The sequence below is a fragment of the Calypte anna genome, chromosome 7 (genome assembly GCF_003957555.1).
Source record: "Calypte anna isolate BGI_N300 chromosome 7, bCalAnn1_v1.p, whole genome shotgun sequence".
Lineage (NCBI taxonomy): Eukaryota > Metazoa > Chordata > Aves > Apodiformes > Trochilidae > Calypte > Calypte anna.
Genome location: NC_044253.1, coordinates 9,864,110 through 10,826,445, shown reverse-complemented (window position 1 = coordinate 10,826,445; position 962,336 = coordinate 9,864,110). Strand labels below are relative to the sequence as shown.

Sequence of the window (962,336 nt, the reverse complement as noted above, 5' to 3'; positions counted from 1 at the left end):
TTGTACTCCCCATTCAACCAGGCGCCGGCCGCGCCGGCCCCCAGCACCGCCCCCCACCAGCCCCCATTGGCGCGGCTCCCGACAGCGCCCCCCGTCATTGGCTGCCGCCGGCAGCCAGGCCGCCAATAGGCGCGGCCAAGGGGCGGGCAGCCGCGCGGCGGCCGTTGACTCCTTCGTCGCGCCGTGCGCCCCCCCGGCCGTTGGCGCCTCCCGTGGGCGCTCCCTGAGGTGGCGGCACCGCTGAGGGGGACCCCAGGGGATCGCCCCTACCCCCGGTACCACCCGGCACAGCGGAGCTGGGGTTCTCCGTCCCCGCCCCGTAACGGGAGGCAAGGGAGGAGTTGTCTCCCTCTTCTGTGCGCTCTTCTGTAGTGGCTTTCCCCAGAGGATTCGGGGAAACGGGAGCTGCCTCCTGCTGTAGACGACGGAAACGTCGGCACCGAGCACCGGTGGCCAGAACAGAGCCCAGAAAGACACTTCCCCCAGCCTCGGTACCTATTCCTGGACCTACTACTAACACAATAGTTAAGGCTAAAATACTAATATAGGCTTTTGGGGGTTGGTTTTTAGGTTTGGCTTTGTTTTTGTGGTGTTTTGTTGGGTTTTTTTCAACCCCCAAATCTACAACCAACCTCTTCATCCCAGGGTGCTGTGACAGCCACGCTGCAGGGTATATTCCCTAACCTGGTTAGCCAGACTGCTCAGAGGGCTATGGAAGGAGCCCACCGCAGTTTCCAACACATTTTGAACACCAAACTCTGCTACTACAATGCTCTTTCCGCTGATCCACTCTTTCGGCAGGTACGAGTTAGCTATTTAGTGATTTACAGTGTTTTGAAGGTAAGCATAATATGTACCAATATTATCACTTGATGTTCTGTATCATGTTTTATTGAAAACCGTCAAATCAGATAATTGATTAGCTTAAAGAGCTGAAACTGACAGTTGTCTAGATATTTGTCCAAATATCCAAAATCCCAGCTCACAAGTTGTCCTTAGTAGTAGTAGTGGTACTGAGGCTGTATCAAGGGATAGGGACAAGACAAGGCTTGTACAGAGGTGGCATTGGTGGATATAGCTGGAAAATCAGTTTCAGTTGGAATAGAACAAAACTTGAGAATTCTGTTGGTGGTTACTCTAGCTGCACAGTGCCTGACTCTAGGGATAAAGACAGTGAAAGCATTCATGAGTTGTAAATTGGGACAGGTCTTTGTTTTGTACACAAAGTCCCATTTTGGAGATCTTCTGTCTAAATCAGGAGAAAAATATCTCACTTTTTCACAAAAATGTGCAACTGTAAAACCAAGTAAATGAAGAAAGATGACCCACAACTTAATGTTTAAACATTACTTCTGCTTGACAGAAAATTACAAAGTATAAGGCATGTATAAGAACCAGGCACATTCCAGATCCAATATCAACATCTAACTACACTTATTTCTGGGTATCAACACAGTATTCCTCAAATAAAAAAGCAAAGAATTTTAAGGTTCTTATGTTTCCCCCCCGGGGATGTGAGGTCTTATTTAGCTACTGCATAATGATAGCCTCTGGAAGCCTGAACAGGAGGCAGGATTCTACTGTACAGTGAGCTGTAGCCCCTTCTCCAGAAAGTTGATGTATACAGGTACCAGAAATCAGTAGTTTCAATTCTAGAATATCATATATGCTTCTTTTTGCTGTAATTTTGTTTGACACATCAAAAATTTTGCTTTTTTTCTAATGTTACAATAATTGATGCTAAAGCTGAAGACAAAGATGTTGGGTTTTTAAATAAAAATTCCTTAGCCAGACGGGGGAAAAAAGGCTTTGTCCTTGCAAGAGGAGAAAACAAGAGTTTCTAACTTCAAAAACAGGTAGGTAAATATGAGGTGATGAGTTTAAGGAAAAGTAAATGAGCAGGTAGAAAAGACTCTTCAAGAAATCTGTACCTTGTGAAAACTTTCTGTATTAGAAGTAGAGAGTAGTGCCACATAATTGGGCACTTCATGCAATGAGGTCATATAGGGCTATGTCTGTATAGGACAAAAGAGATGTGAGATTGTACACAGATACTAAAAATCTTGAATGCCTACTTTTAGGTGATCATATTATTGACTGTTGTATCTCAGAACTGTAGTTAAAGAAAGGTAACTAGTAGAATATTGTAATGTTAAGGACACAGAGTAAAGAATCATAATATTGTTCTGGTTGCAAAAAATCATCAAGTCCAACCATTAACCCAGCACTTCCAAGTCCATCACTAAGCCATGTCCCTCAGCACCACACTACACATCTTTGAAATTCCTCCAGGGATGGTGACTCAACCACTTCCATGGGCTATCTGTTAAAGAGTGTCTGACAACCCTTTCAGGGAATAAATTTTTCTAAATATGCAATCTAAACCTCCTCTGTCACAACTTGAGGCCATTTCTTCTATTCCTGTAGTTATTTACATAGAAGAGACCAACCCCCACCTCACTACACAATCCTTCCAGGTAATTGCAGAGAACATAAAGGTCTCCACTCAGCCTCCTTTTTTTTCAAACTAATCAATCCCCAGATCACTGACAAAGAGAACTGGTCTCAATACTGTGCTCTGGGGAACACCACTATATAACACAGATAGCTTTCCTACAGCTTGTGTTCTAAAATGCATTTTCTTCAATCCCAGACTTCTTGTTTATAATTCAGGAATCCGCTTATAAACAGCAAATGCAGAACTATGTTTGTCTCACCTGAGTTACCCAACAAAGCAAAATAATATATCCCCTGTGGCTGTAAAATTTTCTAAAAATGTCCAACATTTATTACAGGAACATTCAGGCAAATATTCTGTTACTAAATTATACATAAAGAAAAATTAATTTTTCCTTTGGTGACTTTGTCAAGTCAATTTATAAAGAATGTCTCTAAGCTAGAGCTGGGATGCAGTTTTGCCACACATGCACCTGCACATACACAACACAGGACTGAGTCATGAAATTCACCGTAACACAAAGAATTCATGTAGTCATTCACAGAGACTTCATGTAATACTGCCATCAAGAAAAAAAAGGAGCTGAAGATTCCCATTCTTTACAAAGAATGTCAACACAGCAGCTCATTTGTTACCTGTAGTACATATATACCTACTCAGTCTTCAGCCTTACTAACTCACCTAAGGACAACATCAAAGCAGTGTTGGCATGAGTGAAATATTTGTCCTGAGCGGACTCCTGTAGCCTGTATGAAGCTCAGAACAGAACAATTATGCTTTTGCCACGTAAGGTATACAGTTTTAAACTACTTTGGCAACTACCTTTACATAAGCTGCAGTGAGGCTCAGTCTTAAGTTATACTTACAAAATTACAATACTTAGTTAAGGGGGACCAATAGTTAAGACCACATATGCCTAAAATGGAGGTGTGTGATAGTCCTTGTCATGATAGCACTAAACACACCAGAAATTCATCAACTTCCACTACAAGGAAGCCTAACTTCAATACACCCGAAACCAAGGTCCAGAGTCAGACAGTTCTGCCCATCAAATATACATTAAAAAATTGACTGGAACAGCCCTAATTATGTAAGGAACCCCAAGAGGGTGCACAGAAAAGTTTTATTCCATGCACAAGACTTGCAAAACCTAGACTCAAACACTGTCATTTTCTGTGCCCAGCCCCTTCGTTATTCTCTCTGACATGAGATTAGTACATATTGTAGATGGCCTGGAGCTAAGCACAGACACAAGCTGCTGGCATTTCTCTGAGACTTCTTTTCTTCTTTCATGTCTGGCTCGTGCTTTTCAGTGACTGCATCCCAGTCAGGAACAGGTAAATAGGACAGGAAAAAAAATGCAAAAAAAAAATTGCCTACCCTCATGAGAAAACAAGTCTTGGATAAAAATATACAAAATCAGACTTTTTTTTATTGAAGTTATTCTGAATGACAACTTCAATGGGCAGGTAACAATAGATTGTACAGTACGTTAATTCTTAAGCATTCACATGCTAGGACTGAAATGATAGTTTATATTTCAAACAACTATCAGTTTAAAACATGTAAACAAGAATAAGTAAACAGTTATTTTTAACACTAGTGGGTACATCATTGTTTTACACGTTTCCACCAGCAATTGGTTTCTTCAAAATCTCACAGGAACCTGGAGCATGCTGGCCCATAAATGCTTACTGCTGCACAGTTTACTTCTGGTAGGGCTTTGACAATAACTGTTAGCATCCAGTCTCATTAAGTAAACAATGTCTACTTTCAATTTCACATCCATTTTCTTGCTGATACAAGAAAACTTTCCACTGTTCCAGTCTGCTAACTTCAGAACAGTTAAAGTGCTTTGTTTACTTAATTTAAATTACACCAAAAAGCTGAGTAAGGAAGGACATTTAATACTCAAAGCAGTAACTTTCCCAGAAATAGTTTGTTTATACTCAGGAACAGAGGACTGAAACAGAGCACTTAAGCCAGTGCATCCATTTCCTTTGGCCATGTAATAAACACCTAGTGGAGAATGAAAGGGACTTCATGTCATCAGCACTCCAGAGAAAATACTGCAGCATATCCATTAAGGGCTTTTTCTGCCTTAAAAAATCCCAAAACATCAAACCCCCCTCAACAATTAAAAAAAAAAAAAAAAAAAAAAAAAAAAGCAAGCAAAGGTCTACAAAAAGACAAAACAAACAAAACCCCAAACCCACAACTACTGTATATCAAAGGAAAAAAGGAAGAAAGTTTTATGTGTCATCAACTCCCAAATATTCCTTGTGAAGCACAACAGTAGCTTTGTATCCTCCCATAACTGCTCCTCTTCTTCCGTCTCATCTTTTCATTGACTGTAATTTAATAGAGAAATTCAACACACAGTATCTTTTTTCATATCTGGTAAGTGAAGAAGTTGTGTTTTACCTGAAGAAACCTTTAACTAGAAGGTGAACTGATTTCGTAAGAGCAATGTAGTGTTAAGACTGACTGGAAGGCCTTCCACTTCCTGTTATCCTCTCCACAACTTTTTTTGTAGGCATGTTAGTTGCAGAAGAAACAAAGGGCTGAATTTTAAATGGATATCAACATAACTGATTTGAAAGAAGACACCTGAAACACCTATATTTATATATACATACATATTCTTCAGATTATCACTCGGCTTTTAGAGTGAGATGAACCCACGTGTAGCACCCAAGAGGCTCAAATCTAGATCACACAGCAAATATGATTCTTTGAGTTCAAGCATTTGAACTTGAAAATGAAAGTTACTAATTTACACTTGTAAGCAATATTTATCTTTGGTGACTATAATATTTAACAGTGCATTTAAATGACAGATGGTTCACAGAAGATTGTCTGAAAGCAGGAGTCAAAACAACAGGACAAAACGCAATTTGATGCTCCCAATTCAGTTCAGTAAGCCTTTGCAAAAACTCCCACTAATGAATTTCCCAATAGGAACATCATCATGTAGTGCCAGGTAATGTAACTGCACGGAATTACTTTAATCTACAAAGAGGCAGTTAGTTGTGACACAAGAATTTGTGTAAGTATAAGTAGATATGTGTTTCTAAATATTGTGAATTATTCCTTTATTGTGGAAGACTGAAATAATATGCATCTACTTAAAACACTAAAAAAATTAAGATACAATATTGACAGTAGCATCTCTTGAAGTGAGCATATTAAGGAGGAAAACTCAAGTCTGGCAATACTAATGCCCAGCTTCTTTGCGAAGACATAGAAAAGGCTTTAGGATCTTTCACATCTGTAAAGTATTATTCTGGAAACCAGGAATCAATAGTTTAAAAAAACTTACATTTTTTCATCCACATTTTTAATTCTAACTGAATCAATGTAACCTTCAGAAACCATCACAGAAGCTTGATGAATTCTCCCACTAGAACATTATAACTCTTCTGACAATTGGGGAAGACCATTTTTTAGGAGATGGGAAGCAGAATTTAAAAGCCACTCAGTACTGAATGGAAGTTCCAGGCAGTCAGGTGGCTTTAATCAATAATTCCACCTCTAGAAATGTTCACTCAATACCAAATGAAACTGAACAACACAGATATTCAGACCTTCTGTTATACTCAGCACACCAACATAGATCCTTCCTCAAGTCACGTCAATAACTGCCCAATGCTTTAAGATGAACCTTAAATTCTATTGTGAAATTAATTTGCATACAAACAAAAAATCCTTATGCTTTCCAGACTTTTTAAAGTTACCCCAGGCAACTAAAACTGCTTCCACACATACTGTTTTCAAAATGCAAAGAGGAAATGCAAATAACAAGTAATAGTTACTCTAAGGAACAAATGGAGCTCAGCAGCACTCTCCACAGCATAACATTTCAAAGAGAAGTTTTTAATTACACAGTAGAGCTAAATCCCAGCTACCATGCGTAGGACATGTGCCAATGCTGGGCATGACAACATTATTTCATCCTGTCTGCAATCAAACAAACAAACAAAGAAAAAACCCCAAACCATAACACTGTAGTTGTGCAATCTTGTGACAAGCATAAGCTTAGAATAATAGCACTCACTCTGCAACTACTACTCAGTTCCTATTAGAGGACTGCAACCTCCTATTTATGAGCATTAATGGCATCTAGACACAGTATTTAAATCTCTCTCAGGAAGTGTTAAAACAAGCTAAGAACGTTCCTGCAGTAGCAGACACTCTATACAGTATATGAACTCTGAAGTATTCTGTTGCTTTAGCTAAGCATTCCACTATATTAATAATAATTTTGTTTTTATAGAAAAACATCACCATGTAGAGATAACAGGAGAACAGAGCCCCCATTCTATTAAGGATGCTTCAGGAAGTATCTGAATGTTGATGTAGTGGGTTAATACATTGTTATAAATACCTCTTAAAAATGAAAAGCAGAGCATTCTTTACAGTTTCAAGTTGCTTAATTATTTTGCTTGAACTCAAAAGTTACATATGCGAAAGGAATCTTTTAAATAGCAAGGTACATTCATAAATGAGTAAAAATACTGCCCTATAATTCACATTTATAAATATCTGCTTTTGTTCCTTACACAGTAACAATACAACGTATTTTGTTCAGAATAATTTTATTTGGATTATAGCAATTAGTATCACTGACCAGAAGGCCAAATCCAGGCAGAGAGCACAAAATCAATTTCACAAGGCAACAACACCAACTAGTATTTTAGCATACAAACCATTTCACTGCATTGTCAAGTACCTTTCAAACATGCATAAAAAGTCTATGCTTAATCTTTCAGAGCTCCAGGTAATACCGGATTCCTAAATATACAAAAAAATACATTAAACTTATAATAATCTTAGTGAATCAGACTTATAAAATTACAGTTTTATTCTTCACAACATAGAAAAAAATACAAAAATGACTGTATTTAGTTTTCACCCAAGTTTCACTAACAAGAATATACATCAAAATGTATGGTTTGATGTATACTCATGAAACTTTAATCTGAAAGGTAGGTTTTAATATGACATTGCAGATTGGTCCACACAAATGCCAACCTTTCTACCGATAAAAAAAAAAAAAAAAAAAAAAAAGAGCCACCTTTGATAGAAACGTCACATTGTGAAAAACTACAATTTACCTGCACTGAAACCTGAATCTTACTGTAATTTACAATATGAACATTTCTACAATTCCAGTTGTAAACTGTACACTGGTAAGAGCCTTGGTCTTTTAGAGGGTAATGACAAACATGGACAAAGCTGGCATGGTAGAACATAAAGCACTGTTGACTGAACCAGTGCACACAAAGCAAAGACTACCAAGCAGAAAAAATGCCTGCTGCATCAGTTTGGTGATGCTGATCAAAAACATGCAAGGCAAGTAAATAGTCTTGTAGTAGAAGAGCAACCCTCTCAATTATGACATTTACATAAACCACATTACAGTTTCAGCGATATATGAGGGGAAATTTGTTGTCATTTTATAAGAAAAAATTCCTTATGTGGAGCCAAATTCAGTATTAGGGATAAACCCAAACAGTATTAGGGCATTACACACTGTTCTTACTCAAGATCGCTTCCCAGTGATTTCCATAGAAGCTAAACTTGCAAAAGCACTGCAAGCTGGAGTACTGGAATTCTTGTACACACTAACTCCATGTTCATACTTCAGAATATAAATTTTAAACCAACTTTGCTGATAAGATTTCTTACCATGAGACAAACTGTTTTTTCTTTTAAAAGTAACTTCTCTTTAAAAGGCTGTAGTTTATTTGCATTTGTGTGGTTAGTATTTTCAATTATATTAAATATTCCATATTAAAGCTTATTCAGTAAGGACACTGGTCAAACAAGCCTTTTCCCTACTGACAGCCATCTATGCTTTTCTGTAGTGCCCATAGTATCTAATACAGATCCATACTGTATCTTTCCCATCAACACAGCTATAAGCCTGTCTCATATAGAACTACTACACAGCCATATTTTTATCTGAATTGGACCAACAAATTTCAAAGCAAAGATTTTATTTGGGCACAGAATTCAAATTAAGAAAAGTTCAGGAGCTGAGTGTCAGCAATATCCAGTAATATAAGAACATCAGGAAATCAGGTATTTTAGATTCTATCTTTCAGAAATAGTGAAACCAACACCTTTGACAGCAAGTAAAAGCAAAAGGAGATGTTTTGCTCAGAGGTGGAAGCTTATGTGTTTGAACAGTGACTTTAGTTTAACACATTATTAACATCAAATCACTACAACAAAAGCACTACATAACCTAATGGAGGATTGAAATTGTTGCATCTATGAATGCAAATCCACTTTGAAGTTGTATGTGGCCACAGTGTTTTCAGTTACAGCCAATAACTGTCCCCAGAAGGTTTAAAATGGAAACAAAGATAATTATTGCCTCTTACCCTCTCCCTGCTTACAATAGTCCTGTTTGTACTGAACAGGAAAGGTGTTACAGTGGTACTGAGCACTAGGAAAATTGTCAGACATTCTGATGGAGGTCAAAGGAAATTACTGAACAATGCAAAGCTTTCTTTAAAATATAGCTCTGACCAACATAAACCAAAATAAACTGTAAATCCATCTCTCTTCAAGTGCTAGAACAGAGCACCTGTGCCCTTACTACCCTCTGGCTATGTTCAAGGAGAGCTATGATGTGTCAAGCACAAGTAACTGGGAGACAGATAAAGGCCACGTCCAGGAGGAGGTGCTGGCAGGCACAGCCTAAGATTCATAGTGCAGAAGCCATGATAATGGACACACCTCATGTATGCACTAAATCATGCTGTTACAAGCAGGAAGCCAGAGAAGCCCTTGTGTTGTCTAGTGGCTCTGACTGTGTGAAGACTGGACTACACAGCTATCAATTCCTAACAGAGCAACAATCATAACCTACATTTCCTTTTGCCTTTGCTTGAGTATCTGTTCATTTCCCTGCTTTCTTTGTCCCTTCCGTTGCCCCCCGATACCCCCAGTCAATAGTTTGTTCACACCTTGGGGCACTGTTCACACAGCATTACTGTATTCCACCCTGCCACAAGGTTTTCTCATTCTTTCATTCTCTGTTTCACATTCCCAAGGAAAAGCTTAGCTTGAGAACCCAGAGAAAGCACCTTGAACTTTCTGTGGTCAAAAAAGCAGAAGACAGAAGGCTTGCCCCATCTGCAAAAGCAGCATTTAACACGTGAGAATCTGAAATTAGAATCTGAAATTAGAAGGTTATGACTTAGCAGCAGTTCAGAAACTGAGTGCCTGGAACTGCCTGCTTGGATGTGCCATAGTGATATGCATTAGTTACTTCAAAAGAGTCAGGTTGAGAAATGAGGCCCTCAAATTATTCCACAGTAGACCAAATAGTCCTCAACACTGAAAGATGAGCACCACTGAGATAGCGGACAATGATTAGAGATGATAAAGTCAAAAACACAGAACTGCACTTGTTTCTGGGTGACCTGCCTCATTATATTGTTTAGAATCATTACTGATATCACTAGAAATATTACAGTTAATTTTTATTTTAAATAGTTAAAGTATCCTGGGACACAATACTTAAAGGAGTTTTAATGTTTGAGATAAGCATTAAAGCATCTGAATTAACATTTGAGTAATCAGCTTAAACATCTTCAGAGAACCCAGTCTGGTCAGACACTCTAGTGCTTAAAATCCTAAAGCACCAAGTTCCCCTCATTTCCAATAACTGGTTTCCTATTCTTGTTCCCTTCACCTTTTAAATACATAACCTACTTTTCTAAATTCAAACACTTTGCCTGGATTACATTGTCCACTGGAGTCTCTGACAAAATCTTAAAGTATTCCAGAGCATATTGTTTGCTTTCATAGCAATACATACAGTTTCTGGCATGCAGTCAAGCACTTGAAAAAATAAGGTATCAGTAATATAATCCCAATTCAAGCATTTAGTGGGTGCAACTTTATCACTCATACCGCAACCTTCAGGCATTTATTACTAAATGTAAACCATTTAGCACATCATTTAAGGAAAAGGAAAGGGCTAACTGCCAAGCCAAATAAAGTCTAAAGGTTTTCTGAAGCACTGCAAGCTGAAAATTATTTCGGTAAAATCAGATTTATTGGTTATTCTTGTTATATTATTCGTCTTTTACCTCTGACTTATTTTTTTTTCCTGGTATATTCTTTATAAATGTGCTGGGTATTGAAAATCTGCAGCATTTTGATTTTTGAAAAGTTCTGAAAAAAAGCTGGAATTACTCCGACTTCTTGAGTTCTTCGGTGCGGGAAAGTACCTTTCGCCTCTGATGTAGCATATGAAAATACAGCTGAGGAAAGACTGAAGAAAAAACAGATTTAAGCAAATAAAATATGAAGTCAGGCTTGCATGTCAATGTAATAAGCACAGTCACATGCTCAAGGTCACCAATTCTCTATTAAAAGAAAACATGCTTATCTGCTTTCCGGTCAAGTAATCTATTGCCTTCTATTCTTTAAAAAGAATAACTGATATTGTCCCTAGGCTTCAGGTACTATTTTTTTTTTTTGCAAGAGTAATCACATTTTTAATTAAATGCAAAGTGCCTTATTTAACTCTGCACAAACAAGCAGGATGACAAGCTTCCTGAACTGCACACACCCAATAGGAAGAAAATATTGCAGTGAGGAAAAAGACCTTCCAAAAGAACAGTTTCCAGATTTGTTTCGTACCTTCTAATTCTAGTATTTCTTTTTCATGATCTAGAGAACTTGATATAAACTGGTGCCTCTCACTTAATCCTCCATGTAAAGCTTTTTTCTCCTACCTTTTTCCTCTTGTTTCTAAGACTACCTTACACAAAATGTTTGCAGAATAACAAAGCAGGGGATGAAAAGAAATTAATAAACAGCAAAAGATAAAATTAAACCTTTGTGAACTATTTAAAAAAGGTCAGCATCAGTCTAAATCACTTACAAATGTGAAGTGTTCATGACAAACATAGGCCAAAGACTATTTAATTTGTGTACTAATTTTTCTTTGAGCTTTCTTTATCCTGTATTTCACTTCCTGATTGTTTCCCCCCTATCCTGATTCACTCCATGAGGCTTAAGGAGTTTTGTCCAGAGACAAAAAAATACAGAGCCATGTGGTTTGTCCATTAGAAGTCTAAGCAATGGGGATCCATTTTATGCAAATGATTTCATGTCACCTCTTGTAGCAAGTTTTACCAGACAAGTACTAGAGAGACTTAAAGTGAGGTTAATGGTAAGGTGAAACTATCAAGAATGTAAAAACTCAAATTTTAACTACAGCTTTCAAAGGTTGCTTTGCTTAAGACACTAAGCTTTCCAAAATTTCCCAGATCTTCAGTGTGCTCAGAAGGCAGAACTCCTGCACAGGTAATTTTTACAAATGAACAGCAAAGCTATGGTACAATCAGTGACTGCAATGAACATTACTTTTCTTGTACCTCAGTAATACCTTCATGTGAAAAGGTATTTCAGACTGCTCGAGTCCAAGTAATTGCTTCCTAATTGTTCCAAGACCCAATAATAATTTTTAAAAATAAAACACCAAAAAACCCACTACATTCACATTACACATCCAGCAAACTGTAAGAATGAGATCACAGAAAATACCTCATCTAAGAGACAGCAATTTTAATGGTGGAAGCAGGCCAAAACTGTTACTTGGCTTATAAACTTTGACCTAGCTACTGCCCAAGAAGCAATCAATACTTGTGGATATTTTGACTAAAACAAAAGGTATTAGTCTGGCTGCTGGGAGTTAGTGATATCCCTGTTTTTGCAGGAGAACAGAGAGAAACAAGTACATGAAAAGTGGGTTTTTAGGAACAGCTGGAAAAACTTAACAGATCTTGATGTAAGAATTACAAGATAGTTCACTGAAAGGCAGGCACTTTTTACAGAGGCAGCCACACTACTGAAATTTAAATATTTGAATATGATTTATGATTCTGCACGAAGAACAAGGTTGAAATAATGACAGCTGCAGAGATAGCAAACAGCAGCATCATCACTACATTATTCTGCACATTAGACTTTATTTGCACGTTTAAATTCACTAAAGGTTTCAGTGTTTCTATTTCCCATTTCAAAGCAGCAAAGGTAAATCTTCATTCCATCTGTAGAAACATCAACCAGGGGTTAAGTCAAGTTAATGCACTAGGATTGCTTCTCTACCCACTAACACAAAAGCAACACAAAAGTTCTTGTTGCTGATAAAAAACTATATTTTAAAAAGTCATTTTAAACTTTGTTCCCCTAAAAGTCTGTAAGTAGGGAAAAAAAACGTGAAGATGTCAACAACTGCCAAGGCATAAACTTATTTAATGCTCCCAGTATAAGAAAAAATGTGTTACTCTTTTGCATATGTTGGTAGAAAGCAATACCTGCAATTTTAACTCTGGGGTTTTTTTTTTAGATAATTTTCAAAATTAATTTTGCAAAATTAGTTATATGTATGTTAACCTCACAGTTATTAGTTTTCCTGTTACCGCTTTTAGTATTCAAAAAAGAAGCAACTAACAAACTCATACTTACTTGGAATGTAAGAGATCATAACCAGGATCAGGAATGTATAGTAGTCAAAAGAAAAATTGTACTTGTTAGGTAAACTAATGGAATACAAGCCCGACTGCCTGACAAAGGGCAATGCAGCATATATTGTCAGTAGTTCGCCTGAGACTCCCATTGGATACAATACTATAAACAAAGTGTACCTAAAAAAAAAAAAAATTCATGGAAAGGATTCAAAGTTATGACAAACTCTGACAAAGTATTTGTTAAAGGCTCTTATGGATATTCAAATTTAAAATTACCAATTTTATCAATTCATAATTATCAATTTAGTATTTATTTCCCTTAGCTGTCATTTGATCAGAGTATGGCAAGGTGTGAAGATTATTGCAACATATGTATTCAAATCAGCAATCAGTTTGAAGTATCATAATAGGAATTATTATTTCAAAATTACCTTTGAGAATCTGAAAACTATTTTCACCACCCACTATACACTTTGTTACTTTGATTTCTGAATTCTTTGGTAAAGGCCTTTATGTTACTTAATATATGGTCAAACACAGTTGATAGTAATCAGTGAACTTATAGACTGTTTCAAGGGTTACTGTCAGTTTAATGTCAGTTCCCTTACTGTTAAGTGTCAGTTTCTCATAAACACAAATAATTTGTAAATGGGACTGAGTTCTGACAAATTACTTCTTCAGCTTACAATGTAACAGGTTTTTTTTAACCTAGAAATTGGCTAGAAAGAAGCTGGAAGTTAAATTCACAAACAAGGCAATTACCTCAAGGCAGAATCTAACTTTTTGTTCTATAACCATTTTACAAGATAAATAATCCTCAAGAAATCTGTGCTTTAAGGCTATGATTTCGACTCTGCCACCCACCTGGCCCACTTGATGAGATAGGGGAGATGGTTTAACAAGCTAAATGTATAAAAAGAATAACGGATTATCTCCGTGATTGTCCAGGCCACCACAAACAATAGGACACTGTCTTCAGTTTGTACCTGTAAAAAAGGAAAACATGCTCAGTATGAATTCAAGCATTACTAATTACTCTCCAGACCCAAGAAAACCTCAAAGAAATCAATTCCCACAGGTTGCTTTACTATATCATTTTAGACAACAGACTTGAAGAAGGAGCTTAAAAGCAATATTAGTAACAGTAAAAAAATCTTCTAATCATGCTCTGTATTTTTCTAGTTCCTTAACAACAGCTCTGTTTGGTGATCACATAACTTAAGATCTCTCATTATGTGTAAGGTAAATTAGTTCAAGAAATCCTTGAAATGAGGAGAACAACTCACAACTCTTTCCGTACCTATACAGTACCAGCTTCTGTTTCAGTCCTATGATTGCTTCCTAGTGCAGCAAGCAGGAAGGATGCTAACATATTAATCTAACTCTTGTTATCTGGTTTAGAGTTTATAGTCTAATCCTAGGCCATGTTATTTCTGAGTAACAGTTCTGTTATCTTCTCTTTACAGGTGAGAAACTGTTCTAATTTTGAGCAGAAGCAAAAGAGCTAGCACCAGGACACAGGCCAGGAAAAGAGAAGAAACAGAAGTTCAGATTCTCTTACCTCAGGTAAGCTTTACAACTACCTGCTTCACTGTTTCTTGCTCCTTTTTCTGCTTTTTGTATCCAGCATAGACCCTCTAATATCACACTCAAGGCATCTTTATTTCTACATTACTTTACACCTCCTAGAGCTTTTATTTCAGACATCCATCACTGAACCACCTTTTACTCCTTTCATATTTTGCCGTTTAATCTTCAAAAGCATGTATTTTTAAATAAATTACTAGATTAGTTTTGGGTGCATAATTATGAGGTGTAAGTTTTACACGGATGAAGTATATGGGATCACATACCCCCACTACAAACTCTTGAGAGCAAATGTGATTTTTATGCAGCCCTCCCCTTCCTTCTCTCCCTTTCAACAAAATTCTCACTTGCATAGGTACCTTGAGCCCAAATTTAGTGGACTGTGGGAACAAAAAGAGCTCAACCAGAGGGGCCTGTATTTTCTTATTTTCCTCTAAGTCTCGAAAAAAAGGGTAAAGAATTATCAATGGGTGTGCGTAATACACTCTTCTCATCTTGGGCAAAGTACAAATTAAAAAAGGAACAAGAAAAGTAGATGGGCAGAGACCTTTTAATAGGAGGAGACTGGTCATGTATTTGCATGTAGAAAGGTTTATGAAGCTTACCTATAAAAAGCTTTCTGTTACTGAATACAAAACCCAGAAAGATATAGTTGTCTCCTTTACATCATCATTAAATGACAAAATCCAAAATTTATTTTAAGAGGCCAAAATTTTATGCTGCTACAATAGTTCAGGGTCTGCTTTGTACGCCAGACCTGGTTATCAGCCTGGAAAAGTTAACAGCACTTCACATATGAAACTCCAAGCAGCAACATACTTCACAAGCACTCCAGAGCTGCATCTTCTGGTCAAAGAAGGAGTAGCAGCTTAGTGAGTTCAGCTTACCCAGGAGTAGCAGCTGACCTATGTGTCACAGACTTCAACCTGTACTTTGAAACCTCACTTCTTTCCCTACCTAGGGATTCAGTAAAACTAGCAAACAAAAATGGGTAGCTTGAAGTAGCACCCAAACACAAGAGCAAAGAAGAGAATGTGAAGCTAACAGTGAATGATAAACATAATAGAAAATCTGGCAGTTACAATCCAGTTCTATCACAAGGCTTCTATAACACTGCCTTCTCAGGTCCAGTTTCCTGCCTACTTTAGTATTTGACCTGTGTTTAGAAATTACTAACAGTTCACACCCTTATAAAACACATACACAACCCTGTTAAGGTCACTTCAGAAAGAATCACCAGTTGTGCCTTTGCAGGTTTTATGCCTAGTTAAGGAAGAAAGAATAATAGAAATTAGTGCTAGTTCTCATTCAAAAGTGACCTATAGAGTTTTCAAATAGCTCCATTCTCTGCAGTAAGGAACAGAAGACTATTATGTAGTTTATCATATTTTTACTACATGCCACAATCCATCATTAAAAAGTATGGTTCTTATACACTAACAGATTTGTCAGAAGTCTGTCACTAAAAGAACATCTCCTCAAGGACAGAAAGTTCTTCAGTACTTCAAATAAAGATGTATAACATGCACATTTTCAGCCCCCTGGGAACTGATTTACAAAACACTGCTTTAAGAGCCTTTTCATTTCAGCACTGCTTATGCTGCATTTGTATCATTGCTCTTCAAAATTGAGGATAAGGAGGCTAGTAAAACAAAACCAGTAGAGACTTAAATCACTAAGCCCAATGCTGCCCTCAGAATTCAATTTCTCTTCCTCTACTTTTCATGCCAGCCTTTGAAGGAGGTGCTAGACAAAGTCTAAGCACATTCCAGGCTGTATTTACAACTTTTTTATCCAGCTGCCTTGGTAAGGGTCAATCATATCATATGGCACGTGCTTCAAACCAATTTATCACTAAGAAGGATCCTGAATGTATTTTAGCTTATGTTCAATACTCTAAATAGTAAACAATGTTAAAATTTAAGAAAATCCACAATATTTTAAGATGAGAACATGGAATTGACAAAAACAAACCTGAGATGTTTGTACTATTCTTATCAATAAAAGGGAAATTCTATAGGTATTTTCCATGCTAAAGAGTAACATTTAAACAAGCTATTGGCAGCTGTAGCAATGAAGCAGCACATCTCCCCCCAGAGCAGTTCTCCGGTACATCAATTTAAAAAACAAAAAACCTCAAAACACCCAATATTTAAAAACCCCTCAAAACAAAGCAACCGAGTATTACTCAAATTTTATATAAATGTAAAGCAGTGATCAATCAGGGGTTTCAACTGCACTTGCTCATTTAAAGTTCTGAACTTTCCAGCATGGATTTATTTTACTGATAATATCAAAAATAAAGATGCTCTTCCCTTTTTTTTAGTTTGTCAACTCACAACTGTAGATACTGGAGTCTGAATTACTAGTTTACATGCTGTCCACGTCATCTTCACACCAACCCTTTGAACTGTCCGTTCTAGAAAGGTTCCTCTAAATATACACTGTACTTATCTGTAACTGTACCAACTGGATACGCATTAAATCACTGCTGACAATTTTTTAAATACCCATCAGAACTGGGTGTGGGATTACCAGAACAGGACTCTACAAAGGCCTGCCATGATGTCACCATTCACACAAATTAAAACAAATAACTGAAGGGCACTTTCTGTTCTCTTATGTCTATTTTTTCAAAGCCCTTCATGCCAGTCTGCACACTGTCCTTCCTCCTTTGCACAAGTTAAATTCACCAAATCAACTCCATTCTGATGTCACGACAAAATGATTTCCAGTACCATATTACATTCCAGGCCTTCCTCCACTAAACTCACAGCTACTCATATGTAGTAGCTGTGGCTACTACATATGTAGTGGAAGTAAAGGGTGGAAGTAAAGGGAATCTCATTGCTACCCAAAGAAGAGTGCAGTACTTTAACATTTGCCATGCTTTAATATTTATTATAAATACTTTCATATTGAATTTAACAACACATCAGCACTGAATTCAACAAAAAGCACAATCATGTTAGTGGCAAGAAGCATGCTTCAAATCACATCACGTATCTAGAAGTTTATCCTGACAGGAAGGAAGGATGCAATTACAAATGTTTCTTCTTTTAACTACTATTATATATGAACACAGTCTGGAAAAGCAAGATTCTGAACACATTTCACTCAAAAAGTTAGAGGAAAACTGCGTTTTATTTAACAAGAACCTCATCATGCTACTCCAGAGCTTACAAGTTCCATAAAGCTGTGCGAGAATTTAATCCTGGACTTCACCATGGAGCTCACTTGTGCAGACAGCCCTTTAGAGAAAGTAGAACACTCGTGACACTTTCATTACATCTCCCCAGGTGAGACTGCATGCTCCCTGGCCAGGGGGAAGGGGAGCAGTCAGAGTACAGTCTCTTAATTGGATTTATTTGCTCTAATTCACAGGTGAAAAACTCATCACAGGATTCCTCATCCTTACTATTCTTATGCCCACTTCCTAAGACATAAAGAAGTAAGACATAATAGTTTCCCACAGAACTTTAACCAAAAGACCATACAAACATGAGGAAAGAAAAAGGATAGTATTTTTCAAAGAACCCTTGTTTAAAAGCCCTTGATAAAAACTGAATGCTAGGCTGAAGCTGTTACTCACTTTTCCTCCCTTTTTGCTGGTTTTGTGTGGTAAGATTGTGGGCATAAACTTTCAAAACCTAACCCACAATAATTTTACAGAATACTTTTTGATGCCTAACACATGGAATAGTTCTATTCCATGCAATCCAACCTTTCACACCTGGATTACTTCAAAACCAGGAGACAATTCACAAAACCAGATAGATTCTTGCTGTCCTTTGTGAATCACCAGGTACCCCAACATCATACAAGTAACAAGAAAAACTACAAGATATTTCTTTAAAAATATTTTACAAACGTATTCAAAATATCCAGTGAATTAACAGAGGCTTGAGTACATTTGTGTACTAAAAGTAAAATTCATACAGAAGACAAGTATTTACAAGGTTTTGAGTTTACTGAGAAAAAATATCATTCCTCCACTTTAAAGACCATGGAACTGAGGCTTCATGTAAACAAGAACCATGATATCAGAAAGGTCTGTTAATTATTGGGAAATACAATGTTACTATAGTAACTCATGTTATTCTACATGTGGATTGATGCTCTGATAATAAGAGGAAGGAAAAAAGAGCAGCTTCCTTGAAGACTTTGTCATGAGACAAACTCCTTAAGACATTCTCCATGACAAGCCACAAAAGATCTTATGCATATAAGGACACCAGATGACCATCTCTTATTTCAGAAAGCCATGCTGACCCTGGTATCAAGACCAATTTCCTTCTTTAATGAGAAGAAAATCAGTAAGATTGGCTGAGTAAGTTAAGAGGACAGATGCACCACATCTGGACTACTGCAAGGTATTCAGACGATGTGAAAAAGCATGATGGGTATCAATTAAAGCATGTTTAGATTTTAAAATAACTGTCAAAAATAATTTTCAAATAAGACTGCTCCCAAAAGATTCTACAGAGGTTTGTATGAAGTACAGCATAAATCAGTGGGTAAGCAATTAGAAAAAACATGCAGGACCCAAAACCCACCTATGACTGAATTGTAAGAGAACTGAATAAAAGACAGAGGAAAGATTATTTTGGAAAGTGATAATGGAGACCATCCAGGCATTGCTGCACACAGTTGAGAGGGAGCTTCCAAATGCCATGGAGAAGAAAGCAAATTGTGTATGAGAGAGGGAGCACTAAGGAGATTTTGTTTCTAATTATGGCACCAGTGAGTCCCAAATTCCGTGTTCAATATTAAACACTGGAACCTCTAGTTTTCAGTAGGGGCTGCAAAATCTATTCAGGAGCTAGTGAGAGAATCAGACCTCAGTGTATTTTACTGTCAAGAAAAGGTGATGTCAGGTTTATTTTTATTTCTTCTGATCCACAGAAATTCACATAAGTCATTTCACATTGGGTCACTAACAGAAGTAATTTTAAAGAATAAAAGACAGCAATAAACACTTGCTTTTCACCATGGGTCACTTGTTTTTCTACCTATTTTGTAGCTTAACTTACCTCTTTGACACTATGTGTTACTGCCCACGTCAGGAAAACCCTTGACATCACTTGGAAAGCAGTCAGAACAACAGAAGAGGGAACAATGCCTGGAAGATATTTTGCAATTAGTAAATATTCTGCCTGTTAGGTTGGGAGGTGGGTAAATAAAACACAGGTAAGCCAAAGTCCAGTCATTTGAAACTTTTGGAAGGAAAGCATTTAAATTTTTTTAATTTGACAGTATGAAGTCTGTTCTGTGGTGTGTAAAGCCTAAAAAAAATTGGTCTTGCTGCAATTCCTAAATACAAAAATTCCTAAATACAAAAGCCATCTGAGTTAGATGTGATAACTTCAATCAAACAGCTCCAGAGATACAGTCTTTCAAATAAAGCCTGTTTTATTAAAACAAAGATGCTCATCATTACTGTGACTTAGAAACTAAAAATGATAAAGATGTTTTGCACAGTATACCCCTACAGCCAGCAAGTAAAAAGTGTAACTACTTTGAAGATACACAGAGATAGTCCAGGTTCTGATAAAAAAACCTTATAATTCCTTCCCTGAAATACAACTTTAAAAAAAAGAAAAACAAACCTCAAAGCATTAAAAAAAAACAGAAAAAACAAACAAAACAAACAAACCAACAAACCCCAAGCAAACAGAACTAAAACAACCAATCAAACAAAAACTAACAAAACCACACAAACAAACAAAAACCCAAGGAATAGCTGATGCACTGGCAGGTACAGGGAAAAGTTTTACATTTTCTCAAGGCAGCACATTTCACTGATTTTTCTAAGCCAGCTCTGAGATGCTGATTCAGCTGCCACAAAAAGGATCCTACATACTCAGGTCTGACAGAGCAGGAATAGTTTTGGACTGCATGATTACACAAAATTTCTAAACTTCACAGCACAAAGATTAACTTTCTTCCAATTACATGATGAAGACAAATGGAAAAGCAGCAGCAGCTCCTAATTCACAATAAAAAATGCTTCTAAAACTAATGCAAACCACAGCAAGGTAACACAACAGCCTCAGAAAGACTTAAAGACCTAATTGGAAAGTGGAAGAGGAAGAAGGCAAAAGAAAAACAAAATCAAGTTTCATTAGAATTATCTTCAGTCACAGAGTCATTGCATTAGTCTTCTTTAAGAGTAAAACATGGGGAAAATCCTAAAAACACAGTTCTCTTGTTTTATCACGTATTTTTTATAATACAATTTCTGTTGAAAAACCTCAGGACAGAATTCCTGCTACTCAGACAACATAAAACAGGGTGCTACAAAATCCCATGATCAGTATACCTACTAAAGGCTCACTCCTATGACATAAAGGACCTTTGTTTTTTTTTTTTTAATACAACTTAAATCATCCTTTCCTAAGCAAGATAAACTAATGTACTTGCAAAGGAATCTATAAATAAGCCAAAGACTTATGGTGTAGGAACCATCCAAGATTATCTCCCAAGTCAGACAAACAAGGTTTTTCCTTACAGCCAAGACAATACCAAACTATGCCAAGAGCAGATGAGCAAAGTAAGTGACTTACCAGCTGCAATTTCTATAAGCTTTACCTGCCTGTAATTATTTTCTCATTGCACTGAAAAAGTACCCAATAATTTTTAACCTTGGTAGTTTTAAAAATATCTGCCACCATTTATATATATATATATGCCAGAACAGTGCTTGACAGAGGCCTCAGGTCCAGTCAAGCAGCAAGTAAGCCATGGCCAGACCTCTTCCAGATCTTGGACTAAGCCTCCCACCTCCAGGGGGAAATCTCCCAGCTCCCAACAAGTGCTTCCCCTCTCCAATGGAGTTCCCAGCTGACAACAGGCTGCATGCACAGCTTACAGGTGGAATCCTCTTATCTCTCCTAACTGATCAGGCTAAATGTATCCAGCTGTGAAAAAAAACCTTTAGTTTATTTAGCTACCAGGAAAAAATTCCATGGGCAGTTAAAATAAGTGAAGGGGGATTGTAAAAAACTGCTAGGGAAAGAAAAAATACAGTTATAATGGTATAAAATATTGCAGCATTCCACTAATGGCTCTCTTCACTAATATTACATTGCGTGACTGAGGATAACACGGGCTAAATGGATCCACATCTCAAATCAACTGAACCAGGATTATCTTTGCACTAAGACAGGCCAGTCCTGGCATCTAGCTTGCTGTTCTGCACCATCCCAAAAGGTGAAACACAGGTCTCCCTCCTGCTGTTCAGTGATTTGTGTGGAAAAGAGAATTCAAATAATTTTTTACACTCTTTATTATATTTAGTACCAGTAAACATTGACAAGAAGCACACAAGTTTAGCTTAAGAAAACAGTTGAGCATTATATGTTTAGGATGCTAAAAGAGCATTTCATTTGCAATGTTTTTTTACCTAGTGTTCTAAGATTTAACTTGTACTTCTTGCAAATAGTTCAAAATTTTTACGTTTTCTTTTTGACAAATGTTTAAATAGCAAATATGGTATATTCTGCTAAAAAAACAGTAATTGAGATTTACTAAAATAAAACAGTACTAGAAGGACTATCTTGGCAGCACAGGCAACTTTATGATACATACAAATTACTCTGAGTAGCCTTAACATTTGAGTATATAATAATTTCTTGGGATGATCTGTGCAGTCTACAAATTGCCCTCTGCAAAATCCCACTGACAGAGTAACAACTATTCCGGAAGGTCACAACCATTTATCAACTACGAAACTAGACTGCCCTCTGCTGACAAATATAGGTTATGATTTTAAGTTTTCAGACTATCACACTTCTTACTAAAAGAATAAAACTTTTGCACAGGAATTCAATAGGAAACTACTTGTACCATAAAGACATCTCCAGGTTGCTGGCAGATTGTACATATGTGAACGATAGCAGGTTTGTAGCTGCAGTTTCAGGAACCTTAATGCTATCTTACTCTACAAATAAGAGCTAAAATCACAAGACCACCTACATGAACGTAAGACTGGTTCTTCGTGAAGGCTGAATTGTTTAGAAAAATCAGACTTAAAAAAGTTATGCAGACAGGCTCCCTTTTATAGCACACTGGCTTTGATGTTGCAGAGATTGCAACATGTCATCTATTCTATTAACAAATCATCCAGAATGCTGAGGCCAAGCTGTTCACTCCTCACAGCAACAAAGAAACCAGACAGGACACGATCCTGTCACTCAGACATCACACTCTTCAAGCTGACTGAACCATGACACTGTGTAAGTGCTCTGGGATCAGCAACAACCACCGAATTCCTGCTACCAAAATAAAAAACCTGCCTCACAGTAGACAAGAATTGTCAAGTAATTCTTAATCTCCCGAACAGTTCCATCACCAAACAGTTCATCAAACCACAGCTGAATGTGGGATCAAGCTATGCTCTATGGAATTGGGCAAAACTCTATTGCTTGAAATGTTATTTTTATTGGAATTGAAATTACTTCTAGAATTTATTTTTTTTTTATGAAAACCAGCATGGTAGAGAAGATTATGGGATGCAAAGATAGAGAATAATAATCTACTATAAAACACTTATAAACTGCTCTTATAAAACACTTATAAACTGCTCTAAGACTTGTAGCACTGGAAGGATCAAGAAAAAGGTAGAATATAAAGTAATTGCAAACCTGGGTTTTGTGATATAAATTGTCAAATTATTTAGTAAAAGCTTGGAATGTACTTCAAGTAAAAACTAGCAAGTTATGCAAGTATTAAATCTGGAAATTCACAGACCATAAAATTTTTAATGCCAATAAATTGCTAAAATTGGAGGCTTTTATAGAAATATTAAAACCGAAAATTTGCAAGCTTACCAAATGCACAGTGCAGAATCTAGAACAAAAAGAAAAAAAATCAAATCACTACCATTTCAAATGGAACAATTCAGAAACACATATAGTTCTATTATAAGAGCTTAACACTCAGTATTTGTATTTGAAAGACTAAGTTTAATATTTAGCTCTGTTGCCCAAGTTAAACAGCAGACAATAAGCTTGCTCACCATTTGCTAAAAGGAAAAATTGAACATTTGTGTGAGGAGCATTTCTTGTTTGCCTTCAAATCACTCTATAACTGCTAATGAAAAAGAGGTACCTAGAAAGCACTGTTCAACAAAGGCTGCCTTATTTCCCCTTAAGAATACATTCATGCAAATATTAATAACTCTATAGAAAAAGATTACACTTACCTCAAGCAAAGCTCCAGTTTGGAAGAATTTCAGGGGCTTTTCTATTGAGTAGTAAAGGCTGTGGTAGCTACCTTTAGCCAGGTATGCTCGAACTAGGCCAACTGCAATTACAAGCCATCTGAAAGACAGAAAAAAAGTCCAAGTTAAAAAGACATTAAGCAGAGTGTAAGTACAATGAAATCCTTAACCTCTCGTTCAATATCTGAGAAAGCAACAGATAATAACCATCCAAAAGTTACTTTTTGCATACCTTCTGCAACACTGAAAGAATTTAAATATTTGGATTCTCTACAAATGTATTGAATAAGTATTAATTTTAAAACACCTCTCAGCACCAACATAATACTAATATCTTCAATGTCTAAGTCACATTTTCAGCAAGCCACATTTAATTTAGTTATATACTTTCCAAGTATTAGTGACATTTTAAAATAAGATTTGCATGACATTTTGTTTAGTTTAAGCTGAAAACCATTTACTGCTAGTCAAAAATCTTTTACCATACCATAACTTTTAGAACTAAGACATAAATAATTAAGATTCAGAAGGCATTCGTTTGAATGTTTCAGTTCACAGTAAGCCTTTAAACCTTACAACAGACCATCCTGCATAATTGATAACACAATTTTATGAGAAACAGTTATGGATAAATAACCGCAAGAAAACTGTGCCTGCTAAATCCTTGAAGGCAGCAAGAGCCACCTGTGTCCCAGCTATCCTTTAAAGATAAAAGTATATCTAGGCCTATCTAAGCAGTGCCTATATAACTGCAACTATCCACAATGCAATGGGACCTCTTATTAATCTTGCCAATTTTCCCTTCAGGTAATTTAGGAAGCAACCCTAAAAACTTTTCCTCCAGTCCTTGCTGATGCAGTAACATCTTTTGCTACCACAGCTCTCAGGAGTTAGTGTTAGCCCACAACCTCAGAAATTTTTCAGTGAAGTCTAGGACAATCCACAAAACTTAGGTGGGCATGCTCTGGTCAAACACTTTTTCACTTGAAATTAGCATCTACAGTTAACTTGAGTTTCCCATCACTTGTGGCAACCATGGGAAGAAGGGGCTGGTCAATGAGAAGTAGGAATCCTTGACTTTGGTTTAAGTTAAGCTCACAAACTTTTTATTGACAGGCTCATCCTGACTGTTCTACTACTCTTAATGCCATCTGTCTAAGCTGCTCCTAATGCCACCCTACTTCAGCTCCACCTTCTGAACCCAGAAGTGCTGTTAGAAAGCTTGTGCTGACAATCACCAAGTTACACTGCTAATAACAGAGCACTTCAGAGGAAGTGTGTGTAGACACATAAAAAGTCACCTAACTATGCTATAGCTATACATCCTTCGGAGAAAAATCTGCAGCTTTGGTTTTGCAACAGGAAAGATGAGGACATTCTCTTAATTTGCAGCATATTGGATGCCCCCAAATACTGCATCATCTTGGGTACTATAAAGCATTTGCAAACATTGTTCCAAACATAAGAGTTGGTTTAAATACAAGGTGAAGTTCAGATTTTTCAATAAGTAACTCTGGCATCCAAGTTTGTGTTCATAACCACATTCATTAATACAACTTAGAAAAATCTATTTAAGTTCTGCCTGGACTTTCCAGAAGATGAGCACCAAAGAAAAGCAATTGGAGTGGGGAAGAGAAATGGTGAAGGGGAAACATGCTCCCTGTTTTTTCAGTAGTGACAAGTTACTTCAGTTAAAGCTGTCTTGTGAAACCAAAAGACAAATATGTGCCACGTAATTGCAGTTTACAAAGACAGAATCAAATTAGTTTGGTAGTTGGACTTTGGCACAGAATAACCCAGTGAAGTGCTATAGTGCTCACTTGCAACACTGACAAAATCTCTTTAAGAATAGTATATCAGAGAAGACTGACACTGTCCTGTTGGTATTTGTTGAGTTTCTCTATTTTTCATAATTTTCCATGTTTCCTGGGAAACTTTGCTGCATTGAGCAATTTCTCAGCTTGCATAAGACACCAGCTCTTGGCTGCGCCGAACTGCTCTCACCTGAAAACTGCTTCACCTTAACCAAGCTACAGGTGAATTGCATGGCTCCCAGAGAAGCTCCAGCCCCTCACTCATCTCCACCCTCCCTGCCAAATCACTGACTCCAGAAAGACTGTACTTTTGATTCCCAGAAACCACATCTCTCTTCTAATAACACATTTGCTTCCTTCATTAAATTACCACTGCCTTGCATGTAAACTTTAAATTAGACCCCTACACTCTGATTAATCCAAACTAAGACAAGAAATACTGCATACACACTATTATATTCTTTTACTTTCGGTTGCTCAAACTAGATAAGCTTCACGCTCAGGTAGTCAGTTTGCTTTATTTCTCTAACAAATTATAAAAAGATGCTTTCTTATGCAAAGTTTAATGACTTTCTGCATCATCTATACAAGAGAATAGAGAAAAGCTGTGCCCTGAATGCACCTGTAAAGGGAGTAAGTGTTCTTTGACTCTCAACAACCAGCCCCTGAAGACATGGACAACGAAACTTACAGCTAGGACACTCTTTGCTCAACACTGGTAACATGAACACTTGCCAATTCCATAGCTATTACACTAGGATCTTGTTGAGTGGAGCCCTTTTATAATTCCTTGTTTTTAACGCCATCAGCTACTTCTAACCACAAGTACTAGTCAGTTACAGCACTTGACTAAAATAAGAAACATAATCATATTTTAAAGCAGCTTATCAAACATTTACAATCAACTCTCACAGCATGCCCTCCTTCGCCAGCCCCCAGTAGTCATTGATTTCAGTCAACCATGGGTTTTATGAAATTATTTCTATGCTGCATCTATGCCTCCACAACGAGCTTCCTGTGCCAGGTCAGACACAACGACATTACTTCATGCTGTGATGGGAAACCAAGTGCTTGAATGAATGAAAGAGAAGATGGGATGTTTTCTACAGCTTAATGCTTTGAACCATGGTCAAAGAAAAAGTGATCACGTACAGCTGAGAACCAGATTCAGGACTGGTTATTCCCTGTTATGTCATGCTGGTCCCTTTACTGGAAGAAAGCATCCAAATATGAACCCAATGGTAAGTCTATGCAGCTTTATTTAGGGATCTACAAGTATATATACTTTTACTCCTCTTTTGCTCTTGCAAAAGCCATCATATTACTATAAATCCATATACCACCTGCACTAAGTATAATATTAAACCCAAGATCTATTACTTTTACAACCAATGTTTTCTTTAGCTGAATCAAGATAAATGCAAAGTAAATACAGATGTGCCGAGATTTTTCAGTTTTTACTTGATCAATTTTAAATAAATCTATTAGCTAAGGCAACTATGATTCTAAAACACTTACTACGTGTTTATTACATGACAAAGGTGTTGTGTGCTTCAGCTGAAAAGCCACCCTGTTCATAAACCAAAACAAAAAAACCCACATTAAAGAAAAAACAATTTAAATCCCAGGTGCTCTTACAGCATAACTTCATCAGCTGGGCACATTTTTGATGGTTTCCTCTCACAATTCTTTTTCCAAGGCAGTGCTGAGAAAGTAAGTCTGAGCTCTCTCATTGACACAGGGAAAGTAACTATTGCCACCAGCTGTGTATAGATATTTCCTTATGAACCACTGAGCTGACAACCAGCTCCTGTAAAACTACCTTATTTTGAAGTCTTTTAAAAAGAAACAAGTAACTAGTTGAGGGTTTTTTCCTAAGCTCAACATTTTATCTTGCTGAATTTCAGAAGTGTCCAGGGGAAGTGCAAAAATCCATTTAAAGTTGTGTTAACAGTCAGAGCCAACCCCAAAGGAACGGTAGCGAGTGACAGCAGAGAGATCTGAACCCTGATCACAGGAGTCCCCTGGTAGTGTCTCAAATTGCAGAAATCATCTTATCACAAACAGGGCCAGAAAAAAGCATCTCATGTTAAAGCACCATAGTCCACATCCTGCCCAATCCTGGAATTTTCTAGGAGGTCTGGTGTAAGTCAGGAGAATGATCAAGATTTAACTGACAACGGAAGGCCAAATACAGATTTCTACTATTTATTTATGAATTGCTTAGATTTGGCTTGATTTTTTCTTCTAAGGAAATAGAAATGTCATATGCTCAGGAACTTGCCTGACATGATAAAACATCAAGGACCTTTAAGGAAACTTTTCATTTATACTACAATTTCTCAGGCTTTTAAGATATTTTATAAATGTAGGTGAATTAATGCTCAACAAGCACGCAAACGTTTTTACTTCTATGAAGAGCTCGGAGAGGTTAACTTCTTAACCTTGTTCAGGGACATAAGCTGAACAGACCTCCTGATGGCTTGCTCTATGTTGTATTGCTCATTTCTGAAACAAGAGCTTCATTTTTATCAAGCTGGTGGGTAACTGTCATTCCCCTGAGTGAAATACCCCCACAGATCTCACATGGAGCCATAAATCTGCTTACAGTTCCAGATCTCAGTAACACACCCATTAGGTAACAGGGGCAATGAGCACCTTACAAGAACTGAACTCTCCCCTCTCAGCTACCTTTGTTCCACATAAGTGTAACTATCTCATAAGCTGAAAAAGCACCAGCTGGCACCAGCTAAGCCAGAAATCATGTCCAATTGCCTTATTGAAATAAATTGTACCTATACTAATTCTACAATCATCTTCCCCAAAAATAGTGAGACTGTTCTATTCACCTAACTCCTCACCTGCCAGGATTTACCTAGTGGATAAATAGGATAAAAGGTTCATTCAGGATCCATTTTAAAGGCTCTTTTCTCCTCCCACTCAAATATCCTCACAGTCTTTCAAAAGACCTTATTTTTATCTGGATTCCAGTAAGACTTTACAGCCTCTTCAAAAACCAACCAACCAACCAAACCAAAAACCCCAAAAAAGTCTCCTGTATTTGAATTTGAGCATCCCCGAGTGTTGCCATTTTTATTTTTGTGCCAAACAACACACCCAAGCATACACCAACCATCCCATCTCCTTTTCACTACACAGAGCAAGAGCAGAGCATCCAGCAGGCCTAGGAGCACAAGCAGCAGCTTTCAGTGTCCCCCAAAGCTCACAGCAGCTGAAGGGTTCATGCAGAGATCCCATTCCCTGCGTTTAGGTCCAGCTCTCTACTGAAAAGCACTGGAGCCCACACCATAGCCATGGTGAGGTGAGAACAGCCATCTCCACAATCACCTGCATCAAAAAATAAGTTGCAGAGCCAATTAACACGTCAATTATAAAAAACAGCAGTTCCCAGAGAACGTGCACTTGTGCCGTCCTGCTAAATCCATTTTGGAAGGGGTGCATGGAAGAGGAGAAGGCACAGAGGGGCTCAGCTGGTACTGTGCGGGCTCACACTCGGGAGCTGCTGCCAGGGACGCGCTCGGCAAACACCGGCCATGGACGGAATCTTCAGCAGCCCTGGGTCACCCTCACAGCGTGTGATGGAGAGAGCCGGGAGCGCAATCAAAGCTACTTTCTGTATAAGCACAAGAAACCCCTCTCCAGCACGAGAAGCAGCAAGAGAGGGGTTTGGTTGTGTTTTTTTAGCATTACGGAAAGTGAGAGGCACGACTTCTGTGACAGCACGTGGGACAGCGGGACCGGCAACGCGGCTCCACCCGATACCGGGCAGGCACGGATCCAGCTGCGTGCACCTGAGGGGAGGATGGGGATAGAGAAGAGAAAGGGCACAGCGACCCAAAACACCTGACGGGTCTTGCCAGCCCAGCTCCTCGCGATGCAGAGGAACTCCCCCCCTCCCCGCCCCAGCCCGGACCCGCTCCCCCGGGCGGGAGAGGCGCCGGGACCCGCAGGCACACACGCGTGCGGGAAGGGACACGCACACGGACACGCGTGCCCGCACACACACACACGGCCCACCCGCTCCGAACGGCCGCCCCCAGCTCGCAGGCTCCCACTGCTCCCACCCGGGCGGTGCCGCCTCCCACGGGACGGGCTTCAGCGAGACCGGGGATGCCGGGGGGAGCCTGACCGGCAGCTGCCTTCCACAGAGAGGCCGTGAGAGGAGGCAGCCGCAGCCCCACGGCGCCCGGCCACGCCGCTCCGCTCCGCCGGGTGGAACTCAGCCCTCGTGGGGAAAGTTTCCCCAGTGGGAGAGAAGGTGGCGGCGGGCGGAGGGACGGCGGCAGCCCCCGCCCCAGGGAGGCGAGCGGGGCATGAGGGGCCGGGAACACCGAGGGGAGCCTGAGCACAGCCGGGCGACGCGCCCCTGCCAGGGAGACCCCCGTGAGTGGCTGCCCTCGGCAGCCGCCGCCCGACCCCTTACCCCGCCGTCATCACCACGTTGTAGATAACGAGGTAGGCTGTGGCCAGGGCCCCGGGGCCCTTCCTCCGCCGCGGCTGCTGGCTGCCGTAGCCGTTATCCGCCCGGCTGCCGCCGCTGCCTGACGCCGCCATGTTGCGGCGCTCCCGCCGACTCCGCCCGTTCTCAGCGTACGGCAGGCGGAGGGGCGGGGCCTCCCGCCGCCATCTTGGGGGCGGGTGAGGGCTCCGCCAACCCTTTTGTCTTCCCGCCTCCCGGCGCCGGACCGGGCAGAGACCTGAGATTGGGTCCGCGTACGTTCTGCGATCCGGGGCATCGACAGATCCGCTGGTCCCCCCCGAGGGGAGTCTGAGATGTGAACTGAGGCCAATGGGCAGTTACTGGGGAACTCCTCTCATTGCGCAGCGCTGTTCTGGGCGACTCGGCAGGGCCTGGCGCTCCCCGGCCTGCTGGTAAAGCAGCTTTCCAGCACTTGTTAAACAGGTTAGAGAGCTCCTCTGCAGTCTCACTCCTGCTGGAAGAAATAGGTCTGTCATGTCCCTAGAGAAATTAATGCTGTTAGTTGTCAAGGTACGGTTATTTTAGGAATACTTAGTAGGTTCTCGTCACTTCTGTAGTTTAATAAGGTTCTGAAGCCGAGCACAGCCAGAGCTGTAACTCATTTTCCGCCATAGTTTTATGCAGTAACAAGGACTTGGGTAGTTGTTTCTTTCACAGCAACACAAAGCATCTTGCTTGGCAGAGATATAACTAGAACTGCCTTCCCAAAGAGTTATAATAAAAGGATGAGAATATATTTATTTATTTATTTTACCACTACAGAAATTGTGTGGAGTTACTTTTCAGCTTCCTGAACCAAAGGTCAATTTATTTTTCGTGCTGGTTATGCTGCAGTTCCTTTACCAACGGTGCAGAATAACAGCATCAGCCTCCCTCCCCAGCAAATACTGCTGTCACATAAGGCACCTCATAAATTAATGGCATTATGTACTGTCGCAGTCCAGGGCTCAATTCAAAGGTGATTTATGAAAATTTCAAACAGCAATGTATAAACCAAAAAATTTTCTACTTTTTGTGAGCCTGACACTCAGAGGAGAGGACTGTGAAGTAATGCAGTGTCTTCCCTGTGAGTGAAGAGAAACAGCTATAAAAGTCTTAGCATGTCACACACAGAATTAGCAAAGGTCTCCATCTACCAAAACAGACACAGGAGGCTTATGTGGTTGCACAGGCCTGTAATTTCTGCAAATCCAGAAAACTGAGTTGTGAAAAACAGCTGCTGGGCCCAAATTTTCTGTGTATCTTGAGATGGCTGAGTTTCATACAAAAAAACCCAACCAAACAAACAAGAAACAAACAAACCCAAGAAAAATTAAGTGGTCCATTTTGGGCAGTACTAATGTCTTGCATAATCACTGTTCTGGGGAATTCACACCTCAGATGTCTCCCTAAAAGCATCATACAAGCAAGACAAGGCTTACAGGAAGAGGTAGTACCCTTTGTTAGACTAATTAGGATGGCTGGCAAAATGGGACAGGACTTCAAGTACATAAAATAGTCTTCAGTGGAAACTGAGTTCTACAAAACAAAAAAAATCAAGGGCAGATACAGGTTGGAGTAAACTGCTCAGAGTTGAATTAGATACATATGACATAATTTTTAAAGTGGAGGTCACAGATTCCTGCAGACTAGAAAGGACATTAATAGGAGGCAGCAGGGAGATTCTAAATTGTTTCATCCTTGGGGAAAAAAGTAGGGAGTTTATAGTCTGTGGGACAGACATTGAAGGACTGGTAGAGGAGGAGAGGGAAGGGAAGATCTATGCAGGAGCCCCAGTGTTGAGTCTGTGGGTGCTGGTACCCATCAGGTGTCCCCACAGACAGACAGATCCATCAGATCCAGACCTGTCAGTGCTTTGTGCTTGTGCCTACCTGAATGGAAACCAAAGTCACTGAGTAAAGGTAGGTACAGTCACAGGGCAGGAAAGCACATGCTGATGCAGGGCCTGAAGATTCGCTCAGGAAACATGTTGCTACAAGCAGGATGTTTCTCTCTTTGCTTTAGGGAGTTTCTGCCACATTCTGTATGGCCCACGGTCTCCTGGACTGCACGTTAGGAGTCTGCATTAGGGCAGCTCAAGCATGTTTGCTAAATATATCTTATGTAAATACCTTCATCTTAACAGTTCATAGGATCTACATTTAGAGGTCGATGGCTTTTTCCTCCTGCTCTTCCAGTCTTTCTGAACTATGTTTCCCCATCACAGGGGAACTCTCAGCTGCAAAAGAAAACCCCAGGTGGTGCCCCGTCCACATTTAGATTCCTGCTGCTTGTGGAGGGTGTGATGAGGCTGGAGGCAGCAGGGGAGCACAGGCCTGTACCTAGTGACAGACCCAGCTGTCCCTGAGGGTGTTTGGGCACAGCGTGAGCATGTGCTGAGCAGGCAGGAGAAGGGCAGCAGCAGCACAGAAATGAGGGAGCGTTCCCACCTTGTCCTCTCGTGTGCTGAGCAGCTCTCAGGACAGAAGAGGGAAGAGCACTGCCTGACACGCCTCGGCAGCGTGGCCCCAGGGACGCCTGCAACAGAGTATACACAGAGCATGCTTTGTGGTAGTATTTATTTAGGAACCGTGAGCAACTACAGCCGTAGCATTCTCATCTTTGCAATTCTGATGGTTTAACAAACTGGGAGAACATAAGCATATTTTTATCAAGGTACAAAATACACCCCGTTGTTGCCTAAAACATTTTAAAAACGTGAGAAAAGCTCTGTATGCTCTAAATCAGATTCAAAACCTTTCTGTATAAGGAATTGTGGCAATATTGTGTTTAGTATAACAAGAGGCTTTTTATCAATTGAAAAGGAAAAGACATGCTGGCAATCTGAACTTAGCAATAAAGAATAAAGGAGTTAGAACCCACTGTGTCATCCACACTGGTTGGGCTTTAAATGTATAAGAGCAAATCATATGAAACACATACACAAATAGGTAATATCAAACAACCTAAGTTTGATATTGTACACACCTGTATTAAAGTACGCTGACTACTTAGTGGTGAGGATTTAAGGTAATGTTTTGTTTTTTTTTAAAGAGGTAACCTTTGAAATGCAAATGGTTGCACTTTACACACAAAAAGTGGAAAAGAAAAAGAATTACTTTTGGAATGACACATAGATATAAGACACACTGGTTCTGGATTATGCATATCACCTTGCAGCCTCTGATATTACCTCTGAACAACAACAACAAAAAATTTAAAAGTGCCAATACTGTGATAGGAAAGCAAAGTTACTAAGTCTGAGTGCATTAACCATTTCTGAGAAAAAAAAAAAACAGGGTTCATATTTTTTTTGTTTTGCTTTGTTTTTCTGCATTTTTAAAAAACATAACAGCCTTTCTGGTGCAGGTTTAAGACACAAACAAGACAGTCAAGCTCATAAGGTAGAAATAGGTCCTATATAGCTTAAGATTCTTTGGAAGCTGTTAAATATAAAGGAGCTTGTAATCCAGACTACTATTTTTATGGCTACTCCAAAAATCTGTGGGAGTTTCCAGCCTATCATCAGTTGAAATCTGTTTTGCAATCACTAAATAAATGCAAAATAAACTTTAACTAACCCAGGATTCTGTTCACACGCATGCACATAGAAATCACTGATTGTGCAATACCACAATCAGAAAGCACTGATTGTGTGTTGTTTTTTTTTCACAGCAGCATATATGTATGAATCATAGGTCATTATTAGACTGACCAGGACAACAGAAAATATTCTCAGTCTTTGTGTTTTCAGTCTGTTTCTTAAGAAATCACAGCTGTGACTGTGCTTAAGTGACAGGTTCTATAAGGGAAAGGGGACAAGGTGTGACCAGCTGGTTAAAAGTAAGATCAGAAGTATCTCAGGAAGCCACCTGGATGTTAACTTCAGCCAGTATTACAACAGCACTGACAGTGCACTGAGAAAGGGCAGTACATGTGTTTGAAGTTAGAACCATGGCATTCTATTTAAAACAAATGTAAAAATATTCATACCAACATACACATTGTAACGCTGGCTGTGTCAGACCTTCCCTTCTAGAAGGTACTGCTCAGCTCTTATAGAAGGTACTGCAGCCTGTTTCTTAGGACTGGAGAGATTCACTGCATGTCTGGCAAATGATTCCTTGTAAAGCAGATCTCTGGAAGCTGATTTAGCTCCAGTTTCAGCTGAAGAAAGTGATGGTATAGAGGAATGAGCTCAGTAAATAGACTGCTTTTCTTAAAGACATTCAGAATATAACTGTAGATTTGTTTTCCATACATTTGGTTTTCGAAATAGACTGGGCAACTTAGTTGATGACTTGTTTTAAGTAAATACAATCATAGTAGCAACTTAAAGTCACCTGCTGATTTGAATTAATGCCCATAGATAAAGCAAACAGGTATCAACTGATCATGCTGAAGAAACAACCCCCTCAAAGACCTACATATCACACAAGGTGCTTTTGATAACTTGGATTTCTGAACCTTATAAGGAGAGTCTTTAAATATATTTCTTTTTTTTCTTTGAGATTTGTTTCATTCTTCCTCCTCCTCATCTTCATCTTCTCCTTCTTTTTCTTCCATTGTTTCCACGAGGAGTTCTGCAGTGCACGTGGCTTCCCCAAGGCTGTTCACAGCTTTGCAGGTGTATTTGGCATCATCGTCCCCACACACTTCAGAAATAGTCAAAGAACAGTTCCCTTCCTCATCATAATCTATCTGGAAGTGCCGGGACTCCTTGACAGGCTGATCATCTTTGTACCACATCACCTCAGGGTCAGGGTAGCCTGCAATAGCAGAGAGAGAACAGCAATTACAATGAACAGCTATTAACTATGCTGTTATTACTTTAAGGTCTAATTCCCCCTCTGTGTATGGACGTGCCAATATGCTGATACACAAGTATTTCACTGAATTCTATTTTCAAATAAATGTAGATGATGTGAGGCTTTTTTGCTTCACCTTTACCTGAAACAACTTTATTATGAGTAGCAAAAAATTGAAAGCTGGCACTGAGGAAACTCACTAGATTCCATTTTCTACTACTGAATGCAGCTTTCTTTGCATCTGGGACACCTGAAAATTCTATGATTCTATGATCATAGGATGAGCCAGAGAGATACTCTTAGTAGTTTATCTGAGGCTTACCTGATGCTGCAGTTTCTGTGGAACCCACAGTTCTCAACAGTGAGGTTTAGAATTTCAAGGTGTTTTGAGCTACAATTTAATGACCTTCTCAGGCTGCTTTGTCATGGCTGTTCTGAATCTTCCTCCTCCTATTTTGCTCCTTACACACTAGCTTGTCCTGTACAGAGACTCCAGCACTCTTAATTTCCTATTTGTGTTTGTTACAATGAGAGAGCCTAAGAAAAGCATTTTGATTATACATCTCAGCTGGAGAGTTTTTGAGCCTTTTGTGTAGCAAATAGCTCTGCTGTACTCCCAGCACCCAGAGCAGGGCTGTACAACACATGCAGAACAATCCCTTATACAGTACTCTCACTGCTATAACAAACTGAAGGCTTCTGTCGCAGCCAAGTTCTGGACTGTGACAAAAGGATGACTTCCCACTGGGCAGAAACAGAGTGCAGTAACCCCAAATACACAGTGAACATTACAGGGATACACTGGAAAGGTTGGGACATCAGCCGTGGTACGTCCGTCTGTTTTATTCCATGCAGTACTTGGGCACATACCCCTCAAGCTGAGCATCCGTCAGGAACAATAATCCATCCTCACATCCCCACTGTGAGGTAGGAAACACAGGCAGTGAAAGAGATTAGGAGCACAGACACAAACAAGGAGAAGGTCAGTGAGGCAGTTTCTGCACCTCATTTTAAGATTAGAAATTGTCTAACTTGGACACATGCAGTATGGTACCGACTCGACCCACTTTCTTCTAACAGCTCTTCCTAATTTCCAGCTTGCAGCAGCAGCTGTGATACAGAAGCATCACTCTCACTGCAACAGCACTGCTGGCTCTCCTGGCCTTCCCACCCTTAGCCTGACCAAGCTCCTGAAGTGCTTGCTCATGAACTCATTCTTTCTGTCTGCATATTCCAGTCTGACTTTTCTTTCTTGAACTTGTAAGTTTAAAACAACTCAACAATACAATTTTTTCTAGATGTGGTTTTTGTAACCCAGTGCAATGATGTTATTGTTACTTCTCATGCAAATAGACTTTTAGGGACTTTTTTCCCTTTAATATGATGAGTGTACTCTTTCAGTATATGGTACTAAATTGCATATTGTTTTTACTGTTTCTACCCTCAAAAATCATCTTACTTTTCTCATTGCTGTTCTGAATTAGTAATTCACACATGGACTCTTGGAGAATTCTGTTCTATGGCAAGCACAGAACAAGCCCATGCAGGTCCAAGTAATTTCTGTTACTGCATCATATTCATGCTGTGACATGCAGATATTGGTAAAGCAAAAATGACACCAGCTCAAGAGAACAGAGAAAAATCAAGAAGTTAAACAACAGCAGAAGGCACAAAAGTGTCAAGGAAGGATGAAAAGAGAGACATATGATAAATCAGAGTACCTTCAATTTTGCAGTCAAATCTAGCAGCACTGCCTTCCACAACCTCCATGTCAAGCATTTTTTTAGTAAAATATGGCTTTACGTGAGGCTTTTCTTCAGCCACTTCTTCAAGGAAAGCATCTGGAGGAGAGTAAAGAGAGAGTTAATTATTTTACAGGGAAGGTTCTCTAAAGGTGTACTTTAATTTTTAATTACCATATAATAATGAAAGCATCTGTTATTTCACTTAATTCTGTAAGGCTAATGACACAGTGAGGAAGTTAGCTTCTTAGTTCTGTGCCAATCTTTTGCAGCTGGACAAAGATTCACACCATAAATAGAATGACATTAACATGCAGGCCACCAAGCTACGAATAATCTTTTTTTTTTTTTTCCCTAGGATTTGTTATGAACCAAACCTTGACTTTTCCCAGTCAGAGGGGTAATCCAGTTCAGTCTGTATTTGGCCTGCACTCTGCATGCATATGTCAAAATTACTTGATTTTCAGAAGTGTCAATCATCTGCACCTTTTACAAACCCCAAATTCACACTTCAAATGGGGATGGCAGGGGGGTAACGTAGACCCCTTATTTTAGTTCTTAAATGCCCTTGCGTGAGGAGCATGGTTAATGCAGAGTATGTGTCTTGGTTGCAGCAAGTGTTAGTACTTTATTGTTTGTTCTCTTGCAGGAGAAAGCAATACATCACTGTAATCTTTGTATAAACATGCATTCCCAAAGTGCAGCTGATAGATCTGCCTGAATTCTTTGGCTTTGAAAAGAAAAGCATTTGCAGACCATACTTATGCTGGTAAATTCTGAGTAACAGAAAAATACGAAAACACTGAATTTTTGGTAGATATTAAAAAAAAATAAAGGAAGATAAAAACAGAGAGAGCATGCACAGGAATAATCAACTTGATGATTAGTCTCTAGCAATTTGTTAAAAGTTTTAGTAAGTGATTCACAGAGAGGTAGAAATATGGTGCAGGAAAATTCCTTACCTTCGTTCTCTGCTTTGTCTGCATTTATAGGGCTGGTAGGCGAGCTCCCAGAGGCCTTCCTCCCACTCATACCAGAAATCATTGCCATGGATGACAGTCTTCCTATTGCTCGGACAGCATGGCCTGTTTTCTAAGACATAACATAAAAGATTTCTGATCAATCCAATCCAACAGGCATGTGATTTTCTGAAACAGTTGTGCTTCGGACAAATTATCTGGGATCTCTGCAAACCTCGCTGGAATTGTTGGACAAACTGCTTATATATAGCTCTGTTGTTTTAGGAGAGACAGAGCAGGCTGGTCTGAATGACCAAATTTAGTTGCAGATATAAACTTCCCCTGATGAACTCATACCTAAATGAATGTCTCCGTTAGCTGCGGATAAAAAGCGCTGTGCGAGAGGAGGGCCGGAGAAAAAGCCACGTCCTGTTCAACTGGAACTGCACTCTGGTGGCAGAGAGCTCCCACAATAGCCACATGGGCTGGACTGAGCCTCATCAAGAACAAGTAACCAGCTACTATGAAATGAATGAGAAAGTCCCATCTTCATGATGGGCCTCTGACAGGCTTGGGAATCAACCACACGGATATTAAAATATGGTTAAACTACATTTCCTCTAGTATGGAATTTTGTATTTTTGTACAGCTTGCATGAGCTTGTAAGAAACACGTACAGTAGAATGTCAGAGGAAATATAAGGTGTATCTACAAACATGAATATTTTGTAGGCTACTCAAAAGGCCGGATCCAGGTTTTTTAACATCAACTCCCCTAACAATCTGAACCACACAACCGACCTCCTGCAACCCTTCCAGCATTAAAAAAAAAAAGAAGATATGGAGAGCAAATATGTCAAAGAAAATTATTAAACCAATATAACTGTATCCATGAGAAGCTTTGTGCTCCAAGAAGGCAGAGCAACTGGCTTCGGTGAATGAAACTACCACAAAATGAGGTAACTTTAGAGAGGGCCAGGCAGATGAGCTGTTCCCTGGCTGTTCAGGTTTGTAAAGGGTAACAATCCCCCAGCCCTTGATGGCATGGAGTGGGCAGGGAGGAGATGGTTATATCCCCAAAAGAGTAGGAAAAACTATTTGAACTCATACACCTTTTTGTAGCCTGAAATGGAATCATCACCTGTTATACATATACAGACGTGCACCCTCCTACTGCTTGCCCATAAAAACTAAACCTGCTTTCCTGCATTCATACTCTGGCCATGCTGGAGTTCTCACCAGCAGCAGAAACTGCCTGATGTGACATGGTTTTCAGAATCATAAACATTAGGAAAAGGGATAAGTAGCCCGATTCTATGTCCTCTTCATTACCTGCCATTTTCTTCTGGCCATATATTTCTTCATCCTATCTTTGGAAAGTTTTTTGGCTTCCATGGTTTTGGTGTCTTTTTGCAGCCAAGGATGCTGAAGACATTGAGTACAATTTAAGCGACTCCTGTTTTTATATAAAAAGACTTGTCAGTGTTGCTATTAATGATGGTTGAACTTACAGTTTTAACAGTATTTTACACTTTCTTTTCTGAGAGCTGATCTCTCTGTTGCTTAAATCTAGCAACATAGATCACATGGCACTATTTCCCAGCAGTGCTTACTTCTTAAACTCACTTTCACAATTCTTTTTTTTTTTTTTTGAGAGAGAAAACTGTGCATTTAAAAGTGTTAACAAAACATTATAAAACAGCACCAGAAGCCATATGTTTCACGCATGGAACACATACAGCAGAGTCACAATGGCAATGATTCAGCTACCTTATGCTGGCAGAACCTGGCCCCAGATCTCCTTTCCTGTGCTTAAAAGAAGTTACCCATTTCCCACCACTTAATACCTTCCTTCCCTGCAGCACTGAACACTTCACAGAAATGTCCAAATCTATAGTGCAGCCACATCCATTCTTTGTCCATGGTATACAAATAAATAACCCTCTGTCTGCTATCTCATTAGAAGTTAATTTTCTTTAGTTGGTTTGTTCAGTCTGCTGTACAAAGGGCTTCCAATTTAATTTTTTTTCCTATACTCAATTACTAGATTTATAGCAAAGCTGACTACTCACAGGTACAGCACTTAAAAGCAACACAGGGAAATAAATTTGGCAAAATTGCAACCCATATGATCAAGACAGAACATGTCATGCAGGAATCTGTGTCACACAGCAGTGAAGAGCAGCCACACTAAACCCCAGGCTGCATCTTGCCCAAGGGAGAAGAAAAGCAGAACAAGCAGGCCATTAAAAGAAAATGGTCCATTCAGACCCCGCGCCATAAAATAAAGGAGAAACCTGTACACAGAGACAGAGGAGCACACAGAGCTCCTTATAAAGTATCACCAGAGGTGCCTGCGGCGCCACCCAGATTCACAGTGAGGAAACACGAATGGCAAATTCAGCTAAATGCAAACATAGAAAGTGTATCAAGTCCAGCAGCTTTACTTCATATCTTTCTTTAGTAGGTTGCTGATAAAGTCCTTGGCGTCATCAGAGATTTCATCAAAAGCCTCATCATCGAAGTCCCACGTTGCTGAGGTGACGTTGGCGAGGGTTTCGTTGTCATTGTCTCCCATGAAAGGAGAAAGTCCACTGACCCTGGGCATGGGATAGACAGACACAAACAGTGTCAGTTTGACAATCTGCAAATTACCAGAGCAGAATGTTAAAATAATGTGTGACCCCCGCCCATGCTTTGCAGAGCTTTATCGGGAAAAGCTCCTTTTTGTTTGTTTGTTTGTTTTTAAGAAAAAAAAGACCCTAACTTCCTTCTCTTTTGCCAAGACATTTTAGAATCAGGGGAAAGTGTAGCATTCTAGGTTGTTAAATGAGTTGTCTAGTTCTGCATAAATAGTACTGCAATTTTCTCACCAAATTCAGTTGAATAACGCTTTTTCTTTTTTTTTTCCCCCTGACTTTGCTGCCTTTACTGTCGACACAAGTTATTTTGTACACTTCATTTCATTTACTCCTGCAGAGAGAGCTCAAGATGCCACTTGAAATCCACAGAGCTACTTTGTAAACAAAACTATCTTGAACTATATCACCAGATAAAACAGCACCACACCAATGCAGGCTGCAGAACAACACAGATACATCCAGAAATAATTTGGCATTATGTTCTCAATCAGTCATGATGATGCATGAGATGGAAATAATACTCTTTTATAATGTCCACTGAGCTTCTAAGACTTTTACTCAATATGATTGATAAATTCCCAGTGAAAGGCAATCAGGCAGAGTATCTTTCTCTACTTGAGTGTTGTCCCTTATTGCACTGTACCTTTGTGCATCCACATATTTTTGATTCCTGCATATGTAACCTTGTAAATAAAAAATTCAGGTGAAAGTTACTTATTCCTGAGAACTGCAAGTTAATCAGATTTTTTCCAGGTCTTCTTCCTTGCATGCAATGTACATATTAACCTATTCTTCATTAAAATTTTACAGATTGTATTTGCTTTCTCTGTGCAATTGTCTTAAACACTTGCAACAACCAGTTGTATTTCGAAAATAGTTCTTTTAAACATTTTTTAAATATGGAAAAATAACTGGAACTTGTTAGGGTCCTGAAAGTACTATATGGAAAAATGTGGAGATGCTACTGAATATCACAGAACAGACTGGTAGAAAAAGAGACTGGGGTCAAATAATGTGAGCTACTACTAGTACAGTCTTCTTAAAATTTATTTTACCACTTTTTGTTACTAATTACATTCAAAAAATAAGATTTGGAATTTCTTCCTAAGGATTTTATTTCTATAAGCAAAGCAGATACTCTTTGAAGCCTCACACAAAGCAGATACTAAATCTTTTACCGTTTCTGGAGGTTGTGTGCAGTACAACAGAGTCTACAATCTTAACGTGTATACTTCAGAAATTTTCTAGTAATAATACATGAGAAGAAGATAAAAGCTTTGTTTCTTCTCAGACAGAAGGAGGTAGAGCAGAAGGTATAAATGGGGCACATTCAAATAAAACAGCAAAGCATGACTTTATAAATGTATAATATACTATAAACCCATTTATGAACATATGACAAGCATGTGTTACAGAAAACTGGAAGATTAACGTACTGAAATGCTCACATAAAGCAACTTTCCCCGACTGTTCTCTGTCTTTGGCACTTGAATTACTCCAGGAGACAAGGCTGGAGAGTCTCCCTCCGTTCTGCCCCCAGGCACATCAGCAATCATGGCCAGGTAAATCACTGAAGCAAAATCTCTGTCCTAGAATCTGCAAAGCACTCCTGCAGAGCCTTAAACCTACCCCCACTCCAACATTTTAGCATTTCTATTTATGACAATGCCATCATTCTCTAGAATGTTTTAGAAAGGGGAAAAAAAGTCTCATTCAGGATGCATTTGCAAAATTGTCTCATTTTTGACTATGTAGCAAGTTCAGTAATCTCCCAGCCAATTCAGCAGCTGCTAAAAAGGCTCACAGATTATACAAATAGAGGATCTGTGAAGTATTTTTTAGTTCACTGTCAGTACAAGAGATGCACATCTTCTCCTCATCCAGGTAAACTTCCAGAGGACATGCTTGGGCAGTCAGAGCAATAACAACCCCATTTCTTTTCAATACATGATCAAAGCATGGCCGAGGTGAACTCTGCATAGCATTACCACAAATAGTTTTGTGCACCTCTTATCTTACATTAGATAATATTTTTGCCTATTTCCAGAGGTAAGAGCTGCAGTATTGAGAGATTTGTTCCACGCTAAAAAAATTGTTACAGAGACATTGCTCCATGTGGAAACACCAATGCCCTACAACTTTGTTTTGGTTAGCTTCTGGATTTTTTTTTTTTTTTTTTTTTTTTAGGATGGCAAGACAGAATTCTCCAAATCTTAAATGCTGTGGTAGGATTGACCCATCCCATGCATTTGTTGTAGTTTCCAAATAGCAGTGTAACTGTACCCATTCAGACATTTCAATGAACCTATTCTTGTCTTTCTGAATGTGCTGCTGCAGGTTTGTAAGACTAAAATAATTTTCTCTTTCTACCACAGTTTTACACTGTGAATGAGTTGCCTTGTCATGGAAATACTTGAAAGAGCTGGATCCCTTTTTATAGTTAGAAAACAAAACCAGCAATTAGTGTAGATTATAATGAGAATTTTTTGTCTTTAGCACAGTTATAAGTGACCTAAGGCTGGGTTGTTCATCTCTTAATAGCCATTTAAAGTAATAATGGCTCAGCAACTCCTTTGACTGATTATGGAAACAGTTTCTTTTTGGAATGCTGAAGCTGAGTGATAAAGATGAGCTACCAGCTCCATAAAATTAATACTGAGCTTACCCTGCAAAGTTACTATTAGACAAGCAGCAAGTTGTTTACTGAAAACGTTTTTCCAGCTACTTAACCAGGCAGCTTCCTGGCATGTTAAGAACCATTTGTTTAGAAAATCTTTCACAGTTTCCACTTCTAAATAAAGAAGATATTTTATTCCCAGGCAGTTCCCTAACATTTACTGGTCTGTTCTAACAAAACTCTGAGTGTAGATTTAGAAATGTTAAGATCAAAAGGGTCCAAAGTGGTCGCTGGCCTCACCTCCTGTGTAAGCCCATCTTTTTCACTTGGAAGTCTGCATAAGGCTGCCACTAATCCAGGGAGATGAGTTTGCTGCATGTCTCAAAATGCCAGACTCTGAGCATTCCTCTGCAAGCAGTGCTTGCAGCAGCAACTGCTCTGGGCTGATGGTTAAATAAAACAGTCCCAGGCTGCTCTGTGGAGGATAAGCATCCACTGGACAAAATCACCTTTTCCTTAGCTGAGGGCTGACTGACTCCTGCACTGGTTGGCACAAGACAGTCCACTGAGCCCATGTAAAGGCAGGCAGCCCAGTGCTGAAGCACGGGTGTTACTCTGTGTTCCCATCCTTGTTTTACATGCTCCGTGGATTAATGAGGAATCACAGTTTGGCAGTACCACTGAACAAATAATTCTTTTTCTTTTCAGCAGCACAGTCATGACATTAAAGCCCCCCAACTGGCTTTACTGAAAGAACAAGAAGTGCTCTCTCCTATTTTTATATTAAAAAGGCTCAAATTTTTAATATGACATGGAGCCAAGTGCAAGTCATCAGCATGCCTTGCCTTATCAAAGTCCCAAGTCTGCACACCCAAAAGATACAGTATGTCAAAAGATCTTTCAACCAATCTAAAGTGCTAAACAAGAGAGGAATAACAGCAGTGATGAATAACACAATAGATCAAAGGGAAAGGGAAGGTTTGAAGAATCAGGATGTGTGTTATTAGATAGGTGCTGGAGGAAAAAAGCATACAACAAGATCAACTGTGATATTAATAACTCTAAGATATAGCATATGAAAAACTAGTAATTGACAGAGACCAACTGAGATATTCACTGCCTGGCAGTTCTTGACAAAGCATGAAGAACTAATGGGAAGGGAGTGGAAGCTTGAATCAGCCACAGCCAGTTCCTCCCAGAAACAAGTCAGATTGTCTGGTGACAGAAGGAAAAGGGCAATTCACTTTCAATGTACATAAATGTGGTACTGAAATCTAAGGGTGAAAATTGGTTTAGAAGAAAAATAAAATTTAGAAAAATTTTCAGATTGCTAAGTACTGGAAATATGGACTATCCAAATGGATCATCAGAAAAGAACGAGAAATAGAAAAAAATAGCAAATTCTGCAATGCCCAGAGGAATAAAATGAATAAAAGACCTGGAAAGAATTCATGTTCCTTAGATAAAAGAAAGAATTCTTCATTAGATAAAGCATACTGTAAATGCAAAAAGAAACACTGAAATAGACATAAATGGAGATGATATACACAAGCTATAATATTTGTGGCCTGTTACTTCAAAGGCAGTAGATCAACTTAAGTATGTAGGACAGTAGTGTGATGCAGAACAGGACAGAGAGCAAGATAAAAGTGGGAGATAAAAAACATGAGGCAGAAGATCCAGACAGAGAAATTTAAGGAAGAACGAAGTCTGATGAAGAGACAGGACTGTGTAAGTTATCCAGAAGGATAAAAGGATTTAATGCATAGCTTAGAAATGTGGAAAGGGAACCCATGAGCTGTAGGATGGAATTAAGTCAGTTGAGCCATAAGGAAGACAGATGCAGCATCCCAGCAGGGAGTGTGATGTCTGTACTTAACGCCTGCATAGCAGAAGGCTGGAAGAGATTTGCTGCAGGGTTTTGGAGGAATGCTGTCACCCTGTTTCCTACTTGAGATTACACGTTATCCATTTATTCTTCTGCAGAGAAGACCCTTCACTCACTAAGATCTCTTTAACAACTCTTGGTGAAACCTGGTTTGCATTTGCTGTTGCACAGAGTATAGTGGAAACACAGTCCCTTTCTAGGCAGGTTACAGGTTTCTTAACACTCTAGAATCCTACCTTAAAAGAGGTGTTTTGTCAAGCCAAGCTGTAGAATGCTCCCTGATGCTTCACTTAAGACATATGACAGACTGGAAGCTTTAGGCCATCAGCTGCATGTAGCAAACCTTCCCTTAAGTTCATTTTCTGCTCAGTGCTCACCTCTTCCTTCATGGCCCTGCTCAGTGTCAGTGGGAGAGGGGATGGAAATACTGAGTTACAAGCAGAGGGATGGTATGTGAGACAGCCACCAAGTAAGTCTTACACTTCGTGCATGAGATTTGGCAGTTCTGTGCTTATAATCAAAACAAGAAAGCAGAGCTACTACTACAGAGGGATGCAGTTCTCAATGAGTTTTATTTGCATTCTGTAACGATGATGCGATGGCCCACTGTGGAGAGCAGCTCCGAGTTGAGTCTGCACACAGCTGGGCTTTCAGAAAGTGAGGGCAGATGGGGAGCTTGTCACTCTGGGGTGGAGCAGGGAAGTCCAAGTGATGACTCACAGGTCTGCCCTGACTTCTAGTACTTTATTCTTGTCACAAGGAAGGCAAAAGCTGATTGTTACTGTTAATCATTATTGTGGCCATAGCAATGCGTCAAAAAGATTTTTGTTGCATTTGGGAAATGTAATTTTCCTCTCATGAAGAGTTAAATGAGCTTTAACGACACCTTAGCAAACAAGTAATTTCATAATATATTTCACAAGGCATATTGGGCCACCTGAATCAAGTGTAACACCACTCCAATCCCATCAGCTGAACATTACAGCATCCAATCATCTTGCTTCTGATGGACAGAGAAACTGGGCAGCAGCAGCTCTGCCACTGCCAGCAGACTGGTCTTTGGTGAGACATTTCACCTTTTTTCCATCGATTTCACCTGCTCCCTTCGCCTTGTCTGCTTGGGCAGTGACAGTGCAGTCCAGCACACGCCGTACAGGGCAGCACCCAGCCCCGTGCCTCGGGGGCACACACCGCTGCTGCCAACGAGTTTTGCCTCAGTTGCCCGGCCTGGCACTGCCAGTGCTGCAAACACAGGAACCCTCACGGCTGCTTTGATAACAAACCACAGCAACAGACGCCATCCTGCACCCCAAAATTGCTGTCACTGGAGCTCTCGCCCTGCTCCCGAGGGCGGCAGAGGCCTCTAGAGGGCAATGCAGCACTAAGGGAACGGGGGGTCTCCATCCCTACTCTCTCCATGCTGCCCTTCCAGGGCTTGGTAACTCAGGAGGCCCCAAAAGCCAGAGAAATAAATGAGTTTGTCATCTGAGTGCTGCGTGTGTGGTCTGCACCATTTGAACTACAGAGTGATCCAAAGGAGCTTTCAAGATCTAGAAAGAAATGCTGAAAGGGAATGGAAAATGAAGGTCCTGTAAATAAACTGGTAGAGCAAAGTGACCTTGAAGAGTGTAGTATGCTTCACAGAAGCAACAGAAGATAACAGAAATATTCAGAGCCTTGGCTGGGAGTAAGAGAGTTGATGTAGTAGCTTCTGCACAGGATGAGAAAGAAAATAATGTTGCTTAGTTTGGAAAGGAGAAGACAACGAGAACAAGCATGGGCTGACAAAGCAAAGAGAGTGACAGAGTGAGCAAAAAGCTGTGCACTGCCAGGTGACAAGGAAGAGGGTTGCCAGGGTGGAGGAGGCTCTTTAAAGAAGAAAGATATTGAGACAAGATGTTTCTCTCAGTATCTTTCAAAGCAGATCAGCCATTTACCTACTATTGAAACTGGAGCAAGGGAGAAAGAACCACGCTCCAAATGGAGTTTCTCTGTTCATGTGTTTATAAGGCATCAGATGCATAAAGTCACATTTGGAAGAAGATCATTTGATGTTCTAGGCATAGAGATCCTATTCCCATATACATTTCTCCAGACCCACTGAAGGTCCTAATCACATTCTATCAATTCACACATAAAGATTAAATCAAACACTGAAATATGTAACCAAGAGCTGCAGCCAACCGCCCTTTAAAATATTTCCATGAGCTTGAGGCCTGCTGCTTACAAAATGTATTTATCCAGTGGTTTGTGCTTAGTAATAAAATAAAATAAAATGCCCTATGAACAGATATGGTAATGCTGGAATATTTTCTTCTGTCCCACGAGGGAAACAATCTGAATAAGAAGACCCTAGAACTTCACAAAGATTTTCTCTCTTGGGAATAATAACAAAATGGAAATTATCAGTAATTAGTGTTTGTCCAAACATTACTCTTTACCATCTGGGAGGGAAAAATAGTTTAAGTTAATAATAAAATACAGTCACATTGTATTCTTAAATGAGATGAAATGTTGCTGGTTTATGATGTAAGATGTACAGCACTAATTGATTGAATTTCCAGAACTGCTGGTCCTGCAGTTTACTATTTACACCCTTCAGAGAACTTTTATTAAGCACACTGGAGCTGCTAATTAGAATACAAAAGGCCTCCAAAAAATGGAGGAGAATTCATAGGCTGAGGGAAATTTTATATGTTCAGCAACAGTCAGCATTTGTGTTAAGAAGGGCAAAGGTACTCACAAGATGTAGCAGATAACTCCTATACTCCACATATCTGTTTCATATCCAATAGGTTCATAGTTTATAACTTCTGGAGCCACAAACTCAGGTGTCCCAAAGAGAACTTTCAGAGAACCTGCATTTTCTGTGAAGAATGAAAGAAGAAACCATAAACTGCTGCATGCAGGCTTTTAAAAACAATTATTCCCCAGTAATGGAAAAACCAATTTTGCCCTCATATCTGAGATTTTGTTAAAGATCCTTATAACAAAAAATAAATGATGCCCAAACAGCTATTTTCTTAACTGACACATATAAAGCAATAAACAATTATTTATTAACCATCTGCAAGCACACAGCATTGTACAAGAAGTAAGTAGTAAGAAGGTCTCTCTTGCAAGGAGTTTCCAGAAGACCGAGTCTAAGAAAGAAGAGAACTTGCAGTCTGTAATTCAGATTTGGGTGTCCTGAAATACAAAAATGTTTCAGTTCCCTTCACTTTAGCAGCTGCACAAGAGGATTCAGGATTCCAGTGTCAGAAATTGAAGCTCTTATGAATTACCTAAGGATTATCAAAGCTCAGGGGTCTGTATTTTATGGTAAAAGGAAACAGTAGTGATGAAATTAGAATAAGAACAAATAAATGTTTTACTCCAACATATTTTTTATAGTTTTAATGGAAAATAAAATCAATACAGGTTTGCACTCCTTCCAGATTTGAAGTGGCACAGGTCAGTGGCAAAACCAGAAAAAAAGCAGATGATGTGGATCTGTCAGCTCACTACCTTGCCAATAAAACTGGGGCTGAGCCTGCTCTCAGAGCCAGACTTGCTCACCAGCATACCTGTGGAGCTCCAAAGAGGTGAAGGGGAACCACAAATTCTTACTCAGCAGCTGCCACTCCAAACTTTTTCTCATCTGGCCTGTAGCACTATAGCACTGTAGTGTCCTATTTTGGCTCTGCTTGAACACGGTGTGGATGCTTTTAAAATTATCTACAACAAAGGTTCTGCAATGTGAGCTGAAAGAATGAGGTCAAGGGACACATTAACCTCCTCTTCATTTTTCTCATGCTGACCCATTGGTATTGCTCTAATGGAAGATACAGTGAGGAAGGCAGAATCACAACCCCTTCAGAACCCAGTATTGCCAGCTTATGCTGCCATTGTGCAACTATGAGTGATGTGTCTTAACTTTCAGCCATAGGGTGAAACACAACACAAGTCATTTAAATGGAAATTATTAAGCAAATCTCAGTGGGTTCTTTTTCATCAATGCTCATTCTAAATAGGATGGGCAGAAGAAGCGAAGAATAAGCAAGGTCAGCAAGGAAGGGAACTAAAGAATACATTAGGGACTAGGGAAAATAAAACAATTCCAATGAAAACTTTTTAGTATATAAATATAAAAATGTAAGGAATCAAATTGCTTTTGGTTTGAAACAGGCTTTGGTTGACAAACTTGTCCTATTTGCACATGTGCCTGAGCAATCAGTATTTGTCTGAAGTGAGATTCATTGCACTATGTTTATCTTATATGCAAGTGAAACATCCAGATTAGGCACAGTAAAATGACATAGTGAGTAACCTCTGGGAGCAGCTTCAGGAAATCACCTAAATCCTCCCATGCAAGTTCACCAGCTTCAAAACCTTGCTGCCAGATGTCTAACCTTTAAAAAGCACATTCACAAGCTGTTCCACAACATCCCCATACTCACATAAACAGAGTTTTCTTACTCCAAAAGGTAGATTCCTTTTCCTAATATCCAGTCTAAACTGACTTAGCCTAAAACAAGGGCAACATGCTCTCTGCAGTGGCAATGAGGAGTGAGAAATTACTCACTGTGCTTTTCAAAGCACAAATAGGATCCCATCTTCCCATTTGCCTTGTTCATTAGGTCAACACCTACATTTTTTTCCAACTGTCCTTTTGAAAACTTACTGAAAATTGCCACAAGGAATCCATTTTTCTAAAAGCTTCACCATGATCCTCCAAGTCTCCAGCTTAGAATTTCATATCCAAGTTTGGAGGCTTTTCTGTGCACTGTGTAAACTACCACGAGCTGCTGTGTATGCAAAAGGCTGGTGTATGAAATGTGCTGCCCATAGGTCAGAGAAACTGATTTTTTTTAAACATGGTACTTGAGTGCAAGCATACAGTGTGAAACATCTGATACAGCATTTTCTGTGTATAAAAGAAAAAATAAAATTAAAGTAATAAGACCTTTTCTATGCAATAATATGTCAAGTCTTTACCCAGATGTTTACAAGGTTATTACACAAGTAGGATCTGTGTTTGAATACCCCTTAGTTCAGATAGAAAGATGGCAAGTTAGCTGCAAACTGTTGCAGACACTGTGTATAGTCAACTGATTTAAAAAAAAATAATCTTTACACTACTCAAAAAATCATTCTCTTTTCTCCTCAAGAAGTTTATCTTAAGTGATTTTCTACATGTGTTCCTCAGCACACCAAAAAAGGTCAGGAAAATATCCCACTGCAGCTCTGGCATTTCTTGACAGTGCAAGAGAACTAATTAGCTGCAGAAGATGACTGCAGAATGAGCTGGTCCTAATTTCTTTAAAACTGATCAGAACATTGGCTATTTAGTGGCATTAGTTTGCACCAGCTACAAAAAGAGTAAATCTCAGAAGCTGAAGTGCAAAATCAGGCACCTGTCCCTTCAGCAATCCCTTGACTGAATGGTTTCTGCTCAGTCAGGGTCAGGTCCACAGGATGAGGGCTCCAATCCCACACCCATAGAGGCCAAAGTCCATGTGTCAGCCAGTTGCAAAATCTCAGTGCTTGAGGGAACTCAAGTGGAGGAGCGTGCCCTCGGTATGTACCACAGAAGACAATGACCAAAGAGAGGGTACTTAGTGAAAAGTGGGTTTAGTAATTTTTGTAAGTAAATGAAGCATCAAAAATTGTTTCCTACTTTTGGAAGACTCTCAGACAAAATGTTATGAATGCCTTCATGATTAACACAGTGCTTGTGCTATATGGGCATGGAACAGGGGGGCTCTTTCTCTTCCTAGGGAAATGCCACACATACTGAGTTATGCAGAACGAGAAGCTGATGAAAGAAACAGCAAACACCTATGATGTAACTTTGCAAGAATCAGCAGCTTATTAAGCCAAAAGAATGTACAGCAGTGTAAAATCAAAATCAGTGTCAGTCCTCATTGCTCTCATCCTTCCACATCAAGAAAAGTTATTCACAGGTTAGAGATGTCCTACATACAGCATGACTGCAGCAGCTCACTGTCAGCTGTGCAGTAGACATTGGTGCCACAAGATCAACAAAAAAACAGAAAAGCTTTTGGATATGAGCAGGCTACTAAAGCAGGATCTTCCTTTTCTAATGTGAGTTTAATTGTGCTTTAAAGTTAAAAAGGTATTTAAAGAAATTCCTATATAAAGGTCATTTTGTGGGTATATTATATAGCTCGATGAAATCCACTCCAGCAGCACATTAACAGTTTTCAGGCTGGCAGCTGGAATGTTATGGAATGAAGTCTTTCTCACACTCCTGATAACAAAACCTTCAGCACTGGAACTTAACAGTTCATCTGCTTCCTCAACAATGACAATAACAATAGGTTCATGCTCCCAGAAAACCATTGGCTCCATGTTGGGGAGGGAACATAAATGGCATCAACCTTTTTTTTTTCAATGAATGAAACAATTGCCACATTTCTGAGTTCACAGTGTCTATGTGACCAAGATTCATATAATACCCTTTTGGAGCTGAACATCATCTAAAAATCTGAAAACCAGATCTCCTAGTCATTCAACATGCCATTTTTTGGCTTGTTTCAGTAAAATTCGTTTCAGTAAAATTTTATTCTTGGGCATGTGGTAGTTTGTTACTTGAGTGTCAAAAGAAGTAGGATGAGCAGCATGCAGGCAGATAAAATCTGGAAAGTTGTATTTCCAAACTGAACTCTTACAAAAATCATTGCTCTAGTTTTTAATCAGTATAAAATATAATTTTGTTTAAAAAAGGAAGGCAAAAGATTACAAATAACAATCTAGTTGTGGGCCTCTCTAGAGAGCAGCAATTCATATGAGTTGTCCTGATCAATCTATTGGCAGAAAGAGACACAAATTTAATTTCAAACAGTATAACAGGTTCATAGAGTATTTTAGCTCCTTTTAATCCCTAGTATGATTTTTTTTTCTCTTGTGAAAATACAAGATAAAAAAAAGATCAGTGTGTGATGCTGGTTTTGCCTAAAACTAACACAATTGGAAGGCTGCTTTTTAGAGTTGATTTAACACAGAGCAATATGAAGACAAGAACTCTTCAAGGTCTTTAGATTTCAAATTGCAGAGAATGTTGGAAAACTTAGTAAAAAATGAATGATAGGAAGCAGCTGAGAAAAACTTAGGAAGAGGAGGAGCTTGTCAATTTGAACTTCTCCTTCCCTCCCACCCCAAGCCCATTGGTTTATTTTTAATAAATAATTTTGAACATGAACAAAACACAGCTCTTTACAGAATTCCTCCCATGATTAACATGTTCAGCAGCATGCTGCTGTTTAGGATAAGAAATTATAAAACTAGTGGGGAAGTTTGAACTGAATGTAATTATCCATATTTAAAAGCTTTAGAACACTGCTTTCAATACTGCTGTTACAAAAGTTTCAAGGTTTTGGAGTAGTCATGAAGACAAACATTTTGTTCTATTTTTTACAATTAAAGAATTAGTGTGTTAAGGTTTCCTGTAGTTTGTTAACATTACTACTGGGTATTTTATCTTGTAGTTTGCAGGGATACTCAGCCCTAGACACATATAGGTAAATTGTATACATTTGACTGAAAACTCCTCTTGAAGGTGAGGTGCCCTACTCTCCCCCCCCTTGAATGTCTTATTTTCCCCTTTTCTGTTTTTTCCTAAAACCAGAACGGTTTATATGAAACAAGTCTATTTACTCTTCATACATGAAAGAATGTAACAGGAAGTATGAATTTCTGCCTGTCCAACCCCTTTCCCCATGGCATACTGAAAAAGGCAGAAAAGTCATTACCTAATCTTCTTGCAAGTCCAAAGTCAATGAGTTTGATACTGGTACCAGTCTTGTTGACACACATGATGTTTTCTGGTTTCAAATCCAAGTGTACAATGCCCTGCTTATGGATGTACTCAACTCCTTCTGAAATCTGCTTCATGTATTTAATGCACTCTCTCTCTGTCAGTTCAAAGTCTTCATCAATGATTCGTTCAAAGAGTTCTCCTCCAGAAACCCTACAGAAGACAGAATAAAAAAAGGACTTTGTAGCTTTTTAATTTTGGGTATGATCAAGCTATTTACACAAATACAGAGAGTTTAAGCTTGCAATAGTCACTTCAGGATGCAATCTACATTTTGTAATGGCATTTTCCATACAAGGATCACATAGGAAGAATCACCTCATGTATGTGGTATAAAACAATAAAGTTTTCCATTCTGAATCTCTTTCCCAAGTTAGGACTGTGGAACACTCATAATGTTCTTCCATGCAGTAAGAGTGTAACTGGATTCCCATCCTGCCTTCAGGATTCAGCCACCTGCACCTGACAGTGAAGTGCCACGTATTCTTCACCCCTCTGATGTGGGTTTATACAGCTGCTCCAGACTGAGCTCATGTTTCTCACCACATCCTCCCCCCCTGTGCTCCTTCACAGGTAAGTGCAGATAACAGAATTCAGAAATAAACTAAAATACATGGGATGGGTCCCAGGAAAAAAGACAAAAATTCTAGCAGATTAGCAAAAATTTGACAAGAGAGTGTGACAAAGAAAGGCTGAAGAAGGAAGAATTCAAATGATCTGCTTAATTGGAATGCAAAGCTCAAAGGGTAAATTACTGACCCAAGTGAGCTCAGAGGGAATTTCCTCATTAGCTGTGAAAGGACAAGGATATAGCCCACAATGCATTCAGTGATGGTTATTTTTAGCTTTAGCCTACACTCCTTGTAGGTCAGTTTCATTTGTATCCTTATTTCAGATGTGAAATAATTGGTCTTTGCAGGATAGAAGCTCCTGGATTGAACTGATTTTGGAACTAAAGTGGTACATTTTTAACCTAAATTTAATAATGTGGTGAGTGAATGACCCATGAAAAAGGAGCAAATGGCAAAGAGCAGCTTTGCTTTTAAAAATCTGGTCTAAATTAAACCCTCCATGGTCTTTATATGGCTTAATATTTTGCAGCATTCATGCTTATTGCCAAGTGTAATTACATGTTTCAGTTACAGAAAAAAAATACACAAATGAAAACTGGCCTTGCACGTTGTCAAGATATAGGAATATATTCCTCATGTACTAAACTGAAATTGAAACATCTGGAGTTCTGGGCACATTTATTGCTTTGACTATAAGATTTCATAAAAATTTATAATCAGAAATGCTACTGCAGTTTCCTATTAACATGAGTATAGTAAGACTAGAATATGCTTGATGAACTGGGAGGTTACTTTAGGCTATAGCACATTTATATCAAAAATCAAGTAATATGGCTAAAGCTGCTGCATAAACAACTCTGATAAGTTAGGGATCTAGCATCTTGTCACTTCAGTAAGACTCTAACCTGTACAGAGGTGTTTATGGAAACATCTGCATGCAAAATTCTTATAACTGGAGGAATGTGCCATTCCTAACGATAACCATTCTAGTACTACAAATTACCAGTTGTTTTTTGACTATTTAACATAGATAAAAGCAGCTTATTTTTACTGGGCCATTTTTTTTTTTTAATTAATACTAAAAATTAACAAATTGATTATAAACCTGAAATCAAACAATGTAGAATAGTGGCATGACAAATAATAATAGGAGAGACAATGTAGCTCAAAAAATATAAGAAAGATATGGGAATGAAATTAAAACAAAAAACATAGGATGACTATCAGGAAGAAAATATCCAAAGTGCTCCTCATCTATGGCTCTAATTGGAGTGGTGTGGAAGAGCTGCTGAATTCCTGTCACTGCTAAAATCTGGTTTATAAGAAAACTGATGGCAGATGAGTTTGATTTATTCGAAATCCATGCACTTAGACTCTAAAGGGAATAATAAGAAGAGCTTGGATACTAAGAATTTTTGAAGGCTGTCCCACAACTTATTGCAAAGAAATATTGGCTTACCAGCTCAATCAGTCAGTGACTGCCTATCAAGAGAGGGGCAGTTGCCATGCTGGGGCTGTGTCACCTGGGTAACATGGCAGTACAGAGGATAGCAGCACACCTGGCAGGAAGGTGTCTCACAAGGATCTCAGTACAGGGAGAGGCTGCTAATGCTTGCCAAGAACCCTCCTCCTGTGCCTCTTGACACTATGGAATTTTCAGTGTGGAGGTTCAAAAGCCAGAAAAGGTGGCCACCCCAAACCAAAATCACATCCTAACTAGACTGGTCAACAAAAATCCTTCCTAATTGGATTGCACTTTTCCATATTTTGAATAAAAATAAAACCTCTTTGCTGGCAGGGGGGAACTAATGGAGTGTAGAGCCACATACTATTCAAAACTCTTTATACATTTCCTTGTTTTCCATTCGGTCTGCCAGCTCCTCATTCCAAGCTAAGTAGGGCTCCCTTCCTTTACTGTCATCCACTTGCTCAACTGCTGAATCTAAAAATAAAAACACCTTCTTGCATAAAAGTTCCATGGTTGTATAATAGAGATCCAGTTTCTGAAATATACAAGTGCAATAGTAGTTTACACACAACCCAGGCAAGTGCCAAGCAAGCAGAAGAGACAAACAGTCTCATTGCTTCTAACAATTTTTATCTTATTCAGCAATTCCAGCCAGCAAAAAATCCTCCTTCTCCTTGTGGCAGACAGCACATGAAGTAGATGTGGCAGTAAAACAGTGACTGTTGTGACTTTTTGAGAAAAACATCAACACAGATCAAAATTTAATTTTCTTTCCAGCTACTACTGTCACAAGTATGGGATTCACACCAAGCAGGCATTTACCACTGAAGAAAAAGTTGATTATTATATCTTTTTAAGTCTGACAATTACTTTCCATCCCATGTTGTGAAGATTATTTGCTTATAAGAAATTCTGGTGCCGGAACTTATTTGGAGCCTTCTTTTCTTTCTGGAAATAATTATTTGCTATCTTTAAATACAAAGGTACTCAAGGCACAGCTCTGGGAGATGCTTCACACCACTTCTGGTGTGATGCTCTTCTCCTGCTTTCCACAGTGGTGGGGCATAAGTTGCCCAGGCTGAACAATTTCTGGGAGGCCAAAAAAGCAACACAGACTCTCTTCAAATTCAGCTTTACTTAACTATACAACTTTGCATGAAGAATGCAATGACTTTCAAGTAAGGGAGAAATTCCTTTCTACAAGTGTTACACATGGAGAATCAGTGTATTGACAGTAGGGGTGGATCGATTTGTGTTTAATTAGGGTTTTTTTTTGGGAAACAGGGTAACCAATATTTTTGCATCTATTGATCTGGATTTAGAACATCCATTAGATTTTTCAGACAGCACTCTCATTATAATTAATGTTTTGCAATCAGACTATTTATATTGTTACAGGAAAAAAAATCCATTAAAGTCTCTTAGAATATGAAAACTGGATATAGCACATAATGGAAACTGAAGTGATCCAAATACCTCTTGGGTACTATAAATTTGCCTGGATGATGTTTTTCATGGAAATTGAAATATTGTTTCAGAATGTAGCTTAGAAGTTTGTATTCTCAAACATGTCTTTCTCTTCTACTGTCTGCTGTGCACCAACATTCAGTTCTCTGCAGGAGACAACTTTAACAGTGTTGAAATGAAATTTGACACAAGCTTCTTCATTAGATCTTTAGAAGTGCCTAAAGATAAAATTTTTTTTTTCTCCCCCATAAATAAGTTTTTAATGCAAGCAGAAATTGCAGCTAACTTTTTTTCTCTCCCTTCCCAAGTTGGCAACAAAAGAATGAGCTGCAGAGAAACACCACATGTACTTGATTAAAAAGCAAACAAACTAGACAATAAAAACTGTAACACATCTTCGCTGATTTTTTAGATATACAACACAAATTCACTTACACAGTTTAAACAAATTGGATAAATAACTGGAAAAACTTGCAAGATGTGAAAAACATCCAGGCTCTGCAGATACTGAAGCTTTTGACAGTCCGATGTCTAAGTTGCTACTTTGGTATGCACAATTATTCTAAACATTATGAGCTTTGTTAATGTGATCTGCTTCATACTTACATTTCTAAGACCATAACAATGTTGGCTTTTTCTTCAAAGGCATCTACACATTGGACAAGTTTTGGATGATGTAGACAATTCATGATGCTGATTTCATCTCTTATGTTTTCTTTTTCCTTAGCAGAATAGGCTTTGAAAAATTTTCCTGCCCAAACTTTCCCATTCTTCTTTTCAACAAGCCTAAAGACTTGTCCAAATTTCCCCCTGAAAATATATAATTATTTTCATAAAAAGGTTTTGCAATATATGAATAACAACATATAACTAAACAGTGCAGTGCAACCACTCTGTTCTGAAATTAAAATGTTCTCATACCGAGTACTGCTCTGTAGTGATTTTGTGCAGAGTAATCTGCAAGAACTTTTATGTGAATACCATGTTTAGAGATACTCTGCTATTCCAATTAGCGTGTTTTATATAACAGGGTTGAAAAAAATGGCCTCCTACCAGGGTTTAATTCATGCAACTCAAGCTTTTCTGCACACAGCTTTCTATAGTTCAGAAGGTGCAGCAGATAGGTGACATCTCAGGTACAGAATACAGGATACAGGTGAAATCAGAACCTGAATGCTAGAAGCTTCAGTACTATTACTTCACATTGCTGTAGATGTCCAGTTCTACCTCTACAATACTCTTATCAAGATCTGCTTATGGCAACACCCAGGATCCCCCAGCCTTCTGCACCTCCAGCAGCACAAATTGCTGGAAGATGATCATAGCATGCAATTCACATAACCATAGGTTTGAGCAGTGAGAACCACAGCCAGGCCAATCACTGACCTTCACTAAGCACTACTGTGAAAGCTTTTGGGATTATGACTGCTGTCAACACAGAGTTTAGCCCGTGGGCAGGATAATCTTGTTATAGCTAATGGATATAATGGAAATGCAAGTACATAAGCTGTACTTTTTTTTTCAGCTAGCTTTCAGAACAATGAACAACAAAAGAATCTTCTAGCTTTATTAATTTGTGGGATCCATGTTTCTTGCCAGAGATGTATGTAGGACCTATTTCAAATTATTAATAGAAATAAGGGATCTTTCTGCAGTGGAGGCCAACGTACATTAAAATCTATTTTTACTGCAACAGAGGAGCCCAGCTGGAGTGTTGAAAGTGCAAGACACTGTCAAAGAGTGAATCCACATGATCTTTATAGCTGACTGTAGCCATGAAAACTCTGTCTTTGAAAGCACAATATATTACTTACGATCCCAGTCTTTCTTCAATACTATAGACATCTGAAACTTTTTGTTCAGTGTTGATAGTAACCGTTCGATATTCGACCTCTGTTTCTTTCCCTTCTACAAATAAGTATTAAGAACCATGATTAAAACCTCTATCAAACATCAGTTAAAAACACATATTTGTATTTTTCCTCATTAAAGTATGAACCTCTTACCATCATCAGAGAGCTCCACTTCATCCTCTTTAAGTTCTGTGGTGAAAATATAAAGACATGAATAACATTTTATATAGGGTATATAACAGGATTTACATAAGATAGCCAAAATATTCACAGTAACATGGACAACTGGTAGGCCCTATGGCTAAGCAGCAAAAAGGTGTCAGGGATTTTGTGCATTTCCTTCCTAATTAAAATATCTTCACCACTTCTACATGACTATTGACTACACAATCACTATCTGGTCATCATTTCTTTATGAAACAAGTTCATAACTTTTTCAGTACTTGTCTACTGTAGCTGCCTGTTAGAAAAGTCAGCATACTGAATCAGTTCAAATGATTTATCCCCACTGTGTCAACAGACTTATTCTATGAAACATTGGTGCAGAACTCTGGGCACTGGTGGGTGTTTTAAAGTATAGAGCTATATGCAATGGATGAGAAAAAAAAAAACAAAAACCCTAGAAAAAAGGGTGCAGTCTGAGCAGATAGCTGGGCATCACCTCTTCACATCCAACATATAATGCTGCGTCTGTATGCTGGCAGCAAAGCCAATCAAGTAGGCATAATCTGTTACTTATCTCTCTCTCTCATTTTTTTTTTCCTGGATTTGCAGCCCTTGCATGTCCTAGCACAGACTGCCAGGTTTGTAGCACTTCCAGAGGAGCAGGGAGGGAAGTGAGCCCTCCCCACTCCGGGGTAGCTGTCCTTAGACCTTCCTTAGCTAGAAATCACTCTTGCACGGAGAACATCACATTTTCCTCCCCTTTTAAGGGCTTCATAAAGGAGCTGATCCCAACCATGCTGCCAGTACTTAATATCTGCCAAGTACTCAATAGACAAAGAAGTCAGTTCCTGGTTCTGCTGCAACACTATATTGAAGCCATGAACCAGAAACATTTTGGTCCACCAGTGGAAGCCTAAATTAGATTAAATGGAACATATCTGAGCTTGGTAAACGCTGAGTAGCTGTGCTGAGGACTTTCTCAGAAGTGAGTCAATGGTACCAAATTTTCCTCAAACATGGCAATGCCTACTTTAATCTGTTGCGACTTACAACCTTATTTTAGTAGCTGTTTTCTTTAAATACAAAGTGAAAGGTTAGCCATGCCTTTCTTCACTAAATTTATAATGAGATTGCTAATAAGCACTGGACACCTCTGGATGCAAATCAGGAATTGGTCTTTCTGGAAGCAGCACAAAATCCCCAGTTCCTCAGCTAAGTGTTTACATAGATGGTAGCTTAAAGTCCTGACTTTCAGAGGTACTGAACAGATGCATTTTTCAGTGCCTCTCATTAAAGCACCAGTTGTATTCACACACTTGAAAAGTCATGACAACCCACCCTCCTGCAAACAGACTACATTTTCTTTTCACTTAAAACAATTTTGTTTTGTTTTTCACTTGTATCACAATTATTCGTATGCTTTGTAGCCTTTTTGCATTAAATCTATGTGAGAAAACTCTCAGTCTTAAAAAGAGAAGTAGCTTGTCTGCTTTGATCCATTGCAAGCAGTGCTTGCTCTAGGAAAAAAAAATGTAGGGAGGAGTCAAGTCTCCAACTTTAGAAGGTGTTCATCCTGCAACTAAAGAAAGAGGGCATTCAAACACAGGGAATTTTGTTATGGAAAGCCAATACTGTCTAGATTCCTTTAAATTTTACTGCCACTCTCAGTGTTATTTTCCCCCCTTTAACGAGAAGCTGCATCTTGAGTTAGATTAGCTTGTAAATCTTTAAAACAGAGCAAAGTAATTTCTCAGAATGCATCTAATTTAGTTAGCACTTGAAGAGAAATATGATTTACTTTTGTTTGGAAATGTTTGTTGAGAGGCTTACACAGTTTTTTGATGCTGCACTACTTTGCTAGCATTTTGCCTTGTGGTGGCAATAAAAGAAAACATCACAAAGACTGTGTGAGACACTTCACACCCTAAAGGCCTGGATACATAAGTAAGGAGGGTCAGATGCAACACACACTCTACTCTCCAAAACCAGGAAAAATGGCAAAAAAAATTATTCCTGGTCTGGGCTTTCTGGTGTGGTATGGCTGCCAAAGTTATCCTGCACAGGAGATAGATGCAGGTGTGCATAAAAATATGCATTCAATATCCATTAAAAACAAAAACATAAATGTATGTTTTGTGTGTGTTTAAAATTTTGGTGCTAGTTCCCAAATAATTTCTAAAATGTTCCACCTCTTCCCCTAGGTTCTTTGAGAAGATCTTAAGCAAAAAAATAAGAAGCAAAAGATACTGAAAAATACTTTTGCAACTACATGCAACTGTAATCAAAAACCCTAAAAAATATTTTCAACACTGAAATGCTGCAAAATCAACAAAGTAAGTAGGATTTTCTTGAATTCACAAGATCAGTGTACTAGGGACAACAGTACTAAAGTGCTCTATTGAGCACAGGAATTCTTGCTTAGGTTTGAGAGGCTAATTCAGTTTCTGCTGCATATTCAGTGCTTGGCGGGCAGCAAACACATTTACTTTTTCCAAAAGCAAATTTGGGATAGTGCTTATGGCTTGTTTTTTCATGGTGTGTCCAGTATAAACTACCATTAACCTCAGGTAAGCCACCAAACATTTTTTTCCAACTGGGCACGGTCTGAATGTGTAATTTATGCACAAAAAGTTTCATCTCCCATTCCCTGTGGGCTTGCACCAAACTAGCAGTCTGTCAGACAGCACTCACAGCAAGCCAGAAGTCAAATCCTTGATTGCTTTCACAAGGCAGGGTTTTGGCATCCCTGAAGCCAAGTTTCCTTGCTGGATTCATGCAAAACTTATATGCTCAAAGACCCACACGAAGTCTGTGGAGGGACTTCAGCACACTTAGAGCCAGCATAAGCATTCATCGCACAGAAGCACATGTGGAGGAGTGTGTTGAACTGGCTGACCTCACTGGGGAACTGTTAAGATATAACTGAATTGAATTTAGATTTTATTTGTTTGCTTGTTTTACATTTAAAAACCAACCTTCTTGTTTCTCTCCAACTTTTACCAGCTCAGATTCATGACTGGGCTCACTGATGCCATACACGTTAGCAGCTCGCACACGGAATTTGTACTCCCGGTCAGGCTGCAGGTCCTGCACGTTGAAGGAGGTGCTGCGGCAGGTGGTGAGATCTCTCCATTTGTTATCCACTGAGTCCCAGATCTCCACAGTGTAGGACTGCACTGCACTCCCACCATCGTAAGAGGAGCCATACCACGAGAGAGTGAGGGAGGAACTCCGTATGTCTGATGCGCAGGGTGTTCCAGCAGGGGGGTCTGGTTTGTCTGCAAAAAAACATAGAGCCAGCAATACTCTGAGTGAAGCTCCTAGCTATGCCCCTCATGACTGCATCTAGCATGCTTTGCCTAACTAATAGCCTTTTTCTTTCTGAGTGGCTGCTGTGCTTCAGAGGGGTAAGGAACAACAGGAGCAGACACACCTGAATTAGCTAACATAAGATGTTCCACATGAGCCTTGGCATGGGGTGTTCAGTTCCCTGGCATCTTGCTAAGCCATGCTGGAGCCCTTTACAGCTGTCACTGCAGAAACTGCAGAGTCTGAACCAGTCACAACTATGCCTGCAAGTACTGAAGTCAAATCTCCCATGGTAGTGCAAACCACTCCTTGGTGAACTCCTCCTTAGGAATTTACTCCTGTTAGAGCATCACAGCTCTGGTGACTCTTTTCTCCAGCTCCCTACTTCAGGGCCACGATTAATCTTTAACAGTCTCAGAATGTGTCACTCATCCAACTACACCTGGGTAGCAGAGACACTAAAACCAGATGGTTGGCACAGAAACACAGGCCTTTAAGGGTGGCAAATTTGTCAGCTAACAACTTAGTAAACAACTTCACCTATGTGAAATTTTTGGAAGCTTAGTGCACTTTTTGATAAAAAGGAATCCACCTTAGAATGCATAATTTAAATATTGAGGGTTTTTTTTAATCTTGTACATTGTGGACATTTCTGGGAGGTGCAACAGAAGAACTTTTAACTTTTTCCTCAGTTAGAGGCTTGTTCCTGCAGTCCTTTTTGGCATGAATAGAGCAAATATGGCCAGAATCAGGTGTGCAGGTGAGCAGCCAACTATGTAAACATCTGACACAATGCAAAAGCCTTGCAGCAATAGGAATTTTTCAAAATTAAATTTAATGATTACATAGCTATTGAAATGAATGTTTCACTTTGACAGAAAAATACTGACTTTAAAAAAAGTACTGATTAAGAAAATAATTATGAAAGTTAAGCACTTCAAAAGACTTCAAAGGGAACAGATATCTTCCTCTCAGAAGTAAGCTAGCAAAACCTACAAAATAATGATGATGTTGATCTGGATGAATTAGTAGCCAAAGGCTGAATGAGAAACCAAATGATGGAATAAAATGACAGAAGAGAGGAGAAAGACAGAAATATGTGAGAGGATACAAACAGGAGTTACACTGGATATTGACTGCTAAAATCCTGTCTGATTTTTCTGGTTAAAACTTCTAATGGATATTATCACTTTCTTCTTAAAGGCAGAACTGGCAAACCAGCCAAAAATACAGCCAGTTTCTCAGCAATAAAACCTGCAGAAAACTGCAGTGGACTTTGACCAAAGCCTTCCTGTATTAGACTGTATCTGTTATCCCTCCATTCCGAAATTATCGTTCCTAGGAAAATTACTGGGAAGACAGAAATAGCCCCAGTTTGCCTTAAACATGCCTTTTGTTCTTGGGCAGTAGGACCTCTTTGACTGCCAGGGTTTTACTTACAGAGAGTGAAAGGGGGGTACTCTAAGCTGATCAAGACACTGAAATATCAGTTCATTATTTGGAAGCATGCAAGTTCTGTGAACCAATGATTTTCCTGAAAAAAAATTCTGTAATTCCTTTTAGTTCAGTTGTGATGGAAAATCCATGTCCCTCCATAACTTGAGTATATTAGAAGATAACTAAACAGGATTTGTTAAGTATGAGGGGAAAGAATGGGAGGGAGGAAGGGAGATGGGCACCAAGGATTTGCCTCTGCATTCAGGATGAGAATGCCCAGGCAGAAGAAAAAGAAACTGCCAGAGTGTAGGCTATCTTTATTCATTTTGGCAACACTTAATAAAGCATTTTACTAGAAGTCATCATTATACAGTACATCTCTTGTTCAACACAAATATCAGAGATCAGATGTCTTTACCCTGTGAAATGGCTTATTGCCCTGATTAGATGTCACATTTTACCTCATTTTCTAGCAGAATAAAAGTGACTGTTAGCAAGCATGAATGTATAGGGGAGATAGCATCAGCTGAATTGCAGAGAAGTTAAATGATCTGCCTGAGATTAGAGAGACTGTAGCAAAAATGAGAACTGAATCTTCATCTCCTGGTGCCCAAACAGTAGCATCCCTCTGGCCACCTGCCACCCATTTGTCCTGCTCCAGCCTCCTTGGAGCTGCAAGTGTGAAGTCAAAGCTCACACCACTCACAGTCACAGAACTCTTGTACAATACTACAGCAGCCACCAGAGAGCTGGTTGTGGTACACATGGACTGCATGATTTCACTACAATTTATTATCCATGCAGACTGTATAAGGACTGGTGCCTCCCCTCTGTCCTCTTCACAATCTGTTCAGAAGAATAATATTCGTCTGTGTGGTTTGTTTTCCTTCAATATAATCATCAGTGCATCCTCTCAAGATGCAGGTAGGAGAACTCAGATAAGCAGCAGTTGACTTATCCCAAACCCAAAAAGAACAGAGCAATTGCTGATGGCAAGAGGAAAATACTTTGAAGAAAAATCAAGCCAGCAGTCTGTCACCTTACAGAGGCATCTGTTTGGGTTCGTCAAAGTAGTGCAGATTCTCTGACATCTGCTATGCACACAGCTAAATAGGGACGTTATGTGTTTGTTTTTTTAAAAAAGTGTTGGCTTGCTCAAATGCTCTACACTGAATTTTACATTGAAGAAGGATGCTTGTGCTTCATCCTTGGAAGACCTCAGTATCTTGTTTCTCATATAGGACATGAAGATAAAGTCTCTTTGTCAGTCAGACTCTCTTTGCTGACCTTCAAACCACTGCTGTTTCCAAATGAAACTCTGGGGATGATTTATCAGTTACCTAAGCCACAGTTACCTTAGTGACCTCTCTCTCCATGACACCCAGATAACTGCAATCCTTTGGGCCTGCATGGTTTACAAAAGCAAGGCTTAGGTTTGTGAGCACTGAAGAGAAAACATTTATGACCAAAGGACATCAGCAGTAAACAAAATGCTACAGGCCTTTAGTCTAGTATCTGCCAGCTCTGGGCATATTTCTGCTTTCCTAACAAATTTTGCCAGTAGGCAAAGAAAAAAATCTGCAACCCTGGCTGGACTCTATTGAGCTAGTAAGACTTTTTTGTTTGAAGTCTACTGTGTGCTTGCAGATCTGCTCAGGGTATAAATACAGGGGTAGTAGCTGCTATGGGAGATAATAAACAACAGCCTAATTTTTGCTCTTTCTTAACATGACAGATGTAAATGTACAATTTTACCATGCTTAAAAATGATTTGATATCAGACTGGATGGTATTCTACAGTTCTGCAAATTCACAGAATTTACAGATGGTTTCTCCATCTGAGTCTGCTTTGTTTCTTAAAAGTTTATTCTGTGGGGATTTGAAAGACTACCCTTTATTCATCTGTCTGTATTGAAAGCTTGGATGTTTTGCCAAACTACATTCCCTTCTGAAATATGAAATCTCTATCAGCACAATTAACTGCTTCCAACAAAAACATCCAGTGGGTTGAGGAGAGGTGTGGAAGTCAAGCAAAATTCTCTGTTTTGTCTTTCTTTTTTAGTGTTTAGTATAGCATTCATGGCCCTGAGCTGCCCATCTTCAATATTCATTGGTGTGTCACATGCAGTCTTTTACACACACATGGGCTTTGTTGGACCACAACTTTGTTCTTCCTGTTCTGGACCAAACAAGAGCCATAAGCCAATATGGGAACTAGGTGGAAAGAAGAGCATCCAAAAATACACTGCTCCTTGTGAACATTTCTGTAGGCAAAGCAATTGCTTTTAAATATTGAGCTCTACCTTAAGAACTTTAGTTTCATTATTACACACAACAAAAGAAAACATATGTATTCTCCACCATGTGCAACTATATGAAAACCAGGGGCACACCACTCCTGGATAACTTACGGCATGCATACTACTCCAAAATCAGGACTTAGCTACACTTTATAATATTATAGATTGTTACAGTCAAATTTGTCCTTTTCACCTTGTTCAGAATCCTACAAACTCACCTCCTTTGTAGCAGATAGTACACAGACTTTTCTAACTAGGATGCATGATCACCTCACATGCTCAATACTATGGCTGGAGAGGCTAACAAGAGTTTGGACAGTTAAATGTTAAGGGGACTCAAGCACAAACCTCCCAATGTAATCTCTTTAGGAACAGAGGAAATAAGGATGCCCTGAACTGGCTCCCAAAGCCTAGTGGCAGGCAAAGGAGATGGAAGAGCAGATTATTTGTCCTCAAGCTTGCCTCAGGGACTGTTCTATACAGCTCTACAGCTTTCCTCCCTTTGTGCTCCAGTAAATTAGCAATAGATTTAAAAAAAAATTACTTCCCACGAAAAGGGGTCATTAACTAACACTTCCTCAGAGCAAGGAGGTCAGATACCAGTTTTATCTTTGTGGCATATTTTCCTCAGAGCAGATAGTAAGGTCACGAGCTGGCCTCACATGAAGTGTATAAAACCACATTTCAAACCATACCAGGATTTAAAGCCACATTTCAAACCATACCAGGATTAAAACACACACTTCTTATTTAGTCCTAAATTGAAATCAGCTGCGCTCCTTTCTCAGACAAATTCTCAGAAATATTTTGGTAAACAGGTTTTGATATACAGCCTGGAGTAACCTTTAGTTAAGTTGTATTTGTACACTCTGAGAAACATAAAGCATCATAAATCATTACTATTTATGATACAAATTCGACTTGAGGTCCTTGCCTTTTTTTTTTTTTTTTTTTTTCCAGTGGTGCATAACCCAAAATTCCTCCTGATAAGGAAAGGGACTTTCTCTTTTTCTGCATAGGTGGTGAACCCATAGCTCATAGTGGACATCCATAGAACATGAAATCGTGCAACCCAGATCTCATGGCTCAGTTTACAGAGTACATGGAACACAAGCACCATTCCAGGAGACCAAAAAAGGCAGCAATCTCCTTATCTAACTCTGAGCACAGGGAAATGGAAATTGCTCTGCTACTTGATGTGAGGGTCAGGCTGTGCCAAGGCCAAGTGATAGTGCTTGCTGCACACTAACAGTTTGCAGGGTTCTGGTGGGCTTTGAAGGAGCAATGCTGCTCCAGTAGAAAGCCTCTGAAAACTGAGAAATAAACACAGCCTCTGAAAAAAAATTTTTTCTTTTACAAAGACACCACTGAAGCAATGTTTCTGAAGTAGTTTTCTTTATCTGTTCTCAAAATTGGTTTGGTTTCTGCCAGATATTTGTCTGCCAGATAAAGAGCAGACAGAAAGAAACAACTTAAGTCCATTCCACAGGCTGTTTAGCCAGAGAAGGTATTTAATATGCTGCAAAGTTGAACACTGTCCATGCTGAGAGCACTGGCAGAGCCTTCGTTTGAAATTCATCAGCAGGAGAAAAGCAAAACCATAAAAGGTCATAACTGAACTCAGCATTATTGCTGACAGGGCTCAGGGTCATGGCAAACCTCTCTGCTTTGCTTGGAAAACTATGCCCTGCAGCTTTTTTTCCAAGGGAGAAGAGTGCTGTAAGAAGAGGTATTGTTACCCCTTGACACCCTGTAACAGCCATTAGCACCCTTCTGGATGTGACTGTACCATACATTTAGCATCAAACTAAACTAGATGAGAATGCCTGAGTTCTTCAGCAAAACAACACAAGAGAATTTTAAATAAAGTTTTCTCCTAATGGAACAACCTCCCCAGCAAAGCTGAGGACCACACGGACAAGGTTAATTAGCTCAGGGCACTGGAGGCTGATATTTCCCTCTCCCCTGCAGTAAACACTGCAGACTGCTGCTCAGCTGCCCTGCGCAGGATCCCTCACTCTGCTGACATCAGAACAAGTCATTTAAAAACTGCCACTGCCTCTTTGACACCTGGGGTGAAGTAGCTTACAAATGCTAGAGGACTAGATCAGTGCTTTGTGCTGTTGTTCCCAATTTGCCAGCTGGGGTAACTGAGGCATAAAAGAGTAAGATGACCTTGGCCAAGGACGTGCAGGAGAAGGGAGCTGGGAAGGAAAGCAGAGCTCACCACTCCCACGCAAATGCCCTCGGCACAAGAAAATCTCCTTCTGCTGCAGGCCTAATGGTACAAGCAAATAAATAAAGCATTTTCAGGAGCCCTTTTTCTAAACCATCTGCTCCTGTGCCTGAGTTAATGAGCTATCCTTATTGCTCATGTGCTACATGGTAAGCATTTGATAGCTGGTTTGATAGCTGATCAAATTAGAGATCTGATTCCTGTCCCCTGAAAGAAGAATCCATGAGTTTTGGTCCTAGGAACTCTATGTTTGTGTGCAGGGATCATATGAATAATTTCTTAGTAACTAAATCATTCCTAACATTTAACAGCAAGTAAAATACAGGAATTTTATTGTAAGAAATATTGCAATTATATTTCCTTCTCTTCATAAGAAGTGAAGCTGAGTTTCTGGAATGATAACTGAGCAGGAAGTTCTACTGGAATTTTTTTTAACATAAATTGAAACTACATGGCCACTCAAGCGATAAATCTGGGTTGCAATGGTACTGATACATAGGGCTACATAAGCTGTTTATCCCCAATACATTGAAAATTTAGTTTTGATACAGCTGCAGAGTTTTGTCACCAAACATTAGTGGGGGGGTTGGTTAGAATGCTCCTGAGCCACAACAGCAACCTAAGACGTCTCTTCCTTAGGAACCACCAGTCTAGTTGCCTTTTGACAATAATACTGGTAATAAAAATCCTCCAGCAATCCAGAGGAATTTGAAAGGCTAAAGGTTAGAGACCAAGTCCACCCACAAATTCTTAAGAAATTCACTGCATTCTCAACACTATCTGTAAACAAAGAGTCACATGGACACTGCAAGATATAATCTGATGCTTCTCAAGAGAAGATAAGTTTCAGAAGCATGAATATTACCAGTCCTGAGCTGCAGTACTGTCTGTATAAGCATCTGTGTTTGTTCTGCTTCATTCTCTGTTACAGATGTCTGAATGTGCTTTTCCAGAGAGCTCACAGTGTCTGACCACCGCTGGATCCACTGAATCTGAGCACCAAGCTCTGAGCCAGGCTTCTCAGACACTCACAAAAACTGCAGATATTGTCCCTGTGAACTGGTGGTTATGCTGCCACATTTCCTTTTAATTGAGTTTTAGGGAAAAGAACTAATGCTAATATAGCACATGTATATGTAACTTCTTGAACAACAATCAAAGCATTCATATAAGCAATTAATAATCCTACCATCATATTTAATGACTATTGGAGGCAGTGGTGATCAGATCTTGTTCTCAAGGTGAACTTGAATGTTCTCATTTTTCTTTGGAAAAACTGTTCATACGGATTCTGCTAAAGACATACATACAACTAACATTGTTAGTTTCCTCACAGAAAGTAACTGCTCCATCCCAAGTCAAGGATGGAATTGTAACCTCATGCAGGGGAGCAGGTATTACTTAGTGAATTCATGAATTACGTGTGAATTCATGCACAAGTCATGTGTGTAACATGCTGATATGTCCAAAAGTGCATGAGGACACAGTATATGCAAAAACACTTGTGCAATAAAATAATAATTTAAATAAATATAATACTAATTTAAATAATTAAAAGTAATAAAAACAACATAACAAGACTACAAGCTTGTAGTCTTCTGCATGTATCCATCAAGTAGCCCACTAATCACCATGACATATATAGTTTTTTCATAACCGACCACACGAGGAATATTCCAAGTGCAAAGGATTTATACCAGACAAACAAAATCGATCAAAATCAATACCCATGTGTTTCTACCTCTGTATCAACAAAAATAAAAGTTGTCACTAGTATCCAAAGTATTCACCAAACACTGATCATAAGAAAACTACCATATACTAGGCATAGAAACATGAAGCACTTTGCCCAAAACCATGAAGGAAGCTTGTGGCATAACTCTACTTCTCTACCCCCACATTCTCCTTGTGGAGTACTCTGTTATTCTTGATTGTTATAGTATCCAGCTTTAGCCAGTATGAACCCAAGTTCTTTTATCAAAAACATTTACAGATTGAGGTATTGTTGTTACATAGCTAAAATTTTCAGAACCAGAAATTGGATAAATTTGCCCATCTAATAACTGGACTTTGCCAAAATCAGTCCCATCTCATACTAAGCTACCATGGGCTCACTTAGTATCACTTTGGCACCAGGGGTCCACTTTAATCTGGCACAGTGTCTGCTGTAAATCACCAGCTCAGTCCCACATCATGCCATTTGGGTTTTGCAAAAGAGACATGTTGCAAAACCTCCCTAGAGAGATGGCTGGGCTACTGAAATTGTTTATTTAAGAGAGCTAATAATAACAACAGAGAAGAGCTCACAGGGATGTTTTGGGACCAGTCAACTCTTTTAAAGTAGGCATTGCTTAACTTGGATGTCTCAGTTTTACTGCAGGTTCCCCAGTGTTCTTAGTGCTTCTGCAGACAAAGTTACACAATTTATGGATGTGAAAATCAAGTCTCTGTTCTTGTGGCTCAGAGCTGTGTGCTCATCACCACCCTGCACTGCATCACCACACTGCCTCTCAGTGAACCAGTGTCCTCTGACTTGATGTCTGCAGACTCTGTGCAGCTGCTGTGTGAACTGCACACAGCTCACCCTGGTGCCTGAGCATAATGGGCATATTCACTGAGCATATTCACTCATATGCATATTCATTGATATGCATTACAGTGACAAAGGAAAAAAAAATCCTCCTAAGTGGGGTTTCTTTCAACATCATCTTTTCCTATGGCCCAACCTGCATTGAATTGCATTCTGTTCAAACTCTAAATGTCAGAATCCCTGCTCAGTTCACTGAAGCTTGCAGCTGAAGTCTGAGCCTGCCTGTCAGCAGTTAAATGTAAGACTTCAGGAACCAAATTTAAAGGAATGCAGAGTAATTTTTTCCCCCTAAAAATCAGTTTATAATAATCATACCCAATGATAGCTTACAGTCTAGGGCTTAGGGTTTATATCAGAGCAGGATCATTTCTGATCTGAATCTTGGAGGATAAGCTCAGTCCTTTGTCCTCTGTCTGGAGGTAAATCAATAATCTTATTTTTTATGAAGAAAGGTCTTTGGCAATTAAAAGCATAAAATCAAGGTACTAAATATCCTTCAGGAGAACTTTAAATCCTCTGCTCGAAACTGGATCAGATATAAGGTCAGATTAGATTGTTCAGATGCTTTTCCAGTTTGAATGTGAATAATTTCAAGGATGGAGACTACAGCTTTTCTGTGTAGCCTGCTCCCTGGCATGTATGACAGTCCAAAGTTAATTTGGGAAGTTCTTTTTGGAGTCTTTCACATGAGAAGCTTGCCCATCAGCACAGAGATATTGCAACCTCGTGGTTGCAAGGAGTATTAATAAAATAAATACTTCTTAATTTCCTTACTTATTCCATTTTATGTTATAGCATGCCTTTTATTTGCTAAAATTCAGAGCAGACAAGCTTGCTAGCTACCTTTTTGACAAACATAGTTCTAGGTTTCCATCTCAAACACACTCCTCCAAAGAGCAGATGTTCTCAATTTGTATTTTTCCTCAATATAGTGAAGACTCAGTTGTGAGCTGTGGTCAGTCAGCACTGTTTTAAGCACTCAGCATATGGATGGATGTGCTTTCTATTGGTAAGCTCATAGGGAGGCACCTCACACAGAGTTTAGAACCTCTTTTTAAATGACTGAGGCAAACAGAGCTGATCTTTGACACCAGGGCTCCACAAGCACTTGTTATGAATGTGGGGTCAGGGCAGGGAGGGCCCTGTACTGAGATTCTTCTCAGTGCTTTGGATGGAACAGAGAAAATAGACAAGTGGGAATTAATGACTAAAATGGATTTCTGTAGTTTAAGGAGTCTCACATTTTGCATATTTAGAGAAGTACAGTTTCCCTGTTTTGGCTGAAACGGGCTTTGGAGAAAAACACCTTCCAACATGCATGAACATTTAACACCTTTTAAGGTGCAAACTGAGTGAAGGATTTTACCTCAGCAGTGAGATTCTAACCCACTTCCTTGAAGGAAGACATATTTTCTCCCTTTTCCCAATTTTTTGAATACCTAGATGGAAAAATCTGGCCTTGCAACACATGTGGAGGAAACTAGGAATCTTGAAGCTTTGTCATGCCTCTGGCAGTGCTGATATCAGCGAGATGTCTGACTGAAGACTTTGGCAATTTTACAAGATGGAATTTATTCCTTTCAGTTGCAAACAGAAAGCTTGTCAGCAGCCAAAATGCGTGGCAAACTCCAGCACATTGTAAGGATTCTGCACCCAAGTGTCCCAAAAGCATCTCTGGGAATCCCACTGCTCTCTGGCACATTTCTCATGGAAGAGCAAAGCAGGAGGCCGAGATGTAGCTTTATAAGGTTATAGAATTCAAAGACTTTCAAACCAATTAACTCCAAAGGATATAAACCAGTGACTTACATAATAATGAGTCAAAGCTCACAGAGTGACAAGAGAATAGGAATTGTTGGCCTAGTTCAGCTGAAAAATTTCATCTTGCCCAGCAACCTGCTACAGTTAGCTGCCTGCAGCAGCTGCCTAGGAAAGGGGGAAAAAAAGGGAACTGGAAAGAGTGATGAATCTTCTGCCATTTCTCTAGCTCTTAATCAGCTGTGCTGGGGCTTTGAAGCCCAAAGCTGTACCTAAAACAATGTGCGTGAAGCTTATTCAAAGAGCAGCTTTTCATGGTGTTTATTTTTCACCTAGCTATATTTTCAACCTGCACAACCCACTGTTGGAAAGGGTAGTACAATTTATCTTTCCACTGTGTGAAAAATACTTCTTCTGTTTTCTTCTATTCTTCAGTTCCCTGGCATGTTTCTGGAATTTGTTTGATATTTAAATTTATTCATTCAGTCACCTTTAACTGCTACAAAAGCCACAGATTAAACGAAATAAATTAAATGAACAGGAGGCCTCCACTGACAATACATCCAGCAGTAGGCAACTGAGGGGCATTTCCTCTTTAGCAGTGGATATTGTCAATGAAAGTGTGACCCTACTCACTAAATTTTGTATGTTATTCAGTGAATTGCTATAATGAATTCCCAGTCCAACTTGGGTTAATGATATTTTGCCACTGATTTCAATGGAGCCAGATTTCCATCTCTGGCCTTATCCCAGCATTTCTTTACATGCTCTCTCACCCACACAGCTGTTAGGGCAGCAGAGTATGTGCTCACAGTATCTGAGTAGGATGCAGTCTTGCTGGTTATACTGGAATTCATTCAAATAACTTGGCAAGCTCTGCCCTCCTCTTCCATGTGTCAAAACTGCTCTGTGGGCCAGATAAGAGAGCCTAGAAACACACCCATCCCACAGGAGACCGTTTTAATAAAATCACCCTTTTTGCTTGTAAGACATCTCTAGAAATCCCTTTGTTTCCCCAGTGAGGTGGGTTCATTAGCACTTTCAGAGACAGTTGTTCCAGCTCTAGATTTACTCTGGTACCCAAGGTAGCTGGTCCAGCTTTTATCAGCAAAGATACTTCAACTGGTAGTCAACAAGTATCTGCAACTGACGACAGCTTTCACCAACAAACCTGATGTCCTGAATTTGTCATCTGACAAAGCTATTTGAAGCTTTAAAATACACGTGTGTACAAGCCCATATCTGAAGGGCTCCATATGAAAAACTGAGTGCCTTGAGTCACTGCTGTCACTACAACATGATAGATAATGGTAGGAATTTCAATTAAAAGCATAAAATCTTCCTCTCCCAAGAAATAGGATGTTTCAATTTACAGCCTAATAGCAGTGAACTCAATCCTCCCTGAAATAACAGTTTTAAACTTTTTAGTCCAGCAAACATCTGGATGCCGCAAAATTTAAATGGGAAGGAGCAGTATCTAGCCAAAGCATGGATACATGAACTGGTTTTTTCTTGTAGGTTTTTTCTGTTTGGTTGGTTTTGTTTGTTTTGTTTCTTTTTAAGGCTGAGCTACTTTCTGCCTTCATTGTTTATTAGTAATTGTTCAAAATAAAACACAGCAAAGGTCTAATGAACTTGCTTATAGTCCTTTTTACAATGTGATTGTCCAGTCCAGTCCTGTCCAGATGTCCAGTAAAAAAAATACTTGTTTTTAATTTCAGTCTTCTTATCTTAGGTTAACTTATTTAATTTAATTTTTGTTTGTATAATTATCGTATTAAAGCAAATGTAGAGTGATGTATGAGAATAAGTATATATATAAAGCATTATTGTGGACTTACCAACAACTGTTAGGTTGACTTGAGCTTGCCTGCTGCCAAGTTTGTTCTCTACAACTAGTGTGTAACATCCACAGTGTTCCTGCTTTGTTGATGATATTGTTAGCTTGCTGCTGTTTTCAGCATTCTCAATTTTAATATATTCACTTTCTTCAATCTGTCAAATTCAAAAGGAAAAATATGAAGATTTTTTTGACAAAATGTCTTCATCTCTGAAAAAGCTCAATTTACAGGACAAGCTTATCACACTGAGTGTTATCTGCAGATAAGTCTGTTCCAGCAATGAATAAATGCATCTGGTAAAGAGTGTAAACAACATAAAACATCTAGAAATGCAGAGGAACATTATAAAGGCTCCTGACTTGCAAAGCCAACAGGGAGCATTCATGTTGCTGGGACTCCACTAAGGAACAGGAGTTTCACTTTCTAACTCCTCTTAAACAGGCTGAAAGTACAAACTTGGTAATCAGCTAAAGAAGTAAGTGTGATCTCACATATCCTACAGACCACACTTTAACAAGGGTTTAGCTCTCAATGCCCTAATTCCTTTGCCATTCCCCTTTAGAGGCCCAGTGTGCAAATCATCCATAGCTGTGATTTTTACCCTCTGGTCTTGACCAGCCTTAGTCTGTACTTCCACAGACTTCAGGGTAACTGTTTCTTGGGTTTGACCAACTGAAGATGAAGTTACCTGAAATGGAGATGTAATGCTAGAGCTGTGCAGAGAGACATAGTAAGACCAGATTTAGCATTCCTATAGCAGTTTTTATTTTCTGGAGAGGCAAAAAGCAAAATCTCAGATGAACTCCATACCCATTTTATGAACTAGTTTTTAATTGAAAAAAAAGCTATCATAGCATAAATGGCCAAGGAGACTTAGATTTTAATCAGTATTAGCTTGAGACATGACAGATTATTAAAAAACCTCATAATGCTACACTGCAATTATAGAAGCTGTACACTGTGTTCTTATGAAATAGACAACATAATGTCAATGCCCTTCTTCCTCCCACCACTTCCTTCTTAGATTAGTGACTCTTCCAAATAATTCTCAGAATTTCATAAAAAATGAAGGGTATTTAGTTTGCCTTATCTTGTCTCATATATTCAGAGAATAAGAAATTGCAAGGCTAAGAGCAGGAATTTGCCTGCTTTCTCCTGAACTGAGATAGAACACATGGATTGAGATGTGCCCAAAAGTAACCTGAGATACAAGCTCCAAAAGTAATTCAAGTAGAAAGTTAGCAAATAGTATTATGTAGGATTATAGCTTACACTATATTCAAAGTTGTTTCACCCTTCCCTCCATAATCTTTCTTCTGACATTCTACACTGGCTTTTATATTTTGCTTCCTTACAATTAGAAGAGTAATGGTAATTAACATCTCTCCAGTGGAACTGGGTCTGTGTTATGCAGAGAAAGCCCTGAAAGGATGCTCAGTGGCTTGCAATTGTGGGGAACAGAAAGCTGGATCCTTGTCTTCCCAAAAGAAAGTCACTGGTTGTAGTTTGGAAGCTCCAACAATTGGCAATGATAAATGATGGACTTTGGAGGAGCTAATGGAGGGGTTTTCAAAAGCTTTCCCCATTTTCACTGAGCACAGTTTCAGCATCCTCCCAGCTAGGCTGCCATCAAGTACAACACTCACAACTCTGTAACATTGTCTTCCTTCAGGCAAAAGGAATTCGTCCAGAATAAGCCTGTGAGAGGCCACTGTGGCAATCTTGAACCTGAGGGAATGTGAGGAAAGAACATAGAGAGGACAAGTCCCTCCTGCACACTGCATCATACCCTGGCAGGGCTGGGATCACCACTCAGCACTTACTGGATCTGCTCAAATAACCACTACAAAGAGCCCCAGGAAAACTGTAAGAACACCTGTGTGATTTTTCACTTTAAGGACTGGGAATAGAACAGACTTGTAATCAACCACATTTACAGAAGAAGAAGAAACCCAAGAATAAAACAATGTGTGGTGAAGTTTGAGGGAAAACAAGCAAATAAACAAACAAACCCTGACTTTCCATTTAGTTTAATGAATGATTGATGCCCTCACTTGTCCTCCAGGAGTTTTTATTAACCTTCTCCAAGTTCTCTTCTTTTCTATCTCAGTCCCCTGCCATAAAAAACAACTTAAACATTTATATATCATTTTAATGTATGATTTTGCAAACCTTTAGCCTGTCTCATAGTGAATAGTTAAAGAAGAAATTATAAAGATGGTAAAAATAACATTTTACAAAGGAAAAAACGTGTAGAATCATAGATTATGAATCTGGTATGGGTACTATGAGCTGTGGCTCTCTATTATTATAAGTTTTTCTACATAAAAGTCGCTTTAAAATTTATGTAGATAGGATTTATGCATTCAACAGTGAACATAGAATTCTGCCTAAAGCAGAAACTGTCTTTTTAGGGTACATTTTACCCATGTTTTAAGACAGAATTCAACAAAACAGGACTGAATGTCACTGGATCTTCTGAGACCTATTTTTGTAGAAATGAGTAGGCTGCTTTTTAACTTCAGCCTTGAAACGGAAGAATTTTAAGAAAACATGGAAGTTTAAGAAAAAAACATCCTTTCCCCCAAAGAAAGAAGTTATTTGGGGTTAGCAAAGAAAGGCTCTGCACTAGCAAACTGTTTTGAATTCTTTCAATTAAATGCTGACACATCTGGATTTAGAGTCTAAACTTTCTTTAGGAAATGAGATGGAGGAGGAGATGTTTTTATTTACGTTCTATAGAGTTCATAAGGAGTTCGGAATGAAATAAACAAAAAAAGCAGCTACAGGAAATATTTAGATTTTCTCTGTCCTAACATGGCATGTCATCTTCCAGTTTGTACTTGTGTATATGGCTATTTGATTTAAAGAGGTTTTATTATTAGCTACAGCAACTACAGTAGTTATTGCTCTTTTAAACACATGGGAAGGAAGGAAATGGAAGGAAGGAAATGGAAGGAAGGAAATGGAAGGAAGGAAGGAAGGAAGGAAGGAAGGAAGGAAGGAAGGAAGGAAGGAAGGAAGGAAGGAAGGAAGGAAGGAAGGAAGGAAGGAAGGAAGGAAGGAAGGAAGGAAGGAATTCTTGATGTTAAAACAGAGCAGAAATAAAAAATGTACCTGCTTACGGAATTTCATCCAGGTGCAAGTTATGGGGGCTGTTCCTACCACCTTGGCAAACAGTTCCACTGCTTCACCTGCACGGACTTTTCTGTCTTCTGGGAACTGAGTAATCTGAGGAGGAGCCGCTGATGGAAAAAAAAAAAAATTCTCTTTAGGTGACTATATATTACATATTTAGGTGACTATATATATTTCTTAATATTCAGAACACATATACCTCTCAGCTCAACAGTTTCAGAGCAGCATTTGAAACCCAGATTAACAGTTATCTGCTGCTTGCAATGAAACAATTATCTAAACACTCTTAACTCTACTATAGTGAAGCAATAGCAATCTACCCATCAGAATTTTGTGCATTGAAGACCAAGGTACAGAAACCCAAAGGCCAAAAGTGTTAAGAGCTACCACCAGTTCCAAGTAAGAAAGCTTATGATCTTTTGTGTTGTGTTTTTCAGAAAAACTTCTTTCTTTCTTTAATACTTCGTATTTCTGACAAATGGCTCCAGCTAACTTCATACCAGTTTTCCAGTGCTGAGGGGCTCTGCAAACCTGCTCCCTAATGTCATTAACGGTGTTCAGAAAATTTAAGACTCAGCACCTGCCTATGAAGATTCTGGCTTTAGTAGCTGTGTAAACATCATGTAGGACATCTATATGGTAAGGATTGAAATCAACATCTTTCTCCGTCACACTCAATCATCCCATGAGCAATGATGGGTCCTTTTTTTTTTTTAAAATCTTTAAAATCTTGCAGTCCTGTTCCTACTCCTCCATGTCTGGATCAGGTATTTCTCCTCCTCTTCCCTCCCACTGCCTGAGCATCAATGGATGGCAGCACATGTCTTTTGATAACAGTGCTTCTTCCTTACACTGGTTGTGATGCTGAGTGTGCCAGACCACTGGCAGCTTCTAGGAACAGATGCCAGAAATATCATAGCCCACACAACTCCAGGGTAGAGTCCATTCTGTTGATTTACAGGAGCAGCAGAGTAAAAAATATTTGGAGGAGGTGGAATGTGCAGATTTGAAGACACTTTGACAGAACCAGTAAAAGGCATTATCTAACATTAGAATGACCTCACTGACAAATGCAACAGTCCTGAGCACAGGGCTACTGGGCATAAAAAAAAACACATTTAGTTTTTCTTTTCAATGCAATTAAAACAAAGTAGGGGTTCCCCCCCCCCCAGACTTATTCCTTGCAAACTTTTTATTTTGAAATATCTGAAGGAAAGGAGGCTGAGGCACACAAGATTTTAAAAGTCTGGCAAAGTTTTCAGACACTGAAAGTAGGTTCCTATAAAGGAACATTCTGGGTGACTTTAAATAAAGCTAGCTTCACCTAGGAGAGTTCAAGAAGATGAATAAGTTACTAGAAAGTCAGTTGTAAAGAAATGTAAAAGCTCTCAGCTTCCTGTGGTAGCTACTCATGCTGAGGTGGCATTCTGAGACACACAGAAAAATCTCTGTCACTGAAGTTAATGTGTGTTGTTGCAGTACTACTTCTACTATGTATGGCATGACATGATATGACATGTTGGTATGATGTTGGTGTAGTTTATTTGAAAGTAATGTTTTTTCACTATCATAATTTAAATTCTAGTATAATGTAACCTTATGAACAAGTGTGAAAAATCAACTTTGCTTTCCAGAAGCACAGAACTTCATACTCACCTTTTAATTACATACAAACAAATTCAGTAGGTGAACAGCAGTACTTGAAAATGTGGTGTCTGTTTTTTAAACTTGTATTGGTTTATTATTTATTTCTAGAGGATGACACTTGTAAGAAATTACCTGCTTTCGGAGGAGTCTTTGGAGCTGGTTTCTTCTTAACTGTTGCTTCACCTAGTTAAAAAGAAACAAACAAAACCAAAATAAATAAAAAACAAAGCAAAAAACCCACCAACACAAAAACCCCAAACAAACAAGCAAAAAACCCAAACCAGAACAGAAATTAATTCAAAGGTGACCTTTGGAAGATCCCAGCTTAACTGCAAAGTCTACATCCATAGTGATGATTTGTTAGCACCTGAAAATCTAGTGTGTTCTTACAGCATATTAAACTCAAGAAGTTAGGTTCTCTATCTAGTGGGGATGTTCCTGCCCATGGCAGGGGGGTTGAAACTAGATGATCCTTAAGGTCCCTTCCACTACTGGCCATTCTATGATTCTATGATAAGAATTTAAAATACATTTTAAAAACACTTATTGATCTGAATGGTCCTCATAACAGGCTGAGCTGAAGCTGGAACTTTTAAAAGAATCAAAGCAGTCTGCTTCACATCTCCCATACCCAGTCATACTCCATTCCTTATAGAAGTTTAACTGGGGTGAAAACATCAGAGCAAGATCCATGTTATAATGAATTTCTGCTCAAATTTTAGCATAATCAATACTGAACGAGGTCAGTTAAAACCAGAGCAGTTTACACCACAAACTACTTCTTACACCACTTGTGAGCTAGCAAAGAAATAGTGATATGCAGAGAGGTAACATCAGTATCACTCTTCAGCCCCATCCTCTTCCCTAGGCAGTGACAACTTTGTGCTACATTCACAAAAAAACCACTTAAAATAGATTTTGAAACCTGGGCACATAAATAGTGGGAAGACAATGTTCTGACACATTGTGGACATCAGGTAGAAAGAAAGCAGAGAAGACAGGTAGGTAGAAAACAACTTTTAAATATTTTTCAGAAAAGAAAAACTGGAGGACACCCACATAAATTATCAGGCAGGAGACATAAAAGAAACAAGAAGTATTTTTACATATAACATCCATAAGCTAGGTTCACAGACAACTGATGTTTTACAAGACAAAAACATAAGCAGGTTCAAAAGGACAAATTAATAGATGTTAGGCCTAGTGGTGGCCATTAAACGTAACAGTCTAGATGCCTTCAAACCACTAAATTCCACAAATGGAGAGGTTCATTCCTTTTAGAGCACTCTCTTTTTATCTGGCAACCTAAGCATCCTTGTTAGAGGATGACCTCTGCTGTGAAAGGATATTTCTTATTTTCTTTTGCTCAAGGAGGCAGCTGGATTGAAGTAGTCTGATTTATCAGATGTTATTACCTCCAGCAGAGGCAATATCTGCTAAGTGGTTTTGATATTGGCTGCATATACATAGGTGCCAAGTGACAGCCATAACTTTTCAAAGATTTCAGTTCTTTGATTCATTGTTTACTTTAGCTCTTTCAAAGTAGCAAGACACTGAGCAGCTAAAAATATCCTCAGAAATCCACTAAACCAATAAAGAGAGTCTTTTATGTTAGACCACTTTGCTACAGCAAACAGCCACCTTTGTATGATGCCCAGGGAACACATCAGCTGATGCCCCATGAATAGGGAGCCATGAGTTGTGTACCCACCATGGAATTCTAACATCAGATCTCAACAATAGACTGATTTTTAAGTTTTAGAGTAACTGGAGAAATAACTGATGTGCCATTGGTTGTTAGAACACCAAATGCTTTAATAAATATATAATGATTTAGCTGTCAACACCAGCATTTATTCAATTAATTCTGAGGAATATTTCACTGTGCATTGAACACAGAAGTTGTTGCCACCTTCTTTTTGAAAACTTTCACAGTAATTTTCTCTGAAAGTATGCTTAGCTTTTATGTAGATAGAGGTAGGATATTCTTGCAGTACTTATGACTGAGTCAAAAAAGGAATAGCTGGATAACTCCCAAGGAACACTCCCATCTATGGCTGTCAACTCAACAGAAGTAGCTAAAGGTTTAGATCCTATGAGGTATTTATCTTAATATAATTGGACCCCCAGGCCATGAGCTAGATCTCTTTTTCTACCATGTCTTCCATGTGACCTTAACCTTGTTTAAATGGAGATCTTCAGAGTGCAGTACTGCTCACTTAAACGACCCATTTCAGACCAAAAGGACTTTATGGGCCACAGAGAGACTGACTTGGAGGCCTGACTGCTGTAGGAAGTGATAGCAAATATATTTCCTGCCTCTCTTTCCTGCCCAAGCTGTATGAGCAACAAGTTGTGTCTTCAAAGCAGCTTTTGTCTTTGTCATTGTATGGTCACACACTGAGCTGAAACTCAATTATTTCAGGCTGTAGTCATTGTTGTATGGATCAATCTACTTATCTGATCAGGTGCCAACTGATTAAGAGAGGACTTTGGCCTTTTATCTGCTGTTAAACATCCCTGTTAATAATTCATTAGTTATTCATTAGATGTATAATCCTGTGCAAACTAACTCAGTTATGTGATTTTAAATAACTGTGTGTGTAAATCCTGTATCTGATCTTAGATTTTCTGCTTTTTTCTAAGCTCATAATGAAATAGCAGTTGGGTATTTCCTCAAAACTAAAATGGCTTTTAATACTAAACTAAAGCTATGACACCCATTTGATCACTTCCACACTCCATGAAGCCTGATAAGAGCAAAGAGCAACAGTGATGAGGAAGAAGCACTGTTTGTCAAGTGGCATCTTGGGTTACAGATACTATTGGTATTTTGCTATTTTCAGGAATGTCACTGCAGAGAAACAAGAAGGAAAAGCAAACTCCTTAATCCAGCATAATTTTCACTCAGCTATCACCTCTTGGCCTACGTTGTGTATTTGCTGTAGTACCTTAGTTACCCAGCAAGGTGCTGGTCAAGCCATCATTCTCTCCAAATGTACACATTTCACTCTGTCTCTTAATATCTCAAGACTTTTTTCCTCATGGCTGACAGTGCCATTCTCTGCATTTGTGCAATACATACACAGAATGTCTGTCTACATACTCAGATACCCTTTCACTTTTCTCTGCCTATTGTCAGGCACCCTGAGTTCACCATAGAAAGGACCACAATAACATGATTTCTTCATTCACCAAAGTCAGTGACATTCAGTTCATCACTATTAAAGAACAATGTGTCTATGTAGGATAGGATGTATGGTGAACCACCAGGGATTACATTTGCCCTGTAAGTGGCATAAATGTATAGTTTACCTCCTAACCTTTGAGTAACTAAGGGCTATGTTTAAGGCAGTTTAAAAGGCTCTCACCTTAATGAGGATTTCCTTAGCAATAAAGCAAAGAACATGAACCCATCACTGCTTTCTATATGTAAATACAATATTTTTGTTTAATTTTTAGTTTTTACCCACCAGGACATTACATTCACTTAACTGAGGATATACAGACTGTCACTGGACTTCATCAAACCATGTAGATTGCAATGGGGTCACTGGAAGTTCTGGCTGAATATCCTGTTTTGCAGACACAAATAACCCTGACCAGAAATGAAAAGCAGGGGCAGAGTGGAAGGGATAAGTACAAGGATGTGGCCTTGGGTTTGTGCAGCTGACTTCTTTGGCAAATGGAGTACACTCTGCTGCTCTTAGATCTTCCTTAAGAATACTGGCTCATCTCAGGCATCTTTTGAAACAGAACTTTTGTTTCAAAAGCTGCAGGAGACGGTGGGAAAAAAAAAAGCCAATAAAATTACCCAAAGTTGACAAGGTCAAATGATTGTTTTCATTAAAATATTTCAGCCTCTTGGAAATGTTAGTTCAAGTCTGTCTCTGCTGTTGTGATTGTTTTGGGTTTTGTTTTTTTTTTTTTTTGTTTGGTTTGGTTTGTTTGTTTGCTTGTTTGTTTTTTTAAAGGCAGTTTGTATCTCTTTTCATATTTACATTGAAACAAGCTGAAGCTAAAAAACAGCCTGGAAGAAAAAGGACATAATATTCCTTCTTTAAATGTATCTGCCTTCTAGAAACAACTTAATGTAAACATTGCAAGGCTGGTATTTACATAACTTTCCAGACAGGTTTGCCTCTAAGAGAGCTTGTGTCTGGGGGGAAAATAAGATAAACTAAAAAAAGGAAAGTTCCCATATAGGCTGGTAGCTGTGGGACATTTGGTTGGGCCATTCTTCACCCTGATGTTGAATTCGTGAGAGCAGATCTGTTCAGAAGCCTCCGTCTGTCTTTTCTGTTTCCCTTTTTTGGAATTTTACTAAAAATAGGCATAGCCCTCCTCTGAAATGGCTCTCTGCACAACTTGCAGTTACAGCCTGAAAAAAACATCAGTACTCAAGATAGAATTTCCAACCAGTGCATAATTCCTACTGCCTTCCTTGAGGGACATACCTAAACTGATGTGCACGTCTTCCATAGTGATGGATTTCAGCACCTGGTAAACAAGTCCAATAAATGCCTGAATCCATTGGCATCACAAGGCAGATATTTCTCTGCTCTTGTCTGCTTTTGGAACAGTCTTATTTGAGCACAGGGTGAGAGAAGGGCTAGTAACATTCTCTAATACTATAGTCACACGGGAAACCATATTCTCCTCATGCAAAATTTTCAAGATTTCATCTTCTAAAAGGAAGTAAACTTTTTGTTTTATTTTTTTTTATTTTTATTTTTATTTTATTTTTTTCCAGTTTGCCACTGAAAAAAGAATTCACTTCTGTAACATGTCAGATCTCACAGTAACAAGAATATTTACAAAGCACGTGGAAAATCCCTATTCAAGTCTCTGCTCCTTCTTCCCCATCTCATTTGAATGCTTCAGACATGTACGATGTGACATTGTGAAGTCTCTCTCTCCCCTATGTGAATGAACTGCAGTGTAAGCTCCTTCAGACACTGCTGGGGATACATCAAGGTCCAAATCAAAGGCAACTGTTGTCTGTAAAGCTTCACTACTGACTGCTGTGCTGGAAAGCATGAAGTGACTGACACCTACACACACTCAAAAAGTAAAACACTTGGCCTTGTGGTCAAGGCAATGAATTATTCAGTACTATCCCTGCTTCTGTGACAGACTTCCTTAACAGCACATTTAATATAGGTATTACTTAGCAAAGACAAGATGAAACAGAAGAAGAATAATGGCTACAACTGTAGTAGAAAAAGGCAGCACATCATTACTTCCCAATTTATTCATGCATTCATGAACTTATGCTTATTGCTATAGAGAAAAATTACAGGAACAGTGCACTAGCACCAGTGACCTGAACACTTCATCAAGGTTTGAAAGATTAAACAGTTCTGCTTCATTGCTTTGCCAAGGGTAAATTCCTCATACTGTTTCCAAATAACTGTTTATTATCTAAGTGCTATAATATAGAAAGCACATTTGCTTAAATTTGATGACAAACAGAAATTAGAAAACTGAATGCCATACAAGTCGTTTATTTGAGTTTGTGTTTTTCAGAATGCGTTTTCATAGCTTTTTTCATTAAAAACATCTGTCATTCTGTTGCAACCTCCCATTTTTAGTTTCTAAATCATGCAGATTGTCCTCTAATTGAAAAAAAGTCCATCCTCCTCCTTCTTAAAATAAAAATAAAAAACCAGGAAATACTCACTCTTGCATTTCAGTCAAGAGAGAGCTAGAATATACTAGCACACTCAGAGCTTCACATAGAGCACTGAAAGTAACTCAGTATTTTAAAGCAGCTCAGCTGGAGGAAGAAACAATTCCATTGCAGTTTTACAGCACAGTGTTTGAGCAAGTTCCATAACTAAAAGAAATCTGAGAAGTGCAGAAGAGAACCAGCATCAAATAAGGTTTACAAACAAACCAGGTCACGTGAATGCCACTAAAGGCTCTGGTGGAAGGCAGGCAACAATGTTAAATATTAAAATATAGATTTAATTTTCTTATTTCTCATATCCTACAAAAACAGTTACAATCATATGCTAACATGCTGTGACTAAGTGTGTAGGAACAGCAATCAAAGTAAGGTACTAGTGTGCTACCCAGTCTGTTAAGCAGAAAAATACTGTCAGGTCACTTGGACATCCAGGAGCTCCATAGATTTCAGTGGGGAAGTTAGGTGTTATGTGCTTTTGCACATTAATTAAACCAATGGTTTTAGGTTTTCATAGAGAGCAAACTTGGGTCAATGCTTCTATTACATCTGATCTGCAATTTCTAGTCAATGACTTAACTGGGAATGGATGGTGCATGGCATCTCTTCAGCTCAAGGCCATGTTGCAAAGACTGTACTAATTTTTCTCTGCATGAGACAGTCAATAAACATTTCTGTCATTTTCTGTTAACATAGAGCTATGTAGGATGCACTGCATGAAAAACACATGGAAAATACTGTTCTGTGCCAACAGTAGCTCAGAAAATGCCAGTATGGTGTGAGCTGCAAAGTAACCTGGCAGATATTCAAAATGCCTACCTGGCATTAGCTGAACAGTGCTGAACTGGGCATCAAGAAGAGATTTACACAATAAGCTAGAGTTTCTCCATTACTATCTTTATATGTACAGTAACTGGATTTTCTTCTCATTTGTGGAAGCAACAAACCTTTAGAGTCGTCAGGTTAAATCCTTCAGCTAGTTTGGTTGGCCTTGTGCCACAGCTACTTACCCTTGGACCCCAGTCCTGAGGGATGGAGTCAGCACCATTAAGAGTTTAAGAGAAATTAATATAGCTCATGGCAATTTTATTTACATATCCAAAAAGGCGAAGTTTCAACTTCTCATAAAAAAAAAGATTACTTTTTTTTTTCCTTGAAAAAGTTTGGTCAGAGCCTTCCCTGGCAATCCAACTCATGTTGTTCCAACACACCAGGTACTTGCACTCACTGTGCAGAAGGTATCTTGGTTCTGCTTGCACTAGCCAGAAGTGGAGCAGCAGGGACCTTCTGGGAAATTAACGGGACTGAAAGAACTGGCTTGAATAGACTCTGACCCTTAAAAGCATCTCAGACTATCTGAAGGACCAAAGAGAACAGAAGCACCAGTCACCAGAGCACAGTTGCTAGGCAGTGCTCTTATTTCTGCAATTAAAAGAACATCTCTGACCTGATTACTTATTTCCTTAGTAACTGAGTTCTTCCCTTAGAAGTAGCAGGGCTTTACTGAGGAAAAAACAATCTGACATGAAAGGAAGATTTTGAAAAAATTTATAGTCATCAATGCTGTATTTCATATTATGTTGGTAGAATAGAAATCAAACAAAGAACTTGAAGTTTCCTGGTTTAGTTACATATTATCTAAACTAGACATACCAAATTTAATATTTTAATGACATTTTCTTAAAATGGTGCCTGTAGACTCAGATTCTCTGACAAGATTTCTTATTGAAGATTAAATAGCAAAACTGAATGCAAATCACTTGGCCAGAAACTCGTAATTTTTTCCATGATAATTAAAATGCCTGGAATCCCACCCATTATGGAAAACAATTCATAAAATGACAAGGAGTCCTGTCTGACAGATTTACATTTGTGCCATACTCCTACAGAGATACCACTGCTCAGCCTTGCATTCAAGTATCAACAATGTTGAGAAATCAGACCTGGGAAGATAGCAGTGCAGCCTTTCAGAGGATTTGATCTGGACAGTGTCACTGATGACATTTTATTAACAACTGTCAGCAAGAGGATGCATAATTATTTAAACAAAATATGTTTGACAAGAAATCAAACAGATTTTATACAATATCAGGTATAAAAGATTTATATTAGCAAGACACCAAATACTACTCCTGAAGGTGTGTGGAGGAAGTTCTTTTCTTTAAAGTAACTTAATTTTTAACTGAGCAGAAGAATTTACATTTGTGCCATCAAACTCTGCTGGTTCATCTCCCCAGTGTATGTGTTTTAGACATGAGAACAGCAGGTTTAACAAGTGTATTACACAGATGAGGGAATCTAGGATATCCTGCTAGGTTTTATAGCACTGATTATGACAGGGGATAGTTGCCTTTTCTTAATATTTACTGGAAGTACTGCTGTGAACTAGCCCTACAAAAAACAGTGGGCATTTTTTTCCCAAATAGTTTAATCCAGTGCTTAGATTTAGGAGGGCTTTTTTCTCAAGCATTAGAATTAATTGGGATAAAGTTTCTTCCTACTATAGTAAAGTTATGTTGCTCTGCTCAGCCCTAAAGAAGTTGAAGAAACAGCAGCTAAGTGTTTTAATAGGATTTTCCCTACAGTACATCTTGAAAAGAAAAAAAAAGTCTTCTTTTTGGAAAAGTCCTATTTTATGTAAATTTTTGGGATCTCATCTTAAAAAATCTGTAGTATTTTGGATGTGACACGCAAACTACTCACAAGACTGAGGATCAAGGAAGTTCAGTTCTAGGTCTGCAAATAAATGTGTGATCTTGGGTTAATTGTTTAAGCTATGATTTATTCCTGCTTTGGTCCTCAGTGCTACCACATCACAGAATCACAGAATGTCAGGGGTTGGAAGGGACCTCAAGAGATCATTGAGTCCAACCCCTGCCAGGGCAAGATCCCCTGGTGCAGGTCACACAGGAAGGTGTCCAGGTGGGTTTGAATGTCTCCAGAGAAGGAGATCCCACAGCCTCTCTGGGCAGCCTGTGCCAGTGCTCTATTACCCTCAGGGTGAAAAAACTTTTTTTTATGTTTACATGGAACCTCCTTTGCTGCAACTTGCACTCATTATCCTCTGTCCTATCATTATTGGTCATCACTGATAAGAGCCTGGCTCCATCCTCCTGACACTTGCCCTTTACATATTTATAAACATTACTGAGGTTGCCCCTCTGTCTCCTCCAAGCTGAAGAGACCCAGCTTCCTCTGCCTTTCCTCATAAGGCAGATATTACACTCCCTCAGTCATCTTTGTGGCTCTGCATTGGACTCTCTCAAGCAGTTCCCTGTCCTTCTTGAACTGAGGAGTCCAAAACTGGACACAATATTCCAGATGTGGCCTCACCAGGGCAGAGTAGAGGAGGAGGAGAACCTCTCTCAACCTACTACCCACACAACTTCTAATACACCCAGGAGGCCACTGTCCTTCTTGGTCTCAAGGACACATTGATGGATTGTGGTCATCCTTCTGTCCACTAGGATCTCCAGATCCTTTTCCTCTACACAGCTCCTCTAATAGGTCAGTCTCCAACCTATACTTGGAAGTGTGGAATAGTAATGGATTTTCTTTAAAAAGAGTCTGATTTCAATGGGAATAGGGTGCCCAAAACCCTTCAGAGCAGATGCTTTCAAAGCTCCGTAGAGAAATGCTTAAGTGATGAGAATTCTTAGCTTAGCACTGCTGCAGGGTTATGTCAAACTAGAAGACCCTTATTTTATCTACTGGTTGTTCTGCCATAGCATAGAGCATGCAGTATGATAAATAATGAAAGGTTCCAATTTTCCACTGCTTCTTTTAGTCTTTTATATCTACACAGAAGAAACATAACACTTTATTATTCTAATTTTCATTTCACATCCACGTAGGAAAGATGCAAGTGCCTCAGCCAAAGTCAGCACAGTTTGTGAAGAATGAACCAATTCCAACATTAAAAAACAAGGTGTCCTTCTTCCATTCTTCCTTAGGGTTTATTTCACTCAGATGCAAAGCTGCAACTCTTTATTGTTCTCAGAAACATTATTTTTTCTAATTATAATTACTGAGTTGCATTCTGTAGACTCATAATTACTACTATATTCTGGTGACAGAATATTAATAGTAAGCAAAGAGAAATACATCATAATTCTCCTCATTTGCTAGCATGTGAGCAATCGTTCTGCACATAAGGACTACAAGTATCCATTCAGAGATTAGTGTTAAACACTGAACTTGAGAAAGCTGCCTTCATGGTATTTTTCTGAGTAAATGTTTTTCCTAAACCAGGGTCTAGTTTGTATTGCATTCCAAAGGAGGTAATGCCCAAACTTTTACTTACTATTGTATTTCTGCAGCTTACAAAACCCAAGCTTCCAGTAACAAAATAACATTGTCACAATGAGAAGTCAAATGATCTGGGTCAGCAACTAGTCTAACAGTGAGATGAATTCTACAAATTGACATATTGGCAACGTTCATTCTCTTTCACAAAAGGAAATGTATTGATTTTCAGAAGCTAAAAGTTCAACTAGGGCAAAAACCAAGGTTCATTTACAATTTATCTGAAGAGAGAATCAAATTTCCATGAAAATCTACAGCAAGACAAGCAGTGCTTTAAGCAGGATGTGTATCAGGTCATATCTCTGCATATTTAGACTTAGTTTCCAACTCACAGTTCCTCCTGGGAAAGCTGCAATTAATAACACTGCTGGGAGGATGAGAGGAAATGTATGCATTTGTGTGCACAGAAAACACTATTCAGAGTACTATCCCATGGAGCTTCAAATGGCTTTTAAACTTTCTCTTCTACTGTTCAAGAAAAAATTATTATTATTAATTGCTAAGATTGCTTATAGCATTTGAAGTTCAGGTGCTGGGGTGGAGCATGTCAGTGTGACTGTTCCCACACCCCAAAGGACTGGCTGGAGGAAAGTTAAGATGTTCAGCCAGCAACTAAGAAATAGCTGTAGCTCAGGGCACAGCTCTCTGCAAGTCAACAGTTCCACAAGCACAGATTTTACCCATGATCATCAATCAGGACAAAACTGCACTGAGTCTTGCTGAAAATGTTCCAAGAATCATGTCTTTACATCTTCTTTATGAACTCATATGGTGGATCCTAGATAGACAACTTCTGAAGTCCTGTGTTTGATTTAAAAAGATATTTGTGTCCCATGGACACTTAAATTTCAGAAGTGGTAGTCATACTGGGAATTTCTCAAATGACATTATTGTCCTCTCTTTACCACTTAAAGTTTCCTCTTAATCAAACGCAAGTATGCAGAGGAGAACACATGGGAATTTATAGCTGACCTGTTATTTCAGAAAACAATAAAATCAAGTAAATCATTTTGGCTTAAAACAAGGAATCTAAAATTCACCAAATCAAAAAAAAAAAAAAAAAAAAAAAAAAAGACAGATAATGCTACAGGACATTTCAGTCAAGATCTGTTTCCTACCACTGGTAAGACAGTATATAGTTTACACAGGACACAATATACCTTGAAGTAAACTACTTGAAGTAAACTATTTCTGTGCTCTTTGGGAGGCAGACAGAAATAAATCCGTGTCATCAACTTATTTCACTAGTATGGAAAACTGAAAATAGAGTGGGCTGGGTCTGAATGCAGAGTTTCAGCACTGACTTTGAATCCCCAGAAGGCAAAACCTCATTTCACATGACTTATGTGCAAGGGTTAAAGAAACAGCACAAGGTTCTGATACTGTGCCTGCAAGCAGAAGGGAATGACCACAGAATCCCAAGCCACTCTTTTGTTGCCAGTGAAGAGGAAATAATTAAAAATCACTGTCACTTACTTTCTGTTGGCAGCACAGGGGGAAGTGTGGTTTTAGGCTTCTTGGTCTTCTTCTCAGTAGGCTTTGAGGCCTTTGCAGATGAGGCATCTGCAATCAAAACAAGTAATAAAATACAAATCCTATTTTAAAATCATCAGTGAAAAAGCTGCCTATTAACTACAGTTTAGTTTGGATCTTGTGGGAATGTTAGAGGAAATTGTTGTCATTTTGGTGTTTAAGATTTTCTGCTCAGACTTGCTGGAGAATGTCACATTCTAAAAGGGAGAGCAGAAGGAGAAGCCCTCTGTGAAACACCTGCACTGTACCTGAGAAAGCAAACAGATAAGAGGCATCTTCTGAGATGAAAGATCTATTTTTTAAGGAGAATACATTACAATTTTGAAAAGGAGCATTTCTTCAGTATGTTTAAATCTTTCCCAGACAATACTATTAGACACTAGATCATTCCTAAAGAAAAATACCAAAAGGCCACCACAGGACTCCAGTTTGATGGATTTTGTTTTTCTCAAGACTGTGCAGCCCATATCCAGCAGCTACTCAGGACTGTAGGTCCCCTGACAGCTGAGAGTCAATACAAGCTCTCTCCTTGTGCATCCCATATGACACAGACACACAAAACAAGAAGGAGCAACTTCTTTTCCAAAATGTTATCTCAGACAGGGCTTGTCATATAATATAAATTCTAATGAGGTCTATGTGTTAGTTTGTTTGATCCTGACTTTTCTCTCTGGAAGAAAGATCCCAAATCTGGATTATGATCCCAGCAATAAGTGTATCCATTTATAGCTTTCAAATATTCAGCTTTCAGAGAATATGTGCATGAGATTGCTGTTTGAAATTTGGTTACCAGAGAAAAGAAAATGTAAGTGTTATGGAACCACCTTTTTCAGCCAGCTATTTATAGGTGTCACAGCATGGAATCTGGATTCTCTAAGTTTTTAGAAAACTTAACAGGGGAAGACAGAATGTGTTCAAATAATTCAGAGTGGAAGGTTGTGCTACATCTGAATTCAGACACTCAGCTCTTACAAATTTATCCCTGAGCTAATTTGACAACAGATGTCAAATATTTCTCCAATATCATTGGAGTCCATGGGGTCAAAACGAATATAATGATATTTATGGTTGCTTTTTAAGTCTAAATATCAGTATCTGGGAAGCTGACAGCAGACTGAGTAGAAGGGAGAAATTTTAACAGTTGTTTTAGATGACAATTCTAATTTTAAAAAAAAAGTTATCCTCTCTGCCTGTCACAAACATGGGATATCAAATGGACATTCTCCTAAATGGCTGGATTTTCTGTGGTTCCAGTCTTTGAAAAACTCTTCTCAGCCATACAAAGCAGCATGCCAGTGAAGAACGGGAAAGAGCAGGTGAGGCAGCCAGTGTCAAGGTAACAATGTCAATTCTGATGCCAAATATTGAGCAGTTAGGGTTCAAATTATTCCTTTTAAATCCTTCTAGAAGTAGAGTGGGCAGCAGCAGAATATTGATTATTCCACAAAGCAGCCGGAGCCCTTGACTCTGTATTGTCTGTCTGATCATGTTCCCTTATAGCAGACATTGAATTGACCAAGATTGAACAAAAAGTGCAGGAGAGAAGAGGGTTCTTTTTTTTGTGTAGGTGGTTCACAAAGGTTGTTATGGGCATATAAGTGGGGAGGAAGGAAGTTCTATGGAAGGGATTTTGCATTTCCAACAAAGTACTTACCTTCTACCAGCACTTTGCAAGCACATTCAGCTTTTCCTGCTGCATTCTCAGCTATGCATTTGTATTCGCCCCCGTCTTCAGGTGTGGCCTTCTCAATGGTAAGTGAACACTGAGTCCCTAATACAAAGGAAGGAAAGAGCAAATGGATGCTCTGTTGCAGTTCACAAAAACTTTAGTCATTTTAAGGAACAGAACACATCAAATGATCGAATCATTTATTATAGGTGATCACTGCTAGAAAAAGATGCTCTGTCCTCATGAATTCACTATTAGAATTGGAACCTTATTGCTGATAAATAAAATCAAACCACATTGCTAGATAATTGAATCTTACTGCTGTTTCCTAGGATATGCAAAGCTGCCCCTACAGCCCTAAAGTGGATACTGGGTGAGGGTAGAATCTTACAGCAGGGATAAGAAGTCTTCATTCTGATGACCTTTTTCCCAAAAGTGCATCAGTGTAGATCTGTAAATAAAAGGACTTCTGTCAAGTGACCACCTGCAGTATTTGATTCAGCCTTATGTCTAGCAGTCCCATGAGCATCCATGTGTGAAAGCAGAACTTCAACTTAGTGTCCAAGTTTAAAAATGACAGTGAGAGCCATTTTGTTTTTGCTTTAATTGCTCAGAGAACAATCGTATGATACTGTGGAACTTCTGTTAGAAAGTCCAATGTATCAGTGGTAATGAAATTTGTCACTGCAAAAAATCCATCTCTTTTTAACCAAAAAATTTTACTTCGTTGGGTTGCATATACAGGATGCGACATAAGCTCTGTAGTAACCAAGGGAAGCTTGGTATGACCCAAGGGAAATACATTTCCTCTTAAAAAATAAAACTCTGTGAACCAAAACAGAAGCTGTTCCCAGTAGTTGGGGGATGAGGGAGGAGAACTGTGGTTTATCTCATTCCTTATGTTTGCTTGCATTGCTTGGAACAATGAAGTACTTTGCTCTCTGGGGAGAATCCGAAGTAAAACCCTGCAGACTTTCACCTTCCAAATATCCCTCATTAAGTGATGGTAAAGTGTGGACTTAATTTCTCCTTCTACTGGACAGCCTGGCCTGTCTCTTAAACAGCTTGAGACACTGTTCACTCCTACCCCTTGCTGTTAGTTTGTCCAGGGTGCCTTCACAACTCCCTTACTTCAGTGGCAGTAATACCTTCTCCTCTTCCTCCACTTACCTTTCTCACAGTCTCTCCTAATTAATGGCAAAATGGGATAGATTATCTAATTTAGACATTTCTCCCATGTCCTGAGATGTAAGGATAAACTCCAGCATCTCTTGTTATCTGCCACCTTTTTGCTATGTGAACTGGAGGTTGCCTTCTGCCTGATCCCAGGCCCCCCATCAAGTCCATTCCTGGTAATGTGGGAGATGGCACAGACACAGGTGACACTGGTCCTTCAAAAAGACTTTGAAAGGTCCTGTAACCCCTTTAACAGAAGAACTTTGGGACTTTACCTCAGTTTTGACAAGGCAATTATGCTTTTGGCATTCAGATTTTCCCTCATTGTAAAATTGGATCCCATTAAAAATTTCAAATGGTTCCAAACAAATTTGGGTTGCCCAACACAAACAAAGGTTAGAAAAATAAGAATTTTTCTCACCTCCTCACCTCCAAAAAATCAAGAAGCTCTTAATAACAGTTTTCTTCTCACAAACAGTGCAAAGGCTATTTCAGAAGAGAAATGACCCCTCACTCACATGTACTTAGTTCAGCCAGCCACAGGGTAAAAAGAAAAGCCACGTGCCTGCCCTGAGGCAACTCATCTCCATGTGTCTGAGCCAAAAATGTCATGTGCTGCATTTCCATTCCAAATGGAGGAGGGACACTAGAAAAATATTCTTGCAGGCATCTAGCAAAAAAATTCATGTCTCTTCTGTTTAAGGAGACAACTGGAAAGCAACCCAAAGATAACTTCCAGTCCAAGAATTTGTACGAATCTATACAAGATGACTAGAAAAGATCACACTTTAGAATCTAAAAATGCTATTATGAAAGCACATGAACTATAGAACAAAGACATACATATGAAGGAGATCTCTGGCCACCATACTGCAGGGAAGGAGTTAGGCTTGTAATGATAACTGGGTTATCAAGGGACTGGAACAAGGCAACATTTACTTTAGTTTTTGCTGGAGTTTTCTACCTGCTTAAAAGCCCTTCCACACCTGCATGTAAACCAGCTCATTGAAAACTGGAGTGATATGGGGTCAGTCCTCACCACTCACACTGCTGCAGGGCTGTCCATACAGCGTGCTCCAGGAACAGAAGTTATCACCTCATGAGAAACACTTCCTTTTGCAGCATATACAAACAGAAACATCTCACCATAACAATAAGTCATTCCCCACACTTCCACCAAAATCTAGAACCAAATCCTAGGGTTTTCTCATGATGATCCTCAACTTATTATGTATATTCAGTGCTGTTCTAGTTTTGCTTTTAGAATCTATCCCTGGCCAAGTTGCATTGCAGGGGTCTGATTGAAGCTGCATTAGGCTGATTCCACTGGAAGCAGAGTCCTCATGAAGCTATTTTCTGAGGAGCAGGGTGAAGGAAATCTGTTTTTTCAAGGTCTGCATCCTTTTTCTCCTGACTTCCACTTAGTGTGAAATTTGTGAAATTAGACAATGATTAAAAAAAATTATTAGCCAGGCTAAGTCAGGGAGGTAGGGGGTGGCTGGGAGAACACGTGGCTGTAGAAACCTCATTTTCTTAGAAGACCAAATCCCTGTCCCCTCAACCTCACAAACATGCAAAACTTTATGAGATTTCCTAAGGACAGGAAACTCCCCTATAGGGCTGTGTTCTGTGATCTAGAGCTACAGTCATTTCCTGGGGCTGGAAGGCCAAATGGCTTTCAATGAAGTATGTGGTATTTCCTCTACAAAAACCCATCATGACCTGAAACAGGCTGATTTTCTTGTAACTGCCAGAAATCTCAGCCTGGTTGCTCCAGTTGGGTATTCTGAATCCTGGCACTGGAGGTTCTGGTTTATAAACATGAAGCCTTTCCCTTGCATTTTGAGCTATTAAAGGACCTTTGGACTTACTCAAAAATAGTGCAAGCCAGTTTAAAATATCTCTAGGCTTCTGCATTCTTTCCATGAAACTCCACAAAAAGTCAACTTCAGATATAAAACAAATACACAAACCAACAAAAAGCAGCTCCTGTGTCTAATTCCCTGCCCTGGCATTCAGCTGGCCAATCTCCTGACTCCTGTCTGTGATGTAAACTGAAGTCTGTGTATTTATAATTTGTATCTGCTTGGATGAAGAAGTACTATGGAGGATTTAGGCAATACTAATAAATAGCAGGCCATGAGAAATTATGCCCAGGAGCCATAGCAAGTTTGTTAAGGAAATCATTGGCCCACTGGTGTTAACTTTCTAATAAATCACACACTATCTAGGAAAGTGGAAATATGGGCTAGTGTCACAGCTATTTAAAAATGGCAAGTAGTTTGTCCTGGAAAATGTTGACTACAGGTACAATGACAACAGGCAAAGTAATGAGAAAACTCACATGAGTTTCAGAGAAGAAAACTGTCAAATTTAATTATTGCTAAAGGAGAGAATTTTAAGGAAAGCCACATGAGGAACATACTTTCATGATTCAAGAGATTACACATTTAACTGGGAAATATATCTGTGTAAATATAATTTTTTTAGTCTTTACTGGAATATTTATGTTATCTCAGATTATTCCAGTTCTAAGTAATGCTGTACTAATATATGAGTGACACTCATGTTAGGAAGAGTAAGAGCTGCCAAAATTTATTTTATTTATCTTTAGATCTCATGAAGAAGCTGACCATAGGAAATCATTCCTTGGTATGTTTCTGATATATTTCCCAGAAATCATACTAGGATCAAAGCTATTAAATATTTTAATCTGTGATATAGAAGTAACCACAACTTAATATTGATAAATTTACAGATGATAGAAAGAAAGTTGGAAAATGAAAGGACAGGAAGAGAGAAAAAGCAGGGCAGCCTCATAAACCATTTCATTTACTTGTTAAACTGAATCCTATTCTCTTAAGGAAAATGGGGTTTAATCTAGTGAAATGTAAAGCACCTGTGGGCAGAGGGGATGCCCTGTCTTCCAAAGGTTTAAAGATTTAATACAGAATTAGCAAACATGAGCTCCACTGTTGTGAGGTAGGAAGAGGACCCATGACCTCCAGTAAGCAGAGCAATAGGAAGGTGACCTCCATCTCACTGATGCTGAGACAGACACATGGTTGTGCCTCTTTTCTGAACGGGATAATAAACCAACAAACAGCAGCAGGAAGGGGAGTATTAAAAAGAGAAACAAAACAATCCTAAGCCCTCAAAAGGGCTGCATAAAGGGGACTATGGAGAGCAAGTTAGTAAGAGCTCAGACCGTCTTCCTAGCCTTAAACTTTCTGAAGAAGCATCTTTAACCTGCAGAATCCATCTACTTTCAGCAATATGTAGATTTGTGATATTTACACACCAAATTTTTGCTCAAATTTAATCAAAAAGAAATCAAAAGAGTTGTGGCAGATCCTGGTTAGACTGATAGATACAGACTTGCAGAACCAATAGGAAGATTTAGGAGTTATGTTAAGTCACAAGAAAGTTGTTAAGGCATTACTGCTAACAAGATTGCCAAGTCTTTATGCTGCCAAGACACTTAGGGGAAAAAAAAAGAAGAAAAAAGCAATCTTACACAAAGCTATACAAACTCTGGGCCTTTCCTAAGCTACACTGTCACTGCTACCTGAGCCTGTATTCAGTAGCTCTTCTTCAATCTATATAGTCACATGATACTAAATACAGCTAAGAAAAGCAGAGGAGGATGGTTTAAAAATAACAAGGTCGGCAGTTTTGATGCATATTCACTGTGCACCTCAATTCTCCAAGTTAGTAAGGATGAGTTTCCAAATCCCTTTCACTGTCATCTTCTAAAACATGTCTTGTAACCATGCAAAACTTTTAATCTGGATTTTCTATTCAAGAGTCACATAGCAGGACACTAGCACAGGGCACTGCTGTGCCAAATACTATGAAAATATCAAACAAAATGGTTCCTGCTCTAAAAAGTTCACTAAGTTTGATCTCAGTCCTTAAACGTCTAACTCCACTGTAATGGCTGCTACAGCTTCCCTAAAATATTTTTTCTTAAAAACTGCAACCTGTAATTTCAAACAAAGAACTCTCATATTAAAATCAATGCCTTCTAACCATACACCATCTAACCTACCCCTAAAAAATGCATAACATTTTCACTTATGAATATCATCTTTTGTTTATTTCTTACAGTTACCATTTATTTTGAGATTTCACAGGTAAAAAAACCTGTAACATTCATCCCAGGAACGTATCCCACACTCTGACAAGTGTTTAAAATAAGAAAAATATAAAATCAAACTATTAATAAAACTCTTAATAAACTCCTACCAGGTCAGTCATGTTTGTAAAAGAAAAATAGTCAAAGAGCTAATTTTGTCATAAAAATGATATGAAGAAACTAGTATTGATGTTCCTGGTTTCAAAGAGCAGCATATTGATGTTGATAGCTAAAATGCAAAATGAAAGGAATGAGACTAATCTTAGAAATGTTGTGATTGTGACATTCCTCATAATGCTGCTCAGATTCTGACTTCTAAGTGCTAATGTCAAATTAACCCTGGAATAACTGAATACATTTCATCCCTAGATGAAACACTAGAATAGAGCACAAACGCTGCATAGGTATGCCTGAAGATGAAGGTCTTCTTTTGAGAAGGATTTAATTTTTCCTTTGCCAAGACCTTACTAATCTCTGATTATTCTGATCCTGGTGTTCGAATTTGACTTTCTCTGATGGTGGAGAAGTGGACCTAACACCCCACTCCCCACTTCCCTTCTCTTGTACACTGATGGCTGAACTGCCTTGGACAAGCAATGCTGTGTTAACCTCCCCAAACACAGAGGACCCAGGTAAAAAGAGATATTTCTAACAGGTAAAGGACCTTACTATCAGCTGGGTCTAATGTGGCAAGCTACTTTCAGTGAGTGTCAGTTTGTCTATCCTGTGAACCAGTTACACACAAATGTGTACTTTTAAATCTGCCCTTCCTGGCCAAATCTGCTACTTGTTTTATCAGGCAGGCGTGTTCCTGAAACCAGACTTTACTTATTTATTAATTATTTGTTATATATTATATATATTATATACTAATTATTTACTTAAAACTTATTTGACACCAGGAGATCAGCAAACTACCATCTCTTTTTGTCCTTTGGCAATAAGAGTTAATTTAATTAATGAGAGTTAATTTCATTTCCAAAAAGACAAATACATGGCATTCTACAGGTTTATGTCTTACTTACATTGAACAGTTTGTGGGCCAGTGGCCCAAACTAAGATGGGCTTATAGTGTGACATGTCTCACTCTAGACAGAGAATTTTTTACTAACCAACTCCCTAGAAACAAATGATATTGTGAGATACCTCTGGAAAATTTTCCATACATGAGAAACAGTGTTCACCACCAAAACTCACAGCAGCCCACAACCAGTTGGTGAAATGGCTAAGAACAGACCCAGTATACACACTTCCATAGTGGATTTAGTTACTGAACAGAAGAGGAGCAAAGTCATGCTAAAGCAATAAAAAATGGCTTTGCAAGATCTAAGCCCATTAATGTGAGCTAGGTCCATTTGCTTTGACTTGCTCTCCTTCCTGACAGATCCAACCTTCTTTCAGCTGAGGATGACTCCAGAGGATTATCTCCAGAGCCCATTAAATGCAGCTCCAAGGTTGGTCAAAGGCACTGCTGCTGGAGGACATGACACCTGCAGGCATGACAAAGCTGCCTTTGCAATGTCTGAGGAAAAAGATGGATTTTGGCATTGAGCTGCTGAGTACTGCAACCACTTTTATTGTTGCTCTCTGTTTAAATCTGCCTCAAACTCTTTCTGTGATAATAATCCACAGTTTCTCTGTTGAACAGAACTTCCTGATATTCATCATTAATTTGTAATTTCTCAGTTCTAGTCTGTACCTCTAATGATGCCATCTCCTCCCTTTGTTTTGTTTTTTGTTTTTTTCTGTCTGTGTTCCTAATTAGTGAAATAGAGAAAAATTAATCTAAGAAAACTGAAATTTACATGAAGTAAATATTGTGCACACCAAGTTAGTTACTTAACAGCTTGCATGAAAGCATCTCCCTGTGGGAGAGCAGCCACACATTGTTCTCCAAGTGCCAAAGTCAGCAGGTACTGCCAAGGAAAAGCCTAAACTGACTATCGTGCAATGCAACCTTCCATGTACCATAGGGTATATAATAAGGATAACAAAAAAAAAAGTTCTAATCCTCATTCAGTTCTTTCCATTAAAGGAGAAAACTGCAGTAATTACTTCCCTGAGTAATATTTCTTTCTAAAATCCTCTGCAAATATGTGCAAATGAAAACATTACTTTGAAGTACCAGTAATTCTGACTACCTAAGCAGGAGAGTTATCTAACAATGCAGGGACAACCAAAACATAAGGACAGTTTCCTCACTCCCTGCAAGAAGCTGTTCTGAAGCACTGGATTCCTTATCCAGTGGTGATCATTCCTTACTTCAACAGAAAGTACAGCTGAAATGTGACATCCTGACAAAATGCCAGCCCCAGGATGTTGATCAAGAGTGTCACCTAGCCCAGACAAACTGTAGGGGACAAGTCACATGTTCATTTCAAGGACGAAGAGCATTTCTGTAGATGCATTTCACCTCACTGTAGACACAAATGCACTGGATTTTCAGCTGCACAGCACCATTTCATAAAGAGAGCATGAGTTCAGAGACTGTAGCAGTCAATTATTCAGATTATTTCAGTCAAGAAAACAGCATTCTGCAGCACCACAACACGAAACCTCAGAGACTTTGAGGCTCCATCATAGCTCAGAAGCTTTGATATAGAGATACTGTCTCTCTGATGTACTTTGATAGGAGACATGAAACTTTGAAATGCATTTTTTTTCAAACTGAGCACCTCCAATAAAACCTTTGAAGTCTGACTTCCAGTGTATGGCTGGTAAAACTGCAGTCACCCACCTTCCTGATCCTCTGCTCCCTTTTACATTGAGGGTATTTCCATCAGTCAACTTTTTCTCCTAAAGCAGCAGTACTGTGTATGATAATTACCCCTGTTCTATACAGTCCCCTCTGGTGAAAATCCTCATGTACTCATAAATAAAGTTTTTATGCTATTTCAAGACATGCCAGACACAGCACACCTGTTTCCATTTTGCTCTCTCCATTTACTTGCTTTGGTATGCCCTTAAGGTACTACACAGGTTCCTTTTTCCTCCCATCCTATCTAAAGGTAAAGTTTCTGACTGCATCCACTTGAAAAGTTTCATCATGTTTCAGTGCTTGGAACACCACACATCCATTTGGCTCTGATTTAATAAGACTGAAAATGGTTTGAATTAAATGGAGAAAGATTCACAACTAAAAGAGCAGACCCCTCTATCAAGCTGTAATTCTTATTGTAAACATGACATTTTTTACTACAACTTTCAGGACAGTGTCATTCTCCTTGTAATTTCCTCAGAGTTTTACAAAACAAAGATCAAGTAAAGAAGTTGGGGGGTCTTGTTTTGGTTTAAGTTTCTTTTTTTTTTTTAGTACTCTCAGTTATCCTCCCTATTTTGTCACAAGGAAAATATATTTTGTCTGAATAAAATATTAACTTTCATACAAAACCCATCTAGTAGGGTTTGATTTTCCAGAATGTGGAATATTAAGAAATCACTCAATTTGACAAAGTAAGTGTTCTCTCTGACAACTTTACCAAACCCTGTACTGTTTTCAAATTAGTTTGAAGTTGTCAGGCCATAGAGGTTTAAGTATTTCACTGTCTGTAAAGACAATAGAAGCATCTGTGGTGGGTCATTAAATACACTGCAAAGCAATTCTCACCTCTGATCTTAACTATATAACTAGAAGTTGTACTAATTTCTTTCTATAACACAACCCCTCTTTCCCTCTGTGTTTCTTATTGCAATAAAAAGCCTGAAATATTAAACATACAGAAGAATAAAATTAGAAATTGTAAACCAGCAATAATATTATACTGGTTTCAATGATCTAAATCCTTAAAGTTCAGCTTAAATAAATATCATGTACCAGCTCCTTAAACAGCATTAGCAATGTAAACAGCATTTAAAAATGCAAGAAGTTCAACTTTATAAAAATTACATCTGCAGGCTGTTAAAGGAGAATCTGCAAGAAATGTCAAACAATACTATTCCTTGTGTACTTCACTGAAATAACAAGAGAGCTACATCTGGAAACAATTACTGGCGCAGGACTTAAATAAAGTATTGTGTTGCTTTTAATGAAGTAAATATTATTAATTAAGTGTTCCATCCAGCTGCTTTGTAAGTCAATTAATTTACCTTCTTGGGAGATGACAATGGACTTTGATGATTTGATGGCTTTGCTGTCTAGAGTCCAGGTGACAGCTGCAGGGGGATCAGAGGAAATCCGACACTGTAAGACCAATTTTTCACCCTCTAGTACTTGAGCATCCTGAAGCTTCTCTGTAAAAGAGGGTGCTGTTTCTTTGCTTGCTGGTGGTTTGCTTGGTGGTGCTTTGATTTCAGCTTTTTTCCCAATTACTCCACCATCCACCACTGCACATCCATGTTCACAGTTTCTGTCGTTCTTCTCTTCTTTTTTCACTGCTGGTTTGGCAACAGGGGCTTGAGAATTGGGGGTGGCATTCTGGGCTTCAGAATTAGTGCGGGCATTTGGTGCTGGGGTGCTGGCACTGCCATTCTCTGCAGGTGGCTTTTTCTTTGAGCCCAGCACAGACCTGAAATCTGTAACAGCTGGTTTAGGTGGTGGTGCCTTTTCTGGCAAGGGGGTTTTTGGGGTGCCTTTCTTGGCCAGCACAGAACGGAAATCCACCTGCTGAGGACCATGAACTTTCCTTTCCTCCTCTGACAAGGTCTTGGGTTTGACCTGCCGCTGCAGGTTTGCTCGGAAGTCCATTTGCTCGGCTGGGATTTCTTTCAGTTCCTCCTCAGAAAAACTTTTGGTACTGACTTTCTTGCCTAAAATGTCACGAAAATCAAGTTGCTCAGCTTCCTGCTGCCTCAGACTCTCCTCTGTGTGTTCCCGAGTTTCCACTCGCCTCTTAAGCACACCTCGGACGTCTTCCTGCTCTTCCTCAACTGCTCTGGTTTCACTGCAGTTCTTTTTGAAGCCACTTGTTCTACCAAATGTTAGTTTACCATGATCTCCACCATCTCTTCGCTCTCCAGAGCTGGCTGATTCCCTCCCACTACGATCCAAAAAAGAAAAGAAAGAGAGAGCCAGGAAAGGGGCTGGTTTAAAAATGTCAGGGAACAATCTCAGAGCAGGAACAAAATGTGTTTATAGAAGGGGAGGTTGATTAGAGGAGCACACTCCATTAGTTTATTGCATCAATGATGACTTCAGGAGCCATATAAGGGCACAAACAAAAAAGATCTCTACTCTGGCTTGGTATGATGTGCTTAGCCTGTATGATGAAAACAATTTGTTGGGTCACATTTGGGGATTAGGTTGAACAGCAGCCAGCCTGGGTCTGCAAGGGCAGGGAATTAACAGAGCAAAAAATAGAACCCACCCATGCAAGTCCCTGGGAAACATACTCACTCTCTGAGCATTTCTGCTCTGGAAGCTGAACTCTCCCGCAGCATCAGAGACACCTGGCAGCTGCATTCTCCAACTTGGTTCCTGAAATATTTAAGTCAAGTCAGAAAAGCAGAGATTTCCTCCTCTAAAACTGTAACTTGCCTGAGCTAAGTGATTGTGTGTTGCACTAAAGCATCTCAAACCCCAAGTAGAATACTCTTCTACACCCAGTATTGTGGTGGCTGATTGAGTGGATTTGCTCCCCTTACGTTTGGATGCAAGCTATCTTAAATAGTTTTTACTGATCTGTTGCTGTCTACACTGGGAAAAAACACACTTCTTGAACGAAAATCAAAGCAATTTCAAGAAAGAAACAGCTGAAAATAAACAAACGAAAGGAAAACAAACACAAAAGCTGGAAAACCAAGGCAGAGGAAGGGGCTATTTTGCAAAGTTTACAATCTTTCCAATTCTGCCTACTGTTTATTTATTCAAACCTAGGCTCTTAACTTTTCTAAAGTTAAGATATTAAAACCAGGGTCTCATTTCCTTCCCTCCTCCCTGGCCCAACCAATCAGCAGAACCCATCTACATGGATTGCTCCAGTCTGTACATGTTTATATTAAAAAACATAAAAGTGTCACCATATATGGTGCTGAGTACTTATTTTTCCTTTTGCAGAGGAATACCACAGATGCCTTCTGAAAAGGGCTCCCATTAAAGAATTCATTTAAAGTAGCTGCCCCCCTCCCCCCTGCCTCCTTCTCTCCTGCAGATATACATCATTCTTCTAGCCCCAAATTGCTTTTCTCCACTTAATAAAGAAGATGCCAAAATCAAAATTTAACTCCTCCAGGGCAGCAGTTGTGTAACTGTTGCCACCACCCCCCAGAACCACTACTAAAATAACCAGACTTTAACTGATTAAAGGCTAGAGGTATTTTTTATTAGTGAAAACCCTTTCATCCTTCCCAGTTTATGTACAAGCTTGTAAATGTACAAGCTCCTAGGTGATTTTTCTTTTTTGAACAAAATGAATTTCTGCTCCTGAAAACTTTTCCTGGACATGGACAAAACACACATGTGTTGGGAGAGGAAGGAAAGAGAGGTGAATTTTCCTAGCTGCATTCTCCTTCAAAAGACTTGCTAGATAAGAACACCTTCCAATCCATTTAGCCCTGCAGTTTAACAGTCAGGCTCAGAATGCCTTTGTTAGTTTACCATAAAGATATGGTATGGCCTGTTTTTAAATAGTGCATGGAAATACATTCCTAAATATGGTTCTGCTTGAGTGAATAAACCATAATTTCACCCATTTGCAACTTGCAATGAAGTCACAATTGGCACAATAACATTAGGTCATTAACACAGATGCAGCACTGAATTATATCTTCATAGCAATGATTAGTGCCATCCCCTTTTCACATGGATTCCCATTTCTTTCTGTTGAATTTTCTAAAAGAAACAGTGGAGCAGCCTAAAATGAAAATCTAGTCTTCAACACAAAGAGGAAATTGGTGGGGTTGATTAATGTAATTGGATTGCAAAGTAAAAGCCCTGCTGGTACGAACAAATTTTAATTTCACCTGAAGACCATCAACTACAAGAATCAATGGAAATGTTTTCAGTGCTTACTGTCCAGCCAGTTAGAATAGATACAGTAGAAGCTGTGACTGAAGGCAATCAGTAAGGTCAGCACTGAAAGTCACAACCAAAACTTCCTTCAATAGGAAGGAGTAGAGAACATCTGAGTACCAAGCAGAAGCTGTCCAAATGGCAGGAAAGGATCCAGGTCAATGCAGAGAGTATTTAACTCTTCACTGGAGACCTGCCACCTCATTTGGAAACAAGAGAAATAGAAAGAAGGAAAGACAAATGGAATTATTAATAGAAAGAATTGAACACCACCCCATTTTGACACTATTGAAACTCATGATTGTTTCCCGTTTCTCAGAAGCTTGTAAGAAAAGTAGACACTGATACTGCTCCAGAACTTTCTCATTCACCACTGCTACAGGGCTATTAGCAGGCTGTTGGTTTATCAGGAAATCCCTCCTCTAAATTTTCTAGAGCACAATTACTCTTCCTTTAGGGCTTAAAACCCAGTCCAAAGCTGACAAAATAGAAGAAGCCATGGAAGGTGAAGTACAGACAATTTACAGCACACAGCAAGTAGAGAGGCACTGAGGCACCACTGCTCAGCCTCTGTCATGACTGGATGGCAAAAATATTTGCCCACAAGAATTGTGTCACCAGTGGGAGAGGTTAAAGTAACAGAGACAGCACCATCCCAGGAGAGGGATCCAGGGATACTGAATGTGACCCTGAATAATATAACAGCATTTCTCCAGGCCCCGTTTTGCAATGCATCTTTCTTTCTGCAGATTTTTCATATATGTAAAGAGGCAAATAAGAAAGGAAAAGTAAACTTCTCTAAACTAAGCTTGCTTTCTTTTTTTTTTTTTTTTTTTTTTTTTTTTTTTTCGCTGGGCTTGGAAAATAGAGGAGGGAGTAAGTTTTGTTCTTTCTATTTTTAAAACCTTGGGAAACACTTACAGATTATGGCAACAGTGGGACACAGAAGTACCTAGATGGAAAAATTATCCACAAAGTAGTTTTTTATTCTTAATTATGATTTCTGATTCAAGTGAATAGCTGAAAACTGCACCAGCCTTCAGTCTGTGTGTGGTTCATCATATCTTTGTACAAAACTCCAGCTTTCTCAGAGCAAGTTCTGCTTCCAGTGAAGTCAAACTGAGCTTTGTTACTGATTTTAGGAGCACAGAGAACATAACTTTGTCTTCTGAATAAAGCTGGAGAGTCTAAAACAGTGAACTTAATAACATTGACCCACCTTGGAGATCACAACATGGAAAAACAGAAACAAGCCAAGAAAAATTAAAGGCTGGATGGTTTAGATGCTAAATTCAATCACGAATAATTCTGGAAACTTTGTAAATATTTTTACATTTACACAATTTCAGAATCTAGGCAAGGCAAGATACACAGGGGCAGTTAGAAAAGATAGAGCTTTGCAGTACACAAGCACTTGAAGTCTTTCATGTCCCTCCTGTTTTGAATCTTGGCAATAACAATATTATTTCTGCAACTTGAAGCTCTCTGTATTGGCATTTTATCAGCAAAATCCTAGACAAAGACCAACCTTAATGGCTCTGTAATTGTGGAATTGTAATGGGCATGGATAAAACCTATGCTTTGTAGCTATCCTGTACGGAAGAGTCTGGAAGTTTTGACTTTTGCAGGATTGCTCTGCAGAATACCCACACACAGGATTTATCTTTAAAATGTCAAGGAATAATAATAATAAAAAAACCCCCACCAAAACCAAATAAACGCCCAGCTGCAAAGCCTGAGGCTATTTTAAAAATAGCTCTCTGTCCTATTGTAGGATCAGTTTTCCCTGGAATGGCTTTTATGTTCAAAATATCTTGAAATACTAGTTTCTTGGAAGAATCTACTCAAATATTTTCACTGAACCTTAGATGAGACTTATTGTCTGTGTGTCCCTAGGAAGCACTCTCTGGAGGAAGAGCAAAAAAGAACTGTTAATTACACTGAAAATTCCTACTCATCTACCAAGTGTGAAACAAGGACTGCAGAGAAAATTACATTTTTGAAAAATGAACTGAAAGGGCCAAAGAAGTTGATCCATAGCTGTAGCTGGTGCTTCTGTATAGGTAACTGCAAAGCCTCAAGTGAGGTTCTGCAATTTGAGTTAGTTAAATACGGAGAAAGTCCAGACTCCATGAAGCTTTAACCCCAAAGAAAGCAACTAATCTACTGGATCACAACTTTAGCTGACATAAAGCAGAGCAGCTCTGCTGGCTTCAAAGAGGATGGACTGATTTACCTCACTTGAGGGCTTGGCCAAAAGCTTTTTATACCTCAAACACCAATCATCTTATTTGCATTTTACAGCATTGAGTGAGAGAATGGAACAGGAAGGGGTCATGGGTTTTTTCCCTAAAAACAATGTATTGATAACCAAAAAGAAGGTTTGCAAACGGTGTTTTCAGAACTGTATTTACTGTTTGGTATAATGGAAAGTAATTTTGCAAGTGCTTTTTATATGAACTGAGTTGCAAAGTATTCAAGTTACCACTCATTTATAAGATGAACGTTTACCTCTGATTTTAAGCAGATTATCAAAATCTCTAAATAAGATTAATCAGTAGTAACCAAACTTCTATGGCAGATGGAGAGGGGGAGAAGAGATATACTCGGAGATATACAAGGGTGAACAAAGCAGATCATTTGTTTAAGGAATTGAAGGAGAATTTCTGAAGTCTCTCATGTTGACTTTGCTGTTATAAAGACAAAGGTTTTGCTCAACACAGTATCCACCCAGTGTTTCCAATTTTTTTGGTTACCTCTTCATTTATAGTGTACACGCTGACTGAAAAAAACATGCAAAAGTAATAATGGGATAAAAGAATACCAGTGCTTGCATTACTGGAAGAATGCAAAGGACAAGAGAAGAAAATTATGCCTGTGATTTTCTCAGCAATTCTCAGTGTTTCTCAGACTGTAAAATGTTCAAATTTAAATAGATGCACTGCAGTAGTGAATCTGTTGTTCTTTTTACATTTATGCAATGCCATTCCTTGAGGCCTAAGCAGTAACAGGCTCAATGGAACATTATTAGGAAAATTAAAATGAAGAATGCAAGTGTAGAGGAATTAGAGTATGTATAGGTTTAAAATAAGGACCAAGAGAGGCTACAATGACTACACTTATAAAAAGTCAGACTTTGTAGTCTGCTGTATAGTGAAAGGTGAAGCAAACATGTTCCAAGTAATGCTGAAGGAAGGAAAGACAGAAAGCCAGCCAGCAGTCACTGATGCATCACACTGGGCTACACACTTAAAAGGAGAAAGAAGTGGGAAGAGAGAAATAGATCTTTTTTTCAAACCCAAATTCTTATGACCAGTTTTAATTTGTGAGTAGCCAACACAAAATTAGAATTGTGGTGGTATTAGAACAGAATTTAGAGCTTAAGAATAATGGAAAATAAAATTGGAAAATAATTAACAGTGGTAGAAAATCATGCCCAGACAAAATTAAGGGAGCTGGAGAAGGAACAATTCCCTAAATGCAGCAATGCAACATGCTTCTAAAATTAATACAGGAAAACAAGCTGCACATTTTATTTGAAAAGAAAATGATCACGTTTTAAAATAGCCCTCTGTCAACTTCTCTATAAACTCTTCAGTGAACTGACTTGTCGTTTCTCAGTTATTCCACATTTTTAATGCACTTTGTAGGAGTTTTTGAGAGAAAGATACTGAATGCAATTCTCAGTCTCTCAGGTACTGTTATGACTCTTTTTGAATGTATAAACAATTCTCAATCAAGTATTCAAGACAAATGTAGGCAGTTCAAAAGCTACTTAGACAAGATTATTTGCTGCTGAAAATTATGTTAGCTCTATTGTAAACTTGAAGTTATACAGCTCACATTCTGCTCCTTGGATATTACTGAGGCAGTTACTTTTCATTTATTCACAGCATATAAGTAATTGCTTAAAAGCTTTCTGTTCCAAACAGTAACCCAAATTTTACAAATAAAAGCAGAGCAAAAAGAAGTACCAGCATTCCCCTTCCTCTAAGTTCAGCATTGGTTTTTGTTTTGTTTTATGGACTAAAAATCCAACACGAATTCACTGATTTTTGTGGGATCCCTAGCTATTTCTCCAGTAAAAGGATTAGGCAGTAACTGAAAACACCATGTAATCAGCTGTGTTGTTTTCTAGCTACAGCTTTACTTCTCCATCCCTCCCAATTCTTCTCCTCCTCTGATTTTCTGAAATACTTTATTATTTAAGTGTACAGTCTATGTTCTACAGTCATGATACTCTTAGACTTCCACTTGGACAAATATCTTCAGTGATGAATTTGGCCTGGGTAATCACCAATCACACCTGACCTCTATGGTCAGCTTGATCAAGTCAGCCACAAGAAAGTCTTCCACAAAACTTGCTTGACTCTCCTTTGTTCTTCATGCTTGTTTTCCTTCCATCCCTGAAGTTTTGCTGAAGTATATCATTCTCCTTCAGTGAAACCAACCAGCATATCATAAGAGAAGATGCCCATGTCCAGGGCACACAAACCACAGTGTGGAAATGTACCAGTAGAAGGCAGCAATTCTCACAGTTTCTCATGCAGAGGGTAGTGAGCTCGATGCAACTGAACTGGCATTTTAAATCCTGTCAGAGGCACTGAGTGTTGTAAACACCAGTGATCCACACAGAGAATGAAGTTAGGTACAAGGATGTATGTAGACATGACCTACAAAAATCAGTGTGATGGATGCTCTGGATGACCTGGGCTGATTGCAAACAAACCAATTGTTCTAAAGGGAGTCAGTTCACAATTAATTGCAAAGTAAAAAGAGTGTAAATTTACTGAAGAGCTTATTTGCAAAAACTTCATGGTGTATGTAGCTCCATCTACATAAATCACAGAATCAAAGACTCATAGGATGCCAGGTTGGAAGGGACCTGAAGGATCATCTGGTCCAGTATTTCTAGGTAGCACCATGGTTTTGATGAGATGGCCCAGTACCTTGTCAAATCGAGTCTTACAAGTGTCCAGTGCTGGGCAATCCAGCATTTCCCTTGGGAAATTATTCCTGTGACTGACTTCAAAGTGAAAATTTATCTTCTGATGTCTCATCAGGATTTCCCCAGGAATAACTTGTCTCCATTACCCCTTGTCTTTTCCATATGACTTCTTGTAAAACAAGGAGTCTCCATCTTCTTGGTAGACACCCTTTAAGTACTGGAACATGCCAATAAGGTCTCCCTAAACCTTCTTTTCTGTAGACTGAACACATCCAGTTCTCTCAGCCTATCTTCTTGAAGCAGGCTTCCCAGACCTTTAATCATCTTTGTGGCTCTTCCCTGGAAGCCTGTATGCATCATTTCTGATGCAAGGACTAGAACTGAACACAGTATTCCAGATGTGGCCTGGAATGCATTAGTAATAGGACTTGAAATTAAGAGTAGAAAAACTCCATTATAGGAAATATTGATATACAGCAGCTATGATTTTCTAAACCACTCTTTTCTGGTGAAAAAATGAATGTCTTGTTCACTTGAAATACTAAAATATGATAAAGTTAGTTTTTGGCTGCCTGTGATATTCTATATGGCAACATACCTTAGAGCTAGATATCTACAGAGTCACATGGCCATAATTTGGGCAACACTGCTTGGAAAATAAACTATGATTATAAAAAAGTTAAACTCATTGTTTAGAGGCCCAAAGGGTTAAGTTTATTATCCCTCAGAAATATTTTCTTCTTTCAGACCATACTGGTTTGTATAAATAGGAGGGAAATCTTCTCTTCTTCAGGCAGGCATTTCAACTTGAGAGTAAACATTACTTATTGTTCCAAGGGAACAAACTTTTCATTTGGCAAACATACCTGAGCTGAATTTCGTATTGACCTGCGTGACGAGACTGCACATTCCTCAAGATCAGTGTGAAGATGTCTTCATTTTGCAGGATTTCACATGCTGTTCCTGGCATTATTTCTTGCCCATCTTTAAACCAGTGAACAGTGGGGAAAGGATCTCCAGCAATGGCACAGGATATAAGGACATTTTGCCCAGGAGCTGCTGTCACTGATCTGGGTTTGCTAATGAACCAGGGCTGGATGCCATCCTGAGGTTCTGCAATTTACACACACAGTTCACAAATCAGGAGAAAATGCCAAACTTGAATGTAACTAATAAGTTAATTAATTTCAGGGAAAGGAATCACAGACAAGCAAAGTTTTTTTGAAGATGCATGGTGTAAATTCTTAATCAGAGAGTAAGTCAGGCTTTAATTTTAGAAGTAACTTGTGTGAGTACTAAAATTAATAATTTGCTTGACATTTTAGTGGCTCAATCCAGGCTTATATTAGAACAAAACAAAGGAGCTTTAAAGATGCCCTAAAAGGAATCTTGAAGATCTGTCCTAAGAGAATAAGGCTAGGAATAACTTTAAGGACAAGCAACAGTACTACGACTGCTGTGCAGTTGAGAGCTTGTGTAATAAATCATCATTAACAATAATATTAAATTGCATTTAATGTAGAAGACTGACCCTGAGACTAGATCTCAGGGGAGCTTAGAGAACAGAGGAAGGCCTGAATTCAGACCAGACAGTGACAACAGACAACAGACCCACCCCTGGAAGCACAGCACTCTGAAATCCTGGGCTAACAATCTTCTTACATTAAAAATAGTAAAGGTTTTCCACTGATTTCCAATAATTCTCAGTAATGACTACTGGTAAATGTTGGCATAAAGTAAGATCAGATGAAGTCCCTGTCATGAAGGTAGTAAATACCCAAACACAGGAAGTTTGTAGGTCCTTCAATGTTTACGCTGTGATTTACATCGTATGTGGAGATTGAGTCATTTTTTTTTTGCTGCTAGTTCTCAAATTACAGAAATCATGTGTTCTTCACCTGCTGCCATTATAATGCTAATATTAAAGCCAAGATACTTGGCTCCTAGACAGCCTTTCCAAATAGTCAAAGCTTTAATTAGAAAGAAAAACATCATTAAATGGTTTACATTAAGTCCATAGCTAAGTAAGCCTTATAGTTATAACTTGAAGCTGCATTTAACAGAGTTTTCAACTGTCCCTAGGAACAGGACTCGGGAATGCATATTTGAAATAGTAACATAATGTTCCAGAGTGCAAAAGATTTTTTTAAAGTTGCTTCTGCTCAATATCCTTTTTAATCCAGATGCAGAGACTGAGAACTCCTAGCATCCGTCACAACAGACTGTATAAACACTGATGTGCTTTAAATAGACACCCCCCTGCACATTAGAATTATTTTCTTTGAGCATTTCCTAAGGGGGAGAAGAACTTTATACCTTGTACTGTCAACGTAGCCTGGGTTTGAGTTTCTCCGAATTCATTCCAGGCTTCACAGGTGTATTTTCCTGTGTCTTCAGGAAATACTTCCTGAATGTACAGGCTGTACTCATTGCCTTTCTTCTCAAAGTGGAAATCTTCTGTCTCCTGGATTTCTTTCCCATTGTGAAGCCAGATAATTTCAGGAGGTGGGTTAGCTGAGAAATAGGAATCAAGAAAAATCAGAGACACACATAAAACCCCTCTGTATCTTGCTTAAAAAAAAAATGAACAAGGTTGTTTGTTTTCTGCCATGTGATTCTGCAGTTGCATCTACAAAACATTCATGAATTTCATTAACTCTGTGGATGCTTTGTAATATGGAAAGTTCTAAGCCTGCCTTATTAGGGCTAAAATACAAATGTATAAAGGAAGCTTATACAAAATACAGAGGGAGAATGAGTTTTAGATCCCAAAAAGATGGTTACCAAGGGTTTGATAAGCCTGGTTATCAAAGTCTGTACCAGGACTACTCTTTTCTGCAGAACTAATCTTATCATAATTAACAGGAATTCAGTCTTGTTTGGATCACAACAAAACCTATTCCCAGTCCTCTGACACTTAGTTTATTTAAAAATTAAGACACAATAATAACAGTATTATTGTTATTATCGTCATCATTATTATTCTAATAAAGAAATCTGATCTTCCACTCAGATCTTCAGATTAGAAAAACTTAGCTTTTACTTTAAAAAAAAATTATTCTTTTAAATATTATTTGCAAACGCAAAGACACCTGTTAAAACAAAAGGACAGTGGAAAAAAGCACATACTTAGGAGCAGAACTTAGATTTTTTAAATAATTATGTCCTATAGCTACACACCTGATACCTCCACAGTCATTATCACTTGACTTCCATCCATTACTCTGAGGTCAGTCAGGCCTTTAAGGAAGATGGGTGCAAAAGTCTTGTTTAACTTGGCAGCTTGTGCACTTTCTGCCTTCTTGCTGCTCTTCTTTTCTGTGAAGTTAAGAAGAGACAAATGGGGTCTCCTACTGGAATTTTCATGACAAAATTTAACTGACCTAAGTGGTCTTGTTTCAGTTCTCTGAAGGCAAACATCACTGAAACAACCCATATAGCTGTTTTGCCTTGCCAGAAACAGAAAGGCAAGAAATGGGAACTGTCCTTCCTCCAGAGATCCTCTTCATTTACCATTAACAGATATCACAGAGTGTTACACAGAAATTTACACTCATTAAAAACTTGAGGTTCAAAAAAAAAAACAAAAAAACTCAACCCAATAACTTGTAATCAACAATTCACTGCCTTTAATCACTGCTGAATTCATATATAAATATTACATCATGACTGGTGAGTTTAAAATGGAAACTCACAAGAATACAGGATATGCAGCTTGGTATGAAACTACCAGCTATTTAGATTGTTAGATGGTCAATATCAAATGGGTGCAAGTTCAACAAATTCCTCTCATGCATTACATTTAACCAACTGATAGATGGTTAGGAAAAAAAAACCCAAACCACAAACAAACAGCTTGAAGTTAAACAAAACAAAACCAGACAAAAAATCCCCTGAGGTTAACAACATATATCAAAAAACCAAACTGTTGGATTAGGACTTTTTCTTTTTTTGTTTGAGGCTGTTCAATCAAATGATGGCTGCTAGTGATGGCTGCTGGAGTTACATTAATCACTCTTAAAAATAAAATCCACAGTGGTCTCCTCTGTCTTTTACTCAGAGGCTATTAAGTAAGGTCATTTAACTTCAACCTATACACTACAGTAGATATACTAGACCAGGAAAGATATTTGTGCCCTAAAACCTGAGCAAAGACAGGTCTGAAGCCAAAGTAGTGATCATGACCAAATAAAAGAAGTCATAAATATTTATTGGTCACTTGGATACACACTTTGTTTAGCCCTGAGTTCAGACCACTTACGTCTTGCCTTTAAAATGCCAACCCCACTTTTTGTCTATACAGGAAAATAACTTTATTCTGCTTATTCCCACCTTCAGAATTTTCAAAGGTATATCAAGATCATCGAAAACAATCTTACAGCAACACAAAGTGGTAGGCTGGAAAAAAAAATCACCACTCAGAAAAGGATGGTGATCAGAAAAACTGAAAGCACCCCACTGAGCAAGTACATTGAACCTCCTGAAGGTAAAAAGTTCAGCTTGTCCCAGGGTTATTTGAGCTCAATGCAAATTTGGAAGCTGCTTGGAGAGGAAGATTTTCCTCTTTTCCTACTAAACTTTTTCTAGCCAAAATCTTGTCTCACTGGCTTATGTTGTCAGTCTTTTCTTGGCACTGAGCAGTGAGACATTGATGCATGTGAGAATGGAAATACAGAACCTGAGACCCACTCAGCTCTGTGTTACAGAATTAGGACTCTGAAATGCCTGGTGCAGCATCAGGCCACATGGATCAGTCTTTGGGAATCCTATAGTACCTGCTTGTAAGTGGCTAATGCTGTAGAGTAAGTGGCCATGGAGAATATATTCTACAGTAATATTGTAAATCCTTTTTGGTTTTTATTTATTACCTAGCGCCATGTAGTGACTCATTTAACATTTCACAATTTTACCATGAGATAACAGCACTGTACATTTTCAAAGCTCATTTTAATATAAGGGCTCCTTCAATTTTATCCTTTACAGCTTATTTGGAAAAATGACCATCATTTTGATTTTGGTGCTTGAGAAAAGAAGGGACACTGTTTATTCAAGATTAAGCAAGTAAACCCAGTTCCCGTTTATCGTGAAAAGACACTGTGTGATTCTATTTCCTTTTGAAAATGCTTGTCTAATTATTTTGCCAAGAAAGCAGTGCAAGGAAGACCATACACAAAAGAGAACAGGCACTGTTTGCAAAAAGGTACCTTAAGAAAGTGTTTGTATTCCCTGGCTGCAGCTAGGTACTAGCTAGTCTCATACATCAGGAGCAAAATTCATGACTTGGACCAGGAAATAAGAGAAAGAGGAAACAAATATGCAAGCTGCTCACAGAACAGGCCAGTGTCAGGACTTGTTTTCCCTCCTCCAAAACCCCTTTCATCACACAAAGTCTGCTGGAGTTCAAAATTCATTGGCACTTTAGCAACAGTCTGCTTCAGGACCCAAAGCAGGGAGAAAGGAGAAAAAGAAGAAAGCACAGGGACAGCTCTCAGCTCAGATTCTGCAAGCTGCTGTGCTTCTGGGTGAAACAACCTCTTTTGTAACACTGCAGGGTAATTTTGCTGCTGAAATTAAAGATAATAAAAATATGGCACATCTGGCACCAGAAAGGAAATCTGGAAAATAAGGAAGATTTTCTCTGACATTAGCATAGGGGCACGACTTTCTTACATATCTATGCATCCTCAAGCTTAATGAACTGGATGTGTAAAAGAGCTGATGTGGTATCTTCCTGTTATGTTAATGAACTCTCATCTCCAGGAGTCTTTAATATCTTCCTCAAAACTCTTATTATTTCAAAGTAGGGATAAGTGAACCTCTAAGAATTAAAAGATGACATAGAAGAGTTAACATATGACACAGGTTAACAACACAGCCACAATGACTCCGAAGTTCTAACTCTGGCAGTTAATTTTCTCCTTCGCTTTCCTTTCCCCAGTGAGTTTCTGCAGCTGCAGTCAGTTCTCCACCAGGTAGATCATGTCTTAGCAATTCATGAGGAAAATTAGAAAGCATAGTGAGGGCCTGATAATCACAGGTACATTTCAATAATTTGTTTTCAGGCCATATAACTAGGTTATTTTACAGCAGTTCACAGAAACCGCCAATTTTTTAACCATGGGTGTTGGTTTTATGCAGATGAAGTAATGTAATACCATATAGAAGATGCTATAATTTTCTCAAAGACTGCTTATAGAGCACTGAATTCTCAAAGGTCCTTATAAAATTATGAGGTTAAGAAGTTTAACAACTTGTGTCAGAGCTCTGGTCTGGCATAATGCATAAGCCCAGCTGAGGCATTCTCTGTCTTCCCTTCATTCCCTTCATTCCTTCATTCCCTTCATTCCAGGTTTCTGATAAGGCTTTACCCAGATTGATACCTCTAGAAGGCCACACAATGCTACCGTTTACATAGTTCTTGTGATTTTTGCCTTTCACAGACTTTAATATGCATGAATGTTCCTGTGTTTGTGTAATCAGTAGTAAGTCAATCAGTCTACACCTGTTCATCCTGTTTATAAACATATTTATCTATTAACCTCTATTAATAGAAATTTAAGGTTATCTATTATTTGACTTTTCTCAATGCTGGATTTATAGAATCCCTACATAAATTTAATCTCCATATATCCACACACTGGAAATTAATGAAGCAGGAGTCTTAATGTTAGCTGTTGGACTAAGCCAAAATACACTTGAATTTTTTAAAACCTAGAGCTCGATAAGAACTTGATTCTTGAACACAACTTTTAAACACTATATTGAGAAGGAAGGGGGAGTTATTGTGTAGAATGTGTACATGTAAAGGTGGAAAATTCTTGATGCATTATACAGTTATTGTACTACAAATCAGTTGTACAGTACATGTAACTTCAAGTATGTAACCACAGAAAAAAAGAGAAAAATCCATGCACTTGTGGAGAAGGTAAAAGCAAATTAGTAACTGCACCATGGCATTTCCAGACTTAGATTTGATGTTGAAACTGGAGTGAAGAAGAAAATCCAGATCAGGAGGCAAACTTAAAGATTTCCAAACACTAGACCTGGGTTTTACCTGGCCTGCAGTCAAAACAATTAACATTTTATGGACATCATTCTAGTAAATTTTCTTCGTTCTTTGTCTACACAGATGTAGTGAAGATTTTTAATTTGAGCTGCAGAATGCTGACATCTCCTGTTGAAATGTCAGGGCTTCAGCATGCTTAACACTGCACAGAATCACAAAATAATTGAGTTTAGAAGGGACCTCTGAGGATCATCTAGCCCAGCCCCTGGCTGAAGCTGGGTCAGCTACAGCAGGCAGACACTTTCAGTGCAACTCAGCCACACCAGCTTAGAGTTACAACTGGTTGCAAGTTCACACCTTGTGAAGAATAGAGAGTTTGCTGCCTTACATTCAGAAGTCTGCAAACAACTTGGAGTGTTTAGTCTTAAAAGAGATTTAGTTATACTGGAGGAATCTGTTTGCCAGAATCATGTGGTTAACTGCCAAATAATGCCTCGTCTGAGCCCCAGGAAAGCACAGCCTCAGCAACATTTACCTTTTATGGTGTTTAAATATCAGTTTGGCCCAGAGGCCAATAAGTCAACTGAGCTGAGCAGAATGCTTAACTCAGAAAGTTCTCTGTGTGAGCAAGCTCAGAAAGAGAAGCAGTAGATTCCATTAAAAGCTCTCAAAGCAAGGCTCAGATACACAAAGAAATCTTGACCTTGAAAAGAGTTTCACCTTTCTAAATATTTTCAGTGTAAATAAATCCAGCTGTTACCAGGTCTCTTGTTAACAATGCTACCAGTTTTAAAAAATAACAGATTCTCTACAGCAGAAAATCAATATGAGGACACTCATCTGCCTTTCTTCCTGTGGAGCATTTTTGTGTCTCAGGCCTGAAGTGTTACGGTCAAAATATTTTCTGCAAGTTTTCCAAGAATTCCAAGCTTGATTTATAACGGCACAAAAAAATGAGACCTCTATATTTTTGAGACATGTAGGGACATTTCTGCTTTATTAAAGATCTCAGTTGGTATGCCACTTTGCAAACAGGTCATGAGAACTAGATATTTAACAAGCTAGCAGTGTTCTTTACACATCTACCTCATTTATTTCTGCACTTATACTCTGTTTTTGTAAATGGAAGGCAAGTTTTAAATATTCCCTGGAGATGCCTTCACTGAAGAGCTGGGCAAGCTATAGTCTGGATGTTGTTCCTTGCATTACACAGGAAACTATTAACCCAAAACTGACAATGCCCTAAGCCTATATGAGCCAGGGTGGTTAGGGAGATACAAAAGAGGCCAAGTTCCGCTTTATCCAGTCAGGCAATCTATTTATTTTACTGCAGACTTGTTGTCCAGCCCTATCCTGCAGCTCCATGACTACTCCTTTTTACAAAGTCATTTCTATATGTGGGATGTCACCAGCTCATCAGCATTTTAACCTCTGTTTTATTCTGCAACCCAAAGCATTTGAAAGAGATGGCCTCCCCAGAAATCCCACTGTCAAAAGGTTGGACTACACAACATGACCTGGGAGAAACAGTCAAAATAAAAGACACTGGACCTTTTCAAGAGGAAGGGACCATGCAGTCTCTCTGCCAGACCAATTCAGAGCTGACCAGTTGTTAAAACGTTAAGGGCATTGTCCAAATGCCTCTTAGACACTGATCACCTCTCTAGGAAGCCTGTTCCAGTGTTCTACCATCCTCTAGGCAAACCAACACTTCCAAGTGTCCAGTTCAAACCTCCCTGGGCAGAGCTTTACACCCTTCCCATGTATCCTGTCACTAGATAGCAGGGGTCAGCACCTCCCACTCCACCTCCTCAGAGAAACTCTCCATTAAGAGTTGGGGAGACAGAGATACAGAGAAGCCAGATGAGTTCACAGCTGATCTGCAGTCAGCAGATCCAATTCCTCAGCTACAGTCCCAGTAGAAGTTGTTGAAGCAGAAGTGGTTATTTTTGCCTTCAGAACTGTCTGGTTTATTAATGACTAACTTTGTTTGCAGGTTGTTTATATCAAGTAATTGCTCTTTTGTCATTGCCATGAACAGCAATTCCATGGAAGGCCTGAGAGCCATACCACTGCAGAATGTATATGCTTGTTTGTGTGTTGTTTTACATCAGCTGATAGGTACCCAACAGGTTTCTAATACTGCCTAAATACATGTCTGCTGCCAAATCCAAAAGAAATCAATAGAAAGGGACAAAACTCACACTAACAGAAGTGCTAATTAACAACAAAAAAGAAGCTAAAAAGGAGGCACAGGTATATCTTTAGTCTGTCTTACTGTCTCAATTTTAATTCTAACACTGGGAAACACCTTGTTTCAAGATGTATTTCACCTTCGTTTTTGTAGCTTAAAGGCAAACGTCAGTCTTACAGGTACTCTTTCATTTGTGACTAAGTATGAAGCACTAGAGATGAAAAGCTTTCAATGGTAAAAGAGGTTAGAAATTTTACCTGTGATGTTGTACTTTTAATTATCACACAACCATTCTATTGACATTCTACATTCTCTCTGTTGGCTACTGATATCATGACTGATAGTACACAAGTGACTAAAATATGCATTTGCTTATTTAGCAAACATCATATGTTTAGCAATATTTGCACAACAGGACTCTGTTTTGATGAATTCAACTTAATTTGGTAATCATGGAAAGGAAGGTCAGTGAAGCTAGGTTGGAAGCTAAGTCATAGATGTAAGATAAGATGGGTGAATTTATAATACATGAGAAAAGCAGGGAAAAGGCCAGAAAAGGAATGGAAGGCACAGAAAAGGAAACCAAGTCAATTTTTCTCCAGAGAAAACACATGCTACATCTCACTTTCTGATACTTTGGGCCCAATTGTCAATTATTAATTCTGATTAGGGCTTTTTCCCATATTGTAACTTGTCTGACTCAAATCTACCTGCACAACAGTCATTTCTGGGGAGTTTTATAAATTGAGCTAATCCTGTGAGATAATTTGATTGCTGACTGTGTTCCCATTAGCTAATCCACATCAGCTGCTCTTGGAAACATTCTTTGGGGTAACATCATGCCCATGCTTTCAAAATTACTCAGGCATATATTGACTTAACAGGTTTTACATGTCTTTTGATGACTTCCACTTTTCATCTGAAACTTAGAGAAATACAGAATCCAAACTGTGACAGTTTTCCCCTTTGCCAATGCAGGGCCATTCCCAAGACATTATAATAACCATCTGTTTTCATTCTGTCATTCTAGAACACAATGACTTAATGTTCACAGCATTGGATCACTTTGTGGTTGAGAAGAACATCAGATGTAGGGCTATGGCTTTTTTTCTCTTTCTTTTCTTTTTAAATGAAACATTTTTTTGTCAGCATCTCATCCTTGTTTTTAATTTATATGAAATATTAACGCAATTCCTACCATTCAACTTTTGCTCATTCTGCAAGCGCTCATCCCTGATTTGCATCCAAATTTGGTTCCCCTTTTACTGGACATGATTTATACCAAGAAGCTGCCTTTAGAGAACATTGTATTGATGGCACAAATCCTGTATCATTAAAACTTTCACACATAGTGCTTTTGTCCATTTTCTTGTCTTTAGCTGGTATTGTGCTTCATTTTTGCTCTGAGGGTGATGAAAGAATGCAATTTTTAAAAAGGAAGCTTAGGCTTAGAAGTATTACAGCTGTTAGTGACCTAGAGTGCCAGATTGAGAAAACTGGGACACTCTTGAAAGCACTGGAGTAGAGGTCCTTGGATGCTCATGACAGCTTACCTCTGAGACACTTCAATACAGCAACAAACCCTTTCTCCTTAACTTAATGCTCTGAAACCAGTACTTACATAGCCAAGAGGTTCCATCAGGCTACTGGTCTGGAATGCCTGTTGGAAATTTAACAAGACTAGACTTGCATATTTTGGAAAGTCTTCTACAGTCCCTTGTATTTACGCTATACTTGAAATACAGAAAAATGATTTCACATCAGCACTGACTGAAAACCCAGCACAAATATTTCATCCCTGTATGCAAGACATCATACTTCATTTACATTTAGCAGAAATATAAATCAGAGAAATGCAGCTGAAGCCTCTCAAATAAGTTTTCAAAGAGAGGCTGCTCATTGTAATGATAAACTTCTTTAAGAGATTAATGTCTAAGAGAGGTCATCCTGAGATAGAAAAAACAACCCACAAACTAAAGACAGCCTCTTGTGACAGGAAGGAGACTCCTACCTGAAAGCCTTTCTTCCCCCTGGTTATATTTTATGGTCCCACTCACGCCAGATGGAAGAGTGACTGGAATGAAATGAACTGGTTTTCCAGAAAGCATGTCCCTTCACTGCTCTGATGAACTGGTTACAGCAGGGACTCTGCCAGGCTTTCAGGTGGCTCTAATCTGCTCCTCTAGTGATCAATGAATGGCTCCAGTAATCGGATTGGAAGGGCTACAGGCTTCCCAACATAGACACTACGCTGGGGAGGCTGCACTGAAAAAACCCCAACCTGTGAGCAGAAAGTGGTGGGGGAGAGAGGGAAACAGATGTGAAGCCAGGAAAGTGCACAGCTGGCAGGGAGGGAGAAATTAGGTCAATAGCCAACGGGCAGGAATAGCAGTGTTTAGTGAGTAGTGTTTGATCACTAAGGGAGGCAATATTAGGCCTCCATTTAAAAAAGCAATATGCAAAAGACAAGCATCAGCAAAATGGGTGCCTGCAGAGAATTAAAGCCCAGAAAAGTACCCTGGCTGCAAGGCTTTGCTGCTGGTATCACTACCCATGCTTCATGCCCTCTCTCTTTAAAACAACCAGTGGTGATGATGATTGGTGGGAGGAGGGTGGAGAACTCTTGAGAGCCTGCAGTGGGTCAGATATTTTGTTGGTCATGTACTTCACCACTGCAAGAGAGAAGGACATTCTCCTAGGAGTCAGGCCTTATACATTTACAATAGCAGGAGCAATCCTGTCATGCACCTGTTGTTTAACAACTTTTTAAAAAATTGTACATCAGTCCCAAAGCCTCTCAAATTGACATTTTCCTATGTCTGGCAAGTCATGCACAAGTTTAAAGGAAAAAATTCTGACATTTGCAGAGCTGCCATTTCAGGAAAGTCTATTGTTTGATATTTGAATAACCTGGCTCATGTTTCTAACCTCAGAGATTTTCTTCCATTAGATTAATTAATCTAGCATTTTGTCCAGTGAACTTCACTCACTGGACAGTTCAGTTAGAAAAAGTTCTCATGGTGATGATATTTGTTAGGCTGTTTTTTCAAAGCAGTGCTGCTCATTCTCTGGAGTTTATGTCTACCTGTATTTCTGGAGTTTATGTCTACCTGTATTTCAGCTGCAAGTAACTGCTGTCACAGGGAAGACAGCTGTCAGGATTCAATTTAGTCTACTTAGTCTTTTACAAGGCCAAAATTAGCTTAACCTTGATTAACTTAGTTTCTTCACAGACTACCTGATGGATCTATCCCACTTTACTCAGCCTTCAGATCACTTACTTGAGTGATGTTATTCTCTTGATTAAATAAGCAGAAGATTTTTTAATTTGAATTTTTAAAGATCATTGCATATCTCATGCCCCATCCATATGAAATGTGGGACTTTTTCAACAGAGTGCCAAAAGCCTCCCACAAGCAGCTAAGTACCTTCAGTGTTTTTCATGCAAACCAAAGGAAGGACTGAGGTTGCTCAGCACTACACAGGATTTATCCTGCTTACGAGTAAGGAAGCAAAAGAGAATGAGAAATTAATCTGAAACTGATGATTTAAAAGCAATGTTGTGTCACAATAAGCCTAGCTAGTAATTCAGGGCCCAGTTCAAGATATAATGAAAGTACTGGAAAAAAACCCTGCCTTGTGTCTAACAGGACTTGGAGCAACAGCCCATCCTGGGGCAAAGGCCCTTTAAAATGTTGTTTTCCACAATGATCCCACAAAATCCACAATTTTGTTTGACAGAAAAACAAGGAAACAATCTTCTAGAGGGCAAAGAATTCACAAAAAATATCAGAAAACAAAATGTAGCCAAGTTACACATGTAAACTCCCAGCAGGCTTAATACAAGCATGAGACATAGGTTGTGGTAGTTTGTGGGTTTTCTTTTTTTTTTTCCTTTGAACTGTTTGCCACTATCTTTGCTGCAGTATTGGACTTCTCTGAGTTATTTGTGAGCTTAATTTAATTTAGAAGGATGAGCTTTTTGCCTTTGAAAAATAAAATTGAGTTTCACTGTTAAGACTGACAATCCATTTCAGGTAAAGCTGGCATGAGAACCTTGATACATTAGAATAACAATGCCAGAAATGGCAATATTAAGAGAAACATGAACCCAAACAGACTCATATATGTGTCCAAGGACCACAGTGGGAAGCTAAAGAAAAGCTGAATTCTGACACTGGTCTGATACCAATGATATGCTCAGAACATCCATTCCTTCTTAGATTAAAAACAAATTACTTTCACATACAAAAGGAAAATATTTCTGTAGCAATGAATGAATAAGCTGAACACTGCATGAAACCTGAAAGCTTTGAACCATCTTGGAGAGGAGTCAAAAAGGAACTGAAGAGAGACGGGTAACAATTCAGAAACATTTTTCTACAGACTTCAAATTAAAAAAAAAATTAATGTCTGGTCTGGAGGAGATTTTTGAAGTTTTCTTTCTGATTTCCTGCTGTGATCTGTCTGCAAAAGCTGAGCATTCAGAGAAGACTTAGCAGCAGCATCCATAATCTCAGAGAACTCTAACGCCAATAAGAATTTGCTAGAGGTCTGAGGGGAAAAAATATTTGATGAGATAAGAGATTTGGAAATCACAATTTTAAATTTGATACTATTTTTGTCAGACAAATCCACATTGATCTGAGCCTTGGGCAAAGTTACTATAATCCTCATAGCAACAGGGACATAATGAGTTTTAGGGAGGAGGTGGAGGGGACAGCTAAAGCTGTAAAAATGTTGAACACATTAATTTCCAGCCTGTCACGCATGTCCTTAATTCTGTTCTTGTTCTTCCCCCCACACTCCATGACTGCCAGAAAGTAGAATGCAATGCAAAACAGAGGAATAGTGGCAATGGAGCTTTCTGGCCCCAGAAAAGCTCAAGTACAGGAAGAATCCAACTCAGTGCAACAGCAACACCGTAGCCTGAAATAGCTCAGCAGAGTACACAAGCCTAGGGAAAGGGCAGGTCACTATTGCTCCCACGTTAGCATTGTATGTCAACCCTAAAATAACTCAGAAATGGTTAGAAAGTGAGAGTCTGTCTTTTTGGTTTCTGTGTCCCAGTGAAGAGTTAGCAGGTCCCATGTCAAAGACAGCTCCCTTGAAGTGAGCCCTCTTGATTGGCCCTTAGCTAATGCAGATGAAATGCTTCAGAGAAATTATAAATGACAGCTTTTAGAACAGATTAGTTTCAGGCTTATTTTAAATAAATGTTTTTCTATTTTTTGCCTTTTTTTGGCAGGGGGAGGGCCGGGAGGGAAGTACTGCATTTCCAATTCAGTAATCAAGAAATTAACTTACAGGTTTACCAGAATGATTCTGTTTTCATTTTAAGCTTGTCTCGGGTTTTAAGTGGATTTATACAGACAGAATAGGGGCAGACATCACAGAAGTGCTATGGACACCACAGAACACTGGCAACTGAAGTAAAATCTTGGGATCCCAGGGATCAGAGTACATTTCCTACCAAGCTGAGTGTAGAAATTTGCAGCAGGTATTATTTGGTCATAGAAAAATGGAATAGTCTCCTTGGCAGCTGTCACTAAGCAGTCTGTTGGACAGGCAGTGCCAAACCACTACAACTTTTGGAAAAAATAATTTGCAGCTGACAAATACCAAATACAGGCTTGATCCTAGAGGGAGGTGGAGCCTGAGGAAGGGGTAGGGTATAGTGTGGAGGCTGATCATCTCCAGATCATAAAACAAACCACCTCACTGTTCAATTTATTAATGGGGTTCTGTCATCTTTTGTCTCCATTCCAATCTCTGGTCCTTAAGATAATGTTTTTTCAGATCCTAGTAAAGAATTGTGGCTTTCATGGACAAATTAGGTATGTCAAAACAGCACCATGGGTATCAAATTATTGATATTTGAGAGGATGCTCTCAGATTGCAGAGGCAACAGATCACCTTGACTGCTTTCTGCAACCTTCTTCTGGTATTTTCACTACCAGAATTCTTCTTGTTTAGAGACAATACTTCTCCCAACTAGCTGATATACACATCTTCAGAATTATCTCTAACAAATCCTGGTAGCAGAAAAAGAATATTGGTATTTGCTACCATAACTGCACATCCTGGTCCTGGTCTCTGTGCCCTGCTTGTCGAGAGAAAGCAGCAGCATCTGCCTGGTCACCATAAGCCTCTGTCTGATGGGTAATGCTAGAGATATTGCACTCATTTGTTTTTCTGCAGTGACTGTTCTTTCCTATACTGGTACATCTCTTCCAAAACTTAGGCTCACTGCTCTGTGTCACACCAAGCCCTGCTTGGTAAGATTTGAGTATTGATATGTTCTTCTGAAATGTGCATATTACTTTACATTTCACAGTCCCTAAGAACTTAAGTTGTAAAGATCTCCAAGGGGAAGAAAAGGTACCCAGCTTAGAAAAAGCATGGAATCCACTTACAGCAACTTCTGCTAAGGATCCAAGATTATTTTTTTAAAGTATTATAGCTGATACCATTGCAATAATTACAGCATGCTGAGATAGTCACCTTTGACTGTCACCTGAGCACTGCAAGATGCCTGCCCTGTGTTGTTTTCAGCCAGACAGGTGTAAATGCCATCATCTTCTGGTAGGGCATCTTGGACAGTCAATTTCGCAACTCCATCTTCAAAAGTGGAATGGGCATACTGGATAGGTTGGTCTGCCAAGAGAAAGGAAGAGAATCAACCTGATACATCAGCCACAAGTTTCAAAAGCACTACTTGTATTCAGAGAAGACTGGATGCCTAAGGACAGCCAGCATACAAGAGTGCAGCACAATGTTCCCACCACTCTCATCCACACCCCCTGCTCTCTAGTGACTTGAAACAGCAGCATCTCAAGCACAAAGCAGAATGTTGTTGTCAGACAAATCTCACCATTAGGGTCACTGGTTCCCTTGATTAACAGTAAGAGAAGAAAGCTTTATTTTTATGTTTTGAGAAGATTCACACAAGAAGTGTCTTGTGTGGTTGCTGCACAATGAAACACACTTTGCCTCCTCTTTGTCTGAAACCAGAGAGTAGTGTTACTGTCTAGGTGTGCAAAACCTGCTGGGCACGGAGGAACACTTGAAGTCCTCCATCAAATACTTTGTAGAGGCAGAACTTCCAAGAGAGACAACAAAATTTATGCTGGAGCCAAGAGGCTGTTCTGTATAGGCAGTCAATCTACACTACATTATGTATAGTTTGGTAACAGACCATCTGACCTGTGGTGAGGTGTCTATTCAAGAAGTTTTAGGAAACTGGTTCCTTTAATTGATTGGTAACACGCTTAGATGTTAATGTAGGCTGGTTAAAGTTGCCTTGCTGTCGTTCCAGGAACTGTCATCAATCTCAGCCCTCCTTTCTGAAATGCTCCTGCAATCTGTTTTCCCCATATTAAATAGTTTCCACTACTGACTCATCATTGGTTGCTTTCCCATTGTATGCACTGCTAAAGAGGGTCTGATATCTGCTCATAAACATCATGCTGGAAAAAGAAACTAGGGACATCTAAGAGAAGAGGGTGAAACTGCAGAGAAATTGTGCAGGACTGAATCAATTACACTGGTCAGTTAGGAAATCGTGATTGCAAGGAAAGATCAGAATTTATTTCATTACTCAAATAATTCTAAAAGATTAGGAAAAAACCCAGGAGTTTCTATAAGCCTGCACTATGAGCAGGACAAATTAAATGATGAGACAGATTTTCCTCTCATCTCCCATTTTCAACACTATCAAATTCAGAAGGTAGTAATCTATCAACATAAAAAAATTCATTCTAAAACACATACATGTGCCAAAATCAGCTTGATCCAATACTAAAATATATAATTTAAAATGTTGTAGATGATCTTGTTCCTTTAACTTCTAAGACATGTTCATCAAGTTAGGGAATTTTCTGTGTCCACCTTCTTCACAGGTCACATGCACTTATGACTGGTTCCTTTGAGCTCCCTTTCACTCAGTTACACACAGACTTGCAACTTTTAGGCCTAATCACATATTTTTTGTGAGAAGGAATAACATTACATTCAAATATGTATGGACAGAGCCAAAGCCAAGCAAACAAAGCTTTCTGTAAGAGGACCTGGGGCACTGGACTGCTTTTCTGGTCTGATTTCAGAATACCTAACCTGACAGGGATCCTGTCTGGAGCTCAGATATCTACACTATTAGTGGTGCCTGATAATGCTATGATGACACCCGTAACAGAAATATAATGGGGATAAAAGTTGCATTATCAAAAACAGAATAATGCCTTCTGTATTTCTTTTGTAAATAAGTAAATTAATAAGGTAAGTGCTCTATGTGGAAAAATGACATTTCATCTCCACACTATGTTCTCATATTTTAATAGAGCATCCTCTCTTTCACTCCAGCTCCCAAAAAAACTGAGTATTTTTTAGCACGATTCACAGGCTATTGAATTCACTTGTAGAACAGCCTTTTAATGGGAATCCAGAATACAAACAGAAGTATATCAGCCCTGAGGAATAAACTGCAGCAAGATTCTAGGTTATGTCCATTGTACTTATATTTTGATCTAATAAAAATAACTCTCCCAATAGTGAAATGTTCCCTTCTCAAGAGGCAGAACAGTCAAATCCCCATGACAGCTTGGCAGCAGGAACAATAACAAAAAATACCTTTCTGCTGGCATGTCATGCCAGAAGAAAGGAAATTTTCCCCTAGTCCATTTATTAAAAGCTTTCTGGACAGATCATAAAGCTATCCAAAACCAAACACTAGTCAGAGAATTGTTATGCTAAAGTCATAGTCACACTGTTTTTAAATTCAGCACAAAGAGATTTAATTCATCTTAGGGAAAAAAAAACCCCAAAACAATCAAATTGCACAGAAAGTAACATGAAAAGGAAGATATTTAAAATACAGTCACGTGGGCCTTATTCCTGCAGTTTAAAAAGAAGTTGCCAATAAAGTATTTAAAGAAGGTAAATTGGAGTTAAATACTGAAGCACTGTCACACAGAGTGTGTGTGTGTAAAAAGTTGTCTGGTGAAGCCTGAACTAAACCACAAGAAACTCACTCTCATGGAATTTGTCAGTAAATCAGTGAAAACTCATATGCAAATTTAAAATAAAGGCCAGAGTTAGAGCAATGGGACAGAGAAGTATCTTGAAAAAGCTGGAAGAAAAGCTTTAAATTATTAAAACAGGGAAAAAGTATAAGAGAAACCCTGAAGAGGGTAGAGTTGTAGAGAAGAATAAGAGCTCAAGTAAAATCCATAGCTCAGTCAGGTGGCTCTCGTGCAATCTCTACGAATATGGAAAAACTACTCATCCTCACTGATGCTAAGAAATTATGACAGACAGTTTATATCATACATCATCTAATTTTTGTCTTGGATAACCTGAAAAGAGGTCAGTCTATACAATAGCTTAGAAGATGTTTTAAATTTGTATTCAGCCACAGTGGGTAAAACTGCTTAATATGTAAAGTAATACTTGTGTGTACAAGAAGTTATTGCAAATAGCTTATTTCTTAAGTGGTATGGATTGGAGACAGTAGGAAGGCAGACAGGACAGCCAAGAGACTGTTCACTATCAAGGGCTGGCCAGCCTAAGAGTGACTTTTCTGTTTTTTCCCATTTTTTCATTAGTTTCTCAAAGCAGACTTGTATTCATATTTCTTATGATTTGGTAACTACATCTTTACATTCATTATTTCATCAAGATATGCATACTTCTCTCACTATTTCTTTCAAAAATTAATTCTATTTTATTATCAGTCATCCTTAGAAGACAATTTGCATTTGGTATTTTCTTGTGAACTTTACACATCCTATCCATGTGATTTTTATTTCTTTAGGGTTCTGCAAAAGTTCTCTGTTCTGAACAGTAGCGTGATCACTCTCAGCAGGCTGCTTTTTTTCTCTGCTGAAGCCTTTCTGTTGTGAACTTCAAAAGCTTTCTGTTCCAAGCATGGATAGCACATTGTAACACACTTTATAATAAAACTGATTTGTCTGCCTGCAGCAAATCATATACTTTTATTATACTGTTTTCTTCATCTGAACAGCTGATGAAATACACCATCATGTCATTTTGCCAAAAGCATTGTTATGTCTGCTTAGACTAATATTTCAGGACCAGAAACACAATTTGCTCCTTTATTTGGTAATGAATATAAATATGAGAAGTTTGTAGCATTTAGATAGATAGTAGACAGGAAGGAAATGTTTGTATTGAAATGGATATAACAGTAGCCAATTTGATCCTTAGGTAAAAGAACGACCCCAGGAGTTTACACTGAATTCCCAGCATGAAATTACTGTTTATAATCCATTTGAGTTAGTATCAATATGGTATATAAGCAGTTATGTATATGATCAGATGCAAGACAGAAAAGCATTAAACTACAATATTATGTTTTCAGAGTCTGGAATGAAAGTAGTGTGCTTATGTCTTTAGAATAATACACGATGTCCCAAATTTTTATTATAATAGTTTCCTGTGCTTCTGCTACTCAGACTCATCACTGCCTTTTGATTTAAGAGCAGATTAATGCACTTGGACTTACTTACAGAATGCTAATGGTTTGAAATCCAGCTATCTTAAAAAAACCAACAACAAAACCACTTGATTTTGCCTCCTTGTGATATTAATCCAATTGTTTGAATGTATATAAACAGACCTGAACAGTGGCAGGCTCATCTGAGATTAGTGAGAAGAAAAGTCACTGCAAAATAAACATCTTGAAACACAGCACTGGGTGCCTACAGAAAAATCTTGCTTATTGATCTCTAGGGTGTATTTTTCAGTAGACAACAGTTTCCTGTTTAGCAAAGCAGAACATGGTTACACAGAGGGAGATACTGTATCTATGCCTGATGAACTGCAACAGCATTTGAGGCAGGAAGATGCTCTGTATGAGGAAGACAAGGGGCTGTAACTACATTGTTCAATGGCTAAGGGAACCCTTTATGAGCAGGGGTTAGCCTTGGAGAACATGGAGATGACATGACCGATCCTATGGGTTGGAGTTACTCCTCCTGTGCTGCAAGACAATTTTTGCATTGCAAAGTGGTGATTATTATTTATGTCTGCAAAGGAGAAACTGCAGAGTTGCCTTCAGACAGAGAAACAAGTTATTTCCAATGGGAGAGTGTCAGAGCCTTTACTCCCATGTTTCTTGTTGTAAATAAAGCAGAGGCCTTTCTATTCTAGACAGGGAGCTATTGGGAAGGGGAACAGATCAGGCTGTGGGAACATACCAGTCTCAAGCTCATGCTTCATTTGCCCTGCCACCTTTTTGAATTATCCCATTTACTCTGAATAACTAAAGAAAAACAGACATGTTGTGCAAATAATTAATTTTAAAACAATCCTGGAAAAAAACATCTTGATGCCAAAGTATGCTATACTTTGTCTTTAAATCACACATGCACTCATACACACAAAGATGGAGAGTCTGAGAGAGTCTGCAAAAATCAACTGCATTTGAGGTGGAACAGAGATGACCAAGGGTTAAGATGAATAAATCTATCCAGTGCTTACTAGATACAGCTCTAAGTGGAAAGAACCCTTAGCCAAAGAGTGTAGTCCCTGGATCTCTGAAAACATTTGGAAACTAAGCAAAACAGTGATGTTTGGGCCCAATTCTAATATAAAGAGGGGACTGCTAAGGAAAATGTCATGTTTAGGTGTGTATTCAGGGCAGGGTAGGAGATTACTGCCTGATAATAGTAAAAAATATTTTCCTTTTTTGTTGTTGTTGTTTGTTTTGTTTGTTTTTTGTTTTGTTTGCTTGTGTTTGGTTTTGTTTGTTTTTTGTAGTGTATTTCTATTACAAAACCAACCAGAAGAAGAAGAGATTTTAAGATCTTGGGGACGTAATTGCTGATACCATTTATGACCTGCCCAGCTGACTGAAGAGTGGAATGCAGCATGAGTTTCCTTCCTACAGTAAATAGTGATATACTGCACTTATTTTACTTACAGTTTGTTATCTCTGCAAGATTACGGTGCCAATGTGTTACTCTCCGACGACAGGCTGGTGCCAAAGGCGTGGGGGTGGCACAGGATTCAGCACAGAGTGGCAACACAGCCTTCGTTGCAGGGCGGTGAAAAGCTTTGCTGAACAAAACCCAGGGAACCCATCTGCTTACAATCCCGTCACCAGAGACCCCTCCTGGACATAGTGGAAAACTGCACTAAGGCAGAAGCCTACTCAAAAAACCCACTCTTCGTGCCTACTGTGCCCAGATAAAGGGATTTTTGACAATTATTCTGGTGGATGGTATTACAGTGATTTAGAGTGCCTGGTGAAGTATTCACATCCTTGCTATATAGTGATCAGAGTGGCGTTTGAGACTGTGGATGTGTGTGCATGCCTGCATTGTATCCCAGGGAATTCCTTACCATTGAGAAGCCATGTGATCTGAGGCACAGGAACTCCTCCTACACAGCACTGCAGCACGAAGTCTTGCCCTTCACTCACAGTGCATCCTTTCAAGACACTGGAAAAGCATGGAGCAACCTCTTGAACTTTAGGCCCTTTAAAACCAAAATGAAAACAGTTCCTTTAATTCAGTTTGACAAAATCATCTTTAGCACTTGTTGACTTTTCCTAAGTGTGCTGAGGTGACATGGCTAGGGATAACAGATTCATCCCATCTAAAAAAGGAAAAAAAAAAAAGAATCAAAACCATAGACAATGCTTTAATAAGAAAGAGAAATATTTCTGAGCAATGGATTGGTATAAAGAAGGGTTCTTCTATAATCTACAAGGCAGGTACTGCCAGCTCTCAAGCTGTGTCTTAGGTGGTGATTTTCTGTGCCAAAGGCCACCATTTGCAGGTAACCACCAGAAGTTTATCCAAAATATTACTAGATAGCTCAGCACATAGAACTGGAAGGATAATTCTTCTCTCCTCTCATCTGTCTTCTCCCAGTCCCCCTCCCAAATTTACCCAGGTTGGCTGTGAAACAAGGTAACTTAAGGATGCAGTTTACAGGTCTCTTGTGAGACAGAGAGAGAGTATCTTGGGATTTCTGGTTTAACCTCAGGCACAGCAAATCGAGAAATGTTGCATAAATATGACAATAGATCCAGGAAAAAGCCTAAAACCAGGTGAAAAAATTGAGATTAAGCAGAGGATTTGCTATGAGGGCAATAAACATTTCAACCAGCCCAGTAAGACAGTGCTTAAAATAATTTGTGATTGGGAGGTGTACTTTAAATTACCAGCATGCAATTGTCATTCCTTCACTTTTCTTCTTATTCCTTTTCCTTCACAGGACTGTTTTGTGTGTGCAAAACATTCCAGATATGTAGTGCTCTATAAAAGTGCTAAGCAACTCCAAAAGAACTACCTCAGAACAAAACCAATAAAATATTTGGCAATCTGTATTAAATGCAAGACTTAGCAAAAAAACTCACTGGAAAACAGTCCTCCACACAAAAACCAAAAAGTCCTAGGAATCAGAATTAACTTTCATGGAGAAGACATAATAGAAATTTTGTAGTCACTGCCCTCTGACAGCTTAGAAATGTGCAGCCACAGTTTTCAAAGAGCAGCTGAGCTCCCAAGAGATTACTTACTTCTGACAGTTAACAACCAGCTGGTAGAACTTTGGCCTTTGGGATTGAAAGCTGCACAGCTATAAGATCCACTGTCCCCTAGGCTGGCTTTCTTTAGCCATAGCCAATGTATTCCATCTTCTTCATAGATCTGGACATCTTCTCCAGCTTTAATAAGTTCTCCCTCTTTGAACCACTCAACATCTGGTTTTGGTTTTCCTGAAACTAGACGATCAGGTATGTGAATTTTTATGAACAGGTATTCCCTTTGGTCTAATTCCATTATTTTCTTTAGTGTAAATTAGGTATAATTTATATATACATAATTATATCAACCTTAATGGTGTTTGAAAACCTCTTGGGCAGTCCATCTTTTAAAATAACAAATATTTATTAACTTGAAAAATCCCAAGAACTTCTATCTGAAAACTGTTCCTCTTAAAGTCATAAGCAGGAAGGAAGGAAGGAAGACAGGAAGACAGGCAGGCTCTTTCTTGTGGGAACACTTTAAAGTGTAAATGTTTGGGTTTGTTTGTTTGTTTAAAAAAAAACCAGAAAAATGCATCAAAATTATTTTCTACTAAAATTGTAATATTATAAAAAGAAGTGTTCTGAATCTACTCCCTGGATTCAGCATAATAAAGCTCTCGTTACTTTTTGGAGAGGTTAAAATCCAGTCAAACTCTGCAGACCAAGCTCTAAACCTCCCATTTAATTCTGACTTTATCATTTCAGCTATTAGGAAACACTCAGATCATCACTGGGTTGACCAGGTACTGTTCTGGAAAGTAAAGGCCCTAAAGCTACCTCCTAGAAAGAGAGGCATTGGTTACATCTGGGGAAACCCCAGATAAGAGAAGGGATGGACAGTACAAAATTTCAGTGCAAAGATTAATATGGAAAGAGCATGAGACTTTGGATTTATTTCCAGAACACTTTAGGAGAAGGACAGCTTGCAGTGAAGAAGGAAATAGTTCTCTGCTTCCACACACAGTAGGGGAACCCGAACTCCAGGGCTCTAATGACTTTCATCCCTTTACCTTTGCTCTTGAATTTAATCTCCTGGCCTTCGGATGCTTCCAGGCTCTGAGGACGGCTCTCAAACTGAGGGGGAATTCCAAGAAACTCCCTCTTCTCTTCCATTGCAGCCTTCCAGGCTCCTAATCTGTTTTCTGTTTCTCTGCTCCTTGGGCTGCTCTGCCCTGCCAGAGATGAAGTTTGTTGAGCTGACATCAGGGGCTGCACAGTCCTTTTCCTGTCTTCAGCCTGTCTGATGAAAGTGGTCTGGGGTTCTGTTCTTGGTTCTGGTTGCAGTTTGACAGCTTTTAGTGTGATGGTACTTGAAGTTTTCTGTAAGACCTGACATTCCTTTGTTCCTTCTCCAGGTTCTTGAGTAGACATTGCATTTGCCTCTAGGTGCTGTCCCTGCTTACTGTCTTTTACTTCTCTGGTGATGTTAAAGGTCTCTTTCTTTGCTGACACTCTGTCTTTGGTTTCAACCACGAGCTCAGTGCTGCTGCATTTCATGTTTTTAGCAATTCCATTGCTAGTTACCTGTTTGAATTCTGAATTTTCAATGGGTTTAACAGCAAGTGTTGTTGATTTTGAAGGCATGCTGAAGGAAACAAAAAGTTTAAAGATATATAACACTGTATAAAGATTAATTACCAGCAGTAATTATAAAAATGTAGCAAGAATGTTAAGTAATTAGCCTTTAGTTTCCCACACACAGGTTAAGAAAAAATATGAATGAGATGAAATTAATAGCTTTATAAAATATGATCAATGCTCAACTCAGGAGTTGATACAAAGCAACTGCTCAAGTTCTAACATGTTTTGCTAGTCAGACACTAACCTTTCATGCACATGTTTAGGTAAAGAGTAACTCCATGAGAACCTGGAATGACCACTATACAACACTTCTTCATACTTTAATGAATTCTGACCACATATAGTTATAGCTCAAAACATCATATAAAATAGTCCCCCAAAGAGAAATTAAAATGTAAATTGTGCAGTGAATGTACTATTTCTAATCTTGGTGTCTTTCAATTTAGGTAATTTCAGAAGAGGAATGATGTAAAACCCTGAAGACTGAAAAGCACTTGACCTTCATGAAGATGTCTTACATTGTCACCCTAGATCATTGCATTCCTGAATTTTCTATTAATGAAGGAAAGCTATGAAAAATTATTTCTAAAAAAAATCCTAATAATTTAACTTTTAAAATACTGATAAAGCCCTAAAATTTGATTTTTTTTGTTTCTTGTTATTTTACTCATGCTTTTGTGTATATTTTCAGACAACAGTAAGGGTCACAGACATACTATGTTTTGCTTTTGACAACCAGCTCAGTACTCACATGTTGCCTGCAGGTTTTTGACTCTAAAAAGGAAGTCTGACTAATTGGTAAACAGTGTAATTTCTCTTCCAATGGTTTTTCATTATGAAAGTATTTGGCTTCATGGGAACAGTGAGCATAAAGCCATCTAAATTTTGGTTTCCTGAACCAGACCAGAACTCTGTTCTTCATCATGTTGCTACTAGTTCCAGAAGAGCAGAATTTGGCAGCAAGAAAGAATCTCTTTCTAAGTAAACATTTTCAGACTTCCAGATAGAGACAGAACCAGAGATTTATCACTTTGTAAGGAAGGCTCATGCACTAAATGTCAAAATTAATGCACTGCAATTAAACATACTAAGAAAGTATTCCAGTAAAAACATACCATGGTGGCTGAGTGTTTGTGTCAGTCTTCTCTGGACCTGCTATTAAAAGAAACAAAACAAAACCACAAAAACAGGAAAAAAACACAAAACAGGTAACTTATACATACAATGCTATAAAAAATTCCATAAATTTGAAATATTTTAAGCAAAGAAAATACTTAAGAACCTGCACTCTTCATGTTTTCAAGTCACTGAAGTCAAGACTGACTATCACCACACCTGATATTTGATATGGACGTGGGCAAGCTGCTCAGCTGAAAGAAAAAGAGGTCTTGGTCCATTTTGAGACACTGCTGGATCAACTAAGTTCTCAAGTCCCTTGAGAGCTAAAGGTTCTGTGCACCTCAAAGGCTCCTTGTTGTGGGAGAGAAGTAAGGAAGAGATTCCAGCTGGTAGGCAGCTCATCAAATCTTATGGGAACTCCACAGAGCTTGAAAAACTGGAGAAAGACAAACCATCAGTACTGCACCTGAGCATGCCCACAGTGAAGCTGCAGATGACCTCTGGCTAAAACACAAAACTGAACTTCCAAAACCTGTGCCCACCTGTAAGGTTTTACCAACTAATTTGCTGTAGTAGCAAAGATTAGAATGTTTAACATGAATAACACAAAAGCTAGTATATGTTTTCTTCATTTTGCAACATTAATAGGAAATTTGGGAACATGGCTGAGCTAGATTGATTTGATAAATAATTAGGAGGAGAGAGAAACCAACCACACCTGTCTCTTTTCCCCTAGTTAACACTACAGGATGCAGCTTGTTTTCTACTGGACAGGTCAATAATTGCATCTATGTTGTTGTCAGCTATAAGACTAGAAACTGCAGTAGAAAAACATCTAATAATGAATTTTCTAGAGAATAAGTGTTGCAAGTCATCAACAAAGACTCCACCAAACTGCTTTCAGAGTCTTTGCCCCAGGGAAAAAACAAAAAGATGATGGATGATACAATGATTTCCATGGAATTTTGCAAGCAAAAATCCACATCTAAATGCTTGGACTTGCTGCACCATTCAGACTGACCAAAAGAATCTATTTACACACACAGAAGTTGCAGTGAGAGAGGGAAATAACCTATTGACCTCACTTCAATAAACCTGTCAATAAACAGTAAGAGAAATTCATCACTTAAAAATTGAAGCTGAAAAGTAAGTGGACAAATGCAGAAGAGGAGCTGAATAACTATTGCTTGCCAACAAGACAATACCATGTAGCTCTGCTAATTAAAAGGACATTTTCCCCTTTCCTCACCACTTTCCACTATGGGAAGTTGGGGTAAAAATGAAGCTCTTGGAACAAAATTGTCTAAATAAGAGATTGCATGGGTTTAAGAGCAAATGCAGTAATTCTGAGCCACTTGTCTGCTCGCATTTTGCAGCAATTACTATGACCTGATTTAATAGATAATGAAAGAATTAGAAAGAATATTGTATATTGTGGTTAGGTAAGTTGAATCATCTGATTAGTCAAGTACATTGCAAGAGAGTGCCCTTTTTACTGACCTGTACTAATCTGAAAAAGAATGCTTGCATTATTCAGAGATGTGGTCAGCATCTGAAGCAAACATATACCACAGCTGACTTTGTGACCCCTGCTCTGCATCATCTCCCAAGACAAATGTACCATTACACAATGGACAGCTCACCACTTCAGGGAGAGCAAGTAAGATCAAGTTGCACAATAAGAAGAAATGAAAAGCTGGGTTTAAGAAAATTATTACAAAGCACTTGGACAGCCTTTTGCCCACTGAACCAACATAATCTTTTCAGCTGTAGTATGCTCCAAGATATCACAGTATCATTTAATGAGAAGAGGTGAATATGATAGGGGAAAAGGAATGCTCTTACTGAGTACACAACCAAAAATATTTTCAAGGAATATCTGTGGCTTGCTTGTGCTCTCCTTTTTTTTTTTTTCTGTACCTTGAACAGTGAGCTCTGCAGACACAGATGCCTTCCCAGCGCTGTTGACCACCGTGCATGTGTAAATTCCTGCATCATCAAGCTGAGCATTTTGGATTTCCAAGAACTGAATGCCTGTTTTCTCAAACATGTTGAAACGCTCATTTTGCTGCAACTGAATATCACCCTGCAAATACCACGAGACACCATGAGACAGACAGCTATTGGTAAGAGAAAGGAAGCAAGAAATTTTTTGGTAAACCATCAGGCCAAAATGCCTTTCTCTGTCTTCTAAAGATAGCCAAGATCTTCAATCAAAAATTAACCAAGTTCCTTCTATCAATAATACTCAGATGATATAAACAAAAAACCTATATCCAAAAATTCTATAATTCCTGTCTGCAGGAGGCTTCCTTCCTTGCATTTTCCACCCACTCATCTCAGTTTGGTTTTAGCTTTTCGTTATTTGCTATATCTATATTCCTACAAAAACTCCTTATCATTTATGTAGGCTCAAACAAGTTTTCTGTTCCTGTTTGTTGCAGGAAGTCAAACGTCACACTTTCAAGCAAAAATTTCCAAAACAGGGAGCAGTTCTCTATCCCTCAGTAGCTCCTTTAATCAGTGTTACTTCAAGGAGTGGAAAAAATTCTTTTTAAGAGGACATCATCAGTGGCCATGTGGGGGATGGCAGAAGTCACTGGGCATAAATGTTGAGAGGGATTGGTGCAACACAACTTCTGTGCTACACTGAAGCTCAACCAAAAGGTACAGCTTTGAGACAGGTAGGAACGTGTGTTCTCTCCTCTTCTACATAGATTACATTATCAGAATTACAATTTTTTCCATTAAATTCTACTAAATACTTGACTAACACCTCATTTGTGAGGAAACCAATGCTTCTGCATCAACATTAGCCATTGAAGAGGAGTACCTTGCTACCAGACCCCACAGCTTTTCCTAATGTAATTTTAGGAAAGGAAAGTGTAATATATATGATTTGTAGGGCTTTGGTCAGTAAGACCAAAATACTTGGGAAACACAACAGTGTTTTCAGACATTCTTGTTCCTGAAGTCCCTCTCAACTTACTGCTATCTGGGTGATGTAAGTCCTTAATTGAATAAAAAAGCTAAGTTCACGACAGGGATTTGGTGGTGACCAGCAGAAACTTTTGTTCTTTGCAACTAAACAGTTAAGAAAAGGGGAAAGAAAACAATAAAAGGCATAAGGCATTTACACAACAAGCTTAATCTTTAGTTCTGAAAATGGCAATTTTAATTGTTTATAAAGCTTCCATGCTATGTGGGAAGGCTGGATCTGCACTATGCAGTCCAGCAGCCATGAGAGTTCATTTCCATGATGCTGAGGCAGAGCTGACACACCTGGGCTGATCTATACTTGTTGTGTACCACAGAGCCCTGAACAAAGAGAATGGAATGAGAAATCCTGTTATGCACTGAGTTACACAGCTGGAAAAAGGGAGGGAGTCTGGTGGGACTGGCAGCAGGCTGGAGCAGCTGCATTGGAGAGCCAGCAGCCCCAAAAGAACTGACAGCACCTGGAGGGAGAAGCTGAATCTAGACAGAGCCACTTAGGGCATGTTTCCACAGCACGAAGCTGCCTGCTTTCTAAAAGGTACCCCAGAATTCTTATATTACAGACAACAAGGATAAGTCTAGAATAACTCAGACAATGAATTGGAAGCATTTTCCTACAAGCAGTTTTCTGGGGTTTTTTTGGTGGTTCCCCCCCCCCCCTCTCCCTGCAAAACAAAAAAACAAACCAGAAAAAAACCACAGAAGAAAGTGAAAGCTCTGAAAAAAGCTGGAGGGGAGCAAGATGCCAAAAGACCAGTTAAATATTTCCTCTTCCAAATTAGAGAAAGCAATTTTAATTCTCTAAGAAACTACGTTTCAGTAAATATAGCCTAATCAGTTTGATATTTAATTATTGACTGAAAGCATTATCCTTATTAACTAAAAAAAAAATGAGAATATCTCGCGGATGCCCAAAGAGGGCACTAAGACTTAAATCTTCAATGACTACTTAATAGTCTAATGAATTTTAAATACTGTTAATTTAGAAAACTTTTTTTTTTTTTTTTTAAATTACAGATGCTCACAATTCCCAGATTTAATGAAGACTTGAAGTTGACAGCTCAGGTCTGTTCTATTTTATGTTAAATACTTTTCTGGTACCATTGTTTTAGCAGAGCTCAGATTGAAATAGATGAACAAAAGCCTTGGATTTATTTTAATTTAATTACTTAAATATTATTTTAATTTAATTTACAAAAACCAATCATACATGCCAATGCCCAACCATATTTCTAGTTCCTAAACACTTACTTTTCTTTTCAATTAAATTTATTTTTTCATTCCATTGTACAGGTAAACTCAATGTAAGTGACACAGAAAAGGCAGTTTATGACTGAGACACTGACACAGACTTGACACTGACACAGCTGTAATTTTCATAGCTATGAGAGACCCCTCTGTAACCACAGTCAACTCATTAAATCCCTTCAGATCTTCTCTATAAAACAGAGATTATCATAATATTCACATTTCCCACCCTTTGCCTATGTATCTTATCTAGTTAGTGAGGTAAGATCCTTGAAGCAAAGATGTCCTTACTCACTATTTTTACAATGGAACCTGGATCTTGTTTGATGCTTTCAGATGACTTTTTAAACTAATATTTTGAACAGCAACACAGATAAGGGAGAATTTTATACTGAGAGGGGATGCTATTTTCTTCTGTGCGTATATTCAGCACGAAAATGAGGAAGAACGTGTCTGTCCTTATATGTAAATTCTTACCATGAGAATTTGCAGTGGCTAATGCATTTTATAATTTCAAGTCACCAAATTTCAGAAGAGAAAGAAAACATTAATTTCTTGGGAATGCATACCTTAAACCAAGTCACTTGAGGTTGAGGTCGTCCCGTTATTTTACACGAGAATTTCCCTGTTTGTCCTTCACGCACGACAACTCTATTTGGTTTTGTAGCAAACTTGGGTGGACTTTCTCCCCAGATACTTGGTCTGTGCTCCACAGATGGAACACTAAGTCTTCCCCTGGAAAGGCAATTGGCAGGTTTTACAGAAGGTTTTACCAAGGAACTGCAAGCTGTTATGGTTAGAGCATACTTCAGGAAGTGTTTTAGACCAGTGATCTGCCAACAAGGATGAACAGTTGTGGTAAGCAAGACTGTAGCTACACAACATATTTTTCAGCCAATAGAAGAAATGGAGAAGCTGGTCATGACTGTTCTTGACTTCTCATGCAACTGCATAGCATGATGCTACTACCAACACCATCATCCAGCATACACATAACTCATGTAACAGATCTTGGGGACAATTTCCTTCACTTATAAGCAGAGCTGGGCAAATCAAATGGCAGGAAACACTGCATGCATTTAGTTTTTCTCATTTTCTGTTTCTTAGTTGCCCCCTAATAGATTATTTGTGCATATTTGTTCCCTCCTCACAGTTCTTCATCATGTCATTTGTTTTGAGACTGAGTGCAATGACACAGTAATCTCTAATCTATGAGCCAGCAGTTTGCTTTCTGTAATATTTCTGACACTTCCTGGTAAAGATTTTCTGTTTGGGAAGATTTTGTGCCTTGAAATCTCATTCACATGTTTAAAAAGCAAAGATGAAAAAGGCACAAAACCAAAGTATACCCATCCTGGGTAAATGTTTGTTTAGTGTAAATGCCCAGCTCTTCTTACATGGGTGGCACAGCTGGAAAACAACATGTGAAATGAAACTAGAATGACATCAAGAACTGCAGTTCAAACCCCACAGTTTCAAAGCCATAAAACATCAAGCAGTATTATAAAAAAAAACAAACCACAAAAACCAACCAAACCACAACACCCAAAACCCCCACAAAACAGGTGCAACTTCAGATCTGTTAATATCAAAAGCAACACTCACACTCTTTGCTCTTAAGCCCTGGTACAACAAAGAAACACACTAGCAGATGGCAGATGGTGATTTTTTTATTTTTTTAACCTTTAAATTGCAGTAAACTGCACTATTTTCAAGGCCTTCTTTTCCATATGGCCTTTTACCACATGCAAGTAAGATGTGTCAGTCTCTCACCATTTCTACCAGGTGGCAGATACTAACAGAGACTGCATCTCCTTAGCCCATGGTGCCGCCAAGACATGGTGGTTGCCATACAGGCAGCTCGAGGTTTCTAAGTAAGAGATGATACCATAATGAAGGATTTACATGGACAAGAGGGAGCAGCAAAAAGTCTTGGGAGAGAAGGGTAACTGTAATATGTTAAAACAGAAAACAATATCATATAATATCTAATAGCTTTTAATGTCATTTTCACTATGCTACTAAAAAAGAACACAAATGTGTACTAAAGAAGTCTTCTAGTGACTCAGGTGGTGTTTCTATATTTATGTGTCTATACACATATATTAAGGCACTAAAAGAAAATTAACTACTAGCAAGCCTTTAGCTTTATGGCTGTTTCCTAGATATACACAAACTGAAATGTGTATTTCTAAATATACTAAATTTATGTATACTAAAAGAGTAGGGTTTTTTGTCTTCCCTCCTCCATGTTTATGTAAGGCATAAGCATACTATAAAATCACTAACACTGCACAGGAGTAAAAAGGGAAAATGAAAGATGAGGACTCACTCTACCTCTGTGCAGTGCAATGGATTAGGATAGTATTTTGGAAAGTCCAAATGGATAAAAAACCCATGCTTACTGACGTGCAGGAAATAAATTACAGTAAGAAGACTCTTCTGTGTGCCAGCATAGCTCATCCCATCAACCCATTTTTGCTAACAGCTACTCCAGACAGGAACAATTCTTTCTTCAAGACTGCAGTTCACCAACTGTGTTGCTTGAAAATGCTTATATATGAGAGAATGCTGACTCCAGTTGCTTTTATTTCTTACTAATGACTCCTAAATTGATATTTGCTCTGGCTTTGTAAGGAGGCTGTCATGTCATGGAAGATATGGGGACAGATTTCTGATTCCCAGAGAGCAGAGACCATAAGGTGCAATATGGCAGCAGAGGGGGGTACAGTAGTTCAGATACCAGCAGAATGTTCTGGTTTCAGCCAGATTAATCCCTGTCACTATAAGGAAGCAGTAGCTGTATCAAGGCTACGGACAGCCTCAACCATTTTACTAACATAGCTGCTCTCATTGTAAATATTCTGCTTGGGATGAATGGAGATTTGGAGTTAAAGCATTGGAGTTCACAAATGTCAGTGTTTCTTCTCAGATGTTGCTGTAGCTGGCACTGCACTGGCTCTAAGAGCCCAGCCATTCTTGTTATCCTCATCTCAAAAGTGTGAGAAATCATGCCAAGCAGTTACTTTATTCCAGTGCAATGATGTTCGGAACCGAGTCATTAGCCACCAGATTTGCTCTCCTCCATTACCTCTTGATTTTTCCACAGGTGAGAAGCCCTGGGAATGTGTTTCTAATGAGGAATTACTATGATCTGGATAAGAATGCAACACTTTTTGACAGATCCTTAAAGTGGATCAAAGCTAAAGACAAAATGGAAGAGGCACTTAAAATGATGAGTCATGGTTATTCTTTAGAAAGAGTATTTTTAATTGTTTGTTTTCCTACAAAAAAGAATTTAAGTGATGATAAGCAACATCAAAGCCAATGGACTTCTTACCCAGGGGTTTTGGCACTGGCTGGAAGGCTGTATTTCTTCAAGGAGTTCCCTGCAAATACAAGACAGAAAGACAACAATTAAGAAGTTTTTTGAGACCATTGGGAATCACAGGTACTAAAGATCATGTAAGTTATGCATTTCTCCACTTCTCAAACATAAAGCAATACCTGCAGTGTCAGGTTACATCATTTGTAGTCCAAAGTCAGGATCTTCAATTTCAAAAACAAGTTTTAGTGGAGTTACCATATAACCCCAGGCCTCAATAGTAACACATTATTAATGCAAAAACATTTTTAATCAAGTGAATGAAGCACTGTTTAATTTCCACAGTGGAGCATTAATTCCAGCTAAGGCCAAAAAAAACCCACAACAAACCAAACCAAAAAACCAGCAACAATACAAACAAACAAACAAAAACCACCAATAAAACAACCCAAAAAAGCCCCACAATTTTGGACTCTGCGAGAGGTCTTACTTTACTAATTGTCTTTTTTATTTGTAGTTTTTGGTTTTGAGTCCTGTCCTAGCCCAGACTTTTTCTGTAAAATGATTCTTGTAGCTCATCAGGCTTGGTGTGAGCAACAGGAAAGGCAGACCAAGCTGTGTAAGCTCAGCGCCATCTGCTGCACACAGCACTGCTGGGAGCCTTGGCACATGGAAAAAGGGTAAGGGACCTGGGGTAGATCCAGAGTGGAAAAATGGAACAGACAGCTCTGATGGTCATGGTAAAAAAAAAATAATTGTTTTAGAGCCTTGTAAAAATCTGCTTTACTGTCAGTACAGCCATGCAGGGCAGAAAGACTAGACTGTGTTTCAGTCACTCATTTTTCCCAGTAGCAGTCAGCCCTACACACATATCTTAGCTGAGAAGAAAAAAATGTGCACTTTACTATTTTGATGCATAGAGGGATTTTTAGAACAAAGACCATGTCATTCATAAACTCTGAGAAATTCAGTCTGGGTGCTGCCATGAAGTTGCTTTTAAACTGCAGCAAACACCAGGTTAGAAAAACTGACATAGAAACAGCTTTAAAAGATCCTCTGTCCCCTGCAAGTTATCACTCATAGAAGTCCCACCGTTAAAAACTAGGGGAAAACCAAGATTTTTCATGTTTTTCTCACAACAGAAGGCAGTAACAACCATGGCAGGTGTGCACACATTTCAGTATGTACACTGAGGATATACAATAGCAATTTTGATTCTGAATAAAACCAAATGCTGATAGTTCTAAGACTGCTGTGGATTTTTGATTTGCTTCAAGAATTCAACACAAAATTGTGACCTGAGGATCTTTGATATTTAGCAGATGTCTGGCATGACAAAATTGTAAAGAGTATGATTGATTTCCATCCTTCCCTGAATTTGTGTCACTCTTCACATTTTAAAATTGGCATTTTGCAACTATCTAATATGCAGATGTTGTCTTAAAAATTCCTGGGTTTGATCTTGGCTGTTTCCCATGTAACATTAAGCATGCAGTAACAACCAGGCGCTCAGCTTAGCAAATGGAAGCATGCATGGAGAACTCCAGAAACCCACTGTCTCACTTGCCTATCTGACAGGATGTGAAACAAACAAAGTTGCCACGGTTTTTACTGTCTGAGAGAAAATGTTAACCTTCCAGTCTTTTTTTTCTGTCCTGAGTTATGGTTTCCAGGAAAATTACAGAGATTTGGCAAAGTCTTTAAAGCTTGGTCTTTTACTACCTGGGCATCATCAAACACATCTGAAAATGAACACACTTTATCCAGCTATAGCCTTGTAGTTCCCTACAAAATGTCTTAAACTGTGAAATGCAATTAATGAATCTTAGTCTTGCACTGGCAAGAAAACATGTGCATACACTTGTGATTTTAACCAGACAGTTTAACAAAGCTTGTTCATTTAATTAAACTCTATATTCATTGCAACAACAGCATCCTCTTACCTAGCAGTGTCCTCTTACCTTCCACTGTCAGTTCCACAGTCACCTGACGAACCCCACCATCATTTGTGGCCTCACAGGTGTATTTTCCACCATCACCTTCCTGTACACTTTTGATTACCAAGCTGAACATCCCCCGAATGCTGCAGTCCACAACATAATGGTCTCCCTCTGGGACAGGGTGCCCATTTCTGTACCAAGTGATCTGAGGCTCCGGGTAGCCTCTGACCTGCAGAGATGTGAGAGTGGAGAGAGAAAGCAAACATAAGAGATGATGCTATTAGAAAGAAATGTTGAACATTTAGCAACGCAGTGGAAAGTTCTTGAGACAGGACCTGTTAAACATATACTCTTTGCAAGCCAAATGGCAGAACGTAATGAAATGAAAAAATTCTTGGATAAGTCAAACTTAACATCATAAGACTAGTCAGGCAGATAGATACCCACACACAGAAAAGGTACAGGCTTACCTGCACAAGTACACTGATGGCGCCAACAAAATGCATGGGTCCCCATTGCTCAGGGACTTCAGGGCAGTAGTGCTGCAAAACTAAGTATGCAAGACTGCAAGGTATCTAGACCAAAAATTTCTAGCATGGTTGCCAAGGACTAGGTATATATTCCATGGATCCATCTAGTGTTCAAATGTGTTGAGAAACAGTAGCTTCTTACAATGAAGAGGCAAGAAATGTAGATTCATAACAACTTTTGCCTTTAATATAAAGAGTTGTAATTTGAGGATGTGTCTTTAAGGGTTATTGTCTTTGAAGGCTGCTTTAAGTAAGTGTTAAATGCTAGCACACTTCTCCAGTCAGCCTAACAACTCCTGATTACAGTATCTCCCCCTTCTTTCCTGTTTCCCCACTCTCTTCTGACTCTGATTCTTTGCCTACATGCCATGAAATAACTAGGTGGATCAACTGGGATGAGTGATAGTTGTGGCTGTGTTGGCTCACTAGGAAAGGAGTAATGTTGCATTTTGAACTATATAAAATCTTGGCAACAGAACAGGAAGTCCTTTCAACCTCCAGGTGGGCAAAATATTGATGATCTGTCGTGATTTGAAGAAGTCTGGGCTGTGGCTTGCACAAATTCCTCCCATCATTTTTCACTCAGTTTCCAATCCACGTTTCAGGTCTGCTTTCTTCTGATTGCACAGCACTTACTTGGCAAATTACAATCTTTAGCCAACCAACCTGATCTATTCCTACGTTCTCTTCTTTCAAAACCTTTCATTATTAATCCAGCCCCACCTCATTCCAGCTGGGTTTCTCATCTGTTGGAGCTTAACATACAGCTGTCAGAAGTTTTTCCCTTAATTTCTTGGGTATAAGTTCAGACAAATTAATGTTGCTGGTGATGTGGTGGTGACCCCTTCTTCTTGGCACTATATTATATATATACAGAGAGAGAGAGGACATGAATGTTTGCCAAAAGCATGAATATGCTGAATAAGCTGGAGAAACTTTCCACTCCTGGTACAAAATTCTCAAATTCTTTTTGAGTCTATCTTTACCTAAGTAAGAGCCATGTTCTGTGAAGAATACCTTGTGGGATCCTCCACAATGGGGAGTCACTTGCTGTTGAAACATACCACAGCATCTTTCTAAAGCTCCTTGCAGCAATGTCTTTTCTTTCTTGTGCTGCCTCAAAAACAGAGCTCCCACTACACTGCTCCAGCACTACTCTAGTGCTTTTTCAGAAGACAAGCTCCTAGGAGTATCTTTCTAAGAATATCTCATGTTAAGAAAAAGGGAATTGTAAAGCATCAATATGAGTTTTTTACAGCAGTGTAACTCATTAGTTGATAATGTGCTTACTGCTACAGAAACTTTGAACCACAGAACTGTTTCTTACTATGAACTTGTCAATGCCATCCCACCTATTTTTAATTTTAGATTAAGAAACCTACAGAGAGATTAACTGATTTGCCCAAACCCAGAGGGTATACTAGAATAGCATTTCTATCTCTTATTTTTGCTTTACTGGATATTAAGAATTCACTGAAGTTGAAATATTTGAGGCAAAATGGCTTTGAAACTGCAACTTCAAGTAATACAGTACAGTAAAATGAGAGCAGCACTTCCATAGGTGTGAAGCAGAACCACCTTTTCAGTGCATTACATCACAGCCTCTTTTCTAATATTAGTTTAGCCACATGTTTACAACTGCTGAGATTCTGACCTAAGTCATCAAATACATTGCACCTGATATGTTTACTATTTTTTCCAGTTTCAATAATTCTTTCTGGTGTTTTCTTCAATGTATTGGTTCAACCAAGCTTCAAAGCTCCTAAGCTTCCATCACATATCCCAGGGAGCAACTGGGGTTGAAGCAATAGGAAACACCTTCCTTCCATTTTTCTTTCTGTTTTACTATATTCTTAAGTCCCTCTTGGATCACACACGGCTGTATTTATCTGACCCCTCAAGCTCTGGTAGACCATTATGCCCTTCTGGTATCACATGGATGAGCCTCTATTAAGTTTTTTTCATTTCTTCCATGTATGTTTATTTTATGCTTGATACGTCTGGAATATTTTTTTTTATCCACACTTCTACACTAAGGAAACACCACACAGAAAATTACAAACACAGGTGACCAGCATGCCATTTCCTTTCAAAAATCTGAGCTATTCCTTTCTTAAACTCTACATTCTTTAATTTCATTTTTTGTCAAAAATGTCAAAATTTTTTGTCAAAAATGAAATGATCAGAAAGCAGAAATTTACAGAATTTCTCTGTTGTAAGGATTTATTTCAGGTTAGAGTTTGGAATGTGTTTCAAACTGAGCCAGGCCTCTCTGAAATAGCTGGTCTTGCCATAAAAGTGTCAGGAACCCTTAAGCAAATCACTGGTTACTATGTTTTGATCCTAATGGATCAGTTCCAGAACTGCAGCAGGTTTTATATTCCTCCCTAACCTTTCCAGAGCTCACTAAAAACATCTGCCTTGAATAAATCCACACCAATGAGAAATTTATCTGCTTATTTAATGCCCAGCAGCAGAAGCCTATAACCTTTATTTACAGCTTGGCCTGTGTAAGTATTGCCAGTTCCAGTGAGGCTACAGCTTTTCTTTACCTGCTCTACAACTCTACAACACTAACAAGTTGAAAATCAAAGCATCAAATAATAATTGTATTATCACAAACACAAGTTTTGAGGTTTTTTCTGGACCCATCAACTGCTTAGAGTCTTACTGGAGAAGTCTGCTGGGGTAATACAGTCCTTCTGCTTCATGCAGCAACACAGAAAGTGGAAAGAACTGAGAGAGAACTTGTTGCCTGTGAAATTTCCAGAGGTAAGATTCAGTTCTGCATCTAGGTCTGGGGGAAGGCTATTGAAAAAGGATGGTATTAGATTAACAAATAAGAGAAATAAGGATAAGAAAATAAAACAAATCTAATGAAGCTGTAAACTAAAGAACAGTGCTATTAAAAAATGTGCAAACCAGTAACAAGTGTCACAAACCTGAAGATACTCAGTGACTACCCATGCCAAATATATTCAGTGACCCTTTTTCTTGCTCAAAAGTGCATCAAAATTTCACTAAGACTTGACCCATAACTATGCCAATTTAAAAAAAACTACAGGTTTGCCTACTTAAGTGTGTCACAGTTGTCATAATGGTTTAGTGCAAGGAGATACATTCTTTTAGCTCATGTTTTTAACTTCAAAGTCATGCCCTGCTTTGTAATAACTCTTGCTGGCTCCAGCGAGGTGATGAACACAAACATACTGCACCCAAAGAGTCACCCAGAAGTGTCAATAAACCAGGATTTAAGTACATTTGAAACACTGATGGGGTGTGCACTGTGTGAGTCTTGCTCATTTGGACAAAAACACATTAAACTATTGGAAATGATGGCAAATATTATGAGATATTCTAGTATTATGTTCACTGCACTGGCTGAGAAATTCAATGCTGGATGTTAAGGACTAGATAAATGTCCCCTATTGCTGCTCAGTGTCACATTAACACAGAAGCAATGAGATTAGGAGAAAAACAGCTATCAAAAGGATGTTTTGGTTTGCAAAATCTCACCAGACAGAATCATACATAGACAGACACACCGAAAGTTGTACTAAGACTTGCAATAACACAGCTGTTAAAAAGTCACTCTTCAAAATAGCTCCCCTTGTAGAGATGATTTTGTGTTCTGCTATATGAATTGCATTGACTGAAACTCAACTCAAGAGACAGTCCTTCCCCCATGAAGTCAGATATTTAAAACATCCAGATTCTGTTGGCACATGACATTCAGTTGTGCTGCTATTTCTGCAGACTACCTTTGCCTATATTCCACAAAATCCAGAATTAAGACCCATGTATGTTAAGTATTCAATAACTGAATAAAAGAATCAGTTGCATTTGGGTTGTTAATCTATTTAAGGGAAATTGACATTGAATTTACATTTTATAGACATAAAAATTCTCTATTCAACATATTTATAATTCACATGCAATTTAAAATGCATCCTTCAGCCAAGTTTGCACACCTTGCTGCTTTTTGAGGAAGTTTATCGCCTTTGTAGACTATTAAAAATAGCAGAACATGGTGGGTACCATTTAACACCTTAAAATAAGCAGGTTTTGCTGCTCCTGCATGCGACATTGCTTTTTGATACCTTGTTCTCAGTGAGAAGAATCTGGTATCATAACTGCCTGTTTATATTTAAGACAGAAAAAATACAGAATATAGTACTTAGAGAAAACGTATGGAAATATTTGTTGTTTTAACTAACACATGCACTGATAAAGCATTATGCAAAAACAGACTTTTCCACTTGTCTTGAGACTTTCAGGGATATCCAGCCCTTGAAGCTACTAAAAGTGATGTTCTTAGTCTGCATGTCATTCCATGCAACAAAGAAACATGACTTATTAAAACTGCTGAGGGTTACTAGTGTAGCTAAAACGTTTACAGTTCCATTATAGAGTCTGAAAATATAAAAAACCAAGAACATTTTAATGAGGTTTGTGTGACCTGGGTAACAAGTCTTACAAGAAGAATGGCAGTAATGAAAAATTATATCTAATGCATAAAGGTACCTGCAAAGTAGAAGAGAAAAAACTGCTTCCCACAAGCAATAGTCTTTTGAGATAAGTGAGCCAGTGGGTTGGCAGGTGATGTCTGACAGCAGTGGCCTCCTTTAGAAGACCAGCAGGTGTTTTGATTATTTGCCTGCCTATCTTAACATAAGGATACCAGAGAGTACAGTAAGTTTTTGAGAAGGGTTTGTAGCCTATCTTCATTTCCATGCCTGCCCACCTTCAGCCAGAAACATGTCAGTTCTGGAACTTACATCACAGAAAAGGCCACAGAGATCAGAAGTTACAAAAAGATAAAAAGAAGACAGTCTCAATTATATTTCCCAGATGTTTTCACTGAAGTCCAAAGTGTGCTCTTTGGGTGGATCATTAGAAGTCACACCAGGAGTAGACATCAAGGGAGATGTGGAAAAGCATTCAGAATATCTGACAAACTTTGATCTTTGTTCTGCTGCCTGTAAACAGAAGTCCAACACAAAAAATATGTAGGGACTGGTCTTAGCAAATAGTCACTACTAGCAGGGCACAAACTGCTTGCACCTTTTGCAAAACTTAGAGTATTAATCCATCAGATTGTATCAAGAAAGCAGCAGAAGAAATGCTATTAAGTAGCACAAGAAATTTGTAAGTGTAATTATACTCTAAGACTTGAAGATATAGGAAAAAACAACATATAGCACTTACACTTGAAATCTGGTAGAAACAGTGTACCTCTTCTTCCAATGTCTAGGTATCAGCAAAAATGGAATACTATTCACTTTATTGCAAGTTATCTATTAGATGGGCTCATCTGAAGGTCATACGGTTGAAAGCTCTCATGCAGCCCCAAGAGATTCAGTCCAGAGAGTGACAGCTGATTTGAGGATGTGGCTCATCCTAGGTCCTACAAAAAAAGAGGTGTTTTGCATAGTCATCAGACTCTAGCCAGTGTCCTAGTATTTTCCTTGAATGAAGAGACAAGAGATCTGGACCTTCAACAAAAGGCTTGTGAGGGGAATGAAGTACTTGGGAGGAAACTTAGCAGAAGAAGCTAAGAATTGGGTTCACTGCTAACATATGTTCTGTCCATGTGGACAGAGCTGTGTTCTCTAACAAGAAAAAAGTCACTTCTTGTAAGAGTTCATGCTGATGTGAATTCTTAATGTCAGCCTTGGGCAAAAAGTACTACAAAACTGTGGAGACTACAACATGAACATCACCAATATAACCACCACCACCCCCAGTCGGTGGTATAATTTTATATTTAGTTTTGGGGTTTTTTGTTATTGCAGGTGAGAAACATGGTTCTGAACAGAGCAGCTCTTCTGTAAGCCTTGTAACAAAGCTTCTGCCAGGCTCAAGCTGCCATTTGCTTTAAGGAGAGAACAGCAGATGTTCTTGATAAAGAAAAGCGGACATGATACATTGCTAAGCTCCTTCTGAGGCTTTAAACACACACAAACCATATTTCAAGAATAGTTTATCCATTTTAAAAGCTTGCTTCTAAAACAGAGAACTTGCCTGGAAAGGTTAAGCAAGAAAATATTAAATATTTTGGAGACTTAGCTATGACCTTGCAAACAAAGCAAATAACCTACTCCTTCTACAGAGCAGTCTAGAGTCTAAAATTGCCTCATTTAAAGCAAAACCAGAAAACAGACTAGTACTAAACAGAGCTCACTTCAAAGCATTACCTGTTGCACATACAAGAAACAATAATGGTATTTCTGTAAACCTTGGGTATGTTTTTATTTAAGTGCTGGACTCTGGTACACTACATCTGGTATTAAGGTTTCTTGTTCCACATGCACATACCCTTATACATTAGTTATCTGGCTGTAACCTTAACTGGAACACAACCTGAAGACCTAAGTCTTCACAACTGGTGTGTGCCATTACCTGTTTTTTCTCTCAAATGATGTGGAAGAGAAAAATGACAACACAGACCTTCAATCAGACTGCTGACTTGCAAAACAAAACATCCAACTCATTTTGACTGCTGAATCCAGCTATGTGGATATGAATGAAAGCCAGTTATTTAGTTCATTTTTCATAGGCGACTAAAACCCCCCAATACCATAAACCTGCTTGGACCAAGTTCAGATTATAGATTCTGGATCAAATAACAGAACTCGGGTGTGACAAAAGCTAGGGAATAAATAAAGAGTGAAAGGATTCTCTCAATTTTCACATAAGAGACCATTTCACATCCAGTTTCAGTTTGCTGTCTGGCAATGTACAAAGGTTTCTGCAGGAGCCTGTCAAAAAGTCCATTCATCCTAGAAGGTCTGTAATGATCTAATCATGTGGAAGAACAACTTTCTGCCATGCTTCTGTGCATGTTTCCCCCCCTTTCACCAGTATCAACACTCCAGAATTTCGTAGCAAAAAGTCCAAGTTTACCTTACAAAAAATTCTTTAGCTCTGATGAAAACTCAATTAGATTTTGCTTCATTAGCTCTCAATGCTCCATTTGACTGGAGGCTTGCTTTCCACTCAGATCATGAACCAGTGCTGGCATTACCTGCACACTGCTTAGTGTAGTGTGTAGTTTAGCTCTTTCTAGAAGAAATATACATAACTAGGTCTAGTGAACTACTAGCACACTTCCCAATTCCTAATTACCCAAGTAGGAATTCAGGTACCTAAGAAGAAATCATCCACCTGAAAACCATAAAGCAACATGCACACAGAAAATGTGCAAACACAGCCATTATGGCAGTCATGGGCAAAAGATGTTTCAAGGAAGTAAAGGTGCCCAAAACAGTTATGCACTGGAGAATTAATGAAAAGCAGCAAGCTGCTTTGTAAAGGTAACACTATGGACCATACATTTCCATGAAGTATTACAGAAATGATGCAAATAAATCTGGTTTGGATTTTTCATCTGAAAATATCAAGTTAGAAGATGGTCATGAAACCAGATGTACTTCATGCATATGGTGGGGATTTAGAGAACATCCAGAAGTAACACTCTAGAGCCCAAACAAGTACAGTAACTACAGTACCTTAGTACTTTAGGTAGGGTAGGCTTAGGAGGCCTCCCAGACTACATGCAAGGCACTGTGTTTTAACCTTGTTTTTTGACATTTTACATTTTACTATGGCTTTCTTTTTTTTTTTTTTTTTCTGTTTCGCAGAATAGCAAATAAACATTCTTTATTCACTTCTACATCAATTATAATTCTATAAACTTGTTTAAAAACTTGTCTTCTGTATTGTTCAAACTGAAGAACACTTGGTTTTCAATCTGTGCTTGTACTAGAAGCCATAAAATACCCACAGTAATCCTTGTCAATTTTTCTGACTTTTTCAGTCTGAGATAAGGACAGATCAGAGCAGCATGTACCATTCAAAATGTGGGAACACACAGATTTCTAGATTGATGCAGCAGACTGTTGGAGGGTTTTTCCTTCTCAGATTTTTTTAATATTGTTTGCTATTTTTTCTACCATGAGTCAGAGAGTTGTTCAGGCCCAGATCTCTTTAGAATACTAATAGATAATAAAAATTGAAACGGGTATATTTTATTTTTTACTTTATACTTATCAAATGTCATTTGAGGTTTTATAGTCCAGGTACTGGAAAGAATGAGATCCTTTTATAGACAGCACCCCAACAATTCTATTTTGACTGTTTAAAGTATTTCTGCAGTATCTGCAAATTTTGTTATCCCAGTATTTTACCCCTGTTTGCAGATTGCAAAGACACTGAACACTACACATACTACCACACTTGTTTAGGGGAAATGGCATTTATGGTGCTCCCAGCAGGGAGGAATTTATGACCTATCCATGGAAGACATAGTCTACTATCTGAAAGGCAGACAACAGCTGCAGATCAATCTGCTGCCTTTAATCACATTTCTTTCTGAAATTCAATGTGGAGAATTCCTAGATGTGTATGGAGTACTGGCTTCATGCTCAGTAACCAGAATATAGCTGTTCGACTTAAGCATTGCTTTCTCAGGTACCATAACATCTGTAAGTCCATTTGCCCAAAATTGTTTCTAAGGTCTCAAGTAGCATTTGAGAATAGTACTGAGTGTCACGCTCCTTTGAGTTTATTTAATGACTGCTTTCACCAACTCCAATTAATTCAGCTCTTAAGAAAATGCTTAAGTCCTATTTACATGCTTTGGAATTATTCACATGCATAGATGCTTTTCCTGAATTAGATTTTATTTCATTTAAGGATTAAGTTCAAATTTATTGCATTTAAAAAGAAACACATTTTTATCAGAGAAACCCAGAATAACCAGGAGAAATACAGAAAATTTAAGGTGAGTTCCACACCTTCCAGTATAGTGGACCTGGAGGGAACATGCTGTACAGAGGAACATTTCGGTCCAGCTGCAATGTCAATCAACAAGTGAATCAGAGCTTGTAAATCTCTGTTACACTAATGGGGGCATTTCCACACAGGTGTTGCAGTGTTTTTTTGATGGAGCTTTAATAAATCACTCTAGCAACAGCAACATCTGCCTTTTTACTTTCTCCAAACTGTAGCCAGCTGACCTGTAGCCATGACATACATAAGAAGAGTTTTATGCAAACCACCCATGTAGCTCACCTGGACCTTATTTTCCTGTAAATGCAAGTTGTCCAAACTCAAAACGGGCTTATAAGTAGAAAGGACCTCTATCCATCTTTAGTATTAGGTTTATATTTAATCACTGTCGATTTATTCTCTTTTTTGAAAAAAGTTTCTCAAGGTTGGCAATTCAAAAGCAGTCAGATGCCATAAGCCCTGGATAAAGTCCAGAAGGGAGCTTTTACCCCATTGCTACTCAGATGCTATCCTGGCTTCCTTCTACTTCCTTGTAGTTACACATTTTAAGTGTTAACCTGGCACACAAAGAGGACTGGGCAAAGTGGTGAAATTCTCACACTCTGTCGAAGGACAAGTGTGCAGAATAATGGGTTATTTTGTGCAAGATAATGAGTTATTTATGAACTGAAGACAGTTTCAGTTCCAAAAAAGACAGTTGTCATGTGGGAAAGCATCACTGTCTTCAGAGCTGAGGATCTGAGACATGGAGACACTTAGAGACCTGAAAAACTGACACTACAAGGAAATCAGTCTTCCATATTTACTATTAGAACAAATAGTCTGACTGTGTTTCCTCCTTGCCAACAAATTTGCTATTGCATCAATCAATTTAAGGACTGAAGTTGCCAGACAGAGGGGCAGCTGCTTTTCTCACCTTGAATAATCCCTGAAGCCATTAACATCACATTGGCCTTTGGGCAGGTATCAACATGAGCAGTATTGAGTAACAGGAAAATCAGTCCAGACAGAACAGGTCCAGAGTCTTGGCAGCAAAATGAGAAGCATGCAAAACAGTTTTACAGATGAGAGACTGTTGACTCCCCACCATAAGAGATGTGAGATATTTATTAAAATACAACTCTGCTAACTCTCAGTAACTTCAATGTCATCATACAGCTCTGCAGAACGGAAGGGTCCATAGAATGGGCCAAAAAGAGTTCAAAGGCAAGGGCAAGGCACAGGAGCTCTCAACAAACAAGGAAGATAAACTTTACAGCCCTCTCTTGGCTGAAACTCTCACCAATTTTAATGAATTTTTTCTCTGCTTCGGAGTCTCTCCTTAAAAAAGAAAAAATTTGCAAAGAGGAAGATTTCTTTCCATTGACTTAACTGGTGTTAAGGCCTTTAAAAGTGCTACATTTTATGAGAAGCTGGGTAGTTTCAAAAGTCTGAAATGCAAAAAAATGCAAAAACATAGCTGATCTGGGTGTGAGGCTATGGGTCATGTAGGATGATTCAGTAAGAATGTAAATGTGTTCAAAAAAAAGTTTAACATAATAAAAATAAATTGTTGAGCAATGTCTTCCCTCTTCCCACCACAAAAAGCTTAGCTTTTAATGCCTGACAAAGATTTTTACTCAGTTGTTATTCTTTCATGCATTAAAAATTGAGAAAGGTAGATAAAGATTGTTCAGAGCAAGCACAAACACTAGGAAGCCTGCTGACAAGTACAGGGTGAAATTCACTGTGTTTCACCCAGTCATTAACAAAATGTGCATATGTCTCCACTTAGAAGGAAATCTGTAAATCCTTCACTGTTTTATCTCACAGACTTGATCATAGGATCCAGACACTCTTAACCCCAGCTTGAGACTGGGACATCATCAGGACAAAAATTTCTGTTGATAGCACACACACAAAATAACCAAAACTAAACAGCATCAATAATTTTCAGAGAGAGGATCCCTTCAGAACAATAGCATTTGGTGTTTGAACTGTCAGTCACTTCTTAAAGTTTACAATGCACTGTTTCACTGTAAATATGATCATAAATAACTACTTACACTTGCAAAAAATAATTTTTCAGTTCCATATTATTTCTAGAAGATTTTTTTTATTATTATTTACCAATGCAAAATTTTTTACTTACTAAGATGCAAATTTATTTATACATCACAGGATACCAGTGGCCCTATCTTATTGTAGGAGCTACGCTGCTGACCAAAAGAGCTTCCTACTTTCATAGCTTGGGGATACTGTTCCTAGGAATTCAGTGTCAGTACACATGATCAACAGGCAAGAAGTCTCTATAAATTTACATGATCATGTTTTCCACATGTTCTACTCTGGAAATTATTAATGAAAAAACACAATACGTGCTTGCTTTTTGTGCTCAAAATACACAGATACTGGAAAAAAATGTTTGGAGAGACAACATTCATAAGTAAGGACAACAATCCACATCTGGAATGTAAGGTGGTAACAAAAGCTCTGACTGTACATGCCCACACTTTATTGATGTGAGTGCATAGCTGTGTGTGCATCTAAAGTCTGTTTGCTGGTAGTGACAAATGCTGCTGGCACAGGCAGTGCTCTGGGTAGGCTCTAAAAACCCTCGGTCCTGTGCAGTGCTTCGTTATTTGTGCTACTTGGAAGGGCAGCCAAGCACACTGGGCATGAAATGCCATGTGTTCCAAATTTTAATAAAAAGGAGAACTGATGTGATTATAAAGAGGTTTAAAAATGCCATGTTAGGAGTGTGAAGCTATGGCTATATTAGATAGGCTGAACATCTAGTATTTCTTACAGCTTTGTTTATTCTCTTATGTGCACCTTACTGCTATGCACTAAGTAATTAAATTCTCCATAGATAAGACATCTTCTCCTCACTAATGACAGTTACTGTTGTTTTTATCCTATAATCTATAGGATTAATCTGCAAAATCTATAAGGTTTCCAGGCTTCAAACATATACTATTTATAACAGTTTAGCTTAGTTATCTTAGTTTAGCTTAGCTTAGTTTAGCTGGGCTTAGCTGTTCTGAGAGAATTCAGAGTAGCATATACAAACTGCTGTGTTTAAAATAAAAATAATAATAAAGGGTTGAGCAGCAAATGTTTAAAAGAAAAAACTCTCAAAGCACTAAGTGAAATACTAAGTATAAATTGACCAGGCTATAAATTTCTAGTCCAACAGATCAGAATAAATATTTATACACACACCGAGTTCAAGAGAAATTTTGTGGGCTCACCTCTTCTTTCTAGTGCTTTCTCTCAAAACTAATATTCCTGTGATCTTGATAAGAGCAATGCACACACACAGTTAAAAATAGGTACATTTGTTTAGCTTGAGGAAAAAGTGCTTACTGTGCATATGCTTTCAATAGAGCTCCACTTAACTGCAGTTGCTGGCATTCTCATTGAGAGATCTGAGCAAATCCAAAATTTTCCATTGAACCTCTGAGTGTGTAGTAGTCTCCCGAGCAGATAAATCATTGTCTACACTTCTGTCCATTAGCATATCCCAAGAGCTAAACAAGTTTTTTTTGTCAAGGCACAGAGGATCTAACTCTGCCATTGTGTTTTCATGAACTGATGCTTGTAACCTAATAGCAGTCACCTAGACATTGGTGATGTTTGCACCTAGAGCAAATCTTAATTTGTTCTTCCAAAATCAGAAGCTGCTTCCCTCCAATAAGGACAGGTTCATTCCTAAGGTACTGAATGGGAATTAAACTTTGGTAAGACAGCAGTTCAGTTCTGAATCCAGGGATGTATTTCCATGGGATCTTGCACAAAACCAATAAATCACATTGTGACTCAGTACTGCACATGGATGTCAAGGGGGGGTAACAATTTCCTCTGTTGTTGTAGCTAGGAAGGTCACCAGAGAAGGGTTCAACTCTTAGTCTGAGCTGTGTGTGTGTTAAATGCTACCAGCATGCAGAACAGTAGGACTCCAGTTAAATCAGGTGGTTTAAGTAGTACCATGAAATCAGCAAAAATCAATACCATTTACCATTTCTTAATACATACTTCTAATATGTTATCTTAGTTCTTCCTTAAGTGCCCTGGATTTTAACGTAACTTTCTTTGGTTTGAAATACATGTACAGATTGTTGTAATCTTTAAATTAAATAAATAAAATATAAAAATAAAAGGTTCTTTTATATATCACACATTGACATACAGTGTGACTTTTAATTAGTTTTTTAGTAAGCTCAACTATTGCTTTAATAATAAAAAGCATATTCCATAGTGTACCATTTACAATTGTATTTTGAAAAGGTTCAGAAAAGCAAGGAAAATTTTCAAAGAAAACTTCAGAAAGAAAGATAAAACTATTTTTTCCATGTCACCTCATTCTGCGAATGTGAATGACCTTCTACAAAGGTCTCTAGATAAGCAATAAAAATATGCAAAGCTGACTTGGAATTTCTACCAGTTGTAGCCACAACATTTTCAGAAGACAAGGATTGCTTTGTTCTGTCTGACTGGAAGTTTACAACAATGCAGTGTTTTAGAGAGAATAAAGCCATCTTCAACACCAGAAAGCCTAAAAAAAGATTTTTTTTAAATGGAACATTTCCAGGTTTTCACTCTGACATGCAGAGTGCTGTATGTTTCTACATCTCCTCTAAAGAAACAAGGTGTAAGAGCTTAGACCATCTCTAGAGTCTCACTACAGCATATCCTTAATGTGAGAAGTCTAAACCAGAAGTAAAAGTTACTAATGTGAGAGTTAATAAACATGATTTAACTCCCAAAGAATACCCTGACTGTCAAATTTCCCAGAAGAATAAATTCAGCCTATTCAGGAAGGTAATTCAAGGCCCTTATACTGGACCAGTCATTTCAGAGATGATCAGTCACTGGAATGCCTTAGTTTTCTGGCTCCTCCTTGTGCAGAGCATTGACACAAAACCTCTGCCAGCAGCAGGAATGGTAGTGTCTGCCTTGTCAAGCCCTCCACCAACATCTCAACATCTCTCCTTTTCCAAAGATTATTTCCTCCACATAAGAGAAGAACAGAGATGTGAACTCACGTGTTATGCTGAACTATGAACTCAGATGGCTTTTGGCTTAAAGATCATGAGGAAGGCAGTTTTGTCCCCAGACATTAAACCATGGACTCTGGCAGCTTAGACACAGAATTAAGTCCTTTTGCAGGCACCTGCTTGAGATTCAGTAACTCAGTGATAAAGTCTTATCACTGTAACACTGTAAACACTGTAAACTGAACTGGCCAGCTACAGAAGGACAACCTGGCCTTGCCTACTTTTCCTGCTGACTGTACCCTGTGGCTGGATCCTGAGCCTGCTTCATTGCTTGCCATGTCTGGGCCCAACAAGAGGTTCTGTCAGAGCACACGGGCTGCCTGCTGTGTTAGGAGCCTGTGGGACTGTGGCCCACTGGTGATGGCACAGCCCAGGCATGGATCACCCTTGGTTTCTGGCTTGTTTTCCTTTGGGAAGCAGCCAGCCCTTGCTGCTCCCTGTCAGACAGAGTATTGTTGGGTTTTTTTTTTTCCTTCATGAGTGGGTTGAATTGTACAAGATTCACAGCAATGTTATTTTCTGTTCAGCATGCACTTAGATGCTAGGAGGTCCAGATGTTACACGTAAAAATAGTATGTTTTCTGGTTTTGCCCAGTAGGTCTCCAAACATCATACTGCATCCAGGAGTGAACAGAGCCAAATAACATGTCAAATGCAGAAATTTTTAGCTTTGGAGTCTAGGTGCTACAGTGAGTGTAGACTGAGCAAAACCTCAATGAGTAATGATGTGTTTTGATTAGAAACCTTCTCCACATGTGGCCTTCTGTAAAGATTTTAAATGCACCAGGCTTGCTGTTGATTAACAACTTCTTTCTTTTTCACCAGGATAAAAGCAGAATTATACCAAAAAGTGAGATTTGGTGTCCTTTGGTGTAATTTAAGTCAAACCCTCAGGGATGCATTTCTAGACAGTCCACTGCATACTCTGCTATTTCACATGCTCTTATAGTTACATATGGGACTGAAGCCCTCCCTGACCTTTGTGGTTCCATCAGCCAGACAAAGACAAGGTGCTGGAGAGAAGTTTCAGGCTTGCTTATGTATGGGAGAAGGCAAACACATTACCAGTTAGCCAAATGCATGTCTGATGAGAAGTATGCCAGCCTACCTCTCAGGTGAACTAATACAAGGAAATTTCAAGTTTTTTCAGCTAGAGGCAGACTTCTGGAAGGCAGGAAAACAAAAACTGACAAAAACCCAAAACCAAACAATACCATCACCAACAAAGAAAACAAACAAAATCCCAAACAAATAAAAACATAAAACAAACAAACAAAACCCAAAAAACCCCAAACCAAATAAAAACTTTTCCCCATTTCATAGTTCTCACAACACTGTAGGGTACTGCAACACAAGGAAAAGAAGAACAACTGCTCACATTTTTCCCTGTTACTAGGTCTTCTTACCCTTTAAGCCTGTTATGACTATGAAAGAACTCAAATGAAAAATTCTCCCCAAAAAACAAATTTAAAACACCATAACAATAAGTTGCACTCATGTTTCACATACTACTAAGAACATTTATTTAAGTAAGAAATCATAATGCTACATGATGAGTTTTATTGCCAGTGGAATTGACCACAACAAAGACTTAGACCCTGGCTCAGAGGAGTAATGGAGTCTAGCCTGGAAAAAATTATGGTATTTTTCAAATTAAAAGCAGAATTCAAGATTATAATAAGATCTGTTGAAATGTGGGAGATTCATGATTAACCATCATGGGAGAAGAAAAATAAGAATTATACTGAGTGCTTCTATCCTGACTTACACAGATTTAATCTCAGAAAATATCTCTTCAGCTATTTCAGATGTTTCCCTTGGGAAACTGCTAGATTTTTCCTCTGCTGCTTTTTCAGTTATTTTTATCTTATCCCTAAATAATGGACTTTATTATTATTCATGGTATTTATTCCATCATTATTTTTGTGAAAGTCTGAAACTCCTTTCCACCAAAATATGACTATTTTTTATCTCCTTTTCCTCTGCAAATTTGTCAAGGAAGTTTTTGTCTGACTTCTATGAAAGGACTATAGAAAAAACAGTAAATCTGAAAATCCCTCTAATGAAGAAAATTTTCTTTAAAATCAACCCTAGCATAAATTAACCCATCCCTATGGATAAATCCTTAAACAAACACACTTATCTTCTTCAGCTGACACAAAGCCATGCTTTTTGATAATACATCACATTAGTGACTGATCACAAAGTAGTTGATCTACAATAAACTTTTCAGGGACAACAGTTTGTTCGTTCTCCTAACTTGAACTTGATGCAGGTATATGCAATTCAATCACACAGAATTTCATTGTCAGGTTCCTCATCTGATTTTTATTGCTTCCACCTCAAAACAATAATTATTAGAAGCATATTAATGAAAAAATAGGGAAAAAAGAGCAGTACAAATGCACAACCTGGCTTCAGCTAAAAAAATGGTGATGTGGGTAGATGCTACACAAAATAAATGAAGATCCTCTTTAGAGCCATATTTACATTAATTGAAGTGTTCTAAAAATCTCTTATTACTGTTACCATCCTTGAAAAAAAAGGTTTTGCTGATTCTTTAAATTAATTTGTTATTATCAAAACAAAAAAGGGCAGGTGTAGTGAAATGAGGCAACCAGGTGCCACTAATTGCCAGGTAGTGGGTGTGAGCTTGTGTTAAGCCCACCTGTGCCTAACTAGGGTGGGCCCCCACTGCGCATGAGCAGGACCAGGGGGCCAATAAAAGGTATCACCGACAGGGTGAGGCTTGAGTGGTGCAGCCGGCTAAGCACGTAATGACCCAACCCGAGCAATGCTGGAAGGCCGCGGGTTCGAGACTCCTCAAAGCCTCACCCTGTCGGTGATACCTTTTATTGGCCCCCTGGTCCTGCTCATGCGCAGTGGGGGCCCACCCTAGTTAGGCACAGGTGGGCTTAACACAAGCTCATGCTCACTCCCTGGCAATTAGTGGCACCTGGTTGCCTCAGGCAGGGAGTCAGTCTTTCTGCCACTGTGCAGAGCAGCAGAGAACTGTCACCAACTGGTTACAGTTAAACAATTAAGGTGAGAAACAAGATAGAAAGCAAGCAGAATAATAAACGTGATAGTGGCAAATGACACATTTTTTCCACAGGTTGGGGGTGGGTGGGTCACTAAAACAAGGTTCAGTTATAAAAAAAATTAAAAATCAACCCTGAGAAATGGCAACTGAGAACAGGGTTATCATATGATACCCTATCTTCCCCAGTCATGGCCTTTTTCCAACTTAGAAATTTAGTTTAGGTGGAATTTGAGAATGTTCAGTGTTGCCTAGGGTTTCTGAATGTCTGGCAGCTTGAAGTAGCTCTGCAAAAGTTCTGACCAAACATTGCTGCCAAATATCCAGAAATCCTGGCTGTTGTCTCAGTGAATGCACAGCTCAGTTGCATTGGACTGTGTACTTAGTCCAGCACTTATGAGAATCATCACCCAACACTGCACAGAGGCTACTCAAGGAATGATTAAATACTTTTATCTGGAAAGTCCTGAGTATAACTATGATTGCCATAGGTGACAAGCAGAGAGGTATGAAGTGATTTTACAAGACAAAGAGAGTGAAAGAATTGGAGCTTACAGACCACCACTCCTGTCTAAAAGCTATACATTTTTTGAGCAGCAATTTGCATACCTGCAGTTTTTTCCAAAGGACATATAAGAAAGGCAGGGAAAATGGGAGCCAACACTTGGCTGATTGTGAAGCTTATGAAGGGAAGTGTCTTTGAGTAATTCTGGGTGTAGCTGACACTGTGTCAGTAAGTAATTTTGACTTAATCCCACTTTAACTACTTTAGCAGCAGAGCATCCACTCCCACTTTGCCCTTGTCTAAACCTGAAACCCTTTTCAGCCACTGTTTCTATACACCAATAGAGATTTATACAATGAAATAAAACCAAGTAAAATGATGCATGCATTACATATAAGACCATGTAAATGGAGTAAAAAAACAACACTGTGGTAAATTACTGTAAAGGGAGATTGATTAAACCAAGTAAGTAAAAAAAGCAATAGATGATCCAAACATAAGAAGAGATGTGCCACAAGATGTATACAGCCACCTAACAGGTTTATTTTCCTTTTTTATTTCACTTGTCTATATGCCAATGTGTGCTTTATACAAAATCTTCAACTCCTAAACACACCACATTTTTCCAAGAATACTCACTGGTACATGGAAAGATCAGATAAAATCTCCAGTCAAATCAATAACTTTTTCTATGCTTTGTTCCCCAAAATGTGCCTTAGTATTTCATATGAGGTTTCTGGGAGTATCTCAGCAGCTTTACAGATCAACACAAGTCCTCCTACAGCCTTCACTTTCATTAGACATCTGTCTCCTATGAAAACATGGATCTTTCCTGAGTTTCTTCCTCTTATGGCTCAGAACAGGCACCCCCCTGAAAGAGCAGACCGAAAACCACTGGCAGCTTCATGCAGTTAGCTGCCTGGTACATTTTGTAACAGCAAACATCTCATGCTGACAGCAGAGGATGTTGTGCCATGTCATCACCTCTCATATGGACTTCTCTTGTTTCAGATCCTGCCATCTCGAATCTAGATGTACAATATCATTAAGATATGTTCTGCAGTGCCTGCTGACTGAGGTTTGGAACTGGAGTACAGATTGCTTCTTCAAGTTCAAAGAAAAGATAACAAAGGTTTTACCATGTAAAACTGGTGTGGGAGTCACAGTAAAAAAATGCTGTTAGATCTCAGTCTTGCTGTTAGCTGGTAGTTGAAAGGATTTACAAATGCTGTAGGAGTGTTTCCCATCAACACTTAATGTTCCCCTACTCTTTATCTCATAACACACCACATAAATGGGTCTCCTCTCTATCTCAGAAGAGATGTCAGGATCACTGTCAATCTTTCCACTGCCTCTTGTTTCTCATTGCTTGATCACAGTTTATTGCCTTGGGCACAACATTTCAGAGTACCTGTGCAACCACCAGCAGCAAAAGTAGATCAGAAGTTGGCAGACTGATGCACATCACTTGACTTAACTGATTTTGACGATACAGATAGGGAGTTGCAACAGCAGAGTGGTAGAAGAACAAGCAGAAAGCACATTAAAAAGAAGCAGGACATGACACTCTTCTAGCTTGCCTTAAAATTTACCAGTTGCCTTACTTGGAGGGGGATGAAAGGGGAAGAGTAGAATACTAACTACTCAGTGAGCATCAAACTGAACTAAGTACCCCAACATCTACTCAAAGATATGAACTACAGTCAGTACATGAAATCTAGTTCCTTGGGATTAGAATACCAGACTAGGTTTAGTAGGCTGATATCTCAGTTCTGAAAATGGACCATATAAGATGGTTCACATGAAGCAGAAAACCAACACCTATTGTACTGCTGACAACTGTTCAATGCTTTATCCAAGGAGAAAAATTCTTTCCTGACCCCTAGGCAATCAGTTTGTGGTCTGTAGCATGACATTTGGCTGTTTCTCTCAAGCAGAGCTGTAGCATGAGTATTCTTTAGGCTCATAAAATTAATGACCATTAATATTACTCTCAAAAATTATACATGTGTGCAGCCAAACCAGTCTGAGTTAACCGTTTTCAGCAATCAAATGCAGAGGTTAATATCACCCTGGGCAGGGTTTGTTAGAAACTGATGGTTCTTTGACCTGTCATTTATTTTATGGCTTGACATTTCAGTGACATTACCATAAAGAACCAGGAGAGTTCAGACTATAGTTTTGATGTAGCAACAACCCTGCTGCAGACTATTTTATTGGTCTTGGAACACAATGCTTAAAATAGGGTGGGGATGTGGGTCCCCTCCCTATAAATAAGGACCCACTGATGTGGGTCAGTGATTATAGAGCAGTAAAGGGTCTCATTGTTTGTTCTCAGTTTATTCATCAGTTTGCTGCAGAAACCTAAATAATTTCCTATATGCCTTAAAGGATCTTTCTGTACAGAGTTTAACATGGAATAGAGAAACCTGGATGAGAGCACAGACATTCACTGACTCCTCTTTTTTGGAAGTCACAGCACAGAGTCCTGCTGAGGTCTTTGCATTCCTGCTGCTCTCTTCACCTACACACATCACCAGGACTCCAGGGTCCCATTGGGGTTTTTGTGGCTGCAGAGAACCAATCTGCTTTCTAAGACTTTCCTAGGCAGTCATGGCAGAACTTTTGAGTGCTTCTAAATGTAGAAGGGGGAGGATTACCTTGCCATCGTAATAAGCACATGAAAAGGCTCACAAACCCAAGCAAAAGTGTAAACTGAGCCTTAACACAAGGATGGGCCAATTCAGGCTGAGAGCAACCCTTACACTGGGGGTAGGTGGAAGAGGAGTGGAGTTAGGGCAACATATGAATTACTGCCAGGTTGTACTGTACGGTTTGTTGTACTGTACAGGTTGACTGTACAGTCATGGACACATGACTTCCTCCCTATACAGATACAGTGGGAACTTAGAGCTGGATAAAAAGCCCAATATTTAAAAGTCAAATTTCTTAAAATGAAGCAGGAGATCTTCTCAAAAAAGATGTAGTTTGAGACTTAAGACTAGATACATTTTTAAGGCACAGAGCTTGTAGTTTCTGAAAAACCAATAAACAGGATACTAAGAAATCAGGAATGCACAAAACTATGCACAGTTGTGGAAATCTCCTGTAGCTACCCTCTGTCCATCACGAGAAAAGGAAATCTACAAATCTGAAAATTCCAGCAAAAAGTCTTTCTAGGGGCATTTGCCAAGCACAGATGTCAATATATTGACATCCTAGTGAGAATTTTTGAAAAATGACCTCAGCAACTAATTAATGAACAACTGAGATGTCCATGCAGCAGGTGTTTGGAGAGCATCTAGGAAAGGTAACCTTGCCTTTGCCTTACCAAGTGGTTCCAATGCTTAGTCAGTGCTGCAGGCCAAAATCATGCTCATACACTTGAAAGATGATGAGTTAATTTATTACACTGAGGTCACATTGAAAAACTGATCTGCAGTTAGATACAGATAAACTTGCTGAGATTTTAATATGAAAACCAAGGTGGTAGTGGAAGGAACAGAAAAAAAAAGATTCCTGTTAATGGGCAACTCCAGTTCCTTTCTAACTCAAGTCTCTTACATTTATGGGCTATTCCTCAGTTTTTCTGCACTCTCCTTGGTCTTGATTTGCTGTTTCACACAACTTATTCTACATGCTGCTGGAAAGAAAGGCAAAAAGTTTGACTTTGGGGCCCTCTCTTCCTTGTTCATTTAATGAGAGTACAGGATCATCACTATCAGATTTATATCCTGTCTTGGATTCTCAAAATGTTTGTTCTTTCTGATAAGATAAATTCCTCTGCAGATGAACTCTTTGAAGAAAATCTCCTGTCTAGCCATCTTTGAAACTTTTTATTTTTCTTTAGCCTGAGTCTAGTTCAATATTTATACTGTGTGATGAAGCAGAGTATCAGCACCACAACCCATCATAACCAATCATAGCATATCATAACAGCCTATTTTCAAGGACAGAAAAATCTAAGCTTGTTCAGCAGCTACTTCTATCACTAAGTCATAATAAATTGTTTTTATTAAGATTGTCCTTCTGATCCTGTTCTTCTGAACATCTGGCACATTAAAGCCACAGAAGAAGTAACATTGTACTAACCAGCTGAAGATGGACCAGATGATACAAGCTTTCTAGGCTGCAATCTAGTAGGACTGCAGCTACCAAGCTATGGTTTCAAACTGTACTTTTACATGCCCGCTAACCTTGCCTGTGCTACTAGACTAAGAACACAAAAAAGCTATATCTTAACAAAAAACAAAGCAGTAATGGCACTTTAACTTGTAGGTTATTATATTTTACAATTGCTTCCATTTGACTAGTAAAAAAAAGTCCGTGGAGTGCACTAATAATTGGAAATATCCCACCTGATCTTTTAACCAGGAAATATGAGAAATGAAATACCACACCTTAGCAACATCATATGTTTCAGAACTCATTTCATTGTACTGTTATTTACCAGTTGCTTTGCTTTCTGTAAGAACCAGAGTAAGAAGACATACAGAAGAGTATGAAATAGCAACATGCCATTTTTCCACTGTCTGCAACAATGGAAGGTGAAATAATGAGGCAAAAAATTAAAAATAATAATTAAAAAAAATTAAAAGGTAAAACCAGTAAGAAAGGGAATGCTCACTGGGACTGACCAATCTCACACACAGAGAGTTTCTGACTGGTGCCTTAAAATGACAATAAAAGTAAACTAATTTTAAAAAAAATTTGTAAATGCTTGATAAAAACCTGATCATTGGTTTGAGTATTGTCACTGACATTATCTGCTTTCTATGAAAAATGCCAACTTTTCTTCAAAACCTGAAATCTAAGAACTACTTTTGAGTTTTGCTTTTGTGCTTTAACAATTATATACTCCAAAAATTGTTTTCCTGACCCACTCCTGCTGAAAAATCCAAGTTCCCGATCTGCTCTTGCATAAAAAAATAAAATAAATATCAGATGCCCTCTACTGGCCCTCTGTTTAAGTTAGAATTTCAGAAGTAATGAATTTCCCAAATTCCTTCTAGCCCTCACTTTTGTTACAGTAAAGCTGCAGTTTCCTGCCTCTCCCAGACAAATCTTACCACTTCAAAGTTTAAAAATGTGGTTGGTTTGATGATATAGCTGTCAGCATGCAACCGGAGCTTGATATAGACAGAAGGAAACAGAGAGAGCTGAGAGGGGAAATCAACAGCCCATGGAAAAAAAAAATGGGTTTAGGGAGAAGAATGGGGGAGACCTAGAACAAAGAACATGATCATACCAGGGTTGAAGTATCACAGAAATATGGATGGCAGTAACCAGAATTCAATGTACCAAGCATGAAGGTGAGAGAAGAATCTGGGATCCACACAGCTTTTTAAACCCTTTGGGTTAACAAGTTTCCTTAAACAACCCAGTCCTTCCTCTGAAAATACTATTTTTGCTTTCAGGTTAACAAGGTGTCTGGCAAGAGGTGCAGACAACAAAATGCTAGTACAGATTCCTAGCTTGACTACTAGGAAGAAAATGTTGTACCAGGGTTAGACTTGTCATGAACCTTCACAAACAGGCAGATTTGGGATGCAGGGAGATGAAGATGCAATTGAACAACATGTACTCTCCAACTGAGAGACTGCTCTGTAAGCACTGATAGTTATCCCAGTGCCTAGCATGCTCATCAGTGTTATATTTGGCACACATTCAGGTTTTGCAACTCTCCTGTCTCTTCAGAAACAGACCTGCACAGCTCCCACCTCCTCAGGAGAGTAAACACTGGTGCATTCTCTGAGTAAATTCCTAAGTTGCAGATGCAACTTCACTATCTTTGCAGCTTCAGGAAAGGGCAAAACCAAACAGAGAAGCCCTCTATAATCTCTGTTCCTTACCTTCCCCTCAAATCTTGCAGTGGCTCCCTGCTGCACACGGATGTTCCGAGGAGGAAGAGTAAATGCTGGTGCTTCAGGAGGGACAGAAGGGCTGACTGTCAGGGAGGTTTTGGAGACTCGAGTAGATGTCACCAATTTCACATCCCCCATGGTGTGGACTGATAAAGAGAAACAAGTGTTAATATAGAAGCTATGATGATTAATTACTTACTTTACTGTAACAGCTATGAGTCAGATCAAAGCAGATTGCTCCATCTGCATGCTAGGTTTGTATACATAGTAGTAGTCTTCAGCCTAAGGTGACAAGTGGGGTTTTCTGGTGGGGAACTGACCCCCAGGAAGACTGCCTGGTGGTGGTCAAGGTCACACTCTTAAGATGAACTCAGTTTGAACTACAGTCCCAGACTAGAGCCTTAAACAAGAAGTCATCCTTTACAACTGCATTAAAAGGTAATAACTTTTTTCAGGAGGATATTTTCACAACGTGACTTTGATTTTCCTGGCCTGGAATACACCAAAATCAATAAGTCTCAAAAGCAGAGCCAGTGTTTAACAAGTACTTATGAAATAAAGAGACGTCTGTTTGCACTGGATTTAAGTTGCAAGTGGGAATGTGGAAAATCTGATTTTTCATAACACGCTTTCAAGATCTTAAGAAATATCTGGATATCTCCCACCAAAGTACTGCTAGTACATAACAAATACTTTTGCAGAAATTCCAAGTCTCCACTGCAAATCCTTCTATAGCACATAAACTGGTATAATAGAACTGAGACCAAATTTAATAACTCTATGAAAATGGCATTTCAGTGGCCTCATTACAGATTCCTGTTTCAGAGGGGATTGTTCTGCTAGACAAAATACTCAACAGAAATAAAAAATTATTACATTTTTTAAAAGTAAAATTTCAGATTTTCTAGGGGAAAAAAAAAAGTGGTAGCTGAACCTAGTACTGAACTCACTGCCTACCAGTCCTTGAATCTACATACATTAGAAGCCCAGGTATATAATGCTTATTTCATAAGCAACTTGAAAAAAGAATAAAGACTAAGAAATGGACCCACCAATAGGTCATGTTAAACCAAGGAAGAACACTGGGCTAGGTCTGTCATACACACCAACCCATAATATACTATGTATTCATTAATCTGATTCTAAAGGAAGTTACGATTGTACTTGAGTAAACATTGAAACTTTAATTATTTTTTCTGGTGTTAAATTGAACTAGGGCTGCATTATTTCTGAAAATCTGAAGCATACTTTTCCTAGAACAGGCTGCAGTTATCTAGGGAGCAGAGAAACATCAAACTCATTCATTTCCAAATAGGACTTAGTCTCTAATGTAACATGTGTGCATTTGAAAACTCAAGTCTGAAAACAGTGCTTTCCATATACCCTGCCTGACATGCTCCATAAACATATTGAAACACCTTCTCTACATTGAGCAAAAACACCTTCAGAGGGAAGCTCCTCTCATGGAAGTTATCAGCCTAATAATTAGATGTTTAATCTGAACTGGAAGTTTTGGCTTCCTCAGTCAATAGAGAGAAAAAAACAGCTTCAGAGAGAGTTTTGCTCTCAGGTGTGGGAGGCACAGTGCCTTTGGCTTCACAGCTGCACTTGTCAGGAACTATAGTTTAGAAGGCAAGGCCTTCCAGCTAAATTATGTATGTACACAGATTTTCTAAAAATTCTTGAAATCTCCTTCCTCATTCATAAGACTCAAGATGACGTGGACTTTGGATTTCTTCTGGAATGGTGTTCTGTTAGCATTTCTGTTTATGGATCTGGAAAAACCCAAGAAAATCTTATTTCTAACAAATGAATTACTGAGGCTGACGCATAAATGGAAAAAAGATGATTTCCTTAACTACAAGAAACTCTTTAAAACACAAGCAGATAAAAACCCCAAGCCAACCAACCAAAAAAAATCCAAGCAAAAATTATCTTCACATCTTAATGTATCACAGAACCGTATGAAATCATTATTTAATTTAAATAAGGAAGAAACTGATTGTTTTCCAGAGATGAGATAAAATCCAAGACTTGTTTCCTTTCTAACAAATGTACTTAGCACCCTGACAAAGCATGGCAATCTCTCACAGCTATGGTCATTACAATGAAGTACCATTTGCCATTTTTCTCATTAAGGAGAAGACTCCAAACTCAATTTTCCATTTAGTGAAAACTGGAGTTTATCCCAGCAGACTTTCAGTCAATTACACAATTAAACTGCTCCATACCCCTCTGCTAAACTGCACCTTTTCATAGCCTATTGATGCTAAAATCCACAAGGTATCTCTAGCTGTGAAACTCTGGGAAAAAATTTGATAGTTTCTATAGTCTTATAGTGACTGCGATAAAATTTCCAGACCACCAGCAGAGATAATAATGTGCCAGGTATGATACAGAGCATCTGAAAATCTTCAGTCTGAAGACAATGTAATACATGGATTCTGTAAGATTCCAGTAGCAAAACCTATGCTTCTGCACACATCTGTATCAGCTTTACAACACCAAACCAACAGTAAAAAGCAGCTAACCCCTAAATGTTGTTTAAAAGATAATATTATAAGAGTAACAAAATGGAAAGCAAAACAAAAAATGACCACCACCCCACCCCAACAGCCAACATCCAGAATCCAATCCAAACTTGATATACCAGTGGAACTCTGTTTTTGTCAATGCCATTAAAATAGCTGAAGGAAGAGAAAACTAAATGCACATGTTAACTAAATGAAGATGTTAGCAGGACTAATCTATAGGGACAAAATGCTTAAGTATCTGTCCTTAGGTACAGTGCACTGCTAATGCAGGCAGACTTTAAGGAACTTGTTAGGCATGACATCTGCTTACACACAGAAGCCTCCACACTGAGGCTACAAATTCACCAACACCTAAACAGAGCAGATGCCTGGAAAACAAAGTGTTCAATATACTCTCATCCTCCAATCATCACTGGGCTCAGGTATGCCTGAACTGCATTAGCTGAAAAGTCCTGTGAAAGACCCTCTGGTGAAAAAAATGAGCTAAAGCCCCACACCATCTTTCCACTGGAAAAAAAAAGAAACACAAGGGGGACAGGTAGAAAGAAAAAGACCTGAACAACTAAGCCACTCCTGCTGGTCAAGTCACGTTTCCATACCATTTTGGTAAGATGTCAGAAACTGTCAAAAGATCAATGCCTAACATAGTGAGATTGTAATAAAGCAATAGTTAGTATTTTCCATAAGCACATCTTGCACATATTTGTTTTTCTAAATCAAGTGTCTAAACAGAATTGAATTTACAAATTAATATTAGCTCAAATCAGCACAAGAGGTTTTCTAGCAACACAATCATCCACATTCAATCATGCTCTAATCATCCACATTCTGCAGTCTGACTTCAATTAGTTCTGTATGCTGAAGAGGCTTCTAGTAAGTAATTAGGAAGTAATTTTTTTCAGGTTATAGAATGTTTAACAACTATTTTCCTAGCCAAATAAATATTCCACGTTGTGCAGTTTGGTTTTATCATGGAACTACTACGTCCAAATATTTTAAAGAAACAAGGTTTCAGAAGACAAATCTTTTTCAAACTTAGATTTGAGAGAATGGAATAAAGCAGACACTTAAAACCTATGGAAAGTACCTGCTTATTTTTGTTCTTTTATGTAAGCAACTGCTAAATGAGGTTTGAAGGATGCTGCATGAACTGGTAACATTTAGTTTCACACGCTGTGTGCACCTAGACTGCTCTTTAACCAAACCCAACTGTAACTGAAGTTGCAATACAAACACTGTGATATTAAGCATAAAGGAAAACCAACACACAACTGTTGGCTTGAAGGGTAGTGATGTGGTTAGACAGCATTTCTAATCTGGATTTTTTTTATTCTTAATCCTTTCTAAAAAGCACATAAATCCTTACAAATTCTCACAGTGTGCCCTCTAATCTTTCTAATACCAAAGCAGACTAATGTGTTTCTAGCATTTTTTACTGGGAATAAATCTGTGTCACCCAATACTCTGCTCACAAAAATAAACCCAAAAAAGCAAACACTCCGAAATCCACCTCTTAGTTTTGCTTCCTCTGCTTATTTTATATTAGTAAATACTTACCATCAGCTTCCTACACAGCCATTTAACTAGACTAATCTCTTTTTATCAAGTCCTTCCTCCAAGGCAGAAGAATTATTAGTTTCAGAGGGGGCATGTGTGTGCACATGAGAGAACAAGCTCTTACAACTGAGAAAAAAAGAACTGCTTGCTGAAAAACCTCTGCTTGGTTTACTGAGACAACAACTCTGCTCCCAAGCAGCACATTTCTACTTGGTCCAGCTATTCTATTATTTTAGCCAGACTGCCCTCAAAAACCTCTGAACCATCTCTGAAATCTGGATAGAACCTTCTGAAGCCTTTAAAAATAGGAGCAGAAAGATAGACAGCCCAGGGGCTGGAGCATTTGTCTGCTGTTTGGGACTCCTGGTTGAATTCCCTGCTCCATAATGGGCTGCCTGCATGACCTCAGGCAAGTCACTAAGCCTCTCTTTTGCCACAGCTCCCCATTTATAAAGTTGGGATTATCGTACTTCCTTACTAAAAAAAAGTGCTGTGAGGATGACTGTATCAGAAAGTGGGAATCAGGCTACAGTGAGAGGACCTCATATACAGCTAGCAAAAAGGAACAAAACTACCACAAATTTACAGGATGCTGGATCTCTTTACAGCTTTCTTATTTTTATAAACAATTCATGTGGGTGTGTGTATGTGTTTCAAAAGGCCACTTTACTAGGCAAAATTTCTTTCTTGCTTTCTTTAATTTCTTAATTTTCTTTCTTTCTTTTTCTTTCTCTTGATTTCTTTATTTCTTTCCTTACACAGACCTCTGAATTCAACAGTTTTGCTAGGGAGAAAATTTTATCCACTATGCTTCAAAACCATCAGTATTTAAAAGGGATACCTTAATTTCTAAACCTGCTTGACAGCTTTCTTGTTTTCACACATCTTATTTCCTTCACTACAGGCTCTTTCTTTGTCACAAATACAAATGCCTAGTTACCCTACTTCTATACAAATCTGTAACTGAACACATTCTCCACAAAACTACAGAAACTGATTTTTGCAGCCAGATGACTTGTGACTGTCTTTTCAGCCTTACACTCCAAGACTGTATCCTGCCTCCTGACAGCTACCAGCACCCAAGAAGCAGCGTGTAAAAAGAAGAATCAGCTATGGAAGATCAGCAAAGGTGATGAAGGCTTGTGTAAAATTAAGAGATGGTAAGCAGCTGGAAGTCAGAACGGGAGGAGAGGGACTCATAACCCCACCATTCCAGGCAGCTTCTCCTTTAGACCCAGTAATTTTAATTTGAATTGCCTCTGGTAAGGGAATAACAAGAAGACTGTGCTGTTGCAAGTAGGACTAATTTGAACTGGCCATGCTATAAACATAAATGAAATAGAACTTTTATTTTTCTAAGGGAACAATAGGCTAATGTCCTCAAGTCATGCTTTTGTGATGTTCAGATCTTGCTGTGCCTGTGCTCTACTATTTGTAGGTCTTGCCAAGTGTTATGGTCAAGCAGAGGCTCAGAGTGGGTCCTGACACTATAGGAGCAAAAGAGATTTTGTATCAGTGCTGACTTGACGGGGGGTTCTCCTTATGTTGTTTCATCCAGAAATGATCATTATTATCTCACTTGCTCTCTACATAACTGGCTTCTAGAAAAGCCCTTTTGTCATACAGATTTTCTACCCAGATCCCTGGATGTCCTGTCTTTTTCTCAGCTAAATTTGCTAGCGACCATTAGAAACAGCAGAAAGAACAGGATCAGATGACAAATCTTTATGCACAATTCCACAATCCAAAAATTTTGCAGGCTTAAGTGAAGCAATACCATGTGTGTGAAATCCCTGGGTTGATTCCCACAGTATGCATTTGCATAATTGTCCCACAAAAATGGGAATTACAGATCAACTTGCAATTTGTGCTAAAACTTCAGCTCACTAAAATAACAGCTAAAAAATTCTGCATTAATTTACTATTTCTTTTGGGACCATCATCTCAAAGATTTTCCTAGAGGTAAGCAGGTTCTTCAAATCCCATCATTTCAGTTCCTTGGAATTCACGCTCCGTAAGTCACCCATGAGGCTTCACCGTAGCAAGAATCTTGTATACAGACAAAGAACAGGCTCAAACTCTTCCAGGAGCTCTTTTTAACAAAACACTATTGCAGCCCCTATGTTTTATTCTTATAAAATAATGTTCTGTAGACTGCTTTGAAGACTAAAATCCTGCCAAGCTCCAAAGGCAATGTACGCATGTGAGACAATGAGATTTTGAGCTATGAAGTACAGAGTTTTCTGAAATGAGGCTTGGTCATGGTCTTATATAGCATCCTGCAACACCTTCCAGGAGTTCAGGCTACACACCTTGAGAATAGATGAGAACAAAAACATTTTGTGGCAGATTTCCTCTAGTCTACTGTACATCTTGGGTATCCTTGCAAGGAAAAGGAAAACTGTTCCTATTTACTCTTTCAGGCCTTCTGCAATACTCAGTTCATTAGGTTTTATTGAAAATGCAGATCACAACAGTGGCTTCTGTAGAAGTGTTCATATGTAACAGTAGCTAAACCAGTGTGACTGAGAATAAATATCATCATTAATACCCACCTGACAAGCCTCTGAAAGAAATAAAAAGATATTAATGTACAGCTTGTGTGACACAGTACTGAACTATGTCTAGCACATTGGGCAGAGAGTAAGAAGAGAATCTATTTGTCTCAACAATAAATTTGGAGCTTTTATTATATTTACATAAATAATACAGCATGGGTTTTAATCTGAAATGGTTTCCATGGTACAATTACACAGGTGGGTGAGGAATTCCATCCTCATCTTTTATAAAAGAATAACTCAATATCATACTAAATGACCTACATTTATTTAAAGGTAAGTTTATTAGAACACAAAGATGATGACAGTCTAAACCTCTATTTATATAAATTGTATAAGAAAATAAATATTCCATGTGTTCTTACCAAGGAAAAAGAAAATCATGCCCTCCTAAGCCCTTTGAGTTGTCTGGTGAATAAATCACTAGCTAGGACGTGCACTATAGACAGTTGTAACCATTCTCTAATTTTCTCTACTTAACAGTGCTGTTTAGGGTATTAAAGATACCAAGCCCACAGGATTTGAACAGATATCTAGATTTCCCTACTGTCAGTAGTCATGTTGCTGCAACAAAACACATCCAACATGAGCCCCAATACATGCCTTTGCACAATTGTACCCTAATGGTCTACGGATATATTACATCAGCTGCAAAGGGTATTTCAGGCACACACAAGGAGATTGAAAAAAAATATGACCCCAATATGGATGTATATCTTTGATAACATAAACTCTTCTTGATTACAAACAGACATGTTCCATTATTCAATTATTCCATAACCATTGAGCATTAAGCTTTAAGAAAAAACATGCCTATTACAAAGCAGATAAACATGTGTCTTAAAAGAATGCAATGACATTTTAAGACTCAAAACCTTGCATGTTTAATTTGAAACATCAGACTGAGATGCAGTAAATTAGAAAAGACCACAAGAAACACAGCTTCTTAGCAGCTGTTATCTTAGAAGAAATGGGAGTAACTAAATGTGACATGCATCAGGAAGGTTCAGTCCAGCATCCGTACATAAGAATTATTTTAAAGCAACAAATTGGAGCCAGAGGGAAACCCAGATGGCAAATGGGATGCAAGTTAAGCTTGATCTTGGTGATTCCAAAGAGGCTTCCAGTAGAAGTATGGTGGGAAGAGTAATTCAATCTGACTTCAAAACCTGCCACAATTCTAGTTTACAAACTACATTAAAAAAAAAAAAAAAGCAAGACAGAGGGGTTTTTTGTACTAAGCAGCAGGTCAGTGGTAAAATTCTACCAATTTTCCTTTAAAGGATTATTTCTAGTACTCAATATATATCAAAATCCAAACACCTCAGTGTGTAGGAAATGCTTGGACTAAAATAAAAAAAAACTGTCTGAATTTTATCACTGACAGCTGGCCTTATAAAGAAACAAACTTCTAATCTTTCCTTTTATAGTCCTTAAAGAAGGATTTTCAGGATATGCAGAGCATGCATTTACAATATCTGAAGAAAGAAAAACCGCACCAGTCCTCCTCATCTTAGCAATAAACCTTTGCACTTTATTTTTATATAATATAAAATTTGTGCTTTACAAGTAAAGGAAATAAGTGGATGAAGCTGCTGTTTATCGTAGAAACATTCACACAAAGATCACTCAAAAATTCAGGAGACTTCTGGATGTGGGTATAACCTTGATCAATGAACAGGATCTAGACTAACCTATTTTTGCAGGAAGGAGAACAATTTTCCCAATGCAGTGCTGCCTTTCAGTGCTGCCACACTGATGCAAGTAGTGGAGAAACATGTAGGGAGACATTTTTTTAGGGTCATCTTCACACTGCAGATAAGAATTTGCAAGCTGTTTCCTATCACCAACTCACATGTATGTGGCATCAGAACAAGACAGAGCATCCTAGTATCACCTAGGAACCTCAGCTGCCCATGGACTTAGGAAGGCTTGGGTGAAATATTTGAAGTAGAGACTCCTGAAACCCTGAAATTTAACCTGTCACTGGCAACCATGTGGTGGTAAAGCGTGTCATAAGTTGACAATAGCACAAAGTTTCAAGCACATAAGCACAAACTTGCATCTCCAGCTCTGGCTTCAGACCTTAACACTAAAAATACCCAAGCCCAATAATGCTGCTTTGCTAATAGCAGCACTTAGCACTTAATACCTTCCATCCAAGGCCCTTAAAAATAATTTATATGCATTAACTCTCCCAGCATCGTGAAAGAAGAATGATTCAGATGATTCCATGTATCAGTAATTATAGTATAAGACTATAAAGATGGGAGACAAAAAGTAAAATCAGGAAAGAACCAAGGACTGAATTTTAAAATTAATTTTCTGAAAGGAAAGACAAATATTTCCTATTTATCTTTTTCCAGTAATTCTTTATATTTGAGAGCAGGTTTCAGTAGGTCTTCTATCAGTGCTAAGTTTAATTCTGGAACAAGTTAACACGGAGAAAGTTTTGAAACGTTTGCCTACCATTTGATTTAAATGAAAGGGCTTATAGAAAATTAATATTATGTGATGTCTTAGCAATGGTAGAACGTTGTGCTAAATAAGCAGTTTACAGTGAAGTTGTCTGTTGGGATTTTTGTATTTATTTCTTTTTTTAGGTTCTACACTTCACAGAGTAACCACAACATTAACTTTACTTGATTCTGATGCTGCAGTTGGCCAATTGCTGTTGCTCATTTCCAAGCCAGTAGGATCATAAAATTGCATGAAAGGTGAGTCACGGAAAATCTGTGGTTCGTAAAACACGGAATTTTTAGCCTCTAAATTTTGCTTTGTACTTTAGTTTCAAATACAGCCAGAACTCAAAAAAATAAAGACAGAAAAAAGTCTGCCAAGTTCTGTGCCATTTGGGAAAATGAACACATGCACTCTATTGGCTGAGGTGTGTGAACCCTGGGGTAACATTGGAAAGAAACCTATTGACTTCAGCCAGAGATAGACTGGGCCATGGTTAGACATCACTAAATTTCAAGTTATACTGCAAATACCTAATACTAAAGGAATGAGGTTCATTCGTTTGAAATAGCCACTGGTTCTTCATGCTGAGGTACTCTGCACAAGGCCAAATTCTGTGCTGCCTTCCATTCTATGAAGTCCCATCAACTTTCAGCAGAAAACCTGGCCCATAAATTCTCCTGCAAGTTTATTTTTTTCTTGAAATAGCAGTTTTGTTCATGTATACAAGCCAGTGTGCTCCAATAATCATTGGTTATACATCTACCCTTAACAATGGATTTGGCACTGTAGGAACAAGAGAAACACCACCTTTCTGAAAAAGTTTTAACCTAGCTGTGAGATGAGGCTATACATTGACAACACTTTTTTTCTTTTTTTCCACTCCCTAATTAATTAAGAGTTGGGTTTGTTTCATAAATCCATGAGATAGCATGCTAAACTTATTGCTGCAGGATGCTCCAGACAGAGAGTTCACAGGATTGAAAAGAACATCTCCAATTAGAGTGCGGAAGAAATTTTCCCACAGTGCTAACAGCTCTCAAAACTTCAGGTTAAAGCAATGTCTACTACAGAGAATGAGTTTATGGTTGGGTCCACAACACCCTCAGCCCTACACAACCTGTCTGACATAGGACGGGCTCCTCTGACCTTTTTTCTGTCTATTCATGGAAAGAAAGAAGTGCAAGCTTTAAGAGTGCCATCCAGGAGAGCTGTACCACAGATCATCAGGAAGGTAAGGTAGTCTTTATATGGCAAAATGTGAACCTCCATGTGCAGGTCCTTTGATCTAGAAACTTCTTTTCTACTTTACCTCTTCTGCCCAGGTTTTAGCAGTGATGTGACCAAATTAGAACAGCTCCTAACACTGAGGCCATCTGTGTGCTCTTGTCACAGCTAGTAAAGGTTCCACATCCAGTGCTGCATGATGTACTCCAAGCCTGAACTAGGTGGAGACTTTGGAAACAATTAAGGAAAAAGTGGTAGTATTTTTATAAATTCTTATATGGAATAATTGCCCAAATGGGCTCCACTAGGTGAAGAAGTTAAGGTGGTAATTATATTCAAACACTCATCAGCTTGCTGCAAAGAGAATGTAAACAAATTTATTCTCAATGTACATGGGAAATAAACTGTGAAGTCATGAGCTTTTAATTGTACCAGGGACAGTTTAGACATTATAGAAAAAGTTTAATAAATAAGCATTGAAGCACTCCTGGAAGAAATTGCTTAAGGGGTCCATGGAGTCCATGGTGTTGGAAGCCATACAAATGTGTGTCAGGAGTGACATGTACAATTGATTTAGTCTTGGACATGGGAAAGAGTGGATGGCCCTCTGAAGTCCCTTCCAATCCCATGACTCTATGATTCATCTGACAACTGATGTTACATTTGGACTACGATACAGGACTTTCATATGCTGGATGTGAGCCAGCAAGACAACTAGTATTCTGTAGAGAACACTGTAAATCTGAAATGAAACAACTGTTGCAAGGTAAAAAAAAAAAATGTCAGCCTATGAAATTCACAACAAAACCAATATATAAATCATTAACATTGCAGAGCTTTGTGAGGAAGGAGACAGAAGGAATCTGGTTTAATCTTACTTAAGCGCCAGTTTGCAAATCTCAGCCAAATGTCCATTTCTGATAGGAACTGAACACAGCTTTCATTTGAGACTGCAGAGAGTGGGACAGGCAGGCAAAGACATCAATAGCTTGAAATACATGTCCATTTTCACACATGAAGAAGCCAGGCTGTTACGTTCAAACACCTCCCTGCATGAAAGAGCTCTTCTCCATAATTTTTACTGCATTTGTAAGTTAGAGTTACAGTAATTTACTTAGATCACATCACATTTTTTTTGTCTGTGTCCTAGAAAAGCATACGATGCATGGTCTCAAAGCTATCAGCTTAAAAGCACAGATAAAAGAAGATCCAAATGTGAAACAGTGTTTTGGAGTCTCTTCACATTTCAGTGGACCTGGTATGAACAGAAGAATAGTTCAATTCACTCTGAAATCCAAGTCTGTCCTGACTGCTCTGCTTCCAGCTGGGAGACAAGCCCAAAAAGGGCCAATTTTCCTTCTTCTGCATGGAATTTCAAGAGAATGGTGCTTCTCATGAAATCTGGACCTCATCCAATCCTCAGTCCCTCTTTACACACTGTATCTGCTTGATAAATGTATCAACATTTACTTTATCAGCAGGGGAAAAAAAAAAAAAAGTGGTAAGAATAGTAAAAGCTTTGCATCATGTGCACAAACCAAACATTTTCTTATTCCCTTTTAAAAGGTGAAAATTGAGCAAGGGGCAGCACTGTGATGTTCTGGTGGAACTGTTCTGTAGGGGCTTAATCCTGTCAGTCAAGTAATGTGTTAAGTGGCTTAACTCTCCTCCTGGGCAGTCAAAGATGGGAAGTGAATAAAATTTGATGTCATTGCCAGGCAGAGATGAGCCCCAGCCTGGACAGAAAAGAGGAAAAAAATCAAGGATTGAGATTATGAACAAAGAAGAGAATAAAAAGGAAAAAGCAATCAGCTGGAGATTAAAAAGACAACTCTGACAATGCAGAAAGGTACTGAGAAGGGGGTAAGAGTTTGGTCATCACACAGGCAGAGAGAATAAAATTAAGAGTGTATGATGAAGCCTGCCAAAGGCCAACTACTTTTCAGCTATTCTGGCACTATAGGTGAGAACCATGACAGCTCCATTGTTGAATTCTACAGCTTTAACTGAATGAACTCCAGGATGTTTTGATTTTTGCCCCTCAAAGAAGAGCAGACTTATAATCCAAGAATGACTGACATTCATACAAACCTCTTTTGACTGACTCCCAAAAAGTCAGATAGTCGAACAATCATTCACCCCCATGCCTTCCTCCCAATTTTTTAAGATGTGTTGTTTGTATAGCCAGTCAGCTTTACATTTCTCCCCACCCAAGTGCCTCACTCAGTCTGTCTAGTTGCCAGTCTAGGGCAATTCTTCTTTGTATGAAATCCCATCAACCATTCTGGATGCCAATACTGGAAATGAGGAGGTCAGAAAGATGCCAATTACCCAAATGTTTACACAGATGTGCATAAAAATGTGAGACGTTGATATTAAAAACAGACAAAAGCATTCTTCACTTTCTTAAAGATCAAGAATGAAGGAAGATTTTTTAAAAATACGTATGAAAAGAGATTGCAATATTCTTCAAATATTGCTGACATTTCGCATTCCATTACCTCTTTTTGTATACTTCTTGTAGATAGAGAAATTGTTCATGTTGTCTCCAATCTCAGTTCCTACCAGAGATTTATTCTTTAATGATATATTAAAGAAACACCCCTTTCTTTCCCTTAAATTAGCTCACCACCACCACACTGAGATACTTATACTTCTTAACAGATCAGCATATTGATACCTTGACTTTAAAATTTGATCTCTGTCTATCAAACTTAAGCTGACAATACATATCAGCCAGAGAGGACAGAGGGCAGAACCCAGCTACTTTCAGTGTTCTGTTCCTGGTCCCACCTGTTATCCCACTAGCAGTGTATCTGAGGTGAGCAGCAGACAAAATAAAATTGTCCCACCTCAACTCCCCCAAAGTCTGCAGGAAAGATTGCCAGTGCCTCTAGCCAGCCCTGAGGAGGGAACCAGATCCAAGCAACCAGGCAAGCTCTTCATCCACAAGCACTTGTCAGGAAACTACTTCTCAATACAGAGCTCTGCAAGCTCTGAAAACCAGCTTAGAAGTGGGTGCACTTTAAACTCTGCTGAGCAGCTCTAAATCAGATGTGCCTTGGGGTATTCATTTATCAATTAAACTTGGTATGCCTTGGTTCTAGAATGTGTCCATGAACAAAAGATTCTTAATTAACTTGGAAATAATAAAAGCAATGGGAGGTCTGACCTTTGATTGAGTATCAATTGGATTTAAAAGTTCAAAGAATTTTATAAACCTTGGGGAAAGGTTTCAGAAAATACCAATGAAGACAATTTCAAGGATAATCTCTATCCAGAACCAGTAAATAGGGAGTGGAAGACATTGCAGAGGTACACAAACAGAAAGTTCATCAGTCTTGCTAAGGAAATTCCTGGAATATTTGTACCTCGTGATACATACCCAAGTCTGCTGATCATGGAATGCTTAGACTTCAGTTTTAAAAAAAGCTTCCAATATCACATGCAGAATAATTTACTGTTGAAAAAATGTTGTGAGCACAAACACTCATGGAAAGAAACAAAGCACCTAAGTACCCAATTATCTCAAGAAAGAAGAAAAGAGAAGAGAAAAAGGAAGAGATGTAAATTACATTTAGAGGCATCAGAATGAGGATTTTTTAAAATATTAAGTATTGTTGCTGAGAAATGTAGCTGTGAAGACCAGGGGATAAATATAAGGTAACTAATAAAAATAAAAACTAATACATAGACTAGATATGTGTATCACTCAACAACTCCAAATAAACGCAGCAATATTTTGACAAGTTCAAGCAAATCCTAAATCCTCGGTAACCACCTCTAGGATCCACAGCACAGTAAGCTGACAGTAAAAGCACCTTTTTGTATAGCAAGTTACAGGTCTGTAATGGAACTCCTACTATGCTACTGCATCAGAATTTTGGTCACCCAACCCCAGCAGTGCATTGGCACACAAGCTCAGACAAGCAGCATAAGGATGTCACACATTGTAGTTTACAACACAGGAGGACTCCTGTGTTTCAAATATTGTTTCACTTTTTCCTGTAACTGCAATCATTTCACTACTGTTTCCAATGCCCACAGATCCCTTCCGTGCTGACATATCTCCACATTTCCCTGCTAAAAGGAGTGCTGCAAAATATTTACTTGTTAATCAAATCCCACATTGTCCTGTTCTCCTGTTTAGCCAGTTTCTCACAGCATCACACTATTGACTACTACACTGAAACCTCAGCTGTGTTAGCTTTCAGATGTTGTGTTGGGGCTGGTGGTGTGGGGTGGTTTTGGTTTGGTTTGTTGTGGAGTTTTCTTCAACATCTAGATCTCTCCTGTGCTTCTGTGCCACATTAGTGTCAAACCTGAACTCTGAATAACTCTAATGAAGATATACAGCAACTTCATATATAAAGCAGGTCCCAGTTTTATTGCTGCCTGTACCCATAAGTCTTTCCTCTGTCCTCCAACAGTAAAATGCAAACTGATTTGAGAAGTTCCAAGTTCCTATGTTAACCATCATCTTCTTCCCCTGCATTTCTTCATGGCAGTATTCAATTTATTGGGCTCTGTTAAAAGGCTCATCTGCTGTTCCTTGAGGTTCTGTTTGGTTTGTTTGTGGGGTTTTTTTGTTGGTGTTTTTTGGGGTTTTTTTGAGGGTGGGAGTGCTTATTTTCAGCTTGGGAGGTTTTTTCTACTCAATACCTTATTTCCTCACATGGCTGCTGAGTTGATCAGCTGCTTTCTTCCTGTCTCCTCTGTCCTCCCACAGCAATAACAATGTTCCGACAACTTCATTGTCAGATGCATTCTAGATGTAGGGGAGTACAGTGATGTATTCCATGGACATCATTAGTGATGACTAGAACAATAAATGCACAGTTTATGATGCAACAGAATCCTTAAAAGTAAAGCACAGAGGCCAGACAAGAACAGGTATATAATGAATTCATGATTACTATTATGTTTCCATCAGGGAATGGAATGTCTGAAGGTGAGGAGCTAAATTTTAAGCTGATATAAATCAGTCAGTTTTCCCAGGATCACAAAAGCAAACCAGTTTACACTGGTTAGGGATCTGGTAGCACATCTTCCTGTAAAAATCTTGGCAGCTCAGTGTAAGCCCATTAATCATGAACTACAGTACAACAGACTTCTGTGAGATCTGCAGTCACAATGAACCCACATTATTTATTCTATATCTTATCTAGCAGGAAAAGCCAGCCTCCAGGAATCTGCCTGGTGAGGTACAGGACAATGGATGATTTCTGCCTCTGAGGCAACAGACTCATATTTGGAATTACCAGTTTATCTGAAACCAAAGGTAGAGTAGCTAGCAAGAGCTGCTTCTTCAGGTTAAGTAGCAAGGTCTTGTTTTCCAATAGCCAAGTATTTTGAAGCATTTTTCATTGATAATGATAACATTGATAACAGATTACCTTTAAACAGAGTAATCCAAGCAAATTCCACACAAGATCTATCTGAAGAGAGGATAGGGAGCTCAGACTTCCCAGTTTCTGTTTCTAACCTTGAATTTATCTCTGTGATCTCTTGCTGACTGAATTCTCTCAGGGCACCTCCTGCTTGGTACAGGAACACTGGTAATCTCAGAGGTGCTTATGAGAGTTGGAGAGCTGGTTATTTTAAAACTACAGTTGACAGCTCTGGGTCAAAACCCTGATGCAAGAAATCAGTAGGGCTCAAATCTTCATGTTTTATTCTCCTTTACTATCAGACTAGTGACATACATGTTAACTTTGTATGAGCAGGAATAACAGCTAAACAGTTTCTGCATAAGAAACCACCAGCTAGCAGTTGTTTTAGAACAAACAGGGTAACAGAAAGTAGATTGCTGGGATTATGCAAGTTGTCATGAGGTGCAAATTGCAGCTTCATGCTTTGTCATTAAAGCAAACACCAGAATCCACTCTGAAGCTTTTAAATGTGGGGCAAAATGAAGTTTTGAAGACATTGTAGGCCAAGTGGTCTGACACAGAGTCATGAACACAAAAAGAATAAATTATTCCTTCTTGAGCAGTCAGAAGAAAAAAATAAAATAAAAGCAAGGGCAATTCTTATCGCCAGGAAAGATACCAAAGAACTCACTGCAGCCCTGCTTTCTCTTTTTAAGTTTCTGTTGGAGAATAATAGCAAGAACAAATAACAGGATGTAGCAGAATCCAAAATAAGAATCAGTTTGTTGGCTTAACAGACAAGAGGAGCTTTTCCCAGCACTAATATCTAAGACCTTGGGATATCTGAAACAATTCTTAACCACTTAGTGCAGAGAGGCAGTTGCTCCTCTGCTGGAAAAAACAGAGACTACCTGGATTTATTGGTGCTATACACAAGGAAAGATCTGGAGGAAAATGTGAAGTAATTTTAACAGGTTTTTGAGATCACAACTGGAAATCCTCAGAATGAAAATTGAACAAAGAAGAAAATCACCCAATTAGAAATGGTTTCTTGCAAGTCTAAAACTTAGGCCAATTTCCTGAAGTTGGCAAACATTGCAGTTACCATTGCCATTCCTAATCACTCCAAGTTTTTTCTTCCAGTATTGGCTTTTTTTCTGAATTTGAAACCCAAGCCTAATGCAAACCCACATCAAGCACAAATGGGATAAAACAGATGCATGCTGAGCCTGTATGGGTAAAGCTGCAGAGATCCTTGCTGCTCTAGTCATAATAATAATTTTTCAACTGAAAAACTACTGGTCCAATTCAGCAAGTGACTGCTTTGCTCCTGTGCCACACAAAGCCACAGAAAAATGAAGCTAGCCTTCTGCTAGCTTTTTTAAACATGTTTGCTGGATACAGCAGCATAGAATCTTAGAAGCTTGTAAAATGAATTGAGCAGACAAATGTACTGTATTTGTTTTGAGTTCAACAGGAGGCTCTAATATTGAATACATATGAAGGAAGAGACATGCTAAATTGAATGAGCCTGGAGGCTTAAAGTGATATTAATTCCACTTGCATTCAGCCATGTGCACCCAATGATCAAAGGGATTTAGAAGCAAGAAGGGAATAATGGAAATATCAACACTCAGGAATACTATGTTGCCTCAGGGCAGCACAGGACAGTAACAGATGTCAGGAAAGAAGCAGGGCTATCTCTTCTCACATCCAGAGGAGACAGGAACTACAGTCACACTGGATTTTCATGCATCAACCTCAAATCAAGATGCTGCTATGAAAAGGGGCCAATTGCATTTCTACACTTCTGCTTTATAAACTTAGGAAATTTTTATATTAAATATTTCCAGTTATGGCTAGTTCCTGATAGCGTGACTTGGAAAAGATGGGAGGAGATCACCAAAACATCCCTGTAGAGACTGAAAATTAGCAGGTATCTCTGAAGAGGCAGAGTCACCTGTTGAGTGAGCAAGCGTTTGAGCAAGAGCACTTGCTACAGGAAAACAAATCTTTGTTTTAAGCTGGTTAAAAATGGCTTCCCAGATCCAGCATATGTATTTTGCGTTATTCAGAAATTATCATGAACTAATCTAGAAATATTAGCTGATTTTAAAAAAAATTAAAAAAATAAAATAAAATAAAATAAAAAAATATCAAGATTCAGATCAATGTTTCACCCGAAAGTTCTTCCACAAGCATGTCAGATATTTTCAAATATAGTTATGGCATATTAGCTATGCTAGCAGTCAGTTTTCTGTCCTGGGGGGAGTTATCCTTGTTAAATGGTGGAGCAGAAAAATAGGAAGCGGCTTCCCAAGTTATTCCAAGTAGTGCTGCTCCAAACTAGAATACAAACAGAAAATAAAGGAAGTAATTGTTGTGGTTTGTTTTTTGTTTGTTTGAGCCTTTTTTTCCTGGCTCACACTAAGATAACAATATACAGGTAACTGCTGTGAAAACTCTGATCAAACAAACAAAAAAATCAACATGATTTTTCTTTAAATATCAAGTCTTTGAAATACTATATTTGCAGAGTTCTCTGACACACACCGTTTTCCTGAGAGAAAGTGAAGTAACTCCACTGGCATTGATAGAGTTAACCTAGATTTAGGCCACCATAAGCAGATGATAAGCAACCAGGTATGTACATGTGTTCTTGTTTTCTTCCTGACCTATATTTCTCCTACATATATGCTGGGGAAGGTGGGGAGGAGAAAAATCACAGGAAAATACACTAGGTGAGAATAGAACTTCCTTGTGGACAGAAGGTCAGCAGGTGCTACCTACAATATTAATTAAGAGAAATTAGGAGACTATCCAGTTGGAAGACTAGGGGGATTTAGGGCACCTCTAACTACCCACTTTATTTTTATACAAAGTAGAAGCTCAGACTGCTAGTCTTGAAGTGATGAATTATTGAGGATAACAAGTGGTTATGTCACAGATTTCATTTTTTGCTTGCTACTGACATAATATAAGATCTCACACATGGAATCACTCACAGATGATCTTATGATGTTTGCTGCTCAGGAAGACAGATAGAGAAGACAGCTTATCTATATAGTTGTATAAAATACGGGGTTTTGATAGTAGCTTGTCTTGCAGGAGGTACCCTCCAGTGTTTCTACTTGTTGCAGTGACCAAAGTGCTGACTGTTTCATGCCCAATTACATTGTACTGCTACAAGACAGACAAGAATAACAAAGCTGAAGACTCTGGACCTCTAACCATCTCTTCCAAAGGGCTGCCCATCTCTCTAACAGAGCAGAGCTAGATTATTCCAATTCCTTAAAGATAAAGAAGCAAACAAGTATTCTAATGTTTGAGAAGGAAACAAAATACTCAGTAACTAGAAATAATCCAAGTCAGATCTCACCCACAGGCCATTTCTCTGGCAGTTCTGTTCATTAAGTGCTCATCTGGCTAAGGTTTGTCAGAGATATTACTGTAAACCTTTCTGCATGACAGTAAACACTGAAGCTTGCACAGAAAGCCTTTTAGCTGAACTCAATATGATTGCACTTCCTAACCCAAGTAATTACAAAACTAAGTTTTCACAGTATTAGGGCCTCAACTGTTCATTACGTTCTTGTGGGAAGACAGATAAACTAAACTCCGGTATGATATTTGTTTTTTAATTATACACCAGACCTTAATTATGTCAAGGAACAGGCCTGATACTGAGTAAGGATTTGTGTTTAAATAAGTAGTTATAACTCATCATGTAATGAATGACTTCATACTCAGCTTTAGCATTTAACCCAACTCAACTTAGCCCTGGGTTAATACCCCACATTCAAGTTCTCTTGAACTGACTTGGAAGGTTCCCCTGATTTAGCAGCCTTTTGATCATGCTTTTTGGCAAACTTCAGTTACTCTCTTCCAGACCCCAGAGTGCAAGACATCTATCCAGAAAAGTGGAAAGTATTCTTGCAGTAACTGGAGGCTGTTGGAAGAGAATTTGATTAAACACTCTCTCAAAGTGTGTTTGCTTTGTTTTTGAAGCAGCAATTGTTTGTTCTTGAATGTTCCTTGTCTTTCTGCCCTGGTTTTTAAAAAAGTGCTAGGAATAGCTTCTCTGATGACTGATTACATTTTTTAAATATTTTAAATTTACTTTGGGAAGATCCTGTGATACCTTATAAATCTCCCAGAGAGTAGAAAATTATTTTTCTGGGTTTTCTTTCCGCCAGATTTCCCCATGCTATGTGTATTTTAACTACTACTTTCTTTAGACTGAAGTGCTGTCAGTGTTTTAACCCCTCTTTTGCAGAGTTGCTATACCTTATGCATGGAAGATTCAGATCACCTACACCCAAAATAGTCTGTTAAATGCAGATTCCTTCCAACAAGATAAAGATTGTCAGTGTGCAAAATAAGCTAACAACAAGCTCCTCAAAAAGAGATGTAGCTTCAGGAATAAAGGTGAATGATTGAAAATACTTAGGGGTTTCTAGCCTCTTCAAGCTTTCTGTGCTGTTACAAAGTTGCTTCTTTTCCCATTGTTTGGAGACCAGGAAGTTGATTTTGAAGTCTAAACTACTATTTATTTAATTTTTAAAATATTTTTAAACCATGGAATTAAAAAAAATGAATAGGAGATGTGTGTTGTTGATTTTAAATAAATGGAACAGTTAAACACAAACCATGTAAAACAAACCAGTGCTTCCTCTGGATCCAGCCATTTTTCCCCTAAGTGCTAATCCTAGTTATCCCTAAGAACCTTGTTGCAAGCTTTGTTGCTGCACCACTTTGCACTCGCATAAAGCTCTTCAGTAATTTGGTGAACCTCTTTAGATAAGCAATATTAAGTATCCAAACATAGATGGAAACAAAAATGAAGCAACAACCATGGAACAAGGATATAAAATTTTAATACAACTTTCAGTCAGAAAAATCATGGTGAAGTCTTCAGATGTAATATTATTGGCATCTGACAAAAATGGAATCCTTTGCAATATTTTTGCATTTGAGTTAAGGAAAGAGTGAGGAAAGCAAATGCCTTAATGGCAATGAAGGATTCTGAACTTAAGAGCATGGAAAGCATCACTGTAATGCAGAGTGGGGGCACTGCCTACAGGTTTAAGGCCCAGGAACCGAAATCCAATAAAACCTAAGCAAATAAACAGAGCTAAGTGAGTTATTGGCTCATTCACTCAGCTCATTCACAGTGTGAAACTGGTTTGCATTGTTTACAAATACATACAATAAGCAATCAGGCAAATCTGTTGTTAATTAAAGAATTAGGAAAAAAACTTTACTATGCTTCTTACAGAAAGACATCTGTTAACTTGAACTCTAGAGCCCAAAGAGCTTACAGAAACCTTTGCTTGCACATTATTTGGGTTTACCTTTTCTCTCCCTATTTCCATTTCTGCTCTTACAGGTCACTTTATTAGTTATGTTGTACAAATAAACTTATTTCCCAGCATCAAAGAACATAAAAAATTTGTCCCTATGCTTTATCATTACACCAGAGGCTCAACAAACAAAAATTATTTAACCAGAAAAAGATTCTTAAGTTTTCAAAATACTTTGTAGATAAAGCAATTCACCTATAAAGAAAATATACCATTTGTTTGTTCTACTACTTATCTAGTATTTGAAACTAACATGATGAAAAGACCAATATTTTCTTGAAGGGAATTTGAGCAACAAAGATATAGTCTGATCTAGATTTACAGTTGTAAACTCTTCCCAGGACAAGCAGTTTTGTTATTAATGCATCATCTACAATTATCTGCTTTCTGTGGCATGGTCTTTCATTTTGATCCCACTGAGGAGATAATTACCATGGCATTGTGGCTTCTTTTTAGCTGAGCCAATTGCAGTGCATCCAACTCTTGAGTATTATAAGCTAGGTTTTTATTTGTTTTAATTTCTTTCACAAGTGTTACTAGCACAAGCTAGCAAGGAAATGCAGAGCCTATGAATGGCTTCCACTGCTTTAAATGTGAAGAGTCAAGATTAACTTCAGTGCCTTCATTTTCCATCCTAACAAATGGTTTCACTTCCAGGCTCAACCCAACTTTCCAAACTGGACTGAGTCCACTTGGTACCCTGGTTATGCCTGGATCAGCTACTTCAGAGCAAGTACATCTCATAAATCTCAATCACTGAGACTATCAGAAGGAAAAATAATATATCCAGTAACAGCCCAAAACCACAGCAGTGAGTTTTATGCTAATAGAAGTACTGCATTAGCATGCTGGCAAACGGTATATTTTCAGTGTAGAAGACTCATACACTCTTTTGGTAAGCACCAGGTGCAGTGCCAGCACCTCACTGTGGTTAAGTTGGAAGTGCTTCCTCTCTTAGTGAGGGACCATGCATTCAGGGCAATTTGCAACTGATGAAGATATGTAAATCCCTTTAAAAACCCACACTGTAAACATAAGAGGAAAAAAAAACCCAAACTCCAACCAAGCCACTGTTGACAGCCCTGCACCAAAGCATCTCCTTTCTTAGAAAAAAATACTGACTTAATGTGTTACACATTCCTACTGGGAAGGGCAGAAAAGGAGATATGTAACTTGAACTACTGAGTTTCTTCACAATATTAGGAGCTATCTTGACTTCCTTTTGCTCATTTTATTTACTCTGAGAAAGCATATTTAGCACTAAAGCAAACTGAGACCACAAAAAAAAAAAATCAGGATTTTACAGCTGTTGGAATATCAAAATATCTGCATTTTATCCTATAGGAACCATCAGGAGATTGGTTCTGTAGTGGAAGTACTGCAGCATCAACAAGCAGACAAAAATAGATGAAGAAATACCTGCTTGTGATTGGGTTTTTTGCCAGCTGTTGAACTCTCATTTGTGCCAAAACTTGAAAAACACAAACACTAAAATAAAAAACCCCACCATTTTAAAATGCTGGAGAAGTATACTTAATTTTCTGGAATAAAACTCTAACCCAAACAAAAAAAACCATCTTCTGCTCTTTTGAATCTTGGCTGCCCCATCTATATTAATATTGTTTCTTTTTGCCTGCAATGACATCACCCAGTAATAGGGAAAATGGAAAACCAATGCAAGCTTAATAAAACAACCCTTTAAAGGGCTAAAGAACCAAACTGCACTGAACTAATGAATTTACAGGAACTACTGCCTTCAGGGCAGGGCTACTGCCTTCAAGAGTTTTATACAGGTATTATTGGAAGGGCCAGACAAATAGGAACAGTAGAAAATAAGATAACTGATTAACCAGAATAAGGCTATACCAGACTGATTGAACTTTTAATCTTAAAAGGGGCAAAGAACCTTTTTCATCAGTAGTAGAACTTTCAGTAGTTTAAAAATTGGCTAAAAACATTGGTTAAAAAAAATTTAGTCTGAAATTTTTTTAGTTTAATATTTGTAGTTAGTTCCTTCTTTTATATAATAATGTTTATCTAAAATTCTTCAGAGATTTCTGATTCCACTTGAGAAGTAAACATTCATGGGAGGGGACTGGAAGGATTACTATAGCTTGCATCAGTTTTTTGAGGATGTTTTGAAAGCTCTGTAATTAAGCTTGTTAAAGAGATCCTGAATTGTTTCTCTTGCATTGTAGGATCTTTGATGGGGAAGGAGGCTGGGAAGGAATCACATCAAATATACCATACTTTCCTTTAATTGGGATTTAATCAGAGCTGAGCCATGTCTGGCAAAAATATATGACACTCTGTAAAAAAAACAAACCCAAACCTCTCCTGGTCCCCATGAGATTTTCAATATCTAGAAAAATATTCTCCTCTACACTGAGTTCCTCTAATAGATATTTTATTTCTTCCCTGAGAAACTGTACAAGAGAAAGTGTTTCCCTTGTACCTGCAAGCCTACCCACGGGAGAACCTCTCTCCCTCCTCATTGTCTCTAAATTCCAAGACCTTCAAAGTGGATAGAGCACTGCCAGATCCACAGCTGCCCTGTGCCATTGCTCAGTCTCAGTGCCTTGGTGCCTTGTTAACTGACAGCATACAGCAAACATAGAAAAAAATGTGCTACCTCCCTAGGACACATTCCCTAGAATGCCCCAAACCCATGCATCCTTCTACATATACTGGTAACTGGGATCAATAAGCCTAAATCCTTCTTCACTGTGCCCATCACCAGACTATTCAATTTCTTTGGATCTGAGAGACCACAGCCATTTCCAAAAAAAACAAACAAGATGAGGTTTATAGCTTTTACTCAGAACAATCTGTGCATTTTGGAATAAACACAGTCTCATGAAATAAGGTTACTTGCAATTAAAACAAACAAACAAAACCACAAAAAAATTGTTTATATGAAAAGCACTATCACAAAGCCATTTTTTCATTCAGAGGTAGAAATACTATGCTGCTATTCTTGAAATTTTCACTTAAAAACCTGATTGCTTTGCAGCTTTTGCTCTCAGACTCAATGAATACACTCTCAATCAGATGTTTTATAGGCTTACCTGCAACTGATGCACTGCCAGGTCTCCTTAAAACATTACTCCTAAAAGAAGTGATTCACTTTCTGCAATGCCACACGTTTTCATTATCAGTAGCTGACTCCTCAGACAGACTGGGGATAGGGCTTATTTTCCTTTTGTGTTTCCATTTGAGTATGAGCAGAGAAGTGAGGTATTTTAAAAGATTGCCAGCTTTCCCATAGCCCTGACAGAAAGAGGCAGCAGGCCTTCATGTGGCTGACACATCTAACAGTAATGCTACCCAGCTGCTCTTCATGGCTCACTTCAGTCAAATTACTATTACTGTTTTAAAGGTCATGGCTACAGTAGACAAAATAACCCATATCACCCACATTAAGCTTGAGTTTTCATTGAATTTCTCAGTTCAAACAAAAAAATACCCCAGGTTTCCCTTGCTTCTACACAAATCTCACACTTGAGTGTGTTCTGGGCAGACACACACACTTGTGCTCACTGACTTTGGTCAAAAATCTTACAAGAGAGTTCTCAAAACTGCATAAATGAAATTAAAGCTCAAAAGTCTGTCCCTATCCCGTGCTCTAGGACTCCAGTTTTGCCCCACCTTACTGTGCTACAGCACAAACAGAGAGAGATTCTCTCCTCCATTTGGCTTATGGGTCTTTCAACACAATTTGCAGGCAGACAGCCTGGTGTAACTCAGGAGTTAAAGCGATAACAATAGAGATATCAGCTATCAACAGCTTGTAGGCTCTAAGGCTCTTGGCATCAGTCATCAGGATGCGTTATAACAAACACCTGTCCTCCAAGAATAAGACAACATAAGTGGCATCTTAATAGTTCTTGAGGTTGGCCATAAATTGGGCCACCAACTGGAAGTTTGAACTTGCAACTGAGAACTTGAACTGGATTCAAAATTAGAAGAGATTATTCCTATCATTTTGTCTGAGTTTGGTGGGTCACAGACCAAAGACATCATGCAAGAATTCCTTCACTTATTTAAGGTTCTTTTTAGAGTAATCATCAAGTAATCATTCTAAGATGTCTCTAAAGCCTTATTACAATTTTTTAAGATTAACATTTTGTCATCTTAATTCCATTGACAGTTAAACCCTTTCAAATTTAAACCTCTGGGTCTAATTCTACCTAATTCTATCATTAGTAACCTCTTGTGCAGGTAGGAACAATTATAATGAGTTAAAGTCATGTTTGTATCCTTTTGCAAAGTTAAACGACTTCTTTAGTCTCTGTCTTCAAGGCATTTTTCCAGACAAGGAGTCATTCTTTTATCTCTTTCCTGAATCTTTTCCAGTTCCAGGCTCCTTGAAGTGTGGCTGCTGGAACTGGATACGGGAAGTGTGCAATAGTCTTCCTAGTGTTACAAACAGTAATTCTCTCCTTGATGTTTCTTTCCTTTCTCTACATCTCAGTGAGGGCTTAATGAGATCCCTTGCCTGCAGCATCACAATGACAGCCTTTATTTCCTTGTTTATCCTCTGCTATCTCCAAAACATTTCCAAAGCTGCTTTCTCAGATGAAACATGCCATTTTCTCTGACCCCCAGTCTGCTGCTGTATACATGATCTAACAAGTGTCTGTCAACAAACATGAATCTGCCTTTACAGTGAAATCCACACATTATTATACATGATCTCTACAAAAACCCAAATATTAAACCAAGCAAAAAAATTTTTTAAAAAATGAAACAAAATGCTGTGCCCCACTGAGGCTTGCATGGTGTCAGTAAGCCCATAGAATTAAACACTCACCTAGAATCAGAACATGGTGTATACTACAGTCAGGGTTCTTCTAATAAGAGAGAAATTTTCATAAGATTTCCATAGAAGCAAAGGTCAGGAGACATTAATGGTTTCGTAGGTGTTGTACAGAAACATTAGTATGAATGTGTGGATAAAAGTAACTACTGAGTTTGATCCATTTCCACTGGGTCTTGGAAACGAATACTGTTTTTTTAACTGATGTATTAATAAAGGAACAAGATTCACCTCTGATGCAACTGATGCCAGTGATGGATTTATTTGGAGCATTTAGCCTGTTAATTACATTAGTAAAGGCCTAGCTGATAGAAAAACCATCCCTAGAGAGGTTGCTGCTTCCCCATGCAGAAATACTAAGAAAAAGCTATTGAATGATTTAGGGTTTTTTCCATACACGATTTACAGAAATCTTCCATTGCTTCATGCTAATGACAGTCAGACAGGTAGTAAATATCACAAACCGGAAAAGAAAGCTCCATCAGAAAAAAGAGCAAAGATTTTGATAAAGCTGTTTTCTACTAAAAAGCCCATACATGGAAACCTATTTGGCATCTTCATTGGAGTTGAATTGGCGGAGTAAGATGGAAACCAGTTCTGTATCTCATTACTGCCTCTACTATCACTAACTGGAAACTTTGTGAAAACAGGCTCCTTTCACAGTTTAGATACAACTGTCCTGGTGCTGTACAGTGACTGGCTTTCTCTCTCCTTCTCCTCAGAGCAGATATATCTGCATAGAAAGGCTCTTAGTCTTTTCAAGGTTTCACCTACTGCTGCTTATTTTCTACCTGATATCTCTATGTACCTGATATCTATATGTAATATTGGAGACATTTCCTAAGTAACATTTAAAATGTCAGCAAAAGACAGATGAAATGCCACCACACAAACACATCAAATTAAATGCTCCTGACTTAATTTCAGTTTAACATTCATTTTTGATAGCTAAATGCAGATAGATTTAGTTTTCTGAAAGAGCACTGCAAATCAGCACACAGAAAGAGCAGTATCAACAGATACCCAATCTTCAGTCAAGCCGAAAGATCAGTGAGTGCAGAGAAGGAGCAAGATGTATAAGAAAAACTCTACTTTCATGTCAGGATTACCCTGAAATAAAGGATGACTGGAAAAGAGATCAAAAGCCATGATACATGCTTGACTGCAGTAGAACTATTTCTAAATAGCTGCATTGATAAGGGAGACATAACAGTTACTTTAATGGAACAGGAAAAGTTTCCTTACATCTCATTTAAGCCTAATCAGTATAGTATTCTATAGACATATCCAGGCCAGTTCCAAAGCTAAAATACCAACACGAGTTGAGTGTGTTAATCCACTGGACTAATGATCATTCTTAAGAGCTAAGGTAGTTTTTCCAAGAGTTTTTTTGTGTTAACTGTATCAGCACTGAAACCAAACTGTGGTCTCAATATTTTGCTTTGCTTTTCTAGTTTAGGCAATACAGTTTCCATCCAGGAGCAGAAGAAATCTGACTTCCATCATTATGTTGTTAAGAAAGCAGGAAAAGCAACTAGGAAAAGCAACATGGTCCATTGGGCAGAACAATAGAGTGTAGGAATTCAAATCTCTGACAACATTTCTCAATAAAACTGTTCCATTTTTCTCATTTTTCTCTTTTTCTTCTTTTTCTTTGGCTTTAGGTGCAGAGCATCTGTGTGGCTGTACAGAGACTAGCACAATGGCATCATAAGAAATCTGTTGTTTTTCAGTACAACAAAAAGTACTTTATCTTCTGTTTTCAGGTTCTCACAGTAAGGAAGGACTCTGTCTCACACTTAAAACTGTCTGGAAAATGGAATCCTATATTCAGTTTAACCCAGAAAACCCCAAAAGCTTAAGTCAGCCATATAGCAGAAAGAACCACAGTCGCTTTTCATATCCATTCTTTAGCTACTCATTTCACAGCTAATGCTGGAAATCAGTCTCCCTCCATCCTCTTCTCTCACTAATAAATTAATTTCTCTTATATTCACATACATTCAAAGGGCACATTTGTTACAATTGTGCCATATGTGTTCAGACAAAACTGTCTCCAGTCAGATTGGGCTCTTTAGACACAGTGAGATCACACAGCTCACAAAATCCTTTGATGGAAATTTAATTCTTTAAAAATATGCACAAGGTAATTGAAAACACATTTTATGATATTTTAGATCATAAACAGTAGATATCTGGCTGGGTTGAACAAATAGCATTAAGCCTTTTGCTTCCTTCTGAAAAAACCACAGTGTTTGGCAGCATAAGGCACTGTTGCATCTTCTGTACCAGCACAGGGAAACCAGTGTTTATAATGAAGAGTTTGTGTTAGGATGCAAATTACACCCCAGCAGAAGAAAGCATCTGTAAATATCAGTTATTGTTCATTCAAAGGCATTTTTTCATATTAGTATGTTTTTCCAACATCTAAACACAAGGTCTGGGTTTACTACATTTTTTATACCTCCTTTCCCTTGCACAAGTATTCAGGAAAAAGCAAAAGTAAGTATCTTTTGCTCATGAATCCAGCTGTATCATCAGTCCTATGCACAGAGGCATCAAAAACTGTAAGATAGATATTCAGAATATAGTATTCCGATTATTAAATGAAATTAATCTTTGCTCAACTGAAAAATTGATATTTAAACCTCTTTGTCTTTGCTAGTACTGTGAAACATTGATAAAACAAATCTTTATAGTATACGTGCTTTATAGAACCAGCAGCTAGAGACAGGCACACTGCTTTATTGATTTACTGTCACACACCTGCCAAGATCTTGTTGGTTCCATCACCAGTACTTCGTGCATTTGCCATATGAATAAGGAAGCTCTGAGCAGCAAATGCCATGGCAGTCCAAAACTTTAGAATTTTATCCTGCCAGACTACTCTAACTTTGCTTCTATTTGTGCAACAAGGCAAAGTCTTTTGTTAGATGTCAGAGATACCACATGTAAGAACAGAACAACTGAGAACTCCTCATGTTCCTCTGAAAAAGATAGGATGTTAATGGGATGGACATTGAATGAGTCCTCCCTGAATGAGGACTTTTCTGGCAAAACCTTTTAAGAAGACAATACCTTTGTCAGACCTAAATCGCTGCATGGAAAGATGAAGGCCAGTCTAAAGGAGGCTAATTGGTAGCCAAAGACAAGAAGTGCAAAACCAGCCTGAACTTACCTCACAGTTACTTAGTCCTCAAAGGAGTCAGGACCCAGCAGTCCACAGGTATTCAGAGGCTGTGGGAGAGTCTGCTTCAGACTCTGCCTCAATCACACACCAGCTCTAAGCTTCAGCCTCTCACGTGACTTATTGCATGTGAAGTGCAAGGCAAATGTCTCAATGAACCTAAAAGGTGTTTTAATAGTAAGAGAATAATGAGTCTGTACCTCCCCATTCTTGTGTCCCTGAAGGAAAAGAGGTGGGGGAAACTGAGAACTGTCTGGGGTTTCCTTCTGTGGCAGAGCCACAGAAAAATCTGCGTGCTCAACACACCAAGAGTCAGGCTTGATTTGAGTGCATACTGCTCTTCATTATCTGCCGTATCTCTGACAGACTCTGAGTAACCCTGTCCCTACTTTTTCTTTTCAAACTAGAGACTGAACTAACTTAGTCTTATAAAGGAAACAGCTATGATTTTTATTTCCCAGAGCTGATATTTCACTTCCTCTCCTTCCAAGTCAGTGGCCCTTGAAAAACTACAGAAGTTGTACTCCTGAGCTGGAACAACACAGACCAAGGTATGTTTGAAAAGCAGACCAGGACTGATGTCTAAGGTAAAATGCACCATACTGCTTGCTTCAGTTTCCTCACTCTTTGAGGCACAAATGAGAGAGTAAAGGAATACATTTGGTGAAACAATAGTGCTCACCCACATGCTCTGCCCTCCCCTCTGACTACTCATGTAGGCAGGAGTCTTTTGATTGTGTGAGGTACAGAGAAACCCTTATTTTATAGAAAATGCTTCCCTCAGAAGCAGCAGTTTATGTGTAAACTAAGGCCTCCTGGCTTGTTTTACTGGAACACATACAGTGACAGAGAAATCTATGCATTTAAATGGTGGGGTATCATCCACATTTTAAGGCAATGCTCTCAGTTTCCCAACATGAATAAGAATATAATGCAAGTCTAAAAGGCTCCGCTCTTCCATAAACTCATTTTAAGGTATTCTTCATCATAACCAAGGTTCTGAAAAGTGAAACAATCCAAAAGGACAGTGTAATCTAACAATAACCCAAGCTTTAAAGTGAAAGCAGTGTGAAACTGGAGGAATTGCAATTCATTGAGCAGGGAAGCATCTGTATGTAGGTAAAACCTAGCAAACCAGTGGTAAGGCAAAACTGAATAGGCTGCTTTTTGTTCTGCACCACCCTCCCCGTGTGAAGTGAAAGTACAGGAAAATGAAGTCTTTCCCTCTCACAAGTAAAGACAGAACAATGCAAATCACAGGGCAGCATTGACTTGTTAAACAGTTTCTGCTGGCTCTATTTTAAAGCTCTAAAGACTTTGAAGTGGAGCTGTAAACTCAATTGATTTCAAACAAAAGGCTAATGTAATCCACTTTCAGCACCAGTACCATGCTGGCAGTGAATACAGCCTTCTCAGTAATAGAAATTACTTACTGGGGTTTAAAGCAATTCATTTCAGTGTTTTCAAGTCACTTAAGAAGTTGGATAGGAATGATCTTGGCTGAATTCAGCCCCAGGGAAACAAAGCCAATCTCTGGACCTGTTTTACTGAGGAGACAGTAAGGCCTTAAAGAACACTGGCACTCATATCTGACACGTTCATGTGCCCTTTTTGTCCCAAACTGCTTCCAGGTATTGCAGTTTTAAATGTGAATCTTTACACTCATCCCTGGAGTGCAGCCATCTCTGTGGTGGGATGGACACCTTCATCTCTGCAAGGTCAGCAGGAGCAGTTTGGGCACTACCAGACCCTGCATCAGCTGAAAGGCCTGGGCAGCTGTCAGATTCAAATATTGCAAAAAGGGGAATTTGAAAAAAAAAAAAAGAAAACAAAACTGGCCAATCTTAAAAAATTATAACACAAGTTGTGAAAATGCACCAATTTAGGACTTTGTGGCAACCAGATCAGAACTCTCTGCCAATTTGAAAAAGTTCTTGGATGGAACTGATGAGAAGAATGTCTGACAGACTGAATAGAATTACCAGTTGTAGAGAGTAGGAAAAACAGGAGCAAATGGAATATAGGTCAAAGATTTTAAACCTTTCCAATAAGTTTCACAGCATTTGGCCCCTTCCTTTGGAAAGTACATGTGACACATCAGGCAAAGTAATGACTCAGACAGAGTGTGAGACTAGGCTGATTTTAAGGTGGCTTTGATAAAATTTACTTATGCACATGGAAGTTGCACTGCCTGTTTCACTGTTTTTTGAGTTTCTAAACAAAAGGCAGGACACATTTAACAAACCCAGTGAGCTGGGATGGAAAAGCCTGCAATAAATATTTTTTAAGGCCAGTGCTCAGCAATGGACACCTAGACAAATTCAAACCCAGAAGTGATTCAGTCTTCTTGGGATAACTGCAGGGATAACTGTTCAAGGCCAGAGGGATAGAAGACCATTTTGTCTTGCAATTGTATTCGGGACTGGATCAGCTCTTTGACAGTCCTGGACTCCTGGCAAAAATCTAGTGTGTTATTAATGTCCAAATGGATTTGGACAAGAAGAATCTGCTTCCAAGAAGCTTTTGAAGAGGAAGGACACAGCCTAAAAGGATTTTTCTATTACAAATTTTTTGTATACAATATTTGTATACAAATACAAATATTTGTATTAATACTGTCATATTATTGACAGTTTTCAATGTCATTCTGCTCCTGGATTCTCCAGAACTGATTTCCACATGACTACAAGAGCTCTTCTTCATGGACAATGTATCTAGACTGATGTCTTGGAAAGCTTGACTACTTTCCTCCTCTACTGTCATGCCACTTGACTTCACTCCAGACTGAAGCACTTTGAGGCCAGCAGTCTTTTCCTATAACTGTTGACACTAAAACTCTTTTTACATAATAGCCAATTTGAAAAATATCAATAACAAATCTGTAATTAGAGTAAATTAAGTCATGTCTGATACAGAGGAAGGAGATTTTTATATGCATCTCAAGCCTCTCAGAATGGTTATTTACCAGCTGGATCTGACTTAAAGTAAAAGCACATACAGTAATATTTCTTTCATGTTGTCTAATGCAGATGAGAACAAAACAGTATTTAAAGGACATGCCAATTCCTCATGAGACCAGACCACATAACAATAGCACTCTCCCTCTCCTAATTAATAATTTTGTGCAAAATGAAAAAATAGAAATTATTCTTTATTTCTGTCAGCAGCAATACAATATGCATATCCCTATCTCAAACTTCTCCTTATGAGGTAGGAAGCACACTTGGTCTCTTCTCCTTCAAAATAGGTAGGCAGCAATCCCAAATCTGGCAAGGAGGCAAACCTTTTTGCTTACCCATGGTGTCAAAGAATTCAGTAAGCATGAGACTACCAGCAGGCAAATTAGTAACCAAATCCAGTTGATAATTATGCCAAAGGTCTATTCTCCCTTGCTTTATATTAATTTCATACTTTCTGTTGTTTACTGCTGCTTATCTATAGGTGATGTTTCTTTAATTGAGCAGGTCTGGGCTGCACAGACACACAGAAGCCAGATGTTGTTAACAGACTGTCCAACAAATTCTTCTCACCTTCATTACCTGCCTCCTCATTTTTCCAGCTGCTTTGATGCACACTGAAACAGTTAAGGTTCAGCTTTAAAGTTGTGTCAGTGCCATTTGAATTAGTGAATTAGCCATCCATTGAATGACTGAGAGGAATTCACACCTCAAGGCTTATTGTCTCAGGCTGCCTGCCAGCTCAGGTGGTTATGGCTGCAGCAGTTTCTAAACTCTTTGGACAGTTTCTTCACCACTACAGAAGTTGGAAAGGTAGCTTGAAAACCTCTGGTCACACAAAATAGAGCACAAGTGTGGAATCTGTCTAGCCCAGGAACCTTAGCTGGTCCTTTTCAAGAAAGCCTGCCTCACTTGTTTAGAAGTCCTATGTTTAAACCACAGTTCTTCAGTTTTCCTCAGGACAGCTTTTTTTGACAGGACATCCTTTGTAGGAAGGCACAAAGATTTCCTCAGCTTCCTGAATATGGGCTGTCTGGAGCTGCCTACATTCACACTGTATGCAAACTATTTTATATGCATGGCCAGAGAAGAAAGTAGTCATCTTTGCACCCCCAGAGAAGTGTGAGAGTTGGAATATCACATAAACCACAAAAATAGGCAGTGGGCCAGATACCAGAAAGAAAAGCAATTCTTATTCCTAAGTACTCAGTGGTTTCCTATTCATTGTAGTGGGAAACATCCAAGTTCCCATTCCCAGTCTCTGGGAGAGCAGCAAAAAAATACTGACTTTCTGAGCACACCACTGTAGAGGTTAAGAAACCAGCATGCTTCTGCAGCTTCAACTGCTTCTGGTTCACACACCACTAATGTGACACTGGCATTGACCTGGAATTCACTAGTGGCAGATGCAGAATTAAACAAGCAAAATCCAGAACAAACAAAATTTAATGTACATTTTGCCCATGAGAAACACAATTGTCTGTCCCTTGTCAAAAGAGCTTTACAGAAGTAGCAGCTTACAGTATCACTTCCTTCAAATTCAAACACAAAAACAGAGCACCACACTGCCATCCCCTTCCATGAACAAAAGCAGGAAATTCCTCCCATCCATAATTTCAAGGAATACTTAAACCAAAAGTGGACAAACAGAGAGGTTAAGGGGCAGAAAAAGAGGTATACATCCCAAGTAGGAAAGCAAAAACTAAATTAGGTAGATAACAGCAGTAAATAGCTGCAATAAATAAAAGTGGAAGAGGCTTCCAAGTCGATTAAAGCAACAGCAAGTAAGCTGAAGTGAGTGTATAAATGCCTGCAACAGAGACAAAACAATTGAAATCAGGACCTCAGAAAAGCAATTACTGTCCTGAAATTCATGGAAGTCACACTGGAAAAGGTAACTCAGAGAAGTTCCTGGATGATGCTCTGGCAGACAGGCCTCCTACATGCCTTGATGTAGCACAGAATACGGAATAAGGAGTAGTTTGATGCTAAGTGGAACGTTACCAAAATACCAGGTCTGTAAATGAATGTCAACAGTTAGAGGTGTTGGAAAGCAAGCCATAAAGAAATGCCAGTGTCTGATTCGCATATCCTATCCCAGTGACCATCAGTAACACTCGCCTCAGGAAAGAACACAAAAAAAATCAGTAAGCTTGCAGCAATTCTTTCCCAAATACACTTCCTGGCTTCTGGCATTCAGCAGTTCATGGACTTAAGAAGCCAGACCACCACGTTTCATAGTTCCTGAGTTTAACCTCTATGAATTTAACCTCTTTCAGAACCCATTTTGACCTTCTTGACATTTTACCACAGCAAGTTCCACAATCAATTGCACATGCCTAGTAGTGGAACAAAAAACAAACAAACAAAAAATTTTGCTGAGTTTTTACTTAGTCCTCCCAATAGTGCAATGAAGCTATCTGTGATTATTCCTTGTTTACCTTCTACACACCATTTCTAGTTCAGCTTCCAACCAAGCTTCTTCCAACCTAAAGAGTCCTAGTTTACTGTCTGGTCATTCTATACCTATATTTTTTCTGTACCTCTCTAAATCCTTCACAGTTCTAGCAAGCCTTCTGAATTATAGTCAATATAAGATTTGAAAATATCAATGTTTGGCTTATTCTGTATTAGAAGGCCTAACTTTGTTATTTGGCCACCCCTGGAACTGACAATTTGAAAGAACTATCCACAGTAATGCCAAAACCACTTACTCTATGTAAGAAGTGAAATTTCTCCATTAACATGTTGCATGGGGATTCTCAAGTCCTCAGTTGTATTTATGACTACAATACTTTTCTGATGGTCAATCTATAATTAACTCAGACACCTTGCTCAGCACCACACCTCCCCAGTGCTCATTCCACTTTAATAAAAAGTTTTTAAAGTAAAAAAGTTGTTTTGGTAATAAAGCATACCATGAATTCCCAGCACCTCTGACATTTGACATAGAACAGAGACAAAAAGCTGCAAAGACCATTCCCTCCATTTCTTAAAAGTCAACCTATAATGAATAGAAACCTGAAGAAATGATATGTGCTAAACTCTCACTCTCAGCACTCTTGCTTTTCCCCCTCTCCAAGAGGATGATATGGAAACATAAATTTGTAGCCTCAATACTCCACACCACCACCCTCTCCCACCTCCCAAGTTAACAGAAAAAGATGAAAACCAGCTGCCTTCTAATTTGTCTCTGTTCTAAGTAAGTGATTCCCACATTTATCAATATTTCCTGTAGCCATTTTTGGCACCAACATTTTCCACATCACTTAGAAGTAGACGGGTGATTAAAGATCGAAGGGGAAAACATAAATATAGCCCCCACACAAAAGAAAAAACATCACAACCCACTGGTGTCAGGTTTCACAGTAGGAAAATTCCTGTAGAAGATTATTCATTGTCTTTAATGGGTTTTATTCCCCTTGCAACATGACTTCAACTCCTTTTGAACAGCCAGTGCAAGCAAAACTAATAGACTTCTTTGGAAGGAGAAGAAAGCTCCTAATTCATTAGTTCTTCAGTGGTAACTGAGGAAAACATTGACAAAGATTGACCAATATTAATCCACTCTTAAAAACCACATAATCATTCAGTATTTCCCTTAAAGGGTACTTAGAAGAGCTTGCTTTATTCTTACCCACCGAGTTTCCTGGTTCTGTGCTTGCAACACTGGGTTCTGAAACAACAAAAGGCTCAGGACACTTCTAAAATAGCAGATCCACAGTTTGAATGTTGCTTGCCTGGATAACAAGTGAGAGAAAATTATTTCCAAAGGCTCTTGAAAGGCAGAACTCTAGCTTTATCCTAGGAATAGAGTATGCACACACGCTCCCTCCATAACACAGGGAAGGTCTCTTCCAGCTCCTTGGCAACCAGCTTTGTTTTGTTGACTAGACTGATAGAAAACATTAGAGAAAGAAAAGCACAGCTTGGCAGTCATGCCCTGGACTTGGAAGACATGATTTGAGCCTCTATCAGTTTGTGCAACAAAGGAAAACTACAGTGACCTCTGTCAAGATACTTCACCTTTCCAGGACAGAGTTCCTCATCTCTTTGCATGTGAAAGGATGGGACCTTTATGATTTTAAGTGGAAACTCCTTAGCCCAGGAACTGTTGATGCTTGTACAGCAACATGAAAAGTTCAATATTCAATCTAGAGGGGTCTTGGATCTATCAGCTACCACCAATACCACTTTCTCCTTCCATGCACCCATCTCCATGTTCTCTTACCCTTCCCTTTTACCTAATTCTAGCATCCACCCAAGTAAAGGGGGAGCTGGATCAAGTGAAAGCTGGTAGCATGATTCACTAACTAATCCCAGCCTACCTTTATGTATAGTTCAGTAATCAGTTGATGTGTTAATATGGAATGTGTTTTCTGTAATACTCAGGATAGCTAAATCATCCTAGCAGACACGAGTGAGTTAATAATTTGGTAATAGGATAGTAACATTTAGATGACTGCACTTGGCCTACTCAAGTTACAACAGCACATCTAAAAGGCAGAAACTGTCCATGTATGAGGAACAAGAGGCAAAATTAGACATTCTTCTGACATTCTTCTACTAGAGTGTCAGATGAACTGCCACCCTCAAAGGAACCCCAAACAAGGCAGATTAAACTCACAAATTCTCATGCATGGTTATACATTGGATAACTGCGTTGTCAGAATCATACTGTAACCTTCTTTTCCTGTTTGTTAGCAAACATTTGATCTTGCAGGTAAGATTTTCTCAGTTTTGTCACATGTGTATTTATAAAAATCTCATTCAGAGTACTTTGGGTTTAAAAAAAATACTTGTTATTCAGTTGTAGCTTAATTCAAAGTATTACGGATATTTAAAGGATTCCATTCTTATGGAAGGATGATCAGCCTTAAAACAAGCATACCAAAATGTGCTTGTCATGCTCAGCTTTCTAGTACAGTTCTCACATATCCGTCTACAGTGAATTACTCTGACAGTGGAGATGTTTGCATATGCATCAGTAAACTATCAAAACAAGGGTGAAGTCAAGGAGCCTTCCTGGCATGGAGTGCAACAGAGGGTGTATTCAAACCCCAGCTATAGAGCTTGTGACAATAAATCTCCTCAGATAGACTATGAAATTCTGTGATGCTAGCTGTGCAGGAAGCTGACCTAAACTATCATGAGTAATTTCTGGCATTACCCATATAGTAACAGACTTTCATAATAGATTACAGGTGTAATCATATGATTCAACATGTATTTTCTTCACAGACAAGTGTTTGCCTGCAGCAATCCAAGCTGACATTAACAAAGCACTAATGCAAGCTCTAGAGAAAGAACATGAATTATGTTACACTTGAATCCATTCAAAAATGAAAGCTCTACAGGGCAGGCAGAAAGTTCAAGTGCAATTCAATTCCTTCTAGAAAAAAGGACTTCCAAGAAAAAGATGTGTTGTGGTGAAGAACACAACATGAAATCAGATTACCACTTTTAAAAATATCTGTGATTTCAGGATCTTTCAAGTCAGAAGCACTTGTCTTTTCTGCTTCAGCTGGGCAGATAGTCTACAGCTACCATGGGGAGTTTCAAGAAGCACTTGTAGGATCACAGAATATAGCAGTAGATTAAGACAGGTAGGACATTATGATTTCCATGAAAGATCAACAGGCCAAGACTGTTTGTCACATCAGAAGAAAAAAACAAAACCAAACCCAGAAAATGATCAAAATTTACCATAGCTTGCTGAGATTCAGGAAAGTTCGGAATAGGAATGAAAGAGTTTTGTAAACTTAAAGTTGAGTGAGCTGTCCAAACTTATGAAATATGAACCAGGACCCCAGACAAGAGGGAGAGTTCTCCAGTTTTTGGGTCTTTATTTTACCCAAGGATGAGGATGAAAGGAGAAAAGCAAGCAAACTAATAACATAATGTAGAGTCCCAGAACTCCTAGGTGGAAAGGATCTACATATCTCTACCAAAATCCTGCTCAAAGCAGGAATGCCATCAACACCCAATCAGGTCAGCTGGGATTTTTTCTAGACATGCTTTGAATACCTCTGCAGAGGAGCCACAGCATTTCCAGGTAATCACTTCCAGTGCTGCTCTACCCTCCTAAATTTCATTGTGAGCCACCCAAGCTGCAACCTGTGGACACAGCCCCTCATTTTTCCATCTGCCACTATTGACAAAAGCTTGGCTGTTCCATTTCTGTAACCCCCCTTCAAGTAATTGTAAGCTGCTATTTGGCTGACAGCTCAGTAGCAAGACTATATATGAAATCTTTTAAAATCTCCCATGAGTAGGAGGCACTTAACACTGGGACCTTTTTGAAAAGGAAAGAGTGAGGCTGAAGAGTCCAGTTTCCCACAATATGCAGAACATTTTATTAAAAACAATAGCACAGTATAAAAAAGCATCTTTCATTAAAACCAGAGTTTAGTTAAAAGTGACATATTTCTTCCACACTATTTAGAATGAAATAACTTCTGCCCTTTTGTCTGTGATTCTCAGTTCTCCATTCCTCCCCAGAAGTGAAATAATAAATTTCAGTGCAAGCTTTTTCACCCTTAAGTAGGGGTGGAAAAGGGATAGAATTTAATGACTAATATCTGCTTTGTTGGCACTCAGAAATGCTATAATTAAGAGGGGGGAAAAAACCCGACGAAATATGTAAAAAACTGACTTAATTAAAAAATGTAAACTGCTTCTGCAAAAACATCCATTTTAAAATTAATTCTCTTTCAAGTTTATTGTCACCACAGTCTAAGATAAATACTCCCATTTATGCTATTAGAGGACATTGCAATGTCCTAGCTTGTTTCTTTAGCCAAAACAAACAGAGTCTAACTAGAAGAGTATGTTTTCAAGTTAGAATGCTCATGCCAAGACACTGCACTTCCACAGATAATTTGCTTTTCTTCCCTCTGCTTCTGAGCACCTTTGGGATATGTCTTCATAAAGAAGCTATTGAATAGCAATATGCATTCAAGTTGCTTTAAAGGTAGAATTCTGGGCCAACTAAGCCATTTTGGGAAAAATTTGATCCATTTAACTAACTGAAGCCAAAAATCATCCCCAGGTATTTCTCCCTAATTGTAAAGGTCAATGAATGCAATGAGTACATACTGCCTTGCATTCAGACTACTTGTGCTCTTAGATGAAAAGAGGCTAATGATCAGATCCAGACTGGGGACAACTCTTACAGCTCCATATTGCCTCTAACACTGAGAAGAGCAGTTATGGAAATGATCAGCTGAGGTGCCCAAAATATGAAGCTGCTCACATCTGAATGAGAGTTGCCTAACCTTGGCTATTACCATAATAATCAATATTTCTATAACTGCCCCAATCTTTTATGCACTGAAGTCAAGCTGCTAAGGAAGCATCATGTTTTTCTACCCTCTTTCTACATAATTTTATCATCTTACTATGTTGCTTATTCAGCCTGCACTAAGAAGTTCAAGTCCAAGAACTGCTGCAGCTTTATTTAAATAAATAATTTGGTTATAAATAAAAGTATCATCATTTAGACTGAGACCTGACTGGTATGCTTTTAATTTTAAAATACCTTCTAAACAGCAATAACTTAAGGTCTTTGTGCTTAGAGTACTCTTAGCTAAGAAAAATCTGCAGAATGGCAATTTTGAAAAGAAAAATGGAAGGAAGAACCACAGCACCACAATATTTGCAACATGAAACAGCTTTTATCTAACCAGAGCTTGACCTTTCTTTTCAAAGGGAAAAGCATCAGTTATGAAAAGAAGGTGGTGGTTGGTGAATTTCAGTGGATATAGGATGATTAAATCAATGGACAACAAGAAATACTCAATGTGCTGCACTCACACTGACCCCACTTTTAAGTAAATGGTTCAGTTGCACCTTTTTGATCAAAGAAGAATACACACAGACATGAAGAAACATACATATTTGAACCACACACTGCTACAGAGTTGTGATTGCTTCAGGTGAGTATGCAGTGGGGGTGCCTATTTCTTTCACTAAAAACCACTTCAATGCTGGTTTTAACAAACTAAAATGAGCAGAGGAGTCAAGGAAAATGTAGGATGTAGGATACGGAGGGAGGCAGTATCCTGTCAAGGCAACTATTTGTCTGAGCCCTTACTCTCTCCTCACCACCTTTTTCCCAAATCCAACTAATAGGGAAAAAACATCAAACCACCAACAGCCAGTATCCCCACTGGAAGATTGGTGTCTTCCACAGCGTTCAGCTGCAATGTTATTCATCTGCCTCTAAGCCTCTGTTTGAAGAATGTCACTATGGAAACAGATCTCTGATGCCCTGCACCTTATCAGGCTTTCTCTATTTAAATTCTTTTCCTGCTTTTTCAACAAAGGCATTCACTGAACCTCAACTAATCCAAGATTCTGTTAAGGCTGAGGTTTTTGTTTGGGGGTTGTTTTTTTTTTTTTCGTTTTCTTTTTTTCCCCTTCACTACCCTGTCTATTCCAAAAGGTTCTCTCCCTCACTAATGCCATTGGACAAGTTTTGTTTGAATCACACATCTTCAGTTCCTAGCTCAAAAAGTATCATGGTTGTATTTATTGTCAAATATTTTAATTTTTCATTCTTCCCCCCAAGTGACAGTTTTCATTGAAAATTCCATTCATTCATTCCATTCATTCAACAGCAGCTTTTTCATTTTGGTTTTAGCTGGTAGGAATCTGCCTGCATCTACATCAGATGTGCCTGTAAGATCCCTCTAGAGAATTCCTAGACTAGAGGTATAAAGGGATACATTTTGGTAATAGCAACAGTTTATCAGTTCCAGATGCATTTGGAATCCCAAATCCTGTGTTTACAAATTCCAAATATTAGAATACTTTGAGGGAACAGAGAACAGAAAGAGACTGTTAAGAAGTTAAAGTAACTTCAAGGTTACTTTATGCAAATATGAGGGCTAATCTAGGTTTGCCCTCACTGCATCCCATAGTAGTGGTTTCTCAAACTAAGCAAATACTACAACCTCCACAGCACTAAGAGAAGTGCATGCTATAAGCCTCCACCTAAGTGGATACAAGCCAAACACTACATAACCATTAAGGTTTTGTTATACTGACCATAACTCTAATTTAAAGCAAGGCTACAAAACACATCTTTAAAGGAAGTTTCTGGGACTTTCCAGTGTGAGGGCAGGCAAAGCCTTACCAGCATGCATGGAAGTTCTGTAAAGAGTTAGATGTGAGTTACAAAACAATTTTGCTTAATTCACTTACAACCTTTGAAATTCTGGGCTGGCTGAGGAAGCAGAAGGTAAGGCAACACAGTAGCCTAAGGCATGCTGTGGCTCTCAGAGTTGCCAAGGTGGATTGGTATAAATAAAAAGGCAATTGTAATTAATAAGCTTCACAATGAAGATCTAATCAAAACCTCCTTATGCCTTCCTTTGGGAGAGAGAAACTATATGTATATAGAATCTTTAACAAAAAAGAAAAACACAAGAAAGATGCAACTCAGGCATGTCCTATTTACATTTAACTGCAACTATTTCTAGGCTTTCATTAAGCAATCTGATGGAGGCAGGAGCAGCACTATTCACAAGCAATAATCACTGGGGTTCAACTACTATTGCAAATTGAAATAAGATGAACTCTTAGGAAAGTCATTGCAAAGCAGTTTATTTCATGCCATTACTATTGCAAAATTGTATTTTTTTAGTCCTATCATAATATACCACCTAACAGCTTTTATGAGGTATAAAACATGACACATTGTAGTACTGGATTTAAGTGTTATTTTCCCTGATACTTAGACAGATTATTTTGATTTACTGAGTAACTAGTTTGGGATACAGCCAAAGAGAGGACCTGCATACCTAAACAAATCTTATAAATTCAAGTCCTTCAATATAAAAAGGTAATCAAATTCCCAGTATTTCTATGTATCTAACTGTGAAACATCAGCTTTGCTTCCTACTTCCACACAAATCAGGAACTTGCTGTTCTATTTCAGCCCATACTCAGGAGAACCAAGGCAAAACTGATAAGCTTCTGGATCCCAAATGTAGCATTGCCTCCTTGGGGAGGCAATGACAAACACATGACAAGAGCAACATAACTGATGAAAAACATGTTTTTCAGATCACTTCTCAGGTACTTTATGCTAAAATCCACTAGCATTTAACATGACACAGATACTTCTGAAAATTCTAACTACAAAAAGCAAAAAAAAAAAAAAAGGTAAAAAGCAAATAATACACATTCCAGGTTCATCCCTATTTTTAGTCTTTATTTACGTTTTTTTTTTTTACAGGACCTCGGCACTAAATAAAGTGTTACTTTGTGTTACTCCTCACATTCTTCATAAGTCATCTTTGGCAGCTAATACTATGCACCATCATCAGTTGCCATGGAAGGAATAAACACACGGATGATTTTCAGGGATCTAAAAGTCAGGATATAAAATAGAGAACTAGGAAGTACCATGCTAATTTAATTTTTTGTGCAACAGCTCCCCTTTAGTGAGGTAAGATCAGGGCATTTCAGGGACCTTATGCACAAGAGCATTACTGCCTCCAACCTTCTCATGCACGGATGACAAAGGAGCACAGAGATTTCTCAGCTGTGCCTTTGGAGATGAACAGCTCTATGCCCAAAGCTGCAGTTTTGCAGTCTGATGGGGTTAACTTCCATGGATGTGCCCTGTTGGTTAACTTTTATTTCTCACTGTAGATACCCTTCTGCTCCCACTTCTGATAGCACACCATAGTATGCTGTACTACAAAAAAGTATCATACAAACAAAAAAACCAGTAAAATCCTTAAATTAAACAATTCTGAGTAACAAGGGGCTCAAATAACCAGAGACTCTGAAGTCATAGGTGTAATATCAACAATGACCCTATTTAAGATAGAAATTGTAAGCATGTTTTCAAGATGGCAGAGGAACAGCTTCCCACTAAGCAAAAGAAGAAAGCCTATTTCCATTTAAAGATCAGAGTATGAAAGTAGTATTTGCTATTGTAAATATGGCTGGACAGGCTCCACTAGACCACTTGGTCTCATTCCTGGTTAAGTAGTAGAGCTGGATAATTCTATGTACCATGCTAACCTTTCATTATGGCATGCAGTTCCCTCTGAAATTACAGAAAACTGCTTTCATTTCAGAGGGCAGATCCAGACAATTTGCCTGTAGCCTCATACCACTGAGTACACTTCCTTTTTCCCTCCCTGCCCACAACTTTAAGAATTAAGCTGGGAATATAAATCTCTATTTCAGATTTCCTTGGTTTGGGCAGACTAAGCCAAGACACTCCCTGTCCCTCCCAAGTATCTATAGCAATGAAATAATTTGGAGTGCCTTCTCATATGGAAGACACTAGCCAATAACATCAATATGTATTTTCACTTCATATCAATTTGATTTTAAAATCCAAACTAGAGCAAGACTCTGGTTACTTCTCTATTCTTTAAGCTGCTGTGGGTCCTCAGAAGATAACCAAAGTAGTGAAATAAAATTGGAACACTGGTATTCCTCAAAAGCTCTCTCATGAAAAGTTTTAGTGGTGCTTCTACTAGAGACTGTTCACCAGAAAGTTGCTCTTGATTACTGCACAGGAACATTTGGCCAGATAGAGGAGACAAATCACACATTAGGGATTTAGAACTATGGCTGAATGAGTTGGCTTTCTCCTGTTATGTCTTGTGTGCATCATTTCAAATTCCTGTGGCATTTTTACTGGTCTGTCTCTAGATAGAAGTAGGTAGGACTCAGTAGTGAAGATAATGGTCAGGTTGCAAACTGAACTAAAGTGAAAACACAGACCTTTACCAGAACTATGAGTTCCTCTGCTATACTTAAATAACAGTGTCTGTAGCAAGCTTGAACCCACCATTAAACCTTTGTCTAAATGGAAGCTTCTGCTTCTCTTAATCATCATATTAATTTTATTCTAGACCATGAAAAACAGAATTACAACCTTGTTGCAAAAAGTAGTAGATCCAGCTGCCAGTCTTCTTGGAATGAGGATGCATATTGCAAGAACCACATTTTCTGTAGGAAATCTCAAAGAACATTACTAGCAAGTTGTCTCTAACATTTCAGATTTATAGCATGGCCTAGCTCAGAAACACTGCAATTTCAGAGCTTCCTTGCAGCAAAACTGTTATTAAAGGGTTGAAACTCTGGCCAATGCTTTTACTTCTATAGCAGTTTATTATCTCTCTCTCTCTCTCTCTCTCTCTCTCTCTCTCTTTTAATGTTAGAAGTCCAACAATACAATGCTCTCCCTAGGTTCTATGTTAAAATGTGCAATAACAGTTCAGAGCATCCCCATTCCAATAAAGCACTTTCTGTTCAAGCCACTGGGGGCACGTGAAGTGCCGAGGTCAGCAGTACACAGCATTTGGCTCCACCTTGATCCCTTCTGACACTGAGAGACTAACAGATAAGAAAGGAAGAATATCATGTCCATGGGCAGAATCATGCATTTACATGGGTGTGATGTGTAACATTAATGCAATGAAGGTGAAAGAAAAAAATCAAGGGAATTTTCCACCCGATTCCTTATAAGTTATGATGTGCAAAACAGTACAGTTTGCACAGAGAACAGCTCATCTAGACACAGTTGAACTGGTTTTAAAAGTAACTGTAAAACAGCACAGCTTGTAAATTGTGTAACATAAGGTAATTTTCAGTTTATTAGGATAGGGACTTCCTACTGAATACAGTTCCTTCCCCTTCAGAGAAATTAAATATTTTTCTAGGTGTGAAAGAACTCTGATCCAAAGGAGAAGCTGATTCTACTGCCTACCAAGTCTGCACTTTATATATTGATATATGGAAGAAATCCCCTTCTGAGGAAAAGATCAGAGGTTAATCTTTACTTTAACAATAAAAATAAGAAGCCACTTCACAAACCATTTCAGTTTCACGGGTTAAATGGAACCAGCTGTACATGTGGCCATTGTGAAAAAAAAACAAAAAAACAAACCCCACCATTTCTTGATGAGCAGCACAGAAAGAAGTGATTTCTTGGCAGCACAGACAAGAGAGGATACTATATGGTTGTCACAAAGGGACAGGAGAGGAAGGTTAGAAGAAACAGCTCAGTCATTTATTCTGACCCACTGGATACTGTCAGCAATTCAGTTTAACCCTTTCATACCTGCACGGAGGCTGCCAGTTCCTATGTGAAGCACAAAATACAGGAAGAGAATTCCTAAACAGTGCTGTCTCAAGAATTTCTAACAGCTGCTGCCTGCTGCATTGACTGAACTTGGGTCTCTGACTTAGGTCCTGCGAAATCCAGTATTTGCCACAAGAAACACATCTGGGATTATCCCATAGGTTCCACATGCACAGGATTGAAATGACAGCTCCCTGCTGACAGAAGGAGGAGCAGGTATTACAGAACTTCTAAGTCTCTGCAAGCAATACAGATATCATAACCTTTTACTGTATTACTCTGTAGACTCCAATAAATCTACAGAATTCAGCTTACCACAAGGCTACTGTTTCTCAGAGTGACTGATCCAACGATTAGTATTTATTTGCTGAGACAAGCTCCATTAAAAAAAAAAAAATCCACATTGTTCCCCCTCATCACCATGAAGATGACATCTTGTTGCCAATCTGCCAGGCAGGAAGCCATCTGGGAACAATATCAATACCACAATCTATAGGCATCCCTCCAATACATTAATCAGTTCATTGGAGTTCAATAACTGACAGCATCTTTAAGAACAGGAAAGGATAAAGCTGTGGTAATAAGGCACAGTCAAGATCAGTCCCCAGGGCCTAGTTAGTTCATCCTCTCCTTTGTTTTGTTTTTCCTGTTTTTTTTTTTTTTAAAACACACAACATTAGCATTTTTTCCTTCAGTGTTTGGGTTTAAATTTACCATTCCAGAGAACCTCAAAGTGCAACCAGGGCCTCGCAGTGTGACGCACACACACGTAATGGAAAATGTCTCCTGTCTCACTCAAGCTAATGCAAGTCCTCTCCTACAAGCCAGGAAGAGTCACAAACTTCTGCCTTGACAGTACAGTTATCCATATAAACCCTTAAAAGGGCATTGAAAAAGTCTGGAGATAATTACATGGGGCATAAAAATGTTTTGGAAATTGGGAGAAATAAATTAAAAAATATAAATATATGTTTATTTTACCCAGAAAGCTACAACGTTTAGTTTAAATTGGTTACAAGGTTTCTTTTAACACAGCAGAAGTACTTCCAGAGGGAGACCAACAGTTCTAGATGTTATAGTTACTTCAGAGAAAGACACACCAAAATCCAGAGGCTGGAATCTGAACCTGCAGAAATCTACCTTTGAGAGTACCTGTCTTTTAAAGCATGAGAAAAGGTGACTAATCAAAAGAAAAAAATATTGATTTGATTTTGTTCTCCTTTCTCAAATGAAATGCAGTTGGTTTTCTAGGAGATACATTTCAACACAAGCTAGCAAGTGTAACACCAACAAAAAGACACATACCTCTGAAAAGTAGGGAGTAAAAGCAAAAGGACAGCACAACCCCTAGATTAATAGACAACCAAATCACAACTATTCAGTTTATGAGTTCAGTTCAGCTCTCATCAAAAACCCAACATACAGATACATATATTAATCACTGCACAGTATGCAGCCGTTCATTATCTTGGACAAAACCCACGGGAGGCTGTGACAAGATCTTCCTCAGCACAGCAGCTGGCATAACACAAAGTTAATTGTTGTACTACATAATTCCATAATACAAAAGGAGCAGTCAGCCCTTGTTCTGAACTTAAGTTAACCAGAACTGTTCACAATAACAGCATCAAGGCCTAGCACACAACATAAGCACATGAACTCAGGGTTTGTTTTCACATTTTCACAAGTTGAGATTCAATATTAGTTAAGCAGCTTCAAGCAGTTCAAAGATTTTAATTTTGCTGGTAAGACTGGGTTTGGTTGGTTGGTTTGGGATGTGGGGTTTTTGTTTGCTAGGATTTTTGTTTTTGCTTTTATTTTTTGCTTGTTTGGTTGGTTGGTTTTTAAGTTTCCAGAAGTCTGTCTCATGTAACCCTGGAAAATTTGCAGAATAGTTTTCCTATAAAGCATGCTCAGGTTCTCTAATTTGAAAATTATTCACCACTTTTGCATCTTGCCATCTGTAAGGGACAAGGTTCAGATAGTCCATGTTGTAAGTTAATGGTGATTTTTAATCTTGTTTAAATATTTCAGGCTACAAATTTCCAAAAGGTAGGTAGTAATGACTTAAAAAAAATTCTTGGGCTGCAGATGAGGTAGAATAGTGGTGGATAAAAAGAATTAACCTCTGAAAACTGTTGTTATATTGAATCTCCCATTGTGGAATAAATTAATATTTTAGCTTTCCACTAAATTATTTACATAATTGAGTTAACTAATCCAGATGAGTCAACAGAACTAATACTAATGCAAGCAGAGTGCAAAAATCTTACATTATAGACTCATGGAGAAATGGGCTAAAAAATTCACCCAAAATTAATCTCAAAGGACCTTCATAAATTCTGCATATTATTCACTTTAAGGGTAAGATCTTAAATATTTGATAATACTTAAACAGTCCCATGGGTAATCTTTATACACACACTGTATCTATAGGCAATTTTCCCAAATGTATTTTTTTTCCAGTGCATTAAGCTAAATCTAGACTAAGCCTACATTATAGGTAATGCAAGTGCATTTGATCACAAGTTTCATTCAGTGACCTCCTAAACTGGTTTCAGTTAGAATAAGACAATTTTTCATTCAGACTTGGAATCAGAAGATTCCTCTTGCTTACCTTTTTCAGGGCTTAGGGGAGTCTTTTCAAGATCCTTTCCCTCTGATACTTCTTTGTAAAGTGGTTTTAAACCTAGTGATGAAAATAGTAAGAAATATGTAATTGATCATACCATTTGAAAAAAAGAAATCAAATAGAAATCCTACAAATAATTCACAGTAATGAATGTATTTTATAGTTAGATGATGGAAATGAACATGTTGTTGAAATCAATGTCTAAATATCAGACGAGTGAAGTCTGCCTGTAGTAGCTACATAACCTGAGTAGTCCAAAGATAAAGTAGAAAATTATATCTAGATAAGAAGCAAAATCCTTCTGAAGCTTGGCACTGAAAAGAGCTCCACAGCTAAATAGCTCCCCAGAGGCTGATGATCACAAAAGATTCTGACAGCCATTGAAGTTTCACTTGATAATATACCTCAGAATGGATTAGTCAGATACAAGACTGTCAGAAGTCTTCTGTATTGTCAAGTCCAGTTCCTCTTTAGGACACAAAATCTTCACTTAAGATAATTTCCCTTGCATGCATTACAATGAAGTGAAGAGGTACAGCTTTTTACCACAAATGTTAGGTCAGCTTTGATGAAGAAATTGCTCTGGACAATCTCACTTTCATTTTTTTTACAGTAACTTTTTAGGTACACAACTCTACTTCATTATTTAGCTCCTCATGATGGGGAACTCCTGCAATTGATCAGAAAAGTCATCACGGAGACATCATGTACATTTCTAACAGCTTTCTGGTCCAAGCAGACAAGTGGTAGGCTTGAATCCAAGACCTTCAACAACTAAAGCACAGACAGAGCTGGATTTGAGATAAGACTGGTCCAGCACTCACATCTTAAGTAAAGGCTCAAACAGACCAGCTCTGCAAATGTAGATGTTTCTGTATGCAGCATGCAAGATGACTCCTATAACGGCAGATTAGATGTGGCACAGGAAAAAAACACCCAAACTCTTCACTCTTGTGCTCCTAGTAAAACAAACAAACAAACCCCACAGAATTCCTGTGACTGATTCAGTACAAAGTGAGCACAGCAGGTTTAATGGTAAATATTAGCTTTGACCAGCTAAACAGTATTAATCAACAAAAACTTGTTTGCATATCTTGTTTCAATGCTGGATTGCATCTGCAAAACAGCCCTTCTTAGTGCATCTGTAGAGAATAAACTACTGTACTGCACATGCATGCACATGCTTTATGGACAAACAACAATCTTTGGTAACTGCACAAAAATTAACCCAAATACACTTCAGTTCCTATAAACATGTTCATAGAGAGCTCTCATATAACCTAAATTTTATATACAACTCTCAATTTTAATACATAGCTTCCACAGAATATTACAATACTAATAGTTGCTAGCTATCAACAACATATGAGGACATGCTGAAATGCCCAGTATTTGCCCACATGGAAATGAAGAGGACAATATAGTATGATGTTATTCTAGATCCATATACAGTTGCCCAGTGGAAAAAGAGACTTCAAAGCATAGAGTACAATCCAAAACAGAAGGCTATAAAGGCTACCTGTTAGCTAACACAGAATTGCAGTGATACTCAGGGTGACCAAACCAAGCCAGGGCACCAATATTCAGTTTTAAGAAAGGAAACCATAATTATGTGGCAAGATAAAAAGAAGACGCTAAAAAGGAGCAGTAAAATAGGCAGGCAGCCTCAGGCAGAGATAGAGGAGTGTTGAAGGGCATAGGTCAGCTCTTAGAAAATGTATTGTCTAAGTAAAGACAGGGAAGCTCATAAAACATGGCAAGACAAATATAAGCAGGAAATTAAGCAAGCTAAAAGACAAACCAAGCAGTGTTGCTAAACAAAGATCGCTGTGTTAGTAAACAGTTCTTTAAATACATCAACAACAGGAAGGTAGCTAGGACAGTGTTGAAACTGCAGGGTGACAAAGGTGTAAAGGGGGGCAGATGGAAATGATAAAGCTGTAGCAGAATAAAATCAGTGATTTATTTACATTTTGGCAGTCTTTACTGCCAAAATCTTTGGGGAGATTTCTACACCCACAGCACTCTTGGTTGCAAAATTGGCAGAGGAGTCAGATCAATATGAAGTAAATTCAGGAAATACTAGACCAAATGTTAACAAATCATGGGGACAGAACAACGTTCCCAGAAGTTCTGAAGAAACACAGACATGAATTTGAAGAACCACCAGCCAAGGTGTGTGAGCCAGCATCACCAAGAGCCCCTGTACTGGGCAGCTCAGAGATCCTGACTGCCTAACTCCCAGTTACAGAAAGGGGAACCAGGGAAACAAATTCTTCCAAGTCTGGCTTCATTCACAGCAGAGTGAGCACATCAGAAAGAATAAGAAAGTAAAGGACAGAGCTTGACTTAAGATGGAGAGGATTCAGCAGTGCAGTCCCTAGGATCAGTGTTGAGACTGGTGTTACTCAGCTTTTTAATCAGAGATAAAACTAACTGATTGAGATAACAGTTTGCAGGTAAGTTTTCATGTAGATATAATTCAAGAAGTTAATCTAGGCAATAGCAGCTCTCCCTGTGCCTGCAAAGAAGCTGGAGACATCACTGACAGTTCTCTTAAGTCAGGCTCAATGTTCAGCAGCAGTCAAGTAAGCCAGCAAAATACAGGGTATCATCAGAAAGAGAGGAAAGGCACCTCTGTCACTTCACTCACCCTGAGAGCTCCAACAACCTGAGCACTGCCATCTGCTCTTCACTGGCTAAGACAGACATATAATGTAAAAAGGATTCAGAAAAGGGCAACTAAATGGAAATGAAGCAGATGCTTTACTTGGAGAGACTAAAAAAAGCTGATACTCCTCAGCTTGGAGAGGAGGTGGCTGAGGGAAGCTATGACCAGGTATAACATACAACATGAGTTGCTGAATGCAGAAATATTATTTGCCAGATCCTACAAAACTAGAGCAAAGTAGTACTCATTGAAACTAGCAAGAAAGAGATTTAAATAGGAAATATATTTTTACCCTTCTGGAACTTGCTGTCACACAAGGCTGCGAAGGCAAAGGACGTCCGCAAGTTCAAAAAGGGATTAAATGAACTCCTGGACAACAGGTCCAGAAATAGACTCTTAAAGGACTAAACGGGTTCATATCCTCTAATATTCTTAGCACAAGTGCTACGGAAACTGGAGAGGTACAGAGAGAAGCAGATCTCAAAAAACAGCTGTTGAAGAATCTTCTGTTAACTTGCTGGACATAATGCTTGGCTAACTGGAATGTTGAGGCAGTTTTACTGTTACCCATTTTTTTTGGTGGACTTGGCATTCCCACACATCACACAATTTCCTGAGGATAAGCAATGATCAAGATTCACCAGGGCTTCAGAAAAGGTCTTCCTGTCCCTGTGACAACCAGACTAGAATTAATTGCATGATTTAATACAGAAATATTGTTTTAGAGATCTGCTTTCTGCCAGCAGGATGACCACTGTGTCTTAATATCTAATGATAATTATCCATAAAGAATGCAATAAAATACACCTGTGGCTGGTATTTTTCCTCCTGTGCAGCTTCTAGACTGATTTTGTTATTTTATCTGCACTCTAACCCCAGCAAATCAAAAGGAACATATTCATTACTTCTTATGGCAGGGGTAGAAGTCAGGAAGGGATGGATACAAAGAGCAAAGAATAGGAAATAAAACATTTTAGACCAGATACAGGTGCCAGAGCTTCACTTTTAACACCCTTCCCCCTGAAAGCAGCTTTTACATCTGTACACACAGTACACACATCCATAAATAATGTTACCAACATGGATAAACCAAGATTTTATTTTAATTTATAGTTCGATGCAAAGTTTCATTTGGGAAGCATTTTTTAAATGAGCTCTGTCTTTGAAGACTGTAAGTTATTTATATATCAAAAAAAAAAAAAAAATGTAATCAGCAAAGCTGTATTTCCTGTCTTGTAAATGAAATATAAGCTTAGACAGAAAAAGATACTTCACAAGAAGTGCAATTACAACGAGTTTGTCTTCAAGACAATAAATCTTTTGTTTTGACATTCAATTTAGTTCATCATCTTGTAACTGTCAGTTTTAAATTAAAACCAAAAAATTCGTTTCTTGGAGAAAAATTTTTATGCTACAGAGATCAAAAATTTAAAAGGTTTGACAAAGCTGAGTCTTCTGTCTGCTTTTGACATAGTCTGTCTCGAAGCCTTATGCTTGTAATAAAACTGGCTGGAACAGAACTAGCACTGGAAAGATATATAGTGAATTCCCCTCACCACAGAATAAATAACAAGCATGAATAGACATGAGGCACCGTGTAGTTTTCTCCTGCTTAATTTGGTGAGAAGTAGGGTATATTGCTGCACTTCTCTACACCACTATCAACCACCATACACTGCTGGTGTGATATACAGGTATCCGTCACATGTGCAGGGTTCTGCACAGTGCCCATGCACTGATGCACAATAACTGCAAGTTCAAAGCAGGCTACCTTCCTTTTCAAACAAAGTACATTACAAAGAAAAACACAAAATAAAATGTCAAATACTAAAATGTTTTTACATGTTTTTTTTTTTTACTTTCACCATCTCAGACAAAGCACAAAAGGTAAATGAGTAAAGAGATTGCAGCTAGAGGATACCACACTAAGTCAAAGGTCAGGATCACACATATGGAGAAAGGAGTAAGGTCCACAATATTTTACCTGGAAAGCAATTTGAACATCTTTGACTTTGTTGCTGCCATGCAAATCATTATTTTTTGTAACCCATTTTTCTGGATGTCACCCTGGTCCAGCCTCCACCTCTGCTCAGACTAACCAGAGCACCAGTTCAGTCTCTATACCTCAAAGTCCACAGCTACAGCTTGGAAACACCTTGGAGAAGAAATATAACCTTGAGTTTCATACCAGATAAGAATTAAACAAACTGAATGATAACTGAACACATTTTTGGTCATTTGAGATGAACTAGATAACGGCACCACTTGAGGTAAAACAAAGGAACTTCTGCTAAGTTTAAAAGCTTTTGAATAAAAATAAAAAATAGCTTTTTAAACAAGCTTTTATGCTGCATGAGATAAGCTTAATTGTCCATTAAGTTGCCCAGTACCTGTATTCAGGTTGACTTAAGCATGTAACTTGACTAAAATTCCCCAACAGTTGCAATAAATGTTTGGTCCCTCAGGTGAGTCCTGCCTGGTGGACTTCCAGGCCAGTCATGTCGCCAGGCCACAGCACAGCTCCTGCCTCCTCACCTGCCCCTCAGTCCCCTCAGTGTGAGGGGATTCCCTCATGGACATTGACCACCGTTCCACAGCTACACCTTTATTGAGGTTTCTCTAAAAAATGGAGGTGTAACTGGCACAAGTGACAGAGCGGGGTGGCCTGGCAGGACAACATGAGCCACCTCAAGCTGATTCCAGCCGGTTCCAGCTGGTTTCCACTGGCTCCGGCACTGAGGTGGGGCCCACAGAGGAGAACCTCCCACATCAGAGCCCAACCCCTGTCACCAGAACATCCCTCAGCCAAAGAAGCGGCTGGATACAAAGTGTGAGAGAAATAAAATGGCAGCTGTGGAAATAAAATGGCCCTGTGGTGAAGGGGGAGCCCCAAGGGAGGGTGGGTGTCCCATGTCAGGGCAGGGATGGTCCCCAGGGACAGCTGCCCACAACACTGCTGCAGTTCTGGAACCTGCAGGGAGTGTGCAGCAGGTAGAGACTGCAAGGGAAAGGGCTGAACTGGTATTTATATAAAACAGCTTCATAATGGTGGTAGTCTTGTTCTTTGGCATCTGAATCAGTCATCAGAAGTTTGTATGGATTTGAAAAAAAAAAAAAATTAAAAGTCTCCAAGTCAAGCTTGCCTTGCTAGTGGCACAGAGGTAGCTGGCTCCTGCCAGCTGCTGGGGCACATCCCTGAGCAGGGCTGAAGGAAGCAGGGTATGCAAACTCTCTGGCTCCCTGGGTGTGAAGTTCAGACTTCAAAAACCAGCAACCCCCTTCCATTCAAATGTGTTCACTCTACTGAGGAGCACAGAAATTTTCACAGCAAGACAAAATACCGCTGTACTGTGGAGAAACAGGAAAATCAGTAGGAAGAAGAAAGAAATGAAAATGAAAAAAAACTTCTTTCACCACTCCCCTGCCCATGAGAAAGATGCACCCAGGCATGCATAGACACACAAGCCAGGATCTCTTCCTGAAAAACACACACAATACATCTTCAGATACTCGCTTTCCTCTAACTGATATGAGTTCAGCCAGAAGTAAATGTTTCCAGCTGGTCTCGAGTTACATGCAATGGGAAGTAGTACCATAAAATTCCTCACAACCACCCAAACCATTACTCTTCTATTTTCTTCCATATGGGGTCATCACACCCCCTCTGGAAAGCTTAGAGGCATGATACCACTGCAGGCATCTTCAGGGAAAGCCTGACAATGGAGTATTATGAGGCTTGTTGTAACATCCTTTCAATATTCTTAAGGTCCAGTGATTTAGAGAAGGGGGCCTTTTGTGTCTCCTGTCAGTTCCAGGAAGCTCCTGTCACTGGCATGGAGACTGCATATGGAAAAGAGCTGCTAAATAGACCAGTTAAAAGAATATAAGGCCCAGTTTCTCTCCCACATTACTGAAAACCATGAATGCTGCAACTGTGTTGAGGTCAGAGGAACCGCACTGCTCTGATGTTGGGGGTGAGATACCCGTACACCAGCTGTTACAATTCAAAGCCAGAGCTCCCTCTGCAATGGTCTCAACAGCTCTGCCTGAGATACAACCCCTGAAGTCAGCCAGAACCTCAGCACTTAAGCAGCAGAAGGATGTGTATAGGTAAATACCACCAATCTAACTCAATTTATGCTGCTCAAAAAAGAAGAGGTTTTTTGCCTCCAAAACTAGGCTGGACTTGAACTAGTGGTGCAGAGACCTTGTGACACTTTCAGACATGAAGCACTGAGGTAACACCTTCCTCTTCTTCCACCACAGGAAAAGGCAGTTTATGATCATGAAAGATCTAAGGTAAATAACCAGAGTAAAGCAGGCCATTTTTGACAAATTTCTCTTTCCTGTGTATTGTAACCATGCTCTGCTTATGGCTTTGGTTTTGCAACTTTCCTTTGATAAAAACCAAGTGTAAGGCTATACAGACAGTGGTTCCTTGACCTGGGCTTTGTGAGTGCTTCTTACAGAACGTGCCCTCATACTTTTTCTTTGCCCAGTCAGACTGTTAATCCTTGGTTAGGAGAGATGGTCAGCAATTTATTTTATTTTTATCTTTTTAAAATTACACTGATTCCAAATACATGAGATACAATAATATACTTCAGTATTTGCAAACTAGTTGCATCACTGCAAGGAATTAATGGAATGATATATTTATTGTATTAAGATATGAGCAACTTCATAAGAGTTAATATTACAGAAAAAACGATTACACAGGTAGGAAATTTTAAAATTAAAGTCAGGCATCGTTAATTATACCGCATGTTTACGCAGTAAATTGACTTGTGATTGCCAATTAGTAGAAATGGAAAACTTCACATCCTGTCTCACCTTGTTTTTCTATCTGGTACTGTTTGGCACCAGAAGTATTCAAAAGTCTATAGCACTTAAGAAAACATCACCTTGAAGTCAAATGCAACAATGTCCTGATGAGACTTAGAGAGCTGATAGCTGTAGTTCCTTTGATTCCTGCTGCCTGAAAACAGAACTCATAGAGGCCTTAGAAGCAAATGGGAAACCTGACATAATTCCAGGTAAATAAGAACAGCTAACAGTAGGGATCCTTCCATTATTTGAAACATCCCAGGGTACCTATGCCAGACCAAGTACCACCATGTCTCCCCAGCCACTCAAATACCAATCCTCTTTATAAGGGTATTTGCAACTTGGTGAGCCCTTGGTCTCTCCATTATCCACTCACCCTTTAATATTTTGCTGAGGTTAACAATCAGAATAGTGATTTTTGCTATTTAGCTTCATATCCCACTGAAAGCTGGATTACACTGGTTTAGATGGTATATAAGAAATCTCAGGATGAAACTACAGGCTTGGCTGTGAGATTATCTTCCACCACACTTCTGGTATAATTTTAGGCACATCTTTCTGTTAAGATATCATCCTGATGCTTTGCAAATACCCCAGATCACAAAACATCTGGAAAAAAGTAACAAATGCAGCAAAAAAACCCACCAAAAACCAAAAAACCAAACAAAAAAACAACAAACCAAACAAACCAACTCAGGGCAGCAGTTTTAACCTGCTGTGCAACAATTAGAAATAAACTGCAGTGGGTGTGTAAAACAGCACACACCAGCACTCACTTTCCTCAGCCAGGAGGCTTGTAGGTTCAGACCACCTGTGGACTCTCAGTAATTTACCACATCCCACAAGAAGAAACAGCAAGTAATGCCCATTACTGGCAACTAGAGCATATCCTCTTTCTCCCACAGGTTATAGCTTCCACTTTTAAACTGAATGTATTGTCTGTTTTAATCCTTTTTCAGTGAAGAAAATGACTGAAAATATCTGCCAGTGACAATTCAGTATCCTATGGCACACCAGCTGCATCACAAACCCTAAGAATGCCTTTGGCACCTAGAATCCTGTGCATACAAAACCACGCTTCGGTCTGAATAATTCATATGCCATCATCTGGCTGTGTTTTTGGCAAGTGAGTAAATTTAATCCGATTAAAGCAGAGGGGATGAGGTCAAACTGATTCCTGCTGAAGAATTACCAGCAAGTCTATCTTCAAAACCTAAGACACTGCAACTTGCTGGTCTTATTTAGAGAGCTGACACACTGTAGTAGTGCAGTTTAGCCATGCTCAGACTTGTTACAACATAAGCAAGTATAAAGCAGCTGCTTTGTGCCAGCAGCAGAAGAGGAAAGGGATTCAGCAAGAAAGCACTTTGTAAAGAACACTGTAATCCTAAACACTTAATTGCCTTTGGCAAGAAACTGCTTCCCTCTTGCTCTCTCAGAAGTCGTTTTATCTGGAAACTGATGCTCACTGCTACAGCAATGAATGGACTGGGGGAGGAGAACAAACTGGGGGAACGACTTAGAGAACTACAACTACCAGTCTGTCTTTGCAGAATTACCAAAGCAAAATACATGAAATACTGGCATGTGCAAGGCCTGATCTACAAGTCAGAGATTCTGGAGAGCTCCCATAAAGGCAAAAACTGACTTGCATCCAGGCTCTTTAACCACCTAAAAAGGCAGGGAAATTAGCTGTAGAGTTGTACACCTGTATTTATACTTTACTATTTGTGACATAGTAGCCTCACTTTCAAACACTGAGTGAACCCATATAGGTCAGAATACGTTTGAAGGTATAGCGAGAGTTTCTTTTCCCTGCCTCTGCTCATCATGCAGCATTCACAAATAATTTACAATATTATAACCCCAGCTCATTCTTTTCACATAAATAGAAGACTTAAAGGTAAATAATGCACCAAGACTCTTTAATTAAATAAGGAGTTTTGGGGAGGAGTTTCTGCAGATCCTTTTAAATCTTAAAGCCTGCCAACTGGATGAACAAAAAGGTAGATTAGGCTCACATGATAAATCCCAGTAAACCTGAAAAGCCTTTGTTAATAAGTCACTAAGGGAATTTTTTTCCCCCTAGAATATCTGCACACCAGAAACAAGAGTTAAGATTATTTGAGCTGGTTTGGTTTCCAGCAGCATTAAATGGGTATATGCTTCATGGAGCTCTAATCTCCTCATTTCTATAGAGCTCAATTCTCTTTTCATTCCTACCAAACTAGCACCAGTTATTTCTAGCTTTTATATAGGTAGCAGCTGCTAAAACCTCAGAGGTAAAAAAAAAAAGTTTATTAAATTAGCCAAGATTCCCAGAAAATTAAACTGGAATTCTAGAGCAGCTTTAATAGCAACAGAAAGAAGAGGTACAAATGTTTTTTTTATTTTGTTTTGGTATTTATTTCATATAGCTGGTTGCAAATGATCCTTTCAGGTTTCCATTCATAGCCAGTGTTCAGTAGCTTGTTACAGAACCAAGTGACACATTAGTCTGGCAATTAGTATACTCTTCTGTTTGAAGAGAAGCTTAATGAAGATATTATTAGAGGCAGACCTTGCTGTAACACAGTCAACAGACCCTTTACAAGTGCTCAGGAAAGACCAAGATTTTAGTGAGACCCATACTGTAATCATAGACAGAGATGACATTTAAAGCTGTGATAAATTTTTTTAAAGTCTGGAGTCCATCCTGCCTGGCTCCATCTGGCTTCACTAACAAATCCTTTTCAGCACTACAGATTAATCATATCTTCTTCACATGAAACACTGAAATCCAGACAGCATATGCAATCCTAATTTACATCATGGAAGCCTTTCCGTCAGTGAAGATGACACCATCTATACAAGACTTGAGAAGATCCTGTCTAGAACAAGGGATGCCAGTATTGTCATTTAGGCTCAGAAAAAGGTTTTAAAAAGTCTGCTGCAACAGGTGTAGCAACATTTTTCTAGAGCAATGAAAGGACATCTTACCATCCAATGGTAAAACACAAATAATTTAGCATCAAAGAGTGTATTAGCCAGACAAGGCCAGGGAAGGGGGGGAAGGGAGGGAAATAATCACTTTTGTTACCCCCTAACACACATCTGTGGAGTAAAGTTTGAAAAACCTATTGAGTAGAGCTCTAAACACAGGAGAAGCCAACAACTGCAGCATGTTTTGGTATGAACTTGAGAAGTTTATGAAGGAGAAGAGTCTTTCTGCAAAACCAGGATGAAACACTCCAGGACCCCTTGCACCCCATGCTCAGGCCTGAACCCAAACTACCTGTACGAGTCCAACAAACAGCCTGTGGCTCACAGGTTTTCAGAGTTTAACCAAAATCTTCAGCTATCTCCCTACATGGCTCTTAAACCGAACTTCTGAGCACATTTTCCAGATTTAGACATGCACAAAAGCATTTGGAACAGTTCTGAACTCTATTTACATCTGCATTTTGTTTTAGGAGAGCTCTGAAAGTAATTTGTAGCAGCCGGGTTATGGGCTTTCTAATACAGAGTGTTTGGCCTGCATAAGGATATTGGTATGGATTTTGATTGACTGTAAAAATAGGATCATCACCCAGAGGAAGTCCTAATTATCTTAAAAGAGCCAGGGAGAACACAGCAAAAACTGGTGAAAATCATTAACTTAAGCCAATGACAATATGTAATGACTTATTTCAGACTTTATAAATTCTCTTTTAGCAGTGTACAATCAAACCAACAGAACTTTACATACTATTTCTTTTATCCTCCTTTGTACCACCTACCAAGGTAACTAAAGTAATGGATAGGTGCTTGCAACAGCAAAGTATGAAATTTCTATCTTTCTTTGCAGCAGAACTTTTAAGGTTTCCCCACAAGACCAATAAAATTTGGGTCAGTGATATTAACTGGCATGAGCCTCCCACAGTTATGTAAATCCCATCTGTGATGTGTATTAAACCAGGCATTTTCTTTCTGCTCATGTCTCTCTACAGAGGTTAAATACCATTAATATATCACACACCAGCACAGGATGTGCTGCCCAGCCTTCCAGTGGCTGGTCCTCTGGTGGCAAATATTCTCTTACTACAACCAACAAAGTCAATCCACTTATTGCTGAAGTTAAAACACTTGTCCTGTAGGGCTGTGATGCAAAGGACAAGTGCAACACAGGTGTATTACAGAAACATATTAGAGTGAGTTCTGTGTTACAAAACTGCAGTGCACCTAGTGACTAGCTATAGAGGAATCTTATCATTCAAGAAATCAGAAAATACTGTACATATGTGGCAGATGAAAATTAACTATTCATGCCATCTGACAGTTATTAGTAAATATACTTCAAGTTTAAAAAGAGGGGGCTCCTAAAAGGCAGTATTAGAGCCTAGTTCCAGGAACATCTCAGCAAATATAAAGTTGCACAGGAAGACAAATTCTGTATTTAGCAAATAATAATGCAAGTCATTAGAGGAAAAAAAAGAGAGAGAGATGTGCAGGAAGCAAAGGAAGGGAGATAGTTACTCAGCTTGGGATTTAAAATGTGAGAAGAATTATTCCTTCCCTTACAGCCTGACTGACAGAAGTGGTGTTTCCAGCTCTCCATGAAGTGGTGGCATCTTTTTGAAGGATCTTAGTGGATAACACACTTCCTGCACGTCATGCAACTCCATGCTCATTCTCCATAGGATCCAGTACTTGGAAACCCTCAGAAGCACAGTATGTGGAATCAGATATTTTTATTTATCCTCTTAACCATTCCCTTTGTAGACAAAATAACACAGACTTCAAAACACTTTGGATTCCACTTCCTGACTCTGGGCCAAGTATTCCTATGAACTTAGTCTGCAGAGGGTGGAACTGTGGCTAGAAAGTACCTTTAGACTGCAAAAGAAAGGAAGGATTATCTGTCTTTTGTGTCCCTGGTCTCCAGCCCCCACTAGTCTGCCATGTCACTCCCTTCCAGCCTCAGTGCAGGGAGTGGTGACAGGCCAGAGTCCAGATGTGCAAGTGCAGGAAAGAGGATTAAATGGCAAAGAATCCCAAAAAGCATATTGCTCCATGCATGAAGACATCATGCAGAAAAGGGATTTTACCTCCTCCTCCCCACCACCCAGTTAATGATTTTAAGAATTCATCTTCTTCCCACATCCTTATGTATTATGTCTAAATGGTGCCACCAGGATTTATCCTTCAGAGACACTTGGTGTGTTTTACAACGTGGTACAAATTACTTTGAGAACAGTAGAAGTTAAAAAATAAATAAATAAACTTTTTGCTTGAAACGTGAAAGATAAAGATGCACAGTGAAGAAACACTTCAGTCATGTGCCTCCACATATGCACACATATTTGAAAGACTCAAAGACCCAAGGGATGATCATTACAGCCTAACTTACAAACGCTTTTTCTTAGCGACCCCTTGCTAACCTGCTAACACAGAACAATAAAACCATAAAAATTATACATAAAATATGACAAGTACTTACAACCCCGTTTGCTTGCTCTCGGATTAATGCAGTCTGGGGGGGGAGCCTTAGGTGAGCCCCTCTCTTCACAGGAGCTCAGCAGATTCCCTTGCAGGGGACGGGATGGGAGTGGGGTTGAGACAACCGCAGGAACGCCGCGGTCCCGATGCTCTAAGCCGGGCATGTGCCGGCAGCCCGCGCCGCTGGGCTCCCCACCGCAGCGCGGCTCCCCCGGCCCTCCGGAGCAGCAGGTTTCCCTCCTCCTCCTTTTCCTTCTGCTCCACCCACCCGCCTCCGGAGGATGCCCCGGTACCCCCAACCCGTGCCCGCCCCCGGGCTTCCCTCTGCGTCCCGGGACGCAGCCGACAAGGAGAGCCCCGCGGCTGCGGGGAGCGCTGCGGAGCCACCCCGCCCCCTCCGGCAGCAGCCCACCTGCTTCTCGGTTCGGTTCGGTTCGGCCCGGCCAGCAGTTGCTGCCCTGCGCTCTCCGGGAGCAGGGGAAGAGATGAGCCCGCGGGGGAAGCGGTGCCCGGCAGCGATACTGACTGCGGTCGGAGCAGCCGCCTTTAACTCCTTCCCTGCCCCACCAGCGCGGGCTGGCCGCCGCCTCGGAGCCTTATTAGGCACAGGCTAAAGGGCCGGGGGGAGCCCTGGGCCCGGCCCAGAGAGCGGCGGTGGCGGGGAGGGGCCGGCGAGCCTACCCCACACTGCTCCGATCCGGCCCGGCACCTGTGGAGTGCGGCTGGCACAGGTGGGGTGGTTAGTGATGGGGGAGTGCATAGAGCTGTGTATGAGGGGGATGTGTGAGGACAATGCGCGGGTGCGTATGGGTGTGTGAGAGACGTGTAGGGCAGAGTGTGAGGTGGTGGGGTGGCTGTATGAAGTACATTTGGGGATTGTATACTCTGTGTGTGGGGGGGGATTCTATGGGGTGCACGTATGGAGAAGCCTAGAGTGGTGTGTTTAAGGGCTTGTATGAGATGTGCATGACGTATGGGATATATGTATATAAATGTGGGGTTTGGGGTTGAGTGTATGACTTGTAGAGGAAGAGCACAGAGGATGCATGTGAAGGTTTGTCTGGGACTTGGATGGGATGCCAAAGGGGTGTGTTTGCAGAGGTGTGCATATGAGTGTAGGGTTTTGTATGTGGCTGCAGCCCTGACACCCATTACCCTGATCCCAGCAAAGGGGCACCCTCTCAGGTACACAGCGGATCCAGGGCTGCCCCCTCCCTCACCTACCTCACCCCCAGAATCTGGCTAGGGCTGGTGTATCCACATATCTGTCTAGGGATGTCCAAATCTGGGACAGGGGATTTAGTTTAATTAACTGTTAGCAGTTAATATTCAGAAGTGCTATAGTGCAGAAGGAAGAGCAAATGAGAGATGGAGACAAACTGAATCCTCTTAAATACTAGAACCTTAGGAACTGCTTTTATCATGTGGAACTAGAGACTCCGAAAGGGAGAAGCAGGGAAATCCGGGTACATCAAAAATAGTAGTGTAAAAATATTTTCACTCTGCAAAATCTTTATTTATACCTTTAAAAAACCAAACAAATTACTTTTTATCTCAAATGGATTTATAACCAGATCATAAATAGGCAATTTAATAGGCATAAATAAACACACCAAAATCCCAGGTTCTATGGATAAAGCCTTTCCTTTCTTCCTTTCTGTCATCTTGCATTCTTCTGTGCTGTGACCAATTTACTGCTGGATATCTTTAACCAGGGTTCTGAACTGCTACAAAAAAGTGGAAGCATGAACTGCTACAGAAAATGAAAGCACAAATGGCAGAAAACTTCCCTCCTCACCAGGCTCTGAAGTACCTCTAGGGATGATGGAGCAAACCACAGTCCAGGCTCTAATTCTTCCTCTCCCCTCACTGTTTCCACTCAACAGCAATCAACCCAGAAAAAGTGTGTCTGAGATAAGAAAGGGACAGCAAACCTGTACTTAGCAACATCAGGAGTGTGACATTTGCAATACCTCAATGTTTTTCATTTTGATCCTGAGGTGTATGGTTCAGCCATTGATAGAGGATGTGTTCTGCAGCCTGTACAGGGAGGCAGTGGAAGATGCTGCCTTTTCCTGGTACATAATTTGTCTCACTGAGCACAGGCATCTGCAAAGGAGGAGAGCAGTTAACAGTCTGAGTCCATGAAAAGTTGTAGCAGTCCCTTTTGACCCTTTTTTTCCCAGATCCAGTAAAACCGAAGTGAACTAGGAGGAACTGCTGCTGTTGTCTTCTGGCAGTGATACTTTTCTTACTCATAGTTCCCTTAGGTTGACTATCTGTTAGGAGAAAGAAACTTTCACTCTTTTAAAGGCTCTGGAACTTTGAAAAAAGATAAGTTAGATACTTATGTTTTTTTAAAGCCTGAGTCACTGGAATGGAAATCCTAAAGAAAAATTACTTTTTCAGAGGTTCTGCATACCTCAGTTCTCACTGGTTCTGTTGAACCCCCCTCTTCAGGTTTTCCTTTCTAGGAAGTCACAAAGTTTCAAAGAAATTCTAAGAGTTTTCATGCAACCAGGCTGTTTCCTCTTCAGTGTATGGCAGTGGCACATCCTGGGTTGTACAGATGTGTTTCCCTTTAGTCCAAAACAAATGCACACACAGCCCTGATCTCTGCTGAAATGCATCATTCTCTGTCTATAGTTGATTTTTAAGGGTGGTGCCTGTGCACAGAATCCAACAGCTATGTACCCATTGGCACATGAGCTGTTGAAAGAAAGGTCCTTATTGCATGAACATTTTCTTTCAGCGGGCAAATAGTTATCTGGCATTAGAATCCAGAAAGAAGGGGAAACCTTATTATACCTCACAGAGCCTGGCACAAGCTTGTTTTGACCTTGTCCGTGTCACAGCTGACCAAAGTCTGTACTGGCAGTACCTTTTGGGAAAGAGTTTGCTTCTGAACATTTTTAAGCATTCACTCCAAGAAGATGCTGCTCTTGTACCATGCTCATGTTTTTCTTTGCTGATTTCTAGCCTAGACTTCATGAAACTCCTCTGTTGTAAGCATTCTCATGTCTTACCAGCTGGGAATTGCTGCTCTAGACAATCTTGTAATAGCATCATCGTCTCTGCTTTCAATTTAAAATTATTGCTCAGGCCTTAAACACTCACAGAGAACAAGGCTCAGTGTTGCCAGTGAACCCACATCTGCCCTCAGCTGAGAGGGAGGAGTAGGAGACACTTGAGTCAGGATGAAAGCCACTGAGCTCCATAAGGAGAGCAGACAGTGCCCCTGCTGGGTTTCAAGAGATTGACTCATTCACATCTGAGTTCACATACTTGCCTCTTTTTTCTTCCTATTTGTTTGTTTCGTTTTGTTGTTTGGGTTTTGTTTTTTGGTTTTTTTTTTTTGATTGCATAAGCCAGGTCAGGAACGGAAAAAAAAATAATTAAAAAAGTGAGGGATCTTGCATCGTATAGAAGCCAGGATGATGTAACATTTCATGTCCTGCCACAGTTTCTTCCAGGTGTCTTTGCTGGAACTGTTTGTCTTCTAGTTGGGCCTTTGTCCTAAAAGGCCTCTAGGTCACTGGAAGTCAATAGTGCCACTTCTTTCGTTGCTGGTCCTAAATCAGATCAAGCTCAAGATAATGAATGCTCAGATATGACATTTAATGAATGCTGTTGGCTAGAATAATCCTGTGCATTCTTAACTGGCTGCTTGAGGGTTTGGAAGTTGGGGGTTTTTTTGTTTCTTTTTAATTGTAAACATCCCTCATGCAGCTGCCTCAGGGACTTGTTTAGGAAACAGCGGATGGCTGTGTTTAAAGGATTTCAACTCATCTTGACCTACATTTAGATTTTTGTAGCTTACAAGCTATGGACTGTAACCAGCAAAACCCTCAGAGAGCTTATATAGCTTCTGTAGAGCAAGGCACGGGAAATCTATGGAGGATGAAGTTACCCAGCTGAAATGTTTAGAAAAATGAGTTACTGATGCTGAATTATAAGGTTCAGATCATTATCAGGTGTTTAGGAATACAAGGAGCAGAGCTGCAAAAAGATAACCTCTCCTCTTACCTTGTGCTTTCTTCCTGATTCATTCTCTCACTTGTCATCTCTCTGTGAAATCTTTTGGGGTCCTTTCAGGCTAAAGTTCAGAAGGTGCAATTTTCTATCTGCTTTTTTCTCATTTAAACTTCTACTCCAGAAATTGCTTAGGCATAGGCCTGGTTTTAGGTATGACCCCTTATTAAGTAGGCAACTTCATAGAATCAGATGCTTAGGAATTAACTTGGTTGGGAAGGAACACATTCATGTGTTTCCCAGAGGCAATTCTTTATTTTCTCTTTCTTGTATGTGCGTGCCTGTTTATGAAGAATATAAGCACTCACTTTAAAAAGCAATCTCAACTGTTTGAGATTAGAAAATAATCTTCTAAAAGTGAGGGACAATAATATCTTCCCAAATCTGCATTAAATTTTAATGCAGATTAAATTAAATTAAATTCATCCCCTGTCCTGTATCTCTCTTTGCTGACTATGAGGCCTGTAAATTTCATGCTGCAAATATAGAGATTGAGGAGCTAAGAAGGGAGGAAGCCAAGAGGTCAGACACAATGAAGTCCTAGCACTGATATATAATACTTAGGCCAGCATTAGTTCACTCATGTCAGGAGCAAGAAAAATACATTAGACCAGTCAGCAAAAGACCACGTAGGCAATTTATGCATCTCTGGTAACATTTGCAGATATCTGGGTCTTTACACATTTAGGTTTGGTTGAAAAAGGCAGCAGGGCTGTAGGCATTTGGCTGCTGGCAAAATTACAGATTTGGAAACTCAGCACTTGTTTTATCCTCCTGCACTTAGAGGCTGGAATAATATATATGGTAGTGGCATAAACCAGGAAAATCTAGAAACTCACTGATTTTAATAGACACTAGAATGGACAACTTGTGTTTGAAAGTAAGGAACTATTCAGACCAGCAGACCAAATATTTCGTTGGACTGCAAAAACTCTGTGCCATAGTTTTTCTAAAGCCACTGGTGGTGGCTGAGAACTTCCACTTTCATACATTAAAGCATTAAAATAATAAATACTTCCAACTGTTGCTGAATTAAAGCCATCAGCAGAATTCTATTGTTTTTTGTGCAAGTTGAGTGATGGATAAAGAGAGTGGTTCCTGTGTGTTATGCAAAAAGGCATTGAGAAACAGGTACTGACTGAGGCTAGGTTGGCCCTACAAATTAATGGCTCAACATAAGAGCAACCAATAGGAAAACAGCTTTTCCCTTCCACATCATGCACTTAGCTTTACTTCACATATGAGGAAGAAACAACTTTTTTCCCCTGAAGTTCTCACTTCAGCAGAACTAAGTTGAAATTGAAAGTTTCTGAGGTGAATCAGTCTGGAAAAATTCAGAAAATTTGCTTATTAACTATTTATATTAGAGCATTCTTATGTTCTGCTCAAGTTCAGAACTAGAGAAATCTATTACATGTACAGTTAAAGCCATTCCTACTCCAGACCAGCCAGAGACCAGCCAAGATAGCTACAGAGTGTAATTTACTTTTATTACAGCCTTCAGTCTCTAATCTCAATTTCTAACCTAAAGAAAGAAGCACTGGTAATGGCTACATGGCTACAGCTTGATTACAGGGATGCACAGTATTTTTTTTTCTCCTTTTCTTTCCTCCCCCCCCCTTTTTTGTTCATTTTAAGTACCAAGCTGAAGAGTGCTATGTAAATAGTCTTGCCCTTGGGAGTGAAACAGTGTAATAGAAATACTGCTCATATAACAAAAAGCTTTTACACTGAAGAAGGAAACATAAGTTGAGAAGGTATATTTGAAGGCTGCCTAGTTCATGACAATGAAGTTTTTATTTGACAAAGTTCAGAGTAAGTGTCTTCCACAGCTATAGGAGAGCAACATAAAATTTGTCATTAAGAATTTTTGCCAGGAAATTTTGTTGTCAATTGTCAACAACACAAACAGTGGAAATGGAAGAGAATGTTATCTGGAAATGCAACACAAACCTGACATTGTTGGAGTTCACTTTTGGGATAGCCAACCACCCACAGCAGGAGTTCCACATAAATAGTTCACCCTCTATATTTCAGAAGCCTGCTCCAAGCACAGTGTAGATTTACCTAGGCTTCTGGATTTATAGCTAGAGTTCTGTTGTAAAGCAGGTGAAAACTTGCAGCTTGTGGAGCGGAATGCTTCACACAGGATTTCCCAGGCACTTTCAAAACAATTGTATTTGCACATCATTCATATATGCCACGTGCATCCTGAGCTAACATACAGATGTAGATAGTACATTTTACAGATGTAGGGAGAGAGAAAATGAATGTTTTCTTTACTTGTCCACCTTCCTTCTTTTTTCCCTGAGAGAGAAAAACATTTATTCTTTCCAAACATGAGAGAAATTAATCCCACTCTATCATTGCCCTAGCTGAAAGTATTGTCAGCAAATTCTATCTAGGCTGAAAACTTTTAAGTCCCTGTGGCGTGTCAGATTTCTGGGATTTCAAACTAAAAAGGATTTTGAACAGATTAACTAGTTGGGACTTGAAGATAAAGCTGGCTTCTCTGAAAGAAATGTGTTTTACACAGTGCTAAGTGTGCTTGGTTCCTCTTTTATTCAAAGGAAGTAAACTGGTTTTGTGAAAAGAGCCTTCAATTGTGACTTTTCCTTTTAAAACTGTGGAAGAGTTCCAGCCAGTCTGTAGCATTGGCTTGAACTTTGTTTTTCTCCAAAGAAAGAACCCATTAGTTTTCAGTGGCTTCCACATTTTTTCCTTCTCCTTTTGTAAAATGTGCCAGTGAAGTCAAGTGGGTTGTATTAACATTTTTCCAAACATTCACACTTAGGACCAAAAAAGGGAATATTTAATAAACATAACCAGGAATATATTGGAATGTTGATCTTCTGATGATCAGAAGAATTTTCAGTCATAAGATCTAATTAAATATCCCAAGTTGGAAAGGCTTCCAGTGACTGTTCAGTCTCCTTGTTATCTGGTCAAATATTTTTATGTCAGCCTGAATGGCTTCTGTGCCAAAGTGATATATTTAATGTGAATAACACACATGCACGAGAGACTGCATTAAAATTCACCTAGACTAAAAACATTTTGACGTCTCAAACTTTATCTGAAATTATTAACCTATCTTTATGGACAAGGAGTTGACTGGCAATGAAATAGCTCTGCAGTGGTAATCGTATGAGTGTTTGTAAACAGAATTTTTAGTATAAGGAAAAAATTGTCTGCATGGTCTAGTGTGAGAGTTGCTGCTATTCGTGAATTTTGATGGAAGGGGATTAAAGAGAAAGAAAGACGTCAGGTAAAACAGCTTTTCAATAGTACCATGCAATGTTGTTATCCAAGAATAAAAGCCTTTTTGCCAAGATTAGATAAAGAAAACAAAAAATGAAGGCCAGAGATAACAAAAGACTAATTAACCATGTCTTCTGATCAAGAGAAACAGAATTCCAGTAGCACTCTGACAATCAGAGCTGCTTTGTGTTGGCTGATAAAGCAAAAAAAAATATTTTAAGAGACAATCAGTGCCCTAAGGAGCATCTCATCTAAGAAGACAAGACAGACACAGAAATATCATTGTTTTAGCATTAGGGAACTGAGGCACAGAATAATTGTCTTGTCTGCAGCCAGTCTGTGGTAGGACAGTAATTGAATGCAGATCTCCTTACCACATGCACATTCTCTATCTATATTCCAACTGGTCAGCTGAAACAGCCTTTCATCACTGCTCTGTCAACATACCAAGAATTACACAAGACCATGAGCATTTCATATGTTTGCTTCAAATCTACTTCTCCTCCCCCCATAGCATTTAAAAGCATGTAGCCAGTGAGCAAATACTTACCATAGACACAATAAGTTCTCAATCCCAGAGTGGAGGTTGGAAGTTCACAGTCCATCTGGAGGCTGCCCCCCCTGCAAAATTCCCACTGACTGTATTCTGGACTCCAGCTTCCTTTTGCAGGATCAAGCTTTTCAATAAAAGGTCTTTAAAAACATTTCCTGCTTTTCTTCCTATAGGGGGGAGATGAAACTTTGCTTACTTTAGCCCAAGATCTGCCTTCTGATAGCACCTTTCCTCGTGCAGTGAACAGCACTCACCCATCCAAACACAGTGAACAGGACCCTGCAGAGGAAGAAGACCATCATAGCACCCCTAAAGGCAGTATATTCAGCTCTCAGCCCTACTAGCAATGAGCAGAAGCCAGGAACTGATCCTGTTTCTGAGTGTCAGTACAACCGTTGGAGAAATTAAGCAAGGGAATAACAACAGGAACATTTTGGGAGAAAGGAAAGTTACAGCCTGGCCACTTATCTAAGCACACTGACTTCAGATAAAAGAGGCAATTCACAGTTAAACTCTACTTCTAGGCTGTAATACAAGGAGGACATAAGGTGTTCCCTAGCTCCATCTAAAGCAAAGTCTTTCTTTTATAGACCTGTGAAAATAGCTTTCCCAGTGGGGATTCACAGGCCTCCTGCAGTACAAATAATGGATGGCCCCAAGGCAGGCCATTTGCTTTACTAAATACAACCTTCTCCAAAGCATTTGAAGCGTTTTTATGTTAGGCATTTGTGTGTTTTATTCATATAGATCTTAACCTACTGGGAAAGAGGGAGGAGAAAACACTTACAGAACTACATGTGAAGGCTTCCATTTGCTCACAGGAAAAAACAAGAAGCAAATTAGAATCTTTGGCACAAGGGCAATGATATAAATGACATTTCAGGTGCCTAAAATTAGGAATAATAATGTTAAGAAGTAAAAGCAATAAAAAACATTTTCATTCTTCCCTCTCTTTGCTCAAAATATAGAACTTGCTTGTTCTGGGTGCAAGGCTGAGAACCATAAGAGTCAAGCTAATCCTTTTTTGCCAGAACCAAGGAATGAGTAAATTACAATGGGCATGTTCCATATTAGTAGCTATGCAATATGCTTCTGCCATCAGCCTCTTACACCAGCAGAGGAGGCAGCTCTAAACCATAACGTAAAAAAGTAGAATCGTTTACCAAGGCATGAAGACATTGCAAACCCTGTGACACTGCTGGAGGCAGCACCCCATGGAGAGGAGGGAGATCGTGTTTAACACTGCCCTCTCGTGACTGATAGAATAAAAAACCCAGGTTATGAACCAGGAGGTCCCCCAGGTGTGATGTGTTACATCCCAGAGTGCTTTGAAAATGATGGTGTAGGGTGTAGGTAGATGTAGGTGAGCCTCCTTTTCAGGATGGATAGAAAAGTAACTAACTACACCCTGAGTAATATCATTCTCCATCTAGAAAACTTCCAAAGCAGCAGCTTTCTCACAGAAAGGATCAATGAGCTTCATCTACCACAAAATAACTTCCTCCATGACAATTGTACTGCTAACAGTTGCAAAGGACATGATTGCATTTTTAAAGTGATGCCCAGGAAACATCTTTTTGGGGAACAATGAGCTACTTTGCATGCCTGCAAGCCTGGCATATCACAATCAGCATACGTACAGATGAATTCTTGCTCCTGCCAATGACCATCCTCAGAGGAAGGGTTTCTTTCTCTGCTAGAAGCAGAACTGGGCTCCCCAAAGATGAGAGTGAATGGGAAGCAGCTCACCCTTAAGCCAAGTAAAGTGTGACTTCAGAGTGTCCCTGAACTTTTGGGCTGAAAATGGGGAGTGTCTGAGCACAAAAATGAGTAACAGCCTAGAGCTGCATATAGTACCAAGAAAGAAATGCAACTACTTTTTTTCAGATCCTTGTTTGTCTTCCTGGTCCCACCCCACATGCTCTGTGTAAAATATACCTCTCTGCTTGCACTTGCAGCGTTGCTTTTCCAGTACAGCTCCAGGGGCAGCTTCTTAGTACCAGTTAATGCTCTTCCTTTCACCCATGCTTGGAAAAAGGGCTTTTAAGAACAGCTTAATTGTCTTCTTGCAGCAGAGCATCTGCAGACATCAAAGTTGGCACCTCTTTTCTCTGCAGCCCTGCAGTGAAACATTAGCTATTCAAGTCACCTCTGATCAAAAGAACTACTTTTTTCATGGGCTGCCTTATGCCCTTGTAGTTTCTAAATTTTTGGCAACTAAACCTGAGTAGACTTGTAGGAAACACTGTTTTCACACTGCATTGATGCAGCTTGGTATCTGTTCCAAGCTGTGCCAGCTCTGCAGGCTGCCTGCCCCAGCCTCTGGGGCTGTCCCCAAGCCCAGCATCAGCACAATCTGATCCCTGGCACACTCCAGTGTTGGTTCCTCCTGCACATCACAGGATGCTTTGCTGGTTTTCAGCAGACTAATTCCCTGGGCACTAGACTGGTAAACTTGGGTTACTTTTTATTTATATTTCTTCACTGATTGCAAGGTCAGATTCTAGTTGTTGGGTTTTAGTTTGGGTTTTTTGTTTGGTTTGGTTTTATATTTTTGTTTGTTTTTTTTTTTTTCCTTAAGAGGGGAAATTGATGAGATTTTGACTTTATGGATTCTTTAATTTCAAACTACGTGTGCATTCTTGCAGCAGGATTTCAGGGCATTTATAGCTCTCTCCCTTCTACCTAACTTCTACTTTTCAGGACAGTTGTAGTATCTTAGTTATCTTGTTGTTCTCCCACCTCTGTCACTTTAGCTTGAAATCAGACAATGAGTCAAAAGTCATTAAGGGGACACAGATAGAAGGATCATATAAGCCTCATTTTCTTATTAAACTAAATTAACATTTCAGATGGTGTCTGGTTGTCATTGCTCACAGTCTAGACAAAAGGCATACACAGGACAGGCAGAGTGTTAGAGCTCAAGTTTATTTTTATCTTTACTCCATTTTCACAGAAAATAAACTGCAACTTCACAAAAAAAATAATTTTAAGTAGGTTTGGGTACAGCTTAAGAGAATGGCTACATAAGTAGCAGCTTTTCAATTCTGTGTTCTCAGCTTTATTCCAGCATAAGACAATAATGAACAAAAGTCAAGAGTGCCTAAATTCAGTTCTCATTAGATGGATACCCACTGCAGACAGAGCTGATTGCCAAGGCCATTTTGATTTTTAGGAGCAATCTCTAAACTGTCTTTTAGGGCTAACCAATCTTCCCACCAGTTCCAGGAGATGAGGAAGAAATCAGTACTAAGACATTAAAAAGTAAAATATAAAAGTTGCAAATAGGTGAATAGGGGTGTGTGTGGTGGCAGGACAGGAGTAACCTGCAGAAGAATGGCAAACTTTGGAATGTACTTCAAAGCTATTTCTTTGTCTGCTTTTCTCCCCCCCTTTTTTTTTTCCTTTTTCCTTTTTTCTTTTTTCCATTTAATGTCACAGCTGAAGGACTCCATCATCAGAAAAGAAAAAAAGAACATAGATGGATATTGCTTTCTAAGTGCTCATATAAATGTGGATGTGCAGTGAGACAGATATAATAAGCTGAATGCTGTGAGTTAATCCATACTTTTTTCACAAAAGCACTGGAGCTAATACATCCTGGCATTAACCTTGGTAATTACTCCATGCAGGTGCATACATTTGTTATGCTTGTAGCCAGCTTTGATGCTGCTCCAACACAAGCTGTTAGCTGGGCAAGGAAAGCAGCTGCAGGTAGGTATTTTGTACCTGGCATTCATTAAGCCATCCAGGGCATATCCCTGCTCCAGGAGATGGAATTTGACTCTGGTGGAAGTGTATACTTTGTGGATTTTGTTTCTGAAGTCCTTCTGATACAGAAAACCAAATAATGCGGTGTTATTCCATCATGAGGATTTACAAAATATTAGAGCCTCTTAAAAATAATGTTGTGCCTGGGGGATTATTTTGCTTCTAGATGCAGACATATATAAACATACTGATTCTGTGTGACTGTCTTTAACACTAAGGAAATATTTAGTCATTAAACAGAGGACTGAGATCTTTCCAGGTTTTGATCTGGAAAAATGGCTGCTAGTTTGCCTCTCTGACCTCCAAACTAGACTAAGATGTCCTTGCAATGCACATGTCAACTCTAATTATTATTTAAAAAAACAATTGTTTTGAATGAGCTTGAAGTATTTGAAGACTGATGTTTTTGACAGCTCGGTGGGCTAAATAGGTTTTTGGTGAACCACAGGAAAAAAGGAGCAGAGCAGAAATAACCAGCAGATTCTTCCAATGAACACTATTTACAAGCTTTTCCCAGAGTTTGTATGTATTAACCACAGCTTGCTTACATCCCCAGACCTCTAATGTCATTCCATGAGGATGGATGTTTCTACTGGAGTGTTGCAAAACGTTTAACAGAAAGATGAAGAACCAAAACCAGACACCAGATAAGACAATATTTATTGTGCTCCATCCAGACGCATTATGGTAATATCTGGCTGTTTATCAGTATGCTTGCTGAAACAAATATGATTCAGTGTTTCTCCCCCATGCAGTAACCTACTTTTACACAAGAAAGCTTTATCTGTGATTTTTGAAATGTACTTTAATAATGTTATGAAGTGGTGTATGGGGGGGCTAAGATCTAAAAGCATTTCTGGTACATCTTAATTATGTTTAAATCTGATTATTTCCCAGACTACTTATCTTACTAGTAGCACTGATTTAGCACTCCTACCAAGCTTCCTACCAGCTGTCTTTTTTTGAACACATATAAGCTGGAAAAAAATTCTTGCTCCAGCTGAAACACTGCATTCGTTTCACCCCAAGACCTAATCCAAAAGCCTGGGGTTAGAAATGACAAAAAAAGACTCCAGAATCAAACCCCAAAATAAACTGCAGAAAATCCCTCTCTGCTAGTTTCATTTTGAACTGGAACTGTTTGAAATCTTTATATGTTGCAAATATTGCTTTTATCCTGGCATATGAGTTCATTAGCAACATAAATGTGTCTCTCATGTTGCTGAAAACTGGAAATTAGAGGTAGCCTGCACTCATCAAAGAGAAATGTTTTCGCCACATCTATGCAGCTCAAGGAATATTTTGATTTCTTTACCACAAACTTACAATATAATCTGATTTGGGCAGCTTTCTGTAACTCAGCTTCCCGGCTTTTAAATGAAGTTCTAATAATAATTTATTACACATACTCTTTGCCTATTTGTACTAAACTTTCAGGATTACAAGGTTCACACTGTCTTTTTCTCTCTGAGTATTCCTCATCTTTAAAAAGAGAATCTAGTTTGCAGGCTTTTAGCCTCATAAAAATGGGAATAACTATGTGATCAATTAAAATGACCTTAATTGATTAACAGAGTAATTAGAGACTCAGGTTGGACTCCTGTTCATCAGTAGGAGCAATCAAGGGCTAAAAGCTTTGCACACATCCTGTCACAAAAGCTTTAACAGTGTCTCCAGTAGAAGAGCCTTTTTGCTCTGAGAACATCTAAAAATATTTTGTTATGTGTTTAAAGAACTGAGCATGTAACTCGGTGAGTTTATTTGTAGAACTACAGTCTTGAGTAAGTTATTCTCATTAAGGTAGATGTCATGATAGGTAGAAAACAACAATTAATCAAATTGATCTGAAAACACATGCTGAGCAAAACACCATCAGATTCATTAGATATCTAAAAGTGCCTAAGTACTAACAGATTAATTGTTGTTAACACACCTACCTGTACTTGAGGCTTTAGGCTTTACAGCTGCTATGGAAAGCCCATTTCCTCTTTAAACACAGCTTTATCCAAGGCATCAGCTTCGTCCAGAACTCATTTGGCTTCAATAAAGCTGAATAACAATGTTTAGCATTTTTAATGCAAGTATCATCATCTGCTTTTAATGTGGCTATGCACGTGTGCAGTTTAGAGAGACAGTAATTTAGAAGGAACAGTAGGATTGTGAAATTACATATGGTACCAAAGCAAGCATCCCAGGCTGCTCTATTATCTTCTCTGCCAGTACAGACTATGGAGTATTACTTGAAGGCAGCATATTTATAGCTGAATGAAATACCAGTTATCACAGAATATAAATATCTTCCAAAGCACTCTGTCTCATCTCATTGAAGCCAAAAGGCTAAAATAATTCAGAAGCAATTACCTACCAGTTTGGGTATTAAGAATTTCTCTTGTTTCATTATAGACTGAGTGCTTACAGAATACAAACTCATGGTTCAACTTGCATAGGAGCACTATAGTCAGAAAGTTGTCTAAAAGACAGAAAACAAACTGTGATGCAGAGCCAAATTTAACTTTCAGAATACTTTTAAAAAGAGGGAAAACAAAACAAAATAGTTAAATCTTAAATTTACAGTACATTTGTTGCAAAATTTAAAAATAAACCACAACACAATAAAAAAAGGAAAACCTCATTTTTGAAAATATTAATTTATAGCTCTAAGATAAAATATTTTTTTCAAGAAGTGGAAAGAAGCTTGAAATCCCCTACTTATTTAAAAGAAAAAAAAAAAATGACCTTTGCACTTCATTCATCACCACGGGCTGCCACCCTGAAAGCACATTCGAGGAATGGTGTAGGGGCTGGACTCAAACAATTAATATTTAAATAGTGTCAGGTGATGATAACCTAGGTCTTCCTGATGTCAGTGGTTATCTCTCCAGTTTCTATCCCTTGCTCAAGGCCATTATTAGCATCTGGCTTCTCTGTGTCTTGGATGATGATGCCATGAGTCCCCAAAATGACCCTTCTCATCAGTTACAAATTGATGAGAAATCAGTCCTTCTCCCAGTATCCCAGATATGCCTTGGATTGCAGGCACCCAAAGGCACTATACCTACATCACTGTTTTAAGTAGATTTGATGTTTCCAAAGAAACAGCATTACCTCACACCTGCTACAGCTAACTGGAATCCTTTGTAAGACCCTGAATGCTTAAGCAGAAAACACATTCATTCTAGCAACAAGTCTTTGAAAGTAAAATGGTAGAGGAGAAGTGCTAGCAAGCTCTCCCTTGTAAGCAAGGGATCAGGAGAGGTCATCTTGGTACTGATCCCTCAGGAGCAGTGATGATAAAAGAATAATACAGCAAATCTGAATTAACCAACTGATTATATGCATCCATATTGCATAGATGTCAGTGTGGGGACCATCACTGATTGTGCTCTATCTGTAGATAAAATATTTGCAGCCCTCAGCAAAGGAAGCTAAATAGTACAGAGTTAAAGTTGTCTCCTTAACTACTCTGGGACAACCTTTTTAAATTCTTTCCTGCCTGTATACAAAACCACTTTTCATTAAAATCTGGTTCACCTTCTAGAAGTATTCCTAATACTTTCTGTAGCAAGACAAATCTTTCTTCAGGGATCGTTGCCTCAAGGCCTTCTTGGTGTTGTGATATAGACTCGTGAGCCGTGCTCTAAGTCTATTGCCCACAAAGTGGAACTAGCAAGATTGGTCTGCCGCTCAGTGAGCTATCAGCACACTCTCTTGACTAGCTCAGAAGTGAGCTCCTCAGTGGGTGTGAGCCTCACCTTTTATTGGCGCCCTGGTCTTGCACATGCTCAATAGGGGGCCTGCCCTGATTGGGCACAGGTGGATTTGATACCAGCTCACACCCACTTCTCGGTAATCAGAGGTGTCTGATTGCTTTGTTCCACTACAACTTTCTAGATCAATGGAAGCCTTTGGTAAATACATGGGGACTGAGACATGAGAATATTGCTATTTATTATCAATTATGCATGGATTGGGGAAAAAAAACAAACCTCCAAGCTCACTTAAATCATCCCCTCAGCTCTTAAATTCTATGTTAAATAGTGTTAACATTAAATATTGTAACAAACACAGGTTCTGATCCTAAAACTGAGATCCAGAGCACCTTCACAGGCGCGGACAAACTTAAACTGATCTCAAGCACACAAACTTTTCTTTGGGGAACTTGGCTTGGAAATAGAGTGTCCCTGAAAGTCAGGGCCAGGATTTATAACAAACTACCCACAGACATTCGGATGCTATTATGGCAAGAAATTATTTCCTCCAGTGGGTAACCAAGGAAGACTCTTAACCCAGTGAGGGTTGCATTGGAAGGAAGAAGGGAGCAGAATCATGTACAACATGATATTTGCAAGTAAAGAAGTAATGACAGGAATGAAAGGGAGAGGCTTTAGCTATAAGCATAAAGCCACAAAGTTTAGACCAAGAAATGCACAACTGCTTCAGAAAATATTCAGTTTTTTCAGTGTTAATGGAATGATGTTTCCAGGTTTGATCACCTGTAAGTGCAATAATGCACAGAAAGGATGCATTTATTGTAATCCTAATTTAATTGTCAATATTTGCAAGAGGTGGATGGAAACAAGACTAGTTAATGTCCCCTTCAGCTGTCAGAATAACTGCTTTAGAAACTAAAATCCTGCAAAACCACAAACATGAAATCCCTAACAACAAGGCACAATACACAGACAGAAGGTCTAGAGCATGGGCTGAGAATGATCAGCTTCAAGCCTTGGGACCCAAGTTATGAATCTTCTTTTAAGCCTGTAATTTTCAAAAGGAGAAGATTTTTGGCTAATTTTTGAAGTCCTGGCTTACTTTTCAACAAAACCCAGGCACTGTAAAATGACTTTCATTTGCAGTCTTCCTAGGTCTCTGGCAATAGAAAACCAGTCTTTCAGTATATTTAGGCTCAGTATGGTCCTGTTTAAAAGGTGAAGAAGCTGCTGCTCAGTTCCTTCAGCAGAGGGGATCCAGCTGAAGAAGCCAACTGGGGGAAAAACTTCTAGACTTTTATAAGTGGTCTCTGGATTTTAGAAGCAAAATATTTCTTATTGTGGTTTTGGTGGGATAAAATGACTGATGAAACAGTGTATTTGGAAGATGTGGCCAAATCCCAAGTAACCACTTTCTGTAGTTGGGCTCATTGACTGCAGCTTTTGTTGTGCAGCTGGGCAAATCAGCTATTTACAAGCGCCCAGAGCTGTTTGCAAAGAAGGAAAATTAAATCACAACCACATAGCTTTTAGAAACTGCCCCTCTTCTACTGCCATGGGCATGAAATGTAGAAGTCATGCAAGATTACACTTGCATGAAGACCCTTAAGCAAGAAGAGGTTAGTGCTGCAAGCACAAGAGTACATCTTATCACTTTTGGAACCTTGGGTGGAAGTTTCTGAGAAGCCCGTCAGTATAGATCTAAAAAACATCTCAGTGATTTAAAATATTAATGGTGAACATGTGTTGTAACTGCAGTTAATTAAGCATTGATAAAAGAATCTGAGCGTAAACAATTACACACTCCCCAGAATATTTCCTGAGTGGCACTAACAATAGCTGCTCTTCCATACATGGCCTGGGACTGTCTGCACGAGCAGTGTCTGAGGCTCCTCAGTGGGTTTGTGGTGATGATTCCTGCTCTTGTTCCCATAGCCAGCTGCTAGGAGAGAGGCTCTGCTGTAGTGAACATGCCCTGAGCCTCTTGGAGCTTCCTCAGGGGAAGATCTTAACCACTTTGTAAGGATAAGGGTCAGGCTATGAGGTGGCAGGGATAAAAGTGGAGTACAAATGGTGATAGCACAGCAGAAACACACATCATTTAGAGTGTGTTCACATAATATGGTGAATGAAGGGCTGGGCTGTGACTCCACTGCCCATGTGCCTGCTGCTGGCTGTGGCCACAGGTGACATTGCAGTTGATGTTGTGGTTGACATTGCTGCCTACACTTGCAGAGAGCAGGCAGGTGTTGGTGATTCCTTGAGGTGGAGCATCTCAGAATCTTAACAGTGTAGCAGTAGATGCAGAACCTTCTTGAGGAATGCTCCTAGGATGAATTCAACTTGGAAGCTTGAACAGGCAAATGCCTGTATTTGCTGAGTGCATGATACATTGAGCAAATAGGATTGAGGGACAATAGATAGTCTGTGTTAAAAAAAATTAAGTTCTTTTGAAAGATCTAACTTCAAAATCTGATCTGAGCTTGTCATTCCTCAGTCAATGGCTGCCATAAAAGTATGCAGCTAAATTTTGGCTTTACTACTTATAGGAAGGTTTCACCACCCTCTCACACAAATCATGGTTTAAAGCTGGACAAGGTTGCAAAGTTCCTGTGTGCTTGGTGTTACAGAGAGAGGATGAAAATCTTACATTTCAAGCCCAGGGCCAGCATGAGACATAAAAATGCCATGGTGAAAAATTCTTAGAACAGAAACATAAAATTTGGTTGGAGGCAACACTAATGGTGGAGAGAGCCCAGGATGATGGTGAATGGCTGCATCTCTGTAGATCAGAAGGAAAGGGGGATGAAGTTTGAGGGAATGTATGGGAACATCTGCATCAAGCAATACTTCTGTGGTGTCTGTCTGAAGTCTTGGGGGAAAGAGCAGGATTTCTGGCCCTGCTTCACTTGTGTTTCTTGGAAAGGAGATGCTGGGACAATGGTGATGTTGGGATGATCTTAGTTCCGAGACTAACTAAGAAGTAGAACTGCATAGTCTGTAGGGGAATAAAGAGAACCTTATACTAATGTTAAAGCTATTTATATTCTAGATTATGCCAAGAAAAATATTTTACACTTAGCTTAATATCATAATTGCAAGTCCAAAACCATCACTGCTAGCTTCTAAATACAGAATAGAATCTGGGAGGAGGCAGTAAGAAAATATATGTTTTGGCTGTATGATTGCAGCAGAAAACTAGCCAGAATTCATCATGGGCTTGGACAAAAACAGGAGTCTTAAAAGAAATAATACCTATAAGTAGTGTTTAGACATGCATATGCCTAAAGGGCCTATAAACCACATAATGTTAACTGTAGGACAGACAGCCACTACCCTTCAGCTAGTTTAAGCTGCTCTTTCTCTGGTCAGTAAAGCATCATTTTTACACTGGCTTTGGAGCACCATGTAAAAACTTCAATGGTGAACATTCACATGCATGCAAAAAGGAGATTTTCAGCATGGTGCACTACTGGTGCCTTCTCTTCATCACTGGGATGTTGTTGTGTGGCTGTGCAATGTGACTGAACCCCTGTGTCAGGCCAGACATTTAAGAGTACAACTGCAGAAGATATGGGATAACATTCTCTCCACTCTGTGTCCTGATGAACAGAATATGTCTGCAAAAGCATCAGTTTTTCTGCTTTAATTTCCAGCTAAAGTGAATACAAAGACCTTTAAAGACTGCAGAACATCTTTTTCACACAACAATATTTTCACAGAATAAATCAGAGACAAAACATTGAGAAAACAATTTTCTCCTCTATATTATTTTCTCCTTATATATTATTCTTATTCTTGAAGCCAGACCTGAAACAAATGTGATGCTAACTACTGAAGGCTGGGGGGAAAGGACACATTTGGGCTCTTGTCTCGTTACAGGTCAGATCACAAGAACAGTCATGGAAGTTTCTCTCATTCTTAATTTCACCTTAAAAGCATTAAAAGTAGGTTTCGCAATAAGATCTCATTTGCTATTTGTTTGACTCCCCTGTACCTAAGGCTTGGCAGGCAAAATCCCTGACTCGCTCATATAACTAAAGACTGCTGAATATCCCCAAATCTGACTGAAGGAAAACTGACACTAGGATTTTGTGGTGCAAAGAAATTACTGAAGGAATTCCTTGAACTTTGGGGCAGACACTGTTTTCATTAAGCTTGATCAAGAACCACTTGAGATACCCTGCCTGTATTTAATTGGAAACAGGTCATCAGTGTGGGCAGTCTGATTTACCTGGGATGGTTTAGTGCTAAATCTGTATTTGAACTGTTCATCATACCCACTTTAATACTCCAGAGATGATGTGACATTCCCAATTCTGCTGGTAGGTTTTGGTTCTGGTATGGTGGTAGGTGTGCAGACTGTCCTGGCTGGCTTGTTCAAACTTGAATATTACTCTGCCTTATTTGGGGAAATCCCTCACTAAACTCACTAAACCTATGACTTCTTTATTATTTTTTTTCCTTAATCTGTTTTTCTGATCTAACCAGTCATATTTGAACCAGGGAAGTATTTCTTTTCCTTCTAAGGAAAAAAAAAAATCACCCTTGTTAAGGATGCCTGCATAAGTCAATGACTTAAGAAAGGTACTTGAGGTATCAGTAGCAATCATCACCATTTTGTGAAATGCTCCCTGAGCTGTAAACTCTTCCTACCAATTAGAGCAAAATGATGCTGCCACTTGACCCCAGCTGGTGTCCCAGGTTGTTTATTGACACATAGATACAGCTCTGGCTTCACTTCAGCAAGGCACCTTTGCTCCTTATAAAGTCCTTGACTGACTTGGACACCACAGCAAGGCAGCAGCTCTTTGTGTCTGCAGGGAACCAACACCATCCCCAGTTCTTTGAATAAGACACTGGATTATAGTCACTCAGTGTCTAAGACATCAGAGCAGGGAATTATGTACTGCTTGACCTCAGGAATCCTGGCTTCTGATGTACTGCCCTATTTTTTCCCATTTCCCTAAGGAAAAGGGTTAATAAAAGGAAAATTACCTTTAAGAGCTTGATAAAGTGTGTTGTAAGAGCTCCTTTCCTTTCCACATCACCAGAAAGTCCAGATGTCAGCTTCACAGAAAATGTTTTGTACCAATGAAACTCCTGCATCTTCTCTCTGTGGCTACAAGAAAAACCTAGAGGAGGCTGCATGATCACTAACATGGCAGCTGCTGAGCTGATCCTTTTAAGTATGGACCACAGACCAGATGAGATCCCATGCTGAATTTACGTATTTCTTCTATTCCCTGTATTTGGAGGCTGATACAGTGAGGGCCCCAACCTGAAACCAGCTTTGCTGGACAAGCTGGGAAGTTCTGCTGAACACTTGTTTAGCTGAATGATCAGCTACCTGAGATACAAACTCCTCAGCCCAAACAGTGGTTTTCTCAACTTGGCATCCTAAGGGCCAATTGCAAGTGTTTGTAAATACTAAAAATACACGATAAGTAACTTATTGTATAACTACTTACAATATAAAACTCTTTTTTTTTTCCCATTGACCCCAATGAAACAGCAGGTGTGGAAGAACAGGCTTTCAGAGATGGTTCCTGTTTGAGATGGCTCTGCTATCCATGGCAGTACACACTATCCAAACACCACCTCCCAGCTGCAGAAAATCAATCACCACAGCTGGTTACCTACATCTGATTCTTCAGCTGAGTAAGGTTCATGTTCTTCTGAGACAACATATCTACCTGAATTTCAATACTGCCTTTTCTGCTTAAAAACAACAGCAAAATCCCATGTGCAACACAAAACTGACTTGCACAGTTGACTCTACAGCCCAACTCACTATTGTATTTTCTTGCTTCTTCCAACCTATCCTGAAGCATCCTTAACCAAACTGAAACAGAAATGGAGCTTGAATTCAGTCACATATAAAAAAATATATGTTCCTCTACTTGTCATGACTGTTCTTTGTGGTAGGGATATGTCCAGAACCAGAAGCCAATTGAAAATTGTATTGTTCTTATTGGAGTGGTTGGCATGAGTCCTGGATTTATGCAGGTAAAAATTCAGTCCTGCTTCCACATAGAAGAGTAGCATTCAGCAAGTGTAACCAGGGCTGGTGGGGAAACAAATTTTGCTGCTAGGATCTAGCCAGGTATCTCAATCAGTCATGTGAAATTGAAAAGTTCTTCAAAGTTAGTGCAGAGAGGAATAGATCCAAGTCTAAGAAAGATAAAGGCTTGAGGATAAATTGTAATAACTCCCAATTTATCCAACAAGAAGCACTTGTTAGATCCTGGATGGAGAAGAGCAGCAGTATGAGCCACTCCAATGTTCCAAGCTTTGTGGTTGACAAAAGTCATGTCTTTAGTCCAGTGATTTCTACATTGTTACTGAGGTTATGAGAGAAAAAAAAAATGTATAAAGCTGTTTTGGGCATCAAAGGTAAGTATTTCTACTCAGTCACCTAGGATAGGTGCTATGTACTTCTGAGAATGTGCCAGTTTGAGTGGTCAAATTGTGAAGACTCAAGGACTTCCTTTATTTTCTGCAGGTATTATTTATAACACACAACATTAAAAGAAAAAGTTTGTAAGAGATGCTATAATTATCTATTTTCTGTTGGGCTTTTCTGAACACTTGACCTATGCTGACTTCCAGTTTCAGTGTCCTTATCTTGAGTTGAATGCTGAAAGACCTCATACCTTTTATCTTCCTGCCTTTTGCTTCCATGACAGTGCACATTCATAATGCCTGTACATCAGAAATTTTAATTTCAAGTTTTTAGAGCTCTGATTGACATAGCCAAGTACAGCACAAAGAGCTGTATTAAAAAAGACTCCTTCCTATTTCTTCTTCTTTGCCTCTCCTCCTTCTGAGAGAAGGATACATGTTACAAACTTGCTCCTAACTTAGATTTTCCATTAATCATACTTCGGGAGAACTAACTTTCTAAAGATGAAAAGGACACAATTGAGAGGGTGTAACAACTTCCTGTTGAGATAAAAGTGAACATAGATGCTCTCAGTGCACACACTCAAGGTGCTTGGGAACCCTGAGATCACAGCTGCTTTATGCAGTGTGCAACCAGTTTGGCCAGGAGAAATATCAAATGGAGTAACAGTCTGAGCTGCAGGAAGAAAACTAAATTAGTTTGTCTACTAATGAATATTCTTTCAAATTTTCTCAGCTTTTTTGTGTTTAAAAGACTAAAATTTATTGTAGCTTGTCTTTAATCCATACCATAATCATTGTTTAAATATTGCTTTGCTTCTATACTGTATCTGCTTGTCAATATTTAATTGTATCATGTTCACTTTCATACCATCAACCTGATTTTGAATCTGAACACAAATAGTGTGGAGAGTAGTAAGAAATCCAGGCCAAGCCTTAAAAGCATTCTAAATCACTGAAGTCACTATTTAGTCTAAATTTCCTTTTTTGAAGCAGGAGTGCCAGTTGGCACCTTCTGTAGTACAAGTTGTCTTCATACCTTTTTATTGCTCCATTACCAGTAACTGAAATAATCACAGAACTGCTCCACTGTACAAGATATGGATAGTGTCCTAACTTTGGAAAGTGTTCATTCAAGCAGCTATCCATGGAAAGAAATAAAATTCTTCGAAGTAGTAAAACTTGAGACTTTTGTCCTACATTGAAACTTAAGGGGCCAGCACCAAGAAGCACTTTTTTTCTAGGAAAAAAGCCACAAGCAACACTGCAGAAGAAGCTGTCTTAAAGTCAGGTCCTTAGACTGCTGTCCCATATCCAAAGACACTTTCCCTGAAAAAACATGAGTCATGAAAAACAGCATTCAAGCACTGCTAAGTATGCAAAAGAAACACAAAGGTAGCAATACCATCACCTTTCTGGTCCTGTAACTTAAAAACCTGCCTATTCTTGATGTTGAGATCTGGAAAATCCTGTCAAGGAGAACAACAGGCTGGTATCATTCAGACATCTGTAAGAAAATAGGACTTAAAATAGAAATGTAGAAAAGAATAGAACTGTGATGTGGTTTTTTTTGTTTGCTCTCATCTGGAACTCCACTTCCTTGACTTCTTTCAAGTACAACGCTCAAAAACTGAAAATTGAGTTTTCCCAGTTATGAGAGAAAAAGGATTACTTCATGTATTTTATAGGATCTACCACATACTGCATTTCCCATGTGATGGCTATATGACCCTGACTTATCAATTGTCATTCTCAGTGTTCCTGCAAAGCTGCTCTGCTGGTAGCTTTTCCCTGGCCTCTACCTGTGGAACCTTTTGCCCACGTATGCTACCTGCAACTGTTCTCCAGGGAAGAAGAAAAAAAAACAAAAACCAAATGCAAACGAGGACATTTTAAATTTATCCTTCAATTCAGCCTTCTGTACCTGTTTTGTTCCTCTTGCAGAATACTTTCTAAGTTCAAGCAGCTCCACTTCCACCAGTTAAGTTCCTACTTCTAGATTAAATTGGATTAAGCAGCAATGCAGATGAATAACAAGTCCTGCCCACCTGTTTCTTTAATATTGACTCTATGGCTTGCACACCTTCACAGTGACCCAAAACAAAGTGCTAATTGCTTTAGATGTATAGTCATAAACAAGGAAAATAACTGCACCCAAAAGTTGAATGACAATGAAATCAAAATCTCAATCACAACTGTAACTGATTTTGAAAGCTTCTCTCAATGTTGTTTTTCCTGCTTCAAAAAAGCACACAAAACCCCCATGCAATTGTGTTTTATAATTTAATAAAAAACCCTGTATTACTAACAGCACACTGGTTTCTTAAACAGTTATCATCAAGTGCTGTTCTAAAAATTAATTTTGCAATTAAAAAGTATAAACCTAAATCATAATTTAAAAATGGCATTTATAGCAGTTATTTCAAGTTGTAAACATCACAGAAAGCAGCACCGTAGCTTAAATAGGAACCAATCCCATCCATAATTAAAACAGCTAGGAACAAGTCATTTCATACCAAAGCCACAAATATTTGTATCAGTACCATACTTATTAACATACTTCAGAAAAAAAAAATAATCCCATTTGTTCCCTGCTATTCATCGTTTCATAATGCTGTTCTGTAAAGTTCTTTGTAACCTAGCTATGTTGGCATCCAAGGCTGCTAAGCTGTTCTTAAAATCCTCTTCATCTCGAGAAGTAAATGTTGAGAAAGAGGATGCACTCCATTCAGACTTCCCTGATATATCATCAAATGAAATGAAACTAAAATCAGCTATTCCACTGCCTTTTTTTTGAGAAACCTCTTTTGGAAACAGTGCTGGTACAGGAGGGTAGGTAACAGTCTGAGGTTGGTTTGGTTTGTCTGTGAAGTCTTTTGCAGCTCCATTTGGAGTGGGGTTTGGCCTCATTTGGCCTTTGTCTCCTTCTGGCTTCACTTTATCCCCTCTAACTTCAAGTGTGTTTTCCACAGTGACTTTCACACTGTACCCAGCATTTAATTTATCCGTAACAACCGAATCCTTTGCAATCTCAGAGTCATTCTGCTGCACCGAGTTTGAGAGCTCACAATGGTAGTCCAGCATTTTACAAGCTCCTCTACTTTGGGGTAGCACACTGGTTCTTTCGGAGACTGGTATCTGTTTTTTCACAGCACTGCTAGTCAAAGGAATATAAAGAGTCTCATCCAACTTGGTTTGCTCATCTAGTAAAGTACCTGAATCACTCCCTGTTTCTGCATCTTGCTTCAGTGAGGTTAGCAGTTTGGGAGTTGATGTTACTTCTTCTGAGAATACCCTGTCTAGTTTACTTCCTTCAGCAGCCAGCTTTTCATGGGCTACATTTTGAACTTCTAATTCTCTGCTTTTAGTTGAGAACTGAAGCTCTGTATCTGTCAAAATATGATCAGTTTCTAGTTTTTTAAGGTAAGTCATTACTGAAGTATTCCCAGGATAAGGATCTGGTTGCATCTGCTTTTCATGGTCTTCCAAAAGAGACTTCGAGAGACTTTTTTCAGGTTTGGGTCTAATATTGTCTACTGTGAGGTCAGACAGAAGTTTGGCCATGCTGCCCTGCAAGGTCCTGTTAAGATAAGATTAATCAGATTAACTCTCTTTTTTAGCAATATTAAAAAACCCCAACAACATAGGTTTATCAATCAGTATCAATAGATTTATTATTTATTCTGCAGCAATTACAATTCTCCTTCAACATCTTGTCATAAGAGGTAGCATAACTGTGAACCAATTCCAACTTTCCTGAATTTTTCTTCATCTCTGAGAAATGTGACTATAAAAACCTAAATTAGCAACACCAATTTTAAATTAAAAGATTATTCTTAATTTACTTGATTTGAATACTACAAAATAAAGTGACAGAAAGAAACTCTTACGAAGTATAGTTATCAAAATCAGTAAGGATTTTTTTCAGTAAAAGAAATAATTCATTTTCTGCTTGCCACATCAAAAGAAATGAACACTTAAATTCATCCATATATAAAACATACATACATACTTGTAATAAAGCATCATTCTACTACCATCTGGTGGTCATTATAGTAGTCAATGTGTAACATATCTAAATTTCTACTAAAGAATCTAAAGCACTGATTACAAATGCTCTGCCACTCCAATCAGTATCATTTAAAAACAAGGCAGACAACATCTTGACTTTTGTGCACATCATGTCCAAAAAAATTTTATGTATATACCATTTTGCATGTGCAAAGAGCTATTTAAGTGTGCCAGTTTGCCACAATATTCATAAAAGACCACGGTGAAATTAATTGACTAGTAGTTTTAAAAAAAAAATTTGAGTAACAGCATCTTTATTCAATGGTTCAAGGACTCCCACCCTTACTCATAATTAATATGTGAGCATAATGTACTTCACTTGTGTGTACTGTTAAAAAAAGAACTGCTCGTTCCCACAGGTTAAGAGGTAGTTTCCAAATTCTATGGCTTCCAGGGAAATTATCAGTATGTTTTCAGGTCCAGGCACTTCCCACGGAGCTTCTTATTAGCAGTTCTGGTATTAAGAATGAAAACTTTGCACACATGCACTTTGCAACAGAATTACAACAAGAGACCTTTTAGCCTACATGGCCACCTACCACCAGATACTAACATTACAATAACTCAAAGAAGGGGTCAGAGGTGGAGGGGTGGGGGAAGAGAAGCCCGATGTTGAGGCAAAAAAAAAAAAAAAAAAAGCTTAGCCAACAGTACCTGGTTAACTCCCGCAGTCTGTTAACTTCTGCGTCACGCTGACGCAACGTTATGCCCAAAATCTTGTTTTCTTTCTCTGAAGCTTCCAGCTTAAACTGCAGGTTTTTCACATTGGATAATGCCTCTTCCACTTCTACAATGCCAAGAATTTGCCTTTATTTCTCTTAAGATTTAAAACACTAGACCAAGAATAAAAAAACTCAAAACACATACCAATCTTGAGCTTGGTGGAATGAATGTCATAATGCTGTTTGTTTTCAAGCAATTCTTCTTCTTTACTTTGAATATCTTTTGCAAGATGTTTATTTTCTTCTTTTTGGCATTCTATTATTCTAAGTAGTTCTTCATTTTTAGCTTGCAGTGACTCAAGGCCTTTCAGTGATTCTTGCAATTGACTCTGGAGCATCCTATTCAAGGACTGTAAAGAAACTACTACAGAAGGTAAAACACAAAAATATTTCATGTGGTACAGTTTGAACTTCTAAATCAAACTCATTTTTTAAAGAACTTTGGCAATATGAATTTTGCTTACAGAAAGCAGATGGTTACTATTTTGGAGTAGTAAGATAAAAATTCAAGCTTTCTTAATCATCTAATAGGTCATCTTCAATTTAAGAAGCACATAAGGAAAAACAATCTGCTTGGCAGCTGAGGAGCTCAGTTTCACTATGTGGACTCCAAGCAGGCACAACAATCTGTGCAATTGCAGGTGCATGGCTCAGTTGCCACTAAAGGCCACAGTATGTACTGTTATTTTTTAATTTCCATATCTAAATATATATGTATCTATATTTAGCAAGCATCATACTCTTAATATTTACATTCATAGCTGCAGCTCTGTCCAGGTGTTTTCTCATTTCTTTCTTGATCCCCGAGTTGCTGATTTAATATTCTTAGTCTCCTAATGGTGAATAGTGAAAAAGTACAAATTCAGAGAGTTCAAAACTATTTTAAATTAGTTTGGCAAGAAGTTGCTACTGAGAATTAAATGTCACAGAATGTTTCAAAAATATAAAAGTTTTAATAATGCATTTTTCTTACACTACTGTATTTTTTCAACACAAAAGACTATCTACAAGTTCTGGAAAATATATTTAACAGAATCACAAAATTGTTGCAGTTGGAAAAGACCTCTTAATCACTGTGTCCAACTGTCAACACTTCCCCCAAATCAAATACATATATCAATATCTGTATCACTCACTCAACCATGTCCTGAAGTGCCTCATATACACAGCTTTTTAAATACTTCCAGGGATGGTGCTTTCACCACCTCCTTGGGCAGCCCGTTCCAATGCCCAACTACTTTCTCAGTAAAGAAATTCTTCCTCAGTTCCAGTCTAAACCTCCCCTGGTGCAAGTTCAGGCCATTTCCTCTAGTCCTATCATTGTTCACTTGAGAGAAGAGGTCAGCACCCACCTCCCTGCAACCTCCTTTCAGGTAGTTGTAAAGAACAATAATGTTCCTCAGCCTCCTCTTCTCCAAACTAAACATTCCCAGTTCCCTCAGCCTCTTCTCATAGGGCTTGTGCTCCAGACCCTTCACTAGCTTGGTTCCCTTTCTCCAGCACCTCGATGTCTTTCTTGTAGTGAGGGGCCCAGAACTGAACACAGCACTCAAGGTGTGGTCTCACCAATTTCATTCTTTTCTGAAGTGCTACCAAGTTATGTATTTAAAAGCTCCTCTGAAATGAAAGCCATTTTTGCTCTCATTCTTTTTTTATACATAAAGAAAATAAGAAGGCTAACTATCTTGATACTAGTTTTCAGAGAATACAACATTTCAGTCCCACTTAGACAAAGGTCTAATCACAGTGCTACTGAAACACCACTATGATCAGCACTGTGTGTTAATTACCAATTTTTCAACTGCACAGACTTTCCAACACACTTTCTGATATACAAATACTGCTCAGACAAGAATGGAAGCACCATCACACACCATAACAATTCTACAATGTTTCAAACAGTTAAAGATGTTTTAAAGGCATTTGAAGCAAATACAGCACCACTGATGAGTTACTAACCTACGCAGCTGGACATTTTCACTTCTGAGAGGCTGTAAAGCCAGTGCTATTTCAGTTTGTATGCTGGTACTTCCCACCACAGCCGGGAGCAGTGATACGCAGTCTTCTAGTTCATTCATCAACCTTAACATTTCTGAATCATCTGCAAGAGGTAAGGAGAAAAAAGACCCCATAAACATATAATAACCCTGCCATGACAGTCACATTTATATATATGAGATTCCACAAAGTGATATATCTATAAAGTGATATAACAATACCTACTTCGTTTTCAAGAAAATCTCATCTCTATTTTGACTACCTATTTACAATTTTTAAGCTTGACTATGGAAACTATGCCCTAGGGTCCTGGTAAATCACAACCCACCATCTCTCCAACCAACCTTGGTGGGATTGGTACTGCAATCTGTCTAAACTGGCCCCTTTCTCAGGGGAGAACACTGTATATTCAATGAGAATAATCTTTATCCTAGCTGTTAAAATACCCCCCCAAAAAACTGTAACACTTACAAGCTATTAAGTTGTGGAAAATCACTCTAAGATGTCATGTGACATCTGACAACTTCCAGAAACTGAAGCACTCACTCATCTAATGCAGCTCTTAGGTATTTGTAGGTAATCACTCTACTGCACAACGGCAATGTCCTCACCTCGATCTGTTATCAGTGCCCTCAGCTCTCCCAGAAGGTATTTTAGAGTCTTAATTTTATGGGCTGTTTTTTCTGGACTTTCTTTTCTAGATTTTAGAACATTCTTCGCAGAACTTGTCCAACAGCTTTTATCTCTCACCGGGGCTGTATCAAGTACATTCAATTCATCTTCTTCACTGACTGTGCCCTCACTGTGATCTTCAGAAGTGTCATCCTCCTTGCTACTTGAAGCATGGTGTTTTGCTGCACAATGATGGTGCTCCTGTTCAGTCCTGACATTCATAGTTTCATGTGACTGTAATAGGGCAAGGTAAGCTTGCATACATCTTATCAAATCTGCTTCTTTCACCTGTTGCTCATGGTTTGGGGTCATGTCTCTGCCAGAAGATGCTGGGGTGAATGTAGCCACTGTAGAGTTACCCAATGCACCTGATGCTACACTAGGAAAAGCCAATGCAGGCTCTGTTTGTGCAGCAGTGGCAGGAGCAGCAGACACCACTGGGCAAAGCACAGGTCCTCCCATCACTGGCACGCCTTCATGGCCACCATCTACAGGAACATCCTGTGTAAAGAATATACACGTTGAACAAAAAATTAAAGTGGATTTTTTTATCCTGTTAAAAAACCCTGCCAAATGTAAAAGCAACTACCACTCACTGATTGCATAATTTTTCAGTTTGTTAAGGAGTATTTAAAATATAAATCTGGTTTAGCATGCAGTTCTGTTAAATGCTACTGGCAACAAAAGAACACAGTTCTTCAGTTTTTCTGTAAAGACAAGACCTTGGCAGTGTTTTGTTTTGGGTTTTCTGCTTTATGAACCTGCTTTATGTTCCTTGAATTAGACCAGAACAAGAAAGAAAAAAAAAGACACCACTGTTACCTGTAAATATTTTAGGTAGATGAATTCCTTATAGTCAAGGACAGCACTAACTATACATGGACTGCCTGCAGATGGAGGGTCAGTCTACAGTCTTACAGCTTCAAGGTGCAAGCCCTTTACTACATCTACCAAGGTGGCAGCTGGTACCCTCCATTTATTCCATTCTATACCTTAAAATACACAGGTATTTCAAAATGTGTCTCTAATATACAGCACCTGAAGAAATAATCAACTTCATAATTATCACAGAAAAGATGAAATATGGTTTCTTTTATCAGCATCTGTTAATGATCCTCATGTATGCTACTGAGAATGTAGTTTTTAACAGGAAAAATAAAGCCCTGCACCTTCCGTGTTAGTTGTCCATTACAAAATTCACTGTGCAGAAATAAGCAGTCAGTTGAAATGCCTCTAATTTCACTTTTTGGTGTCTATATGTGTTTTAAAGAGCAGATTTTTTTTCTAATTTTTTATTCTGTTCATCACTATAGGTTGAAATGTATACATTATTTTCTTTAAGGAAAATTATTACATAAACCTCATACATTTAAATAAATGCATCAATAAATAGGCAGTGCTAATTTGAAATGTTTATTAATAGTCAGAATCAAACCTTTACTTACTAACTGAGTGGATAAGGGATTAGCTGAATACTGCAGGGGCAGAGCTGATGTGGAGGAAGGCAACCGATAACTAAAAGCTGTAACATTTTGACACCCTAAAAGAAAACAACACTCACATATCAGGACAATTTGGGGTAAAACTCATCCAGTAAAACAGCAGGCTTTACATTAATAGTTCTACTAACCATGATTTGAGGTAGGAAAGTGAGTTACAGCAGGAATTTGGTTACTGCTCCGTGGTGGCTGGTCAGTTATCAGAGACATCTGAGTCTGCACATGCTCGCACACTTTCTGATGCATCACAGGAGAGTGTTGGCTGCAAGGCACATGAACTGGTTGAACCATCTGATTCTGGGCTGAACTGGGAAGTTCCCTCTCAGTAGGTGTGGTGGATGAGGCAGGTTTCCTGTGGGATATTTGCACTATGGAGAAAGAAAGAACAAAAAGCCCAGCTGAGGTGTCTTCTCGATCTACACAAATACATTCTGTTGTGAAGCACAGTCTGGCAGATTCCCTTGAAAAAGAAAACCAAAAAAACCCCTGTGGCTTGCAGTTCCAGTCTGGTTTTCAATCAGCAGCAAATTAATCTATTAATTATTTTCTTTCAGACAGAGCAACCTAACCCAGCTGGACAGACTGCTGTCCAAGAAAGCACAGAGATTCAATCCAGAAGATCAGTTCCAAAAAAGCAATTCTTCAATCTCTGCTTAGCTGCTTCTTAAGCATTTAGTCTGTTCAACCTAAGAACCCAAATTTCTTGTGTTGGGTATAATTAAAACTCTGTATTTTTACATGCTGGAAAGATATCAGCTATGTGCTCACCTTCTACAATTCACAAATTAGGAATTCTGCTACACACTTGGTCTACAGGCCCACTTGTCTACTACATTAAAAATGAAACAAAAGAAAAGGAGTGGAGAGAGGGAGAAACACTAATAAAAAGTGAAATATTTCAACTGAGCACAACTCAGCTTAGAGCACTCCATTTACCTTTCTATTCAAGTCCTCTGGCCACTAAACCATTTGAGTTTTTATTATTTATTCCAATGACTTCTTATTTCCAGAAACTGATCTTTGAGAAAAGCCTGGCTAGACAGGACAGTTTACCTCTATGTATGCCATTCTCCACACTTCCTACCACCTAAACCTAATGATGTCAGCACACCTAAAAGCATTAAACTTTCTTCCTTGTACATGAAGCTCAAGCATTTGTCAATTTTAGCAACTGTTTAGTAAACATTTAAGGCCTTTTTAAATGGCAGTGAGTTATGTCTACATCCTTTTGTGGACTGAGCCCTGGATCAACCTCTAACAACAATTTTCTGAAGCCTTATTATATCTCAGTAAGTTGAGGAGTCTCCCAGTGTTGTTTGAGAATACAAGCCCAAGAGAGCTTGCTTACCAACTTCTTTTCGGATGTGGGCAGGAGTAGTGGATTTTTTCACCCCTTTCTTCTTGGGAGCATTTCCTTTGGTTAGCAAAGGCTTGGAAGTAATTTTAACTGAAGTTGTTTTCCCAGGGTGTTTGTGGATGGTCTCCCTTCCTAGTATTAGTCAAAAGAAAGACTAGTCAACAAAATAAGTAAAAAATATTGCAAAAACTACAACTCTAAATTAAATTTTCAGTAGGTACAACCTGTGGTTTCATTTTGTAAGATATTCTTCAGTAAAGCTGCACAATGCCCAAGTCCATTTTGAACACCATCAACCTGCACAAAGAACACCGCAGTCAGAAAATTAATATAAGTTTTCTTTCAGCAAATCAAGATACTATTACAGTGGTGAGTGTTCCCCACTCTGCTACCTGAATAACAACTGACAACTAGCAGAACTATATCATTTTCCATGTATTGCTTTGTAATTACCTCAAAGTTTGCATGCATCCAAATTTTGCAAAAAAATCCTAAATTGCATTCTTGCATACACATCCATTTGCTGAATTTTATATTTTCTGTGGGGGGGGTTTTATTCTTATTTCCATGTATAGTTAAGATATTATCCACAGACTACTTGTATTTTGGAAAGATCTGACTGAGAACCAAACAGAAAACAGTGCTGCAGAACTGACTCCATACAACTCACACTTGTCAGCACAGAACCTAACAAATGCAGCCAGACTCCTGCCAGGGACAGCTCTAGTCCATACACAGCACAGTTGTGTTTGTAAAATATATTCTATGCTTTAATGAGACCTGTCAAAAACCAAACTCATTACACACAAAGCCAATCTGCACATGTGCAAGATGCAGTACAGACACAGCTAGATTCCAGGAGCTAGTTCTAGTCCAAATGCAGCACTACCTAAATTAACTGTTTTTCTTCTATTATTCAAGGCATTACAATTTTCTTTCTCTACAGATAATAGAGATAACTGTACTAAAAAGTCATTTAATTACCTGATTGTCAGAGTCAGTAGAATTAAGATGGTATCCAGACACCCCATCCACATTACATCCTTTTCTAAAGGCAAACCTGAAAGGGTCAAATTCACCATTTATTCTAATTCCTTAACATGAAAAGTAAAAAGTTCAATTTTATTCAATAAAAGCAAACTAAAATAAATTCATTTTATCAGAAACAAAATATCTTCCTCTTTCTGAAAACTCTGCATTGATGCAACCAACATGCAGAAAGAGATAATCCTGTTTCTACTGTGAACATTTATATTCAGTTTGTGTCTGTCTATTTGGAACCTGTCTGTTTGAAGCTTTTCAGCTAGAAATGTTTTGTCATATATACAAAGAATTTTTGTCTACTTGTTAAGTATGACAAGCATAAGGTTCCCAAACGCTCACTATACACTCAGTCTTAGATAGTACTCACTATTAGTGAAAAAACTTACTGTTTTCTTCCATTTGTAAATTTAGCTGCTCCCGTTAGCCTCCCAGACGACAGTGCCTGTTGGTTACAGAAATATACTTTGATTTTCATGAAGTACTTTCACAACATGAGTGAAGACTACCATCGCCTGCTAATTCTGAGAGCTGTCACTGAGTCACATCAGTCAAAAGTAATTTACAGCCCTCAGAACAAGGGAGGGGGATCCACTGCTACCAACAGGGCCTGAACCTTGTAATTTTCGTTTCACAAAACATTCCTTTACAGCGTGAAGGCAACGTTCTACAGCTACAGTAATTCGCTTAATGACACAGTCCAGGGCTGACAGAGAAATACTTGAGACAATACAGGTACATTAAGTTGAACATGAGCCAACAGTGTGCCCAGGCGGCCAAGAAGGCCAATGACATCCTGGCCTGGATCAGGAACAGCGTGGCCAGCAGGTCCAGGGAAGTGATTCTGCCCCTATACTCAGCTCTGGTGAGGCCACACCTCGACTACTGTGTCCAGTTCTGGGCCCCTCAGTTTAGGAAGGATATTGAGGTCCTGGAACAGGTCCAAAGGAGGGCAACCAGGCTAGTGAGAGGACTCGAGCACAGACCCTATGAGGAGAGGCTGAGGGAGCTGGGGCTGTTCAGCCTGAAGAAGAGGAGGCTCAGGGGAGACCTCATCGCTCTCTACAACTCCTTGAAAGGAGGTTGGAGCCAGGTGGGGGTTGGTCTCTTTTCCCAGGCAACTCTCAGCAAGACAAGAGGGCACGGTCTTAAGTTGTGCCAGGGGAGCTTTAGGTTGGACTTTAGAAAGAATTTCTTTACGGAGAGGGTGATCAAGCATTGGAATGGGCTGCCCAGGGAAGTAGTGGATTCTCCATCCCTGGAGATATTTAAAAAGAGACTGGATGTGGCACTCAGTGCCATGGTCTGGTAACTGCAGCAGTAGTGGATCAAGGGTTGGACTTGATGATCTCGGAGGTCCCTTCCAACCCAGCCAATTCTATGACTCTATGACTTCAGACCGAGCTCTATAAACACACACCTGAACTGAACTAAAGCAGCTGCTCACACCACGGCTCCACCCGGGTGGAAGAGCTGAACTGGGAAGCTTGCTGGGGTGCTCCTTACTGACACGCACACACCCGCTGAGCCCATACCCAGAACTGCTGGGCCGAACCGGGAAAAGGCAAAGCGCGTGAATGCCGGATCCCCCTCAGCTGCCGTTGGGCCGGACCGCCCAGCTCCGGACTGGGCAGGGATAATCCCACCCTCCCTCCGCCCAAACCAGGGCTCTCATGAGGCCCTTAAAGAGAGGGCTGCGACCTCTTTTGGGAGGAAAGGCCCCGAAAGCCCCGCTCCCCAAGCCCCCTCAAGTACCCCTCGCCACACGCACCTTGCAGGGCCGCGTTGCCCCCGGCCTCGCCATGGCCATGGCTCCGGACCCGAACCCCGACCCAGACCCGAACCCGGCCCCTCCGTCGGGGCGTGCGTCCCGCACCGCCCAATCCCGCGGCTGATTGGCTGAGGGACTGTCCGGCCGTTACGGAGGGGCGGGGCTTAACGGCCGCCGCGCGGGCGGCAGCGGGAAGGGGAAGGCGAGGAGTTGCGGAGCGCGGACGCGGATTGGCGGAGAAAGGGAGCGAGGAGCCAATCGGAGGGGAGAAAGGGAATGGGCGGGGCTAAGGCGGGCATAAAGAGGGCGGTGGGGCCGGCTGGGTGTGTGCCCGCCCCCGCCCCCGCCCCCTCGTGGCTGCCCCCTCGTGGCTGCCCCCTCGTGGCTGCCCCCTCGTGGCTGCCCCCTCGTGGCTGCCCCCCATTCCTCTCAGGGCAGTGCGGTCACGCCTGGGTCCCAGCACCTGCTTCTCCACTTAATAAGACAAAAATCACCTCAGAGATCTGTGTCTCCCCTCACGGCGTACTGACTGCTGCCTTAGGCAATCTTTCACAGCTGCGAGAGCTGTGGGGCAGGGAGTCTGAACTCCTTAAATACATGGAAAAAGGGCCCTTGCAGATGGATGAGCCACCCTGAAAAGATAATCGGGACATGGGAGTGGGGGACTGTTTATAAAACAGCCCCATGGCTTCTGCTTGCTTGTACAGTCCCGGCCCTGCAAGTTCTCAGGGACACAACAGGTAAAAGGAGGCTGGTAGGAAGTCAAAGGGAACAGCTAAAACCATCGAGTTCCTTGTTGCTCACCCTGGTTTTAGTTAGTGGTAAATCTTCTCTGGCAGTGCCTGGAAACACCCATGTGTATGGATTGGAACAGACTCTGCCTCAGGTTCCACACACAGAGGCGTATTTAGTATTCTGCATATCTGTACTTACTAGTTGAATAAATAGATCTTCTGAAAACATAGCATTGAAAGCAATTGCATTTACTGAGGCTGAAAATGTGCTTACATTGCTGTGTTACTAAGAGTACTATAGCAGAAGTGGATATAAATAATCAGCATCTGTGCTCTCCCAGTGAGTAAATTGCATTGTGATTAGGTATTTTTTAAAAGCTATGTTGTGAATATTATCCTGTAAAAAAAAAAAAAAAAAAAAAGACTGCTTCAATTTTCAGCTGAAAAATTTAAGATCACTGCAATAGGAGAACAACTGAAGGAAGGAATATAAACTAGAAAAATGGAAGAAAATGAAAAGTGCTTAAAAAGATGTGTGGCAACTACCAAACCAGTGCCAGAAACATTGGTATAGTTTTTTCTTAAGATGGTTTATGGAAATGTCTGGATACATTGAACTGATACATAAGAGTGCATAAATTTAAATAATGAAGGAAGAATTATCCCAAATTGTTTAGCAACAAGTAACATATATGAAAAACCCTGATTTCCCCCTGAACCACAATCCTATCCTTTGATTTGATGCATTTGAAGGCAGACATTTCATTTTTTCATCAAAAGGAAAGGATACAGAAGGCTAGCAAGTTCCATTCCTGTCAGTCATTTTGAAATGATGGATGAAAAAGCACTATTGTCGTACAAATGATTTTTAAGAATGCAACTGTGAAGATGGAAAAAATGTGTAAAGAATTCAAGTTCTTAGGAGGTCACAGATTTCCAAGTGGTCAGTCTGTAAAGAAAAGCATGAGGTGCTGTGACACTTGTGATAAAACTACAAGAGTTAGCAGCCATGTATTCTGAGCACAGAGTTATTTATTAGAAGAGTTAGATATTTTTAATGACACTGGCTTTCTTAATTGAAACAGTTTGGGAAATCACTGAATATCTCTGGACCTGTCTGGTTGTTACAGTAAAATGTTGTTTTTAAAAGCTTATTAGTTGTCTTAAAAACTGAAGTGCTTTAATGTCATGTGCTGCATTCATACACAATATTATTATTTGCACTCATGATCAATCTGTGTTTCAGAGAGAATAATAAGTTCCATTTCATTGCATTGCATTTCATTAAATCAATTTAATGTTTTATTCATGTTTGACACATAGCTAACATTACTCAAACTTTTCCAGGGGCATGAATTTGGATGTAGGTTTGCTAAGGCCAGGTGTGCCAGGCCTTTGGGAAAACAAGCTGTGGCAATCTTCCAGGTTCCAGCACTTTTTAGTGTAGAAACAATACTAGGGGCAAATAAAATAATAATAATAAAAAAATCTGAAAAATGAAACATATATAAAAGTATAGTTATGAGTTGTCCTGAATAGATGAATGGGACTTCTTGGATTTTCTTTATTTATCTCAAATTTGAGATTGTGTCACGTCTGAAGAATTGGTTCGTATAAGAAATAGGAACTATATTGCTGATAATGAGAAAGAAGAATAAATTATTTTCACAACACTGTACAATGGTGTCCAAATAGGGAAACACAACAAAGTGTGAAGAGGGCTACAATAGTTGAACCGAGGTTGTTGTTGAATTATCTACAGGGGAAAAACTTGTTACAATCTAACTGAATATTAACTCTACTGTGACAGAACACGCCCTCTCTTAACAGTGGGTGGCAAATTTGGCAGAAAGAATACAGGCAGGATCAGTGTAATACAAGACAGATGGAAAAGTCCCTAATCATTAACTTGGGAAGAGCTGCCTGAATTATAAATAATTAAAACATACATGTGATTTCATTTGCAATCTTTGTGGTAGGTGCTGTCCATGTTGCATGAAGCATTACTGAAAATAGCAAATATCTAATTCTTGTCCTAAATAATTTACAGTTTAAGTTGGTGAAACAGCAAACTGCATACCAGAGTGGCTATACTTAGTAATGACAAAGAAATACACAGCTTTCAGGTACCAAACATTTTTAAGAATCTCAGATGAAATAAAACAAAGGTCTTCTATTTCAGGAAGGAGAGAAAGCAAGCAAGATGAAGCTCACAAGGAGGGGAGAAGACATTTGTCAAACAATCCAGTTTCATCAGAAAATAGGGCTTTTGCAGTATCTACCTAGGAAAAAACAAACCACGTTTTCATTCAATGTAAGTTCTGAAAGTTTCCTGCTACAAGTGCTAGCAAGTTCCAATAATCTAATTAAGTGCTAACATAAGCATGGGTTACAACCAAAAAGATCTGTGCACTTTTTTGGGACTACTTTTTGGGGAGTATGTTAAGAGCTTTTCTGAGACAAGAAGACAAGAATATAAATGATAACTGGTTGTTGCTTAAGGCTATTTTGGTAGATGCCCAGGCACCCATGAATCTACAGCTAAGAAATAAAACTATGACTTTTCTAAGCAAAGAAGAATGAACAGGGTTTTTTTGTTCTTCTACCTATACTTCAATCTATAAATAGTAAGCAGAAACAGGAGAAGATGAATCATAGTAAATATGTACTTAAGAATATTTCGTTTGTCAAAGAGAGCCTTAAGGGATGTCTTGCTCACAGTGGAAAATGCTATTGGAGGAAGCAGAAATTTCGTAGACAACTTTTCAGTTTGATAGAATAAAGATATAATGAGGAGATTAAGCTGGATATTAGGCATCCTAGAACTCTGATGCTATTTTTAAAAAGGTTTGAAATAATCTACAGAGGGCTCTACCAGATTTTTAATGTCTCAGTCAGAGATATGTTTCAGTTCAGTCCTATGTGACTTGCATTGAAAGCTGCTACAGGACTTGCTGCATGGGGGGCCCATGATGTATGTGGTTCAAAAGGCCTGTCATCAAATTTTGATTTTGTGATGTATTTGGAATGAATGGTTACATAAGCCATGAATTTATTCTCCCTAGTATGTAAATATAGTGGGGAAAAAATCAAAAGAACTTAGCTTTGGCCTTTCTGTCCCCTTTGAAGTGAAGTACCTTATGTAAAGCAGATTAAATACTCTTCACCTCGAGACTTGTCACAAGGAAAAGACCATAATGGTATTAAGTTATGACTCGTAGGAACCATGACTAAGATCAGAGCTGTTTTGACTTGTTTGAGCTGCTGACAGTTGAAATACCAACACTGTTTTCAGAAAGCTTGGGACCAGCTGCACAAAGTTCTCATAGCTGAACTTTGAAATCCACAAGATGGCGCCACGTGAACGTAAAATTGTAAGAACTGCTTCTAAACAAAACAAAACAAAAAGACTCGCCATTCCCTTAAAATGATCGATGCACATTTTTGCTTAAGTAACATTAGGACAATTCCACTGCTTTTGCATAGAGTGTTTATCAGGACTTGTCTTTTCAGGTAATCCTTCTGGCAGGAATAATGTTTTATTAGTGAAAGTACGTGTATGAATATAGTAACTTTTGACTTCATGGTACTATTTATTGCTTTACTAAATATAACATCTATTGTGTTATATTTTTAAAGTGCCCTTTAAAAATGCATCAGCTATTTTCACAGTAAGTTTAATAGCAGATCTAGAATCTGATGGCTTTAGGGGAAGAAACATCTCTAGCAACAGATAAAGTCTCAAAACTTTTCTCATTTTCATTCTAAATAAGAAAAATAAATTAAACAAGAGAAGAACAGCACATAAATCTAAAGAGAATTGATTCTAATTGGAGAGTTTGTCCAAAGTTCCCCTGAGGCAGGTTTGGATTTAGTACTGATGATAGTATCAAAAAAAAAGGGTCAATGAATTTTGTACCATCAAGGTTAAATCTTGTAACTTGTGTTGTTTGAGGAGCAGAATCAAAGATAAGCAAGTTATAATTTCTGAGAGACTTTTAAAATAATATACTTCTTTTGCAAACAGCCAATAGAGCTTTGTTCATGAATTTCTGCTTGAAGCTTCAACTTCCACTTGAGCTGTACCAGATCATTCCAATGACCTCAGGAGGTCCCTTCTGAGCTAAATGATTCTGTGATTCTCATTCAGAACTTTTTTTTTCTGATTCTTTTTCTTCAAGAACACTCTTGATTACCTTGACTTCAGTGTGTTAATGTCTGCTCAACACTGGTATTTGGGATCAGAGAGAGGAGTCCTTTCCTAAGATCTGCAGGTGAATCAATCACACCAATACATCTTATTAGTCATGTCAGCATAGTAACTTGGTTGTCTTCCACTGCTAATAGAAAAACACAAATCCATTTTCCTTTCTCTCTTACATGGCTTAAAAAATTGAAGAAACACATTTAAGTGCTGTCAGAAGTATCTAGATACTTTTCTGAATTTTCTTGAAACCCAGTGTCAGCATTAACTGATAGGCTTCCACATTTTTGGTTCTTGAGGTTGTGCAAGAAGACTGCAATCTGTTTCCCATACAAATTGACTACCAGTTGCCATTAAATCCAAAACCACTACCTGCCCTTTGGTTTTCTTAGTAACTGAAACCACATGTTATGCTACTAAGTTTTCCTCATATTATTGGGTTTCTTTGACAGAGATTGCCCGAGTATTAGCGAGTGGTGAAAAGATGCTGATCCATTTCCTTTGACACAATAAAGTTTGCTCCAGTCATCTACAGACACTACACAAAATCAGAGTGAGTGAAGAATAGCAAGACAGAGCCAGGATATTTTTCATCAATCATATGTGCTGAGTGACACAGGAAATAAAGGAAATCTTTTGGGCTTACCCTTATAGATACAGCACAGCATTACAGAGACAGATTTAGCAAATTGTTAGATGCAGCTTACAACCTTTGTCCCTGTCTCTCCAGCTGTCTTCCCCAGTGCTCAATCTGTTGTAAATTGTCTGGAAAGGAAAAAGCTGGAAAAGAGCCTACTTCAAATATTGTAGCTTCATCAGTCCCTGAAAGAATATCGTTAAAGTCATTCCCTTTTTCCTAAAAAAGATTTCTTCCTGACTAAAACTGCAGCTGGGTTAGTGGTTAGCAGGTTAAAACATGTGATTACTCAGTCTCATATTTCAACATAAGCAGTAACTGAAAATCACAATATGCAACCTATTCATCCAGGACAACATGAAAGTGTGAATAAACTTAGAACTCAAATCAGTTTATACACCAGGGCTAAAAACTTAAGCCACTCAATTTCCTCAGTAAAGCATCCAATATTTGTTACACTCCTAAATGAGTCTTCTGGGAGATTCAGTGTGTCCACCTAATGCATTGAAGCTCTCCCTTCCACCCAGAGGTAAGCACAAATGAAAAATACATCACAGGATGCGATTCTATTTTGCCTGCACTTAGAGGAAGAGATAGTTTTCTGTAATCTAGTATCAGCCCTTAAATACTTGAATTTGTCTCGACCTATGCTCTTGTTTTTGAAGTGTGCAGTGAAAATTAAGGGCTAGATATATAGGGAGCATCAGTGAAATCAGAAATTACCTGGGCTCCTGAAGCACACGTTTGGTGGGTACAGCTAAGAAAGACTCCAGAAAAATCACTCCATAAATAAAATGGGAGTAAGAAGTGGAAGCACATAGTGATTACAAGTTATAAAAAGACCAGTAAAATTAACAGTGTGAGTACAGGATAATTTCTTCTGTGAAACCTGGAAGGATGTTAATATTACAGAAGTGTGGCCTGAGTTGAATTTTAAATTTGTTGGTGGACATTCGTTCATGCATATTCGTACTTTGGTAACAGTGCTGACTTGAGTGAGCAAGTGATCTGAACATGAATATCTTCAGGGCCAAAGGAAGCACAGCTGAAGAAATAATCTACTTTCTACTATATAGAAACAGCTAATATATTAGTATTCACCATCCATAATATTTACATTAACCATATTTATGAACATAGAGGTGTAAGCAGAGCAGATTATCAAAACTAAAAATGTAGTCAGTATAATAATATTACCATAATAATTATTTTTAAAAGTCTATGGTTTTAAATTATCAGTGTCCTATATACAAGCCCCAGAAATGGGGGAGGTATTTCTTGCTGTATGATCCAGGCCTAAAGAGCTCTGATGTGATGTCTTCCCATTCTATCCTAGGCACCCTTCCTGTTGTCTCAGGGAACACCACCACAGGACACACACATACAGTAATTCAGGCCCATATATCATCAAACTTAAGATGTCAAAATAAAGAAGGCAAGACTAAATAAAGATCATCTGATCTCTCCTGTTGCCCCAAGACTGAATTAGAGTTGTCTGTGCCCATCCTGGATGGAGTTTGTCTATCCTGGTCTTGGAGACCTCTATCCTTTTCATGTGGCATTCTATTTGCCACAGCCTGAATGGCCCTGACCAGCCTCCCCTGGAATAACCTGCTTGGGCACAGAACCCTTATTTCAACCCAGCCCAGGGTTTCAGTCCCTCCAGCAGCAATGCCATAGGCTGTAGCTCCACCAAAGTCCTACTTTGCTTGGCCATGAGCCCCCCTGATCCCAGTCTGCTGGCTGACTCCTTGGAGCTTGGACCTGCCTCATCACCAGGGACTTGCCTGCTAACCGAGGCTCAGAGCTGCCCCCCCTGAACTGATTCCTTGCTGGGGGCAGTGGGATAGGCCCTGGCTGGTGGGTCTCTGCCCTGTGGCATTTCCCATAGCTCCTGCCTTTCCCACCCTGTGGCCCCTGCTTGTACTCTGATGCTACCACCTCCCTGAGCAACCTGTTGCACTGCTTCCCTGCAAAACAGTCCTGGTCTCAGCTTAAATCTGTTGCATTTTAACCTACTGTTTTATTTTCCATGAACTTGAAGAGCATCACTTCCCTTTCTTCTTCACAGTAGTGTTCTGAAGATTTGAAGAAAATTACCATGTCACCTTTAATATTCTCTTTTCTATGGGAAACAACCTGAAATTGCTCAATCCTGCCTGTATAATGTGTTTCATGAAATTTTAGTTATTCTCATCTACAGTCTTCAGCTGATACACATCTTTCTTGAAATATGATGCCCAAAACTGGACAAAACACTCCAGCTGAGACCTTACCAGTGCAAAGAATAACAGAAGGATTACATCATCTGTCTATAAATTCTACTCCTGTTTATAGTACTCAGTAAAGTGTTTTTCTCTGTTGCAACAGTTATGTTGTTAGCTAATGTTGAACTTGAATTTCACAATAGTACTCAAAATTTTCTGCAACAGTGTGAGCTCTCCTTATTTATATATAAATTGTTCCTTATGTTGTGTGTACTTTTGCTGCATCCTGACTCACTGTAGAAATGTGCACATTCCCTTATTTCATTTGCTATCTTCTTTCCACAAGACTCCTCTACTTTTTAAAATATGCTAGGAGAATTTTTAATCTATGTTTCATCCTCCATGTTCTTGGGATTAGAACCTGCTCCCTTTAATCTAGCCACATGTAGCTGCCTCTATCCACTTACTGTATCAAATGCACAGAAATTTCAATAGTAATTTTGAATCAATGTTAACACTATAGTATGATGAGTGAGTTTTGTCAGAGGACATTTTAAAAAAAATTTGGTGTGTTACATCTGGCATACTGCTTGGTTCTGCCAATTTAGGGTTGCTGCTACAGTGGATTGGCTTCAGAACATGTCAGTGATTCACAACAAACCTTGCAATTAATTGTACATACCATGCTTATGTAATTTTTACTTATTATTGAATATTATTTTTTACCAATTTGAGGGATTCTCTGATATTAAAAAAAATGCCAGAATCTTCTGCCTGGAAAATTATGATCTTTGCTTAAATGGCATTTCCTATCTTTCTGATGAATTAGGTAAAACATGGGCCTGATGCTACAATTCATTTAAAATGGAGTCTCAGCAGGGCCAGATATACAGCTGATGTAAATAAGTACAACTCCATTCACCCCAGCTAGGAGGCTGACCTATATTCCCAGTTTAGCCCCTGGGATTTTTCTGAATCTGATCTTATCAGAGGCCTAAGTATTTTTTTCTCTTTTCAGACCCTGTCCTAAAGCATTTGAAATAATCAGGAAACTTACTATTTACATAAAGGTAACCTTGGGATTTTTTCTTTAAAAAACGAACAATAGCACTGAAAGTGTATCTTTATCTATTCCATGAAAGAATCTAGGATATGACTGAAAATAAACAAGTCTCAGATATGACTCTTTAGGCCTGAGACTACATCAAAGGATGCAAATGACAGCCTGAAGGTAAAATGTTGTCTTCATCTTAAATTATTCAGCATAAGTAACGAGCATTAAATCATCAATATGGCTACCTTCACCTTAGCTATTTTATCTGAGAAAAACAATTATTGATGAAAAGTAGACCTTAGTCAATGAAAAGCATTTACCTTCTAAAAGAGGGTTCTCCTAACCTGATTCATAGGATACGAACCATGCTTCACTTTTTCTCATCTAGATCCAACACAGTCTTTACTTGGAAAGTCTACTTTTGATCTTCCTTTTCATTTTAATATTTCTCTGCTCAAGTTCCCAACCAATCTTTTTTACTTCTACTTTCGGAACTGCCATGTAAATCCTTCAGTGATACCCTCCTCATCATATTTCCATAAACTTTGGGGCAAATATTTACAAAACCTTTCTTAGGACCTGGGTCATATCTCTTTTATGGAAGAAAGATTGTAATTAAATCACCTAAAAACCACTGCCTTCCATTTTTCCCAGCCTTGTATGGGAAGTGACTGGACATCTTTTTCTATCTCATGACTGTTGGTTGTCTGATGAGACATGAATTCTGTCATCTCTTCCTAGTGAACATATTAGCATAATTTATGACTCCCACAGCAGAGAAGACTGAAAATATAAAGACTTGGAAACAGATTTTTCTTTTTTCTGAGTCATATTACTGCTGAGGGACGTTGCTTGGCTTAGGCCAGGGAAGCTTGAACTCTTGGCATCCGTGCTTCTCCACATGGAGAGACATAGAGGAGCTATATAGGAGAATTTCTCTATAAGGTGGGTTCTACATCCTCTGCCCTTCTCCAGCAGCTTAAATTGCCTGTCCTGACTTTAAACTCAGATGTGCTGCAATGTTTGTTTTATCATGGGTCTGGCTGTCTTGTGAGCTCTGTGAGTCCTGCCTCATGTGGATGAGGTCTCCTCAGGGCTGAATTAGGCTAAGGTGACTTCTTATCTTGGACATGCAGAGCATGACCTGAAATCCAGAGACTTCTGGTTTCAAGGGATAGAAGGGCTTAGGAAAAGAGTGGGAACAGCCTGCAAGTGTATTTCTCAGCAAGAATATGAACCTGTGTGTGACTGTCTGAGGGGACAGCAACACAACATGAACCAAATGCCCAACTGGGTTGTCAGCTTCTAGAATTGTATATTTGTATTAGGACCTGGTTTATATCAAAATACATATTCCAAATACTTGTGTATCCCTCAAATCCCCTGTTTAAAATCATTATCAAATCTTGATTAAAATCAAGTGGAGTTATTTTAGGCAGACAGCCTAAAAGCCATAACTCCAGTAGGTCATTAGAGCTACAAAATGTAAAATCTTTCCAAGGGAAGGCAGGGTCATGGTAAAGTCTGGCTCCTGCCCATTTACACTGAAAAAATACATAATCTTATTCTTAAACCAACAAACAAAGATGCTACAAGTAGCTCTATAAATTTTATTATTGCCTCTATTATTTATTTATTGCCTCTATAAATTGTTTGGATGCTTCAGTCAAAAAATTTGAAATGGAGACCACCTTAAAGGACGAAGAGTTAGAGAGTCAAGAGTTCTGTACATACCTTCTGAATTGTGTTTTGTCTGTATATAGCACAATATATAAACTTATTGATGTAGATACCTAGTAAAAGAGAAGTGTAAATAATAATTGTACTAATCTGAATAAGGGATCACACAGTAAGTAGAGCAGAACACCTGCAAAAATTGAACATTTTTATAATTATTGGAGTTGAAAAACTTAAAAGTTTTTAAAGCAGAATACTATCATTCCTGTAATATTTCTTTTCTTGCCTGTAATCTTCCTGTAATCTTGCCTTTTTTTCAAGTGCCAGGAACTGTGCTGTATGTAGACAACAGAGAGATTTTTCTAGTGATCAATCCTAAATAACTTCCAGGGAAAGCTAGCAGTACTTCTTTGTGTCGTTTTAGTGTACAGATGAAATAGGAATGGTTATTTTATTTTTCTATACAAGTTTTTTTTTCCTTCCTTATGCTTTTGTCTAAAATTGCATCTTGGCATATCTTTCAAGGTCAGGAAGTGCAGATGAGATAGCCTGCTGCTTGCAGAAGTGAACAATGTAAATATAAAACTCCATCCTTTCAAGCAGGTTTTTTTCCACAGATATGAGAAACCAAATAATGTTGCTGAATTGTTGTTCACCAGAATATGCTGATCATTTGGCTTTAGCTGGCTGAAGTCTGCATAGAACTGGTTGTGGGCTTGCTGAGGATCCTGACTGGAGGTCTCTCCTCTATGTAACTGTTTCAAGTTGTGAATAGGCTTTATATGTCCCAGAGAGATTTGTTGCTAACCAATTAGCACTAATAATACTACTTTTTCTTTCTCCTTGATGTTAGAGTAGGCTTTTGTACTTGAATGTGGTGGGAAGAGGATGGACATCTTAATTACTGAGGGCTGCAGCATTCTGCCTTGCAGGAAACTGTGGGAGGAATAAAAAAAAAAAGAGCAAAATTACCCCACAAGAGAAAAAAGTAGAAGGCAGACTTCTCCTTCATACCACTAAGACTTTTAAACAAACTGCAGGAGGCACTGGCCTCAGCAGCAGTTGGACTTTGTTCTCTTCAGGTTCATGCAGCACCCCTTAAATAAAAGGGCATAGGAGCTTGGTATAAATTAAAACCAGAAGACTGGTTTTATCTTCTTTGTAGACTCCCCATTACACCTGGAAAATTAACATCTATCTCTGGGCTTCCTCGCCTTCAGGTTTCTCAGAAAATATTTGAGAGTGATCTCAAAGTATTCACCCTGACTGCATATACCTAATTTTTTTTATCTAGATGTACACAGTTTTAAACTTACTGCTATCTAAGCTGGCTTTAACAGGCAGGTAATTTTAAATCATGCTTTGTGTTCTGTAATAAGGTAGACTGTAACAACACCACCATCGCTTTTCATTCTGTTTCCCCTTTAAGACATATTGTGATATAGCATTGCCTCAAGGTTGAAAAAAACCCACAGCAATAATCTGTAAGTATTGGACAAACTGTCAAGGGAGCTTAATAGCATTCATATCACTGCACAAATGCAATAGAACATGGGAACAGTAACTTTTTTTCTGTAGACTGCTAAGAGCAGAAACAAAGCTTATGGAGAATGAATGAAATCAATCTGAGAAACTACAAATATAGACACTTATTCCAAGAGAAAGTTAAATTAAAGAAGTTTTATCAATATTTGATTAAATAATCCGCATGCTATTTATAATAATTAATGTTTATATTTTATTATTCTTTGCTATTATTTATTAGTATGCAGAATAGTTCAGAAACCTTTTTTAATAGGAATGTATTTAAATAGTCTATAGAGAAACATGAATTCTCCATTTGGCATAGCACAGTGATTTTACAAGAAAAACAACAGGTTAATAATGATGAGCAGATCAAGGTGTGCAAAGGAAGCATCTCAGGAAGCTGCTGTGTGGAAACTGTTCCCACTCACAAAAGTCAGTCAGCAGGAGGTTGCTATGGACATGCACACTGTTTGTGCTGGGAAAACTCTGTCTATGCTCCTTTTCCCCCCAGTTTTCTCCTGGTGGTTCCCCACTTCTTGTCCCCACATGACAAATCCATGTTTTGATAGGAAGGTGGCCACAGAAGAGGGGCTGAACACTCCTGCATGGGCTGGAGCACTGGGATCATTTGACAGAAACAAAATAAAAGTAAACTGCTTGGGCAGTGGTGCCTGCTGTGTTTGTATCCTGTCTCTTGGAAAGAACAAATAGTCTGTGGAGATATGGGAGAAAGACAACACAGAGGAGCTTGCTGGTTTTGCATCACCACATCCTTAAATAGAAAGGGGAGAACTGAATGCTTATTTTTTTCTTATTTGTATCCATAGCCAAGGGAAACAATAGCCTTGCACATACATATATTGCATATATTGTGTGCTCTTGAACCTTAAGAGGGTGCAACTGGATACTGAACACACGTTTGAAACTCAGATGTTTCCATCTTCATTCCAAGGATACATCTTTCAGCAAGCCTGGGAGGTATAAATCAGTTATTTACCATAAATTTCTTGCTTGATCTTGTTTCTTTGCCATCCAATCTGGCAATTGCTGCCCAATGGCAGCAAAATTCATTGGGGTGTCTCCTTCATAATGCAAATTTTTCATTCCCTAATTCTTTGGTACAGGTGGGATGACACAGGGATGCCATGTAGCCATGGCTGAAGTGAGGTGTGCTCTCACTCATGCTAAATGCCCTTTCTAGCCTCTCTAGCCACCTGCTGCATCACTGGCTGCTCTGATACTTCTCAGGAAATGAAAAAATGGAGTTATGGCCTAGTTGCTGGATTTTCTTATTTCATAGCCCCTAGGCTTACCTGAGTGGCAGTGTAGAGCCTATTTATCATAGTTTATTTGGATCTCATTAGTAATTTCTCCCCTTCCAGTTCTCCTGAAAATTCCCTGCTTCAAAGCAAAATAGACAATAAAGCAGTCAGAGTGAGTAGTTTGCTCTCTCCCCTCTCTATGACCCAGCCAGCATCCAGCAGAGAAGTTGCCACCCATCTGCAGCAGGGAAGGGACACTGGCTCAGACAGCTTCAGCTGTACCCTGCAGCTACTTTCCAGCAAGCTGGGTAGAAGGCAGAAGAGTTATTGTGCAACAAGTTGCCAGCTACAATGATAATCTGATTCTACTAAAAGCTTCCTTGTTTTCAGCTCACCATCAAATAGACATTCTTTTTAATTCAGATTGGCACCACACTGGGATTACAAATCAGCAGCAAGGTGAAGGCATCTTGACATGTCTTGTGTAAACACAGGTTTCCTTTTTGATCTTGGCTTTGGAAGTTGGGGAGCAAAGAATGAAGGTCAATGTCAGATGCAGGAAGGAAATTCAGTAGATAAGCTGTGGATAAAAGATGACAATCTGGATCTCACACCAGTTCTGTACATCCACCTTACACTGGCAACTGCTCCTTGTCTTTCAGTCTTTCCTTTTTTCTGCCCTCTGTGGCATCCTCACTGCCTTTATCTATATTGCCCTATCTCAGGGAGGAGACTGCAGTTTCCTGCTGCACCTGCCCAGGTGTTCCCAGGCACAGAACAGAGCAAAACAGCCCACTGCAACATTCTTCTATGGAAAGGTCTGTGTGTGATGGTGTTACACTGCAGAGTTGCAAGGTTATATGGCAGCATGGGAGAACATATTCCTGAGAAGAAATTTACTTTGAGGACATCTGTGGACCAGATATCATCCCCTAAAATGGGTGGCTAAGCCACCAAAGTCTCCACTATTATTTCTTCTTGGGCTATTTGGAACATGACTGGGATGTGGAAGAGCCCAAACCATGAGGGCAGTGAAGCCTCCCAACCACTGACACAACTGGTAGGAGCACTGCCATGCACTGACCCACAGCAGGTGAAAATATATTGGTCTTTAAAAAATCAGCTCCGTGCCCATGTGATATCAGTCTGGATGTATTTGATCTGGTTGCCTTCCCCCACATTAAGAGTCCACAGTAAGAGAACATTTACTGACAGCATTGCAGTAGTGCCAAGGCACTGTTGATCCTCTGGTGACAGAAGTTCAGCAAGTACAACAAAGGAGGCCTGAGCACTGTAGGAAGAACTCAGATATCCATCCATGTTTTCCCTTTCATAGAGGTTTAAGCAAAAATTATTCCTCTAGTATTTTCCACAGTTTTTAGCGCAAATAAGAAGTATTACTTTGGTGGGGGTGTTTTGCTGCAGCTTGTTATGTCATAGGAGTTCAGTCATGAATTCAGTGGTAGATGGTGATGTATATCCAGTTGCTGTTGACATTAGGTTTTAGAGCAATCAGTCAGATCCATGATTAATAATTTAATTAAGAAATGTAATAGCAGAACTTCCACACCATTAAAAAAAGAGAAAAAGAGGCTGTTTAAAATGTTGCTAAATACATAATCTTTCTGAGACCAGTTTCTTGACTTCAGACACAAAAAATGAGCCAGAAAAAGCCTGTGAAGGTGGTGCTCAGAGACTGGCTCAGACAGTGAGGAATGTGGGACATGAAATCGCTGAAGCTCTTCCTTGACACAGCTCAGCAACTGAGAGTTGCTGTGAAATTTCTCCAAGGCTTCCAAGCAGGTTAGAGGTGCTGCTGCAATTACCTTAGAGGGCTTACTTCTTGATGGAAAACATAAAAAGATTTCTCACATATATCTGAGCCTTTTTGTAAACCTGATAAGGTCCAGCCATCCACTGAGGAGGTGTTGGGTCTTGGTTTGTGATGAGGTCTGTCTGAGCTCTCCCATGTGCAGAAACCTTACTGCAAAGAGCACCTTGAAACTGGCCCATCAAAGTACATGCTGAATGAGGAATCTCATGTGTAGTGAAATGAGGCAACCAGGTGCCACTAATTGCCAGAGAGTGAGCATGAGCTTGTGTCAAGCCCACCTGTGCCTAATTAGGGTGGGCCCCCTGGTTCTGCTCATGCGCAGTGGGGGCCCACCCTAATTAGGCACAGGTGGGCTTAACACAAGCTCATGCTCACTCCCTGGCAATTAGTGGCACCTGGTTGCCTCATTTCACTACACTCATGGACAGATGTCTTTGTGCAACTCGGGAGAGCTAAAGGAATTTAAAGAGGGGTAAAACCAAGGCAAGGGAGGGTGAAAACATAGCTACATTTTCTTTCCTAAAAGTTTTACAGGTTTTTTTCTTGCCATGTCTTTGGTAAAGTTAATTTACCTTTTAAAGCCATGATCTCTTCTGTTTTAACTGGGAACTTGCTGGTTAAGGGGAATCTTTAATAAAACTAGGATAGCTTTGTTATTAGCAGGTTGGGGGGAACCCAGGTCTGGGGAACCCAGTCAACTTTCCCTCTCTGGTAGGAAAAGCTTTCAGCTGTTTTTTTATCTACACCAGTCATAAATTTGAAAAGAAACATGAAGGTGAGGTAAATTCCTCTTCTGCCTTTGTAAATCCCTAAGTGAGATCACACCAAGTGTTTTGGATGCTCCACACTTCTGAATCTGAGAGCATCCACCCCCACATGAGCTGCATGGCAAAGGCCACTGGCAAACTTTACATTCCTGGCTCTCATTCTTCCATAGTGCAACTTGGTCAGTCCCCAGCCCACCAACAGAAATCTGCCAGTTTGGATAAACACCTCCCAGCTTGGTCTGCGTTAACTGTTTGGGTGTTTTTTTTTGGTAGCACTAATATCAAGACCAGAGAGTTACAAAGGGCAGTTCATAATGAAAGATGGACATGCTGTGTGTACATCTACGTCTACATGTAATTTTAGTTAATATCTACATGAGCAAAAAATCTAAAGGAACTAAATTTTGGGTTGGCTTTTAATGCCTTTCAAATCCTTCAGTCCTTTACCACATAACTAGAACTCTGATAATGCTGCATCAGTACACTGCAAAGTGGAAAATGCCAACTCCATTTAAATATAATCCATGCTAAAAATCGGAAAATAAGATTAAAGATGGCGGGATTGACTTCTGGGCTTTATCAGGCTCTAGGAAAAAAATTACTTTTTCAGCTGAAGAGAAACTGGGAAGCCAGAGCACAAAGATAAAGAAAGATGAAAGCAGCTGAGAAAGAAGAGGAGGAGGAGGTGAATGAGGGGGAGGAAGCATGAAAGGGTCAGGTCTTACTAGGTAGACAAAAAAGGGAGGAAAAGGTAGGAAGCCAAGTACTAGAAGAAAGAATTATAATTTCCAGCAGCTGGGGAGAAGGCTAGAGGAGAGGGGTCTTAATGGTTAGAAAGGGTAACTGAAAAGTACTAAATCAAAAATGCTAGTAAAACAGAACTTGTGTGGGAAACAACACAGAAGAGCAAAGAGAAGTGGCTGCTAAATGGAGAAGGGTACTGTCATTTTTACTAAGGCACAGTGGCATAAAAACAGTAATAGCCTTGGCTTCAACTGTTCCGTGAGAGGCATTGGAAATCCTTTTGCAGTGGTGCAAAGAGAAAGATAATTTCAATATTATGTTCAGCTGAGACTCTTCAGCAAACTGGTGGAAGCAATTAGCACAGCTGATTGGTTTAGCATTCTTTGAATACTGGTCTGCTGGACCACTTTTGCCTAACATTATATTTAGAACCATTTCTTTCAAACCAGTAAGTCAGAAATCAAGAAATTAATGAGAAACTCCTGGTAAATCTAATCCTTCTTTTAAGGACTTCAGCTTAGTGATAGGGGCAGAATGATGATCTTCAGGAGAGAATGGGCTGACCTTCAGGAAGTTAATCAGGTAGGAATGGAACCAGTGATTTTTCTCGTTTTCTGACTGTTTTTCTTTGTATCAGCTTTTGTTGCAGTATTTTTCTGTAGGTAGAGGAGAGACTTGTGCTTTTTATCATGGGGTACTGAAGCAGAATCCATAATTTCCTTACTTTTCTTGTATATTTGCTGAAAACACTAAACAAAACCTCTTTCTATGCGTAAGGTTTCTTTTGTTTACAACTTTTTTTTTTCCTACTGTATATTGCAGAGCTATTTCTTCATCCTATACTATGTGCCAATCTTCCATGATGGTTTTAGCCTCATATTGTCTCTACAAATGGCCAAGATTTTTAACATCTGTTCTAGATTTGGTCCAAACCAAGAACATGGCAGAACAAAATAGGGTTGTCCTCCCTCTGTTGATGAAAGTAGAAAAAAATCCAGAAAAAATAGGCATAAGGTATTTTCTCTAGCTAAAAGAAAGAAGGTGCCAAGAGAGAAAATGTAATTTTAAAAAATACTTTTTAAAGTAATTTTAAAATAACTTTTTTTTCACTAAATCATAACTACTGATGTGATTCCAGTATGTTTTAAATAAAATTGATAACACTATTAATACTGGCAATTTTAGTGTCATTAATGTAAATGTCAGAGTATCCCCAGTTCACTTTCCTTTCCTATAGTGTTTTATGTGCATGTGCAGGAGGTGTTATTTCCCTTCAGTGATGGCTCTAAATGATTTTTAACTTGTGAGCATTTCAGCAGATTAATTTGTAGAATATTTGTGCAAGCTTGTGTGCATGTAGCAAAAAGGAAATGGAAGACAACAGTATCACAAAAATTGCTGTTTTGTTATCACAAAAAGAATAAGAATATAAAATACTTAATGGACATACCTTATCAGACTTAACACAAAAATGATCGTTGCCTTGCAAAGAAGCTGTAGATATAGAAACTTCTACAATGTTCTGGTGAGCTGCTGCATGCTCTAGCAAGTTTCTACATCATGTTAAGATGGGCATGTGGCAACAGAGGTTAATCATGGAAAATCAAAGGTTTCTTGCCACATTCTGCCTTGGAGGGAGCAGAGCAAATGGAAATGGCAACGAAATGGAAGTGCTCTCTAAGAGTAATCTGGGGTTCATGTCTGCTGCTTACAGGCTTCAATGACCTCTTTGGTGCTGTCATCTTCTTGTGACCAGGGGTTAAGCCTGGAATGTTATCCACAGATTTTGTATACTGTGCATGACAGCCTTTAAGTGGGGTATTCTGTTTTCAGCTCCCTGCTCTACAATATGTTCTTCTGAAGTTGAAGTGTCCCTGCTGTCTCTCATTTTACCCAGGGTGACTCATTTCCTAGTTTCAAAACTAGAGTTCAGCAGCAGAGTTTCTGGCACTACCATTCTGGAGGAGAAGGAAAGCTGTTCTGGGACAATGGGGAAGATGACTGGGGCTTGAGTGCCAGTTTATTTCCCAAATTAGCCATAGGGCTCATTTCAGCAAGTGGCATTGTAACTGATTAATTTAGAATTACTTCATTCTTACCATGTTATTTTAATGTAATTAAGGTTCAAAAAGACTCTAGAGCTTCTTTTTGATGAGCAAAAAGAAATGCCAAATGACTGCAAACTTAGTAGTGAAAACAAAATAAACCCATGCTTTTTTGTGACTTTGAAGGGTATTGTGATGAAATTCTTTACTCACTTAGGTACTTAAAAGAAATCCTTTAAATCCAGAAAGTCTGACTTCTACCTTTGCCCAAACAAGATGAAATCAAAGTTCTTTTTAGAGTTTTGTATTAAACTTAAATTGTTGTTCCCAGGAAGTGAGATTAGGTCATGAAAAGGGGTGTGGGGTAAGAGGTAGGGTAGGGTGGTGCCTGGGGTGCCTCAGGGTGCTGTGGGGACAGTGGGAGGTGGAGGCAGCTGTGGGAGAGGAGGCCTGGGGTGCTCTGGTGTGGAGGGGGACAGAAAGGCTGCCCCAGTGGAGAAAGTCCTTTTCTTGGAAGCTGAAGTGGTCAAATGGGCACAAGTCAGGGTCCTGCCTCAGGTGAACGCTGCTGGCAGAGAAGCATTAACAAAACCAACCTGTGTTTAGAAGCAAGGACCCAGAAATTTTAGCAATTGCCTTCAATTGCAAACAAGTCTTAACATTGATACTTAAATACCAGATAAATCTGGTTATGTAGCAGTTTTTTACCAGTTAGGAAGGCTACTAAATGACAGCTTTGATTTGGAAAAAAGAGTTTTGGACACAGTGAAACCAGAGAATCATGTAATCCTGTAGTTACAGAGCTCAGCCTTTCTTCTGTCTGCCCTGTGCAATTTGTCACTTCTGCTTTTGGACATTTGCAAACGAGGGCCTGATGGCTCTGCTGGCACTGGAAAGGCAATCAGACACCAACATGCCTGCACAAAGCCTCTTCATGTGAGTCTCTTCTCACAGGTCTGAGATGTGGTCCTCCCTTTGCCTTCCACTGGCAAAAGGAGCAGTGTCTTCTCTTTCTGTAGTTTCTATTGCTGTACAAGTAACAACGTAATGATCATGAGTGGAAGAGACTTGGTGGTAAAAATTGGAAGGAAACTACTGTTGATTGAACTAAAAAAAAATATTAAAAATGTTACTGTTGTTGGGAGTAATTAGTCAAGCTGCAGCAGGAACCTGCTTTTTTTCACCTTTCTTACAGCAAATAGAGGCATTTGTTGTAAAGACAAGTTGTCAGTATCCTATTTCAGCCCACACTGTGTCATCACCATGTATCATCTATCTGGGGGAAAGCTATGAAAACAAGGAATCTGCATATCCACACTTTATATACAGTCTACATCAAGTTTTTAAAGGACCATCTCCTCAAGGAAAAGTGAGAGAAACAACTTGTATGATACTGAGAGATAAATTCTTTAGTGACAGAATCATAGTAGTTAATTTAGTTGTAGCCAGAGTCCATGAAAGGTGAGTGAAAAGACAAGCTTTGGGTCAATTTGAGAGGAGTATGAAGCCAGGAAAAGGGGTAACCTTAATAAGGCATATATAGCATCTGTGAATTAAAACAGCAGTTGTGACACTTAAATTGGGGTCTTGACTTTGGACATACACTTGACATGGAGATTGTTTATCTGCCTTCTCTGTGTCTGGAAATCTTTTCAGATTATTATTTGAGAACTACTTCTGAGTGATGAAAGGGTACCAGCTCCTGCCCAGGCTGCTGCTAAGCTGACAATAAACATAGAATTCAGTCTTGCCATTAGCATTGCAGTGTTTTAGCTGTGATAATCCAGCCTTAAGCTATAAACAAGCCACATGGCATAGCAAAACGTGCTACATTTTGTGAAGTCAGATGGTATTCCTGGGGAAAAGAGACATATTTTTGGAAACATAAACCTTTAGGGAAAAGTATTGCAAAGGCCTGAAGGAAAGCCTCATGCAGCCAAAAGCATATCTGGAGTTTCCCAGTTATATCTACTGAACTACCAAAATATATTGCTTGTCTTTGCAGACCATGTCTCTCTTTGTGATAGCAATGTGACTTAAGATACAGGATCTTTGCATTTCATCTTGTTTAGTTCTGCTCATCCTCTGTGATGTGGAGGATGTGGAGCAGCTGGTGCAGCCCCCCCTTTAATCTACCAAGGGAGAAATGTCAGGTGAGCTAATAAATTGTGGTGGGAGAGAAAGAGAGGCTTTACTAAGGGCTTACTTTTTTTCTAGCTGTTCTGTCCCTTGTGACCCAAGATCGAGCAAGGGCTGGAATGACTGTGAGGTTTTGGTTAAAGCCTGAAGCAGGAGGAACCTTAAGGCAATGAGAAGTCACCTCAGCATTAAGTCTCACTTTTGTTTCTCTTGCTTTTAGATAAGGAATAAACAAAGTGAAAAAGAGTGTCTGTGTAAAGAAGGAATTTTATCTTTCCTCCTTGTATATTAATATGTTTGTTTTTTCTTTTCTTGAAATAAATGGCTTTTGTTAATTCAGTCAGTGGTTAAACATCTAGGACTTTCAAGGCTGTTAATGTGATAATCCTTGTGTCTTCAGCACACCTGAATCCCAAATCTTTCTGGCCACATTATGAAGAGAGTTTAGAAGTAGGAGCTTTGGAAATATTTTGAAAATTTCCCAAGTCTTTCTTTCCCACCCAAAATCCCTGTGTTCTCTGGAGATGCTTTTTATTTTAGTATGGTCTGAAATATACACCTTTCCCATTTATTTTAATTTTTACCTTCTTCCTCAATGGCTTATTTCCTTCCCCATCTAGAATAAAAAAGCTGGGCAGAGGAAAAAATGTGTAATTGAATGTGCTCATTAATCCCAATGATTCTAATTATACACAGGGCAGGATAATTGTAGTTTGAACTCAATGCTGGCTGTACAGGTCTCATTGAATTTTAAAATTTGTTTCTGACAAATGGTTTTAATTAGATTCCAGTGATGGTGCTGCTATTTTGGGTGTGTAATCTTCACAAGCTATTTGTCCGTGAAGATTAAAAAGAAAAAAAATAGAATGTTTTTGAACTTTAAAAGATGGGTTTTATCCCTAAGTAAACTGTCTTAAGAGTGGTCAGTGACACACCTTAAATATGCAGCTCTGATGTTGTTCTTTGTCATGAGAATGTAAAATCCAGAGATGCTTAGAAGTGATATTGAGCTTGTGTCCTTTTTTAGGAGCTCTGAAACCTTGAGCTAATGATTCACTTTTGTATATTTTAAACTAATGCAGATTTATAGAACTACAAACACAAAGAGCCATATGCTGCTTTAAGCAGCAGAGCAAGGAGTGAATAAAACATTTGAAACACTCCCCAAAGCACCTGACATGTGCTTTCTTGCACAAAAGAAAAAATTCTGTTTCTGAAAATCCCATCGTGATTTCAGATCCCTAAAGGCTTCACAGTACAAAGATCTCATCTGCAGCCCGGTGAAATTGGTAAGGATATTTTGATCAGTGACAAAATGAGGAATGATTTCCAAGCTGGAGTGGAGAGTGTGTTGTAACAAATTGGCTGAGGAGCCTTCAAATGAGTGGAAAATGGAAGTTATCTTATTCCTCCCTGTGAAGAAATATTTTAGAATAAAAAGGCAATTAGCTTTCAAATTGCTTTCTAAACAGCTGGGAAACTTGGAGGTGTCTGAATCTTTGTTCTGTGGATCTCGGGGATCTTTGTCAAAACCAATGCTGCCTGTGCAGATACCAGCCAGGTCCAGGGGTGATGTTCCCATTCCTGCCTCCCCTTGGCCCCTCGTTTGCTGGACTCTCCCTGCTGCTGATTGCTTTGAGCCATAGAATGGACCAGGATAAAGGAAAAGCAATTTAAAATTGCCTACCAGCAGGAATTGTGTATTAAGAATCTAGTAGCTACATTCTTCTCCATTACTATAATACTGCAGAAAAAAATGGAAGTGTCTTTCTTCTTAAATTACAAATCTCTTGTTGCAAAAGAATAAAGTCTCTGAAAAGAGCAATTTGGTGTGCTGGCAACTTTCTATCCTCTTTTCAATAGCAATCTATTTTTAGATGGTATGGATAAAATTATGTTTAGCCTTTTTGGTCTTTGATAGAGGATTAGAGTTTGTTTGAAGACTTTCTGTGTAATCCTGGCACCTCAGCAATGAGTTCTTTTTGTTCCTGAGCTGAGAAATAAGGCAGTTCTGGTACTCGAAGCCTGTGTGTTATTCAATAATCTGCTTTCCCATGCACGTAGAATTCAGCCTAGAAAATCTCCTCATGAATCACTGTCTTGTTTATTTTCCATTCTCCCTGATTAATTCCCTGAATTCCTCAGTGCCCATGTTCAGAATGGGAGGCTGTTCAGAAAGTCAAAATACTTCTCACAGGATCCTTACTATTTCTGTTTTACATTTGCCACAGAAGAGTGAGAACAGTGGCACAAATGTTTGCTCATGTGTTTATTTTTTAAGGTAATGGATGCAACTATCCATTTAATGCTCCAGCTAGCCTACAGCTGACTACTCTAGAACTAAACCTACAGATACCTTACTGGTCGTCTGTGTATTAAGAGAAAAATCATCTTATTTATTTGGATAGTGTTTCCATTGAATTGCTAGGGACCATTATAATCTAATAATTTAGTTATGCCATTCTGAAAACATATTTGGGCTTTTTTCTGTTTTTTTTTTTTAAATTTTTTTTGTGAGCTGAATTATTTTTAATGACTTGGGTTGTATCACCTGTAATAAGAAATAATGAATATTCACAGTAGAGGGAGCAATAGCACCATTGCTGCTCTATTTCTCTACAACTAGCTGTCAGTTATGTTAAAGCTTTATGTAGGAGATATATAGAAAAACAACAATTGTCTAGATGAAATGATGTGGTCTTTTCTGTAGTAAAGCTTCTCTTGTGATTCATATTAACTATAGAATAATGCTTTATTTTGTAAGAAGCAGAAAATTTCACTTAGGGAATTGTCTTGCAGCTGGATGAGCTGAACAGCAATACAGTTTCTACTTGAAAGAGATTTCCTTTTTCAATTGCTACATTAAAATTATGCTTTTTCAGGAATTTTAAATTATTATCAGTGTATTTGGCACCTTTCGAGGCTTGCAGAGTGGATTAAAACCTTTGTGAATATTTCTTCTACATGTGGTTAACAAAACCTTTCTGGTGTTGCTATGGAAATTGTGAGGTTACAGTATGCATGCACTGGATCCTCTGCACAGTCAAATGGGAGTGGGAGAGGTGACAGCAGTTCAGCATCTCTTTGTTCAGCCTCACAACCCAAAAGCAGGAGGCAGTCAGAAAAATTAGGAAATTATTTGGGAAGAGGCCTCTGAATACAGGATGCGTCTTAAGACTTCTCTTCAGTACCATGTCCCTTACAGGCTCTTTGTAATAGATACATCAGCCTTCCCAGATTGGAATTTAACTGCAGGTCAAATAAAAATCAATGTCATTACTGGGCAGCCCATTTTCACTAATCCTTTGAGAAAGATTTCTGTGAAGTACAACGTATTTCCCTACATGAAAAAGCTTCTGGAAAAGGGGGAGGAAAGGAGATGTTTGGCACTCATGTGTCAGCTGAAGATTTTGTGGGAGACTGCGGTGTCTGCGCATCGGGGTAGGGTTTGAGCTGGTGCCTCTGCAGCTGCACAGGTCTGCCTGATGCATCTGAAAACAGAAGTGTGCCTAAGTGCTGGGCTGAATAGCAGCTTCTGAACCATATTCAGTGCAATTACAAGAAGGATGCTTCTCCTCTGTGGGTTAGGATTTCTGAACAGATTGGCCGTGGTAGCATTTTAGAGCAGAGATGGGACACATCATGGGAAGCAGTTCAAGCTGGAGGATTAATCTTGGGTGAAAATGGAAGGGTGAGGAGTTTGGAGTGAGGGAGATAAATAAATAAATTTGGATTCTTCCATCATAAAATGGAAGGAAAAAAGTAAGTAGGCAGCTCTATAACAGATGAATCAAAAATTAGCATTCAGCATCAGTTTTTCTAGGGGGAAATTTTGAATATTGGAAGACTATTTTTCCTTACAATTTAATCCTTAGAATGAAACTTCCTAGTGAAATCTGCTGTTCAGGCTGCAAACTCTTCCAAAACAGGGACTGTCTGGACACACAGTCTAGATAGTGCATGGCAAGATATTGGGTTTTTTTTTATGTTGGTCTCCAGATATTACAGTAAAAATGAGATATTATAAGCTTAAAGAAAAAAAAAAGGTAGGAATAGAGCTTTTCTCTGGTGGTCACTGACAATGAATAAACATTGATCTCCAGAGTAATGTCTTTATGAAGCTACTCTTCTTACCAGAAATGTGTTCTATAATCTTTTAGGAAAGTGATTAGAGGAGGGATTTAAAAAAATAAATAATTTAAGAAGGCTCCTGGTTCAGATGATCCTCTTGCTATTCAAGGTGAACTGTCAAAACATTGTCATTTATTGTAACTGAGTCATTTAAAAAGCTAAGTCACAAATGCATAAATGGCACTCGTTCCTAACATCTATTAAATGGAATGCCTCTGATTTTGTTTTATTAGATTTGGACATCATCCTGTCTTTGCAGAATCATGTAGTATCACATTCATTTCCTCTTGAAAAGTTGTCCATCAACCTTGAGTATCGTCCTTTCATTTCACTGTGATAATACAGCATTGCCTCCATACATGCACAGTGACATTTCATTTTGATATCATAACATCCTCCTGATAGAATCATGGAAATGCTGTTTTGCCTCCATAATGGTGTTATAATTACATCATAATATCTTGAGGCAATTAGTATTACAATAATATCTTACAAAAACTACACGTGATGTGCACATCACAGTCTATGCTGTAGCATTTATTAGAATGTGCTGGAATTTGTTTGTGTGTCTCCAAAGAGTTTGTAATAAGTATTTACACACTAATTAGTGTTTGGGTGCATTTCAGCCAGAACCCTCCCCCTTCCTCCTTTGTCAAAAGTAATTGCCTTTTTCTGTGTTAACTCAAAAAGAATTGACTTATTCAAGTTATTTTTAACCTAGAGAATGACCTCAAGGTTGACAATTTATGAACAAATTAGCTCTCCTCTTTTCTTTAGCACTTTTTGAACATCTTGGAACACTACAAACTGGAACAAGGGCTCCTTGCTACTGCTGTGAGGCAAATAAGTATCACTATAACCATCTTGCAGAAGTATAAAAAGAAAGGCAAAGAACTGTGAATTGTTTGAGGTCATTTTGCAAATCCATAGTAGAATTGTTACAAGATCCAGAGGCTCCTAAGAATGTGTATGTATGCAGACACACACTGTCACTTATACACATGATCAACTGGAGACTTCATGTCTGAAAATAGCATAGTATTTGAAATCTTATAAATGGCAAAATAACCTTAAGGAAAAAAAAATATCCAAATCTATGTGTTCATGTTGAGTATGTTCCTCCTGACTGAAGTTACCCTCTTTCTCCCATGTGGACACTGTAACTGGAAGGCAGAGAAGGGCACAGAGGGAAATTCTGGGCCATCAAGCCCTTCCATCTACAGCTGACAGCTGTATCACACAGTTGAGTTTTACTGATCAGCACCCAAATTCATGGTTTTTTTGATACTTTGTCCTTCATTAACATAATATAGAAGATGGGAAAATGAGCTATCTAAAAACATGGCTATAAAACTGCCAGTTGCAGAGAAACAGAAAGCCTTGTCCTAAAGAGTCAGAAACTACAAATGAGTCAAACCCTGAAGTTTTTCTGTGTTTGGAATCTGGAAGAAGACCAATGGCTATTCTGCTTTAGCTAAGAGTGTTTCCAAAATGAATAAGGAAGTGACAGCCCTGGAGCTTGAACTGTCTTTCTGTTGACTTCTATGAAAATTATACTGGATTATGAAGAAGTGTGTGTCTTGGGTTGAGAGGGTGGACAGAAAGCAATGTCTGTTGGGTAGGCTCAGCTGGACGTTTTGAAGCATTTTTGTGGATCAATTTCTTGGATGCTGCAGAAAGCTTTTCCTGTTACAGCCTTTGGAGTCAATTCCTGGTGGCTCAAAGTTCACATCGGATTCTGAGTCAGTAACTCCTCTGCCTGATGTTAGTGTCTAAAAATGTTCCTATTACGGACAGAACTATAGCAGGACGAAGGCAGCTCCATGTCTTGGCAAAGTGTGGCATTTGTAGTAATTTCTTTAGCAATGTTTTAAATTATTTTCAGGGTCTTTGGTAGTCAACTGCTACATATCTGTAATGGAAGTGGAGTACCTGACCCTACCAGGCTCTTGGCAAAAACCCAGCATGGTGATGCTTTCTTTCCCTCTTCTTTTTCTTCTCACTTATCTCCTTGACCCTACCTCAGTTTGCAGGAGGTAGTAAGAGCCCCTAAATGGAAGGAGAACATGTCAGTGAGCTTCAGGCTTACGGTGCTCTTTCCAGGTACAAAAGAGGACTAAAGCAAATTCAGGCGCTGCTGATGCTGTGGGGATTTGCACTTGAGAGGATGGAAGCACCAGGATCTATTTCAAGTGAGCTGATTTGCTAGAATACCATAAACCACAGAAAATGTGATTGGGCCTGGAACAAAAAACCATTGAGTCCCTGGTGAGGATGGGAAGTCTATTTAACTTTTGTTGTCTTAGAGACATATGTTAGAGTATTTTTTTAATGCTTTCATGGTTGTTTTTCTTGAACTGCTAAATGTATCACATCAAAATCCAATCCAATCCTAAGAATGACCACTTTGTAGTGCAGACAGTAAACCTCCCAGTGAAGTTCAGGATGATCTAGAAGATCAATTGAATAATGAGGTGGTGAAACCAAGCAAGAAAATATGGACAACTGGAAGGATGAATTCAGTGAATATTAACACAGAGCAATGCAGTGGGAGAAATAACTTAAGCTACTCGTGAAGAATTCTGATTCAGCTGCAACTTCTGAAGTGTAAGATCTTGGTGTTATTATAGGTACTGTATGGTCTAATAACATGCAAAACAAAGTAGTGGGGGAGATCCTGGAATGCATTAGTATAGGGTGGAAGGACAATTTCCTCAGTACCCTTTACTAAAAACATATATAATGCAACAAATGTTGACTGTAGTTCAAGTCAGAGAAATTGCTCCTGACTAGATTTCCTAATCTTAGTTCCAGTTTTTCAATCTAAATGGATGATGTGTTGTTCTCATAGTAGTATTTGAGCCTGAATTTTCAGCAATAAAAACATCTTATGCTGATCAGACTGAAAAGGATTTTCATGAAATCTGGTCTCTTTGATGTCAGAGGGGCTTTTGCTTTTCATTTCACCAGGCCTGAGATTTTACTCCACTTCCACAGTTAAAGTCAATAGTAGACTTAAGATCCTTATGTACACTACTGACTAAAACTGAATGCTGCTGCCATACCATTTTTGCAGATACAAGGCACAGGAACCTCTATGGTATAATAAGTTAGACAAAGTAATAGTCATTGGTAAATAAAAATATTGAACAGTGACATTTTTAATCTGCATTGCCAAAACTAATTTTAATTTGGTTCCTCACACTTTAAACACTTTAATATATGTATACATACGTATATATATATACATAAAAATAAATAAAAGCACATGTGAAATTCTCCTTCTCATCAACTGGGGAAGAATCAGCCCAAATATACATACATATTTGTACACATGTACATAGAGGGAGCAGGAAGGGTGGCATTGGCAATCTATTAAAATAAAAGGATTAAAATGCCACTACATATAAACAAATATGAATTCATGGATTTCAAATTATGTTTGACTGAATTTTAATAATGACTGCACTGTTTGCTTCTGTTGCCTAGGAAAGCTGTGTATGTTTACAATATTGACATTTGAATCTTAAATTCATTTGTCATGTTGTGCTGTTCCATTTTATAATTGATGAAGGATTTATTTTTGATATGAAAGCTTCTCCTGGCAGATTTTCCAACTGGATATTATTTAGCACTTGCAGAAAATCAGACTTGGAGCAGGGGTGGCTGGTTTTTGGGAGTCACTCCTGTGAGCAAATGGAGACCAACGTGGCTGTGGCCCAGACTGTGCCTGCAGTGCCAGCTGGGAGGAGTAAACAGAAGCTGGAGAAAGAAAGTGTGTTTTCTGGGCTCCAGAATATCCTGCTTGAGTTCCATACTACGCACTATAAATGAGAAAGTGGAATTCAATTCTGTGCAAAGGATCTGCCAAAGCTTCTCATAGGAGTAAAATTCACCCTGAAGTAGTGTGCCATTCAGCTGTAGATCTAAGACTATTCCACTAAACCATGATTAATTTAGCCTTTCCCTGAAGGTAGGAATACACTATAGCCCTGTTGCAAATGGGTTAATTATTATTTAGAGAGGTAACTGATCCCTGGAAGGTCTCAGTTCGCAGCACAAAGAAACCTTGGATTTCCATCTAAGAACATGAATACTTACTCCTAATATTTGTTTCTACCTAATATGTATTTGTTGTTCTGGCTTTGGCATTGGAGTAAAAGTATTTTTTCTTTGGCTTCATACCAGACTGAATATTGCTGGACGTGTACTGCATGTACCAGGTTCAGTTTTTCCAGTAGCCACAGCAGCTCAAGCTGCACAGGCATCCTGTATTTGTTTCAGTTTCAGGATACTTGGCTTGTCTTTAACCACCAACCATTTTAAACAAATGTTACTGAAACAAAAAACCCCAGACACTTTCAGATAGTCAAAATGTCAAATTTAAAAAAAAAAAAACAAAAACAACAAAAACCACCAACATTCTGAATTCTTTCTCACTGTTTCTAGCACAACTCTTTCAGTAAGTTGTACCAAAAAAATGTGTGTTACAGCAAATTTATTAGATGTTAAAAACTGGTATTAGCCCAGTTCTTCCTTGCACTGAAACAAGAAATGTTGCCCAGGCTTCTCTTTCTGAGTATTTGTTTAGTATCCTGAGCTCCCTGTGGCCCCAGATAGTTCTACCCATGGAATGAAGTCCTGATGAAATAAATTTTGCTTTATCTAATCACTGACAGTTCAGTGTATGAAGCCTTTGTAGACTTCTGTCTGTGTTACACACCAAGTCCTCTGGTAGAAAACCCTGTTCTACTAGTACTAAAGAGGCTTGGTCAAAAAATGCTGTATCTTGGTAGGCAAATGTCATGCAGCCTATAGCTCAGACTTCTTGCAGCTCTGGAGCATGAGGTTGCTGGTGCTGTCTATGAAATAAAGTTCACTAACATAGCATGGGTTTGGCCTCTTCCAGATGTTCACCAGAGCACACGGAAGAGCTGACGTGATATAGTCAAAGAAAGGAAGATCATTGGTACTTGTGTAGAGTTTCTAGATGTGATATATCAGTCATAGTGATACAGAGAGCTTCCTTTTAGCAGATATCAGTGTTTCTAAACAGATCCAGATGACCACTGAAGGTTTACCCTTTGAAGGAAGGGAGTGCTTCAGCTCCAGCAGCTGTAAGAAATTATGTTTTCCAAGATATTCAGAATCATGTGTGGTCCTTAAGAATTTATAGCACAGATTCCCTGGAGGGTAATTTTGAAACCAGCCTCTACCAGACCGACAGATGGGGCTGTAGAAGGCAGCTCTTCTACTGCAGAAACTGTGTCAACCTTGCCTGCTGTCATATAAGTGACCTCCATCTCACAGCAAGTGTCACAGTAGCCAGGAACAATATTGTTTTGAAAATAATACATTCAGATATGTTCTCACTCATTTGGCAGAACTTTATCACCTGTGACATCTCATCTGGTTCCAAATTTTATCTCCTCCTAAGCTCTCAACACACCAAATCTTCACTTCTCTACGCATTGCAGTCCCATCAGCACAGGAACTAAAAATACACATCACAGTGGAAATATGTACTGAAACCCCAAATTATACAGAGGCTTTGGACTTCTCTGTGGGACTGAGGTTCTTCCTTGAATGCTCTGCTACTGAAGGTAGCAAGGTGAAAATTATTCAGATCTGCAGCTGTTGGAACTGATACAAAACATCAGGAATCTCCAATATACAATATGCACATTTTCATCCCTGTCTCTCTACATCTCCATGTGAACCATGGGAATCAATCCCTGACCTTATAATGTATGAAAAGTGTTAAGATACCCTGAGAAAGATGTGGTGGCAGTAGAGACCTACTTTTAAAGTTCAGAGCTAAACCGAGCTTTGAGCTGTGTGAGATCTGAAGCAAGGACTGGAACTGTTATGGAGTGGCTGGGTGGCCCTCAGCCCAGGGGGGTTGGAAAGCACAGGGACTTGGCTGGTTGGACACATCTTCCTCCTCCAGTCTTTGGTTGTAGTCATAGGTGCTTCTCTTGTGGTCCCAGTATCCCAACACTTTCCCTCCTTCACGGTTGTCTGTGGCAAGCTATACTGGGAGGAAGCTGGAACTATTCTTCATCCTTGTGAATCTCTGTTTATAGGCAGCAGAGGAAGGAGATCTGCTATTGGGTGGAAAAGAAAAAGGTAAAAGGACAATATTTGAAGAACATCTGAAAACTCTCCAGCCATAACCTTAAGACAGGCTGAAAAGATATCTGGGGAAGGTAGCAGAGGAGATTTGCTCAGCAAGACTCTTAAAGTTCCCTGGAGAGAAGTAGGTTTTGGAAGCAGGGAGACATGGAATAACTGACCCCTGGTCCTGGTGTCAGGAAGAGCTACAGCTGCCCCTGAGGTTTTGTGGAAGGAACAACTGTGTGTGCTTGCATAAGTGCAGGTGAAAACACAAAGTCCCTGAACAAGTCTGGTGCATCAGATTTGGCCTCAGTAAGGTGCTGATTACTGCTTTCACTAGCACTAATACTGTTGTCAAAAAAACCCAAAATGCACACCCCCATGAAAACACAACATTTTTTGCCAGTTCTTGTGAGTCTCTGCAGATAAGACCCAAATTAGTTCCATGAATGGAACTGTGTTGTTTACTTAAAACAAAAAAAATTATTTGATTAACTTTATTAATTTAAGTAATTCGGGAAAAGACATTCCAGTTACTGGGAAGAGTCTGGCAGATCCATTGCACACTTTCAGCATTACAGATACTGTAAGCACAATAAACACCTGCCAGGTATGGGGTCCATAAAGATTGCTGACAGGATTTGTAAGGACTGTATAGTGTAGTTGGTAGCAGGGACATCTAAGGGGGTTTAAGATATTGTCAAAAGTAATACCACCTGATTCACTAAGAATGCCTGAATCATTTGATATCCTAAGGCTACTTTTAATATGCTGGCTGATTAATTTTAGTTTTACTGAGGCTTATTAGGAGAAAACCAAACTTAAATACTTGAATGAATTTAAAGATTAAATAATATAGTTTTCTAATTGATACTGGTTTTGCTGTTGCATACAACATCACTACTTTTATTTCAGGAGGAAACTTCTTCCTAACTCTAATTTATACTGGTGAAATAGAAAACAGGTTAGTATTTATGTCCAATCATGTGTGAAATTAGTATCCTACAAGTGCACTGAGATGAATGCCTGTGGTAATAAAGTAGTAGTCACTGTTTAATTTTAATGCCTGCTTCACCTGAATATTGGCTTTCTGAATAGCTACTATGTACATTTACATTCTTCCCCAAACACTTCAATATTTAATACTTCCTTTTTCTGATCTAGTCCTGTAACACTTTCTCCACTGGACAGAACTTGCCTGGCAGGTTGCATGGAATTTAGGAGCTCCTGGTAAATAAATACTGCTCAGTATCACTAAGAATCTGGCAAAATTGCAGAATTTGGATTAAATATTTGCAGGAAACTTAGAATAAAATGTTCCAGCTTAACAGTGCTTAAGACTGATGTTCTCTATGTACATAAAAGTACAGCCAACAAGTTGTCCAATGCCAGCTTCTTTTTTCTACCCTTTTGTAGCTAATGGAGCCTGGCTCAGGATCCCACCTTTCTGATTAGCCTTTTTTTTTTTTTTTTTTTTTTTTTTTTTTTTTTTTGAATTGGCAGAATCTGTGATCCATTAGCAATAGCAACTTATTTACCAAATCTATCCACATAGTTACCAGGGAGAAAAAGCCTGACTTTTTCCATGTTTATATCTGTAAACTTAGAGAAAGACCTGTGTCTTCTTGGATGCATCAGCTGTTCTTGCTGTTAATTCAGTTTAAACTTCTGGAGCCAGAGTGGCAAGTGAAGTTCTGTACCTTATGAAGAGGCACATTTGCCTGCTGAAGGTAGCAAATGTCTCCATTGCCTCACTGATAAAGAAAGCTACTCTGTATTTTTAAAATTGTCTTGCTAATTGTTACAACTTTTTTTCTGGATGTGGTGATGTTTCTAGAAAGGAGCAATTATTATTCAGCTTTCTGTCCAAGTTTGTGGAAATTAGAACTAATGTTGACTCTGGACACAGGAGAGTAGATGGCATCTGAGAAGACATTCCCACTTCAGCTTTAATCCAGATAGGAAGGGCAACAATAATGATGATGCTGGGACAAGGGTTTGGCATAGTGTTAGAACTTGCTCTGTGCCTGCCCATACAGTTGTTCTACATTTGAGCAGAGGGTAGAGCAAACCTACACATGTAAATGTATATATGGGCACTACAAAGCCAACCTTCATGGGCATGCTGAACCCTACTGAGTGCAGAAATAATCTTTGGCAAATATGTGGGCATTTGAGTCTAAGCATATGAAGCACTCCTTCTGCCTCCTCCATCCTGCCCTAGAGGTGTCTGTGCACACTGTGTTTCTGGAGAGCTGCGGATCTTCCCTTGCAGCATTCCTGATAGTCCAGAATATGGATGGAAGCTTTCACCTCTGTACCTGGTCTTGTTTAAGAGTGTAGTAGTTTCAACTTTAATACCTAGACATAGGGCTGAAAAGGTTTCTGGGTGTGAGAAATTCTTCTCACATACCCCAGAATGTAGCTGCAAATAACTTATTAACAAGGCAGGCTTAGGTGCTTTTAAGACTTATATTTTCCTGCTCTGCTATTCAGATTTTCTCTTTGATCCTACCTATTAACACTCTGTATTTAGATGTTGCTGTGACACTGAAAGGGAGGAACTTTCTGCACAATTAATGGTCTCTGAAGCACCTTGCAGACTGCAGCTGAGCCTGGTAGGATGGCTTTTCTCCCTGTGCCTTTCTGAATGAGAACCCTCAGCAGGTGTAATGTGTTTTCCAGCCCTTCTGATCCTTTGTGCAGGACACCCACATCACATATGCTTTTTCAGAGCATTTGCTGTTTCCAGCAGTGCAACTGTCCTGGAGCCTTTAAATACGTTTCTTCTGTCTCAGATCTGCTGCCTTGGAAAGAGGAACTTTACTGATTTCTTGTTCAAATTCTTCTGCCTTACAAGCTTGTGAGATTTAGTGAAAAAAAAGTCTCATCTCACATGCCACCTATTGCCATCCCATTGAAAAACCTGACTGCAGCAGGGCCTTAAATCAAAAGCCTGTGTGACAGTTTCTCATCTTTGAGCACCTTTAGGGGCTGTCACAAATAAAAACTTTCATACCTATTTAAACTAAGTTGCTTGGTACTGATTGAGGTATTTTTCAAGTAGAGCCATGCAAAAGATTAAAGCAGCACCTGTCAGTGAAGCTGGTGTGTATTTTGGCTTATGTGATTCTACAGGCTTGGTTTTTCAAGGAGACTGTAGGTGTCTTCAGCATTTTATCTAAAAAGTGAATTATACGTTGCAGAAAGTATTTCATATTGTATTTAACAGCACTTCTTTGAACAACAAAAACTATGAACTTGTTGCACTAAAACTATGGTGGCTCATGGCTATTAATGATACTTTACAGTGACAGCCCTGTTCTTGTAATGTTAATAAAAATAGTAGCTCACTTGATGTCTGAAGTTGCACTAAAATTTAGTGATATCAGGATGTGGTGCTCCCTGTCCTGTGCTGCCAGGGTATGTATATAGGAGAGGTGTGTGCAAAATGTGACAGCAGGACTGTTGCTTCAATGATAGTGCCATGAGAACAATTAATCTATTGTGCAGGGCTTCCCTGGTCAGTGGACCTGCAAGAATGAAAGAACAAAAAATGAAAAGCCAAAAAAGATGCATAGCTAAGTTTTGATATACTTTAATGAAACTGGATTTTAAAAACAAACACCTATATTTTTTTAAACAGTGGAAATTCCCATTTGCTTTATGGTACAAGAGATCTGGGATCATCTATGTTCTAATTAAGTTTTCTGGGAAGAAAATAAAAATACTTTGATTTCAGAAGATATCAATATTATATATGATTAAGTATAAGTACCCTAACTGGCTTACTCTTTAACCAGTAATCAAGGTTGGTATCAGGATGGCAGGTTACTTAATGAACTGGCCTCACTTCCTCAGCATTTTCTGAAACAAGATTGATTGCAGGTTATACAAAGGTGTTTACTGTAGCCTACGTGATTTCTACAATTGATGCTGCAGGCCACACCTGAAAGGAAAGAGAAATATAAATTTTTCTGTCATTGACAATGCTAATTCTCTCTGGATGACGCATCCCTGCTGATGGCTAACTCCTGTCTAGCTTCTAAGGATGCTTCTGAAGGAGGAATTCTTTGAGTCTAAAACCCACCAGATTCTATAAATTCCTGGGCAGATTCAAATTGGTATGTGAGGAAGCTTCATTCTTCCCAGCTACCAAGCCCACACTCACAAACCAACCTGGGGGGCACTGAGAGTCAGGAGGGAGTCTGGATTGCTGTTAGTGAATATTCGGAGATGAGATCTGAAATGATCATCTTTCAAGATGGAAGGCTCTTCTGCATCATGGTGTGACATGGGAAAAGGGGTGAGAGGTCACTGGTGTAAGTCCAGTCCTTGATAGACTGACTGTAACCAGGTGCTTGTACTGTGGTAATGCCCTACTGCTGGTGTTTCTGATGAGGAGGTGGACCTGGCATCCTGGTTGTCTTGAGGAGATGAGCTCAGCAGCACCATGGAGGTCTGTAATGAGCTTTGGCAGCCTGGACATAGCTTTTGTGTTGTTATTTTCTGCAGATAGTTGTGAAATGACCCCTTTTATCCATGAACATAAAAAGTTAAATGGTTTCAGTTATTACCAGCTGGTGTTAGGCTTGGGAAATGGACAGTGTATCAGAGATCAGAAGGGAGCAAATAAGGCAGCCAGGAAAGGAAAACTGAATGTTAGCTAGATTTCTACAGGATGCTTGCTCTTCCTCCTGCAGTCCCCAAGCAAGATACATGATTTGCTTCTCATTTCTGTTTCAATTCCAGCAGTAAACTGGTGTCCAGTCAGAGAAGATGTGACTGGAATTTCTGTTCTCAGCCTGCCTGGTCAATGCCATTTTGACAATTAATTTTCTGCAGGGAAAGTTTTTCAGCCTTTTTGTCAAGTGCAGCCAGTATGAATACATCCAGATCCAGCCTTCCTCTGTGCTTCATTGAGAAGAGATCAGATGGAGGAAACTCATGTTCCTCTGTTGTCTAAAATATTCTGGGCTGGAACAGGAAAGCTTCTGTGAGCCTCAGCTGCTACCTGACAGATAAAGATCTGATACAAACAGTGTCACAACCAGTTAGCTCCAACATTTCTGCTATTTGGAGTATTTCCTTTCTTGAGATGCACTACACTGATGTTCAGCTCTTTTGACATGAGAGTCCCTCTGTGTTGAATAAGTTCCTAGAGATTTTTTTATTCTTATCTCCTACAGCTCCCTTAACAGAGTGGTAATGTGGCATTACCCCTACAGGATAAGGACGCTGAGGGCATGGGGACATGCTGGCCAAAAGATTCTTGGTCTTAAGAGTGGGAAATGCTGCTTTGCCGCAGGGCTGGGTTATCCAAGAATAATACATCCAGAGAGGTGATTACTCCAACAGTTGCTTTTTCATTTTTGTGGTAGAGGTAACAAAGTGTGAGGTGTGAGAGTAACACTCCTGGTTTACAGAAGCCTTTTTAATAGGTGGAACAGCAACATTTCTTCCTGAGCAAGCTGCTAGTTTTAGAGCTGTCATGCAATTACAGAAGAATGAGGAGCTGGTGAGACTTCAAATAAGTGAAGAGAAGAAAGGAAAGTGCCCAAATGGCAAACATCTGTCTTTGTGTCTATCTCTGCCTGTCTGTGCTTGAAATCTTGATAGCTGGGCTCAGGGAATAATATTTAACACAGCTACTAACAAAGTACTAACAAGTATTCCTTGCAGCATTCCTTTTGAGACAGCAATTACTGTCCCAAATCACAAATATTGACGTTATAGCAGAGATATAACAATCATTTAGCTAGTTAAATCTATGTCTGAGCTGGGACCAAGGTCTTGGCTTTTCGAACTCCCTTTTTGGCAAACTCCTTTTTGGCTCTCTAGTCATGTAGGGCTGTAGAGACTAAAACACGAAGGCATACCTGCAACAACATGCCGTTTCACTGATTGTTTCCAAAGGAATCGTGCCCCACAGCCCATGAACAAAAAACCGAAAAAAAACCCCAAAAAAGAAACGCTTTTCCCTGTCACCACACCGGCGTTCACTTTCTCTCCACGGGTACCTGCCCAGCTGACACCGAGCGCTGCGCTGCGCCGTGCCCCCGCGGTTATTCATCAGAGGGGAGCAATGGCAGCGGTGCAGGGCGGTGATCCACATCCATACCGCTGCGGAGCGCACGGGGGTTGGAAATAAAAAAATCCTCCTCCCCCATCCCCCTCCTGCCCCCCTGGGTGCGCTAGGTTGATTCGTGCCCGCACCTGTGCCCGGCCCGCCCCGCCGGCAGCAGCTGCACCCCCCGCCGCGCTGCTGCGCGGAACGGCCGCGCCCGCGGAGGGGCTGCCCCGGCGGCGGGGGGCGCCGCAGCCGGCCCGGCCCGGCTCAGGAAGTGCCGGTAGGGAAGCAGCGGGGGCGGCTGCCGGGGGCCGGGCCGGGCTGGGCTGTCAGAGCGGCGAGGGGCAGTGGCGGCGGCGGGGGGGAGCGGAGCAGGTCGGAACAATAGCGGGCGGAGGGGAGGGGGCCGGCGGCAGCGGCGGCGGCGGGGCTCGGCAGCGGCACCCCGCCCCGGGCCGCGCCGCCCAGCGCAGCCCAGCTCAGCCCGGGGGTAGCGCAGCCCAGCCCCGGGGCAGCCGCCCCGCAGGCACCACGGAAGGGATGATCCGGGCGGTGCTCTGTTGGGCTCGCTGCTAAACGCGCCTCCATCCCTCCCTCCCTCCTTTACTCCCTCCCTCCTTCTTTCTCTCTCTCTCTCGGCTCTCCTCCTTCCTAACTCACTGGATATTACCAGCCGCCGGGCTCGCCGCTGCCTCTCCCCTAGCCATGAATCCCGCCGAAGGGGCGGCGGAGGAAGGCGCTGTCCCTGATTCCGAGGTGGATGCTTTCTTCCGAACAGGTAGGGAAGCCGCGGGGAAGACACCGGGGCAGCGCCGGGCCCTGCCTCTGCCAGCGGGATGCGGGGCTGGCGGCGGCGGCGCGGGCACCGCCGGCAGCGGAGCCGCGGGGAGGGGAGAGGAAAGGAGGGCAATGAAGGGGGTCCCCGCCTGCCTCCTCGCTTTGTCCCCTGAAGCCCTTCTGCTCCTCCGTGCCCCGGTCCCCCTCCCGCCCCCGGGAGGATGCTACCACGGGGCTGCGCTCTCGCCTGCGGCAGCCTCGGGAGGGGACTGGCCGGGCACCCGCTCCAGGCAAGCACAAAAGCCCCGCGGGGATGCTCGGGGAGAGCCGCCGCGTTGTCGCCCCCGCGGGAGGCCCCCGCCCGGGTACTGGCCGGGATTCGAAAGCGGTGCCGGTTGCCAGCCCTGCCCGCTCCGCCCGGGCGAAGCGCTGGGCACTTCCCCCGCCGCCCTCGGGCGGGCAGTGAGGGCAAGGGCGACCCGGGCAGCCCCGCTGCGGGCGGAGGGTGCTCACCTCGCGGGGACCGGCTCGCAGGGTATCTCCGAGCTGGGTGAGAGCCATGAGTTTCGCTCTCCGGTTTCAGAGGATGCTGAAGTGGAGAGGAAGGATAGCTGGGGAATAGAGGGAGAGAGAGTGGTGTGGGGCCTTTGCTAATGATGCAGTGGTTAATTAAATTCTCTAGCAACGGGTCCGTGCTGGGGTCCCACTACACTACCAGTTCATGAAGTGGTGTTCAGAGGCCTCAGCTCTGAAACTTGGCTTTGTACAGGATCAGCATCTAAACTGAAACAACTTCTGTTCTGCCTCCCACCCCTTTCTATAGAAAAAAATATCTTAAAGTATTATGGGCTGCTTGGAAGATTTTTAATTAAAAATTGTGAAGGATTAAATGCTTGTTTCATAAGGGGATTGACCCTTTTAGGCTTAGGGCTGACACTTACTGCCACAGCTGTTTGTCAAGACTTTGCTTTTCAGCTGTTTCCCTCCTTCTACCTGCTCATTAACTACACGCAGTGCTTTGAGCTCCTGTTGCAAGAAAACCAATTATGTAATCATCAAAACTTTAAAGAAGTAAAATCCTTAAGGCCTGCAGCAGCTCCCTGCAATGGTAGACTGCACCCCATTTATGTGAAAGCCTTTGATCTAAAGGATCACTATAGTAAGGTCTGGCTGTGTACATCTTGTGATCCACAAGCCATTAAGCCATAGAATATTTGCCTGTTGATAGCCTACCTAGTTACAAGCTAATTTCTTGAATCTTAACAATGACAGATTTGTTTAGAAAAAGAAAAATAATCCACCAATTATCCTTATAAAAGGAACCTGTCAATTAAGGTTCCTCCTACCTTTCCTCTCTCTCCTTCACCCCTTCTGTAACACTCAACATAAGCATGTTAGCAGAATTGAATTTAGAGTCAAGTTTGGCTGGCTTATATGAAAGACATATTCTGAAGTTAAGAAAAAGCACAGGATGCCATGTGCCTAGACATTTCTCCCAGTCTGCCTTCTTCACATGGAATTTCACCTCTGGATCCATGAATACACTTGTCACCTTCCTTAGTTATTTAACTTGGAGATTTCAGTATGTCTCCTAACAGTTCTGCTTCTTGAGGAAACAAAATCACAGGAATCTGGGCTTGGAAGAGGTGCCTAGGCCACATCCTTGCACTTTACACCATTGCTGATACTTGTCTCATTTACTTTAGGCTGCATTGAAGGAGATGACAAAGTTCTTGTTTCTGCGCTCTTAGATAGAACCTTGTGCCCAAAAAGATGACGTGAAAAAAAACTTGTTAATTAAGTTTGATTGTCAGCTGTTACAATGGCCAGGGAACATCAGTGAGAAGTGAGGGAAAAGCATCCCTGAAACCATCCCTGAAAAGCAGGGATGGCTCCTGTGAAGTGCATTGCTGGTTTCCTGTGGTGTTCGTGCACTGTTCACTTCTGGGATTTGTGCACTGCTGGTGTGCCTGTCTGCAGCTGGTTTTAATGGATCCAGAGAGAACAGCTGATGGGGGCTTGGGAGAACAACTCCAGATAGGATTCAACTGACTCACCCACTCCTCTCTTTGGCTTTCTATCTTGCCTGAGTTAGAACTGTGAGATGGAGTGGTTTGTACTAGCTGCAGAAACCAATGTTGGCTTAGCATCTTTCCCCTCTTGACTTTAGCACTTTTAAAAAAAAATTCTTCTCCCCAGACTTGAATTCTGGACTTGTAAAGCGCAGCCATTGTGGCTTCTGTGCCCTCATACATTCACATCAAATAAATAAATGAATCTATGTGGTTTAGGATTAGCTGCTCCAGCACTAAACTGCCAAAACTCTTCCCAGATTCATAACTACTACACGGAAAAGCACGAACTCATTATTATCAGTGAAAAAAAAAAAAATAATGGAGTCCAAACAACTAATACCTCATTTAGAGGCTTTTAGCAGCCAGCCGGGGTTTGAGCTGAGCTGAGAGGATCGATAGCTGCTCCCTGGTACCAGCAGAGGAGGCTGATGCTGGGAATGGCGCCGTGCTCTGAGGAGCTCCCCCAGCAGCACCCAAACACTGGGAGGTAGCAGTCCCTTATAAGCGATGACAACTGAGATAGCAGCTCTCGGAGTTGTATCGGGAAAGTAAAACTGAAGGAATTAACACAAGGTAGTAAAAGAGGGTCTGTTCAGGTGCTTACACTGATGAGGACTAGGAATTACTTTTAACAGAAGGGTGGATTTAACACCTGTGTGGTTGATGCTGGCAGTCAGACAGACCCTCCTGGAGACAGACAGGGTGAGGGACCCGTGTAATTTTCACCATCAGATAGACCCAGGGAGTAATTCATTCTTCCTTTAGAGAATCACTTCCATGTAATTGGGATAAAAATTAACAAGCAGAGGGACTCTAAGGGCAGAAATGACTATTGCTGTCTCCCCGGCTCTGATTTCTGGGATAACACCAGCTGCTGAATTGAGGCAGTAATTTCTGCATGATGTCTACCACTTCTGTTTGAGCTCCTGTTTGAGTAGGAAACTAAATCTGTGCCTAGGTATGCCTTATTAAGTTTCCTATGTCTAATTTGGTGACAGATAATAAAATATGAGCCGGTTCTCTGAAACTCTCAGTAGTCTATATTAAACATGTACTGAGATCTTTATATTGCATGGAACTGAATCCAAATACTTGTTGTTTCCAACATAAAGTTAGTAACAATAGTAATAGTAACATAAAGTGTACAAATGCCAGATATCACTTGGCTATGGACACAGAGAAAGCTTTACATATCTGCCTCAGCTTCAGGAATTTCTACGGTGTGTTTTGAAAGCAGAGGTGAAACATACAAGGAAATTCTCCACCAAAATTTTAAATATTTATAGAGGTCAGTGACAGAACAATTTAGCAAAGTGCCAATTACTGACAAGGATAATCATCAATATTTCTTATCCACTAGCAGGTACAGTTTTATTTTCTAATTTACTTTTCTGGCATTGAAGTATAGCATTGATTAGGTGTAAAATGAAGATGCCGACTTTGTCATCAATACTTCCTGTGAGTGAGTTGAAAATTGATATTGTTCCATCTCCTTTGACTGCAATGAATTATTCTGTTTGCTTTCTGCTTTCCAGGAGCTGGTTATACTTCCAGCATTGTTCATTTGTGCACGAGTGACTGGCAGCTCTGCTACTAAATAACTTTAAAACAGTTGGCAGTGACCAGGCTGATCAATAGACGTGCTTGAAATGATGTCTGCAGAGAAGTGCTCCTCGAGGTTGATGGAATCAAGTGCTTCTTCATAGAGCAGATAAATTGAATCAATCAAGTTGTCACTGGGGGGGTGAGGTGTCTGTCACTGGGTTCCTCACCTTGAGACTTTATAAGACCTGGCCTGGTAATGTGTGCTGCTAAAGGAGGCTCTGTCAGATTGTGCCTACCACTTGGAAAGCTCCTCTGTTAAGGTGATCCTGTTAATTAAAATCTATACTGCTCTCTGGAGGCGTTGACCTCTGACCCTGTCAGGAGTATGAGTTTTGTTCCTTTTTTTCCTTCTTGTCTAATGTAGGTGTTTTTTCATGTGATTTATATGAGGGAGGAGGATGATGGTTATCTCACTTCATGTGGAGACTCGGATCCTCCCAGCCTCTGTCACTAGGTAAACCAGTGTATGGAGAAGGCCTTGTGGCTCCACCCTGCTGTTGTCCTATCTTCTTCTCCTCAGGACTCTCAGAGGGAACTCTGCTAGTTTGGGAATTGTCATGTAGACATGGCAAAGGATGTAGAGGTTAACTGGTGGGAATGGCTGTCTTCTTCCTACTGTTCAGAAATGGGGTAGAATCTGCTGATATGTGGGGTCCTATGACAAAAGGGAAGGATCTCTTTGTCTGATCCTGGAAGGAAGCAATTTAAATTGGTGATTTATGTTCAGAAAAGAATTTATTTCTTATATGCCTTCCTTTCTCTTCACTTAGAAGTACATAGAGAGCAACAAGGGTGACATCTGATAGTAATTTACAATGTTTCTTCTGGATGAGATTGCATTGTGTTATAGAGCACTAGGAAGATCTTTATTCTATTTGATATTAAGTCAGTTAATGCCGAACAGAATTGCTTCCAGAGGAAGAGGCCTTTCACACCCAGCTTCTGTTCAGAGCTTGTACGTACTGAAGTTCACAATCACTGATTTCCAGGATAGGGTGCAATGGGGGACTTAAATGTATAGCACTGACATCAGGGAAGTGCCCAGGTGATGCAAGGAAGCCCAATATGGCATATGAAGAAGTTATTGGGCAGGAAATATGTTGCCTAGGCTGTGTTTTGTAGTTGAAACTTTAAAAGAAGAAAAGTGCTATCCCAAAGTCATCAAAGAGGAGCCTTTTACAACCCTTCTTGTACTTGTGCAGACCATTGTGCATGTGGCCTTAGGTGGCCATGAGTCTCTTAAGATGCTGAGCTGCAGGGTTATTTCCCTCACATGCTTCCCATTTTATCAAGTCCCACAGTACTAACCTGATCTGGAAATGTTACTGTTTAAAAATGGGAGCAACTTGGATGGGTTTGATGGCTGGGTTTCTTGATTTTTGTTTAATTTCTAAGCATACCCTTGTGTTTAGAGCCTGCTGGAGACTTCTCCAGCCAGACAGGTGCTCTGGGCCTCTTTGAAGGCTGGGAATGAAGTATTCTGTTGTTTCAGCTGCTGTGACCTTACAGTCCCTTGGAAGGTTGATTATGGATGTATAGTGCCTTTATTGCTCCATGGCAACATGTACTGTACAGTACCCAGTGGTGTATTAAGTACTTCATAGTTATATCAAAGAAAATACTTATGGAGTATTAGGCCTTATAAACCCACAGTGCTGTGCATTTTATGACTGGAACTTAAAGTAAGTCATGAAACAACTTAGAGGTATTTGTGCTTTTGTTTGATTTGGACTGGTGTCATTACTTTTAATTTTTTTCCTTGTGTAAACAACTCCTACTTTACAGACTTGAGTGGCACATGTACCCTGTGTTTAACTGAAGGGACTCTGTCACTGGAGGAATTTTGCCTCATTGATCTGGCAAGAGTAACAGCGAATATTCCAGTGTACATGTTGCAAAAAAAAGATGGATGTGAAAAGAGAAGACAAATACGATTATCTGAATAAAGAACCCAAGAATGCTGAGGGTTGTAAAAGAAAAAAGTCATAATATTTGAATTATTTTTTTCTTCTCAGTTCTGGGACAGATTGTGCTACTCCTATGCAGGTCCAGAGGACCTCAGAGGATTTGTTTTGGGAGTTTTCATAGATATAACTGAAAGCAGAAGTTGAGCCAGGCTCCACAGTGGCAACTGTAAAATCTAGATTCAAGTCAGTCACCTATGTGATATGTTGACTGCCATGTGTTGAAATGGGATTCTGAGCATTTTATGCTAAGAATGGAATAATGTTGCAGCAAAATTTTCAAGTTTTCATGTTATATTTTAGATTTGGTTCAGAGTGAGCCCAGCATTTGAATCCAAGGCAAAGACTTTCCTCTAAGTAATTGTGGAAGTCATTACCTCTGTGACTACTGTGGAATAACATTAGCTTCAGTAGCTTTTCATTTATTTTATTTTGAACAGTGAAGATTCAAAATGGTATATTAAAATTATGTATGTTCAGTGCTTGAGTGTGAAGTACCACACCAAACAATTATTGAAGTTTAAATAATTCCTGCTTCCTAATGAGGGGCTTAGGAGATAATTCTGTTTCTAGTTTTAAATATAAATATTAATTTTGTGAGCTCATTTTCATTAACCAGTGCCTAGAATAACTTGTGGTTTATTTGGGTTCTTTTTCCTGTATCAACATGTGCGGCTTTGCTACTAAAATCTAGGAGTGTTTTCTGTTTCTTCCAATTACACAATATAATGACTGAAAACATAAGTACATGGGCCTAATTTGTCACATTCCCACTTCAGAGCAACAAATTGCCTTTAAAACTAAAGATGAAAATTCCTTTTTTTTGTAACGTTAATTATATATGAACCAGCATTTCAGTTTCACTGATGGAACAAAACTACCATAATTAGGCAGGCTGTGGTTTTTAGTGTAAGGTCACATCATGCTCAGCTGAGAATAATAAGAGGAAATGATCTTCAATTTAACATCTTGGTGACTGGCAGACCAGCTGCTCTGGTCATTTCTGTTAGCGAAGTGGCCTTGGGAAAATGAGTGAGTATGTTGTTGGTGAGAGAAATTAACCTCATTGAATAATTGGTACCCATGTAGACTTAGTTGAGGTTTCAGGTTTTTTAAACAATTTTTGACTTTGTTTTTGTTTGGTTTTTTGTTGTTTTTTTTTTATGTGTGTGTGTGTAATAAGCTGTGCTGAAGAGGCAAAAGACATGCTTTGCCTTTAAAATAAAAAAAAAATCATTACAAGGCAAGTTTTGCCTCCAAGATGTTGCTCTCTTCTGGGGATTGCCAGCCGTTCTCTGCAAGGTGAGAGAGCAAAGGCAGCAAGTCAGGCATGCTGTAGTGCAGCCAGGACATGAAGAGTGGTAGCTGGCCCGGAGTGGTTTGTTACCTGAAATTAGAATCTATAGTGAAAAGAGCTTTGTAAAGGTTCCCTGGTAATATCAGTGCTGCTGGCAGAGTTCCTGACTCCTGGAGAGTACCCTGGCACTCCCGCTGTTTTAATGGCAACTGGCAGCCTACATTGGGAGCAGCATCGTCAGCTGGAAACAATAGTGTCTGATTCTTGTTTGTCAGCCCGGACAATAGCCCTGCTGATGGGCTGCAGCGGAGGAGAGCGGGCTCCCTTTGTATGGCAGTGCAGGCATGGCAGATGGCTAATTGGACATGATAAACCACGGGAGCAATGGGGGAGAAAAAGGAGATCTACAGGGATTATCGGCTTCTATCCCCCACGTGAGGGAGGAAAAAGAAAAATCATCTTTAAAACACATATTATCAACTTTAGCTCTTTGCTGTGAGTATGTTGTTCAGAAATGAAGAAATGAACACCCTAGCTTCACATCCTTAGCTGATGTGAAGTCCACTTTATTAGCTGGGAGCAAATCATGTTGCTGTATGGCAAGGTAGACAAATGCGTGGCCCCCGGAGATGCTGGCGTGGCACCTAGGAAAATTAGCAGTGCATATTTTTCACCAGTCTTGTAAGTGAATGTCACACAGTTGTGCCAAACAGCAAACGCTTTGTGGAAGTGCTTTTCAGGACTGGAAAGTTACTGTCAGAGTTTATCTTGACACAAATGGAAGTCCATCAGGTTTGGAGCACTGAAAAGCTAAGCTGATTAACAAAGACAGAATTTACTTATTTAACTGTATTTTTTTAGACTTCCTAGAGGATACACAATGAAGCCAAAACCTTGGCTTGCACCAGCAAACTCACTTATTTCAAATAGTTTAGTGAAAAATGGAATGGAAGCCTCAGCAATCAAAGGACTGGAATACCTTTCTGATGAAGAAAGGCTGAGTTGGCATTGTTCAGGCTGGAGAAGAAAAGGCTCTGGGAAAACCTTATTGTGGCCTTTCAATACTTAAAAGAGGCTTATAAGAAAGACGTGGACAGACTTTTTAGTGTGGCCTATAGCGACAGGGCAAGGTGCAATAGCTTTGAACTAAAAGAGCGTAGATTCAGACTAGGTATAAGGAAAATTGGTTTTCAATATGAGGGTGGTGAAACACTGGCACAAGTTTGCCAGAGAGGTGGTTGAAGCCCCATCCCTGAAAATATTAAAGATCAGGTTGGTCGGAGCTCTGAGCAACCTGATTGAGTTGATGATGTCCCTGTTTATTGCAGGGGGGTTGAACTAAAGGTCTCTTCCAACCCAAACTGTGCTGTGTTTCTAACATATGTGTCAATTCCAGGTATTTTTGGTATGAGATGTGCAAGCTTAGCTGATGGCTTTGGTGGCTGCAGGCTGTGAGCTCAAGGCTGTAGCAGAAGGCAGTTCATCCCACTGTGTGCATTTTAATTCCTTTGTTGCTCTCCACTAGTTAAACAGCAAGAGGAAGCACACCACAACTTTGGGAGTAATTCCACAATTTTTGTTCACTTTCCCTCAGTCCACTGATGAGAAGAAGTAAAGCTGAAGAGGGAGTTCCGTGCATCGGCAGCAGCTGCCTTGATCAGCAGCCATTGCTGGCTTTAATTCCCTATTTTGTAGAATGGTATCAAGTGCCTAGAATACTTTGCTATTTTAGTGTTTCTCATAATAATAATGTTATGGCATATAACAGATACTTTTAAATTGTAGTAAAAATAAATCTGTAAGAGGTTAAAAATAATAGCTAGCAAGAAATATGCAGTACTCTGTGGAAGCAGATTTATTTTCTGTGGAAATGTCTGGACTGTGTTTCTCTTCCACTGTTTACTACTGTCTTTTCCCACGGGACAAGCTTAGTGGAAACTCCAGATGAAAAGTTTCAGTGGTTTGCTTTTGGTTTCAGCAGGCCCTTCAAGTACTGTACCTGTCAGTCTGTCGAGCTTTTGTAGCTATAGGTGCACGAGACTATTCAAAGAGTAGTTACTGTATGCAGTAAAACTTCCCATAGAGTTACCTCTAGGACCTACAATATTGTCATTGTGATATGATGGTCCTTTACCAGGGTTTATTATTTGTATTGTCTCAGTCACTGATTAGTTCATTCTGAAGCAGATGCTGTGTGAACAGTGAACAAAAAGATAATCCCTGCCATCAAGTACTTATGATAAAAGCTGTCCAGTGGATTGTGAATTAATTTAACTGAAGACTTGTCTTTGTCTTTGCTTTTAAACACATCTGAAGCACAAGCCAGAGGAATAACAGAGTCTGTCAGTGGGTATGGAGCAGAGGGAATGGCTGAGAATAAGTAGGAAAAGTAGAAAAATAGGGAAGATATGAAAAGACTGTAGGGAAACATTTAAAAATTCTGGCAGAATGCAGCAGTTATCTAGCAACTTCAGAGCTGGAGGGCACTTGGCTGCGAAAAGGATTGCAGCCTGCATCCTCTGTGGAAGGGAAGCGGGTGATGTCAGTGTGGGAAAGGTCAGAATCCAAAGGAAATGACATAAATGAGACAATAAGAAATTTGATTTGATTTGTAGCTTTTGGGATGAAAAGCCAAAGGTAGGTTTTCTGACACACTAGAGAAGAAAATTGGCAGACTTTGACTGAGTTCATAGTTAAAGGAGGGAAGAGGCCAAGCCTGTGCACATACCACGCTCAGAATGGGGAAGGCAGCCATAGGAGGTGCTGCAAAGCACAGGAAGGACAGCAAGGTTTTTTCTTTTAGAAGATTCCCCTCACCATTGAAGGCCATTATTATCACACTGCAGCCTCTTAATGGTGACTCCACTTTTCTAGCTTTGATGCTGTAGAGAGAAGGCATTTTTCTATGAAGCAGAGACATGTAGCCAAAATCTTTGGGTGCTCTCCTTCATGTTTAATGCCTCTTGTTCTCAGAAATAGTAAAGAGCCAGCCTCCTTGCATCTGACTGACTGCCACTGTGTTTGCAGCAATTTAACTTTACTGCTTTACTTTTCTGTGATGAGGCAGAGTTCAAGAGTGATTCTAATAGAGTCAGTCTGAAGCATTCAGATAAATGTAGTCTGAAGGAGTGAGTCAGGCCCAACGGGTAAATAGTAATGATCTTGTGAGCTTGGAGGACTTAGATCTATGGTGTGTGAATCTCCTGCTAGTAGCTTGCTCCTATTCAACTCAATCCTGCTCCAGAGTTAGCTGGGGTGTTAAATAGCTTAGCTGTCTGTTATGGATTCCTGCTAGTCTGTTATCTGTCTGCTGCTTCAAGTTATTTACCAGATTCCTAATGAGGCTGTCTTGAACCATGTGAAGTCAGGAGAAAGTTGTTAACACCAGCTTGGTTTAAAACACCTCTGGTGCTAAAACTGAACAGAAGAAATACTCTGTTGGTTTGGTAAGTTCAGATCAATTAAAACTGATCTGCAGGCTAATGGGAGTTTGTAAAAATCATAGAATAGAATCATAGAAATGTCATACGATAAATGACATATCCCAGCATGTAAACCCTTATGATGGAAAAAAAAGTTTGTTGTTTCATTGTTTTTTAAAATAACAAACCAAAAGAGAAAACCTGCTTGTTTACATCATTGTGTTGTGCAGGAAGGTATAAGTGTCACCTTGGACTTGGCTGCTGTGACTGGGATTGATTCTGGCGCTTGATCCAACCTCACCTCCACCGTGCTGTTTGTGCCTGGGAGCCTTACGATGCTCATCTCAAATAGTTCAAAACCATTGCCTGGCAGACTGTCACTTGGGCAGTCAAATGACAGATTTCTACAGCTTCCACTTGAGAAGCCAGGTATTTCTGGAGATGTGCAGGCTGAACAATTACTGCACAGCCTGGTTCAGCCATCCTCAGCTCCCTTTGGTGTGAAGTAGTAACAGAGATAATAACTAGAAATGATATACAAAATTAATACAGCATTTCAGAACACTTAAATAATCACAATCTCTGTAGAACAAGGAAGTCTGATCAAACCCATCTATAAAGGGGGAGTAATTGGGCACAGAGCTGTAGCAAGTGGTTTTCTTTTTGAGGTTGTATGGACTTCCTGTGTTCATGAAACACCCATGCTCTGGTGGTGGAGCAAACCTCAACAAATGCTGGGTGGCTTTACCTTATCTGCAGGGCACAGGCCAGGAAAAACACACCAATCCCATTTTACTGTGGGATTTTTCAAAAGTCAGGGCTGAGGTGACAGGTGAAATCAGAGAGATGTGCAAACACTCAGCTTTTCTTAACTCACTGGCTATGGGTGCCTATATGTGGATGCAGGTGACCTACTTCAGACAGGTTGTACATCTTGGCCTTAGCCTTGGAAATGGGATTAACGCCCCTTGCCTGTGTCCACACCAGCCAGTCAAACAGTATGAAGATTTTTATTACACTGACCCTATTTTTAAATATCAGAGCCACATCTGGTATAAAAAAGTGGCCCAATGCCAGTGGCAGCAGAGGAGCTACAGTAATTTACACAGGAGGAAATTTTGGCCCATGTTCAGCTCACAGACTTGTGGGGATGGAGCCAAGGAGGACTGGTAGCAGAATAAGGATATTTCTAATTTAATGTGTTCAGACATCCAGATCATTTTGCTCATCACTGTGTTACCTGAATGCTGACAAAATGAGGCACTTGGGCTCTGAGTCTGTTCTGCTCAGTCTTTGGTAGGTTCCCCTGTGCCTTTTTTGTAATGAGCATGCTGCTGGGAAAGTTAGCTCTATTAAATGCTAAATGTAAGAGAGATTTAATGACTTGCTATGAAAAAGTTCCACCTACCTAAAAGTGCTTTGCTTTCTAGCCCAGGTTTGCTAATATATTCCGTATTTCAGGAAGATATTTCATGAAAGAATGCTGTTAGGAGCCATTTACTGTCCTGATCCTGCTTTTGTTCTCTAGTGCCAGAGTCCCTTGTGCTGCAGAGCCGACTGCTGTGCCACGAAGTTTATGCTGTGGATGCCTCCCATGGGTATGTTAGGTACCCAGGACATGGGAAGGTACCTCCTGACTGATTCCATACAGCAGAGTTTAATGGAGCTATAACCATAGTATATTACTTCCTTTTCTTGGTCTTATTTTTCCTCATAGTTTTTCCTCTTGGAATATTTATAGCAAATGTAAAACTTGGATGTTGCAATTCCAAATGGGGCCATTTACTTAATGTGACATTGTCCGGGGTAGACTAAATACCCATGGCTTTATGAGGAGGGCTGAACTGATTGGACATACCACCCATATTTACCACTAATGTTCCCTGTATAACACGTGAATGAGAGAACTGCAGAGTTGTATTTAAGTGCTCAGAAGAGCAATTTTCTCATGGACAAGAAATAAAAAGCCATGTTGCATCTTCATATAGGAATATATATAAAAAGGAAAGTGTCTTCTTTGGAAGTTATCTTTGTATTTCTTTTCTTCACAGACAGAAGCTGTGTGGGGTGTAGCAGGGGCAGTGGCCACCAGTGTGTGAACTGCAGAGACTGGCACGGGAGCTCTCTCTCTCTCCCTGTGAATGCCCCTCCACTGCTCCCCAGTCCTGAGCAGGGACTGGGGAGTCTCTTGCTCCTTTTCCTCTTGTCCTACTCCTGTGCCCTCTGCACACATAAGTAGCTGAATGTCAAACAGACAAGACAGAAACCTTATAAACTGGACTTTAAAAACTGATTAATCTGAAAATCTTGAAACTGATAAGATAGTGTGGAGGGCAGATTTAGGGTGCCTAAGTAGGTGGCACGCAAGGTGCACAGGCAAAAAAGCAGGACTAAGCTCCTTTTTTTGTTAATTTTTCTTTCTTTTTTTCTTCATTTGACAGGCAACCATGTTAACAGCTGCAACTAATGACTCCTGAAGGGATCTCCTCTCCTGGCTCCTTTTTTCCTTTTCCAATCTATGTATCTGTTTTCTCTGAGATGAGGGCTGTTCCAGGAATTGAGTTAAAACTTCCCTAGTCATTACTTTTCCTTTTGGTGTGCAGACACCCTGCAAACAGTGGCTTGGGCAGCAGCCTGAACCAGTTAGGCTTCAGGGGTAGCCAAGTGTAGCAATCTATTTTTAAAAAGTTATTTTGATGAATTGAATTTTCTGACCTGAATTGAACTGGTCTCGGGCACCCACATGTGCTGCTGCAGCCTGAACCCACAGGAGCTCCCGTGTTTGCTGTTTTTCCATTGCAATCCTCTCTGCTTTCTGTATCAGACAGCAACAAATTATTCTCTCCATCCTCAGTCGTAGCTGTCCTGTGTGTTTATAGTGGAGAGTTTCAGATCTGTGCTGGAGAATGCAGAACTCTGCTGGGTGTCCTGTTTCCCTTCAAGTGGTGGCAGTCTGGAGTTGGGCCTTTCATCCTTCACAGAAAAATCCTTCACAGAAAGTGTGATTAAACATTGGTACAGGCTGCCCAGGGAGGTGGTCGAAGCACCATCCGTGGAGGTGTTCAAAAAAAGGGTAGATGAGGTGCTACAGGGGATGGTTTACTGGTTAGGGGTTGTAGGGCAGATGGTTGGACTGGATGATCTTGGAGATTTTTTCCAGCCTTGATGGTTCTATGATTCTATGATATAGATTCCATGTAGGACTTTAAAGCACCAGAGTTACAAAGACCCACATCTCCCAGCTACAGAAGATGGAACTGGAGCAGCCACCAGCTGTGGCAGCATCAGTCTGTGTGTGATGCCTCATCTGCACGCATCCTCACACAGCTCCTCTTAACATTGGTGGCACGGGAGCTTTAGAGTACGACTTGGCAGACCCTGGTCTGGGCTTGTACCTCCTTATAGGAAGCATTCAGCATGTAGGAGTGAATATAATTCTTGTATTCAGTCTCTTGAAACTGTCTCATAATATTCTACACAATATTTCTATTGTGATGAAGTGAGTGGAGTTCATTCTCAATCCAGAAACAAACAGGAAAACTGTAATGGATTATATTGGATTAATATTGATGCTCATAAAGCTGTCTGTTTCAGGGTGACACTTTTACACATGCATAAGTAAATTAATGTGGTAGTTTGGAAGTTTAGAACTTCTCATGGAAGTGTTTATCATACTGTTGTCCTGCTGGGACTCTGCTGCAAAATGGGATTTTTAGATAGAAAACCTCTATGGACGACTAGGTTCTGATGGCTGTGTTGTTGGCACCCTTCCATTTGAGCCCCCAGGAGGCACTTGGATATGAAAACTGCACTTTGTTTTGAAGTTCAGACTTGAGGCTCACAGTTTTTAAAGCTGTTGGTGCAACTAAGGAACACCCCCTGAGCAGTTTCTGGAAAGGAAGGCTGCAATCCTAATATCCTGACCAGATTTCTCTTGGGATAGAGAAATCTTGCTTTTCTAAATTTCTATTCTTGAGTGTATGCTTTGCAACATTGGTGTGCATGAATAATTGCTGACTTTGACTGTACCAATTGCTGCATTTTATTTTTGACAGGTAATTTTTATCTGTGACTCTCCTGTAGGCCTTGAGGGTGAAGACCCTGTTATTCCTAGGACCTCCACTGTCTTTGCATAACTCCTCTTGCTTTAGGCAAGGTAAAACCAACCCAGCCTTTGGCAGCTCAGTGTCAGGAACAGCACACACAGACACCATCCTTCCCGGCTCCTGTTGAAGCTGTCCGGGAACACACGGGCTTCCCCTGCGTCACACCCCTCCCCGTGTGGCTGTAGGAAACCTCCTCCGATCTTCAGCTCTTCCTGTCCAGCTCTGCACGGGTCCAGCTCATTGTTTAAGATGGCAAAGTGCACTGGCCCAAGAGGGGCTGTAAAATGTGAAATGATGTTATTGTTGTTAAAGAAGTTTATAAGCTGTGAAACATCGGTCAGGCAGAGCTTTCCTATTTCCACTGCTTGGTAAGAGGCTTATGAGTCAACACCTGCTGGATGCAAGCAAGAGGAAAGGCAGGCTCTTCAGTGTCCCAAATCAATAGGGGATTTTTCTGGTTCCCAATATCTCAGCCCACATCTGCTTTTTAGTGTGTAGTGTTCATACAGGGTTAAATTATGGTGCAGCAGCAGAACTGCAAGCTTTTCTGTCAGAAGCTTGTGAGCTGCTGCATCCATAACTTTCCTGAGGTGTTCTTATGTAAAGCCTGGAATGCTTTTTATAAGAGACAGCTTGATATTTTAATGGCTTACTCTGTTGGTGTCTGTGTGTCTAGGTGCAGCCAGAAATTTTCCTCCTGAAATTGTAGGTATTCCCAGGTTATACTTAAAAGTGGCAATGTTGCAATAGAAATGCCTTGGCAGCAAGGCTGTGATGCAGGAATAAATGCTGCATCCCCAGCAGATGAAACTGGTGTGCCTTTTTGGATGGGAACCATAAATTGGTCTAAATCAGTCTGTGTCTTCAGCCATTCTTGTTCATCTTACGTATCAGTTTTTCATTTGCTGTGAAAACTGATCCACTGCAGAACAAGGGTTTTTTAATTTTTTTTTTTTATATATACTGGAGTAATCCCAAGAGAGAAGATTGCTGCTGTGAAAAGCAAAGCCCATGGCTTGATTGTTCGGTGCTCCTCTTGTTGTCATTAAAGCTCTTTGTGTTAGACCATGAGCAGTCCACATCATCACTGGCTTTCCCTGCTGCTGGAGCCTGCAGTGAGACCATAATCCTGTGTTTGCCTTCACAGTGTCTTCCTGTATAGTGTGATTTTACAAATCTAATATTGTGCTTTCTCTGCAGGAACAACAGCAACAGCAAGATAGGCTGCAAGTAGCAATGTTAGCAGAAGTAGGCGAGTATCCCAGCAGCTGACAGTGCTGGCCAAACAGAAACCTAATTTTCACCTTGTAGTACCAAGACTGTAGATAAGTTAGTGCATAATGTAAAATTCTGGAGTTGAATCTCCTAATTCTGCTGTGGTTACTGTGCCTCAATTTCCCTCTGTGAATTGGGTACTTGACTGTACCCAATGTGGATGGAAAGCCTTATAAAATGATAGCACTTAAAGCACTGCATGTAACAGTTCAAACACAGAACACTCATCATCTTCACTTTATAAATGTGAGGAGCTGAGGCAGAAAATGGTTTGCCAAAAGCTATTGATGTAGCTGGGGCAAGAGTCCTTATTAGACCTCTGGAGCTGGTGGCTGCCTGGCCAGCCTGCAGGTTTTGTGCTGCTCATCACCCTCCTGCCCCTGCCTGTCAGTATTGTGGTGCTGGTTTGGTGTGTGGAACAGACCCAGGCTGGTTCCTTTCACTGTTCCTGCTGAGTGAATTGGAAGAGTAATAAACAAGATGGTTTAAATCTAGGAAAAGTTTTAGAGTGCTCCTTTTTTTTCTTTTTAACAAGCGTACGTTAATAGCCCAAAGTATATGGGACAGCGTTGCCCTAATTAGATTTTTGTCAAAATTAACAGCCCTTGAGTTCAACAGGAACAGATTTAGGCCAACACATTGTCTTTGAAAAATTCACAGGACTTTTTGCCCTCTGGTTTTGAATATGAACTGACACTTCAGTGTCAGGCAACCTCATCTGAGCAGATCTTTCTTCTTCATCTAAAATGTTCTCCCTCTTTAAAAGACAGCTTCTAAGTGTAATTTGAATCCCTCTTATTTTAGGGTGTATATTTAGTATCCAGTTGATTTTTTCCCTCTAAAGAACTTGGATAGCAAGTCCATTAAGAAACCTCAGTGTTGCCAAACCAGTTTCAGGCGTTTGGAACTTCAATTACCTGCTGAACTCTTAAAAAACAATTTGGTAACAAAAGCAGTGAATATATTCTGCAGTGTTTAAGGATTGCTTACAGAGATAAAATGGTTTTGGCTGTATGTCAGATAAATGCTTTTATGCTGAAGCATATGTGCAACCAGTTTTCTCCTTTTTCTTTTTTTTTAAAAAAAGAGTGTAATCCTTCAGAATGTTGCCAAATTTTAGATTGCTAGATCCTGTGTTCTTAAATTAAGAAGATAATTTAGTATTTTCACCTAAGAAACATCTTTCATCTCTGGATCTTGATCTGTTTTACAAAGCCAAGTATGTTCAGTCCAATGAGAATTCTGTGAAACAAGAAGACACCATTCTCCATCATACAACTCTGCTAGCCAGCAGCAGAACATGATGTGGCTCTCGTGTCAGGCTGATAGCAGAGATTGCTTGGGGTGATATGGGATCACATGCATAGGTAAGAAACTTGGGGAACAGATTCTTGGAGTCTTGCTATTTTTGTCACTAACTCAAACGTGATCCTGGACACAGGTCTGATGCCTCTTGCAGGTGAACAATAGATGAGAGCAAAATTGCGTCTCTTCCACTCTGACATGCAGACTGTATTTGCATGGGTCTCTTGGCAAGTTCTGACTGTGCCTGGGAAGCCAAGCAAGGGCTCCTGTGTGTGAGATAGTGGCCAGCACAGGGGCAGAGAAAGAGCTGAACTGTCTTGCTACTGTACAGGTAACAGATGGTGATGTGCTTAGGGGAGCAAAGCTTCCCAGCTCTTCCAGTGTGCTTCCATTTCACAATTCATCTTCCACCAGTTGGGTTTGACTGAAACAAATAGACACTTAGCTTCAGTTCAAGAGGTGATAGAAAGAATGCCCTGTATTTTAAGATGCCTGTCTCTGTGTGTCTATGTAGTATTAGCAAGCCAATCCTAGTTACATGAGTAGTTTAGTTGAAAAATGAAGACCATTAGTACCACCATTTTTTTTATTGTGATAATGGAATCTGAAGCTGAGTGGTGTTTTCTGTGAACCAATCCCTAACTTCTTATACTACATAGTTAATCTGTGACACTAAATGCAAACTCATTTGCCATTTTTCCCCTGAACAGTATCTACAGCTGTGACCAGATGTGCTGCTTGGCTTGCAGCTGAGCTGGATTCAAAGACTCTGAACCCAAGCCAGCCTGAAAGTGGTTGGGCACTGTCCCCACTGCTGCAGGGTCAGTATCTGCAGGCGTAGCTGCACGTGTATTCCTTCTCTAACCCAAATCAGTCAAAATGATCTGGGTTAAAGAAAACCCTCTGTGCTTTTAAATAGTAAGGCAACCTGGATCATTTTGACACAACCGGGTTAGGGAGTGACTGCATACAGATAGAGTGACAGATTGGAGGGGGTGGTAACCCAGCTCTTCTCCAGCTGAGCCATGAGTTGGACCACAGGCTGAGTAACACTAATTGAGGGTGCATTCTGCAAGCTGCTGTGACTTCTGTTCTATACAGTAGCCTTTTTTTTTAGAAAATAATGAAATAGTCTAGTAATCTAAGTCTAGAAATGAAGCTGATGCTTCTCAGTTTGGGCCTGTGATTATGAGTGTGCAAGTCTACTGCTGTCTGTAGTAGATGTTTTTGTACCTTCCTGCCTAAGCACCTGGCAGTGGCTAATTTTTTTTTTCCTACAGGCAATTAAGAGCTACTTCAAGGTTCACCTGAACTGCATGTGTTTTCATGGGCTGTAAGGAAGCTGCAACCAAGGCAATATTTTGCAGTGACTTGCAGATGTTTATGCATGCAGCTTATATATATGTGGTCTTGACATGAGAGAGGCTCTGTGTGTTTTCACACCCTTCTAAACATGCTGGTAAGGGGCAGACATAGCAAGATTTTCTGGATAAAAAGAAAACCTTCAATTCATTGAAATTGAAATGTTCAAGATTTTAGTTTCTCTGTAAACTTTTTAGTATAAAAATTCCTGTAATGCTACCTTAGGCAAGTTTGTGTGTGTGTGTGTGTTTGACATTTGACTTGACAATGACCTCATTGATTTATGTTGTGCCAAGTCTTGATTACTTTGGTTTAACATCACTGTGCATAAGAGCAGAGTTGTCCCATTGATAGGATGAATACTTTTTCTTTCCCCTCAGGGAGCCTGTTGGCAGTGGTTATGCAGGTCAGGTCCACATGCTGTGACCTCTCTATGTGACAAGCCACCACTCTCACTTGCCAGTACACATGTCTGAGATACTCTCAGCTATAAAAAAGCATCTTCTCTCTCAGTCACACACAGTCTTCTTCTTCCCATAGCACACACACTGAATGCTGTGATCAAGCTCTCATCAGTACATATTCTAGCCAACACAGGACCTTCTCGTGTTGCTACTGGAGGCAACAGCTGAGGAAACCTATTTTGGTGTTTAGGTTCATACAGGAGAGTTGAGCATCTGTATAAATAAATGGAGGAAGCCACACTGTAGTGAGATGTATTGTCCATGGTGGTGAGGAGAGATGCCTGGGACATTGGACTTGGTGCCTCCTGATGGCCAGGGCCCATCTCGTTGGAATAGGACTCATTCAGTAATCCTATTTGGTGCATATTGCAGGTGTGTTAATGATTGTGTATTACAGCTTCATGTCTTCTATCCCTGAAGCTGGTGACAACCAAGGAGAAATTACTTTTCCTTGCTGGTGTTTATTTCCAAATGTATTCACAGTGTGACTTGGTGTTTCCCAAGCTCTAACTTTCTGAGATGAAGCCTTGACCTCTTCTTCTTTTAGCTCTCTTGACATTTACTTCTAACAAATGGACCTAGGTGTTGCTGTATGTCTTTTCTGGGTCACCAAATGCATTATGTGCTTGTCCTTCGCAGAAGAAATACAATATCTTTCACTTCAGCCCACTGGCTTGTTTAAGTTGGTTTTAATTTTGTTGTAGTTGTTCAAACCCAGTGATTTTGTCAATAGGCATTATTCATATGGGGAGAAATAAATTGATTCATACTTGAAGCACATACACACACACACACACACAGGATTGTAGCATGAGACAAAAGCATGAGCACAACCCAAAGGGCTGCTGCTGCTGCTGTGCAGCCTTTGAGCTCATTTACACCTGTGGGGATGGGATGCAAAATCCCACAGCAGTGCTTAGACACCAAAGGGGCTGAGCAGTCCCAGAGAGGAGTCTGATGTCAGCTGGTTGCATTTGGCAAATCTGCAGTTTCTCCTGTGTTATGAGCATGTGCTCCCAGTCCAGGTCCTCCTGCAGAGACAAGTCCATATGCAGCCTACAGGCTGTCTTGAGCATATTGGAAACCTCTGTGCATGAATGTTTTATCTGTATTTCTGTAAATGAGCCTGATTGACGCAGGAACACAGGAAAAGCTGCATCCCAGATGCTCTTGCTATGACTTAGTTGTGTTTTCTGGGAATACTTGGCGTTTGTAGCACTGTCTGGTCTCCTTCAAATCATTTACCTGCCTGGAGGCCAGGTCTCTGTGAGCTCATGGCTGAAGCTGGAATTGGCTACCTCCAACCTTAACACTCCTTTTCTGCAACAACTGTCTTTGATTTGTAGAAATTCTGTCCAATTTCATGGTTTTCAGGCTGTTTCACTTACCATTTCTTATGCTTTTTCCATGCTGTCTCTGCAGTGTAATGGTCTCCACATTGTCTCATCCTGAAAATTTTGGTGGTAACAATTAAAAAAATCTCCATGTTTACTGATAGTTGCAGGAGAAACCTCTTCACCTTCCAGCTGAAAAAAGAAAGTCAGACGATTTGACAAGTTTGACAAAAAAACTAATAATTGGAAAAAATTGTTTCAAAAATTATCAGAAAGTTAGAATAGAAATTTTCTGTTCATGAGTTACTTGTGTTTTCCAACAAAAATATTAAGAGTTTTCTGAGAACATGTACCACTTCCCTTGGATTATTTTGTTGTGTAAAAGTCATATTTCACAGTAAGGAGAATTTTTCTGGAAACTCTGTGTTCATCTATGTTTCTCCAACTACTTCATTAAGCATCTTCAGAAAAAAAAAAACAACCCAACATTCTGCTTGCATCACCAGTAAATTCTCATGCTTTAATATTTATGTTTAAAATGAGGCTGATAGTATATTAAAAAACAAACAAGCAAGCAAGCAAGCCTGTGACCTGCATGTGCCTGAGTTAATGGAGCTGTCAGCTCTGTTCCTGCCATGGTGATCGATGGATACTCTGATGGAGTTGCCTCTTCCCTCTCCGTGTCTTGTCTGCATGTTAATGCCTCCAATTGTTGAATAATAATGCAGTTTAGTGCAAATTTGTCTTTTTTTTCTTTGTCTCTGAGCACTGGTAGGACTGGGGTTATGCCTGTGTTTCTCTGAAGTACCCACCATGTTTCTGGACAGAATAATTCATAAGGAAGTATTTTACCTGTTGATGAGTACCTGCCTCATGGGAGCACTGACCAGTGAAACCAGTTACCATGCTGTACCTCAATGATTCTGAAGATCTGGTACTATGGGCAGACGGGGTCTGTATCTTGGTGCAGCTGGGGTTGCATAGGTGTGTGGGGCCTTGCCTGGCATTTTGACATGGTTTCAGCATGACACAAACAGGGGTTAGAGGGTATGAGGAGCACAGAACAGGCTGTTGATGGGCTTCTTGAAGGACTGTCCCCAGGGCAGCTTTCAGGGGACCTCCTGTGTAGAGAGCAGACAGGCAGATCTGCACCCTTATTATGCTCATATCTGCTCTTGAACCAGCTTGTGAGGACCTGTGTGGACACTGCACGTGGAGTTCAACACGATCCCCTTGTGGATTCACTGGCTGAATTATGCCTTTTATAATGAAAGCACTTGGCTTTTGTGCTTCATGTAGAGGCACTCAAACCTCATGTAAACCTGCAGAAGAAAAGTTTCTCACAGTGGATATGATTACTTTTGGAAAAATGTTCATAATGTTTCCAGAAGTGCAGTCCAGACCTTTTCCTTGTCACAAAGATGCTCCAGAGAAATTTATTCACTTCTATGGGGGATGAGGTCAAATTCTGTGAAACTCTGCCCCTTATGCAATGGGCCTTCTCTTTGTCCTACTTGATATCACTGGCTCTGATATAGTTATTTATGGTTGGGTCAGCTCAGCATGTTATTAAATTTGCAAGCCTTTGGTTACATAATTAGTAAAAATAAATATTTTAAAAGACAGGGGTAGTGATTTAAGCAGCAAAGACAGCTGACAGCCTCAACAGCACCTGCAAAGACTGGAGACACATGGAAGGAAGGGGGCTTCAGGTATCTATGGCAGCAGTTGAACGTGGGATGGTTTCAATGACAGCAGAAAGACCTTAAGATAATTTGAATTAACTTCTGCCTGTATGATTGCAAGGTGTGAAGAGGATCACACTAACAAAACATAGTTATTTCCCTGAATCTTATTTTTATTCTGTGAATCTGCAGGATCAAAGGGATCCTGGGGCTGCTGTCTGTGTAGGTAACTTGAAAATCAGTAGATATAGGATAAGTAATTCTATCAAGATGGCAATTCCCCTCTCCCTAACTTGAAATAAAATAAAATCCCCTGTTCCCATTGACAAGTATCACAGAATATAGCATGAATATATAGTGTGTTTTGGGAAAGAAGCAATGTACCTGGTAGCTGCAGTCAGTTTTCTAGGTATTTGGAAATCATAAGGTATCACACTTCCAAAAGGACAACAGAGGCTGCAGTTTTCAAACTCTGCTCCCTCCTGCTCTCCTCAAGTATTTATTCAGCAAACTGTGCAAAGTGCTGTTAGCCACCAAGGCAGTTTGGGATTTATCATAGAATCATAGAATCAGCCGGGTTGGAAGGGACCTCAGAGATCATCTAGTCCAACCCTTGACCCACCGGAGCAGTTGCTAGACCATGGCACTGAGTGCCACATCCAGTCTTTTTTTAAATGTCTCCAGGGACGGAGAATCTACCACCTCTCCGGGCAGTCCATTCTGTAGCGGGAGGAGAGCGAGGTTAGCCTGCTGCTAAGAACACAACCAGCCACTCTCCAAGCTAGCTCTAGAGTGAGCTTGGGTCTGGCCAAGTTCTGTGGGTGTGTCCCACCTTTATTGGCCCCCCGGCCTTGCTCATGCCCAATAGGGGCCTGTGCTAATCAGGCACAGGTGGACTCACACCCACTCACTGGCAATTCAAGGCACCTGATTTATCTTGTTTCTCTACATTTCCCCCCCTTTTTTTTTTTTTTTTTTTTTTTTTTTGTGTTTTTTTTTTTTTTTTTTTTGTTTGCTTGTTTGTTTTTTTTTGTTTTTTTTTTTTTTTTTTTTTTTTTTTTGTTTTTTTTTTTTTTTTTTTTTTTTGTGGTTTTTTTTTTTTTTTTTTTTTTTTTTTTTTTTTTTTTTTGTGGTTTTGTTTTGTTTTGTTTTGTTGAAAAAAAGGGGGGGGGTATAATCAAAAGTCATGAATTAGGTATGTTGGTTGTTCCTTGGGGGTCTATTTGTGGCAGGGCGCGTCCACTTACTGGGCACCCAGAGGGGTCCGTGGTCTGTGGATACGCAACTATAACCCCTCCCGGTGAACAACAGTGGTTTTGGCCCTAGCCACTGGCCTGTTGAAGGATCTTTATAATAGATCTGTACGTTCGGCATACGATTGATCTTTTGTGAAGAGTAGTGCAACAGCACGGGGGGTTGCTCTGAGTCGCGGCTTGGGCTAAGAAAATTTAGTGTGAAAAGTACCTTGCCCAGCCGCATCTGTGGGTCCGTCTCCTTGCTGTCCTTCTGTTTCTGTAGATATGTCTTCAGGGTGCGATGAGCTCTTTCTACGATCGCTTGGCCTGAAGACGAATGGGGGATTCCCGTGATGTGCTTTACCCCCCAAGTAGCAAAGAATTGTTGGACTTTCCCACCTGTATAGGCGGGTGCGTTGTCGGTTTTTACTACTTGGGGGACCCCCATGACAGCAAAACAGTTTGTTAAATGACGGACCACATGTAGAGCTTTCTCCCCCGTTTGAGCTGTTGCCCAAATCATTCCGGAGAAGGTGTCCACTGTTACATGGACATACTTTAATCGTCCAAATTCTGGGACATGGGTGACGTCCATTTGCCACGTCTCGCCAGCTTGCAATCCACGCGGGTTTACTCCCATACCCAGGGCCGGGCCAAATTGCGCGCACTGGGGGCAGGCTCTAACAATTCCTTTAGCATCCTCCCATGGTATAGAGAACATGCGCTTTAATGCCCTGGCGTTTTGATGAAATAGGGAGTGGCTGTCCCGAGCCTTTGCAAACTGGCTCACCGGGCTCTGAATCCCTAGGCTGACCAGGGAGTCAGCCTTTGCATTTCCCTCACCCAGTCCCAGGGATGTTTTATGACTTCGAATATGAAGGATACAGCAGGGCTCTGTTCGGACTTTTAGTGCTCGTTGTAACATGTAAAAGAGTTCTAGCAGACGCTTGTTCCGTACTGGTTTAATAATAGCATCTTCAATACGGTTTGCCACTCCGACTGCATATTGTGAGTCGGAGACTATGTTGAGGGGAGCCCGTTGCCACTGTGTGAGAGCCCAAATGATGGCCAGTAGTTCCAGCGTTTGTAGATTGTCTTCCGCAGTGCCTGGAATCAGATGATGTTTCCACCGACCTTTGTCTTGCCATACGCAGGCGGCCGTTTTTGATCTTTTTCCGGCATCGGTGAATACCGTAATGCCAGACACTGGGCGTTCTGAAACCGATGGACGTTCGATCCACTGGAACTGGCTGATCGCTTGCAGACGTTTATGTCTTGGGCCTCCGTGGCGGACTTCCCCAGAATAACCGAATAGTGCCAGTTGTAGAGGCTCGGAGCGTTGTAATAGCCAGTCGAAATCAGCTGTTTTTATGGGGATGCTAATCCATCCTGGCTCCTGACCGTCTACTTCTAAACAACGCTGCCGTCCTTTCCGTATCAGAAGTGCTATTATTTCGGTCTGCTGCCAAACACCCTTCTGTGGAGTGTGTGGTGTGAATAGCCACTCCAAGATGGCTATAGAGTCCGAAGTTGGGGACCTCTGCTTATGTTGACGTTTTTCGGTGGCGTGAGAATATTCCCCATTTTCCTTATTCCAGCAGAAGTCCTGGAGTAGTAGCGCGAATGGGTATGATGGATGGTTGCATACCCAGATCCCAATGGGTTGTGCGGCATCCCGCCGATCCGCGTAGCTGGTTGCCAGTTTATGGACGACCTGCTTTAAAGCCTTAGTGTGGTTGTCTGTCCAGTGTACTAACGTACCTGGATGCGTGCCCCGTAACAGTGACAAGAAGGGGTGGATATCTGTATTGGTAAGACCTATTATGGGTCGGACCCATTGGAGTTCACCCACTAATTTTTGAGCATCGTTCAAAGTTTTGATTGAACTTATTACTTCCAGTTTTTGAGGTCTTACCATCGCGTGGGTGACTTTCCACCCCAAGTAGCTCCAAGGTGATTTCGTTTGCACTTTTTCTGGAGCCACTATTAATCCTTTGGTCTTTAGTCGGTTGGTCACTGTTTGACTGAAGTCTTCGGGGAATGGGGCTTTTTGGCAAAACAGTATGTCGTCCATATAGTGATATATTAATGTATCTGGCATCTCATTGCGGATTGGTGATAATGCCCAGGCCACGTACATCTGGCATATTGTCGGGGAATTTTTCATCCCCTGTGGCAGGACAACCCATTCGTACCTTTTCGCAGGTTCACTTTTGTTGATTGAAGGAACTGTGAACGCGAATCGCGCTGCGTCTTCGGGGTGTAGAGGAATGTTGAAAAAACAGTCTTTCAGGTCAAGGACCAGAAGGTGCCAATCTCTAGGTAGCATCGTGAGTAAGGGCATCCCGGGTTGGAGGGTGCCCATTGGCCACATCTGGTCGTTGACTTTACGTAGGTCTTGAATTAACCGCCATTTGCCCGATTTTTTGGGAACCACAAATATAGGTGTGTTCCACGGGCTGACCGATGGTTGTATATGACCTGCGTCAAGTTGTTCTTTCACCAATTCTTTTGCGATTTGAAGCCGCTCTTTTTGTAACGGCCACTGCTCCACCCAGACAGGGATATCTGACTTCCATTTTAGCCTGGGTGTCGGCGGCACTTTCGCAGTGGCCCTTATTGAAAATCCTGGAGGGGTCGGGTGGGTTCGGGGATGGATAGAACTGCTCCAAGCTGGCTCAGAACCTCCCTCCCGATCAGACCTCCGAGTTGTCCTGGTAAGTTTAGGACATACGGACACACGGATATTTTTTGTCCTTCTGGAAAATGGAGTTGGATTGGCTCCAGGGCTTGTTGAGGGGTGGATCCACCACCCACTCCTTGGACAGCATCGCGGGCTTGTACCAATTTCCAGTGATGGGGCCATACGCTATGATTGATAATCGTAACGTCGGCCCCCGTATCCATCATCACCGAAATCGTTTTCCCTTCGTTTTTTGCGACCATTTTTATGACTATAATGGGTCTACTTTTCATTTGTTGAACCAGGCTTACTACTGTATTGCCTGATGACCCAAAGCCTTGGTCGCCCCGCAGTGTGTGGGTATTTTTTCCCAAATTTATTTTTGGGATGAGAACTAGTTGTGCTACCTTGGTCCCAGCCTTGATTACTAGGGGAGGTGCTAATGTGAAGCAAGTCACCATTATTTCCCCCGTTGAGTCGGCATCTATGACTCCGGGTAGCACAACGAGTCCTGCCATACCCGTTGATGATCGTCCTATCAGTAGAGCCCCAATCGTTCCATTTTCCTTATGTATCGGTCCGCGAATCCCAGTTGGTAGCTGGTAAATTCGAGTTGTTATTAACGTCATATCTATTGAACAGGGCACGTCGAAACCAAGGCTCCCTCTTGTGGCAGGAGCGGAGAGTCGTTGTAGAGCGCTGGCCCTGCCACTTGTGTCCCGGCGCGGGGGCCCTGCGCGCTGCCGCGCCAGTTTTTTGCCGACCAGCACGATTCAGTGCTGTGGGTGTCCGTTTGGCATCGGTCGCACCAAACCGTGGCCGAGCATCTCGTTGTGGAGTGCCCCGATATTCCGCAACGTCGGCAGAGGGAGGCGGGGTTTCTTCGATTGTTGGTGGGGTTTCTTTGGTTGTTCTTTTTCCTAGTAAACTGCCTATGTTCACCCAGACGCTGTGCTACTGCCGCGAGTAGTTTTTGGGTGGGTTCCAGGGCTGCGGCAAAGGCGTTGGCCATCCCCTGGTGTTGTTGATTTTGGGTGGCTCTAGCCGCGACCTCTAACATATCTGAAACCCCAGCTGTTTTTGGCAGCGTCGAGAATAAGGATTTCATTCTCGGATTAGCATTGTCAAAGGCCAAGAGTTTAAACATTGCGTCTCTTTGCTCGGCTCCTAGTTCGGACTGAGCCGTAATCGCCTGCCATAGCCTATCCACGAAGTGTTGGAAAGGCTCGTTCACTCCTTGCTTCACCGCGGTGAACGACGGAAGCGGGGTGGGTTCAGGGACCACATTGAACGCTTGTCGGGCCAGCCGTGCTGCGGCGTGATGTATCGGCGGTGGAAATTGCAACTGGATTTGCATGTCTGCGTACTGACCTGCCCCTGTCAGCATTTCGCCCGTTATTCCTGTTAACGGGTCGCCGGCTATTCGGGGGCGGATTGCCTCCATGTGAGCCAGTCGCTCCCATTCCTTTATCCAGACGATCTGCTGGGATGGAGTGAGCAGATATCTGGCCAAATTTCGGCAATCCAGTGGACAGTTCGTATCCGCTGTAAATAGCCAATCCAGGATGGCTTGGCCGCTTTCCGATCTCAACCCCTCTTCCCTTAAGGTCTTTTTAGCCTGCTGGAGCGTCTTCCACCCGTGTTGTTCGTAACTAGGCGGCCCATTGTTGTCATAGATAATAGGGAACGCCTTGTTACTGGGCTCCCAGCCCCCCTCGATGATGGCGTCACGGATGATACCGGACCATCGTCCGGGTTGGGACATGGGGGTGCCCTGGCTGCTCTGCTTTGGTAATATTGGCGTAGGCGTGGTTTCCTCATCATCGTCGAGGATGGGGGGTGGTTCCCTGTAAGTTTGAAACGGGGTCCTCTGCTCCAAGTTTGATATTCGCTTTTCTAGTGACTTTATCGTCTGGGCGGTTTGTTCTAGCAATGCTTTTATTGACGATTCTGGTCCCACCGGGGTGGTTGATGGGATGGTTGTTGCCTCGTTGCCCTTACTTCCTGGGTTGGGGGTCTCTCTTTCGCTTATTGATGGGTTTGCACTTCCTGATGCTTTTTCCTTCTGACGTTCGAAGTCGGAGAGGAATTCGGCCACGGTATGGTGGATCTTCCCTCTCATTCCTTTAACGGCAAAGCTGTTAGTTGTCAGAATTGGAAAAGCCTTTTTGGTTTCCTCCGTCTCAGTTGGCAGTGGAGGTGCCGAGGGAACCACGGCGTCTTCTATCACCGGGGGTGGTGTCTTAACGAGGCTGCTGTTTTTCGGTGCTTCGTCTATGGCCGTAATGGTGATCCTTACCTCCCTTTTTATCTCCTCTAGGGAGCTTATCACCATTTTCCAGGTGGCTTCCACCCCTTTCATATTCTTCTGAGCCTCCTTCTCATGAAGTTCGTTTAGTAGGTCTCGGACCTCCCTCAAAAGCATACGGGTAGCACTTGCAGAGTGTGCTGATCCCTGTTCGGAGGGGGTGCTTGTAGCCAAACCCATTTTTGTGATAATTAGAAAGAATAAGAAGTTTTCTTACCCGAATAGGGCTGTTGTTCACGCCGGGTCTTCGCTCTGACGAAAGTGTTTGGCTTAGACCGAGGGTCTATGCCCGCATTCTCCACCAGATGTAGCGGGAGGAGAGCGAGGTTAGCCTGCTGCTAAGAACACAACCAGCCACTCTCCAAGCTAGCTCTAGAGTGAGCTTGGGTCTGGCCAAGTTCTGTGGGTGTGTCCCACCTTTATTGGCCCCCCGGCCTTGCTCATGCCCAATAGGGGCCTGTGCTAATCAGGCACAGGTGGACTCACACCCACTCACTGGCAATTCAAGGCACCTGATTTATCTTGTTTCTCTACACCATTCCATAGCCTAATCACCCTCTCCGTGAAGAAATTCCTTCTAATATCTAACCTAAACCTCCCCTGGCACAACTTAAGACTGTGTCCTCTTGTCTTGTTGAAGGTCGTCTGTGAAAAGAGTCCAGTTCCCACCTCGCTACACCCTCCTTTCAGGTAGTTGTAGACAGCAATGAGGTCTCCCCTGAGCCTCCTCTTCTCCAGGCTGAACAGCCCCAGCTCTCTCAGCCTCTCCTCATAGGGCCTGTGCTCGAGTCCCTTCACCAGCCTGGTTGCCCTCCTTTGGACCTGTTCCAGGACCTCTACATCCTTCTTAAACTGAGGGGCCTAGAACAATTTATCTCCCATGCTTGCTTTGTTTCACTGAGGGATATGGAGCTTTTATCCCTTCATCAAACTACTCTGGAGGGGTTTAGAATTGCGAATATGCTAGTGCATGATACAGCTGTCATATTCCTGCTGCTTGAGCAGAAATTTATGGCAAGGAAAGACAGATACATGTGGTGTTGGGTTCTGAGACTGACAGATTTGCTGCCATGTCTCATAGAAGTTTAGGTGAGATAAAGCTGGTTTTTATTTTATTTTGTCATGAAGTGCAAAACTTGAGCAGAAATAAGGGTTGTATAACGAGGAAGTGGAGCCTATTGCCGTGAATTTGAAATTTGTTCACTTATTACAAGTGATAAAAAAAAATTAGTAAAGCTCCCCTAAGTGACTCAGCCACCAGCATGCTGGGGAGAGTGTCCCAGCCCTCACTTGGGACAAGATGAGCAGCGCTTGTCTGCAGTGGGGTTATCACAGCTTTACTGAAATTGTTTTCACGTGTGAATTGTTGTCTTCCTTCCAGCAGCTGTCAAATTCCTGCCTTGGGTAATGTCTCCGAGCAGTCTGATCCTGCTGCAGGAGGCCACCAGAGCCCAGTCCCCCAGAGAGTTTCTTACATGTGGCTAATCACATGGAAAGATGTGCTACACCACATTAAAATGAAGCAATTAAGGGAAAAAACCTGGAAACTGGGTTTTAAGCCAAGATTTTGAATCGTTGCTACTAACTACTTACATTTTCTGGAGCTTGCTGGTAGTTCCTATAAGGGTGTTTAGAAATTGGAGCTAGGCCATGCTATAACATCTTTTGAGGTGGTTTTTGGTTAGCATTTATGTTCTGAGGTTATATATATATATATATGTGACTATTCACATAAGAAGCTCTTGCCTTAAGCAAACAAAGTAGTGAAATAAAGGTCAGTTTCCTTCTTCCCTTCTGTGCTTTTGCAGTAGGTCTGTATGCCCATAATCTGTCCACTGAATGTGATTTAGGATGTCTAAGAGGAAAAGGATATTTTCCTGTATATAGGAGTGAATTTTTGTCTCTGAAGTAAAATGTGAAGAATTAAAAGGGAAAAATCTATTAATTATGTCATTTCCTCTCCCACTTACTATATTTCCTTTGAAAAATGTAATCCATATGACACTTGGATGTTACAGTGAGTTTGTTTTAGAAATCTTACAGGTGATTTCAAATAGTTATTACTTCCTTAGTGGAAAATCACCTTCTAGAGACTTCTTGGCAAATATATTTTCTTTTCTCTTTGGTTTTGTTTTTCCCTACATCAAGGTCACACTTTCTTGTCTAATTTATTGTCTAGCTCTTTAGTAAAATAAATGAATCTAGGAAAGCTGCCTTTATTTGCTCTCTGCCTGGTTTGGGTATTATTCAGCCTTGCTCCTATTTGCATAGTTCCAGCTTTCAGCTTGTCTACAAATCCTCTTTGTTTCAGTAGAATTGATTGTGTTACACTCCTCTGTGCTTCTTCATATGTTTCAGTATTCACACAGCAGGGCTGGTCTGGGTAGCACAGTGTAAAAGCTTGGGCAGTTCCTGGCCTTGTCCTGAGAGGATGAACAGAAAATTCAGATATAATACTGGACATTGTGCTCTGGAAAAGCAGCTCTCTGTAGAAGAACAGTAATACCTACACTTGCATAGTTTGCAGAATATGTGGGATATAAATATTCATCCTTGGAGTTTTAGTTTTGCATTAAAAAAAAAATAAAATATCCAGACATACATTTTTGGGTTGGTTGGTTGGTTGGTTGGTTTTTTTTGAGTTGTCATACTTGGCATGGCCAGAGCTGTAGGGAGTACATTGAACTGGTTGTGGCTTAAAGCAGTAGAAAATGTGCTCCATCCTTTAGGCTGGGATGATTCCTTTGGGGTTGCTTAGAAGATCTGGCTATAGTTATACCCTGTTCGCCCTGGGTATGACTTACATGTGCACGTTGGAGTACCTTGACATGAGTGCAGGTTCTATGTTTGTCACATTGCCAGGGTGGCATGAGGTATTGTTACAAACTGTCTTCTGTAACACTTCATTCTGTAGGACTTGTGCCAGATGTATTTTTTTTCTCTTTGTCTTGCATATCTCTCTTTATCCCAACAGAAAAACTGCTCTGTGTACAGATCTTAAATAACAGTGTTTTTCTGATGCAGATATTCAGTCCTTTGGAAAGGAGACCACTCTATTTTAGTCAAAAATAGATGTCCTGAAAAAATAAAAATAAAAAATATTACCTTCATCATTGCTTTGAAAACCTTGACATTCACTGCCATTTTTTTAGTGAATGGATTTCTTAGATGCCTTTGCCCATAGAGGAACCAGAAGTTGAATGTCTGCAATATTTGCTGCTTTTTTTTTTGTTTGCTTGTTTTTTTGTTTTTTGGTATATTTTCATGGTACTTCAGGAAGAATTCCTGGTATTGGGAAGACAAGCCAAAATGTTTTTCCCTGCTCAGCTCTTTTTTAAAACCTGATAATATGTTGAACATCTTTTGGTGCTTTCAGTTCTGAATCAAAACCAGTTCATATATTTTCTTGGGTGAGGTATTTTGTTCTTACCTTTCTAAAGGTTAATTTCTACTCTGACTGGAGTATTCCCTCTGCTGTTGCTGAATTTTATGGTTATCTGTCCTTTTCTCCTTTGGACCAACAGGAATTGTTGACATCTGAACACCTTTAAGTACAATATCAAGCCTCATTGCTCCTTTCACAAGGCCACTGAAGCAAATGTATGCTGGCAGATTTTCTATGTTGCTCTGAGACTTCAGTAACTAATATACTGCCTGTCACTAGTCCATTAAGTGAGCAAACAAAAACCAAAACCAGCCCTATAGTGTACCCAAATTAACCCAAATGATATAAGCACTAAATACAGCAATTGGTAAGTAACATATAAAGGTCTCTTTTTCTCCATCATTGTGAAAGTGAGTATTGATATCAGAGCTGTATGGATGCTTAGGCTAAAGGATTCAGATTGCAGCTCCTAATATTGGACATATATATACATTTTGTATGTATATACAAGTTGAGACTGCATTTGGGGAAGGAGTAATAACAGAACTCTCTGGCTTCTTCAAATGAAGTCACTTGTTCAAGAGTTTGAAATAGGTGTCTAGTGTTAACTAATCAAGATGTTGGCTGTACCTTTACAGGATGATTTACACTAGTGGTTAGCTGGAGCATCCCCACACCCACCACGGGGGGTAGGGCTTGTGAAGAGCAGCCTGTGGTGGTGTGCTGAGTGTTCATGCAGCACAGAAGATGAGGTAGTTTTGCCTGTTCTGAACAAGCCAAGTAACAGAAATACTTCTGGTCTGATTCATTATTAATAGCATGTTTAAGCTTCCACACCAAATAAGGCTGTGGTAGCAACAAAAGGTCGATTTTCTGTGACTTTTGCTATCCATGGTTGCTGTTAATGCTCACTTTGGTGATCAGGTGCTATGATAGAGCAGTTTACTTAATGTCTCAGACATGCTGCCTAGAGCATAGTTCAGAGAAAACTGAAGAAGGAAAAATATGTTTTCTCTAAACAGTGCAATTAGGAGTTTAGAATGAGAAGTGCAGCTCTGGCAAGCATTAAATGGTGTGTCTCAGACCATATTCTGACCCAGTTTGCTCTTCATGGGTTGAATTCAAAAGTGACTAAGATGTCAATGTTGTAAAAGATTAACCCTTTAAAGAAGCAAGAAGCAAGGCCTTTCTAGGTTATTAAAAATATTAGAATCTGGGTTCCTGACACCTCTAGTGTTGCTATTTTTAGTAATTCTCCTGGTGGTTAATTAAGGCTTTGCCAATGCCTTCTGTAAGGTTAGAACATCCAACACAGAGGAACAGAAACATCAGTGATTTACTGAGCCAGCCAGGTCTGCTCCAAACACCAAAAGTCCCTTTCCTATACTTGCCTTTTATTGCTGTTCTAGCAGAGTTTAAAAACAATTGTGTAGCAGAAGTATTGGAGGCTTTCTCAAATTCACATCTGTCTGCTGATGTATCAAAGCTCTGTGCCCTGGTATATGCAAGTTTTCCCTAAATTAGAAAGTGTGCACATACAAAGAGGTTTCCCTCTGTCTCTTCCCAGTGCCATCTGGGTTTTGTTTCTCTGTGTGTGAAGTGGGGGATTTTATGTGGCTTCCTTGTGTGTAGCCCTGTGAAAAAAGTGGCTTTTGTATCCTGCGAAGGAGGCACTGGAGATCACGATCTTAATTTTAATTTATATTTTTTAAGTTATTTTGCTTTCCCCTTGGGTTTCCGTAGCTTGTGATCGAGGGAGCATTGCCTCCTGGAGAAGCAAGGACCTCATTTGCAGTGGTGCAGAGGGTCAGGGTATAATCTGGGGTGAAACCCAGGGCTCCAGGCTCTGTGTCCCCTCTTGCTGTGCATTCCTAGTGCCTGCAGGCTCAGCTAACTTGCATGTGAAGTAAGTGGGGTGCTGTGAGTAACTGCTCCTCAGCACTGCAGCTTGCACCAGGAAAGTGAATGCTCTGCATGTGCCTTGGGCATCACCTCTGCTCAGGACCAGCCTCAGCCTCAGCTGGGGACAAGCTGCACTTCGGACATGGATCTTCCCTGTCTTGGGGATGCGGTGTGAATATTTTGAAGGCTGTTGGGAAGGCAGTTGAAATGTTTGAGCTCTAAGTGTCTGTTTTGTGGTCTGGTGAGCTTAGATCTACTCCATCTTTCCTCCATCCATTGCAGTTCATTCACAGTTGTCCCCCAACAAAATAGTCTATGACAGTTTACACAGGCTGAAGAATTGCTCCTGTCTAAAAGTTTGCGTACCAAGTCACAATGTGGCTTTAAACCAATTGAATACCAAAAAATAGAACCAATTGTTATAAGAGGCCATTCTGTGTATGAAACAAGGGGCAGCTTGTCTGTCTCTCTCTTCATATATACAGTGTTACATATACTCCTGAGGGCCAGGGCTGAGAAAATGTGTGCTGCACTTTTTTTTTTCTTTTAATAAAATTTAATTCAGTTTTTTCCAAATTTTTGAATCTGCAGTCATACTTTCTATGAAGCAGAGTATGACCCAGACTTGACTACAACAATTATTCTTGCACAGTTTGCAACGGAACCACACGTGGTCACAAACCTGCTCTTATCTGGGATCATTTGAAATCTCACTTCACACCCTCCTGAGCTGTCAGATTTACCTTAAAGCTGGTAAGAGATTTCTTTCACTGGATCTCCTGCTTTGGAAGGAGCTGTATATTTATCTGTCATGGCTTGATTTTGCTGAAACTGTGACAGAAGTTGGGCTTTTCCCAAGATCCCCAGTGCAAAGCCAGCCAGCTGTGCCTGCTGCTGTGGGGCTGGCGATGCCCTCCTGGGAGGGTGTGTGGTGCCAGGGCAGCCGGGCACACAGACTGCTAGGGGCTGAGGATCCTGGCATCACAGGATCTGTGGCTCAGGAGCAGGCTGCCAAGCCACTAGGGCCCTATTTTTCTTTTGGAAGAAAACCAGGGTTTTAAGTACTAAAATCCTGCATTAGGCAATAGCCTTCCTCTTCCCTGCTGTAGTTATTCCTGACCCAGAAGGAAGAGGACCATCTCAAACTGCTGCCTGTCTACAGTTAACTATTCCTTGGATGTTTCTCATTTTAGTATTTGTTTAATGTGGTTCTTAAGTCTCAGCAGAAGGAGATACAGCCCATTGTGAGAGAAGTCAGTTTAGTCTGAAAGTAAGTGTATGTGCAAACTTTCTTGGTTATTCCATGCAAAAGTTCTGCTTTTCTAGTTTTTAGGCTCTGCTATGGTTATAAAACTGTTGCTGTCTTCTGTTTAGGAAGCTGAGTGAAGTATGTAACATAAACATGCACTTTATGTGTGCAGACTTGGGCTGGCATCAATTCCCATTACAGAACTGTTTAATACCAGTCCAACAGGAGACATAACCACAGTCAGCAGCAAGTAGCAATACAGCAACACTCATTAAAGCAGGGTGAAAATTATTTATTGATTAGAAGTTTTGTCATATCCAAGAATGCGACAGATGGTTGATTTATAGGCAGAACAAGATTATTTGGTCTCATTTATTTATTTCAGCCATTAAAACACACTCCATTCCAAAACCTGGGGAATATGTGTGGTAATTAATAAGCTGACAAAGAAAAGAAGTGATGTGGTGTCTGTCCTGTTTGCTCCCATCACCAGTACCAAAACACTGCTGAGCCCTGGTGAGTTAATTCATAGAACAGCTGTGAGATGCGGGGGATTATTAGCATCTCTGTTCTACAGATGGCACTGAAGCATGGAGAGGTGGATGAAATGCTGGGGTTTGACAGTGATGGGGCAACAGAAATGAATCCAATTTTCTCATTCCTAGTTGCAGGACCTCCTTTCTTCCACCACAGCCTCTTGTAATTAAAATCAGAGCCTGGCTCTGACGTGGTCCGAGCTTTTCTTGAGCATTTCGTCTGTTACTCTTTGAGTTAATAGTAAAGAAGGACAGGGAAAGGCTTTCACAGAGCTGGATCCTTAGAGGGATTGCTGGCCTGTTAATGGGTTGGATTACAACCAAGAAAGCAGTGAGAAGCTGGTTGACCTGGCTCCCTGAAGCTTTCTTCTCCTGTTGCCCCAAGCATGCAGAAAGCTGCTGGCTGTGCTAGGTGAAACAGCCCCACATGGTAACCTCAGACAGGCTGTGGGGCAGCAATGGCCAGAAAAGCTGTCTACATTTGATGGAAATGAGAACTGAAAGGAATGTATCTGCCTATTTTGGCAGCATTACATGCACATTTCCAGCAGAAACACTACAGTGTTAGTAGCTCCCCTTATGAGCATCTGCCAGGCAGTCAAGAAAACCAGGTTTTTAGCACCAAGCTGCCCCACTAATGTAAGTGCACTGCCCAGACTCCCCCATGAGCTTACTTGCATTTTTTTTCTCTTAAAGAAGGTAGAACTTCTTGACACCCTTGGTGATGATGCAGTTGTTAATGTTCATGGTTTGATGGCAAGCAGAGGTGCTTTATTTATTTATAAGAAAAAAAACATTGTGGCCTCAGTCAGATCTGGCTATGCTGGTCATTCAGGTAGTATCTGACGGTCCACACCAGCAAATGTTGAGCTCACTAAATGCATGAGATGGGACAGATAGGGTCAGCAGTTCAGATAAGTATAGACAGGGAGAAGTTGGAGATAACAAGTATAGGCCCATGATATGGTGTACCCCGTGGCTGTCTACATGAATGACAACTTGTAAATAATAGTCGTGTTAAAAGCTTATCACCTCTGGGAATGCATGTTTTACTTCATGAACTACATGACTTCCTGGCATCACTATCATAAGCAGTGCTCCTACACTCTGTGGTTGCTTTTTTGAATTTTTTGCTTTCTTTTTAATAAAAAAACCACCACTTTGGATGGTGTCTGTGTGTCATGAGTGCTCACATTAGCAACACATGGTTCTCAACAGTCATCATATAAAAAGGAGACAGTGATCTGCAGAGAGCTACATACTAGTCTTAAGAAATAATAGCTTAACTTTTAGGAAATAACACTCTGGAGGTACCCACTTTGCTGTTTTTCTATGTATATGAAAAATTAATCCCCAATTTTTCAGCTTGCTGCTTCAGTTTTATAATTTGGAGCTTAGTCAAAGTACAGTTTGTTCAGCACCCTCATTAGGTATTTAAATTTATAACTGCTGATTTGAACAGATTCAGTTTGCAAAGCTGAAAAATCATAAAAAAATCTTTACCAAAGATCCAAGACAACAAAGTTCTCCTAATTGTATGCTAAATTCAGTAGGGACAATATGCTACTAGTTTCATGCTAAAAGTATTATTTATATTCAACAGAAGAGAGATTTCCAGTTTGCACATCTATCACTTCTTGCAGCACACAGTTATTTTCTCAGTCTATTTCTTATCTGGGCACTAGTAAATAAATAAATAAACTAATACAGCTTGTAAAAATGATCTGAGAAATAGAGTTTCACTAAAAATACAGGGAATTCCAAGCCATATTGTGTGTGGGCCAGATGTTGATACTGAGTGGTATAGAGGACTAAATGGCAGTGTATCAGTTCCTCTAAAATGTCATAAAATTCTTCTGATCATAATTTTGGGAAGATTGTGTTGCTCAGAGTGTAAGCTATATAGCACTTCTTTCGTGGTTGGTTTTGTCTGTGACACTGTTTTTAGGAAGCTGTAGCTAAAAGTACGAGAGACATAAAGGCTGGAAATGAAACTCTTAACAGTTGGTCTCATATTTGATAAGGGGTGGAAACATTTTTCTGAATTTAGACGATGGTGATTTCTGAGTAAGGTCAGGCTCTCTAGCACCACATTTTATTCCATTACAGCATTGCTCATCTACAGTGAATCAATTTTTATCTGTTAAGGTACAGAGTGATACTTTACAACCAAATTGACTGCTTTGGGGATTAGGACGATGTAAGAGTGCAAAGCTGAAAGGAATATTTGCCTGGTGTTCTTTCACTGAGCATGTGTATCTTGGTAGGGCAGAACAGCTTTCTGTCATCCTAGGATTCACATAAAACAGCTCAGTCACATTGAGGCATTGCTATAGAGGTATAAAACCAATATGGAATGCACTGCTTTGTTTGCTCTGCTGGAAAGGATAAGGGTCAAGTCAAGCGAAGGATGTCACGAGATGATACAGGAAGGATACTGTAGGAGAAGATAATTGAAAGCAAGTTACTTGTTCCCATCCACTTTGTAAGTGGTATGAGAGAGATTGAGCAATGACAGTAGTGCACAGTCACTGCAGCTGTGACTGAGAACCTTCCATGTGCTGTCATTTGGAAGCACAAGTGAGAAAAACCCCAAAACAACACAACAAAAATCCACTCCAACTTTGCCACTGGTTAATGCAGATTAATTTGTATTAAGTGTTTGGGAATTACATTTTTTTAGCAACAGAAAGTACTTACTGTGCTGATTTTTTTCCTTATTTTTGGTGATAAAAGTGAGAATAGAGATGTTATGGAGCCCACAAGAAGAACATGACAGAATCCTCTGGCTAATTTGCAAATGTAGGGCTGCTTATCATTTCTTGCATCATCTGAGCTGAGTAGGAAGGTCTTTATCATGTCCCAGCAAACATTGCAAAGATGTTGTGTTCACCCAGTAATGATTTAAACCAGACAGTGGATACTATGAGGAATCATTGCAAACATGAGAATTTTTTCTCCTTTTACTGGGAAAGCTCAGCAAGCTCTTATCAAGTCACTGGTGACATTTGAAGGCAACCATCAGGGTAGTAGCTGCCCTGGGAAAAGAGCAAGGGAAGTTCCAGGTCGTGGCATGCATCTCAGTGAAAGCAGAGCAGCAGCTGAAGTGCATTGCTTGATGATGTCCTTGACATACTGCATACTGGATAGGTCCCAATGGGTGTCTTCTGAAAACTGGACCTTTCAGTAGTTATTTTGTGGAGGTGTACAAACAAGGTTTGCTTGTGAGGATTTTACATGTGTTTCTCATAAACTCCATGTCCAGGTATCTAAGGAACAGTTTACAACTTAGCAATATGTGAAAGTGGAAAATATTATTTTTGTTGTAAGTATTATTGGCCGAGCAACTGAAGTTTCTCATAAAGCATCCAGTGCTTCTGAGGTGCCTGTGTCCCAGAGGAGCCTCTGTGCTCGGAAATGGATGTAACTCATGGTTTAGGACTAACTATATCACACACTCAATAGGAATTCGAAATTTCCATAGGAGCTGAAATGCTGTATGTCATTCAAGCTAAACATTTTTTGGCATTTTGAAAGTTTTCAGACTACGCAGGCTGGGTCTAATCCTGCTCTCATTAAGGCTATTGGGAGCTTTGCCATCAACTTAATGGGAGTAGGAAAGAATCTGTCACAAGCCCTGCCTATCCAAGCCACTGAGTATTTTGTAAAGTCCAGGTCTTTGCTTTGCTTGTTCTTTTTCTCATTGCTAGTTTTTGTTGTTGTTATTTGTATTCCAAGTCTGTCTAAAGACCCTAAGATCACAACTTTATTATGCTGTGCACTATACAAACAGGTATCTGAAGGCGAAACCTATTCCAAAGAGCTTCTAATGAAAATAGGAAGATAATGGAAAGCTGGCAAGCAAGGAAAGAGGAATGTGGAGCAGGGACACAGCTTGCTTGGGGTGTTAGGCAAGGACAAGGAGTGCAGCAAGTTTCTTTGGTCTGAATTCAGTGCTCCCAAGTGCATTGCTTTGTTCTGTGCTGCACTAATTTTGAATCTATTGTGACGGAACTGAGGTAGTTTTCAGACTGATTTCAGCTGGAGCATTATCTGCCCTTTGCTGTCTGGGGGCAGCAGAAGGGACAGACTCTACTAATGGGGAAGTAGAGTTCTTGTTGTCACAGAGAATGGAAGCCACTTAAACCATTTCTCTTTGGCTTGTCTGGTCCTGTGAGGAACCATTCACCTTTTGAGGAAAGTTGTCCTGAAACTGAATTGTTCAGTCTGCTCTGTGGTAGGGTGCCAATAAGATAAACACAAATAAACTGAAGTTTTTCTTATTGACTTTTCAGAAATGCCGAAGATCCTTGTTAAAACAGGAATGAAGTAAAACTTCTGGAAACAATGCACCAGTATAATTGGCCTTGGATGTTTTCGAGGTGGCTGTCATTTAGGGTTTTTTTATTCATTAGCTTATTTTGGACAGGAGGGAAATGTATGCTTTCATTTGGTTCATTATTAGTCAAAGTTCCTTAACTTCATCAACTACCATGAAGTTTATTACTTTCATTTCTGTACTCATTTGTATTCATTTTGTCTACAGCTCTGTGCCTTTACAGATCCCCAGGTCCTTCAGGGAAGGGGGCTTGCTGTTCTGTTGTTTCAGAGTGTTGTTTTGTTCACTGGACTAATCTTCATCTGTTGCAGAAATGAATTAAGAAAGCTTAACAAGTTCTGGGTTCAACTAATTCATCTGGTCTCTTCAGGACAATATCCTGGGCTTTTTCTGACTGTAGGGCAACCCCAGTGTCTGTTTAGCACAGGAGAACACAAATTTCAACTGCGACCAACGATTACGTTACCCACACAAATACATTTATTTAAATAAAATCAAAATCACTTTGTTTTTTAAAATTTTAAGAAATGGCAGTAAACTCATTTCCAAAGTTGATGCTGGAGGACATTTTGTGCTAAATTTTGGATGAAATCAACTCAGTCTTACAATAAGAAAAATTAAAAACCAATCTGCTTCCTCCAAACAGCAAAAGTCACCAACATGGGCATCATGACAAATTGGTATTGCTGTTAGGAGCTTTCTTTGGTATGTGATACTATTTGAGAAATGGAATGCTATGGTGTATTTAAAGGCTGTGTTGTAAAATGCATACGCACGGGGGGTAAAATTAAGGTTGCCTGGGCAACCTTAATTCTGGCATTTCCTGATTTTTGAATGCTATTTTGTGCAACCTTCTCATTGCCTCAAAGTGGTGCTTGCACTGTATTCTATTTATATGCACACAGTATAAACTAAAATAAATGTTTTGTAATGTTAGTGTTGGATTTCAGCTAGTTATTTGTTCTTCATTTCATGCTGGAATTGCTTGGTCTTTCAGGTTTTGTTTTGAACATTTGAAACAATCAATATTAAAAGGAAATTTTTTTTTTTTTTGGTGTGTTTTGTTCTCAATTGATCATGATTGTGCTGGGGTAAATCAGGAAAGAATTTGGCTCAAGTGATTTCTATTTCCTTTGGTATTTTTCTCCTTGTTTTGTAGCAGTTATGTGTGAAGCTTTTCAACGAGTCATATGTTTCTTCTATAGTTTCATTTACTAGAGAGATCGTGGTGGAAAACATAACATCCAATCAAAGTGATGTAATCTCCAAGGGAGAAGTTTCTTCAGACTGCTATAAGTAGAAATTATGTTTCTTTTTAGCAGGTCTCCTGGATCAAACTGTCCACGGCTTCTAAAAGGGAGTGATTGCATCCAAATGGATTTTCTCCAAAGTAGAATGTTCTCTTTTTTTGGCTGTGCTTTTAATAGCAGAAGTTATTTTAACCTTCATCAATTTCTAATAAGTTAGAACAGTGAAGTTCATGGAATCATCTGAAAATATAGCTGATAGGTAATCTTAAAAACCAAACCAAGGAAGCAAGGACTGCAGCATAATCTGTTAAATATGGGGAGCTTATGGAAACAACGATGAATGAAGTAAGTTTTATTGGAGATTGAAGCAGGAAGGAAGCAGATGGGTAAAGCTAGCTCTAAATCAGAGAGTTGTAAATGTGGCTCAAGTTATTTTTAATACTGTACTACTGTTTCTTCTAATGCTAGAGAAATTATTTTGATTTCCTGAGGCCCTATGACTGGGAAGTGAAACAAATGTTGTTCGCAGCCATGACTGTGTAATCAAACTTGCAAAATAATAAAATGAATGAAAAGGTCATTAATTAATTAATTAATTTTGACTTCTAGGCTCAGTAAATCTCAGCCGTACTAAGCCCTTTTGAACATGAGGGAAGAGGTGGGTAAACACCTTCGCAAACCCATGGTAGGCTGCAGTGCTGGGGTAGCACCTCCATCCATGAGTTCGTGGCTTTCAACAGCCCTGTATCCAGCTCCCTAGAGGTGTCCTCTTTCTAAAAATGTCTGCTTGTACTGTGGTATAAAATTAGCATTCTACCCCAGCACATCATATGATTTTCTAGCAGGAGCAGAGTGAATTAAGAGTGTTCAGGACACTCCCAGTATCAGCTGTTTTAATCTAAGTACGACTAAGGAGGGGTTCGATGTCCTTCAGACCTGCTTTCTTGGCTGGAACATGCTGTTCCTTTCTCTCATCCCGAACTTTACGACATACTTTGGGCCAAATTGCCTGCTGAAGTAAACAGCCAGAGTACCATTTGAATTTATACAATACCAGACAGGTCGTCTTCCTCATGGGGCTGGGACGTATTGTATTGTAACTTCCCCAGCCTAAGCATTGCAAGCACAGGGAGCTTGGAGTTAAGGAGATATGTAAGTAAATTACTATGATATTATAAGAAATGCACAATTAAGTCAGTCAAGTAATCTACTTTATACTAATGCCCTGCAATAATGCTAAATATGTAATTAAGGCATTTTAGTGGTTGTAGTCCAAGAACAGAGGCAACTGATTATAAGACACATTTGAGTTGTTTCTTCTTCTCCTTGTGATATCTTGTAAAGCAGAGACATTTCCTGTAAGACAGAGGAATTGAATCCTTGATTTAATTTGCAAAATTATATGCAGCCTAAGTATTGATTTGCTCAGAGTCCTGTTGTAGTAAGATCATGCAATGACTTGCAGCATTTTGTGCCAGTTTCTATTTCCATCAAGACCACTGGAAACTTTGTCACTGACTTCCTTGGGAGCAACTCTGGGCTGCGTTGTGTACTTCTGTGCTCACACTCCCACTTACCAGAGCCTGAGGACAAAGTGGTCTTGGAGGTGACAGTTCATCACTCAGAATGCCAGGAGGAAGAAATAGGTTTGTTTTGTTTTTTTTTTGTGAGAGATTTTCAGTCATTTCCTGGACCAGTTGTCAACTCAATGCCATGGGATTGTCACTGCTGAGCTCCTCTATCTATCATGGATCTTCTGGCCAAGGGACCTTGCACAGCTTCCTCTTACCAGCACAACTGTACTCATCTTGCCCTGGAAGAGTCTAAAGTAAATCTGTTTAGTAGTTTTACCTCTTTTTTCTTAAAAATACTGCGGCCACAGCCCCATCCTCACAGTTGTCTTGGTTTAATTTCATGGACCTGAAATTTTTCCAGTGGCACAGCTCTGTGAGCTGGAGCAAAGACCTCAGTGCATCCATGACAAACAGAGTGTGCAGCCAAAAGTGCATGGGCCCTTTGACACCTGCTTTGGAATCCTTTTAGCCTTTGCTTTCCTCTTGCCTTTTCTCCAGACTACAGGATCCCCAGTGACTAAAACACAGTTGTTTGTAAAGAAATGGCATAAAGTAGTGGTGCTCCCAAGATCTGCTTACTGTACACAGTGAAAATCAAGTGTTGGAGGTTGTTACTCTGCTCTGCAGACACAGACACACACAACTCTGACTCAAAATCCTGAAATCTTTCCTAGTGAGTACACTATCAGAACTATGTTTAACTGCATTAATCTTGCAAAGCCTCCTGGATAAACTCATTGTCTTCATATTTAAAAACTCTCTGTCTTCAAATAATACTCCCAGGCACACGAGTACACCCCTGAAGAAGGAAATAGGGTTGGCCAGATGACACAGGAGATATAATTCATGAATAATGGGTTTACACAGCACTGGACCCGAAAGGATTTTTCTTATTATTTGTATTAGCCAGGAAAAAAATGGAACCTGACTTCCAACCCAAGGTGAAGCTACAGTAGTGTTTTTTTACTTGTAATCTCAGGGTCTTGTCATAATGGTTCTTAATATCTGTACAAGCCCCATAAACCCATTTGAATAGTCACAGCCCAGCCCTGAACACCACCACATGGGAAGAGAGCAGTCCTGAACAAAAGGAAAGCTCTTCCTAAAGAGGCAAAAATCCTCTCATGAGGAAAACAAAAGTGGTTTTTTTTTTTGAACATGAAAATATGTGGTGGAATCTGAAAGTCAGGAATTCTTTCCATCTCCTAATTCACAGCTTTCAGATCAACATCAGAGTGTGTCATTGTTTGGAAAATTAATAGCTTCAAGCTGAGTTTTGTCACAACATCTACAAATTATCCTTTAGAGCCCAGCGAAGTGCTGGTTAAGTTGCTTTCTTAGTCAAGTCTTCTGGTTTATTTACTTCATCATTGTGTAGCTACTATATGTGATTTTAAGGCCTGAATTTTCTCTATCAACACTTGGGTTTACTCTATTTTAATTCCTTTGAAGCCAGGGATGTCATGTTGTCATAAGAATGATGTAAAAGAGAAATCTCTCACTTCAATCTAAAGAGTTGTTGTGTGCCAACAGTTTGAGGAGAAGAGGCCAATATTTTCAATGCAGGATCTTAAAAAAACTTTAACATTTAGATCCATATATAGACATCTCATTAACAGATGCCTACTTTCAGACACACTGAATCTCTGCAGCCCATGTTGACATAAATGGAAATAGAGATGTTTGTTGCTTATGCTCATGTAAGGCCTTGGGTCTGTTTTACACATGTGTGTGCCCAGTGTTGGAGCATCCAGGACTTTAAGCCTGATGCTGAGCTTCCAGGTCTCTGGGCTGGGTGGACTTGCCACTGGCTCTTCCTTTTAGATTGACTTCCCATACCAGCCCTCAAATTAGTGAGTGAATAAACCAACTTGAAAGTAAAGACCATGACAAGGCTTATTCAAATGTCATGAGTGCTTTTCCTTATAATCCAGTTTCTAGCTCCCAGACCATAAGATCGGGGCCCAAGTGGGCTATTGTGGAACAATACAAGATGCTGCCTTTTCTGAAATAAGCTGCTTCTGTTGCCTCTTGAGTGCTCTCAGCCTCCGGAGCAGCAGACAAGGACCATTATTTAGACATGGCTTGGCACAGAGATGCAGGCACTAAGCTTCCAGGCTGGCTACAAGTTGGTTCAGTTGAACAATTTTATACAAGGCTAATTCAAATTTTCTATTTTTTTTCTTCTTCTTTTTTTCTTTTCTTCTACTTTTTTTTTTCTTCTCGTAAGAAAACGAAATATTCTTTGAGCTTTGTTGGAAGGAAAATGATCCTCTGCTACTGGATTTCCAAAACTCCATTGTAATCCCAGTAAATCTGGATTTGACTGAAGTCCCATGAGAGGCTTACTGATATCTGAGATGTTGTTTATCTTAATGCTGTCTGATGGGCTGATTATACCTAGTACTGCAATGCTCAGAGTTTTGTTTTGTTTGTTAAGTTGTGGATAAAAAGATTCATTTGAGGATGAGGTCCCTTTCATCTCATTTAGAAATAAATAAGTCCAGTAATTTTTCGTTTAACAAGTAACAGTTTGTGATGTGTTTCACTAAACAGACTATTGAGGTTGCTTTCCAAACTTGCATTTCTGGTCAAGGATCTGTATGATTATGATGGAGCTGTGCATTGAAGGCATGATGATTTTTGGATGTTTCACTTCTTTATTGCAAGTGCCTCTCTCAATGGGAGTCTTAATTCCTCACTTCCACAGCTTCAAATTTATTGTATAAACTACCCAGTATACACATACCTGCTTCCTTCATGTAATGGATGAGATCCACTGGCATTATGTTCCTTGTTTGTTCAGCCCTTGGCTGGTGGTATGTTTGCTGAATTATTACCTGATCTGAATTCTGTATCTTCTTACACCTTGTGAGTATAAAACCATGAAAAAGTATCAATCCAAATGTGGGCTCTGAAGCTATTGTTAGTAAACTGAAACTGTCAAAGGACATATTACCAAAGGCAGAAGAATAACTGTGCAGATCTTGTGTTGTATGGTGAAGAAATTTTCCTGAAGAACTTTACCATTAACTATTGGTAGCAGCAGAGTATTCTAAATTAGCTCCATTATAGCTGCAGTGCCCAAACTGTGCTCCCACTCATGTTCGATGTAAATGACCAGAGCAAAATCACAGCAGAATGATGAAGTTATTAACACTGGACCAGATTGTGTCCTAATTATTACCATTGTGAATGTGTTCTGATGAAGTGGATCTTTCAGGAGGAGACGTGTGACCTGTCTGGTCACAAGGCAGGAAAGGCATGTGCCTGTGCCAGGCTTCCAGCAGCAGCCACACATACTCCTGCAGGGTCAGCCCTGAGATGCTAGAAGGAAAGAAGAAAGTTTTACATCTCAAGGGCTCTGGGAATTGCAGGATGTTTAATCACAACATCACCTGGGTTGACCCCAGTATGACGTGAAAATGAAAGACAAAAAGAGTATTGTAGTGAAATGAGGCAACCAGGTGCCACTAATTACCAGGTAGTGGGCATGAGCTTGTGTTAAGCCCACCTGTGCCTGATTAGGGTGGGCCCCAGCTGTGCATGAGCAGGATTAGGGGGCCAATAAAAGGTGAGGCCTGAGACACAAGCTCAGCTCATTCCTGAACAAGCCAGCAGAGAGGCCAGCCAGTTCCAGAGCAGTACCACCGAGCCAGGCTGACCAGTCCTGAGGGCAACCAACTCAGGGCACTGTCTGTGCACTTCTGCTGGGACACCTGTTGGACCTTGGACCACCATGCCCAAGAGAGGTTCGTCTTGCAACAGAGTATGGAGAAGGACACAAAGTTGATTCCCCCTTCTTGTGCAGGTATCTTGTCTACTATTTCAGTGACATTTATGGTGCTTAAATAGCTATAGAGGATCTGTAAACCTGTGATTTAAGTTTTATTTTAAAATAAATATGAAAAAGCAAGGTCATTTGGGATCTGGAAGAAAGCCTCCATGGTCTCTTTAGTTATCAGTTGAGAAAGATTTGGTACTACATTAGCTCACGAGAGACTGGCTTTGTGGTCTCTCTTCTCCTGAAGAAACAACTGTTGGCTATCTCAGCTGTAGTATGAACTAACTAAAAAAGTATTGCACACTGGGGAACTACTCTTTCCAGACTCACTTCTTTCTGTCATTTGTATGAATAATGCTGTGTCTCTGAGAAAAACATGTCCTGTGTTAGCATAGTGTATTTCCCATGTTCTTGCTGTATTTGAAACATGGACTTGATCTTCCTTCCCCCACCCCGCCTCCTTGATGGCTTCAGTGCTGTTGTGTTCCTGGTGTTTCAGATCGTTCCCATATGAGCTAGTGATAGCAGGCAAAGTTATAATTCTGTTCATTTTATTTATTTGTCATTTGGTGACACCAAAAGCCTTAAGGAAGGTCTCGGATCTTTCCCAGCTTCTCTACAGATGCCTGCTGCCTGGCATCCAGATTGGGGAATGTATTTAAGTGCCTAACTTTTATTTTAGGCTCCTAGGTTCTACTTAAATGAGTAAGACTTTAGGTCCTGGATTTATCAGAATATTTAAACTTTACTTTTGCACTGATTTCAGTAATGAGAGTCTTATATATGACTTAGTAAATCAGATGGTGAACATGAAGTAGGTTGTGTGGATGGAGAGTGAGGACTGTAGCCTTGTAAGTATTTGGATAACATTCTGCAAGTAAACTTGTAAATTAATGAGTCACATGTCAAAATGACTTGAAATCTGTGCTTTGCTGTTTTAACTGCACACAATTCTTTTGATGTGGCCTAGCAGCAAACAGAACATTGAGTCATGCTCATGTTGGTTAGGTACCTCCAGAAGTGATAGGTCTTTCCTTGCCAAAATTATAATCTCTACACCTGGACATGAGTCTTGTTATAAATCCAGTGACACATATGGAGCTAGTTTTCCAATTGGCAGAAGCAGCTTATTTTTATTTGATGGCACTTGAGTCCTAAGTGTGGAATATGCTATTATTAATGACTTACTGCAAATCTTTTGTAGTGAATTTACCACAAATACAAAATGTATTTTTCTTTTTTTGGAACAGTCTCTCTGATTGCTTGTTGGAAACTGATGGATGGGGGGCAGTGGCCTATCTAGAAAATGGGATTCATGGTAACAATTTCTTCTCCGCTCACTTTGAAGCAGTTACGCACAAAACTTCTTGGATTAATTTTGTCATTATTATTAATGTAAATATAAACTTCTAGTTATTCACCAAATGTTTCTCATAAGTACTGTAAGCAATAGCTAAATCTGGCAGGGAAAGGGCCCTATCCAAAACCCAGAAACAGCAGTGAGGTAGAGGTTGCATACACAGTTGTGTTGCTGGTTTTATGGTGTATATGAGCAGCCACATTCAGGGTCTCATGTTAGTAGCTTCTCATTTGTGTCTGAGATAAGAGGTGTAACCCTCACTAGCTAGGAGGTACTTTGTGTTTTAATATTCAAAGCATACAAATTGTAGGGAAGAGAAATGGTATTATAAAGCCCTAAAAGCTGGCTGGTGACACTCTTGCTTCCTGTACCTCTCTGAAGCATTTTGTTTGAGGGTGACTTCAGGGCAGGATCAGGAGATTTTGGTCACCAGTTAACCTTTATGGGGAGAAAAAACCCTTGAAGGACAAAGTGCTTATTTACTCACTGTGCTGTACATCTGCATGCTGCTTCTCAGCAGGTTTTTTATTTAAGAGTGGAACATATGGTATCCCTCTGCCTGAATCTAGGCTTTTAAATTTGTCTTCCTACAGGAGCTGCCCCAATTTCTGTGACACCAGAGCCAGGGCAGTGTAGCACATCATGTAGACATGTGCCCATGTCCCATCAGCTGTGACTGTCCTCAGCTGGGCTTCATGAAAGCCTCATGACCCCTGTAACAAGGCACAGATCCTCACAGGGATTTGCAAGGAATGGTTTTCCATCTTGCTTTATTTTCAGTAGGATCTCAATGCTTTTTTACCTTCCTCTTGGACTCTTGGAAGCTTCAGCCTTACTCCTTCCCTAGCTGGGTAGAGGAGCTGTGCCCTATATGTAGAACCAATGCTTCATTTAGACAAGAAAGGCTGAGGTAAAAATGGAGTTTAGAAACCCTAGCAAATCTCCATTTAAGTTTTTCTGTCCTAGTAAAAAAATTTAACCTCTCAGGCTGCTGGAGGAAGGCACCAAGATGGAGGCAGTGGAGTCTTACACCTTTGAAGGTAACTGTGCTCAATGAGGTAGGCTGATACCCAAGTGCTGAGTAGTCAGTGAATCTCTTCTGTGCTCTGAGATGTAAATGGATGTGCCTTAATGCCCTCAGTTAAGCTTCTGTGCCTTCAGGTACCTCTCAAAGCCTATACAGGTTTTGGTGCCATTGTAGCAGGGCAGTGGTACCCACACAAGCACTGGGTGTCTGGGGCAGACTCTTCAAGCAGCCTAAAAATGTGCAGCATGCTGCCAGGAAAAAAAGGCCTGTAAGGTCCCACATCAAGCTCTAAATTTAGAGTTTGTGTCATTACTGATAGGTTTGTCAGTTGTAGGCAAAAATGATCATTCAGGAAACTCCTCTTTCCACATGTTAGTTTTTCATTAATATCGGAGACTGCTACTCAACCTGAACATGGAGCCAAAGTGATAACTTCTCTTACTTGTACAAAATACTTAAACCAGAAAAAGGAAATGTCTGAATTTGTATATTCCAGCTTTAAAAAAAACATTGGCTTTCCCTTTGTAAGAAGAAAACAAGGATTTTGTGTTGAAGGAGAAATCAAAAACATTTCCAGTCCTGGGTAAGGCCCTTACATAAGCCATCCTTTCTTTTCAGATGCCCGGCAGTAAATGATGCAAATGAAAAAGATTCAGTGTGGGGAGTACTATTTCAGTGTAATCTTCTACTTCACAACTGATGCCTGAATGATTTTATTATAAGAACAACATGGTTTGGGGCACAGTGTCAGTAAGTCAGCTTTGGCCTGGAGCATCCATTTAAATGGCAGTAACCCCTCTGTTGCCAATTGTCCAAAGAAATCCTATTTTCCTATCTTTCAAAACTTATATTTTCCTCTCTGCTGGATCCTATGACTGAATTTCAAACACAAACTCACTGAAAGTGGAAATTCCTTGATGTGGAGTGGCTTTTTGGCTGCATTAACAAATAGGCTGGAACTGTGGATGGCTTCTTGCTAGTGTAAAGTAGTATTGGATATCGATGTCAATAATTTGGTCTTACCAGCTTGTGACTGAAAGGCTTCACCACTGTCACTTGCTTCAGGAAAAGCCTGCCAGCTCTCTTTGGGAGGGCATTTTGTTAGGGAGAAAAACATTCAATCTGCCCTGTGCAGGGTGGGCTATAACAGTGGTCTGTGGCACTGCAAGCATGGGGAGGTGTAAGGGTGCTGCAATGGTGACTTTGGGTCTCAGCCTTCCCTTGAGAAGGGGTTTTCCTTTCAGAAAAGTGCCTGCTGTGTTGGTACTGCAGGAACAGTTTGCTCACATCAGGGAGAAAATACATTCTTAGAGACCACATTGAGGGATAAATAAGCATCAATGAGTTTCACCTGATGTAAACATATAAAAGGCAAACTGAATGCTTTGTAGTTTGTGCTGTCCTTTAGGGTCTACACCAAAGCCTGTTTATTCTGGGAGAAGGACGTCCCATCGTGGCTCATGAGTGCCAGCTATACTTAGACACATAAAATTATGAATGTGGTCAGTCAATGCCATATCTTTCCCTTCAGGCCAGTGCAGAAATGTTGTCCTGAATTACAGCCTCCCACAGGGAGTACCAAATGGGTGTAATTTGTAGAAACAACCACCTTCCTAGGATGACCTGTCCACCTCTAACAGCTTGGGTTGCCCCATATTGATCACTGCTTGGGACATGGAGATGCTGACCTCAATTCTCTGTCCTTGCCTGTCATCTTATCTCAGACATTAAGCTCTGTGGGGATGTTATCTTCACTATGTGTATGAGGACCAGCTCAGGTTTAGTTTTAGTTAAGAGGAGAGCTTTAGCTGGGACACAAACAATAGTGAAAAGGCAAATAGCCACTGCTGGGAGGAAGGGATGGGTGGGCGGGCGGGCTGGTCTCCCACCCTCTGTTTGGATGGTGTAGACCCTTAAAAAAAGAGAAGCCTTTTGTCACCCAACAAAGGGGCTGGCCTTTGTTTTCTGGTAAGCAAATAGACCCCAGAGTGACTGGGACAAGAGAAGCAGCAGCAGGATAATGAGGAGGAGCAAGAAATGCTTGGTTGGTGTACACTGCCTTCAGCAGCATGCAAGGAAGGTCGAAGTAGAGCAGCTGCTACAAAGTGGAGGGGTTTGGGTAGTGGTGAGCTGATGAGTTAAATGATGCTTCAGTGACTGATATTCAGACATGTTCATTGGACCACTCTCTAGTAAAAGATTTGATTAATGTTTCTCTAGGTGTAATTTTTAACTAGAGCATATTTCCTTCAAAAACTTCCTTCCTTCCCCTTTCTACTCTTCTCTGGTAGCAATGGATTCCCAGAGCAATTGAGATGAAGCTCTCAGCACTTTTCAGTTTCTGCACTTTTGGACCTCATGTTAAACCTTTCCTCTTGGCTGGCTGTGTAGGGCACAGCACATTTTAAAAGTCTGAGGGTGTCTTGCACAAGAGGGAAGCACTGAAGTGAAGGAAATAGTTTTTCTGCCCAGCACATACATGAGAAATTCATTGTCACGGAAGGTCACAAGAACTGAGATTATAAATGGATTCAGAAAGGAATGAAATGAATTCATGAGAGAGAGGTCCAGCAAAAAAAGATTGCAAAGCTGTTTAATTAGAATCTGTTTTTGTGAAAACTCTTAAACTGCAGCTTGCTAGAAGAGCATCCTGTAGAAGGATTATTTGTCCAGGTGTCTGGGTCTGAAACCCTTCTGTGAGGTTCCTGTAGCTATATCAGCCCTTCCTTGGGTCAGGCTTAGGGTTGAGCAGGTATAGTGTTTCAGCACTGAAATTCTCCAGGATGATGCCTGTTTCTCTGTGACTTAAAAATCCTGTGCAAAGGATGAGGATAAAAAGATAAGAGTTAGTAGAAGTAAAGGTGAGACATGTTCATGTATCTTTTCTGGTCTCAAGAGTGAGGCCTTTCCCAAAATCCAAAATTAGCATCTTGGGACCTGTGGGCACATGAGTCTCATGGGAGTGAATGTTCTTTTCCTGCTGTTTTTTTGTGTGCAAAGTGCAATCTTAGCTTTAAAAGCAGCAAAGAAGCATTTCTTTTTCTGCCATAGCTCCTTGTGTAGGTATTATTTGGCAAAATATTTTAATCAGCCACACGCCTGAGAAAATCTGCAAGGTTTTGTTTGAATAACCAGTAAATAAAATTAGAGGCTTAATCTGGGAAGCAAGTTACTCTGAAGATTTTGCTGGTCTCTGATTTTAAACCAGGTAGTATTACATTTTTATTTGATACTGCTTATGTACCTGTTTAATGTCATCATAGCTTACTGAATTTTAAAGTGTTACCTGCAGTAATGTGTAAGGAGTCAATGTGTTTTGGTTTTTTCACCAAGGATGGGAAAATATAATGTATAAACATACTGCAATCTTAATTTCCTTTACAACTTCTTTGAGCACTTAACAACTGCAAAAATCCAACTTCAAACACTTCCTGCGACTACTTAGGGATTAATTTGAATTAAGATAATTCAAGTGTTGGCATATAACTACACATTGGGCTTTAAAAAAAAAATCTTTGTAAAATGAAAGGATTCAATTTTTTCCCTAATAAAAACAAACAGCTGTGTCTCCCATATGGTATTCTCTTGTAAAATATTTACATTTGAAAGGCGCCCAGACTCCTTGCAGTAGAATACAATTTAAACAATGAACGTAAGTGAACAAAAATCTGTTGTTGTCAACTCTGATCACAAAGGTTTTTAGTGTGCACCTTTCCCCTTCTGACCCCTCTGCCCTCATTGTTAGGCTATCATCTTAGTGTTGGAAGATTTCCTTTGTTGAGTAACTCAATGTTTCCCTTTCTGAAGAAATAATAATTTCCATCCGTAATTTCCAAAAGCTCAACCTGGGGCAAGTCAGAGGGTGTGTGTGAGAATAAGAGTATTATGAAGGATTTGGGAGGAAAAAAAAAAACAATGAAGGAAGGGAATGAACTATTTGTATATGAAATTTTGTAATGGTTCACTACATGGAACTTCAGAGAAGTTGGCTGTAGGAGTGTCTCCCTGGAAGCACCATTGCTGCTGGTTTAGTGGAAGCAGTTTCCTTGGCTGCGTGACTGCCAGAGTCTTTTTTAGCCTACTGCAAGGATAGATGTTAACTTTCCAGCTGGAATTGCTCTGTTTGCTTTCACAGTGAAACAAGAACTAACAATTCTGGTAATGTTATTAAAAAATATTTGTCATGTCAAAGAGTCTTGCTGCCTGTAATTACGTTTAAACATCCCAAACTGAATAGCAGCATTAAAACTCAGCTAGAGTATTTGATTAGGCTCAGTTAATAGTTACTAATGGGTGTGCAGCTTTTATCTGTGACTCGGGGGAAGAGAATGGGGGAATTAATGGCAAACTTATTTGGAAAGCTCTGAATGACTGAAGAGCTATGAGGTCTTGAACCTCATGCTGTCCTGTGCATGGGAGATGAGGGGGGAGGCTGGTGCCAAGCCTGTTTCATAAAGCAAAGGCTCTGATTTTACCAGATCCCATCTACCATTAAGATCTTAATAGAAAAACAAAACAGTTTTTATATCTGACAAATGTGAGGGTATGGGAGTTTCTTGCGGGCTGCTTTTTCTTTTTTTTTTTTAATTTTAAAAAATTTTTCTGTTTTGTTTCAAGCCCACAGTGATCTATCTCTCTGCTGGTTGTGTTGCTGTTGATGTGATTCTCTGCAGAGCACCAGGGACCTCAGTCTGTAATGTTTCAGCAGCAAACTGATTACCAGGCTTTTTTCCTGGCACAGGACACATCATCCCTGAGTTTGCCAGATACCTACAGTAGCTGATTGAGGCCTTGCCTATTGGGGAGTTGTATCACTGGTAACACCATCAGTGCTAGCAGGGTGTTGGTATAAAATCACATTTCTGTCCAGCAGTCACATGTGAATGAAAACAGGGTGCAGGCCTGGCTTTGGTAATGAGAGAAATCTGTGCTGCTTCACTATTCATTTTATGTCACTCCTGTTTACCAAGGCCCCTTGGTATAAGCCTGGCTAAGCTCCCCTGCAGTAGAAGTGTGTTATGAAGGAAATTGTTCAGTGTATGCAGTATCATGGTGACATCCCAAAGAATTAGTTTCCAGGTCAACTTCATCCTCTCTCCTGTTTTTTTCTGTTCTTCCCATTCTGATTTGAGAGCCTTCTAGTTGTAGTAAAAGAGTATTTCCCTTCTGAATTATTTATCAGCTCCATCCAGTGCATGTTCCTCCTCAGAAATAAATAGAAACTTGTGATAGGTAGATAGTTTTATGCTCTTTGGCAATAAGCCACATGACGGTCTAGAAAAGCTGCACCTTTTCTATGTGATGTTTGGACTTTGGGAATGGTTTATATTTGCAAATAATATATAGCTAGTGCCTTGAAGAAAAGATTTAAAACTAAAGAATACTTTCGTTGCTTAAAAAAGTTTGTAAGGATAGTATGTATGCCACTTCTGATGTTTGATAGCAACTTGGTTTTGATGTGTGGAGCAGCATGCTGGTTTACTTGCTTTTTTAGTGGACGAATTAAAAGTTCTGGTTTTACAAACGCATTTTTTTCGTGATTGAAAAAGAGAATCTCAAGAAGTCAAAATACACAAGCATGTAATCTGTGTGCTAGACTGATGGTGTCTTTGGATAAGGCCAGATGTTGAGTTTCTGACACAAGTGCTAAAAACTTGTGACTGTTTGAAAAGAAATGCAGGCAAAGCACAGCCATTTCATACTGGAAGGGAAAGCACCTCCCATGTTTACATGCATTTCAGAATCCTACATCACCTGTCTGTGCTTTTGGACAGGTCAGGAGGAGGTGGTAGGAATAAAATAATGAGTTCAGAGGTTGCTTCTTACAATAACAAAAAAAAAAGCCTCAAAGCTACGTTTTTAACCTCTTGCTGGCTGCTGCTTTTCTCTTTCACCATGTGTTGCCCTGGAACAGCTGCTGGCAGCTCTGAGCTCACCAGAGTCAAAGCAGACAAAGGCTCAGCGACACGGAGGTTATGACCTAATGTTAATAGTGCTGCCATTTATTGTGTGGCTGCCATGGGACTTCCCCTGCTTTGTCTAGGGTCCTGCCTAACCTAATATTCTTGTTATAAGGCTTCCTTGCACAGGGAAGAATTATGATATCAAACTTTCTCTTTTATTGAAGCAGCTTTTATTTACTCTTGCTGTGCTTGCTCAGAAAAGCTATTTAGTGACCACTGGGGAAAAGAGAGGAGGTTCATGTGCATCCTGTTTAATCAGAGTTTCCAATGGTTGTTTTCTAGGGGACAAAAAAAAAAATCAGGTCAGTAGTCAAGGGATCTTTTTATGTTGATGGTGACAGTTTTTATTCTGCAGGGCTTATAATCTAAATAAGAGGCAAAAATACTTAGGGACAGATATCTAGCTCTGTAGAGAAAAAATGTTAAGTGTTGCTGCAAGGCTGAGTCTTCTTCACTCAAGTGCTCTACTGTAGCTAGTCACATAGTGGTGTAATTTTTCACCATAGTTTTTTACCTTCAAATCTGCCTGTTGTGTGTAAAGTCTATACGCATCTGCTTCAAAGCTAATTGTAGTTTATTGCCTCCTACCCATCAGATAGTGTGAGACATATATTTATTGCATGCTTAGAGGTGTCTGTTACATTCCTGCAATAATCGTGTGAATAAATACATCAGATCAGCTCTGATTAATGGTGATAATTTTTAAAAATCAATCTGTAGATATCTAGATGATGTCTGTCTCTCAATATCTTCTATCTACCTATCTAGATAGACAATCTATCTTATTTGCAGTAGAAGATAAGCCTAATTCCAAGAGGCCAGCAAGGATGGAGCATTGTCCTTCATTTTCAAAAGCACAACCTCTTTGCTAGCAACATCTGTTCAAATTTGTCTGTGGTTATTAACTTATGGCTGACCTGTAGTGCATGTCTGGGCAGTCCTTTTTGATGGGGTGAAGGGCAGTAGTGTGTATACATGCTGGCCAATTCATTATAATTAGCTTAGCAAACTGGGAAATTTAGAAGAGCAAAGGTTGGTTAAGCACTGGATAATTAGAGCTGCAAAATTTGGCAAAACACTACTGGTTTTTTTACTGTGCCCAAGGGGTAACTAGGGGGAGAAGGAGATTATAGAACATCATGGTAGAAACAATTGGGTACAGTCCTGTCCAGAATTTCTTGATCTTTTTGTTCAAGTCTGTAGTTAAAATTTGCCTTCAGGTAGATGGATATAACTTGAGATTGAAGTGCTAAAATGACTAACATATTTGATTCAGTTTCTTGCATTTGTTGTCTCTAGCTGGTGCCTGAAATACCTACATGCTTGTTAATATCCTCATGTTGGGTTTTAATTCAGAGAATGATAAATGAATGGTAAATGAATGATAAATGTATGGGCAGGAACAGGAAACATTTAAATTCTATGAACATAAAAGCTTCATGTGGCAGGAGAAACAGAATAGAGGCTTTTAGCCAAATGCCTGGGACAGATGCAGGGCCCTGAGCACCCCCACGTATTTGTGATGCCTGCGCTCAGCCACGTGGTGAATTGTAGCTTGCCAACTTTGTTTCAGTACTTGGAGAATCTGTTTCAAATTTACTTATTAAAAAAAGCCCTAACAGTCTATTAAACATGGCTCATTACCAAGTTTAAAGGATATCTGTAATGAATATTTCTCAAACTTACAGGTAACGTGGGCTGCCCTTTGGAGAGTTACCTGGAATGACCCTTTGTATGTTTAAACCATTTGCTACCACCAGTGCAAAATAAATTATAACAATATTTTAAAGGAAACATGTATTGATTTAAAAGACTCTTGGGATCTTTTAGCTGTGGTTCAGATTTGTCACAATGATGATGCTGTCAGGTGTCTGATGCTTTGTGAGTGGGTAGTGCACAGACAGACACTCATATGTCCATAGCTCTTCACCAGAGGTCTATGGAAGCCCAGTATACTGGGCAGGGGACACTGGTGTAGCCTATCATTGATTTTCAACATACCACCTCTAGAAAATTTGCTTACCAAAGTTGTCAGTAGGTTGTTTGTGAAGCAAATCAGAAAATATGAAGAGATTTTTTTTGTCTCATTTGTTCCCTGCTTCATAGTGAGGATGATAGCTCCTGCTGGTAGCTCCAGCAAGATGTCACAGCCCTCACAGTAGGCTGTATTTTAGCACTTCACTATGCTATGATTTCAAACATTTCCAAAAACTTTATCTCATTTGCAGAAATTTAAGCAGAAATCTGATAGTTTGAAGTTGTCCTTTTGCAAAATCATTTGAAAACCTTTAGTGTGGCTTTTCATAGTCTTTTCTGATGAAATAAACCCAGTTCTCTCTCTTTCCCAAGAGCTTGTGTGCTGTGGACCTCTGCACATTTCATTTGCACTCTTCTGATCCCTGTCCAACTGCCCAATACAACTCTCTCTCCCCCTTTTTTTTTTTAATGGGCAGTGAAGTTAGAGTGTTTGCAAACACTTGATTGGGTAAATAGAAGGTAAAACTGAAGCATTAACATTATTCAATTTAGCTTGTTCCAGGTGGCCTAGTGCCAATTTAATTTCTTGTCATTCTGATGCAAGTGATTGGGATGCTTAATTTCCTTGTGTTGCTATTCACTTACTGGCTCTATTCTCTCCTTTATTCTGTTCTATTGTATTTACTTGCTGCTAGTTTTCAGATCAGAGCTTTGAGTAACCAAGACTGGAACGAAGAGACCCAGCACAAGAAAGTGGAAATTTACTGGTGGCTCTGTTCCATCCCATCCTCACAGTGCCTTATCTCTCTTTCATCTCCAAACGAGCTGCCCTCTCTACTTTATATCTCTGATCCAGCCCTCTTTGCTATTGTTTCAGTAGTCTGGGACATAAGAAAACTTTTCTTGCATTTCCTTGCTATCTAAGGCTGTTGAGGCTGTGCACAAATGAAAGTTTCAGGCACAGAAATAACCTGAAATTAATCTTTCTGTGTTTTGTGAATGTAAATCTTGGATAGCTGTTTGCTGAGACCAGCGAGTCTTGTGGCTATAAATGAGAACAAAATATGGCCCTGTTTGTTTATAGAAAAAAAGAAAACCCACATGGTTTGGGCTTTCAGCGATGTTATCTTTTGGTTGCTGATCTATCCAATGGTTTTGAAATTATGATTTCTAAGAAGTTACTCATAAGGAATCTGCTGAAGGATTTTTGGCCTAAGCAGTTTGGCAAAGTGCTGGTTTTATGGGATCTGTATCTGGGTTCTTGACTGTTACTGCTGCTATAGGCTTATCATTTCTATGCTGATTTGCAGCTCCGAGTTGTGGTTACCAGCAGTAATAACTCTGGCCCTTTCCACAGAACAAATGGACCAGATTCAGGAGTGGAGTTGTAGAGAGCTTGCAAATCAGGGCCACATGTATAGAGTTAATATTTACAGGAGTATGGATTGAAGGACCATTTCTGTCAGGGAAAACATTCCAAGCAGGATGGAGTCTCATAGAAGCCAAAAGCATGGGTTCTGCAGGGAAAATGCTCCAGTTGCAGTGATGCTGAGATGACTTGAAGGAAGAGCTCTTACCTAAGTTGCCAACAAGACCATGAAAAAAGCAGTCAGAGAGCAGAGCCCTTTATGAGAGAGAGAGAGGCAGCAACCCTTGCAGTTGTGTGCCTGAATGAAACAACTCTTATCAGGGCTGCATGTCTTCCTCAGGTGTTCTTGGTTTTATAGAAAAATGTGAGAAAAATTCTCATTAAACCAGTATTGTAGAATAAATTTTTGTCAGATCTATGTGCAGGAAAAAAAAGAAAAAGCACTGGATTTTCCCAAAACTCAGAGTATCATGGGATGATGAAATGGATGGTGCAGACCTGTGTATGACTGTTCCTTCTTCTGCATATTTAGTAGCCACAGGGTACAATGTGGTGACACCAGGAATTTCCTGGCTGGGCCTGTAATTCTTGAAGTAGAATATTTTCCATGCTTGGAACATGATAAGATCTGAATGTCCTCTTTTTACAGCTGAGGAAAACCATCTCTCTGACCGATCATTTTATTCACACACTAGCTGTGCTCAGCACTTTCCAGTCCACAGTTGACCGAAGTGATAGGGAGCAGTTAGATTGGACTTGCAGTCTTGAAAAATGCATATTGTGGTGGAGATCACATGCTGTTTCTGCTTTTGAAGCTCAGGACACTCAGAAATGATAAGGAATGTCCCCAGATGGTACATGGTGCATGTATGGTTGCAAATAGTGTGCAACAGGGTGTGAATCTGCCCAAGAGAGTTGGTGTGGAGGAGCTGATGTGCATGTCAGCTATTGCACTTTGGACTGATCCCATGGATACCCAGATCACCTGTTTGTGGTGTGTGAGAATCAGCTATTTGATCATCATCCAAAAGAATGCAGTGTGGGTGTCCATGAGACCCCTCAGCAGTGTGTATCAAGGCACAATAAAAGAAAACAGTTGGATGATTTCTTCAAAAGTACATGCTGGACCTGCACAGTGAGGCTGAAGTAGCTGCACCTACTCTCACCTTTTTGCCAATTCATCAGTTCTCTTCCTCTAGCAAGCGATAATCATTGTGTCCCTAAAGGGTGAATGCACCTCCAAAACTCTCCTACTTTTTGCTCCTCTTCCTCCATGTGACAGGTTTGCCTCTGGCATCATCTGTAAAGCTCTACCTTGCAGTTCAGCCCCCACCCAGCTTCCCCTGCCAGCCCCTCCACCTCTCTCAGGGACCTCACACATCAGCACTGCTCCCACTCAAGTGGTTGCTATTTTGGAAAGAGCAGAGAGAATATCAGCCCCTGAGTAGAGTGCTTACTGGAAGTGCCTCACTGACTCACAGCAATTACTGGGGTATCTGAGGTTAAGGGAGTGATGAGTAATTGAGGTATTTTTCACTTCAGGGATGCCAGATCCTGTCTCCTTGTGCACCCTGCGGAGAGAAGTAATTTGCAAGCCTTAAGTAAAGAATTTATAGTAGGTAGATTTTTTCTCCAAGACTGTCTCTAAAATGTTACTTTGTGTGGATTGGAGGTGTTAGAAAGGGCAGAGAAAGTTGTATGTTGCATTCTCCCCGAGAGGGTTGTAGGGCTGTGCTCTCAACCAGACCTCCAAAAATTGTCCCAAGACCTGACCAACTTGGCCCCAAGGACAGGTAATTTTTATAGCACTTACAACACAATGTCCTGCCTGAAAACTGCCTCTGGTTCAACATCTATGGAGCAAAAGCTCAGTGAAACCGGGGAGATTGATAATCTTTCAAGCATGCAGTGTGCTTCCTCTCTATCAACTGGTGTGCCTCGTCCTCAGCAGACTGAACGATGATGCCTGTTAGCAGACGTTCCTGGGAATACAAATCCCCAGGCTGCCATGTTAGGCAGTCATAAGGCAATTATCAAAATGGAGGTGGTCTTGCTGAGCATATAGTTTGGATGCTGACAAATCTCACTCAAACATAGCATCAGAGCAGAGGGAAGGAGGTGTTTTTCACACCTGAATAGGTGTAGCTTAAAGCAGAGAATTCAGCCCAGCAGATCTCGTAGCTAAAACTTGTTAGTGCTGTGCACTCAGTCTGTTTACTGCAGTTGCCCCTCATCCATTCTTCCTGAAGCAGGTTATGTTGGAGAAATGCTTAGCAATTTACCTGACATTGTATATTCCTATGGATTATTGACTCCTGTATGCAGCTCCATCAAACATACCAGATGGTTGCTCCTCCTTTTCTTTTTAGTGACAACATGGTTTTACTTTGGGATTTCCATGTAAAATTCAGAGCAAGCTTGGCTGTCATTCTTCTCTTGCCTGCCTTCCATCACCAGCTTCCCTTTCCTTTGTCGTTATGTGCCATCTCCTCCTGGAGGATGCCTGCCACAAGGGACAAGAGCTGCAGCCCATACACATTTAATTCTCAAACTAAAAATACAGATATGTCATTCCAGTCACTTCTACCCTGAGGCCAGACAGGCTTGTGGGGATTTTTATAATGTAATGAAATGCTTCCAGTGACACACAGTCTAAGCGAAGAATAATATCTTATGCATCTTGAGGAAATAAATTTGAAACTGAAATGTAATTAAAATTGCTTTTAAAGGAGGAGAGATTATGCTGATTTAAAAATACAGAAAATTTCTTCTAAACATTAAGTTTTCTGAAGAATGTGTGGTTCAAGTCTTATTCATTGGAGGCTTTCAGAGATCAGTGTTTGTCTAAAAAATATTGGCTTCTGGTTATGTAGTCTGCATAAAACCTGAATGGATTGAGACTGTTTGCTGGAGACCAAGTCTATCACAGTTTAAAAGAAAGTCAAGCAAAGAAAGCTTTCCTTGAGTAAAAATCTTCATCCTAAACTCTGAGCACAGTAGATAAAGAACTGAAGAGAGGCTCAGAGGTCACAACTTCATCCTTTCTTCTTGGATTGAAGGCGAAGTAAGCTGTGCCAGCTCCTGATTTTTTGTTACTTTATGGGACTGTGTATAGTAAGGGGTCACAAGGCAAATCTCCTCTGGCATCACACTTCTCAAACCATTCTGAACTTGGAGAGTGTCTTCTATCACACTGATAAACCCTTGATATCTAAACCCAGAAATGAACCAAGTCAAAGCCTTTTTGTCCTTGGCAGTACTAAGCCCTGGTTATGGAGGTTGGTTTTCTGACTTTGCTCTTTGGAGTTAGAGCCAGGACCATCGTGGCTCTTGGGTTTTTTCAACCCTGAGCAGGTTGCAGGGGTGCTGACCCAGGGCAGACCCAGCTTTCTGCACCAGTGCCTGTTCAACCAGAGCCTGGTAATTGCACAGCCAATTAGTCTTTGTTGGGAGCATCTGTGACAAAATATACTTTGTTTTAATAACAATCATTATTTGACAAGCCACTAAAATTAAAACAGATGCAGCCATTATGTAGCTGCTTACATTTGTGTGGCTTTACCTGCTTGCTTCAGTCATGAGTGAAATTGTAGCTTGTTCAGGGAATATGACAGACCCCTAAATATGGTGATCAGGCAAAATATTTTCACCCGGCTGCCTTCACACAGAGGAACTCACACAAGCCCATGCTCCCAGTGGCTCAGGGTGAGACTGAGCTGACAGATTTCTGAATTAAAAATGAATTCAAGTCAGCCTCAAAGGCTGTGATAGGAGGGAAACCTGCCTCTCTCTCTCTCCCCCTCTTCCCTTGTGTGAGGCTTAGGTCTTGGTAAGGCTCAAACATAATACGCAGATTATAGTTGTGAAAGCATTGTTGTGCTTTTGAATTATATTTTCCTAGGTACTCAATTAAAGAAAAAGAAATCTTTCCTCCACCTGTAATAATGGGAATGTGTTTTCTGTTAGTAACAGTACCAGCAGTTATTGTTCTTTACACTATTCAAAGACCACTGCTATTTTCAAGGCAAAAGAATTTTCAAGCTATTTTTCAGTCTTTTTTTCCAGGCATAAGAAAAAAAAATACATCAGCTGAATTCTATTTGTATGATAAATACTGTTTGAAAATTACAGAGTCATGGTTAAGAGGAGCATGTCTTGTCTCCAAGCCTGTGATTATATTTTTTCCATTTTCTTAACATGTTCATTATCGGATAACGCTGCCATGGCTCATAAGAAACACTTAGATCTTCTATGAGAAATAACGGGGACTTTTTGAATGGTGTTGGTGTGTTCTTGTCTAGAGAATATGAGAGACCAGGAAAGGACTTAACATGAGAGATGTCTCAGATTAGTACAAGCCACACTAGCTTTTTCCACATTCGATTTATTTGCCCAAAGTTCCATTCCTTTAAGCACACGCTCCATGCCATAAGCTCATATGAGCAGCAAAGTCAGTATTCATTTCCTATTCATATTCTTCTTTCTGTTCTTTTTCTAGCCTTCACCCTTCATATTATATCAAATCATATCCGTCTTCAGTAATGTCTTATCCTAATCTGTTTTCAGTTCCTGCATTTTTCTGACTGTTTTCCAGAGTTACAGCTCTTGGTAATGACCACTTTTTACAGATGCACTGCATCACAGAGAGCACTGGGATATATAAAAAGAGAAAAACCCACAATCTGTTCTTTAATTGTTACTGTTCAGTGTCCTTTTCTTGATATTTCTCCCATGCTGTGTGTCCAGTAGCATCCAGTTAAGCCAGTACCTGAGCATTTCCATTAAAATCAGTGCAAAATCAGCAAAAAATACTTACCTGGGGGAGATATAAAGCATTGCATTGGAATTAGAAGTTAGATCTCCTTAGGGACCTGTTGGCTTTTATTTCCGTTTTCCTGATTTTGTAAGGTGTGATAAAGGTTGATGATATCATGGAAACTGTAGTGAGGAGATAACACTCCAGAGCAAATGTGAGAGCTGAATTGGTTGTGTCCAGGAGCAGAACAGAGGTGATGTGATGCAGTTGGTGCTGGGTTTATGCCAAAGTCTGCCTGAAGAGGCTGTGATCTGCCAGCCTGTATCTCCTGGTAGTGCTGCCCTGCCCCAGTTCAGGGGCTCATCAATCTTTTGTGCAGAATCTTTGCAGAAGTGTCTTAATTTTTAATTCTCTCCATGTCAGTCCTAAAAAGATCCGTAAATTACTTTTATTAGCTAGAAAACAAAACAAAGCAAAAAAAAAAATCCAAACAAACCTTACAAGTGTAGTTTTGTAGAGGAAGTTGCTGAGTAGAAACTTTTTTCACATTTTTCAAGTGATAATCTGGGCTGCAGTCATGTTAGCAGACTTGTCCAAAACACAGACAGTTTCAGAAGGAGATTAAGAGAGCAAGAATTCCTGGCTCTTGGCCCTGCATTCAGACTGCTTTCCCTGACAGAGAAGAGGAAACCACAACACACTAGGCACTTGAAGTACACTCCATTAAAGAGAACTTGAGACTTTTAAATTAGACCCTTTTGCAGCAAGGTGCTTTCAGCATGCACTTAATGTTGGGTGATTTATGCAATGACTTCACATGTTTTCCATGGGGTTACTCACACTTAATGTTATTTGTTTGCTGAATCAGGGCCTAATCAGATCTTCTTTTAAAACTTTCTAGTTAATTAGCGATCTCATATCATCTTGTGCCCAGAGCAGTTTCCAAACTGCCATTTTAGAGCCTGTGGGTACAGTTAGCTTAAACTAACCAAGATAAACATTAGATTTGGAATGCTAGTCCCATCCAGATTGCATGGTAACTAAAAAATACTGTTTGAGTAAGCACTATCGAGTGCAAATAACTTTGAAGAAGATCAGGAAGAAAAGTGAATAAACAAGAAAGATATTGACATTAAAGAATAAACCACTTATTTCTGTCAGATTTTTGACACAAGGTTTCATAGTTAATAGAGACTAGAGTTTTCCTCGAGCTATTGTAACTTGGTTAAAACTCAAGGTTAATTTTTCACTTAAAGTAGAGGCATCAGATGATGGAGGAAGAGGGGTGGGTACATGACAGAAAGTTGGTGTTTGGTTCTTGTCGGGCAGATCTCTCAAGCTTTTTGTGCCTCTGTCTTCTGCTTTGCATTTCGTTTACCCTTTCATTGCATATCCAGAGTTTTGGTTTTTTCCTGTCATTTGTAAGATTGCCCATCTTCATTTTCTTTCACATTGGTTGCTTGAAGGAGACCTGACCTAATGAACTAAATAATCCCAGTTACATTTCAGAAGCACCACAGAGTAAGTTCAGATGAAGTGGTTAATGAATGCCATCTTGTCATCATTTTAATATTTTATATATAATAGTAAATCTGTATTTTTTTGCTTGGCATTGGTGTTGATGTTTTACTATGCATTAAAACTGAAAGCCTGAGGATCTATTTAAAGTTCATCTTTATCATGTAGGGTTTCAGTTTCAATGTGATGTAGTTACAAAATCTCCCTTAGGAAGTATGGAAAAATTTACTCATTGGGTAAAATTCTGCTATTAATTTGAGCAGCAATAGAGGTCTGTATAGATTATTTTAATCTCTGTTTTACCAGCAGTTCTCTGTGGTGAAGTAAGATGGCATTTTACGGTGTACCAAAGTTGTCTGCATTTTTGACACAGATACATGGTGTTACTAAGGTTAAATGAAAGGAACCTGAGGGAATTGAATATGAAAAATTTATTTAAGAGAGAAAAATATTCTTAGCATAGGTAAAATGACAACCATCCATCACTGAGACTGCAATAAATGGACTTTTTTTTGATACCCTGGACTTCTTGCAAAATAGTCCTGCAACTGTATCAAACTATTCAGGAAATCTCTTTATGGCAAGAAGTATCAAAATGCATTATAAATCTTGGACCACTTTTCAAGCTGTCATATGAAGCATTACTAAGATATAGAGGAGTTTCCAAATATCCTCACTGTCAGCCTGCCTCAGCCTCTCTGATTGTTGAACTGAAATTTTATCAATGTTATCTGGAGAGAAGCCTGAGCAATAAAGGTTCTGAATATTGGTTTCTGGTCATGAATATTCATCCCCAGGAATACACACAATCCCTGCATAATGCAGCAGCAGAACACTTGAATGCCTGTTTCAGTACAGGATTATTTTTTTACTGTTGCATGAACAGATGTTTACAGGGGTGGCATTATTGAGGGTGTAGCTGTTTGGGCAGCAGTATGCAGATGCCCTAATGCAGAACCCATTTGCAGATAGAACTAGAAAAGCTAATCTCTGGCTTGTATATCTGTATATTAATTTAAGACATGTAAATACCTCATTTGGAATTTCATTCAAATGCAAAGACAGCTGAATGACTTCTCCTGAAAATAATTGCAGATGTGAAAAGGTCCTTAGCAATATTCCATGAAAATACAGCAATAAATCAGATGCCTAGCTAATCTGAAATTAGCTTGAAATTTTAGGTCTTCAAGGTTTTCAATTCCACTCAGCTTGATGGAGGATTTCTCATTGCACTGCCTAAGCCTTGCATTTGAGTCTACATGCACACCAATATTTTAGAAGTGTAAAGTATGAGTAATTGTCAAAGCAGCATATGAAAATACAGCAGACACTCCAAAAAGATGATGAACGAATCAATTAAGGGGATCCTGCACTGATTCCCTATTTTGTGTTACAGCACTGGGAATCTGGAGATAAGACTAGGTGTGGTAGAATTAAAGAGCTTTTCAATTTAATACTGTGAACTTTGAGGTCTGCATGGTAGATTATCAGTCATTTTCCCCACATTTATATTACATGCTGTACACAGTTCAATATTTTCTGAAGAATAATAATTTAAATGCTCTGAAATATAAAAATTTTTGATTTGATGTATATTCTACTTGATTTGAAGATGGAGAATAAAGTGGTGGCCTTTGTGGTCTTTTCCCTGGCTGCTTGTGGGTAACACACGGTGTGTCCCACCCCAGAAGCAATAATTGAAATAATTTCATGAGGAGAACAAGTGTAGGGGCCATGGTACTGCTCCCCAAGGGTATTGCTGCTTTTGGCAGTCCAGCTATCCCTTCTACCCTTTGAGTAAAGACATTAGCAGTAAAGAAAGAAAATCCCATTCTCAGTTAAATTTATGTGAACTCCTTGGCTTCACTCAGGTTAAAGGGTTTTTTATTGTGCGGGAATTTTAACTGCAGACATAACTTGACAAAACTGGAAAAAAATTAAAGAAAATGCTAAGTTTTGAGCTTCCGAGTGATTGAGCAGGCCTTGTGAGCTTTTGATGGATAATTTTGATTCATCAGTCCTTTTTCTCCCTTCCCTTCTAAAGCTTGGTCATGTTGAGTTGTGGATTTCTTTTTTTTTTTTTTTTCCCCTCAAAGGATTTCTCACCTCATCTGTTTTTTGTTTGTTTGGCTGTTTTAAATCAAACCATGTTGCAAAGGTTCCCTGCAGAGGTGAGTGGTGGTATCCAAATACACTCAGCACTCAGAATAGATATGGGATGTTACTTTGCTGAAATGTGTGTGGTAGAGATGCTCCCTCATGCAGATAGTGTTCAGATGCTAGTGAAATTTTACAGGTGTGAAAAATACATCAGTGGTATAGAAGTGGCTCAAATCAGTCATTCTTTGATAAGATACTTACAGGTTTTTCTTTTGCATGTAATGCCATATAATGTCAGTAAGGAGATGCAGAAGGTTGTTGCTTGCAGTTACAATGGCAGTAATGATCATGGGACTGAGATAAATTATTAGCTAAAGTGAGTAAATGGACTGGATAGTGAAAAGCTTCTCTGTATTCCTGTGTGAGGTGTATAATAATTTGCATTTTATTTTTACTTTGTGAGAAACCTCTCGTTCCTGAGGAAAGCTGTTACTAGCATCGGTCTTCTCGTTCTTCATCATGAGCAATTTTTATCAGTATAGTGGGATTTTTCAGCATTTCCATTAATAAAGTAGTTTGAAAACCTGTAGATCCTTGCAGCAGGCACACATACAGAGTAGACTACAGCAACTCAACAGGCTTGAGGTAAAATTTTGCATGATTGCAAACATAAGATTCAGGAGGGTGTGAGCAGTCAGTTAGTGTTGAATAACAGAAGTGTAGGAACTGCAGCCAAACAGCGTTAAGGAGTTTGAGGAGAATGAAGGAGGTTGTCCACGTCTGAAGGAGTCAGGAGGTTTTAATCATTTAAAAATGTGGGTGGGACTGTCATCACCAGCCCCACTGACCATCAAAGCCCATTCCTGCAGCCCATAGGGAAAGCTTTTTTTGCCAGAAAAAGTTTTATAATCACACCTAAACCACCCCATTGCTGTGAATGTCTGGCAGGTCCTCTCACGCAGCAGCTTTCCATTGTAACTATGTAAGCATCTTTGAGCTCTAAGTAACTAAACATTGTTATTATCTAGTGGTTAGTAGCTTATTCCTTGTGTTTCTGTCTACAGACAAGACCGAATGTATTTATATTTCAGCACAGAGGCAAATTATATTGGGATGCTTTGGCAAGCATTTACAGATTGACTAACAGCTCCCATGCCATAGAGAACCACGTAAAAAGAACATATCTTGACATGGCCCACTCAGATATGTTTGATGAACCTGAGAATGTTTTGTATGTAGAATCCCTCAAATGTTTTGTCTGATTGTCACAAAATAATAATGATATATTCAAGTTGCCATCGTTTTCCAAAATGCAACAGTTATAATGAATAAGGTATCAAATCTTCCCAGAATCTTGCAGGCTGATGTAATATGTTTAAATATGTAAACTGTGTAAGTGGCCCTCATGATTTGAAGTAAGTCTATAAAAAGAAATTGAACATTACTCTCATTTGCCATGAAGGGAGGGTCCTGCTCAGCATTTTGGTGTGCTTGGGGTGGTCACTGGTGCCTGGGAGGCATCCCTGACTCTGTGCTCAGTGCTACCCTCCAGTTTTCCAAAGGTTACACTGAGGTAAAGACCATGCCAGCTGCTGGCTCTGGAGTCCCCATCATCCACAGGCTGGCTCAGAGTGTGATTTATGTTGTTAAACAGCAGTTTAGTGCTGGTGGGAGCCCTGGAGGCTGAAGTCATTTATTTATGCAGGGAGTCATCCTGCACACAGCAGCTCAGCATCTGGCCTCACATGAGGAAGCACCCAGGGCTGCCAGGACAGGACCCAGCAGTCCTGGGTCTTCTGGTGATTTTCTGACATGGAGCTGTGCCCAACAAGACTGGCCAAAGGCCACTAACACTTCTCCTGTCCACCTGTGCTTCCCAGGCTGAGCTGAGAGGACATTGCTGGTGGTCCCTCAGGGTGGGCAACTCAGGCAGCCCCAATCCATGGCCACACTTCCAGCTGCCACAGTGGCTTGCAGGGTGGCTGCAGAAACACTGGAACTTTCCATATAAGCAGTGGCCAGAGTGAGAATGTACGTGAATGGCATGGGAGATGTCCCCTAAATGAGAACAGAAAAGAAGATGTTCTGGGAAAGTCTGGAAAACACAGATGCTATAGTACCACCTTAAGGCAGCACAGGGCTTCTGTGTCTGGGAGACCTGAGTCAGACTTGAACTGATGGCATGGAAGTGGCTGGGGAAGTGGCTGTGGACTGCCCTCAGTGCTCTGAGCAGTTCCACTCTGCCTGAGGAATTGCTGTAATGTGAATTTTCAGTTGTCATAATTGCAGTGATGGCAAAGAGTTTTCTAAGGCAGGCATAGATTGGCCAAACTGTTAATGTATGGGTGGTTTTATCTTTGTCCAGTCCATATTCTCCTTCTCACTGGAAACAAAGATGTTTACAGTTGAGCTGGATTACCAAACTGCCACTGATTTTATGAATGATGATTTAGCATTTATTTATCCCCACCTATTAGGAAATGATGGACAGTGATCCTTCTGACAATTTTCACCCACTATTATTTAAAGGAGACAGTCAAAATTTCATGTCATTGTGGCTTCTTGTTGTCTCAGAAAGCAATTAAAAGATTAATTAAAATCAGCACTGTCTTTATTGGCTACAACTGTAAATATCCTATAATGATCAGAGATGTGTCTGCAGCCTTTGGAATTGTGAATAGTGAACTGTTGCCAAACACTGAAATGAAGGAAAGTGTTGGCATGCATTAGAGACCCATATAAATGCTAAATTAAATCTTTTAGATTGGATAACAATCTCCATATTTTTAAAGGACTATTTTAAGTGTATCTGTCTCAAAATAAAGCAAGGAGGCAAAGGGAACATCATATATTTTAGACAGAACAACATTACTCATCAGACCTTTAACGTTAATGATCACAGGTCTTTTAAATGACTCTCTGAGCAATGCTGTAATGTAAACCATATTTTCAGCTGAAGATTTAGGACAAATAGAGTCAGTTGCTACAAGACAGATTTAAGCTTCCAAGTATCAGTGCCATCCCGGTGCCTGGCACTGCCATGGGGAGAAGCAGGTTGCTTGTCCTGTAAATTCTCTTATCCCCATTACACTGTAGTCCTGATTTAAAGATCTGTAGATTATGAAATTAGGTTATGTTTATTTTTTTAAAAACTGTAATAGATTTTTAAAAATAAACATGTCTTATAGTTTAATTTATGTCTTTAAGGAGGTTTTGGTATATATTACAAGCAGAGAGAAACACTGTTTTGGAGAAACACTGTTTTGAGGAGGAAGCTCTAGCAGCTTGTCCTGGGTCTAAGCAAGTGCAGATATACAGATTTAAACTACTGTGGATATACATTGGAAAACTTCACCTGCTTAAATCACAGGCTTAGTAGCTAACCTCTCCTTGATTAAAGGAATCTGCAGAGCCAAGGAATCTGCATTCATGAGGTACCAGGCTGTTAGCAAAATAGAGGAAGGAATTAAAGTCAATGTAAAAAAAATTTTCTTGGCCCTTCTAATTTGCATCCCAAAGTCTGAGGGTCTCACTAGGCCTGCAGGAGAGGAATGTCCTTCACTTTCAAAGAGCATCTCAGTGTTACACAATGGATGTCACCCAGGATGTCATAAAAGCCATTTTGGTCCATGTTGTGGGATTTAAAGCTGCAGGATGCAGGAGTGTTTGCCTTGTTTGTTGTGTTTTTTGCATGCAAAAAGGAAACCTCAGAATTGTGAACAATTACTAATACTAAACTGTCAGTGTGTGGCAAAAATAACATTAGAACTGGTGGAGTTATAGCTGAAGAGCTGTTCTTGCTCAGTGGCTCAGATTATGTCTGCTAAAAGCTCGACCATTCTGCAGTCTGTATGTACACAGAGACTGTTGCTCTGGGCAGAGCTGTTTTTAAAGGGCACACAAATCATGCTTTCTGTTTTTTCCATTCCACCCAGAAACTGCCCTCCCAGGAGGGCCCATTGCAGGAGTTGGTTGGTTTGAGAAGTCAGAGGCACAGAGAGAGAAGAGATTGCATTTTATTTTCTTTCTCTAAGCATGGGTGCTCTGCTTAGGGCATGATTGTGCTGTTTTCTTTATATTAGAAGGTAATTTCTTTCATGAAATTTGTTACTTGATAACACAGAGAAGTCCAGATTTCATTCTATCACTGAGACAGACATTGTTCAAGGATAGCCCCATGCTTCTGCACTTCTTTTGTTAATCATTATCACAAAAAAATCCTAAACAGTTCAAAAAACTCATCTCTCAGAGACGATAAAGTAGAGAGAGTTATTTGGCCAGTGATGCACAGGAAGAAATCTCAACAAAAATCCTTGACCTGAAATTTGGGAGATGTAGAGGTGCATTCTTTGAAACATTTACAATATATGTGGCAGAGAGTAAAAGAAAAACTGATTTTTAAAGGAATTCAAAATTGAAATCTTAGTTTTGTGGCTTGGACCGTGCACTGGTGAAATTTATTCCCAAGGAAGTGTTGCAAGTGGCCTTCAGGCAATGTTTTTTTTAAGCATAAACTTCATAAACATCAGTAGTGTCTTGGCAGTAATAGTAACAGAATAAGATGTTCAACAATGTAAAACTTTAAAAAATTTCCTAGATGTTCTGTGCCTATAGTTGTAAACATACCTAAATTAAACTTCAGATTCTTCCCATCATAAAAAGGATATAAACAGACACAAGGTTTTTAAGGTGTCCAGGGTTTCATCATCCTTTCTGGCATGTGATAAGGATCATTTTAAAAACAGTCAGCTGGAAGCCTTACACAGTGTTGCAAACCTCAGGCTTTCAAAAATTGTGGGTTGGGTTCACCAATACCTTAAGAGTGAGATTTGCCAACAATATCCATTTGCTTGCTTTTTGCATATGTATTCTGGACTTTAGAACTCTAGGATCTGTCCTTTTAAAGCTTATATTGATAAGCAATTTCCAATGAAAGTTTCAGGAGACTTGTAAAATCAGGAACAATCCAATCTCTCCTTTATGGTATGTTAAGTACAATATGAATAATAATACAGAACTGAAGTTTTCTGTGTAATGTATGTACTTCCAGATGAGATACAAATGGGGTTTGTTGATATTCATCCGACATGATGCATGATCAAAATTTAATTGTATGCAGTAAGATTTTGCAGGTTTTACTGAGATAAAATTTTGGAGTTTGGAAACAAATTAGTCTGGATTATTTGAGTATATTTAATATTTGAACACATTCAAATAGATACCTGGGAAACCTGCAGAGCTCTGGATGTTTTCCATTTCTTGTAAGATCTCCAAGGCCAAAGTAGAGCAAAACGCATCATCAAAAAGCCATACAACTGCCACAATTGTCTCTCACCAACCTGTAATTGCAAATAGTTCCCAACAATTTGCCCCACTGACCTCCACTGAAGGCAAATGAAGGCACAGCTTGGGTGGGAAGGCATGAAATGGGTTGAGCTTTGATGTGTGGAAATGTCCTTCCTCCATGAATGCAGATGAAGTTTGTCTGGACCCTGATGTTGACAGGACAGAGCCAATCTGCCCACATCCAAGGGTGCTCTGCAGTGGGCTGCTACTAACTTGTCCCCTTGTATCCTCTCCTGTGTCTGTGAGAGGAGAAGTGCCATGGGCATGGTTGTCCCATCATATGAAAGCTCAAAGCTCTGAGTGCTGAGCTCACTGGGGTTTTAAGAAAAGGAATAGCTTAAATACATCTAGAGGCTGCTGTTGTGTCTGTTCTCCTTTTCCTCATTCTGGTGCTGTAAATTACAGGGTCGCTCCGAGTTTCCTCCTGGTTCATCGCTCTTAGTGCACAAGTGTTTCAATTAAATCAAAATACAAAGTCAGGAATCCCTCTGAACCAGTTCCTCCTTGCTCAGTTAGGTATACAGTAAAACAAAAGAAAAATAGGTACTACCATGTGAAATACTCTACTCACTGTGTCTGTGCTGACCCTTCATGACCAGCCAGCTGGCACCTCAAGAAGAGTTTTAGTCTTTCTTGAAACCTGTGAAACACTTCACAAGTTCACACAGCCTTAGTAGCCAGGTCTTGCCAAGGTTGGCTGGGATCCACACCACCTTAGATGTGTGTAGTTCAGGATGCCAGACTGAGCAGTGCATTTGGAGCTGATTGGTGATTGTGTATTTACCAAAAAAACCCTTGTCTGATTACATAAATTCACACCCTCTTTGTGTATCATTTTCAAACAACAAATTAATCTTTCAGTTTCCATGATAAGTCTGCTCTGGGATGGGGAGGACTCAAACTCAAGGTCTAGTGTTCAGCTAATACAGGTCAATGCTTTAGACCTGTCTGCTAGCAGGGAAACACAAACATATTATTACGTCTGTTCTGGAAATGCTAGGGCCAATTTGGGAATCAGAGATCCTGTATGTGTACCAACCCAGCCCAGGGATCTTTAAGAAAGTCATAAAACTCCGACTAAAATGGATTTAAGAGCCTTAACACAGTTAAGATATTTTAGTTCTTCAGCCTTTGATATTTACATTCTATAGTTTCTTGTAATCATGCTCTCAATCCTAAATTTAATCTCTCAGTGACAAGGCCAGGCTCTGTACTCTCCATCCCACCAAATGGAGGGGTGATGAATGGCTCTTTGGAAGAGGGAGGTCACATATATATTGAAGTCATCCTTACCAGCACCAGGATAAACTCAATTAGAAACATTTACCTGGCAAGGTAGGAAAGGATTTCAGTTTGGTTCAGTGACATCTTCTGTCTCTATCCAAAGCACAAAGTTTTCTAGTGCTGAAGAAGTCAGGCCGCCCCAACAAGATCACCAGAAGTTCTATTTTAGAAATGGTCTGGTTTTGCCTTCTGCAAAGATAAGAGTTTAAAAAAATTTATGAAGGAAGCATATGTCTTCCAGGGCCCATAAATCAGTCTTGATGGGGCTTCTGAGAAAAATTTTGCAACTGGTGTCTGCATTCTTTCCATTCCACTTATAGGTGAATGGGAGAGCTACAAAGCTTTAATAGCAGGGCTCCTTTCCAGTCTTTTATGTGTTTATATCACATAGAGGCCTCCCAGACACCTATCAAATGTGATCTTAGAATTCCACCCAAACTGGCCCATATATCCATCAATGTTCTTTCCAGAATTTGAAGAAACATGGAAAAACTGAGTTTACAGGACATTTGGGTACAGTGGACTTTATACAGACATCTATTTTAGACCTACTCCTCAGCTTTTTTGCACCTTCTGCAAAAATAATAATGGTAATAAAACCCCTATCTGTATCAGGATAAGGTAAACTAAGTCTAGCCCACCCTGTGTTTTGGTGATTTCCTCTTTGCCAGATACATGTAGGGCTAAATTCTGCATGGGTTGTTCAAAGGATCAATGTTACCCAGGTTTCATGGCTTTCACTCCAGGGATGATCTTGATCTTGATAGCCCTTGATCTAATCTGCAGTGGGTTGTTAGAAATACTTGAGCTGATGTGGGTACCAAAGCAGCCTCAGTGCAGCAGAAGCCCATAAGTGAATTCTGAGCTTTACTCATAAAATCTCATTTGCACTGCAGAAATATTCTGTGATTTGTTTAGGGTGGCTACAGGTTTGTAATAATCAGGCAGAGAAGCAAATGCAATCCTAATGAGCCATAGCAAGTGTGCAGGTATGCAGGCATTTAGATTTACTTGGGTAAATTATCAGTTTCATCATTTGCTGTTTTTGGAGTGTATGAGTTGTGACTGAATGGGTCTAAAATATTCACTGCTCTCTTCAAGTGTCCTCCCTCTGATCTACAGATCACGGTACTGAAATTGTCCCACAAGCAAATGTATTTCAAGTTGTTCATTCCTCAGTGTCCAAACAGGCCTCTTCTGCTGGCAACTGCAAAGACATGAAGACAAGGATCTTAAAGTTAAAATATGCCTGTGTGATGGTTCAAATTAATGCTTAGTTATGAGTTGGGAGGTTGGGAGTGGTGTGTTTTTTGTTGTTTTTTTTTTTTTTTTTACTCTAGCAATCCATCAGCATGCTTGCTTACTGCATTTCAGCTGTAGCCTGATAAAAATGAAGATTCTTTTCTTAACTGAGGATCAGCTCTGGTAAACTTCAACCATATGTGTGTATATGTATAGGAAAGTGAAAGAAAAAGGAAATTTTAAGGGAAGGACTCAATGAGCAGAAAGTTAGAAGCTGCACTGGTTACAGAACTGAACCTTTTCCCTTCAGCCAGTAGTGGTGGAGGCTGGTAAAGGGCAGTTGATTGAAGAAAAAGATACTGAAGTTACTGAAAACATCCAGCAAGCTGGCAGTTTATTAGGTCATGGTGATAACCATGGTGATGCATGTCCCTAAATCAGTTTGCTTAGAATGAACTGTTTGATAAAAACCTGTAGTTTGAACGAGAAGTAAGGATATTTAATTTGTGTAATCAGAGGGTAGATAATGCTAAATCAAGGTGACTGTGCTGACAGATGGGAATGCTTAGTCACAGCCCTGCTATTTCTGGAGGCTGTAAGTCTATCAGTATATTTGTTTTCTTACAAATGATAAGGGAACAAGAGATCCTCTACAGAAGCATTGATTAAGTATAATTTTCTCTCCTAATGCCTTGAAGTTCATCTGATCCTTCATAAGAACTTGTATCTACCTCTCACTTAATTTAATAGAATCCTTTAAGCAATTCAAATTATCCACAGGTAGTACAGACTCACCAATAAAAAGCTGATACAAGTATCTCCTTCAGCAGCAAAATTTTTTCTTTTACTGAGTCTTGGAGGAGGAGGAGAAATAGATGCTGACGTTCAGAGAAAATCCTGCTGGTATGTTGGATGCATTCACTGCAATTAGTCAAGGAGCTATCAGCAGGAGTTCTTACATTTCTTTTGTCTGTAGCACTTGAGAATACCCTTTCCCAAACTACAAGAAACTTGATGAGGTGAAGAATAGTACAACAAAATTCCAGATATAAAATAGTGTTTCTTCAGTGTTATGAGGAGGAAAATACTGGGACTTGTAAGACCCTGGAGACTCCAACACTAGCTCAGACCAATAATCCCGTTAACGCAAATTTCTGGTTGTTTTTTCTGTGGTTTTATTTTTCATTTTAATAGATCCTTTTTATTTCTTTCATCCCTGCTTATTGAAAAGGAAGTGCATATAAAACATGTTATAAAAGCAGTGGTGCTTTTCATTTCAGTGTGTATATTTGTCATATAATTATCAATCGTTATAGGTGGAACAGTTTGATAGCATGCTTTATGTGCAGCAGCAAATTGAGAAATGGAGGTTTCTATCAGCTTGAATATCTACTTTTTTCCTTAGTTATTGTGATCTTTCATTGAAATGGAAGTAAATCTAGTTAGTAAAACTAACTTAATCTTAAGGGAAATGAGTTATCACCTAATGTATACGTGTATGCAAAAAATCCAATTATCTGTCCTGATGAGTGCATTGACACAAGTTATGATTCATAAAGAAAGTCTCATAAAAACATTTTCAATTTGGGTCAGAATTTGAACAATTTGAACTTTTTAAAACTGACATCCCCCCTCTTAAAACCCACAATAAAGTTTATAAGGCCAAATGATTTGTCGGGAAAAACTGTATCTGGCTCAGGGACTGCAGTCTGGGCTCCCCTGAGCCAGGGCTGTTTAGTGGGACACAACAACAAAAAGAAAATATCCTCTGTTTTTGGACATCTTCAGCAGAACAGGAGTAGAAGGGAATTTGTGTCTTCAGAGGAACAAATAAAGGAATTACAGGAGGAAAAAAGGGTTAATTTCTGGGCCTTGTAATCAGCCTTGGTGCATTTAGAGGTTCACCACTGTGAAAGCTGTAATGGGTTGATGGGTATCAGAGTGTCCCTTGGCATATGCACAGGCTGTGGTGTAGCAGTGCATCCACATCCCAGAGCAAAGAACTTGTCCTTCATTACTGTCCTCTAAAGACCTTGCTGCTGACTGAACCAGTATTTGAGTTCATACCTCAGCATACTCTTTTGCAAACTCATAAAGAAAAAGTTTAAGAAAAAAGCCATGTATGCAAACCCATGAAAAATCTCTGTGGCCTTGAATCGTTCCTCCCTCTTCAGATGTTGCTGAGGACACATTCTTGCAAAGGTTGATATTGTGTTGCTTCCAGACTGAGCCATTTTAGGATTGTGGTTAAATATCATATTGTTGAAATTACTGCTGTTGATATTAAATTGGCTGGATGGTGACTCTTGCTTGGGGTTAGCACAAGAATAAATTCCTTCTCTAACAATTGCTTTCAGGTTCAGCGCCACTAACATTGTGCAGCAAATCTGTTCTGAATGTGCTTAACTAAACCTCTTGGCATTAACAGATGTGTTGCTTCCACTGGTGTACACAAAACAGATCTTTCAGAATTTCTTTGTTTTGGGAAATCTGGACTCTTGAAATCAAAGGGGTGAACTGAATGTTTAGAATAGATTTAGATCTATTTTACCTCTTGCCCTGTGGAAATACTTCACTGTCTCTTAGATGAGATGCCTTTAAATCAATGTCCAATACTGTTCATATATCTTAAAAGTGAACATCTCAGTACAGTGCCCCATGCTAATTCAATGTGGAATATTCTTCATTCATTTTATATTAATTTAAAGCCTCCTAGTGCCAGCAAAGACTCCTGACAAGTAGTACAAAGTACCAAAAGTACTTTGGTACTCAAAGTAATTTAACTACAAATTACTCTTTACTACAAAGTAAGCTTGTAGACACACAAGGGATAGAGCATGAGAAATGCAATGCTCTGCTCTACTATTTCTCATTGCTTGTAACAGTGTTAGAACATTTCCATCTTGGTTATTCTGTTTGGGAGGTATGATGTATGTGGACATTGCTGTGTATTTGTTAAGCAGTTGTAATATTCACAACACTATAAAATATTGCAATAATCCATTCCTTTTCACAGCTTTAATAAAACCCAAACAAACACAGAAAAAAGAAATAAGCACCTGAGTCAGTATATAGATCAGTTGTGCAACCTGGCTCAAGGAGCCAGAGCATCTCTGTAGAAAATTTACATGTTCATGAAACCTATGTTCTGATCTTGGAGAAGATATGAGCCTTTTGGAGAGGTCAGTACGAATGGGGAGCATTAAGGTGGTTTATTTTGAGGATACTTTTCTGGCTGTTGTTTACTGTATTTATACGTACACTCTCTCCTGTCTCTCTCCTCTCTTTTAATGCATCTCCTGCAATCTGCAGCATCCAAGTGACATTATTTATGTTTAATGAAAAAAACCTTTTGTATTCTGCCCCTCATACAGGTTGACTCAAGTCTCTCTTTTCCTCCTTGAGCCATTACTAATCTGACTCCAAAGGGGACATAGGGATAATATGGGAGTCACTGTCCTAACAAACTCTTTCAGAGACAAAAAAAAAAAGCAATTGCTTAAATAAGAGGGACTCAACATGTATTCTATACACACAGGGCAATTTTGGGTTGTTCTCTTAGTAAAGGAGATTGCTTCATGACGAAGGCTCTCTAAAGGAGTTCACTGTGCATTAAAAAGTGTCAGATTTTTATTTATAATGTGAAACAGAATAATTTGGTCCTTTCATTAACCTCTAAAAGTGCAATTGCCAGAGGTCTAAAAAATCAGCAGAGCTGAGACCTCCCTAATAATTACAATCAGTTTCAAGCTTTAACTTATGAGAAAGAAACATGATAGTATTATGTGCAAAGCCACTATTAATTGTACAAGTCTTTGTAATTAATTTTTTGTGTTCTACTAACAATCTTTTGCCGTAGTCATTTGCATTATAAATCTTCCCTGCAATGCCATGGCTTTAAATCTTTAAAATTGGATGTAATGAATGTATACACAAGTCCCTTTGTGCTGTAAACAACACTGGGAATCTTGACTGAATAACGAAACAGATCTTTTAATTCTTCTGTTGTTACTAGACTACCAAACACTGTCAAGAATTTTAACACCATCATCCCTAGTGAGATGAATCTGATATAAATTGCTGGGCAAAAATCTTCTTAAAGCCCAAAGTTTTTGAGTTGTTTATATAGTCCTAGTTAGCTATTCACAAATCGTCATCAGGTCAGATAAACCTCTGGCATGTTTAGAAATACCTGGGATGTGCAAACTGTGACATGTCTATACAGAGCAGAAGATGATGTATAAAAGGCTTTGCAAAATTTATTGATAAGGAAGGGAAAAAATCCAGTTTCTTTCCTTAGCACAGTTTCTGAAAGACCAATGCCTTTGTGGTCATTGAGAAACACTGCCAGGTCTCTAGATAATAATTTTTGAGCCCAGTGTGAAAAGGCTGAGTTATACAGGTATTATTCTGCAGAGAAGCCCTATTGTAAAGGGCACTTCTGAAAGCCCAAGCTGTAGAGAAAGCCTTGGATCAAAATGTGTATTACACTCCAGGGAACCCCTCTACAAGAGAGAAACCCGTAGGAGATGAGCATTGTTAATGCTAGTGTTGATTGTATTTAATTAGAGTATGAGGCTGGGAAGCTGTAAATCTGTTTGTTGTTTGTTTGGTTTTTTTTTAATCTTTCCTGACTCTGACCTTGACTTGTTTCCACTGCTCGGGCAATTTTTTACCCTCTTGAATAATCTTTAAAACTCTTTATAAGTTTTGCTGCCTGCCCTGCTCATGGCAATAACATTGTGCTTTACCTAGAGAAAAGTCACTTAGCTTTGTGTCATCCAGACCCACCTTTCAATAGCATGAGTGTTCTCACTAACAGGGATCTTCCTGTAGACTGACTTGTTCAGCCAAATGAGAAGGGCAGTGGTGTAACTTACTTTACCCTACAGGAAGCTTGATCTTAGCCTTAGCACAAGGCCCTTTCAGACGTTAGGAGGGCCAAAAAAATGCTCTTCTGTAACATCATATTATTTCTAGGGAGGCACAAACACTAAACCATTGTTAAGGTTACGTTGAAGTCTTTCCAAGTCAACTCAGTGGAAGCTTTGGGAAACCCAAGCTTTTAACATACTGATTGATTAATGAGAGTAAATCCTCACAAGCAGACTAAAGGAGCACATTTGCTACCTTGAAAGTTCAAATGCAGTTTACACTTTGATGAAAACAAGAGAATGTTAACAAGTCTGAGGATATCTGTCACTTGAAATCAAGAAACCATAAGCCTCTCCCTGAGTCTCCTTTTCATCTGTACTTCAGGCTCTTAACCTAATAGGAATTCATTGATAAGAACATTAAAAAACCTATTGATAAATTGATGAGAGAAGCTGTGAAAAAGAAGCCTTGCCTGGGAAGACTCCCTTCCCAGCTTTATATCAAGCTGCAGAGACTTTCCATCCTTCTAAGCAACCAGTCTGAAGAGCCATTTACTTTCAGGCATATCAGGATGGAGTTCTAGCAGCTGGAGCTGAGTGAATAATTACTTCAATTAAAATTCATTCAGCAAGAGGTCAGTGAATATTTGGTGTAACAACATATATAGTACTTAGTTTAAATGTGTGCAGATTTTTCAGGTCTGTATATATACAAAGTGTCACTTTGGGCCAGTTAGGAGAAGCTCAGCCAGCAGGTCTGGTTTTTCCCAGCCTTGTCCTGTGGTGGTTGGGGTGGGCTGTGGAGCTGGAGAGGCAATGGGAGCAGCAGCCAGGGGTAAGGAGCTGCCCTCCCTGGGATGGGGCTCAGGGGAATCTCAGTTGTGTCTTGGGGTTGGACTGCAGACCTTGTGACACCTGAGACATTCTGGCTGAATGACACTGAGCACACAGCTGGGTTGCCCTCTGTTACTACTACACAACAACTGCACAGGAGTGCTAATAAGCTACACACGGAATTAGTTGAAACTCATATAGAGCAGTCTGTTGCCATGATCTGGTATCCATAAGTGTGGATTTATTTCTAGGTCTTATAACCCAATTTAGATGTGACAGGTAGTTAAGATAACTGATAGGTTGGTCAGGGAAAAGCATGTCCTAACTCCTTGATGACCCAATTGTTCTATTTGTGGAGATATTAATTCTACCCATCTAAAGACCAACAACATTTTATCAAGAGGGAAAATATTATTAATTTGAATTTTACCTCTTTTTTTAGCCTTCCACTTTGAGTATGCTGCTCTGCAAGTCTTTCCCCCTTTTTTTTCTTTTTAAATCCAATGGTTCACATTTGTTGAACAGGGTGCTGCCTAGGGAAGTGGCCCAGAGCCAAATTCTTCATGCATCAAGTTCACAGTGAGCCATTGAGGAGTCTATTGGGTAACATCTAGAGGATCACACCATTAAACTTTGCTGCTGTGTGGTGGATTAAGAAGGTGACTGTGGGTCAGGATGTATCTATTAACTTTCCTGCTAATTGCACAACTTTTTAAAACTAATATATGTTACTCAGGGTCATTAAAGATTGGAGCCTTAGCATTTCAATTCACTCGTAGTTTTTTTTAATTTCTTCCTCGAAACAAAATCCCATTTGATACAAAGATAATGAGAACTTCAGAATTTATGTAGGACTTCTTATAGTTGAATCTATGGCAAGTCATGTTCCTTCTAATCTTCCCCTCTGAAATGGCTTTTTATAAGTGGCAGTAGTTAGACCCTGTACTGCAGTCATGTTTTATTTCTGGTAAATTATGTAAACCAAGATTTTTTAAAATCTCATTTTAAGATTTTTTTTTCTATACCTTGATTTTTTTAATGGAACTTGTCTGCATCACTTCTGAACTTTCAACCTCACTCCAGGAATACCAGATATAAACTGCAGTAGTTCTCTGATTCTTCTTCCAGTCCTCCTTTTTCAGGCCTCAGTTCTCAGGTCTCTTTTGCAACATGACTGAATAAAGGAATTGGGTTCAGCTGGTCTTGCTCATTAACCCAAATTCCTTCAGAGCTGCTGCCTACCAGAGATGCTAGTCCTACTTTTCTGAGAACTTTGTTTCTTGTATCATTTTTCACCTTTATAATTTTACATGGTTTTGGAATTGATTCCCAAGGAACTCAGATTGCTGCTGTGTTAGACTGTCCTGCCTTAATCACTGCTTACTGCTTTGCCAGGCTCTGTATAAATCGGGCATAAATAGCATAAAATCTGTATAAATAGCAGGAAAGTTAGCTTTACCTCCTGGGCACTAATGAAAATATTTAGTGGCTTCAAGTGTAACAATAATAATTCCTATAGCAGCCTCTGCAAACACCTATCCCCCATGTGTGATTCCCCACTGATAAATATGTTTTAGATCTGCCCCTTAGCCAGGTCTGAATTAATTTAATGCACGCTTTATTGGTACTGTATCATACTAATTTTTAACACTACTGTAGCACCACACTAAATCAAACATTTTATGAAAATATAACTGCAGTCTATCAGTGCAACCAGACTTCAGCAACAAAACTTGAAGCTTCATAAAAGAATGAATTTGGCCTTATTTGTCAAGATATTTCAGTCGCTGAAGTATATGCTGAGGTACTGACAATATTCATCTTTATCAATTATATTTTATATTAACTTTGTCGTTCATCTGCCTGAGGCTGATGTGAAACTTTATATTTTATGGCTGTCCTAACTGTCTGATTGCACTTTTTCACTATTGGTACAGAATTAATTCCTTTCTAAAGATTTTTCCCTGGCATAATTTGCAGATGAAACTTAGTTAGGCTTTAAACCCTTTTGGTCTTGTTGCTTTGGTTTTTTGGTTGTTTTCAGTTTTTTTTTGTTTACATAGATGCTACCTGACAATGTTTTCAGTTTTTTGTTACCTGGAGAGGGGTTCATCATTTTCACATGATGGCAATTCATTGTCCTAATTCTTTCAGGGTACAGAGTTTTTGTCACTGCCAACAATTCAACCACTACTGTCTAGCAAAAACACCCAACTTAACTGCTAGAATTATAATTGCTGTGATTTCTTTGTCTATAGAAGTTTATATCAAAGTTTAAAGTGTTCAGAAATGCAGTTGAGAAAGCATAATTTACAGTAGGTAGTAGATGAGCACTCTGTTCTCACAGAATGCTCATATCTAAAATAAAAATTCATCTTGGCTTCTGGAGCAGCATGCTGGGAAGTTTTTCCTTTAAAGGCTTTTCCTCCTTTTGCAGTGAAACCTTTTCATATAGGGCTTTGCTTCCTTGAAAAGATCTCCTGCTGCTTAATGTCAGTAGATACACCCACGTCTAGTCAGGAGGTATAAGTCAGAAAGGCAACCTGCTGGGTTTGGATTCCCGAGGCAAACCGGGTACCCTGCTCAAGGAAAGGAGGGAAGCTGAATGCTGCCTTATGCAGCAGGCAGTAGTTTTTCCTGGTTAAAACAAAGCACTGAATATGAAGCCATGTGCTCCCTCCCCCTCAAGTCTAATTGAAACATGTATTTCTGTAGTTTAAAAAACATTAATCACTATCATCTCATGGATTTGTGCATGGCATAAACCAAAGCTATCTACTTGTTCCTTAGAAAATTCTATATTACTGCTTTTTGCTGTTTGAACTTCTGATCTTTGATGTCACTGTGATCTGTAACATCACGGCCAGTAGACTGCGTTTTGTCCTAGCCTATCCTGTCCTTATCAACATTTGTTTACTGTGCTTATCATACCCAGAGCTGACTGTCTTCCAGTGGTGCATTAGGTAATCTGGAGAGTTGAAACACATGCCAGCATTACCCCAGTTTAAGAAGTTACTATGATTTAGTGGATGACTGATTACTACAAATATGCAATATTTCCAACCTCAAAAATAAGATGTTATTAATGAAATATGTACAGAAGCCTGGATATCTCTATTCAAGAAAGGTGACAATGAGGGCTACTAGGATGACCAAAGACCTGGAAAAAATATATATGGGGATTTCACTAAAAAACCACTTAAGATGTGGCATGTTTATTTACCTAGGAGAATGAAGACTGAGAGTAGATAAGGTTTTTCTTCCTGTAAAAACAGGAGGAAATAATCTAAGTTATTGAAGTTATTGAACTCCATGTTCTTGTCTAATGCAAATTCTCCCAGAATATCGAAGTTAGATTGAGTTAGCAGCTGGTCTTTAAGTTTTCTGTGAGTTTTCTAGGAAACAGGAAGCTTGAATTTGGTTAGCAGTTGAGAATGTTGAGAAGTTCTTCAAAGGTCCAGATGGATCCTTTCAAATCATGGACAATGTCTAGTGGGCTGGATCAGACATCTTGCGGTAACTCAGTGTCCTGTGACTTACATCCATCCTGTAAATACTCCTAATAAGAGACAAAAGGAGATGATGGAGGGTCCTCTGACCCCCCAAGCACATGGTACAGACATGACTTTTGTTTCAATCAGCCTGTACAGACTGTGGGAACCATGGGGGGTTACTACCTAAGTGACAAACGCCTTCAGCTATGGTTTGTCCTGTCCTCCCTAAACCACTGCAGCTCTAACCACTGCCTGGAACACAGCAAAACCAGCACAAAAGTTTCACTGAGAGGAGCTTTGTGGTGGTTTTAATTGTCATCCAGTCGATCATCTGCCTTGCCCCTCAGTGTTTTCTGCATGATCAGTAATTTGATTGATTCAGGAAGATCCTGGAAATATGGTTGGAAGACTTTTGTCTTCTGTTTTCTTTTGTTCAAAGAGAAATAATTAATTCCTCTCCTGCTGAATTCAGTTCTGTTGCAATTTAGTTTTTATGCCTCATCTTACCACTTGACAGGCAAATATGTTTGTGTAAGAACTGGCATATTAAAGTGGGATCGCCCAATAAACCAGAACTAAAACCATTGAATCCCAGCAATATCCTTGCCTAACAAGAGCCAAATTCCATGCAAGTGTCCTTGTTTATTGTTCCATATTACACAGAAGTTGTGCCAGCCAGTGATGGGAAATAAACTGTTATTTTTCTTCTGATGTTTGAGTTTGTGGGTAAAAGAAGAGAGGAAATATTCAGCTCTTTGAACAGGAATGCCATCTAACCCCAACCCTGAGGTAGGAAACCAGATGTCTGTTTTTGTTTTGTGTGCCTGTCCTGGAGGTCTGTGGGAGGGTAATTTCAGGGCAGAGATGATCCAGATTGTTGGGTGCCAGATAGCTGGGTACTGACCACAAACATTCAGTCACATTTGGATGAGCAATGTTTGTGATATTCTGGAGGTAGGTGTTTCTTTTTGTCTTTTTCTGCTGCCAGGGCTTTTTTTGGACATGACTGGTGAGGGGGAAGCGGAGCTGTAGAGAGCAGCAGGTCAGCAGCAACTCCATCATTTGGAGTAATCTCAAGCTGTTTGGAGAGAATAACCTTCCTTTCTCCTTATTTAATGCTAATACCACATTGGCTCTTGAAAACCTTTCTTAGCTCAGGTATTTGGCTGGCATCTGCAAATCCTGCTATTGTCTGGAGGTGGGCTGAATATTTCAGTAGCTGCAGGGTGCTGTGTTCCCATAGCAATGGAGAAATCTTAGTACCTTGCACAGGCACTTTCATGATTCACAGTAAGGAAAGGCAATCAAGGGAAAATGGTGGTAAAGCCTACACAATCCTAGTTTTTGAGACAGTGTCTTATTTCTGTTCCTTGCTGAGGGCGAAATGCTGATGTGACAGCACTTGATGAGTTGATCAAATCAAGCTGAAAAGGAGGACAGGTGGTATGGTTGCATACATACAGGGGTGACAGTGCTCCCCTGGATATATGATTTTGTTGTCCACAGCTGACAACTGGTGGGGTTGTCCTAGTTGTGTGTGACCACCATAACTTGCCTGAAGAGAAGAAACTGGGGACAGCTTTTTCTCTATAGTGCCATTCTCCACTCAACCTTCTTGTTGATCTCTACAGAGTAAAGAAATTATGCATTGTGAATACTGATGCACTGAGCTGTTGAGCATACAGATGCATAATTACAGTTTTGCCAACATTCAGAAGCAGCCAAATTTGGGAGAGGGTCTGGAACAGTGAATTAAGAGAGAAAACTAACTGAATATATCTACTATAAAATAATATTCTATTATTTTTATAGTTTCTTTCCTTGATAAAACACAGAACCAGGGAAGTAGAGAAAAAGCGAATCTGGGTTGCAGAGCTACATTGTCTCCTGAACAGTGGATCTTCACAGATAATCCTAAACAGGAGAGCCACCTGGTTTTCCCTCTGAAAAGCCTCTCTTTGTTAATTTGGGAACAGAGGTGACAGCCATATCACCTGGGTTTGGTGGCAGAACGATGGTTTTTGCTTGGACTTGGACATCAAAGACTGGATCATAGAATACTACACTTGATCTTAGCCAAAAGGCTGAGAAGCGATGCTACCCAGTACATGAAAGCTGATAAGGACAATTTGTGCCCCATCAGTAAGGCACTGGGGATGTCCCAGGATGCATCCAGAAAAAAGCTTGCCAGAAAAAAACAACCATGGCTTTGTATGTCTGGATGTGCAAGAAGGAGCTTCAGGGGCTTCTAGACAGCACAACCCTTGGGACCACTGTTGCAGTGACCTTTAAGACTTTTTGTGAAAACAAAGCTCTGACATGACCCATGAATATTTAAAGGAAAACATATTATATTAAAAAGTTGTTTAATTAGAATGAACAGGCTTACTGAGATCCCCTGTCTGGAAGCTGAAGTCAGATAAATTGAAGCCAGAAGGATGGGTAACGCTTTAGCAGTCAGGGTTGTAGCATCTGCAGTAGCTTTCTAGCAGAAGTGACAAGTTCTTAATTACCTGGAATATTTCAATAAAGATTGAGTATCTCTCTGAAGTAAATGATCTAACATCACCATAGCATGTAGTTTAATTTTTCAATAAATTCTAGTAAGTTTCTGCAAGTTGTCTGAAGTGGTGGATCTAAATTCCTGTGCTCGGGGCAGTCTCTTCATGCTTCAGAACATAGGTATCTCTGCTTTGATTATTTCTGTGGATACCTAAGCAGTAAAATTAGAGGGTTCGATAAAGCAACTGATTAACACCAATTTCTGATCTGAAGAATTCTCAGGATGAGATTCAAAACACTTTTTGACTCAGGCATATTTATTATGTGTGTGTTACTGATGAAAAGAAAGGGCATGATGAAGTATGGTGCCTTGCTTAGGGTCACATATTACTATGGCATGACCAACACTGAAAACCTACCTTGATTTTTTAAAAAAAATTATTTTTTCACTGAGGAAAGCCCATATCCGTACTCATATATTCTCTCTAGTATCAGTAATACTGTTACCTGATTGTGTTGGTGATTAGGAGAATTACAGAATCTGTGCTCATTGGCAGGAAATAATGGGGGGAAGAGACAAAAGGCAAAACAAGTCTCATTTATTTTGCATCCCATTCCTGAGCTTAAAGAAGTGTTTAGCTTGTGAATTCAAATTGCTGTTAACACATACTCTTAGCTGACTGCAAGAACCTTGACAGAAGTTGTTGACTATTTTTCAGTACATAAAACTTTTGAGTGTCTATGCATGACTGCTGATAAATTCTGGCAAAGACAGACCAACAGAACCATCATGTACTTGCCATCTGCATATTTAATACTATGGTATTTCCCCTATCAAATCAGCAGAAGTGAAGTTTGAAGCTCTTTCACAAGGCTGCCCATTGTGTCTTTCTGCTTTGCTAATGAATAAACAGCAACATAATGGGAATACTTTTAGTACCTTTTGTTTCTCAACATTACAACACAGGTAGCCTTTTAAATTCATTCAGAGAGAAAAACAAAAGTGAAAAATAAATGACCGAAGTTCCTCAAGTTCAGCTCCACTGATTGTCATACCAATAATCAACTCATTCAATGATGACTTGTGGTTTATGTTTTATGATATGACTGATGACAGTGGAATTCATAGCTTCAGCTCATTTTTAGTCTGAGCCATAAGCAAATCTAGGAGCAGCTCTTCTTAAATGTCTCAAGATCACCTGCCATTTTAAAATAATCTGGTTTCTTTTCATGTAAATGTTGTTAAACTCTTTGTCTTCTCAGAAAATAACATGTACCTTTGGGCTGATTAAAATTAGAAAAAAGCTGGGCTATCATAATAATTTCCTCTAGTAGAAAAAAAAATGTTCGCTGAACTATTAGGGGATGAAATTTAGCTTCTCAAAGAATTTAATCTAAATTTCAAGATGTATCAAACAGCAAGTTGAATCAGCAAAGCTTACCTACATCCTTCTAGAAGTTCTCCTTTAATGTTCATTCTACAGAACTTTTGCTTCTGAAAGTATTTGAGAAGTCTGAGAAGTCACATTCTATTTTTACAGAAACCTATCTTGATTCAGCCCATAAGCAACAACTGTGAAGATCAGTGTCCCACTGGTGGCAAGAAATAAATTATATTTTGGGGTTTTTTTTTAAGCAGAAAAGAAAAAAAATATAGTTTTGGCATAAAATTACAAGGTTGATAATGTGAGTTTTGAGCATTAATAAGATTTCCTAAGAGCTCCTTCATACATATCTACAGACAGATCAGTGTAATTCTTAACCCAAGTGGATATTAAATATTTAATCAAACCACTTATAATGTGAATTGTAGAATGAAACATAAATCTCATGTACAAACTTTCTATTTCTTGTTCTGAATTTTGATTTATTAAGATCAAGGTAAATTGTTTTGGCTAGTATGGACGGATCTCCCAGAGTTACACAAACTCTGCTCATCATTTACCCAGCATTCCAGGTCTTTACACATCTTGTTTGCTGTAATTCCTTCAGGTACAAACAAAATAATAAGTCTTTCAGTATTGTTGATTTCTGCATAATGAACTTAGAGTAAAACTAGAAGTAGAGCAGTCAGTAAGTTGCTCAGTAACAAAAGGGGAAGAAAACAAACCCAATGATAATTCATTGACATGTTTTCTGTCTCAAGCATCTCCTCAGCAGGTTGGTTCTGCTTTTATAGGCTGGTTGTGCTATAAACAGCATTGATATTATAAACCAGTGCGTTGTTATTAGACCAGAGGGACTTTCAAAACGAGGGTTTCAGGAGACTGGGCTGTTCCCAAGCTGTGTGTTAGGGAAAGCAGGACAGTTGGAGCTTCTGATGGCTGTTATTGTGGTAAACTCAAAGCTCTTTTTGGTTTCCTAAAGTTACATTCCTAATTTTTTTCCCCTAAATCTACTTCATAAATTTCTGTGGCCTGGTGCCATAGCTCTCGTTTTGACTATCTAAAATTCCCACTTTTTTTTTTTTTTTTTTTTTTCTACTGTCTATTGCTATCTATAATTTGAGACTAATGGAGCTACTTCCCTCATGTTCTGATTACAAATAAACATTTTATGCTTCTTCTAAACCTAATCTTGAGTTCCCTGCAGTTCCCGTTCAGTGCTGTCACCCTTGTGCAGCAAAACCTGATTTTTGGTGTGAGAAACTGAACTTTGTGTAGGAGGCCCCTAAGCTATCAGGTACATGTGTTTGAGCTCTGGAGTGGTTTTTTTGTAAGTTGCCCCAGCTCCTTTGCTACTTAGATACTCTGGTGATAAGCATAGTATAAGCATTAGGATTAAAAATTTAGTCAGAAAAGAAAAGAAGCAGGAGGACAAATTTTGAGCACTGTGGATAAAGAAGCAGCTTTTGAAGAATAAAAAAAATAATTCAAGTGTTCTTGACCATGGGGATCTCGGATACCAGATTTTGATTGTAAAAGTAAATCTGTGCTTTATGCAGCACAAACATAGAAGCAGCGACCAAACACAAATGAAATCTCTGTCTTGTCACTGAATTATAAATAATATCTAACATATGCATGTAATTAGAACCAGGATTACATATATACAGAGAACCAAGGGAGGGTTGTAACATCCTTGTTTAAGGAACCAGGAAGTTCCCATTTCTGTAGGGATTACATGAGAGCATGTTCATTATACAAGTATGTTTGTGGTCCTAATACCCTAATTTCTGTACTTGTGGAATTATGTTTGTCTTACCTCTCATCTTGACAGATGTTTAACCTTGAGATCTTTAGTTACATTGTCTGGTGGGGCTGCAAAATTCAGGAGATAGATAAAGGTCTGAACTTCAAGGCCAGGTTGTCCTCAAATGCCATGACATACCCCACTGAACAAAAGACTGGCAAGGACTGAGGAAGAGAAAAAAATGGGAGAGATGAAAACTTGTCCTACCAAAATGGTAGGAAATCAATGGTTAGTTTTGTAAGAGGTTTCTTCACTTGTGACCAAATTACTGTGTAGCTCACTGTTATTAAAATGTCAACACCTATACCTCTCTCACATCTCTGCAGCTGGGGTGTTAGATGCAGTGAAGCAAATCCAGCTGCCCAACAGAGAGATAAGGAATGCTTCTTATTTGATAGCAGCTGAGCTGCTTATTGCACATATTATTACAGATACTTATCCCTTAAAAGCCATGTATATAATTTGTTTAAGCAGGCAGAGAAAGTCCATTAGTTTTCTCTGCTGCCTCTTGGAATAGAAGAATTAGCATTTGGTTGCTCTTAGGCGAGGTGATCAGCTTGAAATTTGTCCTGTTAGAAAGGTCCCTCCTTAATTCCTAAGTCCAACTACATCCAGCCTGAGAAATCTCTTGCTCTCCCTCTTGTCCTGTGCCTCTTGGCAATGCCCCAGGTGTGAGGTGCTTCTCAAGGAGCACATCAGGAGTGCAAAGTGCATGAGAGGAGACAAGAGCCTCCTCCACCCCCTGGCTTTGAAATCTGGTCAGATCAATACACACTTTAACTCCTGAGTACTTCTGCACCAAACTCACTAATGTTTGCACAGTTAATTTTTGAAAAGATATTATTTGTTTGCATTTTTGGTCATGATTATGTAAAACAGAAAGAAAGCCCATACCTTAGATCACCCCCCAGAATAAGTCAGGCAATTTTTCCCTGCAGCTTAGTTGGGAGTTCCTTAGGGGCTAATAAAAATTATAATGCTGTATCTTGTTTAAATAATTTAGTAACTTTATCCAGTTTTGTAGAAGAAAATATTGTCAGATTATCTACCTGCTTTGATGTAGAAACTTTTCCTTGGGTAAGGCTTTTTCCATTGAAATCTTATTCATGTCACTTTTATTATTTTATTGTTTTCACACGTGGACCCCATTATCAGCTTAGGGATGAAATAGTGCTTCTATATCCCTTTAACTGGAGAGTTCAATGAAAATATTATTAATCTTTCTGGAATATTTACCCAGCATTACAAGTAGCATATCTGTGGCGTCAGTGTTAATGATTTTACGTAGGAAGGAATGACATCTCTCTGTTGACCCTAAAGCGCTGTGGGCTTGCCAAGTATTATTTTGCAGCACAGACATCTTCTACTGATTACTCTGGTCCCATGAAAGGGCGTATTAGCTGTAACATTGATTTTTCCTGTGCTCTTACATAGATAGAAAAAACTACATTTGCTACAAATCATTTGAAGAGGAAGCAAACGAGTTTTTAATTCCCCTGGTGTCAGCTGGCAGGAAAATTCGTGTGCTGCCTTCCTAGGTGATACTAAGGTGGTAGCACAAGAAAGGTTAGGTTTTTAAATGGTGGAATAATGGGCTTAGAGAGAAACTTAATGAGCCTATACTGCCTTGTTCTATGGGAAACCAGAGTGGAAAAAAGAAAAAGTTGGCCTTCCCTAGGAAAAAGTAAAAGTTGGGCTCCAGAATGGAGGGTGGTTGTGTGAGCTGATGCAGCGGCCTGGCCAGGACCTGACTGCTGCCCACAGCAGAGGATGCCAGAAAAATACTTAGGGGTGTACCTGTCCTCTGAGCAATCAGTTCTGTAGCTGCACAACGAATGATGGGCCCCCAGTGCTGCAATTTAACTCTTGTCATGCTGTCAGGCTTGGATCTGGCTCCCAAGTTTATTTTTAGAAGTGATTTGACAGAGAAAGAAGTGCCGAGACTTTCCCTGCGGAGGGCAGCTCTGATTATCCCTTTAGCTGTGGTGTTCTTGTTTGGCTGTCTCTAATCTAATCTACCTCTGGAGGCATTTCTATCTTGCACTCATTACTGTGGTATGTGAGCACTTTGTGCAGTGAGCTGCCGAGCAGAATGAAAAACAAAAATCCCTTGGGCAGGATCCTGCACCATATTCTGATTCTGTTTCTCTGTTTTTATGGAGGTGGTGGGAGACTGTTCCTTCTGTGCCTTTCTGCATCTGGCCCTGGGGAGTTTATTGCTTGCTGTGTTTCCTGGCCCACTGCCTTGTGCTGGAGGACTCCTTATGTGAGGGTTTCCACCAGGACCTGTAGATCCAATGTGCCATAATCCAATGGCTGTGACAGGGCTTATGCAGCTCTGCCACAGTAGTCCCCATGTGCTGCACACCAGTGATACTCTGCTTTAGCAGGAACACATCTCCTAATCTGGACCATTTCAAAGTGGTGTGTCTTAAAGATTTTTTCATTTCATGTGCTTGAAACTTCTGATTCCTCCTTCTCCAGCTTGGGCAGTGATGTAGCTTCCCACAACCTGTTATACTTCCCTTACAAACAGGTTCCTCTCATGAACCTGAGTGTTCCTCTAATGGCAGTGCAGTCTGCTCAGGCCAGGGTTCAGTCATGAGGCCTGAGTATGTGTTTGCTTGCTATGCTAACTACCTGGGTGGCTTTTGTCCCATCCCTTGGTGCAGAGGTGAACTGCTGCCAGATACAGAGTGAGGAACAGCCTTGCACAGAAAAATAGAAAATGGGTGGCAACCTGGCATGTTAGGGTCACATTTTCCTGCACCTTCCCTCCTGTTAAATCTAACACATTAGGAAGAGAGTCTGGAAAGTGCCTGTTTGGCTTGGAGCCTGGATGCATTTCACTACACTGGCTACCCACTGCCTTTCCTGGTGCAAAAATGCAAAAAAAGTAGACTTTTCTGTGATGGTTTAAAGACTCCTGTAACCATCAAGGTGCTTTTCCCCCCTTCTTATCAACAGATCCCTGTGATATGGAATACTTCTCTTTGCATCAGTGATGGAGAGAATAAAAGGTACTTGTTTTCCATCTGCTGAGCTCCACTTAAATTTTTATTCCTTCATGATTTCTCCACCCTTCAAAACACAAAATTGGCAGAAACAAATGAAGCTGTAAAATAGCAGCTCTGAATTAATAAAGCATAATTGTGCCAAGTGCTGTTAAAAAGAGCATTGCCCTCAGTACACTCTTAACACTTCAGCTGTTACAGCTGCTAGGAAGTGAGGAAAGTTGTTCATTTTCACCTGCCTGGATAGTGCAGGGTTAATGGACCCCCCTGCTGGGTCTGTCAGTGTTAAAACCATTGTCTGGAACAAGTGGAAATCCTGTGGAAACAGCTATGAATGCAATTGAGCAGTATCAGCTAATAGCCTGGCTGTGAATACCTGGATCTAGGGAATTGCCAGTGAGAATATCCAGGAATGGGTTGGGCACTGCTTAGATGACAAACCAAATAGTAGCATGCACAGTGCTGCTGGGAAGGGGTGCAATTTTTGCTTAAGTCATCAAAGACTGGTGTAGGTGTCACCTCTTTTAGACTGTACTAACTGAGCAGTGTAATGCTGATATATCATAAACATTTGTTTAAAGTCTTCCTGGAGACTAACCCAAACCCAGGCAGGGGTCCCAGTGCTTTAGTTGACTGTCAAGTAGAACTGCTTTGTATTCATAGGCAGGTAGCAGCGTGTCTGAAAATCTGCCAAATTTTCTGTTTAATCTGCTACGAGGGCTGTTTCACCATTAGGGCTGTTTCCTTCACTGCATTCTCTAAGGAATCGCAAGAACAGACTCCCTCTGCCAGTGACAGAGAAATTTGAGGATGCCAAGTAAGAGTAGCTGTGCTGGGGCTGCAGCTCCAGTAGGGCTGGTCAGAAAAATTTTGGCGGAGTTCACAGAGTGTGCTCTGAACCTGAAATGTTATATGTGATAACATACCAGTCTCAGGGGTTTTTTATAAAGGAAAGATTTGTAGATCCTGATTGCTTCTGAAGAGGAGAAAGGTCTTCACCAGACCCCTCACCTTTTCTACTTTGAAATAGGTATTTTGATGGCACTGGTTTTCCTGAAAAATTTGAAAATATTTTCAGTCCAATGATGATCTCAAGCAAAAGAAATGAACCTCAGTTTTCTTTCAAATTGTAACGATTCTTTGTTCAGCTTTGTTATTTTAGGGCAATGAGATTTACAGGACAACACATCTGAGAACCTAACAGCCCATCTTATTTTTTTTTCTTAGTCTGAGGATGCATGTCCTGTGAAGTGCACGCTGAAAAATGTCTTTAAAGACTCATGGTGGTTTTCAGTGAGGTTGGGGTTGTCCTTTTCTTTTGGTTATCAATTGTTGCTTCCTTCCTATGTAAGGAAAACTGGTTGCTCAGAGCAATAATCTGAAGCCTGTACCTGTCAGATAAAGATATTTGGTAATTTTCTGGGAAAAGAAGGATGTCTCATTTCAATGACTGGTTTGGGGATACTGTCATGGGGCTACAGGTAAGAGCTGCCTGGCTAATTACAGCTCCCTATCGATCCTGTAGCAGGACTATTGCTTACAGGTAGCTCTGGAAGCTGCACTATACTTTTATTTGCATGCCATGTCTAGGCACTAAACATAATCTGTTTGGAGCCTGATGGAAATATTAGACAATAGAATAAAATGAATAGATCTAGTTTCCAATGCTCTGAGTTATCTAAAAATTCTAAGTAGAAGGATCTTCGAGACCCAAGAAGCAGCAACATCCAGGGGCAAAAAACAAATAGAGCTGAACTCAGATTCTAGGTCCATCACTGACATAAGTAGGTAGTGCTCGGAAAATAATTTTCCTTAAAAATGTCAAAGGTGGCTGTTGGCTTTGGGTGCAGAAGCTAATGTGCTATGTGCTTGGTTTTTAGTGCCAGAGCTACAAGTCAGAGCAAATGCTCAGGGCTCATTGCTGCTTAGAATTTGTTGTGGGTATCCTCATATTTGATGAGGACATTAAAGAACCTTTCAAAAACTGACAATGGACATGGGTAGAACTGAGGTTGGCAGTAGATGCCTTAGAGGTGCTCTGAGTTATCCTTCACCATCTTTCGATCCCTTGTACAAGTACTGAGGAAAATGGCACTTTAAATGGAGAAAATAGCAGCAAGGATTTAGGTACAGTAAAGCAAGTACAAAGATGACATTTGCTGAATTTACAGGGGTCCCCTCTTGAAAGTCTTCTGAAATGAATAGGAAATACAGAGTTTAGTTAACTATTCTGGGAAACCAGGTTCTTGGTGTACCCTTTCCTTCACAAAGGGGTGTTAGTGAGGGAGCCCGGGTTCAAGAAATATATCTTAAAAATTAATTTTTTAGGTTAGAAAAGAAAAAATTTTAAAAGCTTTATGGGCATTTAAGGAAACTTAGGCTGAGAGCAGGTCAAGATACAAAAGAGGCCCTACTCTGCCCTTTCTCTGCAACTTCATATTAATAATTGGAAAAACACATTAGCAGAAGTTGCACTTTTCTGAGAAGAGTGAAAGATGCCATAATGAGGAGAGGGCTGGTGTATTATTTAAGAGTAATTTGCAATTAGTGTTTCTAAGTGCTGTGCTATATTATTATTTTCTTCTCTCTGTCTTGATCAAATGCAGTGGGATAATCTGCAAATTAACTATGATGGAAAAAATCATTCTGCATGCAGAGAAATTGGCATTTTGCTACGCTGGCTGCAGAGTGTGGGTGGCAGAGCAGTGGCAGTGGGACCCTGGGACACCATGGGCATGAGACATTTTGAAGAAATTGGTGCCTGGGACTTCTCAGCCAGTTCAAAGTTATGATGGAAAGGCTGGGAGGCAGGACATTTGTGCACACTTCCCATGGGACCACAGCAGGAGAAGCAGCCCTTGCCTGTGACATCTTGGTGTTTGCTGAAAGAGAAACCCACCTGTCCCCAGGACTCTCATTCCTACCTGTGAGGTGGGCTTATTTTGCCTGCTTCTTATTTTATTTTTGTTGATTGGACAATTAAGAGTTGACAGTCAATTATGCTTCGGATCCTCAGTGATAATACGGGCAAATGCCCATGACTTAAAAATAATTTTCCTTAGGGTTATTGATGCTGAAAATATGGATGTCTCTTTCAGTGTCCATGCTTTTCCACTTAAGTGCTTTGAGACCACAGGAAAGTTTTCTGAAGTCTGTTGGAAGATTTTTCTCCACATAGACAGGAGGCAGTACATGCCACCACTGTCACACAAAGCCAAATGAACAAGCTTCTCAAGCTCTTCATCACCTTCTCTTGTTGTCATGTTTTCCTTTCTTTTGGCAAATTTATCCTTGCAGTGGCTATGGTTGAGAATGATCAAATATAATTGATTATTTTAGTCTGTTCCCTGCTGTTTGTGGCTTTATTAACATCATAGGAATATAAAGGTGTTCAACCTGTAATGTCAGTGCAAGGAATTAAATATTTATTATTTGTATAGTATTCCAGGGAGTGATTCAGAAATTATTAACCTATGGATTTGCATACAGGAGCATTGAGAAACCCCACATAGTGGACAATTAATTTCTAAAAATATATGCAGAAACACATTCTGTTCTAAGATTTTCAGATATATGCATTGGAAAAAAAAACCTGAAGAACTGTGATTGACATGATCCTGTAATTCTAATGGCTTCAGTGTCTGATGTATGCTACATATCCCAGAGGGCAGCTATCTCAGAAGCTTGTGGTCTATCTATGACTGTCAATCTTGACAGTTTCTTTCTGAATCTGCAGCTGTTTTAGTTTGAGGTGGTGTCACTGTGAGCACCTTGTCTTTCAGCTGATGGAGTAATGGTGAATTTTTGTGGATGGAAGCGGTCAAATAGCTGTGGCTTAACAAATTCTAGTTTATCAGGCAAAATGTGTGTAGTTAGTGTGCTCTTAGTTTACTCCAGTCATTAATGTGGTGGGTCTAAATCTCTGTAAAACAGCTGCAGATATCCCCTGAAGCACGTTTTCAGCAAGTGTATTTTATTTTAGTACTGAAGTGGGCTTAAAGTGCACACATAGTTATTGCAACTCAGTGGACGGGCAGTAAATTGCTGAGCTGTAACAGCTCAATAATTTTTGGTTATGGGAATTTACCTACACTTTCTGGCTTTATAAGAGTTTGATTTCCTGTTATAGGCCAAATTTGATTTGGCAACAGCAAGCTGGAAATGCATGTGATTGTTTTTCAAAATCAAGCAGAACAACTTCAATTGCAATATTTTAAATTGCTTTGTATTTGTTGTAACTATTGCTACCTGGCTATATATGCAGAGCCTTCTAGAAGCACATTGCTTTCATCTGGGCAAATGAAATTGCTACCCAGAATAAGAAATCAGGGGGATTTTCACTTAGAGTATTTCAGTCTCTCCTGTGTTTAGGCTGGCAGTAGCTGAGTTACATCTGGGAGCTGAAGACCTGTTTTTTTTCCTCTAAGCTGGGTCCATAAATGCATTAAGGACTGGTCTGGCTTGTAGAGCTTGTGTTGAATCCTGCTGTGGACCTGGTGGTTCTCTTGCAGAAATCATGTCTCACCATCCTGTTGGAGACTACAGCTGATGAAAGATGTGTCTGTTTTGTAGCTCTCAGTTATCTTTCTTTCTCCAGAGTTGCCTTTTATCTCACAAAACTCTACAGATGTTACAGGGAAATACAGAATAGAACTGAGCTGACTTACAGGTTTGCAGTGTCTACTTTGCTATCAAGTTCTAATAGAAAACTGCAGCTTTCAGAAATCCTTTTTCATTTAATGAAAGTGAGGAATTGAAACTTTAGTCCTCCATCATAGCTGTAATCTTGATAATAACAATTTCAGCATGCTTGCAGCAGTCAGTCTGGCTTGAGGTGTTTAAGAATCATTACTAGTCAGAATTGCCATGATCTCCTTTTCCTGACATTCCCTCCATTTCAAGTTCTCATTTCCTGGGGAAGAGTGGGTACCTACTGGTGACCAAAGGGTGAGAGATGAGCCTTAGAGTACTTTATTTCCTGTCTTATGAACAGTAGTTCTAAGCATTGTGACTTCTTTCTTTTTAAAAACTGATTTCTCTTAGAGTTATGAGATTGATTTTTTTGCAATGGGTATTTTGTGTGACAAACTTGGCTTAAATGTCCAATACATTTCTACTTTCTAATACTTTCTAAGTGTTAAGCGCATCAATATGCTTTGATGCTGGGAGTTTGTTTCTTAATAATATATTAATGATACATAGTGATGCTACTCAGAGTATTACATTAGATTCAAGTTACAGACAACAGTGCTCACTCACTTTCTAACTTACAGAATCCAGACTTAATGAGAAACAAATCTGAATGGAGGATTATTGTCCTGAGAACGATGGGGTAGCATGTGGCTGAGTCAGCTATTTTTAGAGCCCAGGTACCAATCCTGTGTTGCTAATGAAATTCCATAAAGAGGCAAAAAAAGAGAAATGGAAAAGAATCAAAGCATGAAGTAAGAGTTAAAATATTTTATGAAACACATGTTAAATCTCTCTGCTTTAGGACCGGTGGCCTACGGTGGAGCAGAGCACTGGGCCAAAAAGAGTAAATCTTCCTCTAAATGAGAGAGACAATTTTACGCACAGCATGAATTTAGAAAGAGGAGGAAGGGAGGAGGCCATAAAGAACAAGACGAAGCTTAGCAGGAACACAAAGAAGTAGAATATGGCTACGAGAGAATGGAATCATAAAAGGAAAAGAAAATTGACACAATATGAACAAAATAAGATGAGCTTATTTTTTTGTTCTATGGAACTTTGTCTTTCGTGTCCAAGCCCATTATACCATGGCATCATTTGTGTGCAGAGTACTAAATTGTGCTTTCACTGGGTCGTATGCTGTTCCCAGGAACTTTACTAACAAATCAGATCCCCTCAAGCCCTGATTTTGCGTTATGTTGGTGATACTGAGGATAGTCCTGATTTATAGCGTGCTAATGATAAAAAAATCGCACACTTCATCAGTAACACTTAGCATTTCTTTAGGGTTTATCACCCATTGATCTCACTGCACTCTGTGGCAGTAAATGATGATCATTTCCAGCATGAGGCAGATGATTAAAAAAAAAAAGAAAAAAGGAAATCACAGAGCACTTGCATGTTTTGCCTGTGATCACATGGCACGGTGGGGAACACAACCCAGATCTCCTGATGCCTTGCCTATGAGATCATGCTGCCTCCCTAAATAAAATTAAAATGGAGTTCTGCAGTAAAAAGGAATGACTCTGCTGCTCTGATACCAGTCTTAAGGAGATCAGCAGTGGGCCTCCACTTAATAACACCATGTTACTGCTGGGTTCCCTGGGAACACTGTTAGACTCCCTAATAACTGGAGAAGAAAGTGCCTGCGCTTTGGTTCCCATCTACACAAAATGCTGTTGCTCCAGCAGGAGCACTCTAGAAGGTGAAAAAAACATCTGCTCACCTCACAGTTTACATAGCAAACCAAGTATTTGCTATATCCATCCAAATGATATTGTAGCCCCCAAAATGAACAGTTTTTTTTTTTTTTTTCTCTAAGGTAACAATGTCCCTATATGTAACTGTGACTTTGAGTCTCATCTGTCTTCAGTGGGATAGATGTGTACCCTACTACCTCCTTCCCTCTCTTTCTACCCCATTCTGATTGGAACATGTGTTTTTCATACTGTGAAACAGAGGTTGTGTTTCCATGCTACCAGCACCACAGGAGATTCTTCCTTTACTAACAATAAAAAAAGATCTGGTGATTCTGCTTGGAAAGGAGCTCAGGACAAGTGCATGGGAGCTGGTCTGATGTCCCACCACAGGGATGTGAGTGCTTGGGAGCTGGGTGACAATGGTCACTGGCAAGAGCTACAGCTGTGTGGAAAATACACTGCAGTAGGGAAAAGGAAAAAAGCAATATTAGGATAAGAAGTTGTTGGGATGGATGCTTAGGTGTGGCCTATTCTATCTGCTCAGATGCTCGGTTGGGCACTATGTTGGTGATGTATGGTAAAGATTCATGGAGAAATGGAGGTGCCACAGGCATGTTGCTGAGGGACACTGAGCTCTGTGGTCAAAATTATAAATCTGTTTCTCCACACTACAATTTGAGTGATGTATCCTGTGGACAAAACTATTTGTGCCAGTGTTTCTCACATGAAAAAATAAGGAGAAAGAAAAAGGGTATATTTCACTATTGTAGGTCTACCATTTATCTGATTTTCTTTGGAAAATAGACTCTTTTCCTCATGGATTTTTTTTTTTTTTCCTTCTCAAGAAATTCTTTACATCAAAAGGTCTGGACAAATGGTCCTACCAGATGTTTAGACCACCTTGGTGCACATCTGTTTATTTGTGTTGTATGTGGTGATGTGTGGGTGTGGATCCTTGCACTGTGTGGGCCATAGATCCTGTCCATCCTAGGCATAAAAACTTTACTTACAAAGAACAGATAGTTTCTGCTCCACAGTGCAGAAAGGACCCCAGCTCTGCTCACTTTTTCCCTGTGTTAGCCCATGTAGAGATATGAATGGGCTTGAGGGTTTGTGTCAAGCAGCCTGACCCGAAGGTATCTCCAGTGAAGCTGCCTGATGTCAGTGCAAGTGGGAGAGTGCCCTGAATTAATATGCAATTTGCTTGGAAATAATAAACTTAAGGGCAGTGGAGTGTATGTGAACATAAAGTAATCTGTGATCAATGGCAGGGCAAAAACATAGTGCTGACTCACTGAAATGGAGCCTCTTTTTTAATACCTTTAGAAAAAACAGCTGTGCTTCACCTTTGTGAGTCAAGGTTTGTGATCCACTTAGAGGAATGTGAAGGGATCTGACCATGAAGTATCTTAATACTGCAATATTGACCTATAATATCGAATTTCTGTGATGGTGTGCAGTGGCCTATTGCCCTTTCACGTGCTTTTTCACAGGTGTTCATGGTCAGAGCGTCTCTTGAGATGTTTCTTTTGTGATAACCTGTTTGATGTGTGGCAAGCTGCATCTGTAGTGGTGCAATGACTGACCACAAGGGCTGTGTTTTCTTAAAGGGTTGTAAAAGACATATTTAATATGTTTGCTTCATGGCAGTAAAGTGTTTTGATTGCTTTAAAACATTGTAATAGGAACAAAGAACAACTTTGAAGTTGGTGTGGAGTTCTGGCCTTCCTCTGCTTCAGTATTTAAGTTTATACAAAAAAGCAATACTAGGTTGCCATGGTAACTGCTTTTTCACAGGTTCACCCTGTGTAACATACTATAAATCTTTCTTATGTGCTAGATGGATGTAGAAAAGATAAGGAGGTAAAATCTAGGCTAAGATCAATGTATGGAAAGATAAGTATAAAGTGTGGTCACATGGTAAGTAATTCCAGCATTACAGAGCACACAAACTGTGCTGAGCTGTCTGTGTATGTCTCTCTATTTTATTCAATCTATATTCTCCCTCAGGAATACCTGCTTCACTGAGTTCTCTTTATTTGAAGAGCATCCAGTGGAACTGAAATTGTAATGTTACGGTTCTGTCGTGTGGCCCATGGTTTTCTTAATAAACGTTGCAGCCACCTATTTATTAATGGGATTTGCTCAAAGCAGACTGATAAACAGTGTCTGTGATGACCTCTGTGGGAAATCATTACTGCCTTGCAAGGCAGTTAGTGTCCCATAAATCAGTAAGATTATAACTCCCATGTTCTCCACAAAAGGCTGCTTGTGCCTCTGCCTCCTCTGTTGCCCTGCCGGGCTTGCACGTGTGTGCCTGGGATCCTGCTGGGGATGCAGTAATCTCCCATTGCAGTTGATGATGTTCTGCTGAGTTTTTCAGACCTGTTCAGCATGGAGTTTTTAACCAGTGTCTAAATCCTAGCAAGGAAATGCTTTAAAATACAGAAAACTGTATCATAACTGGCAAATGTCCTTGGTTATTTTTGGTACTGCAGGGCACCATTCTGGCTTTATGCACTTTTGATCTTGAAAAACTTCCAGGCTAAATGGAGGCAGCAAACAAAAGGTTTAAGGGTAAAGAGAGACATACAGGGGTGAAAGAGCTTTCCAAAAGGTCTCTGAGTAGGCAGCAATGTAGTAGGAAAACAGGAGAGCTGAGCCCTTGGTCCATCTGGCTGTGACATATTCCCTGGGTTTGTCCTCAGTCAGTGCAGGATTCTGTACATGTTTATGATTTTGCATGAAACAGAAAATTGAACTTCTAAGTGTCCCCTGGTCATTGTAACACTGATGTATGTTGCAGGGTGGAGCAGGCTGAAAACTCCAGAGTTAAGAATCTTCTGAGTGAAAAAATATGAAAAAGTTTATTAGCATGTGTCTGAGATTTGATGACATCCTGGATGCTTAGAGGGGAATATGAAAACAAGGAGTTCCCTGATCACACATGGTTGTGGTGATGCTCTTACAGGCATTGAGAATCTGATATTGATGAGTTTCTCTACCTCACCTCATCATCTCTTTACTGGTTTTCCTTTGGGAATGCAGTCATAGTGAAATACAGCATAGGAGACTGTGCATTAAAAAATTAATAACTAGGAACACACTGCATTTCTCTGCAACAGAGAACCTCAAAACAGCACAGAACCTCCAACAAAATCCTGGTTTTCAGCTCCTTTTCTATTTTTACTGGTGGTACAGAAGCCTAATGAGAACCTTGATGGAAAGCAAGCACATGTTGCTGTCGTTGGCCTTCATCTCATCCTGAACAGATACTGAAGGTCGTTTTGGTAGAGCTCTAAATTCTCAATGTGTGCTTCACCAGTTTGGTGTGAAGTGAGATGTGACACCTGATTCAAAGGCTGTCTCACATTTCTTTGATGGTCTGTAGCACTACAGCCCCACATCGGTTTTCATTTGTGAGAGTCTTAGGTAATAAACTGAGGAAATTACCCACGTTTCATAATGATGTTAGAAGTGTTACGGTCTATTGTAAATATCCATATTATTTTTAGCTATTCTGGACCTAGGGAGCAGCTCAGACAAAAGCCTAAGATTCAGACTGTATTTAGCGAAAGAAAAAAGTTGGACAGCATCTGATTTTGTTTATATTGATTGCTTTATCCATTAAGCTTACATACAGGAAGCTTTTGTGAATGAGTATGAGGCTGTAGGGTGACAGCCCAGAAGAGCTGCTAGCAGTCTGGTTTGCTTATTTCCAGATACACTATGGATGGGGCATCAGTTGCCAGGAAAGTATTGAACACTGAGACAAATGGATACCATAGCAATGGGCAGTGTAAGGGACTTGTCATGGGCCATTTCCTCCATGCTTTGGGCACTTTGGCACCAGTCTCATCCCCTGTCCACACTAGAAACAAAAAGTACATCAGAGCCAGAGCTGGCCTCAGCTGCTGGGCTGTTCCTGGCACAGGGCAGGGTCACTCGCTGAGATTGCTTGGAAGCTTCTGAGTGTAAAGAGAAGGAACTGCAGCCTTTGCCAGATCCCCCCAAATTGTTTCTTAAATAAGGGTAACATTTTTTATTTCTATTTTTTATTTTTAAATTATCAATAACTTTTAAAAATTGTACATCTGAGAGATTAAGATTGCAAAATGGCAAAGGAGGGGTGGTTGGGTCCTCAAAGACCCGAGAAGAGTTTTTTCAAATTTCTGTAAGTCTGGAGTCCCAGATGAGTTTGACTGGCAGGGCTGTGCCCTACAGTCCTGGTCATTCCATGTGTTAGAGCACAAGGGTTTTCCTCCAGTTGAAAACAGGACCTGAAAAGGCAACAGTGCAGCTTAGCACTTGCCTGACATTAAGTTGGGCTGTGGCAAGAGTATAAATCCAGAGAAGGAACTGGGAATATTTCCCACACACCATAGTTTAGAAGTGCCCATATAAACACTGTCTGCTTTTCCTGATTTATTTGAGGGTAGCTCATGAAGAAACTTCTGGAATGCAAGGTAGTACTTTTGAAACTCTCAAACAGGGAATACTCACATCCCAGTTTTAGGTGGTTGGTCCAAGCAGTTGAATGAACAACTTAGGTGATCTCTATAAACTCACTGGAGTCTCTGGAGGCACTTCAGAACCTCCAAGCATCAAAATGGAAGCCACTTCTCAAGGGTGGGGTTTTTTTACATGCCTTTTTATAAATTGGAAACAATGCAACAGTGCTGTTTAACTGCATCATAAGAGTCTTATAAGAACTAATTCAGTGATTGTTATGAGACACCTGAGACAAAAAGTTAAAAAAACATCTTCACTGTTACTGAAACTGACTGTAGTGCAGACAGATGGAGGATAATTCCAGTTAACTATGTCTCAACAAGAAGAGTATGAGGTTCTAAGTGATGTAACATTAGAGCATAAGGTGAAATTAGTATTGGAGATGAGGATGTTGACTTTGAATTTGTGTAACAGGGTAGAGATGATGTTATATTTCTAGTGATTGCATAAAGCTTTGGTAGGAGCTGAAGTGATCCCTTCTGTCTCATGGAGGTTGCTCAGTTTCTGCATTAAGAGATCAAATCTTACACAACTTCTGACAGCTTGAAAGGTTTTCTGAAGTATCTTTTCAGGCCAAGTATCATCCATTTGCATCCATGATGTTGTTAGTATAAGAACTAAAACCAGTTTACAGACAGAAGGCATCTCACCTGTTATTATTTTCTTTAATGCATCAATAAAAGATGTTAGATTTTTTTTTCTAGAGGACATGGTTTTCATGCATTGAAGTTCACTAATACTGTCATTCCTTCAAAAGGAAAGGAATAAAAAAAGGCTTAGTTTGGTTTTGCTGTCTGCAATAATCAAATTATTAACACAAAGAGAATACTGTAGCAATGAAATGGAAATAATGTAAATGAATGATATGTAAAGATTTATATCTGCCTTATTACAGTTTGTCTGCCTTTTTCTAACTTCAGTTTATGGCAGATTGCAGCAAATGGATGGCTTTTCTTTTTCCTCAACCTTCTGGAAATCTGTATGGCAGGTAAAACATAAAGGGGCATGGACAAAGCTGTTAATGAATTGGCATCCTATTTGATTTTAAAGATGCCATCAGGAGACAAACCAGAAATAGTAAATTATGAAATTGTCTCTTTATCTGTAAATTACCTATGAGATTCCTTCAAAAGAAGGCTTAGTCCCAATGAAAATTATTTGCCTGTATCCATGTGGATTCAAAGCACATAACAAAACCTTTGCTTTAAACTTTTATAGTGATTAAATGTAAGCTCATTGTATTTTTTGAAGTACCCATTGGTTGAGATTATGGATGTGTGACAGCAGTTCTTCTTTTAGGAAAGTATCTTTCTTTGCATACATCATACACGGCTGCAGGGAGAAGAGTGGGTATGACTCTTAAAATTAAGCAGCAATAGAGAAAAATACAGTGATTTAATTCAAGTAACTTTGTGTTTTGAAAATTATTTTAATTTGAAAGCAAACAATCTTGATCTGGGTCGGAGAAGGAGGAGCCGTGTTTTATTTTTATCCTTATTTAATGTTCCAGCTTTTTCCTTGCCATTATTGTTGCATTGAAAAAAAAAATAATTAACTTAATTGAGTTCATTTGGAAATAGTAACAGAAGGATGACAGACGTGCTTGTAGCCCTCTCCCTAATGAGAGTGCATTGTCCCATTCAGTAGCTGCCCAGTGCCATGCGTGCATGCGAGCGGTACAGTGGGGGTTCCACTCTCTCTCTCCCTCTTAATGAGCAGAAAACATCTTCCTGCTTCATCACCAGTCTGTAAATGATTGCTGCGAAGATGGTCCTGCTGGACCCCTGCTGGGGGTGGCAAGGACCATCTCTCTGGTCCTTGTTTGGGGCTGCATTCTCTAGATGTCCAGCTTGAACAACTTCTAGGAGGACAAAATTCACTGGGGGAATTATCTGAGATGAAAAAATCAAGATGCAAGAGGGATGTTTTCATCTGGAGGCAGGAGGTGGATGGCTTTGTCCTCCTCTGCCCCACAATCTTTGTGGGGCAGGCATCACTGCTGTGGGCTCCTCCAGCCCTGCCTTTCTCTGTGTTTATTTTCAGTTGCAATCTCTTTGTCAGGCTCTGTGCCTTTTCACAGGAACGTGCGTGCTGGCTTCTGATTTCTATCTGGGCCTCCAGGTGCCACTGCTCTGTGAATAATAATTCTGTACACCTGAGCAAAGATGCTTTTTAGCATCACCTGTAACAGGAGGGACCCTTGGAGGGATCCATCCACTGTTGAGCTTCCACTTTATGCTGGGAGTCTGGTTGTACCATAGCAGCTGACTAGACAGAGGGCTGAAATTGTAACTCCAGCATTTAGTCTTCTTGCTGAAGTAGATAATCCTTAAAAAAAATATATAATTTTTCAGTTATTTTCAAAGCTGAAACTGAAGTCATGTTGTTTTTACCCTCCATTTCTAGTCACAGGCTTCCAAGCAGGCATCCCAGAAGTCAGGAATTGGGTGGTGGGGAGTTGAGGAGCTGTCTTTTGTGGCACATCACTCCTCTTGGGGTTCAGGCATCCTCCTTCTCTTTGCCCTCTGTTGCTGGCACTGGGGCAGTAATACAGGCATGGATGAAGGCAGCTCCCCTCCTCATCAAGCCTCAGATGAACATCCAGAGGCCCAGGATTGTCTCATCTTTTATGATTTCAGTTTAGATGTTGAAAACATCTGCAAACCTGTCCACAGGCATGGAAAAAAAAGAAGGGATTTATGTATTTTAGTCAATTTGATTTAAAGTAGTAAGATTACTGTAAGACACAGAGGTATCAGCTGCTTCTCCTTGTAGAGGGAGAATTACCACATGGCAGCAGTAGACTGTTTTTGGCAAGAAGAGCCAAAGTGCAGTAATGTGTGTGTTTCCTGTGAAACACACAGGATGAGCCATAAAAAATGCTGAGCAGCTCTGCAGGGAGAAGACAGTCTCAGCTTTCCATGCTGCTGAGCCCTGTACCCTGGGCTGCTTCAGCTCCTGAGACCTCAATTTGCCACACACCCCCTGTGCAGCAAAGCACAGCCCCACATGCTTGATGTTAGATCTTCTCAGTCATACATAACTCATTAAATACAAGCATATGCGTTTAAATGTGTCCTGAGTGACACCCTCATGGCACATGCCAGCAAGCACACATTTGATTTCATGCATTTGGTGAAATGTTGTTTTTGTTTTATTTATTTTTGTGCCTGGTGAGAGAGAACTGATTTGTTATTTAATTTTTCTGCAACATTCTGTGCAGGGAATGTTAAAAATAAGGGGCTTTGCTACTTACTAGATCTAATTACTTCCCCCTGCAGTTTTTCAAATGAACGGTGATTTCTAAATTGGTGTGATATATAATAAATTAGGTTATTTTCATGGCAGCTTGTCTTTTTAATATCTGGCTACAAGATAAGAGGTGTTAGTAATTGGGCATAATATGTAAGAGAAAAAGCATCGTTCTCAGTACCCAGAATATCTTTGATAATGAATCATAGAATCATATAATAATTCGGGTTGAAAGGGGCCTCTAAAGGCCATCTAGTCCAATCTCACTTCAGTAAGCAGGGACACCCTCAACTAGATCAGGTTGCTCAGAGCCTTGTCAAGCTTCACACTGAACATCTCCAAGGATGAGGCCTCAACTATATCCCTGGGCAACCTGCTCCACTTTTCAACCACCCTCATGGTAAAGCTTTTTTTTCCTAGCATCCAATCTAAATCTACTTTTCTCTAATTTAAAACCATTGCCCCTTGTCCTATCACTTACAAGCCCTTATAAACAGTCCATCTCCAGCCCTCCTGTAGGCCCCCTTCAAGCACTGGAAGGTTGCTATTAGGTCTCCCAGGAATCTTCTCCAGGCTGAACAACCCCAGCTCCCTCAGCCTTTCTTCACAGGAGAGGGGTTCCAGCCCCCTGATCATTTTTGTAGCCCTCCTCTGGACCTGTTCTATCAGATCCACGTCCTTCTGTGTTCAGGGCTCTGGAGCTGGATGCAGTACTCCAGGTGAGGTCTTACCAGAGCAAAGTGGCACAATCACTTCTCTTGATTTGGAGAAGGAACTTGTGTTCCTGCAAATGAGATTCTACTGTGCAGTCCAAGCTCAGCAGAAAACACCCTGGCTTCACTCAAGTGTTACATGAGCAAGGCTTTACTAGAGCAAGGGAGGATTTTGAGAATATTTGTCATACACTTTGCTTCCCAGTTAATACCACCTTCCCCCTCGCATGAGCTGTGCAGTTTCCCCATTTAGATTGGGCTGATCAGTACAAACTTAGTTCAGCAGAGCTTCTAAATATGTTCTTAGCTTCAGTGTGAAGTCAATGAGCATGCTCTGATGCTTGAGGGTTTGTTGCTGTCCTACTCACCACTCTGACCTGCAGATAGATAAAACTTGCTGAGGCAGGACTAAAGTTACAATGCTTCTGATGTGTCTGGGTCTGAGACTTCCAGAGCATCTGCCTCCCAGTTGTGCTGCATGTGAACAGCAGATTTGGCATGTCTGAAACACCTCCTCATAGATTTCTGGCCTGAAAATCCCACTCAAGAGTGTTAGATGCATAAAACTCAACTGCTGACATTTCTAATATAAAAAGGAATGGCATTAGGTCTGTAAGAGTGGAGTGAAAAGCATGGTGTCTGCTAGTGGGCCCTTTTTAATATTTGTATCAGGGATGGAGGAAGGAGATTTTGGCCTCATTGCTGGATGGTAGGTGTGGGCTGGCAGCACACTTGTCAGTGGGAGCTGATGTTAAATTTGCATCAAGGACTGGTTTAGTTTCATTTAGAGTGAATTAGAATTGTGTTGGTTGTCAGTCAGCTGAAAAAGACTCCTAACCAAAATCCTTATAGCCTTTAACAAGTGTTTGAAACATCACTGTAACACATCAAGCCTTTCTACTGGGCATCTAGCCAGTAGATCTGATGGTATTTTACGAAGTGTCTCAGTGTGATGTGTCAATATGTCAAGTCTGGTCCTTTAGGCTTTCCTCCTGATACACTTCTGAGATAGTCCTGTACTGACCTGGTTTGAATCTTTGAGAAACTTGTGTGAGGGGAAGATTGGGCTATCAGGGAAGGATCTAAAGTAACCTGCAAGGGCTTGACTTATGTGTGGTTTGGGACAGGGAGGGCTTTGCTTTGCAAGTTCATGTGGGATGGTGCCCTGTAGCGAAATGAGGCAACCAGGTGCCACTAATTACCAGACAGTGGGCATGAGCTTGTGTTAAGCCCACCTGTGCCTGATTAGGGCAGAGCCCCAACTGCGCATGAGCAGGATTAGGGGGCCAATAAAAGGTGAGGCCTGAGACACAAGCTCAGCTCAGTCCTGAGCAAGCCAGCAGAGAGGTTGGTCGAATCTGGAGCAGTAGCACTGAGCCAGGCTAACCAATCCTGAGGGCAACCAACTTAAGGCACTGTCTGTGCACTTCTGCTGGGACACCTGTTGGACCTTGGAGCACCGTGCCCTAAGAGAGGTTCGTCTTGCAACAGTGCCCATTCACATAGGATAGGATGCTCAGGGAAAGATATAGATTCATCATGTGGCTGAAACCCTTGGATTTGTAGCATTTATCAGAGCCTTGGTGTCAATCCAACATAAAATACTTTCTTTAAAATAATATACTGACATCTAAAATGCTAAGAGGAAGAAAAGGGAAAAATGAGACACAAGTTTTTTGACAGTAATACTGGGACAAGAGCTCTTAGGTTAGTACAGGTGGGCCAGTTTGTATCAGGAGAGGTTTTGGCTTACGGGCTCTATGAGGAAATACTTCTACTTTTCTAAAAGTTGTGTTATTGGCTTACTGAGATTTTTACCTATATCTTTTAAATTAGCGTGCCTCAGGTCTGGATAAGACCTTTCATCCTATGGTGTGAATATGCAAGGGGGTTGGTGAAAGCCCTCTTTCTCTAGAAAGGTTTCTGAGGATTGTGAAATATTGCACAATGTATTTTAAATTATTTTTAAATGGCTCAAGAGAGGAACCAGAAAACTGTAGTCCAGTTTATTTAACATCTGCTTTTAGGATAGGAAGCTTATTGGAAGTTCTTTCAGGTCATGTGGTAAGAAAACACCTGGAAAAATGTATTATTTTTTTCCTAGTGCACAGGTTCAAATTGAAGCATCATTAAAACTTATTTATTTTTGTCTTGCCAAAATGAGAAATATGGTATGGCTGTGACATCTTATACTCTGAATCTATCTTGGTACAAATGCATATTATGTATATTCATCTCCTTTGGACATAGGAGAGATTCCTGCTCATCTTCAAATGTCATTGTCCATAGTCTAGCTAATAAAAAAATATTAATTAGGGTAACTGGTATAATCCTCTTTTATCCCTGAGAGTCTTCCTAAGCCTACATAACTGTTCAGGCTTACTGCCAAATTTTGGTGAGTGCAAAAGGTGTCTTGGATTTGTGGCAGTGATCATTTCTTGTGCTGTAAGTAAATGAAATGATCAAAATGCACAAGCAGCATCTGACATTAATTGCATGAAATACAGTTCTACTGAGAGTTAAACAGAAGAGAAATTCACTGCTGGAGACTCCTCGTCTCTAAGATTGATGATACGTGGGACAACAGCCTTAAAGTTCATTAGTTAAAGTTCATTGGAGGCTGCTGACAGGGGAGGTCTTCTCGATGAAATGCACTCTTCATGTGGGATTTCCTAGTTTCCCAAACAGGGCTTGGGCTTTAAAGAAGAGTGTGTTAATGGAAGTGAGATCTTTGGGGATTTCCTTATGGTCTCTCTAATCCCCAGCAAATCTGTGCTTCTGCCTTGTAATTTGAGATTCAGGAATGGCATGGTGCAGGTATAGACAGGTGCTTAGTGTGCTCTATTTTAAAAATGATATTTCCATTCCTGTTTGGAAGCAAAAGCACTGTGAAGCTTATTAGTGCTCAATTAACATAATATATTGCAGTTATTATTCTCAGAATGATACCAGACATCCCCCTCGGAGGGGGTAAATTGAATCCTGATAACTGGCATTTAAACAAAACTGGAAGCCAGTGCTTAATAATAGGCAGTAAAAATACAGAATATCATTGTTCTTTCTCTTCTGTTTTGGGTGAAGAATTTACCACAGACTTCCATCTTCTGTTAAGAAAAGTTAAAAAAAAAAAAAAACAAACAAAAAAACCCAAAGAAAACAGGCTGAAATAATCATTATACTTCCTAGCATGGCTGGCTGTCAGTACTGAGCTTAGAGAGAAGGAGGAAGGTTTTATGGTTCTCAGCTTAGAGCTGATGGACATTTATGGACTTTATCAGGCATTTCTTCCCAGGCCCTGCTCCTTTTTTCATAAAAGATGAGGATAATCATTTTTCAGTCTGCTGCAATCTCCTAGACCTCTTAGTATGATCCTTTAGTGCTAATACAGGGGAGGGGAAAAAAAAAAAGTGTTCCAGCTAAACCTGAGGCAGAATCCTCCATGTCCTCTGCAATATGATCCTAAAAAAGTCCAGTGTTATGTTAAAAACTCAGAAAGAGAAATTCAATGGCATCTATGTTATCCAGAAATCAATATGATTTTCAGGCTTCTGACCAGATGTTGGAAATGTTTTGGTGCTGTAACAAACAATCTATGTGAAATAATTTTCCATATACCTATGTTTTTTTCCATGACCCCCAAGTCACATTCTTTTAAACAAAATCATTATACAGATACAGGGAGTTTTAAGACATTAAATTAATTGCAATTTGTCAGTTCTTCCTCGTGCCTAAAAGAGAGGTCACCATGCCAAGCTGCCAAACCTGTGTATGTAGGCTGGTGTTCACCATTGGCTTTTCTCCATGCACCAAAGTCCCAGGCTGGGAATGACCCATTGCTTCCATTAGAGAGCTTGGTGTGCTACTCAAGTAAGAAGATCCAGCACACAAAATCTTGGACCACCATCCTGGATTTAAAATGTAGTCCCTTCTAGAAAATGTCAGCTAGAAAATTTCTCTCCTGGAAAACTGGAAAGTGCATGTGGAAGGAAAGTTGAGTTGCAAAACCTGTTAAAGATGTGGGGATGAAAAAAAAAAAAAGCAATGATGAATCTGGGAGTATTATTTTAATCCCATAAAAAACCCAACATAATTAACTCCTTAGTTTATTTCATGTCTATCTTGAAGTAATGATAATGAGTAGATAGCAGGAAGGAGATGCCTTCATGGGCCAATAGTGACCACACTCTTCCTTGCACCAAACTTTTCCCAGCTCCTTGTTCACCAAAAGCATTCAGTAAGCTGATTTAGGCTATGCTTCCATCCATGAAAGTGCACTTAAACGTATGATTAAGTATTTTAGTAAACAGAAGACTCTGCTGATTTGGGTTGGTTGGTACCAAGTCAGCCTTTACTCCAGTTTACTGCAGTTGTCCCCATCCAAGGGTTTGCCAAATCCCCTCTGAGGAGCAGCAGCTTCGCAGGGTGGTGAAGGCTTGATTAGTGTTTGTGAAATGATTTGAAATCTGTGGAAGGAACTTGTTGCAGGAAGGCAAAATATTACAAAATATGTCTGTTCTGCTGTACATGTTAATAGGTTCTGGGATCCCTTGGAGATGGAAAATGTTCCATAAATGTGAAATTTTAATTATTTCATGTAGCATTACTCATGCAAAGGTACTGCAGACCCACTTCTATCTGGTTAACATCTGTTCTGCTTCATTTCAAATATGTTTAAATATTGTTATTGGACAAATTTAAACTATACACAGAACCTAATTTGTTGTTTTATATTGATGGTAAAATTCCATTATTTTTAGTGTAACTTAATAAAGATTATGTGCATGTATTATTTGTGAATTAAACTGTACAATGGAATGGGTCATGAACGTCCAGTATTTAAGTGATTAAAATAACAAAGCACAGTGTAAAGAAACATAAATAAATCAAGACCCATTTTTAATTAATATCAGTCTCTTTTGAAACATGGTCTGAGAGTGGTTCTGCTGATGTCCATTGCAGTCTAATAGCTTCCTTTGTGTGGTTCCAATTTGCATGAGATTTACTTGGGAATTGATTCTTCAGCCCTGCTAGCTGCTCCTTTGGGAAGACAAAAGAGACCAAGTATGTTCAAGCATAGAGCAGGATTTCAAGAGCTAAACCTCAATGGGCTTTGTATGGCTGTCAGGCTGCTTTGTTTTCCCAAGCTGCTTCAGTCTGAACACTGAGTCTGTGAGCTTTCCATCTTACAGAATAGAAACAACAACAGTTCAATTATTATTTCTAAAAATAGAAAGAAATAGTCAGATTTTCACTGGACTGTGGACATTTAATAATCTTTTAATGATTTCTGCAAGTTTTGGAGATGGGGAATTGCAGCTTCTTTATAGTAGTGTCTGCATCAGCTCCTTACCCCTGCTCTGGCAGCCCTGCTCCTGGTGCAAGGAGTGGGGCAGTGCCTGAGCCCTACTGTGGAAGCTGTTTCCCTACCTGGGAACCCAGCTGCCTCCCCATGGTCCTGTGGGAAGGGTGTGAAGTGTGTTGGGTATGAGGCAGGGGCATGCAAGGGATAAGGGCAAGGAGACAGTGACTTTATTTGACATCTTGCAGTATAACCATAGCCCAGGGCTCAGGCTGGAGAAGCTGCTGTAACATCGAGAGATCACCACTGAATTATACTCGTGGACTTTTCTGCTCCAGGGTGGTGGGATCTGGAGTGAGCAAAGAGGTCTTTGAACCACCTAAGGCTCCTGTGTCCCATGGTCTGTTTGCTTTATGCTGTGGGTTGTAGCACGATATTAGGACAGGTCACCTAATTGAAGTGTCTGTTCATGGACAGCTCGTTGTGTTTTATTTCCATAGGGACTGCAGGTTTTTTGCTTTATGACCCTGGCTGAAGCTAGCTTCTTTGGTAGGTGTGAACACAGCTGTGTGAGTGTTAACATCAACTTGACAAGCCTCTGAAGGGGTACAGGTGTGGCACCAGTAATGTCAAGGTCACCATCCAACAGAAGACCAAAGGTGGGAAGTGTAGTTCACACCACAGCCTTAGGAATCTCAGCTGAGTTTGCAGAAAAAGCTGCCAGTCAGTGCTGGTTTTAAAGTGACTTTTGGGATATGAAGGCCTATTCAGCAGCATCAGTACAAAAAGATTACAAATTTGCAGTGGCTGAAGAGGTAAAATCTGAATAAGCAGAAAGAAATGCTCAGCTGAAAAATCAAAGATGTTGTGACAGGGTGTTTATGTGGTCTCCAAAGTAGGAACATAGCCCCAGCACCCTCTGAGTCTTTAGGAGAGGCCAACCCTACACAGTCCAGATTCTTGTAGGAAGCAGAACGTTGGTGGAACTGAGACGACAGAGCTCCTGGCAGGATGAGACCAGGAGCTGGCATGTTTCACAAGTGGCTCTTTTTGCTGCTAGCAACTGGCTCCTCTTTGATGAGTAGCAAAATAAAATGAGTGATGTGCTTTTTTGGTTCAGGGAAGAGTTTTAAAATGTGATGGAGAACTGCCAGGATAGGAGCAGCTCTTCTCCCTTGCTTTTTTTTGACATGCAGTGAAGATGAAGGCATTGCCTTGAAATAGTCCCCTGCACTGAGCAAAAAGGAGAAGATCAAAGGGAAGAAAAGTGGAAAAACAGTCCCAGTTTAGACCATGGCAAAGGTCTGTGCAGAGTAGCCTCTGTAAAACGTGTCACGATAGGAAATCAATTTTGAATTACACTGTGTGACACATACTGTATTTTCCATCCTTCATTATAATAAGCAAGTACATGCTTACATAGTGATGGCTTTTTAAGAGATTGCCTTTGGCTGAATTTATTGCCAGACAGCTCTATCCCGTGGCATTTAAACATCACATTGCTCTGAAATGTGCAAGCTGGCTGAAGCAGTGGGAGGATGCTTGTAAAACTTCGTGCCAGTGAGGGCCATCTTTCTTTTGCTCTTACACTTCATTGATCTCTTGCAATGGGTGAAAAACAACACGAATCAATGCCTATCTCTTGTAGGAGTTGAGTTTCATCTCCTTTTCTCTATACTATATCAGCAGTGATGCTGCTGTGACAGGAAGAAATTTCCCTTTGCATTAAGGTCCGATGTCCACACAGTATGTCCTCTGTGTCTGTACCAGCTGGGAGAGCTGAATGTCTGGTGTGGCTGAGCATGGAAAGATGGTGACAATGGTTGAAATAACTGCACAACACTGGGTGGAAAAGCTTGTGTTGTCTGTGGAAACCCCCACATGGTTTGGAAATTACTTGCTTGCAGTTTTCTGCATGCAGTGTAAGCAGTCTCACGTTTTGCCTCAAGGTGTTTGGGCATATTTTCCAGTGTTATCACTGCTTTCAAGTGCATCAGTGGCCCTCAGTGAGCCTGTTGGGAGCAAACAGAGGGGGCCACATGTTTGTTTCCATGCACAACTTGATTCCTTAGCCTTGCAGCTGAGACTGCCAGAAAAGATGCAGGTTGTGATAGTGGCTTTTAGTTCGTAGGCATCTGTGCCTTCCAAAACCTAAAGGATGGGAATAGTGTTATGGAAGCCAGATACTGCATATGGATAATAACTTCCAAAGACTGGATTTGAACCAGACCACTGTGGAGAGAGAGCTGTCCTATATGGTTCCTACCTTCCAGCAGCCAAGCAAATGCACTTGTAGATGAAATTGCATTAAATTGTCCTCGTTGGTTTAGGGTGTACTTTTAATTGGTATGACAGATGAGATTCTCATCTCTTCTGTATTTTGTTACCAACTCTCTTTCTACAAGTACTATGGTGAAATTTCCCCTCTTGTCCTTTCCAGAAATCAAAGCAATATTTAATGATTATTAACTCCTTTTCAGGTTGGGTGACATTTTTATAAAACTTTTTTTTTTTCTTTTAAATACAAAAACTGAGGCCCCAACTATTGGTTTTATATGGAGAATTTAGAAGATCATTTAAATTAGAGGAGAAATTATTTTGAGGTTCTATATTGAATCCAAACTGGACTTGGCTGGATTATTCACTGGTCTTGCAAATTCTTTCCAAAATGTTATTTGTTCTACACTTGTCCTCTGAAATAAGAAGGTATGTCCTGGGTCTGAGATAGGTGAGAGGTCCCCTGTGTGGAGCCTTGTCCTCACAGGCATATAAGAGCCCTCCAATGTAAATACTCACTGCAGCTTTTTTTCACTGGCTGTTTAAGGGTTACTTCCCTCATGCTGAGAAGGTGAAGATGCTGGGAGGAAATTGAACATAACTTCTTGACATTTGCGATCGTGAATTTTCCTTTCAAGTAAGAGCAGTAAATTTGCAAGTTAGGAAGAATAAAACTCTAAACCCTTCAGATGGCTTGAGGAGGAGGGGGCTCTAATTAAATCCCCAGGTCAAGCAGACCCCTCACTTGCCTGGTTTGATTTTGGTGAGCTGCCTGAGCTGGTGTGTGCAGAAACACACTGCTGTTTGTTTTGTTTCCCAAAGCACAACTGTTGTGAATTGTCTGGTGACAAAATGGGACTTGGACATACTAGGCTGTGGCAGATTGATCATCTTGGCTTGCCCATGCACTACCCTCAGTGTCACTGGCTGTTTGCATAGCACGTAGGGATGGAAATAACTGTATCCCTCCAGAAGTGTGTACAGTGAGCTGGAGCTCCCCAGAAAAAAATGGAATGGCGGATGCTGAAGTGCAAAGCTGGTTTGTACCCTCACAACACCATCCTCCTTGTTTCCTTTGGGCCCTCACCTGGTCCCCTCTCATCCAGAGGGTTGTAGTGTTTTTGTTTGTGAAGTGGCTGTGTCATCAATTTGATTTGCCCACCAGAAGGACAAGCAGCTCCTTCTCTCTCCTTCCTAACAAGCATAGGGCCTGTTATCCTTTGTTGTGGATGGAGATCCACCACCAGAAGCCAGTGCTCCCCTGTGTCTGCTCATGTGGGGTATCAAGGAGAAGTAATTCCTATACTGCAACATAAAGCTAATTAATCATCATTTTGCTGAGAAAGTGGCTAAAGTTAGGCTCAGTAATACATTTAGACCAGTAAGTTGAATGTGGTTGAAGCTATTCTGTAGTGGTGATGGCATCTGGCATGGGGCAGGCCAGGACTGTTCTGATGCCCTGGTTTAGTCTCCAAAGCAGGATGGCTACATGTAAATTGCTTATGGGCAATGGTCCATGGCCTGTGCTGCCCTGCTTGGAGATTGTTTAGGAAAGTGCTGCTCAGCCCAAGCCAAAATTGTGCCAAGCACCATTTATTCAGCAGCAAAGAACATTGACTTCTAACCTGCATTTAGCTACTCATCAAATTCAACCTGTATAGTCTGAGTTCTAGTAAATGGTTATGTCATGGGCAAACCATCTATTCCAGGAGGAGGCAAGAGCCTGGCTGCTTCCCAGCTCCTGCAAGCACAGGGAAGCAGACTGCCCTGTCATGGCCTGAAAGGTGGGCAAGGAGACTGGAGTTGTCTGATGAGAAGCTTGAGAGCTTTGAGCAGTCTGACTGGGATAGAAGAGTCCTGTGCCAATGCAGAGCAGTGCAGCTGTTTTATTAGAATTTTCCCAGGGAAGCATGAAATGGTCAAGTGAGGATGTCTGGAAGCAGAAATGGGCTCTGTTTGATTCACTTGTATAAACAAGTGGTAAATCTAAAGCCAAATTCAGCTCTGGTTTGCAGCATGTAATCCCCCATGGCTTAACTAAGGTTAACGAGGTCTAACCTTGGGCTGGTAATTGTCCCTGAGAGATTCCTGCTTATCTCCAGAATGGACCAGAGATTCCTCTTTGCTCACTGATAATAATTTTGACAGCAGCACTGGTTCAGGAGCCTGGAGTTCTATCTGCTCTATGTAACAGAACAACTTTCCAATTTATGTATGTTTTTACATTGCTATTTTTATTAACATTGGTTTTACCCAAATAGTCTCTTCCTGTTCTATTTTCTATAGATATTAGCAGAACAACTGTACTGCAGATACAAATAAGGCAGCCTGCCTCATATCTCTGCTGTATCCCATGGGGGGTTTCCCTAGATTTTGGGTGGGTTTCACTATCCCTTTTTACACAGGTATGTTCCAGCTCACAGTCCCTGGTTCATCCCTTCAATTCTTAGGGTGTCTTTGGTGTGTCTGAGCAAAGGAAGAGCAAAGCATTCCTGGCTCCTGCTCTAATGTGGGAGCCTAGGAATGTTAAGCACTTAAGTGGGACAAATATTAAGTTATATATTTTCTAAGCACTACTTCTATTTGCTTTCCTGTATAGTGTCACATCTTCCAAGATTTTAATGACTTTTTGTTTCCTTTTCAAAGACAAATATTTCCTTTCCTTTTACACGTTTCATGCAGCATTTCAGAAACACGCAGGGGAGTTTGAAACACCAGCTGTTTCTTTTCCAAATCTCTTTGAAGGTCCCTGGGCCATGTGCTCCTTCCTCAGCTCCTGGGTAGCTTCAGAGTCTGTGCAGGCTGGAAGGGAACAGGTTCCAACCCCTCAGCCTCACCCACGGGTGCCTGGGGCTGCTTTGTCTTCAGCTTGTGACAGCTCAGCCATCCTGGTCCCACTGTGGTGAAAGTAACATCTCTACGACTGTCACTGATAAAAATTTTTGTTTCTCATGTTCTGTGAAATGTTAGAGCAGCAAGGGACAACATTTATTGACAGTGAGAAAAGGCATCCCTGTGCAATTTGCATTCAGAATTTGAATAACAATTACATAGGAGAGGTGGAAATTAACACAGCTGGTCTGTCCTAAGGAATGAAGGGTTACAGCAGATAAAATGTGCTCAGCCTTCAAAAAGTCTTAAAGACACATTCTGAGAACAGCCAGGAAGGAAATGTAGGAATGATAATGCTGGACTTTCTCCTGGAAACATCTCATTGCAGTCCCAAGAACACTGTAGTGGTCATCAGAATAATATCCTGACTGTCTCCTGGCACTTTTGGGGACTTTGCAGGTGTGCTGGAGCATGAACATGAGTAATGAAGATGTGTCCCCACCACATTAGGGCTGCCCTTACCTGTACACAGCCCAGCATCCTAGGGAGGTTGGTCCTGCAGAAGTGACCATCCTTCCTCACTTGCCTTGTGCCAAAAATCCTTACACAGCCAAGAGCCTTGAGACATCTTTGAGTCTTAGAAGAGGCAAACTTCAGCTTGGTCTCTCCGTGAAGGGGATGGCATTGCATGGGAAAGTGATGGGATTGTTAAGTGTGCTCTTAGTATTGATCTCAATGACCCCACCTAATTCACTCCATCCCCTCAGACCCATAGAGAGGATTTAAGGTGCTCTGGCTGCCACTAATGCCTTGACCACTGATGGCATCTGAGTGCTCTCTGTACTTCACAGCCATTGCAGAAGTACTGGCTAGCTGTGTACATGCTGCTGTACCCACCACTACACAAGACAGGAAGTTTCCCCCCTCAATGATGCTTCATCATCAAGAATATTAGCTCCAGGGATAGCTATTAAAGCACAATTATGAAGTATTTGTTCTAATGATGAATTCATAGCATTGCCTTTGTTGCTCTCAACAAAGGTAATCACTTGAGTCTCTGGAAGACCCTGCAGCTAAGAGGTAACCATGTCCTCTCTACTGCAAATAAGCCTGTGGGTAACTTTTTGCATATATGCAGCCTCATTAAGGCATCTGCAGAAAATTAGATTGCTTACTGCATAATTGTTTGCAGGAACAGGAAGTGGGTTCATCGCCTTTCTAAGAAATACTGTATATCTGTCTAGAGACTGATGGCTTTATTTTAATTTGCATCAAGGCCATGGTAGTCTTGCTGAGAATGAAAAGCAGACTGAGAACCTGGTGTTGATGGAGAACTACTTATAAGGTGGTCTGATTTTTGTTTCATCTTGAGACTGTGCTGTGCTTGTGCTGGGAAAGTGTCAGCTCCTTGTATCCTGAGAGCATCAATCGTTTAAAGATCTGAATGCCATTACTGATATTGTGTTCTCACTACTTATGTACAAGCTTATACATATACTTATATACAAGTTATACCCTTATATACAAGTTCCTTTTTAAAGGAAACATTACTATTTTTCCTTTTATCTTCCTTTTCTCTTGGAAAGGAAGGACAGCCTTTATTTGAATCCTTGATTAAAACAGATTGAGAGAGTTTCACTCCTAGCATTTCACTTCTCTGATATGTCAGTTTGCTTATGGCATGAATAAGATTGTATTCCTTCATTTCTCTTGTGTGTATTGTCTTCAGAGATAGTCTTGTCCTTGGGTACTGTTAACCCCTCAGCCTTCCACCTTAGGCAAACAGTGGTTGCCAAAGGAGAAACTGGCATGTCCCACATGCCTTGACTTTCATCCTAAGTGCAGCCTGACTTTGCTCACCTGCAGACAAACTTCTCAGTGTGAAGCTGCTGGGAAGAGGAGGTCTCTGCTGGGCTGGTGACCACACCAAAAGGCAACATAGAGTTCACTTGGGTGTCCACCATGTTTTAGACACCCAAAGTTTGATGGCTCATGTTAGCCAGAAACGTTTCAAATGTATGGGGGTTGTTACACCATCACCCATTGCCTAAACTATTGAAAATCTTCCTTTGTGCCATGGGCTGAGTTTATGCATGGCCACAGAATTACATGGAGAGAGGAGGTGCACCAAAGTGGGCAGCTGCCCCCTTAGCATCCTCACACTGAGGAGTCTGTCAATTCTTATTAATCAGCATGAGAACTGTCTTTGGTTTTCATTTTTACTTTTTGATCTTTTTATGAGTGATGGTTGGTTGGATATTTAGTAAACATTAGGACATTTTAATCTGCCAAAGTACATAATTTACACCAAATCTGGCAGGTTTTGCCAGCAAGATAATACACTATACCCAAATGTAAGGATTTACCTATCTTCAAATTTCTTGACCATATTTTCAAATTTGAGGCTTTAATAACTTAGAAAATAGTAAGCAACTCTTTTTTAATTTAGCAACTTACTTTTATTTCATGATTAATAACAATCTTATAGAGGATGTGAATTGGATTTCAGTTAAAATGAAGAAAACCTGCACTGTAAAATTGTTTTATATAAGTTTTTAGTAAAGCTAATTTACTTGTGCTGGATGCAAGGAATTTATTCATTTTTTTGCTAACCCAAAAATGTTTGTATTTTAAAATGTTTGAAATAGTATTTATATGTAATAAAGTACACTGTCTATTTTTGGTCACCCTGTCCTTTCAAATTGAGATCCCAGTTTTTCATACACATTTCTTTTTCATGTATCAGAAGGAGAAAATTAATCTTCCTGGATTTTGGTGGGTTTTTTTTTTTAACCAATATTCAATCCTTTCCTTAATCCTGGGTGATCTGATTACACTGACTTTATTGAACTAAATTAACCTAAGCTAAATGGATCATTCAATTCAAAGAGTGAATGTTTGCAAGAGTGGAAGAATCTGTCCCTAGTGTTAGATAAAGCAGTACCAAAAGGAAATAAATGTACTAGATTTTAATGTTTCCAGTACTTGATAATTATTCTTCAAACCTTGAAATGTTAAAGTTTTGCAGAAAACTGTATTTAACTGAATGCATAACTCAGGCATTCTTAGGTCACTCATGATTAATTGAATGTTATTTGTGACTGATTCTAAGTGGGTTTTTTTGATCTGAAATGGACAAGAATTGATTCTTGGTATATATCACTCTCAAATGAGGTGAAAGTTTTATGTCCAGAAGTATTCACTAAGAGATGTATCCTAAATGAATACTCATCATATGATCAGGGAGTTGAATATAAGTGTAAACTGAAAGACTTTTTATCACTACCAAATATAACAGTTAATTTTTAATATAGAATTCTCATTATTTATTTTTAAGTTTTGTAAAGCTAAGAATTGTTTATACATTGGAAGTTAAACACAAAATAAGTATTTTATATGAAAAAGAAAAAGACGTAAATATACTGGGTTGGATTTAGTTGAAAGAGGTTATTAAATTATTCAGTTCTTCATGTGATATTTAGATAAATAAAGTCTCATTTTCCACTGTGCAGCTGATCTCATTAAAGAGGAAAAAAACCCTTTAATGTTCAAACCATCCTCTAATTCTGAGCAAATCCCTAAGAATGTTCTAAGGAGAGAGAATTCTTAAATCTCTGGGTTTTGTATCCTAATTAAATCTCTTGACAGCTCTCCACGTTATGTGCAGCAGCGCCTCAGTCTAATACAGGAGGTGGAGTTCAGCTTTTCATTCTTCTCCTTTTTTACAAAATAAGGCTCGTATTTTCTTTTTATTCCTTGAGTTGAGGAGCCCCCTTTCTGGGTGATCCATGTAGAGTTATTCCTTGGAGGTGTATGTTTTTGGGGGCTTTTTCTTGGTTGGGAAAGGGGGAAAGTCCAAAGGAAGTGTGAATGTTGCTAGTACGGCAACAAATGAGGAGGAGGAGTGGATCCATTTCTGAAGTTGTCTTAAAAATGAAGTATGGGATTTGACTGATAGATTTTTAAGTATAAATGGATTAATTAGAGTGTGACTAAGGTCATGTATAAAAAAGGAGCAAGCTAATTAAGTCTGAGCAGTACTCCAAATGCCTTTTGTACTGATGACTGGAGATCAAAGGCTAGGGCAAGTTTTTTAAGATTATATTTCTTTAAATGAATAAATGAGTCTTGCTAAGGGTGGACAGGACATTTCTTTCAGAGGACCACAATCCAGGCATATTTTTAACTGGTTGATATGCTTACAAGTGTCTGGTTTTTAATTGATGCTTGAGTATTCAGATATGTTATGCTCCCATACATTATGGCAGAGTAGTCTTGTACTGCTGCATTTTCATGCTTAATTTAAATGCAAGAATTTTTCTCATATGCCTTGGGCTCAATAGTCAGAGATTCTGGAAACTATTCTTGTTGTGATTATGCTATGTTTAACGTTAGACTGTAGCTGCACCAATCCAGGAGTTGCACATGCCTGAGAGGCTCACTCATTCTCCCATCTTCCAAGGAACATGCCCAAGTGTTCTCATGTACTCTGTCCTGCTTCTCTGCTCTGTGCTCACCTTTCTTCTGCTGCTACATGGGAGCTGTCTATAGATACACAACCAGATCTGTGGTTTTGTGGAAATTCATTTGGGCCAAATTATAGTAATCTTTAATCTCTTTGTAATGTCATCTAGGGCAAACTACACCCATACCTTCTTGTTTTGCACTGGGCTTTCAAGGAGTTATGGATTCAAGGCAATAGTAATGTGCAGTAAAGCATCTCCTGTGATGTGCTGTGTCTGCAGTCAGTCAGGGGAAACGAAGGGCACTCAGCTCAGTACAAAGGAACCCTGAATTTGGTGAGGATTAGGAGCCTCAATGCCATCTCAGTTTTTCTTTAAAATTCCATTCCTGCAGTTGAAATAGAAATTATGGTTTTCCTGAGCAGAGCAAGCCAAACTCAGAAACAATCCTGTGGATTGTCAAGAGTCAGGGCAAGTTTGGGGCAGGACAGTTGCAAGCTTCACTGAATACTACAATGCTATTTCTCTCCACCAACACTTGTAATGAACCTACTGACTCTAGTTTTCACACATTGAGTTTGGAGATGATTTTGTCATTTTTAATTTTTTAGTCTGATACAGCATGGTACATGCATGTTGACACTGGCATTTCCATACATGTGTGATATTGATTTAACACTTATGTACCCAAATTGAGGAAGTTTTTTTTTTCTTCTAGACAAGAAAAAGGCAAGGAGAGAGAGCTCGTAATCTTTGGCAACTCCATTCTTAAATGAGAGCTGTTTTCTGTTGGATTTTTAAATGAAAAGAGTAGGGTTTTGACACTTGTTGGGTTGGCATAGACCAAATGGTGTCCTGTGCTTTGAATTTGCTAAATATGTCTTAGAACAGACTTGATCATACAGAGTTACACCATTTATTTAATGAGGTTTTTCCCTTTTCCTGTCCTGTTGTTCAGCTACCAGAATTTAAAGGATCATTTAGGACAATGAAAGTCACTGGCTGATGCTCAGGTGGATGTACAGAATCTCCTGATGAGGGTGTTGAAAAGCTGGGCAGCAGATGAGGTTTATAAGATATCATTCCTAGCAATCTTATCCATCAGATTTAGTCTGATGTGCAAAGACTTTTGAATGGGATTTGAAGAGGATTTGTTGTCCTTCTGCCTTAGATGGCCCAAGGTGGAGTGCAGATCTCCAGGCTATGGGTTGTTTGCACCATCCCTGTTGCTTCCCATGCATCACAGCACAAACTGATTTGGTCTGTACTGCTCTTAGAGAAATATAACCTTTTGATGACAGTAAATATTACTTGATGGATACTCCAAAAGAGGCTTTATTGACCTTTGTGTAGCTTTATATTTTATGATTTGTTTCTTTTTTGGGAAATCCAGGATGGGATAATCCATTGTAGAGTTACATAGTTTCAGAACTGAGAGGAGCTGCTAACTGGGGGTTTGAAAGCATCTCCTGTTGCCCAATTTGACCAGTAACACAGGAAAATAGGAAATAGGTGGCTCCTCAGCCTTTTCCTCCTGTATGCAGAATGGGTTGATCTGTTATGTCTCTCAGTTCTTGGCTTTGGTTTAAGCTAAGAAGGGCCTCCACCTCACTGTCTGCAGATGGATTCTCTGCAAGACCCTTTCTTTCTCCACCTCAAATGAAACACCCAACAAATAGTTGCAGACAGTGGTATTCAGACACTGTTAAGCCCATGGCAGGGCCTGCAGGGTGCTGGCTTTTAGACTTATTCAATAGCAGAGGGGCCCTTTGAGTATCCAAATCAATAGCAGAACTCCTAGATTTGAAAAAAATCCTAAATACATCTATGGACAGATCTGTGTACAAAGAAGTGTAAACATTACCTTGTGTGTCTTGCCAAAGCCACTTAAACAGCTTTCCTATATCTGCAAGCAGTTTTTATTTGGAAGAGAGATGACTGTCAGCCTGTGCTGCCCCTTTCTTGGGGCCTAATTAAATGAAATGATGCTTCACAAGTATTTCTATTTCCAAATAAAAGCTTCTAGAAAGCATATTTTGGAAAAAGTAAGAATTCTGTGGAGAAGGAGATAGGATTATGCCTTTTCATAGAAATTTAAACTGAGTTATTCAGAGGGGCACAGCTTTGGCTGCGATGTTTTCGCCTGCGTCTCGCTGCCTCTATTATGGAACATTATTACTGCATGCATTAAAACCAAATTCAAATGCTATTGGATAAATACTTTCTAATCTCTGTTACTGATGGCCATTTTACCTGATCCACGTACTGTAAAACAGTGCTGGAAGCACTGTCCAAGCATACAAAGGAATTTAGGTGACAAAAAATTAGTTGTTGCTGAGTTGCTTGTCACATACTAAGGAACAAGTCTACAGGAAGGTCTTGTATTCAGGTACATAGTGGGAGCAAATCTCTTATAAAACTGGGATAGCATTTCCATTTCCTACAGAGATGTTAAATGAAAGTGCATTAGGGACTTGGAATTTAGCAGGAATTACAGTGTAAAGGAGAATTTGTTTCTGTGTAAGAGCACAAGGTCACAGAGCCCCTGGACACAATTGTGTCCCTCACATCATCTTAATCAGCTGGCAGCTGAAAAGTCACACCATGGGGACAACATGACCTGCTGGGGACATATAGCACATGCCATCTGGGGAGTGGGTCTCCTTCCTGTGGAAAGCCAGATATCTCACAGACATGAGTGGCAAGGCAGAAAGCTCCTTCTATGAATGATCATCTCCAAAAGCTGTCTCAACTCCTAGCAGTGTGGCACTTCTTTTATATAGGCTGATAATCTGCCACGATCATACCATACATATATGGATGCATCCATACATACCTAGGTGTATATATATATACATATATGCATGCATCCGTCCAAATATATATATAGGTGTGTGTATATATATATATTTGTATGCCTATATATGCGCTCATCCACACATATATAGGGATGCACGACATCCATGCATGTATATACACACACAGAGGCTCAGTTTTCTCTGGCTGGCTTTCCCAACTCTTGACTTTTACAAGTGGCCTGTACACCACATTTATACCACAGTTATGTTCTCTGATTATTTTTTTTTCTTGTTTTCTGGATGAGTTTCTAAGCAGTGCTCTTGCTGCCTTCTCTGAGCCCTGCTAGGAGCTACCATGACTAGGAGCTTGCTTTAACAAGATAGGAGCAGAAACTTGACTTTGATCTACATAGCAAGAAGTCACAGCAAATTGAGATTATTGCATGGAAGAGGTGATGGCTAATGCAGAGCACTCAGGCACAACTTTTGAAGCCCTGAGCCTTCCTTTTGATTTTGAAACCTTATAAATGAATTTAGGGTGCAAATCAGAATATTTTATACGGCTTTGATTTGCAGCCACACAGAAGCAGAAAGAAGAACAAGTATGTTCCCAGCTGTTCCTTCTCAAAGGGTGGCAAAAAAACAGGGGTGCCCTAATTGTGCAGGAAGCAAAAATACACCTGGAAAAGGCAATCTTCATTTTAAATCTAGGCCTGCATGAAATGCAGGATGGAAAGGAAATCTGGTTTCAACAGTGAATTGGGAGACTGTCAGAGCAACTCTGCTCCTACATATGCTGCTGCTGTTCATCTTTTCATGGGAATAAAATTTAGTATGAATATATTTATTATTACCTCATAAAGCAAACAGCATTTTAGAGTGTAGTAAGTTAATATCTTTGATGGATTGTTTTTCCCCCATTGGAATGAAATCCCAGTGAAAACAATAACCTGTTTAGGAATCCTTTGGGAAGAAGATGACGGGGCTGGAAAGCCTTCTGCTGTTTCACACTTGTCTGTAAATAACTCCTATCTCTCTTCTGACTTTTCATGTCTCTATTCACCTGGGAAACGTGGACACTACCTGCATTTTTATTACTTTCTCTAGAACTAGAAGTAGTTGTTGCACTTGCAGGATTGATCTTTAAAACTGTGGGGATAAGTAAGAGTTGCCCTGTCCCTTTTTAGAGTTACCTTGATGTGAAAGTCCCAGCATCTTTTACACCTCCAACTGCTTGTTGGGCTGGGTGGAGTGTGTGTGTGCTGGGAGGAGGTTTGCAGCTAAGAGATGGGAGCACAGGGAGGTGGATCCTGCTCCTGGGGATTCGTAGACACCACAAGCTGTATTTGCTCCTTTGCCTCCCGCTTTGTTAGTATTGAGGTATTTCTGTTTCTGATGGCAAAAAACCTGCTGATGGATCTTCTCTATCTCTCTGCTTGTAAGACTTAGGCATGGACACAGATCCCTTTGAAATTTAGAGGGTAACTTCATTGATTTTAATGGGCTCTGGCTCTTCACCATCCTTGATCTCTTCAAATCGCTGTGAGAACTTCAAATGTGAAGTGCTAAAAAGTTGAACAGTATTTTCCCTCCTGCACATACTGGAATGACCTCATTTTTCTGCCCAGTGATTTGGAGAGTTGTTTTTACACTGCTTGGTAGAAAAGCATCGTATTTTTTTCCTGTCTATTCAGAAATATAAGCAATTTGAATTCAAAACAGCCAAAACAAATAACCTATTCTATTAGTCATCCAAGGTACTAGTAAATGGAGCACATATATTTTATATTGACTGTGTATCTTAAATATTACAACTTATGCAATATAAGCTTCAATATAAGGATTGACCTGTCTCCCTGTGCATTGACATTTTTATGGTATCGTAGCAATGCCCTGAGCAAGTTCACATGGGAGAAACTGCTTAAATTACCTGGAATTTAAAGATAATTATGTATTTAAAAAAAAGATAAAGAAAAAGAAAAACCAAACCCATTGCTAGAAGATTCATGGGGGGGGGGAGTGGGTTTAGAGGAAGCAGATGAATCAGATTTATTGTCTGAATATCTATCTATGATAGCCATGCTTCTGCAGTCTGATCATTTGCCTATGTGGCAAGGCATTTTTGTGCTGTAGGTGGTTTAGTATTACTTAAGACACAGCTAACATCCATAAAGGAACTGAGAAGAGAATGCTTGGGAAAAAATAAAAGGAAAAAATTTTAAAAAGAGAACAATTTGAAGCAACAAGGTGTCTTGCTCCAGCCCTTGCTGAAGGCCACCTTTAGCTGTGATGTTTTCACTTGTCTTGCTGCACTCTCACGAGGCCCCCTTTTTCTTTTTTTAGCCTCCTGGGGATGTCTACCTCCTCCCAGTAAACCTCTGTACTGTGGAAGCTAGAGATCTAGGTGGTTCTGTCCTCCATCTGTTCTTTGCTGAGTGTTGTTCTTTGGTACAGTTATCAGGGGCTACTTCAGTGTGTTAGAATGAGTGAGTGGGCATGCTGCTGGAGGTTACAGCAATTTGAAAGTGCTGCCTTTCAAGGTGTTGAGCTTCTTTATGTCCATTAAAGTCAGTGGGAGCTGGTAGCACTTAACACCTCATAGAATGCATTTAACATCCCAGAGGGTTTAAGCTGTACATTACAACGCTCCTCTGGGAGGGGTTTCATGATTTTTTTGTCTTTGAATCTCCATAGTCCCCTGTGGTGTTATATAAATAACATGTTTCTGGAAATGCCATTCTCAGCCTTGCATTGCTGACTCACTTACACTTCTTTGGTACTGTTAGGCTTGAGAGTTCAGTTTGTGCTCAGTGTGCTGAGCAGGGGGGTGCTGGTGGAGATCTGGGGCACCCAGCCCAGCAGCTTCCCCTTCTGCATCACTCTGCAGAACAGCACAGGCCCAGGGACTGTCTCTGTCTTAGGAGCACACAAGTGCTTTACTTGCCACTAAAATTTTAGCTGGAAACTAGTTTAGCAAAGAGGTGACCAGCAAACACTGAAAAAGGGAGAATTTTTAGGACACTGTTCCAAATGTCTCAAAGACCAGTGCAGGTTTGAGTGCCTGGGTGCACTCTGCTGCTTGTATGGTGGCATGGGGGCAAGAGCTCATCCTCCACCACTCAACATTTTTATGTTTTACCACTGATTTTGTCAGTTTGGTTTGAATGGTATAGCAGACTAGCTCACCCTTCCCTCGGCATCCTACTTCCATCCTGCACTGGGATGTCACCTCTGCTAAGCAATGATGTTGGCTTTCTCCTGAGAGGCTGGGTTCCTCCAGGTGATGTGCACACAAGTTGCACCACAGCTCACTTCCACAAAGCCAATCAAGTGGCCATGCCCTCAGGTGGGAGCTCATGAGACCCACTGTCTAGATTTAGAAGAAAAAATAAAAAAATAAAATCTGTATCTGTTCTGTCAGATTCCCTCCTTATCCTGCTGCTCAGCACGCTGACTGAATTACAGATTTCCTGCAGAGAATACATGCTCCCCCTTTTAACACAGCCTGATTGCTACAAGTTTAGAGAGCTAATTTTGCTGGCTCCTTCAGACAGAAAGGTCAAATCCACCTTTGTTCATAGCAGGTGAGTCCTCTGCAAGTACAGGAACCCCCAGAGATGTGCTGCTGGGCAGTTTGGCACTAGGAGCGCCCAGGGTGGCAAGGCAGGACACCAGCTCCTGTAGGAAACGGTACACGTCTCTGTGAAACTACATGTGATATGTATTTCATTATTATTATTTGTGGTGTTGTTACTGTTATCTTTCAGGAAGCAGCTCTCGGTAGGTGACAGTGCAACCCAGGCACTGGTGGTGCTGTCATTGGAGCAAACTCCATTGCTGCTCACACACCCTCTGCTCAGGACAGGGCTACCCTGTGGATTGTGGCTCAGGAGTGAATACAGCCACTCAGGAAGGGATTTTGCAGTTGTTTTTGGACATTTTGTATTCCTCATTTTGTTTTCCTGACTCCTGGTTATTTCAAATTTTTGATCTTACACTCTGCTGTTGTTTCCTCCAGGGATAAATGGAGGCTGAACAGATGCACCCTTCTAGCCGTAGCAACCTCACCATTTCAGCAATGGTGGGAGCTCCATGAAGGTTTTAAAACATGGATTATGAGAGGATCACTCCATACTAAAGTGCTTTCTGATTAATGGCTATCAAGATCGGCTGTTAATCTGTAGAAGTTTCAAACCTACTTGTTAAATTAGGAAATATTTTAAACACGCAGTCCTGGAAGTGCTGCAGATCAGGTCTGTACAATCCTCTGGCAGAAAAAGCTTCCAGTCTCGCTTTGAAATACTTACAGCTGTTTTTGGGTTGGTTTGCAGCTTTTTCCCCCCCTCTTTATTACATGTTCATCACCAATTAAAAAAAGGAGAATCTAAAATCCAAAGTTCACTTCTGTGGTGAAATAATTTTTTTGCCTCATGTGGAAGAGTGTTGCTGCTAAATGCATTATCTGCTGCAGGAGACAGAGCTGACAGGCTGTGGGCTGAGAGTTCAGCTCTTTAATCCCACCGACAAGGTTGTTGATGACTCTGACAGATAGCATGGCTTTTATGTTGTGGTTCAGCTTTACATTCAGATTTTTTTAACCTCGTAATATTGAGGTCTTCTCTTAAGGAGATGCTCTGAAATATTATTTCAGTGATTGTCCACTGTGCACACCTGCTTACCAAAAGTAAATCCTTTTGGCTTTCTCTGTAATTGTGCAATGGGACAAAGAGGCCTCATCCTGCTCAGTGAGGGTCAAGGCAATATGCCACCTGATGAAACCTCACAGAGTTTATTTCAGAGCTTTGTCTTCAGTGTTATCTCTGAGGGAAGTCAGGACCATACAGAGTTGGGGGATGCCTCAGGGCTGGCATGCATCATAGAGTGACATGATACCCAAGCTGTAAGTGCAGAAAAGGGGCCCAGGGGTACACTGCTGTGGGCTGCACACCCTCCTCCCCATGCTGAATAGCCCTGGATAGCTTTTCTCCCCCTCTCATGCAAAGGAACGTGTTCATCCATGGATTTTGGAGAGACTTCTTCCCCCCCAAGAGCCTGATAACCATCTCCTGAACAACCTTTTGTTTTCCTGCATGGCCATTTCAGCTCTAAAGCTGGTGGCTCTCACCCTCAGCACAGGAGCTGGACCTGGTGGTCCTCACAGGTGTCTGGAGAGTACACATTGGAAAAGCAACAGAATGAGACCAAGGGAAAACCATCAAAATGTGGGAGTTGGCTCATGGAAACAGAAATGAGAGCTGTCATGATGGCTGTCCAGGCTAGTCTTGCACAAATTACCTTGAGGTTCATCTCTGTCTGTGTCATAACATCCCAAGTAGCTCTCAACCTCCTCTGGTCACAGATTGTCTTGGATTTTGGAGAAAAGCAAAAAAGCTGATATTGTCCCCTTAATCTGCATAGGGGATTAAAATCAGCCAAGTGCTGAGTTTTATTTAGGACTCACTTGTGCCAGTGAATGAATTAGAGAGTTGTGGTGATGCAGCTGATTTATATGCATTGGGTGCTGAAATGTAGAAAAATGCACAGCATTATCCAGTGCAAACCCTGGTGTTTCAGAGTATGAAAGGATCCCAGGCAGGGTATTTTTTCTCCCTACCCAATGCAGTGCAGGGCTGCACAGCCAGGTAGCAGTTAACTGGAGTCTTTCTTTCCTCTCCTCCCTTTAAAATGTCAACCCCTGTGCTGCAAAGCCAGATGGCAGACTGGATGGCTCCACAGCCTTGCTCCTCAGTGAAGCTGTTTCCCTTACAATGTGATCTCTCTCTTGTACCGTGGGCCAGATCTTCAGCTGGGACAAATCATAAGAGGTCCCTGGGTTTCACTGAGGCAATGGGAAATTTCAGCTGCTGAGGATCAGGCCCATAACAAAGAGCCCAATCAAAACCTTAGCTCATGGAGATGGCTGCCAAAAAATCAGATAAACAGCTGTAGATCCAAAAGCAAATCCAGGCTGTGATTTCATTGCTCACCATCATATCACTTTAAAACCTGATGTTGTGATAAGTGCAGTGAAAGCACTGGCCATCCCTGCATAAATCCCTTTCCAAATCCAGGGGCTCACAAGTCTCCACAGACTTACCAGAAGTCAAAATGTGGTGTACAGCTTTCCACCTCGTGCCTTTGCTGCCTACACTTGGCTTCCTTTGACAGATGCCAGCTGGCCCTTTGCCTTTTGTCTGACTTGGTTTGGTGAGCAACTTTACCCCCATGCTGTAGATGGACAAGCAGCTATGATGTGTTTATCTTTGTTGAACTGGTGAAACATTCAATTCGGAGAAAAGCCTCCCAGTCAACTTGTAGGAATGGGACTGTTTCTCATGTTATGCTGTTCCTGATGTAAAATCTATGAGGAAGATGCTCACTGAGCTGTGAATGAAGGGCTTCAGTAGATTTCAGCCCAGCTTTGATCCCAAAGCATCCAGGGTTTCTGGCAGCAGGCTTCTTCCAGCATCACACTTTATAAATATATATACATAAATATATATATTGAATCTCACTTAGTCGTGAGTGTTTTTCTTTTACAGGAAGGAGGAGATGTACAGAAAGGAAATGTAATGGCTGTATATAGGAAAAATATTACTTTCTTTGGCTTTAAAAGTTGAGTTCCTACTAACCTCAGGAATATTCCTCCTCCCACTGGGAGAGTCAGGTTTTGTCTGGGTATCATGTCATCTGTCCACATTTATTTTAGATCCAGAGGAAATTATTAAAAGTGATTGAAAAATCAGGCTTTGAAACAGTTGGTATAGAAGTGTGAGACCCGTCTATCACCTTCCATCTAGGAAGTCTTGGCATCTCTCTCTCCTGACAGTTCCCCTCTCCCTGCTTCTGTAAAACAGAAAAGCTGGCTGCTTTGGTAGGGAAGCACAAGCTCAAAGATACCAGCAAACATTCCATACTCACCATGTGACTTTTGGCAAGGACCTCATTAGAAAATTAATCCTTTTAAAAGAGGTTTTAAGGAGACTGGAGGCTACCACTGTGCCTGGCAAAATACACTGGACTCTGGGATATGGTCCCCAGAAAGCCTTTTTTCACTTTTTTTAAGAAGGTGCTGTCTGGTCTCCATTATTGGCTTGTTTGGGTCTTTTGCTCTCACCAGTGATGCTTTCCTGCACTGTCATCATGATAGCTGGGTTTAGTTCTTCTAGCTAGTTGTTTTTTTTTTTCCATCATCACCCCTCTTCTCTTCTGTTGTCAGAAGTGAGTGATTGACCTATTTTCTCATTTCTTCTTGTCTCTGCATCTACTCTCCCCCTGTGTTATTATTAGCAAGCTGAAGCGTCACACGCTAATCTGGGAAAACAGTCCTGTCCCAAAGAGGCATAACCATATGCGTAAGTGCCTTCTCAAGTTCAGCCCTAAATCCATGGCCTTCTCCTGCTGTTCCCCTAACGAGAGAGAGCTCTTTCCAAACTAGGACTCACGTCACAACCTGGAGCTGCTGCAGGATCAGTACGCGGGGTCGGTTTGGCAGCACGGAACCGTGATTAGAGAGGGGAATTCAGAGCTGTTAACTCTGCTGCTAAACAGTTCATTGGCAGCTGAGTGGCTGCAGGATGGGAGCAGCAAATCTGGGCTTGGTGCTGACATGGCCTTTCAATAACCAGGTGTTACAGGCACAGAACACCTCTATAGACAGTTGTATAAATACAGCTTTATACACAGTAAGGAAAATGAGGCCACATATGTTACTTTTTCCCCTACCTGTTAAGTTACCACACATCTACACTGTCTTTTCCATTTGCTGTCTTTGATTATGGAGGTTGTTCTTGTCTGCTGAAAACCAACTCAATGAGATGGTTTATTCATCCTGTATCTCACTACAGGAAAAAAAAAAGGTCTGTCCACCTTGACATCCCTTCTGTGAATATGTGTCACTGTACTCAAGCTACTGCCAGTGACTTTTGCAGGGTACTAAGGCCAGGCTCAGGGAGCCTGGTATTCCCCCCTCTCTGTCCAGAGCCTGAGCTCACACAGTTTCTCATCTGCTCCTCATATGTTTCTACCATACAAGTTCTTCTTCAGACTGTTGCTCCTGCCTTGCTGAGCCTCCTGACCCCTTTGGAGCATTGTCTGATTTTAATTGTTCTTAGCCCTTTTTTCTCTCATTTGACATCCTCGGGTGTTACCTAGCATTTCATTAATTTTTCATTTTCTGCCCCTGGGAAATTTCTCTCAATTTTTGGCATGTTTCCCTCATTCTCCCTGCAGAACACTGAGTCAAAGAAATAATTTAGTTTCCTAGCAATATCCGCCTCATCTGTCATCAAGAGATAAAATTACTAAAACAATGAACAAAAGGTTAGAAAAAACCTGGATGTCTCCAACTGTCAGATTGTAGGTCCCTTCAGTCAAATACTGGTTGTGTATATATTTTCCTGAATGCCTTCACATTTGCCTCCTGTCTACTCCCTCCCCTGTGCTGAAACGGCTTGGTTTGATCTGATCCATCTTTCTTGTCTGGAGAATTGAGTAGAAATCTCTCCTGAAAGCACTGGTTTTGCTGATGGGGAGGTTGGAGGGTTTTTCTGGGGATGCCTCTTTGTTGACTGTCATTAAAAGGAAGTTTGGTGTGGTTTCTAGCACAAGAAATTTTATTGAGACACTCATGAGTGGGATTAGGCACTGGCCTTTGCCTTCTCTAAGCATGCATATGATGTTCAAAACATCAGCCAGACAAAGCCAAAAGGGGCTGCTTACTGGATATTATTGTTTTATTGTTATTAATGATGTAAATTCAAGTGGCTTTCTTGGCCAGCAGATTATATATGGTGAAGTATTAGGGCTGAGGACAAGGTTTCCAAGTGGACTTACTGTCTGTGGGTAAAGGAACCCCTTTGGGTGGTGTGGTAGTTTACATGGGTGTGATGTCTGTAGTAATGGTTGGATGCAGTGATCTTAGAGATCTTTTCCAGCCATGACAGTTCTGTAATTCTGTGAATTACTGATGACTTCTCTAGTTTGCCTTCTGAGAAAGCACTTGTTTAGCATGATGAGCTGCAAGGTCCTTGTGGAGATGGTTTTGGGAGGAAAGCTCCAGAGCCAGGCTCTGATTTCTGTTGGGTGAGTGCAATCCCAAACCCATGTAGTGTGGGTGTGCTTTCTTCTAACTGAGAATCAGGTGAAGGTATTTAAATCTGTAGAGATCTTCAGGTGTCTGAAAGTTAACTTGCAGGTTTTTCACAAGCAAGTATTTTATTGAACAGAATAAGACTATTTGAGCAATACACTTCAAATAGGTGCCAGGCTGAAGCTTGCTTTTATCCCAGATGTGTAACTTGCCAGCAGTATTATTAAGTGGATTGTTCATCCTCCATTAAAGGAAACAAATGAGTAAAGAAAAAGCTGTGGATGGGGTGTTGCAGGGCATCCCCTTTTCTACAGCGATTACAGAATACAGTTTCTGAGAAACCCAGACTGTGCAAAACAGTGGATGTGGGTCCTATGATAAAGGAAAAAAGGAAAACCCTCTAAGTTTGGATAATTTTTGAGAATTCTGGTTTGGGCTTCTGGTAATTTTGGTGGTAATTATAAAGGTAGAATCCTAAAAGTGTCAAAATGTGTGATGGCTTCATGATGTGTTAGTACCTGCCAAAGCCCCTAGCAAATGGGAAAATACATTTTTCAAGCCATGAAGACAAAGGTCTCCATGTTTTGTGTTTTAGTTGTGGTTCAGTTTGCACTCATTGAAGATCTCTGTGCTTCTCCAGGTTGGGATTTTCTCTTATGATTAGTGACAAGGAACTTTTCCTTATTGAGAAAAGGCCACAACCATGTCCTTATAGTTCACAGCTGCCCATATTGTTTAAAAACATGCCTAAATTACCCTGGGAGCAGAGAACTGTTACCAAAGCCATTCCATGAAATCATGAATTTTATTTACAGACTAAGAATGTATTGATAGACATGAAGTTTATATCACAAGGTGAGAGGAAAGACTTGTGTCCTGTCACTTACTGTCCAGAAAGCATGTGTGTGGTCTGTCCTTCAAAGCTTGTGGCCATGCTCTGTTATAAATTTGCCAGAAGAATCAGTCTTTTGAAAAATGTGTATTTTTCCAAACTGCTCCGGGAGAAGTCTTAGACCATTTTCTATTCCATAACTCAGGTTAGTAAAACATCGTAAATTTGTTTTTCTCATTTAAGCTAAAATGACCTGTGATGAACAGAAATTGAGAGAGGTATTCCACTTTATTTCCCTTGTGCATTTTAATTCTACATCTAATGTGAGTAACTTACTCAATTTATATTTTTCTTAAATCAGGAGTCGCTATTTAATTTTTCCAGGTACTTCAGCTTTTTCAACTTTACCTTTTTAAATGCCCACTAAAGAATCAGGATGACAGTTGCTCAACATTTGGAAGTCTGTTTTATGGAAAAAATTTGACATTACCAAATTTGTTTTCTTTCAAAATTAGAATAAAACCAACTTGGTTTAAATTTCCCTTTGGAACAGAATTTGCAGAGCTAGGGGTGAAATGCCACTCCTACCATAATTAAAACTGGGAGAGTTCTAAAAAAGCTACAGGACTCAAACCCCATCTATTGACATCACAGAGGGGAACTCCACAGCTTTCTGAAAGATGAAGGAAGCAGAGGGGTTGCACAGGAGACCTGAATTTTAAATCCATCTCCGTGGTGTGTGCCCATTCATGCTTTTTCTTCATTGCATTTAGGTTCAGTGCCCACCAAGGTCCACTCTCTGTCCCTGCGAATGTGGCAGATGGGGACAGGGACCTGGAGAACAGCAGGACTCTGAGCAGAGCACCAATTAGGCAGGAGCTAAAAGCACCTTTCTGGAAGAACTGTCCAGACAGCAGATGTCTCAAGGATACAAGGCTTTGTCTTTTTGCCTCCTCTTTCCCTCTCTTTTTCTTGTTTTCAAATGGACAACTCCAGTGAACTGTAGTGTACATCACCAGAAGAAAATATATGAATCCTTGTACTTTTTTTGTTCAAAGGAACTGGTATTCCAAGGTGACATTTCTTGTAGCTCTAATGAGCAGGTATGATCATTAGAGACTACCAGAAACTCTGTAACATGTGTGAGCATATGTATGCTGCAGTATCAAATCTCTGTATCATGCCAGGACACCACATGACTTCACACTGTAAATGTCATTAGTACCTTGTATGTTAACAGCCCTAATTGTTTTCAGTGATCTGGACATTAGTTCTTAACAGGAGAAGTTGCACTAATTGCCCAGATTTCACAGATTGGCTAAAACCCCTTGGCCTTTTGAAGTTTGTGTATGTATATAACCTTTGTTAATGGCACACAGATCATTACTGGAACATTCAGCTGTGGCAGCATCCTCTAACAGGGGCTGCAGAGCTCAGTGGATACTGCAAGTGAATTCCTGGGAAGAGCTAGCCAGATGATAACTTGATTCTGGCTGCACTGTCTTTATGCTCAGAAGCTCCTGTTAAATAAAAATAGATAAATAAAAAAAATAAAAGGCACTGCAGGACCACCCAGAGTAGCATTTGTGTGAGCTCTTTTTTGGCTTTGAATTATTTGAGATCTCTTGGAATCTGGGATCACATTGTACAAACACACTTCAGCCATAAATTCTCAAGATTTGTAGAAGTGGTTACAAAACCCAATGATCTGAAGTGGTGAAAGCCCTTCTTTGTTGCTTTAAATGATGTCTCAGTTATTTGTAGCTGGTGGAATCCAGCTATAAAAATTCTTTTCTTAGTTAAAGGAAATTCTCTAGTAAAAAACTTCTGACATCTGCAAACCAACCCAGAATAACAGCCATCTCAGCCATCTTCAAAGTATCCTGACTTACAAAATTTCTGGTTACTTGCAGCTCTTACCTCTTTTCTTCTCAGAGGTGCTAATAACTTGGGATTGATCTGACCCTGCAAGATGAGTTTTTGCAGTTTCAAGATGAGGGCTATTAACAAAAGGGCTATTTCAGCATGACTTTAAACTTCACCCCTGGCGTTTGATGGCTGCAGTGGCTTCAAATTGCTCAACGGTTGGGTGTTTCCATATGTGCCTGTTTATTTTCATTTAGGCCATCTCCAAGACTCTGGCAATTGCTGTTGACTTTTCTGGTTTTTGAGGGAGGAATTAACATGCTTCAGGGACTCATATAGGAGGTGTTGATCCCTCTGAAGAGCACTCACTATTATCAAACAACTTCTGAGTGCTTATGGTAATTAAACAAACCTCTGTGTGTTCATGTCACTTCTTTGAAGTTATTACTGCAGATTTTAGGTAGGAAGGATCCTAAAACAGATGGAAATGTTAGTGAAGTACACTGACAAAGTGTGAGCATTTGTCCTCATATCACAGGCAGAATTTTTTCATAGGAAGAGCATAGAGATGATCCAGGATGGTAGAGCCCTGAAGAGATAAAAATGTGCTGACCAGTTCTCTTATTTCTTGAATACAACTGATAGGGGATTTTCTAATCTTCAGCTCCTTAGGCTGTGTGACTCTGGACCTGTCAGCGTAAAGATCTCATGTGAGTAATTTAATGGCCAAAGGAGATTTGGACCAATAGAGCAGGAAAAAAAACTCAGGAGACATCAGCATTTTTCTTGCTGAGCATCTGCCTGGATTACTCCCTCTTCTGTGTGGTTTGGCACTTCCCTCTCTGTGCTAATCTTGTCCTGCCATGTTGAACCTGACCCTAAGGTTCCCTGAGCCAGGCTTGTCATGGTCATTTCCCTGTCCACAGCATGACCCCATGCTGCTCTGTGGTTACAAACAGAAAAGCTGATAGGAGATGTCTGGATCCAAGGAAGTGTGGGAAAACCCTTTCACATCACCATCCTGGGGCCAGAGGATAGGGTGGGAGCACAGACACAGGGAGCCCACCAGCCAGGGATGTTGTACTGGGCAGCAGTCTGCAAACAGTAACCCAGTGCTTGCTGGTGGAAAATTTCCCTAGGTTTGGGGAAACCTTTGATTTTTTTAAGTAATAACGGTAAGGAAAGGTTATTTTTTGGCCTAAAACACAGTTTTCATCAGCCTGTGTTAAAAGAGCAATTGTGATTCCCTCAGACTCGTTGCATCGATTTTTTTCTGAAGAAACCAAAAAGGTAATAGATCTGAAAATGTAAGACCTTGTAGTGTTCGTGTGTTGATTTATAGCTTCTAATAGCAAAGGAAGCAATACTCTGTGAACAAATTATTCAGAGATTAGTAAAAGCTGGGGGGTTGGGAAAACAGGGAAAACAGCCACTAAAGAAATTTGCCTGAAGAGGGACCTAAAGTGATTCCTGTTTCCCAGTGAAGGGCTGGGATAAAGTGTGCAGCCCTGTAATGCAGCCAGGCAGGTACCAAACGTATGTTCACCAATGCAGAAAGAAGATGTGCAAGTCGGAAGCAAATATGTTGTTAAATGTGGGAGGGAGAGGGCTGTTGGGTGTTTGTAGGTGGATGGAGAGGACTTTTTTGTGTGCTATGCTGGGCTGCTCTTGCAGCAGTGGGAATATTGAGGCTGCCTGGGACCACAGGTCTATTGAGGATTCCAGTTTGAACCAGTACTTGAGCTTTGATGATACATAGACTGAGCTGCTGACAGTCCATTCAGCTGGGCAAGTGAAAAGGACAAAACTACCCTGTGTTTGGCTCAGCTCTGCTGCTCTCTGTTTTGGACTAATAGAAAAACTCCCTGCTAACAATAAAAGGAAACTCACATCACAGTTTAAAGCCTGATTCTTACTAGCCGTGGATTCAGCAAACCTTGGTGGTACTTGAAGTGTGGGGTGGGATGTCAGAATGTTGATGCTCTCAGAATTTCAGCTTGAATGGGTTTGTCATTCAAAGATCAGATCTATACAATTCTCTTTAATCTTTTTTCTTACTGGAGTCATTAAATATACAGGAATGTTTGGCAGAGAAATACTGGAGTGTAATGTATCTTATTTTGGGAACTGACTTTCCTTTTTAATAACAATGGACATTTTTTCCACCCATTGCTTTTGTGACTGACACAGGAGATGTAGTAAAAGTCCTGTTTAGGGGAAGTGTTAGGTCAATGTGCAGCACTTCCTATATACAGAAAGAGCTAACATCATTGTCTGGATACAGCTCTCAGATTTACAGCCAAGTGCTTATTTGAACTTCCTAAGTGTGCTGAAAGATCAATTTTAATGGAAATAGGACCCACTTGCAGCACTGTCAAAAACACCTCTTAACCATAGTGGCAGGAAAAGGATCCAGAGGTGATCAGACACAGAACTCTGGGTCTGATACGGCACTGGGGCTGAGGTTTCATCTGTAGAAGCAAACATTTTGAAGGTTTGTATTGTCAAGTTAGCCTACTGGAGTATTCTAACTAAAAGCTGAGTTTTAACCATGCTTATTGCTCATCTTCCTGAAACTGCTTCTCCTTAAGAGGTCTACTGCAGTTGCTAAGAAACTAAGTTCCCCAAATGGGCATCCTTTTGAAAGTCCTGGTCTATTATCAGAAGCATTTGTGGTATTTCAAAACAGCCACAATATGCTCAATAGTGCTTTTTGTTATTTTTGGTTTTCTGCTATGGGCAAGAACAAAAAGAACCATCTTCTCACATAGAGACACCTGACAGATGAGAAATTTGGCAGAGGAAAGGATGTCTGTCATCACTGGGCTTAGGAGGATGGTGATTCTTTTATAATATGAGGAAATTGGTCAATGTACATGGGGCCAATAATAAACCCCACCTCCTTCAGATCTTTTTTATAAGTCTTCACATCTAATACTGGTAAGGGAAAACTGGAGACAGAGCAAGGAGCATCTGCATCCTGAAGACATATCCAGCTGTTGCTTCTCAGGCTCTGTTTTTTCACATTCCTGAATAGAATATCTTCACTCCAGACTCAAACTCCTGTCTGTGAACAGGCTTAGATTAATTTCTGGATAATAGATTTCTTCTTGTGCTTACAGTGTCAAAAAAATGGCTCAGACAGGGCTAACTTGGGCACTAGACATAGAGCCATAAAGCAGGCTGAGGCAGTAATTTTTTGTGCAGGAGATGGGCACTTGCTCTGTGAAACTCTGTACTGTGGCAGCGTCTCAAGTGCACTTAGAGCTGCTTGATTATCTGTACACTCCACTACTGTTTGATATGAAGACATCCTCATGTGAGCTGTCCCCAAAATCCTTTTCTGCTTCTCTGCACTCACAGAAGTGGAAAGGCATCATCACCCTTTGCACTAATGGGAGTTTGTGTTCTTTCCTGAGAAGACAACCATCATTTGAGCCTATCACCAGACTCTAACTTGCTCAGTTTTCTGTTTAAAGACAGATTATCTTCAAAAATATAAATGAAGTGCCAGCTTCTTCTCTGATTAACATATTACATGCTGCTACCTGGTCTTGAACCTGTAATCACTCCATGCCAAGATTTTCTCTCTCTTTCAGAGGATGTTTCATGCGTTGTTTGTACGTATTGGCTTGGCTTTATAATGATAAGTTTGCTTGCAGTATGTTATTTGGCTGCTAGTTAACTTTGTGTTCTGTAGAGAAATTCAGACAAGATTTGCTACTTGGTAAACAAGAAGGCAGAGTAGAAACCAAAGCTGTTTTATTCACATCAACTCCTTCAGGTTATTTCTTCAACAAATACCTTCTGTTTAAGAAAACAGCAACAGGAATAAAAAGGATACAAAATGATCATGAATTTTCAGCTTGGACCAGAAACTGCATATTGCTTTTATTCCAGGTCCTGAATTTGAGTATTATCTTGTCTGGGAAGGGGTGATGAGGTTTTACTGTGAAATACCATCACATTCTCATCGACCCTGTCATCTGACTGTGGACAAATAGATCAGGCAGGCCTGTTTGGTGGCCAAAAAGGGAGTTTAAAATTTGAGCAAATTAGCCTGAAATGAAGAATTTGGCTTGAATGTGTGTCTTCCTCATTTCCATGAATTTGCTATACCATTTGAACTGACATTGATAGATAGTCTTTAAAGTAGCACAAAACACGAAAATGAAGAGGAGTCTCAGTTTGCAAGGGATAATAGTATGTGAAAGGAATAACTGATTCTGAGGTTACATTGATAGAGGTTTTCTATTTCTTTGTAATTTGCCTTTGAGCCTAAGCTAAGTTTCCTTTGCTGTGCAGAGAAGATAAGCAGTAGTTACTGGTCTTGTTTGAAATGATTTCTTGATTTAATTAAGGGTCCAAAACATCATCCTGGAAAAGGACAAGCACAGACCCAGTGCACAAGTCACATTGAGCCAGGACTATCAATCTGTAATGTTGTGTCAGCCTCAGACTCACTGATTCCTCCCATGGTTTTCAGATCTCCCTGCTATCCTGGTTTCTTATCTTTAATTATTTTCCTTTATATATATATGTATATATATGTATATATATATATATAAACCTTCTAAAACCTTTTTCCATTATAGTATCATCCTAGGATGACCACCAGCTCTTGCATGTCTCTAATACGAATATTGACATAGGTCTTATCCATGCAGTAGAGTAAGTGTACTGTGAATTTTCTGTTTCTCATGAGTTGGATATTGGGGCACAGCTATAAATTATGATCCAAGTAATCTACAGGTAAATTAATAGCTTGTTTGTAAGCAGAGAGAAAAGGGGAGGAAAAGCAAGGACAGTCATGTTCAACAAATTCTTCTGAACTCTTCCCCAACATCTTAATTGTTAGTTCCTCACAATTTCCTTCCATAAATAATTATGAAGGAGAAAAGTCATAAAACATAACTTAATTTGCTCCATTTAATGTTGAATGATCAGTGCAGTTTGCAGTATTGAGTGATTCAGCTCCACTAATGGATTGTGGTGAAAATGGTTTTCTGTCATGTTACATAATGCTCTGTTATTGTCTTTAGCTCAACTCATGAGATGCTAGAAAATCTCCTGTTTGTGCTTGCTTGGAAGCTGGAGTCTGTCTCAGCTTGCCAAGTAAATTTTGTGGGTTCTCTCCTCAATGCTGTTACCAGGAATCCTGACAAAGTCCAAACCAGGAAATGACTTAATTTCTTATTCAAGGGTTATCTTTATGGCAAAAAACCCAGTATGGATGCATTACAGATCAATGTATTTGCTATATTCTTCTCTAAGATCATGATTTTATACATTAGTTTCCAGGATTACCAATTTTCGAACTATTTGACTGAGATCTGCAAAAGCCATTGATAAGAGTTTATTTCCTGTCATGGGACCAGGCTTGGTTTCCAATTACCATCCCACAGTTGTATGTGCAACAGATTACTGACTTTTTTGAAGAAAAGATTAAAAAATCTGTAAAAAAAAAAAAAAGTAGTTCTTTTAACTTATGTGACATTCAGATTTTCTTCTTTTGACTTTTAATCATGCAATTTAGCAGGCTAATATTTTAATGAAAAAGCCTAAAGGTCTTCCTACCTCATTTTCTCCCTTTTGACTCACTGTCCTAATTTTCACTGATTAACTATCTGTTCTCACCCCACCTTCCAGCTAGAAAGTCCTGGCAGTTCTGAGCTGTCACACAGTCTTGTTCTTTTAGGAAAGTCCTGGGTATTCCATTACATTCCCATAGATTCTGTTTGGGAAAGGAAGAGCATGGGGTAGCTGGATCACCCTGTTTTCAGACAATAATATGTATCTGTGTCTTGAATAAAAAAACATGAAGGCTGAATAAATGATAAACATCACCTCCCAGATGACACAAGTTCTTTAACAAGAACTGCCTATAAACAGATACAGCTTCAGCTTGGAGATGAGCATGGATCTTTATGACTTCCTGACTGGCTTTCAGCACAAGTCCCCCCACAATAAAATCCAGGATTTGGCCTAAAGGCCTTGGAAGGCCTTGGAACTTGGCCTTCTGTGCACGAAGAGCATGTGGCTGGGACCCACTGTGGTTCAGATGCAGTTGAGATCTTGTTCCTCCTATTTGGAGGAGCATATTTGACTCACAGCTACACATGCTGCATGAGACCTTGTTTCTCTTGCAGGAAAGTGGGATGAAGGTCATAGACTATCACTGACTGATATTTTCATAGAACATTTCTCTGCTCCTTGTTGCCATTTTTTCCCCATTTTTAATATGAATTTCTTTTTAATTTCTTTCGCCACATAATTAGTTACCTGACCCAATTTAAAATCATAGATTTCATCAAACCTCATAATTCCAGAGTGGGAAGCTACAGTGCAACTTGTATGTTTTCTCTTTACCAAAATTGGATTTGGTCTAAACATTACTTTGGAAGCCTGAAAGCAGGGAAAACCTTTCTTTGGTTTCCTGGAGTGATCTTTGGTCTTTAGCCACATGTCAGACACCACTGGCTGCCAGATTCCTCACCACATGCAGCCACACGGGACTTTAAGTGAGAGGTAATTTGCTGCCAGTTCTGCTTCACCTGAGTCTCACCTGAGTAGAGACCTACAACTGATACTCCACATTTCCTGAGAATGTAATTTTCAACCTCATTTCACCAGGTATCCCACACAGAATTGGGGCATGTGTCTTAAAATTCAAAGGTGACAGTCTTGGTAACCAGATCTTCTCATTTCTGCAAAAAAAAAAAACTTTTACAAAAGACTTGTGCTTGTTGCCCCATACTACAGCTCCTTTTTGCACATGCATTGTCAGTTTTCAGGCTCATAAATAGAGAAATTATGTGCTCTAGTACCCAGGCATTAAGTAGATGGTTTCATATTTTATTTTCAAATCTGCCAACTTTTGGAGCTATTATTGCTCAGGAATTTGGTGCAGTCATTGTCAGATGTAAGGAAGGCTTGAGGAGGAAGAGATCTAAGCTAACACCCCCTCTGTACTTAAATGCTTCTTCCACCACCCAGGCTGCATGTAGTACCACTCTGTAAGATCTGAAGATCACTACTTGCTGTGGTGGTAATTTCAAATCTAATGAAATGTTTGACAGCTCAGAAGATGGAGAATGTGTAAGCAAACTTCTGAGGCAAGCACCTTATTGAAGCATTTGGTAAGAACGCCTGTAAACATCTGCAGTGGGGTGGATAAGGCATTGACTGATTCAGTCCTGGTCTTTGTCAGGAGAAGCAGTGCAGTTCATGGCTCTACACAAGGGGCAAGGGGCTTATCCTCAGACTGTGATAACAACATGCATGACCTCAGCAAGGGGTTTGGCTTCCTCATGCTGCTGCTGCTTCACCCACACAGTAGATGCACTTTGTCTCCAAGCACATGGCAGCTGCTCTGGGATACAAGGGATCCTGCTCAAGGATTTGTGTGTTGAAAGTTGAGGGATGACTCAGAATAGCTATTTTTTTTTTCTTGATTGCAGTATTTTCCACTCTTATTCCTCATTTTATCCACTAAAAATTGGCAGTGGATGGTGTGTTGCACCTGAATGTCTTCACTGGGTTAAAACAAGCCAGTGAGGCAGCTGAGAATAGCTCTCTCTAACCACTATGTGCTGGAAATATCCTGTGGATGGACTGCTGGCAAGTTAAATTACACCCAGGGAAGTTCAAGCAACCAACAAACTAATTGCTTGAGACTTGATTTGGCAGCAGTGCTAAATGAGTGGCACTTAAACATTTTTTTCAGTTTTCTAGAGATGGACATGTTTTCTTTCAAGAACAGATTTACTTTTTTTTTCCTTCTGCCTTTAATTTCCCTTTGAGCAAACCTTACTGAGAAAACACCCACTTAGCACTGATGCTAAGAAATTTTCTTGGCCAGTGAAAAGACAAGATGCTGCTTCCAGGCTCTGTGGCTGGTCTTGTTGGGTAAGGAAACACACTGTTCCCAGCATATGGGGGGACCAAGATGCAGGAAGAACGAATGATTTGTGTGTGATCACACGTTGTGTCTGTGGCCAGGATTCCAAAGCAAGTGTTCCAGCCTAACGCCAGTATCCATTATCCTTTCTTCACTTGGGACCATCAGGGAAAATGTCAGAGCTTCCTGGAGGCCAGAGCTGGCACAGCAAGACCCCAGGCAGAGCCACATGGAGTCAGGGGAAGGTCTCACATATTGGGGCACCTGCAGCTTGTAGCATCTTTGCTGTGACATGAGTTCCTTCCTTCAGAGGCATTTGGAGAGGATACACCAAGGAACAGAAAACTGTTTCCTTCTGAGGAATAGAATTCGAGTGGGTGTTCATGTCCACTATCTATTTTTTGCAGGAGGATAGGTAAATGAAAGGTTAGAAGCATACCACATTTGTGAGGCAGTAACTGTTTCCTGGGCTAAATTAATTTATAAGCAACTTTTGAGTAAGAAAAATATTCTTGGGCTTTGAGCCAAAGGCTTCTCCATAATGGCTTTATTGCCAGATTAATGTCATATACCTCTTTGTTACTCTAGCAGACAGATATGTGATCTTCTTTTTCTCATCCTAAAATAATTTAATAAGGGAAAGATAAAAAATGAAATGGGTCTTCAATGTCAATTTAATCTGTAGCTGTCAGTAGTACTGCACACTAGCCCTGGGTGTGCTCTTGTTCCCTGGATCCTTGAGGGCTCTCTGCAGCATTGCTGGTATGCCCTAGCATTGATTTCCATACCTTTGCCATTTTGGTTTGCTTTTACTTTTAACTCGGCTCTCAGTTTTCTGGATTTCTCTTAGTTGCCTGGAATAGTTGAAGCTTCCCACAAAATGCTACTTTTACTTTGTTATCTGAATTTACTCAACATAACCCCCAATTTAATGTTATATTTTCTTGGGAATCCAGCAGGAAGATTTCAGGTCTGAGTCAGTAACTGTGCGATGTCCTGCTCTGTAAATGGCACAGCAAACTCATTTTGTCATATAAGGAATTTAAATTATTCATGGATAAACCATGAGGAAAGTCATACAGAAATGTGGAACTGAAGGATGTTTTCAGTGAGGTAAATCTGCAGCACTCTGAAACCTGCATGGAGCTGCTTCTCTCTGCACCAGCCTGGCTCAGGACTGGGTTTAATCCAAAGCCTACGGCCAGTAGTGTTAGGAGGGCTTGGTTTTCCCCAGCCCGAAGCACTTCATTCCCCACCATCCTGTACCAGGCTCTTTCCCCCCAACATCAAACATCCTCTGGCTCTCCAGGATTTGGCTCAGCTTGAAGCATTGTGAGAGAAGCTGAGCCCTGAGTCTGGAAGCAGAAGTGCTGTGTTACCGGTTGGGAACTATTTGCATTCTCATCTGAGGATGACTCAAATAACACGAGCTGTGAGTACGTGCTGAGAAAATATCATCCGGAGGATGGAGTGAGCCACAAGTATGCCTGTTCCTTCTCACTCTGCTCATCTCAATGTCCCCATGACAGTTTAGGAAGACAAGTCAGCAGTGGCTTGTTTGCAGGAGCAGCAACCTTCTCTTGCATGACTGTGGGTTTCTTAAATCTCCGGGCAAATTTCATCATCGCAGGCAAGAGCTTGACTGGGGCTGGAGTGGGAAAGTATTGGTAATTGCCTGACACTAAATAGCTCTGTGATTGAAGGAGCCCTGGAAAGAGCACCTTGAGTGCATGTCCTAAGCAGTGCAATTACATTTGAGGCTGCACTTTTCTTCTCTTTACACCTGAATACATAAAGAGAAGGCAGAGAACTTCTCAGAGCCATAATTGGCCTGATGTGACATTGATCACAGTGCTCCTTAATGAGGAAAGCCAGGCACTGAGCTTTCAAATCCACAATCTTAGACATAGCTAAAGATGGTAACACTGGGATTTAATTCAGCACCCTTGCTTGTCCTTGTTGGAAGGTGATAGGGGATTATAGCCACAGTAGAGATGCAAGAGTGGCCTGGCGGGACTGCCCCTGCAAGCAGGAACTTCCAGCTTGTGAAGCCAGTGTGGAAAGTCCGGGTGTGTAAAGCTGGCTAATGTTTTGGAAAGTTCCTCTGAACTCTTTAACTCAGTACATCTGGAAATGCTGGCCATGTTCCCAGCCTTTATTTCTAGCCCACTTTTCCTGTAAGCTCTCATTCATTATCTCTTTGGTTGCCATCAGAAATTGTCATGAACTCCTAAAGGTGCAAGGCAGGAGGAGACAAAGCCCAGACCCAGAGGGGACAGTCAGCATTAGTGTGGCTGTACCATGGGTTGTGGAGGAATGCTCTGTGACAACAGGTTAATGGGGCAAACAGTCCCATGGTTTACCCTCAATAAATCTGCTCCACACACAGCTGTGTGGAGCTAAGGCTCCTTCAGATGCTTTGCAAGACTCAAGACAACCACCATATTGGGGTCCACAGAACAGCACTGGGGGTGTAATATCTGTTTGACTGATGTCATCCAAAGGCAGTTGACACAGGAGTCCAAAAAGAAAGAGCTGGATGTACTGGGGAATGAAATGGGGAGAAGCAAAGACATGGCTCAAAGTAGAGGTTTTACTGTAGGGAACTCATAGGGGACGTGACAAAAAGTTGAAGGTTCTGTGTGTAAATGTAGTAGGGAGGTAATACATAGAAACCATGTTTCAGGAGTTCCTCTGCCCCAGAACAGCTTCTTTCTTTCATGTGCATGACAGAGGAGCTCAGATACCTGATTACGACCTGTAGGAGTTGCTATGAGGGAAGTCTGCTAACCCTCACAAGGCTGAGTATTTACAGACAGACAGCTGGGAAATGCTTAAGTTACAAGTACACACATGTGTCTGTGGAAGAAAGCTGGAGATTTCTGTAGTGCAATAATTTGCAGCTGTCAAATGGTTAATGTAGGCTCAGCTTGCGAACTCATAAATTTTAGTTTAACGTGCAGTTCTCCTTCAACAAGTGTCTTTATAAAAATAGTACCTTCCTACTGAAATTATCTGCTATCTGTGTGTAATCACATGCAAATCTGATTAATTTGCTGACTAAATTAAGGGTAACAGTTTTGGAAAATGGGTGCCTAAAGTTAGGTACATACTATTTAGGTACCTAAATATGCAGTAAGATTTTAAGCGGTACTTTAGTCTTGTCACTTCAAATTGTCCTTGGAGTAGTTTTTAAAATCAGCTTAGCTTTCTGGAGAATTAGGTAAGTGGGTTTGAAAATAATGTCTTTTATTCTTTATTATCTCTGTTGAAGCTGGAAATATGCAGCCGCTCTGAGAGTGGGCCAGCAGAATTCTTTTTCATTCCTTTTACAATTGTACAAGCCAAAAAGATGACAATTCCTAGATCCCAGCATGAGTATGTAGACCTGGCAGTTGGAAAACAAACCAAACATCTTTTTTACTTGAAAACTGACTGTGTTTGATCTGGAAATCATTGAGATGCAATAAACATGAACTCCATGATCCTGTTTTTATGGAGTCAGTTTTCCAAGTAGAACCACACTTAACAAAACAATCATTATAATTGAAGAGCAGTGCTTGTGAAAAGGGCTGGATTGAGAACACTGATGACAGAAGCCTTCTGTTTATCCCTGGAATAGCAGTTACAGTGGTAGGATAAGCTACAACACTATTCCTCATACAGTTGACACCCAGGGGACTAACTGCTCTTACAGCTTCAAGTACAGCATTTTGTCAGGGAGATGTTTCCTAGCAGTGGTGCTGCTCCTCAGCCAGTGGTCGTGTAAGTGTTTTGCATAGTTACATTTCTGAGCAGGTAGTGCTGACCCAAGGCACTTCACCAGACTGCTACTTCTGTAGCTACACTATTTTCTAAACAATTTTTTGGGAAGCAAAGGGGTGGGGAGGTAGCTGAGTTGCTACTGCTTACTTAAGCTTCACACACAAAACACCTCACTGTTGTTCTGTCAGTAGTGCTGCCTGTGCAGAGCTTTTTTCCCCCCCTGTTTTGATACTGACATCTGTCTGTTAGACATCAAAGTGCAACCTTTCAAAGCCAGAAACCATATGACTTACCAAACACTTAAGTGATGATGCAGACAAATGTGGGCAGGCTCCCTCCTGGAGGAGGCATTCTGCTGTCGTGATGCGTTAAAACAGCTCTTTGTATTTGGGCAATAACATGGATTCATTTGAAAGTATTAGCTATTATCAGGGCTTGACCTCTTTGGAAAGTGTTCTTTACTGAGGGTTTCAAAGTGGATTTGGAAAGATAATTATTCTTGTCCTCGGGTAGAATCTGGGCAATTTATGTGCCCAGATGACGTGCCATTTTGGCTTCAATTGATATTTATTCCCATAACATAGGATTTCTGTGCATGGTTGTCTTTCTGTGGCTGAGGATGATGGTAATGGGCAGATTAGGTATGTGCAGAGAGAAATAGTGCTCGAGGTGACTCGTCCTTAATTGTCAGTACTTATAGTGGGCAGCGTGCTCAGTACTGTTGCTCTTCAGTGCAGGGAAAGAAGAGACTTTTTATCTCTTTGTTTCTCTCTCTGGCTGTGAGTTCACAATATATTTCCAAAGCAGCATTTCATGACCGTTTAAGCCAGTATAGAGCTTGGAAAATTGAAGTTTGTACCTCTCCTGCATGGTAACTTTCTGTCCATAAAATTTCAATGAGGTTTGTTTTTTTGGTTTTTGGTTTTGTGGTTTTTTTTGTTTTTTTTTTTTTTTTTTTGGTGGTTTTTTTGGGTTTTTTGCAGTTATGCACTTACTGCTTTGTCCTGCAGCTTTCATTAGTAGTCAGTGTGATGTGTTTCAGCTTTCTGGAGTTAATGTACACCTTTCTATAAAATGGATATTGTAACATTTGATGGGGCTTCTCAAGCAAATGATAGAGAGGGTAGGCATATTTTCACGGGCTGCATTTTCATTAAATCACAAAATTGAGGCAGGCATTACCAAGAGGATATTTTCCTGGCCCTTCCAGTCCTATGTAATACCCCTGGTGAACACTGCTGGTGGGAACTGAGCCAGATCCTGAGTGAGATCAACTGGATGAGGTATAAAAGAGAGATGTATGAACACATGAATATTTCAGTGCTATATTCTTCAGGAAAAAGAGTTCTGGCTGGAAAGTCCTAGCTACTTTTCCAGTACAGGTTCATAAATGTCAGATTTATAGAAGATTATAAATATCTGGCCTTAAATCCCTGACCATGACACTTGCTCTCTGTCTCCAGTCAGCTACAGTGAAACCTGGGAAATGCCATTAATGTGTTTGGTTGTGTCTGACTATAGCTGGCTCTGGACATATTAGGCACTTTCTGGGAGAAACTGCTGTCCCCAGTGTGTTTGTGCAGCTCTAGCAGAGCTGCTGACTGGACCTCCTGACAAAGCTGCAGGCAGGGCAGGATGCAGACGTGAGATGGATGGTGAAGGGCATTGGCACAGCAACTATTTCCCATGACTGACATGCACATGTTGCACCAGCTGGTGGTGGCAAAAGGGTGGAAACACATCTTCTTAATGTGCACCTGCTAATATAAATTAATTATTATAATAATGTTCTCTCCAGACCATCTTTCATTCTGCCTTTGCTCTGAAAGCAAGCAGAAAAGTATCAGTGCATTTCTTTCTTTTCCTTTGTGCAGTTAACTTGCTATTTTTGTTTTGTCATCTCTCCTAATGTTTCATTGACTTCTGACTGTGACTTGTCATTTATTCAAAGCCATATTAGCATGGTAGTGCCTAAGAGCTATTGAACAACTAACATAATGAATGAGTCATTTCAGCAGTAGAGCTGGAGTGTGCAGGAAAAGGTCATGGAAACCTCAGGCTCAGGAGTTTTTCCAGTAGGCTGGAAACATGGACAAGGTCTGTCCTTCTATCAGAACGTTTAGAACCAAAATATGAGAAGGTGCATGTGGGTGCATGTTTACACTGAAAATAAGAGATGCTTTGGCTGAGATGTGTAGGCAGGATGGATTCCCGGCTAGGGAAGAATTAAGAAAAAAAAAAAAAAGGATTAGTAAAACTGGTGTGAAATCTCACCTGGAGTGGGAGGAAGAAGGAGTTGTGTTTTCCTCTCACCTCTAATTTACTGAAGGTAATAAATACTCTTTGATTTAGTTGGGATTAAATAGGGGTCTGCTCCCAAGTATTGTATTCAAAAGAAGCTTTACAGCTGCTTCTAGCAAGATCCAGGGTAAGAAACCTCAGGCTGCTACAGGTTGTCTGTGATCAACTGAACTATTTTTAGGAGACCTTTCTAAGGCACTTAGACTGACTATTGGAGTATTACTGATACTTTGCATATGACAATTTTCTCCTGCCTGGAAATGCTGTTTTTTGCAGAGCGTTAAGTGCAGTGAAACTGAAATCAGGGAAACCACTAGCCAGTAATACCCCTTCAGAAGAGGGGAAGATATGCAAAGGAAAAGTGTTTTATAATAAAATCTGTGAAATTAAAAAATGATTGAAAATAGATTGCATTTCTGTCACATCTCTTGAAAAAAAGAGAGAGAGACAATGTCACGTCTATTACTGTTGCATTTGCAACCTGGCAATGGGCTAGAAAGAGGGGCCCCAAACTATTTCCCTGCATTTTAGGGATGATTTGGATGGTCATTTGACTCCAGCTGTCGGGGGTCTCTAGAGCAGCAGCTTGCACCCTCTGGAGATCAGTCAGATCTCATTAACCTGTAGCCAGTTACTTGCACAGCTCCGAGTTGCCTCTTCTTGAAAAGAAGCCAATTTGCTGAGTTAAGGCACTAATCTTGTTAGATATGTTTTAGCCCTTTCCACAAAGAAAAGTATGTTCAGGATGAGGAACATATTTATGGCAACTCTGGTGTCCAGTCTCACAGTCTAATGGGATATGTGAGATGAGATTAAATGTGTATCCTCTGTCTTTGAAGGCAGCCCAGCGTGGCTTTGTGAAACTCTACCTTCTGGTGAGAATCACTTGAGAAAATTTAAGGACTGCTTGTCCAGGAAGAGATCCAGACAGCTACTGAAGCTTTAATCCCAGTCATCTCTTTATATGTGTCCTTAGCTGGAACAAACTAAAGGAAAGTTGCATTTTCAACCCACTGATGATCCCTTTCTGTTCAACATTACAAAAACATTGCAGGTTTTTACCACAAAAATGTCACGCTTCTTATGGCAGTGAGTCTTAGGGCTATAAACATTTATACTAGCATGCTAAAGAGATTTGGGCATAAGGGGCTGTATCGGCATTAGGGAGCAGCTGAAAAAATGAGTAGGCTAACATTAGATTAAACAGAGGCAGGCAGTAATTTAATTGGCATTTAGACATTGAGAGAAGGAAAAAATAGTAAGTTCTAAAAAAAAAATTGTGGCTAGGAAGCTTTTTGAAATCAGGGAGGTAATTTGCTTTCCAAAATGATTCACAGCATCTCATGTTGGCTAATTAAGAAAACAGCTTATCTGTGAATTTAGCAGCAGCAAGGTTAGGACTCGGTGGGCTTGGATTTTGCCCATGTGTTTGCTGGGGTCTGCTCACCCCCCTTGGAGCTTTCCCTCTGCTCTTTGGCATTGAGGGAGCCCAGCCCCTTGCAGGGGGCAGAGGTACAAGTGGCTGTGCTCTGAGATAGGAGCCAGATGAGGGTGAAAGGGGCAGGTGGAGAGGCAGGAGATTATGCATTGACTGGCATGACTCAGCCATCCATAAAATGATTTTCATTAATGTTTAATGTGTGTCAAAAATGTCAGCATCCATAAGAGAGACAAATAAATTATTTAGTCCTGTGAGTGTCTTGCCTTCCCCCTCCTGCTGATATATGTAAAATATTTGTCCTGGTTTTGTCCAGATACAGGATGTAGTTGGGGGAGTTAAACTGATCACTGTTACACCCAGAGCATTTCCTTGTGAGACCCTGCAGAGGAGCTGCTGCTGCCACCACTTTACATTTCAGGGCTTTGCTAGAGAAGTCTGGGCAGCTGCAAGTGGGCTAAGCACGATCCTTGCCAGTGAGCTGGGGTTGTTTTTAGATTATTTTGCTGAGGAATAGGCCCTGGGAATACTGAAGACAGAGTGGGATGTGAAGGAAGGTCCTGCTCTACAGGTAAGGGCTGTGGGGAGCAGCCAAGCACCACAGCGTAGCCCGTGAGCTTTCCCTCTGTCCCTGTGAGGATGGGCTTCACCTGACCTTAGCTGGCATGCTTTCTGCTGCCATTCTTCCTGCCTTGGCTTTGCTGGCTTTGTCCAGAAGTGCATCACCCAGAAACCTGCAACCTGGATGGACTGAATCCCACTCAGGGGGTGGGACAGCCTTCACCATCCCAGCAGGGCTTTGGCTGCTCTCCCATGTACCTCTGTAAGGTTTCTGGTTACTTAGGGCATGGAACTTGCTTTATCCTTAACCAGGGTGTTCATGGAAAGGGAGGGAAACTCCCCTTTGAGTTGTCGGTAAAAAAAAAAATCAGCTTCAGAGGATTACACAATATCTGTAAGCTGGAATCGTAAGCCCAAGCAGGAAGAGCAAGGGAGTGAAGGATATGAACAAAGGAAGAAAAGTATCTGATCAGATGGGATTTGTGGCAAGGTGAGGTAGAGCCCAGTTAATAATGAGGCACTGGTTTGTGAGTGTTGGATGAACCAAAATCAGAAGTGACTCATTTAAACCCCACTCTGTCACTTGAACTATACACAAACATCCTTCCTGGGCAGGGATCTTTCTGAAGGCAATGGGAACTTTGTCAGCCTGTGTGCCTGTTCGGATGGGTCTGTTGAAATCTGTCAGAAAAATTAAAAATAGAACTCCACATTATAAGAGAAAATGTACAGGTTGTTGTTTTTAAGCACAGGGATAAATACAGTTGCTTTTTTTCTTTTTCTTTTTTTTTCATTTTTAGGGAAGTCATAGGCCTTGGGACAAGTATCTCAACTGGCCTCTAATTAAAGTTGCTTTCTTACTGTCTGGCATGAAATCCCCTGAGAGGCAGATGTTTGCAAAGCACACTTAAGGCACTGGCATATGGTTCCTTTGTAAGGCTGGCCTTTCAGCAAAGTGCCTTCTGAATGTTGTACATAATTAGATATTTTATTTTAATTTTTTGTCCCAGTGAAGTTGCTGGCAGCAGGGGACCTAAAGGGTCCAAGAGGGAGGCTTTCCAAGAGACCAGTGGGAGGCCCCAAGCACATCACCCATAGTTGACAGGTGCTGACAGATACCCTGCTGAAGCTTTTTGGAAGGAAAACACAGAATAACACAGAGTTCTAACCTACAGAATATACCAAAGGATAAGACCCTCGGTACCCCATCTCTATAACTTTACAGAGGACTTGCGTCCTTCCTGCAATAATCCATCAGCAAGTCTAAATTTTTTACAGGATTATAAAATTCTGAGGAACGTTTCCATAAGGAATTCAGTTGAGAAAGGAGTGAAATGAAAATCTGCTTGCACACGGGGCTTGTGTAGAAACCGTGGCCATGCTTAAAAAGTGACTTCAGCCTACAAATGGCCCATAGCATTTATTAACACCAGAAAGGACTGCTGCAGCTGGGTGGTCACTGCTGTGGAGTGCGATCTACAGCAAGATGCTTGATGACTAAATGCTCAAGGTGCTGAATACACTCATTTCCCTCTGGGACAGCACATCAATCCCTTGCACACTTTAGAAAGAAAACACAAGATTTTGTGTCAGATGATGTGATTTTTCCAATTCTCATACCGTCCCCCTTTCCTGCCCAAAAAATCCTTTTTGTGATCACTAGATCAAGTGTTTCCTACTGTTGGTGCCTCGTTTTTGCCTTTCTGTGGAATTACATTGCAGTAGTTTCCTGCCTCAGTGAGATTTTTGAAACCAAATTAATTCATGTTTGAAAGGTGGTTTTGAGGACTGTGGACCTGACTGTGCTGTACTAATGTGGGTAGTCATTATTTCCCTTCTGTAGAGAGGAAAACCAAGATCTAGCACAGTTAAAACAGCTTGTTCAGGATCACAAAGCAATTTAGAAGTAGAACTGCAAATAGAGCCAAGTCTTTTGACTAGCAGTCAGATGTGCTACCCATGGAGCTACCTATAATGTTTAATTATTTTATAAGGGTAAGGACTGAAAGATTTCAGCCTGATTCCAAAATCCTGATGCAAATAAAAAGGCAAGGCGTAAAAGATTGACTCGCAGTCGTTGCATTTTCTTAGCATCTCTATTGGTGAATGCTTAAAATGAAATGAATAAAATTCCCCATGGATGGAGATGAAGCAGAGCCTTTGCCTCACATCATGCATTAATTTGATATCCTTCTGATGCTTTGAATGGTTTTGTGCTATGTATGAAAAGGCAAAGCCTGGCTGTTTTTCTTAGGTGGGATGCACAGGGTGCAATGTTTTAGGCTTCAGATGCTGAACGCAGCTTATTAGAGGGCACATGTGCACAGAGCTAATAAATTTGCATGCTCACTGCAAGTGGCTGTATCTTTCCCAAAGCCTTGCTTACTCTTTGGCTTGCTTTCAAGCTGAGGCTACTGTTTAAATGTGTGGACATTCAAAGGCTGTGCTGGGAGGCTTCATGCTGCCAAGTATCTCGTGGAAGGAATAACAATCTCGGCAACTGGCAGACGCCCCCAGACCCCAGCTCTGCCTCTCTCAGTGCTACAGGCAGGGGAGTGAAGGGGCCTGTGCTGGCAGTGCCTGTCCCCTTGCAGGGGATTCAAGCAGTGGGAAATCAGAGGGACCAACCTATCTGTGGAGAAGAGGCAGAAAAGCAGCTGGACCTTTGACAAGCACTGGTAAAACTTGGAAACAGAGGTAGCCATTAGAGCATTGCCACCCAATAGCTGTGTCCAGAAGGATGTTACAGTGAGCAGCAGTGGTGTATAATTAATAAAAGGGCAGAATAAAGAAACACAGACAAAATTTTAGTCTTGGATTGAGCCTAAGCAGTGCAAAGAAAAGCAACATTCATCTTTTCAATTTAGAATAAATTCAGCAATGTAGTCAGTACAACTTTTGTCTCAGCTGGGATAAAGTTTTTGGCATATGGTGCACTGGGATTAGTCTTCTGTGCACCATCTATATTGATATCCATGGGTTTTGCAGCTTTTGAGGCTATGGTGTGGGTCTGTGTGTTGGTCTGCACACTAGATCTGATGGCATGAAAACATTTACTCCGTACTAGATACAAACTTCACAGCAGATCTGTGGTTGAATCCTCTGTGAGGTACCTGCAACCTTCTTTGCATACCTGTACATCTATAATCCTGTGGTTACATGCACTTAAATGAGCAGAAACAAGTAGACTTCAACCACAAGTTTAAAGGCTACTGGTGTCGTTAGTAGTAGGAAAACCAGATTTTGAAGGTCCCAGGGATTATTTATATTTCCATTGCAGAGCTGAAAGAAAGGCCTAGCCCTGGCCCTGCATGGGGTGAGAAGCAGCCAATGCCAGCTCTGCCTCCATGGAAAATATTGGCAACGTCCGTCTCAGATTTTGCTGCTCTGCCTGGATCAATGCTTCATGCTGTGGCTGTTCTTACTCCTCAAGCCATGATTAAAGCACTAATTCCTTTAGAAAGGGTGGACGTGAGGAGGTCTTGCTGGAGAAGGGGAGGCAAGGATAGGGGGGGGAAAGCTGACATCTTTTCCCCAGGGCTGTGGTGCTAATCCAACCTGTCTTTCACCCTCTCCCTGACAGACTCTGACCTGCAGTCTTAGGGACTATACAGGCTTCCTCTGAGTGCAGAAATTACTTTTTTATTGGTTATTAAGGAGAATAATCTTTGCTAGTGAAATAAATAGCTCTGGGTTAATCTTCAAAATGGTTGGTAATAATATTTACAGATTAATTTTGTATTTTTTTTGTGGCTGGTGCTGCCTCTAGATTCACTTCAAATCAGTCCTTCTTTCCTTCTTTCCTCTGTGAGGTCAAAACCTGCTCTTCTGCTGCCTGCAGCAGGGATGCATGGCAGGAGAGCCTCAGGCTCCTGGGGGACTCAGGGCACTAAAACACTTTCTCTGCATCAGGGATCAGGCTGTTGTCTGCAGAGGAGCAATCAGCAGATGCCGAGTGTCCAGCCCCATTTATCTCTGCCAGATGGTGATAAAATGCTAGTCCAGAGCACATGTTGCTTCTTTTCAACCAAATGCTTGTGCCATGAGGTGGCCTTTCTGCCTCTGAACCAGTAAGCGTAGCCAGAAAAATCCCAGTGGCAAAGGCCCCCGCAGCCCTTGGCTAAGCTTCTCTCTGTGACTTGTAGAAAAATCAGAGAAATTAAACCAGGAAGGCTCATACTCCTGCAGGGACAGACAGCAATGTGCAGGAAAGGGAGGAAGGAGTTAAAGAGAGTTTATCATACACAAAAGGTAAATATTTGATGCAGAAATTCAGAAAGAAAGAATAATGGAGAGAAGAAGGGCAGGAGGAGGAAGCAAGAAGTGTAAAGAGAAAAAAAAAAGGAGGATTATATTCTGCCAGAAAACAAAGGGATGGTTGTATGAGAAAAGCCCTGGGGAAATGAGGGTTCAGCTCTGCACAAACTTTCTGTCTGACACTGGACAAGTCAATCTCTCTGTGTCTGAGTTTGCAAAGGCTATAATGGGAATAATAAAGTCTCCCTTTGTTCTGCCTCTCTCTGCTCACATCAGACATCCCTTCTGTTTGAATGTTGTAGAAAGCCAAGATGCTACTGTACTGCAAAGAGTAATAAAATCCACTGAGACTCTGAAGTTGGGGGGGAGTGGTGTGAGAGTAAGAGGTGGGAGAGAAAAAGGTAGGAAGGCAAGCAGTCTATGATAAACCTCGGAGACAGCTGCTGAAAAACATGGGGGCAGGAATAAATACAGGAGAAGCCTTTATTGGGGGAAGAAAAAAGAAATAGTATGGACCAGATTAATCCTACTGTTACATCCTAAACTCCAGTATAATTTCTCGAGGGATGAGTTTAGCCCAAGGAGTTCAGGTTTGTTTGGTTAAAGAAACCTCATGCCAAAGTTTTAAATAGTCAAATCTGTTCTGAGAACTATGAGAGCGTGGGCTGCCTTTCTTGAAACATTTCATGGGTCTTGGGATGAACAACTCCTGCTGAAGGCATCAAGAGCCAAGTGATTAAGCCCCATGCAGTGCTCTGACAGGAGGCCTTCTTTCCTACGCGTACTTTTTTTAAAGTACAGAAAGTATTCCCATATTTCCAGTGGCTGATCTTTATTTGAATACAAGAGCTGCATTTTTCAGATTAGAACTGATGCTTTTCTAAGAAAAGCCACTCTGGAGCAGATTGTTGGTCCATCTAGCCCAAGACAGTGTCTCTGCAAAGAGGTCCTGCACTCTGCTGAGAGAAAGAATTCCTTAAGCCCGCAGGGCTCTCTCCAGGGATAATTTATATTTCTCTCCAAGAGTCAGAGTTTGGCTTTCACTCCAGTGTCTGCAGGCTTATATTCTTTCCAAAACTCTTGCTTATTTTAGTAATCTTTACAGTTCCCTGGAGGTGTTTGTTCCTTGCAGACCTCTGACCTTCTCAGGAAGACTCTTGAGCTTCTGACCTCCACGTCCTGCAGCAGGGAGTTCCCCAGGCCAACTGGGGTGTTTGTGTGGGGGAAAGAGAATTTTATTTTCTCAGTTTCAGGTTTGTTGCATTTAATGTGGAAGCATGCCTTAAGCTTCCCATCTCACCCAGCTGGCTTCTCGTTCCAGCATCTCACCTAAATCTGTGAGCTGCTTCTGCTGCACAGGGAATCCCTGCTAGGAGATGGGCGATGCTGCTCTGCTCTGAATGTGATTCAGCCATGCTGAGGAACCACTTTTTTAATTTCTCAGATCTTCCAAGTTTACAAGAACACATTATTCTGTCAGCTGCTCCTGCAGGCATAGTGTGTTTGATTCTCCTCTTACTAGAGGATGCTAGAGGATACTAGAGGATTCTTCTCTTACTAGAAATGCCTGCCTTTCATTAATCTGCCTGTCCTTTTCTGTCCTGCCCCAGGACTTGGGTATTACTGGGGTAGAAGAGAGGTGCAGGGCAGAAAAAAAAGTACAGCCTTCATCAGTGTGCAGTCACAAACTGGCTGGATGTTTGAATGCCCTAGGTTATGTGGCAAAAATTAAATGGTGCTTTGCAGACATAGCTCCAGGTCCAGTGTGCAAACAAACAAAACAAAAATACAAGAAACAGCTGGGGAACAGGATGAAGATGAGTGTTATTAGGGGTATACTTACAATAACTTTTGAACTGGGCAATGCATCATTGGGCCCTCATGGAGACAGATTTGCTGTTGCTTTTGGAGCCCTTATTGCAGCCATTGGTTTTCCCATTTACTTATGCCTTCCCCCACCCCTTGCTGGAAAACCTGACAGCATGCTCTGAGATGTAGCTGCTAGCACTAGGATATTGGCAGGAGCTGAAATGGCCTCTGAAAGCAGTGGCCATGGTCTTATCTATGGGTCATGAGCTGCCACCTGGGTGAGCATATCACCCAGAGTAAGGGCATTATTGCCTTAGGCACTGATCTACCTTCAGGAGTTTCCTGCCTCATCCTGAAGGAAGTTTTACATCTCCTAGGAGTTTTTGTCAATTCCCTGGCTGTAGAATGGGCTCTCCGTTTTCTAAATTTGCTCATCAGTTTGGCATGTGACTGATCTGTCCTGGGGAATGCTGAGAAAGGTCACAATACCTGCTGGCAGTACTGTCCCCATTCATGGCTTTTCTTACCTCTCCTGAGTGCAGTCAGGACACCAGGGCTGGTAGCAGCAAGCCCCTTGCCTGCAGCCTCAGGAGGTGAGCGTCTTTAAAATCCATACATTTTTCTCCTGGTCTACATGCATTTTACCTCTGTGAGTTGCAGTCCTGCCTTTATAGAGTGTTTGAAATAGTCCTTCAGTCCTTAACGTAGTGGGCTCTTCTAAGAAGTCCTTACTGTTTTACATATACAATATTATACCCACTGACATTTTTTTGGTAACATTCACTAAGACTTGTATACTTTCTACTGCACAGATAAGTGCCTAAGAATTGATGTTTCTGTTTCCCTGAGAAATTTAATAGTGGCTAAAACTCAGCTTGCATTGACACTGCTGATCTTGCAGCTGGATAAATTTGGAGCACGACTCAGCTTCAGTGTCTTTGAGCCATCATGATGTGTCTAGCATGTTGGCCATTCTTGTTTACTTCGTGGTTGGATGAGATGCTTATATACAAAGCTGCTTAAACTCCAAACATTGACTGAGGCTGAGAGGTTTCCAACCTTTGATGTGAGAGGTAGCCACAGCCTGGGATCTTGAGAGCTCATTCTTGAGAAGAGAGTAAAGTAATAGCACAGTCTCATAAGTTAATAGCAAAGCAAAGAACACACAAAATCCTGCTGAATTGAGCACACAAAGAGTTCAGCACGCAGGACTAGTTTCCCTGGTCTCAAAACACTTCATTGACACAAAGTACTCTTTAGGGATCTCTCAGAACCACACTCCAGTGCCTGTTCAAATTGCAGTTACATTGGTCTTGGCCTTGCATTGAATTACCTCACTCCTTTGTGCACTGATTTTCATGAGCTCAGCTGGTGAACTTGCTTTGGAGCTGAGTGTTGTGGAGGTGACACCTGAGAGCATGTGGGGACACAGAGAAGTAGTCACCAATGAGAGGTGTATTGGCACACACATGGCAGTCTTTGCAGGAGCTGACTGTGAATGGCAAATGCTACTTCATTTGCCATAAGTAATAACTCAATAGTAGTAGTAGTAATAATAACAATAATAAAAATAATAATTATTGTTATAATTATAATTATTATAATAATTATTATTACTACTTGTAGGCATACAGGTTCAGCTGCAGGTGGAAATGGCTGTTATGGTCTTCATCCTGTCTGTTCCATACCTCTGCCTGGATGGAAGTACTATACCTTTGCAGGATGCATGATGCAAGAAATAGATGCCAATATATAAGGGGCTTTTATCTCCATTTCCACTTTTAGACCCAGGTGGTCAGATATCATCTGCTGTGGTCAGCAAGATAGTTGTGATGGCTGAGGCAGCATTGCCCTGTTTCTAGCCAGCTGAGAAAGTGAGAAGAGTCTCTTAGTGAGAAGAGTCAGATTTCATCTGAGAAGAATGGTTGTTGCTGCCTGCCTGTGAAAAGTAGAAGGTAAAAATACAGTGTTTCCAATGTGTTATACTCTTTGAGTAATTGGAATAGATTTAAGGCAGTATTGAAGATCACTTGTGATGGGTATTCACTACCCAGTGATGAATGAGTTATTTTTCAGAGCAACTGCAGGCCCTTCAAACCTGCTTTTTGTTTTGTAATGGTGCTGATAGACCAGCAGTGTTGGGTTTGCTGTGGGGTGATCCATTACTGCTGCTCTTTTGCAAAGCAGAAAGATGCTGGTGGTGGTGGCTGAGACCATCAGCAGTTCTTTTCCTAAGATTTCCAGAAGTGAAAAAATGTGGGATTTCTTTGGTGAACTTTTAGCAGATGTGAAATAATTTGGCACTGCAAGGAAAGCAAATGGCCTGTGCAGGTGTATTTAACATCTAATCAAACAGCATGAATTATATGAGGATACGCTGTGTCTTTAAACCACTTCTTACCCAGGGAAAACTTTGCCTGGCTCATAAGAAGTGTGTCCTCCCTCCAAGTCCAGTCCCCAGCTTGAGCTGTTTCATCTCCAGCTGTGCTGGAGAAAGGGGTGGAAGGGAAAAAGCCTTTTAAAAGTCATCTCCTGTGCAAATCTGTCTCAAGGGCAAATGCTAAATGGATGTGTATATGCTGTGATGTTCTCTGCAGTTTTTCCTGAACAGTTCAAAACAGTGAAGGGAACAGGCTCCTGGCTCTGTGGAAGCTGTGTATCTCTCAGGCTTGATAGAATGGTCTGTGAGAAATGCAGCAGGGACAAATCTGGTTGCTTTGTTGGCCATTTGATAACCTCTCACAGCTTCTAAGGGATAAAGTGATGATCTGATTCTCTGTACTTTCTTTTTGCAAGCATATTTCTATTGATGTTAATAGTGTTTCTGGATTAGCCATTAGGGTCAGTATCTTGGTGCTGTTATGTAATTTATAGTCTTTCTCCAGTATGATTTTAAGAAACATGGAGTGTTCAAGAAGCTGGGAGCAAGGACACACTCACCTCTAATGTGGTTTTCCTGTTTTCCTCTGTTTGCAGGTTCTTTTCGAAACGATGGCTTAAAAGCTGCTGATGTCCTTCCTATACTGAAGGAGAAGGTGGCCTTTGTGTCAGGTGAGCAGGTCTTTCCTGAATCCTTCCAGCCCAGTGTGAGCACTGCCTGCCAAATCCTGGTCCTGCTGATGCTTCAGGGTCACAAGAGACCAGTTTCATGTTTAGACTGGTTATTCTACTAAGAAAAGGGCTGTATGTGGAACAGGGCTATCCAGTAATACTCAGAGGGTTGGAAACTGAGCCATGTTGAACTTCTTCATATTCTGAGAAATGGGTAAATGGTCAGCACAGGTGATATGAAACATAGCTTCTCAGTTACTGCCCAGATCTGTGCTGTCTCAACATTTGGGATGGTTCAGGGATCTTAGTTTGAGTTCAAGGTCAGTGAATAGCATTAATTCCTGTTTGTAGGAGGCACTCAGACCTGTAAATCACTGGTGTTTCATTTGCAATCCAAATCCAAATGCAGTTAAAAGTACGATTAATGCATTTACATAATAGCTCTGATGCTCAATGATCTCCTGCCATCCTGTACAAAGATTTACAGCATTCATTCAGAAGACAAATCTTGAGGACTTGGGGGTGGATAAGGACTAGACAATATGGAAAAGGTTTTAAGAATGGCTTGGATAGTACTGTTCTGGAGTAAATTATATCTTGTCAGTGAGAGGGGGAAGAGAAAGTCTGAAGCAATCATAATCTTCCATGAAGTCACTCAAATTTGCATAAACCCAGAATATTTCCAGTGCCAGCATTTGTCATGATTGCAAACCCCTCAAGCTGCTTTTGGTGATCTTCCCTGTTGCAATTAGAAAACCTGCATTGAAAACAAGCAGCCCCCTTGTTTGTAGTCTTTGTTTTTTTCTGCTTTATCCCCACAGTACTGCTGACTGCAGAGGACAGCAGAGTAGCAGCAAAGCTGTATGGGGACAGGAGTCTCCCACTTGGGTGATGGAGCAGGGCCGTGAGGATGAGATTTGTCACCCTGCTGAGCCATGGAGATGCCTGGCCAGGCAGGAAAAGCTTTCACCTTGACTAACAGCTCCTGTGAGGTGTCTTCCCATGTAGCAATATGGTTTGGGGGTCATAAATCCAGCAGTGAGCAGGGGAAACAATCTGGGGCTCTACAAACCCTGAACTTTCTGACCAAGGGCATGAAAATGCAGGAGACTTTGAGGGAAGGTTACGAGGCATCAAAAGCCTTGACTGCCCGAGCAGAACTCTCATGTAGGACTGCTTAACCTCACACTGGGGTCTCATTCTGAATGTCCTGAAATCTTTTATGTGGTTCTTGTCTCTCACTGCTCTGAAGAAGGGAACGTAGTCATAAAAACACAGCAGACTTGTTTGCGACACAAAGCTGAACCAGGCACCCTGGGGAAGTGAAAGGGAGGAATTTATGCAGGGGCTGTACTGGAATTTAGTTCTTGGCTCCTGCTGTTGCTTCACATGGAAATGACTGCAGGATCACTTGGTAATTCATGGAATATTTAATAACAGCAACCTGCCTGGATCATTTATATAGCCCTTCCACTGATGGTGCCTGCATTCAGCCCTGAGCCAGAGGGTCTCTCACCAAATCATCAGCTCATTAGGTGCTGTCCTGGGCCAATCTTGCCTTGGGGGCTGGCATTAAATAAGCAGCACTATCAGGATTCCCAGGGTTTCACACCATGATCCACTGCAGGCAAGGGACAACTTGCTCCTTGCAGACTCCCCAGCCTCCAGGCTGCTCAAAATGTGCCTGTTCCTGACACAGCTAGCTCGCTGGCAGTTCCAGGATTTACACCTCCTCTCCATGGGTTTCAAACACAGTAACTACAAGCACCAAGTCAGAGGTCTTTGCAGATAGAATGCTCTGAGCTGCTGGTGTCTCACTGCAATAACCTCAGCACCACCCTCCAGCCCAGAGTTTTAAGTACAGGCCCACCTTCCCCTGGGTTGTATTAAAGCATTTGAGCACTTCAGCTGATAGCTAGGTTCTTTTTAATTAAAATGGAATAACTTCCTAGAGAATGCTTTCAGCACAGAAGAGAAAATGTTTGCCAAAACAGAAAAATCAAATAGCTGAACTTTGAAAAAGAAAAAATAAATTAAAAAATTCTGTAGTTAGCACAGATTCTGAGAGCACATTTCATTTTTAATCAAACTTCTTTAAGGAAAATGACAGTTTTATTGAGTCTTCTTCAGAGTTTTACATTACAGTTAATTTTAATGCTGACAGTAACATTGTCAAGGGGGTTCTCCTTTCACCAACAAAAAAATCTCACCTACTCAACTTTCTCATCTGCTGTGCTCACCAGCTTGTTTTTCCGTCCATGGTTCAACAAGAAAGGTGCAGAGAACAGACAAGTTCCTCCAGGCTGGGACTTATCCCATGGTTTGTGTTACATACTGTGGATGCTCCATGCCTGGACCATGCAGAACAGGCAGGGAAGTGACACTGGCTGCTGCCTGCTCCAGAGCAGGCACAACAGGACCTGCCTGCACGGCCATGCAGCCTCCAAGGAGCACTCAAGCTTTCAGAAGTGTACTTAATTTCAGAGTGGAAACACAGCTCTAAGTAGCTGGGCATGGATTCATCCAGCCTAAATGCTGTCTGGGGCTCTGTGCCTGGCACTTCTTGGCTGGCTCAGCTGGCAGCACGCAGCAGGCACAGCGCTCTGCATCGCCATCCCTGTGCTATGGGAGAGTTGAGGAGTGGATTTTTTACTGGGATTTTTTTCCTGGAACTGGTTCTCGATTTCTTCCAGTGATTTCATTTATGAGGCAGACCAAACTCAAACAACATTCGTGTGTCTAAGCAGCACCTGAAAATCCTGAGCAGTCAGGGGCACAGTTCATCCCGGCATCATCATCATCTGATTGCTCCCATTGTTGACCTGGTGGAAGGACGTAAAGCAGGGGCTTGGCCAGAGAGAGGCTTGGGCCACCTGCTTGTTGCCTAAATCCTAATGAAATCTTGGCTTTGCTAGTAGGGTCACTGTTGCTTCCAGCAATGGAATGGCTTTGGAAACCATTAGGGAGTGAGCTACAGGCCAGAGGCTGCTTTCTCTAGTCTGAGAAGGTGATGAGAGCAGAGGAGAGGAAATAAAACAGGTTGTAGATTATTTTGTATGGGTTTTTTTTCAGTGAGAGATGGTAAAATATTTTGGAAGCTGGGCTTATGGTCCTTCCTTGGTAATACAAATACTGTTTTGCAAGCATGGTTTAACTTGGTATGTTGTTCAGCTGCTTGATTATATTTATGGGAGATTTTCTATCGATCAGAGCAATACAGGAGGATATACATGAGGCTCTCAAGGGAGGGAGGGAAGCACGTTACCACATTCCCTTCCTTTGTATGGAGCTTTTCATACACTTCTGCTATGAAGACCTTGTTAGTTTAATAATGCTGTAGGTCTTGCTGGGACCATTTGTCCCTTCCCCACATCCCACCCAGAAGAGTTTCTCAGGATCCTGCCTGGCATTTCCTGTTCCCCAGAGGGCTCAGAAGAGGGGCAGCATGTGGGCTCCTGTCTGTCCCCCAGGTACCTTCTCCTCATCTGCTGAGGCAGGAGTATAAAGGAGGAGGCTGACCAGGTTTCTGAGAGAGTAGCTGAGCACTGAGGAATCAACAATAGAAGGGAGAAGGCTGTAATAAGTCAGTGAGCTGCTGCAGCTGTGGCAAGCAGAGCTTGTTCAGCAAAGCTGGAGGGTTTTTTTTTCAGGCAACAAAAGGCACAGGGGAGGGAGAAGTGGATGCAGTAACAGTTCAGCCAATTTCATCCTTAAAAAAACCATTGTCCCCAGCCCCATATCTCCTGAGAGTAGTCTGCTGAGTCACAGTGACATCTGAGCCTGGCTGAGAGCCTGAAGGAAAAAAGATTTCCCAAAAGGTTTTTCAGAAGAGAAAATTCAGTGTAAACAGATCAGATGAAAGGACAGATTTCCAATTAGGTTTCACTAAATTTAGGCCAGCAATATGGATCAAGGAGGAAGACTTGGAGGGACAGACACAATCCTTCCCAAAAAATTGTCTGAGGACTCCACAGGTCACTTAGGTGACTTAGGACACCACAGGTCACAGAGGTACATGGGACCACATGTGGAGGAGCATGTTTTTCTGTGGGGGACACACTTCATTCTTCAGAGAAAGGGTTGAAATGAGACCCCAGGGACCACCAGGCACTGGCAGAGTTCAGATCAGGGTTTCAAAGGGTCTCAAAGGCTGATTTGTGGACCCTGGAATTTGTATTGGGTTGGGAATAGAAGTAACCAAAATATGTATTTTTTGAATGATGTAAATGTATTGTATTTGCACAGAAAGTTTTTCTTTAAATTAAAAGTTTCCATTCTCCCTTTCCTCTGAGATTTTAAATGAAACATCAACAATTCTATATTTTGTTACAGAGAAATGTCTTCTTCATACCATCCCCTGTTGTAGTTTGAAATAGATAGGAGTTCCAAAAAGAAAAAATATTTTCCTAATCGTTTTGGACCACCATGCTTTCATCTAGAGTTTGCTGCTGCATTGATGCAAATTTTAGTTTGAGGAAATAGGTCTTGCTGAAGAAGAAAATGAAGATGTTTAGACTGTAAAGTTTCCAGGTCTGAGCCTGTTGGGATTTTTTGCCTTAATTTTGATTTTTTCCTCCTTTTTCTAAAGTGTTAGGTCATTTCTGAGAATAGAGAAGAGCCTTTACCTGTAGGGGCTGTTAAGATATCCTCACCAATAAGGTTAAAGCAGAAATCAAAATGGGATTTCTAATTTCATTTACAGTTTGTAAATGTAAGTGTGCAGAATCAGTTCCATATTTCTTTCCATATGTTTTAACCGTATTAATGGACTAAATTAAACAGTTTCTGTGGAGAATGGTCACTACCCACACATACTGTCCTGGTGCTTGGACACCAGCAGCTTCCCAAGATCCACCAATATCTCTGAGCAGGGAGATGACCTCTTTAGGTACTCCCTTAATTACTGGGTGTGAGGGTAGTGATACAACTTGTGCTGCCTTGTGAAGAGGCAGAAAGGGTCAAGTGTCATATAAATGTGGGCAAAAAAAATCAACCCAGTCAAAACTTCGATCCAAAAAGACTTGCAAGAACTTTGGAATCACAAGTCATTGGCTGGGTGTCATCCAAACGTGCTGGACTCTAACCACCTTCTGGTTGGTGGGTCCCTGCATCTGGTCACATAGCAGTGATGGGGACTTTCAAAATACTGATAAGAGGAAAGATCTGAGTCTATGAAGTAAGGTCTGTATGCATCCCACCGTTGCACCTCACAGGGTTTCTCATCTTAAAGATGCAGGGAGCTCCATATGTGTCTCAGCAAAGGTTGCATCTTCACTTATACAGGCAGTTGAGCATTGTTCTTATATAGGAATCAAGGCTGGGAGCTTATAAATCAACATAAGGACCCACAGAGGTCACTGTAGCATCTGAGATAATTAATATGATAAGTCTTGACCATTTTGGTCACTTTGCAGTATGCCTGCTCTTCTGTCCCAGTGAGGAGTCTTGTCGCTTCTGAAAACTTCCTTATTTCTGTGAAAGTCATTTGGTTTCTATTCTTATGGTTTGGTTTTTTTTTTTTTCCTAAGGAATCAATTTTAGCTGACAGGAAGTACTGGAAGTCACAACTGGATATCCTCTCTCTATTAGGAAAGGTTGATTTTTTTTTTTTTTAAGTACTTTTTTGTGGGAAAATAAAGGCTATCTGAAATGGAAGTACTTAGCTGGAATGTGCAATTCCAGAAACATTTTCATCTGCCACTGTTTTCCAGTTCTAAGCTGAATTCCTTCTTAAAGCCTGAGGAGGAAAAAACTTCCCAATAGCAAGTATGTAAGTCTGGTAGCTTGAAGTCTCCCTCAAACTTCCATTAATTCACAGGATCCTCTACTTAGCTGTAGCTGTTGAGGAGTTACCTGCTTGGGGATGTGGCAGACCTGGGAAGCCAGTTATTTTAGATCAGTTTATCACATATTTCACAGCTATATTAGATCAGTTTATCACATATTTCACCTTGGTCATGAACATCAGAAACTTTGCCGTTGCTGTTTCTCTGAGCTCATCTCAAATGAGGAATACAAACAGGGTGTGATCAGGGTCAACATAGCCTCTCTTTTCTTCTCCTTTAGTGGGAGCTTAAATTTCCATGAATGTTGCACTGGAATCACCTACTTGGGAGCTAACTGAATAGTTATAGTCATACAGATAATCCTATATATGACCCTTACAACAAATTAATCCCTCTTGGAGCTGGAGGAATTTTAGTATAGAGGTCTGTTCACAGGAGGTGTGGTAGGAAGCAGAATCTCAAACAGCTCAGCTATGACAGGAAAAGGAATATTACTTTAAGACTCTGGATATCAACTCCTAGGTAGTTTGCTTTCCTAGGAAGTCTGTCAATTACATTTAGAAATCCAGAGCATATTGTTTGCCATTTTATTGAGGCGCCTGACATCAGCTGAGCTCAATCTGTCTCCTGGTTCTCTGCATTATCATTCATTTTTTTCACATATTCTGGATTGAAATAACTACTGAGGAGTATTTCAGCTCCTCTGGAAACTCGCTTATGGTCTCAGTAGAGTCTGCAACATCAAGATTGATCAGCTTCTGATGTGCAGGGGTGAGATGAAGCAGTGTATTCATCTGTCTAAGGGAGGGCAGAGGCTCCGTGTGCTGCTCCTGTCTCCATGGCTGATGTGTTGCGGGGCAGCAGACAAGGGACTCAGGAGCCTTTACACATGTGGGTATTTGCCTTTGTCTATGGTGAGTCCTTGTGAATTCATGCTTATAAGGAGAGTGTGAAAGGAAGCTGAGAGCTCCAATCCCTGAAGTACAGATGAATGCAAGCTTGCAGCTATCATGGTAGAATGGCTACTAGAACTGGAGAGATGCAGCTTGATAAAATCATTATCTATTGTACACAAGAAGCCTACATTAAAGGAAACTGGTAATTTCCTGCCCTAAACAGGATTCCACAAAGCTGGATTTTCAGCTTTTTGAGTATTACCAGGGAAGGATATGCTTCAGGATTTGTAGTTGGGATGGCCCATACCCAGAGCTCACCCTTTGGGTCAGCCAGTGTCTTCACTTGCCACTGGGCAGCTGGAGTCACCATAGGCAGAAATGTTTTGGGCCACCACATTTGGGATTAAGATGTCAATTAAGGCAGTTTCCAGGATGGGGATCTTGTGACTGGAGTCCCTTACCTCTTGGTTTCAGCCTTGGACAGAAAAATCAGCCTGCTTCCATGCAGGCTTTTTTTTGAAGTTTCTTTCATTTTCTCTTTAAATATGGTATGCATCATGATACCTTGTGCCATTGCTGCAATGTCCCCTGTGAATTTTGTGGAGGAAAAATGATGTAAACCTACTTCTGGGAACAAAAAATGAATTTAGTAATGGTTTCTGTTGAGGCTAGAAGTAAGGGAGATTTGGGAGAACTGGCAAGCAAGCCACTGACAGGCAAGGCCACCAACAAAGAATTATGTAGGAGGAATGTGACACATATATGGCTAAATATTTGTTCTCAGTGTACTTTGTGCCCTGAAGAACATGTGTTTTTCTGACTCCTTTTTCTAGAGCACTAATAACTAGACCATCTGTTTGCCTCTCTAAATCAGAGCAAAGCCCATGAAAACCCACCTTGAAAAACAATTAGAAATTATCAGCTGTTTGTTTTAGCATTTAGTAACTGTAATTAGCAAACATAATGACATGTTTGATTATTGCATCCCATGTCTGTGAGCCCAGTGGGAGGCAGGAGATGGGGCATATTGATTAGAGCAATTGAGAGTCTTTGCTTTCTTCCATTTTTTATTTTCTTTTAGAACACTACTGCGGGCAGTTCTCTGAAGAGACCTGTGCATGTAAAATTGGTGTTGAAATCATGACTGATCTGGGGCAAGATTGGCTGTCTTGGGTGGATTACTAACTAGGAGACAGAATTTCTTTAATGCTTTTAGTGTTGCTGACTTTTAGCCTATGGAATATGGAGCCTTAATGCAGTGGACTAAGTGCCAGAAAACCTCATTTCTACTCCTGGTTCTTCAAATGTCTTGCTGTGGGATCTGGGCTTAATTTCTTTCCCTCTCTGTACTTAACTATTCCCCACAGTAAAAAAGATTATAATAATACAGAAAAGGTATAGACTCCCTCTACAGCCAATACCAAAATATTTTCTTCTCATTTAGTGGCTGTTGCCACCTGTCTGGAGCCCCTGTTAGAAGAAATGAGGGTTATAATTATAGGCATGTTAGGTGTCTAAAGTTTGATGGTTGTAACATCCCATTTAGTGTGCAGAGAAAAGCTGAGATTTCTGCTTACAAAGTACAATGGAATAGCTACATATTGTTAGCATTTAGGAGAGTAAACCACAGTTATTGAACTCTGAAAATCTTACGGTGAATTAAGCATACCATGGCTGAAAACTTGATGTTTCCTCATACAGGCTTTTAATGAAATTAAAAATTATGGAGGCATCCATAGAAATTAGGGATTTCTCATGCATAGTTTGGAATCAAGTGAAGGATTATAATATGTCCAATGACTTGTTATAATGATTTCACCCTATTGCTCAAAGCATAGAACAGTACTCTTATTGCAAATGAGAAACATTTGTTTATAAACTTAACATTTCTTGAGATTTGCCTCATGTCTCCTCATTCTTCTGTTCCAGAGGGCTAGGAGGAATCAGTCCAAGCACTTATTTATCATTCCATCATCCAGAAGCCTCCAACTGGGTCATCATGTAACCTTCCTTCTCCAATGAGAATTTACCCATTTTCTCCAGTTTGTCCTGGTAACTTTTGACTCAGAGCTAGAGCCTTATTTGTCCTCCTCTCCTGAGGACAGTTTAAATGAGCTGTTGAGGGACAATTTTTATCCTGAAGCAAAGACAGGACAGGAATGTTCCAGACCCTGTTTCCTGTTCTGTATCTGAAATCCTTGTATTACTGTTAGTAAAAAGGGTCAAGAGTTCTCTTATTGAACATTTTCAGCCTTCCAGCATTTAGATATTTTTGGTTGGTCAGTTTAGTTTGGTTTTTTTTGGCTTGGTTATTTTCTGAGAGCTCACTTACATGGGAACTGTAGGTGGGAATGAGGTCCTTGGCCAGAAATACATATGTATTTTGGTTTACCAAGCTTAAGTGAATGGGCAGCATTGGAACAATCAAGGCTTTTGGGCTGTGGGACACTCCTGACCATTGCTGGGTATCTCATATCCTGGGAGAGGATTAGAACTGTGGGCTTGGATGTCTCCTGATCTCATCTGATAGTGCTTTTCCACTTTGTAGAAATAGTTAAATCATTGGGAATGGAGGACGAGAGGGAACCTGACTGAGCAGTGGGTAGTGTGTTCTTCTGGGATGCAATTCAAAGTCAGGTCTCTGCTTCAGTGGATATCTGGAAGGTTTTGAAATCCTTGGTTACATCTTGATATGATGGGAAAGTTTTCAAAACCTTGAAAAGCTTCCTGTGTTGAAAAAATATTTCCCTCCAGCTGTAGTTACTACACTGGTTTGCCATTTTGTAGGCTGGCTTGCTTTTCTGTTGGACACATCATGCATGATATAATGGTTTTGGCATTGTTATGGTGAATGAAACAATCTCAACAAAGGGAGAATGTGCTTAAAATGGGGATTATTTTTAAAATACATATATATATATAGATCTGAAAATAAAAAGGAGCTTATTAACTTGTAGATGGAATCACTGTTACATTTCACCCCTGTTCTCATGCTGCGTGGCATGGAGCAGCCAAAGATGCTCTGAACTCCCACAGATCTTCCTCAGCTTCCATGTGAATCTAAAGGGAAAGATCAGGCACAGAGATTGGGGTGGAAATAAGGCAGAACAGTTTTAGTACTCTGTATGTGCCCGTGGCTGCTTGAGGGCTCAAAATGAAGATATCTCTTCTTTGCCTCTCCATTTGTAACCCTGGACAAATCAGACATGACCTGGCTCCAATGGAGAGCTGTGTGATGAAGCTCTTCAGGTATTTGGCATCCATTGAAAACTAAGGGAATTTCAGGGCCAACAAACTGTAACACAGGGTAACACTGGCATCTCTCTCTGGACAGATGAAGTTTATGTAACAGGCTTTGACTTGTCCAGTCTGTGGTGCTGGAGAAAACTCTCTGGATGAGAATTAGCAATTTAAAATAATAGAAAAGAAATAATAATTTAAAGGCCGTGTCTATGGCAAAAGCACTGCTATTTTTAGCTGCTTCTGTATTACTCTGGTCCTGTAAAGAGACATATGCTAAAAAAGTGAATTTGTGCTTTCCATGGCATCAGCTGAATGGATGGTTTCAGAATAAAATGGATGAGGTGGGATCAGGGATGCTGTCAGGTGGGAGCTGGAACTACAAGTGGCTGCTCTGTTCTGTTATCAGGGGGAGCTGGAAAACCTCTGCCTTGGGGAGATGTACATGCATTCCATCAGTTTGGTTTCTGGTTTGTCCACCTGCAGGAACTGCTGCCATATGAGGCATCTCCTGGATTCCTCATCAAAATTGTGGACAGAGCAATTCTCTGTCCTGTGATGATCCAGGATATTGTTTTATAAGTGCAGATGAGCTCTCATGCCAATCTTACTCTTACAGCAGAGCCTTTTAGGACTATTCCTACTGAATTAGGGTGTTCAGGACCCCTGCAGAAGTTATGGCCCTACAGATTGTGGGCATTCTGTGTTCTGCATGGGTGAATGCTTCATGGATCAGTGCTGGAGATGTGAGTGTGCTTGTGCAGCTTTTTCTTCAAGGTAGCTAGGTAAACCAGAAGCACATGATTTACCCTTCTCAGAAGGGATGTTTCTAAACAACTGTGGGAATGTGCTTTTCACGGAAAATTTGAACTCATCTGCATTTTTACAGATATTTAGCAGGTCCTTGCAGTTCTGCACTAGTCTTTTGAACTGTAGTTTTTCTATAATTTTTTTTTCTAGATAACAATGCAAAGCATATCTGACAGCACACAATTCCTAAAAAAAAAATAAATCCTCTGACAATATGAAAAGAAAGAACTAAATGTGGAGTGAAGCTCAAGATTACAATTTCAAGCTTAATAAACTTTATTCACAGCAGAGATTAAAGTAAGGGGCTGTAGTATGGATTGTATTCACCCCTGCATTTGTGATTGTATAATAAAGGGTAGAGTCATTCCTTTATGACTAAGCCTCTTGACAATTGCCATAAAAGATGAAGTGTGAGTCCCTAGCAATTTAAAAGGAGTGGATTTTAAGGCAGGAAAGCTACAGGAAAAGAAAAACAGCACAAAAATCACTCCTAAATAAAAAGCATAGGAGATAGGAACTTGTAACCAAAATTTCAGTTTCTAATGAATTGTCGGATAGATTAGAACAATTTACTGCATAAACAGTACTGGGATACATCACTTCTTACTGGTGGGATGCTGGAAACTGTCTGGCAGTGAACGATGCAACACACTGAGTAATGGTGGAAAATGCTTTCACTTTCTTGATGTTGACCAGTGTAAAACTATCCCCACAGTAGGACTTCATTAGCATTGCCTGCTTGGATTGGCAGTTATATTAGATTTGATGGGATTAGGTGAAAGTTAGAAGAAATGCTAGTAGCAATTCTCCTGGTGTGTTGGGGTTTTTTTATTATTTTTTTTTTTATTTCCCCCCTTTGGAGCTCCAGCAAATACGAGCCTGTCTTCCCCAATTAGGCAAGCCCGAAAGCCACAAAGAGTGCACAGGCTCTTGAATGTGCCGTAATTTATGTTTATCAATTCAGTGCACATAGTTTTTTTGACGTGTGCTTCCTGCCTGATTTTCTAACAATCCTTTATTTTCCACAGGTGGCCGTGATAAACGAGGTGGTCCTGTCTTGACCTTCCCAGCCCGCAGTAATCACGACAGAATAAGGCAGGAAGACCTTCGGAAACTTGTGACTTATTTGGCCAGCGTGCCAAGGTAAAGCTAGAAAGAAAACACTTCAAAGTTTAGGGTGGATGGGTGGGTGGGGAACTTGTTCTTGGCAGTCACTGATTTCCAAGTATTAACATTTAGTACCTTCAGTTCTTGGGACAGAGAAACAAAAGTGTTCCCGTCCTCCTCCCGTGTGTGCTCTGATGGGTTTTCTCGTATGCACGGAGCCCCAGAGCAGAGGCAGCACGAGCAAAACCAGGCTTGAGGCCTGGGACAGCAACGAGGAGCAGCTCTTGTTCCCTGTGTTTCTGCATGGCTCTTACAGATGAGTGGAAAGGGAGGAGATTGCTTAGAGGTCTGCAGCTAAATATTGGAAGCTGGAGAGAACCTACTACCTGCTGTTGCTTTTTTGAACCTTGTGGGACATTCAGGAGAGCAGAGGACTGTAGTTGCTGGGAAAGGAGAGTATTTCCTGTGGAAGGAGACAGATCTTTCTTCTCCAGCACTTCTCAGAGCTTTCTCCAGGCTCAGGAAGGAACTGGACTATAGGGAAAGCTTTCAAAAAAGAGGATTTCAAATGGTTCTGCATGTAAACCAACACCTTTCTCCACATTAATCCCCACGTCACTTGCCCAACATGCAGGTGCCTATCCCTTTCCCAGGCACAGTGGAGGAAAAGTCTATTGCTTGTGCATATTTATCTGTGCAAGTCTTGAGAGACAGCTTGTAGGGCTTAGTGCCCAGGCAGGTATTTCTGAGCCAGTGTTTCATGCCTCTGAGAGTACCAGGCTGTGTGCTCTCATCCAGCTTCTTTTCCCTATTTTCAGGCTGCCCAAATATCCTTACCCTATAACCACTGCAGCAGTGATAGAGTTGAAGGATATCCCAGGGCGAATGAGGGGCTGAGAAAGGATTTTCTAGGTTGCAAGAGCACACCCTATACAAATCTTTATTTCATTCTTTCATAAGCCTAGCATATGAGCTGTTAAATGGTGTTCTTATTTTTTCAAAGAGTGTGAATTTAACACCTGAAGGGCAAAGGGGCTGATTGCATTTGGAAGTCAAGATAACGGTCTCAGTTCCTTAAACTCAATTCCTTATATATGCCATGGGCAGAGAACAAAGGTCCTGCATTTGGTATGGAAGAATCGAGGGCTGTTTGGAAACTCATCACTCAGATAAGGAGACAGGAAGACAAAAACAGCCTCATGTGCCAGTGATGGTTTCCTGGACTTCACAAGTCCTCTGGCGGTGCATTTTTTGCTGTGTTGGACTTTTGCTCATCAAGTTTTTATTAATAATCTGAATTGATTTGCTTTCCAACCCACTCCTCCCCTTTTTTTCCTCTGGCCTACTCTGTTTTCAGCCATACTGTGAGAGAGATTATGGACATGCTGCAGGGCTAGGGGTGCTGTAGGTCATTCCCCTGGACTTTGTGTCCCAGAGCTTGGCAGTCCCCCTCCAACTGCTACTGCAGCAGTGCAACAGCTCCCTCCCATCTTCCCATTTTTTACATGGTTGCAAGAATGAAGATGTGACATTGCTTGGGGTTGCAAGCAATTGCACAACAAAAATTACCTTCTAACATGTCAACTTCTTCTATTAATTGCTCTTGCCTAATGTCATAGCAAGATACATCCCTTCTGTTCCCCACTCTCACAACAACTGATTAGCTCAGTTCTCTGTGCTGCTTTGGGTTGCCTTGCTCTGAATCAGTACAGCAATGAGTTTTCTTGGTGGTGCAGAAGTTGGGGGATAGAGATGCATGTTGAAGGAGTTAATACAAGACCCAGCTGCTTGTCTCTCTAGAAACACTATAGAAATCATTCCCTTGCTGGTCCCCACTTGTTTTGCCCTGATGTTTGAAGCCTTTGAAGGACATCTCTCAAGTTATACCAGAGACCACTCCTTCCTTTGCAGTGCAACCTCCCATCATAAAAATATGCCTGGCAGTCATGGACTGGCTGCTCATAAAACATTTTCATCAGTTTCCTGAGGATCCTGGTAGATGGGTTGTACAAAGACATTCATCAGAGTACTGTCTCCGGCTGGGATATTTCACAGTGAGAGGTGTGGAGCAGAAAGAAGCAAGAGTGGCCAGAGGTCTCGAAAAAGTGGCCTGTCAAGGAAGGATTAAAAGGGTAGAGATTTTTCACCCCAGAGATCAGAAAGGTATGAGAAGGATCTTTGAAAACGTGATGCTGCAAAACAAAAAGCTTCACAGGGCTAGGGGGTGAGACAGAGGTGTAGAACTGAAGCAAGAGAGACTTAGGCTGGACATGAGGAAAAGATTATTAAAAACCATTAAAGGATTCTCATTAGCACTAGAATAAGTAATCTAACTGATTCTTTAATTCTTCCATAACTGTATAGGCAAGCCTGTGGCACAGGTATAAATATTATGGTGACCACAAGCTTTGTGGGTTTGGTAACTGGGATTGTGTATTTTGTGCAGTGTGTGAAAACACTGGAAACTCATTTTTCCCTAAACATTTTGTTCAATTTAACAAGGGCATCCAGCAGAGCTTTCAAACATATTTACTTTTTTGAAACAAATACATGGAAAAAACAGTTTGAATTAGTATCATTGGCTCCCAGTTCATATTTATTCCAAGATGAGTGCTACAATGAATCATGCATCAGCCATGCACCAAAATAAACAGTTTCATTAGCAGGGACTCAACAGGATGTCAGGAGAAACTTTTCTGATGGTCAGAGTGTTGAAAGAGGGAGAGTTTTCTGTGCTAGTTGAAAAAATTGAAATTCCTCTTTAGAAAAAAAAAAGAGACTGCAATTTATCATATTGACACCAGTATAATAATTCTTTCTTTATTCCTGGTGTAATAGTTACTGAGTGAGACAGATTGCTATCCACATTGATACTATCTGTCACTTAACCCGTGTTTTATACCTTAATGGAGGGGGCAGAGGTGGCACAATGCTGGGAGCTTTGGGCAGGTATGAGATTGGCGATGAAATATGATGATAGATTAGGGTAAGTGAAACCAGGGCCTTGCTAGCAGTTTTTAAAGTTTCTGATTCAGTTTTAAAACAACCCCTTCTTCAAAACCTGAATAATAATGTGGGTTTTCTGAAAGCAGCAATGTGTATTTGAGGCAGGGCAGAATAGTGAGTGCTTTCATGCCTCCGGGAGCAGTGGCCAGACAGGTGCCTGTGCTCAGTGGGGTTTCCTGTGTGGCTGAGGGTTACTGCTTGGGGGTTAAGACTTCAGATCCCTATTCCAAACTGGGAACCTTTAGTGATTTAGGAGTCCTGGAAGATTGAAAAGCCTGATCCCAGAGTCTTGGGGCACTGGGAGGAGGTTGTGAGTGGATATCTGAGACTGCGGACAAATGAGGTCCTGGTTTGGTGCTGTACACTGGTTCTTTCAGACCTGTCACAAGGTCCTTTTCTCCAAAGATTTCCACTGTTATTTGTTACTAAGAAATGAAAACCCTATTCATTAGAAGTAAAGATAATTGCTACTGATGCCAGGTTTCTACCACTCTGCCATTTTCTGCTTGGTTTACATTTGCACTAATGCTTTCTGGGTAGGCAAAGCTTTATTTCTTGTGAATCAGGACAGCTTGTATTTACATACAAGTTTAAGTGGAATGCAATGTTTAGAAATTTGGAGGGTGTGACTGAATCTCGGATAACATGGTGTTTATGATGGAGAAGAGCTAAGGAGGAATTTTCTGGCCTTGCTGAGGGTTTTATTTTTTAACACCACTTCAGTGCCATCCATTCCAGCAGACTGAGTTTTGATTTATGTGTGTGTAAATGAAACTAGCACCAGGCCAATCTCCTCCGTGAGCCCTTTGGAATTAAGAATTAAGTTATGCGTAGGCTACAGGAGGATAGAAAGGAGACAGAATATTATTAGCCTGAGTTATCTCCTCACATGGTGAAGCAATACGATGAGGGAAATGTTCTCTGTCAGCTATAGTGAATCTTCCTGCTGAACACATCAATCTGTTTGGGAGCCAAGATAAGCAGTCTTCTGTGCTTGCTGCTGAGGGGGAAACCCGAGATGCCTCAGAGGCCTATACTTTTAAAGACATTTATTTTTTATTTGTCCTCTGTTTAGAAACCTGCTCAAATATTTCCCTGTTCTGGAGGCCATCCAGGACTCATACGAGCAGCAGAGTGTTTCTGTGTGCTTGAACAGCTCCTCAGAACTGCCCGAGTTTGACAAAAGGTGCTACGATCACTGAAACAACATAAGTACCTCTAATAATAGAGGGCTTTATAAAATTACAAAAATAATACAAGGGATGGCAAAATGTAGGAATACTCACCAACCCTTGTATTTATTTTAAGCTTTTCCCTGATGACCCGTGATACTCTCTGTATTAGCTGCTCTGTTTGGGAGTAGTGTGCATCTCAGGTTTTTTATTGATAGGAGTTAAATCCTAGAGCTCTACTTTCTGTTTCATGATCCGAGCACAAAAGAAACTTTTGAAGATCATTTTTTTTCCTGGAGGCTATTGTAATTGTAAATCTACAAAAATAACCATGTATTTTAAAAGTAGCACCCAATATGTCATACTAATTTTAGCAATTAAATACCTGGTGCTATCTATAAGATATAGATTCCACTATAGATAAGATATAAGATTCCACTATTATAAAAATATCACAGTAAAAATGAAGTTAAGATAATGAAATTAACAGAGGTTTAGTGTTTTCTTTCAGATATAATTTGATTTTTTTTTAATAAATAGACTTGTAAGTGTATGTTGGAGAAATAAGCTCATTAGGAGTGTAGTGCCAGTTCAAATCCAGCCTCAATTGTATGTGATGTTGGTACATGCTGTTTTTATCACCATCTATTTGGGAGTGAGGGACTTCTGTGGAAATGGTTGGTGATCTCACTTTATCCTGTCAAGAGGCTTCTGACCACATCATTCTGTTTTGCTTTCTGTGTCCCATCAGTGACTATGTCAGGACCAGGTTACATGTTCACCTCTTGCTGGAGACCAGCTCTTCAAAAGAGGCTCTCTGATTTCCTTCCAGCTGTGCTAATGACCTGTTGAGACATTTTATTCCTAGATAAGAAGACAGTGGTAGTAATTGATATTGAAATTCTGCAGTAGGTGTCTACAGCTGCCAGCCCAGCAAGCTCCCCTCTTTACCAGAAACTGCTAGAAAATGCAGACTTCCTAGAAGTACAAAGGGATCAACCAGAGCCTCCAGAGCCTGAGCTGCAGCAGTCATGAGAAATGACTGAAGGTGTTGGGGGTGCTTAGGTTAAAGAGAGGGAAAGTAAATGTTAGGTCATTACAATCCAGTATGCAAGACTGAACTGAAAGTAATTTGGTCTCAGCATCCATAGGAAAAAGACAAAGAAATAGGTTAAAATTATAAACTGAAGAAATGAGGCAAGTTTCTGTAGCTTCTTCATCTTGGAGACCCTGTTAGAAGGTGCAGCAGGAATGACAGCTATTTTTAGTCCTGTCTTGCAGCAGAGGGATGTCAGCAATAGTCTGTCCAGCTCTTGTAGCACAGTTACATATAAATCTGTGGGGTTTTTGTAAACAGGTACAAGATTTTTGTTTCCCATATTTGCATTTTTTTAATCCCAGGAACTATTTTGAACATTAGACCAAACCTAAGGTAAATGGAGGCTTTCCTTAGCAGCTTTCAAATTGCTTCCTGCATTCATTGCCTACTCCTCTTTTCCTGGACAGTGTACAGACCAGTCCTGCACAGCTCTGGACCTAAAGCCAATGCCCTGTGTTCCTCTGCCCTCCGTGGGAGCTGAGAGTGGTTCAGAGTGGGTCCAGCTGGGGAAGCTGCTGATCCCTGCTCTGCCTTCCAGGTGGAAAACAGTGCAAATGTTTTCAGACTGGTTTCATGATGAACACAAATAACATGATACAGATCCTTGCATTTAATGTATTGTGACTTCCAGGGCTCACACAGCTTTTTTCTTCTAAAGACTAATAAAAAGAGGGTAAGCAGAGCTCTGCATGTCACTCCTACCAGCAACCATTGGTATCTTGTAGCAGAAACCTCTCTCATCTCTGTTGCAAAGCAGACTCTAATGATAGTAACATAATATTAATATTGAGACAAAGACATGGATATCTTATTGTTGTGTTTCATAACATGCATTCAGGTACTGAAATAAATTTTTTAAAGGTAGGTATTATTTCAAGATGGAATTTCTTATCTGAAATGAATTCATTAAGGACACAGAAAAATCTTTGCAAAACCCCTTGGAAGTGTATACAAATATATATTTGCACCATTTTGGAAGGCCTGAAAATCTGTTACTGTTCTTCCACATGAACTTCTTCAATATTTCTATATTCTTGAGTAGTCACTTGCTCCATTTTATTATGTATTAATTGTATTCCAATAAATAATTGAAATTCCTGATTGCCACATACAGAGAGACTAGAATTTCAACTTTCTATTATGTTTTTAAGCATTTTGTTCTACACTCAACATCTGCTTAATTTTAGACTATAAATCTACAATTGTAAACAGTTAATATGAAGGAATCCTTCATTTATTGTGTCTGAATTATCCAAGGCAATTGTTCTTTTTCACAAGGGAGGGGTTCCAGTTTTCTCTTACTGCCAACCATGTGGACTCATGCTGAGATTTCAAAGACATATTGGTTTATTTTTGTTTCATCTAATGTCTCCAGCATAAAGATTCTCCAGTGGGTTACTCATTAGAAGATTTAGGATTTCAGGGGTAATCCTACAGACCAAGTTCAACTTACAGGAAATGCACAGGTCTGGAAGAGAAGTTCCTTTTCCTGGCACTGTGTGGAAGAGAAGTTCTTTTTCCTGGCACTGTGCTGCTTTTCCAGTCCAGTGAGAGCTCAGTCATGCCTTCTTCAGGAGAGTCAGCAGATAGGGTAAATGAAGGGACAAATCTGATAAAATAAAAGGTCACTTTTTTATTTTTTAGTCTTCCCAGTAAGCAAAGCAAGTGTCTCTATCCAGTTCAGGTCCAATGCCTCTTGGTCTTACTGGTCTGGGCTTTTTTTGATCCATCCCTACCCTCCTAGCTGTGGGCTGCTTCTCACCACCACAGGTGATTCTCCTCTCCACCACCATTCAGGCCGCAAGTTGAGAGCTTTCAGGATGGCAGGGATTGGAGTTCTTGTCTGCAGTTCCCATCCTAACAGGTCCATTGCACAGAAAACAGCCAACAGGCTGCTCCTGCTGAGCCACAGCTCCACAACATCACTGTACCTGGCTTCTCTCTTTCTCACTCAGAGAGGAGGGATTGAAGGGCTTCTCAAACACTCAGGGCAGAGGTAAAGGTGTCCATGGCAGCATTTCCTACCAAAGGCGTGTTGGAGACAGGCTGCCATGGAAACAGCAACCCTCCTGTAAGGATGGTGACCACATGCCACTGCTTGAACAGATCCTTGTCAAGGTGTCCTGAGGGTTTGGTGGCTCAGGGGCCTGAACTTTGCCAAGGCACTGGGAAAACCCCAGTTGTCTTCCTGGCAGAGCCTCAGACACTGCTCAGTTCCTCAGCATGGGCTGGGGGCTGCTGGTCTCTGGCTCTCAGGATGGGTGTCTGCCCTATGCAGCCGCTCCCCATCTCACTGTACTTCTGCTAGTGATGGTGTAGTGTCTGACCGTATTTCCAACAGGGGCTTCAGGCTTGGAGGGATTTTCCTTGGATTTCTTGGAATCTGGAGCAAACGGCTAAAAAACCCACTGCTCATGCACACCTCCACACCATAACTGAGTGACAACCATCAGCACCAGCAGGAGCTGGGGCCTGATCCCATCCCCTGAGCTGTCTCACGTAGAGCTGAGCTGCCTCACTCTGCTTTTTGAGCTCTGTCCAAGCCGTCGATCTGGGGAGTAGATCAGCATTGTTCCTCTTTGCTAAATGGCTTTTGCATATTGATTGTACCAGCATTTGCTGCCTGGAAGAAGCAGCTGAGGTGACAGAGAAAAGGCAGAGATGTGTAAACTGGGATATGTCCTGCACCCCTTCACTGGTGAGGGAGCCTGTGGATGCTGCGACCTGTTACAAATTTCATGTAGAGCATCTTTTTCTCCATCCTCTTCCTCAGTGGCTCTCCAGCAAGTGGTATGGGAGTCTGCAGCACATGTGTCCATGCTGCCTTCTCTGTCCTTTTCTGTGCTAGTGCTGATTTAAATCTGTTGCATTCGTGAGCTTTTCAACCAACAGATCTGTGGCTCCACAGTACTCTGAGAGGTCCAGGCAGCAGCAACCTGGAGATTTCCAAGGAGAGGGAGGGTTTTCACTAATGTGAGCAGTAATTCAAAAGAGCTAAAATTAGCAAACAGAGACCTTTTGTGGGAACAGCGTGCTGGCAGCAGAGCTGGCACCAGCCATGTGTGGTTCCCTTCTGAAGCTGTCAGCAGCCATCAGCAGAATATGCAGCAGTTCAGCCAATCCTAACTTTTCAGTGATCTCTTTCCTACGGTTTTTGCAGAGACTGTAAAATGGGTTTTGTCTCATTCCAGCATGGGTGCTTGTGTTCCTCATCAGTAACTCCAGTACGTGCTACATCCTTTTCACTCTTAGTCATTATTATTATTTGGATGTATCTTATGCCACCCTCTTCATGGATGTCATTAGAAGCAGGAAAGCAACTGCTGTGCTTTGCATTCTACTTTGTAAGGGAAATATTGTCCAAGGTATCTTCATGTCAATGGAATGCTCTTCTCAACTCCTATGGAGAATGGATGAAACCTTTACTGTGTGCCAATGTGGAGCAAATAATGGGAGACACAGAAGTGAAGTTCCCTCAGTCTAGACTGCTTTGTCCTTATCCTCATCAAATGGATGGAGGTGTTGCAGATGCTGCTCCAAGGTTTGGATTCCCCAGTGCACAGCTTGGGTAGGACTGAAGATGTGTTTTCAGGAATATATTTTAAGCTATGCCTCCAGATGATAAAAATCTTATGCAGTCATGCTGTCAGTCACTGTTTAAACCACCGTTTAAACATCAGCGAAGATTCTCAAGAATACTAAATTCCTTCAAATTTAATGAGAATAAGCAGCTGCATCAAGGAAAGAAATCTAATTAGTATCCACAGAGAGGAAAAGGTGTTCTAAACTCTCCTGTTCTTAGAGACTGGAGGTAGAGATGATATCTCCAGAGCATATGAGAGACAAATTTGATATTAAGCATTAGAGAATCAATGTGCAGACCACTACAAGGGTTTGGAGGTTCCCATAGTCATAAAAGTGCATTCTAGTTTATGGTATAGAAAATGGGATCCTACTGAAATAGAACAATGACCAATTCATAGTAACATATGGTACTGAGCAGGCTGATAGTCTTACAGCATGGAAAGTATGGGTTTAGGACTGGCAAATTTTGTCTCAGAGGTTGGGATGCTCAATTCCCTGCTGTTTGCAAAGGCAATTGGAGTCCAAGTTTGGTAGGCAGTTGTAAATCTCATCAATGGTTTCTTCTCATTTTCCACAAGGTGCTCCTAACCAAGTCAGTCTGTGGTATTTTATGTTTTCCTTGTGGATCCTGGCACTGTTGCAGAGTTCCCTGTGGATCCTGTAATTGTGTGCAGCAAAACATAATTGTAACTATGTAGTGTGAGGCTGTTGGGCCACTGAAGAAATTAAGAAAATTAAGAAATTAAAATATACATAAATATATATAAATAATGTTTTAAAAAAGGAGAGGAAATGAAATACCTTTATACAAAAATAAATTTAAAAAATTATTCTAGAATCTCTCTTTCCCTCCAAGAAAAGGCAGAAATGTGTAACTCAAAACATGCTTTTGGCTTGGCAGGTATTGTCTGGTCTGCAACATGGGCCACAGTGTACTTTTCTGCTATTAACAAGGCAGCATTGGTTTCCCTGCTGGGCTTTATTTTATGTCTCATTTTAAAGAGAAACCTTAGTCTCTGGACAATTTTCCAGCAATGTAATCTTTTAGAAATTTCCTTTGTGGTACTTCACCAAAAACTCAAAGCACCAAAGCAGCTTTCCCTTGTCCTGGAACTGCATCCAAGGAAATACCCTGCACCTCTTCCATGTGCCCCCACCACAGTGCAAACAAGAGAGAGTAGGAACCTGCTGCAGGGTTGACACAATGGAACAGAAATCATACTAAAGCATCTGCTTTTTAAAGTAATTGCATCTCTCTTTGTAATAGCAGCAGCAGTTCATCTTCAGCCAAATTTGAGCTGTTTTCATATGCTTTTTCTGTGCACTGCTCATGTGTGTAGGGGACTTTCCTTTGGTGTTATTCTCCTCTATCACCCTATTTCTCCAGGGAGTACAAGTACTGACAATCTCTAATATCCATGCAGTAGTACTAGCACCTTGTCTTTTACTAGAAGGCTGAATTAAGTTTGATTGTTTATTTATTTGAACATCTGGCAAAACAGATGCTGCTGCTACTGATGTCATTGAGAATCAAATAAATGTTACTTTTGGAAATTTAGTTTTAAAGAATTGTTCATTAAAAACTTTATTCAGGATAAATTCAACCCTTTTGGCATGCCTTGCCATTCTGCACCATGGTCCAGCATCCAAGCAGCTATGAAATGTATTTGTTTAAGCAATGCCAATAATAAGGACACCAACACAAAATGAATACAGAGATGGGTGGGATCTTTAATGAGAACTTTATGGCATTTTGAAATGCACATTGTACCCATACGTGGGGCTGTGATTCTTTGCAGCTCCAGGAGTGATTTCAAATTTTCTCTGCCTGTTGACTTTCTGCAAAGCTCGGTGACTGGTGAGGGTGGTCCTGAGGGATGGTTGGCAGAATACTTTGTTTCAGGTCAGGAATGAATGCTTTACTCTGAAGTGCTGTTGAATGGTATTAAGCAGCTCCATGGGCAAGCATGACATCCACTGGGAATAAAAGTTTTTCCTTTAGAGGACTCCAAATGGACTTTCTGTACATGTTTCATTTAGTCTGCACTCACACTTTGTATGTCACATGAAAAACGCATAGTATCAGTAACAGTGGATGGAGACTTTACCTTTCCATACTTTAAAATATTCTTTAAATTATATTAGTATAACCTATAACTCTAGAAGAGTTTCCTACCATTCCTCTTTATTTGCATCTCAATTTAATACTAGTGAAATATCAGCTGCAAAAACGCTTACTTCTTTCTTGGCAAAGTACCCAAAAGGTCCCTTGCTGAGATGATTTAACAGCTCTCCTCTATCTCAATCTTCTGTGATTCAGAAGCTGACCACCCCAGAGGCCAAAGTCCTCTGCTAATGCAGCAATGTAAATTTTCCCTTCCATTGTTTTTCTGTTGTGATCAGTCCTATTTGGAGACTCATTTCATTTTGGGCAGCTTTAGCAGCTCTGCTTAGACCACTAATAACTGTGTTTATCAGCAGCTTTGCTTGTGTCCTTTGTGATGTTTGTAGATGATAATCAGATGGAAGCCTCAGGTTTGATTTGGGCCACCCATTTAGGTCACATTTTGCTGAGATAGGTGAACAGAGAAAACCTGCACTCAGAGCTTTCTGAGCTTCAGTTCTGGACTCAACATTGAGTTCTCACCTGGTTTATCTGTAGAACCTGAATTTGCCAGTCCATAGAGGAGACACCTCACAAAGGTTTGGGTAACCAATCAGCTGATATTTTGAACTCTTGATGATGGAAAGTACTAAGTGGTTTTATTATAGTTATGCTGCATGAGGTGGAAAGACAGGTTCCTTTAATAGTATGTACTGATTAAACCTCGTATTTCTGAGAAGCAGGGTCTTGGAGGTTGCATTTCCCAGTAGTGTCTTGGGAGCAATGCCTAAGAAATTGGCCATGTATTGTGTCACCTCCTGACCTTAGAAAATGCACTTAAAGGATGCCTATCATTACAAATGTACTGTTATGCCATGCAGGGAGTCTAGGGAAAAGAAGTTACAGAAGGGCTCTAATTCCAAAACAGAATCTAAATAAAAAGCAGGTAGTATATAAACTAATGGGTCATCTTACACATAGCAGAAATGCTGGAAATGCTGCCTTGTTAACAAACTCTTAGTCTAAGAATTAATCAAATAGGCACAATGTTCTTTTTCTCTAAGACTTCTTTTTCCTCCATTTTCCAACCAGAATTAAACTCTTACAACACTGATTAATCACATCCGATATGTCACCTTATTTCCCATTCATCTGTTTCTACAACATTAATAATTTAGTTCAGAAACAGCAGCTGGAGAAGCAAACATCTTTGGGATCACAGATTAGTTTAGATTTTGCTTCTCACTGGAGATTTGTGGGTAGGAGCTGCCATTCTATTCCAAAATCTAATTTAAAAGCAAGTACATAGGAAAGCAGTGAACAATCTTACCCATAGGAAGAATGTCTGGAAGCACTGCTTTGTTAATGAACTGTTAGACTAGGAATCAAATGCACAAGGAATATATGTGGGTTTTTTTAATGGTTTCTTTTTTCTCTTCACAAAGCAGAACTCAACAGTTATATCATTCCTCACTTACCAGGCTTACTGGAAATCTCAGTTTCTCCTTAGTTTCCAGAACAGACACCCTAATGATTTTTCAGTGTCAGATGGTATATGGTAGGTGACAGGAAAAGAGGATCCATTAAAAAGGTTTCCTGGGATTTTCCTTTAGGAATGAATTCTGTAGGACACTTCATATCTGCAGTTTTATGGACTGTCAAATAATGCTGGTGGTATATTGGCATGAGCAGCACGTTTCTGATGACTTGTTGGTCACTACTAATTGTAGGACAAAAGCATACATTTTTGTTAGGAAGAATCAACTCAGTGCCTTTGAGAAAGAGGCCACTTGAGGATCCACCTGCTCTAACTTTGACAAGAGGTATAGAAATATTTGCCTTAGTGAATAAGGTGCTAATTGTACTCCTGTTAAAACATATATCCTATATTTCACACGTTCCCTGTGGCACTTGAAATATTAAAGTAGACATGTTTGAGTAAGGCACTGGAAGTGGATTAATATAAATTAAATGAATGTATTGGACACAATACCACTGCAAAGTTGTCTTGATCTCCATTTCCGTGCTTTAAAAATAGGTAACAAATCCAGAATCAAACAAGTCCAATTTCCAGAATCTGCAGCCCATCTTGCCAATATTGTGCTCACTTTGCCCACTGAGAGGCAACTGACATAATTGTTGCAAAATGTAACAAATATAAACTTTTTTTTTTTTTGAGAACAGAATTGCACCAAAGACCTTTACCTTTGTTCATTCTGCCTTGAAAAGATGCCAATGGTCAGATGTATAATTAGGGATTCTGTTAGAAGTCTAATTCCTGCACCTGTGAACATTTTTTGACGCATAGCTTTGTGTGTCTTTGCTTTTCTTCTTGTATTTCTTATTTTCTTGGCCAAGAATTAGGTTCCTTTTAAAAGGAAATTGTCAAAGACCTTCTGGGGTGTATTTTGTTCTTTGTCTAAGTCCAATACGAAATGGCAGTTCCCTCTGCTTTTGTTGTTGAGTGAAGTACTCTAACATAGCATTAGACTGTGTTTTATTTATCACCTGATTACTCATGGCAAAGCACTTTTAGATCTTTCAGGATGCAAGATAATACAAGAGGTTATGACAGTGTTGTTATAATGTAGATTTGTTCTTCAGTGCTAAAAATAATGCATGGAGCCCTTTATATCACAGAGATTTAATATTAGTCCAGTTCTAACAAAGCTGGTGATAAACTATTTTAGTTAGATGAGGCAGAGAGAAGAGCAAAGTAGTTGTTATCATCAGGATTTTTTGGGGTGAATTTTAAAGTTGTTGTAATAAATTAATATGTGAGGTAATTTTATGATTGTGTCTAGATAGATTTATCAGGCCATTAGTTCTCCCTGCCTTTGATCAGTGCGTCCTGTGAAAATCACGGGGTTCATCTATGGGTTCAGCCAGGTTACACTTGACTTCAGCAGAATCTGAACATATTGGAAATATCCATCTGCTTTGCAGCAGAATCAAGCAAGAAATGTATCTCAAAATAATAGACTAGAGAGTATTTGTCTAGGCAGGCATTCACCAAGCCTAAGACTTTTCCACAGCTCCTTTACATACTCTGACACAACAAAGGTATTTATTCACCTTTATTTGTTCACTGTGTAAATTGCCAGGGGCATAAGAAGGAAATCATCAAGGTGGAAATGTGCATTCACCATATCTGCTCCTAGACACAAATGAAAGTAGGATATCAATACTTCTTTAGGCTAACACATTAATTTACTAAAACAAACTTGGAAATTGATGCAAGAGGTCAACCAAAGCAGTAAAAGGCATGCCTAGCCTGTGGGCTTCTACTTTTCATGCTCTTTTCCTAATTCTTGTTTAAGTAGTGTGATTCTGCTCCAGAAAAGCAGTCGAGTGGATACGTAAGTCTACCCATATCCAGCAAGTACAACCATGTGATTCCTACATCATCTTAGTTGCTTAAACAAGCTCTCTATTTTGAGACACAACCCTACAAACAGGACCCTGATGGAATACATTTTTATCAGGCAGACCATAGGATTAAAGAAGCATTGCCACTGAACACTGCTGCCTTTTAAAACCCTGGGATCAAGATGTGACTGCATCTTTGCAGCATCCCCACAAGGTGATAATTCAAACAGCAACCACTGCCATGCACTCAGACTCAGTCTTGCATCTTTAATTTCAGATCTGAACAATCTGTGTAAGCTCGCTTGATGGACATAAACAAATATTGTTAATGATTGGGGAGACCTGATATCAAAGAGGATATGGAAATATCCTGATATCAAAGAGGATGGAAACAGTTATTCAGGTTTGGAATAAGTAATTACAGAAAATGTAGGAACAGTCATTTCTTTTTAGAGTTATTAATTTTGTGAGAGATTTTAGCACTGGAATAATATGAATCAGTACAGCAGCCCTCTCTTAAGAGACTGATCCATTTTTCTTATTATTTTCAAATTATAAGAAAAAGTCTGAGTCTATTTGATCTATGTTTTCTGTGCTGTTTGTAAAGCATGTCATAGCAACAGAGATTTTAATCTGTTTTCCTTAGCTTTATATCATAAACCACTCAAAATTATGTATTAGGCGAGTGCTCCTGTGGTTTCTACGTCAAATCCAAAACAATTGTGGGTGTGCAGTTTTTTCCACTATAGGCTTCTAGTACAACTTGTCTGATTATGCTGTGATCAGTGCTTTTACTCCACACATTAAAAAGGAGAAAAATCCTTGATTAAATTGAGAGTGTATATATTTGGCCTGGTCTCAGTTGACAGCCTGAACTGTACAGCAAGGTCATAAAAAAATTGTGAGGTTTTATGTGAATAATTCAGTGTATTGATGAATATTTTATCTTCAGGTATAGTGCAACACAGACAGCAATGAAATAGTTAAGAATCCTGGTATGTAGGCAGTCAGAATTGGCTTTTTAGTTAGCACCCCAATAAGGTGGAGGGTGCAAGTTCAGTGTTCTCCCAGTCTCATTGTTTCTTTCCACTGGCTGAAGACTCAGCAAGACAAATGTGCATTAGTTTGTATTGTCAAGGCTATCTTTGCAAGCAGATGGGCTGGAAATCTAATTAAAAAAACTGAAAGCTTTGATTCTGGCAAAAAAATAGCAAAATCTGCAGGACGACCCTAAATCCTCTGAATTAAATGGATGTTCTATGTCAGTGCAGTTCTATTGTTCCACTTTATAAATAAAATATGAAGGGCTCTACTTTTACATAGGCCTATAAATGTGCTCACTTATGAGTTTAATAAAGCATGTCTATTCACTACAATTAGATCAGCATATGTACAGAGCAATAAATGCTCCCTATATAAAATCAGCACATCTGTAACAGAGAATATAGCCCAGCATGGGTAAATAAGCACATGCTTAGATTATTAAGTGATCTCTCTTAAGCTTTTGTGAATTAACCATGAAGTGGCTGTGACTGTCTGCAGTTGATAATTCTTCTGCTATTATGTATCCAAACTGTCTGAAAATATGGTAAATATCTACAATAATTTATAGAATGCATTAACTTCAGTAGAAGAAAGTGTGGTTACATTCATTTTACAGATGAAAGAAAAAAAGCAGAGGTAGAGCTGAGATATAACAAAAAAATACAAGGAGTTGAGCAACTCAACTAAGACTCTCAGTATCATCCTCTGGACTGCAGTGCTCCAGCCACATGTGGAAAATGATTAAATTGTGAAGCTATAATTGAAAGGGAAATGCTTACATTTATTTGCTTAATCTCAGTGTCCGGGTATTATACGTTGTAGGCTTTCCTTGCAGTGAGTAGTGTGTCCAAGGTGAGGCTAGATGTCTGCAGAGTGACTGTGAAATGCTTTCTGTTACTTCTTGCCAGCTGGCCATGAAGGGACTGCAGAAATCCCTGCATTAGGCCTATTTCTACTTAGGATGTTATATTGCATTTGTTTAACCCATAAGTGGGAAACCCATTAGTCTAGTGGAGTAGATGTGGCACTTCCAGATCAAATGGGTCATTCAAAATTAGGCCACATATCTTTAGGTGCAGTGTTCCATGAATCTGCTCTGGTATTTCATTACCATGGGCTGACTGATACCTAAAACAAATTCAAAGAGTTTTCTGAATAGCAGTTCCTATCATTCTCATTATGATATATGTTAATTTTTGGACATAATTTTCTGGTCTGGCAGCAGGAAAAGCACCGCTTGGGGTATACAATTCCTGAGGTGAATAGGATGATGTATGTTCAGATGTGGCATGTTTAGATGGACTTGCCTGTGAAATTTTATTGTGCTTTTGACAGAGAAGCAATATAGCTAATAGGAGAAAGGGAGGAAGCAGTTGAAAGCAAGCAATTACTTTTCAGATCATTTATCTGAACCTACTTTAGTTGATGAAATGGTTCCTCTGGGTTTTTCCAATTAGTGGTGACTAATGGGAAGTGGTACTGATGGAGGACTGAAATTATTAGTGGTCGTCATAGAAATTCAGGATCATATGGGAAGCAAACTTAAAACTGTGTTGGCATGATACCAATATTTTAGTTGCCATCAGGGTGGGAAAGTGCCTAGGCATGATGGACTGCAAAACTGAGGGGACCTCACACAGTCATCTAAAGAGCTCAACAGTCTACAAAGGTGAGAGCATCTGAAGCTGGAGAAATACCTCAAGTGCTTTTGGGAAGACAGGCAGAGTGTTAGCTCAGAGATTCAGTAGAGGTCTGCCAGGTTGTAGTTCCATTATTTGATAGCTGGATTCATCTTTGCTCTGCAGAAGTTTTTTTTGATCCAGCTATTTCACTCTGGGTGTCAATGGTATCTTTTGGGTCTTCTATGCCCTTTGAGATACTGAGTTACCAACTTCTCTGTGCTCAGTCAGCATCAGTGATTTTGATAGATCACATACAAATCATCTCCAAAAAATAAGGGATACCACACATCCAGTAGCTTCATTGGCCAGGCTTAGTTCCTCTTGCTAGAGAGAGTGAGAGAGCCTGGCCTTGCTGGGAGACATTAAAAAATAATTGAGGGTGATCTAGATGTTTTGAATCTGGTTTGTGAAAAGTATGTGAATAGCCACTGTCTCTTGGGGACTCAATAAAAAGAATGAGTAAAGTCTGCTATGTAAAGGGATATGCAAAGATTTATTTTATGAGGGTGTCTTATAAGTTGATTCTGTAGCTTCAGAGCAAGCCCTTCTGGATGTAAAACCACAGGCATTCTTCACCCAGCCTGGCACAGCAGGAAGTATCTATCTGATAAGTGAACTATTTTGGGTAAATCATTGTGCCTACAAAGACTTTGTTTGTGTATGGGTGGAGCTCAATGAAAAAGAAAGAAAAGAGTACCACTGATTTTATTAGTCAGTCCTTCTTGTCCAGCCTGGGAAAAATGGAGGCATCAGCTTCTAAGTTATGTGAGAGAACTCAGTTATGTTAAAGAGAACTCAAATCCTGACACAAAGTCTTGGCAAAACAGATTTATTGCAAGGACAACAGAGTGTTTCTGGGATGTAGCACTCGACCTCTCCTCCTAACAGATACACTTAAATCCAGTGTGTGCCCTTAAATAAAGTGAGTGTGTGGACTCCTGCCAGAATCTTGTAAGCCTCAAAGAATGGCTTTATCACTTCTGCTTAGTGGATAAAAAGTGCAAAGCAAATCTCACACTGAACTCTTGCACTGCAGATGGGCAGAATCTAAGTTACTTATTTGAGGGAAAATTTGAGGAGAAATTTTCTCACCAAAAGTACATCTAAAGCAAGATGTTAACCAAAATATTTTGTTCTCAAAAAATTCAAAGTTTTTCTTGGGCCTTTTATATTGTCTGATAAAAAAGAGCAAAATAATAAAAAAAAAAGACACCTCATCTGAAAAGGCCTAAACAGTATATTTTGCTGTTATAAAAGCCTTTTTTCCCAGTATTTAATTCAGTACACACTTTTATAACAACCTGCAGTCGTCATGAAACATTTTAATTTTAATCAACATGTGATGTCTCATCTTCTCTCCTTCCTTATTTTAATTACAGCTCTTCTGGACTTGGATGTGCATTGCTCTCCTGTACATCCAGGAGCAGCAAATGAGAAGTGATGAGTGCTTACTGCAAAGAAATGCCAGTACTACTTAGGGAAAAGTCATTTTAGCATCTTTAGAGAGTATTTTTTTCTGTCCTCATTTATAAGCCCAGTTGACCCCTGGATCAAGTGTGTTAATCCCAGAGTGGTTATAGCTGCTTCTATCAGGACTGAATTAGGTACGGTGTCTGCCTCTGGCCTGGATTTCACCAGGTGCTTCTGCCTTTTGTCTAAACCTATATTCATCATTCTTTGCATGAGCCAAACATATCTGGAGGCTTATTTATTTTTACTACAAACTTTTCCACTACAGGTAACTGCCCCCCAGAATGCATTTCAATGAAATGTATGTATTTAAAATCTGGAGACTTTCCATTCTGGGGGGGACTATTTTGCTGTGGTGACTGGAACTCCTGGAGGTGTTCTCCACAGCCCATCTAATCACTTCTTAAGTCACTCATGCCTTGAACCCCTAACTCAGGATCACTGTTCTAAGAGCCCCAAGCAGTTCTTGCTCAGATGAAGTGTCCTTTTCTTTATGTGCAAATCTGGCCATGTTGACTGTAAAGTAAACTTCAGAGTGACTGGATGTGAAACAGACTTCACGGTCTCCTTGCTTGAACTACAAAAAATACTTAAAGTTCAGGCAAAAAGATATATTTATCTTAAAAATCTTACTAGTTTAGCTGTGCTAAACACAGCCATATATATCCATTTCTCACCTGAAGCCAATGGATTGGAATTTCCAAAGATATTCTCAATAGCCTCTGCTCATCCAAACCTTTTCCAGATTGCTGTGCTTATATTTCAACAGAACTCTAATATTTATTTTTTCCAGCAAATGTCAATAGCATATAATTTTCATTTAGTAAAGCATTTTTGCTTTGTTTCTGCTAAATCATCTCAAATACAAGGCTTTAAATGCTAAAGAGAGAATTGAATGGTACTTACTGCTCAAATATTTCTTTGTTGTAGTAACAAATCTTTAAATGTAGCCTTGCTTCAAGAAAAACAAAGCCCTGATTAATTTCATTTTTATCTCAGCATCTGTTTCAACGAAGACCTGCCAGATATTGATCCAAATATAGTAGACATGCAGCAACAAAAGGGTAAGGGGGTAAATGGGTTTATATGAAGGCATCATTTACCAGAAGAAACTTAATAGGAATGTGAAAAATTATAATATTCATCCTCCAGACTTGGCTTTAACAGCTGCAATCATGCATTCTTGGGCACAGCTGTGTTTTATAACTTTGCTATTTGAATGAAGACAGGAAGCTTCTCAAATAGTGTTTATTTGCTCAATTAAATAGGAGAACAAATGCCTGCAGAGCTCTGGGTCCCACTTCTGGGCCAGGCTGTAATGATCAGGATTTTACCTGGGTAGAAGACAGCATAACACAAGTCTGCTGAATGCTGATAAGAGATACCATATGAGACCTGCACCTCTCACAACTCTCAGGAGCTCTCAGGTTATGTATTGGGAAAATGTTTTCTTACACCTGGTTGGTGTCTGAGTTCTTCCCAGCTTACATCATTTTACAACAGAATTGCTCTGACTTCAGAGACATTTTTCTTAGAAGTAAAAATTGAGTACCAACATAAGTTACTTGCTTGAGAATAGCAGGAGCACCCATTCTGGCACCAGTGAGTTTTGCCAAAACAGTTGTGTGGGGTTTTTTTCTGTCTTTCTGTTCTCTCCTGTTGACATGGGGCCAGAGGCAGGGGTTGAATGTGGACATTGTGCAGCCCACACAGCCACATTCTTGTGCCATTTGCAATCACACCTCATGTCCCCTAACAGCAGTGGCTGGAAAACAGAGACAGGAGGTTTGTTTCTGACTGGACCTCAGTGGCTCCAAGCCTTTTTACAACATGTCACTGAAATTTCTCTGTATCGCTGCTTTATGTCCAGTTCCAGCCAGTGTGAAACTGGCTTCAGTTCTTTACTTTCTCTTTTTAAAAAAAAAGTGAGAATGAGTGATTCCTTTTCAGTGCTGGAAGAGAAGAAATGAAATGTAGGTCACGCTAAAAGAAAGAAAGGATTAATTAGAAATGGAGGCTGGATGACTGTTTCTTCTCTAATTACAAAAAAGCATTGTAAAAACAAGGTAGAAAATGTAAGAAGGAAAATTTAGGATGAAGTCTGTCTACCTACACTCTTTTAGGGAGCTGAATTTCTTTTGTGGGAGCTTTCTTTGAATTGTTCTTCCCTAGTAATGGTGCTCTCAGGATGTGTCTCCCTTCCTCTGCTGGTCATCAATATACCAGCTCACTGAGGGAGATGTGAGGATTGGCAGCCATAGGTATCCTGGGATCTTTGAGAAGACTAAGTGTCTCATGACAGCAAACAGCCACAGTCACAAGACTCAGACTGATGATGTGAAAGTTCAGGAACACACCTGGTAATTGTGATAATGAGCAAGTTATATTTGCTGAGAAGTATTAAATGGAATAAAATGTTGTTAGAAAATAATGTTGATTCAGGTGGGCTTGACAAACAGGTCGACAAGAAAGGACTTCATCTGATCCTCTTCATGTATTGGAAAGTATATTATGAATATAGGTGACTGACTATTTCTATTGACATGTAGAACCAAAGTATGAAAGTCAGTAGGTGATGCTGATCTCCCCATCTGGCTTCATTTCCATGCTGAGTAAACAAACCACAGACACGATGAATGAAAAAGTTTAAATTTATAAAAAATATTAACTCTTAAGCTACTGAAGTGATCCTTGGCACATTTTGGTATGGCAGCCAGCCAGCAGAGTTAGTTTGGTCTCAGTGTGAAATGAAGCCTTTGGGATAACAGTTTATGCTTGAAGGCTTTCAGATACTCATTTTTCTCCTCTTCCTCTTCCTTTTCAGTCCTCAGCTTGTGAATCAACTGGCTAATTCACACTCACTCAAAGGAAGGGTGATCTCAAAAATAATTAGGTTCCTGCAGATTTTGTGCTTACAAATTGATGCTTGTAGAACTACTTGTTATGCTGAGGGTGTCTCCTGACAAGGTCACGTTGATCCTCCTTAAGGGAGATCTTTCTCCCACTGTTAACAAATCATATTTTAAATGAGATGCTATACACGTCAGATCTGTGCTTTTAGTGGTCCAACAGGCGTGCTAAATGTACTGCTTTGTCATTAACTCATGACTGAAAAATGGGAATAGAGATATTATGTTATTTCAGCTAATCAAGTGCTGAAGCTTCTTAATGCCATAAGCTTTGGCCAAACCGTTGGGATGAAAAATACACATAATCCATGATAGGTATTTGAAAGATTAATCAGAGACCATGAAGTCTTTAAACTCATTTGGTACCTTAGTAATCCAACTCTTGCCAAAGAAAATACAATTTAGAATGTCCCTGAATTAAAGAGGAAATTTGAGAAAATAACCTTATGAAAGTACCCTGGAAACCAAAGTAGAGGCATTTATTTTGACAGAATTATCACATCTGCTTCTGAGTTCCAATCTTAGGCTTTTTTACAGTAAAATTTGATTTGCAAGTATTTTTTTCACAAATATTCTACAGTATTTTTATTAAACATAGAAGCTGGTTTTTGTCTTTGCTTAAAAGCAGTGTGGCAACTGAAATGACATATGAGCTTATCAGATATTTTGTGCTCACTGTTGCAAATCTAGTCCAAATGAGCACAGCCAAAAGGGTGATGGATTGTCCAAATACCTTGATCTGAGTGGTTTTTTTTTCCAGTTTCTGGTCAAATATCAATACTGGAAGAAATTAAGCACCACAATCAACATTAATTGCCATCCTAAAATGATTACTTGTGTGTAATAGATCTGTGGATTGATGTAGTGTCTTGGGAGCTAGAGATAAGGCATGTCTTGCTCAGACAGTGTGGAGGAAGCTTGATTGCTACTGATGCTTTTCTCGATCAATTGCTAAACTGGGAAGGATTTGAGTTGTTGCTTTTAAGCAATAAATTTAACAAGCATGGTTAGTCTATTCAAAAGGAACCTAGGGTCATTTCCTCAATACATGTTGAGGTAACTGAAGAAAAATGACTGACTGTCAAAGATGACAAATCTTCATAAATTACTCTGACTCACCAGAGTTATGGGTGTTTCATTGTGTCTACACAAAGCCAACTTTTTTAGGATCCTCTCTGTAGCTGTAAATATTTGGGTATTACCACTTAAATTTTGGGCTTCTGTGGGTTTTTAACTAAATTGCCTGTGAGGTGTGCCTACATTTTAATAAGCCTCTTGTACATGTGTGCTGAGGTGTGGTTTTGCAGACTGTTATTGCTCATTATTTTTAATTCTTTGGTTTTATATCTGTAGTTTTCTGAAGAATATATTTTTTTTAATTCTTTCTAAACAGATGAGTAGGATGAGTATGAGATCCAGGAGACCTCCACCAAGGCAGGCTCCTTAGACAAACACAGCATGGCAGATGGTCCCTGCCCTGAAGAGCTTACAATCTAAATAATTTTCTTATCTTCTTCTTCTTTCTCTGAAGTATTAGTACCTGATTAGTATCCTGCTGCCTGCTTGTGTAGCATAAGTGCTCTCAAAGGCACGCCTCTCCACAGCCTGCTCAGTAACTGAAAGTAAAAATAATGAGCAGACAGCTTTCCAGCTTGGAACAGTTTAAACACTGTTAAATAACAGGCTTTGACAAGCAGGTTTAGAAATCAGGTGCTAATTTTCTGCATTGGGTCAAAGAAGGACGGACATGTGGATTTATCAGTGTTCCAGGGAGTTTACATTCTGTAGATGAGACCACAGACCCAGAGGTCTTGTTGCAGGTTAGTACCATTCATCTCATATAAGAAAAAAAGATTGCAAGCAGATCCAGCTCTGCTAAACTGAACAAGGTTCTTAAACAGTTAGATTTGCTCAGAATAATAAATGCCATCCATTTGTACATTATCTGCACTATGATTTTTAAGGAGTACCCATCTTGTCATTTATTTTATGTCATACAAGAACTTAGATGCCTATGTGAGCAATCAAATAGAGAAATCATATTCGTAATTAAGAGAATTGTTGGGGCTCTCCATGTGCCTGCGTGGCTCTTGGACTTCTTTGTCAAGTGTTAGAAGAACAATCAATCCTTGGAAAAGTCAGTTCACTGTAACAGGGATCAGTGTCTTGGCAGAAGTTACTGAAGACCCTAAAAAGCTTTGCAAGAAAAAAAAAAAAAAAAAAGGCAGGCAAAACACAACCCCCCCTTCTATTCATCCCTTCCTGATTTGATTCTTTGTCTCAGCTCTTGTTCCAGAGGGCAAGAGGCAGTAGCAGCACCAACAAAGTTTCTTTTACAGCCTTTTTTTGGCATTAGTTATGGAAGGATCAAATGTCTGACCTTTCAGCAGCAGGTAAATGGAAAATAAAAAGATCTATATTCCTCGACTGTTTGGAAGTGCCTGGGCTCCCTAGTTTTTCTTCACACTGACTGTTGTATGTGGTGTGCTCTGGATGTGCCAATAATTGTTAAGGCAGAGGACCAAGCTTGTTGGCTTTGACTGCTCCTTCCTGGCACTAAGTTGAGACAATTCAAGTAAGTGAACTCTTTAACACAGCAAAATCCATTTTGCCATGGGGTGGTCCATCTGTGCACAAATCTTTCTAGATACAAGTAAGGTCACCAAGGACTTTTATTTTTAAGTTATATATGTGTATCCAGTGTGCCTCTTATGAAGGATAATCCCATCCTTTTTCCAGCCCAGAAACCTAGTTATAAGTTTTATAGACTTGTTTTCAGTAAGACGTATAGGAGCTGGATTTTATTAGCATGAATGATTTAAGAATGTAGAGGGGTATAGTGAAAATTATCCTGTGTGTACACTGACAGTATTCATGTGGAGGCTACATGGTGTTAAAATGTCTTCATTACAATCATACTTAATATTATCTGTCCTCAGCATATCTCAGATTCATTCCAGTGGTATCAATACTTGCTATTTTAAATTATCTTACATATGCATTTATGTCCACAATATTCTGTTCTGCCCAGGTTCTATTCTTTCTCATCTATTCTTTCTGTTTTCATCTTTCTTTCTTCTTTCCACCCTTCCTTTCTTGTGTGGAAAAGACTGTGACCTCAGTTCTACCTTAAAAACTAATAAGTCAAATCAGTAGACCATTTTGGCATTTTTAATGCATCACCAATGAAATACACTCCTTTGTGTAGTGAAATGAGGCAATGAGGCAACCAGGTGCCACTAATTACCAGGCAGTGGGCATGAGCTTGTGTTAAGCCCACCTGTGCCTGATTAGGGTGGGCCCCAACTGCGCATGAGCAGGACCAGGGGGCCAGTAAAAGGTGAGGCCTGAGACACAAGCTCAGCTCAGTCCTGAGCAAGCCAGCAGAAAGGTTTGTCGAATCTGGAGCAGTAACACCGAGCCAGGCTGACCAGTCCTGAGGGCAACCAACTCAGGACATTGTCTGTGCACTTCTGTTGGGACACCTGTTGGACCTTGGAGCGCCGTGCCCTAAGAGAGGTTTGTTTTGCAACACTGTGCTATACCAATAATATTAATGGGAATGGGGAATTTCACATTCTGGATGAGTATTTGAGGGCTAAAGCAGACACTGTAGCTCACAAGACTTCAACACCATGCATGGCAGTCAGAGGAGAAGACACTTCTCAAATCTCATCAAATGTCGGATGCTGCAGATGTGGGATGACATTTTTGAGCTGTATCTGTTTTACTGAGGAGCAATACTTTGTCTCTGGAAAGGTTTGACTTCAATCAACATGTCCTTTTATTCTTTCTCCTCTCTCCTGAGGAAAAAGGAAAGATGTGTTTGCAAGATAATGCTCTGCTGCTTTAGGGCCGCATGCATTGCATTGACCTGGCCAGATGACTACCTTGGACTTTTGAGAAGGAAGAAACACAGGCTGGCAGAAAAGTAGGGCTGCAGACTAGAAAAGGTCCTGCAAGATTTGGAAGATAAATCGGGAGTGAAAAGGGTGCCAGTTTTAACAGTGCACATGCTGAGTCACAAGAACCTTTGTTTCATAGAATGATTACTAGATGCTTTTCTGGAAATTACACCTTTTTAAAAGCTTTTAAGGGGACCTCTGGAAGTGAAGGCACCCAAATTTTCAAGTGGTCTTTGATGTTAGAACAAAGGACTCTGCATGTTTGCTTCATCTGTGTATTGAATTCATTTTGTTAAAAGCAGAAAAAATTCAGGAGAGATATGTTTGTATCGTTTTTCAATGGCATGAAAGTATGTAAGTTTTCAGTGAAAATTTGAATTACATGTATTTGGGAAATTAGAGATTAAGCAGTAATATATACACTTGCATTTAATGTAAGTTAGATTATGGTGAAATTGTTATAGCCTTTAGGCTGTACTATCTTTTCCCTTTTATTTTATCATTCCTTGCTTTGCTCTAAAGCATTGAACACTGGCAACAGAAGTTAAGTCTCAGTGTGAATGTCCATGGTATTAATGATTTTGTTATGCTTTTATCCTTACAGTGAAGATGTTTGTAAACGAGGATTCACTGTTATTATCGATATGCGGGGATCCAAGTGGGACTTGATCAAACCTCTCCTGAAGACTCTACAAGAAGCTTTTCCTGCTGAGATTCATGTTGCCCTGATTATAAAACCTGATAATTTCTGGCAGAAGCAGAAAACAAATTTTGGCAGTTCCAAGTTCATCTTTGAGGTGAGAGCTATGTGAGAGATGTCTGATAAATTAGTATCTCTGACAAGAAATTTTGTTTCTCTTAGAAAAAAAAACACATTAAATCAGTCAATATACTAAAGAAAACTTTCTCTAGATACTAATGTATGGGTTTGTTAGTTGATCTCTACCCAACTTCAGGTAGTGCCTTTTTTATAAAAAGAATTAAGCTAAATTTTTATATATATTGTTGCCGCTTTAATTAAGTTTTACAGCTCAGAGGTAACTTTAACAACTCAAGTTAATGGTAAAGTACCTCAGGCAGGTTCTTTGAGAAGTAACCAATATACAACTACATAATGAAAGGGAATTTTACTAACTTCATCACTGGCGAAGACAAACCATCTGCATTCCCTTAATGCACTTTAGTTCTCCGAATTTCCGTTTCTTACCTAAAGAGGAACAAAGCTCAGGTGCATGAAGTGTTCATGTATCAATGATGCCCAGCTGTGAGTTAGTCAGGTGTTGATTTGGGGCTTTTTTAGTGACTGAGAAGCAATTCTATCATTGTCTGTCTTGCTTAACAATCCATTGATTTCAGAGAGACACTTAAGATTTTGAATCTCTGGAACTCAGAATTTTACTATAGTTCTTAATGTGGACTGCAGTGGGAGACTAAATTTATGTATATGTTTAAGAGCTGTTCAAGTCAGTGTGATACAAGTACGTGCTTATTTTCAGCTTCTTAAAAGCCCTCTTGAGTTGCAGTGGACAACTAGATTGGTGTTAAGCATTAACAAAGTTTACATTATTATCACATTTACTTTGTTTTTCCCTCTGTCTCCCAAAAAGGGTGAACTCATAAGTTTTGCTGTGTTTAAATGGGTCTTTACTTTCCTGACTACCTATGAGGAGTTAGCCATCGAAATAACTTCCACTTGCTGTCCTCTATGCACCTCGGGATGTCTTCAGGATAGGAGTCAGTCACACCCAGAGACTCCTCACACTTCCTGGGAGACATGTGACTGCCATTCCCAGGCAGTGAGATTGTCAAAGCTGCCTGTGGAGAGTGAGAGGGATGGGATCAGGGCAGAGGGAAAGATACAAAAGATGTCTAGGTACAGAAGAATGTGGAGTGGGAGGGAGCCAATGAACAGACTAGACAGGGAGCTTCTGTTCTATATTTATATGGGCAGTCCCATAGAAGCCCAAGAAGAGACAGCTTGTGTATTTTTATCCAACACTTCCTAAAGCTTCAAAACCTAGAAGTAAAATAACAGAGTTCACATATATATTTTTAGAACGTTTGTTTGTTTTTAGACTGAATTACAACTTTCTGGAGGCTTGACTTATGGTTTGTTTTTTTTTATTGTGTGGAGTTGGCCTGATGATAGTGAAGAGTAAACTGTGGTCAATCTTCTGCATAGTTACAGCTCTGAGTCTGTATTGTGTTAAAAGCTCTGGACTAATTTGCTGTACACACTGGCATGCATCAAGGGTATTTTCATTTTGTGTGTGTGCCTTTGAGCCTTTGTCTGCTGGGCTGTTCACATGGGTGTTTGTAATGGTTCACAAATTTTTGGACCAAAGCAGAACAAACAGTGCTTTCACTGTTTCTATTGGACCACATGCAGACACTCAGAACTGGTGAATCCTTTGATTTTGAAAAGATTTTATAAGCTGTGGTCCACTGTGCAGTAAATCCCTGCAAGATGCACACAACAATCCAGGAACTTATGTTTCAAACATCTTTGTGGATGCTTCTGCTTATTGGTAGGCTCAGGCTCTGGGGCAGCTCATGCTCTCTCATAAAAAGAACTTCGAACACCAAATAATCATTACAGATCAATACAGCTTTACATTTATTTAATTTGTCTGTGGCAGCACAGAAGTTCACTCTCTTCACTGAGCCATCATCTTTCTTTCCCACAACTGTGACCAAACCTGAGGTCCTTGGCAGGAACAGACTGCACTGGAAAGCAATAGAAGTCTCTGCTGAATTGACCCATCTACCAACTCAGCAGTAACCACTGTCAGTTTTAAGGCCAGATTCTGCTTTTGAGCTTAATGGAAGCATTATGCATGTGCCAGGGCAGTGTATGACCCTTGGTGGAGGGTAATGATCTGGAGTTTGCATCGTGAGACTCAAGCAAAATGATTCTGTTGCAGCCCAGGGAGTGAAGCCTGCCTGCAGATCATCACACAAAGAAGAAAAAAAAGGGGTTGGTTGACATATGTGGACTCCAAAGCTTCCTGTCACTTTGAGGAACGGGCTGGGCAGCTTAGATAGCGTTAACTCTGAGCTGCCTTCAAGTTTATTTTCTTTCTCCTGCTAAAAGGCCTTAAATACTGGGCAACACTTTTAAAGTGATTTCTAAAGGAAAGATGGGTGAAGTCTGAGAGATGGTTACTTTATCTTACCACCTACCTGCCTAAGGCTGTTTTCAGGAGAGTTTCAAAAACTCCTTAAAGGAAAAAAATCTGAATAAAGGCATTTGCCACAGAATTTGTGAAATGAAAAGCCTTTCTGCTACATCGCCATGTCACATTCTGTTCACGGTAAGAGCCGTGCTTGCGTTAGCTTGAGACACTGCAGGGGGAATGCCTGGGTATTAGCCATGAAGAGAAGTCTTTTCTTGACAAGCAGTTAAACTCCAAATTGAATTATCTTCAGGGAGGCAGTGTCCAGGTCAAGTGGTTTAGAAATCTGAATTCCCTCTGAAGCTACATACTTACCTTACCATTGTATGGTGGGTCTTCACTCCGTCCTCCCCCTTCCCAAGGCAAAGAGCATTGAAAGAAAGTTTTAAAATAATCTGATGAGCAGAATTTCAATACAGCATCAATTTTAATACATTAAAGAATGCTTGAACTTTTAAATGGATACAAATAGGGGTGAAAAAACCCCAATATTATTAACTTTAAACCAATAGGCAGCCTTCTATTTTGGACATGATTCAGGATAATGGACAGGACTTGAGGTGTTTTTCTCTATAGTTGAGTTTTATAGGATTGCTGTTATTATTGGGTGTTTCCATTTCTGACGAGCACAAACTGATATTCTTCAGAGCCCTGATCTTTAGGGGTAGATGTGCAGTCACTGGTGAATATCACAGTCCTTAAGGGGCTGACAGCTTTGGTGTTAACATCACAGCACTGAAGATCCATATGAAACTCTATGGTTGTATTTCAGAAAAAAATAATTTGTCTAAAATATATAGGAACAGCCATCAATTGTTGGGTCCTTAAAATGTAATCTGCTTTGCAGGCATTCATCATATTCCCCTAGCACTGATTACTGCATCTGAATGACTTTAAACCATCTCTCATTGATTGCGTATGATTCATAAGCATTGCTTTATATTACAAATTATTTATAATTGTTAATATACCTTGACATTTCACTTTTGCACGGATCTTGGATGAGTTTCATTACAAAATACCAATATGAAAGAGATATGTCTTTAAGAAAAGTAATCTGGAATAATCTGGGAGGTAAAACCAGCATATTTTGTGTTTTGGCAGGTCACAACACTTGTATCAGTTCATTTGCCTAAAACTTTTGCTGATATATAGCCACCAGCCAGAGTGTACCACAAGTAGCAGAATCCCTGTAGTGCCAAATACCTGCTTAGTGAGCAAGCATTTCCATATGTCCAACAGCTGCAGTAAGAGGTATTCAGTGTCCAGATGTGTTAAAGTAACCTATGCATTCTCATTGCATTTTTTGATAGTCAAACCAGCTGAAAGGGATAGACATAAGTCCAGTAAATAGCATGCCTTTAAATAAATAGATACATAGGTGCCAGATATAGAAAAGTTTTTAGTCCAAGTAATTTATCAAAATTAAATTTAGTTCTCAGCATATTTTACAGTGTTCCTTCAGTTATGTATTGATGAGGAAAATAATCCTTTCATGCTGATTGTGGATTACACTGCTATTTCTGGTAAAAGTCACTGATTCAAATGCTGTCATCTTCCTTTCCTTAGACAAGTATGGTATCTGTGGAAGGCCTGGCAAAACTTGTGGATCCATCTCAACTAACAGATGAGTTTGAAGGATCTTTGGATTACAACCACGATGAATGGATAGAGCTGCGCGTCTCCTTGGAAGAGTTCTTCAACAGTGCCATCCATTTATTATCAAGGCTGGAGGATCTCCAGGAAATGTTGGCTAGGAAGGAGTTTCCAGTTGATGTTGAGGGATCAAGAAGACTGATTGATGAGCACACACAGCTTAAGAAGAAAGTGATTAAAGCTCCTGTGGAAGAACTGGATCGTGAGGGTCAGAGATTATTACAATGCATAAGGTGCAGTGATGGTTTTTCTGGTAGGAACTGCATTCCTGGAAGTGCAGATTTTCAAAGTCTTGTGCCAAAGATCACCAGCCTTTTAGACAAGCTTCATTCTACCCGGCAGCACTTGCATCAGATGTGGCATGTCCGCAAGTTGAAACTGGATCAGTGTTTTCAACTCCGGCTTTTTGAGCAGGATGCTGAGAAGGTAGGGAATAATCTCTTCCTTTCATACTTTAACCAAGACTTTATTGCAAGGGCACTGTGACCATTTTTTCTATGATTAGGAACATGAGGTATTAATCAGAGGTGTAAATCTGTTGTTGCCAATGCATGTACTTTCTGTGACTTGTAAACAAAATTCACTGAACTAAATTGTTGGATGTAGCAGGCATAATGATATCCAAGAATAACTTGTTGTGTCACTTTTGATGAACGTTAATCTGCTTTTTTATGTCACAATGGGTACATTTGGTAGACATTAGCACAAGAATCAGGTTCTTTTTTTTCAAGTTTCCTTCACTAAGCTTATGAATATATTTATCTACATGTCACAGAACCTAAAGAACAATTTTAGTGTTTGTTTCACTATGATTATCATTTGCACTTCTTGAAATCCTATGGGAATTTTGTGGTTTAGGTCCTCCTAATTGCTGTCTCAAAAAATATTTTCAGTTTCCCTTTCTTAGGAAATCTCAACAGGTCTTGCTACTGGTAAAGTCTTTAGTAATGGCTACTTAGACATGGCTACATAGTTCCCACAGCATGTGATCTGAGGCTGTGTCTAGGTTAAACAGATAAACAGACCAGGAATAAGCATTCTGAAATGACAGCAGCAAGTGAACCTCCATGTGGCTGTTCTGCACTAAAAAGCACATAGAGGTGGCATCTGAATAAATACTGATGTTGAGTCAGCAGCCAGTGTTCCTGTTCACCAGCACAAGACTTTATTACAGAAACAGTTAATATTAAATTATTCCATTGGATTATGGATTGCATTGCAACTTCATATTTCTTAGATGTTTGTAATGTAGCATATCAGCCTGAAAAATACACAGGGTGTCTTGACATGAAAAACACTCTGCAAAAGTCTTTACAGCAGCAGAGGCACAGGTAAGTAACACATCTTTAGGAAGCTGTAATTTGACAGGTGCTCAGTACCACTGCAGAATTAGATCCCCATTCTCTGCCTCTTCAGAAGATACTAATTCAGGAACCCATAGTAACCCATAGTAGCTAGGAAAATCCCCTGCAAGCAAAACATAGCATCTTGTCATGTTTCTTGAAAGATACTGGCTAAAAAATGACCAGTCCTCATTCCAGGTGTCATACACACCCCCACCTACAAATTTTGGTGAGATGTAATGACTCAGGCTTCTTGCTATTTCTGGTATTCATCTTCTGTTTGCCTCTGGAAGCATATGCAGGCACTGACATTGGTGAATTTATTTTAGAAAACTGTGTTGTGCTAGACTCTTGTCAGTCTTAATCTCTTAACGGTGAAGTGCTTGACATCTTTTTTAGGTGGTTTAGTGAAAATTCTTTGTTGCCCACTTAAAATTCCAGGACACAGAAGCAGGGTATTCTCAGTGGAAAGTACTGAGTTCTTGGACTTGTGTTTATCTACTCTCTGTATCCATCAAAAGCATCAATCTCTGAATGTTCTCCACTTCATGTATGTTCCAGTTGTTTCACTAAATGTGTCTGCCTGGACTCAGGAGGAACAGAAAAAGCAATGCAGGTTCTGTCTGCAGGGGGATCTCACTGAAGATTATTTTTTTTAGTCAGCTGCAAATTAATATTATATTTGAAACATCAGAGAGAAGCATGTTGCTGAAACAAATACAATCTTTAGTAGTGCAGAGGTAGACAGAAAACATTGGTTTTCACTGCATGTATTAAATATCTCTAAAAGATGCGAGGACTGAAAAAGTTTCATCATTGTATAAATCAATCCTCCTACTGGGAAAACCTTGGATTCTGGCAAGTCCCTCAAAAATGAGAGCTGCTGCAGCATCACTCAAGAATGCATATGAGCAGAGTTTTTCTTCCAAATGCTACAATTTCTTCCTCTGCCCTTTCCTTGTGTGTCACATGCTATAATAAAAGATCACCAACTGATGTCCTTCCCAGTGTGGCTGTATTTCAGTCAGCATGTTAATTTGGATTTTCAGTTTCTTTGAGATTAATCAGATGACCACTGGTTCCTCACATGATTACTTATTTTCATTAATTATTGTGGATTGCAAATATTATTAGCAAGTTATTCTTAGTTAGCAAATTATTATTTTTAATGTTATAAACTGAAAGGCTCTCAGATCAAGCCTGAGCAGTTCTTGTTGCCAAGCACCATTCTGGAGTGTTGAAGAAAGTCTCCAATATATTTTTCTTTTTTCTGAACAGGCATCAAAGGATGGTGTGATACAAACTTGAGCATTATGACAGCTGGATCCTTTGCATGTGTTTGGTGTTTTTAAGTGTAAGGTTTAGGCAAGTCAGTAGATAAGTGAAACTTCTTACGAGAAGGAAAGATCAGTGAGAACATGAGTCCTGACTTTTCAGCACTGGCTGTCTCAGGCAATCCCTGATTGACAGAACTGGCATTTTGATCTTCTGTACATCATCTGCCTCACACTTACTAAACACACAGTCTTCCTTTGGCTTCTCCAAGCAGATCTGCTTGCCTTTGCTTGACTGCTATATTTTCTCAACAAATAGAAAACATTTTGTCGTTTTATACTCTCAAATCAGTATTTTTAATCTTTTCACTTTGTGAGTGTAATTTTCTTCCTTTACTTAACATTCCATACATGTAGACTGATGTAAAATATTGATGTGCTTATTCTCCTTGGCTGCCTTCTTCAGACCTCTTTGAAGTAGTCTGACCATCTCAGACAGGAAAGTACTTCCCTCATAAAATGTTCAGAGCTAAATTCAGTCCAAGTCTCCACTGCACAAACAGCAACCACAGTGTCTGCATATTGAATTTTCAAGTTTCTTGGTACCTCCATTTTCTCAGTTGCACTCTACAATTAGGTATGGTAGCAGAGCCAAGATGGTCTTCATCTCCTGGGAAGAGGCACAGCTCTTTCCATATAACCTGGATATGTCATTTAGTGCTAATCAAATGACAGCTCTAATACCCTGTGAGAGCTCAAACTCCATTATAAAATTCAGAATATAAACAAGGTTTTAAGGCCTTCAAAAATATCTCTATATACTCACTGGATGACATTTTAGGAAACCTGTTCTAATAAGGGGGAAATGGACAAGGACTTTCAATTTTCTGGACACCTCTGATTTAAAAAATATCAGGTGTCCTCATTGCCTGAAAAGTTTTTAAATAAGAAAGAAAAAAAAGGGAGGGAGGGCCACAGGAAAGAAAAATACGCAGCATTTTATTGTAGATTAATATTTCAAACCCTTGGTATAAAAATACCCCAAATGTTTTTTAAAAACCAATTCACTTTTCCCCTTCCTATAGATCCCCTCTACTGGAGGGGTTTTCTGTCATTTCTAAATGACAGTCACTGTCTGGACACAGGAATGATTCAGGTTACACAACTCATAGAAGGTCTGTATAGTTGTGTTGAGTAACTCATAATTTTGGCAAAATAAATGGACGGGATGGCAGTGAAATCCCAAGCTTCTTGCACTCAAATCAGTGGGAGAACAGAGCTGTCTGTGGAGAAACTTTGTCTCCGAGTCAGGTCTTTAGGGTTTTTATTTTCCTTTGCTGGGGCCAAGGGAGAGGAAAATGGGCTATCACATAGGCACAAGCAGTGCAGTGAGATTGAATCCCCAGATGGAGACTGGAAACTCCTTGGAGTTCAAGTCAGCAGGTGGGTCAGGGATGGGGAGCTTTGGCAGCATGGTGTGAGGAAGTTCCCATGCTGTGCAGTGCTGGCTGTAATGATCTGCTGATAAAGAACATATTTCAGCTGCCAATGAGCTCTGGCTCTTCCTGCTCAAAAAGTTAATTCTTCCCCAACTAATATATTCATACATATATACATACAGTTTTGAAACTAGAACTGAGGCTTCACTGTGTTTTTACTGGGTAACAGGGAAAATATTTTTAGCCATCAGTAACATGGAAAAAAAGGTGTAGTGCAGTCTAAATTTAATATTGTTTAAAAGGAAAAAAACACAATTAGCATAGGTCCAACTATTAGAACTATCTGAGAAATGTTAATTGTTTGGTTGAAATTTGGACAGGGAGAAGAATTCAGGCAAGAGTCCACGTGTTTTGCACTTGAATAAATAATAAAAAAAAAGGTTAAAAAAAATTATCCTTTCATTCTGCACTTTCCAGCTCTTCTGGAAATAATTTGTAACTGGCACCCAAAATGACTTTTGTAGGAATTTCCCCATCATTCTGGGGTTGTTCCATATCAATTTTACTACTCTGGCATGTATGTGAATGAAAAACAGTTACCATTATGTTACCAGTGTTGTCCATGTTAAGTATAAACAATATATTAATCAGCTGGACTCAACCAAAGGTCTCTACTGTGAAGTTGTAATACCAGAGCGAGGAAGGAGCAGCTGCTGTAATATCATCAGGCTCAGCCTCTCAGAGGATGCAGAGGAGATTTAGCATGTTCTCACTGCCCCTACCTACCTTCTCCTTCCTGACTTTCCACTGAGTTCACAACACCAAAATTATGCTCCAAAAGATGGCAATGGTAGCTGGAAAATGCCACAAGTTAATTTCACAGGAAATTTGAAGTGGGAAAAACATTTTATTTGGATAGGGCCAGCTTCATGGAAAGTCCAGTTGCAAACCACGGGTCACGTCTGTTCTTCAAAGGGGCAGTGAAGTTGCAGGCTTGCAGACAAAACTCTCTGCCTCATCCATACTAAAGATTCCCTTTGGAAATCACAGCTCTGTGATTCTCCCTGTGGAGCAGGCTGTGGGAAGCTGTGCTGGCTGCTGGGGCTGCCTTGATGCTGTTGCTCCCTGGAATGGCAGAAAGATTTCAGTGAATGCAAGAGTGATCAGGATGCGATAACAATGCAAAGTTTGTATTGTAGAAGACAAGTTTGGAGACAGAGGGTGGGGGTGGAGTAAACAGGATGGTTGAAGGGGAATAGGTTGGAATTACAGTTGTGGCAATTCTCCTTGTAGAGGTGTGTGGGCAGTGGGGCTGCAGCATCAAGGAGCACAGACTGCAGCTCTCCCTTCTCACACATGGGCTGCTTCGGGCCTCTTCACAGCATCACAGAATGCTGCGGGTTAGAAGGGACCTCAAAAGATCCCACCAGGATAGGATCACCTAAAGTAGGTCACACAGGAACGTGTCCAGGAAGGTTTTGAATGTGCCCAGAGATGGAGACTCCACAACCTCACTGGGCAGCCTGTGCCAGTGTTCTGTCACTCTCAGAGTGAAAACGCTTTTTCTTATATTTACACAGAACCCCCTATGGTTCAGCTTGCACCCATTATTCCCTGTCCTGTCATTGGACATCTCTTCCTCAGAATGCTGTCCTTAAATAAGGGAACTGGTGTGTGATTCTTCTGGCTAAGTGTTATTTGACTCAACCTCCAGTTATAATAAATAATGGGGTATTTGGTTTCTGAAGGAGAAAAATCACAGCTCCTCCATCTGTACCAAGATCCTGTACAGCATCCTATTCCTATTCCTAATTATGGTATTGGGAAGCCTTGATTTTCAGTAGAAGCCCAATACATCCAGTAACACGCTGAAATGCCAGATGAAATTTAGGAGTCCCTGGTTTTAAAATCTAATTTAACACAGTACAGAGTTAGTCTAGAAAAAAACAGAGAAGCTTTAGCTCCCCAGGAAAATCAATGGAGGAGAAGATTATCCAAGAAGCATAGAATTTGAGTATTTGAACTATGCTCACTGGAGTATATACTCATTGAACTATACTGAACTGAACTATACTCATTGGAGTATTACACTTGCCAGAGGTTGATATTCCTCAGAAGGAATGCTCTGCAACCTGTTCTATGTCTAAAAAGGCACAGGATAACTTTGATGGGATAATAGAATGCTGAGTTTGGAAATTACCCTGTGGTTTAGGCAGAAGAAAGATGGTTTGAAGAATGAAACATTGATATGTTGCTGTTAGAAGGGAATCTATCAGGGCATTTATGATTGGATAATAGATACCTCCTTCAACCATTTCATACATTACTTCTCCTTATACTGCACTTAAAAATTCTGATGCTGTACATTCTGTAATAAAATGCATTACAAATATGATGATATGATCCTTTGTGCTAATAGGAGGCAGTTTATTTTATTACAGTCCATTAAGTATAGGAATTGTAGCTGCTCCTTTAGCCAGCTATGCTGTGTGAGGAAGCATTTCCTAGAAATGGGCCTTAGCTGACTTTCTGGAAAAGCAGTATAAGAAAGATAAGAAAGATTAAAAATGTCACTAACATCTTTACTTCCTTCTTTATTTCCTGTCACCTTTACATTTTTTTCTTCTAGCAGTGTCAAATAATGCTGAAAGTGATACCTAAGCAGATGACAGTTTCCCTCTTTACAAGATGTCATATTAACCCTTAAGGTTTTTGTGCAATACCAAAAAGAATAGCACCTGGGACAGACTTCTCTGACTGAGAGAAAATCCACATAATGAAGGATCATTTCTCCTGTTTTACTTCTGGAAGTGCTCTTTTTCTTTGGTCTGTTCTACTTGCCATTGATACAATTGCCTCCAAGAGTTCTTGTGAAATGTTAGGTTAGAAATTACTGTAAGGGGGGTAGGTCCCAGGCAATGAAACTGGGAAACCAATGAGGAAAGACTATGAGAAAGAAGATGATGGAGAACGCTGTCAGATGTGAAATGAATACAAAGCAAATGAGTGGTAACCACCTCTGAGGAGGTGGTTAATTAGGAGCAGGGAGGAGGCAGGAAGTGTTTTAAGAGGGGAAAGAACCAGAAGCAGGATTATAAATGTGAGCACATCCTTAGTGTCTTGCACCAAGGAGAAGTATATATGCCCCCTGTGCTTTTTCACTGCAAAAGGATTTGTTACTGAGTGGATGGTATTTAACAGGGAACAGTAATAATCGTGCAGGCATAATAAGCGTGGATTAGACATGGATTTTTGCGTAGGATTTAGATTTCATTTAAGTTACATGAACACCACGTTGGTGTATAGAGCTCAGCGTGTCCTGGATTTTCCATCTAAGCACTTACACCATGGATATCACAACAGCACAGTAAGTGAGCATCACAGTAAGGAGCTTTCCTGGAGATTTTGAACACAGGGGATGTTGTTAGACCTGAGGTAAGCTCCATAAGACTTCCACAATAAAAGGAGTCAATAAGCTTAGTGTCTTCTGCAGAGACATTTGACTGAGGGTCTAAATAAGGCTCATTTAAGCATATTACTTTCATCTTTACCCCCTCCCAAATTCCTGTGCAAAGGAAAAAGGACAGAGGCCTTGGGGTACAGCTGCTGACTGGGAAAGGCCCTGAATTGGGGTCTGTGTGTGAACACAGATGTCCTTGCAGAGAGCTGTATGAGAGTGGCCAAAAACTGACTCCTAAGCATAAATGAAATCCCTTACCCATACTTCCAGAAAAAGAGTTCTCAGAGATCACAAGGGCTCAGTTTGATTTAGCTACGTAGCCCTCGCATCCCAAAGCAGCTGCTTCTCTGTTCATTGGGTGAAATCACTCAGATTCAGGATAGTTTGGGCTGCAACCCCTGATCTAATTGTATTTTGATGCTGGAGTTCACCCTGAGGTGCCTCCTAAAAAGGCAGAGGGCTGGTCTTGTGAAGCAGAGTGAATCCCAACATCTGTTAAATTTAGGGAAAGATTCAATGGTTTCTATAAGCTTCCCTTCCTTTCAGTGAGTGTGTAAATGCCACCTCTAGCTACTGCCTCTGCCTTGGCTTTTTTTTACATCTGTCTATGCTGGTGCTCCCCCAGTATTCCAGTTTTGTGAGTAAATATTTTTGGGTAGCCTGATTTGCCAAGGCTTGCAATAGGCCTAATATAAGAAAAACAAAGTTTGGAAATGTTCCGCGGGCAACTGGTTCTCATTTTTAAGATACAGAAGAAATATAAAGAGCATTACATTTATGGATCTGGAATAGACATTGCTCAAGAGCATTTAGTCAGAGTATTTTAAGTAGCTTTAGTGTCTTTTCTTTACCCATGCATATGGACCCTTGCACAGAGCACAGTGTCTGTTCTTTCCTGAAACCTTGTTTCCATAACCAACATCTACTCTTTCATACTGCCAGTGAAAAATGCTATTTTTATAATCTGAAGGTTCCCTTAGCATATGGTTTGTTTTTTTTTTTTTTTTTTCTGTTATAAAGATTCTCATGAGACAACTGTTCTTCCTTATTAACAAAATCAGACTTGGGATGCCAGTGCTGGGAAGGGAAGTCAGCTATCACCTCATACCATCCATTGTACTTAAATCCACTCTGAAACTACAACAAAGAGGACAAACCCCATGTTCAACATGAAGCATTTGCTTTGACACAGAATTTCTAATACCAGGCAGAACACAGAAAAGGAGCGGAGATAGGTCCCTAAATTGTTGAATTGGCAGTCACAATCTTACAGTATCAGATCTTAAAATGTTGGAAAGATAATTATTTAAATTGAGACTGAACTGGGCATATAGACAATAGGTAAGTCTGTGTTTGCAGGGCACCTGGTACAGTAAGGTACTGAATCTGGCTGTGGTATTGGCTTTTTCCAGCAAAAAATGAAGATTTGCAGTTGAAAAATGTCCTTGGAGATGTTAGGGTATGGAAACATCCCTATTAAATACAGATATGTATACACACATGACTTGGGTTGCTTTAGAATGGTACTGGGAATATCCTGCTTCACTTAAGGTGTTTTGTGAGAAATCTGTCTGATTTCATCAATCAAGGACAAAGAGTCAAATAAGGAAATACATATCAAAGGGAGAAACTGTGAAGCCATTCTAAAAAATCTGTATATTTCTGCAAATATATATACTGTATATACATATATATATATTTCAGCTTTAACAACTTTTATTTAATTATTTCACATATCTTAAATTGAAGGAGGCTCTAAATAAAACAAGAGAGAAGTGAAAGCATGTACAAATAACTCTATTGTAATGGCAGTTTTTTATTAATTTTCAGTGTTCAAATGTGTTTTCTGCCATGTTTGGGGTTTTTTTTCCATTTAAAAATAATTGAACTCTTGCTACTTAATACTGCTCCTGCTTTGTCTTCAAGCATATCAGTGCTCTGTCATGGATCAGCCACTATGGAGTGTTCTGACATAGCTGAGTAAAACATATGATGTTCTAAATTCATCTTTACCGTTTTTTTTTTTTTTTTTTTTTTTTTTTTTTGAAGCTCAGTGGTGTCAAAATAGTGCTTAAATTTATGGATTCCCCAAATTACCCAAATGGGTTTACTTAATATCAGACTTTTTCTTTTTTTTTTTTTTTTCATTATTTTTTAAACAAACAAAAGAACAAAGTTTGCCCAGAAGCAGAAAAAAATATCATAACCAGGGGTGGTTGTGCAGAGTGGGTGTTGACAGCTCCTGTTGGTGCTGTGAGCATAGATGTCATGTGCTAAAGGGATTTCAGAGTGGGATCAGCACCTTCCACATTGCAAGGCTCTGAGAGTGGCAGCTAAAACTGTGTAAAATCTGCAATCTCCCTCCCATGGTCATAGACACAAAAGAATTATTGGGGAGCTTTTGGGATAAATCCTCTTCAGCATCTCTAAGCATGCAAAACCCTTCATCTTTAACAGGAACATGAATCCTGTGTAGCCTATATCTCAGATCAGGAAACTGCATGCTGGGACTTGCAGTCTTCGCAAGCTGTAGCTCTGAATTAAAGATACACGTAGCTGAAATATGCTCTGTTTAATATGAGGAAGGCTTCTGACAGGTTGCTAGTACCATCCACAGTTTGTTGTCCCCAATATTGCCAGAGTGAAAAGCAGTTTGGGAGGCTCTGTGGGAACTGTTCATTACTTTGACCACTGCTGATCACAATAAGATCCTGTTCCTGGTATCTGTAGGAAAGAATAGATTTTTTGCAAGACTAGGAGATCATTAAAGAAAATTTTAACTTCCCTTAAAGCACAAATACAACTCATTTCTTATAACTGGATTATAAAATCAAAGTGTCTTCATTATTAGTGCTGTTCCAAAGGAGCTTGCAGCTTCTATCACACTGTCAAGCTTGTATCCTGCTACTCTCTTATTGATCAGTCAAGGCCATGGGTAGTCTTCCTCTCTGTTCCAACAGCATTGTGCAGATTTGCTTTTCTGCCTTTCCACTGGCAGATAGTTTGGGGAAAAATCATTAGCAACAGGACAAATTTACAAGTACACACCAACTGCTTTGTGCTGCTTCTGCAGCTGAAGGCAGCTACAAATCCAGTTTTGCCATCTGGTTTGACAAAGTGTGGGCTTGCCTTGCCCTGCTGAGCAAAGCAGTAGAGGAAAGTGGATAAATACATATCAAGAATCCTCTTCCTGGTGGATGTTATTGTAGTGGGAAACATCAGTTAACCTTGTTGCAAACATCATTTCTCTCTCTGTGGAGGAGAAGGCAGGACTGCTTTTGGAACCTACCACTGATCTATCTCTTTCTGCTGCAGTGAGTCTGTTGCTGGTGTGACAGCTCTGAGTGAACAAATTTCCTCCCGTAACACTTCTATAACCTGAGTTCAGACCACAAGCAAAGCACGTAAGAATTTCTGAAGGCATTTGTAGTGCTGATTTTTTAGATGTGGACAGCTGCCTGTCAGGAAGCGCAATCATCTGCCGGAGACTGATTGCTGTTGAGCTGGACTGGCTTTCAAGCAGCAAAATGAACGTACAAAGGATGCAAAGTTCAAAGCAAAATATCAAGAATTAAAAACCACAGGGGTTAACTGCCTTGCCTCCTGTCACAGAGGAAGCCTGTCCTTCCTATATGTAAAACAGATACCTCGGTGCTTTCCATCTTTTTTAATCAATCCGTCCTGCCTCGTGCTGCCAAGTCTGCTCGGGGTTTTTTTGTTTTTTGTTTGTTTGCTTGTTTGTTGTTGTTGTTTTAACCAGCTAAATATGTTCCTCCACAGCCCCTGGAATTTTCCAATTGAACCTGATGGGATGAGAATGTAAAAACAATAACTGTGCCTCACTGCACTGCTGCAGCTAGGGCTGAGGGAGATTTGCGTGTTTCCTCTATGCTCAGTGTGCCTTTACAGCACAGTTACAGAAGTCTGGGGCCGCTTGCCATCTGATTTGCACTGCATTTTCCAACACACTTGTGACCTTTCAGTGCAAGAGGGAAGAACATTAACCAAGTGACAGCATAGTTCCTGCTTTCTGTTTCCAGACCCTGGCAACAGTCTCCTCACAGTCCGTCCGCTCCTGACTGTAAGGAAAAGGGCTCTGAAGTCTGCCGCTGCGAGGCTGGAACATGGTGTGCTCTACTATTTGTAGTTTCCTGCTTCTGACACTGGATATGTGGTTACTATTCCACTTGCTTCCTCCATGAACATTAGAATGGGTCCAAAAATAATTGAAGGCAGTATGTTCCAATGGAATAGTTTTTGCATTTGCACGAATTTCCGCGTTATTTTACTTGCCAATTTTGATACAGAGCATTTCAAGGCTGTTTCAGCTTCTCCAACTTGGCACCGCTGGGAGGCATAAGAATGCTCCACAGATCAGTATGGCAAGAAAAAGTGTTTTGGCATCTGAATACAGACTTAAAAATAATTTTTGAGGGTGAATGTAGCATATTATAACCATGAAGTTCTCCTTTAACTAATGAAGACAAGAAAACCCAAATGCTCTAAAGGACAACGAAGCCCACACATGTAGGAAAAGAGAAGAAAGAGATCTACACATATAGAAAAGGAGAAAGCTGCTGCTTTATATTTCCTCTTTTCATCTTTAAGAACGTTAACTGATAAGAGCTTAGCTGTCAGGAAATAATGTGATTAAACCGTGTATGAGGTTCACAGACATATGCAGCATCTTTTGGATATATCTGTAATTATCCTAAATGAATGTCATCCTGGCCTCGCTGAAATGCTTTAAATGGCCAATACTTGGCAAACGTTGGAGACTTAAAAGTATATCTTAAATTAACCTTCATTTCTATTTATGGGGAACATATAGGGTATATATGCAGATGAGAGGTGGTCTTCTCAAGAGATGGTGATGGTTTAAGAGGTGAAACCAGGAGCATGGTCTATGGATCACTTCCAGGAGTATCAATGTCATTTTAAACCTTGCTTTTCTTCCTACGTATCAAACACATTATGAAAACTAATTCAGAAATGTTTTCTCTAACCTTCATGTATTGCAAAGTCCTTCCATCTTACTTGGCATTGAAATCCTGGAAGGCTTTCATCTTACACAGGTGCAAGCAAAACAGTCTTGCATTAAAGAAATTTGCTTAATGTATTGCTAATAAACACAAACTTCTGATCTCTATTTAGGTGTAGAGAGGAAAAAAGTAGGCCATAAACACCTATTCTTCCTCAGACTTTGTTTCCCTGATTTTTGTTATGGTTTACACCCAGTCAATCAAAATTCTTCTGGTGGAGTGACAAGCAGCAAGGGATGTCAGGGAGAATATTTGCCTAAGTTTGTATCTGCTGCTGATACAGCTGTTCTCTGATCCTTAACATTTTTCTGCTGCTATTCCTCAGTATCCCTGCCCTGACATGGGGGGCCACCATCTCTCAGGGCTGTTTTTCTGGTACAACCTTACTAGGGAGGAACACAGTCTAGAGAAGACAGCTTGACACCCTGCTAAGCTGAGTCTTAGGAGTGTCCAGTGTTGGGCAATCCACCACTTCCCTGGGGAGATCATTCTGATGTCCAGCTGTGTGTGGTGTGTGAAAAATTTTCTGGTGTGCAGTCAGGATCTCCCCAGGAGGAACTTGCATCCATTACTCCTCGTCTTCTCCATGTGACTCCTTGTAAAAAGAGAGTCCCTTATCTTCCTGGCACCCACCCTTTAAGTCCTTTCATCCCTGAGTTACCAGAAGTCACCCTGAGGACTGAGTTGGATTTTAAGGTGTTTGCCAACAAGACTGAGGCAGGCCCTGAGGCTGCTCCATGGAAAGCAAGAGCACTGCTGAGGGGGTGGCAGGGCTCGGTGATACCTGGGGAGCACCTGTCCCCTGGCAGGGACACCGTCCTCACTCCCACCTTGCCAGATTTGACAAGGGAAAATATTGAATTGGTTGGTTCATGGGATAGGGAAATAGCTGAAGCACAGGGGTAGGGAGCACTGGACACCCCAAATTCCAGTGGAAAGTTGAGGTCCTCTGCTTTCTGTCTGTGCAGAGATCCCAGCTCCGCTCCCAAACAATCGTGACTTGTCAGGAGGTGTAACCTATGATTACACTATGACTGTATCTATGGGGCACAGACACAGGTGATTTTGGTCGGGAAATGCCACACTTCTGATAGAAAGCAGCAAACATCTGTCCTGCCATTTTTAGTGGCAGCTATTTGGAGTCACAGGGATGCTGCACATTAAGCTAGGAATAGAACCAGGGTCTGTAATAAAGTCACCAAACTCGTGCAGCATTTTCAACTGGATAAAATTGTATCTCAAAGATTCTGAAAACAGAGAGGAAGATCCCTGATCTGGGAACGCACTTACAACTTTTCATGAGTTACACTTTTTAATGTTTACAAGACTCTTGTCTATTTATCTCTTTTAGTATTACCTTTCCTACTCAGTCATAAATTAATTTGCACTTAGACAGCAAGCAGTTCCCTATAGATGATCAGTGCCCAGGAAAAGCCATTTTCATTTTAAGGAACAGAAAATCCTTTCCAGGAATGCCTGAGTGTTCGATGTCACTAAGTGCAGTGGAAAGGTACAATATTTCAAGGAAGCAAAGCAAACACGCAGATGCATAAAATACGCCCAGATATCATTAGTCATATTTATGTGTTCAGTATCTGCAATTTTCTTCCCCCTCTAACAATAAAGTCAATGCTTCTCTATTGAAAATTATAGGAATCACATGCCTTTGTGCATGGTTGTGGCTTGATATCTGTCAGGAAAAAAATACAGATCTCTTCTTCTGGCATTTAGTAGGAACATTTAGCGTGCGTATGTTGGAAATGGTGCTCTGATATTAATACAAAGCTATTTGTCACATCACACATCTAGCTAATTTTCTAGTGGGTTGACAGTTGGGCCCATTGTCTGGAACAATTTAATGTGCTGTAGCTTAAACTTACTGTACTCTATGAATCATATACACAGATATTTATAATGGAAAAACTGTGTTCGTGCAGCATTGAGGTTACACAAATACAGCTGTGGGTCTGAACCTTCAGCTGGTGTAAATTGGCCTGATTGGAATTACACCAATTTACCCTGGCTGTGGCCCATACCAACCACATGTGAAAGGGAAAGATCTGGCAAAAGTATCAATTTTTATGGCATGTCTGTAAACAAGACATAAACATAAAAACAAACACAGCTTTGTATTTAGGCCCCAGCCTAGCAAAGCATTTAAATCTATGCTGAATTCTAGCTTAAATGTACAAATACTTTGATTTAACTAAGGCTTTACTTGCGGAGAAGTGATAGGAATTACAACAGATTGGGATTTTTTTCTCTTGAAGCAGTTTTCATCGAATTTGTTGAGTGATTAAAAAAAAGGAAATGTGCTATCAAAGTTTTCTTAAAGTCCAAAATTCATTCTGGGGTCAGTACACTCCTGTCTAAGAACAGCTATTTTCCTACTGACCCTTCATGGATCCAGCCCAGCATCAGGTTCCTGTGGCCACTGATGAGAATTAAGGACCCTGACCAGCCTCAGCTGGGGCCTCTCCAGCCCCCAGCCTCACTGCAGCTCACCTGTGGGATATCAGTCTCCAGTTTTGCCACAGCCCTGCCTTGCCTGGCAGTGATCCATCAGATTATTTTTTTGGCATGACCTGAGCCCTGTCTTGTCTCTGATCTTGTGCAACACTCACTGGGACTGTGTCTGACCTTCACTGGTTACCCTCACTGGACCTGGCCTGCTGGTAGACTTCCTTACAACCTTAAGCTTGGACTTGTCTCTACAACTTGCCTGATGATCTCTTGATAAAACCTGGCTGCCATCAGTGCTCAGAGGCTGTGGGATCAGTTCTGACCATGAGGCTTCTGACCTCTCTCCTGGGATTTTGCTGCATGCTGCTCAGCATCCCTTAGGGAGAAGCTGGTCTGGGCAGTCAGCATCAGCCCCCTGTTCTACTGAGTTTAGCTCAGAAGCTTGAGTGAAGGGATTTTTCTGTATTCCAGGTAAGTGTCTTGATTTGTTAGGCTTTTGTTTCCCTTGGTTTTGTGTTTCTGTTGGGCTTTTCCAGATGTACAGGTGACTTAGGTATGGCTGGTTCCAATTTAAGTGTAGTTGTGCTATTTGTCTGGAGGCACTATAGAGCCTTCATGATTGCTGGATTTTTTTTAGAGGTAGCTCACATACAAATTTTTCCAGGATCAGGCACTTGCATATTAGTATAGACTGCCTATGTACCACACAAACATGGTGTTCTTTTTGTTCAAATACTGGCTAAATTCAATTGCAAGAGACATAAGGAAAATGGCTTGATATATTTTTAACTGAATTATTGTCAGTGCTTCAGCTCAATGAGATAGGAATAGGCCTTGTAGCTGGAAACTCAGTAAGCCTGGAGAGTGACTCTGGCAGTTATGGTTCTACGTGTGTTGTTATTTTGTGTATATTGTGGAAACATATGAAAATTAATTTGCTTAGCTTTAGATGTTTTCAGAGTGGAACTTTCCACTTTCTGTTGTAGATTAGTCAATTTAACACTGCCTGGATAGCTTTCAAAATCCAAAATACATGCAGATCTCTCTTAATAAGCAATGTATGCTTATCTACAGTGTTTTCAACCTGTGGATCATGGATATCAAGCTCCTTAATAGTTAGTAAATATGTCAAATAAAAAATGTATTGTCAATAGATTTTAATTTGCCTTAAAATTTTATGGAGCCCACAAACTGGAAGAAAATGAAAGGCACTGGGCTAGCAGGGATTTCATCTGGTATATAATTTGTCATCTGTCCTCTACTCAACTACAGGCATGATTTTCTTTTATATTAACTTTTTTTCCTCTTTATTAGCAGCCCATGGAGGTATAGCAGGAAAATGTATTTCTGCAGCATTACATTTGAGACTGACTGGAATTTGTTACAAAACCCTGCCTTATATTTTTCCTAAGTGCTTGAATTTGCTCTTCTTATTTGCAACATAACCTGAGTTGTTCTTGTCAGAGCAAATCCAGTAACCACTACTGGGTTTTGTCAATAATTATGCAAGAGGCTACCAAGAAAAAAGATAGTGAGGCAATGTGGAAGGTACTGATGTTGATTAAGTAGCTGTTGCTTTCCCATTTTTGTGGTTTCTTTTCTAAAGTTGGTGCTAGAACACCAACTAGGTGGTCCTAGATGCTGTCAGATGGAGTATTTTTGGAGAAGAAAAAAAAAAATCATCAGAATTCCACAGCATTCTGTTAGCCCCTTAGCTTGGACAGAAAGATAACTATGAATTAGGAAAAGTGCAGAGAGACTCTGTGTGTTTTGTGAAGAAATGAAAGAGATGGGGCTTAGTAAAATGAAGAGCAGTAGAGACAATGAACACACCAGAAAAGGTTAAACACTTTTCTACCACTATTTTTACACTTTATTTAAAGGATGCTGTTGACCTCAGAACAAATGTGTATTAACAGGCCATGAGTTTGATTTAGGCCTGAGAGCATATGAGGAGTTCAGAAGCAAGAACAGGTTTCTGGAACTGCTTAATATAGGAGCTGTGCTACAGCACTTCACTAGTTTTCAAGTGGGCCTTCATCCCTTTATGAAAGGAAATTTTATACTGTGGTTAGCTGCCAAAAGCAGAGATTGGACTTGACCTGAACATCCCTTTGGGACAGCTTTCTTGACATGTATCTTATATTGTTCTTCAGGACAGTGTGGCTTCAGTGGTTATCATCCTGTCCTTACTTACCAGTAGGAATTTTATATTTATGGCTCAGAACTTAGAGAGATGATTTGCTGCGAGCAGGTTCATAATTAATTCCATCCCTACTATAACATTAGATGGATTTGGGATTTATTATTTTTAGCATGTATAAACAATTTCATTTTTAAATATACTCAGTTCACTGGCTGCCAAAACCATGAGGGCTGTAGTCCTCTCATCAATACCACTTGGTATAGGGTGTGCTGCCAGCCATGGGATGGGAATATCATCCTGTGGTTCTACTCACCACTGTTTCAGAATCCAGTGCTAATGCTCCTCAACAAGTTCTGACAAAAGCCATAGAGCAGAGGTTATTGTTTGAAATGATGTTCTAAATCTCATTTTATTTGAGGTAGGGCTGTATTGCACACAGTCTGCATACATCCTGTTCCATATCTGTGTGGTTCTTCTCTGTTCCCAAACAGCTGTTCTCACCCTCTACTTACTAGCCTGCCAGATGGTACAGTTCCAGGGAAAGTATGGAGTCACAGTCTCCTTCTGTAGGACATATTCAGGATCAGCTTGAGACCTGCTCTTGGGTCTCTAACACTTAACCTGGATTTTCTAGTAACTCATCAACTGTGATGAAAAAACTTAAGGTTAAGAACTCATTGTTCTCAGCACAACTGACACTGGAGATATGATCTGATACTCAGACTCAAATAAAGTGGCCTCAAGACCACATGTGGAATAATTATTGTTGCATGTATGATCATTAGAGATGGTTAGGGTAGATGTTTTAGCAAAACTTTGGACAGAGACTCTTTGGATCATTCTTAGTTTTTCTGACTCTAATTTTCTTAATTTAGTGTAGCATTCAACATTTTTGAGCATATGTGTTCACTTTCCTTTATGTATTTTTAGAGTCAGGGACTATACGAGATAATCACACTGAAAGTGTATGTTCTGTCTTGAGTACACCCAACCACTCCCCCCACTTCCTCCTTCACTGGAAAACTCGTAACTACTGAATTGGTCTCCAGATTATCTGCAGCTCAGTGGAGACGTGCAGGTCTGGGAGACACTGAGGACAGTGGGTTCCTGTGTTTTAAGTGACACAGTGTTGAATATTAAGTTATTATGTGCTTCTGTTTAGTGGGAATTCATCACTACAGGAATGATTAGCAGACTTAGGAGAATTAAGTCACTGGTAGCCAGCAGGACTCCAGCTAAGGACTAAGTCAAAGGAATAATTAAAGATTTATTAATTTTATACTGAACTCTAGGTTTGTGAGGGTGCTCTTTTTCATGGATGGGATGAGATCCATCAATAGAGTTCTGTATAGCAATGTTAATATGACAGGGAAAATCTGTCATATTAACTGAGACACTGTAGCTGGTTTAAACTGATCTCACAGGACATATTCTCTAGATGTATTAAAAACTCATTCTTTTGACAGGGAAACTCACTTACCAAAGGATGTTCAACACTTTTCCAGGAACCTGAGTTAGTCTCTTGAAACCAGGGTAGTCGTTGCAGAGTTTAATAAAATAACAGTTGTTGGGCCCTTGCCATGCTCGCATCCTTAAAGGTGTGTTTTAATTAAGCAACTAGGCAGCACACTCACTTCAGGAACACAGGAAGCATCAGTGTTTCTCATGTGGAAAACAAGTTGAATTTGAAAGCTTTCAGGAAATATTGCTAGGAATACAGAGACAGTTAAGAGACCTTCACAACTTCCAGTTATGTTATTATGAGAAAATTGTTGAAGTCCATTTGTAAGCTTTGTGGTTGAACACAAAAGTTTGAAAATGCAATCCATTAGATCTCAAAACCAAATAAGACCTCATTTTAATACAGTTGTTTATTTATTTTAATCCCATCATTGTTAAGCAAAATCTTTGATTGCAAGGGTGCAGTTACAGAATTTTTTATGGTGCAATAAAGAACACCTAAGGCTTTCTTCTGGGTACTGTGGAAAATGTCTACAGTTAAGTAAGCATTAAGTAGAAATGCTTGAGAAATCTCTCGAGGAAGAAACCTGGGGAGTAGATAGAGGGGATAAATGGTGCATGGGGGGGAAAGGCAGCATAGAGAACATAGAGAAGCAGCACTATGCCCAGGCTGTGCTGTTTTGGAGGGTCAAGTTAGTCCAGGCAGCACTTGACTGTTCCATGCAGAGGTACAAATTCATCTGCAGTTTGTTTGTGTCACAGATATAGTAATGCACTGTGTAAGGCTTGTCTGCAGATCCCTGGTTACTGTGTAAAGCAAGAGAGATTGTAAATACTGGTATTATATTTATAACCAAGAGCAGTGAAAGTTTTCACAGAGCAAAGTGCATCATACTTTAAGCCATAGTGAAACTGCATTTTTTTTTCTCTGCACTCATTCCCAGGCATCTTGCTTTATTTTTGCCCAGCTTCAAATCGCATGAAACTCAAAACTCTTCTCAGGATTTCAAGTGAGACTTGAGAGAGCAGGGGGAAGACTGGGACCATATTGATGGGTAATAATTTGCTGCAGGCATAGGCCTGCTGAAACCAAAGCAATTTTTTAATGAAGAACATAATAGAAAGCTTCAAACTGGAATTGTGTCTCTTCGAAAATCTGCTCGTGTCCATGAATAAAAGTTTAAACAACATAGTTTTGGAAGGTAGTACAGATCTCATCATTGAGGTCTGTTGCTCAATATTGTTCAGAATTCCTGAGGGTCATCCTTACTACTGCTATTGTGTATTTCAGTTGATTAAACAAGTAAGAATATCAAGAGGAAAAAAATAAATATTGTGTATTATTATGGTTTAAAAGGCATGGTTTAGCTTAACCTAGGTTTTCATCCAATAATGTGTATAGATCAGAGGGAGAAAATGCTCCCTATTCACAGAGTAATAGATTACTAGTTTAAATTACTTGTCTTAATAAGATCCCGATTTGACTTCACTGAGTATAAAATATTAGATTTGCTGTTTATTTTTAGTGGATTGCTGCCAGTTTTCTTCACCATGAATGTCTTTAGATTGTTTGAAACATTAAAATATGTTCCCAACAAACACATATCTACTTACAAAAAAATCTGTGTTGGTTTTTCAGCAGAGATGAAAAAGCTTGTTGTTAGAACATGAACTTTATTGTTATGGAATTTTTCTTTATTATCCTTATGGCTTTTTTTTTTTTTTAGCCCACAACTGTGGCAAATTTCTTTGTGCTTATGTTGCTTATCAAATCTTAATAAAATGAGAAAGCAATCCAATGAGTAAGCTTTAGGTGTCTCTTCAGGTAATAGTGGGTTGTTTCATTTAGGTTAATTGGCAGTAATGTTTGAAACCCCTGACTTCATCCTTTCAAAAATCTTGTTATTTATACCTTCTAAAGAAAGGTTGATGGGCCTGATTTTGATCGTCTCCATGGGTACAAAAGAAAAAGTAACTGTGTCAGTGGCATTACTTGGCACTTCAACACTGTAACGTGAAGCAAATTTGGCCTTTAAGACTATGCAACAACACAAAACAGAAGCTTGTATAGACTCTGTAGTACTATATTCATAAATAAAAGATTAAGAAGTCTGGCATGCACAACAGATTTCTGCAGCCAGGTCAGTCTAGTGTGTCTGGTGGTATTTGAGCACTTGCAATGTTTATTTGCATTTTGATGAGAGGGATATTCAGCATTATTTTAGTAAATCCACTGCATGAAGCAGCACTCTCACATTCCAAATTGCATGCTAGGTAAAAAGTGCCGAGATAACAGCATGAATCTTAGGTGGCCCATACAGGGCCTTTGCTCTGCTCCTAAGAGCATCATCTCTACAGGGAACAGAAAACTGACCCTGAGGAGCTACAGCAACATAGAGAGCCTGAGCAGTGGGCACTGAGTGTTCTTCAGCTGTTGTAGGTCAAAAAGTATTCTTCAGTGCTGACTGCAGGACATGTAAATGTGTTATAACAAAGATTGGACTCATCCTTTGCATGCAAGGTGGTTGCTTAGAATCTATACCACTTGCCTTTTCACCCTGAAACACTTTAACACCAGGTTTGTGGTGACCTGGCTCCACTACCTCTATAATTAGTTTTTCTTCCTTACAATTAATAAATTGGGGTTTTTATTATTGAAGATTCTTTATTAATGGACAGTTCCCCATTTTGGGGAGGATGGAGATGAGGGAACATCATTGGTGTAGATTCTGTAACAAACATGTTTGCAAAAAAGAAATCTGAGATTGTAATGCCTGCTGAGTTGTAAACAGGAGTAAGGAAGGAAAGATTCTCTGAAACAACACAGAACAAGCCAAAACATAAACAAACTGTCTCCTAGCTGAGTTGTGACAGCTTATAATGAATAAACGTGCTGCAGATTGAAGTGTTACATTAATGTGCTACAATGTAAGGAATGAGTTTCATCAGCTTTATTCAATGTATTTCAATCTACGCCTGAAGTCTTGAACCATCCATTTTGCTTGCAAGCAGAAGAAGTTGGATTGTGTACTCTTTATCCCTATTAATGGAAGGAAAAAAGGAAATTAATTTTTCTTCTTTTTCTGTTTCCCTCTTAATCCCAAAAATAGTAAGTGGAAGATACACTGACTTCTTTCTTTGATATTGGAAATATCTAGGAAAATACAAGTATAGGAAGTTAACTGGCTTTTTGGGTGTGACTATTGGAACCAGTTTACAGATGAAAAAAGGAAGGGGGTGGAAAAAATGCCATCAATAATATTTGTAGATTTTCTGGTCCATATCTGGATTAAGAACTGCTAGAGATCTTTGGTCAGTGAAGCAATCCCTGATTTTAAGCCACTCTTCTGCCATCTTTCTATATATGAAATCCCTATTACCCATAAGAAAAGACTATGGGATCAGCTTGCTGAGGAACACGCTTTATGAATTATGTTTCCTGACTTATCATTCTATTAATAATAAAATGTGATGATGAATGATTCCATCGTTCCATAGCAGTTTATTTTGATGAGGAACATAGATGAGGTTTTTTTGTCTGTGTTGCATATACTTCTTAGAACATGCACATAGTCTCAGAACTGTGGATTTGTGTTTTGCTCTGTCTCTTATTTTCTTCATCCCTAACGCTTCTTTTTCCCCTCTTTCCCATGTGGGTGCTTCTAGATGTTTGACTGGATCAGCCACAACAAAGAATTATTCCTGCAGAGTCACACGGAGATCGGTGTGAGCTACCAACACGCCCTTGACCTACAGACGCAGCACAATCATTTTGCCATGAACTCGATGGTGAGTTGAGGACATTGGGGTGTGCACATCAGTGAAGGAAGGACCAGTGTGTGAGGCCACCTCCCCCCAGTTCAGAGAGCACTATGGGACCCTGAGAGGTGGAGTAAGGAAGAAATATATGGAAATATAGGGAAACCAAAATATGGTTATTTCCTCGACTTAAGAGCAGCACTGTGGGAGTTGTTTACATTTTGGAGAACAAATACAATATTTTTAAAGTTTTTGACATTTCTTTGATTGGGAATTAATGGGAGCTGTAGGTGGCACCTTTATAATTATTCTTCTGCCCCCACAGCCTGCTAAGGTATTTTTCAAAACCTTGAAAAAGAGACACTAATCGAGCTGTCAGTTGTGGCCTCAGTGGGATTTGGGGCTTTTTCAGTGGTTAGTCGGACAATCTTTTTGAACACATCTTGATTTATTTTGCTTAAAGAAAAAGAAATAAAAGCATAAAAAAAAGAAAAAGCATCATTATACATTTATAAGTCCTTTGCTCATTTTTTATTTCCAGGCATAAGTTATTTGTTCTGGAAACTGCTCTGCTTTCAGCCCAGAACTGAGGACAGCGTGTATTGATGTTTTGATTGTTGCACTGTGTTAGAAAAATGCGTGTGTCCCCCCTGCTGCAATCTCACAATGTAGAGATGAGCCAGTTCTGATTGCACTCTCTCAACTACACAGAAGCTTGCCTAGAGTAAACCTGCTCCTACAGGTGTACTTCTTCATCCTGTGCATGTCAGAAGACAGTTGTGCTGGGGTTGAGATCTCCAAGGTGTCAGCTGATGTTGAAGTTGGTGGTGTAAATCACTAGAGGGTCATGCCCTGCTGTGCCCTGAAAGGGCAAGGTACTTGAGAGCAGCTGTCTGAAATGTAAAAAAGAGACCCTGACTACCTGAGGTCATTAAAGACCACACTCAATTTTCGTAAGATTACAGGTGTTAACCCTGGTATTCTGGCCAAATTCCAAATGAGGTAATTAACTTCTCTGACCTAAATTTCACCTGCCATTTCCAGCTACCTGGCTGTTCCTTACTAAAGTTCTGTGCCTTACTAGGGCATTGCATAACAGAGGAAGAAAAGAAATTTTTACAGTGTCAATTAATGTAATTATAAATTAAAGCATCACTGAAAAACAGGCACTGGGCACCTGATTGTTAAGCTTGCCATCACAGTGCCATGGAGCAAAATACAGGATTGCACAGGCTTGATATAACACTGCTGCTCACAGAATCCCAGAAAATCCAAAATATGTCCTGGATGTTAGTGCATTGGAAGTCACTTGGATTATGAAATATGCAAAGTGGATTGTACTGCTTCAAGTCAAGCTGGAGGAGAACTGCATTTATCATTTTTTAGGGCACTTTCTGGTATAATTTTCTTAATATAACTGGGAGCTAAACTTAGAGCTAATTATTGTTAATAGAAAATTAACAAGTGACAGTGAGGGTGCCACCTGATGGAAGGAAAATTATTTTCCTCCATTGCTTTTCCATCTGTCCCCAAGTGGACTTTTGGGAATAAGGAATGCAAGAAAGTGAGACATTTGCAAAGATCCTGAGGAAACTTCATGGACAGGGACCTCTCAATGGCTGTGCTGTTGCCATTTCACTATCCACTATCTCAGTGCTGCAAAAATCCTGTCTAATAGGGCTACCCAGGAAAAAGAACTTTCTGACTGAGGGCAAAGAGTGTGACAGGTATGTTTTGCCAGGTCTCAAGGGTGAACTGAATCACACTGCAAACTTTTTCTCTGTGAATGTGCTTTGTCATGGTGATTTTTCTAGAAATTTGCTTTTTAGTTTAATTGGATTATTTTCCATGCGATATATTAGTTGCAGCAACTGTTGGATTAAGAATTGTTCAGATATGAACTTGAGTAAGAAAATAAGGAGAACTTGAAGCACTCTTATTGACTATGGGGCTAAGAGATTTTTATAGCTTTTGTTGTTTGTTTTGCCAATAGATTAACATTAGTATTGAGAGAATGTATGAATGAGGGAGATGTAACTGAGGATGGCTCTGTACTTTTCAGGGGAAAACCCTAAAAACATAAGTGGAGTTTGGATCAGATCTTGGATCTCCAAAATCTTTTGTTTTGATTTTTTTTTTCTTTACATACGTCATTTAATCATAACAGTATTTAAAATATTCTCCTCAGTCTGTCTAGAAAATACAGTCTCCAGATGTTTATTGGGTCATGCCTTTTGTCACACGCTCTTCCTATACATCTCTCTAAGCATGCTGTGACCAGAGTTCCTTCTTGGAAAAACAATTTATTACACTGTTTATTACAATAATAATTCTTCCCTTTAAATGAACAGTGTGGGATGTGGAGAAGTCATGTATTTGAGGTAATAAACTGTAGTGTGGTATTTTTTTTTTAAATTAAGGACCATAGATTATTTTTTTCTGTGATTCAAGGCAGTGTTTGTTTTCACTTTAGTTTCAAAATAAGTTACATTACTCTGTGTTACAGCTGTATGAAGTTTATAATGAAGCAATAATACATCTCATGAAGACTAATATCTAGAGCTAACGTTTTATGAATAATCTCAATAATTTAATACATTCACTAGAGGAAAAAGACCCACAGTTTTTCAGTATGATACAAAGCAGATTGGTTGTAGCTCTGGGTATGTGGTATAGGTGCCATTTGCTCCAGCTGAAGTTATTTGTATATCTATTGCTGGGACATTTTTATGCCTGGATCTTGTAAATTCCCTAAAGAATGAGTTTTCCCTTTCTGTGAGACATGCATAAAAATGTCCATGTTCAGTGCTGGTATTGCCACCCTGCTGTCAGGGACTCAGTTCTCTGATGCTAGATGGAGATGCATGTTGTCCCTAAGAAAGTCGCTGTGTATTTCAAACACATTGCCAGTGTCATGGAAAGGCTAATGATGTCTGCTAAAAATTCCCAACATTTATCTCAAATGAATGTTGTTTTTCGATATGTAGGCTGAGCTAAAATGCCATCCAGTATTAGTCTGCAACAGGCTACATATAATTGGTCTTGTTATAGAAGCTTAAAGGTCTTAAAGCTATCTCACGAGTTTGTCGCTGAAACGTTCTGCTTTGGATTTATGTGTTGGGTTCATTTCACAGATGGTTTCTAAACTCACTGTAATACAGTGCAAGATGGTTAATTTTTAATTCTAAAGAAAAACTCTTCAACACTCTAATTTCACCTTCAATTAATCTGCAAAACCTGTCTTGCAGCCCTCCTTTGCTGCTTGCCATCACAATGCCTCAAGTAGTTCTCTGGGAGATGAGTTGAACACAGCCAAGTTCCTTGCAGATTTAATGCTTCTCACTGCTCATTTTTTCTTTTGTGAGTGTAAGGTGTTCTTTTTATACGTGTTTTAGAAGAAAGTGCTGCTCCAGCTAGATTTGGAGGGTTTAATTAAGAGGGAAGGTCTCCCAGCATGCCTGCTAGAAGATCAGGACTGAATTAGTCTATTTCCCTGTGGGAGATCATTGCACAAGTGAAACTGCACTACTGGCAGTGCTTATTGCTGAGGGCTCTTATCCTACCAAAAGCTGGGGACCCTCAGCAGTGATCACTTATGCTGGAAGGAACAGCTGTGTTACAGACATTGATAACCAGAATCAAGGCCTTGTTTAGGTTACAGTAACAGACTAAGAATTTGTGGACAAAGAGGTGTGTGCACTTGCAAGATATTGCACAAGGCTTTCTTAAACTGTAAAAGAAGCTCTTGCATATCATGATGCTGATGTATGCATAGGGAAGTTTTCCTTTTTTTTCCCAGTCCAGTGATTTTAGAAGGCAAAAATTCCCTTTTCTGGCTAGCACTTCAAAGTTGAAAGAAAGTCAGTGAAGAGTGAACTCTAACACGGGCAATGCTTTTGGATTGTCTGTGGATGCATTTAAAATAAAGGTTTTTCAATGATAAAGGAAATATATTGGCCAAAACTTGGCTGCATCCTAACATCATCACAACACAATTTCAAATGAAGTGCTTTTACTCTTATAGACATTAATATATTATTTTCTCATTGTTTGACCTATTGTAGTCCTATGTTGCCTTAAATCAGTGATTTCTTGCAGTCTTCTTTGGGGACACCTTTCTGCTGGGAAAAAAAGAAAAAAAAAAAAAGGTTTTAGGCTGTATTTAAAGTAAAAGTCTCCCTGAAGCTGCTAGTTGTGGATTTTCCATCCTGAAGGAAAAATTAAGTCACATACATTAGGTGCTGTCTTTTCTTTAATTTATTTCCTACTAGGATAAAAAGGTCTGTATAATAGTGACACAGGAAATTCTCATTTTTTTAAAACCTCAGTTTTTAGAGGTGAACAAACCAAGGGAAAAGGAATGTTTAACTTTGTGAAATGTCAGCAGTTGAATTTTGACAGCATGGATTTATGTCCAATTTTACTCAGAATATTTACTCAGAATATCACATATTGAAAGATGAAGACAAAAAAAGTGGCTTACATCTTTGTTCCACTTCAAGATGAAGGGAAATCTCTTGCATTTCTTGAATTGTGGTCAACTAAATGTTTTTCTCCTATAAACAAATTCTGAAGTGCATTGAAGTCTTATTACATTTTACCTCACTCCACAACAGTCACATCCTTCCCAATTTTCTCAAGAGATGCCATCTTTACCAATAATAGCAACACTGACAAAGGTCCTGTGACTAAAATTTGCTTTGTTTGGTAGGATGTGCTACTGTGAGTTCCAGATCATTTGGTGTTTTTCTTGGAGACCTTGGACAAGTTTTGTCCAAGTCTCACTTCAGTGTGTCTGCTTCACTGAGGTGGGACAGAAGCACGTGTAGGAGATATCCCCATTACACTCCCTGTTGGAGCTATGCAAGGAGCCCATCACATGTGATATTGCACTTGAATCCACTTACTGCTTAGAAAGCAAGAGAGTTATCTTTGGACTCTGTTTCCTGAGCCACTTCTTGGTGCTCTAAGAATGGAGATGTGAGCAGGTGGCTCAGAAGAGGCTGCTTGCTTTGTGCTGGAAAAGTTATGGAGTTAATGGGGTTGGCTACAGAAGAGGTTGATACTTCTCCAGGAACATTTTTCATATAGGAAAGTGCAGTTTCATGTGTGAAAATGCTCATCTCTGTATAACAACATATCAAACAGGGAGTTTTATATATTGTTATGTCTACTTATAAATCAGCCTCAAAGAACATCTGCTGTATTTCAACTAATCTTACCTTCACCCTTGTACTAGTTAATACATCTGTGTACTGCACATACAGGGAACCAAGGAATTTAATGTTTTCTTCCATGCTCAAAGCACTGCTCATTTGCAGGGAAAAGAACAAATAAATAAAAGCAAGGTGAGAACAACTTGTTTCTCACATGAATTCAAAACTTCTTTAGAAACTTTATTTTCCTTCAAACACAGCTAAGTTCCATGACTGCGTTTGGTGCAACTCATCTGAGCTCTAACAAATGTGGGGATGCAGCACTGCTTTCCACCAGAAGAGCTGACCTGAAATGTTGCAAAATGATCTTGACTGAGGCTCAGTCATGAAGATTTTGAGAGGAAGGCTTAATTGTGTAATGTAAATTTCAGTTTCTGACAGAAAGAGACCCAAAGAAGCATTTGACTACAGCAGGTGGTTAAAATTCCTAGTCATATCTTTTTAAATACACTTCAAACTCCAGAAGAATTTCAACATTTTCTCTAATTGGACAGAAAAAAAATTCTTTAAAATTGATCTGACAAATTTGTTCAATATTCAATTTTTATAAACAGACTGTGTGTTATGGGGTACAAAACCAAAGCTGGAGGTTGAGAATTGATTTTTATCTGAGGTATTTTTGTTATAGCTGTCACAGTCCAGGTTCTAGCAGGGAGAGCAGAGTGGCTGCATAGGCTGTGGCCCCATCCCTATTTCCTTTAGCACCTAGGGGTATGCTGAGAGTACTTCTTAGTTATCCCGCACACTTTGCAGACATAATTGCTGTGCTTCACAATTTAGTTTGGACTTGTGCCTGCCTTGGCAGTGTTCTGTTGTGTTTCGTGTTTGGATTGGCAGATACCTTTCCACATTGTCCTTCCACTTGCTCTGATGAGATCCTGTTTCAACAAATCCACCTCGAATTTATTATTTGCCCATGTGTAACACTATTTAAATTGTCATGGTTCCGTCTGTCCTTGTGCTTACAGATTCTGCTCTCTAAAATTCCTAGAGCCCCTTGGACATACTTTGGTGAGACAAGAAAACAGTGAGGTGATGTTAGCAAAATATCTCAAATTCTGGGGTGTTCCTCTCCTCTGGTCATAAGAAATGTGAAAGGAGAAGTGTTTACATCAGATGATATTCCAGAAATCTGCAAGACTACTGGCATTTGTTGTTTGTTGGTGCATCTTTGTAAAATACTGTCGTAATATCTATTTATTTTCAGGTTTATTTTCCTGTGCAGAATGTGGTATAGTAATGCAATTACATTGCTGTTGACAGTTCAGTTTGAGGAAAAAAATATTCTTCCACTTCTTTGAGGCTGAATAAAAACCCTTATGGAAAATACTTATGAAAGAACAGAAAATATTACCCTTTTAGTAGGCTTTTTTATTCCTTCTAAATTCAGAATGTACTTAAATGATATCTCTGCTGGAGAAGAGTTTAAAATAACCTGCAGTAAAGATAACTTTTTAACTGAAGAATATAATTTAACAGACATTTCTATGGAAACTCCTATTTCAATAGAATATCCTTATGAGTTCTTTTGAATTCTACAAGACTTTTCCATTTGTTGACATTGCATATCTATAAATGATTTTAGAGAGTTCTCAGAGGACAGAAAGCAAACATTTCACTTATGAATGTGTGGATTTAGCATCCAGAAACATGAAGTAATGCAACAGAAATGTGAATAATAAAATAGAAGCAGTGTGTGGATCACAACAGGTGAGTAAGTGGCTAAAGTGTAGTAAATTAGTTTTACATAAATTCAAGGGGAAAGGGAAGGTAACAGTGTTAGATAATGGTATAGATGTGCAAAAAGATTCCTGAGGGATGTATTTTCAGAGTGGAAGGTAGTATGCCTGCTATTCATGCTTGACTCTACTCCAGCTGATGGTGTTTGGAATGTGTAATGAAGGCAGAGGGTGGTTACAGTCCTTCTTTCTCTTTATTTATGTGTGCTTTTTAATTTTCAGAATGCCTATGTCAACATCAATCGGATCATGTCTGTTGCATCCAGGCTTTCCGAGGCAGGCCATTACGCTTCCCAGCAAATTAAACAAATATCCAGCCAGCTGGATCAAGAGTGGAAGAGTTTTGCTGCAGCTCTGGATGAACGCAGCACTATCTTAGCCATGTCTGCTGTCTTTCACCAGAAAGCTGAACAGGTGAGCTGCTTTTGTCACTGGAAAATGCAACTTTGCACTGCTGCTTTAATAATACTAAAGCTGCAGATATTACCTGATGGCTTTTGGCTTGTATGCAGTGAGGTTCCTAATGGATCAGTATCTTAAATACAAACAGTAACATTCCCACGCCCCCCCCCCAAAAAAAAAAACAATGGCATGTGTTCCCTGAGTGGCTAAAAAAGTACGGTTATACCTTAGTGATGAGAGAATCTGATCAGTGCACTGATGCAGTAATATGCTGCCTGATTTCTGTTGTTATCTTGTTGCTATTTCATCAGTACTGTGGATAAATACAGAATTGTTATGGTCAGGCCAACAGTATGTATCTGTACTTGGATATATGAGGTGTATGTTATGTGCACAGGAAGATGTACATATTTGTCATAAACCCACACTAGCAGACAATTTCCAAGAATCAAAGCACATTATTGTTAATGAAACTTTTGCAACTCGTTCCATCCCCTACTCTTGCAGTGCTCTTCATAGCCCAAACTTTGTTGGACTTCATTAAGTAGAGACTTTAGGGACAGCTAGGAACATCCAATAAAATTTTGCACTTCCCTGAACTCTGGTTTATGTTTACCATAATTGTTGACAATTTCTTAGCTACAAAAGCTTTTAAATATGCCACTGAAGTGGGCACACCTGATATTTCTAAAAATGACCCATACTTCCAAGTGTCTGAAGAAGAAACTATAACTGATAAGCCCAAAACTCTGCCTCCTAAGGCAGAATCTTTGTATGGAAAAGCTTAGCTCACAGATTAAAGATTTTCTATATTGTTTGGGTTTTGACTGTAGAATTAGAATGGATTTTTCTTTTTTTTTTTTAATTTTCCTTGTGTTTCCTATTGACAACGACCACAGCATAGAGCACTTACTCACCCTACTGGGCAGTTACTCATTTAAGCACATTCAGTGGCTCTGGTGGGACTGATACACAGACATGCCCAGTACAGGTACTTTTGTTGCTCTACAATGGGCACGGTAGTTTTTAGGTAGAGTCTTCACATTGCTAATTGCCAGTCATCATATGTTCATAAAGAAAAGTCAATTTATATCCTGTCTATAGCTACCACGAGAATATTTAAGATTAATTATTATGTACTTGTTTGTTTGGGGTTTGTTTTTTTTTCCCTTTATGAGCAATCCCCTATTATTCTGAAGTGTCACTCTTGTTTGCAATCTGCAGGGAGTTGCTGAGGTATTGTATAGCCTGACAGGTGATAAAACAGAAAGCTGTTTTAAGCTGTCTGTCAAGCTAGAAGTGAATCTTCTTTTTCTGAATGCTGTCAAAGTGGGTATTTTGTCTCAGCCTTAACTTTAAAAAAAGCTTTGGGTCTTTTTTGTTTACCCATTGCATGGATGGGTCTGACTAGTTTTGCCTGTTCACCTCTTCATAAGGAACTGAAGTTTATGCTGCCTGACAATCCAGTCCCTCTTTTCTAAACAGACAAGAGAATTTGCTATTTGTGAACAGCATTTGCTCCTCACTTGCAATAGGAGACAGTTCAGTGGAAGATAAGTGCTGATGTGAAGCCTGTAAACTCAGACTGCTGCAAAAAGAAATGGGGGAGCCAGTGTGTCCATTAGCCAAGATTAGAATTTCAGCCTTGCTTTAGTAGGACTGGAAGGATAAACCAATAACTTGAGTGCTAATAATTTCATTACTTGACCTCTGCCTAGAATAAAAAGTAAGGTTCCACCTATATAGATTCCATCTATAACTCAGTTTGTTGTATCTCAAACCTTCATTTCAAATGAGTGACTCCATTATTTGATGTCACTCAAGATTTCTTTTACTCAAACCAGGGCTTCATTATCAGTGTTAAATCTCTGAAACAAAGATGTAGATAAATCCACTGTTTCCTCAGTGTTAAATCTGTTGGGGTTTGTTTTGGTTTTTTTTTCTCCCTTTGTCAGTAAAGGCAGGCTTGTTGAAGATCCAGCCCTTTCTCCCACAGTGTACCCGTTTCCCTCATACCCATCTGATGCACAGACTTTCTATCTTTCTCCAGTGTGATTAAGTTGCTGCAGTCTTTGTTCATTCCTTTCTACTGATTGAAGTTCTCTGATGCCAACAGGAAGCCAGTCTATTAGGAGTGTAATCTTTCAGCCTTTGGCACACCCCAGCCTGAAAGGAAGTTGTTGGCTTGGGAGGGAGATTCATGAAAAGCTCTGCAATCTCTATAGTATGCAAGCTGAGCAGGAAGCAACTTGTATTTCAAGGTCTCTTCCTAAAGACCCCACACAGAAAACTGCATAGAATAGAATTTGTTGGGCTCGGAAGGATGAAAGGCTGAGTCAACCCTGCTGGGAATTGTACTTCACATCTGTCTTCACGTGCCTCAGAATCATGTTGCTTTCCTGGCTCTTATGCCTGTGCCATGTTGAATGAAAATTGGCTGGATGAGTTTTTGGATCAAAGCTTTTTTTTATTTATTCCCCTTTTTTGTCCCCTCCTTGTTTCTTTCTTTTCCTTTTTCTGTTCATATTTGTGTACATATGTGTCTTCCTTACTTTTTTTTAAACAAAATTTCTACAGACTAACCCATCAAACCATCATTAAGAAAAGAGCAAAGGAAAGAAAAGGAAAGAGACAGAGTGAGGAAAAACCAGAAAGAATAGACAAATCTTGCCAACTTAGGCTCTAGGTAGGCTTCCTTCAGCATGTGTTTGCTTACAAGCCAGTAAATTGAACTCCAAGAAACTACTATGTCCAGGTCAAGGTGCAGCTCAGGATACTCAGTGGAGGTATTTCCCAAATGTCCCTTGATTCCACCAGCTAAAAGTATCTTGATGTTTTTGTTTGGTTGGGTGGTTTGTTTTGGTTTTACCCTCCCTTTCTTGTGTTAGCATGGGAATATTCTAGTGTAAATGGAATCTGCTTCTGTATCTTTAACTATGCCTGAGGCTGTGCAAAGTTCCAAGAGAATGTAGGAGAATATGCCTTATCTCACTGGGATTTCAAGAAAACTTTGCTGTTTTACACCAGATGAGATTTTAGCCCACTAACTGCCAGATGGGGGAAGCAGACATACCAAGTGTCCTCCCTTTCTTGGCTGTAATTGCTGAAGTTGTGCTAAAGCATTCATCTGATGCTCACTCTACAGATCTGTCAGAGTGAACAAATAAATGTCTTCAATCAGCAGAGAGATCTCAACTACTTAATTCTGGGTCAGAGCTACCCTCAGAAGTGCACAAGCAGAATTACTTCTTAAGGCAGTAGGTGTTAGGTGCACACACACAGTCACATATGTTGGTTCTCTGAAAACTGACCTCTGACCACTTGTTTCTCATTACTTTACTCCCAAACCAGAAAGACAAATGCTCACATCTCTGCCTGGATCTCTTAAGCACATCCTGAACTCCCCCATTTGTGGAAAGGAGATGAAAAAAAGAGGAAAAATAAAAAAGGGAAGAAGAATTCGAGGAAAGGGAGGAAAGCAAAAGCCAGTTATCTGTAAGATTCAGGGGTAAGACTTCTGCATTAGGTGGGGAGATTCCAAAAACAATAAGTAATATACAATTAGCCTCACACAAATATTCAGGGTATCAAAAGATATCATAAGTCCCTAAGGAAAACTATTTCATTGCCTTCTTCCCATCTTTTCCCACAGCCATTCTGGACCACAAAAGTACACTGAAGTTTGGTTTTAAATTCTCTGGCTCCTAGGGCAGCCATTCTGGTTACCATGCAGCTTCCATGCAGAGGCCTAGAGAGCTGTAAGCAAGGACTGCAAAATGTGGAGAAATGTGGATGGTAAAATATCTGAGCTATGTTTTGGTGCAACTGTGTGGTACAGCAACGCATTCCCTGAGGAAAAGTAGTAAGAAGTTGTTTAAGAGTACATTATTATGTGAATTAATACAGAATTTGCAATTTAGGTGAATAGTTTATGAGTGAGGAGTAAGCATAACTCATTACTTTAAAGTTACTTTTGGATTAGATCAGACATACCAAGGTACTGTTTTGACCAAAAGGTTCATGTATTGTCCCAAAAGGGATTTATCTCCACTCTGTGCTGTAGGGCAATGAGGCAACCAGGTGCCACTAATTACCAGGCAGTGGGCATGAGCTTGTGTTAAGCCCACCTGTGCCTGATTAGGGTGGGCCCCAACTGCGCATGAGCAGGATTAGGGGGCCAATAAAAGGTGAGTCCTGAGACACAAGCTCAGCTCATTCCTGAGCAAGCCAGCAGAGAGGTTGGTTGAATCTGGAGCAGTAGCACCGAGCCAGGCTGACCAGTCCTGAGGGCAACCAACTCAGGACACTGTCTGTGCACTTCTGCTGGGACACCTGTTGGACCTTGGAGCGTCGTGCCCTAAGAGAGGTTTGTCTTGCAACACTTTGCCCTTAAAACTGCGTAAGAAATTATGTGAATTCAGCTGCCTTGGCACATAAAATAGTGACTTCAGCTATATGGAAAGGTGTTTGGGAATTTCATCTGAAGAGATTCAACAGAACAGGAGTCAAATCAGTGCAAGAGAATGTGCCATCCTTGCCTCCACTCTTCAAGAAAGCACAGGTTTCACTGACAGAGTTGAACTTTGTAGACGTAAGCGTTAAGGAAGTTGTGTTGGTCACATTTCTGTGCACAGAAAAAAAACTGTTTGCAATAGAAACACTTTATAGCCTTAATTAGACAGCAGCCTGGTAAATAGCTTTATGCTGTTAATAAAAAGATTCTGATGCCAGAGCTGAACTGAAATTCTTCACTTTGAATCTCCCAGCCCTTCATGCTGTGTGTGAGTGCTGTACTAACAAGCCACAGGTGAACACTTCAGGAGTGGATAAAGCTGTGATCCTGGGGTTGGTTTTGTGGTATTATATATTCACTCTACAGGGTGCTGCATCTGTTGTATAATTAGCTGTTCTTTTTTATAAATAGCCCCAGTGTATGGCAGGCTGGTTTAACAGAAACATGGAGGAACAGAAAAATATTAATGAGAAGTAATGAGGTGGCATTAGGCAGTTTGGATGGAAGAAATATGTATATGTGAGCTGTGACATTGAAAGAAGCCCTGCTTAAAACAAAAACCAGGATGGGAACCTTGGAGACTAAATTCCTCTTTTCTTTCACACAACAGGCAGCACCCAGGAGAGATTCCCCAGTTTGTTCTGCCAAAGTGCATCAGCATGGCTCTGGAGGCCTTTAAGAATGGAAAAATATTTTTTTCCATCCCTCTGTCCCCCACACCATTCTGTTTCTGGCTGTCTGTTGAGGCTTCCAAGCAAGGTGCTAAACCATATCAATTGCAATGGCAATGATTTTTTCCCTCCATTTCTGTGGATGTCTGCCCACTAGGAACTGGAGTGAGACCAGCAGCTCATTTTGCATTGGCTGCTTAGAAGCCATCAGATGGTAATGGTATCTGATCACTGCTAACCTGGGCAAGAATCAAATTTCTGACCCCCAAGGGGGTTTAAAGCCTTGGTATCCTATTAGCAATCCCTCTGAGCTGGCCCTGGGTTGGGAACTGTTTGGATAGAGACTGTCTGCCTTCCACTGAAATGAATAGCATCATTGATTTTAATGGGAGTTTGCAATTGCCTGAATTAGTAGTGTTAAAGACAGGTAAGCAACTGAGGAAGATTGACAACTGAGACATTGCCGAATAGAGCTGGAGCTGTAACTCATCCTTCTGTGCTTCACACTGATGGTTTGGTTTTTGTTAAAGTTGTTGTAGCCTTCTTTATTGGAATACAATGTTGTTGCCTCCTACTAGAGTATGCAATGACTTTTAGAATGGATGCTTTTTGAGCCTGGTTAAAGCATTTGTTTTTAATCCAGAAGAAACAGAAAAACATTCCTTTGGATCTAGGTCATCTTCAAGTACTGAGGTGACAGGATTTATCTATTCTAGGGTGCCCAAAAGAAGGACGCCTTTATAACTGATACATTTTCCTGAGTCCATGCTGCAGTCATCTGTGGCACTCTACAAACAATGTTTTCTGATGCTGATGAGATGTTTTTCTGTGCCACTGTTTGCTCATTGTTCCTGGAATTTTTTCAGTTCCTTTCAGGTGTGGATGCCTGGTGCAAAATGTGCAGTGATGGAGGCCTCCCCTCAGAAATGCAGGATCTGGAACTGGCCATTCATCATCATCAGACCCTGTATGAGCAAGTAACCCAGGCCTACACAGAGGTATGTGCTTTTCAAAGAATGTGAGTGTCTGTAAAGCAATAACATATTTGACTGCATTTTGGAGATTAAATGAGAGAGATTCTACTTTTCATTTTCCAGCTTTTTAAAATGAGTCAGATCCAGTCTCAGACTGTAGGAGGTGACTGCTTGTAAGGGCACAGCAGGAAAACCTGGGGGACAAATCCCATATAGAAATGAAATCCAGAAGTAATGCTGTCACCTTTGCTGCCTTGGCTGAATAGGGAACCCTTTTAAGCCCACAGGAGCTTTACTCCTGTTGTTTTCCTTCTCCCTGGTTCTAGCACAGTACTTGGGAGTTAGGCAATTTCAATGAGGAAATCTGGGTTGCAATCAGAGTGAAATTTCTTATTCAATACTCAGGCTTCTCAGGAACAGCAGGTTGTGTGGGAAAGCACAGAACAGTCCTGTTAACTTCTACTTGTAACTATGAATTTTGTATAAGTGTCTAGCCAGGGGAAACTAAGCTCTTTAATTGAATTTTAAAATTATTTCTAAAAATTAAGTCAAGTTTGGATTAAATAAAAAACAGTAGCGCTTGAAACTGGTGTTTTGATTATCAGCTCAAATCTTAGTTATTGTGAAATGAAAATTCATTTAAAACTCATTACCAAAAGCAGCCTTTAGCATGCATGTTGCTTTTGCTGATGCTTCCTCAGAAAGCTATAACTTGTTGCAGACACAGCTGTTTAAAACATTTCTGTATCATTTTACTAATAAATACCCTTTTAAACAGAATGTAGAATTCCCAGAAAGGTTACAGTGTGTTATTTCTGAAATGTTCATCCCTTTTCCCATAGCTACATGGTGAGCTGAAAAGCCTGGATGTGACTTAGGAGTCCTGCCTCCTATCCACATGCCTATTTCTCCGACCTAGATAATGCTTTTTACCCATAGAAAATAATGTTTCTTTTCTCAGTGCTCTCTATGGTGGGATTAAAATTGTAGGTTTTCCTTTTGTTTCTTTTCCTGCAGAGTCATTGACAATCTCAGTTTCTATTTCTATAATTTTAAAGAGATTTGGTATAGAATATATGTACCTTGGAATAACCATTTAATATGGATATTTAATAGGATATTAAGTAACAATGAATAGGATATATGGGCCTATTCTAGCCTGTTAGAGAGTATAACAAATTGGTTCAGATTTACTGTAGGAACCTAATAAGAGGCATCCAAAGAATCTTAGAGAGGCTCTTTCTTTTCCCCTTCTTGCCATGAATGTAGCTATAATTATTTGCCTTTCCTTTGTTGCCCTTGAGTGAACAAGAGGTGGAGGTGGAGATCATAGGCCTGATATGCAATTCACAGCTAAACAGTCCTGTCCTGTGCCAAGCCAAGCTGCTGGCAGAACAAAGTCAGGTGGTTCTCTTGCTTTTTTGGGTGGAACCCTGCTGAGGGAGGAGATGCACGAGAGGGATGCCTTTGGCAGATTCCCCTCTCACAAAAAGAGTTCCTCCAGATGTATCTAGCCAGGGTGTGCTTATGTTGCTCCACCAGTGTTTCTAGTGGATTAACAGCAGGGGAAAAATTGGGACACTTCTACTGAGGAACTGTACTGGTTTGGTAAAGACAAGCAGGGAGAGAGAGATGATTTCTCCAGTCAGGCTTCAGCCAGGTTGATGGGAAGAGCATCTTGTTCAGTGTGACTTGATTAACTTCACTTTACTGTCTGTTCCCAGAGGCATGGTGAATTTGCTCTAAAGACCAATTTATTTTTCCTAATGCAAATTCTAGCTTTTCCACAGATGCCACCATTAGTCTAACCACTTGGAAGGCTTTTTGGTTTTTCTGACCCTCCTTTCTGATCTATCTACAGATTTTAACTTATTCTCTAACATTGTATATGGCAGCCATGAAGATTATTCCCCTAGCACAATAAAATCAATTTTTTGGTTTGCCCAAGGTCACATAACTTCTTACAGAGGCATTTTTGTACTGCCCATCTTAACTCTCCCCCTGCTATGAAGTCAAAATGCAGGATTACCACCATATGACAGGAGTGCATCTGTGTGTTGTGTCAGGTCCTGAGTTAAACCTTCCCAGAGAGTCCAACAGCAATTCTGTACTTTTAAAAATGGTGGAATTTGCTTTGACAAGTGCAGCGCTGGCACCTACCTTACGGGGACTTGCTGCAAGTCATGCTGGGTACAGTTTAAGACTTTTGCAATAATTCTTAAAAATACATTGTGAGACATAAGTGATGCTAAGCTGAGTTGTTGATGCTTGTCTTGCACAGTCCTTGAAAAATTCAAAAGATTCACAAGAAAAGAGATTGGGTGGTGTACTTTTGCAGTTACAAGGAGAACATGGAAATGACTGAGCACAGTAGGTACCTTCTCCATTTGTGAAACTTTTCCCTTCCAATCTGGAATCTGTTAATTAGTGAATTCTGTGAGCACAAACCTTCTGTGCCCATTGTTTGGGAATGAAATAATATTCACAATACAAACAGTTTCATAAAAAGAACTTTTAAAGCCAAAGAACCTGAAAGCTGCAGAAGACAGGCAGTCTTGGAATATGTACATAATACCTGTGAATCCTGAGCACTACTGGTTACCTGATTGTCACTTTGCTGCTATATATTTACTCCAGCATGACCAGACAGGCATGTAAGTTGGAGAGCAGAACACTTCCAATAGCTTCTGATTTGCATTACTGATTATTAGCAGGGCAACACAACCACCTGAGGTCTGATATTTATATCTGGCTGTGCAGAGAATAACTGGAAAGCTACACCCATCAGGGAAAAACCATAAACTGTAACCTGAGAATTTTTAGCCAGAGAACAGGTGAATATTATTCTGCAATAGGTAATTTCTTTGTAAAATGACTGATGTTTTGATCAGTCATAGGACACAGAATGTTTCACCTAAGGATCTGACCCCCCTCAGAGTGGAAAAATTGCAGGATTATAGCTTTGGGAGGTAAAAAAATGACATGCAGAGCCTGCACTTGGGAGATGGTGTAGGTAGAAATAGATCAATAGTACTGCACAAAGTTTCCAGGAATGTTTTCCCAAGTAAAGCATGTCTGTCATTTTGTCTGTGCAATCACATATCTCGTACTGGTAAACTTTTGAAACTTATGTTACTGTTAGTCCTGATTCTGCTGTGATTTCTATCAGTGTAAATCAGCAGGGACTATACTAAAAGCATTGTAAAATCACCAAGGAACAGATTTAAACCAAAGTGTAAGCCCAAAGGCCAGCAATAGGAAAGTGGTGAATTCACAATGGAAAGTGCAAGGAGTGAGTTTCTGGTCTAATAAGATGCTCTCAGTTGTGTACATTTTCTCTTCCCAGTGATGAAATTGTTGCTGATTATCTTCCCACAGATAAAATAGGTCGTAGTATGCCTTGTCTCCTTCCCTGTCTAGGAGCTGCTTCTTCCATCCCAGCAGCTATTGCCACCTCCATAGTGTTGCCAAGGTAACACTTGGGCCTCAGTTTTCCTCCTAAAATCTCTCCCATATCACCACTATCCAGTGCTGTTGGTGAGTACAGATTTTCTCTCTGTAACCCCAGCAGGCTCCAGCACATGCAAATTATTCCAGCTGGTCTTCAGCAGCTACTGAATTTGAGGCTGGAAAGCCACTCCCTATGGACTTTCCAGTTAACTCCTGATCTAATTCCAAATCACCCTGCATATCTTAAAAATCTCTGAGGATCTGCCTAAGCCCACCTAATCATCACATAATAATATGAGATTTGACTCCCACTTATACCAGTATAAATCTCAAAGGCTCTCTATATTCCTCTGAAAATGCACCAGACAACACACTGCTTCAGCAGGCTGGGATGTGGCATGACTTGCCACAAGACACAGGTTTGAGTATTAAAGGGTATTTGCAACACTTGAAGAAGAAACATTTAATATAGAAATAAAGGAGACTTGGGGATCTTTGAGATTTCTTTTAACTTTGATCTTTAAAATTCAAAGTGGGTGAAAAAAAATTTGCTAAGCCATTCTCTAGTAGAAATGGTGATTGTGACTGCATAGAAATAAAAACTTCTCAGAAAATATTGTCATTTTCACTGCAGTTTGTTTCAGAAGGGAAAGAGAAAAGTGGGCTTGGAAGAGGAAAGGAATTCTAGTAGTGTCCTTGTTTAGCATTTCTGTTGAACAAAATCATTTAACTTTGTGCATGCACTGGTTCACTGAAAATATCTTTTTGAAATACTTTTCAGTTGCAGACTTCAGTCTTCTTAGTAGCAGTTTGGTTTTCATGGTTCCATTTTTCATTTTGCCTCTGTCATATGAAAATGCTCCAGGAAAAAATTTGGTATTAAAAAATGTGGCATTCTGGGTTTTTTAATGCACAAATGCCTCTGCATCTGAAAATGTATTTTCATATGTTCTAAGATTACACGTTCACAGGGCTTTCCATTTGCCAGCAAACTTTGTAGCCCACTGAAAATGGGGACTATAGGTCCCCTGAGCTGTCCCTGGGGAAGAGAAAAATCACTTGCAGATACTAATCTCTTTTTCACTGCCACTGAATGAAATAGCTTCTGAATGCTACACTTCTCAAACTGTATGCATACTTAGTAATCCTACAAAGAAAGGACTCTCTCTTATCATACAGAATATGAATGACTCTGCCATCTGTGGTTTTCTTAAAATGCCACCTCCTCACACAAATAGGCCTGCTATTGCAAATGCCACCTGTCATCAACTACTGTATGTCAAGAATCTTCAGTGCCTGAGTGTCAGAACGTGATATGCTCTTGGGGTCTCTGTGTGTGCAGTCCCAGCAAGGCAATATCTGTGCTCCTGCTGAGTGACACAGCAGGCCCACTAGGAAATGATGGCAAGTCCTGAATGTGTAAGTCCAAGTCAAAAAAGAGATGTCATGGGTCTTTTTTTTTTTTTTTTTTTTTTTTTTTTTTTTTTTTTTTTTTTTTTTTTTTGACTAAAATAAGGGAAACACAGGAGAAAAAGAATCGACTAGAGTGTTCTCTTCTGGTTATTGGTTAAGAATCAGTGCAGTGAAGACGACCTCTTTTTTTTTTTTTCACTCAGGTGAGCCAGGATGGAAAAGCCTTACTGGATGTCCTACAGCGTCCTTTGAGCCCTGGGAATTCTGAATCCCTCACTGCCACTGCAAACTACTCCAAGGCTGTTCACCAGGTGTTGGATGTGGTACATGAGGTCCTGCATCACCAGCGGCGCCTGGAGAGCATCTGGCAACACAGAAAAGTTCGGCTGCATCAAAGGTTGCAGCTCTGTGTTTTCCAGCAGGATGTTCAACAGGTAATACCATTGCTAAGGGAGATGAAGAATGGTCCTTTCTTGGCAGCCAAAAAGACCTTTTGGTGACTCACCTAGAAGCTATTGCCATAACCATGGTTTCAACATGCAGATCTGGCTATGCTAGAAATATGCTAAGGTCCTAATGTTCCTTTCAGTATCCCTGGTTTCATGTTGGAAATCATCAGTTAGTACATTGATTATTAATCAGTCTATTCCCTGCAAGAATTTAACACTATTTTTAGTAGTTAATTTTTCCCAAGTGAACAAGTAGCTGTAGGTACCCTGCTCTTCTGGAGAAAATGATGTTCAACAGCATGAAGAATTTCAAGTGTAAAAAGCAGTTAATTGTGGTGTTTTTCACCTTGCTACGTGGTGGAAATACAGATTCAGACTTTTTAGTGGTAGTTTTAGATGGTCATTATCACTCAAAGTCCACATACCTATGCTATGAGTTTTCTGCCTCATATGAACTGCACACCCCAATGTGCAGAGCCCCCTTCACAGAGATACAGTTCATACTATAAAGGGTCACCTCTGAGAACTCAGGCTCTAGTGTCTCCCAAAAGAACCCATTGGGATAGCAGCACAAGAGTGTCATTGACAGTAAGTAGGAGATGCTGTGTTTGTAGCTGCCAAACACCAGAAGCAGGATCAACAGTGTGAGAGGACTCTGCTCACTTAGTGTTGTGTGGTTTGTTTAAGGGCCCAATTACAGCCTGAAGCAGATGTTGGTAGCAATATGGTAGTTGCTTTAAATGAAGAGGCTGAATGCTCTAATCATGTTTATGGAGCATTCTAATGTCCCTAGGGTTCTTTATGTCATTGCCTTCCTCCAAGTGAAAAATGAGGTGGAGACAGAGCAACAAAGCTGTCACATGTAAAATAGACATGAACCAACAAGGACAGCAGACAGTCAACTTTTATTCAACATGCAAATTTGTGGTCTTGTTAGTGCTGTAGTCCAAGGGCACCAGCACAGACAGAACTGCAGCAGTAAATATCCTTTGCAAATGTGTATGACTATTTCTTTGGCAGTTTTTCCAGAACTTCTACCTGCCCAGTTTTTCCTATAAAGCCACACAAATATTCATGCCATATATTTAACTAAAATTGGGAGGGTGTCTAGCAGATGTTTGATTTAAGCAAATTGATTTTCATTATGTATCAGCAAACATACTGCATGGTGATGAAATTCATGAGCTATATATTAAATAGTGCATGTACTTGGAATTCAGTGGGAAAACTCTCTGCAAACTGTGTGAAGTTAGACGTATTATCTTCATACAGTTTTTCTGTTGAAAACCCCAAAATGAAGGCTTGTAAATTTTGATGCTTTTATACTTTTTCCACTTGTGGTTTATAATGTCAATAAGTATCCATATGATGTTAGGTATTCTTTATCTCCTAGGATTTTAGTTCATTCCTTCCAACCCAAAACTTCCTTTCTTACATCTTCTGAAAACAGTAAAAGTGTTTATGGGCTGTATTCAGGTAACCCATTCAGGCTTTTACTTCCCACATATGTAAGGCCATGAGGCTGTGTCACTGGTTTTAAAAAGGAACAGGTCTTTTGTACTTACTGCAACTTTTGGTGAGAGGAAAAAAAACAAGAAGAGTCACTGGGGTACAGACACTTTGGAGAGCATCACTCTTTGTGAGTTCTGTTGGCAGCAATCTTTCTGATTTTTTTTTCTTCTAATGAGTAGCTATTATCTGTAGCAACAACTTAATGACAGACATTTCTGTCCCAGCACACACTTAATGGAGGCATCTCTTTGTCCTGCTTAGAATGTGGAGAGGAAGAGATGAATCATTCTGTTCAATAAACATCTGCACTATTCAAGATAAATGCTTTGTAAATCATAAATGAAATTATCAGCTAAACAGAAATATTAAGTCTAGATTCTCTGAGGAGAAGGATGTTCTTGATGCTGGGTTTTTTTGTTTTTGGGTTTTTTTCTAATAATCACCTCATGTATATCTATTGTGCAATTCCTATTTTGCTTATTTTTTTTTAATGCCCACCAATTGACAAGGGAAGCTGTCCACCTGTATGTAGTCACTAATAAGACATGACATGTTTCTACAGTAGTTTGTTGCCTTCTCAAAATTATATTGCCTTTAACTAAGTTCTTCCTGGTTTAAGTCTAAAAAGAAAAGGAGCAGGAGAACAAATTCTGACAGTAGAGCCTCAAGTTTATTAAACTTTCCTGTTTTCTAGACAATGAGACAGTGTAATTTCTCTAAGAAAGATGCTCCCTCTTCCCTTTCTACCAGCTCAAAATTCATCTTGTTCTCACAGATGAAATTTTCTGTGTCAGGATGGCCCATGGCTCACCCTCTCCAGCTGTTGGTCAGTGCCCTGAAAATTCTGGTGAAAGATGATCTCTGTGTCAGAACTTCTGCTCCCTTGCTTGTTCATCTGTACCTTTGTCTTCACATCAGCTGTTCTGCATCAATCTTCTCTTAAAAGCAGATGTGACTATAGGCAGGTTTTGCTGTGTTGTGTGTGTTAATACACACAGGTAATACACACCAGGTATGTTGTTAATATATATATATTAATACACACCAGGTATATTTCGCATCCTTTCAGTCTACCATTAGTGGCATTAATAGCTTTTGGTAAAGATACATCTCTGAAAAGAGGTTCTTATGAATCTTTGGAGACAATTATTCCTTACCTGCCTACCTTACCTATAGTCTTGCTAGCAGGATCAAGTATTTAGGCATGCAATAGCAAGTGCTCTTAGGGAAGTCTTACAAAACTGGTTAGATGGATGAAGGCTTTATGTAGGCCAAGTGTGTGCATTTCAGGCCAGATGTGAAGGTTAAGCTATGTTGAACTGAGCTTGGTCATATCATTCCTGGTATATTCTGCACCATTTGCAAGGCTGGAGTACACACTGTGTGCATTATTAGCAGGTGAGGGCTGTGTTCTCAAATAGCTTCTCACTGTCAAGGAAATGCTTTTGATTCTATCTGGGTTTCAGTTTGAAGTGCACAAAACCTGTAAACATGGAAAAGAATGAATTAAAAGATACAAGGGTAATTTTGATTCTGAGATAGAAAGTCAGGCATCCTTACAGTCATGTCAAAATGAAAATACAAGTTGTACTTGAGGAAAAAAAAAAAAAAGTTGAAATAAACACTGTGGGTTGCCAAGTTGCAGTATTAATGTAGGAAATGCTGTGCTATAAAATGTCATTACAAGTAATCACTACCTCACACCATCAGATGTTTTACCTTATTTGTTATTACATCTATGTGTTAATACTATTACAATAATTTTCACGTGTTATCCAAGATAAATAATGGTGTGCTGAGGACAATGAGTTATGAAAGTTTTAAAGAAGGAAAGAAAATACATGGCATAAAACTGAGTTTACAGCCTTCCCAGGAAATGGATTGCCATTCACACAAGAGGGATAACAGATAAGACAATTTGTGAACTGTTATGAGGCTCTACACAGGCAGGAACTGACAAGGGACTCTTTTAACATCAAAAGTATTTAGGATCATTATAAAAATGTTGGCTTGCTGAGTGTGTAAAATACTTCATTGCTTCAGTTGTTTTTAGAAAAGCTCTATCATTTCAGATAGAGAAGAGCTGTGCTGTTTGACCCTTTTAAAACATAGCAGTGGAGGAGGTGCTGAGATTCTGCCCTGGAAGGGAGGAAAAAAATCCCTTTGACATTCATACTGATATTCTGCAATTGCTGCAGATGCTTCAGCCCATTTTTAGTAGTTTTTTGTTTTTGCCCTTCTCAGCTCTGGGTCATCCCCTTCTGCAGACTGTTTACCAGCAAATTGACGCCATTTCCATTTCTCTTGAGATTAGAAATTGTTCTCATATTAGCTTCAACTTCCACTGTTTTCCAGTGTTACATCCTGAACATCAACATGAAACAGCAAGGGTAGCATAAAGATTGTACCATGAGCAGTTACCAAGCAGCCTTAAAAATAGCTGTTCATAATGCTGCTCTTCCTCCCCATCACCTCTTCCATCCCCTTTGTTTCCTATGGGCAAGAATTTTGCCCGAATTTTCTCAGTTCATAAACTCACTCAAGTGAAGCTGTGAAGCCTGAAGCATGCCAATGAAAGTGGGAGAAAAAGGGAGACCCATCAGAAGCATTATTGAAATAGTCTGTGCAAACCTTGAATTTGGTATTTTAAAGCACTTTCTTGGCAGAATAGTCAAACTGCAACTCTTATTCTACAGGCAGAATTTCTCATAGAAATTCTCAGTCTTTCCATCATTTCCATACATAGATGCCAACATGGAGCCTAACACAAGCAGCCTTTTTCTCTACAGATTCATGTGATTCAGGGGCACTGGTGGTGCTGCTGCCTCTTTGCTTCTCTCTGGCTGTGATGGTTGCCTGTAAAGGAAGAGCTGGAAAACTGGTGAATATAGAGGTACCCTGTGCACGGGTGGAGTTTCTTGGCTATGTACAAACCCTTGTGTTAGCTGGGGTGGCTCTGCATAGCAGAATGAAACAGCCCTCCTGTCAGATAAAGACCAGTGCTAAACAGCAAGATGAGACTAGAAATGCGCTATGAAAGGCAGGAGTGTTGCCATGCCAGCAGTAGTGATGTCTCAGATCCTGCTTCTTACTATGAAGGTCAAGCTAGACCAGTGTCAGGCTCACCTGGATTTCTCTAAATGTGTGGATATGTGCTCTCTTGGCTCTGTGCCCAAATACATTAATGGACATAGCTTTGGTTTCCTTGTGTGGTTATCTGCCTCTGGTGATGGATAAAAAGGCCATGTGGGCATACTGATATCATTACATTTACCAGCTGCCACTGTTGTGGGAGACTGCAAAGTATTGCAGAGGAAAGGCTGTCTTTTTTCATAACAAGCACTTTAACTTGTAATGTATCTGGCTTTTACTGGCCAAGAAAACAGATCAGGGCATGATTCTGACATCACTTGTATGGAAAAATGTCTGGGAACATCTCTCTGTCTCTGTGCACTATCTGAGAATACTGAACACCTCACGTGATCCATGTGATCTACATAGTCCATTTGCAGAAGAATGCTCATATATTCAGCACAGTTCATGATTCATTTAGCTCTCACACTAGATTCTAAAGATTTAGGTCTGTATATCCTCCCCCTGCATGCACACATAGACTCAGCTGTTTTGATAATTTTGAAGTAATGAAGGGTTCTCCAAAATACTGTAGCTTCCCAGCTTTCCATTGTTTCAAAGGCAGAGAAATCGGACTATATATCTTTTTTTATGTTTTGGTTACAATAATACCTTCACTGGGTCTCGTAAACGAAAAGATTTATTTGTAGACAATAGCTAAGGAAAAAGAGCATTATAATAAAGTCAAGATTATATTTACTACCACATGACTTCAGCCCCAGCATCCTACAAAAATCCATCACATGCTCTGTGCACCATCTGAGCAGATTTAGCCTGTAAATAGTTACCAATGACAAATCAGTAATTAAAACATTACAGTTCAAAACATCCTAGGGAATTTTCACATCCCCTTCAGTAAATTTATCGAGAAATGAGATGCACTTAATCTTGTTTAGTTATTATATGTTTACATTTTCACAGTATTACTGCTGGACTTTCTCTGAGCTTAGAAGGTTTATGTGACTTTACTAGCCAAGAGGTTGAAGAAATACCTGATATAAATAGAAACTAACTATGGTTGTATGGTCACAAAAATTAATGAAAGAAGAACTTGGTAGTCAATACTGGTGAAACTAGTTAGTAACCTTCTCCCAATAGGATCTAACAGGAGAGAAAACAGCCTTTTTTTATCCATGACTGAGAGATAAATACCTCTGTTTCACTAACCCCATTCTCCTAGCAATTGTTGAGGCCCAAGTGTCACCTGGTTTACTATATAAGTGTCTCACCACATAATTCTCATTGACCTTACCACTTTTTTCTGTATTGACTGTAATTTTGTTACCTATGTAGCTCTATAGGGCTAACTTAGTATGTGCATGTGTTTCTAAATCCCTATTACATCCCTAACAGCCTCTTAGTTGTCTGCATTATTATTTATGCAGAAAAGGATGGTGCATTTAAAGTAAGAAGAATTTTTGGGTTTTTTTTCCATTCACTCTTTGTCAAAGACTGTGCAATAAAACATCTTGGCAACTACTTCAAAGGAATTTTCATTCAATTTCTTTTGTTCCTGCCAAAGGATCTGGCACATTTTCAGGTAATGCGAGTGCAAGGCTGAGCAATGAAGAGATCTGTGGCCCCACTCATCTTCTGAAGAGGCCTAACAAGTAACCAACACTGACACTGATTTGAAAGTAGAGTGGTGGTATATTTGTGCTGATCGGTATCCTGAAGGTACTACAAAATTAATTAATGGCCATTTAAATAACACAGGGGCTGCTAAGTGACTTAGTTGTTTATTTTAACTCCTGAAAGGGGACTGTAATTCCTTAATTTGAAACCATAGGTATATGAGATTATGCAGAAGTTTCAGATTATTTCTACTGGCTATATAGATATCTCTGAGCTCTGGTAGCAGCAGAGAGAGCAGTAGAGTAAGAGCACTCTGCACAGCCATGCAATTGCCCATGTATTTCTTCAGTGTCTGGTGATTTTGTATGGGTGTTTCTCTAGTTTCTTTAGCTTGCAGGGACATGGAGCATGTATAGATAGTCTTCTTAGGGTTTTCCAAACCAAACAGGATAGGGTTGTTAGATAAAAAACACATCTGAAAGAAAGAACATGCATTTTTCCTCTTTACTAGTAACTTTGGCATAGAAATCTGCCCTTGGAAGGGCCACAGCATAGCTTCCCAAAAGGGAGTGCACATACACTGCACTTTGGTAAAAAAAAAAACTGTTCAGACAATGGCTATTGGTGTAGAGCTGGGCTCTGTTTCTGTCCAGGCACTCCCAGTGATCAGTGTATGGTATAAGAACACCTCAGAGAGATCTCAGGCTATCAGCCTAAGAAGTTAATTGTTTTAAATACCTTACACTCATGTGAAAGAGAGGGAGCTCTGTCTTCCAGCACTGCTTTTTAAATATAGAGCAGTGTTTCTGTTGTATTTTTTTGTGCCAAATCTCTTGGTAAAGAACTACAGGTTTGAATTATTACATTTTCATTTGATTGTATTTATTCTGGAAATTCCTTAAGGGTTGGTGTTTAAGAATGCTCTGTCTTCCTCATAATTTGATTTAAAGTATAACTTGAAATTATCTGGAAACAACCTTTGTGTCTGTCTTTACGTCTATATAGCTATTAAGCCAATAAGACAATTGTTCTTTGTCCTTTTAAAGGGTTACTGATTAAAAAATAATAGTGATCACTTTTTAATTTACACAGAGCAGGAGTGCTAGGGATATCAAACTTCAGGGGCCAGCTTCAGTTACCAACTGAAGTTTACTTAGCATTGGTGCAGAAGCAGTGCAGGAATACTTTGATTGATGAGCTCCACAGCTGTCTTGTGAAATAGGATCTCAAGAAAACTGAACCAGCCACCTTGATCTCTGAACCTACAGAAGTGAAAAGAGGAAGAGGAAAAAAAAAAAGGAATTTGTGCCCCCCAAAGTGTGGATTTTTTTGGTTTTTTGGTTTTTTTGTTTAGAGTGCTGTTTGCCCCTCAAGACCTAGGCCTTTCATAAAATCACAGAGTGGTAGGGGTGGGAAGGGACCTCTGGAGATCATGTAGTCTAATCTACTGCTAAAGCTGCTTTACCTAGAGCAGGTTACACAGCATTGCATCCAGGTGGGGTTTGAATATTTCTAGAGGAAATTCCACAACCTCTCTGGGCAGCCTGTTCCAGTGCTCTGCCACTCTCAAAGTAAAGAAGTTTTTTGTTACATTCAGCTGGAACTTTTTGTCTTCCAGATGGTCTGTTTTGCTATGTTCTGGGATGCAAATGTTTGGGTTCTTACTAAGAGCTTAGGAACCTCTAAGGCCTCCTGAAAACCCTCTGAAATCTTATTGACTCTTTGAGATTTTAGATCTTACATCAGAGTGGATAAAGAAGACACAATTCATAATATGAAGAAATGCAGAAGGTGATATAAATATAAACTTTGTTCTCTGTAGGTAGATGCAACTATCCATGGTCTGGATTTATCCTGCCTGTTTTTAGGAGTGTAACTGAATCATCCATGTCAGGAGCCTAATGCAAAGTCTCCTTTTATAGTCAAGAGAGACACTGGCACCTTCAGAGAATGACTCAGTCTGTCTAAAATCTGAATTGTACCTTGGATACTGTGCTCTCTTACTGTTGACTATTGGGGAAATAATGATAAGGTAGTGTCTTCCTACAAGCCCTTTAGTTTTTACTCAGTGTTGGGTGAGATGTATTAGGATGCAAAAGCCCAGTCCTGTGTGCTGTAGAGCACCAATAGCTATCATGCCAGGCCACTCAGTGGCTTTCTGGTCCAGGGTGTGTTTTGCAGCAAAACTGAAGAAGTCAGTCCTAGGCAAACTGCTGAAATTTGCTGTTATGCTTAAGCAGAATTATCCTCCTTATATAGCATATCCTCATCTGTTTCCATCCTAGGACTGTTTGCATGTCAGCATCCCTGAATATATGATGTGTAGTTTATTGTTTCTGAAAGGCATCGTTGGCTCTCATTGTTGTTGCAAAGGAGGGGAAAGAATCAGGCTTGTCTGTTACTGATTAGGCCTACAAAAATAGTAGGGCTGCAGTGGTGGAGGAGGAGAAATAGAGTTTTCTCCAGAAATATGTACATTTTTTAAAAGCAGTTGCTAGAATGAGTAATCGTTACCAAGGACATGGAGAAAAATAAGATTGTTGAATAAATGTAGGCTGGAATGCTGCGAGGCTTTCTCTTCTGTAACTTTAAGAAGTAACAGTAGTACTTCTTCCTTATTGTGCTTTCTTTCATCTCAGGATTATGGGTTTTCTCAAAGGTTGGTGTTGAACGATTTGCCAAAGGTCACTGAAAGCTTCCTGACTAGAACTCTTGATATCAGAAGGTCTGATTCACAAATCCCTGCTCTCAGCCCTAAAAGTCATTGCTACTCCAGCTTTACCCCTTATGAAAAGGTCTTACAGGATTTTTGGGACCATCTACAAATGAAATAAGGGTCTGTTATGCTAAGAAATAAATATGCTATTTTAGGCATTGGTTTAGGAATCCAAAATAGTTGCTCTTTTCTACTCCATTTATTTCCCTTGATCTTTCCTCCCAATTATCCCCTCGCATGGCCTCCTAGCTTTTTCATGATCCTGCCTGTCAGTCAGGGTTATCACTCCTCTTTCATATTGCTTTTGACTGATGGCCAGCAAAAGGCATTTTCATTAAAGTGAGAAAAAACCTATCCAGACAGCAAAGAGGATAATGATAGCTACTTCCTAAAGTATAACACTAACAATTTCTCCGTCATCTACCCCAGAGGGCAACTGCTCAACCAGCTGGTTATTTTCCCTCTTTGATAATGAATTGCACTCATGATTTGAGATTCTCATGTCTTGCTGGGTATCAAGGTCCAATTTAGGTTGGGCTTATCTGGTTTCTGCTAGCTGCTCCTCTCTGTGCTAGTCATTCCCAGCAACTCTCCTTTTAGCAGCTCTACCTTTCTCCATGCCAGAAACTGCTTTTACCAGCTCTGCTCCATACAGCTGGGCTCTGCAGCTGCTGTTTGCTCTGTAAGCATCTCTAGTTGAGTGTGCTTTATTTCAGTAGCTGCCCTACCTAACCAGCCTGACAAAAAAGTGGTGGTATTTCTGTCCTTGGAAGAGGTTGTTCATTGCTTAGGACTACACACTGTGGTTTAGATCACGGGAAACTTTTAAGTAACTTTTTCTTTTTTTTTTTTTTTTTTTCTCTTCATATTCCTCATAGGAAACTCTTAGACAAAATATCTTGCTTGTTTTTTTAAAGTTGTAGTCTTTGGATTGTAGTTCCAGAAGGTATTGCTTAAGCTGGGGTGACCCTTCAGGCATATTTAGACAGAGCTGGTTGAACTCTATGAACTTTCTTTTATGTTACACTACAGTTCCCTCTTAACAAAAATGTCCTTCAAATGTAAAAACATTCAAAACAAACATTTCAGGCCTGTCCATTGGTCTTTTACCTTTCTCCTCCCTTTGTTTTGATAGTTCTTGTTTTTTTCCTGCCTTTTGGATTTTTTGGATAAGACTTAGGTTGAGGGATGGAGAAAATTATTTGTATTTTTGGCTTCAGCAACATACAAAACATTTTGACCTTGACACCCTTCCCAAATAAGGAGGAAGAGTTGGGGGGAGGGAACCACAAAACTAAACTTTTTAAAAGAATTTCCCTCTTGCTCCAACAAAAAAGGAACTTTAAACAATAAAAAAGTATTTTTTTTGGTATTGTTTCTGCTTGCTTACCTCCTCAGGTTTTCAAAGTGCATGGAGTGTCAGGAAACCAGAAGACAAGGAAGTCCAGGATGAGGGATGCTGTATTCTGGGGGCCACCAAGCTATGAGAAAAACATAAGAAAGGAACTCATTTTTCCCAGAAAACTTCTCTTCAGGGGAAACTGAACTTTTTAGTGAAAAGTTGCTTTTAAGGGAAGTCTTCAACTGCTTCTGCCTCTCTGCCCATGACTCTCCCTCTTAGAGTCTTTCAGGTGACTCCTGTCTTGAACCATTCAAGGTAGTTTTGTTGAAAGGGGTTTTCATAAGAATAGTTCTGCTTGCACATACATTCTAGTTTATTATTTCATTGTCTCTAACAACCTGCTGAGCCTACTTGGGGCTCAGCATCCATTGGTTTGCTTCCCCACCAACAGCTTCTTACTGCTATTATGCACGGCCTTCTTTGGTGAATCTGTAAGGTCATTGGCCTTTCACCCTTCAAAACCCTCACACATTTCTGCTGTGACATGTAGAAGAAATCAGCCATGCAGTTATGGGTAGATTACACAGTGATGCAAATGTCCTGGGCCTTTTATTTCAGCTGTGCTGTGTCTTGCATACCGAGTGCCTGACTCAGTGTGGGGTCCATATGCTCCATGCAGAGCTTCTCACACACTGCCCTGGGGCACCTTGTGTCAAGTGCAGCTGGTTTGCCCTGAGCAGTGATTGAGAGACAGGCAGTGCAAGCAGAAGAGGTGCTGCAGTGGCCCTGCAGCAGGAGAAATGCTGTGGTGCAGGTTGGAATCACTGGGCAGAACCCAGAAGCAGAGAAGCCCTGCCAGGAGGTCAGATGCAGCCTTGTGCTGCTTTCCTTTCACCCTGAACATAGCCTGGCACAGAGTGTCTTGACTGGGAGGTAAAATGTTTGATACATCAGGCTTTTTATTTAACAGACAAAGATGAGAACCTGGAACAGTCCTGATGAAGATTAACATCTTCTGGCATTCAGGGCACTTCTTTTATTGTTGTTCTACTATTTCTCCCTTCCCACATGTTTTGTACTTTCTAGCTTCTAGTCTCAGATCAAGTCAGAGCCCCATGGAGGGAAGATTACAGTTCCCCTGATGTTGTCGTGATGCCTAAGAGGCTCTGACCCTGGCAAAGTTGCTTAAGAGTTGTACCATGTTGTTTAAGAGTTTAAGCATTTTACCATACTGGTGAGTTTTCCTGTTACTGGGATGAGACTATGTACCATTGGTCTCAGTTGGGGTTTTTTCTCTTTCTCAACACGTCTTTGCTGTGTGCTGTGATTATAAACCTTGTTAAACCAAGATGATTAAGTCATCTGCTCCCAACAGTAACCTAAAGCAGCACTTTATTTTATATCCTGGTCAATCAGCAGTTTTCCAGGTGGGGGTCTCACAGGAGCAGAGTTAAAGGGGGAGAATCACCTCTCTTGACCTGTTGGCCACACTTCTTTAGATGCAGCCCAGGATGCAGTTGGCTTTCTGGGCTGCAAGTGCACATTGCCAGCTCATGTTGAACTTCTCATCAACCAACACCCCCAAGGCTTTTTCTTCAGGGGTGTTGTTAATCAATTCTCTGCCCAACCTATATTTGTGCTTGGGGTTGCCTTGACCCATGTTCAGGACCTTGCACTTGGCCTTGTTGAGGAAAAATCAAGAGCTTTTCAGCTTGCCTTTGCTTCAATGCCCACTTTGCTTGGGACAATGTTCTTGCCTATCCTCTTGAGTGCTGAGAGACCTGGGATATTCTTGCAGAAAATTCTGATTATTTCCAGGCAAACAGCCCAGAATGGCAGGGGAGGGGAGAAGCCAGACCTGGCCCCTGCCCTTGCTGACCCAGCAGTTGCACACTATAAAACTGATGTGAAAGGACAAATGTGGCATGAGAATGAGACCTGGGGAAAGCATAGGAGCCTCAGAAGGAGCAAAATCACTATTCTAACTAGTGCTATGGGCAGGAATAACCTAGGTAAGAAGATATTTCTGAATTATTTCCATTGATAGAGACTCACAGATCCAGTAAGTTCTATTGGCAATTCATCACATTGCAGCTAAGTGCCAGCTGTGATTTCTGAGTGTTGGAGAAAAGACTCACAAACAGGAACACCAGCAGCATACCTGTAAAAGAAATAATCTACCTGCCAGCCTTGAGAAGCCTCATGCAGAGCACAGCAGCATCTTTCTATGCTGATGCAAAGCACATTTTCTGTGTCTTGTACAGAAGGAACATGCACAAATGTGGTTATTTATAGCTTCTCCACCCACACACAGCTTTGAAACTCGCTCTAAAAGAAGTTCAGTGTTTAAAGAATACAACAGTGGGTTTTTTTAAGCTGAAGGTATTTTTTCTTTTTTTTTTTTTTTTTTTTTATTTCCTTTAGAAACAATATTCTGGGAACGTTAGTAACAATCCAAGCATTAAGGAAGAAACATGAGTTCTTCATTTGTCTGTCTATTGTTCTCTTACTTGGAATGTTTTTAGAGAAGCAGTTGCCAAATTTTATCAAGTAAAACATTTAATCAAGAAAATGAAAGATAAGTGCGATACACTTGATGAATGGGAACTTTACCAAAGGAAAGCAATGTTGAGTTGAAAGAAGTTCTTTCTTAGGGTGAGAGAAGCATATGTATTCCCACTCCCTTTTGAGGAACTTGCATCCTAGATGACAGCATTTAATGAAGGAGCAGGTTGGGGCTGCGTGACCTCAGCCAGTGCTCAGAGGAAATGGGCAAGTACAGCTCTCAAAATGCCCAGCAACTCTGCCAGAGCCCTGAACTGAATGTGCTGTTCCCAAGAGACAGACATGACTAAATCCTACATTTCCTCATTACTAGGGTTGGCATCAGCTCTTTTCTTTGCATGGAGTGAAGGTGGATGGGGCCATGACACATCATACATTCATGCTTCTCCAAATGCAGGTCAGGTTTTAGACCAGCATAATATATTCATAGATGTGAAGAACTGTACAAGTACATAAGAACCATCTGTAGAAAGCAGATAGGTATGAGGGGTTTTTTTGCTATGTAGGCCTGTGAAAATATAAGGAGTGAAATTGGAGCAGCAGCATGTGAGACTGTGCACCCCTCATCATTTCATGAAGAGAGCAGCCATGCCGCCCATGAGAGGATGGCATACCTAAGAGCAGAGAATAAAATAATTATGACTATTGTACAGGTCTGTAGGTCTTGGAGAAAGGTAGAGAAAGCTCTTGGAGAGGGTGGGGATTGGGAGGGCAATGTGACTGCAGGTTGTAAGTTGACATGAAATTCTGAGACTGTCCGAGTTGAGAACAGTCTTGTTGGTACTCAGGCTATTGCCATGAGAGATATTTAAAATGTCTTCATTTAGTCATACTGTTAACTCTGGAGCCCTTTCACAGCTGCTTTTTCATAATTTTTGCAAGAGAAGCTTCTAAAAAGAGAGTATCCAGGGGGAGTTGTTACTCTGTAGTGATTGCCACTGCAGAAGCTGTTGATGAGCAAGGATCCTGCTGCAGGAACTGTCTTGTCTGGACAAACTCCTACAGTGCTGTTTCCAGATGGGCTTGTAGGATATCTGTAGGTGTTAGAAACTGTGTGGAGACTTTGTGCATGTATTTTTGCGTATTGAAGAGTCTTCTGGCACTCTTCTAAACTGGTGAATGCACACATCTCAGTATTTGTATCATTTACTCAGATATGTACACTGGTATCCACTGCAGTTCTCAAGGCTGCCTTTGCTGCTAAGAACAAAACATGGATGTTCTGCTTCTTGCAAGCCAGTGGGGTTTTTAACCACAGAGGTTAGATTTCTGTTCTTAAAATGAGAAATTATGCAGAGGTGAAGCTTTCATATAATATTCAGGAAGCTCATAAACACACCTACAACCTCATTTCATGGGGACTTCTTTTTTTGGTTGAATGTAGACAAGGGAATAAAGGAAGTTTTAAAAATATAATTGGCTCTGCATTTAATTCCCCTTGTTAATTTTGTTGCACTATGCAGCAAAATACTGATAGGCCTATGAGGTTGCTTTTCCCTCTTAAATGGATGGGAAAATGGGACTGCATGTTTTTCCCTTTCAAAAGACCTCTTTAATTATGTGGTGGTATTTGGAATAACTACAATTAGAAAGGAAAAGCAGGGAGTGATTAAAAAATCATGCTTAATAGCAGCTGCATTAGTTCTCTCGCTTTTGAAACAGACCCAGGCACAATTGAATACATACATACCATGCAGAGGAGTTGTGGTGAAAAGCAAAATGGTAGTGACAAATTTTTACTGGCTTCAGGGACAATTTTCTATTGTAATGTTTTAAGAGAAAATCTTCTAGAGAAAGGATTGAAGTAGTATAATATTTATCTTTCTTTTCCAGTCCTCAGACTGTTAATAAGTGTAGCTCTCCTCACTCAGTTCTTTTATTTAAAAAAACAAAATAAGCAACAAACCTCAGATTACTTGGCTGATGGTAGTTGGATACACTGATCGGGGCTCAAGCCAATATTAAAAGATGTGGCTGTTATGACTGACCCATCTGAGCTGAATTAAATACTGAAGAACCTGCTTGGCTGGGTATATTATTTTTGAAGATGAATTAATTATCACCACACAGACAGGGAAACTGATGTTATTTCAGGATTTATAGCTATATGCTCAGCAATTTTGCATTTATACCACAGTGAATTTGGAGCAGCTTAACCCTGATTTTTGAGCCCTGCCTTTCAGTGGATTGCCCTCTCACTTTTGTGCAGTGGCCATGATGTTATTTACTATTTATGATAGTTCAGTATGTTCCTGTGTTGGAAAAGGTTCCTAGAATCCTCATCCAGATTTGGAGCCCCATATTGCTGGAGGCTGCAAAAATTTAAAGTAAAAAGCTGCTTTCACTGCAAACACTTTCTTTGTCAGCTTTGCCTGTTTTGACTGTAAGTGTGGTTAATGTCAATTTAGGAATGAGAACAGAGGCAGGGGAGTTGAGAGTTGAGTCATTTGCTGAACTGCAGTGCTGGGCATTGAACCAAATCACTCAAATTCCAGTCTACTTTCAATATGAAATCCTTGTTGCTTTTTGCTTATTTCTTAAAACTCTTGCATAATTTGTCATGCTTAACCAAAGAGAATGAGCAGAGTAAAGCTCTGTTCCCTTCCACTGCTCCTGAAATGCATTAACAGAGCTTTATCTGTACATTAGGAGAGCACTTACCTGCAATAACCTGTGCAGCTTGTAGCATGCTTTCATATTATCTACATTTGCTCAGAAGTTGCTAAATGGGAAATAGAATACTGTATCCGGAGGCTCAGATTCTGCTGGATGAATAACCAGCCCCTGCCTATTAACCTTACAGATATGGGGTCTTTAATGCATGTTTGCTGAAGTCAGTTGAAACTTTGCTGTGGATGTTGGTGGGAAGGAAATCTGAGTCAGATATAGATGTCTCTGAAATTAAAAATGTCAAGGGAGCCAAAGATGATGCTTCAGATTTAAACGCACAAGGTGTGATTCTCTTCTTCCAAAAAAACTGTTCTGAAATACTTTACTGTGTCACCAACTCCAAATTATAATGAAGAAAGACATGAAAAGGGGAGCTCAGTTTTCACCAGGAGGTAAAACAGTAAATGAGAATGGCTGAGGTTTGTTTTGGGTTCTATTATAAGCCATTAATAATAGCAGGAAGAATCTGAGGATAAGGTCGTTTGTATTTTGGTGTATTTTCACAACTAGAACTTTGCTTGACATAACTCTGCTGTGACAGGGCCAGGGATAGAAGGAAAAAGAAATCTATTTTCAGCAGTCATTTGGAATGCAACAGAAAAATGATATTTTAATTTAAATCAGACTTGGTGTGCATTTTATTCATTAAAGAGGATTAGGATTGATTAAGTCTCCTTGAGTTGTTGTGGGTTTTGGGGGATTTTTAGTTTTGTTTTTCTTCTGATTCTCAGTGTTTGTTCTGTCTTCCCTGGTGCAATTGCTAACACCAAATTTTCCTGGAGGGCCTGGTAGGAGTCCAGGAGTTGGGCTGCTCATGCCAGCCTGCACAGAACAACATGATCGAGGAGCAGCTGTAATTGCAATGGGCAGTAGTTGACAATCCCACATTGGCCACTGCCTCCATCCAGAAATTCAGTGGTGTCCTTGGCAAATGTGCACTTTTTATTGCTTAGAGGCCCTTTCCTTTTACCTCCTAAGTAGGGGAGTAGTTTGTGGGTGTCCTGAGAGCATGACTACTTTGAACAGTGATGCTCATAAATGCATATATGGTGTGTAGCTTCTAGTTCTCCTCTTGTAAGACAGCAATCTATTTGTCTTCTGCTAAGAGGTTCTCTGTCTTGTATCTGCAAATTCTAGTTCAGCCAGTGTTACTAATGAGGCTTGTGCCATTTTGAAGGACTTTGATGGAAAAGATCAGATTTTGTTGCTGTGAGATAAAACATTTACAATAAACTTTGGATGTAAGGTATCTGTGAAAGCACAATTTGAAACAGGAGCCTTTTAACTACACTTCTGGTTACAAAAGCCATGGCTGGCAAAGGCATCGTTTCTCAAACTGATTTCAGGCATGCAAGGCCTTGGAGTTACTGAGCATTCATAATAACAGCTATGGAAAAGGTAACAATAAAGTCTGATTCTTCTGAGTGGCAATGGTGATGAGACTATAAAACTAAAAGTTTTGAAGTGCCATATGAATCACACCAAAACTCTAGTTAGCCCATAGTATCCCAAGAACAAGCAGTAAAATGCACACAATGGCAACTTGATACTGCTTGGCTTCCTTTCACTGGCATAAGCCTAGCAGATTTTGGAGGCTCTATCCATGTGTTTAAAGTTAGGCAATGCTTATGCACCTATTTGAAATGGGGCCTCATTTAAAGATGAATAAATTCAGCATACTTCACTGGAATTGCTCTGGAATTTATTACAACTCTGCTAGAGTTACCAAGGAGTTAATCTAGCCCCTTGAGTTATGCTGGGTTTGTAATGTTTTGGGATCAAGATCTGACTTTTAACTGCTTAAAGTGTAAAATGGTATAATTTATTTTCAGTTTTCAAAGTCACCTAGTCTTAAGAGTCACTGTGGCAACAACAGGGGATCTCAAAATAGCAAAGATTAATGATTCCCTTGGCCAAGGCACTTCTTCAATGGGTCATCTTGCTCAGGAGCAATGATGTTCAGCAATAGCCTGGATCAAATGCAGAAGTTGGGATGCCCCGGCACTGCCAGCACAACACACTCCATGCTACTCATGCAGGTTTAGTCACCAACTTACACTTCTCATCTCCTTCCTGTAGAAATAGGACAGGATTCAGGGACTGGTACATTGGAGCAAGCTTCTATGTTCTCCAAGTCATTCTTATTTCATCTTTATTCATTGCTGCTGGAAGAAATACAATTTAAAAGATTTGAAAATACAGAAATTTTTCTGGCAACTTCAGCAGATATGATTCCTTAAAGTAATGGATTTATTATTTATTTCACACTTTTTATTCCTGTAAAATAGGAGCATGGGAAGTTCCTAGGAAGGATTTGATTCCCCAGGAGGTTCTAATTTGAAGTCAAATAAAGTTGTGAAATTTTTCTTAGTTTTCATATTTATTGATTAGGAGAGATAACTAAAGAAAGAGGCTTCATTTTCAAAGACCTATATTGCAAAATCTCCCCTTTTAAAACAGTGCATAATTTCTTTTTTTTTTAATTAAAAAATCAAATTAACCTTTTAAGCTATTAAAAGAATTGACCTTAACTACACTAATGAAATCATCTTGCCATATTCCCACCATACAATTAGCTTAGAGGAAGAGCAATTATAATCTCAGAACTTTGCTTAATTACTGCTTGATTGCTTCTTCAACCTTTTTCCTTTAAAACCATTCTTCCATTTCTTACTTGCCATGTTTTCTTACCTTGTTCCATACAAACTATCACCTTTGACTGCAAGTTGACTCTCAAGTACATTTTTTCTGACCTTACCTGGGCAGTATTTACTTTGCCAGTGTAGATGTACCACAGGTCTTGAACTTTCTATAGGCAAGAGTTCCATTATCAGCAAAAAGGAACGTGGAGAGGCCTCTGGAAAGATTTCTCTTCTAAGCACCTACTTCCTGATGCTGTGCTCAGATGAAACCTGTCTGACTTGCCATTATTGTTATTTTTGCAGTTTCACAGATCATTCAAAAGAGACAATTATGGCTATTCTTCCTTCAGGTAGAATTTTGAGTCTTGTGATTATCCAGCCATATAATGACTGTAGTAGCTAGCACAGTCAGCCTGCTCTAATTGGAGCTTTATTTAATTTTCTTGTTGACCTGAGTTTGCTGCTTATTTTGTTGGGTGTGTAATTGTGCCCCTGAGGAGGTACAGAGACAGGGCATGCACTTCACTATAGAAAGATTCTTCTACCACTTTTAATCTTAAACTAGATGAAGAAGTGCTCTGTGCTGGGTTAGAAACTGTCTGGAGGGCTGGGTCCAGAAAGGTGAATGGTGCTGATCCAATTGGTGGCTGCTCACCAGTGGGGTGTCCCCCAGGGATCAGTGTTGGGCCCAGTTCTGTTTAATATCTTAATATCTTCATCAATGATTAAGATGAGGGGATTGAGTCCACCATTAGCAAATTCACAGATGACACCAAGCTGGGGGGGAGTGTCGATCAACTGGAAGGCAGGAGGGCTCTGCAGAGGGACCTGGACAGACTGGAGAGTTGGGCTGATTCCAATGGGATGAGGTTCAACAAGGCCAAGTGCCGGATCCTGCACTTTGGCCACAACAACCCCATGGGGAGCTCTAGGCTGGGCACAGAGTGAGTGCTGAGAGCAGCCAGACAGAAAGGGACCTGGGAGTTTGGATTGACAGGAAGCTGAACATGAGCCAGCAGTGTGCCCAGGTGGCCAAGAAGGCCAATGGCACCCTGGCCTGGATCAGGAACAGTGTGGCCAGCAGGTCCAAGGAAGTGATTCTGCCCCTGTACTCAGCCCTGGTGAGGCCACACCTCAAGTACTGTGACCAGTTCTGGGCCCTTCAGCTCGGGAAGGAGATTGAGATGCTGGAGCCTATTGGCCCAAGCAGTGGAAAATGAATATTAGAAAGAGAATTGGTATATACTGGAGTTACAAAATGTATTTTGTGTTTCAAGAAACACCTCAGATGATGGATCTGTATGTAGCACAGTAGTTTCATTCCAAAGAATTCATGACTTACAGCTTTTTTCTGTTTTAATAAAAAATAGCTTGGCAATAAAGGAAAATAAGGAAATTTGAACGTGTAATTTAGGAAGCACTCTTAACTGATTCTTTTAACAGCATTTTCAAGCTGGTTATGTTTTTAAGAACTAATTAAATTATTTGAATTAAGTCACATAACTTCAGTGGCTGATAGGTAACTAATACCCCTATCTCTCAGGGTATTAGTTTTCAGCAGTTGAGTAAGTTATACAGTCATGCACTCAATTAAATATGTATCTTGAATTATTACACAGTTCCACTATTTTTAAAGACACGTCCTTTCTTCAGGGTAAGGAAGAATGTCTTCAAATGTGCTGACAGGTAGATGTTTTCAAGTGCTGGTGATTTCAGGTTTAATTGTGACCTTTCAGAGCTGTTCCTGCATTTGCCACAGAGTCATTGCTTACCATTTCTCATTGTTTCCACTGAGGAGTAAGTGCTTTGTATCCACCCAGATTTATATTCTTGCTGTTCCTTTGCTCACTCAGGCATTCCATACCTCAGTTTTTCATTTAGTGCAAACTTTCTGTGTTTTGTAGATGGAAAAAAGAGAAAAAGATTCATTTTCCATGTTTGCAGATTATTGTGAGTTTGTTAGAGTGCAAATGAGGGAAAACATTAGCTGTTCATGTAACTGCTGAGGATTCTTTGGATAGTTGGGGTCATTGGTTTACCAGAGTCTCATTCTAACAACCTGTCTTCTGCCAGCTTCCTGGGACAACTCAGCAATTCACTTAGTCCCTTACTTTATTTCCTCCTTCTATGCAAAATGAAATTATAGCATTTATGTATTTCACACTCTGAAAACAAACACGGTGAGGGCTGAAATGGTCAAATATGTTAGTGCAGGTTTCAGAGGCATGGAGAATTATACTAAGCAAGTTCTTCTTTAAATAGTCATGATGTGGTTTTTGTGGGAATCATGGCAGAAGTAGAGTTTATGGGACAATTTGAACCGGAAGGTTTTGAAGAGCAGATAGGGTCTATGAAATCTGAGACATGGCACTCTAATCAGGGGAATGGCATCAGAAAATAGTAGTTAAATAGGGTGTTAGAGCCATTGCCATTAGTGGATGATTTATAGATGTTGTTTTTTTAATCTTGTCTGCTCACAGAGTGTTGGATTATTAACTGGTTGTACAATTCTGTTACCTCAAGGGGTATCTTGTATCTATCTTTTAAACTAAAGGATTTAGAAACCTAATCAATACCTACATAGGTCATGTTGTCAAGTTTGGGTTGGTTTTTTTTTCCAGCTTGTAGTAGACACCTGAAGAGATTTGATCTAAATTTTTGTGTCAATATGAGAAGGAGCTCCAAATGTATGATGTTTATAGAGTTGATCTATTTTAAAAAGAAAATCCTCTTTAACTCTCAGAATATCAGATTTGCCACTTTACTTTTGTGTAAGGATAGGTTCTATTTAGAACTGAAAACCTGAAAACTGAAACAATGTGTACTATCAATGTTTTATGGCTTGCATTGAAGGATTCTTAACCTTTTCATTCTAGTTACTCTGTTAATGCTTTCTCCCCACATCAATATAGGTTTTAATCAATTTCTTCATCATGCTTTTGGACTCTTAAAATGCTTTTCATTACATTCTGTTGTTTATGTAAAATCAGCTATCACTGTTATTCTGTTTACACAAGGAGCTCTTTAAGAGGAGGGCTCTTCTTGTAAGAGGTTCCAGATTTCTGATTCCTATTCCACAAAATTCATTTATGTGAAAGTAAATATTAGTATCTGCCAGGCTCAAATAACTAAGCTACATTTCAAAATAAATTGAACGGTAAAAATCCAATAATCCTGATTTCCCAGTAACGCCTATAAACATCTATCTTCCACCCATTTGGAATGGACTATGACAGATCTGCCTGTGTTTAGCTATAGCAAGCACAAAGCAATACCTCTGCAGCTGTTTTATCCTCACCCTGAGAATTCCTCTGGGCTGCTGAGACAGGAGAGGTAATTGGATGTTCTTCTTCTCTGACAGGTACTGGACTGGATTGAAAATCACGGGGAAGCTTTTCTGAGCAAACATACGGGAGTGGGCAAGTCTCTACACAGAGCACGTGCACTGCAGAAAAGACATGATGATTTTGAAGAGGTAGCACAGGTAAGAGTCTGAATCAGGAACTTCTGCATTCTGGTATGATTTTTGTTATTTCTCTTATATATTGAAAAAAAAAAAACATTGCTCTTTTGGGTCACACTGCTCTCTTCAAACATTTGGAGCAGACCAGGATCTTGTCTCCTAGGTCTGAAAACTGACATGCAGATGGTAGAGCATGGAGCAACAGGACTTATGAGAAAATCACCACTCAGGGTTCATGGGAGGTTTAAAAACCTATGAGAAATTGCAAGTAAATTACTAAAAAGTAAGAGAAAATGTTGGGATACAGAGGAGGAGGTTATGTGCAAGAGAGTTAGAAAAATTCATTGTTAAGTCCTACAGTGCAAACTGAGGACTTTGAGAGCAAGGTGGAAAGCAGCAGCTTGTAAACAAACAAGGGAAACACTAGGCTGTGTTTGCAGTAAGGAGAATTTCTCTTCCCCTCTTTCCAAGAGTACAATATATTATGTGGAAGGGTGTTCTGTTTGTTTTGTCATTAAAGGCAATCATTACAGGTAGACATTATTTTTATTGTTATTATTTATTTTCCTTATAGCACAGCATAACCAAGGTTTGGCCAGGAATGTTGTTATCAAGCCAAAAGCTCATAACTTTTCCTTGAGGCAGGGTCATAGTAGATATTTAAACATACATAGTGTCTTTATTTATTGCATTTAAAAGAAAGAGGACTTTGATAGTTTGTTACAAGGGGCTGAATAGCTTTATTCTTTTTGTTTAAGTATTTTTTTTTAATTATGCAGTCCCAGCCCTGGCTGTCTGATCATGTTACTCCTTTTTGGTTTAGATTTGAAGCATCCTTTATCAGAAATTGATCTTTAAAGATACTTCTGCTTTGGGTATTTCAGATAAAATCCTGATTGATTTATGTAAAGCAGAGTGTATCAAATGCTTTGTCCTCCTAATTTACACAAGGCAGTTTTATATTTCCCAGAGGCATAAGACAAAAATATATCAGACTTTAGTTTTGTTTTTGTTGGGTTTTTTTGGTTTTGTTTTTTTTTCTGTAGTGCCCTTCCCATGTGCTGCCTAAGTTATTTTAAGATGTTTTCAGCATCAGGGACATACCTCTTTCACTGTGCCCTCAGGGAAACTATTTCACTGCCTGCTGGCAGCTACTGGCTAAATTTTTTATTTTGTTTTTCCTCTCCTTCATATTCAATTTATATTTCTCTCAATCTTTCTCAATCTTTTTCTTTTTCCCATTGCTTAGCTCCCTGTAAGTTCTTTAGAGCGTACTTATCTTTCCTAAGGAGATAAATGCCAGGGAAATAGATGAATTAAAAACCCTGAAATATGTAGAATGTTAGCATGTGTTCTCCGATGCGGCTCTTAACCATGTTAAACATAGTTAATTCTGCTGGCATTTTCTTGTTAACCAATCCCTCAAATATTTTTTTTTTAATTGTTCCTTTGGATCCATTCAGTTTGCCAACATCCTTCTTCCAATTAGATGTTTGCTCTTGGTGGAATATTCTATTGCTTGGCTTGCTAGTGAGCTTATCTTTCAGCTGTGTGTGACAGGACATTCTGCATACCACTGAGAAATCACACAGCCTGAAAGCAGCATTTCTAGATAGAGGGATCTCTAAAATTTCATGGGACCTTATGTGGATTTAAGGCTTCTGGTAAAAGGCTTGAATTTCTAGAATTGCTTTTTGCAAATTTAATAAATGAACCCTAGGCTTGGAGGTTTCCAACCACAGTTCTACAAGACCTCATCCAAAAGCACAAGTTAGTGGGAGGTTTCATCCTGAAATCAACAGTTGTTGACTTCCCAGAAGATGTGCTTGAGTCAGCTCTTATTGGATGCAGTACTGGAGTAATGAAGGAAAATGGAGATCATGTAATATATAGGAACTGAAAATAGGAACTGATTTAGTGTTCTTTGTGGCATGAATATTTTCTGTATCTCCCTTCTCTATGATGCATTGGTTTCATAGTTACATCTCACATTTTTCTGTTTAACCTCTACCTTGAGTGGTACTACACTGCAGATGCATGTAACAACTTAAGAACAGGTAAGGAAAGATAGAAAAAGATCATGTTCTTGACAGTATAATTGAGAGAAAGCTGTCTGGACATTTAAACAATAGCTCACTTAAGGCTCGCTCCACTGAGGATGTAATTTGGGGATACATTCCCTGACTAGGGTTTAGGTAAGGGTAACTCAAAAGAGACTTGTTTTACTGAAGACTTTTCCAACCCCTCTCTTAGAGCTCCTATACTATTTCAGCGTATCTGGCTGTGAATAGCTTTAGACCCATTTCCATTCACTTCATGAGAAGTGAATTCACATTCAACTTCAGACCAAAGGGTGTATGAATCTAATTCACTGGATGACCACATGTTTAAATGAAGGTGGGTGTTTGGGAGGGCAGATGGAGAGGAGAGAGAAAAGTAAAGTTTGCATGGCTGTAGAATTTCTCAGGTTCTTCTGAGTCTCTTTCTTTTACATCTCATATGATATCATCAATCAGCATCTCATTGCTCTTCCTGGACAATTGTAATCAGTCACAATCAGTCCTGCAATCCAGGTTTAAAGTTTATGGTATTTCCTAATTAGAAATAACTGACACAAGTCAATCCTGGTTACTTTCCCCCTGGCTTTGACAGTAATTTCCTCTGGTGCATTTACACCAGAATACCATGGCTAATTTATGAGGCCTGTCTGCAGTGTGACACTGGAATGTGGTGCTGGCAAATGGACATGGGGACATGCACTGAGGGGAAGTGAAAGGAATTTGAGGCTTTATCCAGGGTCAAGGATTTAGGAATATAATACTCTGTTTCGGAAGGAGTATTAACAAGGGAAAGAGGAGAGGCCATAAATTTATCACACCTGGAATTCTGCAGAAGCTTCTAGTGAAGTAAATTTTGTGGCTGGGAAATAAATCTCCTCCCTACTCTGATCATGACCAGTTTTTATTCTTCTGAAGTCCTTTCTTTATTCTTAACTCCTTGGGGTTGGTTGATAATTAATTCTAATTTAAGTTTAATTACTTGTCGTTTTTCTTGTAATAGCAAACATCTTTGCCATGGCTAAGCTGGGTAACTGGCATCACTTATTCCCAACAGAGATCCTGAAACAAATTGATGAGTTGGCCATTGCCATCATCAGGATGTTAATTATTGACATTAACAGCAATAAAGAGTTGTGTTTGTTTTTCCTAAAAAAATAAAATAAAAGTGTAGTACTGACAAACCTGGTGAGATTGGCAGCATAAGCAATAGCATTTGCTATAAGCAGTTCTCCGAGAAAAGCACTTGGACTGCCATACATTATGAACTGATTCTCAAAAATCTACTATTATGATATATTTGTTCTTATCTCCTACTGTTTCAGGAAGGCATTTGCAAAGGTTAGGCTAGACACCATTTTCATGAGTTTTCTTGGTATTTTCAGCAGTGTGCAAAGCATTCATATTTCTGAATGTAAAGAGCAGTGCATCTGGGGTTGCTGTGCTGAGAAGTGCTCAGACTGACTGACCTGCCAAGGTGCTAGATTAAAAGGTGACATGTGCTCCACTCTCTCTGTGTCTGATTAGAAATTGATTTATAAATCTGAATGTAGTGATCCAATCAGACACAGCCCAAATAGATAACATTCCTGCACACAGCTGCACTCAGAAATTGTCAGTGATTTTTGAGTGCTGCATTGTGGGCAATAGGAGAGATCATCTTGGGTCCCTTTCTGTCATAACTGCTGTTCAGATAATGCTCTGGCAATTCTGACTCTTTCTACGTGGAAAACACAAATGGGAAATGTTTGAATTTAGATTAAAAGGCCTGAGCTCCTGGGAGGGAGATTCTTACCTTGTAGATACCTGCAGCAGTTTCTCAGCCAGTGCTGGTACTGCTCACAGAATGCCACCCTGAAAATGCCACCCTTTGGCATGGCACCTGGCACACAGTGATATTTTGCAGTCAGGCATTATCAGGTAGGTATAAAGATACCACCAAGAAAATACCACTTTGTAGATGTAGTTGCAGTGTTTCTGCCATTTGAGCCTCTTTGCTTACCTGAATCAGTTAACCACAGTTCAGCCATCTATGACTGAGAATTCAAAGAGAAATTAATTTTGAACTATCTAAATTTTCTTTATTCAGAGCTTTTTTTCCTTTTTCTGAGCACAAATGCAGGTTTCAGCCTGCAGATGGCACTCGCAATGCACTGTAAAGCCTTCAGCTCAGCTCATGGTAACCAGAGCTGGTGTTTCCAACCCAAACTAAGAAAACATTGTCTGAAAATGAACCGAAGCAGAAGGTGAAGCTGCTTCGCACGCTGTTCTCTTGGTGCTCTCCCAGCACTGCCAAAACCCACGTTGTTCAAAGTCACCGAGAAAAGCAACCATCCTATTATTTTATTTTTTAAAAAGCAAAGATGGGCTGTCCATGCTTTAATGCAAAGTGCTGCTCATCCTCTGAGTTTATGGGATAATCTGCTCTTGTACCTGTGGGGCTGAGGTCAAGACTCACAGCTACAACTGAGTTTTATATTTAGTATTTGTGTGCATGTTTGCATGCAATAGTTGGTGTATTTTTCATGGTACTCAAAAGGCTCTGATCTTTACAAAGTAAATATCAGAACTCCAGCATGCAACAAAGTACATGTTTTGAACAGCCTTGGTTGGAAATGTGTAGAGTTGTCCCTTTTTGCCTAACACAGTAAGGAGATTGACTGGAGGCTGATCTGTGGCCATCAAAATTCATGGAGCTTGTCTGTATGTCCAGTGCAGCAGCTCTTGGTTCAGTGTTCCTGTTTAGAGTATTCCCCTCTTCCATTGTACTGTTCCTAAAATGCTGTCAGTTACAGAGTTTTCAGAAAGCTCTTAGAGATAAAAAACTTTAAGTGTAATTATGTTGAAATATATTGCTTGCCATGTGAAATATCCAATTGATTCTGTAAGAAATCCTACAGGTAAAAATGGTATTCTGTGATCTTTCAGCCCAACATAGTTTTTCTTTAACTGCCTTAAAACTGAGGTAATGGAATAGTCAGGCCAAAGCTGAATTGCAAACAGCTACTTGTTTGGCCTTCAGGATAAAAACCTAGTGCTTTCCCATACATAGTCCAGCTCTGTTGGATGTCATTTTTCTGCAGTTTGGCATGAAGTTCAGTACTGATGCAGAACAGCTAGGTATAAATTAGGAGCCCATGTTGATAATGAGCACCTAGGGAGTGTGTTCCCAGAGTGATTTTAATTTTTAAAAAATTATTATTATCACTATTACTTTTTTAAAAAATTTTGTGACCTAGCTGGTTGTTCAGAGGAACACTGGGCATACTTAATTTTCCCCTTTGGGTTGGGTGATGAAGTACAAGGCTTAAATTTGGTAAGAAATATGCTCGAAGTTATCAATAATTACTGGTTTCCAAGTAATGCCAGGTCTTTTAAAAACAAACAGAAACGTGAGAAAGGGTATTTTTTTGTTGCCTATCTCTTATCTCTGTCATTGTTTACATGGTCATTAGCAAGTTCTGGAGCTATAAACTGCAGTTTCCTGTATTGACTTCTACACAGAGGAAAAAATGCCCAGTGGCAGCAGATTACAGAGACCTTTGGGCCATGGTACAGGAGCTCTGGGCTCAAGAGCTCTTGGATTCTTCCCCTGGCTGGCAGCAGGCTGCATCTGGCAGTCAGAGGCAGCAAAGAAAAAGGAAACTGCCTATGTATGGGAAGTCTTGTAAAGGTTATATTGGGACTTCTGGATCTCAAAACTTGTAAGCACATAGCTGAAGAGCCAGATGGTTTATCGTGGAAGCAATAGTGTAACTCTTTGCATGAAGTTGAGCTGCTCCTGGGCTGACTTGGGACATAACCACGTTGCAAGGGCAGAGATGCAGAAATTCTTCTGCACAGCTTGAGCCAGGAACCAGAAGGAAAGGGCAGTACAGTGGTGTCAGACATAATGCTATAGGGACCTGACTGCCAGACCTAAGTCAGAAGCAGATCATGTAAGACATGATTTCCCTGAGGAACTGTGATATTCTTCAGAGTATGCTGTGGGCATCACTACCATGCTCTGTTGCATGATCTAGATAAGGCCACAGAGAATTCATTAGCACATTAGCAGAGTAAGAGCTTGGCTAATCTTCTGAAAGTTTGGATAGCAATATAACTGAGTTGGTGGCTGCTGGTACTCCATGATCTAGTGGTAAAGAGGAACCTGTTTTTAAAAGAGGCCCTATGACAGCACAGAAATCTTCCTGGCAGTCACTTGAAGAGCTGTGTCTATTACACCATGTCTTTGAGTTTGCATTTCAATTTATTTCTGCTTAAACTAGAGGTGATTTTCTTTCCTGTTTCTTCTCTTGCAATATCATATGACAGCTGGGTCTTTTCATTAAACTGTCTACAGCATGATTCACAATCTAAGTGCTCCCTATAAAATCTCAAGGCTTGGCAACACAGTTCAATTTTGACAATTGCCAGGAGCTAGCTTCCTATCACTGGTTTATTTGGGTAGGTTTATTTTTGTGTCTTTAAAATTTGTTCCTTTAATTTGCCTCTAAGTGCAAAATGCAGTTCCCATGGCAGACTTCAAGAACAATGAAGTGATTTGAGAAAAACGTATTTTAAATCTAGAGATTGTGGAAAATTTCTGTTGTGGGGGGAATTCTGAGTTTCTAATTTCATTTCATTTTGAATCAGAAAAGACAAAATTTCCCTAAGAAGAAAAATCTTGGAATTCGTTTTTTCCATTATTAGACAACATTGGAAAATTATAACACTGTTGCATTATACAACATGCATACTAAAAATATGCTGAATATGGTGCTGATGTCTTAACTGAATGAGCATACAGCTGAAACAAAGATATTAACAATTGACAATTTCTGTGAAATATAGACCCTTAGATGAACCACTGCTGTTTTGACTAATCTGTGTATGCTGGTGAAAAACATCAACTAAAGGCTTTTGATCCCCTCTGATCATTTTTCTTTGTGCTCTTCTTAGTGGCAGGTCAGTGGGTTATCAAGCTATAGCTATTGATTCAGGAAGATTAATTGCAGCACTGCCCAAATCTCATTTGCAGTGATGGTGTAGTAGTAGTCTTCAATTAAATTTCTTGTAGCTATTTATGGTGGGGGGGCTCATAGAGAGAAAGGTGACACTATGAATATGAACAACATTTTCTGATTTTGTCATAGGGCAGTAGAAGGAGCTGCCTGTGGCTGTGCTGATGCTTCTGGGCCAGCCAGTGGCATCTTTAGGGTGCTGCAAATCAAAAATATGCTATTTTAGCAGACATTTAGTAAAGGAAATTTCATGTAGATTAAGCCAATATTGAAGAGATTTGTATTCAGTAGCAGAGCAAAAAAATATTTGAAGGGCAGGTTTTAGCTATTCATTATCACTGTGTAAATGTTCTGGGAACAGACTTAACTGGGTCTGATTGATCACTCTGCTGCACAAGATTTAGAACAAAATCACACTTCCAATTTCAGAGAAATTGCTTATAATTAACTTGTTCTAAAGAGTGGAGGATTCATTTCAATGGCTATATCCACTGCTTGGCATAGTGGCTGTCCTTTTCTTCTTTTCCTGTCACAGGTCCCTAATTGTCCAGATGAGGGAGATTCTCTCATTTTCACATCAGGCATTTGAATTGTCTAAAAACTACATATGCAAGACGACATTATTGCAAATGTTTATGTTGATTATATATAAGTATTCAACCAACACTTTAGTGCATATAAACCTATTTTTAAACCTTTTTCCCTGGCATAGAGTTCAGATATCAGTCCCTTTTTTATAAAAATAGAGTAACATCAGTGGATTTATAGAGATCTTTTGAAATAACTTGATGTGTGAACAGGGATAAAAATTCTAATGAGTGTAATAAATAATTCACTTGTTATTCAGTGCATGTAATCCTGACATTAATGTTGTCCTCCCTAACGCTGGTCTGTGAGGTCTGGTTTTGCATAACCAAGCCCCAAGAAGGCACTGGTTTGTGTCAATGTGGAAATAGCATATGATCTGAGGCATTTAGGCATCTTCATTCAGTGTCTGGTTCAGAGCACCAGCACATGAAAAGCTGCAGTTTCCTCTCCCTGTGCCAGCTTTGCTGAGCTACAGAGAGAAATTTTAAGATTGACATGAGAAAAGCAAGCAAAATCAACCTTCTCATGTCACTGCACTTAAAATGAAGCTTGTTGGGGAGAAAGAAATAGCAGAATTAGCAAGAAGTTGGGGGCTACAGCAGGAGGTATTTCTGAACTGTCAGAGAATGTGCTTGTCTAACATGGCAGCCTATATTAGTATGCAGCTAATACAACAGAGACCAATATGTGTTCCAATGACACTGTGTCCTGTTAACATGTAACCCTAATTATTGCTAGGGTGTTTTTTTCAATGCATAAGGGTTGTTTTTTCTGTGCAGTGTAAGTAACCACTCATGACAATTTGCTGTGCAGCAAATGAAGACCAGACCCTGCTTTTGCCTCCCCCAGAGGGATAGGGGGGCTCACTGCAAAAGCACACAGCAAAAAAAGGGTGTTTGTGACTCATTAATGTCAGGGAACAGAAAGTGCAGCCATCACATTAAATGTGTGAACCTGAGAGCTAAAGCAAGTGTGTTGGGTATTGGGTGAAAGGAAGGGTGTTCCTGTGTGGAGGGGAGAGGTGGCTGGGAGCACTGGGTTTTGGCAACTGGCTCTTGGCTGTCTTGCCTGTGGCCAGGATTTATATTGGCAACCAGAACTTGGATTTGTCAGTGCCCACACATTAAAGATGAGTGCAGGAAGGACTTGAAACCTGCAGTGCTGCAGTTTTACTTTGAAATAGACTATATTCAGGAGGAGAGAAGGCTACTACAATTTTAATGTTGCTTTCGGGTGTCTTCTGGGGTTTGTCTTAGGCTCTAAATGAACCTTTTAAAAGTCAGGGATAGGTGTTTGCTCCCACCAAAAGTGGCTTAATCAAATACTGCCCAGCCAGGGATGTATTCACTCCATTCTTCATTTGCAAAAAGTAACCATTGCTGACTCATTCCACGGGGTGGGAAGCTGTCCTTCCTAGTGCCAGGCCCTTTTCCCATGGATTGAGAGTTTTATCTCTGCCTGAGCACAGCTCCTCAGTACCCACCTGGTGAGGGCTCTATTCCTGCTCCACTCCTCTCTCATGCAATAAAATCCCAGTGGGAGAGAAGCATCCTCACAGCACAGCCAGGGCACACTGTGCAGCCACACTGAAATATCAGTCAGCTCCCCCTCGGGAATGGTAATTGGGTCACTAGGTCATTTATCCATGGTGAATTTAGGTTTTTTGCAGTTGCATGTAAATGTGGGACAGGAAAAAAAAAAAACTTCAGTGCACAAAGCAAAATCGGATTTATGTGCTTGGACAGGAATACAGAATAAAGAGATTATGTTGGGATGAGATGGTGAGGGGAGTGTGAATTGCTGCTTGGACCTGCTGGACATGCCTCCGGGGGGGGGCAGATACCCAGATCCTGCTGCTTTGGGCATTGGCACAGAACTGGAACTCCGGGATTGCAGACAGAGGGAGATCAAAAGGCAGCTCAGAAGAGAATTTCTCTGATCTTTTTTTTTGTCTCATATTATGTCCAGTCTTAGCCTTTGGGGGCCTGGTTTGGGATTTTTGGAAGAAATGGGATTGGATAGGAAGAGAGAAGGATTTGGCAACATTAAATAAAGAATATGCTAGAAAGCTCTCAGGGTTTTTTTACAGTAAAAAATTTGGCAGATATTCACTATAGAGGCAGCGTCTCCTATGCCTGCAATATTCTTGGAGATGTACTACATGCCAAAAATCAATAAATCTATATCCTGAAGATTTCTGGTGGGAATACTGTTCAGTAGCAGATCTTTCATTGTGAGTTGTCATTAGGATACATTTATGCCAGAACATGTGTGGCTGCCTAATAATAGCCAGAAATAAAAAAAAAAAATTATGTTAATTTTCTAAATCTTTATTGTTATTATGGATAAGCTGAATTGAACTTCACACAGTAGAAAACATTTTTAAATGCACCCCAGATTAATGCTTTCTGACCAACATGAGAAATGCTGGTTCCTGTCTGGAACTTTTCTCAAGTATATTAATAAGTCTGGAGTAATAATGTTTTATTATTTCCAGGGTAGTGAAAATGCCTTTTATTTTTCCTCATGGTAAACATTCAGTACACCTCACTTGATGTTACAGAAGATTTTAATCTTTTTCAGTTTTAGGAAAAACTTAACCCTTTGTCCATTTTGCTTTGGTGGCGTCTCTGAAGAACCCATTTGATGGATAAGCTGTATGGACACTTCACATATCAGGGAAATAACAGTGGTGAAAAACTGGTTAATAAATCTAGTAAGATACAGAGAATGGTTTCTGGTAACTTGAAACAAATCCCATCAAACAGCAGTTTCTTTGCCAGAGGTGGCCTTTAACTTAGGGCAACATAGAGTTCACTACAAATCTCAAGCTTCTATAATGCATTTGTGATAAACTTTTTTTCAGCAGCCTGTGTTGCACATAGTAATATTTTAGTCATATATTACCAGACAGAAAGAAAATGGTTGTTATGTGATGCAGTACTGTGTTGTGTTGTGCTCTGACTGCTTGGTCTCTGTATTTGGCTATGTACTAATTTGTAAGCTGACACCTTTGTAGAATTTAGGATAAATTTTTGCAGAATTTTATTCTGTTTAACATTATCTCATTCTATAAACAGCCCCACGTCACTTAGAATGTACTTCAGGGAAGATGTTACAACCTGTCTCTACATTTTTTTTTCTGTTTTTGTCTCTACAATGAAGACAAAGACACAGCTGAGTTGGAGTAGTGGCTTTGGGGGAAACAGGGAAAGTAAATGCTTTGCTGTCTTATTTGAAGCTTGATTCATAAAAACTTTGACACTAGAAATAAATCCAGACAGGTAAGAGATTTGACATCCTTGTAGGTTTATTTCTGCCTCTGTTTTCAAGGCTGCAATGCTGCCAGTTGTATGTGCTACTGACTTCCCAGCGCTGCTGACAGTCCAAAGCCTTTTAATTCTGTCATTACTGTGTATTTGAAATCTCCAAACTGTGAGCATGATATTAAACCCAGAATGCCTGAAGTTGTTTCAGTTCAGGAGACCATCAGGGCCTGAAAAAGCTGTCATGATGTACTCATGTCTGTGGGGCTCGGAAAAGAGGTGAGCTGAGCCTTTGGGACAGAAAGCAGTGCTGTGCTCTCCTGGGGTGTTGCTCACCTCTGAGCTGCCACATGTTTGTTTCTCCTCTAGCCTTCCCTTTTTCCACTGCCATAAAGAACTTGTAGGGGTTTCCTGTGAACTGTGTGGGCTTTTTGATGGTATTCATTGTTTGAGAAGCTTTCAAAATGATGCATCAAAATGATCCTGACAGTTTGCGTACTTGTGCTCCCTTGATATCTTCAAGAAAATAAGAAAGCTATCCTCACTTTTGCTGAGTTTCAAGGGCTCATCAAAGGCTCAGTGGCTCAGTTACCTTGCAATCACTTGAACAGCTCCCATTCATACCCTCTGCTAATCACCCAATTATCAAGTCACTGTGCAGTGCTAATGCTGTTTTACTGGTATGCTCCCTGTGCTACATAACACTAACCAATGTCAGATAATATGATTTTTTTGGTCTTAAAACAGGTTTGGTTTCATGTCTGATACCAGAACTATTGTATAATGGCATCTGCCAGTTGTGCTGCCTTCCTTGCTCTGCTTTCCTTGCTGTTGCTTACTTCTACATACCTGTTCCTGTGCAAGGATGTTCTCAAAGCAAATGAATCAATTTTATTTTATTTAATGGATAATACCAGGGATCAAATGCAAGGACTAAAAAAAAAAACAGCAAGTAATCATTACTTTCAGGTATCTTGTCTAATTCTTGCAGATCCTTATAGTGTCCATAAAATATCAAAAATATTTAATACCAACATGCTTATTTAATCATCACATTTTGCTATGCTGTTTAGATATGCTTCTCCAAGAAGAGCAGTAGGGTGACAGAAAAAAAAAATATTGCAAAGCATAATCATTGATCTTTGCCTATCTAACCCTATCACTATATTTCCTACGTCTTCCCCTATAAGCACAAAGTGAGCCTCCATGGTAAGCAGATACCCTTTCTGATCAGGATGCCTTAGGCTGTTAAAGTGAGGTAGGACTGCTGGCTTTGAAGGGCTGTGATGCAACCTCAGTTGAAACTTTCCATTATTTTCAATGCAGTCTCTGAGAACTGTTTCCTCTTCACTGTCCTTTAGGTTGTAAACTGAGTTGTTTGTGTTTCAGACCAAACAGATGAACCTTGCTGGTACAGCACTGCTGTCTCAGCTAGCAATCCCTGTTGCCTTAGATGCCAAAGATGGCTTTGTGAGATTAAAACTTCCTTCTTGTGCCAAAGGGGTGTCCTTCCAGCTCCTATGTGGAATTTTGTAGATCAAAACTTCTAAAATCCCATCTCACAAAACTGCATGCATCTCTGGTAGTTTAAACTGCAGCTTCTTCCAGGATGTACATCAGATTCCAGTGTAATCCTGCCCTGCTGTGATCTTCTTATGACAGGAAATATGCAGGTTGCTTTCCTGGAAAGAGCAGGACTTTTTACTTAACTCATTTAAAGCAAGTGCTTACTGGTTTATTTAACAGAGGAGATTGCAAATACACACTCACTGAAATAAAACAGGGAGAAAAGAGGTAGTTTGCCAAGCTCCAGGTGAAGCCTTTTGTGGGTGTAGTGTTTCTGCCTACAAAAAGAGTGAAATCTTCCCCCCTGCAACAAAAATTAGTCTTGCAATATATATATATAAAATAAAGTAATCTAAGCAAATGATTGAGAAGTCCAGATCTTTGCCAAATGTGTCCTTGAGCATTCTGATTGAGAAGAAAATCTCTTTGGAGGAATTCAAAGGAAAGTCCTTGCATAGATGGTACTTTTCAATAGTGATAGAAAAATTCAATGTTGATTAAGCTGAACACACTGAGCTAAGTAGTTCTTTGTATGTGGTATGGGCACACACGTTGCATCTGTGTGGTTTTTTCTACTTATTAATATTGGATGTGATGTGTGATATTAGATAACTCTGAAAACATTATTTCATTATATATTTCAGTGGCATTTCATTGAATAATGATGGTGATTACACTGGGGTTAATTGGCATAATTGTGGTAATAAGGTTATTCTCTGCTTGCTGTATAACTGCACTCCTGATTGAGATGAACAGTTGAAGTGATAAAAAATACCATAGGCAACATTTTTTTAATCTAAAGTAGGCACTCAGTGTGAAAAAGCAATGAAGATTTCTCTTAGCTAATATATTTCCAGCTTTTAATTCTAATCTTGCTTATTTATCAGTTTGAAGCTCCTAGTGAGCTTCTACACAATTTATCTGGGTTTTCAGCACTGGATGTAATGTATGTCATTCCTTTATATTCTAATAATAAATTTGTCTCAATTTTTATGTGACCCTTGGGGGAAAATCATAAATAAAAGATAATGATACATAGAAAAATATCTGATGGTGAAGATGTTGTGTGATATTCACTTCATCTTTCCTGTGAACTGTTTATTTCTCAATCATCCTGAAAAATCCATTATGCTTAGATAATCCACTGAAATCTTGGAATTACTGGAGGTGCAAAGCAGTAATTAGTATCAGCATGTTATTATATCTGGCCTCTTAGCCATCTGAAATGGGAGCAAACTTCACATTCCCCAGATCTGTGGATTTTCCTGAGATGAGATAAGCTTCAAATGCCTGGGAGAATAGAAGTAGCTATGGATCAGTAAAGACAGCAGCTCAGTCACAAGATGTCTGAAGAAAAATAATTTTAAAACGTTGTGAATGGGTCACATTCCCAAAATGAGGGATGAAAGACATAAGGACTTTTCAGCCCCATGGAGCTGCTTCAAAGATAACTTTTCTAGGACCTGGGAGAGAGGTTTTGTAGGCATTGCTGGTGTGCTGAAGTGTGAGATTCCAAGAGTTCTGTTTCCTAGACTGCATTCACAAACAGATACAGTTCTGGGAAAAGTGATTTCGTTGAAACACTCAAGTGGTTGGTACTTGGACACACAATGACACATGCCTGCACTCAGACTTACCTGAGACCCTCATTTGTTAAACTACTTTAACAGATGTGATTCAGTCATTTAAAGGCAGGCATGTTATTATGTGTCCATGAAAGATGTAACAGGCTGTAGTGACCAAAGGGCTCAAACTTAAGGACAGTGCAAGGAAAACTTAGGATAAAAGTCTATATCTAAGAGAAGAAGGGGATGGAAATTTCATTTACCTGGATATTTTTTTAAGGTCAGAAGAAGTTTCTGTTCTAGTGCACAGTAAGCAACAATCTGTACTGCTAGAGCAAGTGATGTCAGAGAGATGTTACTGTAATTCCTAGTAAATCTGTTTTGAATTAGAGCAAGAGAGCACAAGTAAGAATACAGGTCTTGATTTGATTATGTGGAATTCAAACTGAATAAAATCACAGCTTACATTAGATCATCATATGCACTTAGCCTTTGCCCTTCTGAAAGGGGGAGGAATTTTGACAAAGATGGATGCTTCCTTAAGTCCCAGATTTATTTGTCAAAGAAATGCTTCATTGTGGTCACTCATTTTTGCTTTAGAATATCCAGTTGGTAAAGGTATATTTCTCCACAAAAGCCTGACTGAGACCACTTAACCTAAGAAAAAAACTGGAGCTGATTGTAGCAAAATGACTTGAGTGAAGAATCTAATAGCAGTAGCTGTGCTTCATAATTAAGGGTAAAAATAGGTTATAAGGATTGAGATGAAATGAAGAATCAGCTTCATAGTTATTTTGTGAATGTGAATTGTGCTGTAGTTTCTGCAGGGAGAAGTGCCACTTGCTGTTTATTTGCAGAACAAGAGTACGAGGCCTCCAGACTTCTGTTTTTAGGCCTTTTCCATTTTTTTGTCTCCTTCTGCAATCTTGAATAAATGGCTAGGAAGCTGACCCACTTCTCACTGAAGTCAGCACCATCTTTTTCACCATTTTCAATGAGAGATGGATCAGGCTTTGGACTTTGTCTCGACATCCCATCTTCACAGCAGAAATACTGCATTTCATCTTTGGTGTTGAAGAGTCAAGTCATAGCTCTAAGAATAAAAGGACATGGCACGTCAGAGAAAGCCTAATAAGTTTCCCAGGCTTCAGCCTGCAGGCATAAAGATGAAATTCACATCTCAAGTCTTTAGTCAAGAAAATTATATCTAAGCTTGTCATCCAAGTTCTCTTCTGTGCCTTTTACATGGTAAAACCTGGGTGACAAAGCTCTCCAAATCCCTATGAGGAACCTTTGTCTGGAACTGCCCTTCATGGCAGAAACTTGATTAAGACAGAATAAGGCAAACAGATGCTGCCTCACTCCCCTGCAGCATATATAAATATTCACTTAGGAACTACAGTGTCCAGGGTATGTCTTTTTGGTTTAATGCAATAATGGTTTTGATCACCTATCCTATTCCTCTAGCTCATGTTTCTCCTGATCTGTACAGCTAAACATCTGTCTCTGGCTGATAGGCATGGTTCACAACACTTTGGAGGTATTGGAGACAATTAACCTTGAAAACCTCCAAAATATAATATACAGCTATAACATACTGTTTGAGAGGAGATTGTTCTGGAAAAAAATTGGCCCCAGATTTGGGCTATGAGCTGAGCTCTGCCTTGTAAGTGTAATTTCTAGGGCTAGAGGGAAGCCCACGTGGAACCATTTTCTGAAGATGCGCTTGGGTTGAAACCCAAATGCATCATTACCTTGAAATGCCTTAAAAATGCAGAGAGACATCAGTGAAAAGCACAAATACATGTAATTGGTACATTTAATTTATTTTTTTTAAATTTTTGTTAAAGTAAGGATGCTAAGATACCTGAGTGCTTCCAGAAGAAGGCAACAAACCTGGTGAAAGAGCTGGAAAGATTGTCCTGTGAGGGACAGCTGAGAACACAGGATCAGCCCATTTTGGAGAAAAGGGGTCTGAGGGGAAACCTTATGTCTCTCAACAGCTTCCTGGGGAGAGGAAGTCAACATTGTAGTGTTGGTCTATTCTTCCTGCTATCTAGGGACAGGATGCATGGGAATGATCCAAAGTTGTGCCAGGGGAGGTTTAGACTGGACATTAGGAAACATTTGTTTATCGAGACAGTGGTCAAACACTGCAATAGTGTTCCTAGAGGGGTAGTTGTTGTCCCAAGCCTGTCAGTGTTTGAGGCATTTTTTCAATGCCTTTAACAAAATACTTAACAACATCAAAGTACATAGTGCTTCAAACAAATGAAATAAAGGTCTGTACTCTGAAGAGCTTACTAACAAGAAAGTACACTCAGGATCAAAATGTATAAAGCAGGGAATCGGTGCAACATTGTAGTACCAACTAGCATGGAGCTCTCAGGTCCAACTTAGCTTTAGTTCAGTACTTGCAGATAGATAGACATATATTGCACACAATGATATCTGGTATACATAGCAACTTCTGATGTGACTGACATGCACTTGAAGCATACAAGTAAAGTGTAGCAGGCCCTCACAAAATAACCTCTAGTTTCTTGGGCCTGTGCTGTGTTTACTTCTCATCTGACAGCAGATGACAATCCCTTCATCAATATATCAAAATCTGAAGGTCAAGGTGAGTACAGTCAGCTCCCAAATATGTTTATCTGAAATGTATCTAAAACTCTTAAATCTGTAACAGTGAGCAGAAAATCTCTTGGCACCAGCCCATCCTTCTAGGATGACAGGGATAAAGCTATTGGTGTTTCTCCTATCATAACCTGCACCTGTTTTCAAAACCCAGACATTCAGTGGATGAACACAGAAAAAAGAGGCCAACAAAAGTTTCACCATACTTAAAATGTGCTGCATTCAGGGTTCTTGTGCATGACATGTTTAAGCAAACATATCCAAAATTAGGTATGAATGCTTCAGGGAATGTCACTGTATGCTGACAGTGCCTGGCACAGCCCCGGGGAAACACTGTGTTTGCCTCTTCCACATCCAGCCAGCTTCTTGTAGAAAATCCCCTTTCTTTTTGGAGAACCTTGTGCAAGATCAAGGAACTGCTGCAGGACCACTACATCCTTGACTGTCCATGCAGCTTGGTCAGAGCCTCTCTAGAGGCCAATCTCCACTATTTTTCCCCCCAAGTCTACAGCTAAGCTTACACCCTTTTCACCATACATTGTGTTTATATCTGATCATCCTACTGGTGAACTCACCTCATCTAGAGGTATTTATGTGCAGCACATGTTGGAGTCAGTTAACTTGTAATGGTTTTCAGCAGAGATGAACATAAGTGTAATAGGGACAAATGCCACAAAGCTGTTTTCCTACTGTATTTCAACAAAGGTGTTTGATTCTTGAATCTGTGCCTTAAGCAGAGAGTGAATGCAGTTAAAAGTACACAATTATTATATTTAAAAGTGGGGGACAGCCTCTCCCCTGGGAGCTAGACTGGTGTTTGAGCTGTTATAGTGGTAATGTGTGAAAAATCCTGGAGTGGAGTAAAGTTTGAAAAACAGTGCTAGCTTTGGCAGTTGCTCCAAATACTATTGGAAAAGGATCATTCAAAAAGGATTCTTTTAAGTGAAACTGGACTCTAATTCAGATCATATTAAATGGAACATTTTTTTACACATTCTCAGCTAATGAGCTTTCAAAAAAATTATTATTCAAACATAACATTTTACCACTGTTAACGACCTAACTGTTATAGCAGTGGCCTCAAAGTGAGGGAATAAAGATTTATTATTGGTAACAAAACTGTCTAGAATATTTTTTTCACAGTCCAAAAGGAGAAATGCAAATACTGCATATTTATAGACAGCCCTCAGAAACTGGAAAAATGAACAGCAAATGAGCTGTTTTCTTTCTGCTTTTTTTAAGTGGGAATATTTTCCCCTGTTAAACACTTGGAGGCCAGTTTTCCATGTCTGTATTGAATGTTTTCTCAGGCAACAGCTATTGAATACAGAAGGATATTATCTAAGCAAGAACAACATAACTTGAGTCATGGCTTTTATGTTTGACAGTGTTCCTTTAATGCTCAGAATTTCATGTGTGCCCACAGTGTTCAGAAGTATTTTGTGTATATGTGTAAAGTTGATGCATTTTTAAACTGAGAAGGATTCTCAGTAAGATTTTGAAAAGGAAAGTGCTACAGCTCTGCTTCTATTGATGGGGAGGTTGAGGTTCAATTCCCAGTGGGAGCATTCTTAGGCCAACATCAAACATTTCTGATGATCTCACCCAGTACTGCAACTTCCCTTAAGGTAGTATCATTGTCTCTCCTTCTTTTGGTGTTAAACTCCACAGAGCAATTGACTTCAGACTTAGTGAAGAAAGTTTTTCTATGACAGTCATGGCTGGATATGTTTAGTTAGCTAAACATAGCTATCCAGACCATAGCTCCATGGCCAGGAGAAGATGACTGGACTCCCTTTCCATTTTTTCTGTTATTTGTGAGACTCTCTGGTGCAACAGTTCAGTGATGTTTTCCAGAAACATGAAAGATGTAGAGGGACAGGCAGTTTGAAAGCTGAGATGAATTTGATGGAATTCATGTCTGTTTCTCCCCACTCTGGCCTCTCTTGCATACAGCACTTTGCTTCTGCATTCTTCAGATCACTCCCTATAAAGTAGGGTTAATATATCTAAGATCACAAACATAGTGGCTATGGGGCAAATCTACTCTAGATGGTGAAGGGTTGAAACTCTTACAGAACAGAGGGCAGGTATGTACCTCAAACCAACTGGAAATGATGCCCTCCAGAGCAATCTGAGCCATATTGGTAGCCACAAGCTAATCAAATGAACCTTCTTCATTTAGAAATACCACACAGAACAGTAGACCAGAGGTAAAAACATAGAAGAAATTTTGAAGGTACAGTCTTCTGAAATTATCTCAGTGGAAGCTAAATGTTTCTTGAGGCTGAGACATCTCTGGCTAGCATGATCACATGCTGATAGCCATTAGGAGGCCTTTGCAGTGAGCCTGTAGCCAAGTGTCACTTGAGGCCCCAGAAGCTTCTGAGGTGGTTAGCCCCACTTTCTTCATTACATTATCTCTGAGAAATTCCATGGGGCTTAGAGATAAACAAGTGTGTGGTCCTGTTGCTGTTCCTGGCAAGACTGGGCTGGGGTGCTTTTTTTTCAAATATGGACTTATTTCATGTGTACCTAGGAATTAGTCTGTGTAGCTTTATGCATTCTCCTTTCACAGATGGTAATGCCAGTAGGAATTATTACTATTGTTTTAAAACTCTGGTAATCACTTGCTTTCATGCCTTTGAAATTATTAACAGTCTGTTTCAGGGTTTATTTGCCACAGTTCTACTACTCATGCTCTATTTCTTTTTTTTCTTTTTTTCTTTCTTTCTTTTTTTTTTTTTTTTTTTTTTCTGGTAGAATACATACACCAATGCAGACAAGCTTTTGGAGGCTGCAGAGCAGTTGGCTCAGACTGGGGAATGTGACCCTGAAGAGATCTATAAAGCAGCCCGGCATCTGGAAGTACGGATTCAGGACTTTGTCCGGAGGGTGGAACAGAGGAAACTTCTCTTGGACATGTCAGTCTCCTTCCATACCCACACCAAAGAGGTAAGATGTGCATGAAGGAATTTTTCTGTATTGTGTGGAGTGCTGCAAGAAGTTGGCTCTGAAAATTCAGATGGCATAGAAAAGGCATCTTTACCACACAGGGCTGAACTCCACCTCAGTTGTTGCATATGTCCAGCTGTTGTGAAGAGGAAACAAAACATGAATGAAACATATGAATTACGTAGTGCTCTAAAATATAGGGACAGCATATCTAACAGATCAAGCAGTGCTTAATTCACAACTGGAATGTATTGCTATAAAGCAAGTATTCTCTTGTAAAGATGTGAGTTGATATTAACACATTAGGTATAAACATGCCAGTGTGATACATATTTTCAGAGACATTCAGTTTGAATGCAATGTTAATTAGTGTAGCTGTTATTATTAAATGTTACTGGAAGTCTTATATTGTTTAATGAGGCAGACTTCACTTCTCAAAATTATGGTTAAAGAGCAAGTGGCCACATAGTGGTACAGTAAATCAGTGAGGACCTGAACAAATGCTGTTTAGTGTAACTGAAAAGTATCCAGAGATAAGGCTGCCTCACCAGAGATACAGTGGACAGGACATGACATGGGAGGCCACTAGGGATGCAATTAAAGCATACTTCACATTTTTTGCTGGCCAAAGGCCATTCAGTGAGGAGTGACTTTTAAAGATAGGGTTTCTTTTGAGAGAGATGGAATTAGTCTGAATGGTTGTTTTCATGCTTTGCATCTGTTTGCAAAAGCACAGTTGATCAGAAATATGCTATAAGAAGCTGCAGGCTTTGCCTGTGTTTGTTGATTTAGATGTTACAAAAAAGTTCTGTACAGCAGCTTCACACATTGGGGAGCTTCCTGAAATAGAAGTGTATGCACACGTTTATACACACACACACACACATATATGAAAGATAGCTGGAATTACTATGTGTCCATTACAGCTGTCAATTCATGAAGAATTTCCTTTCACAAGCTGCTTCTTCAATATAATAAAATCCAGTGACTTTAAGTTTGTGAATAGTACTGTTGTTTTCAGAGTAGCTCAAACGCTTGCAGCTATTCTTGCTTCCCACAAGGGAAACTTAATTGGTTATTTCCTCAGTTAAATTTATTTCATAACAGTTTCCTAATGTGATTAACCTTGCTTCACCTATAAAGGTGACGACTAGTAACACAAAGATAGGCAGGACTCCAGGAAGTTAAAAGTATAATGTTTTTGTCATCTAAATTTCTTCTGATAGTTTCTGGTGCTGTGTAGCCTAATTTGGATTTAGGAACTAACTCTCTTGTTTGAAAAGGTTTGGGTTGTACTACATTATACTCATTTCTACCCCTATTCATCAAGAAGGGAATTTTCTGGCTCCACTTACCTGGTTTTGATGTGTCAAGTTTTGGTGTCTAGAAAATGTGTTTTCTTTTTAAACTTTTAAAGAAACTTTAGTGACAAAATCAGTGCTGTTTACTAGATGTTGAGAGTAGATATTTGATGTTTACTTTGAGACAGATTGGTGCTGTGGTGCCTTTTTGGAAAGCTCAGTAAGTATTTGCTGTCAGTTTTAGGGACATCCAGAATGGACAGGCTCCTGGTGATTCTTTCCAGGGCTACAGACAAGGGAACTGTAGCATAAAACTGGGACAGCAGCAAAGTCAGGGTGGACCCATGAGTCCAGATTCATCAGAATGAATGACAGCCCTTGGGTTGGATGCAGAGAGGCTGCTAAATTTACTGCAGTCTCCAGCAGTGCCCCATAGTTGGAGGATGCACACAGCTCCATTCCTCCTTTATTATTTATTTATTTAGCCAAAGAAAAAGAAGTGAGGAAATTGCAGTTTCAGTATTTGTCTGCCAGCTGTGTGAATACCCAACAGACAAAGTGAAGTAACCAAAGACTGCCAGGGAGCACCTGGTACAAAGGGCAAAGCATTACTGCATCCAGTTCTGGTGTAAGGATGGTGTCCCCACCATAAGAAGGACATAGATCTATTGGAACGAGTCCATAGGAGGGCCACAAAGATGATCCAGGGGCTGGAGCACCTCTACTATGAGGAGAGGCTGAGGGAGCTGGGATTGTGCATCCTGAAGAAAAGACTCCAGGGGACCTTAGAGCTGCTTTCCCATACCTGAAGGGAACGTACAGGAAGTCTGGAGAGGGACTTTTTATAAGAGTGTCAAACTTTCATAAGAGTGATCCAAACCCAACACCTGGGAGTGTCTTGGGGTGAGGAGAAAGTACTTCAGCTGCTGTTTTAGCTTGTTTACCATTTGGCATATTTTGCATTTTTCTATGAGACATTATTAGTCAGTAAATAATAACCTTTATTACTCATTTAATCATTTGTAGTTCTTTAAAACCACTTCTAGAACTATTAACAACTGTTTCTCTTATGTTATTGGAAATTAATAAACAGTTTCCTTCATTTTTTCTTGGCAATAAGACAAGAAACTATTGCCTACATCTAAGCTTTCCAAATTCTCCTTATATCTTGATATATTAATCTACTAAGGCAGAACTGGTGAAAGGCAGAATGAAGTAGAAAGAATTGGTCTTACTGACATGCTTTTAATGGAAATATTCTAAATACTTTCCTGAAAAGAACATGTCACTTCTGACAGTCTTCTTAGCACAGATGAATTGCATTTATGATGCAATAATTCCCAGGCATGGGACAAGTGCATAGACTGTGAACTTTTCACTGCTTCACCTGCACTCTGCCCACCTCTTCCTTTTCATCTCCACCTGTGACCACTCAGATTCGTAACACTGGAGACATTTTTAGCATCAAGTTATCTTGTCAAATAAATGTTTCCTTTTGTAATCTGCCATATTGGAATTTATTCAGGACAGCATATAGTGCTGAGTTTGGGAGTAATTTAAATCATGATATCCCATGAGCAATAAAAATTAAGAATGGTTTTTTAATACTACAGTGGATTTGAATCACCACTCATTTCACATGGAAGTATTATGATTCCTTCTGCTAAACACTGACTGATACTGTTAGACAGGAAGACTGTCAATTAGGCATAACAATAATTTTGATTATTTTTCGATGTTGTTTTTTTTTTTAAGTTGCCTTACTTAAGAATACATGCATTGGGCTGAAATGATGACTTTCTGGTGCAGTAAAAACATATTAGAGACACAAATTTAGAGCAGTGGCCTAAGTGATTGTTACTGTTATAACTTATGAGTAATGTAGTTGTCCTATTGCCATGCCTATAAAAGAGATGTGCATCCCACTATCCTACAGTATTCATTATGCTGGTTTAGTTTATAGCCAATATTTTCATATGCTTTTAAGCTAAGGCATTCCTGATGGTCTGAGCAGAAATCTAGTTCCTTGGGGATCAAATCCAATTATCTGTATGGCAGGGTAAAGTTATAAATCATTATCAGTGGGATAAATGCGTTCAACAGAGCTCTACCCAAATAATTTCTCTCAGGATTAAATGTGATTGAATTCAAGTCCTTACTTTAGACCTGAATCAATTGCCTGGGACTTACCTGAGCTACAAAGGAGTTTTGCAATTGCTTCATAGCTCTTTTGGGGCCTGAGAAGCATGTTTTAGCACCTTTAGGTTTCTCATACCTCAGTGGTTTTCAGATAACCACCTTTGTGTTGATTTAAGTCTTGCAAGACAGCAGAAAAAAGCCAGAGAGGTATTAATGTGGTGCCCTGTACTTTGTTGGTCCTTGGTGGGTCAGAAGAGCAATAGGATAAGGTGCTCAGTGCTTGCAGTTATACATGGGGTCTGCCAGGTATGCTTGACCCATAGAATAGGGGGATGAGGATGCTCAGGAAATATTTAATGTTGAGAGAAATGAACTGCCAAACTCTTAACAAGTTCTTCCTGAACATGTGCAAACCCGAAGTTGGCAGAGGTCCTCCAAGTGACCAAATTTGGTCAAATTTTCACAGGGATGACATAATGTATATTCTTGACATCAAGGCTAAACCCTGCAAAATTTCAATCCTTTCCTAAAAGCATGGAGGATCTGGAGCATCTCATGGAAACAGAACTAATACTCCTTTCCTAACACAGGCAAAGGAAATCCTTTTTACCCTTCCTCTCTTTCTGGACCTTTTGCCTCAAAATTCATCAAGTCCATCCTGGGGCAGATGCCTAGTATGGAACATTTCACCCTGAACAGCTTGTCTGATAAGGCCATGAAAAAATGATAGGAAAGTCCTGGACCATTACGTGTCAAACAGCTTCCTATGTATCCCTAAATTCCCTGTGTTCTGCTGGTCACCTTGGTCACCCCATAGGAATCAGTGGGGTTACTCAAGTGAGCCAGGGGAGGGGCTTTACCTGGTCAGTAACAGGGTTTTACTGCAGTCACTGCTAACTCAAATTTACTTGAAAACCAAGGCCTGTGAAATTAAATTCTCTCTCCTTTGGGTGAATATCATGATTATTTCAGTGTAGGTCGCTAATTTTGAAAGAACTTGGCCCCCACATTGTGGCAGAATCGCTGGAAAGCAGGGACCAGGGATCTCATGGGGCTGCTGCTGTTGACTCTCGTAAGAGGTGACAGAATGAATCAAAGTTAATAGTGAAGCAAACATGACAGTGGATCTGGGGTATATTATGTAATTCTGTCATTCATTTTAAGTTGATCCAGGATTCAACGCTAATGCTACTGAACTTAGTGATTTGTTGTTTAACTGAGGTTTCAGATCACCTGTTACACTGTAGAGACCAGTGCTGGAGGGGTTAACTGGTTTAACAATTCTGCTTGTTGACAACTTCTAGAAGTCCTGAAAAAGCCTTGGTCTCTGAAGATGTCTACTACAAAGAATTTGTCTTATACCCTTGTACGCTACTCCTGTCCTGGACAGTGCTTTTGTTCCTCTTTTTGATATTATGGACAGATTTGAAAAACAATGAAAGCATAAAATACCAAAATTAACCAAATCATCTCTCTGCACATAAAATATTCCCTGACTGGCCTTTTCATATCCCAGAACTTCTCATGGTTAGAATGAAGAGCAACATGCTTTGTTCAACAGCTAGAAATTCTGTTCCTTCAAGAAGATAAAATGAACAGTTGAAATACATAAAAAACAGCATTAGAAAAATTGACTTTGCAAATTTCTGCCCCTCCTCTCACTGCAGGGCTGTCAAATATCAAATGGTAAATTCATCCTTTTTAGAAGTACAAATGTTGTTTTCTTTTCTGGGAGCTGGATCAGTGTAGTTTGATGAGGAGAGTATTATAAGCAAAGAAATCGCAAGACAAAGGGGAGGAAAAGGCAAATGCTTTTATAAAGGACTAAGCAAATGCTGGTTTAAAAAAAAAAAAAAAAAGAAAAAAAGTGTTTAGTTTGTAAACATTTTACTGTTCCCATCAGAGCTGTATTTGCAGGCAAAGTGCAGAGGAGATGGGAGAAGTGAACTGTCAGAGCTGCACGTAGAAGTAACATGTGCAGTCCTTTGCCTGGATGGCAGATTCCTAGGAGAAGACAGATAAATTTCCAGTTTGCTGTTATCATTTTGATAATTTGGGCTGTAGAGAGGGCTTTTCTGATCTGAGAAGTGGTTTTTTTTGTATGTGAACTGTGTAAAACTTCACTTTTGGTTATCAGCAAACAGTTACCATGAGGCAGCAAAATAAGAGCAAATCCCTTTCCAACTCCACAGCGTAGACTGAGGTTTTTGGCTTTGACCAAAAAGTAAACATTTTCCAGTCACTCATGTTGGTGGTTTCTTTGCAGAGTTAAATTTTGCCTGTAAAGCTACCAAAGATCTGGGACTGAGGAGCCAGGACAGCTGGGTGGTGCAGGGTGTCCCTCTCTCCTATCGATTTGTTGTCTAGAAGTGATGTTTTTTCATGAAGGATTAAGAAGATGGGAATGGAGGGAGCTGTGGTATTCTGGCAGCACATCCCGATCCCGAGCAGGGGAGTTTGATGCATGGCCAGACTGCTAGTGAGTAAAAATTCTGCCATCTGTGATGGCAAAAAAAATTGAGACAGAATCAAGGTGATAAGAATAAAATCTCTTTAAAAGCAGCCATAGAGACCAATCCATAGGAAGTCAAACCTGCAGCAGAGCGAGGGCAAGGCCATGAAAGAAGTATTTACTATCATTCTGCCATGTGTGAACCAAAGGATTCCTATACAGTGCATATAAGCTCTCACTTTTCTATCCACATTTTTCAGGCCATGCTTCAGCATTTTAACTGACTGCTTGGCTTCTCTCAAATATTATAATTGGCTTTTGAGGCCCCTTACATGTGTTTTGCATGTTATGGAGAGAGATCTCCAGTCTGTATGCCTTGCACTCCAGATAATAGTCGTTCATGCTACAGCTAGCTGGGTCTTTTATGAGCCTGTTTTAATTGGATGCATTAACTCTCATAAAGTACCCTTTTGTTAGTCATATTACAGCCCATTTTCCCAATTTCCTGAATCTGAGCTCTCTCAGTTCCAGCTTGTGGACTTGCAGCCTTTACTTCTGGGTACAAAGGCAGCAGAGTGAGCAGCCAGTATCTGGGGTGATTTGTGTACAGAGTCCATTTTCATTAAAGCCATAGAGGAACACTCATGTAATTAACTCATTACTCAAAAGGCATATTCTTTCGTGCCTTAAGTAGTTGTATGCAATGGGGTCTGGACAACTAGTTTAAAATTATTACTGTCACTGTAGTGGTTCAAGCTGATGGATCCAATAAGACTTCTTGGTTAGAGAAAGGTCCCACAGTTTGTTTACTCCTTAGAACATTTCAGAATGACTCAGATTTGTCACCAGTTATTTATTTCCAAGATTCCTAGGGTGCAGTGAACAAAGATGCACAGAAGGCCTGAAGCAGCAGATCAGGGTAAGACTGCAAGTGATGTATGGCCAATCATTGCAAAAAGCACAGAGGGAAGTGCAGCTTCCATTTGAGAAGTAATTAAATGTTTAGAACCAATGAACAATTTAGGGGACAATGTAATGGTACCTGCATTTATTTAAGTCAATTGCTGAATTTGTAGTCTACATTTTGCAGGTACAGGGAGCTCCTCTTGCACCAGATTGTGGTTTTGCACTGGTGAAAATCTGGGTGATGAAAATCTGGGTGAATCTTTTGATGTATGAAGAACTTCCTCAAGTATCGTTATGATCAAGTATAGAATTTTTTTTATTTGCTTACTATAATTACTGCTGTTAATTACATCCAGATTCATCATTAGAAATGACATTAAAACTATACTAGAATAACATATTTTTACCATTCATGATGTATGCATAGAACACATGCATCTAGTTCTTCAGTTATAAACCAACTTTCTCTTCTAGAGTGAATTGTCCCTGAATTACATTTACATGACCTTAGGCTGGGGATCTTTATTCTCCCTGATGTAGGCATAACAACTCAAGTTATGTTTCCCTTGAAAGGAGATTATTCTGTGCTGTATCAATCTGGTCCATGCAGGACTTGGAAAAAGCATCAGATGCTTAGGCATTGCAAATCCTTTTGCCATAGGCAAGGTTACTAATTAAAAAGTGTCAGCCTACAGAAGCAGCAGATGCAGCCCACCAAGGATGAATGTCAAGAAATTGGCAAGGAAAAAGGAAAAAGCAAGAAAGAGGTTAAGAAAAAATCCGATGTGTTTTTTTTTCCTCAGAATGTTCCCTTTCTTTCCACTTGTCATTTTTTCCCCATGAGGCTGGTGGTATCTGAAAATATTATTTCTTGCAGTAGGGTGTCTCTTTAGTTGTATCTTACCATGGAGGTCACATATTGTAACATTTCATATGTGTTGTCTGGTCATAGCCTATCTTGTCACATTTTATCTGGAATGTTATCCTTGGATGACACTTTTTAGGTGTCACCACTTTGTAGGTGGTGTGCAGTCATATTTCAGCACATCATTATGTACATTGTTTTATATGTCTCTGTTGACATTTCCATGGGTTCTTGAACATGACTTTGGAAAATGTTGAAACATGCTTCCAATTTGTAACAACCATCAGTTCTGTCAACTTAAATGGGACTGGATGCATTCTACGTGTAAATAAGCATCAGCTAATGGAGGTTTATTGTGCTGAAAAGTTTTGTTATCTCCACCATATTGGCATGAGAAAATCAAGGTAGAAAAATGCTCTGCAGTGAAGCATTTGAACAGGTGCTTAAATGTAAGCACAGGCTGAAGTCCTGCCATAAATTAATCTGAAATTATGACTGTAGTCTATGTGGCTTCCTAATGCATATTATGAAAAAGCTAAATGTTACTGTGCAGAATGGGTTTGTACAAGCCTGGAACAGTGGGCAGAGAAAAATAGGGTTGATGGACATCTCTCTGTGGAGCAATTCTGTTTGTGTTTGGGTTTTTTTCTCAACCTGCCTTTGGTTCTCTGCAAACTGATGTTACAGCTTGTGGAGCAGAAGGGGTACAAATCAGATGGGAAAAGAGGGTCCTCATCTTTTTCTGAAGTCTTTTCCATTCTGCTCTAGCCTGCATTCTGTGCTGGATGTTCACTTTACTGAGCTGGCATGAGCATCCTTTTGGGGCCTGCTCTGCAGCACGTGACACTTTTCTGACATAGTCAGGGGGTAAAGCATACAGCTGGAAAGTTGCTTGTTGCTATTAACATCCTGGTTTTGAACAACTAGCAAAACTGTTGTACCATGGTAATTGTCATGGATTGACCTGACAGGTTCTTTGCTTTTCACTAGTCTCATTATTCAGTGTTTTTAACCTGTTTTTCTGAGGGGTTTGAAACTCACCTCTGGCATTTGCAAATAGCAGCATATAAACACTGTGTATTTAGTGGTTCTTCCAAACATACAGGTGGGATTTTCTCAGCAATCTCTTTAAGTTTTAGATTTTGTTAAAGTGGTCCCCTGCTCTAAATCAGAAGAATTAATTTCTAGGTAACAGTCACAGATGTCCTTCAAAACTCCATAAAATGGTCTCATTAAGTACTTAACTAAAGTGAAAGGTATTGCATCAGATGAAATAGCTGGAAATAAAGAGCTGTATTGTCTCTTGGATAGAGGGAAACTGTCTATGGTTTATATTTAGGCAAGATGCAGAAGTTGTTACAATGCATTAGAGGTTCCAGACACTCCCCCCAAAGACGCAAGAGAGGAGTAATTCTTCTTTTTCACTGGTTTAGTAATCAGAAGAAAAATTTTTTTCTTGTTTAAAGCCATGGTTACCTGGATAAATAAAGCTTCAGTTCTGGAGCCTCTGTGGACCTTGAGCAGGGATGTTTTATGCCTAGGTATTTGCCTTGACCTCTGAATAGGTGACAATTATGACACTTTTAGATATAGTTTGCATGAGTCAGATTTGTGGCTGGTTGTCTCTGATGGACTTAATTCTGTTTTTACCAATAATGTGTTAATGTTTCCATAACCAATTAATCATGCTCAAGCACAGATCAACCTGAAGGAAGCACAAAAAACCCAAATATTTTTGTTATTCCTTCATTGTTTTCCAGGATTCTGTATCTTTGGTTAGTACATGTTAAGTGATATAATAGAATCATAGAATCATAGAATTGGCTGGGTTGGAAGGGACCTCAGAGATCATCGAGTCCAACCCTTGAACCACCGTTGCGGTTGCTAGACCATGGCACTGAGTGCCACATCCAGTCTCTTTTTAAATATCTCCAGGGACGGAGAATCCACCACTTCAGTGGGCAGCCCATTCCAATGACGGATCACTCTTTCCGTAAAGAAATTCTTTCTAATATCTAACCTAAACTTCCCCTGGCACAACTTAAGTCCATGCCCTCTTGTCTTGTTGAAAGTCGTTTGGTAAAAGAGCCCAACCCCCACCTGGCTACACCCTCCTTTCAGGTAGTTGTAGAGAGCGATGAGGTCTCCCCTGAGCCGCCTCTTCTTTAGGCTGAACAACCCCAGTTCTCTCAGCCTCTCCTCGTAGGGTCTATGCTCGAGTCCCTTCACCAGCCTGGTTGCTCTCCTTTGGACCTGCTCCAGGACCTCGATATCCTTCCTGAACTGGGGGGCCCAGAACTGGACACAGTACTCAAGGTGTGGCCTCACGAGGGCTGAGTACAGGGGCAGAATCACTTCCTTGGACCTGCTGGCCACGCTGTTCCTGATACAGGCCAGGATGCCATTGGCTTTCTTGGCCACCTGGGCACACTGCTGGCTCATGTTCAGCTTCTTGTCGATCCAGACTCCCAGGTCCTTTTCAGCCTGGCTGCTCTCCAGCCACTCTGTCCCCAGCCTGTAGCGCTGCAATCTCAGCATAATGCAGAGATTATCTTCTTTTCTGGACACGTGCATCACTGGCAGGCAAGCTTTGTAAAAGTCTCAACAGCTGGATGTGGAAATATTGTGTTACTACTTGAAATAGCTGCATGCATCTACATCCATCCCCTGCAGAGGATGAAGTGATGTATTAGCAGTAATTTTCACTGTTTGTGTGAATGGGACAGATAGTCACAAATTTTGCTTGTGCTAAGAACAAAAGCAAAAAGGCAGTTTCTCCAAATATTAGAGATGTCCCATGTTATGTCAAAGATCCACGAAACATTGCAACAGTTAATTTAATCTAAGCTAGCTAGCTTAAAAAAAGTCATGAATTAGGAAATGCACAAGATATCTGATGATTCTGGGTTTAAATAGTCAGCATTTCTTTTAATTAGTTAGATAGTTGCATTGGAATTAGACATCAAGCCCTAATGGGGACTGATGTTCCTGACCTGTGAGGAAAAGAATGGGATTTCTCCTTTATGACTCTGACTCTGTACCACAGCTGTGGCATTCACAAGTGGGGCTTGGGAGTAATTTATTTCAGGTCCTGATAGTTGTAGCACAATAAACCAGTAAGTTTTTGAATCAGGATCCTATTGTAAATTGTTCCTTAAAGATCTGCCTAATCTTATTAATACTGACTGATTCTTTGTACAAGGATTGCCCAGGGATTGGCAGAGGCTAAAGGATTAAAGGCCTCTGAGTCAAGGATGACCTAGATTCTGATAGATTTTATTATTCAAATCCTTACAGTCAGAGGTCATTAGTGGAAACATCTGAAGCTAATATGAGTTAATTTACCTGAGTGCTCTCAGAAATTAGTGGGTATTTTGGTTCCAGGTGAGTACAGGACAGTTTATGTTTAAGTATTTCAAAACTACTTTGATTTGGAACCATACTCAAAAAGTTATATAGGATCTTAAATGTCCAGGTCTTTTCTGTGCAGCTGAAATTTCAGTTCTGGAGACACTTGTGAAAAGAGGGTTTTCCTCTGAAGTCTCAATCAGAGGGAAACTGACTGAAACTTTCTTCTCTACCCTTTCTAACATGACATTTTCAAGAAAATAGCAGATTCCTAACAGTGAATCAAGTTCTCTCACTTTCATTTTTCTAAAGGAAGTTCCCTGAGATTTTTTTTTGTTATCTTAAGTGAAAAAATTAAATATGAAGAACAGCTAGAAATTTAAAAAACTACTGATTTTCCCAGCCTGGAACAGAAGGGTGATTTGTAGGCACAGCTATTTTTCTCTTCTTTATTTACAAAATGCTCTATTACTTGAAGATCTGATAAGCTGAGAAAATAAATGTTCCCAAAGAACCTGGTCCTTGTCTGTTATAGTCCAGCTGTCCCTAATGTTTGAGTGGGTGCAGGGACTAAATCAAACCAAAACTTTCTGTATGTAACTCATGTACAAAGCCATTGATGCATTTACTTTTATGGTTGCTTTCCAACATTCAGCACCTGGACCCCAGGCCACATAGGAAAATTCTCTCTACTTGGTTCTTTAAATATGTTTTTGTTCTTTTATTTATTTCACAAGCCTGGCTACTTGATTATATTTGTTTCTTTTGTTAATAGCCTTTTTATATCATGCCTTTCTCCTGAGAATGTGAAAATATGTAAACAAACTGAACAAACATATTACATTTTGGCCCAATATAGGGGAGGCCATTGTGATTATACTAAATATGAATAAACAGAGGGATTTTCTCAAAGTATTCAAAGCTGATTCTGACAGTCTAACTGAAAAACCTTCAAATCAAACATATGCTTTAAAAGTTGTTTTTATAAGTGATTTATGGGCTGTCAAGCAAGGACTTGGTAGTAGTGGTGGAGAGAGAGCACTGGGGACTGGGCTTTCCCTCTTCTGATATAAGCAACCATCAGACAGGGGCTGATTTTTATCACTTGGTTTAGGTCAGGGTGATATCCTTGAAGTCAGCTGCATGTCTGTGGTGTAGCATTCAGTGACTGCCTTCCGTTTAGACCCTGATTGTGAGAAGCCTTTGCCAGCTGGCACTTCAAGCACATCCCTCTCCTCTTGTTTTACACGGACGTACAAAATTCTCAGTCTCCGAAGAAATCCTGTAGGACAGTGATCCAATGCACCTTATGCTGAACAGAAACATTTTTACCAGCAATTTTATTACCCCTACACAACGTCTGTTGTCTGCTTCTTATCTACTTGTAGTTCCCTTTGAGACAAACTGCTTTGCAGCTCCCTGGAAGGGCAGGCAGAAGCTGCTGTCGGCACCGCTGCCTTCCCCGGAGCAGTGATGCAAATGGATGATTCCTGCTCCTCTACCTCTCTGCCCAGCAGAATGTGGGTTAATGGGGCAGGCATGGCACAGAAAACAGTCTCTCTGGTGGAGTCATTAGGACTGGTTGGCAGACTGCCAGCTCAGTTGGTACAATTTTACACTCTTCCCAGCGAGCTTAAAGGGGAAAACCTCCTCTCGCTTTAAGCCTTTACAGCCAACAAGAGGCTGCTGGGGCTTGCCTGCCACTGTCCAGATCTCTGATGAACAGCTGGCTGGAAATTCTCATCTAAGCTCTTACATGATTTGGTGTTGTTTTGAAATTGCTAGTCAAGGCTATTTAAAATTAGTGGATCTGCACGGCATCAATTGGTGATGTTGCTGTCTCTTCTGTTTGGATTTTCCAAAAGTTAAAAACCAGAGTCTGAGGTGCATTTTGAGGAGGGGGGGAAGTGCCAGTAACAACAACAACAACAAAAAAACCCCACAAAACCAGACCCTCCAAAATACCTTCTCCCTGGGAAGGCACAGTTGAGCAGGCACAGCTAGAATTCAGGCGATACCATACACACATACCAAAGATCTGAGGTCTGTTCTGCAACAGGCTTCAGCTGCATGTGAAATTAATAGCAGCTGATAGCACACAGCTCCTGAAAGGGTTAGTTTGGTTATCACAGCTGTAAGGCATTGTAATTTGTTACTCGTGTAGAGATTTAATCAGAATAATATAACGTAATTATTTATTGTCACTTAAAAAAACTGAAATGCAAATTAATTTGGGCTACAATAACATGATATTGTATTTATTTTAGTCTATTGCTTAAAATGGAACTTCATCAACCAGCATCAATAACCAATGTATCTTTTTGTTTTTAGAAACTTTAGGTCATTTTTCATATGAAACATGCAGCTCCAGTTAATGCTTACTGATCTGGAATTAGAGAGCAAAAGGGTTAAATCTCAATCCTTGTCTGATTTATATTTCCCTCCCCTCATTCCCAGCTGTGGACATGGATGGAAGATCTGCAGAAAGAGCTCTTAGAGGATGTCTGTGCTGACTCTGTGGATGCAGTTCAGGAGCTTATCAAGCAGTTTCAGCAGCAGCAAACAGCTACCTTGGATGCTACCCTCAATGTTATTAAAGAAGGGGAGGATCTAATCCAACAGCTCAGGTAAGCATCTAACTGGAGGACAGGTGTTGAGAAATCTGATATATGCTGTGCTCTAGGTGTGCATAAATAAGGACATGTAAGTTAGGATTGATAGAGAGCATTAATTCTTTGCTTATTTATGATTCTTCAGATGCTTTGAGTATTTTATGGGAATTGCAAGGAGTGATTTGTGTGGACTGATTACAGTAGTCTGTGGATCAGCGTGGGTTCCTGTTTGACAGAGAGATTATTTATAGGCACAGAGAAGTTAATTGAAACAAATGTGGTTTAGGTGAATATTTTTAGCTGGTATATATAGAAGATTGTCAAATGGTGGTGATCTGAGACAATGTGATTTATATGGTTAATCCTAATGCAGGAGAAGTATATTATTCTTAATAAAATATACGTGTGTCTAACAGTCTTCTCTCTTTCATTTTGCATACAGCACCCTTCTGTTTATTTTTGCCCTCACAGAGTTTATTCATACCATAACTGCCAGTTAGACTTACATTATGAATTAAAACAGCTCATTTTGTCTTATTTAAAATACATTAATAGTCTGGGTCCAAGAGCTTAGGGTTTTTTTGCTTTCTTACTCTGTAGGTATAGTAGAATGAATGTTTGCAGAATAAGTTTACACAAACCTTGTGTAAACCTCTCATTTGTTCTTGAAGTGGTTCTCTGTGTCTTTAACTTTGTTGACAGCAGTGCTTTTCTGCCTTTTAGTGACGCTACTGAGCTCAAAACCAAGTTTAATACATCATTTGTTCTTTAGATCTTTATATTGTTACAGATAGCCCTTCTTTACATGTACTTAGTGTGTACATTCTATATACATATATAATATACAAATCTGAGAGGTCTTCTGCATTTCACCAGAGATTGTCCCAGAGATTTCTGACATCATCTTCACCCTGAGCTTTTGTGATCTGGCCACATGGTCATGTGAGGAGAAAGAGGTGGACTGGGGCATAGCATGTGGAATATTAGGGTTTTTTAATGTAAACCCGGTCAATTCTTAGATTAAGCCTTTGAAAAGTAAGAGTGGCCTCAGGTTTGAGGCTGGTTTTGGAACTGGTGTCGTGCCTAAACATTTGTGAATCACCAAGGCAGGTTTTGTGACAGCTCTGTGTGACAAAGGAGTAGCATTGTTGGGGCCTGGCTGGTACACTGGGCAGTGAGCAAGGTGAAAAAGCAGGAACATGTGTGCTAAGTGATTCCCTGCTTCTGATAAACTTGATACTTTATAAGACAGAGAACAGTTGTCTGAAGAACAGCAGCCCTGAATGCATGCAAAAATTTGCAGAACTCAACTGTCAAGAAAATCTCTGATTCAGGTATGGGTTTTGAGCACTCTGCCCAACTGCAAAGGCTGTACTGTGATCCTGGACTCCTTCAAAGAGTGAAGCAGACCTGTATAAGAAAAAATGTGAAACCACTTATATGTGTGACCACTCTGACATCTTTTGTGGCTGCTGGAAAAGTTAAGCACAGATAAAGGAAAGGAAGAAAAATTAGAATTACTGCAGGGTTTCCTTAGGACAACATTGCATTCCTCAGTGTGGATCACCTGCCATGGAGAATAACTGAAGAGTGCAAATGCTACAACAATGAAGAGAATGAAATACACAACTCTTATCAAGCATGTCATAGCACAGGGTAAAACCAATAAAATTAATAGGACCTTGAAAAAGTTTAGGTTTCTTGTCCTTATCTCTGAGAGCACAGTTCCTGCTTTAGAGCAGAGCACTTGTGTAATATCAGTCTGTATCTCCTCCAGGTAGCTTAGGGAAGCTCAGCTGCCTGAACTACTTGAATACAATGCTTGGGACTTCTCTTCCCAGAAGATCTTCAGAGCCTTAAGTGACCCTTTGAATCCAGAGTCCATACCTATTGGGAATATAGCAGGCCTTTCTTGCAATGCTGTACATGTAATGGTTATATATTGGAAACACTTTTTTCACTCTTCCTTATCAATATTTCCCTAAGCTGATCATAATTCTCAGCAGTCAACATGAAGCAAATCTTTTGAACTGCATTTTCAAGAGTGCTGGTGGGGCAATGTTTTTGCACATTTGTGAAAGGCAAAGCAATGACTTGCTCCAGTGAGATGTGAAAGAACAGGAATATAAGAGGGGAAAAAAAAAGACAATGAAGAGTTATGTATCTTGCTTTCTTTGCAGTAGTTCAGCATATGGGCTTTTGATATTGGTTATGTTTCACTAAGCTTCTTCCACTTAAAAAAAACTGAAAGTGGTTCCAGGAACAAAACATTCATTCTGAACAAACTCAACAGCCATTCACTAAGCCCAATTTTATGTTTCTCAAAATTGATTTTGTTGTTTTGGTTTTTTTTTCAATAATTTCCCTGGATTTTTATAAATTTAATTTATGACCTTTCTGAGCCTAATAAGGATCTCTTATGAATTATTTCCCAGAATTTCTCATCACCAGACAGAGCAAGAAATCTTATGGTGTAAGTGTCCAATCTCAGAAATTTCTTGTGGAAGATGGTCTGATTTGGGGATAATGTGAAAAAGTACCAAATCATTGCACCTAATTCTTTTTAATTGCATCAGTCACTGAAATGCAAGTGTGGCTTGATTTGAAGAGTGAACTGTTTAATGGAAAAAAATTTCCAAACCATGTGTGTCTTCAGATATCATGAGAGATTATTCAGCACTAGTCCTGAATAATTCATTGAGTTATTTAGATAGTACATGAATAATAATGAAGACCTATTTTATGTGGTTTTATACAAGACAGGTGCTGACTGAAGGAAACAGAACTTGATTGAATGTGGCCTCAGATTATCTCACTTTATCTTCATTCATTGTTCCTTTGTACAGTTACAGTGTGGAGGCAGGGAGAGACCTTGTGTTAACCAAGAAGGTGAAAACACAAGACTAACAAAGCAGAGCAAAAATTGTGTCACCTGGAGGGAGTAATAGTGGTGTAATATTCCCTTACAAGCAAGGAAAATTTGTAGTATTTGCTTCATAATAATACTGGAGTATCTGAAGTTCAGTGTATCAGACAAAGTATTTGAGGAAAACGAGGTGTAACACATCCAAAGAACAAACTACTATGCAGTTAAGTCATCTGTAGTTTTGATTTTATTCTTAGGCTTCAGATGTTGAAGGAAATGCCTGTTCTGTTCCTTCAAGACACATAAAGAAAACAGAATGGCATGTGTGTGTTGCCTTAGAACCTCAAAAGTGTGTGTTAAACTTACCTGAAAGGACTCTGTGTGTCTAGTGCCTAGTTTCAGTTTGAGGCATTTGAAAAGCTTATACTCCTTTTCCCAATTAGGCTTTCTGACAGTGTTCAATTACCAGTTAAGTTGACTGCGTGTTGTTTTGATCTGACCCTAAGTGATGATAATTTGCAAAGAACAAAGCATAAGGATTTCAGTCACGTTCTGTAGAAAATCACAAATGCTTTGCTGGATGTTCAGGGAATGAAGATTCCACCCAGAAAAGGCAAATAAAACCCTAAAAATTTGGAAAACGGTAGCACTCTTTCACAGGGGGGAGTCTCTGCACGTACCTCACCTTAGCAGCCCAGGTTAGCTGGCCAGAAGAAGGCTCCTAGCCACACACAGTCCCTGGGGGACAAAATGGGTATCTGGCAGCAGTACCTGACGTTCTCCTTGTCTTCCAATACTGTCAGCTGCTTTGCTGCACACCTGGGACTTGGTTGGTGCACCAGCAATGAAGTGTGTGCTGTTGGATTGGAAATGTCTCCCCCAGGGAGAAGTGGAAACCAACAGGAAATATTGATGATAAACCTCCTGGCTTATCCACTTCACCCAAGTTTTCCTGCCAGTGCAGAGGTCTTTCTAGCAGTGTATTTGGTGGAGTTTTCAGCTGGCTTCATTTAACTATCCCAAATAGTGGAGCTGCTATCTCATGCCTTTGAGCAGGATGGACCAAGAAAACCATAGCATCTATGTAATGTTTTAGCTGGATTACTAAAACCAAGATGAAATTACAGTTTAAGGGTTTTCTTTTTGGTTTTTGTTAAAGTTGAGGGATTTTTGTGGCATAGTTGAGGATAAATTTCAACGCCTCGTGTCTGCAAAGGCTCCTTATCCATAAAATACCCACTGAAAAAAAAAAACCAAAACTGAAGATGAAAGAGACTGTATGTGAGCCTATTAGTATAAGTAAGAGCACAGCTAGAAAAGAAACTCAGGATTTTCCTATGTGTATGTTAAGACTTATTCCTGGCACAGCAAACTTCCCCTTGGTCCTAGCCCACCAGTTAAAGGGCTTTCTCCCTTCTACTACCTGTGTACGGAAGGTGTAGAAGGAGCACCGTGACCTCTCCCAGGCACGTCTCATTTCACTTACCCCAACAGAAGGATAAATCAGAATCCATCTTAGTGTTTCAAAGATGTTTTGCTTCAGTGCAATTTTTTGTGGTCTAGTCTGCATCTATCACTGTACTAGGTGGTCCAGAGGAAATCAAGGCATACCTAACCCTTAGTGTGAAGTGCTGGTAATTCTGATTCAATTAGTCTGTAAGTAATAAACCAAATGCAGAAAATTACTTGTGAAGGTCCAGGTGGCTAAAAAGCATCCCTGAGCTTGATATGCAGCAGGCAGTGTGAGCATAGGCTGGAGCAGGTCATTCCGCAGGACTGAAGGGGATTGCCCAGACAGTCCCCTCAAGAGAGCCATTGAAACTGCTCTGTCTCCCCTCACCCCCCAAGTGTGTAAGGTCCCAGTGTCAGGAGAGGAGAAAGGATGATCCCCTGGTTCCAACTTTGTGCTGAGCTCAGGATTTCTGCGAGAAGATGTGAGTGTTGCATACACCTTTCCTCAGCCCTTTGTGCTTGGGTTTGCTTCTCAGCAGCACGCAGAATCCCAGCTGTGTGATTCTTGCTCTTTTCTCTGCCTCAAAGCTCAGCTTTAACCACTCTCTCTGCCTTGCTACAGGGACTCTGCCGTTTCCAACAATAAGACTCCACACAACAGCTCCATCAGCCACATTGAATCCGTCCTCCAGCAGCTCGACGAGGCCCAGGTACAGATGGAAGAGCTCTTCCATGAGAGGAAGATTAAACTAGACATTTTCCTTCAGCTCCGGATTTTTGAACAGTACACCATAGAGGTAAGAGCTGGCTGCATGACGGGAGAAAGGCAGAGTTGTGGGGAGAGTTGGGGGGGGGGGGGGGATGAACACACTCTTGTAGGATACACCTGGAGCTGTTTGGTTGTGCTCAGCTGCTCAGTGAGGTAGAGAGTTTTACAACCAGTAAATTTGGTGTGCTGAAGCTAAAAATATGCTTTGGGACATACTACTAGAATACACTAGAATAGATTCCTGTCTGCTTTTCTATGCTGACAAGCTGCCTGCCCTGCAGAGAAGCTTTCTAAGATGCCCCTGTTGGAATTCTTCATTGACAGAAGTCACTCAGGGATTTGAAATTTCTGTGTCAGTTGTTAGTGAGGTTTGTCTCTTCAGATAGATACATAGATGCATACAAACATATATACTTGGCTTTAAACCACAAAGAGAAAAAAGCATGTGAATGAAAGGAAAGTAGATTTTAAAGGTGGGTTTTATGCAACACAGTGGATTTATTTAAAAAGGAAAGAGAAAAACAAAAAAGGGGGGGGGGAAGTTAAAGTGTGTTTTAATGGCCTCATGCAAAAAAAAAAAAAAAAAGGTTTCTGTTTTGCTGTTTTGAAATCAAAAGTACTGGATGGAAAACTCATCAAAACAATAATTAAGATACTCTTGGACAGAGGAACTTTAAATAGACTCTAGCTGATCTCTTTAATTACTTGCTATAATTCTGATAGGGCATGATGCAGATAGAATAACATATAAATTAATTTTTGCACAAAATCCACTAAAGTTGTGTGTCAGCAGTTATGGCCTTTCTGGGATGTGTTCCTCCTGCCAAATCCCACTGGTGCTTATTCAGCTCATGGAGCACTTTTAAGTGTTTTTGATGATATATTCTTGAAGGTATTGTTTGTAAATCCCAGGTAATCTCCAGGTGACTACTGGTAATTAACGAGAGCCTCAGAATGCTGCATTATACTTTGTAAGTTTAAGTCAAGACATGATGAATTATAGTGGCATAAAAGGCTGGAAACATGAGGGGTTAAGGTGTGTTGATCTATAATTGGATGCCAGAGACAGAAATCATTGAGCTTTTCTGTTATGACTGCAAGGTCAGGTGTTGTAGTAAAGTGCTTTACCTTGCTGATTATTTATGTAAACTGGATTTTTTTCATTTTAGTTACCAGTTATATATATCTCTTCATGCTAGGAGACAGTATTCTTTGAGTCTATGTGTCTAGGTATAAATGAATGTGTTTCATGTCATGTAACTTACTTTTCTGTAAGTTACCAGTGGTTGCCTTAAGAATTCTCTATCTGAAGTTCAGGAGTTCATGCAATAACTGTAGTATCTCCTATATTTAAATAGAAGATACTTTGATTACAGGGATATACCAAATGTTGAGTAACTGAGACTTTTACTCTAGAGAGATAAATGGTGTGTGAATTGGAAATGTGTGTATTTGTACAAATGTTACCCATGGTTTAAAAAATAAAGCAAAAAGAAATAAAGAAGGAAAAACAGTGCCAAATGTATATGTAGGCAGCCTATGGTGAACCCCTGTCAGTCATTCACTAAGATCTCAGCCTTTCTGTTTCACTACAGATTCTAGGTCTGAACCCTGAATTATGCTGATTTAAGTAAATATCTAAATAATAATACTAACAATATCAGTATTATTGTTTTAAAATTCTTTTTCTTCATATATAGTCTTTTGACCAAAGATCTCCAAGGCCATTACCACCATGGTAACTTTACTGATGGGGTAGCTGGGGCAGAAGGGAATGATGTGACTTAACCTACTCCTCTCCATATATAGATTTACATATATATGTATACACACACACACACATATACTATGTAGATCCTATCTGGTTTCCTTCTGCATGAATCCTAGTTCTGTGTATTCACAGACACCTTTGGAGTGGCTGTGATACAGGAAGATATTAAAAATTGGAAATGTGCTTCAGAGTCTTCTAAAATCAGATTAGCTGGAAGGATTTTAAAGAAAATCGTCACTTAGTTGTCACTGTAGATTTGCTATTTTTTGTCATAAGAATATCTGAATTCCCTCTGCAAGATTAATATTTCAGGGAAATCTGAGAACATGTTTCATAAGGATTTTATGGGCAGATGATTTTGTTTAGAAAGCTCCTTTTTAAAGAATATTTTATTTTAGAACAATAATGACATTTAATTTATGACTTATGACATTTAATTTATGACTGAACACATAATTTAAAATATATCCAGGTCAGTATTTTAAGTTTTATTAAGTACATTTAGTGCCTAAACAATAAAGACAATTGGATGAATAATAAAAATAAATTTAAAAATAAATATTAAATTACACATGTATGCTATGCATTTCAAACAAAGGCTCAAAGTTTCAAGATGAATTGGCTCAAATTAACAGAATAATCTTAGAAAGCAGATTGCAGTCAGTTGCCTCACCTGTATAATAAAGAGTCTAAGTCAATAGGAAACCACTATCAAAATTAACAAAATGATCTCATGCCACTTTTGAGAAGCAAAAAGAGTTTTTCATCACCATAATTAAAAAAACATGTAGTACTTCTGATGATTGATTATTCCAAGCTTTTAAGGGAAAAAGATAATGAAATTTAAATGAGGAAATTAAGTATTTTTTCTACTAAAAACAAGTAGCTTGAGCTAGGACTGGAAAGGTATTTAGGTTTTAATTTTCCATGATAGCCTAGATCCTGCATAGATTAAAAAAAGTGAAATAATGAGTAGCAACATGATTGTCAAGTGAATTTCTCTCTTTCTAGTCTAGATAAGCCCCCTTCCATCTGTCCAAAGAGCAGTGCCATATTGAACACATCCATAGCAAAACCCTTTTACCTGCTGCAGTCCTGTTAATCCCTGTCCTTCCTGCAGTCACACAGATCAGCTACAAAAAAGTGGAATATCCACCTCCCAGCTTAAGTACCTTTCTACTCTTTGCTGGTTCTGCCTTGTCATGCATTGAACTTCCCAGTTTTTCCCCTCAAATCTGAGTTCTCACCCTTGTTTCTCAGGTTTTTCTGCTCCTGGAAATCCCTTATGATGGGAACCCTTCCCTGGGGCCAGTGGTGAGGGAAAAAAAAATCTCTGTAGTGGAAGGAATCTGCTTCCACCAGGTTTTTGGAAGGCTGTGCATTAGAGCTCAGTCTCAGAGAATAGTTACATCTCATGTTGTCTCTTTCCATCCAGATTTGGAATCAAACATTTTCAATTCCATTAATTTTCCCTGCTACCCTCTTTCTCTCCTTTTTAATAAATAATGTAAACTAAAAGTATTAGAAATTTTTCAAACATATGAATGGCAGTTGAATAATTTGCCTTTGTAGTTTTATTTAGAAAGTGTCATTTGAACTTTGGAAACTTTCCTGCTTTTACTGCTGTCCAAATAGGCTGAATTCCATGCCACAGACCACATAACCCTTTCCTTTGGCACTCCTTCATTTGCTTGAACTTTGCCCATCTGCTTGGTAGCTCTCATGGTTTTAGAGCTTTCCAGTAATCTCTTCTTGACAGAGATTTGGAGTCCAGACAAACGTCGGAACTGATGATTACTGCACAAGCAACACTTACCTCCATCTATTTAAGCATCACCAGACCTTTTCTTGTACTTCAGTGAAATCAGCCAACCATTGTTGGGTTTTGTCTTCAGGAAAACGTTTTACATCTAGAGAAGCCACCTGCATTTTTCTTTGGCAGTGCAGAGCAGCTGCATCCATTCAAAACTTCTAAGAACTTCTAAGCCCCACCAGCAGCTTTTGTATTGTACTTGAGTCAAGGCAGATGTGAATTTGGATACAAATCCACAGGCACATGTGCTGCCTGTTTTGGTTTTGGTTTTTTTTCTTTAATCTCATTATATTGACTGATATTTACACTCTGGATTCTCAGGGTAAAGTGTGAAATTCAAACTATGACAACACCTGGAAACAGGCATAACAGAAACATGAGAGAGCCAAGCTATCCCTACGGGAGGCTATCCTGTCTTAGGTTTTAAAACCATGAAATGACAACCTATTCTTTATTTAGGGAACATGTCTAACTTTGGGGCTTGATACGTTTTATTCTTTTACCAAGATGGAATCATTAGAGTTATTGGGCTTTCTGTATGCTGTGCAGACTTGAGCTGTGTTCATGCAGACATCCAAGTAATTCAGGAGATTTCATGCAGTATTGAATGTGGTAGCTGATCCACTACAAGGAAATAGGGTGGAAGACTCAAAGTGCTGGCAGATATTAGAGGCAGCACACTGAGCACATTGCACATGTGAAGCAGTCTTAAACCAGAGTTAGATCCTCAGTAAAAATCTATCAAGTATATTTCGCCCTTTTCTTCAGCACTAGTCATTTAAATGCTTATTAACCATTATTTGAATAAATACAAAAATATAGTAAATTTCTAAGTTCATAAGAAATGAATAGTAAAATGCAATGAGTTGCAACCCCTAACAGAACTCCTGCCATCCAGAGTCTTTCTGCATATTTTTTTCTTTATAACATTTGTAAAAGGATGAGAAAAATAATCTGTCATAAAACTCTGGCAACAGGAATGATCTCAACCAGTACCAGTCTGGCAACAGCTGTTGGTTACCTGCAAAGAAACTTACCTCTCTCTTTCCCAGAGCTGCTCAGCTCTTCCCTTGTGTTGTTTTGTTTCCTTCAGTGCACATGGATCTGTGCAATGCTAGACAGAGCTTATGCACTGCAGTCTAAGAGCAAAGTGGTTCCTAGGCCAAGACATATTCCTGAAGGGACTGTGGGGGTTCCCTCAGTACAATATAAATTTGTAATCTTGGATGCTGTCTGTTATCTTTCAAAAAGTCCCATGATCACCAAAATATTCACCTACTGTGCATCTAATTTTCCACCACTGAATACCTCTGGCTCCATTTTGCCTGCTAATTATAACTATCAGCCTTAATTTCACATTTCTGCTCTTCTGCTCTTCTAGGTGTTCACATCCATCATTGAACATGACTTTAGAAGGGAAAAGTAGCCATCTTTCAGATGGTAGTTCACTTCACTGTTATTTACAACTCACTTGGGTTTTAGGTTTATAACTTAAGCAGAATCCGTCAAGTGAATTAGCTGTCTTTGTGGAGGTACAACATGTTTTATAGTCCCTCACTGACTTATAGCTGACATTCGGATGTGAGCTTCTTTATTAGAAATAAGTCTTACAGGGATCTTGAGATACATTTGAAAGAAAGAATTTTCATCCTTTTCTGTTCACAAGCTGGAATCCTGTCTCATGCTCAGTGAGCTTTTGTTTTTCTTTTCCTTATATACTTAATTTTCAAACTGCACATCATTTTAAAAGAAATCAGGCACTAAGCTGTCCTGGGTACCCTATCTCTTGGAGCTGAGTTCGATTGTTTCTCTTGATATTTTGGGGATTCAGGAGTCAAAATCCCTGAAGCAGAAACATCACTGTGACAGCCTTTTCATACTTCAGTGGCTCAGGTTCCCACTAAGGCAGTGTGGTATCTCTGCCTGTTTTTAAATAGTGGGTGACAGTATTGTCACACTGCACAGTTTCAGCTCAAAGTGAGGCCTGAGAAGCAGGAACAGCAACTTTCTTCTTAGGTGGTCTTTAGAAATTACAGTTTCACTCACCCTTTCCCACCTATGTCTCTTCTACCATTACCTTCGGTCTGCTTGTAAACCCACTCATACTGTCACATCCAGTCCTCTGCTTTTGCAGCCTGCTCTGGACACTGAAACAGAGCTGAATGTGGTCACCCCTGACATCCCTGGTGCCCAATCTCTGGTATGTGCCTTAGAGACCTGGTCTCTCCTACTCCATTATAACCCCTTTCTGTCTGTACTTATACTCCTGCAGCATCCAGGAGTCATAATTATCTTCATTGGTTCCTTCTAGATCACATCTGACCTCTCATCTCATCCTCCCTCACTCTCTGATGTGTGGTTCCCACCTTTTTTTCCCTTAAAATGAGGCAGATGCTCCCTTTTCTTGATGCTGAGCTCTGCACAGATCTGCCCTGTGCCTGAATGACTGGTTTTCCTGTCCTGCCTCATCCCTAAGCTCTACCCACGCTTCTCACCTTTGCTCTTTCTCCTACTTGCACCAACATTTCTCTTGCATCCTGCCTCCTACATTTACTTATTCTTCCCAAGTGTCTTTACTCTTCTCCAGATCCCTCTTGTGAGCCCACTCTTTATGTTGAGAGCTTCTGCTCCAAAGATGGAGCTTTCTTTCCTTCCTCCTCATATGCCCTTCCTCAGCCCAGGCTTAAAAATACCAGCTCCTCCATGATTAATTCACTACATAACATTTATTTTCTTTTGCTTGATTCCTCATTTCCCCCCTCCACCTCCTTCAATTGGCAAACAACCTTTTCTTGTTGGCATTAAACAAGATGACTTTAGGTGTCAAACACTGAATTTAGGCCAAGTAAAAAACACTCAAGGCTCAGAAGCACATTTTTTAGAAAATCTCAGATGCGACATGAAAAAGAGAGATAATTAGGATTTAGGTATGAAATTGCTGCAGATGTACAGTTGCCTGCAGAGCAGGTGCTGCAGCTGAGGTGTGGGCTCTTTGGCCTGATTCCCAAGCAGGATGCAATGTTGGTATGAGGTGGCTGGACTGCTGCTGCTATTATTACTGCTGCTACTTTTCACCTGTGTACCTCCTGTCTGTACCTCTCCTTTTCCTTCAGGATCAGAGGTGAACATGTCTCTCTCCCTTCAGAGAGAGATCTGAAGGGATCTGCTGATGTTGCAACACAATAAACCCAGGAAACAGCAAAGGCAGCAGTATTGCAGCAGTGGGAGTTTGGGTATATTAAGTAGCTGCTTTAGGAGGATGCCTGCTTGAAGAGTCTGTGGTCTAGACTGTGGTCACTGTGTCTGCATGGAACACAGACCTGGCTGACATAGTCTGTGTTGGAGCCTTGAGATAGTAATGTGGAGCTCAGCAGAAACTCCCTACTTGTTGATGTGCTAAAGTGAACTCCTCTGCTTCCCTGCTAAGGCTGTCTCAGGTAGCTTGGTTAATACAAGATGAGGTTCAGTACCAGAGGTAGTTACCCTTCTATTGTCATGGCTGCAGGAGCATCTGTTTCAGGATGAAGAAATGTGCTTTCTAGGCTCTATTGGCTCATTGTCAATCAAAAGCTTTATCATGCCTTTCTCTCTCATTAGTACTCTGGGGTCATTTGATCTTCCTTTAGTAATGTGGAGCTGTTTCTTGGCCACCAACTTTATATAATCTGAAAGGAAAGGGCTGTCAACCAGACTGTGGCTGACAATGAGGGACATGGACAGCTTTTCTTTGAACAGTGTGGGCACCTAAATATAAGTCTGCTGCTTTTGCTGATGCAGACCTGTGCACTGCCACTGTTGCTGCTCTCCGTAACTATTATGCTTTTGTACAGGCTCATGCTGCAGAAGAACAGAGCAGAGCTCAGTGCTTCTCTTCCAGCAGAGTTTCTCTTCTTTCAGGGCATGCTAGGGATGCTGAGGTCCATTTAGAATCACAAACACTGGGAAATAAAGGCACTAAACAGAAGCAGTGCTGTCAGTTCTACTAAATCTAGCAGGTGAACAGGATAAACTCTAACCAATGACTCTAAAGGAAATTGAACAATTTTGTGGCCAAGTGAACCTCATATATGAGACAATTCCTGATACAGACTGAGTGCAGTTGGTCTTACCATAGCTTAGGAGATAGGACACTTTCATCTGATGCAGTCCAAGTCTCACCATATATGTCAATACCTGACACAATCTGTGAAAGCATCTAAGGTTCTTTTTTAGACTTGAAAAATATACATCTGTAGTTAAAAGAGCTGCCTAATTACAGCCTCTTCCTGAAGAAAAAGCATCATTTTCCTGTACGAAATTCAAACTGGTTAGGGAATCAATTCAGATTCTAGGACAACTTCCAAATGGTCCAGTTTGAAGTATGGAAACTGCTGGGGTTTCGAGGCATTGGCTGTACAGACAGAAAAAAAGTGTCTTAATGAGATATGCAGAGCAGCATGATCTCTGGGATAGGGCACCAGATTGGAATTCAGAAAACCTGGGTTGTTATCACAGTTCTCTATTGCTTCTTTGCCTTCATGTGCTTTAGATTCCCTTCTAGCCATCTGTTTGTCTCAGTTACTCAGAGCAATGTACCCAACCTTCCTGTACATGCTTTGCCTGAGGAACTGGTGATGTTTCACCTCTCACTGTGCCTTTCTCGTTCTTCTCTTCCCCTCACCCAGCACATGGAATCATCATCACTCCTTCATCAACCCCCACTCAGGGGCAACTCCCTCCTTCTTTCTCCATCCCATTGGTGGCTCTTCTCCTGGCCTTAGGAGATCTAACACTGGGCTAACAAACCCCCCAGGACCTGTCTGACTGGCCAGAGTCACTCAGGTGCAGTCTTAGCCCCTGTTCCCAGCCATGGCAATGGGACATGGAGGGTCATGGGTTGGCTTTGATTCCCACATTGTTTATCAGCTTGTGCCCTGAATACCTGTACTGTTCTCATTTACTGGAACCACTGATTGGAGCTGGGGTCTGTGGAGCACAAACCCTTCAGTGCCCTGTACTAGCTGATAGAACAAGTAGATATTTAGGTGCAGCTCCTCCTGTGTGGGGAACCTGGTGAAAGCCATCTGCCAAAGTGTCAGGCGCACTGGTTGCCTGGGTAAGAAATCCTTTTCTTGGGTTTTTGTAGATGCTTCTCTGCTGAAGACCTGTCTTGGACACACAGGCCTAAGGGGTAATAAGCAGGACAGTCAAGAACACAGCCCTTTTGCTGTGCTTCAGTGGAAACTGCACTGCAGATCTAACAATAAAAGTAATGCTGTGCAGTGTCCCTTCTGCAGCCAAGTGATGAAGTTACGAAGACAAACAGTCCCACAGCAGAGTTTTACCCTGGCAGTTCTGTAGGAGTGCTGGATCTCAGTGTACTTGTGGGAACATCTGTTGATTCCTTCATCTGTCCATCTATAGCTCCCCTGATAATTCAACTCTTGGAAGGATTTGTATTTTCCTGTCCTGGAAATGATGTCCGTAGAATAAGAGGGATGGAGAAATTTTGTTCTGGTAAAAATTCCCTTACCATGGCTGCGAGAGTAAACTAATATAACACATTCTGTAATTATTTTATTTTTTTCCTATTAATGCCACTTACAGAAGCTTTTAGCCATCTTGAGTGCATGCTCAGGGGGGAATGTTCACAGGAAATTTGGAATTACTTTGGGAACACTTGCATAATTTCAAATGATCATGTCATAACAGCCTGACAATCAATGCAATTAATTCAAACAGACAATATTTTTAATGGCTCATAAAGAATAAAATTCCTCTAATGCACTCGTATCACGTTTCCATTAACTGATATGAGCAGAAAGGTCTTTGCATTGAACTTTTAAGCGTTAACATCATGCCTGCAGGAACCTCTGCTTATTGTGAATTCATTCCATTGTTTGTAGTTTGAAACTAAATCAACCACCTCAGTTCTGATTACTGTTTGGTGAGATCTGTCTCTAAATGTGTATCTATCTAATCAAACTCTTCTCCAGTATCTAGTTTAACCATTTCTCCATAACTGTTAAATCTGCCAGTAAGTCTCCACAGTCCAGGGACTCCAGCTATCACGTGTGAATGAATCAGAGGCTGCTGGAATCAGGAATGGGGCCAGAGAGACTGTAGAGATAGCTATTATTTAAAGGCAATTGAGTGGAATGGGCAATGGAACAAGCTGAATAAAAATAGAAGCCCCTCAGGATGTCCACACTCTGCCTTTCACCCTGCAGCTCCAGGTTCTTGGAGGTTCTTGGTTGAGTAAATCTACTTTTCTGCTTCTCTCAAAAAAAGAGCCTGAAAACTGTTTATATTTTCCTTTTTAATGAAAAACTGTGTACTCCTATCCATCCTAATGTGACAAGGGCTGACAGGGGGTCTGTTTGGGTTGCCTTCTTGTGTCTTCATTGGCTATAATGTTTGCTTTCTGGAAAGAAAATGAATGAAATGTTTTTACTCTTAGCCTTTTGGAAAGTTAAGCATCTCAATGCACACAGGTACTGAAGAGCACTTTCAGTGAGAAAGAACTTTTCAGTACATCACATTTTGCTCAAGTGTGAATTTAGGTACCTGGATTTAGCTGTCCTGGATCTAGTTACAAGGAATTCACCTTTGAGCTTGAATAATATACATTTATTTAAAATTTTCAATTACTTTTTAGAATTCTGTTCTGCACAGTATTAGGCTCTATGCATTATTTCATTTCCCATTTCCTATGTCCTTTCTCCCTTATTCATTGTGACTGCCACATTCCCTCTTTTGCTCTGTAGTAGCAGAATGTGAGTTGAGGTGAGACTGTGCTGGTTGTGTGGAAGGGACATCTTGCTTTAATTAAACAGGCAAAACCAGAGAAGGACTTGGATGCTGGTTGGCTACTTGTGGGCTAAAATGTAAACTACTGAAGACACAGTAATCGAGATGCTAAAATTATCAGACTGTCTGTTTTAATCAAAAGGGAAAGAAAGCAACAGAAGATTTTACATGTTCCCATGAGTTACTGGCAGGTAATACAGGTCTTTGGATAGAGCCAAATACCCTTTGTCATTCTGCTGGCGATTCACCTGGCCTGGAGTATGATGTGTCTGTGCTGAACTTTCCCCATCTGTAAAAGTGAATTATTTATATTCATTTCCCAATATAAAATCTTTCAGATCCACAGAAGAAAAAACATACACAAGGCCTGTTTCCAAACCCACTGAAGACAACAGAAAGGCCCTTATAAAATATTGTGAGTCCCTGAAAGCTCAGCACAGGACTCATTGTACAACTGCAATCAGTGCTGTGGGGGTTAACTCTCATATTCATAATGAAACAGCTATCTCTTGGAGGATTTTCTGTGAACAATGGGTAGATACTGTTAGCAATACACTCTATAGATAATAATTCTGAAAATGTATTAATTATCCCTCTTTTAGGACTTAATAGAAGCAGCTTAGAATTTCAGTTTTATGAAGCCAGGATAAATAATATTTCCATCTGTAATGTGTAACATAGAGTGGATTGCAAAACGTTTTTAGAAATATTCAGACCATTTTGGGATTATGTGGTCAAAGGTGATACAAATAATTTTGCAATTGTGTAAGCATTACTTCATTTAAACTTGAGTTTATTCAGAAACCTTATCTCTACCATCCATGTGAATACAGTGCCTCTTTACTAACAGTGCTCTTTGGAATGTGTAAGGGAAAAAGAAGGTGTTAGATTTCTTGCTGGACCAATAATCTTTTCATGGACCCTCACCTAAGCAAAATGTTCAGCACAGCCGTTCAGTGGGCAGGACCCAGATTGTCCTGAGATTGTGGTTTGGAAGTTTGTGTGAAATGCTTTTGTGATCCAAACACAGTGAGAGAGTAAGATTTTTTTCATTGATCTTGTGTGAATACAGTGTCTGTCTTCTGCCCATGAAGGTAACAGCAGAATTGGATGCCTGGAATGAAGATCTGCTGAGACAAATGAATGACTTTAATACTGAAGACCTGACCCTGGCTGAGCAGCGTTTGCAGCGTCACACTGAGCGCAAGTTGGCCATGAACAACATGACCTTTGAAGTCATCCAGCAAGGGCAAGATTTACACCAATACATCATGGAGGTTCAGGCTTCAGGTAAGCAGCACAATTTCATCTCTATTTTACATCAGAAAAAAACCCGAAACCAAACAAAACACCATCAAGAAAACCCCAAAACCTCAAAATGCACATCAAGCAAAAATAGCCCTATACGTACCAAATACATTGTATTTTAACTCAAGTATGTGCAGTACCTGCCTCTCCACTCCCAGAGCTGTTCCCTGTGCCACATTTCAGGGTGCAGACGTTCCTGAGGGAGAGACAGAGGAGTGAGGGCAGAAGGAAGACAGTTATCTGTGAGCCCTCTGGGAAAGAATCAAAACATAGAAGCCTTGAACTGGTCACCATATTAAACTCTTGTTTGCAGATAGCTCTAATGGGAAATATTTTGGGTAAAAAGGGAATATGATAAATCATACTGGAATTTTCCTTCCCAATGTGCATTTGAAATGAAAGGTAGCAGCTTGGGTGTAAGAAAAAAAAAATCCTTTGGCATGTGCTGTTCAATGACAGACTTGATCCATGTTGATAGGGAATCTGATATTTTTATTCTGCTTCTCAGCAGTAGGATCCTATTTCTAAGATATCCTGTGAATCAGGATTTTTTTTTATCCTTCCATTTTTGCATTTGGAAAAGGAATATCACAATTCAGATTAATCACCACATAAAGCCCATAAATTAATGTTACTTGTGTAGTGTTTTAACCTTCTTAAATGTCTGGAAGGAGTGCAAAGCAACAGCAATTCCTGTTATTTCCCTCCCAGTTTGCCCTTTCAAAATAGAAAGGATTTTTATTATTTTATTCTTTGGCAAACATTCTACCTCTAGGCACCCACCTTTGAAAAAATCTGGCAGTGTTCAGCTTGATTTGGCAAGCTTCACTTGACAGAGGCTTAAGAATTGCCACAAGAGTATGTTGTGAACTAGACAATCCAGTGCATTGTGTGAACCATGTATATGAGCTTCTATGAGATCTGGCCACACTCTGCCTGGTCCTGTGCTTCAGGTGCCTTGCTTTCTGGGATAGAAAACTTGTCCTAATAAATCAGTTAAGAGGCCTTCCCTCCCCCCCAATCCTAGAAGAATCTTAATATCCATGGGAACTGAAAAGTATGATCCAGAACAGAGCACAGTCTGAAGTCTGTGTGGGGGACAAAAATAAAATAAAATTATGTGTTGATCAAGAAGTTAGAAACAACTTGTTTTGGACTGCAGACAAAAGATTAGCAACTAAATGAAGTGACTTTTAAAATGTTTTTATAAGATTGTCTGAGATCACTTTCTATGAAGCCTACCCAATAAAAATCATTGCTCCTAAAGGCAAAGAAGCAGTAAGTCTCATGGGGAGGTAGGGTAGCTGTAGTTAATCAAAGGTAATGGTTGTCTGCCATGCACAGAATGCTAAATGCTGGGAGAATGGCAAAATAAGGGAGAGAGAATGCTCTTGGGACCCTACTATTTCTTATTTCAATAAAGGACAGTTATACTCCATAAAAAATTCATTTAATTTTACTCTCTCTTCCTGAATCCTATATAATAGTCATTCAGTGCATAAATTAAGGGATCATTGTTCTTACTGCCAGGGCTATGAACTTGCAGGGGTTCTGGGAAATCAGCTGCTATCACTGCTTCCTCATGTATGGTGTCACTACTTCTACAATCAGAGCTCAGCTGTATCCATAGAAAATAAAGCCAGAAAAAAATATGACTTTTTCAGGGATATTCTACCTACCCAACCCCTCTCAACTGACCAAGTTTCTTCCCTTCCGTATAATTGCCTTTGAGCTTTATTCTTTTTATTGTGTCACACAATAAACTGGTTCAATTTTGATCTCTCTGGTGTTTGGCTTGGAGGTATTTAAGCTACTAAGTCTGTCACATCAAATTACATCCATTTTTTCCACGCATGATACCTTTCCACTTGGAAATCTTCTGCAGGTTGAAAAAGGAGGTTTTAGACATTTGTCCATGACTTTTGCATGTCTGATGCAGGTTTGGAGCAGTGATTCTTGCCATGCTGTGGAGTGTCTAAAAAACCCTGTGAAAATTGTCACATTGGTACAACAAATCCAGTGGTCCTGTGATGGACCATAGCAGACTCTGTGTATTCATAGCCAGGGCACTGGTGCATGCAGGGCATCTATGCAAGTTCAGTATTCCCAAAGCTCCATAGAGCTCTGAGTTGTGTTCCTGTGATTCCCTCTACTGCTCCTGCACATGTAGGTGAGCCTGGTTGGGATTGGGCTGTTTTCATGGGCTAATTACTCACATTCACTCTTCTATCATGTAATTATTCTTCAAATAAATGTTCTTTATTAAGGTGTAAGATCTGAAAGTCAGGTCATGTCTTCTGAAATTTTGCAGTACTTTCAAATTATCTTCATGTCTCACTGAAATCTGTGTCCCTTGGGAAATATATTTACATTTAGAGAATACTATAATAGTATTCTCAAGAAGACTGAACTTTTTAATGAGCAAGCACTTTTTATTTCAATGAACATATCTTCTGTTTTATCCAGTTTGGGTGTAGCTGTACTACTGATAGCAAAGATAAATATATGGGCAAATAGTCTCAAAAATTTATCTCGAGTTTTGAGTGTCCAACTTGATAAGTTCAAAAGGCCTGGTGTTTCCAAAAGTGGCAGCTTGAACATTTCTGAGAAATTTATTTCCTATGGAAGGTTTAGCATCATAATTAATCTGTGATTTAATACTTCAGCCTGAGCTGCAGTCATGATTGATTCATGTAATCCATTAACATATGTGCCTTAGTTGTTCTGCTTCTAGATACTAGGAGTAGTTACACTCTAATAGGTTGTTAATTGCATGGATTTATTTCATTATTACAGTCAAAATTCCGTTGTCACTTTAACTGTCATAATAAGCAACATGGTTAGGAGTCACTCATGTTTTACAGAGCTACCTTTTTATGTACCTTTTTATGTCTTAGAGGCAAATTGTCTAAGCCAAGCTGGAAATTCTCTGCAAATCTGATGCTGGGGAAATTTATTCAATCCTTACCTGTTATGGGGAAAATTCAGAAGTCCATTTGATTGTTATTGCACAGCTAACATCATTCACATCTTTTCCTAACATTGCATTGCTTAAAAGGGAAATGCAAATTTGTTTCACTGTTTCTTATGTCATTTATAGCTAGTTATAACTATAGGTTGTATTGCAAGAAAGAGGATACTAAACTTTCCCCAGGATTTTAATAGTTCAGCTGAAGGACAGGTTCAAAGCAGTTTCAGAACAGCTTTGTACAGGTTAAAAATAATACACTGAATAGCAACTAGCATTGCAAATAGCTCAGGTGTAACTACTGTCTGTTTTGAGGATGCCAGTTAGTTTGGCTTTGTACTCTTTGCTCTAAAATTGTTTTAAAACATTTTCAGTTCATTATCCTTCACATACTGTAAGCTGCACTGGCTGAGACATTAGAAGAAAAGGGCAACCTAGTTCATTTTATCAGAAAATCAGCTGTGCTTTTCTATCTATCTATCCAACCACAGTATAAAGATAATATGTATGAAATTATTCTGAAAACAAGGCTTTCTATTTGGCAAAACAGTCTTGGAGAAGATTAAGTCCTCTCACCACATGTGCTGGTACAGTAGGTACATGACAAGTGAGAAAGGGCAGATCATTCATCATGGGAAGTGGAGGCTGCCCTTGGACAGCATCCCAGGCAGTTCATGGGTTGCTGCTGATGAGTTAGGACAATGAAAAACCACACCAGCTGAGTGTGCATGGAGGAAAACTGGACAATTAATATCAACTCAGTGTGGTGAAGTCAAGCATACAAAAAGCCATCAGGTCCTGAGGATACAGAACCATATGCAGGATAATTGCAGCAACAATGCCTGGTGCCTGGCAATTGAAAGGAGCTTCCTTCCCAAGAACAAAAACACATATTAAACTTCCAGTTCTAAATGGGAACCCAGGGGCCATTCCACTTTATTCGGTAATGAAGAAGCTGTTTAATTTTGGCTGGGGAAACAAAAATAAGCCAATCACTTGTATTCTCATGTACTTTTTCTGATAAAACCAGAAACTAGGAAAAAGAGGTTAGGGTCAATCACCAGGTCACATTTATTTTGTGTACTGTCCTCTGTAGAGATCACTATGAAAGAGAAGAAACATGCAAATCTCTGAGGAGGATAAAAGGGGAAGAATAAGCATCTTGCTAAATGTTTGAGGGTTTTTAAATAGTGTCCAAGCCTTTTGTATAGTAGCTTCTAATTAACACACTTTTTAAAAAATGTCCTATTATCCCATGAAGTCGTCAATTGGCTTCAGAGAAAAGTGTAGTGTTTTCTCAGCATTACTGCAATCTGGTAATTTTTATACTAGGTTCTTGATCCTTGTTGTTTAAAGGCCAATGGCAAAATTCCACTAGACCTCAATAAGGGAAGAGTCAGGCCTTTATTAGTTTATAGTAACAGGGATTACAGGAGCATGGGATGACATCATATTTCCTCCAGGCCAAATTTCCACAATGACACTGGTAATCTACCCAGCAATGCTATCTTAATAAAGAAGGAAGATGTGAAGCTCTGGGTTGTATTTCATGTAACCAGTTACAAGGCTCATAGGGTCATAAGAGAATTCAGGAGCTAGGAAGGGACTCAGGGGGTCTCTATTTTAGTTTCTTGATCAAATCCAGGTCCTCTGTGAAATCAGACCAGGTTCATCAGTTTCATGCAAGGGGTGGGGAATGTCCTTCCAAGCCACTTTTTCTCTGTGATATGTAAGGATTGGGTGAACCTCAGTCTGTGGAATAATTCTGAATGAACTATAGGTTGGTTTAAACTGAATTGTTACTAATGATCCTCTGACGTGCCCAGATGGGAAAAAGGTTTGCACTATGGAGTTCCATGAACTTGTAGCACCACTGTAGATCTGATGACTAAAGTTTGCTTTCTTCATTTCACTTTTTTGTTTTCTTCCTGATCTGTTTTCTCCTCTAAGTTGTTTTCAACATGTATTTCCAAAGTATCAGTTAAGAAATTACTCAAAGAAAGAAGGAGGGGGTTCTGTGTTGTTTTGTTGGTTTTTTTTAATTTTTATGCAAATTTTTGAGCAAGGTTGGGGTTAAATCATGTCCTACTGCTGATGGGTGAGATGAGCAATAATCACCAGAGAAACACCACTTAATTGAAAACTGTAGTGATGAGGAAGACGAAGCTGGGAAAGACAGATATTAAATGTGAGAGACTTTAGTGAGAAGGAGTTACTCATTGAGTTGCAAATCAATGTAGCAGATGGCAAAAAATTTTGAACCTTGTATTTGTGCAACAAGTGGACTTTCAAATAAATGCAATGATCTCTCTGCATGTTGCAGGAATTGAGCTGATCTGTGAAAAAGACATCGATCTTGCGACACAGGTTCAAGAACTGCTGGAATTCCTTCATGAGAAACAGCATGAGCTGGAGCTTAATGCTGACCAAACCCACAAGAGGTTAGAGCAGTGCCTACAGCTCCGGCACCTACAGGCTGAAGTCAAGCAGGTGAGAGTTTTAACCACACACAAGGGTCTTAAATATGTTTTCAGCCATTACATACATGCAAACTGCTAAACTACCTTCTGCCAAGTCAACATAGCTTTAGGTAGAATATCTTAATTCCTCTTTCCTTATCAGTACTTGATTTGCTGACAGATTGCAGCATGACCAGTTACAAGTAACAAAGGGCTCTGTTCCCCTGTGTGCATGTATTTGGTTTCATTAAAAGTTATGGGATGTCCACGTGGAGCTGACCCCAGAACTTCTCAACTGGAAAACAAGCTTCAGCCTCCATGTGTTCTGGGAATATAATGATTTCATTTGGATTCCATACTTAAGCTACTGTGGAGAATTGGCCCAAAGCAGAGGAGATCTGAGCTGTGAGGTGTAAAGGTGACACTACAGTAGTTTCACCATTTAGTTTATTCCTATACAACTGTTTACTTGCAGGAATCTTTAACATCTGTGTGAAATAAATTCTGCCTGTGGTCTCTAGATCCTAGGAAGTGTTAAGCCATCTTGGTATTGTTACATTTCCTTTCTTCTAGATTTTCCCCTAACATATGTAGTCATGTTCTTCTCTCCTAGGTTTACCCTGATATTTAATTTGGATGCCTCCCATTTCTTTGTTTTTCCTATGCTACTACACTTCTTGCTTTCTAATCCATAGCTGGCTTCACATGCTGGCTTCACAGGGCTGGCCAGAAAGCATGTCTGACTTTCAAAGGAAGTCTTAGTTTCACTAGGAAAACCAGGAATGCTTTTTTCAGACATCTGGAATATTCAGGTTTCTATTTTACCAGTACAGATGGCAGAACTGTGGGATTTTTTTCTACAAATACTACAAACTGTTTGTGAAAAACATTTGCTTCAAAAGTAAATATTTGAATGACACTTCATCTTAATTATTTTATGACTGGTGGTGAAAAAATCTATCATTCTCAGACTATTCCCAAGCTAGAAGCTGGCAGCCCCACCAGCAGGGCAGAAATTTTCTTTCAAAGCCCACTTTAATGTGAATGTTTTGCAGCCCTAAATGAAATGAGCATAGGAACTCTCCTCAGTTTTTATTGTGAAAATGTAATTATTTTGGATTTGTGATAATTGAGAGCTGACTTGTCCAGAAGTTCTACAGCTTTATAGACTGCTTTGACTTTCTTCAGGAAAAAAAAAAAATAAAAAAAAAAATATTACTGTGATACTAACAATCACTGCATTGCTGTGATTATGATGTGTATCTTGAATTCCATAGGTTCCCAAAGCTTATTGCACACAACTTAGATAAGCTGCAGTTTTGTGCAGTAGATTTATGATGAAATAGAGCTATTAATTTATGTTAGAAAATGAAGGGCAATAACATGTGTAGCAGAAATGCCAACAGTCAGGTTGCAGTTGATCAGCCCTGTTGCTACTCCTGCAGTCACAGAGGGACAGTGCAGCACTGCCTGCTACAAGTACCCTGATCTGCTGGACTTTTAACTATTTCACAAACCAAAATGTAACCCAAGGAAGCTGTTTTAGGACTGAGCTATCTAACACTTACTGTGAGAGGAGAACAGCTGCACTGATTTAGTATTTCCTTAATGGAATTTGGGACCATCAGAGACTTCCTTTCTATGTGACCTTTCAGAAAACCAGTAGTAAAGCATTATTGTATTTGCTCAGCAGACTACTAGGGACTCTTTTGCTTATTAACCCATAAATTACCACAGCTACAGTTTCCTTTAGAAAGAGGCAAGGTAAAATGCTCTATCAGTTTGGTTTCCTGTAGATGAGTCGTGTTCCCAACCCTTTAGTGAAATTGGAAAATAAATAGATTTGGGCTTGTAATTTATCTTCAGTCTGATTCAGATTCCATTCACTTTCATTTTAGTGCATCTGAGCCGGTGGATGATCTCATTACCAAATTGCTCTCACTCTTGTGAATCAGCTCAGCCATGGCTGCTGCAGGACACCTCCTGTGGTTGTGGTTAAGTTCTGCTGACACAGTAAAATTGGTCAAGGCTGCTACATGGACACGTGTTTGCATTTTGATGTAATGTGTCATGAAAATACAAAGTCTTTTGACTGTCTCTATCCATTTAAGTCTCATTTACCAGGGATTTCTGGTTTATATCATATGCACCAAGGGTTTGAATGCCAAGACAATGAATAGAAGTTTGAGGCCATTAAAGCGAAACATTTCCAAATGAGATGTTCTGTGAACTGCATTAGAGTGGAAATAGCACAGATCAGGGATTCACAAGCTCTTTGTTATTAAGAAAGATCCTGCCTAAGACTGATTTCCCCTCACTGGATCCCACATTTCCGGCAGAAACTACAGACCTTGAATTGCTTAAATAAAAGTAATAGCAGAATAGAGTTGTGGAGATCAGTTTAAAAACAAACTTTCTAATGCTGTGCTTGCAGATGTTTGGCTTCCCTATCCCCTTATCTTATCTTTGCATGTTTTGTTTCTTTTCTGATAAGTGTTTGACTTGACCTGATTTGCTCCCAGATATCTTCACAGTGTCCCACTCCACTTATTTACCAAGTTGCTTCAAAGTGTTGTATTTCTTCTCCTGTGCCTGGTACCCATCCACTTTTACTGTTTGGCATTAGATTAGCTTCCAAATCAATATGCCCAGAGGATGATGGGAATCAGTAATTTAAAAGATTCTGAATATATTTGTTTTTTCAAAATCGACTGTCAAAGACCTTTCCAAAGCCTGATGCAGTTTTGAACATGGCTAAAACTACCAGAAGCTGTCCTTGCTGGTGGTTATGTCTGTAGCAGTAAGAGGCTCTCAAAGAAGCTGCACAGGCTCTGGAGATGTAAAAGTTTCACTTAGATTATTTTGCCTTTTAAACTTAAAAATCTTTTCCAGTTTCACTTGATGGGTATCATTAGCAAAGCATAGGTTCTTTTTATAAACATTAAGGAAGAGAATGTGACTAAACTAAGCCAACAGGCAGAAACACTACGTGGTGCAGAGCTCTTGTTCCTTAAGGAAGGCTGCACAAGAGGTGCCTCACTTCTGATTTTTTCCTGTAGCATCAGATTCAGTGCACATTGAAGATGGTAGATTTTCCACGTATGAATTTCAGAAGAACTTGGTACTAGATGTTCTTCAAGGTCACTTCCAACCCAAATCATTCTGTGGTTCTCTGATTTAATCGCAGAGGAGCCATATATAGAAGGAGCCTGGTTATGCAAACTGTAGTCAGAGGTGGGAGTTGTATCAGAACTGTAGTGGTTACCCCATGAGACAACCCATGCAGTGAAATTGTTCTCCAGTGGCAAGTGGCTTCTCTTGAAGACACTGTCAATGAGTTTCTGCTTCCCCATTTTAAAAAATAAAAATGGTTAGGTTTTTTAAGAGATTCTTTGGAGATTTATTTATTTCCATAATTATTTAATCACCATTACAAAGCTGATAAAATCTTTTTACTTGTAGGAAATGTCTGTATAAAGCCCACTCTTGCTGTTGCTGATAAGAGTGAATCTATTAACATAGGAAATGGTTGGAGAAGCAGGTTGGTGTTAGCAGCTTCTATAGGTATTTTAACAAAAAGTTTTCCCTGAATATTTTTGACTCAAGACAGTTGTACAGGGATGCACGTGCTGCTTTTTTTTGTTTGTTTGTTTCACCCTTCTTTCTCCTTACTCAACTTTGTTGCCTATGAGCTTTTCATGAATCAATTTTCTAAGACTGAGTTTTCCAGTGATTCAGGTTTTGAAAATTTCATCTCAAATGAAAGCTTTTCCCAAGAGGACTCTGTCTCCCCTGATTGTGTCATTTAAAAAGAAAAAGAAAAATATAAAATCTAAGCTTCTGCCTTTTTAGCATACCTACTTAGTATTTCCTATGCTCTGAATGGCCCAAGCCATCATATAGCACAGTATGTGAAATGTGAAAGCTTGTCATGCTTCATGATGTCCTCACTTCAAATCTTTCCAGATACAGAGATCCTTTGGTCAACTCTAGCTTTTTGTACCATGTATTTGGTAATAATGTAGCTTTGTTGTCTGATGGATTATAGAAAATACCAGCCAAAAAGATTGCCATATGATAACCGGATTTGTTTTCATTTAAATCTTGGTTGCATTTCCCATAGGAGCAATAGCACCTGCTGCTGAAAGACAGGAAGCTTGACAAATGAAATCTTCTCCACTATTGTACTGAGCAGAATGTAATTTTCTACAAATTAGGGTCAGCTACATGTGTTAGGTGGCTCCCCTTTCTTCCTCCTAGGGAAAACTCATTTTCCTGCCCTGCAGGGAACTGAATAGCTATAACTAGGGTGATACATGATGTTGGGTTAAAAACCAAAACAACAGAAAATCCCCATTTCTTTCAGACAATTTAATGGATCTTCTGATGAAATCGATTGCACAAAAGGGAAATTACTATGTAGAATATTGCAGCAAAGTCAGTTTTTGAGCTTTGTAATTCACGAGCTAAATTTAGGGCAGTGATTGGATAGTCAGGATTTCCTGTGGATCTGTGAACTGAATTCAGCTTTATTGCAATAATTTGACAGCCACACAGATAGAAAACAGGCTTTGAGACAGCACAGCAAAGAACTTGCTCATATTCTAGGTGCTAATTTTCTGAACAGGTGTCTTAAAGTAGCAGAAAATGCTGCTGCTTAAATTAATAAATTCAGACTTGATAGATTAATTATGTACATTTAGAATTTGATTCTGCACTCATTACAATATGGGTTGCATGTCTAAAACTACTCCAAATATCCCTGATTAAAGGCAAAATACAAGAGCTGTGATTCCTCCCCAACTCTGCTTGCAGGTGGAAGCTCCAACTGCATCTTAAACTCCATGTCAGATGAAACCAAATGAGTATTTTCCCTCCCTAAGCTCTGACCTTCATGTGAAACAAACACAAGCAAATGGAGCAGAATGGAGTCACAAGGTCCATGATTCCAGTCGGAAATCTGAAAGAATTCTTTGTGTTCCATTTCAAATCTCCCTCATTACACTTTGGGGTTTCACTCTGTGATATTTGCATAGAGGAACATTAATTCTTGTGATCAAGCTTTGGAAATGAAAGCTGTTTGCTATCTGAATATCCCAGTAAATATTTCAGTAATTTAATTCTTCATACAATAACTTCTCCAATACAATCTTCACCCTCAAAAAAACCTATGTCATTAAGTGCTTACCCTAGGATTTCTAGGACTCATTGATTCAGTCTGAGACCACAGTGGGATAAGTACCTTTTTGCTAGCCAGGCTGAAGCATTTTCTAATCAATTACAAAGCAACCTTTCCATAAAGACATCTTTTCTTTACAGGTGCTTGGCTGGATCAGGAATGGTGAATCAATGCTGAATGCAAGTCTTGTCAATGCAAGCTCCCTCTCTGAAGCTGAGCAGCTCCAGCGGGAGCATGAGCAGTTTCAGCTGGCCATAGAGGTAACACAAATAAGTTAATTCTTGTTTCTCCTTCCCATGTGAGCATCATATGAAAGGTTATTTCTTCAGCATCAATTGTTACTTGCTCAAAGGAAAGGAAGGAATAAAAAGTTTAGAAAATTAATTGTTAAATTTGTAATGCAGCTGGAGGGAGGTAAGTATTGAAATAAATTATTTATCATTGGCACCTAATTCATCTGCTGTCAGATATCAAGCTTTCCTTTCATGAAAATTACACTGATAATTTCTTTGGTAAAAAATTAAGAAGATTGAAATTCAAAAAGTGATCTGAAAATAGGTAAAATTTGTAAAGTCAGCTTCTTCCCATATTCATGATTTCCAGATCATTCCGTTGCATTCCTTTAGGAATATCTTTGTTGCTGGACAATGCTCTCATAGGAATTCTTTGTTTCATTCAGCTCTCTTTGTTGACAGCAGAAGAAACATTAATTCAAACCCATTTACTTTGAAGAAGAGGCAAGAGGGATTTTTAAGAACTGTGTGCTTAACTCAGCTTTTGCCCCTGCTTGCCCAGGTGTAACACATCTTTGACCTGGCCCTTGAAAACTAATTTTGAGCCAACTCCTTTGGCTCTCTCATGGGCCAAGGACATGGCAGGATGAATAGCACCTCCTCTGAGCTGCTTTCCTCTGGATAAGAAGGTAGTGGAAGGCTATGGAATCCTCTGAGTAGGGCACTACAAGCCTTATACTCCAGCTCAGTACATTATATATCTTGGTCATTATGAACAAACCCTACACTCACAGAATGTGCTCACTCTGGTTGTGAGAAAGGGGGTCCATTGCTTTCTCCTCTTCCTGCTTAAAGAAGGGTATATCCTTCCCAGGTTATGTTAATTGTTAACTTTTTACAGAATAAAGAATTCCCTTTCTGTGGTTTATGCATATTTGAAAATAAGCAAAACTAAACCAAATTTTACGCTATGAAAGTGGTATTTCCATGATGGAGATTTGAAGAGATGACTGATTTAGGAGGGGAGGAAAGTTTGTTGATGTCTTTTGGTAAACTTAAATAAGTCAATGTGTATTATAGTGTTGTTAGCAATTACAGATTTTAAATCTCAGCTAATGACCTTTTCCAATCCAGCTTCACTCACAGTAAGGAAGGAGCAGCTGCTGCAGCTCTTAAGGGAAAAGGAAGAAGTTTTCTATCAATTCTGTATGAGCTGGCTGGTTTTACGCTGTGCTGACCACATCTTGGCAGCTGTCACCAGACAGCAGTGGGGCACAAGACACCCACTGGCTGTGTTATCCCAGCTTGCTGCCATTGGGGCAGTGCTTGTGTTTGGTGGTAAATGCAAATCACAGAGGGAGAAGAGGGAAAAGAAGTTTCCAAAGGGAGGAACATTAAATATTTAAAGTGTTTAAAGCTCAATATGGGGAAGAGATCAGCAAAGCACACAGGGCAGACTGTTCTGTAAAGGCATGCTAGATGTGGAATGGATTTTCAGTCGAAATCCCTTAAAGTCTATTTAAAACATGTATTATGACTCTAACATCAGTAAAGCAGCTGGATATTAAATTTAACCAGTTGTTCTTGAACATCTTGCTGAATGTTTCTGCCAGTTTGTTTTGTTGTTTGTTTTTTATTTTGCTAGTAGCTTTCTCTTACATTGCATTATTCATCAGTGTATTGCCAGATGATTTCAAGCTTCTTTCCAGGTTCAAGGATTAGATCATAAAAGTATCACATGAGAATTTGTCAGCAGCAGTTACAAATGAGATGCAGGAGTTACAAATGAGATGAGGAGTCTTTGGGAGATTTTAGGACTTCTGCTCAGAAGATTAAAATTAAATACTGGACAAAGCAACGCCTGAGCAGTTACTCAGAAAGCTGTGAAGGGCTGGGGGTTATTTTACTCTCAGCAGCCCACAGACCATGGTGTAACCACCACTTGATTACTCTGAGAGGTGCTGCTGTAGGCTGGAGAATGGGACAGATAATTGAGTCCTGCTATAAAGTGGCTACTGAGTAAATTTGGTAACAGTAAAGAAACTGGCTTGATTCCCCCCAGCTCTGCCCTTACAGATGGCACATTGGAGCTCTAATATGAGTGAGCTGGCTTTCAGAAATGTGTCTTGTAGCTGCTGGTATTGATGATACAGTTCATGCCATTTAATAAGGCATCTTCACGTCTCATGGTGCTGATGTTTTGTCTCCTGCAGACAGGACAGCTGCACCCCGGTAAAGCTGCTGATGCCAGTCAACTGGCTGGTGAGAGTCAAACTAGAGTGATTAGGCCCAGAGTTTGCCAACTCTTTGGTGTTTGCTTTTGTATCTGCAGATGGTGTGGGATGCAGCCTGTACTGGGTACAGGCTGGGTGGGGGCTTAGCACAAGAGCTGCCTGCCTTGGGCTTGTCAAAATGGATCCACTGGCAATCCCAGCCTGGGCTGTGCCCAAGGGGCAGTAGCTGATTGATGGAGCTAATGCATCTTCGTGTTTGCTTGTTCCAAGCTTTATTAACATGTTGCAAATGTGTGTGAATAATTGAAACTGAAATGCTTTACAGAAAGTAACTGTTACCTGAAGATAACTCTGAAAATGTTTTGCTCTCTCGCATCTCCATGCTCACACCTCGCTTCACCTTTCTACCATACGTCTGGCACATCTGCACAACCTCTCTTTCCTCCCCTCATACACAGTCCCTCTTTCATGCCACTTCCTTACAGAAGACACACCAGAGTGCCCTGCAGGTCCAGCAGAAAGCTGAAGTCTTGCTACAGGCCGGGCACTACGATGCTGATGCTATCAGAGAGTGTGCTGAAAAGGTGGCCCTGCACTGGCAGCAGCTGATGCTGAAGATGGAGGACAGGCTCAAACTTGTCAACGCCTCAGTGGCCTTCTATAAAACCTCTGAGCAGGTGAGCTGAAGAGTATCATATCTGCATCAAAGCATATTGCTGCTGCCTGGGATTTAGCTCCCAGTGTGTAGTCCACAGGTCTTGCTTCTCTCCCAGATCAGCAGTGCAGTCTCTCCACTCTTCCAGAGTGTTAAACTGTTCCAAATACCTGCTCTGCTAAAATCACTGAGGGACAGCGCTCATTCTTCCCCCTTTCCTTCCAAAGTAGGAAGAATGTGGCTTCACTTAGCCCCGTATGCCCTTAAAAAGCTGCCCTTTGTCTTTTTATGTATATTTGTGTGTCTCCATCTATAAGTTAGGTGTATGTAAACCTTTGTGTCACCCGAGCAGGGACAGTGTTAAGCCCTCAGGTGATTCCCAGCTGGCAAACACCAATGTGAGTGCACTCTGTTATGTGGAAGCACTGGTCAGTGTGGATTTTCTACTCTGACCCTTAGTACAGAGGGTCCTCTGACAGGAAGGAATCTTACACCATTGGCAAAACTAACTGAAATAAAAATGATAAATCACACTTAAATTCAAAGTCTGATTTAGTCTAAATTTTTTCTATGACAAGTATTGTAACAAAAAAAAACCCCAAAAAACAAAACAACCAAAAAGACAACCAAACCAAAATAACAAAAACATCAAAAGAAAACAAAAAAATAATCCCCAAGTAAATAAATGGCAGCAGTTTGCAGTAACATTTATCTTAGAGTTTTCAGTGAAGCAGAAGCAATGTAATTCTTGAAGTTATTGTTTCTAATTCTCCCCATTTCAACTGGAAGAATTTCTGAGACCCCGCTATTTTAGTTTCAAATACTTACTGTATCAGAGTTAAGTTTGAAAGATAAAAATCTGCTTTTCCTTGAGAACTGTTTGCAATCAACTACTTGTTACTCTGTGAGCAGTGCTAGCCAGTGTTTTCACTAGTAGTTAAACACAACCATGCTGAAACAGGTGTGAAGGGATTTCACTTAAATCCATCTGCAATACAGATAATTACAGCAGTAACCATTACATGTTGACACAACTTGACTCCGTTCCAGGTATCCATGAATTGCAAAGCACATTCCAGTTGGCTGCTGGTATGGTGGGATTATCCATCCCTTGTAGAATCAGGTGCCATTTACACTGTAGTCAGTGAGGATTAGTGTCAGAGTGTGGTTACTCAAATAGCCTTGCCTGGTGTAATTCACTGCAGCCAGGCAGTTCATGCCAGTATGGGCATGGAACCTGTGGTTTTATACAAGAGGCAGCAGGAATGTCCATTAAATTTTCTATTGTTATTATCACCCAGTTAATCCCTCAATTAGAGAACCAGATATAGGAAGTTTTTAGCACAAATAAATATATTTTTTGGAGAGAGATTATTTTTCCTTAACATTGAGGCTGTATATAATCCTTGAGCCACCTTTTTATGTCATTTTTTAATGCATTTTTAAGGTTGTATAAGAGGAAATAATTCTTTATAATGAGTGTCTTTCATAGTTGAGACTTTCAAACAGATTTACAGTCCCTGATGCATTCAAGATTGAAATGAATTACTGCTGGTGGAGGGCTGTACGAAATTAATACCATGAAGGGATTCATTAGTGCTTTAAGACAGTGAAATGTGCTGGCCAAAATATGCATAGCCAGTAATTTATCAATTCAGTCTCTCTTCCTGTTTCCAAGCCATAGACAAGCACACTGCAGTGCCTACCAGTTCATTCATTAGTTGTGTCTATTCAGCAAATGTTTAGGTCAAAGATCATTCAGCATTTGAATGCTCATAAAGTCACTGCTGCCTGGAGTCTGTCAGCTTCTCAGATGCATGATTGATCTGCAGCCTTTAGTGGTCTGCTCCCTGACTGGATGGCAGTGGATTGAGCAATGCATTGGGTCCTGGATTCTCCACCTAAAAAACGTGGTGTGGAGACAATCTCATAACCAGCCAAACTTTTTCATGCATGTCTTCCCTAGCCATACTATGGTTTTGATTTAAGTGGTGTAACCTGGCTTTCAAATAGTCCAGTTTCTCTCTGACTTCACTGACAGCCTACTTTATATTACTTTATCTCACCATTGTAACAGAGAGAAGATATTTGCATTTGCACAATCCTTTCTGAAAAGATTTGGACCCCAGGCAGTCCTTCTACTTTATTTTTTAAGTCACCAAAGCCCAATAGAGTACCAGAGTTTTCAAGAACAAAGAATTAGAATGGAAATGCTTTTCTGTGCCTGAATAATACATGGGGCACTTGCTCTCTGACAAATGTTTAAGTGTGAAGGCTGATTTGCATACAAGAAAGGAGATGATTTCAGATTGTCAGGTGCATATGATCCTTGCACAGCCTGGCAGCACAATCAGTTGAGCAGTACAGCAAATTTAAAACTTAAGTTTGGTGTGTTCATGAATGGAGTTATATCAAAATGCCCTGTGAACAGTGATGAGAATTGGTGGGTGATGCTGGAGTCTCTTTCAGAGTATGGTCTTGAGCATGTAGAGTCCTCTGAATTGTAACTGTGTTCATATAGAAGTTGCAGGAGTGAGTGAGAAAAGGTTACCTAAAGCCCCAGCAGTAACTCACTGAATCTCAGGGAGTGTGTGGTAGAGGAAAGCTCCAAATGGTCCTGAAAACTTCTGCAGTTTTTTCAGTGTCTGCACAGGCCACTGAGGATCTCAGGATCTGCAACAAAAAAGACTTCAGTGTCTGAGGACACTGCACACACAGTTTCCAGACTGTGATGGTTTATTTACCTCATTCCCATTATTCTGCCAAGACAGAAGATACTTGTGTGTGTCCTGTGCAGAGCAACACCTGCATCCGCCAAGGCTGTGGCACTGATTTACTGTCTATCAGCTTCCATCAGTCTTTACAAAAGCTGTATAGGGAGCAACTAACAGGCAGCTGAAAAAAATTAGTTCCAGCATCAGACTTTGTTTAAGCAAAGTATTTAAGCATGTGTTTTTCTTTAAGTATGTGCTAAATCCCTTGACTTCAGTGAGATTTAACCGTATTCCCTTCCGGAATAGGAATTGTTCTTTGAATGATCTACTGGGCCCCCTGCCTTGATTCAACCTTTTGACCCTCCCCCCTGATTATCCATTGGAAGAGAAGAAAGATTTATCACTCTTAAACTGAATTAATTGTATCCTAAACAGTAGAGATCCCTGTGGATGAGAACTGCTACATTATTCTGTCCAGGGCCTATTTCATACTCACCTATCCTTCATGCCATATCCCATAGTACAAAACCTTTAGATTTGAAATCTAACTGCTCATAAATTTTTACTAAATATGCTCCTTCTGATTATGATTGTAGACATCTGAATTTTTGTCCTATGGGCATGTTTCAGGTGTGCAGCGTATTGGAGAGCTTGGAGCAAGAATACAGACGGGATGAAGACTGGTGTGGAGGTCGAGATAAACTGGGACCAGCAGCTGAAATAGACCATGTCATCCCTCTGATCAGCAAACATCTGGAACAGAAAGAGGCTTTTCTCAAGGTTTCACTTTTTTTTTTTTTCTCTAGCAAATCAGAAGAAATCCCCATTAAGTAGTCAATTTAGGGCAGTGTTGGTGAATTTGAGAGGAGGTCCTGAGGTGTAGTTCCAGTTCAGCTACTGACTGTCTGTATAAGCCCTTGGCCAGGTTCACACTGTTATAGGGGAGGTAATAAACATTGTCAACAATACCCATCTCAGAGAGATGTCATGAAGGACTAATTAGGTGGTATTTGCATTGCACTTGGAGGAAGTTAGTTGTGCTGGTTCAAAGTTAAAATTCTCAAAATTGCATATGATGTTCATTACAAATGGCAGGTATCATATGGCATTTTGCTGTTGGCTTATACAAACATCCAGCATTTCAAATTCTTTTCTCCAACTGAAGCAACTGTGTCTCTGCAGGGCAGCACCAGGCTGGAGACCAAGATTTCCTCCTGCCTTCCAGGTGCTGCTTTGTAAGAAGTGTGGAGCTGACTGGCTGATAAGTCAAATGTCAGCCAGCCTCCCACTAAAACTGGTACACAATATGAAACTACTCTTGCAGGAGGCTGAAGAAATTATGCCTCTAGACTGCACAGGTTTTGAAAAAAATGAGCACTTTTATTGAGAGATGGGATAACTCTGGTTAGACTGAATAAATGTTATCTACTAGTTCTTTACAACCAGTTGTTTTATTATTGTCATTAATTTGCCATAACATATAAATTCAGCCACTTTATTCAAAATTACTTCTGTTTTAATACATTTATGAGGCTGTTAGTTTACTAGCTGAGTTTATTGATCCTTAGCTGAAACTCTCATTTTCTCCTATGAAAGAGAACTCCCTCCAAAATAAGCAGAGAACTCACTCGGGTCCCCTTTGCTTTCTTTGATCATCCTTCTTGATTCTTTTCTGTGGGGTTTGTTTTTCTTAGGCCTGTACACTGGCACGAAGGAATGCTGAGGTATTCCTCAAGTACATCCACAGGAACAATGTCAGCATGCCTGGAGTAGCAAGTCATACCAGAGGGCCTGAGCAGCAAGTGAAAGGTTGGTGCACTGCTGCAGTGACAACATGGAAGGTTTTGCTTGCTTTCCCCTTTACTGTGTGGTCATCCTGAATTTTGTCAACATGTTGAGCAGGCACATGAAATTTTGCCATGAGTTCTTATACAGAACTCTGCTGTTGCAAGTGATGATGAGGGAAAAAAGGAAAGGGATTTGAAACATGGTCTCTGTCAGGCTTCTTGTCAGGAGAGACCATAAGAGTGATGTGATGACATCCTCCATCATGTAGGTTGTCAGCTAAGGTGATCAGACACTATTTTGCTTGAATTTCTAAACATGCATAAACAAAAAAGCATATATCAAATGCAAGGTCTACATGCTATCCTGCTGTTGAGCACTGGAAAAAAACAACCCCCAAACTTGTTTTTCCCTAGGACAGATCTACTATTTTTTTGTCCCTGGAATCCTTTTTGATTTCCTACCAGATCAAACAATCATCCACAAAAGTAGTTGCCTGTAGTTACTTCCCTTCGGTCAAAAGAGCACCATTTACTATCAAATGATAGATCTGAGGTACTTGAAATGCACCCACTCCTCTTGTTAATTAAACAGTCATTAATCTGTGCCTAGCAATGCTGCAGAGTACGTATGAAAATGAGCAATGTGATTCTGTGGAAATAAACCATTGTTATTATTATTGACTATTGATTTGAGGAGGCGCAGAGAAGACCTTATTGCTCTCTACAACTCCCTGAAAGGAGGTTGTAGGGAGGTGGATGCTGGCCTCTTCTCTCAAGTGAATGATGATAGGACTAGAAGAAATGGCCTGAACTTGCACCAGGGAAAGTTTAGACTGGATCTGAGGAAGAATTTCTTCACTGAGAGAATAGTTGGGCATTGGAATGGGGTGCCCAAGGAGGTGGTAGAATCACCATCCATGAAAGTATTTAAAAAACTTGTAGTTGAGGCACTGCAGGACATGCTATAGTGGGTATGGCGATACAGATACTGATAAATATATCTTTTTACTGTGGGGGGAGGATGTTGACATCTTAGGGGTCTTTTGCAACCATGGCAATTCTGTGACTTTCTTACAAGTTGTGGAAAGATATAGGTTAAAAGCAGTGCAGTCATTATAAATGAGAGAGGCATGGGAAGTGTGGTTATGCACAGAAGAGAAAATGGTTTTGCTGAAGAGATTTATTTTCTTTCCTTTCTTTCAATACCAGTTCTTCAATGTTAACATGATTTTGTTCAACTTTCTCTCATTTGTCTGCTGTGACAAATGCTTGTTTTTCTTGTTGTGGATTTTTGTTCCTTACAGTTGAAAATCACAGGAAAATTAATTAAATCCTATCTCAACATGCCCTTAGATATAAGCTTGATATATGCTTGTGAGTGTTCCTCACTGAGTTGTGGTTTGTTTTTTTTTAATTACTTGAATAAAAACCAGCTTGTATATTAGTCTTTGAAGCCAGGCTTGAACTTTTTATGCTTGGTGTGTTTCTGCACAGATGATCTTTGAAGTGGACACTTTAGTAGCTTAGAATAAAAGCACCAAGTAGGAAATTTATTTGTGCTTCCAATACAAGGCATCAATACAGCACAAAATCAGTATATTTGGCATAAACTGTTTCTTCAGAGACTTGATCTAGAGCAGCCACGACAAGATCATTTTGTCAAGTTCAAATTCATTTTGTTGTTCAAAGTTCCCTCTGCAGAAACTGGGCTATAGGTTTTGCAAGGTAAGTATTACCAATTTTCTGACCATGATCAGTGTCACATTGTAGATGAGGAGGAATACATCCAAACCTGTTTGCTGTCACCAGCTTGAGACAGGAGCAATGAGTATCAGTAGATTCAAAAGGAGCTCAGTGTGAGAGAGGTTATTAATGGGTGCTGTAAATGATCATAAATTGCTCTAAGTGGTTGAGAAGCCAAATTCAATGTTTCAATATTCAAAAGTGTGGATGCTTTGCCCCAGCCACATCTGGGGAATGTTGGGCTGTGAGCAGAGGGCAAGAGGGCTGCTGGGCCTTACCTGTAGTACCCACCTGAGCTCCCTACCCAGACATGGGGATAAAACACACTGCTGACAGCCATGCATGGCTTAGCTCAGTTTAATTTAAAAACCTCAGATTTAGCTGGGGTTTATGTCAGATAAATCTCTTGCACTCTCTCTGCATGCAATCTTTACAGTTAAACACATGGTATTCTGAAATATTTAAATCAGACCCTTTTATCAAATGGATACAGTCTGGTTAAGCACTCAGGTTTTGAAGGAGAACACATAAGACCTACACTCCCAGGAGTAGCAGGTCTTCTGCCAGAACCTGGGTGTCTGTCACATCCCCATCACACAGAAAACAGTTTAGAGGACCAATACCTGGCCTCAACCCAAAATCACAGCCCAGCATTAACTGCACTGGGGGCAGCACAGAGAGGGTCAGCAAGGCAGCACAGCTGTGAAAGAAACCTTACCAAGTATGTCAAATTATGGGCACAGGTCTGCATTAAATTAATCATGACCAAAGCTCTGGAGGGGACAGTAGGCTTTGGTGCTAAGTGCTTCTGTTCAGCCTGGAGAAGAAGGGGCTCAGGGGAGACCTCGTCACTCTCTACAACTCCCTGAAAGGAGGGTGTAGCCAGGTGGGGGTTGGTCTCTTCTCCCAGGCAACTCTCAGCAAGACAAGAGGGCATGGTCTTAAGGGCATGCCAGGGGAAGTTTAGGTTAAATATTAGATATTAGAAAGAATTTCTTCATGGAGAGGGTGATCAGGCATTGGAATGGGCTGCCCAGGGAAGTAGTGGATTCTCCGTCCCTGGAGATATTTAAAAAGAGACTGGATGTGGTACTCAGTGCCATGGTCTGGCAACCGCAATGGTGGTTCAAGGGTTGGACTTGATGATCTCTGAGGTCCCTTCCAACCCAGCCAATTCTATGGTTCTATGATGGCCTGTGGCCAGAGCATCAGAAAAAGCAGTAAAAGGCGTCAGCCAGAATTTGATTCCTGAAGTAAGCAGAAGAGAGCAAAAGCACTAGAAATCATTATCCCTGTGTATTTACTGATGCAAATCCCAAACCCTGTTCTAGCATCTTCTTTACCCAATTACCCTGAAGCTGCCCTTTCTTGTATTTTGTTTGTTCCCCTTATGAATCAGTGCTTGTTTTTAAGCACAGTCTCAGGGGCTCTGGTCTTGGGAGTGTGGTCCAGGCACAGTGAGTACATTCTGCTTTTTATGACTTATTTCTCTATGCTCTCTCAGAACCACTAAACATGCAGACATTTTCCTTTGCCCTACAGCTATTCTGAGTGAGCTGCTTCAGAGGGAGAACCGGGTCCTTCACTTCTGGACACTGAAGAAGAGGAGATTGGATCAGTGCCAGCAATACGTTGTCTTTGAGCGCAGTGCCAAGCAGGTAGTGTAAAAAGCCCCACTTGTTCTTTCTGTCCTGGCAATATGTAAATGCATCTTGTATCTGTGCAACAGGAACCCCCCAGAGAGTCATTGCAATTTCAGGTTCCATCTGGAAAATGTAATGCTTGAAAACATGGCAAATATAGATTTTTAAAACAATTCAAGAAAATTACAAAACCCTAGAACAACTCTTGATGTTTTTTGCCAGATCAGATTAGTTTCTGGATTTGGACATTTGTTTGATCATAAACATAAGTGCAAACTCGTTTTACTGAACTGTTACTGAATAAGAAAACTTGATTCCCTGCATGCAGATTTATCCATATATAGGTAGAATTCCTGACATTTTTTTTTTCCTCCTAGGAAGCATACAGCACCTTTTATATCCTCTCCCACCTGCTTTGATTATTGTGTTCATTATATGTGTTCCTAGAAAGTGTTTTACCATGCACCTTATCAAGTCCTAATGGATTTGATATCCTTCATTTACCAAGTGTTTGTTTTTTGTCAGAGGATTAGTTCATGAAATACAAACACCATTTGATTTGTTTCTCCTTTGTTTTTTTTGACATTGACAGGCTTTAGACTGGATCCAAGAAACAGGAGAATATTACCTCTCTACTCACAACTCCACAGGGGAATCAGCAGAAGAAACTCAGGAACTCCTGAAAGAATATGGGGAATTCAGAGTACCTGCCAAGGTAAACAGTGACTTTAATCTAATTGTGGCATCTGCCTTAGTCTATGTTTATGACACTGTTTCAATGCCTTAAATCTCTGTAAGAATATTCTATTGATTTTATATTTTTCTCCTGACATTCCTAGTCCAGAAGATAAGTCTTTTAATAGGCACTAAAAGGATGTATTCTCCCCCTTCTTCTGTATTGGTTATGGAGCATTTTTGTCTTGATCAGAAGGAAGAGAGTCCATTTTATTTATATCTCACAGCACCCTAATAAGACATGCCCTAATTCCATTCTCAAATAATTATACAAGAATGATACAGAGAAAATAATGGATCTGGACATATCCAAACTAATCTTTATTTTCCTGTCTCTTTTTTCTGGCATTGCAAACATAATTTATTTTATCAATTCCAGCTGGGTTGATCACAGATGATCATTTATCTCATTAGAAATAATCTGCTGATCCCAACAAAGTACTTTAAATAAATATTTAGGTTTAGGTTGGTGAAATAGGTTTGTAAACTCCAGAGTGAACATTTTTTAGTATAAAGCTGTATTAACAAGTATCTATAAATTTCTAAAGAGAAATTCTGAGAAATCTGGTAAGGTTTACAGAGAGGAATGGTGACTGGATCTGCTTCAGAGAAATTAATTAAAACCACAGGTAATTCACAGACAGTGAATCCACAGGGCTATTAACAGTCACTGATAACAATTTCAATTGCAAAGTCAGACTGCAAGACGACCATGATTTTGGTATTATGTAGCTTCATCTTACTGTGTCCTGAAATTCATCTTCTGTAATCCTTAAATTCCTCATTAGGCTGTCCATACTTGCATGGGTTTGATGCACAGGCTTTTGTGGTGTTCTTGTGGTCCCCTTCCTTTTCCTCAGCTTGCATGTTTGTGAAAATGGAAGATAACTTGGAGTGGATGGAAGTTAATTTAACCAAACAAGATCCATACAATAACCCTTTAACAGTATTCCTGGCCAGTAACCACTCAAAATCAGTCAACCTGAAATCATATTCCAGTTTATAATTTATTTTGATCAGAATAATTTCAGTTCATCCTGAAGTTTCCAAACTGATGCTGCTAACTTCAAGTACCTGATAGCATCTCACTTCAGAAAGAGTGGAAAGTTCTTCCTATCTCTGAAAAGCAACTTGACAGTACCTCTGGAAATACAACTGATTTGCCTTCTGCTTTTGAGCATTAACGTGTTCTAAAGCTGGAGTGCAGCCTGTGCAGTTGATATCTTATTTTTTTTAAGTATTTTGTACTTGAGTTTGCTCAAACAGAGTTCAGGCACTTTCTGTTTCTGAGACATATTTGGATTTGGAGGTAAAATTTATGACTTGCTCTTTTGTGCCAAATTTGCACAAGCTTCTCAATGTGGAAAACCATAGTGACTAAAGGGCAGGCAGAGCCCAAGTGGAGTAGAAAAGAACTCTGGAAGGTTTGGAGTCTCAGTGTATGTTTTGGAGTTCAGGCATCTTTAATTTGCAGTGCTCTAACTAGAACTAAAATTTTATAGTAGACCAAGAATTTCCATTTGAATTATGTTTGTTTCTGAAAGTGAGTAGTAGTGATTCTAATTTGCTTCCTGGACTGATATCTGGTGTGCTAATGACTTGCCTACACAAGTCTGCAGAACAACATAGGTATAGATTCAGAGTTACTTGGTGTATTTTATGAGGTGTGATTTTTAAATCTTTTCTTCTAATTCAAGGCTCACAATACCCAAGTTTTTGGTTATGAAAAGGATGCATGTCCAAGTTCAAACATGTTTTTCTTACATGTTGTGTGTGGTTTAAAAAAACCTGAGCTTTTTTCTATCTTTGTAATGTTCTTAAATGAATGTCATTCCTTTCATGTTTTACTGGGCAAAATTTAAAGCATCTGATTCTTTATAAGATAAAGTACAGGCACTCTTTAATGCTTTATAAAAAGTTGTGAGCTGCTTCTGACTGCTGTGTGAATTAAAACCAAAGGAAATAATAATAACACAACATAACCAAGAACCATATTTTGGGCAGCAAACAAAGGAAAAAGTGAAGCTCCTCATCCAGCTGGCTGACAGCTTTGTAGAGAAAGGACATATACATGCCACTGAAATTAGGAAATGGGTCACCACCGTTGACAAACGCTACCGTGACTTCTCTCTCAGGATGGGAAAATACCGCTACTCCCTGGAAAAAGCTCTTGGAATCAATACAGAGGTACTGTAAGTCCATGTCCTGCTGGGCTTTTATACCAAAGCTGAAAGTCACAGAGGGGAGTGAAGGCTTTGGTATGAATGTTTCAGGTTATCATGTGTCCATTCTAAACACTTAAAACCTATCCAGCCTACCAAGCCAAGCTAACAGCTTTTTTTGGTGGTAGATCAGTGGTATGAGGAGACAAATGAAGATCAGAAAGACTTTCTAAATGTTTGCACCATTCTCCAAGAGACCACGCAGCTACTGGGAAGGAGGGGGAAAGACATTATTTGAACAAAAGTCTGTGTTAATTTTAGCATAAACCATAAGTCCTGCTCCCACACCACTATTTTGAGTCAAACTCAGAGTTTGACTGTAAGTTTCCATTCTCTCATCCTTTAACCACAAAATGCATCTCCAACCTCATCTCTGAGCTCTTTCAGGTGAAATAGAGCAACAAAAGAGAAACAAAAATTAGAACCTCCTGCTATTCCCTGGCCACAGTATTAAAGGGGAGTGCCAAAAGCTGAAACACTTAAAAACATTTCAGTCAACTGTCCTTCAAAATGAAGAACCAAAGAGACACAAATTCCCTCAATTACACCCTCCAAATACCTTAAGTGTACTGTTCCTTGCAGGGTCTCTGGTTTACACGAAGTTATTAACCATAGTCTGGAAAGGTAATTCCATGGCAGAAGGCCATGATTAGGATTGTCTCTTCATAGTGCCCTGCTTTATGAAGTCCCACACTAGGCAACTCATTTTGATGTGAAGGAACAAGGTAAAATTTAGACATTTTTCATCAATACTTATTTCTAGGTAGGAGTAACAGTGAAGACTGTAATAAAAATCACAGTTGGCATTTTTTTAAAGATTTCTCTCTCACCTTCACACCTTCTCCCTTCTCACTGTAGTTGTTCTAAATGTTCCAATTTTCCTTCATTCTGATATTGATCTCTTAATTCTGCCCCATCTCATCCATTTGATCTCATGTTGCACACCCGTAGTATTACAATGATTTTAAAATGTGTTGTCACTTTTTCTAGGATAACAAGGACCTAGAACTAGATATTATTCCAGCAAGTCTTTCAGACCGGGAGGTAAAGCTACGAGATGCAAATCACGAAGTCAATGAAGAAAAACGAAAGTCAGCCAGAAAGAAAGAGTATGTCCCCAAACACAGTTTGCCCTGACAAATTCTCTGAGAGTGCTTCTGTGGTATTTTCACTACCAGAACTGGCAGTCCTATAACACCTTCCTATAACACCTTCCAGCTGTGAAGCTACTGGGAGAAGTCTGCAGGTGTAGGGCAGAGGCTGGGACTTGGAGGCTAGAGAATTTCACACAGACTGAATATCTTTTGGTTTTAATCAGAAGTTACTTTTGAAAAGGGAAAGGGTTAAACATTTTGATTAGGCCTTGATGTTGTGGAGGTACTCGTTGTCATGATTTCTTTCTGTTGTATGCAATAAGTAAAATTAACAGGAAAAATGAAAAGCATATAAATAATGTTTAGATTTTGTCTGAACTCCAGTGACATGCAGAGGGGTTAACTGGGTTTCAGTGACACACAAGTTCATTTGAAGTCTAGGTTCAAATTTCAGAGGGTGTGGAACTGGAAAATGAAAATATTCTCTACTAGAGGAAATATCTGGAGAGTGCTTGTTGCACTTAAGTATAGAAGCAGTCTAATTTCACAGTATTTTGCTTAATTTTTGTGTGACAATATTCTGGATAGCATTTGTATGTGCTGTCCTTCTCAGCCCTCTGTCACTAGGGTGTAAAACCTCGATAAGAAACTGCTTCTGCTTTATAGAACAGTGGTTACACATGGTCTGCCTGCCACACATTTTCAAAACATTGGGCTTTTCAACTTGGAAATGCCCAGCCTCAGGCACTAGGTATGTAGTTGCTGGGCTTCCCAGCAGTCTGGATTTTCTCCAGTTGGATACCAAGCTGTTTAAGCCTCATTGAAGTGGTGGTGTGACCCACATCCATCTGTATTGCCAGTAAAGGTCAAGTTTCAGAGTGACTTACCAATGACTGTCAGTGAAGGTGAGAGCATTGTCTGTGAATCTCAAGTCCTTACTCCTGGGTTACAAAAAATAAATTCTAAGAATCAGTTGACTGTTAAGGATGGGCATGTAGATGGTGAATCATACATCAGGCTTGCAGAGAATCATAGAATTTTATATAGAAAAGATATTTAGAAAATAACCCTCCAAGAGGGGTCTGAAATAGTATTTCATTCACAGAGCTGAAAGGTGCAAAGTGAGGTAGCTGACACCTTAGATTGAAAGTACATTGATTCACAAAGACAGCAGAAACATGTTTTGTTTTCCATTCATTATGCAAGCGCCTATCATGTCCAAAACACCTGAAGTGCTTTCTTTTTTTTTCAGATTCATTATGGCTGAGCTGCTTCAGACAGAAAAAGCTTATGTCAGGGACTTACATGAATGTTTAGAGGTAAGTTATGGCCTGGGAAGTCTCCAATATTTTCAGGAAGCATTTGATATCCTTTGCCATGGGGATTTTCACTGCACAGACTGACCTTGACTTGGCACAGGGCTGTGTGAGGGTCCCACCATTGGTGGGTAACCACAGAGCTGTGTGGGCAGCAAGAAGGAGCTTGTTTTCCACAGGCAATGTTCTGTCATCCCCATGCATGGCTTCAAATGTCTGCACTTCCCAGGACAACTGAGTGTGCTGTTGGTTACAAAGATGCTCTGACCCCTGCAGTGTGAGAGCAATGTCCTAGGACTCAGAAAAAAGAAATGTATTTGCATGTTGACCTGAAATGTGTTGGTTTTTAGTCTTTTTTGAACAGTGTTTTCTTAAGAATTCAAATCTATTCCTTTGTATCAACTCTCATTCTGTGATTCTGTGATCTCATGCTAGAGAAAGAGCTGGATTTGCAATGTCAGATACCTTTCCTAGCTCTACAGCAGAATGTTCCTGAAGAGGACTGTGATATTTAGGGCAAAATAGACTGTCTTGCAGTGAAATCTGTCAGCTTTCACATTCCTGCAGTTTGAAAGAGATTTCTATGTAGCTAATGCTACTGAAGTGACAAATCAGCTTATCTTTCAACTGGTTCTGGATGCAGTTTTTGAACACCATCAGTTGGACAGCAAAGACAGGTGTTGGCAGATGTTTCTGCTTTTTCCTCAGACAATGTCTGAGTATTTGTGTTTTGAATTTCTCTGGAGAGCTTTCTGTGACACTGGAGCATTTTGATATTTTTTTTAGCTTGTTTGTTTAATCTCAAAGTACATAGTTCCCTTGTCAGCCTGTGCCTTTGGCAAGAAAACAGGGAGTTCTGTATTTTTTCTCTGTATATATTCACAAAGCTAAGAATTGCTGGTGTCTTCCAGACTTACCTTTGGGAAATGACAAGTGGAGTGGAAGAAATACCTGCTGGGATCCTTAATAAAGAACACATCATCTTTGGCAACATTCAGGAGATATATGATTTTCATAACAAGTAGGTTTTCCTGACAGTTCTGTTAATGTTTACTGACTAAGCAAACCAAAGGCATGTGTAGAACTATACATCTATATGGTGTCTGCAGTGAACACCTATGGTACAATGCTCAGAGGAGTGTACAGTAATTGATCCAGATTTGCAAAATAATGATTGATCTTTTATGATTGTTTCTTTTACAAAAACTAATTTCATCTTAGTTTAAAATTCACCTTCATCTGAATAAAAATGTCAAAGTTGTATTATACCAATCCTTCATATTCCTGTACATACTTTCTGTCTCACAGGACTAGGTCTATCTGGAAGCTTGCCTGTGAAGAGTATGAGCTCTTGGAAAACACAAGGGGAAAAAAAAGAATGGTTGACATGAACTGGGTTAATAAGTAGCTTTCCTGCCACTTCTTGGAGACCCTCTGTATCTCATCTGTAACTAACAGTACTGCTCCCTTTCATCAGAATAAGATGGTGTATCAGATCAGCTTAGAGGGCACTGCTTTCCTGCTGTCATGTGAATTCAATAACAGTTACAAACTTAAAATTCAATGGTGCTTAATCTCACAAGATCAGTCTGAATTTCAAAGTCACTCTTCAAGACACACATTAAAACCAAAGCAGTTTGAGAAACAGATTGGAAAACCCTTTCCTGTTGAAGTTCAGGGAGACTTTCTGTGCTTCAGCCAGATAAATGTCCCATCACATACACAGAAATATGGTCAACACATACACAAAAATAGGATGCAGAAGAGGCTGCCATGTGCATGCTTGTCTGCAAACAGCTTCAACGTATATCAGGTTAGTAGATTCAAACTCCATAGTGCATAAAAAAGGCCTTTAAGCAAGAGATGAATTAGCCTCCAACCCACAAGAATTTCCCTGTTACACAGGTAAGTATTCTTCTCCCATCTGAAACTATGCTAGGGCATGGAATGCTCTGACCCCTGACTAGGGATTACTGCCATTTCCTTTCTAGTTGATTCAGACATGACTGTGCTCAAATCCTAATGCAAACCTTGGCAAGGACACACTTTTTCCACTGGCAGGACACTGATTAGGCTCATACTCAAGATACAAGCATTTATCATTAGCACTGATTAACCCATTGGTTATTCTGGTTCTCCTGGGTATGTGACTGTGACTAATTACATTGGTATCATCTTTTTTTCAGCATTTTTCTGAAAGAACTAGAGAAATATGAACAACTGCCTGAGGATGTGGGCCACTGCTTCGTCACCTGGGTAATGAGGCTTCTTCTTTTCATTATTTATCCAAATTAGTTCCTCCATCACACATGAAAACAAGCTGGGAGTTGGTGCCAGGATGCACTTATCCTTAGTGATAAGTGAGATTTGTAGCTAGAACTACAACTGTTTTGTCCTTCACTTCTCTTTGAATTAAAGGTTCCTTCCCTAAGCAGAGGGGGTGAAGGCTTTTCAGAGCCTGCCTACTTGTCCTGAACTGTGTGTTCAGCACAGCTTTTACCTCTGATGGTTCATGTTTAACAGGACTTCATCAATCCAAACCTGTATTTAGAGGTGACTTCCATTTATTCATGAGGATCCCTGGAAGTACAGATGTTTAAAATCTTGAAATACTCTCCTTAGAGAATTCTAGTCATATCCTGAGACCTTTACAGAGGCATGAATAACATATTTTATCAATATTTTTCCTCAGAAATCAGTGTCAAATTGCTGAGCCACTGTGTTTTCTCTCATTTCATTACCCAATGCCAGGATAATTTCCAACAGCACTTTGAAATCTTGATGGGAAGAGTCTTTGTGGGTGTAGGAGGCTCCAGGACTTGGCTACAGTAATTTATCTGTATGAAAACTGTTCCCTTTTCAAAATATTAACCACATAAGTTAGTCATCTTCATGTTTTCTCTGATATCTTAATTATATTTCAGAGCCGGTAATTAGTATTTTAAAAGCCCCTTGTAACATTTTCACCTACCAAAAAAATTAGCAAGTTTGGGTGACTTCAAATGGGGTTTTAATTTAAAGACATGATACAAATATTGATAAAATGGACTAAAAATATTGTTTACCAAAAAAAGGTTACAGGTCTATGAATGGTAGACAACAGATTTCCATACTTTTTTGTGCAAAACCATCCTGATACTTTTAAGACACTACCATATCATCCCTGAAGTAGTACTCACCCAGAGCTGTGTGTATGGTTACAGACCTCCATACAAAGCTGTCTGCCCAGATGCAGGGCCTTGTGACTTAGACCTGGTATAAAAAAAAATGCAATAGTAATAAGAAGAGACTGCTCCTGCCTCTCCCTGAGACCAGAGTTCAGTTATATGAAACTGCTCTAAGGATGGAGTACACAGATGTCTTGAATTTCCTCTTAAAAAGAAATAAATTAGGAAATTAAATGCAAAAATAAAGTTTGAGCCATTAAAGTGTGAACCAAGGTAGGAAAGGCAAGTCTGGGTGAGGTGTCACAAATCTGAGCCAGTCTCAAGTCAAAAATATTGATTCAAACCAGTTTAAGGCAAGTGAATCTTTCCCCCAGTTTCTACACTGGCTTTGTCTGCAAGTAGGTGATAGAGCCAACATTGTGTGACATCATTAGAGCTCTTAAGAATTATTTTATTGCTGGATTAAAGTTTTGGGCCTTCCCTCTGCAACGCTTGTTACAGAAAGCCTCCCATAGCTGTAACACAGTGCACCTCGTTCCCCTCAGAACTGCTCAGGTAAGGTATGAACTGGATGTAAATTATGTTGCTTTGAGAGGAGGGGTTTATCACCTGTATTGAGCCTTAATGAAAGATTATGTGAGCAGAGAAATAACTTATTTTGGTTTTCCCTTGATGTTTTTTTCACAGGCAGATAAATTTCAAATGTATGTCACGTACTGCAAAAACAAGCCTGACTCCAGCCAGCTCATCCTGGAACATGCAGGGACATTCTTTGATGTAAGCAACCATTGCCATTTTCCTCCAGTACACATAGTGCAGCTGAAACACATCTTCTTTACGGTGAAAAAATGGGTTCCTTTTTGTGCTTTGGCATTTGGGTGTTTTATTCTACTGTAGGTATCACATGCTCTGGAAACTGATAGGCTGGGGTGTGATGTGTGATCTTCATGGTTGTGGCAAGTTGATTTTTATGGAGATGTGCATTCTTGTGGGAAACTTTGTGCATTTTCAGACCCAGACTTTCTGAAGATTTGGTTTAGATGTACTCTGTTTTTTGATTTAGTGGTAAAATGAAAAGCAGATCTCATTATATTTTATGACATGAAATACTAAGTCCAAAACTAGATCCTGTCCTCCTGTTTGGCTTATCCTATCCACCTTGTTAAGCATTTGCTTGATCCTGCTAGTAACAGACTCCATAGACTGCAATTATACCACTTCCCTTCCAAGCATTTTACCTGGTGAAAAACATTTGCAGGCTCCAAACCAAGTTTTGTAGGCTGAGAAAAATCTTTAAAGTTTTTGAGTACTTTAAGCTTCCCCTCTAATTTTTTGAGGATTTTAAGTTTCCCCTCTAATTTTTGGATCCTCATCCACTTTGCTATGCTTGTCTGCTAGCTTCAATTAATTGCCTTCCTGAAAAAATGCTAAGACCTTTCTCCAAAGCATTGAAAATCTTTTTACAAATGACACCACTCCACGGGATCCAACCTACCTGACATGAATCATCTCCTCTAGGTTTCACATGTGCCAATATTTATAGCATTTCAGTTAAATTCAACACTGAAAGATCTCATATAAACCTTGAAGGATGAACACATTTCTCTTTTGCCTTGGTTTTTGCCTTGTTACCAAATAGTATAAAAATGGTATAAAAGTTGAATTGAACCAAAAGGGTTTTTCCAGGAGGTGGCGCTTGAGCCTGTTGAATGCTTTGTACTGGTTGGTGACTCCTGAAGGGTTTGAGCCTAAGGAGGGTGTCTCTCAGTGTTGTTCACAAAGGTTGAAAGTGTTTTGTCTTCTACATTTTTCCACTCCAACGCTGTACATGGGCTAGGATGTTGCTTAAGAGAGAATATTCATGTATCAATGCCTGCTCTTTTGCAAGGGAAGATCCTGGTGCAAAAAGAGAAAGCTGGAAAACTACCCCCTCAAAAAGAAAGAAACTTCCCAGGAGTCACTCAATCTGACTAAAGCATTGTGGAGTACATGTAGATCCTTCTTATCTTGATCTTGGAGTGGCAGTTGTTAGGTAGCAGGGTAAGGGACAGTATGGCCCAAGAAACAGAGAGAAAATGTCTGGTTCTTTTCTTCCAGCAAGAATCTGGAATTTCACAAAACACCCTGATGATAAGAAACAGTTAACTAGAATAACATTCCTTTAGTAAGAACTGTGCTTGAAGATCACAAATGATAAATGGCATAAACCATCATGGAAAGCCACCTTTGCAATGAAAACAAATAGTTCCTGTAATCTATCTGAACCCTTCAAGTCCACTAGAAAATTTACAGCTTCAGGGCTCATTACAAGGGGCCTCAGCTGGTGGAAATCAGCATAGTGTTGAGGTGAAAGCTGATGTTAGTGTCTGTTATTTAAGTGAGAATTTGTCATCTATGTGCTTCTGTCATTTTGAATATTTTTTTCCTTTAGATCTTGGAAAAGTTATATTCAGCGTTTAGTTTCAAGAAGCCACGAGGCATTTTTAAATGACCAGAATTTACAAAGTTAAACATGGTAAAGCTCATTGACTTTGGTAGCACTGCAGAGTGCTCTGTTTCTGCAAGGCTGAAAGTTTTTTGACAGTTTCTCCACAGAGCTAGAGTGTCCCTTTGGAAATGGGCAGAGGAGCAAGGTCTCAGCTTCTCCTTAGTAACTTTTTTTTCTGAAATTGTTCACCAAAGATTTGTCTTGTATTACAAAACCTAAATGTTTCATGGGGTTTTTTTAGTGCTCAATCAGTCTGTTCAGCAAGCCATTATTCTGTACACCCAGTTCAGGATGCAGTTCAACCTACTAAACAACTTTACACAATTAGATAAATTATCATAACTTGTGAATCCCTCTAGTCATTTGATAGAAACTCTGGAGTTTTATCCCTTCTTCATGGTAAATTCAGCAATGCTTGTAGTATGAAATTGATTTCAAGTATTCCTGTCTCTGTGTTATCCATCCAAGAGCCTCTGAGGGTCCTGTGGTGCCCTATGCAGAGGGTATTTTTGCTGTTTTTCTGGAATTCTGTTGTTTCATGCACAGCTACATGTTGATCCTGTTCTGTGGGTCATCTAGTTTGCAACACACAATTGCCAGCACATGGTGCCCGTCAGATACTTTCATTTCTTCCAGGCTCTTGGGACATTTTTCCAGCCAACTAATAACTAAATTTGTGTCTAATGACATGAGCCATGTAAACCTTGGTGCACTCTAACGTGAGCCAAGCTTGTTTTAAACAAGAAGCATTGCAAAATAGAGAGCACAGCCCCCTGTGGCTAGGTTGCTTCTGAAGCCTGCCAGCTGCTTCAAAGCTAAATCAGGGATCTCTCTGCTTCATCTTACTCAGGTCAGTGAGAAATGTCTGTGCTGCTGTGCTCTGTCCTGCACAGACCTCTCCAGTTTTCACCTCCACCCACAGTAAGTTCAGACCTCTCCAGCTGACACAAAGCCAACTCAATGCCATCTTACCCCAGCACTTCAGGGACCACAGGGAGGAGCTGCAGGGAAAAAGGTCCCTTTTCCAGCAGTGTATTTATCTGCTTACCATGTGGCAGAGCTGTTGCTTCCGTGCTGCAGGTTCCTGTGCAGAGGGGACACTTGGTACTCCCCTGACATCCTCTGTCTCTGCAGAGCCTGACTGAGGAGCATCCTGGCAGAGCAAGGAAAGCCTGAAGGGGTGGCATCTTGCTGAGGGTGTGCCCTGCTGTTAAGAGAGCTGGGTGGGAGGAATAGCATTAAATTCATTACTTGATCCTACAGAAATGAATGCACTTAGCCAGCTCCAGGAATTCACAGACATAGCTGAGGTCTTGCAGGCTCCTGCAGTCACTGTCCCTGTTTGGAGCCAGCCATGACTCAGCTTCATGCAAACTCCATTAAACCCCCAAAAAGAGCTGCTTCCCTTTTGTGTCTTCTCCATGGTACCAGGTACTTTTTTCTAAAGCAAACTTTACCAGTACAAAACCAAATAAACTAACAACAGTAAAAACAAAGAAATAAAAAACCTCAAACAAACACAACACAAGAAAAACTGTTGGCACATTTTGTGAAAAGTGTTTTTTTTGTGTTCCAGCATAAAGAAAAATGCTGGAGCTAAAAGAAAAAACAATGACTTGCCTAGTATTCAGCATAAAATCAGACTATATACTGAAAGAAAATCTCCATTCTTGGCAGCTCTTTCAACTTCATCTTCTGTAACTTCACTTTACAGCCTCAGATCTACCATCCAGTAGCTGGAGATGTTCCCTCTCCCCATCTGCTCCTTTAGGAGCTGAGGATTTCCTGATGGACAGGAGAAAGGGGAGGCATGCCCAGGGCCTGGTGGAGATGGAAGGAATTCCAACCTGTTTTACTTCAGCAGACAATCTGCCCCTGTAGAAGATTAATTTAAAGTCTTTTAGATAGCAAAATATGTACATTAAAGTCCTGTGGGATTTTCTGGAGTTTCAAACTCCCACTGGAACAAGTTGAAGGGAGGCAGCTGGGTCCTTTGCAGACCTCAGCAGTTGCCTATCTGCAATGTCTCCAGAAGTTCATGAGCACATCCCACTGATCAACACAGGCTTTACAGTGAGATTCAGGTGGCAATTCAGAAGTATTAGTGCTGCAAAAAGTATCATGAGAGTATCTCTCCTGGCTCCCCAGGCACCACCTCAGAATAGCACAAGTCTGTCAGCACTGTGTCAGACCTGTTACTCTCATGTGGATATTTCAGCTACCCCAGAGCTCTCGAATGGTACTAGATGCTATGTTTAGACAGCTAAATTACACCCTACACATGCAATTTAATTTAATGTCACTCTATTTTAATTGAATGTTAAGACTCTGCTGTCAGCCTTCATAGCTAGGAGGAACCAGTTGACATGACAGATAAGTCATACTTAAATTGAAGCCCATGTAGTTTACTCAACGTAGCTTTAGCTTGTCTTGTGTAGGGCCACAGCAGTTTAAGTGACCTTAGGGGACTCTCCAAGGACTCTGTCAGCCTCTCTGAAACCTGTTATTTGCATGTGAGCTTAAAGAGAGTTTAAAAACTAAACAAATGCAGAGATCCAGAGCTAAAATTAGTTACGAGTGGTTCTGTTTGGTAGGGGGTTAATGGTTTTCCACGACTGATTGCTGTTTTTATCTCTTCTAGGAAATTCAGCAAAGACATGGTCTGGCCAATTCTATCTCATCTTATTTAATCAAGCCTGTCCAGAGGATCACAAAATACCAGCTCCTACTGAAGGTACGTTAGTGAGCTGCCCAAATCAGTTGATGCAGAGCAGTGCCCTGCTGTGATGAGTTAACTTAATCTGAAGGGAGATGCTTCATTACCTGTGCATGACCTATAAGCAGCTACTGCTGAGCTGCTACTCCTGCTGCCCAGGCTGAGTATGGCAAAAAAGTGTGAAATCAGGTTGAGTTTTTAAAGGAAAAGACTCAAAAATGAAAATAACCAACAGAAAAAAACTGATCAACAGTTTCAACTGGATTTTTTGTATCCAAGTGGACTTCACCCTAAAAAGTGAGAAGAGGGAAAGGAAAATTGAAGGGATAACAGAACTCATAATTTTCCTTCTTTCTAAGTTTGTGACATGATAATTTGATCAAAGGCTTCTATGACAACACTAATGATCTTTGAGAAATTTTACTGACTCTTGACTGATGCTCCTTCACTGAATAAGATTCTGTTTGAGTGCTGACACTTTTGTTTTGTGTATAAAAAAACAGGAAAAGCTTCATATACAAAGCAAAGGACTTCCAAGTGAAACATTAACATTTCCCATTTTTTAAAAAAAAGAAAACACAAAAGCAGCAGCAACATTTGTTACTTTGTTGTAAAATTATTATAGTTTTTTCAGTACCTTATGAGCAGGTGAACTTTAAATCTAACTTAACCAGTTACCGTTCAAATCAAAACTAGTAAACAAGAAGAAAAAATATCTGGGGCATGAGGAAAGACAGCTTCTGATTTTGAAACTCCAGATATTGCAACTCTTTAGAGATACCTGTGTACATACCAGGAGTGATAAGCTCTACTAGGAAGGTGCTTGTTGAGTAGTCTTGAGTGTGGCATGGCCAGTCTTCACTGCATAAACCCATCTGCTGAAGGGAAAGCTAAAACACCCCTTTGGTCTCCCCTTCAAATGAATCTTTCCTGAAGGGACCTCCCTGCCCTGGGCACAACCCTGCCTGGACTGTGGGTGCTGGATCAGACTGGGGTCCCTGCAGCCTGTCTGGTACAGCTGGGCCGACTGGTGTCTGCTGCAGAGCCACACATCCCCACAAATCTTTGGAGCTGCACAGTGTTACTCAAGAGCACGTTGTTCCCTTTACAGTCATTCCCATTCGGTTACCTCCATCTGAGCACCCTCAGTGGGGTTTGATGCAGTTGATCTTCCTCCTGTCGCTGTTAGGGAAGCAGCTGTGTGCACCAAGTAACACAATCAGACACAAAGCCAGCAGCCTTGCTCAGAGGTTGTTTATAGGTGTTCTGCCTTGCTTCTTAGGAACTGCTGACCTGCTGTGAAGAAGGCAAAGGGGAACTCAAAGATGGTCTGGAAGTGATGCTCAGTGTCCCAAAGAAGGCCAATGATGCAATGCACGTCAGCATGCTGGAAGGTAGCACGGGGCAGGGGCTGGGGCAGGGAGGGACCTGCTGAGAAATGATGTCTTTTTATAACTTGTGTAGAGAGTTAGTACAGGGTGACTGTAGCAGTGCTGTTGATCAATCATAATTTTCAGGAACTTCCTAGATCCTTTGTGATATTTCGCCAAAGTCTTGTAAGAATAAAGCTGGCTAGGAAGTTTGGGGATTTTGTTTATTTATAGCTTCTGTGTTTATATATGCATACAAATACATATATAAATACATAGATGTGTGTGTGTACATATACAATGTGTGTATATATATATTTAATTAGAACTTTCTTACTTAATGAAACAAAAAATAATATACACCTGAAACAGTATCAGTTTAAATGCTAGCAAGCATGACAAATATTGGATGTAAACATTTCTAAATGCTGTCTCAATATTGCAAAAGAAAAAGTTCTGCTTTTCTAAGTCAAAACAGCCTATGTTTCAAAATATTAGTATAATTACCCCAGAGATTCAAAAAAAAAAAAAAAAAGAGGGAGAGAAAAGTACAGTTTGAAAACTATTTTAAAAAGACACAAAATATATATTTCATTGCCTCAAAGTTACGCCTTTTATTGGCTTTTTAATGCATGGAATGTTTCTAAAATTTAATTATTTTTTCTGAACAGGGATGTTTTATTATCTCTCAAGCATTTTCTTGGCCTGGAAAAATAATTTCCAGCCTGGCTTGAGTCAGAACCAGGAAATAAGAATAGTACTAAAACAGCCAAGAAAAAGAAAGTGGTTCCAGTAGATAAGCAGCACATTAAGACCAGGTGATTAAAGCTACAGGGGGGGCAAACTGACCCAGCATAGGTAGAAACACTCTAAAGTTGGTGATGTCTGGTGAAAGTCAAGGTTTCCCAAAATAATACCTGGATAATCTGTCCCCATGAGATGACCTGCATCAAGGAGTAATAACGAAGCAGGATGGCATTGTTAGGGCAGACAGACACTTGGACAGTTGTCTTCTGAATAAATCATTATTCCATAATATTTGGAGCAGGGACCAAGGCTGCTTGCTGCTCTCCCAGGGCTTTCTGGTGTGAGCCACAGCAGGCTGGGCTGGTGCAGTCTCATTTAGTATGTAGGACATATTTGCCTCTAATGAAATAATTGTTATGAAAAAAATATTTTCACTGAAACAATAGATGCCAATTAATGTCCTTTACAAACAAACAAACAAAAAAGAGAGAGAGAAAGACCCTTTTATTTCAAGTCCTTACTGTTCGGGTGTTTCTGGGCATTACTGGTCCAAAGAACAAATGCAACTTAATGTATTTTGTCATTTTAGGGTTTGATGAGAACCTGGATGTCCAGGGAGAGCTGATTCTTCAGGATTCCTTCCAAGTGTGGGATCCCAAATCTCTCATTCGGAAAGGCCGTGAGAGGCATTTGTTTCTCTTTGAAATCTCTTTGGTGTTTAGCAAAGAGATCAAAGATTCTTCAGGACACACAAAATATGTTTACAAGAACAAGTTACTGGTAGGTGGGGCTGCAAAGAAAATACTCTGGGTGTTGTGTTCCTTGTAGGTAGAGGTGGAGTTTGGGGGATGGATCACATGTCCCCATGGTTGGGGATGTTAATACCACCTGGAAGGGCTGGCTCTGTGCCCTGCAGGGCTCACCTGGAAGCCAAGCTCACTGTGAGTCTGAAGAGGTATAAAATAAGGAGAGCTGAAGGGTGGGTTGAAAACGCAAGGAAGATCACTCAAGCCATCCATTTCTTGGCCTGGTCATTTTCTGTTTCTTTTATTTGTGTGCAGCAAAGCAGAGACAAGATCCACCTTCCCTATCCACCCCAGCCTCCCCCCTTCTCTCTACAAATGTCAAGTTTTCTGAACTCATGAAGCTTCATATATCTGAAATCTCTCACCATCTCTCCTCCATTAGACCTCAGAACTGGGAGTGACTGAACATGTTGAAGGAGATCCATGTAAATTTGCTTTGTGGTCTGGACGAACACCATCCTCAGACAATAAAACAGTGCTCAAAGTAAGTCTTTCCTGCTTGTTCTTTTTGCCTTTAAAGTTGCTAGTTGAGACCTTGGGTGCACTAAAGAAAAGGTCAGTTTCTTTCCTCCTTGCATTTGCATGGCTTCCATGTCTGTCAGCAGGGCCATGCCTTCATCAGGAGTGATTCAGCTCTAAGGCCCCAGTATAAATCAAGATGATGCAGTTGTGCAGCCTTGCTGAAATTGCATCTCCTCTTGCAGCCTGGGTTGAGCAGCTGTGCCCTGACACAGGGCAGTCTCAGGGGCTTTCCCTGGGAGGTGTAATTCTGTTAAGTCTTTTGCCACTGGACTTATCAACAATCAACCTGTTCCTCAAACCCCCAGAGTTGACAGCCATTTCTGTCAAGTGGGTTTCTAACCAAGAATTCATGTTGTAGTTATTCTGCCTGAGGAAATCCCAGCTGTGCACTGATAGCCTATATCCCCTCCACAGTGCATGCTGTATTGCTAGCATTAAGTATATTTATACAGAGCTTAGCTGCTTTACTGTTGCTTGCTGAGTAGATCTGGTAAAAATATCTTAGTTCTCCTGGGGTCACCAGGTACTCCAGCAGCTAAAACAATACAGCAGAGAGGAGGAACAGTTAATAACACATTTTCATCAGCCAACCATGAATCTTCTACATAGGAGGGACATGCTGAGAATATGATAAAGTGTCTCTCTTTCTGCCTTGTGGAACTTTAGGCATCCAGTATTGAAACAAAACAGGAATGGATAAAAAATATCCGGGAAGTCATTCAAGAAAGGATTATCCATCTGAAAGGAGCCCTGAAAGAGCCAATTCAGCTCCCCAAGACACCAGCAAAGCAGCGGAACAACAGCAGAAGGTACCCTTGGTCACTCCATAAAATGTGAAATCGAGTATTTTCTCAACCAACAGCAGTGTAGTGGCTCTGGGCTTTTGACTGGATTTACTCACTTTTCCTTACTGCAGTCAAAAGCACTTTTCAACACCTTTGGTTGTTATCTGTTGTCTTGACAAACGTAGCTAGAAATCTTTTCTATAATATACATATGTATCTTTTAGTACTCCAGAGTACTGGAGAGAAATGAATAGTAAAAGTTCTTCAGAGTCCAAGGATTTGTTTCTTTCCCAAAGTAGAATTTGCTTCTTCACATTTGAGTATTAACAGAATATTTTTCCCTGATTGGCATTTTGAATTATTGGACAGTAAAAATCACAGCTGGGCATGACAATATATAACTACAGAGGAAAATCTGTGTTTCATTAACAAATACAAACTCATTTTTACCTATGAAGTAACATAATTTTTTGTGCATGGCCCTCTTTGATTCCTGGGTCAAATAGAAATTATAGAAAATTGTTCTTTTGCTGTTATGCTGACATTCCCGAAAGCCACCTGTAATGTGAACATCTCTATTTTTTCATCAAGTTTTATGACACTCTTACTTCAGGCTGCATTACAGAGGCATCCAGAGCACGAGTAACCAGGGTGACCCAGGAGATCTACAGCAAGGCAGAGATCCAGGCATTTCTTCCTGGAAACACATACCCATAAAAGAATTTTCTAGTACAGAACAGTGATCCTAATTTTTTTTCTTTGTCCTTAAATATATATTTTGTATTATTTAAATGTTTATTTTGAAAGACGAGTAAAAAATTAGAACTTATCTATACAGCAAAACAAGAAAATACCCTGTGTTAGCACACCTCATACAGGTAGACTCTTAGGACTTTACATTGTTTTTACACGAAATTGTATGTTTGCTTGGATAGCATTTTTATGCCTTAGTATTAAATTCTTGAAGTGTTGTTCTGTGATGCAAGAGAAATCTCCCTTTATTCAGTGTCCTGTTTAGCCTGGGCTGAATGGTTTTGGTTAAAACAGGAATCTAATTGAAGGAAAAACTCTGCCTGACACCCTCATTACAGCACTATTTCTGAACACCAGAGTTTTCTGTGCTGTAAATATGCAGCCAGCAGCCATCCTGTTTTCAGCAACAAATGTTGTGATTATGTGCTAATCCCAACCTTATGGCTGAGGGTGACATAATTTTAAATTGCAAGCTACCTAGCAACATGGGCTGCATCAGTAAGGTAATTTTAGTGAAAAGGCAACTCTGACAAGCTAACTCGGCACTTCCCAAATCCACCTATAAAGTTGTGAACATTCCAGGGTGCTGTGTTAAGTAAGTATCACTGTTTCCCTTTTATACCTTTTGCAGAGATGGAATAGATGATGCAGACAGCCAAGGAGATGGCAGCAGTCAACCAGACACCATTTCCATTGCATCCAGGACATCACAGAACACAGTGGACAGTGATAAGGTAGGACTGAAATGTGAAAATACACTGCAGGCAATTTTCCCCAGAAAAATGTAAGTGTAGAGCAGAATAGAAGGTGAAATAAAGCAACCTCTCTTCTCCTGAGTGAGTTGAAACTTATATTTCCCTGTGATAGACTATTAAATCCAGTCTGGTTTTAGGTTCTTGTCAGTACTGCTGTTTTACATGGTAACATCTCTGTTGCTGCAGCTTCTTTGTGGTTAATACACAGAGGCTGAATTGGCTCTGAAGAAGCACAGCCTAGAGCAACCTTTTTTTCTCTAGTAAACTTGCCCTGTGGGAGCCAGCTTCTGAATCTGCAAACACTTTGTTATGTTCCATATTTGCCCTCTGAGCTGAAATCAGTAATCTGTTGGAGGCAATATGTGTGCTTGCACACCAATTAATACAGCAAAACTGGGATCCTGGCTGATAGATATCTTGAGAGCCTGGGAGACCTACCCTTTCCAGATACTGGGATTCTGGATTCCTCTCCTTGTAGACATATGGTGGAGCATATGGATGGCCCTGGGATGCACTAGATTCTGTTGGAATGCTGCATGCTGTCGGCACGTATGTCCATGTCATTTTAGTTGTCAGACAATCTGAGTCCAGATTCCCAGCTCCACTAGGATGGCTGACTTGAATTTGTCACCCTGATACCTCCAACTGGGATCTTCAGCTGAAATAGCAGTTTTTGGTGAGAGTAAATGGGCTGATAATAGTAGTTTACTTCAGTCATGCTGTTGGGTGTTGTCATACCCACCAAGAGAACATCCATACTCTCTGCATGTTTTGAAATTGTGTAATTTGCAAAAGGATGAATTCTGCAGGATGAATTTGCCTGTTTATCAAGGCTTTAGCTATGCTGCCACTTACACAAGGTTGGAGGGTGTCTTCACAAAATCATAATTCAATTTTATGGTTGTAAAAGCCTTGAGTAAGGTTCAGTGCGGGCGTTATTTTGAAAGCTGGAGCTAACTACAAATAAATTGCCTTTTTAAGACCACCTGTTGTGTTTCTCTTAAAGGCATATTCCAATGCTTCTGCTTTTTTTGACCAATAATGTGCACTAGAAAAGTATTAATGTTTACAAGTCCAAAGGCCACTGTAATATATGCAAATACTTTCCCCGATGTCAAAGTGTTTTCTTTTGTCTTCAGACCACATTAACTCACCCTGCTTTTCCATATTTTTCCACATTTATCATTGCTGAGAAAGGCCCTGACTTAGCAGGGTACTTGAGCTCATGCTTAATTTTAAGCATTCACATAAGCTTTGCTCGTTTGCCCCAAGCTCATTGTCTCAGTTGCATGAATTATGGTGGATGGGCAAGGTCTGGGTAAGATGCTTCATTCTGCATGCTGAAGCTGCATATAGGATCTACAGTGCTGGCAGCACAGGGAACAGTCAGGCTGTACCCTGCAAGACAGCCCATCATGGCAGCATTTGGTTTAAGGATGCAAGATGGGAAAGGGATTTCTGTACAAAACCTTTTTTGAGCTGAATGGCAAATGTTTATGAGATAAATTGAGCACCAAATCCTATAGGGGAAAAACTGTTACCACTGAGGAAAGTTCTAGAATCTTGGCATGTTTGCAGTTGGGGTTTTCTTAAGTGGGTAGGTTCACTCGCTTACTTAAGGCTGACTGCATGTTTATGTGTCCTTATATATATTTAATAGATAGAAACAAATTCCAGTGAACAGCTAAACCTTAAATGTGTGTTTTATTGAATCTGAGAACAAGTATTTCATCCTTAGAGAGGCAGTAGCTGCTGAAGTTTCCCTTATGTCACTGATGCTTATGCCTATTTTACTCTATGCCTTTGAAATGGGGTTTTATCCTTCAGTGTGCTTAAATTCTAGGATAGTCTGAGTGAATGTTTTAGACTGGGAAGATTTATCTTCTCACATAGACTGGGACTGAGTTATCAGCATTGGAAGACTGTACCATATCATGCTCTCTAGCTAAGGGTTCTTGGCATGGTTGATAGCACATGGTAAATGTGTAACATACATATTGTAATTAACTCATATGGTACTGATACCAGCACCATGATACTGATACCAGGTAACATGTTCAGCAAGCAGTGGTTTCACTGCCTACATAATTTCAGTGTAGTCAGCAGAGTTATTCCAGGATTTCAAATTCAGGCTCAGTTTTTTCACATCTGTAGCCTCCAGGGGTGATCTCTCTGTGTGCCCCAGTGAGATCTCCATCCTGAGAAGCCAAAAGAAGGAGCTCCTACCTTTAAAAGCTGTGGCTGGTCACTGCAGCCTCATTTACAAATACATGGAAAGGGCTTTGCAGTGATAGCAGGGTGACAGGATGGCAGCAGATTAATCCTGCACTGGAAACATCTATATATAAATTCAATATTTAAAATTTAAAATTTAAAATTCAATATGAAACAATTCTCAGGTAGCATTTAAGAGCTGATATTGCTCTCTGAAGGCAAAAGGATTCAAAGATTTAACTGACACACTTTGTTCCTAATCTAAATCTTGGTGTTACATGTGGGGATTACCTAACACGTTAACTGAATGTTGAGACAAGAGTGACAAACAACACTTTAGACAAAAAAAATCCCATGACTTTTCAAAGATTCTGTTTCAAGGAACACTTCTGCTTAATCATAGAGTCATATAGTGGTTAGAGTTGGAAGAGACATTCAAGATCATCAATATCCAATCACTCTGTGGGGGATCCTTGGGCCACAAGCTGTGTATTTCAGCCTACCCTGGGGTTTGGGTACCAATACTGTCTCCTCTCTCATCATGGAGCAAGCCTAGAGCAAAGCATCACCTTTGCATTTTCAATTCCTAAAAAGGCAGAAGGCTTTTTCTTGTTAAGTGGGAATGAGATAACCTTGCTATAAATTCAGCAAGCTGCCTTCTCTCAAGGCAGCTGAACCTGGCCAAGGCATTTCTCAGGGGTATCCTTTGGTGTAGGGGATAAAGCACTTGTCTGGAGGACAGAAGAGCTGAGTCCTGGCTCTGCTCTGTCACTCAGATGTGAGATGCCATTTCAAATTGCATCTGATGGCATATTGCATGTGTTTTCTTTTTTTTTTCTTGTTTGGGTTAGGAATCTGTGGGGGTGGTACCGTAATTCTTGCAAACATTACATTTGTACATTAATTATGGCACTTTTCTCTGTTGTCCCAACAGAGAATACAGACCCAAATTCAGAGCTGGTTTGCTATACTGAAGGAAATAATTTCATGGTAGCAGACCCTGCTTTGAGAATATTCCTAATGATACAACTGACTGCAGAAGTGTTACTGAGTCTTTAAATATTCAAGCTTTCCTAGCTGCACAAGTCATCAGGTGATGATATGATTATAATCTTCAGTTTAAAAAAAAATATCCATTTCTGTTTTAAAATATATATATGTAAAAATCACTCCGCCTTTTAAAGTAAAGTAGCTTCTTAAATCTGGATCTTAATCCTTAATTGTTTTAATTTTCTTGGGTTTTTTTTTTCCTCTCAAAATATACAAAGTAATTATCCCTGGGCTCAAACATTTAATTTTCATTACATACTCTATAGTAGAAACACAGACTTCAAGTAAGATCTGTAGGTCTGCACCTTAGTAAAAGGAAAGACAGAATGTAAAAAATGTTTATTTTTCTATTAGCAATCCAGGACTTTTTCTATATGTAGTCTATAATCTAAATCTATAATCTAAAATATTTCATATACTGAAAACGAATTATTGGGATTGTCATTTGGGAAAGTTTTATAGAGAAGGGAAAAGTGAGTTCATGAACTGGACTCAGTGCTGAAGAATCAATAAATAATGAGTACAACTACATTAAGTGTGATTCCTGTTGAGCATCCAGGTCAGGTCCTAGGTAACCTGCTCTGAAAAATGTCTTCATCTTTTTCCAAAAGGCAAACTAGACAGCTTTTGTTCTATAAAGCAAGCCCTCTTCTGCATGTTATCTAAAAACTCCTTAGGGACAAATCCTTGCCCTATGCAGTTCACAGCAGACAGGATTTCAGTCTTTAAATTTGGATTCAGAGCAGTGGGGAATTGCATAAAGAAAATGCTAGCATGCAGGGCTTGCTTGTTTGTTAAGCCCATTGGTCTCTTGGCTTATAAACCAGCTGTTCCTAGTGATACCAGTCTGTCTTCTAATGGCTTTTTTTGCTTGGCTTTTGCAGAATGCTGAGGAGAGCTGTTCTCATTTCCTCCTGTTGTTTTTGGATATGGAAAAAAGCTCTGAAATGTGAACCAGAAAGTTCTTACTCTCTAAAAATAAATATATATCATATACTTTTATCTTTTCCATTAGATTGTGGACTCTGCTATTCTTTCATCAGTCATGAGACAGAGATCTTGACCTCTTCCTCATCAGTGATGTTTTATAAAATATGGGAATAATAATTTTTCTAATTGAAAGTAATTGGTATAAAAGGAAATTTCAGAATTAAGGCTTGTTGGAACAAGTCACCTAGGGGCAGATTCTCCTTTCTTGAAAGCCTTCTAATCAAGGCAAAATAGCTTTCTCCCTGTGGTACTATTAGAAGTATCACAGAAGTTAGGATCAGATGCAGGTAATGCTGCTTCAGATTCTTCATTAGAAAAAATTCTCAGTTCCTTGGAAGTTTCAGATATGAGAAGTGCCTTGATCCTCTGTTTTCTCCCTTAAGTTTGCTAATAATTTGGGGCTTGAACTCCATAAAGTTGTACAAAAACATGCTGCATGTTTTTCTAAATAGCTAGTATTTTTTTTTTTAGCTTGCTTAGTGCTGATTAAAAAAAAAAAAACAAAAACAAATTACCAAATGGAAATGCCCACTCATTCAGTAGTAAAGGCAACTTGCTTTGTTACGTACCTCACAAGGAAGACATAAGGAAAATCACTGTTTATTAGGTGCCATTATCAACACACACAATACAAAGTGGTCAGCCATTGCTTCCCAGCACAAATTAATCTGGAAATTAAGTACTGAATTTACAGTGCCTAAAACCAAAGTTGAAAAGCCCAAGATCCCACTCTGACCGGGAAGCTTATAAAGAAATTAAGTCTGTTAAGGTGAGCAGGAAGTTTACAAATAATGCCTTCACTTTACAAATAATCCTGATCCCATCATCTGGAGTTCAGCTGCTTGCTTCCAGCAGTGGGATTTGGAAACCTGTCTACTGCAGGCAGGGAGCTCCTGATTGCTGATGGCTGTCACCATTTCCTAAATCTCACTGACTCTTCTTCCTCACACACCAGAGCAAGGCTGCAGCTCAGCGAGTGCCCTGCTCTCTGTGTCACAGGATGCGGATCCTGCAAATTAAAGGTGGATTTCCAAATGGAGCTGGATTTTCCATATGGTTTGCATTGACATGAAGGCAAAGGCACTTCAGAGTAGGGTCCAGTTGCAAATTTGTATTTACACACAAAAGTGTAACCAGCTCATTGGGAGCACTTTGACCAAGATCCCTGCTTCTACCAGCATTGCACCTCAGCTCTGCCTGAATTAGAAAGCTGATCCTACCAAGATTTCTCTGGGTTTGGTACTAATAATATCCTTCTCTTCTGTGCTCTCAGACTTGCCTGTAATCAGCAAGCTTCTCTCAAAGGTAGAATGACTTGGAAAAGCTCCATTAAAGAAATGAAAGCATTTGCTGAAAAAATACTAAAGCATATATTTTTCAATGATGTCTTGAAATAAAAACATCAACATAGGTGAGAACTTTTTTTATGTCATTAAGAAACATTATTTTGTCAAATACAGACAATGCAGAGCTTGGATAAAAATGAGAAATATCCCCATTTTCAGAGACACAGAAAAATTAGGAACAATACCATAAGGCAAATGCATACATTCATTTAGCTAACTAGCACTCTCTCTCAGACTGAGCTGACAATTTAATTTCTACTTAGTTTCTCAGCAGGGAACCTATATCGCACCCAGAACTAAAAACTGTATAGCAGATCTCCGTCTCTTTTCAGTGTTAGTAAAGTATTCTGCAGCTTCCAGTTAAAACATTTTACTTTCTTGAAGTATTTTTTTCCTTTCAACTTGGTATTAGGGTTATTTAAATAAGCTCAAGGCTCTTATAAAGTATTGGTACATCTCGTAATCCAGGCCCTCTATTCCTCTGGCATTATTGTAGCACAGTGTGTGCATCCCATGATCCAAGTTTCAGCCTTTTCCATCTCTACCAGGGACTTCGTATTGAGTCCTGTGCAAAAGACAAGTTCTACTGCAGCAAGGGAGAAATTTCAAAGGTCAAGAGCTGTTGACCTCCAGAAGTGCTTGTGTATGGTCAAAACATGAATCACCATGGTCTAGGTACTGAATAGAAAAGACTCATCAGTGGGAAGTCACTCTGGCAGTAGTGGTTAATGGCTTCTATGGATTCCAGCTGCTGTGAAGCAAGGATGTTATCACAGTGGCTATGGAAGAGCTAAGATGATGGCAGGAATATGGATAAAGCAGGTAGTCACTTGAATACAGAATCTGGAGTATTTCTTTAGAAATCTTTTTGTTTCCTGCAGCCCTGTGATGTTTATAGAGTTGCCTGACAGGTGAAGCTGGGCATTGACTTGGAAGACTTTTTTTCCTTCAACCTATATATATTACTTTCAGTAAATTAGATGCAATTTGACAACAGTGAGTTCCTAAAAGGCAAAGGAAGGGATTGATTTACTCTAATTTCTGTAAGGATTGTGGTAATTCTGCACTGATCCCATCCAAGCAAGTGGTGTGCCTGAATTCAGTGTATTGTGTGAAGTGCTGCTCCCTTATAATGACTGATGAATTATGGTAAAATATAAATTTATGTAATAGAAAGTGACTGCTGACTGTTAAGTGATTTTTCCCTGTGAAGTGATCTTGCCCTGTGAAGACATGATGAAGAGGAGTGAATCAGAACCCCAGAGAATATATTTCTGTTGCTTAGAGGCTGCCTAGTATTAGTGCAGTTGTCATGCAGAGTTCTTACTGCCCTCACCAGTGGAAATGGGAGAACATGATAGATAGCAAAGGAAATCCTGATATAAAATATTTTGGTGCTTTAATTAGCCCTCTTGAATGCTTGCTGGCTGTAGGTTGTTAACTCTTTTCAAGATACTGTCATGTAGTAACAAAATGTTTGTCTTACCAAGGAAATAAATTGTTCAGCCAGGAGCCATCTCTCTCCCTCCCTGATGCTTGAGTCTTCATATTTCCTCAGCCTTTATGGAATTGCCTATCAATTCTTGCTCTAAATCTTAGCTGGGACTCCTGTAAATTCAACTCTTCCCTGGGAAAAGCATTCAATATATGTATCTTTTTACTGTCAATGGCTCCTTGAAGGTGAGGTCACTGAAAAATGGAACTTGGATCTGATAAAATAAGACTGGTTTATATCTGCTGGCAATGTCTTCTTTCACTTCTTATAATTCATCTTCAGAAATATTACTGTGGCACTTCTCCCTCCCCTCTCTCTTTCCTTGCTATGATTTAGGACTTCCCCTTTGCTTTCTATATTTCTTATCAGGAATGCAGCATTTTCAAGTGTGCCAACTTTTGAATTGCAGGCCTGTACTTGCCTGTCTCCATTGTAGATTTTTCATTGTTTTGGGAATAAAAAAAAAAAGCAACTTGAGGGTCTTGGAATGAAATATAACATGCTTAAACAGACAAGGTTTACATTACACCATTAGATTTTCAAATGAGGCCATCCCAGGACTGAAGTGCTACACACACCTTATTTGACTTGTGCAAAGGTGCATGGGCACCCAGAAAACTCTGAACCCCAGCTGTAAGCTAAGAGTCCTGTGGTTAAAGAGTCAGTACCAGGTTTATGCTCTGCCTTGGTAGAACTTAATCTTTTTTGGGGGACTTTCATGATAGGTCTCACATTACCTTCTTTTTGTCTGTACACTGTTCGCTATGACTTGCAGCTTTGCAGGAATTCACTCACCTGTCGTCTACAAGTGGAGACAGTCAACAGCTTTTCTTTTGGATTTATAATGAGTGTAGCAGTTTTTCAGCACAGTTATTAATGCTGGCACTGCCTTGAACACAAATGTCTCAGGACAATTCCGAGGCCTTTGACCCTTTTTTCCTCTGAGTACCTTGAAAAAATGGACTTTGTTCTTTCCTGGGTTGGAACCAGATTTCAGAACAACAGAAAATGTAATTCTTGCCAACCTTGGTTTTCAGACAAGTTTAATCCTGGCTTGAATTACATGCTATCTGTCTTTTCTGGCACAAATATATAGGTGTAGCAAGGAGGTGACCAAGTGGTTTACCTGTGAGAAGTGATCTGTCAAGGGTGCAAGTGCTGCTGAGTGTAAGCACCTTTGTGCCAGCAAGTATTTGTGGCAGCTGTGGGTGAAGGCAGCACTGAAAACAGGCTGTCTTGTTTCAAAGAGCTTGCTCAGAGAAGGTGTATATGTTCTTTTGAAAAACAAAGTAAAACACAGGCAGCTGCTTTTAAAACACCACTCTTGGTGCAAGTGCTTACAAACGTCATAGCAGTTCCTCAGGAATTTTTTCTCAAGTCCCGACCATGTAGTGGAGTCTTACTGTTTTCTTTTTACACTACATGTCTAGGCAGTTCCCCCCAAATCTACCTGAGAGAAGATAATAACCAAAGCCCACCCTTTTTTTATCCAGTAGTTGAAGACATTTTCCAGAGTTTTGAATGTTTCACACAACCCTGGCTTCATCACCGTGAAAATGTAACAAAGCCAAAACAAAGGAACGAAGGCACCATAAGCTTTGCAAGGGGTTCTTTTTCACCTCTGAGGACATCTAAAATAATCTGGATAGTGTCTTATTTGTAATTATATGGTACAAAAAAATTCTCAATTGCAATATAATTGTTTCTTGTGTTCACTCTGAAAGGAAAGCAAAAACCAAGCCGCCTATGGAAAGTTCCTGCCTATGGAGCATTTGCCAACTGTGGAGAGCAGCCTGTGGTTTCATTTAATTAACAAAAATTAATTAATATCTGCAGATGTGGAACATCTATAGTGTCTATAAGAATAGACATCTAACTGTTCATTGAGTAATATTCCTGGGAAATAACTTCATTAGAGGCAGACATGAAATTTGACATGAATCTTCAGTAATTCAGCTGAGATTTCTGAAAGTGCTACTAAGCTTCAGTAGGACCTCTGCTCTCAAAATTCTTGAATGTAATTCTTTTCCCAAGGGAAAGTAATTCCTCTGGTGGTCTATGAAGGTCACCAATAACAGGTTCATCTCCAGACAAGTGTAGAAGCAGCAGATATTTTCTTAACACTTCTCCCAGTCTTTTACTTGCAGCTATAAATAACTGCAGATACGGATCCAGATTCAGTTCAGCGATCAGATACTTAGAAGAGAGACAACTGCAAGTCCCTGAAACTACAGTTCTAGAGACAGAGTTTCTTCACAGATTTCTTCAGCATTCTCCTCCATGCACTTACACCTGGTAGATAGAGTACATTCCACTCCTTTTATGAAGTGCATTCTTTTCTAAGTTTTCAGTTCTGTTGCCATTTCATAAATAACTTTTGTTATCGATTGTCTTATAGTATTTGCATTTAGGAAATAAGAATCAGCACTCAGCCTGCTTTCAGTCCTAATCTTAGATCATTTCAATCTAGTACAGCTTTTGGTGGAAAATAAGCAAATTAGTAACACTTGTAAATATCAAGTCTGACTGTGATAAAAAAAAGTATATGGAACTCCTTCAAAATGAAGGTCTCCTGAGAACATTGTAGCTATGAATACCAAGGCTCAATGTGTACCTCCAGGGATATTTAGTGCCATTTCTGGGGCAGCCCACTTCATATCTTCTTTCTCTTCCTGCAAGCAGGGTGAAAATCAGATTCTATACTAACGTGCTGATGAACACATTCCCCTTACAGACACAAGGCGCACAGCTAAAATTTGTCTTATTTGATATATTGAGCATCTTAAATTCACAGCAAATGTGGTATCAGTCTATTACAAGATGTTTCTGAATAACCTGTGATACAGCTTAGGTGGGATGGCTGTAATTTTAAAGCGTGCAGGATGGATGAAACTCAGCTGTGGACCACACTATGGCATTAAGTGACAGGAAATAAATCTTGCTTCATATCAATAAATCTATAGTACCAAACATACACATTAAAAATATTTTGATGCCTGCTGTGAATAAAGAGGATGTTTGAGTTATGGGGATGTTTGAGTGAATTAGTTTGAGGCAATCAAAACAGAGTAGAGAGGAAGGAAGTGCAGTCAAATCCACATCTTTCTTTCAAAGATATCAACAACCCAGGTTTAGTACTTTTTAAAATAGAAGGATTCAAATAAATTATTTATTTGCACAGAATAATTAAAGGATATTTTGCTTTTTAGCTCTAAAGCAAGACCAGCTGTTGCTTGACTTTTAAAATTTGCTGTGATTTTCAAAGAATGAGATGTCAAAGATCTGTTGCCATGTATGTTACATAAGCAACTGCATTGGACTTCAAATGGAACGTGAGCTTCTGTGTCTGAATTGATCTTTGATTGAATGGGAAACAGTTAAAATTAAGTTAGTCAGAAATATTTCTTTTTTTCATCTGCAATGGTTGGACAAAAATACGTATATTAGGAGCTCAAGTGGCTGAGTTATCTTTTTCTCTGAATATATGCTAATGAGAGTGCCAGCTGAACTCTAAGTCATTAAAGCCCATTTCCTCATTATTGCTTATCAAAATTAACATTCAGTGACCTGTAAATTATTCACTAATTCTGTCCTTCTCTCCTCATGAATGGTTCCTTTTCACTTTTATTCTTTCACAGCACAGAAGGAGAGTATTTGGCTGGTGAGGGGATTCCTCAGGCTGCCCTCAGACTCACATCTAATGAGACACTGGCCCTTGCCAAGACCTGTTCTCTGAGAGGTCTGAGCACCACTTTGTAAACAAGCCTCCTCAAGACATGAAATAGATACTTTTGCTTCAGCATCATGCTGGTTTTGCAAATTTTCTTGTTGATATAAGAGACAAAAGGGTTACTTAAATGTGTATAGGTGTGTGTGTGTCTGTGTCCAAAATGGGGACATAAAGAGAACTGGAATTGTCCATCAGCTTTCTGGGGCTGTCTCTGTAGCCATTCTTGGGCCAGGCACTAGGTTATCTAAAGTGCTAGAATTAGAAAGAAAGAAGCAAGCAGGATTCAGAACTTGTTTTGAAGAAGAGGGTTGTTGGTTTTTTAATTTTATTTCATCTCAAGTTCTACCTTCCATGTTATCATTTAGAAAGAAGCTGTTCCTCATCTAAACCTGATCATTCTCCTCTGGTTCTTCAAAGAACTTGAGTTCATATTTATTTATCCTGTGCTGTTGTTTTGAGTTGTTTCTGTGGTTTCATTCTGGTGATTACAGCATGTTTGTTTGATTTGGCTGTACAACATTAAATATATCCCTCTGGAGGAACAATGTGTTTTCCTCTTGGCAAAGATTTTTTTTCTTTAAGAATCTATCATTTTTATGTGATTAATGCTTATTAGCTGTAAAGTTCCAGGGTTGTCCAAGAAACTTAGGAAAACCTGGGGAGGCATCATCCCAGCCATAAAGGGCATATAGGGATAACACAGATTAACTGTCTAGAAAGAAGTGTGATCAGAAATTAATGTTAAGAACAGGTCTTCAAGCAACACAGAGTGCTTTGCTTGAGAACATTGGAGATCATCCAAATTCAAGGTTACCGTCAGCTAGAGGATTGACATTGGAAACAAAACTGTGTGAAGGAGGAGGATAAGGGGAAAGAGTTGCAAATTCCATTTTTCTTCAGATAGGGAGAAAACCACAGATCACAGTATTTTTACAACAACTCTAATTAAAGAGTGGAAGGTTGTGCTAGTGTGCTTTAACTCTTAGGTGTTCAGAAAGTTGTGGATGATCTTTACTTTCCTCAATGTATGAGTATCTTTGCATGCAGCCATCATGGCCTTCTTGGATGTAGTCTGTGATGCAACAAGCTGTAGTTTGTGCTGGTGGCCTTTTTCAGATTTGTCTGACTCTTGGTGCACTGAATTTTTCCCATTCTGGGGAAACTTGTATCCAAAGCTGATAATTTCTTGAGAAAATTTCACAACTGTCTCACCTCATACTTTTCCTCTTTTCAGGCTGCTGTGTGCTGGTAATGATTTCTCCATCCAAACCTGTATGTAAAACTTATATAGAAGTCACTCATTCTTGTTGAAGAGGCTTTTATGGCATGGCCTCATAAAAGGTACAATGCCTGATTATGGGTAAAAAGGAGCAGAAAAACAATGATTTAATTGATTTTAAGTCTGTGAGGGAAGACCACATCTAGCTCGGTCTTCAGTGTGTTGCCTGGTTGAGTACAGATGTAACTAAACATCACAAGAACATAGATACAGTACTAGGAGGCAGTAGAATGAGGCAGAGGAACATGGAGAGCAAGCCACAGGGAAACACAGAGCTGGGCAGGAAGCTGAGAGAGGTGAGAGTTTTTTGAGAGAAATGTTAGATGTGAGGGGACCAGAGAAAGAGATCATACCACAAAATGTATCATTTTGTTTTCTCTTTCCCCTTAGATCCCAGTTCATGTCTTCTCACACCTAAGTGTGAGAAGAAAAGGGAAGAACACGTTATGGGGGGAGGGTTATTCTGGTTGGTTCTGCTGGTCCACAAACTTGTGGTCTCTTCAGTGAACTGAGGCAGTATTTATGCTGGAGCCAAGTATTTTTCCTGCAGGATGCCCCAGGAGGCACTTCCCTGCCTTGGAGTCAGCAATCTCCCCACCTGGTAAACTGCATCCATGCCTTGTTACTGGCAACCTAGAGCCGAGAGACAACCAAAGCTCCTCCAAGCCTTAGTTTCCAGAGTCACAGTGCTGCTGCTTTCCAGATCAGCACTGTTTTTCTGTTTGGATCTTGCTTTAATTTAAAACCCATCAACAATCAAAACCAAGCTCACCCTCCTGAAGTGTGTGTGGGAGAGAAACAGAGGGGTGTGAAATGTATGGCACAACTCCACAACCCCTTTTCTCCCTGGGTTCCTTTTTCCTGACACTAGAGCATCGTTTCCTCACTGAACTTGCAAATAAGCAGTTATTGAAAGAACATGGATGGACCACACATGCATATTTTCCACTCTCGTGGAGAAAAGCTGTGTGGCAGCTCGTGGTTATTTGTTTTCACAAGAGGCAGTTGGGTTTGTTGTCATGTCTTTAGGGCACCATCTCTTGAGGTGCTGAGCCATCTCAGTTTGCAGAGGCTGCAGGAAGAATTGGGGTGGGAACCAGCTGTGCCCCACAGTTCTGGGGCCTCAGTTGCTGTTTCTGCTTCTAAAAGTTTTCCAGTGTTAATATTTACTGTGTGATCTTGAGAAGTCAACAGAAAAGCACAGCAGGGGATCTACCCAAGAGGAAGAACACTTTTGTTAACCAAGGATGTGATGTTCCTTTTAAATTGGAGCTGGAGTTGTTAAACCATCAGTTAAAAGCATGATATTTACATAGAGAGAAGAAATTAAATTGAAACACACACACATTTCAGCTTTCTGGTTTGCTACGGATAATGCAGTGAGAGCTGATTTTCATATGAACTCTACTGATCCTCCTTAGAAAGCTAAAGGGCCACAATCCGGGTCTGTTGTTACATAGAAAATGGAAAAAATGGCATTCAGCTGGCTGGTCTTTGCCTTCACAGCTGGACACCACACATGGCAAAGCATCCTTGGCTCTACCAGGTTGCTCAGGGCACTTGCAAGCCTGCTGGCACCCTGCATCTTCTGCCTTCATACCTCCCAGCAGCAGACCCAGCCAGGGGACACCTTCTCCCAGCTTTGACCTGGATTAAACAGCTGCTGTCTGCAGAGCACAGGTTGGGGGCTGAGGCTGTGGTTGGTGAATCACTTTTGTTGCTCAGGTTTGCTTTTTTTTTGTTGCTCAGATTTTGCTGTTGTTGTTGTTGTTGTGATGGTTAAGCAGGCTAGGACTGCATCTACCCTCCTTCTGTGGCTGAAATCCAACAGAGGTGGGAACCAGGCCTCCAGGGATTGGTTTTGTGGGCTGTGTTTTGAAATCGAGGAGGTTTTGTATTCTTTCAGAGCCCCTGGTCTCTCTGCTACATGCAGAATCTCTGCAGTTAGTGTGCAGAATCTCTCTTCCACCCCTGAAGCTGGGCTGTGTCCCCCTGCCCCAGCAACTGAACCTTGGGTATCTTTTGCCTTTATGACCTTCTGCCCTTAAAGCTTTCTAAGGAAGACATTTGAGGACTGAAAAAACACTTGAAAAATCAGCCCTTTCTCAAGCTCATGAAGTTGCTCCTTTATGACCCCCTCATTGTGTGATGCCTATGTGTTATTTATGAGCACTTGGCTGCTCATTTCCACAATAAAAAAGATAACATTGTTGAAGCTGAAATGCAAGTAGTGATGTGGTGCTGCAAAGAGGGAGGAGGGGGACAATCAGGAGCTGCTGCATTGGTAGGGTCAGGGATGCAAGGTGGAAAAGATAAATCACTTAAAGAAATTCAGAGAAAACAGCATTAAATGCAAGTCAGTTTTGGTTTACAGGGTCAAGGAAATAACCTCAGTGTACACTAGGTGGATGCCCAGGTCTGACCGTCTCATAGGTACGTGACACATCCAGCCCTTCAAGAATCCATTGGCTGCTCAGCAGGGTTTGCCTCCAGCCTTTGAAGAAATCAATTTCCCTTTGGGGAAAGAGAGGTAAATAAATAAAAATAGTTCAGTAAGAGCTGGGCTAAAGCAGAGGTCTAGTAAACAAATATACAACATATTTTCCATTTGCTGGTTCCCAGTCCTTAGTTTCATGAGAGGGCAAGAGCAGCAATGCTGTGTTTCAGAAGACCCAGGATGTGCTTCCCAGGGTGCAGATCTGAAAGGTGGCCACTTGCCTCTGTGATGTTGGCATTTTTTGTCATGGGATTAATTTCATAACTGTGCAAATTTATCCTAATGAATAAGGGCTTTCTTTTGCATTTCTTAATGTTACATCTAAGAAATTCCCCAGAGAATTCTTCTGGTCATGCCATCCCTATGTGAGGACTAAGGCTAAGTAACTTAATAGGATAAGTGCTTAATAAAGCAGCTTTGTAATATTTTAGTTGTCTTCTTTCATTTCAGTAACAAGCATAAGGGAAGCTAATGTCCCTGTACACAGAGATTTGCAATCACTATTAATGGAGATAATGCCCCTCATGGAAACAATATAAAATACTATTGCATGAGCTATAACGCTTTTCTAACTCTTTTTAATCACAACATATGTGGTCTCTTGCTAATTTCTTTCTGCTGTAGAGGAGAAAATAAATCTAGCAAAGAGAAGTGATTTTAAATACTTTAGCTTGTCACAGAGGGCAATAAAGGGGAAATTCTGAGGCTGTCAAGGCACCATTTGTATGACTGAGGAACATGAAATAAAGCATGGCACCTACTAGCTGTTTAGCAAGTCTTAAATGAGTCCTGAACTATGACAGAATTAGAAAGAGTTTTTACTTTTTTCACATTGCCTTTGCTAGCAGTAGAGGTCTCACTTGCTTTTCGTTCTATTTTGATGGTAAATCCTGATTTAACAAATATGCAAACAAGCTGCAAAAGAGCAACTGACTTCAGCTGCATGGCATGGCTCTTATATTCTGTACTCTTAGATCTAAAATCTACTGCAAATCAGTTAGGGTGTTTTTATGGCTGAGAGAACCAGGTCAAAGAGCAGGGATGTGATTTGTCAGAGCTCACACTGCTGCTCCAGCATGAAGAGAAGTTCAGTTTTAGTCCCACTTTGTGCTGGGCACCCTTTCTAATGAGAAATCAATGGGCAGTACTTGTCAGAGATTCTCCTGATATCTTTATGGTGGTACAATTCAAAATGTCCTTTGTATGCATCTTCCCTGCTTCTTTTTTTTGTTTGTTTTGTTCTGAATTAGTGGGACAAATTTATCTGCCTTCATTATTCAGCCTCTAGTTAAGCCAAACCTTAACGGACAGGGCATTTCTGTCTTGGGTGAGAAATCTGGCCCATTTCTAGAAGAATTAGATAGCTGCCCCTTATGGAAACAAATTACCTGTTCTAGGGCTGTCAGTGTCCACCTATTTATGATCCATTAAAAACTAAAGAGGAGCCACAGAATTGTTTCTGCATCCAAATGTTTATTTTTCATAGTCACTCTAGGCTGGAATTTCAACTTGGCAATTTTGTTAAGCATCTTATTTTAGTGGCAAGTAAAAGTTACTTATTTTGAAGCCTAACTTTATCAAGGAGGGATTCAACTTTCTGTAACTGAGTCTGAGCAGCTAGGGAATCAACTAGCAGCAAGGCTGACAAGCAAGAAATCAGTGTGCCTATGGAACCATGAGCAACTGATGGGAGGCTTGGCATCTCATGCCAGTGACAGAGCATGTCACCCATACAGCAAAAATTAGATATAGATTTTCTGTTTTACTTTGTTGGAGGAAGAGCACTGAATCAGACTGTGTTTAATATAGTCAGTGATGAACAACAAACTGTGAGGGTTGGGTTTTTTTCTAAATCTACATCGAAATTTTTCACCAAGATAGAATTTCATATGAAAGCCCTTGTCTTAGAGCTTAAGACAGAGCTGGAGTTGTGCTCTACCTGCATTTATCTGTGTGAAGAGCAAATCACTTTGGCCACCAGGTTTGTAGAGGCTTCCAGCCACCATCTCAGCCCCACCACAAGGGCTGAGAATCACTTCCCATGACTCCCTTATTTTTTATTTTTTATTTCCTGGTACTTTATGTTCTTAAGAAAACACTGGATAAGGCTTGAATTGAAACTTTTATGATCTAACCAGAAGTCTGTAATTTTACCAAACCCCTTGGTTTGTTCCTGGAAGAATTTTTGTGTTAGAAAAAAAAAAAACAAACCCCAACAAACTCTGCAGAAAGGAGAAGCCTTTAAAAAAACATTTTAGTGTTATTTCTTCTTTCTTTTCAAAATGCAGAAGCAGCTTGCAGTGCTCAGAAGCTCTTAGAATCAGTTTTTCATGTCTTTAATCAGTGGAGATTAATGTATTGGTTTGTTTTTTTAATGAAGTGAACCTTGGTACTGAATTTGAACATTTGCTACAAACTCTTCTATTTAAATGGTTATTGATGGCACCATGCTTGGAATATTATACACAGTGTTACCTGACTATTAACTCTTACAACAAATGGATTTTAGGATTAAATAAACCACGTGCATTACTTCTAAATTGCTGGAGCCAAAAGGGTTGGGAGTTGGATTATCCACTGAAACCATTCCCCAGAGGCTTGTTACAAGGGCAGCCCTGGAAGAAGCAATGGGATGTGGAGCTGGAATTGCACATCCTCTACTCATCAGATAGGGCATGTGTCCTGTTTCCCCAGCAGCAGGCAGAGAGAGGGAATGGTAGCCTTGATTGAGCACAGCATAAGCTCAATGCTGGGCATATATTTGTTGTGCTTTGGAATCAGTGAGATTTGAACCTTACCTGCTTTGCTGAATTGTGGTTGGTATTACAAGTTACTTTTTTGCATTGCCAGAGTAGAGCATTACAAGCTGGTGTAATGTGCTAATGCAAGGGATTGTTCCAGGAGCTCCTGGGGAGGCTGCCTGTGTGACTGGTTACAGTTACCTTTTTGGTGCAGAAAAATCGGTGTTTCTTGTTTTCATTGACTGGAATATAGCAAATTCAGAACTCATCTAGATGTGTAATGTGCATGAGCTGTTTTAGATACAGCTGCCCATTACACCCATGTGTTCCCACATCCACTTTTGGAAATTATTTTGATCATTTTCTTACTTGAGCTCTCATATTGATGTGATAATCTCTCTCCCGCTGCCTAGTGTGCAGTAGTTTACTCCATCTCAATTTATTTTGGTTTTTTTAAGAAAATAAAATTTCATGTCCCTCATTTCTCCATACATCTAGGATATAAGATTCAGCCTCATTGTTGCCAGTTCACTGATGCTGGTTAGTCAAAAAAATGCTTTAGTCCCACCATTTAGTTTTAATTTCATCCAATGATTTGGCTGGATGAAATGCCTGGCGCAGTTGGGTCAGTATTGTACCTACAGACAGGGATTTTTTGTCACAAAGTATAATCAGACAAAGATAATACAGTTTATTGACTTCACATGCAGCAGAAATAAGTGTTAACTTAATATCATGGTTGATCAAGGTTTTTATGTTAATGGAAAAGGAACAGGAAGAGGGAGAACGTTAAATAATGAGCAGCCCAGTTCCACAGAAATGACAACTAGAGACGTGAATTTTATTCACATAATAAACTAGCAGGAAGGGGAGAGGGTATCAGGTGAACCTTTCTCTTAACATCCATCAATAATGTAATGGGCATGTTTCAGCAGAATGGGCAATGGGAACAAGTAATACATGACTTTCTGGTCTCTTCTATAGACCTGAACAGTAATTGGATTATTCTGCCTGAAATCACTTGTGTGATGGAGAAGAGGGTACCTGTGACAGCCCTTTGGTCTGACCACTATGGGTGGCATTTTGCGAAGATGAGAAACACTGGCAGGCAGTGTGACTGGGTAGCAAGAAGTGGGAATGAGGAATCATACCTAAAGAACAAAAGGAGCCAGAGAATGGGAACGGAAATAAAGCCTAGAGGCTGAGATGGGGAGAAGAGCAGGGGGTAGGAACAGTGTGCAGCACCCCCAAGCAGTGGAGTCCCTTGCAGTGCAGAGGAATAGGCAAAGTCCCACCAGGTTTATAATTCTCTGGGAGTCTTACTGTCCCCAGGTGACTGGATGTGTCTTGCTTGCCTGGGAGGATCCTGGTGAGAACAACCTGTGGTAAAGGGCCCTTAGACTTGATGGTTCAGCTGCAGAGAATTCTGACACCTTGCAAAGATGTCAGGGAGCCTGTTGGCTGAGATTCTTTCTCTAGAAATGAGACAGTGTCACTTGCAGAAGCAGTTTGTGCTGCTGTGCTAATTTCTTTCCAGAAGAGTGGAACAGAATAGTGTTTTTTGGAGTAGGGTCACTGCAAGCAATTCACAAACAATGGGTAATGAATGCATTTAACAGCAGAGCTTTTGATTTTACAACATATTCATCACACCTTGGGGCACTTAGTATCTTGTTAACCCAATTAGCACACTCTAAAACTGCCAAAGCAATCTGAACAGCTATTAATCATACAGCAAACTGTCCAAGAGCATTCTTTGTTATTACTGCAGAGGCAGCTAAGAGGAGACTGGGAAAGAAGCATCTTCTGATTCCTGAATGCAAGGTTGGTTCCAGGAAAGCCAATGAATACTGAATCAGAAGTTGATCCAAGAAATCAACTAATGCAGTATCTTGCCTCATAGGCAGTGAGAGAGCTGTAGTAGTTTTTAAGTGGGAGTCTCTTATCCTGGAGCTTTTTAAAGAGCCCTAAATGATTTCTGCTGAGCAGTTGCTGATAGTACCCCTCATCCCATAAGCTGTGCAGGTTGTTTCTAGCACAGAAGGAAATATGACTCCAGTGTGTAAGCAAACAGGTGTGCACCTGTGATTGCACTTCTGGGCTTGTGTTAAGCAACTTCAGATTATACCCATCCTGAGTAGTTTTCAGTCTCTGGAGTTTGTGGCTGATGTTAAAGTGTAGTTCAGCAGTCAGGCACAGGTGACCTCCTTGACCAGGCACATCCTTGACCTCTGTTGCAACACAGCTTTTAAAGTAGTTAATCTAATGGGATCATTTGGTCCTGTCCAGAAGGAATGGGACAAGGGGTCTGTGCCACAAATAGGCTGCATTGCTGTGTCTGCTTTCCATTTCTGTTCAAGTTCCCATAGTGGAGTCTCTTAACACTAGAATTATCTACTTTCAAGTAGTCAAAACTGATGTGGTTTCCACTGACACAGTAATGAGTGTCTGTGTTCCTACATGAGGTATAAATAGTACAAAAGGTCCTGAGAAACCTTCAGAAATCACATTTGACCTAAATGAAAACAATAAGAGGGTTTATAAGTGTGAAATCATTATGCTTCACCTCTGACTTGAAGAGATTGCACTTCTCTAAGTCTGCTACATGTCAGTTTTATCCAATAGAACTGAACTGCAAAGCTGGTACATAGACTCCAGGAGTAATAATGAAACTACAAATACAGAGCATGTGTTAGTGATGGGCTAAATCCTATTCTTGTAAGTAATACCAGTTAGCAAATGTTTATAGAAAAAAACCCTAAACTAGCTTAGTTTTTTTTAATGAGGTTATAATTCAGCTAATAGAGGAAATTGTGTCTTAGTGATAGATTTTTCTGGGCATTTGATTTGGGCCACATGTTTTTACTAACAAAGCAGAATGACAGAAAATAAACATGGCCTGGCTACTTGGCAGATATAGATATACATGGAATTATCACAGGAAAGTTTGCAGAGAAATCCTGAAGATAGTTGTCTTTACCTTTGCAATAGGAGAACATTTAAAATTATTTTCTGAAGAAACAAGATTTTCTTTCATGTTTTCCCCATCTATTTGGGCTCTGCCCCTAATACTTTTTTACCCATTGGATAAAATTCAAGGAACTTGACAGAAGCTTCTGATCTCAAAAATAATTTCTATGGAAATCAGCATAAGGGTAGGGAGAAAGACCCAGAACCTCAGAGGTCCTTTCAAACCTGGATGATTCTGTGATTCTGTGACCTTCTGCTGGGCTATTTTAGCTTTCATATCTGTATGTTCCCATCTTTAAGAGGCAAACCAACCCATCTGAACATAAAAAAAACCACCTTCCTTATATGAAAGTTCATAACAGCTTGGGGTTCTCAGCACTCTCAAGATTTAATTCTGTTCTGCTATGTTGCTAACTCTATAAGATTTTAACTATTTGAAAACACATCTGTAACAGCATATACAAGAACAGGGTAACAATAACACTAAAGTTGTGTTGTGTTCTTGGTATAAACTCTTGGGTTTGGGTTTTACAGTTTATGTATTCTGGAACTGGATTATGGCCTCATAAAACATTTCAGCAGCTTTTTCTCATTTAGTTGGCCATTCATTTTTATTAGGGTACTCTATAGAATCCCTTCAATAATATTATAAAGGTACAGAAGGTTCATTATTTCACAACAAGTGGCTAGCCAAGACCATTATTATTTTTATAACAGCCAGGCTTGCTATTGAAACACAGTTTTGATCATAACTCTTTTTTCCTCCTCCCTTTTTCTCTTCTTTCTACCAAAAGCAGAGGTGTGCAATTGTTCCTTTTCAAATTGCTTTTCCACTGCCCCACAAACATGTAATTTCCACTGAAATGGATGGATTGTAATGGGAACAGACCAGTGATAATGCATTACTGGAATACAGCCATCCCCAGGAGAGTTTATAATAATATCCAGTCTTTTTAAGCTTTAGAATCTGCAGTTTGGACCACCTATAGCTCTAATCTGGAATCTATTTCTGGATTTTCCCTGCACTTACAATTCTTTGATACTCAATTATTGTTTGGGTTCTCCCTTCCCCTTTAGGTTGCCATGACAACTGCCTTGCATCAAATCCAGCTCTCAGACAATACAGGCAGTGCTTTAGAGAGGGGCTCCAGGCTCATAAAAGTTGAAATTGTTGCTCAAAGAGATCACTGAAGATTAATGACTCTGCTTGGAGTACTGCAGAGCAAATTTCTGAGAATCATTGTAATTAAATAAAAACTGTATGTAGGTGGTGTGTTCTCTGAGTCAGGAGCGTAGCCTCCTGCTGGGAGTGGTGGACTTACTGTAAATTTGTAGTAAAAACATCTGCAGGTGTTATTCCTGCATATAATTTCTTTATGATAAACAGACATGGGTTTTAATTAGCCATGGTGCTTTTCCTTTGCTTGTTCTGTGATTGTAAATTGAATGTATTGAGCAGGGCTGGCTGCTGGGGCTGGAGCAGCTTGCCTTGTTCTGGGCTGATGCTGGGTGCCATGGGCTGGTTCTACCTCATGGCCCTGTTGATGAGACCAGTGGTCCATTCCCTGCCACTGGCCTGTCATAATTTCATGGGCACATTACTGGTTGGGCATGTTACTGGTTGTAAGGAAGATGAATACAGAGCTGCAAATTGCTCGTGCTGAATCATAAAGCAGGACTTGTTTCCTGAGCTCATTAAGCACATACCCCTAATGTTAAGCATATGCTGTGCTCTGCCCAACAGGAACAGTTAGCACTGGCTTGAGGTTAAGTGTATGTTTTTTAAGTCCTGCACTGGCTTGAAGGTCTTAGGAGTTGTGAACCTCACTGGGACAATGAAGCAAACGCGTTGATTTTATTTGCAAAAGTGTTGGCTATTTCATATTCAGTAAGAACATCTTTAATATTACATGCCACATTAGCTGGAACCAGCTGTCATGCAGCAGGATTTAAAGTGCTCCTAACGGGAGTCAGAGAAAGGCATTCTATCTTCCCCAAAGACTGTTGTACAGCACTGATTTAAAGTTTGCCTCCATCTCAAGGTGAGCAGCACCCCTTGGGATAGGCTCCAAAATCACATTGAGAGCAATATATTACAACCTTATGTTACTGAAATCAGAAGAAACACGTGTACCAGGAAGAGCCTAGCTTAGGAAAAAATCTCATGTATTCTAAGGGGATAAAAACATTAACTCAAGCCAGATGTGTAAAGCCTAGGGCCATCTTTGTTCACTACAGCACATCTTTCAAACTTTGTTTCATATGGGGTCTGTCTGCTTCACAAGACCTCTGTTTGTGCCCACTGAGAAATGAGTGTGAGGAATTAAAGAAAAACTCGGAAAGTCTCCCTGCTGCTAAGCAAAGAAGAATATATACAGTCTGAAAGGCAATAACAATTAAACCTGTTTTTTAAATTAGCTGTTTGTATGTTAACTTCTTCAAACCAGAAGCTTAGCCATCCGTTTCAGTTACTTAAGTAGCCTTAGGCAGAAGTTTAATCATTGTAGGAACAAGAAGCAGGGGATTCTGTAGTCCTAGAGGGTTCACAAGGTTTATGTCCATGAGATTGAATTTAGCATCCGTCCCTTAAATAAAGGGAGACTCTGTGTTGCTGCACAGGGTAAAATCCTGGTGCTTAGGGACATTGTTCAGTCATGGGTCATCAGGAATAGGGTAATAGGGTTAGGATGAGGTTGGACTCAGTCTTGATGGTCTTTTCCAGCCTGAGCAATTCTGATTCTGTGATCCCTGCTGAGGCCAGCTATGCAGTAAGGCTGGTGGGGATGCACAGCCATAGTGAAACATGTTTTATTGGGGGGTTTTATTTTATTTGTTTCCATATATAGGACATGATCATCTCTGGGCACTGTTAGGTTCTCACTTGATGCAATGAGAACAGCAATGATAATAATAAATAAATTCAGCCCTGGGAATTTGCTAACCTGGTGTTCATGGCCTGACTACTCCAGCCTTCTCCTGCTTGTGGTAAGCTTAGGCATGGCATAAATTGTAGCAAAAAGCTAAGATGCATCCAGGCAGCTGAGTCAGCCTTTTCTATTGGGGTTATTTCATGTCAATTGCTGCAAATTATACATGTATAAAATTTATAATCTGTAGGTGCCTGTGCCCCAAAATTTAGCTTCCTCAGTATTTACAGAATATAAATCAGACCTTTTTGTTTAAGGTTAGGATGAACATTTCTGTCACATTAGGAAGGAAACCCTATTTCTTTCTGCAGCTGCTCTTTAAACACCGTGAGATCTCTTTTTAATCTTAGGCAAAGTTCAACCCGAGATGTTTCAGACATCTGCTAACTATTAGGGGCCATGCCTGCTAGTAGAGGTAATAAATTATAGCCAAGAGGAGACTCAAATATCTTAATAGTGGTTTTGTTCATTGCTGCAAAATTTGTCCTCTTTCAGTGTTATCTTAGCATGGTAGTCAACATGCCTGTGAAGAACATTGTGCTGTGTGTGAGGTGGGTGGGATCCCAGTGGGATGAGGGTGACACACTTCTTTTTAAGTTTAGGGAAAAACAACAAACAACTTGGCTTCCCTTGTCCAGAGCAGAGAGAAATCTAAATCAGTCACCAAAACGCACCCTCTGTGCTACGTGCCAAAAACAAGATGGGTGGTTCTAGCAGAATATGGGAGAGAGGGCATTTAGGTTTCCTCCAAAGGGGAGATAACAGATCAGCTTTCTCGTTTGTCATGGAAACGTTTTGTCAGCCCAGTAACAATGACGTCAAGGTGGCCGTGGCGCGGGGACAGCGTTAGTTCCTACAGCACACACCTGTTGAACTGCCAGAGGGGAAGGTATGTTGGCTTTTACATTTTCCATCCCTGATTCTAAACATTTTGGGCTGAAGGTTTAGGGAGTGTTATTCAAGTCCCAGGGCAGTTTTCCTGAGCTGTAACAGGTTCACACTCTGAGCAGGTGGTGCTGGAGTTTTCACTCACGAAGAAACCCCAGCTAAGAGGCATTTGCCATTCTACAGCCCCTCCTAGTTTGGGAATCCTTTTGGAGGGTGCTGAGAGCAGACTTGCATCTCAGAAGAAGGCACAAAATTCCTCCAGTGTGTTTGCTTTGCTTGAGAATAAAGGGATTTCGCTAGTGGTTACCAAAGGAGCTTTTTAGAAACATTTCCATGAAAAGGGAAAACCAAAACCAAACCTATATTTATTATCCCACATTTCTAGCTGTAGATGTATAGCAATAACATGTTTTTTGAATGACTGCTTTCCTGCCAATTTTTTTAATGAAACACTGTCATGTTTAGTGTTGTTAACTGTTTACTTTTTGTAAAGTGAGATCAGATCACTTTTTCACTTATTTCAGCATTGGTTTTGTGGCTATCTTCCCACTTTTAGTAATTAAAAAAGGCTTTAACTGTTCCTTTAAAAATCCTTCTTTTCTCAAGAAAAATACGTCAGCAGGGAAAGCAGTCCCCTCATTCTGGTCTATTTGTGTCATGTTTATCAGCAAAATGATAGATGATGTGTTTGAAGAAGACTTTCAGTCACTTAGAGTTGTGTCAGTGGTTGATGCAGTTTTGTTACCATGGCTAAAACATGAATTTACCTTAGGATAACACATGATAATTCTGATGAAGTGTGCCCTTCTTATTGCTAAACAGTACACATGAAACTTATTTCCTATGATACAGTTTGTAAGTGCAACAGAAGAGCCTATTATAGACACGATGATTCAAATTATACTGCGTTGAGAAGCGGACTTAGGACTGAGAAAAAGAATGGCATAAAATGACATAGGATGATCAGAAAAGGAAAATGGAGCCAGCCAGAGCAAATGGCATTTACTATACAAACAGAAAACAACTGCATGTGGTGGAGCCAGCAAGTTGTAGAGATCTTTGCAAGAGAGAACAATCTGGGATTGTAATTTTCCAAATTATCAATGAATTTTGTTAAGTGTTCAACTGGTAGCCCATGGCATCCTAATAGAGACTGGTGTCAAATGGCTGCCAGGTTTCAAGGAGGTAGAAGAATTTAAATGGGTAATAAATATTTTGTTTTCTGTAGAAGATGAAAACATCCTTTGTTTTTAAACTTCTTACTGATGATTTCAGCCTGACAAAAAGTTATTTTGTGCTATCTAATGTTTCTGTAGTATCATTTAATTGTATTTCAGAACCTTGTGCTGGAACACAAGGAAAAGGATTCATAGACATTCTTGAAATAAGATTCACTGATGAAGAAACTGGGACATAGCAAAATGTATGCTTTAGTTTTGCAGGCATTCTTGGTTTTGCCCTGATCATTGATATTAGTGAGATGTGACTGTGGTCTCTATAAGTTGCTGTGTTGTACAGAGAGAAGTAATGGAGGCTGGGGAATAAAACCAAGTCTTGTTTCTCAGTGACCCACCTCCCTGTCTCCAGATATAAAGTAGCATCCCACCTCATTCAGCTACTGCAGAATATGTGATCAGATGGTCTCACCAAATACTTAAATTCTTCTCCATTTTTATGGACTGTTTCTTGTTTTGTCCTAATTGCAAGTAGTCCCAACAGTCCTGGCTCATAAAAGAACACAATTTGCCATTTACATCACTTTGATTTTTACTGAGCTTGTGCATACTTACAGGTGCTCTCCCAAGTTATATCTATGGTGTATGCCTCTTCCATCAGTATCTTAAAATTCAGAGGCAGAGTATGAGACATTTACTCAGAGTGCTGAAATTTCTTTACTTGGCACTCTACTTTTTTTCAAGCTATCTTGCCAAACTGTCTCTTCAAATCCTACAACTCTGGGTGTTTTGTTTAAAAGGAGCAAAACTTTGGCAAAATACAGTATCTTGGGGCTTTTTCCTTACTCCTTTTCTTTAAAGCCTGTCTAGCTGGAAGGTGGATGGCAAGTCAGCATGCCAGCTGATGGAGCACTGCTCACTTTCTGGGGCCAGCAAACTGCAGGAGTATTTTCAGACTTTCAGGAGTAGGCCATTTAATTTCTATTTACCCTATCCAACAGGGAAAGGGCCTATCTCAGGGGATAGTCCCATCTCCTGCTCTCCATCCCCAGCAGCCCCAGCCCAGTTCTCAGGGAATGGGACCCCTGACTGTGCCCCCTGCCCACCCTGGGGAGCAGGGCACTGGGACAGCCTCTCCTTGGGGAGCCCAGGAGGGGAGGGGATGGTTTGCTGCAGCAGCTGAGTAGGGGTATGGCAGTAGCCAAAAAAACCTTTGTATGTCTGCCAAGAAACAGGCCTGCCTTTGTTGTCCCTCAAGTTCCTGTTTTCTACTGGGATTTTTTTAGGCTCTTCCCATGCCTCAATGGTGCATCTTATGAACAAATATACCTTTGATATAGAAAAAAAGGTGAATTCTTTTATCTGTACCTCTGATCACCCCAGGGATTGGTTAAGGTACAATACAGAGCAGTGTGATAAAGAGTCCCTTTGTGCTGGAGGGACGGAAAGGGGGATCAGAAAGAGGAAAAGGAAGCAGTCCAGGCTGTCAAATGTTGTGTTATGTGCTCTTAATAGGGTCACTACTGAGAAGGAAAGAACAATGTTTTATATTGTGTTTTCATAATTTTCTTGCATACATTTATCATTGAAAGAGTCACTGCCTCATAATTATAGTGTTATGTATGATGATGTAATAGTAAAATCCCTTTTCATGTAGTAAAAGCTAAGTTCATTCTCTTTTAACTCATGCATGTTTTCCCTTCACTTGGGATTCATTCTGACAAGCAGAGTTTCAGCAGTTTTTTCTTTAGATTGGGTAGGGGCTAATGAGCAGACAGCTCTGCTACTGTAGTGCCTGGGAGAGAGGAAATTGCTTACATATTATTTATCATTATCGTCCACAGCGTTCTTGCATTTTATGAAAGGAAACAGATGCTTATGAATAGCAATTAGTGACATGGAATTTATTAAGGGAACACAACTCTGTGACTGGAAAAGGAGAAATTCAGCCAAGCAAATGTCATAGCATCATAGAATGGCTTAGGCTGGAAGGCACCTTAAAGATCAACTACTCCAGCCCCCTTGCCATGGGTAGGGATGCCTCTGAACTAGACAAGGTTGCTTAAAACCTCATCCAGCCAGGCCTTGAACACCTCCAGGGAAAGGGCATCCACAGCTTCTTTGGGTGATCTGTTCCAGAGTCTCACCAACCTTGTCCTGAAAAACTTCCTAAGATCTAGTCTAAACCTGTTTCCCTTCTGTTTAAAACCATTTCCTTTGTCCTATTGCTGGACAATCTTATGAAAAGTCCCTCTCCAGCCTTTCTGTAGGTCCCCTTCAGGTACTGGAAGGGACCTCTAGGGTCCCCCCTGGCATCTTCTTTTCTTAAGCTGAACAAACCATCCCAGCTTTCTCAGCCTCCTGTCACAGCAGAGGTGCTCCAGCCCCTGGACCATCTTTGTGGCCTTTCTCTTGACTCAGTCCAACAGATGTGTCCTTCTTATGATGGGGACACAAAACTGGATACAGTATTTGAGGCGGGTTTCACAAGAGTAGAGTAGAGGAAGAGAATCACCTCTCTTGATCTGCTGGCCATGCTCCTCTTGATGAATTCTAGGATGGGCTTGGACTTATGAGCTGCATGAGCACACTGCTGGCTCTTGTTGAGCTTCTGTCAATCAGCACCCCCAAGTCTTTATGGTTACTTTCAACTCACTCTGTACCCATCTTGTAATTGTGTCTGGCATTGGTCCAATCCAAACGCAGGACTTTGCACTTGAACTTGTTGAACCTCATACATTTTTGCCCATTTCTCAATGAGGATAAGGTCCCTCTGGGTGGCATCCCTTCCTTCAAGTGAATCCACTGCATCACACAGTGTGGCGTTATCAGCAAACTTGCTGAGGAGGCACTGCTGGCTATTCAGGTTAAGTAGTTAATTAATATAAAGTTAATACTGTGCAAACACACGTGTGGTGGATAGGCTGTGGATGTTAAGAGGGATAATAGAGTTTAAGAAAAGGTTAATAATTTCTTTCTTCATTTTAGGGTTACTAAATATGCATTTTGGGAAATGTATCTCAAAGTGAATTAAGGTTTTATTTGGGAACTGCTCAGTTTCATTACTAATGAGGGCTGTTATTAACCTGTTGATTAGCACTGCTGGTATTCACCATCTGCCTTTGTCCACCCCCAGGCCTCGTTTTGTCTCTCAGCAGCCCCAATTCTGTTACAGTCCTGTGCTTTTCCTCTAGCTCCACTCCATGCACAGGCTCAGGTTATCCCTCTCCTGTGCAGCCAGGATGCCACAAAATCCCTTGCTGTTCCAGCTGAACCAAAGCAAGTCAGACTCACTGTCAAACTCTGTGGATTCACTGTCTCTCTGCAACAGGATTTCTCACACAGCTTTATTTCCCAGTAGCTGGCAAAAACCCAAACATAGTTCCCCTGAGCACATATTTTTTTATCTGCTGAATGAGGATAAGCTAGAGATAGCCCAGGATTTTCAAAAGGAACCCAAAGGAAGTAAATATTCAGTTCACACTGATCTTCACTAACTTCAGGCTCTGTCCCTCCTCTGTGCCTCTGAAATCTGCAGCAGTAGCTCTCTGAGCTGCCCTGAACACACAGCTTTAGTGACTCCCTGAATCTGACAATGTCCAACTTCAAGTGTACTTGGATCTCATGCTGAAAACTTTTACTCTCAGCTACCAGAATCTTTTGTTTATCCAAGACACTGTTGTATTTCACCTTGTCAAATACCCTGAGGGTATTTTAAGCTGAGTTCTTATCTTCCTCCTCTGCATGTGTTGTGTGTGAAAGAGAAATGTGGTTTGGGGGAATAAAGGAACACATGCATGATGTTGTGGGTAAACATAGACATCTGTCTTTGAAAACTGAGGCCTCTGTATTGATTGAACTGAATTTAGCAAGAACAGAAATGAACATATTTGTCCATGAGCTGCTTGCATGTAGCAGTGATTGCACAGGGCAGATTACTTTATCTGAAGTGTTTTTGGTGAAAGAAATGAAGCAGAATCTAGGAGGGTGCTCATCAATCGACCTTATTATTCTGCTCATCCTTTGATAAATGAACAGAGCAAAATATTTCAAGGTCCCCTCAATCTTTTACTTGTTTGTGCTGGACTTCATTGATCCGTATTTAGTTCTCCCTGATAATGTGATGAGACAGCAAATGTAAATGGCAAAGTCAAGGAGCATTTCCTTTCACTTAAAACAAAGGATCAATTATCAAATTCTTCAGATTTATATTCTTATTTGAAATAGGATTTATTACCTTGTTAAAAACTGTAAGAAAAACACCAAAGAAACCATATTTTGTTATTGTAGCTAAAAGAGGACAATTTTATGGCAGGCATGTCCTTTGGGCATGCTCTAGTCAACTCTATCAAAGAGAGAGGCCAAGAATGATAAAATTCAAACCCTGCAGCTGCTGATTCCTTTGGGAGTTACATTACAGTAGTACAAGCACCAGTCTCTCATTTTAAAACGGGGAGCATACGGCTGCAGCCAAAGGCCTTTCAACACTATTTTAGGTAAGCTGATCTGCATAAAGACATTGTAATCTCTTGTGCTGCTCAGGTTTTAGGCGATATTTTCATTTCATAATGCTGTTTCTGTGTCCACTGTAAACATCTGTTTAGATGTGCCAGGCTCGATCGTGCACCCTGTTACATCACTTGGCAAATGAGGTCACCTCAAGTAAATGGCAGTATTATGGAGAGGGGAATGAAAGCCCCAGGATTCAACTGTTAGGAGTCAAGCTGCAACACTTTGTGATGGCTGAAAATGATGCAGGAAAGCTGAAAAGGCTCAGTGGCTGCTGTGGATCAGACGAGCAACAGGGAGGACTCGAACACAAGTAATAAGTCTCTCGAGATCCTTTCTTTCCACAGTGCCAGACACTGAGTGAGGGCACAAGCATGCAACCATTGTGTGAACTCACAGAGTCACTGTTGCCTCCCATGGAGTTCATCCACCCAGCCCGTTTGTAGCAGCAGCAGTGTGTTTTCACATGGTGATAAATTCCCATGTGCATTCACTAATCTGGAGCATATTGCTAAGGTGAGACTGATATAGCAACCAGGAAACTATAGGCATTGGAGAAACCTTGGGAGAAAGGGAGGAGTCTGTGAGATTGCCTGGCTGCTTCCAAGTGCTACCATACTGGATGCAACCACCTCACCTAACAGGGCCCAGAGCTTGCACTGCAGCCCCAGCCTCTTGAAGTGTGATTAGAACTCAGCAGACGGGTTATTCCTCTCAACTTACAAAAATTCATGGGCTGTGTTGGGTGTGATAGAAGTAGGCACTAGACAGCCAGGGTATGACATGTACCCAGTGTGACAGAGATGCCCTCAGCCATCACACATTCATTCAACCTGAGACTTTCCTCCACCCAGCCTTGTCGTGTTGCCCTGTTTTTCCCAGTAGGTAACAAATCCCTTTGAAAATTCCCACTTTTCAAGGAGAAGAGCAGGAAAATGTGCCAGCCAGGACCAGGACTTCTTTCAACAGCCTGGAGATGAATGTCACCCACTGTCATCATTACTCCAGATGTGTTTTCTGTCACCTTGAATCTGCATTTCCCTTTATGTTCTGTTAGACCAATCTACTACTGAAAATCATTGAAAGCAACTTAATCCAAATCCACCTTTGAGTTATTTTTGGGTCAAAGGCCCTGATTTATAGTAATGGGACCTAGGGACCAACAATAAAAAAGAAAAATAGCAGCTATTAAATCTTTTAAAAGGAAATGGCTTGGAAAAGGAGAGGGATGCCAAGCTAGCCTCTCCAGCAATGGCAGAGGGGAATCAGAATTACAGGACCATATGGCTTAGACATATTTTGAATAATCTCCTCCAATTAAAAATAGAGTCAGTTTTATATAAAACATCTGTTCTGTGAATTCAATGATTTGGGCAAAAAATCACACCATCAGCGGATACTTTAAGGCCTTCATCATGGTTTTGGTTTCTCTGTTCAGATCCTTACCCATTTTGAGGACCCTCCTGAAGGAGTGTTGTGGTTTCCTATGATGCTACCAAGCATCAGTGCAGGCTTTTGCATTTCTGTATGCCAGGCTCCACATCCATGCTGTCTTCAGATATCCAGCCTTCATTACCAAGGGGTGTGTGTTTTAGGAGAGATTAGAGCACCTGAGGCAGGTCAGGAGAGATCAGCAAAGAGTTTGCAGAGAAAGGGTAGTGCTGGAAGGTGGGCATGGCTGTCCCCTGGGGAGGGTATCTCTCTAGTAGGCTTCTATGTATATAAAAGACAGTACTGAGCCACTAAATCCTGACCCCTGCATGCTAGCAGAAGTAAAGAGGAGAGCATTTACCCCTTTTCTGCTTCCTCATACTCACTTCTTAACAGGAAAACACATCTTTGAAGCAATCTACAACTGCTTGTCTTGTCTGGGGCTTATTTGCCAGAGATTTGTTCCAGGTATCATTTGAAGTTATCTCATTTTTCATATCTCCATTAAAAGCGTAACTGTGCAGACAGTAACATAGCTGTCTAAAGTAATTATTTAGACTACAAAGGAAATATAATCTGGGGATGAGTGTATTGAACATATTTGATCCGGTGCACAAGCTAAGGTTTTTTTTGCTTTGTTCTAAAGCATCTCTAGAGTGATCTTACTGAGCTTTTCCTCTCAATATCATTTGCTTCCTTCTCAAGAGGACATCAGTCTGAGCTCTCTCCTCTGATGGTTATGAGCCATTGTTCCTAGTTCTTCAGGACTTTTTATTTCAGAGTAATTTAAAAGCAGAGGTAGCTGATCAGAGGCTTGTAGATCTTAATCATTCCCTGACACTGATAAGGGGGAAGGTGTAGGTTCTCTGCTGACAAATTGGTCATACTCAGCTGGGAACACTTTCTGAGGGGAAACAGAACTCCTGGGACATTATTTGATTCCTCCCTTCTTAAATCTCTGGGCAGGGCAGAATGTTCTGTTTAGATAAAGACATATGTATGGTGCTGACCTTTTGCCCTTGCAAAGTGTGCTTGTCCCATGTCTTTCTAAAGCTCCTCTTGGACTTGAATTCTCCTTCTTCAATAGCAGCAGGTGTGTGACACAGCTGGGTTTCTATTTTAAACTCATCAGCTGTATAGGCCTTTTACTGTGCACACTTTGCCTCTGCTGTTTGTACCTGGGGATGTTTGACAAGGTTCCTGGCCAGAATACATGATGAGGTTTTGTGTACTCACTACCAGCTTCCTGGGAATTGATGTCTGATGAATGATCTGTTGACTGAAACACTTGACCTCCTGGGTGAAGTCTGTTTTGCTCAGATTGTGCTGGACATAAGAAAGGAAGCAAGTAGTCAGTACTCCCTGATTTCAGTCTATCCTTGTGCTTTTATTAACCCTGGGTGGGCTTAAAGCATCTTGTGGCTGTGAAATATGGCAGGTAGGGGATTACCTCTGAGGGTTTCAGCGTTTCTCAGCTTCTGCAACCCTGGTAGCAAAAGAGTTTGGAGCTTCTGTGTCAATGAGGGGACACCTGCTTCATTTTGTTTCTCCTTCAGGAAAGAAAAAAGGAATGGAATTTGAGTACCAGCTCTCTGAGCCCAATCTTACAGGTCTGAACACAGACTGATGGTCTGGTTCCACTTGTTGGGTGAAACAAAGTGAGTCTTGTCATCTTTATCTCCAAAAGAATTTTTTATAGTTGGGTCCACTTTACTTTTACTTTCTGGAAAAACAGAGCTCTAGAAATAATTCAGAGAGCTACATTCAAGCTATTCTGCAGATGTCAGTGAATGTCGAAATCCAAAATCCACCACAATTAGGATATGATTGTCTAGCAGGGACTCCAGCAAGAGATGCTGGACATGAAAATATGTGCTATTTGAGACCTTAACACCAGATTTCCTTTCCATTAGCATATGTATATGTCCCACATTCCATCTCTGTCTCTTCTTCCTGTTGTGGAATAATCTCAGTCATTGTGGAATAATTTACTGCACATCCAGATGCCTCTGTTCCCTCCTCACTCAGAGGAGCAAAGCCAGCTCATTTGGGCTACAGGGCTGTCCCCATGATCCCAGTCATGTGTTTAACTAATTGCTTAATTATAAAGAGACCTCCTAGTGAAGCTCAGGCAGTGTTCCTCTTCATTTGGTCAGGCAAATCAGAAAGGGTGGGAAGCACTTACTCCAAGTAAGAATGCCTCAGAGGTGAGCCAGACATTCTGCACCAAATTTCTGATTGTGAACTCAATCCAGAGCAATTCCACTGACTGAAATAGGTTATCTCACAGGAGCTCATAGCTCCTGAAGTACAGTCCATCCCCATGGAAACACCTCTGTACCAATGCAACAAAGCATTCAGCAGAATTGCCAGAGCTCTCAGCATCCTTTAGAACTGTAGAGAGAAGAATGTGAGTCAGTGTTTATACTCAAAACAGAGACCGTTACAAAGTAAGATAACTAAACCAATTCTCTAGTACTAAAATTCTTCAAAGGCTTCTTCTGAATTTGATATTTCTCCCTAACCTTCCAGTAAAAAGAAAACCTTTACAAATTTCCAGAAATTCTCACCGATAACTCCCTAGGGGATAAGATTTCTCCTGTCCCATCTAGACTGACAGCTCCTGGATCTCTTTCAGTGCAGACAGAATTTTATTAACTTTTTAAAATCTCTTGATAAGAATGTAAATGCCATTCTTGCTCCCACTGCCTCTCTCACGCTCATGAAATGGGCTGTTTATGGTGTCTAAATGATTCTATCCAAAGCTGGCTGTCATCCAAAACCAGATGGGCAGAAAGTCTAAAGAGCAAGAGAAAACTAGCAATTTATATTAGGACAGAGTGCCACACCACAAAGAATGCTTTGTTTAAACTAGCAAAGCTCTGTGTCCTGTTGAATATATGTAAATAATCAGTTAGTGGGTATTTCTACAAGGATGTTGGCATATTTTTAAATGCTTAAATATTCTAAGCAGTTCCTCTGATCTTGTTAGATGCATTTTCCATTGCTGATGTTTTGACTGAAAAATCAGATGTTTGCATGAGATTTATACTGCAGAGTAAAAAACTGAAGTACCTGAAATATATTGGATTTTACCTCCATCTGCAGATGCTGTGCTCTGCTGAATTCTTCTTCTGAATAGGATTTTATGATTGGAAAATATACTGAAACAGATAATTATGACCAAATGACACAGCAATTTTAATAGCAGTACACAGCATAATTTAGTATAATGAGTTGGGCTGGGCATGGTTCTTTACATTGTAATTTGGTTTTTAAATGGATTAATTTTGCATGGGAGGATGCTGGTGTGTTATGTACTGACACAGGGCATCTATGGCAGTTGTGAGCTCTTAGGTCAGACAAATGATAGTCCAGAGGCTTTGGCAAAGGTATGGCAGCTTGAGCTTACTGTGTGATACTCAAAAGAATTTGATACAAAAGTGAGAGATAGGTGTGAGGTACTGGCATTTAATCTCCTGTTATCTGTTATTACTCAGTTATGAGAAGGATGTGACCAAACTGTAGGCATATTTGGAAATGGGGAACCCCAAGTACAACTGATCTGTGTACTTCACTTGGCAGTGAGTGGCAAACAGGTTGCCTGAACTGTTGTCATTCCCCAGCATCCAGCCCAGGGATCAGTGCCCAGATGTAGCATTGAGCCAAAGGAACCACTTAGGTACATTCAGAGTCTGCCCCAGGCTGGCTGAGATGAGACAGCAGCATCAAAACCCTGGCTGTGGTCCAGCTCACAGAGTCTCCCATGAGCATCCAATGTAGTTCTCTGACAGAACAGGTAACCAGCTCATCTGCATTATGGACCCTCACATTTCACAGACCACAGTGTGGTTCACAAACCTCTTACAAAACAAGACCTTCATTACAAAAGGACTAAAACCTTAATTATGGCACTGTGCCACAGGACAGAGGACCAAGCTCACCAATATTTTCACTCTTGTAGAAACAATTGAAATGCCACAGACATCTGCTGGGGCAGCTGGTATGTATTCTCTTGTGCTTGTACCCCCTGTTCTGGTGCCATAGGGCAAGGCTCTATTCCAGCTCAGGTTTGGTTTGCTTTAGAACATTGTGATGAAAAAACTCATGCACTGAATGCACAGTGATGTTTTCCAGGCCAGGCACAAGTGAACTCAGAGCATGGGAGATGGTTTGCTGGTGGCAGGCAGTGTGGAGGAAAGCTGGGGCTCCTGCTAGCTGCTTTCAGGCCATGTGGCATGCTTGCTCTGAACTGCTTTGGGCCCTCTTGCTTCCTCATTGCATTTTGCTATTTGCTTCTGCAATTTCCTTTTCTTCCTGGCTTTAAGGCTTTCTCTCTTATTCATTAGCTTTATCAATGTGTCAGATCTTTCAGTTATGCCTTGTGCCCTGCAAAGACATGTTGCTTTGCTATTTTAATTTTAATGCCTCTCACTGACCTTGTTGTACCATGCACAGTTTAGATTGCTGTCTGGGTTTTAAATATATCCAGTCAGTGGCTTTAATGGGTGGGGCTTATCACAGGAATAATAAAAGTGAATGTTACATGTTAAAATATGAAGTCATTTACCTGTGAAGTTTAACCTTAAGGGCACTCTCTATTTTCTTTCTCTCTCCAAACTAAATGCATATTTGTGAGAAAGCAGCAGCTTATCTGTATTCCAATTTGCATGCTCTGAGGTAGAGAGAAGCATGATGTACTTCTCTGAGACTGGAAAATTGGTCTCTAAAAACAAATTAAGAAACTAATAGCTTGAGGGATCACTTCATAGGTGAAAGGATTTCTCTCATTGGGAATCAGATGTATTTGCATTATTCCTCAGTGCCTTACGATTTATGTACGTGTTTGTATAATATAATCTTTCTATGGGCATTACTTCGCTGTGGGTTAATTTGGTAAGTAGATGTTCTTATGTGGTATGATGGTATGTAAGACACAGAACAGGTAAGCACTTGCAAGTCTTTGGCAAAAGGAAGGAGCTCTTTTTCTGTTCTTTGTGGCTAGCACCTAAAAAGGATCTGTGGGCCCCTACCTGAGCTAACTCTTTGCACCTATAACTTGCACCCATAGTAGGGAACCTTCTTAATTCCTCCTGCCAAAGAGACTGTCTAAAAAGGTATTATTTTAGCACCAGCTTTTCCAGTGGTGAGTTGGAACATTGGGAAGCCCTGGTCCATGTTTCCATCGAGAGAATGTTGGAACAGGTGACCACCCCACAACCCCCCCCTCCCTTCAGCACACATCAAAGTCAGGCTTCCAAAGCTGCAGGAGGGAGAATCTCTCCTCTTCTGAGGAAGAATTTGGTCACACCAGGTAATCCTAGAGGAGATGATAACTTCCAGTTCTCATGATATTAAATAGCTATTTTTAATGATTCAGAAAACAACAGTTCAGGGATAGATGGTCCCTGAGGGTCACGGAGCATCCTTTGCCTGTATCATGGGAAACGATGAGTCTTGGGATGCTGTCTGAACCAGCTCCTTCGTGCCGTGACACGGCACATCATACTCAGGTAACTACTTTGAAGACAACTGAGGGTTAATTCTTTATAGCAAATTAAGTTTCCGTGTGGTGGCGAACACGGACACCTAGTGGTACTCGAGTGCAGGGCATGTAGATGTTTTAAATTTATCTCTGGAAGCGAAGTAAATACAGCAGAGTATTTGTTCATGTTTTCTCCTAAAAGAATGAGAGATGTAGTCGTTTTCAAAGCAAGTATTATGAGTAAAGCCATGTGGAGGATAAGACAAATCAGTGTATTCAACAAGAAGTAGACTGGGTTTTGTCTTGTGTCTTAAATATCTCATACCATACCAGATCAGATACCATTTTGGATTAGAAAGGTGTTCTACTCCTAAATTAGTCCATAGCAAAGAAATCTCAGTAAATGTTATAGCAATATCTTCTGGTACCAAACCTGTGAATATTTGTACTCCAGTTTTGGAGAGATGATGCCAGTGGTGGATCCGCTGATAACTGCATAACCAGGTGCTAAACTGATCTCTTGTGCGCTTTTATCAACCCTGTGAGCTCTTTCTGCCAGGATTAATGTGAGCACTCTGTCTGAATGGCCTGGAACAGCTGCCATGGTTTGTTTTGTTTGTTTGTTTGTTCTCTATTTATTTACAAATAATCTTTCAGAGAAATATTTCCTTCTTCTTCCCCAAATCTAGCATTTCGTCTACGGCAGAGACACAGGACAGGTGAGAACCAGTCCTTGTCCACTGACCCCTTTCTGTAATTGTAAATATCACCTCTGTGAATGGGATTTCTTTCACGCCTGCATTAGATACACAAACCACTGTGATACTGACTGGGGAGACAGGATGTTCCCATGGGAGTGTCCATCCTGGCCTGCTTGGGCTAAGATAAGGGGTTTTGAGGTTATACCAGCTGAGTGAAGTCTGTAGAGGTGAGTGGGCTCTCCTCAAGGGCTCCCCCATTCAAACTGATTGATAGATCCCAGTTCTTATCGATTTCACAGAGATACTCAGCATCTTACAAGATTTATCCCAGTTCAGAAGTTGTTTTTTTAAAAGCATTTTATAGTATGCTTAGGTTTAGCTTCATATCCTAAGAAATAAGGAGGTTTATGATATTACACAATTTTGATTAGCTTGTTTACTATTCTTATTTTAATAACATTTGAATCAGTGGACTAATTGCTATCAAATTTGACACTGGAATAAGGACCTCAAAGATTGCCTCATACTTCAGGGAGGCAGGCAGCATGCAGGGGAGAAAGACCCGAAAGAAGACCCCTAATGACAGGCAGAGAGCAAGACATCCACACTTCAGGGGGGTATTAAGAAAGGTTCCTCACAGCAGAAAAATTTAGATTTGCGCTCACACCTTTTTTTGATACCAAGAATTAACCCCTGAGCTCCAAATTTGTAAGAAGAAAAAAAAAAAAAAAAAAAGCTTCATTAGCTCTGCTGCTTGTGCAGTCACTTTTTCTGTTTTGTTCTGTGTATCCACAAGCACTTATATGTCTGGTCTCTGGTTATATAGAGACTATGATTAAACAGAGGCCAGTATTGTTCATCAAGAGTCACAGGGTGTGAGGCTGAAGGAAAGCAGCAGGTTGCCAGCACTCAGTACAGAAGTAAGATGATACATTTATTCTTAGATACAAATCCTGAAGTCAGCATAGAATCGATCACTCAACATTTATATATTTACACCTCTGTTTTCCACCAGAGAGCATAGGAGGAGCTTTTCTGATCTTCCTGGTCAGTGTTCCCTTGTCTCCCAGGGGTCCCTAGAGCGAGTTTGGGAAGATGAGGACGTTTCTTGGCTTACAAAAAACTAAACTGTTTCCTCACTGCACTGGTGACGTGTGGGAATGTGCTGTATAGGGATGAGTTGGAATTTGTCCTGCTGTGACAGAACAGCGCCGAGACAGCCTGGGCTATAGCCAGTCTAGAAAGTCACCTCAGAAACTAAAGCAAGGAAAAAACCAAGGTTTCTGATGGACACCCACAGCTAGAAAATTCATCTACAGACAGCATTTAAAAGGTTACTGGGTGGGTAGCTTTGATTTCTCACTTCAGCCCAGCAGAATCAATAAGAAGTAAAGGAAACCAGGGTCACTCCATGTTGAACTTTGACAAAAGAAATTATTAACTTGGCTTCTAAAGAACACAAATCCCGTCTTTGCCAGTGTAAATATGATGCAAAGTTGATTGCCTTCATCTTGCTCTCTCAAACTTCTATTAATCTTCTCCTTTTTTTTTTTTTTTTTTTTTTTGTGTTCTGTTAAACCTGGGCAGTTGTCTGGAGGGTGTGAACTAACCGTGGTGCTCCAGGACTTCACAGCGGGCCACAGCAGCGAGTTGAGCATTCAGGTGGGGCAGACAGTGGAGCTGCTGGAGAGGCCAAGTGAAAGGCCAGGCTGGTGTCTGGTCCGGACCACAGAGAGGAGCCCACCCCAGGAGGGTCTGGTCCCCAGCAGTGCTCTCTGCATTTCCCATTCCCGCAGCAGTGTGGACATGGATTGCTTCTTTCCTTCAGGAAAAGGTAGGCAACGGGTTTTAGACACTTTCATATTTCCCCTTTTGTATCATGTAAGTGCCAAGCTGCTTGGGCTGCTCCTGCAGTCTGTGTGGGTAAAAAGACTGTTCAGCTGTTGGTGAGTTTTGTTACCAGATCTCTGTGAACTGGCACAGCCCGACTCCATTTCCATGAATCAGTGTTTGTACATATGTGTCTATTGCTGTGTGGCAGTCGTTATTGTCTTGAGATTCTGGGTAAAAATAAGACCTTTAAATAACAAAGGGACTGGTTTTAGTGCCCAAAAGCCTAGAGGGAGGGGAAGTCATGTTGTATATACATCCAGGATGCCCCAAGTTGTGGTTATTTTATGAATACCACGGTGCACACTAGCGCGTGGTCTTTTAGTGTGTCCCTGCTGCCAGGCTAGTATTGCAAACAAGCCACCAGTGAGCCCTGGTACACTCGACTGTCTTGTGAACTGGAGACGTTGTGTGTAATGGCACAGCTCAATGGGGAAAAAATCCCTTGCAATTAGCATTCAACAAAACCCATCCCTGGTATTATCCTGAGAGCTTGGGCTGCACCGCAGTGAATGGTGAAATACTGTTTGTCTCTATGGTGTCTGTGGCCTATTTAATTGATGTTCTGTTCTGAGCAATGTGTGTCCTGCATATGGCATCCATGCAACCAGGTATAGGAGGCCCTCCAGACTGATGGACCAGAACTGGTTCAGTTCTGCATGGCCGGACCAGGTCTCCTCTTGGTTGGGCCCCTGCTTTTGGCCACACACAATGCAAGTAAGGCCCAGGGAGGAAAGGTTCCTGTCATCCCACTCCAGACTTTAAGCCCTCAAAGCTGAACTGGCTTTTTAAAAAAAAAAAAAATTCCCTCTGCATTAAAGCAAATAGAATTTGATCCATTCTTCTTTGAGCAAATTAAGCTTGGTGGGTTTGTTTGTTTTGAGAAAAAGCACTGAGACTGGGCTGCAGTCTGTCCTGGCTCTGCACAAAGCACTGAGACTGGGCTGCAGTCTGTCCTGGCTCTGCACTCTGCCTGGGAGACTCAGAGCTGGTCACCTCCTCGGCACAGAGCAGCGAGGCAGAGCCAGGCTCTGCCATAAGTTCCCCTTCAAGAGCCATCTGATCCCCAACCTGGAGGGGTGGAGAGCTCAGCTTTTCCTCTGAGATCTGATCCCCTCAGCAGGTTGAGTTGGGTGCTTCCCCCCTGACCCTCCATTGCAAGAGGGAGGAGGTGAGGTCAGTGCTGGCTGCAGTGCAAACTCCAAACTCCTCACGCACTTCTCAGCCCCACTGCTGACTCATGCCCAGGGCCTTGCTCTGCTTCTGCTGTGCAAGAACCCATCCTGGTCCTCAGCTCCCCTCTGAGAAGCACGGCAGTGGTTACATGCAAATTAAATCTGTGAATAAGTAGAAGAGTAAAGCTGAAAATCAGCCTGGTCTGCTTAAGGGCAGTCACTTCCTGACGGGATTCATAGGAAACCAGAGAGGTGTCTGCTGGGTGTATTGTCCAGTAGTTGGGCTTGGGTCCTCTGCTGAAGGGTGCTGTGAGGCAACAACACTCAAACCCCATCTGAATGGCCTAGGTTGAAGAATTTCTCCTCAAAGGAAGGAAAACAAACAAACAAAACAAAAATAATGGAGAAGTAGGCTTTGAAAAGAGAGGCAGGAAATCCCAAGGAGGATGGAACACAGGATGGTTCAGGGGCTGGGGACTGGCAGGAGACACAGGAATTCTGCTTCCAGCACAATTGCATGAGCTTCAGAGCACAACTGCACTACAGGGATGAAGTGACAGGCTGTGCAGCTAGGAACCAGAGTCAGATGATGCCTGGAAGCCACAGGGCTGTTTTAGCACAGCATTCAGCCTCTGCTAGCAGGCTTTGCCTGCCTGTGGGGCAGGTTATCTCATGTAACACACTGCAGCTGCTTCCAGGTTGGAGCTGGCTCTTGTCCCATCATCTCCAGACAGGTGCAGAGTGAATTTGGGGCTGCTGGCTCCAGACGTGTATTCGTGGCCTTTATTTCCTTCCATCTCTTTCCCCCTCAGCTGCAGTTTTCTTCCTGCACATACTAAAGCTTGTTCAGGGGGTTGCAGTATTAATGGGATCTCCAGAAGTGCTGCTAGAAATAATAAAAATAACCAACCCAATCGACAGTTTTGGCCAGAGGACAGAAAATAGGTTCTGTGTCTAATCAGTTTCCCCTCTATTAGGAACACAGGAAATTGTTTAAACTGAATGAACAGATGCTGAGAATAAAGACAGAGGTGTAAGTTTAAAAGAGAAATGTAGCAGCCCCTGGAAAAGCCTGCTGATGTAATGAGGTGCTGGAAGGATTAGCATTATAAATGGCTTCTAACTATTCATATTTGTGTCTTCTACTCCCAGTAGCTTTAAGCAAAAATCCCTTAGTCCAGGCTACCAACGTTTCTGACCTTTCTCTACAACACAGAACAAAGGCTGGCACATTTTACATAACATCAGAGTCCCTTGTCTATTTCAAGCATGTAAACACACAGCAGGTTAATAGCTTAATTTTGCTTGCATTTACCAAGACACCAAATTCTTTGCTTTTACTAGCACTGTAATTTCCAGAACAAAAAGTACACAAAACTTAACATTTCTAATAGCAGAATCTGCCATCTGTTGTAGAAACAAGCAGAGTTTTGTCAAGTGTTAATACATAGTTAAATCTGGTTAGTGGGAAATGGCAGATTATTGTGTTTCGTCCTGTTATAAGTTATGGTGGACCATAAACGTAAATCATGTTGCTCACAAAAGCTACCAACCATCCTTAAAATTAAAGAATAAAGAAAGTGCTATATCATCCAACACCTGAACAGAAGATGGCTTGAAAGATTTGGTGGGATCACTGGAACATTTTGTAGAGCATCAGTGCAAATCTTCATGAGACAAAAAGAATGAGGCTTTTTTAACAGCTTTACTAAAAACCACTTGAAATGCAAAGCCAAACTTTACAACTGGGTATGTGCTCTAGCACTTCCTCACCTTTTTACAATCTTCCTTTGAATATTCCTTTGAAACTAGGTTATAATTTAACATAGAGTATTGCAAAAGGAAAAATGTGGTGTCAATGTAAGAGAAAAAACCTGAAAGAGAAAAATTCCTACCTTTTGTAATTAAGTAACTTTACATGCAGACACTTTAAATACTGGTCTCCCAACCTTCTGCCTGCCTTCTGGCTGTGTTTCTTTGGGTTATACATATTTTAATTTTTTTTATGACTTGACTGCAGCTCAGGGCCCAAGTATAGTCATGCCTGCTCTCCCTTTCCAATCATCTGACTCTCAATTGCCCTCTGTAAAAAGGCAAACAGATTTCTGGGATTCACCTTCTGCAAGTGATTTATGAGCAACTGAGTGGAAGGAACTCATCTGCAGTGTCTGTTATGGCATTCAAGAATTTGTGGGATGTCTTTTTTTCTATCTAGCATTCCTAGGAAGGAAAAGAAAGACCAGTGACACTAGGAATGAAGCTCTGTTTGAACCATCCCAAATGTCTAATTACAGGAAAGCTGTGACTATTATTCTTGTCTCTTTTACCCTGTAATTGAGCTCTAAGGTATTAAGCTATAAATTTCAAATTAGAAGAGAAATCCTCATGGATTGAAAGCAACTTAATGACCCAGGCACTATTCATTAAGCATACTGCAACAAGCATATTCCAGGTGTCAGCTTTGATTGACTGATTTCAAATGTGAGTTTGGTCCTTGAAGCATTTAGATGAAATGTTGATCTTATGACCCCTCACCCAGCATTTTTCTTGTAACATCAAAGTCATGGTGTAATTCACAGAGTAACAAAGGCTGGTTGTTGTAGTAATTTTAAGTGACCTCCATTACAAAAGGAAAAAGAAAGCATAACAAGAAAAACTGGGGTTTGTGACACTTGTTTTGGACTGATGACATGAGAAGGGATCTTGTTCAGGGTCCCAAATGAGATCCCACCTGCAGGATGCTTATGTCTGGTACCTAACTCTGAAGGAGATGAGGAATATATTTTTTTAGGATGCTGTGCAAACATCTTGTGGTGCAGGCAGGTTGCCATTTAACAGAAGGGCTTTGATGGCATTAGTGGGCCCTTGTAACAGAGCAAACTGAGAAATAGTTGGGTCTCCTCCAACTGAAGAAGGAACATAGGTCTCACAAGGTGTATGTTAGCAAGATGAGCATCTCACCTGCTAGGTCACATTGGCCCTGGTGCATCAGCTGGGACAGCACCAGATTTGGGCAGGGGGACAGGAGTTTCAGTGCTGCTCAGGTGACAGCTTGAACATCTAGGGGGTGGCCTACCCAGTTCTCCAGCCAGAGAGGCACTGTGGCTGGTAGGTGCCATGAAAATAGGGCTGTGAAAATAGGAAGCAGAATAAGGATTTAATGAGGCTGGTGAGAAGACAAACAGTATCAATGGCCAAGGGGTCATGCTGAGACCTGTGGTTTTTCATCACTCTCTGTGGGAAAGAACAGATCCTTTAATGGACTGCTGTGCAAAGACAGTGGAGCTAATCCAGTTCTTGCTAGGGTTGGAAGATTCTTTCCTCCAGTGCTTGATCTATGTAGGGAAAAGCATAATTGTTTCTTTCCATGCCTCTGTTTTTAAGAACAACTTGGATTCTAGTGGGGGAAAAGAATCTAGGTTGCTTTCATTGTGTCCCTGTTCCTGTCGAGTATTAAATTGCGATCTGCATTGGCTCATGCACTTTCTCTGTTGCCTTTCAAACAATCTCTCTTGCAAAACTTATTCAGTGGTAATGACTCCTGATATCCCAGGGGAGCTGTGTGAGGACAATTCAGAAGTTTTAGTGCAGTACATTAAAACTTCAGTTATCCTTGTAGAGGCTGAGAAATTGTTTTTCGTTTTGAAAGTTGTAATTAAGAACAGTCAATTGAGATGTTTGTAAGGCTCTGAACTAAAGGAAACATTTCATTAGGTAACAGTTAATCTAATTGGCATGTAAACAGGTCATGGGGTTTCTATTAAGGAAACAATGTTCAGACTCCCATTGTTAATACGAATACAAAGTATTTAAATTAAAAAAAAAAAAAAAAAAGAAGAACAAACAAAAAAACCAACATATCCTCACCTCTGTTCCTAATGCAATGCCAGCAAATGTGTTCAGAGTCAAAATTTTGTGGTATAGATTGTCTTTCAAGGAAATTCATGCAGACCCCTCCTGCTGGCATTTAGTGCCTGATGACATTCTTGTTACAAGTTCAGGACATATCTTATGTAGGAAAATCATATCAGGAAAGTTTCACTCCTTTTCACTCCTTTTCAATTACAATAGAGCAGCTGGAAACAAGTCAGCTCACCAGCATGGCTTAATGCTGCAGCTTTCCATGGACTGGCACCAAGGGCTGGTATGGCCCAACGAGGGACTACTGCTCTTCCTCAGTATACAAGTGTGGCTCCATGCAGTTGTAAAAGATGAGAGAACTCAAAGTTACTTTGCCATTTCAATCAGGTCACCTTTTCCCTTGTGTTTTTTCTCCACTGCACATCCCTCCTCTCTGATAAAGCAATGGCTGCTTGTCTTCACTTTCACAGCCCTTCACAGTTTCTCTCCACCATATCTTTCTACCTCAGTGGGCAATGTCTCTCCTGGTGCTGGAGACTACCTACCAGTATCTTTTGATCCTAGACCTCTGTGCTTTCTCCTGCTTCACAGTGACCCAGTGGAAGAGCTCAGATACCCATATATTGTCCATCCTTGGTGTTGTCCATGCTAACACCTTCCCTGGACTCTGTTACCTCATAAGCAGCAAAAAAAGAACAAATATTTAGCAACACTTGTCAGTATGGGTGATGAGATCTAGTTTTTGTTGTTTTGAAGAGGTAGGCCTGAGAGGATGAGCAGTGCCTATGCAGGGGTATTCATAGCACTGTGACTGTAGCTCTACCAAGGATTTTACCTGGTGGGTACACCACTGCATCAGGAAGACAAAACTATACTGACAAATCCTGGCACAGTCAAGCCCTAGAGGCAGCATCAGTCCAGGCACCACCTGAGTAAGTAGCTGAGCTAGGTAAAGTCTCACCAAGCATGGCAAATGCTTGTCCTGCACTCTAAGTCACAGCAGGTACTGGTCATAGGTGCAGGCTGTGTGTAAAATGTTGGAGCCATGTTCTGATGGCTTGTGGATACCTGTATTTCTCTGACTTGGTGTTTCTCTTCCATATTTTTTCGTAGTTTCAGTATGATATCACTAAATACTTAAAGCTAGATTCAGCCACGTGCAGTTGTTTAGAACATATCAGATACCAGTAAAGTCAATTATACTTACTGGTTCATCTGCTCTGTTATCTAACCAAAGCAAAGGGCCTCCAGTGCTTCTACCTGGAACTTTATTTTTGTTGAAAAATACAATTTTGATGAATGCTTTGATAAAACAGGAAAAGCTATTTTGGGAGAAATTGCTTTGCTTTTGTACAGTGGACTTTTATTATTTTAAACACAGGAGCCTTTGTTTAGAAGAGAGGAGGTCTGCAAATTTTCTTGTTTACTTTGCTTTTGCTTCCCCTTCTGACAAGAGTAAAACTTTATCCACCTGTCAGCTTAACCCCAAGCTATACTCTATAGTGGCCATGCTAATTTTTTTTCAATGAGAAAGGAAAAAATAAAAAAAAAAAGGGAGGGAACTTAAAATGCTTTGGCCAGCTGAGTTCATCAAGAATGCTGAAGGGTTCAGCATCTGGTCTGACACAGAAACTGGGGCAAACTCAGCAGTAGTGCACACAGGGGTGTAATCCACATGTGCATGTTCATAAATGATCTGATCAAGTTTAGACCAATGATACTGTAACATTTGGATAAACCACCATTTGTTGGGTCTGATTCCACTTATTAATCTGAGACCTGTCTACTTGTTTCTTCCTGCTTATTATTCCATCATTTCCACGGGCCACCCTCTCTACATGTATACCAGGAGCAACCTGGGGTTTATAGCAAATAGGGAAAGCACGGGATAAAACTGGGCAGAATTCAGTAGCTGATATTACATAAAGGTCAGGGTACCTAAGTTAAGGGTCACTTCTGGCCTTACAGTCTCCAACAGCTTTATTATTGTGCAAGTCATGCTCAGTTTTTTAATGCGTGGCTTACAGCACCTTTGGGACCCTTGCTTAATTTGGCTGGGAGACTTTCAGAGAATAGGTTTTCCTCATAGTAGACATCATATTGATCACCTCCATCTTGTCATTAACATACTGGCACCAGCATTCCGGGCTGTGACTGAATATGGGAGAGAACTGCTGCCTGTCAAGACAGTAAGTCATTCTGGTTTCAGCATCAGAATAGTCAAGGCCAATTAAAAAAAAAAAAAAAAAAAAAGAGGGAAAATAACAGAAGCATCATAATGGTCATCAAATGGGAAAGTATCAGTGCAAATGTCAAGCAGGATATTTCCAAAATCTGCATGGGTCTGTAAGAGGAAAGAAACATTCCCATTTCAGAAGGGAAATGGAAGTCTCTGGAAGCAGGCAATGACCATCATGTACTGCTGCTACTCAGGTTCCTGCCAAGTTCTCACAGAGTGGTGCTCATGAGATGGATGTTTTTGAAATGAAGAATCTTCTCTCCCAAGATAAAGGGTCTTTTGTTTCCTTTAGATATGGTTGTGGGTTTGTTGGAGAGGCTCTTTTTGGAAGAGGGTAGAGTTATTTATTGCAGGATGTCTGTTTTCTGGAGAGATGGTGGTACAGCTGGCCAGGCAGACTGGGTCTTCTTGTAAAGGCCTTGAGCTGTACGGAGTAAGAAGGTAGGGAGGGAACCCAGCTCTGAAGAGGCTTTCTCTTATGGCCTCCCTGGACCTGTTTCCTCTCTTTACTTTCCTTATTCCTGTCTGTCTGAGGTGCTGAGACCAATGCTTAAGGAGATGTCACTAAACATTTTACAGATGGGGCAGAGAATTGAGTTACTGAGACATAGACATGCATTCTTCCAATTCTGTGATGTTTCTATAAGACTCTCATGTCCTGCTGAAGTTTGCTTGTAAAGTCATTGTTAGAAGGCATTTTCATGCTTCCCCACAGGAGAAAAAAAGGTAACTCAGAGTCCTTCTCTGTGTTAGGCTCAGGACTGAGTTTCCTCCCACAGCTCCTCTGAAAGGCCGGGGTCATAAATTCTCTGTGCCCTCCTGGTTCTCCTGCCTTCCTTCCCAGCCTCTTGCCTAGCACAAAATGGCTGAGCTCAGTCTTTCCTTGTGTTAGCAGGGTCAGAGGAGAGAGAGAGGCCTTTGAAGGGACTCCACAAAGTGGTGATGGAGTCTGAACAATGGTTATTGTACTGAGAAAGGACTCAGGCGACTGCTGTGGCACTGAGATGGAAGAGACCAGGTCAGGTCATGTATTATCCAAAGCTCTCTGCAGAATTATGCAGGGAAGGCACCTACTGAAAATGGTGCTGCAAGACCTCAATACATTGCAGGCACCAGAGCAAGCAGGCAGAGTAGGGAGCTCAGTTTGTAGCATGGGGCTCTATGCTAACTCTGACCATCAGCCATAACATATTCACACCTCTGTCCCACTAGTGAAAAAAAAAACCAAAATAGCAAGAGCTCCTTGAATAAAATCTATTTCCCCTGTATTTAGTCATGTGTCTTGAAATACATACAGTGTGGTGGGAAGGGGGAGTAGTTCTGTAGTGCTTGGCCCATGGAGCAAACAGGAAGGTCATCCCGAAAGAGCGACAGGAACATGTGGATGGCTTGTGTCTTGTATTTCCTCAGAGGCCAAACTAAATTTAGCAGATTCACAGATGGACATCGGACTGTAATCCATCAGGGACCACAGGGGAAAGAGTGGGATCTGGGTTGTTTGCCTAGACCTTTTATTGTGTAACTAGCTTCAGTGAGCCACCATTCATTAGTTTCCCTGTGGTTTTCTGCCTTGCTGAATTTGCTGTAACTTACTGCCTGATCCTTTTCCCTGAGATTTTTGAAGTTTAAATATGAAGAAAAAATAAACCACTGGTGCTGGGTTCATGCCTGACATCCCTACTAACTTAATAACAGACCAAGAATGTACTTTTTAATACCAGCGTCACAAAGGCTGAGCCTGTAACTGGTACTTTTCAGAACTGCAGGAACACATATACTGATGATTATGATTTTAGCTTCCCCAAAATACTGCTTCCTCACTCCTAGGCAGTTAAAGAGACTAATCCTAAATGCAATATTTGCACCCTGCAAGGCCTGTATACTTCTGAGCTGGTCCTTCCATTACTAATCTTAAACAAATATTTTATATTTCTAAATGAACTAGTTCTACTAAAAATCCCATTTCCCTGACCAGTCTGAGCCAGAGATAGGCAAACTGCAATGCAAAGCACGTGTATTAAATAATGTATTTCAAGTAATTGAAATTATGTTTCTGTATATCTGCTTCAGCACACTGCACAGATTTGATGTATTGATCCTGACACAAGAAGCTTGATTTTCTTGTCATTCATGCAAGCATTTTGTCAAAGGAGTTATTCCCAAGTTATACATTTTTCAAAAGAGCCTGGACCAATGTCAAATTTGTTTAGTTCAGATTAATCCCAAATTCTAGAAAGTAGAGTTAATGTTATTTTCTCTATGATGGTCTAAAAGCCTGGGGCAAGAATTTATTTACATAAGCCACAGTGTATTTTTTCCATTCATATTAACTGCTCTCATAAAAAATGTTACTTCTTCTTACAGATGTTGCCTTCAACTCAGAATTGCATTTTTCTTTCCTCTAGGCAGACTCTATATTTGACTACATTTTCCTTAAATCTGCTTGAATAAGTCTCTCTCAGCTCAGAACAGTTAAAGAACAGTTTCACTGTTTATTATGAGAAAACCATTCTTGTCTTTCCTTGTCCTAAACATTTTTAAAAGGTACTGTTTTACATAGGTATCACATATTCTTCATAAATGCACTGAATACCTGTTGATTCCACAGAATTTTAATGCAGTGACATAAATATTTTTTCTAGAGTTTGCTAGATACAAATTAAATTTTACACAGCGTAAAAATAGGAATGCTTTCTTGCAGTAATGATTGGGATTTTCGGTGGCCAAAAGGCCACCTTCAGTGTCTCGAAAAGTGTTCCTTCCAACAGGAACAATAGTAATACACTATTCATCTCTTCAGGTAATAAAGCAGCCCTGACTACTACTCTCAAACAAGACAATTTGCAGCTCATGTGTGTCGGTGACTCCTGTTTTCATGAAGTCAACCTAAGGGGCCAAGTTTCTCACCAATTACATTAAACTGCTTGATGCCAAACTACAAGTTTTTGTTACCCTTTGCTTTTGAAAAGCAAAGACATTACAAATTAAATACCCAGTGTTCATATTTCAAGGGCGTTTTTTGTATTCTAGACTGGGGAGGAACACTGAAGTCTTTCAACTCAAGATATGCTTCAAAATGTATTTTTAGGTCTTGATACATTTCAGTTTTATTCCTTCCAGATTGTACCCAACTCTTTATTTTCTCTTCAGATTTCATGTCTCTTCAGAATTTTAAGTTAATAGCTGCATTTTGCCAAGGAATATATACTCAGTTTCCTTTGAAGTCTATGGGAATTGCATTTAGGTATCATAGAACAGATTATGGCCTCAAGAGCCAAATGGCATTCTTCAGAAAAAGCACTGAAGACTTTATTAACTCTACAGGGCTCTTACTCAGTGAAATAAATCCACTTTTCCTTCTTCTGACTGCAAAAGTCAAATTCAGTTCCATGCAGCGTGAAAGGATCAGGGTGCTCTTGTTGCAATGAAAGGCTCTTCTAACCTGTGGAAATGCTTAGTGAAAAAAGTTTTGTCTGTGGACACCAGGGGAAGGTAGTTCAGGCTTTACGCTCTGTTAATCCTCAAGGATAATGTACATCTCTTCAGACAAATCTGCAGTAATGGTGCTATGCCCACGCAGTGCTGCTCCACGGGGCAACTGCTTTGTGCGTAGCCTTCACCTGGGAGCTGTACCCATTCTGCAATGTTCAATCTGCTGCAGCCTTCCTTTCTTCTGGAGATGTGTCTTCCTGCATGGAAAGATGCAAAAAGTGCACATTCCACCCTCCCCATCAGCTCGCTCATTGTCATCATAAAACTTGTTACAGGACATGCAGGAACAACTGAGATGGGCCTGATCCTAGCAGCTCTGGGGGCTGATGCTTCTCTCTCTGCTGAGCAAAAGATAGTTGGCCAGATGGAAGTATCCATTTTGTCTCGCCTGGGCAGGCTGAACATCTCTGAGATTCAGGTATGTGTCCTTTGCCTACCCAAGCAGCTCCAACCTATCACTGTGAGCGTGAGCCCTGAGATCAGGAATTAGCACAGCAGAAGTGAGGCATCAGTCACTATGGCTTGAGTCTTTTGCCATAAAATCTGAACAGTAATAACAAGGAGAAGCAAGACAGATCAAGGAGCAACTCTGGACTAAAATGAACTTTTTTTCCACCCTAGGTTAATTTTGACCTGGATCCATTTGTGGATCACAAATGTGATTCACTGTGAGGCTGCACAAACATTTCTGTTGGCACAGAGGAAGTGCCATGAAGGAGCAGGCACCTGAGAGAGACACAAAAGGCAAAAAGGGGATTTGGCAGAGTTCCTAGCTCTTGACAATTCAAAGTGCTCATGGAACTGTCACGTAATGTGGAGCTGTTACATACTGAGAGACTGGCTAAATGTAGGAATTAAAAAATATTCCATGATGACTGGAAATTCCATTGTGTAACAGTCCAGCTTTTGGCAATGTCTGAATATACCAAGCAGAAGGGAGTTTCTAGAGTATTTGGTGCTAGACTAGCATTTGCTCACTAGCATTCCCAGGAGCAGCATTTCTGTACAAGACATCAACAGATATCCTGCCTTCCAGAGCTATCATCTTAAAAATGCCACTATTGCTTGCATATGGACACTAAAAAATGAAAGCAGGCAGAGGTGCTCCACACTGATAAAACTAGAGAGCTTGTTTTCTAGCCAGTCATTCCACCAGCTGATAAAAATAGCTTTAAAAAGTTTTTCATTTTTAATTCTTTGCACAGCAGGCTGCCTGTTATGTGTGCCCTTGTTGTTTATACCCGGCATAAGTTTCAATAACAGCTTCACAGGTTCTTTTATGCTTGTTTTATATCTGGTACTGTAAATCAGAAAGCTTTGCCAGCCTAAACATTGCCTGGTAAAAGCTCATTTGCCTTCTTTTTATCCTAGGAAAAAAAAAAAAAAAAAAAAAAAAGTGGAAGTGGAAAATACATTTAATGCAATAATTTGGTCCTTGTGCTTTTTAAAAAAAATTTCTTCTAGCTTGTCTTGAATCATAATTGTGTTGGATGCCATCTGGGAGACAGGTGATAAATAGAATTTGCACTTGTCTGCAAAATATTTCAGGAAAATAGGCTGAATACTTTAAGAAAGACAGAAAAGAAAGAGAAGAGAAAGAAAAAAAAAAAAAAAGAAAGGAAGAAAGAAAGAAAGAAAAAGAGAGAGAAAGAAAGAATGAACGAACACCAGCACAAAAACCCAACAGGTAATAAATTACTCTAGAGAAGAAGAAATGCTATTTAAAGAGAAAATTATCTGTGGCTTCTACCATCCAAATGGAACAACCTCAGGCAAGTTGAGACAGGCAGGTCAGGTAGACTTTTGTTCCACTATTAGTCTGTAGCTGCTAAAATAGCAACTCACCTTTGTCATGCACCAGTGGGTGAGGCTCCTGTTTGTCTTGGAAAGCAGACCAGGATGGGCTGTGCTGGGCTCCTGATTTCCCCACTGAGGCCCAGCACAGTACGACAGGAGCCAACACATGTCCAAAAGGCAGCACTTTAATGCTTTGTGTCTTCCATCATTGGGTATTGCAGTAACTCCCCAAAGATAGTGTCTGCTGCAATGAAGATAAGTGCTTCAGGAAATGAATGCTAGACCTGCTTTAAATTTTTATTTCACTCTTTTCTGCTGAAGGGTTGAGGTTTTTCTTCTGATCAGTAGCTTGTTCAAGATCCATCCATCCTGAACATCCGTCCACCATCAGGTGTAGCTCTCCAACAACCAATCAATACCATACTAGCATTATGTGGCACCTGGCTCCACTTACTGGACCAGCTATGTTGAACTGGTTTGTGAGGTGAGGCTCTTTGTTGCAGACTCATCTGGTGGTGCTGATGGTGGGTCAGACAAGTCTTCTCTGCTCACACAAGGTCTTACTGGAGCAGTCCAGGGACAGGTGAACCTCCCCTGAGGTCTCAGAGGAATGCAGCAGAGCAGGACTCTGCACCAGCTTCTAACTGTATTCTTAGCAACTGTATTCTTAAGCAACTCACTGTCAGCAAATGGTTACTGCTTTGGAAGAAGCTGTACATAGAGTGGAATTGGTCCTGTGCCCGGGAAACCAGAGAAACTGGACGATGTAGAAATCTGTTTTGAGATATCTGAGAAGCAGCGTTAGGCTGTAAGTTGAAGGGGCACGTGTTCTGCAGGTCTGTCTGCTCCCAAGAGTGAGAGAAACTCTCCTAGATGATAGCTATGTGAGTATTTGGAAAGCAACTCTTAAATTCCCTTGAAATAGGCTCAGTCGCATGAAGGTAAGTGTGTTCTGCAGTCTGCTCTACAGCTATCCTCCACCCTGTGCTCTTTATTTGTTGATCTTTTAAAAACACTTGGGAATAAGTCTCCATGCAACACCTTTTTTTTTTTTTTAGCCTCTTCCTTTTTTATAAGATGCAGAAAAACGATAAGTTGAAAATTAGGAAAGAAAGAAAGGATAGTGTCAGTAGGGGACTTGTGATGCTTGGGAGAGTACATAAAAATGGGGTCCATATCAGCAGAACAGACAGCTCTGGCTGTGGCTTTTAAAGCTTTACAGTAGAGCAGAGCTGGTGGGCCAGGATGCTGTTTGGTCATGGCAACTCTTCTAAATTGCTATAACGCCATCCTGTGCTGATGTCTACAGCAGAGGGATCAGGAATGATATATTCTAACATTTGCTGAACATACGCTTACATTGGAGTTCAGTGTGGAGTTTGTGCTGGACTGTCTATATTTCTTCTTAATTTGTTTGTTTTAGCTAGTTGAGAATGTTCTTTTTTTACCTACCACTGTGCTGAACTGAGGAGCCAAAAACCTCTCCTTGGAATTGTGCTCCCTTGCACTAGAAGGGAATATGACTCTATTTATTTATTTATTTTTAATTTATTTGATCTGTTTTAGTACCCAATAAAGTTGTTGTTTTTTCCAACTGGCAAGACAAGGCTCTGGCTATTTTTAAAAATGTGGTTCATTTGATTTAATCTAATGAATGTTTAGTGCTGTTGAACATAGCTGGAGCCAGAGCCAAGAATAATGTACTGAAAATGTGCTGGTTGAGCAAGGACTGCTTCACTCTGCCAGTCTGCTTCCCCTCCAATTGTTCCGATTTAGCTGGGTTTGTGAGTAGCATTTGCAGGCAAGACATATTGATCAAGTTGCTTTTTAATACAAAATCCAAAAGCCAATAATGTTAGAACCATATTTTTGCCACGCTCATTTCAAGACACATCAAACAATGACAGTGGTTCTTGTTGTTCATTGTAGGATGTCTAATCTCTGTTTCAGGGCACTTTAAAGGGAATGTGAAGTGCTAATATCCTTTTATTGCACACAAGAAAGTTGAGGCATGAAATGATAATTTTTCCACTAGTCACCCAAAAGCAAGTGGGAAGATCAGTAGTGAAACTGACCAGCTAGCATCTCCTGGGCTCCTTAAGCTTCTGTGTAACTCTTGATTTCTCCATGAGCTGAAACAAGACCATAATCAGAGAACAGGTTCTGCTAAATCCTTGCTCCTCATGTTTCTCACTGGGTGGTTCATAGCACATCCATGTTTACTGTCCTGCACCATCTGAATTGCTCTGCTGAATTGCAGAAGTACCTAACTCTCCTAACAAAACAAGTTTCATGCATGTCCTTGCACTATCAGAATCTCTCTGCAAGTCATATCATATATTTATATGATGTATTTAAAACTGTATGAATCCATCTTCTTTTTGCCACCCATGAATTATTCCTAGTGGATAGCTGGTTTCCTATTCCTTCCTAAGAAATGTGTAGCTAATACTTAAGCTTCATTGGATTAAAAAAATAATCAGCAATAATACGTCTTACTTTGTAATAGTGATGCCCATAGGGACAGATTTTCTGCAGAGATCACTTTACACCCTCCAGCACAATGTAGGATTGACTTGCATAAGTAAGGAACAGATGCTCCTGGCTATTACATTATTCATCTCTCGATAGAAGTGATGAGGGGAAGGAAACAGCACCTCTTACTATGGCAGAAATGTTGCTGCTGTTCTGCATTGCAGACCTCCAGGACTATCTGGGCCAGGTTGATCCAAATGAAGCCATGCAAGTTTACATCCACTAGTTATTTTGTCGTGTGTTTCCCTCAGATAGGTCCCTTGGTTTATAACCTAAGAAAATCAAATAGCTGCTGCAGGTATGAGGGAGCACTGGAGATAGTAAAAATTGGCATGTGCCATCTTTCACCCCAAAAATTCACACAGGAGGACTAGGTAAAATACTAGAACGTGTTTCCTTCCCCTCCACAGCAAAAATAATTTCTACTGACTTTCTCAGATTTCATATGAAAGAAACTCCTATGCCTGGGAACTTTCTAAAGATGCATTTAAAAGCAGACATAACTAATTTCCATGTCATGCTGACATTAGGCTGAGATTACTTCCCTTCCATTGTCTGGCTTGCACTCAGCCCACAGTAGAGGCACACTGCTAATGGATGTGGCAAATCAGGCCCATGAAATTTCTTTGGTCTCTCCACTGCAGATAACAGCAGGTGGGTTTGGAGCCTGGTGCCAGACTTTTCCTCAAAGAATTCCTGTGACTGAGTTACAGGTTAGAGCAAGGGCAGGAGTACTTTCTTTGTCAGGGTACTCAGAGCTTATTCAGGGACCACAGAATCACACATCACACGTTAATGCATCCCATCCAATAATAACAAGACAAACACAATGCCAACATAGAAAGTGAAGTTGAGAATCCTTTCTAGTCCCAGACAAGCGTCTCCTCAGTCCTCACCTAGGGCAAGTGGGCTGTGCAGATACCTCTCCCCTCCCCTTGTGGTCTCTGCAACACTTCTTCCCAAAGGCTCAATTCCCTGTTTGGAGCTGAAGACTCAATGCAGTCGGCAGCCTAGTTCTCACTGATGCTGGTGACAAGTCTTCCTCAGCCTGTGCTGAAGCTCAGCTAGGCTGTGCCCACACCATGTCTTCTCTTCTGCTGTATGGGAGCTGATGTGATTATTAGAATATGTCTTTCAGTTTTATTTTGTGAAATATTTATTGCATTTTTACAGGGAACATGCATAGATACATGTATTTTTAAAGAGTAACTTTTTAGCTACAGACTTCACAATACTTGCTAGAATATTGCTACATAGGGAGGGGATGGAGAAGCCTGCTTCCCCCCCACAATAAGGACTTCGGTTCTGTTTTAATTATGCAAACAGTTTTTCAGAGCTGAGATTGCACTTTCATTATTTTTTAAAGTTTGGCTGCAATTACAAGAGCTACAAACTTGCTTCAAAACCCTCCCCAGAGTCTCCAGCTTTGCTGTCTGAGCACTTTCATCGATGCTTCACCCCCCAGCACTGTTCTAGTTTTTGGCACCGCCTTTCTCAACCTCTGTCTCTGCCCCGGGGGCTCAGTTGCTCCCCAGCAATACCAGACCCCCATCCCAGCCATGCCTGGCCCTGCTCTGGGTGTTCCCCCGGGTGTCCCCTGGCCCCTCCGGCTGCTCCTGGAGGTTCCGCACATGTCCTGCCCGCCCCAGCTGCTGCCGCCGAGGTGGGTCCTGGCAGTGGCTGTATCTTCTGAGAGCCATGAGAATATAGGTGTGAAATGTTACTTTTCGGATGTTTCCTAGTTTCTTGAATAGAGTCTTAAAGACTTTCCTATGATGCCTTTCAAAACCTACCAAGAGCAGGGCAGGCATTGCACACGGACTGCTCCTGCCTCAGCCCATGTTGCCTGCCCAGGCAGATGCCCAGTGAACAGCAAGATTCCAGCTTTACCCCTTCTCTCTGTTTGCATGAAGCTGGGTAGGTTCAGGTAGGAGGCAGCCAACACACAGGGCAGAAGGTGGATGTGGTATCAGAGCAAATTAGAAAAAAGAGGGGTGCAATATGAAGCAAAGTTCCCAGAGTCACTCAGAGGCCCTAAGCTGGTGCCTTCTTACTGCCTGGCACTTCAGGTAGCCACATAGCCACCTGCATGGGGTACCATGGCAGGAACAAACCATAGGGAAAGAGAGAGGCACAGAAGAGTGGAAGGTCCTCTCTGGGTCCCAGTCTGCTCTTCCTCCTCCAGCTGCAGCTGTGGTCTCTGCTTCCAGTGGAACACACTATCTCCCTGCTGCAGGCACAAGAACCAAATCCACCCTTCAAGTCATTCTCTTGCATCTCCCAGATAGGCAAAGACCCAAGTCAAAGAAAGACAAAACACACAGCAGAATGGAAACAGAGCTAAGGCTCCCTTCATTCTTATGTACTGAAAAGCTCCTTGGTGATCAAGGGCACTGTCAGGAAAATTTTGTGTACTTCAGGGTTGTTCAGAGGTTGCCAGTCCTTAGTGAGGCTGTAGTCAAAGAACAGTTAAGTGAAGCAGGAAGGTTTCATATTTGCTGTTGTGGTGAGGGAGTCTCTCAGGGAGGGTTTCTGGCACTCTGCAGGCACCAGGTACTGGGTCCCTCTGCCAGGATGGCTCAAGAGTCCACAGGTTCCCACCTGGCAACTACATGAAATCACCCAGCACAGGCCTCCCCCTGGCTAACAGCATCCACTATGTAGGTACCTGTGGGTAGACAGACCCAAGGTGGTTTGTGAACACATCCTGAAGCCACAGCCCTCATGTCCTGTCCAGAAATAGAACTTGACCTTACAGGAGTGTCACTTACTCCAATGCCATTACACAAAAACCCAAAAAGCCTTAGTCCAGATCACCAGTCTGTGGCACTGGTACAGCCCTGCCAACTGAGGGTGAAGTGCTGGCATGAAGAATCATATCATAGAATTAGCCGGGTTGGAAGGGACCTCAGAGATCATCTAGTCCAACCCTTGACCCACCGGAGCAGTTGCTAGACCATGGCACTGAGTGCCACATCCAGTCTTTTTTTAAATGTTTCCAGGGACGGAGAATCTACCACCTCATCGGGCAGTCCATTCCATAGCCTGATCACCCTCTCCGTGAAGAAATTCTTTCTAATATCTAACCTAATTCTTTCTAATATCTAAGAAGCACAAAGCACAGCTCGTGTCCCTCTCTGCTGTCCCCTTTCAGTTCATATTTACACCTGGGAGAAGCAGCTCGTTGGGTTAGTTCAGCTTTCGATGGGAGAGCGCAACACTGTGATGCTGCCGCTCTGGAATCCTGCCCGACCTCTCCTACCAGCCGCCTGCAGCAAGGTTCAGGATGTTTCTGAGACATCGCGTTTTCCATGCTTTAGGTGGGAAATCCTAACTAACAGGCTGGCACCTTCCAGAGCAAGCTGTGCTGGATCTCGGGCATCTTGGTCCGTGTGTCAGGAGGGTGAGCATTTACTCTACAGTGCTTTGGACAGGTCTGCTACTGCAGAGAGGAGGCAGAGGAGAGGGCTGGTCAGTAATGTCAACTACTCATAAAAAGTTTTAGCTGTCAGATGCTTCAGCTAAGGAATGGCACTGAGAATAGAAAAGTCGTGAGCTTTAAAAAACATCCCAGCAATAGAAGTTCTGCCTTTTAGAAACTTCCTAGGAAACCCCCTCCACAACATATCAGCGCTTCAGCAAACTTCCTCCCGGACAGTTTTTCTTTCTCTCTACCAATCTCGGGTGCCGCCCGCACGGCCCCAGCCGCCTGCAAGCGCGCAGAGACCGCATTTTCCCCCAGGAAAATTCCTTTTCTTTCCAGCCGGAGGGGGGAGTCCCGTCTGGCCGCAGGCACCCCGCCTTCTCCCTCCCGGCCGGCCGGGGCCGCGGGCGTTGCGCGGGCGCGCAGGGCGCTCCGCCCGCCGCCCCGTTGCATAAGGCGGCGCAGTGTCCGCGGCCGCGCTCCGCTCCGCCCCTCTCCGCCCCCGGAGGTGCGCGCCGGGTACAGCGGTTGTGGGCGCCGTGGCCGGTAGCGGCTCGGCCGCTTAGTGCGGCGGATTTTAAGTTTTTATTTTTAATTATTTTATTTTCTTTTTCTTTTTTTTTTTTTTTTTTTTTTCGAACTGCGAGTTGTTGTTTTTCCCAAGCGGGCCGGTGGCTCCTTGCCATGAACAGCCCGAAGGCAGCATGAAAGCGGGCAGGCGCGGCTATCCCGCCCGCTCCGGTGTAGGATGGCTCTTGGCGAAGTGCTGCTGTTGCTGCTCCTGCAAAGGTCGGTGGGGTCCGGGGTGCGGGAAGCGGCTTCCCGGGGGGCTGGGGCGGGCACCGGAGCTCAGCGGTGCCCCGGGCAGGCAGGCAGCATCCCTCCGCCGGCCGCTGGCTCTGTCCCGGGCCGAGCTCAGGGAAGGGGCCGGTGAGGTCGGAGGGCGGCTGGGACCCCCTGGAGGGGCGGGGGAAGCGGCCACGGCTCTGGGAGCAAGAAGGCTAAAGTTGACAGAATGCATTTTATCGTTGCTGGTAAGGAAACACCCTGGGACTGCAAGGTCAATAGGGCGGGGAGAAGTATTTGCTTAAATGAGATATTTTTTGTTGTTATTTTTTTTATTTATTTCCCTACTCTTTCTTGGGCTTGGATAGCAGCGAAATGCTTTGAGAACATCTGTTTCTCACAGTTCACAAATCTCTGAATGGTGATGTGGGAAGGTCTGGGGAAGCTGGCTGAACTGAAAAGCTGAGAGAGATGTGGGAAAGCCACAGCAGCTAGAGTGCCCTGTAAAAATAAAATTTCAATCTGGCTTTTAAAATGAACTCAAGATCTCTCAGTCTATGGACTTTATGCTGTCTGTCATAAGGCTCTTGAACTTGTTCTGATATACATTTTTTGAAGATGTATATGTGGTATTTCAGTGTTTCCTTTTCTCTGAATGGCCAAGGAAAAATGTCCCAAACAGAACTTGCATTTTCTTTTGAGTCTTTTTTTAAAAGACTAAAGTTTTTAAATGCCTTTTTTTTTTTTTTTTTTTTTTTTTTTTTTTTTTATCAAAGAACTCATTTGTACATTCTGAGATAAAGATGATTTTGAGGCCAGGTGGGTTTACTGATTGAGTGAGGCTCACATTTGCAATGCAGAAGCCTTGTTTGCCCTGTTATTGAACTAAAGTCACACTTTTGTGGTGGTAGCAGCAAACTAGATGGTGATGGAGTTTGCCATGATTTCCTGGGACATTGTTCCTTTCCAGCCTGGGGAGAACACAGCTACTCCAAGCCAGAGAAGTGACTCTTGAGGTCATTGCACAAACCCCCGCTGTTTTGCAGCTTTTAGGAAGGTACATGTAACCTGGTTTTAGGGGCAGGGCTGCTAACAGAAAGGTTGTGGCACTAAATTACCGTGAAAGTCAACTCACTCTGACAGTCTGTGCTTTAATGTGTTGGCCAATGCAGATGATCAGAGCAGTACTCAAGCTCCCTGACAGGCTCTGGTCTTTAAAACGTTGATTCCTAACAGATTAAAATCTCCCTTGCAGCCTGTCCTGCCTCCAGACACCTCTAGAAGAGGGAAACATCTGGCTTTTCCCTCTCCTTTTGAAATGGTAACTGTGTTTGCAGTTCTAGTTTACCGGGTTAGTAACAAAAGGTGTTTTGCTTTACTTATTAAAAGCTGATTGCTTTACTTATTTCTTGGTTTTTGTAGTAAACTTTGGGCAAAAAGTTGTAAAAGGCTGTCTGTTATTCTGGATGTATTAAAGAAACCCAGAAGTAGTCAGATGGTGGAAATACTCCCTGAATACAGGCAGGTACCAAACCTGACACTTGATGAGGGATTTGGTGCCCCAGACTACACCATTGGTCTGCTCTTGTTGGCAGAAGCTGCTCTTGACCTTGGGGATGCTTTAATGTGCAACCAGAGCTTTGAAGCTCCCACTTCATGTGTTGTGTATGGTCAGTGATCATCTTTACTTACTGGGTGATGCTGTTTGTGCCAGGGCTTCTCACTGATCTCAGACTTGCAGTGCAAAGATGTTACTGTACATTGTATTTTAGATAGATATGAAGCATCTTGGAGTTGTTCTCATTGCTGCCCCATAAATGACCTACACTTTGCTTTTGGAAATGCTGTTCTGCTTTTCCCTGGTGACAGATGTCTGATGTATCTTGATTTTTTGCAACAACCAAGCAGGTTTTCTTGTGCCAGAAAGAACTGTCCAGAGAGAGAAATGGAGATGAGTGTGCACAAAGCAATGTTCAGAGGTTGTGTCAGTGTTTTTTGTACTGTGGAACTTGGAAGTGATGTGATGATTGATCTCCTCAATAGCAACAAAACCCAAGGCCTACATCCCTGGAGTGTCATGAAATAAGTAAATTTTGTGTAACTGGGCATTTCTCTATAGGATTTTGATGTACAACGCAAGCTACTCTTTTGCATCAATCTTACTAAGTCTATTGCAGCAGTAGAGGCCTTGATACTATTTTTTCACTTGTTTCTCTTGGTGGGTTTCTCATCTTGTCAGCTTTGCCCATATACAAAGCTGTTTTGATCTATCCAGGGAAAGCAACTGACACATAATACCATTTACAGTTTTCTCTGACTCTGATAGTCCCCTGCATGAACTAAATAAGGATTATTTGTCTGTTCTGAAGTATGGAGAGATATGAATCCTAATATAGGAGTGCTTCAGAGCAAGAGTTTGTCAGTTGCTTTCAGACATAAAAAGGGGTAGTTAAGAGTAGGCTTGCATGGCCTTTGGGCCATTGGCCTTAATCAGCCAAGGGTGGGCAAGCAAGGCTTTCTGCAGTATCTCCTAAATGTGCAAATGCAAAGTGACCTGGTGTAATGGGATGCCTCTTAGTGCTGCAAAACTGGCCCTGAAAGCACACTGATAAAAGGGTTCAAATTCTGATGGTCTTCTGATAACTAGGGAGTCATTGAACTCTCCCTAGAAATCAGTCCAGGATTTGCAACTGAATATACCTGCCTGTCTTTTAACATGTCTATCTTCTCTATTATCTGTGTGGTTCAGATTAGAAAATGAGAGAAAGGAAGAAATTGAAGGGATTCCTGCTTTGTTAAATGTCTGTTCTAAAGCCAATGGGTCACCTGAATGCCTTGAAAGTCACAAGGTCAAAACTTTGTTGTCTTTAAACACAGAGCAAAGTCCAGTGGTGAGTGCCATTACTCTGCACTACCTTCAGCAGAGCTCTGAAGCTCTGTGTGGAGCTTGGGGACAGGAGAGACTGAACTCCAGGCTCTGATGTATGGTGGGCTGTAAAGACTAGTCAGTCATTTAGGTTTAACACAGAAGTTAAACTCTGTGTGCTGCATTATACCCAGGACCTTATTTAGAGAAGACATTTTTTGCAGTAGTTCAGCTCATTCAGTTCTAGCCCTACTTAGAGCACACTGGGGGCTCATTGCTGTAAAGGACATCAGGAGGATGGAAGAGTGTAGGAAATGCTTTTATTCAGGCATTAGAGGAGCTGTTGCCATCTACTGGACTTGAGAAGCTGGCTATTCTTACCCAAAGAAAAGGGTCTGTGGTTAAAAGCAATCTACTGTCAGAGTAACATTACAGTGCAACACTTTACACCCCATTCTAGGCATTATTATATGGCTGCAGAGTGGCTTCAGGTGACATTCTAAACCACTTTTTACTTTAGAGTAGCCAGAAACAGGGAAAATTGATTTAAGTGGATGCTTTGTGTTGGCTTCAATACAGAACATGTCTCTCTGCCTCCTTGAAGAGTTGCTTTTATGAGCAGGCTGCTGGTCATATCCAAACTTTTCAGTTCAGAACAAAAGAAACTTAATGTGAATGTCAAATCTTTATTCTCAATATGTTAAAAAGGAAAGGATGGACTGGGTTTGTGTCTATGCTAAGCTCCTAGTAAAGCTTTTACTTCTTCTTCTTCCCCTTTGTCCCCAACAGTTTTGCTCTTCATTCTGCATTTTTTGCTTTACTGTCCTCTTTTGTTTTCTCTCCTTCCTTTTCCTCTTCTTGCTGTTTTCCCCCGAGTCTTTTATTTATTACTGGCTCACTCTGGTGAACCTCTGTACTGCAAGATTAATCAAGTAAGTTCCCCTTGACAGAATGATGGTGACTAATGTGCCATGAAGGGAATTGGGACAGCCACCTTGTACTGGTCAGAAACAGAGCCTTAACTGGAAGTTGGGCAAACCAGCATCACTACAAGGGCTGTCAGCAGCACGTTAATAAATGTTATTGCTTCATTAGGTAAAAAGTGAGATCTGATGGTGCTTTTTATAGAAGGTGCTGACACGGTGTTACAGTGAGCTGCAGAGCTTTGCTAAGGAAACTGGTACCTTTGTGCTGAGTGGTAGCAAGAGAGTGATCTGCAGTTATATATTCAAGCCCATAACATTTCCTAATTTGAACATATTTTATTTAGTGTTGCAGACTGAGCCATGGTTACAGTGTGTAAAGCATAATGGAATGCATGGCCAAAGCAGATCTGTCAAAATAGAGGCAGAGGAGAAAACAATAGTAAAATTAAGGGTGTCAACCAAAACTCCCTTAGTTTCCTGGTCCTTCCTGAATGAGAAATATGAGGAAACTGTTAACCTTCCCCAGATATACTCGTTGGGTGAAGTCCATCTGTTGCTCATTAGCTGCATCTCAGTAAAGTCAAGAGGATCAAGTGTACTGGTCTTCTGTGGACAGATTCTCTCATACCAGAGTTGTGCTCAGCTCTTTCTCCTGGCAGCAAATGGCTGTGGTGAGGTTTGGGAGAGCTGTTTTCATTTTCTTCCAGTTCTATTAACAGAAAACTGGTAAGTCCATGACAGGAACATCTCTTCGAAGTTCTGAGTTTTGCCACCTCCACAGGCTGAGTCAGGATTTGGAGTAGGTCATGGCAGACAGTTATTGGAAGGGACAAAAGAGTTGATGAAAAGTGCTGCTCAGTTGAGTAAACAGGATTAACACGACAAGGTGAATACTGTTAGCAAAAAAAAAAAAAAAAAAAAAATCTCTCTCTTTTTGTTAGTGTGGAAACTTACTTTCCCACACCTGCTCTCCACCCTCCTGAAAGTCAGCCCTGAGTTTAGCTTGTCCTAGAAGTATGTCTGACAGTCCCTGTGCCAGTCTTGGGGTAATACTGACTCAGTGGTCTGAACCCATTGGTATTTGTGTGTGTGGGCATGTCCTCTCTTGAACATGGCAGTGAAAGGCAGGAGGATTTCAGCAGAGGTCCTGAGGCTGATAAGCACCCTCTGAACATAGGGAGTTGAAGGAGAAGCATGGCTGCTGCTCTGCTGGCAAGGGGAATACTGAGCTCTTTTTTTGCATTATTTAGTTGTAAGTGTTGTTAGATCTTACCCATTTGTAGGAGGGTTTTTTGGGGTGGAATGTTTGTTCACAGATACAGCAGCTCAAATTTTCAGTGAACCCATTTACTGAAAAATATAAAGTGTCCAAGAGGCCAGGAAGTCTGAGTTTTTTTCAAAGTGCTGCTTGCTGCACATGAATCTCTGCTCACTGCTCTCATCTTCTGCCAGCCACTTTCTGTAAATCTGATATTTATTGTGCTAGTGCTTGGGATGCTTCAACAACCTTCAGCTCCTAAGATCCAAGTAATACTAGCTTTTTTTTTACTTTTCTGAAGCTTGCACACATTACTAGATAACTGCTAACCCTCCCAACAGAAGCTAGCTTCTCACCCTCCAGCCTTCTGTCTCCCTTTTGCAACTGATCATACAGCCTTTTGAGATGTGGTTATATATAGGATGTGACAAAAGTTGTACAGAAAAGAAACTTCCAGATCTTAATTCCTACGTGCAACACAGACAGCAAGAGCTCCTATAAAGATCAGCCTTTAGTTACTAGGCTGGGGCTGAGTGCATGGTGGGGATCCTTATTATTCAGATTGCTGCATTGTTTTCAACTTCCAGAAATTCATCCAGCCTTCAAGAAACATGGGGTTTGCTTTGATGCAGGCAAAGCTCCTAAATTTCACATTCACTTCAAGAAGCATGTATGAATTCACAAGGCTTTATTCATCTTGTCAAAAGCCTAAAGTAGGGAAACTTTATTCGAAGGGAAAGAGAACAGCTAATTGTAAAAAATATAGCTTGAGTAACTCCCTATTGACTGTGAAGAAACAAAATATGCTGCTTTCCTTTAAAATAAGTGCCAGATAGATGTATTGTTTAGGAATTCAATGCACGGATGCTGAAATAAAATCTATCCATTCTGATGTGAAACAAAAAGGGCAGTTATTTCACATGACCTCAGAAGTATTTTGTACTTTTTTTCCACACCATTGCATTTCAGCATGCACCTTGTTAAAATTTGTATATATATTAGGAAAACTAATTTAGCATTTTAAAATTAAAAAAACAAACAAAAAACCCCATGACAAAACCCTCAAGCAAACAAACAAAAAAACAAACAAAACCCCTCAAAATATTTCCAACTAAAAATAGCATCAAGACACAACTCAGACACACCAGAACACTGCTACATTTGAGTGTCATTTTTGTATGTTAACAATCTTTACAAAAATATTTTCATCTTTGGTGAAAGCTGCAATTTCTTTTCAAAAGAGAACTAGTTGGGCAGTCAGTGATTACAGCAGGGATCTACAGATGTGGTTTCCAATTCAGTAAGGAAATCCAGTTCTCTGCCTGTTTAGCCACTGCATATCAATTGCTATTGCAGAACAGCTCAGTTGTTAATATTACATCATAAGATTCAATGTAATCTAAAGATACTTTTAAGAACAACTACAGAAGCACATTTGGCTCTTTTAATAAAAAAAAGATCTGTAGAGCATAAGTAGGACTTCAGCTCGTGCAAAGAATTATTAGAAAATACCTAATGAAATATGCTTGAAAATGTCTCCCTTGGCTAATGTTCTTTCCCATCAGAAAACCGCAAACCAAAAATTACCCTGTTTGGTTTTACTTCATAATGTTTGATGTGGCTGATTTAGTGCATCCCCTGGGCTCTCCTGTTGAGTTTGACATGCCTCTCAATCTGGCAGCCTCTGTCTCACACCTGGCAGGCTGAGCATGTGGCAATCACACATCACCCAAGCTTCTTTTGAATAATTAAGACAAAATATGAAAATGTCACCAGTGAGGTTCTAATGAGATGAGAAATCTAGAACCTGTAAACTGAATTACAGCACTTGAGAGATCATCTTTTGTTTTTGGTTTTGTTTTGGTTTGGTTTTTTTTGGTGGGGAGAGAGCTCTTATACTCTTCAGTTTACATACTTGTCTTCTGTTTTTCTATAATGTAGGACATACAGCATCATGTTGCAGAAAGCCCAGTGTAGCTCTGGCAGGTTTCTTATTTCCTCACCTCCCAGCACTTACCAGTGCTTACGGATGCCCTGCTACTGTTTGGGAACTGTGGTTGCTCAGTACTTTTGAAAAAATCCATCTCCCATTTTGTGTGTTGCCACATGATGAGTTAGTAATTGCTGTTCTGTTGCCTTTACTGCACTTGGCTGCTCTGTGTGTTAGAGCCATTGAAAGTCCTGGTTCAGCTCAACAATTCTGAAATCTTGCATCCCTGCAAACTTCTTTTCCAGGCTGTGCAAGACTGAAAAAGTGTAGGAAGGGGTGAAAGTCAGGGAGCCAACCTGCTGGGAATCCATTAGCAAATGTGATCCTGAGGAAGCAGTTGGTGATTTCTGGTGGAAGTCATTATCTTTTGTATTGGAAGGCTGTAAATTAAACATGGAAATTTAACGTTGCTGTATTCAGGAAGTTATTCAAGTACAGTCTCTATGTGAGTTTTGAGCAAATATTCCTTGTTCACTAGCACAACAGCACTGAATTAAGTATTTGGGAGACAGAATGGACTCTTACCTGTGGTAAGAAGGGACTTGATTTAGCAACCCTGTTGATGTCTCCACTGTTACGTTTTCCAGGCATTCTTCCATGCTCAGATTTCACCTGGAGCAAGCAGATCTGAGTATACAAGGAGACCTTGAAATGACATGTCCCCAGCTACAGCTTAGGCCCACTGAGGATACTTTTTCATGCAGTTTAGGCTTGCTGACAATTACAGGATGTGCCCTGTTAGGCTGCATGTTTTTGTTTTTTGAAGTTTTTTTTCCCTCTCCCTTCCATAATGCACATGCAGCTTTAGTGAAGAGGTTTCTGACATCCCCAAAGCCTGCAGTATGATCTTAACCTATCTGAAAACACAGCTCAGCAAGTGCTCTGAAACTTTCATGAAGTCAGGGTAGGGAATTGGTTCCAAACCAAGCATCAAATAAGCAGCATTTATAGCTTTGAGATGTATATCTACTCATTGATTTCAGCATTTTTCTAAGCCTGTGAGTTGAAGCCCATTACACATGTGCCTGAGATCATCCTGTTGAGTGGCACCAGTTGGCTGTGGGTGAAGCAGCCTCTGCTGTGCAGCAGGGAGCAGCAGGATTGCACTGGGGTGAAGGCAACACCTTGGTAGTTGTGAGGCAGAAAGCAAGAACCAGCACACGTGTTCCTTCTCATCAGCTGGGGTTTGCTGCTGTCCTGAATCAGATTTGCCCATGTTGAGCACCCCTGATGAACAAGGTCCCAGCTGTCTGCTGCCACCGAAGCACGTGCCAAGGCAAGCTCTGAAAAGTGTTGCACAGCCCACTATAATTTAACCACATGCTGAATAAATACACTTTTGAGAACTCTTTTGAAGAGATGTTGCCTAATTAGTCCTGCAGGGGGTATAGTATGTATATTTTTCAAATCCAGTTTTAGCATCATGCAATTAGCTTTTATGGCCTAAGGATTCTGATTTAAGATGTTCTTTAGTTACTAATGGTAATCTGTTTTAATTAGAAATGCAAATGCATTTTAGATCCAAATGTATCTGAACAGTTATAATGTAAAAAGATGATTCATGGCTAATACCAATGAAGTGCCTCAAGTCTGGTATGCTTTATACCTTCTGTAGTTTGTAGAACCCTGAGGATCAACAGGATATTCAAACATTGCTCTTAGCTGAAGCATGTGGAGTCTGAATAGATTTCTTTAGGAAATGGAATAAGTATTGATCAACAGGAATCCTTTCTAGGGCAGCAGAAGGAAAATCATAGCTTTAGGCAAGAAAGAGGCAAACACTTTGAATGTTGCAGTAGTAACTTCAGCTCCTCATTAGCAGAGCACAGCTTCTGCCAGGGCTCTGGTGCTGAGCAGACAGGAGCAACTTGCTTGACTTTGTCTTAGCATCAGGGAAACTACCCAGGCTTGAACATCCTGTGCTGCTCAGGGAGGGCTGTAGCTGCTCAGAGCTGTGCTGGCATAAAATGTGATCTGTCAGTGTGTCTAAGAAAAGCCTCAAGCAATGCAAGCTCCAGCAAGCATTTCTGAATATTCACTGCAGTCATTTGTCCTGGAGATACTGAACTATCAGGTTGGTGGCAGGTAGATGTCTGATCAGACATCATATGCTGCAGTAAGAAATCGCCCATATTCCATAAAGTCTTTCCAGACTTGAAGAGCCTCTGCTGCTACACCAGTCCAGCCCTTGCTCTTATATTCATATGTGTTTTTCCTAAAAGCTTTGAAAGATGGGGCTGAAAAAAAGCAACTACTCAGCAATAGTAAAGATGGCTTTTGTAATGATAATCACCTATCAGACACGTTGCTTGGTAAGGCATTTTTACAGCCAATTGCTGTTAGACACAGTGATGCAGCTGGGAGTGAAGCAGTGCAGTTCATGCAGTGCCACTTCTCCACATCTGTGCTAAGTAGGACATAGAATTTTTATTGTGAGGAGGCTACTGGTAAGCAATGGTGTAGGCAGTGTAAAAGCTGTGGGAGTCTCTGTGTCCCTCCAGAAGTCAGAGTCAGTGAGTTATTCAGAAGTAGCCTTACTGGTAAGGCTGGTGGCAGGGTCAAGGCACTTGCACATCTTCAGAGGGATGAGACCTCGGCCAGGTGCTGCAGAGAGCTCTCCTGTTCCCATGCAGCAAATGCTCTCTGAGACTTTAGGTTCCCATCCCATCTTTCTTACTGACACAGATAGAGTGTAATAGTGATTTCATCACTTGAATTTGATAAAGTTTTTGACCAGCAGCAGAGGGAAGGTTCCTCACAGAAACTGCTCCCTGCCCTGCAGAGCCGTCAAATGAAAAACTTAAGACGTAGATTGTGTGAGTCTGCTATATGGGATGGTGAGTGATGTTCTGATTTTCTTGTTTAAGCTGAGTGAATTGAAGCTTTGCACAAACCTAACAGAAAGCCTTGAGTGTGCAGTTAGAAGTCTCTGAGCTGCTTAGCTGTTTTCCTGTGCTGTGTTCAAAGAGCAAAACATCAAAAGCGCCAGCAGTTCTTATATGTGTGTTTTATTTCCAAAGCTCTGTTTGCATTTACTCCATTCATTACTTCTTTCAATTCATCCCAACCAGTACCTCTGCTGTAAGCTTGTATTTTCTGCTGGTATTTCTGGAGGATGGGGGCGTGGAAGAAGCTGCTTTGGGCAGCAGCCCTGGAGGCTCCAGCTGCAGTGTGTCTGTCGTCAAACACCCCAACCTTGTTGTTCTTGGTGGTTTCGTGGTGTCCACTCTTGCCCTGCACCACTTGCAACTTATTCTTATTCCGTTCTTTTCTTTTCAGGGGCTGTCAGAGCCTGAATAATTTAAGAGTGAACAAATGAGAGACGTTCACGGAGGACTCTGTTTTTACCTAGGCACATTTTGACAAGCATGTAGATTGCCTTGGGTTTCCACTGCACCTACCACAACTTTACTAAGAGAAAAGCCCCCTTTCCCAGACATCTGTGTCACTCTTGCTTAGTAAAGTTATTCAAGATCAGCGCCTTTGGAATTGGTTGGTAAATGGACAAAGACTTTCTCTTTGCCCGGAGCTCCCGAAAGCCTCCAAGTACCAAAGAGAACTCCACAGAACTAGAAAGCAAGAGACAGCTGCTGAATGTTGGAAGCTACTGCATTTGGCAAAAGAAGCTGACGCTAAGATGCACACAGTTGTGTTTGTTTGTTCTGCTTGTTTTCTGTGCTTTCTGAGCCCTGTGTGTGCCTGGAAAGTCTAATGACCAATCCCTTCTTTCTCAACATGCAGTTTTTCTTCCTATCCCAAAAGGCTTTGGGTTCTGTCCTTGCTTTTCTTTCCCCTCCCCCCCAAGCCCTTCCCCCCCAGTTTAAATTTCTTTTGTCACCCACTCTTCTGTTATTTCCATAAGAAACTGTTTGGTTACATAGCCACAGTTTCCTTTGGAGTTGGGAGACATAAGAATGATATTCAAATGTCATCCTTCTCCCTCCTCTCCCCCTGTTCAGCAGAGCAGTCCACCTTGTCAGAGAAGTTGCTGGCTGCAAGCATAAGGCAGAGTTGACCTGAGCAACACTGTCATTTAACTGAGAAATTATTTCAAATTTCTTACAGTAGCTCAATTTGGGAGCTGCTGAATGAAGCTGACCCTTGACACTTTGCAAAAGAATAAGGCTTGTGTTGTACTAACAGCTGCTTGGAAACCATGTGTAATAAAGTTTGGTTTTGTGCCCACCACCAGGATAAAAGATGGTATTTGCCGACTCTGGTACTCTTATGCTCCCAGCAGAGCAAAACTGCATAGATCAAAGTTTAAAAGTCTGCTTCCATATAAGTGTCTAAGCATTTCACAGTTCCTTATGCTAAAAGTAACAGTGTATTTGCAAACGCCAGCAAATCCTGCTCTTCTTGTTCAGCTTCAAATATGACATTTTCCCCCTCCATACTATATAGGTTCAGGGTTAAACTTTTTTACAGAACATGCACAAGTCCCCTATGAAAATATAGCAAGGGGGACTTTTGCTCTGTGTTTGGGGCTTTGTTCTTTTGCTGCTAGCAAGACTTATTCTGGAAACTTCAGAGTCGGGGATTACTTTATTTTTGTCACAGAAAGAGGACAGTGTAAATACAAAATGTAAAGTAGAACTTAGAGAAGTGCTTCAATGAGCTGTTTGACTAAATTGAAATAAATGTTGATTTGTTCAAAAAAGACAAAAAAAAAAAAAGCATGCCCTTTCTGGATCTTGTTAGTCTTGACTTCTTATTTTCTTTCTTTTGCTAAAGCAAAATGTGTGCCTCTTGACTTCAGAAATCTGCTCTCCCTGCTGTGAGGCTTTACGGGAGGGCTGCTCCAGTGTGCACTCCCAGCAGATGTGTTGGACTTGCTCTTGCTGTGCTCTGGGCTGGTCGGGGACATGTGCTGGGCACAAACCTGAGGCAAGGGAATGGGTGAATTTCTGTGAGTACACAGAAATACTGCATTTGGCCTCAGACTCCACTGTGCAGAGCAACTGCTCTTTTTCTGAGCTTTTACAAACCCTTTTATTCAGTAAAAACCTATTCTAAAAAGTTGATTTGTTTGTTAAGCAAAGTTTCCCTAAAGGACTCAAGGCAGGCCAGTATTGTTGTTATCTCATAGTATATTGAGAGAGGAGCTAGCTAGGAGTATCTTACTTACCAACAGGTTGGTGGATTCACTCTGTGGATGTTCCCTTATTATTCTTGTCATGAACTCACAGCAGCTTATATGAGGGCTCAGATGGGACTCTGAGTCAGGATGAATTTGTCAGGCTGATAAATGGAGAACAAAAGGTTCAAACCTCCCACTGGAGAAGTCATAGTTGCCCATCATAGTTGTAAGCTGTGGAAACACATTTCTGAGTGGGATATGCAGAGAGGAGGACTGCAGATGTTTCAGCTGCTGTTCAAGTACTTGGTGCCGTGGGGCTGACTTGCTTACTTGCCTGAGAGTCTCTTCAGAAACACAAGGACATTTGCTGCCTTCATGTGCATCAGCTCCACTATTAAATGCCATCTGTAGGAGCTGAGACTCTGCCCTGAGTTCCTTTGAGAACTCATCTTCCTCTTTTCCCAGTGCCCTCCCTGCTCTGACAATAGCTTGAGATCCACATGAAGCAGCAGATACAACAGAGATGACTTCTGTTAATGTTCCTCTCACTAGACACTCTTGGACAGTAACAAAGCCATGTTTTATTTCAGAAGGCTCTCTCTCTGTGCCTTCCACTTGTGCTGTTTCTCTCCCTGGAGACCCAGCTCACTCACTCAGCACGCTCTCAGGATTTCAGTAACCTCTCTTGCAAGGTCTCTCGAGACCGCGCGCCTCTGCGCTGTTTCTCCAGGCTTTTGGTTTTATCTCACTCTTTGAAACTTTCCCAGAACTGCACTGACTTTTCTCTGACCTCCAGAAACTGGAGCCCTGACACTCCGACTGGCACAACCAAGACCTGGAGACTGCTCGGGGATGTCAGCTTTCCCAGCGCCTGCTGGAGGAAGGCCTCGTCTGAGCAACACCAGCTAAAAATAAAAGCTATTCAACTGAAGCTAATGGCAGCTTGCCATGAGTTATTGCTCATTAAAGTGAATTGTCAGATGCTTAACTTCAGCTAATCATTTCCTGCTGCGAGATCAGCCTGGTATGAAACATACTCAAATGTGGGAAGGGGGTTCACTAGAACTAAATTTAGCAAAGGGTGTAATTGCCTCAGACTCCCTCTGTAGTTAATGGAAAGAGAGAGGCTCCTACAGGGGGTTATTCCCACCCCCTGTCACCCTTGGGTAGAAGTGCCCATGGCTCCTGGACTGCTGAGAGACTGGGGTGAGCTGCTGCCTGCCACAGAAATGAGCTTCTCCAAGTGCTGATGTTTGCCCACCCCAGCTAGGTGAGTGTTTGTTTTCCTTAGCTTAGGTTTTTGCCTGGAAGTGATGATCAAGAAGTTGAAGATTAAAATCAACAGAGCAGTGATGATTTCCCAAAGGCAAAACCCACATGCAGAACCCCTAAAGAGCATCACCTGCTTTGCAGTGTAGCTAAAGGTAACTCTTCAGGTCATCCTCTTTCTCAAAGCAGCTCTTCTTTCCCATTTCCAAGAAGTACCAGTTATTCATTAAAGAAACAGTATGTTCTTAATGCTGTGTGACTAATTTACTTCTCAGTCCCTCCACTCCCCCTACCCTCCACATCTCTCTCACCCTGTTCTCTTTGGAAATTAGTCTTGTTTGCTTGTTTGGCAGTGAAACAGAAAGTCAGATTTTGACTTTTTACGTTACCATGATTGGAAGGTTTGTCAAGTGTGTCTGCTTTTAGTGGTATAGGCTACTTCCTCTATTGGACTAGAAACTTTTGAATAAAATATTTAACTCCATACCACTCTTCTTGAGTTTGGACAGAAGTAATTTCATCCATGGCAAATGGAACTGTGAGAATCCTGCCAGATTGATTCGAACCTTTTAATGTTACTTCCAGCTTGAAGCTTCAAATTATGCTTCCAAGACACAAACAGAAATTTCAGTTGAACCCTCTCAGTTCTGCTCATTTCCAGGAGTTTATAAAGCTAAGGAGAACATTTAAACCTCAGAGTAGAAATTGGATTTACATTTCAGTGGCATGGCTTTAATGTGTCTACCCTCTGGTGTGAAATGAGGTGCTACATGATCTCATCTTATTTTTCCCTCAAGCTGAAGCACGAGGAAGGTCTGAGGTTGGACACGTGTAGAGCAGCTGAGCAGAACTGGGAGTGGATGGAGGATTCCAGGGCACGTTTTGCAATTCCATTGTGAAAGTTTAAGATACTTCTAATCTGAAGGGCTTCTCAAGTCAGTTGTCTTCTGTCTTTGTCTAACATGCGCACAGAAAATTTCCTGCGTTCACTTATTCACTGGACCCTTTTTGGAGGCATTACCCGAGGAGATGGTTTATCTGTTTACATTAAAAGTTGTCAGATTCGTTATTTACATTGTTATGAACTAGTGTTTTCACTTGAAGAATAGTTGTAAAGCAACTTTGTGTTATCCAAATGTTTTTACCACCCACTTTTTTGCAAATCCATGCCAGGTTTTACAAGCAGAATAGGCTCGTACTGCTGAAACTGGAATCAGTGCTGTCATCTGCCTAAGCCACAATTTTTTTTTTTTAACCCTGACTTGTGCCAATAAAAATGTTTCACTGAGAGTGTTTTGGACACTTAATGCAGAAGCAGAGGAGACCAAAGAAGCAGCTTTCCTGCTTCGTTCTGCCATCTTTGTATCCATGGAGTAGAGCTTTAGCCCTGAAGCCCTGGGGCAGATCTGAGATGACTCTCACAGCAGCATTTCTCGAGAGAGAGTATAAAGCCTTAAGGGGCTGAGAGCTATGAACTGGAGCCTACAGTCTGGATGCTGAAGAAGGTGCTCTTGAAAAGGGCAGGAGGGGGTAAATGTTAATAGTTTATAAGATTCTTCCTTGTTTAGTGTGAAATACTAACATAGACGCTGTGTTTGTGCATAGGATGAGTCTAAATGACTTTTGCTTTCCAAGATTTTTCTAGTACAGAGGTTCCTGGTCTTCAGGAAATAATATCTCAAGTAAAGACAGAGGTAGTGTTTCACCCGTATCTGATTCAGTTCTTTCTTTGTCAGGATTGTTATTTTACAGGGTTAACTAAATATGGAAAAAGGGCTCTGTCAGGCATAGCAGAGCTAAATTATGTGCTCATCAGTCATTATTGTCATTATTGGCCTTCATTTATGAGTGGAATTATTTCTTAAAAGAAATGTTGATTTTAAGTGCACATGCTAATAAGATTACAGAATTCCCATTCTGGCTCATCTTCTTTGACTTCTGTGGAAAAATCCTTTTCTCTCAGGCTGTTTTTCTGAGGTGACAAATGGAGCCATACACACATGAATCAGAGAAGATTCACCTCACCTAAAGCAAGACTGTGTCCTGCCCTAGTTCCCTATCTACCTTTATGGCTGTATTCTGTATTAACTTCTGGTTATGGGAGCATGTTTTCTTTCTTTTCATACGTGATCTGTGGTTATTATGGATCAAAAAGAGACACATGATATTTTGTTCTGAGTTACTCTGAAAAGCCATTCCCTTTTCCTTTTACCCTGTTAGAGTTTTGAGTTCCTGCAGATGAGTCTGGTGCTGCGTGAGCCCGATCAGACAGTCCTCCCTTCCCAAGCATGCTCTGGGGAAAAGGGAGGTAAAAATAAAATGCCTTGTACTTATGTTCCAGCAGTAATTCCTGCTGATTCAAATGGGAATACAACTGTGCCTCTAAAAAACAGGTCTATGAGATTTTAGTTTTTCTTGTCACTCAGGGTTGCACAGGACTGGAACCTTTCATTTTTCAAGTAAAAAATTGTGCTTTTATAGATGTCTGTTCGTTTGATCAACAAGGACAAATATTTTATGCCTCTGGCAGTGCAAAAGCTTTGACTGTTAAAGCTGTTGGGTCTGGCTGAGTATCTGTCGCAGTCCCCTTGCCAGAAGTTTCTTGGAGGTTTGCTTAGGGGTGTTTTGGAAACCATCACTTCTGTCTGAATGAATGGTTTGGCCAGGAAATCAACCCAGCCACAAGTCTGCTGACCTCCCTACACCCATTTCACTTCACCAAATGCCTTTTTTTAGATGCTTGTGTCCTGGGACTTTGGTAGCAGGAGCACTGCTCTCTGCTGAGCCCTGATGTTCCTGCAGACCTGATGCACGCTGAGGGCAGCCACTGCTTTGCTGCTGCCTGAGTTGCCACACTGTGTGCTGCTGCATCACCTCCAAAGTGCTCTCTGGATTCTGTGTTTCCAAGCAGCTCTACCAGTACAGTTTGCAAAGCACATGTGTGCTAGTGATTTGCAAAAAGAGCACTGTAAAATGTCCTCCTCTTCTGCTTGATCCACCTGGTGTCTGGATCTCGGGCTAATATCAAATGTCATCATTAAAATGTTTATATCCTTACGTGCTGTGGAAGGAGTGAAGCTCACACAGGCATGGCTTAGAAGGCTGTTTCCAGTCTTTTTTGGCAGATTTTTCGTGGTGTGTGTTTCTGTCTCTCATTTTGTGAGCTCTGCTCTTCTTTGAGCCCTTGGTCCTGACTCTGACTATATTGAGGTGACCTGCTTTATGTGTGAAGATCATTCTCAGCAGGGCTGGCAAACAGCAAGTGTGACTTGCTCATAAATGTGTCTGTGTTTGCAGTTCCTTTAAAAAAAGAAAAGGAAAAAAAGGTTCTGAATATTGTGTGTGGACCAGTGTAGTTTTGTGGTAGTGCATATGTGGCAGTGGTGAGAAGTGGGATGATGAGATGGCGGGGCTTTGCAATGTGTAGGCTGCTGGGTAGAGCGAGCTTGCTCCATGTTGAGGGGCTCTTGTGGTGTCTGGGGAGCAAGGAGATTTACACCAGCCTTTCTCTTCTACCTCCCTGCCAATCCTTCAGCCAGTGGAGACTACTTTATCATGTAAAGGCAAGATAAGGCCATGTTTCCAATCTTGGGACGTGTGGGCCAAGAGAAGCTCAGGCTTTGTCCCAGGTGCTGTACAGTGGTCAGCCAGTGCACTTCAGGAGACAAGGAGAAAGAAGGAGACTTCATATCTGCCAGGGCTGCATACAGCATGGCACAACTGAGATTTAGTAACCCCTTGGCAAATAGCTTTTTTCATCACCCAAGGCATGACCTTGACCAGGAAAATCTAGAGCTTTGTTCAAGCAGGATCATTGTACAGTGTAACACGCCTATCTCTGGAAACCTTTGGGTTTGCTTTCATCATGGCTTGTGGCTCTGTAGGCCAGCTCAGGACTTGGGCTGTCTTCCCCAGGATCAAAGGGAACAATGACTGACTGTCACTTCCCTGGGACAGCCTTGCCTGAAGTGTGCTGAGGTGCTGTGTGTCTGTCTGTGGTCTCGCCATGGCTGTGCCACTGGGGCAAAGGAGGGCAGGGAGCAAGGCTGGGCCTGCTTGTAAAAACAGGGACATTTTCTGGGGGGAAGGGAGATCCCTGCCCCTTCCATCATGGACTTTGAGGTTATTGGGTTTGGCCCTGCCTTGAGCCTTCTGGGCTGAGGTGGGGTTGTGCATCTCATAAACAAATCCTTTGGATGGAGGGGGTTATCCCAGGCTCTGTTTAAACTCCCCCCTTACTAAACGTTAAATTGGCAAAGTGCCATCGATTGGAGGTAGGGCTTGGACTGTATTATTCCAAGCTAGAGTAAAAACTTTTCAGCACATTAATCAGTCAAGATGTAGGAAGATCAGCTTGTCCTCAGTTTCTTTTGTTTGCTCAGACCCCATTGGAGGCAGTGAATCCAAACCATCCCTGACACTTTCAGCCTCCACAGAGATCACTTCCAGCCTTTCTCCTTCTGTGACTGCAGCCCTGCTCCCTTTTGCACCAGTAATTCCCACATTTAATCCTCCTGCAGTGGAGCCACCCAAAGACACCTGGCTGGGCTCATCCCCTGGGTCAGGAGCCCTGGTGCTTCCCTCACCACCTGAGGGGCTGTGGGTGCTGCCGGGGTGAGGCAGGGCCAGGGCGCTGCAAAATCAAAATCACCATCACAGGACCCTGAAGGCTGCTGACAAGGAGAGCTGATAGAGCACCATGTGGAGCCTGCCAGAGGAGACTGTCTAAAGCCTATTGAGTAGAAGATAAGCTGCCCACTGACAAGTGTCATCTTGCACTCTCTGATATAAGGCCGCTTCGTGTGCATGAAATAACATCGGCGGGAGCTGGCAAATCCCAGACCTTTTTGAAATAAGGCTGCTGCTTTGCCCTTACAGAAGAGTCAGAAAAACCCCAGCAGCTCCACCTGGGATCCATCCTCCTCCCAGCCCCTCTCACACTCTCTCCTGTGGTCAGAAGACAGATGATTTGGATTGTCTTCCTGTCTGGGAAATGAACTTTGACTTCTTCTAGCTTGTTACAATTATTTCCGTATGTTCTAAAAACGTAACTTTTGACCTCAGGTATGTAATAAATTACTGGTTCAAATTCTGACTGAGGCCGTCTGTGGTTATAAAATATTAAAAAATGTTACATCTCTCACAATCTGCTTTTTACAAGCTGGCAGACAAGGTGGGCTGCAGTCTCTGCTTGGTTCATAGCTGGCTGGGAGCAGCAGCTCTGCCCAGTGGGGTGGGAGCTCTATGCACGGGCAGCAGGAACTGGCTTCTAAGGCAATGTAGGTAACAGTTCTCTGGGAGACTTCCTCTCCCTCAGCTTGCATGCTACCCCAGTATCTCTAATGGTATTTGTTGCTGAACTGAGAATATGTGGATGCACCAGGCTATTTTCATGTGTTGTAACTTATATTTTTGTATTCTGCTGGAGAGGATAAAAGATTCAGACATACACATCTAAAAATGTTTGATAACATCAGCTGAGTGCTTTCTGATGTAAAGTCTGGGATGTATCGTACAAGAGTGTGACTATTTCTGAATTCTGTTTAAAAAAAGTTGTCATAAACTCTATCAGTTTAATCTCAGTTCCTGATTGCCCCTTGGGAGGGAGTTACCTTTCCATGGTTTCAGAAAGGTGAAAGCAGGGCACCTGTTCCTAAAGGGCAATTGAGAAGGCTTCAGACAACTTGTTTGCTATGGTTTGAAAGATTTATCCTAGCACATCTTTGGCCTGTTGTTTTTGGGGGGAGTAAGGAAGGGTCTAAATTGCTAGTCTGAACATGTGCATTGATAATTGTGGTTGGATACAGTTCAGCAGAATCTTCTGCTTGAGTATAATGAAATGTATTTTGAATTTTAATCCTCCCTTGTATCTCCTTCTCAGGAGTTTCAGTTTGAACAGTTTGTCGTATTTTAGTTCCTCCTTCCAGCTTCTTAGCTCTCGAGAAGGTGTTAAGTCTTCTGGCAAATTGCTTTCAGGGGCAAAGGAGATAATTTTAAGGTGCTTCAAATAACCTTCAGAAGTTAATAAGTAGTCTAACTGACAGTAATGTTATTTGGGTCTGGAAACTGCTGAGAAACATTTATGGAGCAGGAACCTGACAAAGTGTTGGTGGCTGTCAGGTCTCTTGTAGTAATCTGCTTTTCATGCTTATTTTCTTCCTGACAATTGACAACGAAATCTGTGGGAAGAATCTGAGAAATTCAGCACTTAACATGAAATTCAGGCTTTCGTCAAAAATGTGATAACTTTGCTGTCTGTGATAGGAGAGATAGCATGGGAGGAATTGAGGAAAGTGTGTAAGATTGTGAAAAATGCCTGTTGCAGGTTATATTCCTCTCTCTGGTGTGCAATAAAGTTTACGGAGAACGTCATTAGGTCACAAACCTTTCATCAAGGCAGCTTGTAAGTTCATGCTTAGGGCTGCCAAGTGCTTGATGTGCACTCGGAAACGGAGGAGGTGCTGGTAGGAGCTCTCACCCGCATTGTTTCCTTCCAGATGCATATTCAGTCTCTTCCAATGACAACGGGGGCAAGTCTGATTCTGTGGCCAACTTACAACCTCAGCCATCTCTCAACTCCATCCAGAGCTCTCCTGGCCCCAAGCGCTCAACCAACACCCTGAAGAAGTGGTTGACCAGTCCCGTGCGCCGGCTGAACAGCGGGAAGACCGAGAGCAACATCAAGAAACAGAAGAAGGTGCGAGACGGCAGGAAGAGCTTTGACCTCGGCTCACCAAAGACTGGAGATGAAACCACTCCTCAAGGAGACAGTGCAGATGAGGTGTGTCTTGCTGTTTGTTGCGGGAGAGACCGTATCTCTGATAGCCTCTTCTGTGGCGTGTGATTCATGCTTGAGTAAATGCAGTTCTCTCAGGGTGTAAGGGGAACAGAAAGTCACATATAAGATTGCACTGATTGAAGCTGTGCTGTAGGCAGCGTTGTCAGCCAAAGAGCAAGGGAATATGCAGGGAACATTTCAAAGTTTGCATGCATTATTGTCCTCTGACTAGATTTTTTTTTAAATAATCTATTAGAAAGCTGCCAAGGATAGAAATCAAGATATTTTTGTTCAGCTGTTACCACTGATTGCTGAGGTTCATATCACCTTTACCCTACTGTGGTGGTGAAAGTCCTTATTGAAAGAAAGCACTCAGAAAAATAGCTATGTTTCTGTTAAATCTGCTATGTATTTGTAGCTTCAGTTTCTCTGCAGGCATGTTCTTTTCCAGGATGTATCCTTTCTGATAAAATGGATGCGGAATTACAAGACGAAAACTATAATGATAACTGAGCACAAGTACGGGAATATATTTTAAAAACTGCACATTGAGCAGTTCTCATTTAAATTAAAAGATACTTTTCCATCAGCACACAGACACCTGTAACTGCTCCAGCTACTTGGGTGACTTGCAGACTGATTTCTGTAACTCTTAGAATGCACTAGGATTAACTGGCAAGACCTTATGTCTTTTTTGGTTTTCTTCCATGGTGCTTAGCATGACTTGCAGTTCCCTCCATCCGATGCAGTATTAAGCCAGTTTTAGAATTAACATACTCAAAGCCTGGTGTTAGGACTCAGGTATCTAAAAAGATGAAAGAAACACATCCCTGTTCCTGATTATATTTACCTTTTCTCCAGAAGAGCAAGAAGGGTTGGGGAGAAGATGAACCAGATGAAGAGTCTCACACACCTCTTCCTCCTCCTATGAAGATTTTTGACAATGATCCAACCCAAGATGAGATGGTAAGGCCTCCCCTACAATATCAGTTTGTTGTTTAAGTGCATTTCTGATTCCTGACATAGCCATCTCACAGTGGATTCATATTGGTCTTCTAATATCCAGGGGCTAGACTTGTGGCTATAAGAGACTCCTATGTGGAAATCATAATCTAATACTTTTCACCAAATGGATTTTAAAATTGTGCTGGATGAGCAATTTAGCCCTGGCATCCCATTTCATGGTGTCTTGATCATGTGCTTGTGTTGTGTGTGGTCAAAAACTCCACTCAGGCTGATAAGATGTGTTCTCTGCATTTGTTTTAAAAGTGCCTTTGGTGCCTGGCAATAGCAGCAGAAATGGTGTTTGGAGGCAGCCTGGGCCCAAGGAGTAGGACAGATGCTGGAGTCTGCTTGAATCCAGAAATACCACCTTTACCAAGAGTGAGATAGCTTGGGATCTCTACTCAGGCTTTGTGTGTGGTTGGGGTCCAGGAATGCTGTCAGTCTGTGCCCCACCATCCACCCTCCATTCTGAAGTGCTTTAAAACTTGCAGGTGGAAAAATGCTGGTTTTTGGCTTTTTTGGCACGTATGGCTGATCATCAATGAATGGTCCATTAGCTCAGAATCCCACAGAGTATATGAAGTCCCTCTCAGGAGGGTGAGAAAGGCTTTGTTCTGCCCATCTTCGTGCACCATGCTGGTGGTTGTTCTCTGCTGTTAGCTAGGGTCTCTTGGATATTAGGTCAGAATTTGCTGTGGTAGATGGTGCAGTGGTTTGCAGGGTCCTTCAGTAGCTCTCTTGGACTTGGAGTGAGAATCTGTGAATGTGGCCATGACACTGGTTTGCATTCACAGTCAGTGCAGGTCCTGTCTGCATATGTCCTCCCCCACCCTTCCCTGGAGTTGTTGTCTCCCTTGTAGAAATCCATCCTCCTGTTTCGTTCTTTCCTGCTTTCCTGCTGGCATCTGTTTTTAGCACTGCCACTTCTGTACCTCTATCCTCTGATTGTAATTACTGCATGCAAAGAAGCAAGGATAGGGGAGATTAATAAATTGTCAGGAAAAAAAAAAACCAACAAAAAACCCAAACAACCCAGAATGTTCTTGGGGGAGGTTCAGGAGTTTGGAAATACTGAGAGAGAAGGATGCAAATATTTCTGGTACTTAAGGAGCAGAATGATGGAGGAAAGAATCTGGGGGCTTCCTGCTAATCTGTCAGGAAATGTTATGACATTGTGGTGGCAGCAGGACCAGAAAGAAGCAGCTGGAGTCATGGACTCTTGCCCTCTGAGTGCTGTGTGTGCTGCTGGGTGGCCAGGGGCAGAGGCGAGAGGTCAGCAAAGCTGTGGTGGATCCATGCAGCAGTTGCTCCTGGCTTGTTCCTTGTGGTGTTTAACAAAATGGTTTTGAGTTTGTTTGCCTTTTTTTTTTTTTTTTCAAAGAAGAACAAAACTGCTTTTTTAAAAGAAGAACAAAAAAGTTGGGTCACTTTTTGATTTTTAGCATGCCACGTGATTTCAGCTTTTCTGTAATACATTCCCGACAGTGCCAAAATTGTGGAACTAAACTGTTTTCTGCTCCAGATGTCTAAGCTTTGTAAGAGTGTTTTGCTATCCTGCTTCTTCACCCACTCCTAAAAGGAAAGATTATATAGATCAAGATTCATCTGAAACCCTTTTTTTCTCTCTCTTTTTCTTCCCCTGCTCACTTTTCATCATGGGGGGAAAAAAATCTTAAGCTCACAAGCATGGCTTCTGAATTCCCTGGCACAGGGGCACCATGTTAACAATGTTTAAGTCATGCTGGAGCCAAAACCTCTTTAATGGTGTTCATTGGGCAGAGTTCCCTGCTCATGTCCTGCTGCTGCTAAGAGGCATGGGCTGAGGTTGGATCTGCAGCAGCGTGGGAAGCAGCAGTGGGAGGTGGGTGATGTCTGCATGGTGCAGAGGGTGGCAACTTTCCCTGAGCCCATTAGCAAGGCAGCAGGGATCATGGCTCTGGAGGCTTTTATATAAAGAAAAATTGCAAGATATCTTCATATTAGAAATTCATCATGTACTTCCTGGGAAATAAAAATACCATTTTTTTATCTGCCCCACACAAACCACTCTCATCAGTCACTGTTAGAGTTCTGTTTTTCCCTGAAAAGACATGTAGGCAACAAATTCTCCCTTCAAAATCCTGCAATTATTTACTTCTCAGAAATATTGAGCAATTTCAGTTTAAAAAGTGAGAGCAACAGCTGTTCAGTGCCTCCAAAAGTTGGACTTTGCCTGCTAGAGTAGTTATGTTTGATGATTATCATCTATGCATTTGTCCAGTATCTCTTCAAAGTATTTTCAGTATTTTTCCCCAGACACCTCTGTCAGCACTGCAGGTGAAACAGGCAGGCTGAGCTTTTACATCTATATGAAATTCCTGCATTCCCAGCCTAATTCCTCAATTACCAGCCTGATTACCTGTAGTTTTTGTTGTTGTAATTAGAACTGTTGATTAGATGCATTATTTGTCAAAGACAGATGATGAGTGGCAGGTTGTTCTGTCACAGGTCTTCTGGTTGGGATAAGTCTTTTTCACCTTTTTTTTTAATTTATTTTATTTTTTTCCTCCTCCTGGGGCTGTGTCACTCAACATGAGCAACCTCCCCCAAGGGCTGGTTGAAGAGGTGGCCAGCTGCCTAATTCCTGCCACCACATTTCCACATCTCACTCCCCAGCACTATTTGATCTCAGTTGCATGCTCGTTGGCACCTGCACCCTGACTGCACTGAAATACGTGCTCCCTGGAAGACCTTTATTAAGCAGCTGAAAGATGAATAAGCTTTTTAATAATTATAATGCAGAACTTGTAAAAATCCTTAATCCATGTTAGCCTGCCAAAAGCAGGTTATCAGGGGGCTTGTAATTTTAGTCAGTGCTTGTATTTTGTTCAGAAGAAATGTAGGTGAGCTAATAAATACCCATTACCATAGCTAGTGCATGAGTTTGGGTTTTCAAAGGGAGGTCTTAGGACAAAGACCAAGGGATGAAAAGACCCATATGAAGCAAAAACCTTTAATTAAACCTGAAATTTTCACAAAGCCTGTCTTCACAGTGTTATGGGGAATTCTTGGGTAACATATTGATGAGGTCTCAGTGTTTCTGCAGATTGGGAACAACCAGCAACTGTTAGTCATGGTTACCTGAAAGTGGAGACATCCACAGATATTACATGATGTCAGGAACCAAAAATCAGATACCTGTGACCAGGCGTAGAGAAGTAAGACTGAAATATTCCAACTAATGTTAATAGGGAAAGGTGGGCATCTCCAAAGAATGTTTCCTGTGCCACCAGGTGCCTAGGAGAGATGAGATGTGCAGGAGTGTTTTCTCTGTTGGCAGAGAAGTGCAAGAGAAGATAGGTGTTTTAGATGAATGAAGTTTTGTGGATGTGAGGTGTCATCTGAGTTCATTTGGAGTTGGAATTATCTGTGAGGAAGGGATGGGGAAGGATTTGTTCTCCCCTGTCTCCCTCCCCTGTTGCCTGTAACTCCACATGCACCTCGTACTTAACTGCATTTATTAAATATGGATGTATAGGGGAGGGGATCATTTCTTACATCTGCAGTAAGAAGATCGGTTTTCTGGAGCCTTTAAGACTATAAATGTCCTTTAAAGGAGGAGCCAACAGATATTAAGAGTATTGTAGTAGCCTGGTTGCAAATGAACTCCAATTCTTTGCTTCTGCTTCCTGATTCCCAGCCTGGGAATGCTGCATGGAGATGTGCAGCCGGACACGGGTGACAATTTTGTGCTTGTTTGATACAGCAACACCCACTCACCTGAAATGCCTGTGCTCCTCTAACCCTCCTGCTCCCTTTCCACATTTGTTCTCCTGTCTCAGAAGCTGCCTCACTGGTTTCCTGCTCCCTTCTCATCCTGCTAACTTGCTTTTCCTTTGCAACCTGGTGTCTTGCAGTCCTCTTCTTTGCTAGCTGCTCGACAAAGCTCTTCTGATGTCCCAACTGCTGCGGATCTTGTCAGTGCAATAGAAAAGTTGGTCAAAACTAAGCTGGTAAGTTTAGTGTTGTGAAAACTGTGTACACAACAGGTCAAATACTGCTTTAGGGAAGGTCTTGAAAGTCTGCCTCTTTGTTGCTGGTTTCCCTTGCTTTCCACCTCCATCTGCTGTGCTTTTATTAACCCTATGTGCTGTGCTTCTCAGTGGAACATTTAATTTATTTGCTCCACACATGAGATAAAATCTGCCTCTCACTTTGCCACATAGGTCCAGTGCTGCAGAGTCTAAAGGCACTTCTGGAGCAGGCTTTGCAAACTATGGGCTACTGTACTGTACTCTTCCTGGGGTCTTGTTGGTATTCTTTCAGTTTTTTTACACAGCAGGATGTTTTGTTTTAAAGCTTGTTCTGAGGAACAGGAGTACTATACAACATGTGAATTTTTTTTGTATTCTAGCTTCCCTGAAAAGACCCTCTAAAGAGAAGAACTGGTTTAACTATCACAGCTGTAATTTAATTTTATGAAAATTCATGTGTTGCTTTTAATCTGCCTTGTCAACTCTACCTGACAGGGAGTGGAACAAGCAACAAAAATGCTCTTGATTTAATAGGATCAAAAACTTTAGTATAGTTCACTGTCTCAGTCTGGTTCCATGTCTGTGGAACAAAAGAGTAAAAGGATCTTGGCTTCTCTGAAGTTTTTCCTGAAACAGTTACAAATGTTAATATAAAAGCTAAACCTTCCTCCATGACCCAGGACCTCTAAAATTAGGTAAAGGCTTGTGCTGAGCTAGTTTAACTTAATTAACAAGTCAGGATTAAAGCAGGATTATGATGAGCCTAAAAAAGAAGGTTCATTTCCTCACATACGCTGGAAGGATAAAGAGAGTAAAACCAAAAAAGCCCAGTGAGCTTTAAATGACTGTAACTCAGTGCTAGCAGCTTTATGTAGTGAATTGTTTCAGGAGGTTTTGATATTTTCTGTTTGCTGTGTTGGTACATGAAGGTGCAATGCAGTCATAGGGGGCTTCATAAAGACTAAGTGGTGAAGGAGCTCTTTGTCATATGGGAAACCAAGAAGGGCATTCCCAGAAAATTTACTCAAAATAGTTTTATTCCATTAAGGGAGTAACAAATTGGAAAAGTATTTAATTAATCCAGTTTTAGGTATTTTTAGAGGTTACTTTATTTCCTCTCCTCCACAGGCAGGCTGTTAGATCAACTGCAGTTATTTTCAAGGGATTTTAGAGAAACTTTAATTGCTGTGGAATGTTACTATGTATCCATTTATTTATGTTCGATTTGTGTTTCACTATGAAGAATACCTCTCAGTCTTTGGCAGGGAAACACTGACCTGTTGCCTAACACTGTGATTGAGACACCAGGATATTTTCAGGTTGTTTTGAAAAAATTTGGAAGCGTTATCTCATCCTGGGACTACTGGAACATTGTTTTCTATCTGGCAAAAAAAAAATCCTCTCTGGCTTAATGACTTTTTTTTTTCCTTTTTCTTTTTTTTCTTCTCTTTTTTTTTTTGGGGGGGGGGGGGGGGGCAGGGGAGGTGGTGGTGGTGGTGCCTTATATCAATTTAAAACTAGTCTGTGTTTCACCAAGTCCTGCAGGAAAGTATTGCTGAATACTCTGCTTGGTTTTATACTGCTGTGTTGATTGCAGAGCTGACTTGAAACAGAAGATAGCACTGACTCTGGAGTTCAAGGATAACATTTATTCTATCATTCTTTGGGGTTTTTTTAGACCCTTGAAGGAGGATCTTACCGAGGAGGCTTAAAAGATGCCACTGGCTGCTTAAATGAAGGAATGACACCTTCAACTCCCCCACGAAACCTTGAAGAGGAACAAAAAGCCAAAGCAATGAGAGGCAGGATGTAAGTAGTTGTGCTGGTTCTTTTTTCTAAAATATGCAGGCAAGGAGGACACATAGCTGTGCTGAAAGAATACATTGTAGTCAATGAATGAGCCTGGAACTGCAAGTAAAACTGTTCTGCTTGTTTCTTCTTTTTTCATAACCTGTAAAAATACTTCTCGTAAAAGCACTTGCACACCCAGGGAGTTCATCACTGCTTAAAATTTGCAGCTTTTACCCCAGAAAGCAAATATCTGTTGCTGTACAGGTCTTTTAAAAGCTAGATAAGTATTACTGAGGTGTTTGCCTTGGTAATTACTGCGTTGTCAGAGGTCAAATCATATCTCAAAGAGGGATAAGTGGTTGACCTTGTTAGCTACCTTTAAGGAAAAGAACACAGAATCCCACTAGGATTTTCTGAATAAGGTAATGATTTTTTTCCCTTAGCTATTAGCAAAGGAAGGAGCAGAATTCAGATGCATTTGTGGTGGAAATGTGCCACCAAAGAAAAAGTTCCACTGGGAAAACACTCATGTTCATGGTAATGTGAGAGGAAAGGAATGAGTGACAGCTCATGAAAGTTGTTTTTTTAGAATTGTCTGTACATTCCCATAAATGTAGCAGAAGTAACACCTGTGTCTTCAAAACTTACAATGATTAAACATTTCTTAAATACATGATTAGGCTGAAGGACACTGAGAATTGGGGGAATAGAATCAAGACTTATATGAAAGAGAGCTCAGATAAATATTTCCTTCATAGGTTCTGTTACACTAAAACCAGTAACTGCAATCATCTAATGAAATCATACATTGATGGGAAAAGTAGTAATCCATACGGGTCTCACTGGAGTGTGGTAAGGTGAGAGGTGAAAGAAGAAGAAGAGCACACTTGGGATGGATGTCAAGAAGGGATGGAAACCAAGTCAGGGGATGACAAGGGGGAAGTTAATTGTAGACAAGGAAGCAGGAGCAAAGTCTCACAGGTCTGTGAAAGCCATCATTTGCTCCTGCAGCTTGTGGGAAGCCAGAAAAGCAATATAGTGAGGGGCTGGATCAGCTCCCAGCAGCAGGCAGGGACATGATGATCCTGGATGTGTTTCTGAATGGGAGCAGTTTTTCTACTAGGCAGCTGTCAGCCTTTCCACTGGGAACATCTCTGCCCACACTTGTCTCCTAAGAGCTCCTCAATACTGCAAGATCTGGGCTTTCTTTGCTAGAACTTCATTAATTAGATAACTGGCAACTGTGACTGTAGGTTGTGGTTTTAGTGCAGAGACTTTTGCCACTGTAAGCACAGATACAGGAACACTTGCTAGACTGGCAGGGGGACAGGTAGTGTGTTACGTGTAATTAGTGGCTGCTTCCATCCAGATTTCCTAAATGTCAGGATGTTTAGGAGCACCTGTTAGTGGCTTTTCAGCACAAGATAGATGTCTCCTCTCCAGCTCCGTTGTGTCTGTGTTCTGTATTTGCAGCTTGCTGTGTTTCATTCCATAGCTGTGTGAGGCAGCTGAGATCCAAACTTGAGCTGTGACATACACACACACACACATATACACACCATTCCCCACAAACCAGCAGCTGAACCCTTGCACAGGCATGGACAATAATTTCCTGTGCCTCTGGCAGCATGAGCATGCCAGCCTTAGGAAACCCCTGTTCCATCAGCCTGGATTGCTGCATTTCTATGAGCCAACAGTCTCATTGAGTAATGTTGTTCCATATACTTCCAATACAGTTAACACAATATCTGTATATTCAGACTTACCAGAAGTGAGGAGCCTCTGTGGTTATTCCAGTTCATGCCATTTTAAATACAGCTGTGTAGTCACTACCTGCTGGTGACCAAGGCAGGTACTTGCCAAGAAACTTCCTGCCCTTGCTAAATGTTACCAGATGAGACAGAGTGAACTTGAATTTGTGACAGGATGCACCTTAGAAACCTTAAATTTGTACCTCTAAGGTGTAAAGGTGTACATTTGCAGGTTTAGTCTTCTCACCTGATAGATACTTGGTCACTGCATTGTTTTTTAAATCAAACCCACCTGCCTGCATATGTGGCAACATTAAGTGCTGCTTCATTTTTATAGCAGAATTTGGCCAGATGTACCCTAGCAGTAACTCAAACCAGGGGAGCCTGGGTGTGGGAGAGGCAGTGGGTGGATGGGAAAGGTTCTCCCTATCTTTTCAGCAGTTCTCTGTGCTCATGGGGAGCAGTGCAGAGAGAGATGGTGAGAGATGGAAAGTGACCTCCTGGCATGCTCCCTGCAGGAGGGGACGTGGCAAGGCTTCTGCAAGGACAGGGGAGGTCAGCCAGCAACAGGGGACTGCGCAGCACATGCTTGCTGAGGCCACACGCTGCTGCTTTGTGCAGCCTCTTGCCCTGCTCATGTTTACTGCTCAGGCACACAACTTGGCAGGGTGCTTTGGAGAGCACAAGCATCTAAGCATTGCTGCTGCCAGCCCTGTCTTCTGCCAAGGGGGCTGGATTTCACTCTCAAATGAACAAGAAGAAGAAGCTATTTGACTCCTTCCTGCCACGTGTCCTTAGTATCTCCTCCACTCTGTCTGAGAAAGGGACACCTTGGGAGCACAGCAGGAGCAGGATTTATTTTCTCAGTAACTTTGCATAACTGAGTGCCTCCTTGTCTTTTTTTTTTTTTTTTTTTCCCTCTACGTATTTTAGACCGGGCTTTTATCTTAGCATTGGCTGCCCTCAGCCCTGTTGTTTCAAGTGGGTCAGTCTGCTGATTGAAGTGAGCAGAGTGATATTAGACATGAAAGAACTCCTCTATCTTGTTATCCTTGTTACTGCCATAGCAAACTTCATCACAGATGGAGTTTATTTGTCATGTGCCAAATCTATGTATTGGCGTAATTGAGAGGCAAACTCTGCAGCAAACTGTAACTTTTTAAAATTGTCCTTAGAAAGAACATGATGTGATTAGTCAGTTTGCCTTACAAAGGAAGGGCTTTTTTTAGCTTGCTGTTGTTTGCACCCATCAGGCCTTCATTAGATGACTCCACTGCCCAGGACTATTAGCTCTGAAATCAGTGTAAAGCATCTGACACCCACACATAGATTACTTAATCTGAAAGAGTAAGCTCTTGGTTATGATGGGAAGGGGAGGATTTGTTTTCCAACTGTTTGAAAATTCCAAATTAAAAATTGAATGGTGAATCTTGGGCAAAGCCCAATTCCAAGTCTCCTCCTGCTTGCTGCAAAATGGGTCTGGACATGTCCCCATTGCTACCAGGAGGGCTGCAGGGGGGGTGGAGGAGAAGAGAGCAGGGAGGGGTAGTTCAAAGTACAGGTATCTGGTTGTGCTGCTGCTCTTGCACCATCCTGGGATGTAAAGGGGAAAGAGGGGCAGGAGGAAAGAGTGGTTAACAGAATTGAAACTCCCCTGACCTGAAATGTGATGGTTTTGTCATTTACATTCCACTGGGTGAGGGAAGAATGAGTCGTGGTACGTGACCTGGAGTGGTGATGGGGTAATATGTGGTTAGAGGGACAAACGTCAAGGAATATGGTAAAATATGTGTGTGTTCTGTTTTAATTTAGGTTTGTCTTAAATGAGCTGGTACAGACTGAAAAAGACTACGTCAAAGACTTGGGAACTGTTGTGGAGGTGAGCTGAAGCAAACCCTGCTATGCAAAATGTTTTCCCACTGAAAAGCACCATGCTGAAAAGTGACGGCAAAAAATCCAGCATGAAAAACAAGCTGCTTTATTTTGCATTCTGCTTCCATGGTCCCCTTCTCATGTTGACAGAAACAAGAAGAAATGCCTTTGGAAACTATTTTTGTTTCCATCGAACAAATGTTGTATTTTAGGTTTCAGCCCCAGTGTGCAAAGGTTTTTCTTGGCTACCTTGCTTGTGACAAACTCTGCTCTAATGCAGCCTGGAGGGCACTGGTGCAGAATAACTTATAGCTCCTACTGCTTACTCTGTGTTTTTCTTGCTGTCATATTGAGTAATGGCAATGCATACTTTACTTGGGTTTGCACCTGGACTAAAGTCCTGTATCTGAGTACCTTTCCAGCAGCTGGAATCTATGCTGATGTATATGTGTAGCCCATTAATTATATATTGAAAAACAAACAAACAACTGGAGATAAAATACAGTTTGGGATTTTTTCTGTTAAAAAATAGTCATAGTACTTTAAGCTTTAACTTGTAAGACCTGGATGACCCTTGGGAATCACCTGTCAGAGCCAACTCACATGCAGAGTCCATTTTTTTCCCCAGGAAGGACTCAGAACTGGAGGCACATGACTGAGGTGGGCTTTCAGCAATGCATTTGGCACTCACTAGTCCATTAGCCCACCTAACAGTGATTTTTCAACAGCTTCCAACTTGAGGCATCCAACTTTGTCTTATCCTCTATTTGTATCATGCTCCACTGGCAAGCCTGACAGGTCTGCAGTGCTCCAAAGACTTATAAAAAACCCTCAGGAAGTGTGAGAAATCTTATTTGTATGACTCTTTACACTTAGCTGTTTGGCTTTGTGCTCTCACAAAATATTCATGGTGATGAATGGAAGATCTCTGTGCAGAGTCTGGCTTTTTACTCTTCCTGAGTAGGGCAAGAGCTTGATGAGCTGCTTTGGTTTCATTTTTATATTCTAATTGCACTTGTGACTTCAGTGATTCTAATGATTCTGTGTTTGTAGATAGACAGAACAAATTCTTTAAAGTTTTAATTTAAACTATGTAATTCCAAGCATCTAGAGAGCTTTCTGGTTTTAAATTGTACAAAAAGTATTTTAGACATTTTCGATGTAAACAATTTTGACATTAATCTTTTAAAAAAACTTGCACTTCTTTGAAAAAAAAATGAGTGTAAATATGCTTCCTTTGCTTATCACTGATCATTAATCCTAAAGGGTTTTATGAAGAGAATAGAAGAAAAAGGAGTTTCTGAAGATATGAAAGGGAAAGACAAGATAGTATTTGGCAATATTCACCAGATCTATGACTGGCACAAAGAGTAAGTTTTTGGTTTAGTTCCTTTTTAAGTACCTTTCTAACTGCTTGTCCATAAAGAATTAGGTTATATGGTGTCTGTTCGTCTAAGCTGCTTTTAATTGAACATCAGCAGGTCATTCAGGGCTGAACTTCCAAAGGACGTTGCCTCACTTTAAGTGGTCTCTGTTGGTTTGTAAGTGCTGCTTCGTAACTTCACAAATCATGGCTACCTTGAATCCTCAGAACATGTTCTAATTCATGTGCTTTTAGCCACAGTTTCACAATACTCAAGATCCTTCTGCAGGGCTTTGTTTACCCAATCAAAAATCACACACCTGCATGATGCAAAGCATTGTTCTTAGACAAAATCCCTTTTCCCAATCAAAAACCTTCAGAGGGCTGTAGCTTTGCACTGCCTGGCTTCAGGGGAGGGTATTTGTGATGCTGGCTCTCACAGGTACAGCTTTATGCTGGCTCAAACACCATGCCAGAAGTGCTGGTCAGTGTGACAGAAATGTTCTTGCACACCAGAGAGTGTCCTCTGTGGCAGCAGCTCTGCCATTCCTCACTGGGGAGCCACAACAAGAGGCTCAATGCAAGAGATCACCGTGGTCCATCCACAGCTCATAATCAGTCCCAGTGTGGCTCCGAGAGAGTTGTTGCATGTAGGGTATTTGCTGGATCCTCAGAAAAGCAGCTGAGGCTACCAGAGGTGTGTTTCTTGGGTCACAGCTGTAGGCTTGATTCATCCCATTGATGAGTGGGATGCTGGAAACTCATGATTTCCTTCCTGTGTCTTGTTCTCAGCAACACAAGCATCTTCACATGCATCTGATAGGATCATGAAGGCTGACAATACCAATAATAATTGGTTAGAAGAGTGATAAATACAACTACTCTCAAGATCCTTCTCATATGAAAGCTCTGACATGCTTTGGCCTAGCTGATGCATTTGACTCTGTGTTAGGAAGCCTGCTCCTTGAAAATCTTACTGTGTCATTATACAACAGCTTTTAAAAAGCTGCTGGAAGCACGAGGCTTATTTCAAACCCTGGGCCATTTCCACTGTAACTTTATGAAGAGCTATGTCTTTATTATGTACAGTATACTCATCATTTCAACTCTGCCCCTCAGAAATACTTGCAGCACCTTCATTCTCTACAACTCCCTTAAAGGAGGTTGGAGCCAGAGGGGGGTTGGGCTCTTCTCTCAAGTAGCTATCAGTAAGACAAGAGGGCATGGACTTAAGCTCTGCCAGGAGAAGTTTAGGTTGGATATTAGGAAAAAATTCTTTACAGAGAGGGTGATCAGGCATTGGAATGGGCTGCCCAGGGAGGTGGTGGATTCTCCCTCCCTGTAGGCTTTTAAGAAGAAACTGATGTGGCACTCAGTGCCATGGTCTGGTAACCACAGTGGTAGTGGATTAAGGGTTGGACTTGGTGATCTCAGAGGTTATTTCCAACCCAGATGATTCTGTGATTCTGTAACTAGAATTTGGGCATGCAGTGCAAACTTGAGTGATGGACACTGGGCTAGGTCTTCCTTCAGCTCTGGATATTCCTCTCATTCAGAAGTACAGTGTCCTTCCCATGACATATCCCACAGGTGCTTATCTCATGGCCTGGGCCTCTCTTTCTGTTCTGACTGATGCCCTTGTGAGCACGAAAAAAAAAAAAAAAAAAAAAAAAAAAGTCAGAAAAAGCTTTACCATGTATTGATACCAGCAGCAGAGTGTTTTAGCCAGCACTGTTCATTGTTTAAGTGTTATGATAGTTTTCTGTAACACATGGAGAGAGGTTTCCTATTTTTAGTTCTGTATATCTTGGTCAAGAAGTTTATTTAATTGCAGATGAATTTAACTTTTATGGAGGACTGAGTTACGGAAGTAACTGTATCTGATTATAGTGATGGGGAATTTTATTTGACACAGTTGTCAAGTATGCATATTTTTTTTTTTCAAGTTCTGGACTTTCTTGTAGACCATTGTAGAGATGGCCTCTCACCAAATCTAGTTACTGTACTGAATCCCTGGAGGCATTTGAGACAGAGATCCTGTAGCAATAAAGAGGAAGGTCATGGAAAAAAGAGATGGTCAGGATTTGCCTACCAGATAGAAAAAACTACCAGTATTTCTCAAGTTTAATTTAGCTGCTTACACCTCACTTTTAGGCATCCCAGTATATTCTTGTTAAGGACATTCAAGCTAGAATGAATGACCTTCCCAAAGCTGCAGGTCAAGATGGAGACAGTTTTTATGAGTTACTATTACTGGTATGAATTACAGTGTATTACTAACACTCATATAATGAGAAATAGTGAAAATCAGAATGTATCAAAACTCCAACAGTAAAACTGTGTTGATTTATTTACATGGAAACCTCTGCATCTCTTTCACATTGACCAGTACTCCAAATTTGCCATGCAACTGAGAACTCCTGATAAAGCTTCACTTGACTTTTCACAGTGCATTGGTACAGAGAGAAGTTTTACTCTGGGAGTTCTCAGTGAAGGGAAGCAACGCTTGCAATTAGGTAGCAATTGGCACTTATTAAAAAATGAAGACACTGTAATAGTAAAGAAGAGCAGGTAGTTTGCAAGACAAAACCTCCATACTTCACAGCTCTCATCTGATGTTTTAGAAATGCCACCATTAAGGGCTGAAGCCATACTTACCTTTTCATTTACAATTGAATAATAAAGCTAAAATTGCACCTATGTATTTGAAGGATTTCTGGTTTGCTGCTGGGATGACCTGAAGAAGTATTCTGAAATGTTAACATCCTTTCTTTCAGCTTTTTCCTGGCTGAACTGGAAAAATGTCTTCAAGAACCTGACCGTTTAGCACAGCTTTTTATTAAGCATGTAAGTTTTATTTTGTTACCTATCTCTACTTTAGTTGTTATTTAGGGTGTGATGACTCCTCTCCAAAAACATCTGCTTGTGTCAACTTGAAACTTTTACATGTCTAAACTTAATTTAAATATGAAGTAGTCTTATAGTTATTTATCTTCAGTAAGCAGCTGGATTGAACTGAAGTATTAATTGTTGCCTTCTTCAGACTTCTTATTTTGAGGACAAAATTGCTGTGACCAAGTATATCTGCCATAATATAGTTATGGCAGCTACTTGTCAACTGCTTTGGTTGACAAGTTTGTGTGATACTAGCTAGAGCAGAAGAGTTGAAAAATTTCAGACCTAATAGTTTGGATACGATGTTTCTAACTGGTTACCCCTACGGGTTACCCCCTGTCTAAGGTGCAGAGGTGGAGAACAGAACCAATTATCAGTTTATTTTCCTGCTTCAGCAAACTGAATTGTTGATTAAAATAAAAATAAGACCAAGCAGTACCTTGTATCAACCTTCTGCCATCTTTTAATAGCCAATATCTCACCAGGCTGCTGTGCATCTTTTTTTCCCAGGAGCGGCGATTACACATGTATGTGGTGTATTGCCAAAACAAGCCACGATCTGAATATATAGTAGCTGAGTATGAGGCATACTTTGAGGTAAGCATAGCTCACTATACATTACTGCTACACAGAGCAAGGCAAGTAGACTATTCTGTGACCTGTGGGGTTTCCCCAGAACAAATTCTAGAAAATTTTGATACTGCACATGCTGCTAAAGTGCCTGCTATGGGGAAAAAATATTTTGTGTATTGCAAATTCTTATGGTGTTAGCTTCTAATAAATATATAATCCAGTACTAACTGTCTGTGGTCCTCAGAGTGCCATAGCTGCATTGATTTCTGTCCAGAATAAAATAAGACTTCTTAATCTGTAGCCTACAAACAGGGGAGGAGGTAAAAGTCATTGCAGCTGGGTGGTGCCTCTAATAAATTCCCAATAACTTTGTCTGTTTCAAGGGGACTAGACATGTTTAGATATTAAAGTGAGAGAAGCTTGTTTAACAAGGGAAGGATGTTTCATTTCACCCAAGGGCATGAGGCACATTCTGCAGGACTTGTTTGTGAGCTAATCCCCACTGGAGTGGAAAAAGCTATCTCCAGACCATGCAGTCCTGCTAAGTCAGCTGAAAGGGGGAAGGGATCTGTGCTTTCCAATGCCTCCCAGCTCGGTCATGACTTTTACCCAGTCCTTGCCTAAATAGGATATACCAGATTTTAAAATCCTCTAAAATTCCCTCTTGCAAACAAAAGATTAAGAGCAGAACAACTTTCTGTGGCAATAAGGCTCTGCTGAGGCATTTTATCATGTTCTCTGCCTTACTCTGTGGTTGTTTGCAATTGTTTTTAATCCCCCATTTTTTAGGAGGTTCAACAGGAAATAAGCCAGCGGCTGACCATCAGTGACTTTCTGATCAAACCCATTCAAAGAATAACTAAGTATCAGCTTCTTCTCAAGGTGAGTGGAAAGGTAGTTTGGATTAATCAGCCTTAGTTTTAACTGAGGAATAACTTCATCAAAATAAGTCGAAAGAGGAGTCTGCTTATATATGGACATCCAATGACAGAGTTCCTTGGAAAATGTCCAGACAGCACCAAGGCAGCATCTGTGGGAAGAGTTTGCAATTGATGATAATAAAAATATTTTTTATTATTATTATTATTCATTTACTACTGGAATTTTTTTCCCCAGAAGAATAAACTTCAAATAGGAATTTCCTGCCTCTGAAGTTTGGGGGCAAACTTTCATTTAGCTTTTTTAAAATGGCAATAAGGATACACAGGAGAGCTAATAAAGCCTGGGTTTGGTGCTGAATCGTATGATTTAAATTAACATTATAGCCTCTATTTATCAGTATCTTCATATTCACTTGAGAAACTTATTTCCAGAATATACTGATGTCTGAAAATTTGGGGAGCCCACTGTAATCATTTTCCCTATGAGTCTGACCACTCAGGCTTCTGCTGACTTTATCCACACCAGGAATTACTTAGTATGTCTGAAAATTCATCCCTAGGGGTCTCAAGCTAATATCTAGCTAATATCACACCCTGTAATCTCCACCAGGACTGGGGCTCTGAGCTGGTTTTTTTGTTTGGTTGGTTTTGGTTTTGTTTGTTTTTGTTGTTGTTGTTTTGGTTGTTTTTTGTTTGTTTTTTTTTAACTAGTCTCAAGCAGGCTGCCATCAGTTTGGCAACTGCAAGGGCCAGCAGCATGTTCCCTGAAATGCCAAGGGGAAGAGAAAAATCTTCAAGTGTGTGTGGTCTTGAGGCTTAAGACAGGAACCAAGTCAGCATTCCCAAGGGCTAATCCCTTTGTCTTTTTTCTGTGGTGTTTTTAGTGGCCATCCACAACTCTTTTCCATATCTACGAAGTGGTTATAATGTTCAGCAACCTCTGAAGATTAATTTATTAATATGAGCAAATGCCTTCTCAGAAAATCACGTTAAATTCTCTGTTTCAAACTGACATCTTTTGTTTTTTTCTTTCTGAAGTGCCCTAATGCAAACCTTTCTGCTTTCTCCAGGACTTCCTGAGGTACAGTGAAAAAGCTGGTCTGGAGTGCTCTGATATAGAGGTATGTTTTCATGTCCTAGACAATAGTGCTATGTTATCTAACACCACTTTATACTGAGAAATGAAAACCCCAGAGTCACACTGAGAATGGTTGAAGATCCTGCTGGTATTCTAAACATGGTATTTCACTTACTTTAAGTCAGAAGCACAAGGATGAAGGGGAAGTCCTACATCATAGGTGCACCATCCTGTTTTAGATAGTATTGTGTGTGAAAGTCACACCATGAAAAGCTGCTAGCAGTGATTGTATTATTGAAGTTTATTATGTGACACTTTGCTTTTAGGAACCCTCTGATTCTCTTGTAACAAAACAATACCCTTTTTCCTTAACAGAAAGCAGTTGAATTAATGTGCCTTGTACCAAAACGTTGCAATGATATGATGAACCTGGGTCGCCTCCAAGGCTTTGAGGTATGCATTTGCATTCTGCTTTTAATAACAACTAGGCCTGGAAAAGTATTTTATCTTTCTGTGATTGCCTCTACACTCTGCCCTACTCCAGGCTGTTTATCTAGTGCTTGTTTTTCACCAGCACTGAGCTGCCTCCTTCAGTGGGGTTTCAAAGGTGGGAGTGGTGTAACTCTCACTCTAAACTTGTGTCAATCTACTTTTTGTTTCTTCAAAATATGAGGTCTGTAAAAGCTCCTGCAAGTTTGAATTAGGCTTCTTGTATCCACTGCCAGAGCAAAATAAGCAATGAACCAGCCTGCTCTGCCTGTGAGGAAGGTTACCCAGTATTTACATGTTAACAGCTCCCCCTGAGCTTGGCAACAGCCAGGAGGAGGCTTGTGAGTTATAACCCCACAGGTTGCAGCTTGTGGTTTGTAAGTAAGCCAATGCAGAATTTGGCACTCCTGGTGAGATGTTTTAACTCAAAATCAAGTCAAGTTTGTCTTCCCATCTTATGCATTATAGCATTCCTGCATACAGGTAGGTCCTGGGTTTTGCATATTCAGAGGTCTCGTGTCATTGCCTACCAGCTTAAGGGATGATGGAAAACTCATGACTAGAGGAAACCCAAGGCACGACAGTAGCAAACTACATAATGGGAGCAGTGTTTAAAATGAAGTATACAAAACAGTCTACTTGTGACCTCTTGCTTTTGATGTTATATGCACAATCAGTAGCAATTAGAACAAAAAAAACCCCACAAACCCAAACCATTCTTAGTTTCCTTAAACAGATCTGGATTTACAAGATTTCTTCTTTGATAACTTAGAGGGTCTGTGTCTCACATGAATTCAGTGCTACTTGGAAAACTTGGACTGCACAAAACATACCAGGTCATCTTGTGGGATCATGGTGGTTCGGGGTTTGTAATATTGCCTTGTCTGCCTCTCAGGGCAAGCTGACAGCTCAAGGCAAGCTGCTGCAGCAGGACACCTTCTATGTGACAGAGCAAGATTCTGGAGTTCAGTCTCGGCCAAAGGAGCGCAGGGTGTTTCTCTTCGAGCAAATAGTTATCTTCAGTGAGCTCCTTAGAAAAGGATCTTTAACACCAGGCTACATGTTCAAGAAAAGCATAAAGGTAAGAAATAGAAGGAAAAGCACATTCTGTTTGATGGTCACATAAGGAAATCTTGGCAATTTTCTGTGTTGTGAGACTGGTCCAGCCTATCATAGGTGGACAGCAATTTGCAGAAAACATTTGCAATTACTTTTCACTGGATCAGAAGCTGTTTAAGACCATCTCTGAATAAACCACTTGGTGTCTAAATTTACTGAGTAATTTTTACAAGGAATGCAGCCATGGCAGGTCCTCTGTCATTCATACCTTCAAGTTAGCAAATATTGCTACAAAGACTGCAGTAGTCAAGCAAATAGACAATAGTTACTCTTAAGCATGATCATAAAAAGCAGAGAAAGGTGTAGTATACAAAACCATTATCTTAAGCCAAACTGTGAATCAATATTAAGCCTCTATGTGACATTACTGGAAATACTCTCCCTAATGGGGGATGTGAATGTTGCAACAAGACAGAACTATTTCAAAAACAAAACCACACACAGTTCTGAAAATGCAGCTATGAGGAATAATTAAACCAGCTAAACTATAAACAAATCTTAAAGAAATTAATCTGGGTCTTAAATAATCTTTCCCAATTATGAGGCTGGAATTAAAAGTAAAACCTGAAGTGAAGCAGGGAAAACACTTATTGGGTTGTTTTAGGGAGTCTTATGCTTGTTTCGCAAATGCAAAGTTAGCCTCTGAATGGTAAGTGAAGGTGAAAGAATGCTACAGCAGTCCTGGTAGAACAGCCTTTGCTCTGCCTGCAGAAAGCTCAGAGTCTCTGGTTCATGTGAATGTCTTGACCATTCAAACCAGAGAAGCCAATCTGGGATTGGTTTCCTTTTCAAAGCTAGAGGTTTAAAAGAGATGTGGGAGAATGCATTAGGTTTGCTCTAAATTTTAAATGTTACTTTAATATGAAATAGAAGAAAACAATATCAAATGAAATAATGCATACTAATCACATAGAACTAAACAAATCTATCATAAATGACTTACTGAAATAAAGTCATAATCTTGGCTGGCAGAAACTGCAGCACTTACTGCAAACCCTGTATCCATTGCAAGTCCATGTATTTTATAGTTTCCTAACAAATAATATGTTATAGAGGAAAAACATAAAGTGTACAAATAAGCAATCATTTTAACTTGGATCATCAGTTTGATTTTATCTTATTGCTGATTTAGATAATTAGTAAAGCTGGAGATGGAAGTAACAAATAATTTTTGCTTCAGTTTATTGTATGTGTAACAATGAGGCTTTTATCTGCAGGAAACAATTCCTGAATTGTATATTGTAGATAAAGAGAGAAAAATAAATCTCTCCTAATGTCAATAAAATTAGCTTGCCTCAAGGGTATGAGTTGCTTTTCTAGTTCAACAGCTTATGAAAGTAATTCTGCTCTCACTGCCTGAGTTTCAAATATTTCTGTGTGATAATTTTCCAGTCCCTCTTTTCTTCAGTTTGGCAAACAGCTCATTCTCCTGTTGGGTGCTTACAGCAAGGGTGGGATCCCTTGTGACCTTGTGCCATCTGCCCCACCACAGCATGGAGTCTGTGTGCCAGTGGCTCTCCTGCTCTGTCTCCCAGCCCCTGCCTCAGCTTCTGGCTGCTTTTGCATTTCTCTTGGGCTTTCCCACAGAGATGAGCTGGGATCTGCAGCAGAGCATGACAATTCCCTATAGTGGGGACAGTTTTCCAACTCTCTGTGCCATGGGTATCCTCACCTAGCAGTGGAGCTGTGTGATTTCACAGCGAGAAGCACTTTGTCCAAAGGTGTCACATAAACAGGCTGCCTTGTCACCCATCTTTCATAACCCTGCCCTAAAAGTGGGCACCCAGAAATTGTATCGGGTCTGAATTAGTGAGTTGGAGTCTGAGGTGCCTAAAAACTCAGCTAGGGCCAAGTTTCTTTGACCTTCAAGTGCTGTAAAAAAATCCTACTGGGCAGGTTGAACCCATGTTCTCAGCAGTTGCCAGGACTGACTTGCCATCTTTGGCTGCTTTTGGTACTGTCTGCTATAGTGGCTGTCCAGTTCTCTGGGATACAATCCCTGAGTGATGTAGGCTCTTTCCCTGCCAGTCACATCCTCCCACATAGCAGAAGGACCAGGCAAGCACTGGAGAACCCATTTCTTTCCTCTTGGGCCACAGCCACTGCTGAGCACTGACGTCTCTAAGCATGAGAAGTGCATATAACTTCAGATACCATCACTCTAGTCTGTCAGGGAGATAAAGCTCCCAGATATTGTTCTCCAAGGTCTGTCACACTCATACTGTGTTTAAATGATGTTCTAGATTAGCAGAGAACCCTTCTTTATGCAGTGAGGTAGTGTTCAGAAACAGCACTTCCCTTTTTGGGCTCTTCTCAGGTGGGTGTCTTTCAGACTCTCAAAAGATGTAAGTGGGGAGCCTGGGCAAATGCAGCTCCCTGAGACACAAATCAGGGACTCTGACTGACAAGTTTTTTTCCTGAAGTTATACAAGGATTGACTAGAGGAGCAAGAGCTCAGAACAAAAGGAAGACCACTGTCCAGGCTCACTGTCTGTCTCTTTTCTTGTCCCCATGTCAAAGAAATTGCAGCCTGTGTCTCTAAATTCACAGGGACTCCACCCCAAAAGACAAGTAAGAGGCTCTTTCCATCTTGCAGATTGAATGCTGGATGCTATTCTGATGTGGAGTCCATCTCTCCATAGCTTCAGAAATACTTAGAGAAATGTGAGATAATTAAAAACAAATTGCTTTGGGCATGAGGACTCTTTCTCTCTCACTCTCTGTTTTGTTTGGGGTTTGGTTTTCTTTTTGGAAAAGCTGTTCCAATTTACTCTTCTTCACTCTCATAGTCACATATAGGTCAGGAAAAGTTAAAGTTATGGGTACACTTCAACAGAAGCCTCCCAGGGTCAGGACAGCAGCTGTAATTGCTGAACATGAGATTTCCAGGATGAGTGTCTGTGACTACAGTCAAGAGAAGTGGTTGCCCACAGATGACAGTGTATTCTCCTAGGAAAAAAATTCATCTGTCTGAGCTCTGGGAGACTTGCTGGGTGTTAATTAGCTATATCCCTGTGCTTGGTCCGTTTTAAAATACTCTAATGACTGAGACTTTCTTTCCCATGGAGGATAAGAAACATAAGCTTAAATTTAAGGAATGATAGACTGCATTAACATCTTAACAGGAACATTTTAACTCTATTTATGTGTTACAGTAAATTTTTAGCACATCAGTCAGGTCTGTGTTACCTTAAAATAGAAGTTGTAATTCAAGGCAGGCGGATGTCTGGTGCATCTGTCAGAGCTCTATTAAGCATCATATTTAGGCTTAAGATTTATCTGCCTAAATCTGGATGAGGCAAATACTTCTGATTATGATCTGGCAGTCTGTTATTTGACTCAATTATTTTCAGGAACTTCTCACAACAATTTAATTCTGATTCTTGAGTGGTGTTAACTCATGCTCTGTGTGACACATGCTTACCTTGGCTTGTTTCAGATGAACTACCTTATCATTGAAGAAAATGTTGATAATGATCCCTGCAAGTTTGCTCTAATGAGCCGGGAAACATCAGAGAGAGTAATTTTGCAGGCAGCTAATGCAGAAATTCAACAAGCTTGGGTACAAGATATCAACCAAGTCCTGGATACACAAAGAGATTTCCTAAATGGTATGTATATGGTCTTTGCTCCGTTTCCTGAACTCTGACACGAAATGGGATTCAGAGTCTTTGTATCTTTGGTTACTCCATGAGAAAGATATTCAGCAACTTCTTTTCATAAGAAAAATCCAGAGCAGAAAACTGGAGCCCAGCATGTCATTAAGCACTGGGTCAAATGTTGTCCAGAATCCCTGCAAAAGAGTGCTTGTAATTTATGGCTGGTCATTGAAAAAAGATCACCTCAATGCCACTGTGCAGAGGTCTGTCCTGCATGCCAGCTCTGCCTGGTGAAGGATGGAAGGAAAGGCCTCTCAAGCCTGAACTCTGAAGCCTCTCAAGATCTGAACTGCTGTATGGCCCTGGAGACCACCCTCAGAAGTTGCTGAGGCCCCATCTTGTATCAAATACTGCAGGTGATTCTGGATTGGTTCTGTTAGCAGCATCTTGTGAACTTTCTTTGGCAGCCTTCTGGCTCCTTGTGTAAATAGGTGATGGGGCCTTGTGCAGTTGTCCTGATGTATGGGTCAGGTTTATTTTGTCATTCGTGTTCACTTCACCACACAGTTTGGTGTCATCAGCAAACTTGCTGAGGATGAAGTCAACATGCTGGAGGGAAGGGATGCCATCCAGAGGGACCTTAACAGGCTTCAGAAGTGGACTTGTACAAACTGCATGAAGTTCAACAAGGCCAAGTGCATGGTTCTGCACCTGGGTTGAGGCAGTCACATGCACAAATATAGTTGGGAAGAAAAAGGCTTGAGGAGAGCTCTGAGGAGAAAGGACTCAGTGGTGATGGTGGACAAGAAGTTTAGTATGATGTGCACTTGCAGACAAGAAAGGCAACTGTGTTCTGGGCTGCATCAAAAGAAGCAGAGGCAGTCAGTTGAGGGAGGTGATTCTCCCCCTCTGCTCTGTTCTTGTGAGACTCCATGTGGAGCTCTGTGTCCAGTTCTGGTGTCCCCAACATGAGAAGGACATAGATGTCCTTTAGCATGTCCAAAGGAGAGCCACTAAAATGATCAGAGAGCTAGAACACCTCCCTTCTAAACATAGGTTGTTCAGCTTGAGAAGAGAATGCTCTGAGGTGACCTTATAGTGGCTTTCCAGTATCTGAAGGGGGCCTTCAGGAAAGCTGGGATTGGACTTTTTGGATGGGTGTGTAGCAAGAGGACAAGGGGAAATGGCCAAAAACTTGAAGAGAAGAGATTTAAATTAGATATCAGGAGGAAATTCTTTACTGTGAAGGGTGGTAAGACACTGGAACAGGTTGCCCAGGGATGTTGTGGATGTTCCACTCCCTGGAAGGGTTCAAGGCCAGGTTGGATGGGGCCTTGAGCAACCTGATCTAGTGGGAGATATCCCTGCCCATGCTGGGGGGTTGGAACTGGATGATCTTTAAGGTCCCTTCCAACCCAAACCATTCTATTATTAATTTAAAATGTTAATTTAACTTTAGTTTTACTTTTTAAAAGTTAACAAGGAAAGGGTTACAGGCAAATGCTCTTGGTTACAGTTCAAAACTATGGCTGAGCTGAGAAGGGAAGTTGTGTTTCCATCCGTGATTCCAAAACCTGATACTGGATTTCTGTGACCTGGAATTTTAAGGGCCTTATATAACCACTGTAAAAGGATTGCTTAAATACGTTGGTGAGATGAGCAGTCCGAGTTCTCTGGTTTTGACCAGTTGGTACTAAAACATGCCAATTTATGTTGGTGTGGTTGGCTTTGAATGAGGGCTTATTGGAATAAAAGTAAATTCCAGTTATGACTGACCTTGTGAAGACTCCACAGATGCTACTGCAGAGGTTTTCTGTCCCTTCCACATCTTTCTTCTTGTTTCATTTTTGGTAAATACCCTCCTATCTTCCCAGGACTTACTGCCCTCTCAACCCCTTTTTCTACTGAAGCATCTTCATAGCCCCTATGTAACCTGTCTTCTGAGAGGCCAGCAAGGAATTTGGTGGGTTAGGAACATAATCGTCTGTATCTCTAAAGCTAGAAGTAAAAATAGATTTTATATTAAAACACAGGCTTAAGGATTTGCTTTAAACCTATAAATAAGATCCAAGAAAATGATATTGTATCCAGTACAGCCTGTCCAGTCCAGAACAATTTAAGTGGCTTTTAGGATGTAATCTTATTGAGGCTGACTAATCTTTAAATACGTTCTTTACCTTCGCATTTCATTAAAGCGGATGTTTTCTGTCTTCGAAGTCATATTAAATCCACACTGAGCCAATGCTGCATAAACTTAACAACAAAATATTCCCTGCCCAAGCTGTCTTTGCTTTTCTCTCTTCAAAAGGGAAGCCCAAAAGAGTACAAGGCTATGTACAAAGCACAGTATTTGCAATCCAGTGTTCATCAGTGTGAAACATGGTGCAATTACACTGTCATATTCAAAGTTTTTCTATTTTTCCTTGGAAAAGCAAAAGCTGCTAAGCTTGAGAAACAGACTGTACACCAAATGTATGTATATAATGACTGGAGTGACTGTTATTTCATTTTTGCTTTAAGAAGCAAGCTGTAAAGACAATATGCCACTGATGGGTATATTTCTTCAGGAAAATGCCTTTGGTCTGTACCTTTTTTATTTCATGTTTTGTGAGAGTTTTCAAGAGAAAGAGAGCACTGTGCTAGAAGCCCTTAAGAAAACAACTGATTTTAAACAGGAGGCTGGAAGCCAGGCATCATTTTGATAGTAAATGCTGCAATTAATAGCCACAAGTGGACACTCAACTAAATACCCTTTAAAAGCACTGAGTCGGATAGATTGTTGCTAGATAGAGTGATAAGAATTCATTCAGGTCTTCCTGCTAAAGACCTTGCAGCCTAATCTACTGTATATACTAGAAAAATGTCACCATCTGTGTCAGAAAGCAATATCAAAGTTCTCCCCTCTCCTCTGGCTGATCTGCAGCTGAGGTAAGCGAGTGGAACTGGTACTTATTGTGGCATAAATACAAATCACTTCTCTGACAAGGGTCACTGCATAGGTTTTGGAGCCAGGAAATCTTCTGTATCACTGTGGGTCTATATTTATGTCCTTTTGAAGAAATTAGTGATCCAGCATTCTCCTTGATTTTTTTAAAGTGTCTTGTTCTCTATTATGATTTTTGTTGGAGTAGCCCTGCCTCTCTCAAGAAGGGGAGTGCTACAGAGTATGCTGGGTGGTGCAGAGCCTTTCTGTTTTTCTTTCCTTTTCCTCTTGTTGGAAAAGACATTCCTCTTGTGGTTCCCTGGTTGGGCTGGTGCTGTGACATTATGTCCTCTGTCTGCCTCTTGCTAGACTAGTCTCTCTGCATTCCAGTAGGTTTAGTCTGGTGCATGTACACAGTATTAACTGCCTATAAATCATCCGCTAAAGCCACATGATATGCAAAAACAAAACCCATAGGTCTGGGGATGGTAGTCTGAACCTAGCAAATCTGTTCCTTTCCCATTCACTGTGAATCCCATCACTGATCCCTTTTCCTCCAAACGTAACAAATTCCTTATTTCTTTGCCATCTGTCATATTTATCCTTCATTTTCCCACTGTAAGCTCTCGCCATGACTATGAAATGTACACTCTCATAAGCAGACTTTTTTTAAAGGGTTATGAAACTGTTTAATGTTGCTTATGGGTATTTTCTGGTAAGGTCTGGACTGCAGTATTAATGCATTTGTGCCATCTATGCCTCCTCACTTGCTGGTCATTTCTAGCAGTTGCTTTGAACCAGAGTAGTTGCACCTGGAGAGCCAAGTTGCAGTGCATCATGTCTGAAGAGTAATAGTGACACTCTCTTGGGAATGCACAAATGAGACTTATGGGTGTTTTTCTGATTATAGCAAAATTCACTGTGTATTAGTTGAGCATCTCTTATTCAGTCTGCCATTTATTTTGACTTTAAGAGATGATTAATTTGTGCAATTTGAAAGAAAATTAGTGCAATCACATATGCTGTGAGTGGCAAATATTTTAGCCTGCCGTGTTGGTCGGAGGAGCTGTTCTTCACAGCATCATGTACTGTGCATGATATTCTTTTCATGCAAAGTACAATGTCAAATGTCTAACATTTGTACAATGTCCTGTCTAACCATGAATGTGCTGTGTGCTTCCAAGGGTGGCATCTCCTATTCCTGTTTGGTTTGCAGCTTCAGTATCCGTTCCATCTGAGTCATCCCACAAGACCTCTGCAGACCTTTACAATGTCATTGAAAGCATATTTATATATATATATAAGTATATGGCTAATTTTTGTCCTTTTTTGCAGCTCTCCAGTCTCCCATAGAGTACCAACGCAAGGAAAGTAGCTCAGCAGTGCTGAGGCCCCAGACTGGTAGGGTCCCTCAGCCCAACAGCCGACCCTATTCCTCTGTCCCAGTGGGGTCTGAGAAGCCTCTGAAGGCTACAAGCCGTAACCCATCTCTCCCACCCCTGAAGATATCTACCTCCAATGGCAGCACAGGGTATGAACACTCACAGCCCGGGGACAAGTATGAACAAAGCAAGGTACTGAGCTCATCTAATAAAACATGATCTCACAGCCTATTTCTTATACCACAGGTGATCTGTGAAGTTAGCTTCAGTTATCAGCTAACCAGGTCAACAGGAATCATCATACTGAAGCAATGGTGTGAAATGTGATTGAGGATTAAACTGAGACTGCAAAAGCTCTGTTGTCCAGACGTGTGGCACTTCGACTGGGCAATGGAGCCTGGAGCCCTGAGCCTGGTGTTTTCAAGGCACTGTTTGCAGATCTGGTGAACTGAATAACCATTTGCAATACTGACATCAGTAAATAGTCATCACTCTCCAATATCCATTAACCACCCATTCCTGAAGAGGTCTGCTCTGATGGTATAGATGTGTTTAGACCTTTTCTGACAAAGCAGCTTGCAGGGTGCCAGCTGAAGGTTTCAATTTGGGTGCATGTGCACTGCACACACACCACCAAAGTGTCAGTAACCTTCAGTGGTGTTTGGGCCCTGCTGCTGGCTGTGGTTGACCAAAGCCAGTTTCCAATATGACCTATATTTAAGTTCATGAGGTGTGTGACTATTGATTCAGCTTCTAACGTTGAGCCTTTGCTGGTCTTTTCCCACATTTGGCTCAACACAGATCGTTCATCTTTAGCACCCTACCAATGAGAAGATGGCTGGGGCACTGCCAAGTTGTGAAATCTAACATCAAGTAGGAGGCTGGTTTGTATTGGGTTGCTGCTGCCTTTCAGATCCTTAAAATCTCTGTCTACCAATGTGAACTTTACATGTTTTGTATTTTTTTTTTTCCCGGTACAGTTGGGCTGGAAATGAAGCAGTGGGATTGCTGCCAGAAAAGGCAGGCTCCTGAGTGCCACCTGCTCACCAGTTTGTGTTGTGTCCATTTTCACAGACTGATTTGGGAGGGTGCAATGGGACCTCTTCCATGGTGGTGATTAAAGATTACTATGCACTGAAGGAGGATGAGATCTGTGTAAATCAAGGAGAGGTGGTTCAGATCCTTGCTATCAACCAGCAGAATATGTTCCTGGTGTACCAGCCTGCAAACGACCACTCTCCAGCTGCTGAAGGATGGATCCCTGGCAATATCTTGGCTCCCCTCACTAAATCCACAACAGATAATAGCGACGGAAGCATCAAGTAAGTGCCATGTTGGCTTCACTGGGAGCACTTTGTGGATTTTTTGAGGAAAAGAAATAATAAATACAAATAAACAAACCCAAATCGTAGGGAATTCCTGCTGATTTTTGTCTACAGTGCCATTGGAACAAGCTGAGTAGTCAATCCGCAGCATCGGGCAGCCATGGTGGATAGATTGGGTTTTGCTTATTTTCATTTTGTGGGGTTTTGTTTATACTTTGGAGAGAAATAAAAACCATAGATGGTTAAAGAGATGTTTTACTTCATGCCATTTTACACCAACATGGACCTGCTTGGACTGGACTTATATTTATATTGTAATAAGTACTAATCTATCTATTGGTTATAACAACATCTAGCAAAAAAAAAAACAACACACAAAAAAAAATCCAGGCTCTGTGTTGAACTGAGGTTTGCTTCTCAAGGAGGAGAGATTTTGTTGTCTATGGCAATTTCTGTGTACAGCTTGTATTTTTTGTTTTTAATTTTATTTTGGTTTGGTTTGTTGTTTTGGGTTTTTTTTCTGTTCGCAGTCATTTTTGTAATATATTTTTTGGTTTGCAAGACCCCCATCCAAGTACATTCCTGTATAAAGTATTTTGCACTATTTAAGAAAAAAAAAAAAAAGAAAAAAAAAAAGAAAAGAGACAAACTCATATTGATGAAGTCAGGTTGTGCAATATAATGAATAGTCACAATGTTCATCATTGTACCTGAATTGTAACTAATTTTAAATGTACTATTTTAAATATGTAAAATAAATTTTCACCATGAGCATGTTTTAATGAGGTAAAAGAAATAGTCTGACCCTTTTTGGTTTTGATTTGTTTGTTTTTTGCTTTTTTTTTCTGTTTATAATGTTTTGTTGTTTATTTAACAAATGTGTGGATATATATTTTTCTTTTCTGATTTTTAGAAATTTGTCAGTCTGAAATGACTAATGCAAGAAAGTGGTTTTTTGGTATTAAATACAGAAGGTACAACCCTCCTTTCAGTAATACCTGTTGATTTCTTTTAACATCTAAAATGACTAGATGGTAATGCATGCTGTTTGCTACAGATGGTGTTACGAGTACCTCCAGGTGCAGAATTGACCACGAGGAAAGATTTTGTGACAGACTCACTAAAAGCAATAATTTGGTCTCTGCTGTAGTTTCAATTAAGAGAAATGATGACTTTACCTGGCAGTCAGCAATGAATGCTGCTATGAATTGCATGTTAAGCCAAAGGAATTGCTTAGCACGTCTCTTGCACATCTGCCACGGCCATTCCTGGGTTCTTCTTTAGCCACAATACTGCAGCCACGTGCCTGTGCATTCACCCACAGCACCAGGCTCCTGGTGAAGACTGAATTCATGGCAGCTGGACAGTCAAATTCTTTGTCAAATTATGTAGTCGTATGAATTGTGGCCAGGGAGGCCTAAAAAAATTGAAAGACACAAGTATTACCTTTCTTTCTTTCTCACTGCGGTGAGATTTTAAAGTTTTAAAGAATGTTTTCAGATTCAGACAGCTCAAACAACCCTGCAACCAAACTGATGTTTGAATAATAGAAACCCTATGGGGAAAAGATGACCCAGAGCAGCTGTTATCTTCAGCCCTGTCTCATGTGCCTGATCACTCTGACTAATTAGTATCAGTAATAAACCTTCTCTGTTGACAAACACTGTACACAAATATGTGGTTAATCCAGTAGTGTTAGCACCATGTAAGAGGTCAGGGAGTCCGTCAGCCACGTCCTTGACTCTTCCTATCTTGAAGGAAAATGTAACAGTCCTGAAGCATTGGAGAACCTCCCCTGCTCTGCTCATCTAATTTGGACCTCCTCCCAAAAAGTCCAAATATCAGAAAGCACCCACTGTCAGGCTGAGACATGCCACGTGCTCCTTGTGCTCAAACACAACTGACCGTGCCAGCTGCTCGAGGTGGAGGCACCACTGCTGGTTGCAAAAACATTAGATATGACCTGGTTCAGTCTTGTGTCAGTACAGGCAGCTATTGAGAGGTCATTAGTTTACTTTTTTTATTTTTAATTTTAATCAGGCCTATTGTTCACCTCCCATCAGGTGCTAAAATATAACCAGAAAGTGCTTAGGAATGAGGTGCAGTGCTGATGGGGCAGTGTCGGCTGTGCGGGGCATCCTTTGAGTCCTACCTTGCTAACATACTGCGTTCTATTGGCATCACAGGTGATCCTTGGATTACATACAACTTGCTTTGTAAAATGTATCAAGGTACTGTAGAAGTGACGTGTGCCAGACATTGGGCTTAAGCATGCAAATCAAATTTGCATGACTTAAAGGTCGGCAGCTGCTTTGAACCTGGATCCCAGCTCATCACACTGCTGTTTTGAGAACTTTCTGCTTTGGACAACATACCACATCCAATCCCCCCACAACCTGTCCACTATTTAAACCAAATGAAATCCATGCTAAGAACCATTTTGATTTTTTCTTAATTTTTTGTGCCTTCTTTGATATGCAGTTTCTGCTGTCAACACAACATTGCTCTAACAAAGGGTGACATGGTCTTTTTTTTTTTTTTTTTTTCCCAGAATAAGGTCATTGAAGCAGTAATGAAGGGAGTACTGAAATCATTCCAGCTGTGATGGTAGCCAAAAACCATGGACTGGCTGATGCCCTCTCTAACAGAATTGGCAAAATCAAATGGAAATCCCTTGAGTTTGAGAGGCACAGCATTCTAGGAAATTACTTATCTCTTGGAAAGTTTATGATGTAGCTTTTTGTTGAGCTATTAGTGTTTTGAACAATGTGGAGTAACACTTTAAATTTCTTAATTTTTTTTAATTTGCTCTATTAAGTAATATATAAAGAACGTTCTCCTGTATTTACATTTGTTTCACTGCTTTCAACCAACAATTCTTAAGACCAAATTGACTTTACCAAAAATAAAATAAATTTTTATTTGTGGCAATTCAAGACAAAGTCCCTGAAACCAGATGCCAAAGTTCTAGTTGCCTGCTTCCATCATAGGCATTTTTTTTTTCCTGTACCATGCATTTAAACAGCAAGTGTGGCACAGCATCTGCTTTGCAGAACTCTTTGGTTTGATTTTTAACTTTAATTCTCATCACTCAAATTGAGACAGGGGTATTGCTGGTGGCTTTCACCTTCTAGGGAATTGCAGTAATGGCAAATGTGGATGCTGGTTCCCCTTTCCAAATCCTTCCTTCCTGCTATGATTTGCCGTTTGATTGCTGCGTTTTTTGGTACAACAGGAAGTCATGTTCATGGCATACCCTGCGCATGAGAAAGCGGGCGGAAAAGGAGAGCAGTGGCAAAAATGAAGCCAATGGGCCACGTAAATCCAAGGATATTCTGGGGAACAAAGTCTCTGTTAAAGTGAGTAAGGCCACCTGAAAGATGTGTGCTGCTCTCCTGCTTCCCATCCTTTTCACCCCCTCTAGCATCCTCTCCTGAGAGAGGGAGGGGGCAGTGATTTTGGGTTTAGCTTTTTTGGTTTGGTTTGGAGTTTTTTTATGTGTTTTTTTTCCCCCACTTTATTTATCTTTTTTTTTTTTTTTAGTAACCATTTTAGTAGGATTTTTGCATGCAAGATACAATGCAGCCTTTGAGCCTTTGTTTTTTAATTTTCTTTTTCCTGCCATCCCACATGCAAGTAAGTAATCTTCATATACAGAAAAACAAAAACATCTACACATAAGGTTTAATAACTGATCTTACAGTTGGAACAGTAGTGATTTACTGACCTCTGACTTAGCCCAACCTGTAGCTTCAGTGGTGAGAGATCCACTGGATGAAAGAAGGGATTTTTCTGAAGTTGAGTTTTCCTTAGGCCACTATTTCACCACATCTTAAGAAAAGGGGTTATCAGCCTTGAGATGCTTAAGATTTTACATCTAGGGAGATGGTCTCAGTGACCTTTTTCTTTCCCTATTATCAGACAGGGAAGAGATGCTGACTCTGTCTTTCCAGGAGAGGGTTTTGTGTGTGTCTGTATGTGTGTGTGTGTGTGTGTGTCTGTGTCTGTGTCTGTCTCTCTCTCTTGGAGATCTCCCAGTATGGAAAAGGTTGAGAACTGTGGGGTTAAGCTCCATCTTCTGCTCTGGGTGCCTGACTCCTGTGCTCCAATTCAGAGGATCCATCCCTATAAAGCGACCATGAGGCCTGCTCAGGACTCACCTGGGGTTTTCCCTCCCAGCAGAGGCAAGCAAACACTTGGTGTGATTTTGACACAACCAAAGCCCAGCCCTGGTTCAGGAAAGCACTTGAGCATGTCCTTTGGATCAACCCCTCTCCAGAAGAGCCCACAATTGAGTGTTTTCCTTTGTGGAGGCTTTCTGTCTTTGTAAACCTAGCAAAATAGCCATGGCATGTGCAAAGGGAGGAACCCTGCCCCTGCAGCCCGGGCAGTCCTGGCACCCATTGCACCCCCACACAGCCTGGGGGGTCCTGGGCTCAAGGGGAGACACTGCTCCAGCATGGTGGCCACAGTTCTTCCTCCTGTTGCTTCCTTGCTGGCTTTTCTACCTGAAAGATTTACAGAATCACTGCTGCTTCTTGGGCAAAAGCATGTCTTTGCCTTCACTTCCCTTGTTTTGTTGTCTGTTTAGGTTTTGTTTCTTTTTTTTAAGAGCATTTTCTGTGCTGTTACCCATTTCCATGCTGCTCCCAAATCCTGTGCTGCTTTGCCCTGTCTAACCAATTTCTCTTCTAATCTCTTGTTCTCTTTCTTCCTCTTCATGCTGCCAAACAAGGAGACAAACAGCTCAGAGGAATCAGAATGTGATGACCTTGACCCCAATACTAGCATGGAGGTAGAGACAATCATCCTTGTGATTTATTTTTTTTTTAATTTTTTTCTTTTCCAAAAACAGCTTCCCATTTTGAGATGCCTTTGATAAAAGGGGGGGGGCTGGTGGGTCTGTATCACTCATGGACTTAGGTGCCAGTTAAGTGTGAGTGACACAAAGTACCAATTCTGGTTTTGCCAAACATTTTGCTGGAGTTCAGGCTGCATTTATGGTGGGAGCAGAGGAGGAAGCTGAGGAACAAGCTCCTTCTTTCAGTCACTGTTCCCCACCTGGGACCTCATTCAAGGAAATGGTAACACATGCATGTCAGCTGCCAATAAACATAGCAGCTTTCTGCATTAAAAACACCTCTTGCTCTGGCAATACACATTGAGCTGCTAGCCAGGCTTGTGTTATAAATCACTGGAGCAAACATTGTCTTATGACAACTAGTGCTTTAAATTAGCTAGAAGATCAGAAAAGACAGTATTGGTTTTTTTTTCTTTCTCCTAGCAGAGTGGGGAATTGCATTTCTATAAACGAAGGAGAATAATAAAAGTGGTTGAATGAATATACCTGTATCACAGAAAATAAATAGACCCAAATTACAATGCATTACACCACTCTTATTCCAGCTGCCAGATCTACTGGAGTGACTGAGATGTACCTTGCTGGGAGAGCCTGCAGGAGGTTAAAGTCATGAAGAGTTGCTTATCTGGTTCTTCTCAATTAACATCTTGCAGGAACGGTGGTTTTTTTATTGTGGATGGTGATCACACCATGCATCTGTACGCAGTGTACCAAGGCTGAAAGACCTTCCTACTGAAACAGGAAGCCAAGGTTCAGAGAGACCTAAGTCACTTTAAAGATGACAGGGTAGATAATTGGAGAAGAGGGATACCTGTGTCCTAGAAGATCTCCAGGATTATGTTAGCCAGGCTGCACTATAAACAACCCACTAAAGAAAGCTGATTTTCCTCCTCCTGGGGGTGTGGAAGAATTGTATTGAGATGCACCATCTCAGCTATTAGCCTGAATCCTCTTTTATTTCAATTGTATTGGTGCAAATAAACCATCCTTGAGAAGAGGGTGTGTGCTAAAGGAAAAGCTTGTGACTCCACTGACATCCTGGAGTGTTATCCCTGCCATTAAACTGCATTATTCTCAAGAGTTTGCATTTGCAAAGAGCATTTTGCCAATCAGAGGTAGCATCTAGAAGTCTATGTGTTTGTTACAAGGCTGTTATTGCACATGGGTCTGTGTAAGCTTTAGATCACTGAAAATTGCCTTGTGGAGTAAAAGGTTGCTGAGCTAGAATTGTGTGGTACAAAACTGGGTGAGAATTGCCATGCTTTTTGCAGTTTTGATTTTGCCCAATAGGAGGAAAACCCAATGTTTTTAAACTGTCAGTGAAAAAGCATCTGACTCCTTATACTGCTGGCAGTTCTAGTTAGTTATAGCAGGGGCCACTTTGATTTGGGTTTTTTACCATGGCATAAGTTGCTGTTCTTGCCTGCTTCCCTGACATTCAGGAGAAAAGAGTCTTTCTATTTAAACCATTCACTGATGTGAAGTCTTAGCTGTGGTATGAATCTGCTACTGGGGAGTAGGTGTGCTTTGTATGTGACTTGATTTTTCCTCAGAAACCCCATCTTGCATCTCCCAGGACACTTACTGGAGGTGACAGTGTCATAGCTCTACAGTCCCCAGGAGCCACAGTGTTTCAAGTCTGCCTCCAAGCAAAACTTTTTAGGGCTGAGCAAATGTTTAAGGAAAATAAGAGTGCAACTGTGGGGGTGAGCTATGAGGGGCACACTGCTCTGCAAGGAGCAGGATGGCCCTTGCTTTCTGCTGGTTTTTGTACATCTGCACCCTGGAGAGAGTGTGGCTGGTTCATTGGTCTGGCTAAGAAGTACTGGGGGGGGAAAGGATTGCTGGCACCCAATATAAACTAAACAAAACCATCCAGAGGGAGCAGGGCAAGAACGGGCTCATAAAATGCTCAGGAAGCCCTAGGCCATGAGGAAGTCTAATCTGTAAAAGTCTGGGGTATTCACTATTAGAATCCACAGCTGTTCTCACTTTCCCTTCATGATGAGTGTTTGGATGCTCCTTTTCAAATGCATCATGAGAAATGAACTATATTAAGACCTTATGAGCTGAAGTCCTCCCTCATTAAAACAGAGGTAATGCAATCTACCTCCAATGCCAGAGCCTGGTTTGTCAGTCTTTTAGGCTTTGGTCTTAAAGGCTTTGTGTCCCAGGCTTAAGAAATTGTCAAGCAGCTGTACTACCCCTCCACCCTAACCTGCATGCACACTGAAAACCAATCTCTCCCTGTTTTCCTTTCCCTGCTCTCCGTGGTACATCCCAATGGAGCTGCTGGTGAGCTCACAGGTGAGCTGGAGACAGAGTAGTCACTGCCCAAAGAGGGGAAGACCTTGTCCTCACACCTGCTTCAGTCTGACCAGTTTTATAGACACTGGGAGTGCTGGTAGGAGGGCTGTGTCCTTGCCACAGACATTCAGAGATGCATGAGACCCTCCCTGTGTCATTAAGGCAGCGTCATCTGTAGCTCTTATTTCAGCCAGGTAATAACAGGGTGAGGCACTTGGCTTCTCTTACAGGACTGTCCCCCCTGACATCCCTCTCCCTCCCACTGTGCATGAGAATGTGCACCCAGGGCTGGAGTAGAGGGATTGGTCTCTAAATGCAAAGCACCAATATTCATTACTTGGAAATGTCAGTGCAATTTACCTCCAGTCCACTCACTGCACAAAAATTTGGCAAACTGGTTGCAGTGTCCATGATGTGGCCACAGCTGCTGTGGCCTCAGATCTGGCTTTGCCGGCTGTTTATGAGATAACCACATGCCCGGTCAGGTGAGTCTAGATTTCTAAAGCACTTTACCTTTGTTTTGTTTCAAGGGCAACAGATAGAAAAAAATGTGGAGTCCATGTGTAGTGAGAGCAGGATACCAAAATGCTGAGTGACTGTTTAAAGAGCTAAGATGCCACTACTGTGCTTTTGCCTGCACAGGGACATGGAGAACTGGCCCTGGAGAATGTTCCATTTATTGTAGCTTTGACTAGAAATAGTATCTTTTTGTAGCTGTTCCTTATCTCTTTGTCAATGGGTAATGAAAGTGCATAAGGATGGAAATGATGCATTTTCTCCTAGTTTTCTGCTTTGCCCTTCTGTTTCACTAAACAGAAGGTGCAGACTCACCTGTTAGGCAGGTGAGTGCAGGAGCAGGCACTTGAGGAGCATAGGCAGCCATGTGAGAGAGAGGAGTAGCCTATATTTAAGAAAGATCAGAGACTCCCTTCTCACATGTCTGTAGTTAATTGCACAGGGACAGGCAGGTCTGCTGGGAAGGTGTATGCCCTTGTGAATCAGTGTTATCCACACCCATGTCTAGGGTTCAGGACAATGACATAACTAATTGTCCAACTATTCTGTGTTGTAACATCTCATCAGTTTCAATATTGTTTAAGGGATCATAACTCAACCGTGCAAATCCCATTGGGCTACCTCTCTTGTCTAAGTGAACAACACCCTTCCAGCAGTCAGAAACCCCAACTGAGCTAAACCTCACTAAATTCAGCAACAACTCTTCCAGGCTTTGAGGTGGACCTTGCACGTAGGGATCTGACATGGGTCCAGAAGTTTTGGTTCACAGAGCACGACTCCAAGTGCAATGCCTTCCAAATGGTCCTGAGCAACACACAACTATCACCCAGAGTCTGGGGTTTGTTCCAGTTTCTTAGCTGTGTAAAGGAGAGATGAAGCCCAGGCCCAGCCTGAGTCAGTGGAAGTGCCATCATTAGATTCGTGACCTGGGATATTGCCGAGGAACATAAGTTGGGTTTCATGATCTCTTTCATTTATGACATTTTAGCATGTTAAGAACTACTCAGAGACACTTGGAGCATGATAACCGCTAGGAAACCATACTGTAGGGAATATTGTGTTATCAGCCCCACAGTCCAAGTGGCTGAGTAAGTAATGGTTTGGTGGCTACAGCTTTGTATCTAAATCAACACTCAGCTCAGGCCAAGAATTCCCAAGTGCTTTAAGTAAATACCTTCATCCCTGTCTTCAGCTATCCATCCCCAGAGCAGACCTAACATATTCACTTTGCAGGCTCTTGTACAATGCTGGTAAGAAAGCCTTTCCTGTCCTGTCACCACAGTAAGAGTGAGTACAATCCTGAGAACCCCCCTGTTTCCTTGGGGTGACCTCCATGGGTGACACCTCTGTCCTGCTGCCCTGAGTAGCCAGGGGTTGCTGAGGATGACGAGGAGGGTGGCTCAGACTAAGCTGGCAGCACAGGTGCTGTGGTTTAGCTTTTGGAAGAGGAAGAAGTGACCCCCTACCTTTGCAGGAAGAGAGTAGAGTGTTACAGCAAGGTTCTGGAGTGGGATAGTTATTTGCTTGTTTTGTCAGGAAATGCCGCTTGTTAACTTTGTGGTTTTTAGAAGGGTGGAGGTGTCAAGCACGGTGAACTCGTTCCCCTAAAAGTCTCACAGGAGAGGTTGACCTAGGCAAAGATAGTTTGATAGATCATTTCCTACAGATTAGTTAGCTTAATTCCTCTGTAACTATTTCCATTTTGTGTGTGTGACTCATTGATACTTTTTTGTTTGTTTTTTGAGTGAGGGAGCAAGGAACATGGTGCTGACTCTGCTACCAGCATGAGCAAATGCATCAATATGTAATTTTACCTCAGTGAACAAGAAGTGCCATGAAGTGTTTATAAAATGCTGAGTTGCTTGTCTTGGAGTAAACATGCCCTCTGCTGTTTAGATAAAGGATGGACCTTCTTACAGAAGTCTTGGTTTGCATCCTAACCTTGTGCTTTGGGGGAAAAAATGTTCTCACTCCTGTTTTGGATGCACTTAAAATGGTCCCATGAAATGGGACTGAAGGGACTTTGGTGCCTTAAAATGGGACTGAAATGTGGCATTGGAAAAATCTGTGTGTCCCTTCTGTGCACTGCATGGAGCTGGTCTGGTCTGACTGCTCCTCTGGGGAGGTGGATTAGGCATGGTGAGGACATCCCTGTGACAGAGAAGCAAACTCTGCCAAGGTGAGAAGTCCTGTCAGGCAGCTGAGCTGTGCTTGCATGGTGTTTCAGGCCTGACCATTAGCATTGCAGAACTATTCCCACTCCCCACCAGACACAGCATGGGTGTACAAATGAGAGAGAAGCTTTTGCTAAGAATTAGGGCAGTCAGAGCCACTTTGTAAGTGGGCTTTGCTGCTCCTGCTGCAAATGCCTTTATATCTTTATAACAGGAGATTAACAAACCAGGAAAAACGTGGCCCAGTACTGCAAAATAACGAGCTGCTGGATACAGCATCTCTGCTGCTTTTCTATAGCTATTACATTGTGTGAGTGACTCCTTTTTTTTTTTTTCTCTAAAGATGCAGTACTCAAACAAGATAACAAAAAATCTGGCTCAAAATCTGGAAACCTGGTGGCCTGCTGCCCAGGCCCTTTTGTGGGTATTTGCTTAGGTATTATGGGTGAATTGGCAATAATATCCAAAAGGACATTTAGATCCTCAATTGCTTCAATCCTTGCAGGTCCCCAAAGGCATTCTGTTACACCCCTTGTGTGCCTTTCTTGGTTTGACCCCTGATACAGCATGGGCTGGAAAAGGGAGAAGAAATGGCTATTCTGGCTTTTTATTGAATAAGCCTGACCCATCCCCCTAGTTCTTTAACTCAGACCCCTTCCCTTCAGGGGTCTTTGCCTGATCAGCATTAGACCTCACATCAGCTGAGAAAAGGCCTTTCCTTGTCACCTTGTGTGGGGTCTCTGGTTTTAGCCATCACTGTATCAGTAACAGAAAGACTCCTGGCTGCAGAGGCAACATTGCAAGTTTTCACCCCCACTGGGTCAGGCCACAGGTATTTCATTCAATAAAAAAAAAATCCATCTGATTTCAACTACATTTATATTCCTAAAGAAAAAAAGCCAGCCTTGTTTCTTAAGTGAATGCCTTGCTGACTGAGTTTCACCCCTTAGGGTTTGTGTTTTCCCTATGTGGACCAACACTGAAGATGGTGTGAGAAGTTTCTGTGTTGGGCAGTTCTGTCCCAGTGGGTTTGCAGGCAGCTGCAGTGGTGCAGGTGGTGTTTGCTGGGATTCTTTCAGGAGATCTCTTGTCAGCACGAGGCCTCAGGTCACCTTGTCCAGTTCCTGGCTGCCATGGCCAGGGATGCTCAGCTGAACACTGGCCTGGAAGATCCTTGTTCAAATCCCATAGGCCCAGAGTGGGGTTTCAGGGCTGAGCCTTATATCATTTTCTGGAGAGAAGAAAAGTGTAACTCCACAAGAGCCATGTAACCAGCAGCATTTTTTCCACCTGTTAATCTGGAAGCAGTGCAGAGTACTCCCTGAGAGAGTGATGTGCAGAAGCTGGGGGTCCTGCATCACCCCCCCAGACTTCACAGCTGCCCTTCAGTTTGTTCAGGATCTCCTTAGCGTGAGCAGGGGTTTTAACACAGGGAACAGCATGCTGGAGAGGGACATCTTTTATCTCCTTTTCTCTGAGAGAGGTGTCCCTTGGATTTGGAGCCTGCTGTGTTCCCCTGGGAGCATCTCTGGCAGCATCACGTGCTGCAGGTGCAGGATGCTGGCCCCTCAAGTTGTGGAGACAGCCAGGAATGTCAGCTGCATTTCCCTGCCCATAATCCCCATTTCCATGCACAGCACCTCACCCTGCTCACCAGCACCCACCCCAGGCCCCTCACTGGTGGGGATTTCTGCTGTTCACAGTAAAGCAGCCCAGCTTTCATCTCTCTGTGAAAGCCCTGAAGAAGAAGAGAATTTGGAAGACTTACATGGATTTTTGACAACTTTTCCATCTTTTTGCACGTGCCATTATTTCCAAGAGGCTCTGGGAGATGCTTGACAAGTCTGTCCATAAGGGAAAGCAGCCCCCAACACTGGCAGGAGGCTGAGTGGACATGAGGTATGTGAACTGTCCTCCCAGGGCAGCAGGAACTTGCTCTGGAGCCCTCCTTTCCACACATGGGGATCAAAAGCCTATTTGGCACTTGATCTAGAACTTCATGGAGCCTGTCATCTCCTGCCATCTGTCCATGGGCTGCAAACCCCCTGGGCCTAGGAGCAGATGTGGAAGCCAGAGGAGCTGACTTCTGGTTGCAGATCTGGCTCTGAACCTTTGCTTTTCTGCTCCTGCACTTCTCACCCTGTCATTTGACCCCCTTCTTCAAAGCAGACCAAACCCATTTCCCTAGTTAAGTGATGTATTAAATGATTTTGGTAGCATTTAAGCATTTCTCTTGTGAACAGGCTTTTATTTTTAGTTACACATACAGCACTTAAAGCAGTGATGTGACTGGAGGGGTGTTGTGATGTAACATTTTATTAACTAATAGATGGAGTTTTATGTTAGGAAGTATAAAATTTACCCATTGACTCTTCCAGTATTACCTAGCAGTGGTAGTTTTCTTTCTGATACTTCCATGGTGAGGCAAGGGGATAAAAACTTTGATAAGGCAATTATTACAAATGATTGTGCCTTGGAAGTCATTAGAAATGTAGCACTACTTGTTTATAGATCTATCCATTACATTCACCATCGTAGCTGCATCTTCTAATGAGTCATTTAGAAGTATAAAATTAATATAAAGTGTTAGAAGTGTTTCTTTTTCATGATCTCTAATCCTTCAAGAATGGAAATCAGTGAATACTAAGGAGATTTAGTGCATGCTTCAGGGCAGGAAGGGGAGGATAGATACATATTCCAGTTTGGCCAAAAACCAGACAAATGAGGATGTATATGCAGATGAGTTGATGCCTGGGGTTACTAAGTTGGTAGGAGATGGTCTCACTGAATGAAAAGTGACAAGTGATGGTTATCCATAGAATAGCTTCTTCTTCCTTTGCTGCATTGTGCGAGTGATACAAATTAATCATGAAGATCCAGCTCTCCTTTTGCACATGCACAGGTGGGAGACAAGATGTTGTTCTTCATCCAGTGTCTTCTTGTACCCCAAGTTCTTCCTGCCCATGGGATCCAGGGGGGCATATGCAGGTCCTGGACCTGTAGAGCAGCAATCACTGCCTTTGAGCCCCTCCCTTTTTGGAGGCTTCCAGGGTGGCCAGAGGTCCACATCCTGGTGTCTGTGCCCATCTGCACCCTTCAGATGGGGCTTTGTGCACTTTCCTAAGTGAAACTAGGACCAGGAAGAAGGGCTGGGAAGAAGATGACCCAACATGAGACTGAAAGAGCCCCGCTGACTCCCTCACCTGCTCACATTCCTGCATGTCAAGCTGAGCCACCCCATCACAGCGTGACATGTTCTCCTGCTCCCTCCCCACTGCAGAGGTGCCTCCCAACGTGGCTTTAAAAAAAAAAACAAAACCAACAACAAAAAAAACCCAAAGGTATAAATACTGCAATAGTATTTAAGTCTTTAGACTTAAAGAGTCTACTCCGGGGGTGTAAGCAGAGGTTGACCCTTTCCAGGATGCTGGAAATGAAACATATGAAATCTTGCTGCTCTTGGGAGCATCTGAGAGTCCAACCCATCACACTTTTGCCCACCAGGTACAGATCTTTGGGACTGACTGGCTACAGGGTAGGAACTGAAACCTTCATTGCCCACATGCAGCAGCCCCCACTCTTTTCTGGAGTGCAGAGTGTAAAGCACCAGCACTGGTGTATTGTTTCAGCCAGAACCATGATCATGGTGTTCTCTATAGGTGTGTCCTGAGGGATCACATTCTGCCGAGTGCTAGGACAAAGGGTAGTCCTCAAATGGTGAGGAATTTGTTGATGTAATGTATATTTCCATGGGAGAAAAAAAATGAACCTTCGTCAGGGGTGAGTCCATTTGTGCCAGGTTCATTCAGTCTTCCTGGTGGTGAGGTGGGAAAACCAACCCTGAGGTCTCAGTGCTGGTACCAGAGGTTTGTCTGAGGCTTTGAAGAAGAGCTAAAAAAAGCAAAATGAACCTGAATCTTCCCAGGTGCCTCCTTGAATGGCACCCTAAGCCATTAACCTTGGAAAACTATTTATAGAGCAAAATTTAAATGTAATCCTTGAAGATGCACCTACATTATTTTGAAGGGTTATTGCTTCTGCTTGATGGCCTGATTTCTGAGCCACTGCAAAAACTCCAATCAGCTTCAGCAACCACGAATTAGGTCACTGCCTCATTTTTCAAAATAGCACTGAAATAGATAGTAACAAAGATATTTAAGGTGAGATAAACCACAGTGGTGTTTGTGTTGCTTGATGTCAATTTATTAATTTACATTTGGAAAAGAAGGTCTTACAATATTATTAGAACTGTTAGTGAGGCTAAAATGTGTACAATGATGTTGATGCTGCATGGGAGAACTTACTGGTGTTGTCTTTGCTCTTCCCAACTTTGCCTCATTGGTATATATAAGCCACAGAGGGACAGTAGCTTTTCAGTCTTTGCTGACTTGATCAATTAACTGGTTAGATAAAGTAACTCTCAGTTATCCAAACCCAGTTTCAAGTTGGAAGGTTTCCAGCAGTCCCGTGAAATGACTGAAATTTTACTTGTGATAGACTGAGTTGTTGCAGGACCTAGTGTGTTCAGAAGGTGAAAATAAGGCAGTGTATTTGTTTTAGTGCTTTCCTTTTCTTCCCTGAAGCTAAGAAGTTAAAAGACCTCTCCCCAAAGCTGGGTAGTGACCAAAGTGCTGGTGAGACATCCCAGGTGCATGCTGACTGCAGGGGTGACCAGGGGCTGGGGCCGGGCACAGGGGAGCACAAACCACCTCTGAAGAAAGGAGTTAATGGCTTGAACATTATCACCCGAGCAAAGAGAAAGCACATCCACCCTCCTCAGCCTCAGTGTTGTGCCTGTGACCTGTGATGCTTTATGGGAGTTCAAGGAGCTGTAATTTCCATGTACTTTCCAGGTGTGCATGGGTCTCTTCAGTTGTCACTGGAGCTTGCTGTGTCTGCCAGTTTTTAGAGGTTGCTTGTGGCCACTGGTCAGTGCTTCTGTGGTTCTTGTCAGGTTCACCACCAGTACCTCCTGAAATCAGACATCTCTGTCGCCACTGCCCAGACAAATAAATGCTTTTATTTCTTTGTGTTTTTCAGATAATCAACCCCAATTTCATTCAAGAAGGTGAGTTAAGGACAACAGTGCACTGACTGGCATGGAGGGGCAAGTCAGCAGCTGTGAGCTAGGGTGGAACAGCAGGGTCTGCACCCACCAGCATTTCCAGCAAAGTTGCAGCTCTCTGATGCTCAGCAAGAGCTGGTGCTCTTCCCAGGGGAAGCAGTCTTTCTAATAGCTGCTCAGTTTCAACATTCTGGGGCTGCAGATGAGGCTGAACCTCCTAAACTTGCCTTCACAATGTCTCACCCTCCTGCCAGAGCACAGGGCTGGGGGGTGGACTGTCCTCGCTCCCTCCTTTGCTGAGCTGTTAATATCTGGCTTTTAATGAAGGGGGAGCTGTGGTAACAGAATGCCTGGACTCCCAGTTGTTTGGTGCCCAGATCCCATAACTGATCCTATAAAATATTCAATGGACTTTTATGAAGAACATCCCCACCTGAAGATTAAAATAAGCTGTCACGTGTGTCCACATTTTTTTTTTCCAGTGGCTCCAGAGTTTCTTGTGCCATTAGTGGACATCACATGCCTGCTTGGTGACACAGTGATGCTGCAGTGCAAAGTCTGTGGGAGGCCCAAACCAACAATAACCTGGAAAGGACCAGATCAAAACATTCTTGACAATGACAACAGCACAGCCACTTACACGGTGTCATCCTGGTAAGGTCCCCTTTGGATCCCAGCATAACTGATTGTGATGATCATGTTGCCCTCAAAAATGGCACCAGCCAGGCTACAAGGCTCATCAGAAATGCAGTTAATGGGGTCTGGCATGGTGTCCTGGCACACCTCATCTAGAAAGGGTCAGAATCTGGGGCCTGGGTACTCTGTAGTTTCCCAAGCTGACACTGGGTAAAGCCCCAGAGTGTGTTGCTGGCAGACATGAGTTTGCTCTGATTGACTTTTTGAGCCAGAAGCAAGTAATGTTTCCAATATATTTGTTTGGCTAATATTGCCTCCACATTGCTGGGGCTTCTCTGCTTCAGTCTGATGCCATGTTCACCCTTGGTAGGAACAGGAGCTAAGCAGAGCAAACCCTTTCCAGCTCACAACACCTGTATCTCATTTGTCTCTTTCTCATCTCATGGGCAGAGGTGGTAACTCCTGCAGCTTTCCTGAGCCTTTCCTCTGAAAAAAAACCCTCCTCTTTCTTAAAAAAACCCTGCATGTGCCCCTGGGAAGGCTACATCTGGCTGTGCTTGAGCAGAAGGATGTTTGTCATGATGTTCCCAGCCCAGCTAAGAGGGGAAAAGGAAAAATATCTTTACAGCAAGCACTGGGGATCTGAAAAGATCTGGAGTTGAATTCAGGTCAGGTAACAGCCTGCTGCTGGATGCTCTTCTGCAGTTTATGCATTTGTTTTTGGCCAAACTGCAGTGGAAATCTCCAAGAGGCAATCTTTCATGAGAACATTTCAGCACTTCTGGTGCAGGCTGAGATGAATCCAGGGAGCACAAAGTCTCTGAGAGTGAAAAATGAATGCTAGGAGAGAAGGGATTTTACGTGTCCAATAAAAAAAATACATATCTGATGGAGAACTTCCTTTAGAGACCATTGGCTTGTGCAGCTGCCCCAGAGCACCCAAGATTGTCTTTTTAGGCATTACTCAGTAGGTCACTAGTGCCTTCAGGCATCTGGCTAGGGTTGGGGTGGGGAGATATTTCCATACAGGGTTCTGTTTTCCATCACAGTCTTTTGCCTGTGCATTGGCTCCCTGTGCACTATCAGCACTTGTATTGTCTCAGTGCTCAGATTTGTTTTTCAGTGAAGAGATTGCCTGCCAAGGAGAGGCCCAGCAGAGCAGTGCTTGTCTTACAAATCTTCCTGGCCTGAGTGCCTGGATTGCTGGGGGAGGGGATATTTCTGTCCTGTTTTAAACCAGCATAGTCAGACCAGGAAAAGCTGCAGTGTTCAGGCAGTTGCACAGGCTGTGTCCCTCTGAGGTTTCTGACAGATTATGCATTCAAGAACTAGTCTACTTTTGCTATCAAGGGAAGTTGTTGTTGCTTTAAGCTGTGTCTTCAGTGCAGCTAAAGCAGCTCCAAAAGCAAAATCCTTTAATTCAGGCCAATTCCCTTACATTGCATATTGAAGACAGCAATGTGCAGACTGAAGCAACTATTTACACACAACTCTGTAGAGCTGTTTATTTGCTCAGATTGGCCCAAAAATTGAGTGTCTTTCATGAACTTTGTGCTCATTCTCCATCCCTGGCTGTTGTGCAATGTCCAGCCAGGGGCCTGGCAGCCACATTAGATCAGTGGCACATGTTCCAGGGGTCTGAAGCTCCCCAGCAGTGTCAGTCATCCTGTGCTGTGTGACTGTCTTCTGCATCTGCAGGAAGCCAAATTTCACTGGCATATGTGGGATTTAACTGCAGAGGAACAGCAGCTCAGCATCTTCCAAGATAGGAAAGATATGACTGGGGAAATCTTTTCAGATAGATGGAGTATAAGCATCCAGCTCTGGAGAGGCTCAGCACATGTTCAGCTCCTGGGCTTTGCTTACTGCTTGAGTGATCCTTCCCCATCTCCTCCAAGGCCACAGCAGACAAGTAGATTTTGCCTGGCAAGCAATTTAGACCATTCTGCTTGAAGGTTTCATTAGCAGCCTAAATCTGACTTAGGGAGGGGTTGTACTTGGGCACTGGATAGCTGAGGGGATGTTCCTTCAAATGAGTGAACAGGATTTGTGTGCATGTGTGTTAGTAATGAGGCAGGACCAGAAGTAATGCTGTAAAAAGCATTGGCTGGTGAAGCAGCACTTTGTAAAAGGGCTTCCTGCATCCACAGTGACTCCGGGGAGCTCACCTTGAAGATCTGCAACCTGATGCCTCAGGACAGTGGCATTTACACCTGTGTGGCAACCAATGAACATGGAACTGCATCAACCTCTGCAACCATTAAAGTCCAAGGTAGCACACCTGACCTTAACATGCAGGGGTTTTGCTGTACAGGGTCCCTGGGTGGGGGTTGGGAGCACATGGGAACAGCTGGGGCAAAGGCAGCCAGGCCTGAAGCTGTGCCTGGTGAACTGAGATGTTAAAATCATACACCAATTCCTCAGCCAAGTCTCCCACTGATGGCTGAAGGCATTGCAGACTCTTTGAGCTTGATTAGGGTGTCTGATCAGAAGCATCACATCTGGGACATGAAAATGCATTGGCACTGGTTCAGCTCCTGCATCCTGCTCACAGTGCTGCTTCCCAGGGGCTGGGTAAGGTTGGCTGGGGGAAGCTGAGCTCCTTCAGGAAGCTGAGCCCCTGGGGGGATGATGTTCTGCCTGCCCTCTGGGCTTTAGAGTCTGCCTGGAGTGGGAACCTGGGGTCCACTGACACTGATTTTTGGCCTCCCTTTCTCTGTGGGGAATGGAGGAGGCAAGAGTAAGACTTGGGCTGGGTGAACAGTTCTGCAGGGATTCAACTAGGATACATGTCTCCTGGCCTGAATTCTCAGTACTGTAATTAGTGACCCATTTAATTGTAATGAATATGAAAAGATGAGTTGATGCTCATGACCTCCAGCTCTGGGAAGGGATCTGGTAACATGAGAGATGAGGGGCACCTGCTGTGTTGAAAGGGATGTCAGAAGAATGAATGTCTAACTGGTGACTTACAGCTGCAGGAGTGTCACAAATGTTAAAAAGTTGATTTGTTTGGTCTCCCAAACTGCCCTAGAGACATATTTTCCCCAATTTATCCAAACAAATTAGTAGATGCACTACCTGCTCCTGTGCTGTAGGGAGCCTTGAGCAAAACACAGAAGGATTATTGGTCATTTGTCAGTCTGCTGCCAAACATCCCAAGCACAGCAGGACTCTGCAACAGGTCTTGGGCTGGAGCAAAAAGGTGGCAGGTGAAGAAGTTCTGCTGTTACATCAGCTGAGCTCAGACAGATCCTCTACACCCAAGGGGTGATTCTCCCAGCTGGTTTCACAGGGAGCTTTCTGGGGCATTGCAGTCCCGATGACCACCAGCTGAGAGCAAGAAAAAATCCCTCCTGCGCTGTAGTCCTGTGAGGTCATGTTAGGGCCTGCCAAGAGAGCACCATGCCAAGCAGCATAGTATGGAAATAGCAGATCCATGGGGGCAGGTGACCATGGCCATGGCATTGCCTCTCCTCTGGGTGTGCTGGTAATGCTCTGCAAACCAGAGTGCTGTGTAAGTCACTGCAGCTGCCCCACGGGGACCTGGTGTGCCTGATACACCTGATACACAGCAATAGCTCTTGATGATTTGATGCTGAACTTGGTGCTTGTTTTCCCTTCCCAAGGTGTCCCAGCTGCCCCAAATCGCCCCATTGCTCAAGAGAGAAGCTGCACCTCTGTGATCCTACGCTGGCTACCCCCATCCAGTACAGGCAACTGCACCATTTCAGGCTACACTGTAGAGTACAGAGAAGAAGGTAAGTGATTTGAGCTGTGATTGATGGCTGGGAGAATGAGAATGAAGTAAGTCCCCTTTTTTTTTTGGCACGATAGATCCCAAAAGCATCCTTGCCACCATGGGGTGCCACTGGCTGAACTAGCCATCGAATGGTTTGGGTTGCAAAGGGCCTTAAAGATCATCCAGTTCCAACCCTCCTGTCATGGGCAGGGACACCTTCCACTAGACCAGGTTGCTCAAGGCCCCATCCAACCTGGCCTTGAACACTTCCAGGGAGGAATATCTAACCTAATCTAATTTAATGTCTAACCTAAATCTCCCTTCTTCAAGTTTTAAACTACTGCCACAGCTAAACTGCTAGAGAGTTCAGCTCATTCCTGAGCTGTTTTTTATCCATCACAATTGGCCAAGTGAGGAACATTTCCTTCTTCGCTTGTTTAGACAAACTGAAAGGTGGCTGCAACACAAACTAGCTTGCTGTGGTCTGGTTCTGCTTTACCAGAAATAAGTCAGGCTGTGGTGCCTTTGAAAAACCCTGTGGCTTTTAAACCTCTCAGGGTACTGCATGAGTTGGGCAGAGAAAGCCTCTGCTCCAAGTTCGCATATTGAGGCTGATTCCTTCATCTCTATCTCTCTCCCTCTTTAAAATGCAGGCTCACAGGTCTGGCAGCAGTCAGTGGCCTCAACTTTGGACACCTACCTTGTCATTGAAGACCTGGCCCCAGGCTGCCAGTATCAGTTTCGAGTGAGTGCCAGCAATCCCTGGGGGATCAGCCTGCCCAGTGACCCATCCGAATTTGTGAGGCTCCCAGAGTATGGTGAGTGGGCATGGTGAGGACATGGATGGACACAGATGTTCACCTTTATGCTCTCTGCTGGGCTGGGTCCTCATAAAAACATCTATCCTGGAGCTGGCTGGAGTGCAAGGGAAAGCCTGGGAGATGCCTGGAGGTTCTAGAAAGGTTCTTCATGTCTTCTCCTTCAGCAGGGCTCAGTCTCCCTCTGTCACTGAAGCTGGTGCAGTTTCCTAGCAGATCTCTGCTTTCTATCCCAAGACCATTCCTTGTTTTTATCTTTGGGCAACAGGCTCTGTGTCCTGCCTGGTGTCCCCCCTGCCTTTCCAGCAATGCTGGCAGCAGCAGGGGCTTCTGCTGGGCAGCCCAGCTGGGGTCTGCATTCAGCTTGCAGAACCCACCCCTTGAGCAAGGCAATCAGCTTGGGGAGGCTGGAGCAGACAGCCCCCCAGCTCTGTGCTGCAGAGACCCATAGCAGTGCTGTCAGCAGAGCCCACATGTTTTAGCAGCTCCAGTGCATAGCTGGGTCTGTGACCTGTGTAGGCAGCCTGTGCTGGATGAAACAAGAGCTCTTGCAGCAGAACTGTACCTCCCAATTACATACAGACATGTGGCAGGCTGTCTGTGTGGCCCTTTTCAGCCCAAAATTGCAAGGACAAATTTGAATACACCTTATCCATCCCTTTCTCTGGGGAGCTTTGGCTTTTAGTAGTCCAACACATTTTAGCCATGCCTGAGCAGTATGAAACTGGACTCCTACTGGTAATGTTTGCTGTTTTAAGTAATAGAGTCTCACATAATTTTAAAATATGCTGTTTATAGTCCACAGGAAACTCTCTTTAACATTATGCTTTTTTGAATCTTCTTTGTTCTCTCAAAGACTCTGCTGCTGATGGTGCCACAATTTCATGGAAGGAAAACTTTGACCTTGCTTATGCAGAACTGCATGAGATTGGGAGGTAATATTAACCCAGCTTATCACTGCACTAAAACATTGAAACAATGGCTTGAAGCTTTTTTCCCTTGGAGGTTTAGGTTGCTTTTCACAGTTAGCTTGAAAACTGCTGTTTCTTTCAAAGTGAGTTGCATATTTATGATTAAAATACAGACAGGGTAAAATATGGACTAAATCATGTTTTTCAAGATCAGTTGGGATTTGTGGCTTGCAACCTGGCAAATTTGTGAACAGCCAAATCTCTGCCAGCCACTGGCAGCTCTCACAGAGTATCTCCTCTGTCATCTCTGATTTGATGTGACCTTTGGAAGTCATGACAATTTGCTGGTTCAGGATAAGCTTAACCTCAAAGAATGAGTTTGTGGAAGTACTTAAGCATGTGACTGACTAAAATCACATGCCCAAGGGCTTTGCCGACTGGGGGGGTCGACTTGAACAGGACACTGAATGGTGGCTGCATGCCCTGTCAGCCCTGGGTGCTCTGGGCAGGCAACAAATAAGGGGCATCCAGACAGCTCAGGTTAATGCAGTAAGTTTTTCATCTCAGAGATCAGAAGTGAGTAATTTTGGGGCTAAAAGGACAGGAGTCCCTCTGGTTCTGTAGAAAGAAGATTGATGTATTAAGTAGGGGCCAAGCACATGGTTTAATTGAGTAGTTTTACTTTCAGGAATGAAACTGGTACTAGTCTGTATGAGTTTCCTAAATGCTTTCACACCAGAATTTGTTGTGGATTGTTTTGGTTTGTTTGTTTTCGTTTGTTTGGGTTTTTCTGTTTTGTGTTCTTTTTTTTTTTTTCAGGGGGAGTTTTTTATTTAGTTGGGTAGTTTTTTGTTTTGGTTTTGTTTTTTTTAACAGTGAGACAAAATGATTGCTCAGTGATTATTTAACAAGGCTTTTCTTTTAATTGTCTGATAAAATCTGGGCTCTTTAGTAGAGCAAGTCCAGAAGGGAGACGCACAGGTAAAAAAAAAAAAAAAAAAAAAAAGATAGAACCTGTAAAATTGGCAGCAAATTGAACTCAGGGGATATTGTTAGAGGATATCAGTGTAGCTGCACAAGGCAAAGTGACACCATTTGCTCTCAGTGCTTGCTAATCCCCAAAGATTCTCTACACCCAGGATAGGAGGCTGAAGCTCTTTGTTGGAAGATTATGAGCAACTGGCTAAATCTGATTCCTTGTGAAATATTAATGCACTGAATCAAATAGCACTTTGCAAATCAGTCTGTTACTGCACTGAAAACCAGGTGTCATTTATTCATGAGGCTCCTTCAGTATTCTGATTTTCTTTTTATTTTTTCAGGGGACGATTCTCCATAGTGAAGAAATGTGTTCACAAAGCTACACGGAAAGATGTTGCTGTGAAATTCATTAGTAAAAAAATGAAAAAGAAAGAGCAGGCAGCACACGAAGCAGCTTTGTTACAGCACTTACAGCATCCTCAGTACATCACTATCCATGATACCTACGAGTCTGCAAGTTCTTACATCTTAGTTTTGGAACTGTAAGTACATGGAGCTTGAGTTCAAGTGTTTGAGTAGGAATCACAGACCTATTAAAGCTGAGGATAGAAATCACTCTGATATCGCCAGGGTGAAAATTTTGTCACTGTTTTTTTACTGATTGTGATGTCAAATGAAATAGCCATTTTCTGCTGAGCTTCCACTGTCTTTTCTTTACAGTAAATAAGATTCAGAGGTACAGATAAAACTGCTTTCCACTCTGGAAGAGTTTGGGTAATTGGATCAACAGTTCGTTTCATTGAACAGCATCAGATTTATTTGGGCAATTTTGCCCATTTTTTACATTTGAGTAAATGTGTAACGCTTCCATTGTTCTAATATTCTTGGTGAAAAATTCAGTGTAGCAACTCTGCTTGCCCCTATAAGGAGAAACAGCAATGAAGATAAATGCTGCTTTGTTAGTTTATCCAACAAAGTATATTTGGGCTATTTGCTAGTTTATTTATACAGACAAATAAAACTAGGTGGAACTTTTTATTGGGTTAGTGTTCCCATAGAATGTATTACCAGCTGAAAATGTCAGTGATTTTTTTTTTTTTCTGCATTATGCAACCAGCTCTATAAATAAATAGATGAATCCAAATAATTAGGGGGATTTGATTTCAAAGGAATTGCCTCTATCTTTTGAATCCATTCTTAAGCAAATGAGTTTACTTTGAGGTTGTTACATTTTCCAAGGAGACAAGATAACAACTGAAGTTTAATCATTGTACCACTTCCATAGCCTGCAGTATCTTGAGATATCATTAAATACTCATCAGAGCTTGCATTTTCATTTTCTCCACTTTTAAATCATGAATTTTCCATTGCAACTTTGTTTTCAAAGCTGTTCCTGCAAATACCATGTGATCTTTTATGTGCTGGTTTTTATTTGTTTGTAGAATGGATGATGGTCGCCTCTTAGATTACCTAATGAACCATGATGAACTCATGGAGGAAAAAGTTGCTTTCTATATAAGGGACACAATGGAAGCCTTGCAGTATCTTCACAATTGCAGAGTGGCTCACTTAGACATAAAGGTAAGAAGAAAAGAGAATGATCCTGTTATCTAATGCCTTGGTACAGAGTGTTCCCAGCTGTATAGATGGGAGGAGGTGCAGTCTGTACCCCGAAGAGATGGTCACAAAATGGGCAAGCACTGTCTTTCAGACCTTTTTGACCAGAGAAAGGACTTGCTGACCTGGAGCACAAAGTCCTTCTCTTCCTTCAGACAAGAGGTGCATTATTTTCTTGACACACTGATTTGTTCTCAAACCAAATCTCTTTCTGGATTTGATGAAGGGAGGATGTCTGAGACAAGAGAGAGATGCCACTAGCATCGGAGTGAAAGGGAGCTATAAATCCACAGGGTATGGTTTGGGCTCACACTAGTACCACCTTGGCTACCAGGCTTCCTGGGCAGAGCTGGCTTGTGCCCTGGCAGCTCAGGGCAGGTGGGGACAAGCACGTGGCTCTTTCATACCTGCAGCAGTGTGCTGGAGAGCCCAAAGTGAGGAGAGGGGAGGCTGCAGGGGAGCAGGAGGTGGGGGAAGCATCCCCCCTGCATTGTGCTGCAGAGCCTGAGAGGGGAACTGGGTGGGAAATACACCCAGGGAGAGGTTCAGAGGATGAGCAGGCTGCATTGTGGAGAAGAAATTCAGGCAGTGTTTTACATCATGCACAGTTAGATTAGCACAGCTCACACCTCCTTTTAGGTAGCACACTTGGCAGGAGGCACAGCACTGTCCTGGATTTGGTATTGTACTGCTGTCTTCACCAACACCCCAGTTATCTTGGATGACAGAGAATTAGTGATTGAAGTTATGGTCATTTGTTTTGAGTTTTGTGATCTGCAACATTGATTCTGGTTGCCAAGGATACCAGATAATGTCTAATTTTTTGCAGATTTAAGTGGCAATTCAAAGTGGAAAATGTGAGATGAATTTAACTTTCTTGTATAGTGGACAATTCAGCTCCACAGAGGTCTCTTCTCAAATCTCCAAGCCCCAGGCATATCAGATTAAGTAACTTTCATTCTTCTGCTGCCTACTACCACAAAGAAATATATATATATTAAAAAAAAAAAAGATTCCTTTATTGCAGTCTCTTATGTGAGCATTAGTCCCAAAAGGCTAAATTATCCTGGTTTCTTTGAGTAAGATTGAATGTATTTTCTGCTGTGTTTATAGGACCTGTCAGAAAACAGGTTTCACTTAGAAGTAAGAAACTGCACTGAATTCTCTCTTTGATCATAAGATACTTCCCAGAAACAAAGCGAGACTCCAATTTTCTGTGACCTATTTACAGTTCTCCTGAATAAGGGATGCTAAATGAAGTACCTTCTGTTGCTAGGTGGGAAGCAGCAATGGTAGTGACAGCAGACCTGGCCATGGACTGTCTTGTCTCAGGATCCTGCTCCAGAAGATGTTGGTTTTGTAAATGCAGACTGCACAGGAGAAGAACAAGCAGAGAAATTTAAACAGCAGTGTAGGGAACTTTGCTTTATAGAGAGAGCCCTGTGGCAGCAGTAAAACATGCATGGCACAGAAAAGTGAACCTTGCCTGAGAAGTAAATTCAGAAATCATCTTGGAGCCAACAAAGGAAGCAAAGTTAATCCTAAGTCCCCAGAGTGGAGTGTATAGACAACACTCAGTACCTCCCACTGAGAGAGAGATCGATCTTAAACACTGAAAGAGTTGGCAAAGCAGGGGGAAAACCAACTGGGCTGAAATATAATTGCAGTCTGGCTTAGAAGGCACGGTTGTGTGCTGGTGTTGGTAAGGCAGCACTGGCAGCTCCATTCATGTCAAGTGACAGCAACAGGAGTGGCACACACCAGAGTCCTTCCCAGAATACGTGGCAGTGGGAGCAAAGCTGAACATTCTCTTCATGAGGAACATTCCCAGGTGGCCAAGAAGGCCAATGGCATCCTGGCCTGTATCAGGAACAGCATCGCCAGCAGGTCCAAGGAAGTGATTCTGCCCTTGTACTCAGATCTGGTGAGGCCACACCTCGAGTACTGTGTCCAGTTCTGGGCCCCTCAGTTCAGGAAGGATATCGAGGTCCTGGAGCAGGTCCAAAGGAGGGCAACCAGGCTGGTGAAGGGACTTGAGCACAGACCCTATGAGGAGAGGCTGAGGGAGCTGGGGCTGTTCAGCCTGGAGAAGAGGAGGCTCAGGGGAGACCTCATCGCTCTCTACAACTCCCTGAAAGGAGGGTGTAGCCAGGTGGGGGTTGGCCTCTTTTGCCAGACGACTTTCAACAAGACAAGAGGGCATGGTCTTAAGTTGTGCCAAGGGAAGTTTAGGTTAGATATTAGAAAGAATTTCTTTATGGAGAGATTGATCAGGCATTGGAATGGGCTGCCCAGTGAAGTAGTGGATTCTCTGTCCCTGGAGATATTTAAAAAGAGACTGGATGTGGCACTCAGTGCCATGGTCTGGCAACCGCAATGGTGGTTCAAGGGTTGGACTCAATGATCTCTGAGGTCCCTTCCAACCCAATTCTATGATTCTATGATTCCATGATTTCTGCTACAGCTTATCCACATTTATGTAGCCAGTTGTCATCTCAAACAATGGAATCCAAATAAGCCAATCAGATACACAAGTCTCATCTCAAAATTGAAAAATCTGTCAGTGCTCTTTATCAGTAAGGATTAGTTTGGGAAAATAAGCTTCTATTTAGGACAACATTCAAAGTGCCCCTGTGTTGCCCCAGTGCAAAATAAGAATGTTGTCACTACAACTCCAGCATTAATTCAAATGTACAGTATTGTAAACAGCAGCTGAGCTGGTTCCTTGTCATTCACTCTCCTGATCTGTAGCTCTCGCATCTGATTAAATGTACGTTTTGACTGGCTATTGAACCTTAATGAAATATACTTTTTTATAGCAAAAATATAATTGGAGCTTTGTTATTGTCTTTTCAACAGCCAGAAAATCTGCTCATTGATTTAAGAATCCCAGTACTTCGGGTCAAGATCATTGATTTGGAAGATGCAGTTCAGATCACAGGTCATTATCACATCCACCACCTCCTTGGAAACCCAGAGTTTGCGGCACCTGAAGTTATCCAAGGCCTTCCTGTCTCCCTGAGCACGGATATCTGGAGCATTGGAGTCCTCACCTATGTCATGTTAAGCGGTGTCTCTCCATTCCTGGATGAAAGCAAAGAGGAGACCTGTATCAACGTGTGCCGAGTAGATTTCAGCTTCCCACACGAGTACTTCTCTGACGTGAGCCACGCTGCCAGGGATTTCATCAACGTTATCCTCCAGGAAGACTTCAGGAGAAGGCCAACAGCAGCCACTTGTTTACAGCATCCGTGGCTGCAGCCTCACAACGGCAGCTATTCCAAAATCCCCCTGGATACCTCCCGCTTGGCTTCCTTCATCGAGCGCCGCAGGCACCAGTATGATGTGCACCCTGTCCCTAGCGTCAAGAGTTTCCTGATGAGCAGGATGAGCCCAGGCACGTAACACCCCAGCCCTGCGGTCCAACACGGCTGGTCCTGAGGCACAGGCACAAAGTGGGTCTGTCTGTACATAGTCCCATACTCGGCGCTTGCATTTCACGTGACTTCCCCAGCCGTGGGGCACAAATCATCTGGGAGGTGGCAGTACCTGCCCAGTTCCTCAGGACCAAAGCAAAGGCAGGTAATAGCAGTGGGTACCTGCTCCCTCCCCTTGGCAAGCTCTTCCTGGGACATAGAATATTGTTCTGACCACCACCCAAAAAAAAGGACCGTGGGAAGCAAACACCAACTGGAAATGAGAGCCAAAATTGCAGTTGCCTTAACCTTTGTGAGGCAGCCTTATAAGAAAACCTCTTGATCTTGCTGAACTGCTTTCAAAAGGTACAAGAGATTAGGGGTAGGATAGTGGGGGGCAGTGAGACTAGGCTGACCTTAGCATCTGGATTGAAGTCAGTAATTGCTGGAATCATTGCAAGCAATGCTCCAGGTTAACAGATGGATTTTACACATTCTGTATGAAATCTGCCACGATTTCAGTGCAGACTTTGCCTGAGTAGGACATGCAAGATCAGCCCCTTTTTGGATAGGGTTCCGTGGTGGTGTGGCTTAGATACACTCTCGTTGTGTGGTAGAGCTCAGACCCAAATCCCCTGTTACTCCTTGGGCTTTCTGCTGTGCCAAGTCAACACACAGTACCTTTCAGAGCTCTGATAAAGGCAATGGGTGCATAGGAGCATATGTCTGGTTTTGACTAAGCACAATGGGACTACGATGGGGTTTTTTTTTAAAAGCATTTTATAAACATTGTACAGAAATCTTTTGCAAAACCTGTGCATTGAGAAAAGGCTGTGTCCAATTTTTGCAGTATCTGTAAACTAGATGATGATGACAATGAAGACAATTTTTTCTATCACAGGTTTTCAGTATACATATATTGTATCATATATATATAAAATATATATATAAATATATATATAAAAGGATCCTGTTCCATTTCTAGCTTCAGAATTGCTTGGCCCAAAGTCCATCTAAGCCCTTCAGAGTGCAGTAGGAGTGGTGAGTTCATCCTTGTGCTTACAGTGTGAAAATCGTTTTCAGTGTTTAAAGTATGTAATTTGTTTCACTTACAAACTTGTAAATATCTCTCAGTCTCCATCAGCACCTCATCACCAAAGCATTTGGGAGGATATTTTTATGTCTGAAGCCTAATTTGTTATAAAACAAAAAGATACCTACAATGAAAACATTTCTCTCTCACAAGCCAAGTTGCAACATCATTGTATTGATGTTAGAGTGATGGAGCCAGCACAGGGAGTCTGCAGTGACAAATCAGCAGGTGACAGTGACTGAGAGGGGAAACACCTCCCCGGCTGGGGCTTCCTCACCCTGCTGCTCCTGCACCATAAAACCCTGCAGCCCTGTAGGCTGACGAGCAGAATAATTTTTTTCCCCAGGCATAGGAGGACTTTCGGTGCTGTGTGCCACTGCTGTGCCTGCAGTGGGAAGTGTCAGGTGGTACCAAAGGTACCTAAGGAAAAGGGCTTGATCTGTCTGTGTGCACTCAGTATAGGCTCTCCTGTGAGGACAAGAGTCAAATTCCATCCACCACCCAAGTAACTGCACTGTGAGCCTGCAATATTTCTGCAGGAGCTGCAGCCGTCTCTGCCAGCTGGCAGTGGAGACACTGCAAGCACTGTTAAACTCTCAGGGCTCTCCCAGCCCTTTTTTTCCTCCACCTCCAAGCTCATTTTCACAGCCGGTAGGAGTCCTGACCCTGCTCTTTGTGCTTGCTCTATCAGTACACTGGAGTGGTCAGTATTTTGCCAGTGGAAAAGAAAGGAGGCACAGACAAAAAAAATCCCACGCGAGTGTTGAGCACCATGTGCGTGATACACGAACAGACCTGGAGTTTGGGGTGAGCAGCCAGAAGGGTGAACCCGGGTGCCTGAGCAGAGTCAGAAGCTGTGTAGGAGGCTGTGTGGCTAAAGGAGAGAGATCCAACACAGGGAAGAAGTTGTGGAAAGGCTTGAAAGAGACAGTGTTCACAGAGAGCTAAAGCTTCTGGCTCAGCTAGCACCATTCCAGTTTCCCTCTGCAGTGCAGCAGCTAAACTTCCAAGCAACTCAGCAGCACCTCTTAGACAAAGAGCAGACTCTCATCCTGAGCCAGAGAGGGATGTGATTTCTTAGCAACTGAAAACTTCTGCAGGCAGCACTCCTCAAGGGCTGTCTTTAATTAGCATCAGCCTCAGGTACTTTCTCACTACAGGACTGTTTGTACTTCTTCCTATTTGTCAAAGCTGGCTCTCTGTGCTGTGACTCTGCTGCCATTAAAAAAATATTTATGGAAGTGTGGTTTACAAAACCCACAGCTTTTATTAGGCCCGTGGGTACAGTTTAAGCCACAGTCTTTCTGCTTGGCACTAATACAAACAAATTCTCATGCATCACATGAAATCTGGAGTTATTTATCATTTTATTTTCCTACCTCCTACATTTGTATCTTAAACTGCAACAGCAGACACTTTGGTTGCATGGGGGAAAGAAGCTGGATTGTTGAAGAGAATAGTTAAGAGAATAGTTTAAGACTTATTTCTATCAAGTAATAGGAAAAAGCCCAAAAGGCATAAAGAGGACATATGTTTAGCTATTGGCTCTCAGATTCAAAGAGATTTCTCTTCAAGGTAAAGGTGGAGGTTCTGACGACTTTGAATGGTGTGAGGTTGCTTTCCCTCATAGTTTTGCTCTTTCAGTATTCATGTTAGACAGCTCCTCTTCCTGGGCACTGCTCCTCTTATAGCACATTCAGGAAAACTGGAACCTGTTAGTGCTTCCTGATATGCCCGGGATTATTAACCATGCTTGCATTTTGTCTCAAAAATGTCTTTTGCCTGAATAATACCAAGTTGAGAAGAAATGCTGCCAAATGATAAATACAGAGGAAGTGCTCTCTCAAGGTCTTTTTTAGCCAGCCTGTGGTCTCCCTGCAGATCCAACTGGTCCTGTCACTCTGTTATAAACTGTAACTCTGTTGTAATGAGATTACAGAGCTTGCTAAGTAAGCCTGCAGTGAGCCCACTGAGTGAGAAGCACTACAGCCAACCTCTCTGCAGCACTGCCAAACCCCCCTTTGCAGCACGCTGCAATTACTGGATTGTGGAGCTTTTTTTTTTATTATTATTTATTTTTATTTTTTATTATTATTATCTTGTGCGGGGAAATAATACTGACTGTGACAAACATGAGGAAACACTTTCTCATAAAGCTGTTAGGCCTTTACACAGCTCCCTTAGGCCTTTACAAAGCTCCCCTGAGAGCAGCTGACTCCAAGGGGAACTTTTCACCCCTCAGCTTTACCACTCAGGGTATTCCCAAGCCGGCAGAGCCAAGGCGTGATGGTAGCTGCATCCTCCGGGTTCTGCAGCAGCTGGGTAGCGCCGCAGTGATACAAGGAACAGAGCAGCACAAGCTGTGTGCAGAGTGGCCCTGCACACACAGCCACTGCCTTCAGGTGTCCTCACGGTGCTCTTCCCCTGCCCTGACGTGGAAGTACACTTGCTCACAGCTTCTCCGACGCTTGGCCGGGCAGCAGATGGCTCGCAGGAAGGCAGCAGCAGCCGGGACGCCAGTGAAACACAGCGCCGAGGGCACGGTGGCACGTGGTTCTCATTAAGACAGCCGTATTTAATGAACCTGCGTGGCAATGAGAACATAGCTCACCCCTCAGCTCTGCTTGGAGCAGCCACGCCACTGAAGAGGAAATCTGGGTGTCCAAAAGACTTGCTGCCCTCTGGGAGATCCCCATCTCCACCAAGCTGCCAAGCCCCCGAGCCACATGGCTACAGGGATGACACACTACAGAGGTAGGATTCTTCTCTGACACAGGGCTGGGATTTGTTTTCCAGCTCATTATTTTCCATCCCATCAGAAAATGGTGCTTTCCCAAGGAAATAAAATAAGAATCCCATTTTACTAGGCTGACTGCACACTGCCATCAAGTGATGAATTCTCGTTCCGGGATCTGTGTAGTGGTGAGTGTTACCATAGCATCAGGATGCTGAATATTTGCTGTAACTGTAGTCTTTATTATGGAGCTAGTGAAAACCCAACATCTTCTCTACGCAAGCCATATCTCACCTTCATGTCCAACTTCTGATGCTGGTGCTTTTACTTCTCTTTCTACTAAACTGTTCGGCATTGCTCTGCCACTGAGGTCAATTTGCTGATAACTTCTGGAAGGCAAATGCAATAGAAAGGTCAAAAAAAAATTATCTCAGACTTATCTATTGAGATGAGACCAAACAGTTTGAATATGTTGATACATATTGATGCTTTTCAATCAACCGAAGGAGGAAAAAAGAAACAGTATTGCTAACAGCTCAGCATTTTCAAGGTGCAAAGTAATTCCACAGCCTTAATTATTTCAGTGTATTGCTGGTCTGCCTTAAATGTATCTTCAGTTTTATTGCAGATTTCATTTTTTGTATGCATACAATGTTGTTTTGTAAAGGTAAGTCTGTAAATAGTTCCTTTGTAAGTCTAATCACTCATGTGTACCGTTGTGAGGTGATTACTTGCTGTCCCACGTTGTTATTACTGTACTGCAGTATGTATGATCATCTACAGATGTAGCTTCAAACTGTACATCTTCTGTCCTTGCATTCCTATAAATATACTAATGACACAGTTTCTGGGCTTTTTTGATTAAATACGATTGTTCAGACAAAACCTGGTCAGTTTTATTTCACACATACGGGAACAAGTCCCAGGACTGGGAGACTCAGAACTCGCTGCTCAGCCCATCAGTTTTCCAGAGATGCTGACAGGAGCCAGAGACGGGCTCCCCACCCAACCCTCACCCTCACCTACAACCCCCAAACCAAGCAGCCCTTCGGGAGCCACCCCCAAGAACCGAAGCACAAACTCTCGGCTCACATCAACCCCTCCCCTGCTCGGTTTCTCTTGCCCTGTGCTGCCCGAGAAGGGGCAGGAGGGGGAGACTGACCCTTGGCAAGGCCGCCCCCAAACACCGAGCCCCGCATCTCCTGCTGAGGGGTCTTGTGTGCTGCAGGGAGCCGCCTCGGGTGCCGGGGCGGGTGGGCCTTCCGCCGCGGGAAGGGACGATCGGGTCCGGGAAGCCGGAACGGGACCGGGAATCCGAAACGGGTCACTAGGACCCAGTGGGCTCCGCCCTCCCCGCTTCCCCTCCGCATGCGCGCAGCGGTGCCGTCCCCGCCTCCCCTGGCGTCATCGGTCGGCGCGCGGCAGCATGGCGGCGGTGGGGCGCGTGGCGGCGGCGCTGCAGGAGGCGGGAGCGCTGCGCTTCGGGGACTTCGTGCTGAAGAGCGGCCGCTCATCTCCCGTCTACATCGACCTCCGCGGCCTCGTCTCACACCCCCTCCTCCTCCGCCAGGTGCGGGGTCAAGCCCGGGACCGGAGGGGTTGTGGGGGGAGTTGTCACCGGGATGCCACTGAGGCCGAGATTGTGGGGATTGAAGAGCCGGGCTGGGCTCTGCTCTGCGGGCTGAGAGGGACCGAGCTGCCCGGCAGCGCCCGCCTCTGCCTCAGGGTCCTCCTATGCCCGCAGTCGGGAGATCTCGGGGCTTCTGCGGAGGGGAGAGGGTGTCTTGTAGCTAAAGGAGAGAGGGATGCAGGGGTGCGGTGCCCGAGCCTCTCCAGACAGCCTCTCCCAGGGCTGGGGTCGCGGTCTGCCGGGCAGGAGCCCGCTGGGGATCCCCGCCGGGCCGTCTGCCCCCTGCGGCTGTCATCGTGTGAAGGAGAGAGGGGTTCGTGTGTTTGCATTGCTTGCTTTGGTAATACGTGTGTTGGGTGATGATCACTCTTTAAAAAGCACCGTGTTTTCTCTTTCAGGTCGCAGATCTTCTCTTTCAGACCGCCAAAGGTGCTGGGCTCGAGTATGACTGCGTGTGCGGTGTGCCTTACACAGCGCTGCCTCTGGCTACAGTTATCTGCTCGGAATATCAGGTTCCAATGCTCATACGGAGGAAGGAGGCAAAAGATTATGGTAAAACCTTCACGTGGAGAATTCCTCTCTACTTGTCTTGCCTTGTTTGTGGAAATTATATGTTTGTGTTTCTGCTGTAACTCACAGTGTTTCCGTCCTCTTTAATGCTACCACGTCAGTTTATAAAGCAGCCCCTTTCCACCCCCCTAAAATAGAGCTCCCACAACATCACAGCCTGGCCAGGCTTTCCCAGCTCTTTGCTGATAGGCTGCAGCTTGAATCCTGCTGGTTTGGAGTAGGATTGGATACTCTTGAGGGAAGGATGTGTTTTTTCTTTTTTTTTTTTGGCTTCAGCAGTGCCTTTTTTCCATAACACCTTTACTGCAGTTCAGGGTGATACTCCTCTTCCAGAAACTCAGATTTGTATAACTCAGGTTGTCTCATGTGCTGAGACAAGTGCCACACTTCATCCCCAACCAGATTTTTGGTTTTCCCTATCAGCTCCAGGAGGAACCTTTCTACTCTCGTTTTGATTTACCTCTCAAACATCTTTTTCTTTCCTATCCTGTAGTTAGTGGGTGTGGTGGATCAAGTAAGAAGCAGTTTTCTACCCCATGAATTTTTTGATCTTGAGAGAGGGAGGGGGAGAGGGAGAGAAGACTGAAGCATGAACCTACTGTAGCAACTGGCTTTCTACATGTGATAAAAGCTGTACTCTTCCAATAATATTCAATTAAAAAAGAGGTTTGTCACAGCTAAATACTACTCGTGTTTTAGTGTGCCAGACTTGAAAACATTTTGCTTTTCCTTCTGAAGACAAGTCAGTTGTGATGGAGATTCCCAGTGTCACATCGATTTTAGAGCTTAGGTAGGGGTGTTCTCTGGGCTGTCCTCTGGGCTTTCATGGTCTAAGCACTGCTGCCTGATTTTCACACCAGCTGCTTGCTGGGAAAGCCATGAATCCTTTGTTATTGAGCCCCAGGGGGCCTTTCATGGGCACGTGCCTGTTGTTAGTAAAGGCATTTGGGGCTTTACTCCTCCTAATTGTTCTAACAGGAGCATTAAGCACAGAATACTGCCTGTGGGAAATAGGAAGTATGCCAGAGAGTACCAGTAACTTTGCTGCTTTAAAGATATTTTTAGATAACTGGAGAAAATAGTTCTGTAATTCTGATCATTCCATTCACGGCTGTAATAAACTTCTGCAGTCATCTTACCCAGAGATTTAACTTTGTGCTGTTGACAGTGTGTCAGTTTTGTTAATGGAGTATAACTTCTGGAAACACAAAGAAGTATTGTATTAACTTGGAGAAACAGCTGTCTTTATGAATTGAGTTATAAATCAGTGACTGAGCTGTGATAAAAACTGCAATAACTGAACTGAACAAGTTACCTCTCCATGCTGACAGTGAATGTGAACTTCTCTTCTGCTGAAGTCCAGTTCCATTGGACTTCAACAAACAGTGCAGCTGTGCTTTTATGTGGAACAAATGCAATCTCTACATTAGCACTGCAAGTTAAAAATTTTGATGCTTTCACTTTTTGGGGGGGGGTCTGTTAAACTTTTTTCGTTTAGTGGAGTGTTTGCCTTTTATTTTTCAGGTACTAAGCGGCTGGTAGAAGGGACCATTAATCCAGGAGAAACATGTTTGATCATTGAAGATGTGGTAACAAGTGGATCTAGTGTACTGGAGACTGCTGAAGTTCTTCAGAAAGAAGGATTAAAAGTCACAGATGCCATAGTGCTGTTGGACAGGGAGCAGGGTGGGAAGGCCAGGTTAGAGGAACGTGGAATTCGCCTGCACTCTGTGTGCACGTTGTCTGGGGTGCTGGAGATTCTCCAGCAGCAAGGGAAAGTGGCCACTGAGATGGTTGAAAAGGTGAAGAAATTTATTCAGGGAAATGTCTTTGAGCCAGTGGCTCAGAATGGTCCCGTTCCCCTCAAGAGACTCTGTAAGGAGCTGAGCTTCAGTGCTCGGGCCAAGCTGCCAGGGGTGCATCCCACTGCGGCCAGGCTTCTTGCCCTCATGGAGAAGAAACAGAGTAACTTGTGCCTTTCTGCTGATGTCACCGGCTCTGAAGAGCTGCTGCAGTTAGCTGACATCCTGGGCCCCAGCATTTGTATCCTGAAGACTCATGTAGACATCCTGAATGATTTTACCCAGGAGGTAGTGAAGAAGTTGAGAACTCTCGCAGATCGACATGAATTCTTGATTTTTGAAGACAGGAAATTTGCAGACATTGGGAACACAGTGAAACAGCAGTATGAAGGTGATTATCATCAACCTCAATTCATTGTAACTTTGCTTCTTGTGTGAGTAACTGCAGCCTTGGCACAGGTTGCCAGGAGAGATTGTAGGATCTCCAGCCCTGAAGAAGACTGAAGGGGATGTGGTGCTGAGCAGCCTGATCTGGCTTTGAAGTTAACCCTGCTGACAGGGCGTGACCTCCAGAGGTCCCTTCCAGCCTAGACCTTTTATGAACCTATGGGTGCTCAGTAAGTACTCCTGAGAACTTGTTTGCCATGAGAAAATGCAGCACAGCTTCTTAAGGCAGCCTGCTGCTGTACACTTGTATGTGTGTTGCAGCTTGCATTCCATGCTGCATCTGCAGCTGTAGAATGTTTTTTTCCTGAGATATATGTACTTTATGATCTGCGTGCTGTATTAAAAGGTTACACCTGTGACAGTAGATTTTTAGGTTGCCATAAATGTCTGTGTGAATACTGAAGGCAACATGCTAACAAGTATTAGAGAAAAGTAACACCAAGGGATTATGCTTTGTGATTAGGCTGTTAGCAGGACTGACTCATGAGGCCAAGCTTGTAACTGTCAAGCTCCAGCAGTAAAACTGTTCTTTAAAACATGAGTGATTTAGCGTGCAGCTTGTTTTGTTTAACTTGTGTTTCCTGTTTAATACATTTCCAATAACACTTTGCCTATGTCTTCCTCTCCATATTCTCAGGTGGTGTGTTCAAAATTGCATCCTGGTCAGACATCATTAATGCCCACGTGGTTCCAGGCCCTGGGGTGGTGAAAGGGCTGAAGGAAGTTGGTCTTCCTCTCCAGCGTGGCTGCCTCCTGATTGCTGAGATGAGTTCCCAAGGGTCACTTGCAACAGGGGAGTACACAAAAGCTGCAGTAAGTCTTGTTTGGGGTTAAAAGCTGGTAAGGTGTTGTGACAGAGAGGTTTTGTGTGCTTCTAATATTTGTACTTACAAAACTCTCTCCAGCTGTATTAGGTTTTTTTCCTGTGGACTCTTGTAATCTGACATTGTGGCGTTTAAAGGTTGCAGCTGTAGGCTCATGGTGTATGATGGTCAGAGTTCACCCTGTGAATTCTGGTAAACATTCCAAGTTTGCTATTGGCCCTCCCCCCTTTTTTTCCTTTATGCATTAAATGTCTAATTGGTTTAAATTTGTTGTGTTTTTTATAGCACAGAAAGAAACATAACATTTTGTAAAGAAAAAAAACAACTGGGTGTTTCATAGTCCTGTCTTGTGAAGCTTCATGTGTCAAAGGGTGGATGAGAAATAGAGTGCTAGTCAAGCTTAATTTTGGATGTATCACTTGTAAATATTTACTGATATTCTTCAGGTACAGATTGCTGAAGACAACCCGGATTTTGTTTTTGGGTTCATATCTGGATCTAGAGTTAGTAATAAACCGGAATTTCTTCACTTAACTCCAGGGGTGCAGCTGCAAACTGGAGGTAACTTTTTCTGATCTAGTCTTCTGTGAAAAAGGGACTTATGAAGGGGTTTGGTTGCTCATTCTCTGGCAGGAGGAGTCTGTGTTTGCCATTGTGGGCTGCTTCCTATAAATATGGGTACACTCATCCTTTTCCTGGGAGCTCTGAAAGGAGCCAGCATGCTACACAGCTTGGTTCATATGTACCATAAAACACAGTCCTTAAAACACGTGAAATGTCTACAAATAGGTGTTAAGTTCGGTGTAACTACTCAGGAGAGAAAAAATGGTTTACAGACACAGTAACACTGTGGATACTGATGGAGATGCAGTATAAATGAGTTGGAAGTCTTGTGCTGACTTAACAGATTGTCACTGAACCAGGTGCAGCAGTCACAATACTTAATTCTTATGAAACCCAGAGTGAAATAAGAAACTTTCACCTGAATGTTTGGGGGGTTTAACTCTTCTAAAGGGCCTAAATCTTATTGCAGTAATCCCCATCAGCAATTTCTTTGGTAATTCTTTCATCTATTGTGATTTATAAATTATGAAAAACAGGGTGCTGTCTGTAGAATTTGATCTGTGTAATAGGAGCTTCATTAGTTGGAGACACATCTGTGGATTGTTAGGGTGACAGCTGGAAAAGCATACCTGTTCTCTTGTACAAACTAAAAATGGTGTCTCTGTTTCAGGTGATAACCTTGGACAGAAGTACCTAAGCCCCGAGGAAGTTATTAGCAAAAAAGGTTCAGATATTATTATTGTGGGACGTGGCATTTTGTCAGCTTCAGATCGTCTTCAAGAAGCAGAGAAGTACAGGAAGGCAGCTTGGGAGAGCTATGTAAACAGGCTTGGTGTTGATGCAGAAGACTGAAAGCAGCCCACTTTCCTAGTCAGGAAACAAAGCTGGTGGAGCTGCAGTTGTTGTGAGGCTTCCTGTTAAATACATGAACACTTCACCCAGTCAAAAACTGCCCTTCTGGAGAAAAACCTTTTCCTAACTACGTGATTTTTATTGGCATAGACAGGTCAAGTTGTACAGGCTGTGGCTGTTGTAGTATTTGAATGGATGAAACCAAAACTTCCTGTGCAGTTTTTTCCTTAATAGTTTTACACCACTGAGAAACAGTGCATAGAACACTCCAATGATATTTGGGTGGCTTGTTGTTGCCTTTGTTTCTTTTCCTCATTCACAAATTCCTTCTGGCTGAGGGAACTATTTTTACTGTTCAATAAACTTCACCTGCAGACCCGACCTGCTGGCCTGTTTTATAGGGTTACTCAGCTCTGCTGTTTTGAGGGACCAAGTGTGGGTCTGAGTCTTTGTCCCACACTGTGAAATTGAATAACATGGTGTTTAATAAATATGTTTTTGCAACTGTTTTCCTTTCATTGGATCTATGAGTATTCCATCTATGTCAATGTGAAATCCTGTTTTCAGAATCCCATTACAAAAAGTAATTCCATTTGTGACTGCAGGAAGTGCTCATGATTCTGTTTACAGGAGCTATAAAGAATTTGTCAGAGCAGCTTGTTGTGTGCTTAATTACAATAGAGCTGTTGATTCCTCTAATGAGAAACAAAAAGGTGCTTTGTTTATTGACTTTTGTTGTTACAAAAGCTGGAATACTTTCTGGAATTTGCATTCTTCATGGTGAATACAGAGTAGAAATATCTTGGATGACTGGTTTTTATTAGAAAGGATGGAATAACCTTGAATACGTCTTGTATGTGTGGTGGAAATGGGTATCCTTGTGGCCTTAGAAATTGGTTATTATAGAGAGAATATTAAAATTTAAAATTAAATATTTAAAATTAAAATTGTGTGTGTTTTGTTTTCCTTTGGTCTATCATTTGGTTCACAAGTTAGATGATGTATCGTATAAAATCTGAAGAACTCCAGTCAGGAAAGATGAAAGGTCTTCTCTCCACTCTTCATACCAAGAACTTGACACTTGAGTGTGTTGTGTTGTCTTGTCTGACTGCTACAGTCTGAGTCGTGTTTCAGTCCAACGTCAACGTTCCACAGCCTGTGGAACTGGGATTTATTTACTATCTCATCTTACCTGTCTCATGGCTGTAGCAGACAAAAGACGTTCTCACTTCAGCTGTTTTGCAGGACGCTACCTTTTCCACCAGAGGGAGCTGAGACTCTATTTTTCAGGGTAGTCGACGCCCCAACTCTTACACAGCTAAGTTTCTAGCAACCGTACCAACTCGAGATAAACTCTTTAGGATGAAAATCTGTCTGGTTTTCAGCAAGTCACAATCTTCCTGATGTCTTCTTGAAAGAGCAGAGTTTACCAGCCAGAGGCTGCAGGCTGGAGTTCTGTGCTGTGTGGTGCTGTTGGGTCACTATGATACAGTGCCAGCAGAATTCTGTGGGTTTTGTAGTTTCCACTAACAGTGCCAAATTCTGTTAAGCAAGTGGCTGACATCTGCACAGCTGAATCCCTTAGCGAGGTCTTTTAATTTATTAGGTTTCTAACTGAAAAAAAAATAGAAATTGGATGTAGAGAGGTGGATGTGATCTCATACCCAGTCACTTTTAGAGGATGTTAGCAATTCGTTTTCTTGACAAAACAAGTTCTGAGGAACAGATTGATTGTAAAACTTCATTTCCCAGCCCGTTGTTGTGGATTTGGTAAATCATCCAGAAAGAGCTGGCTCTTCATTTGACACCAGTGTCCCAAACGTTTCAATTAGTAAAACAAAACCATGTTACCTCCTACATGCATTCTTCTGTCAGAATGATTATAATAAACAAGCGTGTGCACTTTCTTTGAGGCACCTGAAAGTGATTAAAAATCCATTTCAAATTAGGAACAAATGTTAATTTCCTTCCTTGTCTTCACTGCTCACATTCATCTCACAGTTCCTGCTGTTGATCCTGACTGTTCCTAACATGGGAACTAGGTCACAATTTACAAAACTCATTTGCATCATAATATATGAATCTGAAAGTCTTACTGTTCAGTCTCTGATCTGATTGAGTCTGAGGTAGAGGCATATTTATATTTCTGGGTAACCACATGATTTATATTATCTGGCAAGGAGGCATTTAGACAAAAATGTAATCCTTAATCTACTCTGAAGTATGGCTTAAAGCAGAAGGAAAGGTTATCACCCTTTTTCATATTAAGACTGTGACCAAGCATTGTCAGTGTTTGCAGCAGGATGAGGACTGACTTGCTGCTATTTCTGAACAAGTCACAGAGGGGGCTGTGTGAGGGATCAGGACAAGTTGGAACCATTAAGGAATTGTTATGTAGCTATTGAGAATTGTGTGTAAAGTTCACTTTTATCTCCCCGAGGTTGTGGGTAGTTCTCTTTAGCACGAGGAGTGCTGTGTCAAGTACAGTGCTTTATTTGGACTTAAAATTCTTGCTAGATCTTGATAAACGCAGCACCAAATTAAAACCAGCCAAGTTAATTTTTTTTTTGTTCTGAGAAGTATGATTTGTATGTCACAATATCAGCATTGCTTTATTAACCAAGAATTGACAGGTCGTATCATAGTTTCCACAGCCTATTCTATGAAACTTTCCCTAAGACTTAATCCCAGAAAACTGCATCACTTCCCTTTAAATTTCCTTGGGAAGCCTGTTGCTGTGGATTTTTTTAGCAAGCGACACAAACATTACATGTAGGGAACAGGAACAAAGGAATGTGAAACAGCCAGAGGAAGTTTGCAGCTCTGAGTTCTGGAGGTCACTGTCTCAGTGAAATGGTTTGATTTGGTTTGATTTGGGAGGTGGGTGATGGGGACTGGGCAGGCTGGGTGGTTCATTTGTTTGTAATAACTTGGTTCTTGGTCAGTCTGCCCCACAGTGACACACACAGCTCCATGTCTGGAAACTGCAGCAAATGAAACCTCAGCCTGGTGCCTGCTCCAGCATCAGGTTTTCCTCTGAGTCTCCTGGCAGGCACTTGCAGGCCGGGAGTGGTGACCCTGCCCGTCTGGGTTGACTTTGTCCTCAGGCTTGGTTCTCTGTTTCTGCATGACCCGTGCTCTCCTCTGAACTTTCTCTCATAAACTGGGAGTCAGTCTGGGAAAATGCAGGGTTGTAGGTGGATGCTGGCTGGTATGGGGAACACGGGGGAAGCCTGAGCAATGCCACAGCTGCCGAGTTCTTGCTTATAGCATGGTCTCCTGAGCAGAAGTGTGGTGGCATGCCATAGGTTGTGTTTAGCCCAAACAGGTATTACAGGAGGAGAAGCTACACTAGTGCAGTCACTTTTGATCTGTTCTTGAACAACTAATAGTAGCTCTACAACAGATACTTTCAGAAAGAGGCAATATTCTGCAGTGATCCCTGCAGATTAGAATTTCTGCTTTGTTGAGAAGTATCATTTTAGGCTTATGGTGGGATCATTAGGCTCCCGGGTGCCAGACTCCCAGACCCAGAACTTTGTAATTGCTCATGATAAAATAGTTGCTGTGGGACATACTGCCTTTCTGTTAGAGGCAGCATCCAAGTTATGTTAAAGGCCTTTTGTTCATATATGGCAGTGCTGTCTTAGCCCTGAAGCCTCACTAGGTGTAACTGCTCTCAGCCAGGAGTTATGGCAATGGGTATTATTCAGAAAACTCATTCACTATATAACTAATACGGCCTCTCATGAGCAGTGTTTGATAGTAGACTGTTGTAAATTAAATAAAGATACTGGACCCTTATGTGCTGCTGTGCCCACTGTTAAAAATCTTATTTTTCCTGCAGAGCAAACAGCCTAGCCTGGGATGGCTGCCTTGATTGTGAGATACATTTTCCATAGTCCCATTGCAACCTAAGAACTGAGATTCACTTTTACCTGGGGCAGGAGAGAGTTTACTTTTAGCTGATTACTCCAGGGGTTCAAACACAGCCCTGTGGTGTCACACCAGGCTACAGCCAGGCAGTCAGCTCCAGTGCCACGGGAGCCAGGGCTGACATACATCAGTATCAAGGTTTGACATTTAACTTCCAACACAACCCTTGCCCTGTGGGTAACCAGGCCACAGTGTCTAAGCCCACAGGTACAAATCAATCTAAGCTCAAGTTTGTACATGTGCAGTTTCCAAACCTGGGTGTCACTGAATTAGAATGAGCAGTTGTATTAATTACAAGTATTGATGCTACAGTTGAAATGACCCAAATTGCTGCTAGGGGTACTTAGAGGAACCTACAGGTGGACATTAACTCGCTTTCACAATTGGCTGCTGTCACAGGTGAATGAATTATTAAGAGAAGTTATTGTTGTGTGGTTAATTAAGAAGGTTTTATTAATGATTAAATGATGATCAAATGGTAATTGACGATTGAATGAAAAATCAAATGCTAAGCAAATGATTAAGCAATAATTGTATGATAATTAAACAGTGATTTACCAGTGATCTGACAAAGATCTAAAAGATTAATAAAACAATAGTTTAGATGGTGATAGACAATTATTTGGACAGTTGTAAAACACTTTACTAGTTACACCTCTAATATGTAAACTGTAACTGTATGTCTGTCACTAGCATACACCATACCTTTGGGAATAATGTGAAATGATGCTTACCTTGTTATAGACATCAGCTGCTGGGTAAGGAGTGTTTCAGCCTCAAGAGGTACCCCTGCCCACAGGGTGATTGCCCTGTGCTTGCTGCTGCTGTGGGGCACAAACATCTATATCACAAATATCTATATCTATATCACATCTATATCACAAAGTAATGGACTGGTAGCCCCCCCCTTGCTTGATGTGTGTGCAGGTCTGCAGCTGGAGCAGCTTCAGCATGGCTCAGTGATGCCTACCCCATGGTACTGCTCACACTCAGAGGGGGGGCTTCCATCACAGCTACCCAAAATCTTTGTATCCTGAATTAGGTTTTTGGCTTGCAAAGGAGTATTTGTGTGTTCATGAATACTACTTTTTCCTGAGGCAAGCAGTGATGCTTAAGCCCCAGAAACACCCACAGCACAGGGAAAAAGGCTCCGGTGAGCCCCATCTCCAGTGGCCTAGCAGCAGCAGCCTCCAGCTGTGGCTGGGGAGGCAGGAGGAGCTGAGGTTGCAGTGGCATCCGGATTCCAGCTTGGCCAGACAAGAGCTGACATTTTTCCATCAGATGTGACCTGCCGGTGCCTTCTGCTGTAGTCTTCATTCAGGAATGCTAGCTGTGGTCAGGCTGCCTGTATTTACAGACACAAATAAACTGCTGCTGGCTGTAATAGACTATTCCCATGACTGCTTGGCATTAACCTTGCAAGGATGAAGACGGATCTGCTTACACAGTAAAGCAGAGCCTTCTTGCTCTTAGCATCATTTCAATATTTTTTTTTTAAGAGATGCAACCTTGTGAATTTGGGAAGGCAGAGAAACAAGAAACTGTTTCTTCTATTTATTTAATAGTGTCAGTGATATTTCTGCTAGCAGAAGTAACATGAAGAAAACTTGACCCAGAGGCTGAAGCCCTTCCCAGGCACAGCTGATGCTCTCCTCATGGGACAGACACCCATGGTTCTGCTCTGTGCCACCCCTCCCAGTACTGTGGGCAGCTGAGTGCTCTTTGCTGATGGCAGCCAGCCCTATATCCTTTTTTTACCTATATTTTTTTGGGTGCCTGGCCTGTGGCACCCTTCCCTCCCCTACTAACTCCTCATCCATGCTTGTCTGCTCAGCAGCCGAGTGTGCCCTTGCAGGGAAAGAAGAGGACTTGTAGCCCTGTCCTCAGGCCCTTGCTCACCTCCTTTTCACTCTCCCTACCCAAACCACCCTTTAGAGATGAATCAAATTTTGTCTCCTCTTGACTGCCCTGACTGTCCAGGCTCTCAGCTCTAACCCAGCGTGCCGGGAAATGCCAAAGGGTGAAGGAAAGCTGCAAAGGAAAGGGCTTTCCTTTCAGAGCGCAAAGGAAGAAAGCAAGGGGGTTGGTTTAGTTTTTAATCTGTTTTGTCCCTTGCAAGTTAATGGCAGCACAGCTGTATTCAGGGTGTTTGCTTTGGGTGGCAAAGATGGTTTAAAATGTTTTTACCCTTTGTTTCACTCCACTTCCCTTCCTGCTCCATGCCTGGAAAGGCTTGTGTGAGACAGTCACAAGAACAAAGATAAAACTTGCTCTGTCTACTTGTGATAATTATGTTTTGACTCTTTTCTATATTTCTTGTGGGATAGTGATGAAAATCTATCTTGCTAGCATGGCACTAGGCAGTGGGATGATGATGAAACACCAAATTTTGCCCTGTGGATTCTCCTTCCCAGGCAGCAGCATTACTCCCAAGTATTCAATATGCAAAACCTCAGCCTGCAGTCTTCAGTCTGGCCTTCAATACTGTGTAGGAACCATGGAGCTCTGAGGAGCTGCCCCTCTGCAGATCTCAGCCCTGTCCCATCACTGGTGAGGGTAACCCCATGCAGGGTGGGTTGCCTCGGGCAGTACCAGCGGGGAACCAGAGCTCTTGTGCTTGTTTTCAGGACGCACACATCCTCCTCCCCTACTGGGGCAGATTTAGTGGAAGAAAGCGAACAAATTTTATTTATTTGGGATTTTTTTTTTTTTTTACCCTACCTGAGTAGCAATGATGCTGCTCGCATGCCACTTGCTGCATTCTTAAAAATCCCCATTTCAAGCTATTTTTAGTGTGGTCTGCTATGTTTTTCAGTGCTGCTGGTAGGAGGCGGAGGGACCATTAAGTTCTTGAAGGAGAGCTGTTTATACTGAACAAATGAGAGCTTCTGTTTATAAAGGCAAAAGCAAATAATAATAAATAAATTTAAAAAAAATATCCGGAAGGATGGGCCCATGGCCCTTTTCCAATGAGAAGAGCAAGTCAAAACAATGAGCACTATTTGTTTTCGCTTGTCCCTGGCAGGCTGCCTTCAGCTGACTATTGCATGATCTGTTCAGGGCAAAGAAACAGGAAAAAAAGAAAAAAACTATGAGAAAAAAACAGGCAGTAGCAATTGCTCCTGTTTCTCTCCATCCACAGCCCCGCTGCAGGCTGCGTGGGTTTAGAGCTGCAGCCAGGGTGACCCAAACCCCAGCTCCTCAGGGCAGCAGATGATACTGGAGAAACATTTTTTTGGAGGGGAGTTGGGGGGGGGGGAACAAAAAACAAACAACAAACAAACCCAAAGCAAAATGTATGTTGTGAAGCAACAGCACTGGATTTTACCCAGCTCCCTTTCCAAGCAAAAGCTCAAGGCTCCCTGCTTTTCCAGCTGGGCTCTGCTAGACCTCATAGTCCTCTGGTAAAGAGCCAAAGGTCTGGATGAGTTGCTGTGTGTTCCCAGCTACCCTCCTGTAGGCACCTGGGCCAGACACCTACTTGCACACCCCAAGGAATGGGTGTTTCATGTAGTTTTCTCATCCTTAACTCTATTTCCCTTGGGCTCCCATCAGTTCCCTGTCTGTTTAACATTCCTGGCATGGAGCAGGAGATCCATGTGGCACTCCCCACCCCGGGTCAACACCAGAGCATTAAATCAACATACCTTCTGTGACAGTCACTGCAGCTCTAGCTCCTATTTTTATAGCAATGTTTTGACTGATAAGGCTCTATTAATAAATCAATCAGGCAGCACTACAGTTGCTTGCAGGAGCAAGCCCCAATTTTGGTGGGGCAGCTCAGCAAGGAAACAATGAACTCAACTCACAGCATCATATATGCACAATAGTTTTATTTTGGTTTTTTTTTATATAAAAAAAAATCCTAAAAACTGCAGAACTCCTGTATCCTAATTTCTTACACAAATGCTTCCAACACCCTCATCTTTTTAAGCTAATACCCTCCCTCCCCCAACAACTTGCGACGGTGTGGGTTCCCCTGATTTTTGATCTAGTTACCCTGTCTAATGGGATATGTCTAAAGCTGCAATATGGCACTTGGTTGACTTAGTTGGCAGGTTTAATATATCCAGAAAGCTGAGGGTACGGAGTCGCACACGGCTCGGAGTCCATGAGCACAGGCCGGGGGGAGTCTGCCATGTCCGTGCCTCCAGAATGAACCAGAGTTTTCTCCTTACTGTGCAAATAAGAGGCTTCAGTCATCGACCAGTCCTGTCGTAAGGGATTCTCGCCCCTGAAGAGGATCCCATCTTCAAGTGGGGAAGCAGCACATACAGTCAAGCAACTGTCCACAGCAGTCCCAGGTGCCGAGCCCCCATCAGTCAACTGTGCCATTGTAAGACTTGTTGAGCTTGTTGAAGGTGAACTCAACATTATGTGTGGAAATGGGCTTTCTGTAGAGAGGGTTGGATGCCTTTGGAGAAATTAATGGACAAAATAACAAAGGTGAGGAACAAAGTCTGCATCACGGTGAAAATGTATATAAACCTCCCGCCTTCCCATGCTAATTAAATTTGGGCACACCACTGCATTTGGATTTGACTGCAATGTGCATTGAGAGCCAAAAGCAGTGCTGTATGTCCATAGCCTGTCTGTCTGACCCACCTTCCCTCCTGTCTGCAGGCACAGGTGATGCCCTCAAATGTTGGGACTGGGCAGCCCCACCTAAAGCCTCCCAGAAGAGCTCCCTCATAAACCTGACCAACCTGGCTTCTGATACAGTCAGAGCTCAGTCCCCATTCCTCTGTGTCCTCCAGCCCTCCAGCACTGCTGGGAAATGTATGATGAAACCAAAGGTTGGGTATAATTTGGCAGCATAGCTGTGACTTGCCAAGGGGAAGGGCAGTGTGACGTGCGAGGCACCTCAGGGCACAGGCACCTGCATCCCTCTCTCCAGCCACTCTTCTCCATCACTCTGGAGCTGTTGGCTGCCAACACATCCCCATGACCCTCTGTATGCCAGCAGCACCCCTGTCCCAGGCTCACCATTTCATATCTGGCCCTGGAACGTTCGCTCTGGAATCGGTCAAACTCCCTCCTGTCATGGATGGTGACGAGCAGCTTCCAGAGAGCCAGCAGGATGATACCAATCAGCACTACACTCCCAATCACTGCCAGCACAATCGTCACAGCACTGGGGGCTGAGCTGCATGCTGGAAACAAGGGGAAAAAGTCATTAGCTCTGGTGTGTCCTGGATCAGGATACCAGGATGGGAAAGAGTTGGACTGCAGCCACTGAGCAAGTGACCTCAGGGCAGCAGTGACTAAGTTAAAAAAAAGCAACAGCCCTCTCTGAAACCAAAGGAATTTTTAAAAAATTAAATAATTCTTTTTTTACCTGCTAGAGGCAGATCAAAGGCACAGCTCTCATGGATGGCACTGGAGTGGGGATGCCACATAGTACTTGGAGGGAAGAGCAGTGCTGCAGTGCCATCACCCAACAGTGATGCCTGGGTGACCCACATGGGACAGAGAGCACTAAGGTGCCTCTGGCAAAAAACAACCCAGTTGCTGGCCCACGTGGGCACAGGTGATCACCAAGCATTTTAAAAATTTATATTAACTGTCAGCTAATCAACTGGCTTTTCAATGAAGTGCAAGCTGCAGCACAAAGAAAATAAAATGTGTGTTATCTCAGTTTTTCCCACACTGTTCTGTGCCTCAGAGGACCAGAGTAAATCATGAGAAGCTACTGCTGGGTGCTAGCCAGCTTGTCCTGCATCACCACGTGGGGATTTCTTGGAGAAACTACATTGTTGTACTATGTGATTAAAAGTCTGGGAAGCACAGCTGCCTGTAGCAGCCTGGGGAGGGGAGCAGGGACACGCAGAGCAGATCTGACTCTTTGGCAATGCAGGAGCCCAGAGGTGTTGTGGGTCTTTCTTAACATCCTGAATTAACCAGCATCATCATCAAGTGTGCCCCTTTGAATGTTTTGGCTCACAGTGGCTACATCACCACTTCAGCACACAGCATGTGTTTTGCAGCTTAAATAGACTGGGTTTAATTTCAGCATCCTGAGCTGGCAGGGAGCCCTTCAGCTGCTTGCTAGCAATGCTGGTGAATCAGGTGCATATTTCTCTCTCAGTCAGAGTCCTTTTTTACTGAGTCAAGAGCATTTGGAGCTAGGTTTCAGTACTGTAAAACACGTAATTTTTTTTAAAATTACCCTGGCTCATCTGCTTGCACATGCTCACATGTAGCCAGTGAAATCAGCCTTTCTGCCCCCAGCAGCCTCTCCCCTCTCCTGAGGCAGCCTGTGTTATTAAAAGGAAACCCAAGGGAGGCCAACCTGGCTCCTTGAGGACGGTGAGGTTGGATTTCCCACTGGCAAGCTCCAAGTAGGTGAACTTCATGACACAGTTGTTCACTGGGTAGGCGCAGAGGATTGCATTCGGATCATCCGTTTCTGGAAGGAGATGCAATCAGAGTTTTGTTGGTTTGTTTTGTGTTTTTTTCTTTGTTTTTTAAATAATATCAGACCAAAATCTTAAAGATTGCAGAACTTTTGTATCCTCATTTCTGACACAAATATTTCCTATATTCTCTTCATATTATGCTAATTCCCACCAACATGCCGTGGTTCCCCTGATTCTGACCCAGCCCCCCTTTTCTAAGGGGAAATCATGTCTGAAGCTGCAATATGGCACTTGACTGACTTCATTGGCAGGTTTAAGATTAGGAATCTAATCTTAAACATAATTCTCCTCTGCAAGCTGAGCAGGGCTTCCCATGGGTACCAGGGAGTGAAGCAACAGGGACTGAGCCTGGAAAGCATCAGAGTTTGATCACCAGTCATGTAAAATGTAACTTAGCAGTGTCCAGAGCTACTGCTGGAGAAAATGTGGCACCCAACAAATATTGCATGGCAAAGATGCAATCACACACACACACACACACACACACACACACAGTCTTCCTTTGCACAAGTCTGCTTTGGCAATAAATGCCTTTTTATTCTTTAATTTACTAAATTTCTTGAAGAATGGGAGCTGAAGAGAAAGTGAGGGCACAGGAACACCCTGGGAGGACATGGATGGGGCCAGCAGCAGCCCATGGCTGGTGAAGTTTGGTGAAGTTTGTTTGAAAGGAGTGAGATAGAGGAGGAAAGGAGGGAGGAGGAAGGGAGGAGCTGGCTGGAGGGAAGGATGTGGAAATGAGGGAGTTGTAAAAATTGAGACTAGTTGATCCCTGTGGCCATATGGATGCTCTTTGTTGGGCCTGTTTAACACATCACAGCACCAGAGGCAGAGCCTGGTGCTGGTCTGGTCATTGTAAGATGCTTCCTGAGGAAGGCTGCTTCACAAAACCCATGACAATAGTACAGCAGAGCCATCATCTGAGGGCTGCAGCTCTGGCATCAGGGGTGAGTTTAACAGAGCCACCACCCTGCAAGGCCACAGCTCCTGGGGTGTCCCTGCTGCAGGGACAGTGCCTAGGTGCAGACGGAGCAACATCCCCAGCTCTGCAGGAGCACATCTCTGTTAGGGCCTGTGTGGGCTGAGAGGTTCCTGTCAGAGGAAGGGTTTGGGGCAACCAGCACCATTGTCTGGCAAACACATGGCCTGGGAATTTCTTCCCACAGCTTTCCTCCTCACTCACATCTCTGCCCATTTGTCACGCTGAAAAACGATCACATTAATGACCACTGCTATTCCAGGTCCTTATCTCTTTGTCTTTCCTTTCAGTGCCTTTGACCTGCTTTAAGTTGGAAGATTAATACACTCCATTTCAACAGCTCTGAGCCCAGAGCTGCCCCTCTGGTGAGTTCTGACAGGGCTTCTGGTGTGGACAAACCTCAGCTGTTCCCACCCTGGGACAGGAGAACCTGCTCTATCTACACAGTGGTCTCTAAGGCAGGGCTGGAGATGTGCTGATTGGTACAAAGCAAAGTGCTAACTACATTAATATTGATAAAACTTCCATGTTTCCTGACTAATGCCATTCTGAGCTGAGCAGCAAATCTTAGCTCCTCCAGGCCCAGCTGGTTTCGATCCCATTCTTGCACCATTATTTTGCTAAAGGAGACGTTGATTAAAGCCTTGATAGTAATGATCTCTGTCATGCATCTCTTGTGTTGAAAGCTCCTCTCTGGAGCTATCAGGAATGGGAATGCAATACTGCAAAAGCAAAGGCAATCCTGCAGAGTCCAATGCAAGTCATGTAAGCTTCCCAAAAGGCATAGTTCTGGCTTGTCACTCCATTGATAGCTGCCTCTGCTCTAGGAAGCTTTGAAGCACTCTCTGCTTCATACCCAGAGCCAAAAGGCATGTGGGATCTTCCAGCTGTCACAGTTTGGGTCCCCTCTACTGCCCCAGAGAGCAACCAGGGGCTCCCTGAATGGAGCTTGAAAAGCAGGAGTAGACAGCCCTCTGCTGAGGGAATCGTGTGTAGTGACTTCTAGAATAGGATATAAAGAGCAGGAGAGGAGCAGTCAATTCCACCAAAGCAGAAGTCATCATCTCCAAAACAGCTTCACTGTCTCTTACAAGCTCACTTCATCCAAGATGAACTCTTGGAAGACTAGAGAATGTCTTTTTTGAGTACTACTTTGTCCTGCACTCTCTAATGGCTCATCTAATCTTCTGTCTCACCCTCTCTTTGCTCCTTTCACAGGCAGCAATGGTCCTCACACCATTGTGTGATTTGAAGATGTTATTTCAAATCAAAGTTCTTCTTACTTCAATATAGATTGCAGCCCAGAGAGAGGGTGATACATACCCCATATGCACACACACATACTACATACACACAAACATTTATAAACACCAAGTGTTCCCTGAGGCTTTCTTTACACATATGCCTCAGTGTGGTTAAAGGAATTCAACTGTGCAGTTTCTGGCTACCACCTGCACCCCTGTTGCTGTCTACTTACCAAGAACATCCACAGTGGTGATGATCTCATCCTTGCAGTGCTTTTGGCAGGTTTGGTTATCAGCCAGTCTTCCTGAGTTAAACAGCTTGCATTCAATGCAGTCCCTGCAGGAAGACACATAGAGGGGAAGCTTAAGCACCCATCAGAAACCGTATGAATACAGAGATGCCTCCTCAAAAAGGGACTCCCTGGGTGTTGGCTTGGAGGCTGCAGTTTCTCAGAAGTTTCTCAGAAGGAAAGAGAAACTTTAAAGCCAAGCATCTCCATTTAAAGGATGGATTTGTGCTGGGGGTGAATGAAGGTTTCTATGAAGGTGCAGGACAGCTGGTAGGTTTGGGAACTGTTCGCCCATTAGCTACTGTGAAATCCTTTCTGCCTGGGATCAAGGCAGATGGCATTGCTGCTCTGCACCATCTGAGCCTGGTGCCCAGGGGCACATCTGTCACTGTGAGGCAGGAGTCATCCCATCATCCCCGCTTCTACAGCTCACAACTCTCTGGGCCCAGACATTTGCAGCAAAACTGGGGCTGTCATCCTTTCCTGCATAGGGGGACAGTGCTGGAAGGAAACAGGAACTTGAACCTCCATGAGGACTTGGGCAGCAACTTTTGTTGCTTCTCTACCTGGGTTGCTTAGTGTGGGATCTGAGCAAGGGCAAGCTTGCCTAGGGCTAATCACCTCTGCTTAATGAGGAAGGAGGATTTCCTTAGCTGACAAGTGTCCTAGGAATCAAAGAGCTGCCCTCCATACCAGCAAGGAATCCTGGAATCCCTCCCTAACCCTCCATGGATACCTTTTAGTGCTACAGACGCCTGGGCAGGTGGGACACTTCTCACACGTCTCTCCAAAAGCTCCTGGCTCAGTGCACTGACACTTCCCACAGACACAGGTTCCTCTGCCACTGCACATCTGCCCATCACTGGAAACACAGCTGTCTCTCTCAGTGGAGCAGTTGCAGTTGTCCCCAATGTAACCGGGATGGCACTTGCACTCCCCGCAGTGGCACTCTCCATGGCCTGAAGATGAGAGCAGAGGAGGGACATCAGCAACATCCCAGGGGCTGCAGCTGCCCCTCTGCAGGAGGGACCAGAAGGAAAAGCTGCCAGAGAGACTTTAATTGGCAGAGCATCAAATAGGTGGTGATGGGAAACACCTAAATAATAACAATTAATAATAATAATAATAATAATAATAATAATAGCAGCAACAACAACAGTAATCATCATCCTATAAATATAAACAATCATCAGTATTTATTAATATATTAATATATATGAAGTAAAAATCAGTATTACCACCAGGAACTCAAAATGGCATAAAAGAGAGGGCTCCTGCAAGGGCTTCTTATGTTTACTGGGTAGGTAGGCTGGTGTTTTGTAAAAAATAATCTGTAATTACTCTGTTTACATCAAGAAAAATGAAGATGGGAATGGAGCAGTGCTTTCTTGCTGCTTGTAAACCCAGGATTGACCAGCCAAAAGCCTAGGAGGTCAATAATTTCATAAGGTCTTTCTTACCTTGCTTTCCTAACTGTTTTACTTTAGAAGTACTCCTAAAAACCTTAAAACACCTTAAAATTTTTTTAAATCAACAAACAACATCTCCCATCTCCAAGCCAGACCACTGCATCCCAGTTAGTACCATGAAGGTTGCTGGGACCAGCTGAGCCTCCCTCAGGGAGCAGCTTGGGGAAGCTCAGAGCAGAGGTGAAAGAAGAAAACAATGCAGTATGGGTTCTCCTCTAGTGACACAGTCCTTTGCAGCTGTGGGGACAGGCTGAGAAAGTCAACAGGCTTAAAGGCACTCGGTGACAGTAAGTGGAGTGGCTGGCTGCCCAGCATCTGGTTTCAGAAAGGCATCCATCAGCTCCCTGGAAATACTGCTCGAATTCCTCCTTGGTTGGTCCCTAGGAGAAGGGATGCTTTTGAAGGCATAGATTAAAGAGCTGAAAGGTTTGTATACAAGGCTCATCAGCAGCCTAATTACAGTTCAGCTTTCCCACTATAAACAGCTTCTCATGCCTCAGACAAGATAAATTATATACATGCTCCTTTCATCGGCACAAAACCACTGTCTCATCACTCCAAGACTGCCAGAGAGGCTGTGGAAATCGTGACAGGCTCTAACCCATGCCAAAAATCATGGGGAACACCTTCTGTTTTACAAGGCATCTCATATGTCCTAGCCCAGCACAAGTCACCCTCCTACAGCTTCTTCTGCCCTCCCACCATTTGATTTGGATGCAGGCTGCAAACTCAGACATTGGTAGACAGAGGAGGTTATGTTCACAAGATCTCTAGAGGTCACCTGCAGACATCTGATGGAGATTAAAATCCCTTCCCCTGTTTGTCTTCAGAACAACAGCCTTGCCCTTTCCCCAGGCACACGGGTTTTACCCAGGTTTGGTTTTCCTCCCTCCCCATGAGGCTCCAGTTTTGAGCCTGTGGGACACAGTGATACCAACCACCAGAGCTGCAGAGCACCCTCCCTTTGTGAGGAAGACAAGTTGAGTGATGGGCTCTTACTCCCAATTCAGGCTTACTTACTTCTTACTTACTCTTCAGGCAATCAGGCTCTTGCACACAGCAAGTCTGGCACCTCTGTGGCAATGAATGTGTCTAAATTAGGTGTAAATCACTTTTTTTCTTCAAGGGGCACTATTTCAAGGAATGCAACACAGCTGGCACTGGGAAACCATGTATATGGCATTCAGTAAACATTCTCACACTTAAATTTGAGCTGTGAGGGCCAAAAGAATCACATTGATTGTGTTCACATCACCACACGATCCCAATCTGATGGAGCCACCCCACTGCTCTGGGACAGAGGAACAAGAGCCTTGGCATTGTCAGCCTTAGCTCAGTCTCCCTTGGACACCAAAGAACCCAGCACAAGATGTTAATTCATTGGAAATCCATCTCTAGAAGCTTTCTTGCTCACCAAATGGTTTGGTTTTTTAAGCCATCAGTGCCAGGCCAGTACAGGAAATGAGAAACCCTTCACACCCCTTCCAGCCCCTGGCAGGCAGGGAATGGAGCCTGGAGTGGCTGTTCTGGGGAAAGCAAATGATGTTCCTATTAAAACACCAGGACTGGAAAACTTGAGAAAGAGCATTCTAAAGTAAACAGGTTTGTTTTTTGAAGGGGGTAGAGAAAAAGCCCTTCCATATGAGGGTGACTAAGTGTGGGATGTGAGCTCAAAATGTAAAATCATGAAATGTGCCCTCAGCTGTGGCCACATGGGCTCTGCATACAACAAGTCACGGCTGAAGCTCAACATGGGGAATGTGCCAAGAGTGGGAATTTCCATGTTGACCTTTAACAACAAGGATGTTACAGTCTTCACAGCCTGCAGCAGCTTCAGAGTGGCCACTCCTGCGAGCACCATGAGCTCCATGATCCATTCCACACACAGCCTGGAGACTGGAGAAAGGTGGTGGGTGGGATACATTTATTTCTCATGTGGGCATGACAAGAGTCACCCCACTTCTCTACATCCACCTGGAGCATAAGAACTAGGAATCCACTCCATTCCCCCTGCTTAGGACACAACCACAGAGGAGCTTCCAGGCAATGTGGCAGCAAGGCTGTTGGTGACAGTGACCCAGAGCTGAGGTTTCTAGCATGGGACTTGTATTTTGCAGTGAAAAGTGCTGTGCATTTCCAGGCTCAGCTATCCTGTGGTCACACACAGTGCTGATGTGGTTAAGCAGCCTCTGGGGCATGTCACATCATGCCTGTGGGAAGCCTTCCACCACCATGCCAATGATGAACTTCTTTCACTTCCCAGTTTCATTTCCAAGATGAAAATGTGTCCTCGAGGATGTTTCAAAATACCTCTGCACCAGTGGAAGGTCTCATGGATATTGCCCTCAATTTTAACCCACTTGAACCCTTTGAGTTTTCATGTTCCCTATTAAAGCTGACTCATGAAGCCAAAAGAAATGAATTATGTTCTCCAAACATAACAAGAGATGTTTTCTTCTTTTCCCATCCTTGAAATGAGATGAACTTCAATGTTTAAATGATCCAGATCTAACTGGGAAATGAAACGTTGCCTCTGAATTTGATAACATCCTTTCAAGCCAGCTCTTGGTTGTTGGGGAGCTAACACAAAACATGTCAGAGCTGCAGAAACACACTGGGAGGGTGTAACAGAGAAAAACAATGCTTCTGGAGGGAGAGACCAATCCTCAGGCTAAGTTTGGACTACTCTGGGCTTTGGTGGGATGGCAGCCATGAGGCACACTGCTGCTTAAAAGCACCCTGTTTGTTCCCCAGGAGGAAACCAACAAGACCAAGACCCACAGCCCAGTTGATCCCTCTATTCCTGCCCCCAAATATATCCCCATCCTACTGGCATGCCCAGCTGGGCTACACATCTTTCTGACACTCAGACAGCTTTTGGCAGGACCTCCAACTGTCCTTGTTTCACCCCAGCTGCCTCTGCCTCTCCCCCTTGGCTGCCCACAGGGATGGAAGCCACAGACCAAACCACTTCTGCCCTCACCCCACAGACCCATCTGGGCAGCCCAATGCCAGCAGCTGCTCCTCTGCAGCTTTCCAGGCTTCATCCCAGCTCTGTGCTCATTGCCTGCAAGCAGGATTGGAAAAGAAGCTTCTGGCAGAAACTTCCACCCTCTGACTCAGGTTTCATCCCAGGCTTCCTGTCAGCAGGCTGCAAAGTGGGACACCATGGTGGCGAAAAGCTCAGTGGGACAGCCAGTTGTCCCTCTGCAATACTTTTGCCTCTTTGGAAATTCACCATACACTGCTGCACCAAGAGGTCCAAAACTCAGTGTGCTAAAAGTTCAGACCCTCGGTCTTTCAACAGAAAATGGTTTCCCCCCTGACTTCCGGGGACCACAACATTGTGCAAAAATACCTGCTGTCTTTTGAGAGAGAGAAAAAAATTATCCCAGCTTTTATGGAGTGGGAAAAAGGGTCTTAACTAAGATCACCCCAACATTGGTTCTTTCTCTCTACCTTCTAAAAAACTAAATTGATGTGCCTACCATACAAGAAAAAATAATTCTCATTATTTTTAAGCCAGTTTCCTAGTCACTTGCGAAGAGAAAGGTAATTTTTTCTCCCATTAAATCAAGCCATTTTGTGCCTCCATGCTGACATCCAGGCTTTGGGTCAGGACCTTCAAAATGCTGTGCTTTTGCCAGTTTTGGTTACCTGAACAACTAGCTTGAAATAAAACCACAAAAACCCCACAGGAAAACCATTTGAGAGAAAGCAGCTATGGCAAGTAATTTCCAGATTCCTCAGTGCCATCCCTTTCAGGAGCCCTGGCTGCTGTGCTCACAATGAAGCCACATGTGGTTTGTGCTCCCTTGGGGTGGATGCACCAAAAACACCTACTTAGGAAAGAAGTCAGACCCTACCAACACAGGGCACTGCTTGACCATCGGTTTTTGTACCAGCCCATCCTCCCACTGAAAGCATCCAACATCTGCAGGAGAAGCTCTGGGAACAGCACATTTTGAGTGGGAGGAGGAAGAAGGCACAGAAGAAGGCGGCTTTGAACATTTGGAAAACCTAGACCTTTCCGTTTGGGAAAGGGCTACGGTAAGAGAGAGAGCAAATAAATCATTGACTTCCCCACTAATCTCTTTCCATGACTCAAAGCAGCCGGGGCTGCACATCAAGGGGGCAGGCAAGGCAAGGCAGCGTCCCGCGGCTCTGCTGCTGCCAGATGGTCGGCACCGGCGGGAAGTCAGGGAAAGCAGTGGCAATTTCAAGTATTGAGTCCATTCCCCAGGGTCACACAAGTCTGGCAGGGAATAAAAAAGAGCAGGAAGGCTGGCAGGAGCATCCCCAGCTCCTGGAGCCTACAGAGTACAACCACGTCCTTGTGAAAAGAAGGTCAGTTTATAAACAAACATGGGCAAATGTCAAGCATCTGAGGTTTCGGTGTAAACTGAAATGTATCCACTGTCCAACTCCACTTCCACCAAAAGAGAGCTCATCCACGCTCATTTATCTGCAATGCAATACTGAAACAACAAAGTAAATACTAGAAATAAGTAAATATTGCTTTTCTGCTCATTATTCAAACCAGACACCATGAATCTGCATCTTCCCACTGCATTGATTTCAATGGATATTTATATCTTGAAGCATATGGGTTTGGTCAAGGCTTTGAATAAGACTTTATTTCAAGATCAGTACTGGCTGAGCTCACCAGTCATCAAAAATAGCATCAGCACTACAGACTAATGTAACCAAAGGTGAAAAATTAAATACCCCTTCGAGATGCTCTTTCAGCCCTAGGTGTCACAAACCTCACCACCGGCTCCACGTTACTGCCAGCTTTCCCCATGGTGCAGCACTGTGGTTACAAAGAAAAAAACCAAAACCTTCAGCCCCACAATTTTTCACTCTCTCGGGAATTTCTGGGTTAAATCAAAACTGGGCAGGAAAAACAGGGCTTTGGAAACTGCTGTCTCATGAAAGCAGCTGAAAGCAATCTGGGGCAGGCGGATTTCCTGCAGCAGCCCTGGTCAGCCTTTCCTCATTTTCCTTCTCTCTGCTACAGAAGGGGAGCTGAAACACAATCACAAGATATGGATGATGATTTACCAAAGCCAAAACAAGCAGTGAAGACTCATTTTCTGAAGGAGATCTAAAGCTGCATTTCTTAAAATAGTCTTTTTTTTTTTTTTTTTTTTTTTTTAAGTATGCTCAGCACTTCCCAAATCTCTTGACTTTTGCTTACGTTAGAGCCTGAGCCGAGGAGCTGAGCCTGCCACACGTGGCCTTTTGGATGGAGACCCAGACCTGGGAACTACAGCTTTTAGGTCCTGCTGCTGACTCTGCTACCAATGCAAGGAGTGATACAGGGCTCAGGCTGCTGCCAGATCCTCCCAGGGACACAGTGTTTCATCCTGAATGGGGCAATCTGGATGGCTGACCAATTCCCTTTGAGCCACAGGTCTAAATACAATCCCACCAAATTGGACACATGCTCATCCTTGGCTTCATCACCCCTTTTAATCACCTGACAGTGAAGGCATTGCAGAAATTGCTAGTAATTCTCATTATTCCTCAAAACAGATAGGAAGGTATGTATGTGTGGTTTTTCTCCCTCCTGTGTTTCCCTCCAGTCCTCTAACTCCAGAAGGGCTCTGTGCCACTGTCCTTTTCCATTGACCTCCATCCCCTCCAGTGCAGGTGTTTATTGGGTCTCCCATGGGACACGCTGACACCTCTCCCACTTGATGCTCCCTGCTCCAGGCAACTCTCCACTCCCACAGGCACCGTAAGGAATTTCATCTGCAACTCCCTAACAGAGGAGATTCACAGCCCACCCATCCCCCACTGTTGCTCCTCCCCATTTGTTTCCTTTCACCCCAAAAAGCCTGACAAAGGAAGCTGCTTGGCAAAGTGTCATTCTCACTTGGCTCTTCCAACCTTGCCCTGAAACCACCAACACCCAATGGGTCCATAACCAGGAGCTTCTTTGCTTACATGCTTCTTGGCTCATCTCTTTACCCAAACTCTAAATTTAGCCTTGCCTTTAGTTTTGTCACTGTGATGGCTTTGGAGATTTAAAAACACGAGGGTCACACAGATCAAATGCAGATAAAGGGCTTGAGAAAACCTATATTGTTGCAACCCACCAAGACATGGTGACCAGGAAGGGTGACCTTTTGTTTCTCTGATCTGGTGTCCAAGCAGAGAGGCTCTTACCAGCTTCTACCACCCAAAAGCCTCCAGGTTTTTTCTTAAAATAAAACCTGGCTCCAAAAACAAGCCGAAAAATCCCAAATGCCTGAACTTCGGGGTCAAATTTTATGGTTCAAGTCCACCCTTAAATGAAAAGCAGAATAATTCCCACCCTGCCAAAGCCCAAGTGGGCTGAATGTCCTTTCAGCTGGACTTTGTTAAGAGGGGTGGGCTCTGGAGCAGAGAGAAATTCTTTCTCTGCAAAATCCAGTGCCACGGGAGACTTGCCCAGTTCTGTGTTTGGATGCAAAGACAATCTTGTGCAGGTTCACCAAAGGTCCATGGATTTGGAATAGATTTCCCCCTCCCCAAGGAAGCTGGAAGAAGTCAGAATATAATTTAAAATTGTATTAAAAAAAAAAATGAACCCGCAGCCTGCACTGCACTTCCCTCTCAGGTCTGTTATTTAAATTCAATTTTTTAAGCAAAACTGAACAAAATTCCCAGGTTGTCAGCATATGTCAAGAAGAAATGCAGCAGAAAGCCAGAATTTCACTCACCTGCCAGTCTGAGGCTTTCATCTGCCTCTAAATCTCAAATGTAGCATGAATTTCCAAATGTTTATGTCTGTCCATTACTGCAATCAGAAGGACTGAACACAAACATCAAGCTCAGTGGGACGCTGGCCATAAAGGCAGCAGATTCAAGCAAGTTCATTCTGAGACCATCTTTTCAATTTGGGAAGCCTGTAGGCAAGGAGCTGTGTTTTCAAAGCTCATCTTATTTTTGTTTTGGAGCTTTCCACTTGAGGAGATGTAAGGTTCCCTGTGGTGGTGGTGGGGAGGCTGCAGCAGGAGCTGGGGGTTTGGGTCTGTGAATGCACTATCAGATGACACCTCTGGTTGTCACCCACAGGCTGTGCCACTTTAAGAGTGGAGACCCACAGACGGAGCTCTGGCTCCCATAAAGATGTCAAAGACATCACTTCTTTATTCTTTAATTCTGCCCTGGCATTTAATGCCTCATTAGCATGCGTTGATTCTTGCGCAAGGTCCGCTGGAGGACAAGGAGAAACCCCAGTGAAAAGAGGCAGAAACAGCAGCGCTCTGTGCGGGCTGCCCCTCCATGGATCTCCTGCCAGATCTGCGGAGTGCTGCAAGGCTTTGACAGCAATGAGGGCCTGGGCAGAGGAAAGGGGGGGGGGGGGGGGCTTAGAAAAGAGAGCCTTACTCTTTCCGTGCCAGGAATGGAAACTCTGGAGAAGCAGAACTCCATCTGCTGGGCAAAGAAAGTCTAACTGGAATACTCATAGGTGTGAACCACACAGACCCTTGGTGTGAGCAAGGTGGGGCATGCAGGATCTGCCTGCTGCCAGCAACACAAGGGAACATGAAGAATAAAGACAGCACTGAGCAGAAACACAAATGGAAGTGTCATTTGTGTGCCCATGAGAAATCAACTCAAAGATTATAAAATATCGTGAGTTGGAAAGGATCCATAAGGATCACCGAGCCCAGCTCCCAAATAGTCAACAACATTTGCCACACAAAGATGTAGTGGTAGTGCTCAGTGGTGTAATACCTAATGCTACATTTATTTATTGTGAAAGAAATCCATGAGGAGCATACACATCAAGCATAGAACATTCTATCTAAGAACCACCCATCTGCAGCAACCTCTGAGCTGAACCATAGCAGCCAGACCAGGGGTTTGGGTGACCATTATCAGAGCAATTAAGGGGTGTCATTTGAACCTCCTGGGATCATCAGCCTTTTTGGGACCAGGACAGGGAGGACCAGCCTCTTGGAGGAGAGCAGCACATGTCTCAGGATCAAATTGGAAAGGGAACAGAAACCTTGGTAAAGGGGAAAAAAATTCAGAGAGGAAGCAGAAGAGAGACACTGAGGAAGGATGGAAATAATGCAGCGGGAGGAAGTGGAAGAGAGGTTTCAGGAGCCTCCCAAGGACTGGAGATGTGAGTAAACACAGACACTGAGTCACCCCCATGCTCCTCCAAAATGTGACCAAGAGTTTATGTGCCAGAGAAATAAAGACTTCATGAAGATGAAATTTGGGATGCAAATATCTCCCTCCTGGCTCTCTGCCTCACTGCACTGGGGCTATGAGGCACAGCTCCTGGAGATGGGCACACCCAGAACCACATGGGACACACTGATGAATTTGGTGCCTTAGGGCAGAGAGTCCTAAGAGCCACTAGCAAAGAGTGCAGGAGCTGCCAGAGGGAGAGGCTGGCTGCACAGACACCAGTGAGTCAGCATTAAGGACAGGTCCCTTCCAAGGCACTGGTTTACAGGCCCATCTCTCTAGACTTAGGGCTGCCAAGAGGAGGGATCTTGCACTTGAGCCAAAGCCAGTCTGCATGACCCAGAAAGCCTGCCCTGGTAGAGGATTTGTTCTAAACAGAAATCCTCCCTGGCTTCCCTGTTGCAAGTAACAAGCCATCCACTACCACAATCAACCATCACTGTGAATGTGCCCATTTCACTGCAGGTCTCCAAAATAATAGTTGATGCTTGAGACCACTAGCTTGCTAATTTAAATATGGCTAAAGAGGGATGCTAACACCAGCCAGTCACTTGCACAGCTCCTGGGGAGCCTCTTTCTACCCTCTCAAATTATCTGGGAGCCTGGGACTCCAAGGGGCACCATGGGCTACCCACAGAGGGTAAGTCTGTCTGTCTCATACATGTCCCTGCCTCATATGTGTCCCTGTGGCCTCTCATCCTCTTCTTTTTTCTGATTTAGGGCTCCGATATCATGCAGACAAAGGACATCAGACACACACCAAACAGCATCTGCAGGGAGCTTGCCCATAGGGGAAAGGGGGAAAGCAGCCTTGGTCTGAATGGGATGAAGGTGAATTCAGTTGACTGCTCTTCCAGTTAATACCCATCACAGCCCTCAGCCCTGCCTGCCCCAGTTGACCTGGGCCTTACATTGCTTTAGGCTGATCCACAGGATAGCTGACCTAAACTTTACATTCTTTGCACTAATCCATGTGATGAGAGTAAGTGGGACATGCCCAGCTCTGCAGCTTAAGCCCAAATAAGCAAGAGGACAGCAGAAGTCCTCCATTGGATTAATTTCTTATTAAATGTTTGTAGTCTACACAAATTCTTATTAAAGACAAAATATGTCACAGGTGGAGAGGGGATGCCCACCCATCAAAGACACCAGGTATGGGTGATTGGCCTCAGTTCATCACTACTATGGGGCACAGCAAGTCAGAGGTTTATTTTTTCCTCTTATTCAGAGATGGTTTTTTGTTGCATGCATTTATTCTCAGGTCCACAGGCATCTTGGGGCAAGGGTTTAGGCTGAGCAGGTGATAAAAGCCAAGGCTGAAAGGGAAACCAGCAAGGAGGAAGGTTTTTAGGAAGCTCGAGGACAAATGTACAGCTCGATTGAGCCTTGACTACATCTTAAAAGAGAGACAGCCCCACAGTGCCACCTCCTTATTACTTATTCTGTTCATAAGGTCCCTCCAGGCTGTGCAGTGGCTCTGTAGGCAGAAGAACTCAAGCTGTTCAAAACCAGGTTTGTTGACTGCTAAGAGGGAGCAATGGGCACCCAGGATCCACCCAGCATGTGCACACCTCAGCTTTCCAGCCCAACATATCATATATTATATGATTTTTAGCTCCCTGCCCCACCCTTCGGTTGGGTAAAGAGACACACAACCTATATCCCACCCTAATCAAGAAGGGAGGACTTCACTAGGTTCCCCTCACCCCAGATAAAAAATGTCTGCCTACTAAAAGTTAAAAAACAACTGTTACAGGGTTCTTTCCACAACTGTGTTTTCCAGTGTCATTCAGCCCAAACCTCCCTCCCATGCCCAGCATCCCCAACAGCACATGCAGCTGCTTCCTTAACCCCCCTCCATGAGACCCCCACCTAATAAGTGGGAGAACTCATTACTGAAGCAGCTAGCACCATGAGGTTGCACTGCACTAACCCCAGCTGACACTGCACCCTCTGTCCCCAAAACAAGCCTTAAAAATGCTGGCAGATGTGTGCTCCTCCATCCTCCTCCAGCCTGGAGAGCAGAGCAGCAGCTACCTGTGGGGCACCAACCCTGGGCTGCATCTCCTCCTTGTCTGCACAGCACTTAGTAACAAACAAAGGACTGTTCTTTAATTTTGATGTCTTACATGCTCCTTTTGTCTCTCCCTTTCAGGTCTCTCTTTACTGAGCAGTGTTCACTCTTCACTGAGCAGTGCTCAGATTCTGTCTCTTTACACAAACTAAATAAAAAACCCCTCAAGTCCTCCAAACCTGAAGATAACAAGACTTGACATGGCTTAAAAGAAAACATTGCTGATGTGGTTTAAGCTCTGTTCTCTGTCCTCTTTCTGCAGCAGTCCACCCTCTCCTCTTCTGTCAGGGGCTACGTTAGTGCTACCACCCCACCCTTGGCACCACTGCAGGCCAAGGGGGCCAGTGGGCACAGGCAAAGCTCCTAAACCATGCTCAACCCATCACCTGCACCTTGGCAGTTCATAAATCAAATACTACCCATTTCTTTTATAACAACATCTTCTGGTAAAAGGCTACATAAAAGAAATGAAGACAAATAAGAATAAGAAACGAAAAAAAACCACCAAAACTGGATCATGTTTAGTCTCACATCTCTAGCCTTCAGGTGCACACCAGCAATTTCTGTCCAGGCACTACCCCTGGGTATGTGAATAAGAACTACAAAAGTAAGTGTGGGAAAAAAGTCTATTTCCTGAGGATGTGTCTATGGGCACAGTGATTTGTGTGGTAATAGACCCCATCGGAAACCCCAAGGTGGAGACACCAGCAGTATCATCAAACACCAAAGAGCTACTCTTTGAGTGTGGGGCTCTAATGCACAACCAGGAACCTCTGTGCTGGCACTGGAGCCATTGTCCCACCAGATCTCCCACAAACACAAAGCAATGAAACACCACTATGGTGCCCAGGACAGGGACCTCCAGAAACAAATTGAAGAAGCAAGAGGGAGATTTCTAATTTGAGGCTGTGTTAAAACCAGCAGAAAAGCCTCATCTTACTGGGTTTAGTGTAAAACCTCACAGTGCTTCCCCATTTGATAAAACCAAGAAAGGGAAGCATTCAGAAATAAATACTGAGGACAGTAATTCATCAGCAGTTTTTGAAGTGGTTTCTGGAATGCAGCTGGAGTCACATCGCACATCAGCTTAGCTATTCTCTATGAAATAATCCATGGATTTTCAATGAACTGTCACTTCCTAAATCCCATTTCAGAAGTCTTCCTGGCATTTGTATGTATTTGCAGATTTGACACTCAATGCTTTATTGCTGACCAGAGCTGTCTGTGCCACTGGAAGCCCTGCACTGACAAGCGAGGCTGGACTCTCAGCTCCTGCACCCCAAGGCATCAACATCTCACCCTGCCTTAGCTAGCCAAGATCTTTAGCTATCTTAACCAGTTAAGTTGCTCTTAATTCCTTAGAGGTAGAGAGAAGTTGTATTCACAATTGTAGAGTGTTTATAAATCCTATTTATTGCCTAATTTAAAAAAATGGAGAAGAGAAACCGCAACAGACCTGATCCCACGAAGATGCACTAACATCAGCTGTCTGTGTGTTGCTCAGGCAGTATGGATTTTTGGGATGAGATCCTTTGTGTTTAGGAGGAACTCACAGCGTGGCAAGTGCTGTTTCCTTATGCTTAGGTTGCACTTAGAAGCTGTGATATTCCTGCACAGTCTCAACACAACTGTAGTCCTGGGGCTGAAGAGCACACACGTGACACCCACAACGAGTGCACAGATGACACCCACACAGGGAGCCAGGAAACAGCAGTGATGGTCCAGGGGAAATCTCTCTAGAGACACCAAGTAAAGATGATCCTGTACTACCCTGCATCCCTCCCTCCAAAAAAAACAAAACAAAACAAAAAAACCAACCAAAAAAAACCCCATCTGTGTCACCAAAACTAATGAAGCTTGACCTCTGGTGAGCCAGTCTCTCTTCATTAGAATCAAATATGTGATGCCCTCACCAGGGCCTCTCCTTGCTCTGACCACCTAGTTTTATGGGACCTTCAGGAATGCAATTAGCAACAAGATGCTTCCTCCTTTATCAAACTGCCTGGCAGGCAGCCAAGGTGTTCAAAAGCCTGCAGGCAGGAGGGCAGGCTGCAGGCAGGGGAGCCTCTCTCCTACCCCCCTCCCAAAGCCAGAAACCCACATCTCAGGGTAGAGGCCAGGACAGCATGCTGATGGCCTCAACTCCTCCATCTGGATTAAAACTAGGAGTGAAACACTGAGGGCTTTGGGAAGTGACTGCCAGCTTTGTCAGAGCCCGAGTCCATGGATAAACTGGTTGCATCTCTTGTGGAAGAACCAAGATGCAAGGTATCCACAGCAGCCCTTTCAGGAGCTGGATTAATGGCTTGAAACAGCTACTCTGGGGCTGTTAACAGCACTCAGAGAGCAGCAGAACAAACGCCACTTATTAGTGACTAAGTAGCATTGACTAAGACTTGGATGCAACTTGAATCAACATTTACGACATGTTGTAAATTACTCCTTTTCCTGCCTGCCTCACAGATGCAGGAGGCCTGTTAAACCTCCCACTAACAGGAATGGAATTCTTGCTTCTCCTTTAGATTGTCTCCCACCCAAAATCTGCTTCTCCACTTCACAAGAGGCTGTGAAAGGACCGGAGCTGTACGCAGCACTGTCTGTAGTCATCTCTCCTTTCAAACACTGACAAAATGAGGTGCCAATATTTATAAACAGACCCATGAATGAAAACAGTTTTGCTGGCCAGAGGACTGAGTAATACGAGACAAGAAGCTCAAAGTTCATTTCAGAGTATTTAGACTTGCTTTTGCTTTTAGCTGGGAGTATGGGATGCCTGAAGACAACCTGCCACCCCACCCTGTGTCTTGGCAGTGACTCGATGAGGACAGTTCTGCTCCAGATCATAAAAGCAAGAAATGCCCAGACTGGCTGGTGATGGGCTCATGGTGTCTCTCAGCTGAGACATGCAAAAAGCATGGTCATCTAAGTGCAAAGTGTGGATTTTTACCTCTCAGCTTCTCCCAAACCTTGGGTCAGGTTAGCCCAGCTGCTCACCCACCTGCTCTGGTGGGCTGGGCACTCAGAGTTTCATGATATCATCTTGTTCAACAGCTTGGGCAGTTGTGAATGCATTTAACTGGGGACACCACAGCCCATGTGCTAAAACTGAGGTTGGGTTCCTTTGGGGTGAAAACCCTGTTCAAAATAGTCACCAGAAATGCACTGAGTGGCATTAAGTGCCTTCTACACTACCAGATGGTTCATCTAATGTAAATAAAGCCCTTGACAACAGTGATGCGTTCCCCTCACAGGTTCATGCCAAACAACTTTCAAGGAAGGACAGAGACAACAACAATCTGCAGCTCCCTACATCCTTTGCTAATACCTGTTGGTCTCCTCTCATGGCAGGATTCAGTCTGTGAGAAAGGTGGTCACCAACATGCTGGGGCCGTTCAGGGACAGTTATTGTGCCCAGAAGAAACCAGAGGTGGGCAGGGTGTCCCCCTTGCAAGAACAAAAGCAGTGGCCAGATCCCACTGCTGCATCCAAAGCACGACTCAAACTCCCCTGGCTACCACAACTACACGTGCTGGTGGACTAAGATGTTCAGTGCTGAGTTAAATACATGGTCTTTTTCTAGAAGATCCAATTTGTAGAGAGGAGAGAGTACACGTCTGCTGGAAGCCAACAGAGATGCTTGTGTAACAGAGGGCTGTTTGTCAGAGCAGCTTTGGGCACAGCCCTACTGTGGAAGCTCAGAGACTATCGGTGGGCTGGTGAAGCTCCAAAGCCTCTTGGGCTGACAACACTGTCTCAGAATGTTATGTCATTGGCACAGCACTTGCTACAGGTCAGACTTAGCATTGTAACTGGTAGAATTTGGTGAAAAAAAAAAAAAAAAAAAGAAAAAAAAAGAAAAAAAAAGTCAACAATCCAATAGCAAAAGAAATACCAGAACACATAGGGAAAACCACCCACCTCATGAAGCTGTGCCAGGTTCCATGCAATCCCTTGAGCAAAGAGGCCACGTGGCCTCAACCTATCATTTGTTTTCTTTGTTTTTCTTTGGCGTCTTTCTTTCTTTTTTTTTTCTATTTCTTTGTTTTCATAGCTATAAAAAGGACTTTCAAATCATTTAAGAAAACTCTGGTAAATCCTAAACCAATTATGCTGCTCTTCCCAGCACCAGAAACCCTTTACAGGCACAGAAGGAAGTATATGCAGCAGAAAACACATAGTTTGCTTACCTGCTGCAGCAGCAGAGCTCTGGCTCTCCTGATGAAATGGAAATTCAGGCAAAGGGGTGTCCTTCTCTTGCCATACCAGCCCCTAGACCAGTAAAATTTCCAGCCTCTTTTAAGCATCACTCTCCTCCTTTCTATCAAATATACACCTTTTGGGAAGAATGATACTACCAAAGCAGAGTGGCCATACGGAGCATCACCAGGTAGTATTGCTCTTTATTACTTTCAGAGCTAAGTTTAGGTATTTTTTCCTCCCCGTCTACTTTCAAATATATTTTTCCTGCTTGGTCATCACTTTTTCTGCTCCTGCATCAGCAGGGAGAGCTCCAGCCCCCATGGGCTGAGTCAGAGGCTGCAGAAGGTAACCCTGCCTTTCTTACTCCTCTGCAATGGGGAGTCTCAGGGTAATACCAAAAATTGGTCATCACCTGCCCCGTCTCCAGAAGTACTAAAGCATCACTGTTCAGGCTACAAGAAAATGAGCATGAATGTCCTCTACCTGCCCAGCAATAGCTCTGTCTCAAACAACCAGAAACTTGCAACCAAAAGGTGCCCTATCACTCATTGCCCATCTCAGAAAAATGCAGGGCAAGATAAACAGAAAGGAAAAAGCCTGCCACCCCCCTAGAGAAAACATGAAAAAATAGCAATTTTTCTATGCTTGTTTTGGAAATTTTGTCCCAGATTTTCAGTTGAGGAAGCATTTTACTTGCTAGAAAGCAGAGAAGTTTTAAAGAATAACCTTTTGCCCAGCTCCAACTGAGGGAATTATGTCAAAGGGCTAATCCAGGCAATTACATGCAAGGCAAATTATGTGACCTCAGACTGACAAGGAATTAAAGCCATTTTAGCAAACACAGCTAAATAATTCCTCTACCTTTGCTTAAGCAAAGCTGACCAGCTACATCTTTTCCACTGAATGATTTGTTTTCCCAGTGGACAGAAAAATGTATACATAAAATACCTTTAGGAATCTTCAATACAGATTTTCTTTAATAAGTAACAGACTGAAACACCACCTTTCCTTTCACCTGCTCTTCATCAGAGGATTGTTTCAAATGCTTCAGCTCTTTAAAAAGGTTCTTTCTGCCTATTCATGGAAGGATGGCACATGTAGAAGAAATCCAAGAAGACATCAAAAAACTTTAGAGGATCCAAGCCTGTACTGTTTTACTCTTTCCTAGGAACCCACTTCAGTATGCAAGATACGTGCATGGTTACATCAAAATAACACCAAAGCCAAGAGTCTGCTTATCTTTGTGGGACCTGAGCCTGCCAGGAGAGAGCTTTAATGCTGGAAAGAGTTCTGGTGGCAATAATGCATTTTTTGCCTGCCTTTCAGCCTCTTCCTCATTTTTCCCATAAGGAAAAGAAAGGTAGTTCAGTTGCCTCTAGAAACAGGGCAGATTTAGGCAGTGGGGCAGGCAGAGCCCCTCTCACTCCCTGCACACAACAGCACAGAAGCTTTTCCCATTTCAGGATGATCATAGAATCATAGCATAGAATCATGGAGTCATTGTGGGTGGAAAAGACCTTTTAAGATCACCAACTCCAACCAATAACAGGGCTTTGCCAAGTCCACTACTAAACATATCCCTCAGCACATGGCTTTTAAGTACCTCCAGGGTTGGTGACTCAACCACTGCCCTCCATAGCCCAGTCCAGTGCCTGACAACCCTTTCAGTAAAGAAAATTTTCCTAATATCCAATCTAAACCTTCCCTTGCACAATTTGAGGCCATTTCCTCTTTTCCTCAGGTTTGTTACTTTGGAGAAGTGACCAACCCCCACCTCACTACAGCATCCTTCCAGGTAGTTGCGGAGAGTGACAAAGCCTCCCCTCCACCTCCTTTTCCTCATACTAAACAACTTCAGTTCCCTCAGCCCCTCCTCCTAAGGCACGTGCCCCAGACCCAGACATGCTCCAGCACCTCAAGGCCTCCCCAATCCAAAGGTGGAAAGGCTCCTACCTGAGCAGAGGACTCCCTTGTACCTGGCGCAGGAGAAGTCATCACACTCGCAGAAGGGTCCGTAGATGTTCCCGAACTCGCTCTCGTAGCAGAGGCACTGGTTGCAGCTGCACTCCCCTCTCCCGCTGCACAGGGGCTTCCCCTCTGCCTCCCGGCACATGGCCTGGTGCGTGTCCCCACTGGCCCCCTCCTCACACTCACACCTGGCCCCCAGGTAGCCGGCCTGGCACTGGCACAGCCCACAGCTGTAGGTCCCGTTGCCACTGCATTTGCCGCTGGCGGGTGCGGCGTGGCTGGTGCAGTCACAGAGGCAGTTGTAGGTGACTGTCACCTCCAGCGTGTCCCGAAAACCCGCAGGCTTGATGGTGAAGGTGTGGGAGGTGTCCTTGGCGGGGCAGCTCCGTGCTTCCACGGACACCTCAAAGGAAACCTGGGGAGGGGAAGGTCAAGATGTAAGTTAACACACACGGCCCCAAAATGGCCACCAAGGTGGCCGGGGAAGGAGGGAGTGGAAAATGTCCTGAGGAAAAGCCATGGGGGGAATCCCTGGAGTGGAGCCATGCTTGGAACACCAAGCTCTGCTCCTGGTTATGCAAAAATCCCCTAAAACAATTATAGAACTAACGGGGGCATCCGTAGCTTGATGCATTGACATCTGCCCAGTTCATGAGGGATTCGGCATCCTTCATGTTTTATCATTTTTTACTGTCAGCCATCAGCAAATATTTTCCACATAAGGCACTGTTGGTTTCTGTGAAGCAGGAACTTGACTATCCCCATGAAATAAACACAGCAAAACTAGCAAAATGCCCATTTTTCCTCCTGTTGAAACCAAGCACTTTAACAAGGATCTAACCAATGCATCACAAGGGCCTGAGGTGCCTACAAGTTGATGAGTTCTGGAGGTTTTATGGCAATCCCAACCTACACACAGAGATGTGCATCAGCCACACAGTCCCAAGCTTTCAGCACATTGCTAACAGGCCTGTTAGGACCAGCTTCAGAAGGGTTATACATTACTATATTCTTACAAATCCCCTCCCTCCACATTTTCTCTTGCTGCAAACTAGTGTCAGGGATTTTCTCACTGGGAAAAGCAAGAGCCACAGCCACTTGCTTGGCCCCTGATTTAATCCTGCTGTTTTGCTGGGGTCTCACATTGGATAGAGCTGCGTGGACCTGCTGGTTAGCAAAGAGGATTAACCTCATTCTGAGGAAATGAACCGCTCTCCTAGACGTTGGCTGGGAATGATTTTCCTCTGGAGACTTTTGGGGTCACCTCGAGCCTTGGCCTCCTGTGTGCCAAGGGGTGATGTGCAGTGACACAGCAGCCACCTTCTGCTGTGAGAGCTGCACCAGTGAAGCCTCCATTGACTCCCCTCCCATTTCCAAGGCCTGAAACAATTAGGAAACAAGCTCAAATTACAGAGGAGATCAGAAAGCAAGCTAAGGGGATCAGAGTAATCCTGCTCCCTTTCATCTGCTGACACCCACATCTCCAAGACTAAGCCCCAGCAGATTAGAATCCAGTGCCAGTATTATCCTCTTTGGGGAAACTTTCTTAGCAGAAGTCAAACCTTGAGTCATGTGGAAGCAATGGGGCTGAGAGCTGAACAAGAGGGGACAGAGGAATGGGACCCCTGTGATCCTGTGGCATGTGGCATGTCTGCCTGTGCAGGCACCTTGACCCTGGAGCATCTGGAGAAACTCCCCTGCTCCTGCCAAAGCCAGGAGCCCAGGATCAACCACCAGATTAACTCTGCTACCTTGGGGACTCGGGCTGTGCTGGGGGAACAAGGAGGGCACATGCCAAGTGTGGCAATGCTCCAGAGACTGTTTTTACTCACCCATCTGAGATCCAGTAAAGCCAACTCAAAAAGCAGAGGCCACCTCCCTTTTTAACACTTTTCATGATCCTTATTTGGCAGAGGAAAAAAATCCAGCTACTGTTGACTCTTTCAAACTATTTTTATATGCCTCCACTCTTAGAGCTCTGGTATGTTTGCGGAGCCTCTCTTCTCAAATAAGGCAATCAGGCTGCTAAGGAACCCACACCCACCTCCTGCCTGCTGGTCTGAGCCCTCCTGCCCCAGCCCTGCAGCCTACTGACTCATTTATCTGTACCAACATTAAATTTTAACATGCAAAGCTTAGCTCCTCTCTGTTTATTTGAGGGTTTTTTTGTTTTTTGTTTTTTACATTAAAAAAGCACAGGGAGGATTGTGCTATGTATGCTTTTAACACTGAGGGTCAAAAAGCACTTTTCAGTGGTGCTGCCATCCAGTTAACCTCAGAACTGAACACACAAAGGAAGAGTTGCTGCCTTTCTGAGCACACTGTCTTTTTTTGCAGTACCTCCACAGTTACCCATGACTTCTTCAAAGCAGGAAAGACAGGTTTTTATTAGAACTGTAGAAATGTTTTGGTTGGAAAAGACTTCCCAGATCATTGAGTCCAATCATTAACCCAGCACTGCCAAGTCCACCACTGAACCATGTCTCTCAGCACCATATCTGCACAGCTTTTAAGCACCTCCAGGGACAGTGACTCCACCACTGCCCTGGGCTGCCTGGTCCAGTGCCTGGCAATTCTTTCAGTGAAGGGTTCTAGCATACTTCTTCCAGCCACTTCTAACAGAGCCATTCCAAGCAGAGCCACTCTCCATGAGCTTCTACACTGAAGTGGTATGGCACCAGGAGAGCAGAGGAAGATGAGAAATGCTGTATTTTATCATTTGAAACCCACTCATGGAGTGAGGTAAGCAACTGTACAGGAGATGAAATGGCTTCTCCAGGTAATGGACTCCAGGAAATGTACTGACTCACCGTATCTCCTATTTTGAGATCCCCACACTTCCTGAGCCCAGGATAAGACACCCCATCCTGGCACGTGGCAGTGAATGTCAAGCCAATGTCCTCAGGGCTGTCCCAGACTGTGAGCTCCACCTTGGACCGAATACTCTAGAAACACAATGGGAAAGCAAACCATCAAGTTCCCCAAAATGGGTGGGTTTCTTCTGCTTTAAGTCTTTCCTCCTGATCTTCCCAGAGGTTGGCTAGGATGTCTGTGCACCCATATGAAAAAAAAAAATCAACCATGCACATATTTTGACATTTGAATTTGGCTTACCCAGCTCAGGAGACTTCTGATGAATGCAGGAGAGCTGCCTCGAGCCCCTAAAGGTGCCCTCTAGGACAGCTGTGATGATCACAGTAGCCAGGATTGAAAAGATATGGATGCACAAGAAAAAGAAGGAAGGAAATAATTCTCCAGCACACATGGAGCATACCTGAGCAGAAAGTCAGAGCCTTGTTTGCACATCTGCACCTCCTCCTCCCCACAAACCGGCCCCTTAGCAAAGTGCAAAGCCTGATTCACCACTGGCAGCCATCCTGAGATGTTGGTCATAATGCACAGAGAAGGTGTAAAACTGCACAAACTCTGTCCCTGATTTCAACCACCTCTCAGAAAAATGTGGTTTTCCTCCACTGGATAAAAAGTTTGCTTTCAGATATGTCAGCTGGAAACATCACCATGGGAAAAAAGAAATGAAACTCTTCGAAGTGAAAAACATTTTCCATCAGCAAGGTTTTGGTATGCTCCTACCCCCTTTCTTCTGTTTCTCATCTATCCACCCTGCTGCACACAGACTTTTTAAGTCAAAACAAAATGAAGTTTATAAGTATTAATTTGGAAAGAGGTTGTTTTGTTTCATTCTTCCAATGGCTGGAGCTGATTTTTTCTTATGAGTGGTATCCAAAAAAGACAAAGGTTTTCAAACTGGGGCTTTCTGTACAAATATATTTATTTTCCACATCCAGCTTGCAGCTCCATCCTTCTCCCTTTTGCCCCCATCCTTCATTGAAGTGGTCAGATTAAAAAAAACCAAAACAAAAAACCCAAGAATCATTTCCCATCTCTCTGCTATAAACGAGGAGCCATTCATGGAATGGCAATTTGGACAATACAAAGCATCCATCACCTGCAGGATGAACACCAGCACATGACAGTAAAGCTGAGCATATTGCTCTGCCCAAAATTAACCCACAGAAATCAGCTGTCACACTGATAGATAAGGTCTCCCATCCTCCTGCCCAGAGCATCTCATGTGGGGCATGGTGGAGGACAAGACACAAGGCCAAGAACAGGACACAAGGCCAGACCTCACTATGACCTTGTGTGTGTCCTTCCTATGTTCTTACACAGATGCCAAGATTTCCTGCTATATAGCAATGCTACCAGCTTCATTGTTGTCCTGGTTTGGGCAGGTTTGCTGTTATTATCAGCCACTTTGCAGTGTTACACAGCAATATGTTCTCAGCACCACAGTCACCACTGAGGGCTACTGTGAGTTTTGTTGCTGTGTTCTTTGGTTGTCCCCAAGCCTGCTGCACCTTCAGGGATGAGCAGAGAATGCTGGAGAGACCTAGAGGCAGGACCTGCTTGTTTCTATCTGCAAAGGCTGGGAGGGAGGCACAGATGCACGGTACAGGTGGGCAAATGGGGCAAAGGGAAGGTTTTATGTGATGGCACTGAGACCACATGAACAGTGGCATTCATTTCTTTCTCCTCAGCCAAGCATCTTAGCCACAAGATCCTCCTTCCTCAAGGGAACAAACTGGGACAACTGGGCTTTTGTTTTGCACTGTCTCCAGGGGCTCATTAGCAGCAATTAGCTGCTCATTTCCTTTCCTCAGAAAGGGAAACTTTGGGAAGCACTCTTCCCAAGGGCATAACCAAATGCTGCTCTAGCAGCATGGAGCTGTGGAGGAAGGAAAGATGAACTTCACAAGTCATGCAAAGCACAGCACAACCCTATATTATATCTGGATGGGTAAACTCCTCCAAAAAAGTTCTTTCTCACTCCCTTGCACTAATGAGCATAGTGCCAAGTAGAAGGGCTTGTAGTCATTGAAAGTCGTATTCACAGGCCCCAAGAAGAAACCCATCTGAAGGCTGACCCATCATGGGGTCAGATCTCCATGCCCAGCATCTACACAGCATTATCATTCCAGGAGTGTGAAGAGTTGATCCATAAGAATCCAGAGAGAAGCCAACAGAATTGTTAACAACAAAGTGTCCTAACAAACATGCAATTTAACTGCTTCTAATGGATCTGCTCCCCAGATCTCCATGGAGATGAACAACATCAGGTAGAACTGCAGGTCCTTTAATGTCCCCTTAGCACAGCAGGGCAGGCTGCACCAGCAACACTGTATGGAAAGGGCTCCTTTGGGATCCAAGAAACACGGTGATGCTCATGGATGGCCTCGGACAAACTCACACTGGATGGAGACAAGCAAGAGGATGTAACCTTAGCCAGAGCCTGATCACATCCTTGGGAGGCCTCTGACCATCAAATGCCAAAGATTTAATCTATTTTATCTGCTGGTGGGGTGCTCTGTGAGGAAACTGGTGAGGGCTATATTTGAAGGGTAATTCTGCACATGAGAGATGTGGAGGCTTCACCACAGGTTTCCTTGGACATTGCCATGCTCCCTCTCCTCATTTCCCTCCCTGGAGGGGGATGTTCCAGCCTTAGGGATACACAGAGGACTGCAGAGAGAGCTGGCTGGAGCAAACTGGTGAGAGGTGTCCGGCTGAGCTCTTGGAACTGCAAACAGCAGCAGCTGCAGTATTAAAACGCACTTACATTGTAGGCCTTGACGATCAGCTCGATGATGTTCTTGGAGTCTTTGTGCAAAATCTCCACTGTTGTCCCAGGAATCAAGGCAGTAAAATTCTTAAAAGAAAAAAAAAAAAAAAAAAAAAAAAAAAAAAAAAAAAAAAAAAAAAGGAAATGCTGAGATGCAGAGAGGGAAGAGAGGAAAGAAGAGGCTGAGAAGGGTTTGTCCCCATGCCAAGGACACAGGGACAGAGGCCACACACCCTGCCCCGTAGTCTGCTGGTGGACACGGACCACCCTGGCCCTCATTAATGGGGAGCAAATTTGGAGGCAAAGTATTGCTAACGTGGCAATCACTAAACAAATCTTCTGGCCATGGGACAGGGACTAACAGGTCCAGTTATCTGCTGGAGAGGACAAGCCCCAGCAGCTGTGCACTCGGGAGAGCAGACACAGCAGGGAGGGAACCGCGCTGCCCCTGTTGCCTGCCGACCCCGCCAGCATCCCGGGAGAGGGGGTGGAGAATGAGATCAGATCTCCATGGGCGAGCAGCAGCATCTCAATTGTAGCAACGCAGCTGCTTGTTGTTTTTGCTGGGGCCTGGAGAACTCAAGCAGAGGTTTCCAAACGTGACCCGCCTTGAAACACTCCCTTGAAACACACACCGAGGAGCGAAAACCCCCTGTGGGGCAGCTCCAGGCACGGGCCAGTCCTGGTGGCTCAGGTTGCCTTTTCCTTCCGAGGGAGTTCAAATTGTATGTGGTGCTCTGGGCTCTGTGATGGAAAAACACAGCTGGGCAGAAATGCTGCGTGCGATTAGGTCATGGGATTGAGTCACTGCAGAATGGGTTGAGCAGGTTTCTGCTGTCGAGCACGCTGCACTGCTGGCAGCCATCCCTACACCAAGATTAAGCTGGAGCCTATTTTAGGGCTTCACATGCTCACTAACACATATATATGTTTGCTCGAAGAAGCTTTAGTGCTCTTTGCTGAAAGGACTAAGGAGGGAGGGATGGCAGCCTGAGTCTCATCTGCCTGCATCTGCCTGCATCTGCCTGCCCTGTGCATGCTCATGTGCATGCAAGTTGTGGCTGCACACATGCATGTTGACGGCTGCACACATGCATGTTGATGGTTGCACACGTGTGTTTGCAGCTGCCTCTGCTCCACGGTGTCAGCAGGAAGATGCTTCCATGAGGCGTTTAACTCTCCCCCCCATCTTGGCAGAACTTACCTTGTAGAGGATGTAATGATTTTTTGTAACAGCAAAAATCAGGTGGATGTTGTTTTCAGCGAGTTTCTCCCCAAGAAGGGCCAGGGAAGGATAATCCTAGGGACACGAAAAGGGCAGGAAGACTGGTGGGTAACACAGAAATGAAGACGAATTTCATGGCTTTTCTTTTCCCAACAGCAAAATTCGTTCCAGAAATATGGCATGTTTAACTGCAGGATGAAGTCCCTCGTGTATCAGTACAATCACAGCTCATATAGTAGAAATTCTGTCATCTCTTAAATATTTCTGCTACACCCTTTACTAGAATAGATGACTGACAAGGCCATTAGCTACAGCAGCACCTGAAATGCTGCATTTCATTCTGTCCTCTTTCTGCTTTCCCACCAGGAGACACAACTGTAACAAGCTGGCTGCTATCTCCAGGCTGCAAGGCAGGAAGATCTGGAACTACAGTAAGTGGAAATGTGTGATTTTTCTCCCAGAGCAGAAGCATCCCTTGCTTGCTCTTTTTGCATGCTGGAACCATAAGGAAATGATGATAAACTCTTTAATTCTTCCCCCAGCTACCCACAAGCTACAAAATAATGAACTGGAGTTCACTTTCAAGAGACCAGCTTGAGTTTGAAACCCCTTAGCTGCTTTTGAAGGGCTGTCTTCAGAAAAAAAAAAAAAAGCCACCTCCTTCACTTGCAGATAATAGGACTGATTGAGAGCCTTCAAGACCAAACACAGAAACACCAAAGTAGGACCCCCACCCCAGCTCCACAGAGTAACTCCAGGTTAGAACAGTGGCTGTACTGCAGAACACATATGCTTGCAAGGATTGCACAGCTGGGTGGAAAGAGGGTTTTTCTCCCAGGAGCTTATCTTCCATCCAGAAACACCTCCTGTTTACAGGTGACATCCGTGCAGGAAGAAAACAAAATGTAATTAGTGCTTGAGATCTGTTGAACAGGACACCTTTCCACTGGAGGATGTGACAATGAGGCAAGTGCTCACTCACCCCAGAAGTTTCCTCCACTGAGTTTAAATTTTTTAAAAAGGTCAGTTTGTCTAATTATTACTAAGACCTAGGTTAGCATTGTGCTTGAAGGCTGTGAATAAGAGGAGCACCCTGTTGTGTTTGCTAGTGTAGGCTCAGCCTCCCAAGGGAAAAGCTGATGTTCTACTGGACATTTTAAAAAAGGGATGACATGTTTTATCTTCCCCCTACACTTAGCAGGAAAATCTGATGCATTTCAAGACACCAAATTACTTTTCCATCCCTTGGGAACTCTCTAAGCTCCTACCCCATTTTTGAGCATCACAGAAGCACTCTGGAGTGATGCCCAAGGAGAACAGCAAATGTTAAATGAAAACTACAGAATTGAGTGAAACCATACTGGTCAGGGCCTGTGTTTGCCATAAGCTGCTGGAGTCAGAGGTGGCTGATCTCCAGAAAGGTTCACCAACACCCCAAGGTGTCCAAAGCCCCCTGTACCCCTCCTCACCAGCTGGTTGGAGGCGCTGTACTCGCTGGCTTCGTTCAGGTGGCACTGGCCATCGTGGGGCTGCACCAGCCCCCCCAGCTTCCCATCCAGGGCTATGTGGGGCACATCATCTGTTGTGAAGACCAGCAGGTGAGATGCCTCCTTACGCCAGCCAATCTTCTCCTAGGGGAAAACAAACCCTGTGAGACAGCCAGTGTGCCCCTGCCAAGCCCATACTTCACCCCTCACCCTGCAAATGGGTGCCCACCCAGACACGTGCCCATCCAGCAGCAGGCCCATCAGCACTAATTAGAAGTGAATCGTGCTCCTGTCCATCCATCCATCCCTGGCAAGAACACAAAATGTCTGGGGCCCATCTACCAATTCCCAGCATCACCTTCCAACACTCTTAATTGAAAAGGCATGAGGAGGTATGTGGACTGTCCACCAGACCTTCGCTACCCAGATCCAAGAATAAGAATTTCAGCTGCTTTTACAGCCTAAGGAGACCTGCCAATTTCCTCCACACACATTTAATCTGACCTTGTTTCCTCAGCTCTGCGGAGTGGCCAAGGCAACGGCAAGAGCTGCAATATCCCTGCTCAGCATTTTCATTACTGCCCCCTCATAAAGGCTGTGCCTGAGCTCTGCTGCACAAAGTAAGGTCCCTGCCCGAGGGGACTGGTTTTGGAGCATCCACATGCATGCACAGGCACTTCCCCCTGGTCCACTTCTGCATGCATCTTCTGGAAGCCATGGTGCCCCCAAGCCTCCTGCCATTTTGCAGTGCAACACCACACTTGCCCCAAAAATCTCAATCTCTCCTGCACCACCGGGATGAGCAGGGACACATCCACCTGGAGCAGAGCATGGCAGGAGGACCTGTGGCCATGATTTTCCTGCACCAATCCATATACAACTTCCCTCCACAACTCTGCCATGAGCAGTTTCTGTGTATTTAAGAACATGCTGATTCCAAACCATGCTCTAGTGGTCCCTGTGAAAACACCAAGATATCGAGTACAGCACAAGAAATGTCCTCTGAACCCTCCGTAGTCTCTCTGTGCAAGGACCAGACATTATCACCATCCTTGCATGCAGAGAGATGCAGGGACAATTTTTTTTCAAGTGAAGGTTAAGAATTAGATGATAAATATTTCCCTCCCATGGAAGATTTCCTGGCTTTGCATTGAAAGAAGCTCTGTGCCTACAGCAGGACACTGAAGCAGTTTATTGCAATGGAAATGCAAGGAAACCAAGAAGCCCAAAGGAAAATTTTAGAAACCATAGCACTGAAGCTCAGTCACTCCCCAGGCCTTGCTCCCACCACCAGCTGATGCCAAGCCAGGCAGGCTGAGCTCCTGCAGGCAGGGAGATCCTCCTGTGGCAGAGACCAGAGGCAGGAAGCCTCATCTCTCAGAGCTTCTCCTTGGGTCTGGCCACCCTGCCAGTGGAGACACAGCCCCCTGCTTTCCCTCCCCATCCAGCATCCCCTCTCCTGCAGCCCCAACCTCAGAGCAACAGCACAAATCCCTTGGGAAGGGATGAGGGAAAATCTGGGAAAAGCATCATGATGGGAACGTAGTGCAGATGAATACACCCAACTCCTCTGGAGGTTACTGCTCAGATTATTTAGCAAAATGCAAACCCTGTCTTGTTGTGCAGTAAGATGCTGTGAGCTGCTGCAGCCCGTGGAAAGTGCTGGCGTGGGCAGAGCAAGAGGGCAGAGCAGGCAGGAGGATGTGGAACCACATCAGCCAGTGCAATTTTTGCCTGCAAATGAGTCACAGCCCAAAGCCTGCTGATCTTTCTGATAAATATAACTCTTGCTTCAGGGACACTATTCCTGAGCAGATTTCTTTTTTTCTCCCTATTGCAAAAGTTTTGTTTTGTTTTTGTTTTTTTTCCCTGTTAATGGCATTTTAAAGACTGACACAATGTATACAAGGCCATAAGAAAATCAATCTTTGGCAACACAGATATTTTGCTATGTAGCAGCACATTATAGTCCAGCTCAGTATGCAACACAGACTTTTTAACTCTGGGAAGCAGGAGTCATTCCACTGAAATGACCCCACTAGACCAAAAGGAAAAATCTTCATGTCAAATTGTAATTTCTTAACAACTCAACCCAGCTGTGCTTATGGCTCTAACTATGCAACAAGCAGTTCCCTGTCTACTAAACCACCAGACAGAAGCCCATCCAGACCACTTTTCTTTGGGTATCCAAAACTGATTTTAAAAAAAATTTTATTTATTTATTTTTTTATGGTTGAGGCCAAGAAACTTCCAAAGAGATTAAAAGGATTAACCTGAGTTTAATTTCCTTAGAAATGCACTGCACACAAAACAAACGAGCTGCCTTCAAGCAGCAGTTATGAAGCCTCTTCAGAGGTTATGTTGCTACTCACCTGCCTGCTAAGCCCACCTTTAAATCAAGGGCTAAGCATCCCTGTGCCTCCAGCACACTTTCCCACATAAACAACATCAAAACCACTTTGGTTACTCAGTTCAGGAATTCACTTCCAAAAAGCAACAAGCACCCACATTGTCAGTGACCATATCCAGGCACTGAGAGCATTTGATGCCTTGGAGCATCGGACTGGGGTGTCTCAGGTGGGGTGGCCAGGTTGGTGCTGATGCCAGTGCCACACTGAAAGATCTGGAGACCTATGGAAAAAGCACCTGGAGAGGCTGGCACTCTGAGAAGACATCACATCTCATGCTTCCTCTGCCAGCAGCTTCCAGGCACTGGAAAATACAGCTCTTCAACACTCAGTTTCTACCACAAAACCCAGAGCAGTGCTCTGCTCTGCTTTAAACAAATAACCAAAGAGACTTTCATTTATTTTTACTGGACTAAGATTGTTGAAGAAAAAAACCTGCACTGACATCTGACCCCTCATCTGGTTTTTGATCCTTGGGGGATATAAAGGATTTTGAAAACAGGTGGGACCTAACCCAAAGCAGAGTGAAGCGGGAAGAGGCATCTCCACAGGGCTGGGCATGCTGTGGATCCTACCCCTGCTGCTACTACCAGCTGTGATTGCCTTCTGTACCCTGAAAACCAGCTTCTCTCTCCTTACAGCCAACACTGACTGGCAAAACTGCACAGTTGCCTCAGTCCAGCCCAGCCCTCCAAATCCTACTGAAAAGGCTGCAAAACCCTGCATCACTATTTCCAAGCCTGAAATAACAATCTAAATTTATGCTTTGGGTGATGAATAAAAGGGATTTAATTGCCAAGTCACAAACTGCCAGAGGACCCCCCTGGATTCATCAACATGCCTAAACCCCCATCAGTTTCTCAGGCATAGACCTTTTTGGAAGAAGAAAACTGATATAGGTGCAAGACAATTTTGCCTTTGAGATTAAAAGCCAAAACCTCCTTCATTTTGCATAGCTCGGAAGGGCACCTAGGTGTCTCCCAGATGTCTTGGCCACTTCCATGTACCAGTGTCTAGGAAGCACCCATCAAAACCATTTCAAAAGACACTGTATTTTCTAGTCCAGCATTATCTCCTTGCTGCATCTTAGTATATAAGATCTGAACCTTATGCATTCCACCAAGCCACACTTAAAGAATGGCAGAAAACCAAAATACTGCAAATGGAAAATGTCATTACAGAAGGTTGATTAATATTCCTGGCTAACCTTTTCAGCATTAGGATAAAGGCTTATTGTCTCTGGCTCTTTCATGGCCTTCAGAATAACATTTACCCTATCTTCATCTTTCAGAAAGGAGCCAAACCCTGGGCTTGCTCGTTAGTCTGTATTAGCTGTACAAACTTTCCCCACTCGTTGGGCTGAAAACCAGGCCAGAAAATTACTTGAGAGTTACAGAGCTCTTACACAGCTCATGCAGAAGAAATTCTTGACATGACACAAAGTATAAAAATGTATAGTCAACAGAGCAGGTATTGTTTCTGCCCTCTCAGCACTTGAAGGGGTTGAGAAGACCACTCTTGGACACCCTGGCTTGGAAATGGTGAGGCTCTGCCATGACATGACTGTCATTCCCAGGACATCCCCCTTGATGCACAAGCTCTGCTGCTGAGCACTAAGCACTCCATGGCCAACACACTGCACTGCCCTGAAGGCAGGGGACTTTCTAAGGTCACAACTCCCTAGATTTTGGGTTTTGAATATGGTGGAAAGGGTGAAAGCTGGAAAAATCTGGAGCGTGACAGAGAGATGGAATGAGGTGCCACAGCAGTAATGAGGAAACCCACCCCAGGAGTGACCAAGGTGTTGGTCTGTATGCTGCTTTTCATGCACAGGGGAAAAATAGTTCCCAAGTTGCTAGAAACTACTGCCTGTGCAGGGTTTAGTTCCATACTTCATTAATTAGCACTGGATGCAAAGCACCATTCATTGCAAGAGAGAACATCCTCATCAGGAAGCAGCACCTCACTGCCACCCCAGACATCTGCCACCTTCACCCATCTTGATCGTGCTGAGACCCACCAGAACCTGTGGCCACCAACCAGTCTGGGCCATCACTCCATCACCACTAGGGAAATTAATCACTTATCCCCATTTTGGCTACATACAGGGCTTATGAGGTCAATAAGCTGGCACAGAATTTTGTCTCTGACTCTTCTGACTCTGGATGGATGGAGCCTTTGCTGTTCATGTCTGTGACCAGCAGGCAGCTGCTCCACCCACAGCAAGGGGTGGCCAAGGCAGCACAGCCAGTTGAGGCACAGCCAGTTCTGCTGCCTTGCACACCAGTCCCATGGACTTTCTCTCCTGCCCCCAGGCTCTGATAATTAATGAACCACAACAGTTGCATAAATTCCTCTGTTATGACCTGCCACATCATGCCAAGAGCACAGGCACACGTGCTCACCTCTGCTCACCCTTCCTAGAGGGTGCTCAGTCCTGAATTTAGATGGCACCAGCATCTAAATGAATCTTCTGGATTTAGAAGGGATGAAGCTGTGCACACAAGAACCAGCGTCAAATCTGCTGGTCCTTACCAAAAGTTTAAGACTGACACAAACATGCAGGAAGTATCTTGCAGGTCTCCTGCCTTCTAGCAATCTCTCCAAAAAGCCTTTGTGATACACACCACAGTATTTCTACAACTTAGGGAAATGTTGTCCCATTTTAGCAATAATGTGGTGGAAGGGACTGCAAAAAACCACATGGTGGGTGGCACAACTGAGTCACCATCCTGAGATGTCTCCACTCTAACCATGAGAGCCACCTCTCAAAAACTGAGAAGCACTTTATGCTCAGATGAGCACTATAATTGTGCCAACAGCAATATCTCTGCCAGTCTGGAAGGAGGCAGATGACTGTTGGGTGTCATGAGATCCAACAGGGCAGGTTCAGTCCTGTCCAGAGTATGAGCATAGATGAAGCCAACCCAGGAGAGGGAATATCTGGTTTCCCACAAGCCTGCATCCCATCACTCCCACAGACGATGCCTATCTCCCTGCTCATAAATCCAGACCCAGAAGAAAATATGCCCAACCAAAAGGACTACATAAGGCTGGAGCAAACAAAACCCAGACTGTATGTCAAGAGGGATAAAAGCAACTGGAGCCATCAAGGAACTGCAAGCCAAGAAGCTCAGCCACAAGTCAGAGAAAAGCAAACACTTCCATCCCTGATGCACAAAGGGATACAGAGCAACCCACGTACTTGTTACAGAAAGATCTTCAAGCAAACATCTCCAGAACCCCTAAGGATGTGGCTAACATGGCACCAAGCTAATGCACTCAGTCTTTAATTATGTCTCACTACTGCTCTCTAGTTTTGCTGACAGAGAGGGCGAGCAGGATATCAGTGCCTGGAGATCAGATCATCTAGTCCTACATGCCAAAGGGAGCAGGTACAAGCAGTAGGTGTCAGTTCCAGTCCTAAACCTGGGTCAACCACTGCAAGATGTGTTTGACACCCACTTAAGAAACGCATTAAGCCACACAAGTGTGCTGCACACAAGTGTACATGATCTTAAAAGGATACCAGGGGCTCAGGGATCAGCACCTACAAGTCTAAGTGTGCCATCAAATCTCAGACCTAAGTCTGCATTTGCAAAAGCTTCATTCTTACCCTTTTAAACTAGAAGATATATTGACCTTAACTTTTTTCTTTGTCTGTTCATATATAAAAGCACATGAAAACAATAGCCTCTACTTTTCAAAGCATTTTTCATGGCTTCTTCAAGAAAAAAAACATTGAAGTTACTTCCAAGAAATGGCAAACCGAAGCCTCATCCTGGTCCAAAAGCAGAACAGAAGAAACCTCTTCCTTCTCTTTTGCTTTGCTTTAAAGCTTCAGAAATCAGGGTGACTCACCTTGCACACAGCAGCCTGCAAAATGGCATCGAAACCGCCCTCGGGAGCATCCCGGTTGCGGGAAACCTTCTGCTTCTGAACTTCTTCATTGAAACGATCGACTTTATCCGTTAAGGACAAGAGGTGGCGGAAGCCAAAGGATGGGACACAGCTGGGGAACAGCTTGTAACTGCAAGAGGAACAGATGAGTGGTCAACTAGGAGGAACTTCACCAGCAGCCAAGAGCTATGGAAGCTCCCAGCTCTACCAGGCTGGTGTCCAAACCTCTGTTCAGAGGGATGAAATACTTCCCCAAGGCTTTATGTTTTGGACACTGATTTCTGGCTATTTATTTACATAACTTTACAGCAGAGCCCGTATTTTTAGTTATCCCCTGAGTTATCCCTCAGCTTTGAGCATCTGAGTTTGAGCTCTCATCATGTAAGGTCTGAGTGGAGGCACCAAGCACCAGACTATGTGGCTCTGGAGTTTCAGCACCCACCAAGTGGCTTCCACACTACAAGTCTGCAGCGCAGGACGTGATCTGCAGTGATGCAGAGGGCACAGTTTGGCAGGAGGCCCAGACTGACCCTCTACTGCAGCCCAGGATGGTGGGTGGGATGTCAGAGGAGCTTTTCCCCTATTCTGCAGTATGCATTTCCATTCTGTCATCCAGATTTCTTGGCCATAGATGCCACCCTGCACCCATTGCACATCACCTAGGTACCTGGCAGCTGCACAACATGAGGTGTGTTAATAACTAACACCAACTCATGCATCCTCCCACTCTCCCTTCAAGCCAATGAGCAAGCACTGTCTCTGCTTTCCAGAGCTCCACTGCAGCAGAAAAGTAGGAGTGGCACCCTAAGGCAGAGAAATGCCTCGGCAGGCTACCAGGAAAACTTCTTTTTTCCTTATAAAACAGGAGGCAGCTCACCACTTGGCCAGGAGAGCTGAGCAGAGCAGCTCCGGCAGCTTGGGAAAGCCACGAGTATGTGTGGGGGAGGAGGATGAGAAGGGTTAAGAAGAAAATGTGGTTAAAAAGAAGTTGCATTGGCACTAATTCACTCTTATCTTCAAAGATAAAACCCAGAGAACAATTTAAGGCCTCTGCTGACACATGACCCACTATGGGCAAGTTGTAAGAAGCTTTTTACACAAAGAAACATTTAAGACTTACCACCACTGGGAACTCAAATCCCGCCCAAGGGACCTCAGAGCAGGGATTTCCACCTGCACAGCCATGCACAAATCCTAACCACGGGGCAGGTCCCACTGCCCTGGGCCTGGCTGGCAATTAGAGCCATCCCTTGTGATCAGCCCCATGTTCAGACTTGCATTTCTCTTGCACCCAGAGCCAAGACGAGGAGCCTGTGATGCCTGAAACCCCTGCACTGCATGGCTCAGCCCCTAACCCACACCATACATCTGGGTGCTCTGTTTGTCAGCTCCCTCGCACAGGAAGAAAACACTGGCATGCTATAGGGTCCCAGATCAGATGAAGATTTATAATTTAATCCTTTTTGGTTTGTTTTACGCCGCAGGTTTGCTGGCAGAAGCTGCAGGCAGCAGCAGGACAGAGGCTGGGTCACTGAGTGACTACACAAGGGCACACAGCAGTGTGGATGGGTTATCTGGGGCTGCAACCTCCCCAGGTCTTATCACAGGGAGATGGGTAATTGGGTGTTTAGTCAAACCCTCTCTATTCCTTATCTTTTTTAATTTAGTGTTTGTTTCCTTTGCATGACACTAAGGCTGTGAGCGGCCACTTCCTGGCTCCCCAGAAAGTTCCATCTGGGATGCTGAGCTAGGAGCAGGGGCAAGCAGTGAGCTGGAGTAGGAATGAGGAGGAACAAGGGATCCCAGCCAGATCCCACACAAAAACACAACCACACACTGCCCAAACTGGCCATCTCCATAAGGAGGAAGAGAGAGCCAGGATCTGCAGGTTTTTTAAGATAGAAGCAAGTCCCTGGATGAAGTCTGCTTTGACACTAGAAATAGCTGCAAGAAAAAACAGACCTGGCAACACACCTCACTGCAGCATGAGGGAGCCAGCTTATGGCAGTGACAACCTTCTGGCAGAGTAGGCAGAGGAAGGCAATGCCACTAGAGAACAAGGAGCCATCACCCCCAGTTTGGGTGAAGAGGAGGGAGATGGCAGCTAGAAGGAAACATCCACAAGGCAAGCTGCCTTGGGCAGTCCTTACTAAAGGGTTTCCCAAGACCAGGCTGACTTAGTATAACCCATAAACAGAAAAGCAACCACCTGGGTAAAACCAGAAGGCCATGCAGATAGCCCAATTGTGGTGGTAGAAGATGAGGCAACATCTCTGGGTGATCTCAGAGAAAGGGCACCAGCAGTTCCAGGCATGCCTTGCTGGGAAGTTGTTCAGCACCATCCCTCCTCCCACCCCTCCCCCTCCTGCACATTTCCCCCTGTTTCACTCAGCAAAAGCCATGTCACTTCAATTAAATCACACACAAGTCAAACAAAGTTTTCACTGAAGCAAAACCCCATTTCCCCAGCCTGTGAGCAAAATGAGCGGGTGATGGAGACTGAAAATGACAGAGATGACTGAGCACATCCCTTTGTGACCATGCCAGATTTTCAGAGGGAAGATCTATGAACAGTGTGGTGAATGGTGGCAATGCTTCATGGCCAAAGAGTGAGTTTTCAGTGTTAAGATCTATTTGACTTTCCTCCCTGGACAGAATTGGTGAAAACTGAATACAGATAATTTTGTCTGCTCAGCGGTCAATGTGCAAAGAGATGCCAAACCCTTGGTCAGTGCCAAAATATGCATAGAAGCTCATAGCTGATGCAAGCTTTCTTTAATCCAGATCTCATGGAAAACTTAAAGGCTGCATGCTTGCAGAGCTTGGCATCCACCTGTGCTGTGATCTTCCAGTGTAAGTATCCACGAGTGACTCAAAGAGAAGTGCTACCCTTGCTGCCTTATCATGACTAGGAAGCAGCCCAGGAATGGATGAGGTGAAGACAGCACCACAAAGGAAGGTGTCGATGGTGTCATGCTCCCAGGAAGGCACTTGCTGCTAAGCTTTTGCTTTCATGCCAACATCCAAACCTGTTTGAGCCTGGACACCCTCCACTACACCCAGTTCCACTCTGGCATAAACCCCAGTTCAATGGACTTGGTCCAGACTCTATAAGTTAAAGACCAAACACAAAGACTCTAGAAAAAAAAAATAGAAAGGAGGAAGGTTCTGGTATCACCACAGAGCAAATCACATCACTTGTGTCTTTTGCAACTGCCAGATTGCTTCTTTTCCACAGCAATAAAGATGAAAAAAACCTGCCTGACATCTTCAAAACAGATTTCAAGATCCCACTAATCAGTCCTACAGGCCCTCACAAATCTCACTTCCCCCAAACACTTCTGTCAGGAAGGACTTGGATTGCCTTGGTCTCCTTATCTGCAAAATGGAGACAAAGAGCTTAATTGATCTACTCAAAGCCAAACTATGACTCAGGGCTGGGATCAGAAATCAGGAATTCCTGGCTTTTACTTCTTTTTCTTAAAGTCTGTAACAAAGTCTGCCATGCCTGCATCCTCATTGAGTACTTAAAAATAGCTCCTGATACAACAGTGTCCCACATCTAAACACAAAGATTTCCTGACAAAAAAGGGAAATTGTCCTATTTTGAATCACTCTGGAGCTTGGGCTTGGGCTTGTCCCTCAGGGTTACACCTACCACTTACCCAATGCAGGGGTTGTTTTGGTATCTTGGTGCAGTGTAGGAGAAAGGAGAAATGTTTTTGTCCACAAAAGAGCCAAATCCCAGCCGGAAATTGCTAGTGAGCTTTCTCATCTCTTCAGCCAGCTTGGTCCCCAGGTTCCGAATATTATCTAGATCATCATTCATGGACAGGGAGAGATCCATCAGGTAGTAGAGGTCCACAGGATAGTCCTCCACTTGCCGAACCTGGACTTGGAAGGAGGTTTGGTCACCTGCACAAACGCAAAAGGAGAGTGGTGAAAAGGAAACTTCTAGCACACACAAAATCTAGACCATGTTATTCATCCTCATCCTGCTGAGGAGATAGAAGAGAGTGAGGGAAGAGAGGAGGATGAACATTTCCAAATTCATCCCTTAGGAGACTCACAGGAAAGCAGATTACTGACTTTTGGTCCTTTTGAGCTATGTACTGTACCAGCTGGCAAGGAAAACACACTTATATACAGAGTGCACATCTCGTGTTTTACACTGGGGATAGAGAAAAGGATCTTTCCATCTCAGATGAGAGAATGCCTAAGGGAGAGACACCTGCAAAAATTCTGTTTCTCCAGGCTGTGTACAGTGCGGGTGTGTTTCCCTAGAAATCTTGACAGAAAAGGAAGCAGAGTGTACCTCAAATGTATGTTCCATGGACTAGTGAGAGAGGACCCTGCACATGTTTACTTGGGTACACCCTCAAAGAAAATAAGAAAGAGTCCAAGAAGTCCTATACAAAAGAGAGGAGGAGGTGGAGCAGGAGCAGAGAGCGAGTCAGGAGGAAACACCCAGCATGAGATAAATGTAAGATGTCCTCTGAGCTGTGCAGCAAAGACAAGTTGAAGCAGGCACAGAGGAGAAGGACTTTGGAAAAGGACCTCTCCCCTGATGAAGAGCTGTGCCACCATGATTCTGGACAAAACAGTGAAAAAGAGAAGTGAACTGGAAAAAGAAGTTTGTTAGGGTCACCAGGGGAAGCACTGAAGCAGAGATGAAGCTTCCTGAAGTGATGGACACATGGGAAGGAGGGGATGGGCTGAGCCATAGGCTGCACAAATGTGAAGAAGAGCAGAGGAAAGCCTTCCCCCTGACCAATGCCAAACTGCTTTCACCAAAGGTGCCCTCTAGAAGGGGTGCCTGGTAGGGGAGGACATCTCCAGCATCTCTAAAAAGGTGAAGCAGCTCCAAAGAGAACTCAACTTCACACCAGACGGACCTTGGTGGAGCCAGAGAGGAGGTGTCTTACATATTGCTGAGAGTGGGGTAAATGGAATCCCTGGGAAGATTTGGAGATCCCATGTCCCCAGCTGCCACTTCTTCAGCCCATTTGCCAGCTCAGTGGGGTTTCAAACCCAGCAACTCCTCTCAAGACCAAGCTCCCCCTCTTGCCCACCTCTCCCAGCTCTTCCCAGCTGAGGATGAACTTTGAGAATTGGCAGGTTCTGAAAACACTTGTGGCTTCCTCTCCTCTTCTCCAGCAATAAAACTTTTTTTTTTTTTTGTATTGTAATAGCATTTTTCTAAATGTTTCATTGTTTTCCTCATTGTCTGGAGCAGCACATCTGCTCCCTCTTACTTCCAGCCCATGCTGGAAAACATTCCCAAAATCTCCATGCTGGTGGGACACAGCATGAGGGGCTTGGCAGCCAGGCAGGAGGCAGCCAGCACCTGGGGTGAGGCTGTGCCGAGGTGCGCGCAGGGCCAAGCACCCTCCCTGGCTCCTGGATCTGCTCTGTAGTGATTCCTACAGCCACTCTGTGTGAGGGGAGTGAGCAGACAACCTCTCCCAGCCTTCTGCTGCAGCTGCTTCTACCCAGCAGCAGCCACCCCCTTGGTGAAGAAGCTGGGGTCCTCTTCTGCAAACACAGCTGTGGAAGGTTTAGATCCGGGTCTGCCCTCTTTTCTCCACCAGTTCTCTGTGCATCTGAGCCAGCTTGGTGCTGGGGCATCAGAGAAATCAGTGATAGCTCCCAAACCAAGACCTTCCCCCTGTTTAATGAGCTCCCTGCACATTTAGATCAAGGGTGGCTCCCAAGGCAGGGCTTCTTTTCTTATAGGTAGCTGCTCCCCCCTGCATATGTAAAGGAGGGGCTGTGAGAAGCACTGTCTGCAAGTATGAGCATGTAGCTATTGCCCAAACACTGGCTTTGGGAAGCATGAAGCTCTTGCCATAAATATTATTCCTTATTCTCCCCAGCTTTTGACTCCTGCAGGAGCAAGACTTGCCCAGCACTGCTCTGAGATGTGGTATGCAGCAGGATGTGACTTGGCACAGGGATTGCAGAAACCAGATGGGGGGGTGGGGGGAGAGCTGATGCTGTACCTGGCATGCATTTTGTGGGGCAATAAAAGAACATCACTTATATACTGTAATACCTGCTAGCACTGATGGCTGGGTACAAAGCTGTCATTGCATACTTGACTGCAACTTAGTGCTGCAAAAATGCATTTAACTTCAGTAAAATTCATTCCCATGCCTACCATGCCTACATATTTTTCCCTCTGGAATACCCAACTCTTTCAGAAAAAGAGGATGGGTTCTTCTGCATGTGATGCCCCCAACATTTCAGCCTCCAAACCCTTCTCCCTGAGCATGTCTGAAGGTGAGAATTCCTGTGCCAGAGATAGTATTTGAGATGCTTTGATCACACCCTCTTTTCTTAATAGATATGGATTTATTAGCCCCTGACAAGCACCAAAAATAACAGGAGCCTGGACTTGGTTCTGTCATTCCTAACTGCTCAAATTATCTCAGAGAAAATGTCGCCAATGTATGTACATGTAAGTGCAAAAGAATTTACCATTCTCTGTGCAAAGTATTACTCTCACACTCCTCAGGATAATCCAGCCCGCTCTATCCCCACACATGGTCACCACCATTCTCTTCTTAGGGCTTTTGCTGAAATGTTTTTAACTAAAAACTGAATTGAGAAATGTTACTTGGATACCATCACATAGTGGCAGTGTAGAAACTGGAAAAACTGCTTTTGGCCAATTTACAAATGCAAGCTCAACAACCAGGCGTACCCACAAAAAACTCTTATTTCTGCTTGGAGAGGCTTAAGGCTTGATGGACAATGCAACTTGAAACTACTCCTTTTTTAAATTCCTTTCACACTTTTCATATTTTCAGTCTATCTGGGACACTGCTTGATAGCTGAACACACGATGAAAAAATCAATATTCTCACAATGAAATGCTCAATTTGAAAGCTACCTTGTGAAGGATGTCAAGTTAGAACCTATGAAAATCAGCTGTGGGCAAGGAGATTTGAGGATGTGCCTTCTGCCATGGGATGATTAGGTCAAACTGCCTGGGTGGGAATGGTGAACAATTGACAATTCGTTCCCTTCTGCTTCTGCTTAGTGGTTTAAGAATAAAAGATCAGCATCACCACAGACCGCCCCGTGAATTCATCTTTGAAATAGTACACCCTTCATGCCCAAAATTAAATCAACATTGTCTCCTTTTTGTCTTGGATTCACAGGGTGAAACTTATTCTCAGCCTCAAGGATTAATGGATAACTTAAACTGGGGATGCTAATACAAGGGCTTAAGAAGTCATCAGCCTTCAGATGAGAGTTCTGACCAACATCAAAAAGAGATCAAAAAGAGGGGATACTATTAAAAACATCTAGGTATGTCCCTTCTCCTGCAATGACTGATGCTCTGCAAGAGGAACACAGGGAGGGGACCTCCCAGGCTCTGTGTGGGAATCACTGTGGGGACCCCCAGGGTGAAGTCTGCAGCTCAGCTCAGACCTGGAGGGCTTCTCAGCTGCCCAAGGAGATCTGAAGGTGGCCACAAGTGTGGCCACCAGGGAGGGCTGGCAGGAATGGCACACTGCAGCCCAAAGTATCCAGCAGCACAGCCCCAGGGAAGCAGCATGGAGGGGGAGCCCACACCCTGATCCAGACTGGAGTGGTGGGGACCCATGCCTCTGGCCAGGCAAAACTGCTGGGGATTGAGGAGGAATTTGCTGAGCACTGGGCACTGTGGGAGAAGGAGAGTCTGTGGGAGGTGAGATGTGGATGCTGAGCCAGCCCTTCCTGCCAGGAATTGCCTCAAGAAGCAAGAGTAGTAACAACTCCCTTCTTTTGATGGGAACAAACCTGTTTCATCAGCAACATTCAATTGCAGAAGCCATGCATCTAGCCATGCTTCCAGCAGAGACTGCCCTCGGGTACCTGCTTTTAAGGCTTTGAAGAAAAATTTCTCCACATTTGAGGGTCTGGCTGATGACAGCAGTCATACTGCTGAGGGAGAGTTAAAAAAGAGACATGACAACTATCCAATACTTAGAATTAAACAAAAAAATCCTGCAGCAAGTGGTAGGCTCTGGGGGATCACTGGTAGCATGGGCACCAGCTCAAACCCCTGTTTTTCTTGGGCAAAACATCTTATTTCATTTTCTGTACACTCATGAGAGCTGTCACAAAACTGTAAGCCTCAGAAACTCACAGCAATTGCTTATAATGAAGCAAGCTTTTATATTTGCTCCTTAACTTTGCAATAAAGAGCTTATTTTTTCCCCTTCAGAAATATCAACTACTAAATTTTTGCAAGAATTCTGAACCTACATTAGAGCCTCTCCCTATCATGCAAAAACTTTAGATAATATGTATGCTCATATGGCTCAGCCCAGGCATTCCCTTCTAATTTTTAATTAAAAGGAAGAGATAGAAGAGAAGTGATGGCTCAGGGGAATGAAACAGGGATCTGGCTACCGTCCAAGGCGTGAGTCACAAGTTCAAATCTCCATCTTCTGCCTTAATCCCATGGCTCTTCTGCATACCAACAGAAAACAGATATGCATTTTTGTTTCCAATTTATAGAAGGAGCTGTCTCAGTTTAGAGTCAAGCACTGTCAGCTTAGTGGAGGATCCTAAATTATTTTAACTCCTTCCATCCGGCGATTATATTTTTTTAAGTGAGCAGGTTCCTTTGCAACACATGCAAAGATTAAGACCAGTATTGGAAAGAGTTTTGGGGAACATCTAACTCACTTTGCCTAACAGTGATGTCCTCTCACAGGGAACATACACCTCAGCCTCAGACCTGTTTATGATGCACCACTGAAGTTCACAGGCTCTGGAAGGAGCTGGCAGCCACCTGCTTTAGTGTACTCTGAAGTCAGGGGCTATGGCTTGCTCTCAGCATGTCCCACCCATCCTTTCTCACCCCCACAAGCACACCCCAGCCTAATGCTCACACTGGGGACTCACCAGGACGGAGATTCAAGGTGACCTTCTGAGGCATGATCTGCGTAACATCCAGGTGTGTCTGGCCAGAGCCTTTGCTGCTCAGAGGGATGTTCTTCACCACGCTGATGGTACTGTTGGGGTTTTCAATGGCTCCATCACAGTCATTTGCAATCAGGTTCTGCAGGAAGTCACACCGTGATGTGATGGACTTTGTGCTGCCAAACTCCTGGGGTTGACAAAGGGACAAAAGGGAAAGAGAGGAAGAAACTTCAATCCCACAGCAGGAGTTCTGTTTTGACATGCTGGTTGCTGTGGCAAATAGGAGATTTGCTACAGGAGGAGGAGAAGCTGGTGTCATTTGTGGTGGCTGTACTCAAAACCAACCTGCACTAAGCCTCAAGCCTGTCAAAGGCATCTATCAGAAAAGAAATCCTGCCAGGGTTTGAAAATGGAAGCTGCTCCCAGACCACTGCAGCAGAAAGCTGAGCCTCAGTTTTCAGCCCCAGCCACAGCAGCAGCACTTGCTCCAGCACTTGCTCCCAGCTGTGAAAGCATTGCAAAGTGCTGGGTTTACTGCCTCCACAGCCAATTGCCTTCTCTTTGAGAGGAAAAGGTGAGAAGCTGTTACTTTTTGCATGTACATCACCTTGCAGGAACTTTGAAGGAGAGGACAAGAAGGTGGCACAACGGGAAGCAGGACAAACCCCTCAGCCCAGAGAGACAAGTCATGATGTGAAGATGGAGACTGAGTCTGGGTGGCTCCAAGGACCTGTATCCTTTTCCCCGGGTGAGATACTGCAGGCCCCCACACAAGCACCGCCTGTCCCCCCTCCCTCACACCCCTGCACGTCAGACTGTGGGAATAACACCAAAATGGAGATCAAAAAGTGACCATGGCAAGCGGTCCCTGAAGCAGCCTGTGTAGTTTGAGGTGAACAGGCTGGACTGGGCAGCCCTGCCAGAGGGTGAGGGAGATGGGAGAGCTGCTTCTGCAAGGGGCAGGTAGTGAGGGGCAGGCGGCGAGGGGCAGGCGGAGGGGGCAAGGCAGAGGGGGCAAGGCAGAGCGGAGAAGGCAGAGCGGAGAAGGCAGAGCGGAGAAGGCAGAGCGGAGAAGGCAGAGCGGAGAAGGCCGTGAGGGGAAGGCCGTGAGGGGAAGGCCGTGAGGGGAAGGCCGTGAGGGGAAGGCAGTGAGGGGAAGGCAGTGAGGGGAAGGCAGTGAGGGGAAGGCAGTGAGGGGAAGGCAGAGGAGGGGAAGGCAGAGGAGGGAAAGGAGTGAGGGGAAGGCAGAAGGGGGAAGGCAGAAGGGGGAAGGCAGAGGGGGGAAGGCAGAGGGGGGAAGGCAGAGGGGGGCAAGGCAGAGGGGGGCAAGGCAGAGGGGGGCAAGGCAGCTCTCACTCCCGGAAGAGGGGCTGCCCTTGCAGGGAGGCTCCCAGCACTTGGCTGCAGAGCTCCAGCCCTCGCTGGGAGCCCCGTGCGTGGTGCACAATGCAGCCTTGTGCGGGACGGTGCTGGGGAAGGGACAGCTGCACAATGCAGCCTTTTGCAAAGAGCTCGGTTTGCGAGAATGCCTTTCCCCCCCCCATTTTTTTTTTTTCCCCCCAAAAAGGGAGCAAGTTGCAGGCCCCAAACTTGTTGAACTTTCGACAGCTGATTCCGATATATTTCTGCACTGTAACAATAGAGACAAACAGTCTTTTGCTCCAGGGCCAATTGACTAAAATGACATGAAATAATGCAGAAAAGATGCTCGCCCCTACTTCGACCATGCTGTGGAAAAAAGGAATGGGGATGAAGAAACCCCGCTTTTTGCTGATGTTCTGGCATGAAGACAGGGGAGACATCAAGGAGGGAGAAGTCATCCTATAGTTTTCGCCTTTGCATGTGGCAGGGTGCTCAGGGTCCCCCAAGGACGCAGACAGAGGCTTCTGTTGCATTTTCTTACTATGAGGTCCCAATGTTATTTGAAAAATGTGAGATTTGCATTCCAGCATCTAGCAGTGGGGTCCAGCCAAGGAGACGGCATGTTGGTTGGATGTTAACATGACTTTCTTGGAACGTGTCATGTAAACAGATGAACTTCCAGAAAGGAGGACTAGGACTATTTAAATCATCTCCAGCATGACAAAATAAAAAACAGAATCCCTCATAAAACTTAAAACAACACCCAGCCTTTCAGAGTAGCACTTCTAGGGCAGTCTTGGAGAAAAGTTTATCTTGTATGTGGCTGGAACTAAAGTCAGTGAATAGTCCAGGTATTCTCCAGGGCTGGTCCACCCAGAAGTGGGGCATACAAAGGGAGATGCTCTCCTGCTGTCCCAATGTCTGGACCATAGCTTCAGATGAGCACCTCTGCCAGCTCATATCTGCTGCCCACCTATTAGAAAAGACACTCTGGTTGTGGAAAAAGCAACACAAACAGCACCAGGACTGCAGCTGGGAACCTTTAGTTATTCCCCAGGAATTAACATTGGAGACTAAGGAAACAGGACAACATTTAGAGCTGCTTGTGCAACTCCAGCCTGTATCAGGCATTTCTAGTCCTCCCTGGGGTCTGCTCCAAAGCCTCTTGATGTGAACAGAAAAACTGGACTTCAAAAGGCTTTGAATTAGGAGTTCATTTTCTGGCTGGGGTTGGAGCAGCACAGCAAGATCCAGGATGGATGGGCAGCCTGGGGAGAGGAGGAGGATGGCAGCTTCTTCCCCCAGCTGCTACTGTGTAGCAGTCAAGCTCGTAACACAGTGAGAGATGGCCCTGGGTATGGTACCTTTTATGTGGATGTTCATCACCCCACATACACGAAAGCAGCATCTGTATGCCAAGAATGAGACAGGGCTGGCATGCAGGGTGAGGGGTGTACCTGCCTGGAGGCTTTTTGGGGCAGGGAGCAAGGGCATGTGCAAACCTGCCCAGTTGCACAGTGGTGAGAAATAGTTACTACTGCAACGTGTTCTGCAGCCTTCATCACAGAAATTCTCCTAGGGAGATGGAGGGAAAGCTCCTGATAGGATCTCCACAAAGCTCTCAGTACCTCTGCACAAGCCCCCCTTCACTTGACTCAGATATTTGCTCTTAAAGCTTTCTTCTCAAAGGGGCCCAGAGGGTTTGCCAGAGGAAAAGCTGCTGCTCAGATCAAATCCAGGCTCTTTCTTGTTTGGTGAAATGTTGCATTACCTGGGGTAGGAGAAAACAAACCCCTGGCCTCAAGAGCCCAAACGCCCAGGGGAAAGGGGTTCAGCTCTGTGCCCAGGGGCTGCAGGACTGACCACTACTTCTGCTTTGATTTCTAACTCAGGCAGGGTGACACTGAGCAAGGGAATGAGAGCAGCCTTGGGAAAATCCCAGAAGTGTCCACAGAACCCTGCAAACATCCCTCATGCAGGTCAAAACCCAAAGCCAAAACTATGGCCACTGGAAACCATTCAAATGAAGCGCAAAGTTCTGAAAACTTTCTGAAACAGAAGAAATCAAGACTCCCAGGGGAGAAAGGATGAGATTTGAGAAGTAAAGAATATCACACAGGTCCAAGTAATTCATGAGCAACCAAGCTGAAAGGCAGCCCCACACTGGCTCAGATGTGGTCCAGACTCCAATTCCCCCTGAGCAGAGAACACCTCACAGTTAGTTATTTAGTGCACCCAAATACCTGTTGACCACCTGCCTGCATCAACAAGAAATGCAGTAGGTACCCCACAGCCAGTAGGAGCTGCCCCAAACACTGCTTCATGCGATCAGTTTGGGAAGATCCCACCTAGTCCCTGCCCGTGAGGCCGCTGCTGGCAGCCTTTGTGGTCTGGCCTCCAGGCTAACATGCTCACAAAAGCAAATGGATGCAAGTGGCCAGAGTGAATGGGAACAGCAGGGTGACAATTACATGCTCATCAGTTGGCAGTTTAAGACAAATTGCTTGGTCTGTGCCATAAAAAATGATACATTGACTGTATGTACCTGACTATATCTAACCCCTGACTAGACATGTCCCTGCCATTTTTTATTTTTTTTGCTTTAATCAATCCAGTTCTGCATGAATTCAGCCTGGACTATGGTTCCTTTAGAGGTCCTTTTCAATCCAAATTATTCTATGATCTATGTTAAAAAATGCACGTTCCCTCCAGGAACTTCCTTGATTTTGCTTCCTCATTCTCCAGGCACACGTTCCCAATATGGGAGAAGATGGGGGACAAGCAATCTGCTGGAAAACAGAGGGTGCCATGGGAGAAACTTCCGTTAATCAAAAAGGGAATTTCATTTTAATTAATATAATTAACGGGCATCTCTCTTTTGCATGTACACATACAAATTCATCTACATAGGTAATGCATGGATGAGCACACAGTGTACACACACAGAATTATCAGAGTTGGAAGGGATCTCTGGAGATCACACCTGAAAAACAAGAGAAACCTCTGGCTGGATCACTCTGCTCCCCAAAGCAGCAAGCAGAATCTCTTCCTCCCATCCCAGTACTCCCAAATGCTCTTTTGGGGGAGAATCTCCCTTGGAAGCATTCCAGGTTGATTTATCAGAGCCCTCCTAACTATCGCACCCCATCTGGCAGGTCAGAGGATGGCTCTGAAGCCAATTCCATAGGGCCCAGCAAGCCAAACCAACCCCTGTGAGCCTGACCCACGAAAGACAGGCTGCAACTGAAATCAAAACAACCCCACGGGCCAGTGTACAGTTTCCAGAGAGAGGCTTTCACCAGCAGTGTGTCAGCAATTTCTGGTCTTTGCCAGCACCTTCTGGAGCTTGCAGGAGAAGCTGAGGAATCTCCTCAGACTACAGCATGAATGGAATGCCTGCAGGAGTTTCTGGCAATCACTTATTTCCCCCAGACAGCCCTGTTTTCAGGGTGATGGTTAAGGCCACACACATATATCCCTTATTTTAAGTGCCATTTAAAAGGAATAGCCCATATAAGTCCTGCTTCTCAAGGTATTCTTCCACGAGCCAACAGAATCCATGTCAGCTTCCAAACTTTCAGCAGCCCAAAGACTTGTGGTTAGCTCAGCTGCCCCTGGGGGCCCTGGAGCTGCTGGATACCAGAAGCTGCTATCATCAACTCATCTATCATCATCCTCTCTGATGGGAGCAGAGATGCTGAACACAAGAAGAAGTGAACAGAGGCCAATTCAAGCTGAGGGGATGTGACACACCCTGTACTAACAGGTAAGGAGGTGGTCGTTTCAACTTTACAGCATGTTGACTGCTCTGCTCTAAGCATCTATCTATACACGTACTCTTACCCTCACAATTCAAGGCAGTGTAAATACAAGGAACCTTATCCCACTTGGGAAGCCATTGGGACAGGGCTTCTTGTATCTGCAGAATTGCTTTTGCTTGCTCCTAGCTCCTACTTACAATCCACAAGCACTCAAGAATTTCTGTTCCTCTGTGGTCACATGGAGCCTGGATTCAGAGTGGTGAAGAAGGATGCAACACCAGAGGAGGTTATGTGAACCATAGTCTTCTCTGGGAAACAGCCCTGCTTTCCTGCTCAGACTCCTCCTCTACCATGGCTAGAGTGTCCCTCCCAGCAGTGACACTGCTGGGCACCCAGGGGGACAAATAACAAACAGACATGATGGCACTGCCAAGAGATATTATTCCACAAAGGGAGGAATATTATATAAAAGAAAGTATATACATACAGGAAAGTATAATTATATATATATAGTGTATGTGTGTATATATATACACTGTAGACATCTCTACACTTCCTGTATATATAATATATAAACAAATATGATAATATACGGAACTATCTATATAGTTATATTTTATCTAAGAGGCTTCTATGATATATACTACTATATACACTTCCTGACAAAATTACTGTTGCCTCCAAAGATGACATCAGCTGGCCCAATTTGCTCCCACACCTGTTAAATAAATGCAAAGAGAGCAGAAAATACACACTACCCATCTACCCTGTTCTTGTCTCTACACAACCAGTGCCTATAGAAACCCCTCCAATATCTTAGCATTGATAGTTCAACAGCAGCAGAGCTATAGAAGTGGACAGGCATATATGCTCCTGGGCAACATACATAGCAAATGACAGCTGATGGAAAGAGAAGAAAAAACAACTAAAAGCAATCTAATGACTAGCCTGCAGCTGGGGGAAGGCAAATGAGGTGGTGGAATGACTATGGAAAGAAAGGGGATATTAAGAGTTTATAATATTACTTTCAAACTTTTGAAGTCACAAACCTCTAGATACCTTTCACAATCCAATCACCTGACCTGATCTCAGTCAAACAGACATAACTAGAGGTTCAAGCACTAGATTTGAATAAACAACCAAACAAATAAATAAATAGAATAAGAACCTGCTAAGTTTTAGCATCCAGCATATAATGGGGACAGCAGCTTTTAAGCATGTAGTTCTTGGCATGAAACACCTTGACATGTATTTTTAAATAGCTGCTGCAGGCTAAAGGTCAGGAAGTATTACAGCACTTCCCTGTAAACACCCGTCTTCCTTCTTGGCCCCTCCCTTCCATTTAGGAATAATTTTTTTTTTGGTAACACTTCTATTTGCAAGATAGAAGTCAAGCTGTCAGTCCATGGGCTGCCTGATAATTAGTGGTCACAACGACCACCAGATAAACATTTCCACTGGCAGCACTTCACAAAAAGAGGTATTTTGAGGCTAAGAGTTAAAAAATATATACATATATATAAAGTCAAATAGCACAAGCTCAATAACCAGAGTTCCTGCATCCAATCTTACCACCCGAGATAAACTGACTGGAAGAAGAGCTCTTACAGCTGTTTACAAGATGTCTCGAAAGCAGGATCTATTGCTTTACCCTTTCCCATCTGCACACCATTCTCCTTGCTAGAAAAAACCCAAAACATCAAAGCTATGACACTGTGAAGCAGTAGAGTGCTAGTAGCATTAGGAGGTTTTCCTTGGGGATCTGTGGCTGTGCCTATAAGTGAGTGAAAATCCAGTAAAATAGAGGCTGGGGTACCTCCAGAGACACAGACAAATTTTGGGACTCAGAGGCCTCCCTTTCCTCATCTCCATCCCCTTCCTCTGCCCTGAGGAGCTTCAGCAGCCACAAGCAGGGCTGGCAGGAGGAGAGGAGGAGCAGCATCACCAGCTGTAGCTGGAAGGTTAAGTGTTTGCTCAAGCCCACAGCTTGCCTGCCGTGAAAACAGGACTGGGACACACACTGCTGTACTAGAGAAGAGTCAGCAGAGAATAGGAGAGCAACACTCCTGGCCATGCCAGTCAAGAGGTTCAAGATTCCCCACTTCTCTGGGGTTTCTCACAGCTCAAAGCTGATCCCTGGCAGAGAAGCTATGTCTGCAAGTAGGCACAGGCTTTCCCTGCATCTGTAAGCATCCTTATTTCACCCTTAAGCACTTAGATGCAGCACTAAGCAGGCAATGTCTATCTATGCATCAGACATTATCATCAGGTCTTTCACACTCCTTGTTCTCTACATATCACAAGTATGATAAGATGTACACATGATAAGATACATAAACCTAAACTCATGAGCAGTCCTTAGGGAGCAGGGAAGGATACTTGCAATTTTTCACAGACTAAGGAATCCTAGGTAAATTATGGATGAGGGGCTCCAGCACCAACATACAGATGCATTTTCACCCTACAGCCCACAGCTAAGCTCTGTCATTCATCAGCACAGATGCCAGAAGCATGGGGCATCTCCCAAAATGGCACAATAGACTCAGAGAGTCTATTTTTGTTATCTTTGGATTATCTTTGTTATAGACAAAGAACCTGTGCAACGCCAGGCCATGCAAAAAGTGACACGTAGCAGCATACAGCTGGGAGCTTGAGGCTTTTTAGGGAGAGAGCTTTTGAGCAAAGCTCCCTGCAACAGCCTGTGCAGGGACCCAGCACCCACCAAAAACAAGAAGGTAATTGAAAGGGACAGAAGGACTGAAGGAACAGTGCTGCTCTGTTGAGGATGCACAGGGGGCAGTGGGGTCAGACACTTATTTCCTACAGTGACAAAGAGCTGGATAGTCACATGTACCCTAAATATGCACAGCATGGGAGCACTCCCCCTCCTCACCCATCCCTTCTGGCACAGGACAGTGTCAGGAGCAGGCAAGGGGTGGAGTAGCTCCCTTCCTACTTTACAAAAAGCATTCAAGACCACCAAAGTCTGCCCACCTACCTCCTTGGAGCACCAGGCACACTTGGGATGGATGAGGAGACATTCTTCACAGGATGTGGCACTTCCACTCGTGCACAGATTGAGACCTTCAGTGAGAGAGAACGACAGGGAGTGAGGTGGGTTAACTGTTACTTCATTCCAAAACAGTGTTTTGGAGTCTTCTGAGATATTCTTAATGCTAAACATACCATAAGTTTAAACAGATTCAAGAGCAAAGAATTTCCTGGGAGCTTAAAGAGAAGGAATAAACCTCTCTTCACCTGTAAGGAGTTCTCAATAGCTGTGTGAATAGCCTGAAATACAGAGGTGGCTGTCCAGACCTCCTCAGATACCAGCTTTTAAGCACATCTCCTGAATTTTTTCAGCCACATACATTTTTTTTTTTTTTTACAATTCATCTCCTGAATTTTTTCAGCCCCTGCCCAGCATTTTCATCTTAAAGAAGCCTTGGAAGATACTCCTTCTTCACAGGTGATTTCCACAGTGGACTCATTTTACAGTAAATTACCTTTACTTTATTTCATGAGTCATTCCCACAGGATACCCATGTTAAGCCAGGGGGTGTGTTTGCACTGGGACACATCCAAGGTGGATGATGCTGCCCCACACTGTAGCCAAGGGCTCCCTGCCCATGACACTGGCAAGGGCTCCATGCCCTCCAGTGCAGCAGCAATCAGGGCAGCAGGGATACTCTTTACTCCTGTATTGCTGGTGTACCAAGTGAGTTTCACTTGCCAAATCCTCAATGTGGTCTTTGGGCTTTGAAAATAAAGCAGAAGCACACAACTTAAGCTGAAGCAAACATCAGTGAATGCAGCAGCTTGTTTAAGGTTGCCTGTGGCTATGAATGTGCCCTTCAACACCACCACTGCCCCATCTCCCCCGGGTGCAGCTATTAACTTCTACTGTCAATAACTGATTAAACAAATCCTCAACCCTGGACTCAGCACAGGGGCTGCACGCTCCAAACAAAATGCCTCAGGCTGGAACTCTGAGCTTGCTATTTTTTCCAACCCAAATGTCAATAAAAGCATTGTCAGGCCTCTATTTTCAGACAGTTGCATCTGCAGATACCATTGCACCATGCTGCTGCTGGGTATAATCTGCAGGTTGCAAAGACTTGCCAATGGGCTGCTGAAGAGCTGCACAGTTTTCTACCAGTTTTCTCGAGAATTTTCTATCCCAAGAGCTTTGGAAAAGGGATTTTTCCTTTGTCCCATGGGGATAGTGCTCCAAAAACTGAAACGCAATGTCTGCCTGGGTCTCTCCTGTGCAAGCGCAGGAAGCAGTGAATCAGGCTGGACAGCTGGAAGAAAACTTAGCATGCCTTAGATTAAAAGCAAAAAAGAGATAAGTATGTCCTGTCAGTGATTTTCAGCCACCACCAAGGCATGACCATGTCAGAGCCCTGCACTCTTGGGTCCCTGCTGCCTGCAAGCTGTTACCTCTAACCCTGGAGGATGGAGCCCTGGACTTTCTCTACAGCTCTCATTCAGACTGGCTGCCTGGCCTCATTCGTATTTAACAAGAGCCTTCTTAGGCTGCTTTTTTTTTTTTTTCCCTGGCTGTTACCACATACCCAGACCTTTCATTCCTTGCTCACATTAAGATGTTATACTTCAGGTCCTGAATGTTGCAAAAGCTCAGTGCATAAATATGTCATATAATGTAAAATGTAACTTCTCCAGCCGAGCTGCAATTTACACAGAGGTTAACGCTTGCATTTCCAAACCGTACAACACAGCTTAAAGCTATTCTTCAAGAGCTGCTGCTCTGGTGGGGGTGCACTAGGTAATACAACAAAAATAATGTGTTTCATAATGCAAACCCTTACATTCATACCCTGGCTGCCCAGCTCTGGCTCTTGGTATGGAAATAGGACAATACTTACCTTCATTACTGACTGCCAGGTTTTTCAGAGTTTACTTAGTAACAGTAATATCTGAATTAAAACCATTATCTCCTCCTTCCACTGAGTGCCATGCCCAAAGCAGCCCACACTCCTGTGGCTGGCCACAGGGTGACATTCCTCCCAGTGGCAGCTTTTGAAGTTCCCAAATATGCTTTTCTTTCCACTTTGGAGCAAAACCAAACCATTTCCAGCATTGTTGTGAAAACGGAGCTTTGTGAAGCCTTCTACTTTTTGGACTGAAACTTGAGCTTTTTGAGTAAAAACATGGAGGATTTTCCAGATTCAGATCTTTGCTGTGCTTGATTCAGTGCAGTCTTTCCTGAACTGGGTGAAGGAAGGATCCGAAGACACTCATGCTAGTCCAGATCCTTCCAGATACTGGAGTGAGTCAACCAGTAAGACTGGGAGAAACTCAAGCTTCTTGAGTCTGATATATTTGATGAAACCACTCCTAAACTTCAACTGAACTTCTTATAATGGAGAAAATTCCATCCAGGATTTAGTTTGGATTACCCAGGAGTAAAACAATCTACCCCCTCTGGACCATTGAGCTTGACACCCTGCATACCATCCTTCACGCTGATTCCCTAGTCCTAAGCCCTACACCCAATTTAATTTTGCAGAGCTGTGTCCATCAGGCATGAAAAGCATCTCCAAATAGAATCATTCCCTTCAGCTGAGCCACAGGAGAGCCCAAAAAGGCAGAGTAAGACAATGCATCTCACTAGGCAGGTGAGATTTTAGTACATCAAACTACAGATGCTAAGCAAGACAGGAAAGTCTCATGAAAGATACTCAGCCAATTTACTCATAAAGATGCTCCAGGCAATCAGACCTCATCTTAAACCTGTTCTGCAAGAAATCCTGGTTTGGGCAACTCCTCAAGCTGAGATGAATATACTGGCTTGCTTGGGGAAAAAAATGAAAAAAAGAAAGAAAATTTAAAAATTGAGATGTATTTTATTCCTTATATAGCTGGGGGGAGGGGGGGGAAAGAAATCATTTTATTTATGCCTGCAATTAGCAACCTAGAAGCCCCGTTCCCAAGATGGTCTGCTGCACTACTGAATCATCAGTTCCAAGGATCATACTCACTAAATGCATAAATAAATAAAGCTGAGAAAACCTCTTCCAAGTTTTTACAGGCGCATGCCACAGCGCTCTGCAAAATAAAGCCTCTTGTTAGGTAACGCATTAAAGCATTAAGCACTGAGAGTAAGTACCAGAATCGTGTGCTCACGCATTTTGTGGGCTCCCTTTGTATAAGCAAAGCTCCCCCGAGTGCTCAGACAGCACAGAAGAGCCATTGCCAGCGCCGCTGGAGCGGGGTCCCAAACCGCGCTGCCGGCAGCTAGAGCGCCTAGGACTGGCGAGGGCATCCCGGTGGGGACAAGGACCGCTCCCTGGGCACGCAGGGGGAACGGCACACGGCGAGCGCGTGGGGATGGGACACTGATTGAGTGTGGGGAAGGGACACCGGCAGCGCGATCGCTTGTGGGTTTATGATGCTGTTTGTTCCTCATCCGATCAATTAATACACATCTCTCAGACAAACACCCCGGGAAAGTGCTTTTCCCTGAATAGAAGTGGCTATAACTGGTTCCATTAAAGTATATATAGATAGAGAGAGGTATATATTGCAGTTCCAAGTTTTTTAACGCGGAGTTTTGGGATCCAGGATGCGGTCCATGCCCAACTTCGCTGGTGGGGCGCCGATCCCCACCGGCCCGCAAAAGGGGACAGGAGGGGTGCAGACCCCAGAGCTGCTCGGGGAGGCCTTGGGGCCGAAGGGAGAAGGGCAGAGAGCACCGGCACCGGCCGCCCCGCGGGGCAGGGGACAGCGGGGACAATCAGCCGCGTCCCACCGGCAGCCGGGTTGGAGCGAGAACGGGTGCCGGAGGGGAGATGGGAGCGGGGCTCCCCGAGCAGCCGGAAAGGGGGGGGGGAAGAGGAGGCACAACCAAAACTGGCAGCACAAGTGCCCCAAGGCGGGCTCGGGGGATAATCCGCCTTCCGGGGAGAGGAACGCAGGGCCCGGAGCGGCGGGGAGCGGAGCGGCCCTTACCTCTGCCGGGCTGCAGCGGAGCGGCCAGGAGGAGAAGGAGGAGGAGGCGGAGGAGGAGGAGGAGCGGGGGGGGCCGGCGGGCGGCGGCGGGGGCCGGCAGCCCCCCTCGGCGGGGCATGGTGCGGGCGGCCGGGGCGGCCGGGCAGCCCTTCCCGGCCGGGCCCTCCCTCCCTCCCCGCCGCCTTTTGTGCAGCCGCGGCGGCGGCGGCGGCGGGAGGCGGGGGCGGGGGCGGTGCCGCGGGGCTGCCCCGGGAACGGCGGGACGGGCTGCGTGTCCGGCTGTCCGGCTGTCCGGCTGTCTGTCCCGCTCCCGAGGGCGCCCTGTCACCGCCCCGCCCCGCCGTGCAGGGAGGTGGAACCCCGACCCCGAGAGCGAGGAGCTGGCACGGCCGGGGCCGCGCACACGCGTGGGTGGCTGTGCGCAGGGACACGGACACGCACAGGGGCATGGACGCGCAAGGTCGGGCCAGTCCCAAACACAAATGCAAGCTGCGTGAAGAATGGGTTGAGAAGTGCCCTGAGGAGGACTTCGGGGTGTTGGTTGAGGAGAAGCTCAACATGAGCAGGCAGTGTGCACTGACAGCCCAGAAAGCCAACCGGGTCCTGAGCTACAGCAAAAGAAGCGTGGTCAGCAGGCTGAGGGAGGCGATTCTCCCACTCCGCTCTGCTGTCACCAGACCCCACCTGAAGTACTGTGTCCAGCTCTGGAGCTCCCAGCACAAGGACATGGAGCTCTTGGACCAAGCCCAGAGGAGGGCCATGAAGTTGATCAGAGGGCTGGAGCACCTCTCCTGTGAAGACAGGGTGAGAGAGTTGGGGTTGTTCAGCCTGGAGAAGAGAAGGCTCCAGGGAGACCTTATAGCAGCCTTACAGTACCTAAAGGGGCTACAGAAAACCAGGACAGGTGACTGTTTACAAGAGCATTTAGTGACAGGACAAGGGATAATGATTTTAAGACGGAGGAGGGTAGATTAAGATTAGACATTAGGAAGGTATTTTTCACTATGAGTGTGGTAAGACACTGGAACAGGCTGCCCAGAGAAGCTGTGCAAGTCCCATCCCTGGAAGCATTCAAGGCCAAGTTGGATGAGGCTTGGAGCAACCTGGTCAAGTGGGAGGTGTCCCTGCCCATGGCAGGGGAGTTGGAACTAAATTATCTTTAAGGTCTCTTCCAACCCAAACCATTCTGTGATTCTATGATAACACCCAACTGCATACATGCAGATGCCTGCACATGCACGAGCAGAACTCACAAAACTACACACGGATGGTTATACCCAGGCACACCCAGCGACATCCATGCACATACAGGCACTTGTGCACAGACACACAGACACACGTTCCCTGTAGTACCCTCAGGCAGACAAACACCAAATGCCCTCCTCTCCTGGCTCACAGCAGGGCCTGCACTGATGTCCCCATGGGTCATTGGCTGCTCTTACATGGCATTTTCCTGCTTCAGGGATTTTCTCTGTGCAAACAAACTGTGTCAATCTGTTAAAAAAAGCTCCCAAGGCAAGGGCAGCCCTGCCCTGCCTGCCGGCTTCTTGGCACTGTCCACTCAACCACCGCCTGTCACTGGCACAATGTGACATCAACACTTCAGGTCTAAAGGAAACAGTGGATTTAGGATTTTGTTTGTGTTGCTGTGGAACTTTCTGTTTTTTTCCCCATCTTTAAAATAAATCATAAATCAACCATAGAGCAGATCACTGATTTTAAAGGCAATTTATGGTAATGATTCACCATCCATATCCCACAGACCTTCACGCTACTTCAGCACAATTCCTGCTGGATCTCACCACTGGGTTTTGCTTAAAACACATTCCCTCGATCCAATATGTTGCAGTGTCATTCTCAGAAAGAAATTATTAACTGTAACACCACCTGCCAAAACTTCTGCTTATTTTAACTGATTGCCAACACTGCTTTCATAAATCTTGCTCATTTCTTCAGCCTCTCCATACCCTTGGGCAACAGCAGGTTTGGGTGATTATTTGTTGCTTTAAGAAATAACCACTTACAAAATCTGTAACATTTTAACTGTCCGGCTGCTGAGTAACTCCTCGTGTGGCAGTTGGAGCATCACATGGGTATTGGTTGTAACCAGGAGCAAAATACATCACTGAATGCCCCCAAAAAACATCTGCTGTTGTGAGAACGTGGTGTGTGTGGGAAGCTGTGGACTACGGGCTGTAATTGAGCAGTTGGCTGTGTATGGGAAAGGGCCAGCATCTCCCTCTTATTCCAAGGGCCAAATAAGGTAGATCCCACCAACACTTATTTATAATAGAAGTAATACCAGCCATGTTGTGACTCATCTGGAAATGCAAGATGTGGTGTCAGGGGACTTCAAAGCATATTGTTCCTCTGTGTTGTATTTTTCATATTTCTGTGAAGAGAAAGAAAATGAAATGCAGATCCTGCATTTGCATGAGATAAAATACCTGATGTGAGCCTTAGTGCCCTGAGAAGCCTTTTGTAGACCTGGAAGTCCCTCCTCAGTTCTGAGTATCCTGAGACACAACCACACCTACACACAGAGAGACACTTGTGTGGGGGAGATTTAATCTCCTCCTTTGTTATAAGAGCTGGGAGACACTCATCCCTCATCCCTTGTCCCTGTGTCCTGCCATGCCACCAGGGCAGTGATGGGGGAAGGAGCAGATGCACAAAGGAAAGTGGTGAATGAACAAGAGGGAGAAAGGAAAAACAGGGTTGTGGGTGGAGGAAACCATGTAGAAGGAAGTAACACGCCCTGTGAGACTCAACTCTGTCATCTCAAGTAGTAAAGGAAAGGATTTGAGGAAGAAGAGGATGAGAGCATCACCATCTGGTGCCCACCATGCCAAGGATGGACACAGCATCACCCCAAGAAAACCTTGAGAGAAGGTCAGGAATGGCTACTGCACTTTTTTTGAGCTGTGGGCTGTTGGCAGTGCTCAACATCTGCTATCAGTTGTGTACCCTTAGCATCATATTTTTCAAGCCAAATATCTGTGGTGGTCCTACAGACTGACAGACTATTTATCTCATCCTAGTAGACCCCCAGACCTTGCTGTGGCTCCAGGGATCTTCAGGAAAAGGCCCTGCAGTGCTGCAGGAGAGTAAATCCTGCAGTTTCCCTGATGAGAATGATGTCCTCCTTTAACCATAGCTTTAAAATGCAAGCGATAAGAAAACAAGCACAAAGATCAGGTATTTCCAGCCTGGGGATTTTCCTCTCTCTGTTCCAGCAGAGCTGTGCAATGATACTCAAAGCCCAAGTTCAAGGGCCTCTGTGGCACCTGAATACCTGAGGGAATCTGAGAGATCTCAGTTCCGTGGACTAAATAAAAGATCCTCAGGAGTGGTGTTTTGTAGACAGGAGACATGACGGTCAAGAGAGAAAACATACAGGCAGAAGTGATGGCTGTTCATAGAGATCAAGAGCACCTCTTTTGCAGATCGTCCTTTCACAATCTTCAGGTGACAGATCCCTGCTTTGGGTTCCAGTGCTTCTCTGAAGCCAGTGCTGTCCTCTTGCCTCACGCACAGAAGAAAAAAAGAAAACAAAAAAAGTATATAATTTCAGTAAAAACCACACAGTGGTTGAACATGCTTGAGTGTGGGGAACGTACCCACCAAAAAGTTGGCAGCTCAGCTCCAGGACAAACAGGCAGCCTTGTGTCCCCAGGGTCAGCTTCAGAGTGAGAAATGAAGCATCAGCAGGGGCAGTGGGTGGCCTGAAATGAGGTCCTCAGAGAGAGAGCTTGTATTAATCCTTCCTGCTTACCCATGATGAGGATGCTGGACTGATATGTGCTAGATGCTTTTCCAGATTCAGGGACAGGATGACAGCAGAAAAAGAAGATTGCCTCCATGTACAAAACCAGATGAGCCCTTCACCTTCCTCCTGAGATTCAGACCCCGGAAAAGAAAGATTTTAGTGCCCATGTGTTAACAAGATTATTGAGGACAAGGGGATCATATAAACCAGTAGAAGATTATTTCAGGGCAGTATGAAGACTTTGGGATGGGAACCCAAACAATCAAGCCCAAACAATCTGACCTAGGCATACATTTGCAAGCAATGCAATTGTAAGTTAGTTCTTTGACTCTTTAATTATCAGTCAAAATAAATAAACTGCTTTATCAGAGATACTCTGGGGATTTAAAGATAGGTTTTCATTGTCATATCTGCCTTCCTTGTGGCAGGAAGGGTGGATGAAAGCATCTGAGTCATATCTTGATGTCTGTCATGGCACTGAAGAGGTCCTAGATTGTTAGAGATGACTCCTCTTTCTGCACCAGTCAAAGCAAAATGCCCAGAGCCCCAGCCCATGGTGACAGCCTATTTCAGGGCGACACTCTGCCCTGATTTTAATGCTTCCCAAACTATTACCTTGATCCTGCAGCAAAATCCTGGGAGATCTCTGACTTCCTCCTATTTCTAAATTCTGTGGCCCAAGTTTAGAGCTGCTTATTACTTATTAGCAGCCCCATTAGTTGTAAAAGACATCTTCTGAGTGGATAAAAACCATTCAGGCCTCATTTTTGGATATAACTCATTCAATCCTCATACCTGCAGTGAGTTCAGAAGCCACAGGACCTCAAGCATGGCTTTCTCATGTGCCAGAAAGACCAGCTAAGGCAGGAATAATTACCCACTCCCAAAGTCCCAATGAAGCCAAAGATGGCTGGAAGTTGAATCCAAATGCAGCCTGGCCTTGGGCACTGCTGGCGTGTAGTGGGTCCTGAATGTCACTTGGTCCTTCAGTCCAAGCCTCTCTTCATACAACAAAAGATGGGCAAACCAGGAACCTAGTGGGACCAAGCTGGGTTGATCCATGGTTTCAATAAAAAGGATTTTGTGAGGAAATGGTGTCAAGCTGGAGGTGTGATCAGGGATATGAAATAAAAGGCAAACCTGTTTGAACCTTGGGGACCTCCATCGTGTTACAAACAGTTCTTATATTAGGAGAATACCTCCTCTTGCTTTCCTGTTCCCCACTGCTCTGTTTGCCAGGTTCTGTGCCACAGTGGGCAGTGGAAGAGCAGAGGCACAGTCCATGAGTATCCTGTTGGTTTGCTGTCCCCATGCTGCATTCCCCTGCAAGTCAGCCCACAGGCCATGCTGCTGGGGTTTTCTCAGCCCTGGAAATTAGTTGTCTGCTTCTTTCTCTGTGGAAGCTAAAAAAAATAAATAAAGAAACCCAAAACCCAATTCACAATTTACACATACTCCTTGTCAGTATTAGGAAAAAATTACATGGCAAGAAATTACAATCATTAATTTCACCCTTTTTAAAACAATTTGTGCTCTCCTCCAGCTAAAGATGAAACTCCTGTTGCTGTTGTCTGCTGTAAAAATAGGCATAAAATATCTTTTTTTTTTTGACATCTGATGACCAAACTCTCTTCTCAGCTACTCAAGAGTGACAGTTCCACACCCCACCTGCTAAGAAGCAGCATTGCAATAATGACAAGAGGCAAAGAATGGTGCCTAAAGTCATCTTGCCAAGTTTTGCCCCTGTCCTGCAGGAAAGAAAGGTAGGGTTCAGAATAAATCTCTGCACAAGTCCATGCTTGGAGCTGCTGGGCTGGAAAACAATGGAGGCACCCAGGGGAGATTTTCCTTGTGCCCCTAACATGCACAAACATGAGATCTTCAAACAGTGGCAATGGAGCCAGACCAAACCTGGAAAGCTCTGCTGTTCCTAAAGCTCCTGGAGCAGGTGGGGGGCACTGACATGCTGATCTGAAATGGGTGATGGATGTCCATGGGTGACCATGCTGTCAAAGGGATGGGCATGGGATTGCACAAGGCTGTGACACAGGAGAGAGTTAAAAATTACCAGCTCACTTTAAACCTGCCTGTGGTCTCTGTTAATGATTAGCCCCAATTAAAATGGCCACGTTAAAAGATGTTGGCTGTAGTGTGGCTTATCCTGCAACTGCAAGGAGCCAGCTCCATCTTGTGGCCAGGGACTCTGCCACGTCGCAGGGAGAAGGGTGCAGGAGGAATTTGGTAGCCTGAAGGGTCCATTCCTACAGCCTTGCATGGTGCATTCATTGTCTCTTCCTGCACATCTCGCCTCAAATAAACTGGACCCGTTTCGATTAGGACTAATGGAGAATCACAAAAACCATACTGAGTGTATCTAGCAGAGAGTTTCTCATAAAATCCAAGTGGAATGGAAAGCCTAAAGACTTTCCCTTCATATGCATGCATATGGGGAAGCATCATTTAATATGATTTAATATGTCAGGAGGTAGAGCCAGTTAGACTTGTCAAAGCACTCTCGAGATACAAACAGCTTTCCAAGAAACTGACCCTGCATCTGTGCATTTTGGGCCTCTCAATGCCCCATGCAGCTTTTTTCAAATCTCAGTTGACACCTGGCTATTTAATCACAATCTGAAATAAATCTTTGGACTCTGGTTTTTTGCTTATTTTTCTGGCAAAGTCTCTGCCCAGCATGAGCTTACTGCAGAATATGTTCACACCAACCCTGGAAGTACAAAACAGTTGAGAAATAATGAAAAGTCTGCAAGGAAATATCTTGCTTCGAAAAGAATAATAACTTACTATTACACATGTGCAACATAAGTCCTGTTTCATTCATAGGAATGGTATATAAGTCCATGTCCATAATTCCTCCCCAGGGACCCTTATTCCCATTAATGTTGGTACAATTTAGGCACTGAAATACCTGCTTGGACTTGACCCCTGATTCCCATCAATTTAAACATTCCTCTACTTGAGAGGGAATTAGGCACCATAGCACTACAGTAAACTCTTTAATTCATTGACTGCCCCAAATATAAAGCATTTTAGAAAAATTTTTGGCTGATTTACCCCACCAAAGTTTTTTACTTTTTTTTACAGAGATTCATTGATGCAGCAGACTCTCTTTCCCCAGGTACACCTGGATATCCATGACTAAAGGAAAGGCAGAGATTTCCTAATGTTTAACCAGGCTCATGTCAGCAAACATGGGCTGGGCAGCAGTGACACTGGTGAAGGTCTAGGGGAGCCATTTCAGGAGAGTTTTCCTCACTCTCCCCACGCCACAGAGATGTGACAGACTTTATTCTGGGAAGCTGTTAATGTCACTTAAGAAAACTAACTGCCAAAGCTATGATCAAACTTGGAAACTAAATGGGACAAATGTCCATCAAGGTCTTCAAGTTATTAATGCTTTAGACCAGACAGAAAGCAAAGAAGATGCTCAGTTGCCATAAATGCCCATCAAAGGCAATGTCAGACCCTCCACAGCCCTCTCTGGAGTCTGGGGCAAAATTTCTGATTCCTCTGGGTACTCTTTTTTCTCTTTTGTCCTTACCTGGCCCTGCAAGTCCCCTGTCTCCCTTAGGGAAATCTCTGCTGTGTCTGGGCCAGCCACGGGGCAGATATTTTCTCCCTGTGCCCCTTGATGTTGCCCACTTTGGCAGGTGGTGCAGAGGAGGGACACGGCCCGGGGGTATCATAGAATCATAGAATTAGCCGGGTTGGAAGGGACTTCAGAGATCATCTAGTCCAACCCTTGACCCACCGGAGCAGTTGCTAGACCATGGCACTGAGTGCCACATCCAATCTTTTTTTAAATGTCTCCAGGGACGGAGAATCTACCACCTCTCCGGGCAGGAGGGCAGCCTGTGAGGCTCAGCTCCTTTGCAAACCCTTTTGCCTCCACCAGGAGAGGGAGGGCTGGAGCTGCTGGTTTGCCCTTCGTGGAGAGGAGAAGGATTAACTTTGCTCTCCAGAGGTTGCTCTTTGGAGCTTGCATGTGAAAGGTAGCACCTTTTGGCCTCGTAAACAGGAAGCATTTTTTTTTTTATTTTTTTTTTTTTTTAGCTATCTGGTCGCAGATTTTTTCCCTTGTTTGTTTTATGAGGCTGTTGTTACATAAACAGCAAAGAGTTCATGGCACCTTGCACCTCACCTTGCCTCTCCACGGTTTCTGAACAGCCTAGGCATAATTAAGGCATACAAGACACATTACATATGCACAGCCCAGGCCTTACCTTTCAGCCTGTGCTGCGGTGGAACACAGCAAACCGATGAGTTCAGAAGGTGAGAAGTGTTCTCCTGGCCCAAGCTGCCCATCCAGCCCCAGGCTCTGCTCCAGGAAGGGTTATCTTGGGGGCCTGGCTCCTTTTACAGCCCCTTCCTCCAGCACTCCACTTTCTCATCCTGTTCTTAGAGAGTTAATCTTTGTTATGCATTTGCATCCTTGAATTTGCCTAATCTCTCTTTGAACCTGCAGATATAGCATCCACAACACCCTCAAAAGTTCACCACTTGTGCCTGTAAAGTTGTTTTGGGTTTTTTTTTTCTGTCTCCTTTAAGCTGACGTCCTTTGGCTTTGTTCATCTTCAGATTCTAGTGGGTGTGAGAGAATAAGGGAGAGAGACTTATGGGTTGGAAACTAAACTACACAGCTTCAATGAAAACAATGATGAAAAAGGAAAAATTATTAAATATATACAAATATACAGAAAAATTAGATCATGTTTCTCCCCCTTTTCTCCCAGTAATGCTCACATCACTACCATGGCTGCAGGGCAGTCCTGGAAAAATCCCAGGCTAGGCTCCTGGAGTCAGCATCAGTCAGGAGCTGGAGGCAGGAACACACAGATTCAGGCTGGCAAGGATCAGGACCACAGGCAGAGGAATGGATGGAATCCTCCCAGGATGCTGATAAAAGCAGAAAAAGGCAAAGAAGGGCTGAAGGGAAGGGTGAGTCAGTCCTGCTGATCAATCCTTGGCTCTCAAGTTGCTGGATCAGCTGGGTACCACAGTCCTCAATACTGCCTGGCTGCACCACTCCGTTGGGTCCCCTGGGTCAGCATAGACTGGTGCTGGTCACTTATTAACAGTCATTTTATCTATTTGACCTCACACCTCCTGTTACCTAGTTACTTTCCTCACTTTCCTGATTTCACTTTACTCCATGTTACCTTTTTATTTCTAATTGCTCTGTCTCCTCCAGTTGATCCACTGCAGAGTGTGACAGATGTGGGAAGCTTCCCAACAGCTTCAGCTGTAAAAACAGTAAAAACAAAGAAATCACTGAGCTCTTCTGCTACATCTTTATCGCACCTGTCTACTCCTTTTATACCCTTGTCATCACCATTCCCAACAATTTCCTTGCTGCCTTTATGGCTTTGATGTATTTAAAGAACCTTTTACCAGCAGTTAGTGCATCCCTTGCAAGGCAATTTAAGTACCATTATTTTTAGCCCTATTTATTTCCTGTTTAATTGTGACCTGATATGTTTTAGAGTCTTCCTTGTTCCTTGACAACTTTGGGCTTTTAGGGGTGGGTTTGGAGAATATTTTTATTAGTTTCTGCCAAAATCAGTATCTTCAGCTCACAGGGAAGTCAATTTAATCCTCCTGGGAACCCTTTACAAGCAAAGCTGTTATAACCACAAACATCAGACACAAAGCTTCGAAACAGGGAGAATTATTGAGCTACAAATAAGGGGAAGGGTGGGAAATGGGGTAAAAATAGTAATAGATGAGTTGGCAGCTGCTAAACTTGACAAATGACAGTCCTCCTCTCACAGGAGTGGCAAATGAGTAAGGCAACGCTAGGCTGGCCTCTCTTGCTTTTCTGTAGTTTGTGGCTCTGGGCTAATGAACCCCAAATTTCAGGCAGGATCCTCTGTCCCTGGGCTGTGATTGGGTCCACTCACACCCCTAAGCCAGGGATGAAGCCAAGGTGGTTTCTCCAAAACCAGCCAGGGACAATAATGTTTTCCAGGCCATCTGCCTGGATCCCTTCAGCCCTTGCCTGAGTTTCTCTGAAAGTTCTTCATACTGGGGCTTATTTTGGCAAAGCAAGGAGGCGAGCACTTCTCTCCAAAGGGGAGGCTCCTTTTCCCTTCCCCCTGTTGGAAGGAATGCTATCATTCACCTTGAAGGTAAAAAGCCATCAGAGGAAGTAGACAAGAAGTGAAAAGCCAAGCCCTCGGGTCCGCAGTGCTCTCTTACCTTCTTTGCTTGCTCCTGCTCGTCTATGCCTCCAGCCTGGCATACCACAAGCAGGATCCAGGTAAAAACAGTCTCCTAAAGGAAACAAGGGGTGGTTTCCACCAGCAAGTAACTAGAAGAATGTAAGATGCTTCTGCTTTCAGGCCTAAAAGGTGCTGCCTTTTATATTCAAGTTTGAATGCTGGGCTTTTCTGGGGGGGGTGTGGATGTGGGGCTTTAGTTTTGAGGCTGGTGCAAACAGCACAAGGTCTGTTAGCCCTGGTTTAAGCCCATCCTTACCCAAGAGTTCCATCCCATGAATGTGGGACAGCTCATCTAAGGCAGGTGCCCAGAGCTGGGTTTTTACCCCACAGCCACATACAGCTCTGTACCACTCCCTCTATCACCCTGCATCACTTCAATATTCTCAGGTGTATCCTCATAAATTAGGAACAGTACCTGATGTAAATGTTCCCTAAGTGCTATAGCCATGCAAACTTCTGTCCCAACCTCTTTAGCACTCCTTGGCATATCCTGTGCAGATGTACCAAGCAATTAGGCTCTCCAGTGTCATTTTTGGTCTAGGATAATAGTAGGTAGCAGACTTGAGTGGCACCATCTTCCCACCTCCTCTATAGGTCACATGTCAGCAGGACACCCTGAGTCTTAGGGGAGAAGATGATTGGGAGATCCCAGGATATGAAAAGAGTTGTGGCAGTTCTCTGAAGCCTCTCACCCTCTCTCACACTGAAAGTTGAGGGTCACACCCAGGTCCTTTCCCTGTGCCCAGTTGGATTTTGAAAGATGGGCAGCTGAAACAAAGCATAAGCCAAGAAGCAGCAGTCATAAAATACCACAAAGAGCTATTTTCCACGATCACATTTCCCAACAGAAACACACATTGCTAATAGCCAAACAGAAGTGAAATATCTGTGAGTTTGCCCTTTCGGTACATAATTCCAGTCCAGATAAAATAGCTGTAGTAGCTTTTGAAATGCTAAGGAGTAGTGCAAGGTTACAGTAGTATCTGATAGCCCCTCCCTCAGCAACAAGAGAACTAGTTGCAGTGACATAAATTGTCTTTGAACTAGAGCAATGAAAATTCCTCAGCAGTTAAATGATGCAAACACCTGACTATTTTTGCTGCTTTCCTTATCAGTGACAGCAAAAGCCTAGCTATCACACCCTCAATAAAAATTTACTGCATTCAAGTTTCGTTTGCAATTGAACTTTCATCTGTATTTCCAAAGCCTAGTACTCTGTGAAAGAATAAGAGATAACACTTAAAAGCCTTTTCATGCACCTTTGTAGCAGGCTTCTGTTACTTGTATTTTAGGGATCCTCTGCACTAAGCTGATGGAAACAGGTGATTTGCCCCAACAAGGACTGTGATGCATGGGCTGTTGATATAGAGACATCTTTTACTAGATTCCTTTTTACCCCAAGCTTTAGTCTGCCATATAAAGAAGGGGAGGAGGGAGTGTCCCAGCAAAAGCAGCCAGATGAACAAAGTAGAAGACTACATAGAGCTCCATGGGTTTTTGTCATTTATGCTGCCTGCATCCCACTGATTTTCAGTGCCTCACCCCGTGCAAGCTCCCTGACATGTTCTGCTGGTAGCAAAGCCTTTTCCTGATGCTGGAAAATCAGAAAAAAGGAGAAAAGGAAAGGGATTAGCAGAGGGATTAGAAGCAAGGAGCATCTCCTTCACCAGGAAATGGTGGGGATAAACAGGGGCAGCTGGCACAGAGGGACATACATTAATGAGACTCTTGCAGAAGGGAGCTGGTCCCCTGTGTAGGGCTTTCTGATCTGAAGGAAGAAGAGCACCTCTCTGCCTCTTGTTCTGAGGGTAGTCATCACACCTCAGTTCTATCCTTACCACAGAATCATCATAGAATCATCATATAATGACCAGACTTGGAAATTACCATAAAGATGATTTAGTTCCAACCTCCCTTACATGGGCAGGGACACCTCCCACTAAACCAGGTTGCTCAAGGTCCCATCCACCCTGGCCTTGAACACTTCTAGGAAGTGGCAACTTGTTCCGGCATATCACCACCCTCACAGGAAATAATTTTTTCCCAACGTATAACCTAAATCTCCCCTCTTCAAGTTCTAAACAATTGCCCCTTGTCCTCTTGCTACACACCTGTGCAAAAGAAGTCCTACCCCAGCTTTCTTGTAGGCCCCCCCAGGTGAGGACTGTCAGAGGGAAAGTGAAGAAAGTGAGACCAAATCTCTTCCATCCTTTGAATGAGGTATTGTGAAAAGGTAAATCCAGCTAGCCCTGCCTGCCTGGAGTAAAGGTCACCTGCACATTGAGAGGCACACAGCTGCCAAAGGGTGGCTAAGGCCACCAGAACCTGGTCTCCTATGGACACCTGTCAACAGCAGGCTATGTGCAGCCAGGTGACCCCAGCAAAGGTGACAGGAGTCAACTGGAAGAAAGAAATTCTGCCAGTAAAGGGTGAAAACCCAGGAAAACAACAGAGAGTAACTTCCACCTTTTCTCCCCAGGCTGCTTCCCTGAACTGCTCATTACAGACTTTGTCCTCTTCTGCTAGAGAAGCCACATGAGAAAGGTGAGGGCTGTTTAGTTCCTGGTTTTCAACCACATAATTGGCAAGTGGGAGCTGGTTTGGGTGACCAAGAGCACTGGAAGAATCCATCTGCATGCAGAGCCTGCTGACCTGTACTGCCACATACAGCCTTCTCTATCACTGGCCACCAAACTTGTCACTTGAATTAGAAGACCTTTCCTTTTTTTAGCTGCTTGATATTAACAGTTTGATATGCACAAAACTGCCATCATGGAGAAAGTTTGTCTGGAATTTTCCAAGGAGACCCAGTTGCACTAACAATGCAATTCTAGTAGAAAGTAATCCCAGAAAAATGGTGCCAGCCCAACAACAATAAACATTTTGGCTTAATTAAGATTTAATAATTTTGCTGATTGGAACCTCTGTGTGAAAACTGGGTCCTGATTCAACCAGTCTATGCACACTTGCATGTAAACTCTTCACAAGTTTGAACATAAAATAGTATTCGGAGTTGTAAAGAAAATGCTTACACCACAGAGCAACAATGTAAGCTAGACTTGGTACTGAGAAACAATAATGTTAAATAGGAAAGGCTGATCTGCATAAATAAAAACCATAATACAGACTACAACATGGAAAAGATGTTTTAAATTAACTTAATCTATAAATATATGTAAATATTTGTGTACATATACACAATAACACAAATGTTAATCCTAGTCAACACAAAATGCACACAACAAAACACATGCAATAAAATACACACAATAAAACGTGGATTCCTTAAGGATGGATTTATTGACTCAATGTAAGAAAAGAAAAACAAAAAGATGGTTCAATCAAAACTTAAAGAGTGCAAGAGAAAAAAAAATATTAACACTTCCCACAGGAGCTGAGGATGTAAATCAATGTAGTTTTGCAAGATGGAGAGTGTTTGAAGATACTGTAGTAGAAGGCCAAACAAGTGCCATTATCTCACACAACACCTGTCAGCAGAGATCTGAACTCATTGCTTCCAATACCAAATACTAGTGAGTTGTGGAAGGGGGAAAAGACTGTGTCTGATATAATAAAGAAAAAGAGGTTAGGTTCTCATGCAGAACAGTTTTGATCTCACTTTGATCTGCTCAAAGCCATGCAGGCTGCCCTGTAGTTGAAATGGGGTGTGCACAAATACAGGAAAAGCTCTGGGTGCTGACATTTTTCAACATCATACATTATGCCTGGATCATCTTCCAGAAGAACTGAAAAACAGCAGGGTAAAAATCCTGCTATCTTGTCTACACTCAGTCCCTTGCCAACAGAGTTTCCTCCTGAAAGACGTCTAGTGTTTATTGGAGCCCATTAGATCTTTTAAAAGTCCTCTTCTTGCCACTGTCCTCTGCTTAATTTTTCCCTTATTTCAGAGAGCTGTCTGTAATCTCTTTTGAGCAGGGAGATTCCTTTAGAAAACATTCAGAGAATCTGGGGTTATGGTCTTCATTGTCTCCTCTGCTGAAGTAGCTGCATTGGTGAGAGGTTGCAAAAGCCTTTGGTGTGACCCATTGTCCTGGTGACCGTCCATCCCTCTGCTGCTCTGTGGTTCTTAGTATCTCCTTGGCATCCTAAAGCCCTCAGGCTCCCGAGAAGCATGGTACTAGAGGGAGGAAAAGGAGAGGAAAAGAGAAAGGGGAAAGGGAAAAGGGAAAAGGGAAAAGGAAAGGGATGGGAAAGGGAAAAGAAAAAGGAAAAAGGAAAAAATAAAAAAAAAAAGAAAAAAGAAAAAAGGAGAAAGGAGTAAGGAGTAAGGAAAAAGGAGAAAGGAAAAAGGAAAAAGGAAAAAAGAAAAAGGAAAAAGGAAAAAGGAAAAAGGAGAAAGGAGAAAGGAAAAAGGAGAAAGGAAAAAGGAAAAAGGAAAAAGGAAAAAGGAAAAAGGAAAAAGGAAAAAGGAAAGAGTATCTCTGGTCAGAAAGCTCCTTTCTCAGAACAGTTCAACATGTAGCACATGGTCTATCTCTCTCTGTAACACACCAGCCCACAAAGAAAATGGGCAGATTTTCATCACTGAAAAGCTGACATACTGTGAAAGTTAGAAATGCCAAAACCCATGTGAATCTGATCAATTAGCTAATTAAATAGCTGTTTTTCTTCTTTTAATTAGTTTTTTAAAGAGGGGCTTTTGTTTTTAATCTCAGATTTCTGTATCGCTTTTATCACTGTTTAGGTCTCAATTCTGCAACACATAAGCAGATTACAGTTAAACAAGTGTTCTTCACTAAACAGGGGTCATTTCTTGCACTACAGAGGTGGAGCTAAAATGTCATTTAAATTAGTTTAGATTGGACAGTGTGCTTCCCATTTATTCAATGCATGCAAAACCCAACAAATTGATCCTATCACAAAATCCTTCTTGAGCTCCTGCTCCTTCTGCAGCTCCCTTGCAGGATTCAATGATAAAACAGGCAGATTTTTTTTTTTTTCAGAACATGCCTTCTAGCTGCTTCTAGCAGCACCTCTGCTGACCAGGCTGCTCTGGGCTATAGCAATACAAAAGCTGTGCTAGCTCCTTCATGGCACTGCATACTGTTGACCCTTTCCAACACTGCTCTTACCTCAGCTATGCCAGATTGAGCTGACTCCGAATTTTCTGTGAGGAGTCACTGCAGCACCCCTGGGCACTACAGCTGCCTCAAAAGAAGCCAGATGTCTGCATGCATGCCTGTGCTGAAAGATGTGTTTGGCCAATGCAGACAGATGTCCTACAGCACAGCAGCCAAAATGTTGCTTTGCCCCTTGCTTTTCATATACCCTTCCTGTCACTCAATGACTACCAGGGCTTTAAAAGGGTCTTCCTAAGGTAAGTGCTGATCTCTGTATTCAGGGACACGTTTTCAGCTTCAGGTATGGTTGTCTGGTTGAATTTCTACCATTTTGGCTTTCTAGATCATGGAAGGATGGACAAAGTGGAGTACAGGTTCCAACAACACCTGTTGCCCACAGTGCTACAGTTCAGGTATGCAATTGCCACAGGCCTGTGTGAAACACTTACCACATCATCATAATCCCTCTCTGGCAAACGACCTCTGTTTGTGGAACTCATCTCGTATGGGTTGTTTGGCTGATATCCTGGGTTCCCATGGCCAGAAGTGGTCTGGACTCTGGGGAACATTGTGGTCTGTTTACCATCAGGGGTATATGTGTTGGAATATCCTGGATTTATCAGGTTCTTCTCTTCTGGATCTTGTTTGTGTTTGGCCCTTCAGAAGAAATGAAAGGACAAAGGAGGTTTCAGAAGACCTTTTACTGTGCCTTACTTATCAAGTCCTACTTACTGAGTTTTCCGCTCCCACCTTATCTTGAATGCTCAGCCCTGTTCTGAAATAAGTAACAAACAGATTTTTCTAGCATCCTACTTCAAAATCCTTGTTATCGGTGATATAGTACAAAGTTTGGTATCTCTTACCACAGCTGGGTCTAAGCTGCTAAGAGACAGGTGGGGGCTATGGCCTCTTCCAATAGTCCCTAGAGTAAAGGAGTTTCCTTAACTACAATAAGCTCTAACTGACTATTCAGAGGAAGAAATAAAGCATTCTGTAGGCCTAGTTAAGGAAAGTTGCCCTCAGCCAAAGTTGGACACCCAAATGACACATTAGAATTGCCTGTGATCACAAGTCCACACACAGCACACAACCTTGGCACCAGTTTGTGCCCCTGCTGGTGAGTTACGCCTGCTGTGGGCAGGTTTGTAGGCATTTTGACCTGGGCAGCCCTGAGAGCAAAGGCAAAGGAGCTGCTTGGGTACCTCTATAAATAGTGTGTGCAGAGAAGTGAGGAGGTGCAACTGCAACTGAGAATTTGGTAGTACACTAGGAACAGCAGCTTAAAAGAGATGCTTGGTTGGATGCTTGGCTGGAAATGCCACCTGTGTCAAGCTGAAGGGGGAATGGCAGGCCTTGAGCTGAAGTGCTAGCAGAGACGCTTCAGTGGGTCTAAATTTGTGCTACACAGTCTTCTGATACCAGCATCCTTCTTCAGTCTCATTCAGCTGCCACGTAAGCGTCGTCTAAAACAGGATTGGGATTAAGGGGTCAGGTGTATATTTTTAAGACCTGGCTGAAGGCTTTGTAGTCAAATTTACAGCAAGAGAATAAATACTTCTGGGAAGAGCAAACAGGTAAAACCAAATTTTAATAGCTATACAATTTAGAGGAACTTTTTTGCTCAACTAGGCAATCAGTCAGGTTCACAGCCCTGCTACTCTAAATTTCTGCTTAGTTCTCTACAAACATGCAGTAATGCAGCTTCTATCCAATTATAAGAAATACTTTTACCTTACTGAAACAACAGAGACTGCTACAATCAAAGTCAGGACAAGGGCTCCCAACACTGTGCCCACTATTATAAGGATGAGTTTATTATCTGAAAAAAAGCCACAAAAAAACCCAAGAAACATTAGTTGAAAACTCACGGTAAATACCAAAAGTTCTGTTCCTGTCCTGTTAGAAACAGAAAAAGAGAAAGAGAGAGAGTGAGAGAAAGAGAGAAAGGGAGGGAGGAAAGGGCAATATATAATATGATTTCTCAAAAAAATGTTATGCCAAACATGTGTAAATATCCTTGGTTACTGCTCAGAAAACTTTTTACATCAGTAGCCACCAAGTACCAGATGGAGGAGATGAGCTTATTATTAGCTGGTCCCAAACTAATGCCTAAACTCACAATGAGTTGATTTTGTACTGATTTAGTATTTTCATTTGCTTTATAAAGAGAGGCCACAGAATCCCCAAAACTTACTCTAGAAATTATGTTCCATGTGATGAAAAATACCCCCCCTGCCAGGCACATTCACCTGGCAAGCTTCGCTGTGCTGCGCTACAGCTACCATTAGCCAATCTCCAAAACTTTTAGGCAGAACCAGAAGAAAACCCTTGAAGATCTTATAGCTGCAGACACAAGTATTTCAAAACATATATAAGTTTAAGAACTCATCAGTGAGAGAATCCAAAGGGCCACATGAGGATACATCTTTTGCTCAGATAAAGCCAAAGGAGTTGTGAGAGCTGAGAGCCATAACTGCCTCGCTTTCAGCCAGCCTTTGACTGTATAAAATGTTCTTAGTTTAGGCACATGCAAAAAAACACTACAAGGCATGGAGAATGTCCTCTCCTGATCTATCTGACAGTAGAAACTGGAGAAGGTGCAGCAAATAGCTGCAAAACTGACTCAGAAAAAGAAAACAGCTTTGGAAGGCCCATCTGGTGAGTAAGTCCAGATTATTACAATCATGGGATAAAACATCTGAGTCCATAATCTCTTCACCAGTATTGAGTAATAGATATTATGTAGTGTTTGCAATGCAATTCACAGTGCAGTGGTTGAATAGTAAAGCAGAAATATTTAAAATTAGAGTAATCACCTGACATTTTAATAGAGGGAGTGATTGATTACATAAGAAACTGATTAATTAGTGGTGCTGAGTTCAGCATTACCATGTCTTTAGATGAGTACTAAAGGCTGCTCTGCCAAATGACCTGTGTTTAACTAAAAACTACTGACTTTAATGCAGAAGTCACTAGAGGAAATACTACTATCTGTCTGAACATGAGTTTCAAGAAGGAGTTTCCCCTCCAGGCAACAGTGAAATTTCACTAATTTTTTTCTAACATTTTCCTTCTATCAGGACAGGTTGGTGGCACCCCTAAAGGCAGACTTGAAACTCAGGCAGATTAAGCATTGTCGTGTGTTTTTCCATACCAAAATTATTAATCAGAAACTCTTGTACTTACTGTTAGTGCAGTTTTCCCCAGAGAAGCCCACTGAACAACTACATGAGAGAAAAAAAAAAAAAAAAGGGAAAAGAAAGACAATGTCATGAAGCAGATTATCACAAAGCAATAGTATATTATCCACCTTTTCTCAGCAATTTCTCCACAAGGTGTCTTCAATACAGGTTTCCTCTTCAAAGCTATCTTAATATTGATTGTTTAGTTTCATTGTTAGGGTAAAACAATCTGAGATTTTCAGAACGATTAGTGAGCTGGGCACTGAAAATTTAAGGTTCTCAGTCTGAAAACATTAAAAAGGACTGATTTCTCCAAAGAACTAAGTCCTACACTTCTGAGCTCCTTGGACTTCTCTTTATCAAAAGCCTTGATCTAGGGTCTAGGAGGACTGACAGCTCTTCATCTTCCTCCCATACTAGTTTCTTATATTTAAAATACATCGAACTTGCAGCCTGAAGTGTCCAGTGTGTAGCAGCAGTAACTACAAAAAGAGCTGAATTAATTGGTTTATGAGGACTGAGGTCTCTCTGCTTATCCACAGGAGCAGAGCACAACCAGTTGCTTTTTCAGCATCACCAGCAAAAAATATACTGAGCTGACAGAAATACCCACAGAGAGAAAACCAAGATGAAATAACATAGGTCTGAAAGTTATCAGGAATGAGAGTCCCCACTGTGGAAACTTTTTTGAGGGATTTGAGGCAAGCCCTGTTCCAATGCCTGTTGCTTATGAAATGTTTCTGCATAGCAGGTCTCATGGCTCAACTACTCTGGAGGAACAGTTTATGTTTATGTGGGAAATGCACAAAATCAATGTGAAGTAGTTTATCTTCTTTACTGACTCACAGCTGACCTTGGCTCTCTTTGATTTTCCTCTGAGGTATTATGAGAGCACACCAACAGCTAATGCCAAGCAGTTACAATGCCATAACTTGTGACACCATGGGAATTTGTAACCACCTCAGCCACCTCTCTGAGTGACATAGCTGCAACCTGTTCTTCCTGAGTGAGAGTGACTCTGGGTTTGATGCTCTTCTGCTCTATCTTTGTGTAGAACACAGCAAAGCAAGAAAAAACTGAGTACTCACGGTACACATATTTCACCATCCTTTTGATAGTCAGGCAAGCATAGGCATGATGGACCATTTTTTCCTATTGCACAGTACTCATTGTCTTCTGCAGCACAGCTGTCACTGCACTCTGTATTTCCAAGTGGAAAAAATCCAGAATAAATGGAAGACAGTGGAAAAAAGAGCATCGGAGAAAATCCCTCCCCTCTCCTTTTTCTTTTATTTTTTCTTTTTTTTTGTTGGTTTTATTTTTGGTTTTGCTTTTTGTTTGGTTGGTTGGTTTTTGTTTTGTGGGTTTTGTTTGTTTGTTTTGGGTTTTTTTGGTTTTGTGGGGTTTTTTTTGTTTAGTTCGTTTGGTTTTCTCGTTTTTTTCTTTAAATTGCATTGTAAACACAACTTTGTTGTGCTTCAAAGCACGAGAAAGTTTGGGGTTTTTTATGGCTATACCCACGTAGAACAGGAACTAAAATAGAAAGGCATAAAATTAGAAGTAAATAGTCTTTGTTTAAAACCATCCAGCCCCATCAGAATGGAAATCTGGCTAGGCTGCATCTTGCATAGAGTAGCAATGATCTGCAATTTGATGACACAGCAGATGATTTGTATTGCAACTGATCCAAAAGTGGGTCAGATTTAGACATGTTAGGGGCCACAAAGACTTTCAATGGATCACATCTGTCTGGCCTTTATTGTAGCCAGTTTTCATGATTTTATGATTTGCAATAGTTGTTCATCTTAAGATCTCATGTCTTAGACTTCTATAGTTTGAAAATATCTCAGGGCTGAGGGGGAAATATACAGAGACCACTCATTAGAAGTTTCAGCAATGAATTAAAACCCTAACAACTAAGAGTTCCTACAAATCACATAAATTATTCTTTCCACAAAAAAATGTCTAAAACCAAATAATCCAATACTAGAACCACCAGCATTTGACAGAGCTTTAACAAGTCATTGTAGAGCATCATGAGACCTCCACTTCTGTCAGCATCCCTACAGTTGCCTTAAGGTGGCATGTAGGATTTATACCCAAAATATGTCCTAGCAAAAGTTGTGAATATAGGATACAGTTTCTTCCATCCTTGATCTGTTTAGGTTTCAGTTCCTGACAAGAATTTAACAAAGCTTTTAAAGAGTTGCTTACTAACTGGTTTCAGTGATAATTTTCTCAGGCTTTTGTAGTTTTTTCTACTGGAGTAGAATTATGGATGTATTCCAAGTGAAAGGTGAGAATGTTTTTTCTGTGGCTTCCCTAAAAAGACACATTCCCTGATTTTTAGAGGTCAGAACAATAGCAGAGTGCCCTTTAAAAAAAAAAAGAAAAATTGGAACAGGGAACAACAAAGTCAGCTTTTCAGGGCTAGATAAAGTAGTTCTTACCTGAGCATGAATGATCATCATATTTAGATTTTGCTAAACCACTTTGGCAGACACATTCTGGAAACCCACTGTCATCCCTGCATTCTGTGGTTAGAGGGTCACAGTCAAAAGCAACACAATTGCTTGTCTCTTTTAAAGAGAAACAGAGAAGAAGCAAAGCTGAGTACTAATAATACTATTTCATAAAAGGTAGTACACTTGCTCAGTAAATAATAAACCAATAATTTAGCAATTCTGAAAAACAGAAACCAAAAACCTTTTCAGTCTTATATTTAGGACATCAATACTTCAGGCATTTGGACAATTCCCTTCTTTTTACTTCCTCTTTGCCAGCTGAGGTCCTGTTTCCACCACATCTTCTGACCTTCCGTTTCTCAGTCTACTAACCTCCTAACTTCCTAATCTTCCTGCCTCCTGGTTTACAAATAGGGAAACTCTATTCTTAACTTCATATTCTGAACACTGGCTTTCTGACTCAAAAACACTACAGGAAAACCTGTAGTATAAAGTAATAACAAATAAATCCTATCATGCCATCCCTAAGACCAACCATGACCTTAACAGACCTTTGAACTGCAGCTAGTTGGGAATTTAATGAAGATGGATAGGAACTGAAAAGCCCTGGCACTGGGAGGAAAGTGTGGGCTGGGCACTGGGGACAAAGCATGATTTATAATTTTTTTCTACAATTGAACTGTGAGGCCAGATCCCACACGGTTATACATAGATATAAGTATTTATGGGTATGCAACTCATTTCATGAGCAATATGAGTATGCTTCTTGCCCAGTAGGTTGCTCTTTAAATTCATGTTCCACTGGTGGGAATGGTTTACAAACCTCAGTGGGCTGACATGCAGCTGAGGGAAGTGACTGCACTAGTGAGCTCTCAGGTTTTTTTGTTTGTTTAGAACTGGAATACAGGAAATATCATGGCTGAGGTGGAATTACTACCACCTTCAGAGACCAAACTAGGGCTATAAGCCATGAAATGGACTCCTTTAATTATTAGCTAGGCCTTTTGTGAAAGCTGATTTCAAAATAGGTGCATATTAAAAAGAGAGAGAGAAAAGAGGAAAAAAAATCCGTATTTTATTTAGAAAATCATTCTACAAGCATTACACTTTCAGTAATGCAATATTTCACTGGTTTAGATCAATTAATCACTTAGCTCAGTGCCTAATCAGTGAGGTCTAATTTCAGTTACCATGGTTAATTATTGAAGAAGTCTGAAGAGAGTTTCATCCTAATTTACTAATAACATAGTAGCTTATTCTCAGAAGCACCATGTATTTCTGTATATATTTTGTTTTGATTTTGTTTTTCCAGCCGCTTACCACTCAGCAGATTAAAATCAACATGCCATAGCTTACTTAGGAATAAGATGCTTCCATTCTATACAGGAAGCAGAAAGCCTTAACAAGACAAAAAAGGCTTACTTTTTTTGCCTTTTAAAGGCTTACCTTTAACCATTCAGACCTACCTGAATGGTTAGGTCTTCAAAATTACCTAAGGTTGAATATTCAGTTCCTTAAAATCAACAAGGCTTGTTCTCTGATGGGCTTTAATACATACAGCACCAAACCATCTCTGAAGTTAGGAACCTCTGTTTCTACTGATTGTTTGCTTCCACAGCAATGGATTACATACCTTGATACTCAGACACATAGGGAAAATCAGTCAATGCAGCTTTTACTGCTGTAGAAACTGTAATATTGGTTACTTCTGTTGTCTCCACAAACAGATTTGTCACTACTACATTGATTTTACTAGCAGCTCTGTTGTTTTGCTGAAGTCTGAAAAGTACAGATAGCATCATTTTAAAGCCTTATTTAATACGTACAGAAAGCATGTTAGATGCAAAGAGAGGAGAAGATTTCTGCCAACCCCCTTCTCTCCACTACCTTCTTTCATCCTACAATGTAGGTAGTTGCTTAGATATCTGAAAGTGAGTTCAAGTCTTGCTTGCCTTAATGGAAATCTTTTCAGCAGATACAGATGTAAACAGGTTGCTAGAAAGCAAGGATTTTGGATTCAAAGCATTCTTAGTGTTGTTAGTGTTGTGCTAACAACACTCCTTTGTGTGCTGTTGGCACACAACTTATTATTTTTTTACTAGGCTAAGCTCAAGCTGGCTGCAGTGTGGAAAGCCTCATCTCTTAAACCCTAACCTTTACATGCCTGCATCAGCCTGTGTTGTCATCCAGGCATGTGCTGAAGAACCCATTCTGAAGCACACTGAGGATAAGTCGGGTATGGCAGCAATGAATTCAGAAAGATCTGTTTGCAATGTGGGGGTATCCGTGCTAGGATGCTATAGGAGCATCCTAGCTGTGCTGGGATCAGCTAGACAGCAGTCACCTCCCTGGGATCCGATGGAAAACAGCAGTGACTACCTTGTTCTTCAGCTGAACTTTGTGCTGCTGAGATAGTCACACAAATCCACCACACAAAAAGTGGTAGTCTGCTGTAGTGCCTAAAGAGGTTTCTGTGCGTCGTGAGTTTGTCACAACCACTCTACTGGAAGTTACTGCTTTCACAGCTCTTCCAGAACAACACTTTGCTTAACTGATTGAAATGGAATTTGTCCAAAGGGTTTACACTGCTGTAAGTGCTAGCATGGCAAGTTTTGCTTGATGTGGCTTAGGAGGCACTCACAGAGAAGCTGTCAGAGCTCTGGGCACAGTGACCTGTAACAGATGGGGATGGGACAAGAGGGACACTTTACAGTGTCTGCCCAAATCAGCAAAGAACTTACACAGCTACAGCCACCACAGCCCATCCAATAACATCTTTGCTCAGCCAGCCATCAGGGGATACTAACAAACACCCAACAAGATGCAGTGAGTTTCTGCAATGAAGGTGTTTCTCAAATTAAACCAGGGCTCCAAGCAGTACCTGTTGATGGGAACCTCAGAATTATCTGTCACAACTGCAGAGGGATATCAGATATCACAGGATGCACTAGTTATGGCACAGCGCTGGATCCTACATAGTGCTAAAGGTGGGAGGTCCCACTGTTGAGCTGCCTCATCCATCCCACTTCACAAACATACTGACAATCCATGAGCTAAAAATGGAGCCATCATCCCAGAGACTTTAAAAATACAAAAAGAATGTCTTCCTTTAGCAGGACACATACTGAACTGAATTCATCCTGTAGTCTTTTTTGAACTAAGTACTTGATGGGAAACATTAATACAAAGTGTGTGAGGAGCACATACTATGCAAAAAACAAACTGGCAAACTTACTCAATCACCACAATGACAGTCTCCCTAAAATCTGTAGCATTGTCCAAATTCTTGAAGGCATTCTGAAACTGGAAAAGATAAATGAATTGGAGTTAAAGGAAAGCAGAAACATAGACAAAGCTGTCTGCAGTGTTTTCTCTATGTTTGTCTAGCTGATCAACTTTTTTCAACATGTCAGGATAAATTAAACTGATAATATTATTTCTCCAGGAAACCCATCACCAGATTTTATCTACAGAATGCTCAAAATGCATAATAACCATTTCACTAATAGCATTAAAATACTAATACTGGTATAGTTATAGCTTATTATCTAGGTATTTAGACACAGCTGGACAGCCATTCTGAAGTTTGTGCTGTGTGGAAATGATAGCTTCTTAAAAAAGCAAAAAAGTGTTAATTTTTACTCATACCACTTAGCATTACTGAGCCCTCAGAAAATAGCACAAACCAGAAACTAAATCAGTTTGAAAACTTTGCTGAGCCCCATGGTTTCTGGAGAGGGAATGGCAATAGATATAAAGCAATTTATCTGATAATTACCCAGAATAGAAGTGGCACTAGAAATGCAAACATTACTTATTTTACTCTAGCAAGTGTTATGCATGTACTCATCCGAGGGCAAAATTCAAGTGTTTTATGATTAAGTATACAGACGTTTCAAGCATTCTTTGAAAGAAGATTTCTCAAGTGAAACTACTCTAAGTTCCACAGTATAGGCAGCATGTATACCTTCTGTCTGCTTGACATCTAGGATAGCATTACATTCATCCAAAAATATATACTCCATATACTGATACCCAAAAAAACCCAACAACATCATGGCTTACAAAGTTCTTTATCTTTTTGTACAAGATTTCATATTCCTCAGATTCTCTGTTTTGAACATTGTTATTGTACGCTTCATTCAGTGTAATGACCCCAGGGAATGTTTTCCCTGTAACGAGAACAGAAAATATTAATTAATTAGAAAACATTTGAGTAAGTCAGGTTTCACTTTAGAGTTTTTCAGCTTTAAGAGATGGGGAAATACAATGCAGAAATCAATCAGGGCTTTTTTCCACACACTAGAGAAATCAGTAGGGGGACAAATGTTTGCTCGATCGATTCAGCCATAATGGAGGATGTACTCTGGCTACCTGGGAAGCAGGCAGGATCCTGGGCTAAACCAAATCGGCCATACTATGAAACTAAATAACATTAAATTGCAAGCATGGCCTGAAGTTAAGACTCTAGCTGAGGTGTTAGTGTTTAGTGAGAAAATAATTACATGAAAGGCTCCAAGTTTGCAGCTAACATGACTCATCATATCTGAGAAAGCTATTCAGTGTCTATTGGCTTCTTTAGACTCAAAAGTAAATGTAAGAAAGCTGCCTCCTGGAACTTAAATAAGAATCCCCATTTTCTCACACACTTGGTCTTCAGCAGCATCTCATATATTCATATTGGCAGGACTGTGAGGAGTATTTAGCAACAGGAATAAAAAATCAAGCTGGTTGTTAAGAGGTCTTCATGAGTCTAGGCCTTTTAAATCCTCCCCATTAATATTAATGTCAGGTTTACACTTGCTTTTTTCTTGATTTTCACTCCTTTTAATCCCCTGACAGAGGGGGTGTTATTCCTAGCACATTAACTTCTTTGGCTGTTACTGTTTTGTGAGATAACAATCTAGGTCATTGTAGCAGTGGCTGTCTGCAAAGCAAGGCATTATTCAGCAGTCACTTTCCCAGACTGATTATGTTTTCAGTTATAACACGAGAACAAGAGATATGGGAAGAAAAATTTACCTGAGCTGTTATCTGTGAAGTAACTAAAAATATAGATTGCTTATGTGCAACTCACCTGTATCACAACGCTTGTCATTGTAGTAGTATCCATATGGGCACTGGCAGGTATAATTGCTATATAAAGCAATACATTTAGCCAAACCACAAAAACTTGCTTTGCATGTGTTCCCTGCTACAAAGATGAAAGATATTGATGTCAGGATTGCTATGAAACTGCAATAGCCATTCCTTATATATCAAACAGTTCATATATTAAATAGTTCCTATGTACTTCTACTAAAGGAGACTATCAGGTATGTTTTATAGAGTATAGAAGAGATTAAAGAGCACATTGTTACCTCTTGCTTGCCTAATGTCTGTATAGTAACTGTTTTCCTTGAACAATCCAGCAGGATATCACAGTGAGGACACAGAGTAAGGCTGAAATTCCTTATCTGTCATGCTTAGCATTCACAATATAACTCTGCTTAACACAATTCAAACCAAACCAAACAAAAAAGGCATAGCGAGGGTGGCCAGAATCAGTGACTAAGTTATAAGACAGACTACAATAGCCTGTGAATCTTTAATGCTGCACTGGTATGTACTTGCCTCATTATACATGGTATGGTCCTTTAATGCAGATATTAATAAAATGAAGCCTCCCAAGTTGATAATCACAGTATGTACACCTTAAAACATATCAGAGTATGCTGATAAGGAATTTGTTGCAGGGCTTACAGTTGTCACCATAACATTAGTAACTATATTAACTGGCAACTATACCATACTTAGTCAGGAGTAAAACTTTGAGAATTTGTACTGACAGCTGCCTTGTATTTACCTGTTGGAGTTGTTACTGAAGATGATGTTGTACCTGGAAAAGGAAAAATAATATATCAGCCCTTTAAATGCCCTGCTTACACTGATGCCATGAATAGAAGCATGGTATAACACCCCCCAAAACCTTTCCTAAACCTGTTTCTACCCTGTCCTGTACTCTACCCAGTGCCTTGCCCTTATTTCCTGAAACCAGTTGCTCAGTGTGATTTACCCTGAAAATCTGCCTGTGATCTCTCTTCTCTGGCAACCTCTCTCTCTGCTTGTTTTGCCCTTTCCCTGAAAAATTTCTCTGTCCAAAATTGCTGCATGCTCTTCACATCAGTCCCTCTCCCCCATCACCAAGCCTGTCATTGCTACTGCAAGATAAGGGCAAGGTTCTTTTTCCTTCCCTCACAGCATCTTCAGCATACCCAGGGCATCCTGTGGCTTATGCCTTTGTCCTGGGCCAGCCCAGGTCCTCTTACACTCTAAGAGGCTTGAACACTTGGAAGACAAACAGCATTACAGGAAAACTTTCAGCTAAACCTCAATTGAAAATCCTATGAGAGGCTATCCCAGAAACATGAAGAGCCATAAGAAAACCTTTGGGAAGATGAGATGGGAAATCAACCAGAATGATAAAATTTAGGGAGCAGTAGGACATTAGAGTAACCCCATTATATTTTTCATCTATTTTTATGGGTACACTGTTTGCCTAAAATGGTACAGCTATGCTTTCTCTGAGTAACTACATATTCTGTAAGGATTTCAGAGTCTTTATTTAATAACTCTATATAATTTGTCTATAAGTAATTAAAAGATATATTTCAATATACATTATATAAACAATGGTAACTACAGGTCTCTTCTGAGTCAAAAAATTCTGCTTTTCACCCTGTTTTCTTTCACTTAACTCCATAGGTACACTCTAAAAATGAAGCAGAGATTTTCTGTGCTGAAAGGAAAAACACAGTAACTCTCTTTCATCTCCCAAAAAATGGAAAAGAGAACACTTAATGAAGTGAAGCTTAATGAGCTAGAAGGCTCATTTCCAGAGCTCCTACTGAAGACAAATTCTTTTTCTGGAGGAACAGAAGCTAAGCAGAAACAAAAAATGCTTTTATGAAACACTCCCCAACAATTTTCCTTTGCAGTAAAGGACAGCAGGGAAGAGGTGAAGGGAGGCTCTCTGTATCCCCCAGGAAGTCCCACTGGGATAAGGGCTTGGTGGGGCACAGAGGATTCCTGGCAGGAAACACTTCATGGTCCTTGGCCACTGCCCCAGGCACTCAGCCTCACTTTGTTGTGTCCCAGACTCCCCTCCTGCCTGGACTGGAAGAAGCCACAGGAAACACTCCCTGCACAGGCTTCCCCTAGGCATTGGATCTGCAGGGATCCTCTTGCACCTGGGACTGGTATGGGAGGCAAAGGCAGCAAACAGGAAAGGAGCAGCCTCTTCAAAGCTTCCATAACACTTGCCCTTGCAACAGGGAAAGAGGGAAGAGTGGTGAGGAGTCACAGCCTTCATCTGGGTGCCTTTGTCTTTGCCGGGAGAGGAAATCGGAGAAACATGGGCAGGGAGCCTCATCCCTGCCTATGGAGACTGTAGATCTCTGAGGGACTCAGTGACCCCAAGCTGTCATCAAAAGGGACTGACCAAGGGCTTTTGCCCCTTACCTGGAGTTATGGTAGTCGCGGTTGTGGTTGTTGTAGGAGTCTCAGCTGTGGTTGCTGTAGGAGCTGCAGTTGTGTTTGTTGTAGGAGTCTCAGTTGTGTTTGTTGTAGGAGTCTCAGTTGTGTTTGTTGTAGGAGTTTCAGTTGTGTTTGTTGTAGGAGTCTCAGTTGTGTTTGTTGTAGGAGTTTCAGTTGTGTTTGTTGTAGGAGTTTCAGTTGTGTTTGTTGTAGGAGTCGCAGTTGTGTTTGTTGGAGTAGTCTCACCTTCCACCTGTGCTGTGCCTGCTGCAGGAGTCGCAGTTGTGATTGTCATAGGGGCCTAAGCTGGGTTCACCTCTCTCCTGCCCCCCAGTAGCAGTTTTGTGCCCTTCATGCTTTCCCCCTAGGAGGCCATGGCAAGCTGAGTTGCCATCACTCATGTGTATCCCCCATAGGAAAGCTCCCTCCACCTTCCCAAGGCAGCAAGACAACACCAGTACTGAGCAAGGTTAAGGCCATCCCTGAGAGCTCATGGAGCACAGGTCTGACCTCTGGACAGTGCTGCTGCCTTCTTCTGATATGTCAGCTTGATTTTCTCATTCCTTCAACAAGCAGTGCTTTTACTACAGTGCATCTTCAGTTGTTGCTCTGTTTTTGATTAAAGTTAGATGGCATTGCACTCGAGTCAGCATGTTCAGGGTGACTCTTCAAATTTTGCTCTACAAATTGGCTAAATCCTGAAAAAATATACTCACTGCAAGATATAAATATATAGGGATTTTGCAACTAAGGAAGGTGCTATCAGGAGAAGAAGCATTAAAAACTCCATCTGGACTCCTTCAGAACAACAGTGCAAGAGTGACTGCCTTTGTTAACACCTATGCTCTAACAAATTCAAGTGGACATTGAAAGCAGAGTAATTTCATTCAAAGAATGCATACTCTGTTAAATTATCATCAGTGGTATAAAGACCCTCTTTCCAGGACTACACTTCTAAGCAGTAATGACAACAATAAATTATTTTTTGTTACTATTTTCTTGTATAATTTTCCTTCCTTTTTTATAGTTCCTTCTGAATAAAGAGAATTCTGGCTGATACCAGACAACAATTGAAGAAATTTTTCCTCACATTTTGGTTTCAGAGTTACCTGTGTTTATTCTTCTGAAGCACTGTATGTATTTATTTTTAGAATGTTTATTTTATATTCAACTATGTCGTTCTTAGCTCTTGAGATAAGGAATGCTTTGGGATTCTGGTTTGGTTTTGTTTGGGGTTTTTTTGTTTTGTTCTTTTGTTTAGATGTAAGGAGAATAAATAATAAAACAGTCTTGTTGATAAATGTGTGACAAATGGTCAATCTGAATCTCATGATATAATTTTAGTCTGAATTAATTAATGTATGAGTTAGGAATTAACATATTTATTCTGAGATAATGCCACTGCTATTATAATTTAATCTATGTCATCAACAGCATGCAGCTGGAAGATTAATGGATTTGTGGCTAAAGTTCTTGGCAATAACACACTCATAACTGGTATAGTAAGGATAAAGAATTGCAAATCTCAACAGACATTTCAAAAATAGACCCCACTTCTCAAGAGTTCTGTAGGGCTTTGAAAATCCAAAGTGAAGCACAATTTATAAACTTTTTTCTTCTGATCAGTAAAGCTGATACAGATAAGGGATACCAAAAGGACAAGGCTTGAAGTAATCCATTGGTCTCCTCTAGATGAAGAGGAAACACAAAAAATTGTGCCAGTTGCCTGCCAAGGTTTCTGCCTCCACTAGACATTGAGTCCTATAGGCATTACTATAGGTATTACTTGTTCCAGTCAACATGAAGAAATGTACATTTTTCCTATGACCTTGGTAATATCAATCTGTGTTGGCCACAGGCCATGGTTTTGGAGTCCTATTTGGAATGTCCTCTCATAATGGATGTGGGACCTCCTACAGAGCTTGTCCCTAGTTCCTGTAAAGGGTCTGGCTAGCAGTTGTCTAGGAACACCCTTTGGACCTGGGAAGGACTGCATCTGTGGTGGCAGCAGAGCAAATGAGCTGCACTTGAACCTTGCAGTTAGGCTTGTCAAAGGTAACCTGAGCAAAGGTGGCTCTTTTATGGCTCTGCCTGCCTAAACCCAACCTTCTCTGTACGGAAACAGGGTGTGTAATAGACTTAGGTGGGTACTATGGAGATAAAGGAATGGCTATTACAACAGAATATGGAATAACAGAGGCATCTGTCTGCTGAGCAGAGCAGGGCCTTTTCCAGTAATACTCAAATAGAGACATCCTGAAAAGCTTTTACATTGTTTGCTATTGCTTTTGCATTGATACAAAATCTGCTCAAGCAAGTGAAAGACTCACATTGCTTTCAATAGCTCTTGGGTCAAGATTTTTCATATCTTGCTGCTACCCACAAGCCTCCAAACAGGAAATCAACTGACAATCTTGAAGACTTTTGTGCTTATAATTTACAGTTTTAGTCTGTAGCATCTTGCAGATGTTGCTGGAAATATGTATGTTCATTTGCAGCAGTCAGCAGAGACCCACAACCATCTGTACCTCACTTGCAAGCCTAACAGCATTGGTACAGGTCTTAATTTTGCTCACATCTCTGTATCTTTATCTCCATATTAGCAGGGAGCTCCTGCTCACAGCTTCAGGTCATCAGAAGACTCTTCATATAGCTCTCTTAACTCTATTCCTGCTAATGCCTCCCCTTTCTACTATCTGCCACTGAATACTGAAGCAAGTTCAAGGAGATGCTCTGTCCCACAACTACCAAGTTTGTCACAATGTCAGGAAAAGTAGAAAGTGGTTAAAGGAATGACACCTGCCCTTCCTTTTGAACAGACCACAGTGCAGCCCTCTGCCACCCAAGTTCGTGGTGAAGTTCCCATTAATTATTTTCAACAGGAGGGAAAAAATGCTCTGAGTCAGCTCAGGTGGCACCACTTCCCAGACTGTTGAAGGAACTTCTGGCCAGAAGACCAGGACCAGCAGTCCTTTCCCTGAGCACTTGGGTGGAATAGTTGCACTTTTTGTGATGACTGTAACAGAGCTTGAATTACCTGGGTGTAGTGCTCTGCAGATCCTGAAAACCTCTCCTGGAGTGGGCTAAATTAGGTTAAATACAAGCACCAGTGCTTTTGCCATTGTTCTGTGAACAAGGAAAACTATTGGCTTGTAGTGATATTTTTCATCACTAATTAATCAACATCTAGACATGCTGAACTGTGAATTGCCACTGATCTCCAGCCCCTCAGAAGCTGCTGCAAGCACTAAGCAATCCATTCACTCTCACAGAAGAGCTGCTCTGATAAATCCCAAAAGAGAAGATCATGTTTCTTACCTTTTGAAAGGCTGAGCAGAAGCACTGTGAGGATTACACGTCTCATTGCTGCTTCTGTTGCTGCTAAACCTAAGAGAAAATGCTTTTCTCTCCAGGCATCAGCTCATTTAAGGACCCAGGACAGGTGGAAAGTTCAGCCCCAACCTGACGTCATGGTGGCAAGAGGCAAATGATAAATCTAAGCCGTGTTTTTCTTCCTCCTCAGGCTGGGAGGAGATTTCAGGATCTGCAGTGTTCTTCCTTTAAATCATAAAATTTTGAGCTCTGTTGACACAAGGAAGTTACTACTAAATAAGTTGATGTGGAAACTGATAGTGCGCCAGCTACCCTCTGCCAGGTCTCCATACAGACACCTTCAGTGCAAAATAGGTGGAGGGTATAATGTGTTCTTAAAGTGGAAGAAGCTATCCCATGCCAAGGCATGGGATAATTCTGCACCTGGAGCAGCATACCTGGGATCTACACGCTCACTTCCTTTCCAATAAATGACCAGCAGAGACAAGCTCTATGCCTCAGATCCCAGTCTTCCTTCCCTTATAAGAAAAAAAAATATACCAAAACACTTCTTACTGCTCAACAGGGTAAAAAGCAACAGACAATGACCTGCGTCTTTGATATCAATGAAGTGGGACTATCCTTGGCCCTGCTAGCAGCAGTTATGGCTGTTTTGTTCACTGCTGCCTTGTGTATGTTATGGGCTCTCTGAAGTGGTGTGGCAAGAGAAGGGGGAGCAGGCCTGTGTTTGAATTTCTCTGGGTGAGAGTCATCCTTTCTTGAGAGGAAGCATTTTTGTTTCAGGGACATATTTGGAAGCAGGAATGGTCAGGCTGGAGCAGGGAGCCCACAGCAGACCTAGAAATAGGAAATAGCCCAGAAAGCCATGGAGCAGGTAACACACCTGTGACACAAGGAAAATAGGTAGGAGACAGACTTTTTAACACTGAATTCCAGAAAGCTTCTAAAAAGTGCTATATAGAGAAAAAGATGGGAAAAAAAGGTCTCTGGGGGCAGAAAATGGTTTTCCCTACCCCTCTCATTTTTAGCTGTCCTACCTGCCCAGGTTCTCTGTCTGAACACTGTGTTTGTTCTGCTTTGAGCTCCAGTACAATGTACTGCTTGAGTCCACTAGAAGCCAGAAGGCCCCTTGGTCATTTCCAGTTCCTCTTTTTCAAGCAAAAAACCCATTTCTCTCACTTTGAAGCCCTGAGTGACCCTGGATCCTGCCACAACTGATAGTAAAGTCTTCCTGTGAAATAAACACAGGTCATCCTGTCATTATCAGACATGGACAAGAAAGAGAAGAAAGCCACCAGAGCCAGGCCTAATGGCTGTGGAGTTGGTCTCCTCTGGCAGACTCTACTGCCAGCAACACAGGCAGGCTATGAACATAGTTCTGAATGTAGAGTAAGAGCTCTGTGTTTTAAACACCTTTTGCTTCCTTCACCTGTCTTTCTTTGATCTGTTGTTCTAACAAGAAATGCAGTCTCGTGTACTAATCTCATATATTCAGAGGGAGGCTTTCCAGGTATGAAGGAGGGTGGGAAAGACCAGAAGTACCACTCAGGGTCATTCCTGCACTTTGGGTTGTCCTAACCATTAAACTTGCACCAAACCAGGAAACTTGGGTGACTTCTGGGCAGCTGCTGGCACAAAGGAAATGAGCAGTCTCATCCCTCTGTGCATGGCCATGCTGATCTGCTCAGGGTGCTGAGTCCAAGCTACAGAGTGTTCTGTGTCTTCCTTTACCCCCCTGAGTCCGAAGCCCCTCCAGTGCACCTACCCCCCACCCCAGTGACCCCTTAGCCTCATGGCAGTCTGGGACTGGCCTGCAGCTACTGAGGTAACCCTATGGTGGAAACCCTGCATGGTCACCTGGGTGGTTATGTGGGGTGAGGGAAATCCCAGGCTGTGAGGGAAAGCCAGTGCTGGGGTCTCAACGTGCTTTCCCTCCAACAAGGGGTTCAGTGCCAGGCCCAAGACACATCCATGGGACCTGCCCAGGGTGGGGGACAGCACAGCAAGGGATGGGGACAGCCTAGGGCAGTATCCACCTCCTGCTCCTGCCCACCACCTCCCTTCCAGATTCATCTCACACAGGGTAGGGGTACCCAAAAACTAAACCCCAAGTTTCACTCCAGCAAAGCATTTCAGTCTTGAGCAGACTGTGCTGTAAGCTTCCAGGGGCACCCCTGGCCACCAGCAACCTGGGGAGCTTCAAAATGTGCTGCTTCAGCTGGAAATAGGGGTGTGAAGGGGGGACAAACCTGGCTGTTGGGGGTGTTTGGCAGAGCTGTATGCCACCAGTCCTTTGGCAACGTCCATCTCCCAGATGTAGAATCTTCAGTCACCATGATACGTCCTGATTTTCCAGGGCTGCCTCTAGATGCAACCAGGCTCCTCCAGGTCTTAAAATCTCCCTGCTGGCTGTGAAGCAACTGTGTAAGAACAAAAGAACTTACCAGAGCACTACTGAAAATGGGGGTCAGGTCTCCAGAAGGTGTAAATGCTGCAGCTTTGCTGGCTACACTGGCACCTTCTGATTGAGTGTATAGTCTTGCCCATTAAAACCATTCTCTATTGTCAGTGCACATCAGGATCTGGCAAACTACCTGTATTTTCAGAGCTGACTTCCATCTTACCTCTTTGTTCCTGTTTACCAGGATCACAGTTTGGGAAGCATGATTGATTTGCAACACATAAGGCACCAGACCTCTCAGGAAATAAGGCTCTGAACAGACATATGTTTTCACATACTCTGTCCATTTTGTGACACACCAGTGTGTTGCAAAAGTCTCTCCCCAGGGAGAAGGAGGGTGACAGGCTGCATGTGCCCTATTGCTTGCTCTTTTGAGGGGGAATTAATAGTGGAGATTTGATGGTTTAGGAGAGCAGAAACAGACAATTTCCAAAACAAGGAGAATGGCTATTAGTGAAATATGCAGCTCTTATGCAATTATTAATGAACTTATTAAGCACACATTTTAAAAAAAAAGAAAAAAGTTGACTGTTAGTCCAGACAGATTGGCACAGCCACAGCAGTTGTGATGTCCTACAGGACTTAGAAGAGAAAACTTAAAACCAAATAACTTTCTAGAAGCTGTAAAACCAAACTGTTGTGCGTCAAAGCTCAGATATGGCAATCAAGAACACTGATGGATTATTATTATGTAATAAAAATTGTGCTGTATTTAGTAACAAAGTACTTGATCCTGTGTCTTGATCTTTGTTTATGTCAGGAAAAAGAAGTATCAAAGGTGAAAGGCCTTGTTCATCCATAAGAGGGTGTGTGGTCCTCTGCATCTTTATTTAACTGTAAGTTGCAAGTAATCAAGGGGCATTCATGTTGCCAGAAAACATCCATTAAGGTAGGAGCAAGTGTCCTTTAAAGCTCTTCCTTCACGTGCATCAGCTGGATACTACCTCTTGTGTATTTTTTCAATCCTATTCATTACTAGATACCTTTGTATTTTGCTATCTCATGTAAATTCAGTTCATCCACTGTGTATTACATAGACAAGTAGAAGCAAGTATTTCAACTAGCTAAAAGTAAAAAAAAAAAAAAAAATCCCTAAAGTTTAAACCAAAATGCTAAATTTTAAGATTCACTCATAATCAGGGGAAGGAGGTGCACTGACTTCTTTTCAGGTTGTTCCCAAGATGGCTCAAGTGGGCAGGACTGTTCAATCACGTGCTTGTCCATAATTGTGACAGTCTTTTACCTAGTCACATGGCAATGTTCTCACCAGTTCTTTTGCACTGTCAATTTCCTTAAAAGATACCATTATCACACAGAAGATAAACCAACTAGCAATAGCATTGGTAACAAAACTGAGGCACTGTTAACAGTCCTCCTCTTGCAAATGAACAAGAACCTCAAGATTGGTGACAGTCTTACTAGGTGAGGAGCAGGCACCATAATACAATTCTGTGCTAAATCACAGCAGAAAGTAGACTGAAATTTCAGGATGAGCCATTTCTCTGCAAGTGGCACTCGCTTTATGTAGGACAGAGTGAGGTCTTGTGGGACTCTTGTCAAGCCTGAGGGATGTCTTCCCATGAGGTGACCTACCCTCTGCAGATGCTTGTCTCTTTGTGGCTGCTGAAGGAGCAAGATTGTGGGTTCAGATTGGCCTCCAAACTTTTGGTAGAGCAGACGAATGCCACCTTGGCCCCCTTTGACTGCTATCATAGTTGGGCCTGGGTCTGGAGCCATGTAGGAAAAGATTGTCCCAGATGAACATTCCTGCCTTTATTCCAGATGCTCTTCCACATCACACCTCTTCCTGGCAGCCTGTGCTGTGTTCCTCTGGATTGCAGATACTCTCCTTCTCCTTCTGAGAGACACTCAGCTGTATATTCTTCACCATCCTTGGTGGCAAATGTAGGACTGATCTCACTGGTCAGGTCCGGTCCCTTGTTCTTGCAAACATCCCTGTTGTATCAGCCTCTCCGAAGGTTTTCCTCCTCTCCAACATGCGCTCACACACACAAACACACAGCTGCACCAATTCTCTCATGATTCCAGTGGAATGAAAATTTAAACTGAGGAAAAAATTAAAATAAAACTGAGTTTCCTAATTCTACTGAAATAAACAGAACATAACTGGTGTTTCAGCAGAGCAGAAGTTCACTTAGCAAAACTAATATAACATATATCCATCTCCTCTTTCCTTTTCATTTTAGTTATTCCATCACCAAGCACCACCAGAAGAACAAAAGAACTATACAATTTCTTATTTTCTGATTCTATTTCTAATGTTAATTAAAACCATTCAAAAGCTGCATATGCAACTCTTTACAAAGAAAGACAGTAGAGAAGCTCAGACATAGTAATATTCATAGTTTTATTGTATCTTTTTATAATACTGACTAGAACGCCAGATTTAATAGTATTGGATGCAGGTATAAAAATAATCCAATCCTTAAAAATTATATTTGCTACTACAGTACTGTATAATTAGTGGAGACTGAAAATATGATACAACTTTAAATAATACTGGTTTGAAAAATGTCCTCAGAACCCCAACGACTTGGAAGGAGACATCCAGAGACAGAGGGAAGGAAATACGGCAATGTCAAGAACATAAAACAAGTTTACATTCAGGTTCATAAAAGAAGTACAAACAAAAGCTGAAACCTTTCGAAACAGAGCTCACAAAAGGTTAACTTTACTACTGCAATTCTGGAAGCTGCTCAAATAAACCATCATGATTTTACACACCAAGTTTGACCTTCTGTTAGGAGAAAGTCCTGTAGAATTTAACAGAGTTTAAAACAAATCCTGACTTCAACAGAATTTCCTTTTAGAAAAATAAAGTATTTATTCTGTTGAGTTTGGGGGGTTTTCTTGTTTGTTTGTTGTGTTTTTTTTTCTTACAGCAAACACATTCTAGCAGATTTTTTTTGAGACCTTTTATGTCAGGTGAAATCTATGGCATTGTTCAAGAAAAGTAATGAGTTTTAACTGTGTTCTACAAGACTTTTCCATATAAGATTTTGCAGAGCTAGGGACTGCCTGCTGCAGTCATTGACCCAAACAAGACTCCCATCCCTTCTAGCATTTTAGAAGACTAAAAGACTCAGGGACTTAGCATTTACATACTACTTTTGAGGAACATCAAGCACCTTCTCTAAGTTTTCCCCCAACAAGGCAACTATACTTAGGCAACACAAAGCAGACCTTGAAATACAGAAGCCACACTTTAGACATTCACTTCTGTAAAACAAGCATACTCCTTTTTTCCTTTTTTCCCCTTCCCTTCATGGATTTCTGTCCTCCTTTTCAATTCCAGCAGTTCAATGGAATGAAGACTTAAATACACATTGCAAAGCTTCTGAAATCTTACCAGCACACAGTGCATATGTCATTTGAAACTGAGAGCTCTTCATTTCTGAAGGGACAAGCTGCAGTGGAGTTCTTATCTGTGACTGCAGAAAGCACCTCCACATCCCTAGATCTTACACAAAAGGAAACAAGTTGGCTGACCAGTAAAACAGCTACACAAAATTCACATTAATTCTCTTTGCAGGAAGGTGTTTCAGATCTTGAACCTGTCTGTTGCACAATCTCACATAACACAGGTCCTGCTACAGTGATAAGTACACTTTTAAAAAAGAAACACAATATGGAAAGGCAGCAACAGTGTCACAGAAATAAGTACAACACAGAGCCATGGCAAAGCATGTACTACACACAGGTGACCCTGGTGGTAGAATAATTCAGCCCCCCAAAAAACCTTCTACTATAGTCCATGGGAGAGTTACCCCAGTCACTATAATGGATGCTGGTTTTGGTCCTTTGTGTGCAAAGAGGAAAAAAAATACTCTTCCTATGCTGACAAATGCAAGGAAAATGCATCTGTTGTTTTTAATCTAAGGAAGAACACTAAAGATTAAGCATCAATATGAGGGAGTAGGAAGTCCAGCTGGATTTGGAATGGACACGGCCATTGACCAGCATTAGAGACAAGTCCTGGGGTAGCACTCAATGTGTCTGCAGCAACATCCAAACCTGCTCTGCTGTTGGCTCAGGTCCTGGCAAACAACTGGCAGAAACAATTTCACCATGACAAACACTGTTCTCTAACTGCAACTTACTGCTGCTTTTCAAAAGCCTATTACTATTGCTCAGTGTGGAGGAAAATACCTTTTAGAATGCTAGTGACAAGGGGTCAGCAGATGTATGTGACAGAGAGGCTGACAGGAGATGCTGCAATAGCAGCAAGATTCATTGCTCCTGTGAGACCCAATGCTTTAAATGTAAAAAATAAACTCCTTTTCCTCGTATAGCCCAGTTCTGTGCTGTGAGGTTTCAACAGTATGCAAAAGGCCCGTGATTTTTCCAGTGTAGCTGGGAGGGCCAGCCACAATGAGCAGCAGTAGATGACAGGGAGACAGGAAGGCCGCATGTATGAGCCTCTCTTTTGACTGATTCCTGAATTCTGTGTATTTGTGTATTTGCTGCTTTGTTCACTGGGGCTGCCTCTCCCAGGCTGGCTGCCAGGGGCATTTCTGTGGGTGAGGGGCTTTTGTCAGCACAACTGGCAGAGCACCGTAGCAGCAAATGTGTGCCTCCCACAGATTTTCATGTCAAACAACAGAATTAGCATTTTTTCCCAAAGTTAATCAAAAATACACCCACAACAACTGTCCATGGTCCCTTGCTGACTGCTTCCCTAGCCTTTCACAGCAGCAAGGAGCAAGAGCAGATTTCTGTGCAGCATTGGTGTAATTTTTCTTCCTCTCCCCATATCTGTCTGCACCACTTGCATCTTCCTTACAAGAAACATGCCACTTCTATCTTATCCTCTTGGAGAGCAGAGAGCAATTCCCCTTGGCAAAAAAAAATATCCAGTGTGCTAAAAGAATTGCTATTTGGGGTAGCTAAAAGTAATCTAAATAGTGTGAGAAATAAGCAGCATTTATTTAGACACCCTACAGGGAGTTAGGTACTGAGCAGAAAGTCATCCACACTTGAAAGAGGCTTGAGGCCATGTAAAGGCCCCTCTCACATCCAAGAGGAGTGACAAACCCCACCCAACTGCCAGAGGATGTGTAGTTTATAGCAGAGATGGGAGTGGACACATAGGTTCCTGGTGGCACCTTTATCAGAGGCACAGCAACAGGTCCCATCCTTGCTGCTCCCGGAAAGCCTATATTGCTGCTGGGATGTGGTAGTAAATAATCACAGTAAAATAACTTCCATAAACTGTGGCAAACCACACCACAGTGCACGCACCCCTCCTGCCCCAGGGGTGCTGGGAGCTGGCAGGGCGTGGGTGAAGCTGGAAGCATTGCAGCAGGGGAGTGGCTGGGCTGGTGGAGACCGAGGGGAGGAAATCACCCCAGGCTGCATCCCCCAGCTCCATAAATACTTCCTGGATCACCACATGAGAAAGCACCTGCCCTCACCCCCATGGTGACACCTGCCCAGCTCCTCTATTGCCTGTTGAGCAGGGCCTCCTGGGACACCCAGAGAAGCTGCTACAGATCAGGAGACCCTTTTCCTCATTCTGTAGACCATGCATTGGCTCCATGATTCCTTTCCTACTGAAGCTAAAAGGAAGGTCAGACTGCAATGGATACATTCTCGTAAGAAGTATCCCAATATTTACCTGCTCCCGCAGAGAGAAAATTTTGGTGCAATTAAGTTCTCTCTTTTGGAAAAGGCCAGGTTTTACTGCCTAGATAATCCTGCTGTGACCCTTTCACTCCAAATACAGCATTAAGAAGAATCTGAAGATCATTAAGAAATGAAACAAATTACTTGCAAACTTCCGTGTGAGTTCACATCATCCGGTGGACCCTGTGCAATTAAGATACCAGTGGCAAACAAAAGGGAGAGGAACATCATTCATGGACTGGCAACATTGATCAGCATGGCAGGGTACAGCTACCTCCAGTGCTCTATCTGCTACACTGTTTTGGGTACTGTAACTTGACTTTTCCACAGATCTAGCTGCTTTGGTAACTGTACTTCTCCTAAGCACCCATTAATTTCCTCCCTACAGTTGAGATACGCTGTATACTGTCACCTGTGAGACCAATTATGGATCAGAAAGGAATGAAGTGGCACATGTTGGTGCCAAAAAGATCATGTTAAAAGTGCAAAGCATACTGCCCTAGGCATCCATAAAGATCTGTTTTTCTCCAGGGATGAGACCTAAAAAGCCAGTGTTTGTGTGCTATGGCTGGGGCACCAAACTATATCTTCTCAAGCCCATTTGCAGCACCCTTCCTGCCTTGCAGTTTCAAGAAAACAGAAGCAAATGTGAGCAGGGAACAGAAACTTCTTGGCCCACCTAGCTAAAGACAGCCTAGTGTTAGCTGCCCTTCACCTGGGTATCTGTTGCTCACTTTTGATAGGGAACACAACAGCCTTCAAAGTGCTGGGAAAGGATGAAGTTATTCACACCACCTGTAGGACGCCAGTACCTGCTCCCTGATGGAGGGCTTCTCATCACCTCAACTTTGCCTTCTGTCAGCAACCACACAACATGTCAGCCTCTGAACTGCTATTCTCACTGGTGTTAGGCACTTTGGGGAGTGCATCCCATGGTCTTCAGTGCTCCAGTGAGCTGAGCTACAGCACAAACTTACTTGTAGACTCTGTGTCTTTTCAAGCAGGGCAGAGAAGGGAATATCAGAGGGTATGTGCTCTTCAGTGAAACTAGCATATGTACATGCTACAGAGATGGTGGATTGATGGCTAAGGAAGGATTTGTGCTATTTGATATCCTCATACAAGCATCCACCTTGAATTAAAAGCACAGTTACATGCAAAGGCAGGCTCTGTATCTGGACCCTGTATCTGGAAAGGGTTTGGGTGACTGCAGTGAAGATAAGTGGTATGTACACTGCATGAATGAGATCTCCTTCAACACCCATTTCAGGTCAGAATACAGTCCATGAGCTTTCAATCTTATCTTGGGTGAGCAATGGAATAGCTTACATTCTTTAGCTTTTTCTGAGGTTGTTAATATGACTTAACACACCTAGGTAAGGAAACCTACCTGGGATGAATCACTTGAAACTAACACAGCAGAAAGCAAAACACTTCAACACAAGTGATCTTTGCTGCACTAGGACAGAAAGCAAGATGGTTTTTTTTTCCTTTAATGCAACTGAGAGCAGTTGCTATGTTTTCCAATGTAATGAAAGCCTCCACAGCTCCTACAGAAGTCAAGACGGGCTGTGGAGGCTTGAAAACTATGTCCCACTTGCAATGCCCAGAATTTAGGTTCCACTGCCCAGCCAGGGCTATAGCATTATTGTTCCTTCTCAGATTCCTCATAAGGAGCATACTGAATCCCCAGCTCATCTTTTTCTTTCCTGTGAGCAGTTATTTAACACTATATTGCTGTTACCACAGGCATTTAAATCCTGGCAGGTTAACAGAGCCCCATAAGACCCTATAATGAAGCACTGTGAAGATCTTTAGTGGCATCACTTCTGAACAACTCTGGCTCACAAAAACAACAACGTACTTGGACTCCTCCCTATGTACAGGAAGTTTTCAAAGTGGTACATAGGATCAAGTGTGCCTTTTTTCAATTAAAAATTGTAGTGGTATGTCTAACTTTTCTGTACTCTCCAGAGAGAATCAACCCATGAATTCAGCCAACTCTGCCAGGCTCCAGGCTTCAGCAAGGACCCAGACATCCACAGAACTTCTAGTAGGAGGGTGAGGGCCAGAGGACAAGCCAGCTTCCCTATCATGTACAAAGAAGGAAGCAATGCAGAGATGTAAAAGGGGAGTGGACAAATTTTTCCTGCCAAAAGCTGTTGCACAGTGAATCTTTGCATGAAGACCATCAAGGAAGAGAAGCACAATCAACAGTGAACAAGATCTGTAAACAAAACGATCCCAGAGTGCTGGGCAGAGTTCATCTGCCTGTGCTGATCCCTGCTTGCCATGTAGTGTAAAGGGTGAGGAAGCAGCACAGAACAAATTCAGAGCACGTGTTAACTTCTATCTGGGTTTTTGAATGCTATGCACCTTGAGCCATTTTCTCCTTCTCTCTGCTGCTCAGCAAGTGTAACTTTTCCTCAGGGCAGCTGTGCTTGGCATGGAGTTCAAAGTCCTTCCTGTTAAATGGGAAGAGTAAGAATGATGTATGTTTGAACTACCCAGGAGATAGATTGTACCTGGGGATTAAGGGTGACAAAGGTCCATCAGTTTTCCACTCCCTCTCCACTCCTCACTAAAAATAGTCTCTTCTTCTGGTTTCATCACTAATGAAGGATGGATTGTATTGTCCAGGGTAGATGCATGAATGTCGAGATCCAGGCAAACCAGTGTAGGGAGGATAAAGTCCATTTCTTTCCAGTTCGGGATTTCTCAGTCCAGTTGGCTGTAGTGGGGGAAAAAAAAAAAAAAGTGTCTTATTGTCACACTCAAATCCTTCTCCAGTTGCAGCCTTAGCACCTTTCCCAGCAGTCATTTCAGTAGCTAGAAGGAACAGTGTGATCACTAATGATCTCTATAACCTAGGATGATTTTTACTGTGGGAGTTATGCAGTGCCTGAAGGAATTAGTCTGATGCAATCTGGTTTCAACATCTTGCCAATTAGCTGACTTGAAGTTTACCTGATTCCACCAAATGCAGGTGAAGTGCACAGTTAAATTTGAATCCAAGAGAATTTCACAGATGAGCTCAGGAATCAGAACAACTCTCAGGAAAAAGATATGGCCCCAGAGCCATCCTTAAAGGAAATGCTTCTGGAAAATCAGCCTCCTGCTTTGAGTATTGCCTGGGAGCACTTCTCTTCCCCATAATGACAGATACCTACTCTCCCAACACTTGAATTATATGTCAAATACAAAGTGATCTGATCTTCCTTTCTCTTCCATTCTCTTACTTAAATAAGTCTCCTGGGGACACCTCGTGTAGGAACTTTGATTTCTAACATCAATCCTCTCACCCAGTAACATCAAACCACCTGTTACAGAGCACATTCATGCAAAGCTCTCATCACCTGTTGCTTGCTAAAAAGCTCCCTTACCTAGTTGCCAGCATAACAGAAGTCTTAAAAATGTTTTAAAAATGTAAAAAAAATCTCTTTAAAATCTCTCATTCTTACTGGAAGTAGGAAGGAGGATTATTTCCCTTTATGCTGTACAACCCAGTAAACTTAATTCGTGGAAAACTTAAAATACAAGCCAGAAAAAGAGTGTTGTTTGCTGCTCTCTTTCTCTGGGAAGCAGAGTCCAGAATGTGTGATTTGGATGAAATCCTGCAACCTTCACTCACATGAGTAACCCCAGCACACCCTAAGTACATCCAGTATTGTTGCTGTTGATTACTGACAGATGATACACCAGCTTCACAGCTCTGGATACAGACATTAGCTGATGGTACCAACCAAGGCTGCAGGTCTTCTGCCTTTCCATGCCCTACACAGCTTATTATTCCTCTATCACTTCTTCCCTGCCATTTGTTCCCTCAGAGCTCAAGGGATGCTCCTAATGCCCTCTTCCTGCTGCAGGAAAGGGGTTGTAACCCTGGAGAGGGGAGCAGTGGAAGAGGGGAGCTGTATTTAAAGAAAAAAAAAAAAAGAATGTGTCTTTCCTGTACCAGACACAAAGGGCTAATAGTTGCGCTATGGATAGATACCGAATAATACACATCTGTCATCTGCAACAGGTTCTTGGTGCTTCCATTCTCCTGCATCTCGATGGTCTCTCTGCCCCACTCCTGTGCTCGGGGGTTCTTTGGATATTCAGCATACGGTGACATCTGGAAATCTCCACTCTTGAAAATGAGTTTACTTATGTCATTTTTATTCTTCCTGTTTATAAAAGAATGAAGGATCATGAAAACATACAACTCATCCTGCTATCTAGCATGCGCTTCTGACATGATCTTGGGAGATTTGTTTTGTGTTATGAACCTTCAATGAGAACAAAGGTCACCTCAGAAGGGCTATAGTCCAATCTTTTGCTCCAAGTCAAAATCATATATGAGGTCAGATCATGCTGCTCAGGGCATTACCTGATAAGATTTGAAATCTCCAGGAATGGAGACGGCACAGTCTCTCTGAGCACCCTGTTGTACTGCCTTACTGTCCTCTTGGTGTAAAAGTTTTTCCCCTAACTCAGTTTGAACCTCTCCTGTTCCAACATATGCTCATCTCATCTCAAAAATGTATTCACCTGAGTCAATAAAAAAGTCACGGAAATACAGGAAGAAAGAAAAACATATGGGAGGACACATGCTGTTCAAGTCCCCAAGTGTTTAACTATAGCACCCCTAAGCACTGTGTTAACTCCAAAGAAGGAAGACCTGCAAGCTGCCTGTCTAAATGACACCAAATGCCCCTACATGAGTAACATGTTGTAGGAGTGGACTTTGGCAACACTTCTTGTTCAAAGCAAAGTACGCTAAAGGAAGCCACACAGCCTGGCAAGGGACAGGACTCATGAGAAGATCAGCCCTTTCCTGCAGAGATCCACACCCTGGAGCCTGGAGGTGTACCAAGCATCACACCTTCCTGGCTGAGGCTTGCTGGCAACCCCCTGGCTCTAAACACAGGGGAACAAGTGCACACCACTGTGCCAACCAAACCACTGCCATGCCTATGCTACTGATAAATCCATCTGCCAACTTTAAATCAGAAAGCTTTGAAATCCTAGATTTGGGTGCCGGAAAGGAAGGGAGAGGGCGTTGCTGAAAGGCAGGCCTTTTCACAATACATAAATCATGAAGCAGTTTCCTCAGCAGCATATCTTGCTTCTAGTCTGACACTACCTGCTGGTATGGGAACTACATGTGTACTTACATATCTGAAAGGGACAGACACACAGAACTGAGAGCACATGCAGGACTTGTCCATAAAGGGAAATCAAAACAGCCTTAAATATACTCAAACACCCCTTGAGGAATGGCCAGTAACCTCTCCTGCTGCCTAAACTTCTTTATCCTACTTAGCTTGCCATTTGGAGACTGCTCCTTGACTTTCTTCCTGAAAGAGAAGGACTCCTTTGTCCCTCTATCCTTCAAGGACATGATTGCTAAGCACATCCTTAAGAGACACCCTGTTGAAATTTTTATCCTGGTTGCTAAGAAAGAAAAGATACGCCCCAAATGGAAGCACAGTGCAGAGGGCTTCAGTATCTCAGATTAACCCGCTTGCTTTGCTACCCTATGTGTTCACCTGTTTTTTGGCCCTTCAGGGTTCACATGCAGAGTGCTAGGTGTGGTGTAACCATGGAGAGGATGCCACATGAGCCAGGGCTGGTGGCGGTACCTACCGGCAGCAGGTGACAATCAGTGCTATGCCCATGATAAGCAGAAGTCCCCCTCCTGCAGCCGCGATCACCACAGTGATGAGCTGATACGCTACAGACAGGAAAAGACAGAGACTCACTTAGAAACAAGTGGTTGTAAAATACTAATTTAGAAAGTAGATCAGCTATCCATAGGTTAGGAGACAATAAGTTGACTTTGTCAAAGGAGTTCAACAAAATAATTTTTAACAAAAATGGAGAAACAAGAAGACGTGGCAAGGGTAGGGTGTTCCTACTGCATTGTAGACATAGTCATTTGCAGTTAGTTTTGTCTAATTTCCCATGCTGTGTAAATAAAAAAAACCAAAAAACAAAAAAACCCAAACTTGATACTTACGGTTTCCACAGTTGAAGCCACCTAAGCCAAATGGGCAGCTGATAACAGAAAAAAACAGGGAGTTTCAGCAGCTTAGTTGTGCCAACAAGTCACCACAGCAATATTAAGGATGGTGGGGTAGGAGAAAGGCAGAATGGTCACAATACCTCACACAGGTCTCGTTTTCCAGCTTATATCCATCTTCACAAGCTAAAAACACAGAAGAGAGAAGGGCTATGAGCACTGATTAGTGGTGCAAGAGAGGGAGGCATTTCCAATCACTGCTTATCATTGCTGCCTCACCCCAAACAACCTTGGGAACTGACAAACTGATCTGTGCTGCTGGCATGGCAGGAATGTGATGCACTCTGGTGTGATGCAACACCTCCTCTGGATAAGGCAAAACCCCATGCACATAAATTCACCTCCCACTGGCTTTGAAAGGACCATTTCTGGGCTTCTTGGCAGACCTAGCCTGGAGCCTGGTAACATAATTCCCAAAAAAACCTCTTCTTGCTCAAATGGAAACTCACTGCATGCTTGTATTGCTTCCCACAAAGCAGCTGCATAAAAAAACCTGGAAGTGTCTTCAGTTTTTCTTTTGAAACCTCATTTGAGCAGTGCTACTTTAGCACTGATACATGTTGCTCATTACTTTTAAATGCTAGAACTGCAACAAAATGTTATGCAAACAAAGTCCCCGTTAACCCAAAGTGATGTGTCATGTTTTGCCTCATGAAAAAGATCAGGCTTTTTAAATTTGGAATTTACCAAATAAATGTGGTAACCCTTATTACCACAGGGATAACCTGCAGCCAAAAGCTTGTGCACTCTCTAACCCCAGCAAGCACAAGGAAATCTGCAGGGAGAGGAGGAGGCTCCCAGCAGATGTCCCAGCTAAGCTGCAGTAAAGCCCTCACTCCTCTCCTCCTCCTCCTCTGCTGCCCCCAGCACACCAGATGCCTTTTCTTCTCTGGTACAACTAGAGACTGTATTTTCAGCAGCACTTAGAACAGGAGGGGAAGAAAGAAGAAAAGAAGGACAAATATGCAATGTTTTCCATTAGGATGGGTTGGCAATATCACAGTACACCGAGAGAGAGCACTAGTTTTCCAGCTGGATTCAGTTTACAGCTCTTCCAGCACCAATAACAAGTGAGACTGACACCAGCAATGAACAATGTGACTGTGACCTCCTCCTCATAAAGTGGGCCACAGTACTTCCCTAAATTCAATTCCAGATTCATATCAAATAGTTGAACTGTAACTACATTTTAAAGAATCATCCAAGACTGATGTTAATATTTTCAGTGATGGACAATCAGCCACAACCCTGGGTCAGATGCTCATAAAGTTGATTTCCTCAGCCATCAAAAACATTCACCTTCTTTCTGGTCTGAATTATCCCAGTGTCATATTCCAGCCTTTGGATGTTTTCTTGCTAGGCTGGAAAAGATTATATGATCACATTTCTCCTCCTCACCATCATATCACTTCTTTGCACTGAGATCTTTGAGTCTCGGTGGTAATTGTAGCTTTTATCTGAATGTTCTACGGGTACTCCTTGGTTCTTTTGATTCCTGCTTCCCCAAAACAAATGCCATAAGCCAAAGGATAACAAAACTTGACCTCTTCTGCCTGTCCATGCTCTCTAAATGCACGCAGGGACCATTTTAGCCTTGCAAGGCAGAGCTGAGGACCTCTTCTTTACCTCCCAAGTCCTCTCTGCAGCTCTACCCAACTCCCTGCTTTCCAGAAGACACAACCCAGAGTGTGCTTCACACTCTGCTCTTGTTTGCCTGGCCTTGCCTATGGTCATATTGAAATGCTGTTTGCCTGTAAGCAATTTACCAAGTGTCTCATTGTCACTACATGTGCCATTTTCCACTGCAGAGTATGTCGACTGGGCACAGAGTAGCTGTAGCAGCTGGCACCAGTGATCATGGTGTGGGGCTGATGTCCATGATAGCTGGGTCTGGCATTCCTTTCTCTGCCTGGAACAGCCTCACTATTCCTCCACCACCTCTTTCATTCCATTTGTTCCCCTAGAGCTGGGAATGAGGAGGGGTCAGACTCTTTGCACAGCCCTCCCTGTTGCACCTCATCATGATGCCCTTTGCACTGGATTTATTTTTCTCTCTCTGAGTCAGTTTCTTTAAAGTCAAAGAAGAGAACAGAGGTAACTGTACAAGAGTTAAGAGCTTCAGTCAACCAAAAAAATCAAAAGCCAGGGAAAGAGTAATAACTCCCAAAGAATCCTTGCCTGGTTCATTCATAACTCTGAGGCATTAGCAAAACGTGGTGGGATGGGTTGGTTCCAGACCTAAAACATTAGGGACCTCATGTTCTACCAAAACGAGCCCCAAGATCAAGCAAAAATGACTCTGCAGTGAAGGGGAGGTAGACATAACCTGGACAGCTTGCTGGTGTTGCCTTCTCTAATGGGCAGCAGTCCCATGTTCCCCAGCCCCAGCCTGACACACGTGTGTTAGGAAGCTCTGCAGGAAGATGCTGGAGCCCAGCCTGATCTCACCCTCTCAGCCCTAGCCCCAACACACATGTAGGGCACATACACCTTGAGCAGTCTCAAAGCTGGAGCTGTGCCTTGGGCAGCAGCAGCCCTGGGAGGACCTCACTGGCACATGGCTCTCAACAGGGAGGCCATAGGGGCAATGAAGAGGAAAAGTGAGATCACAAATGTCCAAGTCTCTGTCTTACTTAAATACTTGGTGCTTATGTCTTTTCCTCTCCTCACCCTGCCTTTTCTTGCCACTTTGCTTTCTCCTCTGGCATCTTCCCTGCTCCTTTGAACATGCACCCAGGAGAGCTGGTGCTGTCACACTCACTTGACAAGCTTTCAAAGATGAGCAGTGAACAAAGGAAAGGCTTAAGTGTCAGGGGCCAAAAAAAGCTATCAAGTTTTGCTCCTCTACTTGGGACTCCTTTGTCTTTTTTTCCTGAAAAAGACTCAGGGGTCTCTTTGGAAACCTGCTCTGCTGCTCCTTGCTTAGCTCTGGAAACACTCTGTGCTATTAAAAATAGCATGCCCCAGAAAAGTTGTCACATTGGAGTTTTTGACCTTCTTTCTAAAACAGCCCTGAAGATACCTAGCAGGTTGAAAACCAGCAACAACCCAAAAACGACCAAACCGCACCCCAACTGGTACCACAGCCAACATGTCCAAACTCCTGTGGCTCAGACACCCAACCCTTCCCGGGTTCAGGGGTGCTTTTTTTGAGTGTGCCCCAAGGGACAGACACAGCAAGGCAGGAGAGAACAATCCTAAAGGGTCAGGGCGACGGATCCCCCATTCCCCAACAGCTCTCCCAGCCGCAGCCTCCTTCCCACGGGGCAGAAGGAAAGGGCAGCACAATAGCCATTTCCCCCTTTGCAAACACTATAATTGGAGTTACTGTGTTGCATTTTCATGACCCACAATGGGGGTCGGATGCTCAGGAGACCTCAGTTCCTGTTTAGTTACTAAGAGGGCAGAGATTTAAAAAGAGCCTGGCACATTGTATGCTATATTTATAAGAAAAGAGCCCTAAATACCAAACAAGGGTCATAGCTCGGCTTTTGAAAAAGCCTTTTAAGTCCCAGACATTTGGCTTACCCAGGTGGGAACAAAGTGATGCTGAAAATCTGGTGCCTTGCCAGAGTGTGGCACCATGCACACGTTGGTGCTACCCTCCTGCCACCACACTGCAGCCTAATTCATACAAAAATCAGCCCAACACACAAGACAAAGGGAGGGGAGGAAACCACAAAGCAGAAAGACTTTGCCTGGAGCCACAGAGCAGAGGAGAGGCAGGACCATGGCCTGGGAACCAGAGATGGCAGTCTCACAGATATCCACCCCAGAGCACCCAGCACATGAGTTATTTGCAGACACATTTTTCTCACTCTCTGATCAGATTTGAAATCAACAAAACATCTCATCCTATTTCAATAGCAACCCAGCAGCCACTGCCAGAAACAAAATATAACCACTATTGCTAATCTTACTGATATGTCATCAGAAAACCCCAGTTCTTCAGAGACCCTACAACAACTGCTGGAATTAGGGAATGGACATCCTGATCCTACAGAAGCCACTTTGACCACTGGCATGTGGACAAAGTCATTGTTTTAAATGTAGTAAAACCAGACTCTATTTTCTGAGAAGTAGCTAAAAAATAATATAACCCTTAAGCTTAAAATTTCTAGTAGGACTCAAGCTGAAAAATAACTTCATAATCATTTGCAGATACTTATTTTAAATATATTGATGATGTATGAACATAAGCTTGTGAATTTAAAGCACTTCTCCTAAGTTCACTGAGAGTTCAGACAAAACCAAAACAGTCAGAGCCACACATCATCTCTGTTCTGTGCCACTGAACTGGAGCCCAAAGCATTCAGGCCCCTTTCTCCCTCTTCTCAATCAATGACTCACAGCATGCTCCAGAAAGAGATAATATTATTCCTAGAGAGAGACTGTATCTCCAGTGTCTGCTGAAAAGTCCCCTAACTAAATAAAAGAAACCTGAGCTGCTAATCCTTATGCATAATACTGAGCCTCTTGCATGCACAGCAGTGCACACACACTCATTTCCACCGTGACAAACAGTTCAGACAAAAATCATTCCATATATGTCAGAAAAAGAGCAATACCTCTGCAGGAGTGGTCCATTTTGTTGTATTTGAAGTACCCACTTTTGCACTGGCAGAGTGCAACCCCATCAAAGTCAGTGCATTCCGACGTTTCCTTGTCACATTCGGGGTCTTTCTGCTTGCACAAGCTGCCAACTGTCCAAGAGGAGGGAAGAGATGGCCAACATCAGCACGGTTCTCCCTGAGCCCACCACTATGCATATTTTCTTTCCCCAGGCATCCCATTCAGCTCCTGTGCTGCTTTAATATCTTTGCTTTTTTAAAAAAAAATAATACTTGTTCCATTAGGAGACAGTCAGCATTACACTGTGTCACCATCTCTTGTGCATCTCCTGTCATTCGTACAGGCAAATTGAGGTGGTGAATAATAAATGTTTCAGCTTGGAGGCAGAAGGAGAAATGAAAAAGAAAAATCTGGTTTGGCTCAAGCTGAAACGCATTAATTCCCTGAGACAGTTCAACAAATTGGTTTTTTAAGTTTATATCAAGCAAAACATTTTGCTTAACCCTAAGCATTTTTTTTCCATTTCAATATTAAGTGCTGGATTTTTTCTGTTTTTCAAAAAAGGACTTGTCCTTTCATTTACACTACTTTGAAGCAGTGTTTTACTTCAGAAAGTCAGAATTGTTACCATGAGAATTCAGCAAAACTGTGGGTAAATGATGGAAACATTGTCACTGAATTTACATTTGTTTTTTACTAGGAGATCTAAATGGAATGAACAAATGAAAACATAATCATATGAAATAAGATTTTCTGGAAAACATGTCACTTATTTGGCACTCACCTTTTATAAACCTCTCCCTGCTAGTCTGCTAGTTCCACCATCTCTTTTTTCCTTTTTCATCTGACACCTTTTGTTTTAACTACTCACACAAGAACACACTTTGTTTCTCATTCTGCTTATTTCCAATTAGAAATAGACTTTACCAGAAGCACTGTAACAGGGGGTAGTGGCTAGATATAATCTGAGTGGGTTTACCACAGAAATTCAATTTAATCCATTGTGGAGTGTGCCTTTAAAAAAAAAATCTCATAATAAACAACTAAAATTCTAAGTATAATAAATATACTTCTAAATTAACTATGAAGATTATATATTATTAAGTACATTAAATATAATTTTAACTAAAATTCTAAAATAACTACATTTCTCATCTTCCTCTTTACTTTCCCAAAAATGATCCAAGGGCTTCTCCACTAGACCCAAGCTAAACGCTGCCACCCTTCATCCTCAAAGCCTTCAGACCTTGAAGCCTTGAACTCCAGAGCCCCTTGCAGTTCGTCTTTTAAGGGTTCTCACTCCCTGCATGCCACCAATACCCCTCACAGCTAAATCTCCTCTATCCCTACCTCAGAAAGTGAGGAACAGGAGGTGCAGGGCCCAGGGCCACCAACACACATAGGGTCCCCTTGGAGAAGGTCCCTCAAAACACTGATGTGATGCTCCCCTTTAGCTCTAAGCTGCAAATCATTTTCCCAGCCCACAGCAATGGGAATGGGAACCATTTTTCTCCATGTAGCCTCCAATAGCTGGAATCAACTTGACAGAGGGTGGGTTTCTCTAGGTTTTCATGTCGTTTCCCCAGCTCCAGGCCACACGAGCAAAATGAGGCTTATGATTTTTTTGATCTGGCCAGGGACTGGTGTCACATCCTGGAGATGAAAGGCTGCCCTACAGTTCCTCTAATCCTGAGCTGTGCCACATTTTCACAGAGGCAGATTTCTCACACATGTGGTGAAGATAAGGCTCACTATCTGCATCCCTTCTGAGCTGCGGGGCTGCTAAGACAACTCCCACTCAAATAAGATTATTTTTAAAAAAATAAGGTTCCGAGGGGGTTTTTCAAATGCCAAAATCTTTCTTGCCCCTGTTATAAAAGAACTTAAATAAAATATCCCTTTCCCTTCCCATCACAGTTCCTCCTCCAGAAGGTATTTACCTCTGTGGAGTGGTTTGAGGCTGGAGATGAACTGGCAGGCATCGGTGGGGGCTTTGCAGGCTCGAATGTAGCTTTTCACACTGCTGACAACATCGTAGAAAGTCACATTGGATGCTAAAGAGAATGTGGATTGCACTGAAACATGCACAAAATTTGCCTCCCTAACAGAAAACAAAACAAAACAAAAGACAGCCCTGAGTACCACGGGTCAGTCTAATGTCAACATTATCACTTTATATAGAGGATTTTCATTAATGCAAGTGATGCTTATCACAGACACAACACATACAAACATACTGAGACAGTCATGCATTGTAACAGACATTAAGAACAGGGCACGCAGAGGTAAATGTGCAGCTGGAAAGGGTGCTGGTAGCTCACTTAAAAACTAGCCACAGATTCCTCCTGGGCAGTTTATAAGTCCAGCCCCAGGAGCTCAGGCCCCAAGAACGGCTCCAGGTGAGCTGAGCAGGGTGGTGAGGCATTCCCCAGTATCCCAGAGCCTCTGTGCTGGGTTGCATCAAGCCCAGCATCGACACAGAATGGATATCATGGATCTCAAGTTGAACATCCCAAGTGTCTGAGTTTCTCATTCTTCCCCTGGTAGCCTTAGCCTTACCTGCTCGCCTTAACTGTGGAGTGGTGATACCCTGGCAAGCCCGACAGTGATGCATTGAGCTGCAAGGAAGGAGAGATCAGCTTTTAGTGCCCTGGGGGATGATGGAGGGAGGCAGCCTGACAGGACACAACATGGGGTAGCCCTCCTGGGTCACCAGTGCCATCCCCTGCATTTAACAGAGCTGCCTGCTGAGGCCAAGGGTGCTCTTAGCATCCCAGCAGTTCATCTGCTCAATAAGAAAGATGCACTGTCCTGCTGCCAGCAAGGGACAATTGAAGTCACCATTGCACACTCTTGGACAGGAACGAAGACCTGGAGATTTTGACATGAGCATCTGCTTGGGGCCCCACTCTGCAACAACCACAAAGGCCAAGGACAAGCCAGAAGCTCACAAGCAGAGAGGCCAAGGTCAAAGTGGTGTCCTTGGAGACTGCATGTCTTCCCAGGAGCATCCGTCCCCCTGGATCTGTGCCACCGTGTGTGCTCCATCCCAAGCACGAGCCACGCAGGCAGGGCAAGGTGACTCCTCCCAGATCCTCTCTCCATTGGCAGCATCTCGAAATCACTGACTCCAAAAAGAGCTGGGATGAACTGCAGGCAGCCCAGGAACTGCTATCAGGACAAATTCATGCACGCAATGATCTGGCTAAAAAAATCCACAGAGATGCACTATACCCAGCTGTACCTACACACAGATGTATCCCCCCACTACCCAGAGGTCTTTGTGGAACAGCTGATGGCGAAGCAGATGAGGAAGCCAACTGCTCACACAACACTGACCAAGGGCCATGTGATTGTGACAGCACAGCTGGGAAACTCCACCAAGAGGAGATAGATTTGGGTAGGTGCTGCTGCTGTCCTGCATTCCATAGGGCCTGGCTCAGAGCAAGTCCAAGGACCTGCTGCAGTCCAACCAGCCCCAGCACCTGTGGGATTTATTGATGAATGATCAAGGCCAGAGTTACTGTTTTAAAATTTGACATTGCAAGCTTACTAAAGCTCTCTTGAGGTCTGGAAAAGGCAGTGCAGCCATAAGAAGCTACAAAAGGATGGAGGTTAGAGAAGTGTGAGCCCAGTCTCACTTCCCCACAAAAGGACTGCAGGATTTTCTGGGCAGATGTGCTGTCTTAGGCCCCAGAGGAGCCTTGACAGCCTGGGCAGGGAAGAGAAGTCTGATAGAATGTAAAAGCACATGAGTCCCAGTTTTGCTAGACCAGGGTGTTTTAGCAATTTAAAAGGCTAAATCCCCAGTAGAGAGTCATCTGGCATCTCACAACAACCACAGGACGAGCAAAGGGGACCTGTCCCATCAGCATTGCCAAAGTCTCAGCAATGACACTTACCATTGCTAGGATTTCACTCTCAACGTGGAGGAGATCCGTGTACTTCCCATGGGTAACATTAAGTTTCAGGGGCACCTGGCCAATAAATATTCTCACTGAAGAAAGAGAATATGAGAAGTTAGTCAGAACACACATCTCTGTGCCATCTGGGGCTGCAGTTTCATCTGCCTCACACCTGAGACCATCTGCATGGGAAACCCCTTCATATAGAGGACAGAAACCTCATCATGTCTGAGAGACACTGTCCCAGTAAAACAAGGTCCCAGCCTTGGGATTTTTCCCAAGGGTTGCTGCAATGTTCCCACAGCCCCAGTCAAATTCCAGAGCTCAGTGCTGCTGAGTAGCTGTAATTCACTGGAGTGGTCATACGTTTCAAATAGAAACACAGACTAATTTAAAAGGACCCCAGAACACAGAGAGAGATGGGTAAATTTAGTAACAAGACAGTTTCAGGTACTAAGGCTATTTATAATAGCTTGGGGTAAATGCATCAAATCTGTTATGCCTCCCTGCAATGGAAGGAAAGTCAATCAGTGAGTCAAAATAAAGCACTGTAAAAAGGGCATTTTCATTTTTCAAATTGTTGAACAGAACGAGCAATGACATTTGAAAAAAGGTTCAAAAGATGCATTTTTCCATGCTTAGATTCATATTTGATTCATGGCAGTAGAATGCAATAATCAGAGTTGTCCAGACTTGGAGAGATAATATCCCTAAATCTTGTATTAAGTGTCATGAGATACTCAGTGGAAATGAGAACTCAGAGCTCCAGTTTTGTGTTCCACCAGAAAAACAAATATAGTTGCAGATTACATTACAAAGCCTCCAATTCTTTGCCATTTTTTCCCATCCACTGAGCCTATCTCCACCACAAGTTTTATATCATACAGCTCTACTGTAATGACAGCAGGTAAACATGAGAATCACCTTCACAGAATTTATATAATTTGCTCATGTCCTAGTTCAAGGCACAATCAAAATAACCCTCTAAATTAGAAGCTGACAAATTCCAACTTGAAATGTTTCAAAACACCCTCCAGGGACCTCACCCATGTTTCCTTAGCAAAATTTCCATGCCTCTAATCCTCACTGATTAAGGCTCAGAAGAAACTCTAGCAAAAGAACTTCCCGTTTACAATGGGACATTGTAAATCCTTGAGACTGGGAGTCTTCTGATAGAAAGGAGGGGGTCAGAACCTGAGTTCCAGGTAATAATTGCTGCAATGAAAAATTGCTAAAGGTATGAAACAAGATCTTGATCCTGCAAAGACTTTCATGGCTGCTTAATTTTCTGCACACGGCTGGTCCCTCTGAGGCCAGGTTACACAGCAGCCCCACTCACTTCTCCCAAGCCAAATCCTATTGCCTGACTTTGTGGGGCTGGGAGCTACAGATAAGCTGCTGAAGGCTTTTTAGGGGTTGTAAAACACACTAGGAACAGAAGGGGAACATCTGTCCTCACTAACAAGCCTGAGCTGCCCACTCTGTTGCTGTGTTTTTTAGAACCCCTCAGCTATCCCTGTGCCTGCTCCCCAAGGCACCCCAACATGACAGGCATTAGGCACTGCACTTGTATAAACAGTGAAAGGCTCTTGTTAAAAGTGGTGGTTGGGAGGAACATTAAGCTCCTGAACTAGTCTGAGCCTAGGTTAATTTATTTTAGAAGATTACAGATAATTATTTCCATCTTTTTCTCCCCTGGTTTTTCACTTCTGTTTTCTTACCTAAATTGCACTTTCCTTTTTCCAGCTCATATCCAAGAGGACACTGACAGATATAGGAGCCATGCGTGTTGTTGCAGGTGGCCAGTGCAGGACAAGGGTTGGAAAGACATTTATCCACTTCTACAAAAGCAGAAAAAAAAATACAAACCAAACAACAACAACAAAAAAAAAAACCCGGGCTATGATTAGAGCATCACAACAACCATAAACTGTTGAGCTAAAAAAAGTCTTCAGTGCATCATTTGCACTGCTCATCCTGTTCTTAATTATTCTGTTGGAGCTGAAAGAATAAATAGAAACTTTCTCCACTATTCATTCAAAATCCCTGGGGACCCAGTGTTGATGTTAATATGAACATCCAGCTTGTCTACAGCACTGGTCACCTGCAGGTCCCAGGGTGCTTTTCAAAGACAAACAAGGCCACAGGTATGGATGGACAGACTGAAGAAGGGACCTTGACAGCCTGAGGTAGACATGGAGGCACAGGTTCCTTCACCCAAGTCTTGTCCTTTGCATCCAAGCCCTGTTTCCATGATCCAAAGATAGTGCTTGAACACTGATGCAGCCTGTAGTCCACCCAGTAATGGTGGAGGTAGCCCTGGCTGCTGGCACCTCTGTGCCAAGCTGGGTACAGACACAGCACTGATACCTGCCCATGCTACCCCACGTAATGCACTTTCCACAGGGTAAGCAAGTGCTTAGGGAACAGACATCAAATCTGAAATACAGAGTATTAGGGGATTAATGTTTATAGACTCTCACGCTTCATAGATTAGCCAATTCGACTGCGGATTCCATAGAATCCACAGATTCCAAGAAATCCACAGCCTCCCTTTGCAAAAAACCATCTTGGTCAAAAATGCCCCTCTGGCTGTGCTTATCACTCACATGAGCACAAATGCACATTATACCCCATGCAAGGGCAGCCCACAGGCAGGACTGTGGACTTGTTGGTGACAAGGCACTAACAAGACAAGCAAGACAGCTTATGCACCACTTGCACCTATTTAGTGGCTGCTGATGAGCATTTGTGGTTAAAGCAAAAAGCACAAGACCCACATGAGTAGCTCTGATAGCACCACAATGCCTGCAGCATCACACAAGCCCTGCAGATCAGATGGTCCCAAGCCAGCCACAGCATCATGACACATCACTTGATGCAATGTGTCTCCACTAGCCTGGCATGGCTACCTCAACATCAGCAAGGAGGACATTTGGTGTCTCTGGTCTAAGCAGCCAGAAATGAGTGGGGGTATTTTGAAATGTTGGCTTTCACTTTGCCATCCTCCATTTTGAGCTTTGTACACTGGGGACCAGGACAGCTGCTTCTCTTGTGGAGTGAGTGCCCACATGCACAGCACCACGTCCATGGCAGCAGAAGAATCTTTTGCATTCTGATAAATAGCAAAACTCAGTATTTAAAGGACATAGTAACTTGGTGAAAGTGTGAATCAATTGGTAAAAAAAAGATGCGTTACCTTAATTTTTTTATTAAAAAAAATAATCCATCCCCCACAGTGAGTTTTTGTGCATGAAGCCACAGCTATAATTAAAACAAATTAGCCTATGAAATAATCTTCAAATACTTGATGATTGGCTGGAATATATACTATTTCCAACATTTCATTGAGATTAATGCAGCCAGCACACACTATATCCTATATGGGCATGAGGCTCCTGAACTTTAAACACACAATGAATTTACACTCATATAAAACTTGGGTCAATGTATTTACTTGAGAAGATAAGGGGCTTGGCAACGGAAATGACTGACTGTAACAACAAGCCCAGCTAGTCTACAGTACGTAGCCTTCTAGAAAATGCAACAGCTGGAGACTTAGTGAGGTGCAGAGAAAATATGGTGGTAATAACAGAATAAACTCCAACACAAATACTAGGTGCTGGCCAACCGCCTTTTCTTGTAAGCAAGACAGATATTGATCAGTACCAGTCGATATTGTTGACTTATTGCAAATATAAAGCATATCCTACACTTATCTGAAGGGGCAGTAAGCTTTAATTCCTTGAAATTCTCAAATTTCAGTTCGATATTTCTATCAGAAATGGTCACCAAAATGCTCTTTACCAGCAGTTTAGTTTGACTAATAAACCCTTAGCTTAAAAATACCAGCATGTATACAACCAAGTTCTTATCATCAAACCCTGCTGACAACAGACTTGTCATACATACATGCATAAACCTTCCAAGACCATTAAGATGGGACCCAAGCATTCCTGGCCCCCTTGTCCCTGGCCCCACCACTGATGAACACCATTCCATGCACTACCTGTTGCTGGAGACGTTGTCTTCAGCCCAGTTGTGCTACTTGGCAGAGGAACAGTGGTTGGTTTGGTAGCAGCTGAAGTGGTTGCAATGCTCACAGTGCTGGCTGGAGGGACTTCAGAAGGATTTGTAACAGGGATGTTTTCCTCTTTACCAGGCCTTGCAGTGGTGGGATTCACAGCTTCTGTGCTTTCGCCAGTGGTAGACCCGTGCTTAGTTACAGCAGGCGTTTGAGTGACGTGGGCTTTTGTGGTACTAGCAGCACCTGGGGTTGGCCAGCGACTGGCTGGTGTTGTCAGCACAGAAGGGTTCACCGTGGTCAGTGCCACCACAGGGACAGTGACACTGTGGTTTGTTGGTGAGGAGCTAAGGGGGGCATCTGTTGGCTGAACCCACGGGGCACCACCAGACGTCGTGGGCAACAGCGTTACCTTCCCGAAGCTGCCCCGTTGGGCAGTGGTGCCACTGGGGGGGGCAGTCTCTGTCACTGTCATGGGAGCAGACATGGACACAATGGGTCCACCAAGCTGCTCCATGGGCTCTGTGGAAGAAGGAGACCTGGTAGAGGTGAAGGTGGTGCTGTTTTGGGGCTGGTGTGTGACACTGTGCTTGTTGGTCCCTCTTGGTGAGCTCCCAGCCACAGCAGCTGTGGAGGGAACCTGTCTGACCACAGTCGTAGCTATAGAGGTGCTTGGTTGATCACTGTCATTGGACTGTGAGGCTGATGATGTTGACGAAAACAGAGGCAGCAAGGATGCTAACGAATAAGATGGGGAACGCAACGAGGAAGTGGGCAAGGAGGATGACAAAGCCTGCAGAGGGGGTGAAGATGCCATCACAGAGGATGAGAGTGGCTCAGGTGACTCTGATGATGTAAACAAATAAGTTGGTGTTGGTGTTGCTGACAGCAAGTGATGCAGTGATGACACTGAGGAAGAGGCTGGAAATGCTGACGAAGATAGAGATGATCTGCCAGTGGTCAACAACTCAGGGTTGGTGTTGGAGACAGTTGTATTGGGTGTGCTGCCTGCAGACGCAGAAGTCAACAGTTTGGAAGAGTGCACCAACAACGGCTCTGTAGATGGTTCAACAAAACTGCCATCCCTGGATACATTCCTCTTTCTGTCCTGTGCCACAGAAGACTTCAATGAATCAGAAGGGTTGGAAATTTCAGAAAAAAAGGTGGAACTTTCCGAGGAGTCAGCAGAGGTGCTGCTATTTGAGATAGACAGGAGAGTCCTTTCTCCTCCTCTGGTATATGTGGTTGAAATATATGTGCCATCAGTATGAGAAACTGAGGTCCTTTTCTCAGCATCGTTGCTACTGACTGGCTGATGGCTACTTGAAAAGCCTGGAGTAGAAGGACAAAATGTATTACAAAGACTGAGTAACATGAAAATATTTTGATGTCATATTAAAATCACTCGCCAAGTACATAAAATGTTCTTGTCTGTGAAATGGCCCATGCTCTTCTACCAATTTAAAGTACCATTCAAGCACAGTTATCTAATTATTCTGCACTTCTTAATTCATTCTCAAATGGTGAACTCTGACAGACACAAAGCTCCCATGAAACATGTAAGTTTCTAAAACAATATTTTTCCAGTATTGCTTTTCTAACAGGACTGAGCACTTGTTGTTCTACGACATTTTGTGGCAAACTAATCAGGAAAACCCATCTGTTCTCTTTATCACTCTTAATTTATAAAACTTACATCACCTCCCTCTCATCCTCCATTCCCAACTAAAGAATATTCAGTCAGTTTGTTTTTAGATACAGTGAACTTCAAGCCACTGTAGAATGAATTGATTACATTGTGATATAATAATCACATTATAGATGAAATAATTACATTGTTAATTTATAGCTTATCATGAACTCATTGATTGAAAATTTTGCAGTCAGGAAATCCTAAATGAGTAGAACATCCATCTGGAAAAAAAATTAGATTATTTAGCATAAAAGGTGCAGCCAGTCTAATAATACAGATTTCAGGAGGTTCAGATAAGTTCAGCAATCTCTGAAAATAAAAAACAGGGTACTGAAAATATGGTTTGATTCTACAATTGACCTAGGTCATCATGAAACCCTTCTGAAATCATCACCCAAAATAAACAGTTAGGCTGTAAAAAAATAATATGGCCACCAAAGCAGGAGAGTTTCCCTGCCTGGGTTCATGGCTTCACTTCTGGACTGATCCCCCAGCCAGGCAGTGTCTGGCTTTGAGTCCTTTGATGAAAACATCCCCCTGAGTGCACCTGCACTAATTGTGGCATGCACTAATGAATGAGAACCTTGTTGACAACACATATTTGCAGGACAATGTGAACTTCCCCCCCCCCCTGCCCAGCTGTACTGGGAGACACTAACTTACTGGTGAGGTCGCTTTGGAAAGAAGAAGTGGGTCTCTTGGAAGAATGTACAAAGAGTGTCTCCACTGCCAAGCCCCCATGGGTGGTGGAGGTGTTGGCCATCCCTCTCTGCTTCACCAGGACCAGCTCATCCAGCCCTGGAGACCTGGGGGTTTCAGAGTAGGAGCCACCAGCCAGTGTACCATCTGAGGGCACAGTCTGCTCCCCATCACCAGCAGATGTGGATGAACTGTAGGCAGGATCAGCGATGGGGCTGGACATCCTTTCCTTGGCACTCAAGCTGCTTAGGGAGTGATGGCTGCTGCCCACAGCTGGAACAGGATCAAAAAAAGCAGGAATCGTCTCAGAGCAGACAATGCTTGTGAGTTCTGCAATAATTCTGTTTGGAAAGGCAGACTAATCGCACAGATAAACACAGATAAGGTAGATCTCACCTTCCTATCACCTGAAACGTGGATTTAACATGCAGAGCCTCCTCCAAAGAAACAGGACTGTCCAAATAGAGAGGGACAGTTGGTACTTTTAAGAGTCATAATGGCATATTTGTATTACTGTAATACCCCAACCCAGGCAGGTAGTAAATATGTTCCACATCAGGAAACCGTTCATGTTCCATTCCTGAGACTTTAAGTACCAACAGCTGCAAATATATAACATCAAGGAGCAGAATCATCACCACTTATAAATAGTTCTAGGATGAATTCTTCACTTAGGAAGAAATTCTTTGCTGTGAGGGTTGTGAGAAACTGGAAGAGGTTGCCCAGGGGAGTTGTGGTTGCCCCCTCCTTGGAAGTGTTCAAGGCCAGGTTGGATGGAGCTAGGAGCAACCTGGTCTACTGGAAGGGTTGTGACTAGATGATCTTTGAGGTTCCTTCCAACCCAAACCATTCCATGAATCTATAAAATCCTACCCATGATACCCACAACAGCCCTGATGTATGTTGGTGGTCCTATCAACCCCATGGAAGGGGGGGAGAGAGAGAGAGAGAGAGAGAGAGAGAGAGAGGTTTTTTCCCTAATTCAAATGCCATCCTTGAGTTCAGAAAAACTCACTGGAAGGTTCACCAGCAGCTGAGAAGTACGTGAAGACCCTGGATGAAAGGGTGACCCCAGGCTCTGGGTTCTGACCAGACAAGACATCTACTGTCCCAGGCCATGCCACAGAGGACAGGAGGGGGCCGGTGCGGGGCTGCCTGGCTGTGTCTGGGTGAGACGTGGGGCTTGCTGCTGCCGTGCTCCATGTGCCATGCCTAACAGCAGCCTGAGATGTCCCCTCTTCATGGCTGGAGAGTGCAGTCAAAGTGTATGTGGTATCAGCAGGGGCACCGGAAACTCCTTTTCCTCTCTCTGAAATTAAAAAACAGAGATATACAAATATATGTGTATATATATATATTAACAATTTCTTTGAGGCCTCTAGAGGGACTAAAATGTGAATATTTAAATTCCCACAGCAAAGCTGGTGCTGGGTACCCAGCATCATTTATTTGTTAAGTGGATTTCCTAGGGGATCTGTACTTTCCCCTTTACACCAGAAATATTAGAGAGATTGGGGTGCATGGTGTTTCTAAAGGAGAATGGTGGTAGGGAGGTAGGACATTCTGTTCTGTAGAAAATCCCCTTGGGAGAACCAGCAGATTTCAGACCAGCTCTGGTGGGACCCTGGAAGCAGAGCAGAGGCTGCAACACATGGTAACGGGGGTAAAATGATGGCTTTTTTAAAAAGAGGGTCTACTGTTCCCTTGCAACATCTCATGCTAGGTTCCTCCTGCTCTGAGGGCTGAAGTCAGTGCCCCATGGCAGCCTTCTTATGTGGCCCAGAAGAGCTGCTTGGCCATCAAGTTCCTGACACAAGAAGAGGTGCCCCAAATGTCATGAGGCAAAATAACTGGCCAGCAGCGCAGTGTCAGGTGCCCTTTGCTGTAAACCAGGCTTGCTAAAAAGACAAGTACAGTTTAAAGCTAGAAAAAGGAAAGTAGGAGTTCCGGAGGAGGATGAGGAAGAGGGATGCCCCTCAGAGCAAACCAGGAAACCACAAGACCCACCTGAAGCACTTGGAGAAGGTGAAGGCACTGAAATACCAGGAGGAAATGAAGGAAGAGGCTTTGTTGCAGGCTCACCAAGTCCAGCATCACTCTGTGAAACATCACTCTGCCTGCCAGGCTCTGATGATGATGAGGATATAGGAAGGACCATATCCAAGGACCTGGTGTGGGGGGAAGCAGGAACAGAGCTCCCTGCCATGCTGGATGCTCCATGGGAGTCTGACATGGGCACCATAGTCCTCTTCCCACCACTGGTGGCCATTACTGAGCTGGGCGTGCTGGTGAGAAGAGCATGGGGCAAGTGTCCTCCTGTAGCTGAGGTCCCTTTTTCTGAGAAAGGACAAAGCAAAATGGATTTATGCACACTAAGCTATAAACAGCAGGGAGTGTGCTCTTCCATCACCACCCTTTGTCTGGTGGCACAGAGTCATAGAACTGCAAAATGTCTGGGGTTAGAAGGGACCATAAAGATCATCTAGTTCTGACCCCCCAGGGACACCTCTCACTAGACCAGGCTGTTGAAAGCCCAAAGATCTAAACCTGGAGAAAACCATGAAGACACAACCCTTTCCTGTGCGAGGAAAGGCTGCTCACAGGACATCCTGGAGAGGGCACTAGGGACAAGTTGTGGGAGCATTGCTGGGTTTGCTTCCCTCTGAGGTTGCTTCAGGAACTGAGCGCCAGCTGCAGGCACTGAACTTCTTGATACCCACAAGAGAGGAGAGTGGGCTTGTGTAGGACCAGTAAATGCTGCAGGAGTCAGGAATGACTGATGGTCCCTCACACCAAGTCTCAGGGCCAGAGTGCTCTTGCACTAAGGTTGGGTTTTGCTGTTGTCTAAATGCCCAAAACAGCTGATGCATTTTAGGAAGCTGTAATTCTCCTTCATAACTGCCAATGTTATTGTTCAGCACCTTCTGGCATGCCCCCATTTCTCCATACAGAGTGGATTTTTGAGTTCTACAAGAAGGACCACCATGGGGAGGGCTAAAGCTCACCTTGGGGAGCATTTTCCAAAGCAGACAGAGAGCCTGTGAGCAATGGGTCCATGGATGACACAGCAGCACCTCTGCCACCACCAACCTGGGCTCCCAAAGAGGACCAGGTCTGATCTGAAGACCTGATGGTTTTGGTACCAGTGGTGGAAATCTCTGTTGTCTGGGCCAGCCTGGTGCTGGCTGGAAGAGACCTTAATGTCCTCCCTCCACCTTTGGCAGCTGTTGCAGAAACAGAGGTGCTGGTGGTGGGGAAATCTGTTCTTCTCTCAGCTGGCAGGATCCTGAATGACACATGGCTGCTTCCAGTAGCTAAGATGTGATAAACAAATGATTTACATTTTTAGACATGCAAAACTATGCAGAAACAGATGAGCTTTCTTCCAGTAACACCCAGAGGCAGAAAGTATGTGTACAAGTAGAACACAAGAGACGTCAGTCCAGAGAAAACAGGAAATTTTCAAAGACGTGAATCCTTCCTACAGAAATTTGTCTTCTAAAAACATGGTTTGCTGCTGAGAAAAATGCTATTGTATAAAAACTGCTGCATTACTAACGCTGCGCCCTTAATTTCATCAGTCTGTGCCTGAGCATGCTCCATGCTGCTGAAAAGCCTGGAACACGGGCTTTTCACAGCACGACAACCCCCAAAAGCCTGGAAATCAGTTCTAACAAGGTCCAGCATTGAGTAGTGTGAAGGTCTCAGAGAAGAAGTACAAAGAAATGGGGATCAGACCTTCAGCATTTCAGCTGTACTAAACAGCAGCATGAAGGACCACAGAGACCTTATTCAAAGCTGCCTTAAATTTGTTGAGCTAGTTCAATTCTGGAAAGGAGCATGGCCCAAGGACAGAGGGCAGGAACTGAAGTCCCTGGAACTGCAGGGACATGATCTAATCCTTGCCTGGTTAGTTCTCTTGCTTATAAAATAGAGATAGTAACTGGAGACAGTAAAAAAAAGAATTGTGATTTGAAAGTTAATTGGGTTTTTTTGCATAATGAAACTTGCCACACATGTGCCCTTTCTATAAAAAAACCTCAAACTACATCTTTTTGTCTGATGTATTTCAGACACAAAAATCACACCTCATCCTTCCAAACAAATATATGCTGCATAGCAGAAAACCAGGCAAATGTGCAATACAATAACTCACAAGAAAAATGGTATTTCAGTTCTAACTTGACCTCACCTGAGGCAGGACCTTCTGAAGGAGAACGAGAGTGTGTTAGCAAAGGGTCTGCCACCCTCCTGGTGAAATCCATGATTTCTGTGGACCCGTGGACTCCATAGGTCTCTCTCATAGAAGATGTTGCTGAGGACTGGACCCTGCCCAAGGTCCTGTACATTTCACTGCTGGACGTAGAGACCTCTGCTGCCCACCTGCCACTGCCTGTGGCAGACCTTGGAGGCCTCCCACTGCTGCCAGTGGCCATGGGTGAAAGAAAACGACTTCTGGGAGAGGAAGCAAGGGGTTTTTTCTCTGTCGCTGGGCTGTTAACTGGTTGGTGGCTGCTTCTGACACCTAAGACAGAATAAAACCAGGTTATGCATATAGAGCTATATACACTCAAGGGACTGTTTGTACAGCCTGCATTACTATACTGTTCACGGAGAAGCTGAAGAGGCCAAGTTCTCAAGCTGGAAAAGGTGCTGCTCTGGGAAAAGATGAATCCCTCATATTCAAGTACATGTGTCTTACAAAACACCATGAAAATCTTAACTTAAAATCAGTGATTTTGACTGCAGGCTGTGCACAATACCCCAATTATGCATTCAAGCTTCGTTCAAACCTGTTTAAATCAGGAATATACACCTCTAACGTCAAAACAAATTTAGAGCATGTGCTAAACCAGGTCTGGTTTAGGTTTTCTGGTGACAGGCTACAGACACAAACTGCTGCCTCAGTGCTAGGCTGATGGGACAGCCATGGGGCCAAGTCCCCCACAGCACTGGGCACCTAGGACTACACAGGACCAGAAACAGCTTCACCCAGAAGATGCTCAAGAACACCCTGATGCCCCAGCCTGGTGTTCAACCAAGCCTGACTGACCCCACACTTTTTGGGCATCCTGTCACAGGGCCTCTGAAACCAGAGCACTGGGGATGCTGATATTACACCGGTTCAGCAGGAGCAGGAGCTGCACTATAGGTCACAGAGCAATGGGCTTATCTGGAAATTAAAGCTCGTGCAAAGCTCACTGGGGACCACCCCAAGGGCATGAAGCAAGTCGTGGCCAGTCATGGTCATGGGGACTCCCATAACATCACCTCTCCTACAGCCCAATCTGTATGGAAAATGCAGTGCCAGGCAAAAACTGCAGTTCCACAGCAGGGGAAAAGCACATGTGCATATTTCTAACTGATGGCTGCTATTCCCAGCACAGGAGTTTCACCAGCAATGAGGACATGGATGGTTTTCATGTTTTCATACAAAAGCTGAGATCCACCCCCACCCTTCCCACCAGACCTGCTGCCAGCCCGATGCAGCTGGTAATAAAAACACCCAGGTATCCAATAGAACCCAATGGCCATATCTAAGGAAAAACAGCACAGGGATGGGAAATTCTGTTCAACCTCAAAGCTGCCAACTTTCAGACTAACAAATTTACCTCTGGAAGTATTGTTGGAGGCAGAGAGGGAGCTTGTGTTCCAAGGCTCCCCGGGAGGTGATGGGACACCAGTGGCTTCCCTTGAGCTGTAAGGATGGTGTGTCCCAGTCCCCAAGGAGAAGGTCTCCCCCAAAGAGCTGGCGGGGTTGGAGCTGGTGGCAGAGCCCCTTGTCACTGTATGGCCATTTTCAGGGGACCCAGATGTCCCCAGTGCCACGCTGGGTTTGTCAGCACTGTGGGCGTCCGAATGCAGCATCCCTTCTTCTGCAGCTGGGATGCTCTTGGGTTCATAATTGCTACTAAAGGCTAAAAAAAAGGAGAGGAGAAATCTGAAACTGCATAGACATAAATGAAAACAGCTGGGCAGGTTTCATCCTGCTAACCATAGATGTAGACAACGTATGTGTGAATATTCAATACGGAAATATTTAATACTGGGGAATCATTAAGAGAAAGGGGGAAAATGGTCCCTATATGGGAACTCCCTGAACTTATTGCTTGCAAAATTCAACAGAAAGTTTTCAAGGAAAATCTATCCTCCTCTCCAACAAGAATAATATTTATCCATACTTTCATTTCTGTGAAATGTTTTTAAACCTACAGAATGTGCCAAATACAATATTATTCCTCCTTTCTTTAAAATAAAAAGGATGTATTTTGTTTATAAAAAGTCTTTAAATAATGTTCTGAGTTATACAGCTAGTTATCAAAACTCACTCGTAGAAGTGCTTTCCGAGGCAGACGGTGAGCCCGTGAGGAACAGGTCTGTGGCACCTCTGCCAACATCACCCTGGGCTCCCAAAGACATCCCAAGGGACTGGATCTGGTCTGAAGAGCTGGTGACTTCAGTACCAGAGGTACTGGTGCTGGCTGGCAGAGACCTTAATGTCCTCCCTCCAGCCTTGGTGGCTGTTGTGGAAATGGAGGTGGGGAAATCTGAAACTCTCTTCTGCATGGCTGAGATGTTGGATGATTGGTAGCTGCTTCCAAGGGCTACGGCACAATAAAAAAAACAACCTGTATTTATACGTATGAAATTATAAACAGATGAATCAATTTTTTTTCCCAGATGCTTGCAGTGCACATACGGATATGAAGCAGAGGAAGTTTTCAATCTGGACCAAGTGCTCTTTAGGAAAGGCACAAATCCCCTCACTACAGGAAGACCTCGCACAAAACCCGTGGCGCCCTGCCAGGACAGCCTGGTTTTGTGAGAGCTGGGGCAGCTCAACCAGCAGGAAATCCCATGGGACAAGAGCTGAAGGGGTTTGCCTTTAAATCCCACTTTTGCTCTAAGACTGGTGGAAATCAGTTCAGGCTCTCTCAGGATTTTTTTGCAGCTTGAACACGGCATCAAACAGCAGAGTGAGGAAACCTGAGCATGGCCACATGAGCTTGCAGCTCACTACACACATCCCCAGGATGTGTAACAGGACACAGGGAAAAAATGCTTAAGGAAGCACAAAATAGAGTAAAACAACAAATCATAGAGTAAGGGAGCTCACCCACGGCAGTGCTTTCTGAAGCCAGGCGAGAAGGGCTGAGCCAGTGTTCCGTGGAGGGCCTGGAGAAACCTTCCTGTGCTGAGGCCAAGGGTTGAGCATCAGAGCTGGGTGCTGCCCTTTGGATCCCAGACCTTGGGTGTTCTGCAGTCATATTGCTGCTGCCAGCAGCTGTGACAGAGGGAAGGGACATGTTAATGTGAGAGCCCTGGGGATGCATTCACTCTTGCCAAGCATCGGGCACAGGAAAAGGACTCAGCAGTGCTTTTCAGTTTTGTGAGGACCAAATATTATTTTCCAATGCTTTTTCCTGCTTTCATCCAGGAACTTCAGCTAACCATCCAAATAACAACAATCTGATTGCATGGAAAACACAGCATCTTCTCTTTCAAGAAAATAAAAATCTATATAAAGGCTCTTAAAGCTATAAAACAAATCCATTGGCCAGCAAAGCTCACCTCCCAAAGCGCCATCCATAGCAGGTGATGCTGAGAGCAAGGGGTTTGTGGAGTCCCCTGTGACATTCCTGGGGTGTAGCATGATGTGGTTTACATCAGTCTGGGAACTGGGAGCCTGAGGAGAGGACTGGTGCTGTCCTGGAGAGCCAGGGAGGGGGGTGCTGGGGAGGGGATGCAGCATCCCCCTGCCACTTCCCGTGGGACTGGGTGAGGAGGCTGCAGTGTCAGTGGAAGGGATGTTGGATGGCCCACCCAGTTGAGAGGAGTTGCCAGTGCCTGAAAGACAGTGATGGAAAGCACATGAGAGCACAAGGATGAGCTGAGATGCCCACCAAGCATCATCCACTGTCACCCCCCACCACCTTTCCCCACACCCCCCTTGCCTACACTCTGCCCACAGTGACTTTGTGTTTGAGAGCTGCACCAAGTAATTCATCATTTTCAAGGCCAAGAGAAGACACACAGGTTCTCCTGTGTGCAAACCAGAAAACTGCCCTGAGTATATTGTGAGGATAGAGAGATGGACCCAGCACACAAAGCTCCAGTGCTGCTGGGGAGCTGTGCTTAACTGGTGCCAAGTTTCTCCAGGAACAGCATCCACCTTGTTCCCAGACTGAACTGGGATGGCTCACCTGGGTGATGAGTCTCCACAGATGAAGGCAGCAGCATCGTCCCTGTCGTGTTGTCAAAGCCTGCCACATCCCAGGTCCTGTGGTACCCACTCAGCATCCTCTTGGCCGAATTGGTGCCCACGGCTGCCAAAACCAGTGACATCCTCTCAGCAGCTTCAGGAGTGTTGGAAGATGCCAGAGCCCTCTTGCCTCTCTCATGGCTGCCAGCAGCATGGTGATGGCTTCCAGAGGCTGGAAAGCAATGCAGAGAGGGTCATGTTCCCCCTGGACAAGTCAATTTGTCTAGGCTGGAGGGGCAGCAGCATGACCTGCAATGGAACCCAGAGATACCAGAGCCAATGGGCAGGGACTCGGTTGCATCCTCTGTGTTTCATCTAACAAAGGACACACCACAAGAGGGACTGCTGGGAACAGAGGGTTTCTGTCACCAGAATTTGAAATACCAATAATTTGCCTTCATTTGTGCACAGATAAAGAAATCCAGGGTTGCTGGTTTGTTTTTTTAAGAAAACAAACAGACAAACAAAACCAAACAAGAACCAAACAAAACAAAAGCCAAACAAACAAACACCAAACTCCAAAACATTAAAAATGTAGAAGGTAGTAAGGAGCATCTTATGCCAGCAGCTGGCAGCCTAGGCATGCCAGCATCACACTCTAGTCCCTGGGAAGGAAAGGAACTGAGAAATTAAAAACTTAAAGATCATCTCTATGCTTCTCATATCTCAGTAAGACACTTATTAAATCTGGCAATAAAAAGAAAAATCCTAAAATGAGGACAGGGCAATCAGCAGAGTCTTGTCCTGCTGGAGTGGGGAACTTTTATTTAGTGAATGCTTTAAAAAGTGTATTGGTTTACTCATGACCAAGTCTCACCAAATGTGGTGGGGACTATGAACATGCCCCCAGTGTTCACTTGGCACAACCTCCACGTGAGGACCCAGCTACAAATCACAATGCAGCTGGTCAGATATTTTTAACTCAGTGCTTATAATCCAGGCTGGGTTTGTGGTGGGGTTCAGCTCCCCTGGGAAGAGGGGTGGGGAAGCATTCTGCTCTGCAACCTTGGAGCTCTGTGTGGATGGGCAGAAGCCTCTGGGGAGCTGCTGGATGGTGAATAACAGCAAGGGCAGCTCCCAAGAATCACTCTCATCTCAAAGTTTTAAAAAATAAAAATTAAAAAATCAGATTTTCTGGTACTAGATTTCTTCCAAAAATCTGAATTTCTAGAGTGGGGCAGCAATATTTCCTAACCCACTGGCTACACTCTATCCATGAGCTAGGTACACCAAATCAGGACTCTATCATAGATTAAACTCACCAAGGAGATGCTTGTGGCCAAGCAGATGAGCTGCTGTCCCAGCAGATGGGCTGGCTGGGGGTCCTGCTCCTGCTGGGGTGACATCCCCACTGCTGCTGGGGGGACCAATGTGCTCCGTGGCCCCACTTGTCACCAACACCGCATCGTGCCTGGTAGGCAGTGGGCTGCTGGCCACCCTGCTCCTGGCCAGCATTGTCACCAGCTCCACACCATCCACCAGAGAACCAGAAGTCCTCACGTGCAGGTCCGAACCTCTTGCCTGATGGTTGAATTCAGTGACTGAAAGGAAAAACAAGAAAAAATCAAAATCTCATCAGTGCTAGACATGAAGGTTTCAGCTCACTGCAGTAACACTGAGGCCAAGCTCTGATGTCATTTACAGCAGAGAAAATTTTGTATAATCAAAACACAGACATGAAATTTATTTTTGGATTCACACCAGTGGAAATTAGATTAGTCTGTAGGCCAGAAACTATAGCTTACCTTTGTGTGCAGGATTCAATTCAGTTCAGCACCCCCATGCTTTTTTTGTGTTAGGTGAAATAAACGAGGCAAACAAACAATCAAAAAGCCTTAAACAAATATGCAGTGGAGACTTGTGCTATTTGGAGTCCCTGGGAGGCATATGTAGGTCTTCAGAGTTGATGGGCAGCTGAAGCCCAGCACAGCCTACGTGCCCCATCCTGAGGGTGAGATGGGAGCAGGGAGGGCCCCACAGCTCATTCCCTCTCTCAGCTTGGCTGGTGCTTGCTGGACACCTAACCTCAGATCCCACTGCCTCCAACAAGACAGTGTGAAGTTGTCTGAGAACTGCAGGGCAGATAAGAGGGTTGGCATAACCCATCCAGCCACCATGAAATACAGGGACAGAAGAAATCAACATATGGTGTGGATTATTTTGGCCATCCAAGTGTTGAAGCACTCCAAGGTGATGGATATTTTTGTGTATCTGATGTGAATGGCTACTAGAACATGTGAAGTGAGATGGAAAAGAGAATTGTGCATCTGCAGGTCTATTTTCTGTGAGATAACGTGACCAGAGCTCCTGCATCATCCTAAAAGTTCTTGGCTCTCTTGCTCCTGCTGGAAAGCTGCTCCAAATTCCCACCCTTCCCATCACCCAGTATCATTTACTCATTTCATTAGAAAATGAATTAACACTTCTATGGAATAAATATTGATTCTCAAGCCAGATTTACCCTTTATCTTAGCCTATTCTTCCCCATCCTCTGCTTGCTCCCCATCATGCCCATGTGAAACAGCAGCAATTTCATCCCCTCTTCCCACGAATTTCTCCTGCATTTCTACCACCTGCTGTATCTCATGGACCTAAAAATTACTCTTCCAGGGAAGCCAACCAGCATTACATGCTTTACAGCATCTCCAGAAGTACAATATAAATGTGTTCCCAAACTGGGCCCTAAGCAAGGATTGAAGATGTTACTGACCATTGGAAGCAGCAAAAGGATCAGACTAGTATCTATAGGCTCAGCCTTGGCTCAACCATCCAGCCCAATCCTACCAGGAACAGAGCCTATAGTGATAGCTTCCATGAGCAATCCCAGGGAGATTTGCTGCATTTCCAGCTAGTGGTACCACCCAGGGCTGGATTTCAGGGTCACATGAAAGCCAGCAGCAACTGTCCTTGCCCTACACCACAGCCCCAGGGCTTGGCTGGCACTGCAGCCTCAGATGGTCTTCGAAGTCCACAGCAGATAAAAGTGAGTCCAAACCACGACTGTGTCACCTGAAATGGCAAGATCCCAGCATTGCCCATCATCCTAATAACCAAAACCTAATCTCTGGGCTAGAATAGCCCACAGCATATTCTGCTCTTTGAGTGGGGCAGAGGGAGATCCTGGCTAGGGAAACTGCACTTCGTACTGACAGGGTCTGAAGACTCAAGAAACTAAGAAAAGTCACATAGTGAGAAGAACTCTCCCTAATTTGCAGCTTGGAAATCCACCAGGTTACAGGACATGTCCTGCTTGGCATGCATATGGCACCCCAAAAAAATGGCTGGGAATGATATACAGGCAATGGCCAAAGGCCCTTCACAGTCATTAAGCCTTGCACACCTGTATTTGGCCTCCAAGCACTTTCTGTAAAAAAAGCCATGACTCAGAGAAACACCCATAGGACACCTACTCCTTCTTGCCTTGCAAGGTTCCTTTGGGCTTGCTGTACTTGCCACATCAGAGATGGCAAATTCAGGAGTGGCCTCCTGCACCAGCTTCAGTGGGAACTCACTGAGAAAAGAGAGAGATGTAGGTGGCACAGTCTGTATTTCATCCCAGGGGTCTGCACACCACAAAGCCCAAGCAGTAGAGCCCCTCGGGTGCCTTTGATGACATCCCTAGCCCGAGCTGAGATGCCCAACATCACTGAGCTCACCCAGCAGCCACCACCATCGTGAGCCACCTCCTGTCCCATGCTCCAGGCTGCTTCTTGTCACCGTCTGGACGAGGGAACAGGACGCCGCCGGGGATGCTCGCTACGATTATTCACAAGCCGATACCCAGCCTGCAATTCCAGCCTGCAGGTCCATTTACAGCATCCCCGTTTCCCTCCGCTCCCACCTCACTAAAAGCTTTCAGCTGCGCGGCCCGGGTGTACCCTGCCCCGGCTTTGCTGAGCAGGAGAAAGGCAAAGCAGCAATCACTTAAAGAAGCCCTTAGGGCATGAGGAACAGACAGAGGGAAATTTGCTTTCTCAGGTTGCCAAGTCATTAGTTAACAAAGGCTTCGGGCAAGCACTCTAAAATATATATCAGGGCACTGTAGCAGGCATTTAATTGCCATTTCTTTAAAATAACCCTGAAAATACCAGCAAGCGGAACCCTCATCTACGACCCTTGATTGAATGCAGCTGATCGGAACGTAAAATGTTGCTGGTTGCTTGTCTGGTTGTTGTTTGCCCTGCAAGTCCCCACCGGAGGTTTTTTTTTTATCCTCTTTTGGTTCTGCAGAGCTGCTGGGAATCAAATGAAGCAAAACCTTTCCCCTTCTCACGGGTGCCAGCAAACCTGGCTTTGAGTGCAGCCAGAGAGTGGACGGGCTGAATAAGATGGTATTATTTACACAGGCTTTTTAGAGTCATTTGGCATTTTTTAACTCTGCCCTGCTAGGTATGCTGGGCCTCAGTGCAGGGAGGAAAACCTCATGCCACACAGGCAGGTGCAGAGCACAAGCTGTGCTGGAAAATCCAACCCAGAGCATACAGTAAGGAAACCCAAAAAAAGCAGGTTGCTCAACAAAACAAGACATGAAATCTCAGCTCATCACACAGCCACTGAGACTGCCAAAGATGTGAGACAACCACAACCCCTCTTTGATTCGCCTGCAGAAATTAGCCTTCAAAAATGACCCTCCTCCACTGGAGAGAATGGACCAAACAAAAACTTCCCCCCAAAAATACACATGGGACCACCTGGCCTCCCCTGATGCACTAAAGGCTTAGAGTTATGGGGCCCTTTAGCTCAGGTACCCATTTGTCACTGACAACTTCATCACATCCTAAGCTGCCAACTGCTTTCTGTGGTTTAATTCCACGTGCCTGCAGCCGTCAAGAGAAATATTTGACTTCCAGTTCAAAACCCTCCTGCCACCCGCTGGACTGGTGTGTTTTCCTTCCCAGTTAAAACTAGCACTGATGCTCACCAGACAGGTCGAGGCTTGGAGTTACTTTTTCTTTGCAAGCATAACAAGTCTGCAGCTTGCTGGGAGCTGAGTTATAACGTGGCCAGGACAAACAGATCAAGTTCCAGCTTATTTCTTGAGGCTTTGGGTTTGCCCCTGGCAGCCCAGTGGGATGTCTACCTTGTGCAACTCCTGAAAAATCCCTTTTGGACCAGCAATTTTCTACCTTTATCCCCGGGTGCATCACAGGCAATGCCCTGGCCTGGAGGTGGCTGCTGCCAGGGCAACATCATGGAGATGATTAAGGCTCAAACACAGGACAGCACAAGACCAAAAAGCAAACACTGGAAGTCTTTAACAGGGACTGTGATCACTCACAGACATTTTAGGACAGGGTGTGAGGAGGGATGTGTCCTCCTAACACCAGGTGAGTAGGATCTCCACAGACAACATTTGTCATCATCACAGCCAGCTGAGACACACCACAAGCTATCCCAGTCCCGCTGCTTCCCTGCAGCAGAATTTTTCCTCTCAAAGGGCAGAAAAACACTTCCTTGACCAGGGAGCACAAATATAATCTGTGTTTGTAACTGAGGAAAGCCAAGAGTGGCCATTCGGCTGCCCAGAGCAGCCCCTCCTCAGGAGGGTGGTGATTCCCTGGGGACCATTCCTGGGACAGCTGCCCATGCTGCTTTGCCAAGGCTATGGCCACCCCGGAGCATCCCATGCTGAGCTGAGCACGCGTGAAGCTAAAGCAGGCTCCTCCCCAGGATGGGCAGCTATAATTATAAAGCCTACATCTGTTAACATTGCATAATCTTAACATGATCCCGAGGCTCACGGAGGGAAAAAAAAAATAAAAAAAATCAAAATACACACATCTCAACTTTGGAAAACTCCTTGCTGGCTGTAGGAAAAGTTTAGGAAGGAAGGCAGGCTGTGAGAGAGGAGAAGAGGGGAGCAGAGCTGGGGTTGCTGGTCCCACAGTGGGTGGCATGGGGGCTGCTGGTCCCCAGCAGGGCCGGGGCTGGGCTCTGGGCTGTGTTTTGAACGGCTGCTGCGGATGTCGGGATCATGGGCGGAGGCCGGTTCAGAGCCAAGAGAGTTTGTGCGAACAAAAGCTACAGCCCTAAATCTGGACTGTCCAGGCCTCTCTGGGATTTTCAATTTCCTTCCTTGTTCTTGCCCTGAAAGAAGCAGTTTGAGGTGGGGGGAGGCCAGGGGGTGTCTGAAATGGAGCTTAAAAAAAAAAAAAAAAGTTCATTTTTGAGATGGATCAGTCGAGTGTAAACACGCTGATAATATTGCTTGGGGAAAGGTCCCTCGTGTGCACTAAGCATGGGAAAAATGTGAGAGGTTTTTAACCACATCTGGTCAACCTTTTTTTACTAATTCTTCCATTATTAATAATAAGGAATTCATCAGGCTCGATGAAGAAAGGTGGCAAGAGAGGGCAGGTGGGGAAGAGAATAGGTGCAGAAAAGCCCTGCTGGTGCTTCTCACCCTGCTCTGGGGCTTGGTGTGGATGCAGTGCCCTATAGATGCAGCCCCTGGCACCACTTTGCTCTGGTCCTCATGCTCCTCATCCTGCCCCCACCAGGAACCACACAGTGCAGGGAAGCAACTCACAGGATGCTAAATAATTTTAAACATTATATGAAGGATTTATGTGGCTGGAGCTTTAATATGCCAGTTCAAGAAAGGTCACAGGGGCTTAATACTAGCAGTAGATCCTGTGTGCTCTGAGTGCCAAGGTCCAAGAGGTTAACACCTACCTGGATGCTATGGGTGATGATAGGTGCTCACGGGGCTGGGGACATCAACATCACCCTCAGTACCTCCTCTGCTGGACAATGGCACTTTGCTTGCAGTGCTGTTTTGTGAGAAAAAACCAGACTGCACCCCCACACCACCTCCCATCTGGGAACTGTAACACCACAGAGGATGCTAAAGGACATTTTTCTTCCTACCCTTCTTTTCATGATCCCAGAGCCTGATGCTTGGACATGCCATAAGAAAAAAAAGAAAAAAGAAAAAAGACTTAGAAAAAAAGGATGCTCTTATTGCTCTCTAAAAGCAGTACCCTAATGCACACAGATGCTCCAAAATAAAGAGCACAAGGAAACCTGTGGTCATGTCCAACAGCATGGATGCATCAAGCCTGAAACCAGGGATAAAACATGGGACAGGATACTGTCCTGCTTATCCAGTGGTTTCCAACATCTTAATTTTGGTGTCCTAAACATTTCCCTGGAAAGGTCCAGGCTTCCAGCCCACCAGCTCAAGTCTATGAAAACCTGAGCTTCTTACTCTTGGACTTCATACTTCTTGGACACTTTAGATTCAACCCACAGATCACAGAATCATAGAATCATCATGGTTGGAAAGAACCTTCAAGATCACCAAGTCCAACCATCACCATGTAGATCCAGGCTGCCTGGAAACCACCAGCCCAAAGCTCCAAGCAGCACCTAAGCCTCTTTTCATGAGCTTCTGCTTTTAAACAGCTTTTGTCAACTGCATTAATAAAAAAAGAAAAAAGCCTTTCCAACTCTTTGGAAAACACTTTCAAATATGAGTCCACTTCCAACAGGGATAAGCTGTCTCATGACTACTCATACACCCAAAAAAAGCCCCATAGCCATGCTGAGACTCCAGCAAAATCCTGATCCATCCATCCACACAATAGTGATGAGGGGACCCTGATGAGGGGACCCAGCTTCCAGCCCCAGAGAGGCACTGGACCCCTGTTCCTCCTGTCTTTCCTGAGCAGAAAGCCCAAAATAGCTGTGGTATTGGCTTGCTTGCTGGTTCCTTTATTTTTCTACCTCAGCAGTGTCCCCTCTGGCATTGTCACCTGGTGTCAGAGCTGGAAAAGCCTATGCAGCCCTGGGAGCAGCTCTGCCCCAGCACCAGCTGATGGGGCCCATCAGAGCTTACCAAACTGGCTTCCTTCTCACCAGTTTTGGTAAACATGAATAAAAATAAGCCAGAAGCAATCTCCCAAATGGCACAGCTCTCTGAGCACTCCCACTTCCCCTCATCCCCTCTCCCACCACCCCACCATGCTTCCCACCCCATTGCCTGCATCCCAGATCCCAAGTCCCAGCACCACCTCACTGGCTTCTAAAACCCTCCAGGCTTTTTCTGTAACATCCTGCAGAAATGTTAAGAGAAAGTATCACCGATGCAACACTTCTCCTTTCTCTTTATGGGTTTTTTAAGTCCCCTGGAAGCTTTGCCAGAGTGGGGAGGCAGAGGTGCCCTCACAAGGAGCCATGCTGGGACCCAACCCGTGTCGGGTTAAGTTCTGCTCCCATCCCAGGGCAAAGCTGCTGGAGACGGTCGGACGGCTCAGGGAGGAAGTCTCCTGGCAGGACTCCACCAAAGTGGAGTTGCTAGGTCACTGGAACAATAAAAAGGCAAGAAAAAACATCCTGGCTGCAAAAAAGAAAGGGGAAAAAAGGAAAAAAAAAAAAAATAAAATGCCATGGCAGTGTGTACGTACACCAGTGTGGGCTAAGTGGAAAGAAAGAAGGCTAGAGAGAGAGCAGGACAATGCTGCTGTTGGCAGACTTTCTTTGTAACATGGACCTTTCTCCAGAGCTCTCACACAAATAACTTCAGAAACCTGGAATTTGTCTGCAAGGTTTGCAATTGGTAAAAATCTCCCAAGGGGCTTGTTAGAACAATATTTTCAGGGAAGTTAGCCCACTACTGCTCTGGAGAGATTAATTACCCTCTGCAAGTTAACTAGGGCATCACACTCTCCATCCTACAGCACTCTTGCACCATCACATGCCCTCAGCAGTTGCCTACGCTGGGTTGAACCAGTAATATTAAAAAACTGCCTCCAAGCAGGGCTGTATGTCAGCAATGAGAGGTGAGCAGCCTCACAAGGTGTCGAGCACAATGCAAGGGCTCAAGCTCCTCCAAATGAAAGGTGCTAGAAGCTTAGAAGTCACAGGGTAAAATTTTACTTTCTGAAAAGTTTAATTTTAAGGCCAGAAGGGAGCATTAGCTCATTCTGTCTGACCTAATATCTATCAGAAATCACTTGTTGAGGCTTATTTACTTCCAGTAAAAGCTCAGTGACTTGCATTTCAATTAAATAGCTCTTGTAGGGGAAAAAACCCAACCACAACAAAACCAACAGACTATGAGTACTGTGATTCTTTAGGGTTGTGCTTGAACCTATCAGAACTATGGGCTGAAGCAAAGGTTTTTCTGCACAAAACCTCAACAGGTGTCAAACAACAATGCCCAGAAGGATGAAGCATATGCATGACAGGAGTCAGCCACCCCCGAGCCAAGGACTGTGACCCTTTGCTGTGACCTAGTTAAAAACAAGGTGGTATTTTCACATCAGATGCTGGAAACAAAACTGCAGGTCCCTGCTCCAAAGTGAGCCCAGAGCTGCCACCCACAGCCAGGAAAGGACAATTAATACCAGAAATATGGAGGAAAAGGAGGGCTTAGACACTGAAAAGCCACAAGGGAAGCGGCCAGGGGCTCTGGGTTTCTGGGTGCTGAGCAATGATGCCCACTGCTGCAGGGTGGGCTGTGGTCCAGGTGCGTTTGGTCCAGCAATGCACATGAGAAGAGCTCCCTGGGGAACTATTCTCCATGCTTAACACGTGCCAAAGAGTGTGGCCTGTGGCCCTGTGACCGCACCAGAGATGAGGATCAACCTGGGAACTGAGTGACTTCCCAAAAAACGTGATGAGGATGAGATGGATGAAGAGCCTTCTCAGATGCAGGAGGATCATAAGGAATCTCGAAGGGATGACATTTGGGTGAGCCACAGATACAAGGCTTGCTGGATTCTTCCTTCCATGAGGACTAGCAAAGCCCAGTGCTATCACAGGAGGAAACTGAAGGCAGCCCAAGCCTTATACCCAGGTTTTGCCTCCCAGCTGATGGTGGGATGCAGGGTATGGTGTCATGGCAGGGGGGGACCACGGATCCTCTCACAACTCCTGCTCTTCCAGCAAGGGACAGTGAGACTTTTGAGGGGATGGAGAAAAAGGCAAACAGGCAAAAAAAATATAAAGCAGTTTAAAGATAAACTAATCCCCAGAAGATATAAGGGCCCCACTCCCTTCCCCCATCTGCTGCAAAAGGATGATGATCTAAATCGCATTTCCTAGATGACACCACTCGGATCTGCAGCCGGAAGCAGCAGTAGGAGGGCTCAGGATGGTGCTGGAGCAGATCTCCTTCTTCCAGGGGACAAGCCAGGTCCTTCCCTGGTGGCACCCTCTGGCTGGTCACCACTGCCACCACGGAGGAACAGCCTGTCCTGGGGAGGCTGGAGCAGGCAGCCCTCCCACTGTTCCCTGCCACTCTTCGCTGCCTCTGCCATCACACATTTCCTTTCTGAGAACTGGGGGGGGAAGAGATTTACCATTTCCAGTGCCTTACTGTTTGGGGGGAAGCTGAAAACAAGGCACCTTCCTTTGCTGCTCTGCAGCACTCTCTGGGAGTGGATGGTGGAGAAGGGCAGGACTGGACGGTCACCCACCAGGTTGTCACCCACAAGGCTGTCATCTACCAAGCTGTCACTGAGGGCTCTCAGGGAGTCAGGGTCAGGTCACAGTCTACCATGGTGCATACGGATAAGATAGAGCAGAGCAACAAGAGGCCAGAAATCTGCACTCCACCTGCCCACGTCCTGGCCCATTATTACCCAGCTGAGAGACATCTCACACCATCTGCCTTGGCACACTCTCCCCATCAAGTGACCATCAGCTGCATAGGCTGGAGGCCTGTGATGCATCTTACCCATCTCCAGGTACAGATGCAGCATCTCCAGGATCGCCAACATCTCCAGGTGCACCAACAGTTTGCAGAACAGAATTATAACAGCCTCTGTCTGCATGGTCAAGACCATTCCCAGAGGCCTCAAAATTGCTATAGACCCATCCCCCAGGTCAAAAGCCTCCTGGTCTGCATTTGGATTTCTTCATGCATCGTATTTGCCCCATGTCTCTCAGAAAAGACCATCTTCATGATTATTCTGCACTCTCTGATTAAGTTTCTCTCCTAAGAAACATCCTTTCAAAGGGCTTTCATCTGCAGGGTTGGCTGCCAGTCTAATACTGCAGCCCCATTCTGTATTTGCTGAAAGAGCTGATAACATCCTAAAAAGCATTAACATTTAGATGTTAGTCCTGTAACCAAATCTGAATCAAACAATGATGACTGTTCAAATGCCTAAAGCTACTCAGGGGTATTTTCCTTTGAGCTCTTCCAAGCTTGTACCAGGGGTAAAGAGTTTTCTAAAGATGCCTTTGTGAACATCAGCTACTGAAACCCTTCTCTTTGTCTCTCCAAACACAGATACAATTATGCCCAGCTCCAGCACAAAGATAAAGGCTGAATTACAAGAGCAGCATTATGCATTACAATCAGGGTCCTTGATTCCAGTTGACAAGGAAAGCAAATCATGCACAGTTGCTTTACTGATATTTCCACTCCTGGAAATTCATTCCCATCACCGAGGAAGAAATTAGTTCAATACACAAGGTTACCTTTTGCATTACCTCTCCAGTTTGCTAAATTACCTCAGGTTGTCAGGTCATCAGATCTCACAAGTAACACAGTCAAACCTGGACACCACTTGTATGAGATATCTTTGCAGAAGGTTTAACTACCAGTAGCTACAGTTTCCCTGATAAGAAAGTGTTTTCTTACCCATAATGGCAAGGATGTAGCAGGACAGCTATTCAGAGAAGATGTGAAACCTTTCTCTAGAGTATATTTTTAAAAAGCACATTAGGTAAACAGCTCCTGGGGTGACCCTGCAAGGGGAGATGTCTTGAGATCCTTTGGGAGATACCTGGAAACCCCTCCCGTATCTGCCTTTAAGGAGAGGCTCTTTGCTTTTAAAGAGAGATCAAAAACCAAAAACCGAACCAAAATCTCCTCAAATATTCAAATTCCAACCTCAATGTACTCCTGCCTCCAAGACAGGACCTGCTGTGCTGGGTGTGCTGCAGTACCCTGCTGCTAGACTATCAGAGAAGGTATCTTTCCAACAACATATTGAAGCAAAATCTTCAGCTTCGTGTGATTCCCCTCCACTTATTTGACGTTCCACAGAATGTGATGTTTCACACTGGCCCTCAGGGCTTAAGGGATTTTCCACAAGAGGAAGGGTGTTAACACCAGCCACCCAACAAGCAGCAACATGGGTCATTGTGCTCTATAGATCCCAATTCCTCTTGTCACTCCAGATGCAGAATTGCTATATAGCATATGCTTCAGGAAAAAAATGAGCCCTCCTTATCTACTGGCAACTCCAAGGAGCCTGTCCATCAGCTCAAAACTCCTGCAAGTGTTTTTTCCATGGTCTGGAGATCCCTGAGGGAATGCAAGGGTGGTTCTAGTAGCAGAAATGACAATGATGTCTGCCTTGTTATGGAGGCAAGAGGTCAGACTGATTCCTGTAAGAGCCTTTAAAACCTCTGCCATCACACCATGCTGAAAAATGCTGAGAAAAACACCCTGAATGTGAGTGCAACATCATGTCCTCTGGGAGATGCAGCCTGGGCAGCACCCCGGGGACAACCATTAACTCTGCCCAGTTAACCCTTCATCTATCAGAGCACTTAAGTGCTTCCTCAGTCCTTTCCCAGCTGATTCCATCCCCTAAGTAATTGAGATCAGGGTTAAAAAGAAAGCAGTGTTTTCTCCCAAACTGCAACTCCAAGATCCTCCTCGCCATCTAACCACTGTGTAAAAGGTCTTTCAAACATCTCCATGTTTGCTTTGGTGAAAGAACTGCAAAGGTCACAGCGTTTCCAGAGGGCTCTTTGCAAGCACAGACTTGGGAGCCCAAGACAGTGCTGATGAGGCAGGGAGGGCCAAGGGAAGGACCTGCAGCATCTGGCTGCACTGTGAGTGACATGGTCATCCTCAGGCATCTTGAACTGGGCAGACCACAGCTGGAATGCTGAGAAGGCAGCTTTAAAAGTCCTCACAAAGAATGAAAAGGCAGATGGATCTTGCTTCTCCCAGAGGAGAGTCAATCTGCCAAGGTCAAAGCACTTGCAAAAGGTATTCAGAGAGCTGGACAGAAAGCACTGGGTTTGCACCCAGTTTTCCTGCATTTCTTTGAGCACCCTCTCAAAGCAAGACAATTAAGATGGTTGCATTTCTCCTGCAGACACACAGACCCAGCCAAGCAGGAGTGTCTGAAACAGACCCTCCGTCTGGACTCAAAAGCCTCTAGAGACCAGCTCTGAAGTAGTGGTATTTTTAAATACATCTAACCTGGACTTCTTTTGTGTCTCCTGGATTTGCAGCTCACATTTTCAGGAGTTTTCTATCACCTCGAGAACCAGCAGCTCTTTTTCTCCCCCTCTAAGCGATTCTCCTGTAACGACAACTCCAGGAGTTGGGGTTTTAGGAAAAGACAGCCAGATCTTAGGAGGCTCTTGACACAGATCCTGACTTTTGGCAGCAGTGCTCCCTCGCCCACAGCCGAGATGCTGCCTGCAGCTCGGGAGATGCTTAAGTAACCAACTGCAAAACTATTTATCAAATGATTCAAAGTCAAGGGCACGGCAGATGCAGAAGTAGATATAACCCTCCTCAACAGCCATGCCTGTGTGGAGAACAGCCCACAGGGAATATCTTCACTCAAAGCCATGGGAGGGAGCGGGGCTGGCAGCACAGGAGTAGCAGCTGCTTACAGGAAATAGGTTGGGTTTTGCATTGCAGGCACTTTTGAAAAGATATTTCTTTATCTCCAAAGACTGCATATTCTTGTCCTCCTATCTAAGTCCCCCAGTACTTTGAAAGAAATAGCAGAGACCTCCAGGACAGCAATTTTCTATGAAGGTTTCATGAAGCATTTTGCTCAAAGTTTCTGGCTCGGGGAGCTGCTGCACCCAGACCAAGGAGCATCCCTGAGGTTTGCTTCACTCCCTGTCTGTGGGACCCACACACACTTGGCACCCACAGAGCCCAAAATACAGCATGGCATATGCTAACACCATGCACCCCTCGGCCAGCAGAAGACAGTAAACCACAGGTACTGCTCACAGCATGCATTCATCATGTGTCTCTTCCTTGCACAGGTTTGGCCAAACACTGACCTCTCTAAAAATGAACTTCTTCCTCCCCTGGTTTTACACAGCCAGACTTCTGACCCCTCACTCTGGTCAGTGGAAACCTTGCAGATGTTTTACTCTCCTTCAGATGATAACTCTGCTCATCCTGGCTCTGCCCACCCTTTCTCTGAACTCTTCAGGACCAAGGGTGACTGTCACCACATCCAGCACCCAGCTGAGATAAAAATAAATAAATAAATAAATAAATAAATAAAAAAAAACAAACTAACAGCAAAGAAGGGATGTGACCCAAGATCCTAAAATCTGTACTACAGACCTCGCAGTATTCAGATCCTACAGAAGGTCCTCATTTTAAGCAGGAAATGGATCTTATTCCCTGTTTGCCCAGGGCTCTCCTGAGCACTTCAGTGGACTGGGTCTGACAGGAGTGTTACTATAATGCAGGCAACAGCTACGCTAACAGCTTGGAGGAACTAAAGTTTACAGAGCTTCCTTTACTCCAGGGAACTGCATTTTTCTAAGATTATATTATTTCTTGGGCTGGTCGCTCAATAATGCAACATCATTTCCCTTTTGGGTGGGAAAGTTCTCTCCTTGTCCTCAGACGTGAATGATTTCAGCCTGAAAGGATGAACTCAAACTCTCTGCATAGTCAAAGAGCCATAAGTGAACTGTGACCCTTGCTGAAGCAGTGGAAATTTATGGTATAACACCTTTTTTATGTATTAAAAATACATAGTGATGGGTGTACACACATCAGCTGTATGTATGCAGAACAGTGTGAGAGGGAAGGGTGGCCAGACGTGACAAAAAACATTTTCTCCTGATAGACATCCAGACTTCATTCTTTCACCAAGCCTGTGCTTTTAGTCCTCTTGCATCTGCTCTGGATGAATATCTCAGCAAATGAACCTCTAATATTTATGGAAACAGCAAATTACAATGCAAATGTCACAAAATTGCTCAAAGAAATAAAAATTTGAATTTGCAATCAGATCTACTGCCACTGAAAATTGGATTCTGTCTTTTATGCTCAGCTGATCAGGAAAGAGAAAAAACATATTGTATGACCTACATCTTCAATCGAATGTAAATAACAGGGCCTGTGGTTGGGGTATTAAGGTCTCATGATGAGCTTGTTCACGAGATACAGACTGCATTTTGTATAGGACATTATTAGGAGAACATTGTGAATAACCAACCTTTAATTCACTTGGAGAACCTTCTGACAGTCTGGTCAAACTGCCCCACACACTTCTTTTCACCATTACAACAGCAGAAAGACATCATAAAAGGCACCAAGCTCTGGCCATGCCTCTTTTCAGAGAACCATGTCTGAGTCAGTCAGCCCAGGCATGGGTGGTGCTGATGGTCTGCACAGAGACCCACCCTGGCTCTCCTCACCCCCCTCACCTCAGAAACTTGCTTCCAACCATGTGGGGAAGCAAAGCCAGAATCTAGCGGGTTTACACTGGCACTCTATGATCTAACCATCTGAGGCTCACTTCCCTGGGATATGTGGGAGGCTGCAGCCCTGCCCCAAGCACCCCACACACTGCAGGGGCAGCCAGTTTGGGGTTAGCATTCCATATCCCCCCCTCCCATCCCATCCCAACCCCCCACAGCATTTTTTTGCTGGGTCAGCTATAGCTGAGCCCTGCCGCTCCATACCTAAACTTATTTTGGAAATGGTAGATGGTTACCATTGATGGGTATCCCACAGCACCAGCCAGTGGGTCCTTCCAGCAGCAACCCCAGCAAAGTTCCAGGCTTTGGCAGTGCCTTGTCTTCACATCACAACACTGAAACACTACTGCTACCCTGACAGGTTTTATCAGCTTGATTAACATTTTAATTTAACTAGTTCTTTATTCTGCTTTTTTTTTTTTCCCTAAGCTTGGATGAATGCTTCATTAAAGCCATCACAACCAGACTGATGCTTCAGTCCAATGACACCAGTACAGCCATAAGAGCAAAGAGCAGGGCCAGAACCAACTCCTGCAGCTCCTGGCAGCAGCACCCACACAGGCAGCCAGCATCTACCTAGAGTCAGCCAAGCTCTGTCTCCACATTTTGACCCAAGGGATGGCTCAGCACCTGGTTTGGAAGCTCATGGAACAGAGGAACCCCCCGATCCCATTGCCCAGGCACCTTCTGAAATCCTTTTTACAGAGTTGCCCCCAGGTTTTGGGGAGCAACTTCACATTTTGGATGCACAGGCACAGTCCCAGCCATGGCAGCATCCATTCCAGTTTTGCACTACAGCCACACCAAGAGCAGCTGCCTTTCCAGTCTGATACCACTCACCCACTGCTAAAGGAGAATTATCCTCTGCCATCTCCCAGAGACATGGTGGTGATGGAGTTGTTAGCAACCACAGAATGCTCAGCTGCTGTGACATGTCCCTTGTAGTTGAACGGGGTGGGGAGGATGGAGGCAGCACACAGAATAGCTCAGTCATGGACGGTTTCTGACTGCCAAAACTAAGATCTGTAAGAGCAGGTGAAGGAAGCAAGTTGTCCCAGAAACCCCACGCTCCCCTAAACTCATTAATATCTGCAATTTTTGACACTGAAAGTAATATTTCCTGAGGAAGGCACCCCTGCACCAGCAAGGCCAGCATCAGCCCCTGCAGACACAGCAGCAACAGCCCATCCCCACCATCCCCATAGCCATGAGAGAAAATTAAAGCAAATTAAATTACCCCTCTGAAGTGGCAGTGGCTGCTGGAGCAGAACACCTGCTGAACAGGCACGGGATGGCCCCAGCAGTTTGCTACAGGGAAATACACTTTGGGGAGAGGCCAGTAAGGGGCTTTAGCTACAGCAGCTCTCCCCACACCTGTTCTGCCCTGCTCACAGCTTTGCATTCACATTCACTACCTATCGAGGTGTAAATCAATACACTTCACTATGTGCTCCCTGCCAGTCAGGTTACACATTTATCTCTCAGACTTTAGTCATTTACCATTTAAATACCACCCAAAGTGCTTTCATGGACTGGTGCAAACCTGGCTGGTCTGTGCACAACCCTTGTTGCCTTCAGGGGCCTGGGATGGGGAACAGTCAGGGAAGCTAATCTCTTATCTCCCACCTTTTCTGAAACTCTTTTTTTTTATTATTATTCTCTTTTCTTTGTTGCTTTTAATTATATACCCTGGAGGAGCAGAGCTAAATGTATGCAGCTCCAGGGACTTCACGTTCCCAGCATATCAACCAAATTCATTTAAAGCACACAGAGAGAAGAAGCAGAGATGCCCAAGAAAAGAAAGCCCTGCAGCCTATGGGTCTTTTAACAGAAATGAGGAGGTGCAGGAGGTGATCCCTTCCTTGTCCCCATGCAGAGGAGTAAGCACCCTTCCTGCAGCACCCACAGTCACCTGAAATCCTATCATAGCTAAAAAGCAGCATCTTACACCTCTCTGAACAGAGACCTAGGCTTCAGCTCCCAGGAGCCATAAAATACATACTGTGAAATTTGAGGCAGGTTTGGAGGCAACACCAGATTTTTATCCTCCTCATCTTCTTCCCATGCTCTTTAATTTGCTTCTTCCACACACAAAAAGTTTCAAAGACAGACAGATAAATAAATAAATAAATAAACACAGACTGTTCTGCCTTGCTAAGACAGAAAGTTTCTCCTAGTAGCCAGACTTTAAATCTCTGTGGCAGGCTTAGCTGATTCCTTCGCGGGTGATTTCACACCTTATTTTCAGGGCTCCCACTGGGGAAGCTGCAAAGAAAGGCAGCAGCTGGCATGGGAGAGAAGGAGAAAGGACGGGCAGGCTGGACACAGATGGCAGAAAAGCAGATCAACTTCTCAGGGCAAGCCCATCCCTGGCAGCCCCTGCTGTGCCAGGCAGCGGGACAGGGCACCCATGTGGCTCAGGAGTAAAGAGAAAAAGGGATCTTGCAACAAGAGGGGGAGACTCTAACCACAAAGACTCTGAAGGGGCCTCAGTGATGCCTCTGTTGTCCCTGTGGTATCACTGGTATTATTCCAAATTTACACACAGGAAACCTGAAATAAGAAGCCCTGCAGGAGGACCGAGCTTGTAACCAACCCCCTGTCCATCCCTGGCTGGCAGCAAAAGGTGCCCTTTGGCTCCCCTGGTGCTGATGCAAAGGAGCTCCAGAAGAAATTTCACATAGGTGTTTGACAATGCTTTAACTTTACTATGATCAGATTTCTTACTTCCTACTTCACCCAGGTTTTGGAGGTTTTTTTCCTACGTTCCTCTCCATGGGTTCAGCCTGTACTTTAAACACCAAGCAAAAGCCATCCATCCTCATTTCCTCATCAGACAAGCCCACGGCAGGGTGGCAGGGAAGAGTGGTCCAAGGCACAGGCAGGCCAAGGAAGGTAGCAAGGCTCTGCAGGGCAGCTGGGCTCCCAGCCCGCTCCCTCTCCCCATGCTTTATGAGAGGCTCAGAAGCCCCATTTCTACTCCCACTGCCTCACCATCTGCTCACTAAGCCCTGCCCAAGAAAGGTCTTTTGCTGCCTAACCTCAGACTCGTTTCAAACAGAAATGTAATCATTTCCACATAGTGCTGGGTTGATGGGTTCACAAGAAATGCCCTCCCCCTGCTCCCCTTGGGCTTCAAGGAAGAGTTTTGAAAGGTGAAAAAACACCTCAGAGGGGCAGGAGCAGCAGCGAGACAGACAACAGAGATTTCTCAGGCGTCGACAGAGCGGTTCAGGAGCTCCCATCAACCCACTCCCAGAACACCAAACAATTCCCTTGACTGACAAGCATAGAGCTGTAGCTAACAGCGAGTGAATCACGGCTGTCAGGACCCAGCATAATTCATGGTGCTGTTTGCTAGGGAGCGAGCTGCTGCCGGGTTATTTATCACTCCATGATGCATCCCCCATTCCCCCTGGATGGGGCTGACATGATTCACGAGCACCTGTAGCTGTGAGCAGGGGCTGCTTGGAGTAAAGCCTGGGCTGGGTGGCCAGGCACTGGTAGCCAGACAAATGGCTTTTCCAGCATGGGGACAGAGAGTTCGACGTTTTTGGGCTCCTTACAAAAGGAAACACATTCCTCCACCAACTCTCAGGAGTCATCAAGGTCACAGGAAAAGATGCCAGATCAAAAGCTGAGATGAAATTAAGTATTTTTTTTTTCCTGTCCGCTGAGGAATTTGTGCAGCTCTCATCAAATAATAGGCCAGCGCTTTACTGGCAAATAGCAGATTTTATCTTCAGAAGGCTGACAGCAGGTAAGACAGTGATATTCTCTCCCAGTTTGGAGGACAAACGGACATTTGGAGCGGCACAAAGAAGTGGCTGAGCTGGGAACAGACCCAAATCTCCTTCAGCTCAGTGTACTACCCTAGTCACCAGGCTGCTCTCACACAAACACTGTCAGTTAGCAGCTCCCTAATCCACCACAGGGTACATTCCAGTTGATGTCCCCAGCTATACATTCTGTTTAGCACGGGTTTATCTTAAAGGCGTGACCTTTATGAAGAAAACCAAAATGTTATAAACACAGTTTTGTCACATTTCCTGACATTATGTAACTCTACCAAAGTTAACTTAGCCCTGAGTAGCAAAGCACGATATTCTTTCCACATCAGGAATGAAAAGATGAAATTTGACAATCTAGGTCAGGCAAGGCAAGCAAACTTAAAACCTACCTAAAACCTACACAGGACTAATGTGACATATTGGATTTCCTCATACCACCTGCAGACACTCAGTGCTTTCCAAACTCATCGGCAATTAGTCATCCTTAAGAGTTATGTGTTCTCTATGGCAAGTAAGTGAATCAGTTCACTGGGTGACACCTGAAATGAGCACTGCTTGTTCTGGCAAAAAAAATATGGTTTACCCTGTGTGGAAACCAAAGTCAGTGTCATTTGTTAAGCACCAAACTAGTCATTCCTCCTGATAACGACACTGTAGATGTAGAAGGAAAAATGTGACATTATACATGACTAACCTGGCAGTCTGTAGGTGATGCTGAAACAGAGGGTATATATAGAAAGATGATGGCATCTATCCCCACACCTGGGTGTGGGTCAGCACCTGGAGTGAGATCAGGACACGTCTGAAGATGAGCAGTAGGTGATTCAGACCCTGAAGACCACCTACTGGAGCCATCGATTTCTCACCTGGGAAGCATTTTGGTGGGTGGACAGTTGTTGGCCATGCCCCTGGTGCCCACTTGAGCCTTCCCTAAGTTCTTCTGTCAAGTTTCCACCACTTGCCTTTGAGTCTAGCCACGCAGCTCTGATCCGTTTACAGTTTCCCACCCACGATTCCCATCCCAAACCTTCCCCCACTGAAGCTCTTGACAGCACCACCATGGGCTGGTCAAGGGAGAAGGATTTAGAGGGAGGGATGCCGGGATGCTCAGTAATCCTTGGTCACAGTGGGGTCCCACGCCATAGGAGTCCCATGCCATGCAGATCCACATGGCGTGGGACTCGTGTGATGTGGGACCCCACACGCTCTCCAAAGGGACCAAATCCCATCCTTACCCCCATCCCATCCCCACGGTGGAGAAGGAGACTCACCCGGGCTGCCGGCGTGTCCCGCGGCGGGAGGCGAGCAAGGGCGACCAAAGCAGCTTCGGGACGAAGCAGGAGGAGGTGGAGGAACACGCCGAGGGGAAGCAAGGGGCAACGACCCGGCCGGCGGGACCAGCCCCAACCCCAGCAGCAGCAGCAGGGTGCAAGCTGCCGGCATGGCGCTGGGGGATGGATGGAGGGGGGGACTGGGGAGGGGGAGGGGGGGGGCGGTGTGCGTGGGGGTGGTTGTTCACATGCCCGCAACGGGGCAATGAATAACCACGTAAATAGCGATTTTTAATTAATTCAACGTGCCCCCCCCCGCCCGGGGCGGCGCAAAGGGCGACCGCCCCGGCTTTAAAAGTGAGGGGTGCCCATAGTGGAGGGGTGAGGGGAGAGGAGGGGGAGAGAGGGGGGGGGGCCCGGCCAGCAGCAGCAGCAGCCTGCGGCCAAGTGCCGGCGCCCGAAAGTAAAAGGGCAGGCGGCGGAGGCTCCTCCTCAGCCTGACATCACCCCGCCGCGGCTCGGCTCGGTACGGCCCGGCTCCCCCCGGCCCCGAGCGGCCGCCCCTCCCGCCCCGCGCTGCCGGCGGGCCGCCCGCTCCCTCACCCGGCTGCGTGCGGCATCATCATCATCATCATCGCTACCACCATCCTCATCATTATTAAAACAATTATTTTTACTTTTACTTTACATCCCCTGATGCCTCTCCCAGACACTCTGGGGCGAGCAGGGCGCTCCCCTTGCCCACCCCCAAACCCCCTCAGCCGCTGCCGCAGCCTGACCGCCACCGCGCAGACAGCGCACAAGTCCCGCGCCCCGTGCAGCGGCCTCCTGCACGGCCACCCACCGCTCCCGGCAGTGTGCCCCACAACCTCCCGGCAATGTCCCTTAACTCCCGACAGTGCCCCTCCTCCGCTCCCGGCACAGCCACCCCCCCCCCCATCCCCACCCCCGCTGCCCCCCGAAGCCGTTTTGCTCCCCAGGGCCGCGCTGCCCCGCTATGTTTGTCGAGCCCCACCCGCGATGCGGGGACATGGGGGGGAGGGGGCCAAAAGAGCCGGGGTCCCGCAGACGGCTCCGGTTCCGTCACGCTCCCTGTTCGAGCTAGGGGGAAACAAAGCCATTGATCAATCGACCGATCAGTCCGGTCCTCCGACTGCAACCTCCAGTGCAACTTCGGGAGCAGCTGAGAAGCTTGGCCGCCTGTGCGGTGCTCTGCACGACTGGAAACTTTCTTTCCAGAGAAGTGTGGTGAGCATTAGATAGACCCAGACTTAATTCCCTTCGAAACCAAGTCCTTGCCAAATACTTTCAAATCTTTTATTGGTTCTAAAGCTAACCCGCTCTCTTTTAAATGCCAACAGCAGCTTTTGAGCTGCAGCTTCTTTGCAGTGGTGAATTTCCCTGGCTGGGCTGCACGAGAGGCAAAGGATTTCCCTTCATTGTTCTGAAATTCCCTTTTGCAGCTCCCTGCTCCTGGTTCTGCAAGAGGGCAGGCCAGGGAGCAGCGGGCCGGGCTGGGCCAAGGCTGATGGCATTCCCGGCTGAGCTATCCCTCCCCAGGGAACATAAACCCCTCCCTGAGCAGCCTCTCCCCTCTCAGATATCCTGGGCCCTTTGCTTTTCCCTCGAGCTATTTCAGGCTAAATTTCCACAAGCCAAGCAGAACCCGATTTTTCAAAGATGAGTTGACATGGGACAGACCATACACCACATCCAGGTAGCTGCAGCCTCAGACAAAACGCAGATCTGGTCCGTAACCCTTCACTCTTCGTTTCTCCCCTTATCAAAAGCAGAAGGCGGTGGCTGACAAACACAAACTCTCTCTTTGCACCCAAAAGGTGGCACTGATGAGTCCGCACCAGCACGTTATCGACCTTGGCTTTACCCGGCACAAAAGTCATTTTCCCTGCTCCTCTGCCTTTCTCTCAAAGTGTGAGGACGTTCTGCACCTTCCCAGGCAGCTTTGCAATGAAGCACACTTGGAAATCTTCACTCTGATGCTTCCATAATCGTAGATGAAGCCCCGGAAAAGGCAGCCCTTAGAAGCATCCCAGTATCAACCATTTCTCTATTCTGCTCCCTACAACTTTGGGCATCTTCTTGCCTCAAATTTGCTTAAACTCAAGGAACAAGTCAAGCTAATGTCCATCTGAGAAGTACTACATGATAGAAAATGAAGCACAAACAAATGACAGTAACACTTCTAATTATTCAAATAAACATCCAAGTCCTGGCAACTGAGGACATCTGCTTGACTAAGAAACCACAATGAGTTATCACCAAGGTGCCTGACCCACAAAGGACATCTTTAGCACTCTCTAGTCTATGTCAATGTATTCATCCATTCCTTATGGAAAAGGTTGTGTAAAAAAACAGCAAAACAACTTCCTCACTGAGAAGATGGAGACACAAATACAGAACTAAGAAACATACCATCATGGGATTGAGTTAAAGCTCAGGTGAAGAGCTGAGAAGTATTTTGATACTTTGGAAGATGATACAGAGAGCATAGAGCAGCAGCTCAAATACTTGGGAATATCTTTATACATAAAATGCAGAAATCCACATTACTGATTCCTAAGATAATAAATAATATCACAGAGTCATAGAATGTTTTGGGTTGGAAAGAACCTTAAAGATCATCTAGTTTCAACCTCCATGCCATGGGACACCTCCTACTAGAACAGGATGCTCTGAGCCCCATCCAACCTGGCCTTGAACCCTTCAGGGACGGGACATCCACAACTTCTCTGGGAAATCTATGCCAGTCTCACCATCCTTACAAGAACTGAATTCTTCCTAAGGTCCTACCTAAATCTATCCTCTTCCAGTTTAAAACCATTGCCACTCATCCTATAACTCCATGCCCTTGTGAAAACTCTCCCCTCAGCTTTCCTCTAGACCCTTCAGGTACTGGAAGGACACTGTAAGATCTCCCTGGAGCCCTCCCATCTCCAAGCTGAACAACCCCAGCTCTCTCAGCCTTTCTCAGGAATAATTAGGATTCTTCAGGAACTTTTTTTAGTCCCTGCAACTAAAGTCTTTCCAACAAGCAAACCTGGCACCTTCCTACATCCTTTAGCTTGCAGATGCAGGTGAGGCAGCAGGGGCAGAGGAACCTCTCAAATACACCATTAGGGCTGCTGGGGGCAAGCCAAAGCTAAACCCAGCCCTGATGTGAAATGTTGCTGTTGTGTCCACTCACCCTCATGCCTGAGGGCCATAAAGCCAAGCCTGCAGCTCTCATCCCTTTCCCCCAAGAGTCATCCCCAACATCTAACCACTCAGCAGCTCCCTGCTCTTACTATGACCTCCCAGGCAGTAAATCCAACCAGTGGGAAGCACAGTACCAAATGTTTTTCCAAAAAAGAAATAAAATCCTGATAAATTCTTCCTACTGTTTCAACTCAACAGGCACATCGAAAGCAACAGAAGAATCAGGAAAACACAGAACAAAAATTGGTGAAAATACAACCAGTGTCTGTATCAAATTGCTCTCCCTCCCTGTGCCCATATGCCAGATCATAGCATGACCCACTATGCCATGGCCCCTGGCCAGGAAAGCAGTGAACACCCAGATTAACCCCCTCAGGGGAACACATGCACAGCAAACATCCTCTCCAAAATTGCTGTTGAACCTGCCCAAGCTGCTGTAATGCTGCATTTTCAAACCAAATGGGGCACTTGTGACTGTC

The 962,336-nt window shown here is 41.3% G+C and overlaps 7 protein-coding genes across 10 annotated transcripts; 2 read left to right on the top strand and 5 right to left on the bottom strand.

Annotated features, from left to right (window-relative positions):
- Positions 1-7,039: 7,039 nt before the first annotated feature.
- On the bottom strand, positions 7,040-30,205 carry HACD2 (3-hydroxyacyl-CoA dehydratase 2). Its single transcript, XM_030453984.1, has 7 exons — positions 30,029-30,205; positions 23,753-23,870; positions 23,379-23,397; positions 19,581-19,669; positions 13,825-13,946; positions 12,959-13,137; positions 7,040-10,754 (listed from the first exon to the last, which is right to left on the bottom strand). Exons 1-7 carry the CDS (start codon positions 30,157-30,159, stop codon positions 10,672-10,674), a joined length of 741 nt encoding a protein of 246 aa, XP_030309844.1. The 5' UTR covers positions 30,160-30,205; the 3' UTR covers positions 7,040-10,671.
- Positions 30,206-34,560: 4,355 nt separating this feature from the next.
- MYLK (myosin light chain kinase) lies at positions 34,561-228,356 on the bottom strand. 2 transcript variants are annotated; one of them, XM_030453933.1, is made up of 33 exons: positions 228,199-228,356; positions 215,228-215,299; positions 167,448-167,605; positions 143,710-143,917; positions 141,764-141,812; positions 138,993-139,158; positions 136,099-136,264; positions 134,175-134,214; positions 132,489-133,063; positions 131,470-131,673; positions 130,287-130,421; positions 124,428-124,580; positions 111,904-112,041; positions 111,040-111,237; positions 109,590-109,836; positions 102,162-102,242; positions 100,916-101,805; positions 91,501-91,617; positions 89,790-89,876; positions 78,452-78,502; positions 76,652-76,779; positions 73,535-73,688; positions 61,039-61,341; positions 58,052-58,087; positions 57,860-57,953; positions 56,652-56,855; positions 52,474-52,691; positions 47,463-47,586; positions 40,020-40,172; positions 38,905-39,028; positions 37,577-37,706; positions 36,594-36,713; positions 34,561-34,833 (listed from the first exon to the last, which is right to left on the bottom strand). In XM_030453933.1, the coding sequence occupies exons 3-33, from the start codon at positions 167,595-167,597 to the stop codon at positions 34,583-34,585; spliced, it is 5,694 nt and encodes a 1,897-aa protein (XP_030309793.1). In that variant the 5' UTR covers positions 167,598-167,605; positions 215,228-215,299; positions 228,199-228,356; the 3' UTR covers positions 34,561-34,582. The 2 variants fall into 2 exon arrangements, with proteins under 2 accessions (XP_030309793.1, XP_030309794.1); XM_030453934.1 differs by lacking the exons at positions 38,905-39,028; positions 40,020-40,172; positions 47,463-47,586; ... (25 more) ...; positions 215,228-215,299; positions 228,199-228,356 and adding an exon at positions 37,931-38,008 and having other exon boundaries at positions 34,583-34,833.
- A 23,994-nt stretch (positions 228,357-252,350) lies between these two features.
- Positions 252,351-263,105, bottom strand: CCDC14 (coiled-coil domain containing 14). The gene is given in 14 exon segments (XM_030454392.1): positions 252,351-253,509; positions 254,655-254,787; positions 254,868-255,086; positions 255,476-255,555; positions 256,682-256,823; positions 257,332-257,893; positions 258,431-258,446; positions 258,842-258,932; positions 259,023-259,259; positions 260,240-260,380; positions 260,473-260,545; positions 261,233-261,308; positions 261,679-261,734; positions 263,061-263,105. Coding segments are annotated over 14 exon segments (2,847 nt in total). The 5' UTR covers positions 263,100-263,105; the 3' UTR covers positions 252,351-252,527.
- Positions 263,106-300,656: 37,551 nt separating this feature from the next.
- KALRN (kalirin RhoGEF kinase) lies at positions 300,657-792,989 on the top strand. The gene is made up of 61 exons (XM_030454727.1): positions 300,657-300,987; positions 462,309-462,383; positions 474,144-474,258; positions 500,172-500,364; positions 504,313-504,825; positions 526,694-526,816; positions 533,964-534,155; positions 540,194-540,325; positions 545,368-545,598; positions 567,129-567,251; positions 586,676-586,867; positions 600,336-600,505; positions 605,431-605,605; positions 617,045-617,240; positions 622,550-622,716; positions 628,005-628,124; positions 630,790-631,008; positions 634,331-634,480; positions 635,395-635,509; positions 638,773-638,888; positions 639,466-639,588; positions 641,613-641,795; positions 642,821-642,939; positions 644,177-644,243; positions 645,152-645,261; positions 646,427-646,496; positions 648,095-648,184; positions 652,537-652,629; positions 653,894-654,005; positions 655,318-655,508; positions 655,917-656,018; positions 656,723-656,865; positions 658,226-658,328; positions 695,766-695,795; positions 697,365-697,611; positions 736,863-737,146; positions 738,005-738,109; positions 742,045-742,140; positions 743,840-743,970; positions 747,516-747,582; positions 748,842-748,945; positions 751,716-751,785; positions 752,344-752,430; positions 753,196-753,288; positions 754,358-754,408; positions 754,741-754,818; positions 755,750-755,935; positions 759,413-759,584; positions 763,831-764,069; positions 764,952-765,199; positions 768,438-768,561; positions 769,938-769,997; positions 780,101-780,128; positions 780,608-780,779; positions 782,912-783,033; positions 784,391-784,522; positions 785,157-785,321; positions 786,178-786,256; positions 787,555-787,755; positions 788,656-788,794; positions 791,690-792,989. Exons 1-61 carry the CDS (start codon positions 300,915-300,917, stop codon positions 792,233-792,235), a joined length of 8,952 nt encoding a protein of 2,983 aa, XP_030310587.1. The 5' UTR covers positions 300,657-300,914; the 3' UTR covers positions 792,236-792,989.
- Positions 792,990-797,473: 4,484 nt separating this feature from the next.
- UMPS (uridine monophosphate synthetase) lies at positions 797,474-803,698 on the top strand. The gene is made up of 6 exons (XM_030454710.1): positions 797,474-797,643; positions 798,102-798,255; positions 799,798-800,466; positions 801,160-801,335; positions 801,793-801,907; positions 802,581-803,698. Exons 1-6 carry the CDS (start codon positions 797,500-797,502, stop codon positions 802,760-802,762), a joined length of 1,440 nt encoding a protein of 479 aa, XP_030310570.1. The 5' UTR covers positions 797,474-797,499; the 3' UTR covers positions 802,763-803,698.
- Positions 803,699-810,516: 6,818 nt separating this feature from the next.
- ITGB5 (integrin subunit beta 5) lies at positions 810,517-869,416 on the bottom strand. Its single transcript, XM_030454077.1, has 15 exons — positions 869,219-869,416; positions 865,242-865,327; positions 857,103-857,307; positions 851,864-852,113; positions 848,160-848,328; positions 841,873-842,034; positions 840,383-840,478; positions 839,176-839,265; positions 836,348-836,482; positions 833,523-833,952; positions 816,367-816,589; positions 815,574-815,677; positions 812,991-813,107; positions 811,685-811,851; positions 810,517-811,112 (listed from the first exon to the last, which is right to left on the bottom strand). The coding sequence occupies exons 1-15, from the start codon at positions 869,334-869,336 to the stop codon at positions 811,017-811,019; spliced, it is 2,448 nt and encodes an 815-aa protein (XP_030309937.1). The 5' UTR covers positions 869,337-869,416; the 3' UTR covers positions 810,517-811,016.
- A 36,744-nt stretch (positions 869,417-906,160) lies between these two features.
- HEG1 (heart development protein with EGF like domains 1) lies at positions 906,161-959,038 on the bottom strand. 3 transcript variants are annotated; one of them, XM_030454780.1, is made up of 23 exons: positions 958,642-959,038; positions 939,395-939,673; positions 938,074-938,304; positions 937,442-937,717; positions 936,987-937,154; positions 936,199-936,474; positions 935,482-935,787; positions 934,062-934,394; positions 932,875-933,183; positions 931,877-932,206; positions 930,885-931,178; positions 929,834-930,142; positions 927,463-928,809; positions 925,175-925,294; positions 923,451-923,545; positions 922,108-922,166; positions 921,489-921,649; positions 919,545-919,679; positions 915,060-915,102; positions 914,914-914,951; positions 914,541-914,628; positions 912,904-913,078; positions 906,161-911,640 (listed from the first exon to the last, which is right to left on the bottom strand). In XM_030454780.1, exons 1-23 carry the CDS (start codon positions 958,811-958,813, stop codon positions 911,491-911,493), a joined length of 5,694 nt encoding a protein of 1,897 aa, XP_030310640.1. In that variant the 5' UTR covers positions 958,814-959,038; the 3' UTR covers positions 906,161-911,490. The 3 variants fall into 3 exon arrangements, with proteins under 3 accessions (XP_030310640.1, XP_030310641.1, XP_030310642.1); XM_030454781.1 differs by having other exon boundaries at positions 921,489-921,568; XM_030454782.1 differs by lacking the exon at positions 912,904-913,078 and having other exon boundaries at positions 911,536-911,640.
- Positions 959,039-962,336: the final 3,298 nt, after the last annotated feature.

What these genes read in the sequence shown, in the direction of transcription:
- HACD2 (XM_030453984.1), bottom strand. Translation starts at nt 30,159, where the DNA reads ATGGCGGCGTCAGGCAGCGGCGGCAGCCGGGCGGATAACGGCTACGGC. An exon ending in AACGTGGTGATGACGGCGGG is followed by an intron (nt 23,871 to 30,028) that starts GTAAGGGGTCGG and finishes TCTGTCTTTCAG; the next exon opens with ATGGCTTGTAATTGCAGTTG. An exon ending in TAACACATAGTGTCAAAGAG is followed by an intron (nt 13,947 to 19,580) that starts GTAAGTTAAGCT and finishes CCTTTTTTACAG; the next exon opens with GTACAAACTGAAGACAGTGT.
- MYLK (XM_030453933.1), bottom strand. Translation starts at nt 167,597, where the DNA reads ATGGGGGATGTGAAATTGGTGACATCTACTCGAGTCTCCAAAACCTCC. An exon ending in CTGCAAGATTTGAGGGGAAG is followed by an intron (nt 143,918 to 167,447) that starts GTAAGGAACAGA and finishes ACATCTCTGCAG; the next exon opens with GTCAGAGGCTACCCGGAGCC. An exon ending in ATTGTTATGGTCTTAGAAAT is followed by an intron (nt 52,692 to 56,651) that starts GTAAGTATGAAG and finishes TGTCTTCTGTAG; the next exon opens with GGTTTCTGGAGGAGAACTCT.
- KALRN (XM_030454727.1), top strand. Translation starts at nt 300,915, where the DNA reads ATGAATCCCGCCGAAGGGGCGGCGGAGGAAGGCGCTGTCCCTGATTCC. An exon ending in TCCATACCCACACCAAAGAG is followed by an intron (nt 586,868 to 600,335) that starts GTAAGATGTGCA and finishes CCTCATTCCCAG; the next exon opens with CTGTGGACATGGATGGAAGA. An exon ending in AGTATCAGCTTCTTCTCAAG is followed by an intron (nt 753,289 to 754,357) that starts GTGAGTGGAAAG and finishes TGCTTTCTCCAG; the next exon opens with GACTTCCTGAGGTACAGTGA.
- UMPS (XM_030454710.1), top strand. Translation starts at nt 797,500, where the DNA reads ATGGCGGCGGTGGGGCGCGTGGCGGCGGCGCTGCAGGAGGCGGGAGCG. An exon ending in ACCCCCTCCTCCTCCGCCAG is followed by an intron (nt 797,644 to 798,101) that starts GTGCGGGGTCAA and finishes TTTCTCTTTCAG; the next exon opens with GTCGCAGATCTTCTCTTTCA. An exon ending in AGTGAAACAGCAGTATGAAG is followed by an intron (nt 800,467 to 801,159) that starts GTGATTATCATC and finishes CCATATTCTCAG; the next exon opens with GTGGTGTGTTCAAAATTGCA.
- ITGB5 (XM_030454077.1), bottom strand. Translation starts at nt 869,336, where the DNA reads ATGCCCCGCCGAGGGGGGCTGCCGGCCCCCGCCGCCGCCCGCCGGCCC. An exon ending in CAAAACAACCCCTGCATTGG is followed by an intron (nt 848,329 to 851,863) that starts GTAAGTGGTAGG and finishes TTCCTCTTGCAG; the next exon opens with TTACAAGCTGTTCCCCAGCT. An exon ending in TGCAGGCTGCTGTGTGCAAG is followed by an intron (nt 842,035 to 848,159) that starts GTGAGTCACCCT and finishes GTTTTCCCCTAG; the next exon opens with GAGAAGATTGGCTGGCGTAA.
- HEG1 (XM_030454780.1), bottom strand. Translation starts at nt 958,813, where the DNA reads ATGCCGGCAGCTTGCACCCTGCTGCTGCTGCTGGGGTTGGGGCTGGTC. An exon ending in TCCACAGTTAAGGCGAGCAG is followed by an intron (nt 921,650 to 922,107) that starts GTAAGGCTAAGG and finishes GTTTTCTGTTAG; the next exon opens with GGAGGCAAATTTTGTGCATG. An exon ending in GAAAACGAGACCTGTGTGAG is followed by an intron (nt 914,952 to 915,059) that starts GTATTGTGACCA and finishes TTCTGTTATCAG; the next exon opens with CTGCCCATTTGGCTTAGGTG.